This window comes from Stegodyphus dumicola, chromosome 3, assembly GCF_044657685.1.
Source record: "Stegodyphus dumicola isolate Sdum_Otavi_A_Nest chromosome 3, ASM4465768v1".
NCBI lineage: Eukaryota > Metazoa > Arthropoda > Arachnida > Araneae > Eresidae > Stegodyphus > Stegodyphus dumicola.
The window spans coordinates 13,714,981-14,868,413 of NC_140770.1; the positions used below are offsets into that span (position 1 = coordinate 13,714,981).

The window sequence follows — 1,153,433 nt, forward strand, 5'->3', positions numbered from 1 at the left end:
ATCATATTTGCAACTTCGCCCAAATCAGCTGTTTCGTCCCCAGTTATCTCTTTCCTATGCATCCAACTTTTGCATTTGTGATGTAATGACCTAAGTGAATTGCACGGTTGTTGACAGCATCAGTGTATACAGATAGATTTTTTTAAGAATAACTTCAAACGAATCGCTCATCTCTCAATCTTTATATCAGACAGATATTTCTTACGCAAGAGTAGTACAGCGTCCAGAAAAGAGAAGCAAAAAAAATAAAAAAAGAAAGTTCTGGATAATAACCCAGCGGATTGATTTGATTTGCGAAGTTTCACCGTCGTTGAGTGTGTTAAGGATCCTCGCACCACTTTTGACTCATTTAGCGCTACGAAAGGCAATTGAGGAAACCTCTGCGAGAGTTAACACTAAGCAAGACTTGTTTTTTAGTGCTTTGACATGCCAAATATCTGTCGTCGTATTTTACGTTCCATTAATAGAAAGCTATGCATCTATGTCATAAGTGTCCTTTTGCCCCTCATCTTAGCTCCTCTGGCGGTTTCCCCTTACAAGGCAAGTAAGTTAGATCTTTTTTGCCCGTTTTCTTAACGTTTCTTGCCATTTATAATGCGAAAAACAAATTTGTGTATGAACAATATATTTTAACGTATTTTTAACACCAAAAATGTGTACCGTTACTTGATCATTGAACAAAGTGGATGGTTAGAGTGGCGAATATAGCATGATAGAGTAATCTTGCATAGTTAACTCTGAATAAAATAATAAGTTATAACCAACGGAAAATGTTCTCATTCTACATCACATGGTTCAAAAAGAAATTTGGTGCTACTTTGGTAGTCAGCTGCGCGAATTTTCGGCGGTTTACATTGGCGCAGTTTTTACAATCGTCAGCCATCTTGAAAAACGCTGTTTTTACGTATTTTACGCATAGTAAAGTATTCGAAACTTTAAAAAAATTAATATCGTTAAAAATAATGGATTAATTTTTTGTTGAAAATGTCGCTTTTTAAGATGGCAGGCAAATGTAAATAAATACATTTATTCTGAGTATAAAACACTAAAGAAAGGTTAAATTATTACTTTCATATAACAAATAAAGAGAATAAAAACAATGCGGCAACTTTTAATTGGATTAAAATATTACTTAAATTGAATATCGAATTAAAAGCATCATACCAACGTTTAAAAGAATTAAAATATTACTTAAATTTAAATCCTTTAAAATAAATTTTATAGGATATAATTATTTAACATTAAAGCATATGTGGCAATAAATATCTCGGCAAATTTTGAAAACAGTGTATTACTTTTTTAAATAAAAATTGAGGTATACAGTTATAAAGAAAAATATGTACTTACATTTTTTGAGTGTTTAACCTGTCGTATATTGATAAGTACCACAAAAAAAAATCGGAATCATAATTTAGATATCAATGAAAAAAATTTGAAAAATGTAATCTAAGGAATTCGAAGAGATGAACAGTTAGACAGTTAGACAAAACAAAAACGGAAACTTCCAGTGATGCAATTATACACAAGAATGCAGACGTTTCTCATAAACATTCATCAAGTTGCCTATCGACATGGAGAAAAACTGTGTTATTAACGACTACAATAATATAATTCAAAAGGAAAGAGAATTCCAGTTCGCGCTATTTTTGATAACAGCAGCATATCCGTGGATGCCAACTCTCACTTTCAAATGTCGCTAGATACACCTGCAAAAGTAGCTAAAACGTCGCTAAATTCAGAAGGAATTTCGCTAAAAGTAGTAGCTAAAATTTAATAAAAGAAGTATAGTCCATATTCCATAATAGGTTTTAATACTCGTCATTTTTTAAACTGAATCTTCATAAAAATATAAATAATGTCCGGATTTTCTGCGGACCATCTAAGAGTTTTCAAGGACCGCCGATTGACGACCGCTGCTTTAGAACCATTACAATTTTCTTATCAGGAACTCTTGAAAATTCCTCCGTATCCTATTCGAAAGTGGAGGTTTCTAACTACCACCTAGATATGCTGACCATTGCGTAAGAAGAATTCAGAAGGGAACATTTGTAATTCTTTGGAATATTATTAACTTTAGATATGAAGCATGAAAGGCTTTTGCAAAATGTATTTAACTTCACTACAGTACTTTTAGTGCGAGTTGTAATCACCTTTCAATCTATGATTTAGAAGGCTTCGTCCTAGAAACTTGGTGGCCGTGAGTCCAATCGCAGATCAATCTCATTTCGGACTTCCTGTGCAGAATAAAATGTACAAGATGTAACTGCAGATGTAACTGTGTGAAAAAATGTAGAAGTTCAAAGGACCGATATCGGGGTTATATGGTCGGTGTCACAGAAGATGACAGGTGAGGAAGGATTGGGACGCCTGGCGTTTAACGGAGGTAAACAGGCATATGTCCCATGCCCTCCCCTATCCAGACGCAGCAACTCCCTGGGGCTCCATAAGGGCGCACCGGCAGTTTATTACCGGTATTATCAGTTTATACTAGAATTCGCCTTGGTTTGCTACATTGTTTGTAGCTTACTGCCCTGTTCTTAGTTAGTTTCATTATGGGGGTTGTGACAGAAGGCAATTCGAGTAAGTACAGAAACCAGCCGCTGAATGCAGACACACGTGGTCTTGCATTATGTTGATGGAACATTACCTTTTTGCGCCGGAACCCACTTCTATGTTTTTCCTTGATAGCAGCGCCAGGACGAACTAGCATCTCTCTGTACACCTTACTGTCGAGGGTTTTACCTTTTTTTCAGATACTCTTTGTGGATAATACCACGCCAATCCCACCAGATACAAAGCATAATCATTTTGCTAGACAAATTGAGCTTTGCGACGCTGCCGGCGCGGTCATCAACCCTTTCTTCGGCCTGTGTAGTTGAATTAAATCCACTTTCCATCAAAAATGACGATACGGTCCATAATTTTGTCTTTGCGTTGATACTCGAGCAAATTAGTCCAGGTCGGAACAGGTCTTCTTTATCTGCTTGAGTCAGCTCATGCGGCACCCAGCGATTGAACTTACAGATCAAGTTTATGGGATGCATACAGCGACTAATGGGCATGGCACTAATGCCTAATTCCTTAGCAAGGCTCTCGAATGGTTGCATACTGATCTTCTTCCACAAGTTCTCACACGCGGTCATTATCAACACCAGTAGGCCCTCTAGAGCGAGCTACTTCTTGAATGGCATCGCTCTTGTTTTTGAAGTTTCGGAACCAAATCTTCACAGTGTCATATGATACAACCTAAAGCTATACACATGATTTGGTGACATTATATACGTAGCTGGCGTTTTACAACAGAAATGGAAGTAAATGATGGTTCTAATCCGGTAGCGTCTCATAGTTCCATTTCAGGCACCTCCTACTTAATGATAACGCTATTTTTTTACAAATTTCACAATACAGTGTTCTAAAGCAAGTCTCTTCCTTTTAAATGCCAAAACTCCTTTGACGAAATATGATTAAACACGCCAACGGGAACTGTTTGCGTAGCGATATTTACGGCTGCGGGAAAATTTCATTAAAACGCGATAATTTGCGTTTTCATTCCAATCTTTCTTTAATTGTTTGCATATTTTCAAACCATAATATATCTTAAATTAGAAGCCAAACAACAAAAAATCACCGTTATAATTCCAAATTTTTCACAGGACTAGTTTCGATGGTTTTACCGAGCCATCATCCTCACTGCAAAAGCGTCAATGAACGAGGTAAGATATAATGATTAGATAATATAAGAAAGCCTGGACAGAAGATAAGCTACTGGTGCCATCTGTTGATGAAACACCATCCACCTTTCTGTTCTTTCTGTTGTCCAACATTGTTGGCCCGAGAATCACACTTTAAATTTTTCTGCTTACAAAATTATTCAAAAAACATCTTCCATTGGTGAACTGAATTTTCTAGAGTCATTTGACACTAAAAAAATCTTTCTGTTCTAGATAACGATCCTAATTCCAATCCATCTTTGCCTTCAGCGTTTAAAGAAATTACGTTTTAGTTCTGGTTTCTTCAACAGATGGCGCCAGTAGCTTAGCTCCTGTCCAGGCTTTCTTATCTTATCTTATCTAATCATTATATCTTACCTCGTTCATTCACGCTTTTGCAGCTGAGGCTGATGGTTCGGTGAAACCATCGAAACTAGTCCTGTGAAAAATCTGAAAATATAATGCTGATTTTTTGTTGTTTGGCTTCTAAGTTAATATTTGTTCGGCGTGTTCTTGTATCTTCATAATATATCTTATTTTCACAATTCTCCATGGAAAAAATCCGTTTATGAAAGAAGACTTGCAATTCAATGCCGTTCTGTCCAAGAACAAACTGCAATATTTTATACTCAATTTGAAAATCGCGATATATAATTGGCAATAGATAGAGATTATCGGGGATAAGTGAAGCATATAAATATATAATATTTGGAATATCAATTCCTACTTATTGATTCCTGTTTATTGGAACTAAAGATAGGCTGTTTTTATTAAGTATATTATAAGACTTACAAATAATGACCGTTTATTAGAAATTCTCACGTGCTGTAAGTACATGACTGTGATGAATGGGATTGCAATATTTAACAAAAAGTAAGTGGCAACAGTAAGACAGATTTCTAAAGATTTTTAAAGTGTATGGACTTAAAGAATATGGAGTTGGATGAAGCGAATGTAATGTTCCGTTTAATGCAGAGAAAATTCTCTCCATATTTTTATGTTAGCGGAATAATAATACATATATTTAAAATATAACCCTTGCTTTACAAACGGAGAAAGCGAAAAGAAACTACAAAGCAATGCAAGCGACGATTAGGAGAAGCACTGTAGATTATGCAGTAATATATCTAGGACCAAAAACTCTTAGCAGCAGGTCAATCATATGTCGCCTTAAGTCGTGTGAAATCATTAGATGGAATATTAATTGAAGAACTGGACTGCTCGAAACTCACTGTAAAGGTTCCTTGCAATAATGAAGTATTATAAGAGATAGATGGTTAACGTGTATACGGGCCAGTTTCCCTTAAAAAGTCCTCCACGAAGGCATCCCTCCCTTAAGGCAGCTAGCCCTCGAGTGATATGCTGTAACCTAATAAACCAAAATAAGAGATAGATAGAATGAGAAATTATAGAATGATAGATATAATGAGAAATTATAGAATTCATAAATTAGAAACGAAAAAATGTTAATGAAAAGTAACTAAAATAAAATTTTCTTCGTTGACTTGAGTAAGAATTGACTTTAAAAACATATTTTTTATATTACTTGTTTTTAAATTAACATTATAAAAACCTAAACAAACAGTCATCCAATTATCGTATTCTAAAATTCAGTAGCTCGTTGGACTCCTTAATGGTTTTCACTCCCGAAAGCATAATTATATTCTAATAATTAACACAAAGCATCCGAGTTTCTGTTTCTCGTTCTTACATCTAATTAATTTATTTGTAACTTAACAATACTGTGATAAATGTTTAAAAAATTTATTATATTGTCATTTTATAGAACCAAGTGTCTTCTGTCAGCGTTATTTATTTTAGTTAGGCGACTTCCAAATAAAAATTACAAGTACCACCGTAATAAACTGGAAAATACGAGATACGTACATTGATGAGTTGTATTCCAGTAATATCTTCTAGCCGGATATAAATATTTTGCTACAAAAATACTTTTGCGGGTTCGTAACAGATTGAATGCACAAGTGCGATAATAGGTTAATAAAAATTTATTTTTATTAAAAGAAATATTTATTTTTATTAAAGAAATATATCCGAACGCTTGAGTTTTCCTCAGAGATATTCGTACAAGTGTTTACAATATCCCGCAGTATAATCAGTAGTTATACTTCAAACTACTGAAAACGTTAAAACGCAAAGCGTTATCTGAAGAGAAAGCTAATTCATATATCTCAATTTAAGGGGACTCATACACCTTAAACCCCTTATGATCTTCGAATATGTGACTGTTGCAAGAATTGGGATATTTTACTTATTTTAAAAGCTATTATTTCCAACATTTTACAGCTGACTACATAATATAGCTGCTTTGGGAACTAGTAACCAGGAAGTTTGTGTTGCCACAAATATTTTCGTAATTTAGTCCGCTTTGTGACAAAATGTTTCGTCATGTTTCCACCTTGCGCGCATGATATTTTAAAAATGGCTAATGGTACATACTTGAAATTGGATGGAATTCTTTATATGGGTTCTATTTTCTAACGAAACCCAAAATCTGATGAATAGTTTACTATTAAAAAATTTTATGCACGAAAACATTACATATTTTTTTAATAAAATACATTTTATAAACTCAACTCCAAATGAAACAAAAACTTAACACGAAATTTTTTAAATTTTAGATTCACAGTAGTTTCCAAATGTTATAAAAGCTATATATTAAATAAGGAATTAAATTATGCAACAGAATATTTTAAACTCTGCGCGCAAGGTGGAAACATGCCGAAAATTTTTGTCACAAAGCGGATTAAATTATAAAAATATTTGTGGCAACACAAACTGTCTGATTACAATTTCCGAAAGCAGCTATATTATGTTGTCAACTGTAAAAAGATGGAAGTAATTGCTTTTGAATAAATAAGTTATCCCAACTCTTGCAACAGTCACATATTTGAAGACCTTATGGGTTTTAAGATGTACGAGTCCCCTTAAACAAATCGCAATAACAGTAACTAAGCAACTAAGCAACTCTTCGGCTTTAAATATTTTCCAATCAGCCGCGCTAGATAGTTCTAGCATTTTCTTCTTTTCGCGATCTCTGAAAACCAGTAAGAGGATGGAATTATGGTTACAACTAACATAGTGGTCAATCACATTTATTCAGTTTCAAAACAAATTATCGAGATATCCATTTATTTAATGTTAAATGAACGACCTCCTGTAATTTTACTTTTTCGGCATAGCTTTCTTATAAAATTTATCTCGCGCTGCATAGCACGGGGAAATAAAACAACATTAATTATAATTCTAGTAAAATTTACTATCTAAATACAAAATTCGTAACAGTACTTATGATGCATTTAAAATAGTTTATTTTATTACATTACAGAAATAATTTATAATGAGAATTAAAAAAAATTTCTAATTTCATTTTATGCCCACTACATTTGTTTTTCAAAATTTTCTATTTAAAAAAGGGGGAAAACCCTACTATTTTCCCATTCCCCTATTTGATATGATCAATGTTAACTTTTCACCATATCTTGATCGCTTATAAATTTGCAGTGCTGTTTTTACGAGTTATTAAGTTTACAATTATCGTCTTGATTAAAACATTTATGATTTTTAGTTCTGATGTTATACTTTATGATGAACTAGCTTTACCAACAAACTTGAAAACAAAAGTACGCAGTTATCCAATATGGCAGCCTATTAAGAGAAAGTTTTGGTTTAAGTTCCGAAATTACGATGCCATCAAGTAATGCAAGTTATGAGTTATGCAAGTCATATTGTAGAGTCATTAGGTTAAATGGAAGCAGAAAAGATGAAAAATATGCAACCGCCTTCGCCGGGAATCGAACCACGGACCTCTGGAATACCGGCCCAGCGTGCACCACGAAGGCACGCTAGAAAAGTGGGCGAAATACCTTATAATATGATATGGACTGATTTGGAAACTACGCAGGGCAGAGAAAGCTATTACTATTTTTAGATTAGAGAGGGGAAATTAAGGGGTCATTGCTTTGATTTATATACCTTTTTACCTTACAGGGTTTCTCAAAAGATCGTTGCCAAACTTAGTCTGTCATACCATCACAAACAAAAATTTCATAGGAACTTGTGTCCGAAAATGCGAATGGCCACCGCTAGAGGGCAATGCTCGCAAGGCTAGAAATTAACAAAGAGTGTCGAAAGAGGTCTTATAATATGACTTTCATGACATGGTTAAATCTATTCAAAATTCCTTCCATCCGCCACAATGCATGCTTCACAACGTCGACGCATGGATTCACGGACCCGTTCAAAATAAGCAGGGGTGTGCCATTTGGCACGTGCCGCCATTTCCACGATCCTGGCGACAAGATCTATGTCCGTTGTTACGATCATCTCGTACACCAAAGAATTCATGTACCCCACAGGTAGAAGAAATACAGAAGTTAGGTCGGAGGACCGCGGTGGCCATGCAACTGGTCCGCCTCTGCCAGTCCAGCGATTAAGATACTGTCCTATCGAAGCTGAAACGTCAACCATCAGATCCGGGAACACTCTTTCCACAAAATATCCATAAAGATCTTAGTAAACCGATTCATCCTTCTGCTGCTACGACCGCGCTTGAAATGATCACACTTCCAAGTCTTCCATCAGCTTGCGAACATTGCTTTCTAGAGTTCGCAGTTCGCATTTTAGAGCACAAGCTTCCATGTAAATTTTGCTGGTTATGGTATGACAGACCAGCATGTTAAGTTTGCCAACGACATTCTGAGACACTCTGTATATATATATATGTGTGTGTTGATATTCCTAGTGTATTTCTAGCGTATTGAGGAGAATTTCTGCTTATATGTGCCTTATTTAGGGGATATTTATATTCTTTTATTTTATTTGTAAAACATATTATTCATGTCAACATAATTTCGAATTTTCTTTTTATCTTAATTTTTCATTTGGATCTCTATGTTTTTAACAGGATTATCCATACTATATAAGTTTTATATTTGAGAAACAAGTCATGTGAAATTTAACTTTTTTACTTGACTAAAAACAGTTAATTGAAGTTAATATTTGTATTCCATTTCGAAGGAAAATTTTTTAACAGAGCATATTAACTTTTAATTTCAGTATAATCCATAATGTCCCTTTTCTCTGGTGAATAATTTTCAGATATACACTCATGTCCATAAATTAAGGATAATTCGGAGTCACGCGGAAATCGAACTCTAAAATAAATATATCACCTGTAAAATCACTACACACATCTCATATGCAAATTTCAGGAAGTAACCAGATGACACCGATGGTACGTCACAATGACGAGAGTGTAAGAGAGTGATATATAAGGAATACAGGCAAAGAAGTAAAATTGTTCGCAGGCGCTTTATAAGCATTTCAGTGCAATAACCGAATAGTTTTGACACAAAGGACGCATTTGGATGATTTTTTACGTGGTAGAATTATCGGCCGTCTGGAATGTGGGCGTACCCAACTGGAAGTGTCAGACGAACTTGGAATTGCCCTGAGTGTCATCTCCAGGCTTTGGCAACCATTCCAAGATGATGGTAATGTGAGTAGACGTTACAGCACAGTTCGCCCCAGAGTTACAACGCCGTATGAGGACCGCTATTTGGCAGTTTGCCAAAAGAAACAGGCGGAGCACAGCCTCAGACCTATCTCGTCAGCTCTGTTCAGCCACTGGTACGACAATTTCAAGGCAGACCGTGTACAGACGCTTAGGGCAGATTGGTCTATATGCTCGTAGACCTGTCAGATGCGTTCCACTTACTGCAACTCATTGTCGCCTGCGGTTAGCCTGGAGTAGAGAGCATGCATTGCGGACACCGCAACAGTGGGCTTGTGTGATGTTTTCCGACGAGTCCAGGTTTAGCTTGCAGTCTGATTCTCGCCGGAGTTTCATATGAAGAGCTCCAGGTACCCGTTACCACCACGAAAACATCATTGAACGACACCGTTACGGTGGTGCAGGAGTGCTCGTTTGGGGTGGAATTATTCTGGGTTCCAGAACTGACCTGCATGTTCAAATTGTAACCATGACAAGCCAAATCTATCGGGACGTCATTCTGGAACAACATGTACGTTTTTTTCGGGGCGCACAATTTGTGTTTATGGATGATAACGCCCGTCCTCAACGCGCAAACATCGTAAGCGAATGCGTTCAATCGGAGGATATCACCCGTATGGACTGGTCAGCATTCTCAGCGAACTTGAATCCAGTAGAGCACGTGTGGGACATGCTTGGCCGACGAGTTGCAGCCCGTCAACCTCCTCCTACATGTCTACCGGAACTTCGGAGAGCATTGCTTTTTGAGTGGTGTAATATCCCCCAAGATCAGATCGATAATTTGATAATCAGCATGCCTAGGCGTTGTACGGACTGTATTGCATCGTCTGGGAGACATACAATGTATTAACAATCATACCAACCATGTAATATTGGTTTTTTGTAAACAGGTTTTTTTTTATTTTTTATTTTTTATTATTTTTTTTTTATTGTAATTTGCTCGAGAAAAAATCGCTAATTTTTTTAGTAATATCAAACATATAGCATCTTTTTTTTTTGTCCTTTACCTTGTGTTTAATAAATAAGCTTTACAAATAAGAGAAATTTGTTTTGCTTCTAACTTTTCCTTTGCCTGATTTTACACTATCCTTAATTTATGGACATGAGTGTAAATTATGCATTAAAACAAGAGCACTATTTCAGAAAAATTAACTACTCTGGAATAATCCGTTGTCTATTTCAGGAATCGAAATGTGCTTATGTGTTACTCCTAGTTGCTTCCTACTGGTTATTGGAGCCTGTTCCTATAGCTGCAACAGCCTTACTGCCTGTCGTCCTCTTTCCACTCTTAGGCGTTGTCAGTTCAGCCGAAATATGTTCAAACTACATGAAGGTAAGATTGAGAAGGAATACATACTTTATTATCCTAAGTTTATAAGAGTTATTTAAGCTCCTTTCCTATCTCTTCTAGCTTCAGCTTACAGTCCTTTACCAGAGTGAGTTTTTAGAATCGCGTTAATTGCAAATGAGTAGTAGAGAGTACAGTCAAAAGTCGTTAATCCGGACTCGTCGGGACTTCGGCGATTCCGGATTATCGATTTTTAAGGATTATAGATCATCAGTTTAGATCTGGTAAGATGGCATGCAGAAATTACAAAATCATAAATATGAAACCGTAATTTATGAAATAAAGAACAATTATGATCTAAAGGGTATCCAAATTTACAAAAAGAAAAAGCTTAATATTTATTTGTTTACTTTATTAAACATTTCTTTCAATGTAAGTTGTTTAAGTTGCTTCGATTCATGTGATAATATTTTCTCTTTAATTCTATTAAACAGACATAATTTCTTGTTTAGTTACAAAGTTCCGCTGTTCAAGTCTTATAATTGCTGTGTCGAGAATACCGACTAATTTGTCAATCGAAATTTTTTCGTTTTCAATAACCTCTGTCACTTTCTTCACTATCGGTAGCGAATTATAATGACGAGGAACTTGTATCAAATCATATCAAAGACGGAGTACATCAAGATGAAATACTACATTTAGTAAGGAATTATAAGCCAAATAAAATAAAAACATCTGCCTTGAAGATAAGGATAGTGCTGACAGATCAACTTCCAATTCATTGCGCGGCACGGCGTTCCCCCCGCCGAGCAGCGTGAAATTGATAAACAGATTTCGGATTTCGAAACGTACTTTCGCTTTAGATCCTTTACATATTAGCAAATATATATCGGAAATTCTATTTGATATAATCGAAAGTTCAAGCTTACTTTTATAAAATTGCTCTAACAGACTGCAAAAAATAATAAGCCGGATACAATTCGAAGATTAAGGAACAACGCAATCTGCAACATTAACTGAATTAGATAATTTTAGCTTAGCTTATACTGTCTGTTATACATTAAACGCGCATGCGTAAACGTTTTATGCGCACACGCATATTCGCAGCCGTAAGGTAAGGTCTTACGCGCACACGTAAACGCCTATGACGCATGCGCAGAAAGTTTGTAGCTTTAGGTCCGGATTATGGGTGTCCGAATTAACGACTTTTGACTGTATTTTAGTTCCACTGACTTCGACAGAGAGAATTCAATTTCCTGAATAGCATGCGTTTGCGTTTTGGCTACGTTTCTCTACGCTGGTACTATACGCTTGGCTGTATTACGTGCCCTTGATAGCTTCGCTAGCTAATTTAACACGTTGGCGCCGGCCTGACCCACCGGTGGGTCATACTTGTCTGTTCCGTGGGGGGGGGGCATGACCCACTGGTGGGTCATGCTTGATTGTTCCACTGGCCCGCATGACTCACCTATGGGTCACGCTTGTATATCAAAAAATAGAATTATTATATTTTATTATAAAATATATAATTTCATAATATAATATAACAATTTAATTTTATAATTTTAATTTATATTTTTATAATTTTAATTTTAAGATTTTTTATTTTTTAATTTTAAAATTTTTATTTTATAATTTGACGCTGCGCCGTCCTACGAAACGGACCGCAAATTCAAGCGCCGCCGCACGAAAAGAACGATGAATATCCGCGCCGCCGTCAACGTGTTAATATTACGGGCCAACTGGTTTAGAAATTGTGTTAGCTTCGGCTAAATCGCTTTAGTTAAGTTCTTATTTCTTTAGCGCATAAGATTATGAAGATTATTAACAACAATAAAGAAGCCATTGGCATTGTGTGATTCGTGTATTTGTATAGTTGTGTGGTGATTTTTGTACTGGTGTAGCCCGTATAAAGTCATGGGGCAAACTTTGTTTTGCAAGGTGGACCGGGCTGCGCCCTAACAAAACAAAAAGCATCTTGAGTTCAAGCCCAAGTAGAGGCTTTGTTGTACGTCCTGAGATAGGAGCCATCTGTGAAACTTTATTTTGAGCAATAAAGGGTAATTAACTCTTCTTAAGTTTACCGTTTTTGTTCCTGAACTTAAGCGATTATCCGCTCAGTTGTGCACTGGGTTCGTCAACAGTTAATAGATAAAAAGTGAGGATCCCTACAATTAAACTAAGTTCCATTTTCCCTCTAAAAACTAAAGTATGCACATTGTAAATATTTAAATAACTGTCGTCCAAGTGTTCATTCAAACACGATATCATTTTTAATATCAAATTATTAATATAATTTAATAATTATATTTCAAGGAGTGTTTAGTTTAGTTTAGTTTAGTTTACGAGTATGCTGCAACCCTCCTGGCCGACAATAATCGGCCTCATGGTTAACGCAGCACACCCGACGCAGACAAAAACAGCAACAAAATAATAATAATAATTATGAAATAAATAAAAAATTAAAATATTTAAAGTCCTATTTTAATGATAGTCTTGTTTTCATTCACAATCCTCATAATTTCTGTTGCATAGCTATTCAAGAATTTTCTTTTTTCAATTACATTTTGTTCATTTATTTTTCCAAATCTCGTCCTCACACTCTCGGTCAGTTTACATTCTTCCATGAAATGAGCTGCATTTCCGCACTTCCCACAAGCCAAGCATTGATCATTGCCCTGGAGATTAAAACGTTTTAAATAGGCCGGGAATCTACCATTTCAAGGAGTGTATCTGATGACCTGAGTTTATGCGCGTTTATAGAGTAATTTAAAAATATCTGGTAGAAATGCAATGAACACGAAGACGGAGTTCTCCGATGCGTTTTTATCTATGGGGATTGAGCTTAAAATAGAACAGCTATTCAAAAGTGATTGTAGGTATAGGTTGAAGCTAGGCCGTGCACTCGTGCATTCACGAGTACTACCGGTCTAGGTACCACCGGTCATAATGCAGGGAAGACCCAATCCTCCTAGTCCCACTGGACCATATGATTATAAAGGGTCGACCCCCTCAAGACCACAAAAGGAAAGAAGAGAGAAAAAAAAGCTAATTAACTAAAAATAATTGGAGGTTAATTAACGAACTAAAAATAAGGAAGAGAAATACAAACAGCGAAGCACAACACCAAACATTCAAAATCCAAAAACATTAAAAATATACCACCGGTATTAGGTACCACCGGTCCTTGCTAACTGTCCTTGTAGGACCTCATACCTACCGGTCTAATACCTAATACCTACCGGAGGTACCTAATACCGCACCGGTCCGGTAATAATTGCTGGTACGGTATTAGGGACCACCGGTCCTTGCTAACTGTCCTTGTAGGACCTCATACCTACCGGTCTAATACCTAATACCTACCGGAGGTACCTAATACCGCACCGGTCCGGTAATAATTGCTGGTACGGTATTAGGGACCACCGGTCCTTGCTAACTGTGCAGCCCCACTCCAATTTTGATGAAGAACACCCTGGGGTCTTCTAAGAGTCTCCAGTCAGTCTTTCCCCATCACCAACCACTAAAGAGGATTTTCGTCTCGCTGTCTTGTTTTGAGCGTTTCCTTGCGGCATAGACAGGCATTATACACACACAAACGTCTCTGGGATTCGAACTCGGGCCCATCGGTATAGGAGCCGATCGGTAAGTCACTAATGACTGCACCGTCTGGGTGGCTAAAGGAGGTACATAGACACATTCCAGAATACCTCATTTGAGCAGCTGCTCTGATTTCGTCTGCATTCGTCTGCAGAGATGCATTTTACCTACTGCTCCACGGTGTCCTCCATCACCTCAGTGTGACATTTCTGCACACAGATTTCTTTACAAAAGCTGTGTATTTTGGTCCCTTTTACCTGTCTTTATATTTGTAAAGTATGGCATTCATTCATAGGATAAATTAAGTCCAAACTCCGTGTAGACATGGAGCGAGTTATCGGTATCACAAAAAATAATTGTACAATCTCAAGAAGGTTTAATAAGCCTTTGTATTAAATCAGAACTGGAACAAAAATGTACGTCTCGTGCATGACAATAATTAGGCCACCACTTGTCGCGAAGCAACAGTCAGTTTTGAAATTTAAACTAAATCTGGTAGCTAAAAATAAATTTACGTAAGTAGCTCAAAAAAAAAAAAAAAAAAAAAATCTGATGTGTACACCACATGACTTCCTTGTACGTAATATTAAATTATACGCAATTTTTCTTGCATTTTATTTAAACTTATTAGATTGAATTAAACCTACTTCGCCGACAGCGCATAAACCACAATAGAATAAATGCATTCTTTAAAATTCACTTCGTTTACCATAGCGACACTCTGACGCTAGGTTTACTTAACATTATTCATATCATAACTCAGAATGCACAAAATATATATCATTTAAAGGATTATCTAATCGTTGCCACATGTTCTATTCAAATACTATAATAAAGCTAGAACGTTGTATAAAAGAAATTAAGCAAACAAAACAAAGAAGAAACAGCTTTTCACAGACGATTGACTATTTCTCATTCAATTAATACAGTTTTCCCTTCACGACAAGGCAAAACTACATAAAAACTCAAAATATCTGTATTAAAAATTACGAAGTAAATCTTAAACGCTTATTTCCTCGAAAAAATTCCAGAAAGTATTAAGCACGATTTAAATAATAAATGAAGGCGTTATCTTTGTTGTTGCGAAGCTAAGTTTCTCTAGATTGGCAACAAATCCGCTACTCAACTGTTTCAAATGTAAACAAGAGCAATGGCCGCCATCAAATTAGGCTTAGCGGCACTTAAACAATTTTAAAATTATTGATAATTCTAAAAATATCGCATACAGATTTACTAAAGGCATAAAACCCTTAACCGGAAGATAAAAACGACGTAATTCAATCATTTTTTAAGCAAAAAATGTACAATTTACAAACATATAACAGTAAAGAAACTGAGATTACTGAGCCGGGTAACAGAGTGGATATATTTATAAATATATTTATATACGTTTGGCGCGGCCGATTGCAACCAAAATACGTAGTGCACATCTACATGTTATAGTAGTCTTATATACAAATTTTCAACGGTCTGAGGCTACTCGTTTTTGAGTTATGCGAGATACGTACGTACATACGTTCGTACAGTCGCCACGAAAAATTCTCTTCAGAATTCATTTTAAAGCAGTTTTTTAGTTTTTTTGGAGGAAAAGAGTCTTTTATTCTGTTCTTACGTACAGATATCACACAAAAACATTGTTAAACTGCATTCGAAAGCGGTCAAAATGGATATTTTCGTTGAAATATGCTGCCTGAAACTTTTCGCGATTACAATACGTCCTTTTTACTTCGTACAAGGAAGTAAAAAAAAGGTTATGAGCATCAGGATTTGAAAAGTAATTCTTGTGAAGGAAATACTGTATCCCCCGAGCTTACACAGATGGTACAGTTGTTTAGCAGTGGTTGTGAGGGTAGTAGAGTAAAAGCTTGCAGTCGCGTGAGAGCAACTGAAATGGCAAAACGTTTAGAAACGTGGTTTCGCTTGGAGTACGAGCCGTTATTCGTTGTCCTGATCAAGTATCTGGAGGGTGGCTATACCGTTACTGCCGATCGTTATTGTGCCACTTAGACAAGTTTGCGTAAAGCCATTGCAAGCGCATGGCATGACGCAAGCGCTCTGGCATCTTGAACAAAGATGTCATTCTCCGTACACATTGAACTCTATGCACAATGAACTCTGTGAAAAGTAAACTCTGCAAAATCTGTGCACAATCACATAACGATACCACCAACACAAAAATAACATAGCATTATAACTCACATCACATCCATCTTCCCAAATGCTAAGGTATGAGGGCATTGTTTCTCGGTATGAGGGCATTGTTAAAAAGCACTAAAGCGCCAGTAAACTAACGGCCTAAGCGCTAATGTTTCGCATTTGTAAAATAAATAAAATTATGTGAAAAAAATTATAGGCAAGTGTGCCTATTAATTCCTTTTTGTATTTTCTGTCTATTATTAATAAACAATTTTTTATTACCCTACAAGGTATTTCTCGCACTTTCCTAGCGTGCATTCGTGGTGTAGCGGTAGCACGCTGGGCCGGTATTCCAGAGGTCCGTGGTTCCATTCCCGGCGAAAGCGGTTGCTAATTTGTCATCTCTCTGGCTTCCAAAAAATCCTAATGTCTCTACAGTGGCGCCCGAACTAAAAGAACTTGTGGATGATGATTCTCCACATCCAGGATTTGGCGACTAGGCTCCCTAAAACCCTAGTCGCCCTTTAAGAAGGGGAGTATAAAAGGTATATTTCTCCCACTTCCCTAGCGTGCCTTCGCGGTGTAACGGTAGCAGGTAGGGCCGGTATTCCAGAGGTCCGTGGTTCGATTCCCGGCGAAGGTGGTTGCATATTTTTCATCTCTCCAGCTTTTCCAATTAACCTAATGTCTCTACAGTGGCGCCCGAACTAAAAGGGTTCTGGATGATGATTCTCCACACCCAGGATTTGGCGACTAGGTCCCCTAAAACCCTAGTCGCCCTTTAAAAAGGGGAGTATATAAGGTATTTCTCCCACTTTCCTAGCGTGCCTTCGGGGTGTAACAGTAGCACACTGGGTCGGTATTCCAGAGGCCCGTGGTTCGATTCCCGGCGAAGGCGGTTGCTATTTTTCATCTTTTCTGCCCCTAAAAAATTCCTAATGACTCAACAAGTGGCGCCCGAACTAAAAGAACTTGTGGATGATGATTCTCCACATCCAGGATTTGGCGACTAGGCTCCCTAAAACCCTAGTCGCCCTTTAAGAAGGGGAGTATAAAAGGTATATTTCTCCCACTTCCCTAGCGTGCCTTCGCGGTGTAACGGTAGCACGTAGGGCCGGTATTCCAGAGGTCCGTGGTTCGATTCCCGGCGAAGGTGGTTGCATATTTTTCATCTCTCCAGCTTTTCCAATTAACCTAATGTCTCTACAGTGGCGCCCGAACTAAAAGGGTTCTGGATGATGATTCTCCACACCCAGGATTTGGCGACTAGGTCCCCTAAAACCCTAGTCGCCCTTTAAAAAGGGGAGTATATAAGGTATTTCTCCCACTTTCCTAGCGTGCCTTCGGGGTGTAACGGTAGCACGCTGGGCCGATATTCCAGAGGTCCGTGGTTCGATTCCCGGCGAAGGCGGTTGCTAATTTTTCATCTCTCTGGCTTCCAAAAAATCCTAATATCTCTACAATCCTTGTAAACGTTTTTAGATCCACCCTCGTATAAAATTACTTTCTTATTTTCCTATTTACTTGACTTCAAATACGTAGTATACGTTGAGCATCGGATTTGAACCGAAAGCAAATTTTGTCACAGAGTTTTGAACATATTAGAATTTATTAAATGCCTTAGGTCGTAGTAAAGAATTAAAAAATTAGAACGTAATTATTGCAGATTTAAATCATTTCTATTTTGAGGTCTGAATATCATTTTCAATATGCAAGTATTTGCCTGCAAAGTACATTTCTTTCTAATGAAATGTTCAATAAATCGATGTATAGTTTACAAAGAAAGGAAAGTTATGCAAAGAAGTTAATATTTATTCTATAGTTTGAAAAATATGAAGACCTAAGATTGTCTTTGGGTTACTAACACAACACGTCTCGTGATTTTCATCCAACTTGAGGAAATCACTGTTTTTGTTCTTATCTTTGCTTCTATCTGTTTTTGATTTTCTGCATGGACTCGTGTAGAAATGTAAGACGTCATCTAGATTTACCCTTTGACTTGCTCGAATTTTATTTACATTTAACAGTCTTTTTGACCTACTGAAGAACATCATAAGATAAAATACTACAGAGAATCGGAATTGCAATGTGTTGGCAAAATATTCTTTATACTGTAGTAAAATATGCTTGACAATCTTTTGATTTCTGGCAGGTTAAATATCTCTAAATTATAAAACTGTGTTATGAACCAGACATTTTTCTAAAATTAACAGTTAAAATTGTATTTAAAATTCAAGAAAGAATTCAATACGAGTAACTGGTATTAATAATTAATATATATATATGTTACCGTGAAAGCCCGAAACTGGAGAATGTCGACATTCACCAAATACGTCGGTGAAAGATCGAATATTGCCCTACATTCTTGTATATTCGGACCCTCACCGGTGTATGTCGACAATCACAGATATGCTCTGGTGAAAGTGGAAAAGAGAGGTTATAAAGTGCCATAATAGTTTAAGTTGTTGCAATGAATAAGATTCGAATCACATAATTTAGTAAGTTTTTTATTACTGTTATTTTATTTTCGCATTTAGAACGTACTGTATAATTAAGTAAGTTTTTAACTTCTATTATTTTCATTTCTTATTTTGAATGTATTGTGTGTTTTAGGTTCTCATGTTCTTAAGTTCTTATTTCAAGTCTCAATTGCGTTTATTCGCGACTGAATGACGCAGAAGAAAATATAATATTCTTATATGTTCAACATTCACTAAGTACATGGTGAATGTCGACTTTGACCAGTGTAAGTCAGAAATAAGACTATGTGGAAAATATTTCGGACATACACCAAGAGACTATGTGAATGTTGACATTCACCGGTGAAAGTCGACATTCTCCAGATTTCGGTGTTTCACCGTAACATATATATTAAATTCCAGTGTTTTACTGAAATTTTATTTATTAATTTTTGTTTTGATTGTTAAAATAAAGATAAAATTCAACTGTATGATGATGCTAATTTTATTCAATACATATCGACGAAGGCTGACGCAAAACTTTCATGTTCAAACAGCAAAACCTGGAAAAAAAAGCTGAATGTATATACATTTTTTTCTTAAGCAAAAGGTTATAATGTTCCTCAGTACTTTGTCAACAATAAAATGTCGAGGAACCTAGTGAACTAAGTAAGTGATAAGTGACGGTGGACGTGGGCACTGTCATTTTACCGTAGCGGTTAATCAGTACAGCACCACGTCCACCCTTATCTAGAGATGGCTTGAGTGGAGCCTCACAGGAGTCTCGCACCGTGCGTCCAATCCCAGCGCCGGATTCATCCAGAGGTCAGTCCTACCGAAGTGAACTAAGTAGGGACTAATCGCTCAGTTCAAGTAGACAGCGTAGACTCGAGAAGGGTTAAAATACCTTTTATTCACTCAAGAAAATTACAGCTAGCCCTTTCTCCGGCTTACAGGAAAGCCTACACTCGGGGTTTTAAATCAGGATAAGAAAATAAGAAACTAATCTAATGCTAAATAAAACAGACTTAGCCAAAGATAGACACGATTATCTTAACACACTTGGCCCTTAATTTAAACTAGCCAGCGATTATTTACAGGCAGGTATAATACGGCCGAGCGTAATAAATTCAAGAATGAAAAAGCCAGAAGGCAAACACGTGCCACTAACTACTCCTAAGCACTCTCTTTCTCTAAGTATGTAGAATTTCCTTTAAGTACTACTCCTATACATTTGCATTCACCGCGATTCTAAAAACTCATTCTGGCAGGGAGTTGTAAGTGGGAAACAAGAATTGAGAGAAAGCGTTTCAGAATTAAAAATAACTGTTATAAAATTAAAATACACCTTACAAGGTCTTTTATTAGTTCTTAATAACAAAATACGCGAAATTATCTGCCCAAAAAGAAAGCTTTCATGGTAATAACCCAAGACAGAATTTAAAGAAGAAAAGCATGGCAATGAACAGAGCGTTTTGAACAAAACGAAGATTAATAGAGAGCTAACTTGCCACTAATTTTAATTTTAATTTTTACGTTCGCCTCTTTCGCTTGCTCATATTACTTCCAAACTATTACATTTTAATGCGTAATGAAAAATATTAAACAAATACTCTGCATTTGAAAAACAAATCATTATCTTTTAATAAAAGATTAAGGTATAAAATAATAAATTTATAAAAGATTACGATACAAATCAGATTAAGATAAAAAAAATGCGTATAATTTAAGATTCCGTACAAGGAAGTCATGTGGTGTACACATCAGATTTTTTACTTAAGCAAAAGGTTATAATGTTCCTCAGTACTTCGCCAACAATAAAATGTCGAGGAACCTAGTGAACTGAGTGATAAGTGACGGCGGACGTGGGCACTGTCCCTTCATTTACGATTCTGCACAGATTTTTTTTTTAGTTAAAATTTGAAATTCAGCTACTTTTGATACCTTAAATACGTAAGAGAAAAACATCATCTATATTTGAGTATTTGTGAAATTAAAAGCAAGATTTACGTCAACATCTATTCTGTATGATTTTATCTTTAATATGTCATTCCGAAGAAAGAATTTTGAAGCTATTTTTTTTTTTTTTGGCTTTTTAGTTTTTATTTATTTATTTTAATTTTTTTAAAAGGAAAGCTTCATGATGTTCATCGGTGGTCTCATTGTGGCAATCGCAGTGGAAGATTGCATGCTGCATGAGAGAATAGCTCTCAAAGTTCTCCTCATCATTGGAACAGAAATAAAATGGTAAGTTCTGCATACAGCTCAATTTTAGCTTTCAGCAATCGTTTTTAATCCTATGGCTGTGGGAAGTATACTTCCCAACAACTTCATGAATTTTTAAATGTCAATGGAAAGTTTTTTTCGCACCTATGATCTGTTCTGCCATCTGTTAATAACGTCAGAAAATACAAAAATACCAATGACGGGCTTTGTTCCCATAAATGGGGGTAACAATGAAGGTTAGCGTGGCGTCAAGAAGAGACTCCTATACTGGGGAGCCATTTTGTCTTGTACTTTATTGATAAGCACAGAAGTTCAAGTTTATAAACAACTAGGAAGCCCGGCGGTCATACGAAATGACCGCTATTCTAGATATTATAAATTGTAATTAAAATGATTTGCGCAAAGGTGTCTGCTGATTCATACAGAATTACCCAAGGCAGGCGGTGAGGACGCCCATTTGCTTACTGCTCCACGGGGTTTCCCCCTTCTACTTGCTTAATTGCTTAAAGTAGAGTGCAATGAAGGAAACCACTGGCAGTACATTTCTTAAAGAGCCACCGCTAGCTCAATGAATAAAGGTGATTTTAAATAATAAAATCTTAATTCACATGTCAAAGATCTCTTTGTACACAACATTTCTTGTGTTAGATCTTTCCATCACTTTTAGGCTCGCCTTGCAGAGGACCATCCATTAATTTTAATTTTACGTCCGTTCCTTCACGAACTCTTGAACATGCAACATAAAGTTGACCGTGTCCAAATGCAGGCTCAAGTAAAAAAATGCCAGCACGCTTGAGCGTTTGGCCCTGAGACTTATGGATGGTCATAGCAAAGGCAAGTTTTAAAGGAAACTGTCTACGTCTCAATTGAAACGGCAACCCTGTGCCGTGGCAATTTCACCCCATTGGTTGGTACAGTTATGCAAGCAACCAATAAACTATCGGCGACAAACAGACACTTAAGCCGCATATATATATATGGGGTGAAATAACATCATCTCCTCCAAAACTGCTGGCTTCCGGGCTTAGCGAAGCACACCGTTGGATTCCGCAGATCCGTGGCACGCCATTTTGACATTTCGCGTTTTTTGTGGGACTTTAATTAGCCGAGATATTAATTAAAAACTAATTTTCCCCTACGTTATCCCTACATTTTCCGCTTTCTTTCTTGGGTTTTCCCTATTAGAAGGATTTAGCTACGTGCCAAATTCTTTTTTCTCGAATATCTACGGAACGGCGCTGAGTTGAAATTCGAGACGCGTATCCTCGGATTCCAAAAAATTCTCCGAATTCAAAGATACCGTTTTCACCTACGTACGGCTTTAACCGGCCGAGATATTAATTAAAAACTGCGGAAACGTTAATTTCCGCGCTAATTTTTCCGCGTGGCAACAATAAACTATCGGCGACACACACTTTAGCCGCTTATATATATAAAGATTCTTAATAGAAGGTAAAATTTTGAATAATATTTGCCAGTTTTTGTTGTATTCAAATTATTTTTTGAACTCGCCATGGAAATGTATTAAAAAACCGACGAAATATACAGCAGAGGAAGCTGCTGAATTATTTTTTGCCCTCCCTTCTCATTCTGAAGATTCAGACAAAGATGCAGATGATGAAATAGATGAAGAATTTTCAATCAAGGAAAATAGAAATGTTGCTGATCCATGATTTTTTAATACAAACTATATCTAATTTATAATTTCTTTTTAAAATTTTAGATATAAGCTTTTTCTCCCGCCTTCCTAGCGTGCTTTCGTGGTGTAGTGGTTCTGCACTCTGGAACGGTATTCCAGAAGTCCGTGGTTCGATCCCCGGCGAAGGCGTTTGCTCATTTTTCATCTCTCCGGTCTCCAAAAATTACCTAATGTCTCTAGAGTTTCGCCGAGAATCGAACCACGGACCTCTGGAATACCGGCCCAGCGTGCAGAACCACTACACCACGAAGACACGCTAGGAAGGCGGGAGAAATACCTTATATGGTATTTACAAATTATATATTATGAATATCATGTAATTTGATATAAAAAGAAATGCAATACTAAGATATCTTATCTTTGAATAGCTTCCAGCGGGCGGTAGGAAACATACTTCCCACCAAAAAAAAAAATTCTTAAAAATCAAATTAATCGTAGTTAGTAAGCTAAATGAATTTATTTTAAAAGTCAATCTCAGTCCCCAAAATATTTTAACATAAGAATATTAGAAAAAAAATTGGCTTTTAAAGGGTTAAAATATTAGTGGGCACGATCCATTTGTATGTGTTCCTCGGATAACTTTTCTGATTAAATAAAACCTTATCATTACTTGTAATTACTTCAAACCGAGCTATAATTCGCTTCACATCTGGTGGGATTATTTAGCTCCAGATCGAGTAAAACCCTATAAATAAGAATTGAAGTCTGTTTGCCCCCGGGAGTTGACTCGGAAGAATCCTTGGGAAGTACTGGTTAGGATCTGTACCTAGGCAGTCTCAACCACGGGCGCATTGTAACAGACATGACAGAAGGCCTGAGGGCTGTCGGGACAGAGTAAGGCTCGACAGGGACCGTACTGGTACTGCCTTGTCTGCCCTTGCTCTGTGGGGTCGTCACGTGGTAGATAGTAAGTTCGGCAAGGCGGCACTAATTCCGTTTGGTTAAGTCCCAATCACATTATGTTTCGGCTGCGCGGGACTTGACGTCGAAAGGGACAATTCTCAGTACCCGCACAATTCCAGGAAACACACGTAGCTAGCTTACCATTCACACTTACTACAAAGACCTGAACGCCAAACAGTAATTGATTTATCGCTCAAATCGGGATCACATGATCCTTCAGAAGCAGAATTTTCGTCTGATTGGTTGTCTCTACCCGGGACCCGAGACATTTTCGGTGAGGTTTGAAAAACTCCTGCGTAGCCGCAACATTGCTTCCGTAGCTAGGCGGGACTTCCTTCAAGCGGGGCTCTTTTTTCTAGGAATCCTCCCGTTGAAATCTGTGCTACCAGATTTTAATTTAATAGGCCAAACAAGGCTGTTATGTGATGTCCACATCAGAGTTTTTTACCATCTCGTTTCTACCAGAATCTCGTTTCTCAGAAAAGTCCCGTCTGGCAAGGACTGTAGCCTTGTGTGATAACCTCTTAACATAGGCTAAGGCCGGAAGCTGCTCTTCATCTGCGTTGTCTTTGATATGCTCAGAACAATGCTTGAAAGCATGTAATATTCTGTTTTCAGTTTAGTGATATTGTCGCGTAGATGAGGGGATCCTACAAATGAACAGGCAAGTACAAGTCTAAACTCAAGACTTTTTATTAACTAGAACTGAATGAAGAGCTACTTATATACAGCTGGTGAACATGCTGAAACATTCCAGACCTGGAATATTCTGGAAGAAATAAAAGGAAATTTACATAAATAAGATAACATTAACAACAAGGATATTTACATAAAAACCAATTATCGGGCATCTTGCCGTTGATGGGCTTCGAACCCGGTACTTTCAGGTTTCGAGTTCTGCGCCTTCTCCGCTAAGCTATGAGGAGCTCGGTTGAAAAGAGCGATTTTCGCTACAATATGTTGGGAACTTGTTTATTCTGAAATGCTGCCGAACAACACAGATATCACCGCTGATGTTGTAGAGACATTAGGTATATTTTTGGAAGCCGGAGAGATGAAAAATTAGCAACCACCTTCGCCGGGAAACGAACCACGGACCTCTGGAATACCGGCCCAGCATGCTACCGTTACACCACGAAGGCACGCTAGGAAAGGGGGATAAATACATTATATTGTATACTATTGTCATTTTAACGAACTGTATATGAATTTACCATTTTAAATAACCAGCATTGCTTAATCACAACACACCGTCCTACAAGATGCAAGGAGGCGACAAACACTTAGAGTAAAATGTATCAAGAATATGATTTTATTGGCTAATTTTGAAACATATAGCACTTCTCCAACCATTTACACTAATGATTATTGTCAGTTCCGGCTTATGCAGCATTTTCTGGTATCACAAAGAACGTTTCAATAATTCAAATGAGTTCGAATAATCATTGCTTGCCTCTTTGCGCCTAAACCTAAACATTTCTCCAGGGAAGGCCACAAACACCTCCTCAAACGATTTGCAAAATTCGTGGCTAGGAATGAAGACCACATTTCCAACTGTTATATTCGTAAACAAAGCAAGTAGTCTCTTTTATAGTTTTTATTTTTCAGACCATACATTCTTTCCAATAATTTATTGTAATATTTTGAAATTGTACTCCACTAAATACAGTTGCATTCTTTTAGAATAGTAACAGGACTGTAAGAGTAAAACTATTGTAACGTAAGCATATTAATATCCAGTACGTATGTACTTGATAAAAATAATATTGTAAAGCGGTTTAAAATGATATTGAAAATCCAGTCAATGTGTAAATGAATTACAAGTTTACTTTGATTATCTCAGTAAAAGTATTGTAAATATGAATTCAGATAAATTAAATAGATTAAATAAATTAAATAGATTAAATAGATTTAAATGCATACATAACTGTCATGATTTTATGTAACTATCACATGTAACTTGTACAAGAAAATGTTTGTAATTAACATATATATGCTTATACACAGGCCTTGTATGCCCATGTAATATTTATATTTATATTTTTACACGGAGGAAATATTCCCTTCTGCCAAGATGACTATTAACACTGTAAGACTTTTACAACAAAGTCAGGTCAGTGGTTATCTCAGGGGGCGCTCAGTTGCATTCTTTGGCGTCTCTTTATTAAAATGTTCCTTATAAATTTATCGAGGTTTACATATATTATGCAATTAATTTCACGGATTAATTAAAAAAAGAAACATAAGCTGGATTGAGCTAAGAACAAACAATTTTAACTCAAAACTCTAGCTTAAATGAAGGATAAGGAGTAGCTTAAATGAAGGAGTGTCCTGGGCATACTTGTAATTTTACCTAAAATGACATTTAAAAAAATCTGATGTGGACATCACATAACAGCCTTGTTTGGCCTATTAAATTAAACACAATTTTTTATACATTTCGTTAAAACTTATTTCCTCGAATTTCATTAGAGATATATATCTCATTTAATTAATTCAGTTCTCACTTCGGGGCAATGCAAAAATACATTAAAAACTCAAAATATCCTAATTAAAAATTTTAAAATACAAGAAACATAAAACACCAAATACAGTTAAAACAGTTAAAAAATACTATTTTTACAATTAAAATTGGAGTTTCTTCGCAAAATCAAGCCATTCGGCTAGCGGGCAGAAAGACAAATTTTTCGGTGCACGAAACTGAAAGTTTAGTTTTGGTCCCAATTGGCAAAACGGCATTGAAGGTGCAGCAACTGCCTTAATTCACTCTTCTACTGGGTTTCGAATGTAAACAAATGGAGGTTCGTAACGCTTACCTCGACACTTAAAGTTTTAAATTGTTAATAATTCTAGGACAATTGCATGCAGATTAACTAAAGGCATAAAAACCTTAACCGGAATGTAAAAACTACATAATTCAATCACTTTTGAACACAAAAATGCACAGTTTACCAACATATAAGAATAAAACAACTAAGCTCATCAAGCCAAGTAACAGAGTGGGAATATAATATATACATATATAAATATTTTTACGCAATTGGTGCAGCCAATTGCAACGAAAAAGGGAGGTGCACAACTATATGATATAGCAGTCCCATATACAAAACTTCAACGTTCTACGGCTACACGTTCTAGAGTTATGCAAGTTACGTACATGCGTGCGTACGTACAGACCGTCAAGAAAAAGTCTCTTGTAAATCCATCCATTTTACAATCCTCTTTGACAAAAACAGTTCTTTATTCTGTCCGTACGTGCAGATGTCACGCAAAAACATTGTTCACAAACAAACATTCCGAGAGTGGTTAAAATGGATATTTTCGTTGAAATGTGATACCTGAAACTTTTTGCGATTACAATGCTTCCTTTTCTTCGTAAGTATAAGGAAGTAAAAAATCTGATGTGTACACCACATGACTTCCTTGTACGGAATATTAAATTATACGCATTTTTTCCTTGCATTTCATTTAAACTTATTCGATTGAATTAAATATACTTCGCCGACAGCGCATAAACCACAATAGAATAAATGCATTCTTTAAAATTCACTCTACTATTTGTTTACCATAGCCACACTCCGGCGCTAGATTCACTTAACAGTATTAATAATTAAATAACAGTTAACTTATATAATAATTATATAACGGAAACTAAGTTAACTGTTATATAATCCAATAATTATATAAGAGTTAATTTATATATTCCGTTCATATTATAACTCATAATGCACAAAATATATATGATTTAAAGAATAGAATTATCTAATCATTCCCACATGTTCTATTCAAATACTATAATAAAGCTAGAATGATGTATAAAAGAAATTAAGCAAACAAAACAAAAAAGATACAGTTTTTCACAGACGATTGAGTATTTCTCATTTAATTAATTCAGTTCTCACTTCGCGAGAAGGCAAAAATACATAAAAACTCAAAATATCTATATTAATAATTACGAAGTAAATCTCAAACACTTATTTCCTCGAAAAATTCCAGAAAGAACTAAGCATGATTTAATTGGCAATAATAAATGAATGCGTTATCTTTGTTGTTGCGAAGCTAAGTTTCTCTAGATTGGCAACAAATCCGCTACTCAGCTGTTTCAAATGTAAACAATACCAATGGCCGCCATCAAATTAGGCTTAGCGGCACTTAAACAATTTTAAAATTGTTGATAATTTTAAAAATATTGCACACAGATTTACTAAAGGCATAAAATCCTTAATCGGAAGATAAAAACAACATAATTCAATCATTTTTAAAGCAAAAAATGCACAATTTACAAACATTTAAGAGTAAAGAAACAGATCACTGAGCCGGGTAACAGAGTGGAAATATTTATAAATATATTTATATACGTTTGGAGCGGCCGATTGAAACCAAAATACGAGATGCACATCTACATGTTATAGTAGTCTTATATAAATTTCAACATACAAAATTTCAACGTTCTGAGGCTACTCGTTTTTCAGTTATGCGAGATACGCACGTACGTACTTACGTTCGTACAGACGCCACGAAAAATTCTCTTCAGAATTCATTTTAAAGCAGTTTTTCAGTTTTTTTGGAGGAAAAGAGTCTTTTATTCTGTCCTTACGTACAGATATCACGCAAAAACATCGTTAAATTGCATTTGAAAGCGGTCAAAGTAGATATTTTCGTTGAAATATGCTGCCTGAAGCTTTTCGCGATTACAATACTTCCTTTTTACTTCGTACAAGGAAGTAAAAATGGAAGTTGGCAAATATTATGTGACATTTAAATAATGGACTATGTTAAAGAGATACGAACATGTAATTTCTAGACGAAAGTTGAGCAAAATAATTTCAGAAATGATAAAGTGCCAGTAGAAAAAAATATCTGATCATGAATCATCACTACGTAAGAATGTCATCTTACATCTCCTCATATCTGATATATACGTATCCCAAGATTACATAAACGAGATCACATGTTAACCCTTTATTCCTAGATTAACATAAGCCAACAAAGATGTGCTGTGCTATTAATAGCATATAATCAGATGAATCAGATATTTTAAAGATCTTTCATGAACATTTAAGAACAAGATGATGTTGTGTTTCCCGAAAGCAATAAGAAAAATATCTGCTGTGATTTATTTTATAAACATTTGATACTTGCATTTATATTAATACATGTTACTTCTTGAAAACTTTTCCTCGTTTTCAGTAGAGTTCTTAAAAGTCATTTCTCTAATGGAAGCAAAAGTAACATTCACATTTTCAGTCATTCGAAATATTTCTGCTTAAGAGGGCTTGTTTAATAATGGATACTAAACAGTTTTATCAAAAGCTATATGACATGCAAGCATAAAATCCATGTCAGGATTAAATAAGAGCTGCAAAATATCCAAAGGATTTCAATATATTTATCGGAATTAAACTGAAAATTTCGAAACGTATTAATGTTATGAAAACATTTCCATAGAGAATAATTCGGTCGCCAGTGATGAACTAACAAAGTTATTCAGAGGCTGTTCGCACATTTTTAGACGATTTTGGTAAGCGGTAATAAAAAATCAATTGCTGTAAATGAAGTAATTGCAATTGTACTATGTTTTTAAAAGTCAAAATTATCGTCTGTGGCTTAAAAGTTTTGTTTTTATTCAAAATGGCGAATTTAACAAAGCAGTGGTTCGAAGGCTACATTGACGCTCTTTCCGAAGAGAAATAGGCATACTCCGTTATCCAACAACGATGTGAGAGTCATGGTTTTGTGATATCTAAAGCGTCGATAGGTAATATCATCAACAAGAAAGGAAAAAACGTCAATTGGAGCCTCAAGTGGGACCAAAATTCTAAACAAGTATCCAAGGAAAAAACGGACATCTTCGACTATTGCAAAGGCACGTTGTTTAATGTTAAAAGAAAATCCCGCTAGTCAAAGGACAGTTGCAAAATCATTAAAATGGTTGATGTCCACTGTAAACAAAATGATAAACGTTGATTTAAATCTTAAAAAAGCGAAAAAACGCAATGTGCATCGTCATCTTCCAAAGCATATCGCTCAACGCAGGACACGCTGCAGAATTCTGTATGAGAAATACTAGTCCAAAGAAAAAGGGAAAAGATTTGTCACAATAGATGAGGCATGGGTGTATTTAAATGACTGTAACAAAAAAAAGAGCCAGTTATTATCATAAAAGGGGAGAAAAAAATTTAACTACGTGGTTCAAAGAATCGAAAGAAAGTTTTTCTAAGGCATTCATGATTGTTGCTGGTTTTTCTTATAATGGCAAGATACAAATAAAGAGAGTGCTAAAAATGTCAAGAATAACTCCAAATACTATCAGGAACATATTTTATGGCCAATTTTTCTGAATGAAATACCATCGCTTTACCCACAGTGCCATCCACTTGTGAGACTCCATCAGGACCAAGCTAGTAGTCACACATCAAAATCCACTGTAAATTTCCTAAAAGAAATCGAACAAAAAAACTGGTATTAAAGCCATACCCTTCATTGATATTTCCTACTAAATCTCCCGATGTGTCACCTGTGGAATTTTGTGCTTTCGGACTTTTAAAAACTGCATTATACAAACGTTGTCCCGAAACCCTAAGAGGACTCTGGAAAGCTGTTCGGGAGGAATGGGATAGAATACCTCTTCTGCCACTTCAAAAGGCATTATTATCCTGCAAATTGCGGTGTCGAAAGATAGTTCAGAATAAGGGATGTCAAATAGAACATTTAAAACACAAGAATTTTATGTAATTTAGTTTTGTGAATACAATATACATCATCTAAAAAATGTGTGAACAGTCTCTGTAGACTATGAGTACTACACTAATAGCAACCTTTAAATTGGAAAGGAAAATTCATTTCATTGTTGTTTAACTTTATAAAAGATTCGCTGGCTATTGACTGCTGAATAGAGTAAGTGACAGTTTCATGATTCTACACATGGTGGATATACAAGAGTTTTCCAAGTGAAAAAAAAAGTGGTTACTGGTATCAAAAGCCAGTACAAGACACTGTGCAAAAAATAAATAAATAAAATTTTTAAAATAATTTAAAATAAAAAATGGGGCAGTTCTGTATCTCCCGTTCTATTGGACCAATTGATGAAATTCAACTTGCGTTTTTCGCGTCTCGAAAGCGCGACATAGGATATGTATTACATTTATATATAACATTGTTCAAATATAGGTATTTTGATACAAACTCAGACCTTTTTCTGAAATACCATGTCAATGTTTTTCCCATATTTCGATTCTAAGACTCAAATTATGCCAAACTGCCAAATTTTGTAAAAATCGCACGAGTACTTTATACAACATTAGCTTTCAAAGTTTTAGCTCCTCAGTGTTACTTGAATTTGGTATATATTCATTAATATTTCTTTTTTTATTAAACTTATTTGATCCTTCCTTTCACATTTCGAAATTTAGGTTCTTTACAAATAAAATTCGCCCATTTTTTATGATTTATTTTTTTAATTTCCATTCTTAAATAATTTTCATAATTTTTTTTTAAAAAATTTGTATTATAATACATAAAAGTTTTACCATCATCTTAAAGTAGACGTATTTCAAAGTACACCTGCAAAAAATAACAATTTTTTATTTAAAATTTCCGAAGATATACGTGAATTTATACATTGGCGCATTTAGAAATTTGGCATATTTATTGAAAGCCGTAATATAACATCAAATGTGGTTTAGGCACTTTGTTAACCCTTTGTTGCATCATGTCCACTCTAATAGACAAAAGTTTAAATTTGTTTATTCTTCTGTAAATGCTATAACAGATTCCATTCCTGTGTTTATTCATTCTATATTATTAGAACTTTCAACTGTCTATCATAGATGGCTGTATAGCATCACTAAGTAAAGCATTGCTATTTGGAAAATGGCTGCTACTTCTGTTTCCAAGTTAGTACAATTTCTCCTAGTAAACTTTATATAATATTGCTTACATTTTCTTATACTGCCATTTTTTATTCACAATCAGTCATTTTAGACATTTGATTTTAAATGTCGGTTTGAGAAAATTGTGGAGTGGGTAGATAAAGATCTACCGAAAAGAGTGAATTGAAACCCAAATGGACTGCTTATCAAGCCAAAACACCACTGAAAATGTTTATGTTTGGTAAAGAATTTCTAGAACATTTGACATTTGAATCCAATAGGTACAGGTTACAAAATCGTAGCAAAATGAATTCGATCACGATCGACGAAATGAATGTAGTTTGGGGGATCTGTATGTACATGTCAGTTGTACATTTACCATTTAGAAGATGGTAATGATCACTGCAAACAAGGCAGGAAATGATTTCAAATGCAATGACCGTAAATCGTTTGGGAAGAGATTTGTATGCATGTACGTATAGGAATGCTGTCCACTCTAGTGAGCAAACTGTAGCCATTATTTAAAACGAAATTTGAATAAAATTATTTATTTTTATTATAACTAACGTTATTTTAAGTAGAAAAAATACGAACATTTTCGTTTAACTTCTCTAGATTATTTGTATGCAACAAAGGGTTAAAATTATTTGAACGTAGGAACGCTGTGACATTTTTCCCGCTCATACACAATGTAAAAAGATAAAGGAAAATAGGTTGCCATATATTAAGAAGTTCGCCTAGTGAGTTATTCTTGGCGCAAACTGAAAAAAGTACTCCAGATAAATTTTTTAACTTCTCCGTAAATTTCGCACTAAATTTTGCAAAATTTAATATTTAAGCGTACTTTGAGTCGTAGAATCGAAATATGGAAAAACATTGTCATGTCATTTCTGAAAAAGTCTGCTTTTATGTCAAAATATCTATATTAGAACAATGCTATGTATAAATCTAATATATATGTCGCGCTTTCGAGACGTGAAAAAAGCAGTTTAAATTTTGTCAATCGGCCCAGTAGAAGGAGACATGTAGAACTGTCACTTTTTTTTTTTTTTTTTTGCAGTGTATATATGATTTTCTATGAACATGAAATGGAACAACAGTCTTGAGAATAAAAAAGCTGCTTGATTCCAATTAAATCTGCTTAGTTTTTAGTTTTTCATGGACATACTCGCATTTACTTGAGGACACAATGTACAGTTGTTTCACTGCCTCGTATAGTTCGACCGTCTCAAGCGCAACCCTGGTTGGCATTCTGCCAAAACACATAGACTCGTCCAAAAGGGGCGATATTATTTGCTGCGACGTGAAAGGTCTTCTCTTCTCCGGGGCCCACCAGCGGCCGAGCTGTAAAGTCGCTGAACACTGGTAGTTCGGTCCAAGGTTCGAATCCCTCAAACGGGCTTACTGCATGGACGTTTTCGTGGATTTCTCCATGTGTAACGTGTATACGAGCCAGTTTTCCTTAGAAAGTCCTCCACGAAGGCATTCCTTCCCTTAGGCAGATAGCCCTCGAGGCTTTGCCATAATCACACACACACACTTCTCCGGAAAGAGCTATGCTGGAGGGAATGAAAATCCCCATCCTTCCACCCTATTTTGAGAATAATTCGGTCCGAATGGCGCATGCGTGTTTGCGCTCATGGTCGCGGATGAGGCGGTCGAACTATAGTACCTACAGTGAAACGTTCAATTCACAGTTCAATAAAGAAAAAAGATCTATGAAAACAAAATGCTTTGTCACTGCTGTGAATTTACAGACGGTTTCTTATTTCGTAACAAATTTCTGAGCTAAGAAACTCGCAGCTCTATGAAGAGTTAAAAATTCTAGCAATTCAAGAACAGATTCTGACCACAGCACACAATTTTTTCACAAGTATGCAAAATTCTCCTTACTCTGCCATAAGAAATCTTACTTACCAACGATCCCACTCAGGAGAATGTTGTAAAACGGCCACGTTCAGTCCACCACAACCCACGGTGGTGGTGACGTACATAATGTAAATACTTCGTATTTTTTCGTATCTTATTTACTCACTTTTTTTTTTCAAGTTTGTGTTTAGTGTTTTGCATCAAGAACTTTTGTGATTTTTATAAATCATCTTGACAAAACGAACTGTGCACCGTTTTGTATATAGCCAAGTTTAGTGTTATTTTAAAATGTATTTTTCGTGTATCTTCAATGGACTTTGATTTTGCAAAGCCATCGAACTGTACAATTTAAATATTATGAACGTGGAAGGTGGAAATTACTTACTCTCTGAAGTTCAGTCAGAATAATCCCAGCTAAATTCCCATTGGATTACGAGCCACACGTGGTCGCATAAGTGTTTACCTGCAAAAGAAAATTATCACGGCTCAGTGTTTAAGTTTTGACTTCTTTTTACCATTAAAAAATCTTAAAATAGGCATAGATAAATGATTTTCGGTAATATAAAATTGTTAAAAATTACAAGTATTTTAGATATCAGCTTTTTGCGTCTCGTCATCATGAGCGCCCTGCTTAAAGCAAGGACCAATCGGAATTTGACTTTAAATCATGGGACTTTACGATGTCCTTGTTTCTCTTGCTCTATGAACGCTCACGTAGGTGTGTATGTATAACTATGTGTATAACACTTCAGCTGCACTTACTCATGTATTTAAAGAAGGCATTGTTGCTTAAATGGACTAATTTCAGCATCTTTGTTTAAATGTTTGAACTTTCACGAAAGAATGATTTTTCTGACTTGCCACCTGTGTTTCTTAGTTTTTTCGTCCCCAGGACGCGGCACACAAGACAGTGTGCCTTTGATTGAATTCAAAAAATAAAATGAAAGCCCAAGGGCTAAGATATCTGCTGGTGATTACTCTTTAAAATAGAGGCCAGACTTTAAATTTACGATACGATACGAGTTACTAGGCAATGACATATATAGCTATAATATAGTAACAGTTAAAAAGCATCAGATAGTGACATTTAGCATCAAAATGTTTTTGTGTAAGTATCAGAGCGCTTGTAGTAGGGCCCGGGTGATAAATATTTGGGCCACAACTAATCACAGATATTATTACAGGAAATATATTATTGTGTATTAATTACTGATATATAAACTGATACTGTGTATTAATTATGATAAAAATATATTACTGTGAAATTAATTACAGGAAATATATTGTGTATTAATGGTAGCAAAAATCATCTATGAACTGGATCTTCCAGAATTTCATTTCTGGAAATACATATATGGCGAATTAATTAAAAAAATAATATTAAGGTATGTCAAGAGGCCGTATGGCAATTTGACAACCTTATATCAAGGCCAGAAGCCGAATGCTTTAACCAAAATACATGTCATTTTATTATAAATCAAAATGAATCTAAGTTAGCATTGTATCTCAGATTGTAACATAATTCCTTTTAAAATTCAAAGTTATCATTTTTTATTTCCTTAATTCAAGAATTTATGTAAATAAAGTAAAATTAGACAGCATGTCTAATTTTATTTTTTATGTAATTTTTATGTAATAAGCATAAGCTGTGAAAATAAAACTGCGAACTGAGTTGAACAATTTTAGAAGAATAGTGTTTCCAATTTTAACTCAATCCAACCCACTACCTGTTACAGTTTCATAGTGTTGTAAAAATGCAGTTAACGGATTCTCAAATAAAATAAAAATAGTGCTTGAACAGGTGAAGAAGCATATGAGTAATTTAGAATTATTAGATAATCTATAATTAATTAAAATATCATCTTGTAGAGTCATTAGGTTAATTAGAAGCAGGAAACATAAACGAATATAAATAAGCAAACGCCTTCGCCGGGAATCGAACCACAGACCTCTGGAATACCGGCCCAGCGTGCACCACGAAGGCACGCTAGGGAAGTGGGAGAAATACCACATATACTCCCCTTTTTAAAGGGCGACTATGGTTTTAGGGAAGCTAGTGCCCAAATCCTGGGTGCGGAGAATCATCATCTACAACCCTTTTAGTTCGGGCGCAGCTTGTAGAGTCATTAGGTTGATTTGGAAGCACGGAAGATGAAAAATGAGCAACCGCTTTCGCCAGGAATCGAACCACGGACCTCTGGAGTACCGACCCAGCGTGCAGAACCACTACACCACGAAGGCACGCTAGGGAAGTGGGAGAAATACCATATATACTCCCCTTTTTCAAGAGCGACTACGGATTTAGGGGAACTAGTCGCCAAATCCTGGGTTCGGAGAATTATCATCCACAACCCTTTTAGTTCGGGTCCCACTTGTAGAGTCATTAGGTTGATTTAGAAGCACGGAAGATGAAAAATGAGCAACCGCTTTCGCCAGGAATCGAACCACGAACTTCTGGAATACCGGCCCAGCGTGCAGAACCACTACACCACGAAGGTACGCTAGGAAAGTGGAAGAAATACCAAATATACACCCCTTTTTAAAGGGCGACTACGGTTTTAGGGGACCTAGTCGCCAAATCTTGGGTGCGGAGAATCATCATCCACAACCCTTTTAGTTCGGGTCCCACTTGTAGAGTCATTAGGTTGATTTGGAAGCACAGAAGATGAAAAATGAGCAACCGCTTTCGCCAGGAATCGAACCACGGACCTCTGGAATACCAGCCCAGCGAGCAGAACCACTACACCACGAAGGCACGCTACAGAAGTGGGAGAAATACCTTATAATCTCACCATTAATTCGTAAAAACCAAAAAGGATTCATATTTTTGTTCAAGTGTGGGGTTTTACGCTAATCCAAGTGTCAGCTCCCAGAATAATAACGACAAACAGATAATTTTATCTCCCCCCCCCCGTATTTTTCTTTACATACATTACGTAAAACTGAATAATGAAGCTTAAAACAAATTTATTTATAAACTTGTCAGTCTATCGGTTACATGACTAATACAATAGCAGAAACACTATTTGCGGAAAATACAGAAAGAAGTTAAAATATGAAATATGAAGTGAGCTTAAATATTCACGATGCAAATGCGGCTTACGAAACTAATCCGGAAAAATAAATCAAATGGCAGGGAGGCGTAGCAGAGTAACCGACCAACGCTAGCTCCCAAAGACTCTCTTTTCAAACTCAAAACTGTTTTCTTCAGTCTATACACGGTGTCTTTAATTAAAAAACCTTATTTCAAAGCTGCCCTATAAGCGAAACCAGTGATTAGAAATTTGTGAAATTTTGTGGCGGATTTAACGAAGAGATAAGAATGTTAAGACACAATAACACGCCGAATAAATACTAGTTCAGAAGTCAAACAACAAAAATCAGCGTTATATTTTCAAAATTTTCACAGGACTAGTTTCGATGGTTTTACCGAACCACCATCCTCAGCTGCAAAACCGCGAATGAACAAGATAGTAAATAATGATTAGATAAGATAAGAAAGCCTGGACAAAAATAAGCAAGTAGCGCCATCTTTTGATGAAACCAGAATTAAAACATAATTTCTTTACCAGAACTAAAACATAATTTCTTTAAAGGCCGAAGGCAAAGATGGATTGGAATTTATAAACGATCCTAATTCCAATCCATCTTTGCCTTCGGCCTTTAAAGAAATTATGTTTTAGTTCTGGTTTCATCAACAGATGGCGCCACTTGCTTATTCTTTCAAGCTTTCTTATCTTATCTAATCATCATTTACTATCTTGTTCATTTGCGATTTTGCAACTGAGGATGGTGGTTCGGTAAAACCATCGAAACTAGTCCTGTAAAAATTTTGAAAATATAACGCTGATTTTTGTTGTTTGACTTCTGAATTAGATAAGAATGTCTTTTAAAAGAAAGTTAATTACAAATAGCGTCACCAGAGGGCATTATAATAATAAATTATACATTTAGCTACAGTTTTACAATAGTTTTACAAATTTGCAAATTTTGTTGCTAAAAAAACATGTTCCACATGATAGCTACCATTTTTCAGCTACCATTTGAAATCACAAGATGACATGTTCCACAGTTGACCGAAGTGTATTCTGGGAAATGTTCAGCACATGACGTGAAATTTTGGCTTTAAGATCAGGTAAAATTCTTGAATTAACACGACCTACCAGATATTCAAATGTCGCATGAATTGAGATCTGGGGATCGGGGTGGCCACACATTACGAAAGTGCCTGATGTTTTCGTAAAACAGTTTTACTAACAAAGCGCGACCTCGTAAACTTATCGTCATTGTGAGCAACAAGCACATGGAAGCAAAAGTCTCCGAGAATGCTTGTAGGTTTTGTAACAGCTGCTGCGTGATGTCTACAAAGATTTACATTTTTGCTACAGGTTTTCAAAGCAAAACGCCCTCTCGTGATGCTATTTGTAATTCTCATTCCTTCATTAAGTCCGCCACAAGATTTCATAATTTTCTGATCACTCGTTTCGCTTATAGGCAGCTTTGAAATAGGTTTCTTTAATTATAAACACCCTGTACATTAACTAATTTAAAACCTGGTGGGAGTTGACCAAAGCAGAAATGATACTAAAGGAAAAATAATAATAAAAAAGAATAACCAAAACAATGAAATAAAAGTCTGAAAGCTTTCAGATTTTACATTACGCCCAAAGGGACGTTTTCTACCATTTTGTGTGTTACCTTTATTTATTAAACTAGCGACCCGCTCCGGCTTCGCACGGGTATAAAATATATAGCCTATGTCACTCACTGAAAAAATGAATAAAATCGATCCAGTAGTTTTGATTTATTCATTACTGCCCGTGGCCCGCACGCGTTCAATTTGGAGTCAAACAATTCCCCTTTCCCTATACCATGAAGATTTCCTGCTATCTTTGGAATATCTAAATTCATACACTACATTTTTACTTATTTACTTTTTACATTTTTACCTATTTATTTTATTTTTACAACCATTAATATATTACAGAATGTGTTTATATACAACGTTCACAGCTTTCTTGTCATTAGACAATACAAACATGTTTTCTCTAGAGGTGACTCTTGAAAGAGCGACATACAGTTGGCCACGTGAAAAACAGTGAACGCTCCAATCTAAGCCTGCAACGTTGAAGGTTTGACCCTGCGATTTATTAATGGTCATTGCAAAAGACGTATTTACCGGAAACTGTAAACGTTTCAATTGGAAGGGTAAATCCGACGATATCAGAGGGATTCGGGGAATCAATACATCTTCTCCGGTACCACATCCTGTGATCCTTTCATAATAGAGTATTGTGCACTTTATTATGAAAGTTTTCAGTGATTTTATTTATCGTAACTTACTTATAATGACTGATACGTTGTCGCGCTGAAAAGCACATTTTTATTAAGTATATTGTTATTTTCCTCGCTAGAGAGCTCCGATAATAAACGCGTCCGATCGCTGCTAAATTCAAAGTGATATAGGGAGAACCGCGGCCTCCGACGCGCTATTTATAGGCACGCTCCCGCCGCCCCGGCCGGCCGGTACCGCCGCAAACGCTACGTCCAGCAATTTTTAAATCTGTAGACCTTTTCAATGTGTACAATACTTAGTACATTATTTTCATAAATCTCGTAGGGTTCAGCCTGCGTTTGCGATGTAAGCGGAAAAAATGTCGTTATTTACGACATCGCATTAGAAACCTCAAAAATAACAGTATTTCTCCACTATTTAATGGATGTTATTATACATATAAACCTTCCTCTTCAATCACTCTATCTATTAAAAAAAACCGCATCAAAATCCGTTGCGTAGTTTTAAAGATTTAAGCATACATAGGGATATACGGACAGAGAAAGCGACTTTGTTTTATACTATGTAGTGATATCACGTTCTTCGCACTTAAACCATAAAATTTAGTTCAACAGCAATATCGCAAAATAATTTTTAAATGAGTATATCCTTAGAATTTTCGCTATATAGTCTCGCGGAGTTGGAGATAATTTTTTTTTTTTTTTTTTTTTTTTACAGTGTTGCCACTGCTCGTTTTGCAATCTTTGAGGTTATTAATCAAACATTCGTTCAAGATTTACGAACTATGAAATAGATAATAGAAGAAATTCCAGATTCCAAATTTGTGCTTTCAGATGACCATATTCAGGGGAAAATTCACGTTATTCAAAATTGGATGGCTCTAGGTACGGTTGTTTTACCACAATGCGAGAAACATGCACCCATTTATGCAGATTCTTCATTATTTAATTTTTTTAAATATAACACAGGGCTGTAATATTTGGTCGCAACAATCTGAAAAGTGAACTGACATTTATAGTGAGCCAACGTAAAAATGCCAAAACGAAATTAATATCCCCTCTGGGATAACGCCCTTTGGAATAATAACTGGATTAATTATCATAAAACCCTAGATCAGCGGTTCTCAACCATTTGACTAACGCGTTACCATCTAAACAAGAATTGAAAAGTTTTAGTACCACCACTATATTTTAGAATGATTATTTTTCGATTCCTCAATAAAAATATTAAAATATATATATGTATTGTCATTTGCACAACCTATTGTTTACAGAGGCTGTTCAAACATTTTTTAGACGAAGTATATTGTATTCACAAAACTAAATTACATAAAATTCTTGTGTTTTAAATGTTCTATTTCACATCTCTTGTTCTGAACTTTCTTTCGACACCGCAATTTCCAGGATAATAATGCCTCTTGAAGTGGCAGAAGAGATATTCTATCCGAACAGCTTTCCAGAGTCCTGTTAGAGTTTTGGGACAACGTTTGGATAATGCAGTTTTTAAAAGTTCCAAAGCACAAAAATCCATAGGTGACACATCGGGAGATTTAGTAGGGATTTCAGCCTACATACCAGTTTTTTGTTCCATTTCTTTTAGGAAATTTACAGCGGATTTTGATGTGTGACTGGTAGCTTTGTCCTGATGGAGTCTCACAGATGGATGGCACTGTGGGTAAAGCGATGGTATTTCATTCAGAAACATTGGCGATAAAATATGTTCCTGATAGTATTTGGAGTTAATCTTGACTTTTTTTTTTTTTTTTTTTTTTTTTTTTTTTTTTTTTTTTGCACTCTCTTTATTTTTAACTTGCCATTATAAGAAAAACCAACAACCATCATGAATCCCTTAGAAAAACTTTCTTTCGATTCTTTGAACCATGTACTTGATTTTTTTCTCCCCTTTTATGATAAGAAATGGCTCTTTTTTTGTTACAACCATTTAAATACACCCATGCTTCTTCTATTGTGACAATTGTTTTCCATTTTTCTTTGGATAAGTGTTTCTCATATAGAATTCTGCAGCGTGTCCTGCGTTGAGCGATATGCTTCGGAAGAAGACGGCGCACATTGCGTTTTTTCGCTTTCTTAAGATTTAAGCCAACGTTTATCATTTTGTTTACGGTGGACACCGAGCATTTTAATGACTTTGCAACTGTCCTTTCACTAGGGAGATTTTCTTTTAACATTAACCAACGTACCTTTGCAATAGTCGAAGATGTCCGTTTTTTCCTTGGATACTTGTTTGGAATTTTTGTCCCACTTGAGGCTCCAATTGGACGTTTTTTTTTCCCTTTCTTGTTGATGATATTACCTATCGACGCTTTAGATATCACAAAACCATGACTCTCACATCGTTTTTGGATAACGGAGTATGCCTATTTCTCCTCGGAAAGAGTGCAAATGTAGCCTTCGAACCACCGCTTTGTTAAATTCGCCATTTTGAATGAAAACAAAACTTTCAAGCCACAGACGATAATTGTGACTTTTAAAAACATAGTACAATTGCAATTACTTCTTTTGCAGCAAACGAGTTTTTATTACCGCTTACCAAAGTCGTGTAAAAAATGTGCGAACAGCATCTGTAGGTTGTGCAAAAAGGGAATAAAAATTTAATACCTTTACTTGAAATGCTTTTAAATTCTTTTTCTTGGTTCAGCTAAATATTAGCGAGTGTGTTATTTTTGAAATCTTCAGTTAGAGTTCGATCACAGGAAATTTCTATAAATTATTCTTTTTCTTCACGACTTTTTTTAATTTAATAGTTAAAAATACTTTTTAAGAAGCTGCTATATTCTTCATTGTTAAACTTTTGCATGTATAAAATGTATTTTTGAAACTCTGTTTTATTTAGATTTTTGCAGAATCCTCTGCCTTTTAATTTTAATATTGATGAGGGTATCTTTTATTGTAGGCTTATGCTAGGTTTCATGTTGACCACCATGTTCCTATCCATGTGGATAAGCAATACGGCGACGACCGCCATGATGGTACCTATTGTCGATGCTGTCATAGGAAAGATATCCAATGTTACAAACATCAGTGATATCCCTCTAGAAGGGAGCAATGGTAAATTCCTTTTACTTATTCTGGATATAACATAAGTTATTTTTGGTAACTAATGTTTATAAGGACGTATTTAGTTTTAACTAACCTGTTTTATTCTGTTAATTGCCTTTTCTATTTTCTCTCCTGCCAGAACACTATTTGAGATTCGCTCATACACTGAAGTGACAAAAGTCATGGGATAGCAATATGCAAATATACAGATGGCAGTAGTATCGCGTAGAAAATGTATAAATGCAAAGTGCTTTGGTAGGGCTTTCATTTGTGTTCAAGTTATTCATGTGAAGAGGCTTTGACGTGATTATGACCGCACGACGAGAATTAACATACTTTGAACGCGGAATGGCAGTTGGAGCTAGACGCATGGGTCATTCCATTTCTGATATCGTTAGGGAATTCAACATTCCCAAATCCACAGTGTCAAGAGTATGCCGAGAGTATCTAATTTCAGGCATAACATCCCACCACGGACAGCGCAGTGGCCGACCACCTGCACTTAACGACGGAGACCAGCAACGTCTGCGTAGAGTTGTCAATGTTCACAGACAAGCAACACTGCGTCAAATAACCGCAGAAATCAATGTGGGACGTACGAGGGACGTGTCCGATAGGACAGTGCGGCGAAATTTGTCTTCCTTGGGCTATGCCAGCAGAAGACCGACTCGAGTGCCTTTACTGACAGCACGACATCGCCTGCAGCGATTCTCGTGGGCTCGTGAGCATATCGGTTGGTCCGTAAACGAATGGAAAACCGTGGCTTGGTCAGATGAGTCAAGATTTCAGTTGGTAAGAGCTGATGGTAGGGTTCGAGTGTGGCGCAGACCCCACGAAGCCATGGACCTAAGTTGTCAACAAGGCACTGTTCAAGCTGGTGGTGGTTCCATAATGGTCTGGGCTGTTTTTACATGGCACGGACTCGGTCCTCTGGTGCTACTGAACCGATGACTGACTGGAAATGGATACCTTCAGCTACTTCACTACAGCCATTCATGGACTTCACGTACTCAAACAACGATGGGATTTTTATGGATGACAAACCACCATGTCACTGGGCCACAATTGTTCGCGACTGGTTAGAAGAACATTCTGGACAATTCCAGCGAATGATCTGGCCACCTAGATCGCCCGACATGAATTCCATCGAACATTTCTGGGACATCATCGAGAGGTCAGTTCGTGCCCAAAACCTTGCACCGTCAACACTTTCACACTTATGGACGTCTGTAGAGTCAGCATGGCTTAATATTCCTGCAGGGGACTTCCAACGACTTGTGGAGTCCATGGCACGTCGAGTTGCTGCACTTCGCCGGGCAAAAGAGGACCGACAAAATATTAGGAGGTATCCCATGACTTTTGTCACTTCAGTGTAATAGTATTCTGACAGTTTAAATAGTATCTTTCTACCCTACTTTGCATAATGCGCAGTATATATTTGCGCAATATGCATAGCAGGGTAGAAAGGTACTATTTAAGCTGGAATCTGAGTTACTTCAGAGAGAATTTGTTCTGCCGTTCGACCACGCTGTTTCTCTGATATTTAGGCTCGCTATTTTACGGCCAAGCATACTAATTGCCAGCCTACCTACGTCGGAGGTAGGGCTAAGAGCCAACTTGCGTTAATTGTCTCTGTACAGCTTCGGCTGATTATTTTATGAGGTTCATCTATTTATTTTCAAATAATAGCTCATTTTAAGTTAGCACTTTCCTATTACTTTTTTTTCACCCACGCTTTTGATGCCCGAATGTAAATGAGATAGCGAGAAAGGTCAAATTAAGGTAGAAAGAAGCGGGGAGCGATTTAAATTGTTTCGTATTAACTCCCGAATACTGTAGCGTAAAACCGCGAATTTCTGGGCTAAACTTCTTAGAAATCCATTTGATACCAAAAAAGGAGTATCGATTCGTATTCCAGGTTTATCCGTTTCTTCAGATTCCGAGGTCCTAAGTATGTAAGGTTTCCCTTATTTTGCATAACAAATTATTTTAAGTTTGATACCTTTCTGGAACTCCTCAACTTCAACTCGCATTTCCTCGCCAGGACGTAAATTTAAAGTTAAGTGAGTACTTAAACAGATGAATCTCTGGGTTTATTCAGAGAGCTAGCCAACGCACGTTTCGTTGATATCTCGCTGTTACGGTAGTACAACGCCCGTTGGCCAATTAGGATAATTTTAACGACTGTTAGGTTTTTTTGAGTCAGCATTAAGTTAGCCTAACTTTAGCGTGCTAATACAGCACTATTCTACTTAGATTTTGAATTGATTTATATTCTACATTTAAGTTTCACCTGCTATCTAACGCATGTTACGTGTGTATTTAATGGTGTATTTAATTATGGCAAAGCACACTAGGGCTATCTGCCTAAGGGGAGGGATGCCTTCGTGGAGGACTTTCTAAGGGAAACTGGCTCGTATACACGTTACACATGGGGAAAACCACGAAAACACCCATGCAGCCAGCCCGTTCGCGGGATTCGAACCTCGGACCGAACTACCAGTGTTCAGCGACTTTTACCGCTCGGCCGCTGGTGGGCCTTCTGCTATCTAAGGAAAAGTTTGGGAAGTTAGGTTTAATTACAAGTAGTGGGGCAGAACACGTGCCTGCGTATCATCACAGATGCCTACTTTTTTTGTAAGGAATAAATGTCTTCATGATGACCTCAAAGTAAGAACCACTTACGAAGTTCTTACACGAGATTAATAAGCAATTCTATCAGGACGCACACGATTGCAACATTATGAATCATTTCAAATTTTCGGCTATGAAATTCTGCAAGAGGATCGGCACTTGCGCCCTTAAACAGCTTTTATATTAAACGAAAACCAAAACTTTCCTGCATAGAATTTAAAATTGTCATTACACCTCCATATTGTGTAAGCATTCTAAATGTTTTTCCTAATTTTTATAGGACTTTCTGCCATTTTAGCATGGCATACACTTGTAAATATTATGTAAATAGTGGTCTATTTTGTGGGAAAAATATGTATTTTATATTTTATGTACCAGAAGTATATTCCAGAAAGGTATTAATTGTGTAAAATGTGTTTTTCACATCCCTCACGTGAGTCACCAGCTTTCATCCTGTTCTCCGAACCCAGTCAGGCATTTTTGTACTTGCATCACTCCTTGAAGCACCTATGTTACGATAGCTTGCATACTTAGCAAGCTAGGCACGGAGTTAACGGAAAATGGAACTGGAGTTAGTTATAGAGCGTGTCTGCCTATCCCAGGTCACGTCGCGCGGTAATTATTAGCGACTTGATTTAGTGGCGTTGGGTATTTCTAGCCATTTAGCTCTGTATCGCCGGTTTTCTACAAACCAGAGCCTTGCCTGCGTGTTAAATTACCGCATGAGTCGTTAGGCTAATCTACCACATTTTGAATTTGTTCATCATTACGTAGATCTGTTAAGGTATGTATGTGCCTACACTAAATTCGTCGTTTTGGTGAAAATTTTCGAATTTTTTTTTATTTATTCATTTTATAGGCCATACATTTAGGTTTCCAAAAATGCTTTATTTTTGTTCTTACGATAACTAGAAGCAAAGTTATAGTATAAAAAATAAACCGGAAGTGAATATTTGGATGCCGCAAGTTGGCATTTAAATGGTCGTAAAAATGTAAACAATAAATTTAAACAACTATTTTCTAATTATTAAACAGTATAAAAGCTGTAAAAGCAACACAGCTTTCACTGTGCGACACGTTTCTGATAAAATACCTACATGGGAAGACTCAAAACAATAATGAGAGTTTTAATAACCTTTTCAGGACTATTTTACCGAAAGAAACTTTTATCCAATTGAAAACATTGCTTTCAGGTGCACATATTACTGTATTACTATTTAATTCAAGATATTCAGGACTTTTACCTATTTTCAGGTGTACAGAAATAGAAATAAATCCTATTATGCTTGAAAGCTACACGGGAATACAGAAACAGCGAATTCAGAAATCGAAACGCCAATCTCTACAAGGCAACAAAGTTATCCAGAAAAATGCTAAAAGAAGGTCAAAATTAGTTAAAAATGAAGTAAGAGAGGATCTAATATACAAATATGGCGAGTTTTAAAGGTCTAAAGTGGCTACAAAATGTTTTGTGCTGTATTAAAATCTTTAAATGCGTTTTCTGAGAAATTGTGTTTTACGTTACTTTTGATTGCGGTTACGTTAATTTTCAAAATGTATATACAATATTGAAATGAAATTTTGCCAAAATGTTTTGTTCATCTTTAGCTGTGTTCTGTAGCAAAATCGGACCTCTTTGTATTTATTTATTGATTTTATTGACAGTATTTTGAAGTAAAGAGGATTTTTTTTGGTTTTAATTTTGAGTTTTTGTCCCAAGTTTCGAATATTTCAAAACATTTTATAATTACAGCAAATCTTTTGCTACAGAACACAGGTAAGTAAGTTATTTATATACTGTGTAAAGATTACTGAAGTATATTCATTAGAATCTGGTACAGGAGATCTGACGTAAATGAAAATTTTTCACTATAATTTTACCAAATAATGCCTATATTTAAAAAAATAATGAAACGTTCTATAAAATCCCATTTAAATTCATAGTTTTATATCCCATTGTACTCAAAAACATGTGTGTTTAATTAAAATTTTATGTATTTAAAAAAAAGTGCTCCGTATGTAGGCACATACCTCGCCAGAAGTGCCTGGCTTGTGGAAACCCAAATTGGGTAATTGTTAAGTTTGTGTCCGAATAAAAGGCTCTTACAAGCCCTTCTTTTAACCTTTGCTTTGTTTCACAAGGCTAGAAGATAATTCTTCGATAGCGCTTTTAAAGTCTATAGCGAATGCTCCCTACGAGAACTAGACTTTATAAATTAACTTGGGCTTAGTTTTGATTTTAGAATTTTATTTTGAATTGCAGCCAAAAAGCTACGTTTTGTAAGCACCAGGAATGACGACTGTAATTTCCTTCTTAAGTTGACTAAAGGGGCCTTTTTACCCTTCGTAGACTTTGCCAATCATACAGTTTGAATTTAGTAAATAGTCCCTTCACTCTTTTAAGTAAAGATTTAGCCAGCAAAGTGAATTTAATTTAGCTAGAATCTTACAAATTTTACATGGATTTTGATTTTTCATGAATAATAGGAATGCAAGTATAACACTCATATTAAAATAACCTCATTTAACCTCAGTGCCATGTAATAGTGAATGGTAGACATTTGACTTGTCTAGTAAAATGCAAGCATGGTTTTCCCAGGTAATCAAATTATTAATTTAATTATCAAAATTAAAATAATCGATTATTGCAGCTAAGGGAAACCCTACAATGCAATTGTCCCGAAGCTATCAAAACCCCTCCATATTCTCCGGACTTCAATCCTATCAAACTTGTATGGAGTTGGAGAAAGAGATAAGAAAACATGCCATTTCTTGAGTGCTCTACAAAAAATCCCATTCTTACAGATAAATGAAACAAAATGGAATATTCTTACCCGTAAAAACTATTTAAGTCCCTACCCTAGCTCACGAAAATGTAATTTTAGCTTAAGGGTATCTAAACGAAGTATTGGATGGACCTTATTTTCATGTTTTAATTATAAACTATCCGTTCAAAGTACGAGTATCACAATACTTATGCGAGTTCATTTTCAAAGCGTTTTGAACTAACTATTTCTTTCTTACTAAAAGTTTTCAGTATCTTTCACGAAAAAAGCAGATTTTAAAAAAGATGATGAATAGCGTGAAATAAAAAATCATTTCGCTAATATTCAGTAACTGATATTTGCAAATAAAACTGAAAAACGTACAAATATAAGTCAATGTATAATTATTAGCTCAGAAAGGGGCGACAGCCCGAATGGGGTAGTCTAGGAACGAGACATTGCGACATCCGCTGTAAACGGCGAATCACTTTTCAAATTGACTCTGGCAAACACTGTGGCCCTATATTATTTTTAAAGAAATTAAAAATCAAAGTATCTGCATGTATGTGTATATGTATGTTCCTCGCATTGTGAAAAACGACGGTACAGTAAGACCCCGCTTAACGCTGTTTCATTTAGCGCTGTTTCGGTTTAGCGCTCTTTTATTTTCAACCCGGGCATTCCACGAAATCGCTCGCAGCATACGGGGATTCCCCGAAATATTATGCAGCGATAGGTTTCAAATACATATCCGAAAGAGTGTACTTGTATTTCTTGTTTGGTGCGGTATTGTGCAGACATATTTTGAAGGGGTAAACGTGGAAGATGTCGAAGAAATAATTCAAGAAGCAGCGGCTAGTCTTTCTAATGATGAGCTCAAGGAATTAACTGAACAAGAAGAAAACGAAAATGTTGACAGCAGTGATTCAGAAGAAGAGCAAAAAGAACTTTCGATGGCGTTGGTAAAAAGGAGGTTGTCTACCGTAACTGAAATAATGGATCAATTCATTGAAAATGATCCGAATTTTGACAGGAGCTCAAAAGTAAGGCGTGGTGTTAGAGATGCTCTATCCGTTTATGAAGAACTTTTAAGAGACAACGCAAAAGAAAAAGGCAAACGACATTAGATGCTTTTGTCACAAAAAGGCAGAACACTGAAAACGCGGAAGGCTAACTAAATATGACTGACTGAGAATTTTATTTGCTTTTTTTTTTTTTTTTAAGAATATTCGTTTTGTTATTTATATTTTGTTTTTATTTTTGCAAGAAATAATAATGTGGTATTAATTTGGGCTTTAAGAAATAAATGTTTGGTTTTATTTTTATTAAAAAAACATACTTTTTAAATTTAATACCTAACCAATTTCCTAGGCATCTTCCCCTAACCCCAATATTTACATGTAAAGATAGCCTCGTTTAGCGCTGTTTCGCATTACGCTCTACGCATTACGCTTTGATGGAAGCGGGGTCTTACTGTATCTGCGTTATACGTGAGCCTCACTGCACAAATTTCTGCCACGAAGCGTTAAAATTAAGTAACCTTAACATTTTTGTTGTTGTAATAACGAAATTAGAATTGAATCACGAACACCTCTCATCACGGAAAATTTGGTTCTCTAACAAATTATAATAAAATTCCTCTGATGGGGAACGGTGTTTAGAAATACGAACATTCAAATTCGAACAACGAATGGTTTCAAAGATGCTTTGAGATAACCTGCGTAAAAGAATAAACATTCAAGCACTTTCTGAAACACCGTTTTAATATTTCTGGTTCCATATAACTCTCATTTATAAGTTTGGTTTGGTTTAGTAGGTTACAGCAAAGCACTCGAGGGCTCTCTGCCTTAAGGGAGAGATGCCTTCGTGGAGGACTTTCTCATTTATAAAGACTGCAATCAAGTGACTTACAGGATCATGAATTCGGCCTGGAAGAAGTTACGGCTAGATTTGTTTACAGGAAAAGACTTTCAGGAATTTAACATTTGTTTTAAGCCCTCAGGGGCAATTTTCCCAGAAGGGATATTAATTTCATTTTGGCATTTTGCGTTGGTTCACTTTTGAAATTGTTGCCACCAAATATTAGAAACCTGCGTTATATTTAAAGAAATGAAAGCAATTAATCTGCATGTATGTTCCTCACACTGCGAGAAAACGGCACATAGAAACATAAAATTTTGAATAACGTAGTCCCCTACTCGAATATGGGCATCTGGAGAACCAAATTTGGCATTTGGAATTGGGTTTATTATCTTTTTCATATAATTGAACTAATTTTTGATTAAGAAACTCAGCAATTTCAAAACGAGCAAAGGCAACATTGTACGGAAAAGAAAAAAAAAGCATCTTTATCTCCAGCGCGCGAGACTGTGTATCAGAAATTCTAAAGATATGTTTTTTAAATGTTTTGCGACATTCTGTTGAATTGAATTTTATGGTTTAAGAGCGAAGAACATGATATTTAATAAATAAAGGTAACACTCAAAACGTTAAGGGGTATGAGAAACCCCTACACCGACAATGTTAAATTGGCCATTTTCGATGTACCTTTTCTCAAAATCTGCTGTAGATACAAGCTTGAATTTTTTTCTGTAATAAAAGTATACCTATCTGATTATACTAAAATGAGCTTTTGAAGCAATTTGAATTTTAGAGTAAATTACATAATATTCTGTTAGGCATAGTAAAATTTAGCACTTTTCTCACACACAAAAAAATTAAAAAATCTTTTTTTTTTCTAAGTTTATTAAAAAAAGCTCATTTCACTAAATATTAGGGAACCTAATAAATAAGCCATAAAAAATTTAGATACCTGTGAGCAGTAGTTCCTGAGAAAAGGTACATCGAGTATAAAAAAAATCACGTTTGGAGAAAAACGCGTTTTTATGTGAAAATCCAAAGCAGTAAATGACAAATTAAAACTAGATTTTTTTACAGTTCTAATTTTCATAGAGATTAAAGAATGGTATTTTTAGAAAGATAAAAGTGTAGAGAATTTGAAAATGCAAAAATCCGAAATCACAATTTTTTGAATAATTAAAATGTAAAAACCTCTCCTTAAAAAAACGCCCTTTTGAGTAATGTAAAAAGCTTTCAATTTTTTAAAATTATTTTTAAGCAGAAGGGAGATATAGTGCTACAAAATTTGCTCTTATATGACGTCATTGATTGTTATCCCTGCACAGGGGGGAAAAACTTCTTTCTTACTTTCTTTGTGTCTTCGTTTCTCTCACTTCAGTACATAAGTGACATTAGCGTTGGGAACTTAAGTACTTGAGCCTAATTTATTTGTTTACTGTCTTCGGAAGAAAACATTATCTTAGATCTTTAATTCGGAAAATGTTCTTTGATGCAAAGCTTTCAGGTTATGATATAAGCTTGATTAAAGTGTAGTAAGCTATAATAGTATAAGCATTTTAATTAATAATACTAGGTTATAAATGGAGCTGCTTTATCGGTAAAGTGGTTAGTGATGCTGGCTGCCGTACCGACGATCCCGGATTCGAATGAAGGAAATGGCGTGGATATTTGTTCGTGTGGGTAGTATCTGCGCTGTACTGGGGCATTTAAAGTGCTGGAGGGCCGACAGTGCTCTCAAGTAGTTTGGTGGCAAAGAAAAGGGGAAGAAGTCCCTTGGATCCGTATCCCAGGGTGGTCATCATCAGAAATGAGACGGGACGTTTTCATTACGGCGGGACAACTTGATCGTCGGCATTTGGTAAAACTTGATGATAATGATCAGGCTAAATGATCAATGGGTATTGGTCATTACTGACGAAGTTATTTAGTTTCAAGCGTCCATTCAATTGAAATGACAGGTTACAGGTTACGGAGGACGGGGACGCCTGGTGTTTAACATAGGTAAACAGGAGTATGTCCCGCGCCCTCCACTATCTAGAAACAACAACTCCGTGGAGCCCCAGGAGCTACACTGGGAGTTCATTTGGATCTTATATAAATATGTTACATGGCCATACAGGGGCTATAACTGATGTAAGACATTGTGTGGGAACGTAGTACATATGTTATACATAAAAATTACAAACAGCAGTTACATAAAACACATTAAAATTAATTAAAAATATGACATGGAACTGATAATGCACAAATTACACACACACACAAAAATAAATAAATAAACACAGAGGGGAAAAAACATATTATCACATATAAACAAAGACCATTAAAAATTCAATATACATAATGCGCTGTGCATAATGCAATAACGGAATGCGTTTAAGTGATATGTAAGAAATTGATATGCATATAGTACGGGTTACTTATGTTAAAGGTTGTGCAGTATGCAAGTACATAGTTTATGCGAAATGCATAGTACAAAAGAGAAAATTAAATACATGCAGAGTACATGGTGTACATAATACAGATTGCAAGTACATAATGCAGATAATACAGATAAACAACATACATACAGAATACATAGTACTTTGTGCGTAGGACAATACTGTTACATGATTCGTGGGATTACTCAAAACAAATTAATATACTATACATGATACATATCTTATGGAGGTGCATAATGCGCAATACAAATAAACTACATACATACAGGATACATAGTGCGCTGTGAGTAGAACAATACTGGTACACAATACTTAGCATTATTTAATACTGATTAATATACCATACACAATACTGATTGTTATGGAGATATTACGCTTAATTTGATATGCAGATAGTGATTGACATAGATTATGCTCAGTACATAATGCAGATTGTTAAACATAATACAGATCTTACATAATACATGATACAAATCGCAGATACATTATAGTCACCTACACTGTGTGTGAATTGAAATGACAGGTGACAGGTGACGGAGGACGGGGACGCCTGGTGTTTAACGGAGGTATACAGGCATATGTCCCACGCCCTCCCCTATATAGATACAAGAACTCCCTGGGGTCCCACAAGGGCGCACCGGGAGTTATTGAGCCTTCATGAAAAAGTTTGCAGAATTGAAATGACAACAACATTTCCATGAAACCACTTCAGTTGTTATCCCTCAAATGTACATAGTTGCCATTTGGCGATATACTCATATTTAGTCGAGCCCACCAGCGGCCGAGCGGTAAAGACGCTGAACACTGGTAGTTCGGTCTGAGGTTCGAACCCCGCGAACGGGCTGGCTGCATGGGCGTTTTCGTGGTTTTCCCCATGTGTAACGTGTATACGAGCCAGTTTCCCTTAGAAAGTCCTCCACGAAGACATCCCTCCCTTTAGGCATATAGCCCTCGTGTGCTTTGACATAATTGAATAAACCAATCCAATCCTTATTTAGTCAGGTAAATCAAGTCAAAACTCAAATTTTAGTTTATTGCATTGTGTAACCAATTGAATTCATACTATTTACGTCTGTTACTGTTACGTATACAGTTTTGTAAGTTTCAGTGTGGTGGCAGCACTAACGGTGTAATGGTCATTATTGCGAGTTGATACGTAGAGTGTGGACATCCTTTGTGTTTAGGAATTTTCAATTTTGTGTTCGTTGTTATTTTGATGCATTCAAAGTTTTAAAATTGTTTGAACAAGTTTATAGGGTATGTATTATTATATAAAATTGTTATTACACATTTGCCTATCCTATTTTTTAATAGTTAATAATATGTTTTCAAAAATTGGAATAAAAACTTAGTTTAAACTTTCTTTTTTTTTTTTTTTTTTTTTATTTTTTTTTTTTTTTTTTTTTTATTTATTTTTTCCTATTTTATTTGATATCAATTCTCATGTATTTTTGACTTTAAAAATAAACAATTCAGGCATGTTAGGGTTAATTCATAATTTCCATTTTCACAGATGAATCTTTAACGGAAAGTAAGCAAGTGGACGACCGTGAAGAGGACAAGAATTCTGTGAAAATTTCAACCACAGAGTAAGTTTGTTTGTACTTTTATGACAGGGGCATTTAAGTGATGATATACACACGAAAAGGTAAAAATAATGTTGTTTAATACAGTGCGTCCGTAAAGTCATAGTGAACATTTGTTCGGTCACAGGAAAGCAACAAAACAAGATAGAAATGTAAAATCTTCACCAAACAAAAGGAAAACTCTCCAAGTTTCCGTAGTATGACGTATGTGCGCACACAGGTGATGACGAAACACCGCGAACTGCGAAGCAGCAGATCAGCCCGCCCACGCCAGTCGAAATGTGGACCATACAGAGGAAAGTTCAGTGTGTTTTGTGGCTTGCCAAATTCCAATCCGTGACCAAAGTGCAACGTGAATATCGTCGCGTGTACAACGAACCGCCATCACATAGGAATAACATAAATCGGGGGGATAAGTAGTTGAAGGATACCAGCAGTTTGTTGGACAAACCCCGTTCTGGCAGGCCACTGGTCAGTGACGAGTCTGTAAAGACTATACAGGAGAGTTACCAAAGAAGCTCTAAAAAACCAGTCCGTGTGTGCTCTAAACAATTACACCTAAGCAAGACAATAGTTCATAAGGAGTTAAAGAAAAGTCTACGTTGAACGGAGGGTTACAAACTGCACGCTGTCAAGCCGATAGATAGATCCAAACGATTCACGTTTGCTACAGATATGCTTTATGAGATCAACAATGACAACTGATTTTTGCAGAAGATTGTGTTTAGCGATGAGGCGACTTGCATATTAGTGGACATGTTCATCGTCATAACGTTCGAATATGGGCTGCTGAAAATCCTCGTAGAGTATGAACGTAACAGCTCTAAAGTGAACGTGTGGTCTGGCATGATGCATGATAAAGTGAAAGGACCAAACTGGGACGGCAGACAATTACCTTGACATGTTGGAATTGTATGCAGTGCCACAATTTCAAGAAGGTGTCATCTCTCAACATGATGGCGCTCCTCCACACTATGCCAACATTGTTCGCGAGTTTCTGGACACAACATTTCCCCATCGGTGGATAGTCAGGGGTTCTGTCGAGCCATGGCCACCACGATCCTTGGATCTGATGCCCTTGGATTTTTACTTGTGGGGTTTTGTGAAGCAACGTGTGTACAGTGAACGTATCAACGACATTAATCATTTAAAACAGAGAATCACAGACGTTGTTCAGTCTGTTACACCAGATGTCCTTAACCGTGTGTGGGAAGAACTTGAGTATCGTTTGTCTTTGTAGAGATGTTTCATTCATTTTCAAATCAATATAACGCTTTACATGAGCAAAGAATTAGAAAAATATCTTCATAAGTAATGGAAGTTGAATGTCACCTTTTAAGCACATGTTTGTTTGAAACAATCGGGTGAGTGTTGCCGAATATAAAGCCATCAACACCATCTAGTGGCAAAAAAAAAAAAAAAAAAAAAAAAAAAAAAAAAAAAGACTATAAAAAGACTATAAAAAGACTTTTTATATGACCCAATACATAGATATAGATAGATTGGCAGATAAAGGGACAGAGAAATAAGATAAATGATAAATATACACTCTAAAAATTTCATGTATCATACACGGAAATTTCTCTTATACTATAAAATATACATTTCAGTTATTATAACTACTGAAAATAATACATTTCTGTTAGCTTTTATACAATTTTCTCTTTCCTTAGGATCGAAACTTCAGATTCTCGTCCTTCCGTTATTAAAGTGGCACTTCTGTTGAGTGTCTGCTATGCGGCCAATATAGGAGGAACGGGTACATTAACTGGGACAGGACCTAATCTCGTACTGAAAGGTTTGATCGAAGAGTAAGTTACCTCAATTGTTTCCTGCATTAAAAAAGTAACTGCATTTATTGATAAAAATCATTTTAAAATGTGCGTAATGCAAACCCTTTAATGAAGCATTCTGAAGAGTAACTGGTTTCCAGCATGTCTGAAATATTTTGCTTGGAAAAAATGATTTAGACAAGTGTTTTCTTTTCTCTTCCCCCCCCCGACGTAAAAGAAACCTTTGAAGTATTTTTGAGATTTTAGTCAACCTCTGAGGGATCATTCTATATGTATAGGTAATGGTACATTAGCCTGACGAGGAAATTGTAGATTTATAATCAAAGAATCATTTGCGAAACCGTTTTGAGCATTCCTCTTTGTAAACCTGCTCATCTAGTTCAATATATCAAACCTACGTTTTTTTATACATTTTTGCGCATGCAAAGGAAAAAAAATCTGGAAAAGCTTTTGAAGAGTGGCAAATGAAGCATTTGCCAAATTCTAATTCAGAAGTCAAACAACAAAAATCAGCGTTGTATTTTCAAATTTTCACAGGACTAGTTTCGATGGTTTTACCGAACCACCATCGTCAGCTGCAAAAGGGCAAATGAACGAGATAGGATAGGTTTCATCAACAGATGGCGCCACTGTCTTATTATCTGTCCAGGCTTTCTTATCTTATCTGATCATTATAGCCTATCTCGTTCATTTGCGCTTTTGCAGCTGACGATGGTGGTTCGGTAAAACCATCGAAACTAGTCCTGTGAAAATACGAAAATATAACGCTGATTTTTGTTGTTTGACTTCTGAATTAGTATTTGTTCGGCGTGTTATTGTGTGTTAATTATTTGCTAAATTGTCAAAAACATCATGTCGGTTCTTCCTGAAAAATGGAAGTCGGTGTTATGTTAAAAATTTTTCACAGATCAGAAGCTGAAAGTGGCGCCACATATATTAATCTCATTGGTGACGGTGATTCTAAAACTTTCACGTGTTAGCAAACCATATGGTGACGAAACTCTTTCAAAACATGAATGTGTTTGGCACTTACAAAAGAGAATGGGAACTCGACTGAGAAAGCTAAAACAAAACTATGTATCTAAAAAGCTGGAGGACGGTAAAACTTTTATGAAGCAAACTGGCGACTGACAGACACCGTGATAAAGTAAACTCACTTCAGTATTGTGGAAATGCAGTTCGCTCAAATACTTGGTCAGTTGATGAAATGCTTAAGAGTATTTGAGTGGTTTATTTTCGCACGAGGTCATTAGATGTTGAGCCGTTACATACATTTTGTCCTGCTGAGGCAGAATCGTGGTGCAAATATCAATAGGCAGTTTCAAATGGCTCGGTAGGTAAATTTCGTCATAAAGCGACTTTGGCATCTTCGTTCATGAATGTGATAAAACCAGTTTTTAAGCTTTATCAAGTCCAGATCTTTTGATACAATGCCTTGGTAGCTTTATCCATAATCCGAATGAATTTTTTAATTCCCTCATATGGCAGATATGTCTAAGGACTTCCGGATCTGGGAAACGAATTGCAGAAACTGCTGTATATGAAGGAAAAATTTTATTTAACATTTGTAAAAAAGGTAGGCTATCTGTCATGAGGCAAATGGATACCCATCTGGGTATAAATGCAATTAAAATGTTAACTTCACAGTGATCTGAAATGTGTAAATACTGCTAAGAAGAGAGCAGTGCACGAGCAAAGCACTATAGAAGCATGAAAAGCAAGGAGAAGATCCAAAACAAGTTTCGAATATCAGCAAATGGATAAAGAAGGAATAATGTATGAGCCTACAAGTTTTTAATTTGTGTATATAAATATTATGAACAGTGACAGTGTTTTTTGATAATATTCAAGATATGTGTGTCGACAAAACTTTAATGTCTTGTTCAAAAAACTGATTATTAATATATTTTTGCTTTCATAAATATTTAGACGATTACATTTTGGACATTGTATTCCTTTCAAATATGTCAACAATATATATTTATCAATAATGTATCCTTGAAAACAGTCGACTGTGTCATTATCACATTCATTAAACAACGCATTTTTAATTTTTTTCTCAGATGCACTTTCCGTAATATAAATATATGTTCTGCGAATAACTTTATTCAAAACATAAACAAAAAGCATAAAATACAAGTTAGGTTGTACAGACATTAGGTATTTTGTTGGAAGCAGGCAAAATGAAAAATTAGCAACCGCCTTCGCCGGGAATCAAACCACGGACCTCTGATAATACCGGCCCAGCGTGCAGGACTAATACACCACGAAGGCACGCTAGGAAAGCGGGAGATATACCTTATAATCTCACCATTAATTTGTATCATTCATATTCGCTGGTATCAATCCTCTGCAAGGCGCAAGGGAAGGGGTTGAATCCCATGTCCTGGTTCTAAGGTAGGACCGGCTGCGTAGAGCCGCCAGGTGGTTGCCGAAACGTGTAATCCACATAAAACTAGGTACATGGTACTCTTCAGGAACTTAGAAATTACGAGCAGAGTTCTGATCTACCACTTGCACACTCTTCACATTACTAACAAACTTAATGAACTGGATGATCTGTTCACTGTAAATGAGCATAGAGAAGTCTTTGTTTCCGTATTGTCTCACCTTCGTATCAATATTTGGCTGGATCCCATGGTCACATAACATTTAAAACTAGGACTGCATATGAATTTGAATGAAAAAAGCACGAATCGCCAAGGCGGTACCATAAATAAAGATCTACTTCTGTACATATGATGATTTGTAGCTTGATGGTATAACGTTTCTGTTGGACTGAAGTGCATGTAAGCTAACTTCGTTTAGTCACCAACATAATCGCCAAAATGTAATGTTAGCAACCACCGCATCTCGTTTCGTTCGGTTACAGCCGAAAACATCGCGGCAAAAACATCGCGGACGAAAACGTCGCGGAGAAAACAACGCAAGGCAAAAACGTCGTGCTACAAAACATCGTGGGAGAAAACATCGCAACGAGAAAATATCGCAGTTCTAAAACATCGTGGTACAAAACATCGTCGTCGAAAATAAAGCGGTTCAAAAACTTCGCAGTTTAAAAACATCGTCGTCGAAAATATCGTGGTAAAAAATAAAGTATCTACAACTCATCGCATGACGATAACATCGCAGACATGCTTCTTTCAGGCTTTAATAACTGTAAATGGATATTCCCAAATTGATTTTGTGATCGCAAGATGGAAAGAAGGATAATTTTTACTTTCATACTTTTTATTAACTAATAAATTTTTGCTGAGAAAATAAGAATGAAACTTAAGCATAGAAAATTAATGCGACTTATAGCACTTAATAGAATTTTAAACCGACATAGTTAACTAACAAAGGCCATTAATAAATCATTTTTATAAAGTTTTTACTGGTAATTTTTCATGAAAAGTATAATCTATAATTTGCATTTAATTTTTTATGCTTAAGTTTCATTCTTACTTTTCCGCAAATATTTATTAGTTAATAAAATATGTGAAAATAAAAATTATCCTTCTTTACATACTGCGCTCACAAATCATTATGGGAATATCCATTTACAATAATTAAAACCTGAAAAAAGCATGTCTGCGAAGTTATCGTCATGCGATGATTTGTAGAGACTTTATTTTTTACCACGATATTTTCGACGACGATAATTTTAAACTGCGAAGTTTTTGAACCGCTTTATTTTCGACGACGATGTTTTGTACCACGATGTTTTAGAACTGCGATGTTTTCTCTTTGCGATGTTTTCTCCCACGATGTTTTGTAGCACGACGTTTTCGCCTTGCGTTGTTTTCTCCGCGACGTTTTCTTCCGCGATGTTTTTGCCGCGATGTTATCGGCGGACACCGTTTCGTTCAGATATTCTCTTTTTTGTTTATTTCTTCGATCTCATAACGATTAAAAGCCTACCCCAAAAGTTATTAGTGTTAAAGCTGGGAATTATTGACGTAGCAGCTGCCTAAATGGGATCCTGTGATAAAACAGATTGCCCCATTTTTTGGTCACTTACCTTCATCCTCGAAGATCAAGATATTGTAAAAGAAGCTAAATTGAAAGAGGATCTCACCTGGTCCTGTTCTTTCAAATCAGGATCAAAAATCTTTCACTAGAGTTGAACAGAAAAATAGAAATGTGTTCTATGTGTATAATTCTTACTTTATGCGGCAACTGTAGATTCTCTGAAAAGAACTGTTGACTGTATAAATGGTAAATGGCTAGAACTTCCCAAATTTCTATGAAACTAAATGGACTTAAAATGTCCACCTATTTTAGATACATACTAGTTCAAATGATAATAAAGTTCGATAAAGTGTTTCCATTAGAAAATGATTGACTTCTTAACCACGGGAAGAAATTGAGATAAAAAAGATAAAACTGAGTGACTAAAGTAATCGTTTCATTTTTTCTTCTTCATAGGTTGCATCCTGAAAGTGAAGAAATCACTTTTGCAACTTGGATGATGTACAATGTTCCTGGAATGGTTCTGTGTGTTCTGACTGGATGGTTTTATCTATGGTTGGTGTACATTCGATGCTCGTACGTAGAATATATTATAATCTCTCTATATTATAATTCTTTATATTATAATTATAGTTAATAATTAATCTTATAGTTGTAAAGAGTATACTGAAACCGAACTATAAAAGATTCATACTGTATAAATACATGGTGATCCCTTTAATAACGTAATAAAATTAATTATCACATAACGTTTGACCTTTTTTGCTAATGACATACGTTGTTTCATACTTGAAACCTCAAAAATATTTGTTTGACTGCTGGCACACAGCAAGCAGAAAATTCCATCTGGGGCAACTACTCGTTTAGAAACATAATACTATTAGTACTATTACGAATTTGATGATATACTGTAGAGACATTAGGTATTTTTAAAGCAGGAGTGATGAAAAATGAGCAACGCTCTTGTAGGGAATCGAACCACGGAATACGCGCCCAGCGTGCGGACAACTACACCACGAAGGTATGCCAAGAAGAAATACCTTATAATTCAAAAATTCTAAACTGCATGTATACCTTGCACAAAAAATGGGACAGTTCTATATCTCCCGTTCTACTGGACCGATTTTCGAAATTTTTTCATGTTCCATGTCTCGAAAGACCGACTTAGAATATATATTAGATTTAGACACAGCATTGTTCAAACATAGATATCTTGACACAAAATCGGACTTTTTCTGAAATAAAATACCATTTTTTTTTTTTTTTTTTTTTTTTTTTTTTTTTTTTTTTTTTTACATTTCAATTCTACGACTCAAATTATGCCTAGATATTAAAGTTTGTCGTTTTTGGTCAGAAATTTATGGAAAATTTTAAAATTTATCTTGGCGCATTTTTTTCAGTTTGCGCCAAGAATAATTCACTTGGTGAAACTCTTAATTTATAGCATCCTATTTTCCTTTCCTTTTTTTTTATTGTACATGACCTGAAAAAAAAGGTCATCGTTTCTACTTTCAAATAATTTTAACAAAAAGCGTAAACCACATTTGGCATTATTATCACTTATAAACAAATACGGCAAATTTCAAAACTCGCCAATATGTAACTTCACATATATATTAGGAAATTTTGAATTAAAAAACTTTCATTTTTTGCAAGTATGCTTAGAAATACATCTACTTTAAGATATTGGTAAAACTTTTATAGGTTGTAATTCAAAATTGTTTTCCAAACCATTTATAAAATTTATTTTGAAATACAAATTTTAAAAATAAATCGTAAAAATTGGGCGAATTTTATTTGGAATGAAGCAAAATTTCGAAATGTGAAAGGAAGAATCAAATAAGTTTAATAAAAAAAAAGAGATAATAAATACATACCAAATTCAATTAACATGGAGGGGCTAAAACTTTGGGAGCTATTTTTTTAAAAAACTTAACAAAACTTTGCACTTTGGCATAATTTGAGTAGTAGAATCGAAATATGGAAAAATATTTTTAGGTTATTTCAGAAAAAGTACGATATTGTTATCAAAATAATCAGAACAATGCTACATATAAATCTAATACATATCCTAAGTCGCGCTTTCGAGACATCGAAAGCGCAAGTTAAATTTCGACAGTCGGTCCAGTAAAACGGAAGATATAGAACTGTGCCATTTTTTTGTGCAAGGTGTTTTTTAACTAAACTATAGATACTTACTGTAAAATTTGCAGAAAGACGTTATTAAACGTTATTAGCATTAGTGTACACTTGATACAAGCATTACTGAGAAACTAAGATTATAAGATCTAGTTCGTAAAACGTGACTAGATCTACCTAAGTGTTGATCTTTGCGAATTCTTGCACAAGCTTGAAGATGAAGACAACCAGGGAAAAGGTGTAAAAGATGCTTTTATTGAAAGCAATATAATTTACAGACGGCACGGACTTATGTGCTTACGAACACCGACCACCTGCGGTGAGAACTGGAAAGATAATGTAACACTAAATTGAAAAGCAAAGAACAATGCTAGACTATACCCAAGCAGCACTGGAACGTTCTGAAAACGTTCAGAGACCGTGTCATACCGTTCTATAACGGTGTTAGATGTATTTAGAACGTTCTACATAACGTGCTAAAGTGGTGCGTGAAACAACCGTATATTTAGTAGGTACATTTCGACGTACAACAATCGTTTTTTTAAACGTTCCCTGATTGTGTTATAAAATACGTTCTACATAACGTGCTAATGTGGTGCGTGTAACAACCGTGTATTTAATACGTACATTTCGACGTACAACAATCTTTTTTTAAAACGTTCCCAGATTGTGTTATAAAATATGTTCGACATAACGTGCTAAAGTGGTGCGTGTAACAACCGTGTATTTAGTACGTACATTTCAACGTACAATACTGGTACTTTTCGAAACGTTCTCAACATGTACTAGAAAATACGTTCTAAACGACGTGCTAAAGCGTGTTCTTAAAATGTACAATCCTGGTACATTTCGAAACGTTCTCAACATGTACTGTGAAAAACGTTCTAAACTATGTGCTAAAGCGGTGCATATTATAACCGTGTTCTTAGGACGTACAATTTCAACGTACAATACTGGTACTTTTCGAAACGTTCTCAACATGTACTAGAAAATACGTTCTAAACGACGTGCTAAAGCGGTGCAATTGTATACAATTCAGTGGAAGCTAACAGGTTCAAAACCGTACACCGGCAGAATAATAACTAAACGGTAAGAATGAATATCCGATATTAAGGTTAACAGGTCAAAGAATATAGCAACGTGCGCTCAGAATAGCGAAATCACGCTCTGCCTAACCTTCTTATTCCAAAAGTTTAAATACTCTCGTTCACCCTAACTTATTTACATCCTAGCGAAGGGAATAAGAGAAATCATAAAAGTCTCAATAATTAAAATAAGTATTCTTAAAAAATAAATAAAACCCTACAAGCTGTGGAAACCAAATTTATTTTTATATTTTAATATAAACTGCAAATGAAACAATCAATTTACTTAGTAGGCAGTACCTGGATTGTTTGCTTGCGATTCTAGAAAGACAATTTTTAGTTACAATATTATCGAGTGTCATTTTCTTTTTTGCTCGTAGTGAAAGTGTGGTTTCATAGCATATTATAAATTAGATTATTCTAGCAAAGTACACTTATTTATTTTTCCATTCTTTTTCTTCCCCCCTAGAAATGTTAATCACAACTTGGTGTCGAAAGAAGCCATCAAAGCCATTATTTCAAAACGATATGCCAAGCTGGGCTCAATGTCGTAAGTTTCACATGGATCTTTATATTTTGCTTTTTAAATTAGCATTCCCAAAATAAACTTGTCCAAAAATAAACTCGTCATAAAACTGTTTCCTTGATTGCGTAAAAAATTTTACTTAGTTAAGTTTTTGCAATCTTACTTGCTATATATTAAAGTGTTTCGAATGGATAACGTAATTGATATTAATATCAATTAGGAAATTATTGTTGCATATGTTTATCTAAAGTATTTTCCTTTAGGACATTTGTATTGGTAACTTTATTTAGTATTTAGTGAATATTGTTGAAGCTGTTTTTCTGCTTTTTATACGAGTGTATTGATCCTATCTCTATGTCAGATCGTAATTTGCATCCCTGCGAAATAAATGTTCTAGAGACTTTGTACAAAAACTTCACAAAACAGTTTCAAGCAGTAGCCACCTTCAGGACTACTTCCACCAAAAAGACCATAAACTTTAATCTGTTTCATTTTTGAAATGATTTTCTTTTTTCCACTTTAATAATTCTTGTACCAGTCGAAGCATTACTTTGTAAACTTAATGGATTTAATGTAATTTTTGTGAAGTCAATAGATTGCTTTATAAACTTAACCCTAATGGACTACTTTGTAAACTTAATGGATTACTTGGTAAACGTAATGGATTACTTTGTAAACTTAATGGATTACTTTGTAAACTTAATTGATTACCTTGTAAACTTAATGGATTACTTTGTAAACTTAATGGATAACTTGGTAAACTTAATGGATTACCTTGTAAACTTAATGGATTACTTTATAAACTTGTAAACAATATGAGACTCTGAAAGGTAAACTTTAAGGGTTAAGCTAAATTATCTGACTGCTGGCCTCACTCTTCGTTGGATTGGATTGGATTATTCAATTATGGCAAAGCACACGAGGGCTATCTACCTTAAGGGAGGGATGCCTTCGTGGAGAACTTTCTAAGGGAAACTGGCTCGTCTATACGTTACATATGGGGAAAACCACGAAAACACCCATGCAGCCAGCCCGTTCGCGAGATTCGAACCTCGGACCAAACTACCAGTGTTCAGCGTCTTTACCGCTCGGCCGCTGGTGGGCCTGGCCTCACTCTTGGTTGAGTTTTGCAAACAGCAGATGGCTTCTGCCGAAACAATATTTAGTCATAGAAAGCCGTCCGGGTGCCCTGTCCTGCTGTCACCTGTATCAATAAACTCCCGGTGCGCCCTTATGGGGCCCCAGGGAGTTGTTGCGTCTGGATAGGGGAGGGCGTGGGACATATGCCTGTTTACCTCTGTTAGACGCCAGGCGTCCCCGTCCTCCGTCATCTAAGGTCAGTAATTGTTTCTGGCAGTGTTTAGTGCTAGTCAGCTATTACTAGTTGAAGATGTAATAACTTTTACTACAAGCAACCTAACTGACAAAACAGATGAGCACTACTGTCTGTTTACGAGAAGAAGAGCTCTCGCCATAGTGTCTGGCGGGTGGCGGTCGCTATAGCAACAGGCCTAGTATATTTCAAATAAGGAAGAACCAAGGGTTGCTTTATTGTTATTTTGTTTTGGGCGACTGTTGGCTGAGGGGAAAAGTAGTCATTATTCGTCTTCAAGACACCCCTACCGAAAATAGGTCAAGGCTCGTTTCTACGGCAACAGACAGTTGCAGACTAACTGGCGAGATCTTTACTTAAGATAGACAGATTTTACCGAATTTCTGTATAGGTATATTAATTCTTATTATATTATTTATGTATTTCAGATACCATGAAATGGAAGTCGTGATTCTTTTCCTTATCTTGGTTGGCTTATGGATATTCCGAGATCCAAAGTTCATTACAGGATGGGCCGAAGCAGTGGGATCAGACACGTAAGGCTTTTACTTACACTGACACATTTTTATTTTCCCACAGATTAACTGCTGTAGAAACTAACAGAGAATTAATCAATTCAAATGATTTTTAATTCAAATTATGATTTTAAAGCAGAAAGGCAAAAGTTTTATAGGTAAAAAAACTTAACTTACAAATCATAAAAGGGCAGGTAATAATTGGTAGATAAGTGAGGTATACTTGCAGAAGCTTCGAGTTCAATAAACTGTAGAGACATTAGGTATTTTTTTTTTTTTTTTGAAACAGGAAGAAGTGAAAATGAGCAACGCCTTCGCCGGGAATCGAAACGCGGACCTCTGAATACGCGCCCAGTGTGCAGACCACCACACCACGAAGGCACGCCAAGAAGGCGGGAGAAAAACCTTATATACCCCTCCTTTTAAAGGGCGACCGAGGTTTTAGGGGGACACAATCGCCAAATCCCGTTTGTGGAGAATCATCACCTACCACCCTTTTAGTTCGAGCGCCACTGTACAGACATTAGGTATTTTTTGGAAACAGGAATAAGAGAAAAGTAAGCAACGTATTCGCCTGGAATCGAACCGCGGACCTCTGAATACGCGCCCAGCGTGCAGACCACCACACCACGAAGGCATGCCAAGAAGGCGGGAGAACTATCTGATAAAAATTTAAAACATTAATCTGCTAATCAAATTAAAATGAAATATTGCTACTAGCTCAGTAAATACAAAAAATTTGATGTGTACACCACATGACTTCCTTGTACAGAGTATTAAATTATACGCATTTTTCCTGCATTTCATTTAAACTCATTTCCTCGAATTTCATTAGTGATACATTTCTCATTCAATTACCGTATTTGCTGGCGTATAAGACGCAGTTTTTTTCTTTGAAAATAGGTCTAAAAAATGAGATGTGTCTTACACGCCGATACTCGGTTTTTGATTATATTCATTTCTGGAAATTTCCTCTATTTAGAGTTATGCGATTTTTTTCCCTGTTTCCTTGCAGAATGTGGGAATATTACAGTCACGTAGAGCTCAGTGAATGCGCACGGGCTGTCATCGACGATCACAGCTAGGTTCGTTTAAGTTTCTTAATTTTTGTGAACGACTTTTAAGCGTGTGAACTTTCTATTGTTCAGTTTTCTTAAATTTGTTGACAAGTTATGTCTCAAAACCAAAGTCGGCATTGCTATATGACATAGCATACAAGCTACGTGTTATTGCATATGCTAAAGAACATGAAAACAGAGAGCTGAGCACGGAAACAGGAACTGCAGAGAGGCTCCCCTACCTGAGAAAATCATAAGAACTTGACGGAATTAAAATGATCAGTAATAAAGTTTTATCCTTCAAAATATATATATATATATATATATATATATATATATATATATATATATATATAAGGAGTTGCGTCTTATACGCCGGCAAATACGGTAATTCAGTTCTCACTTCGCCACAAGGCAAAAACACACAAAACCTCAAAATATCTTTATTTAAAATTTAAAAGTATAGAAAAGTATAAAACACCGAATACAATTAAAATAATTTTAAAAAAATCCTCTGTGACGGAAAAAGCGACAATCTGTTGTGTGCTCTTGGTACAATACGTATAACGAGAAGAAATACCGAATTTACGACTGCAAAAATGATAATCAACAGAAACTCTCTAGATAGTTTGTTCTTCCGCGAAGAAGGAAGAAAAAAAAAAAAAAAATGCATGGGCATTCAAATTCCAGATTTATCGACTTAGAATATAAATAGAAGCACGGATGGAACTTGTTGAGATATGAAAATCATACACTGGTGAAATAAATTAAAAGAATTTGCATATTTTATCGAATTGCATGAAAAGAACTGAACTGAAGGAAAAACCAGGGGCGTAGCTAGAGTTTCCAGCGCCCGGGGACAACTGAAGAATTTGCGGCCCTATCTGTGTGCCAAAAATGGAAAATATTTCATTAAAAAAATTCGTAGCATCAATTTGGCGCCCCTTGGATGCTGCGCCCGGGGACAGATGTCCCCCCTTGCCCCACCCTAGCTACGCCACTGGGAAAAACCACTGCTTTTAGGTAAAAATGCATATCTTGTACGGCAAATACGTAAGCGTACACGTGTGTGTAGGCAGAGCCAGCAGGAAAACAGGTTTTATAACCGCGTGGAGGGTAAGACCAATTGGTTCGCTAGCACACCTCGGCGAATTTCTTGGTGTTATCTTGAAGCAATCGGTTAAATTCACATCGGAAAAATAAGAATGAGTAACCACCAATGTTTAGATGATGGCATGAGGTGGCGAGTTGTGAGGAGGCTAAAGGTAGTCCAATCGCAAGTCTAGATATGTAGAAAGTTTAATTTAACGCCCAGTGTCGTGTGTAGCATATGGAAGCAGTTCCAGGATACTGTAATCCATTGAGAGAAAGCCTGGGCAATGTCGTCAAGAGTCACGACGGCCAGAGAATATCGCTATTTGTCCATTTTAGCTCTCACGGGTACTCTATATTTCTCAGCTCTCTCGGGAAATGTACGCAGCACAGGAGCCCGTGTAACGAGGGTGACTGTTTCCAAAAGACTGAATGAGAGAGGGTTGTTTACCAGAAGACCGGCTGTTTGCGTCCCGCTTATGTCTACGGACAGGAGAGTCCGCTTAGCATGGTGCAGGCAGCATAGAGATTGCAGTATGGAGCAATGGGCGACCTTTCTGTTCACCGACGAGTCCCGTTTTAGCCTAAACACCGATTCTCGCTGTACTTTCATATGGAGAGAGCCAGGGACCCGCTACCTACCCTCCAATGTCAGCGAAATCAACAATTATGGCGGTGACGGTGTAATGGTCTGGGCAAGCATCATGTTGGATGGCCGCACACCTCTCCACATCTTTGACAAAGGCTCTGTGACTGGTGTGAGGAATAGGGATGAGGTATTGGAGCCCTATGATCGCTTTTTCCGGGGGGGGGCAGTGGGCCCCGAGTTCATCTTACAAGACGATAACACGAGGCCACATCGAGCTCTTCTGGTCGACGAATTTCTCGAGAGTGAGGATATTCACCGGATGGATTGGCCAACCAGGTCTGAAGACCTCAACCCTATAGAGCATGTTTGGTACACTCTGGTGAGGGCAATCGCAACTCGCAACCCCCCTCCCAGAACCATCCAGGAACTGAAAACAGCGTTGCTGAATGAGTGGGACCAGTTGCCACAGGCACTGATAAACTGCCTTTTTTCCAGTATGACATCACGCTGCGAGGCTTGTATGGCTGTAAGAGGGCATCATACCCCCTATTAACCCATTTCTTTTGTGTCTTCTGGAACCGCTGTTTCAGACCTTCAGACTCCCATGAGTATTACACTCGAACATGTGTGTGTATTATAACCGTCGAATGTTTATTTTGTTTGTATTATATCAACCTATGTTCGCACCACATTTTATTAAAATCTGTCCAGTAGTTCTGGAGATCGCAGATCAAGTATGTAAATTCTCTTAATTTATTTCACCAGTGTATATTAACCTCTTCATCGTCCGTAACGCGTCTAGCGCGTTCAAATTAAACTTTCGCAGGGCGGCCGTAACGCGCCTCAAGCGTTCTTCTACATTTTAAAACTTTTAAACGTTTAAAACGCTTTCTAAATGTTTACTTCTTTGAGTTTTTATTTTTGTTTGTTCTAATGCCTCCTAGACGGTAGCACTAATCAGGCATTCTATTTCTAATTGAATTCGCCCCGGGTTTTATGAATATTCGCTCCATTTTGTATAAGATACAAGACAATGAGAGATGGCTTCAACGTCTACTCATCAGAAAAAGAGAAAAAAATGAGGTTATGTATTGGAAAGACAAGAAGGATATACTTTTGATGAGTACAGTCCATAATAACTCGATGATGGATGTTGGAACACGGAAAAGAACTTTAAAAAAAAAACCAATAATTGTAAAAGATTACAACAGCAAAATGGGAGGAGTGGACCGCCTGGATCAGATGTTATCAAATTATCCTGCTGTTAGAAACAAGCAGAGATATTATTATGTTTCCATTATGCTTTATTTCCTCATAATTTTACTTAATATTCATTGACATTCATCCACTACGAAAGTCATGTATGGAAAGTTAAGATGTACAGAGGAAACAACATTACACGCTACGAAAAACAGACGGCCGCTGGGGAGGGGGGATTTTCGCGGACAGGAGAGGACGGCGAAAGAGTTAAAACAAAAGTGAACAACATTTACAGATTTTCCTGAAGCTTGTAGGTAGTAGAAGAAAAGTAGGAGTTTAGGAAAATAAGCTGTAGAATTTACTCGAAAGTATGGCTAACTAAACTCAACTAGTTACGACTATTAAATTAATTAGCGATACTACTAGTAATTACTTTTGCCATGACAAAACTATATCTCATCTCAGAGTTTAAAACAAAACCGGTCAGTTAAAATTTTAAAAATTGCTGTTTTCGAAATCTCTTTACATAACTTCTGTAATTTAAAAATAATGTCAGTTCATAAATTCATGTCATTACGAATTTTATATATATATATATATAATAATAGCAAGGAAAAGACGGGAGCAGTGTTGATGCGTAATAGTTATATAGAGTAGAACCATACTGAAGAGGAAGACTTCTGATTGCGTAGTAAGCTAATGTGTTAACTTCGTAGTATCTAAAAAACTCGGCAGTTGAGGCAGTTTTAATTCCATTTTTATTTGCAACTGATATTTGTGGCCACAGTTCATTTGACACTCGAGTTTTGCCTATTCAAAAACATTTATATATTTTTGATATTATTGCAACAGGAAGCAGGATAGCGAAACTGCGTCCAAGCACAGCAGAGACAGAAGCTGAAGTGTGTAGTTACGCAAGATGGAGGCACAAAAAAAGAAAGGTTTGGGTTTGAGTTAAAAAGTTTCAGTTTCCAATTATTACGTCATCAGCGCTGCGCAGGATATGCAAAATCGAATATCTAGAAATGACGCAATCCTGAGAAGTTATTACGATTTTTAGAACCGAGAGGAAGAATTAAAGAGTTCACCTTTATTTTAAATTATAATTTTGATTCACATATCTTTTATCTTGCATATCCCCCCCCCCTTTCAAAGAGAAAAAGGCTTGACTATAGAAAAGCCTTTTTAGAAAAATGCATTACAGAATTAGCGAAACAATGGAATGCTATAGTGGAAAAATCTATATATAGTAGAAAAATCTACACACTATATGATTCCAGAATTATCTTGAGGAAAATGAAAGCAAGTATAATTGAGAAATGGGCTCGGGAATGGACTGGTTCAAATAAAAATAAGAGTTGCGGGAAAATTTTTACTATAAAAAGAAAAATCTGATGTGTACACCACATGACTTCCTTGTACGGAATATTAAATTATACGCATTTTTTCTTGCATTTCGTTTAAACTTATTGGATTGAATTAAATCTACTTCGCCGACAGCGCATTAACCACAACAGAATAAATGCATTCTTTAAAATTCACACTATTTGTTAACCATAACGACACTCTGGCGCTAGGTTCACTTAACAGCGTTATATTACATTCATATTATAACTCAGAATGCACAAAATTTATATCATTTGAAGAATTATCGAATTGTTGCCACATGTTCTATTCAAATACTATAATAAACCTACAACAATGTATAAAAGAAATTAAGCAAACAAAACAGAAAAGAAACAGTTTTTCACAGAGGATTCAGCATTTCACATTCAATTAATTAAGTTCTCACTTCGCGACAAGGCAAAAATACATAAAAACCCTAAATATCTATATTAAAAATTACGAAGTAAATCATAAACACTTATTTCCTCGAAAAAATTACAGAAAGAATTAAGCATGATTTAATTCGCAATAATAAATGAAGAACTTTGTTGTTGCGAAGCTTAGTCTCTCTAGATTGGCAACAAATCTACTATTCTGCTATTTCAAATGTAAACAAACATGTCCGCCATGTTATTTAAAATTTAGGCTTAACCGCACTTAAACAGCATTTAAATTGTTGAGAATTCTACAAATATTGCTTGCAGATTTCCTAAAGGCATAAAAACCTTAACCAGAAGATAAGAACAACATAATTCAATCATTTCTAAAGCAAAAAATGCACAATTTACAAACATATAAGAGTAAGGAATCTGAAATCACTGAGCCGGGTAACAGAGTGTATATATATATATATATAAATATATTTATAAAGGTTTGGTGCGGCCGATTGCAACCAAAATACGAGGTGCACATCTACATGTTATAGCAGTCCTATATACAAAATTTCAACGTTCTGAGGCTACTCGTTTTTGAGTCATGCGAGATACGTACGTACATACGTTCGTACAGACGCCACGAAAAATTCTCTTCAGAATTCATTTTAAAGCAGTTTTGTAATTTTTTTGGAGGAAAAGAGTCTTTTATTCTTTCCTTACGTACAGATATCACGCAAAAACATCGTTAAATTGCATTCGAAAGCGGTCAAAATGAATATTTTCGTTGAAATATGCTGCTTGAAACTTTTCGCGATTACAATACTTCCTTTTTACTTCGTATAAGGAAGTAAAAATGAATCTATTTAATAATAGAGATACTATTGAAGTTATCACGGATCATGGTAGATTCCCAGCCTATTTAAAACTTTTTTACTCTCCAGGGCAATGATCAATGCTTGGCTTGTGGGAAGTACGGAAATGCAATTCATTTTGTGGAAGAATGCAACTGATCGAGAGTGTGAGGACGAGATTTGGAAAAATAAATTAACAGCATAGTTGAAAATAGAAAATTCTTGAATAGCTATGCAACAGAAAATATGAGGTTTGTGAATGAAAACAAGACTATCATAGGAATAGGACATTAAATATTTTAGTTTTTCTTTTGTTTACAAATTTGTGTGTTGGGTGAGTGAGTTATGTGTCGTCTTATTTTTTTTTTTTTTTTTCCCCCTAACCGATTATGCTTATTATTTTCCTTATTTTGTATTGTTCAAGATACACAATCTTATATGTGTATCTTGAGTGTATTTTTCAAGATACACAATCTGTTTTAATCTGTGTAATCTGTACTTTAATGTTTTGTTTTTATCTTTTAACTGTATTTTTGTTTGTCTGCGTCGGGTGTGCTGCGTTAACAACGCGGCCGATTATTATCGGCCAGGAGGGTTGCAACACACTCGTAAACTAAACTAAACTAAACCGTGATGACCTCTGCGTGTAATTTTGTGGAAATTTCCAAAACTGTGAAGTGTTTCTGTGAATAAAATAAAATTTTTCTAACTATCATCGGTTCTGTGTGTATCCAATCTATTACGAACCCGTGCGCACGCAACAATATTTCAGCAGTACAAAAATAAATAAATAAACAAACTTCAGCTGCACTAATTGCTTATACTATTGCAGATTAAAAGGAGTTCTTAAGCAAAAATCTACCATCACGCTTTCGTCTGCCAGTTTCTGATTTATTAAGATATAATATAAGTGTAATAATTTTCTTGTAAAATTCTTTATTATACCACGTTTTTTTGTACTCATTTCGCAGAAAAATTGGCGATTCTGTTCCAGCGATTGGAGTGGCCTTTCTGATGTTCTTTGTGCCGTCGAATCCCAAAGATTGGAACAGCCGTCCCATTCTGGAATGGAAGACAGCTCAAACAAAACTGCCGTGGGGTGTCATATTGCTCATTGGGGGTGGCTTTGCCTTGGCAGATGCAGCTCAGGTAAAAATGCTTAATCTAGTTGCGGTAAACCCTTGATTAAACAACAAGAAAGTAGTAGTAGTAGGATGCAAATAGGATACTTGCATACAAGGAAGTTTGACGATCACATTTTTTTCTCCTTGTTTTCGATCTTGCATCTCTTCCGAAACCCTAACAAAGAATTTCCGCTGCATATGATGCTCTATTTCAAGTCATCTTTACCGTTACTTGCTAACCTTATGTAGTAAACAAAAGAAAAAAAAAAAAAAAGAAAGAAAGAAAAATAGAAAGAAAATAACCTCAAGCACTCGATTTTACTCAGCAGGAAGTGTTATATTAAAAGTTTAAAGTAACAAAGTGTAGCTCATTCCATTTCCAAAAATCACTTATGAAACAACTGCCAAATTTCTTGGGTTTAACCTCTTGATCTCAAGTTAAAAGAAGGTTGAATTATTACATTCCTTTTGATAAACAATTTTAACTCTGTAAGTTAAAAAAAAAAAAAAAAAAAAAAAAAAAAACTGAAAGCTTTCAGATTTTATCTTAAGCCCAAAGGTGCGTGTTTTTAACGCTTTGTGTGTTTAGCTTTATTTATAAAATATCATGTTCTTCACCTTAAACCATAAAATTCAGTTTAACTGCAATATCGCAAAATAATTTTAAAATTAACGTATCTTTACAATTTCCGATTCACAGTTTCGGGCGCTGGAGATAAAAACTTTTTTTTTTTTTTCCCTTCGTACAGTGTTGCCATTCCCTGCTTTGAAAATCTTTGAGTTTATTAATCAAGAATTCTTTAATGTCTAAAATATGAAACATATAATAAAACAAATTCCAAATTAGGGCTTCCAGATGCCCATATTCGCTGGAGGATTACGTTATTCAAATTTGGATGGCTCCAGGTATCGTTGTTTTATCACAATGCGAGAAACATACATACATTTATGGAGATTCTTCATTATTTAATTTCTTTAAATATAACACAGGGCTGTAATAGTTGGTGGCAACAGCTTGAAAAATGAATCAACGCAGAAAGTGAATCGACGCAAAATGCCAAAACGAAATTAATAGCCCTTCTGGGCCTTATGAGCTAAAAATATCTGGCCCAGATTTCTGTATTCTCCAAAACCAGGTACAAATTATAAATGCATCTAGCAAAATAATAATTTTAATTCAGAATAATACATCTCTATGTTTGAAAAGGAGCAACAAGATTTAAATCAATTTGTTAAAATATGCTACTCCCGTATACGAGTAAGGCATGGCGTAAATTCTGCATGGTCTTTTTATGATTCTTTGTTCTGAGAGGATCAGAGATGAATTAACCATATAGCAAATTAAGCACGCGCTTATGGCATCAAGAAAAGAGGTACCATAAAAAAGTGCTTAAATGACTGAAGGAGAGGCAACATCACAAAATTTACATTGCCAGTTTAACCACTGAATGTATGGTGCAGCCAAACTAAGATCGAGAGAGAAAGACTGGAGGGGGGGTGTATGAAAGCACCAAAATCTTTTAAACGCTTAGGGTCTCTGTCTTAATTCGGTCTTAAAAAGGGGTCAGAGAACTATCCTCTACAAGAGACGCTATACATGTTGGATAAAAAAACAAACTTCATTTTAAACATTTACTTTATGTATGTGATTTGAAAGTTAACATTTGAGCGTGCTCAAAATGACCGTCTAAAAATAACACTTATGCTACCAGGCAATTTCAAATTTTTTTTTTATTTTATTGATATCAATGTTCCCAAAATTCTGAATCATGAAGTTGATGATTTATTGAAATTATGATATTAATTTTATTGTCCCTGAAGGACTATTGTTTTCGTTTTGCGATTTTGCATTGAATCTCTATAAATGTCCGTTTCACTTTTTAAAACTGTTGCCACCCAATGTTAGAGTCCTGCATTATATTTGAAGAAATTAAATAATGAATAATCTGCATAAATGTACAGTAAGACCCCGCTTAACGCGGGGGATACGTTCCATCAAAGTAGAGCGTAATGCGAAACAGCGCTAAACGAGGCTATCTTTACATGTAAATATTGGGGTTAGGGGAAGATGGCTAGGAAATTGGTTAGGTATTAAATTTAAAAGTATGTTTTTTTTAATAAAAATAAAACCAAACATTTATTTCTTAAAGCCCAAATTAATACCACATTATTATTTCTTGCAAAAATAAAAACAAAATATAAATAACAAAACGAATATTCTTAAAAAAAAACAAATAAAATTCTCAGTCAGTCATATTTAGTTAGCCTTCCGCGTTTTCAGTGTTCTGCCTTTTTGTGACAAAAGCATCTAATGTTGTTTGCCTTTTTCTTTTGCGTTGTTCTCTTAAAAGTTCTTCATAAACGGATAGAGCATCTCTAACACCACGCCTTACTTTTGAGCTCCTGTCAAAATTCGGATCATTTTCAATGAATTGATCCATTATTTCAGTTATGGTAGACAAACTCCTTTTTACAAACGCCATCGAAAGTTCTTTTTGCTCTTCTTCTGAATCACTGCTGTCAACATTTTTGTTTTCTTCTTGTTCGGTTAATTCCTTGAGCTCATCATTAGAAAGACTAGCCGCTGCTTCTTGAATTATTTCTTCGACATCTTCCACATTTACCCCTTCAAAATATGTCTGTGCAATACCGCACCAAACAAGAAATACAAGTACACTCTTTCGGATATGTATTTGAAACCTATCGCTGCATAATATTTCGGGGAATCCCCGTATGCTGCGAGCGATTTCGTGGAATCCCCGGGTTGAAAAAAAAGAGCGCTAAACCGAAACAGCGCTAAACGAAACAGCGTTAAGCGGGGTCTTACTGCATATATATATTTCTCGCATTGTGATAAAACAACGGTACCTAGAGCCATCGAATTTTGAAAAACGTGATCCTCCTGTGAATATGGGCATGTGCAAGACCAAATTTTAAATTTAGAATTTGTTTTATTATCGATTTCATATTTTGTAAAACTTTAACGAATTTTTGATTAACAAACTCAAGGATTTCAAAGCGAGCAATGGCAGCGCTCTACCCGGACGGGATATTTTTATCTCCAGCGCGCGGAAGTGTGTATCGGAAATTCTAAACATACGCTCATTTTGCGACATTGCTATTGAACTGAATTTTATGGTTTAAGTGCAAAGAACATATTTAATAAACAAATGTAACACACAAAACGTTAAAAAAACGCCCCTTTGGACGTAATTTAAAATCTGAAACCTTTAAGATTTTTTATTTATTTATTTATCCTCCTTCTCTTTTTTTTTTTTTTTTTTTTTTGTGTGTGTGTGTGTGTGTGTGCAAGGTGTACATGCACATAACTCGTCAACAATTACCCTGATGGGTACTTTTCCGTTTTGCCAGCGCAAGCGATAAAGTCGCCAATAATGGTACAACCGATGCCAAACGGAATATTCTCGCTGGTAACCTTTTACGCCTCATTTTCAAAACAAGTGGCAGCTTTATCTTATCAGATTGATTGTTTCTTTTAATACTGGCATATAATTACATAGAATTTTTATCAGATAGTTCAGTTTTATGTCTAAGGCCATTTTCGGTAATTAAGTCAATTAGGATGCAATCACAGCGCTTACCCGAAGCCGAAAATATAGAAAAGGTAAAGTCAAGGGTTAAATTCATCAATTCTAATGAGAATGCATTAGCGAAGTAAAGCACTGCAGTTTTACATAATTTCTGAGTAAGCTATTCGTACGAATTGGAATATTTCTTGCTTAAACTTGTGTTCCAAATTAAGATTTAACTTGAAATTAATGTAGATAATTACTGAGAGCATTAGATTTTTGTAGCGTAGTTTACGTGAGATGAGATCTCTTGGGGTCACGTGATTTGAACCGGCGAATCGGGATGTTGAACCATGAAAGCATAGTAAATTCTTAAATTAATGTCTTTTCACAAATTTATTGTCTTTATTTATTGGCTTTTTATAAAATTTTAAGCGATATTAAAATGTTTATGCCTTCAAAAAAAGAATTCTTAGAACTGACATTTTTTTAATATTTTTTATGTGTATACTGTATGTTGTCGCCAATAAAGTCTGCTTGGCGAGATTTGCGCCGGCGAAACGGAAAAGTACCTATGATGCCATATAACCACGCTAGGATTAAATATACAAGAACTACAAGATACTTATAGATAAAAGTAATGTGTTCAATATAATACGATGAATTTCAATGACGAAAAATGTCGACATTCGCATTCTGGTAGTCTTCAGGGCACGACTAAAAATGTCATCCTAGCCAGTTAACAGGTTAATGCTTCATTTTTCATAGGACAGTATTTGCTTTTTTACACCGATTATTCATTTTTCAATTTAAAATTTCTCTGTAGTTAAATTCTAAAACAAACACATAAATTTCGAAATATTTAACATTAATTTCTTTTTCAGAAATCTGGGCTCTCAAAACTATTAGGAAATCAGCTATCTTCTTTAGCTGTTATGTCACCTGGAGCTGTAGTAGCTATAATTTGCTTCATGACGGCTATGCTCACAGAAATTGTTACGAACACGACTACAGCAACAATTCTTCTTCCCGTTTTTGACCAAATGGTAAGTCCAAATTTCATACAAAATAAAGACAAATACCAAGGCCAACTTATATTTATTATATAAGTTGGCCTTGGTTGTACCATTATTGGCGACTTGATCGCCTGCGCCCGCAAAACGGAAAAGTACCGAAAAGTATTTCTCATGAAATGTGAAATGAAATCAATAATAATTCTCTGGTTTTATGATTTAGGTTCGCATTTTAATCAACAATTCCAGTGTTACAAATTCCAGTTAATAATTGCCACAATAGTATAAATTTGTTTTCTAAATTTCACTTCACATTTCATAGGGAGGTTCATGGGCGTAAAAATTGATTACAGGTTTTTAGAATCATTTTGGCGAAAACTGTAAAGAGTTTTAAAATGTTCAAAAGAACTAACTAGCAACAACATATCATTAAGACACAATAACACGCCGAATAAATACTAATTCAGAAGTCAAACAACAAAAATCAGCGTTACATTTTCAAAATTTTCACAGGACTAATTTCGATGGTTTTACCGAACCACCATCCTCAGGTTTTACCAGAATGAGCAAGTGGCGCCATCTTTTGATGAAACCGGAACTAAAACATAATTTCTTCGGCCTTTAAAGAAATTATGTTTTAGTTCTGGTAAAGAAATTATGTTTTAGTTCTGGTTTCATCAAAAGATGGCGCCACTTGCTTATTCTTGTCCAGGCTTTCTTATCTTATCTAATCATTATTTCCTATCTTGTTCATTTGCGGTTTTGCAGCTGAAGATGGTGGTTCGGTAAAACCATCGAAACTAGTCCTGTGAAAATTTTGTAAATATAACGCTGATTTTTGTTGTTTGACTTCTGAATTAACAACATATCATTTTAAATCTAAATTATCGTTTGTCATAGTTAAAATCCTTTTATTAAAAATGGCCCATGTAAAGTTTCGAATCAATGCCTATGAATTTTCTCTTTGAAAACAGAAATGGTCTTATTCCATAACTAAAAACTATTGCGAAAACCATTAAATCAATATATTAAGGTATAGAATAAGTAATATTATTCATATCAAAAACAACAGAGCCATCAAGTATTATTTTCAAATGAGGGACATCGTGGGAATATTCGAAGTGGCCGTGTACATTACAGCTATTTCAAAAGCAAGCCGGGCCCACCAGCGGCCGAGCGGCAAAAGTCGCTGAGCACTGGTAGTTCGGTCCGAGGTTCGAATCCCGCGAACGGGCTGGCTGCATGGGTGTTTTCGTGGTTTTCCCCATGTGTAACCTGTATACGCGCCAATTTCCCTTAGAATGTCCTCCACGAAGGCATCCCTTCCCTTAAGTGGATAGCCCTCGAAGCTTTGCCGTAATTCAATAACCTAATCTAACATTTCAGAGAAGATAATTTTCATCTATCTATATACTATTTGAAGTGTGCAATGCCGAAATTTGGAAATGTGCAGTTTTTTTGTTTTTGTTTTTTGTTTTTAAACATCGGAGTGTTGCACAAATTCTTCATTGCGCACATGAAATATTGCACATCTATTCATGATGTGATATAACCAGGCTACCACATTTCAGGCTTTAGCGCACATTTGGTGACTTTCCAGCTTGTTAACAGAAAAGTAGCAAACAAATTTTGAATTTCTAGGTCTCAAAAAGTGGTTAATCGAACGTGATCGGATTTTTCTTGTCATCCAGGACAAAACAAGTTCGGCGTATTTTAATTTTAAAAAATCTGATGTGTATACCACATGACTTCCTTATGCGAAATATTAAATTATACTCATTTTTTTTGCTGCATTTCATTTAAACTTATTCCCTCAATTTCATTACACATACGTTTCTCATTCAATGAATTCTGTTCTAAGTTCGCGGAAAAGGCAAAAACACATAAAACCTCAAAATACCTTCATTAAAAATTGAAAAATATAAGGAAATAAAATAAAACACCAAATACAGCTAAAACAACAACAACAAAAAAAAAAATACAATTAAAATTAGAGTTTTTACGCAAAAACAAGCAATTCGGCGAGCAGGCAAGAAGGCAGATTTTTCCGTGAACAAAACTAAAAGTTTCCGTTTGGTCCCACTCGGCAAAAAGACACTGAAGGTGCAGAAACTGACTTAATTCACTATTCTGCTAAGTTTCAAATGTAAACAAATATAGCTGTTATGCTAAAAAGAAATTAGGCTTAGCCGCACTTAAACAACTTTTAAATTACTGATAATTCTAAACTTTTGCACGCAGATTAACTAAAGGCATAGAAACCTTAACCGGAAGATAAGAATAACATAATTCAATCATTTTTATAGCAAAAAATGCACAATTTAACAACATATACGAATAAAAAACTAAGCTCACTGAGCCGAGTAACACCGTGGATATACACTCATGTCCATAAATTAAGGATAATTCGGAGTCACGCGGAAATCGAACTCTAAAATAAATATATCACCTGTAAAATCACTACACACAACTTCAAGAATATGCAAATTTCAGGAAGTAACCAGATGACACCGATGGTACGTCACAATGACGAGAGTGAAAGAGAGTGATATATAAAGATACAGGCAAAGAAGTAAAATTGTTCGCAGGCGCTTTATAAGCATTTCAGTGCAATAACCGAATATTTATGACACAGAGGAAGCATTTGGATGATTTTTTACGTGGTAGAATTATCGGCCGTCTGGAATGTGGGCGTACCCAACTGGAAGTATCAGACGAACTTGGAATTGCCCAGAGTGTCATCTCCAGGCTTTGGCAACGATTCCAAGATGATGGTAATGTGAGACGTTACAGCACAGTTTGCCCCAGAGTTACAACGCCGAATGAGGACCGGTATTTGGCAGTTACTGCCAAAAGAAACAGGCGAAGCACAGCGTCAGACCTGTCTCGTCAGCTCTCTTCAGCCACTGGTACGACATTTCAAGGCAGACCGTGTACAGACGCTTAGGGCAGATTGGTCTATATGCTCGTAGACCTGTCAGATGCGTTCCACGTACTGCAACTCACTGTCGCCTGCGGTTAGCCTGGAGTAGAGAGCATGCATTGTGGACACCGCAACAGTGGGCTTGTGTGATGTTTTCCGACGAGTCCAGGTTTAGCTTGCAGTCTGATTCTCGCCGGACGTTCATATGGTGAGCTCCAGGTACCCGTTACCACCAAGAAAACATCATTGAACGACACCGTTGCAGTGGTGCAGGAGTGCTCGTTTGGGGTGGAATTATTCTGGGTTCCAGAACTGACCTGCATGCTCAAATTGGAACCATAACAAGCCAAATCTATCGAGACATCATTCTGGAACAACATGTACGTTTTTTTCGGGGTGCCAAGGGCGCACAATTTGTGTTTATGGATGACAACGCCCATCCTCACCGTGCAAACATCGTAAGCGAATGCCTTCAATCGGAGGATATCACCCGTATGGACTGGCCAGCATTCTCACCGGACTTCAGTCCAGTAGAGCACGTGTGGGACCTGCTTGGCCGACGAGTTGCAGCCCGTCAACCTCCTCCTACATGTCTACCGGAAATTCGGACAGCATTGCTTTTTGAGTGGTGTAATATCCCCTAAGATCAGATCGATAATTTGATACTCAGCATGCCTAGGCGTTGTACGGACTGCATTGCATCGTCTGAGAGACATACAATGTATTAACAAGCAAACCAACCATGTAATATTGGTTTTTTGTAAATAGGTGTTTTTTGTAATTTGCTCCAGGGAGAAATAATCGCTAATTTTTTTAATAATATCAAACATATAGCATCTTTTTTTGCTCTTTACCTTTTGTTTAATAAATAAGCTTTACAAATAAGTCAAATTTGTTTTGCTTCTAACTCTTCCTTTGCCTGACTTTGCATTATCCTTAATTTATGGACATGAGTCTACTTTTGGTGCACCCGATTGCAACCAAAATAGAAGGTGCACAACTAGATGTTATAGTAGGCCTAGCCATAAAAAAAAAAAAAAAAAAAAAAAAAATTATACTACATGCTTTTCTTGTACGGAATATTAAATTATACGCAATTTTATTTCATTTAAACATATTGAATTAAATCTACTTCGTCGATAGTGCATAAACCACAATAGAATAAATGCACTCCTTAAAGTTCAATATATTTATTTACCATAGCGACACTTCGGCGCTTAACAGCATTGCATCTCATTCGTTTTATAACTCGGAGTGCACAAAAATTTATATCATCTGAAGAATTACCACATGTTGTATTCAAATACTATAATAAACGATGTATAAAAGAAATTAAACAAATAAAAAAGTAACAGTTTTTCACAGACGATTCAGCGCCGCTTACCCAATGTGCATACGCTACTAATTAATTCAGGTCTCACTTCGTGGTTATAGAAAAACCTAAAACACCAGTACAGTTAAAACAATTAAAAAAACAATCTTTACAATTAAAACAATTTCTACGCAAAAACAAGCTAATAACTTAAATGATAATTCCAGAATGAATTAAGCATAATTTAATTCGCAATAATAAAAGAAGACATTACTTTGTTGTTGCGAATCTTAGTTTCTCTAAATTGGCAACAAATCCACTATTGTGCTAAGTTTCAAATGTAAACAAATATGAGTGCCATGTTAAACAAAAATTAGGCTCAGCCGCACTTAAAAAACTTTTAAATTGTTGGTAATTCGAAAATTATTGCATGCAGGTTAAGTAAAGGCATAAAAAAATTAACCAAAGATAAGAACAACACAATTCAATCATTTTTAAAGCAAAAAATGCGCAATTTACAAACATATACGAGTAAAGAAACTGTGATCCACTGAGCCGGGTAACAGAGTGAATATATATACTATAAATATATTTATATACGTTTGGTGCGGCCGATTGCAATCAAAATACGAGGTGAACATCTAAATATTATAGCAGTCCTACAGTGTCTCACAAAAGTGATGGGACACTTGTGCTTTACAAAAGGAAACTGTAATAAAATAAATTAAAAAACATGTAAAATTTTTTGTGGGTGTGTTTCATACTTAAATTTAGTAACAATTATTACATAACATACATTTTATCAAAATATTAAAATAATAATTTAATAAAAATACAATTGTTTAGAATGGAGCAAAAAATGGCTCACATAAGTGATGGGACACCATTAGATACTACTACGTACTACAATAAAAATATTTTTGGGGTTTTTTAATTTTACTCAAAAGCAATTAGCAATAATTTATAAAATCGTCTGCAGTCTTTCTCTCCAGTTTGTTTTGGAATTTTTGTGTTTTTAGCTCTGTGCAGCCATGAATGCTAAACGAAAAGAAACTTTCCCTGAAATTCGAAAATTAGTTATTAATTCGCATACTGAACGTGAAAAATCTATTAGAGAAACTGCTGAAACAGTTAATATGAGTCATTCGTCAGTTTTCAATATCATTAAACGATATAAAAAGAATCATGATTCAGGATAAAAGAAGACCTAGCCGACCATCAAAGCTATCCAATGGAATAAAGCGAATTATTGTTCAAAATATTAAAAAAAAATCCAAGAATGAGTGCTCCTAAAGTTGCTGCTGATTTACAAGCATTATATGGCTTAATTGTTAATTCTGAGACTATTAGAAGTGTAATTCGATCTGCTGGATATCACGGTAGAGCAACCAGGAAAAAATTCTTCGTAAGTGAAAAGAATAGAAAACTCAGACTGGCTTTCGCAAAATCCGACATAAATAAGAAGTCTGATTACTGGAATGAAGTTATATTTACTGATGAGAGTAAATTTAATATATTTTGTTCTGACGGTAGAATCTTGGTGTAGAGAAAACCCAGAAACGAATTTCGCAAACAGAACTTAGTGCCAACAGTAAAACATGGTGGAGGAGGAGTTATGGTATGGGTGTGTATGTCGTCCGCTGGAGTTGGTAATCTTGTTTTTATTGACAGTATAATGGATCAGGACAAGTATATTGACATTTTAAATCAAAATTTGAAATCTTCAGCACGAAAATTGAACCTTCATAACGATTTTAAATTCTACCAGTACAATAACCCCAAGCACACTGCTTTGAACGTTAGACTCTGGCTGCTGTATAACTGTCCTGAAATAATAAAAACACCCCCACAATCTCCCCAATTAAATCCCATAGAGAATATTTGGCAAGAATTGGAATCAAGAATTCGCAAACACACTATTTCTTCAAAACAAAAATTAAAATCATTGCTTCAAGAAGAATGGGGTAAAATCACTCCAGAAATTACAAAAAAATTAGTCGAATCCATCCCAAGAAGATTAAATCACGTTTTAAAAGTAAAAGGAAATCCAACAAAATATTAAAACATTTTAAGAAGTAAAATTTTTGGATAAATATTTGATGGAAAAGTAAGCGTCCCATCACTTATGTGAGCCATTTTTTGCTCCGTTCTAAACAATTGTATTTTTATTACCTTACTACTTTAATATTTAGAGAAAATGTATGTTATGTAATAATTGTTACTAAATTTAAGTATGAAACACACCCACAAAAAATTTTTACATGTTTTTAAATTTATTTTACTACAGTTTCCTTTCGTAAAGCACAAGTGTCCCATCACTTTTGTGAGACACTGTATATACAAAATTTCAACGTTCCGAGGTTATTCGTTTTTGAGTTATGCGAGATACTTACATACGTACGTACAGACGCTACGAAAAATTCTCTTCAGAATTCATTTTAAAGCAATTTTATAATTTTTTGGGAGGAAAAAGAGTTTTTTATTCTGTTCTTACGAACGGATGTCACGCAAAAAAATCTTTAAATTGCATTCGATAGCGGGGAAAATGGATATTTGCGTTGGAATATGATACCCGAAATTTTTCGTGATTACAGTACTTCCTTTTTACTTCGTACAAGGAAGTAAAAAGTGTGTGATATAGTATTGGAACTAAATTTATGCATAGCGACTCGCTGTTGAAAAATTATAACTAAATTTTTCATTTAAAAAAGTTTGAAAATACCTAAAGTTTAAAATTCTAAAGCTCAAAGTTTAGAAATAAGGTTTCACTTACCTTTTTTTCCTTCCAAAGCATCGAAATTCTGGGAGGAGCTTAATATGTAGAAAATCATTAAACAGTAATTAAAGACTAATTTTTGTAGAAAACATTTATTTTCACAGTTCTTACGATGAACACGAAAACAAACGTAGCTACAAAAATACAGCATATCTACACCGAATCACAGACGATACTGTAACAGCTTTAAATAGTATTAAAATCTTGTAGTTTAAATAATTTAAATAGATGAACATTAAGGTATTTGTGAATGGCAATATTTGAAACCAGACTCGAGTGCCACGTGCGACTCTCGCACGAAGAATGTAATTTATTTTTAAATGTTAGAATTCTTTTTTCTTCTTGTTTTGTATGTCGCCATTTTGAGTGCTAAATAAAGTTTTTTCTTTGTTCCATCATTGGAATTGCTTCATATTTCCAAAGAAATATCACAATACCTAAAGAATTACAACTGATGTCAATTTTTTTTTTTTTTTTTTTTTTTTTTTTTTTTAAGCTGCACTACTGTTGCCAATGTTAAAAACAAAATGTCTGTTCTTTTTGTTTGTGTAGAGGCCATTTTCGATAGTATTGCTAAATCATGAAATTTCTCAATTCATTTTGCTCCGGAAAATCTCATCTCTCACGAAACGAAATGTTTTAAAAGCTAATAACATAAACTGCAACTTAAATTTCTAATGACAAAAATATTATCTGTAACAATATAAGAATTGTAAAAATTGTAATAATTCATCTTTAATATCCATTGTGTAATTCCTGCAATTTTTGTAAATTTTATATGTTGGAGTTTTGGATCAACCTGTTTGTGCAAAAGTCAGAATTTGCAATTTAAAGTAGTAGAATAAGTTTTACTAACATCAAAACTATTCGAAACAAAATACTTTCTGATGATGATAATTATTATAAATGATTATATTTTCTGAAATATTTCCTATTACTTTAGTGTATGAAAGATAACAAAGGACTATATACAGCAACGAAGAGGTATTTTCTCACATTTCAAATTACGTTTTGAAATCTTCAATCTGTAGTTACGTCAGAAACAGCATTTTTTAATGAGACACCATTGACAACTAAGCTGATTGCAACAGCTGTAGCTAATATATCTTTATAGAGAACGTGTGGATAACATTAAGTATAAACGTAAGCCTCTCATATTTAGAGCAAAATTTTCCTTTAAGATAAATTCTTAATAATAAGTATTTCAAGTTCCCTAGAACTAAAAAAGCTCTAGTTACAAGGTATTTCTCCTGCTTTCTTAGCGTGCCTTCATAGTGTAGTGATCTGCACGCTGGGCGCATATTCCAGAGATCCGTGGTTTGATTCCCGGCGAAGGCGTTTCTCATTTTTCATCTTGCCTGCTTCCAAAAATACTTAATGTCTCTGCAGTGGCGCCCGAACTTAAAGGGTGGTGGATAATGATTTTCCACACCCAGTATTTGGTGATTCACTCCCCTAAAAAAAACCCCAGTCGCCCTTTGAGGGGTTGAGTATATATTTCTCCCACCTTCTTAGCGTGCCTTCGTGGTGTAGTGGTCTGCACGCTGGGCGCGTATTCCAGAGGTCCGTGGTTCAATTTCCGGCGAAGGCGTTGCTCATTCTTCATGACTTCTGCTTCCAAAAAATCCTAATGTTCCGTACAATCCTAATACGTATTTTCGTGCGTCCAAAATTGTAATAACGTAACGGCAATGTTCTCTTGAGTAACATCTGCCATTAGAAATTTTTACCAACGATTTTGGACCCTTATGTCACATTACATTACGCTGGTACGCATTTATATACCAAATGTTGCCATTTTCCTGAATATAAGATCTTTATTTTCTCAATAAACATTTTCAGAGTTGGATTGGCAAAGCAAGAGATTTTTAAATTATCTTCCATATTTAATCAATTTAGCAAACCAAGACATTTGAAAACCATAAATACACTTTTTAATGTTTTAATATCTACTTCAGTTTTTAACACTACATTCATATAATTTACATTGTTTTAAACTTATAATAATGAAAATTCATAATTTTTATGAACATATGTGGTACTGCTGTAAATAATAAAAGATGTTTCAACACCTTATTACGTATCTTGTTACAGAATTAATTTTTTTCCACGAGTACGATGCTTTCGTACTCTTTTATTTAGTTCACTCGTAGTGTTTCACTGTGGTTAGAATTTTGTAATCGATTTATAATCGATTTATTTGTGCGTTTGCATCGATGCCAGTGCAGTTTGGTGAAGGAACGTTTTCTAAAATTGGATTTTAGAATTTGTAGTTCCTGTTTTAAACGGTTTTTCTCAGATATCTTCGTTTAACGTACAAACTAAACATATCAGAATTTTACTGTTTACACCACACCCACCAGCGGCCTAGCGGTAAAGTCGCTGAACACTGGTAGTTCTCTCCGAGGTTCGAATCCCGCGAACGGGCTGGCTGCATGGGCGTTTTCGTTGTTTTCCCCATGTGTAACGAGCAAGTTTCCCTTAGAAAGTCCACCACGAAGGCATCCCTCTCTTTAGGCAGATAGCCCTAGTGTGCTTTGCCATAATTAAATACATCACTACTGTTTACACCATGTGATAGAGGGGGAAAAATCTTTTCAATGAATCTTGCATGAAAGCTGTAACTTAATTTCCGAATTTTTGGCGACCTTTTGAAAATTTTTTAGGCTATTTGACGTTTATGATTTTAAAATTTCAATACCTAAAAACATATCAGATTTACAGTTTTGAATTTTTCACAGGTTATAAATCAAACTTTTCGCCCTCTTTTAATACAAGAATGATTAAAAAATATTAATTAAGCGACTGCAACACATTAAATTAGAATATTAATTAAAATATTAATTTAAAAGCCTACTAACTATTAACATATTGATTTAAAATATTAACTTCCAATTTTTTAATGTATTGCAGTCTAAAGGAGACAGGGAAAAAATTTCGCGTCTGTCTCACGAAAAAAATCTCTTTTCAGTTTGCTATCTCGGCGCATTTATGCACTTTCCGCTCTATCTTAATGACGAATTGCCGATATTTGTTTTTTCATTTTAGCTTCACGTAAAATAAATAATATATATATAGATATATATAATTGAAATAAATAAAATTGAAAATATAGAAAAATATCAACACCAGATACAGTTATAAACAATTAAAAAATTTTTTTTACAATTAAAATTGGAGTTTCTACGCAAAAACAAACAACCGGCCAGTATCAAGAAAGCAGATTTTTCTCTGCACAAAACTGAACGTATACTTTAGGTCCAATTCAGTAAACACATACTGATGGTGCAGAAAATGATTTAATTCACTATTCTGCTAAGTTTCAAATGTAAACAAATATGGCTACTACGGTACAAAAAATTAGGCTGCTATTTAGCCGTACTTAATTAACTTTGAAATTGTTGCTAATTCTACAACTATTGCATATAGATTAACTAAACACATAAAACCGAAGATATATGCATATAGATTAACTGAAGGCATTAACCGGAAGATAAGAATAATATAATTCAGTCATTTTTAAAACAGAAAATGCACTACTTACAGACATATAAGAGAAAACTGAGCTCACGGAGCTGAGTAACAGAGTGGGTATATATAGACATGTATGTATATATATATATGATGTACCAGCTTTAGTCGTAGCTTAAATTATCAGACGATAAGTTTAAAAAAAAAAAAAAAGAGAAGGATCCATTTATTGTTACTCAGGTGAAATAGCAGTTACAAAATCAGATATCCGGAGTAAATAAAAAGAATTACTAATAACATTTTGTATGAAGTTTACTGTATCGTGACATTTAAGAAAAAGCCCCGATATTCCTTTTGCGAATCTTTATTTATTAATCGATATTCTTTTGCGTGTAGAAAAGGGAGGGGAAACATCTTGACTACGGGGCTGTGGATTTAATTCCACGTACTTTCAAATAAGAGAACGTCGCCATTAAAAATGAAAAGAACATACAGTTAGAATTTTAAGTGTATTCTTGACTATGGAATTTTATTATTACATATATTTATATACTTTTGGTACAGCCGATTGCAACCAAAGAGGGAGGTGCACAACTACATGTTACAGCAGTCCTATATACAAAATTTCAACGTTCTGAAGCTACTCGTTTTTGAGTTATGCGAGATACATACATACGTACGTACGTTCAGACGTCACGAAAAAATTTCTGCTGAATCCATTTTAAATTCTTTTTGCAACCGGTTTTGGGAAAAAGAGTCCTTTATTTTGTTCTTAAGTACGTCGCGTAAAAACATCGTTAAATTGAATTCGATAGCGGTCAAAATGAATATTTTCGTTAAAATCTGAAAAACTGAAAAATTTCGTTGAAATACTCGAAATTTTTCGCGATTACAATACTTCCTTTTTACTTCGTACATGGAAATAAAAAAGGGAGTTTCAGAAGGTTACTGAGACATTTTTCATATGGTTGATAACATTTTCCGTTTCATCACTAGAATTTGTAAAATTCCTGTAATTTTCTGGTAGCTGGTAAAAACACAGTGGCTTATAGCGTTTCCAAAACAGTTTATTACCTAATATGTATGCATCAGTTCCCTTCGTTTCAAAATAACCCAAGTCAAACCCAGCTGATCATTCAAAATACCGCAACAAACCGGTCACTAAAGTATCTAAATAAATCAAAACATACTGAAAAGTAAACCATCTTATCATTTGGAGTTGCTTCGTTAATGGCAAAAATCAACATATCATCGTCTGGTATTTTTGATAACGTCTGACGTCTTTTCATAAGGGTACAACGTAAATTAGCAAGTGATAACGAAACGATGAGAGTTTAATTGCTGCATTCTGAAACTTATCACTTATAGAGGAAAACATGAATGAAGGATCAGAACAGTCAAGCAATAAACACACAAAATTGCGATTAAAATGCATCGAAGTTGCCGATGCAAATAAAAAAGTATCCTAAACCATTATACTTGGGGCTAGAACTCGAACATTATGTGCATAGAGGATCAATAACTCATAAGACCTGCAACTTTTATTTGAAAAGACGCTTAATTTCTAAAATTAATTCCAGAACCCTATGGAAGGTCGTCTGGGGAATAGGAACAAAAATAAATAAATAAAAACAAAACAAAACAAAAAACTCGGAAAGGTTTCAGATTTTAAAATACGTCCAAAGGGGCGTTTTTTAATGTTTGTGTGCTAACTTTATTTATTAAATATCATGTTCTTCGCACTTAAACCATAAAATTCAGTTCAACAACGATATCGCAAAATAATTTAAAAATAAGCATAACTTTAGAATTTCCGATACACAGTTCCGCGCGCTGGTAAAGACGCTGAACACTGGTAGTTCGGTCCGAAGTTCAAATACCGCGAAGGGCTGGCTGCATGGGTGTTTTCTTCTATGTGTAACGTGTATACTAGCCAGTTTTCCTTAGAACGTCCTCCACGAAGGCATCCCTCCCTTCAGGCAGATAGCCCTCGTGTGCTTTGCCATAATTAAATAATCCAATCCGCGCGCTGGAGATAAAAAGGCTTTTTCTGTACAACGTTGCCATTGTTCACTTTGAAGGCCTCGAGTTTTTTGATCAAAAATTCGTTAAAGGTGTATTAAATATGAAATCGATAATAAAACAAATTCCGAATTTCAAATTTGGGCTTCCAGATGCCCATATTTGCAGTAACATTAAGTCATTCAAAATTCGATAGCTGTATGTACCGTTGTTTTATCACAATGCGAGAAGCATGCGTACATTTATGCAAATTCATCATTATTCAATTTCTTCAAATATAATACAGGGCGATAATATTTGATGGCAACAGTTTGAAAAAAGAATCAGACATTTATAATGAACCAACGCAAAATGCCAAAACTATAAAATAATAAGTCCTTCAGGGCAAATTGCCCCTTTGGACTAAAAACTTAAAGATTTCATATTTTACATTACGCCCAAAGAGGCGTTTTTTTAACGTTTTCTGTGTCACCTTTATTTATTAAATATCATGTTCTTAGCACTTAAACCATAAAATTCATTTCAACAGTAATATGGCAAAATAATTTTAAAATGAGAATATTCATAGAATTTCCGATATAGAGTCTCGCGCGCTGGAGATATCCCCCCCCCGTACAGTGTTGCCATTGCTCGCTTCGAAATCGTTGAGTTTGTTAATAAAAAATTCGTTTAAGTTTTACAAAATATGAAATTGCTGATGACTTGAATTTTGAAATCTGAAATCTTAAAATCTGAAAGCTTTCAGATTTTTTTAAAAATTTTATATAAATATATTTTTTTTTAATTAATTAAACCATTTTATCTTTTACAGGCTGTGTCTATTAGGGTAAATCCTCTGTATCTAATGCTCCCGGTATCTGTAGTTTGCTCTTATGCCTTTATGTTGCCAGTAGCCACACCTCCAAACGCCATTGCATTTGAAAGCGGCAACATGAGAACTGTGGAGATGGTAAGTCTAAAAAAATATGCTTTAATAAAATTAATACTTCTGAAATGAGATATTGGTTCTACCTACATTTAATAAGAGCATTAAGGGTTGGTACTTTGCCATTTTGTCGGCGCACACATAAAGTCGCCAATAATGGTACAACTGTTGCCAAATGGAATACCTCGCTGGTAACCTTTTACGCCTCATTTTCAAAACAAGACGACGCCATTTCTTATCACATTGGTTGGTTCTTTCAATACTGGCATACAATTATATAGAACTTTTACCAGATAGTACAATTTTATGCCCGAAGGCCATTAGCGGTAATTAAATAAATTAGAATGCAGTCACACCTTTCACCCGAAGGCGAAAATGTAGAAAAGCCAAAGTCAAGGGTTAAATTCATCAATTTTAATGAGAATACACTAGCGAAGTAAAGCACTGCGGTTTTACATAATTTCTGAGTAAGCTATTCGTACGAATTGAAATAATTCTTGCATTTAAACTTGTATTCCAAATTAAGATTTAACTTGAAATTAATATAGATAATTACTGAGAGAATTAGATTTTTGTAGCGTAGCTTACGTGAGATGAGATCCCTTGGGGTCACGGGATATGAATCGGCGAATCCGGATGTTGAACCATGATAGCATAATAAATTCTTAAATTAATGTCTTTTTACAAATTTATCGTCTTTATTTATTGGCTTTTTACAAAATTTTAAACCATATTAAAATGTTTATGCCTTCAAAATAAAAAATTCTTAGAACTAACATTTGTTAACATTTTTTATGTGTATACTGTATGTTGCCGCCAATAAAGTCTGCTTGGCGAGATTTGCGTCGGCGAAACGGAAAAGTACCTTAGAGTTTTTTTCTCTCGCCTGATGGTGGATATGAACATATCTGTGGCATATTTCTGACGACCAGTAAATTTTTGCGTTATCAGTTATCTTCCTCCAATCGACTTCATTTATAGTATCACGTTTCTACTCGTGTAATGCTAATAAATAATTCAGTTTTAGCTATACAGAATAGTTATTATTAGATAAAATAGTTATTTCTTGCAAACGAAATCCATTTTCTAATTTTAGACATAAATTACTAAGTGGTTAGAAATTTTTATTATAAGACAATCCTCTTTTATTATGCAGTCAGCAAATAATAGGAATTGGTCAGCGAATAATATCGATTTGTGAAACAAATCTAAAACAAAATCATCATAGAGGAAAATTCGCTCGTTTTGAGAACCGTAAAAAAATTGCAGCGAAAATGTATGCGCAAAAGCGCCAAATCTAGCAAACGCGCCCATTTAACAGCGCGCCAAATCTAGCGTACGCGCTGATTTCAAATTGCGTAAGTTTGTATAGTTCTATATTTCTTAAGACGCCATTGAATTACTAGTTTAATTTTTAAATCATTTTTTTTTATTTTAAATTCTTTTTTGATATTCTATGGTTTTAACAATTTGGGAATTGCCCATGACGAAAAGTCTCTGCAATAGAATTTTGGGTAAAGTGCAGAATCACCCACTGCTTGACGCGTTTTTAAGAATTGTACATATTCGGTATCCATGTGCACATCGACCCATTTTCACTTTAAAAAAATCCTAGAATTGCACAAAAAGGGCACTGCGCACACCCTTTACTTTATCTATGTACACATCGACCTATTTTCATTTAAAAAGTAAAAGAAAATTGACAAAAATTCAATTGTTTTTACCCTTGTAAAAAGCGGCAAAGAAATAAGTAGGCCATTCTGCACTTTACCGAGAATTTTTTCAAAGAAAAGGCATCATTCATTATAGAAAGTTATGTTTGAGCAACCAAAGAGATGAAATTATGCTTTAGCGATAACTCGGTAGCGAAATAGCGATGCAGGCATCCATTCCGTTATGTTTAGCAATTTTTATATAAATTATAATAATGATCTGGAATAGTTATTGACTCTTCTGCTTCCATTCAGTCATGTGTAGCCTTTTTCACATAAATTATAATAATAAAAAGTATTATATGAAATTAATCTTTCATCTAAATTAAAACGTCAATCTTAGACAGTTATTTACTATTGTACTTCCTTTCTTCCCGCAATTATTAGGGTTGCTGCTATTCTTCTTGGCAGCATTGACATCAACAATAGTTTGGCGATTTTTTACGCCCTCAAAACCGAAAATTCTTTGTAAAACTGTATGCACATCCGGAATCCAATGTAGAATCAATTAAAGAATAAATTTTAAGGCATCAGTGCCACTAGACGTTAAATTTCATGTTCAGAAGTTACATAAACAGCCTGAAAATCAATGCACTAAAAACTTTATGCTTGCATAGTCGGGAAATAATTAGGAAAAAAGCACAGTATTTATTCTGTTATCGGAACTGGAGTCGTCGCCATATGTTTGGCTAAATTCGCCAAGAGATTGGGTTCATATGAAGTCAACAATGTTTACATTTAAAGTCGTTACAATTTTTGCTTTTTAAAATAATAAAAGAATGCCTTTTTAAAATTGGCAATGAAAAGACATATTCTAAAGACGTAACGTTAACTTTTGTTTTTATTGTTACTAGCCCAAAAGGACTATTAATTTCGTTTTTGCACTTTGTGTCGAAAACTTTAAAAACTCTGAATAACTTTTCAAATTGTTGCTATTGAATACTATCGCCCTGTATTATATTTAAAGAAATTAAATAATGAAGAATCTGCATAAATGTATGCATGATTCTAACTGCATTGTGATAAAACAAAGGTACCTAAAGCCATCTAATTTTTGAATAACGTAATTCTCCTCCGAATATGTGCATCTGGATGCCCGAATTTGGAATTTGTTTTATTATCTATTTCATATTTTGAAAAGCATTTATGAGTTTTTGATTAAGAAACTCGACGATTTCAAAGCGAGCCATGGCAACACGGTACCAAAAAAAAAAAAAAAAAAAAAAAAAAAAAAAAAAATTCAGCGTGCGAGACTGCTTTAAAGTATGCTCGTTTAAGGGGTGTTGGAACCCCAAAATCTTCAAAAAATTGTGATTTCGGATTTTTGCATTTTCAAATTCTCTAGACTTTTATCTTTCTAAAAATACCATTCTTTAATCTCTATGAAAATTAGAACTTTAAAAAAATCTAGTTTTAATTTGTCATCTACTGCTTTCATCAATGAGGATTTTTACTTAAAGACGCGTTTTTCTCCAAACGTTATTTTTTTATACTCGATGTACCTTTTATCAGGAACTACTGATCACAGGTATCTAAACTTTTTATGGCTTATTTATTAGGTTCCCTAATATTTACTGGAATGAGCTTTTTGTAATAAACTTCGAAAAAAAAATTTTTTAATTTTTTTGTGTGAGAAAAGTGCTAAATTTTACCATGCCTAACAAAATATTCTGTAATTTACTCCAAAATTGAAAATGCTTCAAAAGCTCATTTCTGTATAATCAGATAGGTATACTTTAATTACAGAAAAAGTTTCAAGCATGTATCTATAGCAGATTTTGAGAAAAGGTACTTAAAACGGTCACTTTAACATTGTCGGTATAGGGGTTTCTGATACCCCTTAAAAATTATTTTGCGATACTACTGTTGAATTGAATTTTATGGCTTAAGTACAGAGAACATTATATTTAATAAAGGTAACACACAAAACGCCCCTTTGGACGTAATATAAAATCTGAAAGGGTTCAGATTTTTTAAAATTATATTTACGTTGGATATGAAATTTCGGGACTTACCCTAATGATGAAGCATTTTCCATACAGTTTCTTCAGAAACGAGGAATTATTCACTCCGAAAGAAAGTTCACGAAAAACTATAAAAGGAAGTTCAGTTCTCAAACGAAGCATCGAAACGGAGGTATGAAGATATGGACGCGGCGAGTAGAAAAAAAAAGATTGCATTTTCAAAATTTTTCCAAGACTTGAGAATCAGTTTCTTAGTGCACTTTGTTTCATTTATGCATGGTGTTTAGAATTAACTTTCCTTGAGCTTGATCAGTATCAACTTGATTTGAATCTGGTGTACGGCGAAATTCGCCAAGAAACGAATGAAAATTTTTAGTTGCTGTGCCTTACCGCTCAGATAGAACTTTGCCAGAACCAGTTATTGAAGAAACTATTATCGATGGCACTCTAATATCCTGAGACTGTTGGAAAGGGTACAACACTGAAGAATTGACACAGGGTACACGTGAACAGATATAATTTTATCCATCCCGATATTGGTTGTAATACGCAAACTATTGAAGGGTTATGGTGCAGTGCGAAATGGCGGAATAAAAGTCAACGCGGCACAGACCGTAACCAATCAGATTCTTATTTAACTGAGTTTATGCTGCGACAAAAACGTTCTAAAACACGACAAGTGTTTTCACTCATTGTGAAGTGCGCAGTTTCATGAGTGCATGTTAATCTAAATTCGCTAACCGAACTTTTTTTGGTACTTTTTCGTTTTGCCGGCGCAAACGATAAAGTCGCCAATAATGGTACAACTACTGCCAAAGGGAATAGCTTCGCTGGTAACCTTTTACACTTCATTTTCAAAACAAGTCGCATTTCTTATCAGATTGATTGTTTCTTTCAATACTGGCATACAACTGCATAGAATATTTACAAAGATAATCAAATTTTATGCCCCAAGAGCATTCGCGGTAATTAAGTCAATTAGGATGCAATCACACCGCTCACCCGAAGGCGAAAATATAGAAATGCAAAATCAAGTATTAAATTTATCAATTGTAATGAGAATGCACTAGCGAAGTAAAGCACTACGGTTTTATATAATTTCTCAGTAAGCTATTCGTACGAATTGAAATAATTCTTGCATTTAAACTTGTATTCAAAATTAAGATTTAACTTCAAATTAATGTAGATAATTACTGAGAGAATTATATTTTTGTATCGTAGTTTACGTGAGATGAGATCACTTGGGGTCACGTTATACGAACCGGTGAATCAGGATGTTGAACCATGATAGCATAGTAAATTCTTAATGTCTTTTTACAAATTTATTGTCTTTATTTATTGGCTTTTTACAAAATTATAAACCATATTAAAATGTTTATGCCTTCTAAAATAAAAAATTCTTAGAACTAACATTTGTTAACATTTTTTATGTGTATACTGTATGTTGTCGCCGACAAAGTCAGATTGGCGAGATTTGCGCCGGCGAAACGGAAAAGTACCCTTTTTTTAACTGACTTCTTTGGGAAGTTGTTTAATTTACGCAAAAAGCGTCTGAAAGCTTTCAGATTTTATATTACGCCCGAAGGGACTTTTTTCAACGTTTTCTGTGTTATTTTTATTTATTAAATATAATGTTCTTCGCACTTAAACCATAAAATTCAATTCAACAGCAATATCGCAAAATAATTTTAAAATGGACATATCTTTACAATTTCCGATACACAGTCTCTCGCGCTGGAGATGAATTTTTTTTTTTTTTTTTCCCGTACAGTGTTGCCGTTCTTCGCTTTAAAATCGTCGAATTTCCCAATAAAAAATTCATTAACACGTTGAGCACCACGTCCGCCATCTGTGGCTGACAATAGATTTTTCCGTTTAGGCCGCGTCAGCCATCTGTGGCTGACACTAGATCAGGAGCGTAGCTAGAGGGGGGCAAGAGGGGTCATCTGTCCCCGGGCGCAGAATCCAAGAGGCGCCAAATTGATGTTACGATATTTTAGAATTAAATGTTTTTCATCCTTGGCAAGCAGTAGGGGGCGCGAAATCTTCAGTTGTCCCTGGGCGCTGAAAACCCTAGCTACGATTCTGCACTAGATTTTCCGTTTAGGCCGCGTCAGCCATCTGTGGCTGACACTAGACTTTCCGTTTAGGCCGAGTCAGCCATTTGTGGCTGACACTAGACTTTCCGTTTAGGCCGCGTCAGCCATCTGAGGCTGACACTATACTTTCCGTTTAGGTCGCGTCGACCGCCGCTGGCTGACAGCGTGTAACATGATATATAACTATAAAATTTGCACTGTTTTATGAAATTATACAAAATTTATTTAAAATTTACTTAATTTTGATTCATTGGATTTCATTGAAAAACGGTAAAGATAAAAACGGTTCTCCATTACAGCTATCACAAAATGTGACAACAGTCTTTTTTCTGGCTATTATTCTACCAGCTTCTATTGCATTTTTATCATAACATAATTTACAATATTTTCGTACTTTAGAAACTTTTCCCGGTTTTCTTCGGAGTTTATGTTATCGTTTCTAGATATTCTTGCATTTTTGTTCGACGGAATGTCTTCTTTTTCACAACTTGTTGCTATCTTCTACCATTCCATTCCATTGACGGGAGACGCGAGCACATGGTGCTATCTTCTACCGCGATACGAATCACTGGCCCCACAATACCAGCGCTTTTAAGCGAAGCGCGTGGCCTGAACGGGATTGCCTAAAACATACGCGTGGCGCTCAACGTGTTAAAATGTAACAAAATATGAAATCGATAATAAAGGCTTTCAGATGCCCATATTCGGAGGGAGGATTACGTTATTCAAAATTCGATGTCTCCAGGTACCGTTGTTTTATCACAATGCGAGAAACATTCATGCATTCATGCAGATTCTTCATTATTTTATTTCTTTAAATGTAACACAGGGCGATAATATTTGGTGGCAACCGTTGGGAAAGTGATACGGACATTTACAGTAAATCGATACAAAATGCCAAAACGAAAATATCCATCCCTTCTGAGCTAACGCTAATTTGGGCTAAAAAAAAAAGGATAGAATGTGTCAGGTTCACCATACCCATAAGTTTCTAGCAAATATGAAAGCACAACGCAAAATCACTGTCTCCTTCCTTCCTCAATGTCCGAACAGCCCAAGGTGGTCCATGGCCTTCTCAAGAAGCGTTTTCCAAGCCAATCTTCTCCCTACTAGCGTTTTCCACTGGTTACTAAGACCAGTAGGTCATTTTCTAGGCAATTTAACCATCTTAGATTTGGTCTGCCTTTTTTCCGAGTGCCTGTTGGTCTGGCATCAAGTACGTTTTTGGTGCACGGTCTTCATCCATCTTGAAAACGTGGCCTGGCAATTTTATTCTTTAGCATTGAATGAAATTAATGATGTCAGGTTTATATGAGCGATATAGCTCCCAACTGGATCTTCTAATCCACACACGGTCCTTTAGTATTCCTGCAAAAATTATTCTCAAAACCTTCCACTCAAAAATGCCCGAAATATCCTCATTCGTGCTCGTCATGGTCCAAGTTTCACATGCATATGTCAGAATTGGTCTTATAGGGCTCTTATAAAATAAAACCTTTGTTTTTCTTTGGATTACACTTGATTTCATAAAGTATTTTTCGTATTCCACTGAAGCTTCCATTTGGCTGCAGTGATTTTCTTTTGTATTTCTGTAATAATATTGTTCCTAGTGTTCATTTCGGAGCTTAAATATGTGAAGCTGTCAACATTCTCAAATATATATTCTCCAGTTTCTAAGCGAGTGCCCTTGAAGTCTGTTTCAGTGCACAGCATATATTTTCTTTTATTTTCATTAATTCACGGGTCCATCCTCAGAGCCTCTTTCTCTACAGATACAGTCAAAAGTCGTTAATCCGGAATCGTCAGGACATCGGCGATTCCGGATTATAGATCATCAGTTTAAATCTGGTAAGATAGCATGCAGAAATTATAAAATTAAAAATATGAAACCGTAATTTATGAAATAAAGAACAATTATGATCTAAAGGGTATCAAAATTTACAAAAAAAAAAAAAAAAAAAAAAAAAAAAAAAACCTTAATATTTATTTGTTTACTTTATTAAACATTTCTTTCAATGTAATTTGTTTAAGTTGCTTCGTTTTATGTGATAATACTTCCTCTTTAATTCTATAAACAGACATAATTTCTTGTTCAGTGCTTCGTTTTATGTGATAATACTTCCTCTTTAATTCTATAAATAGACATAATTTCTTGTTCAGTTACAAAGTTCCGCTGTTCAAGTCCTATAATTGCTGTGTCGAGAATACCGACTAATTTGTCAATCGAAATTTTTTCGTTTTCAATAACCTCTGTGTCACTTTCTTCACTATCGGAAGCAAATTATAATGACGAGGAATTTGATTTAAATCATATCAAAGACGGAATACATCGAGATGAAATACTACATTTAGTAAGGAATTATAAGCCAAATAAAATAAAAACATCTGCTCTGAAGATAAGGATAGTGCTAACAGATCAACTTCCAATTCATTGCGCGCCACGGCGTTTCCCCCCCCCCCCCGCCGCAGAGCAGCGTGAAATTGATAAACAGATTTCGGAATGGTTAGGTAATTTTTTGCAGCAATTCCACTTTTGTTTAATGAACTTCGAAACATACATTCGCTTTGTAGATCCTTTACATATTAGTAAATATATATCGGAAATTCTATTTGAAATAATCGAAAGTTCAAGCTTACTTTTATAAAACTGCTCTAACAGTCTACAAAAAATAATAAGCCAGATCCAATTCGAAGATTAAGGAACAACGCAATCTGCAACATTAACTGAATTAGATAATTTTAGCTTAGCTTACACTGTCCGTTATACATTAAACGCGTATGCGTAAAGGTATTTTGCGCATGCGCACACGCATATTCTTAAAGGTCTTACGCGCAGAAAGTTTGCAGATTTGAGGTCCGGATTATAGATCATTCCGGATTATGGGTGTCCGAATTAACGACTTTTGACTGTATAAAAGCCTGTTTTAGTGCTGCTTGGTGTCCTAGCAATAATGATAATGTCATCAGCAAAAGCCAATAACGGTATCAGTTTATTGAAGATTCTTCCACTGGTACTGATGTTTGAATCTCTTATTACTTTTTCTAGTGCCAGAATGATTTTTAAATTTCAAATGGCTTTTGACAGTTCATTTTAAAATCACGTTTTAATGCAGCTATTTCAAAGCTATGTTAAAATAAAACCTCTGTAGGTAGTTATCAAACTTAAAATGCTTACAGTTCTCTTTTCTTCCCTTTGCAGGCAAAACCAGGACTCGTTATGAACCTTGTTTGCTGTGCCGTACAACTCTTCATGCTGAACACATTAGGTGTGGCAATGTTTGATCTCAATCAGTTTCCCAAATGGGCTGATGTAAGTGACAATCAATCATTTGTCGAAACCACAACAGAATTTGCAAACGTAACTACGCTGAATAGCCTTTAAATGCCGACAACTTGATTGCCTGGAAATGTAATTCTGTAAATACTATTAGAATATACTCGTAGAAGAAAACATGTTTCATTCAATGACTGCCATAATAAAACACCAGCTTTTACTTTGTTGCTCATGTTGCTCGGTAATTGTTATGGAAGCCATTTCCATGTAGACAGAAAGATCACATAAAAACAAAGAAGCACAAGCAAAATTAACTATCCTATTACTGGAAGTCGCACAGTACTCTAACCGACGGTGACATATTTCATTTTATAATGCTCGTCTTAAAATTCATTTATGCCTTTTCTTAATTTTTTATTATTGTTATTTTATTACTGTTTGTACTGAAGCACTAACAGATAACAATGAAAAATAATAAAATACCTGTGTTGATGAATAACCCAGCGTATAAATCTGGCAACACTAGTAATTTTGTTCTACGCCAAGTTTACACAAGAATGAATAGGACATGTAGAATATTATAATATGATTTTACACGTGAATCTCACCTCACATTGAAATACCTCATATTCTCAAGAAGACATTTATAAAATGCCTTTTTGCTCGATGCACAAACTGCTATGATTATATATAATTCAGCGAAACAGAATAACAGAGGATTATTTCATACATTTCATAAATTTATACGAAATTATAATTTTCAGCATACTTGCACAAACTGTTTATAGCAGAGGTTCTCAACCTTTCGACTACCGCCTACCATATCACCTGTTGAAAACCCCTGGTTTATAAGATTATAGCAATTACTGCATAATAATACAATTTTCCTCTAAAGGAAAATTATTAGCAGTTTGTACAAAGTTTGTTTAGAGGAAAATTGTATTAGCAGTTTGTACAAGTATGCTGAAAATTATAATTTCGTATAAATTTATGAAATGTATGAAATAATCCTCTGTTATTCTGTTTCGCTGAATCATATATAATCAGAGCAGTTTTTGCATCGAGCAAAAAGGCATTTTATAAATGTCTTCTGCGAGAATATGAGATATTTCAATGTGAAGTAAGATTCACGTGTAAAATCATATTATAATATTCTATATGTCCTATTCATTCTTGTGTAAACTTGGCGTAAAACAAAATTACTAGTGTTGCCAGATTTATACACTGGGTTATTTATCAACACAGGTATTTTCCTCTAAAGGAAAATTGTATTATTATGAGCTGTGCCAAGGACAAAGCAAGTGAGGCATTTTCCTCAGATGGCAGAATTAACATTAATAAGTTACTTAAAAGTATTAAAAGAAGTTAAAAGGATTATTCACATTGGCATATTACTAAGTATGCACAGTAAAGAAAAAGTTGTATGCCTTATTTAGCAAGATCCCATGCTGTTTTGTATCTATATCAAGAGGCATATGTTTTCCAGCCATCGACTTATAAAAAAACAAGCTGTTTATGGATCAGATTTTGCTGTTGATTCCTCAGTTTTTTTTTAAAAGGCACCATGGCATATATGCACAGGAAAATTTTGACAGTACAAAAGCACTGACCACTAATAATCATTCCATTTTTTACCGTGCAGATAACTGCAATGGCAGATCTATAGTGCCTTATGGTTCAACAGGTTAATTATAATTCATAGTTCTCTATAAGGTATTTGTTGCATCGTAGAATTTAATGCTAGGATTGAAAATTTCAGAATTACTATTCTGATCTGTAGTTCTTTTCAGAACTTCACTCTTGGATACCTTTTCTGAAACACATGCTTCTTCTAGGGCACTCTTTTCGTAAGAAATTACCCTTTCACACATTTTAAAAACAAACAAAACAAATCTTTAGAAATAAAAAATTAGCTGCAGCCTTTTGTGTAAATTGTAAAACATGTAGGGTCATTAGGATTTTTTTAAAGCAGAAGTGCTGAAAGGAGGGAAAAATACCTTATATATTCTCCTTTTAAATGATGGCTGGTGATTAGGGGACTCAATCCTTGTGGTGAAGAATACCATCTTATAGTTCAGATGCCACAGTAGAAACATTAGGTATTTTTGAAGAAGGAGTACATGAGTGCCTTGCCAGGACTGGGACCTGATCCACTCAAATATGCGCCGAGTGTGCTACAATTAACATCACGAAGGCATGCACAAAGGAGGGAGAAATATCTTATAAACACATTATCTTTTCATCAAATACACAACCTCTCTGTAAGATCAGGTCAAATGTATTAAAAGAGCTTCATTCCCATTTGTGCCAAATAAACATAATAAATTTCTTATGTACATTAAAAAAGGGGATAAATTGTTTCATAATAGTACAAATAATTGAATAAATTTCAATGTGTTGTGTTTGAATTTCTTCTAACAGAATGCTTTAAAGCAACATTTAAAACTTAGCAAACTGGTTTCAAGGGTATTTCAGAGTATTAAACATTTATAATCAAGATAATTTACAATAGAATAAACAAACTAATACATAAATAAGGAACAAAAATCTGATGTGGACGCCACAACTTCCTTGTACAGCCTACTAAATGATAAACATTTTTTGCTCAAATTATTTTAACTTCATTAACCGATCCTTCAAGATAAGCTGAAAATGACATCAAAACTTGTGAATTTTAAAATTAAAATATCTCAATTAATTGTCGTATGAGAGTCAAACTTCTCTTAATTTCTTTCCTTTCACAATGAGTATAAAACTTTCTCAAACTTAAGTATAGAAACCAGGAGAACGCATTAAAAGTTAGATTTCATTATTTGTCAAAATTTTACTTTTTTTTTAAAACTGACATTGCCAAAACATTAATATTTTCATCATTTAAAACATTTCTGTAAGTAGAGGTACATGACAACAACCGATGACTGCGAAAATAAAGGACGTTTAAGGAATGTGTAACACACATTTAGTACTGCCGATTGCAATAAAAAAGGTACGTGGAATACTAGGTGTTATAGCTGCCCCATAGACAAAATTTCAGTGTTATAACGGCTAATCGTTTTTTTGACATGTGAAATACATACATATACATACAGACACCACAAAAAAAATCCTTCCTGAATTCCATTTTACAATCTGTTTTGGGAAAAAAAGTCCTTCATTCTGTGCACACGTACAGATATCATGCCAAAAAAAAAATCATACAAATGAATTCGGGAGCAGTCAAAATGGATATTTCCATTGAAATATGATACCCAAAATTTTTCGTGATTACAATACTTTCCTTTACTTCGTACTCAAATGTTCACTGTGCTTACTAATGTCAGGAGAGTGCAGAAATCGTGAAAATTGTTTTTGCCGTGTGAGGATGATGACACAAACAATTCTTTAGCAATTTCTTGGCTTTTAATCAAATTCTTTCAGCAATTGAGAGGATAAAGATACCACATAAGAAATAATGTTACTTAAGTACTATCCAACCACCATCTTAGTAGAAGTAGCCAAATTTTCAGAATGTGACAAACATGCACATAACCATTCCTCCGGCATCCATGCAACCATCATAACAATCGTTTCAGTCAAGCACAGTTGCCATTTTCGTATGCGTTCTATTTTGTTGTATTCCAAGTTCCAACAGTTTTTATAAACAAATCGTGATATTTTTTGCTTTAAACTAAATTTTTAATTTAAAATATGAGCTTGTGGAATTCGCCATCATTGGAAGAAACAACAATAAAATTCCGGCAGTAATACAGAATTTTGGTAAAAATTTTGAAAAAGAAACAACTTGAAAATGCGTTTTCTAGAGAGCCGCTATTGCCAAAGATTGCACAAAACCGAGTTTCTTCAATTTTCTGAATTTTTTTTAATGAAAACAGATCACTGTGCACTTCAGAAGAAGAATAACGAAAAAACAAAAATTATAGAAAGATTTTAAGAAGGGAAGTGTATTAGTTTTTTAATGTATCATGTAATTCTTATTTAATAATTCAAATTTGTATTTGAATTGCGAAAGTATGTCTCCTTTTTCATATGTTGATAATGTTTACCAACATTACTATAAATATCGTTAATTTGGAAATCTTTCTACAAAGAAAAGCCGCACAAACCACCAACTTGCATATGTTAAGTAACTTTTACATTTTCATCCGTAAAAAAAAATCGCCAGACTGTGCCAAGATGGCTATGATAGTACGTAAGTACCGAAATTAATTTTAAACAAAGTAGTAACAGAAGTAAAGGTGTCTGTAAATGCATTATTATTAAAACATGAACAACAGCAGGGGCGTACCTGTGACTTTCTGGAAAGAATGGAGGCTTTATTAGATTGTGAATCTCTAGACTTTTTTTCTATGTGAAACCATCTCAGAAATTTCACGATAACAAGAATGCAATCTTCGAACACCCCCTACACAGGATGAGCATAGAAATACAGGCCTTATAGTGAATTTAGACAGAGTAGTTGAATTATTTGAGATCCTCATTGTGACCCAAAAAAGATACTGTGCTAGCAACAGTAATAAAGAGAAAATATCTGAATAAATTACAAAATATTACTACTGATAAATAAACACTTATAGAGATGGTTCATTAAAATGTCACTACCTTCAAATTTCATGAATTTTCCCTTCTACAGATCAAAAGTATGAAAATGAAAAAAGTACTTTTGATATGTCAAACTTGGAAATGGTCATTTTTGTCTTCATTTTCTTTACTGCACAGTTACGAGTACACCATATTTTTTCCAAGCTAAAACACCCAGTGCTTGGAATAAATTATCAAAATGCTTCCTCATTTACCAAAGCCTAATTGATAAAGCAATACAAGTGGCAGCTTAAATTTATACTTAATTATTAAGTAAATAAATATTATACTAACTATTATCATCACAAATATTATAAAATAGATAATAAATACAAGTTTATCTTCAAAAGCATTCAGTTTTATTTACAAATTAGCATAAATCACAATAGTTATTCAACCAAAGCAATTGAGGAATGGACAATAATGTCATTATTAAGTCTTCAGGATTACAGCTTTCAAAGGTATTCTGAAAATACTTGTATTTATAAATATTTTTATCATATACAGTCTTAAAGTGCTTTTTATATAATACATGAAGAACTGAGCAAATCATTATTACCATCTAGATTGAGCAAAATCACAACACTACTTAAAACAAATAAATGAAACTGAATATATTTATGATGTATGCATAAAATGAAAACATAAAACTGATTGAAAATATGATAAACTTTGTCATATTTAATCCAGTCTAAGTATCCACACAAAACATGGAAACTTATGAAAAGTATATGCTGGCATTCATACACTAACAAATGAGGAAAAATATCTGTAATCTTATCTAAAATATATCTCAAGTTATAACAGAAATTCTAAAAAAATAAATCACTGGGAATTTACTGAAAAAATTTCAAAGACTTCAGATTCAACATAAATATGATTTTATGGAAAAAAAAAATAATAGAAGAATTTGCAGATCACAATTACATGCGTTTGTTTTATAGAGCAAAATTCTTAAAAAATAATCTATTCATAACAATTAACAAAATAAATGCATGCATAAACAGAAAAAGATTAATACCTTTAAAATAATAAAAATTTATTTTCTATATATGTCAAATCAGACAAAACAAAAACTTAAAAACAGACTAAGCAAAGCAATAATATATGTAGGTACAATAACAATTTGATTGGGAAAAAAAATAATAATTTGATATTTTAAAGAACACATGAATTAAGAGATTTCAAAGAAAAATTTAAAATTACGAAACTAAGGCATACGGCACATAACGATTAGGCTTTTATGTTAGAGTTATTCAGAAAACCTTTTAAATAATGTAGAAGCTCTTTAATTTGCAAAATTCAGTTGACTTAGTATCATAAAAACAGCTGACCCTTGAATAATGCAAGCATTAGAAGCATAAGATTCTTGCATAATTAATAATCTACATATAATTTCTTACTTGGCCTAAAGACTTAACAATTAAAAAAAATTGATTAACTCAGACTTTGTATGTTTATATATATTAGATACTTTTTCTTACAATAAAATAAACAAGAAAAAGAAAATATCTCCAAGACATAGACACTATATATGTGACACTAAATATGTGACTCTAAGACACTATATATGTGATCACATTACTACCACACATAAAAAATTAAGGTATCAATAAATTTGAGTACACTTTTGAAACTGCAATGAATCTTCAAAAACATTTCTAGTACATGCATTGAAAGAATTCTGGAATATAGTAGAGCCACGAAATTGAAACATGCATTGCTCAAGGGTCAATAGAACAGAGCCACAGTAATTAATAAACTATTTTAGAAGTAAAATTTTATATTTCCTACAGGACAAAAAGCTTAGTACGTATGGAAAAACTATGACATTAAAAGAAAACTAATTTCGAATCTTTCATATTATAGGATAATATGATTACAGCAATACTTAAATCACCTTACACATTAATTTGCTTTAATTTTCTTAATTTTAATACAAAGATGATAAGATTTGTACAATCAATAAAGAGGCAAAAAAAATAATTTCCAACAAAAATAAATTCAGTTCCTTGTAAAAAGCTGAATAATCAGCATATACTGAATACTTAATAAAATTCTTATCATTAATTTTCTTAAGCTAAAATTTTTGCAATTCTACATACATACATAATTCTACATTCTACTTTGCAAAATGCATATGTCAGATCACTGCTAAATTCCTTTTGGCCAACTAATACAGGACCATACCGTCATTATGATTCCAAAAAGCAGATTACAGAAGTCTGCTAATTCAAGTGATGATGAGTGCAAGGTAATTAATTATCTCTGAAATGGAAGACTCAGCTATCGCAAAGCTGATATGAAGGCTCATTTTTATTTCTCACAATACGACTTGAATTCTGCATTGTTTCTCTGAGTGTCACACTAGACATAGAATAAATATTCCAAGTTCTCTTTCAATTAATCATATCTGATAAAGTTTAATATGCACTGAATTATTAATATTTCTATTACTTATCAAGAAAAATCATTTTACAGATTTTTTTTTCCATGAGTACTTTCCTAAAATAACAATACCATTAATCAGCCTTATAGACTTGGTTTGTTATTCAGAACACAGAAAAGAACAGCACACAGTATTTCCACTTAAAGGTGTCAAAACACAATATGCAAACCTAGCATACTGCACTGCATAAAATACTACCCCTTAAATTTTCATACAAAGTATTAAGCTTTAATCTTTTGTTTTTTTATTTAATAACTGTCATATATTTTAAGTATTACATGATATTAACTTCATGATATGCCATTATGATTTTTTGGCAACTCCCCTAAATGCATAAATATTTGAAAAAGTGCAATACTTTAATACTGTGTGTGAAAAGTGTATTCTTTAATAGCAACATATTACATCTTTAATGCAGTTTTTATTACAGACAACAATTTTGGTTTTCATATATGTTTCATATATCTTAGAGATCCATATTATTATTATTATACTCCGCTCTTTATTCAACATGCATAAAAATAAATAAAAAAATTTAAAAAAGAGAAAAGACATATTTATATGTTAGTCAGAAAAATCAATGGCAGAATAAGGGAGGGGATACAGAAAGCTGACATAATAGGATTAAGGCTTTATAATACAAAATTTGTTTTAAATTGAATTTTATACGATTCATCACTTCAAAAAGATACAAATTATTTCACCTTTTGATGAAAAAACAAAAATAACTTAATTAAATGCATAGGATCATAATCAAATGATTCATACTTTAATATCTAAACATATTTAGCAAACTCAAAAGGGACTGCTAAGTTTCTTAAAACCCTTACACTTAAATGTGGCAATTTCTCAATATAATACAAGTTACCCTTTTTGAAGATCCCTTTAAAAACAAAAAAATTTTTTTTTTGCACATCCAATATATGCTGAAAATTATAATAACCCAGGCCATTTAACTTCATTTATATAATATAAATTTAAGTGCCTTTAAAGAAATAATTTCCTATCAAACAGCTACAGAAATATCATATCCTAAACAAGAGTATTTTCATATAAGGTACAGGGAGCCTTTTATGCGATTGATGAAAATCATAAAATTTGTCGACAAGTATGATAAAAGGATAATTTCTAAAACTAAACACTAAAACAACAGAAGTGTTTTCAGATTTACTACACCAATTGAAAAATGCTAAAAAAAGGGGGGGAGGGTTAAATGTCTTTTTATGAATTTTCAACTTATTTTCTGAATTAAAATAACTACCTATGAACATTATAAACTGAAAATCAAAAGCAAAATAAAAAGGTGGGAAATTTTAAATGTAAAATGTATAAAAGCCAAATTTTTTTTAAATAAAAGACAATAAACACTACACTGTGGCTCTCGGTACGAAACAACACAAATAAAAACAACAATGCATTTTTAAGACATTCTGATAAATTTTTGCATATGAAACTTCTATAAATGTTTCACAGCACAATTTCTCTAAATATTTGTGAATGAAAACGCAGTACTACAAAACAAGTATGAGATTCTTTTTAATTAGAAAGATGCTTCTCTTAATGCATATAGTCAGCACAAGAGTAACAGATGCATATGTAAAATAATGAAAATACAACAAAATCAAATTTTTTTCACCGGTTAATGCATGTGCATGCAATGAGGAAAAAAAAAAGAACACATGTTATACATAAATATAAAATCAGAAAGTTCAGGTATCACACAATATTTACTTATGCACAATGCACAATTCATACTGCAACATTATCTGACACAAATTCCACATGATTTGATATGTTCTGCTATCAAATTAATTTTTTATTAAATGCATACCTGCATTTAAAAATGACATGAGGGCAAAATGCAAAGATACCTAATTTTCTCTTTGCACAGACTTGTGTTTTACACTGGCTTTATCTTTGCATGTATACAAAAAATAATTACAACATATGCAAAAAAGAACTAAGTATCTTCTCATAATGCCCCTTTTAACATACTTTTTACAGAGCGAGTACTTGAAATTGAATTATTTTGAAAGAATCTCGTTTTTACAGAATGTCTAAGTATTAGACATTTGTACTTTATAAAAATATATTATTAAAAACAATTAAAAAGATTTAGACCATTACAGCTGTATAATAGATTAAATTTATGATATTTTTAAAAATAAAGACAAAAGTGCCAGCAGGTTATGATTATTCATAAAATACTACATAAACATGATTCTTTTTAAAGATAGTTTACAAAAAAAAAAAAAAAAAAAAAAAAAAAAAAACTTTTTTTAATATACTAAACAATGTTACTATGCAATAACTGAAATTAAAATGAAGGAGACTCTTATTTTTTTTTAGCAAATCTATATTGCAAAATTTTTTAGCAATATAAAATTTTTTTATATAAATGTTGGAAGTCATTTGTCACTATGGATATTGAGTATTCTGAAGATTAAATGAAATTTTACGTAGTCTAATTCCTGTATTGTTTCACATTAAAACCAACTCTTTGAAAGAAATAAAAGGCTACAAGTTTCTTTGTCAAAAAAAAAAATATTAAATTAGTTTAATTACTCTTAGTTTCTAATGGCATATTTTGAAAAGTTTGCTAGAAACTGAAGACGATATTAATAAAATATATGATCAGACAAATATGTCCACATCTTTGCAAAATACACAGTCAACTCGCACTAACACAACCCTCAAAGCAATATCTCATCCCAATACAATGATTCATCTTTAAACTAAATTTCATGGAAACTAATGATATTAATGCAAGATTACATGCATAATTTATATTGCCTAGAAAGGCAATAAAAATCTACATCAACTATTCTTGCTGTTGCATTGATATCTTTCATAGTTTTTAATAACACCAGATTTTTAACAGTTGAGACCTATGCTTTGTCAGATTAACTACATAACAAAATTTTTGGAGGAGTACGTAAATAAACTAACTACTTTTAAAACTGATAATGCCAAAATGTTCACATTCTTCAAAGTACTTATTTATAACCCTACTAAAGGTATGGATAAAGGAGGCTACAAAAGTGCAGCAAAAGAGAAAGCTGCAACATCTCATAAATAAGCAGAAAGATAGCAAATTCAAGGGTTCTCAAACAGGGGAAAATTCCCTCCTAAGGAGAAATTTCAGTTTTTGGGGGGGGGAATGCAATACCTGTTAAGTATTAGGTTTTATTTTATGAATATATGTAATGAAAACACATTTAGAGAAGTACTTACATAGGAGCACTGAGATGTAGAAACACAAAAATGCCGATTGCGCAGCACGTAGATCCATACTGAAGAGAAGATTTCTGATTGCATAAAATGTTAAATCTGTAATGCAACTTGGCAGCTGAGATGGATTAATTTCCATTTTTATTTAAATTGACATTTGTAGCCACAATTCACTTGGCACTCTAATCGTGCCTATTTCCAGAAAATTTACATTTTTGATACTGTTGTGGTAGGAAGAGAGCACAGATAAATTGCTTCCAAGCAGCACAGAAGTTGAAGCAAAGTATGCATTTATCCAATATGAAAAATCACCAAGAGGAAGGTTTTTGGCTTTGGTTTAGGTCAGAAAGGTTTTATTTCTCAAAAATTTTAAATTTAAGTTCCGAATTACCTACGTCATCAGCGCTGTGCAGGACTGCAAAATGGACTGATCCAGTAATGATGCAATCCAGATAAGTTCTTACGATTTTTAGAATAGAGAAGAATTAAGGAGTTACTGTTAATTTAAATTATAATTTTGATTTACATATTTTTTATCTTACATAGCCCCCTTTCAAAGAGACTGCTATGCATTATCAAAAGGCTGCCATTTCATGTTCATGTTTGATATTAAATAAAAAGGACAGTGAGCTTTTTCTATGTTAAGAAAGATTAAGAAACTTATGCCTGAACGATATATTTCCACAGATGTCTAAAAGAAAAGAAAGTATGCAAAGATTCTACCAGTAAATTACTTTCTTGCAGATTTAATCAAAAAAACAGAACAAAATTAAGCGTAACTTGGGATAAGCAAGAAGAAGGTTTAAAAGTTACACATGCATTTAAAGAAATATTAATCCTGAGATGACTGGAAATTCTTAAAAGATATGTGAAAAACTCATTTGGCTGTGCTCAACTAAATTGTTGTATGTCTATAGTAATTTTTATTTCTATATTTTTTTGCCTCAAACTTTTTTCAACTTTTATGTTAAAAAAATTGATTATAATTTGATTATAATTAGAAGTTTTGTTTTATGAGTGTTATTTGTTCACAAATATGACTTACTGATTGAATAACTTAGTCATATAGAAATTTTTAAAAAGTGAAGCTGAACCCTTTTATGTAAAGGATAATTATCAAGAGCTTATGAACTTTTCATCTTTTCATATTCTGTTTTGATCATTTCAAAATTCAGCTTACAATTTTGTACATAGCACTTCAATATTATTCATTTTGTATTAAATGAATTAATTACTTTATATTATATTGTAATTATTTTACAATATATTGTTAATTTCATTATATATATACCTCTACTTTTATTCAAGTTTGTGTACTTATTAACATTTTCTACACTTCTCATTATATAAAACACATTAAAATTACCCAAATTTAAAAAATATATATATATTAAATTTTGAAATGAAGGGGAGGGGGAAATGATCATCTAACAATGGTTAAAGAGGGGCTGCATAGAGCAAAAACAAGTTGAGAACCCTGCTCGATCAATTCTGTTCAAGAAATTACCTGCAATATAGTTAAGATGTATGTCATCACACATGTCAGTACACAGATAAATTAAGTCATAAGATTTTAATTCGCTGAAAACTTAGTGATGACTTTAAAATCTTAAATAATCTTAAAAATTTTATGTAACATTTCATTACAACCGCCATCTGCTATTGGATCCTTTTCCATCATTGAATTGTGATAATAGGAGTTGACAGAACTAATTTTCTGTATAAGAAGAAAAATCCAGTTTCCTTATTAATGTTTGTGGTGGTTTTGTACTTTTATGAAAAAGTCAATATCAAGCCTAAACAAAGGAAACCTATGATTTAAAGAATTTCATTCCAAAATTTCTATTTAAGATAAAAAAAAAAAAAAAAAACACATACTGCAATTTATGTTCGATAAGTAATTAGAATTAAAGACATAATGAATCATCTGAATTTCAATAACAAATGTCTTCAGAATACTACAGGTTTATTTATACATTGTTTGTATAGAGAAACTACACATGCATGTGTATGAATATACAAGTTTGTTTGTGTATATATCACATTTTAAAAATAAACTTTTACACAGCTGCAGTAAAGGCACATAATCTTAACTGCACATCATTATCATCGCATAGCTGCTGCAATTACTATCTCAAAATTTTAAATCAGATTATATGTGTAACTACTACACACATTATAAATAATGATTTTTAAAATTAAAATCAATATATTTGATCATTATTAAAATCTAAATTAAAAACAATTGCTTAAATGGAAACTATACAGGACTCTGAACAAAAATTAACAATTTAGCAAAATGACTTAATGCTACAGAAAGAAAACAGATTTTTGTATCAAATTTTTAAAAAAATGTCTTTTAAAACAATCCATATTTTTTTTTTAAAAACATGCGTGCATTACATACAGCTTCTTTCCTCAAATTGTGTATGACTAAAATACATTGTCATTCCTTTAGATTTTCTGTGCTGATATGATATGGCAATTAAGGTGCACTTATGTCATGAAGCAGAAGGAATGTAAAAACTTTTGTTATGTTTTTGAGTTCTTTCTTCAATAGTTTAAAATGTAGATTTATTTTTTTCTTTTCTACATATGAACAGATGCTGCAGTATATCTAGCTTCACCACTTCTAAAACGCCACTGGCTGGGACGGTACTACAAAAATAGAAAGAAACAATCAGTGCATTAATAAGAATAAAAATATGAAACTTCTCTGTGTGACCAATACTGAAACCTAGAAAATGCTAGATATTAATTCTTAGATTACCCTGTCCAGTAGTTCTGTAATCTTGTTTTATTAATTTCATATGAAACTAATCATTTATTATTATTTAAAAATAACTGTAGTAAAATGGTAGAGTCATTTTGGAATAATAATCAATAAATACCTCTTTATCATGGATTTTGAGTCAAACTCTGGCCACTTAGAGAATTTTGCATAGTATAGTTATTTTTTTATATCAGTGAAAATATATATTCTTTAAAATAAATATAATTTGCAAAAACATACACAATACAAACATAATTTATATGAGTAATCAAACAGCTAAAAGTAAAAAAAAAAAAAGTTTAGATGCAAACATTCCATAACACAAATAGTATACACTTGATTTAAAGCGTAATTTAACATAGTAATACTTACTCTGATTAAGAGTTGCCCTGATGAGGTGTGTGGGTTTCGATAAGCATAACCAACCCACAACATTCCACCCATAAGTATAGCCAAAATCATCAAAATAGCAACAACACTACCAACTCCCATAGAAGATGTTTCTTGAAAAACTAAAACACAAGAACAAAATTTTGGAATAATTACACTATCAACTACCACTAACAACTGAAGTTTATGAGGCTAATAGTAATACTTTCATAACGATGTACATATGGACTGATACACAAGAACTAGTTTACAACTGCACTGATACTTTTTGCAAGATAGCATTTGAAGGAGTATCCGTTTTGAGCATACAGAAGGAGTATCTGTGTTGTACATTTGGGAGGAAGGGGCACTTGTGTTATTTGTAGATTTAATTCTAAATAGGCTGTTTTCAAAGAAGCATGTATTGTTCTTTTCTTTCCCATAATTTGAAGAATACGTTTCACATTCATGAAATGTAAAATTATCCAGCAGAAGGAAATAATAATGCATTATACTTTTGTAAATTTAAATATTATGAAGTGACCAATATTAAAAAAAAAGAGTGTTTTCGTCATGAATTAAAAAAGTAATGTATCAAAAGATGTGCACCAACTTTAAATAAATGACAAAATTTGAATCTTCATTTGACATTCAAGGGAAAAAGAATCTGGAGATATTTCAAAATATGGCAAGAACTAACTTTAAGGGGCTTTCCCACATTTAGCCCATTTGAAACTGAGATGAAAGCAAAATACAGGTTGAATATAGCCATTTGTTAATCTAATCAATTATACTCACCTATACAATTATTTTGAACAATTCAATACAATTATTTTAACAAAAGTAAAAAAAAAAAAAAAAAAAAAAAACTCATACTGCATAAGTATGAAATATTACTCCGCAAAGAAGCTAATTTTTGTATGAACAAATAAAACTAAAATAACATAAAAGTTGAATAGAAATCACAACTTGAACTTGCAATGTTTCGTCTAAAGATCTTTCTAATCTTACATTGAAATATATGAATATAATATCCAATCTGTACAAACAGTTTGCTATATTTTAATATTTTCTTGTACAGCAGTGTTTGTTGTTATGCAAATTGTATTTCTAGTCACTGAACCGAGAAGTGGTACAGATACAAATTTGTTAGGGTTCTTAAGTATGCATTTGAAGCTTCAAGGTTGCTGGGAATTACTTGAGTTCCAATGTCACACAGTTTCTCTGAGATCTGCTTCTGAAACTAGGGTTTGCCATTTCTGTCCCTATTCCTCAGCCAATGTCAAGTTTGACGGCCACTAAAGAGATTCGGTCAACATTATGACTCTTAAAGTTATTGGAAGTTCAACTAAGGTAATTGCAAGTCCCCCTACAGTCCACTATTATTAAACAATGGAATACACATGATTTTTGGCAGAAGAGGATGCATTAAAGATTGTTCAAGCTTTACCTATTTGTGATAGAAATTTTGAAATCACATGGAAGTTACTGAGCCAAAGATTTTTCTCATAAGAGAGAATTACTTTCACTATTATTAATATCAAATTTACAAACAGGATGCTTACTTAAAGAAATACATAAAAGTAGCAAAATGAGTAAGATGAATCATTATTCTGCTCACATGCGTTTTTCAGATTAAAACTGAAATGGTGCCAGAATTTCAGTAGAATATAATAACTCAAAAGTGCATTATTGCCTCTACAATGCTAGATACATTTTCATTGTTAGAAAATTTTCAGGTTATTATGATATGTTACATTATTTTGCTATTTAGCAATGACAAAAGCTGCACAATTGTGAAATATAAGCCACCCACAGGATGCCTGTGACATCACACTACATAAAATAATAACTAGTCAAAAACTGAGTAATTTAAAAGCAAGTAATATCTTTCTCTGCTTATTTTTAACAATATTCTAACTGATAAAATTTAATCCACAGCTCTCAAAACCAACTTCAAACATATTATGGATATTTATACGATTTGTTATGTTTGACATTATGCATGTTAGCAAAAATGTTGTTTAGTTACATTTGAACTCCATAATTAAAAGTTTGCAGTTAAATTCATATTTTATTCTAAATATACACTTTATTATAAATCTAACTACATTTCTTACATATTTATTGAGATTTGGAGGTGGGATGTTTTTGAGGGGGATACAGGTAAGAACAGAGTGTAAATACCCTATTCCATATGCTGTACTAAATAAACTGGGAATAAATGTTATATACATGGCTAAATCCAAAACTTTTCAGATTAAATCTGTAGCATACCCATAATGACAGCACAAAGTTACACTACCAGCTCTAGTGGTACAAAGCAGTAGGCCAAGAAACATCACTACTAATCTCAGGAAGTATTATAATACTGTTTTTATAATTATACAAACGTGAGAGTCAGAAATTACCTCATGGAGAGAAAGGGGGAAGAATATACCAACATAAAATTCTGAATTAAACTGGCAAAGAGTCATTAAATATGCTTTAAAAATGACAGACACCCAATGTTGTGAGTTGCATAAGGGCTTCAAAGGCAAAAGAACATCCTTTAAAAATGAGAAGTGATCTAGAACACCTTCAATATGCATTACCCCTGAAAATGAGGAACTAATTCAGAACTTTTGCAGGCAGATTTCAAAGAACAAATGGAGATACTGAACACACTGTCATGAAAAATGGGTCAAACTTTATGTCTTCTTAATCATGCACGGGAAATTCCCCAATGGGCCAAGATGCTAGATTGCAAAACTTGACCAAATAATCCTTTTTAACCTTTGGCAAAACAAAAATAATGAACTTCTGTAAAAGATTTGGGTTTCCCAAAAGATAAACCTAAAGGGCATTTTGCAGAAAAGAAGATTCCATCATTTCTTATGCCGCTTTTAAATATAATCAAGAATATTATAATGAATATGAATTGGTTTTCTCACTGATGAATTTAACAGTGACTTTAATAATTTAATAATTAATTTTCCACAGTGACAATGCACCTTATCATTGAACATTCCTCGCTCAGGAATTTCCAATTTTAGATTTGTTTCTTCTGTTTGATAAAATTCGAGGCTTTTATTGCTCATTTCAAAAGTGTAAAAGCAGTTGAAAATACAGTCAAAAATGAGCAAAACTTATACAGTACAAAGTCCAAAATCCGGACCTCAAAACTACCAACAACTTTTACACATGCACATTTGATTCCCCCCTCCACGCATAATAAAATATCCGGAGAGTCCTGATTCTTCATTTCACTTTGACACTAAATAAAATACCTTGTTATTGAAGAAACAATGATTTTAGCATAAATTTGCATGATCAGTAATTTGGCTCCGCTGCTGCAAATCTGCTTGGCACACATCTTAAACCTAAACATTCCACATAGATACATCGTTGATCTGATGCCAACCCGGCGAATCATTATTCATAATCACCGTGTGTTTATCAAAACATGACAACTTCAGCAATGACTCATGTAGCAATGCCTAAATTTTTTTTTTATTTTAGTAATTGAATAATAAAGAAGTACAGTAACCTTGTATGTTGCCATTACGCTTGCCGATGATTACAGATTTCAGTTGCGCTAAAAAATGTTGACGAGGAAAAATTTACAAAAAATTTTTTTCCATATGCTAAAAATAGATTTTGTTGATGATACTGATAGAACCAAAGATTATTTAGGGCTATTTGAATTAAGAATAGTTGATTTGTTATTCACATAAAGCGAGAACCAGCACCAAGGCTCACATGGCCACACCGAGTCGCAGAATTTAGGACCCACAGAGACTGCATCAGGCCATAAGATATCTAGTGCCGGCACTCAATAAGGCCTAAGTATATGTGGGAATTGATTTATTCAGAACTCTGATAAGCCTTATGCATATACAAGAAATAGATATAAGTATAATAAATAACTAAACTAATACAATTCAGGCTTAATTGTCTCAGTGTGCGATAGAAGCAAGATAAAACTTAACGGAACAACTCATTGTTAATCGCCAAGCTTCCTGATGCATAGCCAAAGCCAAATATGTACAGTGAAGGATAGTTAAATTTGATGATGATAGCCGTTAATTTTAAAGGTTTTCAGATATTGCCAAACAAAGGTGATATTTTCCAATTAACAGATTTTGTAAAGAAATGTGAAGATGCAGTAATAAATGAAGATGATATAAAAGAAATTTTTCATTGTGATGACAATGTATCTCAATCATCAATCAATTAATGAATGAATGGCGAAATCTGTAATATGGTTCTAGATCCAGAAAATACCACTACTGATAGTGAAGAAAGTGACAGAGAAGTTACTGAAAACGAGAAAATTTCTATTGACCAGTTAGTCGGAATTCTCGAAACAGCAGTTACATGACTTCAACAATGTAACTTAACAAGAGATTATGTCTGTCTACAGAATTAAAGAGAAAGTATTAGCACAAAAAACGAAGCAACTTAAACATTGAAAGAGATGTTTAATAAGGTAAACAAATTTATATTAAGCTTTGTAAATTTTGATACCCTTTAGATCATAAATACTTCATTCATAAATCAAGATTTCATATTTTCAATTTTATAATTTCTATATGCCATCTTTTTAGATTTAAACTGATGATCTAATATCTGAAAAAATCCCAAATCTGGAATCGCCAAAGTGCGAACGAGTCCGGATTTCGGACTTGGTACTGTATGACGTTAGTTGATATTTATATCAGTTTATAAACCGAGTGATTTGATTTAATGAGTTTTTGTGATATATGAAATTTACACGTCACAAAAAATCATGGACATGTAATTTGATTTAATGAGTTTTTGTGATATATGAAATTTACATGTCACAAAAAATCATGGACATCAATTTCATTTTGGATTTTGCCTCAATGTGCAACATTCTTCAAGAATTAGCAAAATTATGTACAGAATTGACAGCATCCAATATCAAAGTTTACTTTGCTCATACCAACCAAATTCAATTATTTGATGAAATAAAGTGAAATACTGGACATTATTAACAAGAAGCCCTAAAAGCAAAAAAAATTTGGACTATAAAGTAAAATAAAGAGAATATAATAAAGAAATAAAATAAAGAGAAAAACTGCATTATCAATCCCATAAAATTTTATAAATATCTGAATGCCTGAATGAAAAGCTGACTTTTAGCAAGAGAAGATTCGGAAATTCCCCAATGGGCCAAGATGCTAGATTGTAAAACCTTTGGCAAAACAAAAATAATGAACTTCTGTAAAAGATTTGGGTTTCCCAAAAGATAAATCTAAAGGGCATTTTGCAGAAAAGAAGATTCCATCATTTCTTATGCCTCTTTTAAATACAATCAAGAATATTATAATGAATGTGAATTGGTTTTCTCACTGATGAATTTAAAAGTGACTTTAATAACACCTTCATTGCATTTAAATACTGCAGCAAACTTACTATTTGTAAAATTGTAGGTCCCCCATTGCATTTATTTAGCATTATTATTTAGTGTATAAAAATTCATAATTATGAAGGGACAACATATGGTGACAAATGCCAAAAGCAAGCAGAAGAATCAGAAAACTTTTAATGAATATAATCTCCTATTGCGGGAAATATTGTGAACTGTGCAATTTGAACTTCCCTTTTATATATATTCTTCCCCAGATCACATTTTACACTTTAATGCAAAATTACTTCCCATGGTTATATGCAGGGGCATTTTTGCTGAATGCATGTATTTCACAGGAATATTCAAGTCACCATATGTTGTAAATTATGTCCAGAGAAAGAACTTCAAATTCCAGTATCTAAAAATATACTTTTTTAAATAATTACAGGTGTATTTCGAATTTTCCTTATTCAAAATATTTAAGTACATTCTTTTTCCTCTACAGTTCTTTAGCTTAATTCTTATCTGAAGTATTCAAGAGATTTGCGAGCAGAAAGATTTTCTCAGATCTATCATAAGCACACTGTACAGCCAATGTAATAAATAGATAGGTCATTAAAAAAGCATGCAAGTTTTACAATGCCATGCCACAGAAAACTTATTTAGATCACTTATCAATGCCATCTACTATTTCAGATTTAAGATTTTTCAACCAAATCGCTCACTTTGGTCATTAATAATTCCAAACTGGATAATACAGTTTTCATTATTGAATTTGTAGCTCATCCCCCAAAAGTATTAATTATTGATATATTTTAAATATAAATGCATGAAAGTTTTGTATTTTATTTAATAAAACAAGGAATATTTTTGTTACAGGAACTTTTCCTCTGTGAAGATTTTTTTTTTTGGAGGAGAGGGGGGTTACTGAACTTTTCCACTCATAGCACTGAAACTGTTTCCACAAAATTACTTACCAACTTATTTTGAGAAACTTTGTTACCAGAAGTAGACAACTAGGATCAGTGTTTACAGAAACAAAGCTTACAAACTTTTTAAACATTATATACGACATAATTCTTTTGGATGTGGTTACATGAAATCGAACTAGCTGCCTCACATAACACGGTAAGGGGGGAAAATACATGCATTTAGATTAATGTTTAAATTATGAATAATAAAACTGTACCTCTAGCACTAGAAGAAGCTCCTTCACCACCAGTACTGCCTGGCTTAACAGACAGATGAGAAACTGGAGTTGTTTCTAAATTATCAAACTTGTCAGGGTCAATTAAAAATGTAAATGGATTGAACGGAGGAACTATGAAAACCATGCAAAACAAAAATACAAAAAATAAACAACTAACAATAAAAATAGAAACATAACAAAAATTTAAAAAATTAAATATCATACACTACAGAAAAACATAAGCTTTTGCATACAGTTCATATAATTATTTTCTGCATTAAATTAGCAAACAGAACTAATTAAACACACATTCTGCCTAATATCATGCATGAAACAACAAAACTCTTTTTTAGAAAATGTTTGCAGATTAAAGAACATTATCACTAATTCTTACATAATCCTTTTTGTATTTCCACCCTTTAAATTAGACACCATAAAATAGATATCATTGAAAAATGTTTGAAACATACTATCCACCCTTGAAACAGATTTATGACATACGATATTAAGTTTAAAGGTAATACAATAATAATTGCCTTTAACATAATAAAAAGCAAAACTATGCATAACCACTTTTATACTGTCACTTCAGATTATGGGCTAAATATATAAGCAAATCACATTTACATATCAACTGACAATTCTAAAGAAAATGCATTCTTGTTATGCAGCTGACTATAATTTAATTTGTAAAGTTAGGAGGTTTTTTTTTTTTTTTTTTTAAATATATATATATATATAGCAGTTTATAAAAAAAAAGTTCACTTAAAAATGCTAGAGTTTCCCTGCAACTGGCAGTAATAAACCAGCCTATCAAAATAGGCTAATCTATATTAGTACCTTGAAAAGAGTGAAATCTGAAAATGATCTAGATAAATTATTTCAGAAAAGATGAACGACAACATTCCTACGATAAAAAGTCTGTGAAAAATATTTATCTGGAATTTAAAAATTTTATTTAGAAAGCAAAAAATTATTGCCTAATCAAGAACTGAGAAACACCCATCATAATGGACAAATCCGGCTCTCGTCATGCAGGACTGAGATAATGTTACTTTACCACAATACAGTTATCAACACTTGTCAAAAGCTCTATTTCTAACAAAAGCCTTCATTTTAAAACACATCATTGGGCTGAATGACTATAAGACACTAATTCTGCATAACATGTACTATGCTGTTCTAGATGATGTTACATGTCTTCTAAAAAGTTAACTCTGACAGTCAAATTGTTTTTAAAAAAATCAAATACAACATTCTTTAGTCTTGCATTAGTGTCACAAATCTTCATGTAATGGGAGTATGCCATTTTAATATGCAAAATAATCCTTCCTCGAAGACTGTTTTATAACCAATAATCTGTTCTTTTCTGATAAAAAACCAGCTGTGCCACTTCCACACAGCTCCAACTCCTTTAATCTTGATGTCAATATCTCAGCCTGAATTTTTGCTAAATGATAGCTGTGGACAAGATTTGTCTATCATTAAATAAATATTAAAAATGAGGACAATTAGTTTACAAATTTATTTGGATTTATTTATGTTATTTAGTAAATAGTTTTATACAATAAAAAAAATAAACTTCAATACATTAATGAAGAAAAGATGGACGATTACCCTTGTTGTTAATACGGCAAATATCTAAAAACGTTTTTATCATCATTTTTAAAAAAATTATTATTTATTTATTTATTTATTGCAGCAGAGAAATTTCTGTCATTTTAAAATCATTTGAGTCTTTAACACGATCATGCAGACAAAGTGGTAGCTACAACAAAAATACACACAACAAATGCTATGAATGAAAAACTGCTTCATAGTTAATGGTTTTGCAGCAGTATTCATTAAATATGCACATAATCTAATTTCGATGATCAATGTATATATATATTTAAAGTTCACAGACCATAAAAATGGACTTCTTTCAGCTAGTGCTCTTAAGAGAAATTTGATTGTGCTTAACAAATACAGACAGTTACAAAATGGGGGGATACAAACAAAAACAAATTAAAGACATAATCAGTGAGTGATCATGAATGATAAAAAAATTGAATTGTGAATTCATAATTTTGATAACAGAATAAACAGATAACACAATTGCAAAACACAATTGCAATCTAATTCAGTATAAAAATAGAGTCCAATTTTTATATATATATATGCATATTAACTATTTTCAGCAACTTAATATTTATTAAGTATCTAATGAACTTTATAGCAGAATACAAATAAAATGTACATAATATGTTATTTAAGAATAGTATAAAATATCCAGTTCATACCAGTTAACTGCTGAACAAAAGGTTTTGAATCTGGTGGTATGGCACTGCAATTAACTGCACTTTTCTATAAATCAAAAATACGATTTAACAAACAATTCTAAATTTTAATAAGAGCAATAACAAATAACAGTTAACAAATTAATTATTTAAAATACATTTTAAACATGGGTAAAATAATTAAGAACAATATTTAATTAAAAAATAATTTGTTTTTTGAATGTTAATTTTTCAAAACTTCTGGTTACTATCAACTTGAAAAACTAAACACTTTTCTTTAGAATTTAAGTGTACATCTGACACTAAATTAACACGGTCCTTCAGTATTTTGTCAATTAAATCTTTTCAAAGGTACAATGACAAAATTATTTTCATACTGCAGGAAGAAATTCTTATTGTAGAATTTGATTAAAGCATTTGCACATATTTATTCTTAAAAACACAGATTACTTAGAGCAACACAAATGTATGCTAGCATATTTTATACATATGTCAAGAAACTTTTAAGCTTTAGGCTCTTTAATTAATTAACCATTAGAAACATGGATGATTTACAGCAAGACAACCATATGACAGCATACTTCACGTGGCAGTGTTTTTTTAAGCTTCTATACAACTTGCAAGCCATACACACATACTGAATAAAATACCTAGTAGATACACAGTAAACAGGTTAAAAAGGTAAAAAACCAAAACTCTATTAATTTAAATTATATATAGTATACATTAACTATAACATGAAATTGCAGAAATTAGAACTTCAGAGTAAAAATACATCAATAAAAAATTTCAGCATAGATTCTAGATTGTTTTTCTTGAAAAAGTTGTTTATTTGGTAAAGCATTATGAAACCGCTGATATTTATGACTAATATTTTTAGGCACATATTACTGCATGTAAGAATTAGCACTTCTTGCAAGCTACATATAGAAAACAGTACAAAAAATGACAGACAAAAGCATGACCTCCATTTTAAAACTTCCATTAGATATGATTTTTTTAGATGGATGTTAAATAATGGTAGTGAGCATGTAATATTTCTGAAGTCTATCATTGTTTTCTTTGAATTCTATATGCAATACACCAACCATATTTTAAAAAGAAAATATTAGGCTGTTTGAATACAGGTGCTATTTGCATAATGGAAGAGCTGCCTTCATACTGTATCCACATTACACAAGGCAAAACCACGAACTATATACATGCTGTAAGTCCATTTCTACAGTATGGAAGCTGGGTTAAACAATCAGTGTTTAAGCAAGTTTAACCAATTGGCCGCTGGTAAGGTCTTTAGAAGACGAAGAGAAAAAAAAAAAATAAATAAATAAATAAAATATTTAAGTTTGGATATATTCTGCACAAACCTCAACATCACATTTTGATTGAAGCCAGTCTTGTCTTAGCCGATCCAGTCCATCGGAACACCTTTTAGCTGATTCGCACCATACACAATTTAAGCCTACATCAGCATTCATGCATGAATGGCAATCATGGTAACTAAGGCAAGCTATAATATATATTAACAGACATTACAAAAAAAAAATAGTATAAATTGCAGCAACATAACAGAAACAAACTTTAATGTATGAAAAGAATATACATACTAGTTAGAGCTGTGAAGTATATAGCTGTACGGTTGCCGATTTCTTCTTTTTTCATGTCTATTCTGTGATATTCATATATTGTTTTTCGCCTAATGACTAATAAGAAAATTAAATTAGAAAGAAATAACTTAATTTCAAACCATTTATATTATTTAACTTTATTTCAAAACATTCTTTCATACATTTCATTAGATCTTCATATATCAAGTGCAATTAAAAACAATACGAGAGACCACTCTTATATTAGAAACAAAGAAAATTTAACTTTACCGCACATAACCTACTTTTAACACCCAAGAATGGCCACAAATTTTTCTAACAGATCACAATATCTTTATTGAGAAATTGTTTCAGGAAGTCATGCTATAGAGACTCAGTAAACAAAAAAAAAAAAAGAGCCTAAAAGCTTTGGTACTCTGACCAAGCAAAATGTAAACAATAAAATGGTACATGTAAACTATAAAACGGTAAGATTTGGTTTACTTTTTTAATTAATTTAATAAGATTATGAAAAAGGCTAATCAGTCTAAAAATGTCTCTAATTTGATCAACAAAATTAAAATAACTAATTTTGATATTAAAATAATAGATGAAAAATTCAATAAAATATCAAAATTTAATTCATAATCAAAAGAACAACACAGAAAAATGTACAACTTAAAAATGCCCCCCCCTTTTTTTTTTTTTTTTGAGGAATGAAGGAAAGTCATAATTTTTTAAAACTTACAGTATATAATACGATCAATAACATATGCATCAGATAAGCCAACTTTTACAGGATGAGCTTCATCTTCGATTTCAGTGACAGATATAGGGATCTAAACATCAAAGAAAAAAATATCACATTTGGTAATAAAAACGTAAAAGAACTTTTTATTATAAAAATATTATATTCTTTCCTTTATAACAATATACATGACATATTAATTAACGTAATAAATGTAAAAACCTCGACGAAAGTATAAAATAGTTTTCAGAGAAAATTCAAATTTAACACATTGGTGGCTTTCCTCCCCCCCCCAAGGTCTGGGTCCAGGTACAAAATATTCCACGATTAAACCTTATACAGATTTTCATAGACAGCTTTTTAAGGGGGTTTTGGTTTGGTTTATGTGATTATAGCTCTCTCGAAGGAGACACAAATATAGCCATAAGTCTTATGGCTACTTATGGCTCCAAGTAGACGGAGCCATAAGTCGAGAGATGCCTCCGTGGAAGACTACACATCACACGTGGGGGAAAACACAAAAACATCCATGCAGCCAGCCCATTCATGGGATTTGAGTCTTGGACTGTACAAAGACTGTTCCAGTGACTCTACCCCTCAGCCGTCTTTTTAAGAAGGAAAATCACTGCATTTAGATTACTAAGCAGAAATTACAAAAATCTTATGCAGCCTACATTCAGTTCCCAGAAAGAGAATTAAGGAGGAGTTATTAGAACTCAATACTCTTAGCCATTGCTCAGCAAAAAGAGGAAAAAAGGGATGAATCTGATAGGATGGGAATATGTTTACTTTAGTGTCTGTTGCAGTTAATATACAGATTCATTGCTCTGTATTGGAAACTTTTTTTTCATAGTTATCTTAATCATACATTTTAGGACATAGCTGGCCTGTAAGCATCTGAAAATTTATTCTTAACTGAACTACATTATTGGATCATTAGATGCTTTTATATGAACACTAAATAATGTATGTTTGCGATTTGTATAAACTAAAAGTAGTTGAATTCATTACAGTTACATTAAAAACGAAACTTTTCATTCCTATTTTATTCTCATTCCTTGATTGACGGCCAGTAAACAGGGGAAGAATAGAATAAAGTAGGCTTTTCAAAGACAATGTATTATTCACACAACAAATTTGAACTACTTCATTGCACATTAATTAGTCATATATAGAAACTCACCATTTAAATTTTTAACAATATATCCTCTAATCAGATCCTACAAAACTTTCACTTTAACACAGAAACACACACACATAAAAACACAGAAAAACATCTATTTGTAAGTTAACCTTATAAAATTTTAGAACTCTGCAGCTGAATGTATAAAATTAATAAAAATATAAATACGATCAACATGTCTATAAAATTTAATGTAAGTTACTATTAACTTGAAAACTATGCAAAGCTTTTGATTTCAGTATCTAAATTTGAAAGCATTCTCTAAACCTCGGCTACTAGTCAACATAAAATTAATTTATAAATTCAAAAAAATAAAATTTTTTTTTGGGGGGGGGGCAGACACAAATCTGTTATTTCATAGAACAAAACTTCCATATAAAATAATAACCCAAAGACATACAATGGCATAACTTCTTTTATAAACTACAGACTTAAAAGTATGATGTACATAGCTGCCAACCTTGAAATGTAAAAAACTGAGAGGCTCTCATATGAAAACCTGCATTCAAAAGAAATCCAAACTGACTACAAAATTTATTTTATGATGTGTGATTCAAGTTATTGAACTATTTGTAATATCATTCTGATGTAAAATAAATTAACATGTAATTGGGTATTCTAAATTTTATATTCATTGCCTGATTTCATTTTTTTAATTTTCTTAAAATTTTGCATTGAGAAAATCCTGAGTAGAGAAGCACTGCTTTTATATATCAAAGTACTTTTAAATATGATAAAATGATATCTAAAAATAATTACTGATAAAATATGACAATATATTTAATAATTAATGCACACACTATTGAGTGGAAAAATTTACTAAAGTAACAAATATTGGTATAAAACAAATATTAAATGATTAAACATTAGTTGAATCTTCAGAAAGTGTTTCACAAATGTTGACAGTAGATTTTGAGATTTCAGATAGAATCAAATTTAATAAGAAAGATTATGCTGAAAATCACTACAGATGAGAGAATGGAATTTGCACACTTTAAGTTTCATTAATTTAATACATTTAATTTATTGCTAGGAAACATTTTTATATTTTTATATTTACATATTTTTTATATACATACTACATATTTTTTAGTAGTAGTTTTTCTTCATCACAGCTAAAAGTTGCAAGAAACCAGGAGTATAGGCAGTTGTATAATACTGTCCACAGCAATGAAACTGTGATTACATAATCAAAATGGAAGACATTATTACATAAATATTATTTGTACTCACTGAATCATATACAAAGATAATATTTCCATTCTTCAATAAAGTGGCTTGAAATGTAAAGTTTCCACCTGTTTTAAAAACAAGGCTGGAGTAATTATGGCAAGCATTCAGTAAACAAAAGTTCAGATTTCTTTATATTAATAATAAATGAGACACTACTTTAAATGCAAATTTCAGTGAACAATTTTCCAAACTATTTATAAAAAAAATTTTCCTTGTAAGAAAATGCATATAAATTATATTAGTTTTTTGATCATATTGACATTATGACTTTAATATGAACAATGTGACAGTTAAGAAACAAGCAATTATAAAATTACACGTAATTTCCTATATCAATACAATATTTTAATTTGCAAGATAAGGGGAGGGTCATGTTGCAGCTTTTGTCCAATTCAAGAAATGCCAAAATCAAACTTACTTCATAGTAAAGATTACATCTTCAGTAGTACTTCATTTAATCAAAACTTCAATACACCTTGGACAGTTTTATGCTCTCATTTATTCTTTTACATCTTTCATTTTGCTCCCCAACACAATATTTTGTTTAAATTACTAATTAAAACAAATAAGAGATGACTAATTCTTCTTAAAATCATTTAATAAATTCTTGAATACTTCTTAACCCTCTCGGTGCGTAATTTTTTAAAGTAGGTTAGAAAAATTGTATACAGTCGAATCCGGATAATCGGACCAGCCGCTTTTTCGGACTAATATTATTCGCTTATTTGGACCAAAATTCCATTTAATCGGACCAAAAAATGTGAGAGCGAATAAGAAACAGAAGCCACAAGTCGGCCGCATAAAGAAGATGTACAGGTGGTCTGCAACACATGGGAGGATCTATAGTTGCGGTTCCCCAGGAAAAATGCTTTATTAAAAGTCAGGAATTTTTTAAAGTGCATGACAAAAGCAAAACCAGTGGGAGGTGAACACACGCACCATTTTCTTCGACCTGCGCCTCCGAGTTTCGAGGAAATGAACAATAGAGTGGCCAGCTCCACCTGAAAGGAATTCCCGCCTGTCAATCACGATCAAAGTTTACACAAGAAAGCTATAATTTCATCACTTTTTTGAGATGATTTTAGTGCCAAAACTTTGAATGGCAAGCATTTTATCTCCCTCTTGACCTCAATATCTTGAACCCGAAACACAAAGGTCCAGATCGCTTTAGTCAGTGAACTGTGCGCATGTCTTGTCTTCCCTGTCAAAATGCCACAACAAGACTTGATGTTAGCTGAAAAAATTGGTTTCCTGGATAAGACCAAGCAACAACCACAAAACACTAGTCAGCGCCGGTTGGTGGAGATAACTGTATTGGCATAGACTACAGTTTCGCGCTTGATAAAACAAGAGAATGAACCGCAAGAAGAATGGGCACAATGTGAAGGACGAGGAGGAACTTCGAAAAAATAGGAGCGTGAAGGCAAGGGACCCAGATGTTGATGAGGCCCTTAATGAATGGTTTGCCACTGTTACTGGACGATCTGTGTGAGTAAGCGGCCCAATGTTAAAATGCAAAGCAGAAGAACTCGCTAAAAAAGCTTGGCCACGATGACTTTAAAGCTACGGACGGTTGGTTGTCTCAATGGAAATCAAGACATGACATAAAATTCAAGAAAGCATATGGCGAGAAAGAAAGTGCTGATAGTGCAAATGCTGAAGAATGGAAATCAACAAAACTGCCCGAGCTTCTTGAAACTTTTTCAGCAGATGGCATCTGCAATGCTGATGAGACTGGGCTGTATCATCGTGCTACACTGGACGGCTCGTTAAGTTACAAACATGTTGCACTCTCTGGCTTCAAAAAAGCGATGGATCGCGTATTTGTGGCAGACAGCTGGCGAAAAGTGAGCAGTGAGACAATTCAGAATTGTTTTTCTCACTATGACTTTAAGCAATTAAAGCACTTTCTCACTATGACTTTAAGCATTAGATGTTTGTGGCGATTTTCTTCACGTGCAATCCACCAAGAGAACACGTCAGATCACATTGGATAAGTTCTTCAAATGTTAATTGGAACTTGGTAAGAAATTGTTTTTATTGTGCTTCACATGATGAGTATCACGGAGATCGTTTCTTAGAATTTGTTTCTAAATTAATTTTCTCATTCTCAATGAAAAAAAGCTTGACTGTAGTTCTTGTTTGTACATGTATGTTCGCCATACGTGTGTACCGCACCATAAAGTTCATAATTACATTTTAGTATATGATTTACATATACAATTACTGTTTGCTACATATAGCACGTCCCGTCTTACAACATAGGACATGTTCGTGTAATCGGACCAGCCGGTTATTAGAACCAAAATGATCGCTTCCCGACATGGCCCGATTAAGCAGAATCGACAGTATTTTTTTAACTACACATTCCAAATCTACATATATTTCAGAGTAACCCTTAAGCACAGATGTGGAGTCTGTATGAACTGCATCAATATTCTAGAACAGTGAAACAGCTTATACATTATATAGTTATTCTTCTCCAAAGTACTGAAAACATAAAATAATAGTTAACATAAAATATAAATACTCCTAAATTTTTATTAAACTCAACCCAATAGTTTTTTTTAATATAATTTTTTAAATTGGGCCGCGATCATATAGACCTCACCTATGCGTTTAAGTTACTTTTTTCTTGCATGAGGGAAAGACTACTTCTATCATTTCAGCAGCTGGTCTGATAAGAACTTGTTTAACTCTACAGGTTTGACATTGGAACTATGAAAAAAAAAAAAAAAAAAAAAGACAGAAACCAGGTGATTTTTTGCCAAATAAAACGAAAATTGAAGGATCTTTTAGGAATTCAGTGAAGGACTATTTTCTATCTGTGAATGCATGAATGATCTTCCCATTATGTATTCACAGATAGAATGACTCGCATTTCATATGTGCCCCAAAAATTAAAAAGTGTTATTCTTATTTCTTCAATGCATCATTCGAAATCATAAGACCTTGAAACTGGGAAACCAGAAATAATAATGTTTTACAATTTGACTAAAGGAGGTATAGATAGATGCGTTGGATGAAAAAAGTTCTAAACATTCTACAAGCCGAAGAACAAGGCGATGGCCAATGGCCGTATTCTTTAGGTTACTTGATGCAAATGGAATTAATGCACATGTAACACATCAATTGTTGAGAGATAGTGACAAATTGGAAAAAACTGATTTTTTGATGGAGTTATCATCAGAATTAGTGAAACCACATACAGATTGGAGGCTTCAAAAGGCAACTGTGAACTGAGAAATAAAAATGTGCATCCAGAGAGTACTAGGAGTCTTTAGCGGAATCTATTCTAGCCCAGATATAACTGATACCCTTAAAAAGCATAACTTACTTAACATACTTAAGAATTAAAATATACAAAATTATTTGTAAAAGAGGTCCCCACCCAATTTAAAATTAGATCATAAAAAAAAAAGGTTGTCGAAAAAATGAAATTGAAGAATAATCATATAAAAGCAAAATTTTGAAAATTATTCTTGTGATTTACTTTATGAAATACAAAGGTAAAATACATATATACTAATGATAATATGCAAAATACATACAAAATATTTATTTGAAATGAAGTTTAGTCTGATAAACTTCAAAACTAGGCTCAAGGCAAAATCCTAACTTACAATCTTTGCAAAAAATTTGCGTTTCTTTCCGAATTTTTACGTCAGTGTCTTTTTTTTTTTTTTTTTTGTTGTTGCAACAAACAGCACGCTGTCTATGAGGCTCTTTCTTGATGGGACTGGAGGGTACATGGCTAGTAAAATGTCAAGCAGTTTGTCTCAGGGTACTGAGAGTTGAACTACAGACATCTTTGAGCTTTGAAAAGAGTGAGCAAAATGGTGCAAAACATGCTTGCATATTTTTCAGAAATATAGACAACTAACACCATCTGTTAAACCCAGATCTGAATAAAAAATTAAACATTGCAGAAAAGCCAAAACGAAACTATCCATGGGAGAGCGGGCTGCACAGTTAAATAGATAGAAAAAAATGGATCCTTGCAGAATTCGTGGGTTGTGCAAATTTTGCTACTTCTATGTTGCCTGTTGAAACCGTAGAATACGCAATGAGAGGATTAAAAAGCAACATTCCAACAGGAAATTAAATAATAGTCTTGACCTATATACACCATTGGTTTGGTTTGGCTTATTGAGATTACGGCAAAGCACACTAGGGCTATCTGCCTAAGGGAAGGGATGCCTTCGTGGAGGACTTTGTAAGGGAAACTGGCTCGTATACACGTTACACATGGGGAAAACTACGAAAACACGCATGCAGCCAGCCCCTTCGCGGGATTCGAACCTCGGACCGTACTACCAGTGTTCAGCGACTTTACCGTTCGGCCGCTGGTCGGCCTCTATATACACCATTAAAAGTTAATGTAACCAACTCTTCTTATATGCAAGTAAGCCAAATCAAATTGTTGCCACAGAAATCCTAGATAACAATGTGCAAATAAAAAATGCCAGGGTTTTAAACAATGTCATAGGGCAGTGCAGTGCTTTCAAATACAGGATACCTATACAGAGTTTTCTGACATTTGAAGCAAATTTCTATATTCCAGCCACTCACCCTGACTATTTTGATGGCTCAACAATAACTGAACAGCATATTTCATCAGTTCACGCCTTTTCAAGGCTGGTTGGTCATATTATCATACAACCAGTGAAGTGGGTTATGACACCAGGAAAGTAGTGTGTATATGGGTAACATAAAAAAACATATGTCCAGGAAATCCACGAATAACATAATATGCAAGCGAAAATTGCCACAGCGCATGTAGATTAATTCTCAGCCCTTAGACATCTTTTATGAACATCCTGAATAATGAATCATAATCCCATATCCAAAGCACTCTTTTTCATATACCCTAGACTTTGTGCTTGACATTCACGATAATGTGTATCACTCGCTTGGCAAATATACCAAATTTCCAGTGGTAGCATGAATGAGAGACATTAATTTTATAGGCCCCCAACAATTTGAAAGAAAGCAATTCTAAAAAATAAAACAAAATGATTTGCACCATGGTGCAATTAAGAGGACTAAACACAGCCGATTTCAATCAACAAAAATTTCAGGATTTGAGTCATGCAAATAAATTTTTTTGAAAGTGCTACAGGACAATGAATTCTACAGTAAAAGAGGAAAGAATAATAGAGTACTTCTGCAAACCAAAGTGGCAAGTAGTATAAACGTTATGAATTGCACAGCTGCTGTAAGATAGCTTCCTGCGCCAGGAAGTGGTAAGGAAGAGCAGGGTTGCCATATTTGGCATGAAATCGGCCATTTGCTGACACAGTTTGAGTTATGCCATACACAGAGCAAGAACATTCTACAACAAATTCTTACCAGTTTTACCAAGAATGTTCTCGAAGCAGGTCAAAAGCTATAGAAAGTATGTTTAGTAGTAGTTCTTGAGCTCAGAAGTTAACTTGAGGGCGACCGAACCGAGTTGGGAGCTGTACTTCAGTGTTTTGCCGTGAAGCTATCTTCACCGTTATAGTCTGATAACCTGAAGGCTGTGTTTGTCTTTGTCACAATTTTTTTATGACTGTAATGTACCTTTGGAACTGTCTTGTCTAACACTGATGAATAAATTGTGTTTTGATTTTTCATCAATCATTCTAAATTCACTAACCTGTAGAACGCAACAATATATATATATACAGTCAAAAGTTGTTAATTCGGACACCCATAATCTGGAATGATCTATAATCCGGACCTCAAAGCTAAAAACTCACAGGCGTTTTATGCGTGTGTGTAAGACCTTGACTATTGCGCATATGCATGTGCGCAAGTGCAGAATACGTTTTCGCCTGCATGTTTAATGTATAACGGACGGTGTAAGCTAAAATTATCTAATTATATATTTCAGTTAATGTTAATGATTGCGTTGTTCCTTAAACTTCGAATTGGATCCCGCTTATTATTTTTTGCAGACTGTAAGAGCAATTTTATAAAAGTAAACTTGAACTTTCGATTACGTCAAATAGAATTTCCGATGCTGGAACTTCCAAAGGATCTACAAAACGAAAGTATGTTTCGATGTCCAACAAACAAAAAGTGGAATTGCTGCAAAAAATGGATAAAGACATGAAGAATGTGACAGAGAAAACGAAAAAATTTCGATTGACAAGTTAGTCGGTATTCTCGGCACAGCAATTAACGGGACTTGAACAGCGGAACTTTGTAACTGAACAAGAAATTATGTCTGTTTATAGAATTAATGAGAAAGTATTATCACATAAAACGAAGCAACTTAAACAACTTACTTTTTTTTTTTTTTTTTTTTTTTTTTTGTAAATTTTGATACCCTTTAGTTCATAATTGCTCATTATTTTATAAATTACGGTTTCATATTTTTAATTTTAGAATTTCTGCATGCCATCTTACGAGATTTAAACTGATGATCTATAATTCGGAAAAATCGATAATCCGGAATCGCCGAAGTCCCGACGAGTCCGGATTAATGACTTTTGACTGTTAACATTTACCGAGTTTTTTATGAAACAGAATATGCACTATAAAGTACAAAAAATCAACTTATCTTTTGAATAAGACAAAGAAATTAAAAAGAATCATTAAAATCTTTTAAGTTCCAAGCAACAAACTTAAGCATATAATATTTATCTAAAAAACATAGAATAAGTAATACAAAATACTGATCTAACAGTGTTAAGAACTACAGATGGAATAGCATGTGTTAATTAAAATTACAGAGTTCATAATACACCTGAATGCAATTATAAATTAACTACAAATTTAGCCTGGGTGACTTTATGCTGTAACTAGTTTCCCATAAGTTTCCTATCATATTTTAAACATATAAATGATATAGTTTTGCTCCATTATTAACAACTCAAAGTTGCCAAACCTGTAATTTAAGATTACAAAAGAAATAAAAAAAAATTACCTTTCTTTTCATCTTGCAAAGTAACTTGATGCCACTCGATAACAAATGCTGTTCCTAAAAAATATTAAATTGAAATATAAAAATCAAATGTGAAATCTGAATTCCATACTCCAATATATATTATTAAATGTTTGAAAGTTATGGGATGCAGAACAGTCCTTACTGAGGAAATATTTCTATCTTCTCAATTAAGTAGTATAATAACCAAAGCTATGCCTAGGCACTTAACCACTTGATGCTAGAAGTGAAACGTGCACCCCAATATACAGTGCAGTAATAATATACTAAACTATATTTTAAATTGAGAAAAGTTTTGTAGTTCAGTTAAAATAAATAACTTTGAAAATAATAAATAGTGGTATATGTAATAGAAAAACAGCAAATTTTTAAACTTTTTTATATCCTAATTATGTTGCCTTTATAAAAAGAAATTCACAATTTTTTAAAAATTATTTCATTACTTAACAAACTATAAATAGAACACCTGATTTGACAGTTTTTCCAACTTAATTAAAGCCCTTATACAACTTTTTAAGCTTACAGATGCTTCTTTTAAATTAGCAAAAGTGACTATAAATGTTAAAAATATTCTTAATATAGTTTTCAAATCCAAATATGGTTGAACTTAATTGAATTTGTGAATTAATTTTAAAAGGTCTTAAACTGCTTTATTCTCCAGAACCATTATAGTTGCATGATTTTTAAAACTATATAGTATTTCGGAAGAAAAGTCTTCAGAATTTACATCATTCCAGTATTTAAACGTTAAACTGCAAGCTGTTTCTTTAAATCACCTAAATCTAATAGTATTAATTTTTCAGCAGTGAGAAATGAAGAATCGGAAGCGCATAACTGAATTATTTTAAAACAACAGATTACAATAAAATCAATACAGAAATCTACTGTCGAATAAAAGTCATGAAATGTAGAAATCTGAAAATATGAACTACAGCAACTTAAAAGCACTATTTAAAAACAAATAAAATATACTTTAAATTGTTTCCAGAAAAAATTGTTAAATGTTTTTACATAATACTAATGAAATTTAGGATCAAAGACTAAAAAGGGCAACATCAGTTCTTTATATATATCATTTCATTTGCCACATTACCTCTAGCTACAAGTTCTATGCAACCAAAATATTTGGCACCACAGAAATTTTACATTTTTGACTTTAATTTACTGGCAGTTTGCATATGATTCAATTTTTCTTCATTTATGCACATTACACAATAATATTTAATATACATACAGCAGATGAATTATATTAATTATTGATAAAATTTTATATTTATCGTTGATAAAATCTGACGCTGATATTAGCAAAATGATTTATATTAATCATTGAAAAAATCTGATGCTGATATTGGCAAAATAAGCCACTCAGTCTTATAAATTCCGCTGATCATGTTACAAATACTGTTGGTATTTACAGTGTTATGAATTTCGTATATATATGGATAATTTTAGTTAAATTATACTACTTTTCTGTATAATGTAACACGGAAATCTAGAGAGAGAATGCTCTGTTGGAAAAATAAGAATACAGAGGCAAGTTTATTTAATGGTAAGTAAATGGCTTTCTCGCTAATTTGAAGAGATATCGCCAATGGTTTTAGCAACCATTTGGCGACGCCTGGGCCTGGTCCCTGTGTCACCATAATATTGTAATTGAATAACTGTAACTGACTTTAGATGCAACTGTAACCATACACCTTCCATTAATTTCTGAAGGCAATAGAAATTTCTCCGCAGCCAGGTGAAAACTAGATAAGGACAGACAGAGCATGCGCTTCCATTTTTTTGTTGTTGTTAGCTGTTTAGTTCAGCTTAATTTAAGGAGTACTGAGATATCTCCGAGTTAGCTTCACTCTTTACATGTGCTTTACATTGTGTTGTGTTTAACGTTCTTAGTAGTTTGAAGTGTAATTACTGATTATATTCTGTGAAGATTTTTTTGTGTAAAATTGCAGAACCGTGAAGTGTTTTCTTTGTTAAAATAAATTACCTGTATGCATTCACTCTACTGCAAACTCATATGCATGCAACAATTTTACTGGCATAAATTTATGTACAAGTTTATTATTACGTACAATTTGAGCATGCCTTATGTTCTGACCTTTATATGCACATTCTGTTTATATTTTATGATCTTTAAGTAATTTTTAATTTTTGGAAGACTATCAAAAATCTATGGTAGGATATAGGCGTTTTAAAAGCCTATCTGTTTCATTTTCCGTCATGGCCTGAAATATGTCTATGAGGTGTCAGTTACCACTGCTTTTAAACACATGTAAACGATATTTTTTACGGTTAATGGACCTACCACGAAGGTAGCTAAATAACCCACCACTAAGAAAGAGAAAAAAATGTATCAATGATAAAATTCATGAATGTTACCCATTTTTCACTGCACTCCTTCTAAATGTTCCTACATTTTCCCAATTTTTTAAATTCAGTTTTAAAAAAACTGTCGACTCAACAATCAGTTTAAAACAGAGATATTAGTTGAAAGAGAGATATTAGTTGATATTAGTAGTTCTAATTTTGTTGCAGTTTCTTGCACAAGACCATGGGATATAATTTACATTTATTTAAAAAAATTTTTGACTGAAAATAAAATTTTAATGCTGATGATGAGTAGCAAAATCTTCATTACCGTGCTAGCCAGTCTAGCCAGTCTCATTTTCAGATATGATTATTTCATAGTTTTAAATTCTAAAATTTTAACAAAGCTTTGTAAGTCATCATGCCAATATTTTGCTTGCGTTCAAAGCATTTCAGTTTGACTTAATCTTCATATTTGAACAAATAATAAAAATTTACTGACAGCACCACAAACTTCGCTTTTTAAGTCATAAATAAATTTGAGTTCATGCATAATTTTTAACCCATTCTATACTAGTACAGTCACTTTCATATGAAAGTTCACAGTGCTTCATAAAATGCATACGCGTATCTTACTGTAATTATCTAGCGAATCCAGAGTCATAATTTGGATGAATTGGAACAACGGAAATGCAGCCTATTCTATGGATTGGACAGTTTGCACACATCTGTCATTACTTGAACACAAATAAACTCTTCTTAGAACAGAAATAAAGTATAAAACTATGCTAATGAAACTTACCATTGTCAAAATATCTGACCATGGAGTCATTGCTGAGACTTGTGTCAAAATTTGCCATTAGAGGGGCAATATATTGTGTAGCAGCAAGCCAACTATGCATATAATCCCCCATGTACACAAACCCTATAAATAAAGTTCAGAAAAAAAGAAGAAAAAAAAGCTTAAGAATATATACATATAACAAATATACACTTGCATAACATATACAAACATACATATGATGTTACATATAGGATCATTAGACATACCTGGTGTTAGTTTTTCTTTCAACAGAAATAAAAATCATAACTGTTATTTCAAAAATATACTTTGTTTTCTTCAGAAATGGTTATTTCACTTGCTGTCCCTCCCCACCACCCAAAAATTTTATGTTTACTTATTTCAAGCCGATCCTCACTAAATTATGTAATACAAATATAAAAAAATTATCTCTTATATTATTTTTATGTTAAGATACTAAATTATGTAATACAAATATAGAAAAATTACCTCTTATATTATTTTTATGTTAAGATAGCTATAAGGTTCAATACCATAACACTACAACAAAATAAATTAACACAATTTTTTCATTAATCCAAAATTAATTAACATGTGAAACAATAAATGCAATGCACATAAATGAAAGCAAATACATCTAAACAAATTAAACAATAATTAAAGCTCAAGGTAAGATAAAATCATTTACAAAAGTATTTTACATGGTGGTTAGTTTCTATTGAAGAAATTTATTATTAAACCCATACAACTTATACTTGCTAAGACTAAGTGATTTAATTGTTTAATTTATGCACTTTTAACATTTACCTGCCACATGATTTACACTTAAAAATTAAGACATGATTTAACTTTAAAGTTTTTGATATGAAGGATACATGGCTTAAAAACTATTTGATAATACATACATTTTTAATAACTTGTATCTTTTGATTACAGTATTTATGCATTTTTAATATAATTTAATTTTTAATATAAGCATACTTCAAGTACTTCATTGCACACTACAAATCACAGCTACTCTTCTGGAAGAATCAGATAACACTCACACTCAAGCCCAGCATTAAAAAAAAAAAAAAAAAAAAAAAAAAAAAAAAAAAAAAAATCATGGACTTCATATAGCATAATATAAAGACTGAAAAGAATTTTTCAATATTAATTGATAAAGTCGGTAGAGATATATATATTTTGAAGTTATTAACACTAACATTATTAACTACTCCTAAACGTAAATTTTTAACTTATAATGAAAAGATCCTGTGATATCAAACAGTTGGGCAAAAATACCTCCAGTTGCTATCGTGATGTTCCATAAAGGGTGGCCATAAAATGGAAAATCAAAAGACAAGGTAACAGTCTGCAAGGAGGGAAAAAATATCTATAAATAAAGAACAAAATATTTTTGTGCAGGCTAAATCTACAATAGCAATTTTTAGAAGTACTGAAAGGATGAACAAAAAACTTACAGCTGCTCTCCTGTGAGAATCGGACAGCATTTGGTGTACAACGTACTTGTCTTGAGGAAGTTCATCAAAATTAACCCAAAAGGCCATCGCCTGTCCCTCATCTGAGAACAATGTTGAATTATAATAAACATGATGATCAATCTGCAATGGGAATGAAATAGTTAATAAGGATGCCACACTAAATATATATATATATATATATATATATATTATCTTCATATTACGATAATTTAGGTTTTCTAACAACATTTAATTACTGTGAGATTCAAAAATGGTATTAAAATAAATGGACATATTTTTTAAACAAAAAGTAAATAAATTAAGTAAGCCTCTTAAAAACTGAAAAATTAAAACTTTTGAATTTCAGATCAAAAAGCGATAATTTTGATCTATATTATAATTTCAATGCTGATTGATTAGTTGAATTTAAGCAACAGAACTGAATTCTGAAGACAGAAAAGAGATGGTGAAAAATCCACCACTCTGCAATTATTTCCAGAAAATGCAACTTGTGGATGTTTATTCTACCCATCTTTTAGAAAATTTTATAGTGCTTTGGTGGAAATAATGGCATTTTTAATAGATCATCAACGAGACTGATCATAGTGAAAATGCTTATAAACATTAAAAAAAAGGTAAGGGAATTATGCATGTCTTATTTATTGGAAAATTACTTATCATTTTGCCGCTTAGAATTATGCAGCAATTCTCTGTAATACACATCTCTCTCTAGAAGCTCAAATTCAAAATGGAATTTAAAATTTTTCACCCACAGAAATTTACAGCTTAAGGCCAACTTAAAGATTAAAAAATAAAGGAAAAAAAGTTGAAAGATTTCAGATTTTAACAGCCTCCCAAAAGGGTTTGTTAAGGTTTTTTTTATGCTCTTGCTGAGCTCACACTCTAACCAGTCTGCTCTTGCACTCACTCCAAATAACCTCCCCTCCCCTTTTTTTGTCTTTTAAACTTTAATATTCAGCATTCTTTTCTAAGTGCAATTCAATAGCAAAATCAAGTCTTTTAAAAGCACTGTAGCAGTTTATGTTTAGAATTCAGGATGTAGTATTAAGGGTAGGCATATATTTTTCTATTTTTTTTTTTTTTTTTTTTTCAATCTTTTCTCAGTTCATCATATAAACGTTCAATTTTCTTAGTAAGATGGCTAAAAAAACTTTTTTTTCCCCCTTTTTATTATTAACTTTTTGTGTGTTAACTTTATTAAATATTATGTTCCTTCCACTTACGTTACATCAAATTCTAACAAAAAATAAAAATACTTTAAAACAGCATATCTTTAGAATTACCAATAGAGTGTTTCATACTATGTTGATATTTCGCTGTAATTTTAATTTTTTATTTATTTATTTATTTTTATTAAATTAGCCACTTACGTCAGCTGCCTAAAATAGTTATCTTAAAAAAGTATATAAGGATTTCAATGAATCAAACTAGTGCAATTTCACAAAAAGACATCTCATTTTAATATGTTTGTTTAAAACAATCACATCAAAAAGTATGAAAAAGTACTCTTAAGAACTGTATTTATTGCTTTTAAATCCCTTCCTTACTCAAGGTTATTAGTCAATAACTTTCCAGATTAAATTGAAAGCATCACTGTTTTTTCGGCTGCGAAGTCACATTGATTCCATAGAGCTAAGAATGTTAATGATAAATGACAAAAATCTTGTTTTTACCAAATGGCAAGTCTTATGCACTGCAGATAAGAATATTTTATTTCAAATAATCAGCCACTGCTCGCTTTCAAATTGTTGAGTTTATTAATCAAAAATGCATTAAAATTTCACAGAATATGAAATAAACAATAATAATTCAAAATCCAAGCTTCCAAATGCGTGCAGGTGCAGGTGGAGGACTATGTTATTAAAAATTTGATGGTTCTAAGTACTGTCTTTTTTTACAATGGAAAAAAACATAATTTCATAATGCTGATTCTTAATCATTTAATTTACTTATTCTTCATTATTTAATAAAAAAATCTGATGCAGATGCCACATGACTTCCGTGTGCAGCCTATTAAATTATATACATTTTTTGCTGCATTTCATTTAAACTTACTTCCTCGAATTTTATTACAGATATATTTCTCATTCAATTAATTCAGTCCTCACTTCAACGCAAGGGGAAAATACATAAAACCTCAAAGTATTTTCACAAAAAATTAAAAAATACAGAAAAATCTAAAACATCAAATACAGTTAAACACAGTTAAGAAAAGAATTTCTGCAATTTAAATTAGTTTCTACAGCAAAACAAGATGTTCAGCCAATGGGCAAAAAAGCCAAATTTTCGTTGCGCAAAAATTTCAACTTAGCTTTTGGTCTCGCTGGATAAAAAGACACTGAAGTTGGTGCACCGACTTGATTCATTATACCACTAAGAGTTTCAAATGTAACAACACGTTAAGCCTAGAGAAGACACTTTTAAATTTTCGATATTTCTCCAACTACTACATGTGAATTAATTAAAGACATAAAAACCTTAACTAGAGCATAATTCAATCACTTTTAAAGCAAAAACAAAAAAAAAAAAAAAAAAAAAAAAAATACTAAAGCTTCATTCAGACAGAGCATTAAGGGCATAAGTGGTTATGCCCTTAACGCTTACTCCATTGCCAAGGCAACCAGTCTGTGCAATGTCACAAAATCTGGTTTAGGGCTCGTGGCATAGGGTTCAAAGTTTTCAACTTTACGCCGAGTTTATGATAAGCATCGACCAATTGGAGCGAAGCGGCGTTCTACAGAAAATTTCGCTGTCACAAAACAAGCAGAGCGAACGCGGGAAAGTTGTAGACACATCCCAGCATGCGCAAATTTAGCTTCTCTCATTGCAAACGGCTTATACCCCGTTCTCGCAAGTGTGAATGGAATTCCCGTATTTTATGCCCTTATGACTACACCTCTATGCCCTTTACGCCGCCGTCTGAACACAGCCTAAGGCTACTTGTTTTCTTGTTATGCAAAATACATACATAGGTACATACAGACATCATGAAAAGATTTCTCCTGAATCCATTTCAAACTCATTTTACAATATGTTTTGGAAACAAGCACCCTTTATTCTGTCAGTACAAACAGATGTCACAGAAAATCACTGTTCAAATGGATTCCAAATGCGCCAAAATGGATATTTTCATTGAAATGTGATACTCGAAATTTTTCGCAACAACAATACTTCCTTTATTTCATACAAGAAAGTCATAATAGAGGAAAGTAACATTTGATAGCAACAATCTGAAAAGTGAGTCAGCCATCTAAAGTGAAGCGATGCATACAGAGATACATCGCAATATCCTATGTCAAGACTAAGAGCCCCTTTTAGGTTTTTAAAAAAATACTCTTATTTTAAAAAGAGCAAATCATTCTTATATTTTAAAATGAGCCTCCAAAATTCTCGCAATATACCTTACAATGATAATATTTTAACATGACAGAACTGATAAGATGCAATGAATAAAGCTTGGAAAAATACTTTTTTTAATGATAATTTGAGGCTGCTTTAAGAAATCTTTGCTGAAAGGATTTGAAATCCTGTCCTTCTCATTTCATTTGGGTAACTGCTGTTTGAACAACAATTTAAGGCCTTTCAAATGGGTTATAATACAGTCAAAAGTCGTTAATTCGGACACCCATAATCCGAAATGATCTATAATCCGGACCTCAAAGCTAAAATCTTTCTACGCATGCGCCACGTTGACGCATGCGCATAGGCGTTTACGCGTGCGTGCAAGACCTTTACGACTACGCATATGCGTCTGCGCAAGCACAGAATACGTTTTCTCGTTCGCGTTTAATGTATAACAGACGGTATAAGCTAAAATTATCTAATTATCTATTTCAGTAATGTTGACGATTGCGCTGTTCCTTAATCTTCGAATTGGATCTGGCTTATTATTTTTTGCAGACTGTAAGAGCAATTTTATAAAAGTAAACCTGAACTTTCGATTATGTCAAATAGAATTTCCGATGCTGGAGCTCCCAAAGGATCTACAAAACGAAAGTATGTTTCGATGTCCATCAAACAAAAAGTGGAATTGCTACAAAAAATGGATAAATACATATCCTTTGTTTATCTAACCGTTCCGAAATCTGTTTATCACTTTCACGCTGCTCTGCACGTGGGGGGGGGGGGTCGCGGCGCGCAATGAACTGGAAGTTGATCTGTCAGCACTATCGTTATCTTCAGGGCAGATGTTTTTATTTTATTCGGCTTATAATTCCTTACTAAATGTAGTATTTTATCTCGATGTACTCCGTCTTTGATATGATTTAAATCAAATTCCTCGTCATTATAAATATCACGAATACAAATCAAATAGTTTTCTGGTTGCAATTTTCTAATTTCGGCTATGCGTAATGTATGCTTTACGCATGCGTGCGTTGGAAGAAATGTTTAATAAAGTAAACAAATAAATATTAAGCTTCTTTTTTTGTAAATTTTGATATCCTTTAGATCATAATTGCTCATTATTTTATAAATTACGGTTTCATATTTTTAATTTTATAATTTCTGCATGCCATCTTACCAGATTTAAACTGATGATCTATAATCCGGAAAAATCGATAATCCGGTATCGTCGAAGTCCCGACGAGTCCGGATTAAAGACTTTTGACTGTATTATTTTTGACTTTTATTTATTTCTCACAGCTTATTTTACCGAGACTTTGGAAAGTATCTTATATCTTGGTTTGGTATTTTTTAGCATATGACTCTTAACGATGTTGTTGAGCACATGAGAGTCAGATGCTTTGAAAATAGTTAAGGAACAGTTCTGTAAATCAAGCTAAGTTTATTTATTTTTCAAAAAGTAATGGACAGTTCTTAACGCCTCTGTATCCTTTCATGAACATGAAATTTCAAGCTTAACTGAAATAGGTTATACTCAAAACGTGTGCTCGCACAGAAGCCAAAGAAGGTCTGAATGGTTGGCTAGTTTAATATGGCAAAGAACATGAAGGCTATCTGCCTAAGAGGATGGATGCCACTTCTCTTTAGAAAGTTCTTTATGAAGAACTTTCTAAGTGGCTTATATCTATGTTACACATACAGAAAACTACAAAAATGCACATGCAATCATCTCGTTCGTTGTGGTTTGATTTCAGGTTAAATTACCAGTTTTAGTAATCTTAGCCATTCAGCAGCTTGTCAAACTAGAATATCTACATGTAGTTTCTGTTCTACACAAAGGTCTGCTTTTTAGCTACTGATTTATTTCATTTTTAAATAAACAAAATTCTGTAGTTAACTTTAAAACAACTAGAATTTAAAAGAAAACTCCACATTTAAATTTACTTGAATATCATAATTTCAAGAAAGCGAGGCACCCAACCAGTATGGTGGTTAGCATTGCTGATTGCCGTGCCGTAGGGACCACGTTTGAATTCCAAAGAGGGCACTGATGTTTATAAATAGTTTCTGTGTGGCATGGGGTCACTCTAAATATGCGGCAAGCTGAAAGTTCTCTTCAGAGGGGGGGGGGAGAATGATTGAGCTGAATCCCACTGCTACTTGTAAGGTGCTCAACGCTGTTATCAACAACAGCTGTATCTTGCGCTCATTGCGGTAAGGAATCTCGTGGGCTTGGGCTGATTATAGAACAGACAAGTAAGCATTAGTCAACAACAACAAAGAAAGGAAGAGCTACATAACTGATTTGATGATTCATTCAATACTGAAAATACAGTTAGTTGTTAATCACTGTATACATCATGCTGTGACAAAGGAATGAAGTAAATGGCTACATATGATGTGCAGCATCTTAGGTGGCTACAGACCACAGAAAAGGACTTCTTGGCAAACCCTTTACACGAGTATCAAAATGTAAGTCCATAGCATCAAGATAACGGTCAAATCTGAATGCAAATTCATCCATTAAGAAAGAGATGAAAGAGGAAATTAAAGATGGCAAAACCTGAATATATGCATCATTTAAAATATTTTAGTAATAGGAAGTACAGTACAAAGTCTTTAATCCGGACTCGTCGGGACTTTGGAGATTCCAAATTAGGGTTTTTCCGAATTATAGACCATCAATTTAAATCTGGTTACAATAGCATGTAAAAATTATAAAATTAAAAATATAAAACTATAATTTATGAAATAAACAGCAATTATGATCTAAAGAGTATCAAAATTTACAAAAAAAAAAAAAAAAAAAAAAAAAAAAAACTTAATATTTATTTGTTTATTTTATTGAACATTTCTTTCAATGTAAGCTGTTTAAATTCGTTTATCTGCTAAAACTTTCTCTTTAATTCTATAGACATAATTTCTTATTCAGATACAAAGTTCCGCTGTTCATGTCCTGTAATTGCTGTGCCGAGAATGCCGACTAACTTGTCAATCGAAATTTTTTCGTTTTCACTAACCTCTCTGTTACTTTCTTCATGTCTTTATCCATTTATTGCAGCAATTCCACTTTTTGTTTGATGGACATCGAAACATGCTTTCACTTTGTAGATCCTTTGCCAGCTCCTCCAGAATCGGAAACTCTTTTTGACATAAAAGAAAGTTCAAGCTTACTTTTTATAAAATTGCTCTAACAGTCTGCAAAAAATAATAAGGTGGATCCAATTAGAAGATTAAGGAACAACACAATCTGCAACATTGAATAGATAATTAGATAATTTTAGCCTAGCTTATATTGTCCGTTATACATTAAACGCGCATGCATAAACGTATTACGCACATGCGTAAATGCATATGCGGATGCGTAAAGGTATTATGAGCATGTGTAAATGCTACGCATGTGCAGAAAGTTTGTAGCTTTGAGGTCCGGATTATAGATCATTCCGGATCATGGATGTCCGGATTAAAGACTTTGTACTGTATATGTCTATAATTTAACGGTTGCAAAAATTAAAAAAAAAAAGTCTTATAAAGACTTTTATAAGACTTTTTGCAAAAATTGCAAAAATTAAAAAAAAAGTCTTATAAAGACTTTTATAAGACTTTTTTTTTAATTTTTGAAGACTTTTATGAACACTATGTATATATAAGATATTACATTGAAAAGAGAAAGGAAATACGAAAATGCTGTCATAACTTACAGTTGTGTTTGTAATACTTGAAGGCTTTGTTGGCAAAACATCCGGAAATGCAGAACTAGATGGCGTAGACGTGGTACTAGATGTAGTAGATGATGTTACATTCAGCACTGACACACTTGAAGCATTGGCAGGACTTTCAGTCACAGTTAAATTATATTTGTCATTAGCAGAGTTAGTTTGTACTGTCGATAAATCTACTGTCGTAGAATTAACAGTTGATGTACTCAGCTGAGTTGAATTTTTTAAAATTGTTGCAACAGTTTTTACATGAACATCGAAGTTTTCTGATAAACTTTTCCCAGGATACTTTTTCTCATCTGCTGATGATGCTTTCTTAGGAGGTGGAAGTGCAGCAGATCTTTTTGACAAATGGTAGAGGCTTTTTGATAAATCTTGATTTTGAAAATAGCTACCATCTAAATCTTGAAAATCATAACTATAAATGGATGGATTTAGTTGACGTTGATCTGAAAAAATAAAAACAATAAAAAGTCAATTTTAGAAATTACTTAATTTAGCTCTTATGATTATTTTGTACTTAAAACAATACAGAAATATAATCAAGTATGTTGAAAATAATAAAACAGCTTTGGTTACGTGGGGGAAAAAATGACAGTATGTAAACATCAGAAGGGACAGGAGTTAACGTATTTTTTATATAACTCAAAATTCTGACGACAAATGACATAGTTTCTTCTTCAGGGAAAGGGAAGAAAATTCCCCTCCAAAGGAGAATAACATATGTTGATTACTTTGATGAATAATGGTTTTATATAAAAAGAATATTTATCTTAACTTTTGCTTCGGATAATTTTACACTGGCATGTGTTTCTTTCACAAATGTAAAATGATGAGTTTACACGAGACTAATCAAAATGAAAATAATTAATTTGTAATTATAACTAAGTACAGATCATTTAATATATACTTTCAATTCTTTATTGGTTCACGGTGTTCCTATACAAAATGTCTGGTGTTTTTCTGATAAGAAATACCACCTCAGAAATGTGTCTAAAATACACTGCTCAACATTGAAAATGCAACACCAAGAAGGAGTGGTCAGAAAGTGATGAATTTGGAAAAAAGAGATAGCAAACAGCAATAAGTGATCTTTATTTTAAAATGATAGTCAGGATACAGAGTGAGAACGGCGTCGGCTCAGTAGGACCACCGTCGACAGCGATGTACAAAGAAACATGTCTAGGCATAGAGTCCAATAAGAGTGCGAATGGTGTCCTGAGGGGTGGCTCTCCATTCCCTTTCAACCATCAGCCACAGTCCATTTTCTGAACAAGGCAGGGGCAGAGTCTGCAAACGGCGTCCAATCACATCCCACACCTGTTCGATTGGTGACAGGTCAGGAAAGTACAATGGCCAGGGAAGCAGCTGTATACCTTGCAGAGCATGTTGGCAGATGCGAGCACTGTGTGGTCGGGCATTATCCTGCTGAAAAATTGCATTAGGCAGCCCCTGAAGGTAGGGGATTGCCACTGGCCACAGTACATTATCCAAGTATCGGTGGGCCGTCATAGTGCCTTGAATACGAACTAGAGGTGACCTGGAATCGTACGCAATAGTGCCCCAAACCATTATGCCACATTGTCGCACGGTGGAGCATTCCACAGCTACTGCTGGATTAGATCTGTCTCCACGTCGACGCCACGCACGTATGCGGCGACTGTCACTGGATAAACAGAAGCGTGACTCATCTGAGAACACGACGTTTCCACATTCTGTCATCCATATCGCTCCAGTCCGACACCATTCTAAACATTGGCATCTATGCTGTGGGTTCAATGGTAGTCTTCTTAATGGACACTATAGTGCAGGCCACGTTCAACCAATTGACAGGAAATAGTTCTGGTCGATATGGGAACATCCAGGCTATCTTGCACATGCTGCAGAATCGCGGTACAAGTGACTTGCGGGACCGCCACAGCTTGTCGGTGGACGCGTCGATCCACGCGTGCTCACGTCACTCTGGCTGCACCTGCACCCCTCCTTCTTCCCACATTTCCTTGTTCCAACCATGTTCGCCATAGCCGATGCACCGTGCTCCCATCCATGTGGGTATCAGCTGCGATTTGACGTAAGGACCAACCCGCTGTTCTCAGCCCGATCACCATACCCCTCGTAAAATCGTCTATCTGCTGGAAGTGCCTTCGTTGACGGCGGCCTGGCATTCTCTCCTATTACACGTTTCCTCCAAGACAAAACCCAGCTTTCTTTGATAACTGTTCTGGCAGAAATAACGACACGAATACTGCCCATTCTTCCCATTCCTTCCCTTATATCTTACTTCACGTGCGTCGGAGAGCTGCGCATTTCACATTATTCGCATAACTCAGTGACATGCGTCTGCTCTAAAATTTGCAAATTTCAGACCACTACTTCTTGATGTTGCATTTTCAATGTCGAGCAGCGTATTATGCCAAAAGGCATGTCTGCCAATCGTTGTTAAGTCATAATACAACCAGTTAGCAGTTCAAATGCTAGGAAAGATGGTAAAAAAGAAAAAAAAAAAAAAAATTATGGATCGTAATTTTTACAATCGTCCAAAAATGTTCTTTTAAAATTTAATATGGTTTACCGATAGAGATTATCAATAGATGTGGCCCAGGTAGAATAGTAAACATTTCATTGGGCATTAGATGAATATATATTTACACTAACATGGGAACATTATATATCTTTTGTATACGTATTTAAAAAATGAAAAAATATGTTACATAATTCTATAAAAATGTTTAATGTTTTTAATCCGATACACCATGAATTAAATGCATTTCTATTTAAATCAATCATAATAAAAAATAAAAGAATCATACTCTTAAGAACTGCATCTATTGCTTTTAAATAGTTTAAACAGATTAAATATGGAAGAATAATACATATCATTTCGTACATACTTTTCCGAATGGCAACAGACTCGAATGAAAAGTAAAACAGTGCATTTGAAGATTTAATAATCTTTCAAGACTAATAAATTTACTGTCATCACAGTCAACTCATTTCAACTATATATAGTAAACTCTTGATTAACTGGAAGCATATTAGTCAGGCCTCATCTAAATAGGTTAGGTTAGCTCATCGCGAAACGATGAAAACTGCTATCACAAACTATTGGAATAAATTGAAATTTATAAAAGAAATATAAAAGGAAACGAAAATGCACGGGATAACAGCGGTTGATAGAACATGATGGACCAGTACTTTGGATATGATTCAAGTGCTCAATGCAACATTAAATTAAGTGTACAATTGCTGATCTTCTGCTTCCCATTATCTTCTACTGAAAAGCAATAGCAGTATAAACAAAACATTGTTTTTTCTGTTTTTAAGTATATTCTTGCTTTGCAGTCTGATTTAATTTACAATAACCAAATGAGCTAATTATACAGATTCAACTACTTAAAAATAGAAGTACATTGTTTACTGTTCCATTTTTGTTGTCGCTGCTGATAACTATGATATGGGTTACTCCTTTCCTGTGTATATCCACCAGCAGCCGAGCAGTCAAGTCACTGAACACTGGTAGTTCAGTCTGAAGTTCAAATCTTGCGATCGGGCTGGCTGCATGGACATTTTTGTAGTTTTCCCCATGTGTAACGTGTATATGAGCCAGGTACCCTTAGTAAGTTCTCCACAAAGGCATCCCTCCCTTTAGGCAGATAGCTCTCAAGGCTTTGCCATAATCACACATACCAACACCTTTCCTGTTGGTATGTGTGGTATTGTTGTTTTAACATGGATGTTGGTGTTTTTTACTGCTACTCGATTAACCCTGATTTTTGGTTAACTGTGGATGTTATTTTTGGTGTTACCTCAGTTTATCCAGAATCTACTGTAACTTTTATGTCTTAATGTGCATTTAGTTAATGTCTCTTAACTAACTTTTATATTCAAAGACAGATATGGTGCTATGTGCATGTTGCACAAAATGAATTTACATTTACAAAATGTGCAAAATTTATCACTCAAAATACATTAATTAAATAATTCTAAATGTTTTGCCATTCAAAAGGAATAATTTTATGTATTCTAAAGTTAAAATATGTATTCAACTGTTCATAAATCCAATCAAATAACCCACACTATCTGTAAAAAAGCTAAACTAAACAGTTATCAGCTATTTTAGAAATCTCCAAGATCTTTTAAACAACAAAGCATTTAAATTTGCAGTTTGGTACAAAGTTTGATAACAATACTGAGCTGATGTTACCAAAGAATAAAAGTAACAAATTTTTATTAGGTCTGCTCCCAGATGAATGAGCTGACTTAATAGTTGTTTCTCCTCATATGTAACATGAATACAAATTCCCTTAAAATGTTCCCCATGACAGCATACCCTCTTTATCAGATAGCCCTCCTATACTTTGCCATATTCAAATAACCTAACAAAATTTCATACCTCAGTATTAAATACATTAATTTCTGCAAATTAATCGGAAAATATTCTAAATTTTTAACCTAAAAAAAAAAAAAATCTGAAATGTTTCAGATTTTAAATTACGTCCAAAGGGGCGTTTTTTAACATTTTGTGTGTTACCTTTCTTTATTAAATATCATGTTCCTCGCACTTAAACCATAAGATCCAGTGCAACAGCAATATCGCAAAATAGTTTTAAAACGAGCATGTCTTTAGAATTTCCGATACAGAGACTCACGCGCTGGAGACAAAAATGTTTTTTCTGCACAACGTTGCCATTGCTCGCTTTGAAATCCTTGAGTTTGTTAATCAAAAATTCATCAAAGTTTTAAAAAATAGGAAATCGATCATAAAACAAATTTCAAATTTGGTCTTCCACATGCTCATATTCGTTGGAGGATTACGTTATTCAAAATTCGATGACTCTATGTACCGTTATTTTATGACAATGTGAGAAATATACATACATTTACGCAGATTTTCATTATTTAATTTCTTCAAATATAATGCAGGACTCTAACATTTTATGGCAACAGTTTGAAAAGTGAACCGACATTTATCCGTCCCACGCAAAATGCCAAAACAAAACTAATAGTCCTTCGGGATTCAAATCCCTTTGGACTAAAAAAAAAAACATAATAGAATTTACTACTATAAATTAGACCTTCTTTAATATTTTTCTGGAAGACTAGCATTTCTTATGAGAAAGTATATGTTCCAAATACTAGGAAAAGGGATGCAAGATTTTAAGTATTAATTAAGATTTCTCATAACCAAAGAAAGAATGGTTTTCGCAGTGTTTATTTACACATAAATAAAAAATAATGATGATAATTAACAAGAAAAATTCAACCACTGTTAGCATTAACAACAGTCACCCAGCCCTTAGGGCTGCTGCCTGCCGTGCCAAAGGGGCTGGTTCAAATCCCTAAAACGGCATGGATGTTGGTATATAAATATCGCTCGTGCGGCATGGGCGCACTGTGAATATGCGGCGAGCCGAAAGTCCTCTCGAGAGGTTGCTGGCAGGGAAACTGTGATGGGTGCCTCTGGGGTGGTTCTCCCACAAAATTGGAGGCAGAACTGAGCTAAATCGCACTGTCACCTGTAACGTGTGCTCAAGGCTGTTGCCATTGGCAGGCGCAATCTTGTGCTCCTTGTCATGAGGAATTTCATGGGCTGGGGCTGACTATAGGTCAGACAAGTGAGCATTAGTCAACAACAACAGTTAAACAACTAATGGTATTTTGAAAGAATAACAGTTACCACGTCCCATGAACAAATAATTCTGCACAAATACTTAAAAAAAATTTTTGCCTTACCATTATGGATAAGTGTTCTCTTTTGAGGAAAACACAGCATAAAAAATTATGAACAAAGATAAGTAAACAATTTTAGGAAACAAACAATGATGAGTAAATAGCCTTTCGAAAGATTTTAAAGGGAGAAGGAATGATTAGCCTAAACAACACTTCTTAATTCTGCATCTTCAACTTAAGTTCAGTTCTTTTACAGCAGTTTTCTTAGTTTGCCTAATATGCATTAAATCATTAATCCAAATTCTCGATAATTTAAGAAATGCCATAAATTTTCCATAAACTACTATTTATTGTTAGTTCATTATTAATAAAAGTGTAACATGGAAGGTTAACATATGCAAATCTAAACAATTTTACAGAAGAAATGGATAAGAGAACATCATTTTATACAGTCAAAAGTCGTTAATTTGGACACCCATAATCCGGAATGATCTATAATCCGGACCTCAAAGCTAAAAACTTTCTGCGCATGCGCCGCGTTCACACATGCTCATAGGCGTTTACGCGTGCGCGTTTTATGTATAACAGGACGGTATAAGCTAAAATTATCTAATTATCTATTTCAGTTAATGTTGATGATTGCGTTGTTCCTTAATCTTCGAATTGGATCCGGCGTATTATTTTTTGCAGACTGTAAGAGCAATTTTATAAAAGTAAACTTGAACTTTCGACTATGTCAAATAGAATTTCCGATGCTGGAGCTCCCAAAGGATCTACAAAAGGAAAGTATGTTTCGATGTCCATGAAACAAAAAGTGGAATTGCTGCAAAAAATGAATAAAGACATTAAGAAGGTGACAGAGAGGTTAGTGAAAACGAAAAAATTTCGATTGACAAGTTAGTCGGTATTCTCCGCACAGCAATTACGGGACTTGAACAGCGGAACTTTGTAACTGAACAACAAATTATGTCTGTTTATAGAATTAAAGAGAAAGTATTATCACATGAAATGAAGCAACTTAAATGACTTACATTGAAAGAAATGTTTAATAAAGTAAACAAATAAATATTAAGCTTTTTTTTTTTTTTTTTTTTTTTTTTTTTTTTGTGAATTTGGATACTCTTTAGATCATAATTGTTCTTTATTTCATAAATTACGGTTTCATATTTTTAATTTTAGATTTTCTGCATGCCATCTTACGAAATTTAAACTGATGATCTATAATCCGGAAAAATCGATAATCCGGAATCGCGGAAGTCCCGACGAGTCCGGATTAACGACTTTTGACTGTAATAATGATTTATAGCTTGTCAGGCAAATTAAGAAAACTAATATTTTTAATCAGAAAGCATGTAGCTTATACTAGAAAAATAGAAATTCATATATAGTTCATTGATAATCACCGTTAGTCTCATGGACCATTCTTTTCAGTTTTTATCTCACTAAAATTATTTATTTATTTATTTTGACGAGCAATGATTCAACAAAAAACGAAAATCTTTACAATTTTTACGATTACCATGTATCAGTATTTCAACATCTTAGTTCTTAATACCTCCATTTTTTTCCACGTTTGTGCATACAAATTACTCGAAGTCGCAAAAAAATTAAAAGCTTTAATCTACCTAAACAATATACTACACACTTCTTAATAGTGCTTTTATAAATGCAAAATACCTAAGTTATTTGTTTATTTAAAAAAGAAATGTGTGCACTTATTTTACTTTGAGAAGCAGAGCTTCATATTTTTTTAATGATCTTCGCAAATTTCACGGCCAAATTACGACTATAGAAACGATTAAAACAACTTATGGAAAATTACAGAAAACAACGAGCAGGCTGCAAATGATATACGCGAAAAACTCCGTCTGATCCAAATATAAATAAATAAAAATAAAGATTAAAAAAAGGGGGAAGAAAGAAAGAAAAGAGGATTGAAGAAAGTATAAAAAATCGTACTCGTAACAGGTAACAGGCGATTTAATTTATCAAGAAATTTTAATTTAAGAAAAATACCGTCTTCAGGAAAACCAGAAAGTTTCATGTAAAAAAAAAAAAAAAAAAAAGAACCCACACTTTTTTCCGCAGTTAGTCATATATGACTCAAGTTGACCAATTTGATCAACCGAATCGCTTTAGAAGAATGGTTGTATGGAAACATGAAGGCGAGAATAACTACTTCGGTAGTCACGGTCTTCGCATTCTAATATTGCTATGACAAAATCGACCACCAAAAAAAAAAAAAAAAAAAAAAAAAAAAAAAACATACATCCCACAAACAATAAATTGCTTCAACGCGAAAAGCTTTTTTTTGGCCAGAACAGCAAATCATATGAAGACGTATCACCAAGCAACGAAAGCTCATAAAACAAAAACAGAAGTGGAAGAGAATCAGAGCTACATATGATACGACAATGCAGCAACAGTACGTTACTCGCAAGGGGGTCAACTGCCCCATTAAGATCAAGTTTCTACTTTCGGCTTCTCAAGTCCACGCTCATTTCGTGGTTCATTCGCAATGGGACGCACATAATAAAGAGCGTCAAATTCTTTCTTGATCAGGCAGAGAAAGACATTTTTTTTTATTTTTATTTTATTTATTTATTTATTTATTTATTTTTATTTTTATTTTTATTTTTTTATTTATTTATTTATTTATTTATTTTTTTTTTGAAGTTCCATACACAAAATAAGGTTATTTTTATCAGAATAAAGACTGGACGGTTATCAATTTAAAAGTATGCCTTTATAGAGGCTCACGTAATGTTGTGCAAAAGCTAGGCAATTTACCACCAGAAACTGACAGGATTGTTTAATTTGTTAAAACAAAACTGAAGGCTATAAGGCCGGAAATTATCATTTAAATTAGGCAAAAAATATTACAGCTATCACGTCTGGATGCAAACCAAAATACCCGAATCAAAATACTAAGCGACCCGCGACAGGGTCATTGATGGAAATCGTAACATATATATAAACTAAATATGAAAGGTTTAAAATTTTCAATTACGTCCAAAGTTCCCCCCCCCATTTTGTCTGTTACCGTTACTTATAATCACGTTCTTCGCATTTAAACCATAAAATTTAATTTAGTTCATGAACAAGATCGCAAAATAGTTTTAAACTGGGCATATCTTTAGAATTTCCGATACAGAGTAAAGCGTGCTGGTGATTTAAAAAAAAAAAAAAAAAAAAAAAAAACCCTGTGCAACGTTGCCACTGCTCGCTTTGGAATACATGAGTTTGTTAATCAAAAATGCGTTAAAGTTTTACAAAATATGAAATCGGTAATAAAACAAATTCCAAATTTCAAATTTGGGCTTCCACATGCTCATATTCGCAGTAGGATTACGTCATTCAAAATTCGAAGACTCTTATGTACCGTTGTTTTATCACAATGCGAGAAATATGCTGATTTTTCATTACTTAATTTCTTCAAATATAATGCAGGACTCTAACATTGGGTGGCAACAGTTTGAAAAGTGAAACGGACATATTACAATGAACAAACACAAAATCGCAAAACGAAAACAATACTTCTTCAGGGACAAAGCCCCTTTGGGCTAAAAAACTTAATTACTCAAGGAAGAGGATGACCCTTAATTACTCAAGGAAGGCAATTTGATCTTTTAAATAGTTTAAAAACCTGAAACAATTTTCTGCTCAACACTTACGACAGGTCTATTAATTCAAAAATAATAATTATTAAATAAAAATTAAAGAGCACAAATTTAAGGTACTGATTAAAAATGTATATGCAGAGGAACCCCGCTATAATGAAATTCCAAAGAACCGAATGTTCGGTTCGCTTTTTTCTTTGCTGCATTTCATTTATAACTCATTTTTTAAAATTTTATCAGATATATATTTTTCATTCAATTAATTCAGTTCTCACTTCGCGACAAGGCAAAAATACATATAAACTCAAAACATTTTAATTAAAATTGAAAAATATAGAAAATCATAAAACACCAAAACAATTAAAGCAGTAAATTTTTTTCTTTTACAACTGAAATTAGATTTCTTGCGCAAAAACGAGAAATTCGGGCAGTGGGCAATAAATAAGGCAGCTCTTTCGAAGCACAAAACTGAAAGTTCACTTTGGGTCCGACTCGGCAAAAAGACACTGAAGGCGCAGAAACTGACTCAAGTCACTATTCTACTAACCTTCAAAATGCTACGCTAAACAAATACGACTGCCATATTAGGCTTAATGGCAATAAAACACAATAAAACCTTCAAATTGTTGATAATTCTACAACTATTGCATGCAGATTAATTAAAGACATAAAAAACCTTAACCGGAACATAAAAAAAATAATTAAGAAAGTAAAAATGCATCATCTCATAAAACAGCGAAAAAAATGATTGCTGATTCACACAAAAAGAGTGATTAGCATTGCCACATCTCCCAAAAGTTAATAATAGCTCTTAAGCTAAAAGAAAAAAAAATATCAAGGATTAATTATCATTATTATTTACGTGCAATTACTAATAAAATTTTTTTATTGTTTATCTATTTCACCATATATTATGAATTTTACACGATACAAACGTCGTCCGGCAGTTCAATTAAAAAAAACTCAAATGCAATCAAAGAAATAATTGAAATTCTTTGCCTCAATTGATCAATGGCTTTGTGGCTCAATGCATGAGAAAATAGAACCTTCTAAAGTATAATTATTGCATTGTCCTAGTTTTCCACGAAGTGAGTACTACACCTGCCTCATACCACCTTTGTTAGGAACAGAAGGAGGTATTTATGTATTAACGCAACCACATTGGCGTAATTTGGCGATTTTTTACAGATGAAGAGGTAAAAGTTTCTTATCCAGCGATGGTTTTCGCACCTGTTTTGGAAAGATTCCTAAACTATCGATATTTATAGTAAGTCGGTTAACAATATCAACATATGAAAAGAAAATACACTTTAGCAATTTAAAATCCAAATTTGAATTATTAACTAAGGATTACGTGATACATTAAAAAAATGAAACAGTTGCATTCTTACCCAAATCTTTCTGTGATTCCCCCCCCCTCGAAGTACAGTGCAATCTATACTTCGCGAGGCGGACACATCGGGAAAACCACGAAACCTAAGGGGATGGATGATGCCTTCGTGGAGGACTTTCTATGGGAAACTGGCTTGTATACATACAGGTTACATATGGGGTAAAAACAGCGAAAACACCCACGCAGCCAGCCCGTTCGCGGAATTTAAACCCCGGACCGAACTAAAGTGTTCAGGAAATTTACCGCTCGGGGGCCTTTTCCTACACATTACACTAGTGTTTTTTCTTCTTCGAGACTAGAAACAAAAATATTACTATATAAAAGTATTCAAAGATCGCGGAGGAGGGGATGAAAGGAGGAAACGAATGCACCCAGCCATTATTTACAAGAAAGGAACAAGTTAGAAGACATTTTCTGTTCACTTGAAAAAAACGTTGCAAATTTATACAATCAGTTACCAAGTTTACGGGTATATTCTTGATGATTAAATTGATTTCGGCAGCCTACTATTACGCAGAAAATGACAATGTCTAATTCCGACAACACCGACAGAGTATAACACAGCTACACACATTTTTTACTGCGCTTTAGTTACAGTGGGTAAAAAAAGTATTGGCGATTGCCTATAATTGATCATATTACCTTACAAAGGAAATGCCAGACGATTTTAGCTGGACATAACGAACATATGAGGCAATCAACACACAAATCTAACGAAACTTTCAATTTAATATGAGTTTTATACAAAATATACAACAAAAACGTAAATCTGCATGTCGAAAAAGTATTGGCAAAGTTCTAACTGCTATGCAAATTTTGTTATGTAGAGCAGTGTTCCGCAACCGGTGTGCCATGAGTAGGATATAGGTGTGCCACAATCAAATACATGTATTTGACATTTTGCAATTTTTTATCATGTATTTAATACACAATGACAATTTTTTTCCCTTAATAATGTCTATTTTAAATGTTTTTATATATTTCACTGTTGTGTGGTTGTGTGTGTGATTGTAAGTGTGTCAGCATTTGAATATTTTCGGCACTTCCTTGATAACTCGGAACTCTTTGGTGTGCCACGAAATTCCAGAAAGATTTTTTGTGCGTCGCAGGTGAGAAAAGGTTGCGGAGCACTGATGTAGAGGTCACGCGTTTAGGCTGATAAGAAACCCTATTAGTATACAGTCTGCAGTGCTACTTCAAAATTTTTAAAATGTTATTTTGCTAATACTGTGATAAAATGGCTTCGAAGTCGAAGGAGTGTGATGTTGATATTAAAAACATAATTATTCAGCTCAGAAATGAGGGTTTAACTTATCGTGCTTTAGGAATACAGTTGAACATACAGAGGTTGGACAAAAATATGGAAACATCTTTAAAAAAACATGTTTCTTTGCTTAATATGGTGTAGGAAACCCGTTGGCATCCAAAACAGCTTGCAATCTTCTTGGAATGGATAAATACAGTTCCTGTATGTTTGCCAAGGGAATATTATCCATTCTCCCTGCAAAACGGTGGCAAGTTCAGATAACGATGTTGGCGGTGGATAACGAAAACGCACTTTCCGTTCCAATGTAGACCACAAAGGTTCGATAATATTCAGGTCGGGTGACTGTGGTGGCCAGGGGAGATGGGACAACTCATCCTCGTGCTCAGAAAACTAGTCCTGGACAATGTGAGCTGTGTGAACAGGGGCTTTGTCGTCTTGGAAGACACCATCACCATCGGGAACAAAGTTTGTACCATGGGATGAACTTGATCGGCCAAAATGTTCACATAAGTCTTGGCAGTCATGTGCCCTGACACAGTTATCATGGGGCTAGCAGAGAACCACGATATGGCTGCCCAAACCATAACAGAACCCCCGCCATGTTTCACTCTTGGCAACAAGCAGTCTGTATTATAGGCTTGAGATGGCGTTCTCCAGACGTAAACTCGGCCAGAAGTGGCAAACAATGTGAAAGAAGACTCGTCAGACCCTATTACTCGCTTCCACTGCTCTATAGTCCAGGCTTTAGGACTTAAACACCACCTTTTCCTGTTACGTGCATTAGCATCACTGATGAGTGGCTTCTCAATTGCTGCACGGCCAACAATTCTCTGTTTATGAAGCTCCCTTCTAATTGTTTTGGTACTCACAGGGTTCGGTAACACAACATTCATTTCAGCAGTAACTTTTGCAGCTGCGGTCTTCTTATTTTTTGTCACAATTGCCCTTAATGATCGTCTGTCACGATCACTCGGGACACACTTTCGTCCGCGCTGTGATTTAGCAGATGATGTTTTTCCGCTTTTCAAATATGCGGAATAAATCTTCGATACAATACCTCTTGAAACACTAAACACCTCGGCTACCTCGCTTACGGAAGCACCTACCGTACGTGCTCCGACAATTTGCCCACGTTCGAAGTCTGTTAACTCTGACATAATGCAATGACAACTTCACATAACAGTACTCCGACAACAACTGAACTGTTTAGCACATTTACGAAGTTGTATAGGTGGCGTCAGTAGTCAAAAACGCCAGCGCCACCTACATATTTCATTAAAATCAATCTTTTTTTTTTTTTTTTTTTTTTTTTTTTTTTTCAAACACGCATTTCACAAGGTGTTTCCATATTTTTGTCCATCCACTGTAAGTTTATTTACTGTTAGAAGTGTTGTAAAAAAGTTCAAAGAGACGGGATCGACGGAAAATAAGATTAGAAGTGGACCGTATCGAATATTTTCTGCAAGGGAAAACGGGGCATTATTAAAGAGGTTAAGAAAAACCCTAAAATAATTGCACCCCAGTTAGCCAAAGATGTTGCTAATACTTCGCATAAAACTTTTAGTGTACAGATTCTACAGAATGTCTGACATGGAGGAAGTTATTATGGAAGAACAGCTAGAAATAAACCTTTCATTTCAGAAATAAACAGGAGGAAGGGATTAGATTTTGCATAATCTCATTTTAATTCATCAGAAGAATTTTGGAACACTGTTAATTTGTCCGACGAATTGAAATTTAACATTTTCGAGAGTGATGGACGACAATATGTGTGGAGAGCCTAACACCGAACTGGGAAAACAACATTTAACACCAAATGTCAAATATGTTAGAGGGAGCGTCGTAGTTTGGGGCAGTATGGCAGCAAACGGAATTGGTAACCTGTGCTTCATTGGTGGTATTATTACAGCATGCACATACATTAATATATTGCGGCATAACATGAAATTCAGTGTCCCAAAAACTTGGTTTAGGAAAATCATTTGTGTTTCCACAGAACAATGACTGTAAGGACACAATGCACCTCATCTCGCAATAATTATTCTATAATGCTCGTTGTCAGTTAAAGACACCGCCTCAATAGCCTGACATAAATTCAATTGAAAATTTATGGCTTAAATTGGACCTAGAAGTCAGGAAACAAAATTTTGTGTAAAGATGAACTTAAGTGTATACTCCTGCACGAACGGCACAAAATTCCCAAAAGGACTGGTTATTTCCAACTGGACTTTTTCAACAACCAGGACTTCAACAACAAATTTTCAACAACTAGGTTTTCTCTATGAGAAATAAATTACAAGCTCTTATAGATGCAAAAGGTATGAATACAAAATATTTAATTTTGTTCCCACATTTCTCTGCATGATCTTGCTAATACTTTTTTGACATGCAAGTTTACGTTTTTGTTGTATATTTTGTGTAAAAGCTATATTAAAACGAAAGTTTCATTAGGATTGTGTCTTTATTGCCTCCAGTGTTCATCATGTCCAGCTAAAATTGTCAAGCATTTCCTTTGTTAGCTAAGATGATCAGTTATAATAGGCAATTGCCAATACTTTTTTTTACCCACTGTATAAACAGGCAATTTTAGATCCACATACATCTAAAACATCGTCTAACAACTATCTAAATCATCTAAATTTTCAACTTGATGAAATTGGATTATGCCCTATTCCAGTACATAAAAAGTCGAAGCTCGTAAAATATTAATAACAATAATAATAAGAGTTGGGGAAAGAATGCAATTTGGTTAACATCAACGCAGTAGCCCAGAAACGCAAGGAGCGCATGACGGTTCCCATACGAAAATGTAATACGCATCACTTAACACTTCTGGGAGACTCGTGAAGAATACCTACTACGCTGCCCATGTGTGGACAAACGTGTAAGACGTCATGATGTTACAGGTCTTAAAATTAATTATTTCACCAGAGTCGCCAACTACTACTACAACAAAATATTCTCGGGGGGGGGGAGATTCTCTTTAGTAACAAAATCAACAGATATACAGGACTATAATTTCCATCGTTGCAGATTCCATTCTTCTCTTCAAGTCAAACACGTGAAAGCCGCGGTCGCATATGGCCCTTGACTCGTTTTTCTGTGCCCGAGAAAATAAAAATAATAACAATTAAAAAAAAAAAAGTTTATAAGAGGCAAAAGATAAAATTACAAAAATCTGAAAGTGTTCATATTTTATATTACGCCCAGAGTTTTTAAGTTACATGTGTTAAATTTATTTATTAAATGTCATGTTCCTTCGCACTTAACCCTTTGCAGCACACCTAAAAATTTCCTTCTGTACGCAGAAAATTGAATGTAAAAGGATTTATAGGTTACCCTGAACCTTCTTTATTTATAGTACATGGCAGCTCAACACAAACCAGTCCATATATTTTAGCCATGTTTAGTTTTTTAAGACTCTCATTTTTCAAAAAAATCTTCCAAATTTTTTTTAAGGTATAAAAGGAATTGTTTGAAAAGAAATTTATATGTTATTTATTTGGCTGTATGCTAATCTCCTTATTCTATATTAGTTTTAAATTTTTACCTCGAAATCTTGCCTAAAATCAAACGGCGAACCCTAGGTGTGCCCAGACCGGGCTCACCGATCATCTAGGACAACTGAGAGTCTGTATTCTTTTGTTTCTCCGCATCCCATCGGTCAGTTCATTGATAGCAATGCTCGTTTCGGCACTCTTTTCGAAGCTCTATTCAATCAGTGTGCCACTTTGGGCACACACACAGAATTAAAACGATAAGTGCTATCTTCACAAAATTTTACTTGTGTACTCCACTAGGCCTAATTAGACTGCCTACTTTTTTTTTTTTTTTTTAAATCAAAACTCTGACATTAAAAGGTAGCGTGCCGGAAAGGGTTAAACCATAAAATTCAATTAAACTGTAAATAGTTTTTTTTTTTTTTTTATTATTATTTTTTTTATTCTATTTTCAACGTACAGTACATACAGTAATTAACAAAACTGTAGGTAGAGCCTTTTTCTCCGGAAAAAAATCCAGTTATCCGAATGGGGGGGGGGTCTGGTGCCAACTGATTCTGATAATTGGAGTTCTACTGTATAACCAAATATTCGGTCTTTTACCGACGTATTTGGCACATTCTCCAATTTCGGTCGTTCACGGTAAGCATATACATATAAACCTCTATACCTGTCACTACAACTCGGAGTCGCTGAAGACGCAATTCATTTTTCACCATTCAAAAATATCTCATAAAGGTCATACAACTGGTCTTCCTCTTAAACTGGTATTTCCCCTGCACGCGACATTCTCGTAGCTTCATTTGTTTCAAGAGTTGAGATTTCGGTGAATCATTTTGAGGAAAACTTGTCGAGATATTTCAACATATTTATCATTCATATCGGAATCAGAATATTATCTTCCAAGTGTTCCAACGCCTGCAGAAAATTACACGATTCTTTAAGTTAAAATATCTTTTACAAATTGGTGGATCCAGTTCTTTTGTTAGTTTCGGTTTCATCATGTTTCAATGTGCAATATAACCTGAAGAATTTTTAGTTTCATACTTATTTTTCGGATATCTTTTTAGCAGTTAGTGTAACGTACGCATAAGTAGTTTTTGGCATAACGCTATGCAATTGCAACATAGTGTCCTATGTTTTTTGCATGTTAAGGTTTTAGTTGTAGAGAATTTTATGTACTTTTATGCAAGCTGCCCTCGTATGGCCATGTAATTGTCTTTGATTTCAAGATGTTGGTTTAGATAGTAACAATTAAGGAACAATTATCCATCTTTGTAACAAATATTTACTTGTTTTGAAGGTAACAACAAAAGACTTACAAAACCCATAATAAACAAAATGAAATATAAAATGTGAGTCATGACAACAAATTAAAACTGAAAACGTGAGTCATGATATTGATTTGTTGTGTTATGATAAAATGAGTCACGAATATTGTATGAGTCATATTAAATATATGAACTTACACCATGAACACTTTAATGACTCATGAACTCAGCCTAATGAATATTGAAAACAATTTGTGATCATGAACTCCAAAATACAATACATTTTACACTTCTATTTTATAAATTTTATTATATGATACCGCATGTATTATCCCTATGTTTTAACATTGTATTATATTACATATTACATATTATTTTTTATCTTTACGTATTTTTCTATATTTTAAATTTTATTTTAAATTTTTCCTATGATACAGTCTATGATTTAACATTTTATTCCAATTATTTATGTATTATTATTCAATAAGGTATTTCTCCCGCATGCCTTCGTGGTGTAGTGGTCAGCACACTTGACGTGTATTCGAGAAGTCCTTGGTTCGAGTTTCGGCAAAGGCATTGCTCACTTTTCATCTCTCCTGCTTCAAAATAATTTAATGTCTCTACAGTGGGGCGCGAACTAAAAGGGGTGGTGGATGATAATTCTCCAACACCAGGATTTGGTGATTGGGTCCCCTAATCCCCAGTCGCCCTTTAAAAGAGGGAGTATGTAAGGTATTTCTCCCCTTTCTTAACATGCCTTCGTGGCGTAGTGGTTAGCACACTCGAGGTGTTTTCGAGAAGTCCGTGGTTCGTGTCCGGCGAGGGCACTGTTCATTTTTCATGTCTTCTGTTTCGAAATAACCTATAGTGGCGCCCAAACTAAAAATGTTGGGTGTATGATGATTCTCCACCACTAAGACTTGGCAACTGGGTCCCCTAATCCCCAGTCGCCCTTTAAAGGGAGGAATATATAAGGTTACAAATGAGAGGAGGAATACGACCCGATTCACCTGGTCTAAAAATAAGACTTTATGATCTTGTTTGGGTCGCCTCAAAGTTCACCACAAAATAAAGAATCATCTCTCCCGCTTTCTTAGCATGCCTTCGTGGTGCAGTGGTCAGCACACTCGACGTGCATTCGAGAGGTCCGTGGTTCGAGTACCGGCGAGGGCATTGCTCATTTTTCATGTCTCCTACTTCAAAATAACCTAATGTCTCTACAATTCTATATTTTATTTTCTGCCCCCCCTCTTATACGAAGTATTATTCTAAATTTGTCATATGATATATTCTATGCTATCTTAATGTGGAATTTGTTTTATTAGATTTCCCTCCTTTGCCTTAAAGGTACAAAGTGTTCGAGATCTGGTCTCATCCGGCGGGGCAATAACTGATTCACCCACTACACAGTAACCCTTCTAATGACCCTTTTTCTAGTTTCCTTCTTTTTATTTTTCTTCTAATAACCTTTCTCCCTTTTTACTCCTCTTAATAATAAACTTTTAAATCTCCCTCTTAAAAAAAAAAAAATATCATCATCTTTATTCTTCTCTCATCTTTCTCTCCACAAATAACCTCCACCCATATCCCCCAAATTTACCAAATCTCTGCCACGCAGACGCTTGACCTCATGGGGGTTAAATTTGCTCTAGTCGGTTAATGATTGGGAGCCTGTTCGACCTTTAACACGTTGACGGCAGCGCGGATATTCATTGTTCTTTCCGTGCGGGGCGCCTGAATGAGCAGTCCGTTCGTTTTGTGAATCCCCCTAGTGAAGTAATAATAAATAATAAATAAATAAATAAATTCGTACGAAGGATCCGCGAGGGAAACGAGAAAGCGCTGCAAAGAGTGCTATAAACGCTTAATGAGCCCAAAAGGTACTAAGTAAGTCACGAATAGAGCAAAGAAATTAACAACATACTGCGATAATTGTAAGGCCAAGACGGCACTTCGTTTAGACCGCTTTAAAAAATTGCATAAAAAAATTAGCAATTATATTTAATCATATTTAATTTATAAGTTACATTTTAAGTTTTTTGTTTGTACGGAATGTTTGATTATAATGCTGAAATGTTAATGTATACTGTTAACCCTTTCCGGAACGCTACCTTTTAAAGTCGGAGTTTTGATTTAAAAAAAAAAAAAAAAAAAGTAAGCAGTCTAATTAGGCCTAGAGGAGTACACAAGTAAAATTTTGTGAAGATAGCACTTATCGTTTCGATTCTGAGGGTGTGCTTAAAGTGGCGCACTGATTGAATAGAGCTTCGAAAAGAGTGCCGAAATGAGCATCGTTGTCGATGAACTGACCGATGTGATGCGGAGAAACAAAGAATATAGACTGTCAGTTGTCCTAGATGATCGGTGAGCCCGGTCTGGGCACACCTAGGGTTCGCCGTTTGATTTTAGTCAAGATTTCAAGGTAAAAATTTAAAACTAATAGAGAATAAGGAGATTAGCATACAGCCAAAAAAATAACATAGAAATTTCTTTTCAAACAATTCCTTTTATACCCTAAAAAAATCTGGAAGATTTCTTTGAAAAATGAGGGTCTTAAAGAACTAAACATGGCTAAAATATATGGACTGGTTTGTGTTGAGCTGCCATCTACTATAAATGAAGGTTAAGAGTAACCTATAAATCCTTTTTCATTCAATATTCTGTGCGTACAGAAGGAAATTTAGGTGTCCACACCGGACACACTGTGCGGCAAAGAGTTAAATAATTAAAATAAAATTTTGTGCTACGTATTTTTTTATATACAAGCGTGACCCATCGGTGAGTCATGCCGGCCCGCGGAACGATCAAGCATGACCCACCGGTGGTTTCATGTCGCCCCACGGAACAGACAAGTGTGACCCACCGGTGAGTCAGGCCGGCGTCTGGTGCTTCCCAACACTTTTACCTGTTCCTGTCCGGATCTGCTCTCCCCTATCACCTGCCTCAATCGATCACGAAATACATTCCAAACTTAGATACAGTAATTTCTTTTAATTGCACTCTTTTTAATATGTTAGAATATGAGTATTCTTCTCTCGAAAAGGCGCAGATCCTTATGCCGTTTGCCAAATACAGATCACGGTTAGTTATTTTAACAAATAAAAATCCTGTATCCGACAATAATGTCAAACTTATTTAACAGAAAAATATATATATAATAATGGGCCTATTTCATGCCTTTAGACTGTCTATTAGCTGTTGGACAGTGAAAATGCCTTTTTCCTTTCTTAAATTCTTAATCATTGCTACACGACAATTAGCCAGAAATTAATTAATTTTCATTCACTAGTATTTTAAAAAAAATCTTAACAGACAGTCTCTCTCAGATAAGAACTCCACAAAATACATCCCTCAAGAATTCCAAGTCCCACCCACTACCATAAATTACTTCACCCAAGTCTTACCGACTGATATTATTCAAAGCCCCTACTGCCGCTAAGAATTTTCGGACACCCTACACTTCTGAGTCAGACACGAAGAGAACACTTTGCCAACTCCCCCACTAGAAAGAATGTAAGTTACTTAATACCTTTTCTGGCCTTTATATCTTCATGTACATTCTCTGATCTTATTTATATTATTTTCTATATTATTTTTATATTTTCTTTGATTTGTTTTTACAAAGTTTGCATTATTTATCTTTTTTTATAATCTTCTATGTTTATTTCAACTTTACTTTGAATTCTATTTCATAATGACAATTAATTTCCAATGTTTAATTTCTACAAATAATATAGTACTCAAATGCATAAACATGAAAGTGTCGGGGACGGTTACTCGAGTTTTAGGATTTCTCTACAATAATTGATTTTTACTCCAAATTGAATTGACTAAAATGCTTCATAAGAATAAGTTCTTGGAGTATCAGCATTGGTTCATAATCCCTACTATTCGCGGAAATATTTGGCCTGACTAGAATTGCCGGTTTGGCTTTAACTTATAACTCGAGTAAAGACGAAACACTTTCGTATTTACGTATTTTTTTTTTTTTTTTCAATTATTGTTCATTGAACGGGAGTTGGTTTGTTCCCCTTGAAAAGTCAACTAATTTCCGATCAATGACAATGATTACATGTTTTAATTTTTCCTTTAACAATTGAAATATTATTCTTCGTGATGATTTAACTCCAGTCCCCGTTAAAACATTATTAACATTTTGCTTTCAAAATACTTCAAAACATCTTTCAAAATATAACTTACCAGTATGGATGCACACTTTTAAAATAATTCTACTTTAATTAAACTTAGGAGATAATATAATCAATTAATCAATACTGTTTAGGAAATAAATTATATATATATATATATATATATATATATGTGTGTGTGTGTGTGTGAACATTGGCTTACGTTTAAAAAAGATTTGTTATTTTCAGCCTTTGCCAACGTAACGAAACTGTTCAACGGTACAAAGACTAAACACAAACGTACCACGGTTTATAGATGTGACAATAAAACTGAAGAGGAAACGATAAAGAGCAGGATCTAAGTTTTAACAATTTGAATATAGTTACTGCACCGAAATCACGCAAAACTCGTGAAGCGCAGTGCCGTTTCAACGTAAAATGAAACACGCAGCTGCAACAGAATGCTATCCAACGACAGTTTTCTACGATATCAAAAAGGGAAAAATTAACAACGCTCAACATACCATTAAGCCGCCCTTTCAGAAAACGAGCCACTCCCTCTTCACAATACCATTAAAAGAGAAAGGACGTCCTTCAGAATCGACGGGGGGATAAAATATTGTACAACGCCCAAGTGGTTATACTGATATTTTAAGGTTCATTAATTATTTGAGAAAGTGCGAAAACTGGGCATTAATTTACGAACAATCTATTCGGGGAGATAAAATAGACAGTATCTTTCCAAAGTTGTCCATCATTGCCGTCTTAATATATATATATGCATTGCCCGATGGCTTCGCCAGTATAGGGGCTCATATTTCAGCAAATTTATCGTTATTCTTGAGAAAGGTCATGTAAATAAGGGCCCAGTATATTATAACGCTCAGGGTCGATGATCCTGTTAAGACGACCCTGCTATCTGCAACTGCATATTATCCATTTTCGTATCAGATGCTAAGTTTCGACAAATTTATGGCCTTTATTCGTTACTGTTTTGCCCCTTCAAAACTGCTCTGGTTGACTGTAGGGATTTCGCGGTTAGAAGATAACTACTGTGATATATTGTGATACTGCACGATTATTTGAGGACATTTAATCATCAAAATCGTAAAAAAACAACCTTATATTTAGCGTAGGTATTTTTTTTTTTTTTTTTTTTAATAATTTTTTTTAATCGATTTCGAGGGCAGCTAAAGGTCCCTCCTCATCAGGAGAAAGAAATACATAGAAAGAAGAAAATAGGAATCACAGAAACACGTGGTGCTTATCAGCACTGCACGTGGTTATAACTAGATTTTTAATCAGAGTTGCACTGGCCGCCTACTTTTACTGAGCCAGGCTGTCTGATCAAGCATAAAGAAATATTAGCGAAGTTAAAATAGGGAGCGAGGGGCAAATGCACCTTACGCTCAAAATCTGAACTTCAAATAATGGAAAGCAACCACTGAACGGATTTTTATACCCTCTGGTAGTACCAAGTGCGAGGAGGTAACGCCATCTATCCGCAAAAATAATTGAATTAAGACAGTAGAATTTTAAAGGCATTAGGAAGGACTGGATTGGACTTCAAATCATTAACTAAACTTTCTAAATCTTTGTGAATGTGAAAAGCCTCAAGAAAATCCAATTCGCCTATGGAAGAAGCCTTTTGGATGATTTTTGCAGACCCAAAATCAAAATTATGGTTAAAAGTCCAGCTATGATACGCTATTGAAGACTTGTTAATTTCCCCTTTTTTGACATAAGATTCATGTTCCTTGATACGAAACTTCAACGCTCTTTTTGTTTGGCCAATATATCTTAAACCACACTGACATGATATACTATAAATTCCCCAAGAATTCAAGACAGAAACGCAATCTTTTAGAATCGAAGGGTGAATTTTATTAATAGGGGAGAAACCGACTTGAAAATTGAATTTCTGGAGAATCCGTGCAATTTTATAGCTAACAGAAGGATAAAATGGAAGCACGACAAGGTCATTGATATTATTTCTAACAGTGGAATGTCTTCTTTGATGGGAATCTGAAAATTTTTTGACGGCTTTATCAATAATCACGGGAGAAAATCCACGGTCAATCGCAACTGCTCTCAAATAATTAAGTTCATTGGTAAGCAAAGATTCAGAGGAACAAACTTTTAGCGCGCGGAAAACATAATAGTAAAAAGAAGCCATTTTTTGCTTAACAGGGTGGCATGACTAGGCATGGGGTGGTAAACAAACTGCAAAGGGTTTACGGTACACAGTGGTGCTAAAATCGGTTTCATTGCGGATTATAAGAATATCGAGGAAGGGGAGGGAATTGTTGGATTCAATTTCAAGAGTGAATTGGATGGCTGGATCAATTGAATTCATAATAGATAGAATCTCGGATAAATCCTCTTTATAACCGTCAAAAAGTGCGAAAGTGTCGTCAACATACCGAATCCAAAGACGAAAAGATAATTTATCAAATAATTTCATCTCAAAATAGTGCATATAAATGTCAGCAAGTACCGGACTGAGAGGATTACCCATAGCCAATCCTTCAACTTGACGAAAATATGCATTTTGGAAAACAAAGTGGGTTTGACTTAGAGAAACTTTAGTAAGCGAATTTAATCATATTTGTTGTGATAATAATAAATGTGGCACTTAATTTCTAAAATTAAAAGTGCCGGATCCTACAGACGACTGTTAGGAAAAGAAAAAATCAATCAATAAACTAACTAAAAATTAAAATAATAAGCATAATAATAAGAAAAAAAATCACAAAGCTTTCAAGTTTTACATTACGCCTAAAGGACTGTTTTAATAACTTTTTGTGTGCTACCTTATTTATTAAATGTTCTTTGCACTTAAACCATGAAATTCAACAGCAATATTGCAAAATAATTCTAAAATCAGCATACATTTAGAGCTTCCGATACACAGTCTCGGACACTGGAGATAATTTCCCCCCTCCCCGTCCAATTTCGCCACTGCTTGTTTTGAAATCGCCGAGTTTGTTAATCAAAAATTCGCTGAAGTGTTGTAAAATATGAAATCGATAATAAAACAAATTTCAAATTCCTAATTAGAGCTTCAAGATGCCATATCCGGTGGAAGATTACGTTATTCAAAATTAGATGGCTCTAGGTACCGTCGTTTAATCACAATGCGAGAAATATACATACATTCATGCCGATTCTTCATTATTTAATTTCTTTAAATATAACACAGGGCGATAAATATTTAGTGACAACAATTTGAAAAGAGAACTGACATTTAAAGTTTTCAACGCCAAATGCCAAAATGAAATTAATAGCCCGTTGGGGTGAACTATATTCACTTTACGAACAGCCTTCAAAAACGAATTATTTCGTGAACCGAGATTTCACACCACTGTATTTCACTTAGGTGGAATTGCCAGTGATTAGCGGTTTTCTCCACTCAGCCGCTGATGGGCCAAGTTATTTTTTTAAACTACCCATATAAATAATGCAACAAACAGCCACATTTTTAAAAAATATGATGTGGAGACATGACTTCCTTGTACGGCCTATTAAATTATACGCATTTTTTGCTGCATTTCATTTAAACTTATTTCCTCCAATTTTATTAGAGATATATTTCTAATTCATTTAATTCAGTTCTCACTTCGCGGCAAGGCAAAAATACATAAAACTCAAAGCATCTTCATTACTGCCAAATACAGAAAGAAAAAAAAAAAAAAAGAAAAAAAATACACCAAGTACAGTTAAAAAAGAACAATTTTTACAATTAAAATTACAGCTCATGCAAAAACAAGCAATTCGGCCAGAAGGCAGATTTTTTTCGGTGCACAAAAGTGAAAATTTACTTTTGGTCCCACTCGGCAAAAAGACGCTGAAGGTGCAGGAACTTACTTAATTCAATATTCTACCGAGTTTCAAACGTAAACAAATGGCGCTTTGTTAGGCTTAAACTCGCCACTTAAACCTTTAAATTGTTAATTCTAAAACTACTTGCACGCAGATTAACTAAAGGCATAAAAGTCTTAAACGAAACATAAATACCACATAATTCAATCATATTTATGAACATACATCTTAAAACCCATAAGATCTTCGAATATATGACTGTTGCAAGAATTGAGTCAAGTTATTGATTTTAAAAGCAATAACTTCCAACTTTTCACAGCTGAGTACATAATATAGCTGCGTTCTGAAATAGTAATCAGAAAGTTTGTGTTGCCACAAATATTTTTATAATTTAATTCGCTTTGTGACAAAATCTTTCGTCATGTTTCCACCTTGCGCGCACAGTTTACAACATTCTGTTGCATAATTTAATTCCATATTTAATATATAGCTTTTACAACATTCGGAAACTGCGAACCAAAAATTCTAAGAATTTCAAGTTAAATTTTTATTTTATTTGGAGTTGAGTTTATAGGATATATTTTAGTAAAAAAAAACTGTAATTTTTTCGTCCATAAAATTGTTTAATATTAAATAGTGCCCATATAAAGAATTCCATCTAATGTCAAGCAATTTTGACATTGACATTAGCAATTTTTAAAATATCAAATATCGTGCTAGGTGAAAACATGACGAAACATTTTGTCACAAGCGGATTAAATTAATAAAATATATGTGGCAACACAAACTTTCTAGTTACTAGTTTTCAAAGCAGATATAGTATTAGCTGTAAAAAGATAGCTGTAAAAAGTTGGAAGTAATTGCTTTTAAAATAAATAAAATATCCCAATTCTTGCAAGAGTCACATATTCGAAGATCATAAGGGGTTTAAGGTGTATGAGCACCCTTAAAGCAAAATATGCACAACTAAACAATATAGCATAAGATTTACCATATAAGAATAAAAAAACTATGATCACACAGTCAGGTAACTGTGTGCGAATGTATATATATATATATATATAATTTATTTCCTAAACAGTATTGATTAATTGATTATATTATCTCATATATTCATATGCAATTGGTGCAGCCGACTGCAACGAAAAAGGAAGGCGGACAACTACATATTATTGCAGTCCCATAAGCAAAATTTCGACGTTCTACGGTTGCTCGTTCCTGAGTAATGCGAGATACATACATACGTACATATACGTACGTACAGACATCAAGAAAAAGTATTTATTCAGTCATTCTCCGTACGTACAGATGTCACGCAAAACATCGCTTAAATGGTTTGCAGAGCGGTTGAAAGAGATATTTTCGTTGAAATATGATACCCGAAATTTTCCGTGATTACAATACTTCCTTAAATTCGTACACGCAAGTAAAAAACTTCCACTTCCACTACACCTGACTGAAAACAACGCAAAAAATTCTTACTTAACATAAAGTTTACATTAACAAGCAATATCAGGTTGTATTACTCAAGAATGAAGATAATTTTTTAATCAGTTCCACAAAATAAAATTCATAACTGAAACATGACAAATCAAAAATACATGTAGCTTAACAACCACTTAAAAACATGCATCATCTCCCCCCCCCGAAAAAAAGGCACAAACGAGGAAAAAAAACTGTTCTTCCATCTCGAAACTTTACATGCAAATGATACGGAGCACAGAGCAAATAAAATGTCAAATTTTTTAATCTGCTAATCGTACTAAGAATACAAAATAGATCCATAATTCCTGGTTAAAGGGCACGAAATAAAACTAAGTAGGTGCTGAAGACGATATAGTTCACCTATTATCACAGAATAACGATCTATTAAACAGGTTAACTATATCGTCTTCATTACTAATTCTATCAAGAATACAAAATACGTTCCTGGTTCCTGATTAACGGTTAAAATGACATGAAACAAAACTAGCAGGTGCTGAAGACAATATCGTCAACCTGTTATCACAGAATAACGACGATTCAAATTTTAATCTGCTAATCGTACTAAGAATACAAAATAGATCCATAATTCCTGGTTAAAGGGCACGAAATAAAACTAAGTAGGTGCTGAAGACGATATAGTTCACCTATTATCACAGAATAACGATCTATGATACAGATTAACTATATCGTCTTCATTACTAATTCTATCAAGAATACAAAATACGTTCCTGGTTCCTGATTAACGGTTAAAATGACATGAAACAAAACTAGCAGGTGCTGAAGACAATACCGTCAACCCTTTATCACAGAATAACGACGATTCAAATTTTTCAGCGGTAAGCTTTGACTAAATTTAACATCGCGTCATTTCGCTCCCCGTTAATGCTTTTACCATTCTTTCGGCTGAGACTCAAAGAAGAAAATCTTTCAGATCAGTTACCCTGTTAGCAGACGATTGCACTCGACTTCTGACGACTAACGTCTAATTCTCGGAAAACAAGTTTTATCACGAGATTCTGAGACATGGGGAGAGGGAAGGAACGCATACGAAGTCTGATAACGATGCCCATCTTAGGAAGACCAACAAAAATCATATGCATTAGCAAAAATCATTCGAAGTAGTTAAAGAAAGGACTTTTTTTTTAGCCTGAATGGCATCATTAACGGATGATTAGGAAATCTACCAATAAATATTTTCTCTAGTTTTTCTCTATTTGGATCATTCATTCATTAGGAATGTTTTGTTATGTAAATGTTTAAGGAAGTAAGTGCGCATGAAGTACAGCCAAATGCATCTAGAAAAGTTTTTCTTTATATATATATATATATATATATATATATAAAGCCCAAAGGATGTTCGCTCAGGATTAATTTCGTTTTGGGATTTTGTGGCATTTCATTTTTCAAATTGTTGCCACCAAATATTATCGCCCCGCATTATATTTAAAGAGATTAAATCACGAAGAATTTGCATAAATGTAGGTATGTTTCTCGCATTGTGATAAAAAAACGGTACCTGCAGCAATCCAATTTTGAATAACATACGTCTACACTCAAATATGGAATTTGTTTTATTATCTATTCACATTTTATGAGTTTATGCATTCATCAGTTTTTGATTAACAAATTCAACGATTTCAAAGTGAGCAATGGCAACACTGTATGGGAAAGGGGGGGGGAATTATCTCCAATGCGCGAGACTCTGTGCCGGAAATTCTAAAGATATGCTCATTTTAAAATTATTTTGCGATATTGTTATTGAACTGAATTTTATGGTTTGAGTACGTAGAACGTGGTATTTAATAAATAAAGGCAACACACAAAACGTTGAAAAAAAGCCTCTTTGGGCGTAATTTTTATAATCTGAAACCTTTCAGATTTTTGTGATTTTTTTCTCACATTTTGAGTTAAAAATGTGTTGAATTTCAGGATTACTACATAGGTTCCCACAAAAATATTTACCAATTTTTAGCTTTTATATTTGTCACTTATATTTATTAATGTATAAGGAATTAAATCGACTACAATCTAAGCAAAATTTAAATTAAATATACCTGTTTGAGTAGATGCACTAGTTATTCTAGAAATTCCTCTCTTTTTCCTTTAGAAAACTGTCTAAAAAGAATTTAGATATGTACATAAACCTAAATAGGTTAGTCCATTTAATTCAAATTATTTCACAAAATATTTGTGGAAAGTTTCAGAACCTTTTTCGTAACACAAAAGTTGTGAAAACAAAAGTTTTTTTTAAAGGGGGAGGTTAATGTAATGCAAACACAAACAAAAGGAAAAGAAAATGTTGTCAAGTGTGAAAATTAAATTGCGAAACTAATCTTGTTCACGAGCACCTGATAACAAATAGAAAGGTTCAAAATCCTTTTTTAAACATCAGCAAAAGTATTCTAATGAAAAATTCTCATTTTAAACATATTCAGAGTACAGACTATGTACCTTTTTAGACATTAGCTTCCGGGTTCTTAAACTTCCGGTTCACGGCATAGATAATTCGGCTTCTAACGACCGAAGAAACAAAATAAAAGTAGCTTTGCGTAGCTTACTGTATAAGTAATAAAAATGTTTTGAAAAATTTTATCAAAATTGACGATAACAACGTAGTCTGATACCTTAATAGCAGATTCTTGAGAAAACTTAAGCAGAACTGCACGTCGGAATGAGAGCCGAAGAACTAAAAATTATAGATGACTTACGTCAGCAATGGCTAAATTTATGGTCCATCATTTAATTTCTATATTAAACTTACTTTAGATTAGAGGTCTTCAACCAGTGGCCCGCTGAAGCATTTTAGTGGCCCCACATTTGAATTTGAAGAAAAACTGTAGAATTTTTTTAAATTTTGATTTCAAGAAAAAATGCCTTGTCGGCTTTTTGACAAAAAAAAAAAAAAAAAAATATATATATATATATATATATATATATATATATTTTCTCTTATTCTTGACATTTAAAACATTTTACTGACATGCCTGATATATTTTCTAAAAATGACGAGTTTTTCAAAAATTTCACTTTACCTTATGGAATTTTAAAAATTAAAAATTTGACTACGCACAAAATCTCAATTCCATAAAGAGGGTAAATTCTTATCTTTGTTGTAAAAGTGGTTAATTTAATTCGGTCTAAAAGACTTAAAACACAGGCCAATTTCGATAGTTCTCGAGTGATTTGGAAGCTGAATATGGTGATGTGTATAACGTTGGAAGTATGAGCCGAGGAAAGAGTCTTCAGCGCCTGTTTTCTTTGCAGAACAAAGTTCAACAATTTATGGTATCTAAAGAGAAATCTATTCATGAGTTCAGTGATGAAAAATGGTGGAGAGTTTGCATTTCTTGTCGATATTACAGGCCACCTCAACTACCGCTTACTAGGAAAAGATCTACTTGTTCATAATCTTTATTACTTTGTGAAAGCTTTTGAAACGAAATTAATCCTGTGGGAAAAAATCAGTTGCTAAATATGTAAGAATTCCGCTGACTTTCCAAAACTGATGGAGAGTGTGAAGAATGTTTTACAAAATATGGACTAGATAATAAAACGAATTCCAAATTTGGGCTTTCATATGTTCATAGTGGAGGAGAGGACTACGCTATGCAAAATTTGATGTCTCTAGGTGCCGCTGTTTTATCACAATGCGAGAAACATACATCCATTCATGCAGACTCTTCATTATGTAATTTCTTTAAATACTATAATGCAGGAGCTCTAATACCTGGTGGCCACAACCTGAAAAGAGATAGCCAAAAAACGGCAAAACGAAATTAAGAGCCCTTTCGGCTAACAATCTTTAATTCGCAAAACAGTTAACAACATTAGGAATAAAATAAAAAGACAGGTATCAATTTTATTCAGTTATTGATTAGTTAAATGATTCGTAGTCAAATGAGAATCTTCGCCAGGATGTTAAGAAGAAAATCGTTTCATGAGAAAATATGTCTCTTATCTGTACACTTCGGTATTTCAACAGGAAAAATAAAATGCGCAGATGTTTGAGGAAATGATAAGATATATAATTTTGTTGACTGGAACAGGATATTGTAAAAGAAACAAATTAGTTTGCAAACATAATCATTAAAGCATTTAAATTTCAAAGGAAATGAGGCTTCGGATCGATAGTTTTAGTATTTTTAACTGTAGTCATGCAGTTTCCAGATACAGTGAGATACTAGTGGACTACAAATTTTCTCATGTTTTCAATAATTCACTATATTGGACTCGCATTCCCCCCCCCCGAAAAAAAAAAGCCTAAAACGCATTTTCAGTATTAGTAAAAAGAAGGGAGGTGGATTAAGAAAATCAGTGAGGAAGTTTCTTTCGAAATCATAAAAAATAATTTCTTTATTGCATAACTTCATGTTTCTTAAATCATATACAGTGATTAAATACAAATGATAATACATCTTCTACATATAATAAAAGAAAGAGTCTGTCTGTGTGGTGCGTCTTTTGTTCGTGCTGAGCGTAAGCTAATAGACCCAGGGTTACGAAATTTGGTACTTAGGTACATCAACACAAGAAGAGCCAGTGCACCTCGAAGCGATTTTCCAAAATTCGAATAATATTTTTTTTTTTTTTTTTTTAATTTTATCTTATTTGATGAAATCGCATCATTTTGAATAGTTTCATTCTTTTAGATATGTGGTTTTGGCAGCAGTTTTACATTCAATGCTTTGTATACTGAACTGCTGACTGTTGAAAATATGAGATAAAATGCTTGGCAACAGTTTTTCATTCAATGCTTTGTATACTGGACTGCTGACTGTTGAAAATATGAGATAAAATACTGGTTATTTTCTTTTGATTTTTGGACATGCAACACGCACACCAGAATTTTCTTCTTCTGACGCGCATGTGCCTCGCGAGGCACCCAACAGAAAGAATTTCCTTTCTCTCTCTCTCTTTATTAGATAATGGCAAAAAAGTTTGTATATGTTGAATCATGTCATCCACAAAGCACAATTGATTGGTTATTGCTTTTTGATGATAGTGTCATTCTTGTGTTTCAATGAGGTTTTGGCTACAGTTTTTCATTCATTGCTTTGGATACTGGACTGCTGATTGTTTTCTCTTGAGAATATGAGATTTATTGATTATTTCATTGTAATTTTTATACTATGTTTTAATTACATAAAAAATTGAGCATGATTTTGTTTAAAAAACAAAGTTTTTAACTTCCTTTATGACATTTAAATTCTTAAGATTTTGCAACGGGAAGTTGGTTACTTTATTTATTAGGATAATTAATATTTGTGTTAAGGGATATTGCATATTTCATTGTAATTTTTTATATATAATAAATTTTTATTGAAGTTTCTGTTTTTTTTTTTTTTGTTGTTGTTGTTGTTGTTGTTTGTTTTTTCGATAAAGTCGCAATCTTCTTATTCTGATGTGCATGTCTCGGAAATCACAACAGAATTACCTTTCTTTCTGTCTCTTTATTAGCTAATGGCAAAGAGCTTTGTATATTTTGAATTTTGTCATCCACAAAGCACAATTTTGATTGGTTATTGCTTTCTGATGATAGTTTCATTCTTTTAGAAATGGGGTTTTGGTAATAGTTTTTCATTCATTGCTTCGGATACTGGACTGCTGACTGTTTTCTCTTGAAAATATAAGATTTATTGCTTATTTCATTGCAACTGTTTTCTATTATGTTTTAATTATATACAATTTTAATTATATAAAAAAGTTTGCATGATTTTTTTTATGAACCAGAGTTCTTAACTTCCTTTATACCATTCGAATTCTTAAGATTTTGCTACGGGAAAAGCTGTTTCATTTATTTATTAGGATAATTAATAAAAATACTGAGACTACTTTATATATATATAATTTTTTCATATTAAAATTCTGTGAAATTTTTAAATTTAATGTTTGGTGATACCTTTATGCATTTAAAAGCCAGATGAAAGCTGGCTGCGTAGCGACTAGTCGATAATAAAACAAATTCCAAATTTAGGCTTATAGATGCCCATATTTGGGTAGAAACACACGCTATTGAAAATCTGATGGCTCTAGGTACCGGTTCGTTGAACTAGGTTCACGTACTCGGGCTCCTGGGTCAAGACCCACATATCCACAGAATCCCAATACATCCACATAATCGTTTTTCGAACATTAGTAGTAGCATGGGAAGGTATATCAGGTAGAGATGAAGTCTGAAGCAATTAATATGGCAGAAGATGAAGTTGACGTCGAAGAGGCATATCATTAAAAATCCTGATTACTCATCTCTTTAATTAAATTAATATAATGATACAAATCGGTGTGATAAACTGCGAAAAAGAACCATTGGCAGCGGTGGGATTCGAACCCACACCTCAATAAGACTGGTGCCTGAAACTGGTGCCTAAAACCAGCGCCTTAGACCACTCGGCCACCGCTTCTCTAGGTACCGTTGTTTTATCACAATACGAGAAACATACGTACATTTATGCAAATTCTTTATTATTTAATTTCTTTAAATATAATACATAGCTCTAATATATGGTGGCAACACTAATTCAGAAGTCAAACAACAAAAATCAGTGTTAATTTTCAAAATTTTCACAGGACTAGTTTCGATGGTTTTACCGAACCACCATCCTCAGTTGCAAAACCGCAAATGAACCGTTCTGAATTAGTACTTATTCGGCGTGTTATTGTGTCTTAATTATAGAAGCCCCAAACAGGCTTGTTTTTTGCTTTCTGAATTAGTACTTATTCGGCGTGTTATTGTGTCTTAATTATAGAAGCCCCAAACAGGCTTATTTTTTGCTTAGTCCTGTGAAAATTTTGAAAATTAACGCTGATTTTTGTTGTTTGACTTCTGAATTAGTACTTATTCGGCGTGTTATTGTGTCTTAATTATGGTGGCAACAATTTGAAAAGTGAACCGACATTTCAACGCAAAATGCCAAAACGAAATTAACAATCCTTCTGGGCAAACTGCACCTTTAGATTAAAAAAGTAAACGTGTGTGTGTATAAAACTATTGTAATAAATATATATATATCAAAACTAGCGAAACAAAAACTTTTATTACAGCTTCTACTACTATTACTACAGCCACCCCATAATCCACTTTTTCCTGGTCTGTGCTACAGAATTTTACGCAAGCGTAAAACAGCGACAAGCGTGAAACAATACCTATTAATTGAAGTACTTCAGCAACAGATAGTTTAATTAGAACTTCATGTAGTATCATTTACGAAACACAGACCTTAAAAACAACATTCGAAACAGGAAAGAACACTGCAGCGCCACCATACTGATCACGTTTATACTACAAATGAAATGATAAAAGAACTGCTCATAAAATGAAACTGGTCTTTTATTCATGCAAAACTTATTTTAACAATATCCGGAACAGGCTTCCGATATACTATTGTTCTTTTACGCTACATTAGAAGAAACGAAAAACATAACTTAACTAGGTATCATGTGACTTACATTACACATACTTTGCAATCGAAAGAAAAAACCATTAGACTTTCATAATCCATTCAAAAACTAGAGTTAAAAGGCTTTTGTGTAGTTTTGTTCTCTAACGAATAACCATTACCCTTGACATGCGTGAGTCATTTTCATTTCCTTAAGGCCAATCGCAACGATTTCGGAAGTATGCACCATTCAGTTTATTCTACGATCAATCAGAATCTCTTAGTAATAGAGTAACACTACAACAGGTAATAACACGTTTTCACTAGTAAACATAATTAGCAGAGAATATTTGAAAAACATTTCTTTATGAAATAACTAGCAGCTTCGCTGCCAGCCTTCGTCTGGCTTTTAAATGTATCGGGAAAATGGCTGAAGGAAACACCAAACGTTAAATTTAAACACCGCGTAGAATTTTACTCTGCAGAACGACTTCATAAAAAAAGTTATTACGTATAACAAAATTACAATGAAATAAGGAATATATCTTAATACAAATATTAATTATACTAATAAATAAATTAACCAACTTCCCTTTGCAAAAATCTTAAGAACTCAAATGGTATAAAGGAGGTTAATAACTTTGTTTCCTAAAAAATCACTCAAAACTTTTCAGTATCTTAAAAACAGTGAAATGACCAATAAATAACATAAAAGAATACAAAAAAACAAAAAATTCTGAAAAGCAAAGTATAATTAATGATATTTTATCTTATATTTTCAAGAGGAAAAATTTACAACGAAATAAGCTATATCACTTAATACAAATATTGATTATCCCAATAAAAAAATTAACCAACTTTCCCTTGAAGAAAAAAAAAATCATGCAAAACTTTTCAATATCTTACAAACAACGAAATAAGCAAAAAATAACATGAAAGAAACTCAAAAAACATAAAATTCCGCGCAGAATTTTACTCTGCAGAACAACTTTATCATAAAAAAGTATTATATATATATATAAATGACAATGAAATATGCCAATCTCTTAAAATTAGTGACATAAAAAATAGGATGAAAAATTGTTGCCAAACCCATATTTATAAAAGAATGAAACTATTCAAAATGATGAGATTTCATCAAAAATCTATCAACAACAATAAGACAGGAAAATTGTTGCCAAAATCACATTTTTAAAGATGTGAGATGTGTACTCGGAAGCTTCATTTAAAAAAAAAATTTAAAATACAAAATATTACGATTTTTCCAAAATTCTTTTTGTAAAAGCAGTCGCAAGGATGAAAGTTTAACGTGTCCAAAAATCAAAGAAAAATAAACTGTACATTTTTAAAAATAAACTTTTTTAGAAAAAATCCCGTTCAAAAGGTGTTAAGCTCCCTTTGTTAAATAAATTAGTATTCAATCGATTTATTGAAACACGAAATTTATTTTAAGTTCGTAAAGTAGCTAAGTGCCTACATTTCATGACGATGTGAAAATGGAGTGCGTAGAGTAAAATCTCGCTTTCCTAGAGCCCTTTATGTCTCAAAGTGACGCGATTTCGTCACAAAACATAAAAAAAATTCTAATTCGAATTTCGAAAAAACCGCTTCGAGGTGCACTGGCTCTTGTCTAGATGCACCTATGTACCAAATTTCGTAGCCGTGGGTCTATTAGCTTACGCGCAGCGCGAACGAAAGACACACACACACAGACAGACAAATTCTTTGTTTTATTATATGTAAAGAAGACGATACCTGAAAGATGTTTAACGTTTTAAAGAATGGTTAACTTTTTGAAAATGAAAGAATGAAGATTTCCTTGTCTCCTTTTCCGATTCAGTTACGAAGAATTTTTCTAGCATAGCGTAATACAGAAAATTCGAACGTTTCGTTTTGCCTTCGAACATCAGAAAGATTAGTAATGGTAATGAGTGTAATCAATTATTAACCTAATAAGTGACAACTCTAGCTTCAACATCTCAAAACAACACTCAACAATATAAATGGCCTAAGATAAATACTCACTAATTATCGAATACTCATGAAATGAAACTCAAAGCCATTTTTTTCATTTTCTAGTAAAAAGAACAGGCTCAAAATCGAAAATATAAAAAACCTCCACTGTTGCCATACGTAATTTTTCTAAATTAGTCAAACAAAGATAATATTAGATAGAGGTTAAACTTCACAAACTAGGATCAAATGTTTCAATCAAGAATGATTGGAAATTATAACTAATGATATGAATAAACTGCAGGCGCCTTCACTCTACACTGACTACCAATAAGTAGTTGGACACCTATGCAAATGACGATATCTGCGGCCTTAAGGTACATCACGGACTCCGCCGGTATATATCGTGTAGAAAACAGCATCGGCTTTTGTCGCATGCAAGATGCCTCGCAGTTCGGAGCTCTCTGATTACGAGAAAGGTATAATTATCGGGTATCACAAATGTGGCCGATCCTTAAGGGATATATCTAGCGATCTGAAGTACCCAAAATCGACAGTGGCCTATGTGATTAAGAAGTGGAGGTGAGCGGTGATTGTCGGAATGTGCCCCGAGTCGGCAGACCAACGAAACTGGGAGATAGAGACCGACGAGTGCGGTCTAGAGAAATTCGGAAGAACCGCACCCAACCGATTGCCCTCATCCGCGAAGAGTTTCAACAGGCATCCGGGAGTATTGTTTCAATGAATACCATCCGTAAGGAAGCACATCTGCTTGGTTTTCATGGTCGTGCTGCTGCCCATAAGCCTTTGACCACAAAGTCCAACGGCGCTGCTCAGTTAATGTGGTGCAAAGCACATCGAAATTGGACAGTAGATCAATGAAAACTTGTTCTTTGGAGTGACGAATCAAGGTTCACCCTTTACCGTTCGGATGACTGGGTCTGGCGTCTACCTGCAGAACGTCTCCTGCCAGAATGCATTGTGCCAACAGTCAAGTTCGGTCGAGGTGGAATTATGGTCGGGGGGTGTTTCTCCTGGTATGGGCTGGGACCCTTGGTCCCCATTCATGGTAAGCTCAACTCCAATGTCTACTGCACTATTTTGGATGACAATGTGCTTCCTACGTTGTGGCAGTTATACGGGTACCCCTGTTACTTTCAGGACGACAATGCCAGTTGTCATGTTTCGACGTTAACCAAGGCTTGGTATGGTGCCAATGGAGTTCATCGAATGGACTGGCCTGCCCAGAGTCCAGACCTGAACCCTATCGAGAACCTCTGGGACGAGTTGCATCGCCGAATTCAGGGGTGCACTACAGTGGTGCATTCAGTGAAGGAACTTCTATGTCTTCTCCAAGCCGAGTGGAAGAAAATACCACTAGCTGTCATACAAAGACTTGCGGAAAGTATGCCCCGGAGGGTCCACGCTGTAATTACGTCTCGTGGAGGCTCTACCAACTATTGATTTTGAATAAAGTTAGTTTTTCTTTTTTATCACAGGTGTCCAAATACTTATTGGTAGTCAGTGTATTTACTAGATCCTTCTCTGTAGTTTCTAAGCGAGCACTATGGTCCTTCTGTTATATTACAATCGCCAGGAGGGGAATTTCAAATTAAATTCAAAACATTATTTTCGATACAAAATGAAATTCAGATAAATGGACAACTATTACTGACATGTTTGTATCTACTCAGTAATCTATAATTATGCATGAGTAGTTTTGTGGAATTGTCAAGAAAAGGGATATTCAAAAGAAAAATTTTGATTACGATTTGACTTGGTCTTTTTGATGATGAAAGCCTAGTCCACTTACAGCAATAAAAATTCATCGTTACCAAAATTTGCATTCCAGTCTAAGACATACTTTAATAACATTTTGCTCTTATACTAATCGAAATTAAATCAAACCTTAGAATCAATCAAAATCAGTTATTAAATCAAACCTTTTGAACAAGCTCAGATTTAAAGCCGAAGAACGCGTAGATTACATAGTTGAAGGCAAAGCATACAATACAAGGTGGTGTGGTGTATTTAATTATGGCAAAGCACACTAGGGCTATCTGCCTCAGGGGAGGGATGCCTTCGTGGAGGACTTTCTAAGGCAATCTGGCTCGTATACACGTTATACATGGGGAAAACCACGAAAACACCCATGCAGCCAGCCAGTTCGCGGGATTCGAACCTCGGACCGAACTACCAGTGTTCAGCGACTTTACCGCTCGGCCGCTGGTAGGCCATACAATACAAGGACTGTCTATCTGAATTCGAACCCAAGTTTAATCGGAAGAGTCAGACGGAGTGGTTAACCTTTGGGCACAGTACCCTAAAAATTTCCTTCTGTACACACAGAAAAATTGAATGAAAAAGGATTTATACGTTACCCTGAGCCTTCTTTATTTATAGTAGATGGCAGCTCAACCACCTTGTATCAACACAAACCAGTCCATATATTTTAGCCATGTTCAGTTTTTTAAGACACTCATTTTTCAAAGAAATCTTCCAGATTTTTTTAGGGTATGAAAGGATTTGTTTGAAAAGAAATTTCTATGTTATTTTTTTTGGCTGTATGCTAATCTACTTATTCTATATTAGTTTTGAATTTTTACCTTGAAATCTTGCCTAAAATCCAACGGCGAACCCTAGGTGTGCCCAGAGTGGGCTCACCGATAATCTAGGACAACTGAGAGTCTGTATTCTTTGTTTCTCCGCATCTCATCGGTCAGTTCATGGACAACAATGTTCGTTTCAGCACTCTTTTCGAAGCTCCATTCAATCCGTGTGCCCACTTTGGGCACAACCACAGAATTAAAAGATAAGTGCTATCTTCACAAAATTTTACTTGTGTACTTCTCTAGGCCTAATTAGACTGCCTACCTTTCCCCCTCCCTTTTTATCAAAACTCCAACTTTAAAAGGTAGCGTGCCGAAAAGGGTTAACACAACTGAGTTCGACATGGATTCAAATCCCAGCGAAGAAGATGGCTGCCAGAACGTTTTAATGATTTGCGTAATGTGTAACGTGAATACGAGCCAGATTCCATGAAAGAGTCCTCCATGAAGGCTTACCCCTAGAAATCAACACAAATAAATGATAGCAAGCTAGTAGAATGAAAAGCTGATAATTTCTTACCCCTCTTTCCTACCCCAGGTTGTCGAAACGATTTTTCGGAACTTTAACGTCCCAATTCTGAAAAAAACATTATGAGTTTTAAACAAGTCTCGCTTGGAACTGAAATCGGAACTTTACGGAATGGTAGTTACACTCCTCAGAACAACAAATTACATAACAGAAGTTTAAAACTGACGAATCCTAAAACAGTGACTCACAATTATATCATAAATATCGCTATGGAATAATACAACTGTTCACCATTATCAGCATATTATTAAAGTACAACTATCAATACACTAGAATCACATAAAACAATAATTTTCTTAACGAAAAGGGTTCAACACCAATTGGCTTAGCCACAATAAATTATCTACATCTGTAACACATCGCGCTAAAGAAACTTATGATCCATCCCATTCACGAAATTTGCAGCAATCAGCTAAAGCAAACTGTACAGCCACTCACTCATTCCCCCACACCCCGCATTTGATTTGATTAAAACAAAATTATTTGGTACTTATCTGTTTTATCGGTGCAAACGATAACGTCGCCAATAATGGTACAACTGATGCCAAACGGAATATCTTCGCTGGTAACCTTTTACACTTCATTTTCCAAACAAGTCGCCGCCATTTATCATCAGATGGATTTCTTTCAATACTGGCATACAATTACATAGAATTTTTACACGATAGTTAAATTTTATGCCCTAAGAGCGTTCGCGGTCATATTGAAATAATTCTTGCATTTAAACTATTATTCCAAATTAAGATTTAACTTGAAATTAATGTACATAATTACTGAGAGAATTAGATTTTTGTAGCGTAGTTTACGTCAGATGAGATCACTTGGGGTCACGTGATAAGAACCGGCGAATCGGGATGTTGAACCATGAAAGCATAGTCAATTCTTAAATTAATGTCTTTATACAAATTTATTGTCTTTATTTATTGGCTTTTTACAAAATTTTAAATCATATTAAAATCAAACGATATCAAAATAAAAAATTCTTAGAACTAACATTGTAAGGATCTTAAGTTTTACTAACGTTTATTTTATTTTAAATCTTTACTATCACTTCTTATTTTCTACTTCCGGCCAGAATTATAAGCGTGAAGGAGTTTATGCAAAGTTGTCTGGCGAACGCCAAGTATTTAAGTGTGGCCTTTTTGCCAAGCAGAAGAGAGGAAGCCGTGAGTTCGAAGCAGGCCGCTTACCTTAGAAGTTACGCAGTTGCTACTTTGCCTTCCAGGCCAGAGGTTTTAATCCTCTTGATAAATTAAACGTATTGTAGTGTTCACAGTCTCTGTGCTACATACGCTTTCTGTTATTATAAGGCCAATCTTATTCTAAAGTTAAATTAGAGTTTAGTTTTATTTTGATATCTTTTAAGTTAGACCCCGAGTGGAGGGTCATTGTATTCCGAAGTACGGAAGTCATTGTATATAAAGAAAAAAATAAAGGGTTTTGTATACCCTTCGTCTGTATCCTGTCTACTTACTACAATTAGTGAACATAGCTTTAGTAAGCTCTCTGTTCTAGTCAGGTCATTGTATGTTTCCGAAGAAGGTTAGAAGAAACATTGAACCTGATAGTGGCGCCCGACGAAGAATAACCATGGCCGAGTTTCAAGAAGAACCTGTGCTGCCTGCAGAAACAGCTCAGAATCCAGAAATGCCAGCTGCCGCCCTGGAAGGATTTGGGTATATTGTCCAGACCATGCGCGCTTCGATGAAACCGGAAGCAACGTTTAATGGAAACTCACAGGTAACCAGTTTTTTGGAAAAATTGGATGACCACTTCATGCTCTACCCCGTGCACGAGTTTCAAAAAGTTACCTTAGCTACCAGCGCTTTGAGGGGCCAAGCGCTTAACTGGTTCAAATGTATCGGCAGAAGTCTCTTGGGTCAAGCAGGAAGTCCCACCTATACCTACGAAAATTTCAAGACTGCCCTACTAAAAGCCTTCCCTGTTGTAAGGGATCGTGCGAAATTAGAAACAGAACTTTTCAGTATATATCAACAAAGAATGGAAAACCTCTCCAGGTTTATTTTAAGAAAAATTCACGTTTTCAAGCTCTTGTATGGAAACCGTCCGGATCCTGAAATAATTCAAGTGATTTTGCCGAGGTTACTACCCCAAGTGCAAGACTTTATTGAATTGAGAAATCCGACTACACTGGAAAAATTATTTGAGCTAGCAATCCAGTTTGAAAGTAGAAGAACGGCGGACGTCGAAAGAAGACGCCAATATCAACAGCGAAACCAATTTGGTACGCCAAGACTACAGCAAACTCAAGCACATGGCTACGGAGAAAAAGCGAATCAGTGGGCAAGGAAACCCGAGCATTCAAAAACAGCCGGCGAACGTCGACAGTTCAATAGCAACCCAGGAAAAAAGTCTCAAGGCCAGTGGAGAAAGAAGGAAAGCACCGAAAGGAAAAATAATTTAAACTAAAACGGATTTCTGCTGACGAGAGGGTGCGGAAATCCGAAGGCCACGAAAACCCCTCTTCCTACAAGTTAAATACAGTAATGGTGAAAAATTTAACTCTTCCGAAGATTGAAGTCTTGGTAAATAATATCCCGGCCACCGCACTCCTGGATACCGGCGCGCAGTGTTCCTGTGTGGCAGAAGTCTTTTTTAGAAAGTATTTTCGCAAATACCGCATATATAATGCGGATAATACAACAGTATTAGCGGCGCAAGGAGAACAATGTAAGTGCGTAGGTAAAGTACCTTTGTACATCCGTATCAAGGACGAACAAGTAAAGGTGATGTTTTTTATAGTAAAGAATTTGCAAGCACACTTAATACTAGGAATAGACTTTCTTTCAGACGCACAAGCTACACTGGATTTTAATGAAGCGTCTCTTAAACTGACGATGAAACCAGTGCGTGTAGAAAAGGTTGAACCGCCAAGGGTAAATCTCGACCACCTGCCTAATGACGAGCAAGATAGAATCCGACAAGTGGTAAGTGAATTTGCTTCCTTATTTAGTGATATTCCAGGATTTACCCAGGTTACTAACCATAGTATTGACACCGGAGATGCATTGCCGGTTCGTCAAAAACCATACCGGTATGATAAGAATAAGGAAAAAATTATAGAATGGCATATTACCGATATGCTACGTAAAAAGATCGTAACGCCTATCTCAAGTAGTTATGCTAGTCCGGTGGTTTTATGTAAGAAAAATAATGATTATCCTTTGGAGCATCCAAAAAGGTGGAGATTCGCTATTGATTACCGTAAATTAAATTCCATAACGAAATATCCGGTATATCCGTTACCGATTATAGAAGAAATTTTAAGGAACATAAAATCAACCAAATTTATGACAACTTTAGACTTAACGAATGGTTATTTTCAAATAGGGATCAGGCCTGAGGACGTGCCTAAGACTGCTTTTATAACCAAGTCTGGCACTTATGCATTTTTGCGAATGCCGTTTGGCCTTTCAGGCGCCCCAGCAACATTTCAGCGATGCATGGACATTGTGTTAAGACCTGTTCTCGGAAAGTCCACATTTATCTATTTAGACGATATCATTATTACTAGTGATAATCTAGACCAACATGTACAGGATTTAAGACAGGTGTTTTCTTTATTAAATGAGGCCGGTCTAAAAGTTAATGTCGAAAAATGCAAATTTGCAGCCCCTGAATTAAAATATTTAGGTTACAAAATATCGCAAAAAGGGATCGAGACAGATGAATCAAAAATAATCGCTGTACAAAAGTATCCGACTCCAAACACGGCAAAGAAGCTCTCTTCTTTTCTAGGACTTTGTTCATATTATAGGTCCTTTATAAAAGATTTTGCGGCTATCGCTGAGCCATTGTTAAAATTAAAAAGGAAAAAGGCAAGATTCTCGTGGACGGCCGAAGCCAATAGTGCTTTCGAAAAATTAAAACAAGCATTAACGCAAGCCCCTGTGTTGAAATTTCCTGAAAAGGATGAAAATTTAGAAATTTCAGCGGATGCTTCGGATTATGCGGTAGGAGCGGTACTTTCGCAAAATCAGCAGCCAGTAGCATTTTTTAGCCGAACTTTAAATCAAACACAAAGAAACTATTCCGCGACCGAGAGAGAGGCACTTGCAGTTCTGTTAGCAGTGCAAAAGTTCCGAGTCTATTTTGGAAAGGCGCCGATAACAGTATATTCTGATCATGCGGCGGTAACTAGATTGTACTCTGGAAAAAATTTATCCCCAAGGTTAATAAGATGGGCACTCAAGCTGCAAGAATATAATCTGGTAATCAAGCATACCCCCGGAAAGGAAAATATCGTAGCAGATGCCCTGTCACGAATTAAATTAGACGAACAGGGTAATACCGTAAAAGTTGCAATGCTGACAGCGTGTACAATAAATTCCCGAGAAACTGTAATAACCGAACTGGGTAAGGATCCTGAGTTTGGAAGTATTTATGAGTATTTGAAGGATCCTGAAAATTTTAGCCACCAAGATATTGTGGCGATAAGAAATAGGGCGGCCCATTACGAACTAATAGATGGTCTATTATTTTATACAAAAACTACGAATTCCAACAACGAATTTCGACCTGTTATCCCAGCTAGTCTTAGATTAAATATCCTGCAAGAGCTCCATGACAGCCCTTTAGCTTCTCATGCTGGTATTCGAAAAACTACTCAACGCGTACGCGAGGCAGTCTACTTTCCTGAACTGCAAAAGTTAACAAGGGCGTATGTCCAGTCCTGCCCAACATGTCAAGCCGTTAATTATATTAATTTCCGCCCGGCCGGGTTTCTAAATAGTATTAAATCCGAATTTCCAAATGAAATAATCGGCATCGATTTATTGGGCCCTTTCCCAAAAAGTCAGTTAAACAAAAGTCGCTATCTCCTTGTTATAGTTGATCATTTTAGTAAATGGACCGAAATTGTTCCCTTAAAACGAGCCTCCGCGAAATTAGTTACCGATTCTATTTTAAATAAATATATTTTAAAATACGGGGCGCCCCTAAAAGTTATATCGGATAATGGTCCTCAATTTGTAAGTAATATATTTGAAGACATGTGCCAAAAACTGGGCATACGTCATTTAAAAATGGTCCCGTATCGGCCGCAATCAAATATAGCGGAACGGGTCAACAGAAATATAGTGAAAATTATCCGTAGTTATGTTAAAAATTTTCATAAAAGCTGGGATAACTATGTCAATGAATTTGCTTTCGCCCTTAGGACCGCAAAACATGATACAACGGGAAAAACTCCTGCTGAGTTATTTCTAGGCAGAAAGATTATAACACCGTTAGATAAACTATTTTATGTGCAACAAAGAGCCCCAGAATTTAAAATGGGTGATATAGAAAAACTAATAAAAGAAGCAAAAAAGAATACAGAAGTAGCACAGAGAAAACAGAAACTCTATTATGACTTGAAACGACGGGGAGTAACTTATAAAGTAGGGGATGAAGTTTTAAAAATTAAGCATTCACTTTCTTCAGCACCAGAAGATAAAACTGCCAAATTTTTCCCACGCTTTGAAGGACCATATGTTATAGAAAAAATAACTCACGCTGTTGTAGTATTAAAGGCAAGAAATGGTGAAACCTGTTCCGCAAACATTGACCAGATAAAACCATTCTATGACCGTAATAAAATGCAAATCTTTTCAGATCTTTTGCAGGATCCGGTACGGCAGACACCGCAGGTACAAGTTCCAGAGGTGGGAAAACGACAAGTACAAGGGCAAGCCAATGAGAGACAGAAGCAAGTGAAAAGAAAATTGCCCCGCGGAAAAATTGAAGGTACAAAGAAAAAGAAGCCGTTCCACCGTCCAGAAAACAGAGTTCACGAACACCCCCAGAATGAAGAAGGGAGAAGGACGACGTATGTGAAGAGGACCAGGAGAAAGGACGGCAACTATAACCCGGCTTTAAAACGGAGGATCGACTCAACCGACAGAACTCTCCGCAGCAAAAGTCGCCGAACTGCGGAAGGGCCATCAGCGGCGGAGGAAAAAGTACAAGAAAAATTTGAACGGCCAACAACGAGGTCCAAGCAGGATCACGACAGAAGTTTCCCGGTTCCACCAAGACCAGCTGCCTTCAAACGGCCAAGACCACAAGCAGAGGACAGAAGGAAGATGTTCAAGGGTGGCCGTAGTGGTGAAAAACGGAAGCTTCCAGAGGAAAGCACTGAAGGGCGAGCCCGTACAAGAAGGAGGATCAACCAAGCTACGGTTTGCAGCACCTTTAAAGACTGGGCCCAGAAAAGGATGTCTGAATATTACAAAGATAAGTAAAATTTTGTGTTACTTTACAAACTTAAGTTAATCTTTCATTCTTACTGCAAGTGGCAGATTTGAAGAAGTTTTACCTCATGCGAGGTCTACCTTTATCGCCAAAAGGGCGAGAAATGAGTTGTGACCGATTTTCTTATTATGTTTTTCAATTACTCGCGCGTAAAACTAAAGTTGATGTATAATAGCGTTGTATAAAGACTTAAATATTGTAAAAAGTTATTGTATAAATTTTATTTAAAACATTCTAACAAGAAAGAAGTTTTAGTCTGAAAGACTTTTTGAAATGTAGTATTATTTCAATGTAGAAAGAATTGACACTTGCTTTGAAAAGAATAGAAGTTAACAATGTACTACTAATGTATGTTTTCAAATGTGGAAAATTAACGGCATCTTGATATGTTCTTGTATACATGTGAACTGTTATTTTGAATGTTTAGAAATAACGTGATATGGTAAAAGTGAAAGTAATGTTAAAAAATTTGTTATTCGTGTGACTGTAAAGATTAAATCATGGTGAATATGTGTTAAAGGTTGAATGATGTAGTTAGGCTCTCTGACGCTACACTTTAGAGTTAGCCACTTTCAGAATAGTACCTCAGGGTCTAGAGTTGAAATTAGGGTGTGTTAAGAGGTCTCGTATGTTGAATTTTAACACGTTAGTGTTTTGATTGTAGGAGGAAGTGTTGAACACATAGACAGAAACACATTCGTGTTTGGTGTTTTTACAACACATGTCAGAGAGCACGGGGAGAGATAATTAAAATAGTCATGAATGAAATAAGAATGTTAAGAAAAGTATATTCTATATGTTATTTACAATGTCATTCTGTAACATTTCATTAAACTAGTTTTCCTTCCAGATCTCTGGAAGGAACCAGAATTGAATAAAGCTCCTGTTTTGATGCAGTACAGATGAAAAAGAAAAAAGATTGTTGTATATTCCGGGAGCTGCTATTGTAACAAATTTCTTTCTTTTAAAATTTTTCTAGTTTCTAGCGAAGCATTTTTTGTTAAAGGTTGGCCTCGCGTTAGTTTCTAGAGCTAAAAGTTTTCAACAAGGTCGTTTTAGACCTCAGTTTCAAACTAATTAACTCTGGCGGGAAGTATGTAAGGATCTTAAGTTTTACTAACGTTTATTTTATTTTAAATCTTTACTATCACTTCTTATTTTCTACTTCCGGCCAGAATTATAAGCGTGAAGGAGTTTATGCAAAGTTGTCTGGCGAACGCCAAGTATTTAAGTGTGGCCTTTTTGCCAAGCAGAAGAGAGGAAGCCGTGAGTTCGAAGCAGGCCGCTTACCTTAGAAGTTACGCAGTTGCTACTTTGCCTTCCAGGCCAGAGGTTTTAATCCTCTTGATAAATTAAACGTATTGTAGTGTTCACAGTCTCTGTGCTACATACGCTTTCTGTTATTATAAGGCCAATCTTATTCTAAAGTTAAATTAGAGTTTAGTTTTATTTTGATATCTTTTAAGTTAGACCCCGAGTGGAGGGTCATTGTATTCCGAAGTACGGAAGTCATTGTATATAAAGAAAAAAATAAAGGGTTTTGTATACCCTTCGTCTGTATCCTGTCTACTTACTACAATTAGTGAACATAGCTTTAGTAAGCTCTCTGTTCTAGTCAGGTCATTGTATGTTTCCGAAGAAGGTTAGAAGAAACATTGAACCTGATAACATTTGTTAACATTTTTTATGTGTATACTGTATGCTGTCGCCAACAAAGTCTGCTTGGCGAAACGGAAAAGTACCAATTACTTCTGCACAGAAAAGCATCCGTTTCTTGGGACAACTAATTAAAATGGATTACACGTTACACGATAGGATTCTATGAGAGTCATACGCGGAAAAAGACAGATGAACTTTTCCAATCACCAGATTTAATACCACTGGATTTTTTCTTGTGACGTTACTTCGAAAATACCAATAGGAGAAGGTCGACAACCTTCAATACCTTAAAGGCGCTTTGGCTACATCCATCCGATTATGCTTCGAGCAGGAAAAAATGAGATCGACTATTGTTTCGACATTTGTCATGCTACAGCAGTCCCCCCCCCTCAATTAAATTTACCACACCAACTGCAATAAAATATAGTTTTTCTTTATTATAGCTTAAACCAGAAATAGCTATAATAAATATATCCCGATGTATCATCCTTTTGTTAGCTTGGATATTTTTCATCAGAAAATTTAGTTATCTGAAAGACCATTGCTGCCTTTGAAGTCCGAACCGACTTGTAAAAAAAAAAAAAAAAAAAAAAACAGCCCTAAAGATGGTCAAGATAAAAACAGTAACCCATGTCGAAAATTTGAATAATTTACCATTTTTATTCAGTGTCATCAGTAAATTAAAGTTTTACAAAACATCATATTAAAATTCAGTAAGGATCCAGTTTCATTTTTGCTTGCAGGTGGTTCAAAGAAAATTTATAAGCACTTACCCACAGCAGATAAATAAGGAAAACTTTAAAAAAAAGAGGGGGAATCCGAAAGGTTTCAGATTTTATATTACGGCCAAAGGAGCTTTTTCTTAACATTTCGTGGGTTTCCTTTATTTACTAAATTTAATATTCTTCGCACTTAAACCATAAAATTCCGTTAAACAGATATCGCCAAATAATTTTAGAATGAGCATATCCTTATAATTTTCGATACACAGTCTCTCGCGCTGGAGATGAATTTTTTTTTCCCCGTACAGTGTTGCCATACAATAATTTAAATTGAGATATTGGTGTTTATATGGAATGTTAACATAATTTTATTCAGTGCGTTATGTGGTGTATTTTATGCTTTTATATAATTATGTATTTTATATGTATTTCATGTAATATGTAATTTCATGTATAATTATGTATTTTTATATGTATGTAAAATATATATATATATTTTGCTTGGCGCAGCCCTTGTTTGTCATAAAATCTTTTCGATTAGGTGGATGGGGATGCGCCCTATTTGTACAGTGTTGCCATTGCTCGCTTTGAAATCTTTGAGTATATTAATAAAAAAATTCGTCAAAGTTTTACAAAATATAAAATCGATCCCTCCTTTGATCTTCTATTTATCCTCCTCCACATGTTTTATTTATCTAATTACAGCTAATAATACAACTTTCGTCGCCAAATCTGGCGACATTTTGGTCCGCTCCCGGTATAACTACAATGGGTAAAATTGCAACTGAATAACTAATTGATCCTCTATGCGACTGTAACCGTATCTGGTCCTCATACTGCCTTCCAATCATTGCCAGAAGTACGAGATAGTTCTCGGCGCCCGGGACAAACTATATAAGACCTGAGAGAGCATCAATCAGTTTCTTAGCCGTCATTGGTTAGTCCAGAGAGATTTAGGATTACTGAGATATCCGTGAGATGTTCGCCTTTTAGATACCCTTTGCATTCTGTTGTGTTTAACGCTCAGAAGTGGTTTGAATTGTAACTATACTGATTGTGCTCTGTGATACTGTGAAGAGTGGTACAAATATTCTTGTGGAAAGTTCCAGAACTGTAAAATGTTCCTTTGAATAAAATAAATTTTATCAAGCTAAAAATCGGTTCTGTAAGCATTCAATCTATTGCGAACCCGTACGCACGCAACTATATTTTAATTCCCTTTTTCTCTCGCATTCACACAGGCATTTCAGAAAAAAAGGCAAGTTCAACAGAAACACTTAACTTCGTTAGATATTGCTAAAAGGATGTGAACAATTATTGAACAAGTGATGGTAAAATCTGGAATTTCCTCTAGCTTGCGAAGTTTAAGACAAATAATTTACGGTGACTATTTCCTGCTTCTGGCGGTCTCGATGGCGTCAGAATTAATAAATTCGTAAGGAATTACGATGGGGAGGGAGAAAAAGCAAAACCTTGACTGCGGGGACAATAAATTCGATGATCAAATACACAGCTTCTGGCACTCATTCGTCAACCGCTATTTATTAAGAAGGAAACTAGAACAAACAGGTTATTGAAATAACTTTCAATTCAGCCGCGACAATGGTTCTGTTCTCTTTTATTTTCTTTAAGATGTTCTTTTTATCGCTGCCGATACATAATCCTAAAAACCTGCACACAGTATGGTGCAATAACTTATTTTACAAGCAGGTTTTATAAAGTACAAGCGGGCTGAAGTCAAAGCAAAATTTATAAATGCTATGTATCCCTGAAAAGCAAAGGTATAAAAACATTTCAGTATGAATTAAATAAGTTCATTCATCCAAGCAACAACGAATTTGTATTTTTTTTTTTTTTATTGCCAAACCAGGAAACAAAAACTTTTAATATTTCAGGTTAATACGTATGACGTTGTGATTTAGATTTAATGTAATATAACAACAATTTCTGAATATTAATAAAAAGAATTAACGTCGCATTAATATTCCTGTCAATTATACTAAGCTGAAACAAAAAAGTTCTAGCCGCAGCTATTATTTAAAATGCTGACATTGGTATTTTTATTTCATATTTTGTAAAACTTAGAAATTTTTTATTAACAAACTCTGAGATTTGAAAGCGAACAGTGGCAACTCTTCGAAATGAAGCAAATTTTTAATGCGAGACTGTTGCCACTCGAAAAGATGAGTGCGAAAATTAGCGTTTTCAGAGTTTTTAATTAATATCTCGGCTAATAAAAATCCTACGAAGACGGGAATGGTCGAAATGGGTTCACACGAATTTTTGGAATCGGGAGTAATATATTTAATGTTTGGCAATGCTATTTTTATTTCATCTTTTGTAAACCTTAAGAGATTTTTTATTAGAAACTCTACGATTTGAAAGCGAGCAGCGGCAACGCTTTTCGAAATAAAGCAGATTTTCTTCTCCAGCGTGCGAGACAGTTGCCACTCGAAAAAATGAGGGAGAAAATTATCGTTTTCCCGAGATTTTAATTAATATCTCGGCTAATTAAAGTCGTACGAGGATGAGAACGGTAGAAATGGCTTCTCTCGAATTTTTGAAATCCGAGGATACCTCTCTCGACGCTCAACTCTCCGCCGTTCAGAGGAGATAATGCCACAAACAAACAAAAAAACAGCAGACGTGCAGACATTTTAATACTACAGATTAGCCAAGCACCGGAAAAATTCCTAATTATAAACATTTATGCAATAACTCACTAATTTCGACGACTGATGAAATGGAACTGACTTTTGAAATAATAGATTAAGACTAGGAAAAATTTATATCATTATTGTTTATTACTAACTGTTAGCAGATTTCACAAGGCACTTTTATTTCTCGAAGGGAAGTGAAACCACGAAAAAAATTCAAATAAATTACAAACTAGATGTAAATTGTTTGAAAATTACAAGGTGTGACAATGTAATTAATTCTTGGAATAGCCGCGTTGTATCATCCGAGACGTAAATACATCAAAATTACGATTAATCGTGTATGGACATACTTGACCTAATTCGTGTATATATTTCAAGCTTGACAGAGCAAAATATCCACAGATAGAAGATTGAAATTATCTAGCTATGCATTTTGGCGTAAAACATGGGCAGCATATTAAAACCACATTTTGTATGAACACTGCAAAAACGGTACTGTGCGTCAGAACTGTTAAAAATAGTATATAAGAAGAAGGCATAAAGAAGTCGAGGACGTTAGAACAGCACACAAAATTAAATTATGAACAAGATGTGATGATGGATAATGTGAGTAACATCCAAGTTAACCGTCGCAATAGAAGAGTTGACATTTCGATGCCAAAACACAACAAAATTTTCTCAGAAAAGGTGTGAAAACTTTAAAGAGAGAATTATATTCGAATTAAACATTCCAAATGATCTGTAATCTCCGCATCATTTCTTTACACAGAGTAAAGACAGATATTGATAACGAATGCATTCCGAAGTGCGATACGATAAATGGTTAAGTGAGAAGTAAATAGTTTTAAGCGTGATAAATAAGATTACGTATGTTAACAGATTACAAATAATGCATTAAACGAGAAGCAGGCTAATTTTTATTTCTTTGTGCGAAGTAAAGGAAGTATTATAATTGCGGAAGATTTCATGTATATTTCAAAGAAAATATCCATTCTGACCTATGGAATCCATTTGAAGAATTTTTCTGCGTGACATCTGTACGTACAGAAAGAATAAATTACTGTTTTTGTCAATACGAATTGTAAAATGGATTTAAAATGGACTCAGAAGAGATTTTTTTGTGACGTCTGCATGTCTAGCGTAACTCAAGATCGAGTAGACGTAGAAATTTTGCATATGAAACTGCTTTAACACGTAATTGTGCATTTGCCTTTTCCGCTGCAATCGACTGCACTAATCGTACATCTCTCTATATATATTCCCACTCTGTTACTACAAGGTGATATAACGAAATTTTGAAAATTTGTTTTATATAATAAAGTACTGCTCGGGGAGGGGGTTTTGTTATCTAGCCTAAGTCTGCTTTAAAGATTGATTTCACTTTCTCAATTTTTCACTTTTTTGTGTGTCACAAAAGGGGCTGTTATTCTTCTAGTGGGAGTTTGCGTCCTTCCACTATGACCGGCTTATCACTTTTCAAATTGCTGCCACCAAATATTATCGCCTTGTATTTAATTTTTTAAAAAATTAAAATAATGGTTACACGTTCCCTGCTTTTGTAAAAAAATGACGGCATCAAATTTTAATAACGTAGTCTTCTACGCCAATATGTGTACCTGGAATCTCGAATTTTGAATTCGTCTTATTATTTATTTCATATTTTGTAAACCTTTAATTAATTTTTTATAAACAAACTCAACGATGTGAAACCTAACAGTGGCAACACCTGCACGGAATAAAACATTTTTATGTCCTGCGCGCGAGGCTGTCTATTAGAAATTCTCAAGATATTGTGTTTGTAAATATTTTGTGGTTTTGCCGCTGAAATTAACTTTTTGTGTGGCGAAGAACGTGACATTTAATAAATAAAATTAATACACTAAAAGTTAATAATAAAACTATTGCAAAAATTGTCAGCCATCTTACTCAGAAAACTGAATATTGAAATGATGAGCCGAGAAAAGACAATAAAATATTCAAATGTATGCTAATATTGCATCAGGAATTCTAAATTCTAAGCTGGTATGTATGTAGCTTTTAAAAATTTTGTGGCTGAACTGTATGTTGCATAAATGCCAAGGAAACAATACCTGAAAATAAAGCTAAAACGATGTGGGTTAGCAGGAGCAGATGGTCGATTGCGAGCTCAGCGGGAGCGCATAAAACCTCAACATACCCTTCTGGGAAACCGTTAAAATCTGAAACCTTTCAGACTTATTTATTTACTTTTTTTAATGTTAATCCTACAACCATTATTTCAAGCTTTATCTCCATTATATTTTCAGTGAATAAGCCAGATGCAAGCATCTGCAAACGCTTGTTCCATTTCCTCCTCTTTGCTAACATCGGAAGTACTCTTTCTCTATTTCCATATTCTATATCGATACATAATCATGTGTATCGATATAGAACATATTCCATATTCATATATATACTCTGGCCCTAGCTTCACTTAACAGCGTTACATTTCGTTCATTTTTTAACTCAGAATGCACAAAATTTATATCATTTTAAGAATTATCTAATCGTTGCCACATGTCCTATTCAAGTACTATAATAAATCTAAAACGATGTATAAAAGAAATTAAGCAAAGAACAACAACAACAAAGAAACAGTTTTTCAGACGATTCATTATTTCTCATTCAATTAATTCAGTTCTCACTTCGCGACAAGGCAAAAAAACATTGAAACGCAAGATGTCTGTATTGAAAATTATGAAGTAAATCTTAAACACTTATTTCCTCGAATAAATTCGAGAATGGACGAAGCATGATTTAAGTCGCAATAATAAATTAAGGCGTTATCTTTGTTGTTGTGAAGCTTAGTCTCTCTAGATTGGCAAGAAATTTACTATTCTGCTGTTTTAAATGCAAACAAGCAATTGCCGCCATCGAAAAAATTATAAGGCTTAGCGGCACGTAAATAACTTTTAAATTGTTGATAATTCTAAAAATATTGCATACAGATTTACTAAAGGCATAAAAACCTTAACTGGAAGATAAAAACAACATAATTCAATCATTTTTAAAACAAAAAAATCCACAATTTACAAACATATAAGAATAAAAATACCGAGATCACTGAGATTCATATACTTTTGGTGCGGCCGATTGCAGCCAAAATACGAGGTGCACTTCTACATGTTATAGCAATCCTATATACAAAACTTCAACGTTCTGAGGCCACTCGTTTTTGAGTTATGCGAGATACATACGTACGTACGTACACATAGACGCCACGAAAAATTTTCTTTAAAATTCATTTTAATTTAGTTATGAAGATTTAATCTACCTTCGCCTCCTATTTCGTATTCATTATGGATACCCACTTCTACGACATCCAAAACTCTAGTTGTTCATTACGGATTCAACCACCTGCATTCTACTACAGAATCTATTACATATATATGGCACTTATGCACATAAGCTCTGAAGTAATAAGTGAGACACATAGCATATCTAAATTTTAATCCTGTTTAAAAAAGTTTATATGAGAACATCTATTATTTCTTTACGGGATGTTACAGCATCTTGAAAATTTAAATTTCCGCACACGCAGATACATAACCAGCGCAGCTTTTTAACGTTTCTATTTTTGGGTTTTGTTAACAATACGTTCTGTCACGCCAGCGGTGAATAAGGAGCTTTACGGAAATGCAAGGGTGTCATGCATCACTATCGACTCTCAAACGAGTTACTTTCTGTTTTCACAACAAGACCCTACATGAATAATCAATCGTTACTCGATCTTGTCAGTATATAATGATTCACGAATTACTCTATCAAGTTACGCCTTTAGATTCATTCTTTTATTTGTTTAATCATTAGGTTTGGAATGAAACTGCAAAATCTTTTCTTCAAGTGGGAAATCAGAAATTCAGCCCACTTCCATAGCTGACCTGCTGAGGCTATACAGTAAGACCCCGCTTCCATCGAAGTAGAGCGTAATGCGAAACAGCGCTAAGCGAGGCTATCTTAACATGTAAATAATGGGGTTAGGGGAAGAAGGATAAAAAATGGTTAGGCATTAAATTTAATAATGTTTTTTTTAATAAAAATAAAATCAAACATTTATTTCTTACAAAAATAAAAACAATATAAACGCATATACTTTTAAAAACAAATAAAATTCTCAGTCAGATCATTCAGTCTATTCTGGGTTTCCAATTTTCTGCCTTTTTGTCAAGAAGGCATTATGATAGATTGGCTTAATGGCATATTGCGTTCAATTTCGTCGTCAATCCATATAGACAGTCGTTTTTCCATTTCCTCTATAATGTTATTTCTAGAACGGGTAATTCTAGTTGCAGAGCTCGACGTAGTTGCCAAAATCAATGCAGCACTAATTTGAGATTGACGTTCACCAGAATCTAATCTTCTAATCACTTGCATTTGAGTTTCCAGTGAAATGCTTTTTGTGGTTGCTTTCTTTTCTTGTTTTTTATTATCATCCATGATAAAAACTAAAGATCATAATATTTGTCACTGTATTAATCGTTATAGTATTATACAAATTTAAACTTACAATAATGTCAACAAATGTTTCAAATGATAAAAAGCAAGAAACGCAAGTACACTGTTTCGGATATGTTATTTGGAAATCTAGCTCTGCGCACAATTTCGGAGAATCCCCGGGTTGAAATAAAAGAGCGTTAAACCGAAAGAGCGCTAAACGAAACAGCGTTAAGCGGGGTCTTACTGTACTACTTTTTTTCTTTCAGAATAAATGGAGAATAGCTTCTAGTCCCCTCCCCAATACCTTTCTGATGGGTATCAAATTTATCTCTTGCCACGTGGATAACAAACCTTCAATTTCGCACGGTGGTGTTTAGTACGGTCTCGCACGGAAATATCTACTTTTAATATTTAAATTCGCGGCCCTTAAATGCAAATAATTGTCTCCTAAATCGAACTACAGCGGTCAGATTAATTTCTCCTGATGCCTTCTTGATTAACCCTTTGCAGCACAGTGTCTCCGGTATAAAAATTTCCTTCTGTGTGCTCAAAATTGAATGAAAAAGGATTTATAGGTTACTATAAACCTTCTTTATTTAAAGTAGATGGCAGCTCAACACAAACCACTCAATATATTTTAGCCATGTTTAGTTTTTTAAGACTCTCATTTTTCAAAGAAATCTTCCAGATTTTTTTTAGGGTATAAAAGGAATTGTTTGAAAAGAAATTTCTATGTTATGTTTTTGGCTGTATGCTCATCTCCTTATTCTATATTAGTTTTAAATTTTTACCTTGAAATCTTGCCTAAAATCCAACGGCGAACCCAGGACCGGGCTCACCGATCAGTTTCTCCACATCTCATCGGTCAGTTCATTGACAACAATGCTCTTTTCGAAGCTCTATTCAATCAGTGCGCCATTTTAGGCACACCCACAGATTTAAAGCGATAAGTGCTATCTTCACAAAATTTTACTTATGTACTCTTCTAGGCCTAATTAGACCACCTACTTTTTTTTTTTTTTTTTAATCAAAAATCCGACTTTAAAATGTAACGTGCCGGAAAGGGTTAACGACTATATTCAGGCAATGCAACTAGGCTATTGCTGCCGTTCTGTTCAAACAGTAAAGCTCGATCTTTTTTCTGTAAAGGCATGATTAACGATGACAAAGGCACATGGAATGATTTTCTGGCTCTGCCTGCAAGTCTCTTAATAGGTTTGACTAATCTGCATAAGGAACTTTTGAAATTGCCATCTGGTGGTCAATATCTGAACTATTTTTTTATTGCAGAAATCTTTTCCCCATACTTCATATAACGTATATACCAAGTTTCATCCAAATCCGATAGGCAGAACGGGTTCTACAGGGGTCTGAATAGGGTCACTTAAATTACAACCACCCTGTATTTCGTACATTGCCGCTTTGTCATTTGGCATTAATGCCTAGGCTATGTGCAAAGCGTTTAATCATTTCATAAATTGCCGGCCAGTTTTGGGCATTCCGGTAACAAATACATTCAAATAATTTTGGAATTCAAGATCAACTACCCTTCACATTCAAGGTAAAATTCAATATTCTAGCATCCTCAGAAAATGAAACTGAATTTATTTTATAAGATTCTTGGGCAGCCGCATTTTAAAGAAATTAAGTATGTAAGGATCCTAAGTTTTACTAACGTTTATTTTATTTTAAATCTTTGCATTTTAAAGAAATTAAGTATGTAAGGATCCTAAGTTTTACTAACGTTTATTTTATTTTAAATCTTTACTATCACTTCTTATTTTCTACTTCCGGCCAGAATTAAAAGCTTTAACTTATTCATGCAAATTGTCTTGCTAACGCCAAGTACTTAAGTTGTGGCTTTTTGCCAAGCAAGAGAGAGGAAGGAGTTATTGGAAGCAAGCCGCTTGCCATTTTAGTTTTACGAATTTTCGCTCTGTTGCTGGTTGCCTTCAAGACTAGAGGTTTAGCCCTCTCGTTAATTGCAGACATATCGTAGTTTTAGCAGCTCGGCGTACTACATATGTACCTTTTTTTAAATACAGGCCAATCTTAGTGCTAGGCACTTGTATATTAATTAAAAGTTAGTTTTAGTTAGTAGTTTTTATATTCTTACGTTCAGACCACAAGTGGTTGGTCTCTGTATCCCGAAGTTCGGGAATACCTGTAAAGATAGAAAATAAAGGGTTTCGTATACCCTTCCTGCTTGTGTTGTCTATTTCACACCTTCCTGAACATAGCTCGAGTAATCTCCCTGTTCTTATTCAGGACCATTCATGTTCCCAAAGCAAGTCAAAAGAAACACAAGTCCTGATAAGTATATTGAAAATCATTAAGAAATATGTTGTACGGGAGAATCTGTGCTACTTTAGGCCATCTACAGACGAATCTATAGTGGCTGTCAGCAGATGAAAAGTAAACTACAATCAGAAATGTAACAAAAATTACGAATCTGTACAATGATTTGTAAAAGCCTTTTAAATAAATTCAGACGGTATATATCTTTCTTAAGGAAAACATATAGCTGCCAAACATTTAAATATGGAAAACCAGAAGTAGCCGGGAGGTTTTTGCACTGGGCAGCGACACCATTTCCAAAGAGCTCAATCGGATACACGTTTTAATGCATGGTTCATGTTACTGAACTATTAATAACGCTATTCGGATGTCAAATTTATTAATATTTAATTTTGAACTCTTTGGCTAATTCCTTTTTATAACTTACTTACACTTTTATACTGAGAAATCCTTAAGACAGAAGCAAAGCTTTTATTTATCAAAGTACATTAAAATACAATAGAAATAAAACAAATAATTAATGTGCGTGTGGATATACTTAGTAATGTATTATCTATGGATCTAACACAAAATTAAATAAAAATATTAAATGATTAAACGCTGGTAAGAATCTCCATAAGAAGTTCTACAAATGTCGACAGTATATTATATATAAGACAATCTAAATCAGGGTTTCGCAACCTTTTTTTTATGCCATACACACCTTTTACCACTGCTAAAAGTTCATTCCCCACCCCTCTTTTCTAAAACTCGAAAAAGACATATATTTATTTACATTTGGATTATATTTTAATGTGTTTTTTTAATTAAAAAACAAGAAGTATAGAAAAAGTTGATAAATGCCAAAACTTGAATAAAAGTAGCTCTTTTATATTTATAAACTAAAACTAAATACTGAAACGCTAAATAATACAGGCTGACCACATCCCCTCCCCCCAGTTGAGAATTTCTGATCTAGATCAAATAAAATTTTAAAAGAAAAGTTAGGTACTTGGGTATTAACGCAACCACCCTGACGCAATTTGGCGACTTTTTTAAAACTGAAAGAGTAAAAGTTACTTATTATCAATTGGGTGCAAGGTGGTGATTTACGCGACTCGTTTTAAATTCCCTAACTATCGGCATTTATCTTAAAAGTCAGCATGCGCTGTTCTCTCCATGTATACAGCGATTTATTTTCGTTTAAAAAAGCACCAGAGAATTACACAAACATCCCCTTGCGCACTGGACATCTAGCACACGATCTGATCACTTTTTCCTTTACGATTTTACAGTAAGGTACTGTAGTCCTGCAGAAATCTTACCGCAGATTTTTTCACTGCTAGCAAATTTCACAAGCAATTGAATTTAAGGCAAAAAATACTATGATTTGTGTATAAAAACCGCTGGAACTGGGAATATAACACACTGTTGCGTTTTCTTTTTCTTCTGACACCAGTTGTTGCATTATATTTCTTGGTTCAGGTTCGTACGGGATTCGTGGATTTGGAATGAATAACGACGACACTTGATGAAGTATCGAAACACACTTTATTTAGCCAATGTTAATCAGGAGAGCTCTAATAACACTTTTTACAATCGTCGGAGATTACTATAAACACATTGGAACAATCAGCGACACAGCCTTCACACTGTCAGGCAATAACGGTGGAGACAGCTTCACTGCAAAGCACCCGAGTACAGCTCCCAACTCTGCTTGGTTGTTCTCGGAACTCCACGTACTCTCGAGACTCTCCACACGATGCACTCGACGATACACAAGAGTATAGCTCTCGACTCAGTCTAAGACAAAACTCGGCGATGCACTAAAAGACTCCCTCGATGCATTCGACGACCCAAACGGCACTCGCTGGCCGGCTGTCAACGCGATCGCCTCCGCAGGGATTGACTTGCTAGACGAGACATACTCACTCAATGAGAGACGCACACTGACTGACTGCGGACCAGCAGAGTATAGCTTTTGGCCTATGTTCGAGAACATTCTGGGCTAAACCAGTAAGAATTCGTTCCGAAGGTTCTCCAACTGTCCATAATATATCGCCAAATGAGCGATTTCTCGCCAAATGTGGCAACCCTGCCCTCCTTGCTATTTTATAGCAACCCTAAAACTGCTTTGCGGGGAAGCGATCTCACCGTGCCTGTGCATTTCGTAACAACACACACACACAAAAAAGCATACGAAAATGGCAGCGTTGTTTTAACAGCAGGAACCAGACGAGATGTAAAGTAGCTGAACACTGGTAGTTCCGTCTGAAGTTCAAATCCCGCGGCTGGCTCCATGGACGTTTTCGTGGTTTTCCCAATGTGTAACGTGCATAGGAACAGTTTCTCTTAGAAAGTCCCCCCATGAAGGCATCCTCCCCTCAGGTAGATAACACTCGAGGCTTTGCCGTAATCGCATAAACCAAATCAAATTCTTAATTGCAGAATTATCAATAAACATGGCTGCCTGAAGAATGGTTATGCGCATAGTTGCCACAGACTGGCACAATTTGAGATCTGGTGATACTTCAATTAAGGTAGCTGTGATAATACGTAAGTATCAAAAAAGTATATTGGAAATTATTAAGGGTGGGGAAATAAAATTTGATATATGTGTAAAGCTAAGCCGTATTTTTGTTTAGAATGCTTCAATAAATGTCATTAAAACTACATTTGATCACATTTCATTGAGACTATACTTATTTTTTAACTTTAATACTGTCGGTACCACGGACCGACGCCAGCCAAATGAAAATTTTAGTGCCGGTTCCCAAGGACCGACGCCGGGCTCGGCGTGTTAACGAAAGGCAATAACTTGCTTTAATATAAAGATATAATTTTTAAGAGAATGTATTTAGTTATAATTAAATTAGGTATTAGATAAAACCTTAGTCATTATGGATTTACATGGCCACTATTAAATTAAATTTATTTTTTAATAATATTAGTTAAAAACTCTATTAATATCACAATCTCATAAAATTTCACAGTTTAAAATACATGGAATTTATGACATTGATTTTTAAACAATATTAGGATAATTACACATTAAAAGCTACAAAACATAAAACTCAACAAAATAGTTATGCCTCATTTTAATTTGAAGGCCTGCCCAGACATTTTGGCTAATTTATATCGATTTCCTTCTCCTTAAGCATATTTTCTAACAATTAGAAATTTGTTTCAATATGCAAAACAATGTTTTCATTAGTTTCTGCGTGTTTTATCTCCTAACTGCTAACCTCTCTACAATGTACTAATTTATATCGATTTCCTTCTCCTTAAGCATATTTTCTAACAATTAGAAATTTTTTTCAATATGCAAAACAATGTTTTCATTAGTTTCTGCGTGTTTTATCTCCTAACTGCTAACCTCTCCACAATGTACTACCTATGAGGGTTTACTTGATCTGGTAAAAGTTAAATAGACCGAACTCCCTCCCCCCACCAGACGTGATCAAATTATCACTATGTCTGATCAAATTATCAACTACAGTCAAAATAATCCGGACTCGACGGGACTTCGGCGATTCCGGATTATCGATTTTTCCGGATTATAGATCATCAGTTTAAATCTGGTTAGATGGCATGCAGAAATTATAAAATTAAAAATATGAAACTTTTTTCTTGGTAGTTTTTCCTCAGTAAGGGATACAAATTACAAACAAAAAGATTCGATGCCCTACCAAGAGACCAAAGTTCCAGGAGAGCAGTTTTGGGAGAATAATAAGCGTAAAAGAAACTGGAGGGGAAAAATGTTTTCTAAGTGGAGGAAGTACCCAGATCGAAAGACATTCTTTGTTCTTGACAACAAGGAAGCAAGGAAAGGGAGACAAAAAAAAAAAAAAAAAAAAAAAGAGTTAACACGGTCAATGCTTTTCGACATACCTGCATAATATAACAACCTGATTTACCAAATCTAAATTGTGCTACAAAAGAAACCAGAGTTGCTTGGTCATAACGAGCAACGGAACGCATTTAATAGCAAGAACTAATTAAATGACATTAAGTGTATTACATCATAAGAGCTGCTTTGAGAAAACTGATTATTTAGTTTAAATGAGTGAATCGCGCTTCTTGAGGGGGGAGAAGTTTTAACTCGCAGAAAACATTTCTCATACATTCATGTCATTGAAATGCATCTTGTAAAACGAAAAATAGCATAGCAAATGAATGCAGAAGCAGAATAAATAAATAATTATAAAATGCTTTCACAAAACATTCACATTTTTGAACCTACATATTTTTATTTATTAACGTTACTAGCGGAAATACCCGATGCCAGTTAAGTCACATTGAGAGTAATGTATCCAACAACAGAGAGAACGATACCGCTGTAATCCTTCTCCACTAACGATGCAAAAAATAAGATTCATAGTCATACATTTTTCATTCTGATGCGATAGAGAATCCACATAAAAATTTAGATAATAGATAGAAAAAATAAACTAATTCTCCCTCGTTATATCAGCAACAATGGCACGCGGTTTGAAATGATTTCAGTCTTTCTAATCAAGTGGTCGTAAAAGCTTAAATTCTATCCAATACTTCACCTATATTCAATTTCAGTCGATAAAATGTTGCAAAAAATTGGCCACACTTGATCAGAAATCAATAACGTGAACAAACACACAAACAGACATTCTTCTTTACATATGTTACGGTGAAACACCGAAATCTGGAGAATGTCGACTTTCACCGGTGAATGTCAACATTCACATAGTCTCTTGGTGTATGTCCGAAATATTTTCCAAATACTCTTATTTCTGACTTACACCGGTCAATGTCGACATTCACCATGTACTAATGGTGAATGTTGAACATATAACAATATTATATTTTCTTCTCTGTCGTTCAGTCGCGAATAAACGAACTTGAGACTTGAAATAAGAACTTAAGAACATGAGAACCTAAAACACACAATGCATTCAAAATGAGAAAGGAAAATAATAGAAGTTAAAAACTTACTTAATTATACAGTACGTTCTAAATGAGAAAATAAAATAACAGTCATAAAAACTTACTAAATTATGTGATTCAAATCTTATTTATTGCAACAATTTAAACTATTATGATACTTTATGACCTCTTTTTTGGACCTACACCAGAGCATATCTGTGATTGTCGACATACACCGGTGAGGGTCCGAATATACAAGAATGTACTGAAATATTCGGTCTTTCACCGACGTATTTCGTGAATGTTGACATTCTCCGGTGAAAGTCAACATTCTCCAATTTCGGTCTTTCACGGTAACATATAGATTATTAGTGAAGCAAAAATGCATTTTAAGGAGTCAAATCTCCAGTTAAAACGCAAAGAAATTTTGCCAACAAAAAAGAAAGTAAGTGTAGCTTCACAGAGGAGCTTAAAGCTTATGTTTGCAAAGCATTTGAAGTTATCTTCGATGAACATACATCTATACAGTTAATTTAACTTTCAAATTGCTAACCCCCCACCCCCCTAGCAGAGAGAATGGCTTGCGCAAAATCGGACAGATAATGTTTCAGTCTCTACATCTAATACCCGAGAGTTACAATTATGCTATAGAACAAAAAGTAAATCCCACTGCAGGCATTTTTAATAATTCTCATTTTCATTTATAATTTTTGAGCTATTAGTGTTATCAATAAATAATAAAGTAGCAGTCACAAAAGTGGCTTATAATCTTAATGATAATAGTTTTACTATTAAGTTTTTAATCATTAATTAGTTTTACTTTTCTAGTTTATTATTTATTTTGTTATTTTATTAGTTTCATTTTTATAAAATTAGCACAATTATACAAGAGTTACAATAATTGGGATATTTTATTTATTTTAAAAGCAATTACTTCCAACTTTTTACAGCTGACTACATAATATAGCTGCTTTGGAAACTAGTAATCAGAAAGTTTGTGTTGCCACAAATATTTTTGTAATTTAATCCACTTTGTGACAAAATTTTTCGTCATGTTTCCACTTTGCGCGCATGATATTTTAAAAATGGCTAATGGTACATACTTGAAATTTGATGGAATTCTTTATATAGGCACTATTTTCTAACTGAACCAAAAATGTGATGAATATTTTAATATTAAAAAAAAATAAGGCACGAAAGATTACAGATTTTTTTAATAAAATATATTTTATAAACTCAACTCCAGATAAAATTAAAATCTAACATGAGATTCTTAGAATTTTTGGTTCACAGTAGTTCCAAATGTTTTGAAAGCTATATATTAAATTATGCAACAGAATGTTTTAAATTGTGTGCGCAAGGTGGAAACATGACGAAATATTTTGTCATAAATCGGATTCAATTATAAAAATATTTCTGGCAACACAAACTTTCAGATTACTATTTCAGAAAGCGGCCATATTATGCAGTCAGCAGTAAAAAGTTGGAAGTAAATAAATAAGTTATCAGAAAGCCTTTAAAATAAATAAGTTTAATCCAAATTCTTGCAACAGTCACATATTCGAAGATCTTATAGGTTTTAAGGTGTACGAGTCCCCTTAATAAAACATCTTTAATGAATTCTTAGTACGAATAAGGAATAAAACGACCTCTCGGGGTTTTGCTATGGTAATTGCGGAAGTAGAGAAAATTCTGAGTCATTCTAATATAATATTTACCAGATATAAACCTAAGCATAACGCAAAGGAGTTAACATGTTCTAGGTAATAAACAAATCTTACTTTTGCGAAGCAATAACATTAACGTTTCAATTCCAAACACACACTTATGCAATCCTTATGATATTTCTAGAAAGAAATCAAAACACTTTACATGTTGACCGAAAATAGAATATGAGACAGCTGCGCATTACATTAAGTCGCCTATCTGATGGCGCATGATGATTACAGAAAAGCCTATTTTACGCTTTTCTGGAGAAAAAAGGATCTAAACACTTGCTTTTAAATAAACAAAACAGAGCACGATTACGCAAAGAACTATCGTTAACATGTAACAAGACTCCACGTTTTAAGAAACAATGATGATTATAGTGCCAAAAAATGACCCATTAAAGACCTTACATATTAGTATATGTAATGCATATAATGCACGGCGCTTATTTCAAGACTAATCTTAGTTATTTAACAGAACAGATTATTTGGATATAGCAAAATATATGAGAGTTACCTATCTAAATGAAGCGATGCCTGCTTGGAGGGCTTTCTAAAGGAAACTCGTTCCTATTCACGTTCTTCGGAAAGTAATTTCGTTTTTTCCGTGCACAGGACTTAATAGTATTTTTTCACAGCCAACATAACACTTCAGCCGCATAATCATTATATATTTTGACAGCTGATACAGCAAGGCTTGTCCACTAAAAAAGTTCGATTGATTCTATGCAGTAGCTTTTGGCTGATGCCCTTTCATATATGGAAAGTGAAAAGCAGCATTTTCAGCATAATTTACTTTTATACTATAGAAAAGGTAAAAATGCTGTTCAGGCAAGAAAAGTGTACTGATAGAACGCCACTGACAAAGCTGGCTTGCAATGTTTCGATCCGGCAGTTTTGATTTTGGAAGATTCACCAAGCTGATGAAGACACAATAAAGGCATTATAACTGATGCAAACCGGCGAAATCGTGAGATCGCTGACGGATTAAACTTATCGAATTCACCGTTTACGATCATTTGAAACGTCCAGGTTTAATTTCAAAGCTCGACATACGAGTTCCTCATGTTCTTAAGCTCCCCATCAGCTTCAACTAGCATTCCAGAACATGGTGCATATCAGCTTCAACTAGCATTCCAGAACATGGTGCATCTTCAAGATAAAATTGCAAACCAGTTTGACACTGGCGTTCCGTCAATGAATCTTCTCCTCCATTCGGTTATTTTTTTTTTTTTTTTTTTTTTTTTTTTTTTTTTCTTGCCTGAACAGCATTTTTAACTTTTCAATAGTAAAAAAGTAAAATATGTCGAAAATGCTGCTTTTTATTTTCCATATCTGAAACGGCACTAACCAAAAACTACTGCGTAGAATCAATCGAACTTTTCCACAAACAAGCATTGCTATATCAGCTGTCAAAGCATATAATGACTATGCGGCTTAAGTGTGAAGCTGCCAGTGAAAAAATACAATAAGGCCCTCTGTTGGGAAATAACGAAGTTACTTTCTAAACAACCCAATACATATGGAGGCAAACACGAAAACCAACCATTCAATCAACCAGCTCGCCTGGATTAAGACCCAGGCAACACCTCATGTGTTGATCCAGGCCTCCTTACAGAAAGGTGGACTTCTGTAAGGAGGTGTTGACCCAGGTCGAGCTACCAGTACTCAACTATAATGACTATAACTATAATGACTGGCAAGAGATGAGTAACTATAATGACTGGCAAGAGATGAAAATCGTGTTAGTACATTTTTGGGCTCACTCAATCACAACTAACTGTAATATGCCTAGCAAGATATGAGAACATTACGTAGTTTTTATTTATTTTTATAATTTTTTTGGACTATAATCAGAAATTGATTATTGTGGATGATTTCCCTTTTAATCGATTTCAATGCTGCAACCAAAAACTGTCAACAAGACTCCCCCCCCGCACCCTTTCTCTCCTTTTTCTTTCTATTTAAGTTGAGAACTTTCGAGAGGTTTTTCACGGAACTGAAGGAGAATGGAAATTGTATTCGCATCATTAATTCTTCCATACTAATATGAATTTCCGCCATTAATGACAAACTAATATGAATTTCCGCCATTAATGACAAATGTTTCGCAAAAGCAACAAAAAGATACTTTCTTACTGAATTTTTTAAAATTGAAAATAGAACCTGTTATCAAAGTTCTAAGGAAAAGTGTCCATGTCACCTTATTCATTTTTCAATAAACATTCAAATGTAAAACGCGGATCTGTTTTAAATCATTTGTAAACAGACAACATATTTATCTATAGACGCTTAAGTGGCACTGCTATAACTTTCTTTTTAATGGCAAACTATCAATTGGTGAAAGACTGTTTACAATTCCATCGCTAACAGAAATTAAGGAGGGAGAGTTTTTCCAAGAAATACGATAAATCTGTCATGATAAAAACTGCCTCTTTAAATATACACAAACTGAAGAGATGAATCCGAAAAAGTTTACATTATGATATATATATATATGTAATGTACCAGCTTTTGTCAGGAATAAATAGATTGTTGAAGAATCATAAATGTAGTCGTAGCTTAAATTATCAGACGATAAGTTAAAAAAAAAAAAAAAAAAAAAAAAAAAAACAGGATCCATTTATTATATTTCAGGAGAAAATAGCAGTTACAAAATCAGATATCCGGAGTAAATAAAAAAGAATTACTAATAACTTTTTGTATGAAGTTTACTGCATCGTGACATTAAAGTAAAAAGCCCCGATATTCCTTGGCGAGTCCTTTTATAGTCTCTGGAAAGGCGGAGCTTCCAAGAAACGACGTCAGCCAAACCAGTTCGCTTTAAATACTTCCAGAACATCTATAACTGTACGTGTAGAAAAGGCGGGAAAACAATTCCATAGTCAAGAATACACTTAAAATTTTAACTGTATGTTCTTTTCATTTTTAATGGCGACGTTCTCTTATTTGAAAGTACGTGGAATTAAAATTACAGCCCCGTAGTCAAGTTGTTTTTCCCGCCTTTTCTACACGTACAGTTATAGATGTTCTGGAAGTATTTAAAGCGAACTGGATTGGCTGACGTCGTTTCTTGGAAGCTCCGCCTTTCCAGAGACTATAAAAGGACTCGCCAAGGAATATCGGGGCTTTTTACTTTAATGTCACGATGCAGTAAACTTCATACGAAAAGTTATTAGTAATTCTTTTTTATTTACTCCAAAATTTTAAGTGTATTCTTGACTATGGAATTTTATTATTACATATATATATATATATATGAATTTTAAGTGTATTCTTGACTATGGAATTTTATTATTACATATATATATATATATAACTTATTAAACAGCCTATTTTAATCACTATGGGCCTTGCATTTAGTTTTATTAAAATAAGACTAAACCTTAGATATTAAATAAATACTTTTTTTAAGGAACAAAAAACTACTTTACGTAAGTTTAGATTTAATTTCAGCAAGTTAACTATGGCACAAAGTTTAGACTGGTAACTTGCTAACAAAGCCACATTCGTCAAACATTTTCCAGCCTGTCATGTATTCACACTTAATGATCCTTTGAAACAGAAAGGTCTTTTTTAAATCAGGAAAGGATTTTAAAACGTACTTAATTAAAGAATGAAGCTATTTTCTTCTCACCCAGCCCATCAATTTATTGCTTTTAGAGCATTATACCTGCAATCAACAAAAACGCAAAAATTCTTAATCAAATTGATTTCATTTTATAAATGCTTTTATATTAACATACAACTTTACAAAGTATAGGATAACTATATAATTCCGATTGAGATTAATATATTTTCAGCGTAAGATGAGCATTAGTTTAAAAACAAAGCCGTCATCGTTTGGAAATGACACATCAGCACACTAATTTCTTAATACTGCCAGAAAGAAATAATAAATTAATTTATCCAAACTTACATTTTGCTTTCAAACAAAATACGCTATTCGGCATATAAAAGTTTCACTATCAACCTGTCAAATTCGACATTATTCGGCATATAAAAGTTTCACTATCAACCTGTCAAATTCGACATTAAATTTCAGATAATTATCAGTTTCCATCCAATTAACAACCATTTCCTTCGATAGTAAAGTAATAAAAATAAGCAATCCATTTTATAACATGAGACCTGCCCATCTGCACTAGGTTTGAGATAATAGTCACAGATTACAAAAATGAAAGGATTGTTTATTTTATTACATATAGAAAACGAGAAAAAATAAGTACATCTACCGCCTATCAGCAAGTTCCATAACATTTGCGGCACTAGTCGGCAAGATTGACACCACTCGTATGCCTGAACATATCTCATAAACACTGACGGACTTTCGTGCTTTTGAGTTCCGTTTCCTTCTTTACCACCTGGAAAATTCGAGAGTTAATTAACGGACGACATAAATATTCGTTCTTTTTATCCATCCAATCCATGCTGCGCACAACAAAACAGGAAAATTCACGCAGTGCCAACGCCCTACTGCTACTTCGCTTTCTCAACTTCAAAAATTCTTCATTGAAATTGCCACGGATTTTCTATTCCTTGTTGCAACTGCATAAGCTAAGCATTTGTATATGCAGTATGAAAGGAATGCCGGTTAGAAAAGCGAAAATAAATTTCGTAATTTAACCCCTTTATAAAAGACGCTTTAAGTTAATGCAGATCATAACATTCCGTTTTCCAGGCCAAAGTTCTGCACCGTTTCCTCTCCTCCGCAATCAGATTTTATTGTAGAACCAAAATAGGAAAGTGCAGAACATCCACATATATTTGTTTCTCGTTTCATAGGCCACGGAGCCGGTACTAGGGGGTGTGCGCAACCGCACCAGACGGTAAATTTAGGCCAACAAAACTTTTAGAGGCACCAGGCGACAGAATTCGGGAGCCGCAAAAAACTCAGGGGCGGCAAAAGTCCTGGCGCTGGCCGCCCTGGTGGGTTAATTTCAATCGTTTTTGCTTAATTTCAAACTGGCATTTTCTTTTTTAATGAGCGATGCCTTACGGATACAGCATCGGCAAAATAATTTCCAGAAATAATACAGAGTTCACAAACAAACAAGGATTATGTTAATGTTATTAACAGTTAAATTTTAAGTTAAAATTTCTTTCCTGTCAAATTCTTAACTTCAACTTACTACTTCCGGCCAGAACGTAGTTTTGGAATCTTTCTGAATACTTAATGAGGAGGAGCGGTATTTAAACCGCGAAGTCTACTTGCAGAGTTAGAGAGAATCAGAGTTTCTGATGTGTGCGCGTCTGCCTTTTGGCTATTCTCTCTCTCAAAGCTGTTATTACGCTGGGCCGTACTCAGGCCTTTGCTAAGCTTCGTAGTCAAATAGAGTTAAGGGGCCAACTCGATTAGAATCTTGATAGCTTCGGCTATATTTCTTTGGTTAATCTTAGTTTTAGTTTATTTCTTAGTTTCTTAAGTTCCAGCCTTAGTGTCGGCTTTTATTGTACACTCCAAGACGGAGTTTTGCTAAATCTTATTGGAATAGTAAAGGGTTAGTTACCCTTTCTTCTTGTTGTTTCTTTTTACACGAACTTAAACGATTATTCGCTAGCTAGTTCTTAAGATTCGTCACTTTCTACAGTAACTGAGAAATACACTAGTGAGAATCTCACAACTTCATAAGCGGTATATTGTGAACAAGTAAAGCAGAACTGAGATGTTAGGTGAATGAAGTATAATTATTGCTAAACAGAAATTCAACTTCAATATAACGCAAATAAAATTATTTTATTGATGAAATAATAGTTGTAAAGGTACGTTGCACCAATAGCCAGTAGATGGCTAGAAAGAAGAACGTACTTATTGCTCGTATAAATGGCATCACTATCTACTTAAGAGTTCCCCATTTATAAATTGGAGGAATTCCGTCACTGGTTTGAAACCCCGAAATTAAATCATCCAAACGAATTTTAAAATGAATAAAATATTCAATTAAAATGCTTTGTTTCATGAATAAATAAAAACATCTTCGTGCACATACTAAAGAATGCTTTATTGTCTTGTTATGGTCTGAAACAATCTTCTCCTACGCTATAGCCATTTCTTTTAGAACTGCACCATTTCGGAACCCAAAAATCAGATGACACTAGTTTCATTACTGATAAATTATTAGATAAAAAAAAAAATGAACTTTTCAATTTTATTGTCTTTCACTTTAAATTTGCTATTTGAAGAAATTTACTGTCTTCGAACACAAGAAAAATAATCCTTCATAATCAGCATAACAGGAAAAATAATCCTTCATAATCAGCATAACAAAGAGGTATGCAATGTTACTTTCTTTCTAATCTTCCTATTCTTTCAAGGTCTTCCTAGCCATCCGATGGCGCAATATTACTTAAAAAATTATCTGAATCGGTAAGTTTATTTAAGGATTCAGAACAAACTTTATTTCGATCAGTCTCACACAGTGCAAATATCAAAATACAGTAATAATGAGTGAAAAAGGAATTTTGAAAAAGTCGCTATCGTATTTACTTGATTCAAAACAGACTTCCAGATATTATTCAAAGAATCTAATAAATAATATGATAAGATATTCTTTTTAGCTGCTGAAAATGTGCGCACTAGATATCTTAAAAAGTTACCCCTCTTTTGGGAACGCTTATCAGTTTTCTTGGAAAATGTTTAGCGCATGATTCCATTTGTAAATCTTTAACTCTACTTTTCTACTGCAATGCACATTTTAGAATGATCTGATTACTTCGGATGACCCTCGAATGCGAAAAGACACTGCATCTTCTTTTTAGCGTTTATGTTCGATGTCCACTTAAAAAAACAAATAATTGTCATTTCCGATCATTCCGTCTTCTTCCGCGTCTCGAAAGTTGGTTTCGTAAGAATTCAGATTCACTCGTATTACTGGTTAAATGACACCAATTTCTTCGTAAGTGAGATTTATTAACACTTCCTTGTTTTCTTTCGGAAATTTTCAGTTTCAATTACATAAATTCAAAAAATACAATCGAAAATTCACGTAAGTAATAACATGTCTGACAGCAAACATGTTCCAAAGCATCACTAATTTGGTGCGCAAACAAATCACCATGTCGTACAAAGTCGCTACTTGCTTTAGGGTGCATTTATACTATCAATGGCTTTATAGAGTTTGATGTTCTTTGGTAGCATAAACTATACAGAGTTTGATGTTCTTTGGTAGTATAAACTATATCGAGTTTGATGTTCTTTGGTAGCATAAACTGATTTTATAAAGAGTTTGATGTTCTTTGGTAGCATTAACTGACCTTATCGAGTTTGATGTTCTTTGTTAGCATTAACTGACCTTATGGAGTTTGATGTTCTTTGGTAGTATAAATTAAGTCCAAATTCCGTGCAAACATACAGTGAATTATTACTGTATCTCAAAAGAATAGCACAGGCTTGATAAAATCAGCCTACCACTTGTGGTGATGTAACCTAAAATAACAGTCAATTTCAAGATTTAAAACAAACGCTATGGAATGAATTTAGCTTATTCACAACGAATATATTTAATTTATTCATATATAACTTTCAATGTTAACAATGGGTTTAGTCAGATCATTCACAATATATATTTTGAAACTTAACACTTCAAAAACAAAGGCATACAAACATTCAGATAAAATACTACATTCATTGTAACACTTCCAGTTACTAAGTTACAGTTCAATAAAAAAAAAAATTATACACGTGAATTCTCTTAATCCAAAAGTTTTAGTAAACGCATAATATGGATGCTAATTGTAGCTTAAGTTACTTGCTCGATATGAAGAGCGATAATACGCTACGAACATTAATTCGAATATCAGTGCGCGATACGTTTCGCGAAATCGAAATGTTGACGATTAAATAAAACTTACAAAATGAAAGCACTACGAGATTTTCAACTAAAATGATAGCGGCATTTATACACCATACATTTATAACTGCGAAATAAATGCAAAATAAAACATAAACAACAACATATGCTCATACGCACAGTTTCAAAGATTCAGCATCACAAGGGGCAAAAGAAGATCATTGGTCGATTATTTTTAAACTCCTCCCTAAGTGGCGATACTGATGTGCACTTGTGGAATTGTGCGAACGGTTTACCGTAATAAATAATATTAAATATTTCCCAAACAAGCAACAAGACGATGCTAGGTTTCGATAGATTCAAACAGATGCACTTTCCTTTCATCGTCTGAAAACGATACATAAATATGAATCATTACACATTCATTCTTTTTACATCTGCAAACATAATTTAAGCACATGCCACCCTTCGAAATAAAGAATAGAGCACAACGCCTAATATAAACGCATGTCAAACAAAGGGTGAATAACATCAGTGACCTAACACGAAAAACGTCTTCGGTCGAATAAAAAGCAGGAGAAAAAAGTGTCTGAAATTAGTTCCACCAAAAAAGTACCCTTGTAGAACGATTTCCGTCACAGGATATAAGACTGCTTTGATGCAATGAAATTCGAGAACACAGAAGAATGGCATCGGCCATTTTTGTATCTGTAAATATGAGATTAAATCAATATTGATGATTATATATGATTTTTTTATAAAAATAATACATTATATTATAGAATATATTATTTTTCACTACTGCAGATTATTTTTAAAAAATAGCTCACCTCAAATAGTAACTGAAATAAGTGATGTATTACACAAAATATGACATATTTTTCAAAAAAGACAAGATTGATATTTGACTCTAGTTAATATGAAAAATATAATGAGCTTCACAATTTACTTAAGCGTAGAAGAAATAAATTTAAATTTCAATGTATTCTGAAATTTTAACTATACTGCTTCACAAATAAGTGCTCTAGATTTCCTTTTTCTGAATTTAACAAATTTTAATGCTTAAAATAATATACAAAGTCAGCTGCCCCTTGCTATGCTTTAAATAAAATTAACCTGAGTTATTCCAGTCCAGGCAACTTAAATTTTGTTTTTACTACTTGAATAATATTGTCATAACTGCAAAAAATGAAAATGCAATCTATTGTAGATATATTAAGTGTAAATAGTTATGAAGTCGTAAATACTTAAATATTTGAGACTAATTTCATAATGTAACATAAATCAATTCTTAAAGAATGTTAAAACATGCCAGCTATTCGATAAGTATACATAAAATTATTAAAAATAGATGTGGAAATCAACATTTAGAATATACAAGCAAGTTCCTTTGTATCGTATGCCATAAGGAAAACCTGTGAAGAAATACTAGTTTCTGGTAAAAAGAATTAAAGGAGGGTAGCCTTCACTACCTGTTAAAAACTTGATACATTTACACCATCTAAACAATAATGGAAGATGAGAAATAATTAATAATTAACTGAGTTTAAGAGTAATTTAGGTTAAATACATTATTTCAAAAATAGAAGTTAAAAAAAAAAAAATGGTATTAAAACTGATGGCTAAGAGCATTTTTCTCAGGTTTTTGCACTATTCTCATCTTCAGCACTCTCCAACTTCTGTATTCTAAAATAGTTTACATTTTATATGACAAACCCAATAAGCCTTCTTTAAAAAGATAATCTATATTTCAAAACAACTTAGTCTTCTGTGTCGATGGTCATTTTCAAAAAGATAACTCTCGGTAATGCAATTGTTGCATGAAAGCTGTTGCTTTGCTAGTTAAAAGCTTTTGCAAGCATGTTAAAGAAAAATACTAAATCAAAAGATTATTTTTATTAATAAAATATATTCCTAAAATTATAATGATTATTGCTGCAGTAAAACAAAAATAATATTAGGAAAATTTCTTATTTAATATTTAATTTTCTCAACAGCTCTTCTTTTTGAACAATCACTTCTTTTCTAAAACAGCTGAAACTTCATAAGCAAATCAACAATTTCATTCTTTCCTGAATTATAACATAATTATTTCAACTTCTTTAGCAGAATTTAGCGCTGTAATTGTAGGTTATAGTAGGCACCGTGCAAGGGGGGGGGGAATCCAAAATGCATAGCATGAAAAGGGAAAACACCAAATCGAAAACATAGAAATAGTAAAAACATACCCAGAAAAAGTACAATTTAGCAAAATTACACTTACATTTACTTCCTGTTTAAACCTTCACAATTCTGGTTATTTTCTGCATAAAATAAGTCACTAATATATGCAAATATGCTATTAATACAACTGCTATTAAAATTATAAAAGTTTTCCTTTTTATACACTAACACTGCTATTAGAATCTATATTACAGAGCCAGAAACTATATCATAGAGAAATAGAACATATTCCAATAAGAATGCCTTTCTTCTGCCTGCAGTGTTTAACATTTTATTTCTATTTAACAAACACTCTCTATTCGTAAAAAGCAAATTTAAAGTTAATTTAACTCTTTTTTTTTTTGGTCCAAAGGGGCTTTGACCCTGATGGACAGTTGTTTTCATTTTGCGATTGTGCGTTGAATCACTATAAATGTCCGTTTCACTTTTTAAATTCTTGCCACCAAATGTTAAGAGTCCTGCATTATATTTGAAGAAATTAAATAATGAAAAATCTGCATAAATGTATGTATATTTCTCGTGATAAAACAAAGGTACATAGAGCCATCGAATTTTGAATGACGTAATCCTCCTATGAATATGGGCATGTGGAAAACCTAATTTGGAATTTGATATTTGTAAAACTTTAACAAATTTTTGATTAACAAACTCAAGGATTTCAAAGCAAGCAATTGCAACACTCTACCTAGGGGGGGGGGACCTTTTTATCACTACCGAGTGGAACAGTGTATCAGAAATTCTAAAGATATGCTCATTTTAAAATTATTTTTGACGTTGCTATTGAACTGAATTTTATGGTTTAAGTGCAAAGAATATTTAATACAGAGTGCATATTTAATAAATAAAGGTAACACACAAAACATTAAAAAAACGCCCCTTTGGACGTAATTTAAAAATCTGAAACCTTTCAGATTTTTAAAAAAATTTAACTTTACTATATTCTTTTGAAACATTTTATTTCTAAATGCTTTCATCATTAGCATACAGGTACATTTCATGACTACTGCATATTTTATTGTAAGTAAAATTCACTTTTCTTACTTCTTGGTGAATCAAATGATTATAACATACACTGCTCAACATTGAAAATGCAACACCAAGAAGGAGTGGTCAGAAATTTATGCAAATTTTCGAGTAGACGCACGTCACTGAGTTATGCGAATGATGTGAAATGTGCAGCTCTCCGACACATGTGAAGTAAGATATAAGGGAAGGAATGTGCAGAATGGCCAATATTCGTGTCGTTATTTCTGCCAGACAAATTATTGGAGAAAGTTGGATTTTGTCCCGAATGATACGTGTAATAGGAGAGAATGCCAGGCCGCCATTAACGAAGGCACTTCCAGCAGATAGACGATTTTACGAGGGGTATGGTGATCGGACTAAGAAGGGCAGGTTGGTCCTTACGTCAAATTGTAGCTGATACCCACATGGATGCGAGCACGGTGCATCGGCTATGGCGAACATGGTTGGAACAAGGAACTGTGGGAAGAAGGAGGGGTATAGGTACAGCCAGAGTGATGTCAGCACACGGGGATCGACGCATCCGCTGACAAGCTGTGCCAGTCCCGCAAGCCACTTGTACCACGATTCTGCAGCATGTGCAAGTTACCCTGGATGTTCCCGTGTCGACCAGAACCATTTCCCGTTGATTGGCTGAACGTGGTCTGAACTCACGGCGTCCATTAAGAAGACTGCCATTGACCCCACAGCATAGACGCCAGTGTTTAGAATGTGGATGACAGAATGGCGAAACATGTTCTCAGATGAGTCACGCTTCCGTTTATCCAGCGACAGTCGACGCATACTTCTGTGGCATCGACGTGGAGACAGATCTAATCCGGCAGTAACTGTGGAACGCCCCACCGCACAACAGTGTGGCATAATGGTTTGGGGCGCTATTGTCTACGATTCCAGGTCACCTTTAGTTCATATTCAGGGCACTATGACGGCCCAACGATACTTGGATAATGTACTGCGGCTAGTGGCAATACCCTGCCTTAAGGGGCTGCCTAATGCAAGTTTTCAGCAGGATAACGCCTGACCACACAGTGCTCGCATCTGCCAACATGCTCTGCAATGCATACAGATGCTTTCCTGGCCACCGTACTCTCCTGACCTGTCACCAATCGAACATGTGTGGGATGTGATTGGATGCCATTTGCAGACTCTGCCCCTGCATCGTTCAGAAGACGAACTGTGGCAAATGGTTGAAAGAAAAGGGAGAGCCATCCCTCAGGACACCATCCGCACTCTTATTGACTCACTTGATGCCTAGACGTGTTTCTTCGTGCATCGCTGTCCACGGTGGTCCTACATCCTACTGAGTCGACGCCATTCTCGCTCTGTATTCTGACCATCATTTTGAAATAAAGATCACTTATTGCTGCTTGCTGTCTGTCTTTTTTCCAAATTTCATCACTTTCTGACCACTCCTTCTTGGTGTTGCATTTTGAATGTTGAGCAGTGTATATTGTATCCAGAATAATTATCAATATGTTCTTGCAGTTTATTAACCCTTATGTAAAATGCATTTCTTGAAAAACAAGGTCTCTGCATCTAAATAGAGTTAGTTTCAGTCAATTATGAATGTCAGCAACTAATTGCAGAGACAGTAATTTTCTTTTGTGGTATTCTTATAGCAAAAAAGTAATTTTAGAGCATACAAAAATTACTACTCGCATCCAGGGTTTTCAATCTGCATACTAATAAATCTTATATAACCTTATATAAATATTATATATAATTATATAATCTATATAAATTGACAGATATTTTTAAAAAATTCCAAGTGTTATAAACTGTTTATTGGTAACAATGTTTTCCTCCCTTCCCTCAAAAAGAAAACCCACACAATTAAAGCATTGTCCCACAGCATCAATCATTGTAGCCTCATCTTTTAATTTTTTCGTACAATTACTATTTAAACCTTTGAATACCAAAGTTTTAGTAGATATTCAATGATGAAAGATTGTAAACACTGCAATTGATCTGGACAGATAAGAAATGAAAAGGTTAATACAAACAATTAAAAAGTGTAATGAAGCATTTAAAATGATATTACAAAGGGTGCTACTTTGGTAGATGGTTGCACAGATTTTGGCAAGTGATACGACTTATGGTAAACCTATTGCTGGACAAGTTATTTATGGTTACCGATACTTTGTTGTCATTTTATTTAAAAAAATGAGTTTTATTAAGTATAAATTCCGTGTTTTAAATATTATTTATGGCTTCTAAATATTAAAAATCAATTTAATTTTGCATTTTTAATTGAAATAAAAATTTTATTGTTTATGATATTTTATATAATTTTATGTTGTGGATGATGTAATAATTGACATCACCTTACTTTAAAAGTAATAGGTTTTAATATCCATAAATTTAATCTAATGTTTTAAACATTATTTATGGCTGTTAAATACTAAAATACAATTTAATTTTGCATTTTTTTAAAAATAATTTTATTCTGAATGATTATTTAAATAATTTTAATTCTATGCGTGATGTAATCAGCTCCCTGGTTGGTTACCGAATATTTGTGCATTACCACGCCATTTTAAAATTTTTATTCATCTCTTTGAATTCCTTAGATTTTAAAGCGAATGGATATGTCCGTTTCGAATATAAACGTAGTTATTGGTAATTACCACGAATTATTGGTATCAAAATAAAAAATTTGTTCTTTGAGACCTTATTTTGGCCAATCTGGCTTTCTTAATCAAAGATTTATCAATAAATTGTTACAAGGGTCAGAGGAAATTTATTTTAAATTTTTGAAGGAAACCTCACTGCCTCTTCAATGAAGTGCAAGAGACGTAGATCACAGATGAAGATTGTTAAAAGAGCCGATTCTGAGGACAGCCGTATATGTATTGTTATCACAGTGGAAGAAATAACAGCTGTAACAGTAAAAAAAGTATTAAGACATTCCTTCTTTTTTACCAACAAATTTTTTTCATCGATATCTAAATTATGATTCCAATTTTTTTTTTGTGGTACTTATCAACATACGACAGGTAAAATACTAAAAAAAAAAAAAAAAATGTAAGTACATATTTTTCTTTTACTTTATAATTGTATACTTCAATTTTTATTAAAAAATTAATAAACTGTTTTCAAAAATTGCCGAGATATTTATTGCCACATATGTTTTAATGTTAAATAATTATATCCTATAAAACTTATTTTAAAGTATTTGAATTTAAGTACCATTTTAATCCAATGAAACGTTGGTGCAATTTTTATAGCGGTGTTTTTATTCTATTTATTTGCTTTATAAAAGTAATAATTTAAACTTACTTTAGTATTTTATACTCTTAGCAAATGTATTTATTTACATTTGCCAGCCATATTAAAAAACAACATTTTCAACAAAAAATTAATCCATTTTTTTAAAGATATTTATTATTTTAAAGTTTCAAATACTTTACTATGCATAAAAACAGCGTTATCGAAGATGGCTGCATGCCAACAATTGCGCCAATGTAAATCGCCAAAAAAACGTGCAACAGACGGTTGCACTTTGCTACTTTGGTAAACGACCAAAGTAGCATCTTACAAAGTAACCTAAAATAAACTAAAATGCATTAAAATCAAGATAAAATTGATGCTTTCTTTTTATTAGAGATATACTTCTTAATTTGTATAATTGTAGAATACTCAGAAATATTTTGGACTAGTATCAAAATTAAAACGTTTCTGGTGGTCTTAATCAGATTAGGAAATTTTCTTCATATAAAAAATATAATTATTAATACCAATACTTATTTGTATTCTCAGAAATACTGGCCATTGTTAGAGGTAGTCATTATGAAGGGATTCATTGTACATACATTTCAAATACTTAAAATATATTCAGGGTAGCATATACAATTATATTAATTTATTTAAAGTTACCAACACGAACATGAGTAAAGTTAAATGAATGAAATATATGTTATGGCATGAAGATTGCATGGCTGATACACATAAAATATAATGAACATTTTTATTTCCTTTTCAAAAATTCTTATATTTATTATTCAGTAGCGTATACACAGAAAGCACTCCCTAGCAACTGCTAGTAAAAAATGACCTATTGTTCATAAAATTCTGTATTTTTAACAGATGCAATAATTTAGCTTCAGTATTTTCAGTAGAATAATACCATCCTCAGTATGTTGGGAACAGTGGCGTAGCTAGGGTGGGGCAAGGGGGACATCTGTTCCCGGACGCAGCATCCAAGGAGTCAAACTGATACTATGAAATTTTTTAATGAAATGTTTTCCATTCTTGGCGCACAGAAAGGGATGCAAATTCTTCAGCTGTCCGTAGCAATTTAAGGTTAAATTCTCTGACATAAGTGCCTTTAACGAATGCAACATAATCCTCAGAAATAAAATTTTCTAGAATAGTCAAACATTTTATCTTTTGCTTAACTTATAATCTTCATTCATATCAGCTAATAAGATGAACACTTCTGACATTTTATCAATATGAAGAAAATTCTTGAACAATTTTTTCTTTGACAAATCATGCACGAGAATTTTGAAATCGCAACAACCCATAGAGATTTCTTCAGGTGGATAGTTAGTTATCCACATATTTATAACATGGCAAAGGTTTTAACTCTCAGCTTAAATCACATTTGTTTTCATAAATCAAATGGAAGCTCAGAATTACATCTTGACCCAATGATTATAAAACCAAGCTAAAATTTTAAGAAAATCAATATTCTGCAGTTTTTTTTTATTTCGGACAATATTTTAAAGTTACATGGTGGACAACAGGATGCAGTAAGTATATTCCCCTTGATATTTTTTCCATTTTTTGGGGGGAGCGGAAGGTATTGTTCAAATTTTATACAAATTTGTAAAAGTTCTATTTTATTTATGTTTCTGTATCTGCTTTACAAAATACAGAAAAGAATTAACATCTTTAAACAGCACAATTTCTGATGTGTCTCAAATACAAGAAATTTCTCTATGTTTCTCTTTTTACTTGTTTGAAAAGCAGTTGAGCATAATTGCATTCATGTTTTTTTTTATGGATTAATTAAAAAAATTACATAGTTCTTAATAAATGGCTAACAATATACATTTGCATTCAATGTCTCTGTAACGTGATTTTACACAAATGCTGGGTCATTATATTCACAGAAAAATTACATTGGGCTTACATAAGATCTGCCCAGACTTTGTTATGAGGCACTGTACGAGTAATTTCAAGACTGGTCATTAAGCTGTGCATCAATCATGGTAAACTAGAGAACAGAAATCAAGCTTAACATAAACATAATTCGTTTTTGTGCTTTAATGATTATTTAACTAAGCAAAGGATGAAATATGACAACTATGTGAAAGTGGGCTGTTTTTGCCTGATGAAGCTGGCACTATTTCACGAAGATGTTAATGGACTGTTTATTTGCAACTTTACACCAAAACCCTCATCCTTTATGACACAACCACTACATTTTACACAAACTGCATTCAGATGGTGAAATTGAACAGTTTAACATTACAAGTGATTCTGTCAATGATTTTAAATTTCTTTTACTATTTTATGAACATGACAAAAGAAAACTGAAGATAAATAAATAAAAGGTAAGGCTGAATAAAAGGGCGATTTAAACGAGTAAATATCTAGTATAAAGAATTTACGAAGTACATGAAACTCTAACACTGAAAGAACCACATATTGGTGCACATGGTTATTCAACAACTTTGCATACCCTACCTATAATGAATAATAATACATTTAAGTAATTTTTTTTAAATAACTTAAACGATAGTTTAAAACGAATATCCAGACTTTTAATATTTATAAATGAAAATAAATGATTACTTAAATTATATACAGCTCATTTCAAAACTAAAAGCATATTTAACTTAATACTACCAGCGTATTACCCAAGATCTGAAGACTATTCAGTAATACCAAAGAAAATAAAGCTACAGACTTATGATAAACTGATTGATTGAAATGTTACATTTGATCGCACTCTTAATTACTTTTGGTTTCAAGAATAACGTCATTACGCATAACGACGTTATAAATATCTGAAAAATATATACCTGTTAAATATTTATTAGTATGTAGTTAATATGAAATATGGGTACTCACCAACATTGTGAAGAGCTAAAACAACAGTAAACAACATATGTAAAAAACAGACAGGACGAACAACACTACCTCCGTACGCCATGATCGCTCTTTAACTTAAACTCTTTAACGTTGCCAGATGCATTTGAAGCAAGATAAATCTTAACAAGGTCATTGCCAAATTGCCAAGGCCACAATCTTAAAGATGATGATTTCAATTCTTTATAAATTCTTCCATTTCAGTCAGTTTACTGTTTTGCCCAACTTTTATTTATGAATTCTGTAAACTGTGAAAACTTTCTAATATTAATGATGCCTCCAAAATTTATGAGAAAATATAATAAATGAATTTTCCTTACTCACACGATCTCCTTTTAACTTAGATTAACGGCAAATTTATCGAATTTATTTAGAATTATTATATCTATGTTGTAACAGAAATAAACAGGGGGTTGTGGTTTGAGCAACGCTTCTAACTTTCATGCACTCTTAAAAATTTTATTCTGTTTAGGTAACATAGCATTTAAATGGGATTCGACCTGCAGACGCGGACGATGAAGGGCGTTCTAGCAAACACGAGTTTATCCGTTACCGCCGAGTATTTCGGATTGTGTTAGGCTTTCAGATATACTTTCGAGATATGCATTTCTAGACATGGCGCCAAACGTGAATTATGATAGTGATTATGAAGATGATATTAATATTTTGGGATGCGATACTGATTATACTTTCGGGATTTACTGGGGATGCGTAGTTGAGAAAATTAATAGCACTAGTTTGGCTTTCTCAGATAAGATTTTGAATTTAATTTTTATACTAGAAGTATTCGGACAGACGTGAGTTTACAAGTCCTTCTTGAAGATGAAGGCTTAAGTGTAATACTATAAATTCTATAAAATTCGTAAAAAAAGTAATTCTATAAAAATACAAGAAAACTTGTTTCTCTCTGTATGCTGAAGAAGTCAGTAAGCCTTAAAATATGTCCAATATATTTCGTTTTCGTCAATGTTTTAATGCACTTTTAAAATAAGACATGGCATTGTCACCAAAAATCTCATGCTGAGGCGTGTTAGTGTGTACAGGTTGATAAGGACAAATGTATTCACAAGTTTAATGTAAAAAAACAAACTCCTTAAAATAAATTTGTTAACAAGAGAAGCGAAGTAAAACAAATGATAACGAGTTCCTCTTTTGAAAGAAAATCCTAATATTTACATTTTATTCCAAACTATTTGTCCGTTGCCAATTGAGCAAAAAGAAAATTTCAGCGCGAAGAATTTGATGGATAGCGTTTCAGTATTGCAAACGATGTCTCCACAGAGTGTTATTTGGATAACATCGCCCTACAAAACTTTGCATCTTGCCTCATTTTTCAGGCAAGAATTTTAGTAACATTTCCCCCTTTTTTTGGGGGGGAAAGGCATTTTATGAATAATTTTTTTGCTGCTACTTTCAAAAGTTTTTCCAGTTCCTCCTCGTTGAGCTAAATCTTAGAGTTCAGCTAACCTTCTTTTACCTTTATGGTCTTATGGTAACTTCTACCTGTCTTGATTATTAAATTCTAAGACCATAGCACGGTAAAGTCGTTGAACATTGGTAGTTTGGTCCGAGGTTCGAATCCCGCGAAAAGTCTGGCTGCATGGGCGTTTTCGTGGTTTTCCCCATGTGTAACGTGTATACGAGCTAGTTTCCCTTAGAAAGTCCTCCACGAAGGCATCCCTTCCCTTAGGCAGATAGCCCTAGTGTGCTTTGCCATAATTAAATAAACCAATCTAATACCATATATACAGTAATACCATATCTATTATTATTACTGTCATTATTATTATGCTAAAGATAAGCTATCACAGGTGAAACAAATCGTCAGAAACAAATCTGTCAAAACCACTACTTTCTGCATATTCGGGCATTGTTTCTTCCAGCCGAATTAGTGCATTATAATCCTGTTTCTAGATGTCTTTAGATGCTAGTTTTGTGTTAGAGGTTACCTAAATATATCTTTCGTAATCAACTTGCATGTTTTTTCATCTAGATTCCTTCGGCCACTTGAAAGTTTTTCAAGTTCAGACAACTTGTTTCTGAGCAAATCTTTTTGTGATGAGAGGCATTTTTGATAGGAGGTATCCCTGAAATTTTTTTTTCGGAAGGGAAGGGTAAGGCTCCTCTAATATAGGAGCCTTAGGGAAGGGGGGGGGAGAATTTTGAATTTTTTTTTATTTGATTAGAAATTTTGCTCTGCATTGTGGGAGCAGTGCATTTTTGTTTACTGTAGATGAGAGAAAGAACCGGCATTAAATCCTGAGGAAGACTCTTAAGGAATAAAAGTGTAAAGGGTATTCAGGCTTGAATCAACGATTTCTAGCTAATTTTTTTTATTCATTTCTGATACTCACTAGTGAAATTATGTCACGCATTAGTGAAGGGTATTTCTGCGACTTGCAACTATCTTGGAAAAGTTCTGAGAGAAAATATTTGTGCTACGTTTTTTAGCATCCACTGTGGATTAAATTTCTCCGAGTTTCAGTTGAACATTCTCTATCGCTGTATTAAGCTGCTAAGAAACTTAATAATTTTGAGAGGGAAAAACTGTATTTGACAAATATGAAAGTAAAATGATAAGACAATATTAATTAAAAAAATTTGTTTAACAGTTGTCATCACACAGTATTTTACAGCTGGTATTCATAATTGGCTATTTTTCATTAAATATTGTACACGTTATTTTATTCATTTTGGTTGTTACGTCAATTTCTTATGTTAATAGTATGTTTATAAAATGACTTGAAATGTATTATGAATAATGAGGTATTTTCATTTCTTCTTTTCTTGACGGTTTTTTCAGCATTCTCTAACCAAATAATGTTGAAGTCTCTTGAATTCTTGGAATGTGGTTTGGTTAGGCCAAATTCTTTTCGAAGTGCTATCACATTAAATCGTGTAATTGATCTGGAGCTGAGCAACCACAGCAGTTTAGAACCTTGTCATACAGCTGGTGTTAGAAGCTTAGATATAGATAAAATAGATGAAAGATAGTAAGTAATAATTTTTATTCGTTTAGTAGTCCATATTAATTTGTACTTTACAGTCATTTCTCTAAATATAAAAAAATAGATGAAATTTAAATATTTAATTATTTATAATAAATGTACTTCAGTTTCATGCTTTGAGCAAGTACACGAAATTGAAATGGGCAGTTGATATCTCATATGATAATTAAAGCGTTGTAACTGTATATAACTTAATTCTTGATTCTACGATTTATAGATACAAAAAAAAAAAAAAAAAAAAAAAAAAAAATACGTCATTATTTTGAAATCTCGGGATTTTCTTCAGAATTTACAGATCTGCAGTCTAGTTTAAAGGGTACAAGTTCAAAATTACCGTCAATTATCAAGATAGTTTGTATATGGTTATAGCAAAATTCGCAGTTGTGTGATATGTATAATTTAAACATGTTGGCGGTAAAAGTTTTATTGCTTGTTTGTAGTTTTATATTAAGATGACTTTGCAATTACTTTTCTACTTGCATATCTAAAAAGAAATGTCTTTCCCTCTACTATTTACCATGTTTGAAATTCTTATTTCATAGTGTTTGGGACTAATAGTAATCAATATCTTCTCTGTCTATTCCAGCGTGCATTTTTGTTGTCATATGTAATGCAGTCAAAAGTCGTTAATCAGGACACCCATAATCCGGAATGATCTATAATCCGGACCTCAAAGCTATAAACTTTCTGCGCATGCATCAATGCATAATGCGTTCACGCATGTGTGTAATACTTTTACGCATGCGCATATGCATGTGCACATGCACATAATACGTTTATGCATGCGCGTTTAATGTATAACAGATGTTATAAACTAAGCTAAAATTATCTATTTCAGTTAACCCATTAACGCCCAAATTAACAATTCTTGAAATTTTGCCTTGAAATTGATAGACATTGTTAGAAATGCATAAATTAAAAGTATTTCAAAAGCATTTTGAAAAATTTTAACTGCAACCATATTTTTTAAGCCGTCCTCATTTGAGGACACTGGGCGTTTGTATATAAAAATGTAAAATTTTTAAAAATCAAAATTTTTTACATAAAATGATTTAGTTTTAATATATAAACAAACTAATAGACAAAATAATGTTAAAAATCAAAATTTATTTTAAGACGTGTAAGAAAACTTTTTTTTTACATTTTTAAGATAGATTTTTTTTATGGAAAAGAGAAAAGCATTGAATGCACAATGTTACATTGCATTTCATGCAATATGTTCTTGGCTTTGAGGCACAATTGTCATATTGGCAACGCCTTTGTTTATCTCTTTTACCAATAACATGCTGTATTTTGTCGAATTTTATGTCAGGAAGCACGTTCGATCTGCATGTTATCCTCCTTTGTACTGGTCTTCCTAGGATTGCTTTTGAGTCGGCTCCTTTTTTCAAATAGGTTACTGCAATGTATCTCCTAAAATCTTTGATTGACATTGAACGATGGATCCTTTTATAAATGAGATAGGCATTTACAACAGCCATATCTATCATCCTAGTAATAAGACAAAAATACCATTTCTTTCCTCGTATGGCTATAGAATGTTTCTCAAGAAGCCAATCATGAAGGTCAACACCCCCCATAAATGAGGTATAGGAACTTATAGCATGAGGCTGATTTACTTTCACCTTTTCTTTTTTCTCTACACTCCATCTTTGTTCTGAAGATAGCGGCATTATTGTGTCAAAATTAGTGGCCAATGAAACACACTTATTGTCTTTTCATTTGACAACAAGAATTTCATTTGTTGTGTCAAATTTACTATTGTAAAACCCTCTCTCTTTCTTACTCATTATCTTGTCATCCATTATTGGGCATTTTTCAGTACGATTTTCTCGAATTGTTCCACTAGCTCTAAACTTCAGTTCTTTTAGTTTTTTTAGTAACGCATGACTGGTAAAAAAATTATCAAAATAAACATGATGGCTCTTCGGATCTTCTACAATAGATAGTAGATTTAGCACCACTTTTGTACCTAAAGGCAGTTTGTCAGATTCGGAAGTATTTGTTTCCTTTCCACAATACAGTGCAAAGTTATAACAGTATCCATCGTTGCCACACAGAGCCCAGAGTTTATACCCAAATCTAATAGGTTTAGATTTTATAAACTGTTTCAGTGTATGATGACCATAATACCGGACGATCATTTCATCAACAGACAAATTTTCATGGAAAATGCCCCATTTTTGAAAATTCTTGGAAAGCATTTCTAACAAGGGACGTATTTTAAATGATTTATCATTCTTGTTATATTGATGTAATTTATTATCTTGGAAATGCAATAATCTTTTGAGCTCTAAGTAGAAATTTCTAGTCATAGCATTCTTCACTATTGTTACTCCTAAATCATCTGCTTCTGCCCAGTAGTCCCGTTCACTGGGTAAAGTATGATACCCCGAAAGTATCAGAAATCCTATAAATGTTTTTATTTCATCTTTAGTCACATTATAATCCAATTTATTTTTCACTTCGTGAGCATATCGATTAGTTTCCTCTACGATCATATCATAAACACTTTCAGTAAAAAATTCTTCAAACAGCTCAACTGGACTCATATTATTAGTTTGCACTGTCAATATATCGAGAATTTCTCTTAGACAAGTTTTCCAAATTCCCAAATGTGTAAGCCGGGCTTTCATTCGTCCATACAATTGACTCTCTTTTACGTTTACGGGAATTGTTTTCTTTTTTCTTATCCGAAATAATAGGGTTATCGTTATCATCTGGCATTGTAATTTCTAATGTACCTGCAACATCTGATACAACTGGAGTACCCAAATTATCATCATCGAATTGCTCTTCATCTGTTAGATCATCCACATCCGGAGGCATCGATATAATATCTGCTTCTATTTCTTCAGAAAAAAGATAAGCAGTCGCCTCTTCTAAGCTTTTAAATATTTTATTTCTACTCATTTTTCAAGATTTATTTATAGTTTTTCTGCAACAAAAGTAACAAACACTTAAAAAATAAATCTGAATACTGCATAAAAACTATACCCAAACGCCCAGTGTCCTCAAACGAGGACGGATATGTTTTCCTGTTTATTATGGATATATTTACAACAATAAATATTAACAAACATGCTAATGACACAATATGGGCTATCTAGATTATATTTATAACAAATTGAAAGAATTTACCTCATAAATCCAGTGCCATACAGTGGAACATAAAATAAACAACGCGATTACCAAAAAATGGGTAAATTATACTTTATCTTTCCCGCGCAATTTTACTTAGTTCCAAAATAATTGCACATCTCCCATTGTATGGTAGTGTCATCTATCGGACCAAATTGTACATATAAAAATTTTTTTTAATTTAATGCAAGGAATAACAATTTTTTACAGCGTCCTCAAATGAGGACACTGGGCGCTAATGGGTTAATGTTGCAGATTGCGTCATTCCTTAATCTTCGAATTGTATCCGGCTTATTATTTTTTACAGACTGTTAGAGCAATTTTATAAAAGTAAGCTTGAACTTTTGATTATGTCAAATAGAATTTCCGAAGCTGGAGCTGCCAAAGGATCTGCAAAGCGAAAGTAAGTTTCGATGTCCTTCAAACGAAAAGTGGAATTGCAGCAAAAAATGGATAAAGGCATATCCTTTGTTTCTCTAACCATTTCTAAATCTGTTTATCAATTTCACGCTGCTCTGCGGCAGGGGGGGGGACGCCGCGCCGCGTAATCAATTGGAAGTGTGATCTCTCAGCACTATCCTTATCTTCAGGACAGGTGTTTTCATTTTATTTGGCTTATAATTCCTTACTAAATGTTATATTTCATCTCGATGTACTCCGTCTTTGATATGATTTAAATCAAATTCCTCGTCATTATAATTTGCTTCCGATAGTGAAGAAAGTGACACAGAGATTATTGAAAACGAAAAAATTTCGATTTAAAAATTAGTCGGTATTCTCGACACAGCAATTATAGGACTTGAATAGCGGAACTTTGTAACTGAACAAGAAATTATGTCTGTTTATAGAATTAAAGAGAAAGTATTATCACATAAAGCAAAGCAACTTAAACAACTTACATTGAAAGAAATGTTTAATAAAGTAAACAAGTAAATATTAAGCTTTTTTTTTTTTTTTTTTGTAAATTTTGCTACCCTTTAGATCATAATTGTTCTTTATTTCATAAATTACAGTTTCATATTTTTAATTTTATAATTTCTGCATGCCATTATACCAGATTTAAACTGCTGATCTATAATCCGGAACCACCGAAGTCCCGATGAGTCCGTATTAAAGACTTTTGACTGTATAATATTTCTATATTTTGACCATTCTTGATCAGTGGCTTGAGAGGAGCAGAGAGGGCAGTCCGTTGAAAAAAAATGCCTCTATAAGAGAGTATTTCAGATTTTTATTTCAAGGGTAAAGCACAGAATCGCCCACTTATTTGTTTAACGCGTTTTACAAGAGTAAGAATTGGATTTTTGTCAATTTTCTTTGACTTTTTAAGTGAAAATAGGTCGATGTGTAAATGGATAAAGTAAGGGAATGTGCAATTCTGGGATGTGTTTTTTAAGTGAAAATAGGTCGATGTATACATGGATACCAAGTATGTGCAATTCATAAAAACACATCTAGCAGTGGGTGATTCTGCACTTTACCCAAAATTCTATTGCAGAGACTTTTCATCATGGGCAATTCCCAAATTGTTAAAATCTATCTATCTATGGTTACGGATCCTATATCGTGCCTGGGTATGCTGCTGACTATTTTGAGGCCAAACAGATTGCAAATATTATGTATTTGCCCTGCATCTCACTAACTGGTAAGGGATCACATAAACTAAACTCAGTGGCACAACAGCCTTAGTGGGCCATGGCCTGCATTGTCCTTTTTATGCTTTCTTGACCTTTGGGTCCTGGAGTACATCAGCATATATTCTGGACAAGTGGTCAGCTTATTGCAGGACCCCCAGTGTTTAGTCCCCAAGTGAACTTGGTACTAATTTTATTTACTCATAATAAATGATGTATGAAATAAATAATGGATGAAAGGCTGAGTCAATCTTTCCCAGCCCGGGGATCGACCCGCTGACCTGTGGTGCAGCTGCACGATGCGCTACCCACTTTGCCACTGGGCGCTCAAGGGATTACATACATCTGTATTAATTTTTGAAATCTTCTCTCTGATAATTCATACAAGTTTTAAAGGGGTCTTTACGTTTGTTTTAGGTTTCTTAACTTCCTTTATGTGCTGATACTTTCTCTTTAATTCTATAAACAGACATAATTTCTTGTTCAGTTCCACTGTTCAAGTCCTGTAATTGCTGTGTCGAGAATACCAACTAGCTTGTCAATTGAAATTTTTTCGGTTTCAATAACCACTCTGTCATTTTCTTCACTATCGGAAGCGGTACATCGTAACATTGTGTAATATCTTGTTATTTAATAAATAAGTATATTTATTGTTGAAGTGGCAATGCCATATTTGCATTATGTAACCATTGCTCAGCAACGTGAGAAATTGTTTTAAAGATTAGAATTCTGAAGTTTTTACCAGCTAGAGTAGTATGAAAGTTTTGCCACTAAATAATTTCTTCAAATTATCTATCTCCGTGAACTAGAAATAAAATTTATGTTCTAATAAGAAGATTTTTGTTTTGTCAATTACTGCAAAATACATTACAATTATTTTGCTTTGTAGATCTTTTGGTAGCTGCAGAATCGTAAATTCTTTTTGACATAATCGAAAGTTCAGGCTTACTTTTATAAAATTGCTCTAACAGTCTGCAAAAAATAATAAGCCAGATCCAATTAGAAGATTAAGAAACAACACAATCTGCAACATTAACTGAAATAGATAATTTTAGGTTAGCTTATAACATCAGTTATACATTAAGCGTGCATGCGTAAACGTATTATGTGCACGTGTAAAGGTATTATGCACCTGCGTAAACGCTACCCATGCGCAGAAAGTTTGTAGCTTTGAGGTCCGGATTATAGATCACTCCGGATTATGGATGTCCAGATTAAAGACTTTGCACTGTATTTTAATTTAATTTTTATGTATCTGATATAATTTATATGCATATAGTAGATGAAATATGTCCAGATAATAATTCTTAACATTTGGCACCACTATTGTAATTAGTTTTTGAAGTCATTATGCTATTATGTTACTTCAATACAGAATAATCATTTTGTTTTTTTGATTCTGAGTGGATATTTTTGTTCCTCAGTAATTTTATCTCTCTGTTTGCATCCTTTTTCCTTGTGAGTAGTTTACTTTTGACATTTTTGTAATACTGGGAATTTTTTTTGTCATATTAAAGTTTACATTTTAATTTTGTCAACTATGGCTTCTTCTAATTTCTGTTTTTATTATACTTAACTTAAAATTTGTAATACTCTTAGCTTATTGTCTGGTGGAAAGAATGGAGCTTTATATATTCATGATCTTTTGAATTCTACTGGAAGAGCATCTTATGTGTCAAAAGCTGTGTGCAAAATTCCCTAGTAAGTATTATAGTACTTTGTGTGTTAATGTTCATAAGCATCATGTTATTTTCAAATTTTTACATATATGCAGTATTATTATATACTTAATATTTCTTTGAAACAAATCTGATAAAAAGTCATACCAAAAAAACTAGTAGAACAAGCACTTTTTTATAATGCTGCAGTGGACATTTTTATCATGTAACATATCGATAGAATAAATTATGTGGCTATCATTAGTCAATTATGCATTGTTTATAGTTGGTCCTGGACAACTGAATAGGTATTCTGCATGGAGTTTTTGGGGTATGTCACTTGCATAATAATAACAGAATTGTTTTCCTTGAGAATTTTCTTAGAAGGCATATCTTCTAAGATTTCAAGTGTTTTGCTATTAATTTACTAACCCATTCCAACCCAAATTTGAAGCACATAAAGGAATCGTTTAACCAGCATCTAAAATACAATTTCTTTCTGATTATCTGCGCTCGAAAATTATTCCTGAGGCAATGCACTGTTTCACCAAATAGGCATACTCTGACGTCAGCTAAATATATTTATAACCCAGGTATGTGCATGCACAGCAGATGATTAATTGGCCCAAATGTCCACCTTCATATCTAATGGTCATTTTCCTGCTTAGTGTTTGATTTTGCACTACTAAGTACATTTTTTGTTTTTCTTATAAGAAATTGTAATGGGACTGTAAAGTTTGTTGGCTGGTTAAAAGGAAGCACTGCATTTCTCCAGAAAAATGGTGGTTTACCTAACAGTAAAAAAATGCAGAAATTTGCATTCCATGGAGTTTTACTTCTTAAATAATCAGATTTTATGGATTGAAATTTGTACATGATGCTAAAATTGTTTGATGCCATGTTTTTTTTTTTTTTTTTTAATTGAAAACAAATCACGATGTACATAGGGAGAACAACAGTCTGCATGATATCAAATTTGTGCAATTCTCTGATTTTTTTTTTTTTTTTAAGCGAAAACAAATTGCTGTGTGTGTCAGAACAACAGTAAAAAAAAAGAAAGAAAATGGCATAAAAATTTCTTCTTTTCTCTTATTTGTCATATTTCTTGCATTTTAAATTTTATCGATTCATTTCTCTTTTATGAATTCTTAGTGTGCCGCCATTTTCAAAATGGCTGTTGCCTTTTGCATATTAGCTGGGCACAAGATTAGTCACCAATGAATTGCTGACTTTTTGGAGCTTCGTACAGATAACCAGAAAGTACCAACAAGTATGTAGAACATCAGCTTTATCAGTTGACTGTTAAGAAAATTAAAAGAACATATATATATATATATTTTTTCTGCACAAAATGCTGCCATAATTATCTGTTGAATTTCTGATATTTTGTTGATAGATTCAATCTAGACTTCAGAATGTATTACTTGAATATGACATAGAAGGTTGCTATCATAAAGTAGTCAAAGAGCTGGATAAGCTGGATGTAGCATGCAAAAATTGATAATTTTTTTATAACTCCAGTTTTGTTCAAAAAGCATAATTTCAAGCTTGTTAACTTACTGTCATTTATAAGTGTGATCAAAAGAATTCTTACTGAAAGTATCTTTTGTTTTCTTGCGTTTGAAAGTAAGTAAATGTATAGGCTTATATGTGAAACATTATTTTAAAAAAACTTTGTGTACAAACTTGCACTCAACATAATATGTATAAAATACATAATAAAAGCTTAAAACATGCCAGATGCCATACATAGGATGAATCTGAATAAGTGGGCAAAACTTTACAGAGTGATAGAAGGCAGCTATACGAACAACATTCATCATAGAATGTATGGTTGGAACGTAAATGGCAAGCCGCTAGATGACATTGTAAATGGTATAAAAAGGGTCAGTCTTTGCACCCAGTGGCATTTTCTACCGTGGATTGTCAAGAGGATGGCTGTTTATATGAACCACGAAATTTCCTGGGCAATGGATTGGTAGCCTGGCACATAGCTTTGCCACTAAGATCACTGGATCTCTCATGTTTGGACTTTTTCCTGTGGGGCCATATGAGAAGACTAATTTACGAGTGTCCCACTGAAAGAAATAGTCATCAGTATGGCCATTGTTGCCGGTGATACTTGGGAAATGCAGGGTGTTTTCACAAATGTGTGTCAGTTCCTATCCCACAAGGCGAAGGGGTGCATTACAGCTGACCTTCCACCTGTCTCTCTCATTTGCATAATTTTCAAAAAGAAGGGGGGGAAAGAAGTTTTTAGTATTCTAAATTATTCCATTTACTTCAGATTTCTAGATAGTTGAATACTGATAATCAGGTTTTTACAGTACTTAATTTAACCATTTTATTTAGCAAAATAGTTGCTTTAAATTTTATTTTTCCACATTTTGAGCAACATTATAATATTACAATGCATACAGAAACTGTGAAAATACACAAAGTATAATTTATGTATTTTTTTCCCTCAGGAATTAGTTTTTGTAGCAAGGCTTAATTTTTAAAATAAAAGCTATTGAAATTCTGTAAAGGATTCCTTCTATTGATCTGAAAATTTAGAAAACTTAAATAAAGTAACATTAATGAAAATAATATATGATGATCAGTCAAAATGGAATAAAAGATTAATATATATAAATTTTAACAAATATGTATATATAATAGAGATAGGAATACAAATAATATATAAAATTAAATTCTTGACAAATAATTAAATGAAGAAAATAGAAGTAAAAATATCTTAAATATTAAAATATATGTGAAACAAATAGAAGGAGATTAAATTATTTATAGTGAGATATGATATGAGGAAAAATGAAAATAAATATTCTAAACAGTATTTCATAATATTATGTTTTAAACAAAAATATATTTGTAAATAAAAAATGTTTGCCATAAAGAACTTAGCACAAATATTAAAGTGACACACTAAAGTTTAAAACAAATGTGTAACTATCAATTAAATATCAAGCTACACATTATCTTCACTGTTGAAATTATAGGTATAAACGTTCTTTAAATTTTTATCCCACAGGAACTTTGATATTATGTCTTCTACTGTGTTTCTGCTAAAATCAGTTTGAATATTGAACCATGTTATAAGTTTTCAAGTGAATGATAAGCAAATCTTTGCACAAACATACAAATTTATCTCTGTGGCTTAGATCAACCACAACAGTTCTTCTTCAACTTAATTTATGTTTCTTACACATTTCTTATATTCTCTTATTTTTAGCAGTGTAACTTAAGCTTCCCCTTTTCTCAGGGAAAGAGCGATGTGTATTCAGCAATCAATAGCAGTCTTAGCAAATGTTAAAAGAAGTATTTTATGAATAATAAAATTTCTTGCTGGTATTGGAATTCAGTTTTGTAATAAAGAAATAGCGAAACTGTTATTGTGTGTATGGCATTCGGCAAAATGTAAGATATTTCTCTTTCAAATTTAATCTGTCTGTTATGTGTTAACAAACTAAGCTATTTAAAAGCAATAGATGCCATTCTTAAGAACTTTATTTTTTTACTTTTTAATCTAATTGATTTAAATAAAAATGCATTCAATTCATGATGTATCTAATTAAAAACATTGACTATTTTATTGAATGATGCTGTATGATTTTCCACTTTTCAAATATGCAGAATATATATATATATATATATAATGTTCCCAAGTTATATATATATATATATATATATATATATATAATGTTCCCAAGTTATATATATATAATGTTCCCAAGTTATATATATATATATATAATGTTCCCTATGTCCAAATGTATATTCACCTGAATAATATAAAATGTTTTAGTATTTCACCTGGGCCACCTCTACTGAAAATCTGTAGTGATAAATCATACTAAATTTTAAAAGAGCCCTTTTTAGTGACCATTAAAATATGAACCATCTTAGATATTTCTTTTTTTGGCACCAGTGGTGCTATTAATCTCCAAACTCATTTTTTGTCCATTTCAATTTTCAAACAGTTGCCACCAAATATTTTTGCAATGCATTATTTAAAAAAATATATATATTGAAGAATCTTTATGTATGTAGGAATATTTCTTGCACTGTGGGAAAATGATGGCAACTAGAGCCGCCGAGTTTTGAATGCACATAGTTCTCCACCCAAATATGGACACCTCAAAGCCTGAATTTTGAATTTGTTTTTCATTTGTTTCATATTTTCTGCAAATTTAATAAAGTTTTATTTGATAATTTCAGAGATTTAAAAGCAAGAAGTGGAAACTATTTAAAATAGAAAAAGTTTTTATCTGTACCATCCTAGACTTGCCACTTGGCAAAGTGTGAGATATTTAACTTTCAATTTGATCCATAGATTCAGCTATTTGAAAGCAATGTAAAGCCACTGCTTCAGATAGAATACTTATTATCTCCACACACTAGCATCTTGCCATTCAGTAAAGTCTAAGATATTTAGCTCTCACATTTAATCTTTCTGTCACTCAGTAGCAAACCAAGTGATTGAATTGCAGTAAGTGCAGTTCTTAAAAATCCATTTTCTACTTTTTAATGTAATTTAAATAAAAATTCACTTAATTCATGTGGTGCTTAATTCGAAATGTTAAATATTTTTATGTAATGACACTAGCTTGACTCATAAAATCATTAGATACTTTTTCTTTTTTATGATAACTTCTTTAGGTGGCTGAGTGTTCAAGTGCCTAGTTTTCAGAGAAACAATATAGTGAATATAAAAACGTGTATAGCAATTGGTCATAATATAACTGATAGATGTTTGTGTTTAACAGATATAAGTGATAAAAATAATTGCTGTTTTATCCATATGGTTTATAAAGATAATGCATCTAATGAAGAATTGTTCCATAGGATTTCATTCGAAGAAAAGATTTGAAGTGTAGATATACAGTATAAAGTCTGAAATCTGGACTCGTTGGGACTTTGGTGATTCCGGATTTGGGATTTTTCCGGATATTAGATCATCAGTTTAAATCTAGTAAGATGGCACGTAGAAATTATAAAATTAAAAACATGAAATCATGATTTATGATCTAAAGGGTATCAAAATTTACTAGAAAAAAGCTGAATATTTATTTGTTTACCTTATTAAACATTTCTTTCAATGTAAGTTGTTTAAGTTGCTTTTTTTTTTTTCGTGCTAATACTTTCTCTTTAATTCTGTGGACAGACATAATCTCTTGTTTAGTTACATTGTTAAAGTCCTGTAACTGCTCTGTCGAGGATTCCGACTAACTTGTCGGTCCAAATTTTCTCGTTTTCAGTAACTTCTCTGTCAATTTCTTCATTATCGGTAGCGGTATTTTCTGGATCTAGAACCATACTACAGATTTCGCCATTTACTAATTGATTGGTAATTGAGAAGCCTTATCATCACAATGAAAAACTTCTTTTATATCATCTTCATTTATTACTGCTTCTCCACATTTCTTTGCAAAATCTGTTAATTGGAAAATTTCACCTTTGTTTTGTGATATCCAAAAACCTTTAAAATTAGCGGCTATCGTCATCAAATTTAGTTATCCTTCACTATACATATTTGGCTATGCATCATGAGTTTGACGACTGACGACAAGTTGTTCCGTTAAATTTTATCTTGCTTCTATTGGTCACCGAGGCAATTAAGCCTGAATTGTATTAGTTATTTATTATAGTTATGTCTATTTCTTGCACATGCTTAAGGCTTATCAGAGTTATGAATAAACACAGTCAAAAGTCGTTAATTCGGACACCCATAATCCGGAATGATCTATAATCCGGACCTCAAAGCTACAAACTTTCTGCGCATGCGTCGCGTCCACGCATGCGCACAGGCGTTTACGAGAGCGCATAAGACCCTTACAGCTGCGAATATGTTTGTGCGCATGTGCGTTTAATGTGTAACGGAGTTATACGCTAAGCTAAAGTTATCTAATTCAGTTAATGTTGCAGATCGCGTTGTTCCTTAATCTTCGAATTGGATCCGGCTTATTATTTTTTGCAGACTGTTAGAGCAATTTTATAAAAGTAAGCTTGAACTTTCGATTATGTCAAATAGAATTTCCGATATATATTTACTACAAAGCGAAAGTATGTTTTGAAATCCGAAATCTGTTTATCAATTTCACGCTGCACTGCGGCAGAGGGGTGGGGGCAGAAACGTCATTATTAGATTATGATAGATTAGAAAGATTATGTCAAATAGAATTTCCGATATATATTTACTAATATGTAATTTGTATCTACAAAGCGAAAGTATGTTTTGAAATCCGAAATCTGTTTATCAATTTCACGGTGCGGATTGGAAGTTGATCTGTCAGCACTATCCTTATCTTCAGAGCAGATGTTTTTATTTTATTTGGTTTATAATTCCGTACTAAGTGTAGTATTTCATCTCCATATACTCCATCTTTGATATGATTTAAATCAAGTTCCTCGTCATTATAATTCGCTTCCGATAGTGAAGAAAGTGACCCAGAGGTTATTGAAAACGAAAACATTTCGATTGACAAATTAGTGGGTATTCTCAACACAGCAATTATAGGACTTGAACAGCAGAACTTTGTAACTAAACAAGAAATTATGTCTGTTTAATAGAAGAAGAGAAAGTATATATAATAAGAGAAAAGTATTATCACATGAAACGAAGCAACTTACATTGAAGGAAATGTTTAATAAAGTAAACAAATAAATATTAAGCTTTTTCTTTTTGTAAATTTTGATACCCTTTAGATCATAATTGTTCTTTATTTCATAAATTACGGTTTCATATTTTTAATTTTGTAATTTCTGCATGCCATCTTACCAGATTTAAACTGATGATCTATAATCCGGAATCGCCGAAGTCCCGACGAGTCCGGATTAACGACTTTTGACTGTACATTCCCAGATGTACTTAAGCCTTATTGAGGGCCGGCACTAGATATCGTACTGCCTGATGCAGTCTCTGTGGGCCCTAAATTCTGCAACTCAGTGCGGCCATAGGAGGCCTGGCGGTGGTTCTGGGTTTATGTGAAGAACAAATCAGTTATTCTTAATTCAAGTAGTTTAAATGTAATCTTTGGGTCTATGAGTATCATCAACAAAATCTGTTTTTAGCACATGGAAAGAAATTTTTGGTAAATTTTTCCTTGTCAACATTTTTAGCGCACTTAGCTTAAATCTGTAATCATCACCAAGCGTAATGTAAACATAAAAAATTACCATACTCCTTTATTATTCAATTACTAACATAAAAAATTGTTTAGGCATCGCTACATGAGTCATTACTCAAGTTGTCATGTTTTGATAAACATGCGGTGATGAAAGGAAAGTATAATAAATAATGATTTTCCCGGTTGGCGTCAGATCAAAGATGTGTTAATGTGGAATGTTTCGGTTTGAGATGTATGCGAAGCAGATACACAGCAATGGAGCCAAATTACTGATGGTACAAATTTATGCTAAAATGATTGTTTCTTCAGTAACAAGGTATTTTATTTAGTGTTGAAGTGAAATTAAGAATCGGGACTCTCCAGATGTTTTATTATGCTCGGAGGGAGGAAGGATCAAAAGCGCATGCCTAAAGCCTACCAGAAAAACCGTGTTGGTGATTTTGAGGTCCGGATTTTAGATCATTCCAGATAATGGGCATCCAGATTTCAGACTTTGTACTGTATTTAACATTTTTTAAAACTTTTCTCATTAGTTTGAAACCGCCATTTTTAAAACTAATTTCAATAACAACATGTAGAGCAGGTGTAATCATAGGCCACACAAATCAATTTATAAATCTATGTCAAAATGATGATGAATTCCCAAGGTTTTTCAGCTACCACTGCACAATTCATCAACAAATGATAGCCTGTGAAAGATTAATAGAAATAATGGACATAGCTTTCAAATGTGCTAACTCTGTTGCCTCATTCCAGGAAGATCTTTCAAATGGCATCTTTTCCAGTTGCAGCTTCATAGATGGCAACCAGAATTATTATTATTTGCTGATATAAAGTAACTAAGCAGAAGTAAATTTCTTCATTGATTTTTTGATTTACTAAGAGATAAAAAAGAAATCCTTTTAGGAGTGCAAAATGAAGAATGTACAAATTTAAACAATAAAATATGATTTAGCATTTCATACAGTTTTGTACACTTCATCGAAATTGATTTAAATATAGAAGTGCAAGGAAAAAACAGTAACTGGAACAATCAGTAGCTTTAATGCGTAGGAAACAAAAAATTATTAAGCTATTAGAAGATATTCAACAAAGCAGTTTGAATCACATTTCAAATATGTCTCATAATTGTAACATTGAAAAATATGTTGGAGAAGTTAAAAATGTGACTGAAGCCTTTGGGGTCAGATTTCATGGTTTTAAAAAAGTTATTACGCAGCATCTTTTTTTTTTTTCCTTTCAAAAAGGATTTAAATATAAAAAATGTTGTTGAAAAATTTCTAACACACACAGTACTGAAAAAGAGGCTCTAAAAAATTAAATTAGAATCCTACAATTTGATCTAACTTTACAAATTAGAAAGCTTGAAGATTTTTGAAAATATGCTGGTTGAGAAGTATATCCCAGTAAAACCAAATGTAGTGAATATATCTACTCTTATGTATTTAGTATGATAAGTATGTAGATCCTATTCAATGCTTTTTTCATATTTTATGTCCATAAAGACTAAACATTATTATGTAGTTACTGTTTCCTATATTAAAGATTCATTATCACTACTTGGAAACACAACAAATTAAGAACATTTGGTTTTCAGACATGCAGATGCAGACTTTTGAAGTTAATAAAATAAAATGAATTAATGAAGTTAATAAAATAAAAAATATTAATGAAGTTAATAAAATAAAAATATGTATTTTTTCTGTCTCTACTTAATAAATATTACCTATAAAATATGTTGGTTTAATACCCCCTTCCATTGTTACTTATTAGACACAAGTATGAATGTGTTAAATGTCAAGATTTTGTTAAATAGGTAGTGATACATTTTAAAGGGGAAAAAGTAAATCATTGTTGAAAAGTTTTCCGTCCCTGCTGTAAAGATAAAATACTGCATGTAATTAATTGAATGAAATATAGGTATTTTTAAAATGTTATTAATTTTTATATGTGTTTATGATGATGTGCTGTTATACAGTAGCTATAAAGATATTTATATATTTAATTTTTTTTTTAGCCATTCAACAAATGCTCACAAGTTTAGTGTTGATACTGTGCAGTGGTATCCATTTGATACTGGTGTATTTACTTCTAGTGGTATGGATTGTGATCTAAAGATCTGGGATACTAATTCTTTAAGACCTGTGGAAGTTTTTCACTTAGCTCATAAAGTTATCAATCATCATATGTCCAGTATTTCTACTCAGCATACTCTTATTGCAGGTGAAGTATATAAACTCATTTTTATATATTTTAAGTCCATGGATATCTTTATTTTTTAAATGTTACAGACACTGGGAAGCTCCTGTGATGAAAAAAGATTTTCTTTTGTAATTAGTGTTAACAGTGTTTCAAGTGTTAATGTAAGTACTAGACAGTGTCTGTTTCTTGGTTTGCAATCTTAAGACACTTCCTTTTGTTCATTTTTGATGTTTCAGAGTCAACTATTGTGATTTTTGTTTTTGAATCATGGGCTTATGAAGCTTGTATTAAAAATACTTGAAAGATGAGAGAAAAATTTTATAATTCTAAAAGAAGTGGAATTAATATTTGATACTTCGTAATTTTTTCATTTCAGTTTTATCTCTAAAAATTACAATCTTAAGGTTTTTGATCTATTCTATTTAAAATGCTTAAATATTAGTGAATATTTCATGCAGACGTAAAATATTTGAGACTGCTATTCAGTTAATAATATATATAAGTATTTTTAATATTAGCGTAATTTTCCAGATTTAAATCGTACTCAGTTCTTAAATCCAAAGCCAATCATTATTCATTAAAATAGTTTTCCTGTTTTTAAACCTTTTTGCAGCTTATGTTCAAAATAATGCAGGTTATTGTATTTGTGCAGTTTTTTTCCTTTTGTAATTTTTTTGTAACTTAAACTTTTGATGAGATGAAATTTTTGTGACATTTTCATTTTGTTTTGGTTATTCTCTTATTTAAATAATTTAATTTGTAAAAAAATTACCGTGGCCTTAAGATTTATAGAGCATGATTATTAAGCGTATTAAAAAAAAGGTAGAAATATCTTTTAAGAATAAATTATATATAAGTAAGAAACAGCTAAATAAAAAATAAAGAAATAGGGAATACCTTTAAAATATTTTGTGATGTAGAAGTATCAAAATAAAAAAAAGGGGGAGAAAAGAGAAAAATGCATTATGCCCCCCAATGATTTTTATTCATTTTGCAATTGGCTAAAAACATTTAACTCGTGGGAATGGTTTTATATTTTTCTAGTGTATAAAATGTAAATATGATAATACATATTTTACTTACTAGAAAAAATTAATTGATTAAAAGGTATTCAGTAAAATTGTGGTATTTGTAAAAAAGATATTAGAATTTTACCACAATAAAATTTCTCTCTACTAATTTACACATCAAAAAACGTCTTTAAATTCATATTTACACTTTTTCCTGCTTGAACCAGATAGTGTTTTCATTTTTCTTTGTAAATGGTATTTTAAATTTTTTTAAGAAAAATTTCAATCGGTTGTGAAGACCACACTTACAGCAATTTGAAGTGTGGACATTTTATTGCAGGTTACATTTTCATCGATATCTTTCTACATCATCAGCAATTTGAAGTGATAAAGAAATTAACAATTAAAAAAAATTAACTATTCATAGCGTAATAAATAACTGCAGTTGGCTCAAGGAGAATGCAGATATTAAGCAGTTCCTCCTTAGCATGTGAGAAATAGTATCAGTTGCCAAAATCATTTACAGAAGAAATTCTGAATCACAGTTCACCTATTACTCAATCTCACGGCTGAATAATAATTAAGTAACAATAACCTCTAAGCTCTTGAAGTCATATTTATACTGTGTAACATGAGCACAGGTCTGGTGTAGCATGGACTTCAGAAAATTTTGGCTGCCAGGGGTCGTAAAGAGGGCATTTGCTATCTCACATTCAACGAGAGCTATTTTTACACTTCAAATGTTGCAAATGTCAGAAATGAAAGATTGAAAGATCAACTATTCCGTGTAAGAAGCAACACTTTATTAAAAAAAGTTGCTGAGTATACAAAGCAAATAAAGAAATAAATGCAGTAAAAAAGATTTAAATATTAAAAAAAAAACTTGCAACATTGCACCTTTTTCAAGGCCTGCACTTTCAAGCCTGTGTAACCTCCAAGAATGGGACAGCTAATTTCATTACTACAGTACTTCATTACTACGGTACTAATCCAGATGTCCATTATCCGGAATGATCTATAATCTGAACCTCAAAGCCACAAACTTTTTTTTTTGTATGCTTTACGCATGCACATTTAATGTATAATGGACAGTTTAGTGAAAGATAATATATCCATATTATTCTTCCCTCCAAACTGTATGTCTGTCATTCAGCCTATGGATATGGGAACAATGCGCGCGCTGAAATGCAAATATAAAGTAGCATTTTTAAAATCTATGTTAAATTTCTTGAACAATGGCAATGAACAAATGGAATCCTTCCTTGAATTTATTCTCCATAAACTTAATATCATGTCTTATCTTTATTCTCTTGGTCATTGTGTTGATCCTTAACCTGATGTACTGATATACACTGCACAAAAAAAGGGGGACAATTCTGTATCCCCTATTCTACTGGGCCAATTGACGAAATTCAAATTGCCTTTTCATGTCTCGAAAGTGCGACTTAGGATATATTGTAGGGTTTATATTTATTTTAACTAACATTTATTTTAAGTTTAAACTATCTTTCCTGTCAGGCCTTACTTTCCCCTGGAACTGCCAATGCCAGAATATGTAAATTTGAGAAGAACGCGCAAGCATTCAAATTATCAGCGGAAGTATTCTGATTTAAGTAGGAAGGAAACAAGTTCGGTGAGATATTCTTACTTAGCGAGCGCGGAGGTAGTTAGCGAGAATTGAAGAACCCCGCGTTGCGGCCTATGTGCTTGGCGGGAAGTAGTGGTAATCGTTCCAGTGAGCTTCAAGTCTGCTGAATTAGCAGCGGTATTGTAAAACGCGGTGAGTTAGTTATTTTAGAGAGCCTCGTAGTTAGAATCTTGTCTTTACTTTCTTTTCAGGTTATTATTTTCATTTGACTGCCAAGTTGGCACAGTCTGTAAGCGTCAAGAGGACGCAATTGTAATTTATTACGTTGAATAAAAAGGGACTTAAACCCTTCACAAGGCTCTATCTTTTATACAAGTTTTCACAGTCACCTCTTGGTTGCGTGCAAGTTGGAGGCGCGCAACGTTATATTGGCGCCCAAACACTTATCGAACTGAAATGGCCGAAAACTGGATGGAAGCCGCTGGACAACACCAAGAAATGACAACTAAGTTAGAAGGATTTGGATACCTGGTCCAGACTTTGAGAGCATCAATCAAGCCAAACGTCCATTTCGACGGAAAAAATTCGGTGGCGGTATTTTTAGAAGGTCTAGAAAACCACTTTCAGCTCTACCCTGTGCCTGAAAGACAAAAAGTTGCCATCGCCACATCAGCACTAAGAGGACAGGCCGCGCTATGGTGGAAAAACATAGGAAAATTTCTACTAGGTGAATTTGGAAGCCCGACGTATACATTTGAAAATTTCAAAAAATCGTTAGTAAAGGCCTTACCCATAGTGAAAGATCGCGCACGGCTGGAAGCCGAACTATATAGTTTCTATCAACGGGATACAGCAGAATTGACGGACTTTATTTTACGAAAAATCAAGCTAACGGATATGCTGTATGGGAAAAAACCCGATGCGGAGATAATTGAAATAATATTACCAAGATTGTTACCCGCTGTCCAAGACTACTTTGAAATTAGAAACCCAAGAACATTGCAGGAACTCTTCGAATTGGCGGTGAAGTTTCAAAATCGCAGAATCGCGGAAAGAGCGAGAGGGGAAACATATTCTCAAAGTACCCGAAGGAAGGAGGAAACCAGAAATGGAAATCGCTCGTATGGGGGAAAGAACTATCAAGCTAACGCATCGAAACTCGAAGGTCAAGGCCCAAAAAGAAAATTTGAAAATAAACATCCGCGTACCCAGAAGACACAGATTGAAAGGAAAGCTTTAAACGACTAGAGGGGCCTGTGAAAGGGAGGGTCCAGACCCCGGAAGTTTTAAAAAAACCTCAAATAGACATTTAAACACGGTCATCGTAAAAAACTCACAGCTACCAATTATACAAGTCCTGGTTGGCGATGTACCGCCAAGAAACTTTCGTCTTTCCTTGGACTATGTTCTTACTATCGATCTTTCATAAAAGATTTCGCTAATATTGTTGAACCACTCTTAGTAATCAAAAGAAAAAAGAGTAAATTTACGTGGACAGCGGAAGCTAACACAGCTTTTGAAAGATTAAAAGAAGCGCTTATTAATGCCCCTGTTTTAAAATTCCCTGAGGGGGACGAAAACCTGGAAATTGCGGCAGATGCGTCAGACTATGCGGTGGGCGCGGTTCTTATGCAAAATAACCATCCGCTGGCATTTTTTTAGTAAAACGTTGAATCAGACACAAAGGAATTATACAGCTACAGAAAGAGAAACATTAGCCGTATTAATGGCTGTACACAAATTTCGAGTTTATTTCGGCAAGTCGCCAGTAACAGTCTTTTCGGATCATGCGGCTGTTGGTAGACTTTACTTGGGAAAAAACCTCGCCCAGGTTAATAAGATGGGCTTTAAAACTCCAAGAATATAATATCACAATAAAATATAAACCGGGTAAGGAAAACAATGTAGCTGACGCACTTTCTCGTATAAAACTGGACGATGAAGGAAATGAACTTAAATGCGCTGTGTTGACTTCAAAAATTTTAGATTCTAGAGGTACGGTTATTACTGAACTGAAAGCTGATCCTGAATTTGGAAATATCTATGCTTATTTGAAAGACCCCGAAAGCTTTGAGCATACAGATATCGATGCGATAAGAAATAGAGCAAAAAACTATGAAATAATAGATAATTTATTATTCTATACGAAAACAACAAACGAAAATCTTGAGTATAAGCCAGTCATCCCAGCCTCGCTTCGATTAAGCATTTTGAAGGAGTTGCACGAAGAAAAAACAGCGGGCCACCTCGGGGTCAGAAAGACTATAAAAAGGGTACGCGAGGCGGTATATTTCCCGCAATTATACAAAATAGTAACGGCGTATGTCAGGTCCTGCAATCAATGTCAGTTAATAAATGATATTAATTACAGCCCGGCCGGGTATGTAAATAGCATTCGCGCTACATTTCCGAATGAAATTTTAGGCGTAGATCTCCTTGGTCCCTTCCCCCAGAGCGAGTTAAATAAAAATCGTTTTCTTTTAGTAATAGTGGATCATTTTTCAAAATGGATAGAAATTGTTCCACCTAAACGCGCGTCAGCCAAAACAGTCGCAGATGCATTCTTACACAGATACATTTTAAAATACGGTGCACCGATAAAAGTCATTAGCGATAACGGAAAACAATTCATTAGTCAAATATTTGAAAACATATGCAATGGACTTGGCATACGCCATATCAAAATGGTTCCGTATAGACCACAGGCTAACATAGCAGAAAGAGTTAATAAAAACATTGTAAAAATAATTCGCAGTTACGTTAGCACACATCACAAGCGCTGGGATGGCTACATAAATGAATGAGCTTATGCTTTAAGAACGGCACATCATGATACTACGGGAAAAACTCCAGCAGAATTATTTTTAGGCAGAAAATTAATTACGCCTTTAGATAAATTATTCTTTGTGCAACAAAGAGAGCAGGAGTTTAAACAACAAGATGTGCAAAAGCTAATTGATCAGGCGCTTAAAACCTCGGATACGGCAAGAAATAGGCAGAAACTTTACTATGATAGAAAACGCCGTGAAGCAGATTTTAAAGTTGGGGATAAAGTATTGAAGCGGAAATTTTCTTTATCAAGTGCCCCAGACAATTTTATGGCAAAGCTAGCTCCAAAGTTTGAAGGCCCCTATGTAATTCAGGAAATCAAAGGGGTAGTCTTATGTCTTAAAAACGAGAGAGGGGAAATCTGTAAAGCAAGTCCCGACCAGGTGAAAAAATACTATAATCCAAATGATTTTGAAATCCTTAAAAGTTTCTTGCAGGACTCAAGTCTAAACGAAGTAGAAGAATCAGAGACTACAACAACTATTCCACCACCCAAGAAACAGAGAACTGAAGAGAGACCTAGCACTTCTACAACCCAGACATCAGTATCAAAAAGAAAAAATAATTTTCAAACTCCAGCGTTTAAGAAAAACAAAAATACAGATGCACCGGGTAAAGAAACCGTGGTAAAGAGAAAAACACCACCTACAAAGGATAGCAGGAGAAATTACACATCAAGGAGAACGCGCACACGGCCACAGAGTCAGGTGCCAGCAAGGCCGCCGGTTCGGAAACTGAAACGCCAGCAGGAGGCACAAAAATACGAGGAACAGAAGAAATTCAAGAAGGACTCCAGACCGGAGGACGTCAAGACCAGCCGTCCCAGGCAGAAACGCAAAGGCCAACAACCAGACGATTACTCTGTCAAGAGGCCAGCGTGTAGAGGACGCAAAAGAAAGAGCAACGTGGACGACACTCGGAGATCAATAAGGAGAAGATTGACATCCATGAAACCTCTAACTTGGGATCAATTTTGCCAAAAACGGATGACGGAGTTTCAAGCATCGAAAACTCAAAGATAAGTTAAAACCTTCTATAATTTTTTTTTTCTCTTTTCTTCCGAAATGTTATGCATAAGTACGAAGTTCTATGTTTTGACGAAAGTCAATATGTCTCGGTTGAGACTTAGTTTTGTTTTACTTTATTTAGCTAAGGCAAAAGTATTATTTTCTTTAAGTGTAAAAGCTAAAAACAAGCATTTTCTGTTGGTCGAAAGACTAATTCTGTTATGTTAAAGCCAAAATTTGGCCGGAGATAAAAATAACTTCGTATTCTTGTATTAATAAGAATTTTACTTTCAGTGCCACCAGCTTGGCGAAGAATGAGTAAAGTAAAAATTTATTTTCTCTTATTCATTTTATGGTAAATTGTAAAAAGCATATGTATTAAAAATTTGTAAATGTATGTAAATACTTGAAGGTTATGTAAAAGTAGAATTTAGTCTAGAAGCATAAAATTGTAGATGCTAAAAGTGAATGCTTAAAAGCCATGAAGTCAAAATTTAAGTATTAAACTGTAAAGTCATGCTTTAGAGCAAAAGCCTGCATGTTTAAAGATGAATGAGGGGGAAGTTAGAATGAATGTGTTTTGTAAGGTTCTCCACCTACATTTGAATTTTTAAGAATATTAAAGTAGCTCATTGAGTTGTAGAATGTCGAGTAAGGTGTGTCTATTTGGTCGTTGAATTCTAACAAATCATGGTGGTTAGGGAAAGTGTTGTAAGACTAAAACACGAATATTCCCGTTTGACACCACACACGGTGGAGAGCCAGGGTAAAGTTAAATTAATGCTTGAAAAATTGAATGAATGTGAAGTAAGCAATAACTAAGAAAAACGAATCGTTTAAAAACAAAAATTTATTGTGTCAAGAAAGTGTAAATTATAATGTATGTAGAAAGATACTGATACTTATTCCTTCCAGATGCTGGAAGGAAAGACCAAGATTGATTGATGAAGTCCAGGAAAAGTTGCTGTAAGAAGAGAGCTTTATAACGATCAACAAAATTTTAGATACAATTGGTTACATAAGATTTTTTTTTTTTTTTTTTTTTGTGTAAACGAGGTTCTCGCCAGTTAGTTCAGAATTAGAGAAACTTACAACAGGTCGTTTGTAGGACCTGCTTCCAAGTTTTCCAAATTCTGGCAGCGGCAAATGTAGGGTTTATATTTATTTTAACTAACATTTATTTTAAGTTTAAACTATCTTTCCTGTCAAGCCTTACTTTCCCCTGGAACTGCCAATGCCAGAATATGTAAATTTTAGTAGAACGCGCAAGCATTCAAATTATCAGCGGAAGTATTATGATTTAAATAGAAGGAAACGAGTTCGGTGTGTGATATTCTTACTGCACGAGCGCGGAGGTAGTTAGCGAGAATTGAAGAACCCCGCGTTGCGGCCTATGTGCTTGGCGGGAAGTAGTGGTAATCGTTCCAGTGAGCTTCAAGTCTGCTGAATTAGCAGCGGTATTGTAAAACGCGGTGAGTTAGTTATTTTAGAGAGCCTCGTAGTTAGAATCTTGTCTTTACTTTCTTTTCAGGTTATTATTTTTATTTGACTGCCAAGTTGGCACAGTCTGTAAGCGTCAAGAGGACGCAATTGTAATTTATTACGTTGAATAAAAAGGGACTTAAACCCTTCACAAGGCTCTATCTTTTATACAAGTTTTCACAGTCACCTCTTGGTTGCGTGCAAGTTGGAGGCGCGCAACGTTATAATATATATATTAGATTTATATATAGCATTCTTCTAACACAGGTATTTTGACACAAAATTGGACTTTTTCTGAAATAACATATCAATTTTTTCCCATATTTCACTTATACGACTTAAATTATGCCTAGATGTTAAATTTTGTATTTTTTGGTGAGACATTTATGGGGAAATTAAAAAAAATTTTCTTGCCGTATTTTTGTCAGTTTTTCTTAATTCATTGTAGCCTGCTGACTTTTGTAATTCATTGTAACCTACTATTTTTTTTTTTTTTTTTTTTTTCCGTTCATGCACGAGAGGGGAAAAAAAGTCCATTGTTCATTCTTTCAAATAACTTTAGCAAACTTTTTAAACCACATTTTTGTTATTATTGTTTATATTAAATACGCCAAATTTCAAAACGTGTCAGAATGTAAATTAACATATATGTTAGGAAATTTAAATAAAAAAGTACAATTTTTTGCAGATATGCTTAAAAATACATCTACTTTAAGATGATGTTAAATTTTTTAGAGCTTATAATAGAAAAAATTTTTTATATAAAAATTATTTAAAAATAAAAATTTTTAAAATAAAAAAAAAATGTCAATTATATTTGGATTAAGCCTAAATTTTGAATTTTGGAAGAAGGAATCAAGTCAGTTTAATAAAAAAAGGGATATTAATAAATACATATCAAATTCATTTAACATTGAGGATATGTTGGTATAATTTGAGTCGTAGAATCGAAATATAGAAAACGATTGGCATGTCATTTCAGAAAAGTCTGACTTTGTGTCAAAATACCTATATTAAAACAATTCTATATATAAATCTAATACATATCCTATGTTGCACTTTCGAGACATGAAAAACGCAAGTTGAATTTCATCAATTGGCCCAGTAGAGCAGGAGATGTAGAACTGTCCCTTTTTTTTGCACAGTGTACATCCTCTAAACATGCTGCAGATATTCTAGGTACTATGTACCGCTCAGGCAAAGAAGGCATCTCCAGCAGTTGTCCGAAGAGCAAGTCACATGGTTACCGAAGATCATAGCCCAAAATAATTTGTGTTGGAGAAAAACCAGTGCTGTCATGAATGACAGTCGTGTACATTAACTGGAATAAAGCAGTTTTTTTTTTTTTTTTTGTGTGTGTGGGATGGTCTCAGTCCTTCTAGATATAGGATAAGAATAGAGAGAGATGGTTCAACATTGTTGTACTTAATTGTTGTGGAAAAATCCCCCAAATGATTTATGTATCGCCGTTAGAGGGCGCTTCGCTTCGGAAAAAGAATGTTAGTTTTTTAGTTTGCGATGTAGTTAGTTAGCAGTGCACCATCGATGCAATCCAGGTTGCTTTGTAAATAAAATGATTATTTTTGTAGATTGTTGAAGTATTTGACTTCATTTAGAATTAGACCAATCTTTCGCCAAATGGTGCATCTTTGCCGAGAACCTTTGGCCAATTTAGAAGTTTGTGTTTTTTAATTTTGGATATCATTTTATGTGAAGACAGCCAAGGTAAGCCTGTATTTTTTATTTTGATATAATATGGAAGATCTTATTGCTAAACTGAAATCGAAACAAAAGGTATTGAGGACCGGAGTGTCCAAGATATTAAAGACAATTGAAACCGAACTGAGTAAAGATGATAGAGGTATAAATGTAAATGTATTAGAAGAAATTTTAGACCAGTTAAACGAAAAATCAAAATCCTTGAGCAATTTAGACACTCAAATAGAGCGAGAATTAAAAGTCGAAGAGGATGAATTCGAACTTGAAATCTCATCCGTTTTGGAATATGAAGAGAGAATTCAAGTGTGGCAGTTTAGAGGAAAGAAAAAGTTGAAACAATTGAATAAGCTAGAAAATTCGGACAATGCAAGTAGGGGCATTTCTAATGAAACCGTTAGAGAATCCCAAAACGAAAGTAACAAATTCACTCGTCTTCCAAAATTAACCATCTCTAAATTTTATGGTGATCCTTCGGATTGGTTAGAATTCATAGGTCAGTTTGAAAATGCGATTGATAAAAATCCAAATTTATCAAAAATAGAAAAATTAATTTACTTAAAAAGCTTTCTTGGTGGCTCAGCCGCCAAAGCTATTTCTGGTTTCACTCTCATCGAAAATAATTACGAAGCTGCTATTGAACTGTTACGTTCCAGATTTGGTCAAACAAACATCTTAATTAATTCACATTCAGGACAACTCTTAAGTACTTCACCTGTTAGAAATCCTAATGATATAAACGGATTAAGAAAACTTCTCGATCACGCCGAAGTACAGATAAGAAATCTTGAAGCATTAAAAATAGACTCTGATACCTACGGAAATCTGTTGACGCCTTTAATTTTAAAATTACTTCCTAATGAATTCGTTTTTGATTATGGCCGAAAAATTAAAGACAAAAATTCGGATTTAAAAGGTCTCTTAGCCTTTTTGAGGAACGAAGTATTCAGTAGAGAACATGCGGCTTCTGTTAATTATAACTCTAGAGAGAAATATTCGCGATTGGAAAAGCATTTGCCCTTCAAACACAAACATTCTCCAGCCATAACGAGCAAGCCGTCTACAGTTGAGTTATTAGCGGCGTCATCCGAATCGCAGTGTCTGTTCTGCGGGAACACAAATCGTAAATATGCGGATTGCAAAATTTTAAGTGTAGAAAAGAAAAAAGAGATTTTAAAACGTGAATCATGGTGTTTTTTATGTTTGGGTCAATTTCACCGGATTCAAAATTGTAAACAAAAAATAAACTGTGCCTTCTGCTTTAATAAACACTCGAAAGCCATTTGTTATTCATTCCATCAGAAAAAAGATAATGAAAAACCTGAAAAGAAAACGCCGGATTCGAGCGTTATTTCCACTGTTTCGTCATATAATTCCGATGAAAATAGATCTAATAAAATATTATTACAAACGGCTTCTGCATTGATCCGAAATAATGATAAATCTGAAAATGTCAGAATTCTTTTTGATAATGGCTCAATGAGATCTTTCATAACTAAAGATATATCTACTAAAATGGAACTTCCAATTGTTAGAAAAGAATCACTTTCTGTTTATTCCTTTGGTGATAAAACTGCATTAGAAAAAACCTTTAATGTTGTTAGAGCAAAACTAAAAAATGTTAGCGATCCTAATCTTAATATATATATTGAGCTTCTTGAAACCGAAAATATATCCAATACTGTTATCTCCCCTCCAGATTTGAACTTTGCTAAGAAAAATAAAATTTTACAAAATTTACAATTAGCAGATTGTTGTAGAAAAAGTGACAAAATTGATATTCTCATAGAGGTAGATTTCTACTATTCTATAATTACTGGTAAAATTAAAAGAATTTCAAGAAATGTAGTAGCCACAGAATCTTTATTTGGGTGGTTTTTGCAGCGTAAAGTAAATAATGATCATAGTGAATTATTAACTATGAAAGTAATAGTAAATTAAAACTTGATATCAGATCAGTTACAACAGTTTTGGAAGCTAGAAAACTTAGGTTTGGTAAGTGATACTCAAAACGACAAAACTGTTGATTTAGAAATTATGAAATCTTTCAAATCTGATATCAAGTATAAGAACTGTAGATACCAAGTAAAATTACCTTGGAAACCAAATTCAAAACATTTAATGGAAGATAATAGGGATATAGCACTTGAAAGATTTAAGGAACTGAGTAACAAATTTAAAATTGATAACTCTTTGTTTGTTCAATACACAGAGGTTTTAAAGGATTACGAGTTAAAACATATTATTGAACCAGTTCAAGAAGACAATCAAAATGATAAAACCCTATTTTATTTACCTCATAGAGCAGTCATCAGAAATGATAGAGCAACAAACAAACTAAGAATAGTTTATGATGCTTCAGCCCATAAACCAAAAACACTCTCTTTAAATGATTGTTTATATACTGGAAGGAACCTATATCCTTATATTTTTAATTCATTGATAAAATTTAGACAAAATTCGATAGCCTTTACAGCGGACATTACACAAGACATTCTTACAGATAGAGTTAAATGAAGAAGACAGGGACGTTACACGATTCTTTTGAAAAGATGATCCTGATGATAACAATGAGAGCTTGAAAATCTTTAGATTTACAAGAGTTTTGTTTGGAGTAAAATCTAGTCCCTTTCTCCTACCTGCTACTATTAAGCATCACCTTAAAAAATATTCAGAAATATATCCTGAAACAGTAGAACTCTTAAACAACTGCCTGTATGTTGATGACATTATTGGTGGTCAACAAAATTTGGAACAAGCCCTGAAAACAAGTTTAGAAATAGTGAACATTTTCAATGAAGCTAGTATGTCACTACATAAGTGGCATACTAATTCCAAAGAACTCAGAGATATTTGGCATCACAAAGAATTTTCGATGCAAGAATCTCCTAAAGTTGTCCCGATCAAAGTGTTAGGAATTAACTGGGATACGGATAATGATAATTTTTATTTTGACACTCAGCACTTGACAAATTTCATTTTCTCATCAATCAACTCAAAACATTTTCTATTGCAAACCGCAGGTCGTATTTTTGATCCTGTCGGATTTTATGGCCCTTTCACTATAAGAATAAAGTGTCTGATTCAGGAAATCTGGTCTGCCAAAATTGATTGGGACAATCAACTGCCACCTGATCTTAGTTATAAATGGAAAGCCTGGTACGAAGAAATTGAAGAACTGAACCACCTCAGAATTCCCCGCTACTATTTAGAAGGAATATTAGATGCAGATGTGAAACAAATAGAACTAAATAGCTTTTCTGATGCTAGTTTGAAAGCTTATGGATGCATGGTATATCTGAGAATAGTTTTAAACAATGGAACTTTTCAAACAGTTTTTGTTACTTCCAAGAGTAGAGTTGCACCTCTGAAATCCCTTACACTTCCTAGATTGGAGCTTTTATCCGCTAGATTGAGTGATAAAATCGTAAAATGTTTAAAATACGAAGTAATTCCCTTCCACTGGGGACTGATTCTCAAATAACGTATTTTCGGATTCATGGATCTCCTGAAAGATTTAAATCTTTCATCAGAAACAGACTTTATGAAATTCAGAAACTAACTGAAAGCAATAATTGGCATTATTGCTGTGGGAAAGATAACCCCTCCGACTTCATATCACGAGGAACTACTGTTGCTAATTTAAGAAATTGTTCACTTTGGTGATTTGGACCAGAATGGTTACAAAACAAACGTATAGACTGGCCAGTTCAACCGAAGTTTGACGTGGGAAACGATAAACAACTAGAACTCTGTAGTAAAATATCTGTTTATGACATTGTTGTGAAAAGAGATGATCAACTATTGGATATAACAAAATTCAGTAATGTGCTGAAATGTCTCAGAATTATGGCATGGATTAGACGTTTCGTTGCTAAGGCAAGAAAACTGCCTGCTAATAGTGGAACATTAAGTGCTTCTGAAATTCAGAACACTGAAATATTTTGTGTTCGTAAAGCCCAGATGGATTTCTTCACACCTGAAATCAAGGCTCTTCAATCTTAACAAGTCAATTTCTCGAAGCTCTGATATATTCAGCTTGGCACCTTTTCTTGATGAAAATAAAATTCTTCGAATTAAGGGAAGATTAGAAGAAACCGAATATACGGTTGACGAGAAGCATCCAGTTCTTCTTCCTAAAGATTCCAAATTTACTGAATTAATTGTAAAAAGGGAACATAAAAACGTTCTGCATGCGGGAGTTGCAGCAACTTTAGCCAAACTACGACAGAAATTTTGGATTCCTAAAAGCCGTCAGTTAGTAAAGAAAGTCTTAAAGAACTGTTTAATTTGTCGGAAATATGCAGTAAAACCAGCGAAACAAATGACGGCTCAGTTACCTAAAGATCGAATTGTTGAAACTCCACCTTTCTATGTTACAGGCGTGGATTTCACAGGTCCAGTTTACATCAAGTCTGGAAACGACATTCAGAAATCATACATCGTATTGTTTATTCGTATCATACATCGTATTGCGCTGTTACACGAGCGTTACATCTAGAACTCATTTCCAATATGTCTGCAAACAAATTCATTTTGGCTCTCAGACGTTTCATTTCGAGAAGAGGAAACTGTCGCACCTTTTATTCAGACAACGCGAAAACTTTCAAATATGCTGCCAAAGATTTACAGTATTTTTACAGCATAATTAAAGGTACAGACTTTCAAAATTTTCTAGCAAATGAAGGCTTGACTTGGAAATTTATTGTCGAGCTTGCTCCATGGTGGGGAGCTTTTTATGAACGCCTTATGAAAACCATAAAGGAACCGTTGAAAAAGATATTATGCAGAGCTCAACTGAATTTTGAAGAATTTATGACTGTGTTGACAGAGGTCGAAAATATTGTGAATAGACGTCCTTTTGTAAGGATCTTAAGTTTTACTAACGTTTATTTTGTTTTAAATCTTTACTATCACTTCTTATTTTCTACTTCCGGCCAGAATTAAAAGCTTTAACTTATTTATGCAAATTTGTCTTGCGAACGCCAAGTACTTAAGTTGTGGCTTTTTGCCAAGCAAGAGAGAGGAAGGAGCTATTAGAAGCAGGCCGCTTGCCATAGTAGTTTTACTCAGTTGCTGGTTGCCTTCAAGGCCAGAGGTTTAATCCTCTTGATAATTTTAAACGTATCGTAGTGTTAGCAGTTCTCTGTACTACATACGGCTTTTTGTTAATATACGGCCAATCTTGGAGTTAGGCACTTGTTTGAATCATCTAAAGTTAGTTTAGTTAGAGTTTACTTACGTTCAGACCACAAGTGGTTGCTCTCTGTATTCCAAAGTCCGGAAATCATTGTAAAGAGAGAAAAATAAAGGGTTTCGTATACCCTTCCTGTGTATATTGTCTACTTCCCAAATTTATTGAACATAGCTTTAGTAAGCTTCCTGTTCCGAGTCAGGACAGTTGATGTTCCCTAAGCAAGTAAGGAGGAACACAGAACCTGATACTTTGACCTACGATTACAACGATTTACATGAACCTGAACCGCTTGCACCGGCTGATTTTCTATTGATCGGACATAAGGATGAATATCCGTATAACTTTGCTGAGATCCTGAATAACTCTCCAACAAGAAAGAGTCTAATAAAACGAAAACAATATCAGACAACACTTATAAAACAGTTCTGGAAAAAATGGAAAAATTAGTATCTTCTTGAATTAAGAAATGCTCACTTCTTCGGTACACCAGAAGCCAAGAAAAATCTTAAAATTGGTGATGTAGTTTTACTTGAAGGAACAACTAAATCTAAGTTCCTCTGGGATTTAGGTCGAGTAATTCGTCTTCAAAGGGGTTGTGATGGTCTTGTACGATCATGTGTGGTAAAAACTAAAAAAGGGGACTTTAAGAGACCTGTGCAATTGATATACCCCCTTGAACTATCAGACTGAAAATGAACTAAATTTGTAACCTTTTAATTTTATTTCTTATATTTCATGTTCACTAACATTAATTTTAGATAATTAGTTTAGTTATTACTAATAATTTACTGTTTGTGATTTGAATTAATATTTATGTATTGAGTAACATTTGAGTTGATGCAGTTAACTATATTTGTTTATTTTACAGAATTTGCTTTTGCAGTTTATATTTACATCAGTTGAATGTACTTGATATATAAGTTGCTTTCTTACATTTTTATTATTTGTATGCTGAAATAGTGATAATTTTTGCAAAAATTATCAGGTGGGGAGTGTGGAAAAATCCCCCAAATGATTTATGTATCGCCGTTAGAGGGCGCTTCGCTTCGGAAAAAGAATGTTAGTTAGCTTGTGACGTAGTTAGTTAGCAGTGAACCATCGATGCAATCCAGGTTGCTTTGTAAATAAAATGATTATTTTTGTAGATTGTTGAAGTATTTGACTTCATTTAGAATTAGACCAATCTTTCGCCAAAATTGTAATATGCCAACCAACTGAGGATGTGCTTTACATCCTCAGTTGTTTGAATTTTTTGTATATAAAGAATTTTAGTAATCCTTTACTATGTAGAGTACCACCATGAAAAAGTGTTTGTTTTTGGCCATTTGATTAACATATGATATACATAATGGTGTATTATGTAATGTATTCATAAAATATAAAATTAATAGTTATCTCTGTTTTTAGGCCATAATTATTTTTATATATATAATTATTTTTATATAATTTGAATACATAAGGTCCATGTGATTAAATTTTGTACCACTGGTTTTATGTATCATTAAAACCATTTCGTTCAATTATATATAAGAAAAATTTTTCTTTAAAATACATGTGGCTGAATCTTAATGCATGTCACATTATCCAAACCAACAAAATTGGCATTTCAAATACATATATTATGTATATTTGAGTACAGATGGTGCTTAATATGTTAAAAATGACAGGTGTGAAACTTATTTCATTAGTCAGAGTGAATAAGAAGAGGCATTCTAAATCATAAAATGGAGTTTTCAGGTAGAACTTCTGCAGCAGTTGAAGCTTCTTGATTATGAATGGCATATATTTCTGGCCATTTACTAAAGCAGTCCATGACGACTAGGATGTACTTGATAGTTTAGTTTTATGTGGTAAATGTGTGAGAATATCAGAATAATATTTTCAGATAGTGCTCCTATATTGTAGCACTGTTAATATTCCTCACTTACGTGTCTGCTGGACTTTTTGAGCTTCACGCACATGACGGGATTTGCGCCATTTTTCTACGTCTGCTTTGGATTTGTCTCAACAGAAATATTCAAAAATTTTATGTAATGTCTTCATTACATCAAAATGATTTGCATCAGCCTACTGTGAAATTCTGACAGAAAACAAGGGACTCAAGATCTCAGTTAGATTAACTGTCATTTAAAATTTCTGGCATTTAAGCACTTTTGTCATTAGCTTCCCTTCTGCTGTAGAAAATTTCTTTTCGTAAGTGGTGGGAATCCTGTAAAGCCAAATATTTTTTTTTTTCAGCAGATTAAAGAATACTTTTTCTGATCAGCTGAGTTTTTCACTTCCATTTTCAATTAATTCTATTAATGGTTTCAATTCAGTATCTTTCATTTTGGCCTTTCTAATCCTTCACTATCCCAGAGATCAATCTCTGATGTTATAGAGTTAATTTGTCTGATCACTGGGGCTTCAAAGCTATACTTTTTCTTGGCTTTCGAGCAATGTTTTAACTTTTCTGCACCAGGTCTTCTTGAAATTGCATTATTAATGAAATACCAAGTTCCTTTGCGATGTCGAATTTCCGGGTCATATTTCTGTAGCTGCTGTATCCATTTAATTACTTGACTCTCCAGATTTTCAAAATTAAGTAGCCAACTTAATAAATGGTTAGTGTGTGACGAGAACTTCCAGCCGTAGAGATAACGATGGAAATGCTCTACTGCCTTAACAGCTCTAACCCAAAAGACTAACAGCTCTTTTTGGGTATTACAATAATTTCTTCTCAGCTTTGAGAGGCTTTTGATAATATAGGCAATAATATGCTTTTGGCTATCAGTTTCTTGTAAAAGACCAGCTCTATTCTCTTCATTGTGTGCATCTATATTGAGAATAAAGTCATATTCAGGTTGGGAATAAGCTAATGCAAAAGTGTAAATCGAAGCATCTGTCAGGGTTTTAAATGATCTTTACTGTTATCAGTCCACAAGAACTTTGAGATGGTGTAAAGAAAACCTATGTGTTTAGAGAAACCTTTGGCAAATCTTCGATAGTAAATTCAAAGCCCAAGGAAACTATTTAACTGATGAACATCATGAACCTCAGTCATGAACAGCTTTGATTTTCTCAGAATCTATATGTACACATTTGGTGAAGATAATATTGTCAAGGTAGCTTACTTCTTAATGACATGTATGCTATGTATTTTTATATGTTTCAAGTTGTATGTATTGGCAGTTGCTCAAGATACCTTCTAGCTTAGATTTTTTAATGATTAAAAATCATTCTCATGATCTAAAGGTTATGAAAACAAATAAAAAATAAATAATTGTACATATCATGATAATAAACACTGTGTAATTACAAGGTTTTGCAAGTGGCTCAAAAATGCATTGCCATTCAGTTAGTTAAATTCTAACTAACTGAATGGTTATTACAGGATTTTGCAAGTGGTTTAAAAATGCACGATCATTCAGTTAATTATATTTAAATAGTTAAATTATATTTAAATCAGTTTTATTTCCAAAAATTTTTAAATAATTCAGAAATTTCTATTTGCTTTTGAATTTGCAGTTGGTTCAAAACAACCTGAGATCATCCTTCTGGACCCAAAATCTGGATCCCAAACTCATGAACTAAGAGGTCATAGTCGTTCAGTTACATGCGTTAAATGGTCACCTTCTTCAGAGTATTTACTTGCAAGTGGGAGTGAAGATTCTAGGATTTTATTCTGGGATATCCGTTCTGCCAAAGGTTATTTACAAACTCTTGATCAGCATAATGGTGAAAGAGGAAGTAATCAAAATTCTGTAACAGCACATTCTGGCATTGTCTGTAGTTTACAGTTCACTAGTGATAGCCTTCATCTAGTGTCATATGGAACAGATAGCCAGTTAAGACTTTGGGATGTTGCATTATGTGCTAATACATTAGTAAATTTTGGTAGAGTGCACAATAGTTCAAGAGTGCGTCAACGTATCATTGATTTATGCTGTGATTCTAATCCTCAATTAGTTTTTGTGCCAAGTGCCAATAATGTTCAAATTTTTGATCTGTTAACTGGCTGCAGAGTTAAGAAGTTATTTGGCCATTTCTGTGATGTCCATTGCTGTGTTTTTCGTTCTGGTGCTCAGCAACTTTATAGTGCGGGTAATGATATGAATATACTCTTTTGGACTCCTGATCTAGCTCAGGAGATAGAAGAAGAAGCGTGCATGCCAAAAGGCTCAAAGCGTAATATTCATGAACATTCACCACATTCTGATTTCTGGTCTAGTGATGAAGATTAAAGTGATATAATTTATAATTTAAGAAATTTTGTTAAATGAAAGATTTTTTTTTTTAGTTATGAATGTCACTAAAATCCTTTTTGTAAACAGAATATATTTATGACATAGTGCAATATATATATATATTTTATTTCAAAGCTATGACAAGTATTTTTTGGATACAAAACAGAGATCTTGCTGTCTTCTGAGTCCATTGGTGGCTAAATGGTTGCCTATGTGAGTGCTGTCAGTTTTGTCCTGAATACTTTTTTTGTATGCCCGGTGAATCTTCAGGAATTTACTTCAGTACTGGTTTTATGTATTTTCGAAATTTAATGATTTAATATACTAAGGGCTAGAATTATATGTATGTATAAGGTACAATTATATCTTGTACTTGCAATAGCCTCTAAAATGTCCTTTTTAATATGGTTACCACCCCTTTCTGTCTTAAAAACAGTATAATGCTTATATTAAACCTTTTTGAAAATTATCATTCCAAAATTATTGTCTATCATATAGTACAGTCAAAAATCGTTAATCCAGACGTCCATAATCTGGACCTCAAAGCTACAAAATTTCTGCACATGCATACACGCATTATGCATTTACGCATGTGCATATGCATTTATGCATGCACATAATACTTTTATGCATGCACATATGCGTTTATGCATCCGCATTTAATGTATAATGGATGGTATAAGCTAAGCTAAAATTATCTAATTATCTATTTCAGTTAATGTTGCAGATTGCGTAGTTCCTTAATCTTTGAATTGGGTCTGGCTTATTATTTTTTTCAAACTGTTAGAGCAATTTTATAAAAATAAGCAGCTTGAACTTTCGATTATGTCAAAAAGAATTTCCGATTCTGGAGCTGCCAAAGGATCTACAAAGCAAAAGCATGTTTTGATGTCCATCAAACAAAAAGTGGAATTGCTGCAAAAAATGGATAAAGGCATATCCTTTGTTTCTCTAACCATTCCGAAATCTGTTTATCAATTTCGCTGCTCTGCGAGGGTGGGGGGGAAACGATGCAGCGCGCAATGAACTGGAAGTTGATCTGTCAGCACTATCCTTATCTTCAGGGCAGATGTTTTTATTTTATTGGGCTTATAATTCCTTACTAAATGTAGTATTTCATCTCGATGTACTCCGTCTTTGATATGATTTAAATCGAATTCTTCATCATTATAAATATCATGAATACACATCAAATAGTTTTCTGACTGCAATTTTCTAATTTCGATTATGTGTAATGTATGCTTTACGCATGCACGTGTTGAAAGAAATGTTTAATAAAGTAAAAAATAAACATTAAGCTTTTTTTTTTTTTTGTAAATTTTGATACCCTTTCGATCATAATTGCTCTTTATTTCATAAATTATGGTTTCATATTTTTAATTTTATAATTTCTGCATGCCATCTTACCAGATTTAAATTGATGATCTATAATCCAGAAAAACCGATAATCCGGAATCACCGAAGTCCCAACGAGTCCGGATTAAAGACTTTTGACTGTACTTCTTATATAATGCAAATAATACACATAGTTACATAGTGGCAAAAATGAACCTTAAATCATGAAATCGATCTATTTATATATATATATATATATTAATGAGTAATAATTTTTATCACTGATATATTTAATCAATATATATTTGAGTAATATTTTTATCACTGATATATTTATTAATGAGTAATAATTTTTCTTGCAATAATGTAATAACAAAATCTTCCTATAAATTATAATTTTATTGCATTAATATTTAAATTTTAGTTTTGTTCCATTAATATTTAAATATCTTTTTTTTCAAAAAATATTATTTTGAGTTTTAAAAGTCTATTAATAAAATCAAGTTCTTAAGCATAAAAGATCGATACTAGCAACTAGCAACTCTGACTCTATGATCTGAACCCGGATGAACAGCAATTATTCTCCCTAACCTCCATTTAAGAGGCAGAAGGTTATCTTCTTTGATGAGGACTAAGTCATTGATTTCTAAATTGTTTTGACTTTTTTGCCATTTAGGTCTTTGCTGAAGCTGAGACAGGTATTCTCGACTCCATCTTTTCCAGAAGTGCTGAAAAATAAACTGTCTCACATGCCATCTGTCAAGGTGATTGAAGGAACTATAATTTAGATCTGGTTCAGGTATGGCAGTTAAAGACATTCCTATTAGGAAATGACCAGGTGTTAATGCAGTTAAATCATTTGGATCAGCCGATGTTGGACACAATGACCTAGAGTTGAGACAAGCCTCAACCTGCGCTATCAAGGTTTGAAATTCCGGATAGGTCAGCACAGTATCACCAACAGTCCTTTTTAGATGTAATTTCATTGACTTTACTGCCGATTCCCCTAGTCCACCAAAATGGGGAGATGATGGCGGTTTGAATATCCATTTTATTTCCTCTAAAGACAAAAATTTGTGAATTTCTTGATTTTGCTTACATTGCAAAGAACATTTTCTGGTTTCTTTGTCTGCACCTTTAAAGTTAGTACTGCAGTCACTATAAATCTCAAATGGTTTCCCTCTTCTTGCAATAAATCGTTTCAATGCACTTAAAAATGCCTTTGTTGACAAATCTTCTACCACTTGAAGATGTACTGCCTTGATTACAAAACACACAAATAAGCATACGTAATATTTAAATGATTTTTGTCCACGTCTTGCACCATGTTTAATCATGAATGTTCCAGAAAAATCTATTCCAGTTCGATGAAATGGTCGCGATTGTGTTACTCTAGATTCCAGTAGATCAGCCATTATTTGACTTGCAGTTTTAGCTCTACATTTGCAACATGTGATACAAGATCTTACTACTTTTCGGATTGCAGATCTAGCAGCTATGATCCAAAATTGCTGTCTAATTAAAGATAGAAGTTCCGGTGCTGCATGCAGATATTTGACATAAAAGTGTCTAATTATGATTTCTGTCGGATTGTGTTTTGAAGGTAATAAGATTGGATGTTTTTCATTTTCTGGTAGTTGCGCATTTTTCAGTCTTCCTCCTACACGTAACACTTTGTTGTCATCTAAAATTGGACACAAGCTAAGGAGGTTGCTGTTTGTAGGTAAGTCCTTTCCCAACTCCAAAGATTGAATTTCTTTAAAAAAGTGAAATCGCTGTATTATTCGGACAATACAGAAAGTTGCAGTTCGAATTTCATTACTAGATAAAAAAAAGACGTATTTCTTTCTAGATATGCTACTTTAGAATTCAATATGAATCTTAATATCCAAGCAAATATGCGTTGTAACTTTGGAATTGAAGATATATTTGATATAATAGCAAGTTCTTGTACAGGTTCAGAAACTACAAATGAGACTGTTTTACATTCATCTGGTAATGCCTCTTCATCTATAAGAATATTTTTAGACAAATCAATCTCACTGCACTTTAACCAAGAAGGACCATTCCACCACAATTGATGAGATAATAGTTCTGCAGAAAATAACCCACGTGAAGCACAATCAGCTGGATTTTCTTTTCCATCAACATGACTCCAGTTCTCAGGTGGTAAGATTGATCGTATTTCAAAAACTCTATTGGATACGAATACTTGCCATTTTTTAGGATCTGACCTTAGCCATGACAACACGATTTGTGAATCACTCCAAGCTTGCACTAAATCAAAATTTATAACTAATGCAGCTTTTACAAACTGAATCAAGCGTGCCAATAACACTGCTGCACATAATTCCAGTCTTGGAATCGTAATAGATTTTAATGGTGCTACACGAGTTTTAGCTGTTACGAGTTTAACATTAATGTCAGAGTTATTGCAAGTTTTGATATAAATAACTGCTGCATAACCTCTTTCAGACGCATCACAAAATCCGTGAAGTTCACATCGAAAATAATCAGGTAGCAGAATTTTCCTAGGTATATTTATAGAATTCAAAAGTTTAACTTCTCTACATAGATTTCTCCAATTTCGATCAATCTCTTCTGTTACAGAATCTTTCCGTGATAATTGTAATTTCTACAATTGCTGAAGGAATTCTACAATTCATTTTAGCGAGAATTACAAACGGAGCTATCCACCCCAATGGATCGAATAGTTTTGCTACGAATGACAAAATAATCCTTTTAGTCAGAACACTTTGATACTCTATTACATCGACATTACATTTGAATTCATCATTGTCCGGATGCCATTCCAATCCCAGAACTTTCAATGTTTTGTCTTCTATTACACGATGAATATTGTCAATATCTGTGTTTGTTAAGCCAGAGGTTTTTAACAATGAGGGTTCACTTGTCGACCATTTGTGAAGCTCAAAGCCACCACTTTTTGGCAGTTGTTGCAATTCGTCTATCAATGCAATACCTTTCAAACTATCTTTTACACCAGTTAACATATCATCAACATAAAAATCCTTAAAACTATATTCTTTGCCTTTGGAAAGTTCAATCCTTCGTCAATCGCTAACTGACTCAAAACTTTGGTTGCAAGATATAGAGCAGCTGCAGTTCCATATATAACTGTTTTCAAACGACAAACTTGTATTTGTTTATACCGGCTATCTCTCCATAATATTCTCTGAAAATCTCTATCTTTTTCATGAACCTTTATCTGTCTGTACATCATTTTAATATCAGCGGTTATTGCAATGTTATGAAGTCTAAATCTTAGTAAAATACAAATTAAGTCATCTTGTATTTTTGGGCCCATCATTAAAGTATCATTTAAAGAAACATTTGTGGTTGTTTTAGAACTCGCATCGAAAACAACTCTCAATTTTGTTGTTAAGCTAGAGTCCTTCAACACGAAGTGATGTGGGATATAATAGTGATTATTCTCTAATTCATAATCTGTATCTGGAACTAATTCTACGTGTTCTAGTGAAAAGTACTCTTTTATAAACTGAATATACTGGTTGTAAATTTCTTTCATAGATAAAAGACTTTTTTCCAAGTATTGAAATCTTCTGTACGCCATTTCATGGGAGTCACCTAGAATATCTCTATTATGTTTGAATGGTAGTGCAACTGAATAACGGACTGATGTGTCTCTAAAATGCGAGTTTTTAAAATGTTCTTCACAAAGTTTTTCTTCATTTGTTAAAGATTGTACATTTGGAAACTTTTCTAACTCCCAGAAAGAATTTATAACTCATCTGTGTTTGTATTCAAATGATTTACATATACTGGCTCAAAATTTGTAGTACCTGAAATTATCCATCCCAACCTCGAATTTAGAGCAAATGGTAGATCAGGACCACGTTTGACAATTTCTCCCGTCATTAAATGCAGAAATACATTTACTCCAAATAAAATGTCAACTGGTTGCGACTTGTAAAATAATGGATCAGCTAATTGTAAATCACTGAAGTTATCGAAGATGATTGATGGCAAAGATACATAGGGAATGTTATCTGTCACCTTGTCCAGTAAAAATGCTGATGTTGATACACAAATATCACTTTTAAAATGAGAAGTGAATACTAAATCGACTTCCCCATTACTTAAAGTATTAAATTCTCCTAGACATGATACAGAACTGGAATTATCTTTCACTCGTAATCCTAATTTCTTCACACAGTTCCTTGAAATAAATGATCTCTGAGATCCAGTGTCACATAAACATCTACACTTCACAAATTGTTGCTTAGAATTTTGAACTTTTATTAAAGCAGTACACAATAAAATGTGACTGGTTTGATTACCGTTTGCATTCGAATCATAATGAGAGGCACAAACTGTGGCTGAAACGTCCTTAGGACTCGTTAATTCATCTCTTTTAGGGATAGATTGCGTAGGCAGAGATATACTGTTTAACTGAGTTTTATTCTTTGAGTTATTTACAATGTGCAAAATACTGTGATGCTTCTTAAAGCAATGTTGACATGTATTTAAACTCTTGCATTTTTTGAGCAAGTGCATATTAGATAAACAATTAAAACAGTAACGATTAGATTTTACAAATTCTATCCTTTGCTGAACCGATAAATTTAGAAATTTCGAACATTTGGCTAAACTATGATCTTCTTTACAATAACCACAAACCAAAGTAGCAACCAGAACATTATTCTTATTTTGAAACGCAGATTTAAGTACCTTATTACTTGTTGATTTGCTATTTTGAAGTGTTCTTGCATAGTTTTTTAGGAATTCAATTAAAGTCGTAAGTTTTGGAATATAATTACATTTTAACTTGACGTTCCCACCATAATTTTGTAGAAGGGTCTAATTTTTGCAAAATTAAATAAGTCATTAAAGTGTCACCAAAATTATCAATGGTTTGATTCAATACTTCTAATTCATTAATATTGTCAACTAAATTTAAAATAGCAAATGCTGATTCATTTTGAATAGTTGGTAAGCTTAGAAAACGTTTAATATATGCAAAAATTTGTTCTCTCTTATTTGAATATCTTTCATCTAACAGATTCCATGCTATTTCAAAATTACAATCCGAAATTTGAATGGTTTGAATAATGCGATATGCTTCACCTTTCAACGAAGCCTTCAAATACTGCAATTTTTGAGCATTAGATAAATTTGTATTATTTCTTACACAAGCACTGAAAAGATCTTTAAAAGCTATCCATTCTGTAATATTACCACCAAAAGTCGGTAATGTTAACTTGGGTAATTTAATATTGTCAGGAACCTGTTCTGAAATTACACTATTAGAATTATTTTTACCGTTTTGATTTTTTAATATTTTTTCACCTTTAAATTTCCACAAATAAATTTTATCTGTGTACTCCTGAACATTATCTATTTCATTTTCTAATTCTTTAGTATCTGTAATTAAACTTTCGATTTCAGAATCAAGCTTCCGTAACTCAATTTCTTTTTTTTTCAATAATTCAACACATTCCTCTAGTTCTATTAAATTAATTTCATCTGCAGTTAAAATAGTTTCAATTTTCTTTACATAATTAGTAACGCTCCTGCGTAAAACCGTTCTTTTTGTTTTAAAAGTTATAAGTTCACTCATAATTGATCAATTCAAAAAGAGAAATTGTTCTTAAATCACTTAACACTATTATTTAAATGAAATCGAATTTTATGCTGTATTACAACATTGTTCTTAAAATTTAACAATTTAAATTTAATTTAAATCAGTATAATTTATCAAATTTATTAAGACTAAAGGGACTCCACCAAAGGGAAAAATCTGATGTAGATCTCTCAGCTATTCCAGATGTGAAATTGGCAGAAAAACAAGCTTTAAACTGTCACTTCCAGTTAATTGTTTGTAAATAAAATCTACTTATTAAAACTTTATGGCTTGATTTTATCTCCCATATAATGGACAATAATAACTTTAGATGCTCATATACACATTGGCTCTTATGCTTTGATTTGAAAATATTACTTTGACCATGGTATATCTTCTAAGTTGTATAGTGTTTTGGATTTGCAAATCAGTGACTTAACAATCATGAAACTTTTAAAAGCAGCACATCTTTAGAATTTCCAATAGACTTTTTAATATTGCCATACATTTATTTTTATATTCTTTATTATATTTATATTTGCTGCATTATTTGTTTAAAAATAATGCAGCAAATATGTTTCTGATTGGGTGTTGGATCCTTTCCAAGTAGACTAAACTCAGATGAATCCATAATAATACAGGAGCAGTTTATTGAATTATCCTTAAAGGAGGAGCGGCAATGGATGTTTGAAAAAGGATACATAAATTCTGGTTACAAATACGAATTTTATATATTAAGGGTCATTGTAGGAAAGATGTTGATTATTTTCTTGTAACTTCTTATGAAACAATGTGCATTTAGTGCAGCTATGAACTTCATCACACTCAAAAAAATTCTGATGTAGACACCACAGTTTCCTTATGTGGCCTATTAAATTATACATATTTTTTGCTGGACTTCATTTAAACTTATTTCCTAAAATTATTCTAACTTAACCAATCTGTCAAGGCAAGTTGAATATGACATTAAAAATGGCAAGTCTTTTAAAATTCAATATCTCGGTTAATTTTTGTCATACGGGAATTAAACATGTAATTTTGTTTTTTTCATAACGAGTGTAAAACTTTCCTAAATATAAGCACAGAAACTGGGAGATCACATTAAAAGTTAGATTTCATTATTTGTCCAAAATTATTATTTTTTTAAATTTGATATTGCCCAAACATGAATATTTTTGTCATTTAAAACACTTCTGTAATCAAAGTATTTGATTATGACTAACCATTGTAAAATAGAGGCTGGGTAAGGACTTTTCAGCTGGGCAAGAGGAGTGGGTATATAATACAGTGACTCCCAAAAGTGTTCAAACTCTTACGAGTTTCAGTGAAATATTGCTTTACTTATGTTGTTATAAAAATTCATATTTGAGAATGAGAATTTATTAATAATATCTATAAATTTCTCTAAGCAAAACTAGTTTAATTTTATGTTCATAGTAAATTTTTTTTTTTTTTTTTGAAAAATCAATTATTGAAAAGTAACAGAAAAGTTACCTCACAGCTTAAGTCTTCATGTGCTTTAAAGAAATCTGCATTTATTAGTAAATATTGCAGTATTTCTGTCAATTTCTGTCATTTTTTTTGGGGGGGGTAATATCTGCATCAATGTTCCTCCATTCTTCCATTATTTCTATTTTTAGTTTGGTTTTCATTGTGTCTTCATACTCTAACCACTATTTCTCTCCAAATGTGTCTATCGTGTTTAAATCTAGTAATTGAGGTGGTGTTTTCAAAACTTGTGGACAATTATAAACATATCAAAGGCAAATGTTGAGGGCCCATGTGTTTAGAACTGTTATCCTAATTGATAAAGTTGTTTCCAATACACAAATTCTGGTGGATAATTTTAAATTATCTTTTAAAATATTCAAATAAAGAGCATGGTTCAGTATCCCTTTAATAAATACTAAATTACCTAAACCTGACATGCTCCCCCACACAAGGACACATCCACGGCCATGTTTTACTGTTCAAACCAAGGTCTTGGGATTAAGTTCTTTATTTTTTCATCTCTGTACAACCCCCAGAACCAAAAATGTTAAATTTGCTTTCATCTGCAAACAAGACATGCTTCTAATATGCTTTGTCCTTTTACCATTGATTTTATGGTAAAAATTAAATTTACCATTGATTTTATGAAGGGAAAGCATAATTAATGCAATTAAAAATGTTTTGATAATCACCAAATAAGAAATGCAAATTATAACAAATTCGTTTGAAATTTAGATATGCTGTTTTTGTTATTATATTAAATTAAAAAAATGTTTTAAAATTGTTTAAAAATGTTGCTGTTTTGTGAAGATATCAGAGAAAAATTTTATGGTATTAGAAATTTGAATTTTAATAATTTGGTCTAATAAACTAGTAAAGAATTTTAATAATTTTAAAATTATTTTATTTAATGGAGGTTAGTAAATCTTAAAGTGATTAATAATTATATTTTTGGAATTATTTTAAGTATGAGATTATTGTTTAAATATTTAAATTTTAAGAATTTTATAGTTATTTAAAGAATGAGGTAAATGTAAAAAAATTAATAAAATAATTTTAAATATTAGTAGTGAAAATGGATATAAAAATTATGTTTTCAGTATAAAACAGAAAATATGTAATGTTCAGAATAATGAGTATTGTTATGATGAATATAAAAATACTAAAAAAAAAGTGAAAAATTGCATGTAAAAATAAAGTATGTTTAAATTTCTCATAATTTCTCATAATTATTTAAATAATGTTATTTTGAAATTAAAACATGTCATACTGTTTCTTCATTGTTTTATGGAAATGAAAGATTAAAAATTTTTATGGTATTAGAAATATATTTAGATAGCTGTTTATGAATTAAATATAGAGCTTATTATATTAAGTAACTGTTTTTAAATTAAGTAAATACTTTTAATATTTTTTAACCAGAGATGATTATTAAATTGTAGTGTCATTAATCATTATATTTTTGAGTTATTTTAAAAGTGTTTGAATTAATGTTGCAAACACTTTTAAATTTTTTTAACATTAAGAGTTTTATAATTATTCTGAGAATGAAGTGAATATGAAAAGTAAGTAAAATGAATACAGCTAAGTACTTTCAAATTATGGTAAATAACTGATGAAAAATTTTTGTATGATATTAAGTATAGAGGGTTCACCCATCGCATTGGGGGAGGAATGTGTTGTGGTATTTTAAAACAAAAATTGTAACTTCATTAAATACTACTTTTATTATAAAAATGTTTTATTAGTACAGTACAAAGTCTTTAATCCGGACGTCCATAATCCAGACTTCAAAGCTACAAACTTTCTGCATATGCGTAAACGCATTATGCATTTACGCATGTGCGTTTAATATATAACGGACGGTATAAGCTAGGCTAAAATTATTATATATTTCAGTTAATGTTGCAGATTGTGTTGTTCCTTAATTTTCTAATTGGATCCGGCTCATTATTTTTTGCAGACCGTTAGAGCAATTTTATAAGCTTGTAATAATAAGTTTTATTGTTTATAAGTATATCTTGTTTATAAGTAAGCTTGAACTTGCAATTATGTCAAGAAGAGTTTCCGATTCTGGAGCTGCCAAAGGATCTACAAAGCGAAAGCATGTTTATTTGTCCATTAACAAAAAGTGGGAATTCCTGCAAAAAATGGATAAAGGCCTGTCCGTCTCAAAATTGTGCAAGAAGTATGGCATTGGAAAGTCCACTATATATGACACAAGAAAAAGGAATTTTTTGTGGAAGCATCTTAAACAACGTACGTTGAAAGAAATGTTTAATAAAGTAAACAAATAAATATTATTTGTAAATTTTCATACCCTTTAGATCATAATTGTTCTTTATTTCATAAATTACGATTTCATGTTTTTAATTGTAAAATTTCTGCATGCCATCTTACCAGATTTAAATTGATGATCTATAATCCAGAAAAACCCCTAATCCGGAATCGCCAATGTCTCGACGAGTCCGGATTAAAAACTTTGTACTGTATTATCATTTTAGGTCACCATTTACCATTTGAGACATCAAAGTTAACTTTGTAATTTTTCCGTAATGCAGCATATATTTGAAATGCGCTGGACTCCTTCTGCAAGTATTACTGATCTGTTTTAGATTTTATAATATCATTCCACATTAATGTAGATTCCACAAAAAACAATTGAAAAGCATGAAACATTACTCGCGATGGTCGTGCAGAGTGTAAGTTACAAGATTAGAAATAAACTATTTTTGAATGTAGGAATAAATATAATAGCATGCTTTACTTACCAGCCTAGATGCTGTACATCTTCTGGCTTCATTATTACAGTATTTTTTATCTGTAATTGCAGCATCTGAATATGTAGCTTCAATTAATTGAAGGTTTAGAATGTGTCTTTTCAGTCATAATTCATCTGATTTCTAAAGAATAGTTATCAGGACTTGTATGTCTTTTAATTTGCTTTGGGAACAGGACATGTCCTGAATGGGAACAGGGAGCTTACTCAAGCTATGTTTAAATATGCGTGGAATGGACGACACAAGCAGGAAGTGTTAACTTTACCCTTCATTCCACAATATTTACAGGCGCTCCTGCACTTCAGGATACGGAGACCAACCACTTGTGGTCTGAATGTAAAAAATATAAAAACTTCTGACTAACTAAAATTTAAATAAAAGCTAACTTTGAATACTTCACATAAATGACTAACACTAAGACTGGCCTTTTAAATTACTACATATGTAATACTTTAGCTTTTAACTGCAGAAAACTATGATACATCTTTAGCTTTCAAGTCGACTAAAACCTCTGGCCTTAAAGGCAGACAGCAACCGACTGAAACTCACGTGAAAAGGCAGTGGCAAGGCGGCTCACTTTCTCTCCATCTAACTCTGTTCTTGGCGAAATCTTAAATACTTGGGCGTTAGCAACTACAATTCGCATAAACAAGTTAACGTGTTTATTCTGGCTGGAAGTAGAAAATAAGAGAAGAGAGTATAGTTTTAAAATAAAATAAACGTTATTAAACCTTAAGATCCTTACATAGTTTATAAATGAACTATGTAAAAAAATGAAAAACCAATTGGTGAAATCTTCCATCATGAGCATACCTGAAACAAGTTTTGCCGGACATCCATTTCATCCACTAGAGTATCTTTCCTTTTGATATTCAATGACTTATTTTCAAGAAAAGGCATAAACCTGTAAAAATGTGCTTGTATTGTTTTTATATTTTTGTCTGTCGAGGCTCTTGCTGCTTATAATCTATTAACCTTTGTCCAGGTATATTAGCTAGAGCTCAGTTTTATATGAATTGATAAGATATCAGAAATATTCAGCAGTTTATCTGTACAGTTAATGTGGCACTAAATAAATTCTTGCATTTTTACTAATCGAAAAGAAAGAACTGTTGAAGCTGAGTATTGATATGTGGATTACAGACATTACGAAGATATCACACAAGCAAGGTTTTCCTTTTAGAGGTTACAGAAATGAAATCAGCAATGAATTTCTGAACTGTAGTGGGTTTTCAGCTATAGTGCTGTTGATCACAATATATATATATTTCTCATGTTTCTTCCATGCATTATAAATCTACACAAGGAATCAAATATTTAGAAAAATAAGGAAAAACTCAAATTGAAGGACATAATATACTCAACCTAAAGGACATGTATGGAGATATGCATTTAAAGGTAACTATGAAATTTCTGAAGTAATGAATAATTTTGTTCAAATTAACACAACATGAGGTAATTAATCCATCAATCAGTTTAATGCTGTTATTCCATGTGTTTTTGATGAGTTACTATTTTCTGTTATGTCGTGTTTGATTGTCTAAGAGATAGCATCTCTTTGATAAATTGGCATTACAGTATTTTAAAATTGATCCTCCTAAAATGTTTATCGGCCAGTAAATCAGATACAGCTGCAAACTAGCGTATCCAGTATATTCCTTTATAAAGTAAAATATTGATGTAGTTCAATCAACATGTTTATAAATAGTCTTGAATTTAGTAACTGATACAACAAAATTATGCATGCAATTTCTTTTTATTGTATGCTTCGGAATTTGGTTACTTTGTAAGGTATTTCTCCCACTTTGCTAGCGTGCCTTCGTGGTGTAACGGTAGCACGCTGAGCTGGTATTCCAGAGGTTTGCGGTTCGATTCCCGACGAAGGTGTTGCTAATTTTTCATCTTGCCTGCTTTCAAAAAAATACCTAATGACTCTACAAGTGATGCCTGAACTAAAAGGGTTGTGGATGATGATTCTCCATGTCCAGGATTTGGCGACTAGGTCCCCTAAAACCTACTCGCCCTTTAAAAAGGGGAGTATATAAGGTATTTCTCCCATTTCCCTAGCGTGCCTTCGTGGTGTAACAGTAGCACGCTGGGCTAATATTCCAGAGATCCGTGGTTTGATTCCCGGCAAAAGGCGTTTGCTATTTTTCATCTTGTCTGCCCCTAAAAAAATCCTAAGGACTCTACAACTTTTGTGATAACATTGTACAAGCTAAGAGCTATGTGAACAGAAATGTAAAATGACTATTGTTGGGGGGGGTTGAAAAAAAGGGAAAGAATTAAAGTTAATGAACATGTGAGACAAGAAGATAAAGAAAACGTAATGCTGTACTAACTGTACTTGGACGTTTTGACTGATGCCACCTTTGCAGATTTGAATGCTTATTGATGGCACAACATTAGGTAGCTTTGATGCAATAACAAAATGAGATGCAAATTAACATTTTTTTGTAGTTTGAAACAGTTTTGGGATCATTTGTTTACTTGTATGTTTGAAACTATACCTCCATTAACAAATTGTTTACGGAAAAGTGGTTTAAATTAGTGGCCTCGTGCTGAAATTGTATGTGAGCGGAATGCATGATCTAAAAGCACCTAACAGGCCAAAATGCTTTTTAATACCAAAATGATTTTTTTCTGTTTCTTTAGCAAAACTAAATTTATATATGTATATTTTTAAATATATTTCTAAACGTGCGTACATAAATTTATCTAAACATACATATATAATAATGATGCAAAGGAAAAAAATTCTAATTTATATATTGTTTCCTGTTTGATAATGATTGGTATCCGGATGGTTACCCTTTGTAATTCAAACATATTGACAGCTTAGATATTAAACAGTTAGATGACATTCATTTCAAATAATTTGAATATGTTGAATAAACTGCTAAATAACTTTAGCTTAAACTAAAAATAAATTAAGAAATCCTTCTAAATGAAACAAAACTTGCAAATAGGTAATAACTTATTTATTCTCTTTCTTTTATTTATTAAATAATTTTTCTCTGATGCATGCAGAATATATTTGTATATAAATAATTAGAAGCTTCCTTTATCTCTTACTGCTGCACCTCATAACGTTTCAGGGTGCAGAATCCAAGGGGCACCAAACTGATGTTACGACATTTTAGAATTAAATGTTTTCCATCCTTGGCAAGCAGTAGGGGGTGCGAAATCTTCAGTTGTCCCTGGGTGCTGAAAACCCTAGCTACGACTCTGCAGTTTTGATAAGTTTGTAATCTTGGAGAAAAATTACAAAAACCTATCTTCACTATGAACGGCAGAGGCTCATAGGTCGAGCTGGTCGTGTTTTAAACTAAGTAATTTTCTTCTGTAAAAAACACTATTCACAGATATGTCTATGCCCAAACAAAGCAATTAGTCATATTGCGAAAATTCGTAGATGAGGGAACTTTTATTTTAAAAAGTATGAAAAAAAAGTCAATCAAATCTGTATCTTCAGATCTTTGAATAAGATTTATATAACACTGTAAATTAATAAACTCTATTTTGAATGGACCGCCATTGTCCAAGCAGTAAAGTTGCTGAACCCTGGTAGTTCGGGTCCGAGGTTTCAATCTTGTGAATGGACTGGCTGCATGGGTGTTTTCATGGTTTACCCCATATGTAACATGTATACAAGCCAGTTTCCCTTAGAAAGTTCCTCCAAGAAGGGATCCGTCTCCTAAGACAGGTAGCCCTTGAGTGCTTTGCCATATAATCAAAGCAAAGCAAACCAAATCAAACCATTTGTAGGTTTTCTGGACATTACTTATGTTCATGGAAATAATATCAAATCGGACACTAAATCATTAAAATCAGAAATCTTTCTTAAAATTCCTGTCATTATAATAAATGTCATAACAAAGTTAATTAATTTACAGGAAATGTATTTGCGAGCCACGTAAAATTGTTTTGGGGGATGCAGTCGGCCTGCTAGCTGACTGTTTGAGACCAGTAATTTAGATGTTATTATTTTAATAGATTACACCAGTTTCATATACAGCAGTGTTGAAGGAACATTTTAAGACATTCACAGAACTGGTTAGAATTGTAACTCAAACTATAGGCAAAATTTCCCATTTGAAAGTGAATGCTAAAAAGTCATCCAAACAGTTATGAAATCCAGTGTGAGAGGATGCACTTGAATATGATGACAAAGCTGAGGAATTCACTGCATAAAGAAAACTTAAAATCACATTTGCTATCCATTGAAAAATAATTGTTAGGCAAATTGGTTGCAGAAGAAGTTTTTACCATAATCATCTAATGAAATACAACTAATTGCACGAAATATGTTTTGATGTCATTTAAAGGATAAAATATTCTGCAGAAGTAAACAATTTTAAAATATGCTTTGTTTACTTAAAACGAGAAAATAAAAATCTGTGTATATCATATACTGCCAGTTGTGTGTACTATATATGTATATAACTATAATTACTAAAAACATTAAGTTTTGTCAAAATTTTAATTATTATTTTTCCACTTATGCACTTCTAAAAGCTTTTTATTTTATAAAAAAATTGAATTATAGTTTCATAATTGTAGATAGGCCTTTTTTGTTTCCTCCCTGTAGATTGAATTGAAGTGTAGAAAATAATTTTTGCAGAATTAAATTCTTTGTTAGAATGAATAGTAAAACATGCTGTGTATAGAAAATGTTTTCGAAAGCTTATTTTTTTAGAAATATTGAAGTAATTTGTTTGCCTAAATGATGCATGTCTACATAGCCAGAAAGGTATCTTATTACATTCATAATCAGCAGTGCTTGGAATTTTTAAAGTTCCTTTGCTTTTTAAAGCTGTTTATCAGAACTCCATTTATCAATTTTTAATATTGAAACACAAAATTTTTTCTTTATCATTTGAGTTTCTCTTTTTCTATAGTTTTCAGATTCATGCACACACTTTTAAAACATTTTATATATAATTTTCATTTTCTTTTATTTCTTTTTTTTTGTTTTTAAAATGTAGAGAGATTCTTAATCTTAATTGCAGAAACTGTAACTGTGGACTAATTTACTAGGTCTTAATTAATAATGCATGTGTGTAATGTGAATGCATCTGTTATCTTCGTAAAATTGTGTGTTTTCATTCATCTGAGTGCAATTTTCATGAAGGCTAAGCTGTCAAAGAAATGATGGAAATGTTTAATTCATTTGTTCATTCTGGTGCTAAATCATGTTAGATAGCTATCATAATGCTTTTGCTTGTTTGCACTTTAATGTGATATGTAGTACATATTAATCCATTAATTATGTAAATATTAATGTAAAATATTAATGTGAAAAATGAATCTCAGTTTTTTGAATAAGCCTGCATAAATAACATATAAATGAAATTTTGTTATAGAAATTTAATTTTAATTAAATTTAATTTATCTCATCAAATGAATGAGCTTATCTCTTGTGAAGAGAATAAAATAATTCATTTTTAATTTATCTAAATGTTTTTAAAGTGAAAAGAATACATATATTTGAAAAATGAAATTTACGAGTGTAAAACATTTTAATTTTTACATGTCTGTACTTATTAGGCACATTTTTTAATGTCCCATTAACATCATGTTCAGCTATTTGTAATTATCGTTAAGATATACATTTGTAATATGTACGTTGCTGTAAATAGTTATATTTATATAGTTCTAGCTTTCATTTTTATGACATAAATGTCATTGTGATGACATTGAATGAAAAACATATTTTTCTCAGCTAGTAGTTTGTAAAACTTCAGAAAAATTAGAAAACTTCATTTCATTCTGAATGATATCAAGCATTAATTTTATAAAATTTATATGAAAGTAGAAGCTTAAAAATATTGTTCTAAAATATTTTAAATTAGTATGGAAATGAATCAAAAACTTGCATTAGAAAAATATATCCAAAATCATCAGATATAATTTTATGAATTTAGTGATTTGCATTTTTAATTTTTCATGAAAGAAGCTGCATATTTTTCAATCAGTCAGCTGTCATTATCATCCAGACCATGAGAACCTAACAAATAATCAAGTCTTTTTTTTTAATGTGATAGTCCAGTATTTAGTCAGTTTTCCTGTGTAGTGTACCCTAGCAGCTAAAATCAGTTTTCTTGTATGTGTTAACGTATCAATAATTCTTCAGTAGTTGATTATTGTTTACTATGTGATAAAAAGGAAATGGGCCTTAAAATGTTGCTTTTTCCAAAATATCTCATTTGTGTATATTTATATTTAATATTATTATGAATGTGTGATAAGATTTTGTAATATTTATGTGGCTAGTAATAAAATTTGTTTATATTATTATTGTTTCCTTCTGCTTCTTGATATAAATCCATTGTAGTGGTATGAAAGTAAGAAATGAAAAATTCACTTTTAAAAATCTTATGTACCTACGTAAGGCATAATTTGACAACTTAAGAAATAGTGGACAAGTTAAATAAAATTTTATTTTAGTAAATGATTTCAACCAATAATTTAGTTAAAAATTTATAAAAAAATATAATTTTCAGAAAATTGTAATGGAATTATATGAAATTTATAAGAAAAATTAGAGGTTAAAAAATGTTATCAGAATTTTCTATTTTCGGAAGTAATTTTATAACGTAAAACGCACAACTCTTTCTTTTATCAAATTATAGCTAAAACATGAGAATCCATTAGTTATAGTATCTATTTTTCTTGTATACAACAGCCTTGTAGCTAGAAATAGTTTTTCTGTTTATATGGTAGTTTGGTATATTAAAAATTATTCTTTTGCATGTAGTATTTTCCTATTTGAAATGGCATAAACATATGAATAGTTATAAAAAGGGAAAAGAGGTGCCTAAGTATTCGCCACTTCAAAATATCTTGTTGGGTGATAAGGGTTTAATATTGTTGTGACTTATTTGCTGTGTTAAATTTTAAGCAGCTTTTGATAGGCAAGATTATTATACAATCACTGAATCCCAGTCGTTTTTCAGTTGCATAGAACTGTGATATTTACGCGAATTACATGTTATTTATGATATTGTAATTGTGAGTTGTAGCAAAAATCCTTCAATATAGCCCCTTCGTCAGAATATCATTATCACGTCTTTAATGGTACTTTCTTTCCTCAGATCATATATACATGTGCACTCCTTTTGAAATTGCTGCATTATTACTATTTAAATAAAGGAATTATTTTGATGAATTTTTTTAAGGAGGCTTGGAATACTCATTAAACATGTGCAGTAATTCAAAAAGGTTGGAATTAATGAATGTGGAAAATGGAGCTAATTGAAGTTTTTTTTTTTAAACAGAATTTGTTTGTTAGTTGTAACGCTTTGATTTTTAATAAATAAACAAACTGCTGCCCATCCAATATGCAACAGCATGAAACTTGATCATGTGTATACCGCGATGGAATATGCAAACGATTACGATTTCAGCTCACGCATACATCATAGGCACCTGCAGCGCTTCTTACAATCCGCATATAAAGGGAGAAAGCTTGCTCTTTTCAATAACTGAATGGTCTTGTCGTGAGATGTTTTGTGTGTGCATTTTCGGTAAGGCTTGCAGAAAATACGAGCACGTTTCTGAGTTCGACTGAGGCAGAATCGTTGCCGTGTCAGATGTAGCCAAACAACAGTCGTGCGAATATGTAATCGGTGGATGCTGGAGAAAGACTGACGGACAGGAGCAGTTGCAGTCGCCTCGTCACACTTCTCCACGGGAAGACAGGCATGTTGTGCGCAGAGCACAGATGGAACGCACTTCTGCATCCCCAACTTATCAGAATCTGTAAAATAATAATCTGTGTCTGCACGAACAATTCGACATCATTTACAGTACCATGGGCTCTCCGCTAGGCGTCCATTGCATCGCTTTAACTTGAATCTACAGGCATCTATCTGCGTTTGTACCGGCTCACCGAATGGCGGAGAGGGACATCCGAAGGGCACGACATCATGTTTTCGGACGAATCACGATTCTGCTTGCAGTACCACGATGGTCGAATTAGTGTCTGAAGACAACATGAAGAAAGGCAGCTCAATTGTTGCTTTTACATCATTTGCTGGTCTTGTACCCGGTGATATGGCGCGGAGTGGTAATGGATTCCACTCCTACACCACCTAGCACGCATTACCGGTACACTTACCAGCTAACGGTATATCTCTGAGGTTTTGCAGCCTGTTCTTCCTTACCTTCAGAACTTGCCTGCAGCCAGATTTCAACAGGACAGTGTGCAATCACGAGTTGCACGCAGTGTTCAAGCTTTCTTCTTAGCCTACCATGTTGCATTGTTACTTTGACCTGTTCGTTCTCCAGATCTATCGCCCATCGGACATGTCTCGTCAATGATTTCATAGCGCCTAGCCCGGCATGCATCAGCGGCCACACCAGATGAATATGGCTGCCAAATTCATCTGCTAGACTACATTCTGTAACAACACATGCAAAGCCTCTTTCACACAGTGCCGCGGTGTGTAGTAGCGGTTATTGGCAAACGTGGGGAAAATACTCATTAATGATTTTTTGTCTTCCTCATCCCAAAGAAGGCTGTATTTCCAATAAGTTAACTATGTGTAATTGATATAACTCGATAGTATGTGGAATCTTTGAAATAAAAATTTGTCTTTCATATCTCTTCGTGTTGCATTTTGGATTGCCAATAGTATATTTTATTAAAAGAACTCAGCATATCGAGAATAACACGAAGTTGTTGTTTAAGTGTTGAAGTTTTTTTCTAATTTGGTATTTTACTGGTTATGATATCGATGATGCTTCCACTGTCGTTTATTGTTTTATATTCTTCTTTTCCCATGCATGACACACATATCAGTCGGCACTTGAGTTGAGGGATAATCGCAATTCCCGTTAGATGTGAAAATTGTTTAGATCACTTCACATCGTTTCTGTAAAAGCCATAATCATCACTTGAATTCGTCCCTTTCTAGCGAGCAAGGACAATTCTTCTTTCAAGAGCCATAAGAAATCGTGTGAGAAAACGAAAAATCTTTATCGCCTTTGAAAATTTTCCCCCCTTCGAGCAGCCAAGCATCTAAAAATTACATTTTAGCGGGCAGAGATCTACGGTGATTCGGGCCCAGAGCAATAATTCTGGACTACTTTATAGTGTATTCAAGTTAAATACGCATTTTCTCTCGCCTTTTCTGCATGCCTGAAGCAAATTCGACAGTTGGAGACACTTTGGGAGGTCCAGAGATTGTATTCCGGCCAGGGCATTGCACAATTTTCACGTCTCGTGCTTCATAAAAACGTAATGACTCTACATCTTGTTAAAATAATGAAAATGGTGCTGATAGAGAGACAGCAGATGGGAAAAAAGAATGAATGCACTTTCTTTAGAGATTTTAAGCGAACGCAAATATCGATCTCCAGTAGAGTTAACGAGCAGTTTAGTCCTCGTGAATGATCTCATAAGTTTTCCTCAGTATTACTTCAGAGTGCCAGATCTACAAAGTGAACGACTTATACACGGTTCTGTTATTGGCAACGTCTTCGGAATTTCTGAAACTATTCTGCGTTCTTTAAAGAGCTGATTGGATTTCCATGAATCTTGGTTTAAATCTTTTGAAATTCATGCAAAAATTAATGGCACTAACTTGTAACAAATATGTAAGTAAAGTAACTTGTTTCTCCCTACATTACCAAATCTTTCGACGCCAATAACACCACGCCACAATCGTCTGATACCTAAAACACTTCTGACATCAAAAAGCATCAAAAATCTTAATCCGCTAGCAAGGAATTGTTTTACCTGGAACTTTTATTGTAAATCATGACCAATTTTAGGGTTTGAATTATTAACTTAGAATCTGGATATTTTGTGCTTTTCAAATATTTTCAATCGACTTCTATGCAAAATAGTCTATAATCGTACAATTAATTTCTTAATGATTTTATTTATTTATTATTCATAATTATTATTATTAAAAGTTAATTCCTTAATTATACATAAAATATATACGACTTTATAATACAGTTTAGCATCTCTAAGGAAGTTTAAATTTCATACGATTTGGAAATCTATTCTTCAGATGAGAATTTGGAAGTATTTTTCTTATACTAATTGGTGACAACCCAGAAGGTTAGAACAGTCATTTCAGGTAACTTATTGGATTTTCCATTTACCTCTCCTCGTAAATTGCTAAGTATAGATCCAAAATGGAACAAAAAATATCTATCAACAAACATTAAGTGATTTTCAAATGGATAATGTTCTCTGAGCCGAGAATTTCTCTTCCACAGTCTTCTCTCATTGCTGCCAGATCGCAGAAAGCTAATTCAGAGGCAGCCGAACTTAGATACAAAGAAGTACCCAAAAAATAAATGAGGTAAAGCGGAACAAAATATAAAAAGAGACGTTTTCGATATCGCGCATGTAGCAACTACGACGAGTCAAATTTCCTTTTACTCCTTCTACGATATCATTCAGTTTCCTTTTTTATTTCTGTTTTCGTGTAGGAATGCGCCATTCGGCAGAAGCGATGCTGAAGTTACTCTGTGGTTTTACTTAAGCTTCTTTTTTTTTTTTTTTTTTTTTTTTTTTTGTGACATATTGATATGGCATGTTGCCAGATTCCGGAATCGTTGTTTTCTTTTTGCTAGTTTTCCATGTTTTATGTCTGAGTAAAAAAATATTATAAATAACATTTTATAAAATGGGCGTCTGGAATTACATGACGAATAAAAAATTTCCTTTTTTAATGGAAATATTCGAGATTTTTCTGGATAGTCAATTTTAATGCATGTTCTTAAAATAAGTTGAGCTGGAGGAGGGGGGGGGGTAAAAGAAAAAAAAAATAAATTGCTTTTGTTTCCATTCACCAAACTGAATGCACTTTTTTGATGCATTATATATAAAACCAAATTCAATCCAAATCCATATCCATTGATCTACCACAGAGTTTCTTAAAACTGTGGGTCGTGATCCGTATAGGGGTCACGAGAGCTTCAGCATGGGGTCGCCAAAACGTTTACCAGTTTTCATATTTCTTTAACTTATTATAATAATTTTACAATTGCCAAATATTTTTACGCAATGTATCTGAAAATAGATAAAGATAAGACAATACAGACAAAGAAAGAACGAAAACGTTTCGACGCATTATTTTTATAATATAAAATTTATTATAGATTCATTTTTTATAGTACATTCATTTTATTTGCTTTGCACGTGACGCTGTCATTTCGTCTGTTACTTATTTAAAATTTTCACATTGTCCTATGTCTTAAAATTATAAATTAGAGTTAATGATCTAAAATTGCAATAGTATGTTTCAATACAAGTGAAAAAATTGACAGTTTCACTCACGCGTGTGCCGGATTTATGCTTCAAGGTCTGACGAGGTGCTTTCCTTCATTTTTGCTGCTTTGTTGATATCATCACGTCATCTTGATATCATTTCCGTCGATGAAGTTCATCATCTTGTGGCAGAATCCGCATCAATCCAGGTCTTCGTTTCAGAGGATTTAGCTGCTGCGTCTTCCTGAATGGCAGCTATTATTTCCAAAAGAGCTTCTCTATTTTTCTGATTATCGGAATTTAAACGAAATCCAAAATCTGACACCATTTGTTGCGGGATACAGAGTCGCTGACATCTCTTTAAATAATCACTCCAAAATACAATCTATTATTAAAAATTCAGGACGCATAGCAAATTAAACAGCTGGTAACAGCTAAAGAAGTACGCAGCCATTAAACAATTCGTTTTTAGCACATGAGAAATATAATAATTTCCCCCAATTGCTCACACGGTAAACTCTAAATCGCAATTTAGCCTGCTGTCTTCCTCCTCATAGCTGATTAACAATTAACTCATTTTAGCTCTCGAAGCCGTATTTATATAATGTAGCACGGGCTTCTGGACTCTGTACCGTTTTAAAAATATGTGCTCTCGATGCTTCCGGAAAATCACAAAACATAGCCAATTTGTCAATAAAGATTATCACCAAGTCCCTTCAGGAACATATTTTCCCATATCTCGCATTCTGCTTGAGGTGTTTTTACAATTTAAGTGCTATCGAACTAAGATTTGTAAGATTTAAAACTATGTATAGGATACAAACACTCATGCGCAGAACACGTAGCCACAAAGTTTCAACTACATTGCAAAGTACATCCTAAATAATAATCCAAAAAGCAACATGTAAACAAATAGATAATTAAAATAATGAAAAATATTATTACAATACAGGAAAATAGCACCGCAATCAAATGAATTTAAATACATATATAAATTTTCAACGATATTTTAAAATTTCTAAATTTTTATAGCTAACATACAGCTCATCCTTGCCGTTCACCTGAGGCAAACGTCTCACTTGCTTTATCCTTGTCCAAGTTCTGATTTATGGCCCAACAAATGTGTTAAATAATCTGCATTAATTATGCAAGTGTTTATAAATATTATAAATCAGATATATTATAAATTAAAGCAAGCTGATACATTAATAAAAAGTAAAGTAAATGTAAAAATGTCAACGGGAATAGCATTGGCAGTTTGCCAAGAAAGATATTATACAAATCTTGCGAATGATTACTGCAATAATAGCTTAAGCTTGCGCAACAAGACATATGTCGAAAATAGCCTCAACACAAACAAAAAAGAATATACATTTTTGTTATTAACATTGGCAACAGTTAAAAAAATAAACTTTTGACATCGGCTGTATTTCTTTTAGTATCGTCTGTGAGTTGGTGTATATGTGCTGTGTTTTTGTAGCTACGTTTGTTTTCGTCTTCATCTTAGGAACTGTGAAATTAGAAGTACTTGTTTTGTACAAAAGTTGGTCTTCCAAGTACTGTTTGATGATTTTCTACTTATTAAACTCCTTCCGGAATTTCGATTATTTGGGAGTAAAAAGGGTAAGTGAAACCTTTTTTATACATTTTTGAACTTTAGAACTTTGAAATTTTAAATTTTAGAAGTTTTCGAACTTTTTGAAATGTAAAATTTAGTTATAATTTTTCAACAGCATAAAAATGGAAAGAATTATAGACGATTTGAGCGGGAAAGTATTGATGAATAAATTTACTGGCTCAGTCTTTAAGTGTTTATAAATTACAGAAATTTTAATTCCAAATCATATAGAAATCATATTTCGTGAATTATTTTTCTTCTTCAAGATTAATTTTTTTTATGTTTAATCAAAAGTATTTTATAAAAGCATTGAAACAAATGGAAAAATAACTGATAATTTTTTTTGTTTAATCAAAAGTATTTTATAAAAGCATTGAAACAAATGGAAAAATAACTGATTTGAAATATCTGCGTTCGAGTCATCGCTGTTCAATAAAACAGTGGATTTATAATTGATTGCGTTATTTCTTTTAATGTACATTATATGCATTTCTCAGAGGTCTCAAAACATAATTTTCCTGCAAAAAGTGGTTTTACTGCTCTGAATAAAACAAAAACGAAAACTGATCTTGGCCTCGTTTAATATTCACAAATCATTTTATGATTTATATGCTGCCGAGAATTCTTTATTTATTTTGTATGCATGTTTTTTACCGCAAGCGTGTTTTAATAGGAAAACGTAAGTAACTTATTTTATCTGAATTCTTTTTTATTTTGAAATTTATTGATACTTTGAACAACTCTGACAGTAAATATAGCTTATAAAGCTTTAAAAAATGCTAAGTAGCTGCTTGTATCCATTATTATTTCTGAAAGCAGCCTTTTTATATTTTAGCGAGTTTTTTCCTAAGTTGAAAAGGGGGGAAGGTAAACTTCCTCCAACAGGATTTAAATTCCCCCCGAAAGACGTAGAGAAACTCAAGCAGAAAATGGATCTTTTTCATTAGGGATTCGAATGAATAATAAATTAAGTTTACTGTCTTTAAGTATCAAATAAAAATAAAAGTAATATTTGCAGTTTCAATCATCTCTTTCTACGATCCCTATGTAATTTCAATCATGTGTACTATTTTTCTGTAAAGTGAAACTATATATATATATATATATATATATATAATCTGAAAAGTTTCAGATTTTAAATTACATCCAAAAGGGCGTTCTTTTAACATTTTGTGTGTTACATTTATTTATTTTGTTAATCAAAAATTCGTTAAAGTTTTACAAAATATGAAATCGATGATAAAACAAATTCCAAATTTCAAATTTGGGTTTCCACATGCCCATATTCGCAGTAAGATTACGTCATTCAAAATTCGATGGCTCTATGTACCGTTGTTTATCACAATGCGAGAAATATACATACATTTATGCAGATTTTTCATTATTTAATTTCTTCAAATATAATGCAGGATTCTAACATTTGGTGGCAACAGTTTGAAATGTGAAACGGACATTTATAGTAAACCAACGCATTTACATTTACATACCATTTACATTTTTTTAAAAAAGGCACAATACTGTTTTAATTCTATGATTTATATAAAAAAAATTTTTTAAAAATCTGAAAGGTTTCAGATTTTAAATTACGTCCAAAGGGGCGTTTTTTTAACGTTTTGTGTGTTACCTTTATTTATTAAATATCATGTTCTTCGCACTTAAGCCATAAAATTCAGTTTAAGAGCAATGTCACAAAATAATTTTAAAATGAACATATCTGTAGAATTTCCGATACACAGTTCCGCGCGTTGGAAATAAAAAGGCCCCCCCGTAGAGTTTTTTTTTTTTTTTTTTGTGGATAAAATAAATTTTATTAACCTATCATTGGACCTGTATGCATGCAATGTATTACGAACCCGTACACTTTAATGTTACTGAATAATCAATATTTAATTTTACTCCTTTATGTGCAAGAAATACCTGTAAAAACTATTTAACGTAACTTTCAAAAATGTCCTGCTTTCTGCTCATTGATATAGTGCTTATTAAAATCTTTGCTTAATGTTTCAGTCAATTGAGAACATAATCATAGTGATTATTTATTTTATAAACTCCCCCCCCCCCAAAAAAAAAAAGAGATAAATTGGGTAACAAAAAAGATTTTGAACCCAGATCCGGATTCTGAAAGAGAAAAGTGGATTTCGCAGATGCGAATTTGCATGAACCCCAATGAACGCGAATTTTGATGAACGCGAACTTTGATGAAGAAGAACGGGTACACTGTTTAATTTGCAAAATACGCACCCACGTTACCTGTGTGAGAGGAAATAACCTATCATTTGGCTTCATTATAATGGTCATAAGGCATTATAATTATTAAAAATACCTGATGTGAAAACCATATGACTTCATTTCATTCCAGATATATTTTCTCATTCAATTAATTCAGTTCTGAGTTCGCGGAAAGGCAAAAATACATAGAAACTCAAAACATCTTCATTGAAAATTGAAAAACACATAAAAACATAAAACACCAATCACAGTTAAAAAGAATTAGAAAACGATTTTTACAATTAAAATTAGAATTTCCACCCAAAAACAGGACATTTCGCCAGCGGGAAGGAAGAGAAATGTTTCCGTGCACAAAATTAAAAGTTTACTTTTGGTCCTATTCGGTGTTGAAGTTAGTGCACAAACTGACTTAATTCACTATTCTACTAAACATTTGTCTCGTTAGTCTTAGCATCACTTAAAGAACTTCTAAATTGTTGCTAATACTAAAGGCATAAATGCTTTAAATGGAATATAAGAAAAACATAATCAATGTCTTTTTAAAGCAAAAAAATGTACAATTAACCAATATATAAGAATAAACAATGCTGTGTTCTCCGAGCCAGGTAAGAGAGTGGGAATCTCTCTCTCTCTCTACATATATATACATTCTTTAGCAAAAAAAATCAAAGCACCATGAAGGAAGTGGTTGTTTTTGATGAAATTGAATATGTGTATAGCTCATACTCAGATAATAAAATGATTAAAAAATCAAGGTCATAGTACCTGCTCACGGCACACAATCACCTATTGAGTGTTCAAATTAGTAGTTGGTCAAACCGCTCTTGGCGGCAATGCATGTTTGAATTCTTCGGAGCAAGGAGTGGTAGAGGTTCCTAAGGTCATCCTGTGACACATTCTGCCAGGCATTCATCAGTTGTCGCCCAGATCTGCGATATTTGGTGGTGCCCGAATCTGGCGGCCTACCATGTTCCAGACATGCTCGATTGGTGAAAGGTCTGGTGACCTTGCTGGCCAAGGAAGAGTATCAACCGCACGGAGACAGCCCAGAGATATGCGAGCGGTATGTGGCGTAGCATTATCTTGTTGTAAAATGGCGCCAGGATGACGTGCCATGAAGGGTAATGCAACCGGCCGTAGTATGGTATCAACATATCGTTGAGCTGTTAAAGATGTAAGGAGGATGACTAAATATGACCTGCTGTCATTATAAATAGCGACCAACACCATGACACCAGGGGTTATGGCTGTATGCCTTTGTAAAACAAAGGCTGATTGGGACCGCTGGCTCGTCCTCTCCAGACACGAAAACGGTGGTCATCTGCTTCAAGAGTGAAGCGGGATTCATCGCTGAACACTATACGATTCTAGTCTGATAGCAGCCATGGTGATCGGCTGCGACACCACTCCAAACGACTCCACCGATGTTATGGCGTCAAAGGCAAACGTCTTAAAAGCCTCTGTTAGCGTAACCCCGCCTCAGACAAGCGCCGTGAGATGGTGGACAACCACGGGAGGTGTAGATGTGGCTGTAGTACGTTGAGTAGTCGACAATGATACCGTTAGGGCAGTTCAGGCCTGGCGAACAATCATCCTATCTTGCCTCGGATTTGTGATCCTTGGCCCTCCAGAGCCTTTATTTCGTCGGTAATTTCCTTGTAGCAACCACTGCTGCCAACATCTTTGCACAGCAGTGCCTGTACGCTGCAGGTGGCGGCTTATTGCTCGGTAAGACCACCCAACTTCACGCAACCCTAAAAATGCGTCCACGTTCGAAGTCGTCTGTAAGGTCTTCGATATCGTCGTAATGGCATCTTTAGTTGCTTCTTCACCGAATTACAATGGCAGAAACAAAAAAAAAAAAAAAAAAGATAAAATTTTTCGTCTTTGTTATTGGTTTTATACTTTGCAAATTGCGCATTAGAAATGCTCCTATGATCGCAATTCCAGTTCACTTGTCTTGAAACTTTGATCATTTGCATGTTTGATCAAGATGTTTTTGCATACAGAATTTCGTCACGGTTGCAAAAGTCCTTCTTGGTCTTTAGATTTTTTTGCAAAAGAGTGTATATACATTTGATGCGGGACACCCAAAAAGTTAGGTGCAGAACTACTTGTTATAGCAGTCCACTTTTTTTTAATAATACAGTCACTTTTAAAGCAAAAAATGCATAATTTAAGAAACTCTCGAATTTCATTGAAAATACATTTCTTATCCAATTAATTCAGTTCTCACTTCACGGGAATGCAAAAGTACATAAAAAATTCAAAGTATTTTCATTAAAAATTGAAAGATATAGAAAAACATAAAACACCAAACACAGTTAAACCCATTAAAAACAATTTTACAATTAAAATTACAGTTTTTAAACAAAAACAAGCAATTCGGCCAGCAGGCAAGAAGGCAAATTTTCGGTGCACAAAACTAAAAGTTTCCTTTTAGTCTCACTCGGCAAAAAGACGCTCAAGGTGCAGAAAATCTTAATTCACTGTTCTGCCAAGTTTCAAATGTAAACAAATACAGCTGCTATGGTAAAAAAAAATATCCTTAGCCGCACTTAAACTACTTATTAAATTGTTGATAATTCTACAACTACTGCATGCAGATTAACTAAGAGCATAAAAAGTTTAACCGGAAGATAAGAACAATATAGTTCAATCATTTTTAAAGCAAAAAATGCACAATTTACCATTATAACTTCCTTGTACGGAATATTAAATTATACGCATTTTTTCTTGCATTTCATATAAACTTATTGGATTGAATAAAATCTACTTCGCCGACAGCACATAAACTACAATAGAATAAATGAAATCCTTAAAATTCACTCTATTTGTCTACCATAGCGACACTCTGGCGCTAGGTTCACTTAATAGTATTATATTTTTCATATTACAACTCAAAGTGCACAAAATTTATATCATTTCAAGAATACAATTATCTAATCGTTGCCACATGCTCTATTCAAATACTATAATAAGGCTAGAATGATGTATAAAAGAAATTAAGCAAACAAAACAAAAAAGAAACAGTTTTTCACAGACGATTGAGTATTTCTCATTCAATTAATTCAGTTCTCACTTCGCGAGAAGGCAAAAATACATAAAAACTCAAAATATCTATATTAAAAATTACGAAGTAAATCTTAAATCTTATTTCCTCGAAAAAATTCCAGAAAGAATTAAGCATGATTTAATTGGCAATAATAAATGAATGCGTTATCTTTGTTGTTGCGAAGCTAAGTTTCTCTAGAATGGCAACAAATCCACTACTCTCCTGTTTCAAATGTAAACATCAATGGCCGCCATCAAAAAAAGGCTTAGCGGCACTTAGACAACTTTAAAATTGTTCATAATTCTAAAAATATTGCATACAGATTTACTAAAGGAACAAAAACCTTAACCGGAAGATAAAAACAACATAATACAATCATTTTTAAAGCAAAAACTGTACAATTTACAAACATATAAAACTGAGATCACTGAGCCGGGTAACTGAGTGGATACATATATAAATATATTTATATACGTTTGGTGCGGCCGATTGCAACCAAAATACGAGGTGCACATCTACATGTTATAGCAGTCCTATATATAAAATTTCAACGTCCTGAGGCTACTCGTTTTTGAGTTATGCGAGTTACTCGTTTTTGAGTTATTCGTACGTACGTACGAACGTACGTACATACGTTCGTACAGCCGCCACGAAAAATTCTCTTCAGAATTAATTTTAAAGGAGTTCTATAATTTTCTTGAAGGAAAAGAGTATTTTATTCTGTTCTTACGTAAAGATATCACGCAAAAACATCGTTAAATGGCATTCGATAGCGGTAAAAATGGATGTTTTCGTTGAAATGTGCTGCCTGAAACTTTTCGCGATTACAATACTTTCTTTTTACTTCCCACAAGGAAGTAAAAATGACGAAGTAAATCTTAAACACCTATTTCCTCGAAAAATTTTCAGAAAGAATTAAGCATGATTTAATTCGCAATAATAAATGAAGGCGTTATATTTGTTGTTGCGAAGCTACGTTTCTCTAGATTGGCAAGAAATCCACTACTCTGCTGTTTCAAATGTAAACAAGGAATGGCCGCTATCAAAAAAATTATTAGGCTTAGCGGCACTTAAACAACTTTCAAATTGTTGATAATTCTAAAAATATTGCATACAGATTTACTAAAGGCCTAAAAACCTTAACCGGAAGATAAGAACAACATAATTCAATCATTTTTAAAGCAAAAAATGTAGATTTACAAACATATAACAGTAAAGAAACTGAGATCACTGAGCCGGGTAACAGAGTGGATATATATATAAATATATTTATATACACGTTTGGTGGGGCCGATTGCAACCAAAATACGAGGTGCACATCTACATGTTATAGCAATCCTATATACAAAATTTCAACGTTCTGAGGCAAATCGTTTTTGAGTTATGCGAGATACTTACGTACATACGTTCGTACAGACGCGACGAAAAATTCTCTTCAGAATTCAGTTTAAAGCAGTTTTATAATTTTTTTGCAGGAAAAGAGTCTTTTATTCTGTCCTTACGTACAGATATCACGCAAAAACATCGTTAAATTGCATTCGAAATCGGTCAAAATGGATATTTTCGTTGAAATATGCTGCCTGAAACTTTTCGGGATTACTATATTTCCTTTTTACTTCGTACGATTAAGTAAAAATGAAGATTTAAATCTGCCTCCGTCTCCAATTATGGATGAACACTACTACGCCATCCAAATTCCTGCTCCTGAATATATTACACACTCATATATATATATATACTTATGGAGCGACCGCTCGCAACCAAAAAGGGAGGTGCACAACTTCATGTTATAACAGTCCTATACACGAAAAGTCAACGTTCTGAAGCTACTCGTTTTTGAGTTATGCGAGATACATACGTACGTGCGCACGTACAAAGCCACGAAGAAAAACCCTATTCTGTATCCATTTTAAATCAGTTTTGTTATTCGTTTTTGAAGAAAGAGTCGTTTATTCTGTACTTACGTACAGATGTCACGAAAAAAAATCGTTAAATCGCATTCAATAGCGTTCGAAATGGATAATTTCGTTGAAATATGGTACCCGGATATTTTCGTGATTACAATACTTCCTTTTTACTTCGCACAAGGAAATAAAAATCTTGTCTGAATCCATTTTAAATCTATTTTACAATCTGTTTTGGAGAAGCCAGTCAATTATTCTGTCTGCACTTAGAAATGGCACTCGAAAACATCGTCCAAATGGATTCGAGTGCAGTCAAAATATATATTTTCTTTGAAATGTGGTAACCGACACTTTTCGCGTTTGCAGTATTTCCTTTACGTCGTACAAGATAGTAAAAAGTTTGGTATAATCGTTATGATGTATTATAAAATTTGACCCGTTAAAAATCCAATTAAAATTCAAAATTGATTCATTCCCATAAAACTGCCGATTATATGACAGAGATACTTCCAGTTTTCAGAACCCAAACTGAAAAATATGTGTTCGAGTTTCAAACCTAATGATGAAAGTGCTTAAGGACATGGTATTTGTCTTCCAAATTTATGCAAACGATACATTCGAGCTGCATACATTATCGTAAGAGGAGGAGAAGTCTCTGAATCGACAGCGAGGGGGCGCCACCAAGGCTGTGTTCGGTAGATTAACCAATCCCAAATTTCAATCAAATGAAGCATTTGATAAATCGTCGCCTTCGAGCGTTTAGTTTGGAATGTTCAATAGCAACAAGTTGTATTTAAATTATTGTTTGAGATGTAAGTAAAGTAAACAAAGCAGTTCGCAAAACTGTATTTAAAGAACAATAATTGTTAGTGAATATACCGTATTCCCTCCCCCTTAGATATGTTCCCCTTAGCTTTTTAAGCGTTAGGTTTTAAAAATGTTTTAAATAATTCCTTAATTTTCCTCTTTTTCAGGGCTTTCAGAGAGCGAGTTTCCCTAAATTTTAAAATGGGTTCGCCGCATAGTGTTTATATAAGATTTTTCCCTCCTTCCAGCATGCCTTCATGGTGTAAAGATTAGCACACTCGGCTCGAGTTCGCGAGATCCAGGTTCGAGTCCCCGTGAGAGCATTGCGGATTTCTTCGATTTCTGTATTTCAAAAAATATCCTAATGACTTTAGAGTGGCGTCCGAACTATAAAGGTGATGGATGATGATTCTTCCCCACCAGGATTTGGCGAATGGGTCCCCTAACACCCAGTCGCCCTTTTAAAAGGAGGGGAGTATTTTCTTCCTTCTCTCTGCATGCCTTCGTGGTGTAATGGTTAGCACACTCGGCGCACATTCCAGAGATCCAGGTTCGAGTCCCGGTGAGGGCGTTTCTGATTTTTCATCTCTTCTGCTTCAGAATAACTAATTACTCTACAATTGTTTTCGTTGTACAAACTGATTTATTCATGGATTTTAGGTACATAGGCTCTGACCGATGAAACAATAACAGTGAAGAGGTGAACAGTGATGATGACTACAGTAACAGTGCCAAGAGATGCGAGCTGTAGCAGAACACAGAAACAGTGGTTCCAACAATTAAATGCAGTGGATTACAATAACAGCGGGCAAGGTTTAAGGTACACTGCAAAAAAAAAAAAAAAAAGAGGGGCAGTTCTACTGGGCCGATTGACAAAATTCAAATTGCGTTTTTCATATCTCGAAAGCGCGACTTAGGATATATATTAGATTTATATATAGCATTGTTCTAACATAGGTATTTTGACACAAAATCCGACTTTTTCTGAAATAACATAAATTTGTTTTCCATGTTTTGATTCTACGACTCAAATGATGCCTAGATATTAGGCGAAATTATTTTGCGAAATTTGGTGCAAAATTTACCGAGAAATTCGAAAATTTATCTTGGAGCAATTTTTCCAGTTTTCGCCAAGAATAATTCATTTGGCGAACTTCTTAATCTGTGCCAACCAATTTCTTTTCCCTTCCGGAAAAAAAAGGCACTTCGTTCCTACCTTTTTACATTGTGCATGAGCGGAAAAAAGGTCACTTCGTTTCTACTTCCAAATAATTTTAGTAAAGTGTCTAAACCACATTTTATGTTTTATCGCTTTCGACAAATATGCCAAATTTCAAAACCCGCCAGTATATAAATTCACGTGTATCTTTGGAAATTTTGAATAAAAAATCTGATGTGTACACCACATGACTTCCTTGTACGGAATATTAAATTATACGCATTTTTTCTTGCATTTCATTTAAACTTATTGGATTGAATTAAATCTACTTCGCCGACAGCGCATAAACCACAATAGAATAAATGCATTCTTTAAAATTCACTTTAGTATTTTTTTACTATAGCGACACTCTGGCGCTAGATTCACTTAACAGTATTAATAATTATATAACAGTTAACTTATAATTATGTAACGGAAACTAAGTTAACTGTTATATAATCCAATAATTATATGACAGTTAACTTATATATTTCGTTCATATTATAACTCATAATGCACAAAATTTATATCATTTAAAGAATAGAATTATCTAATCGTCGCCACATGTTCAATTCAAATACTATAATAAAGCTAGAATGATGTATAAAAGAAATTAAGCAAACAAAACAAAAAAGGAACAGTTTTTCACACACGATTGAGTATTTCTCGTTGAATTAATTCAGTTATCCCTTCGCGAGAAGGCAAAAATACATAAAAACTCAAAATATCTATATTAACAATTACGAAGTAAATCTTAAACACTTATTTCCTCGAAAAAATTCCAGAAAGAATTAAGCATGATTTAATTGGCAATAATAAATGAATGCGTTATCTTTGTTGTTGCGGAGCTAAGTTTCTTTAGATTGGCAACAAATCCACTAGTCTCTGTTTCAAATGTAAACGTCAATGGCCGCCATTAAAAAAAAAGGCTTAGCGGCACTTAGACAACTTTAAAATTGTTGATAATTCTTATTGCATACAGATTTACTAAAGGCATAAAAACCTTAACCGGAAGATAAAAAAAGCATAATACAATCATTTTTAAAGCAAAAAATGTACAATTTACAAACATAAAGAGTAAAGAAACTGAGATCACTGAGCCGGGTAATAGAGTGGATATATATATAAATATATTCATATACGTTTGGTGCGGCCGATTGCAACCAAAATACGAGGTGCACATCTACATGTTATAGCAGTCCTATATACAAAATTTCAACGTTCTGAGGTTACTCGTTTTTGAGTTATGCGAGATACGTTCATACATACGTTCGTACAGACGCCACGAAAAATTCTCTTCATAATTAATTTTAAAGCAGTTTTATAATTTTTTTGAAGGAAAAGAGTCTTTTATTCTGTCCTTACGTACAGATATCACGCAAAAACATCGTTTAATTGCATTCGATAGCGGTCAAAATGGATATTTTCTTTGAAATATGCTGCCTGAAACTTTTCGCGATTACAATACTTCCTTTTTACTTCGTACAAGGAAGTAAAAACTGTAATTTTTTGCAGGTATGCTTAGAAATACGTCTTCTTTATGTTGATGGTAAAAAATTTATAGATTATAATTCAAAAACGTTTTTGAAAAATTTATAAAAATTATTTAAAAATACAAATTTTGAAAATAAATCATAAAAAAATGGGTGAATTTTATTTGGAATGAACCTAAATTTCGAAATGTGGAAAAAAGAATCAAATAAGTTTAATAAAAATGTGAGATTAATAAATGTATACCAAATTAACATTGAGGGGCTAAAATTTTGTGAGCTAATTTTCTAAAAACTACTTGTGCAATTTTTACAAAACTTGCTAGTTTGGCGTAATTTGAGTCGTAGAATCGAAATATAGAAAGAAAATGGTATGTTATTTCAGAAAAAGTCCGATTTTGTACCAAAATACCTATGTTAGAATAATGCTATATATATAAATCTAATACATATCCTAAGTCGCGCTTTCGAAACAGGAAAAACGCAAGTTGAATTTGGTTAGTCGGCCCAATAGAACGGGAGATATAAAATTATCTTTTTTTTTTTTTTTTTTTCGCAGTCTACATATTTTTTATTTTTTTCAATAAATAATTTGTTTAACTTTAATTAAAGATATCTTATCTTATAATTTCATGCTAGATACTGATAATGTTAATTTCACTAGGTAATGTTATTGGAAATTAATATTATTATGATAGTTACCAAAAGCTTATCTAGTGCTTTTTATGTGTTATGTTTTTACTGTAACCACCTCCTTCAGAAATTAAATTAGTCACACAAATTTCCCCTTTTGATTTTTGTATATTAAAATTAGTAATGAAAAGGGAAAATGTTTTTAATGTGATTTAATTTATTTTTTTAAAAGTTTTTAATGTGATAGAAAATATTTTGAGGTTGTTGAATCGTGGACGGCTTCCGATCTTTAGGTATAAAAATTGTTTGTATAAACAGTTACTGTAAAATTTCTAAATATAAATACTATAATTGTAAAACTGTTTGTTATAAATAATGTTTGATTTCCAGAGCAATGATATTAATGTAATTATTTTTAACGGGCAATATGGAATGGAAATACAGGGTGTTTATAAAGTCCCGGACCCATTTTGATGTTTAGTAACTCATAAAATAATAAAGATAGATTAAAATTAATAACATAAATGGTTAGATAGACTCAAAAAGTTTCATGACCCTTGTCAATGAACTTCCACGAGTGCCCCCTTCGTCGCACGGAGAATATCCAGTCGATATTCAATTTCACGCCAGGTACCGGCAAGCATGTCGGCATCCACAGAGGCTATTGCGGTTGTAATTCTGGCTTTTAGGTCATCCATGTTCGACACTCTCCTCCTGTAAACGTTCTCCTTTACAAATCCCCAAAGGAAAAAGTCCAGCGGCGTTATATAAGGTGATCTGGATGGCCAAGGCATTGGACCTCCTCGCCCAATCCATCTTCCTGTAAAATGGTCATTCAAAGAACTACGAACGATGATACCCCAATGAGGTGGTGCCCCATCTTGTTGCAAAAATACATGTGGCTGAAGCTCTTCTAGTTGTGGAAATACGAAGTTTTCCAACATGTCTAAGTATACGACTGATGAGACCGTCTTTTCTGTAAAAAAGAAAGGCCCAATGACTCGGTCGTGCATTAGTCCACACCACACATTAACCTTTGGGGAATCCCTTTGTGCCTCACGGTATTCACGGGGGTTTTCAGATTCCCATATGCGCACATTATGGCGATTAACAATGCCAGAAAGACGAAAGGATGTTTACGACGATATTACAGACGATATTTAGAAAAGTACAGATATTTAGACTGGAAAATGAAATTATCTGAAATAAACCACACGCGCAGACGGATATTTGCAAAAGTAAAGATATTCAAACCTGAAAAGGAAAATATATATGTTATTCCATTAATAAATGCCATAAGTTTGTTTATAACTTCATTATTTTATGAGTTATTAAACATCAAAATGGGTCCAAGACTTTATAAACACCCTGTATTATGAGAAGAAATCAAATTGATCGAAATTCGCAACTCATTTGCAACTGAAAACGTTTGGCGGCCGTTCCACTGAAAAGTATTTATATATGATATATTTTTGACAATTATATCACGTTTCTGTGTGTTTTAAATTTTAGTCCTGTCCTTTAATTTTCTGCATTTTATAAGAGTGATTCGCCCAGTTCAGAGCTGTATGCAAATCTCCGTTAAGCAAGAGTAAATTTTAATTCTGCAGTTTCATATCCTCATTTTGTGCTGAATCCACTACCGAGATTCATTACCATTACCGAAGTTGATCGTCGCTGCTACAAGATTGCTTTTGCGTTCACCATCGCCCTATTATGAAAGTGTGTTTTTTAAGGGAAACAATATAATTTAACCTTAAGAGCTAGCAGACTTCCAGTTTTCAAACAAATTGAGCAATTAAAATTGTGAGCATTTACCGGTTTTAGGCCAATGGTTATATTGATTCGAAGGTTACGGTAAATCTTCTAATTTTTATGTTGTTTATTACTGTGAGTTAGATCACAAGCTGTAGTTCCAAAAAATGTAGAGCAATTGTTATTTAATCTCTACATATAATAAAAGAAAGAGTCTGTCTGTGTGTGTGTGTCTTTCGTTCGCGCTGCGCGTAAGCTAATAGACCCAAGGCTACGAAATTTGGTACATAAGGTGCATCTAGACAAGAGCCAGGGCACCTCGAACAAATATTGAACAAAAGGAGCTTAACACCTTTTCAACGGGATTTTTTCTAAAAAAGTTTATTTTTAAAAATATACCGCTTATTTTTCTTTAATTTCTGGACACGTTAAACTTTCATCCGTGCGACTGCTTTTACAAAAAAAAAAAAAAAAAAAAAAAAAAAAAAAATGGAAAAATGATAATATTTTGTTTTTTAAAAACATTTTTTAAATGAAGCTTCCGAGTACACTTCTCACACCTCACATCTTTAAAAATGTGATTTTGGCAACAATTTTCCTGTCTTATTGTTATTGATAGATTTTTGATGACATCGCATCATTTTGAATAGTTTCATTCTTTTAGAAATAGGGGTTTGGGAAAAATTTTTCATCGTATTTCTTATGTCACTGTTTTTAAGAGATTGGCATATATCATTGTCATTTATATATATATATATATATATATATATTATATATAAAATACATTTTTATTGATTTTTTTTGATAAAGTTTTTCTGCAGAGTAAAACTACGGAATTTTTTTTTTTTTTTTTTTTGAGTTGCTTTCATGTTATTTTTTGCTTATTTCACTGTTTGTAAGATATTGAAAAGTTTTGCATGATTTTTTTTTTCTTCAATGCAAAGTTGGTTAATTTTTTTACATGTAATATATTTTTTTAAAAATTTCCGAGTTATTTTTTCGGAAGTTTTCTGCAGAATAAAATTCTGCGCAGTTTTTAAATTTAACGTTTGGTGTTCCCTTCAGGCATTTTTACGGTACATTTAAAAGCCAGACGAAGGCTGGCAGCGTAGTTGCTAGTTGTGTATAAATTCCGTATTCTCGTGCAGGAAATAATTTGCCTCATGTTGCCTGAAGTCAAATGTTAGGTTCATAACGATTGAAAAGCGGAAAATATAAATTTTATGCTGGTTTGTGGACTGAAGTCTTACCCATGTGGCAGCAAAAGTAGTTTGATTGTAGTAAATTTCTTGAACTTTTTCCCATCTCAAATTAAAATTTAAACCTCTGCAGTCTCATTTTAGAAAGATAAAAGAACTTTGCGATTACTTTCTTGTATTTCTCGTGTGTACTTTATAGTGTTTATACTCTATACTCTTCTTATAACAGCACATACTCGTTGTCCCTTTTATATGCATATCAAAGATTATTTTGCTGAATATTGTTGCGTTCTACGGGTTCATGGATTTGGAGTGTTTGATGACAACACTTGACAAAACACAGTTTATTCGCCAGTGTTATATAGCACAGTTCCAAAGACGCGTTATAGTCGTCGAAAAACTACGTCAAACACCCTGAAACAATCAGCAACATAGCCTTCAGGCTATCAGGCTATAATGGTGAAGAGACCTTCACGGCAAAGCACTAAACTACGGCTCCAAACTGTGTCGCGATCGCTGTCTAGCTAACCTTTTAACTCTGCTACTAAACTGAATAATTCCTACTCCGCGTACAGGAAATTTTTATGTTTTTGAACTTTGTATGCTTATAGAAAACGTTACGTTTCACAGAATGCAAACTTGTATATATCATTTTAAAGAGAATTTATTTCTGAATTCAATACAAAACACAAAATTCAATTATTTGCAATACAAAAAAAAAGTTAAACGATAATAGTTATCGATATACATTAGATAGTGATGATTGCAGTGAGTTATCAGTACTTAGTAGGGTACCCTTTATTTTTGATTACAGCTTCACATCGACGTTTCATTGAGCTGACAAGAGTTTTAAGCTATTCTTTCGTTATTACATGATGCCAGGAAACAATTTATAGCCTCAATTAGTTCCCTTTTATTTCATGGGCGCCTCATTCGGACGAGAGTTTTCAAACGGTTCCACACATTTTCGATAGGATTGAGGTCAGGACTGTTTCCTGGCCATGACATCAATTTAATGCCCTTTGCACGAAACCACTCTTTCGATATTTTGGCCGAGTGGCAAGGAGCAGAAACCTGCTGAAAAATAAACGAAGCATTGTTGGGAAAGAGATCTCTGATGGAAGGTAGAAGTTTTGGTTCTAGAATAGTGTCAATGTATTTTCTGGCATTCAGTGTCCCATCGATGACATGAAGGCGACCAATACCATCTGCTGACATGCATGACCAAATCATAACACTAACTGGGTTCTTCGCACCTGCTTGAATGCAGTCAGGATGTAGCTCTTCTCCTATTCTACGTCTTACATATTTTCGCCCATCACTACCGAATAACGATATCTTAGTTTCATCACTCCATATAACTTGTGACCACTGATAATCTGACCAATTAATGTGTTCTTTTGCCCACTGTAGTCTTTTTTTTTTCGTTGCTGAAAATTAAGATAAGGCTGTTTTCGTGGAATTCTACCTCTCAATCGAACATCTGTTAATCTTCTGATTGTTCTTGAACTGACAGAAACACCAGCATCATTCAGATAACTTATGATGGCCGCTGATGACATTTTTCTATCTTGGAGACATAGTCTTTTTATTCTTCTGTCATCAATAGATGTGGTGCACCTTTTCCGGCCTTTTCCTTCTTTGTTTTTTATTGAATTTGTCTCCTGATATCGTAAACAAAACTTTCGGACTCCAGATGTAGTCAGTGAACCACCCACCTGTCTTGCAATTTCAGCATAGGAAAGACCACTTTCTCGTAACACAATAATATTACATCTCTTTCTAAGTGTCCAATCTACTCTTTTATTTGATGTCATTGCTTCTTGACTAAATATTAAAAATTTTTACAAAAATTCCTACTTGTAATTGCAGTGTATAAGAAACAGGTCCTCCTTCTACAGAACAAAGCAAAATAATGAATTGTTTCAAGTGTAAACATGATGTCAGCTTCTACTGGCAGTTACTAACATTGATTGGTTCTCAGAACAAGAACAGTGATTGGCCAGGAAAGCTAGACATTAAAAAATACTTCATAACTGTGTTTTTTATTTATATTAAAGTACATATAACTTTTTTGTATTGCAAATAATTGAATTTTGTGTTTTGTATTGAATTCAGTAATAAATTCTCTTTAAAATGATATATACAAGTTTGCATTTTGCGAAACGTAACATTTTCTATAAGCATACAAAGTTCAAAAACATAAAAATTTCCAAAAGTGTCCACAATTTTGGCCACCACTGTATAGCTTTTGACCTGCATTCGAGAACATTCTCGGGAAAACAGGTAAGAATTCGTTTTAGAATGTTTTCGCTCAGTCTATGGTATATTGTCAGTTTTGTCGCCAAATATCGCCAAATGGGCTCTTTTGCGTCAAAATCTGGCAATCCTGTCTTTCCTTACCATTTCTGGCAAAGAACGTCTGTGTAAAGAAGGAAAGGCTCCATAGGCGTAATGTAAACCAGTTTGTCTTCTACCGCACTAGAAAGAAGAGGGAAAATTCGCCAAAGGATTTGGCGACAGAACCCGTTGATGAAAATTTCCCCCTCTGTGATGTACCGGGCCTGGCCGAGATTTTCCTCCTCCGCGACGTGTACAGGAAATTGAGGAACACGGGTTAAGATGAGTAAGAAAATTAGGTGAAGTTTCACTTTCACTGGCTATTGAACTTGTATTATCCATATAGCAGTTTGATGTCTGATTTTATATCCGTGAATGTGGAGGGAAAAAATTGGAGTCACACATCTTTAAACTCTTGATAAACGTGTCCGTGGAACCTGTTCGAACTTCGACTTCAGCTTTGGCGGTTTTTGGCGGCAGATATTTCACGCATGCGCAGTTGTTTCCCCTTTCGTTCGAAGGGAGCCACTTCTGCTGCTGTGCAGTTTTCCTTCTTAACAATACATATTCTTTGTTTCTGGCAATCCCAACCCCGCTTTGCGAGGAAGCTATGAACAGCTGGGCATTTTGTAAGGATATATATAGCTCAATATTTAGTTTTTGTAACGTCCGTAGCGGAGTGATCTCTTGCTCACAATAATGACTTTGGAAGTAGGATTTTTATTTACTTATTACATCACAGCTCGGGAAAATTTACTGTAGATATTATAAGGTATTTCTCTCGCCTTCTTGGCATGCTTTCATGGTGTGGTGGTCTGCATGCTAGGCGCGTATTCCAGAGGTCCGCGGTTCGATTTCCGGCGAAGGCGTTGCTAATTTTTCAATCTCTGTTGCTTCCACAAAATACCTAATGTCTCTACAATATAATACGCAAATACTTGAATTAGTGTCTACAAAATTGCAGGTTATATAAACTCATCACACTAAACCTTCGACTTCTCCGACGAAACTAGTCTGTAAATAATTCTCTCATTTACCTAAAGGGCGTTGCTTTCCTTTCAGTTTAATACTGATGAGGACTAGACACGACAATTTTGTTGCATAAGCAGAAATTTCTGTTATGATGGGGCAATCGAGCTAAAATAAAGCAGAAACTACATTTAACGATTTCGTTTCGTTTAAACGTTTTGCTTGAGTTTACAAAGATGGGAAGCTGTCATTCATAAATTTATTGCAACAGATAGAAAGGCTTTTAGGATAGAAACCGTATGATCGTAAAACATACGAGACCATAAAACACTTCTGCTGTTTTTCTAGTCTTAGAAATTTTCCGCTTCGTATAAATTTCCTGACAACTCGTTGAAAGGAAAGCGAGACTGCGACAATTAATAATGTTGACTCTTTCAATATAAAATTTCCTGCGACAGAAGAGACAAAGGGAATTTATTTTAAGGTCATCGATTTAGAGAATGAAAAATTATATGGAAGAAAAGTGAGAAAGCTTAAAGCTTTTTAAACGATGCCTACTTTAAGCAGCTTATTTTTTACTTTTCTGCGTTTTATAGCATTGATTAGGAATTATCAGTTCACAGGGTTACTTAAAATGATTGAGTTGAATTCAAATGAGCATGCTTCAATATCTAGTAATCTGTCGTTGGTTCCGTTTGTTCCTATGCGATGAATTATCACTATTAGTATAGCTAGCCATCAGCAAACAGACACGAAATGAAAACAAATCAGATTTACTCTACCTCTCCATTTGTAAGTGTGTAAATTAAAACATACAAACATAAAATTACCAGACACCGCCTATTAGGTGTCTTCACAATAAAATGGCCGGTAAAAGTATAGTTTAGGGTACCCCTTGGCGAATCTTGGCGATTTTTGGCGGTACATGGATACCGATTTTGTGCAATTCTTTGACTCGTTATTTTGGCTTGCGCAAAAATCGCCGCTACACAAAGCCAAAATAACAAGACAAACAATTGCACAAACTCGGTATCCATGTACACATCGACTTATTTTCACTTAACCCCCCCGAATTGCACAAAAATGGCATTGCGTATTCCTTTGACTTTATCCATGTACACGTCGACCTATTTTCACTTAAAAAAAATCTCAGAATTGCACAAACTTGCATTGCGCACTCCCTTTATTTTGTCCATGTACACATCGATATATTTTCACTTAAAAAGTCAAAGGAGCACCAAAGTCTACAATATAGGCAAAAAAAAAAAAAATACATAATCTCAATAAAATTTATTTTTAACCAAACAATAAAATAACATAAAAAAGGAAAAACATGTTATACATTTAAGCACTACCAAAAGCAAATATTCACTTACCATGATTTTCGAGTTCGCTTCGTACACCCAGAGCCAAGTAAACATCAAAATATCAATCATACTCAAATGACTTTTTTCAAACCAGGTTCTCTTTCTGATCGAACGCTTCACATAGTGACCATCTGAACCTTTCTTCCTACAAACCCATTCAAATCCATCTAAACGGTTTTAACCAAGGAGGTTAGAATCATGGAGGTAGGAAGTAAGAAGGAGTCGCCCTAAACAAGTTTCTCCGTACCCTGCTTTGAAGCACCGGCGATCCCTACGTGGTGACCAAAACATTGGGTCATTTACCATTGAGTTCTATGGGATTTGACGCGTTCGGGTGTAAATATTTTGTAATTACGTCGCAAATATACATATAAATGTATATATTTTCTTTTTCTACAACACTTCAGAGTCCTAAGTATGTGAAAACAACATATTTTTAAACAACATTTCATTCTGAACGGAATTAAATGCTATACTTTTCACAGGACAGTTTTCTCAGAATGGTTTAATTTGAATGAAATATTTTCACAAGTTTTCGTTAATTACGTTAGAAAAAAAAAATTAAGGTAATTCGGTTTTATTCGGTTAAGGTACAAAAATTAAGATCAAAGTTTATTGTATTATTAATATTAAAATTATGCATTATTTCTTTTCTATTTATAGAGCTTCTTCCTAAAATACTTTCTTAAATATGACATGATTTTTTGGCTTCTTTTAAATCGAAAAATGTAAGTCAATTTATAATTAATGCTCTATTCGGTTCATTTTAAATTAGAGAATTATTAGGAATTAAATAGTATTTGACTTTCTCTGAACATTTCTGAAAGGAAATAAAATAAGTTTTTTTTTTTTTTTTTTTAAGTATTATTTAAAACTTGTAACTGAGATATTATAAAATGTAAAGGGAATAATTCTTTTAATTATACATATCAGATTTTTTTTTTACCCTTCATTTCAACAATACATATTCCAAAACTCTTTATTACGTTCTTAAGTGCGCATCTCATAGCATTTGCTTTACAATACCTTTTAACAGATTGCTTTCCAATACGAACAATTCTTGCTTAAATAGTTTTATAACGTATTTGTCAACAGGATTTCAATTTATGTTTACAATTCAATATTAAGGTTATTATATATTTAGATAACATTTATAATCATTATAAATTAGATACATTTAATCATTAGATTTCTTCACAGTACTTTCACAGTTGTTTATAAGTGAATAAATTCTTCATTTCAAATACATTTATAAATAATTTAATGAATATTTAAGTATTTTGTCAAAGGCAGATACATGCTTTTTGCAAGCACATGCATAAATACCCATACATATTTCCTATTTATCATTTCCGGCATGTGCAAATCTTTAATTTCTGTGCATCCACTATATTTTTCGTGTAAAGTAATTTACACTAATTTAGCATACACCCGAAAGTTTTACATAAAAAATATATATATGAATATAATTTGAATGAAAATTATAAGTATTATTTTTAATACCCACTCAAAGGTCAGTTTTTCTTCAAAATTCCTCCACGATGGCATCTCTCTCCTTAGGCAGATAGCCCTTGCATGCGTTACTCTATTTAATAAAAACTTAATCTGACCTATATTTTAAATATTTTAACATACATAATTTTATATTTACATTTAGCCATCAAGTTTCAAACTTTTCAAATCTTCTAGAAAATAAATTTTGGCAGATCTCTTTTAGCAATTTTCTTACATTCTATATTTTTGTAGTGCAACAGCTTAGAATTTTATAAAACAAATTCATAATCAAAATCGCTGTTGTTAGTTATCGAAAAATAACCAAGATGTGATTTTTGCGTAAATGTCAGTAAACTATACAAATTGCTATTATCCATTACACTATGAATGTTTCTTTCATGCGAGAGTGTCCCTTTTTCGATTTCTATGGAACTGTCGTGTGTCGAAATACTATCAGAATCTTGTCAAGCGAGCTTCTGAATGTAAACAAACAACACCCCGTCTGGTGACCCAAGCTTCAAAGCAGTGCTTCACTTCTAGCGCGAAATGGCCCCTCCTCCCTTTCTTACCTCCATGGTTAGAATAGAAGGAGGGAGGGTTTGCAGTTTCCTCCACTATCGGGGAATGAAACACCACCGAACAAGCGGCGTCCATGTTTGTAACTTCAAAACATTGCATTACGGCAGTGAAACGTACGTGTTTTTAAGCTGTTCCGTGCATGTATATTCCACTAAAAATATGTAAAATTTATAATGAAATACTTCGCTATTGTTAGTTTTTGTTTTAAAGTTATAAAAATGATATTCGTAATTTACTACGTATAGAAAATCATTAAGAAATAGTTCGAAATCTAAATGCATGTGTATAACATTAAAGCCTTTAAAAATAATGTTTCTGCATACTTCAAGAATTTGTTTAGGTTTTATTAGCAACCTGCTGGGTGTACTTTCCAGTTTTTCCTTTAAGAAGTGATATTTCTGATTTATTTACAATATTGTAATTTATTAAAGAATCATTTAAAATATACGTAACCTGAAATTAATAGCGGATAATTATCTAAAAAAATAGTCACATGTTGCATTTTTTTTTTTAAATGAAAGTTTTAAATAGATTCTTTTCACAACCAACAACCGTATAACAACAAGAAAATAAATATTAATAAAATAAAATAGATTTATATGAATTCAGTGATTTCAGTTTATGCGCGTTTCATATTTATGAATCTTAAAAAAATTGCCTTGAATTAAGCTGAATTACCGAAATATACCTATATTTTTGGATACATCTTTCCACACGTTCAGTTGTGTAAATATTTTACTTTCTTATATCGCTATACTGCCCACAAATTTGTAAATTTATGTAAAAAAATTTTAACAACAGAGAAGTTAGTTTATCTTGATGAAATGCACAAATTATATTCTTAACAGTTCAAAAAACTTAAAAATGAATAATAATTAATACACAAAGAGAAGCATTACTTTATTTAACACCTCTACAATTCATAAAAATAGTAACAATTGGTGTCTTACTTTTCATGAAAATTATCAAACGAATTACCTAAAACTTTCAAATTATACAGTTTAAGTCCTAGCATACATCATTGTATGTTAAGGAACAAAGATGCCAACTATAAACAGAAACATTAAAATGTATTTAACATATTTTGATTATTATCAAGTCCTTTTTTTCACATCTGGAAATAAAACAACATGACATTGTGATATTTTTTACCATAGTTATCAAATTACTTAAAAAAAAAAAAAAAGAAAATCAATACTAAATAATAAATTAATCCCAGGAATCTTTTTCGAAATCTGTTTGTGCATACATATACAACACAAGCTGACATGCTTCAAAAAGAAAAGAGAAAAATATTGCAATTACAGACTTCCTTGCACAAGTCACAGCGATAACAGGAACATGGCCGCCAAGCTTCACCATTTGAGTTGAACGTTCCCTCCTTCTATTCTAACCTCCTTGGTTTTAACACACACCACAGAAACGCTTACAAAACATCCCATGATTCAAAATTTCCCAGAATCATGCACCCGATTACGTCACAATAGGGTTTCCATAACATTCAACTAATTAGGCTACCATAAATGAAACAACAACTTGGCGATAAATCAAACAACAACTTCGCCATAATACAAGGGGTACCTTAAAGTCTACTCTACACAAATGGCCATCACTTCCGGCCTTAGGAGTGGCCAATGTCGAAAAAGGACAAATTATTGACCGCCCTTCGGAAAAAAATTACCAGCCAGCTAAAACATAGAAACATAAAATTACCAGCCAGCTAAAACATAGAAACATAAAATTATCAGCCAGCCAGCCAGCCTGAAGCTTTGCGTTGAAACCATGTCCTGGCTGGGTTTCAACTTCCTTTCCAGAAATAGATATTAACTTTTACAGTTTGAATCTATCCCTACCTAACCTAGGCAAAAATGATAAGACTTTCTGAAACCCGACAGAATTTCGAGCACACATTCGCCAAACAGGATCTAAACTCAGTCTAAAGTATTTAGAGCAAGACCAGCTTTAGGGTTACCAACAGTCGTTCCTTCATTCGGTAGCACGCCAAACTCTTACACATCTAATCGTAAAATTCTACACTTTATAGTAAAACTGCTAGCCACTCAAAATTTACATAAATTTTGGAATTAGTCTGGTGGTAAAAAGAGACAGAAAGGAAAGATGTAAATTAAATAATATTTCGTTAGTAAAACTTAGCGATCGAGGCGCTTTTCTGTGCACATCTTCTGTACAATCACTTTGGCTTCCAGATTCACTATCGATTATTCGGATTTTTCGTTTTCTTGCTCCTCTCGTCATCGTTCCTCATGGGCAAGCTGTCTATGTAGCGGTGTAATTTCGTTCGTTATTGCCGAAAAATTAAACTCATCTTCGCTAGAAGTAACTTCTTCGTCGTGTTCCATACTTCTTGGGCTCAGTAACTTTGAAAGAAATACTGCTATCGGCAAGAAGGTTGAGTTCGAACTGATGTCGAAGATAGAGTCCTACCTGCGGTCGCAAGTATTTTTGAGATAAGAATTTAATCGCGTAAGCATTGCAAAGACGACCTTTATTTGAGATAAGACATCCTTATAGCTATTCAGAAACTTCGTAATGTGATCTACAAAAGGCCAAGTAGATCTCTCAAGCGATATTCCTTAGGTCAAACACAAATAAACACATCGATTCGAATGGTGCCTCTCAGGCACCGCTCGAGTTATCGCATCACATGCAGTGGTGCTTGAGAGGCACCGCTAGAGTGCAAAGGGTTAAGCATAAATGCTCCTCACTTAGTTCATCCTGTTATAAATCAAAAGAGCTAAACTAGGATATCATTTCTCTTCTAGATCATTGCATATACAGACTTATGTATCTCTTTTTTAACAAAAAATAAGAACCATGCCCGGAATCATACATCCGAATTATTACAGGTTCAAGCCCAATGTCCATAAATAACCCACATCCGCTAGGCGTGAAAAATATGCGTTGAAAAAGCTATATCAAATGCAAATTTTCAAAAGCAGTTATGATACTGGATTGGGATTGTGTGAAACTGTAATGATTGTGGCGCTGTTTTGAATAAAATTTGAATGCATGTAAGGAGATAGCCAATTCTGAGGGAAGTTGTCAAATCGGACTGAAAGATCCCGTTTGTGTGCATTAAAGCTCTCGCCTAGAAAATTAGATTGTGAGAGCTTGCAAAATTGGACTGAAAGACACTGTTTTGATCATATTTAATCTCTCGTCTAACTCAAGGGACCGGAAGACATGGCAATCAAACGCTGTTGGTACCAGTGAACAATAATTAAACCCGTTACATATTCTCTGTGGATAACCAAGGACTTTATAGTAAATTATGATTTAGTGATTATGATAATTGTAAATGTTGTGTTTTACTAATCGTGTTGCCATATGACGCTGTGTTCAGTGAAACTATTACAGAACCACTTCTCCATTACGCAAAGGCCAATTCTTTGTTTTTCAGTGGCCACTGAATTCTCCAATATCATTTGTAGTGTTATATATTAACCCTTTCCGGCACGCTACCTTTTAAAGTTGGAGTTTTGATTAAAAAAAAAAAAAAAAAAGGTAGGCAGTCTAATTAGGTCTAAAGGAGTACACAAGTCAAATTTTGTGAAGTCAACAAACATTACTAACAACATTAATAATGTTGACGACCGAGTTATTAATGTTTGGCAATGCTATTTTTAATTCATCGTAAAATTTATAAAATTTTTATTAACAAACTGTAGGATGTGAAAGGGAGCATTAGGAACAACTTTCGAAATAAAGCAGATTTTCATCTTCAGCTTGCGAGACTGTTGCCACTCAGAAAAAGGAGGGCGAAAATTATCGTTTTTCCGAGGTTTTAGTTAATATCTCTGATTTTAGCTACTTCTTTTTTGAAAAACGTGGACGTCGAACTTTTCCAGGACCGAGAAATGAATTGTAGAAAGTTTGGTGACGATAGGCTATAATAGCGACTGAGTTATTAGAGGACTACCAAACACACAGACTTCCTTCTTTATATATACAGATTATTATAAAAATTTTATTCAGCTCACGTAATATGTTAAGACTGAAATTTCAGCGAACGCGCAGAAATTAATAATAGTTGCCTAGCTGCTATGAAACCTTCTTTTGAGAATCATCTGCTTGGGAAGTCCTTTTCAAAACTGCTAAACTATTCCGTTATATTTTTCTGTTGTACTAAATCCGTACCTTTTCTTATTTTTGTGCCTGATTTCCTGATCATCCAGCTATCTTCTCCCTTCTGGTGCCAATCCATAAAGAACATGTTCTGACCTCGAAGACATCTTAGCGATTTGTCTTTTTGTTACGACAGCAGACTATCTAGTTTCTCTAATCGCCATCATAATTACCAGAGGCAAATATACCCCATGAAAGTTGTCTGCCCGTGAGATTATTTCGAATAAGACGTCATCAATTGTAATTTATCAGTCGATTAGCAGTTGTCACCGTGGGGAAAAGAAGATTAAGCTGATCGATACTTTACTCTTATAAGTTTCTTCAGCGTTTCGTTTCGAAATAATGTTCTTTTAAGCCTCAATAATGCATTTTCATTTTCATTTTGGTGTTAAAAATTAGTCATTAAGGAGTTTTTTTTTTTTTCCATTTTTACTTCCTTGTACGAAGTAAAAAGGAAGTATTGTAATCGCGAAAAGTTTCAGGCAGCATATTTCAACGAAAATATCCCATTTTGACCTCTTTCGAATGCAATTTAACGATGCATTTCCGTGATATCTGTACGTAAAGACAGAATAAAACACTTTTTTCCTCCAAAAAAATTATAAAACTGCATTAAAATGAATTTTGAAGAGAATGTTTCGTGGCGTCTGTACGAACGTACCTACGTATCTCGCATACGTATCTCCCATAACTCAAAAACGAGTAGCCTCAGAACGATGAAATTTTGTATATAGGACTGCTATAACATGTAGATGTCCACCTCGTATTTTGGTTGCAATCGGCCGCACCAAACGTATATAAATATATTTATATATATATATCTGTTACCCGGCTCAGTGATCTCAGTTGTTTTACTCTTATATGTTTGTAAATTGTACATTTTTTGCTTTAAAATGGATTGAATTATGTTGTTCTTATCTTCCGGTTAAGATTTTTATGCCTTTAGTAAATCTGTATGCAATATTTTTAGAATTATCAACAGTTTTAAAATTCTTTAAGTGCCATTAAGCCTAATAATGTTTTTGATGGCGGCCATTGCTCTTATTTACATTTGAAACAGCAGGATAGTGGATTTGTTGCCATTCAAGAGAAACTTAACTTCGTAATAACAAAGATAACGCCTTCATTTATTATTTAAATCATGCTTAATCTTTGTGGAATTTTTTCGAGGAAATAAGTGTTTAAGATTTACTTCGTAATTTTTAATACAGATATTTTGAGTTTTTATGTATTTTTGCCTTGTCGCAAAGTGAAAACTGAATTAATTGAATGAGAAATAGTCAATCGTCTGTGAAAAACTGTTTCTTTTTTGTTTTGTTTCCTTAATTTCTTTTATACATCGTTCTAGCTTTATTATAGTATTTGAATAGAACATGTGGCAACGATTACATAATTCTTTAAATGATATAAATTTTGTGCATTCTGAGTTATAATATGGACGAAATATAATACTGTTAAGAAAATCTAGCGCCAGAGTGTCGCTATGGTAAACAAAGTGAATTTTAAAGAATGCATTTATTCTATTGGGGTTTATGCCCTGTCAGCGAAGTAGGTTTAATTCAATCTAATAAGTTTAAATGAAATGCTAGAAAAAATGCGTATAATTTAATATTCCGTACAAGGAAGTCATGTGTTGTACACATCAGATTTTTTTACTTCTATTTTCTCGTAATGTTAGAAAGTACTCAAAGCTAAATTAGTCAACAAATAGCTATTAAATATCGGATCCCTATTCAAGAGTTTTAAATGGGTAGTGATTTAAAATAGATTGTGCTTTCTATGTGAATCGTAGAAATAAAGTCGAAAATTATGTGATGAAGTTATATAATGAAATAAGTTAAACTTGAAATGAAACTTAAAATTGGTAGTTAGAATTTTTAATTTAAAATCGTAAAGCTTTAGAAGAAATGCTGGTCTCATGTTTTAATAGTGAAACGCAAAAAGAAAGTTTTCAAATCGAGAAACGCAGGAATTAATCCTTTGTGTGCATTTTAAGATTACAGACAAGAATATGCATTTCATTTCCATAAATAAAATCAATCAAATCATTTCACATACAACTCTTTCACACTGAAAACTTTACAGATCGAACTTAAATATTTATAACAAAATACAATAGAAATGTATGAGAATAAAAAAATTCATATCGAACTACTATTACATCTTGTTGTGGGAACTCCATTTTTGACATTATTTTTTCATATTAGGAATTCATTTTTATTTTACTTTTCGATTTTAAATTTTAAAGTTAGTTTCTATTTTTATATGGGACATATTTCTTCCTGTTAGCTCATTGAGTGTTGTATGTAAGTTGAAGCTGTGAAGGAAGAAATGCTATGAAGCACACCTTTCAGATAAGTATCTTACAATGTTCAGATTAAGAGTTCTAGTTTGGCTTTTGATCGCATGATCAAATAGCAACACTCTGAAGTTTAAGTAGACATTGAACCTCACGTCAGCATCGGTAGGAAGCGACGACTTCCTTTAAATAATGATTTAAGTAAAATTTGTGAAGTTTCACATAATTCCACAGATAGTGCTTTCTATGTGGATCAAGGAGAGTTTTAAGAATCGGTAATGTAAACTGTTGCTGATGGAAAGAAATCAGATATAATCCAGAGATTATTCAGAACGTAAACTGCTGCTGATGGAAAGAAATCAGATATAATCCAGAGATTATTCAGAACGTAAACTGTTGCTGATGGAAAGAAATCAGATATAATCCAGAGATTATTCAGAACGTAAACTGTTGCTGATGGAAAGAAATCAGATATAATCCAGAGATTATTCAGAACGTAAACTGTTGCTGATGGAAAGAAATCAGATATAATCCAGAGATTATTCAGAATGTAAACTGCTGCTGAGGGAAAGAAATCAGATATAATCCAGAGATTATTCAGAACGTAAACTGTTGCTGATGGAAAGAAATCAGATATAATCCAGAGATTATTCAGAACGTATGTTGCTGATGGAAAGAAATCAGATATAATCCAGAGATTATTCAGAACGTAAACTGCTGCTGAGGGAAAGAAATCAGATATAATCCAGAGATTATTCAGAACGTAAACTGTTGCTGATGGAAAGAAATCAGATATAATCCAGAGATTATTCAGAACGTAAACTGTTGCTGATGGAAAGAAATCAGATATAATCCAGAGATTATTCAGAACGTAAACTGCTGCTGAGGGAAAGAAATCAGATATAATCCAGAGATTATTCAGAACGTAAACTGTTGCTGATGGAAAGAAATCAGATATAATCCAGAGATTATTCAGAACGTAAACTGTTGCTGATGGAAAGAAATCAGATATAATCCAGAGATTATTCAGAACGTAAACTGTTGCTGATGGAAAGAAATAGATATAATCCAGAGATTATACAGAACGGATCCAGAGATTATCGTGATGACAGACGAGAGAAAAGAATATGTGAATGAATGAAATGATGGAAAGCCTTTACCGACAGTAAAAGAAACTGTTGAAGCTAAGAACGTTCTGCAGTGCCAAAGAACTTCTGAAGTACACTGATGGCCAAAATTGCACACCAGGAAGGAAAGCAAGCATCAGAATTTTATTTATTGCATATAGACATTATAATGGGAGGAAAGAATGATTAAATTTATAGGTGCTTAGGGTTACGAAGCGTGAAGAATTCAGTAGACAGAGCTGCCACTTCTGGCAGCAACAACGGCTAAAATCCATCTAATTGAGCTTGGATGACAGATATAGTTACTTCATTCCATACGGCCTCAACTCTACCTAATGGACTGTATATTTTGAAATCAGATGGGATGGAAAAGGATACTGATTAATATAAGGGGTGTTCGAATGAAAAGTTAGGAAACATTGTAACAAATAAACCGGCTGAAATTTGAATATGCCGCTTTTGCATGACGTAGTGAGACATATAAGGACGTAAGACAGAAGCAGGCAGTTTTGTGTTCTGTCCAATTGATGCGGCAGTGCGGATGAAGACATCACGGCCTTCACATTGCAAAATTCAACGATTGAGGAGCAATGATGTGTTATCAGATGTCTGATTGAGGAAGGGGTTAAATCAACCTATATTCATTGTCGGATGGTGGCCGTATACGCGAGAGACAAGTCAGTGAGTGAGTGACGGAGAACGTGAGCACGATCCCTCTACCATATTGGTTAAATGGTATAGCCACCCTTATCTAAAGCAACCTTGGATGTTAATGAAGGGGGGGGGCATACAGGCATCTTTCAACCAGCGCCGAAACCCAGTGCCTGGTGCATAACCCTGCCAGCCCGGGTCTCAGTCGTACATATTTGAGGTTACAATAATTACTTGAGGCTGTTACAAAAGACAAGTCACAAGTCAGTGAGAAAGTGGAGCAACAGTTTTCGTAAATTCCTAAAGTATTCTGAGTGATGACCTGAGACCAGGCTAGGCAAACATGGTAATCACGGCCATATTCATCGACAAGATGAACGATTTGGTAAAAAGTGACATGCCAAAGAAAGGCGCTTCAACTCGGACGATGAACTGATGGACACAATATAGGACTGGCTCCTGTCACGTCTACAGGAATTCTGGAAAGAGGGAATCCATCTAATTGAGCTTTTGCATAATGTAGTGAGACATCTAAGGACGTAAGACAGAAGCAGGCAGTTGTGTGTTCTGTCCAATTGATGCGGCAGTGCGGGTGAAGACATCACGACCTTTATATTGCAAAATTAAACGATTGAGGAGCAATGAGATCAGATGTCTGACTGAGGAAGGGGTTAAATCAACCGATATTCATCGACGGATGGTGGGCGTATACGGGAGAAACAAGTCAGTGAGTGATTGAGTGACAGAGAACGTGAGCACCATCCCTCTACCATATTGGTTAAATGGTATAGCCACCCTTATCTAAAGCAACCTTGGATGTTAATGAAGGGGGGGGGCATACAGGCATCTTTCAACCAGCGCCGAAACCCAGTGCCTGGTGCATAACCCTGCCAGCCCGGGTCTCAGTCGTACATATTTGAGGTTACAATAATTACTTGAGGCTGTTACAAAAGACAAGTCACAAGTCAGTGAGAAAGGTGGAGCAACAGTTTTCGTAAATTCCTAGAGTATTTTGAGTGATGACCTGAGACCAGGCTAGGCAAACATGGTAATCACGGCCATATTCATCGACAAGATGAACGATTTGGTAAAAAGTGACATGCCAAAGGAAGGCGCTTCAACTCGGACGATGAACTGATGGACACAATATAGGACTGGCTCCTGTCACGTCTACAGGAATTCTGGAAAGAGGGAATCCATCTAATTGAGCTTTTGCATAATGTAGTGAGACATCTAAGGACGTAAGACAGAAGCAGGCAGTTGTGTGTTCTGTCCAATTGATGCGGCAGTGCGGGTGAAGACATCACGACCTTTACATTGCAAAATTAAACGATTGAGGAGCAATGAGATCAGATGTCTGACTGAGGAAGGGGTTAAATCAACCGATATTCATCGACGGATGGTGGGCGTATACGGGAGAAACAAGTCAATGAGTGATTGAGTGACAGAGAACGTGAGCACCATCCCTCTACCATATTGGTTAAATGGTATAGCCACCCTTATCTAAAGCAACCTTGGATGTTAATGAAGGGGGGGGGCATACAGGCATCTTTCAACCAGCGCCGAAACCCAGTGCCTGGTGCATAACCCTGCCAGCCCGGGTCTCAGTCGTACATATTTGAGGTTACAATAATTACTTGAGGCTGTTACAAAAGACAAGTCACAAGTCAGTGAGAAAGGTGGAGCAACAGTTTTCGTAAATTCCTAGAGTATTTTGAGTGATGACCTGAGACCAGGCTAGGCAAACATGGTAATCACGGCCATATTCATCGACAAGATGAAGGATTTGGTAAAAAGTGACATGCCAAAGGAAGGCGCTTCAACTCGGACGATGAACTGATGGACACAATATAGGACTGGCTCCTGTCACGTCTACAGGAATTCTGGAAAGAGGGAATCCATCTAATTGAGCTTTTGCATAATGTAGTGAGACATCTAAGGACGTAAGACAGAAGCAGGCAGTTGTGTGTTCTGTCCAATTGATGCGGCAGTGCGGGTGAAGACATCACGACCTTTACATTGCAAAATTAAACGATTGAGGAGCAATGAGATCAGATGTCTGACTGAGGAAGGGGTTAAATCAACCGATATTCATCGACGGATGGTGGGCGTATACGGGAGAAACAAGTCAGTGAGTGATTGAGTGACAGAGAACGTGAGCACCATCCCTCTACCATATTGGTTAAATGGTATAGCCACCCTTATCTAAAGCAACCTTGGATGTTAATGAAGGGGGGGGCATACAGGCATCTTTCAACCAGCGCCGAAACCCAGTGCCTGGTGCATAACCCTGCCAGCCCGGGTCTCAGTCGTACATATTTGAGGTTACAATAATTACTTGAGGCTGTTACAAAAGACAAGTCACAAGTCAGTGAGAAAGGTGGAGCAACAGTTTTCGTAAATTCCTAGAGTATTTTGAGTGATGACCTGAGACCAGGCTAGGCAAACATGGTAATCACGGCCATATTCATCGACAAGATGAAGGATTTGGTAAAAAGTGACATGCCAAAGGAAGGCGCTTCAACTCGGACGATGAACTGATGGACAGAATATAGGACTGGCTCCTGTCACGTCTACAGGAATTCTGGAAAGAGGGAATCCATCTAATTGAGCTTTTGCATAATGTAGTGAGACATCTAAGGACGTAAGACAGAAGCAGGCAGTTGTGTGTTCTGTCCAATTGATGCGGCAGTGCGGGTGAAGACATCACGACCTTTACATTGCAAAATTAAACGATTGAGGAGCAATGAGATCAGATGTCTGACTGAGGAAGGGGTTAAATCAACCGATATTCATCGACGGATGGTGGGCGTATACGGGAGAAACAAGTCAGTGAGTGATTGAGTGACAGAGAACGTGAGCACCATCCCTCTACCATATTGGTTAAATGGTATAGCCACCCTTATCTAAAGCAACCTTGGATGTTAATGAAGGGGGGGGCATACAGGCATCTTTCAACCAGCGCCGAAACCCAGTGCCTGGTGCATAACCCTGCCAGCCCGGGTCTCAGTCGTACATATTTGAGGTTACAATAATTACTTGAGGCTGTTACAAAAGACAAGTCACAAGTCAGTGAGAAAGGTGGAGCAACAGTTTTCGTAAATTCCTAGAGTATTTTGAGTGATGACCTGAGACCAGGCTAGGCAAACATGGTAATCACGGCCATATTCATCGACAAGATGAAGGATTTGGTAAAAAGTGACATGCCAAAGGAAGGCGCTTCAACTCGGACGATGAACTGATGGACACAATATAGGACTGGCTCCTGTCACGTCTACAGGAATTCTGGAAAGAGGGAATCCATCTAATTGAGCTTTTGCATAATGTAGTGAGACATCTAAGGACGTAAGACAGAAGCAGGCAGTTGTGTGTTCTGTCCAATTGATGCGGCAGTGCGGGTGAAGACATCACGACCTTTACATTGCAAAATTAAACGATTGAGGAGCAATGAGATCAGATGTCTGACTGAGGAAGGGGTTAAATCAACCGATATTCATCGACGGATGGTGGGCGTATACGGGAGAAACAAGTCAGTGAGTGATTGAGTGACAGAGAACGTGAGCACCATCCCTCTACCATATTGGTTAAATGGTATAACCACCCTTATCTAAAGCAACCTTGGATGTTAATGAAGGGGGGGGGCATACAGGCATCTTTCAACCAGCGCCGAAACCCAGTGCCTGGTGCATAACCCTGCCAGCCCGGGTCTCAGTCGTACATATTTGAGGTTACAATAATTACTTGAGGCTGTTACAAAAGACAAGTCACAAGTCAGTGAGAAAGGTGGAGCAACAGTTTTCGTAAATTCCTAGAGTATTTTGAGTGATGACCTGAGACCAGGCTAGGCAAACATGGTAATCACGGCCATATTCATCGACAAGATGAAGGATTTGGTAAAAAGTGACATGCCAAAGGAAGGCGCTTCAACTCGGACGATGAACTGATGGACACAATATAGGACTGGCTCCTGTCACGTCTACAGGAATTCTGGAAAGAGGGAATCCATCTAATTGAGCTTTTGCATAATGTAGTGAGACATCTAAGGACGTAAAACAGAAGCAGGCAGTTGTGTGTTCTGTCCAATTGATGCGGCAGTGCGGGTGAAGACATCACGACCTTTACATTGCAAAATTAAACGATTGAGGAGCAATGAGATCAGATGTCTGACTGAGGAAGGGGTTAAATCAACCGATATTCATCGACGGATGGTGGGCGTATACGGGAGAAACAAGTCAGTGAGTGATTGAGTGACAGAGAACGTGAGCACCATCCCTCTACCATATTGGTTAAATGGTATAGCCACCCTTATCTAAAGCAACCTTGGATGTTAATGAAGGGGGGGGGCATACAGGCATCTTTCAACCAGCGCCGAAACCCAGTGCCTGGTGCATAACCCTGCCAGCCCGGGTCTCAGTCGTACATATTTGAGGTTACAATAATTACTTGAGGCTGTTACAAAAGACAAGTCACAAGTCAGTGAGAAAGGTGGAGCAACAGTTTTCGTAAATTCCTAGAGTATTTTGAGTGATGACCTGAGACCAGGCTAGGCAAACATGGTAATCACGGCCATATTCATCGACAAGATGAAGGATTTGGTAAAAAGTGACATGCCAAAGGAAGGCGCTTCAACTCGGACGATGAACTGATGGACACAATATAGGACTGGCTCCTGTCACGTCTACAGGAATTCTGGAAAGAGGGAATCCATCTAATTGAGCTTTTGCATAATGTAGTGAGACATCTAAGGACGTAAGACAGAAGCAGGCAGTTGTGTGTTCTGTCCAATTGATGCGGCAGTGCGGGTGAAGACATCACGACCTTTACATTGCAAAATTAAACGATTGAGGAGCAATGAGATCAGATGTCTGACTGAGGAAGGGGTTAAATCAACCGATATTCATCGACGGATGGTGGGCGTATACGGGAGAAACAAGTCAGTGAGTGATTGAGTGACAGAGAACGTGAGCACCATCCCTCTACCATATTGGTTAAATGGTATAGCCACCCTTATCTAAAGCAACCTTGGATGTTAATGAAGGGGGGGGGCATACAGGCATCTTTCAACCAGCGCCGAAACCCAGTGCCTGGTGCATAACCCTGCCAGCCCGGGTCTCAGTCGTACATATTTGAGGTTACAATAATTACTTGAGGCTGTTACAAAAGACAAGTCACAAGTCAGTGAGAAAGGTGGAGCAACAGTTTTCGTAAATTCCTAGAGTATTTTGAGTGATGACCTGAGACCAGGCTAGGCAAACATGGTAATCACGGCCATATTCATCGACAAGATGAAGGATTTGGTAAAAAGTGACATGCCAAAGGAAGGCGCTTCAACTCGGACGATGAACTGATGGACACAATATAGGACTGGCTCCTGTCACGTCTACAGGAATTCTGGAAAGAGGGAATTCTTCGGCTTATGAAACAGAGAGATAGTTGTGTTCAGGCCTGCGGTGATTACTTGTGAGTAAAGATTTCATTATCTCTACAGTGTCGTTTCGTACCTTTTCATTTAAACACTCATAATAATTCAGAAGTCAAACAACAAAAATCAGCGTTATATTTTCAAAATTTTCACAGGACTAGTTTCAATGGTTTTACCGAACCACCATCTTCAGCTGCAAAACCGCAAATTAACAAGATAGGAAATAATGATTAGATAAGATAAGAAAGCCTGGACAAGAATAAGCAAGTGGCGCCATCTGTTGATGAAACCAGAACTAAAACATAATTCCTTTAAAGGCCGAAGGCAAAGATGGATTGGAATTAGGATCATTAACTAGAACAGAAACATTTTTTTAAATGTGAAATGCCTCTAGAAAATCCAATTCTCCAATGGAAGATGTTTTTTGAATAATTTTGCAGCAGAAAAATTGAAAGTGTGATTTTCGGAGCAACAATGTTGAGCAACAGAAGACTTCTGTGTTTTTTTTTTCTAACATATGCCTCATGTTTCTTGACGCGAAATTTCAAAAAACATCTTCCATTGCAGAACTGGATTTTCTACAAGCATTTCACATTAAAAAAAATCTTTCTGGTCTAGTTAACGATCCTAATTCCAATCCATCTTTGCCTTCGGTCTTTAAAGAAATTATGTTTTAGTTCTGTTTTCATCAACAGATGGTGCCACTTGCTTATTCTTGTCCAGGCTTTCTTATCTTATCTGATCATTATTTCCTATCTTGTTCATTTGCGGTTTTGCAGCTGAGGATGGTGGTTCGGTAAAACCATCGAAACTAGTCTTGTGAAAATTTTGAAAATATAACGCTGATTTTCGTTGTTTGACTTCTGAATTAGTATTTATTCGGCGTGTTATTGTGTCTTAACCTTTAATAACTTCAAATAAATGTTCCTTTGAACCTGTTGATAGTCAATTTTACATTACGAACTAACTGCATTAACATGGGCACATTTTTAAGACATAATTCAGTTAGCATATTCAAAGTGAATTTCCATTTAATTCGCTATTTTTCCATAAAACTTTTGTATTAAAAGTTAATGCATTTCTGAGAATGAATTCCCAAACGGTATTTGCAGTTATCCCAGTCAGCGTTTTTCTTCTCACCTACATTTTTTTTTTTTTTTTTTTTTTTTTTTTTTTACATGGGACAAAATAAAAATTTCGTTTTGAGAAAATCTTGCATTTTCTTGGAACGATCGATTATCTTTTATCTCATAGTATTTTTTTAGGGAATAGAGGTTTTTTTTTCTTAACAAAATATGCTTACTTTCCAAAAGGTTAAAAAAGTTATTTGAGTTCATTCTAGGTTTGTGTCTGAATGTGAGTTGACAGCTAAATCGTTTATATCCTCAAATTTTTCTTTTTTAAATTCCATTCAGTGTATTTATATCGAATAAATTCCGTCTCTATCAGCGTTTGATACCTTTCGCTTAAATGTTTGAAATTCGGTTTTTATATTTAAATTTCTTTGATCTCTGACGTGCAAGGAATGAGCTTTATAGCAATTTTATGTTTCCACTTAAATTAATTCCGTAATTATTTAATAAAAAATTTTATGTCCTAAACGCGTCTTAAAATGCAGTGTATATTCTTTTCAATCTAAGTTTACGATCGATGCATCATATTTATGAAGTTTGTTTGTTTATTTGAGGCGCAGTATTATTCACACTTAAGTAATAATAGTAATAATAATGAATAAGACAGCAATATTCAATGTTTTAAAATTCTTCTTTACTTTTCATATATTTTATTCAAATTTTGGCAGATTGTAGTAAAAAACTGCATGAGAACGTCGTTGAAATAAATGTTTAACAATATTTCTCTCTACTGGTATTTGGAATATTTTCGTTATATTTAAGGTGTATTTAATTTAATTATGGCAAAGCGCATGAGAACTATCTGCCTAAGGGGAGGAATGCCTTCGTGGAGGACTTTCTAAGAGAAACTGGCTCGTATACACGTTACACATGGGGAAAACCACGAAAATGCCAATGCAGCCAGCCAGTTCGCGGGGTTCGAACCTCGGACCGAACTACCAGTGTTCAGCGGCTCTACCTCTCGGCCGCTGGTGGGCCCGTTATATTTAAGAATACTTAGAAAGTTTCACAAATTGTTAAATGTAGCGACCATCAAAAGATATATAAAGACGTTAGGTATTTTTGAAGCACTAATAATATTACCAAATCTCTAGAGACATCAGGTATTTAATCACGGATCTCTCAAATACGCGTCGAGTGTGCTGACCACTACACCACGAAGGCATGCTAAGAAGGCGGGAGAAATACCTTATAAATCATCTATCGTATTTCAGTTTAGTTTAGTTTACGAGTACGTGGAAAATGTGTAACGCCCTCGCCGGGACTCGAACCTGGACCTTTCGAATACATGCCGAGTGTGCTAACCTTTACACCAAGAAGGCATGGAGAAAGGAGGGAGATTCACACTTTTGTGCTAGAGAATTTTTTATTGTGTGTTAGTACCGAGCATAAATATAGGTTACTATAATCATACACATAGTTTAGATTCGATTTAACACACTCTTCCTCTATCTGTACTTATATCAGCAACAACGGCTGCGTGCCATTGTTACTGATATAATGAGAGAGAATTATCGATTTGATGCGATTTCATCAAAAACATAAAATAAAAGAACTCATTTTGAAAAAATCGCTTTGAGGTGGACTGGCTCTTGTCTAGATGCACCTACAGTGGATGGACAAAAATATGGAAACACCTTGTGAAATGCATGTTTGAAAAGAAAGATTGATTTTAATGAAATATGTAGGTGGCGCTGGCGTTTTTGACTACTGACACCACCTATACAACTTCGTAAATGTGCTAAACAGTTCAATTGTTGTCGGAGTACTGTTATGTGAGGTTGTCATTGCATTATGTCAGAGTTAACAGACTTCGAACGTGGGCCAGTTGTTGGAGCACGTATGGTAGGTGCTTCCGTAAGCAAGGTAGCCGAGGTGTTTAGTGTTTCAAGAAGTAATGTACCGAAGATTTATTCCGCATATTTGAAAAGCGGAAAAACATCATCTGCTAAATCACAGCGCGGACGAAAGTGTGTCCCGAGTGATCGTGACAGACGATCATTAAGGGCAATTGTGACGAAAAATAAGAAGACCACAGCTGCAAAAGTTACTGCTGAAATGAATGTTGTGTTACCGAACCCTGTGAGTACCGAAACAATTAGAAGGGAGCTTCATAAAGAGGGAATTGCTGGTCGTGCTGCAATTGAGAAGCCACTCATCAGTGATGCTAATGCCCGTAACAGGAAAAGGTGGTGTTTAAATCATAAAGCCTGGACTATAGAGCAGTGGATGCGAGTAATATGGTCTGACGAGTCTTCTTTCACATTGTTTCCCACTTCTGGCCGAGTTTACGTCTGGAGAACGCCATCTCAAGCCTATAATACAGACTGCTTGTTGCCAAGAGTGAAACATGGCGGGGGTTCTGTTATGGTTTGGGCAGCCATATCGTGGTTCTCTGCTAGCCCCATGATAACAGTGTCAGGGCACATGAGTGCCAAGACTTATGTGAACATTTTGGCCGATCAAGTTCATCCCATGGTACAAACTTTGTTCCCCGATGGTGATGGTGTCTTCCAAGACGACAAAGCCCCTGTTCACACAGCTCACATTGTCCAGGACTGGTTTTCTGAGCACGAGGATGAGTTGTCCCATCTCCCCTGGCCACCACAGTCACCAGACCTGAATATTATCGAACCTTTGTGGTCTACATTGGAACGGAAAGTGCGTTCTCGTTATCCACCGCCAACATCGTTATCTGAACTTGCCACCGTTTTTCAGGAAGAATGGTATAATATTCCCTTGGCAAACATACAGGAACTGTATTTATCATCCATTCCGAGAAGACTGCAAGCTGTTTTGGATGCCAACGGGTTTCCTACACCATATTAAGCAAAGAAACATGTTTTTTTTAAAGGTGTTTCCATATTTTTGTCCACCCCCTGTAACTGCCAAATTTCGTAGCTCTGGATCTCTTAGATTACGAGCAGCACGAACGCAAGACACACACAAACAGACAAACTCTTCTTTTTATTGTATGCAGAGATTTTAAGCTGAAGTCCCAGTGGAGGCTTTGATGTAAGCCCGAGAAAGGGGCCAACTGTCCATCCTATTTTGAGTGAAATAAAGGGTAGTTACCCTTCTTGAGTCCACACATTTTGTTATTTGAACTCAGCGATAAGTCGCTAACATGTTCACTAGGTTCCTTAACGTTCATTTTATTACAAAAAGAGCGAGAACTCTACAGGTTTTATAGAAATGTTTTTTTTTTTTTAATTTTTTTTTAAATTTAAGGTATGTATTTCGTACTTTAAAATGTTATTCACTTAAGTTAGAGATCATTTTTATACAAGCTTTGTTACTCCTTATCTATGTAACCACCCATTGTTCATGTTTATCCATGTTTACACAACTCCATATCTTTGTAATTATTTGGTCATTTTATTAATATAATAATATTACTAAATCTCTAGAGACATTAGGTATTTAATCACGAACTTCTCGAATACGCGTCGAGTGTGCTGACCGCTACACCACGAAGGCATGCTAAGAAGGCGGAAGAAATACGGTATAAATCATGTATCGTATTTCATTTCAGTTTAGTTTAGTTTAGTTTACGAGTATGCTGCAACCCTCCTGGCCGATAATAATCAGCCTCGTTAACGCAGCACATCCGACGCAGACAAACAAACAAACAAACATTTCAAACATTAAAATACAAATTAAGCAGATTAACACAGATTGTGTATCCCCAAAAATACACTCACACAATACAAAGTAAAGAAAATCATAAGCATAAGCGGTTAGAAAACAAAAAATAGTAAGACGACACGTAACTCACTCACCCAACACATAAACTCGTAAACAAAAAAGAAAAACTAAAATATTTAATGTCCTGTTCCTATGATAGTCTTGGTTTCATTCACAATCCTCATAATTTCTGTTGCACAGCTATTCAAGAATTTTCCTTTTTCAATTACATTCTGTTCCATTTATTTTTCCAAATCTCGTCCTCACACTCTCGGTCAGTTTACATTCTTCCATAAAATGAGCTGCACTTCCACAAGCCAAGCATTGATCGTTGCCCTGGAGATTAAAACGTTTTAAATAGGCCGGGAATCTGCCATGATCCGTGATCGTGTTTCAGTATTTTTCTTTAATGACTTCTGAATATGACTAACTGATTATGCAAATTGTCATCAACAATGGCTATCTTCTCTAAGACAACCACGTTTATGGAAGACCAGATTGGAACGGAAGATCATATTTCGGCGAAACTATTAGCTCGAATTATGCTAGCCAGAGCCCGAAATAAAAGACTTAAAGTTCTTCTTATATTCAGCAATGAATTACACTGGTGTGCAAAAATTAAGGACGAAGTCGAAAAATTAGCATATCAGCTGAACGAAGAGGCAGAGCGGACAGAAAGACCAATAAAGAGATTAAGTAAGGTGATGTACGGTAGCACAGGCGCAGATATGCAGGTAGACGTAATGGGGGAGTGTCTGAGTAGTATAAAGCATGTTGACGGTGTAAGATCAGTATTTCTGGCAAAGAGATTGCACGCCGTATAGCAGTTAAAATCACACCGAGTTGCTGCCTCAGCGAGAAATGGCGAATAATCAATCTGTTAGACAACATCTGAATGCTTTTACTCGAGGTCGAATCATTGGGAAGTTGGAGGAAGGCCGCAATGTGACAAGTGTGGCTGCAGAGTTCGGAATTGCTCACAGCATCGTTTCACGACTTTGGAGACAATTTCAAACTACAGGAACAGCTATCCGGGGGTTTAGTAGTGGTCGTCCACGAGGAACCACACCCGCAGATGACCGGTATATTGCCTTACGGCTAAAAATAGATTTGAGTTAATGGACTTACCATGAATGGATTCCTTAGCGATCAAAATATTTCTGGTAATGCCTGAATATAAACGAACTTCAGATCTTGTGACACCATCATTGTAAAAGGAGTTAATGGTGAAGTTTTATCTAGACTCTCAAGTGGTTAAATTCAAGCGATTAACCTAACAGTGTTTTCTTATATATTAACCAGACTACACTGGTGTGCAAAAATTAAGGACGAAGTCGAAAAATTAGCATATCAGCCAGAAGAAACAGGCGGCAGACAGCGGGAGAAATCGCTAGACACACGACACAGGCGACTGGACGACCGATATCGCGTTTTACCGTGGCCAGAAGACTCGGTGGTGCACGGTGGTGGTCTGTTTGCACGACGCCCTGTACGGTGTGTACCACTAACGCCTGCCCATCGGAGAAGGCGTTCTCTGTGGTGCCGGGAACACCGGAATTGGAGAGACAATGGATGGGGACGAGTACTCTTTACAGATGAGAGCAGATTCAGTCTGAGTAGCGATTCTCATCGCATACTCATCTGGAGAGAGCGGGGAAGCCGCAACCATCCCTCGAACATCATTGAAAGGGACAGGTATGGAGGTGGCGGTATTCTCGTTTGGGGAGGCATCATGCTTGGTAGTCGTACAGACCTTCACATCTTCGACGCAGGTTCAGTCAACGAGACCCGTTATTGTAACGAGATTCTTCTTCCATATGTGCATATTTTTAGAGGCGCTATGGGTCCGCAGTTCCTTTTCATGGACGACAATGCACCATGTCATCGCACAGTAGCTGCCGAACAGCTCTTAGAGAGTGAGGATATTGAACGTATGGATTGGCTGGCAAGATCTGCGGATCTCAATCACATCGAGCATGTATGGGATTTTCTAGGCAGACGCTTGGCAGCTCGTACCTTACCACCAGTAACGATTCCGGAGCTTCGATTGGCGCTGCAAGACGAATGGGCAGCAATGCCTCAACAACTCATTGACACCCTCATTCTCAGCATGGACAGACGCTGTGAAACCTGCCTAGCAGTCAGGGGAGATCATGCCTAGCAGTCAGGAGTCAGGGGAGACCCCTATTAAAGGCCGGATGTTTCTTGCTGGACACCCATCACAGGGATGTTTCGGCCTTCAGTCGCATTGCGCTCCATGCTACTTTTTCAATAAAACTTCTTTTTATCCCTCTGATTTCTCTTTTAGTAAGTGTTGCTTACATTACTCATGTCCTTACGTATTGGGGATCTTACGGTATTAAACGTGTTCATTTGGAAAGCTTTTGTACAACGTTATATTGAAAAAACCGTCTCATCCTTAATTTTTGCACACCAGTGTATAGCAATTTGGGAATTATCAAATTTCAAAGTGGTTGTGCCACAACAGTTTTTTTCTCGGATAAATTAGCATTATTTCCTCATCTGCGTCGTAAAATGTTAAAGATAATTTACAGAGGCTATTCACGCATTTTTTAGACAATATATAAATCACAAAACTAAATTACATAAAATTCTTGTGTTTTAAATGTTCTGTTTGACATCCCTTATTCTGAACTATCTTTCGACACCGCAATTTCCAGGATAATAATGCCTTTTGAACTGGAAGAAGAGTATTCAATCCCATACCTCCCGAACAGCTTTCCAGAGTCATGCTAGGGTTTTGGGACAACGTTTGGATAATGCAGTTTTTAAAGGTCCGAAAGCACAAAAATCCATAGGTGACACATCGGGAGATTCAGTAGGGATATCAGTGAAGGGTATGGCCTCGATGCTAGTTTTTTGTTCCATTTCCTTTAGGAAATTTACAGTGGATTTTGATGTGTGACTGCTAGCTTTGTCCTGATGGAGTCTCACAGATGGATGGCACTGTGGGCAAAGCGATGGTATTTCATTCAGAAAAATTGGCGATAAAATATGTTCCTGTTAGTATTTGGAGTTTATCTTGACATTTTTTTGAACTGTCTTTCTTTTTAACTTGCCATCATAAGAAAAACCAGTAACAATCATGAATTCCTTAGAAAAACGTTCTTTGGATTCTTTGAACCATTTACTTAAATTTTTTCTCCCCTTTTATGATAATAAATGGCTCTTTTTTGTTGCAGTCATTTAAATACACCCATGCTTCATCTATTGTGACAATTGTTTTCCATTTTTCTTTGGATAAGTGTTTCTCATATAGAATTTTGCAGCGTGTCCTGCGTTGAGCGATATGCTTTGGAAGAAGACGATTCACATTGCGTTTTTTCTCTTTCTTAAGATTTAAATCAACGTTTATCATTTTGTTTACAGTGGACACCGAGCATCTGAATGATTTTGCAACTGTCGTTTGACTAGGGGGATTTTCTTTTAACATTAAACACTGTACCTTTGCAATAGTCGAAGATGTCCGTTTTTTCCTTGAATACTTGTTTGGAATTTTTGTCCCACTTGAGGTTCCAATTTGACGTTCTTTTTTCCTTTCTTGTTGATGATATTACCTATCGACGCTTTAGATATCACAAAACCATGACTCTCACATCGTTGTTGGATAACGGAGTATGCATATTTCTCTTCGGAAAGAGCGTAAATGTAGCCTTCGAACCACTGCTTTGTTAAATTCGCCATTTTGAATAAAAACAAAACTTTCAAGCCACAAAGGATAATTTTGACTTCAAGGAAATTCAAGGAAAAAACGGACATCTTCGACTATTGCAAAGGTACAGTGTTTAATGTTAAAAGAAAATCCCCCTAGTCAAACGACAGTTGCAAAATCATTCAGATGCTCGGTGTCCACTGTAAACAAAATGATAAACGTTGATTTAAATCTTAAGAAAGAGAAAAAACGCAATGTGAATCGTCTTCTTCCAAAGCATATCGCTCAACGCAGGACACGCTGCAAAATTCTATATGAGAAACATAGTACGTTTGCAATTACTTCTTTTGCAGCAAACGATTTTTTATTACCGCTTATAAAAATCGTCTAAAAAATGTGTGAACAGCCTCTGTACAATCTGCTCTTTGGTCTTAAAATTTATCTTTTACGTTGTGCATAAAATTTTCATTGCCTTAAATCGAATTCAAGGCCACGAAAAATTCTTGATGTGAAAGATCAATGACTGCTGCATTTAATCAAAGTGTACAAGACAGCGGGACGTAGTCCATTCGGATCTAAATAAATTGAAAAAGGGAGAATACGATGAGAATTAACTCCCATAAATAAATCGATTTCCAAACTTCTCCCCAACACGGTGACTTTATCTCTGTGCGATGCCGAAGCATCGTTGAAAAGTTACGTGAGGAAGTTCGGGGGGATTCAATCGATGGGTTTGCAATCTTCTATCCTTGGTCTGTGATTGGTTCCGCCGGACAACTAATGAACTGCTATCACGGTGTCAGAGAGAAAATTGGAGGCAGAAAGTGAGCAGTAAAGACTGGAGTGAACGAAGCGTAAGTTGGCAGACATGGCAATATTTATTTGGATTAAACGTTTAAGATTATAAAATTAGGAAGGCAGTTAAAGATTAAACGTTGTTTACTCTCACTATTTGTTGTGTTTCAGAATGAATTATAGTTTTAGTCACAGTTGCAAACTGCACTTTCATATTTTACATAAACTCTATTTTAAACAGAAAAATGGATTCTGATTTCCTTGATATTATTATAACTCTTAAAAGTGTATTTTTACTACCTAAAATATTAGATTTCAATTTATAGACTTAGGGTGAATCTTCGGATTATGGTAACTTGGCGATTTTTTGGCGAAAATTTGGCGACCAACCCTGCTACAGCAACCTGCTAGTTTTTTTTTTTTTTTTTTTTTTTGACGCCATTTTGTTTTCACGAAGTAAATGCATTTTTTTTTTCCTCAACATTTTTTCCAACAATCTGCTAGCCGAATTACGCTTATGCTAGAACTTTTATGGAACAAAAGTGTTTAATCATGACGAAGATTAGGTACAAAATTGGGAGAAATAACAGAATCGCCCACTGCTTCGCGCGTTTTTAAGAATTTCACATACGTGGTATCCATGTACACGTCGACCTATTTTCACTTAAAAAAATCCCAGAATTGCACAAAAATGGCATTGCGCACACGCTTGACTTCATCCATGTACACATCGACCTATTTTCACTTAAAAAGTCAAAGAAAATTGACAAAAATCCAGCGTAAAAAGCGCCAAACAAATAAGTGAGTGATTCTGCACTTTAGCAGCGAAATTGTTTCTAAGTGCTTGTTAGCTAAAATCACGATCGGAATTTTTCCGGAAAATGTCACATGACATGTCGCATGATCTCTCATATCTCTTAGACAAAATAATCTGCGATTCGAATTGTGTACTTCTCAGATTATTGCTAAAGTCCTACCTAGTAACCTTTATCGCCTTACCAAAATGTCGCCAAGCTATCTGTTACCATATTCCAAAGATTAGCCAGACTTTCTTCTTCTTTGGAAACATAAACCACGTTGGTGGCTATTTAAGTTGCAACACAGGGGAGGAATCATCTGACGAACGTCAAAATTACACGAGAGCAAGAAGAGGTTGGGATATGCAAATGATTAGTATTTCAGCGCATTTAGACGAGGCAAGAGGGAGAAACGACATCTGAAGCACTGCATTAGTCGATTTCTCATTCGGAAAGTGCCTTGTAAGGTCGGGATGGGCTAAGAATATCGTGTTATGCCTCAAATAATAAGTAAAAATACGTACCAGCAAGTGTCGGAATTCGATGGAGGCAAGATCGTTGCCTGTGAAGAATGTGGGTTATCGTTTCGTGATATCGCCCGTCGCACTGGCCGACATCCAAGCACTGTCATACGAATATGGAATCAATGGATTGCTCAGGATCGGCATACAGAATCTCAACGCCGTCCCATGACTAATGCCAAAGAGGACAGGCATATTATGAGGTCAGCCCTGCAAAACCGTTTACGAACCATTAGTAAGGAAATGGGCATCCTTGCAGCCAGCCGAGTATCCGCTAGTACGGTGCGTCGACGATTGCAGCAGCGTGAGCTATCAGCACGGCGAGCATTAGTTCGGCTTGGCTTGTCAATACTAGCATAGAGAGAGACGGCGACTCTGGTGCGCCAAGCGACAAAGCTGGATACATGAGTGGCACGATGTCGTCTTTAAGACGAGTCCCGGTTCTGTGTGCAGCATTCTAATTGCCGTATACGTATCTGGGAAACTGCAAGCTCCTTTTAAGTACTAATAACAATGTTTCTACTGTGAATGTCAATACTCCCTTTTTGCATAAATATACCCTTTTTGCATAAATATATTGTGTTTGGTGTATATGGCCAACTGTACCTTAACCTATGATTTATATGTATTACCAATGAGTATTGCATGTTCTTGGCTGTGCAATCCTTAATACCAATGTCAAAATATGTATGTAATTTCCCAATGTTATAATATCCAAACTCTAGATAAAGGTGGACGTGGCGCTGTACCAATTAACCCAATGGTAAAGGGATGGTACCCACGTCCCCCGTCGCATATCGCATACGTATCTGGAGGAATTGAGGAGACTGCACGTCGCCTGCTTGCATTCGATATCGAAATTGTCACGAAAGAAATAATCGATTTCGATATAATGCAAGACCACATGTTGCATGCGGTGTTCTGACCTTCCTCGATAAATACGGTATTTGAATTGCTTGCTGTCTTGGCCTGCACATTCTCCAGATCTGTCATCGATTGAAAACATCTGGTGATGGGTTGGACCACATGTTGCATGTCGTGTTCTGACCTTCCTCGATAAATAGGGTATTCGATTGCTGCCTTGGCCTGCACATTCTCCAGATATGTCACCCATTGAAAACATCTGGTGATGGGTTGCTAAGAGACTGGCCCGCCTTCCCTCTCCAGCTAATACGGTTGATGAAGTGTGGTATAGACTTGAAGCAGCATGAAATGAGTTGCCCGTTTCTGTCATTGAAGCCTATTCGACTCCATGCCTTAACCGGGTAAGGGCCGTTTCGCTACCAAAGTTGGTAGCTGTTTTTACTGATTTCGCACCCCTATCAACCCCAAAACTGCTTACAAATGTAATAATTTTGTCTTCATGCTATACTGTTTGCGTACAATAAATATCTTTTTTTGTATTTGCTTTCCTTCATGAGGTTGCAATTTTAATGGCCAGCAGTGTAGATCCCAAACTGTAAAAGACGATATGCGAGTTATCTCTATGTCTTCTAAGCACCGTAGAGACAGGAAAAAAGGAACCTTTTATTAATCCAAATAAAGCATCATAACAGATGGCACCAACTTGTGCTTACAGAAGCCAAGAGGTTTGGCTTTCAGTCATATGTAATGGATAAATTAAAGTTAATGAAATTTAAGTCTAGCCTAACGACAGTTTAAATAGCGCATATGTTGGCTCTGACCGAAGTCAGCGTAAACAAGCCTAATAGCAAGAAAACTCGACGCCGCAGAATTCTGATTGCTAGAAGATCAAAGTTAGCAACGTGGCCTTCAAGCAGGCAGAACACGCTCTCATTTCAACCTGCAAAATCTTCCTTTAAATACTTCCTTCTTTCTACCTAATTTGAATGTCGCTCAGGCTGGAAATTTGCATTCTGACAGGAGAAATGAAACGAGGCTTGATAGGAAAGGGAATTAACATAAAATAACGGGTTATAAAAATAAAATGATCTATTATTTGCTGCAACATGTATTTTTCTGTGAGATAAATACGCTTACACGCTTTAATACAGTATAGAATCCGCACGAAGATGTTACGTTTATGTTAGACTTTTGTACTTGTTTTAGAACTGATACTTTCAGCTGGATATCCGACTAGAAATTTAACCTAACACAATATTTAAGTTTCAGTAGATGCAATGTTCAGTAGATGCAAAATCAGGCAAAGGAAGAGTTAGAAGCAAAACAAATTTGACTTATTTGTAAAGCTTGTTTATTAAACAAAAGGTAAAGAGCAAATAAAGATGCTATATGTTTGATATTATTAAAAAAATTAGCGATTTTTTCTCCCTGGAGCAACTTACAAAAAAAAAAACCCTATTTACAAAAAATCAATATCGCATGGTTGGTATGATTATTAATACATTGTATGTCTCCCAGACGATGCAATAATGTCCGTACAACGCCTAGGCATGCTGAGTATCAAATTATCGATCTGATCTTGGGGGATATTACACCACTCAAAACGCAATGCTCTCCGATGTTCCGGTAGACATGTAGGAGGAGGTTGACGGGCTGCAACTCGTCGGCCAAGCATGTCCCACACGTGCTCTACTGGATTCAAGTCCGGTGAGAATGCCGGACAGTCCATACGGGTGATATCCTCCGATTGAAAGCATTCGCTTACGATGTTTGCACGGTGAGGACGGGCGTTGTCATCCATAAACACAAATTGTTCGCCCATGGCGCCCGAAACAAACGTACATGTTGTTCCAGAATGACGTCCCGATAGATTTAGCTTGTCATGGTTCCAATTTGAACATGCAGGTCAGTTCTGGAACCCAGAATAATTCCACCTCAAACGAGCACTCCTGCACCACCGTAACGGTGTCGTTCAATGATGTTTTCTTGGTGGTAATGGGTACCTGGAGCTCTCCATATGAAAGTCCGGTGAGAATCAGACTGCAAGTTAAACCTGGACTCGTCGGAAAACATCACACAAGCCCACTGTTGCGGTGTCCACAATGCATGCCCTCTACTCCAGGCTAACCGCAGGCGACAGTGAGTTACAATAAGTGGAACGCATCTGACAGGTCTACGAGCATATAGACCCATCTGCCCTAAGCGTCTGTACACGGTCTGCCTTGAAATTGTCGTACCAGTGGCTGAAGAAAGCTGACGAGACAGGTCTGAGGCTGTGCTCCGCCTCTTTCTTTTGGCAGTAATTGCCAAATACCGGTCCTCATTCGGCGTTGTAACTCTGGGGCGACCTGTGCTGTAACGTCTACTCACATTACCATCATCTTGGAATCGTTGCCAAAGCCTGGAGATGACACTCTGGGCAATTACAAGTTTGTCTGATACTTCCAGTTGTGTACGCCCACATTCCATACAGCCGATAATTCTACCACGTAAAAAATCATCCAAATGCGTCCTTTGTGTCATACCTATTCGGTTATTGCACTGAAATGCTGATAAAGCGCCTGCGAACAATTTTACTTCTTTGGCTGTATTCCTTATATATCACTCTCTTACACTCTCGTCATTGTGACGTACCATCGGTGTCATCTGGTTAGTTCCTGAAATTTGCATATGATTCTTGAAGATGTGTGTGGTGATTTTACAGGTGATATATTTATTTTAGAGTTCAATTTCCGTGTGACTGTGAATTATCCTTAATTTATGGACATGAGTGTATAAACATAGTTGTAAAAATTACCTTGTAACTTTGTAACTTTGCTGTACAATTGTAACCTTGCTGTAAAAATTACTACGAGTCAATTTTTCTTGTACAGCAAACAACCTGAAATGGCAAATTTAACTTTTACGGTTTTATAGACCATTCTCTTTCAGAGCAAACACACTTCGTTTTGTTTATAGCATGCTGACTTACAAAACCATTCATAACTTCAAAAATCTTCTGGCAATTGTCTACTCTGTGATCTAAGCATCAACACTTAATATATTGTAAAAATGAGCCATGTTTGTGCAATCTATATTGTTGTAATACTGCACTGTACAGTAAAATTTCTAAGCTTCTATTAACTGATCAGGTCTTCCTCAAAAATATTAAACTATGCTTAAGATTCTGTGAGATATAACCTCATGATGCAGAGCGGTTTGCGCTAGATTTGGTACCTTATCGCCGATAACACTTTGAATTCATATCCAACAAACATTAAATACAGTTCTTCATTAGTGAGAGATTTGGAACTCTTTTTTGTTTGCTTTAAATTAGTTTTTAGTGATCTTCAAAGAGATTTCTTACACAAAAATGGTTTATCATTGGCTGAGTAGGTATGACCTCTGGGACTGGTATAGCTGGCCATTTGAGGTGTTTGAATTTCAATTAACAAGAATGACGGCAACAGATGTTTTCCTGACCTGAAGAGTTATTTAAAATCCAGCTTTCCCAAGTTAAGAACTAAATTACTTCTGTACAAGAGTTTTATAAGATCTGTGCTAACATAACGCTTCGGAAGCATGGTCGCTGACTTTACGTGATGAGGAAGTTTTGGGGACTTTTGAGAGAAAGATATTGAGTTACATACTTGGTGGGGTTCGTGTGAATGCATCGTGAGAAGATCTAATTTAGATCTATATAAGATCTATAGTCAACCTGAAGCAGTAAAATTTTTCAGAGTAACAAAGATTTAAATGGGTTGGTCATCTGGCCAGAATGCTTGAAGATCAGTGTTGTAAGAAAATCTTTCTAGCAAAGCCCATGGGAAACCAAACTTCGGGGTAGACCTCCGGGCAGACTGTGTTTAAAATGACCTAAATATTCTAAAGATAAAAAATTGGAGAACAATTGCCAAAAGCAGAGGTGCTTGGAGAAGACTTCTGGAAACGGCCAGGTTCCATCCTGGACTGTCGAGCCAATGAAGAAGAAAAAGAAGGAATTTGTGCACAAAGGTTTCGTGATTTTTCCGAATTTTGACATAAATCCCATTTTGCTTTCTCGAAGACGTTCTTCATGGAGGCATTTCTCTCTTTGAGCAGATAACCTTGATGTGTTTTGCATTGATCAAACAACCGAACAAGTACTCTAGTTCCAAGGTAAAAAAGAATTCTTTTTCTTCCTGGCCAGATTCCATTTCATTATCCTTTAAAAAGGTTGAAGCTTCTTACCTTTTTGTTTTCAAGTTTCATATGAAAATATCTTTCTATTGAAGGTGGCTGCTTGGGAATAATTTCACGCCAAATAAACAGAAATGTATATTTTGATTTTTTACTTCCTTGTACGAAGTAAAAAAGTAATGTAATTGAGAAAAGATTCAGGCAGCATATTTCAACGAAAATATCCATTTTGACCGCTATCGAATACAATTTAACCATGTTTTTGCGTGACATCTGTACGTAACGACAGAATAAAAGACTCTTTTCCTCCAAAAAATTATAAAACTGCTTTAAAATGAATACTGAAGAGAATTTTTCCTGGTGTCTGTACGTACGTATGTATCGCATAACTCAAAAACGAGTAGCCTCAAAACGTCGAAATTTTGTACATAGGACTGCTATAACGTGTAGATGAGCACCTCGTATTTTGGTTGCAATCGGCCGCACCAAACGTATATATATATATATATATCCACTCTTGTTACCCGGCTGAGTAAGCTCAGTTTCTTTACTCTTACATATTTGTAAATTGCGCATTCTTTGCTTTAAAAATTATTGAGTTATCTTGTTCTTATCTTCCGGTTAAGGTTTTTATGCCTTTAGGAAATCTGCAAGCAATATTTGTAGAATTATTAACAATTTAAAAGCTGTTAAAGTGCGGTTAAGTCTAATTTTTAAATAACATGGCGGACATATTTGTTTATATTTGAAACAGCAGAATAGTAGATTTGTTGCCAATCCAGAGAAACGTAGTTTCGCAACAACAAAGATAACGCCTTCATTTATTATTGCGAATTAAATCATGGTTATTCCTTTCTGGAATTTTTTCGAGGAAATATGTGTTTCAGATTGACTTCGTAATTTTTAATACAGATATTTTGAGTTTTTATGTATTTTTGCCTTGTCGGGAAGTGAGAACTGAATTAATTGAATGAGAAATACTCAATCATGTGTGAAAAACTGTTTCTTTTTTTGTTTTGTTTGCTTAATTTTTTTATACATCGTTGTAGTTTTATTATAGTATTTGAATAGAACATGTGGCAACGATTAGACAATTCTTCAAATGATATAAATTTTGTGCATTCTGAGTTATAGTATGAACGAAATACAACGCTGTTAAGTGAACCTAGCGCCAGAGTGTCGTTGTGGTAAACAAATACCGTGCATTTTAAAGAGTGCATTTATTGTATTGTGGTTTATGTGCTATTGACAAAGCAGATTTAATTCAATCCAATAAGTTTAAATGAAATGCAGAAAAAAATGCGTATAATTTAATATTCCGGACAAGGTAGTCATGTGGTGTACACATCGGATTTTTGCTTAAGAAAATTCTAAACAGAAATATTCAAGGTCACACTTTGTTACCTTATCACAAATTTCTACTGATGAGTCCGAGTGAAAAGAAGACATTTTCAGTAAGATACATTTAGCAGCATTTCGGAAATCAATTTTGCATTAGAGTTTATCTCACTTTCCGAATTTGAAACTTTGTCTTTTAGTAGTTGCGATAGGATTGCTTGAGATATCACGCATTCATATGAATAAATATGAAAAGAGGTTAAAAAGCGTCTTCAGATTCATATGTGCGTATATATGCAATGGGTAGGTAATGTCTTGAAGAAAATAACACCACTGCGGAAGCTGGAAACAATGATTTCAATATGTTAAACTGACAACTGTCACCAAAGCCGTTCCTTAGTGAAGGCTATGCGAGGAAACCGAATGTGATCGTATGTAGGCATTAAAGCTATTGTGGTTAGGTTGTTTGTTTCGGAGAAAATTAAATTGTTATGAATATGTACAATGTTTTAATCACTTCTACCGAAAAAATTTTAACTAAAAGAGTAATTATAAAAATTATTATTTAATACATTTCAAAACGAAAATAACAGTTTGCAACAGAAGTATAATCGGATAATACAGAATAAAACATTTTAATTTATCGTCTGTAACCTTTTAGTTTATTTTCTGTATGCTAACACACTTTTTTACGTGGTGCAGGAGATGAAAAAGGTTGAATATAAGTCAGAGTTCTTCAGATAATTAAAGATTAATTTGAAGGAATTAAATGAACTAAATTAATTAACTCTGAGGAATTAAAATTGGTATTAAAGTTAGCGCTGAGCCATAAAATCCTCCTAAACAGTTCTGAGATTGCTTCAGTAATGATTTCTGTATCTAATTAGCATTTTCATATGCTGTTAAATTTATTGCTCATAAAAATAGCCAATAAAAATCGAAATTTGATAACTTAAATTAACAATATAATCTCTTGAATCGTTTTATGATAGTGTAGACACATTAGGATATTTTGAAGCAGGAGAGATAACAAATGAGCAGTGCCTTCGCCGGGACTCGAACTACGGACCTCTCGAATACGCGTCGAGCGTGCTGACCATTACACCACGAAGGCATGCTAAGAAGGCGGAAGAAATACCTCATATACTTCCCCTTTTAAAGGGCGACTGGGGTTTTTAGGGAACACAATCGCCGAATCCTGGGTATGGAGAATCATCATCCACCACCTTTTTTAGTTCGGGCGCCACTGTAGAGATATTAGGATATTTAAAGCAGGAGAAATCAAAAATGAACCCTCACCGGGAATCGAACTACGGACCTTTCGAATACACTTCGAGCTTGCTGACCACTACACCACGAAGGCATGCTAGAAAGGCGGAAGAAATAGCTTATAATATATTCAAAAAATTAATTATTTAATCCTAAAATGAATTATTTAATCGCAATTTTATTAAAGATTTAAAAATTAAAAAAAAATTTGAAAGTCTTAAAGTAATTGAAACCTCATTTTAATATACATATTTCAGTTTGACACGTGAATAAAGTTCAGTCACACTGTTACATTTATTCAATTGAAGATTAGTCACCCAGAAGCTGAAAAATAATTTAAAATGCGTTGTTAAAAGTAACAAAACCAAATTGTAGAAAAAAATATTTCTGTGATATTATTTAAACGTGAATTAACTCCACATGAAGACATGTGCAGTTATTTAATAAAGAAAATACTTAACAAGACGCAGCTGTACATTCATTTCACTATACAGCTTGCGCATAGAACTTTCAGCAAACATTTACTTTAAGCGGCAGTATTTTCTGTTTTGTCTTCACTTAAAATACACTCATGTCCATAAAATAAGGATAATGCAAAATCAAGCAAAGGAAGAGTTAGAAGCAAAACAAATTTGACTTATTTGTAAAGCTTATTTATTAAACAAAAGGTAAAGAGCAAAAAAAAAAGATGCTCTATGTTTGATATTATTAAAAAAATTAGCGGTTTTTTCTTCCTGCACCAAATTACAAAAAAAAAAAAAAAAAAAAAAAAAACACCTATTTACAAAAAACCAATATTACATGGTTGGTATGATTGTTAATACATTGTATGTCTCCCAGACGATGCAATACAGCTCGTACAACGCCTAGGCATGCTGAGTATCAAATTATCGATCTGATCTTGGGGGATATTACACCACTCAAAACGCAATGCTCTCCGATGTTCCGGTAGACATGTAGGAGGAGGTTGACGGGCTGCAACTCGTCGGCCAAGCATGTCCCACACGTGCTCTACTGGATTCAAGTCCGGTGAGAATGCCGGACAGTCCATACGGGTGATATCCTCCGATTGAAAGCATTCGCTTACGATGTTTGCACGGTGAGGACGGGCGTTGTCATCCATAAACACAAATTGTTCGCCCATGGCGCCCGAAACAAACGTACATGTTGTTCCAGAATGACGTCCCGATAGATTTAGCTTGTCATGGTTCCAATTTGAACATGCAGGTCAGTTCTGGAACCCAGAATAATTCCACCTCAAACGAGCACTCCTGCACCACCGTAACGGTGTCGTTCAATGATGTTTTCTTGGTGGTAATGGGTACCTGGAGCTCTCCATATGAAAGTCCGGTGAGAATCAGACTGCAAGTTAAACCTGGACTCGTCGGAAAACATCACACAAGCCCACTGTTGCGGTGTCCACAATGCATGCTCTCTACTCCAGGCTAACCGCAGGCGGCAATGAGTTGCAGTAAGTGGAACGCATCCCGACAGGTCTACGAGCATATAGACCAATCTGCCCTGAGCGTCTGTACACGATCTGTCTTGAAATTGTCGTACCAGTGGCTGAAGAGAGCTGGCGAGACAGGTCTGAGGCTGTGCTCCGCCTGTTTCTTTTGGCAGTAACTGCCAAATACCGGCCCTCATTCGGCGTTGTAACTCTGGGGCGACCTGTGCTGTAACGTCTACTCACATTGCCATCATCTTGGAATCGTTACCAAAGCTTGGAGATGACACTCTGGGCAATTCCAAGTTCGTCTGATACTTCCAGTTGGGTACGCTCACATTCCAGACGGCCGATAATTCTACCACGTAAAAAATTATCCAAATGCGTCCTTTGTGTCATAACTATTCGGTTATTGCACTGAAGTGCTTATAAAGCGCCTGCGAACGACTTTACTTCTTTGCCTGTATTCCTTATATATCACTCTCTTACACTCTCGTCATTGTGACTTACCATCGGTGTCATCTGGTTACTTCCTGAAATTTGCATATGATTCTTGAAGATGTGTGTAGTGATTTTACAAGTAATGTATTTATCTTAGAGTTCGATTTCCGCGTGACTCCGAATTATCCTTAATGCATGGACATGAGTGTAATAGAATTAAAAAAAATTCAAACACCTCGAAGGAAACGCCTTGGAAGTATAAGAAGTATAGGACTTGTTACCATAATCACAAACTAAATCTCGATAAAGCTTTAAGTCTATATGACTAGGAAAAACCCTTCTCATTCTATTGTCATACTATTAGTTTTAAGTTTACTTGCATGGGTCTTTAAAATTAAAAAAAAAAAAAAATATTTAACCCCAGTTGCCAAATTAAGTAAGTTATTTTTAATTCGGGCACCATCTATTTGTTGTTTAGTGCAATTAAAAGACTGTTGTGAAAGTTGATTCCAAAACGTTTTTCTGGTCTCATATGCTTGATAATTCACCAAATATCTTTATCTTTGCGAATTTTTTGCGTAACCGTACAAACATACCCATTTGCGAAACACTGCCATAAGCGGGCAGTACCGGACATTTGGTGCCATCTGTTGACCGAGGCAAGAAAAAGAGAAGAATGAATGATAGTGTTGAATAGGATAAATGACTGATGTCATTGCATTTAAAAATTAGAGCAGAATAATTTGCTTTCGTAAGACCTCGTAAATATCCTCAAGATGCATTCAACGTTTTATTTGAAACAGAACAGAAAATGTGTACAATAAAACTTAATTAGAAATGCAAATTTTCCTACTGCGGAGACACCCCCCCCCCCCAAAAAAAAGGCAAACTTAGAAGAAATTTCTGGTTTTTAGCCCAGAAGGGCTGTTAATGAGATACATTCCGCAAGAGAAGAAGAGGAAGCATGACCTTGCTTGTTTGCTTTAGCTGAACATAAGTCACGTGATCTCTGAGGTCATCTGCATTGTTTGTTTATAAAAGGTATACATAAGTCACGTGATGAATAAGGTCATCGGAATGTATCTCATTTTGTTTTGGCATTTTGCATTGATTCACTATAAATGTGCGTTTCACTTTTCAAACTGTTGCCACCAAATATTACAACCCTGTATTATATTTAAAGAAAATAAATAACGAAAAATCTGCATAAATGTATGTATGTTTTTCGCATTGTGATTAAACGAAGGTACCTACAGACATCCAATTTTGAATAACGTACGTTTCCACCCGAAAATATGGGCATTTGGAATTTGTTTTATTATCTATTTCATATTTTGTAACAGCTTACATTTTTATCCCCAGCGCGCGAGACGGTGTATCAGAAATTCTAAAGATATGCTTATTTAAAAATTATTTTGCGATACTGCTGTTGAACTGAATTTTATGGTTTAAATGCGAAGAACATGATATATAATAAATAAAGGTAACCCATAAAACGTTAAAAAACCGACCCTTTGGGCATAATGTCAAATCTGAAAGCTTATTGATTTTGTTTTGGCATTTTGTGTTGAAAACTTTAAATGCCGGTTCAATTTTCAAACTTTTGCCACCAAATATTACAACCCTGCATTATATTTAAAGAAATTAAATAATGAAGAATCTGCATAAATGTATGTATGTTTCTCGCACTGTGGTAAAACGACGGTGCCTAGAGCCATCAAATTTTGAATAACGGGAATTTGGATGCCGAAATTCGGTACATGGAATTTGTTTTATTATTTATTTCATATTTTGTAAAACTTTAACGAATTTTTGATTTACAAATTAAAAGATTTAAAAGCGAGCAATGTCACCACTGTACGGGGGGGGGAATCATCTCCAGCGCGCGAAACTGTGTATCGGAAATTCTAAAGATATGCTCATTTTATAATTATTTTCGATATTGCTGTTGAATCGAAATAATTCTTAGATCATGTTTCCACACTATTAAGGTACAATTTTTGGGTTTTAATAACATTTTTTAGTTATGTTCACCTTTATTTTTTATACTTCAAGAGAATTTTATCAATAAATTTCATTATAAGCGCAAGATTCTTGGTGCACGTTAATTGGCATTAGTTAATTAGTATTTTCAATGCATCATTTAAGTGATTGATTACCTTTTTGTCGTCTTTTGCAAGTAAGCAGAAAACGAATTCCTTTCTTAAGCTTGATTATTCTTCCGATTTTTTAACTAGAAAATGAGCGCAGAAAAATGAGAAACAAATCACATCATCTGCATGGATGATTAATTGAATTATTTTGTAAGCGAGAATACGGGAGTTTTAAAAACACGATTCTTTCTTTACATTCTTCTGCTCAGAAGCTTTAATAGTATATTACTTCTCAGAGAAAAATGACAATGAATTTGTAATGGAAGTTTAGAGTATATTAACCTTGTAAGCGGGATGAGCAAAATATTTAATGCTAGTGGGAAGTGAAACGTATTCAAAGCATTTTATAAATCTTAAGGTCGCTTGATATGGCATATATTTATAACGCAAAATATGTTTATCCAATAATTTCTCTTTCGAACTGCACTTACTTCAGCTTTGGCTACCCAATTAAATGATAACCGGTAAAAAAATCTTTAAACAGTCTTAAATATTTCGACGAGTTGAACTTAGCTTCCAAATAGAAATCTTTGCCTATCTTATTGGTAAATTAGCTAACTGGTGGTGCAATTATTGATGACCAATCATATTCTGCTTGCTTGCCCAAATTATTGGCTATGTGGTATAAAACATCGTTTTCGAAAATATAGCAGTTTAAACAATATCGCAATACTTAAAATATATGTAGAAATTATCGTAGTAAAAATAAAGCCATTTTCACCTACATCTATTAATTATTATGCGTAACATTAATTTTATGATGATTTTCAGTTTTTGAATTATCAAATTTCTTTCTTGCTTCGTTAGCAAAAATTTTTTAATTAATTAAAAAATAGGAAACATGCAGGTAAAATATTTCTCATCCATCCTTGCGCTTAAAATTCTTATATACATTTACAAATATACATTATACAATTACAAATATATATTCATATGCAATTACAAATATATATGTATATAGAGTTACAAGTATACATTATTATTATAGCCCACCAGCGGCCGAGCGGTAAAGTCGCTGAACATTGGTAGTTCGGTCCGAGGTTCGAATCCCGCGAACGGGCTGGCTGCATGGGTGTTTTCGTGGTTTTCCCCATGTGTAACGTGTATACGAGCCAGTTTCCATTAGAAAGTCCTCCACGAAGGCATCCCTCCCCGTAGGCAGATAGCCCTAGTGTGTTTTGCCGTAATTAAATACACCACACATTGTTATTATGCCATTGCAAACATACATTTACAAATTTTAAAGCTTGAAAAAAACCCATGTCTGCGATGTTATCATCATGCTATGATTTGTAGGTGCTTTATGTTTTACCACGATATTTTCGACGACGTGTTAAAACCCCGGTGTTTTCTAATCGCTTTATTTTCGATGACGATGTTTTAGACTTGCGATGTTTTCTTCTTGCTCAGTGTTCTTCCATGATGTTTTGTACGACGATGTTTTTTTCTTTATGATGTTTTTTACGCGACATTTTATTTCACGATTTTTCGCCTAAGTTAAGCACAGAATATATATTTTTACTCTACTAAACTTATTTTTATTCTATTAAACTTTTTAAAATAAACTATTTTTATTCTACAAAATTATGCTAAGATATTAATTTTTTTTGGTCTAATATAATAAAAAACAAACCTACAATTGAAATAAACGCTATTTAATTATTTTGCATCTAAAATTTGTAAAACAAAGCAGACTTTAAAGCAGACAGTCCGAAATAGTGATGCTTTTTAATCGTCACGTTTCTTTAGTCTATTTTTAGAGAATGAGTAAATTTTAATGATTAAACAGTGATTTACGAAATGAATCAAGAAGAGTATGCTTGTACAGACTATGGTAATACTTTTCTATTAGTGCTTATGGGGTACATATTTGCTCTATATTTTAGGCAAAGCTAAAATGCCTCATTTCATCAGGTAAATTAAAAATTTTCAATCAAATTACATAATAATCAAATTTAAATCAAACATAATAATTTCTTAAAAGCATTTACCTAAAGAAACATTTAATATAATTTACATTAGTATAATCAAATAACAAAAACTCATAAATAACTTAATAAAAAGCTAAATTTTACTGCATCTAACTTATATTATAAACTGACTTATTTGAAGTTTCCATATTCTATTATTAAAAGCATTACTGAAAAAAATTTGTATAAAAATTAAAAGGAGAAAATATACTTTATTAAAATTTAATTTGCATTTGGTGACACAATGCTAATTTTTAGCACTTTTAACAAAGATAAAATGAATTGCACTAATTTAAAAATTTATGTTCCGTCGTTACATCATTTTGGTTTGCATTAGCACTGGTTACAAGCGATCGAAAATTAAAAAACCGAGATATTTGTTCCGCTCAACTGCACAAATATTCATTATCTGAAATCGAAAAGGAAAAGTGAATAGTGTCAGAATGGCCTTTTACCTTCGAGGACTATTTGCTCGCCTTCGGCTATGAATCACTTGTTTGGATTTATTGTAATTAAGAAACAAGTGTAATACTTGTTTCTTAATTACAACGGTAAATTGCTTTCTTAACTACAACAGTAAAACGGTACAAAGACGGTAAGATTATAAAAAGCTTGTAGACATATTAGGTATATTTTGGAAGCAGGAGAATAGAAAAATTAGCAACGCCGTCGCCGGGAATCGAACCACGGACCTCTGGAATACTGGCCCAGGGTGCAGAACCACAACACCACGAAGGACGCTAGGAAAGTGGGAGAAATACCTTATATACTCCCCTGTTTAAAGGGTGACTAGGGTTTTAGGGAACCTAGTCGCCAAATCCTGGGTGTTGACAATCATCATCCACAACCCTTTTAGTTCGGGCGGTAAAGACATTAGGATTTTTTGGAAGCCAGAGAGATGAAAAATTAGCAACCGCCTTCGACGGGAATCGAAGCACGGACCTCTGGAATACCATCCCAGCGTGCAGAACCACTACACCACGAAGGACGCCAGGAGAGTGGGAGAAATACTTTATATCCTTTTCGGCACTTACGGAATAATAGCGCTGTGGTATTGCGCATATGGACTCTGGATTGGGAGATTGAAATCAGCCAGGAGAAAAAATCTTTTTTTCCCTGCCAAATACTCCCTCACTTTCCCATCCATGCAACGTCTTGTACCGGTGACCGATGACATAGTGTAGCTAGCTGAAATAGCTTGTGTTGTCTTGTGTAGCTTGTGTTATGCAGAGAAAAAATAGTACTTTAGTAAATAAATTATTATTACATTACTTTGCAACTTTTCAGCAAGTATTAGGAATTTTATTTCGATTACTGTGAATTTCAGTTAATTCAATCTTTTATATGTATATATTTATATTTATATACGTTTGGTGCGGCCGAGTGCGACCAAAAAGGTAGATGCACATCTACATGTTATAGCAATGTCATATACAAAATTTCAACGTTCTCAGGCTACTCGGTTTTGAGTTATGCGAGATACGTACATACGTACGCATATTCGCACTTACGTACAGACGTAATGAAAAAATCTGAATCCATTTCACAATCTGTTTTTGGAGAAAGAGTGTTTCATTCTCTCTGTACGTGCAGATGTAACGCAAAAACCTCGTTCAAATGGAATCGATAGCAGTCAAAATGGATATTTTCGTTGAAATACGCTACCCGAAATTTTTCGCGAATACAATATTCCCTTTACTTCGTACAAGGAAGTAAAAATTCAAGAACAGAATATGTAAAAGTCTCCAAGTATGAAAAGTGAGGTTTCATGAGATCTTTGTGAAACGTGCATTTTGTGAAATTTTTCGAAAGTGTTTTTATTAAATTCAATCATTCACGTAAAAAGTAAATAAGTTTTAGTTGGGCAGTAATAGTAGCACCACAAACATCCTAGCAATAATCCATTCTGGTTCATATTTCGGGAAAAACGTCTAGTATAACGCTTGCAATTGTGTGTGAGGTTCTATCTTTCAGATGGTCAATATTATGCAGTCTTCCGCAGCAAACTTCCCATTTTGGTAAACCTCCTGAGCCTTTGGTAAATCTTCTAGTGGAATTCAAATCAGGATATCACACGGACGATATGATAAATATATTTCTGCCAATCGTTTTGGAAGTCGAAGATTCAAATCACCTTCCAGCAGTTGTAAAGAGATGTGGAGAAAAGTTTAATTTCAAAGAAAAACGAAGTTTAATTTTCAGAATTTTTTTAAAATTTCACTACTCCATTTATAATTTATAGGGCGTCGATTTAAACGTTTTTACTGCGGTTTTCGAAAGCAAAATTTTTTGCTTTAAAAATGCTTGAAGTATGTTGTTCTTATATTTCGGCTAAGGTTTATATGCCTTTAGGAAATCTGCAAGTAATATTTTTAGAATTATCAACAATTTAAAAGCTCTTTAAGTGCAATTAAAGCTATCTCTAAATAACATGGCGGACATGTCTGTTTACATTTGAAACAGCAGAATAGTAGATTTGTTGCCAATCTAGAGAAACGAAATTTCGCAAGAACAAAGATAATGCCTTCATTTATTATTGCGAATTAAATCATGCTTAATCCTTTCTAGAATTTTTTCGAGGAAATATGTGTTTAAGATTTACTTAGTAATTTTTAATACAGATATTTTGAGTTTTTATGTATTTTTGCCTTATCGCGAAGGGAGAACTGAATTAATTGAATGAGAAATACTTAATCGTCTACGAAAAACTGTTTCTTTTTTGTTTTGTTTGCTTAATTTATTTCATACATCGTTCTAGATTTATTATAGTATATGAATAGAATATGTGGCAACGATTAGAAAATTTTTAAGACGATATAAATTTTGTACATTCTGAGTTAAAAAATCAATCAAATGTAACGCTGTTAAGTGAACCAGAGTGCCGCTATGGTAAACAAATATATAACTAGAGTATCGCTATTGTAAACAAATATATAACCAGAGTGTCGCTATGGTAAACAAATATAGTGAATTTTAAAGAGTGCATTTATTCGATTGTAGTTTATGCGCTATCTACGAAATAAATTTAATTCAGTCTAATAAGTTTAAATGAAATGCAAGAAAAAATGCGTATAATTTAATATTCCATACAAGGATGTGATGTGGTGTACACATTAGATTTTTTTATGGCATAAACTTTTACAACCTCATGAGAATATATAGGTTTTAGTTCAGACGATAATATACACAAGGTAAGAATTATAGAAATTTTGCATTTGTGTGTTCTGTTCGAGTGTGTTAGATACCTATTTTGTTTGTGACACTAATGATGTCACATAAAATAAATTCAAGGCTACTAAATAATAACTTCGGTTGCAAAATACGTTTAAATAAATAATTGGATAAAACTAACTAGTTAAATTAAATAAATAACTAGATATAAATAGCTAAATTAATATTTTAAATGATTAAGTCTATATTTCGAGCGTATTTTTATAATCCCATCGAATGGCAACAACATTTAAAACTGAAGATAATAACGTGTTTGTGAGGTATTAAGGGAAAAAATGAAAAGCTGCAAGAATTATAGCAAATCCTTATCGCAAGAATTATAGCAAATCCTTAACACAAAGCAAATCACAATTTGAGCATGCTTTTAAGCCCGGTCAAGACGATGCAATAAATTTACTTTTATATCTTACGTAAATGGTTTTATTGTACAAATGATAAAATTCCAAAATATCTTGAATATTATTTTCAGTACATTTAGTTCAAAAAGAAACTTTCTATTCTCTTAAGCTATTACAGATTTATATTTCGTATTGAGATATATTTTCTCAATGTTTGAGCTGCTAGTAGATGTTTTTTACATAAGGATATGGAGAACGCTTCCAGTTACCATGGTTACTGTTCTATTTTAAACTGAGTATCTTGCTTTATAGAAAAGGTCGTCTCGACAGAACACACATACACACACACACACACACACACACACACACACAAAAAAAAAAAAAAAAAAAAAAAAAAAAAAAAAAAAAAAAAAAAAAAGACCATCATGTATGCTAGATCAAAGTAATGCTATTTGTTTAGGAATGTTTGCTTTAAAATTTGAACAAAACAAGTTAAACTTTGATGTTAAGATTTCAATTTTTATTTCTTTCGGCAAATTCAAGCAACATTTGTCTTGTTATAAAGAGCCAATTTTTTGAGAATTTGCTCACATATGTATACTGTGATGACAACACACCAGAATGTTTACAAAATTCGAATCAGATACATTTTAAAATTTTATTCACAATTTTTCTTTTCTGAATTGCTTAATTACAGTAGATTAATCACAGTAGAATTTCGACCTCTGCATCATTAGATAGATAGAAAAATAATATTTCCAATGAAATGATTTAGGAACACCTAACGTAACTTAATTTTGACTGAATCGAAAAAAATAAAAAAAAAATTACTAAATATGATACATATTTTGAATCTAAAAGTAATCCACCATTGTTGATAGCCTCACGAATTTAAGTTATGATAAACCTGGATTTTCCAATAGAGCTAAAATGCTTTGAATGTAAATTTTGCATCATATACCAAAGAGGTAGGCCTTGAAAAAAATCATATTGTTGCGTTTTTCTCTTCCTGACACCAGTTGTTACGTTATTTTCTTTCTTCACGTTCGTACGGCGTTCGTAGATTTGGATTGAATAACGACGACACTGGATAGATGGAGACAAGTTGTATCAAATTTCAAAGCAGCGGTAACGCAAAGTCGAGATATTCCGATATGGTGTTGTCTGAGCTGGAGCTGCTTCTCCATGACATCCAAAACGTCCTCTATCAGGTTATGATTCGGCGAGTTTGATGGCCAGGACATTAATTGGATTCATCTTTATGCTACTTGAACCACTCGAATAAAATTCGAGCCTTGTGACATGGGGCGTTATCCTGCTGGAAGATTCCATTTCCAGTGGGAAGACAGGCGTTATGTAAGGAAGCAATTGATTTTCAGACAGTCTACAGCTTTCGTGGCCTGTTCTACCACTACTAAGGCTTCCAGGGCCGTCCATGAGAACGCCTCCAAAGCATAATACCGCTACTATCAGCCCGTGTATGACCTGCTGTAGCGGGGCGGGGAGCAACTATTCGCCTGGAAGACGGCTTACCATCACACAGCCATCGACGTGATGGATGAGAAATCGTAATTCATCCGACCAGGCAACTATCTTCTACTTATCCGTGGTGCAGTCTCGATGTTGCAACTGTGGGCGTAGTTGGCAGTGATGCTTGTACAACTAAGACACACGAGGGGGACGTATGCTGAGCAGTTCCACATCCAACAGAGTCCGCAGAACTGTGTGTTCCGAAACACTTGCACTTGGACCTGCACTGTGTTGTGGGCTATAAATTGAGAAGCTGTTTGGCGCCGAATTTGTTCTATCAAGCGAGACAGTTTCTGACAACCTCCTTCTTTGATGACGCGTGGACGTCCAACACCTTGGCGTCTATTACTGTTTTCACCATCTGCCAACGAGGCTTGGCAAATGGAATGGACGAATGTACATACTGGACGTCGGACACACAGTCTGCTACTCAAGGTTAATGAAGAACGCATTATCTCCAACAATTTCCTCACACAATTTATCTCCGGTCATGGTCCATTCCTCACATACTTCTGCGAAAGAAATCTCTGTTCAACAAATGTGTGTGTATGTGGGGAGATGGGCGACTTTGATCACTACAACCTACAATGTCCCCTGACTACAACTTACCATGTACGTCATCCCACGAACCCCGGAATAGAATTCGTATGGTTACTAATCAAGCGAAGAAATGTGTATGACGAACTTCGAAGTTAATAGACACACTACACCAATATGGACTCGAGCTGTGCTCTCCAGAATGAGAAACAAGCACAAACCACCTAACGGCAACGTGATCTCAAAGACTGTACCTTATAATAACTGTCTTCCAAAAGGACTAGCTATAATGCCAGCTAACAATTTATATTGTACCTGTGCCTGCATCCACTGGTACTATGTCATTGTGTCACTGGTAATGTGTTCACATACTCCACAAGAGGAGAAGTGTATCGTCACAGGGGTGCCTGCAACTCTTCAAACAGAGGTAGTGCTTAAACAGGTAACAGAATCTACACCAGGTAGAACGTACCAATTTCACATGTGTACTGAAACAGCTGACCAGTGCATCAAATGCAATAATTCATCAAAGTACATGTTAAAAGTAGTGCATCCATGGACCGCTAAACTCTGAACATTGAACTTGGACCAAATGGAACACTACCTACATAATTACAGCACTACAACATTCAATACATAATTCAGATATAACACCCTAGGTATCATAAAGCATATGCTATGCCAATATGCTTATGCTTGTAAATGTTTGCTAAGCATATGCTTGTAAATAATCTGTAATAGTATGATAATGCTATGTCATGTGTTGAAGTATGTTGTAACAGTATGTTGCGCTATGTTCTATACGTTAACAACGTATATGTCTATACGTTGTTAGCGCTATGTCCTATGTTTACTGTAATCAGGTTCCTTGTGGAAGGGGCGGTGCCAAAACAACAAGCTCTATAATGAACATAACTTCTTGCATTGTAAATAATCTGTAACAATATGTTAATGTTATGTCCTGTGTGTCAAAGTATGTTGTAACAGTATGATGTGCTGTGTCTTATTTGTTGTTAGTACTATGTCCTATGTATACCGTAATCAAGTCCCCTGTGGAAGGGGCGGTATGCTAGAGAAGTAGTGCGTGGGGGCTATACCTTTTTTGTCAATGGCGATGGCGTGGTGCCCCCTGTACTTGTTCCTGTCCTGTTTTCACCATCATTTATCCACTTTACAGAAATACTAATAGCGGCAGATAGTGAACAATTTACTTGTCGTGCAGTTTCTGAGATACTCGTTCCGAGTCTTCGAGCCATTTCAATCTGTACTCTATAAAATTCGCTTAGGTCAGCAGCCTTTTCCATCACTCGCAAAAGGAAGTGCCAGAATGATTCCTTACTTTCTCCAGCAGCTAAATACCATTCCCATATAATAACTTGCTCTTCACGTCATCCAGACGAATTCATTGAAAAATATGGGGATGGTCATAATATTTAGGCTCGTCCGTGTAGGTATCTAAAAGCATCTACGTATGTCTTTCGAAGTGAGTTTTTTAAGATGAAGAATAGCTGTCCAAGAATGTGATGATTAATAATTTTAAACACCGTTTTGCGCACAACGTCTCAGAAGAAGATGGCCATTATAAGTGATATGAGCCGTAGTGCAATAAAATTTCGTTAGGATTTCAAAATGTGTTTCTGCAAAAATTCATAATTATTGGAACTAAGAGTTAAGTCAACAAGTTGCATAACAACTTGTAGAGTTCCTGATTTTGTAAATGCTAATTTACAGTTGAACGTGAAGAATCTTAAGAACTGCTAAGCGAATAATCGCTTAAGTTCGTGTGATAAGAAACAACAAGATGGAAGGTTAACTAACCCTTTATTATTCAGATAAGATTTAACAGAACTCCGTCTTGAAGCGTACAATCAAAGCCGACACTTGGGCTTGAACTTAAGAGACTAAGAAATAAACTAGAACTAATCCAAACTAAAAAGAAATATAGTCGAAGCTATCAAGATTCTAACCGAGTTGGCAGCTTAAAGCTAAATGACTGCGAAGCTATCAAGGGCCTGAGTACGGCCGAGCGTAATAACAGCTTTGCGAGAGAGTAGCCAAAAAGGCAAGACGCGTGCTAATCAGAAACTCGGATTCTCTCTAACTCAGCAAGTAGAAATTTGCGGTTAAATACCGCCCTTCCTTATTATGCATTCAGACGTGATTCTAAAACTACGTTCTGGTCGGAAGTAGTAAGTTGAAGTTAATTTGACAGGAAAGGAACTTTAACTTAAAATTTAACTGTTAATAAAATTAACATAATCCTTACAAACTTTATAGACAAAACTGATTATGTATTTTATACTTCTGTTGCACCGGTAAATTTTTAAAATTTCCAGACTCTTTTATCTATACTTTATCTTCTTGAATTCTTTGAAAGAGAATGGAAGCTTTGAATATTTTGAAATGCGGAACTGTTCTGCATTCAGCTTTTGAAAATAACCACATACAGAGAACTACAAAATACAAACAAGAAATCTGAACATAAGACATTAAAGGAAACTGGATATATATTTCGATGTAATATAAGAAAAATCTATTCAATAAAAAAAGTTTTCGAGGTATTTCTCTGCACCTGAATGCGCTACTGAAAGGGACTGGATAAATTTTCCCGAATCAAATATCTCCTTTTTTTCAGAATTCTATACTTTAGTAAACACAAAGATTAAAAAGAGTCGCATTTTAGTTTCCTCTTTCTTGATTTTTATTACTAGTTAGGAATCATGTTCTAAAAGACTTATTTAAAAGATTTATATGAATGTCAAATAAAACTTTTTGGAATTTAACATTTTATTAGTTGATAAAAGATAAATGTATTCACTTTTAGAAATTACTGAATTAATAAATTGAAGGAAACTAACAGTCACATCGCAAATAAAAGATATTTAAAACTTTGAAAATCCGTGCACATTAAAAGCAAATTTGCTTCTCTCTCTCTCTCTTTTTTTATTTCCTTGTACGAAGTAAAAAGGAAGTATCGTAATCGCAAAAAGTTTCAGGCAGCATATTACAACGAAAATATCCATTTTGACGAATATCGAATGCAATTTAACGATGTTTTTGCGTGATATCTGTACGTAAGGGGAGAATAAAAGACTCGATTCCTCCAAAAAAAAATTATAAAATTGCTTTAAAATGAATTCTGAAGGAATTTTTCGTGGCGTCTGTATGTACGTACGTATGTACGTATCTCGCATAACTAAAAATGAATAGCCTCAAAACGTTGAAAGTTTGAATATAGGACTGCAATAACATGTAGATGTGCACCTCGTATTTTGGTTGCAATCGGCCTATATATCCACTCTGTTACCCGGCTCAGTGATCTCAGTTTTTTTACTCTTATATGTTTGTAAATTGCACATTTTTTGCTTTCAAAATGATTGAATTATGTTGTTTTTATCATCCGGTTAAGGTTTTTATGCCTTTAGTAAATCTGGATGCAAGATTTTTAGAATTATCAACAATTTTAAAGTTGTTTAAGTGCCGCTAAGCCTTTTTTTGATGGCGGCCATTGATTGTTTACATTTGAAACAGCAGACTAGTGGATTTGTTGCCAATCTAGAGAAACTTAGCTTCGCAACAACAAAGATAACGCATTCATTTATTATTGCCAATTAAATCATGCTTAATCCTTTCTGGATTTTTTCGAGGAAATAAGTGTTTAAGATTTTCTTCGTAATTTCTGATACAGATATTTTGAGTTTTTATGTATTTATGCCTTCTCGCGAAGTGAGAACTGAATTAATTGAATGAGAAATACTGAATTGTCTCTTAAAAACTGTTTCATTTGTTTTGTTTGCTTAATTTCTTTTATACATCATTCTAGCTTTATTTGAATAGAACATGTGGCAACGATTATATAATTCTATTCATTAAATGATATAAATTTTGTGCATTCTGAATTATAATATGAACGAAATATAATAATACTGTTAAGTGAATCTAGCGCCAGAGTGTCGCTATGGTAAACAAATACTAGAGTGAATTTTAAAGAATGCATTTATTCTATTGTGGTTTATGCGCTGTCGGCGAAGTAGATTTAATTCAATCTAATAAGTTTAAAGGAAATGCAAGAAAAATGCGTATAGTTTAATATTCCGTACAAGGAAGTCATGTGGTGTACACATGAGATTTTTTTTTTTTTTCTAAATGTCTTGTTCTTTTCATCAGGCCTTTCGATTCCATATTTTTAGTCTTCTTGGTTTTGACAAAGAACTAGGAATTAAGAGTAACTACGGACTATTCAGGCAATTGAACAAATAATGTGTTTGAACACTTTGGACTCATGTTTTACTTTATTTGGGGAGCGACGAAGCGTGCGAAGAAAATTTTATTTCATCACTGCAGTACACCGTAAATCACATTATCTTGTGGGTGTTTGAATAACTTATCCCTCCTTTTAGAATGCTTTCGTGGTGTAACGGTAGCACTTTTCGCGCATGTTCGAGAGATCCAGTTTCGAGTCCAGGCGGGGGGCATTGCCCATTTTTATGTTTCCTGCTTCAAAAAAAAAAAAAAAAAAAAGAAAAAAAAAAAAATCCTAATGACCCTACAGGCTTTACTTCTTCATTTAATTAAAACGATAATTAAAACGATTGTGGTAACGTATTTTATTTAGGATTCCAATAGAATGATGTGTTTTTGCGAAAGTATAAATGACAGTACTTGCTCGTTCATTTGTAAAATAAGAAAAAAAAAGGACAATTGGCCCGCAAGCGGCTGAGCGGTAAAGTCGCTGAACACTGTTAGTTCTGTCTGAGGTTCGAATCCTGCGAACGGACTGGGTGCATGGGCTTTTTCGTGATTTTCCCAATGTGTAACGTGTATACAAGCCAGTTCGCTTAGAAAGTTCTCCACGAATACATCCCTCTCCTTTGACAGACAGCCCTCGTGTGCTTTGCCGTAATTAAATAAACCAAACCAAACCTTTGGCAGATAGTCCTCGAGGCTTTGCCGTAATCAAATAAACCAAACCAAAACAAACCAAAAGGGGAATTACTATAACTTCAAACGATCCATATCACAAAACTGAATGTTTTGAGTCTTCATGAAATTTAATTTGATAAATAATTTAATAAATAAACCAAACCAAACCTTTGGCAGATAGTCCTCGAGGCTTTGCCGTAATCAAATAAACCAAACCAAAACAAACTAAAAGGGGAATTAGTATAACTTCAAACGATCCATATCACAAAACTGAATGTTTTGAGTCTTCATGAAATTTAATTTGATAAATAATTTAATAAATAAACCAAACCAAACCTTTGGCAGATAGTCCTCGAGGCTTTGCCGTAATCAAATAAACCAAACCAAAACAAACCAAAAGGGGAATTAGTATAACTTCAAACGATCCATATCACAAAACTGAATGTTTTGAGTCTTCATGAAATTTAATTTGATAAATAATTTAATAAATAAACCAAACCAAACCTTTGGCAGATAGTCCTCGAGGCTTTGCCGTAATCAAATAAACCAAACCAAAACAAACCAAAAGGGGAATTACTATAACTTCAAACGATCCATATCACAAAACTGAATGTTTTGAGTCTTCATGAAATTTAATTTGATAAATAATTTAATAAATAAACCAAACCAAACCTTTGGCAGATAGTTCTCGAGGCTTTGCCGTAATCAAATAAACCAAACCAAGGGGAATTACTTTAACTTCAAACGATCCATATCACAAAACTGAATGTTTTGAGTCTTCATGAAATTTAATTTGAAGAAAGTCATTTAGGATAAACACGGTGTAGGGTTTATTTAATTTACATAACAGTTACTTTTGTGTCTGAAATCTTCACTGTCACTTTTCTCTTCCCGTTTTCAGAAGGAATATTAATTCGTGTCTATTTAAGTGAGGGTTTGAGTGAGTAAGTGAGAGTCACTTATTAGAAATTACTCTGGATTGTCACTCAACGAAACGAGAAGTATATACGTATACACAATAAGGCTACTTCTATGCTACGCATCTGCAATCTGGACGTGAGCTCCAAAGACAGACTTTTGCAAACTTCAGCTAGTACAGAATAAGATTCTGAGAAGAATTGCAAATACCCTTTACCTGATTGGAAACAAACTGTTCCATGACGACTTGAAAATCGACCTTTCTTACTTAGTTCTTAGTTACCGAATCATTCGAGAAGATAATTTGATCAGACCATTTGCTGGTCGCATGCTTAGAGATGATATCTTCAGAACCTAGCTTTGAAGGCCAATGTTTATATGTTTCCTTGCGCGGTGCGATTTTTGTCTCTCGTCGCTTTCCATTACACTGGCGCACATGCACTACAGGAGACACCTAGCTTCCTCTACAACTAGCTCCTACAGGAGACAACTAGCACGACAGGAGACAACTAGACTCCTTTTTACTTCCTTGTACGAAGTAAAAAGGAAATGTAGTAATCGCGAAAAGTTTCAGGCATCATATTTCAAAGCAAATATCCGTTTTCACCGCTATCGAATGCAATTTAACGATGTTTCTGATTGACATCTGTACGTAAAGACAGGATAAAGGACTCTTTTCCCCCAAAAAATTGTAAAACTAATTTAAAATGAATTCTAAAGAGAATTATCTGTGGCGTCTGTGCGTACGTACTTACGTACGTATCTCCCATAACTCAAAAATGAGTAGCCTCAGAACGTTGAAATTTTGTGCAGAGTATTGCCATAGCATGTAAATGTGCACTTCGTATTTTGGTTGCAATCGGCCGCACCAAAAGTATATAAGTATATATATATCATCTGTGTTACTCGGCTCAGTGATCTCAGTTTCTTTATTCTTATATGTATGTAAAGTGTGCATTTTTTGCTTTGATTGAATTATACTGTTCTTATCTTCTGGTTAAGGTTTTTATGCCTTTAGGGAATCTGTATGCAATAGTTTTACAATTTTTAAAAATTAAAAGTTCTTTAAGTTCAGCTAAGCCTAATGAATTTTGCGATGTCGGACATGTTTGTTTTTATTTCAAACTTGGCGAAATAGCAGATTTGTTGCCAATCTAGAGAAAGTAAGTTTCTTTTATTATTGCGAATAAAATCAAGCTTAAATCATTCTGGAATTTATTCGAGGAAATACGTGTTTAAGATTTTCTTCATAATTTTCAATACAGACATCTTGAGTTTTAATGTTTTTTTTTGCCTTGTCGCGATGTCAGAACTGAATTAATTGAATGAGAAATACTGAATCGTCTGTGAAAAATTGTTTCCTTTTGTTGTTCTTTTCTTAACTTCTTTTACACATCGTTTTTACTTTCTTGTACGAAGTAAAAAGGAAGTATTGTAATCGCGAAAAGTTTCAGGCAGCATATTTCAACGAAAATATCCATTTTGACCGCTATCGAATGCAATTTAACGATGTTTTTGCGTGATATCTGTACGTAAGAATAGAATAAAAGACTCGTTTCCTCCAAAATAAATTATAAAACTGCTTTAAAATTAATTCTGAAGAGAATTTTTCGTGGAGTCTGTACGTACGTATCTCGCATAACTCAGAAACGAGTAGCCTCAGAACGTTGAAAGTTTGTGCATAGGATTGCCATAGCATTTAAATGCGCACCTCGTATTTTGGTTGCAATCGGCCGCACCAAAAGTATATAAATATAAGTATATATATATATCCACTCTGTTACTCGGCTCAGTGACCTCAGTTTCTTTATTCTTATATGTTTGTAAATTGTGCATTTTTTGCTTTGAAAATGATTGAATTATGTTGTTCTTATCTTTCGGTTAAGGTTTTTATGCCTTTAGTGAAAATGATTGAATTATGTTGTTCTTATCTTTCGGTTAAGGATTTTATGCCTTTAGTGAATCTGTATGCAATAGTTTTAGAATTATTAACAATTTAAAAGTTGTTTAAGTTCAGCTAAGCCTAATGAATTTTGCGATGTCGGACATGTTTGTTTACATTTCAAACTTGGCAAAATAGCGGATTTGTTGCCCATCTAGATAAAGTAAGCTTCTTAGATAACGCCTTCTTTTATTATTGCGAATAAAATCAAGCTTAAACCATTCTGGAATTTATTCGAGGAAATCCGTGTTTAAGATTTACATCATAATTTTCAATACAGACATCTTGAGATTTAATGTTTTTTTGCCTTGTCGCGAAGTGAGAACTGAATTAATTGAATGAGAAATATTGAATCGTCTGTGAAAAACTGTTTCCTTTTGTGGTTCTTTTCTTAACTTCTTTTATACATCGTATCTTAGATTTATTATAGTATTTGAATAGAATATGTGGCAACGATTAGATACTTCTTAAGATGATATAAATTTTGTGCATTCTGAGTTAAAAAATAAATGAAATGTAACGCTAAGTTTAATGAAATGCAAGGAAAAAAATGGGCATAATTTAATATTCTGTACAAGGAAGTCATGTGGTCCACACATCAGATTTTTTTAATCACACTTTCTTGAGCATTCTTGGAGTTTCACCTACTAGCTTATGAAGTCATGTGCTCTCACTGTCTTAACTTCACGATCTAGGACAACTGAGGATCTGTATTCTTTGTTTCTCCGCATCTCATCGGTCGGTTCATTGATAAAAATGCTCGTTTCAGCACTCTTTTTGAAGCTCTATTCAATCAATGTGCTCATTTTGGGCACACTCACAGAATTAAACGATAACTGCTATCTTTACAAAATTTTACTTGTGTACTCCTCTATAACTAATTAGACTGCCTACTTTTTTTTTTTTTTTTTAATAAAAACTCCAACTTTAAAAGGTAGCGCGCCGGAAAGGGTTAAACGATTAAACTGTATTAACGATTTCCTATTAAACTATTAAACAATTTATGTTTACCGAGAGATTCCAGAGTTATTAATGCTTGGTATGTGACCCTCTACAACAACAATTCGATTCCTCAGGCCGAATTAATCGCCATCAGGTCAACCACCAATTCTAAAGCCGAAAGTATTCATATTACTATAATAAGGATTGACATACACTGGATGGACAAAAATATGGAAACACCTTGTGAAATGCATGTTTGAAAAGAAAGATTGATTTTAATGAAATATGTAGGTGGCGCTGGCGTTTTTGACTACTGACGCCACCTATACAACTTCGTAAATTTGCTAAACAGTTCAGTTGTTGTCGGAGTACTCTTATGTGAGGTTGTCATTGCATTATGTCAGAGTTAACAGACTTCGAACGTGGGCCAGTTGTTGGAGCACGTGTGGTAGGTGTTTCCGTAAGCAAGGTAGCCGAGGTGTTTAGTGTTTCAAGAGGTATTGTATCGAAGATTTATTCCGCATATTTGAAAAGCGGAAAAGCATCATCTGCTAAATCACAGCGCGGACGAAAGTGTGTCCCGAGTGATCGTGACAGACGATCATTAAGGGCAATTGTGACGAAAAATAAGAAGACCACAGCTGCAAAAGTTACTGCTGAAATGAATGTTGTGTTACCGAACCCTGTGAGTACCAAAACAATTAGAAGGGAGCTTCATAAAGAGGGAATTGCTGGCCGTGCTGCAATTGAGAAGCCACTCATCAGTGATGCTAATGCCCGTAACAGGAAAAGGTGGTGTTTAAGTCATAAAGCCTGGACTATAGAGCAGTGGAAGCGAGTAATATGGTCTGACGAGCGTTCTTTCACATTGTTTCTCACTTCTGGCCGAGTTTACGTCTGGAGAACGCCATCTCAAGCCTATAATACAGACTGCTTGTTGCCAAGAGTGAAACATGGCTGGGGTTCTGTTATGGTTTGGGCAGCCATATCGTGGTTCTCTGCTAGCCCCATGATAACTCTGTCAGGGCACATGACTGCCAAGACTTATGTGAACATTTTGGCCGATCAAGTTCATCCCATGGTACAAACTTTGTTCCCCGATGGTGATGGTATTTTCCAAGACGTCAAAGCCCCTGTTCGCACAGCTCACATTGTCCAGGACTGGTTTTCTGAGCACGAGGATGAGTTGTGCCATCTCCCCTGGCCACCACAGTCACCAGACTGCAAGCTGTTTTGGATGCCAGCGGGTTTCCTACACCATATTAAGCAAAGAAACATGTTTTTTTAAAGTGTTTGCATATTTTTGTCCAACCCCTGTATATTGAATTACAAAGACTACTTCTAAACATCTCACTGAGCATTAAGAAAACATCTGTGTCGCGTTTCGTCTCTTGAAACTAAAAGGCAGATGACTTAACGGACATGCAAATTCTCGTACCAGTGCTCCAAGAATGTAAATTCTCCTTCTGACTTTCAACATGAAAATAGTTACAGCTCAGTGATTGCAAAAAAGCGGTAAGAAAGCTGAAATTCCAATCCAAATCAGGTTACATACAAGAAAGTAGGGTCTCTAAAGCATCTTCATAAACAAAACTGGTAAAGCCCCGCCATACTAACAAACTAGAAAATCGGTTTCTTCAGGGGCCCTCAAATGGCATTTTATTCTTAATTAAAAAAAAAAAAAAGTTTACAAGAAGTTTATAGAGTCACATGTGAGTTACAGTTTTACTGTATATAAAAGATATGGTTATACACAATATTATATAATTTAGAATTTTCATCCAAATAATCAAATCCAACAAGCAGGGACAGGGACAAGAAAAGGAAATCACGCCCCCTTTTTTCCAGCGTTCATTCCCACAGGCATATGCAAATAATTTGTTTTTAGACAATTATTTACTGGCCAACGAGACCTTTGTCATTTACTTGTTTCACTTGGAATAAGGGAAGATGTCTGCAGCCATGGATTGCTTTCAGAGATGTAGCTGACTAAATGTTTGACTTTGAACTAATTCTATGGTTCACTAGAGTTCTAATTTTTTAAAAACTACTCGTGCGATTTTACAAAACTTGGCAGTTTGGCATAATTGGAGTCGTAAAATCGAAATATGGAAAACAGTTGCCATGTCATTTTGTAGAGACATTAGGATTTTTGAAAGCCGGCAAGATGAAAAATGAGCAACCGCCTTCGCCGAGAATCCAACCACGGACCTCTGGAAATACCGGCCCAGCATGCAGAACCACTACACCACGAAGGCACGCGAAGAAGGCGGGAGAAATACCTCATATACTCCCCTTTTTAAAGGGCGACTGGGGTTTTTAGGGGACGCAATCGCCAAATCCTGGATGTGGAGATTCATCATACACAACCGTTTTAGTTCGGGCGCCACTGTTGAGACATTAGGTGTTTCCCATAGCCAGATGTAGAATCTATTCTTCTCCTTAATGTTCAATGTTTTTTCTTTTGAACTATTTAACAATAGCATTGTACTTTACTTTTTCTTAAAATTATTATTATTATTATTATTATTATTATTCTAATTTTTAACATCAGAGTTCTGTAACTTTGCTAGATATGTTAAAATAGCTTCTCTTTTCTATTAGTTCCTTTATGAACATTTTGTCAAAATATGTTTGTTCACAAATCATGTAGTGTTTGGTTATGGTGTATATGCTAGTTCTTTAAATCAAAAATGTCAAAGTCCAAATTTCCAATAACCATGCCTAACTTTCATATCAATGTTTTTTACATTTTCCCTTCAAGACATAGTTTTCATCCCAAATCATTTTTCTTTTTCTAATCGTACGAAGCACCTACTGCGCAAGGCACAATAGTCTTCATAACAACAAAAACTTTCATTTTCTTATGACGATCGTTCAGTTTACCATATCTGATCCGCCACCCGGCCTTTCGCTGTGGTACGCTGATAGAGGTTTCTTCCTTCCGTGGGATGGCATCATCCTTTTTTTTTGTCCTACAGGACAGCTTAGGTCAGGAGCCGATATGTTTTTGCATGATATCTATACGTAAGGACAGAATAAAAGACACTTTTCCTCCAAAAAAACTAAAAAACTCCTTTATGAATTCTGAAGAGAATTTTTCGTGGCGTCTGTACGAACGTATGTACGTACGTGCGTACGTACGTATCTCGCATAACTCAAAAACGAGTGGCCTCAGAACGTTGAAATTTTGTATATAAGACTACTATAACATGTAGATGTGGACCTCGTATTTTGGTTTCAATCGGCCGCACCAAACATATATAAATATATTTATATATATATCCACTCTGTTACCCGGATCAGTGATCTCAGTTTCTTTACTCTTATATGTTCGTAAATTGTACATTTTTTGCTTTAAAAATGATTGTATTATGTTGTTTTTATCTTCCGGTTAAAGTTTTTATGCCTTTCGTAATTCTGGAAGCAATATTTGTACAATTATCAACAATTTAAATGCTGTTTAAGTGCGGTTAAGTTTTAAATAACATGGCGGACATATTTGTTTACATTTGAAACAGCAGAATTGTAGATTTGTTGCCAATCTAGAGAGACTAAGCTTCGCAACACAAAAATAACGTTTTCATTTATTTTTGCGAATTAAATCATGCTTAATCTTTTCTGAAATTTTTTCGAGGAAATAAGTATTTAAGATTTACTTTGTAATTTTTAATACAGATATTTTGAGTTTTTATGTATTTTTGCCTTGTTGCGAAGTGAAAACTGAATTAATTGAATGAGAAATACTCAATTGTCTGTGAAAAACTGTTTCTTTTTCGTTTTGTTTGCTTAATTTCTTTTATACATCGTTCTAGCTTTGTTATAGTATTTGAATAGAACATGTGGTAACGATTAGATAATTCTTTAAATGATATGAATTTTGTGCATTCTGAGTTGTAATATGAACGACATATAATACTGTTAAGTAAACCTAGCGCCAGAGTGTCGCTATGGTAAACAAAGTGATTTTTAAAGAATGCATTTATTCTATTGTGGTTTATGCGCTGTCGGCGAAGTAGGTTTAATTCAATCTAATAAGTTAAATGAAATGCAAGAAAAATGCGTATAGTTTAATATTCCGTACGAGGAAGTCATGTGGTGTACATATCAGATTTTTTTTTTTTGTGCAGTGTAGATAAGTAAATCAATATTCTTGTGATTCTATCACTTTAATGATTTATTTAAAGTTTTTAATTTGCTAAGATTATTTATTTGATCAAATGCAATACAGTTGTCAGTTTATTTGGATAAGAGTTAGAGCTCATGCGCATTCTGAGTGTTGCATGTAAAGATTTAAAATATAGGATCACAGAGAACAACGTGTTTTCCATTCTGAATGAAAGATTAAAACTGCGCTGAAAGTACTCATCAAAGACAAAGAAAAGTGCATCTGTCAATTGTCAAAGTTCGACGAGACTAGAGAGAATAGATAAATGACAAGTACGAAATAAAAAACAGACTACAGTGCTGGCACACATTATTCGGGAAACAGCATATGGTACACGTTTAACAGAGGTTGAACTAATTCGTGGAATTCTTTTACTATTTTTGAAACAGAGGTTTCTAAATTCAACAGAAAACTGCATATTAGAATTTAAAATATTGTTGCGTGCGTACGGGTTCGTTACGAAATGAATGCACAAGTCCGATGAAAAATGAAGAAAATTTATTATTATCACAACAAATATGATTAAATGTCCTCAAATAATCGTGCAGTATCACAATATATCACAGTAGCTATCTTCTAACTACTCAAGCGTTCAATAGAACTTAATTCAAAACAGCTAAAGAAAGCTAATCCGCGAATTCGCTACAATCAACAAGAGCAGTTTTCTAAACAACAACAAACTAAGTAACTAACTCGAACTGAGAGGTTTTCCTCCTTTTATAAGATTTTAAAATCACGTGCAAGAAATTTCTAGTACTTTCTCGAAATCAAAAAGAGATATTTATTAAATGTTAAATGCACGCGCTCTTGTATTTTCAATTTTACGGCTTAGCTTTCTTTTAATATTCGTCACGCGCTGCACTGCGCAGGAAATAAAACCATTTAATTTATAATTGAACTAACATTAGCTTTTTAAATACCAAATTCGTAACACTATGAAGTAAAGCACACAGAAATCTAAAACGTTATGATTGTTCATTAACGTTTTTCAAAGACGTTTAGAAATGCAATTGAAATTTAAATAGCACAGGTTTGAACTTCACGGTTTCAATGCATATGTATGAGTGTTCTCATACATACTTCATGCGCATCGATATGTTTTTAATACTACATACTTAGGAAAAAGATTTGGAGGTTTGATGTGTGAATGTGTTAGTACGGAGGTTAATGCATGAGTACTCGTTAGTTTTATTATTTATTGCCGTAACTACAAGCGAATTTAGATTTAAGGCAGAGGAGTAAGACCAGTACATTGATTACATGTCTTCCATTTGAAACAGGCCAAATCCACCCGCAGTTAAGTAGTTAAGGCCCCTGAATACTGTACACCGCGAAGATGACATCCGTCCTACTTCGTGCCGTACGGAATTGAACGTCATTTCTGCGGAAATCAGTTACATTGGCATATAAGACCTGTTGTTCAGTACATATTATTTTCTTTTGTTACAAGATATTTTGAATAACACAGTTTTACATATGAACACTCTTATAACATAAATCACTACTACATATACGTGAAATTATATTGTATGTATGTACATATATGCATTTGGCAGTGCATTAAATGAGTACTACATTTGGTGTATAAATACGTTAAATGTGCTACATTGAAGTGATGACAATCAATGGGGAAGAAAGATCTTTATACTACAGAAATATATAAATGGCATTATGCAACATTGTTATTGGTATTTCATGTATTTTTAGATGGCATATTTACTATATTGGAATGAACACTTATATTACGAAAGTTAGGTAACTGTATGCAACAATGTATTCACCGGATGAGTACAAATATTTGTATATGTCAAGAAGTTGATTCGATGGAACAAAGATTTTTGTAACAAAAGAGTTAAATAACTATATATATATATATATATATATATATATATATATATAAAGATAAATAAAAAATATTGAAAAAAATTAATTGCTTATATTACAGAAGCTGAAACAGTAATTTACCTATTTGGGGAATGACTGCAATGAGAGCTGTTCCAGGTTACTGCAATTTGCAGCGCAGTAGGTAGTGATAGCATGTAATTTCGGTAGAGCAACATTGTTATTTTGAATATTATTCCACCACGCCGCGCGAAACATGAGTGCTGGTTTTTTTAGATGGAACTTTGCCGTCAAGCGGCATTCAAAGTAATAGTGGTCTGGACTGCTGACTTCCCCACAGTCGTAGATGTCTGTGTTCAATATACCAAACCTATGCAGATAGGCTTTGTACGGTCCGTGTCCTGTTAGAAAATGTGACATGCTGCCAGTTTTGCTCTGCAGATCCATGCTTACACTTGGGAGCATTGCATGTGTACGTCGACCCGTTGTAGCATCATTCCAGCGGGTTTGCCACTGTCTTATATGAAGTTTGCATGTGGAATGCTTAAGCAGCGATGTTGAAAGTGTTGTTGGACACTCAAGTAAGGATGCACTATTGGCAGCTTCTTTAGCCACAACGCCTGCTCTTTCATTTCCTAGTATTCCTACGTGCGCTGGCACCCAATAGAGTACAGGACGAAAAGGTATAGGGATACTAAGGAGAGTTTTCTCTCTTTTGTTAACCAGAGGGCTCTTGTTGTGCATGCTTGAGAGTGCTTGGAGGCTTGAGGCGGAGTCCGTATAAATATGAACTTGATTAAGACCATTCCTACGACTGTGACTGTTTGCTGCGTGTAAGGCTATGAGTTCTGCCTGAAACACTGAGTTACTTTCGTTCAGTCTTCGTTACCAGGAGAAGGTAATGCTTCCTTTGTCCAATTCGCAGAATCCACGTTCTGTGCCAGCCTGTGTCTTAGATCCATCGACCTGGGTTTGATTCGCCTCGGTCAAGCGCAGCACTTGCCACGATTACTCGCTTATAACAACACAATTCCCTAGTGTCCTTTTGCTTAACAATCTAGAGGCAAGAACTTTAACATTTCTAATGCCAGCTAATTATCAATTTTAACTGACAGTGACTTAAGAATTTACAAAATTTGTTTCGTCTCAGTCAACTAGTACTCGCACATTTCTAAACTTAGCTTGTGTACAGGATACTTTCGAGGTTTTACACAATACACGTATTACAATAGGTACTACCTTCACAATATTGCAATAACATTTAACACTATACTTACACATTTACTTATCACGTTACACAATACAATAACAGCGCTAAAAATTATAAGTTTATTGAATTCTAAGAAGTTTATTGACTTCTAAGAAGTAATTTTAATTAATTAAGTAAGGTATTTCTCCCGCCTTCTTGGCATTCCTTCGTGGTGGGGTGGTCTGCACGCTGGGCCCGTATTCCAGAGTTCTGTGGTTCGATAGGTATTGCTCATTTTTCATCTTCTCTGCTTCCAAAATACCTAATGTCTCTACAAATCTACGCGGCTAAGTGCATCCGCATTTTTATTTGCAGTCCGTGGTCTAGTTTCTATCTTGTAATCTAACGGTTGGATACATAGAGACCATCTTAGTAGCCTCTGATTTGCATACGAGAGGTCGAAGTAAAATCTCAATTTTTTTAGAATATACACTGCTGCCCATTAAAATTGCAGCACCAGGAAGGAATAATCTGACGAACATCACATGAAAGGAAGAAGAAGTTGAGATATGCAAATAATTAGTATTTCAGCGCGTTTACACGATGCAGGAGGGTTGGTGTTGGTGTATTTAATTATGGCAAAGCACACGAGGGCTATCTGCCTAAGGGGAGGGATGCCTTCGTGGAGGACTTTCTAAGGGAAACTGGCTCGTATACACGTTACACATGGGGAAAACCACGAAAACGCCCATGCAGCCAGCCCGTTCGCGGGATTCGAACCACGGACCGAACTACCAGTGTTCAGCGACTTTACCGCTCGGCCGCTGGTGGGCCGATGCAGGAGGGAGAAACGACATATGAAGCATTGCATAAAAGAAAAATTGTCTACTGGATTTCTCATTCGGATTGGATTGGATTGGATTATTGTAATTTGGCACAAAACCTGTCAAGGTTATCTGCGCCAGACAAATGGTAACAATGCAATTAGTCATTTGTAAAAACTTCCAGCTTAGGTAAAAAGAGACAGATTACAATATATGATAAAAGCTGATATCTTTTAAAAAACAGGTTAAAGTCTATTATAAAAGCCAATATGTTTTAAAAGCAGAAACAAATTACGATGATGTGTTTTTCCAATTAAATTTCCTAAGTCCAGTTCTGAACAATTAAAATGTTTTGGGCGAAAATAATTAAAACTCTGGCATTCCACCAAGATGTAATGGACTGTCAGATCTGCATTGCAGTTTGGGCAGCTGGGATTCTCTTCTCCCTTCAGAAGATACTGATGGGTCAGGCGACAATGGCCAATTCTCAGTCGAGTCAAGAGGACATCCTCCCTTCTATTAGCCATACATGGCCAGTATCCAATGGTGGGTTTTACATTTCTCAGCTTGTTATATACTTTGTCGTCCCATTGCTTCTGCCATTTGCTGAGAATTTTGCTTTTGACAAACCCTTTGATGTCTGCTAGTGGAATCTGAAGATTGTACATTGTGGTTGCAGTTTTAGCTGCAATATCCGCCAATTCATTCCCCTTAATGGCAACGTGTCCAGGGATCCACGAATAAAGAATCTGGTATCCCCGAATTTTTAAAGAATGATTCAACTTCAGGATTCTCGTTGCAACTGGGTGAGTACATTGAGCGTGATTTTCCAATGACATTAAGGCACTCATGGAATCTGTGTAGACAATAAACTTTATGTACTCGTACTTTTGTTTTGAAGTTAAGTCAAAGCCAGATGGATTGCAGTAAGCTCAGAAGTAAGCACAGAGCAAACTGTATGTAATCGAACCCCTACTATTGTTTTCTCTGTGACGAAAGCGGCACCAACATGATCCCGAATCTGGTATTCCAGAATTTTTAAGGAATGATTCAACTTCAGGATTCTGGTTGCAACTGGGTGAGTACATTGAGCGTGATTTTCCAATGACATTAAGGCACTCATGGAATCTGTGTAGATAATAAACTTTATGTACTTTTGTTTTGAAAGGTAAGTCAAAGCCAGATGGATTGCAGTAAGCACAGAGCAAACTATATGTAATCGAACCCCTACTATTGTTTTCTCTGTGACGAAAGCGGCACCAACATGATCCTGGGATTTTGATCCGTCTATATATAGAGGGATGCATTTCCTATATTTGTTTCTATGTTAAAAAAAATCTGCTTGTAGATGATTTCGTTAGTTTGTGATTTACTCCAGTGTCGAAAAGTATCCAGAGAATGGATTCTCCAATCCTCCCAGGGAGGAATTCCAAAAAAATCCTCCACCTGTATATCTATGTTAGACAAATTATACTCCTCCACCAAAGCACTCATCCGCAAGCCGAAAGATGGGACATTTCTCATTCGGAAAGCGCTTTGTAAGGTCGAAGTGTGCTAAGAATATCGTGTTATGCCTCATGTAATAAGAAGAAATGCTTCCCAGCAAGTGTCGGAAATCGATGGAGGCAAGATCGCTGCCTATGGAGAATGTAACATTTTTGCGTAAGTTACTTTACGGGCCCTAGTACTAACTTTCGGGATAAGTAAAATAAAATTCTGGCTCAAATCCTTTTTCGTAACCAAGTTCGGGATAAGTAAACTCAAAATATGTAAGATTTTATTTACCTCAAATCGTATACCCTAGACCCACCCATACCTTTGGGATGTGTAAAAGTAGGCTATAGTCTAAGCTCTTTCATGTATGCTTTTAATTAAAATGACCAACCACCATACCTAAGTCCTGTTCAAAGTTCTATTCTTGTTTTTAATCTATAATAATCTGTCTGGTATAAATTTTTTCGATGTGTTAATATTGATGTTACGTTGTCGAGCGCACGCTTAGAATAAACACTTTTTTAAACCAGTGTGATGTTAAAGTGTATTAAACCTTATATTAACCAGGATGCTGATGTCACTGCTAACACTGGGAATAATAACTCAAGAAAACAATAACTAAATGTGCCTTACAACTCTTTAAATATGCCATTCATTAAATATGCCTTAAAAAATTTATTTTTCCAAAATAAAATGGTTTAAAGTTAGGATTCCATTTTAAGCTGCTTTACAAATTGTTGCCATCCTCAGCTTTAAAAAAAAAAAAAAAAAATTAAAATTTTTTACTGTATATTGAGTTAGTATTTTTGCATGTTAACAGTTCGTATAAACTTTGTGAAAAAACATGCCAGAAAAGCAGCAAAAATCAAACAAAACTTTAAAATCTTTTTTACAGTTCTAAACAGTAATAATTCTTACCACATATAATTTTTACCAGATCAATTTACATTCCAAATATATAGTTAAAAGGTATTTTCTCTCTCCTTTCCGCATACCTTCGTGGTGTCATTGGAAGTAAACTCGACTCGTATTCATGAGGTCCAGCGTAGTTTCGGCGAGCGCACTGCATAATTTTCACGCCTCCTGTTTCGAAAAAAAAAAAAAAACCTAATGATGGTAGACTATTATTGTCCACCACCTTTTAATTCGAGCGCCAATGTAGAGACATTAGGGTTTTTTGATGCGGAAGACTGAAAAACGAGCAATGCCTTTACGGAACTCGAACCTGGTCCTCTCGAATATGCGCCGAGTGTGTTACCATTACACCACGAGTGCATGCTGGAAGGAGGAAGAAAATACCTTATATACTCTTCCTTCTAAAGGGCGTTTCTGGATTAGGGAACCCAGTAGCCAAATCATGGTGGTGAAGAATTATTTTCCACCAGCTTTTAGTTCGGGCGCCACTGTAGAGTCATTAGGTTGTTTTTGTAGCAGGAGTCGTGTAAAACGTACACTGCCGTCGCCGAGACTCGAACCCTGGAATTATGAACACGCGTCGAGTATGCATCCAATTACACAACGAAGGCATGCAGAATGGAAGGAAAAATATCAGTGAATATAAAAATATACAGCAACATTTAATAATCTGTAAACGAAAACATAAATCAGCTGAATGTGTCCAAGCTACACACATTTTTTTTTCTCTTCGCTTTTTATAATATATGTTACAGTTCATTTATGAATGGGTTCTTTTGTTTGACAGGTAGTTATCAAATTGATGAATACAAGATGGTTACCGATTTAGAAAAGATAAATAAGTAATTCCGCTGAGTCCAAGATATAGGTTACAACTTCCAATACAATCTAAATAGTAATGATAAACCCCAACTGCACTAACTACAAATTCAGTGGCAGAATTCCGCAGATCTTCGGTCTACGTGACTATGAATAAATGAGGACCCGCCCATCGATTCGTCCATTATCTAATTGCCTTCTAAGAACGAAAATAACGCACTTCAGCGATCGAATCGCTCACTCTTTGATCGACGGAGTCCTTAAGAGTAAGGTAAAGGGAACGAATCTTTAACGAATGATACTTCATAATTTTATCAGCTACTTAAAACTATGGAAGAAGCAATCAATAAAATGATATCTTACTCAAGAGCGCGTGTGAGATTTTGCGAAGAAAAGCAAGACAATTGAAAATTGAAGCTTTTCAGTTGATGATGCGTTGTTATGAGTGTAATTGCGTAAATATATTCTTGTTGTATATTTATATATTGTACGGCCAAAATTTTCTTTGAAAGCTCATAAGCGCTTTTATACATTAAATAAGCTAAAAAATACTTAAAAAAAAAAAAAAAAAAAAAAAAAAAAAACTGAAATGTTTCAGATTTTAAATTACGTCCAAAGGGGCGTTTTTTAACATTTTGTGTGTTACCTTTCTTTATTAAATATCATGTTCCTCGCACTTAAACCATAAGATCCAGTGCAACAGCAATATCGCAAAATAGTTTTAAAACGAGCATATCTTTAGAATTTCCGATACAGAGACTCACGCGCTGGAGATAAAAATGTTTTTTCTGCACAACGTTGCCATTGCTCGCTTTGAAATCCTTGAGTTTGTTAATCAAAAATTCGTCAAAGTTTTAAAAAATAGGAAATCGATCATAAAACAAATTTCAAATTTCAAATTTGGTCTTCCACATGCTCATATTCGTTGGAGGATTACGTTATTCAAAATTCGATGACTCTATGTACCGTTGTATTATCACAATACGAGAAATATACATACATTTACGCAGATTTTTCATTATTTAATTTCTTCAAATATAATGCAGGACTCTAACATTTTATGGCAACAGTTTGAAAAGTGAACCGACATTTATCCGTCCGACGCAAAATGCCAAAACGAAACTAATAGTCCTTCGGGATTCAAATCCCTTTGGACTAATTATTAAATTCGTTAAAATACTATAGTACAAATATTATCTATGGAATAATGTTATAACATTATGTAACTAACTGAAAATAAGCTAACTACATAATGTAGTAATTTAATTAGCAAAATTATCGGTATAAGGTATATAAGGTGTAATACATATATAATATAAGTGACGTATTTATAATATAAGATATAAATATATAAGGTATTTCTCCCGCCTTCTTTGTAGAAGCCAGCACACTCGGCACGTATTCGACAGACCCTTGGCTCAAGACCTGGCGAGAGCATTGCACATTAGCCTGTTCTCCTGCTTCCAAATAACCTATTGACTTAAAAGTGGCGCCCGAACTAAAAAAAAGTGGTGGATGATGGTTCTCCACCAACTAAGATTTGGCGAGTGGGTCACCTAATCTCCAGTCGCCCTTTAAAAGCGGGGGGGGGTTATATAAGGTATTTCTCCCGCCTTCTTAGTATGCCTTCATGGTATGTTTGTCAGTATACGTGGCGCGTATTCGAGAGGTCTGTGGTTCGAGTCCCGGTGAGGGCATTGCTCTTTTTTCACGTCTCCTGCATCAAAATAACCTACAAATAAATAAAAAAATGTCTCTACAAATAAATAAAAAAGTGGAAAACATAAAATCAAAATTTATTCAGCAGTAGTTTTCTTAATTCTGAAAGACTGGACTGCATAGATTTAATTGTTTATTGTTTTGAAATCAATTTTTTTAACTACGCATTTATTAACAGAAGTTTTATTTTTTGAGCCATTGTATTACGTTCAAAATAAAGTCAAATTTAAAGCAATGTGGGAATTCGCTTCAAATAAAGCGTTTCAAAAATGCGTTTTACGATTTTATATTGATTTAGCATTTATAAAGACATTTTTACTTCCTTGTATGAACTAACGGAAGTTTTGTAATCGCCAAAAATTCATATTTCAATGAAAATATCCATTTTGACTGCTATCGAATGCAATTTAATAATGTTTTTGTGTGATATCTGTACGTATGGACAGAATAAAGGACATTTTCCCCCAACGAATTATAAAACTGATTTAAAATGGATTCAAAAGATATTTTTATCGTGGCGTCTGTACGTATGTATGTATCTAGCACAACTCAAAAGCGTTTAGCTTCAGACACTGCAATTTTGTATACGGCACTGGTATAACATGTAGTTGTGCGCCTCCCTTTTTAGTTGCAATCGGCCACTCTCAAAAGCTTATATATATATATATATCCGCTCTGTAACTCGGCTGTGTAAGCTCAGTTTCTTTTTATTCTTATATGTTGGGAAATTGTGCGTTTTTTGCTTTAAAAATGATTGAATTATATTGTTCTTATCTTCTGGTTAAAGTTTTTATGCCTTTAGTTAATCTGAATGCAACAGTTCTAGAATTGGCAACAAATTAAAAGTTGCTTAATTTCGGCTAAGCCGAATTCTTTTTCCCGGAGCAGCCATAATTGTTTACATTTGAAACTTAGCGGAATAGTGAATTAAGTTTTTCTGCACCTTCAGTGTCTTTTAGCCGAGTGGGGGCCAAAAAGAAGCTTTTAGTTTGCGCCCCGAAAAATCTGCCTTGTTATCTGCTGGCCGACTTGCTCGTTTTTTTGCGTAGAAAATGTAATTTTAATTGTAAATTTTTTAAAAAATTGTTTAACTGTAGTTGGTGTCTTTTGTTTTTCTATATGTTTGAATTTTTAAGTAAAATTTTTTGAGATTTTATGTATTTTTGCCTTGCCGCGAATTGAGAACCGAATTAATTGAATGAAAAATATATTTCTAACGAAATTCGAGGAAATACGTTTCAATGAAAATCAAGAAAAAATGCGTATAATTTAATATTCCGTACATTGGAAGTCATGCGTATAAGTTACAGTGAAACACGGAAACTGGAGAATGTCGATTTTCACCGGAGAATGCCAACATTCACCAAATACGTCGGTGAAAGGTCGAATATTGCATTACATTCTCGTACATTCGGACCCTAACCGGTGTATGTCGACAGTCGCAGATATGCTCTGGTGTAGGTCGAAAAGAGAAGAGTATATGTACACGCTGCCATTGCAAAAGGAAGTGTTCCACAAATAAATGCAGTTCTAAAAGCAAGGGACTCTTGTGCAATTCAAAGTGTTATAATAGTTGAAGTTGTTGCAATAAATAAGGGTTAATCTTTGGATTATGGTAACTTGGCGATTTTTTTGGCGAAATTTTGGCGACCAACCCTGGTACAACAACCTGCTAGTTTTTGTTTGGACGCCATTTTGTTTTCACGAAAAAAAGGCTTTTTTTTTTTTTTAACTCAACATTTTTTTCCAACAATCTGTTAACCGAATCACGCTTATACTAGAACTTTTATGGAACAAAAATGCTTAATCATGACGAAGATTAGGTGCGAAAATGGGAGAAAATGCAGAATCGCAAACTGCTTGCCGCGTTTTTAAGAATTGCACATACACGGTAACCATGTACACATCGACGTATTTTCACTTAAAAACACATCCCAGAATTGCACAAAAATGGCATTGCGCACACTCTTGACTTTATTCATGTACACTGCTAAAGTCCTAGCTAGTAACCTTTATCGCCTTACCAAAATGACGCCAAACTACCTGTTACCATATTCCAAAGATTAGCCTAAATAAGATTTGAATCACATAATTTAGTAAGTTTTTAACTCCTATTATTTTCCTTTCTCATTTTGAATGTACTGTGTGTTTTAAGTTCTTATATTCTTAACTTCTTATTTTAAGTTTCAAGTGCGTTTTTTCGCGACTGAATTACGGAGAAGAAAATACTATAATATTCTTATATGTTCAACATTCACCATTAGTACAAGGTGAATGTCGACATTAACCGGTGTAAGTCAGAAATAAAAGTATTTGGAAAATATTTCGGAAATACACCAAGCGACTATGTGAATGTTGACATTCACTGGTGAAAGTCGACATTCTCCAGATTTCGGTCTTTCACGGTAACATATACACATCAGCGTTTTGTTTAAAACTTTCAAGATAGAAATAGTTTTTAACTTTTGTTTGAATTTCTTAAATTAGAGGTAGTTTCTGAGTTTACCTTCCTTTTCAAATACACATTGGAGGGGAGCGAAGAAAAAAAACTTTCATGATTTTGCAAATAGTCCTGCGTACTTGAGTCCCGAAGGACTATTACTTTCATTTTGGCATTTTGCGTCGGACGGATAAATGTCGGTTCACTTTTCAAACTGTTGCCATAAAATGTTAGAGTCCTGCATTATATTTGAAGAAATTAAATAATGAAAATCTGCGTAAATGTATGTATATTTCTCACATTGTCATAAAATAACGGTCCATAGAGTCATCGAATTTTGAATAACGTAATTCTCCAACGAATATGAGCATGTGGAAGACCCAATTTGAAATTTGAAATTTGTTTTATGATCGATTTCCTATTTTTTAAAACTTTGACGAATTTTTGATTCACAAACTCAAGGATTTCAAAGCGAGCAATGGCAACGTTGTGCAGAAAAAACATTTTTATCTCCAGCGCGTGAGTCTCTGTATCGGAAATTCTAAAGATATGCTCGTTTTAAAACTATTTTGCGATATTGCTGTTGCACTGGATCTTATGGTTTAAGTGCGAGGAACATGATATTTAATAAAGAAAGGTAACACACAAAATGTTAAAAAACGCCCCTTTAGACGTAATTTAAAATCTGAAACATTTCAGATTTTTTTTTTTTTTTTTTTTTTTTTTTTTTTTTTTTTTTTAAATCTCGACTGTGAGTGGTAATATTCGGCGATGATAAGAAGCCAATTTTGTGCTATGTTTGCTAACGGCCATTTGTGAGTGATGTTCATCATAAAAGAAGGATTGAAGATATTTTATGGGGAGAAATAAAATAACTGATACAAATCGGAATTGCTATTTTAAAGAGCCTTTTGGCTGCAAGCTTGGATGACTGCATTTCCGAAGTATGACGAATTTAACGATATTAGAATATATTGTAATTCCTTTTTGCCACCGATGCAATTATTTGGATTAAAATGTTTGTAAAAATCTTAGTAGATTCACATAAACGCCATTATGTCGTAGCTCTATAGTGCAGTTATATCATCCACATTTTGAAAAGGGATACATATTAATTTTTACTATTCGTCAAAGATTCTGCAGATTTTCCCGAATTTTGATATTATTCTGAAATTTTTTTCCATATTGCTGATTTAAACAGGAATATTATTGCCGTTAATAAATCTAAATCGTTTATTAAAAATATTTCCTGGAGGTATTTTACTGTTTTGTTTCCTTTTATTTCTTAGAGTTAAGATTGTCCTTTATTCCTTTGCTGAAATAAAAGGGCACGCCTTAAAATCGATGGTATCACAGTGTCGAAGAAATATGGTACAGTAAGAACCCGCTTAACGCTGTTTCGTTTAGCGCTGTTTCAGTTTAGCGCTCTTTTTTTTTTCAACCCGGGGATTCCTCGAAATTGCTCGCAGCACTACGGGGATTCCCCGAAATTGTGCGCAGAGCTAGGTTTCCAAATAACATATCCGAAACAGTGTAGTTGCGTTTCTTGCTTGGTACGGTGCATTACGGACACATTTTTATCATTTGAAACATTTGTTGACCTTATTGTAAGCATAAATTTATATAATACTATAACGATTAATACAGTGACAAATATTATGATCTTTAGTTTTTTTCATGGGTTATAATAAAAAACAAGAAAAGAAAGCAACCAGAAAAAGCATTTCACTGGAAACTAAAATGCAAGTGATTAGAAGATTAGATTCTGGTGAACGTCAATCTCAAATTAGTGCTGCATTGAATTTGGCAACTTCAACAATAAGGACAATTCTTAAGAATAAAGAAAAAATACTGTCATCGGCAACTGCAGCTACGTCAAGCTCTGCAACTAGAATTAACTGTTTTAGAAATAACATTATAGAGGAAATGGGAAAACGACTGTCTGTATGAATTGACGACGAAATTGAGCGCAATATGCCATTAAGCCAATCTATCATAATGCCTTCTTGACAAAAAATCAGAAAATTGGAAACACAGAATAGTCTGAATGATCTGACTGAGAATTTTATTTGTTTTTATATATATATTCGTTTATATTGTTTTATATTTTTAAGAAATGAATGTTTGGTTTTATTTTTATTAAAAAACATTATTAAATTTAATAATTAACTAATTTTCTACCTATCTTCCCCTAACCCCATTATTTACATGTTAAGATAGCCTCGTTTAGCGCTGTTTCGCATTACGCTCTACTTTGATGGAACGTATCCCCCGCGTTAAGCGGGGTCTTAGTGTATTTAAAAATATGAACTTTAACAAGTAAACAAATTTAGGGTAAAAACGTATTATTTAATTATTTCTGTATGTAAGTTTCCTTTAGATTATTTTCTGCGTTCATTATACTTAAGTTACCTTTGGGAATAATTCATCTTTTAAACGTTTTAAAAATATTTAAGGAGAAAATTCTAATATAGGTACTTTTCATATTCTGCCAGGAGCATAGATTTTCGGCAAAGAAGCTGTTTTTTACGCTGCATGTTAAAAAATTCAGAAATTAGCATTTTCTTTATGGGGGGGGGAAACTGACGTCTGAAAAAAATCTACAAACATATAAAAAAAAGCTAATTTTACTTGCAAAATATGCTTCGTAGGAATGGTATTCGAGAGAATAAAATAGCTTAGTGTGTAATCAAATCTAGCCATTAGTAACATTATTTAGTTTTAAAATATTGGATTATTAATGATGTTTTGAAGCCATTCTCCCAAAGGATTGAAGTTCACTAGATGTAAGAAAATCCTAACTGTCACGCCTTCAAGACGTGAAGTAAGATCCTTAACGAAATAAAGCCATATCGAATTACGATGTTACCTGCGTTGACATAAGTTCCAAAGAAAGCAAGTTAGAAATGACAGCATTGTAGCATCCTTCTCACGCCTGTGATTAAGAATTCTGTTATTATCAGAATCGATTTTTAGGATTTCATTGTAGCCGAATTCGATTATGAAGTGCATTTGCTTGTCGGAATATGGGAAAGCACGCTCAGGGAAGGATGCTTTCTGAAAAGATAACTTTCTGGTAATTACGCAATACAGAGGCTGTTCGCACATTTTTTAGACGATTTTGGTAAGCGGTAATAAAAACTTGTTTGCTGCAAAAGAAGTAATTGCAATTGCACTATGTTTTTAAAAGTCAAAATTATCGTCTGTGGCTTGAAAGTTTTGTTTTTATTGAAAATGGCGAATTTAACAAAGCAGTGGCTCGAAGGCTACATTCACGCTCTTTCCGAAGAGAAATATGCATATTCCGTTATCCAACAACGATGTGAGAGACATGGTTTTGTGATATCTAAAGCGTCGATAGGTAATATCATCAACAAGAAAGGAAAAAAAAAACGTCAAATTGGAGCCTCAAGTGGGACAAAAATTCCAAACAAATATCCAAAGAAAAAACGGACATCTTCGACTATTGCAAAGGTACGTTGTTTAATGTTAAACGAAAATCCCCCTAGTCAAAGGACAGTTGCAAAATCATTAAAATGCTCGGTGTCCACAGTAAACAAAATGATAAATGTTGATTTAAATCTTAAGAAAGCGAAAAAACGCAATGTGCATCGTCTTCTTCCAAAGCATATCGCTCCACGCAGGATACGCTGCAGAATTATATATGAGAAAATGAGAAACACTTATTCAAAGAAAAATGGAAAACAATTGTCACGATAGATGAAGCATGGGTGTATTTAAATCATTGTAACAAAAAAAGAGCCATTTATTATCATAAAAGGGGAGAAAAAAATTAAATACACGGTTCAAAGAATCGAGAGAAAGTTTTTCTAAGGGATTCTTGATCGTTGCTGGTTTTTCTTATAATGGCAAGTTAAAAATAAAGAGAGTGCAAGAAAATGTCAAAATTAACTCCAAATACATCAGGAATATATTTTATCGCCAATTTTTCTGAATGAAATACCATCGCTTTACCCACAGTGCCATCCATCTGCGAGACTCCATCAGGACAAAGCTAGCAGTCACACATCAAAATCCACTGTGAATTTCCTAAAAGAAATGAAACAAAAAAACTGGTATCAAGGCCATACCCTTCACTGATATCCCTACTAACTCTCCCGATGTGTCACCCATGGATTTTTGTGCTTTCGGACTTTTAAAAACTGCATTATCCAAATGTTGTCCCCAAAACTCTAACAGGACTCTGGAAAGCTGTTCGGGAGGAATGGGATAGAATACCTCTTCTGCCACTTCAAGAGGCATTATTATCTTGGAAATTGTGGTGTCGAAAGATAGTTCAGAATAAGGGATGTCAAATAGAACATTTAAAACGCAAGAATTTTATGTAATTTAGTTTTGTGAATACAATATACATCGTCTAAAAAATGTGTGAACAGCCTCTGTACATGGGGAAAACCACCAAAACAAACATGCAACCAGAGGGGGGGGTATCACCAGTTTGAAAACTTCCCAACCGGTATAGCGATTAGCGTCGCTGACTGCCGGGCTGAAAAACTCGGGTTCGATTCCAGGAGAAGGCATAGATTTTTGTAAATGTATAGTATAGTATGTGTGCGGCGTGGATACACTCTAAATATGCGGCGAGCTGAAAGTGCTTTCGAGAAGCCGGTGGTAGTGGAAGAGGGGTGGGAGACCCGTCAGACCCGTCCCCCAGGGGTGCTTTCCATCAAAATTGGAAGCGGAACTGAACTAAATCGCACTGTTATCCGTATGATGCCCAAGGCTGTTGCCAACGGTAGGCGTATCTTGCGCTCCTTGCCACAAGCAATTTCGTGGGATTGGATTAACTACAGGCAAACACGACGTGACGTTCGCTGGCACGGATTCCCGGGTGTTATTGCTAACCCGGATTAATATGTTGGCGTTTTTCCATTCCTTGCAAATTTCGAATAGTTCCTTAGAGGAGGAACACAATGTGACAGTTCATAATAGTTGAGTGAATCAGGAGCAGCGAAGTAGAACACGTATCGAGTCTAGACGAGATTAACGCCTGAGCTGTTAGCCGGTGAAGAAGAAGGGTTGCAAGGGTTGTAAGTTGTTGCCCCGGCGAAGGCGTTTGCTACACTGACTACCAATAAGTACTTGGACTCCTATGCAAATGACGATATCTGCGGTCCTAAGGTACGTCACGGACTCCGCCGGTACATATCGTGTAGGAAACAGCATCGGCTTTAGTCACATGCAAGATGCCTCGCAGTTCGAAGATCTCTGATTTCGAGAAAGGTATAATTATCGGGTATCACAAATGTGGCCGATCCTTAAGGGACATATCTAGCGATCTCAAGTACCCAAAATCGACAGTGGCCTATGTGATTAAGAAGTGGAAGGTGAGCGGTGATTGTCGGAATGTGCCCCGACTCGGCAGACCAACGAAACTGGAGGATAGAGACCGACGAGTGCTGTGCAGAGAAATTCGGAAGAACCGCACCCAACCGATGGCCTTCATCCGCGAGGAGTTTCAATAGGCATCCGGGAGTATTAATAGGCATACGGGAGTATTGTTTCAATGAATACCATCCGTAAGGAAGAACATCTGCTTGGTTTCCATGGTCATGCTGCTGCCCATAAGCCTTTGATCACAAAGTCCAACCGCGCTGCTCGGTTAATGTGGTGCAAAGCACATCGAAATTGGACCGTAGATCATTGGAAACGGGTTCTTTGGAGTGACGAATCAAGGTTCACCCTTTACCGGTCGGATGGCAGGGTCTGGGTCTGGCGTCTACCTGGAGAACGTCTCCTGTCAGAATGCATTGTGCCAACAGTCAAGTTTGGCGGAGGTGGATACTGCACTATTTTGGATGACAATGTGCTTCCTGCGTTGTGGCAGTTTTACGGGTTGGACCTCTGTTACTTTCAAGACGACAATGCCAGTTCTCATGTTTCGACGTTAACCAAGGCTTGGTATGGTGCCAATGGAGTTCATCGAACGGACTGGCCTGCCCAGAGTCCAAACCTGAACCCTATCGAGAACCTCTGGGATGAGTTGCATCGCCGAATTCAGGGGGTGCACTTCCCGTGCAAAATCGGTGAAGGAACTTCTATGTCTCCTCCAAGCCGAGTGGAACAAAATACCACTAGCTGTCATACAAAGACTTGTGGAAAGTATGCCCCGGAGGGTCCACGCTGTAATTACCTCTCGTGGAGGAGCTACCAACTATTGATTTTGAATAAAGTTAGTTTTTCTTTTCTATCACAGGTGTCCAAATACTTATTGGTAGTCAGTGTATTTTTCATTTCTCCTGCTTCCAAAAATCCTAATAAACTTCACGGGTCATATCGCCCTTTCCGTGTAGTGAAATAAATTAAAATGCATTTAAAAGCCTTTTGAGTCATTTATTACCATCAGATCGTTTCAAAATTTCTATTCAGTGTGGTAAAGGTGTAAAAATGTATTTTGGGCAAAAAACCCGGAGAATCGGTAGTTTCATCAATTCTTGGGTGCCCTTAATTGCTTCCATAACTTAACCATATATATTAAATTAAGGATTCCTTTCGAGATACGAAATTAAGCAGCGTAATATTAAAATATTATTTATATGATACTGTAAATAATTTTATTGTCATTCCAAAACAAAGCTGAAATACATGGAAAATACATAAAGGGTTAACAATAAATTTTTGCATGAAGTCATATTTTCTTCCATTTCATAAAAACAAAATCTGATGTGTACACCACATGACTTCCTTGTACGGAATATTAAATTATACGCATTTTTTTCATGAATTTCATTTAAATTGATCGGATTGAATTAAATCTACTTCGTCGACAGCGCATAAACCACAATAGAATAAATGCACTTTTTAAAATTCACTATATTTGTTTACTATAACGACACTCAATGCACAAAATTTATATCATTTGAAGAATTATCGTTGCCAAATGTTCTATTCAAATACTATAATAAAGCCAAAACGATGTATGAAAGAAATTAAGTAAACAAAACAGAAAAGAAACAGTTTTTCACAGACGATTGAGTATTTCTCATTCAGTTAATTCAGTTCTCACTTCGCGACAAGGCAAAAATACATAAAAACTCAAAATATCTGCATTAAAAATTACGAAGTAAATCTTAAACACTTATTTCCTCGAAAAAATTCCAGAAAGGATTAAGCATGATTAAACTCGCAATAATAAATGAAGGCGTTATTTTTGTGCTGCGAAGCTTAGTCTCTCTAGATTGGCAACAAATCTACAATTCTGCTGTATCAAATGTAAACAGATATGTCCGCCGTGTTATATAAAACTTAACCGCACTTAAACAGCTCTTAAATTGTTGCTAATTGTACAAATATTGCTTCCAGAATTACGAAAGGCATAAAAACCTTAACAGGAAGATAAGAACAACATAATTCAATCATTTTTAAAGCAAAAATGTACAATTTACGAACATATAAGAGTAAAGAATCTGAGATCACTGAGCCGGGTAACAGATTAGCTATATATATAAATATATTTATATACGTTTGGTGCGGCCGATTGCTACCAAAATACGAGGTGCACATCTACATGTTATAGCAGTCCTATATACAAAATTTCAACGTTCTGAGGCTACTCGTTTTCGAGTTATGCGAGATACGTACGAAGGTACGTACATACGTTCGTACAGACGCCACGAAAAATTCTCTTCAGAATTCATTTTAAAGCAGTTTTATAATTTTTTGAAGGAAAAGAGTCTTTTATTCTGTCTTTACGTACAGATATCACGCAAAAACTTCGTTAAATTGCATTCGATAGCGATCAAAATGGATATTTTCGTTGAAATATGCTGCCTGAAACATTTCGCGATTACAATACTTCCTTTTTACTCGTACTTCGTACAAGGAAGTAAAAAGACCTTGATATCGGCATTCGTTTGCTAAAGTTCGAAAACACTGTGGAAATTTTGGAAATGAGAGAGCTGATGCTTTAGCAAAGCTAGTCACGAAACGTCATATTAATGTAAATCTCCGTGTTCTTATTCCATCTTAGTGTATTCCATAATTCTTATTATATTATTGGAAGCGCTTTATATAAAGCTCTATCTGTATGTGGAACAGAGAATATCTGTTCTCACCAAAGCGCAATGGATCAAAGTGTTTTGTCAACCAATTTTTCAAAGGATGAAAATTTGATAAGCTTTCAGCCGAATTTATATTAACACAATTTTTGATTCAATATGGCAGTTATAAAAACTAATTAAAGCGATCTGACTTGCCTCAAGTGCTTTGTATTGCTGCGGTCTCGGTGATAAGGACGTTGAGCATATTCTTCTTGAGTGCATTCTTCACGTCCAGCAGAGGCAGATACTTCAGGCAACTTTGAAGCGCCTGTCTGTATCTTGGCCACCAATCAATCAATTTTTCTGAACTTTTTGGACTAAAGAAACACTTTTTGCTTTTTGAAATTTCATTATCAATTTCGATTAGTGAGTTATCATTATTTTATTACTTTTTCTTTTCTTTTAAGCTTTCTTTCTCTTTTCTTTCTTTTCATTTCTTTTTCTGTTAATTTCGTTTCGGCATTTTACGTTGAAACTTTAAATGTCAATTTCAAACTGTTGCCACCCAATATTCCAGCCCTGTATTATATTTAAAGAAATTAAATAATGAAGAATCTACGTAAAGGTATGTATGTTTCTCGCATTGTAATAAAACGACGGTACCTGGAGCCATCAAATTTTAAATAATGTAGACCTCCACTCGAAAATGGGCATCTGGAATTGGTTTTATTATCTATTTCATATTATTTATTTAACGAATTTGTGGTTAACAAACTCGATTTCAAATCGAGCAATGGCAACACTGTACGCGGGAAAACATTTTTACCTCAAGCGCACGAGATTGTGTATCGGAAATTCTAAAGATACGCTCAGTTTAAAATTATTTTGCGATACTGCTGTGGAACTGAATTTTATGGTTTAAAAGCGAAGAACATGATATTTAATAAACAAAGGTAACCCACAAAACTTAAAAAAAAAAAAAAAAAAAAAAAAAAGGGCTTTTTGGGCGTAATGTAAAATATGAATCCTGTCAGATTTTAGTTTTTTTTTAAATTTTCTTTTATTTATTTTCTTTATTGTTTTTTTTAATAATCTTTGCCCATTTGCATTCCCGATGTATATTTGTTCATTTGTTAGTAATATATCTTATTTGTGCCTTACTTAAGCCTCGTGGTATACTTTATGGAACTCGAGGATTTCAAATTAGAGTTCACGTTAAAAAAAGTGCCAAGCACTTGTAAGAATTGGAGGCTTTTTTCAGCCTATTTGGACACGAGTGTCCCCATAGCTCAAAAGAAGGGGCCCCGTATCTCCACAAACGAGGGCATCCAGTAACCCAGCTACCCACAAACAACAAACAAAAATACTAAATAAAAATAAGTAAGCACATCTAACACAAAATTACAAACCAACCAACCAACTAACAAACGAAACCAAACAAAAAAACCATAAACACAAATTCACAACATAGTGCACCACAGATATCTAAAACCCATATAAATACAGAATTCAATTTTAACAGAAGATTCCGGCCAGCGGCCTATTTCCATTGATAAACTTCATTAGAGCAATAGATTATGATTTAAAAACTTTAAAATAAATGACACTTGCATTAAAATCAGTAATGTTAAAAATCTTTCTAATAGGGTCTGTTAAACTACAATCAATAACAAAATGCCTAGCATCTCTACCAACCTGACAACTCTTACATAGTTTATTTTCCTGCAGATTAAATCGGTTGAAATAGAACGGAAACCTACCATGTCCAGTTAAAACCTGATTAACGTCAATATTATCCATACATTTTATTTTATTCGTGACTTTAATTAATTCCATAAATCCTTTGTTTTTAGGTGAAGAGAACCACTGTATTTTCTATTTGTTAACGTAAAATTCTTTCACTCTTTGAATAGCAATTCTCTTCGAACCTGTTACTTCAATATCCATTGCAGTGACATTTGAGACCGCCTGCTTGGCCAGGCTGCCGGCCCTCTCATTGCCAATAAAGCCCTTTAATCCAATGTAGCTTAATATTTAAATATGAACACAAAGTTTCTAAATGACTCTTAATTTCGACACATAATGGATTGAAATTGTCTGGCCCGGAGAGCGTATGGAGAAGTGACAGGCAGTGAGTGTAAATATTTACAGACGTCGGTATAAATAAACAAGGTATTTTTAATCCATAATATGGCTTGTTTGAACGCTTCACTTTCTGTTTGGAAAACTGAATTATATATATTCAACTTAAACATTTTATAATCCACCTCAGTTCCATAGTGAAAACAACAAAGGCAGCTCCTACGCTCCCTCCGACCCCAGAACTATCTGTATAAATATCAAATACATCAACAGTTGGATTACTTTTATCAAAAACAAAAGAAAATCTATTGGAAGGATGTATTGAATGAATATTAAATTTTTCAAAAACATTCTTTGTAACTAAATAATTTTCATATATTTTCAGTTCCATTCGTCCAGTTCTAAATAAAAATTTCTCATAATAAAATTCGTATAAAACAGAGAGAGGAGGCAGCCCAGCCAACATAAAGACGGCCTCGATAGGCACCGTTCTAAAACATCGGGTTAAAGCTAAACCCCAAGCTCTCTGAATACTGTCTAACTTCAGGATCCCCAGGCTACAATTCCATACATGATGATTGGAAGCACTACATTTAAGTATATCTTCCTAAGAATGGAGGATTTCAAGGCTAAAATCTCAGCTTAAAAAGCTCTTCTATAATTTTGGGATCGCAAAATTATAGAAGAACAAATAATATAAGTGGCGTTATATTCCCAAAATTAAATTATATTCCCAAAATATATGTGCAACTTTGTGCTTACATTACCTTTGTTGAGCTATAAGATTGAAGGAGTAATGTAATGTATTAAATGCGTTAGAAAATGTTACGTGCTAGGTCTACGAATTTTGAGGTAATTCTTGAAACGGAAAGTACTAGAAAATACAGTTCCAAGTTTTGATGAAAAGTGAGTGATAGAAAAAGTCTAATTTTTTTCCCTATAAAAAACTCAGTTAATGAGCTGAATGTTTTAATTGCTATAATATGAGATAAGTGATTGGAATAAAATTTGTACTCAAAAAAAAAAAAAAAAAAAAAGTAATATTCTGTTAAAAGAAATGTTGAAACCAATAAAGTAATTGCATTTTCAGCGAACCATTAAAACCTGATTAGGATAATGTGCTTTCATAAACCAGGTGAAAATGACTGAAAATAGCAGAACTAAATTAATTACAAACTAATTAGCGAAATTACAAATCTGTTCGGAGTTAAAAAATTAAATTCAAGTATATTTTCACTGCAGTTTTACCCACTTCAAATACTTATACACCGTCATGGAATGTTTACATAGATGTCTTTGACAATTAAGGACTGTTGCCACTAGAAAAAGAATATAACTAAGCAGAGCATCTTCGTTAACGAAATAAACATAATTGAAAACTCAAATTTTATTTCATCGAAAGTCAAAAGCTATCAAGCAAAGTGTTTCTTTTGAAAAGACCCCGGAAAAGAACGAGTAATTAGAAATTCTTCAGAAACTTTGAATTTTTTCTCCCCTTTCACTAAATTATTCTCTTATTTATCTTTTCAGCATCGATCCTTTTAACTGCGCGTAAAATGTTAAAAATACATAGAATTAGTTTCTACATAAACATCTAATTCTATACTCTATGCAGCAATAAAAATAGATGTTTATTGGTAAACATAAATATAGGTTGAAGCTGTAGTTGTACAATAAAATGCAGGAAGAAAAAAGAAAGAAAAATTAATAGTTTGAGATTTTCATCGCGCAAATAGTTTTCAGGGGGGGGGGAATACAGAGATTTTAAAATCCTTCTGGAGATTTTTTGCAATTAAGCTCTTTCGTTAATGTTAAAGGTTTTTAAAGCCAAAAACGCATTTTTAATGTAATAATAAATAAGGTAATAGTAAAAATATTTCTTTTCAATTTTTTCCCGTTTTCTACACGTTTTTTAATATAATATATAACTAAAAATTCTGAAAAGTCTTTTGAATCTATTGAAATTAGTTTTGAATAAAAGGTCCTTTACTGTGTCCACACGAACACATATCACGGGGAAAAAATTGTCCAAATGAATTTAGTAAAATCTGAAAAGCCTTCAGATTTTATATTAATTTCGTTTTAGCATTTTGTGGCGTTTCACTTTTGAAATTGCTTCCACCAAATATTAGAGCCCTGCATTATATTTAAAGAAATTAAATAATGAAGAATCTGCATAAATGTATGTATGTTTCTCGCACAGTGATAAAACAACGGTACCTACAGACATTCAATTTTGAATAACGCAGTCCTGCATTGGAATACGGGCATCTGGAAGCTCAAGTTTGGAATTTGTCTCTTTCATATTTTATAAAACTTTGATGAATTTTTGATTAACAAACTGAACGATTTCAAAGCGAGCAATTGGCTACACTGTATGGAAAAACACATTTTTATCTCCAGGATAAATATATAAAAAAATATTTTCGCTGAAATATGGTACTCGAAAGTTTTCGAGATTGCAGTCCTTTATATCGTACGGAAATGGAAAATCTGCGCAGTTTTTAAATTTAACATTTGATATTCCCTTCAGGCATTTTCCGGTACATTTAAAAGCGAGACGAAGGCTGGCAGCGTAGCTGCTAGTTTAAAATAAAGAAGAAAATTATTTGAAGCTAAATACTTACGCAGGTTTACTAAATTCTCGATTCACAAATGATATCAAATGCCTTCGATCGTATCTTAGTAGTTCATGCATAAATTCCGAACCCTCCGGTGTTGTTTGCAGCACTGCATACAGAAGAGAATACCGTTGCTATGGCCACAGATCTATTTTAGTTGGGATCGTTCCCTTCGGAAAAGAGCAATAACCTGGCCAAAAAGTATGAGCTGGATCAGCACTGATTACCTCTTTATAAGTGAAAGCGTAAATCCCATTGAACTAAGCGAGAGAAATTCAGAAAAGCTGGTAAACATTCTTTAGTGAGGATCAAAGTTCTCAGAAATTCTCGGTATATAAAAGAAAAGGAAATTTATTTTGCTTTAGAAAATTTTGTTTAAAATATAAATTTGGGATAAAGAAAAGAAGTAAAAGAAAGTTATCTTTAAAGTATTACATAATGCCGGTATCTTTCACTGTGTCTGAGGAATAATTTGAGGGTCGGGGGTTTGGTTTTCAAAGTATAAACGTATGATAAAAGAAAATTATCTCAAAAGTATTACATAATGATGGTATTTTTCACTAGCTTTGAGCGATAATTTGAGGTCCGGTGTTTTGGCTTATTTGATTACGGTGAAGTACGTACAGGCTATCTGCCTAAAGGGACGCATGCTTCAGTGAAGGATTTTCTAAGGGAAAGCTATGTTGTAATTTGTATACAGTGTATTTCGGAAATTTTTATATTGCCTTAACTCAGCTTGGAAATGAAACTTAAAAAATATGATGGGGAAACCACATGATTTCCTTGCATAGCCTATTAGATTATACACAGTTTTTGCTGCATTTAATTTAAACTTATTTACTCGAATTTCATTAGAGATATATTTCTCATTCAATTAATTCAGTTCTCACTTCGCGACAAAGCAAAAATACATAAAAAGGCAAAACATCTCCGTTAAGGGGAGTCATCACCTTTACACATTCAAAAAATCGAATTTTTTTCCCTTTTAGAAACTGTAGACATTTCTGAGTCTTTTAAAACAAACATCGTTACGATATTCGAATTAGAACCTTAAAAATTATGAAATAAAGAAAACTATTCTGAGGTAAATTTTGCTAGATCGAACATTTAAATCATCCCCTGACGTTTGTTTACATTTGTACGCGCAGCTGCTTACGAATGTTCACTCGCAGATTGCTTTAATTTTTACTGTTAACATCATGTATAATTGGTAAAATTGAATGTGTCGGACAGATTCTGAAAAGAATAGGCACTAGATTACGAAAGCAAAAGCAAGAAATGAAGAAACTTAGTGACAGTAAAACTCTCAGTGGAAAAGGTCGCCTTACGGATGATAATATAACCCAAGTGGAAATTTATTGTGGAAATGCTATTAAAAATATTGCAATTCTGTAAAAGATATGCAAGAGGCAATGTGGGCAATATTCTACCACCAAATGTTCAACCGACGGGGAACCAACTCACAATTTTTGCTCAACAGGGGTGGATTCGTGGTGTACATATCGAAGATGGATTGCAAGTGGAAATCTGAAATCCTATAAACGTAACAATTCAATTCCATCACCTGTAATGGATGCTATCAAAGATTATTTAAAGATTTTAGCATGCCACTATTACTAAAAAGTGTTTAGGAGAACATACCCAGAATCCAAATGATTCCGTTGAATGCTCTGATTTGGAAACTGTGTCCTAAAAATTCTGGATGGGGTTATAATATTGTTAAGACAGCAGTGAATGAGGCAGTTATTATATAAAATGATGGTCAAGCTGGGCGATTACATATTATGAAAGAAGTTGGATACCGAATTGGTGATAAATGTAGTCAAGTTTGCAGCAGACACTGGTCAAAGTCTTATTCAGTCAGCCAAAATAAAGGCAAAGATGTCTACAATAGATGCTCGCAGAGCAAGAAAAAGAGCCAAACGTGTTGCAGTAACAGCTAATTGAAGAACAGGAGGGAATTAAAATTTGGGAACTTTAAAACCTTTTTTCTCAAAATGGTGATTTTCATTCTTGCGCGCATTCTTTAAGAAAATCTATCATAGCTATTGATTTAAAACTTTCAGGGTAAGTACATGATGATATTGCTAAAAAAATGCACCTACCGTTTTCTTTGAAAAATTATTTTTTAAGATTTTATATAATTTTACTTAAATTTTTTTAATGCTTTCTCTGTTTTATAAGATTTTATTGTAATAGTGTTAATATTCTTCGATATTTTAAAATTTAGATAGGTGAAGAATAATACCTAATGATGTTTCATTACAAAATTGTAAAAATTATTACTGTAACTATATTTGTATTACAGTCAGTTTGCGCTCAGCGCTTCAGTACAAATTTTAAATTTTCGGAAAATGCAGTTTGTTTTTTCTTTATGAAACAAATTCTTATACACTATTAGTAAAATAAATCAAGAAACATAATCAATTGCAATATTTTAATAGCATATAATTTAATAGCATAGAGATGACACATTGAAAATTTCATATTGTAGATACATTAGGATTTTTTTAAAGAAGGAGTGATGAAAAATTAGCAAACGCCTTCGCCGGGAATCGAACCACGGACCTCTGGAATACCGGCCCAGCGTGCAGAACCACTACAACACAAAGGCACGCTACACTGTAAAAAAAAAGTTCGCTCTTTACAGGCAAAAGTTTTGTAAAGTTACAGAAATCAAAAAGTTACACAAGAATTTCCTGTAATGGTAACAGGTTGAAAGCAAACTGTGGCTGGTACAGCTAATTTGTCTGTAACATTACAGATAATGTTTCAGTAGCCGCGTGGAAGAATCACGTGACTGACTGGAAATCAGCCAATCAGAAGAAAAGTGTTTGAAAGCTAGTTGCAGAAAAAAACATGGCTGAATGCATGTTGGTTGTATAGCGCAGGTAAGTAAGAAAATGTTTACAATTACGTTTGAAATATTTTTTGTTCATTTTATGCAGATTATTCTCATGCACTTTGCACTGTTATATGTAGTGAGTAAGTATTTAAACATTTAAGCTTTGCGATTAATTAATATCAGTGTTCGTAATGAGTTGAAAGAGTGCAGAATATTTATTCCAAATGCAGATCTAATAGTAGTATTTTGTCATTGCGCATCCGATAAATTACGCCTTAAATTGCCCGTATTATTATTTATAACTAATTATTCCAAAATTTAATCACTGTTGTGGTATTTAATTGAAACGGTAATGTGGTTGTTGAAAACAAAATTAATCTTGTTAGCGTTCGTTTGCAATCGTCTGACCAAAGAACGTTTGACATCTTTTTCCCGGCAGGCCTTGCGAGAAAAGTTTATGTAAACATTTAGAATTCTGAATGTAATGTATATATTTTTTTTGCTTACTAGGTTTAGTTTATTCTTTTTCTAGGATTACCTAATTAATTATACTTGGTTTATAATTCAGTCTAATATGTTTATATACGAGTGTGTTATGAAGTAAAATTACAAAAACTTGAACAATGCGGTCGAGAATCTCGTTTATTCTTTAGTGTAATAATATTATTTTTTCAATGGTATTAATTTCTTACGAATATGTTATAATTCCAGAATGAAGTAATTATATTGATTAAAAATATATCGCATCATACTTTTCGTAATGTTTTGGTTTACTAACTAGATGCAACTTAATTATTCCATATATTTTAATATACCAATATCAACAGGGAAAAGATGGAAATGACCTAAAATATTTTTCTAAAAATTCGTTAAACTAGTTATAAAAGAAAACTAAAATTTTGTACATTATTTCCAAAAATATTCCATTAATATTTTAGAAGTTACAAAATTTATTATATTGTATATATAACTTTAAACATTTAATGTAGAATTTATGTTGATTTTATTTTGCCCAATTTTAATACAGTTTTGAAGTATGATAGTCTTGTTACTAGGATAGCATGAATCTGCTAATACAAGTTTAATATATTTCTTGACAAATGTGTCTCTTATTCATGTAATATAATATATAAATCATAAAATAAGTTTTTTTAAATAAATTATGATTGTGTATTGGAATTTAACACAATTCTGTATCTGTATGTTAGTATTAAAAATAAAATAATAATAAATTTTTAATGAAGCATTGATTTTAGGATTAACAACTGTAAATATATATATATACTCACACATGAATAAATGGAAATGCAAGTTACTTTTTCTTACAAAGCCGTCCATGAATATATACTTCCCTTTAGACTGATAGCCTTTGCATGCTTTGCCATATTCTATCAATCCAAATGATGCAAATATGCAGAAAATTTTACTTTCTTTGAAAGTTAATGCAGGAAATAAAATTTAGTGCATTTGTAAACTACATTAGTTCTCTTATAGCTTGGTATTTAATTGTCCAATGATTTACTAGTCCAAACTAATGCAGAATTCAGATATTGTTCAAATAAAAGAAAATTAATAAGTTCTGATTGTTAGACGTATATATGAAGATTTATTTTTTTAAATATTATTTTAAGTCAACTAAATTAATTTCAAATTTAAGTAAGTATTCATGCCTTTCAGTAGTATTATTTTTGGAAATCTTAAATTAAATAACTGAATGCAATATTTCTTGTTAATAAAAGAAAAGCAATGTTATGAAAGACTAGCGAAGTGGATTTGCAAGTTCTAATTACGAAAGGTCCCATGCTCTAAGGGGTCATTTTTAAAAATACTTAATTAAAAAAAAGTATTTAACGTAAAACTTCCAGCTTCACACATGTGCAATATTAATTCTATATATTTTATCTCATTTTATTGATTAATTTCATAGCATTTCGTGTGACACTAGTAGAAATTATTTATTAAATTTTATGCAGTTTCTGATCTACGTTTTGATTTTGTTATTAATTACGTTAGGTTACATAAGATTTAAAATTATGTAAGGTACAAAAACCTTCTGCATCTATTAATATATGCTGAAGTGAATGGAATTATGCCAGTGAAATTTTTTAAAATCAAAAACAAATTTCTGTGGAAAATTAAAGTTATAAATTCTAAATGCAAACAAAGGAGTGAATTTGAAAATTATCAAATAAGCCAAAGTGTTGGTAATTTTTGCAGTTTTGCAGAAGAATTTTTATACTGTGCAGAATGGGAATATGATGTTTGGTTTTGTTAGTACAGTCAAAAGTTGTTAATCCGGACTCGTTGGGACTCGTCGAGGCGATTCCGGATTATCAATTTTTCCGGATTACAGATCATCAGTTTAAATCTGATAAGATGGCATGCAGAAATTTTAAAATTAAAAATATGAAACCGTAATTTATGAAATAAAGAACAATTATGATCTAAAGGGTATCAAAATTTACAAAAAAAAAAAAAAAAAAAAAAAAAAAAAAAAAAAAAAAAAAAGCTTAATATTTATTTGTTTACTTTATTAAACATTTCTTTCAATGTAAGTTGTGTAAGTTGCTTCGTTTTATGTGATAATACTTTCTCTTTAATTCTATAAACAGCCATAATTCTTCTTCAGTTACAAAGTTCCGCTGTTGAAGTCCTATAATTGTTGTGTCGAGAATACCGACTAATTTGTCAATCGAAATTTTTTCGTTTTCAATAACCTCTGTATCACTTTCTTCACTATCGGAAGCGAATTATATTGACGAGAAATTTGATTTAAATCATAAACAAGACGGAGTACATCGAGATGAAATACTACATTTAGTAAGGAATTATAAGCCAAATAAAATAAAAACATCTGCTCTGAAGATAAGGATTGCTGACAGATGAACATCCAATACATTGCGCGCCGTGGCAATCACAATAATATTGTGATAGTAGTAGTTTATACATGATTACTTTTCATTTGTTATATTCCTACTGTGACTGTGTCCTTTGGAAATTAAATTATTCGTTTAATGTTTCCCTCTCAATTTTCGGAAGATAAAATTAGTAAAAATAAGTGGGAACATAGCATCAAGAGCATTATATATCCCCATTTTCTTGAAGCTGTTCACTGTTATTGTTTCATAAATAATAGGCCGTGCACCCAAAATCCACTAGCAAATCAGTTAGTAAGATGAAAACGACCACTATGCAGACGAAAAATTTAGGGTAACTTGTTTTGTGAGCGCCTTAAGAGAGACAAACATTACCTAAATCATTAAAACAATTTCAGAATCCTGTTGCTAAAAGAAAGCTTGGAAAATGTTGTCCGAGTCCCAGTGATTCATTTGACCAATATGTAATATTGTTTTAGAAATTTAAGGTAATAAATATAATATATTTCGAATGCTAAAACAGTTCGAGAAATTTATTCAAGTTCTGAATTCTGAATATAAGTATACTGTATATTATATTTAATAACTATGGTGGCTTCATTTATGAAAAGATTTGCATATTGTCTGCTTTTGTACAATGAACCTTCTCTAAGCTAGCTATGCGTGATTCCTGAAGATTTTGATCTTTAATGATATTGGGCATCTTAGATAAGTTATGTTTACTAATTAGTTATTTTATGAGGAATGCTGGTTAAATTTAAAAAGTGATTGACTGAGGTAGCTTGTAGTAATGAGACGGTTCACTGTAATGCAATTTTTTAAAGTATTTAAGCTGTTCCTGATTACTTAAGATATTATAAAGAAATATGATTAAAAGTGTTATATGAGCACACGTTTAAAACATCTATTAAAATAATTTTTATAAGCATTTTAAGAGCATGATTATGATTATGATTTTAAAAGGAATGTTTTTTTCTTTATTTAGGAGACATGGTTTACAAAGAAGGGGAAAAACCATTCATTTTTTCCAAGCAGTCGAAACGAATTTTTATGAAATGTTATATTGTGTTATTTTTTAATTAATTCTTTTTTTAAGGTTTTATGTAAAGTTTATGAATTAAGTAATAAATTATTTTTACTTCTGTATTTTAATTAGCATATTATTTGCTTCATAATGTTTCACAATAAAATTATGAATTCAATAAACTTCATAATTAACATGCTGTAATATATATATAGAGAGAGAGCATAAAGTTTGTTTTCTGTTGTCACATGTATATTTCACAATTTTGTATGCAAATCTCGAAATTTATAATAACTAAGAATACTTTTTAGTATCACTTTCTAAATGGTAATTATTAAGCTTAAAGTTTTATTACATATCACGTTTGTAAAAAATTATAGGTAAAATTAAAATGCATTAAATTTTAAGTTAAACTGAAGTATTAATTTTTGAAACAAAAAGGCATAATTGTATTAAACATCAAGAATTTTAATGGAAGCAAGGCTTTAAAAATTAAGGTCAGTTGGTGAAGTTTTATGCTTATTCAAAAAGCATGATATTAGGTTTTTAATGAAAGACTTCTATCTGTTAATTCAAAGGAAATTATTTGTGGGTAGGGTAAAAACGTTATGCAGTTGACATCTATTACTTCAAACAATAGCAGACTGTTGTCAAACACTGAGTGCAGATAAGAATAAAAAGGTTAGTTGGACGTTGTAATTCAAGCGTATGAACAAAATTTTGAATTCCTTGTAGTAACAAAATAAAGTTCATTGCTATGTTGAATTCTTTAATTTACTGAAAATGTCATTTTTTAGAAGGAGAGAATATAATATTTTTGAAACATAAAGAACAGCTGTTCTGAGTTCTTCATAGAAATATTTCACAAAATGTCTTTTATTGTAATAATATGATCATATCAACATGCAACACGTTTACTCATATAAGTTAAATCTAAAGGAACATGTGTCTATTTTAACTAAAATTACTAAAAAGAAAGTTCTAGAACATATCTTAATAATTGACACTAAAACATGCAAAGAATGCATACTGTTTTTTTCAGCTATTTTACAGGCCAAATATAAATTCCAGATGACTTTCCATTATTTTATGTAAAGGATATACATGTAATTTAATGTAAGGAGTAGCATATCAATTTGAACTTAATTATCAAATTAAGCTCATATCGATTATTAATCAAAATGATATATATACCTACAGATATTGCTTTATATGCATTTCAATGTATTTTTATTATAATAAGCATTATTTTAGACCAAAAATCTATTACTTTTATAGACATATCCTTTAGTATTTCATCTATGAAAAATATATTCTACACACATATAATTACTTAATGAGATATTAGAAGGAAATAATCTGAAACCTTTACAGATACAACCACTGGAATTTTACGTAAGAAAAGTATCTTTTACTCACATAATAACGTGCTGTAATAATACAAGCAAATAACCTGTAACGGTTACAGATATATCTGTTGAGATCTTACATGAGAAAAACATGTTCTTTTTACATAATTATTTGATGTAATATTACACGCAAATAATCTGTAACCATTACAGATATATCGTTTGGGATTTTACATGAGAAAAATATGTTCTACTTACATAACTATATGCTGTGATATTACAAGAAAAAGATCTGTAACCATTACAGGCAAAACTCTTGTAAAGTTACAAAGAAAACACCTGTTGCTGTTACTCAAATAACCCATGGCATCCCAGTTTCCATGAGTTTTCTTAGTAACCTTACAGATTTTTTTTTACAGTGTAGGAAGGCAGGAGAAATACCTTATAACATATGTATGAACATAACAATTTGACGTATTTAAACTCGAAAATCAGCCAAAATTTTCATTTTTTGTGTTACGCAAAAGTGAAGACTCCCCTTAAAAATTGAAAAACGTAAAAACTAAACACAGTTAAAACAATTAAAAGAAAATTCACAATTGAAATTAGAGCGAAACAACATAATTCAATCACTTTTAAAGCAAAAATCGCACAATTTGCCAACATATAAGAATAAAAAAAGCGAGCTTACCTAGGCGCGTAATAAGGGGTATATATTTGATCTTGGAAGATTCACCATGTTCTGGCGAGAATAACGCAACGCCACAGAATATTAGCAAGAGAAGCACAGTATCAACGTGGCCTTTAGGCAAGTAGAACACGCTCTGATTGTATTCTTTATAACCTTCCTTTAGATATGCTGTTCTTTCTACCTCATTTGAATATCACGGGATCTAGAAATTTACATTCTGGCAGGAAAATGGAAATGAGGAAGATAAAAAGGATGAGTAACATGATATAAATTATTAAAAACTAAACGTAAACACTAAAAGTAGGTAAAAAAGTAATAACTATAAACTTATCGTAAACGGATAGTTATGTAATAAGCAGCATAAAAAGGCTAAATAGAAAATTTGCTGTTTGAAGTCTGTAAGGTGCTCTGAAAATCATTTTTCTGCAGAAAGCTGTCTCATACTGTTAAACCATGCTTGCACTGTACGCATAATATTCATTTCGGATGAAAATCAATTCGTTGAATATGTGATAAATTTCAGTCGCGTCCAGTGAAAAAGTAATCAGCTTTACATTTAATATTTTAGATTAGTTACATTTATATAGAATTGAATCAAATTATAGTTGAGCTTTGGCAGCTAGAAATGAGTGAGTTACTTAAATGAAATTCAACTGTGCCAGCAGTCTATTTGGTACTATTCCGTTTTGAGGACCGTAAAAAAATTGCAGCGAAAATATATGCGCAAAAGCCCCCAAATCTAGTAAACGCGCCCATTGAACAGCGCGCCAAAGCTAGCGTACGTGCTGCTTTCAGATTGCGTAAGTTTATATAGTTCTATATTTCTTAAGACGCCATTGAAATATTAGTTTAATTTTTAAATCTTTTTTTGATATCCTACGGATTTAACAATTTGGAAATTGCCCATGACGAAAAATGTGCAATAAAATTTTGGGTAAAGTGCAGAATCACCCACTGCTTGACGCGTTTTTAAGAATTGCACTACTAGGTATCCATGTGCACATCGACCTATTTTCACTTAAAAAAAAATCCCAGAATTGAAAAAAAAAAAAAAAAAAAAAAAAAAAAAAACACCACCCTTGATTTTATCTATGTACTTTCACTTACAAAGTAAAAGAAAATTGACAAAAATCCAATAGTTTTTACCCTTGTAAAAAGCGGCAAACAAATAAGTGGGCGATTCTCTCTTTACCGAGAACTTTTTAAAGAAAAAGCATCATTCATTATTGAAAATTATCTTTGAACAACCAACGAGATGAAAGTAGGCGTTATAGCGATAACTCGGTAGCGAAATAGCGATGCAGGCATCCATTCAGTTATGTTTAGGAACTTTTATATAAATTATAATAATGATCTGAAATAGTTATTGACTCTTATGCTTCCATTCAGTCATGTTTAGCCTTTTTCATATAAATTGTAATAATAAAAAAGTATTATTTGAAATGAACCTTTCATCTAAATTAAAACATCCATCTTAGATAGTTATTTACTATTATATTTCCTTTCTTGCTGCAATTATTAAGGTTGCCGCAATTATTTTTGGCAGCATTGGCATCAACAATAGTTTGGCGATTTTTTACGGCCCTCGAAACCGAATAGTACCGTTTATTTTTATATACATATGAACGGCTAGTCTCCGGGTTACCAATGTTAGTTGAATTATAAATAAAAATGTTTTATTCCCCGTGCAGTGTAGCGCGTGACGAATATTTAAGGAAAGCTAAGCCGGAAAATTAAAAATACAAGAGCACGTGTATTTAACGTTTAATAAATAAATATCTCTTTCGAGAAAATTCCAGAAAATTCCCGCGCGCGATTTAAAATCTTATGCAAGGAGGACAACCTCTCAATTCGTTGTATTTAGTTAGTTTCTTGTTTTAAGATTTTGTTTAGAAAACTGCTCTTGTTGATTGTAGCAAATTCGCGGATTAGCTTTCTTTAGCTGTTTTGAATTAAGTTCTTTTGGTACTACTTTGGTAGACGGTTGCACGGATTTTTGGCGATTTACGTTGGCGCAATTGTTGGCGTGATTTTTACAATCGTCATCCATCTTGAAAAGCGCTGTTTTTACGCATAGTATAAAGTATTCGAAACTTAAAAAATTACAAAAAAACAAAATCTGAAATGTTTCAGATTTTAAATTACGTCCAAAGGGGCGTTTTTTAACATTTTGTGTGTTACCTTTCTTTATTAAATATTATGTTCCTCGCACTTAAACCATAAGATCCAGTGCAACAGCAATATCGCAAAATAGTTTTAAAACGAGCGTGTCTTTAGAATTTCCGATACAGAGACTCACGCGCTGGAGATAAAAATGTTTTTTCTGCACAACGTTGCCATTGCTCGCTTTGAAATCCTTGAGTTTGTTAATCAAAAATTCGTCAAAGTTTTAAAAAATAGGAAATCGATCATAAAACAAATTTCAAATTTCAAATTTGGTCTTCCACATGCTCATATTCGTTGGAGGATTACGTTATTCAAAATTCGATGACTCTATGTACCGTTGTATTATCACAATACGAGAAATATACATACATTTACGCAGATTTTCATTATTTAATTTCTTCAAATATAATGCAGGACTCTAACATTTTGTGGCAACAGTTTGAAAAGTGAACCGACATTTATCCGTCCGACGCAAAATGCCAAAACGAAACCAATAGTCCTTCGGGACTCAAGTCCCTTTGGACTAAAAAATAAATAAATAAATAAATATCATTAAAAGTAATGGATTAATTTTTTGTTGAAAATGTCGTTTTTTAAAATGGCAGGCAAGTGTAAATAAATACATTTACTATGAGTATAAATTACTAAAGTAAGGTTATTATTACTTTTATGTAGCAAAAAAGAGAATAAAAACACCGCTATAAAAACATTGTGCCAACGTTTAATTAGATTAAAATATTACTGAAATTGAATATTGAATTAAAAACCATCATACCAACATTTAAAAGAATTAGAATATTATTAAATTCAAACACATTAAAATACGCTTTATAGAATGTAATTAACATTAAAACGTATGTGACAATAATTATCTCAGCAATTTTTGAAAATAGTGAATTAATTTTGTTAACAAAAATTGAAGTATACAATTATAAAATAACAGAAAAATATGTACTTACATTTTTTTGAGTCATTTAACCTGTCGTTTATTGATAAGTACCACAAAAAAAAACGGAATCATAATTTAGATATCAATGAAAAAAAATTTGAAAAATGTAATATCAAGGGCAAGAATAAAAAAATTTAAAAAAAAATTATAAATAGATAAAGCAATTTAGAGCCAAATTAATGGATCATGAAAATTAAAAAAAAAAAAAAAAAAACCTACAATAATTATTTTTAAGATTTAGAAGATCCTCTCTGAAGTACAAAGGACAATTTTTTTTATTCCGATACTAATAATTCTTGGTACTTAACAATAACAACATTCATCTTTGAAGGAATTCGAGGATATGAATTAAATTTTAAAATGGCGCGGTAATGCACAAATTTTCAGTAACCAATCAAGGAGCTGATTACAGTACATTAATGCACAAATATTCTATAACCAATCAGAGAGCTGAGTACATCACGCCTAGAATTAAAATTATTTAAATAAATAATTTACATAATAAAATCATTTTTTAAAAAAAAATTCAAAATTAAATTGTATTTTAATATTCAACAGCCATAAATAATGTTTAAACATTAGATTAAATTTATAGATATTAAAACTAATTACTTTTAAAGTTAGGTGACGTCATTGATTACATCATCCACAATATAAAATGCATAAAATATCATAAACAATAAAATTTTTATTTCAAATGAAAATGCAAAATTAAATTGATTTTTAATATTTAGAAGCCATAAATAATATTTAAAACACGGAATTTATGCACAATAAAACGCATTATTTTAAAAATAAAATGACAACAAAGTATCGGTTACCATAAATAACTTATCCATCAATGGGTTTACCATAAGTCGTATTACTCGCCAAAAGAAATATCGCCAAAAATCGCCAAAATCCGTGCAACCGTCTACCAAAGTAGCACCATTCTCATGAACGTTTGAGTGGTTAAAAGATAACTACTGTGAGATATTGTAATACTGCATGAATATTTGAAAAAAGTCAAGCCTTTTTGTTGTAATAATAATAAATTTTGTTCATTTTTCATCGAACTTGTGCATTCATTTCATAACGAACCCGTACACACGCAACAATACGTTTTTTCAAGCTTCTTCTTTATAAGGTATTTTCTCCCTCCTTTCTGCATGCCTTCGTAGTGTAACAATAAGTACACTCGGCGCGCATTTAATTCGTCCAGGTTTGAGTATTGGCGAGGGCACTGCTCATTTTAATGTCTTTTGTTCCAAAATAACTTAATGACGCTACGGTGGGGCGCGAACTAAAAGGTAGCGGATCATGTTTCTTGGTTAATCTTTGGATTATGGTAGCTTGGCGATTTTTTGGCGAAAATTTGGCGACCAACCCTGCTACAGCAACCTGCTAGTTTTTGTTTGGATGCCATTTTGTTTTCACGAAGTAAAGACTTTTTTTTTTTTTTTTTTTGATACTCAAAATTTTTTTCCAACAATCTGCTAGCCGAATTACCCTTATGCTAGAACTTTTATGGAACAAAAGTGCTTAATCATGACGAAGATTAGGTGCAACATTGGGAGAAAGTGCAGAATCGCCCACTGCTTCGCGCGTTTTTAAGAATTGCACATACGCGGTATCCATGTACACGGCGACGTATTTTCACTTAAAGAAACATCCCAGAATTGCACAGAAATGGCATTGCGCACACGCTTCACTTTATCCATGTACACATCCACCTAGTTTGACTTAAAAAGTCAAAGAAAACTGACAAAAATCCAATTGTTCTTACTTTTGTAAAAAGCGCCAAACAAATAAGTGGGCGATTCTGCACTTTAGCAAATTGTTTGTAAGTGCTTATTAACTAAAATCACGATCGGAATTTTCCGGAAAATGTCACATGACATGTCTCATGATCTATCATTTCTCTGAGACAAAATAATCTGTGATTGGAACTGTGTACTTCTCAGATTATTGCTAAAGTCCTACCTAGTAACCTTTATCGCCTTACCAAAATGTCGCCAAACTACCTGTTACCATATTCCAAAGATTAGCCCATGTTTCTTCACCATTTTGATTTGGCTATTGGGTCTTCTAATCCCTTTCAGCTCGTCTTATTACATTTCTCTTTTAAACTATTGACTGACCTATACTTTTCAAACCAATTTAACATTCAGTGTGGAAAGAAACTGAACGCTCTTGTCATTTTACTTTAACCACGGGACTTCGACAATTTCGACACTGATTTACCAAAATCAAAAACGCTTTAAATTAAAGAATATACATGTCGTGAAAAGAACAAATTAACAATATTCCATTGCTAATCATCAATGATACATCAACAATTTTTTAGGTTGAATTTCTTTAAAAGTTCTCAAAGTGTTCTTCAGAGAATAAATAAATTAGCAATAAATAACATTTAACGCTTGCATTACAATCAAAATATGTTAATTCCGATTAATCACTTTAATTCTAGTACCTGTATTTCGTAAACTGTTTTTAAACGTGTTGCTCCATTTTTACCTTTTCCTTTCTGTAAGTTCAATACAAGAGAGATAAAATTGCTCTAGTGTTATTTATTAATTTAAACTGCAGTACTTCTTCCAAAATGGTACGGAACGTTTCTCCTGCTTGATGAAAAGGGGTCTATTTCAATCAATTTTTGCTGCATGATGAAAAGGGGTATCAAATAAAATGCAAAAATCATTTCCTTAGAGCGTACGTTCTTTCAGACTACGTTTTCCCTCAGTTTAAAGTTGGTTTGTTTTTCTTCGATCTAGACCGACTAACTTGACTAGGTACATTCTGCATAAAATTACAGAAAAAAAATTTATATTAAATTTTACAATTTATCTACATAGGATCTAACGTCTGTTAATATAATCTATATACCTATTATAGCTATGCTCAATATGATCTAATGTCTCTTCATCTTTGGTAATCGATTTCATCTTCATCCCAACATTAGCCGATTTAATATTCGTTTTTTACATTCATAGACACCATCTTACAATAGCCAAGTCCTGAATATGTATCCCATCTTCATATTCTTCAGCTATCTCTTTTTTTCCCCTCCATATTGATCCTAACAATTTTCTTCGTTACTTGACCCTTCTCACTGATTTTCCTGAAACTTATTGTTAATGAATTTAAAAAATATTTACGTGAAAAAACACAAAATCACTTGAAATTAAGAGTTATCATCGAATTCAAATCACATTCCAAACATGTATCTTGTACAAAAAAAAAAAAAAAAAAAAAAAAAAAAAAAAAAAAAAAACCATTCGTGTTTAAACAGAACGTATACCAAGTTGGATGCATTTCAAAACGGACGTCTGTGGAGATATTACTTTACAATTAAAATTACGTATAACAATAATTATAAAAATCTTATATAAATAACTATATGATTGGAATAAAATCATGTTCACACTAAAAATTATTTAAAAAAATAAATATGTTTGTACTGAAAAATGTCGCATGATTTTGAATTAAATGCATTTACATATTTCAATCGTGTTTTGTTTACAATATATAAGTACAGTACAAAGTCCGTAATCCGGACTCGTCGGGCTTCAGCAATTCCGGATTATGGGTTTTTCCGGATTATAGATCATCAATTTAAGTCTGGTAAAATGGCATGCAGAAATAATACAATTAAAAATATGAAACCGTAATTTATGAAATAAAGAGCAATCACGATCTAAAGGGTATCAAAATTTACAAAAAAAAAAAAGCTTAATATTTATTTGTTTACTTTAGTAAACATTTCTATCAATGTAAGTTTTTTAAGTTGCTTCGTTTTTTGTGCTAATACTTTCTCTTTAATTCTATAAACAGACATAATTTTTTGTTCAGTTACAAAGTTCCACTGTTCAAGTCCTGTAATTGCTGTGTCGAGATTACCGACTAACTTGTCAATCGAAATTTTTTCGCTTTCAATAACGTTCTCTGTTACTTTCTTCACTATCGGAAGCGCGCATGGGTAAACGCTTTAGTGGCTTTACGCGCATGCGTAAGTTTGTGGCTTTGAGGTCCGGATTATAGATCATTCCGGATAATGGACGTCCGGATTAGAGACTTTGTACTGTATTTTGAATATTTGCACTTTTTAATTCATGCAGTTTATTCTTTGAAATGTACCGAAATGATTTTCGAAGTTCACTAGGGAATACATATTATATGAAATATAAATTTTTTTATGACATAAAACTTTTCCTTACCTCAATATCCTTAAATTATGTAAAAAGACTAGTTTTGCCGCTCAACGGTATAGTGGTTAGTCACTGTGACTATTGCCCCGAAGGGGGGTTCGAATCTCGGATGTTGTAAATGTATAGTGTCTTTGCGGCATGGGAACACTCTAAATGTATGGCGAGCTGAAAGTCCTCTAATGTGTATTGATAGTCGGGGAAAAGGATTGGAAGTCTCCCGGACCACCCCACCCGGATACTCTTCCTCAAAACTGGTCAAAATCGTACTATTACTTATAAGATGCCCATTGCTCTTGCCAATGATAGACGCAATCTTGTACTCTTTGACACTATAAAACTAGTGGGTCTTATGCTGATTATGTCAGACAGGTGAGATTAGTCACAAAACAACAACAGACTGTTTTAGCGATTGAGATAAGATCGAAACAATAAATTTATTCTAATTATTTGAACGCTTTAATATACTGTTTCGATTTTGTCGAACAAGAATAAAATATCACACCGCCGTACTCGATTATACAGATCTCCCTGACAACTATAAAAAACCGATAATTTGAAAGATAATACAGAAAGGTGAAAGTTAAAAGGTGATTCTCCCGCCTTCGTGGTGTAGTGGTCTGCACGCTGGGCGCGCAGATGAGCCAAACGATACTAGGTTAGGATATTTGATTTGGCTTTATTTAATTATGGCAAAGGTTCCGATGGCTACCTGCCTGAAGGGAGGGACGCTTGTGTGGAAGACTTTCTAAGGAAAACTGGCTCGTATACACATGGGGAAAACCATGAAAACGCTCATGCAGTCAACCCGTTTGCCGGGATCCGAACTCCGGACCAAACTACCAGTGTTCAGCGACTTTACCACTCGGCCGCTGGTGAGCCTACAGTATTAGGATATATAAAAATGACAAATCACACGAGGGTACGTTCGTGAAAGCATTTCTAAGGAAACCTGGCTGGTATTCATGTTGCACAAGGTTAACACCACGGAAATCGATCATGCCCCATGTGTTCAATACCAGACTATTCGCCTGGTATTGAACACAGATCGAACTCCCGGCATTCAGTAACTGGCTCAAGGCTGTAATGCATCCGATACGTACCGGGTTGCCTAATCATATGTATAGGATTGCCAATACTTAAAGGCTTTGTAAAGGAGCTTTCCAGAAACTTCTTGATTGCCGCCAAGTTGGCGAAAAACCTCGAGCTATCCCCAGTGTAGTCAAAACATTGTTGCTAAAGTCCATAAACTGGGTTTATGGCTATATATCCGGATCTAACTGGCACATCTTTATGATTCAAACATCGATCTGTTCCAAATTACGAAATCTACAACATAATTTGCCAAATAAATATTTACAGACCCAGTGGCTTTGAATTTAATTAAATAAAACTTCCCACTATTATTATTACTTTTTAAAGTACTACTTTAAGTAAATAAATAAATGAAAACAATACACAGCACCGCAAATACAAAGTAAGCAAAGTACGATCAAATAAACACAAATATTTTCAAAGATTCTCAGCAATGTCAGCAAGCGTAAACATATTAGATTAATACACTGAATAAATTCAGAGCAAAAATGAAAGAAAACACGTTTTAGGATACGAAAAAAGAAAAATCTCCCGCAGAGACATCTAATGAGTGACCATTATTTTTTCCTCTCCTTTAGGAAGTTGTAATCAACTTTAATTGAAACTCTGAACTCTTGCGTTTTGTAAAGTACTAAAGCCGTTCGAAAGTTTAAAAATACTGAAAAGAAAATAAATTTTAAAAATCTCTAATTTCACTCGTTTTGTTCTTGAGCCAGTTTTCTTTTAACTTCTCAATCGATTTGAAAAGAACCATTCGAAAACATCAAGGAAATAATCTTTTTTTTTTTTTTTTTTTTTCTGAAATCCCGATTTATAGGAAACCGTGAATGAAAGCGTATTTTCGCTGCGTGAGCTGAATGCATATCATATAAAATTTTATCTCTTTCGATAAGGTAATTTTTTCTATTCATTCATGAGATGAGGTTGGTAAAAAACCAAACGTGGCTATGAATTTTAATAATCCAGTCAAATTCCTTTTATGAAGTTTAAAACTGTGAAGTATATATCACTATTTTCTTCTTTTACTTTATAAACTAAATCGTTTATATGGTTATTTAACGATATATCAACTTAACTTGCTTTCACTATAATAGTGATTTATGTTATTACCTTCCGGAACGAATCGCAATTTAAGAAGGTTAGAAATGAAAGAAACTGCAACAAAATTACAATCTTATAATCGGTCGGTATAAATGTAACCTTAAATGTATCACAGTCATATAAAAAAATCTTTTTTCATTCCAATCATTGTGACATATGATGTTTTTTCTCAAGGAAGAAGCATGCTACGCAGAAGTTTCCTAAAAATGTCTCTTAGACAAAAAGGTCAAACACATATTCAAAAAGAATTCTGACTAAATGTCGTCCTCGATTCACAGCTAGAAAACAGCAAAAGGAATAGAATTTTAATATACAGGGTGTTTATAAAGTCCCGGACCCATTTTGATGTTTAATAACTCATAAAATAATAAAGATAGATTAAAATTAATAACATAAATGGTTAGATAGACTTAAAAAGTTTCATGACCCTTGTCAATGAACTTCCACGTGTGCCCCCTTCGTCGCACGGAGAATATCAAGTCGATATTCAATTTCACGACAGGTACCGGCAAGCATGTCGGCATCCACAGAGGCTATTGCGGTTGTAATTCTGGCTTTTAGGTCATAAATGTTCGACACTCTTCTCCTGTAAACGTTGTACTTTACCCCAAGGAAAAAGTCCAACGGCGTTAAATCAGGTGATCTGGGTGGCCAAGGAATTGGACCTTCTCGCCCAATCCATCTTCCTGTGTGTGTGTATTTAAATATGGCAAAGCACACTAGGGCTATCTGTGTAAGGGGAAGGATGCTTTCGTGGAGGACTTTCTAAGGGAAACTGGCTGGTATACACGTTACACATGGGGAAAACCACGAAAACACCCATGCAGCCAGCACATTTGCGAGATTCGAACTTGGGACCGAACTACCAGTGTTCAGTGACTTCAGCGCTCGGCCGCTGGTGCGCCCCCATCTTCCTGTAAAATGGTCATTCAAAGAACTACCAACAATAATACCCCAATGAGGAACTAGAACAAACACTAGAACTAGGAACACTAGAACAAACACATCAAAAGTAAACATAACATTGCAATAGTTGCCAAAAACAAAAGAGAAAAAAATGCAATTAATAAGCAGACGATATTTAGAAAAGTACAGATATTTAGACTGGAAAAGGAAATTATCTGAAATTAACTACACACGCAGACGATATTTACAAAAGTAAAGATATTCAAACCTGAAAAAGAAAATATATAAGTTATTCCATCAGTAAATGCCATAAGTTTGTTTATATCTTCATTATTTTATCAGTTATTAAACATCCAAATGGGTCCGGAACTTTATAAACACTCTGTATTAATAAAAATTGGAATTCCATCCCATACCGAGGCGTATATGTAACACCGGATACTAAAATGGACTCTTGAGATAGCCTCTTGAGAAAAATATTTCGTCAATTGGCAATGAAAAAGGTGCCACCCGTGAATTCCCCAATTTTCCATATCTTGTCCGGGATTCGAATCCGGGCCCTTTGGTACGACAGTCGGAGTCTCTTAATAACTTTGTAGAGACATTAGGTATTTTTTTGGAAGCAGGAGACATGAAAAATGAGCAACGGCTTCGCCGGGAATCGAATCACAGACCACTGGAATACGCACCCAGCATGCAGACCATTTCACCAGGAAGGCACGTTAAGAAGGCGGGAGAAATACCTTATACACTCTCCCCTTTAAAGGGCGACTAGGGTTTTAGGGGACCCAATCGTCAAATCGTTGGTATGGAGAATCATCATCCACCACCCATTTAGTTCAGGCGCCACTTGTACAGACATCAGATATTTTTTGGAGCATGAGAGATGAAAAACGAGCAACCGCCTTCGCCAGAGACCATTGGAATGCGCACCCAGCGTGCAGACCACTACACCACGAAGGCGGGAGAAACACCTTTTAACTTTCACCTTTCTGTATTACCTTTCAAATAAATTATGTCTGAGCGTAACAATTCTATAAAAAGGGAGCTGCTTAAAAATATAAAGAAAAAAATAATTCCAGAAGAAACGATGCTTTTATTAGATCTCTTCAAATCGATTTAGCTTTATGTAAAATTGATCGAGCTTATTATAAAATCTGGGCCAAACATCACAAGTGCCTTTCTGACTAATTTTACGTTTTACTTTGGCATTCCTTTCTTCCTTATATAAAAATAATATGCTACTTTATAATTTATATACATATTGTTGCGCTTTTCTTGTCTGACACCAGATGTTACGTTATTTTCTTCCTTAACGTTCGTACGGGTTTCGTAGATTTGGAGTGAATAACGACGACAATGTGGCAACCCAGCCCTTCCCTGCCATTTTATGGCAACCCTAAAACTGCTTTGCGGGGAAGCTATCTTACTGCGCCTGGACATTTCGTAACACTATGAATAAGATTTGTATATAAATAGATTCATGGATCTTGCATAAAACATGCAATAAAACTAACTGATAATTTTTACAGATAATTATACCGTAGATGTACTTATTTGCAAGACCTTCTAATTCGAAACATTATACTCCTTAGCTGCAGTAAACACTTTTCCTTGCATAAAAAAAGCATATGCATTTCGATTATACATTTTATATACTTTTGTGAAGTTCTCAAAAATTTTGTTTGTAAAATTTCGAGTTGAGAATAAGTACTTTTCACCTTCTAATCGTAAAAGTAAAGATCATCATTCTGTATTAAATAATTATGGTTGTTACCATGAAGCATTAAGTTTTAATTAATGTTAGTTTTCTTCAATCTTTAAGAAACTGTGATCTTTCTTAAATATGTTTAATTGCGATAACTGTGGGCTAACTTTATATCATTCAAAAAGGAAACAAACACTTCCATTCGCTTAATTTGTTTTATATGAAATGTGAATTTAAAGCCTGATTGTTGTAATTATTCATGAAATTCTGAAAGATTTAATTAATACTTTATCATATTTCCATGTGGAACGAAACTGGATTACTTGAACAAATTTGTCAAAGTTATCGAGATTTATGCGAGTTCCTCTTTTACACGGGTTTGCCGTCAGCACATATATCATTGCTTCTAAGCGTTTAGAATACGGATCACCACAGGTCATGACATGAAACTGTAACCGTTTAGCTCAGCGAGGAATAATGGAACCGCTAATAGCGTATTAAAATTGTTGCCTGTCAAAATGATCTCTAACCTTAGCTAAATCATTTAGGAGCACAGTTAAATTTAATTACTTTCACTCTTGCAAAATAATTTATCATTTATAATACTTTTTTGTTTTCATCAACCAATTAGCATTATTTCTTCTTAAGAATCATAAAAAAGTAATAATAATATGAGGGAAAGGTGAAGTATTCTCAGCCTCACAGTGAAGAGACAGTTTGAACTACAGTTTCTCAGTATAATTTCTCTACATTATTTACTCTCTATATCAAAGCATTTATGTCTCTCAATTTCTTTTACAGTTATCTTGTAGGATGATTTATGTTGAATTTCACGCCGTCAAACGAATGTCATTACCCATGTTGAAATGATCTCCTCGAAATTCTTCATAGCAAGGAGTGTGTGTGTGTGTGATTATGGCAAAGCCTCGAGGGCTATCTGCCTAAGGGGAGGGATGCCTTCGTGGAGGACTTTCTAAGGGAAACTGGCTCGTATACACGTTACACATGGGGAAAACCACGAAAACGCCCATGCAGCCAGCCCGTTCGCGGGATTCGAACCTCGGACCGAACTACCAGTGTTCAGCGACTTTACCACTCGGCCGCTGGTGGGCCTTCATAGCAAGGAATAGATAAAAATATAACGGAGTTAAAGCGGAGGAATAAAGAGAATGAGCAATGAGGTGGTGATGGCACAATCGACGCAAATAACCATCTTGTGCAATGGCAATATGTTGAAGAGTTGGAATTTTGATGTAGAATGGTTCCTTTCTCAATTTTCATTCGCAATGCAGGATGAGTCCTTTCCCTATTTTCGTTTCCCTCCATATGATATCTCAGTTTACCATCTCCCACTATCAGATTGGCATGATACTCCCTGTTAGCTACTAATTCTTTCATCCCCAAATCAGCAAAATTATTCCTTTTTTTCCCTCTTCTTTTTTTTATGCGTACGACTGGTGGTACGCAAGAGAAAAATACGTAGGTGGTAAGCAAGGAAGCAAAGTATTTTTCACGATTAAATTCAAAAATTAAAACTCCAGCATTCTGATAGAGTTTTTTCTCTAACACTCGTAAATTTATGCGATCTGAGCTTTGTTCAAGAGTGGTGGTAGTAGTACTTTGTAGTGGTGGTACTAAAGGTTTTCAATTATGGTTTAAATTCTACGCGTTAGTCAAAAGGTTGAGAACCGCTACTTTAGAGTATAGTTGCTCCAATTGTAAGCACATGTTTGGGATGAAAAGTAGATATAGCTTTCAAAACAAAGATGTAGAAAGTAGAGCAGAAACATCCTATGCAAGCAAAACTACCGTTATATAAACTGAAAATTATAAATAAATCTATGGACAATTCCAACTACAGAAATGTTTAAGAAATCAGTAAATTTCCCTTATTCTACAAGAAATACCTTCTTTATATGTCACGTGTTTTCCTTCTAAAAGATTATGAAATATTTATTCGCAGATAAAACTGAAAACTCCGATTATACTAGCAAATTCCCTAAATTTTAATCTTTAAATTCAAAATTTTAAGGCAAAGCACACTTTTGCAAGGCGAAAATATTCAATCTTTCAACTACAATATCTTATTCACTTCTTATTTCACATTCATTTGCTTCTTCTGAAGACAGCTAATACATCTAAGAAATATAGGAAAAGATAATTAAATTAAAACTGTAACTTTGAGTAAAAAATTAAAATAAAACCCTGCAAATTAAAATCGAAATTCCCTTCGTGTTCCAGCAGTCTTTCGCCTTTTACTTCTTTCCGACGGAGAAATTCGATAGGTCCATGGAGATTATTCAGGAATATGATTCGTTGAAAGACAGTGAATTTTAATTAATAAAATGAAATTCGATGTACATGTGCAGTTAAAGGAAGTACGTCGTCTTTAAGAAACGTCTCCGAACAAGTATAACTTTGTCAACTGATACTTTTTCTCCTCTGAAATAAGAAATATAACTCGTTAAGGATCAAATTTTAATTCCTCCGCCCCTTTTTCCTTCCTTGTACGAAGTAAAAAAGAAGTATTGTAATCGCGAAAAACTTCAAGCATCGTATTTTAAAAAAATATCCATTTTGATGCTATCGAATGCAGTTTAACGATGTTTTTGCGTGACATCCGTACGTAAGGACAGAATAAAGGTCAGAACTCTTTTCTCCCCCCCCAAACAAATTATAAAACTCATTTAAAATGAATTCTGAATGAGAACTTTTCGTGGCGTCTGTTTGTACGTACTTATCTCGCATAACTCAAAAACGAGTAGCCTCAGAACGTTGAAAATTTGTATATAGGATTGCAATAACATGTAGATGTGCGCCTCGTATTTTGGTTGCAATCGGCCGCACCAAAAGTATATAAATATATTTGTATATATATCCATTCTATGATCCGGCTCAGTGATCTCAGTTTTATTATTTTGATATGTTTCTAAATTGCTTTCATATTTTTTATCTTACATGTATTATGTGTATATATATATATATATAACATGGTGTAACTCCTTTTACTCAGGAATTAAGAGTATCAAATGTACTTTTGAGCAATAGCTTTTTAGAACTTTCTTCTTCTTTGCAAATGTTTTAAAAATTTCCAGCTATTGAGCTGGAACGCAAAATTCTTGACCACATAGGTCTCTCTTGTTCGTGTAATAATTTCTACTTTCGTATATATAAGATACAATGAAATACGATGGCTCCGTTAAGAAATAACTGGAAGCCTCAAAATTGACTCTTCTAAATTTGGTGTTCTCCCCCCCCCCTAAATTTTTCCTTTCTTTTCCTCAAATTCGAGATCTTTCCAAATTACATAGTGTTGCGTGCGTACGGGTTCGTTACGAAATGAATGCACAAGTCCGATGAAAAATGAACAAAATTTATTATTATCACTACAAAAATGCTTAATTCTTCTCTGATATTCGTGCAGTATTACAATATCTCCCAGCAGGTATCTTTTAACTACTCAAACGTTCAAGAGAACTTAATTCAAAACAGCTAAAGAAAGCTAATCCGCGAATTCGCAACAGTCAGCAAGAGCCGTTTTCTAAACAACCTCTTAAAACAACAACTAACTAACTAAAATCAACGAATTGAAAAAATCGAAATCGAGTCAATGGCTAGGCGGCAATTAGTAGCCAACCGCTACTTTAACCGTCTCTGTTGGTAAATTGCCCTAGGGAGTTGGTACTTAAGTTTTTAATTAAGGTGATTTACGCCGCGCCAACTAGGCGAAACTTGTCAAATTTTGTGAAATGTAGGTGGAGTAAGGGAGATGATTGGCAGGTGCCTGTCACGTGGGTGGTCACCAGCTTACGCGTACAATGAGAAATATTGGAAATATTAATAATTATCAAGTTTTGAAACAGGGTATCTAGATTGGAATAATTAAACTAATATCACGATCTAAATGAAGACAAATGGCACAACTAAGTGCAACAGATTAGCTAAACAAAATATTCCAATTCATCCTTTCTGTAAAACACAGATTGGACAGTGGTAGTTATGTGGAAGTCACCCTCCAGTGAACTGTTCCATCTTGAAATAGTAGATATCACAATTCAGTGAAGTCTTGGTCTGAGAAATTAAACACTAAAGTTCTTGTACAACACTGAGGCACATGAGTTACTGAAACTATACACTATGTACATATAAGGGACGGCGGTTTTGAGCGAAGTGGCAAATGGTGAAAAACATTTTACACTAGCAATAAATAATCAGAGCTTTGAAGATAGAGGTACACGGATCATGTCCATATGTCCACAATATTACAAAGTCTCTGATATAACAATAAGAAGATTTCGAAAAATGACAAATATAAGATCAGTGCTTTGAAGATCCAGGTACGCGGATCATGTCCATAAGTCTGTAAAGTTTCAAAGACACTGACTGGTAAAATGACACAATGAAGATAAAATAAAGATAATAAATAGTACAATAGTACAACAAATAGTACAAATAGTACAAGATAATAAATGTACAATATATACACATTTCACCATTTGCTGTTATGGAAGATGCCTCTTGGGCGCTTTGCTGCAATTTCTATAGTAGGATCATAATTTATCAGATTACGGATATGTTCGTATTGAGAAAGTTCTATTTTATCATAGAAATTGTGGCTCGTGGGGAGTATTTGATCATCTATGGGTCTTATTTTTAGTTCTTTATGTATCTGCAGGTTACGTACGAACCATGGGGAGTCAACAATTTGTCTGAGTATTTTGTTCTGAAAGACTTGTAGTTTGTGTCTATAGGTCTTGTACACAGTGGCCCAGATAGACACTGCATAAAGTAGGGTGGGTCTTATTAAGCTGGTATAGATCTTCTTCTTGAGACTGATATTTAATTTAGCATTTCTTCTTATTAAAGGGTAAAGAGACATTTTAGCAGCGGTGGCTTTGCGCAAGAAATACTCCGTGTGTTCTTTGAATAACAGCTGTGAGTTCAACGAATTGAGAGGTTTGCTTCCTTTTTATAAGATTTTTAAATCGCGCGCGAGAATTTTCTGGATCTTTCTCGAAATCAAAAAGAGATAATTATTTATTAAATGTTAAATGCGCGTGCTCTTGTAGTTTTAATTCCGGCTTAGCTTTCTCATAATATTCGTCACGCGCTGCACTGCACGGTAATTAAAACAATTTAATTTATAATTCAACTAACGTTAGCTATTTAAATACCAAATCCGTAACAATTGGAATCCGTAATAATTGGAAGCCTCAAAATTGACTATTCTAAATTTGATGTTCTCCCCGTAAATTTTTCCTTTCTCCGAAATTCGAGATCTTTCCAAATTACGTAACACTGCTTGAAAAATTAACTAAAACCTAAAATTAACCAATAGTGGCTTAGCTTTATAAGTGCACCTACGTAGTATAAATACTGCTTCGCGAGCAATTACGCCTTAAAATGGCTCTGTACCCCCTCATCAAAAGAGACTCAAAATTAAACATTCAATTAAAGAAAAGAGTTTACATGATGCTGATTAGACCGACACTACTTTATGCAATTCCCATATGGGCTACAGTGTTCAAACGTACAGACACAAGTTACAAGTCTTTCAAAACAAGATTCTAAGAGAAATAGTTAATTCTCCTTGGTTCGTCAGAAATTTGCAAATACACAAAGAATTAAAAATCAGACCAATTGCTGACCAAATTATTTCAACCTGCCACAACTTTTATAGTAAAATTGAACAGTCTCAATATGATCATATTAAGGAACTAATCAATTATGATCCAACACTTGAAAATGCTGCTAAGCGTCCTAGGAGCATTTTTCGTAATCCTAGGTGGTGAAACTTGTAAATAGCTGTACATACTGTAAATATTTCCCCACTAGAGACTTTTGTGTTTTTTTTTTTTTCAACTTATTTAGGACTTAAAAAAGTTCAGTGGATTATTACTTTATATCATTATTTTCAAGAATTTTATATTTTATTAGTGTTCCTATAAAAAGACTTTGTTAGGGACACACAAACTGAATTAATTATGTGTGTTTCACCATCTCGCCTTCTAAACTGTGACTTATGCTGAAATATTGTGTCTTTTAAAATTATAAGTGTTTTTTAAAAAGTGTGTTTATTCCAGAACTTTGTACAGTGTGAACTGTTTGTGAATACAGTTAATTTATATGACTTTAACATTTCTCGTACGAGAACTCTTGAAATTCACCAGAAATATGTTACTGTTGACTTATTCCTCATTTGAGCCACTCCCACCAGTATAATTACGATCCATTTCATTCTGAACCTGTTTCAAAAGCATACTTAATTTAAATTACTTAATGTTTATTTTTTCAAATGCTTTATTAAGCATACTTTTCAGCTAGTTATATCTTTTGTCACAGCTCGAACAGCTCCCAGATGCTTTTTCACTCTACATACCTTTGTATTTGCTTCAGCTTCGCCTAGTAGGCGCGGCGTTACACGCCCATTTTTTCAATTATATATACCAACGCCTAAGGGCATTTTTTCAAAAGCGGTGGTTAAAGCAGCAGAGGCTGCTAATTGCCTCCTAACCATTCAAAAGACAAAGACAATTACGCCTTTCTTTTTCCTAACATAACAACTCTGCGCCGCTTTTGCTTTTCTGTTTAAGATGCTTACGTCGTACGTAAACCAGTGTACTTAAAAATTATTGTATTCAACTATGATTGAAAAGTAATTTGTCTGCTAAAGAAGTGATTTGAAATGTGTAAAAATAAAGACGGTGATTCTTTAAAGTCAGTTTTGTTAGCTTAGTCTGTATGCCTTCACCCTCTGTCATGACGACTACGCTTTAAAATATGACACATATATATATATATATATGTAATAATAAAATTCCATAGTTAAGAGTACACTTAAAATTCTAACTGTATGTTCTTTTCATTTTTTAATGGCGACGTTCTCTTATTTGAAAGTACGTGGAATTAAATCCACAGCCCCGTAGTCAAGTTGTTTTTCCCGCCTTTTCTACACGTACGGTTTTAGAATGTTCTGGAAATATTTCAAGCGAACTGGATTGGCTGACGAGGCTGACGTCATTTCATGGAAGCTCCGCCTTTCCGGAGGCTATAAAAAACTCGCAAAAGGAATATCGGGGCTTTTTCTTAAATGTCACGATGCAGTAAACTTCATACAAAATGTTATTAGTAGTTCTTTTTTATTTACTCCGGAGATCAGATTTTTGTAATTGCGATTTTCTCCTGAAATGTAATAAATGGATTCCTGTTTTTTAAAACTTATCGTCTGATTATTTAGCTACGACTACATTGATGATTCTTCAACAATCTATTTATTCCTGACAAAAGCTGGTACGTCACATATATATATGTAATTAATTATATGAATATTTCAGAATATTTCAAAGCTATTGGAGAATATAGTTCTTTTCTTTACTTAGTAAGTAATTCTTTCACGTCGCTTTATCACAAAATGTAATTTAATTTAAATTTTACAGTGACACTAAGATTTCTTTTCATAAGAGTAACAATAAAATTTTAATATTTTCATTCGATGCAGAAGTTAAAAAAAAAAAAAAAAAAAAAAAAAAAAAAAAAAAGAGAAAGCATCGCATCTCTTTGTATTGAATTCTAGAAGAAGTGAATTCATTGATTCTCTGCAAAGAAATAATGAAAAGGCAGCTCCACAATAAAGTTATTTACATTTCAAAGCATTTTTCAGTTCTCTTTTTTATTTTTCATAACTTTATATTTTCCAGAATTTCTCTCACAAGTATGAATCCTAAGAATAAATAATCTAATAAGGATATTTCATTCTAGTTATTCATTATTTTTTTTTTCATTTGCTGCAGATTTGGATTTTGTAACTCCGAGCCTCCAATACTTGCGCAAAGCTCTTATGCGTCGAAATTTTAGAAAATAAGTATTTAAATCCATTTAAAAGTTTAACTAACGTATAAAGATCTGTAAAGACTGGGAATAATCTTCAGGAATCTGCGCAAGGTTGAGCAAGAAGTGTTTAGGAAAAGCCTATTCACATGAATTAAATGTCTGCAAAGCATGAATAATTTAGATGGAGGTCGATGAACAGAAAACTGAGAAACGTTTTGCGATGAAAATTTATGAAACCATTACTTTATTCAATTTAAAAATTTAACAGATACATAAAATGATATATGTGCATATCCCCATGGATGTCGCGGGATTTGAAGCAGGGGGTCGCCAAAATTTTAGCAGTTTTGATATTTCTTTAACTTATTATAATAACTTTACAATTACCAAATGTTTTTACGCAATATATCTGAAAACAGATAAAGATAAGACGAAGACAAAAACGAAAATTTTTTGACGCATTCTGTTTTATAAATATATGTATATATATATCCACTCTGTTACTCGGTTCAGCGATCTCAGTTTCTTTATTCTTATATGTTTGTAAATTGTGCATTTTTGCTTTAAAAATGATTAAATTATGTTGCTCTGATCTCCCGGTTAAGGTTTTTATGCCTTTAGTAAATCTCTATGCAATAGTTTCAAAATTATCAACAATTCGTAAAAGTTGTTTAAGTGCCGCTAAGCCTAATAATTTTTGTCATGTCGGCCATTGCTTGTTTACGTTTGAAACAGCATAATAGTAGATTTGTTGCCAATATAGAGAAAGTGAGCTTCGCAACAACAAACATAACTCCTTCTTTTATTATTGCTGCGAATTAAATTATGTTTAATCAATTCTGGAATTTATTCGAGGAAATAAGTGTTTAAGATTTACTTCTTAATTTTTAATACAGATATTTTGAGTTTTAATGTATTTTTGCCTTGTCGCGAAGTGAGAACTGAATTAATTGAATGAGAAATACTGAATCGTCTGTGAAAAACTGTTTCTTTTTGTTTGTTGGTTTGTTCTTTGCTTAATTTCTTTTATACATCATTTTAGATTTATTGTAGTATTTGAATAGAACATGTGGCAACGATTAGATAATTCTTAAGGTGATATAAATTTTGTGCATTATGAGTTAAAAAAGGAATGAAATGTAACGCTGTTAAAGTGAACCTAGGGCCACAGTGTCCCTGTGGTAAACAAATATAGTGAATTTTAAAGAGTGCATTTATTGTATTGTGGTTTATGCGCTATCGACGGAGTAGATTTAATTCAATCCAATAAGTTTAAATGAAATGCAAGAACAAATGCGTATAATTTAATATTCCGTACGAGGAAGCCATGTGGTGCACACATCATATTTTTTTGCTAATAGGTTGAGTCTTTTAGGATTACTATGTGAGGTTCTATTACGTTTTGCATTCTTTAATTTCAGAAAGCCTTCAGTTTAACTTATATACCTTATGCGACCTCAGTTTATTATGGAGAGCAAGCGTTTGTTATCAGACGAATGATGATTGAGTCAATTAGTGAGAGGAATGAAAGTGATGATTCATTTCCTAACGCGTTAGGAAGCGGTGTTTCTAGTGTTTCTCGAATGGACATTTTTTAAGAGACTGAGCTTACTGAGTATCTATCTTCCAGTTCACGTGAAAGATTTTACTTTTTGTAATCAGACTTTCTTGTATTTTGTTTATTGATTTAAAAGTTTATTAATGTATTTTATCAATTAAAACTTCGGAATAATTTGATTAGCGCTTCCGAAAATTATTTCTTTGAAGTGAGCAATTTTTTGATTTTCATGTAAAGTAAAGGAAAAAGATATTTAAACGCTAATTTTAACATATATGATAGCTTAAAGAGCCGTCATAAAGCATGCCATTTGAAAACATTCTTTTCCTCTTATGTTTATACTAGCAGCTTCGCTGCCAGCCTTCGTCTGGCTTTTAAATGTACCGGAAAAATGGCTGAAGGGAACACCAAACGTTAAATTTAAAAACTGCGTAGAATTTAACTTTGCAGAAAAACTTCATAAAAAAAGTTTATTACGTATAACAAAATTACAATGAAATAAGCAATATACAAATATTAATTATCCTAATAAATTATATACAAATATTATACAAATACTAATTATTATACAAATATTAATTATCCTAATAAATAAATTAACCAACTTCCCTTTGCAAAATTTTAAGAACTCAAATGGTATAAAAGAGGTTAAGAACTTTGTTTCCTAAAAAAAATCACTCAGAACTTTTCAATATCTTAAAGACAGTGAAATGAGCAATAAATAACATAAAAGAATACAAAAAACAAAAAATTCTGTAAAGTAAAGTATAATTAATGATATTTTATCTTATATTTTCAAGAGAGAAAAATTACAATGAAATAAGATATATCTCTTAATACAAATATTATTTATCCTAATAAAAAAAATTAACCAACTTTCCGTTGAAGAAAAAAAATCATGCAAAACTTTTCAATATCTTACAAATAGTAAAATAAGCAAAAAATAACATGAAAGAAACTCAAAAAACAAAACATTCCGCGCAGAATTTTACTCTGCAGAATAACTTGATAAAAAAAATCAATAAAAATGTATTATATATATAAAAAATGACAATGAAATATGCCAATCTCTTAAAAACAGTGACATAAAAAAACAATGAAAAATTATTGCCAAACCCATATTTCTAAAAGAATGAAACTATTCAAAATGATGCGATTTCATCAAAAATCTGTCAACAATAATAAGGAGGCCCACCAGCGGCCGAGCGGTAAAGTCGCTGAACACTGGTAGTTTGGTCCGAGGTTCGAATTCCACGAACAGGCTGGCTGCATGGGCGTTTTCTTGGTTTTCCCCATGTGTAACGTGTATACGAGCCAGTTTCCCTTAGAAAGTCCTCTACGAAGCCCTCCCTCCCCTAGGCAGATAGCCCTCGACGCTTTGCCATAATCACACATACATCAACAATAAAAAGGAAAATTGCTGCTGAAATGACATTTTTAAAGATGTGAGATGCGAGAAGTGTACTCGGAAGCTTCATTTAAAATGTTTTTAAAAAATACAAAATATTATCATTTTTCCAAAATTCTTTTTGTAAAGGCAGTCGCAAGGATGAACGTTTGACGCGTCCAAAAATCAAAGAAAAATGAACTGTACATTTTTAAAAATAAACTTTTTTAGAACAAAATCCCGTTGAAAAGGTGTTAATCTCTCTTTGTAAAATAAATTCGTATTTAATCGATTTATTGAAACACGAAATTTATTTTAAGTTCATAAAATAGCTAAGTGCGTACGTTTCATGAAGATGTGAAAATGGAGTGCGTAAAGTGAAATCTCGCTTTCCTATAGCACATTATGTCTGAAAATGATGCGATTTCGTCACAAAACATAAAATTTAAAAAAAAAAAAAAAAAAATCGAATTTCGAAAAAATCGCTTCGAGGTGCACTGGCTGTTGTCTAGATGCACCTATGTACCAAATTTCGTAGCCGTGGGTCTATTAGCTAACGCGCAGCGCGAACGAAAGACACAAACACTGACACACAGACAGACTCTTTCTTATGCTACTCTCATTTTGAGTAGAAGATCAAATCTAGATCTATCTGAAACAATATGGAAATACAATGCCATCTTCTGCCAAAAGGTATAGTTTTTAAAACGTTTCAGGACACTGGCACAAATGTGTGACGGCCGGGGGTGAACTAGAAAACGCTCTGGCACGTCAATGCGTCGGCCACGAAATGAGTGCTTTTTTGGGAAAGGGTTAAAAGACATAACAATAATTCGTTTCAAGAGTTCTCGTACATTTGATATTACCAAAGAAACTTTACATATTTATAATTTTACATTTTTATTTTGTGAACTGCCTTTTTAGATGCTGAGAAAAAAGTATTTTAAAATTTTGGAGGCTGAAAAGTAGTAAGTATTGCGTTGAGAAATATTATGATTGCTTAAATTTTTGACTACGTATCTTCTGGAGACTGATATTTCTAGCATTATGTATTCCTAGATAGGCAAAATGTCAATAATTTTGTAGAATTACTGAGTATCCCATGGAAAAGAGTTTCAAAACTGCTTACCGGCATCTCATACACTGGTTATCATAAATTAAGGAAAAATCACAAAAATAGCGACAACTCCCTCAAAAATAAGCCAAACCTTGTAAACTTTGAATGTGTTGCCAAGTAAGAGTAGCTGAATAAAGCTGCAATATGCAAATTAGTGGCGCTGCACTCGGAATACGTCATCTGCGAGGAGAATGAAAGTCCATGTTTGTAAGAGTAAGTCCATGTTTGTAAGAGAGTAAGCCCACATACTTCACTGTGATAGTGACATCAGAAATCTGAGATAGCCAATTCGTAACAATGACCTCCAGGACCTGCAGAACTCCGATGGAGAGCCGTTGGGAGACTAGAGGCAGGATAAAGTCCAACAGAAGTGGCCAGATGGCTAAATGCGAGTCCTTCTGTGGTTCATAGACTTCGGAGGCGATTTCAAACCACAGATTCGGCATCTAGGAAGTTCAACCAAGGACGGCCAACTGCTACGACGAGCGCTGATTACCGATATAAGACATTATGTGCACGCAGGAATAGAATCGGTATTCCGACTCACTTGCTGCAGCCACCGGAAGGTTGGTGTCAACGTCAACTGCGCGTAGATGGCTTCACGGAGGTGGTCTGTATGCGAGACGACCAGCCATTTGCGTGCCGCTCACGTCACGCCATAGGAGGACCCGTTTGCAGTAGGCACAACAGCATGTCCACTGGAGACTTGATCAGTGGAGGCGTTATTTGATATGGAGAGAACCTGGAACCCGTTATCATCCGTCAAACATCCGTTAAACAGATGCATACGGAAGGGGCAGTGTCTGTGTTTCGGGTGGCATCTCTTTGGGTGGACGCACAGACCTCCATGTCTTTCCAAGGGGAACCATGAATGCTCAGCTTTATAGAGATGGTATCCTTGATGTTTATGTGCGCCCATATGCCGAGGCGAACAACCATTTGCGTGCCGTTCAAGTCACCCCATAGGAGGGACCGTTTGCAGTGGGAACGACAAAATGTCCACTAAACGCCTGAGCAATGGAGGGCTAGTCTCTTTACGGATGAGTCCAGGTTTAGTCTAGAACACGATAGTAGGCGTTATTTGATATGGAGAGAACCTGGAACTCGTTATCATCCGTCAAACATCTGTGAAAGAGATGCATACGGAAGAGGCAGTGTCTGTGTTTGGGGTGGCATCTCTTTGGGTGGACGCACAGAGCTCCGTGTTTTTCCAAGGGTAACCGTGAATGCTCATGTTTATACAGATGACATCCTTGATGTTTATGTGCGCCCATATGTCTGGGCAATAGGTGATGCTTTCCTGTTACAGGACGATAACGCAAGACCACACAGGGATCGCATCGTAAATGATTATCTTCCACAGGAAAAAAATTATGCGCATGGAGTGGCCAGCTCGATCCCCGGACTTTAATCATATCGAGCACGTTTGTGATGCTTTAGAGAGACGTCTAACTGCTTTCGATCCGCCCCCTCAGACCCTTGCCGCGCTTGCAACTGCTTTGCAAGAGCAATGGCTCTCGCTTCCTATGGAACTGATAGACCGCATAATTGAAAGCATCACACATCGCTGTATCTGCTGTATTGTTTCTAGAGGCGACTATATCCCATATTGAAGGTACTTTTCCTATAGCAAACTGGCACCTTCGATTTGTTCATTTTATACATGTGTTAATTTCTATACTACCATAATTTTCTGGTAATTTATTTTTATGTTATTTGATACCTTACTATGTGTTGTATATTGTGGGTAAGTTTCATAAAATTCTACATGTAACTTTTTCAGTAATCGGGATTTTTGTGATTTTTCCTTAATTTATGATAACCAGTGTAGTTTAATTAATAAAAGGAGCTATCCAAGAACCCATCTGGAACCCAAAGTTTTATGAATATTTGCCTGTGTTTATTTTAGGAATCAAAATACTATTTAAAACATGATTCAAGCGCTATTAAATTACGAAAGTAGACATAGCGAAACTGCGCGATTACTTAAAAGAAGAAAGCAAAAATTTAGAACCTCGAGTAAATATATAAAGAAATCATAGTAATATATTCTAGTATATATTATGATGGAGTAATTTGTGTAAATTGTCTTTTGGGAACGGTAGAAAATGTAAATTAGAATTTGCTCAGAATATTTTAATTTGCTAATACTGAGAACGGAGAGGGAAATTATTTTCAACACTTTACCATAACCGAATTTACCGTTGAATGATATGTAAACAGCATTAAATGTATTTTTTAAGCATTATGCAGGAATATTTAATAACACTTATGCAAATATTTTATAGATTTTAAATTAAAACCACATCGTCCATTTAAATGATGAATATATTCATGTGGTGGTTTCAGAGCGGATTCTTTTTTCGTCTTTCATCGATCGAAAATAAGGCGGTGGTGTATTCGATTTATTTCAACCTGCCGCAAATCGTTAGATCACGCTGTTTAAAAATTTTATGTTCTGTTCTTAAATAAGAGGCTGTTCTGTTCTTTAAATAAGAGGCTGTTCTGTTCTTTAAATAAGAGGCTGTTCTGTTCTTTAAATAAATATGTTCTGTTCTTTAAATAAGAGGCTGTTAGTTTTAGGCCAAATCTGAATCAGATGGAATCTTTAATCCATCAGTATTTTGCCTCTTAAAAAGGCATCATAATTATTTACAATGTTTTCTATTACAAGATGTAGAAAAGTCCAGAATTAAATCTTCGTAAGGTTAACTTCTCATGACTGACATGATGATTTCTCAATGAAATATTCTTATATTTCCTTAAATGAAAAAGTTTATGTGCTGAGGTATTTGAAACTTAGTTTCAAAATTAATCATTTTTATGCATTTCAGTTAAAAAAATTACCAAAGTGAAAAATACAGAAATGCGCGAAATACATTACACATAACATAAAAAGTAAATATTTCTGATTTTCAAAATCACATCGGACATCAAAGGGTTTGTCAAAAGCAAAATTCTCAGCAAATGGCAAAAGCAATGGGATGACAAAGTATATAACAAGCTGAGAAATGTAAAACCCACCATTGGATACTGGCCATGTATGGCTAATAGAAGGGAGGATGTCCTCTTGACTCGACTGAAAATTGGCCATTGTCGCCTGACCCATGAGTATCTTCTGAAGGGAGAAAAGAATCCCAACTGCCCAAACTGCAATGCAGATCTGACAGTCCATCACATCTTGGTGGAATGCCAGAGTTTTAATTATTTTCGCCAAAAACATTTTAATTGTTCAGAACTGGACTTAGGAAATTTAATTGGAAAAACACTTCATCGTAATTTGTTTCTGTTTTTAAAAGATATTGGCTTTTATAATAGACTTTAACCTGTTTTTTTAAAAGATATCAGCTTTTATCATAGACTGTAATCTGTCTCTCTTTACCTAAAGCTGGAAGTTTTTACAAATGACTAATTGCATTGTTACCATTTGTCTGGCGCAGATAACCTTGACAGGTTTTGTGCCAAATTATGATAATCCAATCCAATCCAATCCAATCCAAAATCACATCGCGTATTTGTATTTTATAAAAAGAAATTCTGAAAATTCGAAATTTTCTCTTGTTATTAGCCCAAAGTGCCAATTTGCCCTGAAGGGCTATTAATTTCGTTTTGGCATTTTCCGTTGAATCACTATAAACGTCGAACAACTTTTTAAATTGTTGCCACCAAATATTATCGCCCTGTGTTATATTTAAAGAAATTAAATAATGACGAACCTGCATAAATGTATGTATGTTTCTCGCATTGTGATAAAAAAATGGTACCTAGAGCCGTCAAATTTTGAATAGCGTACATCTCCACCCGAATATGGGCATCTGGAAGCCCAGATTTGGAATTTATTTCATAGTTTGTAAAGCATTTATGAGTTTTTGATTAAGAAACTCAACTATTTCAAAGAGAGCAATGACAACAGTGCACGGAAAAAAAAAACATTTTTATCCCGAGCGCGAGAAACTGTGTATCGGAAATTCTAAAGATATGCTTTTTTAAATATTTTGCTGTTGAATTGAGTTTTATGGCTTAAGTGCGAAGACCATGATATTTAATAAATAAAGGTAACACACAAAATGTTAAAAAAATCCCCTTTGGGCGTAATATGAAGTCTGTAAGCTTTCAGATTTTTTTTTTTTTTTTTTTTAATCTTAATGGTTTTTCTTTAATTTTTACGTTTATTTTTTCCTTGTAGTTCGGTCCGAGTTTCGAATCTCGCGAACGGGCTGGCTGCATGGGTGTTTTCGTGGTTTTCCCCATGTGTAACGTGTATGCGAGCCAGTTTCCCTTAGAAAGTCCTCCACGAAGGCACCCCTTCCCTTAAGCAGATAGCCCTCGTGTGCTTTGGTATAATTAAATATACACACACACACCATGTTTATTGTTTTCTTTAAAAATTAAAATTTTATGTAAGATTTTATAATTTATAATTTGATTTTCAAATTGCTGATGAAAACACAGCAGTTAAAAACGTTGCACAAGGAAGAGAGCAAGAGGAAAACATCGTCATAAAAGCAGATATGGGAGGAAGAAAAGGAAGCGAAAGCGTCGCACATAGGAAACATCGCAGTGGCAATATATCTTGATAGAAAATAAAGCGAAGATAAAACATCTCAGTTTATAAGGTATTTCTCCCACTTCCCTAGCGTGCCTTCGTGGTGTAACGGTAGCACGGTGGGCCGGTATTCCAGAGGTCCGTAGTTCGATTCCCGGCGAAGGCGGTTGCTAATTTTTCATCTCTCTGGCTTCCAGAAAATCGTAATGTTTCTACAAGTTTTACAGCATGGCGACGATAAAACATTTCAGTTTTACAGCATGATGGCAAAAGGCAAACCATCTACATAAACACACAACAAAATATAAAACGCACAATAAATACAACATAAAAATCTACGTAAAACACACAACGCAAGATGTCACATGACAATAGAATCGCAAACACGTAATTCTAGGATTTAAAAGATTCAACTGCGTGTTCGCTGTTGCAGTGTGTAATGATTTGTAAGCGCCAGAAGAAATGAAAAACATTTGCACAGTCATGACGGAATTAGCTTGCTCAGATTTTATCTCGAATCGCACTTAGTTATTTTTATGAAAGCTTTTTCTATGGCGTTTATTTTCAAAAAGTTATGTATAACTGTAAAATTCTGATCAATTCGTGTTCTTAATAACTAATCTGTAGTTACTCTATATTCCACAGTATCATTTTTATTCTTAATATGAAATGCAAGAGCGATACATTATAATTCAATTTTAAAAGAAGAGCAATACATTATAATTCAATTTTAAAAGCAGTTTGCTAACTAATCTTCTGTAGGAGTTCTGCAGATTACTTGTAATCCCCATTTATTCATTAACTTACAGTTCAGAAGTCATCAATTCGTCAATTTTCTGTCAAAGACTATTCTATGAGCAGACAGACAGATAGTTTATCATGGCAAAATCACTACGGGGATTTTTGCTTAGAAGTGTAATGTGATGATGTGATAAAGAAAAAACAGTTTCATACCATTAGAAAGTATCGTTCTGTTAGAAAGTAGAAACTAGCAAGTTCTAAAAAGACTGTATTAGGAATTATCCTCAGGTCTTAACACAACAGAAAAGTCAGACGTGTGTAAAGGACCGTTTATCCAATCCAATATAAATGCACAGATGGCCCCATTTGGGCTTTCATAAAGCCAACACTTCTGGCTTAACTGAAACAGGTATTGCTTAACTTCAGATAATGCTATTAAACCAGCGTAATGTCTCAGAGGATAATTTAATGCGCAGGAAGGCTCTGACTCGTAGAAGCCGGTGGAAACAAGCTTTATGGCTAGAACCACTCAGTGCCACAGAATCAAATCGTTAGTAATTCATGTAGTAACAATGTAGCTTTGAAGCAGGCATTCAATAACATGCACTGAACGTGGCATTCAATAACACGCACTCAAGGTGGCATTCAATAACACGCACTCAATGTGGCATACAATAACACGCACTCAATGTGGCATTCAATAACACGCACTCAACGTGGTATTCAATAAGGCGTACTAAAATCACCTTCAGAAACCTTCGCTTAAATAGCACTTTTTTCTCCCTTAGTTTAAAAACATTATCTCATTAGCATTCTGGAGGCTTACCAGCGGCTTAGCAATAAAGTGTCTGAACACTTGTAGTTCAGTCTGAGGCTCGAATCCCGCGAACAGGCTGGCTGCATGGACGGTTTCGGGGTTTTCCCCATGTGTAATATATATATATACGAGCAAGTTTTCCTTAGAAAGTCCACCATGAATACATCCCTCCTCTTAGGCAGATAGCCCTCGATGCTTAAAAAAAAAAAAAAAAAAAAAAAAAAAAAAATAGTATTCTGGATGGCAGGAAAGCGTGGATGAAAACGAGACTAAAAGGAAAGTTGTTTTAAGTAAAAATTAACTGTTAGTCAAACTAAATAAATCTCCATATCATTCTAAATTTAGAAAATATTCTACATTTTTTTCAGTTTCAGTAAGAAATCGCACTCTCTTTTTCAGTTTAAAAGAATTTCTAGAAGATAATTGTGCGCCCGTTCACACCGAAATTTGGGACATTCTATCGAGCCCTTTCGGAGATATTCGCGAGTATGGTACTGGGTGAGCGGTTTGAAATTCGGTGTAACGGTTCCGGGGATATTCGCTGGCGTTCATGTGTCAAATTCGGGAACTTTGATCTTATGAAAGTCGGGTCCTATTGGGCCTGGAGAGAAACTTTTTTTTAAAAAATTGATGTACTCTTCGAGAGGATGATTTCTGGAAAATCGTAAGATTGCTACAAATTAAATCAATTAACTTTCTCATTTTACTCTGGTGTAGGACGCAAACGAGCAATACTTAAAAAAAAACCGAAACTTTTGAATCCAACCACCATTTGGTAGACCATCGTGATTCTCAGCATTTATAGCCTCTTTTTCTCCTTTTGTACGAATGTCAGTTACCAATACATTTTCTTAAGTGGTATAATTCAATTAGGAGGTAAAACTGAAAGCTGAGATTTCATTTTAATATGCTGTCAAACACATATCAATTTAAGGATTATTTCACATAATGAATAAACACCATTTAAATGCTTATTTAGAAGGTAAATTTTTATTATATTTACTGAATGTACTGAATGTGAAAACGCATGTACTGAATTTGCTTTATACATTTCACTTTTACGTGATGTTTAAATATAGCTCTTTCCAAATCATTTCAGTCATATGGTTTCAGCCATACTGTAAGTGATCGTTCTTTGTCTTGATTCTTTTGTTGCAGTTTGAATCCTCTACTATGAGATCGAAACAATTCTTTCTTAACACAGTGTTTCCAACTACGGGAAGTGTTCTTCAGCGTTGAGGACCCCTGCTGTAGACAATATGAAGACGCATCGCATTTACCCATTTGCGGCACAGTGTGTCAAGTATGGACACACCTAAAAATTTCTTTCTGTACGCACAGAAAAATTGAATGAAAAAGGCTTTATAGGTTACTGTAGGTTACTCTGAACCTTCTTTATTTATAGTAGATGGCAGCTCAACACAAACCAGTCCATATATTTTAGCCATGTTGAGTTTTTTAAGACCCTCATTTTTCAAAGAAATCTTCCAGATTTTTTTAGGGTATAAAAGAAATTGTTTGAAAAGAAATTGCTATGTTATTTTTTTGGCTGTATGCTAATCTCCTTATTCTATATTAGTTTTAAATTTTTACATTTAAATCTTGCCTTATATCAAACGGTCTATCAAACGGTCTGGGCACCTTAGGTGTGCCCAGACCGGATTTACCGATACTCTAGGATAACTGAGAGTCTGTATTCTTTGTTTCTCCGCATCTCGTCGGTCAATTCATTGACAACGATGCTCGTTTCAGTAGTCTTTTCGAAACTCTATTCAATCAGTGTGCCACTTTGGGCACGCCCACAGAATTAAAAGATAAGTGCTATCTTCACAAAATTTTACTTGTGTACTCTAGGCCTAATTAGACTGCCTACTTTTTTTTTTTAAATCAAAACTCCAACTTTAAAAATTAGCGTGCCGAGAAGGGTTAATCTGAACTCCGTCGCATTTAAGTGAGTTTTAACAGTATTTTGGGCCTTGCTGGTATTGAAATTATTGTTTCGTTTACAATTTTTTAAAGAGAAATAGTGTCCACGTTTAATTTTTCCGCAAAAGTGTGTATCTGGTTTTAACAAAAGTTTCCCGCCGTCGCAAATATCGTCTGTGCAAGCAGTTTTCGTTGGCGTGTTTAATCGTATTTTCTCACTCGATTTTTAGCATTTGATAAAAAGAGACTTGTTTAAGAATACTGTGTTGTGAAATTTGTAAAAAAAATATCGTTATCATTAAGTAGAAGGTGTCTTAGAACCGTCATTTACTTCCAGTTCTGTTGCAAAAAATCAGCTACAGATTGTCACCAAATCATGTATTCAGCTTTAGATGCTAATGTTATATAATATGCTCCTGTGAAGTTTTGGTACCGAAAGTTTAGAAACAAGGACTATGACATTCAAGAAGCACAGTTCTCTGGCCCGCCTACTGATGTTGATGATTCCGGCTAGAACTTGTTGAAGAAAATCAGTATTGCATCGCATAAACTTGAAGAACAAGTTGAATCGCTGGATGCCGCATGAGCTGACTCAAACAGACAAGGATTGTGGAGGGGCCTGCACTAATCTGCTCGAATATCAACGCAAGAAAAACATTCTGGACCGGATCCTCACTTGTGATAAAAGAAGTATTTATTTCAACAACACAGGCCGAAAAGAGGATTGGTCTGTGCCCGGTGAGCCCGTCGGCAGCGTCGAAAAGCGCAATTTGACTAATAAAAAGATCATGCTTTGTATCTGGTGAGATTGCCATGAAAACCGACAGATGAAATCAACAAACGAAAATCGTGTAACCTTCAGTGTTGCCAACTTATTAGATCCGAAATGGCGGGCCTTTCAAAAGTTGCGTTCTTTATGGAACACCCTTTAGAACAAACAATAAAAGCAATAGTCTTAACATCGAGAAGATTAAAACCACAGCAGAGTAATAAGAAAAGAAAAAGTTGAAAATCGGCAAAAGAAGCAACAATAAAGGAATACATATTTCGCTTTTGGAAATCCGAAGAAATAATAGACAAATATAAAGAAAGAACTCATTTAAAGTCGACAGCACCGACGAGATTAACATATACGGAAAGATAATAGCATCAAATCTTCTTTCAAGTCAAACATACATTATTAGTAGGAGACCATTTCCAAGTACAACTTATAAACTACCAAAAATTTCTGGTGAACTTGAGTAGATTCTGCAAGAAGAATAGAACCCCTGCCGTTCTCTAGCACAAGACTTTGAAGTTTCTCACTGCATTTCGATACATTCCCTGATTAAAGACCTCAGTATAACGTAGTTCTTAGGTTACCTCGAATCTCAGTCTGATAAGACTTTTTAAAAGACCACGCCCGCGTGTCAAAGATAAAGTATATTATGTGATACATATTTATGTGTATATTATGTTATCTTTGCACATGAACAAAACCTTACATTAGAAAGCAGCTATTGACCATTGGAGCTGTCATCGTTCATCTGTGTGCAGCAACAAAAAGCACCCAGCTTATAAGATCTATGCTAAGGTATATTCTTCCAGGTGCCCGTCCTCCATGTTTTCGATCCTTTATATATGTTGATACTATTTTATTTATGGTGATCAAGAATATTTTATGTTAATCAGTAACATATATTCATAATTATTGTGTTTCATACTTCATTTATTCCCTTTTACTTTTGCGCCACCAGTTTTTTTTTTCTTGTTAGTCGTAGATATTTATTAATAAAGACACTTAAGGTCCCAAAAATGAGCAGTTGTTCACAGTTATTCTAGTTATAAAATCAAATCACACAAATGTGAAAGAACGTAGGTTAATTTTAATACAGGGAAGCAATTAATTTAAAAAACTCAAAATTTTAAGTGGAGAGAAAGTAATTAAAAAAAATAAGTTGATGCAGCCCCAGCGCCAAAACGACTGAGTCAAAAGACTCAAAATTTTAAGTTGTCCATGACTGAAATAAAAATTCTTTGTATCTTGCACTGAAAGAAAAGGGAAGCATGAAATTAGTTACGATATATTGTAAACGAACATTCTGAAGATCTGCAGGCAACTGAAAAGCTATATGGCATCTAGTACCATGCAAACGTGTCGTTATTTCTCTGTTTTTAAATATCCTTGCTGAAGAGCGTGATTAATGAATTGTTTCTTTCTACTTCCTTGTACGAAGCAAAAAGGAAGTATTGTAATCCCGAAAAGTTTCAGGCAGCATATTTCAACGAAAATATCTATTTTGACCGCTATCGAATGCAATTTAACGAAGTTTTTTCGTGATATCTGTACGTAAAGACAGAATAAAAGACTCTTTTCCTTCAAAAAATTATAAAACTGCTTTAAAATGAATTCTGAAGAGAATTTTTCGTGGCGTCTGTACGAACGTATATACGTACGTGCGTACGTACGTATCTCGCATAACTCAAGAACGAGTAGCCTCAGAACGTTGAAATTTTGTATATATGACTGCTATAACATGTAGATGTGCACCTCGTATTTTGGTTGCAATCGGCCGCACCAAACGTGTATAAATATATTTATATATATATATATATCCACTCTGTTACCCGGCTCAGTGATCTCACTTCCTTTACTCTTATATGTTTGTAAATTGTACATTTTTTGCTTTAAAAATGATTGTATAATGTTGTTTTTATCTTCCGGTTAAGATTTTTATGCCTTTAGTAAATCTGTATGCAATATTTTTAGAATTATCAACAATTTTAAAGTTGTCAAAGCGCCTCTAAGCCTTTTTTCATAGCGGCCAATGATGTTTACATTTGAAACAGGAGACTAGTGGATTTGTTGCCAATCTAGAGAAACTTAGTTTCGCAACAACAAAGATAACGCATTCATTTATTATTGCCAATTAAATCATGCTTAATTCTTTCTGAAATTTTTTCGAGGAAATAAGTGTTTCAGATTTACTTCGTAATTTTTAATATAGATATTTTGTATAATTGTAATTTTTAATTGTAATTGATTGTAATTTTTAATATAGAACTTTTATGTATTTTTGCCTTCTCGCGAAGTGAGAACTGAATTAATTGAATGAGAAATACTAAATCGTCTGTGAAAAACTGTTTCTTATTAGTTTTGTTTTCTTAATTTCTTTTATACATCATTCTAGCTTTATTATAGTATTTGAATAGAACATGTGGCAACGATTAGATAATTCTATTCTTTAAATGATATAAATTTTGTGCATTATGAGTTATAATATGAACGAAATATATAAGTTAACTGTTATATAATTATTGGATTATATAACAGTTAACTTAGTTTCCGTTATATAATTATTATATAAGTTAATTGTTATAAAATTATTAATACTGTCAAGTGAACCTAGCGCCAGAGTGTCGCTATGGTAAACAAATACTAGAGTGAATTTTAAAAAATGCATTTATTCTATTGTGGTTTATGGTCTGTCGGCGAAGTACATTTAATTCAATCCAATAAGTTTAAATGAAATGCAAGAAAAAATGCGTATAATTTAATATTCCGTACAAGGAAGTCATGTGGTGTACACATCAGACTTTTATTTTACATCCAATGTTAAATATCACTGTCTCTTTACTTTTTGCCGGTACTAGACTCAAGCTTGTCTTAACATATCGATGTTAAGGTATTTAAGGTGACAAAAGACGTGGAAGAAGTTTGGGAGCAAATAAGAAATCAAACCCAATGATCAAATGAAGAGTGCATAGTATAGAAACTTCTTCGAATGTTGGAATATTTCTGAATACACTTTTACATTCTGAATTCAAACTTTTCCAAAGCCAAAAAAGAAATACATCTTACGTTTCAGCCATTCATGGGTCACTGCCGAAAAGACAAAGTCAATGGCCATTGATGACGTAAAACTTTCCATTATTCAACCAATGATATCCGCGTTCGGTCCTTTCTCTATTGATTGCCCGCGAATTTTCTCCATTGGCAACTCAGATTGGACGTATTATCGCCCAACTTTCGTCGCCAAGAAAGAAATTTGGCGAGAAAGTTAAAGGAGAACTTCGATTGAAACGTGGTCCACTTTCCCAGGTGTGTGTAACGTTAGGATGAACTTGAGTGGCTTCTACAAGGCAAGAAGAGGGGAAAAACGTCAATCGATCGACTAAGTTCCCGGACTTCGCCAAAACTTTTACATGAGTACCATGTCTCCAAAAATAGATATTTCTCCTCAAAAAAACAAAAGTAAAGAAACTGAGAGCCGAGGTTTTGAAGTATGTTTTAGTATATAAAGCAAATAGATGCTCAAGAGTTAAAAGAAACATTGTGGCGTGCGATTAGTTTCAGTCGTGTCTAAATACTCTTTAACTTTCTTGTAGCTTTTTTTTCAGCGAATTGCAATGTTTTTAGTATCAAATTTATGCATTTGGAGCTCTATGAAGCAGCAATCATGAGGAGGATTAAAAGTGATATACTAACCAAAGTGACTTCGAATTCAATATTTAAAAAAATGTTTTAAATTGAAGTTTAAAATTAAAAATTTAATGAGAGTTTAATGAATTAGGAGAGAAATATTTACGTATTTCATTTTTACTTCCTTGTACGAAGTAAAAAGGAAGTATTGTAATCGCGAAAAGTTTCAGGCAGCCTATTTCAACGAAAATATCCATTTTGACCGCTATCGAAAGCAATTTAACAATGTTTTTGCGTGATATCTGTACGTAAGGATATAAATAAAAGACTCTTTTCCTCCCAAAAAAAATAAATAAATAATATATAAAAATGCTTTAAAATGAATTCTGAAGAGAATGTTTCGTGGCATCTGTACGAACGTATGTACGTTCGTACGTACGTATCTCGCATAACTCAAAAACAAGTAGCCTCAGATCGTTGAAATTTTGTATATAGGACTGCTATAACATGTAGATATGCACCTCGTATTTTGGTTCCAATCGGACGCACCAAACATATATAAATATATTTATATTGTTACGAATTTGGTATTTAAAAAGGTAATGTTAGTTCAATTAGAAATTAAATGGTTTTATTTCTCGCGCAGTGCAGCGCGTGACGAATATTAAAAGAAAGCTAAGCCGGAAAATTGAAAATACAAGAGCGCGTGCATTAAATAAATAAATATCTCTTTTTGATTTCGAGAAAGTACTGGAAAATTCTAGCGCGTGATTTTAAAATCTTATAAAAGGAGGAAAACATCTCAGTTTGTAGTAGTTGCTTAGTTTGTTGTTGTTTAGAAAACTACTGTTGTTGATTGTAGCGAATTCGCGGATTAGCGTTCTTTAGCTGTTTTGAATTACGTTCTATTGACATTTGAGTAGTTAAAAGAAAACTACTGTGAGATATTGTAATACTGCATGATAATTTGAGAAAATTTAAGCATTTTTGTTGTGATAATAATAAATTTTTGTTCATTTTTCATCGGACTTGTGCATTCATTTCATAACGAACCCGTACGCACGCAACAATTTTTGGTGTCAGGAGTGGGATTTGAATGCCAATAACAAGAGCGATGGAAGAACAATTGAGACAGCTCATTAGTGCTTTTGCTGCATTCCAAGAAAAGATGGAAGCTGGCCAAGCATCATTTAAGGAAGAAATGAAATTGGGCCAGGAATCCGTTAAGGAAGAAATGAAATTGGGCCAGGAATCCGTTAAGGACGAAATGAAAGCCGTTCAAGCTGGTCAAGAAGAAATGAAAAGAGAAATTACTTGCATAATAGAAAATAAATTTGAAGCTATGGAAGGCAGAATTGACGCAGTTGAAAATAAAGTTGGACATATTGAAGAAAGAGTTTCTTCGGTGAAAGAAGAAATAGAAGAAAGAGTTTCTTCTGTAAAAGAACAAATTGATGAGAGAGTTTCTGCAGTTGCCAAAGAAATGGATACTTTAAAGAAATTCGTAGCGTCGGCAGGGAGCAGGAGTGATGATTTTAAATTCTTACCAATGCCTGCTCGTCCACCTCTGAAGCTATCCACATATGATGGGAAGACCTCCTGGCAGGTGTATAAGACACAATTTTCTATCGTGGCGGATGCGAATGGATGGGATTCCCAAGCTAAGGCCTCTCATCTCGCCGCTTCTCTAAGAGCCGACGCAGCGGATATCCTTCAGACTCTTCCCGAAAACAAAAGGTTAGATTTCGAAGCTCTGTCCGGCGCCTTGGAGTTGCGCTTTGGGGAGAAGTGTTTAAAAGACTACAGCAGGCTCCAATTAAAATCTCGTCAACAGAAGCCTACCGAAACACTTCAGGAGCTCGCCGCGGATGTTGAAAGGCTGTCCTATCTCGCCTTTTCGGAATGCCCGACAGAAACAAGGGAAATCCTGTCCTTGCAATACTTTATCGACGGCATCCGAGATACTGAAATACAGAAAGCTCTACGAATGGCGGATGTAAAAGATTTAAAAAGTGCTCTAGTGTACGCCATGAAATTTGAGGCAGCCCAGCAAGCCACTCGTCGAGACCGCCACCCAGTCAGAGCTGCTCAAGTCCAGGAGCCAGGGGATCAAGTCACCGCTCGACTTGACGATTTAACTAGACAACTGAACGCCTTGAGACGGAATATTGGTGAGAAGAAACCGACCGTTAAGTGCTGGAACTGCGGTGCTGAAGGACACATACGACGAAACTGCAAAACACCCCAGGGTACTGATGTTAAGACCGCTTCTAACAAGCAGCAGGGAAACTAATTAGTGGCCATCTCGCGGGGCGGAGGTTGCCAGATAATGAAAAGCCCCCGTTTAAAGCGCTTCAGATTTCTGCAGTGAGAGGCGGCAGTAATGGACTTTTCATAATAGGACATATTAATGGAGTTCCGTGCAATATGACTATAGATACAGGAGCCAACGTCACCATCATCCGAAAAGATTTGGCTCAACAACTAGGAAACAAACTTATCTGGACGCCGCCCTGCGTTACCCTCCAGACTGTGTCCGGTGAGAAGATCGACATCGACGGAAAAGTAAATGTTAACATCACGTTTGGAAGTGCCGCTTACCATCACACGTTATATGTAGCAGAGATCACTGATTCTTGCATACTCGGATTGGACTTTCTAAGGAAATACAATTTTTCCTTGGATTTTAAAAATAACGAATTGCATTCTACATCTGAGGACATAGCGTTATTTCTCGTTAATGATGAACAAGTTAAATCTGTCCATAAAATCATAGCACAAGACTATATTACAATACCGGCAAGAACAGAAATTTTACTTCCTGGATCCATAGCCGAAAATAGAAATTTCCGCTACAACATCATAGAATATCCCAGTAACTGTAATATCCCAAAAGGAGTATTAGTAGCCTCAACACTCGTCGACCTATCCAGAACGGTTATCCCGGTGAGAGTCGCCAATGTAACTGAAAAGTCGAGAGTTATTAAGAAAGGTGAAGTGGTTGCAACATGTACTCCAGTAACCAGCGTTGAAAAAAAGAGTAACATCCCAGAATCCGTGTCCTCAGAGAGCATTACATCGGAGTTATTGCAGAATGCACAATTAAACGATAAAGAGAAAAATGCTGCCGATCGCGTCATTAAAGATCTTCAAGTTGTTTTCTCCCGCTCGTCTTCTGACGTGGGTCGAACTAGTTTGACACAACATAGAATAGATACTGGCGATCATCCCCCGATCAAGCAACATCCAAGACGTCTACCGTTTGCTAAACAGGAAGAGGTGCGAACACTGTTAAAAGATATGGAAGAAGGCGATGTCATCGAGCCTTCAGCGAGTCCATGGGCATCTCCCATCGTTCTCGTCAGAAAGAAAGACGGCTCAACAAGATTTTGCGTTGACTATCGCCGGTTGAATGAGGTTACGAAGAAAGACAGTTACCCTCTTCCTAGAATTGATGACATTCTAGACACTCTTTCTGGAAGCAAGTGGTTCTCAACACTTGATTTAAAGAGTGGGTATTGGCAGGTAGAAATCCATCCTGATGACCGAGAAAAGACGGCATTTACTACGGGACAAGGACTTTGGCAGTTCAAAGTGATGCCGTTTGGACTGTGTAATGCGCCGGCAACATTCGAACGTCTTATGGAGACTGTTTTGAAAGGCCTTTCTTACGAAGCCTGTCTGATACACCTGGACGATATCATCATCGTCGGAAAGAGTTTTGAAGAGCATCTAGAAAATCTTAGAAAGGTGCTTCAGAAACTGAAAGAGGCCAATCTGAAGCTGACTCCCGCTAAATGCAAATTGTTTCGAAAGGAAGTGACTTACCTGGGACATGTCATCTCTGCAGAAGGTGTGCGCACGGATCCTGAAAAGGTATCAGCGGTTAAATCCTGGACGCGTCCCGAAAATGTCCATCAGCTGAGAAGCTTCCTAGGGCTTTGCACCTACTATAGGAGATTCGTGAAGAACTTTTCTTCCATCGCAAGACCACTTCACAAGCTGACAGAGAGCAAGCAAAGATTCTTGTGGACAAAGGAATGTGAGGATGCATTTAACAACTTAAAGGAAGCTTTAACATCTGCTCCAATCCTGACGTATCCTCAGCTCGACAGACCATTTATTCTCGACACCGACGCGAGCAATGAAAGTGTCGGTGCTGTTTTGTCCCAAGAAATAGACGGCCAAGAACGTGTAGTAGCTTACTGGAGCAAGTGCCTGTCTAAACCGGAGAGGAATTACTGTGTCACAAGGAAAGAGTTGCTCGCCATAGTCAAAGCTGTAGAACATTTCCATCATTATCTATACGGGAGAAAATTCCTCCTCCGCACGGACCATGCCTCATTGGCGTGGCTTTTAAATTTCAAAAATCCTGAGGGTCAAATAGCCAGGTGGATACAGAGACTCCAAGAATATGACATCACTATCCGTCATCGTAAGGGATCATCACACGGAAACGCCGACGCCCTGTCTAGAAGACCTTGCCAAGAAAACTGCCGATATTGTTCCAGGGTGGAAGCGAAATACGAGCTGCTGACTCCGGTCGCAAGACAAATTACAACATCAACATCGGCTGCTCGAGACCCGTGGAGTGATGATGAAGTCAGGAAAGACCAGCTGGAAGACCGCGACATTAAACCCATACTTGATTTAATAGAGTCATCAAACAGAAAACCTACATGGCAGGACATTTCTATCTGTAGTCCTACAACAAAACAATACTGGGCACTCTGGGATTCACTTCACATTCGAAACGGCGTCTTATACCGGAAATTCGAGTCGGATGATGGGAAGACGTTCCGATGGCAACTGATACTTCCAAGATCCCGGATTCCTGATGTCCTCAAAGAACTACATAACAGCCCTACAGGAGGTCACTTTGGAATTATGAAGACCTTACAGAGAGTTCGTGAGCGCTTTTACTGGAATAATGCAAAGAATGACGTGCAAAAGTGGTGCCGATCTTGCGATGCCTGTGCAGGTCGGAAAGGACCGAGGAAACGCAGCCGAGGCAGACTGCAACGTTACAACGTAGGTGCGCCTTTTGAACGTTATCGCCTTTGACATCCTGGGACCTCTGCCACGAACTGCTGATGGCAACAAATACATACTCGTTGTCATTGATTACTTCACCAAGTGGCCTGAAGCTTATCCTATTCCTGATCAAGAGGCAGTCACAGTAGCTGAGGTAATGATACAGCACTGGATTTCCAGGTTCGGAGTGCCTCTTCAGTTACATTCCGATCAGGGAAGGAATTTTGCCTCGGCAGTAATCAAAGAACTATGCAAACTACTTGGCATTGACAAAACTCAAACGACGCCATTGCATCCCCAGTCGGACGGCATGGTAGAGAGGTTCAATCGAACCATCCTTAATAACCTCTCATTAGTGGTTTCCAGAAACCAACAGGACTGGGACAAGAAATTACCACTCTTTTTACTGGCTTACCGCAGTGCTGTCCACGAGACTACCGACTATTCTCCATCACAGATGCTCTTCGGTCTTGACCTTCGTCTGCCTTGTGATCTATTGTTTGGCCGCCCTCCGGATGCTCCTTCATCGTCTGAGGAATATATTCAAGATCTCCAGGCCCGGTTTGAAGTGATGCACAATTTTGCACGAGAGCGAGTCAACTTGGCGACGGAGAAGATGAAGACCCGATACGACACAAGAGCTACTGAACATCAATTCCACGAAGGAGACAAGGTGTGGTTGTGGAATCCGACTCGACGGAAAGGACTTTGTCCGAAATTACAGTCACCTTGGGATGGGCCGTACACAGTCCTAAACAGGCTGAATGACGTCGTGGTTCGGATTCGTAAGTCTTCGAACTCTAAACCTAAAGTCGTTCATTACGACAGGTTAGCTCATTACTATGGCCATAGTACATAATGTAAATAATTGTAAATAGTATAAGACCATGGTCCATTTTGTTTTTAAATGTGTATTTGATTTGTATTTGATAGCATTTGATTTGTTTTATGTATTGCATTTATTGTTCATGTTGTTTATTATTGTAATGTAATGCTTATTAATGCATTTATGCCACAGTTGTAAGTTTTGCTTCCTGTCCAGGGATTGTACTGCCCGGGACGTGCAGTCCTTGGGAAGGGGGCAGTGTTACGAATTTGGTATTTAAAAAGCTAATGTTAGTTCAATTAGAAATTAAATGGTTTTATTTCTCGCGCAGTGCAGCGCGTGACGAATATTAAAAGAAAGCTAAGCCGGAAAATTGAAAATACAAGAGCGCGTGCATTAAATAAATAAATATCTCTTTTTGATTTCGAGAAAGTACTGGAAAATTCTAGCGCGTGATTTTAAAATCTTATAAAGGGAGGAAAACATCTCAGTTTGTAGTAGTTGCTTAGTTTGTTGTTGTTTAGAAAACTACTGTTGTTGATTGTAGCGAATTCGCGGATTAGCGTTCTTTAGCTGTTTTGAATTAGGTTCTATTGACATTTGAGTAGTTAAAAGAAAACTACTGTGAGATATTGTAATACTGCATGATAATTTGAGAAAATTTAAGCATTTTTGTTGTGATAATAATAAATTTTTGTTCATTTTTCATCGGACTTGTGCATTCATTTCATAACGAACCCGTACGCACGCAACAATATATATATCCACTCTGTTACCCGGATCAGTGATCTCAGTTTCTTTACTCTTATATGTTTGTAGATTGTACATTTTTTGCTTTAAAAATGATTGATTTATGTTGCTCTTATCTTCCGGTTAAGGTTTTTATGCCTTTATTAAATCTATATGCAATATTTTTAGAATTATCAACAATTTTAAAGCTGTTTAAGTGCCGCTAAGCCTAATTTTTTTTTTTTTTTTTTTTTTTTTTTTTGATGGCGGCCATCGCTTGTGTACATTTGAAACAGCATACTAGTGGATTTGCTGGGAATCTAGAGAAACGTAGCTTCGAACAACAAAGATAAATCCCTTCATTTATTATTGCGAATTAGATCATGCTTAATCCTTTCTGAAAATTGTTTTCGAAGAAATATGTGTTTAAGATTTACTTCGTAATTTTTAATACAGATATTTTGAGCTTTTATGTATTTTTCCTTGTCGCGAAGTGAGAACTGAATTAATTGAATGAGAAATATTCAATCGTGTGTGAAAAACTGTTTCTTTTTGTTTTGTTTGCTTAATTGCTTTTATACATCGTTCTAGTTTTATTATAGTACTTGAATAGAACATGTGGCAACGATTAGATAATTCTTTAAGTGATGTAAATTTTGTGCATTCTGCATTACAATATGAACGAAATATAATACTGTTAAGTGAATCTAGCACCTGAGTGTCGCTATGGTATGGTGAACATATAGCGTGAATTTTAAAGAATGCATTTATTCTATTGTGGTTTATGCGCTGTCGGCGAAGTAGATTTAATTCAATCCAATAAAAGTTTAAATGAAATGCAAGAAAAAATGCTTATAATTTAATATTCCCTACAAGGAAGTCATGTGGTGTACACATCAGATTTTTAGTTTTAAAAATAACTTTCAACTCAAATATTTTTTGCGAGTATAATCATAAGCCAATTTTCTTTTTCGTGCATGCGTGATACCATGAAATTATTGTTTGCTGGTTCAGCCACAGTTCATATTTAAATTTTTAATATTTCTATAAGCAACTATAAGCCAGAATAACTTTACATTAATATTTGAGTTAAAATAGTAAAAATTAGAATAAAATCTCACATAAAGGAGTTCGGAATATATAATATTTTGAGAACATGAACTACACTCCGTGCCCTAAAATCCCACCGTCTTATCATAATAAAGCGTTATAGCCGGCTTTATCCGGTCATGAGATTTTTTGTCATTTGATATATATTATCTAATAATTTATGATATAATTCGGAATATATAATATTCGGAATTAATATATTAGTTCAGAATTAATATAATATTCGGAATTAATAGCTAATAATTCGGAATATATAATAGTTTGGGAAAATGAACTACACTCCGTGCCCTAAAATTCCACCGTCTTATAATAATAAAGCGTTATAGCCGGCGTTATCCGGTCATGAGATGTTTTGTCATTTGTTATATATTAGCTAATAATTTATGATATTTGGCTTTCTTGCTTTCTTGAATAATATAAATATCATCTTAATAAATGTAAGTTTATGAAAATAGAGCCTAAAGTAAGTAAATATACAAATTTAGCTAATAAAAGTGTCTTTGAATACAGGTCTTCTTGACAGATCCAAAAACCCGTGCCGCTCAGAGGGTTAAGGCCAGTGGTCTTAACCTCTAATTGCATGAGGGCCAAATGCACGACCTGCAAGCTGGTGATGGCCCTGAATTTTTTTACTTCCTTGTACGAAGTAAAAAGGAAGTATCGTAATCGCGAAAAATTTCGAGTATCATATTTCAACGAAAATGTCCATTTTGACCGCTATCGAATGCAACTGAACGATGGTTTGGCGTGATATATGTACGTAAGGGCAGAATAAAAGGACTATTTTTCCCCAACCGAATTATAAAACTGATTTAAAATGGATTCAGAAGAGGTTTTTTTCGTAGCATCTGCACTTAACATATGTCTATATCTCGCATAACTCAGAAACGAGTAGCCTCAGAACGTTGAAATTTTGCATACAGGACTGCTATAACTTGTAGATATGTACCTCATATTTTGCTTCCAATCGGCCGCTACTCGGTTCAGTGAGCTCAGTTTCTTTATTCTTAAATGTTTGCAAATTGCGCATTTTTAGCTTTAAAATGATCGAATTATGTTGCTCTTATCTTCCGGTTAAGGTTTTTATTTTTTTTAGTTAACCTGAATGCAATAGTTGTAGAATTATCAACAATTTAAAAGTTGTTCAAGCGAGGTTAAGCCGAATTTTTTTACCATATCAGACATATCTGTTTACCTTTGAAACTTAGCAGAATAGATGATTTTGTTGCCAATCTAGAAAAACTAAGCTTCGCAACAACAAACTAATGTCTTCTCTTATTATTACGAATTAAATTATGCTTAATCTATTCCGGAATTATCATTTAAGTTATTGAGTTATCCAATATATTGACTCGGCATAGCGTCCACAACAAATTAAGTCAGTTTCTACGCCTTCAGTGTTTTTTTGTCGAGTGAGGCTAAAAGTAAACTTTAAGTTGTGTGCACCGAAAAATCTGCCTTCTTGCCAGCTTGTCCATTTGCTTTTTTATGCGTAGAAACTAATTTTAATTGTAAAAAAAATTTAAATTGTTTTAATTGTATTTAGTGTTTTATGTTTTTCCATACCTTTCAATTTTTAATACAGATATTTTGCGATTTTATGTATTTTTGCCTAGTCGCGAAGTGAGAACTGAATGAATTGAATGAGGAATACATCTATGTCTAACGAAAATCAAATAAATAAATTTAAATGATAGGCAGGAAAAAAATGCATATAATTTAATAATATTCCGTACAAGGAAGTCATGTGGTGTACACATCAGATTTGTTTCTTTTATCAAAATGAAAGTTTTTCTTAGCAAAATACACTTTAAACTACATTTAAAACGTCGCTTTCTAAATATTTATAAAAAAGTACTAATTATAACAACGGTAGGAAAAAAGTTCAAATTTATAGTTATGTTCTGTATGAAATCTAAAGTTTGGTACCTACAAGAAATTTCTGTTGGTAAACATTTTTGATTTATTCAAAAGCTGTGCACAATTCCAAACAAAAGTATAGATGTAAAGTTGATCTAATAAATAAAAACAAAAACAAAGAGCATATATTAGCTATACCTTAGTTTGTCAGGACGTATAAGCTGTGCATTAATTTGTCTCTATCTACAGAGTATCTATAATTAATGAACGCTATTTCAAAGTTGCTTACAGGTGAAATTAGTGATAAAACATTTGTGAACATTTGTGGCGGTCTTACTGAAGAAGGGATGAGAATGTCTTTCAGCGAAGAAAAGGTTAGGTTAGGTTAGGTTATCTAATTACGGCAAAGCCTCGAGGCTATCTGCCTAAGAGGAGGGATGCCTTCGTGGAGGACTTTTTAAGGGAAACTGGCTCGTATACACGTTACACATGAGGAAAACCACGAAAACACCCATGCAGCCAACCCGGTTGCGGGATTCCAACCTCGGACCGAACTACCAGTGTTCAGCGACTTTACCGCTTGGCCGCTGGTGGGCTTCAGCGAAGAAAAACATAGTTATAAATAGCGTCACCAGAGAGAATTATATTAGTAAATTACACATATAGCCACATATTTACCGTAGTTTAGTTTTACAATTTTACAAATTCTGTTACAAAAAAAAAAAAAAAAAAAAAAAAAAATCTGAAATACTTCAGATGTTAAATTACGTCCAAAGAGGCGTTTTTTTTACGTTTTGTGTGCTACCTGTATTTATTAAATATCATGTTCTTTGCACTTAAACCATAAAATTCAGTTCAAGAGCAATGTCGCAAAATAATTTTAAAATGAGCCTATCTTTAGAATTTCCGATACACAGTTCCTCGCGCTGGAGATGAAAAGGTTTTTTTTCCCCCGTAGAGTGTTGCCATTGCTCGCTTTGAAATCCTTGAGTTTGTTAATGAAAAATTCGTTACAGTTTTACAAAATATGAAATCGATCATAAAACAAATTCCAAATTTCAAATTTGGGCTTCCACATGCCCACATATTCGTAGGATGATTACGTCATTCAAAATTCGGTGGCTCTAGGTACCGTTGTTTTATCACAATGCGAGAAATATACATACTTTTTATGCAGATTTTTCATTATTTAATTTCTTCAAATATAATGCAGGACTCTAACATTGGGTGGCAACAGTTTGAAAAGTGAAACGGACATTTATAGTGATTTAACGCAAAATTGCAAAACGAAAAAATAACGGTCCTTCAGGGACAAAACCCCTTTGGACTAAAAAAAAGTTCCACATGATGGCGATCATTTTCAGTTACCATCTGAAATCGCAAGATGGCATGTTCCAGAGTTGAACGTGGTTTATCCAGTGCCTCTGCTATAGGCTGGACACTGGTGCTATCCTGAAAGTTTGAAACTAGGACTAGGCGCCAAACATTATCGAAATACACCCTTACAAAGGAGGAGGCTTACCTGTATGGGGTGGATAATAACGAACGGCCGCACCTCCCTCTATGTGATTTTTGGTGGTTTCATCACAGCCGTACGATATCGCTTCGAAATTCTACACTTTCTTGGGTGTCCTTTTATCGTGGCAATAGATACCGAGGAGATATTTATGGACGATAACGTCCGTTCTTACAGAGCTCGAGTGGTGCGGAGTTATCTGGATCGGAGAGAGAAACCATTCGAAATCCGCCGTGGCTTGCTACATAACCGGACCTCAATCCCATACAGCATGTGTGGGACATGGTGCGGTGACAGGTCGCAGTGTGTTGCCAGACACATTCTCGAGCTCCGAGATGCGTTATTACAAGAATAGATGCTAATGCCACAGCAAGCGATCAACGAGACTATTGCCAAGCTGGTATTCTCCAAGCTGGCATTTCAGCTTGAAAGTATCAGAGCCGTCGTGAGCTTGATGTTCCCACTGTACATTCTTTCGACCCATTTGGCCTTTCGCGATATGATGGTCGTAATACTTGTGTTTTTGTATGTCTTTGCTTTATTGTTTGCTGTGTCGTCTAATAATACCTCATCAAACTCTTGGATCAATTCTACACCACATCCAATAAATAGTTTTCGTTTAATTACATGTTTTGCGTTTGTTGCTTATTTTTTGAACAGAAGTATCTAACTCTTTTAGGTGGCAGGGCGCTCGAGGGACAAGTTTCCAAAGTAATAATACAACAAAAATTTATCTATATCTGGCAGCTCCTAACACTCAATAGAGAATTCTAAAGATATGCTGTTTTTAAATACTTTTTAATTTTGCTCCTGAATTTCATGTGACGTAAGTGCGAAGAAAGCAATGCTTAATAATGGGGCTAAAAGGATAAAAAAAAAAGTGTGTTAGCGGGAGTGATTCCAAGAGCAGATTCGTAATCTGCAATGCTCAACGGGAGCGTAGAAAAAACCTTAACAAATCCTCTGGTGCGACGTTAAAATCTAAATCTTCTCAGACTCTCTTTCTTTCTTTCTTTTTTTTACTTTCGTTGGTGTTACCAATATGCGTACGCCGTATGAAAGAAATTGAGAGTAACAAGCTGACGCATATATCTGTCATAAGACAATTGTAAGTGACATATTGTCATGCAATGCCGAATATATATATACTGGAATATTATCACTTGGGGGGATACAGGACAGGACAGGAAAAAGTGCAGGGGACACCACGACATCATCGTAGACAAAAATGGTATTGCTTCACTGCACTAACCTTTTCTGGTATTTATTTAGACAAAAGATTACATTTCAAGTCATTACATTACGCAGTTGACATAATAAATTACATTAAAGTGACAAGTTATTTACATAGGAAGAACAATTATACAGATAAACTGGGGTACAGGTAATTGAGGTACTGATATATTGGTATACAGGAATCAATGTGGAGATAACATGTTACAATTAATTAGGTGTTGCAGTTTGACATTTATTGGTGTGCTTGGAGGAATGCCTTAGCATTTGGGAAGATGGATGTGATGTGAATTGTAATGCTATGTTATTTTTGTGTTGGTGGTATCGTTGTGTGATTGTGCACAGATTTTGCAGAGTTTACTTTGCACAGAATTCATTGTGCATAGAGTTCAATGTGCACAGAATTGTGCGCAGCAGCATGGAGAGCACTTTGTATAATGAGCATCAGATAATAGTGTAAAGTTCAAAGTACTGCGCTTTGGAAGTTTGAAGGCGCTGGTAGTTGATAATCATCACTCACATAAATAGTGATGACTTAGGATAGGAACACTCCCTGTTGAATATCATATTTGAATCATATGAGTACCTTAGATTATTTCCATGGAAAGTTAAATCGTGAAACTACAGATTAGGTGTCGTTCTTCAGTAGAGGTAAGCAAAAACAGTCATGATTCTTTGGACAGCTGTGTGGTGCCACTTCGATAGCTAGGTATTCATCATTACGTCCGTTTTGTTATTTATGAGTGGCACAGTTCTCTACCTTGTTGTTGTAGCTTGTCTATGATTAGTTTAATGTTTTTGTAGGTGTGCTGATACTTGGGGGGGGGGATACAGTATTCAAGTTAAGAATTTTCGAAAGAAATAGAGAAATGTTAATATCTTGAATTGTAAAGACAGTAGGTAATTTTTGAAAGCAGGCAAGATGAAAAATTAGCAATGCCTTCGTCAGGAATCGAACCGCTGACTTCTCAATTACGCGCTGAGCGTGCAGACCACTATACCACGAAGGCTCGTTAAGAAATCCGGATAAATAGCTTATATTCTCCCCCTTTTAAAGAGCGACTGGGCAGCCCAGCAAACCGGGGAGATAACCCCCCGGCTACGGATCCTACCGCTCAGGACATGTCAGACCCCGAGGCCGGCCAAAAAGTGACCTTTCCCAGGGCGTTCAGAACACTAAGTTCATAAATTTTATACCCCCGTGGCCGAGACTGCCTAGGTACAGATCCTAGCCAATAGCCTCGCAGAATTTTCTAAGTCGACCCACGGGGGAGAAGCAGGAGAGATAACAAATGAGCAGTGCCCTCGCCGGGACTCGAACCACGGACCTCTCAATTACGCGCTGAGCGTGCAGACCACTACGCCACGAAGGCGGAAGAAATAACTTATAGAATAATAAATTATATAAGGAGCAAATACGAAACACTTCCTTCTGTTACAGAAAAGTTAATTTTACACTAACTCTAAAACTGTAGCTGATATTTAAAGTCTTGCGTCGGCCAATAGAAAATCCGGTACGGCTATAGTACAAAAACACATTCATATTCAAACTTCACAGAAATTTAAGTTATCGCGAATAGGATATAACATTGTTATTTGGTGTGCATTTTGTGAGACCGCAATAATATCTGAAGTGGGCCCAGCTGCGCAAGGCGAACTGGTGGTAGAGTTTAACTGATTAAAAGCACTCGTCTCCGCATTGTTCGCTCTTTATTTAGTTTAAGATGAAATGAAATATATTCGGAATTACGTTAATCAAATCAATCTCGCTTCATTTTGATTACATTTTCCTCTTTATATAGGCCAAGGAAAGTAAACTTAATACATTTTTTATGAAATTTATTTTTAATGTACTCGCATGTCTTTAACTGTTTTATTGATTTAAACAAAAATAATACAGCACATTACATACTTCCTTTAAAAAACAATTAAAAACAAATCTGAAAGTTTTCAGATTTTTTATTATGCCCAAAGGGGCATTTTTTCCCTAACGTTTTGTGTGTTACCATTATTTATTAAAATATCATGTTCTTCGCACTTAAACCATAAAATTCAATTCAATAGGAATTTCACAAAGTAATTAAAAAAGAGCATTATCTTTAAAATTTCCGATGCACAGTAAAGAGATAAAAATGTTTTTTTTTTCTTTCCCCCACACAATGCTGCCATTGTTCGTTTTGAAATCGTCGAGTTTGGTAATTAAAAATTTGTTAAAATTTTACAAAATATGAAATCGATAATAAAACAAATTCCAAATTTGGGCAATAGAAAAGGTACTCCACTTTATTTGCGCAGTTTGCTCCGATGGTTTCGAAATTGCGTCTTCTGAATTTAGCTCTGTTCTGTTATTTGTGTAACCTGATAGTCCTTACCACAAAGCACTTCTCATTTACTTTGGAATAATCTTTGGCGCTAGCTTAGCCACATTTATTATTTACGTGGAATGAAAGAACTAAAGCACCGTACTTATGTAAGTGTAGCCCAAAGGGATAATTTGCCAAGACGAGCTTATAATTTCCTTTTTGCGTTGGTTCACTATAAACCGGCATTCCATTTTTCAAATTGTTACCGCCAAATATTAGAGCCTTGCATTATATTTAAAGATATTAAATAATTATATTTAAGGCATCGTGAAAAAACAAAAGTACATGGAGACATCAAATTTTGAATAACGTAAACTTCCACTCGAATATGGGCATCTAAAAGCCCAAATTTGGAATTTTTTTTGTTATCTACTTCATATTTTGTAAAACTTTAAGAAGTTTTTGATTAACAAGCTCAATGATTTCAAAGCGAGCAGTGGCAACACTGTAAGAAAAAATCTGATATGTACACCACATGACTTCCTTGTACGGAATATTAAATTATACGCATTTTTTCTTGCATTTTGTTTAAACTTATTGGATTGAATTAAATCTATTTCGCCACAGCGCATAAATCACAATAGAATAAGTGCATTCTTTAAAATTCACTCTATCTGTTTACCATAGCGACACTCTGGCGCTAGGTTCACTTAACAGTATTGTATTTCGTTCATATTATAACTCAGAATGCACAAAATTGGTATCATTTAAAGAACTATCTAATCGTTGCCACATGTTCTATTCAAGTACTATAATAAAGCTAGAACGATGTATAAAAGAAATTAAGAAAACAAAACAAAACAAAAAAAAAACAGTTTTTCACATACGATTGAGTATTTCTCATTCAATTAATTCAGTTCTCACTTCGCCACAAGGCAAAAATACATAAAAGATCAAACTAACTCTACTAAAAATTACTAATTATTAAAAATTAAATTACTAATTATTAAAAATTAAGTAAATCTTAAACACTTGTTTCCTCGAAAAAATTCCAGAAAGGATTAAGCATGATTTAAATCGCAATAATAAATGAAGGCATTTATCTTTGTTGTTCGAAGCTACGTTTCTCTAGATTGGCAACAAATTCACTACTCAGCTGTTTCAAATGTAAACAAGCAAGGGCCACCATCAAAATAGGTTTAGCGGCACTTAAACAACTTTTAAATTGTTGATAATTCTAAAAATATTGCATACAGATTTACTAAAGGCATAAAACCCTTAACCGGAAGATAAAATCAACATAATTCAATCATTTTTAAAGAAAAAAATGTACAATTTACAAACTTATAACAGTAAAGAAACTGAGATCACTCAACCGGGTAACAGAGTGGATATATTTATAAATATATTTATATACGTTTGGCGCGGCCGATTGAAACCAAAATACGAGGTGCACATCTACATGTTATAGTAGTCCTATATACAAAATTTCAAAGTTCTGGGGCTACTCGTTTTTGAGTTATGCGAGATACGTACGTACGTACGTACGTTCGTACAGATGCCACGAAAAATTCTCTTCAGAATTCATTTTAAGGCAGTTTTTAGTTTTTTTTTTTTTTTGGAGGAGAAGAGTCTTTTATTCTGTCTTACGTACAGATATCATGGAAAAACATCGTTAAATTGCATTCGAAAACGGTCAAAGTAGATATTTTCGTTGAAATATGGTGCCTGAAGCTTTTCGCGATTACAATACTTCCTTTTTACTTCGTACAAGGAAGTAAAAACAAAGATTTTTATCTTCAGCGCACGAAACTGTGTATCTAAAATTCTAAAGATATGCTTTTTTAAAATTATTTTGTGATATTTTCTGTTGAATTTAGTATTATGGTTAAAGGGCGAGGAACATGATATTTAAAAAATAAATGCAACACACCAAACGTTAAAAAAACGCCCCTTTGGGTGTAATATAAACATCTGAAAGCTTTCATATTTTTTTTTATTATTTATTGTAGTAAATTTAGCATTGACTATGATTTGGTAGTCAGAAATCGATTTTATAAGCAAAGTAAATATTTTGTTATTTGAGGATGAAATTGGATTTGTAACTGTGATTTGCTACTGTAAGTTATTTTTTCCTGGTATCACATTTATTGACTGTGAATTTCTTTTACAGGCGAATACTTGTACATTATTTAATTAATAATACTATTTAAATATAATATTTGTGCATATACTATTTCGATTTATCAATATTTCTTAACAAGTTATTTTATCTTAAAGGCATTTAGTATGGAATTAACATAATTTAATCCTAGTATTTATGTAAGTTCAATTTTATTTTAAGATTAAATGTATTGTTATTATTTATAATGATATTTATTAACTATTTAAAACTTGATAAGTAAAAACAGTTTTAATGAAGCTCATATTTAATTTTTGTATAAGTGTCATTTATTACAGTTAATGTATATTTTTATAAGGAATATTATTCTGTTTAAAATATTTTGATAAGGAATATTATTCTGTTTAAAATATTTTGATAAGGAATATTATTCTGTTTAAAATGAAGGAATAACTCCGTCCATTTTTTGTCTATTTGCACACTTGCAGACAACTAACATTTAATTTTTTCGTCAGTAACGTATCTCCTTACCAATGACCTCTCATCAAAAAGATCCTTTTTACAAGTATTATTTTTCGGAAAATTGTTACTAATATATTCAAAAGATTTTTCAGCATATTCCCATAAAATCTTTCTTCTTAATTTTCAATTCCAAGGAAATGAAAAAAGACATTTAGATTGGAAAATGAGACTAAACTTATTGTTTACAAAATTTAAGACTGTCTAAAAGTTATATAAATTGGGTTGTGATCGATCTTCTTATTAATTTATATTATTATACTATAATTATGAATATTGTAATATTAAAGATATCGAAATGTATTTAATAACATCAGTTTTGCATGCACTGTATTATTTTAAAGTTAATACTACGAGTATAATTTAGTTCACGCGCAACAGCTCGTGAACTAATACATTGTTGACTCTTTCAGAGTCAACAATATATTAGTTAATAATAATGACTCTTTCACAGTCAACAATATAAACAGCAATGGCTGACAGTTTTAAATTTAAAATTAAACACAATTATTTAAATTTATAATCTAAAGGGCAATATTTTAAACGATTAATATTTTTAGGGGCAAATTACAGGATGTTTATAAAGTCCCGGACCCATTTTGATGTTTAATAACTCATAAAATAATAAAGATAGATTAAAATTAATAACATAAATGGTTAGATAGACTCAAAAAATTTCGTGACCCTTGTCAATGAACTTCCACGTGTGCCCCCTTCGTCACACGGAGAATATCCAGTCAATGTTCAATTTCACGCCAGGTACCGGCAAGCATATCGGCATCCACAGAGGCTATTGCGGTTGTAATTCTGGCTTTTAGGTCATCCATGTACGACACTCTCCTTCTGTAAACGTTCTCCTTTACAAATCCCCAAAGGAAACATTCCAGCGGCGTTATATCAGGTGATCTGCGTGGCCAAGGAATTGGACCTCCTCGCCCAATCCATCTTCCTGTAAAATGGTCATTCAAAGAACTACGAACGATGGTACCCCAATGAGGTGGTGCACCATCTTGTTGCAAAAAGACGTGTGGCTGAAGCTCTTCTAGTTGTGGAAATACGAAGTTTTCCAACATGTCTAAGTATACGACTGATGAGACCGTCTTTTCTGTCAAAACGAAAGGCCCAGTGACTCGGTCGTGCATTAGTCCACACCACACATTAACCTTTGGGGAATCCTTTTGTGCCTCACGTTATTCACGGGGGTTTTCAGATCCCCCTATGTGCACATTATGGCGATTAAATATGCCAGAAAGATGAAAGGATGCTTCGTCGGAGAAAATTATCCGCTTCAGAAATTCAGCATCATCTTCTATCCTCCTTAGCATATCCTTAGCAAACAAAACAGAGAAAAATACAGTTAATAAGCAGACGATATTTAAAAAGGTACAGACATTTAGACTGGAAAATGAAATTATCTGAAATTAACTACACGCGCAGACGATATTTACAAAAGTAACGATATTCAAACCTGAAAAGGAAACTATATAAGTTATTCCATCAATAAATGCCATAAGCCATAAGTTTGTTTATATCTTCATTTGATTAATCTTTACGGCAAAGGGACAGTGCCCACGCCCACCGTCACATATCACTTATCACTTATATCTTCATTATTTTATGAATTATTAAACATCAAAATGGGTCCGGGACTTTATAAACACCCTGTATAAACAGCAATGGCTGATAGTTTTAAATTTAAACACAATTATTTAAGTTTATCATTTTAAGGCTCTATTTTAAAGGATTAATATTTTTAGGGGCAAATTATATTACGATGATTAGAAAAATGATTTTACTATGCATTACAGTGGATTTTTATTACTGTCCCTTTGGTTTATATACTTTAGCCAAATAAATGTAAACTGTGGAAATATCTGAAGATTGTTCCTTTAAGTAAACTTGCCTTTGCGTAGCGTGTAATGTAAAATTCTGGAACTTTTTAGATTTACCTAATGAGTAAATTAAGTATAACTCTAACTATATCAATCGTATATGTCTTCTAGACACGAGAAAAGCTAATCGAGCTGTAGGGTCATTAGGAAGAGGAGACGTAAAAAATCTGCAGTACCTTCGCCGAGATTCGAACACTGAATCTTTCGAACACGCGTCGAGTATGCTTCCAATTACACCACGAAAGCATGCGGAAAGGAGGAAGAAATACCTTATATACTCCTCCTCTTAAAAGGCGAGTGGGGATTAAGGGATCTATTCACCGAATCCTCCTGGTGGCGAATTATCGTCCACCACCTTTTAGTTCGAGCACCACTTGTAGAGTCATTAGGTTATTTTAAAGCAGGAGGAGTGAAATATGAGCAATGCCTTCGCCGAGACTCGATCCATGGACTTCTCGAATGCGCGTCGAGTAACCTTCCAATTACACCACCAAGGCATCGCAAAGGAGGGATAAAATGCCTTATAGAGCTATAATTATTTACCAGTAGACTGCTATTGCCTATTGTTTGAGATTTTTTTAAGGTTTTGGTATGGATACCAAATATTGCCATCTTTAAACTATAAAATTTAGAGTCTTTTACTAATGCAAACTCCCCGGGGGTCGACGTAGGGTACTCTGCGAAGTACTGGCTAGGATCTATACCTAGGCATTCTCGGCCACGGTGGTATAAAATTTATGAACTTGGCCGTTTTCGAAGGTCCATGGGGTAAGTCTATACTTACTCTTCATGGGCCGGGAGGCAAATGGCAAACCGCACATTGAGTTACACAATGTTAAACGAATTTCGCTTACTGCGTATGCCCAGAATAGAATTTCGTGCAATTATAACTTTGGTGCAATTTTAAAACCAGATAAACACAGTATATGGCTAATATTGTGTTATCTGGGCGTAAACAGTTCAGGGTTTTAAAACTTGTTAGGTTGTAAGTTGCTTCATTACATATAGTTTAACTATCGATTGTAAACTACGCAAATTTTAGTTTAAGATGGATTACAGAACAGGAAACATTACAAGATAAATTATCTGAATGCTTATTGATTATACTTCTGAGGAATAAAAGGAACTGAGTATTTACTATACGTTCCATTCGTACTGTACTTTAACAAATTAAGGAATAAATCCTGTTTAAATTACCGAATTAAAGTCAAATAACTGATATAAAATGTAATGTTTATAAACAAAATAAACCAAAATGAAAGAAACAGAAGCACATGCAATACTAAGCACACACAAATTTCCGTAGTATTTCAATTGTAAACGGTAAAACCAACATGACTAACAGGCTTGTGTAGGGTTGCTTATACCCTTAATCGCCAAGCCAACGGTACACCATTGAGCATGCGCAGTAAGCGAAATTCTTTAACATTGATCAACTCAATGTGCGGTTTGCCATTACGCGGCCGGGAGGTGTTAGTCCCCTCCACCAGGGTATTGGTAGCCAAATAGCAAACTGAACCATTAAGAGTCTGGTCACTGCTGTCCTTGGTATTCCTTGTAAAGCCTAAGGAGAGGGGCGTCCCGTGTGGTGCTGGCAGGTAGCCTCAATCAACGGCCAGTCATTGCTCCAAGTTGTCATCGCCCACCCCACCGTGGTCTCGGTCCATGGAGGTAGGAGAGGGAGGAGGGGCCATTCCGCGCTAGAAGTGAAGCACTGCTTTGAAGCTTGGGTCACCAGGCGGGGTGTTCTTTGTTTACATTCAGAAGCTCGCTTGACAAGATTCTGATAGTATTTCGACACACGACAGTTCCATAGAAATCGAAAAAGGGACACTCTCGCATGAAAGAAACATTCTTAGTGTGATGGATAATAGCAATTTGTATAGTTTACTGACATTTACGCAAAAATCACATCTTGGTTATTTTTCGATAACTAACAACAGCGATTTTGATTATGAATTTGTTTTATAAAATTCTAAGCTGTTGCACTACAAATATATAGATTTTAAGAAAATTGCTAAAAGAGATCTGCCAAAATTTATTTTCTAGAAGATTTGAAAAGTTTGAAACTTGATGGCTAAATGTAAATATAAAATTATGTATGTTAAAATATTTGTAATTAGGCACATAGGTCAGATTAAGTTTTTATTAAATAGAGTAACGCATGCAAGGGCTATCTGCCTAAAGAGAGAGATGCCATCGTGGAGGAATTTTGAAGAAAAACTGACCTTTGAGTGGGTATTAAAAATAATACTTATAATTTTCATTCAAATTATATTCATATATATTTTTTATGTAAAACTTTCGGGTGTATGCTAAATTAGTGTAAATTACTTTACACGAAAAATATAGTGAATGCACAGAAATTAAAGATTTGCACATGCCGGAAATGATAAATAGGAAATATGTACGGGTATTTATGCATGTGCTTGCAAAAAGCATGTATCCGGCTTTGACAAAATACTTAAATATTCATTAAATTATTTATAAATGTATTTGAAATGAAGAATTTAAACAACTGTGAAGGTACTGTGAAGAAATCTAATTATTAAATGTATCTAATTTATAATGATTATAAATGTTATCTAAATTATATGATAACCTTAATATTGAATTGTAAACATAAATTGAAATCCTGTCGACAAATACGTTATAAAACTATTTAAGCAAGAATTGTTCGTATTGTAAAGCAATCTGTTAAAAGGTATTGTAAAGCAAATGCTATAAGATGCGCACTTAAGAACGTAATAAAGAGTTTTGGAATATGTATTGTTGAAATGAAGGGTTAAAAAAAATCTGATAAGTATAATTAAAAGAATTATTCCCCTTACATTTTATAATAACTCAGTTACAAGTTTTAAATAATACTTTAAAAAAAAAAACTTATTTTAATCCCTTTCAGAAATGTTCAGAGAAAGTCAAGTACTATTTAAAGTATTTCGCTAATTCCTAATAATTCTCTAATTTAAAATGAACCGAATAGAGCATTAATTATAAATTGACTTACATTTTTCGATTTAAAAGATGCCTCAGAAGCCAAAAAATCATGTCATATTTAAGAAAGTATTTTAGGAAGAAGCTCTATAAATAGAAAAGAAATAATGCTTAATTTTAATATTAATAATACAATAAACTTTGATCTGAATTTTTGTACCTTAACCGAATAAAATCGAATTACCTTAATTTTTTTTTTCTAATGTAATTAACGAAAACTGGTGAAAATATTTCATTCAAATTAAACCATTCTGAGAAAACTGTCCCGTGAAAAGTATAGCATTTAATTCCGTTCAGAATGTTTAACAATATGTTGTTTTGACATACTTAGGACTCTGAAGTGTTGTAGAAAAAGAAAATATATACATTTATATGTATATTTGCGACGTAATTACAAAATATTTACATCCGAACGCGTCAAATCCCATAGAACTCAATGGTAAATGACCCAATGTTTTGGTCACCACGTAGGAATCGCCGGTGCTTCAGAGCAAGGTATGGAGAAACTTGTTTAGGGCGACTCCTTCTTACTTCCTACCTCCATGTTTCGGTCAGGCCGATACGGTGGTCTTGACTGGTCCGTGTTTAGCTGTGGGTTCGCTGAACGTTGAGCGTTTAGCAGAGTGAGCTGAAATTTGTTGGATAACTCGGAGATGTGGGACCCCGGGCCCAGCGGGAGTGTTAAAAAGTCATCTTTGTGTGACTGTTTCTGGTGTTTGTTACCAGACCCCGAATGTGATTCAGTTCACGGGCGCTGGTATAAATTCAGTTACAGTTACTAGTGCAAAATGTACTTAACCTTTAAAAAGATTCTAAGGAACTTATCGCTAAGAAAGTACAGAAACTTTCGAAGGCTGTAAAAGACCCTTTTATTTTAAATTCAAAAAGATGAACAGAAGGCGGTCCTGGAACTTGCAAATCTGGCAACTCTTAGGGCGAGAACTCAAAGCAGAAATTCAAATGTAGAACTAAGTTTGAATAGTTAATAGCCAAAGACCCCACAGAGTATGCATGGGCGTTTTCGTGGTTTTCCCCATGTGTAACGTGTATACGAGCCAGTTTCCCTTAGAACGTCCTCCACGAAGGCATCCCTCCCTTTAGGCAGATAGCCCTCTTGTGCTTTGCCGTAATTGAATAACCCATCTTATCTAGAGCAGCAAATCTAGTAACATGGCTTTCAAATGGTAAAATATGCTCTGACTTAAATTAGTCTCAAATCCCCACTTACATACATTCTGGCTAATTTGCATTCTAGGGGTTGAAGGGAAACGGAAAGAGAGAAGTGAGAGTAAAGATTCCCAACATAAAATAACTTTTATGTAAATTAAATAAACTTCACAAAAAATTTGCGATAAGGTAACAAGGATTGATCAAAATTATTTTGAAAAAAGTATGAAATGTTTCAGATTTTAAATTACGTCCAAAGAGTTTTTTTTTAAAATATTTTGTGTGTTACCTTTATTTATTAAATATCATGTTTTTCGCACTTAAACCATAAAATTCATTTCAAGAGCAATATCGCAAGATAATTTTAAATTCAGCCAATCTTTACAATTTTCGATACGCATTCTCACGCGTTGGAGATAAAAATGTCTTTTCTATGAAACTTTGCCATTGCTCGCTTTGAAATCCTTGAGTTTGTTAATCAAAAATTTGCAAAATTTTACAAAATAGGAAATCGATAAAAAAGAAACTCCAAATTTCAAATTTGGGCTTCCAGATGCCCATATTCGTAGAAGGATTACGTCATTCAAAATTCGATGGCTCTAGGTACCGTTGTTTTATCACAATGCGAGAAATATACATACATTTATGCAGATTCTTAATTATTTAATTTCTTCCAATATAATGCAGGACTCTAACATTGGGTGGCAACAGTTTGAAAAGTGAAACGGACATTTATAGTGATTCAACGCAAAATCGCAAAAAGAAAACAATGGTCCTTCAAGGACAAAGCCCTTTTAGAGTAACATACATTTATGCAGATTCCTTACTATTTAAGTTTTTCAAATATAATACAAGGCGGTAATATTTGGTGGCAACAGTTTGAAAAGTGAAACGGATAATTAGAGTGATTCAACTCAAAATCTCAAAACGAAAACTATATTCCCCCAGGAACGAAGCCCCTTTGACTAATAAAAAATAACTAGAGGAAGTATTTGAAGTGATTATATATACCGGATTTGAATTACATGTGTGTTCTGCATTGTATCTGTTTATCCAATAAAAAGCTTTATTAACAGCAAAGATTAATGACTATTGCAGAGGAAAGGTACTAAAAAAAATGATTAAGCAGAAGATGTTAACGATTTCATAGCATAAACAGCGCGAAAATTAAAAAACCAAAATGGTCGTCACAATCGTAAACTCCTTTGAATGAAAAATGCGGGGAACACCTTTCCCTTTTCGACTTCCTCTCCAACTGGTAATAATTCCTTGTTTGTTTTTTGTTGGGTGTTGAACTATAATAATATAACTTTGTGATTGATATTATAGTTGTTTCGCACAGTTAGATTGAAAAATTCCTTTATGTTTCACTAGCAGCTTTACTGCCAGCCTTCGTCTGGCTTTTAAATGTACCAGAAAAATGGGTGAAGGGTTAAACGTTAAATTTAAAAACTGGGTAGAATTTTACTCTGCAGAACAACTTCATAAAAAAAAGTTATTACGTATAACAAAATTACGATGAAATAAGAAATATCCCTTAATACAAATATTAATTATTCTAATAAATACATTAACCAACTTCCCTTTGCAAAATCTTAAGAACGGAAATGGTATAAAAGAGGTTAAGAACTTTGTTTCCTAAAATAAATCACTCATAATTTTTCAATATCTTAAAAACGTTGGAATGAGCAATAAAGAACATAAAAGAATACAAAAAACAAAAAATTCTGAAAAGCAAAGTATAATTAATGATATTTTACCTTACATTTTCAAGAGAAAAAAAAATTACAATGAAATAAGCTATATCCCTTAATACAAATATTAATTATCCTAATAAAAAAATTAACCAACTTTCCGTTGAAGAAAAAAAATCATGCAAAACTTTTTAGTATCTTACAAACAGTGAAATACGCAAAAAATAACACGAAAGCAACTCAAAAACCATAAAATTCCGCGCAGAATTTTACTCTGCCGAACAACTTCATAAAAAAATCAACAAAACTGCATTATATATATAAATGACAATGAAATATGCCAATCTCTTAAAAACAGTGACATAAGAAATACGATGAAAAAGTGGTTGCAAAACCCATATTTCTAAAAGAATGAAACTATTCAAAATGATGCGATTTGATCAAAAACCTATCGACAACAAAAATTGTTGTTAAAACCACATTTTTAAAGATGCGAAATATGAGAAGTGTACTCCGAAGCTTCATTTAAAAAATTTTTTTTAAATAAAAAATATTATCATTTTTCCAAAATCCTTTTTGTAAAAGCAGTCGCAAGGATGAAAGTTTAACGTGTTCAAAAATCAAAGAAAAATAAGCCATACATTTTCAAAAATAAACTTTCTTAGAAAAAATCCCGTTGAAAAGGCGTTCAGCTCCCTTTGTTAAATAAATTCGTATTTAACCGATTTATTGAAACACGAAATTTATTTTAAGTTCGTAAAATAGCTAAGTGCCTACGTTTCATGACGATGTGAAAATGGAATGTGTAGAGTAAAATCTCGCTTTCCTATAGCCCATTATGTCTCAAAATGACGCGATTTCGTCACAAAACATAAAATAAAAAAAATTCTAATTCGAATTTCCAAAAAAATCGCTTCGAGGTGCCCTGACTCTTGTCTAGATGCACCTATGTACCAAACTTCGTAGCAGTGGGTCTATTAGCTTACGCGTAGCGCGAACGAAAGGCACACACACACAGACAGACTCTTTCTTTTATTATATGTAGAGATTAGGGGTGCTACAAAGAAAGATTAATATGAAAGAACTTCTGTCCTCTCAGTATCAAAGTTAAACGTACATTTAGGAAAACGTTTTTGCTACGTTATTGAGACTTTTATTCTTAAGATCATTCATTAAGATATCTTCCTTTAAACTTTGGAGTTATATAGAGCTTAAATTCGGTATTTTAATGACTTTCTGAATGCATGTTTTGATATTAATCACTCAGGAAAATTAATTAGGCTTAATTGTCTTCACTGGTCAGCTTCTTTCACAGTGAACGAGGTAATCGTAAAAAATATTGATCTGTTAAATTAATTTGTGAGGGTACTTTCGTTTAAAAATTAATTAAAATCGCTTGTTTAAAAGTGAATAAAAAGCTGTATTTTTGATAATCACAGCGATTAATTACAACGAGAAAGTTTTAAAAGTATTTAAAACTCGTAAAAGTTAATTAACGGATTTTAGAGATTTAAAGAGTGTGCTGCATTTTAAGCTAGACTGGAAGTTCAAAAACATTTTCTTCTTGTTTGTTTATTATATTGTCTTTCACTGTGGATAAAGGGATGATGAAAAGTAAAAATTATTTTAAGTAATCTCTTTCATTGTTCATTTTCATACCAAAGTAAATTCATAGACTCTGATAATTTGTACTTGAAATCAACTACTTGACGGATTTCTGTTTGTATTTAAATTCTGTAACGGATCTCCTGAATGTGAGAGATTTACTTTGATGAGCATATTTCCGTAAGGACAAAAATGATTTTATTTAGTGATGTAATTGCTACCATTGTGAGAGGCTACCGTATGAGGTATATTTTATAAGTATACATTAAATATTTACAGGATATTAGGAAAAAAAGGAAAACAAGGTATAAGGTATTTCTCTCACTTCCCTAGCATGCCTTCGTGGTGTAAGGGTAGCACGCTGGGCCGGTATTCCAGGTGACAGGTGACAGCAGGGCCGGACACCCGGACGGCTTTCAAAGACTAATCGAATATAGTCCGGGACCCGCTCCATCTAGAGCATAACATTTTTACAACATAAAATACTTAGAGTTGCATTACCTACACGACAGGAGAGCATTGCATGGCGACATAACATAGCTCAGCACGGACAAAACATGGCATAGCATTCGACGGGACATAGTATAGAATACACTCATCGCATAGTGATATAACATATTTACAACATTAAATACACCACGTAATGTAACTTACATTACAGGTGGATATAGTATAGCAACATAACATAGTTAAGCATAGATAAGACATAGCGACATAACATACTGTGGTTACATATTTACAACATACATTTCGCAGTGTGGCATGACCTATGCGACAGGGCCGGTATTTCAGAGGTCTGTGGTTCGATTCCCGGTGAAGGCGTTGTTAATTTTTCATCTCTCCGGCCTCCAAAAAATACCTAATGTCTCTACAGTGGCGCCCGAACTAAAAGGGTGTTAGATGAGACTTCTCCACACCCATGATTTGGCGACTAGGTCCCCCAAAACCCTAGTCACCCTTTAAAAAGGGGAGTATATAAGGTATTTCTCCCACTTTTCTAGCGTCCTTCGTGGTGTAGTGGTTCTGCACGCAGGGCCGGTATTCCAGAGGTCCGTGGTTCGATTCCTGGCGGAGGCGTTGTCAATTTTTCATCTTGGCTGCTTCCAATTAACCTAATGACTCTGTTACGGTGAAACACCGAAATCTGGAGAATGTCGACTTTCACCGGTGAATGTCAACATTCACATAGTCGCTTGGTGTATGTCCGAAATATTTTCCAAATACTCTTGTTGTTGACTTACACTGGTGAATGTCGACATTCACCATCTAATAAGGGTGAATGTTGAACATATAAGAATATTATATTTTCTTCTCCGTAATTCAGTCGCGAAAAACGCTTTGTAAACTTAAAATAAGACTTAAGAATATAAGAACTTAAAACACACAGCACATTCAAAATGAGAAAGGAAAATCGTAGGAGTTAAAAACTTACTAAATTATGTGATTCGAATATTATTTATTGCAACAACGTAAACTGTTATGAAACTTTGAATTGCACAAGAGGCCCTTGCTTTTACATCTGCATTTATTTGTGGAACACTTCCTTTTGCAGTGACAGTGTGTGCATATACTCCTCTCATTTCGACCTACAACAGACTTATCTGTGATTGTCGACATACACCAGTGAGGGTCCGAATATTCAAGAATGTAATGCAATATTCGTATTTCGTGAATGTTGACATTCTCCGCTGAAAGTCAGCACTCTCCAATTTCGGTCTTTCACGGTAACAACTCTACACAAAGGTATTATATCTAAAAGTATACTGATTCTGAACATGGATTTCTAATTGCAAAGGGTCCTAAGATTTGATAGGGGAATTTATAAAAATAGTTGTGGCTGTGGAATTTGTGTAAATGGAACATTTTATATAGAACATTTTACATAGAACATTTTATATTGACTCCATATGAAAAATAATTTTAATTACTAAGTTTTTACCTTCTTTTAAGGTAAATATAAAAGCATTTTATTCGTTAACGGGTAAAATTTATTGAGATATAAACATGTGAAATTAATAGTTTTACCTGTCCAACGGCAAATTCAATACTTAGTGCCCCTTTGCAAAATACACAACTAATAATCGCCAAAGCAAGCTAATTTTGCTTTGTATTTTGGGCCTAAGTGTAGCTGAAATGTATGACATTTGATTGAGTAAAAAGCGCTGAAAAGTGTTATGCAAGGAATGGTGCTACTTTGGTAGACGGTTGCACGGATTTTTGGCGATTTACGTTGGCGCGATTTTTACAAACGTCAGCCATCTTGAAAAACGCTATTTTTACGCATAGTAAAGTATTCGAAACTTAAGAAAAAAAATAAATATCGTTAAAAGTAATGGATTAATTTTTTGTTGAAAATGTCGTTTTTTAAGATGGCAGGCAAGTGTAAATAAATACATTTACTATGAGTATAAAATACTAAAGTAAAGTTATTATTACTTTCATATAGCAAAGAAGAGAATAAAAACACCGCTATAAAAACATTGGGCCAACGTTTAATTAGATTATATTTTTCCTGAAATTGAATATCGAATTAAAAACCATCATACCAACATTTACAAGAATTAGAATATTATTAAATTCAAATACTTTAAAATACGTTATATAGAATATAATTAACATTAAAACATATGGACAATAATTATCTCAGCAATTTCTGAAAATAGTGTATTAATTTTTTTTAATAAAAATTGAAGTATACATTTATAAAATAAAAGAAAAATATGTACTTACATTTTTTTGAGTATTTAACCTGTTGTTTATTGATGAGTACCACAAAAAAAATCAGAATCATAATTTAGATAACATCTTTGAAGGAATTCGAAGATATGAATTAAATTTTAAAACGACGCGGAGATGCACAAATTGTCAGCAACCAATCAGAGAGCTTATTACATCACGGCTAGAATTAAAATTATTTAAAAATTCATACATAATAAAATCATTTTTTTAAAGAATGCAAAATTAAATTGTATTTTAATATTTAAAATCCATAAATAATGTTTAAAACATTAGATTAAATTGATATATATTAAAACGAATTACTTTTAAAGTAAGGTGACGTCATTGATTACATCACCCACAACATAAAATTTCATAAAATATGATAAACAATAAAATTTTTATTTCAAATAAAAATGCAAAATTAAATTGATTTTTAATATTTAAAAGCCATAAATAATATTTTAAACACGGAATTTATGCACAATAAAACGCATTTTTTTAAAAATAAAATGACAACAAAGTATCGGTTACCATAAATAACTTATCCAGCAATGGGTTTACCATAAGTCGTATTACTCGCCAAAGGAAAATCGCCAAAAAATCGCCAAAATCCGTGCAACCGTCTGCCAAAGTAGCACCCAAGGAATGAAAATTTAATATGAGGAATGTTCCTTTAAAAATATACATATGGAATTTTTATTGTTATTGTGACTAATCTCTCTAATAAGACATCAAAACGAGTCCACGAAATGGCAAGTAGGCATCTTGGCAAGAATGCAAGACTGCGGTTGTCGTTGGCAAGAACCTCGGGTACCATACGACTACTCATTGCAGCATCTCCCTCTCTGCAGCACGCAAGAAAAACCGTTTAGCATGGTGCAGCCAATATGCACCTTGGACCAGACTTTGCGTTTTACAGATTGTCAGGAGATGTATGTCTTCTCACTTGTTTTGGGAACATACTGTGTCCTGAATAAGAACAGTTAACTTACTAAAGCTCTGTTCCAGAATTTGTGAAATAGACGACACAAGCAGGAAGGGTATACGAAACCCTTTATTTTCTATACTTTTACAAGTACTCCCGAACTTAGGGATACAAAGACCAACCACTTGTGGTCTGAACGTAAAAATATAAAACTACTAACTAAAACTCTAACTGAAAGCTAACTTTGAATTAGTATACAAATGCCTAGCACTAAGACTGGCCTTTATTTAAAAGGGTACGTATGTAGTACGCCGAGCTGCTGAAATTACAATACGTTTTCAAATATCAAGAGGGCCAAACCTCTGGCCTTAACGGCAAACAGCAACCGAGTGAAAACTCGTAAGACCGCAGTGGCAAGCGTCTCGCTTCCTAAATCTCCTTCTGTCTCTCTAACTCTTGGCAAAAAACCACAACTTAAATACTTGGCGTTAGCAAGACACTTTGCATAAACAAGTTAGAGCATTTAATTCTGCCCGGAAGTAGAAAATAAGAAATGATAGTACAGTTTTAAAATAAAATAAACGTTAGTAAAACTTGGGATCCTTACAAGATGACTGAAGATTCATTCTGATGCTTGGCATATCTGTGTCAGGAGGGAGCCTCTAATACGTTACCATCCTTCTGTCATCAGAAAAAGAGATCATTACGGTGGTGGAGGTGTAATGGTTTGGGCAGGCATTATGTTGGACGGCCCCATACCGCTGTATGTGTTTGGTAAAGGCTCCCTGACTGCAGCGAGGTATAGAGAGAAGATCTCAGAGCCTTATATTCGACTTTTTTGGGGGGGAATCCGGTCCTGGTTTTCTGTTAATGGATGACAACGGTCGTCACATAGGACTCAGATGGGAAATCATTACCTGGAAAGTCAGGATACTCGCCGGATGGATTGGTCAGTCAGATTTTCTCAACTTAACCTTGTAGAGCATGTCTAAGTCGCTTTATGGATGGTAATTTCATCTCGCTATCCTCTTTGAAAACCATTCCGCAGTTGAAAACTGCTTTGCTGGAGGAGTGAGACTGATTGCCACAGGAAATCCTGAACTGCCTCCTGTCCAGTTTGCAAAAGCGCTGAGTGATCTTTCTGGATGTAACCATTCCCCTCATTAGACTCATTTTCAGTTCAATATCAGAATGTAGATTTTGGACATCCTTGCACTTTACTGATAACCATTCGTACTTCAAACGATTTTCGAATGGTATGTCTCTTTCTCTGTTATAAATATATATTCATATCAAATTTCATAATCTGTTCACTAGGTTTTCAGAAATTCAACATAATGTGCAAAATCACTTCATCTTGCAAACGAGTGTAGTTAGTACCTCCCTTACACTGGAAGATCTATGAGTTGAATCCCAGTAATATTATAGTCGATTTAACCGCCTTCCCTTTCGAAATCCTAAGTCTCTGCAAAAATATTTCCCATGGTTGCTCTAAGTGCCATAATCATCAGTATTAATATTAATATGTGATTTATTATTAAATGGCAATATATGTAATTGAATTTAGTATTAATTGATAAATACGTGGGACGATTACAGCAGAAAGTTCTCATATATAATATATTATGTAGGTGAAATGGTGCAAATACGGCAATCTTCTTTTATCCAGTAACTGAGCGTATAAGGTGAGTGAGTAAGTGAGTGAGTGCACCGCTATGATGGCTTCCGACCACGGACATGAACCAAACGGAATTATATACCATCACGGCGGGGAAGACTCCAGAGTAACAAGGTTGAATATTATAAACTAATAACAGTTTTTAGATATTGTTAACTGCAAGGCACTAAGCGTTATTCTGGTTATCTGCTTTAAGTTCTGAACATTTGAAACATTATAATATTATCCACGGTTGTTTCTGCTTAGGCAGTGTCCTGAGATTTTCTCTATTTTATCAAGGGCTTTTCTGTTTTTGAGTGTGTTAGTCGTCCACATTGCCCAGGCACAGTCCGCTGGTTTCTTCAAGTGCCAGGTTCTTGTATGTACACAATGGAAGTAATAATGGTCCGTGTCGCCTTCCTCTCCGCATTCGCAGAAAGGAGTATCCCTAAGTCTGAATCTGTTCAGGTATACTGGGAATGGTCCATGACCTGTCAAGAACTGTGTTAGGCTAGCACAGTGGGTCTTTATTTCCATGTTAACTTTTGGCAGTAAGCGAAATGTCCTTCGTCCTACCTCTGCCTCTGTCCATCTACTTTGCCAATTTTGTAGCAGACTTGTCAAAGTTGTTCGCTTAATATGAGACCAAGGAAGTTTAGTTGGTCTTTCTAATATATCCGTGAAGTTGGCTGCCTGCTTGGCCAGTAGGTCAGCGGCTTCATTGCCTTGAATCCCTGTGTGAGCGGGAACTCATTTTAAAGTGGGTCTTTGCGAAATGGGCATTGTCGGAAGCTGTTTCTGAATTCTGTATACCAATGGACTCTGGCTGTTTTGACTTGCGATAGCCGCCAGACTTGATGCCGAATCACTGAGTATGGAGAATTTCTCCTGTTGACATGTGTTCGCATATCTAATTGCAGCACTGATAGCTAGAAGCTCTGCTTGGTATACCGAGTTGTTCGAGCCTAATTTCCTTTTCCACTCGAATGTTACAACTCCATTTTCTAGTCTACAGAAGGCGCTGCCCGTGCCGTTCTCAGTTTTGGAGCCATCTGTGAAAAGGTTATTACTGTACCTCTGAATTGGTTGGTCGTTTATACTGATACCGTCAGAGAGATTGAAAGCTGCTGGATGAAAGTTATTGCAGTTGTTTTGCTCCTCGTAGTCCGAGCGGTGATAATTATGACCCCAGAGTGTTGAAGTTTGACCCAGCCTGGTTACCCTTACGATAGCTGCCTCCCTTGAGCGTATAAGGTATTTCTCCCGCCTTCGTAGCATGCCTTCGTGGTGTAGTGGTCAGCACACTCGGCGCGTAATCGAGAGGTCCGTGGTTCGAGTCTCGGCAAGGGCTTTGCTCATTTTCATTTCTCCTGCTTCGAAATAACCCAATGTCTCTACAAGCGTAACGAAAGTATGGAAATTCAATTAATGGAAATTTGTGTATAATGTGTATTTCGTTGTTTCCTGCATTATTGCTGGCATATTAGCTGTCCTAAAGTGGAAATGGTTATGTACTACCAATGTTCTGGGGCTTCCTGTCAATGTTCAATTAGAGCTTCCTATCAATACTACTCCTAACTCATTTTCGAAGGGGGTTGTAAATGGGAAACAGGAATTGAAAGGAAACGGTTTCAAAACTAAAATACACCTTGTAGAGAATTTTAGAGAATTTATTAAATTAAACAGACATAAATATTTCAGCTTTGTTTCCCTGAGTAGTTTGGTTTCAATCCCCAATCTTCATTAGTAATCGGATTATCGAAAAACTGAGCGAACGTTTCAACGCAGACCCCATAAGCAGCTTTTCTTTAGGAACAGTTAGGACAATACTGACACTTTATTATTTCTAGAGCTTCTAAAGCTATTTTAAAGCTGAGAGTTTAAATCTGTGTGGAAGTATAAAGAGTTACTTCTAAGAATAATCTGCTTGCAGAAAAAAAAATGTGATGACATGAGTGTTTTGTTATACATAATAAGAAATGAGATTCCTTAAAGGTATTTGATTTACTTGAGAAAATATTAAATATTTTTTTCAAAGGAATTTGTTCCTTAGAAATAGAAATAAAAAAATAATCAGCTATTTATGAACAAGAACATATTGCTTCACTATCTTTATTTAAAACAAATGCTTCAGAGAAATTTCATACTAGTTACTATCCAGATAAAAAATAAAACCGAAGAAATTGAGATTGAAGTTTAAACAAAACAAAATTTAGATTTTACGAAAGGCTATGCAAATTCAATAGAGTGTATACAAGGATTTCTCGCCGTCAAGGATGAAAAATGTTTTGTAAAATCAACATGATATATAATAATTAATGAGCAATTTTGTTTTTGATCAATAAGCAATAAGCTCTTCGGAAGTAATATATACAGAGGCCATACATAAGTTCTGATCGCCATACATAAGGCGACCAGATTTTAACATTGGTTAAGCGGGACACGATTGACCGGGGGGGGTTAGATTCTTGATTAAAAATTTGGTCTGTATGGAGCAACACAAATTTTCCTAGAACGCAAAAATAGTATTGTAATATATATATTTTATTAGCTGCATTGACTAATTAATCAATCGTTTAAAAAAATTGTAATGTACATTAATTCACAAAAATTATACATATATTAATTGACAAAAATATAATAACATTTATTTTCAAAATAAAAAAAAATGCTAGATCAAATTTTTTAATTTTGGGTAGTACTTAAAATCTTGATTTTCCTTTGATTATCTCCCTTATCTGTACTCAAATAGTAAATTTTTAATAAATCTTACTGAATTGCGACAGATAATGTTTTTCATGTGATCTTTGCGCAAAGCACTCAACGAGGTGTATTTGAGATCAAAGTCTAATGTCTTTAATTTTTACATTTGTTGCTGTGACTAATCTCGCTTTTTACTTCCTTGTACGAAGTAAAAACGAAGTATTGTAATCGCGAAAAGTTTCAGGCAGCATATTTCAACCGCACAATCAACCATTTTGACCGCTATCGAATGCAATTTAACGATGTTTTTGCGTGATATCTGTAGGTAAGGACAGAATAAAAGACTCTTTTCCTTCAAAAAAATTATAAAACTGCTTTAAAGTTAATTCTGAAGAGAATTTTTCGTGGCGTCTGTACGAACGTATGTACGTACCTTCGTACGTATCTCGCATAACTCAAAAACGAATAGCCTCAGAACTTTGAAATTCCGTATATAAGTCTGCTATAATATGTAGATGTGCACCTCGTATTTGGCACCTCGTATCAACAAAAATAACGCCTTCATTTATTATTGCCAATTAAATCATGCTTAATCCTTTTCGGAATTTTTTCGAGGAAATAAGCGTTTGAGATTTACTTCGTAAATTTAATATAGATATTTTGGGTTTTTATGTATTTTTGCCTTCTCGCGAAGTGAGAACTGAATTAATTGAATGAGAACTACTCAATCGTCTGTGAAAAACTGTTCCTTTTTTGTTTTGTTTGCTTAATTTCTTTTATACATCATTCTAGCTTTGTTATAGTATTTGAATAGAACATGTGGCAACGATTAGATAATTCTTTAAATGATATAAATTTTGTGCATTCTGAGTTATAATATGAACGAAATATAATACTGTTAAGTGAATCTAGCGCCAGCGTGTCGCTATGGTAAACAAATACTAGAGTGAGTTTTAAAGAATGCATTTATTCTGTTGTGGTTTATGCGCTGTTGGCGAAGTAGATTCAATCCAATACGTTTGTAGGGTTTATATTTATTTTAACTAACATTTATTTTAAGTTTAAACTATCTTTCCTGTCAAGCCTTACTTTCCCCTAGAACTGCCAATGCCAGAATATGTAAATTTTAGTAGAACGCGCAAGGATTCAAATTATCAGCGGAACTATTCTGATTTAAATAGAAGGAAACAAGTTCGGGGAGAGTTATTCTTACTTAGCGAGCGCGGAGGTAGTTATCGAGAATTGAAGAACCCCGCGTTGTGGCCTATGTGCTTGGCGGGAAGTAGTTGCAATTGTTCCAGTGAGCTTCAAATCTGCTGAATTAGCTGCGGCTTTTGTAAAACGCGGTGAGTTAGTTATTTTAGAGAGCCTCGTAGTTAGAATATTGTGTTTACTTTCTTTTCAGGTTCTTATTTTTATTTGACTGCCTAGTGGGCACAGTCTGTAAGCGTCAAGAGGACGCCATTGTAATTTATTACGTTGAATAAAAAGGGACTTAAACCCTTTATAAGACTCTGTGGTTTATACAAGCTTTCACAGTCACCTCTTGGTTGCGTGCAAGTTAGAGGCGCGCAACGTTATATTGGCGCCCGAACACTTATCGAACTGAAATGGCCGAAAACTGGATGGAAGCCGCTGGACAACACCAAGAAATGACAACGCAGTTAGAAGGATTTGGATACCTGGTCCAGACTTTGAGAGCATCAATCAAGCCAAACGTCTATTTCGACGGAAAAAATTCGGTGTTCGTATTTTTAGAAGGTATAGAAAACCACTTTCAGCTCTACCCTGTGCCTGAAAGACAAAAAGTTGCCATCGCCACATCAGCACTAAGAGGACAGGCCGCGCTATGGTGGAAAAATATCGGCAAATTTCTTCTAGGTGAATTTGGAAGCCCGACGTATACATTTGAAAATTTCAAAAAATCGTTAGTAAAGGCCTTCCCCATAGTGAAAGATCGCGCACGGCTGGAAGCCGAGCTATATAGTTTCTATCAACGGGATACAGCAGAATTGACGGACTTTATTTTACGAAAAATCAAGTTAACGGATATGCTGTATGGGAAAAAACCCGATGCGGAGATAATTGAAATAATATTACCAAGATTGTTGCCCGCTGTCCAAGACTACTTTGAAATTAGAAACCCAACCACATTGCAGGAACTTTTCGAATTGGCGGTGAAATTTCAAAATCGCAGAATAGCGGAAAGAGCGAGAGGGGAAACATATTCTCAAAGTACCAGAAGGAAGGAGGAAACCAGAAATGGAAATCGCTCGTATGGGGGAAAGAACTATCAAGCTAACGCATCGAAACTCGAAGGTCAAGGCCCAAAAAGAAAATTTGAAAATAAGCATCCGCGTACCCAGAAGACACAGATTGAAAGGAAAGCTTTAAACGACTAGAGGGGCCTGTGAAAGGGAGGGTCCAGACCCCGGAAGTTTTAAAAAAACCCTCAAATAGACATTTAAATACAGTCATCGTAAAAAACTCACAGCTACCAATTATACAAGTCCTGGTTGGCGATGTACCAGTAGAAGCCCTCATCGATACAGGGGCAGAAGGAAATTTCACGAGTGAAAAGTTCTTCAAAAAGAATTTTTATAGGATACGACTATTTAAAACTAGAAATACGGAAATTATAGCGGCGCAAGGAAAAACATGTCACTGTATCGGGAAAGTATCATTAAACTTACAGATAAAAGAAGAAAATCTCAATGTATTAATTTTTGTGGTGAAAGACCTCCAACACTCTCTTATTTTAGGTATGGACTTTTTAAGAGCCGCGAGGGCCAAATTAAATTTTCAAGATAGTTCCGTGGTGCTGGAGATGGACCAGAGGGTGGTGGAACCGGTGGAGACACCTGAATTGGACCTTAGCCATTTGAATGACCAGGAAAGTAAAGCAATACAGCAAGTGGTGAGTAATTTTTCTCATTTGTTTTCAGAAAAACCGGGAAACTGTCAGATCGTGACTCACAAGATTCAATTAAATGCCGAAAAACCTTGTAGGACTAAACCGTATCGCTGTGATAAACAAAAAGATTTAATCATCGAAGAACATATTCAGGAGATGTTAAAGAATAAAATAATAACGCCCATAAATAGTGAGTACGCGAGTCCAGTCGTACTATGTAGGAAAAAGAACGAGTTTCCTCCTTCGGATAAAAGGGCTTGGAGGTTTGCTATCGATTATAGAAAACTAAATAGCATAACTAAATTTCCAGTTTACCCTTTGCCGGTTATAGACGAGATCATTAGACAGATCAAATCGACGAGATATATGTCTACTTTGGACTTAACGTCTGGCTACTATCAAATAGCTATGAGACCCGAAGATATACATAAAACCGCGTTTATAACAAAATCGGGCACTTATGCATTTTTACGCATGCCTTTTGGGTTGTGTGGGGCCCCATCAACATTCCAGAGAGCTATGGACATTGTTCTAAAGCCTGTCCTAGGAAAATCTACTTTAATTTATCTAGATGATATAATTATAACGAGTAATACGTTGGAACAACACATTAATGACCTCGAACAAGTTTTTAAATTATTAAAAGAGGCCGGTCTTACAATTAACGCCTCAAAATGCAAGTTCGCAACTAAAGAACTTAAATATCTCGGTTATAAAATTTCGCAAAAGGGTATAGAAACGCAAGATTCAAAAATAAAAGCTATTAAGAATTTCCCACCGCCCAACACCGCCAAGAAACTTTCGTCTTTCCTTGGACTATGTTCTTACTATCGATCTTTCATAAAAGATTTCGCTAATATTGTTGAACCACTCTTAGTAATCAAAAGAAAAAAGAGTAAATTTACGTGGACAGCGGAAGCGAACACAGCTTTTGAAAGATTAAAAGAAGCGCTTATTAATGCCCCTGTTTTAAAATTCCCTGAGGGGGACGAAAACCTGGAAATTGCGGCAGATGTATCAGACTATGCGGTGGGCGCGGTTCTTATGCAAAATAACCATCCGCTGGCATTTTTTAGTAAAACATTGAATCAAACACAAAGGAATTATACAGCTACAGAAAGAGAAACATTAGCCGTATTAATGGCTGTACATAAATTTCGAGTTTATTTCGGCAAATCGCCAGTAACAGTCTTTTCGGATCATGCGGCTGTTGGTAGACTTTACTCGGGAAAAAACCTAACGCCCAGGTTAATAAGATGGGCTTTAAAACTCCAAGAATATAATATCACAATAAAATATAAACCGGGTAAGGAAAACAATGTAGCTGACGCACTTTCTCGTATAAAACTGGACGATGAAGGTAATGAACTTAAATGCGCTGTGTTGACTTCAAAAATTTTAGATTCTAGAGATACGGTTATTACTGAACTGAAAGCTGATCCTGAATTTGGAAATATCTATGCTTATTTGAAAGACCCCGAAAGCTTTGAGCGTACAGATATCGATGCGATAAGAAATAGAGCAAAAAACTATGAAATAATAGATAATTTATTATTCTATACGAAAACAACAAACGAAAATCTTGAGTATAAGCCAGTCATCCCAGCCTCGCTTCGATTAAGCATTTTGAAGGAGTTGCACGAAAAAAAAACAGCGGGCCACCTCGGGGTCAGAAAGACTATAAAAAGGGTACGCGAGGCGGTATATTTCCCGCAATTATACAAAATAGTAACGGCGTATGTCAGGTCCTGCAATCAATGTCAGTTAATAAATGATATTAATTACAGCCCGGCCGGGTACTTAAATAGCATTCGCGCTACATTTCCGAATGAAATTTTAGGCATAGATCTCCTTGGTTCCTTTCCCCAGAGCGAGTTAAATAAAAATCCTTTTCTTTTAGTAATAGTAGATCATTTTTCAAAATGGATAGAAATTGTTCCACTTAAACGCGCGTCAGCCAAAACAGTCGGAGATGCATTCTTACACAGATACATTTTAAAATACGGTGCACCGATAAAAGTCATTAGCGATAACGGAAAACAATTCATTAGTCAAATATTTGAAAACATATGCAATGGACTTGATATACGCCATATCAAAATGGTTCCGTATAGACCACAGGCTAACATAGCAGAAAGAGTTAATAAAAACATTGTAAAAATAATTCGCAGTTACGTTAGCACACATCACAAGCGCTGGGATGGCTACATAAATGAATTAGCTTATGCTTTAAGAACGGCACATCATGATACTACGGGAAAAACTCCAGCAGAATTATTTTTAGGCAGAAAGTTAATTACGCCTTTAGATAAATTATTCTTCGTGCAACGAAGAGAGCAGGAATTTAGACAACAAGACGTGCAAAAGTTGATTGATCAGGCGCTTAAAACTTCGGATACGGCAAGAAATAGACAAAAGTTATATTACGATAGAAAACGCCGTGAAGCAGATTTTAAAGTTGGGGATAAAATATTGAAACGGAAATATTCTTTATCAAGTGCCCCAGACAATTTTATGGCAAAGCTAGCTCCAAAGTTTGAAGGCCCCTATGTAATTCAGGAAATCAAAGGAGTAGTCTTATATCTTAAAAACGAGAGAGGGGAAATCTGTAAAGCAAGTCCCGACCAGGTGAAAAAATACTATAATCCAAATGATTTTGAAATCCTTAAAAGTTTCTTGCAGGACTCAAGTCTAAACGAAATAGAAGGGCCAGAGACTGCAACAACTATTCCACCACCCAAGAAACGGAGAACTGAAGAGAGACCTAGCACTTCTACAACCCGGACGTCGGTATCATAAAGAAAAAATGATTTTCAAACTTCGGCGTTTAAGAAAAACAAAAATACAGATGAACCGGGTAAAGAAACCGTGGTAAAGACGAAAACACCACCTACAAAAGATGGCAGGAGAAATTACACATCAAGGAGAACGCGCACACGGCCACAGAGTCAGGTGCCAGCAAGGCCGCCGTTCCGGAAACTGAAACGCCAACAGGAGGCACAAAAATACGACGAACAGAAGAAAGTCAAGAAGGACTCCAGACCGGAGGACGTCAAGACAAGCCGTCCCAGGCAGAAGCGGAAAGGTCAACAACCAGACGATTACTCCGTCAAGAGGCCAGCATGTAGAGGACGCAAAAGAAAGAGCAACGGGGACGACACTCGGAGATCAATAAGGAGAAGATTGACATCCATGAAACCTCTAACTTGGGATCAATTTTGCCAAAAACGGATGACGGAATTTCAAGCATCGAAAACTCAAAGATAAGTTAAAACCTTCTATAAATTTTTCTTTCTGTTTTGTTCCGAAATGTTATGCATAAGTACGAAGTTCTATGTTTTGACGAAAGTCAATATGTCTCGGTTGAGACTTAGTTTTGTTTTACTTTATTTAGCTAAGGCAAATCCGGATATCTGATTTTGTAACTGCTATTTCTCCTGAATAATAATAAATGGATCCTGTTTTTTTTTTTAAACTTATCGTCTGATAATTTAAGCTACGACTAAAGCTGGTACATCACATATATATTGCCGTTTTGTTGTAGTATAACTGCCTAAGTCATTTTTAAATGTTTATATACTCATTAAATCTATAATCGTAGAAATTTCAGAGTAGGCAATATTTTATGACGTGCTGTTTCTGATGATTTCTTTACAAATTATTCATCGCCAAAAGTTCGCCAAATTTGCTGTTTTTCGGGCTGATCGTGTGAAAAGAATGTTATTGTTATATATATATATATATATATATATATATATTTGTATTAAAGGGAATAATGTTTTAAAATATGTTTGTATATGCGCGACTTTACGTTTTTTGCTAATTACTTTTAAATTGAAATTGCATGGTCAGCGATTATGTATACTTATTAAATATTTTTTAATAATGACGATTCACATTAAAGTTGTGTGCTATTATCTTCATGTTATTAATAAAATGCTTTTTAGATTATAGGATTGTTCTGGGAAGTCAGCTTCCCAGAATTGTTCCTTTTAACGTTATGTTTCGGCAAGAAATATCATATGTAATAGCAGCCTTAAGCGTAAAATGTTCAGAACCATTATTGTAGAAGGATTGCTACTTAATTCTTGCTTACACACTTTCTTCATATTTTACTAAAATGCTTTAAAGTTTATGCCAAAAAAGCAAAATTCGATCGCATTATTACATTATTAAATTTTAATTCACAGAAAGGCATGTTAAAATACCAACATTAAAGGTTGGGAGGATCACGCAATGGAGATATTACATTCTACAGCTCTAACATTCTTCTGTAGTTTTATAATGTTAAATGAAATTGCTTTTATTAAAGGTATGCATAAAAGAATGAGAGAACAAACTAATTCAAATCGTAGTCAAAAATTAAAATACAAATCTCTTATACCACGGGTTAGTTCTAAACATTTCAAGTTTGAATAACAGATGTTATTACCTACCTTCTGTAAATAAATTCGATTGAGTATTTTTAAATTTTGCTAAATTAACCAAAAGGACATAATACCTTCTGTTAAATCCAGTGCTATTTTAAGTTGTTTCAATAAGAAGGACCAATAGCAAGAATTTCAACGCATTACCTGAATGTAGCAGAAGCTTCTGCTGAGTAGTAAAACTAATACTAGCATTCCTAGAAAATTCACTTCAGACTATCCAACTAATTTTATTAGAATTCCTAAACTAAGATTTTAGGAAGAGCGGAAAAAACTCAGCATATGTGAACTCAGCTTATGTGAAATTCATGAACCAACTGAATTATTAAAGCCTCCGCGTTGGTTGGCGAAATAGTTTGTAGAAATTCGGCTATACAAGTAAAGGATTTAAGTCTAGTTAGGTATTTATTCTAAATTTCTATCTTTTTATGAGTTTTTTTCTGCTTAACAGATGTAGAATGATTTTAATGATTGTATAAATATACTAGCAGCTTCTCTGCCAGCCTTCGTCTGAATTTTAAATCTACCGGAAAAATGGCTGAAGGAAACACCAAACGTTGAATTTAAAAACTGGGTGGAATTTTACTCTGCAGAACAACTTCATAAAAAACGTTATTACGTATAACAAAATTACAATGAAATAAGCAATATTCCTTAATACAAATATTAATTAACCTAATAAATAAATTAACCAACTTCCCTTTGCAAAATCTTAAGAACTCAAATGGTATAAAGGAGGTTAAGAACTTTGTTTTCTAAAAAAACTACTCAAAACTTTTCAATATCTTAAAAACAGTGAAATCAGCAATAAATAACATAAAAGAATACAAAAAACAAAAAATTCTGAAAAGCAAAAATATAATTAATGATATTTTATTTTATATTTTCAAGAGAAAAAAATAAAATGAAATAAGCTATATCCCTTAATACAAATACTAATTTTACTAAGAAAAAAATTAATCAACTTTCCGTTGAAGAAAAAAACAAATCATGCAAAACATTTCAATATCTTACAAACAGTGAAAAAAGCAAAATATAACATGAAAGCAACTCAAAAAACATAAAATTCCGCGCAGAATTTTACTCTACAGAACAACTTTATCAAAAAAGAAAAAAAAAATTATATATATATATATATATATAAATGACAATGAAATATCTCAATCTCTTAAAAACAGTGACATAAGAAATGCGATGAAACTTTGTTGCCAAACTCATATTTCTAAAAGAATGAAACTATTCAAATTGATGCGATTTCATCAAAAATCTATCAATAATAATAAGAAAGGAAAAATGTTGCCAAAGTCACATTTTTAAAGATGTGAGATGTGAGAAGTGTACTCGGAAGCTTCATTTAAAAAATGTTTTAAAAATACAAAATATTATCAATTTCCCAAAATTCTTTTTGTAAAAGCGGTCGCAAGGATGAAAGTTTAACGTGTCCAAAAATCAAAGAAAAATAAACTGTACATTTTTAAAAATAAACTTTTTTAGAAAAAATCCGGTTGAAAAGGTGTTAAGAACCCTTTGTTAAATAAATTTGTATTCAATCGATTTATTGAAACACGAAATTTATTTTAAATTCGTAAAAGAGCTAAGTGCCCACGTTTCAGTGATGTATGTTTGTAGGTAATGGATTCGGCGTTGAATATAGATACTTGTGGTCACAGCCGGTTTTAGTTTGCCTTTTATTCTCGTTAAGAACGTCTTATAGCTAACGCAAAACATCTGATGCGTGCACATCATGACTTTTTTGTACAAAATGTTAAATTATACGCATTTTTTCTGCATTTCATTTAAACGTATTTCCTCGAATTTCATTAGAGATGTATTTCTCATTCATTAATTCACTTCTCACTTCGCGGCAAGGCAAAAATACATAAAAACACAAAATATCTTCATTAAAAATTGAAAGATAGAGAACATAAAACACCAAATGCGGTTAAAACAATTAAAAAAAGAAACAAATTTTACGATTAAAATTAGTTTCTACTCAAAAAGAAGCAATTTGGCCGGCGGGTAAGAAGGTAGATTTTTTTCGGTGCAAAAAACATAGTTTTTTTTCTCACTCGGCAAAATGTCACTGAAGGTGCAGAAAAGACTTCATTCACGATTCTGCTTAGTTTCAAATGTCAACAAATATGGCTGCTATGGTAAGAAAAAAGTTAGACCTAGCCGCACTTAAACAACTTTTAAATTGTTCATAATTCTACAACTAATGCATGCACATTAACTAAAGGCATAAAATCTTAACCGGAAGATACGAACAATATAATTCAATCATTTTTAAAGCAAAAATGCACAATTTACCAATATACGAGAATGTTTTTACATAATTATAAAGACCTCGTATAAGAATTTAAAAAAAGCTGAGGTCACGGAGCCGAGTATCAGAGTGGGTGTATATATATATATATGTGTGTGTGTGTGTGTGTGTGTGTGTGTGTGTGTGTGATGTACCAGCTTTTGTCAGGAATAAATAGATTGTTGAACAATCATCAAAGTAGTCTTAGCTTAAATAATCAGGCGATAAGTTTTAAAAAAACAGGATCCATTTATTATTATTCAGGAGAAATAGCAGTTACAAAATCAGATATCTGGAGTAAATAAAAAGAATTACTAATCACTTTTTATATGAAGTTTACTGCATCGTGACATTAAAGAAAAAGCCCCGATATTCCTTTTGCAAGTCTTTTTATAGCCTCTGGAAAGGCGGATCTTCCAAGAAATGACGTCAGCCTCGTCAGCCAATCCAGTTCGCTTGAAAATCTCCAGAACATTCTAAAACTGTACGTGTAGAAAAAGCGGGAAAAACAACTTGACTACGGGGCTGTGGATTTAATTCCACGTACTTTCAAATAAGAGAACGTCGCCATTAAAAATGAAAAGAACATACAGGTAGAATTTTAAGTGTATTCTTGACTATGGAATTTTATTATTACAAATATAGTATATACACGTTTGGTGCAGCCGATTGCAACCAAAAAGGAGGCACACAACTGCATATTATAACAGTCCTATATACAAAATTTTAACACTCTGAGGCTACTCGTTTTTGAGTTATGCGAGATAGATACGTACACTGGTGCCAAATGTTAAGCTTAAATTGTAAAATGCGAAAAACATGGAGTAAATATTTGTACAATTATTCCAAATTTCTTGCGGATTGAAATTGGGTGAAGAAGAAACATTGGGTTTATGCAAAACTTTTCAGTCGACTACGTCCTGCGCGAAACACCTGCGCATGTCGGAACGCAGAGAAACCGATTCGTGCAGCATAGACAGTTCAGACAAGTTTCGGGCAACTGCTGTGCGAAAGAACGTTGTTAACCATTAAACAAGGTGAATGGTGGCACAAAGACGCCAATTGGAGATGTTTGCGAAAGGAAAAATCGTTGGATACTGGAATCTGGACGATCACAAACCGAAGTGTCTCGAATTCTGAATGTGAACCAGTCTGTGATCTCAAGACTGTGGCAGAAGTTTCAAAGAACGGGAGATGTTACCCGACGACCAGTATTAGGTCGACCAAGAGTCACAACCCCTCGCCAAGCCCGATATCTGGTAATAAGTGCGCGACGTCAGAGGGGCAGTACTGCCAGAGCACTGGGTTCGGCGCTCACAGTCGCCACAGGAATACGAATTTCGAGACAAACTGTTTACAAGAGACTCAATCATGCTGGCCTGTATGCCAGAAGACCAGCAGTTTGCATTCCCCTCACGTCTGCGCAGAAACGCGCACGTTTGAACTGGAGTTTGAAACATCAACATTGGGGTGTGGGAGAGTGGGCCAATGTGATGTTCAGTGACGAGTCTCGGTTTAGTCTGAGTTCTGTTTCTCGTCGGGTAACGATATAGAGAGAACGTGGAACACGTTTTGAACCAAGAAACATATCGGAAAGATATCATTTTCTATCAAAGGGAGTAATGGTATGGGCAGGCATTATGATGGACGGCCGCACAGACCTCCGTTTCTTTGACACGGGGTCTGTGACTAGTCAAAGATACAGAGACGAAGTTCTTGAGCCTTATGTTCGCTTGTTTCGAGGTGCTGTCGGTCCTGACTTCATATTCATGGATGATAATGCGCCTTATCACCGAGCGGTGCTGGTTGATGACTTCCTTGAAACGTAAACCATCCAGCGCATGTCGTGGCCTGCGAACTCCCCTGATTTAAATACTATTGAGCATGTATGGGATATGCTCGGGAGACAAATTGCAGCCCTTTCGCATCTACCAAGCTCCGTTACAAAACTGAAGAGAACTCTCCAAGAAGCTTGGAACCGTTTGAGCCCACAACTCATTCATCATCTCATAGCAAGTATGGTAAATCGCTGTGCAGCGTGCTTGGCTGTCAGAGGCGACCACACGCCTTTTTAAACTGCAGCATCATTAGTTTATTTAATGTTTTTTTTTTTTTTTTTTTTTTTGTTTTGTTTAAAGTGTGAACCTTTGCTATTCTCAGTTTTCTTTCAAGCTGCTACTTTGGATAATAAAATTAATTATTAGCGTTCTTTTGATTTGCTTCCTTATTTTATAACCATTTTACACTCGCATATCACGTTTCCCGCCATTCTGATGTACAGTTCCTTCTTTATTCACATTATGCTTAACTTTCGGACACCAGTGTACGTGGATACGTACAGACGCCACGAAAAAAAAATCTTTTGAATCCATTTTAAATCAGGTTTATAATTCGTTTTGGGAAAAAGAGTCATTTATTCTGTCCTAACGTGACGTCATCCGACGGTTGGTGGCCCGAAAGTTTCCATTGTGAGGCTTAGAAATTGGCCACGAGTTTTATATTTCTCGGTAAACCTCGAGAAAGGTAAACTATCTCTTTATGATTTTTATGAGTCTTTGACTTTTCATAAAAGATTTTAACGTTTGTATATAATTTTCTCAATTTTATCCAGTGGTTGTGTTCAGTGCTATGTTCGTTTCTTGTTCTTCTTGGCAGTTTCTGTGGAATCTAAGTTTGAATTCACTTTATTATTTTTATGAGCACTAAATAATACAGCTTTGAGTGAGTAATTTATCAACCAATATATTACAGAGTTATCGATTTAATTTTCTTTATTATATATATGTAAACTAAATAAAGTTCTCGTTCATTACGTTTCAGATTCATCTGATTGAACCGTGGATCCTATGGCTATGCTCTTGAGTAAGCTTAAATCCAGTCATTCTTACATTATTTTTTTATTTTTCGATTTATGCTTTGCTTAGTTATTGACAGTTTTTATTTTTATTGCAGTGTTTAAAATAATTTCAATTAATTTTATATTATGTTATTAAACAGATTGAATGTGTTTTGTATATTATTTACTTGATTTATGAATGAAGTATAGAAAAAGAATTAAAGAAACATTCGAAATAGTGTACATACACGTGCAAGACGCACACGCAAAATGGCTAAGGGTGCGACGTTGTTTTATCTATATTTCTAGATGCAAATGCATCGTTTTATTCGCAGAATTGTTAAATGTATTGCGAGCGAATAATCTAAATGAAGGTTATTGCGAGCGAATAATCTATATGAAGGTTACGTGCATAATTTTATCGTTATACAAGATGTATGTATACTTTTATTAGTATACTGTTAATAATCACTTTACAGTAAGGTGTATGTATAATTTACAGATATGAATATTTATTTTGACTTGTATCTCATTTCTAAACTACTTCATTATGTATATGTTATTAAGTATTTAAAAACAGGAAGAATGCGTCGACAAATTGAAGTAAAGCGGGTAGGTTTGTCTGCTCGTCAAGTTCTCGAGATTTGTTATGAACCTGTGCTTGGCTGTTAATGTTAATGAGCTAGAAGAAATTTATAGATTCTAGGAGCGTTACGAAGGTTTTTCCTAAACATAATACTGAGAAAAACTGAAATATACTTTCATTCAAAATAATTTTATGATATGTGGAAATGCATTTCTATATTTAAACTTACAGGTGCTTCCATAAAAATTCAGTCAGTCCGCATGTTAAAAATAATTACCTTTTTTTATATTAAAAAAATTGCATTTCTAATTTTTACTGTCTTCATCAAAATATGACCCTTCGTAATAATATATGTTTATTATGTCTTGTTGATAATTTGAACGGGATCTGGAAATTATTGTTCAAAATACCTGTTCAAAGAGAGTAGCATTTTCCAGCGCAGCCGTACTGGAGATCAATGACTCTTGAACATGCCATCTGAGATAACAAGTAAAATGTCGCCTGTTGTGTTATAAGGTATTTCTCCCACTTCCCTAGCGTCCTTCGTGGTGTAGTGGTTCTGCACACTGGGCCGGTATTCCAAAGGTCCGTGGTTCGATTCCCGGCCAAGGCGTTTGCTATTTTTCATCTTGTCTGCTTTAAAAAAATACCTAATGTCTCTACAGTGTGTCACATAAATACACTGAAGAGCAACTGAATTAGGGTTACCTGTAATGCAACGCTAGGTATTTTATGTTGTAAACATGTTATGCTCTAGATGAAGCGAGTCCCGGACTATACCCGATTAGTCTTTGAAAGCCGTCCGGGTGTCCGGCCCTGCTGTCACCTATCTAGTAGTGCGTAGCATCACGTTTTCCTTTTTTATGGCTGCGATTCGTCTTAGCATGGACTCGGTAAGACACTGGAAGCGATGGAAAACCATACGTGTTCATGACTCCTGCACAACCTCCCACAATTTATGAAGATTAGGTGGAAGTTGGTCGGAGCCTCCAACATCTCTCTCAGTTGTATCCCAGATGTGCTCGGTTGGATTCAGGTCAGGTGACTCTGATGGTCAGGAAATAATGTGCAGGTCTGTGGAATGTTCATGCAACCATTCTGATGCAGTTCGGGAGGGATGATACGGTGAATTGTCTTGTTGAAAGATAATCTCTGTAGTGGGATATCGAAAATGAGCATACGGGAACAGATGGTTGTCAAGGGTATTCCGGTAACAGACAGATGATGTCAGGGCTCCATTTCAGACCACGTGAGCGCTTTCCAGACTAGAATACCACCTCCACCAGTTTGAAGAATTCTCTGCTGGCAGGAAGGATTCATCGCTTCATGTGGTTTACGCGGTACACGTACTCTGTCATCGGCATTGACCAAAGTGAATCTTGGCTGATGACCCTAAGGGAACATTTTCCCACATTTTGACGGTACCATTCCCATGCTAATGGCAGCGTCACGTTTTGTGCAATCAGCAAAGAGACTCTCGTAGGACGATGACTCCTGTCCCTCCCGGGGGTTGACTAAGGGGAATCCCTGGGAAGTACTGGCTAGTATCTGTACTTAGGCAGTCTCAACCACAGGAAACAAACATACTTCACAGAAGGCCTGAGGGTCCTCGGGACAGAGTAACGCTCGGGAGGGACCGTACTGGTACTGCCTTGTCTGCCCTAGCTCTGTGGGGTCGCAACATGGTAGATTGTTCATGTGGCGGGACGGCACTCAATTCTGATTGGCGCCTAGTGGCAGCCTTAGGACAGAAATTGTCTCGTTCATTCGTGTTGTACCCCACTGGGAGTATATGGTTTTGTATGGTGTGGCAGCTTACACGTTGCTGTGAATCAGCATTAAATTGACGGATAATAAATTGCATTGTGGCCCAGATCTGGGCCCGACTATCTACTGTTATAATGCGGCCTAGTCGGCCGCCAAGCTTGGTGATCCACACGCTGGTCTCCACAACAGTTCACCCTGGCAGGGACGGTTTGACAGGAATCGACGTATTCACGGCACGCCCTTGATATTGTGGTGTGTGAAAATCCGAGTATCTGCACTACTTCGGAAATGCAATGACCGGTTAGTCGGGACCCGACGATTTTTCATAGTCAAATGCGCTTAGATCCGTACTCTTAACTATTTCGCTTTTGACTGTTGCTGATATTGTGAACAGCAGTCTTTGTCTTGCCAAACTGCTGCTTACGTTATTTGTAAATCACTTCCAGACTTGCGCACAACTCAAGATTTGCGTAACTATTCCTAATTTAGTTGCTCTTCTGTGTATGTGGGGTAGGAGTAAGGAAAGTTATTCTCATTTTAAGTAGAGATCTGAAAGCTGAGAATGAACTGTGGTCACAAACTTTGCTTTATGAGGATACGTTTGGGCTCACTTAAGCTGAAGAGCTTAAGCTTATCGCTCACTTAAGCTGAAGAGAACATTAACATTCATATCAAAACACCTCTCGTCTTTGCTATTGCTTAGCTCTTTATAGAATCTGCACCTACGTGAGGAATTTACTCGGTTGGTGACATCCACATTAGCGAATTGAGTACGAAACATCATTCTCCTTTCTCTGTTATGACTTTGGTAAACATTTGAAGCTCGTAATGGATTAACATTTTCGAGATCGCTTAACATTTCCAAACGTAGCTTCAATTGGTCTTCATACAGCTGAAATTGCGAATAGAATTGCCTTGATATACAGGGCGTTCGGGATAAATTTGACAGTTTCGTAAGGAAAAAGAAGATTTTGTATCTATTAAATTTAACGAATTGACAAAAAAAATTACAAGCAGAGTAAATTACAATACTATCAACAAGATTCACTCAAAATAACCACCATTAGCATCGATCACAGCTTCGAAACCTGGAACAAGCTGATGCTACAGTCTTCCTGGGAAGGGCCTCAAAAACTGTTTTAATTTTATCCATTAACTGGGCTTTTGTATTACTGGAAGTGCGATTGGTGTCTTTTTCAACTGCGCCCCATACAAAACAATCCATGGAGTTAAGGTCTGGGGAGTTTGGAGGCCAAACATTTGGACTGGTGAAGTCGCAGAAATTTTCAGACAACCATTTTTGACTTATCCCAGAAGTGTGGCAAGGGGCCGAATCCTGCTGCCATACATACGAGCTACCTTTGGCTATCCTTGTTATCCAGGGCTTGACTACAGTGTTTAGCACGTGACGAAGCCCGAATTCCAATGCCATGGTTCTTCAACACACGTTCCTGCAGATTCGCGAGGAATTCTGCTGTACGAACGCAATCAGATCGTCTGCTAGGGATCTTTCTTATTGCTACATCCTCGTAGTCACCATTGCAAGTCTCTAGTTCATGCCTGATTGTTTTTACTGTGTTCAGGGAGCGTTGGGCAGCAGTCATAATATCCTTATTTTGATGGCCGGCACGAATCATCTTGATGCAAGTTATTCTCTTCCATGATTCAGGTGAGTTCCAGTCATCCATTCTTTCTGACATCTTGTATATGATGTCAGAAAGGATGGATGACTGAAACCCACCTGAATGAAGAAGGGTCCAAACTTTTAAATGACGAGTAGTATGTGTCAATACCTCCAACCTACGAAAACATATAATCAGTTATAAATATGTCAAATTTATCCCGAACATCCTGTATAGTTCCGCAGATGCATCAGGCAATAAGTTAGCGTACCCGATGAATGCTGAGATTCGCTTGTCAGTATTCAGAGGAGCCTTGGCCCATACAAACGCAACTACTTGCAAAAGTTTCTCGTTGTTCTCTACCAACGGCTGTTGTGTTTATGTCTTTCCTGGAAATAAAGAATTTATTCATAATTTCATCAACTAATCAACCATTTAAAGACTGTCAAATTAGGCACAGTATCATCATCATAAATCACCCGTTACATTTCATAGATGGGTAATTTGTTGAAGGGAATATCGAGGCTTAATACTCTTGCGCTACTCAAGTAGAATGGATCTGCTACACATGTGCATTTGAGACAGCTTAGTTAAACCTGGAGATCAATGACTGGACCGGGAATCAAGTGGCGCACCCACTTGTGGTCAGGTGGACGGGTTGCTCTCCACAAATAAACGAACACATGTGCATTATCTTTAATAATATGAAATCATATAGGTAAAGATCTGGCATAGGAGTATTTCTTATGTTTATGTGATATACAGTAGTGGCCAAAATTGTGGCCACTTTTGGAAATTTTTATGTTTTTGAACTTTGTATGCTTATAGAAAATGTTACGTTTCGCAAAATGAAAACTTGTATATATCATTTTAAAGAGCATTTATTAATGAATTCAATACAAAACACAAAATTCAATTATTTGCAATAAAAAAAACGTTAAAAGATTATAGTTATCGATATACATTAAATAGTCATGATTGCAGTGAGTTATCAGTACTTAGTAGTGTACCCTTTATTTTTGATTATAGCTTCACATCGACGTTTCATTGAGCTGACAAGAGTTTTAAGCTCTTCTTTCGTTATTACATGATGCCAGGAAACAATTATAGCCTAAATTAGTTCCCTTTTATTTGATGGGAGCCTCATTCGGAGAAGAGTTTTCAAACGGTGCCACAAATTTTCGATAGGTTTGAGGTCAGGACAGTTTCCTGGCCATGACAACAATTTAATGCTCTTTGTACGAAACCACTCTTTCGATATTTTCGCCGTGTGGCAAAGAGCAGAATGGATGGGAAGAAACAACCTACCCCCTCATATATGAATCAATCAGAAGCTATGTTAAATAAAACATAACCTTATAACAACTAAACCTGTAGAGTCACTAGGATTTTTTTAGAGGCAGAAGGATGAAAAATATGCAAGCGTCTTCGCCGGGAATCGAACCACGGACCTCTGAAATACCGGCTCAGTGTGCAGAACCACTTTACCACGAAGGCACGCTAGGGAAGTGGGAGAAATACTTTGTATACTCCCCTTTTTAAAGGGCGACTAGGGTTTTAGGGAACCTAGTCGCCAAATCCCGGGTGCGGAGAATCATCGTCCACGACCCTTTTAGTTCGGGCGCCACTTGTAGAGTCATTACGTGAATTGGAAGCAGGAAAGATGAAAAATATGCCTTTGTTGGGAATCGAACCACGGACCTCTACATTAGGTTAATTGGGAAAAGCCGGAGAGATGAAAAATTCGCAACGCCTTCGCCGGGAATCGAACCGCGGACCTCTGAAATACCGGCTCAGTGTGCAGAACCACTACAACACGAAGGCACGCTAGGGAATGGGGTGAAATACCTTATAAACCATTAGAAAATTGAGATAAAATAACCCGCACAAGTATTAAAACTAAACCATTATTTGTTTTGCCTCATTTAAGTAACAAAAGTCAGTAAACTAATATAACCGAAGTACGATAAAAATAACACCTTGTCATTAATTAAGTGAAACGTAACGTTGAAAATTTTTATTGTCAAAATGCTATAAATAGTGAAATATTAGCATTCTTTATTGGATCATCTAGCCTTGCTTCCTTTAGGCATTAATTCACTACTTCTTTAGCTGTACGCTCCTCTGCCCTAGGCTTATACGCCGGTTTGAAGAAACAGCTGGGTTTATATTCTTTTAATGGCTCTGAGAACAATTGTCTTTATTCAAACATTGCATATGGCAGACGACGATATGTCGTTCGAATAACAAAGAATTAATATATTGGGAAACTGAACAAAGTAAATGACAGTTGCCTCACAGGTATAAAAAGAGAGAAATTTATGCTTAATAACCGTAACGGGAATTTCGAAAGAAAATTTATTTTATCAAATATAATTACTATCCAGCATTTGAAACGGATTTGAATTGTTCACCAGTTCATTTGAATATGTGGGAAATATTTATGACAGCAGTTTAGAGGTGCTTTGATGAAGGAAGTACTTAAGTTGTAGAGACATTAGGATTTTTTTTTTTTTGGAAGCAGGAAAGATGAAACATTAGCATTCGCCTTCGCCCGGAATCGAACTTTGGACCTCTGAAATACTGGCTCAGTGTGCTGACCACTACACCACGAAGGCTTGCTAAGAAGGTGGGAGAAATACCTTATATACTCCCCCCTTTTAAAGGGCGACTAGGGTTTTTAGGGAAGCCAATCGCTAAATCCTGGGTGTGAAGATTCATCATCCACTACCCTTTTTAGTTCGGGCGCCACCGTAGAGAAATTAGGATTTTTTTTTGGAAGCAGAAAAAATGAAAAATTAACAGTCGCCTTCGCCGGAAATCGAACTACGGACCTCTGAAATACCGGTTTAGTGTATAAGGTATTTCTCCCACTTTCCTAGCGTCCTTCGTAGTGTAAGGGTAGCACGCTGGGTCGGTATTCCAGAGGTCCGTGGTTCGATTCCCGGCGAAGGTGGTTGCATATTTTTTCATCTTGTTTGCTTTTAAAAAAACACCTAATGTCTCTACAAGTGGCGCCCGAACTAAAAGGGTTGTGGATTATGATTCTCTGCACCCAGGATTTGGCGACTAGGTCCTCTAAAACCCTAGTCGCCCTATAAAAAGGGGAGTATATAAGGTATTTCTCCTACTTTCCTAGCGTCCTTCGTGGTGTAACGGTAGCACGCTGGGCCGGTATTCCAGAGGTTCGTGGTTCGATTCCAGGCGAAGGCGGTTGCGTATTTTTCATCTTTTCTGCGTCCAATTAACCTAATGACTCTACAAGTGTGCTGACCACTACACCATGAAGCCTCGCCAAGGAGGTGGGAGAAATATCTTATAAAGTACCAAATTAAAATTATCTGACTATTCAATATTTTACATATAACAATTGCAAGCATCGTTGAATTTCTTCAAATAACGAGCATGTTATTCATAATACACGTGAACAAGATCGTCCTTTATTATGGAGCTACTGAAATGAATGTGGTTCTAATTCCATTTTATTATCTTAGCCTAGCATCCTTAAGGGGTGTTGGAGCCCCAAAATCTTCAAAAAATGGCGATTTCGGATTTTTGCATTTTCAAATTCTCTACAATTGTTCTAAATTTTAATAATAAATTTTAATAATTTAAATAATTTCTAAAATTACCATTCTTTAATCTCTATGAAAATTAGAACTCTAAAAAAATCTAGTTTTAATTTGTCATCGAACGCTTTGATCAATGAGGATTTTTACATAAAAACGCGTTTTTCTCCAAACGTGATTTTTTTACACTCGATGTACCTTTTCTCAGGAACTACTGCTCACAGGTATCTAAAATGTTTATGGCTTATTTATTAGGTTTCCTAATATTTATTAAAATGAGCTTTTTGTGATAAACTAAGAAAAAAATTTAAAAATGTTTTGTGGTGAGAAAAGTGCTAAATTTTACTATGCCTAACATAATATTACGTAAATTACTCTAAAATTTAAAATGTTTCAAAAGCTCATTTCAGTATAATCAGATAGGTATACTTTAATGACACAAAAAACTTCAAGCTTGTATCTACAGCAGATGTTGAGAAAAGGTACATCGAAAATGGCCAATTTAACATTGTCGGTATAGGGGTTGTTGATACTCCTTAAGGCTACTTGCCAGATGTGGACTTACGGGTTATTTTACACTGGAGCTCTTCAGTGTTAGAAAGTTGCGTAATTTTTCAGAAATTTAGAACGGAAGAATATAGCTGACCGTCAAGGACATTTGCTTCAGGTGACTTATGAGTTTTCAGTAGAGGCAGATGTTACTTTAAGTTAATATTTGCCAAAATACTGTAGGATACTCGGTAACGCAACCTCTGAAAATTTTGGAACGTTTTCTCTAAAGACGTTTCTAAAGTCTTCTCGGTAAAATTTTAAATAGTATGCTAAAATGCAATTATTGTACCTATGGAAACAATGACGTAATAGTAGGTGACAAGCACATAGTTCTCCAATAGTTTTGGCGTTTGGGGAAATTGCCCGTAAATTAAAGTTTTATATTTAATATAAATGATTCAAAAACAGTGTGAATAATGCATATTTAACAATGCTTTTGTATGAGATACACACTGCCTCTCTTTCTACCACTAGTTCTCTCTCTATTATATATATATACAGGGTGAATCTGACAAAGTGGGCATAACTTTAGAGGGTGATAAAAGGCAGCTATTGGAGCAATATTTGTCATAGAATGTATAGACGGAAAGCAAGTGGTGAGAAATTACAAGGTAGTTTTGTAATGTCATCTCTACATATAATAAAAGAAAGAGTCTGTCTGTGTGTGTGTCTTTCGTTCGCGCTGCGCGTAAGCTAATAGAACCACGGCTACGAAATTTGCCACATAGGTGCATCTAGACAAGAGCCAGTGCACCTCGAAGCGATTTTTTCGAAATTCGAATTTTTTTATTTTATGTTTTATGGCGAAATCGCGTCTTTTTGAGACATAATGGGCTATAGGAAAGCGCGATTTTACTCTACACACTCCATTTTCACATCGTCATGAAACGTAGGCACTTAGCTATTTTACGAACTTGAAATAAACTTCGTGTTTCAATAAATCGATTCAATAAGAATTTACTTAGGAAAGGGAGCTTAACACCTTTTGAACGGGAATTTTTATAAAAAAGTTTATTTTTAAAAATGTACAGTTTATTTTTCTTTGATTTTTGGACACGTTAAACGTTCATCCTTGCGACTGCTTTTACAAAAAGAATTTTGGAAAAATGATAATATTTTGTATTTTTAAATGAAGCTTCCGAGTACACTTCTCACATCTCACATCTTTAAAAATGTGATTTTGGTAACAATTTTCCGTTCTTATTGTTGTTGATAGATTTTTGATGAAATCGCGTCATTTTGAATATTTTCATTCTTTTAGAAATATGAGTTTGGCAACAATGTTTCATCGTATTTCTTATGTCACTGTTTTTAAGAGATTGGCATATTTCATTGTCATTTTATATATATATATATATAATACATTTTTATTATTTTTTTTTATAAAGTTGTTCTGCAGAGTGAAATTCTGGGCGGAATTTTATGTTTTTTTGAGTTGCTTTCATGTTATTTTTTGCTTATTTCATTGTTTGTAAGATATTGAAAAGTTTTGCATGATTTTTTTCTTCAACGGAAAGTTGGTTAATTTTTTATTAGGATAATTAATATTTGTATTAAGGGATATAGCTTATTTCATTGTAATTTTTTTTTCTCTTGAAAATGTAAGGTAATGTAAGGTAATTGTATTAAGGGATATTGCTTAGTTAAGCTGCTAGTGTTTAAATAATTAACACAAGAATGAGAGGAGATACTTCAGAAAACATTTATTAACGGAACGTGCTCATAGAATTTGCTCAAGAGACCTTCCGCCAGCTGTAATGCAGGCTTCACGCCTGCGAGATAGGGATTGACGCACATTTGCGAAGACAGCAGGCATTTCCATCGTCGGCAACAGCAGCGATTCTGGGGACTACATCCATATTGGTTTCAATGGGGCACTCGTAGATTAGGCTTTTCATATGTCTCCACAGGAAACGTCCAAACACGAGACATCCAGCGATCTTGATAGCCGAGCTATGAGATCATCTTTACTAATCCCTCGCACTGAAAAATTTGTGGTTCGTATAATCAACCATCCTGTCGGCAATCCATGGTAGAAAATGCCGTTGGGTTTTTTCAAGTTCCAATTTCCGATGAATATGCCGCGAATAGCATGCATGCTGCATGCTTTGTTCCGGCTGTCTTGAAATCATGCTTCAAAGAGCGCGTCAGGTAAGCGAATGTTGAAGATAGGTCCAGGGGACAGGCTAGTTGGTGAATGCCGTTTGGTATGGATTGGCATGAATTGAGGTAGTTATGAGTATTTAGTCTTTAAGACTTTGACTCAGAAGTTATTTACCCTACGGAGTAAGTCTTAGTCATGAGAAAAAATTCTTGAGTTTTAGTTGCTTGGTGAAGATACGGTGGCTCCATTTGTTGATCTCTTTAGAACTTGTTGCAGGAGAAGTTGGAAGCAGCTTGGTCGAAGAGCAATTATTGTAATAAGCAATTATAGTAGAGGCATAAATTTGATGAGGATGATTAAGTTTGATGAAATAACGCTTAGTAAATTCACAGAAATAGTACAATCGTAAAAATATATACAAGTCCCTAAGTTTTAAATTCGTGAGAGAACGAAGGCAAATCAGAAAGTTTTTCATGAGTCACGTGAACACGTGACTCATGATTTCACGTGAACACGTGAATACTGAAATTGGACGTAGAAAATTTTCTCATGATGCGAACACATTTTTAAGCGAGAGGACTGACCCTTTTTATACCATACATTTACAATGCCACCTAGCGGCTAGTTCCGACGAGACATTCTGTGGTGCATATTTGCTCGAATAGTTGGCTTCTATCATCCCCTAAAGTTTCTCCCTCTTCCTCCCATTCACCCTGTATAATACACAACATCCCTTAACGCATAGAAATACACAACATCCTGTAACGCATAGAAATACACAACGTCCTGTAACTTTATATTCAGTAATAATTCTTCTAAAAATATAAACGAAGTTTTGCTACCTTAAACACGAAAATGGGCAAATGTGCAAAATTTCTTTGAAAATGTATTTGCAGGGAAAATGTTTCCTTAACAGCCGAACGTTTGACTTTTCCGTTAATATTTATTAATTTTGTGCATAACATGAAAAACAATTTCTGGAAATTCTACCATCGTTTAGAGAAGAGAAAATTTGTTTCTGTAAATTCTAAAAATACTTATTGATAATTTTAAACAACAAAAAATCTGAAACTTAAATTTCGAAATATAAGCGAAAGAAATAATTTCGAAATCTGAAGGAGGAATTTCGAAATCGGAAGAATAATACAGCGCACTTTGAAATGTCGAAATCCTGCATTTCAATATGGCTTTAGGGAATTATCTGTGATATTGCATTAGCCCGTATAACTGAGAAATATTTTTCCGAAAATAATGGGAAAGCTTTGCTTAAAGTGTGTAAGAAACCAGAAACATTGGAACTTACGTAACAGTTCTTGAAGGTCGTCTGAAGAAGGTTCCTTGCTCTTTGAAAAGGTTTAAATATCATTTTTCTGGAACCTCTATTGATAAAATTCTGTTGGAAAAACCTTTGGGTGATTTAATCGTCTACTGACCGTCCTCGCATCAATAGTAAATGTTTTTTTTTCTTTATAGATCTTAGGAATTCAACTATAAATATTATTTTGAAACTACCAGGAAATTCATTTAAAAATAAAAGCATCATATTTTAACGATTAAGCGGAAATGCATGTGGCAAAGATAAAAATTCTTTAAGTTCTTTGAACTCACCGAAGTTTCAAAACAAATTATTTGATGGTCATTATCAAAAGAAAAATCAATAACTCTACGAAAAACGGCTTTTCTAATTCAAAAATTGTTAAAACATTGTTTAAAGTATGTATGGCCGCACATTTATTCTATTAATAAAAGCTCCACCACATTATTTGATAGAACATTTTTATTAATTCTATGAGTTCACAGTTTCAAATGTGAGTTCATTTTGGGAAATAAATACTATATTTTTTGAAATATTATTTTACACTTAAAATGTACAGTGGATGGACAAAAATATGGAAACACCTTGTGAAATGCATGTTTGAAAAGAAAGATTGATATTAATGAAATATGTAGGTGGCGGTGGCGTTTTTGACTACTGACGCCACCTATACAACTTCGTAAATGTGCTAAACAGTTCAGTTGTTGATTCAGAAGTCAAACAACAAAAATCAGCGTTAATTCACAAAATTTTCACAGGACTAGTTTCGATGGTTTTACCGAACCATCATCTTCAGCTGCAAAACCGCAAATGAAAAAGATAGGAAATGATGTTTAGATAAGATAAGAAAGCCTGGACAAGAATAAGCAAGTGGCGCCATCTGTTGGCGAAACCAGAACTAAAACATAATTTCTCTAAAAGCCGAAGGCAAATTTGGATTGGAATTAGGATCGTTAACTAGAACAGAAAGATTTTTATGAATGTGAAATGCCTCTAGAAAATCCAGTTCTCCAATGGAAGATGTTTTTTGAATAATTTTGGCAGCAGAAAAATTGAAAGTGTGATTTTCGGACCAACAATGTTGAGCAACAGAAGACTTCTGTGTTTCCTTTTTTCTAACATATGCCTCATGTTCTTTGACGCGAAATTTTAAGGCTCTCTTAGTTTGGCCAATGTAAATTAAACCGCACTGGCAAGGAATCCTATAAATACCCCAGGAATTCATATCCGGAATGGGGTCCTTGAGTATAGAAGTTGGAATTTTATTGATGGGAGTGTAAACAACCCGAAAGTTAAATTTCTGCAAAATATGTGCAACTTTATAGCTAATTGATGGAAAGAAGGGAATGACAACAGAATTTTTATAATCTCCTAAAATAAGAGTGGGGCTTTTAGTGTGTTGAGATGAGAATTTTTTAACTGCTTGATTAATAATGTTGGGTGAAAAGCCCCTGTCAATAGCTATTGCTTTTAAATAATTTAGTTCTTCATCAAGGGCTAGTTTGGAGGAGCAAACTTGAAGAGCACGGAAAACATAGGAATAAAATGAAGCTAACTTTTGTTTAGTCGGATGACATGATTTAAAGTGTGGTGGAAGGCAAATCGATGAAGGTTTACGGTAAACTGTAGTACTGAAGTTGGATGTGTTACGTGTGACCAGAATGTCGAGAAACGGAAGAGAATTGCAAGTCTCAAGTTCAAAAGTGAACTGAATAGCAGGATCAATAGAATTCATTGTTGAAAGAACTCTATTTAAATCATCTTTATTACCTTCAAACAGGGTAAAAGTATCTGAGTACTGATTTTTGTTGTTTGACTTCTGAATCAGTATTTATTCGGCGTGTTATTGTGTCTTAGTTCAGTTGTTGTCGGAGAACTGTTATGTGAGGTTGTCATTGCATTATGTCAGAGTTAACAGACTTCAAACGTGAGCAAATTGTTGGAGCACGTATGGTAGGTGCTTCCGTAAGCAAGGTAGCCGAGGTGTTTAGTGTTTCAAGAGATACTGTATCGAAGATTTATTCCGCATATTTGAAAAGCGGAAAAACATCATCTGCTAAATCACAGCGTGGACGAAAGTGTGTCCTGAGTGATCGTGACAGACGATCATTAAGGGCAATTGTGACGAAAAATAAGAATACCACAGCTGCAAAAGTTACTGCTGAAATGAATGCTGTGTTACCGAACCCTGTGAGCACCAAAACAATTAGAAGGGAGCTTCATAAACAGGGAATTGCTGGCCGTGCTGCAATTGAGAAATGCCCGTAATGCTAATGCCCGTAACAGAAAAAAGTGGTGTTTAAGTCATAAAGCCTGGACTATAGAGCAGTGGAAGCGAGTAATATGGTCTGACGAGTCTTCTTTCACATTGTTTCCCACTTCTGGCCGAGTTTACGTCTGGAGAACGCCATCTCAAGCCTATAGTACAGACTGCTTGTTGCCAAGAGTGAAACATGGCGGGGGTTCTGTTACGGTTTGGGTAGCCATATCGTGGTTCTCTGCTAGCCCCATGATAACTGTGTCAGGGCACATGACTGCCAAGACTTATGTGAATATTTTGGCCGATCAAGTTCATCCCATGGTACAAACTTTGTTCTCCGATGGTGATGGTGTCTTCCAAGACGACAAAGCCTCTGTTCACACAGCTCACATTGTCCAGTACTGGCTTTCTGAGCACGAGGATGAGTTGTCCCATCTCCCCTGGCCGCCACAGTCACCAGACCTGAATATAATCGAACCTTTGTGGTCTACATTGGAACGAAAAGTGCGTTCTCGTTATCCACTGCCAACATCGTTATCTGAACTTGCCACCGTTTTGCAGGAAGAATGGTATAATATTCCCTTGGAAAACATACAGAACTGTATTTATCCATTCCGAGAAGACTGCAAGCTGTTTTGGATGCCAACGGGTTTCCTACACCATATTAAGCAAGGAAACATGTTTTTTTAAAGGTGTTTCCATATTTTTGTCGAAGCCCTGTAGCTTTTCTACCACTTTCCTTCGTGGTATTTCTTCCTCTTTCCTTTGTGGTGTAGTGGTTCTGCACGCTGAGCCGGTATTCCAGAGGTCCGTGTTCGATTCCCGGCAAAGGCGATTGTTCATTTTGCATCTTGCCCGCTTCCAAAAAATATCTAATGTCTCTACAGTGGCGTGCAAACTAAAAGGGTTTTGGATGAGATTTCTCCACACCCAGGATTTGCACCCAGGATGGCGTTGCATATTTTTCATCTCTCCTGCTTTAAAAAAAAAGTCTTAATGTCTCTACAACGGTTTAATTAAAATTGGTTTCATATTTAATAGAGATGTATGTTTATAGACAATAAACAAATGTAAGATTTTTTTTAAAACATTGGGACTTTTTGAAACATTGGGAATCCCGGAGAAGGCATGGTTGTTCGTAAATGAAAATCCTCTTTGAGGCGTGGGGGCACTCACCCTGGTGGTAGGGAAGAGAGGTTGCAGACTCTCGGACCACCCCTGGGGTGCTCTTACTCAAAATTGGGGTTAAAGTAGAAGTCCAACCTCCTTGAAGGGTGTCCGCCGATAACATCGCGGCAAAAACATCGCGGACGAAAACGTTGCAGAGAAAACAACGCAAGGCAAAAACGTCGCGCTTCAAAACATCGTGGGAGAAAACATCGCAAAGAGAAAACATCGCAGTTTTAAAACATCGTGGTACAAAACATCGTCGTCGAAAATACAGCGGTTCAAAAATTTCGCAGTTTAAAAACATCGTCGTCGAAAATATCGTGGTAAAAAATAAAGTATCTACAAATCATCGCGTGACGATAATATCGCAGACATGCTTTTTTCAGACTTTAATAATTGTAAATAGATATTCCCATAATAATTTGTGAGCGCAAGATAGAAATAAGGATAATTTGTTTTTCATATTTTATATTAACTAATAAATATTTGCTGAGAAAATAAGAAGGAAACTTAAGCATAGAAAATTACTATGCTTAAGTAATGCAACTTATAGCACTTAATAGAATTTTAAACCGACATAGTTAACCAACAAAGACCATTAATAAATCATTTTTTATAAAGTTTTTACTGGTAATTTTTCATGAAAATTATAATCTATAAGTTGCATTTAATTTTCTATGCTTATGCTTCCTTCTTACTTTTTCAGCAAAAATTTATTAGTTAATAAAAAATGTGAAAGTAAAAATTATCCTTCTTTACATACTGCGCTCACAAATTATTATGGGAATATCTATTTACAGTTATTATAGCCTGACAAAAGCATGTCTGCGATGTTATCGTCATGCGATGATTTGTAGATACTTTATTTTTTACCACGATATTTTCGACGACGATGTTTTGAAACTGCGAAGTTTTTGAACCGTTTTATTTTCGACGACGATGTTTTGTACCACGATGTTTTAGAACTGCGATGTTTTCTCTTTGCGATATTTTCTCCCACGATGTTTTGTAGCACGACGTTTTCGCCTTGCGTTGTTTTCTCTGCGACGTTTTCGTCCGCGATGTTTTTGCCGCGATGTTTTCGGCAACCACTCTTCCATGAAATTCATGAACAAAACAACTCGGCTTCCTAGTACGGCCTGTTAAGTTATAAATATGTTTTACTGCTCTTCATTTAAACTTACGTCCTGGAGGTAATTAACCGATCCATCGAGCCAAATTGAAATTTGCAAAATCTGAAATTAAATATCCCAGTCAATTTTTGTCGTACGAGGGTCAAGCTTCTTATAATTTTATTTTCTTAAAACGTTCCCAAATATAAAAATAGGAAATGGAAGATGGCATCAATTTTTTTTTAAATTTGACGTTCCCATAGTATAGATATCTCCGTCATTTAATATACTTCTGTAATTGGAAATATATGACAACCAACGATTGCGAAAATAAGGCCGGGTAAGAGGGTGGGTATATTATATATATATGATATACCAGCTTTTGTCCGGAATAAATAGATTGGTGAAGAATCATAGAGGTAGTCGTAGGTTAAATTATCAGACGATAAGTTTAAAAAACAGGATCCATTTATTATTGGTCAGGAGAAAAAGCAGTTACAAAAAAATCACATCCCCGGAGTAAATAAAAAAGAATTACTAATAACTTTTTGTATGAAGTTTACTGCATCGTTACATTAAAGAAAAGATCCCGATATTCCTTTGCGAGTCCTTTTATAGCCTCTGGAAAGGCGGAGCTTCCAAGAAATGATATCAGCCTCGTCAGTCATTCCAGTTCGCTTTAAATATCTCCAGAACATTCTATAACTGTACGTGTAGAAAAGGCGGGAAAAACAACTTGACTACGGGGCTGTGGATTTCATTCCACGTACTTTCAAATAAGAGACCGTCGCTATTAAAAATGAAAAGAACATACAGTTAGAATTTTAAATGTATTTTTGACTATGAAATGTTATTATTACATATATATATATATATATATATATATATATGTGTGTGTGTGTGTGTGTGTATAATAATAATTTATTTACTAAAGAAATATTGATTATATTATCTCCTAATATAAATTTAGTTGAAGTATCAAAAAAGGGGGAAACCATATGTAGGAAGTTTAATTCCGAAAATTGTGTTTTAAAGAACTTCAGCGTAAATTATTAAAAATGTTTTACGGGGACTTGAATTTAAATCATGAATAACAAATTTCAAACTTTGAAAAAGAAATTAAATTAAAAGCAAATAATTATCGCTATTGATCGGAAATTAGTTGACTTTTCACTTGGAATAAACCAACTCCCGTTCAACGAAAAATAATTAATAAATGCGAAGGTGTTTCGTCTTTTACTCAAGTAAGAATGATGATGCCAAACTGGCCAAAAGTCAACTCATTTCCGATTCAACTAATTTCCGATGAATAGCGATAATTACTTGCTTTTAATTTAATTTCTTTTCAAAGTATGAAATTTTGTTAAACATGATTTAAATTCAAGTCCTCGTAAAACATTTTTAATAATTTACATTCAATTTTTTTAAAACAATTTTCGGAATTGAACTTCCTACATATGGGTTCCCTCTTTTTTGATACTTCAACTAAATTTATATTAGGAGATAATATAATCAATATTTCTTTAGTAAATAAATTATTATCTTACTTTGCAGCTATTGCGCAAATATTAGAAAAACTTGTTTTCGAACTAAGTGAATTTAAGATCATTCAACATTATATATATATATATATTGTTTCACAAGAAAATAGTAAAGTTAAATTAAATTTAAATAATTCTCTTGCGCCATTGCTACAAGGAATGAAATTTGAATTTAACAAATATTCTCTATTCGTATAAAGCAAATATAAAATTAAAATTTAAAATTTAATTAAGATTCATATATGTATCTAGGTAAGTTAAATTAAAACTTGCTATACACTATCTTTTTATTATTATTTTTATTTTTATATTTTAATTGTTGTATATAATTTATTTTAGGTTTTTCCTATAGGCAAGAGTTTCTAAATTACTTTGGTTTTCTAAAAAAGTTGGTTTTCTACTCTTAATTGACTTTTAATTAATTTAATTAATTTTAACTCTAGTCATTTACTTGCTTTTTCCTTAAAATTCCACTGTTTAAATTCCCTTTTTTTTTTTTTTTTTTTTTTTTTTTTTGTAATTCGCGACATTTGATTTTACTTTTGGTTATGAATTTTACTTTTACCTTTGCCTATGTAGATGGCGAAACACTAATTGAGTAATTAAAGAGTTAGGTTTGGCAGCAACTTCCCCTTAATAAGCCTGCTCAATAATTATTCACTTATGCAATTTTTAGGAATAATATATTTTTTCATTGTTTTAGATAAGTGCAATTAATTTACATATGCTCTTAGAATTTAAATGATATTGTAAATTAGTTCGCAGCATTAATAATTATTATTATTTTTATTTCTTTGCTATTAAAATTTAAAACTTGAATTTTATATTTGCTTTATACGAATAGAGAATATTGGTTAAATTCATATATATAAGTCTGTCTCCTGCCTTCTCAACAATCATTCACTTATGCATTTTTCTAAATAATTTTTTAGGATTAAATAATTTTTAGAATTTTATATTTATTCATGAATTTGATGCTTGCACTTGATTTACATATGCTCTCAGAATTCAAATGATATTGTATATTAGTTCGTAACAACATTAATCATTTATTTGTTTGCATTAAATTAATTTAAATTAATTTTAAATATATATATATATATATATATATATACACATGTTTGGTACTGCTGATTGCAATAAAAAAAGGAGGCGCACAACTAGGTGCTATAGCTGCCTCATGTACAAAATTTTAATGTTCTCTGTTTCATTATTTTTGATTTATGCAAGATACATACATATGTACATACGTATAGACGTTCCGAAAAAATCCTTTTTGAGTCCATTTTAAATGCATTTTACAATCCGTTTTGGAAAAGAGACTTTTACTCTGATCGTACATGCAGAAGTCAAGGCCAAAATAATCTTTCAAGTGGATTCGGGAGTGGTCGAAATGGATGCTTCCGTTGAAATATGATACCTGATATATTTCGAGGCTTCCTTTACTTCGTAAATAGTTAAAAAAGCACTCTAAATAATGAAGAATAAACATAATTAAAAACAAAGAAATTAAATTCTAAATAACTATGACATTTATAACTTAGTTTATCATTGCTATTACTCCATGTATTGTTTCTTTATATCTTTTTGTATTTTCTGTGGACAGTTTTGGTTTACTTTGGTACTTCGTGAAAGTATGGTCTATAAACGAATTTAACACGGCTCAGGTAATTCAGTTCACCGTTAATCGATAATAGCTGTAAAGAAAACTAAGTTTTACAGTTTCTGAGCAACTTTCATGTAAAAGTTTTGTTGACATTATTTTCGGAAATCATAATTGTCCCTCTCACTTTTGTGAAACAGAGTACCAATAGATATTAGAGTGTTTGTGTTTTTTCTCGTTTTTTTTTACCAGATGATGCACTGATAAGAAAGTTAGAGAAATGCTGGGCAGCAGATATATAGATACGGATATGGAATTTGAAAATGCTGAAAAGCATATAATTTTACCTAGAACAAGCAACAACGCAAAATGAAGGTAATTTCAGTACTTTCAATTTCTCTGCGCAAACAATGTTTTAGTAGATAAAACAATATGTACTACTTGTGCGTAAGGAAAATAACGTACAATTTCATAACAATAGTAGGAAATTTTAAAACGAATTTTTTAATACTGTGGAAATATTAAATAAAAAAAATTGCAACTAACGTTTTCTCATAGTCTGTTCATTTTTCGCTTACTTATTATTGCAAATATTTTTCAACTAAGTATTTGTTTAGATTTCTGAGATTATCGAGAATTTCTGGAATTTGGGGAAATAAATTATTCACTCATTCAGAAATCCCCAAATCTCAGAGTTCGGAAAAGCACAAAAATTTATAGATGATGCTATTGTACATTCGTCCGCGTAAGGTAAATAATACTGAAATGAAGTAATAAAAACTGCAACAAAATGTAATATTCAGAATTATTCTGCGAAAGATAATATGAATAAACTTTTAGAAGTTACTTGCAACAAATTCTTTTTTCTTACTCAAGAATGAAAAATGATTTTCCGTAAAAGTGTACAGGTAAACACAGAGTGGAGGAACGTAATTTCTCCCACTATATCATTCAAAGAGATGTTTGGCGACAAAACTTGGCGACGAAGATTGAGCTCGTAGACCGCACGTTACGGCAACCCTCCGATTGTCACTCAGAGAGACAGCGACGGTTATATCCGTAGCAAGTTGAATCGAAAACGAGTCGGGCAGCTGTTACCAAAGTTTGTCTTTTCAGAAAATAATACTACGACTATGTCTACCTGACGATATACTACTGCCAACACCTGAGTGAGGGGGAAAATAATTCGTCTTCGCAATTTGGAATTTTAGGCAGGTAAATTTGCCCTTTTCCTTTTAAAAATCTTTTTTTTAAGTAGCTTTTAAAAAAAATAAAAGAAATGCCAGATTTTTCAGAGCTTACGAATGATGCTATAGTAATTTCGTATATTTTGCAACCAGTTTGATAAATATTCATATATAAATAAATTAGTTACCATGAAAAATATGTTGTTAACAAATTTAAACTTAGTGGTTCTCGTATTGAATCAAATATTGTGCATAATTCTTCTCTGTTTAGTTAATTTTGATAACCTAACATCAAATTCTAATGCAAATCTGACATCTGTTTAATTGTTCTGAGAAGTTATTTAAGTTCTTTAAGCGCTGGAAATCGAACTTTCGAGAGAGTTTGGGCAGAACAAATAGGAAAATGTATTTAATATTAGTGGATATTTTTATGATCATATGCAATAATCTACAACGTCAAAGTATGAAAGTGTAGTTTAATATTATGATTAACAAAAATAATTTATGTAAGGTTAAGGGAAAGAATGCAACTGTAAGAGAGAGGAAACAGCAAAGATATAACTTGAGTAATTCGAAGTTTAAAACTCGAAAGAGGGTATGCTGTTCAAATGAATGCTTTGTCATTATTACGGCGTGGCGTACTTGATATTTCGCTTGGCATACCTGATATATATTGAAAAAATTCAAACATCTTTTACCATGAGAGAAATACTGTTTATATAAAATTTCTGTGCATTTTCTTTTACTTGAAGTAAAAAGTAATTACCTTGAATTAACTAAAATTTTATTTTCAATTTTATGATTTTAAAAATTTGTAAGGGAACATTTTAAACTAATTTACGAAGCAAATGAAAGTGATTTCCCTAAGCAAATGTTTCGCTTTTATAAATTTAAATGTATTTTATAATTACAAAAATGAAAGTGAGAAAATTGCATATTTTAAAACGTGAATGAAAAATAAAATTAAAAAAAAAAAAAAAAAAAAAAAAAAAAAACCCTGAAAGGTTTCAGATTTTAAATTACTTCTAAAGGGGTGTTTTTTTAACGTTTTGTTTTACCTTTATTTATTAATTATCATGTTTTTCGCACTTAAACCATAAAATTCAGTTCATGAGCAATATCGCAAAATAATTTTTAAATGGGCATAGCTTTAGAACATCGGATACACAGTCTCGCGCGCTGGAAATGAAAGCGATTATTTCTGTACAACGTTGCCATGGCTCGCTTTGAAATCCTTGAGTTTGTTAATCAAAAATTCGTTGAAGTTTTACAAAATATGAAATCGATAATAAAACAAATTCCAAATTAGGGCTACCAGATGCCTATATTCGGTGAAAAATTATGTCATTCAAAGTTGGATGGCTCTAGATACCGTTGTTTTATCACAGTGCGAGAAACATGCATACATGCATGCAGATTCTTCATTATTTAATTCCTTTAAATATACTACAGGGTGATAATATTTGGTGGCAACAATTTGAAAAAAATAGACAAAATGTTAGCTCCTTCACAGCTTATGAATGATGCTATTGTAATTTCGTATATTTTGCAATAATTTGATAAATATTTATATATAAATAAATTAATTGCCATGAAAAATATGCTTTTAACAAGTTTAAGCTTAGTTGTTCTCGTATGAACAAGTGAAGCAGCGCAGAAAGTGAATACACGCAAAATGTCAAAACGAAATAGGTCATTTTAAAAGCAAAATAATCAAACTTTGCAAAGCTCAAAATATGGTCACCACTTCTTTAGCCTGGATAACACATCACCCGCTGTAAAGCTTGAAATTCATGAATTACTGTACGTATATCTTTCCTTTTCAATTTTAAGTAGAAATGCAATTAAATATAGTGTTTCAAACTTCCATATTTATTCCAACAATTTTTCATAAAGAAATTAGTATTTTGTAAACCTTAGTCGAGGGTCAATTTTTATCAAAATATAGGACAATTTCGTATCCTAAATTTTCTTACTATCTCGATCCCAACGGGCTGTAGGAAGTATTCCACGAAGGCATCCCTTCCCTTGGGTAGCCTGAATTAAATAAATCTAACCATACCCCAACCCAATCCAACTCTCAGTTTGCTAAGTATCTAAAGAAATTGTAAGGTTCATTTTTCCTGAGGAGATTTAATCTGTTCTTGATAGTTTATTAATTTTTAATCTTAAGGCATTTATCTTCTAATGTTTTGATATTTTAATTGAAATGTTACTGATCATATCAATTAAGAAATACATTGACATTTGGGAGCTGGCAAAGTTTATGTGACAACTTTGCGGATAACCTTTCGTGCATTATTTGATAAGGGAGATTAAATTCAGTTATATTTTTTCAGCTTTTAATAGTTCTTTAAATAAAATATAAATCACATTTGAAGCGTAATGTCTAAGAGGAAGATCGAAGGGAGGAGCAGAGGTATTTCATTCTTACCAAAAATCATCATTAATGCTATCTATTTTTGCTAAGATTTAAGGCATAAAATATTTCTTGTTGCGAAATTAAGAAACTTAATTATTTAAGCTTCGGGAAGTAGAAGTAGAGTGCAAAATGGAAACAAGAAGACAATTTAAATATCAGATTTCAGTCGCGTGGAAATAGCAAATCAGCAATTAAAGCAAGCAAGAACTAACAATTTTTAATCTTAATCTTTAATCTTACGTTGAAATGAAATTATTTTTTCTTGAATACCGTTATAAAAGGCAACTTGCTAGGCCTTTTTAAGAATCCTCAAAATGCAGTGTTATCCTTGTTTGCCTCTTCTTGGACTCAAAATGGAGTACTAACCATATTTGACTCTTCTTAGACATTAGAATTTTTTTTTTCCATTGGCAGGCCGAATCCGTCCACAGACGTTGTCTCTACTAAGGACAGAAGAGGTGGTCACTTTATTATGGCGTGTGTGTGTGTGATTATGGCAAAGCCTCAAGGGCTGAGCGCCGCCTGAGATAACCACTAACCTGACTTTGTCGTAAAAGTCTTACAGTGTTGATAGTCATCCTGGCAGAAGGGAAAATTTCCTCCGTGTAAAAATATACATATGACTATTACATGGGCATACAAGGCCTGTGTATAAACGGGCTGGCTGCATGGGCGTTATATATAGATATGTTGATTACAATCATTGTCTTGTACAAGTTACATATGATAGATACATAAAATCATGACAGCTATGTGTTCATTTAAACATTATATGAATTCATATTTACAATAATTTTACTGAGATAATCAAAATTAAACTTGTAATTCATTTACACATTGACTGGATTTTCAATATCATTTAAACTGCTTTACAATATTATTTTTATCAAGTACATACATACTGGATATTAATATGCTTACATTACAATAGTTTTGCTCTTACAGTCCTGTTATTATTCTACGGGGTGAGCTATTTTCCTAGTGTTGATATTCAGTTGTTGTAGTATTTTGAATTGCTATTAAAATTATGCTGCGAAGATACAATTCTCAAGAGAGGGGGAGAATTTCTTAGTATCTTGCTGAGCAAAGCGTGATGATCTCCTCTATTTTAGTTTTCGTCTGCTTGTTGCCTCGGGTATTCTCCACCCATTGCGGCCAGTATTCACTGCTTGGCATTTTTTAAATGCAGTTTATCGGTTTGTGGGCAGTTGAAGCCTCAAGGGCTATCTGCCTAAGGGGAGGGATGCCTTCGTGGAGGACGTTCTAAGGAAAACTGCCTCGTATATACGTTACACATGGGGAAAACCACGAAACCGCCCATGCAGCCAGCCCGTTCGCGGGATTCGAACCTCGGATCGAACTACCAGTGTTCAGTGACTTTACCGCTCGGCCGCTGGTGAGCCACTCTATTATGGAGGCACCTAATTAGGTAGCACTAGGCATATTAGTTTATTCATAACTCTAAGAAATAACCAATTCTAGCTGTAAATTTATTACTGTCGTACCACTTAAAATGCACGCATTCAGTATGAGAGAAGATTTGATTTCAATCGAATGGAAAGATGTTCCATTGTATATTTAAAAAGCTTTTTTTTTTTTTTTTTTTTTTTCTTGTAAATGTAAATAAACACTTTAGTTTAGCCTTTTAGTACTTCGCAGCCTCTTTTGCCTAACATATGTACGTTTTGACACTCGTAGCATCTCTTTTCCTACAAAGCAGGTACTAACAATTTTTAATCTTAATCTTTAATCTTAAGATGAAATAAAATTGTTTTTTTAAAAGTCCGTTATAAAGTCAAGAATCCCTTTTTAAGAATCTTAAAAATGCAGTTCTATCCATGTTTGACTGATAAGGTATTTCTCCCACTTTCCTACCGTCCTTCGTGGTGTAGTGGTTCTGCACGCTGGACCGGTATTCCAGATGCCCGTGGTTCGATTACCGGCGAAGGCGGTTGCATATTTTTCATCTTTTCTGCTTCCAATTAACATAATGACTCTACAGACTCTTCTTCGACTTTGCATACTCCCCCCGCGGCCCACCAGCGGCCGAGCGGTAAAGTCGCTGAACACTGGTAGTTCGGTCCGAGGTTCGAATCCCGCGAACGGGCTGGCTGCATGGGTGTTTTCGTGGTTTTCCCCATGTGTAACGTGTATACGAGCCAGTTTCCCTTAGAAAGTTCCTCCACGAAGGCATCCCTCCCCTTAGGCAGATAGCCCTAATGTGCTTTGCCATAATTAAATACACCACACCATACTCCCCTGCCACTGTTGGTGGGCCCAATCCGTCCACAGACGTTTGGCCCTACTAAGGCCAGAAGAGGTGGTCACTTAATTATGGAGGCACCTAATAGGTAGGCCACCTTTGCCTCCTATGAGGGGACAGGCAAAGACAACCATTCCTTCTCCGGGATTCGAACCCTGGCTGTTTGGTTTCGCAGTGATTTCTCTAACCACTTCTGGTGACTTTGCATATAGGGTATTTGATATACCCAGACTAAAGCACTGTATTTTCTTATTTCCGCCGGCGGAAAAGCCAGTCCGCTTAGGAAAGCTGCTGTATTTCTTGCATGCTAATACGGTTAATGCGCAATACACATATGAAAACACTAATACGATAAGTTTTTAACTGGTGAACTAACCTGATGACGTAGGAAAACATGTTCGAGATGAGATATATTTACATATTTTGTATGCCGGGACTCAAATTAAAATACTTAAAATCTAGTTATCTCTTTCAAATCCTCCTTGCACAGAGATTCCTGCTTAAGCTGGTCTCTTCTTTACCAACGAGTCATAAATTGGTTATCAGACAGATTCCTGATAGTTATTGTTCTGAGGAATGCCTGGAGTTTGCTATTATCCCCATGAATTCTGCCAAATGCACCCCTAATGTTCGCCCATTTCTTGAGGCGCTTGGTCTTATTGCCATTTTTATAGATGACAAACCGCCAGTTCACCAGACTTCGATACTTTACATGACATTCTCACCGACATCTTGACTTGAGTCGAATGATATCGAGTGTCTATGGGAAGCATTTGGAAGACGTTACACTCTTCTCCGTGACTGTCCTCAGAGCCTTTACGTTGTAAAAATAATTCATATGTATTTTTTGCTCGTGAGGAAATATCGTGGATGGATGAACATACTCCAAACCGCTACAGAGGATCTCTTTCCGGGCCTAAACCGACGATCATCGGGTTTGCGCTTTCAGTCGAGGTCATTACACTTCGCACTGACAGACCTATAGAGAAAAAAAAGCGTGTGTTATAATATAATAATTCCATGTTTTTGTTTACCTTACTGTCTACATTTCATATCCCCTCGCTAATATCTTTTGTTATTTTCCGTGATATATGAATATTTTAACAAATTGGACTGACCCGTCTGCACGCTGTCTACTGCGGTTCTATTTCATAAAGTAAAGTAGATCATTTTATGACAGTTGTTTCTACATTAGGATTCCGGGAATTGATGTAAAATCTAATTCTTCATCTGGTCATCGCAAGGCGAAACTTCTATTCAGTGAAATAATCAGTATGGTAAGCATTTTCAAATGGGAAATTCTCTTAGATGAAACTAAATGATGTTTCCCTTTTAAGCTATGTGCCTACATACGAAGCACGTTTTTTGAAATACATAAAATTTTAATTAAACACACATGTTTTCGAGTAAGATGGGATATAAAACTAGGAATTTAAATGGGATTTTACAGAAAGTTTCATTAATTTTTTAAATATAGGCTGTAGAGTCATTAGAAATTTTTAGAAGCTGAAGATGAAAAATATGCAACCGCCTTCGCCGGGAATCGAACCACGGACCTCTGAAATACCGGCCGAGTGTGCAGAACCACTACAGCACGAAGGCACGCTAGGAAAGTGGGAGAAATACCTTATATACTCCTCTTTTTAAAGGGCGACTAGGTTTTTAGGGGACCTAGTCGCCAAATCCTGGGTGCGGAGGATCATCATTCACAACTCTTTTAGTTCGGCCGCCAATTGTAGAGTCATTAGGTTAAGTGGAAGCAAAAAAGATGAAAAATATGCATCCGCCTTCGCGGGGAATCGAACCACGGACCTCTGGAATACCTGCCCAGCGTGCTACGTTACACCACGAAGGCACGCTAGGGAAGTGGGAGAAATACCTTATATACTCCCCTTTTTAAAGGGCGACTAGGGTTTTAGGGGACCTAGTCGCCAAATCCCGGGTGCGGAGAATCATCGTCCACGACCCTTTTAGTTCGGGCGCCACTTGTAGAGTCATTACGTTAATTGGAAGCAGGAAAGATGAAAAATATGCCTTTGTTGAGAATCGAACCACGGACCTCTACATTAGGTTAATTGGGAAAAGCCGGAGAGATGAAAAATTCGCAACGCCTTCGCCGGGAATCGAACCGCGGACCTCTGAAATACCGGCTCAGTGTGCAGAACCACTACACCACGAAGGCACGCTAGGGAAGGGGGTGAAATACCTTATAAACCATTAGAAAATTGAGATAAAATATATCGTCGAACAAGTATTAAAACTAAACCATTATTTGTTTTGCATCATTTAAGTAACAAAAGTCAGTAAACTAATATAACCGAAGTGCGATAAAATTAACACCTTGTCATTAATTAAGTGAAACGTAACGTTGAAAATTTTTATTGTAAGAATGCTATAAATAGTGAAATATTAGCATTCTTTATTGGATCATCTAGCCTTGCTTCCTTTAGGCATTAATTCACTACTTCTTTAGCTGTGCGCTCCTCTGCCCTGCTCTCATCCACAACCCTTTTAGTTCGGGCGCCACTTGTAGAGTCATTAGGATTTTTTGGAGCTGGAAAGATGAAAAATATGCAACCGCCTTCGCCGGGAATCGAACCACGGACCTCTGAAGCACCGGCTCAGAGTGCAGAACCACTACACCACGAAGGCACGCTAGAGAAGTGGGAGAAATACCTTATAAAGGAGCCCGTCGAAATCTGAGATTTAAATTGTCGAACCTTCGAACCTTAAAAGATAGTGACCTGTAGAATTCAAAGAATTTCTTACCACCCAAGTAGATTTTTTATCCATACCTATATCGGAATCTTCACAGACTCTGTGCAAGCAAATTTTAACAAGCTCGTGTAACTATCGTTATGCAGTAAACCTTCGCGGAACACGATTTCCCATGTACGCGTTGTCTTAATTGTTTCCATTTACTAATTTATCCAACTCAAGCATTTCATTTATACTTTCAACAGTTATTTGTTAACAGTTTCTGCCAGAGAGGTTTCTGCCCAGAGGACAGAGAGGATTTCTTAGCAGTTTCTGCCAGAAAAGTTTGTGCTACAGTTTCAACAATTCTTAAGAATTTTCATCCACTAAATGAAGCCAAAGAAACTGTAGAAATTACCAAAAACAATTCGCAGCGACAGATTTGCAGATATGGAAGTCAAAGAATTTATCGAGTTTTGACGCCGAATGAAGAAATGGGGTATCTTATAATACCAGTCGACCGTGAAAACAGTGATAATGAAGAAGATAAAGAGCCTTTAACTTACAAGAACTTAAACGAAATGTTAAAAGAGGCATTGGAGCTGACTGATTTTATTGTGGAGATCGACCCAAATAAAGACAGAGAAAGCTAATTAGTAACTGTATATTCATAACAGTAAACAAAATGAGAAATGGAGTGAGTAACTGCATGAAAATATAGTTCATGCATGTTATGAGCATGAAAAGCACTTAATCGAGGAAAAGCTACTGAATAGTTGAAGAGGAGCATGAAAAAGGTGGAAAAACGTAAAATAACAGGAGGAAGCTGAAAGAACATAGAACCTGAAAGGTTCATAAAACAAGAAAGCAAATAACCTTTTATAAAGCAGCTACTAAAATCATGAAAAACACATATGAATGCGTGCTGTACGAAATAATAAACTTATACATAGAGATTACAGCTAAAACCAGAAATGATACAATAGTTTCCTTTTGCAATTACTAGCAAAGTATTTATGAACAATATTCGTAATTGATCAGTAATGCCATAATATTAGCGCATTGGTGTTCTTTCGTTGCCACTGCCAACCAATTCACACGTTTTGCTGTCTGCCTAGCGTAACCATATTTCCTCAGATTACTTCAGAAGCATCTTTAGCTCTCTGCTTTGCTTTTAATAAATAAATCCATATTTTTATTTGCTGTTTTTCTGAAAAGAATTTATTAATTTCGTAATACGGATTTAAATACTCCTGAAATTCCTTCTTGACTTCTGAAATTATTTCAATTGCAACATGCATATTTTTACCTCCAATAGCGGGCTCTAGATAGCACAAAACTGAGGCCGGAAGCGGTACTCTCCTTATTAAAGTAGCCCACATATTAGGTGTAATATGTGGGGCACCGTTGCCTCTTATGAAAGAACGGACACGTTATATCCGTGCCTTCTCCGGGATTCGAAGCCGGGCCCTTCGGTAGGCTGTCATAATCAATAACCTCTTTCCCGTCTGGACGGCATATTAAAAAAATTCCGATGTGTACACAACATAACTTGCAATGTATGAACAATATTGATGTTAATGAGGTTTTAACTGGACATGGTAGGTTTCCGTTCTATTCCAACCGAATTAATCTGCAGGAAAGTAAATTATGTAATAGTTGTCGGGTTGATGGTGATGCTAGGCGTTTCGTGGTTGATTGTAGTTTAACAGCCCCTATTAGACAGATTTTTAACATTACTGATTTTAATGCAAGTGACATTATTTTTAAAGTTTTTAAATCATATTCTATTGCTCTAATGAAGTTCATCAATGAAAATAAGACGCTTTTAGGAATCTTCTGTTAAAATTGAATTCGGTATTTATATGGGTTGGAGATATCTGTGGTGTTCTAGGTTGTGAATTAAGTGTTTATGGTTTGTTTGTTTGTTTGTAATTTTGTGTTAGATGTGCTTACTTATTTTTGATTTAGTATTTTTGTTTGTTGTTTGGGGGTGACTGGGTTACTGGCTGCCCTCGTTTGTGGAGATACGGGGCCCCTTCTTTTCCGCTATGGGGACACTCGTGTCCAGGTGGGCTGAAGGGAGCCTCCAATTCTTACAGTTCTTACACCACATAACTTCCTTGTATGAAATATTAAACTATACACATTTTTGTTGCATTTTATTTAAACTTATGTCTACGAATTTCGTTAGAGATATATATCTCATTCAATTAATTCAGTTCTGTCTTAATGGCAAAGCAAAAATACATAAAAACTGAAAATAGTGTCATTAAAAATTGAAAGCTATAGAAAAAGATAAAACACACACAGTAAAAACAAACTAAAAAATTTACAATTTGTAGAGACATTAGGATTTTTTGGAAGCAAGAGAGATAAAAAATTAGCAACCGCCTTCGCCAGGAATCGAACCACGGACGTCTGAAATACCGGCTCAGTGTGCTGACAACTACACCACGAAGGCACGCTGGGAAGGCGGGAGAAATAACTTATATACTCCCTCTTTTAAAGGGCGACTGGTGTTTTTTTAGGGAACCCATTCGCCAAATGCTGGGTGAGGAGAATCATCATCCAACACTCATTTTAGTTCGGGCGCCACTAAGCAGGCAAGATGAAAAATTAGCAACGCCTTCACTGAAAATCGAACCACGGACCTCTGAAATACCGGCGCAGCGTGCAGAACCACTACATCACGAAGGCACGCTAGGAAGGCGGGAGAAATACCTTATATACTCCCCCTTTTAAAGGGTGACTGGATTTTTTTAGGGGACCCTATCGCCAAATTCTGGGTGGGGAAAAATTATCATTCACCACCCTTTTTAGTTCGGGCGCCACTGTGGAGTCATTAGGTATTTTGGAAGCAGGAAAGATGAAAAATTAGCAACGCCTTCGTCGGGAATCGAACCGCGGATCTCTGAAATACCGGCTCAGTATACTGACCACTACACCACGAAGGCTCGCCAAGAAGGTGGGAGAAATACCTTATATACCCCCTTTTAAAGGGCGACTGGTGTTTTTAGGGGACCCAGTCGCCTAATCCTGAGTGAGGAGAATCATCATTCATACACTTTTAGTTCGGGCGCCACTATAGGGACGTTGGGAGTTTTCTGAAGGAAGAGGGATGAAAAATTAGCAAAAGCCTTCGCCGTGAATGTAACCACGGACTTCTGAAACACCGGCTCAGTGTGCTGACCACTACATCACGAAGGCACCCTAGGAAGGTGGGAGAAATACGGGCAGCACCTTCTGTAGACTGTAAAATGGAGTTGTAACATTCGAGTGGAAAAGGAAACTAGGCTTGAACAACTCGGTATACCAAGCAGAGCTTCTAGCTATCAGTGCCGCAATTACATACGCGAACACATGTCAACAGGAGAAATTCTCCATACTCAGTGATTCGGCATCAAGTCTGGCGGCTATCGCAAGTCAAAACAGCCGGAGTCCTTTGGTATACAGAATTCAGAAACAGCTTCTGACAATGCCTATTTCACAAAGACCCACTTTAAAATGAGTTCCCGCTCACACAGCGATTCAAGGCAATGAAGCCGCTGACCTACTGGCCAAGCAGGCAGCCAACTGCACGGATATATTAGAAAGCCCAATTAAACTTACTTGGTCTCATATTAAGCGAACAACTTTGAGAAGTCTGCTATACAAAATTGGCAAAGTAGATGGCCAGAGGGAAAGGTAGGACGAAGGACATTTCGCTTACTGCCAAAAGGGAAATAAAGACCCACTGTGCTAGCCTAACACAGTTCTTGACAGCTCATGGACCATTCCCAGTACACCTGAACAGATTCAGACTTAGGGATATTCCTTTCTCCTTTCTGCGAATGCGGAGAAGAAGGCGACACGGACCATTATTACTTCCATAGTGTACATACAATAACCTGGCACTTGAAGAAACCAGCGGACTGTGCCTGGGTAATGTGGACGCCTGGGGACACTCAAAAAAAAAAAAAAAAAAGAGTACCCCTTGATAAAATAGAGAGTATCTCAAGACACTGCCTAAGCAGAAACAACCGTGAATAATATTATGTTTCAAATGTTCAGAACTTAAAGCAGATAACCAGAATAACGCTTAGTGCCTTGCAGTCATCAATATGTAAAAACTGTTATTAGTATGTAATATTCAACCTTGTTACTTTGGAGTCGTGATGGTATATAATTCCGTTTGGTTCATGTCCGTGGTCGGAAGCCATCATAGCGATGCACTCACTCACTCACCTTATAAATTAAAATTAATTAACCCAAGTAACAGAATCGGTGTTTTTCTATATGTGTATATATTTATATATGTTTGGTGCCACCGATTGCAACCAAAACGCGAGGTGCACAACTGCATGTTATAGCAGTCCTACATAAAAATGGTCAACGTTCTGAGTCTATTCATTTTTGAGTTATGCAAGATACATACGTAGGTACAGACGTCACGAAAACGCCTCTTCTGAATTCATTTTAAATCGATTTTCTAATCCGTTTGGCATTAAAGGAGTCGTTTGTTCTGTCCTTACGTACAGATGTCACGTAAAAACATCGTTAAATTGCATTCGATAGCGATCAAAATGGATATTTTCGTTGCAATATGATACTCGAAAATTTTCGTGATTACAATACTTTCTTTACTTCCTACAAGGAAGTAAAAAAGAGCTGAAGTCGTTGGTATTTTTGCCTGCACCTTCAAATATAAGTTTTATGGTAAAATATGGATCTTCAAAGTTGATATTTATGTTTTGTCTATCATTAACTTTATTAAATTAAAATTTTTGCGGGGCATAATCAATGCAGTTTTGCTTCAAAATTAAAATTTCGGTGTGCGTGTTTCAGAAATGTTTCAGAAAATTTCTCATTTCTTCTCTCTTAAAGATATTCTTGAATTTTTACATTCTTTCGCAGTTGTAATTAACCAGTTAACTGTGGCGGCCTTATTTAAGAGTGCGCACCGTTTTCTGTCGCGAGAATCGAGCCATGACGAGTATATTCGTCAATCACAGAATAAGTTGCGCTGGTAAGATATTGCGTGAAAAAGATGGGTTATTTTATAAAATTGAAAATTTTATGACTAATATTGACTTATTTGGTTAACATAAGCATATATTACATGCATATGAAACTAAAAACGTAATAAATTAAATTAAATATTATATATATATATATAAAAGTAAGAATTTAAATTCCTGCTGTGGAGTGATATTTGGCGAAACAGGGTTACTATACACAATGGGACTTTGCAAATCGAACACCAGTAACGCGATTCCTTCCTGATCTTACGTTTGTAGCAAGGCGAACACCTTCGCGTAGGTTTTTTTTTTTTTTTTTTTTTTTAAGTCCAAAGGGATTTGAATCCCGAAGGACAATTAGTTTCGTTTTGGCATTTTGCGTCGGACGGATAAATGTCGGTTCACTTTTCAAACTGTTGCCATAAAATGTTAGAGTCCTGCATTATATTTGAAGAAATTAAATAATGAAAAATCTCCGTAAATGTATGTATATTTCTCGTATTGTGATAAAACAACGGTACATAGAGTCATCGAATTTTGAATAACGTAATCCTCCAACGAATATGAGCATGTGGAAGACCGAATTTGAAATTTGAAATTTGTTTTATGATCGATTTCCTATTTTTTAAAACTTTGACGAATTTTTGATTAACAAACTCAAGGATTTCAAAGCGAGCAATGGCAACGTTGTGCAGAAAAAACATTTTTATCTCCAGCGCGTGAGTCTCTGTATCGGAAATTCTAAAAAACTATTTTGCGATATTGCTGTTGCACTGGATCTTATGGTTTAAGTGCGAGGAACATGATATTTAATAAAGAAAGGTAACACACAAAATGTTAAAAAAAGCCCCTTTGGACGTAATTTAAAATCTGAAACATTTCAATTTTTTTTTTTTTTTTTTTTTTTTTTTTTTTTTTTTTTTTATGTTCCGGGTCTATAATCCGGAACATGATTCCCGCCTAATTGGCTTATATTAGGTCTAAATAGCCGAGTTTGTGTCGATTTATTTCTTTCAATTGGATGCGTCGCAAAAGTGTCTTCAATAAATTTGAGCAAAACTTTGATACGCGATAATGTTCCATTATTTGTTTTGTATAATAGGAATGCATTCAAACACATAATGTCTAAGGAAATGGAGAAAATATCTTTTTGTAGTACTTTTTGAGTTGTTTTCGTTTTGTGGAGTACCACGCTATGATAATTCCATCGCTCCTATCCACTCCACCCATTTTTTTATTATAATCAATCCCTAGCTCCGGTTTCTTTGTTATTATTTTTCTTTTCTCTGTTCCTATTACGTTGTCAGTATGTATAGTACTTACTAAATAAACCTCCCTTTTATCTTTCCATTTCATTATACGCGTGACGAGTATACTCGTCCATGCATAAAATCGTGTCGCTTCTTCATGACGAGTATACTCGTCAATGACAGTTAAGTGGTTAAGTCCTTGCTCCCAGTTGTCCTGCAGGTGGTCGGGGGATAGCGTAAAGTATTTTCTCCTTTCTTAACGTTTACCTTCGAGGCGTAATTGCAAGCACGCCCGGCTAGCACTACCCAAGTCCAAAGCTCCAATATCGGCGAGAACATAGCACATTTTACATGTTTCCTATTGCGATAAACCTAATGACTCTTCAAAGGATACATTCCAAAGCGTAAAACTTGAAACATCAGCTAAGCATCCAGTGAGGAGGGCGAAAGTTCCTCACACTCTCTCCCATTTAAGGGACGGATTGGGGTAGAAAAAAACGCAGTGACAAAATCCAGATCCTGATGAATCTAATAGACATTATTCCAGGGATGTGGGCAATCCTAAACGCGAAAAATCGTTTACTATTTTACAGGATTCAGTAGTGGTGACAATTATTTTTAAGCTTTTCGGTATTAAAATTAGAAACTAACGAACATTCATTGAGGGCGTAGAGGCAGTATTGGGTGATTTAGTAATCAGGAATTATTATTATTATTACACTGGTATACTGCATTTCTTCACGCGCTGTATGAAGGGACTGCTTAACGAGAAACAGCAAGGAGTTCAGCAATTTAAAGGGAAGGGGCAAACGAAAAGGTGATTCAACGAAGTCGATTATTAGAAACTGCTTTTCTTGCAGAATCAGAGCGTTAATGAGGTTCTGAATTCATTTACACTGCATGTGGTGGGGTCTATAAAAAGAAGGATTTACGGAGCTTCCAATATTCTTTTTCATAGTCTGAAACAGAATAAAATAAAGGTTTGTTTTCGATAGATAAGACATTGAGGCAAGTTAGGTTAATAACAAAATTTTATTATTATTTCTGCACTTTATTTGAACGTTTACTCTGTGAATTTATTTTATATCCCCTTTATTTGAATTAAACGAACGACTATATTAACTTTTACATTTCATCATTGCAGTACAGGATATTATAATAATGAAAATGAATTATTTTGCACAATATTATCGCAAATATAAGGTATTATATACAACTGTATTTTTTATATCGTAATCCATTATAATATATATATATATATATATATATATATATAAAAGTGACAGTGTTTGGAGCGCCCTGTAGCGCGATCTAATAGCCGAAATGGCACCAAACTTGGTATTTAGACTAATCAAGACATGGGACATCAAGACATACAATCATACAGTTAAATTATTAATGTTTATTTACTACATTAATTTCCCCGGTGAGGAATTAGACCACATTCAATGTGAGCACCGTTCTCAGAAATAACACCGTGTATTCTGTGCACAACGTTCTCCACAGCCGTATGTAACATATCACGAGGAATATTCCACACTGTCTTTGTTATGTTGTCCTTTAGAATAGACAAATTTGATACTTCACCAACATAAACTTGAGTTTTCAGATAACCCCAGAGCCAAAAATCGCATGGCGTGAGCTCAGGGGAGCTGCGGATGCATTACATTGATTCATGTAATACAGCTTCACCAGTAACGCACGTTCCGGTAACGTGAGAGGCATGTCCACTGGAGCTCGTTTACTTCAGCTGAGATTATTTGTCGGAGCTGTCTACTGCTTGCTTTTATAGCCCCTTTTACTGGCGCTGTCATTGCACAACATTTGCATTTTTCTTTGATACCCGTGTTTTATGCTAATTCTCTTTATTGTAAGCTACAGCAGCGCCACGAAATACCCTAGCGGCGATTTTTGGAATTTAATGTTTTTTCACGGAATCCTTCCCATGTCTTGATTAGTCTAAATACCAAGTTTGGTGCCATTTCGGTTATTAGATCGCACTACAGGGCGCTCCAAAGACTGTCACTTTAAAAAAGATCACCCTGTATATAAAGAAGAATGTTTGTGTGTTTGTTCGCGATTGACTAAGTCACTACTATAGCTATCGTAACCAAACTTTCTATTATTCTTTTCTGGGTCCTGGGAAAGATAGACGTCCACTCCCTCCGCAACAAAATAGCTAAAATCACAGATGTTAATTAAACACTGTGAAAACGCTAATTTTCGCCTTTATTTTTTCGAGTGGCAACATTTTCTCACGCTAATTTTCGCCTTCATGTTTTCGAGTGGCAACATTTTCTCACGCTAATTTTCGCCTTCATGTTTTCGAGTGGCAACATTTTCTCACGCTAATTTTCGCCTTCATGTATTCGAGTGGCAACATTTTCTCACGCTAATTTTCGCCTTTATTTTTTCGAGTGGCAACATTTTCTCACGCTAATTTTCGCCTTCATGTTTTCGAGTGGCAACATTTTCTCACGCAAATTTTCGCCTTCATGTTTTCGAGTGGCAACATTTTCTCACGCTAATTTTCGCCTTTATTTTTTCGAGTGGCAACATTTTCTCACGCTAATTTTCGCCTTCAAGTTTTCGAGTGGCAACATTTTCTCACGCTAATTTTCGCCTTCATGTTTTCGAGTGGCAACATTTTCTCACGCTGTAAATAAAAATTTGTTATACTTCGAAAAGTGTTGCCACTGCTCGCTTTCAAATCATTAAGTTTGTTAATAAATTTTTTTTAAATTTTACAATGAAACAAAAATAGCATTGCGAAACATTAAATACATTATTCCAGATTCCGAAAATTTGTGAGAAGCCATTTCGACTCTTCCCATCTTCGTACGACTTTAAGCAGACGACATATTAATTAAAAACTCTGAAAACAACTAATTTCCACACTTATTTTTCCGAGTAGCAAAGGTGTTGCTAATGCTCATGTATTCAAACCGTAGAGTTTGGCAATCATAAATTTGCAAGTTTTACAAAATCTATGTATAGAAAGAAGAATGCGTGTTTCTGTGTTTGTTTATTGGCGCTGTTGATTTCTGATTAATTTTTTGCCACATTTAATCGACTAAAATTGAAAACATAGGTGAAACAGTGTTGCTAATATAGTAAGTTTATTTTTCTACCGAAATGTTTTATGTGGGTTTCGTATCTCATCAAAGTGAAAAATGTATGACTATGAATCGTATTTTTTGCATCGTTATTAGAAAATGATTACAGCGGTATACTGTTCTCTCTGTTGTTAGGTACATTACTCTCAATCTAAGGTTTTCTAAGTTTACTGAGGGCAAGGCCCTAAGCATTTTTAGTCCTTTTAACCCTTTGCGGCACAGTGTGTCCGATCTGAACACACCTAAAAATTTCCCTTTATTATTCCACTGAACTTTAGCAAAACTCCGTCATGGAGTTGTACAATAAAGCCGACACTCGGGCTTCAACTTAAAAGAGACTAAGAAATAAACTAAACTAATCTTAACTAAAAAAGATACCAAACACCCAGGGTTCGAAACTCAGAGAAGGCATGGTTGTCTTTGCCTGTCCCATCATAGGTGGCAAAGGTGGCCTACCTATTAGGTGCCTCCATAATTAAGTGATCACCTCTTCTGCCCTTATTAGGGGCAAATGTCTGTGGTTAGGTTATTTAATTACGGCAAAGCCTCGAGGGCTATCTCCCTAAGGGGAGGGATGCCTTCGTGGAGCACTTTCTAAGGGATACTGGCTCGTATACATGTTACACATGGGGAAAACCACGAAAACACTCATGCAGCCAGCCCGTTCGCGGGATTCGTACCTCGGACCGAACTACCAGTGATCAGCGACTTACCGCTCGGTCGGCCACTGAAACGTCTGTAGACGGACTGGGCCCACCAGCAGTTGGGGGGGGGGAGAAGTATGCACGAGGTACTAAAAGGCTAAACGAAAGTGTTTATTTACAGTTACAAGGGGGAAAAAAGATTTAAATAAACAATGGAACATCTTTCCATTCGACTGCCATTAAATCTTCTCTCATACGGAATGCATGCATTTTAAGTGGTACGACAGTAATAAATGTACAGCTAGAATTGGTTATTTCGTAGAGTTATGAAGAAACTAATACGTGTAGTTCTACCTAATTAGGTGCCTCCATAATAAAGTTGTAAGATTTCCACTGTGTAAATCTCAGTTACTGTAGAAAGTGACGAATCTTAAGAACTAGTTAGCGAATAATCGCTTAAGTTCGTGCGACAAGAAACAACAAGATGGAAGGGTAACTAATTCTTTATTTTTCCAATAAGATTTAACAAAACTCTGTCTTGGAGTGTGCAATCAAAGCCGAAACTTGGGCTTGAACTTAAGAGACTAAGAATTAAACTAAACTAATCTTAACTAAAAGGATATAGCCGGAGTTATCAAAATTCTAACAGAGTTGGCCCCTTAACGCTAATTGACTGCGAAGCTATCAAGGGCCTAAAGTACGGCCGAGCGTAATAATAGCTCACGAGAGAATAGCCTAAAAAGACGGACGCGTGCTAACCAGAATATCTATTATGTCTCTCACTAAGACAGTAGAACTTCCCGGTTAAATACCGCTCTTCCTCATTAGCATTCAGACGTGATTCTAAAACTGCGTTCTGGCCGGAAGTGGTAAGTTGAAATTAAGAAGCGAGAAAAGGGAGTTTAAGGGGACTCGTACATCTTGAAATCCATAAGATCTTCGAATATGTGACTGTTGCAAGAATTGCGATAACTTATTTATTTTAAAGGCAATTACTTCCAACTTTTTACAGCGGACTACATAATATGGCTGCTTTCTGAAATAGTCATCAGAAAGTTTGTGTTGCCGAAAATATTTTTATAATTGAATCCGATTAATGACAAAATGTTTCGTCATGTTTCCACCTTGTGCGCACAATATAAAACATTCTGTTGCATAATTTAATTCCATATTTAATACATAGCTTTCAAAACATTTGGAAACTACTGCGAACCAAAAATTCTAAGAATTTTATGTTAGATTTTTATTTTATCTGGAGTTGAGTTTATCAAATGTATTTTGTTAAAAAAATCTGTAATATTTTCGTACCTTAAATTTTTTAATATTAAAATATTCATCAGATTTTGGGTTCAGTTAGAAAATAGTGCCTATATGAAGAATTCCATCAAATTTGAAGTATGTACTAATAGCCATTTTTAAAATATCCTGCGCGAAATGTGGAAACGTGACGACAAATTTTCTCACAAAGCGGATTAAATTACAAAAATATTTTTGGCAATACAAACTTTCTGATTACTAGTTTCCAAAGCAGCTTTATTATGTAGTCAGCTGTAAAAAGTTGGGAGTAATTGCTTTTAAAATAAATAAAATATCCCAATTCTTGTAACAGTCACATATTCCAAAAGCATAAGGGGTTAGAGGTGTATGAGCCCCCTTAACTGAAAATTTAGCTGTTAATAAAATTAACGTAATCCTTACATAGTACCGAATCATAACTGAGTGTAAATATTTAATGAGATAAGTAACATTACCTCTGTAACAGTGCTCTCTGTCTTAAAACTTTCCGTTTCATCAACATTTTACGCGATTATTATAACTAAGTTAGTGCTATTTTAACTTTGAATACGATAAAGCTCACGCGGGCAGTAAAGGTATATCTTCGTGGAGGGACTTACTAAAGGAAATTGTTTCGTATTCACGATACACGTGAGGAAAATTGTGGCCTTTACAACTTATCTTATGGCATTGAGGCGGCATATGTCGCTGTAATATATAGAGTAAATTTTCATGTTTTTTGTGGTACATTTTCTGCGTAATATTTGACAATTATGTAATTATTTTGAAGTGCGGAATAAATAGTCTGGATTATAAGGAAGGCATAATTTAGGAAAAAAGAATTCACATTCTTGTTCTTCAAGGTAATGTTTTAACACTCTAAGATAAATTATTTATATTGATGTTAAAACGATAAATATAGGCCAAACACTTCTTTATTACAGTATAGAAAAGCAAGGGTAAAAAGATCCTTTTATTAATTAAGACACAATAACACGCCGTACAAATACTAATTCAGAAGTCAAACAACAAAAATCAACGTTATATTTTCAAATTTTCACAGGACCAGTTTCGATGGTTTTACCGAACTACCATCGTCAGCTGCGAAAGCGCAAATAAAAGAGATAGGATATAATGATCAGATAAGATAAGAAAGCCTGGACAGGTGTGGTGTGGTGTATTTAATTATGGCAAAGCACACTAGGGCTATCTGCCTAAGGGGAGGGATGCCTTCGTGGAGGACTTTCTAAGGTAAACTGGCTCGTATATACGTTACACATGGGGAAAACCACGAAAACACCCATGCAGCCAGCCCGTTCGCGGGATTCGAACCTCGGACCGAACTACCAGTGTTCAGCGACTTTACCGCTCGGCCGCTGGTGGGCGATGAAAGACTGGACAGAAAATAAGTTAGTGGCGCCATCTGTTGATGAAACCAGAACTAAAACATAATTTCTTTAAAGGCCGAAGGCAAAGATGGAATGGAATTAGGATCGTTAACTGTAATAGAAAGATTTTTTGAATGTGAAATGCTTCTAGAAAATCCAGTTCTCCAATGGAAGATGTATTTTGAATAATTTTGGCAGCAGGAAAATTGAAAGTGTGATTTTCGGACCAACAATGTTGGGCAACAGAAGACTTCTGTGTTTCCTTTTTCCTAACATATACCTCATGTTCCTTGACGCGAAATTTTAAGGCTCTCCTAGTTTGGCCAATGTAAATTAAACCACACTGGCAAGGAATCCTATAAATACCCCGGGAATTCATATCCGGAATGGGGTCCTTGAGAATGGAACTCGGAATTTTATTGATGGGAGAATACACGACCCGAAAGTTAAATTTATGCAAAATATGTGCAACTTTATAGCTAATTGATGGAAAGACGGGAATGACAACAGAATTTTTATAATCTCCTTCTTAGCATGCTTTCGTGGTGTAGTGGTCAGTAAGCTCGGCGCGTTTTCGAGAGTTCCGTGGTTCGAGTCCCGGCAAGGGCATTGCTCATTTTCAATGTCTCCTGCTTCGAAATAACGTAATGTCTTTACAAGAAGAAATTTAGTGTTGAGATATTTTTAACTGCTTGATTAATAGTGTTGGGTGAAAAGCCCCTGTCAACAGCTATTGCTTTTAAATAATTTAGTTCTTCATCAAGGGATAGTTTGGAGGAGCAAACTTGAAGAACCCTTTTATTGTTTGAATTGTTATGATGTCCGATTATGTCATTTAAGTGTTTATTTATGCAACCTATTTCAATATAACAGTTATCTATGTTGAAGGATTTCTTCAAAAGTTCGACGCCTTTGCTCTTAAATTTCCCCGCCAAAGATGCTTCTGCCCGCTGTATTTTTAGAATAAAACAGTTCAGGCTTCACTTTATTCTTCTTATCCGGCGTCAGCTGATTTATGGATTTTCCTGAAACCCTTGGAAACATCTACGAAGATAGAGATGATGTCATCATAAGCAGTTTCGGAACAGCTGGATAACAGGGCGGGAATGAAAAACATCCGCGAACGTTATGAATAATGAGTGTATCCTTATTTTAGGAAAAAATAAAGTGAAATTGACAATGATTATCCTGAAAAATATTGCATAAAGGCTTCAAGAAATGAAAAGTAACGAAATGACAGTATCTTAATTGTTTGTAACAAATCTGTAATGGACCTTACCGTGGATTACTGAGAAGTATATAAGGTATTTCTCCCGCTTTCTTAGCATGCTTTCGTGGTGTAGTGGTCAGTACGCTCGGCGCGTATTCCAGAGTTCCGTGGTTCGAGTCCCGGCAAGGACATTGCTCATTTTAAATGTCTCCTGCTTCGAAATAACGTAATGTCTTTAGAAGAAGAAATTTAGTATTTTAGTTATTTGACTTGAAAATGCGATACCTTTTCCCTCTCTCACTTAATGAAACGGATAACGGGTAATTGATACAAACATTTCACAGAAAAAATCTGATGTGTACACCACATGACTTCCTTGTACGGAATATTAAATTATACGCATTTTTTCCTTAATTTCATTTAAATTGATTGGATTGAGTTAAATATACTTCGTCGACAGCGCATAAACCACAATAGAATAAATGCACTCTTTAAAATTCACTATATTTGTTTACTATAACGACACTCTGAATGCACAAAATTTATATCATTTGAAGAATTATCTTATCGTTGCCACATGTTCTATTCAAATACTATAATTGAATAGAATGATGTATGAAAGAAATTAAGCAAACAAAATAGAAATGAAAGAAATTAAGCAAACAAAATAGAAATGAAAGAAATTAAGCAAACAAAATAGAAATGAAACAGTTTTTCACATACGATTGAGTATTTCTCATTCAATTAATTCAGTCCTCACTTCGCAACAAGGCAAAAATACATAAAAACTCAAAATATCTGTATTAAAAATTACGAAGTAAATCTTAAACACTTATTTCCTCGAAAAAACTCCAAAAAAGATTAAGCATGATTTAATTCGCAATAATAAATGAAGGCGTTATTTTTGTTGTTGCGAAGCTTAGTCTCTCTAGATTGGCAACAAATCTACAATTCTGCTGTTTCAAATGTAAACAAATATGTCCGCCATGTTATTTAAAACTTAACCGCACTTAAACCGGTTTTAAATTGTTGATAATTGTACAAATATTGCTTCCAGAATTACGAAAGGCATAAAAACCTTACCCGGAAGATAAGAACAACATAATTCAATCATTTTTAAAGCAAAAAATGTACAGTTTACAAACATGTAAGAGTAAAGAAACTGAGATCACTGTGCCGAGTAACAGAGTGGATATATATATAAATATAGTATTTATATACGTTTAGTGCGGCCGATTGCTACCAAAATACGAGGTGCACATCTACATGTTATAGCAGTCCTATATACAAAATTTCAACGTTCTGAGGCTACTCGTTTTCGAGTTATGCGAGATACGTACGTACGTACGTACATACGTTCGTACAGACGCCACGAAAAATTCTCTTCAGAATTAATTTTAAAGCAGTTTTATAATTTTTTGGGGGGAAACGAGTGTGTTATTCTGTCCTTACGTACAGATATCACGCAAAAACACCGTTAAATTGCATTCGATAGCGGTCAAAATGGATATTTTCGTTGAAATAAGCTGCCTGAAACTTTTCGCGATTACAGTACTTCCTTTTTACTTCGTACAAGGAAGTAAAAATAACGATAAATAATTTATAATCTCTGTCATAAAAATGAAATTATTTGGAGCACACCATTTCAAATAATTATCACAAATATTTTCGCAAAAAGCTGAATAATTGATTAACGATTTCCTTGAATATTTTGAAATGCTATAAAGGATATTCGGGTCATTTTTCCTTGGGTCGTTGGGTCTACGTGAAGTGTTGAGAATACTAAAACAGCGTAGTATAAAACACCTGTATCATTTAATACGAGATTTCCCGAGTGGCACAAAAATGGAGCTTATTCAATTTGCAATAGTATCAATTTAAACCTCTTACACATGTGTGTCTTAATCATGCGGCGACCAATTTTATAAATTAGAATGTTCTGCAAACCACCTTATTCTCGTCTCCTTCGAAAGCAATTACTAAGCACATGTTACAACTGCTATACTTATATCTTTACAGTTAACAAAAAATTAATTTCTTTTATCTTGCTATTAAGTTAATAGAAGTAAACTTTTATTTGGTTTTAATAATTTAAGGTTACTCGAGTTTGGGTAATCTTTATTTTTATTGCTACTCACATTAATAAGAAGGATGAGGCTGCTGATTCTTGCATTGCTGTTCTATATTAGGATGCATGTCGTAAGAAACACCACAGTCACAGTGCTATAAATCTATCTTTTGTTACAAAAACTTAAGTAAGAAGTTCATAAGTAAGGTAACCGTAATATATTTCTTGAAATATTAGTCTTGGGAGAGGTGCAGACGATTGCCTTACGTAATTTCCAAACTCTGAGGTTTTCGGTTATACAGGGTGCGGCAGCGTAGCACTTGCGTAGCACAATGACATACTGCATGATCGCGCGCCATCTCGTGCCGCATTCGTGTACTAACAGAGGCTGTTCACACATTTTTTAGACGATGTATATTGTATTCACAAAACTAAATTACATAAAATTCTTGTGTTTTAAATGTTCTGTTTGACATCCCTTATTCTGAACTATCTTTCGACACCGCAATTTCCGGGATAATAATGCCTCTTGAAGTGGCAGAAGAGATATTCTATCCCATTCCTCCCGAACAGCTTTCCAGTGTTCTGTTAGAGTTTTGGGACAACGTTTGGATAAAGCAGTTTTTAAAAGTCCGAAAGCACAAAACTCCATAGGTGACACATCGGAAGATTTAGTAGGGATATTAGTGAAGTATATGGCCTTGATACCACTTTTTTGTTCCATGGATTTTGATGTCTGACTGCTAGCTTTGTCCTGTCTAGAATCTCACAGATTGATGGCACTGTGGGTAAAGCGATGGCATTTCATTCAGAAAAATAGGCGATAAAATATGTTCCGGATAGTATTTGCAGTTAATCTTGACATTTTTTTGCACTCTCTTTATTTTTAACTTGCCATTATAAGAAAAACCAGCAGCAGTCATGAATCCCTTAGAAAAACTTTCTTTCGATTCTGAACCATGTACTTACATTTTTTTCTCCCCTTTTATTATAATAAATGGCTCTTTTTTTGTTACAGTCATTTAAATACACCCATGCTTCATCTATTGTGACCATTGTTTTCCATTTTTCTTTGGATAAGTGTTTCTCATATAAAAATTCTGCAGCGTGTCCTGCGTTGAGCGATATGCTTTGGAAGAAGACGATGCACATTGCGTTTTCTCGCTTTCTTAAGATTTAAATCAACGTTTATCATTTTGTTTACAGTGGACACCGAGCATTTTAATGATTTTGCAACTGTCCTTTGATAAGGGGGATTTTCTTTTAACATTAAACAACGTACTTTTGCAATAATCGAAGATGTCCGTTTTTTCCTTGGATACTTGTTTGGAATTTTTATCCCACTTGAGGCTCCAATTTGACGTTTTTTTTTTCCTTTCTTGTGTGATGATATTACCTATCGACGCTTTAGATAACACAAAACCATGACTCTCACATCGTTTTTGGATAACGCAGTATGCATATTTCTCTTCGGAAAGAGCGTCAATGTAGCCTTCGAACCACTGCTTTGTTCAATTTGCCATTTTGAATAAAAACAAAACTTTCAAGCCACAGACGATAATTTTGACTTTAAAACATAGTACAATTGCAATTACTTCTTTTGCAGCAAACGATTTTGTATTACCGCTTACCAAAATCGTCTAAAATATGGGCGAACAGCCTCTGTAATGAGTTGCCATTTCGAGTGTAACAGTGATATGGATCGGTTGAGTTCACAGCATCGTGCCTTTTCTGTTGAATGTTATTTCAAGAATAACTACTCTGTTATTGCTACCCTGTGTCTGTTTCGGCAGCATTTCAACTTGGGACGTCATGGAAAAGTTCCAGATGGACGGACTATTGCGACAGACATTTCCAGATTTGGGTTTCCAGTTCCAAATTTTCCGTTTTGGGGACATTTCCTGGCCGCCTCGCTCACCCGATCTTTCATGTGCAGACTTTCCCTTTGGGGCCACCTGAAGCAAGAAGCGTTCCGAACACGTTGTGCCACCATTCCTGAGTTGAAGAATCGCATCAGAATTGCCGCCGGCAGTGTCCCAGGGAATACGTTACGCCTACTTATGGCAAGCTTCCAACGCCGCCTAGATGAATGTGCTGTACAGAGGGGGCATCATTTGAAAAAAGGTAATCCACGGAATGGACAGTGACTTACACATTAGTAAATGGCATACCTTTAACTATTAATTGACATAAGAGGCAATAAATAAACTACAGTTACTGCCTTATGAGGTGTTTTTAATATCCTACTATGAATGATGTTGCTGCAGCCTGTAGTTTGATATAGGCAGTTAATTCCAGTTTTATTCTTTGTCTTTTTTGGAAGTCTAGCAAGACGAGAAATGCAAGATTCGAAGATCATTTCTGGTCCGCATGCTGTAAGGATTTTCGAGGACTAATTGCGGACCATTTGAGAACCATTCTCGGTCCATTTGTGGTCCGTGGATCATAGTTTGAGAAACGCTGCCTCATACAATTTGTTTCAATAAATTTCACTCTGACAGTAAGGAAAAGAAATTTTGCATCCCCTTGCGATGAACATTTAACATACAAAACACTCATATCACGTTTTTATATCACGCTTATTACTATTAAAGTTAGTTTCAGATGCCCAATTAAAAACAATCTAATATGCAATAATCCAGTTCTTAAATTTCAAGCTTTATGATTTAGTATTAAAAGCCAGACTATTTACAACAGTAAATTTTCATAACAATCGCGACTGCATTTAATGTATTTGTGGTTGCCATTTTTACTTTCTTGTACGAAGTAAAGGTCTTCCGGCCCAGCAGAAGCCGAGCTGTACGATCGTTGAACACTAGTAGTTCGGTCCGGTGCTCCAATTCCGAAAAACGGGCTGGCTGCATGGGCGTTTTCTTTGTTTTCCCCATGTTTGACATATATATATGAGGCAATTACCTTGAAAAGTCTCCCACGAAGGTATCCTACCCCTTAGGCAAATAGACCTCTTGTGCTTTGCCGTAATTAAAGAGACCAAATCGCGTTGCTCCTTCATTCTATAAAGAACACCCTTCGAGTTGGTTCATCTCATTCAATGAAGACAAGTTAGATCAGTCAAAGCTCCATATATTTCGGAATTTCTCTATCCAATCATCATTTTTCGTATTTATCTCTTTATTTATTATCTCAAATATAACCATGGTAATCAGAATCAACAGCCAAAACATCACACCATTTTTTCCCGTCCTGTAAGTTTCTTATTCTTCTCTTGATCCAAATACACCGACTGTTAGGCTTAACTTTCTTCTTAATTATATCTCAGGCTCCACGTCCTTTTTCCTGCCCCATTTTCCAATAACATTTTCACTGCTTATATGTTCCTTAAACATCAATCAAAAGTGATATTTAACGCAACGACATCTCACATTGGTAAAGGGATACCTTGAAGCAATGAGGAAAAATCATCCGATGGGGAAAGTCAAAATGGTGCAGTTGTGATTAGTGTCTATGCTTGACAAAAAACTCTAAAACTCTAATTTTTTCAGAATATCTCCTAGCGCGGTGAAGGACAATTTGATCAGAAAAACTCTTAAATAGACCTCGTAGATAGCCTGTCTATTTATTATTTCATTAATAAATTCAATTTCAGTTCACATAAAACGTGTATTTAACATATAAGGAGATATTTAACACATTTCCAAAGCTGCGGTCCGATCATTACCATGAGATAAGCGTTTTTGACCTATTTTATTCCTTTTCTTAATTCCAAATCCGTTGGCTTATTTCCATTACCGCGCGAAGAAGTATTTTTTGCAAAGCAACATATCTTTATTCGTTTGCACCGAGTCCTGAATAAGCTATGAAGCGACTTATCTAACTAGGATTGAAGAAATTGAGCCATTTCTTGATATTTATGCTGAAAGAGATTAAAAGAGAAAGTGTTGTTTTATTTTTATTCAAGGTTTCTTTGACCTTAGTTTTTTTTCGATGTTTCTGTGAGATCTTATATTCGGACAAATTTATCTGTTCTTGCTTTTAACGAATCTAAGCAGAACAACAGTTATGCTATAAGATATTTCTCCCACTTCCTAGCGGCCTTCGTGGTGTAGTGGTTCTGCACGCTGGTTCGGTATTCCGGATGTCCGTGGTTCGATTCCCGGCGAAGCCGTTTGGTAATTTTTCATCTTGCCTGCTTCCAAAAAATTCTTAATGTCTCTGCAATAGGAATTATTTGACATTCCGTAAAGTCAGCTTGACATAAAACACGTACTGATTCAGAAGTCAAACAACAAAAATCTCCGTTATATTTTCAAATTTTCGCAGGACTAGTTTCGATGGTTTTACCGGTACACCATCCTCAGCTGCAAAAGCGCAAATGAACGAGATAGGATATAATGATCAGGTAACATAAGAAAGGCTGGACAGAAAATAAGCGGTACTTACGTATTATCGCAACCAGGTTGACGCTATTTGTAAGTTTGAGTAAAAAAGTATGAATAGAAAGAAAATGTACATTTATTAATTACAGATAATTTTTAATACAGTTTTTTTATATTATTTTGTTTTAAAATATAAGATAGCAATTAAACCCTTCCGGTTTCAAATTTGAATAAGTTGCAGAATTATATTTTCGGCAGAATTATTTTTTGGCTATTGCTTTTAGCACTGATTGAAAACCGTATTCTCCATAACCATGTACACGTCGACTTATTTTTACTTAAAAAAAATCCCAAAATTGCACAAAAATGGCATTGCGCACACTCTTGACTTCATCCATGTACACTGCTATATTCTCATAAATTACAAAAATTTGCACGAAAATGCAGGAAAATTTTGTGAATTTCCACATGCTCTTTTTATAAAACTACGTATAACACGTAAGGTTGCCGTAAGTAGGGTCGCCAAATTTGGCAATTTATGCGAATTCTGGCCTGGTTGCGTTAATACGTAAGTACCAAATAAGCTAGTGGCGCCATCTGTTGATGAAACCAGAACTAAAACATAATTTCTGTAAAGGCCAAAGGCAAAGATGGATTGGAGTTAGGATCGTTGAATAGAACAGAAAGATTTTTTTGAATGTGAAATGCCTCTAGAAAATCCAGTTCTCCAATGGCAGATGCTTTTTGAATAATTTTGGCAGCAGCAAAATTGAAAGTGTGATTTTTCGGAAACAATGTTGGGCAACAGAAGACTTCTGTGTTTCCGTTTGTCTAACGTATAACGTATATACACGTAGCCACTGAATTAAAGTGAATTGTTTCGATAATACAAAAAAGTAGGATATGTTATTTACTTTAATAAGAGTAAGTGTCATCCTTTCTCTTGGAAAACAGGTATATGCACGGCTCTGGATCAAATAGAAAAGGATCACCTAATCCAAAATTTTCTGAGATGTTTCTTTAGGTAAGGTTGCCATTAGAAAAGAAAGAAAGGAAACTGGTCTTTGAACCATGCGTTCCTTTTTGTTTTTCGATGTCACTGCTGTTACCATAGCACATCCTAAGGTATTTTCTCCCGCCTTTCTGCATGCCTTCGTGGTGTAATGGTAGCACACTTGGCGCGTATTCGAGAGGTACATATTCAATTCTGGGCAAGGCCATTGCAAATTTTTCAGGTCACCTGCTTCCAAAAAAAACCTAAATGACTCTACAACTGCACAAAATTAAGCGTTTGGGCAATTATTACTTCGTAACTATAAAACACCGAGCTCATTTTTATATTTGTTGGTGGAAAATGGGAAATATTGTTTATGTGCATTTGAGCAAATTTCGTATTTCAAAGAGCTGATTTCTGTCTGTTCGATGACTAAATGATTATTTTACTGAATAGAAGTTTCGCTTTACGATGACCAGTTAAAGAATTAGATTTTGCACTAACTCCCGGAATCTCAGTTTAGAAACAACTTTCATAAAATGCTCTTCTTTCTTTTCAGAAATAGAACTGCAATAGAAAGCTTATGCTAATCATATTTATTCATATCTGGAAGCGGAAGGACTGTAAACTATTCAATCTAGTTCGTTAAAACATTATCAGATCATAGGAAATTGCAAAAACATTGCTCATTTTCCCATCTCCTGCATCAGAATATTCTAATGACTATACAGTGGCGCCCGATTTAAAAGGTGGTGGAAGATGATTCTTCACCACCAGGATTTGGCGACTAAGTCCTCTAATCCGCAGTCGCCTATTAAAAGGGGGAATATATGAGGTATTTCCTCCATCCTTTCTGCATGCCTTCGTGGTGTAACGGTAGCACACTCGGCGTGTATTCGAGAGGTCCAGGTTTGAGTCCCGGTGACGGCATTGCAAATTTTTCACGACACTTTTTTTTTTTAATATCCTAATTACTGTGCAACATAATAAAGTCTGCCATCATGTAGACTGCAATTATAACTTGCAATAAAACTCCCACTGAATCAAAAGTCATCTAAACTCTCTTTCGAATTTATATTCTTTCTTCTGTTGCATCGTAAGAGACGCATTCTTTAAAGGGACGCGTTTATTACTATGTTATAGAAATTCGGGCCGTACATTCAAAATTTTTATTAACGGTGGAATCTAGTGTTATTTATTTTAATTGTTTCATTTATTTATGTGTGTTAAATGTTCGCGTAGATGCACATATATATAATTTCTTTGTTTATGAAATGTTGGAAGCCTTAGATAAATTTTTCAAATAAATAGGAACTTGAAATCAATGATTTTCTTCGTTTTTACATTAATCCTGACATGAATGTAAAGTTCAATAAATGAAATTATTGAATTCAGAGAATGTGTTGCAAGAAATTTTTTCTGTTGATGAAATATGTGTACTATATTTTTAGCCATTAAAAAATATACTTCGGTGAGAAAGAAAAACGTCTTTCGTTTAGAAGGTAAACACAAAAATACTCTGTCAATATTTTTCTGTGGTAATGTCATTTTCAACTGAGCTGCAGGTTATAAAAAAAGGGGTGAGTGAGTGAGTGAGAGATTATGGCGCAAAACCAAAGATGATTATAGTGCGCCAAACACGAGATGGGGTGAGCACAATTGATGGTTATAAAAAAAGCTGCTTATTTTTATACTAGCTTTCTTCGTTATTATCCCGAATCTTTTATAAATTCCTACTTTTTATTTTCTTGTGTATAGTTCCTTTTGTTTGTATTTATTAAAAACTTCTTTGTTTAAATGCATTGCGAGCTTATGTTTTGGATATTTATGAACACTTATGACAACTTTCATGCGAATCTTGTTGTTGCTTTTATATGAAATTGAATATAAAAAAAAATCTTATTTCAGACACTTATACAAATCTGTGTAGAGGAAACATGAATAAATTTAGTAAATTTCACCTGCTATTCGTTAAACATTTCCGAGATGTGAAGCAATGAACAAGGAAGCGTAAAATTAGAAATCAAGGGATACTTTACATTCAGAATTTTCCTTAGCAACACTTAAAATGAATTCTAAACTTTTAAAATAATGGTCACAAATTGGTCTATATTTATGAGTGGAGATATTATTGGGTGGAATTATTATACGAGCTGAAATACAATTTTACACGAAGACCCACAGTTGAAACCAATTAAAATATTTTTAACATGATACATCATGCAGTAGCGTTCTAAACTGTGAATATCTAAAGTGGCACTGAATCTGAAATAAAGTGCCACTGAATTATTATGCGAGCTAGTTCTTTATAGATACAATTTTACACGAAGACCGAAAGTTGAAACCAATTAAAATATTTTTAACATGGTACATCATGCAGTAGCGTTCTAAACTGTAAATATCAAAAGTGGCACTGAATCTGAAGTAAAGTGCCACTGAATTATTATGCGACCGAGTTCTTTATAAATACAATTTTACCCGAAGACTCAAAGTTGAAGCCAATTCAAATATTTTTAACATGATACATCATGCAGTAGCGTTCTAAGCTGTGAATATCTAAAGTGGCACTGAATCTGAAGTAAAGTGCCACTGAATTATTATACGCGCTAGTTATTTATAAATACAATTTTACACGAAGACCCAAAGTTGAAACCAATTCAAGTATTTTTAACATGATACATCATGCAGTAGCGTTCTAAATTGTGAATATCTAAAGTGGCACTGAATCTGAAGTAAAGTGCCACTGAATTATTATACGAGCTAGTTCTTTATAGATAAAATTTTACACGAAGACCCAAATTTGAAACCAATTCAAACATTTTTAACATGATACATCATGCAGTAGCGTCCTAAATTGTGAATATCTAAAGTGGCACTGAATCTGAAGTAAAGTGCCACTGAATTATTATGCGACCGAGTTCTTTATAAATACAATTTTGCCCGAAGACTCAAAGTTGAAGCCAATTCAAGTATTTTTAACATGATACATCATGCAGTAGCATTCTGAACTGTGAATATCTAAAGTGGCACTGAATCTGAAGTAAAGTGCCACTGAATTATTATGCGACCGAGTTCTTTATAAATACAATTTTACCCGAAGACTCAAAGTTGAAGCCAATTCAAATATTTTTAACATGATACGCAGACAAGATCCATAATTGAAATCAATTCAAATATTTTTAAATGATACATCATGCAGTAGCGTTCTAAACTGTGAATATCAAAAGTGGCACTGAATCTGAAGTAAAGTGCCACTGAATTATTATGCGCACTAGTTATTTATAAATACTATTTTACAAGAAGACCCAAAGTTGAAACCAATTCAAGTATTTTTAACATGATACATCATGCAGTAGCGTTCTAAACTGTGAATATCTAAAGTGGCACTGGATCTGAAGTAAAGTGCCACTGAATTATTATGCAAGCTAGTTCTTTATAAATAGAATTTTACCCGAAGACCCAAAGTTGAAGCCAATTCAAATATTTTTAACATGATACATCATGCAGTAGCGTTTTAAAGTGTGAATATCTAAAGTGGCACTGAATCTGAAGTAAAGTGCCACTGAATTATTATGCGAGCTAGTTATTTATAAATACAATTTTACACGAAGACCCAAAGTTGCAAATTGGGCCAGCAAGAAATGAAAGATGAGATGAAATCTGGTCAGAAAGGTGGAGGAATCCGTTAAAAAGGAAATGGATGCAGTTCACGAAAAGTTGGAAGCTGGTCAAGTAACTTTTAAGAAGATATAAAAGCTGTACAAGAAAAGATTGAAGCAGGTCAAGACGAAATGAAAAGAGAAATTGCCTGCATAATAGAAACCAAATTCGAGGCTATGGAAGGCAGAATTGACGCAGCTGAAAATAAAGTTGGAAACATTGAAGAAAAGGTTTCTTCGGTAAAAGAAGAAATAGAAGAGAGAGTTTCTGCCGTGGAACAACAAATTAGTGATAGAGCTTCTGCGGTCACCAAAGAAGTTGATGATTTAAAGAAATTCGTAGCGACGGCAGGGAACATGTTTATTTATTTAATGTTAAATGACGACATCAAAAAGACATATTTATTTATTTAATGTTAAATTCACGTGCTCTTTCCGGCTTAGCTTTCTTCTTTTAATATTCGTCACGCGCTGCACTGCGCGGGAAATAAAACCATTTAATTTATAATTGAACTAACATCAGCATTTTAAATACCAAATTCGTAACACTATAGATGTCACGCAGAAGCATCGTTAAATTGCATTCGATAGCGGTCAAAATGGATATTTTCGTTGAAATATGCTTGCTGCCTGAAAGTTTTCGCGATTACAATACTTCATTTTTACTGCGTACAAGGAAATAATAAATACAGGCACAGACTCACTGATCAAACTTGGACAACGCTATTAGAATGGAAACCACTGTCTACTCTCCCAACACTGAAAAACTTGTTGATAACAAAAAATAAAGTTCCCTCCTTCCCATTAAAGTTAATAAGTCTGATAGAAAATATGTCATTACATTTGTTATATATAAGTAACTACATTTCACTTTCTTTCTTATGTACAGTTCAGTTTCAGTTACCTGTTTTGTTAGTTACAGTATAAGATATTTCTCCCGCCTTCTTAGCATGCCTTCGTGCTGTAGTGGTCTGCATGCTGGGCGCGTATTTCCAAAGGTCCGCGGTTCGATTCCGGCGAAAGGCGTTGCTAATTTTTCATCGTTCCTGCTTCCAAAAAAATACCTATTGTCTCTACAGTTAAGTTTGTAAATGTGCAAATAAATTTTAAAACGAAAACCTATTTGAATTGTCTAATTTCATGAATTATGATTAAAACACAAATACGTGTCAAATGTCCACGACTACCTCTTATGAGAAAATCAAATCACCATCTGCCTTCTTTTCTGCATCACTTTGTTGAGGATGGATAGAGTGCCAATCGGCTTTCTTCTTAGAATTTTATTACGTGCTTATTCTCTTCAAACAAACTTAATTCTAAACATAAACAGTGATGCCAATCGCATCAAGAAAATTATTTTGTTACACTTGTTGCCGGATTTGCTTTATGAATAGCTAATGATGGATTTGTAAAGGCCTTGGGTTAATTGAAGGTAGGAGAGATGTAAAATGAGCATGCCTTTGCCGGGAATCGAACCATGGACCTCTGGAATACGCACCCAATGTGCAGACCACCACACCACGAAGGCACGCGAAGAAGGCAGGAGAAATACCTTATATTTTCTATGCTGTAAAGAGATTAGGGTAACTGGAGGCAGGAGAGATGTAAAATGAGCATGTCTTCGCAGGCAATAGAACCACGGACCTCTGAAATACGCGCCCAGCGTACAGACCACCACACCACGAAGGCACGCGAAGAAGGCGAGAGACATCCTTATTCTTACTAACATTATTAATGCGAATGTGAGTTTGTTTGTGGGTTTGTTTGTTTGTTACGCTTTCACGCCTTAATTACTTTCATCATGAAATTTCTAGGAAATATTTTTGATGTATTAGAAAAAGTTATAGGCTATAAAATGCCTTCGTACGATTTTCATTAGCCGAGATATTAATTAAAAAATAATTTTCCCCAACATTTTTCACTTACTTTGTTGGGTTTTTCCCTAAAGAAGGGATTTGGCTACACGCCAATTTATACTTTCACAAATACCTATGGAACGGCGGTTAGTTGAATTTCGAGACACATATCCGCTGATTCCAAAAATTCGTCGGAATCCATCGATACCATTCTCATCTTCGTACGACATTAATCAGCTGATATATTGTTTAAAAAATTCTGAAAACGCTAATTTGAATGCGACTCAGTAGCGACATTGGGGATTTTTTTCTTGAGTCTTCCCGTGTGGGTCCAATAAATTGGTATTAAATAATAATAAAATAAATTATAATTTTATTAATTTTTTTAATTATAATTTTATAAATTATAATTATTTATTTTATTAATTATAATTTTATAAATTATTTTATTAATTATAATTTATATATATAAAAATAATAAATTATAGTTTTTAAAATTATAATTTTTGATCTAATTATCCAAATTTCTCGAAATTTAGAAACTTGTGTCGCTCTCTGACAGATAGGAACAATGGTGGTGTAACTATTTTTGCCGCTTAATTATTTCCAGCTTAATCACAGATGAAACAATACTCCGCTTGCTATTGTTAACTCTTTGTTAACAGGCTGAGATTCGAAAGTGACGGGGGGGGGAAAGCTGCTATCCGGTCGACCGTTGGGTTGGCGAGAAGCTTCACGCATTTACACGTGAAAAATCATTTTAAAATTAATAACTTCTAATTAACTTACTGACTTGAAACTGTTATCAACATTTCGCCTTTTGTGATATATTTAAAGTTTTGTTTCATACTTTTTTAAAGATCTGTTCATTCGTGTTATATATTTATGTTACTGTTGCTTGAAAAATTGCATTTACATTTTACTGTGAGCATTAAAAAATTTTGTTTTACCATTTTAGGGCGCTCGAATGTTCTTTATTTTGAAATTTTACTCGGAGTATATTTTTAAAATTCACTCGGAGTTGAAACTTATTTAAGGACATCAACGTGAGCGAAGCCGCGGGTAAAGTTAGTACCTTATATTTTCTATACTGTAAAGACATTTGGTTAATTGGAGGCAGGAGAGATGTAAAATAAGCATGCCTTCGCCGGGAATCGAACCACCGACTTCTGGAATACACGTCCAGCGTGCAGACCACCACACCACCAAGGCTCGGGAGAAATACCTTATAGAATAACAACGCGACACACTACTCTATTACAAATTTCCATTATTACATTTATGTATCAGTAAAGAAATTGGTAAACAGTAAAGCAACGTTTTGTATTTTTGCTCACATCGTTCCCTCACTTAACGAATGTTCATTGAAAAGATAAGCTTAAGCGAAAGGATTTTCCTGCAATTGAAATATTCTTCTATGAAGTTGTATTTTTGTATATTCCAAATGACGTCAGTGAAAGGAAACTAATGATGCTTGAAATGTTGCCTGCGAATTATTAATGGAGTGTAGAAGCTTAAATCGTTTCACGAGGGACATACAAAAATACACCTCGAAATGCACTGCGACGATTTTGCTTCTTCTGCTTAAAATGAAGCTCAGTTTGAAAGCTTTGGAGCAGCCCATGATTCTAATGATCAATGCAAACAGTTAAAATGTTTACTGGTAGCAGTAAAATCTTACGCATAAAAATGGGTTTGGTGAAAGAATAAGTAACTGCAAATTTTGTTAACTGTCATTCAGTTAGTAATTATCAACTTTTTATAATTTTAAAAAGATTTATAGGTTACTATAGGTTACTCTGAACCTTCTTTATTTATACTAGTCCATATATTTTAGCTAGGCTTAGTTTTTTAAAACCCTCATTTTTTAAAGAAATCTTCCATATTTTTTTAGGGTATAAAAGGAATTGTTTGAAAAGAAATTTCTACGTTATTTTTTTGGCTGTATGCTAATCTCTTTAATGTATGCTGTCTTTACAAAATTTTACTTGTGTACTCCCTATGCCTAATTAGACTGCCCAGCTTTTTTTTTTTTTAGTCCAAAGGGGCTTTGTCCCTGAAGGACTATTGTTTTCGTTTTGCGATTTTGCGTCGGACTCATAAACGTCGGTTCACTTTTCAAACTGTTGCCACAAAATGTTAGAGTCCTGCATTATATTTGAAGAAATTAAATAATGAAAAATCTGCATAAATGATTGTCTATTTCTCGCACTGTGATAAAACAATGGTACATAGAGCCATCGAATTTTGAATGACGAAATCCTACTGCGAATATGGGCATCTGAAATCCCAAATTTGGAATTTGTTTTATTATAGATTTTATATTTTGTAAAACTTTAACGAATTTTTGATTTACAAACTCAATGCTTTAAAAGCGAGAAATGGCAACGTTATATAGAAAAAAAAAATACTTTTATCTCCAGCTCGCGAGACTGTGTATATCGGAAATTCTAAAGATATGCTTAATTTAACATTATTTTGCGATATTGCTCTTGAACTGAATTTTATGGTTTAAGTGCAAAGAACATGATATTTAATAAATAAAGGTAACACTCAAAACGTTTAAAAAACGCCCCTTTGGACGTAATTTAAAATCTGAAACATTTCAGATTTTTTTTTTTTTAATCAAAACTCCAACTTTAAAAGGTATCGTGCCGGAAAGGGTTAAACTATTTCTTCAAAGTGGAAATTTACATTCCTTCAGGCGCGCTACAAAATTTAAATATTCTGGCACTTACACTTAAGGCGGTGTATTTGCGGTGTGGCGGTGTATTTAATTATGGCAAAGCACACTAGGGCTATCTGCCTAAGAGGAGGGATGCCTTTCGTGGAGGACTTTCTAAGGGAAACTGGCTCGTATACACGTTACACATGGGGAAAACCACGAAAACACCCATGCAGCCAGCCCGTTCGCGGGATTCCAACCTCGGACCGAACTACCAGTGTTCAGCGACTTTACCGCTCGGCCGCTGGTGGGCCTTTCACTTAAGGAAATGAAGGCTTATAGGAAAGTTTAAAATTAAACTTTAACTTGCTAGTTAAAATAAATATAAATTTCCACAAGATAATAGAACAAATCCAAAATTCAGGCTTCCAAGTGCCCATGTACGGTTGGACGACTAGTTATTCAAAATTCGATGGCTGCAGGTAATACATTACAATACATTGGGGGTACACTTCGACCCACCTGGCCGCGAAGTGGCCTCATTGTGAAAATAAAGAGTGACCCCAAAAGAACATCAGATACAAAATAAATATTATCGCGATGGCTGTATGTACCGTTGTTTCTTCACAGTGCGAGAAACGTTTATGCATTCATGCAGATTCTTCATTATTTAGTTTCTTTAAATGTAATACATGGTGATAATATTTGGTGCCAACAATTTCAAAAGTCAATCGACAGAAAATGCCGTTTTGAAATTAATACCCCTTCTAGGCTAACGCCCTGTGGACTAAAAATTATTTGTCATACATTTGATATATTTTCATCACACTCCATAATATAAAACGTTTAAGATGAATTTACAATCACAAAATTTCTCTATGAAAGAAAATAAAAGGATATATCAGTAAATAAGAACAAATAGCTTTTAAAATTTCTGCCGAGACCCTGGAAACATTTCAAGGAACCCAGTTTAAATGTCACCAGCTCAAAAGATCAGCATATTTTTAAACACGTGACGTACAATATGTTAACTGCTTTTATTTTTTGATCCGTTCTTCAGAGAGTTAGTTTAACAGAAATGAAATATTTTCTGCAGCTGCATATTTCAGCCGGTTCATTTTGTCGCTGTCACAGTTGAAAACATTTCCTGTATCCAGCGAGTACATTCAGTAAGAATCTTGTTATCAATAAATTAAAGATGAAGCTGAGTAATGCTTTAAAAACTACTAACTATGCAAGCTTTTCCAATATGACTATCATATTTTTAGCAAATAGGGCGTTAGCCTAGAAGGGCTATTAATTTCGTTTTGGCATTTTGCGTTGATTCCCTATAAACGGCGTATCACTTTTTAAATTGTTGCTACCAAATATTACAGCTCCGTATTATATTTAAAGAAATTAAATAATGACGAATCTGCATGAATGTATGCAGGTTTTTAGCATTGTGATAAAACAACGGTACGTAGAGCCATCTGATTGCGAGACAGGCAGACGGACTTTCACCTACCTCCCGAAAGTTTCCGCCGATCGACTCTTTGCCGTAACACCTCTCACCTACTTCATCACGGGTCACGGCCCGTTTCCCAGCTATTACAATCGCCACGGCATCTCAAATACAGATATCTGTGTCTGTGGATCAGAAGGGTCACCAGACCATTACGTATTTGAATGTCCTTCGACGGCTGCACACCATCTTCCGCTACCTACAAATAATAGGAACGCCTATCACCGGTTCCTTATAACGCATAAAGGAGCGGTTAATTCAATCTCCAGCATCATGAATACCATCGCGGCAAAGGGCACAGACCTTTGCCTACCGTGCTAAAATGACGCTATGGTGTACTGACGATAAGCTCTAAGACTAGTCCAGTGAATTTTACAATATCTGGGCTTCACCACAACTGTGTGTTTAAGCTCCCCTGCCCACAATCTAAAGTGGCAATACTAACAATTCGCAAATATGTGGCATCTCCTTAGAGAGATGTGTTATGCCTCCATAATGATACGTGTGTAATCCCTTCAACAGCATGTAAACAACATCTTCTTACGCAGTGTTAGTGAAAGCTTGTGTGCCTCACGGTGCACACAATGCTGGGGCACTGCCCAATAATTAGCACTGCAACATCCTCGTGCCTTTTATATCTCCTTAGAGAGATGTGTTATGCCTCCATAATGATACGTGTGTAATCTCTTCAACAGCATGTAAACAACATCTTCTTACGCAGTGTTAGTGAACGCTTGTGTGCCTCACGGTGCACACAATGCTGGGGCACTGCCCAATAATTAGTACTGCAACATCCTCGTGCCTTTTATATCTCCTTAGAGAGATGTGTTATGCCTCCATAATGATACGTGTGTAATCCCTTCAACAGCATGTGAACAACATCTTCTTACGCAGTGTTAGTGAACGCTTGTGTGCCTCACGGTGCACACATTGCTGGGGCACTGACCAATAATTAGTACTACAACATCCTCGTGCCTTTTATCAGTGTTTTTATCTATGTTCTTAGCGATGCTACAATAATCAACGCCTTAGCAATGTAACCGCACTCTTCTTCTGCACACATGAGTATTCATGAACTCATCATTCATCATTCAAGATGTACTTGTATTTATATCCAACAGAACTGCCTTACACTAACATTGTGCTCCAGCTTTCATGTGACTTCATGTACTCCATTTATCTTTTTGTGCTTTAAGTGACTATGTGTATGTACCTGTTTTTTGTGCTCTCTGTTTATGCATTTTACGCATTGTGCTTTGTGTATTGTTACCTATGCATTTTTATGTTTTTTTTATGCGTACGTCTTATTATCCAAGTATTTTTAGTTTAACTACCTACTATCTGTAACACCACAGCTTGCCTCTTCAAACTGTAATACAATCCTACTAATGCCCTTGTAAGACCATGTACTTCCCTTTGACAACCTCAATAATCTCCTGATGCAGCCTCGTGTGGTTCCAGGAAGCTTTTGCCGTAGTTAGAGGAGGGTTTGGAACACATGCCTGTTTACCTCTGTTAGACACCAGGCCTCCGTAACCTACCTACCTACCAAATATTAGAGCACGGTACTATGTTTAAAGAAATTAAATAATCAAGAACCTGAATAAATGTATATATGTTTCTCGCATTGTGACAAACAACACTACCTAGAGCCATCAAATTTTGATTAACGTACGCCTCCACCGCCCGAAACCGCTACACAAACCACGCGTTGTAATACAGTGTTGAAATGAACTTCTAACTCAGGTTCTAGTAATAACATAATTTTTAATGAAATAAAAATATTAACAGTTTTGGTTCTTGGCAGTATGGAACTTGGGCATATTTAGTCCCGTAATTTCAGAATTTTGTTAACAGGAAAAATGCTCTATTGCATTATATACGAGGATAGATAGTTCTAACGGGCCAGCAAGCCCATAGCTCTAGCAGGAAAGAAGTCTCGTCTCTTCTCAGGAAACCACGTTTTATATCTCACTGTGTCTTTACTTGCGCTGAACTCCCGGAGGGGGTTAAATTCCTTCACTCCTACAAAAAGGTGACCATCTCCTGACCCTGATGAAAAGACCTCCTTTGTCTCTTTGCCCATTGGAGTGACCTTCGAGGCTGCAACCGGAATCATTAACAAAGACACCTCATTCCACAGGATTTCACTTATGGACTGAAAACTATTGCACTCTGAAATCATTCATTATAGGCAAAGAACCTCTATGCGACCTTATCACACTATATAGTTCTGTAGGTTCCTCTACGTTTCATCTTAGACAAAGGAGTGAGGAACCCTACAAGGTATTTTTCTCCTTCCTTTCCGGCCCACCAGCGGCCGAGCGGTAAAGTCGCTGAACACTGGTAGTTCTGTCCGAGGTTCGAATCCCGCGAACGGGCTGGCTGCATGGGCGTTTTCGTGGTTTTCCCCATGTGTAACGTGTATACGAGCCAGTTTCCCTTAGAAAGTCCTCCACGAAGGCATCCCTCCCCTTAGGCAGATAGCCCTAGTGTGCTTTGCCGTAATTAAATACACCACCACACCACACCACACCTTCCTTTCCGTATGTCATCGTGGTGAATCTGGAAGCACGTTCGAAGCGTATTCAGGAGTCCCGAGTTCGAATCTCGGTAGAGCCATCGCGGATTTCTTCGATTTCCTTGCTTGGAAAAATTCTAGAATGGTTCTACAACCTTGTTATGATAGTGCGCATTGCATTTTAAAAATATTCAAGATGGATTAAAGATATTATCTGTCATCGATTGGCATTAACGTTTGTTGGTAACGGGCAAGATTTTACCTCCTGGTGACGTCAATAACACCAAGTTGAAATGTTAAAATAGTGAAACTCTGTCTGAGCTTAACCAGTAAAACATTTAAAATAATACTTCGTATATAGTAAGAATGATCGAAGTTCTAGACATGCGACGGGGGACGTGGGCACCACCCCTTTACCGTCGGTTAATTGGTGTAGCGCCACGTCCACCAATAATCTAGAGTTGAACCTTGAGTCTTTCAAAAGAGCAATTACATGGCCATACAAGGGCTGTTAATATTTAGTATTACATTCTTGTTTGCTGGTTAACATATTCTATGGATAACGTGATTTACAGAGTTACATACTGACTTTGTCTCTCATTTTCGGCATACAATGCATATGCATTACCTGAATTACATTAATCTTACATTGCGTTGGATTACTTTTGTGTACAGTTACAGTTTTTAGCTGTACATTTCAATAAATATACCTACATTACTTGTAGATTGCATATAAATACAGTTTGCATGTACAGTTACATATGCCAATATTACATGTGGCTTGCGTTACATTATTTTTATATACATACATAGTCAGGCACGCCTGCTTCACATATTACTTAATTTTACCTACACTGCTTAACCTTAGGTTACATATACTTGCAGTTGCATATAGATACATGCAGATACATTCTGATTAATTTTTTAGATACAAATATTTTCAAACATAATAGTCTTACAGGTTACTTACATTACATGTTATTTGGGTACTTATTACATAATTTTCCAGTACATGAAATAGACATTCCAATACATACATTGCTTTGCGTTAGACATCCTATATCCCTTATTCATAATACCAAACATATATGTTACCCATGCATTTTTATTAGACATTACAGCATTTATATTGCATTACTTTAAATTGCATAACTTACTTATACATAGCTTACTGATACACAAAAATATTTACATATATTACACTCCCTTACAAAGTTCTAGACAATCAGTTTTCAGCGTACTTTAATCAGCAAAGTGTGTACGATTTTTTTTTTAACGAGCTATTATGTTAATCGAAAATAAACACAAGCGCAGTTATGTCAATAAAGTACGATATGTGTGTTATATTCTTATCTTCGAGATTAGTTCTAATCATGATTATAAATGAGATTGCAGTTAAATCTCAGTTTAACCTCGCGTTTGAGAACATTCATTTCAGTTATGCACTTGAACGGAATGCGGAAGGTCACGAAATTGACTCTGATGAATCCATTAGAAATGTAATTACCAAGAAACATTCCAAGCTGCTGTAATAACAATATATGAAACTAATTAATTCCAAAGTACCTACGGATTTAGTCAATGAATCAGCTGCGATAGAATTATAAGGGCTTCAGTGTTATCTTAAGCCGTACAGTGTATTTATGCAGAGGGAAACACGTAAAATATAATAAGAGGAAAATAAATGTAATAACACCTCGACCAACCAAGACACTGCAATTCGTCGCTACCTCGGTAGCAAAAAGCTTAGTTTATTAGTTGGTTAATTAGTTAAGGGAGAGTATACAATGGTATCTGCCTCAGGGAGGAATGCTTTCGTGGACGAGTTTATGTAGCAATCCTTTTGCAGCGATAAGAATTAGTAAAAAGTACCTACTAACTTAAATTTGTTTGACTGAAAACAGCATGGAGGTAAGAAAGGAAGGAGTGGCCAAACCGGCATTAGAAGTGAAGCACTGCTCCGAAGCTTCGTCACCAAATGGGGTGCTTTTTGTTTACATTCAGAAGTTCGCTTGACAACGCTCTGATAGTACTTCGACACCAACAGTTCCATACAAATCGAAAAAACGGGACACTTCCGCATAAAAGAAACATTCCTAGTGTGACGGATAATAGCAATTTGTATAGTTTACCGACATCTACGCAAAAATCACATCTTGGTTATTTTTCAATAACTAACAACAGCGATTTTGATTATGAATTTGTTTTATAAAATTCTAAGCTGTTGAACTATAAAAATATAGATTTTAGCAAAAAAGTTATGCTTAAAGAATAAAAAATACCTCACCGTACCTTTAAAATTGTATACATTTTTCGATACCCTTAATACAGTATTCGCTACTTTTATTTTATGTTCCAAACGCCAAAATGTTTTAAATAAAATAATTTTTTTTCACATTCGCATATTATTGTAACATGTACTTTTTAAAATTTGTGTAAATTACTTTACTCGAAAAATTATAGTGAACGAACAGAAATTAAAGATTTCCTCATGCCGGAAATGAAAAATATGAAATATGTATGGGTATTTATGCATGTGTTTCCAAAAAGCATGTATCTGCCTTTAACAAAATACGTAAATAATTATTAAATTATTTATAACTGTATTTGAAATGAAGGATTTATTCTTTCATAAATAACTGTGAAAGTTACTGTGAAGAAATCTTATTATTAAATGCATCTAAATTTATAATGATTATAAATATTATCTAAATATATAATAAGCTAAACATTGAATTGTAAACATAAATTGACATCCTGTCGACAAATACGTTATAAAACTATTTAAGCAAGAACTGTTCGTACTGGAAAGCAATCTGTCAAAAGGTATTGTAAAGCAATTTCTATGAGATGTGTACTTAAGAAAGTAATAAAGAAGAGTTTTGGAATATGTATTGTCGAAATTAAAGGTAAAAAAATCTAATATGTAAAATTAAAAGAATGATTCCCCTTACATTTTATAATAAGTCAGTTACAAGTTTTAAATAATATTTAAAAAATAATCCTTATTTTATTCCCTTTCAGAAATATTCAGAGAAAGTTAAGTACTATTTAAAGTATTTCTGGCTATTAAATTAAAAGGTGCTCTAATTTGAAATAGACCATTAATTATAAATTGACTTATAGTTTTCGATTTAAAAGATGCCTTAGAAGCTAAAAATTATGTCATATTTTAGAAAGTATTTTAGGAAGAAGCTCTATAAATAGAAAAGAAATACTGCATAATTTTAATAATAAAATAAACTTTGATTTTAATTTTTGTAATGCTTAATCCAATCAAATCGAATTACCTTATTTTTTTTTCTAATGTAATTAACGAAAACTTGTGAAAATATTTCAAACTAAACCATTCTGAGCAAACTGTTCTGTGAAAAGTATAGCATTTAATTTCGTTCAGAATGAAATGTTTCAAAATGTATTCTTAGGACTCTGAAGTATTGTAGAAAAAGAAAATATATACATTTATATGCATATTTACGACGCAATTACAGAATATTTACATCCGATTGTCTCAAAACTCATTGAACTCGATTGTAAATTACCCAATGTTTTGGTCACCAAAAAAGGGATCGCCAGTGCTTCAAATCAGGGTATGGGGAAACCGGTTTAAGACCACTCCATCTAACTTCCTACCTCCATGGAAAACAGCAAAGCACTCGAAAGATAATAAAGGAAAGGATGCTTCCATGGAGGAATGAATGCTACGCACATATACAGAAAATTACTAGGGCATATAAGCTGCTAGTCCTTTCAAGGTATCTTCAACTCAAGTCGAATTACCAATGTTTAGCTGTCTTACCGTCTCAGCCATTGTATAGTCTAAAATTCAAATAAAACAAAATCTCTTTAATCCTTTCCGGAACGCTCCTCAGACCCGAGACAAAAATAAAAGCTTGATATTTTGTAAGAGGTATTTAAATAGTTGTTTCGATTACTTTGATGTAGAAAAGTGCAATAAAAATTTTTTTTTTTAGTTTATGAAAGCTAGGGGCGATGTATCACATGTGATACATTAGGAACAAGGCACTACAATCAGAATTTTCTTAAGTATTAAGCAAAATTGAAGTAATTAATTTAATCTTAGTCTTTAATCACACAATACATACAATTCATAAATTCAACACGAAAATTAAGTTTTATTGGCGTTGTAGGTACATATTATTATTATTATTTATATTCGTGAAATGCCTTGAAACAATTTCTACTAGTTGTAAAGCATAGAAAAACCTTGCAGTCTGTACATTGTACATTTGTTAAGGCCGAGCAGTTCTCATTCCTGCACCTACTTCGATGAGTTCTATCCCCAACCATTTCAGGCATGTGCCTAGCTTCATTGTTACGAGCTGCTTGATGTGGAATGCAAGTTGTAACTCTGCGTTTTGGAGGGGGTTCATCATTTTCATCTTCGGCTAGCGAACCGCCCACCAGCGGCCGAGCGGTAAAGTCGCTGAACACTGGTAGTTCGGTCCGAGGTTCGAATCCCGCGAACGGGCTGGCTGCATGGGTGTTTTCGTGGTTTTCCCCATGTGTAACGTGTATACGAGCCAGTTTCCCTTAGAAAGTCCTCCACGAAGGCATCCCTCCCCTTAGGCAGATAGCCCTAGTGTGCTTTGCCATAATTAAATACACCACCACACACACACCACCATCGGCTAGCGAAGGAGTGAGAGATGGCTCCTTCAGTAAGCCGTGGATGAGTGTATTTGCAATACTGAGTCTAAACGCAAAATAGTCCAGAATATTCTTCTTAGGTCCCCCTAATTCTGTTGTCATAGTATTTCTGTACGCGAGCCATGCACTCGACATGGTAAAGTCGATCATATGCAGAATGACTCGTACTGTCCATTTCTTGGTTCGGTGCTTCATTCTGTAGAAACTAATGGTACGGTCCAGATGATCGACGCCCCCCCCCCATGTAATCGTTGTAATTTTTTACAATATGAGGGCAATCAACTTCTAGGTATGACTTGTCCGTTTTCGACCATCTTTTGCATTTTGTGATGGGAATTTTCCCATGCTCACTGGACATAAGCAAAACACTTTTATTGTCGAACCATTTCACAAGGGAAATTTTTTGATCCACTCTCTCAACTTGATCTATTGACCCTCGGCCTTCTCGTCTCATTTCTGAATCTGACTTTAGTTGTGTCAATTTCGGAACTTTATTTTTCATAAGAGTGCCAGTTAAATGCAATTCTCTATTCAGGAAGAAGTCAAGAAGCAATTCTGAAGTGAAATACCGGTCCACATATATCGAGGAGCCGGGAAATAATGAGTCCGAAAGCTTCAGAACAACTTTTCCTCTTAAGTCAAGAAAACTTGTATCCTCTGGAGATGTAACATCAGTTCCCTTTCCTTCATAAAAGATGAAATCTAAAGGCAAACCGTACGAAGAGCACATTACAAAAACTTTTATTCCTACTGGGTTTGGATTTCCTCTGACATACTGTCGCATAGAAACCTGTCCATGAAAAGGGATAATCTGTTCATCAATTGAAACAATTTTTGGCCTTTTCTGCTTCAAGCAACGTTCTCGTATTTTATTTAGCATTGGCCTGACTTTCCAAAATTTATCTTTTTCCTTTATTTCCTTTGCGACATCATTATCATTTAAAACTTTCAAATTGTTGCGAATTTGAAAAAAACCTATCCCTAGAAATATTGTCAGCTATAATGGGTATCCGTGTGGACCTTTCCCATATCATTTTTATTCTGGGATACCCATAGCAGGACAAAAGAAGACTGCAGCCTATGAATGTCATCATTTCCTCTTTTGATGCATTAATACTCTTGCCAGCACGTGTTACGGATCGAATGTTACTGAAATTTGCCAAATCTTCAAAAAAGCATTCATCTAAATATTCCATAAAATATTCAATGGGTGCAGTACTTTGATATTCAAAGCATCCTACCTCCTGAAAATCAAATGAAACTGGATTGAACTTATCTGTATGTAGACTAGAAGAGAAACACGCTAATGTGACAATCAAAATCGTAAAAAACAACCTTATATTTAGCGTAGGTATAATGAAACACTCAATCGATTTCGAGGGCAGCTAAAGGTCCCTCCTCATCAGGAGAAAGAAATACATAGAAAGAAGAAAATAGGAATCACAGAAACACGTGGTGCTTATCAGCACTGCACGTGGTTATAACTAGATTTTTAATCAGAGTTGCACTGGCCGCCTACTTTTACTGAGCCAGGCTGTCTGATCAAGCATAAAGAAATATTAGCGAAGTTAAAATAGGGAGCGAGGGGCAAATGCACATTACGCTCAAAATCTGAACTTCAAATAATGGAAAGCAACCACTGAACGGATTTTTATACCCTCTGGTAGTACCAAGTGCGAGGAGGTAACGCCATCTATCGGCAAAAATAATTGAATTAAGACAGTAGAATTTTAAAGGCATTAGGAAGGACTGGATTGGACTTCAAATCATTAACTAAACTTTCTAAATCTTTGTGAATGTGAAAAGCCTCAAGAAAATCCAATTCGCCTATGGAAGAAGCCTTTTGGATGATTTTTGCAGACCCAAAATCAAAATTATGGTTAAAAGTCCAGCTATGATACGCTATTGAAGACTTGTTAATTTCCCCTTTTTTGACATAAGATTCATGTTCCTTGATACGAAACTTCAACGCTCTTTTTGTTTGGCCAATATATCTTAAATCACACTGACATGATATACTATAAATTCCCCAAGAATTCAAGACAGAAACGCAATCTTTTAGAATCGAAAGGTGAATTTTATTAATAGGGGAGAAACCGACTTGAAAATTGAATTTCTGGAGAATCCGTGCAATTTTATAGCTAACAGAAGGATAAAATGGAAGCACGACAAGGTCATTGATATTATTTCTAACAGTGGAATGTCTAAATTCAAAAAGGTCCGTCAAAAAATTTTCAGATTCCCATCAAAGAAGACATTCCACTGTTAGAAATAATATCAATGACCTTGTCGTGCTTCCATTTTATCCTTCTGTTAGCTATAAAATTGCACGGATTCTCCAGAAATTCAATTTTCAAGTCGGTTTCTCCCCTATTAATAAAATTCACCCTTCGATTCTAAAAGATTGCGTTTCTGTCTTGAATTCTTGGGGAATTTATAGTATATCATGTCAGTGTGGTTTAAGATATATTGGCCAAACAAAAAGAGCGTTGAAGTTTCGTATCAAGGAACATGAATCTTATGTCAAAAAAGGGGAAATTAACAAGTCTTCAATAGCGTATCATAGCTGGACTTTTAACCATAATTTTGATTTTGGGTCTGCAAAAATCATCCAAAAGGCTTCTTCCATAGGCGAATTGGATTTTCTTGAGGCTTTTCACATTCACAAAGATTTAGAAAGTTTAGTTAATGATTTGAAGTCCAATCCAGTCCTTCCTACTGCCTTTAAAATTCTACTGTCTTAATTCAATTATTTTTGCCGATAGATGGCGTTACCTCTTCGCACTTGGTACTACCAGAGGGTATAAAAATCCGTTCAGTGGTTGCTTTCCATTATTTGAAGTTCAGGTTTTGAGCGTAATGTGCATTTGCCCCTCGCTCCCTATTTTAACTTCGCTAATATTTCTTTATGCTTGATCAGACAGCCTGGCTCAGTAAAAGTAGGCGGCCAGTGCAACTCTGATTAAAAATCTAGTTATAACCACGTGTAGTGCTGATAAGCACCACGTGTTTCTGTGATTCCTATTTTCTTCTTTCTATGTATTTCTTTCTCCTGATGAGGAGGGACCTTTAGCTGCCCTCGAAATCGATTGAGTGTTTCATTATACCTACGCTAAATATAAGGTTGTTTTTTACGATTTTGATTATCTGTATGTATTCCCCATTGAGTTGGAGCAGAAAAGTCAAAAGTTACATCCTAATCTTCAACACCATCCATCTCACATCCATTATCGCTTTGATAATCATCTTCATCTGACCGTGAACTCAAATCAGAATCATCGCGATTCGTCAGCTCTAAAATTTCATCTGGTGTCAAATATTTCACTGAAAAAAAATACTTATTAAATAAAAAATTATCCGGAAAAAGTGGGTAAAAATGGAATGCAAACACCTCAACTAAAGATTTGAATTCAAGAAATACTTCTATCAATCTTCAAATCCCCCCCAAAATATAACTAAAAATTAAAACAAAATTGACTTAAAAAGTGTGTTCATAAGTGATTGGGTTCCATTGTATCACAAGTGATACAAACAAATTTCACAAGTTATTATACTTTAATATTTCAGTAAAAATTTCTTTTTTTGCTGTTAACTAGTAAAAAGTACATATACAAAGAGAAAGCATATTTTAAAAATAGTTTAATATTTGTATATAAATAAGAAAAAAATACTTACTTCGACGACGTGCAGACATTTTGTTTTGATTCAGAGATGCTACTAGAAATCGCTATCATGGACAAGTACTGCCATCTGTTGACTAAACGAGGAAAATATATGAGGTATTTCACTTTGTATCTTATGTGATACAACCGGTCCCAAATTTGTTTTTGCAGCTCAGCCTTCACAAAAAATTATGAAACATTTGTATCACATGTGATACAAGAGAACCGAAGAGGATAGTCTAAAATTCAAATAAAACAAAATCTCTTTAACCCTTTTCCGGAACGCTGCCTTTTAAAGCCGGAGGTTTGATAAAAAAAAAGGTAGGCAGTCTAATTAGGCTTAGAGGAGTACACAAGTAAAATATTGTGAAGATAGCGCACTTATCGCTTTAATTCTGTGGGTGTGCCCAAAGTGGGCACACTGATTGAATAGAGCTTCGAAACGAGTGCTGAATCGAGGCATTGTTGTGAATGAACTGACCGATGAGATGCGGAGAAACAAAGAATACAGACTCTCAGTTGTCCTAGATGATCGGTGAGCCCTGTCTGAGCACACCTAGGGTTCGCCGTTTGATTTTAGGCAAGATTTCAAGGTAAAAATTTAAAACTAATATAGAATAAGGAGATTATCATACAGCCAAAAAAATAGCATAGCAATTTCTTTTCAAACAATTCCTTTTATACTCTAAAAAATCTGGACGATTTCTTTGAAAAATGAGGGTCTTAAAAAACTAAACATGGCTAAAATATATGGACTGGTTTGTGTTGAGCTGTCATCTACTATAAATAAAGAAGGTTCAGAGTAACCTATAAATCCTTTTTCATTCAATTTTTCTGAGCGTACAGAAGGAAATTTTTAAGTTTAAATGTGTCCAGAAGGGATACACTGTGCCGCAAATGTTTAATTAAAAAAGTCGTCTAAGGCTGCTATCACACGTCGGTTTGTTTCGAAAGAACAACTGTTTGGAACAATTTTTCTGCTTTGTCACAACAGCCAATCACCACAGCCCGCTTTGCGGTTAACACAGGGCAAACTGGTTCTCCATTACAAACAAGCTAATAGCATTCGGCACTGATAGCTGATTGGTTGAAAACGAACAACTTGCAACTTTTTTCGAAAGGAAGGAAAAAGTCGCACGTCTTTCTTTCAATAGTAAACCAGGCAGAAAAATTGTCCGAAACAGTTGTTTGTGTGAAATAAACGCCGTGTGATATGGGCCTAAAGCTACTAGTTTGATTTAGGCTCAAATTCCGGAGAACGGGCTGTCTGCATGTTTGTTTGGTGTTTTTTTTGGCGGGGGGTCTGTAAATGTTGGAAGGAATGATGACATTCGCCCATGCGTACTCTCTTGATATGATGGGGAGCATTTCTAGTTAGCAGTGGAAGATTCGTGGCTCAAATACCGGCGAGGACATATCTAATTTTTTATGTTTCTTACCACTCCGTATAACAGTGTTAATACCTGTGTGCCTGGGTACAACGCTCTATCCGAAATCTAACGAAACGTTATAATTTACGAAAAAATCTTGTCAAAAATAATTTCAAAGAGCTAAGAATTTTCCCCTAATTAAATTAATGAAAAGTAAGCAAACGTCAGCTGCGATAGAATACTTTATAAAGTATTATATAAAGCGTGACTTTATAAAGTTTATAAAATCGCGCTTCACAAATCTTTATAAAGTTTATAAAGTCAAATTTTATATACTTTATAAAGCGTGACTTTATAAAGTTATGCGAAAACATGTAAATGAATAGGGAGCTGCAGAGGTAGTGACTAGCACGATAGAAAATAAGTGCAGTTGCATAAGACAAGTAGTATGATCAAAAATGTACACTGAGCAAAAAAACAAATGAGACAGTTCTATATCTCCCGTTCCACTGGGCCGATTGACGAAATTCAAATTGCATTTTTCATTTCTCGAAAGCGCGACCTAGGATATGTATTAGATTTATATATAGCATTGTTTTATTATAAGTATACTGACACAAAATCGGACTTTTTCTGAAATGACATGCCACGTTTTTTTTCCATATTTCAATTCTACGACTCAAATTATGCCTAAATATTAAATTGTGTAAAATTTGAAGCGAAATTTACGAAGAAATTCAAAAATTTATCTTGGCCCATTTTTTTCAGTTTGCGCCAAGAATAATTCACTTGGCAAATTTCTTAATATATGGCAACCTATTTTACTTTCCATTTTTACATTGCGCATGAGCGGGGGGGGGAATTCTCATCGTTTCTTCTTTCAAAAAATATTTTTAATAAAAGATTTATTTATTTTTTTTTAATTTAAAAAATCCCTAATATGAATATTTGCATTATTTAAAACGCTTTTGGAACTTCAAATATGTGTCTATCCTCGACGGTTGCGAAAATAAAAGCAGTAAAAATATTTTATGGATATAATGGATACACATTGCAAGTTTCGGAGGAAACACAAAATAAATGCCCTGACACTGTAAACCCTAACAAATGTTAATTACTTCCTAGAACGAAAAATAGAATAGCAAAATATTTCTCAATATGTTGCTGAAAGACCGTCTGTTAATGTGCGTCAAGCAATTGTGCAATATAAGTACTGCTCAACAGTCTGACGTGAAATCTGGTTCAGCCGCAGTAATTCACATAATATTTATATACTTAAAAAAATATTTTAACATAGATGACTTTAATGCGAGGCACTATTCTAGTCATATAGGGTTATGATTTTGTAATTTGTTTTCGACATTCAAGTACGTAAATACAAAAACAAGTTGTTCATCGTATATAATTCGAGATATCTGGAAACTTAATGTTTAGCTAAGTTTGCTTTTATACTTCCTTGTAGTAACTTAACTATTGTAATCGGAAAACATTTCGAGTATCATATTTCAACGAAAATATCCATTTTGACCGTTCCCGAATCCATTTGAGAGTTTTTTTTTTTTTTTTTTTTTTTTTTTTTTTCTAACGGATTGTAAAAGGGGTTTAGAATGGATGCAGAAGGGATTGTTTTCGTGACGTGCGTAGGTGCGTATGTATATCTGTATCTCGCATAACTCAAAAACGATTAGCTATAGAACGTTGATATTTTGTATATGGGACTGCTTATAGCATCTGGTTGTGCATCTCCTTTTTCTATTGCAATCGGCCTCACCAAACGTATATACAAGGTGTATCAGTACAGGACAGGACAGGAACAAGTACAGGGGGCACCACGCCATTGACATTGACAAAAATGGTATAGCCCCCATGCACTACCTCTCTAGCGTACCGCCCCTTCCACAGGGGACCTAATTACAGTAAACATAGGACATAGTACTAACAACAAAAAAAACATAGCACAACATACTGCTACAACATACTTCGACACATAGGACATAGCATTAACATATTGTTACAGATTATTTACAGTTCAAGAAGTTGTGTTCATTATAGAGCTCGTTGGTTTTGACACCGCCCCTTCCACAGGGGACCTGATTACAGTAAACATAGGACATAGCACTAACAACGTATAGGACATAGCGCAACATACTGTTACAACATACTTCAACACATAGGACATAGCATTATCATACTATTACAAATTATTTACAATGCAAGAAGTTATGTTCATAGGACATAGCATTATCATACTATTACAGATTGGGTGTATCAGTACAGCAGTAACAAACTTTCATGAGAGATAGAGTACACCTAGAAGATGGGCAATCACATTGCAATGTGTGGTCGGAAACGCTTTCCTGGCCTGATAGTGACGACACGAAACGCAGAAAAGGAAGACCACAAACAGTGAGTCAAAACATATGTTATTATGTTTAGTACAGCAGAAACCTACAAATGAGAACAAAAACAAACAGCGATCATCATTAACCCTTTCCGGCACGCTACCTTTTAAAGTTTAAGTTTTGATAAAGAAAAAAAAGGTAGGCAGTCTAATTAGGCCTAGAGGAGTACACAAGTAAAATTTTTTAAAAATAGCACTTATCGTTTTAAGGAAACTCATACACCTTAAACTCCTCATGATCTTCGAAAATGTGATTGTTGCAAGAATTGGCATATTTTATTTATTTTAAAAGATATTACTTTCAACTTTTTTACAGCTGACTACATAATATAGCTGCTTTGGAAACTAGTAACCAGAAAGTTTGAGTTGCCACAAATACTTTTGTAATTTAATCCTCTTTGTGACAAAATATTTCGCCCTGTTTCCACCTTGCGCGCACGATATTTTAAAAATGGCTAATGGTACATACTTGAAATTGGATGGAATTCTTTATATGGGCACTATTTTCTAACTGAACTAACAATCCGATGAATATTTTAATAGTGAAAAATTTTATTTACAAAAACATTACAAATTTTTTTAATAAAATACATTTTATAAACTCAACTTCAAATAAAATAAAAATTTAGCATGAAATTTTTAGAGTTTTAGGTTCACAGTAGTTTCCAAATGTTATAAAAGCTATAGATTAAATACGGAATTAAATTATGAAACAGAATGTTTTAAACTGTGCGCGCAAGTTGGAAACATGACGAAAAATGTTGTCACAAAGCGGATTAAATTATAAAAATATTTGTGGCAACACAAACTTTCTGATTACTATTTCAGAAAGAAGCTATATTATGCAGTCAGCTGTAAAAAGTTGGTAGTATTTGCTTTTAAACTAAATAAGTTATCCCAATTCTTGCAACAGTCACGTATTCGAACATCTTATGGGTTTTAAGGTGTATGAGTCCCCTTAATTACGTAGTTGTGCCAAAAGTGGGCAAACTGATTGAATAGAGCTTCGAAAAGAGTGCTGAAACGAGCATTGTTGTCAATGACTTGACCGATGAGATGCGGAGAAACAAAGAATACAGACTCTCAGTTGTCCTAGATTATCGGTGAGCCCGGTCTGGGCACACCCAGGATTCGCCGTTTGATTTTAGGCAAGATTTCATGGTCAAAATTTAAAACTAATTTAAACTTTCGCGGTTTAAAAAAAATAACATATAAATTTCTCTTCAAACAGTTCCTTTTATACCCTAAAAAAATCTGGAAGATTTCTTTTAAAAATGAGGGTCTTAAAAAACTAAACATGGCTAAAATATATGGACTGGTTTGTGTTGAGCTGCCATCAACTATCAATAAAGAAGGTTCAGAGTAACCTATAAATCCTTTGTCATTCAATTTTTCTGTGCGTACCAAAGGAAATTTTTAGGTGTGTTCAGACCGGACACACTGTCCCACAGAGATTTAAAAAGGTGTTCGAAATTACGATGACGGTCCGTGATGCAGGCCTCACTTCTCCGGTGCATGGAATATCTGCATCACAAATGGAAGATCGTATGGAGATGCAATGACGCGCGGTGCCTGGGATCGCATGGAGATGCATCACGGTCCGGGTCGTAATTTCGAATACCTTCTTTGATGATGATCGTTGTCTCTTTGTGTTGTTTTTTCTTTATTTTTGTTGTACTCCAAATAATAAATGTTTTCTCACCCGTTCGTGTACTTTCATTCTTGAATTTTGTGTCGTCAGTTATCGCTCCAGGAGAGCGTTTCCGACCATGCATTACTATGTGATTTCCCATCGTCTGTGTGTACTCTATCTCTCCTTAAAGTTTGTCAATGCTGTACTGATACACCCTGTATACATGCCCACGGCACATGGGGGAAAAAAAGAAAAAAAGGTTCTGTGAGCTTTGCTTTTTTTTTTATTTTTACATTTTGGTAATTTTTGCATTTTTACTTTATAACATATTGAATTATATCTGCTTTGTTATGTTCTGCTTAAAGTTTTTATGTCTTTAGTTAACCTGCATACAATAGTTGCAGAATTATCAACAATTTAAGGGGGGCTCATACACCTTAACCCCCTTATTATCTTCGAATATGTGACTGTTGCAAGAATTGGGATATTTTATTTATTTTTAAAGCAATTATTTCCAACGTTTTACAGCTGATTACATGATATACCTACTTTGGAAACTAGTAACGAGAAAGTTTGTGTTGCCACAAACAGTTTTGTAATTTAATCCGATTTGTGACAAAACCTTTCGTCACGTTTCCATCTTGCGCGCATATTTTAAAAATGACTAATGGTACATACTTGAAATTGGATGGAATTCTTTATATAGACACTATTTTCTAACTGAACCAAAAATCTGATGAATGTTTTAAAATTAAAAAATTGTATGCTAGAAAATATTACAGATTTTTTCAATAAAATACATTTTATAAATTCAACTCCAAATGAAATAAAACTTTAACATGAAATTCTTAGAAATTTTGGTTCACAGTCGTTTCCAAATGTTATAAAAGCTATGTATTAAATATAGAATTTAATTATGAAACAGAATGTTTTAAACTGTGCGCACAAGATGGAAACATGACGAAAAATTCTGTCACAAAGCGGATTAAATTATAAAAATATTTGTGGCAACACAAACGTTTTGATTATTGTTTCAGAAAGCAGCTATATTATGTAGTCAGCTATAAAAAGTTCGAAGTAATTGCTTTTAAAATAAATAAGAACTCTGATTTTAATAGCAAAAACTGTTTTAAACTGTATTCTGTGTTTTAGTTTTTTCTGTATTTTACAATTTTAATGAAAAGTTTTTCATACTTTATTTTTGTCTTGCCGCGAAGTGAGAAATCAATTAATTGAATGAGAAATATATATGTAATGAACTTCTAGGAAATAAGTTTAAATGAAGTGCAGCAAAAAAAGTGTATAATTTAATAGACCGTCTAAGGAAGTCAATGTGATGGTCCACATCAGAGTTTTTAAAATTTTGTTATGGTTCTTTAATCACTCCAACAGTCTTTATTTTCTTTTTCATTTATTTTTATCATTTTTAAAAATGAAATCTTTCTGATGTTCCGTGTCTTGCTACGTACTAAATACCACATTTTTCTGCTTAAGAGTTAATTTTCATTTTTGATATTAAATAAAAACGTTCCATTAGAAGTTTTTAATTAATTTAAAGGCAGGTATATCCGCTTTCTTCGCAGCAGCTGACAGATATTTTTGCACTAATGAGAAACATTGTCATATTTTCGAATTTTTAATAGGTATCATGTTGACACAATTTTCGAATTTTTAATAGGTATCATGTTGACACATTGATTAATACAAAAGCAGATACAGATCGCATTAATCAATATTTTAATACACTCATGTCCATAAATTAAGGATAATTCGGAATCACGCGGAAATCGAACTCTAAATTAAATATATCACCTGTAAAATCACTACACACAACTTCAAGAATCATATGCGAATTTCAGGAAGTAAACAGATGACACCGATGGTACCTCACAATGACCAGAGTGTAAGAGAGTGATATATAAGGGATACAGGCTAAGAAGTAAAATTGTTCGTAGACGCTTTATAAGCATTTCAGTGCAATAACCGAATAGTTATGACACAAAGAACGCATGACTTTTATGTGAACGCATGACTTTGAATGACTTTTTATGTGGTAGAACTATCGGCCGTCTGGAATGTGGGCGTACCCAACTGGAAGTTTCAGACGAACTTGGAATTGCCCAGAGTGTCATCTCCAGGCTTTCACAACGATTCCAAGATGATGGTAATGTGAGTAGACGTTACATCACAGGTCGCCCCAGAGTTACAACGCCGAATGAGAACCGGTATTTGGCAATTACTGACAAAAGAAACAGGCGGAGCACAGCCTCAGACCTGTCTCGTCAGCTCTCTTCAGCCACTGGTACGACAATTTCAAGGCAGACCGTGTACAGACGCTTAGGGCAGATTGGTGTATATGCTGGTAGACCTGTCAGATGCGTTCCACTTACTGCAACTCACTGTCGCCTGCGGTTAGCCTGGAGTAGAGAGCATGCATTGTGGACACCGCAACAGTGGGCTTGTGTGATGTTTTCCGACGAGTCCAGCTTTAGCTTGCAGTCTTATTCTTGCCGGCCGTTCATATGGAGAGCTCCAGGTACCCGTTGCCACCAAGAAAACATCATTGAACGACACCGTTACTGTGGTGCAAAAGTACTCGTTTGGGGTGGAATTATCCTCGGTTCCAGAACTGATTTGCATGTTTAAATTGGAACCATGACAAGCCAAATCTATCGGGACTTCATTCTGGAACAACATGAACGTTTGTTTCGGGGCGCCACGGGCGCACAATTTGTGTTTATGGATGACAACGCCCGTCCTCACCGTGCAAACATCGTAAGCGAATGCCTTCAATCGGAGGATATCACCCGTATGGATTGGCCAGCATTCTCACCGGACTTGAATCCAGTAGAGCACGTGTGTGACATGCTTGGCCGACGAGTTGCAGCCCGTCAACCTCCTCCTACATTCTACCGGAACTTCGGAGAGCATTGCTTTTTGAGTGGTGTAATATCCCTCAAGATCAGATCGATAATTTCATACTCAGCATGCTTAGGCGTTGTACGGGCTGTATTGCATCGTCTGGGAGACATACAATGTAATCACAATCATACCAACCATGTAGTATTTGTTTTTTGTAAATAGGTGTTTTTTGTAATTTGCTCCAGGGGAAAAAAATCGCTAATTTTTTTAATAATATCAAACATATAGCATCTTTTTTTGCTCTTTACCTTTTGTTTAATAAATAAGCTTTATAAATAAGTCAAATTTGTTTTGCTTCTAACTCTTCCTTTGCCTGATTTTGCATTATCCTTAATTTATGGGCATGGGTATAATTTATGAGGTAGCAGACGAAAAAAATGAAACATCGTCCTTTTAGAAATTTCCCATTTATTTATTTTGTTAAGGCATTTATTAATTTTATTCTTTTAAAATAACCATTTAAGAAAGAATCTTCACTGGAGAGGATTCATGTAACATTTTGTCCTTAACACTAGGTAGTTCTTGTTTTAAAATCGTATTAAAACAATTCCAAATGCCCCAGTTTTCTTGTCTGCTTGTAGAAATTTGTGGATAACAAAAAATCATTGATTTTTCTCACGCTTCTGTAAAGTTCATGCATCTGTGGTATTTTTCTCGTCGATAATCGCTTCATTCTTAATAATAATTTTTAAATTCATTTTCAATTATTATATATTAATTATTACTTCTATCATTCAAGTCAGTATACAATAAGTGCTTACTCCCCATATGTGTTGATTAAATAAAGGAGCTTGTGTACTTTAACGCATAAATATCCGAGTTTGAGTTTACCGTATGAGCTACGACTAGTATTTAAGCATTGCTGTGAACGTCATAGTATAGTGTATATTCTCAGAAGTGAGTAAATACAGATTTTCTGTAAGTCAGCTTTGGTAAAAATAATTGTTTTATGAACTGGAATAATTAATTCGTGCAAATTTGTTACGCTTTTGCGTAATACAGTCAAAAGTCGTTAATCCGGACTCGTCGGGACTTCGGCGATTCCGGATTATAGATCTTCAGTTTAAATCGCGTAAGATGGTATGCAGAAATTCTAAAATTAAAAATATGAAACCGTAATTTATGAAATAAAGAACAATTATGATCTAAAGGGTATCAAAATTTACAAAAAAAAAGCTTAATATTTATTTGTTTACTTTATTAAACATTTCTTTCAATATAAGTTGTTTAAGTTGCTTCGTTTTATGTGATAATACTTTCTCTTTAATTCTATAAACAGAAATAATTTTTTGTTCACTTACAAAGTTCCGCTGTTCAAGTCCCGTTAATTGCTGTGCCGAGAATACCGACTAACTTGTCAATCGAAATTTTTTCGTTTTCGCTAACCTCTCTGTCACATTCTTCATGTCTTTATCCATTTTTTGCAGCAATTCCACTTTTTGTTTGACGGACATCGAAACATACTTTCGTTTTGTACGATCCTTTGGGAGCTCCAGAATCGGAAATTCTATTTGACATAATCGAAAGTTCAAGTTTACTTTTATAGTATTGCTCTTACAGTCTGCAAAAAATAATAAGCCGGATCCAATTCGAAAATTAAGGAACAACGCAATCATCAACATTAACTGAAATAGATAATTAGGTAATTTTAGCTAATACCGTCTGTTATACATAAAACGCGCACGCGAAAACGTATTCTGCGCTTGCGCACACGTAAATGCGCAGTCGTAAGAGGTCTTACGCGCAAGCGTAAACGCCTATGCGCATGTGTCAACGCGGCGCAAGCACAGAAAGTTTTTAGCTTTGAGGTCCGGATTATAGATCATTCCGAATTATGGGTGTCCGAATTAACGACTTTTGACTGTACTCTATTTGTTAGCAGAACAGAAAAGTGCGTTTAGGAAATGCTGAACTATTTAAAACAAATGATTCACATTAATTATCAAATGAAACAAATTATACGATATTTACAATAAACAAATTATACAATTATTTAAATATATTGAAGTTGTGCAGTGTAAGACAGTTATTTTAAATTGATTAAAACTTAAAAATCTCATAAAATTGTAATTTGTCAATGGAGTAATAATGGTGAAAGAGAATGCCAATTTTGTATAACTAATATGATTAAGTATAAATATTTATTTTCTGTAATTTAGTTTCCATAACCACGTTTCCCAATTACTGACTTTTGCACCCATTTGTTCAGTATTATAGATTAAGCAACAAATCGCTAATTTGGAAACGTAGATTGTAGTTAACTAATTTGGAGTCTGTGATTGTGTTGATTTATAAAAGCTTTTAATTCAAAACGAAACATTTCGTTATATAAGAAGATAATAAAATAGGTAAATATCCTATAAAATATTGTACTAAAACGGTTTTTCTTTCATCCAGTTATCAAAATAATTTAGATCTTTTTCTGGAAGGAAAGAAATTAAGGAAAAACGAAATGGAGAGCAGATAACAGTATTAATAGCCAAACTGTTAAAAAAAGTTTGTACAGATATGTAATAAACATAGATGTGTTACAGTTATATAAACCTTAATAGGTGAGATACAACCTCAGTAAATTGAAGAAATTTCAAATGATTATATTGGATATTTTCAGTTATTTAAAAATTTCGAATATTACTGTTCACTGCCACGCCTATCGAATTAATTTCTACGTTTTCGTTGCCCTGCGTTGGCAACATGCTTTTGAGATTTGTCGTTCGTAGGATTCGGTCGCTAAAAGCGTAGCTGCCCTGTAACGGTTGTAATTATTATTTTATGCTTATCTGTACTTCTGAATTATTACTAAATGTTTACGTGTGAATGTTATATTATTAAATGTATTCAGTTTGGTTGAAATAGACCGAGAGTGACTGAATTTATTAAGTATAATCAAGTCGAAACTGCGTCATCCATGTCGGCGCCATTCTTATACGAGGTACGTAAACAATTACGGAAGTATTTTAATACCTTGAAAGTATAATACCTTACTGGATAATTAAGCAATTGTTGTAGTTATTTACCTGTTCTCTAAAATAGGAGTTCATCACTTTAATCATTTAGAAAGTAATGCAGTTTTGGTGACATCCATTTACATCTTTAGTGACATTATATTCATGTCACTCTATGGCTTAAGTCGAAATTAGTTGTTACATGAATGTCGCAGTGTGACTTCACAACAATATTACAGTGTAACTTCACAACAAAGTCGCAGCTTGACTTCACAGCAGTGTCACAATGTGACTTCACATCAATGTCCCAATCTGACTTCACTTCAACGTCGCAATGTGACGTCGCAAAAACGGACATTAAGCCATTCCTACAACGTTACTGCGACATTCAAGTCGTCACAATGCGACACGTTTGCAATGTTGCAGCGACGTGCCGTGCTGTTGAGGCTTGTGTGGTTTGCCACAGTCAGACAAAGCCAAATCAAGTCAAAGCAAAGCATGTGACTTTTAAAGTTTACACTATGTATAACGCAAAAATATTCAATGCTTAGAAAGTTATATACCTCATTAGTTTAAAATATAATGCTGTTTTGTTTTAAGTTAAATTATTACCCAAAGATTCTTTAGCCTAGAAGGGTTATTAGTCTTGAAACGGCATTTTGCGTCCAATTACTAAAAGCGTTGAATCACCTTTCAAATTGTTGCTACCACACATTATCACTTTGGATTACATATATTTAAAGAAACTAAATAATGAATAATTTGCATGAATATATGTATGTTTCTCCTATTATGAAAATGCAATGGTACTTAGAACCATCAAATTTGGATTAATATAATTCTGTACCTGAATATGTCCACCTGGAAGCACGAATTTTGAATTTAGAATTTGGTTTATTATCTGTTTGATATTTTGTAAAACGTTAAGGAATTTTTAATTACAAAACGATTTTAAAGCGAGCAGTGGCAACACTGTAAAAAAGAAAATATTTTTCTCTCTTTCGGGAGAGGCTATCCATCGGGAGTTAAAAAGATATGCTGTTTTTAAATACTTTTAGACCAAATGCTCTTGAATCATGTATGTGGCTTTCATTAAAAAAATCTGAAACCTTTCACACTTTTAATTTTTATTTTTTAATATTTTTACAATTCCACATTCTTTCGGAATGTACTTTGGACATAATATAAAATCCGAAAACGTTCATATTATTTTTTTTTTTTTTTTTTTAGTCCAAATGGGCAATTTTCCCTGAAGGACTATTATTTTCATTTTGGCATTTTGTGTTTGTTCACTGTAAATGTCCAATTCCCATTTCAAATTGTTGCCACCAAATATTATCGTCCTGTATTATATTTAAAGAAATTGAATATTAAAGAATCTGCATGAATGTATTTACGTTTCTCGCATTATGATAAAACAAAGATACCTAGAGCCGCCAAAGTTTCAATAACGTAATCATCCACTCGAATATGGGCATTTTGAAACCCAAATTTGGAATTTGTTTCATTAGCGATTTCATATTTTGTAAAATTTTAACGAATTTTGATTAACAAGCTGAACGATTTCAAAGCAGGCAATGGCAACACTCTACGGGGGAAAAAACCTTTTTATCTCCTGAGCGCGAGACTGTGTATCGGAAATTCCAACTAACGATATAAAGATATGCTCTTTTCAAACTATTTTGGGATATTACTGTTGAATTGAAGTTTATGTTTAAGTGCGAAAAACGTGATAATTAATATATAAAGGTAACAAAAAAAATTAAAAAAGCAACTTTGGGCGTAATATAAAATCTGAAAACTTTCATATGTTTTTGTCATTTTTTTGTTTTAATACCTGATCGGCCCTAATTGCTCTATGTTGAATAAAATGAAATAAAAAAAGATAAAGCGGTAACAAAACGCATTTTTAAACTCTTTTGTAAAGATTAACGAATTTGCTAAGATAAACCGAACCGGATCTGAGAGATTTTCTTTGCTTCGGATTTTGTTTACATTTGGCCACCCGATATTAAACAATGCAAAATCTAAATATGAAACAATGCAAACCTAATTCATCAATTTATAAAGTACTTTTCTGGCGACAACCTTCCGCAGATTACCATTATTTAAAGCGATTAATATTTCTGAGAAGATAAATAAACATCAATATCGGTAACTTTAATAGTACTCTCTAATACAACTCCTCCCTAACGGGACCAGGACCATCAATTGCATATGAAGGCGTAAAAAACAGTGTGATTTCGTTACCAAAGAGAAATGTCTTATATGCGAAATAAATAATTATAAAATATGAAATTTAATTTGCAAGCAAATCAATGATTAATATTTGCTGCGAACTAATCTACAATATCATTTAAATTCTGAGAGCATATGTAAAATATCAAAATCCACGAATAAATATATAATATTCCAAAAACATTTTAATCCTAAAAAATTAAAAAATGCATAAGTGCATAAAGGTATTTCTCTCGCCTTCATAGCGTGCCTTCGTGGTGTAGTGGTCAGCACACTGAGCCGGTATTCCAGAGGTCCGTGGTTCGATTCCTGGCGAAGTCGTGTTCTCATTTTTCATCTCTCCGGCTTCCAAAAACTACCTAATGTCTCTAGAGTGACCCCCGAACTAGAAAAAAAAAATTGTCGATGATGATTCTCTGCACCCAGGATTTGGCGACTAGGTCCCCTAAAACCCTAGTCACCCTTTAAAAGGGGGAGTATATAAGGTATTTCGTCCACCTTCCTAGCGAGCCTTCGTGGTGTAGTGATTAAGCACACTGAGCCGGTGTTCCAGAGGTCCGTGGTTCGATTCCTGGCGAAGGCGTTTTCTCATTTTTCATCTTTCCGGCTTCCAAAAACTACCTAATGTCTCTAGAGTGACTCCCGAACTAGAAAAAAAAGTTGTCGATGATGATTCTCTGCACCCAGGATTCGGCGACTAGGTCCCCTAAAACCCTAGTCACCCTTTAAAAGGGGAGTATATAAGGTATTTCTTCCACCTTCCTAGCGAGCCTTCGTGGTGTACTGATTAAGCACACTGAGCCGGTGTTCCAGAGGTCCGTAGTTCGATTCCTGGCGAAGGCGTTTTCTCATTTTTCATCTTTCCGGCTTCCAAAAACTACCTAATGTCTCTAGAGTGACTCCCGAACTAGAAAAAAAAGTTGTCGATGATGATTCTCTGCACCCAGGATTCGGCGACTAGGTCCCCTAAAACCCTAGTCACCCTTTAAAAGGGGGAGTATATAAGGTATTTCGTCCACCTTCCTAGCGAGCCTTCGTGGTGTAGTGATTAAGCACACTGAGCCGGTGTTCCAGAGGTCCGTGGTTCGATTCCTGGCGAAGGCGTTTTCTCATTTTTCATCTTTCCGGCTTCCAAAAACTACCTAATGTCTCTAGAGTGACTCCCGAACTAGAAAAAAAAGTTGTCGATGATGATTCTCTGCACCCAGGATTCGGCGACTAGGTCCCCTAAAACCCTAGTCACCCTTTAAAAGGGGGAGTATATAAGGTATTTCTTCCACCTTCCTAGCGAGCCTTCGTGGTGTAGTGGTAAGCACACTGAGCCGGTATTCCAGAGGTCCGTGGTTCGATTCCTGGCGAAGGCGTTTTCTCATTTTTCATCTTTCCGGCTTCCAAAAACTACCTAATGTCTCTAGAGTGACTCCCGAACTAGAAAAAAAAGTTGTCGATGATGATTCTCTGCACCCAGGATTCGGCGACTACGTCCCCTAAAACCCTAGTCACCCTTTAAAAGGGGGAGTATATAAGGTATTTCTTCCACATTCCTAGCGTCGTGGTGTAGTGGTAAGCACACTGAGCCGGATTTCCAGAGGTCCGTGGTTCGATTCCTGGCGAAGGCGTTTTCTCATTTTTCATCTTTCCGGCTTCCAAAAACTACCTAATGTCTCTAGAGTGACTCCCGAACTAGAAAAAAAAGTTGTCGATGATGTTTCTCTGCACCCAGGATTCGGCGACTACGTCCCCTAAAACCCTAGTCACCCTTTAAAAGGGGGAGTATATAAGGTATTTCTTCCACATTCCTAGCGAGCCTTCGTGGTGTAGTGGTAAGCACACTGAGCCGGTATTCCAGAGGTCCGTGGTTCGATTCCTGGCGAAGGCGTTTTCTCATTTTTCATCTTTCCGGCTTCCAAAAACTACCTAATGTCTCTAGAGTGACTCCCGAACTAGAAAAAAAAATTGTCGATGATGATTCTCTGCACCCAGGATTTGGCGACTAGGTCCCCTAAAACCCTAGTCACCCTTTAAAAGGGGGAGTATATAAGGTATTTCTTCCACCTTCCTAGCGAGCCTTCGTGGTGTAGTGATTAAGCACACTGAGCCGGTGTTCCAGAGGTCCGTGGTTCGATTCCTGGCGAAGGCGTTTTCTCATTTTTCATCTTTCCGGCTTCCAAAAACTACCTAATGTCTCTAGAGTGACTCCCGAACTAGAAAAAAAAAGTTGTCGATGATGATTCTCTGCACCCAGGATTCGGCGACTAGGTCCCCTAAAACCCTAGTCACCCTTTAAAAGGGGGAGTATATAAGGTATTTCTTCCACCTTCCTAGCGAGCCTTCGTGGTGTAGTGGTAAGCACACTGAGCCGGTATTCCAGAGGTCCGTGGTTCGATTCCTGGCGAAGGCGTTTTCTCATTTTTCATCTTTCCGGCTTCCAAAAAAAACCTAATGTCTCCAGAGTGACTCCCGAACTAGAAAAAAAAAGTTGTCGATGATGATTCTCTGCACCCAGGATTCGGCGACTAGGTCCCCTAAAACCCTAGTCACCCTTTAAAAGGGGGAGTATATAAGGTATTTCTTCCACCTTCCTAGCGAGCCTTCGTGGTGTAGTGGTAAGCACACTGAGCCGGTATTCCAGAGGTCCGTGGTTCGATTCCTGCGAAGGCGATTTCTCATTTTTCATCTTTCCGGCTTCCAAAAACTACCTAATGTCTCTAGAGTGACTCCCGAACTAGAAAAAAAAGTTGTCGATGATGATTCTCTGCACCCAGGATTCGGCGACTAGGTCCCCTAAAACCCTAGTCACCCTTTAAAAGGGGGAGTATATAAGGTATTTCTTCCACCTTCCTAGCGAGCCTTCGTGGTGTAGTGGTAAGCACACTGAGCCGGTATTCCAGAGGTCCGTGGTTCGATTCCTGACGAAGGCGTTTTCTCATTTTTCATCTTTCCGGCTTCCAAAAACTACCTAATGTCTCTAGAGTGACTCCCGAACTAGAAAAAAAAGTTGTCGATGATGATTCTCTGCACCCAGGATTCGGCGACTAGGTCCCCTAAAACCCTAGTCACCCTTTAAAAGGGGGAGTATATAAGGTATTTCTTCCACCTTCCTAGCGAGCCTTCGTGGTGTAGTGGTAAGCACACTGAGCCGGTATTCCAGAGGTCCGTGGTTCGATTCCTGGCGAAGGCGTTTTCTCATTTTTACTCTTTCCGGCTTCCAAAAACTACCTAATGTCTCTAGAGTGACTCCCGAACTAGAAAAAAAAGTTGTCGATGATGATTCTCTGCACCCAGGATTCGGCGACGAGGTCCCCTAAAACCCTAGTCACCCTTTAAAAGGGGGAGTATATAAGGTATTTCTTCCACCTTCCTAGCGAGCCTTCGTGGTGTAGTGGTAAGCACACTGAGCCGGTATTCCAGAGGTCCGTGGTTCGATTCCTGGCGAAGGCGTTTTCTCATTTTGCATCTTTCCGGCTTCCAAAAACTACCTAATGTCTCTAGAGTGACTCCCGAACTAGAAAAAAAAGTTGTCGATGATGATTCTCTGCACCCAGGATTCGGCGACTAGGTCCCCTAAAACCCTAGTCACCCTTTAAAAGGGGGAATATATAAGGTATTTCTTCCACCTTCCTAGCGAGCCTTCGTGGTGTAGTGGTAAGCACACTGAGCCGGTATTCCAGAGGTCCGTGGTTCGATTCCTGGCGAAGGCGTTTTCTCATTTTTCATCTTTCCGGCTTCCAAAAACTACCTAATGTCTCTAGAGTGACTCCCGAACTAGAAAAAAAGTTGTCGATGATGATTCTCTGCACCCAGGATTCGGCGACTAGGTCCCCTAAAACCCTAGTCACCCTTTAAAAGGGGGAGTATATAAGGTATTTCTTCCACCTTCCTAGCGTCGTGGTGTAGTGGTAAGCACACTGAGCCGGTATTCCAGAGGTCCGTGGTTCGATTCCTGGCGAAGGCGTTTTCTCATTTTTCATCTTTCCGGCTTCCAAAAACTACCTAATGTCTCTAGAGTGACTCCCGACCTAGAAAAAAAAGTTGTCGATGATGATTCTCTGCACCCAGGATTCGGCGACTAGGTCCCCTAAAACCCTAGTCACCCTTTAAAAGGGGGAGTATATAAGGTATTTCTTCCACCTTCCTAGCGAGCCTTCGTGGTGTACTGATTAAGCACACTGAGCCGGTGTTCCAGAGGTCCGTAGTTCGATTCCTGGCGAAGGCGTTTTCTCATTTTTCATCTTTCCGGCTTCCAAAAACTACCTAATGTCTCTAGAGTGACTCCCGAACTAGAAAAAAAAGTTGTCGATGATGATTCTCTGCACCCAGGATTCGGCGACTAGGTCCCCTAAAACCCTAGTCACCCTTTAAAAGGGGGAGTATATAAGATATTTCGTCCACCTTCCTAGCGAGCCTTCGTGGTGTAGTGATTAAGCACACTGAGCCGGTGTTCCAGAGGTCCGTGGTTCGATTCCTGGCGAAGGCGTTTTCTCATTTTTCATCTTTCCGGCTTCCAAAAACTACCTAATGTCTCTAGAGTGACTCCCGAACTAGAAAAAAAAGTTGTCGATGATGATTCTCTGCACCCAGGATTCGGCGACTAGGTCCCCTAAAACCCTAGTCACCCTTTAAAAGGGGGAGTATATAAGGTATTTCTTCCACCTTCCTAGCGAGCCTTCGTGGTGTAGTGGTAAGCACACTGAGCCGGTATTCCAGAGGTCCGTGGTTCGATTCCTGGCGAAGGCGTTTTCTCATTTTTCATCTTTCCGGCTTCCAAAAACTACCTAATGTCTCTAGAGTGACTCCCGAACTAGAAAAAAAAGTTGTCGATGATGATTCTCTGCACCCAGGATTCGGCGACTAGGTCCCCTAAAACCCTAGTCACCCTTTAAAAGGGGGAGTATATAAGGTATTTCTTCCACATTCCTAGCGAGCCTTCGTGGTGTAGTGGTAAGCACACTGAGCCGGTATTCCAGAGGTCCGTGGTTCGATTCCTGGCGAAGGCGTTTTCTCATTTTTCATCTTTCCGTCTTCCAAAAACTACCTAATGTCTCTAGAGTGACTCCCGAACTAGAAAAAAAAATTGTCGATGATGATTCTCTGCACCCAGGATTTGGCGACTAGGTCCCCTAAAACCCTATGCACCCTTTAAAAGGGGGAGTATATAAGGTATTTCGTCCACCTTCCTAGCGAGCCTTCGTGGTGTAGTGATTAAGCACACTGAGCCGGTGTTCCAGAGGTCCGTGGTTCGATTCCTGGCGAAGGCGTTTTCTCATTTTTCATCTTTCCGGCTTCCAAAAACTACCTAATGTCTCTAGAGTGACTCCCGAACTAGAAAAAAAAGTTGTCGATGATGATTCTCTGCACCCAGGATTCGGCGACTAGGTCCCCTAAAACCCTAGTCACCCTTTAAAAGGGGGAGTATATAAGATATTTCGTCCACCTTCCTAGCGAGCCTTCGTGGTGTAGTGATTAAGCACACTGAGCCGGTGTTCCAGAGGTCCGTGGTTCGATTCCTGGCGAAGGCGTTTTCTCATTTTTCATCTTTCCGGCTTCCAAAAACTACCTAATGTCTCTAGAGTGACTCCCGAACTAGAAAAAAAAGTTGTCGATGATGATTCTCTGCACCCAGGATTCGGCGACTAGGTCCCCTAAAACCCTAGTCACCCTTTAAAAGGGGGAGTATATAAGGTATTTCTTCCACCTTCCTAGCGAGCCTTCGTGGTGTAGTGGTAAGCACACTGAGCCGGTATTCCAGAGGTCCGTGGTTCGATTCCTGCGAAGGCGTTTTCTCATTTTTCATCTTTCCGGCTTCCAAAAACTACCTAATGTCTCAAGAGTGACTCCCGAACTAGAAAAAAAAAGTTGTCGATGATGATTCTCTGCACCCAGGATTCGGCGACTAGGTCCCCTAAAACCCTAGTCACCCTTTAAAAGGGGGAGTATATAAGGTATTTCTTCCACCTTCCTAGCGAGCCTTCGTGGTGTAGTGGTAAGCACACTGAGCCGGTATTCCAGAGGTACGTGGTTCGATTCCTGACGAAGGCGTTTTCTCATTTTTCATCTTTCCGGCTTCCAAAAACTACCTAATGTCTCTAGAGTGACTCCCGAACTAGAAAAAAAAGTTGTCGATGATGATTCTCTGCACCCAGGATTCGGCGACTAGGTCCCCTAAAACCCTAGTCACCCTTTAAAAGGGGGAGTATATAAGGTATTTCTTCCACCTTCCTAGCGTCGTGGTGTAGTGGTAAGCACACTGAGCCGGTATTCCAGAGGTCCGTGGTTCGATTCCTGGCGAAGGCGTTTTCTCATTTTTCATCTTTCCGGCTTCCAAAAACTACCTAATGTCTCAAGAGTGACTCCCGAACTAGAAAAAAATAGTTGTCGATGATGATTCTCTGCACCCAGGATTCGGCGACTAGGTCCCCTAAAACCCTAGTCACCCTTTAAAAGGGGGAGTATATAAGGTATTTCTTCCACCTTCCTAGCGAGCCTTCGTGGTGTAGTGGTAAGCACACTGAGCCGGTATTCCAGAGGTACGTGGTTCGATTCCTGACGAAGGCGTTTTCTCATTTTTCATCTTTCCGGCTTCCAAAAACTACCTAATGTCTCTAGAGTGACTCCCGAACTAGAAAAAAAAGTTGTCGATGATGATTCTCTGCACCCAGGATTCGGCGACTAGGTCCCCTAAAACCCTAGTCACCCTTTAAAAGGGGGAGTATATAAGGTATTTCTTCCACCTTCCTAGCGTCGTGGTGTAGTGGTAAGCACACTGAGCCGGTATTCCAGAGGTCCGTGGTTCGATTCCTGGCGAAGGCGTTTTCTCATTTTTCATCTTTCCGGCTTCCAAAAACTACCTAATGTCTCTAGAGTGACTCCCGAACTAGAAAAAAAAGTTCTCGATGATGATTCTCTGCACCCAGGATTCGGCGACTAGGTCCCCTAAAACCCTAGTCACCCTTTAAAAGGGGGAGTATATAAGGTATTTCTTCCACCTTCCTAGCGAGCCTTCGTGGTGTAGTGGTAAGCACACTGAGTCGGTATTCCAGAGGTCCGTGGTTCGATTCCTGGCGAAGGCGTTTTCTCATTTTTCATCTTTCCGGCTTCCAAAAACTACCTAATGTCTCTAGAGTGACTCCCGAACTAGGAAAAAAAGTTGTCGATGATGATTCTCTGCACCCAGGATTCGGCGACTAGGTCCCCTAAAACCCTAGTCACCCTTTAAAAGGGGGAGTATATAAGGTATTTCTTCCACCTTCCTAGCGTCGTGGTGTAGTGGTAAGCACACTGAGCCGGTATTCCAGAGGTCCGTGGTTCGATTCCTGGCGAAGGCGTTTTCTCATTTTTCATCTTTCCGGCTTCCAAAAACTACCTAATGTCTCTAGAGTTACTCCCGACCTAGAAAAAAAAGTTGTCGATGATGATTCTCTGCACCCAGGATTCGGAGACTAGGTCCCCTAAAACCCTAGTCACCCTTTAAAAGGGGGAGTATATAAGGTATTTCTTTCACCTTCCTAGCGTCGTGGTGTAGTGGTAAGCACACTGAGCCGGTATTCCAGAGGTCCGTGGTTCGATTCCTGGCGAAGGCGTTTTCTCATTTTTCATCTTTCCGGCTTCCAAAAACTACCTAATGCTCTAGAGTGACTCGCGAACTAGAAAAAAAAGTTGTCGATGATGATTCTCTGCACCCAGGATTCGGCGACTAGGTCCCCTAAAACCCTAGTCACCCTTTAAAAGGGGGAGTATATAAGGTATTTCTTCCACCTTCCTAGCGAGCCTTCGTGGTGTAGTGGTAAGCACACTGAGCCGGTATTCCAGAGGTCCGTTGTTCGATTCCTGGCGAAGGCGTTTTCTCATTTTTCATCCTTCCGGCTTCCAAAAACTACCTAATGTCTCTAGAGTGACTCCCGAACTAGAAAAAAAAGTTGTCGATGATGATTCTCTGCACCCAGGATTCGGCGACTAGGTCCCCTAAAACCCTAGTCACCCTTCAAAAGGGGGAGTATATAAGGTATTTCTTCCACCTTCCTAGCGAGCCTTCGTGGTGTAGTGGTAAGCACACTGCGCCGGTATTCCAGAGGTCCGTGGTTCGATTCCTGGCGAAGGCGTTTTCTCATTTTTCATCTTTCCGGCTTCCAAAAACTACCTAATGTCTCTAGAGTGACTCCCGAACTAGAAAAAAAAGTTGTCGATGATGATTCTCTGCACCAGGATTCGGCGACTAGGTCCCCTAAAACCCTAGTCACCCTTTAAAAGGGGGAGTATATAAGGTATTTCTTCCACCTTCCTAGCGAGCCTTCGTGGTGTAGTGGTAAGCACACTGAGCCGGTATTCCAGAGGTCCGTTGTTCGATTCCTGGCGAAGACGTTTTCTCATTTTTCATCTTTCCGGCTTCCAAAAACTACCTAATGTCTCTAGAGTGACTCCCGAACTAAAAAAAAATTGTCGATGATGATTCTCTGCACCCAGGATTCGGCGACTAGGTCCCCTAAAACCCTAGTCACCCTTTAAAAGGGGGAGTATATAAGGTATTTCTTCCACCTTCCTAGCGAGCCTTCGTGGTGTAGTGGTAAGCACACTGAGCCGGTATTCCAGAGGTCCGTGGTTCGATTCCTGGCGAAGGAGTTTTCTCATTTTACATCTTTCCGGCTTCCAAAAACAACCTAATGTCTCTAGAGTGACTCCCGAACTAGAAAAAAAAGTTGTCGATGATGATTCTCTGCACCCAGGATTCGGCGACTAGGTCCCCTAAAACCCTAGTCACCCTTTAAAAGGGCGAGTATATAAGGTATTTCTTCCACCTTCCTAGCGAGCCTTCGTTGTGTAGTGGTAAGCACACTGAGCCGGTATTCCAGAGGTCCGTGGTTCGATTCCTGGCGAAGGCGTTTTCTCATTTTTCATCTTTCCGGCTTCCAAAAACAACCTAATGTCTCCAGAGTGACTCCCGAACTAGAAAAAAAAGTTGTCGATGATGATTCTCTGCACCCAGGATTCGGCGACTAGGTCCCCTAAAACCCTAGTCACCCTTTAAAAGGGGGAGTATATAAGGTATTTCTTCCACCTTCCTAGCGAGCCTTCGTGGTGTAGTGGTAAGCACACTGAGCCGGTATTCCAGAGGTCCGTGGTTCGATTCCTGCGAAGGCGTTTTCTCATTTTTCATCTTTCCGGCTTCCAAAAACAACCTAATGTCTCCAGAGTGACTCCCGAACTAGAAAAAAAAGTTGTCGATGATGATTCTCTGCACCCAGGATTCGGCGACTAGGTCCCCTAAAACCCTAGTCACCCTTTAAAAGGGGGAGTATATAAGGTATTTCTTCCACCTTCCTAGCGAGCCTTCGTGGTGTAGTGGTAAGCACACTGAGCCGGTATTCCAGAGGTACGTGGTTCGATTCCTGACGAAGGCGTTTTCTTATTTTTCATCTTTCCGCCTTCCAAAAACTACCTAATGTCTCTAGAGTGACTCCCGAACTAGAAAAAAAAGTTGTCGATGATGATTCTCTGCACCCAGGATTCGGCGACTAGGTCCCCTAAAACCCTAGTCACCCTTTAAAAGGGGGAGTATATAAGGTATTTCTTCCACCTTCCTAGCGTCGTGGTGTAGTGGTAAGCACACTGAGCCGGTATTCCAGAGGTCCGTGGTTCGATTCCTGGCGAAGGCGTTTTCTCATTTTTCATCTTTCCGGCTTCCAAAAACCACCTAATGTCTCTAGAGTGACTCCCGAACTAGAAAAAAAAGTTGTCGATGATGATTCTCTGCACCCAGGATTCGGCGACTAGGTCCCCTAAAACCCTAGTCACCCTTTAAAAGGGGGAGTATATAAGGTATTTCTTCCACCTTCCTAGCGAGCCTTCGTGGTGTAGTGGTAAGCACACTGAGTCGGTATTCCAGAGGTCCGTGGTTCGATTCCTGGCGAAGGCGTTTTCTCATTTTTCATCTTTCCGGCTTCCAAAAACTACCTAATGTCTCTAGAGTGACTCCCGAACTAGAAAAAAAAGTTGTCGATGATGATTCTCTGCACCCAGGATTCGGCGACTAGGTCCCCTAAAACCCTAGTCACCCTTTAAAAGGGGGAGTATATAAGGTATTTCTTCCACCTTCCTAGCGTCGTGGTGTAGTGGTAAGCACACTGAGCCGGTATTCCAGAGGTCCGTGGTTCGATTCCTGGCGAAGGCGTTTTCTCATTTTTCATCTTTCCGGCTTCCAAAAACTACCTAATGTCTCTAGAGTGACTCCCGAACTAGAAAAAAAAGTTGTCGATGATGATTCTCTGCACCCAGGATTCGGCGACTAGGTCCCCTAAAACCCTAGTCACCCTTTAAAAGGGGGAGTATATAAGGTATTTCTTCCACCTTCCTAGCGAGCCTTCGTGGTGTAGTGGTAAGCACACTGAGCCGGTATTCCAGAGGTCCGTGGTTCGATTCCTGACGAAGGCGTTTTCTCATTTTTCATCTTTCCGGCTTCCAAAAACTACCTAATGTCTCTAGAGTGACTCCCGAACTAGAAAAAAAAGTTGTCGATGATGATTCTCTGCACCCAGGATTCGGCGACTAGGTCCCCTAAAACCCTAGTCACCCTTTAAAAGGGGGAGTATATAAGGTATTTCGTCCACCTTCCTAGCGAGCCTTCGTGGTGTAGTGATTAAGCACACTGAGCCGGTGTTCCAGAGGTCCGTGGTTCGATTCCTGGCGAAGGCGTTTTCTCATTTTTCATCTTTCCGGCTTCCAAAAACTACCTAATGTCTCTAGAGTGACTCCCGAACTAGAAAAAAAAGTTGTCGATGATGATTCTCTGCACCCAGGATTCGGCGACTAGGTCCCCTAAAACCCTAGTCACCCTTTAAAAGGGGGAGTATATAAGGTATTTCTTCCACCTTCCTAGCGAGCCTTCGTGGTGTAGTGGTAAGCACACTGAGCCGGTATTCCAGAGGTCCGTGGTTCGATTCCTGGCGAAGGCGTTTTCTCATTTTTCATCTTTCCGGCTTCCAAAAACTACCTAATGTCTCTAGAGTGACTCCCGAACTAGAAAAAAAAGTTGTCGATGATGATTCTCTGCACCCAGGATTCGGCGACTAGGTCCCCTAAAACCCTAGTCACCCTTTAAAAGGGGGAGTATATAAGGTATTTCTTCCACATTCCTAGCGAGCCTTCGTGGTGTAGTGGTAAGCACACTGAGCCGGTATTCCAGAGGTCCGTGGTTCGATTCCTGGCGAAGGCGTTTTCTCATTTTTCATCTTTCCGTCTTCCAAAAACTACCTAATGTCTCTAGAGTGACTCCCGAACTAGAAAAAAAAATTGTCGATGATGATTCTCTGCACCCAGGATTTGGCGACTAGGTCCCCTAAAACCCTATGCACCCTTTAAAAGGGGGAGTATATAAGGTATTTCGTCCACCTTCCTAGCGAGCCTTCGTGGTGTAGTGATTAAGCACACTGAGCCGGTGTTCCAGAGGTCCGTGGTTCGATTCCTGGCGAAGGCGTTTTCTCATTTTTCATCTTTCCGGCTTCCAAAAACTACCTAATGTCTCTAGAGTGACTCCCGAACTAGAAAAAAAGTTGTCGATGATGATTCTCTGCACCCAGGATTCGGCGACTAGGTCCCCTAAAACCCTAGTCACCCTTTAAAAGGGGGAGTATATAAGGTATTTCGTCCACCTTCCTAGCGAGCCTTCGTGGTGTAGTGATTAAGCACACTGAGCCGGTGTTCCAGAGGTCCGTGGTTCGATTCCTGACGAAGGCGTTTTCTCATTTTTCATTTTTCCGGCTTCCAAAAACTACCTAATGTCTCTAGAGTGACTCCCGAACTAGAAAAAAAAGTTGTCGATGATGATTCTCTGCACCCAGGATTCGGCGACTAGGTCCCCTAAAACCCTAGTCACCCTTTAAAAGGGGGAGTATATAAGGTATTTCTTCCACCTTCCTAGCGAGCCTTCGTGGTGTAGTGGTAAGCACACTGAGTCGGTTTTCAGAGGTCCGTGGTTCGATTCCTGGCGAAGGCGTTTTCTCATTTTTCATCTTTCCGGCTTGCAAAAACTACCTAATGTCTCTAGAGTGACTCCCGAACTAGAAAAAAAGTTGTCGATGATGATTCTCTGCACCCAGGATTCTACGACTAGGTCCCCTAAAACCCTAGTCACCCTTTAAAAGGGGGAGTATATAAGGTATTTCGTCCACCTTCCTAGCGAGCCTTCGTGGTGTAGTGATTAAGCACACTGAGCCGGTGTTCCAGAGGTCCGTGGTTCGATTCCTGGCGAAGGCGTTTTCTCATTTTTCATCTTTCCGGCTTCAAAAAACTACCTAATGTCTCTAGAGTGACTCCCGAACTAGAAAAAAAGTTGTCGATGATGATTCTCTGCACCCAGGATTCGGCGACTAGGTCCCCTAAAACCCTAGTCACCCTTTAAAAGGGGGAGTATATAAGGTATTTCGTCCACCTTCCTAGCGAGCCTTCGTGGTGTAGTGATTAAGCACACTGAGCCGGTGTTCCAGAGGTCCGTGGTTCGATTCCTGGCGAAGGCGTTTTCTCATTTTTCATCTTTCCGGCTTCCAAAAACTACCTAATGTCTCTAGAGTGACTCCCGAACTAGAAAAAAAAAAGTTGTCGATGATGATTCTCTGCACCCAGGATTCGGCGACTAGGTCCCCTAAAACCCTAGTCACCCTTTAAAAGCGCGAGTATATAAGGTATTTCTTCCACCTTCCTAGCGAGCCTTCGTTGTGTAGTGGTAAGCACACTGAGCCGGTATTCCAGAGGTCCGTGGTTCGATTCCTGGCGAAGGCGTTTTCTCATTTTTCATCTTTCCGGCTTCCAAAAACAACCTAATGTCTCCAGAGTGACTCCCGAACTAGAAAAAAAAGTTGTCGATGATGATTCTCTGCACCCAGGATTCGGCGACTAGGTCCCCTAAAACCCTAGTCACCCTTTAAAAGGGGGAGTATATAAGGTATTTCTTCCACCTTCCTAGCGAGCCTTCGTGGTGTAGTGGTAAGCACACTGAGCCGGTATTCCAGAGGTCCGTGGTTCGATTCCTGCGAAGGCGTTTTCTCATTTTTCATCTTTCCGGCTTCCAAAAACTACCTAATGTCTCTAGAGTGACTCCCGAACTAGGAAAAAAAGTTGTCGATGATGATTCTCTGCACCCAGGATTCGGCGACTAGGTCCCCTAAAACCCTAGTCACCCTTTAAAAGGGGGAGTATATAAGGTATTTCTTCCACCTTCCTAGCGTCGTGGTGTAGTGGTAAGCACACTGAGCCGGTATTCCAGAGGTCCGTGGTTCGATTCCTGGCGAAGGCGTTTTCTCATTTTTCATCTTTCCGGCTTCCAAAAACTACCTAATGTCTCTAGAGTGACTCCCGACCTAGAAAAAAAAGTTGTCGATGATGATTCTCTGCACCCAGGATTCGGAGACTAGGTCCCCTAAAACCCTAGTCACCCTTTAAAAGGGGGAGTATATAAGGTATTTCTTTCACCTTCCTAGCGTCGTGGTGTAGTGGTAAGCACACTGAGCCGGTATTCCAGAGGTCCGTGGTTCGATTCCTGGCGAAGGCGTTTTCTCATTTTTCATCTTTCCGGCTTCCAAAAACTACCTAATGCTCTAGAGTGACTCCCGAACTAGAAAAAAAAGTTGTCGATGATGATTCTCTGCACCCAGGATTCGGCGACTAGGTCCCCTAAAACCCTAGTCACCCTTTAAAAGGGGGAGTATATAAGGTATTTCTTCCACCTTCCTAGCGAGCCTTCGTGGTGTAGTGGTAAGCACACTGAGCCGGTATTCCAGAGGTCCGTTGTTCGATTCCTGGCGAAGGCGTTTTCTCATTTTTCATCTTTCCGGCTTCCAAAAACTACCTAATGTCTCTAGAGTGACTCCCGAACTAGAAAAAAATGTTGTCGATGATGATTCTCTGCACCCAGGATTCGGCGACTAGGTCCCCTAAAACCCTAGTCACCCTTCAAAAGGGGGAGTATATAAGGTATTTCTTCCACCTTCCTAGCGAGCCTTCGTGGTGTAGTGGTAAGCACACTGCGCCGGTATTCCAGAGGTCCGTGGTTCGATTCCTGGCGAAGGCGTTTTCTCATTTTTCATCTTTCCGGCTTCCAAAAACTACCTAATGTCTCTAGAGTGACTCCCGAACTAGAAAAAAAAGTTGTCGATGATGATTCTCTGCACCAGGATTCGGCGACTAGGTCCCCTAAAACCCTAGTCACCCTTTAAAAGGGGGAGTATATAAGGTATTTCTTCCACCTTCCTAGCGAGCCTTCGTGGTGTAGTGGTAAGCACACTGAGCCGGTATTCCAGAGGTCCGTTGTTCGATTCCTGGCGAAGGCGTTTTCTCATTTTTCATCTTTCCGGCTTCCAAAAACTACCTAATGTCTCTAGAGTGACTCCCGAACTAAAAAAAAAATTGTCGATGATGATTCTCTGCACCCAGGATTCGGCGACTAGGTCCCCTAAAACCCTAGTCACCCTTTAAAAGGGGGAGTATATAAGGTATTTCTTCCACCTTCCTAGCGAGCCTTCGTGGTGTAGTGGTAAGCACACTGAGCCGGTATTCCAGAGGTCCGTGGTTCGATTCCTGGCGAAGGAGTTTTCTCATTTTACATCTTTCCGGCTTCCAAAAACAACCTAATGTCTCTAGAGTGACTCCCGAACTAGAAAAAAAAGTTGTCGATGATGATTCTCTGCACCCAGGATTCGGCGACTAGGTCCCCTTAAACCTTAGTCACCCTTCAAAAGGGGGAGTATATAAGGTATTTCTTTCACCTTCCTAGCGTCGTGGTGTAGTGGTAAGCACACTGAGCCGGTATTCCAGAGGTCCGTGGTTCGATTCCTGGCGAAGGCGTTTTCTCATTTTTCATCTTTCCGGCTTCCAAAAACTACCTAATGTCTCTAGAGTGACTCCCGAACTAGAAAAAAAAGTTGTCGATGATGATTCTCTGCACCCAGGATTCGGCGACTAGGTCCCCTAAAACCCTAGTCACCCTTTAAAAGGGGGAGTATATAAGGTATTTCTGCCACCTTCCTAGCGAGCCTTCGTGGTGTAGTGGTAAGCACACTGAGCCGGTATTCCAGAGGTCCGTGGTTCGATTCCTGACGAAGGCGTTTTCTCATTTTTCATCTTTCCGGCTTCCAAAAACTACCTAATGTCTCTACAGTGACTCCCGATCTAGAAAAAAAAGTTGTCGATGATGATTCTCTGCACCGAGGATTCGGCGACTAGGTCCCCTAAAACCCTAGTCACCCTTTAAAAGGGGGAGTATATAAGGTATTTCTTCCACATTCCTAGCGAGCCTTCGTGGTGTAGTGGTAAGCACACTGAGCCGGTATTCCAGAGGTCCGTTGTTCGATTCCTGGCGAAGGCGTTTTCTCATTTTTCATCTTTCCGGCTTCCAAAAACTACCTAATGTCTCTAGAATGACTCCCGAACTAGAAAAAAAAGTTGTCGATGATGATTCTCTGCACCCAGGATTCGGCGACTAGGTCCCCTAAAACCCTAGTCACCCTTTAAAAGGGGGAGTATATAAGGCATTTCTTCCACCTTCCTAGCGAGCCTTCGTGGTTTAGTGGTAAGCACACTGAGCCGGTATTCCAGAGGTCCGTGGTTCGATTCCTGGCGAAGGCGTTTTCTCATTTTTCATCTTTCCGGCTTCCAAAAACTACCTAATGTCTCTAGAGTGACTCCCGAACTAGAAAAAAAAGTTGTCGATGATGATTCTCTGCACCCAGGATTCGGCGACTAGGTCCCCTAAAACCCTAGTCACCCTTTAAAAGGGGGAGTATATAAGGTATTTCTTCCACCTTCCTATCGAGCCTTCGTGGTGTAGTGGTAAGCACACTGAGCCGGTATTCCAGAGGTCCGTGGTTCGATTCCTGGCAAAGGCGTTTTCTCATTTTTCATCTTTCCGGCTTCCAAAAACAACCTAATGTCTCTAGAGTGACTCCCGAACTAGAAAAAAAGTTGTCGATGATGATTCTCTGCACCCAGGATTCGGCGACTAGGTCCCCTAAAACCCTAGTCACCCTTTAAAAGGGGGAGTATATAAGGTATTTCTTCCACCTTCCTAGCGAGCCTTCGTGGTGTAGTGGTAAGCACACTGAGCCGGTATTCCAGAGGTCCGTGGTTCGATTCCTGGCAAAGGCGTTTTTTCATTTTTCATCTTTCCGGCTTCCAAAAACTACCTAATGTCTCTAGAGTGACTCCCGAACTAGAAAATAAAGTTGTCGGTGATGATTCTCTGCACCCAGGATTCGGCGACTAGGTCCCCTAAAACCCTAGTCACCCTTTAAAAGGGGGAGTATATAAGGTATTTCTTCCACCTTCCTAGCGAGCCTTCGTGGTGTAGTGGTAAGCACACTGAGCCGGTATTCCAGAGGTCCGTGGTTCGATTCCTGACGAAGGCGTTTTCTCATTTTTCATCTTTCCGGCTTCCAAAAACTACCTAATGTCTCTAGAGTGACTTCCGAACTAGAAAAAAAAGGTGTCGATGATGATTATCTGCACCCAGGATTCGGCGACTAGGTCCCCTTAAACCCTAGTCACCCTTCAAATGGGGGAGTATATAAGGTATTTCTTTCACCTTTCTAGCGTCGTGGTGTAGTGGTAAGCACACTGAGCCGGTATTCCAGAGGTCCGTGGTTCGATTCCTGGCGAAGGCGTTTTCTCATTTTTGATCTTTCCGGCTTCCAAAAACTACCTAATGTCTCTAGAGTGACTCCCGAACTAGAAAAAAAAGTTGTCGATGATGATTCTCTGCACCCAGGATTCGGCGACTAGGTCCCCTAAAACCCTAGTCACCCTTTAAAAGGGGGAGTATATAAGGTATTTCTGCCACCTTCCTAGCGAGCCTTCGTGGTGTAGTGGTAAGCACACTGAGCCGGTATTCCAGAGGTCCGTGGTTCGATTCCTGACGAAGGCGTTTTCTCATTTTTCCTCTTTCCGGCTTCCCAAAACTACCTAATGTCTCTACAGTGACTCCCGAACTAGAAAAAAAAGTTGTCGATGATGATTCTCTGCACCCAGGATTCGGCGACTAGGTCCCCTAAAACCCTAGTCACCCTTTAAAAGGGGGAGTATATAAGGTATTTCTTCCACATTCCTAGCGAGCCTTCGTGGTGTAGTGGTAAGCACACTGAGCCGGTATTCCAGAGGTCCGTGGTTCGATTCCTGGCAAAGGCGTTTTCTCATTTTTCATCTTTCCGGCTTCCAAAAACAACCTAATGTCTCTAGAGTGACTCCCGAACTAGAAAAAAAGTTGTCGATGATGATTCTCTGCACCCAGAATTCGACGACTAGGTCCCCTAAAACCCTAGTCACCCTTTAAAAGGGGGAGTATATAAGGTATTTCTTCCACCTTCCTATCGAGCCTTCGTGGTGTAGTGGTAAGCACACTGAGCCGGTATTCCAGAGGTCCGTGGTTCGATTCCTGGCAAAGGCGTTTTCTCATTTTTCATCTTTCCGGCTTCCAAAAACAACCTAATGTCTCTAGAGTGACTCCCGAACTAGAAAAAAAGTTGTCGATGATGATTCTCTGCACCCAGAATTCGACGACTAGGTCCCCTAAAACCCTAGTCACCCTTTAAAAGGGGGAGTATATAAGGTATTTCTTCCACCTTCCTAGCGAGCCTTCGTGGTGTAGTGGTAAGCACACTGAGCCGGTATTCCAGAGGTCCGTGGTTCGATTCCTGGCAAAGGCGTTTTTTCATTTTTCATCTTTCCGGCTTCCAAAAACTACCTAATGTCTCTAGAGTGACTCCCGAACTAGAAAATAAAGTTGTCGGTGATGATTCTCTGCACCCAGGATTCGGCGACTAGGTCCCCTAAAACCCTAGTCACCCTTTAAAAGGGGGAGTATATAAGGTATTTCTTCCACCTTCCTAGCGAGCCTTCGTGGTGTAGTGGTAAGCACACTGAGCCGGTATTCCAGAGGTCCGTGGTTCGATTCCTGACGAAGGCGTTTTCTCATTTTTCATCTTTCCGGCTTCCAAAAACTACCTAATGTCTCTAGAGTGACTCCCGAACTAGAAAAAAAAGTTGTCGATGATGATTCTCTGCACCCAGGATTCGGCGACTAGGTCCCCTAAAACCCTAGTCACCGTTTAAAAGGGGGAGTATATAAGGTATTTCTTCCACCTTCCTATCGAGCCTTCGTGGTGTAGTGGTAAGCACACTGAGCCGGTATTCCAGAGGTCCGTGGTTCGATTCCTGGCAAAGGCGTTTTCTCATTTTTCATCTTTCCGCCTTCCAAAAACAACCTAATGTCTCTAGAGTGACTCCCGAACTAGAAAAAAAAGTTGTCGATGATGATTCTCTGCACCCAGGATTCGGCGACTAGGTCCCCTAAAACCCTAGTCACCCTTTAAAAGGGGGAGTATATAAGGTATTTCTTCCACCTTCCTAGCGAGCCTTCGTGGTGTAGTGGTAAGCACACTGAGCCGGTATTCCAGAGGTCCGTGGTTCGATTCCTGGCAAAGGCGTTTTTTCATTTTTCATCTTTCCGGCTTCCAAAAACTACCTAATGTCTCTAGAGTGACTCCCGAACTAGAAAATAAAGTTGTCGGTGATGATTCTCTGCACCCAGGATTCGGCGACTAGGTCCCCTAAAACCCTAGTCACCCTTTAAAAGAGGGAGTATATAAGGTATTTCTTCCACCTTCCTAGCGAGCCTTCGTGGTGTAGTTGTAAGCACACTGAGCCGGTATTCCAGAGGTCCGTGGTTCGATTCCTGACGAAGGCGTTTTCTCATTTTTCATCTTTCCGGCTTCCAAAAACTACCTAATGTCTCTAGAGTGACTTCCGAACTAGAAAAAAAAGTTGTCGATGATGATTATCTGCACCCAGGATTCGGCGACTAGGTCCCCTAAAACCCTAGTCACCCTTTAAAAGGGGGAGTATATAAGGTATTTCTTCCACCTTCCTAGCGAGCCTTCGTGGTGTAGTGGTAAGCACACTGAGTCGGTATTCCAGAGGTCCGTGGTTCGATTCCTGGCGAAGGCGTTTTCTCATTTTTCATCTTTCCAGCTTCCAAAAACTACCTAATGTCTCTAGAGTGACTCCCGAACTAGAAAAAAAAGTTGTCGATGATGATTCTCTGCACCCAGGATTCGGCGACTAGGTCCCCTAAAACCCTAGTCACCCTTTAAAAGGGGGAGTATATAAGGTATTTCTTCCACCTTCCTAGCGAGCCTTCGTGGTGTAGTGGTAAGCACACTGAGCCGGTACTCCAGAGGTCCGTGGTTCGATTCCTGACGAAGGCGTTTTCTCATTTTTCATCTTTCCGGCTTCCAAAAACTACCTAATGTCTCTAGAGTGACTCCCGAACTAGAAAAAAAGTTGTCGATGATGATTCTCTGCACCCAGGATTCGGCGACTAGGTCCCCTAAAACCCTAGTCACCCTTTAAAAGGGGGGGTATATAAGGTATTTCTTCCACCTTCCTAGCGAGCCTTCGTAGTGTAGTGGTAAGCACACTGAGCCGGTATTCCAGAGGTCCGTGGTTCGATTCCTAGCGAAGGAGTTTTCTCATTTTTCATCTTTCCGGCTTCCAAATACAACCTAATGTCTCTAGAGTGACTCCCGAACTAGAAAAAAAAGTTGTCGATGATGATTCTCTGCACCCAGGATTCGGCGACTAGGTCCCCTTAAACCCTAGTCACCCTTTAAAAGGGGGAGTATATAAGGTATTTCTTTCACCTTCCTAGCGTCGTGGTGTAGTGGTAAGCACACTGAGCCGGTATTCCAGAGGTCCGTGGTTCGATTCCTGGCGAAGGCGTTTTCTCATTTTTCATCTTTCCGGCTTCCAAAAACTACCTAATGTCTCTAGAGTGACTCCCGAACTAGAAAAAAAAGTTGTCGATGATGATTCTCTCCACCCAGGATTCGGCGACTAGGTCCCCTAAAACCCTAGTCACCCTTTAAAAGGGGGAGTATATAAGGTATTTCTTCCACCTGCCTAGCGAGCCTTCGTGGTGTAGTGGGAAGCACACTGAGCCGGTATTCCAGAGGTCTGTGGTTCGATTCCTGGCGAAGGCGTTTTCTCATTTTTCATCTTTCCAGCTCCCAAAAACTACCTAATGTCTCTAGAGTGACTCCCGAACTAGAAAAAAAAGTTGTCGATGATGATTCTCTGCACCCAGGATTCGGCGACTAGGTCCCCTAAAACCCTAGTCACCCTTTAAAAGGGGGAGTATATAAGGTATTTCTTCCACCTTCCTAGCGAGCCTTCGTGGTGTAGTGGTAAGCACACTGAGCCGGTATTCCAGAGGTCCGTGGTTCGATTCCTGGCGAAGGCGTTTTCTCATTTTTCATCTTTCCTTCTTCCAAAAACTACCTAATGTCTCTAGAGTGACTCCCGAACTAGAAAAAAAAGTTGTCGATGATGATTCTCTGCACCCAGGATTCGGCGATTAGGTCCCCTAAAACCCTAGTCACCCTTTAAAAGGGGGAGTATATAAGGTATTTCTTCCACCTTCCTAGCGAGCCTTCGTGGTGTAGTGGTAAGCACACTGAGCCGGTATTCCAGAGGTCCGTGGTTCGATTCCTGGCGAAGGCGTTTTCTCATTTTTCATCTTTCCGGCTTCCAAAAACTACCTAATGTCTCTAGAGTGACTCCCGAACTAGAAAAAAAGTTGTCGATGATGTTTCTCTGCACCCAGGATTCGGCGACTAGGTACCCTAAAACCCTAGTCACCCTTTAAAAGGGGGAGTATATAAGGTATTTCTTCCACATTCCTAGCGAGCCTTCGTGGTGTAGTGGTAAGCACACTGAGCCGGTATTCCAGAGGTCCGTGGTTCGATTCCTGGCGAAGGCGTTTTCTCATTTTTCATCTTTCCGGCTTCCAAAAACTACCTAATGTCTCTAGAGTGACTCCCGAACTAGAAAAAAAAATTGTCGATGATGATTCTCTGCACCCAGGATTTGGCGACTAGGTCCCCTAAAACCCTAGTCACCCTTTAAAAGGGGGAGTGTATAAGGTATTTCGTCCACCTTCCTAGCGAGCCTTCGTGGTGTAGTGATTAAGCACACTGAGCCGGTGTTCCAGAGGTCCGTGGTTCGATTCCTGGCGAAGGCGTTTTCTCATTTTTCATCTTTCCGGCTTCCAAAAACTACCTTATGTCTCTAGAGTGACTCCCGAACTAGAAAAAAAAAGTTGTCGATGATGATTCTCTGCACCCAGGATTCGGCGACTAGGTCCCCTAAAACCCTAGTCACCCTTTAAAAGGGGGAGTATATAAGGTATTTCTTCCACCTTCCTAGCGTCGTGGTGTAGTGGTAAGCACACTGAGCCGGTATTCCAGAGGTCCGTGGTTCGATTCCTGGCGAAGGCGTTTTCTCATTTTTCATCTTTCCGGCTTCCAAAAACAACCTAATGTCTCTAGAGTGACTCCCGAACTAGAAAAAAAAAGTTGTCGATGATGATTCTCTGCACCCAGGATTCGGCGACTAGGTCCCCTAAAACCCTAGTCACCCTTTAAAAGGGGGAGTATATAAGGTATTTCTTCCACCTTCCTAGCGAGCCTTCGTGGTGTAGTGGTAAGCACACTGAGCCGGTATTCCATAGGTCCATGGTTCGATTCCTGGCGAAGGCGTTTTCTCATTTTTCATCTTTCCGGCTTCCAAAAACTACCTAATGTCTCTAGAGTGACTCCCGAACTAGAAAATAAAGTTGTCGATGATGATACTCTGCACCCAGGATTCGGCGACTAGGTCCCCTAAAACCCTAGTCACCCTTTAAAAGGGGGAGTATATAAGGTATTTCTTCCACCTTCCTAGCGAGCCTTCGTGGTGTAGTGGTAAGCACACTGAGCCGGTATTCCAGAGGTCCGTGGTTCGATTCCTGACGAAGGCGTTTTCTCATTTTTCATCTTTCCGGCTTCCAAAAACTACCTAATGTCTCTAGAGTGACTCCCGAACTAGAAAAAAAGTTGTCGATGATGATTATCTGCACCCAGGATTCGGCGACTAGGTCCCCTAAAACCCTAGTCACCCTTTAAAAGGGGGAATATATAAGGTATTTCTTCCACCTTCCTAGCGAGCCTTCGTGGTGTAGTGGTAAGCACACTGAGTCGGTATTCCAGAGGTCCGTGGTTCGATTCCTGGCGAAGGCGTTTTCTCATTTTTCATCTTTCCGGCTTCCAAAAACTACCTAATGTCTCTAGAGTGACTCCCGAACTAGAAAAAAAAGTTGTCGATGATGATTCTCTGCACCCAGGATTCGGCGACTAGGTCCCCTAAAACCCTAGTCACCCTTTAAAAGGGGGAGTATATAAGGTATTTCTTCCACCTTCCTAGCGTCGTGGTGTAGTGGTAAGCACACTGAGCCGGTATTCCAGAGGTCCGTGGTTCGATTCCTGGCGAAGGCGTTTTTTCATTTTTCATCTTTCCGGCTTCCAAAAACTACCTAATGTCTCTAGAGTGACTCCCGAACTAGAAAATAAAGTTGTCGGTGATGATTCTCTGCACCCAGGATTCGGCGACTAGGTCCCCTAAAACCCTAGTCACCCTTTAAAAGGGGGAGTATATAAGGTATTTCTTCCACCTTCCTAGCGAGCCTTCGTGGTGTAGTGGTAAGCACACTGAGCCGGTATTCCAGAGGTCCGTGGTTCGATTCCTGGCAAAGGCGTTTTTTCATTTTTCATCTTTCCGGCTTCCAAAAACTACCTAATGTCTCTAGAGTGACTCCCGAACTAGAAAATAAAGTTGTCGGTGATGATTCTCTGCACCCAGGATTCGGCGACTAGGTCCCCTAAAACCCTAGTCACCCTTTAAAAGGGGGAGTATATAAGGTATTTCTTCCACCTTCCTAGCGAGCCTTCGTGGTGTAGTGGTAAGCACACTGAGCCGGTATTCCAGAGGTCCGTGGTTCGATTCCTGACGAAGGCGTTTTCTCATTTTTCATCTTTCCGGCTTCCAAAAACTACCTAATGTCTCTAGAGTGACTTCCGAACTAGAAAAAAAAGTTGTCGATGATGATTATCTGCACCCAGGATTCGGCGACTAGGTCCCCTAAAACACTAGTCACCCTTTAAAAGGGGGAGTATATAAGGTATTTCTTCCACCTTCCTAGCGAGCCTTCGTGGTGTAGTGGTAAGCACACTGAGCCGGTATTCCAGAGGTCCGTGGTTCGATTCCTGACGAAGGCGTTTTCTCATTTTTCATCTTTCCGGCTTCCAAAAACTACCTAATGTCTCTAGAGTGACTTCCGAACTAGAAAAAAAAGTTGTCGATGATGATTATCTGCACCCAGGATTCGGCGACTAGGTCCCCTAAAACCCTAGTCACCCTTTAAAAGGGGGAGTATATAAGGTATTTCTTCCACCTTCCTAGCGAGCCTTCGTGGTGTAGTGGTAAGCACACTGAGTCGGTATTCCAGAGGTCCGTGGTTCGATTCCTGGCGAAGGCGTTTTCTCATTTTTCATCTTTCCAGCTTCCAAAAACTACCTAATGTCTCTAGAGTGACTCCCGAACTAGAAAAAAAAGTTGTCGATGATGATTCTCTGCACCCAGGATTCGGCGACTAGGTCCCCTAAAACCCTAGTCACCCTTTAAAAGGGGGAGTATATAAGGTATTTCTTCCACCTTCCTAGCGAGCCTTCGTGGTGTAGTGGTAAGCACACTGAGCCGGTATTCCAGAGGTCCGTGGTTCGATTCCTGACGAAGGCGTTTTCTCATTTTTCATCTTTCCGGCTTCCAAAAACTACCTAATGTCTCTAGAGTGACTCCCGAACTAGAAAAAAAAGTTGTCGATGATGATTCTCTGCACCCAGGATTCGGCGACTAGGTCCCCTAAAACCCTAGTCACCGTTTAAAAGGGGGAGTATATAAGGTATTTCTTCCACCTTCCTATCGAGCCTTCGTGGTGTAGTGGTAAGCACACTGAGCCGGTATTCCAGAGGTCCGTGGTTCGATTCCTGGCAAAGGCGTTTTCTCATTTTTCATCTTTCCGCCTTCCAAAAACAACCTAATGTCTCTAGAGTGACTCCCGAACTAGAAAAAAAAGTTGTCGATGATGATTCTCTGCACCCAGGATTCGGCGACTAGGTCCCCTAAAACCCTAGTCACCCTTTAAAAGGGGGAGTATATAAGGTATTTCTTCCACCTTCCTAGCGAGCCTTCGTGGTGTAGTGGTAAGCACACTGAGCCGGTATTCCAGAGGTCCGTGGTTCGATTCCTGGCAAAGGCGTTTTTTCATTTTTCATCTTTCCGGCTTCCAAAAACTACCTAATGTCTCTAGAGTGACTCCCGAACTAGAAAATAAAGTTGTCGGTGATGATTCTCTGCACCCAGGATTCGGCGACTAGGTCCCCTAAAACCCTAGTCACCCTTTAAAAGGGGGAGTATATAAGGTATTTCTTCCACCTTCCTAGCGAGCCTTCGTGGTGTAGTGGTAAGCACACTGAGCCGGTATTCCAGAGGTCCGTGGTTCGATTCCTGACGAAGGCGTTTTCTCATTTTTCATCTTTCCGGCTTCCAAAAACTACCTAATGTCTCTAGAGTGACTTCCGAACTAGAAAAAAAAGTTGTCGATGATGATTATCTGCACCCAGGATTCGGCGACTAGGTCCCCTAAAACCCTAGTCACCCTTTAAAAGGGGGAGTATATAAGGTATTTCTTCCACCTTCCTAGCGAGCCTTCGTGGTGTAGTGGTAAGCACACTGAGTCGGTATTCCAGAGGTCCGTGGTTCGATTCCTGGCGAAGGCGTTTTCTCATTTTTCATCTTTCCAGCTTCCAAAAACTACCTAATGTCTCTAGAGTGACTCCCGAACTAGAAAAAAAAGTTGTCGATGATGATTCTCTGCACCCAGGATTCGGCGACTAGGTCCCCTAAAACCCTAGTCACCCTTTAAAAGGGGGAGTATATAAGGTATTTCTTCCACCTTCCTAGCGAGCCTTCGTGGTGTAGTGGTAAGCACACTGAGCCGGTATTCCAGAGGTCCGTGGTTCGATTCCTGACGAAGGCGTTTTCTCATTTTTCATCTTTCCGGCTTCCAAAAACTACCTAATGTCTCTAGAGTGACTCCCGAACTAGAAAAAAAGTTGTCGATGATGATTCTCTGCACCCAGGATTCGGCGACTAGGTCCCCTAAAACCCTAGTCACCCTTTAAAAGGGGGAGTATATAAGGTATTTCTTCCACCTTCCTAGCGAGCCTTCGTAGTGTAGTGGTAAGCACACTGAGCCGGTATTCCAGAGGTCCGTGGTTCGATTCCTAGCGAAGGAGTTTTCTCATTTTTCATCTTTCCGGCTTCCAAAAACAACCTAATGTCTCTAGAGTGACTCCCGAACTAGAAAAAAAAGTTGTCGATGATGATTCTCTGCACCCAGGATTCGGCGACTAGGTCCCCTTAAACCCTAGTCACCCTTTAAAAGGGGGAGTATATAAGGTATTTCTTTCACCTTCCTAGCGTCGTGGTGTAGTGGTAAGCACACTGAGCCGGTATTCCAGAGGTCCGTGGTTCGATTCCTGGCGAAGGCGTTTTCTCATTTTTCATCTTTCCGGCTTCCAAAAACTACCTAATGTCTCTAGAGTGACTCCCGAACTAGAAAAAAAAGTTGTCGATGATGATTCTCTCCACCCAGGATTCGGCGACTAGGTCCCCTAAAACCCTAGTCACCCTTTAAAAGGGGGAGTATATAAGGTATTTCTTCCACCTGCCTAGCGAGCCTTCGTGGTGTAGTGGGAAGCACACTGAGCCGGTATTCCAGAGGTCTGTGGTTCGATTCCTGGCGAAGGCGTTTTCTCATTTTTCATCTTTCCAGCTCCCAAAAACTACCTAATGTCTCTAGAGTGACTCCCGAACTAGAAAAAAAAGTTGTCGATGATGATTCTCTGCACCCAGGATTCGGCGACTAGGTCCCCTAAAACCCTAGTCACCCTTTAAAAGGGGGAGTATATAAGGTATTTCTTCCACCTTCCTAGCGAGCCTTCGTGGTGTAGTGGTAAGCACACTGAGCCGGTATTCCAGAGGTCCGTGGTTCGATTCCTGGCGAAGGCGTTTTCTCATTTTTCATCTTTCCTTCTTCCAAAAACTACCTAATGTCTCTAGAGTGACTCCCGAACTAGAAAAAAAAGTTGTCGATGATGATTCTCTGCACCCAGGATTCGGCGATTAGGTCCCCTAAAACCCTAGTCACCCTTTAAAAGGGGGAGTATATAAGGTATTTCTTCCACCTTCCTAGCGAGCCTTCGTGGTGTAGTGGTAAGCACACTGAGCCGGTATTCCAGAGGTCCGTGGTTCGATTCCTGGCGAAGGCGTTTTCTCATTTTTGATCTTTCCGGCTTCCAAAAACTACCTAATGTCTCTAGAGTGACTCCCGAACTAGAAAAAAAAGTTGTCGATGATGTTTCTCTGCACCCAGGATTCGGCGACTAGGTACCCTAAAACCCTAGTCACCCTTTAAAAGGGGGAGTATATAAGGTATTTCTTCCACATTCCTAGCGAGCCTTCGTGGTGTAGTGGTAAGCACACTGAGCCGGTATTCCAGAGGTCCGTGGTTCGATTCCTGGCGAAGGCGTTTTCTCATTTTTCATCTTTCCGGCTTCCAAAAACTACCTAATGTCTCTAGAGTGACTCCCGAAGTAGAAAAAAAAATTGTCGATGATGATTCTCTGCACCCAGGATTTGGCGACTAGGTCCCCTAAAACCCTAGTCACCCTTTAAAAGGGGGAGTGTATAAGGTATTTCGTCCACCTTCCTAGCGAGCCTTCGTGGTGTAGTGATTAAGCACACTGAGCCGGTGTTCCAGAGGTCCGTGGTTCGATTCCTGGCGAAGGCGTTTTCTCATTTTTCATCTTTCCGGCTTCCAAAAACTACCTTATGTCTCTAGAGTGACTCCCGAACTAGAAAAAAAAAGTTGTCGATGATGATTCTCTGCACCCAGGATTCGGCGACTAGGTCCCCTAAAACCCTAGTCACCCTTTAAAAGGGGGAGTATATAAGGTATTTCTTCCACCTTCCTAGCGTCGTGGTGTAGTGGTAAGCACACTGAGCCGGTATTCCAGAGGTCCGTGGTTCGATTCCTGGCGAAGGCGTTTTCTCATTTTTCATCTTTCCGGCTTCCAAAAACAACCTAATGTCTCTAGAGTGACTCCCGAACTAGAAAAAAAAAGTTCTCGATGATGATTCTCTGCACCCAGGATTCGGCGACTAGGTCCCCTAAAACCCTAGTCACCCTTTAAAAGGGGGAGTATATAAGGTATTTCTTCCACCTTCCTAGCGAGCCTTCGTGGTGTAGTGGTAAGCACACTGAGCCGGTATTCCATAGGTCCATGGTTCGATTCCTGGCGAAGGCGTTTTCTCATTTTTCATCTTTCCGGCTTCCAAAAACTACCTAATGTCTCTAGAGTGACTCCCGAACTAGAAAATAAAGTTGTCGATGATGATACTCTGCACCCAGGATTCGGCGACTAGGTCCCCTAAAACCCTAGTCACCCTTTAAAAGGGGGAGTATATAAGGTATTTCTTCCACCTTCCTAGCGAGCCTTCGTGGTGTAGTGGTAAGCACACTGAGCCGGTATTCCAGAGGTCCGTGGTTCGATTCCTGACGAAGGCGTTTTCTCATTTTTCATCTTTCCGGCTTCCAAAAACTACCTAATGTCTCTAGAGTGACTCCCGAACTAGAAAAAAAGTTGTCGATGATGATTATCTGCACCCAGGATTCGGCGACTAGGTCCCCTAAAACCCTAGTCACCCTTTAAAAGGGGGAATATATAAGGTATTTCTTCCACCTTCCTAGCGAGCCTTCGTGGTGTAGTGGTAAGCACACTGAGTCGGTATTCCAGAGGTCCGTGGTTCGATTCCTGGCGAAGGCGTTTTCTCATTTTTCATCTTTCCGGCTTCCTAAAACTACCTAATGTCTCTAGAGTGACTCCCGAACTAGAAAAAAAAGTTGTCGATGATGATTCTCTGCACCCAGGATTCGGCGACTAGGTCCCCTAAAACCCTAGTCACCCTTTAAAAGGGGGAGTATATAAGGTATTTCTTCCACCTTCCTAGCGTCGTGGTGTAGTGGTAAGCACACTGAGCCGGTATTCCAGAGGTCCGTGGTTCGATTCCTGGCGAAGGCGTTTTCTCATTTTTCATCTTTCCGGCTTCCAAAAACTACCTAATGTCTCTAGAGTGACTCCCGACCTAAAAAAAAAAGTTGTCGATGATGATTCTCTGCACCCAGGATTCGGCGACTAGGTCCCCTAAAACCCTAGTCACCCTTTAAAAGGGGGAGTATATAAGGTATTTCTTCCACCTTCCTAGCGAGCCTTCGTGGTGTAGTGGTAAGCACACTGAGTCGGTATTCCAGAGGTCCGTGGTTCGATTCCTGGCGAAGGCGTTTTCTCATTTTTCATCGTTCCGGCTTCCAAAAACTACCTAATGTCTCTAGAGTGACTCCCGAACTAGGAAAAATAGTTGTAGATGATGATTCTCTGCACCCAGGATTCGGCGACTAGGTCCCCTAAAACCCTAGTCACCCTTTAAAAGGGGGAGTATATAAGGTATTTCTTCCACCTTCCTAGCGTCGTGGTGTAGTGGTAAGCACACTGAGCCGGTATTCCAGAGGTCCGTGGTTCGATTCCTGGCGAAGGCGTTTTCTCATTTTTCATCTTTCCGGCTTCCAAAAACTACCTAATGTCTCTAGAGTGACTCCCGACCTAGAAAAAAAAGTTGTCGATGATGATTCTCTGCACCCAGGATTCGGCGACTAGGTCCCCTAAAACCCTAGTCACCCTTTAAAAGGGGGAGTATATAAGGTATTTCTTCCACCTTCCTAGCGAGCCTTCGTGGTGTAGTGGTAAGCACACTGAGCCGGTATTCCAGAGGTCCGTGGTTCGATTCCTGGCGAAGGCGTTTTCTCATTTTTCATCTTTTCGGCTTCCAAAAACTACCTAATGTCTCTAGAGTGACTCCCGAACTAGAAAAAAAGTTGTCGATGATGATTCTCTGCACCCAGGATTCGGCGACTAGGTCCCCTAAAACCCTAGTCACCCTTTAAAAGGGGGAGTATATAAGGTATTTCTTCCACCTTCCTAGCGAGCCTTCGTGGTGTAGTGGTAAGCACACTGAGCCGGTATTCCAGAGGTCCGTGGTTCGATTCCTGACGAAGGCGTCTTCTCATTTTTCATCTTTCCGGCTTCCAAAAACTACCTAATGTCTCTAGAGTGACTCCCGAACTAGAAAAAAAGTTGTCGATGATGATTATCTGCACCCAGGATTCGGCGACTAGGTCCCCTAAAACCCTAGTCACCCTTTAAAAGGGGGAGTATATAAGGTATTTCTTCCACCTTCCTAGCGAGCCTTCGTGGTGTAGTGGTAAGCACACTGAGTCGGTATTCCAGAGGTCCGTGGTTCGATTCCTGGCGAAGGCGTTTTCTCATTTTTCATCTTTCCGGCTTCCAAAAACTACCTAATGTCTCTAGAGTGACTCCCGAACTAGAAAAAAAAGTTGTCGATGATGATTCTCTGCACCCAGGATTCGGCGACTAGGTCCCCTAAAACCCTAGTCACCCTTTAAAAGGGGGAGTATATAAGGTATTTCTTCCACCTTCCTAGCGAGCCTTCGTGGTGTAGTGGTAAGCACACTGAGCCGGTATTCCAGAGGTCCGTGGTTCGATTCCTGGCGAAGGCGTTTTCTCATTTTTCATCTTTCCGGCTTCCAAAAACTACCTAATGTCTCTAGAGTGACTCCCGAACTAGAAAAAAAAGTTGTCGATGATGATTCTCTGCACCCAGGATTCGGCGACTAGGTCCCCTAAAACCCTAGTCACCCTTTAAAAGGGGGAGTATATAAGGTATTTCTTCCACCTTCCTAGCGAGCCTTCGTGGTGTAGTGGTAAGCCCACTGAGCCGGTATTCCAGAGGTCCGTGGTTCGATTCCTGGCGAAGGCGTTTTCTCATTTTTCATCTTTCCGGCTTCCAAAAACTACCTAATGTCTCTAGAGTGACTCCCGAACTAGAAAAAAATGTTGTCGATGGTGTTTCTCTGCACCCAGGATTCGGCGACTAGTTCCCCTAAAACCCTAGTCACCCTTTAAAAGGGGGAGTATATAAGGTATTTCTTCCACATTCCTAGCGAGCCTTCGTGGTGTAGTGGTAAGCACACTGAGCCGGTATTCCAGAGGTCCGTGGTTCGATTCCTGGCGAAGGCGTTTTCTCATTTTTCATCTTTCCGGCTTCCAAAAACTACCTAATGTCTCTAGAGTGACTCCCGAACTAGAAAAAAAAATTGTCGATGATGATTCTCTGCACCCAGGATTTGGCGACTAGGTCCCCTAAAACCCTAGTAACCCTTTAAAAGGGGGAGAGTATAAGGTATTTCGTCCACCTTCCTAGCGAGCCTTCGTGGTGTAGTGATTAAGCACACTGAGCCGGTGTTCCAGAGGTCCGTGGTTCGATTCCTGGCGAAGGCGTTTTCTCATTTTTCATCTTTCCGGCTTCCAAAAACTACCTAATGTCTCTAGAGTGACTCCCGAACTAGAAAAAAAAAGTTGTCGATGATGATTCTCTGCACCCAGGATTCGGCGACTAGGTCCCCTAAAACCCTAGTCACCCTTTAAAAGGGGGAGTATATAAGGTATTTCTTCCACCTTCCTAGCGAGCCTTCGTGGTGTAGTGGTAAGCACACTGAGCCGGTATTCCAGAGGTCCGTGGTTCGATTCCTGGCGAAGGCGTTTTCTCATTTTTCATCTTTCCGGCTTCCAAAAACAACCTAATGTCTCTAGAGTGACTCCCGAACTAGAAAAAAAAAGTTGTCGATGATGATTCTCTGCACCCAGGATTCGGCGACTAGGTCCCCTAAAACCCTAGTCACCCTTTAAAAGGGGGAGTATATAAGGTATTTCTTCCACCTTCCTAGCGAGCCTTCGTGGTGTAGTGGTAAGCACACTGAGCCGGTATTCCAGAGGTCCATGGTTCGATTCCTGACGAAGGCGTCTTCTCATTTTTCATCTTTCCGGCTTCCAAAAACTACCTAATGTCTCTAGAGTGACTCCCGAACTAGAAAAAAAGTTGTCGATGATGATTATCTGCACCCAGGATTCGGCGACTAGGTCCCCTAAAACCCTAGTCACCCTTTAAAAGGGGGAGTATATAAGGTATTTCTTCCACCTTCCTAGCGAGCCTTCGTGGTGTAGTGGTAAGCACACTGAGTCGGTATTCCAGAGGTCCGTGGTTCGATTCCTGGCGAAGGCGTTTTCTCATTTTTCATCTTTCCGGCTTCCAAAAACTACCTAATGTCTCTAGAGTGACTCCCGAACTAGAAAAAAAAGTTGTCGATGATGATTCTCTGCACCCAGGATTCGGCGACTAGGTCCCCTAAAACCCTAGTCACCCTTTAAAAGGGGGAGTATATAAGGTATTTCTTCCACCTTCCTAGCGAGCCTTCGTGGTGTAGTGGTAAGCACACTGAGCCGGTATTCCAGAGGTCCGTGGTTCGATTCCTGGCGAAGGCGTTTTCTCATTTTTCATCTTTCCGGCTTCCAAAAACAACCTAATGTCTCTAGAGTGACTCCCGAACTAGAAAAAAAAAGTTGTCGATGATGATTCTCTGCACCCAGGATTCGGCGACTAGGTCCCCTAAAACCCTAGTCACCCTTTAAAAGGGGGAGTATATAAGGTATTTCTTCCACCTTCCTAGCGAGCCTTCGTGGTGTAGTGGTAAGCACACTGAGCCGGTATTCCAGAGGTCCGTGGTTCGATTCCTGACGAAGGCGTCTTCTCATTTTTCATCTTTCCGGCTTCCAAAAACTACCTAATGTCTCTAGAGTGACTCCCGAACTAGAAAAAAAGTTGTCGATGATGATTATCTGCACCCAGGATTCGGCGACTAGGTCCCCTAAAACCCTAGTCACCCTTTAAAAGGGGGAGTATATAAGGTATTTCTTCCACCTTCCTAGCGAGCCTTCGTGGTGTAGTGGTAAGCACACTGAGTCGGTATTCCAGAGGTCCGTGGTTCGATTCCTGGCGAAGGCGTTTTCTCATTTTTCATCTTTCCGGCTTCCAAAAACTACCTAATGTCTCTAGAGTGACTCCCGAACTAGAAAAAAAAGTTGTCGATGATGATTCTCTGCACCCAGGATTCGGCGACTAGGTCCCCTAAAACCCTAGTCACCCTTTAAAAGGGGGAGTATATAAGGTATTTCTTCCACCTTCCTAGCGAGCCTTCGTGGTGTAGTGGTAAGCACACTGAGCCGGTATTCCAGAGGTCCGTGGTTCGATTCCTGGCGAAGGCGTTTTCTCATTTTTCATCTTTCCGGCTTCCAAAAACTACCTAATGTCTCTAGAGTGACTCCCGAACTAGAAAAAAAAGTTGTCGATGATGATTCTCTGCACCCAGGATTCGGCGACTAGGTCCCCTAAAACCCTAGTCACCCTTTAAAAGGGGGAGTATATAAGGTATTTCTTCCACCTTCCTAGCGAGCCTTCGTGGTGTAGTGGTAAGCACACTGAGCCGGTATTCCAGAGATCCGTGGTTCGATTCCTGGCGAAGGCGTTTTCTCATTTTTCATCTTTCCGGCTTCCAAAAACTACCTAATGTCTCTAGAGTGACTCCCGAACTAGAAAAAAAAATTGTCGATGATGATTCTCTGCACCCAGGATTTGGCGACTAGGTCCCCTAAAACCCTAGTAACCCTTTAAAAGGGGGAGAGTATAAGGTATTTCGTCCACCTTCCTAGCGAGCCTTCGTGGTGTAGTGATTAAGCACACTGAGCCGGTGTTCCAGAGGTCCGTGGTTCGATTCCTGGCGAAGGCGTTTTCTCATTTTTCATCTTTCCGGCTTCCAAAAACTACCTAATGTCTCTAGAGTGACTCCCGAACTAGAAAAAAAAAGTTGTCGATGATGATTCTCTGCACCCAGGATTCGGCGACTAGGTCCCCTAAAACCCTAGTCACCCTTTAAAAGGGGGAGTATATAAGGTATTTCTTCCACCTTCCTAGCGAGCCTTCGTGGTGTAGTGGTAAGCACACTGAGCCGGTATTCCAGAGGTCCGTGGTTCGATTCCTGGCGAAGGCGTTTTCTCATTTTTCATCTTTCCGGCTTCCAAAAACAACCTAATGTCTCTAGAGTGACTCCCGAACTAGAAAAAAAAAGTTGTCGATGATGATTCTCTGCACCCAGGATTCGGCGACTAGGTCCCCTAAAACCCTAGTCACCCTTTAAAAGGGGGAGTATATAAGGTATTTCTTCCACCTTCCTAGCGAGCCTTCGTGGTGTAGTGGTAAGCACACTGAGCCGGTATTCCAGAGGTCCATGGTTCGATTCCTGGCGAAGGCGTTTTCTCATTTTTCATCTTTCCGGCTTCCAAAAACTACCTAATGTCTCTAGAGTGACTCCCGAACTAGAAAATAAAGTTGTCGATGATGATTCTCTGCACCCAGGATTCGGCGACTAGGTCCCCTAAAACCCTAGTCACCCTTTAAAAGGGGGAGTATATAAGGTTTTCTTCCACCTTCCTAGCGTCGTGGTGTAGTGGTAAGCACACTGAGCCGGTATTCCAGAGGTCCGTGGTTCGATTCCTGGCGAAGGCGTTTTCTCATTTTTCATCTTTCCGGCTTCCAAAAACTACCTAATGTCTCTAGAGTGACTCCCGACCTAGAAAAAAAAGTTGTCGATGATGATTCTCTGCACCCAGGATTCGGCGACTAGGTCCCCTAAAACACTAGTCACCCTTTAAAAGGGGGAGTATATAAGGTATTTCTTCCACCTTCCTAGCGAGCCTTCGTGGTGTAGTGGTAAGCACACTGAGCCGGTATTCCAGAGGTCCGTGGTTCGATTCCTGGCGAAGACGTTTTCTCGTTTTTCATCTTTCCGGCTTCCAAAAACTACCTAATGTCTCTAGAGTGACTCCCGAACTAGAAAAAAAAGTTGTCGATGATGATTCTCTGCACCCAGGATTCAGCGACTAGGTCCCCTAAAACCCTAGTCACCCTTTAAAAGGGGGAGTATATAAGGTATTTCTTCCACCTTCCTAGCGTCGTGGTGTAGTGGTAAGCACACTGAGCCGGTATTCCAGAGGTCCGTGGTTCGATTCCTGGCGAAGGCGTTTTCTCATTTTTCATCTTTCCGGCTTCCAAAAACTACCTAATGTCTCTAGAGTGACTCCCGAACTAGAAAAAAAGTTGTCGATGATGATTCTCTGCACCCAGGATTCGGCGACTAGGTCCCCTAAAACCCTAGTCACCCTTTAAAAGGGGGAGTATATAAGGTATTTCTTCCACCTTCCTAGCGAGCCTTCGTGGTGTAGTGGTAAGCACACTGAGCCGGTATTCCAGAGGTCCATGGTTCGATTCCTGACGAAGGCGTCTTCTCATTTTTCATCTTTCCGGCTTCCAAAAACTACCTAATGTCTCTAGAGTGACTCCCGAACTAGAAAAAAAGTTGTCGATGATGATTATCTGCACCCAGGATTCGGCGACTAGGTCCCCTAAAACCCTAGTCACCCTTTAAAAGGGGGAGTATATAAGGTATTTCTTCCACCTTCCTAGCGAGCCTTCGTGGTGTAGTGGTAAGCACACTGAGTCGGTATTCCAGAGGTCCGTGGTTCGATTCCTGGCGAAGGCGTTTTCTCATTTTTCATCTTTCCGGCTTCCAAAAACTACCTAATGTCTCTAGAGTGACTCCCGAACTAGAAAAAAAAGTTGTCGATGATGATTCTCTGCACCCAGGATTCGGCGACTAGGTCCCCTAAAACCCTAGTCACCCTTTAAAAGGGGGAGTATATAAGGTATTTCTTCCACCTTCCTAGCGAGCCTTCGTGGTGTAGTGGTAAGCACACTGAGCCGGTATTCCAGAGGTCCGTGGTTCGATTCCTGGCGAAGGCGTTTTCTCATTTTTCATCTTTCCGGCTTCCAAAAACAACCTAATGTCTCTAGAGTGACTCCCGAACTAGAAAAAAAAAGTTGTCGATGATGATTCTCTGCACCCAGGATTCGGCGACTAGGTCCCCTAAAACCCTAGTCACCCTTTAAAAGGGGGAGTATATAAGGTATTTCTTCCACCTTCCTAGCGAGCCTTCGTGGTGTAGTGGTAAGCACACTGAGCCGGTATTCCAGAGGTCCGTGGTTCGATTCCTGACGAAGGCGTCTTCTCATTTTTCATCTTTCCGGCTTCCAAAAACTACCTAATGTCTCTAGAGTGACTCCCGAACTAGAAAAAAAGTTGTCGATGATGATTATCTGCACCCAGGATTCGGCGACTAGGTCCCCTAAAACCCTAGTCACCCTTTAAAAGGGGGAGTATATAAGGTATTTCTTCCACCTTCCTAGCGAGCCTTCGTGGTGTAGTGGTAAGCACACTGAGTCGGTATTCCAGAGGTCCGTGGTTCGATTCCTGGCGAAGGCGTTTTCTCATTTTTCATCTTTCCGGCTTCCAAAAACTACCTAATGTCTCTAGAGTGACTCCCGAACTAGAAAAAAAAGTTGTCGATGATGATTCTCTGCACCCAGGATTCGGCGACTAGGTCCCCTAAAACCCTAGTCACCCTTTAAAAGGGGGAGTATATAAGGTATTTCTTCCACCTTCCTAGCGAGCCTTCGTGGTGTAGTGGTAAGCACACTGAGCCGGTATTCCAGAGGTCCGTGGTTCGATTCCTGGCGAAGGCGTTTTCTCATTTTTCATCTTTCCGGCTTCCAAAAACTACCTAATGTCTCTAGAGTGACTCCCGAACTAGAAAAAAAAGTTGTCGATGATGATTCTCTGCACCCAGGATTCGGCGACTAGGTCCCCTAAAACCCTAGTCACCCTTTAAAAGGGGGAGTATATAAGGTATTTCTTCCACCTTCCTAGCGAGCCTTCGTGGTGTAGTGGTAAGCACACTGAGCCGGTATTCCAGAGATCCGTGGTTCGATTCCTGGCGAAGGCGTTTTCTCATTTTTCATCTTTCCGGCTTCCAAAAACTACCTAATGTCTCTAGAGTGACTCCCGAACTAGAAAAAAAAATTGTCGATGATGATTCTCTGCACCCAGGATTTGGCGACTAGGTCCCCTAAAACCCTAGTAACCCTTTAAAAGGGGGAGAGTATAAGGTATTTCGTCCACCTTCCTAGCGAGCCTTCGTGGTGTAGTGATTAAGCACACTGAGCCGGTGTTCCAGAGGTCCGTGGTTCGATTCCTGGCGAAGGCGTTTTCTCATTTTTCATCTTTCCGGCTTCCAAAAACTACCTAATGTCTCTAGAGTGACTCCCGAACTAGAAAAAAAAAGTTGTCGATGATGATTCTCTGCACCCAGGATTCGGCGACTAGGTCCCCTAAAACCCTAGTCACCCTTTAAAAGGGGGAGTATATAAGGTTTTCTTCCACCTTCCTAGCGTCGTGGTGTAGTGGTAAGCACACTGAGCCGGTATTCCAGAGGTCCGTGGTTCGATTCCTGGCGAAGGCGTTTTCTCATTTTTCATCTTTCCGGCTTCCAAAAACTACCTAATGTCTCTAGAGTGACTCCCGACCTAGAAAAAAAAGTTGTCGATGATGATTCTCTGCACCCAGGATTCGGCGACTAGGTCCCCTAAAACCCTAGTCACCCTTTAAAAGGGGGAGTATATAAGGTATTTCTTCCACCTTCCTAGCGAGCCTTCGTGGTGTAGTGGTAAGCACACTGAGCCGGTATTCCAGAGGTCCGTGGTTCGATTCCTGGCGAAGACGTTTTCTCATTTTTCATCTTTCCGGCTTCCAAAAACTACCTAATGTCTCTAGAGTGACTCCCGAACTAGAAAAAAAAGTTGTCGATGATGATTCTCTGCACCCAGGATTCAGCGACTAGGTCCCCTAAAACCCTAGTCACCCTTTAAAAGGGGGAGTATATAAGGTATTTCTTCCACCTTCCTAGCGTCGTGGTGTAGTGGTAAGCACACTGAGCCGGTATTCCAGAGGTCCGTGGTTCGATTCCTGGCGAAGGCGTTTTCTCATTTTTCATCTTTCCGGCTTCCAAAAACTACCTAATGTCTCTAGAGTGACTCCCGAACTAGAAAAAAAGTTGTCGATGATGATTCTCTGCACCCAGAATTCGGCGACTAGGTCCCCTAAAACCCTAGTCACCCTTTAAAAGGGGGAGTATATAAGGTATTTCTTCCACCTTCCTAGCGAGCCTTCGTGGTGTAGTGGTAAGCACACTGAGCCGGTATTCCAGAGGTCCGTGGTTCGATTCCTGGCGAAGGCGTTTTCTCATTTTTCATCTTTCCGGCTTCCAAAAACTACCTAATGTCTCTAGAGTGACTCCCGAACTAGGAAAAAAAGTTGTCGATGATGATTCTCTGCACCCAGGTCTCGGCGACTAGGTCCCCTAAAACCCTAGTCACCCTTTAAAAGGGGGAGTATATAAGGTATTTCTTCCACCTTCCTAGCGTCGTGGTGTAGTGGTAAGCACACTGAGCCGGTATTCCAGAGGTCCGTGGTTCGATTCCTGGCGAAGGCGTTTTCTCATTTTTCATCTTTCCGGCTTCCAAAAACTACCTAATGTCTCTAGAGTGACTCCCGACCTAGAAAAAAAAGTTGTCGATGATGATTCTCTGCACTCAGGATTCGGCGACTAGGTCCCCTAAAACCCTAGTCACCCTTTAAAAGGGGGAGTATATAAGGTATTTCTTCCACCTTCCTAGCGAGCCTTCGTGGTGTAGTGGTAAGCACACTGAGCCGGTATTCCAGAGGTCCGTGGTTCGATTCCTGGCGAAGGCGTTTTCTCATTTTTCATCTTTCCGGCTTCCAAAAACTACCTAATGTCTCTAGAGTGACTCCCGAACTAGAAAAAAAAGTTGTCGATGATGATTCTCTGCACCCAGGATTCGGCGACTAGGTCCCCTAAAACCCTAGTAACCCTTTAAAAGGGGGAGTATATAAGGTATTTCTTCCACCTTCCTAGCGAGCCTTCGTGGTGTAGTGGTAAGCACACTGAGCCGGTATTCCAGAGGTCCGTGGTTCGATTCCTGACGAAGGCGTTTTCTCATTTTTCATCTTTCCGGCTTCCAAAAACTACCTAATGTCTCTAGAGTGACTCCCGAACTAGAAAAAAAGTTGTCGATGATGATTATCTGCACCCAGGATTCGGCGACTAGGTCCCCTAAAACCCTAGTCACCCTTTAAAAGGGGGAGTATATAAGGTATTTCTTCCACCTTCCTAGCGAGCCTTCGTGGTGTAGTGGTAAGCACACTGAGTCGGTATTCCAGAGCTCCGTGGTTCGATTCCTGGCGAAGGCGTTTTCTCATTTTTCATCTTTCCGGCTTCCAAAAACTACCTAATGTCTCTAGAGTGACTCCCGAACTAGAAAAAAAAGTTGTCGATGATGATTCTCTGCACCCAGGATTCGGCGACTAGGTCCCCTAAAACCCTAGTCACTCTTTAAAAGGGGGAGTATATAAGGTATTTCTTCCACCTTCCTAGCGTCGTGGTGTAGTGGTAAGCACACTGAGCCGGTATTCCAGAGGTCCGTGGTTCGATTCCTGGCGAAGGCGTTTTCTCATTTTTCATCTTTCCGGCTTCCAAAAACTACCTAATGTCTCTAGAGTGACTCCCGAACTAGAAAAAAAAGTTGTCGATGATGATTCTCTGCACCCAGGATTCAGCGACTAGGTCCCCTAAAACCCTAGTCACCATTTAAAAGGGGGAGTATATAAGGTATTTCTTCCTCCTTCCTAGCGTCGTGGTGTAGTGGTAAGCACACTGAGCCGGTATTCCAGAGGTCCGTGGTTCGATTCCTGGCGAAGGCGTTTTCTCATTTTTCATCTTTCCGGCTTCCAAAAACTACCTAATGTCTCTAGAGTGACTCCCGAACTAGAAAAAAAGTTGTCGATGATGATTCTCTGCACCCAGGATTCGGCGACTAGGTCCCCTAAAACCCTAGTCACCCTTTAAAAGGGGGAGTGTATAAGGTATTTCTTCCACCTTCCTAGCGAGCCTTCGTGGTGTAGTGGTAAGCACACTGAGTCGGTATTCCAGAGGTCCGTGGTTCGATTCCTGGCGAAGGCGTTTTCTCATTTTTCATCTTTCCGGCTTCCAAAAACTACCTAATGTCTCTAGAGTGACTCCCGAACTAGGAAAAAAAGTTGTCGATGATGATTCTCTGCACCCAGGATTCGGCGACTAGGTCCCCTAAAACCCTAGTCACCCTTTAAAAGGGGGAGTATATAAGGTATTTCTTCCACCTTCCTAGCGTCGTGGTGTAGTGGTAAGCACACTGAGCCGGTATTCCAGAGGTCCGTGGTTCGATTCCTGGCGAAGGCGTTTTCTCATTTTTCATCTTTCCGGCTTCCAAAAACTACCTAATGTCTCTAGAGTGACTCCCGAACTAGAAAAAAAGTTGTCGATGATGATTCTCTGCACCCAGGATTCAGCGACTAGGTCCCCTAAAACCCTAGTCACCATTTAAAAGGGGGAGTATATAAGGTATTTCTTCCTCACTCCTAGCGTCGTGGTGTAGTGGTAAGCACACTGAGCCGGTATTCCAGAGGTTCGTGGTTCGATTCCTGGCGAAGGCGTTTTCTCATTTTTCATCTTTCCGGCTTCCAAAAACTACCTAATGTCTCTAGAGTGACTCCCGAACTAGAAAAAAAGTTGTCGATGATGATTCTCTGCACCCAGGATTCGGCGACTAGGTCCCCTAAAACCCTAGTCACCCTTTAAAAGGGGGAGTGTATAAGGTATTTCTTCCACCTTCCTAGCGAGCCTTCGTGGTGTAGTGGTAAGCACACTGAGTCGGTATTCCAGAGGTCCGTGGTTCGATTCCTGGCGAAGGCGTTTTCTCATTTTTCATCTTTCCGGCTTCCAAAAACTACCTAATGTCTCTAGAGTGACTCCCGAACTAGGAAAAAAAGTTGTCGATGATGATCCTCTGCACCCAGGATTCGGCGACTAGGTCCCCTAAAACCCTAGTCACCCTTTAAAAGGGGGAGTATATAAGGTATTTCTTCCACCTTCCTAGCGTCGTGGTGTAGTGGTATGCACACTGAGCCGGTATTCCAGAGGTCCGTGGTTCGATTCCTGGCGAAGGCGTTTTCTCATTTTTCATCTTTCCGGCTTCCAAAAACTACCTAATGTCTCTAGAGTGACTCCCGACCTAGAAAAAAAAGTTGTCGATGATGATTCTCTGCACCCAGGATTCGGCGACTAGGTCCCCTAAAACCCTAGTCACCCTTTAAAAGGGGGAGTATATAAGGTATTTCTTCCACCTTCCTAGCGAGCCTTCGTGGTGTAGTGGTAAGCACACTGAGCCGGTATTCCAGAGGTCCGTGGTTCGATTCCTGGCGAAGGCGTTTTCTCATTTTTCATCTTTCCGGCTTCCAAAAACTACCTAATGTCTCTAGAGTGACTCCCGAACTAGAAAAAAAGTTGTCGATGATGATTCTCTGCACCCAGGATTCGGCGACTAGGTCCCCTAAAACCCTAGTCACCCTTTAAAAGGGGGAGTATATAAGGTATTTCTTCCACCTTCCTAGCGAGCCTTCGTGGTGTAGTGGTAAGCACACTGAGCCGGTATTCCAGAGGTCCGTGGTTCGATTCCTGGCGAAGGCGTTTTCTCATTTTTCATCTTTCCGGCTTCCAAAAACTACCTAATGTCTCTAGAGTGACTCCCGAACTAGAAAAAAAAGTTGTCGATGATGATTCTCTGCACCCAGGATTCGGCGACTAGGTCCCCTAAAACCCTAGTCACCCTTTAAAAGGGGGAGTATATAAGGTATTTCTTCTACCTTCCTAGCGAGCCTTCGTGGTGTAGTGGTAAGCACACTGAGCCGGTATTCCAGAGGTCCGTGGTTCGATTCCTGGCGAAGGCGTTTTCTCATTTTTCATCTTTCCGGCTTCCAAAAACTACCTAATGTCTCTAGAGTGACTCCCGAACTAGAAAAAAAAGTTGTCCATGATGATTCTCTGCACCCAGGATTCGGCGACTAGGTCCCCTAAAACCCTAGTCACCCTTTAAAAGGGGGAGTATATAAGGTATTTCTTCCACCTTCCTAGCGAGCCTTCGTGGTGTAGTGGTAAGCACACTGAGCCGGTATTCCAGAAGTCCGTGGTTCGATTCCTGGCGAAGGCGTTTTCTCATTTTTCATCTTTCCGGCTTCCAAAAACTACCTAATGTCTCTAGAGTGACTCCCGAACTAGAAAAAAAAGTTGTCGATGATGATTCTCTGCACCCAGGATTCGGCGACTAGGTCCCCTAAAACCCTAGTCACCCTTTAAAAGGGGGAGTATATAAGGTATTTCTTCCACCTTCCTAGCGAGCCTTCGTGGTGTAGTGGTAAGCACACTGAGCCGGTATTCCAGAGGTCCGTGGTTCGATTCCTGGCGAAGGCGTTTTCTCATTTTTCATCTTTCCGGCTTCCAAAAACTACCTAATGTCTCTAGAGTGACTCTCGAACTAGAAAAAAAAGTTGTCGATGATGATTCTCTGCACCCAGGATTCGGCGACTAGGTCCCCTAAAACCCTAGTCACCCTTTAAAAGGGGGAGTATAAAAGGTATTTCTTCCACCTTCCTAGCGTCGTGGTGTAGTGGTAAGCACACTGAGCCGGTATTCCAGAGGTCCGTGGTTCGATTCCTGGCGAAGGCGTTTTCTCATTTTTCATCTTTCCGGCTTCCAAAATCCACCTAATGTCTCTAGAGTGACTCCCGAACTAGAAAAAAAAGTTGTCCATGATGATTCTCTGCACCCAGGATTCGGCGACTAGGTCCCCTAAAACCCTAGTCACCCTTTAAAAGGGGGAGTATATAAGGTATTTCTTCCACCTTCCTAGCGAGCCTTCGTGGTGTAGTGGTAAGCACACTGAGCCGGTATTCCAGAGGTCCGTGGTTCGATTCCTGGCGAAGGCGTTTTCTCATTTTTCATCTTTCCGCCTTCCAAAAACTACCTAATGTCTCTAGAGTGACTCCCGAACTAGAAAAAAAAGTTGTCGATGATGATTCTCTGCACCCAGGATTCGGCGACTAGGTCCCCTAAAACCCTAGTCACCCTTTAAAAGGGGGAGTATATAAGGTATTTCTTCCACCTTCCTAGCGAGCCTTCGTGGTGTAGTGGTAAGCACACTGAGCCGGTATTCCAGAGGTCCGTGGTTCGATTCCTGGCGAAGGCGTTTTCTCATTTTTCATCTTTCCGGCTTCCAAAAACTACCTAATGTCTCTAGAGTGACTCCCGAACTAGAAAAAAAAGTTGTCGATGATGATTCTCTGCACCCAGCATTCAGCGACTAGGTCCCCTAAAACCCTAGTCACCCTTTAAAAGGGGGAGTATATAAGGTATTTCTTCCACCTTCCTAGCGTCGTGGTGTAGTGGTAAGCACACTGAGCCGGTATTCCAGAGGTCCGTGGTTCGATTCCTGGCGAAGGCGTTTTCTCATTTTTCATCTTTCCGGCTTCCAAAAACTACCTAATGTCTCTAGAGTGACTCCCGAACTAGAAAAAAAGTTGTCGATGATGATTCTCTGCACCCAGAATTCGGCGACTAGGTCCCCTAAAACCATAGTCACCCTTTAAAAGGGGGAGTATATAAGGTATTTCTTCCACCTTCCTAGCGAGCCTTCGTGGTGTAGTGGTAAGCACACTGAGCCGGTATTCCAGAGGTCCGTGGTTCGATTCCTGGCGAAGGCGTTTTCTCATTTTTCATCTTTCCGGCTTCCAAAAACTACCTAATGTCTCTAGAGTGACTCCCGAACTAGAAAAAAAAGTTGTCGATGATGATTCTCTGCACCCAGGATTCGGCGACTAGGTCCCCTAAAACCCTAGTAACCCTTTAAAAGGGGGAGTATATAAGGTATTTCTTCCACCTTCCTAGCGAGCCTTCGTGGTGTAGTGGTAAGCACACTGAGCCGGTATTCCAGAGGTCCGTGGTTCGATTCCTGGCGAAGGCGTTTTCTCATTTTTCATCTTTCCGGCTTCCAAAAACTACCTAATGTCTCTAGAGTGACTCCCGAACTAGAAAAAAAAGTTGTCGATGATGATTCTCTGCACCCAGCATTCAGCGACTAGGTCCCCTAAAACCCTAGTCACCCTTTAAAAGGGGGAGTATATAAGGTATTTCTTCCACCTTCCTAGCGTCGTGGTGTAGTGGTAAGCACACTGAGCCGGTATTCCAGAGGTCCGTGGTTCGATTCCTGGCGAAGGCGTTTTCTCATTTTTCATCTTTCCGGCTTCCAAAAACTACCTAATGTCTCTAGAGTGACTCCCGAACTAGAAAAAAAAGTTGTCCATGATGATTCTCTGCACCCAGAATTCGGCGACTAGGTCCCCTAAAACCCTAGTCACCCTTTAAAAGGGGGAGTATATAAGGTATTTCTTCCACCTTCCTAGCGAGCCTTCGTGGTGTAGTGGTAAGCACACTGAGCCGGTATTCCAGAGGTCCGTGGTTCGATTCCTGGCGAAGGCGTTTTCTCATTTTTCATCTTTCCGGCTTCCAAAAACTACCTAATGTCTCTAGAGTGACTCCCGAACTAGGAAAAAAAGTTGTCGATGATGATTCTCTGCACCCAGGTCTCGGCGACTAGGTCCCCTAAAACCCTAGTCACCCTTTAAAAGGGGGAGTATATAAGGTATTTCTTCCACCTTCCTAGCGTCGTGGTGTAGTGGTAAGCACACTGAGCCGGTATTCCAGAGGTCCGTGGTTCGATTCCTGGCGAAGGCGTTTTCTCATTTTTCATCTTTCCGGCTTCCAAAAACTACCTAATGTCTCTAGAGTGACTCCCGAACTAGGAAAAAAAGTTGTCGATGATGATCCTCTGCACCCAGGATTCGGCGACTAGGTCCCCTAAAACCCTAGTCACCCTTTAAAAGGGGGAGTATATAAGGTATTTCTTCCACCTTCCTAGCGTCGTGGTGTAGTGGTAAGCACACTGAGCCGGTATTCCAGAGGTCCGTGGTTCGATTCCTGGCGAAGGCGTTTTCTCATTTTTCATCTTTCCGGCTTCCAAAAACTACCTAATGTCTCTAGAGTGACTCCCGACCTAGAAAAAAAAGTTGTCGATGATGATTCTCTGCACCCAGGATTCGGCGACTAGGTCCCCTAAAACCCTAGTCACCCTTTAAAAGGGGGAGTATATAAGGTATTTCTTCCACCTTCCTAGCGAGCCTTCGTGGTGTAGTGGTAAGCACACTGAGCCGGTATTCCAGAGGTCCGTGGTTCGATTCCTGGCGAAGGCGTTTTCTCATTTTTCATCTTTCCGGCTTCCAAAAACTACCTAATGTCTCTAGAGTGACTCCCGAACTAGAAAAAAAGTTGTCGATGATGATTCTCTGCACCCAGGATTCGGCGACTAGGTCCCCTAAAACCCTAGTCACCCTTTAAAAGGGGGAGTATATAAGGTATTTCTTCCACCTTCCTAGCGAGCCTTCGTGGTGTAGTGGTAAGCACACTGAGCCGGTATTCCAGAGGTCCGTGGTTCGATTCCTGGCGAAGGCGTTTTCTCATTTTTCATCTTTCCGGCTTCCAAAAACTACCTAATGTCTCTAGAGTGACTCCCGAACTAGAAAAAAAAGTTGTCGATGATGATTCTCTGCACCCAGGATTCGGCGACTAGGTCCCCTAAAACCCTAGTCACCCTTTAAAAGGGGGAGTATATAAGGTATTTCTTCTACCTTCCTAGCGAGCCTTCGTGGTGTAGTGGTAAGCACACTGAGCCGGTATTCCAGAGGTCCGTGGTTCGATTCCTGGCGAAGGCGTTTTCTCATTTTTCATCTTTCCGGCTTCCAAAAACTACCTAATGTCTCTAGAGTGACTCCCGAACTAGAAAAAAAAGTTGTCCATGATGATTCTGTGCACCCAGGATTCGGCGACTAGGTCCCCTAAAACCCTAGTCACCCTTTAAAAGGGGGAGTATATAAGGTATTTCTTCCACCTTCCTAGCGAGCCTTCGTGGTGTAGTGGTAAGCACACTGAGCCGGTATTCCAGAAGTCCGTGGTTCGATTCCTGGCGAAGGCGTTTTCTCATTTTTCATCTTTCCGGCTTCCAAAAACTACCTAATGTCTCTAGAGTGACTCCCGAACTAGAAAAAAAAGTTGTCGATGATGATTCTCTGCACCCAGGATTCGGCGACTAGGTCCCCTAAAACCCTAGTCACCCTTTAAAAGGGGGAGTATATAAGGTATTTCTTCCACCTTCCTAGCGAGCCTTCGTGGTGTAGTGGTAAGCACACTGAGCCGGTATTCCAGAGGTCCGTGGTTCGATTCCTGGCGAAGGCGTTTTCTCATTTTTCATCTTTCCGGCTTCCAAAAACTACCTAATGTCTCTAGAGTGACTCTCGAACTAGAAAAAAAAGTTGTCGATGATGATTCTCTGCACCCAGGATTCGGCGACTAGGTCCCCTAAAACCCTAGTCACCCTTTAAAAGGGGGAGTATATAAGGTATTTCTTCCACCTTCCTAGCGTCGTGGTGTAGTGGTAAGCACACTGAGCCGGTATTCCAGAGGTCCGTGGTTCGATTCCTGGCGAAGGCGTTTTCTCATTTTTCATCTTTCCGGCTTCCAAAAACCACCTAATGTCTCTAGAGTGACTCCCGAACTAGAAAAAAAAGTTGTCCATGATGATTCTCTGCACCCAGGATTCGGCGACTAGGTCCCCTAAAACCCTAGTCACCCTTTAAAAGGGGGAGTATATAAGGTATTTCTTCCACCTTCCTAGCGAGCCTTCGTGGTGTAGTGGTAAGCACACTGAGCCGGTATTCCAGAGGTCCGTGGTTCGATTCCTGGCGAAGGCGTTTTCTCATTTTTCATCTTTCCGCCTTCCAAAAACTACCTAATGTCTCTAGAGTGACTCCCGAACTAGAAAAAAAAGTTGTCGATGATGATTCTCTGCACCCAGGATTCGGCGACTAGGTCCCCTAAAACCCTAGTCACCCTTTAAAAGGGGGAGTATATAAGGTATTTCTTCCACCTTCCTAGCGAGCCTTCGTGGTGTAGTGGTAAGCACACTGAGCCGGTATTCCAGAGGTCCGTGGTTCGATTCCTGGCGAAGGCGTTTTCTCATTTTTCATCTTTCCGGCTTCCAAAAACTACCTAATGTCTCTAGAGTGACTCCCGAACTAGGAAAAAAAGTTGTCGATGATGATTCTCTGCACCCAGGTCTCGGCGACTAGGTCCCCTAAAACCCTAGTCACCCTTTAAAAGGGGGAGTATATAAGGTATTTCTTCCACCTTCCTAGCGTCGTGGTGTAGTGGTAAGCACACTGAGCCGGTATTCCAGAGGTCCGTGGTTCGATTCCTGGCGAAGGCGTTTTCTCATTTTTCATCTTTCCGGCTTCCAAAAACTACCTAATGTCTCTAGAGTGACTCCCGAACTAGGAAAAAAAGTTGTCGATGATGATCCTCTGCACCCAGGATTCGGCGACTAGGTCCCCTAAAACCCTAGTCACCCTTTAAAAGGGGGAGTATATAAGGTATTTCTTCCACCTTCCTAGCGTCGTGGTGTAGTGGTAAGCACACTGAGCCGGTATTCCAGAGGTCCGTGGTTCGATTCCTGGCGAAGGCGTTTTCTCATTTTTCATCTTTCCGGCTTCCAAAAACTACCTAATGTCTCTAGAGTGACTCCCGACCTAGAAAAAAAAGTTGTCGATGATGATTCTCTGCACCCAGGATTCGGCGACTAGGTCCCCTAAAACCCTAGTCACCCTTTAAAAGGGGGAGTATATAAGGTATTTCTTCCACCTTCCTAGCGAGCCTTCGTGGTGTAGTGGTAAGCACACTGAGCCGGTATTCCAGAGGTCCGTGGTTCGATTCCTGGCGAAGGCGTTTTCTCATTTTTCATCTTTCCGGCTTCCAAAAACTACCTAATGTCTCTAGAGTGACTCCCGAACTAGAAAAAAAGTTGTCGATGATGATTCTCTGCACCCAGGATTCGGCGACTAGGTCCCCTAAAACCCTAGTCACCCTTTAAAAGGGGGAGTATATAAGGTATTTCTTCCACCTTCCTAGCGAGCCTTCGTGGTGTAGTGGTAAGCACACTGAGCCGGTATTCCAGAGGTCCGTGGTTCGATTCCTGGCGAAGGCGTTTTCTCATTTTTCATCTTTCCGGCTTCCAAAAACTACCTAATGTCTCTAGAGTGACTCCCGAACTAGAAAAAAAAGTTGTCGATGATGATTCTCTGCACCCAGGATTCGGCGACTAGGTCCCCTAAAACCCTAGTCACCCTTTAAAAGGGGGAGTATATAAGGTATTTCTTCTACCTTCCTAGCGAGCCTTCGTGGTGTAGTGGTAAGCACACTGAGCCGGTATTCCAGAGGTCCGTGGTTCGATTCCTGGCGAAGGCGTTTTCTCATTTTTCATCTTTCCGGCTTCCAAAAACTACCTAATGTCTCTAGAGTGACTCCCGAACTAGAAAAAAAAGTTGTCCATGATGATTCTGTGCACCCAGGATTCGGCGACTAGGTCCCCTAAAACCCTAGTCACCCTTTAAAAGGGGGAGTATATAAGGTATTTCTTCCACCTTCCTAGCGAGCCTTCGTGGTGTAGTGGTAAGCACACTGAGCCGGTATTCCAGAAGTCCGTGGTTCGATTCCTGGCGAAGGCGTTTTCTCATTTTTCATCTTTCCGGCTTCCAAAAACTACCTAATGTCTCTAGAGTGACTCCCGAACTAGAAAAAAAAGTTGTCGATGATGATTCTCTGCACCCAGGATTCGGCGACTAGGTCCCCTAAAACCCTAGTCACCCTTTAAAAGGGGGAGTATATAAGGTATTTCTTCCACCTTCCTAGCGAGCCTTCGTGGTGTAGTGGTAAGCACACTGAGCCGGTATTCCAGAGGTCCGTGGTTCGATTCCTGGCGAAGGCGTTTTCTCATTTTTCATCTTTCCGGCTTCCAAAAACTACCTAATGTCTCTAGAGTGACTCTCGAACTAGAAAAAAAAGTTGTCGATGATGATTCTCTGCACCCAGGATTCGGCGACTAGGTCCCCTAAAACCCTAGTCACCCTTTAAAAGGGGGAGTATATAAGGTATTTCTTCCACCTTCCTAGCGTCGTGGTGTAGTGGTAAGCACACTGAGCCGGTATTCCAGAGGTCCGTGGTTCGATTCCTGGCGAAGGCGTTTTCTCATTTTTCATCTTTCCGGCTTCCAAAAACCACCTAATGTCTCTAGAGTGACTCCCGAACTAGAAAAAAAAGTTGTCCATGATGATTCTCTGCACCCAGGATTCGGCGACTAGGTCCCCTAAAACCCTAGTCACCCTTTAAAAGGGGGAGTATATAAGGTATTTCTTCCACCTTCCTAGCGAGCCTTCGTGGTGTAGTGGTAAGCACACTGAGCCGGTATTCCAGAGGTCTGTGGTTCGATTCCTGGCGAAGGCGTTTTCTCATTTTTCATCTTTCCGCCTTCCAAAAACTACCTAATGTCTCTAGAGTGACTCCCGAACTAGAAAAAAAAGTTGTCGATGATGATTCTCTGCACCCAGGATTCGGCGACTAGGTCCCCTAAAACCCTAGTCACCCTTTAAAAGGGGGAGTATATAAGGTATTTCTTCCACCTTCCTAGCGAGCCTTCGTGGTGTAGTGGTAAGCACACTGAGCCGGTATTCCAGAGGTCCGTGGTTCGATTCCTGGCGAAGGCGTTTTCTCATTTTTCATCTTTCCGGCTTCCAAAAACTACCTAATGTCTCTAGAGTGACTCCCGAACTAGAAAAAAAAGTTGTCGATGATGATTCTCTGCACCCAGCATTCAGCGACTAGGTCCCCTAAAACCCTAGTCACCCTTTAAAAGGGGGAGTATATAAGGTATTTCTTCCACCTTCCTAGCGTCGTGGTGTAGTGGTAAGCACACTGAGCCGGTATTCCAGAGGTCCGTGGTTCGATTCCTGGCGAAGGCGTTTTCTCATTTTTCATCTTTCCGGCTTCCAAAAACTACCTAATGTCTCTAGAGTGACTCCCGAACTAGAAAAAAAGTTGTCGATGATGATTCTCTGCACCCAGAATTCGGGGACTAGGTCCCCTAAAACCATAGTCACCCTTTAAAAGGGGGAGTATATAAGGTATTTCTTCCACCTTCCTAGCGAGCCTTCGTGGTGTAGTGGTAAGCACACTGAGCCGGTATTCCAGAGGTCCGTGGTTCGATTCCTGGCGAAGGCGTTTTCTCATTTTTCATCTTTCCGGCTTCCAAAAACTACCTAATGTCTCTAGAGTGACTCCCGAACTAGAAAAAAAAGTTGTCGATGATGATTCTCTGCACCCAGGATTCGGCGACTAGGTCCCCTAAAACCCTAGTAACCCTTTAAAAGGGGGAGTATATAAGGTATTTCTTCCACCTTCCTAGCGAGCCTTCGTGGTGTAGTGGTAAGCACACTGAGCCGGTATTCCAGAGGTCCGTGGTTCGATTCCTGGCGAAGGCGTTTTCTCATTTTTCATCTTTCCGGCTTCCAAAAACTACCTAATGTCTCTAGAGTGACTCCCGAACTAGAAAAAAAAGTTGTCGATGATGATTCTCTGCACCCAGCATTCAGCGACTAGGTCCCCTAAAACCCTAGTCACCCTTTAAAAGGGGGAGTATATAAGGTATTTCTTCCACCTTCCTAGCGTCGTGGTGTAGTGGTAAGCACACTGAGCCGGTATTCCAGAGGTCCGTGGTTCGATTCCTGGCGAAGGCGTTTTCTCATTTTTCATCTTTCCGGCTTCCAAAAACTACCTAATGTCTCTAGAGTGACTCCCGAACTAGAAAAAAAAGTTGTCCATGATGATTCTCTGCACCCAGAATTCGGCGACTAGGTCCCCTAAAACCCTAGTCACCCTTTAAAAGGGGGAGTATATAAGGTATTTCTTCCACCTTCCTAGCGAGCCTTCGTGGTGTAGTGGTAAGCACACTGAGCCGGTATTCCAGAGGTCCGTGGTTCGATTCCTGGCGAAGGCGTTTTCTCATTTTTCATCTTTCCGGCTTCCAAAAACTACCTAATGTCTCTAGAGTGACTCCCGAACTAGGAAAAAAAGTTGTCGATGATGATTCTCTGCACCCAGGTCTCGGCGACTAGGTCCCCTAAAACCCTAGTCACCCTTTAAAAGGGGGAGTATATAAGGTATTTCTTCCACCTTCCTAGCGTCGTGGTGTAGTGGTAAGCACACTGAGCCGGTATTCCAGAGGTCCGTGGTTCGATTCCTGGCGAAGGCGTTTTCTCATTTTTCATCTTTCCGGCTTCCAAAAACTACCTAATGTCTCTAGAGTGACTCCCGACCTAGAAAAAAAAGTTGTCGATGATGATTCTCTGCACTCAGGATTCGGCGACTAGGTCCCCTAAAACCCTAGTCACCCTTTAAAAGGGGGAGTATATAAGGTATTTCTTCCACCTTCCTAGCGAGCCTTCGTGGTGTAGTGGTAAGCACACTGAGCCGGTATTCCAGAGGTCCGTGGTTCGATTCCTGGCGAAGGCGTTTTCTCATTTTTCATCTTTCCGGCTTCCAAAAACTACCTAATGTCTCTAGAGTGACTCCCGAACTAGAAAAAAAAGTTGTCGATGATGATTCTCTGCACCCAGGATTCGGCGACTAGGTCCCCTAAAACCCTAGTAACCCTTTAAAAGGGGGAGTATATAAGGTATTTCTTCCACCTTCCTAGCGAGCCTTCGTGGTGTAGTGGTAAGCACACTGAGCCGGTATTCCAGAGGTCCGTGGTTCGATTCCTGACGAAGGCGTTTTCTCATTTTTCATCTTTCCGGCTTCCAAAAACTACCTAATGTCTCTAGAGTGACTCCCGAACTAGAAAAAAAGTTGTCGATGATGATTATCTGCACCCAGGATTCGGCGACTAGGTCCCCTAAAACCCTAGTCACCCTTTAAAAGGGGGAGTATATAAGGTATTTCTTCCACCTTCCTAGCGAGCCTTCGTGGTGTAGTGGTAAGCACACTGAGTCGGTATTCCAGAGCTCCGTGGTTCGATTCCTGGCGAAGGCGTTTTCTCATTTTTCATCTTTCCGGCTTCCAAAAACTACCTAATGTCTCTAGAGTGACTCCCGAACTAGAAAAAAAAGTTGTCGATGATGATTCTCTGCACCCAGGATTCGGCGACTAGGTCCCCTAAAACCCTAGTCACCCTTTAAAAGGGGGAGTATATAAGGTATTTCTTCCACCTTCCTAGCGTCGTGGTGTAGTGGTAAGCACACTGAGCCGGTATTCCAGAGGTCCGTGGTTCGATTCCTGGCGAAGGCGTTTTCTCATTTTTCATCTTTCCGGCTTCCAAAAACTACCTAATGTCTCTAGAGTGACTCCCGAACTAGAAAAAAAAGTTGTCGATGATGATTCTCTGCACCCAGGATTCAGCGACTAGGTCCCCTAAAACCCTAGTCACCATTTAAAAGGGGGAGTATATAAGGTATTTCTTCCTCCTTCCTAGCGTCGTGGTGTAGTGGTAAGCACACTGAGCCGGTATTCCAGAGGTCCGTGGTTCGATTCCTGGCGAAGGCGTTTTCTCATTTTTCATCTTTCCGGCTTCCAAAAACTACCTAATGTCTCTAGAGTGACTCCCGAACTAGAAAAAAAGTTGTCGATGATGATTCTCTGCACCCAGGATTCGGCGACTAGGTCCCCTAAAACCCTAGTCACCCTTTAAAAGGGGGAGTGTATAAGGTATTTCTTCCACCTTCCTAGCGAGCCTTCGTGGTGTAGTGGTAAGCACACTGAGTCGGTATTCCAGAGGTCCGTGGTTCGATTCCTGGCGAAGGCGTTTTCTCATTTTTCATCTTTCCGGCTTCCAAAAACTACCTAATGTCTCTAGAGTGACTCCCGAACTAGGAAAAAAAGTTGTCGATGATGATTCTCTGCACCCAGGATTCGGCGACTAGGTCCCCTAAAACCCTAGTCACCCTTTAAAAGGGGGAGTATATAAGGTATTTCTTCCACCTTCCTAGCGTCGTGGTGTAGTGGTAAGCACACTGAGCCGGTATTCCAGAGGTCCGTGGTTCGATTCCTGGCGAAGGCGTTTTCTCATTTTTCATCTTTCCGGCTTCCAAAAACTACCTAATGTCTCTAGAGTGACTCCCGAACTAGAAAAAAAAGTTGTCGATGATGATTCTCTGCACCCAGGATTCAGCGACTAGGTCCCCTAAAACCCTAGTCACCATTTAAAAGGGGGAGTATATAAGGTATTTCTTCCTCACTCCTAGCGTCGTGGTGTAGTGGTAAGCACACTGAGCCGGTATTCCAGAGGTTCGTGGTTCGATTCCTGGCGAAGGCGTTTTCTCATTTTTCATCTTTCCGGCTTCCAAAAACTACCTAATGTCTCTAGAGTGACTCCCGAACTAGAAAAAAAGTTGTCGATGATGATTCTCTGCACCCAGGATTCGGCGACTAGGTCCCCTAAAACCCTAGTCACCCTTTAAAAGGGGGAGTGTATAAGGTATTTCTTCCACCTTCCTAGCGAGCCTTCGTGGTGTAGTGGTAAGCACACTGAGTCGGTATTCCAGAGGTCCGTGGTTCGATTCCTGGCGAAGGCGTTTTCTCATTTTTCATCTTTCCGGCTTCCAAAAACTACCTAATGTCTCTAGAGTGACTCCCGAACTAGGAAAAAAAGTTGTCGATGATGATCCTCTGCACCCAGGATTCGGCGACTAGGTCCCCTAAAACCCTAGTCACCCTTTAAAAGGGGGAGTATATAAGGTATTTCTTCCACCTTCCTAGCGTCGTGGTGTAGTGGTAAGCACACTGAGCCGGTATTCCAGAGGTCCGTGGTTCGATTCCTGGCGAAGGCGTTTTCTCATTTTTCATCTTTCCGGCTTCCAAAAACTACCTAATGTCTCTAGAGTGACTCCCGACCTAGAAAAAAAAGTTGTCGATGATGATTCTCTGCACCCAGGATTCGGCGACTAGGTCCCCTAAAACCCTAGTCACCCTTTAAAAGGGGGAGTATATAAGGTATTTCTTCCACCTTCCTAGCGAGCCTTCGTGGTGTAGTGGTAAGCACACTGAGCCGGTATTCCAGAGGTCCGTGGTTCGATTCCTGGCGAAGGCGTTTTCTCATTTTTCATCTTTCCGGCTTCCAAAAACTACCTAATGTCTCTAGAGTGACTCCCGAACTAGAAAAAAAAATTGTCGATGATGATTCTCTGCACCCAGGTTTCGGCGACTAGGTCCCCTAAAACCCTAGTCACCCTTTAAAAGGGGGAGTATATAAGGTATTTCTTCCACCTTCCTAGCGTCGTGGTGTAGTGGTAAGCACACTGAGCCGGTATTCCAGAGGTCCGTGGTTCGATTCCTGGCGAAGGCGTTTTCTCATTTTTCATCTTTCCGGCTTCCAAAAACTACCTAATGTCTCTAGAGTGACTCCCGAACTAGAAAAAAAGTTGTCGATGATGATTCTCTGCACCCAGGATTCGGCGACTAGGTCCCCTAAAACCCTAGTCACCCTTTAAAAGGGGGAGTATATAAGGTATTTCTTCCACCTTCCTAGCGAGCCTTCGTGGTGTAGTGGTAAGCACACTGAGCCGGTATTCCAGAGGTCCGTGGTTCGATTCCTGGCGAAGGCGTTTTCTCATTTTTCATCTTTCCGGCTTCCAAAAACTACCTAATGTCTCTAGAGTGACTCCCGAACTAGAAAAAAAAGTTGTCGATGATGATTCTCTGCACCCAGGATTCGGCGACTAGGTCCCCTAAAACCCTAGTCACCCTTTAAAAGGGGGAGTATATAAGGTATTTCTTCTACCTTCCTAGCGAGCCTTCGTGGTGTAGTGGTAAGCACACTGAGCCGGTATTCCAGAGGTCCGTGGTTCGATTCCTGGCGAAGGCGTTTTCTCATTTTTCATCTTTCCGGCTTCCAAAAACTACCTAATGTCTCTAGAGTGACTCCCGAACTAGAAAAAAAAGTTGTCCATGATGATTCTCTGCACCCAGGATTCGGCGACTAGGTCCCCTAAAACCCTAGTCACCCTTTAAAAGGGGGAGTATATAAGGTATTTCTTCCACCTTCCTAGCGAGCCTTCGTGGTGTAGTGGTAAGCACACTGAGCCGGTATTCCAGAGGTCCGTGGTTCGATTCCTGGCGAAGGCGTTTTCTCATTTTTCATCTTTCCGGCTTCCAAAAACTACCTAATGTCTCTAGAGTGACTCCCGAACTAGAAAAAAAAGTTGTCGATGATGATTCTCTGCACCCAGGATTCGGCGACTAGGTCCCCTAAAACCCTAGTCACCCTTTAAAAGGGGGAGTATATAAGGTATTTCTTCCACCTTCCTAGCGAGCCTTCGTGGTGTAGTGGTAAGCACACTGAGCCGGTATTCCAGAGGTCCGTGGTTCGATTCCTGGCGAAGGCGTTTTCTCATTTTTCATCTTTCCGGCTTCCAAAAACTACCTAATGTCTCTAGAGTGACTCTCGAACTAGAAAAAAAAGTTGTCGATGATGATTCTCTGCACCCAGGATTCGGCGACTAGGTCCCCTAAAACCCTAGTCACCCTTTAAAAGGGGGAGTATATAAGGTATTTCTTCCACCTTCCTAGCGTCGTGGTGTAGTGGTAAGCACACTGAGCCGGTATTCCAGAGGTCCGTGGTTCGATTCCTGGCGAAGGCGTTTTCTCATTTTTCATCTTTCCGGCTTCCAAAAACCACCTAATGTCTCTAGAGTGACTCCCGAACTAGAAAAAAAAGTTGTCCATGATGATTCTCTGCACCCAGGATTCGGCGACTAGGTCCCCTAAAACCCTAGTCACCCTTTAAAAGGGGGAGTATATAAGGTATTTCTTCCACCTTCCTAGCGAGCCTTCGTGGTGTAGTGGTAAGCACACTGAGCCGGTATTCCAGAGGTCCGTGGTTCGATTCCTGGCGAAGGCGTTTTCTCATTTTTCATCTTTCCGCCTTCCAAAAACTACCTAATGTCTCTAGAGTGACTCCCGAACTAGAAAAAAAAGTTGTCGATGATGATTCTCTGCACCCAGGATTCGGCGACTAGGTCCCCTAAAACCCTAGTCACCCTTTAAAAGGGGGAGTATATAAGGTATTTCTTCCACCTTCCTAGCGAGCCTTCGTGGTGTAGTGGTAAGCACACTGAGCCGGTATTCCAGAGGTCCGTGGTTCGATTCCTGGCGAAGGCGTTTTCTCATTTTTCATCTTTCCGGCTTCCAAAAACTACCTAATGTCTCTAGAGTGACTCCCGAACTAGAAAAAAAAGTTGTCGATGATGATTCTCTGCACCCAGCATTCAGCGACTAGGTCCCCTAAAACCCTAGTCACCCTTTAAAAGGGGGAGTATATAAGGTATTTCTTCCACCTTCCTAGCGTCGTGGTGTAGTGGTAAGCACACTGAGCCGGTATTCCAGAGGTCCGTGGTTCGATTCCTGGCGAAGGCGTTTTCTCATTTTTCATCTTTCCGGCTTCCAAAAACTACCTAATGTCTCTAGAGTGACTCCCGAACTAGAAAAAAAGTTGTCGATGATGATTCTCTGCACCCAGAATTCGGCGACTAGGTCCCCTAAAACCCTAGTCACCCTTTAAAAGGGGGAGTATATAAGGTATTTCTTCCACCTTCCTAGCGTCGTGGTGTAGTGGTAAGCACACTGAGCCGGTATTCCAGAGGTCCGTGGTTCGATTCCTGGCGAAGGCGTTTTCTCATTTTTCATCTTTCCGGCTTCCAAAAACTACCTAATGTCTCTAGAGTGACTCCCGACCTAGAAAAAAAAGTTGTCGATGATGATTCTCTGCACCCAGGATTCGGCGACTAGGTCCCCTAAAACCCTAGTCACCCTTTAAAAGGGGGAGTATATAAGGTATTTCTTCCACCTTCCTAGCGAGCCTTCGTGGTGTAGTGGTAAGCACACTGAGCCGGTATTCCAGAGGTCCGTGGTTCGATTCCTGGCGAAGGCGTTTTCTCATTTTTCATCTTTCCGGCTTCCAAAAACTACCTAATGTCTCTAGAGTGACTCCGGAACTAGAAAAAAAAGTTGTCGATGATGATTCTCTGCACCCAGGATTCGGCGACTAGGTCCCCTAAAACCCTAGTCACCCTTTAAAAGGGGGAGTATATAAGGTATTTCTTCCACCTTCCTAGCGAGCCTTCGTGGTGTAGTGGTAAGCACACTGAGCCGGTATTCCAGAGGTCCGTGGTTCGATTCCTGACGAAGGCGTTTTCTCATTTTTCATCTTTCCGGCTTCCAAAAACTACCTAATGTCTCTAGAGTGACTCCCGAACTAGAAAAAAAGTTGTCGATGATGATTATCTGCACCCAGGATTCGGCGACTAGGTCCCCTAAAACCCTAGTCGCCCTTTAAAAGGGGGAGTATATAAGGTATTTCTTCCACCTTCCTAGCGAGCCTTCGTGGTGTAGTGGTAAGCACACTGAGCCGGTATTCCAGAGGTCCGTGGTTCGATTCCTGGCGAAGGCGTTTTCTCATTTTTCATCTTTCCGGCTTCCAAAAACTACCTAATGTCTCTAGAGTGACTCCCGAACTAGAAAAAAAAGTTGTCGATGATGATTCTCTGCACCCAGCATTCAGCGACTAGGTCCCCTAAAACCCTAGTCACCCTTTAAAAGGGGGAGTATATAAGGTATTTCTTCCACCTTCCTAGCGTCGTGGTGTAGTGGTAAGCACACTGAGCCGGTATTCCAGAGGTCCGTGGTTCGATTCCTGGCGAAGGCGTTTTCTCATTTTTCATCTTTCCGGCTTCCAAAAACTACCTAATGTCTCTAGAGTGACTCCCGAACTAGAAAAAAAGTTGTCGATGATGATTCTCTGCACCCAGAAATTGGCGACTAGGTCCCCTAAAACCATAGTCACCCTTTAAAAGGGGGAGTATATAAGGTATTTCTTCCACCTTCCTAGCGAGCCTTCGTGGTGTAGTGGTAAGCACACTGAGTCGGTATTCCAGAGGTCCGTGGTTCGATTCCTGGCGAAGGCGTTTTCTCATTTTTCATCTTTCCGGCTTCCAAAAACTACCTAATGTCTCTAGAGTGACTCCCGAACTAGAAAAAAAAGTTGTCGATGATGATTCTCTGCACCCAGGATTCGGCGACTAGGTCCCCTAAAACCCTAGTCACCCTTTAAAAGGGGGAGTATATAAGGTATTTCTTCCACCTTCCTAGCGTCGTGGTGTAGTGGTAAGCACACTTAGCCGGTATTCCAGAGGTCCGTGGTTCGATTCCTGGCGAAGGCGTTTTCTCATTTTTCATCTTTCCGGCTTCCAAAAACTACCTAATGTCACTAGAGTGACTCCCGAACTAGAAAAAAAAGTTGTCGATGATGAGTCTCTGCACCCAGGATTCAGCGACTAGGTCCCCTAAAACCCTAGTCACCATTTAAAAGGGGGAGTATATAAGGTATTTCTTCCACCTTCCTAGCGTCGTGGTGTAGTGGTAAGCACACTGAGCCGGTATTCCAGAGGTCCGTGGTTCGATTCCTGGCGAAGGCGTTTTCTCATTTTTCATCTTTCCGGCTTCCAAAAACTACCTAATGTCTCTAGAGTGACTCCCGAACTAGAAAAAAAGTTGTCGATGATGATTCTCTGCACCCAGGATTCGGCGACTAGGTCCCCTAAAACCCTAGTCACCCTTTAAAAGGGGGAGTGTATAAGGTATTTCTTCCACCTTCCTAGCGAGCCTTCGTGGTGTAGTGGTAAGCACACTGAGTCGGTATTCCAGAGGTCCGTGGTTCGATTCCTGGCGAAGGCGTTTTCTCATTTTTCATCTTTCCGGCTTCCAAAAACTACCTAATGTCTCTAGAGTGACTCCCGAACTAGGAAAAAAAGTTGTCGATGATGATTCTCTGCACCCAGGATTCGGCGACTAGGTCCCCTAAAACCCTAGTCACCCTTTAAAAGGGGGAGTATATAAGGTATTTCTTCCACCTTCCTAGCGTCGTGGTGTAGTGGTAAGCACACTGAGCCGGTATTCCAGAGGTCCGTGGTTCGATTCCTGGCGAAGGCGTTTTCTCATTTTTCATCTTTCCGGCTTCCAAAAACTACCTAATGTCTCTAGAGTGACTCCCGACCTAGAAAAAAAAGTTGTCGATGATGATTCTCTGCACCCAGGATTCGGCGACTAGGTCCCCTAAAACCCTAGTCACCCTTTAAAAGGGGGAGTATATAAGGTATTTCTTCCACCTTCCTAGCGAGCCTTCGTGGTGTAGTGGTAAGCACACTGAGCCGGTATTCCAGAGGTCCGTGGTTCGATTCCTGGCGAAGGCGTTTTCTCATTTTTCATCTTTCCGGCTTCCAAAAACTACCTAATGTCTCTAGAGTGACTCTCGAACTAGAAAAAAAAGTTGTCGATGATGATTCTCTGCACCCAGGATTCGGCGACTAGGTCCCCTAAAACCCTAGTCACCCTTTAAAAGGGGGAGTATATAAGGTATTTCTTCCACCTTCCTAGCGTCGTGGTGTAGTGGTAAGCACACTGAGCCGGTATTCCAGAGGTCCGTGGTTCGATTCCTGGCGAAGGCGTTTTCTCATTTTTCATCTTTCCGGCTTCCAAAAACCACCTAATGTCTCTAGAGTGACTCCCGAACTAGAAAAAAAAGTTGTCCATGATGATTCTCTGCACCCAGGATTCGGCGACTAGGTCCCCTAAAACCCTAGTCACCCTTTAAAAGGGGGAGTATATAAGGTATTTCTTCCACCTTCCTAGCGAGCCTTCGTGGTGTAGTGGTAAGCACACTGAGCCGGTATTCCAGAGGTCCGTGGTTCGATTCCTGGCGAAGGCGTTTTCTCATTTTTCATCTTTCCGCCTTCCAAAAACTACCTAATGTCTCTAGAGTGACTCCCGAACTAGAAAAAAAAGTTGTCGATGATGATTCTCTGCACCCAGGATTCGGCGACTAGGTCCCCTAAAACCCTAGTCACCCTTTAAAAGGGGGAGTATATAAGGTATTTCTTCCACCTTCCTAGCGAGCCTTCGTGGTGTAGTGGTAAGCACACTGAGCCGGTATTCCAGAGGTCCGTGGTTCGATTCCTAGCGAAGGCGTTTTCTCATTTTTCATCTTTCCGGCTTCCAAAAACTACCTAATGTCTCTAGAGTGACTCCCGAACTAGAAAAAAAAGTTGTCGATGATGATTCTCTGCACCCAGCATTCAGCGACTAGGTCCCCTAAAACCCTAGTCACCCTTTAAAAGGGGGAGTATATAAGGTATTTCTTCCACCTTCCTAGCGTCGTGGTGTAGTGGTAAGCACACTGAGCCGGTATTCCAGAGGTCCGTGGTTCGATTCCTGGCGAAGGCGTTTTCTCATTTTTCATCTTTCCGGCTTCCAAAAACTACCTAATGTCTCTAGAGTGACTCCCGAACTAGAAAAAAAGTTGTCGATGATGATTCTCTGCACCCAGAATTCGGCGACTAGGGCCCTAAAACCATAGTCACCCTTTAAAAGGGGGAGTATATAAGGTATTTCTTCCACCTTCCTAGCGAGCCTTCGTGGTGTAGTGGTAAGCACACTGAGTCGGTATTCCAGAGGTCCGTGGTTCGATTCCTGGCGAAGGCGTTTTCTCATTTTTCATCTTTCCGGCTTCCAAAAACTACCTAATGTCTCTAGAGTGACTCCCGAACTAGAAAAAAAAGTTGTCGATGATGATTCTCTGCACCCAGCATTCAGCGACTAGGTCCCCTAAAACCCTAGTCACCCTTTAAAAGGGGGAGTATATAAGGTATTTCTTCCACCTTCCTAGCGTCGTGGTGTAGTGGTAAGCACACTGAGCCGGTATTCCAGAGGTCCGTGGTTCGATTCCTGGCGAAGGCGTTTTCTCATTTTTCATCTTTCCGGCTTCCAAAAACTACCTAATGTCTCTAGAGTGACTCCCGAACTAGAAAAAAAGTTGTCGATGATGATTCTCTGCACCCAGAATTCGGCGACTAGGTCCCCTAAAACCCTAGTCACCCTTTAAAAGGGGGAGTATATAAGGTATTTCTTCCACCTTCCTAGCGTCGTGGTGTAGTGGTAAGCACACTGAGCCGGTATTCCAGAGGTCCGTGGTTCGATTCCTGGCGAAGGCGTTTTCTCATTTTTCATCTTTCCGGCTTCCAAAAACTACCTAATGTCTCTAGAGTGACTCCCGACCTAGAAAAAAAAGTTGTCGATGATGATTCTCTGCACCCAGGATTCGGCGACTAGGTCCCCTAAAACCCTAGTCACCCTTTAAAAGGGGGAGTATATAAGGTATTTCTTCCACCTTCCTAGCGAGCCTTCGTGGTGTAGTGGTAAGCACACTGAGCCGGTATTCCAGAGGTCCGTGGTTCGATTCCTGGCGAAGGCGTTTTCTCATTTTTCATCTTTCCGGCTTCCAAAAACTACCTAATGTCTCTAGAGTGACTCCGGAACTAGAAAAAAAAGTTGTCGATGATGATTCTCTGCACCCAGGATTCGGCGACTAGGTCCCCTAAAACCCTAGTCACCCTTTAAAAGGGGGAGTATATAAGGTATTTCTTCCACCTTCCTAGCGAGCCTTCGTGGTGTAGTGGTAAGCACACTGAGCCGGTATTCCAGAGGTCCGTGGTTCGATTCCTGACGAAGGCGTTTTCTCATTTTTCATCTTTCCGGCTTCCAAAAACTACCTAATGTCTCTAGAGTGACTCCCGAACTAGAAAAAAAGTTGTCGATGATGATTATCTGCACCCAGGATTCGGCGACTAGGTCCCCTAAAACCCTAGTCGCCCTTTAAAAGGGGGAGTATATAAGGTATTTCTTCCACCTTCCTAGCGAGCCTTCGTGGTGTAGTGGTAAGCACACTGAGCCGGTATTCCAGAGGTCCGTGGTTCGATTCCTGGCGAAGGCGTTTTCTCATTTTTCATCTTTCCGGCTTCCAAAAACTACCTAATGTCTCTAGAGTGACTCCCGAACTAGAAAAAAAAGTTGTCGATGATGATTCTCTGCACCCAGCATTCAGCGACTAGGTCCCCTAAAACCCTAGTCACCCTTTAAAAGGGGGAGTATATAAGGTATTTCTTCCACCTTCCTAGCGTCGTGGTGTAGTGGTAAGCACACTGAGCCGGTATTCCAGAGGTCCGTGGTTCGATTCCTGGCGAAGGCGTTTTCTCATTTTTCATCTTTCCGGCTTCCAAAAACTACCTAATGTCTCTAGAGTGACTCCCGAACTAGAAAAAAAGTTGTCGATGATGATTCTCTGCACCCAGAAATTGGCGACTAGGTCCCCTAAAACCATAGTCACCCTTTAAAAGGGGGAGTATATAAGGTATTTCTTCCACCTTCCTAGCGAGCCTTCGTGGTGTAGTGGTAAGCACACTGAGTCGGTATTCCAGAGGTCCGTGGTTCGATTCCTGGCGAAGGCGTTTTCTCATTTTTCATCTTTCCGGCTTCCAAAAACTACCTAATGTCTCTAGAGTGACTCCCGAACTAGAAAAAAAAGTTGTCGATGATGATTCTCTGCACCCAGGATTCGGCGACTAGGTCCCCTAAAACCCTAGTCACCCTTTAAAAGGGGGAGTATATAAGGTATTTCTTCCACCTTCCTAGCGTCGTGGTGTAGTGGTAAGCACACTTAGCCGGTATTCCAGAGGTCCGTGGTTCGATTCCTGGCGAAGGCGTTTTCTCATTTTTCATCTTTCCGGCTTCCAAAAACTACCTAATGTCACTAGAGTGACTCCCGAACTAGAAAAAAAAGTTGTCGATGATGAGTCTCTGCACCCAGGATTCAGCGACTAGGTCCCCTAAAACCCTAGTCACCATTTAAAAGGGGGAGTATATAAGGTATTTCTTCCACCTTCCTAGCGTCGTGGTGTAGTGGTAAGCACACTGAGCCGGTATTCCAGAGGTCCGTGGTTCGATTCCTGGCGAAGGCGTTTTCTCATTTTTCATCTTTCCGGCTTCCAAAAACTACCTAATGTCTCTAGAGTGACTCCCGAACTAGAAAAAAAGTTGTCGATGATGATTCTCTGCACCCAGGATTCGGCGACTAGGTCCCCTAAAACCCTAGTCACCCTTTAAAAGGGGGAGTGTATAAGGTATTTCTTCCACCTTCCTAGCGAGCCTTCGTGGTGTAGTGGTAAGCACACTGAGTCGGTATTCCAGAGGTCCGTGGTTCGATTCCTGGCGAAGGCGTTTTCTCATTTTTCATCTTTCCGGCTTCCAAAAACTACCTAATGTCTCTAGAGTGACTCCCGAACTAGGAAAAAAAGTTGTCGATGATGATTCTCTGCACCCAGGATTCGGCGACTAGGTCCCCTAAAACCCTAGTCACCCTTTAAAAGGGGGAGTATATAAGGTATTTCTTCCACCTTCCTAGCGTCGTGGTGTAGTGGTAAGCACACTGAGCCGGTATTCCAGAGGTCCGTGGTTCGATTCCTGGCGAAGGCGTTTTCTCATTTTTCATCTTTCCGGCTTCCAAAAACTACCTAATGTCTCTAGAGTGACTCCCGACCTAGAAAAAAAAGTTGTCGATGATGATTCTCTGCACCCAGGATTCGGCGACTAGGTCCCCTAAAACCCTAGTCACCCTTTAAAAGGGGGAGTATATAAGGTATTTCTTCCACCTTCCTAGCGAGCCTTCGTGGTGTAGTGGTAAGCACACTGAGCCGGTATTCCAGAGGTCCGTGGTTCGATTCCTGGCGAAGGCGTTTTCTCATTTTTCATCTTTCCGGCTTCCAAAAACTACCTAATGTCTCTAGAGTGACTCTCGAACTAGAAAAAAAAGTTGTCGATGATGATTCTCTGCACCCAGGATTCGGCGACTAGGTCCCCTAAAACCCTAGTCACCCTTTAAAAGGGGGAGTATATAAGGTATTTCTTCCACCTTCCTAGCGTCGTGGTGTAGTGGTAAGCACACTGAGCCGGTATTCCAGAGGTCCGTGGTTCGATTCCTGGCGAAGGCGTTTTCTCATTTTTCATCTTTCCGGCTTCCAAAAACCACCTAATGTCTCTAGAGTGACTCCCGAACTAGAAAAAAAAGTTGTCTATGATGATTCTCTGCACCCAGGATTCGGCGACTAGGTCCCCTAAAACCCTAGTCACCCTTTAAAAGGGGGAGTATATAAGGTATTTCTTCCACCTTCCTAGCGAGCCTTCGTGGTGTAGTGGTAAGCACACTGAGCCGGTATTCCAGAGGTCCGTGGTTCGATTCCTGGCGAAGGCGTTTTCTCATTTTTCATCTTTCCGCCTTCCAAAAACTACCTAATGTCTCTAGAGTGACTCCCGAACTAGAAAAAAAAGTTGTCGATGATGATTCTCTGCACCCAGGATTCGGCGACTAGGTCCCCTAAAACCCTAGTCACCCTTTAAAAGGGGGAGTATATAAGGTATTTCTTCCACCTTCCTAGCGAGCCTTCGTGGTGTAGTGGTAAGCACACTGAGCCGGTATTCCAGAGGTCCGTGGTTCGATTCCTAGCGAAGGCGTTTTCTCATTTTTCATCTTTCCGGCTTCCAAAAACTACCTAATGTCTCTAGAGTGACTCCCGAACTAGAAAAAAAAGTTGTCGATGATGATTCTCTGCACCCAGCATTCAGCGACTAGGTCCCCTAAAACCCTAGTCACCCTTTAAAAGGGGGAGTATATAAGGTATTTCTTCCACCTTCCTAGCGTCGTGGTGTAGTGGTAAGCACACTGAGCCGGTATTCCAGAGGTCCGTGGTTCGATTCCTGGCGAAGGCGTTTTCTCATTTTTCATCTTTCCGGCTTCCAAAAACTACCTAATGTCTCTAGAGTGACTCCCGAACTAGAAAAAAAGTTGTCGATGATGATTCTCTGCACCCAGAATTCGGCGACTAGGTCCCCTAAAACCATAGTCACCCTTTAAAAGGGGGAGTATATAAGGTATTTCTTCCACCTTCCTAGCGAGCCTTCGTGGTGTAGTGGTAAGCACACTGAGTCGGTATTCCAGAGGTCCGTGGTTCGATTCCTGGCGAAGGCGTTTTCTCATTTTTCATCTTTCCGGCTTCCAAAAACTACCTAATGTCTCTAGAGTGACTCCCGAACTAGGAAAAAAAGTTGATGATGATTCTCTGCACCCAGGATTCGGCGACTAGGTCCCCTAAAACCCTAGTCACCCTTTAAAAGGGGGAGTATATAAGGTATTTCTTCCACCTTCCTAGCGTCGTGGTGTAGTGGTAAGCACACTGAGCCGGTATTCCAGAGGTCCGTGGTTCGATTCCTGGCGAAGGCGTTTTCTCATTTTTCATCTTTCCGGCTTCCAAAAACTACCTAATGTCTCTAGAGTGACTCCCGACCTAGAAAAAAAGTTGTCGATGATGATTCTCTGCACCCAGGATTCGGCGACTAGGTCCCCTAAAACCCTAGTCACCCTTTAAAAGGGGGAGTATATAAGGTATTTCTTCCACCTTCCTAGCGAGCCTTCGTGGTGTAGTGGTAAGCACACTGAGCCGGTATTCCAGAGGTCCGTGGTTCGATTCCTGGCGAAGGCGTTTTCTCATTTTTCATCTTTCCGGCTTCCAAAAACTACCTAATGTCTCTAGAGTGACTCCCGAACTAGAAAAAAAAGTTGTCGATGATGATTCTCTGCACCCAGGATTCGGCGACTAGGTCCCCTAAAACCCTAGTCACCCTTTAAAAGGGGGAGTATATAAGGTATTTCTTCCACCTTCCTAGCGAGCCTTCGTGGTGTAGTGGTAAGCACACTGAGCCGGTATTCCAGAGGTCCGTGGTTCGATTCCTGACGAAGGCGTTTTCTCATTTTTCATCTTTCCGGCTTCCAAAAACTACTTAATGTCTCTAGAGTGACTCCCGAACTAGAAAAAAAGTTGTCGATGATGATTATCTGCACCCAGGATTCGGCGACTAGGTCCCCTAAAACCCTAGTCACCCTTTAAAAGGGGGAGTATATAAGGTATTTCTTCCACCTTCCTAGCGAGCCTTCGTGGTGTAGTGGTAAGCACACTGAGTCGGTATTCCAGAGGTCCGTGGTTCGATTCCTGGCGAAGGCGTTTTCTCATTTTTCATCTTTCCGGCTTCCAAAAACTACCTAATGTCTCTAGAGTGACTCCCGAACTAGAAAAAAAAGTTGTCGATGATGATTCTCTGCACCCAGGATTCGGCGACTAGGTCCCCTAAAACCCTAGTCACCCTTTAAAAGGGGGAGTATATAAGGTATTTCTTCCACCTTCCTAGCGTCGTGGTGTAGTGGTAAGCACACTGAGCCGGTATTCCAGAGGTCCGTGGTTCGATTCCTGGCGAAGGCGTTTTCTCATTTTTCATCTTTCCGGCTTCCAAAAACTACCTAATGTCACTAGAGTGACTCCCGAACTAGAAAAAAAAGTTGTCGATGATGAGTCTCTGCACCCAGGATTCAGCGACTAAGTCCCCTAAAACCCTAGTCACCATTTAAAAGGGGGAGTATATAAGGTATTTCTTCCACCTTCCTAGCGTCGTGGTGTAGTGGTAAGCACACTGAGCCGGTATTCCAGAGGTCCGTGGTTCGATTCCTGGCGAAGGCGTTTTCTCATTTTTCATCTTTCCGGCTTCCAAAAACTACCTAATGTCTCTAGAGTGACTCCCGAACTAGAAAAAAAGTTGTCGATGATGATTCTCTGCACCCAGGATTCGGCGACTAGGTCCCCTAAAACCCTAGTCACCCTTTAAAAGGGGGAGTGTATAAGGTATTTCTTCCACCTTCCTAGCGAGCCTTCGTGGTGTAGTGGTAAGCACACTGAGTCGGTATTCCAGAAGTCCGTGGTTCGATTCCTGGCGAAGGCGTTTTCTCATTTTTCATCTTTCCGGCTTCCAAAAACTACCTAATGTCTCTAGAGTGACTCCCGAACTAGGAAAAAAAGTTGTCGATGATGATTCTCTGCACCCAGGATTCGGCGACTAGGTCCCCTAAAACCCTAGTCACCCTTTAAAAGGGGGAGTATATAAGGTATTTCTTCCACCTTCCTAGCGTCGTGGTGTAGTGGTAAGCACACTGAGCCGGTATTCCAGAGGTCCGTGGTTCGATTCCTGGCGAAGGCGTTTTCTCATTTTTCATCTTTCCGGCTTCCAAAAACTACCTAATGTCTCTAGAGTGACTCCCGACCTAGAAAAAAAAGTTGTCGATGATGATTCTCTGCACCCAGGATTCGGCGACTAGGTCCCCTAAAACCCTAGTCACCCTTTAAAAGGGGGAGTATATAAGGTATTTCTTCCACCTTCCTAGCGAGCCTTCGTGGTGTAGTGGTAAGCACACTGAGCCGGTATTCCAGAGGTCCGTGGTTCGATTCCTGGCGAAGGCGTTTTCTCATTTTTCATCTTTCCGGCTTCCAAAAACTACCTAATGTCTCTGGAGTGACTCCCGAACTAGAAAAAAAGTTGTCGATGATGATTCTCTGCACCCAGGATTCGGCGACTAGGTCCCCTAAAACCCTAGTCACCCTTTAAAAGGGGGAGTGTATAAGGTATTTCTTCCACCTTCCTAGCGAGCCTTCGTGGTGTAGTGGTAAGCACACTGAGTCGGTATTCCAGAGGTCCGTGGTTCGATTCCTGGCGAAGGCGTTTTCTCATTTTTCATCTTTCCGGCTTCCAAAAACTACCTAATGTCACTAGAGTGACTCCCGAACTAGAAAAAAAAGTTGTCGATGATGATTCTCTGCACCCAGGATTCGGCGACTAGGTCCCCTAAAACCCTAGTCACCCTTTAAAAGGGGGAGTATATAAGGTATTTCTTCCACCTTCCTAGCGTCGTGGTGTAGTGGTAAGCACACTGAGCCGGTATTCCAGAGGTCCGTGGTTCGATTCCTGGCGAAGGCGTTTTCTCATTTTTCATCTTTCCGGCTTCCAAAAACTACCTAATGTCTCTAGAGTGACTCCCGAACTAGAAAAAAAGTTGTCGATGATGATTCTCTGCACCCAGGATTCGGCGACTAGGTCCCCTAAAACCCTAGTCACCCTTTAAAAGGGGGAGTGTATAAGGTATTTCTTCCACCTTCCTAGCGAGCCTTCGTGGTGTAGTGGTAAGCACACTGAGTCGGTATTCCAGAAGTCCGTGGTTCGATTCCTGGCGAAGGCGTTTTCTCATTTTTCATCTTTCCGGCTTCCAAAAACTACCTAATGTCTCTAGAGTGACTCCCGAACTAGGAAAAAAAGTTGTCGATGATGATTCTCTGCACCCAGGATTCGGCGACTAGGTCCCCTAAAACCCTAGTCACCCTTTAAAAGGGGGAGTATATAAGGTATTTCTTCCACCTTCCTAGCGTCGTGGTGTAGTGGTAAGCACACTGAGCCGGTATTCCAGAGGTCCGTGGTTCGATTCCTGGCGAAGGCGTTTTCTCATTTTTCATCTTTCCGGCTTCCAAAAACTACCTAATGTCTCTAGAGTGACTCCCGACCTAGAAAAAAAAGTTGTCGATGATGATTCTCTGCACCCAGGATTCGGCGACTAGGTCCCTAAAACCCTAGTCACCCTTTAAAAGGGGGAGTATATAAGGTATTTCTTCCACCTTCCTAGCGAGCCTTCGTGGTGTAGTGGTAAGCACACTGAGCCGGTATTCCAGAGGTCCGTGGTTCGATTCCTGGCGAAGGCGTTTTCTCATTTTTCATCTTTCCGGCTTCCAAAAACTACCTAATGTCTCTGGAGTGACTCCCGAACTAGAAAAAAAGTTGTCGATGATGATTCTCTGCACCCAGGATTCGGCGACTAGGTCCCCTAAAACCCTAGTCACCCTTTAAAAGGGGGAGTGTATAAGGTATTTCTTCCACCTTCCTAGCGAGCCTTCGTGGTGTAGTGGTAAGCACACTGAGTCGGTATTCCAGAGGTCCGTGGTTCGATTCCTGGCGAAGGCGTTTTCTCATTTTTCATCTTTCCGGCTTCCAAAAACTACCTAATGTCACTAGAGTGACTCCCGAACTAGAAAAAAAAGTTGTCGATGATGATTCTCTGCACCCAGGATTCGGCGACTAGGTCCCCTAAAACCCTAGTCACCCTTTAAAAGGGGGAGTATATAAGGTATTTCTTCCACCTTCCTAGCGTCGTGGTGTAGTGGTAAGCACACTGAGCCGGTATTCCAGAGGTCCGTGGTTCGATTCCTGGCGAAGGCGTTTTCTCATTTTTCATCTTTCCGGCTTCCAAAAACTACCTAATGTCTCTAGAGTGACTCCCGAACTAGAAAAAAAGTTGTCGATGATGATTCTCTGCACCCAGGATTCGGCGACTAGGTCCCCTAAAACCCTAGTCACCCTTTAAAAGGGGGAGTGTATAAGGTATTTCTTCCACCTTCCTAGCGAGCCTTCGTGGTGTAGTGGTAAGCACACTGAGTCGGTATTCCAGAAGTCCGTGGTTCGATTCCTGGCGAAGGCGTTTTCTCATTTTTCATCTTTCCGGCTTCCAAAAACTACCTAATGTCTCTAGAGTGACTCCCGAACTAGGAAAAAAAGTTGTCGATGATGATTCTCTGCACCCAGGATTCGGCGACTAGGTCCCCTAAAACCCTAGTCACCCTTTAAAAGGGGGAGTATATAAGGTATTTCTTCCACCTTCCTAGCGTCGTGGTGTAGTGGTAAGCACACTGAGCCGGTATTCCAGAGGTCCGTGGTTCGATTCCTGGCGAAGGCGTTTTCTCATTTTTCATCTTTCCGGCTTCCAAAAACTACCTAATGTCTCTAGAGTGACTCCCGACCTAGAAAAAAAAGTTGTCGATGATGATTCTCTGCACCCAGGATTCGGCGACTAGGTCCCCTAAAACCCTAGTCACCCTTTAAAAGGGGGAGTATATAAGGTATTTCTTCCACCTTCCTAGCGAGCCTTCGTGGTGTAGTGGTAAGCACACTGAGCCGGTATTCCAGAGGTCCGTGGTTCGATTCCTGGCGAAGGCGTTTTCTCATTTTTCATCTTTCCGGCTTCCAAAAACTACCTAATGTCTCTAGAGTGACTCCCGAACTAGAAAAAAAGTTGTCGATGATGATTCTCTGCACCCAGGATTCGGCGACTAGGTCCCCTAAAACCCTAGTCACCCTTTAAAAGGGGGAGTGTATAAGGTATTTCTTCCACCTTCCTAGCGAGCCTTCGTGGTGTAGTGGTAAGCACACTGAGTCGGTATTCCAGAGGTCCGTGGTTCGATTCCTGGCGAAGGCGTTTTCTCATTTTTCATCTTTCCGGCTTCCAAAAACTACCTAATGTCTCTAGAGTGACTCCCGAACTAGGAAAAAAAGTTGTCGATGATGATTCTCTGCACCCAGGATTCGGCGACTAGGTCCCCTAAAACCCTAGTCACCCTTTAAAAGGGGGAGTATATAAGGTATTTCTTCCACCTTCCTAGCGTCGTGGTGTAGTGGTAAGCACACTGAGCCGGTATTCCAGAGGTCCGTGGTTCGATTCCTGGCGAAGGCGTTTTCTCATTTTTCATCTTTCCGGCTTCCAAAAACTACCTAATGTCTCTAGAGTGACTCCCGACCTAGAAAAAAAGTTGTCGATGATGATTCTCTGCACCCAGGATTCGGCGACTAGGTCCCCTAAAACCCTAGTCACCCTTTAAAAGGGGGAGTATATAAGGTATTTCTTCCACCTTCCTAGCGAGCCTTCGTGGTGTAGTGGTAAGCACACTGAGCCGGTATTCCAGAGGTCCGTGGTTCGATTCCTGGCGAAGGCGTTTTCTCATTTTTCATCTTTCCGGCTTCCAAAAACTACCTAATGTCTCTAGAGTGACTCCCGAACTAGAAAAAAAAGTTGTCCATGATGATTCTCTGCACCCAGGATTCGGCGACTAGGTCCCCTAAAACCCTAGTCACCCTTTAAAAGGGGGAGTATATAAGGTATTTCTTCCACCTTCCTAGCGAGCCTTCGTGGTGTAGTGGTAAGCACACTGAGCCGGTATTCCAGAGGTCCGTGGTTCGATTCCTGGCGAAGGCGTTTTCTCATTTTTCATCTTTCCGCCTTCCAAAAACTACCTAATGTCTCTAGAGTGACTCCCGAACTAGAAAAAAAAGTTGTCGATGATGATTCTCTGCACCCAGGATTCGGCGACTAGGTCCCCTAAAACCCTAGTCACCCTTTAAAAGGGGGAGTATATAAGGTATTTCTTCCACCTTCCTAGCGAGCCTTCGTGGTGTAGTGGTAAGCACACTGAGCCGGTATTCCAGAGGTCCGTGGTTCGATTCCTGGCGAAGGCGTTTTCTCATTTTTCATCTTTCCGGCTTCCAAAAACTACCTAATGTCTCTAGAGTGACTCCCGAACTAGAAAAAAAAGTTGTCGATGATGATTCTCTGCACCCAGCATTCAGCGACTAGGTCCCCTAAAACCCTAGTCACCCTTTAAAAGGGGGAGTATATAAGGTATTTCTTCCACCTTCCTAGCGTCGTGGTGTAGTGGTAAGCACACTGAGCCGGTATTCCAGAGGTCCGTGGTTCGATTCCTGGCGAAGGCGTTTTCTCATTTTTCATCTTTCCGGCTTCCAAAAACTACCTAATGTCTCTAGAGTGACTCCCGAACTAGAAAAAAAGTTGTCGATGATGATTCTCTGCACCCAGAATTCGGCGACTAGGTCCCCTAAAACCCTAGTCACCCTTTAAAAGGGGGAGTATATAAGGTATTTCTTCCACCTTCCTAGCGTCGTGGTGTAGTGGTAAGCACACTGAGCCGGTATTCCAGAGGTCCGTGGTTCGATTCCTGGCGAAGGCGTTTTCTCATTTTTCATCTTTCCGGCTTCCAAAAACTACCTAATGTCTCTAGAGTGACTCCCGACCTAGAAAAAAAAGTTGTCGATGATGATTCTCTGCACCCAGGATTCGGCGACTAGGTCCCCTAAAACCCTAGTCACCCTTTAAAAGGGGGAGTATATAAGGTATTTCTTCCACCTTCCTAGCGAGCCTTCGTGGTGTAGTGGTAAGCACACTGAGCCGGTATTCCAGAGGTCCGTGGTTCGATTCCTGGCGAAGGCGTTTTCTCATTTTTCATCTTTCCGGCTTCCAAAAACTACCTAATGTCTCTAGAGTGACTCCCGAACTAGAAAAAAAAGTTGTCGATGATGATTCTCTGCACCCAGGATTCGGCGACTAGGTCCCCTAAAACCCTAGTCACCCTTTAAAAGGGGGAGTATATAAGGTATTTCTTCCACCTTCCTAGCGAGCCTTCGTGGTGTAGTGGTAAGCACACTGAGCCGGTATTCCAGAGGTCCGTGGTTCGATTCCTGACGAAGGCGTTTTCTCATTTTTCATCTTTCCGGCTTCCAAAAACTACCTAATGTCTCTAGAGTGACTCCCGAACTAGAAAAAAAGTTGTCGATGATGATTATCTGCACCCAGGATTCGGCGACTAGGTCCCCTAAAACCCTAGTCGCCCTTTAAAAGGGGGAGTATATAAGGTATTTCTTCCACCTTCCTAGCGAGCCTTCGTGGTGTAGTGGTAAGCACACTGAGCCGGTATTCCAGAGGTCCGTGGTTCGATTCCTGGCGAAGGCGTTTTCTCATTTTTCATCTTTCCGGCTTCCAAAAACTACCTAATGTCTCTAGAGTGACTCCCGAACTAGAAAAAAAAGTTGTCGATGATGATTCTCTGCACCCAGCATTCAGCGACTAGGTCCCCTAAAACCCTAGTCACCCTTTAAAAGGGGGAGTATATAAGGTATTTCTTCCACCTTCCTAGCGTCGTGGTGTAGTGGTAAGCACACTGAGCCGGTATTCCAGAGGTCCGTGGTTCGATTCCTGGCGAAGGCGTTTTCTCATTTTTCATCTTTCCGGCTTCCAAAAACTACCTAATGTCTCTAGAGTGACTCCCGAACTAGAAAAAAAGTTGTCGATGATGATTCTCTGCACCCAGAAATTGGCGACTAGGTCCCCTAAAACCATAGTCACCCTTTAAAAGGGGAAGTATATAAGGTATTTCTTCCACCTTCCTAGCGTCGTGGTGTAGTGCTAAGCACATTGAGCCGGTATTCCAGAGGTCCGTGGTTCGATTCCTGGCGAAGGCGTTTTCTCATTTTTCATCTTTCCGGCTTCCAAAAACTACCTAATGTCTCTAGAGTGACTCCCGAACTAGAAAAAAAAGTTGTCGATGATGATTCTCTGCACCCAGGATTCGGCGACTAGGTCCCCTAAAACCCTAGTCACCCTTTAAAAGGGGGAGTATATAAGGTATTTCTTCCACCTTCCTAGCGTCGTGGTGTAGTGGTAAGCACACTTAGCCGGTATTCCAGAGGTCCGTGGTTCGATTCCTGGCGAAGGCGTTTTCTCATTTTTCATCTTTCCGGCTTCCAAAAACTACCTAATGTCACTAGAGTGACTCCCGAACTAGAAAAAAAAGTTGTCGATGATGAGTCTCTGCACCCAGGATTCAGCGACTAGGTCCCCTAAAACCCTAGTCACCATTTAAAAGGGGGAGTATATAAGGTATTTCTTCCACCTTCCTAGCGTCGTGGTCTAGTGGTAAGCACACTGAGCCGGTATTCCAGAGGTCCGTGGTTCGATTCCTGGCGAAGGCGTTTTCTCATTTTTCATCTTTCCGGCTTCCAAAAACTACCTAATGTCTCTAGAGTGACTCCCGAACTAGAAAAAAAGTTGTCGATGATGATTCTCTGCACCCAGGATTCGGCGACTAGGTCCCCTAAAACCCTAGTCACCCTTTAAAAGGGGGAGTGTATAAGGTATTTCTTCCACCTTCCTAGCGAGCCTTCGTGGTGTAGTGGTAAGCACACTGAGTCGGTATTCCAGAGGTCCGTGGTTCGATTCCTGGCGAAGGCGTTTTCTCATTTTTCATCTTTCCGGCTTCCAAAAACTACCTAATGTCTCTAGAGTGACTCCCGAACTAGGAAAAAAAGTTGTCGATGATGATTCTCTGCACCCAGGATTCGGCGACTAGGTCCCCTAAAACCCTAGTCACCCTTTAAAAGGGGGAGTATATAAGGTATTTCTTCCACCTTCCTAGCGTCGTGGTGTAGTGGTAAGCACACTGAGCCGGTATTCCAGAGGTCCGTGGTTCGATTCCTGGCGAAGGCGTTTTCTCATTTTTCATCTTTCCGGCTTCCAAAAACTACCTAATGTCTCTAGAGTGACTCCCGACCTAGAAAAAAAAGTTGTCGATGATGATTCTCTGCACCCAGGATTCGGCGACTAGGTCCCCTAAAACCCTAGTCACCCTTTAAAAGGGGGAGTATATAAGGTATTTCTTCCACCTTCCTAGCGAGCCTTCGTGGTGTAGTGGTAAGCACACTGAGCCGGTATTCCAGAGGTCCGTGGTTCGATTCCTGGCGAAGGCGTTTTCTCATTTTTCATCTTTCCGGCTTCCAAAAACTACCTAATGTCTCTAGAGTGACTCTCGAACTAGAAAAAAAAGTTGTCGATGATGATTCTCTGCACCCAGGATTCGGCGACTAGGTCCCCTAAAACCCTAGTCACCCTTTAAAAGGGGGAGTATATAAGGTATTTCTTCCACCTTCCTAGCGTCGTGGTGTAGTGGTAAGCACACTGAGCCGGTATTCCAGAGGTCCGTGGTTCGATTCCTGGCGAAGGCGTTTTCTCATTTTTCATCTTTCCGGCTTCCAAAAACCACCTAATGTCTCTAGAGTGACTCCCGAACTAGAAAAAAAAGTTGTCCATGATGATTCTCTGCACCCAGGATTCGGCGACTAGGTCCCCTAAAACCCTAGTCACCCTTTAAAAGGGGGAGTATATAAGGTATTTCTTCCACCTTCCTAGCGAGCCTTCGTGGTGTAGTGGTAAGCACACTGAGCCGGTATTCCAGAGGTCCGTGGTTCGATTCCTGGCGAAGGCGTTTTCTCATTTTTCATCTTTCCGCCTTCCAAAAACTACCTAATGTCTCTAGAGTGACTCCCGAACTAGAAAAAAAAGTTGTCGATGATGATTCTCTGCACCCAGGATTCGGCGACTAGGTCCCCTAAAACCCTAGTCACCCTTTAAAAGGGGGAGTATATAAGGTATTTCTTCCACCTTCCTAGCGAGCCTTCGTGGTGTAGTGGTAAGCACACTGAGCCGGTATTCCAGAGGTCCGTGGTTCGATTCCTAGCGAAGGCGTTTTCTCATTTTTCATCTTTCCGGCTTCCAAAAACTACCTAATGTCTCTAGAGTGACTCCCGAACTAGAAAAAAAAGTTGTCGATGATGATTCTCTGCACCCAGCATTCAGCGACTAGGTCCCCTAAAACCCTAGTCACCCTTTAAAAGGGGGAGTATATAAGGTATTTCTTCCACCTTCCTAGCGTCGTGGTGTAGTGGTAAGCACACTGAGCCGGTATTCCAGAGGTCCGTGGTTCGATTCCTGGCGAAGGCGTTTTCTCATTTTTCATCTTTCCGGCTTCCAAAAACTACCTAATGTCTCTAGAGTGACTCCCGAACTAGAAAAAAAGTTGTCGATGATGATTCTCTGCACCCAGGATTCGGCGACTAGGTCCCCTAAAACCCTAGTCACCCTTTAAAAGGGGGAGTATATAAGGTATTTCTTCCACCTTCCTAGCGTCGTGGTGTAGTGGTAAGCACACTGAGCCGGTATTCCAGAGGTCCGTGGTTCGATTCCTGGCGAAGGCGTTTTCTCATTTTTCATCTTTCCGGCTTCCAAAAACTACCTAATGTCTCTAGAGTGACTCCCGACCTAGAAAAAAAGTTGTCGATGATGATTCTCTGCACCCAGGATTCGGCGACTAGGTCCCCTAAAACCCTAGTCACCCTTTAAAAGGGGGAGTATATAAGGTATTTCTTCCACCTTCCTAGCGAGCCTTCGTGGTGTAGTGGTAAGCACACTGAGCCGGTATTCCAGAGGTCCGTGGTTCGATTCCTGGCGAAGGCGTTTTCTCATTTTTCATCTTTCCGGCTTCCAAAAACTACCTAATGTCTCTAGAGTGACTCCCGAACTAGAAAAAAAAGTTGTCGATGATGATTCTCTGCACCCAGGATTCGGCGACTAGGTCCCCTAAAACCCTAGTCACCCTTTAAAAGGGGGAGTATATAAGGTATTTCTTCCACCTTCCTAGCGAGCCTTCGTGGTGTAGTGGTAAGCACACTGAGCCGGTATTCCAGAGGTCCGTGGTTCGATTCCTGACGAAGGCGTTTTCTCATTTTTCATCTTTCCGGCTTCCAAAAACTACTTAATGTCTCTAGAGTGACTCCCGAACTAGAAAAAAAGTTGTCGATGATGATTATCTGCACCCAGGATTCGGCGACTAGGTCCCCTAAAACCCTAGTCACCCTTTAAAAGGGGGAGTATATAAGGTATTTCTTCCACCTTCCTAGCGAGCCTTCGTGGTGTAGTGGTAAGCACACTGAGTCGGTATTCCAGAGGTCCGTGGTTCGATTCCTGGCGAAGGCGTTTTCTCATTTTTCATCTTTCCGGCTTCCAAAAACTACCTAATGTCTCTAGAGTGACTCCCGAACTAGAAAAAAAAGTTGTCGATGATGATTCTCTGCACCCAGGATTCGGCGACTAGGTCCCCTAAAACCCTAGTCACCCTTTAAAAGGGGGAGTATATAAGGTATTTCTTCCACCTTCCTAGCGTCGTGGTGTAGTGGTAAGCACACTGAGCCGGTATTCCAGAGGTCCGTGGTTCGATTCCTGGCGAAGGCGTTTTCTCATTTTTCATCTTTCCGGCTTCCAAAAACTACCTAATGTCACTAGAGTGACTCCCGAACTAGAAAAAAAGTTGTCGATGATGATTCTCTGCACCCAGGATTCGGCGACTAGGTCCCCTAAAACCCTAGTCACCCTTTAAAAGGGGGAGTATATAAGGTATTTCTTCCACCTTCCTAGCGTCGTGGTGTAGTGGTAAGCACACTGAGCCGGTATTCCAGAGGTCCGTGGTTCGATTCCTGGCGAAGGCGTTTTCTCATTTTTCATCTTTCCGGCTTCCAAAAACCACCTAATGTCTCTAGAGTGACTCCCGAACTAGAAAAAAAAGTTGTCCATGATGATTCTCTGCACCCAGGATTCGGCGACTAGGTCCCCTAAAACCCTAGTCACCCTTTAAAAGGGGGAGTATATAAGGTATTTCTTCCACCTTCCTAGCGAGCCTTCGTGGTGTAGTGGTAAGCACACTGAGCCGGTATTCCAGAGGTCCGTGGTTCGATTCCTGGCGAAGGCGTTTTCTCATTTTTCATCTTTCCGCCTTCCAAAAACTACCTAATGTCTCTAGAGTGACTCCCGAACTAGAAAAAAAAGTTGTCGATGATGATTCTCTGCACCCAGGATTCGGCGACTAGGTCCCCTAAAACCCTAGTCACCCTTTAAAAGGGGGAGTATATAAGGTATTTCTTCCACCTTCCTAGCGAGCCTTCGTGGTGTAGTGGTAAGCACACTGAGCCGGTATTCCAGAGGTCCGTGGTTCGATTCCTGGCGAAGGCGTTTTCTCATTTTTCATCTTTCCGGCTTCCAAAAACTACCTAATGTCTCTAGAGTGACTCCCGAACTAGAAAAAAAAGTTGTCGATGATGATTCTCTGCACCCAGCATTCAGCGACTAGGTCCCCTAAAACCCTAGTCACCCTTTAAAAGGGGGAGTATATAAGGTATTTCTTCCACCTTCCTAGCGTCGTGGTGTAGTGGTAAGCACACTGAGCCGGTATTCCAGAGGTCCGTGGTTCGATTCCTGGCGAAGGCGTTTTCTCATTTTTCATCTTTCCGGCTTCCAAAAACTACCTAATGTCTCTAGAGTGACTCCCGAACTAGAAAAAAAGTTGTCGATGATGATTCTCTGCACCCAGAATTCGGCGACTAGGTCCCCTAAAACCCTAGTCACCCTTTAAAAGGGGGAGTATATAAGGTATTTCTTCCACCTTCCTAGCGTCGTGGTGTAGTGGTAAGCACACTGAGCCGGTATTCCAGAGGTCCGTGGTTCGATTCCTGGCGAAGGCGTTTTCTCATTTTTCATCTTTCCGGCTTCCAAAAACTACCTAATGTCTCTAGAGTGACTCCCGACCTAGAAAAAAAAGTTGTCGATGATGATTCTCTGCACCCAGGATTCGGCGACTAGGTCCCCTAAAACCCTAGTCACCCTTTAAAAGGGGGAGTATATAAGGTATTTCTTCCACCTTCCTAGCGAGCCTTCGTGGTGTAGTGGTAAGCACACTGAGCCGGTATTCCAGAGGTCCGTGGTTCGATTCCTGGCGAAGGCGTTTTCTCATTTTTCATCTTTCCGGCTTCCAAAAACTACCTAATGTCTCTAGAGTGACTCCCGAACTAGAAAAAAAAGTTGTCGATGATGATTCTCTGCACCCAGGATTCGGCGACTAGGTCCCCTAAAACCCTAGTCACCCTTTAAAAGGGGGAGTATATAAGGTATTTCTTCCACCTTCCTAGCGAGCCTTCGTGGTGTAGTGGTAAGCACACTGAGCCGGTATTCCAGAGGTCCGTGGTTCGATTCCTGACGAAGGCGTTTTCTCATTTTTCATCTTTCCGGCTTCCAAAAACTACCTAATGTCTCTAGAGTGACTCCCGAACTAGAAAAAAAGTTGTCGATGATGATTATCTGCACCCAGGATTCGGCGACTAGGTCCCCTAAAACCCTAGTCGCCCTTTAAAAGGGGGAGTATATAAGGTATTTCTTCCACCTTCCTAGCGAGCCTTCGTGGTGTAGTGGTAAGCACACTGAGCCGGTATTCCAGAGGTCCGTGGTTCGATTCCTGGCGAAGGCGTTTTCTCATTTTTCATCTTTCCGGCTTCCAAAAACTACCTAATGTCTCTAGAGTGACTCCCGAACTAGAAAAAAAAGTTGTCGATGATGATTCTCTGCACCCAGCATTCAGCGACTAGGTCCCCTAAAACCCTAGTCACCCTTTAAAAGGGGGAGTATATAAGGTATTTCTTCCACCTTCCTAGCGTCGTGGTGTAGTGGTAAGCACACTGAGCCGGTATTCCAGAGGTCCGTGGTTCGATTCCTGGCGAAGGCGTTTTCTCATTTTTCATCTTTCCGGCTTCCAAAAACTACCTAATGTCTCTAGAGTGACTCCCGAACTAGAAAAAAAGTTGTCGATGATGATTCTCTGCACCCAGAAATTGGCGACTAGGTCCCCTAAAACCATAGTCACCCTTTAAAAGGGGGAGTATATAAGGTATTTCTTCCACCTTCCTAGCGAGCCTTCGTGGTGTAGTGGTAAGCACACTGAGTCGGTATTCCAGAGGTCCGTGGTTCGATTCCTGGCGAAGGCGTTTTCTCATTTTTCATCTTTCCGGCTTCCAAAAACTACCTAATGTCTCTAGAGTGACTCCCGAACTAGAAAAAAAAGTTGTCGATGATGATTCTCTGCACCCAGGATTCGGCGACTAGGTCCCCTAAAACCCTAGTCACCCTTTAAAAGGGGGAGTATATAAGGTATTTCTTCCACCTTCCTAGCGTCGTGGTGTAGTGGTAAGCACACTTAGCCGGTATTCCAGAGGTCCGTGGTTCGATTCCTGGCGAAGGCGTTTTCTCATTTTTCATCTTTCCGGCTTCCAAAAACTACCTAATGTCACTAGAGTGACTCCCGAACTAGAAAAAAAAGTTGTCGATGATGAGTCTCTGCACCCAGGATTCAGCGACTAGGTCCCCTAAAACCCTAGTCACCATTTAAAAGGGGGAGTATATAAGGTATTTCTTCCACCTTCCTAGCGTCGTGGTCTAGTGGTAAGCACACTGAGCCGGTATTCCAGAGGTCCGTGGTTCGATTCCTGGCGAAGGCGTTTTCTCATTTTTCATCTTTCCGGCTTCCAAAAACTACCTAATGTCTCTAGAGTGACTCCCGAACTAGAAAAAAAGTTGTCGATGATGATTCTCTGCACCCAGGATTCGGCGACTAGGTCCCCTAAAACCCTAGTCACCCTTTAAAAGGGGGAGTGTATAAGGTATTTCTTCCACCTTCCTAGCGAGCCTTCGTGGTGTAGTGGTAAGCACACTGAGTCGGTATTCCAGAGGTCCGTGGTTCGATTCCTGGCGAAGGCGTTTTCTCATTTTTCATCTTTCCGGCTTCCAAAAACTACCTAATGTCTCTAGAGTGACTCCCGAACTAGGAAAAAAAGTTGTCGATGATGATTCTCTGCACCCAGGATTCGGCGACTAGGTCCCCTAAAACCCTAGTCACCCTTTAAAAGGGGGAGTATATAAGGTATTTCTTCCACCTTCCTAGCGTCGTGGTGTAGTGGTAAGCACACTGAGCCGGTATTCCAGAGGTCCGTGGTTCGATTCCTGGCGAAGGCGTTTTCTCATTTTTCATCTTTCCGGCTTCCAAAAACTACCTAATGTCTCTAGAGTGACTCCCGACCTAGAAAAAAAAGTTGTCGATGATGATTCTCTGCACCCAGGATTCGGCGACTAGGTCCCCTAAAACCCTAGTCACCCTTTAAAAGGGGGAGTATATAAGGTATTTCTTCCACCTTCCTAGCGAGCCTTCGTGGTGTAGTGGTAAGCACACTGAGCCGGTATTCCAGAGGTCCGTGGTTCGATTCCTGGCGAAGGCGTTTTCTCATTTTTCATCTTTCCGGCTTCCAAAAACTACCTAATGTCTCTAGAGTGACTCTCGAACTAGAAAAAAAAGTTGTCGATGATGATTCTCTGCACCCAGGATTCGGCGACTAGGTCCCCTAAAACCCTAGTCACCCTTTAAAAGGGGGAGTATATAAGGTATTTCTTCCACCTTCCTAGCGTCGTGGTGTAGTGGTAAGCACACTGAGCCGGTATTCCAGAGGTCCGTGGTTCGATTCCTGGCGAAGGCGTTTTCTCATTTTTCATCTTTCCGGCTTCCAAAAACCACCTAATGTCTCTAGAGTGACTCCCGAACTAGAAAAAAAAGTTGTCCATGATGATTCTCTGCACCCAGGATTCGGCGACTAGGTCCCCTAAAACCCTAGTCACCCTTTAAAAGGGGGAGTATATAAGGTATTTCTTCCACCTTCCTAGCGAGCCTTCGTGGTGTAGTGGTAAGCACACTGAGCCGGTATTCCAGAGGTCCGTGGTTCGATTCCTGGCGAAGGCCTTTTCTCATTTTTCATCTTTCCGCCTTCCAAAAACTACCTAATGTCTCTAGAGTGACTCCCGAACTAGAAAAAAAAGTTGTCGATGATGATTCTCTGCACCCAGGATTCGGCGACTAGGTCCCCTAAAACCCTAGTCACCCTTTAAAAGGGGGAGTATATAAGGTATTTCTTCCACCTTCCTAGCGAGCCTTCGTGGTGTAGTGGTAAGCACACTGAGCCGGTATTCCAGAGGTCCGTGGTTCGATTCCTAGCGAAGGCGTTTTCTCATTTTTCATCTTTCCGGCTTCCAAAAACTACCTAATGTCTCTAGAGTGACTCCCGAACTAGAAAAAAAAGTTGTCGATGATGATTCTCTGCACCCAGCATTCAGCGACTAGGTCCCCTAAAACCCTAGTCACCCTTTAAAAGGGGGAGTATATAAGGTATTTCTTCCACCTTCCTAGCGTCGTGGTGTAGTGGTAAGCACACTGAGCCGGTATTCCAGAGGTCCGTGGTTCGATTCCTGGCGAAGGCGTTTTCTCATTTTTCATCTTTCCGGCTTCCAAAAACTACCTAATGTCTCTAGAGTGACTCCCGAACTAGAAAAAAAGTTGTCGATGATGATTCTCTGCACCCAGAATTCGGCGACTAGGTCCCCTAAAACCATAGTCACCCTTTAAAAGGGGGAGTATATAAGGTATTTCTTCCACCTTCCTAGCGAGCCTTCGTGGTGTAGTGGTAAGCACACTGAGTCGGTATTCCAGAGGTCCGTGGTTCGATTCCTGGCGAAGGCGTTTTCTCATTTTTCATCTTTCCGGCTTCCAAAAACTACCTAATGTCTCTAGAGTGACTCCCGAACTAGGAAAAAAAGTTGTCGATGATGATTCTCTGCACCCAGGATTCGGCGACTAGGTCCCCTAAAACCCTAGTCACCCTTTAAAAGGGGGAGTATATAAGGTATTTCTTCCACTTTCCTAGCGTCGTGGTGTAGTGGTAAGCACACTGAGCCGGTATTCCAGAGGTCCGTGGTTCGATTCCTGGCGAAGGCGTTTTCTCATTTTTCATCTTTCCGGCTTCCAAAAACTACCTAATGTCTCTAGAGTGACTCCCGACCTAGAAAAAAAGTTGTCGATGATGATTCTCTGCACCCAGGATTCGGCGACTAGGTCCCCTAAAACCCTAGTCACCCTTTAAAAGGGGGAGTATATAAGGTATTTCTTCCACCTTCCTAGCGAGCCTTCGTGGTGTAGTGGTAAGCACACTGAGCCGGTATTCCAGAGGTCCGTGGTTCGATTCCTGGCGAAGGCGTTTTCTCATTTTTCATCTTTCCGGCTTCCAAAAACTACCTAATGTCTCTAGAGTGACTCCCGAACTAGAAAAAAAAGTTGTCGATGATGATTCTCTGCACCCAGGATTCGGCGACTAGGTCCCCTAAAACCCTAGTCACCCTTTAAAAGGGGGAGTATATAAGGTATTTCTTCCACCTTCCTAGCGAGCCTTCGTGGTGTAGTGGTAAGCACACTGAGCCGGTATTCCAGAGGTCCGTGGTTCGATTCCTGACGAAGGCGTTTTCTCATTTTTCATCTTTCCGGCTTCCAAAAACTACTTAATGTCTCTAGAGTGACTCCCGAACTAGAAAAAAAGTTGTCGATGATGATTATCTGCACCCAGGATTCGGCGACTAGGTCCCCTAAAACCCTAGTCACCCTTTAAAAGGGGGAGTATATAAGGTATTTCTTCCACCTTCCTAGCGAGCCTTCGTGGTGTAGTGGTAAGCACACTGAGTCGGTATTCCAGAGGTCCGTGGTTCGATTCCTGGCGAAGGCGTTTTCTCATTTTTCATCTTTCCGGCTTCCAAAAACTACCTAATGTCTCTAGAGTGACTCCCGAACTAGAAAAAAAAGTTGTCGATGATGATTCTCTGCACCCAGGATTCGGCGACTAGGTCCCCTAAAACCCTAGTCACCCTTTAAAAGGGGGAGTATATAAGGTATTTCTTCCACCTTCCTAGCGTCGTGGTGTAGTGGTAAGCACACTGAGCCGGTATTCCAGAGGTCCGTGGTTCGATTCCTGGCGAAGGCGTTTTCTCATTTTTCATCTTTCCGGCTTCCAAAAACTACCTAATGTCACTAGAGTGACTCCCGAACTAGAAAAAAAAGTTGTCGATGATGAGTCTCTGCACCCAGGATTCAGCGACTAGGTCCCCTAAAACCCTAGTCACCATTTAAAAGGGGGAGTATATAAGGTATCTCTTCCACCTTCCTAGCGTCGTGGTGTAGTGGTAAGCACACTGAGCCGGTATTCCAGAGGTCCGTGGTTCGATTCCTGGCGAAGGCGTTTTCTCATTTTTCATCTTTCCGGCTTCCAAAAACTACCTAATGTCTCTAGAGTGACTCCCGAACTAGAAAAAAAGTTGTCGATGATGATTCTCTGCACCCAGGATTCGGCGACTAGGTCCCCTAAAACCCTAGTCACCCTTTAAAAGGGGGAGTGTATAAGGTATTTCTTCCACCTTCCTAGCGAGCCTTCGTGGTGTAGTGGTAAGCACACTGAGTCGGTATTCCAGAGGTCCGTGGTTCGATTCCTGGCGAAGGCGTTTTCTCATTTTTCATCTTTCCGGCTTCCAAAAACTACCTAATGTCTCTAGAGTGACTCCCGAACTAGGAAAAAAAGTTGTCGATGATGATTCTCTGCACCCAGGATTCGGCGACTAGGTCCCCTAAAACCCTAGTCACCCTTTAAAAGGGGGAGTATATAAGGTATTTCTTCCACCTTCCTAGCGTCGTGGTGTAGTGGTAAGCACACTGAGCCGGTATTCCAGAGGTCCGTGGTTCGATTCCTGGCGAAGGCGTTTTCTCATTTTTCATCTTTCCGGCTTCCAAAAACTACCTAATGTCTCTAGAGTGACTCCCGACCTAGAAAAAAAAGTTGTCGATGATGATTCTCTGCACCCAGGATTCGGCGACTAGGTCCCCTAAAACCCTAGTCACCCTTTAAAAGGGGGAGTATATAAGGTATTTCTTCCACCTTCCTAGCGAGCCTTCGTGGTGTAGTGGTAAGCACACTGAGCCGGTATTCCAGAGGTCCGTGGTTCGATTCCTGGCGAAGGCGTTTTCTCATTTTTCATCTTTCCGGCTTCCAAAAACTACCTAATGTCTCTAGAGTGACTCCCGAACTAGAAAAAAAGTTGTCGATGATGATTCTCTGCACCCAGGATTCGGCGACTAGGTCCCCTAAAACCCTAGTCACCCTTTAAAAGGGGGAGTGTATAAGGTATTTCTTCCACCTTCCTAGCGAGCCTTCGTGGTGTAGTGGTAAGCACACTGAGTCGGTATTCCAGAGGTCCGTGGTTCGATTCCTGGCGAAGGCGTTTTCTCATTTTTCATCTTTCCGGCTTCCAAAAACTACCTAATGTCTCTAGAGTGACTCCCGAACTAGGAAAAAAAGTTGTCGATGATGATTCTCTGCACCCAGGATTCGGCGACTAGGTCCCCTAAAACCCTAGTCACCCTTTAAAAGGGGGAGTATATAAGGTATTTCTTCCACCTTCCTAGCGTCGTGGTGTAGTGGTAAGCACACTGAGCCGGTATTCCAGAGGTCCGTGGTTCGATTCCTGGCGAAGGCGTTTTCTCATTTTTCATCTTTCCGGCTTCCAAAAACTACCTAATGTCTCTAGAGTGACTCCCGACCTAGAAAAAAAGTTGTCGATGATGATTCTCTGCACCCAGGATTCGGCGACTAGGTCCCCTAAAACCCTAGTCACCCTTTAAAAGGGGGAGTATATAAGGTATTTCTTCCACCTTCCTAGCGAGCCTTCGTGGTGTAGTGGTAAGCACACTGAGCCGGTATTCCAGAGGTCCGTGGTTCGATTCCTGGCGAAGGCGTTTTCTCATTTTTCATCTTTCCGGCTTCCAAAAACTACCTAATGTCTCTAGAGTGACTCCCGAACTAGAAAAAAAAGTTGTCGATGATGATTCTCTGCACCCAGGATTCGGCGACTAGGTCCCCTAAAACCCTAGTCACCCTTTAAAAGGGGGAGTATATAAGGTATTTCTTCCACCTTCCTAGCGAGCCTTCGTGGTGTAGTGGTAAGCACACTGAGCCGGTATTCCAGAGGTCCGTGGTTCGATTCCTGACGAAGGCGTTTTCTCATTTTTCATCTTTCCGGCTTCCAAAAACTACTTAATGTCTCTAGAGTGACTCCCGAACTAGAAAAAAAGTTGTCGATGATGATTATCTGCACCCAGGATTCGGCGACTAGGTCCCCTAAAACCCTAGTCACCCTTTAAAAGGGGGAGTATATAAGGTATTTCTTCCACCTTCCTAGCGAGCCTTCGTGGTGTAGTGGTAAGCACACTGAGTCGGTATTCCAGAGGTCCGTGGTTCGATTCCTGGCGAAGGCGTTTTCTCATTTTTCATCTTTCCGGCTTCCAAAAACTACCTAATGTCTCTAGAGTGACTCCCGAACTAGAAAAAAAAGTTGTCGATGATGATTCTCTGCACCCAGGATTCGGCGACTAGGTCCCCTAAAACCCTAGTCACCCTTTAAAAGGGGGAGTATATAAGGTATTTCTTCCACCTTCCTAGCGTCGTGGTGTAGTGGTAAGCACACTGAGCCGGTATTCCAGAGGTCCGTGGTTCGATTCCTGGCGAAGGCGTTTTCTCATTTTTCATCTTTCCGGCTTCCAAAAACTACCTAATGTCACTAGAGTGACTCCCGAACTAGAAAAAAAAGTTGTCGATGATGAGTCTCTGCACCCAGGATTCAGCGACTAGGTCCCCTAAAACCCTAGTCACCATTTAAAAGGGGGAGTATATAAGGTATTTCTTCCACCTTCCTAGCGTCGTGGTGTAGTGGTAAGCACACTGAGCCGGTATTCCAGAGGTCCGTGGTTCGATTCCTGGCGAAGGCGTTTTCTCATTTTTCATCTTTCCGGCTTCCAAAAACTACCTAATGTCTCTAGAGTGACTCCCGAACTAGAAAAAAAGTTGTCGATGATGATTCTCTGCACCCAGGATTCGGCGACTAGGTCCCCTAAAACCCTAGTCACCCTTTAAAAGGGGGAGTGTATAAGGTATTTCTTCCACCTTCCTAGCGAGCCTTCGTGGTGTAGTGGTAAGCACACTGAGTCGGTATTCCAGAGGTCCGTGGTTCGATTCCTGGCGAAGGCGTTTTCTCATTTTTCATCTTTCCGGCTTCCAAAAACTACCTAATGTCTCTAGAGTGACTCCCGAACTAGGAAAAAAAGTTGTCGATGATGATTCTCTGCACCCAGGATTCGGCGACTAGGTCCCCTAAAACCCTAGTCACCCTTTAAAAGGGGGAGTATATAAGGTATTTCTTCCACCTTCCTAGCGTCGTGGTGTAGTGGTAAGCACACTGAGCCGGTATTCCAGAGGTCCGTGGTTCGATTCCTGGCGAAGGCGTTTTCTCATTTTTCATCTTTCCGGCTTCCAAAAACTACCTAATGTCTCTAGAGTGACTCCCGACCTAGAAAAAAAAGTTGTCGATGATGATTCTCTGCACCCAGGATTCGGCGACTAGGTCCCCTAAAACCCTAGTCACCCTTTAAAAGGGGGAGTATATAAGGTATTTCTTCCACCTTCCTAGCGAGCCTTCGTGGTGTAGTGGTAAGCACACTGAGCCGGTATTCCAGAGGTCCGTGGTTCGATTCCTGGCGAAGGCGTTTTCTCATTTTTCATCTTTCCGGCTTCCAAAAACTACCTAATGTCTCTAGAGTGACTCCCGAACTAGAAAAAAAGTTGTCGATGATGATTCTCTGCACCCAGGATTCGGCGACTAGGTCCCCTAAAACCCTAGTCACCCTTTAAAAGGGGGAGTGTATAAGGTATTTCTTCCACCTTCCTAGCGAGCCTTCGTGGTGTAGTGGTAAGCACACTGAGTCGGTATTCCAGAGGTCCGTGGTTCGATTCCTGGCGAAGGCGTTTTCTCATTTTTCATCTTTCCGGCTTCCAAAAACTACCTAATGTCTCTAGAGTGACTCCCGAACTAGGAAAAAAAGTTGTCGATGATGATTCTCTGCACCCAGGATTCGGCGACTAGGTCCCCTAAAACCCTAGTCACCCTTTAAAAGGGGGAGTATATAAGGTATTTCTTCCACCTTCCTAGCGTCGTGGTGTAGTGGTAAGCACACTGAGCCGGTATTCCAGAGGTCCGTGGTTCGATTCCTGGCAAAGGCGTTTTCTCATTTTTCATCTTTCCCGCTTCCAAAAACTACCTAATGTCTCTAGAGTGACTCCCGAACTAGAAAAAAAAGTTGTCGATGATGATTCTCTGCACCCAGGTTTCGGCGATTAGGTCCCCTAAAACCCTAGTCACCCTTTAAAAGGGGGAGTATATAAGGTATTTCTTCCACCTTCCTAGCGTCGTGGTGTAGTGGTAAGCACACTGAGCCGGTATTCCAGAGGTCCGTGGTTCGATTCCTGGCGAAGGCGTTTTCTCATTTTTCATCTTTCCGGCTTCCAAAACCTACCTAATGTCTCTAGAGTGACTCCCGAACTAGAAAAAAAGTTGTCGATGATGATTCTCTGCACCCAGGATTCGGCGACTAGGTCCCCTAAAACCCTAGTCACCCTTTAAAAGGGGGAGTATATAAGGTATTTCTTCCACCTTCCTAGCGAGCCTTCGTGGTGTAGTGGTAAGCACACTGAGCCGGTATTCCAGAGGTCCGTGGTTCGATTCCTGGCGAAGGCGTTTTCTCATTTTTCATCTTTCCGGCTTCCAAAAACTACCTAATGTCTCTAGAGTGACTCCCGAACTAGAAAAAAAGTTGTCGATGATGATTCTCTGCACCCCCGATTCGGCGACTAGGTCCCCTAAAACCCTAGTCACCCTTTAAAAGGGGGAGTATATAAGGTATTTCTTCTACCTTCCTAGCGAGCCTTCGTGGTGTAGTGGTAAGCACACTGAGCCGGTATTCCAGAGGTCCGTGGTTCGATTCCTGGCGAAGGCGTTTTCTCATTTTTCATCTTTCCGGCTTCCAAAAACTACCTAATGTCTCTAGAGTGACTCCCGAACTAGAAAAAAAAGTTGTCCATGATGATTCTCTGCACCCAGGATTCGGCGACTAGGTCCCCTAAAACCCTAGTCACCCTTTAAAAGGGGGAGTATATAAGGTATTTCTTCCACCTTCCTAGCGAGCCTTCGTGGTGTAGTGGTAAGCACACTGAGCCGGTATTCCAGAGGTCCGTGGTTCGATTCCTGGCGAAGGCGTTTTCTCATTTTTCATCTTTCCGGCTTCCAAAAACTACCTAATGTCTCTAGAGTGACTCCCGAACTAGAAAAAAAAGTTGTCGATGATGATTCTCTGCACCCAGGATTCGGCGACTAGGTCCCCTAAAACCCTAGTCACCCTTTAAAAGGGGGAGTATATAAGGTATTTCTTCCACCTTCCTAGCGAGCCTTCGTGGTGTAGTGGTAAGCACACTGAGCCGGTATTCCAGAGGTCCGTGGTTCGATTCCTGGCGAAGGCGTTTTCTCATTTTTCATCTTTCCGGCTTCCAAAAACTACCTAATGTCTCTAGAGTGACTCTCGAACTAGAAAAAAAAGTTGTCGATGATGATTCTCTGCACCCAGGATTCGGCGACTAGGTCCCCTAAAACCCTAGTCACCCTTTAAAAGGGGGAGTATATAAGGTATTTCTTCCACCTTCCTAGCGTCGTGGTGTAGTGGTAAGCACACTGAGCCGGTATTCCAGAGGTCCGTGGTTCGATTCCTGGCGAAGGCGTTTTCTCATTTTTCATCTTTCCGGCTTCCAAAAACCACCTAATGTCTCTAGAGTGACTCCCGAACTAGAAAAAAAAGTTGTCCATGATGATTCTCTGCACCCAGGATTCGGCGACTAGGTCCCCTAAAACCCTAGTCACCCTTTAAAAGGGGGAGTATATAAGGTATTTCTTCCACCTTCCTAGCGAGCCTTCGTGGTGTAGTGGTAAGCACACTGAGCCGGTATTCCAGAGGTCCGTGGTTCGATTCCTGGCGAAGGCGTTTTCTCATTTTTCATCTTTCCGCCTTCCAAAAACTACCTAATGTCTCTAGAGTGACTCCCGAACTAGAAAAAAAGTTGTCGATGATGATTCTCTGCAGCCAGGATTCGGCGACTAGGTCCCCTAAAACCCTAGTCACCCTTTAAAAGGGGGAGTATATAAGGTATTTCTTCCACCTTCCTAGCGAGCCTTCGTGGTGTAGTGGTAAGCACACTGAGCCGGTATTCCAGAGGTCCGTGGTTCGATTCCTGGCGAAGGCGTTTTCTCATTTTTCATCTTTCCGGCTTCCAAAAACTACCTAATGTCTCTAGAGTGACTCCCGAACTAGAAAAAAAAGTTGTCGATGATGATTCTCTGCACCCAGGATTCAGCGACTAGGTCCCCTAAAACCCTAGTCACCCTTTAAAAGGGGGAGTATATAAGGTATTTCTTCCACCTTCCTAGCGTCGTGGTGTAGTGGTAAGCACACTGAGCCGGTATTCCAGAGGTCCGTGGTTCGATTCCTGGCGAAGGCGTTTTCTCATTTTTCATCTTTCCGGCTTCCAAAAACTACCTAATGTCTCTAGAGTGACTCCCGAACTAGAAAAAAAGTTGTCGATGATGATTCTCTGCACCCAGGATTCGGCGACTAGGTCCCCTAAAACCCTAGTCACCCTTTAAAAGGGGGAGTATATAAGGTATTTCTTCCACCTTCCTAGCGAGCCTTCGTGGTGTAGTGGTAAGCACACTGAGTCGGTATTCCAGAGGTCCGTGGTTCGATTCCTGGCGAAGGCGTTTTCTCATTTTTCATCTTTCCGGCTTCCAAAAACTACCTAATGTCTCTAGAGTGACTCCCGAACTAGGAAAAAAAGTTGTCGATGATGATTCTCTGCACCCAGGATTCGGCGACTAGGTCCCCTAAAACCCTAGTCACCCTTTAAAAGGGGGAGTATATAAGGTATTTCTTCCACCTTCCTAGCGAGCCTTCGTGGTGTAGTGGTAAGCACACTGAGCCGGTATTCCAGAGGTCCGTTGTTCGATTCCTGGCGAAGGCGTTTTCTCATTTTTCATCTTTCCGGCTTCCAAAAACTACCTAATGTCTCTAGAGTGACTCCCGAACTAGAAAAAAAGTTGTCGATGATGATTCTCTGCACCCAGGATTCGACGACTAGGTCCCCTAAAACCCTAGTCACCCTTTAAAATTGGGAGTATATAAGGTATTTCTTCCACCTTCCTAGCGAGCCTTCGTGGTGTAGTGGTAAGCACACTGAGCCGGTATTCCAGAGGTCCGTGGTTCGATTCCTGGCGAAGGCGTTTTCTCATTTTTCATCTTTCCGGCTTCCAAAAACTACCTAATGTATCTAGAGTGACTCCCGAACTAGAAAAAAAAGTTGTCGATAATGATTCTCTGCACCCAGGATTCGGCGACTAGGTCCCCTAAAACCCTAGTCACCCTTTAAAAGGGGGCGTATATAAGGTATTTCTTCCACCTTCCTAGCGAGCCTTCGTGGTGTAGTGGTAAGCACACTGAGCCGGTATTCCAGAGGTCCGTGGTTCGATTCCTGGCGAAGGCGTTTTCTCATTTTTCATCTTTCCGGCTTCCAAAAACTACCTAATGTCTCTAGAGTGACTCCCGAACTAGAAAAAAAAGTTGTCGATGATGATTCTCTGCACCCAGGTTTCGGCGACTAGGTCCCCTAAAACCCTAGTCACCCTTTAAAAGGGGGAGTATATAAGGTATTTCTTCCACCTTCCTAGCGTCGTGGTGTAGTGGTAAGCACACTGAGCCGGTATTCCAGAGGTCCGTGGTTCGATTCCTGGCGAAGGCGTTTTCTCATTTTTCATCTTTCCGGCTTCCAAAAACTACCTAATGTCTCTAGAGTGACTCCCGAACTAGAAAAAAAGTTGTCGATGATGATTCTCTGCACCCAGGATTCGGCGACTAGGTCCCCTAAAACCCTATTCACCCTTTAAAAGGGGGAGTATATAAGGTATTTCTTCCACCTTCCTAGCGAGCCTTCGTGGTGTAGTGGTAAGCACACTGAGCCGGTATTCCAGAGGTCCGTGGTTCGATTCCTGGCGAAGGCGTTTTCTCATTTTTCATCTTTCCGGCTTCCAAAAACTACCTAATGTCTCTAGAGTGACTCCCGAACTAGAAAAAAAGTTGTCGATGATGATTCTCTGCACCCAGGATTCGGCGACTAGGTCCCCTAAAACCCTAGTCACCCTTTAAAAGGGGGAGTATATAAGGTATTTCTTCTACCTTCCTAGCGAGCCTTCGTTGTGTAGTGGTAAGCACACTGAGCCGGTATTCCAGAGATCCGTGGTTCGATTCCTGGCGAAGGCGTTTTCTCATTTTTCATCTTTCCGGCTTCCAAAAACTACCTAATGTCTCTAGAGTGACTCCCGAACTAGAAAAAAAAGTTGTCCATGATGATTCTCTGCACCCAGGATTCGGCGACTAGGTCCCCTAAAACCCTAGTCACCCTTTAAAAGGGGGAGTATATAAGGTATTTCTTCCACCTTCCTAGCGAGCCTTCGTGGTGTAGTGGTAAGCAAACTGAGCCGGTATTCCAGAGGTCCGTGGTTCGATTCCTGGCGAAGGCGTTTTCTCATTTTTCATCTTTCCGGCTTCCAAAAACTACCTAATGTCTCTAGAGTGACTCCCGAACTAGAAAAAAAAGTTGTCGATGATGATTCTCTGCACCCAGGATTCGGCGACTAGGTCCCCTAAAACCCTAGTCACCCTTTAAAAGGGGGAGTATATAAGGTATTTCTTCCACCTTCCTAGCGAGCCTTCGTGGTGTAGTGGTAAGCACACTGAGCCGGTATTTTAGAGGTCCGTGGTTCGATTCCTGGCGAAGGCGTTTTCTCATTTTTCATCTTTCCGGCTTCCAAAAACTACCTAATGTCTCTAGAGTGACTCCCGAACTAGAAAAAAAAGTTGTCGATGATGATTCTCTGCACCCAGGATTCGGCGACTAGGTCCCCTAAAACCGTAGTCACCCTTTAAAAGGGGGAGTATATAAGGTATTTCTTCCACCTTCCTAGCGAGCCTTCGTGGTGTAGTGGTAAGCACACTGAGCCGGTATTCCAGAGGTCCGTGGTTCGATTCCTGGCGAAGGCGTTTTCTCATTTTTCAACTTTCCGACTTCCAAAACTACCTAATGTCTCTAGAGTGATTCCCGAACTAGAAAAAAAAGTTGTCGATGATGATTCTCTGCACCCAGGATTCGGCGACTAGGTCCCCTAAAACCCTAGTCACCCTTTAAAAGGGGGAGTATATAAGGTATTTCTTCCACCTTCCTAGCGTCGTGGTGTAGTGCTAAGCACACTGAGCCGGTATTCCAGTGGTCCGTGGTTCGATTCCTGGCGAAGGCGTTTTCTCATTTTTCATCTTTCCGGCTTCCAAAAACTACCTAATGTCTCTAGAGTGACTCCCGAACTAGAAAAAAAAGTTGTCGATGACGATTCTCTGCACCCAGGATTCAGCGACTAGGTCCCCTAAAACCCTAGTCACCCTTTAAAAGGGGGAGTATATAAGGTATTTCTTCCACCTTCCTAGCGAGCCTTCGTGGTGTAGTGGTAAGCACACTGAGCCGGTATTCCAGAGGTCCGTGGTTCGATTCCTGGCGAAGGCGTTTTCTCATTTTTCATCTTTCCGGCTTCCAAAAACTACCTAATGTCTCTAGAGTGACTCCCGAACTAGAAAAAAAGTTGTCGATGATGATTCTCTGCACCCAGGATTCGGCGACTAGGTCCCCTAAAACCCTAGTCACCCTTTAAAAGGGGAAGTATATAAGGTATTTCTTCCACCTTCCTAGCGTCGTGGTGTAGTGGTAAGCACACTGAGCCGGTATTCCAGAGGTCCGTGGTTCGATTCCTGGCGAAGGCGTTTTCTCATTTTTCATCTTTCCGGCTTCCAAAAACTACCTAATGTCTCTAGAGTGACTCCCGAACTAGAAAAAAAAGTTGTCGATGATGATTCTCTGCACCCAGGATTCGGCGACTAGGTCCCCTAAAACCCTAGTCACCCTTTAAAAGGGGGACTATATAAGGTATTTCTTCCACCTTCCTAGCGAGCCTTCGTGGTGTAGTGGTAAGCACACTGAGCCGGTATTCCAGAGGTCCGTGGTTCGATTCCTGGCGAAGGCGTTTTCTCATTTTTCATCTTTCCGGCTTCCAAAAACTACCTAATGTCTCTAGACTGACTCCCGAACTAGAAAAAAAAGTTGTCGATGATGATTCTCTGCACCCAGGATTCGGCGACTAGGTCCCCTAAAACCCTAGTCACCCTTTAAAAGGGGGAGTATATAAGGTATTTCTTCCACCTTCCTAACGAGCCTTCGTGGTGTAGTGGTAAGTACACTGAGCCGGTATTCCAGAGGTCCGTGGTTCGATTCCTGGCGAAGGCGTTTTCTCATTTTTCATCTTTCCGGCTTCCAAAAACTACCTAATGTATCTAGAGTGACTCCCGAACTAGAAAAAAAAGTTGTCGATAATGATTCTCTGCACCCAGGATTCGGCGACTAGGTCCCCTAAAACCCTAGTCACCCTTTAAAAGGGGGAGTATATAAGGTATTTCTTCCACCTTCCTAGCGAGCCTTCGTGGTGTAGTGGTAAGCACACTGAGCCGGTATTCCAGAGGGCCGTGGTTCGATTCCTGGCGAAGGCGTTTTCTCATTTTTCATCTTTCCGGTTTCCAAAAACTACCTAATGTCTCTAGAGTGACTCCCGAACTAGAAAAAAAAGTTGTCGATGATGATTCTCTGCACCCAGGTTTCGGCGACTAGGTCCCCTAAAACCCTAGTCACCCTTTAAAAGGGGGAGTATATAAGGTATTTCTTCCACCTTCCTAGCGTCGTGGTGTAGTGGTAAGCACACTGAGCCGGTATTCCAGAGGTCCGTGGTTCGATTCCTGGCGAAGGCGTTTTCTCATTTTTCATCTTTCCGGCTTCCAAAAACTACCTAATGTCTCTAGAGTGACACCCGAACTAGAAAAAAAGTTGTCGATGATGATTCTCTGCACCCAGGATTCGGCGACTAGGTCCCCTAAAACCCTAGTCACCCTTTAAAAGGGGGAGTATATAAGGTATTTCTTCCACCTTCCTAGCGAGCCTTCGTGGTGTAGTGGTAAGCACACTGAGCCGGTATTCCAGAGGTCCGTGGTTCGATTCCTGGCGAAGGCGTTTTCTCATTTTTCATCTTTCCGGCTTCCAAAAACTACCTAATGTCTCTAGAGTGACTCCCGAACTAGAAAAAAAAGTTGTCGATGATGATTCTGTGCACCCAGGATTCGGCGACTAGGTCCCCTAAAACCCTAGTCACCCTTTAAAAGGGGGAGTATATAAGGTATTTCTTCTACCTTCCTAGCGAGCCTCCGTGGTTCGATTCCTGGCGAAGGCGTTTTCTCATTTTTCATCTTTCCGGCTTCCAAAAACTACCTAATGTCTCTAGAGTGACTCCCGACCTAGAAAAAAAAGTTGTCGATGATGATTCTCTGCACCCAGGATTCGACGACTAGGTCCCCTAAAACCCTAGTCACCCTTTAAAAGGGGGAGTATATAAGGTATTTCTTCCACCTTCCTAGCGAGCCTTCGTGGTGTAGTGGTAAGCACACTGAGCCGGTATTCCAGAGGTCCGTGGTTCGATTCCTGGCGAAGGCGTTTTCTCATTTTTCATCTTTCCGGCTTCCAAAAACTACCTAATGTCTCTAGAGTGACTCCCGAACTAGAAAAAAAGTTGTCGATGATGATTCTCTGCACCCAGGATTCGGCGACTAGGTCCCCTAAAACCCTAGTCACCCTTTAAAAGGGGGAGTGTATAAGGTATTTCTTCCACCTTCCTAGCGAGCCTTCGTGGTGTAGTGGTAAGCACACTGAGTCGGTATTCCAGAGGTCCGTGGTTCGATTCCTGGCGAAGGCGTTTTCTCATTTTTCATCTTTCCGGCTTCCAAAAACTACCTAATGTCTCTAGAGTGACTCCCGAACTAGGAAAAAAAGTTGTCGATGATGATTCTCTGCACCCAGGATTCGGCGACTAGGTCCCCTAAAACCCTAGTCACCCTTTAAAAGGGGGAGTATATAAGGTATTTCTTCCACCTTCCTAGCGTCGTGGTGTAGTGGTAAGCACACTGAGCCGGTATTCCAGAGGTCCGTGGTTCGATTCCTGGCGAAGGCGTTTTCTCATTTTTCATCTTTCCCGCTTCCAAAAACTACCTAATGTCTCTAGAGTGACTCCCGAACTAGAAAAAAAGTTGTCGATGATGATTCTCTGCACCCAGGTTTCGGCGACTAGGTCCCCTAAAACCCTAGTCACCCTTTAAAAGGGGGAGTATATAAGGTATTTCTTCCACCTTCCTAGCGTCGTGGTGTAGTGGTAAGCACACTGAGCCGGTATTCCAGAGGTCCGTGGTTCGATTCCTGGCGAAGGCGTTTTCTCATTTTTCATCTTTCCGGCTTCCAAAACCTACCTAATGTCTCTAGAGTGACTCCCGAACTAGAAAAAAAGTTGTCGATGATGATTCTCTGCACCCAGGATTCGGCGACTAGGTCCCCTAAAACCCTAGTCACCCTTTAAAAGGGGGAGTATATAAGGTATTTCTTCCACCTTCCTAGCGAGCCTTCGTGGTGTAGTGGTAAGCACACTGAGCCGGTATTCCAGAGGTCCGTGGTTCGATTCCTGGCGAAGGCGTTTTCTCATTTTTCATCTTTCCGGCTTCCAAAAACTACCTAATGTCTCTAGAGTGACTCCCGAACTAGAAAAAAAGTTGTCGATGATGATTCTCTGCACCCCCGATTCGGCGACTAGGTCCCCTAAAACCCTAGTCACCCTTTAAAAGGGGGAGTATATAAGGTATTTCTTCTACCTTCCTAGCGAGCCTTCGTGGTGTAGTGGTAAGCACACTGAGCCGGTATTCCAGAGGTCCGTGGTTCGATTCCTGGCGAAGGCGTTTTCTCATTTTTCATCTTTCCGGCTTCCAAAAACCACCTAATGTCTCTAGAGTGACTCCCGAACTAGAAAAAAAAGTTGTCCATGATGATTCTCTGCACCCAGGATTAGGCGACTAGGTCCCCTAAAACCCTAGTCACCCTTTAAAAGGGGGAGTATATAAGGTATTTCTTCCACCTTCCTAGCGAGCCTTCGTGGTGTAGTGGTAAGCACACTGAGCCGGTATTCCAGAGGTCCGTGGTTCGATTCCTGGCGAAGGCGTTTTCTCATTTTTCATCTTTCCGCCTTCCAAAAACTACCTAATGTCTCTAGAGTGACTCCCGAACTAGAAAAAAAAGTTGTCCATGATGATTCTCTGCACCCAGGATTCGGCGACTAGGTCCCCTAAAACCCTAGTCACCCTTTAAAAGGGGGAGTATATAAGGTATTTCTTCCACCTTCCTAGCGAGCCTTCGTGGTGTAGTGGTAAGCACACTGAGCCGGTATTCCAGAGGTCCGTGGTTCGATTCCTGGCGAAGGCGTTTTCTCATTTTTCATCTTTCCGGCTTCCAAAAACTACCTAATGTCTCTAGAGTGACTCCCGAACTAGAAAAAAAAGTTGTCGATGATGATTCTCTGCACCCAGGATTCGGCGACTAGTTCCCCTAAAACCCTAGTCACCCTTTAAAAGGGGGAGTATATAAGGTATTTCTTCCACCTTCCTAGCGAGCCTTCGTGGTGTAGTGGTAAGCACACTGAGCCGGTATTCCAGAGGTCCGTGGTTCGATTCCTGGCGAAGGCGTTTTCTCATTTTTCATCTTTCCGGCTTCCAAAAACTACCTAATGTCTCTAGAGTGACTCTCGAACTAGAAAAAAAAGTTGTCGATGATGATTCTCTGCACCCAGGATTCGGCGACTAGGTCCCCTAAAACCCTAGTCACCCTTTAAAAGGGGGAGTATATAAGGTATTTCTTCCACCTTCCTAGCGTCGTGGTGTAGTGGTAAGCACACTGAGCCGGTATTCCAGAGGTCCGTGGTTCGATTCCTGGCGAAGGCGTTTTCTCATTTTCATCTTTCCGGCTTCCAAAAACCACCTAATGTCTCTAGAGTGACTCCCGAACTAGAAAAAAAAGTTGTCCATGATGATTCTCTGCACCCAGGATTCGGCGACTAGGTCCCCTAAAACCCTAGTCACCCTTTAAAAGGGGGAGTATATAAGGTATTTCTTCCACCTTCCTAGCGAGCCTTCGTGGTGTAGTGGTAAGCACACTGAGCCGGTATTCCAGAGGTCCGTGGTTCGATTCCTGGCGAAGGCGTTTTCTCATTTTTCATCTTTCCGCCTTCCAAAAACTACCTAATGTCTCTAGAGTGACTCCCGAACTAGAAAAAAAGTTGTCGATGATGATTCTCTGCAGCCAGGATTCGGCGACTAGGTCCCCTAAAACCCTAGTCACCCTTTAAAAGGGGGAGTATATAAGGTATTTCTTCCACCTTCCTAGCGAGCCTTCGTGGTGTAGTGGTAAGCACACTGAGCCGGTATTCCAGAGGTCCGTGGTTCGATTCCTGGCGAAGGCGTTTTCTCATTTTTCATCTTTCCGGCTTCCAAAAACTACCTAATGTCTCTAGAGTGACTCCCGAACTAGAAAAAAAAGTTGTCGATGATGATTCTCTGCACCCAGGATTCAGCGACTAGGTCCCCTAAAACCCTAGTCACCCTTTAAAAGGGGGAGTATATAAGGTATTTCTTCCACCTTCCTAGCGTCGTGGTGTAGTGGTAAGCACACTGAGCCGGTATTCCAGAGGTCCGTGGTTCGATTCCTGGCGAAGGCGTTTTCTCATTTTTCATCTTTCCGGCTTCCAAAAACTACCTAATGTCTCTAGAGTGACTCCCGAACTAGAAAAAAAGTTGTCGATGATGATTCTCTGCACCCAGGATTCGGCGACTAGGTCCCCTAAAACCCTAGTCACCCTTTAAAAGGGGGAGTATATAAGGTATTTCTTCCACCTTCCTAGCGAGCCTTCGTGGTGTAGTGGTAAGCACACTGAGTCGGTATTCCAGAGGTCCGTGGTTCGATTCCTGGCGAAGGCGTTTTCTCATTTTTCATCTTTCCGGCTTCCAAAAACTACCTAATGCCTCTAGAGTGACTCCCGAACTAGGAAAAAAAGTTGTCGATGATGATTCTCTGCACCCAGGATTCGGCGACTAGGTCCCCTAAAACCCTAGTCACCCTTTAAAAGGGGGAGTATATAAGGTATTTCTTCCACCTTCCTAGCTTCGTGGTGTAGTGGTAAGCACACTGAGCCGGTATTCCAGAGGTCCGTGGTTCGATTCCTGGCGAAGGCGTTTTCTCATTTTTCATCTTTCCGGCTTCCAAAAACTACCTAATGTCTCTAGAGTGACTCCCGACCTAGAAAAAAAAGTTGTCGATGATGATTCTCTGCACCCAGGATTCGGCGACTAGGTCCCCTAAAACCCTAGTCACCCTTTAAAAGGGGGAGTATATAAGGTATTTCTTCCACCTTCCTAGCGAGCCTTCGTGGTGTAGTGGTAAGCACACTGAGCCGGTATTCCAGAGGTCCGTTGTTCGATTCCTGGCGAAGGCGTTTTCTCATTTTTCATCTTTCCGGCTTCCAAAAACTACCTAATGTCTCTAGAGTGACTCCCGAACTAGAAAAAAAGTTGTCGATGATGATTCTCTGCACCCAGGATTCGACGACTAGGTCCCCTAAAACCCTAGTCACCCTTTAAAATTGGGAGTATATAAGGTATTTCTTCCACCTTCCTAGCGAGCCTTCGTGGTGTAGTGGTAAGCACACTGAGCCGGTATTCCAGAGGTCCGTGGTTCGATTCCTGGCGAAGGCGTTTTCTCATTTTTCATCTTTCCGGCTTCCAAAAACTACCTAATGTATCTAGAGTGACTCCCGAACTAGAAAAAAAAGTTGTCGATAATGATTCTCTGCACCCAGGATTCGGCGACTAGGTCCCCTAAAACCCTAGTCACCCTTTAAAAGGGGGAGTATATAAGGTATTTCTTCCACCTTCCTAGCTTCGTGGTGTAGTGGTAAGCACACTGAGCCGGTATTCCAGAGGTCCGTGGTTCGATTCCTGGCGAAGGCGTTTTCTCATTTTTCATCTTTCCGGCTTCCAAAAACTACCTAATGTCTCTAGAGTGACTCCCGACCTAGAAAAAAAAGTTGTCGATGATGATTCTCTGCACCCAGGATTCGGCGACTAGGTCCCCTAAAACCCTAGTCACCCTTTAAAAGGGGGAGTATATAAGGTATTTCTTCCACCTTCCTAGCGAGCCTTCGTGGTGTAGTGGTAAGCACACTGAGCCGGTATTCCAGAGGTCCGTTGTTCGATTCCTGGCGAAGGCGTTTTCTCATTTTTCATCTTTCCGGCTTCCAAAAACTACCTAATGTCTCTAGAGTGACTCCCGAACTAGAAAAAAAGTTGTCGATGATGATTCTCTGCACCCAGGATTCGACGACTAGGTCCCCTAAAACCCTAGTCACCCTTTAAAATTGGGAGTATATAAGGTATTTCTTCCACCTTCCTAGCGAGCCTTCGTGGTGTAGTGGTAAGCACACTGAGCCGGTATTCCAGAGGTCCGTGGTTCGATTCCTGGCGAAGGCGTTTTCTCATTTTTCATCTTTCCGGTTTCCAAAAACTACCTAATGTCTCTAGAGTGACTCCCGAACTAGAAAAAAAAGTTGTCGATGATGATTCTCTGCACCCAGGTTTCGGCAACTAGGTCCCCTAAAACCCTAGTCACCCTTTAAAAGGGGGAGTATATAAGGTATTTCTTCCACCTTCGTAGCGTCGTGGTGTAGTGGTAAGCACACTGAGCCGGTATTCCAGAGGTCCGTGGTTCGATTCCTGGCGAAGGCGTTTTCTCATTTTTCATCTTTCCGGCTTCCAAAAACTACCTAATGTCTCTAGAGTGACTCCCGAACTAGAAAAAAAAGTTGTCGATGATGATTCTGTGCACCCAGGATTCGGCGACTAGGTCCCCTAAAACCCTAGTCACCCTTTAAAAGGGGGAGTATATAAGGTATTTCTTCTACCTTCCTAGCGAGCCTTCGTGGTGTAGTGGTAAGCACACTGAGCCGGTATTCCAGAGGTCCGTGGTTCGATTCCTGGCGAAGGCGTTTTCTCATTTTTCATCTTTCCGGCTTCCAAAAACTACCTAATGTCTCTAGAGTGACTCCCGAACTAGAAAAAAAAGTTGTCCATGATGATTCTCTGCACCCAGGATTCGGCGACTAGGTCCCCTAAAACCCTAGTCACCCTTTAAAAGGGGGAGTATATAAGGTATTTCTTCCACCTTCCTAGCGAGCCTTCGTGGTGTAGTGGTAAGCACACTGAGCTGGTATTCCAGAGGTCCGTGGTTCGATTCCTGGCGAAGGCGTTTTCTCATTTTTCATCTTTCCGGCTTCCAAAAACTACCTAATGTCTCTAGAGTGACTCCCGAACTAGAAAAAAAGTTGTCGATGATGATTCTCTGCACCCAGGATTCGGCGACTAGGTCCCCTAAAACCCTAGTCACCCTTTAAAAGGGCGAGTATATAAGGTATTTCTTCCACCTTCCTAGCGAGCCTTCGTGGTGTAGTGGTAAGCACACTGAGTCGGTATTCCAGAGGTCCGTGGTTCGATTCCTGGCGAAGGCGTTTTCTCATTTTTCATCTTTCCGGCTTCCAAAAACTACCTAATGTCTCTAGAGTGACTCTCGAACTAGGAAAAAAAGTTGTCGATGATGATCCTCTGCACCCAGGATTCGGCGACTAGGTCCCCTAAAACCCTAGTCACCCTTTAAAAGGGGGAGTATATAAGGTATTTCTTCCACCTTCCTAGCGTCGTGGTGTAGTGGTAAGCACACTGAGCCGGTATTCCAGAGGTCCGTGGTTCGATTCCTGGCGAAGGCGTGTTCTCATTTTTCATCTTTCCGGCTTCCAAAAACTACCTAATGTCTCTAGAGTGACTCCCGACCTAGAAAAAAAAGTTGTCGATGATGATTCTCTGCACCCAGGATTCGGCGACTAGGTCCCCTAAAACCCTAGTCACCCTTTAAAAGGGGGAGTATATAAGGTATTTCTTCCACCTTCCTAGCGAGCCTTCGTGGTGTAGTGGTAAGCACACTGAGCCGGTATTCCAGAGGTCCGTGGTTCGATTCCTGGCGAAGGCGTTTTCTCATTTTTCATCTTTCCGGCTTCCAAAAACTACCTAATGTCTCTAGAGTGACTCCCGAACTAGAAAAAAAAGTTGTCGATGATGATTCTCTGCACCCAGGATTCGGCGACTAGGTCCCCTAAAACCCTATTCACCCTTTAAAAGGGGGAGTATATAAGGTATTTCTTCCACCTTCCTAGCGAGCCTTCGTGGTGTAGTGGTAAGCACACTGAGCCGGTATTCCAGAGGTCCGTGGTTCGATTCCTGGCGAAGGCGTTTTCTCATTTTTCATCTTTCCGGCTTCCAAAAACTACCTAATGTCTCTAGAGTGGCTCCCGAACTAGAAAAAAAAGTTGTCGATGATGATTCTCTGCACCCAGGTTTCGGCGACTAGGTCCCCTAAAACCCTAGTCACCCTTTAAAAGGGGGAGTATATAAGGTATTTCTTCCACCTTCCTAGCGTCGTGGTGTAGTGGTAAGCACACTGAGCCGGTATTCCAGAGGTCCGTGGTTCGATTCCTGGCGAAGGCGTTTTCTCATTTTTCATCTTTCCGGCTTCCAAAAACTACCTAATGTCTCTAGAGTGACTCCCGAACTAGAAAAAAAGTTGTCGATGATGATTCTCTGCACCCAGGATTCGGCGACTAGGTCCCCTAAAACCCTATTCACCCTTTAAAAGGGGGAGTATATAAGGTATTTCTTCCACCTTCCTAGCGAGCCTTCGTGGTGTAGTGGTAAGCACACTGAGCCGGTATTCCAGAGGTCCGTGGTTCGATTCCTGGCGAAGGCGTTTTCTCATTTTTCATCTTTCCGGCTTCCAAAAACTACCTAATGTCTCTAGAGTGACTCCCGAACTAGAAAAAAAGTTGTCGATGATGATTCTCTGCACCCAGGATTCGGCGACTAGGTCCCCTAAAACCCTAGTCACCCTTTAAAAGGGGGAGTATATAAGGTATTTCTTCTACCTTCCTAGCGAGCCTTCGTTGTGTAGTGGTAAGCACACTGAGCCGGTATTCCAGAGATCCGTGGTTCGATTCCTGGCGAAGGCGTTTTCTCATTTTTCATCTTTCCGTCTTCCAAAAACTACCTAATGTCTCTAGAGTGACTCCCGAACTAGAAAAAAAAGTTGTCCATGATGATTCTCTGCACCCAGGATTCGGCGACTAGGTCCCCTAAAACCCTAGTCACCCTTTAAAAGGGGGAGTATATAAGGTATTTCTTCCACCTTCCTAGCGAGCCTTCGTGGTGTAGTGGTAAGCAAACTGAGCCGGTATTCCAGAGGTCCGTGGTTCGATTCCTGGCGAAGGCGTTTTCTCATTTTTCATCTTTCCGGCTTCCAAAAACTACCTAATGTCTCTAGAGTGACTCCCGAACTAGAAAAAAAAGTTGTCGATGATGATTCTCTGCACCCAGGATTCGGCGACTAGGTCCCCTAAAACCCTAGTCACCCTTTAAAAGGGGGAGTATATAAGGTATTTCTTCCACCTTCCTAGCGAGCCTTCGTGGTGTAGTGGTAAGCACACTGAGCCGGTATTTTAGAGGTCCGTGGTTCGATTCCTGGCGAAGGCGTTTTCTCATTTTTCATCTTTCCGGCTTCCAAAAACTACCTAATGTCTCTAGAGTGACTCCCGAACTAGAAAAAAAAGTTGTCGATGATGATTCTCTGCACCCAGGATTCGGCGACTAGGTCCCCTAAAACCGTAGTCACCCTTTAAAAGGGGGAGTATATAAGGTATTTCTTCCACCTTCCTAGCGAGCCTTCGTGGTGTAGTGGTAAGCACACTGAGCCGGTATTCCAGAGGTCCGTGGTTCGATTCCTGGCGAAGGCGTTTTCTCATTTTTCAACTTTCCGACTTCCAAAACTACCTAATGTCTCTAGAGTGATTCCCGAACTAGAAAAAAAAGTTGTCGATGATGATTCTCTGCACCCAGGATTCGGCGACTAGGTCCCCTAAAACCCTAGTCACCCTTTAAAAGGGGGAGTATATAAGGTATTTCTTCCACCTTCCTAGCGTCGTGGTGTAGTGCTAAGCACACTGAGCCGGTATTCCAGTGGTCCGTGGTTCGATTCCTGGCGAAGGCGTTTTCTCATTTTTCATCTTTCCGGCTTCCAAAAACTACCTAATGTCTCTAGAGTGACTCCCGAACTAGAAAAAAAAGTTGTCGATGACGATTCTCTGCACCCAGGATTCAGCGACTAGGTCCCCTAAAACCCTAGTCACCCTTTAAAAGGGGGAGTATGTAAGGTATTTCTTCCACCTTCCTAGCGAGCCTTCGTGGTGTAGTGGTAAGCACACTGAGCCGGTATTCCAGAGGTCCGTGGTTCGATTCCTGGCGAAGGCGTTTTCTCATTTTTCATCTTTCCGGCTTCCAAAAACTACCTAATGTCTCTAGAGTGACTCCCGAACTAGAAAAAAAGTTGTCGATGATGATTCTCTGCACCCAGGATTCGGCGACTAGGTCCCCTAAAACCCTAGTCACTCTTTAAAAGGGGAAGTATATAAGGTATTTCTTCCACCTTCCTAGCGTCGTGGTGTAGTGGTAAGCACACTGAGCCGGTATTCCAGAGGTCCGTGGTTCGATTCCTGGCGAAGGCGTTTTCTCATTTTTCATCTTTCCGGCTTCCAAAAACTACCTAATGTCTCTAGAGTGACTCCCGAACTAGAAAAAAAAGTTGTCGATGATGATTCTCTGCACCCAGGATTCGGCGACTAGGTCCCCTAAAACCCTAGTCACCCTTTAAAAGGGGGAGTATATAAGGTATTTCTTCCACCTTCCTAGCGAGCCTTCGTGGTGTAGTGGTAAGCACACTGAGCCGGTATTCCAGAGGTCCGTGGTTCGATTCCTGGCGAAGGCGTTTTCTCATTTTTCATCTTTCCGGCTTCCAAAAACTACCTAATGTCTCTAGACTGACTCCCGAACTAGAAAAAAAAGTTGTCGATGATGATTCTCTGCACCCAGGATTCGGCGACTAGGTCCCCTAAAACCCTAGTCACCCTTTAAAAGGGGGAGTATATAAGGTATTTCTTCCACCTTCCTAACGAGCCTTCGTGGTGTAGTGGTAAGTACACTGAGCCGGTATTCCAGAGGTCCGTGGTTCGATTCCTGGCGACGGCGTTTTCTCATTTTTCATCTTTCCGGCTTCCAAAAACTACCTAATGTATCTAGAGTGACTCCCGAACTAGAAAAAAAAGTTGTCGATAATGATTCTCTGCACCCAGGATTCGGCGACTAGGTCCCCTAAAACCCTAGTCACCCTTTAAAAGGGGGAGTATATAAGGTATTTCTTCCACCTTCCTAGCGAGCCTTCGTGGTGTAGTGGTAAGCACACTGAGCCGGTATTCCAGAGGTCCGTGGTTCGATTCCTGGCGAAGGCGTTTTCTCATTTTTCATCTTTCCGGTTTCCAAAAACTACCTAATGTCTCTAGAGTGACTCCCGAACTAGAAAAAAAAGTTGTCGATGATGATTCTCTGCACCCAGGTTTCGGCGACTAGGTCCCCTAAAACCCTAGTCACCCTTTAAAAGGGGGAGTATATAAGGTATTTCTTCCACCTTCCTAGCGTCGTGGTGTAGTGGTAAGCACACTGAGCCGGTATTCCAGAGGTCCGTGGTTCGATTCCTGGCGAAGGCGTTTTCTCATTTTTCATCTTTCCGGCTTCCAAAAACTACCTAATGTCTCTAGAGTGACACCCGAACTAGAAAAAAAGTTGTCGATGATGATTCTCTGCACCCAGGATTCGGCGACTAGGTCCCCTAAAACCCTAGTCACCCTTTAAAAGGGGGAGTATATAAGGTATTTCTTCCACCTTCCTAGCGAGCCTTCGTGGTGTAGTGGTAAGCACACTGAGCCGGTATTCCAGAGGTCCGTGGTTCGATTCCTGGCGAAGGCGTTTTCTCATTTTTCATCTTTCCGGCTTCCAAAAACTACCTAATGTCTCTAGAGTGACTCCCGAACTAGAAAAAAAAGTTGTCGATGATGATTCTGTGCACCCAGGATTCGGCGACTAGGTCCCCTAAAACCCTAGTCACCCTTTAAAAGGGGGAGTATATAAGGTATTTCTTCTACCTTCCTAGCGAGCCTTCGTGGTGTAGTGGTAAGCACACTGAGCCGGTATTCCAGAGGTCCGTGGTTCGATTCCTGGCGAAGGCGTTTTCTCATTTTTCATCTTTCCGGCTTCCAAAAACTACCTAATGTCTCTAGAGTGACTCCCGAACTAGAAAAAAAAGTTGTCCATGATGATTCTCTGCACCCAGGATTCGGCGACTAGGTCCCCTAACACCCTAGTCACCCTTTAAAAGGGGGAGTATATAAGGTATTTCTTCCACCTTCCTAGCGAGCCTTCGTGGTGTAGTGGTAAGCACACTGAGCTGGTATTCCAGAGGTCCGTGGTTCGATTCCTGGCGAAGGCGTTTTCTCATTTTTCATCTTTCCGGCTTCCAAAAACTACCTAATGTCTCTAGAGTGACTCCCGAACTAGAAAAAAAGTTGTCGATGATGATTCTCTGCACCCAGGATTCGGCGACTAGGTCCCCTAAAACCCTAGTCACCCTTTAAAAGGGGGAGTATATAAGGTATTTCTTCCACCTTCCTAGCGAGCCTTCGTGGTGTAGTGGTAAGCACACTGAGTCGGTATTCCAGAGGTCCGTGGTTCGATTCCTGGCGAAGGCGTTTTCTCATTTTTCATCTTTCCGGCTTCCAAAAACTACCTAATGTCTCTAGAGTGACTCTCGAACTAGGAAAAAAAGTTGTCGATGATGATCCTCTGCACCCAGGATTCGGCGACTAGGTCCCCTAAAACCCTAGTCACCCTTTAAAAGGGGGAGTATATAAGGTATTTCTTCCACCTTCCTAGCGAGCCTTCGTGGTGTAGTGGTAAGCACGCTGAGCCGGTATTCCAGAGGTCCGTGGTTCGATTCCTGGCGAAGGCGTTTTCTCATTTTTCATCTTTCCGGCTACCAAAAACTACCTAATGTCTCTAGAGTGACTCCCGAACTAGAAAAAAAAGTTGTCGATGATGATTCTCTGCACCCAGGATTCGGCGACTAGGTCCCCTAAAACCCTAGTCACCCTTTAAAAGGGGGAGTATATAAGGTATTTCTTCCACCTTCCTAGCGAGCCTTCGTGGTGTAGTGGTAAGCACACTGGGCCGGTATTCCAGAGGTCCGTGGTTCGATTCCTGGCGAAGGCGTTTTCTCATTTTTCATCTTTCCGGCTTCCAAAAACTACCTAATGTCTCTAGAGTGACTCCCGACCTAGAAAAAAAAGTTGTCGATGATGATTAAGGGGGAGTATATAAGGTATTTCTTCCACCTTCCTAGCGAGCCTTCGTGGTGTAGTGGTAAGCACACTGAGCCGGTATTCCAGAGGTCCGTGGTTCGATTCCTGGCGAAGGCGTTTTCTCATTTTTCATCTTTCCGGCTACCAAAAACTACCTAATGTCTCTAGAGTGACTCCCGAACTAGAAAAAAAAGTTGTCGATGATGATTCTCTGCACCCAGGATTCGGCGACTAGGTCCCCTAAAACCCTAGTCACCCTTTAAAAGGGGGAGTATATAAGGTATTTCTTCCACCTTCCTAGCGAGCCTTCGTGGTGTAGTGGTAAGCACACTGAGCCGGTATTTCAGAGGTCCGTGGTTCGATTCCTGGCGAAGGCGTTTTCTCATTTTTCATCTTTCCGGCTTCCAAAAACTACCTAATGTCTCTAGACTGACTCCCGAACTAGAAAAAAAAGTTGTCGATGATGATTCTCTGCACCCAGGATTCGGCGACTAGGTCCCCTAAAACCCTAGTCACCCTTTAAAAGGGGGAGTATATAAGGTATTTCTTCCACCTTCCTAGCGAGCCTTCGTGGTGTAGTGGTAAGCACACTGAGCCGGTATTCCAGAGGTCCGTGGTTCGATTCCTGGCGAAGGCGTTTTCTCATTTTTCATCTTTCCGGCTTCCAAAAACTACCTAATGTCTCTAGAGTGACTCCCGAACTAGAAAAAAGAAGTTGTCGATGATGATTCTCTACACCCAGGATTCGGCGACTAGGTCCCATAAAACCCTAGTCACCCTTTAAAAGGGGGAGTATATAAGGTATTTCTTCCACCTTCGTAGCGTCGTGGTGTAGTGGTAAGCACACTGAGCCGGTATTCCAGAGGTCCGTGGTTCGATTCCTGGCGAAGGCGTTTTCTCATTTTTCATCTTTCCGGCTTCCAAAAACTACCTAATGTCTCTAGACTGACTCCCGAACTAGAAAAAAAAGTTGTCGATGATGATTCTCTGCACACAGGATTCGGCGACTAGGTCCCCTAAAACCCTAGTCACCCTTCAAAAGGGGGAGTATATAAGGTATTTCTTCCACCTTCCTAGCGTCGTCGTGTAGTGCTACGCACACTGAGCCGGTATTCCAGAGGTCCGTAGTTCGATTCCTGGCGAAGGCGTTTTCTCATTTTTCATCTTTCGGGCTTCCAAAAACTACCTAATGTCTCTAGACTGACTCCCGAACTAGAAAAAAAAGTTGTCGATGATGATTCTCTGCACCCAGGATTCATCGACTAGGTCCCCTAAAACCCTAGTCACCCTTTGAAAGGGGGAGTATATAAGGTATTTCTTCCACCTTCCTAGCGAGCCTTCGTGGTGTAGTGGTAAGCACACTGAGCCGGTATTCCAGAGGTCCGTGGTTCGATTCCTGGCGAAGGCGTTTTCTCATTTTTCATCTTTCCGGCTTCCAAAAACTACCTAATGTCTCTAGACTGACTCCCGAACTAGAAAAAAAAGTTGTCGATGATGATTCTCTGCACCCAGGATTCAGCGACTAGGTCCCCTAAAACCCTAGTCATCCTTTGAAAGGGGGAGTATATAAGGTATTTCTTCCACCTTCCTAGCGAGCCTTCGTGGTGTAGTGGTAAGCACACTGAGCCGGTATTCCAGAGGTCCGTGGTTCGATTCCTGGCGAAGGCGTTTTCTCATTTTTCATCTTTCCGGCTTCCAAAAACTACCTAATGTCTCTAGAGTGACTCCCGAACTAGAAAAAAAAGTTGTCGATGATGATTCTCTGCACCCAGGATTCGGCGACTAGGTCCCCTAAAACCCTAGTCACCCTTTAAAAGGGGGAGTATATAAGGTATTTCTTCCACCTTCCTAGCGAGCCTTCGTGGTGTAGTGGTAAGCACACTGAGCCGGTATTCCAGAGGTCCGTGGTTCGATTCCTGGCGAAGGCGTTTTCTCATTTTTCATCTTTCCGGCTTCCAAAAACTACCTAATGTCTCTAGAGTGACTCCCGAACTAGAAAAAAAAGTTGTCGATGATGATTCTCTGCACCCAGGATTCGGCGACTAGGTCCTCTAAAACCCGAGTCACCCTTTAAAAGGGGGAGTATATAAGGTATTTCTTCCACCTTCCTAGCGTCGTGGTGTAGTGGTAAGCACACTGAGCCGGTATTCCAGAGGTCCGTGGTTCGATTCCTGGCGAAGGCGTTTTCTCATTTTTCATCTTTCCGGCTTCCAAAAACTACCTAATGTCTCTAGAGTGACTCCCGAACTAGAAAAAAAGTTGTCGATGATGATTCTCTGCACCCAGGATTCGGCGACTAGGTCCCCTAAAACCCTAGTCACCCTTTAAAAGGGGGAGTATATAAGGTATTTCTTCCACCTTCCTAGCGTCGTGGTGTAGTGGTAAGCACACTGAGCCGGTATTCCAGAGGTTCGTGGTTCGATTCCTGGCGAAGGCGTTTTCTCATTTTTCATCTTTCCGGCTTCCAAAAACTACCTAATGTCTCTAGAGAGACTCCCGAACTAGAAAAAAAAGTTGTCGATGATGATTCTCTACACCCAGGATTCGGCGACTAGGTCCCCTAAAACCCTAGTCACCCTTTAAAAGGGGGAGTATATAAGGTATTTCTTCCACCTTCGTAGCGTCGTGGTGTAGTGGTAAGCACACTGAGCCGGTATTCCAGAGGTCCGTGGTTCGATTCCTGGCGAAGGCGTTTTCTCATTTTTCATCTTTCCGGCTTCCAAAAACTACCTAATGTCTCTAGAGTGACTCCCGAACTAGAAAAAAAAGTTGTCGATGATGATTCTCTGCACCCAGGATTCGGCGACTAGGTCCCCTAAAACCCTAGTCACCCTTTAAAAGGGGGAGTATATAAGGTATTTCTTCCACCTTCCTAGCGTCGTGGTGTAGTGCTACGCACACTGAGCCGGTATTCCAGAGGTCCGTGGTTCGATTCCTGGCGAACGCGTTTTCTCATTTTTCATCTTTCCGGCTTCCAAAAACTACCTAATGTCTCTAGAGTGACTCCCGAACTAGAAAAAAAGTTGTCGATGATGATTCTCTGCACCCAGGATTCGGCGACTAGGTCCCTTAAACCCTAGTCACCCTTTAAAAGGGGGGTATATAAGGTATTTCTTTCACCTTCCTAGCGTCGTGGTGTAGTGGTAAGCACACTGAGCCGGTATTCCAGAGGTTCGTGGTTCGATTCCTGGCGAAGGCGTTTTCTCATTTTTCATCTTTCCGGCTTCCAAAAACTACCTAATGTCTCTAGAGTGACTCCCGAACTAGAAAAAAAAGTTGTCGATGATGATTCTCTGCACCCAGGATTCGGCGACTAGGTCCCCTAAAACCCTAGTCACCCTTTAAAAGGGGGAGTATATAAGGTATTTCTTCCACCTTCCTAGCGAGCCTTCGTGGTGTAGTGGTAAGCACACTGAGCCGGTATTCCAGAGGTCCGTGGTTCGATTCCTGGCGAAGGCGTTTTCTCATTTTTCATCTTTCCGGCTTCCAAAAACTACCTAATGTCTCTAGAGTGACTCCCGAACTAGAAAAAAAATTTGTCGATGATGATTCTCTGCACCCAGGATTCGGCGACTAGGTCCCCTAAAACCCTAGTCACCCTTTAAAAGGGGGAGTATATAAAGTATTTCTTCCACCTTCCTAGCGAGCCTTCGTGGTGTAGTGGTAAGCACACTGAGCCGGTATTCCAGAGGTCCGTGGTTCGATTCCTGGCGAAGGCGTTTTCTCATTTTTCATCTTTCCGGCTTCCAAAACTACTTAATGTCTCTAGAGTGACTCCCGAACTATAAAAAAAAGTTGTCGATGATGATTCTCTGCACCCAGGATTCGGCGACTAGGTCCCCTAAAACCCTAGTCACCCTTTAAAAGGGGGAGTATATAAGGTATTTCTTCCACCTTCCTAGCGTCGTGGTGTAGCGCTAAGCACACTGAGCCGGTATTCCAGAGGTCCGTGGTTCGATTCCTGGCGAAGGCGTTTTCTCATTTTTCATCTTTCCGGCTTCCAAAAACTACCTAATGTCTCTAGAGTGACTCCCGAACTAGAAAAAAAAGTTGTCGATGATGATTCTCTGCACCCAGGATTCAGCGACTAGGTCCCCTAAAACCCTAGTCACCCTTTAAAAGGGGGAGTATATAAGGTATTTCTTCCACCTTCCTAGCGAGCCTTCGTGGTGTAGTGGTAAGCACACTGAGCCGGTATTCCAGAGGTCCGTGGTTCGATTCCTGGCGAAGGCGTTTTCTCATTTTTCATTTTTCCGGCTTCCAAAAACTACCTAATGTCTCTAGAGTGACTCCCGAACTAGAAAAAAAAGTTGTCGATGATGATTCTCTGCACCCAGGATTCGGCGACTAGGTCCCCTAAAACCCTAGTCACCCTTTAAAAGGGGGAGTATATAAGGTATTTCTTCCACCTTCCTAGCGTCGTGGTGTAGTGGTAAGCACACTGAGCCGGTATTCCAGAGGTCCGTGGTTCGATTCCTGGCGAAGGCGTTTTCTCATTTTTCATCTTTCCGGCTTCCAAAAACTACCTAATATCTCTAGAGTGACTCCCGAACTAGAAAAAAAAGTTGTCGATGATGATTCTCTGCACCCAGGATTCGGCGACTAGGTCCCCTAAAACCCTAGTCACCCTTTAAAAGGGGGAGTATATAAGGTATTTCTTCCACCTTCCTAGCGAGCCTTCGTGGTGTAGTGGTAAGCACACTGAGCCGGTATTCCAGAGGTCCGTGGTTCGATTCCTGGCGAAGGCGTTTTCTCATTTTTCATCTTTCGGGCTTCCAAAAACTACCTAATGTCTCTAGACTGACTCCCGAACTAGAAAAAAAAGTTGTCGATGATGATTCTCTGCACCCAGGATTCGGCGACTAGGTCCCCTAAAACCCTAGTCACCCTTTAAAAGGGGGAGTATATAAGGTATTTCTTCCACCTTCCTAGCGAGCCTTCGTGGTGTAGTGGTAAGCACACTGAGCCGGTATTCCAGAGGTCCGTGGTTCGATTCCTGGCGAAGGCGTTTTCTCATTTTTCATCTTTCCGGCTTCCAAAAACTACCTAATGTCTCTAGAGTGAATCCCGAACTAGAAAAAAAAGTTGTCGATGATGATTCTCTGCACCCAGGATTCGGCGACTAGGTCCCCTAAAACCCTAGTCACCCTTTAAAAGGGGGAGTATATAAAGTATTTCTTCCACACCCTAGTCACCCTTTAAAAGGGGGAGTATATAAAGTATTTCTTCCACCTTCCTAGCGTCGTGGTGTAGTGGTAAGCACACTGAGCCGGTATTCCAGAGGTCCGTGGTTTGATTCCTGGCGAAGGCGTTTTCTCATTTTTCATCTTTCCGGCTTCCAAAAACTACCTAATGTATCTAGAGTGACTCCCGAACTAGAAACAAAAGTTGTCGATGATGATTCTCTGCACCCAGGATTCGGCGACTAGATCCCCTAAAACCCTAGTCACCCTTTAAAAGGGGAAGTATATAAGGTATTTCTTCCACCTTCCTAGCGTCGTGGTGTAGTGCTAAGCACATTGAGCCGGTATTCCAGAGGTCCGTGGTTCGATCCCTGGCGAAGGCGTTTTCTCATTTTTCATCTTTCCGGCTTCCAAAAACTACCTAATGTCTCTAGAGTGACTCCCGAACTAGAAAAAAAGTTGTCGATGATGATTCTCTGCACCCAGGATTCGGGGACTAGGTCCCCTAAAACCCTAGTCACCCTTTAAAAGGGGGAGTATATAAGGTATTTCTTCCACCTTCCTAGCGTCGTGGTGTAGTGGTAAGCACACTGAGCCGGTATTCCAGAGGTTCGTGGTTCGATTCCTGGCGAAGGCGTTTTCTCATTTTTCATCTTTCCGGCTTCCAAAAACTACCTAATGTCTCTAGAGAGACTCCCGAACTAGAAAAAAAAGTTGTCGATGATGATTCTCTACACCCAGGATTCGGCGACTAGGTCCCCTAAAACCCTAGTCACCCTTTAAAAGGGGGAGTATATAAGGTATTTCTTCCACCTTCGTAGCGTCGTGGTGTAGTGGTAAGCACACTGAGCCGGTATTCCAGAGGTCCGTGGTTCGATTCCTGGCGAAGGCGTTTTCTCATTTTTCATCTTTCCGGCTTCCAAAAACTACCTAATGTCTCTAGAGTGACTCCCGAACTAGAAAAAAAAGTTGTCGATGATGATTCTCTGCACCCAGGATTCGGCGACTAGGTCCCCTAAAACCCTAGTCACCCTTTAAAAGGGGGAGTATATAAGGTATTTCTTCCACCTTCCTAGCGTCGTGGTGTAGTGCTACGCACACTGAGCCGGTATTCCAGAGGTCCGTGGTTCGATTCCTGGCGAAGGCGTTTTCTCATTTTTCATCTTTCCGGCTTCCAAAAACTACCTAATGTCTCTGGAGTGACTCCCGAACTAGAAAAAAAAGTTGTCGATGATGATTCTCTGCACCCAGGATTCAGCGACTAGGTCCCCTAAAACCCTAGTCACCCTTTGAAAGGGGGAGTATATAAGGTATTTCTTCCACCTTCCTAGCGAGCCTTCGTGGTGTAGTGGTAAGCATACTGAGCCGGTATTCCAGAGGTCCGTGGTTCGATTCCTGGCGAAGGCGTTTTCTCATTTTTCATCTTTCCGGCTTCCAAAAACTACCTAATGTCTCTGGAGTGACTCCCGAACTAGAAAAAAAAGTTGTCGATGATGATTCTCTGCACCCAGGATTCAGCGACTAGGTCCCCTAAAACCCTAGTCACCCTTTAAAAGGGGAAGTATATAAGGTATTTCTTCCACCTTCCTAGCGTCGTGGTGTAGTGCTAAGCACATTGAGCCGGTATTCCAGAGGTCCGTGGTTCGATCCCTGGCGAAGGCGTTTTCTCATTTTTCATCTTTCCGGCTTCCAAAAACTACCTAATGTCTCTAGAGTGACTCCCGAACTAGAAAAAAAGTTGTCGATGATGATTCTCTGCACCCAGGATTCGGGGACTAGGTCCCCTAAAACCCTAGTCACCCTTTAAAAGGGGGAGTATATAAGGTATTTCTTCCACCTTCCTAGCGTCGTGGTGTAGTGGTAAGCACACTGAGCCGGTATTCCAGAGGTTCGTGGTTCGATTCCTGGCGAAGGCGTTTTCTCATTTTTCATCTTTCCGGCTTCCAAAAACTACCTAATGTCTCTAGAGAGACTCCCGAACTAGAAAAAAAAGTTGTCGATGATGATTCTCTACACCCAGGATTCGGCGACTAGGTCCCCTAAAACCCTAGTCACCCTTTAAAAGGGGGAGTATATAAGGTATTTCTTCCACCTTCGTAGCGTCGTGGTGTAGTGGTAAGCACACTGAGCCGGTATTCCAGAGGTCCGTGGTTCGATTCCTGGCGAAGGCGTTTTCTCATTTTTCATCTTTCCGGCTTCCAAAAACTACCTAATGTCTCTAGAGTGACTCCCGAACTAGAAAAAAAAGTTGTCGATGATGATTCTCTGCACCCAGGATTCGGCGACTAGGTCCCCTAAAACCCTAGTCACCCTTTAAAAGGGGGAGTATATAAGGTATTTCTTCCACCTTCCTAGCGTCGTGGTGTAGTGCTACGCACACTGAGCCGGTATTCCAGAGGTCCGTGGTTCGATTCCTGGCGAAGGCGTTTTCTCATTTTTCATCTTTCCGGCTTCCAAAAACTACCTAATGTCTCTGGAGTGACTCCCGAACTAGAAAAAAAAGTTGTCGATGATGATTCTCTGCACCCAGGATTCAGCGACTAGGTCCCCTAAAACCCTAGTCACCCTTTGAAAGGGGGAGTATATAAGGTATTTCTTCCACCTTCCTAGCGAGCCTTCGTGGTGTAGTGGTAAGCATACTGAGCCGGTATTCCAGAGGTCCGTGGTTCGATTCCTGGCGAAGGCGTTTTCTCATTTTTCATCTTTCCGGCTTCCAAAAACTACCTAATGTCTCTAGAGTGACTCCCGAACTAGAAAAAAAAGTTGTCGATGATGATTCTCTGCACCCAGGATTCGGCGACTAGGTCCCCTAAAACCCGAGTCACCCTTTAAAAGGGGGAGTATATAAGGTATTTCTTCCACCTTCCTAGCGTCGTGGTGTAGTGGTAAGCACACTGAGCCGGTATTCCAGAGGTCCGTGGTTCGATTCCTGGCGAAGGCGTTTTCTCATTTTTCATCTTTCCGGCTTCCAAAAACTACCTAATGTCTCTAGAGTGACTCCCGAACTAGAAAAAAAGTTGTCGATGATGATTCTCTGCACCCAGGATTCGGCGACTAGGTCCCTTAAACCCTAGTCACCCTTTAAAAGGGGGGTATATAAGGTATTTCTTCCACCTTCCTAGCGTCGTGGTGTAGTGGTAAGCACACTGAGCCGGTATTCCAGAGGTTCGTGGTTCGATTCCTGGCGAAGGCGTTTTCTCATTTTTCATCTTTCCGGCTTCCAAAAACTACCTAATATCTCTAGAGTGACTCCCGAACTAGAAAAAAAAGTTGTCGATGATGATTCTCTGTACCCAGGATTCGGCGACTAGGTCCCCTAAAACCCTAGTCACCCTTTAAAAGGGGGAGTATATAAGGTATTTCTTCCACCTTCCTAGCGAGCCTTCGTGGTGTAGTGGTAAGCAACTGAGCCGGTATTCCAGAGGTCCGTGGTTCGATTCCTGGCGAAGGCGTTTTCTCATTTTTCATCTTTCCGGCTTCCAAAAACTACCTAATGTCTCTAGAGTGACTCCCGAACTAGAAAAAAAATTTGTCGATGATGATTCTCTGCACCCAGGATTCGGCGACTAGGTCCCCTAAAACCCTAGTCACCCTTTAAAAGGGGGAGTATATAAAGTATTTCTTCCACCTTCCTAGCGAGCCTTCGTGGTGTAGTGGTAAGCACACTGAGCCGGTATTCCAGAGGTCCGTGGTTCGATTCCTGGCGAAGGCGTTTTCTCATTTTTCATCTTTCCGGCTTCCAAAACTACTTAATGTCTCTAGAGTGACTCCCGAACTAGAAAAAAAAGTTGTCGATGATGATTCTCTGCACCCAGGATTCGGCGACTAGGTCCCCTAAAACCCTAGTCACCCTTTAAAAGGGGGAGTATATAAGGTATTTCTTCCACCTTCCTAGCGAGCCTTCGTGGTGTAGTGGTAAGCATACTGAGCCGGTATTCCAGAGGTCCGTGGTTCGATTCCTGGCGAAGGCGTTTTCTCATTTTTCATCTTTCCGGCTTCCAAAAACTACCTAATGTCTCTAGAGTGACTCCCGAACTAGAAAAAAAAGTTGTCGATGATGATTCTCTGCACCCAGGATTCGGCGACTAGGTCCCCTAAAACCCTAGTCACCCTTTAAAAGGGGGAGTATATAAGGTATTTCTTCCACCTTCCTAGCGTCGTGGTGTAGCGCTAAGCACACTGAGCCGGTATTCCAGAGGTCCGTGGTTCGATTCCTGGCGAAGGCGTTTTCTCATTTTTCATCTTTCCGGCTTCCAAAAACTACCTAATGTCTCTAGAGTGACTCCCGAACTAGAAAAAAAAGTTGTCGATGATGATTCTCTGCACCCAGCATTCAGCGACTAGGTCCCCTAAAACCCTAGTCACCCTTTAAAAGGGGGAGTATATAAGGTATTTCTTCCACCTTCCTAGCGTCGTGGTGTAGTGGTAAGCACACTGAGCCGGTATTCCAGAGGTCCGTGGTTCGATTCCTGGCGAAGGCGTTTTCTCATTTTTCATCTTTCCGGCTTCCAAAAACTACCTAATATCTCTAGAGTGACTCCCGAACTAGAAAAAAAAGTTGTCGATGATGATTCTCTGCACCCAGGATTCGGCGACTAGGTCCCCTAAAACCCTAGTCACCCTTTCAAAGGGGGAGTATATAAGGTATTTCTTCCACCTTCCTAGCGAGCCTTCGTGGTGTAGTGGTAAGCACACTGAGCCGGTATTCCAGAGGTCCGTGGTTCGATTCCTGGCGAAGGCGTTTTCTCATTTTTCATCTTTCCGGCTTCCAAAAACTACCTAATGTCTCTAGACTGACTCCCGAACTAGAAAAAAAAGTTGTCGATGATGATTCTCTGCACCCAGGATTCGGCGACTAGGTCCCCTAAAACCCTAGTCACCCTTTAAAAGGGGGAGTATATAAGGTATTTCTTCCACCTTCCTAGCGAGCCTTCGTGGTGTAGTGGTAAGCACACTGAGCCGGTATTCCAGAGGTCCGTGGTTCGATTCCTGGCGAAGGCGTTTTCTCATTTTTCATCTTTCCGGCTTCCAAAAACTACCTAATGTCTCTAGAGTGACTCCCGAACTAGAAAAAAAAGTTGTCGATGATGATTCTCTGCACCCAGGATTCGGCGACTAGGTCCCCTAAAACCCTAGTCACCCTTTAAAAGGGGGAGTATATAAGGTATTTCTTCCACCTTCCTAGCGTCGTGGTGTAGTGGTAAGCACACTGAGCCGGTATTCCAGAGGTCCGTGGTTCGATTCCTGGCGAAGGCGTTTTCTCATTTTTCATCTTTCCGGCTTCCAAAAACTACCTAATGTCTCTAGAGTGACTCCCGAACTAGAAACAAAAGTTGTCGATGATGATTCTCTGCACCCAGGATTCGGCGACTAGATCCCCTAAAACGCTAGTCACCCTTTAAAAGGGGAAGTATATAAGGTATTTCTTCCACCTTCCTAGCGTCGTGGTGTAGTGCTAAGCACATTGAGCCGGTATTCCAGAGGTCCGTGGTTCGATTCCTGGCGAAGGCGTTTTCTCATTTTTCATCTTTCCGGCTTCCAAAAACTACCTAATGTCTCTAGAGTGACTCCCGAACTAGAAAAAAAAGTTGTCGATGATGATTCTCTGCACCCAGGATTCAGCGACTAGGTCCCCTAAAACCCTAGTCACCCTTTAAAAGGGGGAGTATATAAGGTATTTCTTCCACCTTCCTAGCGAGCCTTCGTGGTGTAGTGGTAAGCACACTGAGCCGGTATTCCAGAGGTCCGTGGTTCGATTCCTGGCGAAGTCGTTTTCTCATTTTTCATCTTTCCGGCTTCCAAAAACTACCTAATGTCTCTAGAGTGACTCCCGAACTAGAAAAAAAAGTTGTCGATGATGATTCTCTGCACCCAGGATTCGGCGACTAGGTCCCCTAAAACCCTAGTCACCCTTTAAAAGGGGGAGTATATAAGGTATTTCTTCCACCTTCCTAGCGTCGTGGTGTAGTGGTAAGCACACTGAGCCGGTATTCCAGAGGTCCGTGGTTCGATTCCTGGCGAAGGCGTTTTCTCATTTTTCATCTTTCCGGCTTCCAAAAACTACCTAATGTCTCTAGAGTGACTCCCGAACTAGAAAAAAAAGTTGTCGATGATGATTCTCTGCACCCAGGATTCGGCGACTAGGTCCCCTAAAACCCTAGTCACCCTTTAAAAGGGGGAGTATATAAGGTATTTCTTCCACCTTCCTAGCGTCGTGGTGTAGTGCTACGCACACTGAGCCGGTATTCCAGAGGTCCGTGGTTCGATTCCTGGCGAAGGCGTTTTCTCATTTTTCATCTTTCCGGCTTCCAAAAACTACCTAATGTCTCTAGAGTGACTCCCGAACTAGAAAAAAAAGTTGTCGATGATGATTCTCTGCACCCAGGATTCAGCGACTAGGTCCCCTAAAACCCTAGTCACCCTTTGAAAGGGGGAGTATATAAGGTATTTCTTCCACCTTCCTAGCGAGCCTTCGTGGTGTAGTGGTAAGCATACTGAGCCGGTATTCCAGAGGTCCGTGGTTCGATTCCTGGCGAAGGCGTTTTCTCATTTTTCATCTTTCCGGCTTCCAAAAACTACCTAATGTCTCTAGAGTGACTCCCGAACTAGAAACAAAAGTTGTCGATGATGATTCTCTGCACCCAGGATTCGGCGACTAGGTCCCCTAAAACCCTAGTCACCCTTTAAAAGGGGGAGTATATAAGGTATTTCTTCCACCTTCCTAGCAAGCCTTCGTGGTGTAGTGGTAAGCACACTGAGCCGGTATTCCAGAGGTCCGTGGTTCGATTCCTGGCGAAGGCGTTTTCTCATTTTTCATCTTTCCGGCTTCCAAAAACTACCTAATGTCTCTAGAGTGACTCCCGAACTAGAAAAAAAAGTTGTCGATGATGATTCTCTGCACCCAGGATTCGGCGACTAGGTCCCCTAAAACCCTAGTCACCCTTTAAAAGGGGGAGTATATAAGGTATTTCTTCCACCTTCCTAGCGAGCCTTCGTGGTGTAGTGGTAAGCATACTGAGCCGGTATTCCAGAGGTCCGTGGTTCGATTCCTGGCGAAGGCGTTTTCTCATTTTTCATCTTTCCGGCTTCCAAAAACTACCTAATGTCTCTAGAGTGACTCCCGAACTAGAAAAAAAAGTTGTCGATGATGATTCTCTGCACCCAGGATTCGGCGACTAGGTCCCCTAAAACCCTAGTCACCCTTTAAAAGGGGGAGTATATAAGGTATTTCTTCCACCTTCCTAGCGTCGTGGTGTAGCGCTAAGCACACTGAGCCGGTATTCCAGAGGTCCGTGGTTCGATTCCTGGCGAAGGCGTTTTCTCATTTTTCATCTTTCCGGCTTCCAAAAACTACCTAATGTCTCTAGAGTGACTCCCGAACTAGAAAAAAAAGTTGTCGATGATGATTCTCTGCACCCAGCATTCAGCGACTAGGTCCCCTAAAACCCTAGTCACCCTTTAAAAGGGGGAGTATATAAGGTATTTCTTCCACCTTCCTAGCGAGCCTTCGTGGTGTAGTGGTAAGCACACTGAGCCGGTATTCCAGAGGTCCGTGGTTCGATTCCTGGCGAAGGCGTTTTCTCATTTTTCATTTTTCCGGCTTCCAAAAACTACCTAATGTCTCTAGAGTGACTCCCGAACTAGAAAAAAAAGTTGTCGATGATGATTCTCTGCACCCAGGATTCGGCGACTAGGTCCCCTACAACCCTAGTCACCCTTTAAAAGGGGGAGTATATAAGGTATTTCTTCCACCTTCCTAGCGTCGTGGTGTAGTGGTAAGCACACTGAGCCGGTATTCCAGAGGTCCGTGGTTCGATTCCTGGCGAAGGCGTTTTCTCATTTTTCATCTTTCCGGCTTCCAAAAACTACCTAATATCTCTAGAGTGACTCCCGAACTAGAAAAAAAAGTTGTCGATGATGATTCTCTGCACCCAGGATTCGGCGACTAGGTCCCCTAAAACCCTAGTCACCCTTTAAAAGGGGGAGTATATAAGGTATTTCTTCCACCTTCCTAGCGAGCCTTCGTGGTGTAGTGGTAAGCACACTGAGCCGGTATTCCAGAGGTCCGTGGTTCGATTCCTGGCGAAGGCGTTTTCTCATTTTTCATCTTTCCGGCTTCCAAAAACTACCTAATGTCTCTAGACTGACTCCCGAACTAGAAAAAAAAGTTGTCGATGATGATTCTCTGCACCCAGGATTCGGCGACTAGGTCCCCTAAAACCCTAGTCACCCTTTAAAAGGGGGAGTATATAAGGTATTTCTTCCACCTTCCTAGCGAGCCTTCGTGGTGTAGTGGTAAGCACACTGAGCCGGTATTCCAGAGGTCCGTGGTTCGATTCCTGGCGAAGGCGTTTTCTCATTTTTCATCTTTCCGGCTTCCAAAAACTACCTAATGTCTCTAGAGTGACTCCCGAACTAGAAAAAAAAGTTGTCGATGATGATTCTCTGCACCCAGGATTCGGCGACTAGGTCCCCTAAAACCCTAGTCACCCTTTAAAAGGGGGAGTATATAAGGTATTTCTTCCACCTTCCTAGCGTCGTGGTGTAGTGGTAAGCACACTGAGCCGGTATTCCAGAGGTCCGTGGTTCGATTCCTGGCGAAGGCGTTTTCTCATTTTTCATCTTTCCGGCTTCCAAAAACTACCTAATGTCTCTAGAGTGACTCCCGAACTAGAAACAAAAGTTGTCGATGATGATTCTCTGCACCCAGGATTCGGCGACTAGATCCCCTAAAACGCTAGTCACCCTTTAAAAGGGGAAGTATATAAGGTATTTCTTCCACCTTCCTAGCGTCGTGGTGTAGTGCTAAGCACATTGAGCCGGTATTCCAGAGGTCCGTGGTTCGATTCCTGGCGAAGGCGTTTTCTCATTTTTCATCTTTCCGGCTTCCAAAAACTACCTAATGTCTCTAGAGTGACTCCCGAACTAGAAAAAAAAGTTGTCGATGATGATTCTCTGCACCCAGGATTCAGCGACTAGGTCCCCTAAAACCCTAGTCACCCTTTAAAAGGGGGAGTATATAAGGTATTTCTTCCACCTTCCTAGCGAGCCTTCGTGGTGTAGTGGTAAGCACACTGAGCCGGTATTCCAGAGGTCCGTGGTTCGATTCCTGGCGAAGTCGTTTTCTCATTTTTCATCTTTCCGGCTTCCAAAAACTACCTAATGTCTCTAGAGTGACTCCCGAACTAGAAAAAAAAGTTGTCGATGATGATTCTCTGCACCCAGGATTCGGCGACTAGGTCCCCTAAAACCCTAGTCACCCTTTAAAAGGGGGAGTATATAAGGTATTTCTTCCACCTTCCTAGCGTCGTGGTGTAGTGGTAAGCACACTGAGCCGGTATTCCAGAGGTCCGTGGTTCGATTCCTGGCGAAGGCGTTTTCTCATTTTTCATCTTTCCGGCTTCCAAAAACTACCTAATGTCTCTAGAGTGACTCCCGAACTAGAAAAAAAAGTTGTCGATGATGATTCTCTGCACCCAGGATTCGGCGACTAGGTCCCCTAAAACCCTAGTCACCCTTTAAAAGGGGGAGTATATAAGGTATTTCTTCCACCTTCCTAGCGTCGTGGTGTAGTGCTACGCACACTGAGCCGGTATTCCAGAGGTCCGTGGTTCGATTCCTGGCGAAGGCGTTTTCTCATTTTTCATCTTTCCGGCTTCCAAAAACTACCTAATGTCTCTAGAGTGACTCCCGAACTAGAAAAAAAAGTTGTCGATGATGATTCTCTGCACCCAGGATTCAGCGACTAGGTCCCCTAAAACCCTAGTCACCCTTTGAAAGGGGGAGTATATAAGGTATTTCTTCCACCTTCCTAGCGAGCCTTCGTGGTGTAGTGGTAAGCATACTGAGCCGGTATTCCAGAGGTCCGTGGTTCGATTCCTGGCGAAGGCGTTTTCTCATTTTTCATCTTTCCGGCTTCCAAAAACTACCTAATGTCTCTAGAGTGACTCCCGAACTAGAAACAAAAGTTGTCGATGATGATTCTCTGCACCCAGGATTCGGCGACTAGGTCCCCTAAAACCCTAGTCACCCTTTAAAAGGGGGAGTATATAAGGTATTTCTTCCACCTTCCTAGCAAGCCTTCGTGGTGTAGTGGTAAGCACACTGAGCCGGTATTCCAGAGGTCCGTGGTTCGATTCCTGGCGAAGGCGTTTTCTCATTTTTCATCTTTCCGGCTTCCAAAAACTACCTAATGTCTCTAGAGTGACTCCCGAACTAGAAAAAAAAGTTGTCGATGATGATTCTCTGCACCCAGGATTCGGCGACTAGGTCCCCTAAAACCCGAGTCACCCTTTAAAAGGGGGAGTATATAAGGTATTTCTTCCACCTTCCTAGCGTCGTGGTGTAGTGGTAAGCACACTGAGCCGGTATTCCAGAGGTCCGTGGTTCGATTCCTGGCGAAGGCGTTTTCTCATTTTTCATCTTTCCGGCTTCCAAAAACTACCTAATGTCTCTAGAGTGACTCCCGAACTAGAAAAAAAGTTGTTGATGATGATTCTCTGCACCCAGGATTCGGCGACTAGGTCCCTTAAACCCTAGTCACCCTTTAAAAGGGGGGTATATAAGGTATTTCTTCCACCTTCCTAGCGTCGTGGTGTAGTGGTAAGCACACTGAGCCGGTATTCCAGAGGTTCGTGGTTCGATTCCTGGCGAAGGCGTTTTCTCATTTTTCATCTTTCCGGCTTCCAAAAACTACCTAATATCTCTAGAGTGACTCCCGAACTAGAAAAAAAGTTGTCGATGATGATTCTCTGCACCCAGGATTCGGCGACTAAGTCCCCTAAAACCCTAGTCACCCTTTAAAAGGGGGAGTATATAAGGTATTTCTTCCACCTTCCTAGCGAGCCTTCGTGGTGTAGTGGTAAGCACACTGAGCCGGTATTCCAGAGGTCCGTGGTTCGATTCCTGGCGAAGGCGTTTTCTCATTTTTCTTCTTTCCGGCTTCCAAAAACTACCTAATGTCTCTAGAGTGACTCCCGAACTAGAAAAAAAATTTGTCGATGATGATTCTCTGCACCCAGGATTCGGCGACTAGGTCCCCTAAAACCCTAGTCACCCTTTAAAAGGGGGAGTATATAAAGTATTTCTTCCACCTTCCTAGCGAGCCTTCGTGGTGTAGTGGTAAGCACACTGAGCCGGTATTCCAGAGGTCAGTGGTTCGATTCCTGGCGAAGGCGTTTTCTCATTTTTCATCTTTCCGGCTTCCAAAACTACTTAATGTCTCTAGAGTGACTCCCGAACTAGAAAAAAATGTTGTCGATGATGATTCTCTGCACCCAGGATTCGGCGACTAGGTCCCCTAAAACCCTAGTCACCCTTTAAAAGGGGGAGTATATAAGGTATTTCTTCCACCTTCCTAGCGAGCCTTCGTGGTGTAGTGGTAAGCATACTGAGCCGGTATTCCAGAGGTCCGTGGTTCGATTCCTGGCGAAGGCGTTTTCTCATTTTTCATCTTTCCGGCTTCCAAAAACTACCTAATGTCTCTAGAGTGACTCCCGAACTAGAAAAAAAAGTTGTCGATGATGATTCTCTGCACCCAGGATTCGGCGACTAGGTCCCCTAAAACCCTAGTCACCCTTTAAAAGGGGGAGTATATAAGGTATTTCTTCCACCTTCCTAGCGTCGTGGTGTAGTGGTAAGCACACTGAGCCGGTATTCCAGAGGTCCGTGGTTCGATTCCTGGCGAAGGCGTTTTCTCATTTTTCATCTTTCCGGCTTCCAAAAACTACCTATTATCTCTAGAGTGACTCCCGAACTAGAAAAAAAAGTTGTCGATGATGATTCTCTGCACCCAGGATTCGGCGACTAGGTCCCCTAAAACCCTAGTCACCCTTTAAAAGGGGGAGTATATAAGGTATTTCTTCCACCTTCATAGCGAGCCTTCGTGGTGTAGTGGTAAGCACACTGAGCCGGTATTCCAGAGGTCCGTGGTTCGATTCCTGGCGAAGGCGTTTTCTCATTTTTCATCTTTCCGGCTTCCAAAAACTACCTAATGTCTCTAGACTGACTCCCGAACTAGAAAAAAAAGTTGTCGATGATGATTCTCTGCACCCAGGATTCGGCGACTAGGTCCCCTAAAACCCTAGTCACCCTTTAAAAGGGGGAGTATATAAGGTATTTCTTCCACCTTCCTAGCGAGCCTTCGTGGTGTAGTGGTAAGCACACTGAGCCGGTATTCCAGAGGTCCGTGGTTCGATTCCTGGCGAAGGCGTTTTCTCATTTTTCATCTTTCCGGCTTCCAAAAACTACCTAATGTCTCTAGAGTGACTCCCGAACTAGAAAAAAAAGTTGTCGATGATGATTCTCTGCACCCAGGATTCGGCGACTAGGTCCCCTAAAACCCTAGTCACCCTTTAAAAGGGGGAGTATATAAGGTATTTCTTCCACCTTCCTAGCGTCGTGGTGTAGTGGTAAGCACACTGAGCCGGTATTCCAGAGGTCCGTGGTTCGATTCCTGGCGAAGGCGTTTTCTCATTTTTCATCTTTCCGGCTTCCAAAAACTACCTAATGTCTCTAGAGTGACTCCCGAACTAGAAACAAAAGTTGTCGATGATGATTCTCTGCACCCAGGATTCGGCGACTAGATCCCCTAAAACCCTAGTCACCCTTTAAAAGGGGAAGTATATAAGGTATTTCTTCCACCTTCCTAGCCTCGTGGTGTAGTGCTAAGCACATTGAGCCGGTATTCCAGAGGTCCGTGGTTCGATTCCTGGCGAAGGCGTTTTCTCATTTTTCATCTTTCCGGCTTCCAAAAACTACCTAATGTCTCTAGAGTGACTCCCGAACTAGAAAAAAAGTTGTCGATGATGATTCTCTGCACCCAGGATTCAGCGACTAGGTCCCCTAAAACCCTAGTCACCCTTTAAAAGGGGGAGTATATAAGGTATTTCTTCCACCTTCCTAGCGAGCCTTCGTGGTGTAGTGGTAAGCACACTGAGCCGGTATTCCAGAGGTCCGTGGTTCGATTCCTGGCGAAGTCGTTTTCTCATTTTTCATCTTTCCGGCTTCCAAAAACTACCTAATGTCTCTAGAGTGACTCCCGAACTAGAAAAAAAAGTTGTCGATGATGATTCTCTGCACCCAGGATTCGGCGACTAGGTCCCCTAAAACCCTAGTCACCCTTTAAAAGGGGGAGTATATAAGGTATTTCTTCCACCTTCCTAGCGTCGTGGTGTAGTGGTAGCACACTGAGCCGGTATTCCAGAGGTCCGTGGTTCGATTCCTGGCGAAGGCGTTTTCTCATTTTTCATCTTTCCGGCTTCCAAAAACTACCTAATGTCTCTAGAGTGACTCCCGAACTAGAAAAAAAAGTTGTCGATGATGATTCTCTGCACCCAGGATTCGGCGACTAGGTCCCCTAAAACCCTAGTCACCCTTTAAAAGGGAGAGTATATAAGGTATTTCTTCCACCTTCCTAGCGAGCCTTCGTGGTGTAGTGGTAAGCACACTGAGCCGGTATTCCAGAGGTCCGTGGTACGATTCCTGGCGAAGGCGTTTTCTCATTTTTCATCTTTCCGGCTTCCAAAAACTACCTAATGTCTCTAGAGTGACTCCCGAACTAGAAAAAAAAGTTGTCGATGATGATTCTCTGCACCCAGGATTCGGCGACTAGGCCCCTAAAACCCTAGTCACCCTTTAAAAGGGGGAGTATATAAGGTATTTCTTCCACCTACCTAGCGTCGTGGTGTAGTGGTAAGCACACTGAGCCGGTATTCCAGAGGTCCGTGGTTCGATTCCTGGCGAAGGCGTTTTCTCATTTTTCATCTTTCCGGCTTCCAAAAACTACCTAATGTCTCTAGAGTGACTCCCGAACTAGAAAAAAAAGTTGTCGATGATGATTCTCTGCACCCAGGATTCGGCGACTAGGTCCCCTAAAACCCTAGTCACCCTTTAAAAGGGGGAGTATATAAGGTATTTCTTCCACCTTCCTAGCGAGCCTTCGTGGTGTAGTAGTAAGCACACTGAGCCGGTATTCCAGAGGTCCGTGGTTCGATTCCTGGCGAAGGCGTTTTCTCATTTTTCATCTTTCCGGCTTCCAAAAACTACCTAATGTCTCTAGAGTGACTCCCGAACTAGAAAAAAAGTTGTCGATGATGATTCTCTGCACCCAGGATTCGGCGACTAGGTCCCCTAAAACCCTAGTCACCCTTTAAAAGGGGGAGTATATAAGGTATTTCTTCCACCTTCCTAGCGTCGTGGTGTAGTGGTAAGCACACTGAGCCGGTATTCCAGAGGTCCGTGGTTCGATTCCTGGCGAAGGCGTTTTCTCATTTTTCATCTTTCCGGCTTCCAAAAACTACCTAATGTCTCTAGAGTGACCCCCGAACTAGAAAAAAAAGTTGTCGATGATGATTCTCTGCACCCAGGATTCGGCGACTAGGTCCCCTAAAACCCTAGTCACCCTTTAAAAGGGGGAGTATATAAGGTATTTCTTCCACCTTCCTAGCGAGCCTTCGTGGTGTAGTGGTAAGCACACTGAGCCGGTATTCCAGAGGTCCGTGGTTCGATTCCTGGCGAAGGCGTTTTCTCATTTTTCATCTTTCCGGCTTCCAAAAACTACCTAATGTCTCTAGAGTGACTCCCGAACTAGAAAAAAAGTTGTCGATGATGATTCTCTGCACCCAGGATTCGGCGACTAGGTCCCCTAAAACCCTAGTCACCCTTTAAAAGGGGGAGTATATAAGGTATTTCTTCCACCTTCCTAGCGTCGTGGTGTAGTGGTAAGCACACTGAGCCGGTATTCCAGAGGTCCGTGGTTCGATTCCTGGCGAAGGCGTTTTCTCATTTTTCATCTTTCCGGCTTCCAAAAACTACCTAATGTCTCTAGAGTGACTCCCGAACTAGAAAAAAAAGTTGTCGATGATGATTCTCTGCACCCAGGATTCGGCGACTAGGTCCCCTAAAACCCTAGTCACCCTTTAAAAGGGGGAGTATATAAGGTATTTCTTCCACCTTCCTAGCGAGCCTTCGTGGTGTAGTGGTAAGCACACTGAGCCGGTATTCCAGAGGTCCGTGGTTCGATTCCTGGCGAAGGCGTTTTCTCATTTTTCATCTTTCCGGCTTCCAAAAACTACCTAATGTCTCTAGAGTGACTCCCGAACTAGAAAAAAAAGTTGTCGATGATGATTCTCTGCACCCAGGATTCGGCGACTAGGTCCCCTAAAACCCTAGTCACCCTTTAAAAGGGGGAGTATATAAGGTATTTCTTCCACCTTCCTAGCGTCGTGGTGTAGTGGTAAGCACACTGAGCTGGTATTCCAGAGGTCCGTGGTTCGATTCCTGGCGAAGGCGTTTTCTCATTTTTCATCTTTCCGGCTTCCAAAAACTACCTAATGTCTCTAGAGTGACTCCCGAACTAGAAAAAAAAGTTGTCGATGATGATTCTCTGCACCCAGGATTCAGCGACTAGGTCCCCTAAAACCCTAGTCACCCTTTAAAAGGGGGAGTATATAAGGTATTTCTTCCACCTTCCTAGCGAGCCTTCGTGGTGTAGTGGTAAGCACACTGAGCCGGTATTCCAGAGGTCCGTGGTTCGATTCCTGGCGAAGGCGTTTTCTCATTTTTCATCTTTCCGGCTTCCAAAAACTACCTAATGTCTCTAGAGTGACTCCCGAACTAGAAAAAAAAGTTGTCGATGATGATTCTCTGCACCCAGGATTCGGCGACTAGGTCCCCTAAAACCCTAGTCACCCTTTAAAAGGGGGAGTATATAAGGTATTTCTTCCACCTACCTAGCGTCGTGGTGTAGTGGTAAGCACACTGAGCCGGTATTCCAGAGGTCCGTGGTTCGATTCCTGGCGAAGGCGTTTTCTCATTTTTCATCTTTCCGGCTTCCAAAAACTACCTAATGTCTCTAGAGTGACTCCCGAACTAGAAAAAAAAGTTGTCGATGATGATTCTCTGCACCCAGGATTCGGCGACTAGGTCCCCTAAAACCCTAGTCACCCTTTAAAAGGGGGAGTATATAAGGTATTTCTTCCACCTTCCTAGCGAGCCTTCGTGGTGTAGTGGTAAGCACACTGAGCCGGTATTCCAGAGGTCCGTGGTTCGATTCCTGGCGAAGGCGTTTTCTCATTTTTCATCTTTCCGGCTTCCAAAAACTACCTAATGTCTCTAGAGTGACTCCCGAACTAGAAAAAAAAGTTGTCGATGATGATTCTCTGCACCCAGGATTCGGCGACTAGGTCCCCTAAAACCCTAGTCACCCTTTAAAAGGGGGAGTATATAAGGTATTTCTTCCACCTTCCTAGCGAGCCTTCGTGGTGTAGTGGTAAGCACACTGAGCCGGTATTCCAGAGGTCCGTGGTTCGATTCCTGGCGAAGGCGTTTTCTCATTTTTCATCTTTCCGGCTTCCAAAAACTACCTAATGTCTCTAGAGTGACTCCCGAACTAGAAAAAAAGTTGTCGATGATGATTCTCTGCACCCAGGATTCGGCGACTAGGTCCCCTAAAACCCTAGTCACCCTTTAAAAGGGGGAGTATATAAGGTATTTCTTCCACCTTCCTAGCGTCGTGGTGTAGTGGTAAGCACACTGAGCCGGTATTCCAGAGGTCCGTGGTTCGATTCCTGGCGAAGGCGTTTTCTCATTTTTCATCTTTCCGGCTTCCAAAAACTACCTAATGTCTCTAGAGTGACCCCCGAACTAGAAAAAAAAGTTGTCGATGATGATTCTCTGCACCCAGGATTCGGCGACTAGGTCCCCTAAAACCCTAGTCACCCTTTAAAAGGGGGAGTATATAAGGTATTTCTTCCACCTTCCTAGCGAGCCTTCGTGGTGTAGTGGTAAGCACACTGAGCCGGTATTCCAGAGGTCCGTGGTTCGATTCCTGGCGAAGGCGTTTTCTCATTTTTCATCTTTCCGGCTTCCAAAAACTACCTAATGTCTCTAGAGTGACTCCCGAACTAGAAAAAAAGTTGTCGATGATGATTCTCTGCACCCAGGATTCGGCGACTAGGTCCCCTAAAACCCTAGTCACCCTTTAAAAGGGGGAGTATATAAGGTATTTCTTCCACCTTCCTAGCGTCGTGGTGTAGTGGTAAGCACACTGAGCCGGTATTCCAGAGGTCCGTGGTTCGATTCCTGGCGAAGGCGTTTTCTCATTTTTCATCTTTCCGGCTTCCAAAAACTACCTAATGTCTCTAGAGTGACTCCCGAACTAGAAAAAAAAGTTGTCGATGATGATTCTCTGCACCCAGGATTCGGCGACTAGGTCCCCTAAAACCCTAGTCACCCTTTAAAAGGGGGAGTATATAAGGTATTTCTTCCACCTTCCTAGCGAGCCTTCGTGGTGTAGTGGTAAGCACACTGAGCCGGTATTCCAGAGGTCCGTGGTTCGATTCCTGGCGAAGGCGTTTTCTCATTTTTCATCTTTCCGGCTTCCAAAAACTACCTAATGTCTCTAGAGTGACTCCCGAACTAGAAAAAAAAGTTGTCGATGATGATTCTCTGCACCCAGGATTCGGCGACTAGGTCCCCTAAAACCCTAGTCACCCTTTAAAAGGGGGAGTATATAAGGTATTTCTTCCACCTTCCTAGCGTCGTGGTGTAGTGGTAAGCACACTGAGCTGGTATTCCAGAGGTCCGTGGTTCGATTCCTGGCGAAGGCGTTTTCTCATTTTTCATCTTTCCGGCTTCCAAAAACTACCTAATGTCTCTAGAGTGACTCCCGAACTAGAAAAAAAAGTTGTCGATGATGATTCTCTGCACCCAGGATTCAGCGACTAGGTCCCCTAAAACCCTAGTCACCCTTTAAAAGGGGGAGTATATAAGGTATTTCTTCCACCTTCCTAGCGAGCCTTCGTGGTGTAGTGGTAAGCACACTGAGCCGGTATTCCAGAGGTCCGTGGTTCGATTCCTGGCGAAGGCGTTTTCTCATTTTTCATCTTTCCGGCTTCCAAAAACTACCTAATGTCTCTAGAGTGACTCCCGAACTAGAAAAAAAAGTTGTCGATGATGATTCTCTGCACCCAGGATTCGGCGACTAGGTCCCCTAAAACCCTAGTCACCCTTTAAAAGGGGGAGTATATAAGGTATTTCTTCCACCTTCCTAGCGTCGTGGTGTAGTGGTAAGCACACTGAGCCGGTATTCCAGAGGTCCGTGGTTCGATTCCTGGCGAAGGCGTTTTCTCATTTTTCATCTTTCCGGCTTCCAAAAACTACCTAATGTCTCTAGAGTGACTCCCGAACTAGAAAAAAAAGTTGTCGATGATGATTCTCTGCACCCAGGATTCGGCGACTAGGTCCCCTAAAACCCTAGTCACCCTTTAAAAGGGAGAGTATATAAGGTATTTCTTCCACCTTCCTAGCGAGCCTTCGTGGTGTAGTGGTAAGCACACTGAGCCGGTATTCCAGAGGTCCGTGGTACGATTCCTGGCGAAGGCGTTTTCTCATTTTTCATCTTTCCGGCTTCCAAAAACTACCTAATGTCTCTAGAGTGACTCCCGAACTAGAAAAAAAAGTTGTCGATGATGATTCTCTGCACCCAGGATTCGGCGACTAGGTCCCCTAAAACCCTAGTCACCCTTTAAAAGGGGGAGTATATAAGGTATTTCTTCCACCTACCTAGCGTCGTGGTGTAGTGGTAAGCACACTGAGCCGGTATTCCAGAGGTCCGTGGTTCGATTCCTGGCGAAGGCGTTTTCTCATTTTTCATCTTTCCGGCTTCCAAAAACTACCTAATGTCTCTAGAGTGACTCCCGAACTAGAAAAAAAAGTTGTCGATGATGATTCTCTGCACCCAGGATTCGGCGACTAGGTCCCCTAAAACCCTAGTCACCCTTTAAAAGGGGGAGTATATAAGGTATTTCTTCCACCTTCCTAGCGAGCCTTCGTGGTGTAGTGGTAAGCACACTGAGCCGGTATTCCAGAGGTCCGTGGTTCGATTCCTGGCGAAGGCGTTTTCTCATTTTTCATCTTTCCGGCTTCCAAAAACTACCTAATGTCTCTAGAGTGACTCCCGAACTAGAAAAAAAAGTTGTCGATGATGATTCTCTGCACCCAGGATTCGGCGACTAGGTCCCCTAAAACCCTAGTCACCCTTTAAAAGGGGGAGTATATAAGGTATTTCTTCCACCTTCCTAGCGAGCCTTCGTGGTGTAGTGGTAAGCACACTGAGCCGGTATTCCAGAGGTCCGTGGTTCGATTCCTGGCGAAGGCGTTTTCTCATTTTTCATCTTTCCGGCTTCCAAAAACTACCTAATGTCTCTAGAGTGACTCCCGAACTAGAAAAAAAGTTGTCGATGATGATTCTCTGCACCCAGGATTCGGCGACTAGGTCCCCTAAAACCCTAGTCACCCTTTAAAAGGGGGAGTATATAAGGTATTTCTTCCACCTTCCTAGCGTCGTGGTGTAGTGGTAAGCACACTGAGCCGGTATTCCAGAGGTCCGTGGTTCGATTCCTGGCGAAGGCGTTTTCTCATTTTTCATCTTTCCGGCTTCCAAAAACTACCTAATGTCTCTAGAGTGACCCCCGAACTAGAAAAAAAAGTTGTCGATGATGATTCTCTGCACCCAGGATTCGGCGACTAGGTCCCCTAAAACCCTAGTCACCCTTTAAAAGGGGGAGTATATAAGGTATTTCTTCCACCTTCCTAGCGAGCCTTCGTGGTGTAGTGGTAAGCACACTGAGCCGGTATTCCAGAGGTCCGTGGTTCGATTCCTGGCGAAGGCGTTTTCTCATTTTTCATCTTTCCGGCTTCCAAAAACTACCTAATGTCTCTAGAGTGACTCCCGAACTAGAAAAAAAGTTGTCGATGATGATTCTCTGCACCCAGGATTCGGCGACTAGGTCCCCTAAAACCCTAGTCACCCTTTAAAAGGGGGAGTATATAAGGTATTTCTTCCACCTTCCTAGCGTCGTGGTGTAGTGGTAAGCACACTGAGCCGGTATTCCAGAGGTCCGTGGTTCGATTCCTGGCGAAGGCGTTTTCTCATTTTTCATCTTTCCGGCTTCCAAAAACTACCTAATGTCTCTAGAGTGACTCCCGAACTAGAAAAAAAAGTTGTCGATGATGATTCTCTGCACCCAGGATTCGGCGACTAGGTCCCCTAAAACCCTAGTCACCCTTTAAAAGGGGGAGTATATAAGGTATTTCTTCCACCTTCCTAGCGAGCCTTCGTGGTGTAGTGGTAAGCACACTGAGCCGGTATTCCAGAGGTCCGTGGTTCGATTCCTGGCGAAGGCGTTTTCTCATTTTTCATCTTTCCGGCTTCCAAAAACTACCTAATGTCTCTAGAGTGACTCCCGAACTAGAAAAAAAAGTTGTCGATGATGATTCTCTGCACCCAGGATTCGGCGACTAGGTCCCCTAAAACCCTAGTCACCCTTTAAAAGGGGGAGTATATAAGGTATTTCTTCCACCTTCCTAGCGTCGTGGTGTAGTGGTAAGCACACTGAGCTGGTATTCCAGAGGTCCGTGGTTCGATTCCTGGCGAAGGCGTTTTCTCATTTTTCATCTTTCCGGCTTCCAAAAACTACCTAATGTCTCTAGAGTGACTCCCGAACTAGAAAAAAAAGTTGTCGATGATGATTCTCTGCACCCAGGATTCAGCGACTAGGTCCCCTAAAACCCTAGTCACCCTTTAAAAGGGGGAGTATATAAGGTATTTCTTCCACCTTCCTAGCGAGCCTTCGTGGTGTAGTGGTAAGCACACTGAGCCGGTATTCCAGAGGTCCGTGGTTCGATTCCTGGCGAAGGCGTTTTCTCATTTTTCATCTTTCCGGCTTCCAAAAACTACCTAATGTCTCTAGAGTGACTCCCGAACTAGAAAAAAAAGTTGTCGATGATGATTCTCTGCACCCAGGATTCGGCGACTAGGTCCCCTAAAACCCTAGTCACCCTTTAAAAGGGGGAGTATATAAGGTATTTCTTCCACCTTCCTAGCGAGCCTTCGTGGTGTAGTGGTAAGCACACTGAGCCGGTATTCCAGAGGTCCGTGGTTCGATTCCTGGCGAAGGCGTTTTCTCATTTTTCATCTTTCCGGCTTCCAAAAACTACCTAATGTCTCTAGAGTGACTCCCGAACTAGAAAAAAAAGTTGTCGATGATGATTCTCTGCACCCAGGATTCGGCGACTAGGTCCCCTAAAACCCTAGTCACCCTTTAAAAGGGGGAGTATATAAGGTATTTCTTCCACCTTCCTAGCGTCGTGGTGTAGTGGTAAGCACACTGAGCTGGTATTCCAGAGGTCCGTGGTTCGATTCCTGGCGAAGGCGTTTTCTCATTTTTCATCTTTCCGGCTTCCAAAAACTACCTAATGTCTCTAGAGTGACTCCCGAACTAGAAAAAAAAGTTGTCGATGATGATTCTCTGCACCCAGGATTCAGCGACTAGGTCCCCTAAAACCCTAGTCACCCTTTAAAAGGGGGAGTATATAAGGTATTTCTTCCACCTTCCTAGCGAGCCTTCGTGGTGTAGTGGTAAGCACACTGAGCCGGTATTCCAGAGGTCCGTGGTTCGATTCCTGGCGAAGGCGTTTTCTCATTTTTCATCTTTCCGGCTTCCAAAAACTACCTAATGTCTCTAGAGTGACTCCCGAACTAGAAAAAAAAGTTGTCGATGATGATTCTCTGCACCCAGGATTCGGCGACTAGGTCCCCTAAAACCCTAGTCACCCTTTAAAAGGGGGAGTATATAAGGTATTTCTTCCACCTTCCTAGCGTCGTGGTGTAGTGGTAAGCACACTGAGCCGGTATTCCAGAGGTCCGTGGTTCGATTCCTGGCGAAGGCGTTTTCTCATTTTTCATCTTTCCGGCTTCCAAAAACTACCTAATGTCTCTAGAGTGACTCCCGAACTAGAAAAAAAAGTTGTCGATGATGATTCTCTGCACCCAGGATTCGGCGACTAGGTCCCCTAAAACCCTAGTCACCCTTTAAAAGGGAGAGTATATAAGGTATTTCTTCCACCTTCCTAGCGAGCCTTCGTGGTGTAGTGGTAAGCACACTGAGCCGGTATTCCAGAGGTCCGTGGTACGATTCCTGGCGAAGGCGTTTTCTCATTTTTCATCTTTCCGGCTTCCAAAAACTACCTAATGTCTCTAGAGTGACTCCCGAACTAGAAAAAAAAGTTGTCGATGATGATTCTCTGCACCCAGGATTCGGCGACTAGGTCCCCTAAAACCCTAGTCACCCTTTAAAAGGGGGAGTATATAAGGTATTTCTTCCACCTACCTAGCGTCGTGGTGTAGTGGTAAGCACACTGAGCCGGTATTCCAGAGGTCCGTGGTTCGATTCCTGGCGAAGGCGTTTTCTCATTTTTCATCTTTCCGGCTTCCAAAAACTACCTAATGTCTCTAGAGTGACTCCCGAACTAGAAAAAAAAGTTGTCGATGATGATTCTCTGCACCCAGGATTCGGCGACTAGGTCCCCTAAAACCCTAGTCACCCTTTAAAAGGGGGAGTATATAAGGTATTTCTTCCACCTTCCTAGCGAGCCTTCGTGGTGTAGTGGTAAGCACACTGAGCCGGTATTCCAGAGGTCCGTGGTTCGATTCCTGGCGAAGGCGTTTTCTCATTTTTCATCTTTCCGGCTTCCAAAAACTACCTAATGTCTTTAGAGTGACTCCCGAACTAGAAAAAAAAGTTGTCGATGATGATTCTCTGCACCCAGGATTCGGCGACTAGGTCCCCTAAAACCCTAGTCACCCTTTAAAAGGGGGAGTATATAAGGTATTTCTTCCACCTTCCTAGCGAGCCTTCGTGGTGTAGTGGTAAGCACACTGAGCCGGTATTCCAGAGGTCCGTGGTTCGATTCCTGGCGAAGGCGTTTTCTCATTTTTCATCTTTCCGGCTTCCAAAAACTACCTAATGTCTCTAGAGTGACTCCCGAACTAGAAAAAAAGTTGTCGATGATGATTCTCTGCACCCAGGATTCGGCGACTAGGTCCCCTAAAACCCTAGTCACCCTTTAAAAGGGGGAGTATATAAGGTATTTCTTCCACCTTCCTAGCGTCGTGGTGTAGTGGTAAGCACACTGAGCCGGTATTCCAGAGGTCCGTGGTTCGATTCCTGGCGAAGGCGTTTTCTCATTTTTCATCTTTCCGGCTTCCAAAAACTACCTAATGTCTCTAGAGTGACCCCCGAACTAGAAAAAAAAGTTGTCGATGATGATTCTCTGCACCCAGGATTCGGCGACTAGGTCCCCTAAAACCCTAGTCACCCTTTAAAAGGGGGAGTATATAAGGTATTTCTTCCACCTTCCTAGCGAGCCTTCGTGGTGTAGTGGTAAGCACACTGAGCCGGTATTCCAGAGGTCCGTGGTTCGATTCCTGGCGAAGGCGTTTTCTCATTTTTCATCTTTCCGGCTTCCAAAAACTACCTAATGTCTCTAGAGTGACTCCCGAACTAGAAAAAAAGTTGTCGATGATGATTCTCTGCACCCAGGATTCGGCGACTAGGTCCCCTAAAACCCTAGTCACCCTTTAAAAGGGGGAGTATATAAGGTATTTCTTCCACCTTCCTAGCGTCGTGGTGTAGTGGTAAGCACACTGAGCCGGTATTCCAGAGGTCCGTGGTTCGATTCCTGGCGAAGGCGTTTTCTCATTTTTCATCTTTCCGGCTTCCAAAAACTACCTAATGTCTCTAGAGTGACTCCCGAACTAGAAAAAAAAGTTGTCGATGATGATTCTCTGCACCCAGGATTCGGCGACTAGGTCCCCTAAAACCCTAGTCACCCTTTAAAAGGGGGAGTATATAAGGTATTTCTTCCACCTTCCTAGCGAGCCTTCGTGGTGTAGTGGTAAGCACACTGAGCCGGTATTCCAGAGGTCCGTGGTTCGATTCCTGGCGAAGGCGTTTTCTCATTTTTCATCTTTCCGGCTTCCAAAAACTACCTAATGTCTCTAGAGTGACTCCCGAACTAGAAAAAAAAGTTGTCGATGATGATTCTCTGCACCCAGGATTCGGCGACTAGGTCCCCTAAAACCCTAGTCACCCTTTAAAAGGGGGAGTATATAAGGTATTTCTTCCACCTTCCTAGCGTCGTGGTGTAGTGGTAAGCACACTGAGCTGGTATTCCAGAGGTCCGTGGTTCGATTCCTGGCGAAGGCGTTTTCTCATTTTTCATCTTTCCGGCTTCCAAAAACTACCTAATGTCTCTAGAGTGACTCCCGAACTAGAAAAAAAAGTTGTCGATGATGATTCTCTGCACCCAGGATTCAGCGACTAGGTCCCCTAAAACCCTAGTCACCCTTTAAAAGGGGGAGTATATAAGGTATTTCTTCCACCTTCCTAGCGAGCCTTCGTGGTGTAGTGGTAAGCACACTGAGCCGGTATTCCAGAGGTCCGTGGTTCGATTCCTGGCGAAGGCGTTTTCTCATTTTTCATCTTTCCGGCTTCCAAAAACTACCTAATGTCTCTAGAGTGACTCCCGAACTAGAAAAAAAAGTTGTCGATGATGATTCTCTGCACCCAGGATTCGGCGACTAGGTCCCCTAAAACCCTAGTCACCCTTTAAAAGGGGGAGTATATAAGGTATTTCTTCCACCTTCCTAGCGAGCCTTCGTGGTGTAGTGGTAAGCACACTGAGCCGGTATTCCAGAGGTCCGTGGTTCGATTCCTGGCGAACGCGTTTTCTCATTTTTCATCTTTCCGGCTTCCAAAAACTACCTAATGTCTCTAGAGTGACTCCCGAACTAGAAAAAAAGTTGTCGATGATGATTCTCTGCACCCAGGATTCGGCGACTAAGTCCCCTAAAACCCTAGTCACCCTTTAAAAGGGGGAGTATATAAGGTATTTCTTCCACCTTCCTAGCGTCGTGGTGTAGTGGTAAGCACACTGAGCCGGTATTCCAGAGGTCCGTGGTTCGATTCCTGGCGAAGGCGTTTTCTCATTTTTCATCTTTCCGGCTTCCAAAAACTACCTCATGTCTCTAGAGTGACCCCCGAACTAGAAAAAAAAGTTGTCGATGATGATTCTCTGCACCCAGGATTCGGCGACTATGTCCCCTAAAACCCTAGTCACCCTTTAAAAGGGGGAGTATATAAGGTATTTCTTCCACCTTCCTAGCGAGCCTTCGTGGTGTAGTGGTAAGCACACTGAGCCGGTATTCCAGAGGTCCGTGGTTCGATTCCTGGCGAAGGCGTTTTCTCATTTTTCATCTTTCCGGCTTCCAAAAACTACCTAATGTCTCTAGAGTGACTCCCGAACTAGAAAAAAAAGTTGTCGATGATGATTCTCTGCACCCAGGATTCGGCGACTAGGTCCCCTAAAACCCTAGTCACCCTTTAAAAGGGGGAGTATATAAGGTATTTCTTCCACCTTCCTAGCGAGCCTTCGTGGTGTAGTGGTAAGCACACTGAGCCGGTATTCCAGAGGTCCGTGGTTCGATTCCTGGGGAAGGCGTTTTCTCATTTTTCATCTTTCCGGCTTCCAAAAACTACCTAATGTCTCTAGAGTGACTCCCGAACTAGAAAAAAAAGTTGTCGATGATGATTCTCTGCACCCAGGATTCGGCGACTAGGTCCCCTAAAACCCTAGTCACCCTTTAAAAGGGGGAGTATATAAGATATTTCTTCCACCTTCCTAGCGAGCCTTCGTGGTGTAGTGGTAAGCACACTGAGCCGGTATTCCAGAGGTCCGTGGTTCGATTCCTGGCGAAGGCGTTTTCTCATTTTTCATCTTTCCGGCTTCCAAATACTACCTAATGTCTCTAGAGTGACTCCCGAACTAGAAAAAAAAGTTGTCGATGATGATTCTCTGCACCCAGGATTCGGCGACTAGGTCCCCTAAAACCCTAGTCACCCTTTAAAAGGGGGAGTATATAAGGTATTTCTTCCACATTCCTAGCGAGCCTTCGTGGTGTAGTGGTAAGCACACTGAGCCGGTATTCCAGAGGTCCGTGGTTCGATTCCCGGCGAAGGCGGTTGCTAATTTTCATGTCGTCTGTCTTCTAAAAAATTCTAATGTCTCTACAAGTGAATAATTGTTGAGCAGGCATGAGCCATACTTATCAAGGGGAAGTTGCCTCCAAACCTAATTCTTCAATTACTCAATTCGTGTTTCGTCATTCACTTAGGTAAGGGTAAAAGTAAAATTCAAAACCAAAAGTAAAATTACATGTTTTAAAATTAATAAAAAGAAATGTAAACAAGTGGAATTTTGAGAAATTAGCAAGTAAATGACTAATAATTAAAATTAATTAAATGACAATTAAGAAAAGAAAACCAATTTTTTTTTTAGAAAACCAAAGTAATTTAGAAACGTTTGGCTACAGAAAACTTCCCCGACACGAATTATGCAAGTAAATCAAAAATAAACTATATACAACCTATAAAATACATAAATAATACTAAAAAAGCAAGTAAATAGTAAGTTTTAATTTAACTTATCAAGTTGTATTTGTATTGGAGATTGGAGCAACATTTGCCAAACAAAGAGATGTTAAGTAGTGTGTTTCTGCTAACTTTATAAGCGGAGGTAATTTAACTTTACTATTTATTCTTATAAATACATGCATATATGTAATGATATTTTTAAATCAATTAATTTAATTAAATTCTACTGATATTCCTAAAAAATGTATTGGCGATTCTCTACCCAAATTGCATTTCCGTTTCTAGGTTTTGTCGAAACCCTTTCTTTCTTATTAATTGTATAAACCTGTTGGCGCCCGCCAAGTCGCCAAACTCATAAATCTGTCATATTACATAAAACTTTTATAGAATACTCTGATGAGAAGATAGCGTCACCTTATGATAACAAATAACACCGCTGATTGGATGAACACCATGATACTCGCGATGTACAGGAAGAACGCTTTATATTCGAAATTTTGTCTCATTTCTGTTCCCCCGACTGCACAAAACCAATAATTTATGAGAATCTACATTACATATATATACACCGACTCTGTTCCTCGGAACAATGAGCTCAGTTTTTGTATTCCTATATGTTGGTAAATTGCGTATTTATTGCTTTAAAAATGATTGAATTATGTTATTCTTATCTTCCGGCTAAGGGTTTTATGCCTTTAGTTAATCTGCATGCAATAGTTGTAGAATTAACAATAATTTAAAAGTTGTTTAAGTGCCGTTAAGCCTAATTTGTTTTTTGTTTTTTTTTACCATAGGAGCCATATTTGTTTACATTTGAAAGTTAGCGGAATAGTGAATTAAGTCTTTCTGCACCTTCGGTGTCTTTTTGCCGAATGGGACTAAAAGGAAACTTTTGTGCACCGAAAAATCTGCCTTCTTGCCTGCTGGCCGAATTGCTTATTTTCGTGTAGAAACCCTAATTTTAATTGTAATTTTTGTAATTGTTTTAAATGTATTTAGTGTTTTATGATTTTCTATAACTTTCCATTTTTAATGAAGATATTTTGAGTTTTTATTGTATTTTTGCTTTGCCGCGAAGTGAGAACTGAATTAATTGAATGAGAAATCTATCTCTAATGGAGTTCAAGGAAATAAGTTTAAATGAAATGCAGGAAAAAATATGTATAATTTAATATTCCGTACAAGGAAGTCATATAGATCAGATTTTTTATTAAAGCAGTCAAAAACTTTGCAAATCGTATCTCATTGTTTATAGATAGCAGACTTGTGAATTACACTTTAAAGTTCGAAAACAACTTTCAAAACTTCTCTTGCCTCAGGAACTGATTGAAGGAGTCATAAAATCGGCGCAGCTGCGAAGGACAGATTGGAGTTCCATTTCATTCCATTCCAATCGATTGGGAAAATAAAATAAAATAAAATATAAGAGATCTAGCATCCACTTTTATAACTTCGGTTAAGAGCAAACAAAATTTCATTAAAACCTCAATCATGCCAATCTACGAATCGAAGCAGCGTCACTAAAAGTCATTTACGAAGATCCTGAAAGAAAAACTTCGCTATTACATCACCATAATGAAATTAAACTGCATTGATTGAAGCGTAAGGTTGTTGCCAACGGAAAAAGAACAAATAAATTGAAAAAAATACGCAGTTAACCGACGCTCGTAATCGGCTTTAACTTTCACTTTAAATTTAATTTCCTTCCTATCGGTGATTAAGCTCGCGCTAAGCATTATGGGCAATTAACGCGTTTTTAAAATCCGACTTTCCAGCTAGTACTGGAAAAGGCGATTTATTTCCAATAAAGAGAATGTTTGCATGAATTGCTTTGATGTAATAATGGCAGAGTCGCTGTTGTAATTCACGTCTGACATGTAGAACTGCTAATGGTAGAATTGGCGATGCATTTCTTTCCCGAAGCGTCATTAGTTTACCTCATTCTTTTGGCAACAGAACCGGTGAAGCTTTGTTTAAAATTTTACAAAGCAGTTTTCTTAATATGGTTGGGAAGTAATAATAACTATTTGTCTACATAAACGTAGGTAACAAGTTCAGATAATATGTGAGTGGCTATTAAGAGGTGCTAAATTAAACATTTGGTTCAAGGGAAAAGGAATAAATTCTTTTTTACTTCCTTGTACGAAGTAAAAAGGAAGTATTGTAATCGCGAAAAGTTTCAGGCAACATAGTTCAACGAAAATATCCATTTTGACCGCTATCGAATGCAATTTAGCGATGTTTTTGCGTCATATCTGTACGTAAGGACAGAATAAAAGATTCTTTTTCTCCAAAAAATTATAAAACTGCTTTAAAATGAATTCTGAAGAGAATTTTTCGTGGCGTCTGTACGTACGTACGCATCTCGCATAACTCAAAAACGAGTAGCCTCAGAACGTTGAAATTTTGTATATAGGACTGCTATAACATGTAGATGTGCAGCTCGTATTTTGCAATCGGCCGCACCAAACGTATAGAAATATATTTATGTATATATCCACTCTGTTACCCGGCTGAATGATCTCAGTTTCTTTACTCTTATATGTTTGTAAATTTTACATTATTTGGCTTTAAAAATGATTGAATTATGTTGTTCTTATCTTCCGGTTAAGGTTTTTATGCCTTTAGTAAATCTCTACGCAATAATTTTAGAATTATCAACAATTTTAAAGTTTTTTTAACTGCCGCTCAGCCTAATAATTTTTTAGATGGCGGCCATTGCTTTTTTGCATTTGAAACAGCAGGATAGTGGATTTGTTGCCAATCTAGAAAAACTTAGATTCGCAACAACAAAGATAACGCCTTCGTTTATTATTGCGAATTAAATCATGCTTAACGTTTTCTGGAATTTTTTCGAGGAAATAAGTGTTTAAGATTTACTTCGTAATTTTTAATACAGACATCTTGAGTTTTAATGGATTTTGGCCTTGTCGCGAAGTGAGAACTGAATTAATTGAATGCGAAATACTAAATTGTCTGTGAAAAACTGTTATTCATATGTCAATGTTATAATTTCCTTTTTTATTGAGATTGGCAGCTGACACTTGTAGCTTGCAATAGAAACAAATTCCGTGTATTTTTTCTTTACAACTGTTAGCTTACGGTAAGTTTTAACGTAGGGTGAGAAAATAAGCGTTTTCGACACACTTTACGTTTTTGTGTTCATAAAGGCGGAGGGTCGCTCATAAAGAGATACTTAAAGTTTATGATTTGGTTTCTTAACATCACGCAGGTGTGAGAATTGGTTTAAAAAATTTCAATCTGGAGATTTTTCGCTTGAATATGATCAACATTCTTGAATGACCTTCTGAAGGTGATGATGAAAAAATAAAAGCCATATTTGAATCGAATCGTCATGTTATAAGGTATTTCTGCCACTTCACTAGCGTGCCTTCGTGGTGTAACGTTAGCACGCTGGGCCGGTATTCCAGAGGTCTGTGGTTCGATTCCCGGCTAAAGCGGTTGCATATTTTTCATCTTTTCTGCTTCCAATTAACCTAGTGACTCTACAAGTGGCGCTCGAACTAAAAGGGTTGTGGATGACGATTCTCCGCACCCAGGATTTGGCGACTAGGTCCCCTAAAACCCTAGTCGCCCTTTAAAAAAGGGAGTATATAAGGTATTTCTCCCACTTCCCTAGCGTGCCTTCGTGGTGTAACGGTAGCACGCTGGGACGGTATTCCAGAGGTCCGTGGTTCGATTCCCGGCGAAGGCGGTTGCATATTTTTCATCTTTTCTGTTTCAAATTAACGTAATGACTCTACAATGTAACTGCGCGAAAGATTTCAAAAAGTGTTGCACGTATAACATACGAAAATTGCAAATCACATAAGATGTCTTAGACTCGTTAAGAAGCTCGATATTTGGATTCCTCATGAATTGAAAGAAATTTACTTAGTACAACGAATTAGTATTTGGGATACGCATTTCAAATGTAATGCAATCGACCCTTGTGGAACGAATTATCACTGGTGATGAAAAATGGATCCTCTCCAATGAGATTTATCGGAGGAAATTGTGCTTCAAGCATGAATAATCAACACAAATCATATCGAAAGCTGCCAATTTGCATCACAAAAGGGCCATGCTGCCAATTTGCTGGGATTACAAAGATGTGTATTTTGATTTGCATCCAAGCAACCAAGCGATCAACTGCTAACAACTTACGGTTTTGGTTTGGTTTATGTATTACGGCAAAGCTTGGAGGGCTATCTGAATAAGGAAAGGGATGCCTTCGTGGAGAACTTTCTGAGGAGAACTGACTTATATACACGTTACACATGGGGGAAATCCACGGAAATGCCAGCCCGTCCGCGGTATTCGAACCTCGGACCGAACTTTGAGTGTTTAAAACGACTTTACCGCTCGACCGCTCGCGGGCTAAGAACTTATGAAACTGTAGAAAGCGATTAAAGAGAAAAGGACAGAATTGGCAAATCGCCAGAGGAATCATGTTCTGTCATCACAATGCGAGGACTCGCACATTTTTTGCAACACATACGAGTTCATTAGAGCTTGGTTGGGAAGTGATCTCCCATCCTCCATACAGCCCCGACTTTGCATCATCGAAACGCCATTTATATCTAAGTTTACATATTTTCTTAAATGGTAAAAATTTCAATAATAACGATGACTTCAAATCACCTTTGGCTGAATGTTTGCCTGATAAAAGCCACAAATTCTGTGAGTGCGGAATCAGGAAGTTGCTAGAAAGGTAGCGAAATTTAACGAAAAAAATGGATGGTATATGACTGATTAAAGTTAAAAAGTTTAGTTGTAGAAAAAGTTTAGTTTTATTCCGCCCTACAAAATTGAAATCACTTTCTTACCTACCCAATAAAATGCAGGAGAAATGAGGTGAAATCTGTTCTTAATGAAAGTGAAGGAAAAGCTTTCCGAAAATAAAATTTGAAAATATTAAAAACACATTTTTTAGACGTTAAAGTAAATTTAAGGTTGCAGATATTTCAGATGGATAATGAAAATAATATTTACGTAGCTCAAAATTAATTAAATTGAATTTATGTAAAAGATTTAAAGAAGAGAATGGTGATTTTCAAGATAATTTATTACGGTAGAATCGAAACTAATATCAGATGGCAGTTGCGAAAAACGTATTGGGTATATATATTTGCAACATGAAAGGCAAGTAAACGGCATTTTATTTCTTCTTCCGGTAATTTAACTTGACTTTGATCAGTGCTCAACCTCGCGGATGAACTCATAGTTAAACATAAATAATAACAATGAAAAAAAAATCTGAAAGGTTAAACCATAAAATTCAGTTCAGTAGCAAAGTCTCAAAATAATTTTAAAATGAGCATATCTTTAGAATTTCCGATACACAATTCCGCGCCCGCTGGAGATAAAAAAGGTTCCCCCCCCCCCCGCCTTAGAGTGTTGCCATTGCTCGCTTTTAAATCGTTGAGTTTGTTACTCAACGATTCGTTAAAGTTTTACAAAATATGAAATCAATAATAAAACAAATTCCAAATTTCAAATTCAGTCTTCCACATGCCCATATTCGTAGGAGGATTACGTCATTTAAAATTCGATCGCTCTATGTACCGTTGTTTTGTCACAATGCAAGAAATATACGAGGGCTATTTTTTTTTCAACCTCCGATGGGCTATAAAGAAAAGACGGGTGAATATACAAAAAAGATTTTATTACCAAAAGTAATGTACAATACAGGTTATTTCTCTACATAATCACCCTAACGATTGAGGCATTTGTCATATCCATTAACAAGCTTTCCAATACCCTCTTCATAAAATGTCCCCGCCAATGATTGGAAGTGAGTTGTGACGGTTTCTTTCATCTTGACGTCATTTTGGAAGCGCTTCCCGCCAAGCCACTGCTTCAGTTCAGGGAACAGATGAAAGTGACTCAGCGCTAGGTCGGGACTATATGGTGGATGTTCGAAAATGTCCCATTGAAATTGCCGAAGGAGCCGTTGGGTTACACGAGCGCTGTGAGGACGGGCATTGTCGTGGATCAGAACAATTCCAGAAGTCAGCATGCCTCTTCGTTTGTTTTGAATAGCTCTCCGTAGCCGTCGCAAAGTTTCACAATATGAATCTGCAAGGCTGATCTTCTGCATTATTGCGCCAGTTGCGTCAGTGTTTCATTTCTTTTTAATGTATAAGTGTTTATTGTTTGCCTATCTCGTTAACCACTTAGACCAATATACATATGTATCCAATGTACCTATGTATGAAACTTTTTATTAATTGTATACTGAAGCATATATATGCACACGCCCTTGTTTGGCCACGTCAATACCACATATTCTCCATTAATATATTTCCGATGCAGCCCTCTCAGGAAGTCGCCAGGGTTGTGTTGTTCTAAATAGGTGCGGGTACCGGACGACACCCGATTTGTCATATTAAGCCGTCCGGGTGTCCGGGCCCTGAATTCACCTGTCACTTGCATAAACTCCACAAACAACACACCTTTTTGGTCCCAAAAAACAGTTGCCATAAACTTACGGTCGTTGAAGGTTCGTTTGAATTTTGTGGGTCTCTTTGGAGAATTTGTGTGCATCCATAGTTGTGATTGTCGGTTCGTTTCGGGCGTGTCATATTGAACACATGTCTCATCCCCTGTCACAATGGATTTCAAAAACTCTTCTCCGTCAGTATTGTAACGGTCAAGAAACTCAGACGCTGCAACCATTCGGCGAGTTTTGCGGTCGTCAGTCAACATCTGTGGGACCCAACGAACGCAAACTTTTCTGTAGCGCAACTGTTCAGTAACGATAGAGTACAGGGAAGATCTTGAAACTTCCGGAAATTTCATCGATAATTCACTTATGGTGAACCTTCGATTTTGCTTAACCGCTTGGTCAACTCGTTGAACAATGTCGTCTGTAGCGACAGACTTGCGTCCTTGACCCCCTTCATCATGCACATCAGTTTGGCCATCTAATAATAAATCTATAATCAAAAAAAAAAAAATAAAATAAAATCTGAAATGTTTCAGATTTTAAATTACGTCCAAAGGGGCGTTTTTTAACATTTTGTGTGTTACCTTTCTTTATTAAATATCATGTTCCTCGCACTTAAACCATAAGATCCAGTGCAACAGCAATATCGCAAAATAGTTTTAAAACGAGCCTATCTTTAGAATTAACGATACAGAGACTCACGCGCTGGAGATAAAAATGTTTTTTCTGCACAGCGTTGCCATTGCTCGCTTTGAAATCCTTGAGTTTGTTAATCAAAAATTCGTCTAAGTTTTAAAAAATAGGAAATCGATCATAAAACAAATTTCAAATTTCAAATTGAGTCTTCCACATGCTCATATTCGTTGGAGGATTACGTTATTCAAAATTCGATGACTCTATGTACCGTTGTTTTATCACAATACGAGAAATATACATACATTTATGCAGATTTTTCATTATTTAATTTCTTCAAATATAATGCAGGACTCTAACATTTTGTGGCAACAGTTTGAAAAGTGAACCGACATTTATGAGTCCGACGCAAAATGCCAAAACGAAACTAATAGTCCTTCGGGATTCAAATCCCTTTGGACTAATAAATAAATAATTATTTATTTACCAGTATAAATAAATAATTATTTATTTACCAGTATAAATAAATAATTATTTATTTACCAGTATAAATAAATAATTATTTATTTATTTACCAGTATTGAAATATGGTGTCATATTTCAATTTACCGGTTGAAAAAAAGTTTTAAGTAACCGCCGCATACCTGGCCATCATACTGTGCGGTCGGAGGTTGAAAAAAAAACAACCTACGTACATACATTTAAACAGATTTTTCATTATTTAATTTTTTCAAATATAATGCAAGACTCTAACATTGGGTGGCAACAGTTTGAAAACTGAAACGGACATTTATAGTGATTTAACTCAAAATAGCAAAACGAAAACAAAAGTCCTTCAGGGACAAAGCCCCTTTGGACTAAAATTTTTTTAAATTAATATTCGAATATAGCTGCAATGATTTTTCTAACATATAATCTTTTAGGAATTTTGGTTCATCTTTATTAGCCTTATGAAGCTAGCCCAGGAGGGCTATTAATTTCGTTTTGGCATTTTACGTCGATTCACTCTTCAAAGTGTTGCCTGTAAATATTACAGTCCTATATTTGCAGAAAATACAAACAGGCAACGTCATCACGTTTCAGTGGGCACTAAAGTGTCAAAGATTTAAAAGGGACAGTCAAATAAAAGCAGAGTGGTGAGTAAATGCCAAAAATATTCTGAAATTGCTAAAAGCGGAAAGAAAAATCAAGATTTTTTTATCAGAAAATTTGAAATGAGAAATGAAAAACCTATTTCACGTTACCAGGTTTGCGTTATAAAACCAAATTCGGGGCATCTGTATATCAGTTGCTTATAAATTCTGGGCATATTTGTAAATTTTGCAAGATACTCTAATAAGAATTGCAAATTCAATATTATTCATGGATTCATTCAATTTGCATAAGTATCTTTGTATTATTTTGCTTTAATTTCAGTTTAATATTTAAAAAAAAACTAAATTTTCGCATGCAGAATTTAAGATGATCTGATATTTATTATTTACCAAAAGCTGTTTGCGATAAATTAATGTCTTAAGGTTTTAAGTAACCTTACAATAACTTTTAAAACTGCATTTTATTTTATAAGCTTATATACCACTTTTCGTGTGCAAGAAAATAATATTTTATTAGTTTATTCATTTTGACTAGACTTTCTATTGCGTAAAATGAATTTTCGATGTTAATTTTGATAGAGTTTTATATAAGAATATTTCTGAAACAAATTTTCAAGGATTGTTGTAGTCTCTTTGCATTAGACACTTAAATGAAATGTTATCGAAGATATACATAATTAAATACAAAGCAATATTACTAGCAGAGGGTTTATAACTACAATTTAGCAATGATCAAAGGAAACCTTTATCAAAACTGATGTTAAGGTATTTTAAATAGAATTTCATCGTACCTAAAGTTGTTATTTTCAATAACTAACAGTTAATAAAAGTTCAAATAAAATTTTAACAACATGTAATATTTAATTGTTCCTTCGTTTCACTGATGAAATAAATTTCTTTGTCGTTTATTCTTCAGTACAGTTGTAAACACTTCAAGAAAATTTCGCGAAACTAAAGTGTAATCATATTTTTACTTCTCTGTACGAAGTAAAAGAAGTAGTGTAATTGCGAAAATTTTCGTGTGTCATATTTCAACAAAAATATCCATTTTGATCGCTTTCCAATACAATTTAAAGATGTTTTTGCGTGACGTCTGTATATAAGGACAGAATAAAGGATTTTTCCCCCCCGAAACGAGTTGAAAAAAGAATTTAAAAGGGATTTAGAAGAGATTATTTCATGACGTCTGACATACGTATGTATGTATCTCGCATAACTCAAAAACGATTAGCTTCAGAACGTTGATATTTTGTATATAGGACTGGTATAACATGTAGTTGTGCATCTTCCTTTTTGGTTGCAATCCGTCGCACCAAAAGTATACCTACATTGTTTCTTGGCTCCGTGAATTCAGTTATTTTTCAATTCTTATATATTGGTAAATTCTTCATTTTTGCTTAAAAAATGATTGAATTGTGTTATTCTTATCTTCCAGTTAAGGTTTTTATGCCTTTAGTTAATCTGCATGCAATAGTTTTAGAATTATCAGTAATTTAAAAGTTGTTTAAGTGCGGCTAAGCCTAATTTTTTTCATCGTAGCAGCCATACTTGTTTACATTTGAAACTTAACTGAATAGTGAATTAAGTCAGTTTCTGCACCTTTAGTTTCTTTTTGCCGAGAGGGACCAAAAGTAAACTTTGAGTTTTATGCACAGAAAAAAAATCATCCTTCTTGCCCGCTGGCCGAATTGCTTTTTTTTTTTTTTTTTTTTTTTTTTACGTAGAAACTCTAATTTGAATTGTAGAAAAGTGTTTCTTTATCTGTTTTACTCTGTAATTAGTGTTTTATGCTTTTCTGTATTTTACAAATTTTAATAAAGGTGCTTTGAGTTTTTATGTATTTTTGACTTGCCGTGAAGTGAAAACTGATTTAATTGAAGGAGATATATATGTATAATGAAATTCGAAGGCATAAGTTTAAGTGAAATGCAGAAAAAAAATTAATACGCAGTACAAGGAAGTCATGTGGTGTACACATAATATTTTTTACACTGAAAGTAAAACATGGGCTTCTAAAGTAAAGACATCTGTTATTCGAATTTTCCTTATCAAATGCACAAGAATTTTTTTTAATAAATTTATTATTGACCGAAACGCGTTTTTATTATTCGTTATATAAAATTGTATTTATATATTTTAAAGGGAATTATTGAATCCATTGTTCCCAAACAATATGATAAATAATTTTTGTTCTTTTAGTTCATCAATTAATTACTCTAAATAAAACCTTACTTTATAAAACCTTTTTTCAAATTTTTTTGTTTACATTGAAAATAGTGAAATACAAGCAGAGAAGACCGGCTGTTTGTTTGGCTGTCTGCCAATTCTTGACACATTTTGTAAATACATAAGCACATATATCAAATTAATGATTCAGTTTTTATAACATAGAACTGATAATATTTTTTTTTTCCAAATGCCGGGTTCTAGCCGTTTATAGACATTGGCCACTACTAAGGTCGGAAATGGTGGTCTCTTTACTATGAAGACACCTAACATCGTTGCCTCCTATGAAGCGATGGAGAAATTACAGTGGAACCTCGAGATACAAGTTTAATTCGTTCCAGCATTGAGCTCGTATAGCGAATTTCTCGTATATAGAAACAAACTTCTCCATTGAAAATAATGGAATCCGTTCCGCACCCCCAAAAATATCAAGATAAAAGTCAATTTTTATAATAAATAACACTGGTAAATAATACGAGTAACTGTAGTTTACTTTTACGACAGCTTCCGACACCGAATCGCCTTTTAACTAACTTTTAACTGCTGTAATGCACACCAACAACAGCTTCTCAACATCTTCTAGGCGTTTTGGACGGTACTTGGAAGTAACGGTAACTCCTTTGGCCACATCAAGTTCTTCAATTTCTATCCACTTCTCCAGAATAGTCAATAGAATTGTCAATATCGAAAGTCGTCTTCGCCAATTACGTCACTCTTGGATCACGCTTGTTTATGTATGATTACTTTCTTAATTTCAATGACCATGGCTCTCTTATTTTCCTTTACAGCACTATCTGAGGCAATTTTCTTGGGAGGCATCGTAAAATAATTATTTTCACGTTTAATGTAATAAAAAATTAACTCACAAGCTCACAAACACGTTGATGAAAGAACACTGAGTGATCTGACGAGGGGATTCCCCGAGTCGAGCCGGATCGGGAAATGGCGCCACGCATATCAACACCCTGGCTCCTTGTCCATTACACGAGTCAGTGCTCGTGTTTAGAGACTTCTTCGCTCATACTTTCCTCGTATTCTCGCTCATACTTTCCACCATCTTTTAGTTCTCGCATGAGCAACAAAAATAGTCTTACATCAGTAAAGTATTATATCAGCCTTGTATCAGTAGTGTATCAGTTATATTTCATCAGTAATGTACAAGTAATGTAACAGTAGAACACTGATCTATGATATTTTAATTCGCAGTTTTTGAGTCTCTGTAACGTATAATTTCGTGGATTTATTTACCGACTTGTGCAAAATCATTCCCATTTCATCAGTATTAATAATCAGTGTTATATCAATGAATCAGTACTGTAGCAGTATTAATCAGTGTTAATATCAGTATTATATCAGCCTTTTATCAATTCTGCATCTGTCATATTTGCATCAGTAATGTATCTTGAATATTAATCTGTAACTCTGTAACATTTTATTTTGTATGTCTTGTCGTACACGTTGAATACCTTTCAGGTGGCATTATGTATTTTGAAGGGGTGCTATAGATAGTGGTGGACGTGGTGCTATACTAATGAACCGTGTGATAAGGGGATAGTTCCCACGTCCTCCGTTCTCTGTCTCACCTTTTAGTTCGGGCGCCACTTGTAGGGCTATTAGATTACTTTGAAGCAGGAAACATGGAAAACGTGCATTGCCCTCGCTTGGACACGTACCCAGGACCTCTTAAATACGCGTCGAGTATGCTTCCATTTACACCAGAAAGGTAAGTGGAAAGGAGGGGGAAAATACAGTATTTTTACAAAATATCCAGTTCACAAGGAACTGATTCTACCTTACCTACTAGGACCCACTAGCGGCCGTGCGGTCGCTTAACACAGGTAGTTCGATCTGAGATTCGAATCCCGCGAAAGGGTGGGCTGCATGGACGTTTTCGTAGTTTTTCTCATGTGCAACCTGTATACGATCCAGTTCCCTTAGAAAGTCCTCCACGGTGGTATCCTTCCTCTTAGGCAGATAGCCCTCGAGGCTGTTCCATAATCCCATAAGCCAAACCAGTCTACCTTGCATATGTGTAAGGAATGAAACGTAAACATTGAAAGTGCATTTTACCAATATTTACTGGTAGTTCAAAACTTGTACTAAAATTCTATAACACAATAAGAAAACAAAAGCTTACATGACATATAATCTTATGTATCTTATTATCTGAAGTGTTTGTTGCCGATAGTTTATTGGTTGCTTGCGTAACTGTAAATTGTTTTATTTCCCGTGCAGTGCAACGTGTGACGAATATTATGAGAAAGCTAAGCCGGAAAAATTAAATATACAAGAGCACGTGCATTTAACATTGAATAAATAAATTTAACATCTATATATAATAGAATTCGGAAATATGCAACCGGCAGAAACCGGCAACGATGAAAAAACAAATAAAATGAAATAAATAAATATTTTTATTATATGCGGCTTAAGTGTCTGTTTGTCGCCGATAGTTTATTGGTTGCTTGCGTAACTGTACTAGCCAATGGAGGGAAGCTGCCACGGCACAGGGTTGCCGTTTCAATTGAGACGTAGGCAATTTCCTGTAAAACTTGCCTCTGCTATGACCATCAATAAGTCTCAGGGCCAAACGCTGAAGCGTGTTTCCCTGAGCCTACATTTGGACACGGTCAACTTTATGTTGCCTGTTCAAGAGTTCCAGAAAGAATAGACGTAAAGTTAAAAATAATGGATGGTCCCTTGCAAGGCGAGCATAAAAATGATGGAAAGATCTACACAAGAAATGTTGTGTACGAAAAGATCTTTGACATGTGAATTAACATTTTATTATTTAAATCACCTTTATTGATTGAGCTAGCGGTGCCGCTTAAGAAATGTACCGCCAGTGGTTTCCTTCATTGCACTCTACTTTAAGCAATTAAGCAAGTAGAAGGGGGAAACCCCGTGGGGCAGTAAGCAAAGGGGCTTCCTCGCCGCGTGCCCTGGGTAATTCAGTTTGAATTAGCAGACACCTTTGCACAAATCATTTTAATTACAGTTTATAATATCTAGAACAGCGGTCATTTCGTTTGATCGCCAGGCTTTCTAGTTATAAATCTAAACAAAATATTAACCTTCTGGTATGAGTTAAATAGATGTAACTGCACTATTTACTTGTTTCATAAAACATATTGTATTTCCAATACTTAGACTACACTGTTTTTCTCCTTTTGTCTCAGAAACTTTATATCCTGTCCTTATGCTATTATAAAGAAGATAAAAGTATTTTATGATAGCACTTTAGAGAAATATAATGATTTCATTCCAAGCCTCGGCTATACTGAAGACCTAATGATGAAACACAGAGGAAAAAGATATTTTCGTCCCATTTTTTAATCTTGTTTCCTATTTATTTCGTGAGAAAAAGAGAAGACCGCTTGCAGAAGGAACTTCCTGGAGAGTTTTATGATAAATAATCCGTTTTCCCTTTCACTTCTAATTTTAGCTTATAATAGGCTTAATATAAAAGCTCACTGCAATTTGTCAGCTGCATTTATGATATGCTTGCTGTTAGCGCACTTTCTTGATTTAATTTTTAGTTTATAGATATATAATTTATTTTCCATCTCTTGTAAATGCATTTATAGGTACGGTACTATTCTGTTTTGAGGGCCGTAAAAAAATTGCAGCGAAAATGTATGCGCAAAAGCGCCAAATCTAGCAAACGCGCACATTTAAACAGCGCACCCAATCTAGCGTTCGTGTCGATTTCAGATTGCGTAAGCTTATATAGTTCTATATTTCTTATGACGCCATTGAAATACTTATTTAATTTTTAAATCCTTTTTTGATATCCTATGGATTCAACAATTTGAGAATTGCCCATGACGAAAAGTCGGCAATAGAATTTTGGATAAAGTGCAGAATCACCCACTGCTTGACGCGTTTTTAAGAACTGCACATACTCGGTATCCATGTGCACATCGACCTATTTTCACTTAAAAAAAAATCCCAGAATTGCACAAAAATGGCATTGAGCACACTGTTGACTTTATCTATGTACACATCGACCTATTTTCACTTAAAAAGTAAAAGAAAATTGACAAAACTCCAATTGTTTTGACACTTGTAAAAAGCGGCAAATAAATAAGTGAGCGATTCTGCACTTTACCGAGAATATTTTCAAAGAAAAGGCATCATTCATTGTAGAAAATTACTTTTGATCAACCAACGAGATGAAATTATGCTTTAGCGATAAGTCGGTGGCGAAATAGCGATGCAGGCATCCATTCAGTTATGTTTAGCAATTTTTATATAAATTATAATAATAAAAAGTATTATAACTAATAGTATTAATAATAAACTAACAATAATACTAATAATAACTAATCATAATTAACTAATAATAAAAAAGTATGTTAACCTTTCATATAAATTAAAATATCAATCTTAGATAGTGATTTACTATTATACTTCCTTTCTTGCCGCAATTATTAGGGTTGCCGCAATTATTTTTGGCGACATTGGCATCAACAATAGTTTGGCGATTTTTTACGGCCCTCGAAACCGAATAGTGCCATAGGTACTATATAAGGTATTTTCTCCCTCCTTTCTGCGTGCCTTCGTGGGGTAAAAGGAAGCATACTTGACGCGTATTAGGGAGATCCGACGATGCTCGAATCCCGGCGAGGACATTGCAGATATTTCACATCTGCAGCATCGATGTAAACTAATGACTCTACAGCTATTATTAGCCCAAAGGGACAACTTGCCCAAAAGGGCTATTAAATTTCGTTTTGGCATTTTGCGTTGGTGCACTATAAATGGCGTTTCACTTTCAAAATTGTTTGCCACCAAATATTAGAGCCCTGTATTCTATTTAAAGAAATTAAATAATGAGGAATCTGCATGAATGTATGCATGTTTCTCGCATTGTGATAAAACAACGGTACCTGGAGCATCCAGTTTTGAATAACGTAATCCTCCACCCGAATATGGGCATCTAGAAGCCCTAATTTTTAATCTGTTTTATATTTTGTAAATCATTTATAAGTTTTTGATTAGCAAACTCAACGATTTCAAAGCGACCCTTGGGAACACTGTAGGGATGGGGGAGGGAAACTTTTATCTCCAGCGCGCGAGACTGTATCGGAAGTTCTGTAGATATGCTTTTTTAAAATTATTTTGTGATATTGCTGTTGAATTGAATTTTGTGGCTTAACTGCGAGGAATATGATATTTGGGGGCTCATACACCTTAAACCCCTTATGATCTTCGAATACGTGACTGTTGCAGGAATTGGGATATTTTATTTATTTTAAAAGCAATTACTTCCAACGATTTACAGCTGACTACATAATATAGTTGCTTTTGGGAACTAGTAACCAGAAAGTTTGTGTTGCCACAAATATTTTTGTAATTTAATCCGCTTTGTGACGAAAATTTTCGTTATGTTTCCACCTTGCGCGCATGATATTTTAAAAATGGCTAATGATACCTACTTGAAATTAGTTGGAATTCTTTACATGGGCTCTTTTTTCTAACTGAACCCAAAATCGGATGAATATATTAATATTAAAATATTTTATGCACGAAAACATTATTCCAAATGTTATAAAAGCTTTATATTAAATATGGAATTAAATTATGCAACAGAATGTTTTAAACTGTGCGCGCGGAAACATGATGAAAACTTTTGTCACAAAGCGAATTAAAATTATAAAAATATTTGTGGCAAAACAAACTTTGTGATTACTATTTTAGAAAGCAGCTATATTGTGTAGCCAGCTGTGAAAAGTTGGAAGTAATTGCTTTTAATATAAATAAGTTATCCCAATTCTTGCAACAATCACATATTCGAAGATCTTATGGGTCTTAAGATGTACGAGTCCCCTTAATAAATAATGGTAATATAACGGAACGAAAATACCGCTTTGGACATAGTATAACATCTGAAAGCTTTCAGAATTTTTTATTTGAGTTTTGAAATATTTAAAACAATTCAACTGATTCAACTGTAATTGAATAACTTAACCCTCAACTGATTATAAAATAAGTTATAGAGTTCCTGTATAAATTGCGTGAGCTCAGTTTTTTTTTATTCTTATATGTTGGTAAATTGTGAATTTTTTGCTTTAAAAATAATTGAATTATGATGTTCTTATGTTTCGGTTAATATTTTTATGCCTGTAGTTAATCTGCAGGCAATCGTTCTACAATTATCAACAATTTAAAAATTGTTTAGGTGCGGCTTTTTAATTATTTCTCCCATAGCATCCATATTTGTTTAAATTTGAATGTTAGCAGAATAGTGAATTCTTTCTGCACCTTCAGTATCTTTTTGCCGAGTGGGAGCAAAAGAAGCTTTGTTTTGTGCACCGAAAACTCTGCCTTCTTGCCCGGCGGCCGAAATGCTCGTTTTTGCGTAGAAATTCTAACTTTAATTGTATTTTTTAAAAATTGTTTTAACTGTATTTGGTGTTTTTTCTTTTTTATATTTTTCAGTTTTTAATAAAGATATTTTGAGGTTTTATGTATTTTTGCTTTGCCTCGAAGTGAGGACTGAATTAATTGAATAAGATATATATGTGATGTACCAGCTTTAGTCGTGGCTTAAATTATCAGACGATAAGTTTAAAAAAAAAAACAGGATCCATTTATTATTATTCAGGAGAAATACCAGTTACAAAATCAGATATCCGGAGTAAATAAAAAGAATTACTAATAACTTTTTGTATGAAGTTTACTGCATCGTGACATTTAAGAAAAAGCCCCGATATTCTTTCGCGAGTCCTTTTATAGCCTCTGAAAAGGCGGAGCTTCCAAGAAATGACGTCAGCCTCGTCAGCCAATCCAGTTCGCTTTAAATATTTCCAGAACATTCTATAACTGTACGTGTAGAAAAGGCGGGAAAAACAACTTGACTACGGGGCTGTGGATTTAATTCCACGTACTTTCAAATAAGAGAACGTCGCCATTAAAAATGAAAAGAAAATACAGTTAGAATTTTAAGTATATTCTTGATTATGGAATTTTATTATTACAAATATATCTGATGAAATTAGAGGAAATAACTTTATTAATAAATAAAATGCGGGAAAAATGCGTATAATATAATATTTCGTGCGGGGAAATCATGTTGTGTACAGATCATATTTTTATAATTCGTAATATATGCATATGTTTCACCATCAAAGGAAATTGCAGGCTTTGTAACTTTTCATAAAACGTATTTCTTCGGAAAACGTTATAAAGAGTGAAAGTTATTCTAGCTTTCCACGCTCAGTTCCAAAGGAATGCAGCGAATTAAGAAACGGGGCGTATTTATTGGAAAATATATATGAAGCGAAAGATATCATTTCCACCAAATTTGTCAGGTTTGCTTAGGAAGCATTTCCACCTTGTTCCTGTTCCGCACATCCTGTAATTTTAAAATCCAACGTCAACGAAGCGTTAATCGGGACAGAGCTCCGGAGATAAAATTATCGGAAAGTTCCGGCGAACTTTTAACCTTTCCTGTTTCCAGGACATCGTTTTCGAAGACAATGTCAGATGGGCCTCTGGGGATCATTTTTAAATTACGCCATTACAAAGTTCTGGTGTTATTAATGGAAGCGAGAATACATAATTTACTTCGGCATTGACCTTTTAGCACCGGATTAGTTATTTCCTTCTTTCTTAGGCTGTGGGAGAAAGGAAGGTCAGATGGTGTGAGGGAGATATTGGATTTTGCGTCTGGCTTATTTGCAAATGAAAGGTGGCCGAAGATGATTATTGAATTTCAGACGCGAAGGAAGACGATAAAGAATGATTTTGATTTGGAAGTAAAATATTTATTTATTATTAAATTTTTCCAAAGCGTATGGGAAATCAGATATGACTTTTCAGACCAAGTGAAAGATAAAATTATATATATCTAATTTTCTGTGTTGTAAATTTTTGATGTGTTGTTTTGTATCTTTGTATTTATTTTGTATTTATGTGTCAATTTTTTGGCAACGACATTAATGGTAATTATAAAACGCTGCTGAAGTTGAAAGTTGTGGTGAGCGACAATGCAGTATATGACATAATTGTCACTGTCGACAGTAAAAGGTAAAATACGAGTAAAATTATTGTGTAAAATGATTATCATCAAAATAAGTGTTTTATATGAATAAGTAGTCAAAATAAAATACTGTAAATAAACTAAAAGTCAAAAGGAAATGTTAAGAAATTAGTCAAGTATTGCAATTTTCAATCATATGAAGAAAATAATAGAGGAATACCTCACCCAAAATAAAAATTTTTAATATTAAAGCCACGGCGAACTGGAAATGAAAGATTTGTAAAATAAGAACTGCTCTAATGTTTTGCAACAATATCTAAAGACCTGGATCCAGAACTGAAACTCTTCTCGAGAAATGTTTTCCCAATACTCCATGCATAATTTTATTTTTCTTTATTTTCTAAAAATGTCAATATATTAAGGTATATTATTTACAATTTTATATATTATTATTGACTGTGTTATAGTGAGAGTGTCTATTTAAGATTAATATTATTGTAACTCAAATTCTGGATGCGAGTTCTTCAAACAAATTAAGCAATTATTTAAAATAATTTTTCTATCTGGAATGTCTTGCGGTCGAGGCTCCCGGCTTCAAGCTTTTTCAGATGGTGGGAATATTTTGTAATAATAAAATTCCATAGTCAAGAATACACTTAAAATTCTAACTGTGTGATCTTTTTCATTTTAATGGCGAACGGTCTCTTATTTGAAAGTACGTGGAATTAAATCCACAACCCCGTAGTCAAGTTGCAAAAATAGCAGTTACAAAAATTAAGATACACATACAGTTATAGAATATTTTTAGATACAGTAAGACCCCGCTTAACGCTGTTTCGTTTAGCGCTGTTTCGGTTTAGCGCTCTTTTATTTCAACCCGGAGATTCCACGAAATAGCTCGCAGCATACGGAGATTCCACGAAATAGCTCGCAGCATACGGGGATTCCCCGAAATATTATGCAGCGATAGGTTTCAAATACATATCCGAAAGAGTGTACTTGTATTTCTTGTTTGGTGCGGTATTGTACAGACATATTTTGAAGGGGTAAATGTGGAAGATGTCGAAGAAATAATTCAAGAAGCAGCGGCTAGTCTTTCTAATGATGAGCTCAAGGAATTAACTGAACAAGAAGAAAACAAAAATGTTGACAGCAGTGATTCAGAAGAAGAGCAAAAAGAACTTTCGATGGCGTTTGTAAAAAGGAGTTTGTCTACCATAACTGAAATAATGGATCAATTCATTGAAAATGATCCGAATTTTGACAGGAGCTCAAAAGAAAGGCCTGGTGTTAGAGATGCTCTATCCGTTTATGAAGAACCTTTAAGAGAACAACGCAAAAGAAAAAGGCAAACAACATTAGATGCTTTTCTCACAAAAAGGCAGAACACTGAAAACGCGGAAGGCTAACTAAATATGACTGACTTAGAATTTTTTTTTTTTTTTTTTTTTTTTTTTTTTTTTTTTAAGAATATTCGTTTTGTTATTTATATTTTGTTTTTATTTTTGCAAGAAATAATAATGTGGTATTAATTTGGGCTTTAAGAAATAAATGTTTGGTTTTATTTTTATTAAAAAAACATACTTTTTAAATTTAATACCTAACCAATTTCCTAGCCATCTTCCCCTAACCCCAATATTTAAATGTAAAGATAGCCTCGTTTAGCGCTGTTTCTCATTACGCTCTACTTTGATGGAACGTATCCCCCGCGTTAAGCGGGATCTTACTGTATTTAAAGGAGATATTTAAAGCGAACTGGAATGGTTGACGAGGCTGACGTCATTTCTTGGAAGCTCCGCCTTTCCAGAGGCTATAAAAGGACTCGCAAAGGAATATCGGTGTCTTTTATTTAATATGACGATGCGGTAAACTTCATACAAAAAGTTATTAGTAATTCTTTTTTATTTACTCCGGAGATCTTAATTTTTGTAACTGCTATTTTCTCCTGAAATATAATAAATGGATCCTGTTTCTTAAACTTATCGTCTGATAATTTAAACTACGACTACATCTATGATTCTTCACTAATCTATTCATTCCGGACAAAAGCTGCTACATCACATATATATATATATTATTTTTTTACGAAGCATGTAAATCTGTTGCATTACGAAAAACTATTAAATTTTCAGATTTCCAACTCAAATATAAAATTTCAACTTCAAATATAAAAAATAGGATAGCTGTAAAACACAGCATTTCCTATATAAAGACAATGATTACTTTCTTAGACGACCACCTACATATAAACGTGAATAAAAGAGCATCTCTATCTTTTCGTTCCATAATTGGATTAAATTTAAATAATTCTTTTTTAGAAATGTGCATCTTGCGCACACAAAACACACACACACACAAAAAAAAATCTTAAAATTTTCAGGTATTATTATATGAAACCCAAAGGCACTTTTTTGCCCTAAAGGACGATTGATTTCGTTTTGGCATTTTGTGTCGATTCTCTACAAGCGTTGATTCACTTTTCAAATTGTTGCCACCAAATATTATCACCCTGTATTATATTTAAAAAAAGCAATAATGAAGAATCTACATGAATGTTTGTAGGTTTCTGGCATTGTGATAAAAGAACGGTCCCTAGAGCCATCGTATTTTGATTCACGTAACCCGCCTGCGAATATGGCATCTGAAAGACCAAATTTAAAATTTGGAATTTGTCTTATTACCGATTTCATACTTTGTATAACTTTAACGAATTTTTGATTCACAAACTCACGGATTTCAAAGCGAGCAATGGCAACGTAATTCAGGAAAAAGATTCTTATCTCAAGCGCGTGAGACTGTTTATCCAAAACTCTCAAATGTTCATTTTAAAATTATTTTGCTCTTCAACTGAATTTTGAGGTTTAAGTGCGAAGAATATGACATTTAATGAAGAAAAGGTAACACACAAAGCGTTAAATAAACGTCCCTTTGGACGTAATTTAAAATCTGAAACCTTTCAGATTTTTTAGTCCAAAGAAGCTTTGTCCCTGAAGGAATATCGCTTTCGTTTTGCGATTTTGCGTTGGTTCACTATAAATGTCCGTTTCACTTTTCAAACTGTTGCCACCGAATGTTAGAGTCCTGCATTATATTTGAAGAAATTAAATAATGAAGAATCTGCATAAATGTATGTATGTTTCTCGCATTGTGATAAAACAACGGTACCTAGAGACATCAAATTTTGAATAACATAATCTTTTTAGTATGGGCATGTGGAAGACCCAATTTGAAATTTGGAATTTGTTTTATGATCGGTTTCATATTTTGTAAAACTTTAACGAATTTTTCATTAACAAACTCAAGGATTTCAAAGCGAGCCATGGCAACGATGTACAGAAAAAACATTTTTATCTCTTGCGCACGAGCGTGTGTATCGGAAGTTCTCAAGGATAGGCTCAATTTAAAACTATTTTGCGATATTGCTGTTGAACTGAGTTTTATGGTTTAAGTGCGAAGAACATGATAGTTAATAAATAAAGTAACACACAAAATGTTAAGAAAACGCCCGTTTGGACGTAACTTAAAATCTGAAACCTTTCACACTTTTAAAATTTTTTTTGATTTACATATACATACACGTTTCGGGGGCATGTGGGCTAAAAATATTTAAAAACAGCGTGTCTTTAGAATTTCCGGTAGACAGTCTCGCGTACTGAAGAAAATAATAATTTTTTTCGTACAGTGTGTTGCCACTGCTAGCTCTGAAATCAAGTTTCTTAATAATAATTCTTTAAAATTTCAAAAGCATAAAATAGAAAATAAAAACAAATTCGAGATTCGGGCTTCCAGGTGCCCGTGTTCGGGTGGAGGATTACGTTACCTAAAATCTGTTGGCTGTAGGTATCGTTGTTTTTTCAGAGTGCGAGAAACATAGATACATTCATGCAGTATCTTCATTATTTAATTGTTTTAAATATAATACGGGGTGATAATATTTGGTTGCAACAATCTGAAAGTGATACAGCCGTTTAGAGTGATTCGACTGCATTTCCAGACGAATAAACCTTCAGGTCTAACGAGCAAATTTGCACAGCATATATGATTTTATTTGTAATATTTAAAATGTACTATTTTACAACTTTTTAATACTGTCAAAATTTGAATATTTCTCTAAAATTGGTAGTTCATACTAGAAATTTGTTGGAAAAAACTTATAATGTATTTCTCCCACTTCCCTAGCGTGCCTTCGTGGTGTAACGGTAGCACGCTGGGCCGGTACTCCAGAGGTCCGTGGTTCGATTCCCGGCGAAGGCGGTTGCATATTTTTCATCCATTCTGCTTCCAATTAACCTAATGACTCTACAAGTGACGCCCGAACTAAAAGGGTTGTTGATGATGATTTTCCGCACCCATGATTTGGCGACTAGGTCCTCTAAAACCCTAGTCGCCCTTTAAAAAGGGAAGTATATAAGGTATTTCTCCCTTTTCCCTAGCGTGCCTTCGTGGTGTAACGGTAGCACGCTGGGCCGGTATTTCAGAGGTCCGTGGTTCGATTCCCGGCGAAGGCGTTTGCTATTTTTCATCTTGCCTGCTTCCAAAAATAATCCTAATGTTTCTACAAGCACATATGATTTTATTTGTAATATTTAAAATGTACTATTTTACAACTTTTTAATACTGTCAAAATTTGAATATTTCTCTAAAATTGGTAGTTCATACTAGAAATTTGAAAAGAAATTTATTGGAAAAAAGTGTTTTCTGCTTTATACATTGAAATAAAAATCGAAATTTTATGCTGATTGGTTTGATAATGAAGTACGTTTACAGGCAAAAAAAATAGTGTGATTAAAAAAACATTAGTTCCAAATTAAAAGATTTAAGTCAAATTTTGATTGAAAAAATATCTGTGTAAATTACTGGATTGTCATTTAAAATACGCATAAAGCAATGTGGTGAATTAAAATTGACTCAAGTAAATGAATAGAGAAATGTAAATTAAATTATGTACATGAAAAACTACTTTTAGGTAATTTAATATGTATACGTTAGAAATAAAAAATACTTTTATAGCGAAACTAGGTTTATCAAATTTTGCTGTATCGAAAAAAACATGGAGGATGTATAGCAGAAAAAATATAAATGGTGAGAGAAAACGTAATATCAGAAAAAAGTCAACTATTTTATCATCAAGCATGGCTAAATTAAAATTAAATGAAAGATTTGGAAAAAAAAAAAAACATTCCTAAGATTATTCGATCAGTTAAGAAAATTTTGAAAGATAAAAATACGAAAGAAAAACCTGAAATCCTTTTTCGTTGAATGTATTACTCAAGGGAAAAAAACATACAATTTATTAATATTATTGTCATAACATTAATATGATTAATTATTTAATTATAATAAACAAAAATTTAGTTTCATTTTGTTGAATTATTTTGAGTTTTCATGTCCTCAGTTATTTAAAATAATGAGATAGTTTTAGTATTTTATTTTGCATCCTAAACATATTTTCCTGAAAAAAAAAATCCCGCATATCAATATTTCTTCGTATTTAGGGTTTAAAATGAAATTCCGGGGGAAAAATAGTTGTATTTTTGGTTTCATTGAAATTTTCATGTGTTGAAAACGTGCTTAATTTTGTTTAAAACCATAATAGTTAATCCTTTTGATAATTAATCGTAATCTTTTCTTGAAATTTTGTGATCTTCATCAGCTCTGGAGCTGCTTGCATTAATTCTTTTTTGGAATTAAAATTAGAGTTTCTACGCAAAAAAACAAGCAATTCGGCCAGCGGGAAAGAAGGACGATTTTTTGCGTTGCATAAAACTCAAAGTTTACTTTTGGTCTCTCTCGGCAAAAAGAAACTAAAGGTGCAGAAACTGAATTAATTCACTTACAAGTATGGCTCCTACGGTAAAAAACATTAGGCTTAGCCGCACTTAAACAACTTTCAAATTGCTGATAATTCTATAACTATTGCATGCAGATTAACTAAAGGCATAAAAACCTTGATTGGGAGATAAGAATAACACAATTCAATCATTTTTAAAGCCAAAAATGCAGAATTTACCAACATATAAGAATAAGAAACAACTGAGCTCACGGAGCCAAGAAAAAGTAGGTATATATATATATACTTTTGGTTTGATGGATTGCAACCAAAAAAGGGAGGTGCACAACTATATGTTATACCAGCCTACGTGCAAAATCTCAAAGTTCTGAGGCTAATCGTTTTTGAGTTATGCGACATACATACATACATACATACGTATTAAGACACAATAACACGCCGAATAAATACTAATTCAGAAGTCAAACAACAAAAATCAGCGTTAATTTACAAAATTTTCACAGGACTAGTTTCGATGGTTTTACCGAACCATCATCTTCAGCTGCAAAACCGCAAATGAACAAGATAGGAAATAATGTTTAGATAAGATACGAAAGCCTGGACAAGAATAAGCAAGTGGCGCCATCTGTTGGCGAAACCAGAACTAAAACATAATTTCTCTAAAAGCCGAAGGCAAATTTGGATTGGAATTAGGATCGTTAACTAGAACAGAAAGATTTTTATGAATGTGAAATGCCTCTAGAAAATCCAGTTCTCCAATGGAAGATGTTTTTTGAATAATTTTGGCAGCAGAAAAATTGAAAGTGTGATTTTCGGACCAACAATGTTGAGCAACAGAAGACTTCTGTGTTTCCTTTTTTCTAACATTTGCCTCATGTTCTTTGACGCGAAATTTTAAGGCTCTCTTAGTTTGGCCAATGTAAATTAAACCGCACTGGCAAGGAATCCTATAAATACCCCAGGAATTCATATCCGGAATGGGGTCCTTGAGTATAGAAGTTGGAATTTTATTGATGGGAGAGTAAACAACCCGAAAGTTAAATTTCTGCAAAATATGTGCAACTTTATAGCTAATTGATGGAAAGAAGGGAATGACAACAGAATTTTTATAATCTCCTAAAATAAGAGTGTGGCTTTTAGTGTGTTGAGATGAGAATTTTTTAACTGCTTGATTAATAATGTTGGGTGAAAAGCCCCTGGCAATAGCTATTGCTTTTAAATAATTTAGTTCTTCGTCAAGGGCTAGTTTGGAGGAGCAAACTTGAAATTTAACTTTCGGGTTGTTTACTCTCCCATCAATAAAATTCCAACTTCTATACTCAAGGACCCCATTCCGGATATGAATTCCTGGGGTATTTATAGGATTCCTTGCCAGTGCGGTTTAATTTACATTGGCCAAACTAAGAGAGCCTTAAAATTTCGCGTCAAAGAACATGAGGCATATGTTAGAATAAAGGAAACACAGAAGTCTTCTGTTGCTCAACATTGTTGGTCCGAAAATCACACTTTCAATTTTTCTGCTGCCAAAATTATTCAAAAAACATCTTCCATTGGAGAACTGGATTTTCTAGAGGCATTTCACATTCATAAAAATCTTTCTGTTCTAGTTAACGATCCTAATTCCAATCCAAATTTGCCTTCGGCTTTTAGAGAAATTATGTTTTAGTTCTGGTTTCGCCAACAGATGGCGCCACTTGCTTATTCTTGTCCAGGCTTTCGTATCTTATCTAAACATTATTTCCTATCTTGTTCATTTGCGGTTTTGCAGCTGAAGATGATGGTTCGGTAAAACCATCGAAACTAGTCCTGTGAAAATTTTGTAAATTAACGCTGATTTTTGTTGTTTGACTTCTGAATTAATACATACGTATGTCAGACGTCAGAAATAATCTCTTCTGAATCCATTTTAAATCCTTTTTTCAACCCGTTTTGCGAAAAGAAATCATTTAATGATTTTGTTAATATTTAATTAAGGTCTGGATCACATTATTATTATTTTTAGCCTTAACTATGAACTTAACTTCTTAACGTGCGTTTATCGATTTTGTTAACAGTTTGGATTTGTTATACAGCGTGTGCATAAAATTCTTGAACGGTTCTTCTGGGCTAACGCCCCTTTGGGCTAAAAAACGTTTCAGTAAAAATTATTGTGTTACTATTGTTACTTGCTATAAACAGACGTTCTTGGATACTTTAGCTTTCTGTTAAATTTCTTGATTTGGAACCTCCAGGTCATCAAAGTCCAGTCAGATAAAAAACATTACATCTATATAAAAGTACTCATTAATTTTGAATGGCATTATAAATGATGTTATTATGTAGTGGAAATACTCAAATGAAAGAACTTAAGAAGAATGGACACTCACGAGCCATGAGAATTCCAAAATTTCATCTTCAGAAATGATTCCAAATACATTAATTAAATGTTTCGTTTAAACGATTGGAAACAATAGAGAAATTAGAAAACATTTCAATGTGGTAAATTCCGTTTCTGTGCATTTGAAAGGAAAACAGCTATTGGAAAAACGTACTGCTTCGTAATGTATTTGATAAGATCCAGCAAAGTTTAAATAAATAAACAATATAAAGCATTCTTTGGAACACAAACGTAGCTTTCTAAAACTATTACAAAAATAAAATATATATATATATATCTGAGAAAGAAAAAAAGTGGTGAATGTTCTTTAGGAAAATAAAAAAAATGCCAAAAATCTATTACTACAGTTTTTTAAACAATGTAGAACGCAGTCCAGAAACGTGACTTACTGAGATAATTCCACAACCTTCTTCTACATCAAACTTACCACCAAAACCAAACAAAGATGATAAAATGGAAGATGTCACGTGCGCTCAGATAACAGGGCTAAACAATCATTTTTATGGCTAACGTTGCCAGTCGACGCCTATAAATCTTTTATATATATATTTTTTTACTTTTTCGACAGAACATCATTTTGAATGCGGTTAAGCTTGAAAAAATCTCTTTTGGTGACTAAAGTTTTACGCTTATTTATTTATTTATTTATTCAGAATCTTTAGTTTTATTTCAAATAGTGTTTTGCGAAAGTTAAATCAGCTGCTTAAATATTCTTTAGGCTCAATAATCTAGAAAAAAATCCTTGTTACTAAATTTCCATGCTGAGAAAGAAAGTATTTTAAAAACTTAAAATTGTTTTTCCTATGGGATCGATTGGTTGTTATGTAACAGCTTTTCAAAGCAATAAAAATTTTACGTAGTGGATAAAATATTAAATTTTTGAGTCCTTGTGACAAATTCTTTTCTTTTTTTAGTGCCAGCTGGGATATTTTTTCCCAATAAAATCCACATCAGGAATTCAAAATCTTCGAAGTAGTGACGAATTTACATAGGTTTTTATCGTAGTTTGAAGGAGAGTTCTCAGAAAAGTTTTCGGATATGTTAAAATTTTTTCTTGTGTAACTTTGAAGATCTTGGGATTTGAACGAGAAACTCAAGCAGATATTAGTTTTCAACTCACTTGAAAGTGAGATAGCAAAAATCTCTCCAGTTGGTTCGTAAGCTCCGTTCGCCATATGATGTTTACATTATTGCTTGATCTTACTTTGGGCTGATCTTTGCGTTACTTCGGCTTGATCTTACTGAGTGATCTTACTTTGGGTTATTTGAGTATTTCATTAACTCAAACTCAAATAAACATTAACAGTAAATTTCCTTTAAACGTAAAATTTATAAGGTATTTCTCCCATCATCTTAGCGTGCTTTCGTAGTGTACTGATCTGCACGCTGGGTGCGTATTCCAGGAGTCCGTGGTTCGATTCCCGGCGAAGGCAGTGCTCATATTTCATTTCTCCTGCTTCCAAAAAAATTACCTAATGTCACTGCAGTGACGCCCGAATTAAAAGAGTGGTGGGTGATGATTCTCGACACACATGATTTGGCAAATGGGTCCCCTAAACCCAGTCGCCCTTTAAAAGGAGAAGAATGTAAGGTATTTCTCCCGCCTTCGTGGCGTTCCTTCGTAGTGTGTTGGTCTGCATACTGGGCGCGTATTCCAGAGGTCCTTGGTTCGATTCCCGGCGTAGGCGATGCTCATTTTTCATCACTCTTGCTTTAAAAATACCTAATGTCTCTATAAATTAAGCTTTAAACTCGCGTTTTAAGAATAATTCTTGTGTAATATTGGGAACTAAGTATAGAAATTATTCATTTATCTGTTCCCGATTTCTATACAATATATTTAAAATTCTAACTTTATCTTGTATTCTTTTAACTTAATTATAAAAATTCTAAATTTATCTTGTATTCAACTTAATTATAAAAATACACAATTACAATTTATCTTGTATTCTTTTAACTTAATTATAAAAATACACAATTACAATTTATCTTGTATTCTTTTAAATTAATTATAAAAATACACAATTACAATTTACCTTGTATTCTTTTAACTTAATTATAAAAATACACAATTACATTTAGTTGCATTTGGGGCACTAAAACGGTTTTGATTTCAAAGTATAACTGTATTTATGCTGATATTATATACATTTTCCCTCTTTGAAATGTTTTAATGGAATAGTAAACTCTCGAAAAACATATTTTTCTCATATGAAAATCGTACTAAAATGACAAAAATGATGCTGCCGTTCGATATTAGAATATAGTGAAACCGTTTTACTTCTTTGTACGAAGTAAAGGAAGTGTTATAATCGCGAAAATTTTCGGGTACCATATTTCAACGAAAATTACCACTCTGACAGCTGTCGAATGCAATTTAAGGATGCTTTTACGTGACATCTGAACGTGAGGACAGAATAAAGGACTCTTTATCACCCAAACGAATTATAAAACTAATTTAAAATGGATTTTTTCGTCACTGGTAAAGAGTTTCGTCACTGTACGTAAGTACCTGCTTATGTATCTCGCATATGTCAAACACTAGTAGCCTCAGGACTTTGAAATTTTGTAATATAGGATTGCTATAACATGTAGTTGTGCAGCTCCCTTTTTCGTTGCAATAAAAATTAATAGAATTATGTTATTTTTATTCCGTTCTTCCGGTTAAGCTTTTGGTGTCTTAAGTAAATCTGTATGCAATATTTGTGGAGTTATCAGCAATTTAAATGTTGTTTAAGTGCGGCAAAGTCTAAGTTTTTTAGCATAGCAGCCATATTTGTTTACATTTTAAACTTAGCAGAATAGTGAATTAAGCCAGTTTCTGCACCTTCAGTGTCTTTTTGCCGAGTGGTAACCAAAGTAAATTTTCAGTTGTGTGCACCAAAAAAATTTGCCTTCTTACCCGCTAGCCGAAATTTTTATATTTTTATAGTTTTTGCGTAGAAAATGTTTTTTTGATTGTAATTTTTTTTTATTTCTTTTAACTGTATTTGGTGTTTTTATTTTTTCTATATGTTTCAGTTTTTGACAAATATATTTTGTGGTTTTTATGTATTTTTACCTTGTTGCAAAGTGAGAACTGAATTAATTCAATGAGAAATATATCTCTTATGAAATTCGAGGAAATAAGTTTAAAAATGCAGCAAAAATGCGTATAATTTAATAGTCCGTACCAGGAAGTCATGAGCTGTACACATGAGATATTTTGAAAGAAATCTCCTAGTGAAGTGTTAAAGGAATGTTACATTTTAGAGTTTAAAAATTTATTCCTTTTTAACGTGACTATAATATATTCATTATCTTTTAGATTTTTTTAACTTTGTGGCAATCGGTAACCATTTTCACCTATTATTATATCATACTTAAATGCAAAGAATGAGTACCAACCTCGCTTGGGGACTAAACACTGGGGGGTCCTGCGACAAGCTGACCACTTGTTCAGGGCATATGCTTACGCACCCCGGGGCCCACGGTCAAGAAAGCAGATTTCGGGCACTGCAGGCCTTGGCCCATTAGGGCTGTTACGCCACTGAGTTTTTAAATGCAAAGAATAATACACTGAAGGAAAATGATCACATTAAGAGTAAAATGTAAAACAGTGCATCATTTGCAATGTAATTAGAGAAAACTTGTTGATTTATTAAGAAAAATCTTGTTGTTTAATTAACAAATGCTGTTAATTACTGTTAAATTCAATTACTGTTTAAGGTATGTGCCTACACTAAATTGGTTGTTTTGGTGAAAATTTTCGAAAATGTTTTTATTTATTCATTTTATAGGCCATATATTTAGGTTTCCAAAAATGCTTTATTTTTGTATTTACGATTAACTAGAAGCAAAGTTATAGTATAAAAAATAAACGGGAAGTGAATTTTTGGATGCCGGAAGTTGGCATTTAAATGGTCGTAAAAATGTAAACAATAAGTTTAAACAACTATTTTCTAATTATTAACCAACATAAAAGCTGTAAAAACAACACATCTTTCACTGTGTGACACTTTGCTGATAAAATGCCTACGTGGGAAGACTCGAAACAATAATGAGTGTTTTAATAACCGTTTGAGGACTATTTTACCTAAAGAAATTTTTGTCCAACTGAAAACATTGCTTTTAGGTGTACATATTGCTGTATTATTATTTAATTCAAGATATTTAGGACTTTTACCTATTTTGAGGTATATAGAAATAGAAATTAATCCCATTATGCTTGAAAGCTACATGGGAATAGACAAACAGCGAATTTAGAAATCGAAACGCCAATCTCTACAAGGCAACAAAGTTATCCAGAAAAATGCTAAAAGAAGGTCAAAATTAGTTAAAAATGAAGTAAGAGAGGATCTAATATACAAATATGGCGAGTTTTAAAGGTCTAAAGTGGCTACAAAATTTTTTTGTGCTGTATTAAAATCATTAAACGCATTTTCTGAGAAATTGTGTTTTTCGTTACTTTTGATTGCGATTACGTTCATTTCTCAAAATGTGTTTAGAATATTGAAATGAAATTTTTCCAAAATGTTTTATTCATCTTGAGCTGTGTTCTGTAGCAAAATCGGACCTCTTTGTATTTATTTATTGATTTTATTGACAGTATTTTGAAGAAAAGAGGATTTTTTTGTTTTAAATTTTTGTACCAAGTTTTGAATATTTCAAAAAATTTTATAAGTACAGCAAATCGTTTGCTACAGAACACAGGTAAGTATGTTATTTATATACTGTGTAAAGATTATTGAAGTATATTCATTAGAATCTGTTATAGGAGATCTGGCGTAAATGAAAATTTTCACTAAAATTTTACTAAATATTGCCTGTATTTAAAAAATTAATGAAACGTTCTGTAAAATCCCATTTAAATTCGTAGTTTTATATACCATCCTACTCAAAACATATGTGTTTAATTAAAATTTTCTGTATTTAAAAAAAAAGTGCTTCGTATGTTGGCACATACCTTAAACCGCTGTTTAAATTTTGATACACTGTTTGTAAAGTTATCGTGAAGCACCATTAAGAGAGTTATGGGGTTTTGGATCTCATAGTTACTGGACCACACATAGCAAGAAACGATACAAAGTAATCAACTATTCCCTCAGGCCCAACTCTGTTCCCGAGAGGCGCTGCTGGTACTCACTGATCAGAGGAGTGGCCGCAGGAGTGCAAGCGAGTGGCCAACATTTGAAATTCGAATATGTAGCTAGTGATTCATTAATTACCGTGGTTGAAATTTAACATGGGAATAACCCTAGATTAACATGCCCTGGCGCGCCATTCGAGCTAAGGGATAAATTTTTAAATTTGAAGTTTGGAAGTTTATCAGTTAATTCACCATTACGGGTTATTATTAAAATAATCAGTAAAATTTAAATTTCTTTCATCCTTAAATCAATGAACGTGGATTTAGAATTGTTCCAAATATTTTGACCTCACCCCAAAAAATAGGAAAAGAAAGTGTGTGTGTGTTATTATGGCAAAGCCTAGAGGCTATCTGCTTAAGGGGAGGGATGCCTTCGTGGAGGACTTTCAAAGGGAAACTGGCTCGTAAACACGTTACACATGGGGAAAACCACGAAAACACCCATGCAGCCAGCCCATTCGCGGGATTCGAACCTCGGACCGAACTACCAGTGCTCAGCGACTTTACCGCTCGGCCGCTGGTGGGCCCCCTCCCTCCCAAAAAAAAGAAGGGGAAAAATGTCTGAACATTTTCAGATTGCATATTACGCCTAAAAGGGGGGTTGACACACGCACACACATACACGCTTCGAGAGCATTTAGCCTGAAAATGTTTAAAACAGCATATCTCTGGAATTTCCGATAAACAGTCTCGCTCGATAAAGATATTTTTTTTTTACGTACAGTGTTGCCATCGCTCGCTTTGAAACTGTTGAGCTTATTCTTAATCAAAAATTCGTTAACGTTTTACAAAATATGACATGGACGAAAAACAGATTGTAAATTCGAGCTTCCAGGTGCCCATATTCGGGTGGAGGATTACGTTATTCAAAATTTGACGACTCTAGGTACCGTTGTTTTTTCACAATGCGAAAAACATACATACATTCATGTAGATTCTTCATTATTTAGTTTCTTTAAATATAATACAGGCCGATAATATTTGGTGCCATCAATTTGAAAAGTGAAACAGAGGTTTATAGTGGAAAGATGCAAAACCGAGAGTATTAGCTCTTCTGGGCTAACGCTTTTTTGAACTAAAAAAGGGAGAGAAGAAGGAGAGCATTTTAGGTTATGATGGTAGAATATTACTGATAAATATCTAACCAAATATATATATATAAATAAAATACATACTGGAATGTGAGAGCCTAAAATGTTAAATTACTTATATACGGTGGGCCAAATAAGATCTATCAATGTTAAACACAAATAACTTTTTTATTTTGTGGTATAATTATTTTTTCCTTTTTGTAGGTTATAATTCAATTCTTGGAAATTTATTATAGTACCCTACAGTACAAAACAACGCGTTAAAATTATCGAGTTTTTCTATTCTTGTCAACGATCAATTGTTATGAATGCAGCGTAAATATTGGCCGCATTTTAATTCAAGTGTACTGTTTGGTGCGGTGTTAGGGCCCATAGAGTTATCGGCCTATATTTCTTCGAGAATGAGGATGGAACGCCGGAAACAATTTCCGAAGGCTCTGACAGAACAATGATTGACAACTTTGTGCGGCCAATGGCGGAGCAGAATCTTTTTTTAATGGGGATGTTTAAAAGATAAAGTGTATGTTAATAAATCAGAGACTGTTAGACAGCTGAAGCAGAATGTTCCAGACAAAATACTGATCCTTCAACCAGAAACATTACGTGGTGTAATGGAAAACGCATTAAAAAGATTCAATCGAGAAAAGTGGTGGACATGTGTGTGATGCCATATTTCATACATAATTTTACATAAAATATATTTAATATATTAAAAAATTCATCAAAATAAATGATTATTAAAAGAGTTATCCGTGTTTAACATTAGTAGGTCTTATTTGACCCACCCTATAGAAGGTAATTTTGCTGGAAAATCTAAACTTTGATACCTTAAGGAAAAGCTTTTTCAGAAGTCAAACAACACACATCGGCGTTATATTTTCAAATTTGCACAGGACAAGTTTCGATGGTTTTAGCGAACCATCATCCTCAGCTGCAAAAGCGCAAATAAACGAGATATGATATAATAATAAAAAATTCTCATCTCAACATACCAATCTCTTGTTTTAGGAGATTATAAAAATTATGTTGTCATTCCCTTCTTTCCATCAGTTAGCTATGAAGTTGCACGTATTTTGCAGAAATTTAACTTTCGGGTCGTTTATTATCCCATCAATAAAATTCCGAGTTCCATACTCAAGGACCCCATTCCGGATATGAATTCCTGGGGTATTTATGAGATTTCCTTGCCAGTGTGGTTTAATTTACATTGGCCAAACTAAGAGAACCTTACAATTTCGCGTCAAGGAACATGAAGCATATGTTAGAAAAAAGGAAACACGGAAGTCTTCGGTTGCCCAACATTGTTTGTCCGAAAATCACACTTTCAATTTTTCTGCTGCCAAAATTATTCAAAAAACATCTTTCAATGGAGAACTGTATTTTCTAGAGGCATTTCACTTTCAAAATCTACAGTCATTTCTAGAGTCATTTCATTTCATCTTTCTGTTCTAGTTAACGATCCTAATTCCAATCCATCTTTGCCTTTAAAGAAATTATGTTTTAGTTCTGGTTTCATCAACAGATGGCGCCACTTGCTTATTCTTGTCCAGGCTTTCTTATCCTATCTAATCATTATATCCTATCTCGTTCATTTGCGCTTTTGCAGCTGATGCTTGTATGATAAAGAAACTGTATTAAATATGATATTTTCTTCTTTTTCAAACTAATTGGGCTTGGTAAAATCCCTGAACACTGGTAGTTCTTACCTGGGTGTCATTACAGGAAAACGGGCTGGCTGCATGGACGTTTCTGTGATTTCCCCATGTGTAAAGTGTTTACGAGCCAGTTTCTCTTAGAAAGTCCTCCCTCCCTTCAGGCAGATAGCTCTAGTGCCGCCCAACCGGTGTAGTGGTTAGCGTCGGTGACTGCCGTGCCGGTTCGAATCCCAGAGAAGGCATGGATGTTTGTAAATGTATAGTGTCCGTGCGGCATGGGGGCACTCTAAATACGCGGTGAGCCGAAAGTGATCACGAGAGATTGCTGGAAGGGGAAGAAGGGGGTTCTCTCCATCAAAATTGGAGGGGGGAGGAAATGATCTGAATCGCACTGTCACCTGTACAGTGCTCAAGGCAGTTTGCGGAATTTCGTGGGCTTGGGTTGACTCTAGATCAGACAAATTAGTATTAGCAACAGCGAGAGAAAGCTTTTGTTGTATGCTTTGCCATAATCAACAAAACTGAAATATCTTAAAAGAGTAATAAACCTGTAGAGACATTAGGTATTCTTTGGAAGCAGGAGTCATGAAATATGAGCAACGCCCTCGCCGAGAATCGACCCACGGACCTCTGAAATACGCGCCCAGCGTACAGGCCACCACACCACGAAGGCATGCCAAGAAGGCGGGAGAAATACCTTATAAACTTATATATTTTGAATTATTTTATTAATCTAAAACTTTAATCAAATTTAATTGAAACTTATAGTTAAAATATACCGGGTGGCCATAATTAAACTGACAGTGCTCACAGTGTTCTGTAGCGCGATCTATTTGCGAGAATGACGCCACATTTTGTAGGAAGATTAAACAAGACGGGGGACGAAGGATTCCGCAAAAAAATTTAGTTCCAAAAATCACCGCTAGAGGAATATTTGGCGCTGTGTAATAGAAAATACAGTGTTAACAAATGCAAATTAATACGGAATAAAATTACCTTTTATTATGGATATGCCTTATGGAATATGGCTATGCCTTACAGTAATGTATGGAAAATCTTACGAAAGATTATCAGCTTCTATCCGGACAAGATCAGCCGTGTACAGGAGTTACTGTACCCCGACCATGAGAAGCGATTGACTTTTGCTTTCACCTATCTTGCCAGAATGGAGGTGGATGATGCTTGGCCGTGATGGATGATCTTATGGGGAGACGAGGCCCACTTTTACCTGTATGGAACTGTGAATACCCAGAACTGCCGAATTTGGGATGACAAATCACCACATGCACTCACAGCAATTCCCTTACATTCACCAAAGGTAACTGTTTGGTGTGGGTTCACAGCGGAATTTATCGTAGGTCCATTCTTCTATGAGAACATTACCCCGACAGGACCAGAAACCTGTTCTGTTACCGGAGAGAAATATCGCCACATGTTGAACAGCCTTGTCATTCCGACACTTCAGCAAAGACAATGCCTGGGGAAAATCATTTTCATGCAGGATGGAGCCCCTCCGCACGTTGCTGTACGGGTGCAACAGGACAGAAATTCACAACAGAAAGAGTCATTAGCCGCTACTTTCCAACTGCGTGGCTACCTCGGTCGCCTGATCTTACCCCATGCGACTTCTGGCTATGGGGTTACCTTAAGTCCAAGGCCTATCAAGGAGTGGTCCAGGACCTGGCTACGTTGAAGGATAACATATCACGGACTATACGGGAGATTCCTGCAGACATCTTACTATCTGCTGTTGTGCATACTGTGCGCAGAATGCAATATGTGGTCCACAACAACGGCAGCCACATTGAACCTCATTTGAATGCAAAATAAAAGGTAATTTCCGTATTGATTTGCATTTGTTAACACTCTATTTTCTATTACACAGCGCCAAATATTCCCCTAGCGGTGACTTTTGAAAGTAATTTGTTTTTTCGCGGAATCCTTCGTTCTCCGTCTTGTTTAATCTTCCTACAAAATGTGTCGTCATTTTCGCAAATAGATCGCGCTACAGAACACTGTGAGCACTGTCAGTTTAATTATGGCCACCCGTTATATAACAATAACTGACATATAAAATATTCTCTCTCTTTTTTCACTTCTGATTTTCCCTTCTATTCCTTTCATGTCTATTTCAAGTTACTTCGGTTTATTACACAGCTGGGCAATGAACACATTTATACTGTTAAAATATTAAATTTTTTAGTGGTGATTAAATTTCAGTTTTATGTAATGAATTAATCCATTCCTTTTAATTAATTTCAAGATAATTTCATTTTTATTACTCCAACTTTTCCGAAAATTTACCATTATCGATAATTACGATTCTTAGTTCTAGACGTATTTTATACATTTCCTTTGCTAACGCAGCAACGCTAACGAATAAATTAAAATGTCCTTAAAATAAAATCTAGGAATATGACGCTTTTTTAAATAACTAATTATTAAAATACCTTTCTTCATTTCCGGGAAAGTAAGGTTTTATGTTCTGCGAAAAAAATAACAGCATTATGAGTCGAGCCATTAGGGAAATCAGTCTTGCCTAATACTCTGAATAAAATGATATTTTACTTATAAAGAATTAGGCAGAATTTGAAGTTTCAATTTATTTCTTATCTTCATCTCTGTGTCGGATTGTGTGCCACAATTCTTCATCTGTGCCCTATTTTAATCCGCAGGCGGAAAAATTGTTTCCAAAAGAATAAGAAAGTAGCCGCTATTGAGGGCTAGTTTTTTCTTCCAAATATATTTAAAAAATAAAGTAAAATAATAATAAAAAGAAATGAAAGGTTTCAGATTTTAAATTACGTCCAAAAGTTTTTTTTTTTTTTTTAACGTTTTGTTTGTTCCCTTTGTTTATTAAGTATCATGTTCTACGTACTCAAACCATAAAATTCAGTTCAACAGCAATATTGGAAAATAATTTTTAAATGAGCATATCTTTAGAGTTTCCGATACAGAGTCTCGCGCGCTGGAGATAAAAAGGTTTTTTCCCCCTTTAGAGTGCTGCCATTGCTTGGTTTGAAATCCTTGAGTTTGGTAATCAAAAATTCGTTAAAGTTTTCCAAAGTACGAAATCGATAATGTAACAAATTTTAAGATCATATATGGGATTCCAGATGCCCATATTCTGTGGAAGATTACGTTATTCAAATTTTATTGCCTGTAGGTATCGTTGTTTTATCACAATGCGAGAAACATACATACATTTATTCAGATTCTTCATTATTTAATTTCTTTAAATATAAGACAGGACGATAATATACGGTGGCAACGATTTGGAAAGTGACAGGGTTTTAAAGTTTTCGACGCAAAATGTCAAAACGAAATTAATAGTCTTTCAGGGCATGTTCCCCTTTTGGAATAAAAATTTAAATAATGGTTAAAATTAAGGAGAGGAACAGGAATGAAACAAGATAAAAGCTTCCAATTTTATGATTGAATATTACTGTAAACATATAGAGTAAGGATCATTTCATTTTTAAATAAAACACCAGTGAATCAGATCACAGGTTAAACATCGTAACTAAGATTTAAAATAACCAAAAATTGCTTAAATCTTCATTATAAATATTAGCTTATAAAGCATTTTCTGCCTCCTTTTCGCATGCTTTCGCTGTGAAGCTGTAGCACACTGGACGCGTTTTCGAGAAGTCCAGGTTCGAGCCCCGGCGAATTCATTGCACATTGTTTACGTCTCCTGCTTCAAAAATCACGTAAGGTCCCTGCAGTGGCGCCCGAATGAAAAGGTATTGTTTAATGATTCTTCGACACCAGGATTTGGCGATTGGGTTCCCTAATTCCCCGGTAGTCCTTTAAAAGGGAGAGTATATAATGAATTTTCTTCCCTCTTTCTGGATGCCTTCGTGGTGTAACGGTAGCACACTCGACACGTATTCGAGAGATCAAGGTTAGAGCCCCGTCCAGGGCATTGCACATTTTTTACGTTTCCTGCTTCAAAAATCCTAATGTTTCTTCAAGCTATCCAGTTTAGCTTATATTTATCATAGAGTTTCGAAATATATGTCCATATTTCTGGGTTCTTATATTCATTCTTGAAAAATGCTGACATTTTTCTGTGCTTCTCGGGTCTTTTCTTGTGTACTCTACTGTTGTCTTATTTTTCCCCTTGTGCTTCTTTGTGTTTTATAGTTCTTTTGTTTTGCTCGTCTTTACTAATCTTTTCGTTATTTTATGTATTTCCTTGAATTTTTCGTGTATTTTCTGGTCTATTTTTTATTCATTGTACGAAGTAAAAAGGAAGTATTGTAATCGCGAAAAGATTCAGGCATCATATTTCAACGAAAATATCCATTTTGACCGCTATCGAATGCAATTTAACGATGTTTTTGCGTGATATCTGTACGTAAGGACAGAATAAAAGACTCGTTTCCTCCAAAAAAAATTATAAAACTGCTTTAAAATTAATTCTGAAGAGAATTTTTCGTAGCGTCTCTACGAACGTATGTACATACGTATCTCGCATACTCAAAAACGAGTGGCCTCAGAACGTTGAAATTTGTATATAGGACTGCTATAACATGTAGATGAGCACCTCGTATTTTGGTTGCAATCGGCCGCACCAAACGTATATAAACACTATATTTATATATATATCCACTCTGTTACTCGACACAGTGATCTCAGTTTCTTTACTCTTACATGTTTGTAAATTGTACATTTTTTGCTTTAAAAATGATTAAATTATGTTGTTTATATCTTCCGGTTAAGGTTTTTATGCCTTTCGTAATTCTGGAAGCAATATTTGTACAATTACCAACAATTTAAAAGCTGTTTAATTGCGGTTAAGTTTTAAATAACATGGCGGACATATTTGTTTACATTTGGAACAGCAGAATTGTAGATTTGTTGCCAATCTAGAGAGAGTAAGCTTCGCAACAACAAAAATAACGCCTTCATTTATTATTGCGAATTAAATCATGCTTAATCCTTTCTGGAATTTTTTCGAGGAAATAAGTGTTTAAGATTTACTTAATTTTTAATAATTAGTAATTTAATTTTTAATAATTAGTAGTTTTTAATACAGATATTTTGAGCTTTTATGTATTTTTGTCTTGTGGCGAAGTGAAAACTGAATTAATTGAATGAGAAATACTCAATCGTCTGTGAAAAACTGGTTTTTTTTGTTTTGTTTGTTTAATTTCTTTTTTACATCGGTCTAGATTTATTATAGTATTTGAAAAGAACATGTGGCAACGATTAGATAATTCTTTAAATGATATACGTTTTGTGCATTCTGAGTTATAATATGAATGAAATATAATACTGTTAAGTGAACCTAGTGCCAGAGTATCGCTATGTTATACAAATAGAGTGAATTTTAAAGAATGCATTTATTCTATTGTGGTTTAGGCGCTGTCGGCGAAGTAGATTTAATTCAATCCAATAAGTTTAAAAGAAATGCAAGAAACAAATGCGTATAATTTAATATTCCGTACAAGGAAGTCATGTGGTGTACACATCAGATTTTTTATTCATTGTTGCGTTATCTTAAATTATTGTTACAAGTCTTTCTTAGCTAAGTTTGAAACATTAAAAACTGCCATTAGTAAAAAGTAAAATGTTCGAGCATAATTTAAGATCATTCAGGCAGAAACGTTATTGGTGATAAATGGAAATCAGATCGTGTTAATTCTCACGGATGCAGATATTTCTGTTTTATAAGAAATTATGAGCTGAAAAACTCTTGTTGGGAGAAATTGATAGATTGTTTCCTCTGTATTCGGGGTTGAATTTCTGTCCATATTTTGAAAAGCGATTTTGCTTATGCCGAAATTGATAAGTACCTATAACCATCTTTCAATATTTGATCTTATTTGTCTACAGATTAAACAAGGAAAATCATAGAAAATGTTGCTAAATACCAAAACTTGAATAAAAATATATACAGAGGCTGTTCACACATTTTTTAGACGATGTATATTGTATTCACTAAACTAAAGTACATAAAATTCTTGTGTTTTAAATTTTCTATTTGACATCCCTTATACTGCACTATTTTTCGACACCGCAATTTCAAGGATAAGAATGCCTTTGGAAGTGGCAGAAGAGGTATTCTATCCCTTTCCTCCCGAACAGCTTTCCGGAGTCCTGTTAGGGTTTGGGGACAACGTTTGGATAATGAAGTTTTTAAAAGCCCGAAAGCACAAAAATCCATAGCTGACACATCAGGAAATTTAGTAGGGATATCAGTGACGGGTATGGCCTTGATACTGGGTTTTTGTTCCATTTCTTTTAGGAAATTTCGATTGGATTTTGATGTTTGACTGCTAGCTTTGTCCTGACGGAGTCTCACAGATGGATGGCACTGTGGGTAAAGCGATGGTATTTCGTTTAGAAACATTGGCGATAAAATATGTTTCTGACAGTATTTGTAGTTAATCTTGACATTTTTTTGCACTCTCTTTATTTTTAACATGCCATTATAAAAAAAAAAAAAAAAAAAAAAAAAAAAAAACCCAGTAACAATCATGAATCCCTTAGAAAAATTTTATTTCGATTCTTTGAACCATGTATTTAAATTTTTGCCTCCTCTTTTATCATAATAAATGGCTCTTTTTTTGTTACAATCATTTAAAAAGAATTCTGCAGCGTGTCCTGCGTTGAGCGATATGCTTTGGAAGAAGACGATGCACATTGCGTTTTTTCTCTTCCTTAAGATTTAAATCAACGTTTATCATTTTGTTCACAGTGGACACCGAGCATTTTAATGATTTTGCAACTGTCCTTTGATTAGCGGGATTTTCTTTTAACATTAAACAACGCACCTTTGCAATAGTCGAAGATGTCCGTTTTTTCCTTGGATACTTGTTTGGAATTTTTGTCCCCCTTGAGGCTCCAATTTGACGTTTGTTTTCTTTCTTGTTGATGATATTACCTATCGACGCTTTATATATCACAAAACCATGACTCTCACATCGTTTTTGGATAACGGAGTATGCCTATTTCTCTTCGGAAAGAGCGTCAATGTAGCCTTCGAACCACTGCTTTTTTAAATTCGCCATTTTGAATAAAAACAAAGCTTTCAACAAGCCACAGACGATAATTTTGACTTTTACGTAAAAACATAGTACAATTGCAATTACGTCTTTTGCAGAAAACGAGTTTTTATTACCGCTTACCAAAATCGTCTAAAAAATGTACGAACAGCCTCTGTATTGCGTAATTACAAGAATTCGCCATTTTGAATAAAAACAAAACTTTCAAGCTACAGACGATAATTTATACTTTTAAAAACTATTATAAGTATTACTATTACTTCTTTTGCAGCAAACGATGTTTTATTACCGCTTACCAAAATCGTCTAAAAATGTGCGAATAGCCTCTGTATTTATCTTTATAAACTAAGTTTGTAACGGGTAAATAAAATATTGGCCACATTCTACCGACTGAAACTACGAAATATCCTACTATCTTTGTTGAGAACCCCTGCTTTAAACCATAAATCGTGTTTGCTTTTTGATACAAATCGAATGCCTGTACAATGACAAATCCTTTTGGTGCAGCTGAACCATGTTTGAAATCTCCATTAATAAGATTATAATCAATAGTGTTCTAAAGCTTATTCTAGATTTCTGTTCGGGTATAATTTATGTGAAAGGAGATCATATATATCTATTATGTCATATATAAAAGCTTAAAACGTTGTTCAGTGTCAAAATTGTTTGCTTTTTAACTTGGGAATTTTTTTTTTTTTTTTTTTTTTTTTTTTTTTTTTTCATTGTCAAGAACTGGTTTTTGTCAAATGCATCAGTGAATTCATTAATAAACGGGAAAAGTTAGGTTATTTCTTTTATTGTATGTCAGCACAAGATACGAATGTGTGCTGGGAAAAAAGTAATTATAACAAAGTTTAAAATCGACGTTTTATAATTGCAAAATAAAAAATGTTTATAGAAAAATATTGACGTATCGCAGTTGGAAACCTACATCAACGTCAATTACAGAGATCCTTTACTACCACTACGTGAAATTTCCGTGTTTTTATGCTATGGTAGGATTACAATGCAGGATATATATCGATGGTGGATCAAATATTTTATACAGCAAATTCTCGGTGACATGAATCCCAAAGGACCAAAAAATCAAGAATTCAATGTTTCAAAAAAAAAAAAAAAAAAAAAAAAAAATGTGTGGCTTATCTTTGGAATATGGTAACAGGTAGTTTGGCGACATATTGGTAAGGCGATAAAGGTTACTAGGTAGGACTTTAGCAATAATCTGAGAAGTACACAGTTCGAATAACAGATTATTTTCTCTCGGAGAAATGAGAGATCATGAGACATGTCATGTGACATTTTCCGGAAAATTCCGATCGTGATTTTAGCTAATAAGCACTTAGAAGCAATTTCGCTGCTAAAGTGCAGAATCGCCCACTTATTTGTTTGGCGCTTTTTACAAGAGGTAAGAAGAATTAGATGTTTGTTAATTTTCTTTGACTTTTTAAGTGAAACTAGGTCGATGTGTACATGGATAAAGTAAAGCGTGTGCGCAATGCTATATTTGTGCAATTATGGGATGTTTTTTAAGGGGACTCATACACCTTAAACCCCTCATGATCTTCGAATATGTGACTGTTGCAAGAATTGGGATATTTTATTTATTTTAAAAGCAATTACTTCCAACCTTTCACAGCTGATTACACATCATAGCTGCTTTGGAAACTAATAACCAGAAAGTTTGTGTTGCCACAAATAGTTTTGTAATTTAATCCTCTTTGTGAGAAAATATTTTGCCATGTTTCCACCTTTCGCGCATGATATTTTAAAAATGGCTAATGGTACATACTTGAAATTTTATAGAATTCTTTATATGGGCACTATTTTCTAACTAAAGAACCAACAATCTGATGAATATTTTAATACTGAAAAATTTTATGGACGAAAACTTTACAAATTTTTTTAATAAAATACATTTTATAAACTCAACTCCAAATAAAATAAAAGTTTAACATGAAAGTTTTAGAATTTTAGGTTCACAGTAGTTTCCAAATACTATAAAAGCTATATATTAAATATGGAATTAAATTATGAAACAGAATGTTTTAAACTGTGCGCGCAAGTTGGAAACATGACGAAAAATGTTGTCACCAAGCGGATTAAATTATAAAAATATTTGGGGCAACACAAACTTTCTCATTACTTTTTCAGAAAGCAGCTATATTATGTAGTCAGCTGTGAAAAGTTGGTAGTATACTTTTAATTCTTAAAAACGCGCGAAGCAGTGGACGATTCTGCACTCTCTCCCAATTTCGCACCTAATCTTTGTCATGATTAAGCACTTTTGTTCCATAAAAGTTCTAGCATAGGCGTAATTCGGCTAGCAGATTGTTGGAAAAATTGTTGAGTAAAAAAAAAACTAGCAGGTTGCTGTAGCAGGGTTGGTCGCCAAATTTTCGCCAAAAAATCGCCAAGTTACCATAATCCGAAGATTCACCAATTGTGTTAACTAGGAGTTTAATTTTATTTTTGGGACAACTTTTTCTACTATTCTATTTTTTCTGTAAGAGAAATTGTACTCACTGATCATTTCCTGCTAAAAAAGTCCTGTATATTATGCTGTCGCAGGAGGGAAAGAAAATGGCCTGGAAACTTCATGGCCATCTATACTCATGTCTTTCGTAAAACTAGCGATCAGTTCGGATATTACAGGTAAACGTTCTTAAAATGTCCAAGATGCGTAACACTTCTTTCGGGTGGGCGAAATTATATTATTCTCCTCACTTTTTTTCTGTGACATTTCTTGCACCACAGACATAAGTGATTTCACGGGAGCATGCACGACTACATAGTCACTTGTATAAGGTATTTCTCCCACTTTCCTAGCGTCCTTCGTGGTGTAGTGGTTCTGCACGCTGGGCCGGTATTCCAGAGGTCGGTGGTCCGATTCCCGGCGAAGGCGTTTGCTATTTTTCATCTTTTCTGCCTCTAAAAAAATGCTAATGACTCTACAAGTGGCTCCCGAACTAAAAGGGTTGTGGATGAGGATTCTCCGCACCCAGGATTTGGCGACTAGGTCTCCTAAAACCCTAGTGTTCTTTAAAAAGGGGAATATATAAGGTATTTCTCCCACTTCCCTAGCGTGCCTTCGTGGTGTAGTGGTTCTGCACGCTGGGCGGGTATTCCAGAGGTCCGTGGTTTGATTCCCGGAGAAGGCATTTGCTATTTTTCATCTTTCCGCCTTTCGAAAAAATCCTAATGTCTCTACAATAGAACGGAAACCGGGAAATTAACCATGAATCCAACGCATTCGTCTACTATATCCTCTATTCGTCTATTCGTCCTAGACGAAACTACTATACTATTCGTCCTAGACGAAATTCCATTCGTCTATGACGAAATCCGAGGACACAGCGGTCCTAACCCCTCAGCCAGTTGGGGGGAGGTATGAAAAAATTGATAAACTAGCTCGTATGCACGTTACACATGGGAGAAATCCATGAAAACACCCATGTATTCAGCCTGTTTGCCTGGAATCGAACCCAGATCAGAATGACCAATGTTATGCGATTTTAGCACTTGCCCCTGGTGGGCATTGCCTTACGGAAAGAAAAAAAGATATCCAGTATACATACAAGAAAAAGCATACAGTAGATATTTATCTTTACGCTATTGGATGTTAGTAAAATTTTGGAGATGAATAGTTTACTTAGCATACGATATTATTGGAGAGTTACTCTTATTATACCTGAAAAAATAATCCGCGAATAACACGGCATTAATATACTTTATGGCTTACACTAGCAACTGCCTGTCATAAGTAACTAAAACTTCTAGCTCAGCGCAAAAACATCTCATCAACAAAGAAGATCTGTTATATTTAGATAGTATTACCGTTCTCTACTATGTTTTTCAAACCAATGAAATATTGCTAGTGATACATTTACGGAAGTTCTAAAGAAGATCACCTAATTTTTTATGTTATATCTTCTTGGTAGGTTGTTTTGAATAAAGAGGAGCTGTATTAAGGATTTCTGTGGACTGAAAATAACGAATAAATTGATTCGAAAATTTGCGAATCGATTTTTTTGGAGTAAACACAGTACTCAGTAAATGTCAAAAACTATTCAATTGACGTATGAATTTTATTTTAAAGCATTTCTGCTAGAATAGTAAAATTTCAGTGAGTTGTTTTAAGAACCAAAAATTCCTACGGTTGCTTAAAGCGCAATGTTTATCATTCAGGAATCTCCGAAAATGCTTACAAAAATTTGTCAGATTCCCCGTATTTTTAATTAAATTTATTCATGCAGTTTTTAAATAATTGAACTATCGTTTAATACGATTTAGTTAAGTATGTTAATGTTCAAAATATTTTAAGTAGACGTTAGGTGGTAATAACCTACGTAAGGCTATTATTACCTTAATGCAGTAGAAATTTTCGAATGCGGAAGTTTTGGTTGCCTTTAAAAGTGCTCCATCATTAACAAAGCATATGAGTTTCTATTTTTGATTTTTTTCTAATGGGGTCCTCTAGCGTTTTATAGGCTTTGCCCACTATTAAGGCCAGAAATAGTGCCCTCTTTGTAATGGAGAGACCTAATAGGTAGGCCACCCTCCCCTGCTATTAATGGACAGTGCACTAGGGAGAAGGCGCTCCCAGACTTGGCTTATAAACTCTTTCCCATCGGAGTCGTCCAAAACGCCCGACCACTGAGACATCGGCTGGTCGCCTGAATATTTTGTACCTGTTGCTTTCCCCGATTACGTTAGTGCAAGGCTCATTGCTTTTGGGTGTTGTTAAATGATGCCAATCATTTTGAAGCCACTAAAAGTAATTCTATTACTTGAATGCGCTTTTCTTCTCTTTTTTTTTAGCATCAATGTTCAGCTATTGATGCCCGAATTTACAATTCTGTCCTAAGGGGAAAAGGCGCACAGTGTGGTGAAAGCGCATGAAGATCCCAAGAGAGAAGTTATCGCGTTACATAAGTAGGTTATTGTTAGGGCTGTAGCATTCTATTTGGCATTGGGGGGAAGAAATGCATTCCAACAAAAATACATACAGATAACGGATTTATCGCATTACCTAGACGAAAAACCGTCGGAAATTCGCGGCTCGAATCCGCCGATGTCATAGTTATCTATTTTCAATTCTTGCATTAATATACCTAATAGTTCGTACGCCACCCAAGTGGGATAGTGGTTAGCGCCGCTGACTGCCGAGCCCGGAAGTGTAATGGCAAGCTGCACATTCAGTTGATCAATGTTAAATGAATTTCGCATATTGCGCATGCCCAGAAGAGAATTTGGTGCAATTACGACTTTGGTACAATTTTAAAAGAAGATAAATACGGTGTGTGGTGTATATATTCTGTTATCTGGGCGTAAACAGTTCGGGATTTTAAAACTTATTATGTTGTAAGTTGCTTCATTACTTAGAGTGTAAATATCGATTGTTAATTACGAAAATTTTCTTTCAAAAATGATTACAAAACAGGAAACATTACGAGATTTATTAGCTGAATCTTTATTGATTATACTTCTGAGGAATAAAAGCAACTGCGTATTTACCGTACGTTCCATTCGTATATATTTCAACAAATTAAAGAATAAATCCAGTTAAATTACTGAATTAAAGTCAAGGAAATTATTATAAATAACCGTCATTAAAAATAAGGTTTATGAACAAAATAAACCAAAATGAAATAAAACAGAAGCAAATGCATTAAGCACAAACAAATTTCGGTAGTATTGCAAATGTAAACTGTTGCTAAGACCTGCATAACGCGCAGGCTTGTGTAGGTTTGCTTATGCCCCCCCCCTTAGTCGCCAGTATTTCCTCCCACGCCAACGGTAAACCACTGAGCATGCGCAGGATGCGAAACTCGTTAACATTGATCAACTCAATGTGCGGTTTCCCATTACGCATCTCGGAGAAGGCATGGATGTTAGTAAATGTATAGGGTCTGTGCGGCATGGGGGCACTCTCAATATCCGCTGAGCCGAAAGTCTTCTCGAGAGGGTGTAGTAGGGAAAGAGATGTGGAGACCCTCGGGCAAGTGCCGCCCCGGGGGTATTCCCCGTCAAAATTGGGGGGGGCGGAACTGAGCTACATCGCACTGTAACCTGTGCGGTGCTCAAGGTTGTTGCCAACGACAGGCGCAGTCTTCCACTCCTTACCACGATGAATTTTGTGGGTTGTTATGATATTACTGTCGGACTAGTCACATCATACACAACAGCAACAATAGTTTCTATGATGAAAGGATCGGAATGGAAGGAATATGTTCACTGGCTCAACGATTAAGCGACACATAGGTATTTCTACGGAACATTCACTCGCATATTCAGTTAACTCTTTCGCATCGAGAGAGGGCAAAATCTCAATTCCCCAAACATCGAAAACGCCCGTATCTAAGAATTTCTCCTGGAATGCTTTTCCTTCCCCCATGACAAGTTAAATACTACAGTGCTAACAATAGCCTTACTTAAGTAAAGCGAGAACTTCTTTCTTCGACGCTTTCACACTGCGTGAAGTTCCCCCTTGGGACGGGATTGCAACTTCGGGCATCAAAAGCTAAACACTGATAGTAAACAAAGGAAAGGAAGGAACAAAGGAAACAAGGAAGCTACTTTTAGTAGCTTCAAAAGAATGATTGATTTAACAACACCTGAAAGCAATGAGTAATGCAGTAACGTGATGGGGGAAAGCACTGGGTAGAAAATTATTCGGGCGTCCAGCCGATGTCTGAATGCTCGGGCGCTTGGGGCGACTTCGATGCGAAAGAGTTAAGGTGGACCTATATAACGCTGTAAGTATGGCAGAAAATATATTAATATACTCAGTTATAGATCAGGTCGCTAGACGTTATAAATCGCATTAGAAGCTAAAGAAGAAATACTCTTTCAATAGTATATATTATAGCTAAAAACAGGATACCTCTAAAACATTTTGAAACAAATGCACAAACTGTATCTAATACCCGATTAATAACAGCCGCTAAAAATATCATGTATACCATAATTTCAGGAAGCTATTTCTAAATGGAGTAATTTTGCGCAGAATTGACTCTTGTGATATGTATTAAACTCTGATTATTTTATGCAGTTCTCAGAAAATGTTTCAGGTCATGGAAAACCAAATTAAATATTTAATCTTTGCAAACAAAATTCAACCAAGACCTACATTTGCAGATAATAGCTTTTTCGCGGACAGATTACGAGAGAGATAAGAAGATTTACGGGGAAGTCGTTAAGCGTCAGTAACATCTGACCCGGATTTCTTACTCCACGCTAAACGTTTGATCATGATATACGTTCTTTGGAATTTACACTTTTTGTCATTTAGCGTTTTAAATACACAGAAACTGAAATATAGATGGTTGCATTATTCTACAAGCATCAAGTCCTGCGATTTTGGCGTTCGCTGTAAATCTTCCAATCATTCATAACAATTTATTGCAAAGTATCTCATATTTATATTTTTCTGGCACGCAGTTTGCGAAAAGGCATTGTTTTGAGGCCTTGCTTAAAATGTATTATACAGTTATGGATAAGGGACATTTTTTTAAAAAATATTTATCACAAAACTAAAAAAAAAGATAGCGACATAAAACGAGTGGAACATTTGATGTCGTTTTGGAATATTAATTCCTCGATGTAGATGGTAGTGATTGTTAGAGGGTTCATAAGTTCTTGTCCAAAAACCTTTTGTTGTAATTTACCTCTTATTTGTATTTCATCCTTGAAAAGAGTTTCAAACAAGATTACGCGCTGCAGATAAGCCGTGAAATGAACAAAGCATGATTATGAAATGAGTGATTATTTTTTTACCTCCTTGTACGAAGTAAAAAAGAAGTATTGTAATCGCGAAAAGCTTCAGGCATCACCTAATGACTCTACAAATTACCTGAAAAAACAGTACCTTCAGTATTTGATAAACCTCCTACGACGTAGATGGAAGGAAGTCGCATATAAAATCATAGCTACTTTATTTTCCGTATTCTCCGCCATTCTTTATCGTCTAAAAAACAAGCAGAACTTTCGTACACCCTTAAAGTGTTGTTAGCACTTACATCTATATCTACTTTCTTTACAAAGTTCATTAACATAAAAATTGTCGCTACGGAATTTCTATCACGGGAAAGGGGAAAAGAATGAGAGAGAGAGAAGTGAAGTCAGTGAAAATCGATTATTACCAACCACTTGGCATCATTTAATATGTCTCTCTAAATATAACTGTATAACTTATATCATGTGTAACGCAGACATTTGTATGACTCTTATAATATTCTTGTTGCGTGCGTACGGGTTCGTATAGATTGGATGCACAAGTTCGATAATAGATTAATAAAATTTATTCTAATCAAAAGAAATATATCAGAATTCTGGAATTATCCTCAGAGATATTCGTACAAGTGTTCACAGTGTCACGCAACATAATCGGTAGTTATACTTCAAGCTACTAAAAACGATAAATACAACGCACTGCAAAGCGCATCTAAAGAGAAAGCTACTTCAGACATCTCAGTTCAGGCGGAGCTGAAAAATTGCAACAAAAGTAACTAAGCAACTACGTTGAGATGTTCTCTTTCCAACTTTTTATAGATTTCAACCGGTCGCGAGATATTTCTAGTACTTTCTGCTTCCCGAGATTTCTGTGTAAGCAATAGGAGTTCAGAATTTTGGTTACAGCTAACATAGTGCTCCATTACATTTATTTAATTTTAATACAACTAAGCAACCGAGCTGAGATGTTCTCTTTCCGGCTTTTTATAGATTTCAACTGGTCGTGAGATATTTCTAGTACTTTCTGCTTCCCGAGATTTCTGGTAAGCAATAAGAGTGCGGAATTATGGTTACAGCTAACATAGTACTCCATTACATTTATTAAATTTTAATACAACTAAGCGATCGAGCTGAAATGTTCTCTTTCCGGCTTTTTATAGATTTCAATCGGTGGCGACATATTTCTAGTACTTTCTGCTTCCCGAGATTTCTGGTAAGCAATAAGAGTGCGGAATTATGGTTACAGCTAACATAGTACTCCATTACATTTATTCAATTTTAATAGAAATTACCGAGATATCCATTTACTTAATGTCAAATGCACGTTTACCTATATTCTTAATGCCACCAGTGGCCGAGCGGTAAAGTCGCTGAATACTGGTAGTTCGGTTTGATGTTCGAATTCCGCGAACGGGCTGGCTGCGTGGGCGTTTTCGTGATTTTCCCCATGTGTAACGTGTATACGAGCCAGTTTCCCTTATAAAGTCCTCCACGAAGGCATTCCTCCCCTTAGGCAGATAGCCCTCGTGTGCTTTGCCATAATTAAATACATCACATCACATCACCCTATATTCTTAATTTTCCGGCATAGCGTTCTCTCAAAATTTGTCTCGTGCTACATTGCACGGGAAAATACAAAAATTTTAATTATAATTCTACTAAAATTACCTACCTAAGTTTAAAATTCATAACATTATAATACTTTGCAATGGCAACAAACCTACTAGTGTTCGAGTGGTTAAACCACCGGACAGTGGCAGTTCGATCTGGGTTCAAATCTTTGCGGGTGGATTTGAGTGTTTTGCAGTAATCTAAGAAATTCTAATTCTGATTGGTAATAACAACAGTGTTAAAAATACCTGTAATTTGAAATGCATCGCATCTTCACTGTAGCGAAATCATAATTAATGGCAGATATCAGCAATATTGTTATTTATATTCCTCAGATACCTTCTTCATAAAATATTTGAAAAAATTTTAATCATAGTTTGAACGATCAAAATGTTGCAGTAGGCGAATAAGAAACTCTGCCTTTCCATATTTCATATGTCAAAAACTTGATTTTTGTTAAACAAATATTGTTACTGCAAGTATTTTTATTAACTTTATGTCGTCTCTGTTTCTCTGTGAGCCATACATATACTCGTACTTACGAGCAATGTTCGATCTATTCTTTTTAAGAACACTTAGAAGCAGAAATACGTTTTAATAACGAACATTCTTCTTTCTCTTATTGGAACTGGAGTCGTAGATGTCAAATGTAGATTACGATTTCAAGTTATATTTAAACTGGTATTGCATTTTTAAAATATTTTTTCTTCTCTTCTAGGTAGTCATTCCCATGCATTTTTAATATCTTTTCATACGAAAAAAAAAACGATTTCGACTTTAGATTTTGAGTTTCGATTCAAAGAATGCGAGCAATTTGTTGATTTTTAAAAATAAATTGAAATAGCTTAAAATACTTTTGCCGGCTCTCAATTCAAATATCATTTTTCGATGACAGAATCTTGATATTTATATGTTAGTCAGATTAAAGGGAAAAGACTAAATATTTCATTTGCGCTTGAAAATGCGCTTATTTTTATAAACGGAGGTAGAAAGGAGTTTGAATAAAGATTTTGGAAACATTCGCCAAATCGAAAAATATCCTTTACGTACGTGTTTTTGAGCTAGGTGTAAAGCAAACAAAATTTTAGCAAGAATTTTGTTAAAGATATTTCAGAATAATTAAAATTACATTACTCCCAAAAGGGTGCTTTTTTAACATTTTGTGTGTTGCCTTTATTTATTAAATATCATGTCTTCGCGCTCAAATCATAAAACTCAGTTCAACAGCAATATCACAAAATAATTTTAAATTGAAAATATCTTTAGAATTTCCGATACTCATTCTCACGCTCTGGAGATAAAAATGTTTTTTTTTTCCGTACAACGTTGCCATGGCTCGCTTTGAAATCCTCGAGTTTGTTAATCAAAAATTTGTTCAAGTTATGCAAAATATGAACTCGATAATAAAACAAATTCGAAATCTCAAATTTGGGCTTCCAGATGCCCATATTCGCTATAGGATTAGGTCATTCAAAATTGGATAGCTCTAGGTACCGTTGTTTTATCACCATGCGAGAAACACACATACATTTAAGCAGATTCTTTATTATTTAATTTCTTTAAATATAACAGAAGGCGATAATATTTGGTGGCAACAGTTTGAACAGTGAATCAACGCAGAAAGTGAGTCGTCGCAAAATGCCAAAACGAAATTCTGAGCTAACGTTTCTTTGGGCTAAAAATGGAAGCTTTTTTATAGTGGTTAGAAATCTAGAGGTGCCCTTAGCCGATATAGTGGTTAGTAATCCTGACCGCCTTAGCAATGGGCCTGGTTTCGAATCCCGGAGAAAGCATGGTTGTAACTGTCCCTCCTTTCACAGGAGGCAATGGTGCCACCTATTACGTGCTTCCAGGGTTTCTTAAAATTTCTTGGTGTGAGAACCGCATAATATTTATGAAAACTTCGAGGGACTCCATAAGCATTGTGCAAATAGGACACACGCGTGAGTGAAACTGTCAGTTTCTTCACTTGTAATATAATATTACGTTATTTTCTGGCACCAATTGTTACGTTATTTTCTTCCTTCACGTTCGTACGGGGTTCGTGTGGATTTGGATTGAATAACGACGACAGCACTTAATGGAATATCGAAACACACTTTATTTACCAATATTAATCAGGACCGTTCCACAACCCTTTTACAGTCGTCGAAGATCTACAGTAAACACGCTGGAACAATCAGCGACATAGCCTTCACGCTGTCAGGCAATAACGGTGGAGACAGCTTCACTTCAAAGCACCAGAGTGCAGCTCCCGACTCTGCTCGGACGTTCTCGGAACTCCACGTACTCTCGAAACTCTCCACAACTCACGATGCATTCGACGACACACAGAGCACAGCTCCCGACTCTTCGGTCCAGTCGTTCCCGAAGCTTATAACACACTCTCTCGACGATGCACTAACCGCGATACACTAAGTGACTCTTCGATGCACTCGACGACCCACTCGCCACACGCTGCCCGGCTTTCAGCTCGATCGATTCCGTACGGATTGACTAACTCGAGACTAACTATCTCGCCCGTAGACGAGGCACACTGTAACTAACTGCTGATCAGCAGGGTTTATATAGCTTTCGGCTTGTATTCGAGAACATTCTCAGCTAAACCGGTAAGAATTCGTTCCAGAAGCTTCTCCATCCGTCCATGGTATATCGCCAATTTTGTCGCCAAATGAGCGATTTCTCGCCAAAGCATAATCTAGGAGCGTCAAATGTAGGGCATGAGAAAATCAAATGTTCCACATCCTGATGTACTGTTGTTGAACATTCACGGAATTTTTTTTTATCTTAGATTAAAACAAAACGGGTAACTTGCAAATTTACCGTGGCCAGAATAAAACCTGAGAACCTTTAAAATTTATAGAGAGGAAAGACTCGGAATGCAGTCTGGGGTAGAAAGAACGTTCTAGTCTGGGGTAGAAGCTAAAAGCTTTTTATAATGAAAGAACTTCCAATAGCTCTTTCGAATGCTAATGCTGATTGATATCAGTGATAAATTTAAGGCATCTTTAGCTAAGAAATCAGCTCTTCCATTCCCATGGAAACCGTGATTAGCACGCACATAAGAAAAGTGGATATCAATTCCTCTATTTCTAAGCGTTCAGAGTACTGACAAATTGCTTACTGTGCGAGCTTACGCTTTTAAGACTTAAGGCTTTTGTGTTCAGAATTCTTAGTAAATTAAAGTGGCTCTGATTGGGCTCTGTCATATTAAGAAGAGCTGTACGAGTACTTTTGGCCCACCTGCGGCCGAGCGGTAAAACCGCTGAACTCTGGTAGTTCTACCAGGGTTCGATCCCAGGTACAGCTCTCGACTCTGCTTCGTCGTTCTCGGAACTCCACGTACTCTCGAGACTCTCCACGCGATGCACTCGACGATACACAAGAGTAACGCTCTCGACTCAGCACAATCTAAGACAAAACTCGACGTTGCACTAATTCGCGATGCACTAAAAGACTCTCTCGATGCACTCGACGACCAGCCCAGCGCTAGACTTTGAGACAATGACTGACTATCAGCTCGCTAGACGAGGCACACACACTGACTGCGGACCAGCAGGGTTTATATAGCTTTCGGCTTGTGTTCGAGAACATTCTGGGCTAAACCCGTAAGGATTCGTTCCAGAAGGTTCTCCATCCGTCCATGGTATATCGCCAACTTTGTCGCCAAATGTAACGAAATGAGCGATTTCTCGCCAAATGTGACAACTCTGCCTTCCCTTGCCATTTTATGGCAACCCTAAAACTGCTTTACGGGGAAGCCGTCTTACCGCGCCTGGACATTTCGTAACAATATATTTTTAAGTAAATATTATTTAGTTTTTCGGGGTGCGAATATCGTGCTGGTCACTTTTTTTTACATAAATTTTATCTGTAAAGTTGAGGTGCGGACATTACACGAGCGTATATATATATATATGTAAAAAAAAATTCCATAGTCAGGAATACACTTAAAATTCTAACTGTATGTTCTTTTCATTTTTAATGGCGACGGTCTCTTATTTGAAAGTACATGGAATTAAATCCGCAGCCCCGTAGTCAAGTTGTTTTCCCGCCTTTCCTACACGTACAGTTATAGAATGTTCTGGAAATATTTAAAGCGAACTGGATTGGCTGACGAGGCTGACGTCATTTCTTGGAAGCTCCGCCTTTCCAGAGGCTATAAAAGGACTCGCAAAAGAATATCGGGGGCTTTTTCTTAAATGTCACGATGCAGTAAACTTAATACAAAAAGTTATTAGTAATTCTTTTTATTTACTCCGGATATCTGATTTTGTAACTGCTATTTTCTCCTGAATAATAATAAATGGATCCTGTTTTTTTAAACTTATCGTCTGACAATTTAAGCTACGACTAAAGCTGGTACATCACATATATATATATATATATATATATATATATATATATATATATATATATATATATACATACAGAGAGAGACAGAATTTGTAGATTAGTATATATGAATGATTTAAAATGTGGTGACCATTATTATGATGCATACAAATATAACATTTTTTTTTTACTTGCAGAAAGAGGAAATGTGAAGCGTGATGCCTGAACAGAGCAACGACTACCGAGTGGTGGTATTTGGGGCTGGAGGTGTAGGCAAGAGCTCTCTGGTTCTTCGTTTTGTGAAAGGATCTTTCTGTGAAATGTATATACCCACCGTGGAAGACACGTATAGACAGGTAGGATTTTTTCCTAGAGACTGCTTTTGCGCGGAGCTTTTTATAATAACTTTACCATATTCGTTTGTGTTTTATTACTAAAAAAGATTAGAAAGCTATTTTTAAAATGCCCATACGCAGACATATTACATTAGACTTTTATTATAAAAAGTTTTTATTGAGATCAAATAAGATTGACTTTTATACATATACAGATGATATTGTTTTTAACACTGCTTTTTATATTTTTAATTGTCATTTTTTACATTCAAAGGAAAGAAGAGCAATTACTTTTAATAGATGCATTCCTGTATTTAATGATACTGATGTCTATACAGATGGCTCGGGGTTGGAGGGAAAAACTGACATAGCATTTGTAGTATTCTATCATGGACTGGAGATTGAACACAGGAAGTTTAAATTAGAAAAATATAATTTGGTGTATCAAGCCGAACTGATTGCTCTACAAAAAGCCTTGAAGTGGCTTGTAAGAAATCTAAATGAATCACATATAATTACAATATATTCTGATTGTATGTCAGTTCTTCAAGCACTCTCTGACCCCGAGCAGCAAATTTAAATATTCAAATTATTAAAAAATTGGTGATACAATTGGAGGTAAGGCATCGATTGAATTTTAATCGGGTTAAAGCCCATATTGGTTGTTTGGGCAATGAGAGGGCGGATGTCTCAGCAAAGGAGGCAACAATGAGTAATGATATTGAAACTGTCGATGTACAAGCCTCCAGGAGAAGATGCATTAACATTATGAAGTGTGACATTGTAGATAAATGGCGGACTCAATGGGTAAATTCTGCTAAAAATAATATGTTCATGAAGATTTTTGTTCCTAAGGAAAATATGAATATTAACAATGACATTGACTTGAATCAGTTAATTTCTTTCCAGGTCATGGGAGATTTCCCTTTTGTCTGAAAAGATTCCATGTTCAAGATAATGATTTATGTAAAGTATGTACAAAAATAGGAGACAATGTCCACTTTATTACAGAATGTAAGTTAACCAGATGCATTGATGGAGCGAACATAGATTTTACGAAAAATGGTTTACTTAAGGCAAGAGGAATAGCACATAAGATTATGAGGACTATTAATAACAATAAACAAGCCATTGGCATTGTGTGATTCGTGTGTCTGTATAGTTGTGCGGTGATATCTCGGCATTTTTTTGAATATATCTTGATTAACAAATCATTTTCCTGTAGTCAGTTGCAAACGATCTATTGGAGTTTATTTCAGCTTAATCGAAATTTAGCTTTCCACAATTTCAAGGAAACTTAAGGCACAGATTTTGTCTCTTGTGTGTCTATCTATATATGTATAGAATGCCGTTTTTTACTGTTTTATAAACGAACTCTTGTGAACGGAATGTACTAAACCTAATTCCACAATGAAATATGTGTCTCGAAGAATATCGATTTTTATATTGAGAAGCATTAAAACACTTATTCTGGAAATACTTTCTCAATTTTGTATTGAGTAAAATGTTAGTGTGAATTGTTTTTCGATTCTATCTCCTGTCTGTTTGACATTTATTTTACATTATAAGTTCACATCTAAACTTTTAACACGCGAATAATATTATTCGTAATCTGTTAGTTCTTAATGCAAGTAGATATGTGTTTTTAAATTCCTTTATTTTTATTATATATGTTATGTAAACATTTCGTACATAACCTGAATCTCTTTCAGGTTCACATTTCAAGAGAAATTTTGAATTTATGTGTGAGCGAAAATAGTTTGATATTGAAATATATCTATTAATTTTATAAATTAAATCTAAAAATTTGTGTAAAAAACTTCTAGAGCAGCGGTTCTCGACCTTTTGTAAAACATTAGTACCACCACTACATTTTACAATGATTATTTTTCCATTTCTTAAATATTAAAATATATACATTAACTTGCGTTTTTATTTTTCTGACACCAGTTGTTACGTAATTTTCTTCCTTCACGTTCGTAAGGGGTTCGTATTGATTTGGAGTGAATAACGACGACACTTGATGAAGTATCGAAACACACTTTATTTACCAATATTGATCAGATAGCTGCAAAATCACTTTTGCAGTCGTCGAACAGTTATAAAATGCTGACACGTTCAGCGACACAGCCTTCACACACTTTATTAGCCAATATTGTCAGGACAGCTCCAAAACACGTTTTACAGTCGTCGATGAACTTGTAAGAATTATGTTAATTTTATTAACAGTTAAATTTTAAGTTCCTTTCCTGTCAAATTCTTAACTTCAACTTACTACTTCCGGCCAGAACGTAGTTTTGGAATCTTGCTGAATATTTAAACCACGAAGTTACTTACTGAGTCAGAGAAAATCAAAGTTTCTGATTTACGCGCGTCTGCCTTTTTTGGCCTCTCTAAGAACTGTTATTACGCTCGGTCGTACTCAGGCCCTTGCTAAGCTTCGCAGTCAAATAAGTTAAGGGGGCCAACTCGATTTGAACCTTGATAGCTTCGTCTATACTTCTTTAGTTAATCTTAGTTTTAGTTTAAATCATAGTCTTTTAAGTTAAAGTCCAAGTGCGGGCTTTGCTTGTACACTCCCAGGCGGAGTTTTGTTAAATCTTATTGGAATCATAAGGGGTTAGTTACCCTTCTATCTTAATGTTTCTTGTCACCGAACTCGAGCGATTATTCGCTTATCATTTCTTAGATTCTTTACTTCCAACATTAAATTAGAAATTAAAAAGTGAGGAACTGTACAAGCGATATCGCAAAATAATTTTAAATTGAGCATCCGAACTTGTTAGTTCTTATGGTATTTTTTGTCATTTAGCTGGCCACCAAGCCCCCCTTTTTAATTTTAATTTTAATTTTATTTACTTATTTATTATTTTTTATTTTCTTTTATTTTTTTAAATTTTTATTTACTTATTTATTTATTTATTTTTTAGTTTTTGTTGTTTGAACAGTACAAAGCTTCGCACTTTCACTTTTCGTAAGTGAACAAAAATCCTTTTATATTTTCGAAAAACATTTATTACTCGGGCGTACGGCTCTGAATTTAAAAGAAAATTGAAAGGTATTTTCAATAATAAAATTTTTAATCAAATAACCTGGAAAAAAATTGTAACTTAACAATTAATCTAATAATACTAATTATATTGTTACGTTATTTTCTTCCTTCACGTTCGTACGGGGTTCGTGTGGAGTGAATAACGACGACACTACTTGATGAAGTATCGAAACACACTTTATTGGCCAGTATTGTCAGGACAGCTCCAAAACACGTTTTTACAGTCGTCGATGAACTACTATAAACATGCTGACACGATCAGCGACACAGCCTTCAAGTTATGAGGCTATCACGGTGGAAACAGCTTCACTGCAAAGCAGCCGAGACAGTTACCAACTCTGCTTGGTCGTTCTCGGAACTCCACGTACTCTCGAAACTCTCCACGCGGTGCACTCGATGATACACAAGAGTATAGCTCTCGACTCAGCACAGTCTAAGACAAAACTCGACGATGCACTAATTCGCGATGCACTAAAAGACTCTCTCGAAGCACACGACGACCAATTCGAAGCTAGACTTCGAGACATTCGCTCATTGACTATCAGCTCGCTAGACAAGGCATACACTCTAACTGACTGCAGACCAGCAGGGTTTATATAGCTTTCGGCTTGTGTTCGAGAACATTCTGGGCTAAACTGGTAAGAATTCGTTCCAGAAGGTTCTCCATACGTCCCTGGCATGGAAAACCATTGTCGCCAAATGGGCAGTTTCTTGCCAAATGTGGCAACCCTGCTTTCTCTTGCAATTTTATGGCAACCCTAAAACTGCTTTGCGGGGAAGCTATCTCATCGCTCCTGTACATTTTGTAACAATATATATATATATTGCCATTTGCACAACCTGTTGGCTATTTGTATTAAATACGCATGCGTAAAAATATTCGATTAAAAATTGTTACCATTTTAATTATCAAAATTTAAGTTATAATAATTGAATTCTAAAATTTTGTGCGAAATTTGGGCGTGTTTAAAAGAGATCAATTCCTTTATGTCTGGTCTTATTTCACTTAGTTTTAACCGTAAATTAGGATCCACTTTTAATTTCTGTATTTATTTTTCAAATACAGCATGGAAGAAAATCCTTGCTCGCACGAATAGGTTTTGCAAGAAGGCAATAAAATTTGAACACAAATGCCTTTAAATTGTTTTTTCCGGTTCAGTCAAAAGTTAATCAGTCTGCTTAACCACGTTCCTTCACAAGTATTTTAATTTAATAGTTAAAAATACTTTATTTCTTTGTGTACCACCTATTTTTCTCTTGCGTACCAGCAGTGATACGCGTACCACCGGTTAAGAATCCCTGTTCTAGAGTATTTAACATCTTGTAGATAATTTTTGCAGATATGCCAGAGTTTTGTATAGAGATATGCCAGAGGTCCGTGGTTCGATTCCCGACGAAGGCGATTGCATATTTTTCATCTTTTCTGCTTCCAATTAACCTAATTTCTCTACAACATTACGTACAAAGGGGCGTTTTTCAAACTTTTTTATGTTACCTTTATTTATTAAATATCATGTTCTTCGCACTTAAACCATAAAATTCTATTCAACAGCAATATCGCAAAATGAATTTCAAATGAGCATATCTTTAGAATTTCCGTTACACGGTCTCGCGAGCTAGAGATATAAATGCTTAGCCTCCCCCCCCCCCGGGTACAGTGTTGTCATTGCTCGTTTCGAAATCGTTGAGTTTGTTAATCAAAAATTCGTTAAAGTGTTATAAAATATGAAACCGATAATAAAACTAATTCCATAATAAGGCCCATATTTGGATGGGAGATTACGTTATTAAGAACTGGATGGCTCTAGGTAACGTTGTTTTATCCCAATGCGAGAAATATACATACATTTGTGTATATTCTTTATTAATTTCTTTAAATATAATGCGGGACTCTAATATTTAGTGGCAACAATTTGAAAAGTGAAGCACTTTTTCCACTGAGCCAAAGGAAAATGCCAAAGTGAAATGGATGGCAAATTGCTCTTTTGAACTAAAAATAAAAAATAGAAATTAAATTAAAAATAATTTGTAATATTTAAAATAAATATCAAACCTTTAATAAATCAGTAAAATTGGAAAATGAATGCCTAATTTGCATTTGGAATAAAATGATATTTCAATATCGATAAAACAACCACAGGCGTTTTAATTACATGGTGAGGTACTTCATATGATGTATACTATAACACACAATTTAATACCGAGTGTCATATTTAAATTTAAAATAACACAGGCAGGAAGGGGGTAAAATAGCAAGGAAGGTAAATAGTTTCAATAAAAGCACAATCGCTTTCTCGCACCTATTCTGTACTTAAAGTATTTTGAAATTATTTTAATTAATGTTTATTTTACGTAAGGATAACAGATTCTACATTTCATTGTTTTCACAAATAACAGATCTTGAATCGGCGCTTGAGGGGAACTTTAATTATAATTTTACTTCCAGCATCCGCTTGTTTTTCTTGGTCGTTTCTTTTTTTTTTTTTTTTTAATAACATACTTCACCATTGGACTGAAAGTAACACATGTTAACGTTTCTCATGAACTAGGAATATTCACTCTAATTAATATAAACATTAAAGTGAACTGTTGAAAATTTCCACTAATACTTTAAGTTGAAATGTTCCTATTGATTTAAAACGAACGTTAAGCACTTCAGTCACCACCAGACACCACAGGAGAAGCTTATATATTATATTCACTCTAATTAATATAAACATCAAACTGAACTGTTGAAAATTTCCACTAATACTTTAAGTTGAAATGTTCCTATTGATTTAAAACGAACGTTAAGCACTTCAGACACCACCAGACACCACAGGAGAAGCTTATATATTATATTCACTCTAATTAATATAAACATCAAACTGAACTGTTGAAAATTTCCACTAATACTTTAAGTTGAAATGTTCCTATTGATTTAAAACGAACGTTAAGCACTTCAGACACCACCAGACACCACAGGAGAAGCTTATATATTATATTCACTCTAATTAATATAACCATCAAACTGAATTGTTGAAAATTTCCACTAATACTTTAAGTTGAAATGTTCCTATTGATTTAAAACGAACGTTAAGCACTTCAGACACCACAGGAGAAGCGTATATATTATATTCACTCTAATTAATATAAACATCAAACTGAACTGTTGAAAATTTCCACTGATACTTTAAGTTGAAATGTTCCTATTGATTTAAAACGAACGTTAAGCACTTCAGACACCACCAGACACCACAGGAGAAGCTTATATATTATATTCACTCTAATTAATATAAACATCAAACTGAACTGTTGAAAATTTCCACTAATACTTTAAGTTGAAATGTTCCTATTGATTTAAAACGAACGTTAAGCACTTCAGTCACCACCAGACACCACAGGAGAAGCTTATATATTATATTCACTCTAATTAATATAAACATCAAACTGAACTGTTGAAAATTTCCACTAATACTTTAAGTTGAAATGTTCCTTTTGATTTAAAACGAACGTTAAGCACTTCAGACACCACCAGACACCACAGGAGAAGCTAAATATCTTTTTACTTAGTCCAGTGTGGTCCAACTTATAGTTACCAGAGGGCCAATCAAGCGTTACTATAGGAGACTAAAGGCCATAGACATTAACCCTTTAACTGTCAAGTTATTTTGATGATTTGGATACACAAATTGTCAAATTTGTTTTGCAAAAATCAAAGGTTTAGTACAAAATAAAATATACTTAAGTAGTTCAAAATTGATATTTTGAAGTACATGGGTAAAATTTTTAAAGTTTTGTAGCCACTGCATATTTGCTTGAGGCAGCTGCCACTCAACAAGGCAGTTGTAAATTTCGCTTCTAGTGGAGCATTATTTTCTAAAAATTAAAAAGATTAATTATTTTCTAAAAAATAAATAAATATAATACCTATTAGTAGTTCAGTAATTCAGTCTTGTGTGGTACAACTGGAAACACTTTTCCAAACACAAACCAACTGCACAATCACTACACCAGAATCGTGTTTCCTTCCTTATCTTTTCCCCATTTTTATCCTTTTTCGAACAACACACTTTGCACTGTCTTGTAGGCGCACGTTTCGCAGGAGTAGGAGGAATATGGGATATAATATGTCGTTCAGTAAGACGAGCAGGGTTATCTATTGTAGGCGGTTTGCCAACATTCTTTTGTCCAGAAGCTTCGTCATCATATTTATGTAAAAGCTCTTCTACAAATTGTATTCGAAATTCTAAAAATGTAATACGTTTCCCTACTACATTTTTATAGAGCAAATATGAGTTCCAAACTATCTTGTCTAGTAAATGTAAAAGTATCTTTTTCTAATATTTTTTCTGATGTTTCAGATTGTTGGATGAAAGGATATTTCCTGATCACAGCGATCTACACCACCCATAGTTAGACTGTAATTAGAAACAATCTTCGGCTTGAGTATATCTCCATTTTTTTATTTTTGAGGCTGACCATGGAAATATCATCAATACTGCTCATCAAACACACATCCTTCATCTTCGGTTGAAGTATCTAAATCATCTATATAACGTTTCAAAGAATTGAACGTCATTTTACAACAAAAAGATCCCGTGCACTTTGAACCAAAGAACTTATAACCTCTAACCTTTGAAATCTTCAGTAAAGTGCTATCATCTATTGAATTGAGAGCACATTAACTTTTCCCGAGATACAGTCGGGTTTGACAAAGAGATGAAGCCGAAATAAACGTCTCCCGAGATATATTCGGGTATAACAATGCGATGCACTCAAAAAAAAAAAATTACCCCGAGTAATACTCCGGCGTGACATTTTCGAACAAATCTCGGGCATGTCCGTTAAAAGGTTAAAGAAAGAAAATGAATTATATGTAAAGCACTTTATTTTATAGTCTAGAAATAAATTTGATCATTGGCACTGCTTTTTTATACAAGTTTATCAATGTCCATTGTTTGCAGTAAGGCTGAGGCTGGATTCCAGTGAAGAAATTTCAATGCGATTTCTCGTTTTTGATTTAATTTTTTCGAAAGCAGAAATTAGTAAAGTTTTTTAAGTGTGAAAACAACTGCCACGTCTGGCAAGCTTAACGAAGAATCTGCACAAATTGCGGTTAAAATAATAAATGCGAGGGAAAATAAAGTAGACGAAATGATAATGCAAATAAAAATTGAATACACAATAAAACTTTTTAAAAAAAAATTGAAAGCTTTCACATTTTATATTACACCTAACGTTTTTGTGTGTTACCCTTATTTATTAAATATTATGTTCTTTGCGTTTAAATCATAAAATTTAGTTCAACAGCAATAGCGCAAAATGGCTTTGAAATGAGCCTATCGTTAGAATTTCCGATAAAAACTTCCGCGTGCTGGAGATAATTTTTTTTTTTTTTTTTTTTTTTTCGTACAGTATTCCTACTGCTGGCTCTGAAATCGTTGAGTTTTCTAATCAGAAATTCGTGTTAAAGTTTTACAAAATATGAAATAAATAATAAAACAAAATCGAAATTCAAAATTTCAGGCTTCCAGGTGCCCATGTTTAGGTGGAAGACTACGTTATTCAAAATTCGATGTCTCTAGGTAATGTTGTTTTTTCACAGTGCCAGAAATATACAGGCGTTCATGCAGATTCTTCATTCTCTAATTTCTTTAAATATGATGCAGGGATCTAATATTTGGCGGCAACAATTGAACAGTGAAACCTTGTTTGTAGTGAATCAACGCAAAATGCCATAACGAATTTAATAGAGCCCTTCTGGGTAAAGTGGCGCTTTGGATTAATAATCAAGGGAAAGTAAATAAAGTAGCCCTAAGGGAAAAAAACTAAGTACGATAAAGGAAGGGGAAGGTTATACGAATTTTAAACATTTTGTATAGACATTAGGTTAATTGGAAAAGCCGGAGAGATGAAAAATTGGCTAATCTTTGGAATATGGTAACAGGTAGTTTGGCGACATTTTGGTAAGGCGATAAAGGTTACTAGGTAGGACTTTAGCAGTGTACATGGATAAAGTCAAGAGTGTGCGCAGTGCCATTTTTGTGAAATTTTGGGATGTTTTTTTTAAGTGAAAATAGATCGACGTGTACATGGATACCGTGTGTGTGCAATTCTTAAAGACGCGGCAAGGAGTTTGCGATTCTGCACTTTCTCCCAATTTCGCACCTAATCTTCGTCATGATTAAGCACTTTTGTTCCATAAAAGTTCTAGCATAAGCGTAATTCGGCTAGCAGATTGTTGAAAAAAATGTTAAGTAAAAAAAAAAAAATGCCTTTACTTTGTGAAAACAAAATGGCGTCCAAATAAAAACGCGCAGGTAGCTGTAGTAGGGTTAATCGCCAAATGGTCGCCAAAAAATCGCCAAGTTACCATAATCCAAAGATTAACCGAAAAATTAGCAATCGCCTTCGCCGGGAATCCAACCACGGACCTCTGAAATACCGGCCCAGCATGCAGAACCACTACACCACGAAGGCACGTCAGGAAAAGGAGAGAAATACCTTACAATTTTATCATACTTAAACATACCAATCCCTAAAAATCTATATACCTATTCTTGAAAAGAAGAAAAGTTTTGCCGGGAAATACGGTAATAATGAGAGTGTTTCGCACCGTGAAAATTGAATTAATTTCAGTATATGCTTTTTAAGAGGTGTTTATGCTAAGGTAGTCCGAAAGACTTAGTTTATGTCTTATCAATATCTACGTACATACATTATTAAAATGGTCTGCAAATGGGATTTTAGGACATGTCAAAGTCCCTTAAGTACTATGCACATCACGCAGAATACGCCTAGCGTCACGTCCATTATGTCGTTAGAGAACGTCGAGCTCTTCCATCTACGCATTACCTATTGATCTTGATATTTTAACATGAAGGGATAATTTTAGCCAATATTTTCCTGTAATGTTACTGTAAAACTGTTATTAAATTCTGTAACCTCATTGTTTGTTATCCCATAAAAAGAGCTTAGAATGAAACGAGCACTTTTGATGAAAATTGAATTATAGCTCTGCAGGATTTACAAATTACGCTAATTGTTTGCAAACGTAACGCTTTTAAGGTTAGGTCAGGATATTTTAAAATTAGTGTACGATTAAGTAGCTCTTGAATGGCTAGTAAGTATAGTGTAGGTAAGTATAGTAAGTATAGTACTAGTAAGTATAGTGTAGGTAAGTTATTCCTGTTAATTAATTTTTAAAGGAATAAATAAGGTAGATTTACAGGCTGCGTGAATTTCAGTCGTTTGACATCTTTTTATAAAGATATATAACAATTAAATATTGAAATGGATCCTGCAGGTAAATAAAGTTAATTAAGATTCAGTTTTAGCAGAATTTACACACGCTCTTTATGCACATTTAAAGGTATACTACAGGACAAGCCCGCCAGATGAGCGGGCTGTAGCTAAAGCAAAGGTTATGTGTTTTATGTACCCCTGAAACGGAAATGTATAAAAACATGCCAGCATTAATGAAACCAGTTCATTCTTTCGAAGCAAGAACCAATTCGTAAATAACTTTTTATTCCCAAATCCGGAAACACAAACTTTCGACGTAGGTTAATATGTATACGTATGAATCATGATAAATATTTAATGTTATATAACAACTTTTTCTCAATATATATTAGTAAAAGAATTAATGTGGCACTAATATATCGTGTCAATTATCCTAACCCTAAAAACAAAGTTCCCAACAACAGCTATTTACTTACAATGCTGTCAATAACGAAAGATTTTCGACATACAATGACGTCACATGTAATCGTCTGCATTTTCCAACGTCAGAATATGACCTTATATATAATAACAATATGCTTAATGTTTGGCAGTGCTATTCTTTATTTCATATTTTATAAAACTTGCACATTTTTACCTCCTTGTACGAAGTAAAAAGGAAGTATTGTAATCGCGAAAAGCTTCAAGCAGCATATTTCAACGAAAACCTCCACTTTCACCGCTTTCCAATACAATTAAACGATGTTTTTGCATGATATCTGTACGTAAGGACAGAATAAAAGACTCTTTTCCTCCAAAAAAACTAAAAAACTGCTTTAAAATGAATTCTGAAGAGAATTTTTCGTGGCGTCTGTACGAACGTACGTACGCATCTCGCATAACTCAAAAACGAGTAGCCTGAGAACGTTGAAATTTTGTATGTAAGACTGCTATGACATGTAAATGTGCACCTCGTATTTTGGTTACAATCGGCCGCGCCAAACGTATGTAAATATATTTATAAGTATATCCACTCTGTTACCCGGCTCAGTGATCTCAGTTTCTTTACTCTTATATGTTTGTCAATTGTACATTTTTTGCTTTAAAAATGATTGAATTATGTTGTTTTTATCTTCCGGTTAAGGGTTTTATGCCTATAGTAAATCTGTCTGGAATATTTTTAGAATTATCAACAATTTTAAAATTGTTTAAGTGCCGCTAAGCCTAATTTGATGGCGGCCATTGCTCTTGTTTACATTTGAAACAGCTGAGTAGCGGATTTGTTGCCAATCTAGAGAAACCTAGCTTCGCAACAACAAAGATAACGCCTTCATTTATTATTTAAAACATGCTTAATCCTTTCTGGAATTTTTTCGAGGAAATAAGCGTTTAAGATTTACTTCGTAAATTTTAATACAGATATTTTGAGTTTTTATGTATTTTTGCCTTGTCGCGAAGTGAAAACGGAATTAATTGAACGAGAAATACTCAATCGTCTGTAGAAAACTGTTTCGTTTTTGTTTTGTTTGCTTAATTTCTTTTATACATCATTCTAGCTTTACTATAGTATTTGAATAGAACATGTGGCAACGATTAGATAATTCTTTAAATGATATACATTTTGTGCATTCTGAGTTATAATATGAACGAAATATAATACTGTTAAGTGAACCTAGCGCCAGAGTGTGGCTATGGTAAACAAAGTGAATTTTAAAGAATGCATTTATTCTATTGTGGTTTATGCGCTGTAGGTTTAATTCAATCTAATAAGTTTAAATAAAATGCAAGAAAAAATGCGTATAATTTAATATTCCGTACAAGGAAGTCATGTGGTGTACGCATCAGATTTTTTTATTAGGAAACTCTACGATTTGAAAGTGAGCAGTGGCGACAGTTTTCGAAATAAAGCAGATTTTTATCTCTAGCGTACGAGACATGCCCCTCGGTAAAATGAGGTTGAAAATTAGCTTTTTTAGAGTTTTTAATTAATATCTCCGCTAATTCAAGTTCTACGAAGATGAGAATTGTCGAAATGGCTTCACATGAATTTTTGGAATCCGGGGGTATGTCTCTTGAAATTGTACTCCCCCCCCCGCAGATCCGGAAGAGATAATGCCACAAACAAAGAGGCAGACGCGCACAGATTTTAATAATTAAAAACTAGCGGGCAAGCCCGCCAGCTGAGCGGGCTGAAGCCCATTACTTCAGGGGACGGATGCCTTCGTGGTATTCGAAAGTTGAACCGAACTAACAGTGTACAGCGATTTTACGTTTGCTGCGCCCGCTTTATTAAAGTATGCATGCAGTATTTTCTCCATGCGGAAAATCACGAAAACACACATGCAGCCAGCCCGCTCGCCGGGATTAGAAAGTTTGACCGAACTACCAGTGTTCAGCGAATTAACAGCTTAGCCGCTTGTACGAAGTGTAATCGCGAAAATTTTCGGGCGTGATATTCCAACAGTATACTCGTTAAAATTCCTTTATTTAAATGCTTTTTGGTAAACTCCAACTTCTGTCTATAAATTTTATACTTAACATCTCTTTCGAAATTATGTTTCATAACAGTAAATATATACTGGCATTTAAATGCCTGTAAAATTGTAGAAAACATTTAAAAGCATTATTTTACAATTTTCCCATTCTCGGAAGTAATACTTTTAACTGCGAGCAAACCTTTGATCTTAGTCGTAACTGTAACTGCTTTCGGCGGCGTTTGTTTACATTTTTCAAGCGTGGGTTTTCGTCAGTTATCTTTGTTTACCTTCTAAAAATGTTCTTCGAAGGGTCTTCTAAGACTCTTGATAATATTTTAGTCGTGAATTTGTTCTATTTTGATTATACTGATAAATTTCTTTCGTTTTACGTATGCTATCATAATGCATACTATTAGCAAGTAGTATCATAAACCCAAAGCATCAGTGGTTCTAAAATAAAACTCGTGCATGTGTGAAGAATATTCATGGCAGATGGTCATTTGTAGATGCTGTTGCTGCAGAAAAAATTGCTGACACTTAAAAAATAAATCTCCTTTAGTGGATATGAAAATGATGAAAGTCCAGCGTGAAAATCAATTGTGAATACAACTGCGAGTGTAAAGGCAGCTGAGTTGAAAACAACTTTTCAATATACATCAAATTCTAATCAAAATGTGAGTGAAATGTGTTCCTATATTTTAATGAACAGCGAAATGTTTGTTGCATAATGCTACAACAGTTCTTCAGATGTAATATGAAAGGGAATGTTTGGCAATGAACTCATTTGCAAATTGTATAAGAAGGTTTTAATTTTAAAAAATCAAAAATTGTAAAACCAAAACTTGCAGATTGTAAAATTGCTGGTAAATAACAGAATTTAAATAATAATATGTGCAATGCTATGGAAATTCTAAGAACAGATAACAATTATCAAAATATTTTGAATAATTAGGTAACGACCACAGGAAGCGCCATTTTTACTTCCGTGTGTAAAGTAGTGGTGTAACGTATTCAGCTACGGCAAAGCACTCGAGTGCAATCTGCCTAAGGGGAGGGATGCCTTCTTGTCGGCTTTTTAAAGGAAAGTGGCTCATATACGCATGGGGAAAATAACAAAAACACCCATGCAGCCACCCCGTTCACTGGGATTCGAATGTTGGGTGTTTGTAAAAGACGCAACTTTGTGGAACAAACTCATTTGCTCATTACAGTCCTATCCCTCGAGTATATCAAATATCATGTGAATCATGCCCATGTCTTGCATCTGCTGCACACCTAGTTCCATCATTGCGTGGATATAGCTCATATTGTGTCAATAGTGTTTTATGTGTCCAATATCCCCTGTATATACATTTGAAAATATATATGTACATACATATAAACCAAATTAGTTAGTCGCCTGTTTTTATCGCATTCAAAATAAATAAATAACAGAAAATAATTTTAAAAATCTACCGAGTAAGTATTGCAGATGGGCGGGCTGCACCCACTCAATTCTTTGCTGGTGTCTAAAATAGTCTCTGTGTGAAATTTTTGAAAATATTTTATATTTAAATCAAAAACAGAAAAATAATTTTAAATCTATGATTAAAATTGTTTTTCTCACTTTCATTATTATTAACACGAAACTGAAGGGACTGAAGAATTTTTTCGTGTTAAAGGATATTGAAAAAAAAAAAATATTCTCAACAAAATTAAGTTTATTAGAGTACATTTTATTTGCACAGATATGCATATAGGCATGTATTTAATAAAAAATCAATGAAACAAAATCATTCACAAGAACTGCATTATTCATTTCGTTTTCTTTGTCGGAATCTGCATCAATGATATTTTTTTAGCTTTGAACAAACTCCAAAATGTCCTTGTCTCCAATTATTTGGGGCTGTACACACATTATCATCAACTACTGCAACTGTTGTTCTTTGGATAACACAGTAGGGCAGCACACAGAAACTTTTCCAAACGTTTCATAAAATGTCAGTCGTGTGAACCCGTAAAATATTTTACTGTACCTATGTCTATAAAAGACACAACTTTGGGAAAGACATTACAGGCCTATCCCTTGAGTACATTAAATATCATGCAAAACAAAATATTTCATATGAATGAAATCAGTTATTGCGTCAATAGTTCAAAGAAAAACAGAAAATAATTTTTAAAATCTACCGAGTAAGTACGCCAGATGGGCGAGCTACAATCCGTATTTATCTGAAAAGAAATAATAATAATAATAATAATTTCTTAGTTATAAGTTTATATTAAACTCAAAAACTTGCACAGAAAAAAAAAATTAAACAGAAAAAAATTGGTGGGCTTTTGACGGCATAAACTGCCTGACACCTGGGGTCTCCTCTGCAATCTTATCGACCAGGGGGTTATTTTTTCTCCCAGGTATCAGCCCCTTCCCTGGTCTGCTGTTACAGAATCATAGACAAAATTGCATCACTATATATAAATATGTATATATATATATATATTGATGCAATTGTATATACATATATATACACACACGCACAATTAAGATATATATATATTTGTGTGTGTTTACAAAAATGCAGGCAATGAATAAGAAAAATTATTTACATTTGAAAAGGAAAATTAGCATGTTCTATGTACACCTGAAAAGAAAAACATTTTAATTTGAATGAAATCATTTCTATATACACCTGAAAAAAAGTATTTACAAGTTCTATGTACATCTGAAAAGAAATGTATAAAAACATTTTAATTTGAATCAAATCATTTCTATATACACCTGAAAAAGAAATATTTTTATGTGATTGAAATCAGTTCCATACATACCTAAAAAAGAAAAATACATAAAATGTTTTAAAATTAATTAACGCAATTGTATGTAGACCTGAAAAGAAAATTTATAAAAAATATTTACAACATTGAAAAAATAATACAGCTTCCGATTGCCTAACTACTCCAAAATTCCACTTTGTAACAACAGACATAAAAGCCGACTAATGCATCATTCTCAAACTGTTTCAGCTTCATCTTGACTTGCTTCAATTTATCCCAGTCATCCAAAAACCTCAAATCTTTTTCATTTTTGCTTTGGCTTGATTAACTTCATTTTGTGTTGCAAAAATCTCACTGTTTCAATGTCTCGAGTAAGTTTTTTACTGCAGAACCTCCCTGTAAATAATATTTCTTGTGAATACTTTAGAACATGCAGGCATCAAACGGCCTTGCTTCTTGGTGTCTTTCACTAAAACACGAACATTCCTCATAGACGAACATCTTGAAAAAGCTACGTAAAGCATTCCGTGACTGAAAACTGGTTGCGGTAAATAAATCCCAACTTTCTTAAGCGTCTGTCCCTGTGACTTATTAATAGTCATACAAAATGCAAGCCTGATGGGAAACTGTCTTCGCTTGAGCTGAAAGGGGAGGTTTGAATCTGATGGTGAAAGTTCAACACGTGGAATGAAAACTCTCGATCCAGCATTCTGTCCAGAGATGACTTCACAATCTAAAACGTTTGGCATAATTCTCTTCACAATGAGCCTTGTTCCATTGCAGAGTCCAACCGATGGATGTAGATTTCGTAGAAGCATAACTATAACTCCAACTTTCAAATTCAGACGATGAGGTGGCATTCCAGAAGGCGTCAGGCTGTGGATGAAATCCCGCTGATACGTTTCTTGTTCTTCTTCGTCATCGCAAATAACCGAGTCTGCACTGTAGTGCGTGAAAACTTGACCTGGAAACGTGGAAAGAATTTCTTCATTAAGCTTCAGAGCTTCCTCGTTCTTTGGACATAAAATCGCTTTACTGGCCAAGTCTTGTAAGTCGAATTCATTACCGCAGCCAAACATTTCTTCTACTATCGATCTGTTGACCACACACAAAGATGGAATTTCGATAATGTCTTCGTCCAAGCCACTGTCATTTTTAAGACGACCGTCTCCCAACTGCAGAAGCCATTCTGAAAATTCTTGTTCTTCCGGATTCAATCGCATATTGTTGGAAAGCGTGCATTGTTTGAAATGTGGCCACAAAAAGGAGTTCCTGAGGCAGCTCTCGATCGCAGAAGTTCGGTTTCCATGTGCGACAACAGGTAATGTTTGTCTCCAGTCACCTCCTAAAACTAAGGTTTTACCGCCAAAAGGAACATCCAGTCCGGTCAAGTCTCTCAGCAATCTGTCGACAGCTTCCAAAGCGTAATGAGGCGTCATGGTGCATTCATCCCATATGAAAAGTTTCGCAGTCTTCAGGTACCTTCCTTCAGCGCTATCTTGTCTCACACGGCACGAAGAATTTTCCAGAAGTGGAACGGGCAACTTGAAAGTAGAGTGTACAGTTCTTCCACCGGTCAACAGCACAGCAGCAATGCCTGTCCACGCAACGGGAATGGCAACGTGGCCCATTCCTCGAACAGCATGAAGGATCGTCCTAAAAAGGAAAGTTTTTCCAGCTCCGGCAAACGCATTAACACAAAATGTCTTCGGTGTGTTAGGATTCTCATCTCGTACAGCTTCCAAAACCGAGTCGTAAACTAATTTCTGTTCAGGATTCAACATCCCGTTCAACACTTCGGCTTGTTCGTTTTCATACTGGACATCGAACTGCGGGACTTCGAGAGAAACAGCATCAGTCAATGTTGGTTGCGGGAGACCAAGAGAACATAGCGAAACATTGTGCACTTCTAACTGGTCTTCTATACTGCTCAGTGCAAGGCTGAAACTGTCTTCTAAGGAGTAAGATCTCGCAAAATCTTCAGAAAGGGACTCTTTGAATTCATTCCACAAAGCGACGGGTTCCGCAGGGTTGCAGAAAACACAGATGAAGCAAAAAAGCTGTCTTAGCTGCGGTGGCATTTGAAAAGCTGATGCTTCTGCCAGAGTATTTTTCCATTCTTCGTCGTCTTGCAGCAGATGCCTTGCACGGCAGGCTTCCTTGAACGTTGAATACTCCACACCTTCGTAAGTTCTTAAGTCGGCAAAACTCTTCGCTCCTTTAACGTGACACAGCAGCAACCTCAGGTGGAAACGCTCAACATCTTTCGGGCTAACAGAATACATTCTTGAAATGATGTAATCTCCAAGTCTAACTCGTGTCTGCCAGGCATGATTCCTCCAGGTGAAATGTTTAGGAATTTCGGCATACAAGTAACCATTCGCTTCGGGAACTGTCCTGTTCAGTTCAAACCATCCGGTGAGCATGGTATTTTTCTCGGCAGCTCTCTGGAAAGCATTCCTTTCTTCGGATTCGGCAAAATACACGGGCTGCAGGTTTTCCAAATGAACCGGTAGTCGTATGATGGAGTGCGACTTAGAATGCATTCTTTTTTCAAACAGCCTCCACACTGCTTCAGGGGCAGACATGTATCTTGCATTTAAGAAGCATTTGATCTCGTCCCACATTAAAGTTCTATCTCCAGATTCTTCCAGAACAACTTTAGCTGCATCATGACCCTTGTACACGTATTTGAACAAATACTTCACCGATTTTATGGAGCTGCATACTTCAACGTTTATGTGGGCGTTGTACTTTTTCGATAAATACGGATTGTAAGGAACGACCCATCTGTTATCGATGGCATGACCCTTGATCACGATAAAGTTTCCGTCGTCCCTTCTTCTGTAGAGTGGGTAGCCATTCACGTTCTCTTTAGTTTCTGCCTGAAACGGTTTCGGAAATCCTTTCGAACATACACCATCACTCATGCAGGGAGAGTTTCGATTCAGTTCACCGCAGGGTCCGTGAATCATCGATGACTTCACAATGTCGTGTAGCTCCGGATGTCGAGTAGCATCTGGAAGTTCAGCACACACCAGCGAGTCGATGCACTCTGCATCTCTTATTTTATCTTCTTCCGCTAAAAACAACAAAAGGTGCATATGAGGCAGTCCTCTCTTCTGAAATTCGATGACGTGTATATCTGCAATGGTCGCACCTAAGATGTGATTCTTTGTCAAATCATGCATCAAAGCTGTTTTCTTCAGGTCAAATACCCTCGAAACGATGTCCGGGCGATCGTGAGCCTTCTGTCCTGGGAATAAGTTTTCTGTTATTTCCGGCCATTTAGGGTTGCATGTGAAAGTCAAAAACAGATCCGGTTTACCAAAGTCGCGCGCAATGGCCATCGAGTCCTGATAGTTTTGCTGCATGCAGCGAGGGCTTCCTATAAACGTTGACGGAAGTATAACCGGTATTCCAGGGCGGACGCCCGTCTCTTGACCAACTCTGTAAATGTGATCGGCAAGACCCATGTAAGTTTCCACTCTCAGATTCGTCTGATGGCTCCGGAGGTACGCAATCCTGTTGCCTTCGACTTTGACGTATGCATCCACAAGATACTGCTGAAACAATTTCCGGCCATACAAAATCGGGTTGTAGCAATCTCGTCGTACGGACACCCTGTGACTATAAAACTGCAGCTCTGTGTATTGCTGTCCGACTCTGAATCCTTGGTCGCCGTGAGGAAAGAAAAGCACGTACGTCATCGGTTCCAAGTTGGGATTTAAGGTACTTATGTTGATGAGACCGCCACCTCTCGGATGGATCACGATGTCTCGGTTCGATGGAGGAGCGCCGTCCGTACTCTTGAAGACAACTGCAACTTCATTTTCTTTCGGAGCATTGTAACGTCCCCTGTGCTCGCCCGCAGCCACACTTTCACCCTTGATGTACATGCGGATATCTGCAGAAGTTTCGGCGCCTTGCTCTCGTAGAGTTTCTTCTTCGAATTCTTTCAGCATCTTGTAGGCCTCCGCATATGGATTAACGTTCCTTAAAACTGCGTCCAACTGTCTCAGCATTCGGCATTCAGGGCAACATTTCCAAATATGTTCATTCTCTGCCTGAGGGCTTGATCCGAATCTAAAATGTATAGCTTAGCATACTGTTCTTGACCGGGATGAGGCGGATGAAGGTGGCTTGTCCGATGATATATGGCACCATGAATCCTGAAGCAGTAGGGACCCGAACCCGTAGGCATTTCTATCTTGGCACCCAATGAAGCAAAGCTGAGCAGGCAGTTGTAAGTGCGTATGTTAGCAAAAAACTCTTCAGAAAACGGGTGGTTTCGATTCATTAGATTGCGCCATTCTTCTGGATATCTTCTTTCAGCTTCGACAATTTTTCCATTGTTACAACAGTGCATGTATCTTCCCCTTGCATTTCTTTCCCCTGTAAAGAAGAATCCGTTGCAGAGATCGCAGCAGGCTTCCATTGAACCGACGCTGTGTTGCTCAACGTAAACTTCCAGTCCACATCTTCCTGTATTGTGAAGAGTGCTACGCGAACGTTGTGCTGCATTCATGCGTAGCCTGTCTTCTCGTACTGACATCGTTTCTTCGGATCGAACTTGTCTGTGACGTGCAGCGTCTAGCGTTCTTCGCGTAGTGGCGTCCTCTTCCGACTCTTCTGCTCGAACTCGACGATGACGATGAGAGTCCAGTCTGTGCCTCCTACTGGTTTCTTCTTCGCTTTCTCGAGCGCGTATGTTTTCTTGTCTTTCCGCTTTCCTGCTGAGTCTCCTACTGGTTTCTTCTTCGGTTTCTTGAGCGCGTAGATTTGCTTGGCGTTCTGCTTGCATGCTCAGTCTCCTACTGGTTTCTCCTGCACTTTCTACAGCGCGTAAGTTTTCTTGTCTTCGGGCTTTCCTGCTGAGTCTCGTAACAGTTTCTTCTTCCGTTTCTTGAGCACGTAGGTTTGCCTGGCGTTCTGCTTGTGTGTTCAGTCTGCTAGCGGTTTCTTCTTCGTTTTCTGTAGCTCGCCGTAACCTTTGTGCCTCAGCTCTTTGTCTTCTCGCTGCATCTCCCGTAATGCCTCTTTTCCTTTTCGGCATTTCAGTATGTCAAAAAAACACTACTCTGCTAAAATATTAACTCAACTAAAAAAACTGACTACGCAGATGAAAGAAAAAGCTTGCTCATTAAAGCAATACCGCTGGAAAAAAAAATTAATGCATTCTAAATGTATACAACACAAATTTTAAAATAACCCAAGACTAAATGAAAAATTCTCCACTCAACAGCAAATTAATTAAAAAAAAAATCAAAAGTGTAAAACCAAAACTTCCCTATTAAAAAAATTGCTGGTAAATAACAAATAATATGGGTAATATTATGAAAATTCTAAGCACAGATAACAATTATGAAAATCTTTTTAATAATTAGGTTAATCTGAAAGCAATCAAGTAAAAAGAAAATCAAAATTATAAACAAAAAATAAATAAAAGTATAAATGCAAAGATAAATCAAAAAGTTACGAAATCAATTCTGAAATTTAAAAGCAAAAATGAACTAATACATCTAAAAAAAGAACATTCGATAGCCTTAAAACGATAGTTTTTATCGCACAACTCGCATAAAAAAGAAAATGAAAATTATAAACGCAAAATAAATAAAAGTATAAATGCAAAGATAAATTAAAAAGTTATGAAATCAATTCTGAAATTTAAAAGCAAAAATGAACTAATAGATCTACAAAAATAACATTCGATCGCCTTAAAACGATAGTTGTTACCACACACAGTAAAATGTCAAAAATATAAAACGTAAATGAAATTTTTCAAGCAACAAAAACACACCTATATAATACGAATGAATAGATCTTTAAAAAAAATACAAAAGAAAATATTAAAAATATATCACAAAAGTCAAAATGTTAACGTTCCAAAGAATTCTCAAGTTCTAAACTACCAGGAGCATATAAAAGTCTAAAATACTACTTTAAATTACTAAAACTACAAATACAAATGCAAAAAAGAATCAAATATCCTGTAAAAAGAAATAAAGATTAAGTGCAATGAGTAATAATAAGTATATTTACGAAATTTCGTATCTTGGAAAAAATTGCGAAGGTCTCCTTCCAAATCCAAAATTCGTAAATAAATTTTTTGTTGCCAAACCAGGAAACTAAACTTTTGATTCTATTTTATCTGTTGCCAGACCAGGAAACAAAACTTTTTTACTCGACTTATCAAGGAGATAAACCAATTTACATTCAACTAACGACAACTAAATGAAGAGAATGTTTCTATTTTTAGTTTTATTTTAGCTTTTCAGTTTATTCCTTTAAGTTATTTTAATTTTTTATTCTTAGTTTGTTAGTGGCGAACGGCCTTGGCGTTCCCATAGCATTTTTATCTCCGACGACTGCCGAGACTGTTGCCACTCGGAAGACTGAGTGCCGAAATTATTGTTTTCGCAGTTTTTAATTAATAACTCCGCGGATTATTGTCGTACGAAGATGGGACTGGTATCGATGGTCGATGCCGATGGTCAATATGGCGAGCCACGGGCATTCTGAATCCAACGGTACCTTCCGCTAAGCTCTACACCCAGCCGTTCCCGAGGAGATGATGTTACAAACACACAAACAGACAGAGGCACACAGATTTTAATAGTATAGACTAGCGGGCAAGCCCGCCAGCTGAGCGGGCTGAAGCCCGCTTATCATTGTTCTTATATATAAGAGTTCCTAATGTAATTTGGCCGGTATTCTAAAGGTGGAACGAACTACCAGTGTCCAGCGGTTTTAACCGGATTATTCCCGTATGCATCCATACGGTACTGCATACACCTTACACATGCGGAAAATCACGTAAACACGCGTTCAGCCAGCCCGCTCCCCGGGATCGAAAGTTGGACCGAAATACCAGTGTTCATCGGTTTTGCGAGGGCAGCAACCGCTTTCTTAACGTATGCGTGCACAAGATACTGCATACTTGTTAACACATGCGTAAAATCACGAAATAACCTATGCAGACAGCCCTTTAACGGGTATTCGAAAGTTGCACTCAACTACCAGTGTACAGCGGTTTTGCGCGGGCTGCGCCCGCTTTATTCAAATATGAATCCAGAACATACTGTATACACGATACACATGCGTAAAATCACGAAAACACACAGGGAGCCAGCCCTTTCGCCGGGATTCGAAAGTTGAACCGAACTACCAGCGTTCAGCGGTTTCGCGCCCGCTTTATTTACTTCTGCATCGAGAAGACACTGCATACACGATACACATGCGTAAAATCACGAAAACACCCATGTAGGCAGCCCGTTCGCCGGGATTCGAAAGTTGGACCGAACTACCAGTGTTCAGCGGTTTTGCGAGGGCTGCACCCGCTTTATTAACGTATGCGTGCACAAGATACTGCATACTTGTTAACACATGCGTAAAATCACGAAATAACCTATGCAGACAGCCCTTTAACGGGTATTCGAAAGTTGCACTCAACTACCAGTGTACAGCGGTTTTGCGCGGGCTGCGCCCGCTTTATTCAAATATGAATCCAGAACATACTGTATACACGATACACATGCGTAAAATCACGAAAACACACAGGGAGCCAGCCCGTTTGCCGGGATTCGAAAGTTGAACCGAACTACCAGTGTTCAGCGGTTTTTCGCTGTCTGCGCCCGCTTTATTCATGTATGCATCCAGAAGATACTCCATACACTATACACATGTGGAAAATCACGAAAACACCCATGCAGCCAGCCCGCTCGCTTGGAATCGAAAGTTTGTCCGAACTACCAGTGTTCAGTGCCTTTACCGCTCAGCCGCTAATGGGCCCTGTTAGAAAGTGTATTCGCGAAACATTTCGCTTTCATTATTCAAACAGTATATTCGTTATTAAAAATCCCTCAATTTTTGATAAACTTCAACTTAATCACACACAAAATTGTATCTATATATATATTAATGAAATTAATAATTCATAATTATTTATAATAAGAAAGATTTCCATATGCCATCTCCAAGGAACGCATATTCATTTTTAAACCCTGAGCGAAAAAACATTTTTAATCAATACTTAAATTCGTATTTTAAATAGTAATTTGAATTTCTTTTTTAAAAATCTGGAAAAAAAATTTCATCTAAAAAAAAGAAAATTCAAAATTAAATTTTAAATATTGAAAAATAGTAGCTATTGTCATTGATTGTAGATTAACCCACTTAACAATGACATAAACCAAACTACAACAACAGCACCATTGCTGCAAGGAGTGACATTTGAGTTTAAGAAGTATTCTCTATTCGTATAAAGCTAATATTCAATTAAATTTTAATTGTAAAAAAGACGTTAAAATAATTATTATTGCTGCCAACTAATTCACAATATCATTTAAATTCAAAAAGGATATGTAAATTAAGTGGACGTAACCAAAACCATGAAAAAATATATTATTCGAAAAGATTAAATTTATTATTCCAAAAAATAATAACATATTTTAAAAAATAGGGCTTTAATTTTAAGTTAATTAATATCTCAGCTAATTAAAGTTGTACAACTTCAGGAACGTTATCATTTAAATTTAATGTAATATAACAACTTTTACACAATATCGATAAAAGAAATAACGTGGCAATAACACATCGCGGCAATTATCCTAACCTGAAATAAAAAAAAATAGCAAAAAGCAGCTGTTTATTTAAAATACCTACATTAACGAAATATTTTCAAAATACAGTGAGTTAACATGCAATCGCGTGCTTTATTCAAATTCAGAATTTAACCTTGACTTTTATTTCCGGCCATTCAAGATTCTGTTGCAATCGGAAAAATGAGCGCGAAAATTAGCGTTTTCCCAATTTTTAATTAATATGTCGGCTGATTAAAGTCGTACGAAGATGAGAATGGTATCAATGGATTCGCAGAATTTTTTAGAATCCGGAGATACCTGTCTCGAATTCCAACTCAGCGCCGTTCCATAGATATTTAAGAAAAAAGAAATTGACACGTGACCTTTCGCCGGCACAAATCTCGAGCGGAAGCAAATGTCCCCCCCCCCGGCGCTTCCGAAAAAGCAATTTTAACTCAGCTAATTCCAAGACAGTTGCCACTCCGAAAAATGAAATAACGTTTTCGCAGTTTTTAATTAATAACTCCGCCGATTATTGTCGTACGAAGATGGGACCGGTATCGACGGATTCGTTGACTTTTTTCGAATACGGGGATATGCGTTTCGAATCTCAACTCGGAGCCGTTCCGTAGTTATTCGAGAAAAACGAATTTGGCACTCGGCCAAATCCCTAAAATAGGGGAAACCCGACCAAAAAGTGCAAAACGTAGGGAAACGTAGGGGAAAAAGCAGTTTTTAATTAATATCTCGGCTAATTAAAGTCGCACGAAGATGCCGATGGTCAATCCGGCGAGCCACGGGAATTCTGAATCCAACGGTACCTTCCGCTAAGCTCTACACCCAGCCGTTCCCGAGGAGATGATGTTACAAACACACAAACAGACAGAGGCACACAGATTTTAATAGTATAGAAGAAGATAGATAAAGTTTAAAAAAAATCTGAAAGGTTTCAGATTTTAAATTACGTTCAAAGGGGCGATTTTTTTTAACATTTTGTGTGTTACCTTTATTTATTAAATATCATGTTCTTGGCACTTAAACCTAAAATTCAGTTCGACAGCAATATCGCAAAATAATTTAAAAATGAACATATTTTTAGAATTTCCGATACAGAGTCTAGCGTTCTGGAGATAAAAGTGCTTTTTTTTTTTTTTTTTTTTTTTTTTTTTTTGTACAGTATTGCCATTCCTCGCTTTGAAATCACTGAGTTTGTTAATCAAAAATTCGTTAAAGTTTTATAAAATATGAAATCGATCATAAAACAAATTCCAAATTTCAAATTTGGGCTTCCACATGCCCATACTCGTAGGAGGGTTACGTCATTCAAAATTCGATGGCTCTAGGTACGATTGTTTTATCACATCGCGAGAAATAGACATACATTTATGCAGATTTTTCATTATTTAATTCCTTCAAATATAATGCAGGACTCTTAACATTTCGTGGTAACAGTTTGGAACAGTGAAACGGACATTTATAGTGACTCAACGCAAAATCACAAAATTAAAACAATAGTCCTTCAGGGATTGAATTGGATTATTTAATTATGGTAAAGCACACGAGGGCTATCTGCTTAAAGGAAAGGATGCCTTTGTGGAGGATTTCCTAAGGGAAACTGGCTCGTATACACGTTACACATGGGGAAAACCATGAAAACGAACATGCAGCCAGCCTGTTCGCGGAATTCGAACCTCGGACCGAACTACCAGTATTCAGCGTCTTTACCGCTCGGCCGCCGGTAATCCTTCAGGGACAAAGCCCCTTTGGACTAATAATATAAATTTATAAGCGACAAGTCATTAATGAAAGATTCATTTCTCGACAAAAGTGCGGTTTCCAAATTTAAATTAGAAAATAGAACTATTGAAACTTAAATGTTTTTAAATGTAAAAGTGTAAAACATAACACCGGTTGAGAATCGGGTGGTTGGCGTACCACTGGTGGTACGCAAGAGAAAAATAGGTGGTAAGCAAAGAAACAAGAATTTTTAGCTATTAAATTCAAAAATCTCGCTAAGAATCGCTTATTTTGAGTAATTATATATAAAGTGTTTGTAAGAATGTTTTGCACATTGTTGAAACAGAAAAACGGGTACTTTTGAAATGCGTAAGGGCAGCCGTGTACGGTTGGCAGCACTTCGGAAGAGGAATCTTGAGCTGCCACTTAGCAATCATGCTTCAGTGGAACAGTCAGGTATGGTGTATGTGTTTGTTTCAAGTATGAATTATGAGTCAAGTATGGAACAGTATGGTGTGCAGTTTCGTCACGCGGGGTCAGCGGACCTTACATTTTATTTCTACACTAAAGTGACTTAATTTGTTGTGGACGCTATGATGAGTCAATGCAGGGGATAATTTAATAACTGATAATTCCAGAATGGATTAAGCATAATTTAATTCGTAAAAATAAAAGAAGACGTTACTTTGCTGTTGCGAAGCTTAGTTTCTCTAGATTGGCAACAAATTCACTATTCTGCTAAGTTTCAAATGTAAACAAATATGGCTGCTATGGTAAAAAAAATTAGGCTTTGCCGCACTTAAACAACTTTTAAATTGTTGAACTATAACATGCAGGTTATCTAAAGGCATAAGAACCTTAACCGGAAGATAAAAACAACATAATTCAATCATTTTTAAGGTAAAAAATGCACAACTTACAAACATACGAGTATAAGAATAAAAAAACTGAGCTCTCGGAGCCGAGTAACAGATTGGATATATTTATATACTTTTGGTGCGGCCAATTGCAAGTAGAAAGGGAGATCCACATCTACATGTTATAGCAGTACCACGTACAAAGTTTCAACGTTTTGAGACTATTCGTTTCGGAGTTATGCTAGATATATATACATACTATGTAGGCACAGACACCACGAAAAAAACTCTTCTGAATCAATTTAAAATCAGTTTCATAAGTCGTTTGGGGATAGAAAGTGCTTTAGTCTGTCCTTACGTACAGATGTCAAGTAAAAACATCGTCTAATTTCATTCGGTAGCGGTCAAAATGGATATTTTCCTTAAAATATGATATTCGGAATTTTTCCCAATTACAATACTTCCTTTTTACTTAGAAGAAGGAAGTAAAAAACCCTACAGGATTTCTGCTATTTTAGTGTGTTTTCAAAAGTTCCTCTTTTTCTGTGTCGCCCTGTATATTGGCATTTTCAGATTTAGAAATATTTCGCTTATCTATGATTTTAAAAATAATTACATCACATCGATTAATAAACCGAATCCTTAGTGAAGGTTTGACCAAAAACTAGAAGATCTCAAGCGAACAACAAATGAGCAATAAATGTAGACACGAGTTCTTTATGCCAGTGAAAGCATTTGAAGTTATTAGCCCAAAGAAGCGATAGCCCAGAAAGGCTTTTTGCTTTGAAACGGCATTTTCACTATAAAATGTCCGTTTCACCTTTCAAATTATTGCCACCAAATATGTCCGCCCTATATTATATTTAACGAAATTAAATAATGAGGAATCTGCATGTATGTATATATGTTTCTCGCACTGTGAAGAAATGATACCACCTAGAGCCATTAAATTTTGAATAACGTAATCCTCCACCCGAACATGGCCACCTGGATGCCCGAATTTTGAATTTGTTTTGTTATCGATTTCGTATTTTGTAAACTTTAACGAAGTTTTGATTGACAAATTCAATGATTTCGAAACGAGCAGTGGCAACACTATACAGAAAATAACGTTTCTATCTCCAGGGCACGACACTGTCTATCGAAAATTCTAAATAAGATACGTTCTTTTTTATTATTTTGTGATATTGCTGTTAAATTGAATTTTATGTGGTTTGTGTGCGAATAACATGACATCTAATAAATAACACACAAAACGTTAAAAAAAACACCGCTTTGGGCGTAATATAAAATCTGAATGCTTTTAAAATATTATTCTTTTTTTTTTTTTTTTTTTTTTTTTTTTTTTTTTGTATTTAAATTATATTTTTCATTGTTAATGTAATTGTGTCTTGAACTCAAATGATGAATTTTTCCGAAAGCTTTATTCTTATATTATCGAATTTCCGAATTTCTTAAATTATCGTTCCACATGTATGCATTAGAATCGTAGGCTGAATAAATGTGTAATCCAGCTGAAAGAAAACAAAAGAAGGTACACTACGAACATTGATTTGTAATTATGCGTGAAGTTGAGGGTCTGTAACTTAGCTTAATTCCACGATCAGCTAATCTTTCATGAATGTTACAATAGCAAAAAAGAAAATGATTCGTTAAGAATTATAATATCTAAGAACTATGTACCGCATATCAAATCATACTCATTATATTTCGAAGCACGCATTATTTTCTGATATAAGACTCCAGAATCTGAATATATTTTATAACGCTTTTATCTAAACACATTATACGAACGCTTTTCAGAAGAAATACAGTTTCTACTTCTGGGTTTCCATGACTACTAATTCGATGTTTCCGCATTTCCAAAGTCATCAAATTGCGTTTCTGAGTTTCTATTGAATTTCTGTTAAATAGGTGATACAGATGCTTTCATCGTTGTATGTAATTTAGTGCTTTATTCATGCATCAAATCCTGGAGAATTAGAACATGTTTTCACAAATTAAACAAAAATCAGAAGTCTTTATTTATTCTTTGATCGAATAAATGTTATTTCAGAATTTTAACGTAATTGTGTTATTGTTCTGTAAATTTATCTGCAATCAAAGAAGTACACTGTGGAATAAAAAAAAAAGGCCCGTTCTATATCACCCGTTCTACTGGGCCCATTGATGAAATTCACATTGGATTTTTCATTCCTCAAAAGCGCGACTTAGGATACGTATTAGATTTATATATAGCATTTTTCTCATATAGGTATTTTGGCACAAAATCGGATTTTTCTGAAATGATCTACCATTTTTTTTCCATATTTCGAGTCTACGACTGAAACTATGCCAAACTGCCATGTTTTGTATAAATCGCGCTAGCAGATTCTAAAAAATTAGCTCTCAAAAGTTTAGCTCCTCAATGTTAATTGAATTTAGTTTATATTTATTTAATCTATTAAAGTTATTTAATTTTTCCTTTCACATTTCGAAATTTAGGTTCATTTCAAGTAAAATGTTCTCATTTTTCATGATTTATTTTTAACATTTGTATTTTAAAATAATTTTGTAAATTTTTCAGAAACAATTTGGAATTGTCATCTATAAAGGTTTTACAACTGTATCAGTGTAGATATATTTCCAAGCATACCTGCAAAATAAATAAGTAAAATAAATAAGTTATCCCAATTCTTCCAACAGTCCCATATTCGAAGATCTTATGCGTTTTAAGCCCACCAGGGCCGAGCGGTAAAGTCGCTGAACACTGGTAGTTCGGTCCGAGGTTCGAATCCCGCGAACGGGCTGGCTGCATGGGCGTTTTCGTGGTTTTCCCCATGTGTAATGTGTATACGATCCAGTTTCTCTTAGAAGGTCCTCCACGAAGGCATTCCTCCCCTTAGGCAAATAGCCCTCGAAGCTTTGCCATAATCACACACACACTTATGGGTTTTAAGGTGTATGAGTCTCCTTAATACACTTGCCGGGACCTTACTCCTCGCGGGGACATTGCACATACATTAATACATACAACACATGCACACTAAATCCAAATTAACCAAAGTATCCATAAGTCAGTGGCAGTTAAATTTGACAGACAGTAAGATAGACAGTTAAGTTTGACAGCTAAATAACTTCTTCGAAATAATAATTTTAACAAATAGAAGCGTTTTGCCGAAATTAACATTCACGCTAAGAAATTAAAAGTCTTACATTACAGTCTTTATATTGAGTACACTAAAAAAGATCATTCCATCAATAATCTAGCATTATCCATTTATGTAACACTTGAGTGTTTTAGTCCTATACAGAGGCTGTTCACACGTTCTTTAGACGATGTATATTGTATTCCCAAAATTAAATTACATAAAATTCTTGTGTTTTAAATGTTCTATTTGACATCCCTTATTCTGAACTATCTTTCGACACCGCAATTTCCAGGATAATAATGCCTTTTGAAGTGGCAGAAGAGGTATTCTATCCCATTCCTCCCGAACAGCTTTCCAGAGTCCTGTTAGGGTTTTGGGACAACGTTTGGATAATGCAGTTTTTAAAAGTCCGAAAGCACAAAAATCCATAGGTGACACATCGGGAGATTCAGTAGGGATATCAGTGAAGGGTATGGCCTTGATACCAGTTATTCTTCCATTTCGTTTAGGAAATTGATAGTGGATTTTGATGTGTGATTGCTAGCTTTGTCCTGATGGAGTCTCGCAGATGGATGGCACTTTGGGTAAAGCGATGGTATTTCGTTCAGAAACATTGGAGATAAAATATGGTCCTTATAGTATTTGGAGTTAATCTTGACATTTTTTTAAACTCTCTTTATTTTTAACTTGCCATTATAAGAAAAACCAGTAACAATCATGAATCCCTTAGAAAAACTTTTTTTTTTTCGATTCTTTGAACCATGTACTTAATTTTTTTCTCTCCTTTTATGATAATAAATGGCTCTTTTTTGTTACAATCATTTAAATACACCCATGCTTCATCTATTGTGACAATTGTTTTCCATTTTCCTTTGGATAAGTGTTTCTCATATAGAATTCTGCAGCGTGTCCTGCGTTGAGCGATATGCTTTGGAAGAAGACGATGCACATTGCATTTTTTCGCTTTCTTAAGATTTAAATCAACGTTTATCATTTTGTTCACAGTGGACACCGAGCATTTTAATGATTTTGCAACTGTCCTTTGACTAGGGGGATTTTCTTTCAGCATTAAACAACGTACCTTTGCAATAGTCGAAGATGTCCGTTTTTTCCTTGGATACTTGTTTGGAATTTTTGTCCCACTTGAGGCTCCAATTGGACGTTTTTTTTCCTTTCTTGTTGACGATATTACCTATCGACGCTTTAGATATCACAAAACTATGACTCTCACATCGTTTTTGGATAACGGAGTATGCATATTTCTCTTCGGAAAGAGCGTGAATGTAGTCTTCGAACCACTGCTTTCTTAAATTCGCCATTTTGAATAAAAACAAAACTTTCAAGCCACAGATGATAATTTTGATGATAATTTAAAAACATAGTACAATTGCAAATACTTCTTTTGCGGCAAACAATTTTTTATTAGCGCTTACCAATATCGTCTAAAAATGTGCGAACAGCCTCTGTATTTCGGGCAACTGTATGTTTATAAAAGAGCAAATAATTCTGAGTTTGAAGTTCATAGAGTTGCGTAAATGTCGCTAGAGGACTTTTATGTAAATTTAACGGATGTATACTATATGTGATATACTACGCAGGTTTTGGTTGGAGGAGAAAAGATATGACAGCAAATTCCCATTGTAATATCACGATGTTAAAGCTCAGAGTTATTTATTTTTTCCCAGAAAATATTTTTATTCCCAGGTGGAAGAGAAAAATATATGAATCATGAGAAATAGGAACTGCAGGTTGTCAGAATGAAATTCTATTTCAAACTAATAATTTGAATTTTTATTATTTTTTACATTATTTATGTTTCAAAAAGTAAGCGACGGAAAATTCAAATCTATTAATTCTTTGTTACAGCATGTTTAAATTTCGCATCACATTTCTTATATACTTTTTAATTTAGATTTTACGGAATAAGTAATGAAATCTGTTTCTCTCTTAACCATTTCCGGCACGCTACCTTTTAAAGTCGGAGTTTGATAATAAAAAAAATATTAAAAAAAAAAAAAAGGTAGGCAGTCTAATTAGGCCTAGAGGCGTACACAAGTAAAATTTTGTAAAGATAAGACTTATCGTTTTAATTCTGTGGGTGTGCCTAAAATGGCACACTGATTGAATAGAGCTTCGAAAAGAGTGCTGAAACGAGCCTTGTTGTCCATGAACTGACCGATGAAACGCGGAGAAACAAAGAATACAGACTCCTAGCTGTCCTAGATTGGGCTCACCTAAGGTTCGTCCTTTGATTTGAGGCAGGATTTCAAGGTAAAATTTAAAACTAATAAACTAATATAGAATAAGGAGATTAGCATACAGCCAAAAAAAAAACACAGAAATTTCTTTTCAAATAATTCCTTTTATACCCTAAAAGAAATCTGGAAGATTTCTTTGAAAAATGAGGGTCTTAAAAAACTAAACATGGCTAAAATATATGGACTGGTTTGTGTTGAGTTGCCATCTACTATAAATAAAGAAGGTTCAGAGTAACCTATAAATCCTTTTTCATTCAATTGCTTCTGTGCGAACAGAAGGTGAGTTTTAGGTGTGTCCAGACCGGACACACTGTGCCGCAAAGGGTTAATGTTATTCCTAATCTATAGTCATGTTCAAAGACTCTCATTCTTTGCTTTGAAAAACGGGATGCTGTTTTGAAAACGGATCAATGAAGTCACGTGCTTTCTCAGTAGTCCATAATTAGAATAATTCTGCAAATCTCATGATTTTACGCATTCAGGTATTTAAATAGAGTTCGGAAATGTCTCGCTGACGGAATTAATTTCTGATGAGTTTGGTATCGATTTCGAGTCTGAAGTAACATTTCTTTAATTCTAATCGAATTAAAGTGTTCATTTACGAAATTTTCTAGAGAATTCTATGTAATTTCTTCGAGAAACTTATGATTATTTTTAAAGATGATATAGCTGGAGATATCAAATTCACAAAAGCACACGAATTCAAAAGTTACGTTCTAAAGTTTTAAAGTTGAATCAGATTTATGCGGGGGAGACAGAAATCAAAATCCCACGCAGTTGCAAATTCAAGTATAATCTTTCAATGCTCCACAACTTATATACTTTAACAAGTATTTTGTACGTATGTAATATATGATATTATTACAAAAATAGTACGTGTGGGATTAAACAAATTTTTGAAGTAAAATTCCTGCGCTAAAGCTTCAAAGATTAAGTTCAAATTAAATTAATTAAACGATTAAGTTCAAAAGTAGCAAAAATTATAATTATCCTATCTGAGGTGTAAGGTGAGTGGGGTATATTGAAGATATCTTACATGTAACAGTGTAAATTTAGATTACTCAGAAAAGGAGAATTATAAGGCATTTTATTTTAATATTGGTTAGAACTTTCGTGAAATTATGACAATTAAAGTAGCTATGAAAAAATAATAAACGAAAAATAAATGAAAAAATAAGAAACTAATCTCCCGTATTTAATGTTTCCGACATATCTTATCAAGGGGTAAGTATTTAAAACATTAACCCGGCTTGATTAATGGGTACTGAATAACATATTTCGTTTCTCTCGAGACTGTAAGACTGTAAACCGTTGTAAATTAAATTGATTTTTGAAACTCATTTCTCAGGTTTCATTTCTAATGCGTATAATGATTAATAAAACTTAGCGAAGTAAGCAAGCGAAACGTAAAGCCAAACAATTTTTTAAACCGTCACCAGAATGCAAAAATAAAATAAATGAAGGCGTTATCTCTGTTGTTGCGAAGCTAAGTTTCTCTAGATTGGCAACAAATCCGCTATCCTGCTGTTTCAAATGTAAACAAGAGCAATGGCCGCCATCAAAAACATTATTAGGCTTAGCGGCGCTAAACAATTTTAAAATTGTTAATAATTCTAAAATTACTGCACATAGATTTACTAAAGGCATAAAATCCTTAACCGGAAGATAAAAACAACATAATTCAATCATTTTTAAAGCAAAAAATGTTCAATTTACCTACATATAAGAGTAAAGAAACTGAGATCACTGAACCGGGTAACAGAGTGGATATATATATAAATATATTTATATACGTTTGGTGCGGCCGATTACAACCCAAATACGAGGTGCACATCTACATGTTATAGCAGTCCTATATACAAAATTTCAACGTTCTGAGGCTACTCGTTTTTGAGTTATGCGAGATACGTACGTACGCACGTACGTACATACGTTCGTACAGACGCCACGAAACATTCTCTTCAGAATTCATTTTAAAGCAGTTTTATAATTTTTTGAAGGAAAAGTGTGTTTTATTCTGTCCTTACATACAGATATCACGGAAATACATCGTTAAATTGCATTTGAAAGAGGTCAAAATGGTATATTTTCGTTGAAATATGCTGCCTGAAACTTTTCGCGATTACAATACTTCCTTTTTACTTCGTACAAGGAAGTAAAAAAAGAAGTCGTAGACGATAAATTTTTTATGAAATTTTGCGAAATGAGGTCTGGTGTACAATAATTTTTGTGGCGTGTTTTATCTGTGCTTGCTTACATTTTTAATTTTAGGGGAAAAAAAAAGGTCAGTATTAAAAATTTTTAAAAATTGGTTTTATTCAAAGTTACATTGAGATGATATGAAAATATTACACAAATAAATATAAAATTTATATTCGAATTCAATTCCGGGTTACCCCTTAAATTAATAAAAGAATAGGCATGGTCAGAAAGCAATGATATTAAATAATACATTTAATAATTTAACTGAATGTCTTTGTTAGAGAAATTAAGAAGATAATGTAAGAGAATGTAAGAGAAAAAATTGAGGCAGTAGAGGAGAAAACTATGTTACATTTTTACATTAGATCAATTGAATTAGCCATCCATCATTTACCGTCGCTTGAGATTTAAGTAAAGATTTCATTTTCCAATTCAACTAATCTGAAATAAGAGGTGAATGCCAGCTTTTTTTAAAGAATTTTTAATGATTGCTTTTGGACTAAAATTGCTTTGCAAGATTTTAATGAAGTAGAGTATTTCTTCTTGAAGGAGGTCTGCGTTTTTTGAAACTGTTCTTTAACCAGTTAACTGTGGCGGCCTCGTTTAGGAGTCCGCACCGTTTTGTGTCGCCAGAATCGAGCCATGACGAGTATATTCGTCAATCACAGAGTAAGTGGCGCTGATAAGACATTCCATGAAAAAGATGGATTTATTTTATAAAATTGAAAATTTTATTACTAATATTTACTTATTTGGTTAACACAAGCATATATTGCACACATATTAAACTAAAAACGCAATGAATTAAATTAAATCTTATACATATAAAAGTAAGAATTTAAATTCCTGGTGTGGAATGATATTCAGCGAAACAGGGTGCTATACACAATGGGATTTTGCAAATCGAACTTCAGTAACACGATTCCTTCCTGATCTTACGTTTGTAGCAATGCGAACACCTTCGCGTAGGGTTGATTTTTTTCGATGTTTCTGGTATATAATCCGGAACATGATTCCCGCCTAATTGGCTTATATTAGGTCTAAATGGCCAAATTTGTGTCGATTTATTTCTTTCAATTGGATACGTCGCAAAAATGGCTGCAATAAATATGAGCAAAAAGTGCATACGTGATAATATTCCATTATTTTTACTTCCTTGTACGAAGTAAAAAGGAAGTATTGTAATCGCGAAAAGTTTCAGGCAGCATATTTCAACGAAAATATCCATTTTGACCGCTATCGAATGCAATTTAACGATGTTTTTGCGTGATATCTGTACGTAAGGACAGAATAAAATACTCTTTTCCTTCAAAAAAATTCCAAAACTGCTTTAAAATGAATTCTGAAGAGAATTTTTCGTGGTGTCTGTACGAACGTATGTAGGTACGTGCGGTACGTATCTCGCATAACTCAAAAACGAGTAGCCTCAGAACGTTGAAATTTTGTATATAGGACTGCTATAACATATAGATGTGCACCTCGTATTTTGGTTGCAACCGGCCGCATCAAACGTATATATATATATCCACTCTGTTACCCGGCTCAGTGATCTCGGTTTCTTTACTCTTATATGTTTGTAAATTGTACATTTTTTGCTTTAAAAATGATTGAATTATGTTGTTTTTATCTTCCGGTTAAGGATTTTATGCCTTTAGTAAATCTGTGTGCAATATTTTTAGAATTATCAACAATTTTAAAGTTGTTTAATTGCCGCTAAGCCTGTTTTTAGGAGACTAGTGGATTTGTTGTCAATTAAGAGAAACTTAGCTTCGCAACAACAAAGATAACGCATGATTGCCAATTAAATTATTGTCAATAAATTTATTATTGCCAATTAAATCATGCTTAATTCTTTCTGGAATTTTTTCGAGGAAATAAGTGTTTGAGATTTACTTCGTAATTTTTAATAGAGATATTTTGAGTTTTTATGTATATTTGCCTTCTCGCGAAGTGAGAACTGAATTAATTAAATGAGAAATACTCAATCGTCTGTGAAAAACTGTTTCTTTTTTGTTTTGTTTGCTTAATTTCTTTTATACATCATTCTAGCTTTATTATAGTATTTGAATAGAACATGTGGCAACGATTAGATAATTCTATTCTTTAAATGATATAAATTTTGTGCATTATGAGTTATAGTATGAACGAAATATATACGTTAACTGTTATATAATTATTGTGTTATATAATAGTTCACTTAGTTTCCGTTATATAATTATCATATAAGTTAACTGTTATATAATTATTAATACTGTTAAAAGTGAATCTAGCTCCAGAGTGTCGCTATGGTAAAAACAAATACTAGAGTGAATATTAAAGAATGCACTTATTCTATTGTGGTTTATGCGTTGTCGGCGAAGTATATTTAATTGAATTCAATAAGTTTAAATGAAATGCAAGAAAAAATGCGTATAATTTAATATTCCAATACAAGGACGTCATGTGGTGTACACATCAGATTTTTTTTATATAATATTAATGCATTCAGACACGTAATGTCTAAGAAATGGAGAAATATCTTTTTGTAATACTTTTTGAGTCATTTTCTTGCTGTGGAGTACGCTACGATAATTCCATCGCTCATATCCACTCCACCCATTTTTTTATTATAATCAGTCACTAGCTCCGATTTCTTTGTTTTCTCTGTTTCTATTACGTTGTCATTATGGACAGTACTTACTAAATAAACCTCCCTCTTATCTTTCCATTTCATTATACGCATGACGAGTATACTCGTCAATACACAAAATCGCGCAGCTTCTCTATGACGAGTATACTCGTCAATACACAAAATCGTGCCGCTTCTCTATGGCGAGTGTACTCCTCAATCACAGTTAACTTGTTAATGTAGTACGAGAATGTTTTGTGAAACACCTGATAGATGAAAGAACTTTCTCTTATCCAAATGCATCCATTGTGTTTTAACACACTTTTTGTGCTTCACCTGCTGAAACTGACAAGATATGAAAAGCATATTATGATGATATTTACATATTATCGCAGCCACCTTGGCGCAGTTTGGAGAATTATGCGAAAGAAAAAGAAATTTCTTTTTATTGTAAAAAATTGAGCGCAACATAAATATTTTACGTTTCAAATGTATATTTATTAAAAAAAGCAGTCAGTAAACCTAGGTCCTTTTATAAAAAAAGGTGCTAATTTTTGTTGCGTAGGAAACTTCGTAGCGATCATTTTTGGAAAGGATCCAAATATTCTTGAGAAAAATATTTGTTGTAAAGTCCGCGCAAGTGATCTAGGAAAACACATGCTCACTTATTTCTTGAATTATTAAGACTTAAATCTTAATTGTAGTAATTAAATCTAAATTATAATAATAACCTTATAATAATAATACAATTATTAATACTTATATCTCAATTAAATGATTTCACAAGTGTCGATCCGGCGTTACTTGTTGCTGCATAATCTAATGTGATTCTTCGAAATGGAAACCAAAATGTAATAAAAGAGTAAATTTTAGAACAATAGTATGTAATAATAATAATAATATAATAAGGAAGCATTAATAAGAAATCGAAATCAAATCAAAGTAAGGCTACATGCTTTCTTAGAGGAATTTATAAACAACCTGGCACATACTGACAATAAAGGCGATAGGTTAGGTTATTTCAATAGGAAAAAGGGCACAACGGCTATCCGGCTAGAAAAGAGAGGCTTTCGTGGAAGATTTTAAAAGGAATTGGATCGTATTAATTTTATAGCATATAAACTTATAAGGTAATTCTCCCGCTTTCCAAGCGTCCTTCGTTCTCCAGAGGTCCGTGGTTCGATTCCCGGCGAAGGCGGTTGCGTATTTTTCATCTCTCTGGCTTCCAAAAAAATCCTAATGTCTCTACAGTGGCGCCCGAACTAAAAGGGTTGTGGATGATGATTCTCCACACCCAGGATTTGGCGACTAGGTCCCCTAAAATCCTAGTCGCCCTTTAAAAAGAGGAGTATATAAGGTATTTCTCCCGCTTTCGAAGCGTGCCTTTGTGGTGTAGTGGCTCTGCACGCTGGGCCGGTATTCCAGAGGTCCGTGGTTCGATTTCATCTCTCTGGCTTACAAAAAAATCCTCATGTCTCTACAAACTCACAGCAATACGCATTCATGTATAAATACGTACCGTGCAGCCAGCCCGCTTGCTTGGATTCGAAGTGGGACGAAGTACATGTATTCAACGCTTTTAGCCACTCGAGATGAGGCTGGTTATATAAAAGAAAAAGGAGAAATATAATCATGTTGTTTTTTATACCTCCTGGCAGTGAAAACAGAACGCTTTTTTTTGTTTATTTGATTACGGTTAAACACGCGAGGGTTACCTCTCTAAAGAGCGAAGAGATGCCTTCATGGAGAACATTTTAAGGGAAACTAGATGTTATCCACGGTACACATGAAGTAACGCCCATGCAGTTAGCACGTTCGTCTTGAATCGAACCCAGGTCAAATCACCAGAGTTCAGAAACTTAATGCCAAGCCGTGGTGCGTTTAAATCATAGAAAATCTAATGGAATGCAATAACATGATTCTTTACTTAATCATTTTAAATAATTAAGTTTACTTACTGTTTACCAAAAGAACAAAACAAAAACAGTAAATTGCTGTTGTAGGATTTTTATAATTTCTTTTCTTTACTGACGATAGCCTAAATACTACCACTCATGCGTTTTAGGAAACCATTAAATATTTTTTACGCTAATCTACGACTTTCAGAGCGCGGATGGTAGTAACATGAGTCGTAATGAGAGAGAGCGGTCAAACATTCAAATCGATATCAGCGGTGAACGTGTAACCAAATTAGTGGTGTCCTTGAGAAGAAACTTCCTATGACTTGTAAGTGAGCAGAGCAAATGACTCTTTCTGTGATCAGATCAATTTATCTGCATGCTGGTTTGGCGAGTTTTATCAATTTGTGCAGATGAAGCTTGGCGATTTTCCATAAACTACAATAAAAGCGCTTTGCATATAATCCTCTCTTACGATGATAGATATATCGAGGGATGACTAAGCTGTGGGCAAAAAGAGATTAAATTTAGATAAGTTTTGTGGTGAAAGACGGTAATTTTCCTTTAATCTATTTAGTCACGCTTGTCTATATTCCGCATAGTCAAGCGAACTGTAATAATTACAGTCTATCCTTTTGCATGTACTCTGCAGTTACAATCAATATTACATTATTAAAGATATTTACTTGTATTGTTATGTTAGTAACGATAATCTAATAGTGGTGGTCAAGAAGCGTAATTTGGAAAGGATACTATGCGTTTTGCTTGTTTAATTATTGATCACAGATGTATGTACACCTAAATTATTGATAACAAATTTGTAAAATGAGGTACAGAATATTACATACCGTATTTGCCGGCGTATAAGACGCACTTTTTACTTCCTTGTACGAAGTAGAAAGGAAGTATTGTAATCGCGAAAAGTTTCAGACAGCATAGTTCAACGAAAATATCCATTTTAATTGCTATCGAAAGCATTTTAACGATGTTTTTGCGTGACATCTGTACCTAAGGACATAATAAAAGACTCTTTTCTTGCAAAAAAATTATAAAACTGCTTTAAAATGAATTCTGAAGAGAATTCTTCGTAGCGTCTGTACGAACGTGTTTACGTATCTCGCATAACTCAAAAACGAGTAGCCTCAGAACGTTGAAATTTTGTATATAGGACTGCTATAACATGTAGATGTGCACCTCGTACATTTTCGTTGCAATCGGCCGCACCAAACGTATATAAATATATTTATATATATATCCACTCTGTTACCCGACTCAGTAATCTCAGTTTCTTTACTATTACATATTTGTAAATTGTACATTTTTTTCTTTAAAAATGATTGAATTATGTTGTTCTCATCTTCCGGTTAAGGTTTTAATGCCTTTAGTAAATCTGTATGCAATATTTTTCGAATTACCAACAATTTTAAAGTTGTTAAGTGCCGCTAAGCCTAATAATTTTTTTGATGTTGGCCATTGCGTGTTTACATTTAAAACAGCAGAATATTGGATTTGTTACCAATCTAGAGAAACTTAGTTTCGCAACGATAAAGATAACGCCTTCATTTATTATTGCGAATTAAATCATGCTTAATCCTTTCTGGAATTTTTTCGAGGAAATGTGTGTTTAAGATTTACTTCGTAATTTTTAATACAAATATTTTGAGTTTTTATGTATTTTTGTCTTGTCGCGAAGTGAGAACTGAAGTAAATTGAATGAGAAATACTCAGTCGTCTGTGAAAAACTCTTTGTTTTTTGTTTTGTTTAGTTAATTTCTTTTATACATCGTTCTAGCTTCATTATAGTATTTGAATAGAACATGTGGCAACGATTAGATAATTTTTTAAATGATATACATTTTGTGCATTCTGAGTTATAATATGAACGAAATATAATACTGTTAACTGAACCTAGCGCCAGAGTGTCGCTATGGTAAACAAACAGAGTGAATTTTAAAGAATGCATTTGTTCTATTGTAGTTTATGCGCTGTCGGTGAAGTAGATTTAATTCAATCCAATAAGTTTAAATGAAATGAAAGAAAAAATGCGTATAATTTAATATTCCGTACAAGGAAGTCATGTGGTGTACACATCAGATTTTTTTTCTTTGAAAGTCTGAAAAACGGAGTGCGTCTTATACGTGGATACTCAGTTTATTCGAAGCTATGCGATTTTTTTTCCTTTTTTACTTGCGGAGTGTGGGACATTACAATTAAAGTTCAGTAAATGCGCATGCGCTGCAATCGACGATCGTACCTGGGTTCGTTTAACTTTACATTTTTTTTTTTTTTTTCCCTTTCTTTTTTCGAATGTCTTTTAAGTGTGTGAAATTTCTACTGTTCAGTTTTCTTAAATTTGTTGGAAATTTATGGCTCAGAAACAAGTCGGTATTGCTGTAACATTGCGTACAAACTACGTATGATTGCGTATGCTAAAGAACATGAAAACATGACAGCAAAGAGGCATTTCGTGCCGTCCCCAACTGAGAACATGACAAGAATTTGTCGAAATCAGGAAGAGGCAGTAACGCACTTGATGGTACAAAGGACAATTTGTTGTATGACGACTCAGATGCTGATTTAGAAGAGGTTTCAAGTGACTCTTCATTCAGCTCTGGAGATAAGCTTTTGGCGAAGAAGATTAAAAGGTGTTCTTTCTTAGACAGACTGAGTATTTGCAGAAAACATTATTTTGTATTTGTATTACTGTAAAATCATTATAATGATGAGTAATAAAGTTTCATCTTTCAAAAATGTGTATAAAAAAGGGGCTGCGTCTTAAAGGCCGGTGCCTTTTATACGCCGGCAAATTCGGTATATACACACACACACACACACACATATATATATATATATATATATATATACACTAAAGAAATATTGATTGTATTATATCCTAATATAAATTTAGTACAAGTATCAAAAAAGAGGGAACCCATGTGTAAGAAGTTTAATTCCGAAAATTGTGTTTTAAAGTAACTTTGTAGAGTCATTAGGTTAATTGGAAGCAGAATAGAGGAAAAATATGCAACCGACTTCGCCGGGAATCGAACCACGGACCTCTGAAATACCGGCCCAGCGTGTTACCGTTACACCACGAAGGCACGCTAGGGAAGTGGGAGAAATACCTTATATACACCTCTTTTTAAAGGGCGACTAGAGTTTTAGGGGACCTAGTCGCCAAATCCTAGGTGCGGAGAATCATCATCCACAACCCTTTTAGTTCGGGCGCCACTTGTAAAGTCATTAGGTTTATTGGAAGCAGAAAAGAGGAAATATATGCAACCGCCTTCGCCGGGAATCGAACCACGGACCTCTGGAATACCGGCCCAGCGTGCTACCGTTACACCACAAAGACACGCTAGGGAAGTGGGAGAAATACCTTATAACTTGAATGTTAATTATGAAAAAAAAAATGTTTTACGAGGACTTGAGTTTAAATCATGAGTAACAAAATTTCGAACTTTGAATATATATATATTTGTAATAATAAAATTCCATAGTCAAGAATACACTTAAAACTCTAACTGTATGTTCTTTTCCTTTTTAATGGCGACGGTCTCTTATTTGAAAGTACGTGGAATTAAATCCACAGCCCCGTAGTCAAGTTGTTTTTCCTGCCTTTTCTACACGAGCAGTTATAGACTGTTGTGGAGATATTTAACGCGAACTGGAATGGCTGACTAGGCTGACGTCATTTCTTGGAAGCTCCGCCTTTCCAGAGGCTATAAAAGGACTCGCAAAAGAATATCGGGGCTTTTTCTTTAATGTCACGATGCAGTAAACTTCATACAAAAAGTTATTAGTAATTCTTTTTTATTTACTCCGGATATCTGATTTTGTAACTGCTATTTTCTCCCGAAATATAATAAATGGATCCTGTTTTTTAAACTTATCGTCTGATAATTTAACCTACTACAAAAGCTGGTACATCACACACACACACACACACACACACATATATATATATATATATATTTCAAAATAAAAATCTGAAGGGGTTCAGATTTTAACGATCACCCAAAAGGGCGCTTTCAAAGTATAATATATTTTACCAGTAGAGATTATTGACAGAGATGGCTAACATTTTATAGTATACTAGCGGGCAAGCCTACCAAATGAGCGAACTGCACCCAAAAGGAAATTTTAAATTCCATGCTTTTACCCTTCAAAAGCAAATGTACGCATGAAAAGCAAAAGTTTTCACCCATGAAAAAATGTATGAAAACATTTCCGTTTGAAAGAAATTATTTCATTCTTTCCAAGCAAAAACAAAGTCGTAAAGAATTTTTTTATTGCCAAACCAGGAAACATAGAATTTTGACACTTCAGGTTAATACGTATGACGTCATGATTCAAATTTAATGTAATACAATAACCTTTTCCTCAGTATTACAAGGTATTTTTCCCGCCATCGTCGTGTGGTGGTCTGCACGCTGTGTGCGTATTGCAGAGGTCCGTGGTTCAATTCCCGACAAGGGCGTTGCTCATTTTCCACTTCTTCCGGTTTCGAAAAATTCTAATGTCTCTACAGTGGCGCCCGAACTAAAAAAAAGGTGGTGGATGACGATTCTCCTCCACTAGGATTTGGCAATTGGGTCCCCTAATCCCCAGTCGCCCTTTAAAATTGAGACTCTGGAAGGTAGTTCTACAACCTTCTTAACGTGCCTTCGTGGTGTAGTGGTCTGCATGCTCGGCTCGTATTCGAAAAGGTCCGTGGTTCGATTCCCGGCGAGTACATTTCAAGTGTCCTGCTCCCAAAAATCCTAATGTCTCTACAGTGGCGCCCTAAGTAAAAGGGTAGTGGATGATGATTCTCCACACCCAGGTTTTGGCGAATTGGGTCCCCCAAAAAACCCCAGTCGCCGTTTAAAAGGGGGAGTATATAAGGTATTTCTCCCGCCTTCTTAGCATATCTTCGTAGTAAAAGTGGTCTACACGCTGGGCGCATATTGTAGAGGTACGTGGTTCGATTCCCAGTGAGGGCGTTTCTCATTTTTCACTTCTTCCTGTTTCAGAAATTCCTAATGTCTATACAATAGCAATAAAAGAGTTAACGTGGCAGCAATATGTCGTGTCTATTACATTAACTTGAAACAAAAAAGTTGCCAACAGCAGGTATTAATTTAAAATGCTGATATTAACAAAACATTTTCGACATGCAGTGACGTCACATGCTCTTTTTTTTTTTTTTTTTTTTTCCTACAAGAATATGCCCTTATATTCTAATAATACGTTTAATGTTTAGCAGTGCGGCATTTTATTTCATAATTTGTAAAACTTACAAATTTTTTATTAACGAACTCTACGATTTGATGGCGAGCGGTAGCAACTCTTTTTGAAATAAAGCAGATTTTTATTTCCAGCGTACGAGTTGCCACTCGGAGAAACGAGGGCAAAAATTAGCAATTTTTTTTTTTTTTTTTTTTTTTTTTTTTTTTTTTTTTTTTTTAATTTTTATTAGTATCTTCGCGAATTAAAGTCGTACGAAGATGAGATTGGTCGAAATGGCTTCCCACGAATTTTAGGGCTACCTCTCTCGAAATTAACTCCCTGCCATTCCGAAGGAAATAATGCCCCAAACAAACAGTATTTTAACAGTGTGTAATAGATAACTGAGGTTCTAGACTGTATATTTAAAAGGTGAAAAACATGTTACGTAATGGTATAAAAATATTTAATGTTTTTAATTAAGTATATCATGAATTAAATGCATTTTTTGTTAAATCAGTCAGATTAAACGATAAAAATTCTTAAGAACTGCATCTATTGGTCTTCTACACTTTATTTTGTTAATTAATAATAATAGTCTATTTTACATATTTAAGTTTTTACATCAAAACCTCGAAGGCTATCAGCCTAAGGTGTGAGATGCCTTCATGGAGGAATTCTTCAGGGAAACTTACTAATATACACGTTACAGATGGGGGAAACCACGAAATCGTCCGTGCAGCTATCCCGTTTGCGGGATTCGAACCTCGGATCGAACTACCAGTATTCAGCAACTTTATACCGCATGGAAGCTGGAGGGATTTGTTAATTATTAATAGACAGATTAAATATGAAGTAAAATGGTATTTTACCTTTTTTTCTGAAAGACAGCAGACGCTAATGAAAATTGAAACAACGCAAAGTCGCGTTTGTTTTGGTTTTATTTAATTATGGCAAAGCACACTAGGGCTATCTGCCTAAGGGTAGGAATGCCTTCGTGGAGGACTTTCTAACGGAAACTGGCTCAAATACCCGTTACACATGAGGAAAACCACGAAAACGCCCATGCAGCCAGCCCTTTCGCGGGATTCGAAAATCGCGTTTGGAGACTAACAGTTCGTTTGGGTTAATATTTTCAATAAAATCTGAGGAAAGATCTATAAACGTAAAATGTAACTAACTCTCTTATATAGTCTTCAAAATTTCCATTCAGTAAAATAGTCATCAGGCCTTAATTAATTAAATAAAATATTCTAATTAAGACACAATAACACGCCGAATAAATACTAATTCAGAAGTCAAACAACAAAAATCAGCGTTATATTTTTAGAATTTTCGCAGAACTAGTTTCGATGGTTTTACCGAACCACCATCCTCAGCTGCGAAATATTTAAAAATATAACGCTGATTTTTGTTGTTTGACTTCTGAATTAGTAAAATGTTCTATACTTCTATTAGGAAAATTCAAGATAATATTTAGTAGCAAAAAATTCTTGAACTGAGACACAGTTTTTCAGTGCATTATGTCAAATGACTGCAGTGAAGGTTTTTAAAAACAGACTGCTGTAGATTAAAAAAAAAATTATAACGGATTTTATCTTTAGTAAAATCATAGATATTATTAACAACATTGTATCTGGGATCTTTAAAAGTATTTATTAAGCTTACCTCTGTAATTTTGAAGCTGCAAGCATGCACGTTGTTATTAACTAAGAATAATGAACATTTTAATGATTTAAACTTTTGTTTTATGGAAGTCATATAAAAGATTGAGTTTTATTGGAAATCCTCTAACATCGATGCTCCAAACAATTTTCATAACATTTGGTTCATTATGCTCCAGTTAAATTTTTAAAAAATTCTATCCTTTGAGAAAAATTATCGCGATTATAAATAATTATTATTTTTGTGGTTTTTAGAGAAGGTTGATCTCTAAATCTCTTCCTTTCGTTAAGGTCTTCCTTTCATAGTCAGAGAAATAAAACGTTTTTTTGTGAGTATATCAAATCACAGACTTGACAAAATTATAACTTCTCCCTTTTTTATTTGACTATAAAAAGAGAAAATTAACACAGTATATTAAATTTGAGCGTGCATTATCCAGAAATAGAAACAGATTCTTTTCCCCGCTCTCTTTATACTTTTAACAATTTATCATGAGTTAACATATTCCCAAGGAACGAGAAATCCATCGATATATAAGAATCAAAATGTCTATTTATAACGCAAATGAAGGTTTAGTATTTCTCTTTTACGTGTCGAGTTTCAAATTTAATTTAAAATTTCGCTTCTACGAGGTATCATATGAATTAGGAGAATCGGAGATACTTGTTTTCTCTTTCTCGTTAAGAGAGTTTCTTTGAAAAGTATGATTCTATCTTTGCTTCTTAAATAAAATTTAGATTTAACTCTTAGAAATGAAAAAAAATCTACTGTAAAATATTAATTTTAGTTTTCCTCTTCTTCCTACTGTCAGTTAATGTAAATAAAAAGGTAATTTAATTTAAACATTGAGAAGATATACAGTTTCGTGAGTTTTTATATTTAGATACATTGGAGTCCTGTACTCGATGTGGGAGAATTAAAAAACAAGAACTGATTTGAAACTCAGTATCTGGCAATACTGAGCATTGCAAAACAAGTACATCTCTATATAAATTATATTAGAACCATTTCTGTTACTTCTTATGGTAATTTGCTTCCGAGGGTAAGAAACAAAACTGCATTTTTTACGTATCAATATTTGCAGAAATAAGAGTTCAACTCACTCAGTGGATCGGGAGTCAATTTAGTTATTATTACAGATCACTGAATGAAATATGATCAAATTTACATTCTTGCAGCAAAAGATGTTTTAGATTTTCGCACTGTTTATCAAACTATAAATTAACTAAAACATAACGGCAATACTACTGTGTATACCAAGCATTATCCATTGCTTAATAAACACAACGTCATGTATATATATTTTTTTAATATAATCTAATATATTTTAGGTCATCACTTGCAACAGGAACATCTACACGTTACAAATCACAGACACAACGGGGAGTCATCAATTCCCCGCCATGCAAAGGTTAAACATCAGCAAGGGCCATGCCTTCATCCTGGTATACGCTATCACCAGCAAGCAAAGCTTGGAGGAGTTAACTCCTATTTATTCCCTCATAAGAGAAGTTAAGGTAAGAAAATATTTATATCAGTACATCATTCGGAAACTTTCCTTTTACTGAATGCAACTTAACTGCGATGCTTTCTTAAACTTGAATTTTAGTCCTCTACGTCAAAATCTCTACGAATTTAGTCAGTCTTTTGAAAGTTTATCAGGACTTTTGTTTCTCTTAACTTGCTTTGGAAACATGAACTGTCCTGACTCGGAACAGGGAGCTTACTCAAGCTATGTTCAATAAATTGTGAAGTAGACAATACACACAGGAAGGGTATACGAAACCCTTTATTTTTCTATCTTTACAGATCTTTCCGGAACTTCGGAATACAGAGACCAACCACTTGTGGTCTGAACGTAAGAATATAAAACTACTAACTAAAACTGTAACTAAAAAACTAACTTTGAATTAGGTATACAAGTGCCTAGCATTAAGATTGGCCGTTATTTAACAAAGACCGTATGTAGTACGCCGAGCTGCTAAAACTACGATACGTTTGAAATTATCAAGAGGACTAAACCTCTGGCCTTGAAGGCAAACAGTAACCGAGTGAAAACTCGTAAAACGACAATGGCAAGCGGCCTGCTTCCAATAACTACTTCCTCTCTCTTGCTTGGCAAAAAGCCACAACTTAAGTACTTGGCGTTAGCAAGATAATTTGCATAAATAAGTTAAAGCGTTTAATTCTGGCCGGAAGTAGAAAATAAGAAGTGATAGTAAAGATTTAAAATAAAATAAACGTTAGTAAAACTTAGGATCCTTACAAGGTAAAAAAGTTCAAACGTGTAATTCCTTCTGGTGAACACAAATGGGTTCAACTGAACAATGATGCATCACGGACCATAAGATCATAGTGAGATGCATTTGTACAGCAAATGCATCTCACTGTGAAAGCAAATGAAAACTGAAACAAATTTGGAATTTCATTTATCCGCAGCTGGTTAATTATCCTACTTGAAGCAAAGGTAGCAAATCTGTAACAAAATACACTAATGTTTGTGAAAAATGCAACACCATGTAGGAATTATCGGAAATGAATGAAATTTATTCCACACATTGCTGACAGTAATATAAATAAATAACCTAATTTACAAGACCCCCCCCCCCGCAAAACAAAAGGAACGTCGGAAATCAGTACTTAGTTTTTCCGCCACGCTCAGCGATGAGAGTCTATACAAGGCCTGTCACTGAATCATACGGATTCTGAATGCACTCTTGGGTATGGCAATCCATACGGTTTCGACCATACGGGCAATCCATACTGTCATACGGTTTTGGCGTCAAAGTCGCTAGTCTTAGTGAGCGCCCTACGACTAGCGGGTCGCCCATCGATGAAATCCCAGAGGTTATTTTAAGCTGGAGATGGGAAAATCATGCAATGCCATCTCCGGGACTCGAACCTGTATCTCTCAAATACACGCCAAGTGTGCTACCATACACCACGAAAGCATGCCGAATGGATAGAGGAAAATCCCCTTTTTAAAGAGCGACTGGGGATTAGGGGATCCATTTGCCAAATCCTGGTGTTGAAGAACCATCATCCACCACCTCTTAGTTCGGGGTGAAAAATAAGGAGTGTTTTCGTAGGACCTAGAACCTGGACCTCTCGAATATGCACCAAGTGTGCTAAGCGTTACTTCACGAAGGCATGCAGAAAGCAGAGAGAAAATAAGTATTTTACAGGAAATTTCTCTTAAGGAAGTGCGATAAAGCGGGAAGATTGACTCCCGTCAAACACAACTGAACTATTTCAAATAACTTTAACGTGATTCCTATCCAAATCAGACAGCATATGCGTACGGTTTTGAGTAATAGTAACAGGAACATTTGCTATTTTCCTGCTACATAACTTCTATCAAATATCGATATCTCAGACTTTAGGGTCGAATCCGTAAATGCTTTAAGTTCCAGGATTAGATGGTGATTAATTAATGTTGGAAGCCAGACAGGTGATTAGGAGAAATAATGACTCCCCAGAATATGAGCGATTAATATTTGCGATGGATAACGAAATGAATAACTTAAACAGAGCGGAATAATTCGAGTCACCTCAGATTTATGCTGAGTGTATTTATTTAACATGCTTTGAATGCATTAACTTAAAATAATCGGTGTTGCACTTAAGCTGCTATTACAGTGTAAAGCACTTTCGAATTTATATTCTATTCATGGCTAAAATTATGTACGGCTTTTTGAAATTTTCAACAGCTTTGCAAATTTATGTAATACGTTTAATTCATTGAAAACTGTTAAAGAATGAGCACTAAAAATTGATCTAGCATGGATGATTTTCCAAGCCTAAATTTTGGTTTTTGAATATGACTTAGCTGTGTCATGTAGCAGTAAAAAACTAATTTACTAATGTTCTACAAAACGTTATTCAGTATGGAAAACTTCACCAGCGTCATATTTTCTGGCTAAATTTTCCCGGATTTTAAGGGGGTTCGTATACCTTAAATCCCTTATGATCTTCGAAAATGGACCGTTGCAAGATTTGGGATATTTTATTTATTTTAAAAATTACTTCTAACTTTTTACAGCTGAGTACATAATATAGTTGCTTTAGAAACTAGTAACCAGAAGGTTTGTGTTGCCACAAATATTTTTGTAATTTAATCCGCTTTGTGACAAAAGTTTTAGTCATGTTTCCACCTTGCGCGAACGATATTTTAAAAATGGCTAATGGTACATACTTGAAATTGGATGGAAGTCTTTATATGAACACTATTTTCTAATTGAATCAAAAATCTGATGAATATTTTAAAATTAAAAAATTTTATGCACGAAAACATTACAGATTTTTTTAGATAAAATACATTTTGTAAATTCAAATCCAAATAAAATAAACATTAAACATGAAATTCTTAGAATTTTGGGTTCGCAGTCGTTTCCAAATGTTATAAAAGCTATATATTAAATATGAAATTAAATTACGCAACAGAATGTTTTATACTGTGCGCGGAAAGTGGAAACATTTTGTCACAAAGCGGATTAAATTATAAAAATGTTTGTGGCAACACAAACTTTCTGATGACTATTTCAGAAAGCAGCCATATTATGTAGTCAGCTGAAAAATGTTGGAAGCAATTTCTTTTAAAATAAATAAGGTATCACAATTTTGGCAGCAGTCACATATTCGAAGATCTTGTGGGTTTTAAGGTGTATGAGTGAGTCCCCTTAAATTTCCAAAACAGTGCTTTATCGCCAAATGTGATTAGATTTGTATATATTCAGTTTTTTTTTTTTCCTCATGGCTTTGGAATCCAATTTTGTAATTTATCATCTCCTCCTTACTGCATGCCTTTGTGTGCAACTGAACCATGTCCAGCTAGCAACGGAAGTTCTAGTGTTCAAATCCGAACGAAGATATTGCACCCTTTTGTATGCTCTTTGCTTAGACAAATCTAATGACTCTACTGCAACGGCGCCCGAACTAAAGAGCATTGCACGACACTTGGTCATCACCAGATTTGTCTATGGATCTACGCTTCCCCAAAAGCTACTAAAGTGGGGGCGACTGTAAGGTAATTTTCCCTTCCTTACAGCGTGCCTTCGTATTGTAATTGAAAGCACTTCCGGCTAACAATCGGGAGGTCCAGAGTTTGAATCTCGTTGAAGATAGAGCTGATTTTTCTCGCGTTTCCTGTCTTTGAAACTTTATGAATGATTCTACACGTGGTGAATAAACACACATGTTGTGAGTTCAGCATCTCCAGGATTTAGTGATGATTTCTATTGCCACAGGGGCGGACAATGTAAGGTATTTTCTTTCTCCTTACCGTATGTTTACGTGGTATAAATAGAAGTATGCCCAGCTTGCGTCGATCCCGGCGACGGCATTGCACATAATTCGCCTTTCTTGCTTCGACAAACTTAATGATACTAAATTTTTTAAAAATACAAAATGACATTGATGATGTCCAAAAGCATTTGCATTGATGACCAAAAGCATTTGCATTTTTTTGTGTAGTGTTCTATTTCCAATAACTTCAATGCTTTTTCGAAAACTGTTCCTCAGTTTATTAACAAAACTGGAATCTGCGAATACTTGAATTGTAAAATGTGTTTTTAAGGAGAAGGATTGCAATTTATTCTACAAGCTGGGGAGAAAATTTTAAAATTAAATGCTAAATTTCTATAATTGAAATACAGGTTTGGTTTGGTTTGCGTTGTAGACACATGATGAGTTTTGGAAGCAGGAGGCTTAAAAAATGAGCAATGCTCCTGCCGGGAATCGAACCACGGACCTTTCGAATACGCCCCGAGCGTGCAGACCATTATACCACGAAGGCACGCTAAGAGGGCGGGAGAAATACTCCTCCTTTTAAAGAGTGACTGGGTATTAGGGGACCCAATCGCCAAATCCCGGTGGTGGAGAATCATCGTCCACCACCTTTTTACTTCCTTGTACGAAGTAAAAAGGAAGTATTGTAATCGCGAAAAGTTTCAGGCAGCATATTTCAATGAAATTATCCATTTTGACTGCTATTGAATGCAATTAAACGATGTTTTTGCGTGATATCTGTACGTAAGGACAGAATAAAAGACTCGTTTCCTCCAAAAAAATTATAAAACTGCTTTAAAATGAATTCTGAAGAGAATTTTTCGTGCCGTCTGTACGAACGTACGTATCTCACATAACTCGAAAACGAGTAGCCTCAGAACGTTGAAATTTTGTATATAGGACAGCCATAACATGTAGATGTGCACTTCGTATTTTGGTTGCAATCGGCCGCACCAAACGTATATAAATACTATATTTATATATATATCCACTCTGTTACTCAACAAAGTGATCTCAGTTTCTTTACTCTTATCTGTTTGTAAATTGTACATTTTTTGCTTTAAAAATGATTGAATTATGTTGTTCTTATCTTCCGGTTAAAGTTTTTATGCCTTTCGTAATTCTGGAAGCAATATTTGTACAATTATCAACAATTTAAAAGCTGTTTAAGTGCGGTTAAGTTTTAAATAACATGGCGGACATATTTGTTTACATTTGAAACAGCAGAATTGTAGATTTGTTGCCAATCTATAGAGAGTAATCTTCGCAACAACAAAGATAACGCCTTCGTTTATTAGTGCGAATTAAATCATGCTTAATCCTTTCTGGAATTTTTTCGAGGAAATAAGTGTTTAAGATTTACTTCTTAATTTTTAATACAAATATTTTGAGTTTTTATGTATTTTTGCCCTGTCGCGAAGTGAGAACTGAATTAATTGAATGAGAAATACTCAATCGTCTGTGAAAACTGTTTCTTTTTTGTTTTGTTTGCTTAATTTCTTTCATACGTCGTTCTAGCTTTATTATAGTATTTGAATAGAACATGTGGCAACGATAAGATAATTCTTCAAATGATATAAATTTTGTGCATTCAGAGTGTCGTTATAGTAAACAAATATAGTGAATTTTAAAGAGTGCATTTATTCTATGGTGGTTTATGCGCTGTCGACGAAGTAGATTTTATTCAATCCAATCAATTTAAATGAAATTCAAGAAAAAAATGCGTATAATTTAATATTCCGTACAAGTAAGTCATGTGGTGTACATATCAGATTTTTTTTAGTTCGGGTGCCACTGTAGAGACATTAGGATTCTCGGAAGCAGAAGACTCCTAAAGAGTGTAACATTTAAGATGCCCGTGAATAGAAATCCTTGAATGAAGTTTCCTATTCAATGGCAGCCTAATTGTCGTTGGTTAAACCTTTGGTAGTCACAATATACGCTGATTTTGCAGTAGCAAAGTGTTCAGCTGTATTGATTCTTATGCAATTCAAATGTTAGCTGCTGTATCATGTTCATCTTTTTAAATACTAGCAATATGAAAAACAAATAGCGCTATAAAAGAGGAATTTTAATATTCTTTCAAAGATTTTGTTAAATTTTAATCTTCCGGTTTAAATTTCTTTTGTAAAAGAGTGGAGTGAATTATTTTACTCTTATGATAAATGCAGTTACAATACAATACAAAAATATGTTCCCGAACTTAATAAAGCGGATTAATTTCGGATAAGTTTTTTTTTCCTGATAAAACTTTATTCAGGTTTCTTTTTATAAAAAATTTAAAAGTTCTTTTCCACTTATTCAGTTCAACAAAAACGTTATTCTTGAATGCATTTATTATGAAGTGAACATTAAACTGTCATTGCAAAATGATTTTTTTACATAAATTCATAAAAGAAATAGTATGAATCTTTAGTTTAAAAGAAAAAATTAGCATTTATTTTTTCAAAAAGACTGGAGGAAATGACATGTAATGAATTTTATTCTGCCATTTTGGGTGGCAAAGAAGGTAGCATCGTTCGTTCACAGAATAACAAAAACTTAAGAATTTTTTACAAAGTATTAAATTTTTTTATGCTTTTGTTACGAGATTTTTTCTTACGGCTATAGTTTACCTTTTAGCCCGAAAGGGTATCGACTGGGATTTTAGTCGCGAAATGGCATTTTGCGTCAAAATATTTAAATGCGTTGTATCTTCAAATATTAGCCCCCTGTATTATGTTTAAAGAAATTATACTGAAGAATATGAATGTATGTATGTTTCGCGCACTGTGAAAACACAAGGTTACCTAGAGTCATCAAATTTGGAATAACGTAATCTTCCAGCCAAACATGGGTACCTGGAATCCTGAATTTTGAATTTTAAATTTGTTTTATTATCTATTTCCTATTTTATAAACCTTTAACAAATTTTTGATTAACAAACGCGACGATTTCAAAGCGAACAGTGTCAACACTATGCAGATCAAAAGAGTTTTATCTTCCGCGAGACTGTCTATGGGAAATTCTACAGATATGCTGTTTTTAAATTGTTCTGTTTTCCTGTTTTTGTGATTTTCCTGTTGAATAGAATTTTATGTTGTGTAAGCAGTAAGAACGCTGATATTTAATACATAAATTAAACACACGAAACGTTAAATAATAAAAGAACACTATTGGATTGGTTTATTCAATTATGGCAAAGCACACGAGGGCTATCTGCCTGAAGGGAGGAATGCCTTCGTGGAGGACTTTCTAAGGAACACTGGCTCGTATACACGTTACACATGGGGAAAACCACGAAAACGTCCATGCAGCCAGCACGTTCGCGGGATTCGAACCTCGGACCGAACTACCAGGGTTCAGCGTCTTTACCGCTCGGCCGCTGGTGGGCTCAATAAAAGGACACTCAAGAAATCTTTTGTAAGCCATCTTAGCAAGAAACCTGAACATGGATATGATGAACTAAGATTTTAAAAAGAAGAAAAAAAAACGGCGAGGAAAATTATGCTTAATAATAAAACAACAAAGACAAAAAAATATGTTAGTAGAAATAAGTGAAACAGCAGATTTGTAGACAGCGACGTTAGCAGAAAAAAAAAACTATTAAATCCTTTCGGGTGACGTTAAAATCTGAAATCTTTCACTTTCTTTTTTGTTGTCTTGTTTGTTGTAAACAATCATTTTTATATCATTTGTTTACATTATGAAGCATAAATTTCCTTTTGACCAATGAGAAAGTGAGAAAAAAGTTTCTTAAAATTTGGAAATGATTGATTTCTAAGCCTATCAGAACAGGCTGAGTTTACTCAAACATTTTAGTTAAGCGAGATTTGAGGGCAAAGCGAAATTTTTGGTCAGCATTAGTTTGTTGTAAGTATTGAAAGCATTAATAAAACGGCGTGGGTTAGGTGTTCGAAAATAGACATTCTTTCTTCGAATTTGGAAATGATTGATTTCTAAGCTTATCAGAGCAGGCTAAGTTTACTCAAACATTTCATATCTGTCTACGTTAAAAAAAACCATTTCGGCGAAAAAATTCGATTTTTTTTTTAATTACCCAATTTGAAATGTCAGTTTTGTAGGATTCCGAAAATGGTTCACTTTTACGTTTGTGATAATTAGAAGAGAAAATATAGCCAATTAACTTCACTGGAAGTGAAAGCAGAAAAACCGTAAGTGCCATTTAAAAGGCTCAACTTAAAGGTAAACAATGTTGTTATCCGTGTTTTTTTTTCTTTTTACCTGTTTGTGTGTAAATTGTGCTAAAACATTTCATTTTAATTCTGGGTATATATATATATATATATATATATTGTTTGTTTGTTTCTGGCAATAATTATTTGCCTTAATGTTTTGAACTGGGTCTGGCAACATTGTGATTAGGTATAAAGACTATGTTGCTGGGTGCGTATATAGCAGTTTTAATTTTTAATTCAGGGTATCTTGGAATACTTCCTGTGTTTGAACATTTAGGCATAACAATTGAACAAGAAATGATTAAAAATTACTTTGTAATTGATAACGAAAGAATAAAAAACTCGAAACGTCATTCGTCGCTCATTTCGAAAATAGTTAGAAAAAAGTTAAAATCAAATAGGAAATCAAAATTACTTAAGTATAAAGATATGGAGGGTGTGATGTACAAATGTGGAGAATTTTAAGTGTGTAAATACAACAGAACAGTTTTTCTGTTAATGTGAAATCTTTAAATGCGTTTTCTGGAAAACTAATTTTTCTAGTTTTTTTACATACAAGAAATGTAATGACTCAAAGTGTTCTAAAGGTATCTCTATTAAATTTCACTAAAGTGTTTTCTATATTATTTGCTAGGTTTTAAGCTACAATCTAAGTTATATTTATTAATTTGATTGTTTTATAAGTATTTCTATATGAAACGATAAGAAATATTTTACAAGAAACTGTGTTTTTTCATGTAATTACACATATTTTAGTAAATTTTAGAAATATCATAAACATTTTAGTTCACAGATGAGTGTTGTAGTAGTATACAGTATAAATAAAATTGAAATATAATGCTGTGGGAAAAAATATACGACATTTAACGTAAGTGTTAAATTCTCCTAAAAATGTGCATAAAATTGCATATGTTTCAAAAATTTATGAAAATATTCCTAAAAATTTACCTATTTTCATGATTTGATATCACATTTTGACTAAATAAATATATATTTCATCAGAATTCTTTGTTTTTAAAAAAAAGTGCTCCGAACGTAGGCAGATACCTTAGCTACATTTTAGGGTTAAGCGAAATTTTTGGTCAGCATTATTTGGTTATAAGTACTGAAAGCATTAATAAGACGGCGTTGGTTATGTGTTCGAAAATAGACACAACACCCTCTCTCTGCTTAGTCAAACTTTTCAAATTCCTACAGTCTTCTCAAAATTTTGATGACTGTATAAAACTTGCGATTGTTTTTGAAATGCTTTGATTTTCGTCTGGTATATTTTCGTTGACTTTTTGCGACAGAATTCAAAGCGTTTGCATTTAAAACCGATAGAAAAATGACCTTAGTAAACTTTTTTTAAATCAGGTATTTTAGTATACTTGACGATGTGGTTTACGTGACTTATAAAAACAATAAATTAATAGAACAGAAAAAAGAAAAAATCTGAAAGCTTTCAGATTTTATTTTCTGCCAAATGGGCATCGTTCTTTTAAAATTTTGTGTGTTACCTTATTTATTAAAACCCTCCGAGCGTTACGAGTTTTGCCCTGAAGTTTCAAAACTCCTCAAAATGTCATGAATAAGTGGTATTTTCTTGATGTTAATTAAAAAATGAATCTCTTATTTTATACTTTGATTCCTTGGTACAACTCTGATATACGCCCTAATTTCACCAAATGTGGCCATATGTGTTCTGCGCTGGTTTTTGGCGCGATTGCGTGTTGTATGGCAACCCTGTTGACGTTGAAAAATCTTCCGCTGGAGTTCGTTGGTTTCCGTCATGCTTTGTGTCTGAGAAGCTAGGGGGAAAGGTTTAATGGTGAAAGTAGTTGAATTGAACTTCGGTATAAGGAGAAATATCGTCGTGGCGATCCTGTTGAGAGGCAATGGGTATTTGGAGGTGTGGAAAGAAGGTATGCGAGATTATTTTTAATGGCTGTGCGTAATAGAAGTAGGGATTTGTGATTATTTGTTATTTTATTTATTTGTGAACCATAGTATGAATTTTCTGGATGGTGTGTCTGGCTGTCATATAAATACGATAGTGATTACGTGGCGGTAGGAAATTGGTATTTCTGTTGTTCGAAAAAGCATTAATGGTGAGTGCATTTTATTTTATTCTTGTTCTTATTTTGTAGAATGTTATGTTCATTGTTTTTTTAGTATGAATTTCGGTCGTTATTGTTGGTTTTTTTTAATTCTTTGAAATTTATTTTAGTTATTTTGTTGATAAGTGCGTACCGTCTAAATTGTGCAATTCGTAGATGTTTTTTAAAGTTGAAACAGAACGCTGTGTACATGGTATTCTTTGAAATTTATTGCTGTTATGTTAATTTATTAAAGCGAGGTGTGCGTAGTTCGTAAATTCGTTCGTTGCCTAGATGGTGCCATTCGTAGATGTTTTTTTTTAAGTTAAAACATATCGCTGTGTATATGGACTCTTGTCAAATAATTTTGGTTAGAAACTTCACGGTTTTGCTATCTAAATTTTTTTGCTTTTGTTTCGGATTTTTAGCTTAAATTGTGTGTTCAAAACGTGGTTTTTGCCATTCGCGAAAACCGTGTTTTTGGAGACATTTTAGGCTTAAAGTTCGAAATGTAGACAAAAAGTTTAGATAGCAATATGGCAGCGTGGAGTTTCTCGCCAAAAATATTTGGCAAGAAATTTGGCGCCTTGAGGGCGTATATCAGAATAGTTCCGATTCCTTTTCTTCCAATATACATCCAAACCGAAATCAAATACATCAAATCTAGCAGAAATTTTCATTTGTAATGAATATAGAAGGCAGCCTTCTATACGGAATTTTCCGGCCGTAAATGTCTGGTTATTTGCAACTAAACCACAAAAATTTCAATTCAACAACAATATCACAAAATATTTATAAACAGCATATGTTTAGAATTTACGATACACAGTCTCGCACGATGGAGATAAAAATGATTTATTATTAATTATAAAAATTTGTTTTCATATTTTTTTTTTAATTTAACGAATTTTTGATTAAGAAATTCAAAAATTTCAAAGAGAACAGTAGCAACAGACTATGCGGAATTATATATTTTTATCTCCAGCGCGCGAGACTGTCTATCGGAATTTATAAAGCTACGCAGTTTTTAAATATACTAGCCCAAATGCTCTCGAGCCCACCAGCGGCCGAGCGGTAAAATCGCTGAACACTGGTAGTTCCGTCCGAGGTTCGAATCCCGCGAAGGCGCTGGCTCTATGGGCGTTTTCGTGGTTTTTCCCATGTGTAACGTGTAGACGAGCCAGTTCCCCTTAGAAAGTCCTCCACGAAGGCATCCCTCCCCTTAGGCAGATAGTCCTAGTGTGCTTTGCCTTATTCTCAATACACCAAATGTTCTCGAAACGTGTGTGTATGGGGAAATGGGAAGAAAAAAAAGGTTTTCGGTGTAATATAAAAAAATTCCGAAAGCCTTTCAGACTTTTTTTTTGGTTACCTTAATTTTGTTTTAATAAATTAAAATTTAAATTACAAAAAAAAAATCTGAAAGGTTTCGGATTTTAAATTACTTCTAAACGGGCATTTGTTTAACGTTTTGTTTGTTACCTTTATTTATTAACTATCCTGTTCTTTGCATTTAAAACATAAAACTCAGTTCAATAGCAATATCGCAAAATAATTTTAAAATGAGCCTATCTTTAGAATTTCCGATACACAGTTTCGCGTGCTGGAGATAAAAAGGTCCCCCCCGTAGAGTGTTGCCATTGCTCGATTTGAAATCGTGGAGTTTGTTAATCAAAAATTCATTAAAGTTTTACAAAGTATGAAATCGATAATAAAACCAATTCTAAATTTGCTTTTCCACATGCCCATATTCGTAGGAGGATTAGGTCATTCAAAATTCGATTTCTCTGTGTACCGTTGTTTTATCACAGTGCGAGAAATTGACATACATTTATGCAGATTTTTCATTCTTTAATTTCTTCAAATATAATGCAGGACACTAATAACATTGGGTGGCAACAGTTTGGAAAATGAAACGGACATTTATAGTGATTCAACGCAAAATCGCAAAACGAAAACAATAGTCCTTCTGGGGCAAAGCCCCTCTGGACTAATAAGAAATTATAAACTTTAGGAAAATTTCACCTTTTTAGGCTTGTGTACTTTAAAATAAAATAAGAACACAAGCATATTTCTGTCACAACATTCGTGGAAGGAGAATTCAGATTCCTTACAAGTACTATTATTTCCTTCTAAATGTTTTTAAAAAATAAAAATGAATGTTAGCGGGGTTTGTTTTAAGTCTTAAACACCGACTATTCCAGGTTAGTTAAAAATGTTATTTCAATATGCAAGCATTTTCAGGTTAACGTATTCACGGTGTTTGGAATTTGGTGCATTTTAGAGAACTCTAAGATAAATGGAATCCATTAGTTATTTCGCTATGAGTCAGGTGGTGCTCCTTGGTAATGAAGATAAACGACGGTTAAATTATCAAGGACAAGTTTCCTCGTGAAGACGTTTAGGAAGGTAAGCTGAAACTCAGTGCTTTGGGATTTACAGAAAGGATAAAATTGCAACCGAAATTAACTTTAGATCTCGCGAAGGAAAATAAATAAGAATAGAATAAATAGGAATTAACAGAATAATTGCAATATATTCTTTTTATATTGAATTTCGCTGTAATTGCCTATTTTGAAAATTTTTATGAAAATGAAATTTATAGTTTCAAGCAAATTTTTAACTGTGAACCAGCAATAGTTATCCTGTTGGTCAAAGTAACTATTTTGATGCATTCATACGAATACATGAAATGTAAAATTGTTTCTGAAATTCTTATGGTAGGATCAGGACTGATTAATATAAGTATTTTCTAACAGTACCGTTGCTAGTATGTAGTGTCACTAGGTTTTTTTTTTTATGCTGGAGACTTGAGAAATGAGCAATGCCCTCGTCGGACTCGAATCTAGACCTCTCGAATACGCGTCGAGTGTGCTTACCTTTACTCTACGGAGGCACGTTGGAAAGAGGAGGAAACTAGCATAATATGTTCTTCCTTTTAAAGAGCAATTGGGTATTAGAGGACCCAATCGCCAAATCCTGATGGTAACAAATTATTATCGACCACATTTTAGTTCGGGCGCCAGTGTGGAGTCGTTATGTTTTTTTATGCTGGAGAGGTGAAAAATATGGAATGCCGTCACCGAGATTCGAACCTGGACCTCTCGAATTCATGCTGAGTATGTTTCCAGTTGCACAGCGAAGGCATGACGAAAGGGGGGGGGAGAAAATACCTTATATACTCTGAACTTTGCGCCACAGTGCGTCCGGTCTGGACACACCTAAAAATTTCCTTCTGTACGCACAGAAAAATTGAAGGAAAAAGGATTTATAGGTAACTCTTAACCTTCTTCATTTATAGTAGATGGCAGCTCAACACAAACCAGTGCATATATTTTAGCCATGGTTAGTTTTTTAAGACCCTCATTTTTCAGAGAAATCTTAGGGCATAAAAGGAATTGTTTGAAAAGAAATTTCAGTGTTATATTTTTGGCTGTAAGCTAACATCCTTATTCTATATTAGTTTTAAATTTTTACTTTGAAATCTTGCCTAAAATCAAACGGCGAACCCTAGGTGTGCTCAGACTGGGCTCACCGATCATCTAGGGCAACTGAGAGTCTGTATTCTTTGTTTCTCTACATCTCATCGGTCGGTTCACTGACAACAATGCTCGTTTCGGCACTCTTTTCGAAGCTCTATTCAATCAGTGTGCCACCTTGGGCACACCCGCAGAATTAAAACGATAAGTGCTATCTTCACAAAATGTTACTTGTGTACTCCTCTAGGCCTAATTAGACTGCCAACTTTTTTTTTTTATCAAAACTCCAACTTTAAAAGATAGCGTGCCGGAAAGGGTTAAAGGGCGAGGGCGACTGGGGATAAGAGGACCCAGTCACCAAATCCTGTTGACGAATTATTGTCACCAGCTTTTAGGTCGGGCGTCATTTGCAGATTCATTGAGATTTTTTTGAAGTCAGAAAACTGAAGAAATCCTCAATGTCCTCGCCGAGACTGGAACCTGATCCTTTCGAATACGCGCCGAGTGTGCTACCGTTATGCCACGAATGCAGGAAGGAGGGAGAGAATACCTTATAAGAACACTAAGAATCTTGAACAATGTAAGATATAGAAAAAGACACATGAGAAAAAGAATATGTTTTTATATGTGAGAACCCTCTTAAAGTTTTCATAAAACTAATTACTGGCTCATTATAGATAACTCTATCCTTTCAGAATAAAATGAGACTTGTTTGTAGGTATTTGAGTTTGTTGGTTGTAATTACTTGTTCAAAGTGGTACAAGCTAGAATTTGTCTTACCGATATAAGCAATGCCTCATGAGAATATGTATATGCTGGAAAAGAAAATTACGTATGTTTGTCTAATAAATTGGGAGCAGTGTTTTTAACAAATGAGATTGCTATACTTTTGCTTTGTGTAATTCCCATCTGTATTTCAGTTAACTGAGACTCAAAACCAGATTTTGATTAAAGCGTGCAAGCGAACGAAAAAATTTAGAAAATTTATTTATTTTCAAGCATTTGTCTACTCTGTTACGTTCTTTGTTTTTTCATACTGTTGAATTTTCTATTCTGTTTCTTCTTTCAATGCACAGACATAGAGCTTAGAATACATGTTAATACTGTTATTACGCTTCTATTGCCTTTGCTAAAATTTAAGTTTCAAATGCAGTTAAATGTGATATGAACTTTAAAAGCATTTGAACATTAAAAGCATGTGATAGAAACTTTAAAAGAAAATTACACTTCTTTTATTTATGGAATACGATAAATTGGGGGGATTTTTAATGATAAGCAAAACATAATTGAATTTTTACTTGTACTTTGACTGATTTAATGAAAACACATCTGCATCCTTTGCGAATGAGTAACTAAAGCAACACAAATTAATTAGGTCTCGCATACTTAAACAAAACCGAAACTTGGAAAAAAGGGCTGGATAAAATAAAACAATATATTTCTGCATTGAAGCGTCTGTCTTTTTCCCGCGTCATGCCTTCTTCTGGGCTTAGGAGTGGCCAGGGCTGAATAGATATGTGCCCGCCTTCGGATAAAAGAAAAATTAATGTAAATCTTAAAAAAAAAAAAAAAAAAAAAAAATTTGCCAGCTTTCAGATTTTACATTACACCCATAGGATCGTTTTTCTAACGTATTGTGTGTAGTCTTTACTCATTAAGCATCGGGTTATACCTTTACTAACCTTTATTGTTTCATAAGAATAAATTGAGTTTAATTAAAAAAATTTAAATTTAAATACATATTTAATTAAATATTCTTTGCGCCATTTCTGCAAGAAATGAAATTTACATTTAAACAAATTTAAATTCTTAACAAATACGTATAAAAGTAAAAAGGTAAAAAAGCAAATTTAAATGCTAAAAAAAGGAAAAAAGCCAAAATAATTTAAAATAATTTTAAAATATGCAAACATGTAAAAGATTTAATTCTCGAACTAATCTACAATATCATTTAAATTCAGAAGCATAAGCAAATCAAGTGCAAAATCTATCCATAAAAATAAATCTATAAATTAAAATTAATTTAAACAATTTTTTTAAAAAATGCATATGTGAATGATCGTAGAGTAGGCAGGAGACAGACTTACCAAGGGGAAGTTGCCTCCAAACCTAACTCTCCAATTATTCAATTCGTGTTTCGTCATTCATACAGGCAAGGGTAAAAGTCAAAACCAAAAGTAATTCCAATAAAGTGGTACCCTTAGAAATTAACATTTAAGTATTAACATTTAAGAATTAAAGTTCAAAAAGGAAAATACTAATTAAGTCTTTTGAGAAACAAGCAAGTATAGTCAAGAATTAAACTTTTTCTTAAAATTTTTTTTTAATAAAATAATAAAAAAAAAATCTAGAAACCAATGTATTTTAGAAATCCTTGTCTACAGAACTTCCCCCTACACGAATATGCATATCAATAAAAAGAAACTATAAAAGAACTATACATAATCCAACAAACCAATAAGAAATAAAAAAAAAAAAAAAGAAACAAAAAGAACTAATTCACAATTTTTAAAAATAAATATATATTTAAAAATATAATTTCGTATTTAGAAAATACTTAGATACTACATGTAGATTTATTTTCATGGATAGATTTTGCACTTGATTTGCTTATGCTTCTGAATTTAAATGATATTGTAGATTAGTTCGAGAATTAAATCTTCTACATGTTTGCATATTTTTAAATTATTTTAAATTATTTTGGCTTTTTTCCTTTTTTTTAGAATTTAAATTTGCTTTTTTACCTTTTTACTTTTATACGTATTTGTTAAGAATTTAAATTCGTTTAAATTTACTAACCTTTACTTATTAAGCATCGGGGGCTAGCCAAGCGCACGTTTCGCTGTTATTTCGCGATCACTCTAGTAAGCCTCTTGGCCTTATCAGTTTAGTATCAGGCCTGTTAGATTTTTGTGAGTCCATCCCTTAGGTATAATTTTGAAGTGCGTTCTTGCATTCTTTTATTTTTTCAGATTTTGATTTATATTATAGTCTACGTTTAGTTACCACCGCAAGTGAACGGTGTTTTTGTAATGCAGGAAGTCTGTGCCTTTCTGGTAAATGAGTTTGATTTAATAAAGGCTTTTTTTTTTGCACCCTTCTTCTGTGCTGGTATTTAATTCACACTTGTGCGAGAATTCGCCAGGTTCATTGTAGGATCTAAATTAGTGTATGTGGAATAGTAGAGATAGACTTTTACACAATGACATCATCATTGAGGTTTCGTATCAGTTGGGACGGCAAGTTGGACAGCCCAATAGTTTTATCCAAATGGAGGTTCGCTTTCAGCAATGCTGGAATGAGATGATAACTACACGCGACCTGTATGTCTCCATGTCCGCCGGTATAGTTCCGTGTATTCGCGCTGGACGTGCCCAGTACCTGAACCTCTATTCATTTGTAGTTTCTCTTGTAATAAATTATCCTTTCGTTTTGATTTTGCAATCATTCACTAACGTAATGATGCAGTCACATATATAAAAACATTTCTTTCAATTATGACAACTCTTTCTTGGTGAACAAATTTTCAAGGCAAAAAGTGTACATCCATTCAAGAATCGCAAGGGCAGAATCTCTGTATTTAAATGCAAATTGGCTATGTTTTTTAATGTTATTGAAGAACCAAAACCAAGTTAAAGATGTCTCTCAGAAGAAGTCTGATACCTGCTACGTAACAATATTCACTGTAAGAAGTGATGTGGACTGTTTTTGGACGAAGTTTTTTATTTAAGGGCAACCTGTCGGGGAATTATATGATTTCATGCGGAAATTGACTAACTGTTTTGCATTAATTGCAAGTTTTAGGGATTAAAGCCTCCCAGACGGTATAGCGGTTAGGGCACCCGACTGCGCTAGCAGGGAGCCGGTTTCAAGAGAGGACATGGTTGTAACTGTCTGTCCCTACACAAGTGACAAGTGACGGAGGACGTGGGCACTGTCCCTTTACTTTAATGGTTAATCAGTACAGCACTACGTCCGCCATTATTCAGAGCCGCCGATGGGGTTCGCTGCCGTCCAACTGCCCGGGTACCAGTGTTTGTTGATATATGAGAAAAATATAAGTACATGGCCATACAGGGTCTTTTGTAACATGCTACTTTTACAATACGTTACGTTAGTAATGATTCAGTTATAATACATTTAAAAACTAATTTTGTAGTAGTGAAGTATATATTGCGATACTGATTTAAACAAGTCCTACATTACCAATTATACAATTTCAATACATTACAATACTAATTATGCAGTACACATAGAATTTACAGTGTATGTAACGAAACTGAATAATAGAAACATTACCCATTATACAATTATTATACATTACAATACTAATTATGCAGTGCACACTTAGACTTTACAGTGTATGTTACGAAACTGAATAATAGAAACATTACCCTTCACAGGAGGCAAAGGTGTCCCATCTATTAGGTGCCCCCAGAAAAAAATGACTACCACTTCTGCCTCAGTTTGTGGCCAAGCCGAAGTCGGCTGAGAGCCTACCATTGGAAAAAAAGTTTAGGGTTTAGAAAGTCAACTGTTTTAACCGAAAAGAGATGCCATTAATCTACGTTGGATGAATATGGTAGCAACGATGCTTTCAATATGTATACCATGTTTTCTCATCCTAACGTGGAGTGCAATGAAATGTTTAGTAACTGCATTTGGTTCAATCGAATTATTCCGGGAAAATTCGCACGCAACATTGGCTATCAAACAGGAATGTTTGATCATTCTTATACAATGTTTTTTAGATAAAGCTTTTGTTACTTTTTATCAGAAATATACAAGTGGATTTTAAATTCAGAGCAAAAGCTTTAGTCGCTTAAAATTTTAATTATTTTCCTTTTCTGTAAGCTTTTAAATAAAATTTCTAAAATATCTCTTGAAACAATATTTTATTAAAATCATTCCTACCTTTCCCAGGATGTGTCGTATGTACGTAGGTTGTTTTTTTTCAACCTCCGATCGCACAGTATGATGGCCAGGTATGCGGCAGGTGGTTGGTGTACGTAGTAGGCGACTGCGCATCTCCCCCTCCACACGCTGTGTCACTGGCGTATTCAACACGCCATTTTGTGTTGAGTTGCAGTCACATAAACATGGCTGTCGCTATTGATTCGCCCGCCAAGTGTGAATTGCTAGCTGTTATTCGTTTCTTGCAGGCAGAAGGGAACAGTGCAGCGGAAACTCATCGAAGAATGAGTCGAGTGTATGGAAATAGCTTTATGAGTGATGGCGTTGTTCGTGAATGGTGTCGAAACTTTAACGATGGCCGAACTAATGTGCATGCTGAAGGGGGTCAAGGACGCAAGTCTGTCGCTACAGACGATATTGTTCAACGAGTTGACCAAGCGGTTAAGCAAAATCGAAGGTTCACCATAAGTGAATTATCGATGAAATTTCCGGAAGTTTCAAGATCTTCCCTGTACTCTATCGTTACTGAACAGTTGCGCTACAGAAATGTTTGCGCTCGCTGGGTCTCACAGATGTTGACTGACGACCACAAAACTCGCGGAATGGTTGCAGCGTTTGAGTTTCTTGACCGTTACAATACTGACGGAGAAGAGTTTTTGAAATCCATTGTGACAGGTGATGAGACATGGGTTCAATATGACACGTCCGAAACGAACCGACAATCACAACTATGGATGCACACAAATTCTCCAAAGAGACCCACAAAATTCAAACGAACCTTTAACAACCGTTAGGTTATGGCAACTGTTTTTTGGGACCAAAAAGGTGTGTTGCTTGTGGAGTTTATGCAGCCTGGAACAACAATTAATGCAGATTCATATTGTGAAACTTTGCGACGCTTACGGAGAGCTATTCAAAACAAACGAAGAGGCATGCTGACTTCTGGAATTGTTCTGATCCACGACAATGCCCGTCCTCACAGCGCTCGTGTAACCCAACGGCTCCTTCAGCAAATTCAATGGGACATTTTCGAACATCCACCATATATTTCCGACCTAGCGCCGAGTGACTTTCATCTGTTCCCTGAACTGAAGCAGTGGCTTGGCGGGAAGCGCTTCCAAAATGACATTAAGATGAAAGAAACCGTCACAAACAACTCACTTCCAATCATTGGCGGGGACATTTTATGAAGAGGGTATTGGAAAGCGTGTTCACAGATATGACAAATGCCTCAATCGTCAAATGACAAATGCCTCAATTGTCAAAGTGATTATGTAGAGAAATAACCTGTATTGTACGGTGTCCGCCGAAAACATCGCAGACGAAAACGTCGCGGAGAAAACAACGCAAGGCGAAAACGTCGTGCTACAAAACATCGTGGGAGAAAACATCGCAAAGAGAAGTTCTAAAACATCGTAGTACAAAACATCGTTGTCCAAAATATAGCGGTTCAAAAACTTCGCAGTTTAAAAACATCGTCGTCGAAAATATCGTGGTAAAAAATAAAGTATCTGCAAATCATCGCATGACGATAACATCGCAGACATGCTTTTTTTCAGGTTTTAATAATTGTAAATGGATATTCATATAATGATTTGTGACGTAAGAAGGAAACTTAGGCATAGAAAATTAAATGCAACTTATAGATTATACTTTTCATGAAAAATTACTAGTAAAAACTTTATAAAAATGATTTATTAAGGGCCTTTGTTAGTTAACTATGTCGGTTTAAAATTCTATTAAGTGCTATAAGTTGCATTAATTTTCTATTCTTAAGTTTCCTTTTTATTTTCTCAGCAAAAATTTAGTAATTAATAAAAAATATGCAAGTAAAAAATTATCCTTCTTTCCATCTTGCGCTCAAAAATCATTATGGGAATATCCATTTACAGTTATTAAAGCATGTCTGAAAAAAGCATGTCTACGATGTTATCGTCATGCGATGATTTGTAGATACTTTATTTTTTACCACGATATTTTCGACTACGATGTTTTTAAACTGCGAAGTTTTTGAACCGCTTTGTTTTCGACGACGATGTTTTGTACCACGATGTTTTAGAACTGCGATGTTTTTTTTTTTGCGATGTTTTCTCCCACGATGTTTTGTAGCACGACGCTTTCGCCTTGCGTTGTTTTCTCCGCGACGTTTTCGTCTGCGATGTTTTTGCCGCGATGTTTTCGGCTGTAACCGTATTGTACATTTCTTTTGGTAATAAAATCTTTGTTGTACATTCACCCGTCTTTTCTTTATAGCCCATTGGAGGTTGGAAAAAAGTAGCCCTCGTATATCTGTGCATTGGTGTAATAAATGAAAATAAAAAATTCTTTCTTATACTTACAGGGATCATTAGAAGGAATTCCAATGATGCTTGTGGGTAACAAGAGCGACGAAGAAGAAGCAAGGGAAGTCAGCTACCAAGATGGTATGGCTCAAGCGCATAAATGGAATTGCAATTTCATGGAAACATCAGCAAAGAACAACACGAACGTCAAAGAAATGTTTCAAGAGCTGCTGAATATGGAAAAGTCCCGAAACGTCAGTCTACAGAGCGAACGTAGGACTCTTGCGCAGTTTAGGAAAGATAATCTGAAAGGAAAGTGTCTAGTTATGTAAATTTGGAGAACAGTGTAGAAGATACTACCATATTAGCTGTAAAGGATCACATTAGGAACATTCTCGAGTTTAAAATTATGAATAAATTTTACAGGACTCTACGAGACAGAGAAGATTCATCTGAGAAAATCATTCTGGTATATTCAATGAAGTGATTATTTAAACTCGAAATTAGCCTGTTTGATGCACTTAATTTAAATTTGTGTATTCTATTTGTGTAAAATAGCTTACGCATAAATTTAATTTTCCCAATTTATTTTTATAGGAAACTTAACTCAAAAATACTTAGCGAATTGTCGGAAACGATCTTGGAATAAAATATTTGAGATAATTAAAAAAAACAATGTTTACATTAAAACATTTAAGCATGACTTAAGCAAAGGAAATTTATTGTATGCTGTATCTGTTTCAGACCAAAATTTAATGAATCTGAATTTCCCCTGAGAGATATTCCAAAAAAATATGACTTTAATTCTGTATAAATCGCTTTATGATATTTTAATATTAAAGAAATGCAGTTAATTTTTTTCTAAATGCGTGCGAACTTTTCCATCTGAAAAGAAATATTTTTATTATAATTTTGGTTTAAGTAAAATGTTTGGAAAAATGCGTCGATAATATGCATGTCTTTATCCATTTAAATGAAATTAATTAAAAAATAATTGCTTCAAAGTCTATTTTCAACGCTTTAATAAAATATACAACCTTTGTAAAGAAAAATTCTATTCTAGAAATATTTATTTGATTTAACCTATTTTTCTCTTTAAATTAATTTCTAGTTAATATTGCGTAAGCTAATGACTCACCTGAAGATTTTAATTTGTTTTCAAATTTATTTTATTTTGAGAAATTTTGTGCATTCTTAAAAATTTTGTACGATTTAAGGAGCTTCCTTATTGCTTAAAGCATTCTGTCAACTGAAGTTACTATCGCCAAAATGCATCTTAAATTTAATTTCGGATTACTTTTTAATCGTCTGCATGTCATGATTGTCTTTATAAGTTTATAAGATTTTTTTTTTCATTTGGTATTTATTACCTCATTATTTAGAATATTCCGTTTGCTTATTTTTTTAATGATATAAATATCATCTTAATGAATGGAAGATTGTAAAAAAAGGAGAAAATAAGTAATTGCACAAATCTTGTAAATTAATTATTTCGAAACACACTCTCACAAACAGATTCAAAATGTCCTACATACGTTAATCTAATGCAGGTATTGTATTTTGTTTCGATAATTCTTAACTAAATGAGCGGACTGTATAAAAAAGAACAAAAACAACTTTATTAATGTTAATTACAACTAAAATTCTACAGCATACTTCGACTTGTTTCCTGAGCCGAATCCAGTGGCTAAGTGAACGTTTTCTCTTCACTACAATAGGTGGCGCTGTATTCTAATTTAACAGATATATTTACGATATCTGCGTTATAGAATCATATAAAGATATGCAATTGAACGCCGGATATAAAATAATTCCTTTCTTTGTTTAATATCTGTAAATTAATTCACAATTTATCTAAATTAACTTTTGCTAATTCATTTCATAATGCAAGTTTATATCATTGAAAAAAATCCTGTAAAATTTTTATATTAGATATAAATCTCAAATCGAATGTTGACTGCAGGCTTTAAAAGACTGTAAAATTAAAAGGGTTTTCTTCGGTTATTTAATGAGATTTTTAACTTTTTTAACTGAAACTTTATCTTAAGGAATTTTAATCTTTATCTTTAAGTAACATGAGAAAAATATTAAACTATTAAGCAAATTTATTTATAATTACTCGAGTTTCTTATTATATATAGATAGGAGTAAAATTTTTCAATGCTTTTTTTTAAGAAATAAGGTTTTCATGATGTTTTTTATAGTTTGATCATTCGAATTAGTAATATGTATTTATTAACTAAATATTTGTAAGAGATAGTCCTAGAGTTTTGAAGTTTAGTGCAAACCAAATCTTTGAGCTTCTAAATTCCTTGACTAAGTCTATTTTAATAAAAAAAATTTCTATGGTAATTCAGGTATAATGTTTAACTAAGATTTTATCCTTAATATAAATTTTGATATACACGATGTAATTAAATTTTTATAAAGGCTTGTGAGTAAAGGAGTACAAGCGGAGTGAAAATTTAGACACATTTTCAAGCAAGTATAAATATTGAGCTGAAATTATTATCAGAAAGGAATGCTTCTGTCTTCATGAATACTGCCCTTATATGAATATCCAATTCAAGATCGCTGTTGAATTGTAAGTGTGTAATGTCTATGAGGTACTTTGGAATTATCACGTCCACCTGTAAACTCTCGCGAAAATACGCAAATCCTTTGGTGTCATCATAATGAAAAGCAATTTCCATAATAAACATTCTAAACACATTAAATTTATCAAATAATAATAAAAAAGTAAGTCTGAAAAATAATTTAATTTGAAAGTTTTCAGATTTTAAATTACCCCCCAAAGGGGCGTTTTTTAACGTTTTGTGTGTTAACTTTATTTATTAAATATCATGTTCTTTGCACTTAAAGCATAAAATTCAGTTTAACAACAGTGTCGCAAAATAATTTTAAAATGAGCATATCTTTAGAATTTCCGATATACAGTTCCGCGCTGGAGATAAAAAAGATTTTTTTCCCCAATAGAGTGTTGCCATTTCTGTATTTTAAATCGTTGAGCTCGTTAATGAAAAATTCGTTAAACTTTACAAATATGAAATAGATAATAGAAGAAATTCCAAATTTCAAATTTGGGCTTTCAGATACCCATATTGGCAGTAGGATTACTTCATTCAAAATTGGATGGCTCTAGGTACCGTTGTTTTATCACAATGCGAGAAACATACACACATTTATGCAGATTATTCATTATTTAATTCCTTCAAATATAATATAGGGCGCTAGTATTCGGTGGCAACGATTTGAAAAATGATACAGCCTTTTAAAGTTTTCAACGCAAAATCGAAAAACAAAACAATAGTCCTTCAGGGGCAAAGCCCCCTTGGACTAATACTACGTAATAAAAAGTGTAATAAAAAAAATCAAAGCAAAGTAAAAGACCTGTATTTTTTATAATTACACATTGAATTTTTCTTGAATCTAACCATGGGATACGGGATAATCCCAAAGTACCGACTATGATTTATCAAAAATTGAACTGTTTTTAATTTATTGGAATCTGTGAATTTTAAACTGTATTCGTATTATGCAAAATTAATTAAATGGGTATCTGGAGATTGTCCATAACTTATGACGTTTTATTATGTAGTAAAACCTGTTAATTATATAACACGGGACCTTTTTCTTATACATGTTTTGATAGCGAATAAAAGCAGGTGCTAATTTCAAGTTTATATTCCAAAACACTAAATATTACGCGAGGCATTATTGGTGCATGAAATAAAATGGACTTGAACTCAGAGTAATATAATTTTTTTAGCTGATAAAGAGACCACCGTTAGTGTGTAGGTATAGACAATATATTTTTTTAGCTTCAGGTACATTAGATACGTTTAGGTGCGGCATTTCACAAAACATATCGTGAAAAAAGATTCGTGAAATTTTCTAAATGTGTAATGACTGTTCATGATCTCTTAATTATCAAATACAATAAAACCAATTTTTAATGTAAAGAATCTAAATGTTCTTCGAATATCGACATATATTTCTTTCATGTAATGGAGCAAGAATTTCCAAACAGCAATGCTTTACTTAGTGATGCCATGCAGACATCTGTGATCGACAATTGAAAGTTAAAATAATATAGAATGAATAAACACAGGAATTTAATCTGTTCAGGCATTTACAGAAGACTAAACAATTTAAACTTTTGTCTACTAGAGTGGACATGATGCAACAAAGGGTTAAATCTAAATGCTACAGCATTCAATCTCTTTTTCATAATAAAAATAAAAATGTTTAGAAAAGGATTAGAAGTTCGTGAAATTTATTATACTTAGTCATATTTTTCATACTGAACATCAAAACAAGAACAATAAAAATAGGTTTTACTGTGCATCAAAGTAAGTAATATTTCGAAATAGGTATATAGTTTCATATATCTAAAATATAAATTATCAGACTTTGAACATATCGTTTCTTGTTTAAGGAAATGTGAATCTTTGCTTTATTGAAAGTGTCTAACTATCTTCAAAGTAAATTTGATATAAAAAATAAAAAAAAAAGTTTTAAACAACTTAAGTGCTGAATAGAAAATGCATGTTATATAGCAGAAGTCGGCAAACCATAATTTGAATAGAAACGTAAGTGTAATATAGAGTAATAAGTGTAATAATAGTGTTAAAAGTAAAAGTAAGTTTAAAGTAAAAATAGGTAAAAGTAAAAGTGTTTTAACATCTTTTGAAAAAGAAATGAAACTGAATTATTGCAATGCTAAGGGAAACGTTCGTTATTGTTTTTCTTACTGAATTCAAGAAATAGTTACAGTGAATTTACTCGTATTTATACTGGTTTATTATGGGATAAGCAAAATTTCCTTTGCGGAAAATAATATTTTTTGAAAATGGGGCCAAACTTTAACATTCATTTTAGGGGTAAAAATCGCCAAATAATTAACAGTGCATGAAAATCTGTTAGAAGTAGTCGTCCCTCAGTGCAGGTTTGTAAGGAAAGACGGTTGATAACTATGTACTGTTACAGATCTGAATGAAGATACGACTTTTTATGTGTACAAATATATGATCATATGGTTTATGATTTATTTATTTAACATTTAGATAGCATTTAAAAATCTAATAGACTGATCTCTCCATTCTTTTTTACTTCCTTGTACGAGGTAAAGAAAATATTTTATTTGCGAAAATTTCCGGGTATCATATTTCAACGAAAATACCTATTTTGACCGCTATCGAATGCAATTTAACAATGTTTTTGCGTGACATCTGTACGCAATGTCAGAATAAAGGACTCTTTTTCCCAAAACGGGTTGCGAAAAGGATATAAAATGAATTCAAAAGAGATTTTGTTGTGACGTCTATACGTACGTACGTACGTATGTATGAATATATCTTCATAACTCAAAAACGAGTAGCCTCAGAATGTTGCAATTTTGTATATAGAAGTGCTGCAACATGTACGCGTGCACCTACCTTTTTTGGTTGCAATCGGCCACACCATATATATATATATATATATATTGTTTCATAAGAATAAATTGAATTTAATTAAAAAAATTAAATTTGAAGACAAATTTAATTCAATATTCTTTGCGCCATTGCTGCAAGGAATGAAATTTAAATTTAAACAAATTTAAGTTTTAACAAACACGCATAAACGTAAAAAAGCAAATTTATTAGTTAATCTGCATGTAATAGTTGTGGAACAGCAATTTGAAAGTTATCAACAATTATCAACAATTTGAAAGTTGTTTAAGTTTTTTTTAACCATAACAACCATATTTGTTTACATTTGAAATTTAGCAGAGTAGTGAATTAAGTCAGCTTCTGCATCTTTAGTGTCTTGGGACTAAAAGGAAACGTTTAGTTTTGTGCACCGAGAAATCTGCCTTCTTGCCCGCTGACCGATTGCTTGTTTTTGCATAGAAACTCTAATTTTAACTGTAAAAATTGTTTTTTAAAATTATTTTAACTGTATGTGGTGTTCTATATTTTTCTATACTTTTCAATTTTTAATAAAGCTATTTTGAGGTTTTATGTATGAGGCCTTGCTGCGAAGTGAGAACTGGATTAATTGAATGAGAAATATATCTAATGAAATTCGAGGAAATAAATTTAAATGAAAAGCAGCAAAAAATGCGTGTACCTTAATATTCTGTGCAAGGAAGTCATGTAGTGTATACATCAGATTTTATTCTGATAAATCAGAATAAGCAGTTGTATTTTAAAATTGAGCAAAAGCTTTCGAAAGGTCAAAGCTAACGAGCAAAAGCTAAAGATCGGTTTTATTTGATAATATTTTATAGCACTGGGAATAAAAATAACTTATTCAAATTACATTACTGAAGGCAATTATAACAAATATTTACTTAATATACATTTGACTAAACGTTGATCCTCTCAATGAATAGGACGTTACATTTTAACCCTTTCCGGCACGCTACCTTTTAAAGTTGGAGTTTTGATTTAAAAAAAAAAAAAGGTATAGGCCTAGAGGAGTATACAAGTAAAATTTTGTGAAGATAGCACTTATCTTTTAATTCTGTGGGTGCGCCCAAAATGGGCACACTGATTGAATAGATCTTCGAAAAGAGTGCTGAAACGAGCATTGTTGTCAATGAACTGACCGAAGAGATGCAGAGAAACAAAGAATACAGACTCTTAGTTGTCCTAGATGATCGGTGAGCCCGGTCTGGGCACACCTAAGGTTCGCCGTTTGATTTTAGGCAAGATTTCAAGGTAAACATTTAAAACTAATATAGAATAAGGAGATTACCATACAGCCAAAGAAATAACATAGACATTTCTTTTCAAACAATTCTTTTTATACCCTAAAAAAATCTCGAAGATTTCTTTGAAAAATGAGGGTCTTAAAAAACTAAACATGGCTAAAATATATGGACTGGTTTGTGTTGAGCTGCCACCTACTATAAATAAAGAAGGTTCAGAGTAACCTATAGTAGCGTATAAATCCTTTTTCTTTCAATTTTTCTGTGCGTACAGAAGGAAATTTTTGGGTGTGTCCGGACGGGATACACTGTGCCGCAAAGGGTTAAACGCTTACAAATGTATCCGTCAAATGAAGCATCAAGCAAAAAAAAAATTCTGTAATTTAAAGCTGAAAACATATTAACTCACTTTCATTACAAATGCCTATTAAAGACAAATGTTTACCGACCTCTGCTCTGTAAGCTAAGAAAGAACATATTATTAAAGAAGTGATATTTTGTAGAAACATATATAACTCGCCTAGAAATTTTAAGATACCTTTTTAGCTCTATTTTTATGTGCATGGTTTTTATTTGTAACTGTGTTAAAGCAAGACACTGAACAGAAAAGTGTAGGACATTTAGAATATTAAAAAAAGATAAAGTCACTATCCGAGAGTAATGCATAATGTCAAAATATGTTAAAATGGATGTTGCTTAAATTTTTCATTAGTAAACTACTTGATTTTTATTAGCTGTAATAAACAGTAAAAATGCATTGTGATATAATATTGTGTGACGAAGCTTTTAAGCAAAGAGCCTGTTGCAGCTATTTCAACGATGTGTAACGAGTTATGTTTAAATTCTAGACCGTATGTTTCACTATTTGTTATACTCTGTGTTTTAAAGCGTGATACAAAGTAAAATATATAGCCAGTTTATCGTTGTTAAGCAATAAATGTCGCTTGTAAACCCAGGATATGGTCGATACTTCCTTTTTTCCTTTTAAAATTACGTTTTTGTAATTTTCTTGTATTTTTATTAGCAGAACGTTGATTTTTTAATTTAAACATCGCTTTATGTGCAGAAAATCGAAGGCGTTCTGTGAAACACATACCTCTCTGTATTTTGTGAAAATATAATAATTGATTATTATTTATGCTGTAAAATTGAAATCAAGACTGTTGCAGACATTTGTGTTTTTAAAACAAATCCTAAATATTAATAAAAAAAATATTTACGATGTTACTTAAAATATATTTTCGAAAACATTTTTATCGGTTTAAATTAAAAAACTTTCTTTTCCGTAGAATCGGCAACTTCATTCAGTTAAAATAATAAAAGTATTATTTTTTTATTAATTTTTACTTATTGTTAAAAAGTATCTTAAAAGAAAGAATAAATGTTTTAAATTTTAGACATAATACTATATTCCTAATTTTGTTTAGCTTTTCCCCAAATAATAATAAATCAAACGAATTAAAAGTATTGATTTTTCATAACATATAGTGAAAAACTCCTGGGAAACAAAATATGAGTAGTGTTGCCACTGGTTTCTACTATCTTCGAACAATAAATAAAATTGCCAAGATAATTAAATAATTATAATAAAATATTAATATTATGCTAGAAAACAGAAAAATAAAAATGCAAAATTCAATTTTTAGTAATAAAGAATTTTAATACTTTCAAGCCGATAATGCTAAATTGCACAAATAGGCTTTAGAACTTAACGTTTTTCACTAATACTTTCAGAGATAAATTGCTATTTGTGTAACCTAATGGAAAATGGCAACAGTAAGAGTTTTAAGAGAAAACGATTTAAAAAGAACTATAACAACTCAACCGTAATTCGAGATTCAGTGGAATTTCGCATGGACATTATTTTTCCACCTCTCTCAAGGTAAATTTATTTTTCTTAATTCTGGCATGTAATTCTTTTATGTAGCATTTGTGTTTTAATTAAATTTACTTTTTAAATGTGCAAATTTTATTTTCCTATTTAAATTTTGTCAGTTACTTCCAATTTTCAGCTAGCCGTTAAAAGAACGCTATATATCTTGTTACTATACAATAAACATATTATATTTACTATAGTTGCTATTATTTTTCTAATCTCTTGCTGTTATCCAAAATGTTCTATGAAACCTCGTCATCAGCGGTAATAATTATTAAAAATGAAAACAAAGAAATTAACAAGATTAATTAAAGAACAAGACAATTAACGAACAAGATTATAATTATAAATTAGAGAGTATTTAGATCAGGAGAATAATTTCTATTCATAATAATAATAATTAATGTTTATTTTTAATTACGCTATATGCGTTAGAGAAATTTTTAATGAAACTTTAATCTGATATTTTAAAAAAAGGACATTTTTAATGTTTAATTTAATCTTATGTTTACTTTTCCATGACTAACAGCTATTTCGGAATTTTAATTATATTTTCTTTTGATGTTTTGCTGAATGCACGGAGAACTTTGTAATTTTTTCAACAAATATTTGATATTTTTGACTGCTTTAATAATTTGGTTTTATTTTGCATTGAGTTGCATGGAGTTATTTTTAAAAATAAATTATTTAGTAATAGCACAATACATTGTAAAAAATATTGAATAGCTCTATGATTACAAAGATGGAATAAAAATATCTAACTGAAAGTTCTCAGTAAAAATACAGAGGAAAAAAATATTTGTCTGTATGTAACAAAATGGTTTATTGAATTAAACATTTATGTGAAATATCGATAAATTCTTTAATTTGCAGACGTATGAAACTCTCAGTACTACATAATTACATCCATCTTAATATAAAATAAAATACTCACATCTGGTTTTACTAGATTCAACAAATTTGACAGAAAAATTCGTTTCTTTCTACAACTATTTTTTTCATTAAATTCCAACAATGCTATTTCGATGATTTCCAAATGAATTTGCACCTTAAAAAGAATCCTAACAAAATTATTGTTAGAATTTACATTTTCAACAAAAATGCTTTTCAGGAGGAAATATATTTCTGGTATTTTGATTTAAAAAATATGCATTTTGAACGTTAAATCTTCTTTCATAAAAATTATATCATAAAACTGAATATATTTACTCTCTCTTTTGTTCTGCAAACTCAACAAAAGTTTATCTTTTGTACGTAAAAAAATCCTCGAAGCTTAATTTGATATATTAAAGACAATACAAAAATTAAGTTTGTGATGAAAAAAGGTGTGGTAAAAATAATTTATATTAGTGAGAATAAGGAAGTTTTCATGAAAGCGTATAAAATCTTACCTCACTAGAAATGAAGTGGCAGAAATTTGCCAGAACGATGCAAAGTATAAAATTTAATTATTATACATATACGTAGTTAATTTCTGTATGCTTTTCATTCTTAAATCAGTGATACGTTATTTTCTTTATGAAGGGTAATTTAATTAAGCTATTTTCATATACTTTTATTATGAAAATCATTCATAAAAGAAGATTAGGTTTTGATAGTTTTCATCTCTTTAATTAAACTATAATTTCATTTTTTTTTTTTTTTTTTTTTTTTTTTTTTTTTTAAGATGTGTACACACATCATGTTAAACTTAAAAAAAAAACAAAGAAAATCTTACACTGGCATTGTTTCATAGAAAAGAAGTTTTAATAAAACCAACCAATATTGAACGAATTTTAATTTTTGTCTAATTTTCTCTTTGACATCGCCGCGTGTGTCTTGCATTTGTATTATTACACGTTTATGAAATAAAAGAAGGATTCACATATTGAGAAATCAAATTAAAATACAATTAAATACTTTGGTCTGATTTATTGCAATACAGCTCATGTTTTACAATGGATTTTCACGTCTAGAATCAGGCTCTTATGTTTTACCCATAAAAAAATCATGAACTTTCATCAAACCTTTTCTTCTAGAAACATTCTACCGTGTAACTGTATACTTTCTACCAGATGTGGGTGTAGGTAAATTAATTAAAGCAATTTTACGATCTGCCCCGTTACGCAAAAGTCTTGATTTGAATTATTGTTTTTTGTGATGGTGATAACAAGAGATTGCAGTCTTAATTGAATATCAAAGGTGGCATTACGATTATAATAAGTACGGCTTAACACCAAGAATCATTAATAAGCACGTTTGAAAACAAAAAGATTTTTTCTTTATTGTCAGCAAACTACTACGTTGCGTATTTTTATTTCTAAGTACTATGTACAGGGGATATATGTAAGTAAACGTAGAATGTAATGATGTTCTAAAAAATAAATCTTGTAATGTATTTGATCAATGTTTGCAAGTTTCATTACTCTATACTGAAAGTTTAAAGAATGCAGTTTATTAATGTTTATTGCTTTTTGGATTATGTTGTGGATACTAAGAAAACAAAACTAGTTACACACTCATCATGAGATATTCGTATTAAGTTTATCTGGCTGATTCTGGTTGAGATGAATATAAACTAATACTCAGTATTTTGGAAAGGTACAGGCTGGTTTTGTTTGGTTTATTTGATTATAGCAAAGTTCGCGAGGGTTATTTCTTTAAGAGACGGGATATCTTCGTCGAGCACGTACTAATGGAAACTCTACTCATGTCATTGGCAAAATCACGAAAACCTTCCATGAAGCCAGTCTGTTTGCCTAGAATCGAAGCCAAGCCAAACTAGTAGTGTTCACCAACTTGATCACTGGTGGGCCGTAAACGTATGAGTACTCTTCATTAATATACATGATGAGCTAGAAACTGACATTTTGAAATTTCCAGAAGCAGCCAATCTAACTGATGCGATTACGCAAAGGATTTTACACATTATTAACATTGGGGTGTTATTATACATGGAGTTTCTGTTTGATGATAGTACGCTGCTATTGTTGAAATGTTACTATATTTTCTTCTTTCATAAATCATTTTGAAAAGATAAAGTACCAACCTAATTGCTCTAATACTATATGTAATATATAACTGCATGTAAATATACGTAAGATGTAAAGAACATTATTTAAAATGAAAAGACTGACGTCATCTATTGACTAATATGTAAATGTACATAAGATTTGTAAAAGATGTCATCATTTAAAGGAAGTGATTAAAATGCGTTACTATGACGTAACTATTTACACGTATTATGATTTAATACACGTATTATGATTTAATACGTGCTGCTAATAAAAAACCAAAGAAAATGAGAGACAATGTAAATATTGTTAGAGATTAACATGTGTGGATTTATGTTTAAATGGAAACTAATGTATTGCATGTTACATGTAAGCTCACCGTCAGTGGAAAATTTCTAAGCTTCAATTTTTATTGTTTTAAAAAGTTATTATTCATTATTTTTGTAAGTGTTCTTAAAGGGAAAAAAAGATTTGCTCATTTGTCTGTTTGTTCTGATATTGATAGGTACAAAAAGTCCGTGTATGTACTCAAGAGCAAGTGCCTCTCTGCTTGTATTTTGAGTGTAGCATTAATAAAGTATGAATTAATGAAAACACGTGTTAGTATGTAGTTTATTTGACAAGAGAAACAATTGAAAACGAAATCGCAAGTAAAGAATTAACCATGTATTTCTTTCAACTTTTGTTTTAATATGTAATTTCTACATGTACTAAAATTGAAATATTTGAGATTTTTTTTTTAATTATCACCTTGCTAATAAGAGGGCCTTATTAAGTGATTTCCTATTTTGTTTTCTGACTAACATCTTGAAGTGATTTCCAGTTTCGCCGCCAGTCATTCACCGCACTGAACAACACTCATTGCACTGCATATTCAACTCATTTGTTCTCTATGTAATTAACATACGCTAGTACCTTCATATTTCTTTTTACTTCTTTTACTTCATCAATCCAAATCAATGCAATTTTAAAAATGGGTTAATGAAAAAGATTTGTACTCGAATCTACTAAAATGCAAAAGGCAGACATCCATCAATTACTAATTGAATAAACCTAAGATTTTCGCAAAGAGTGAATAATACTGTTTTTCTTGACTTGATACTTCAATAATACTTCACTTGAAGAAGAATTATTTTTCTCCATACTCGTATACTGCAGCCGTATATTTGCCTATGATTGGCAACAGAAATTTTATTCTCGGTGAAACGTTATTGACGCACTGCGTGTTAGAAAAGTAAGTATACTGCATTTAATTTTATTTATAGGAATTTTAGTTAGTTGGAAGTTTCTAAAACTGGATTATGATAGTTAGATCAGAGTTTCTAATACTGCATTACATGCACCACTAACAGTACATTACATTATTTTTGATGGTACAATTTTTACACAAAAGACTTGAATGGATGTTCAAAATAAATGTAAAATTATGAGAATTTTAATTGGAAAATGGTTTTATGATGGTACATATATTTTTTATTCTTATCTACGCGGTACAAAAATTAAACCATCTGAGAACTTCTGATTTAGACCATTTAATTATCTCTCACCAAGAGCGTCTTCAATAAACGAAACGTCTTCAATAACCTCGACATTGAAAATGCAACACCAAGAAGGGAGTAATCAGAAAGTGATGAAATTTCGAAAAAAGGCAGAGACAGCAAAAAGTAATAAGGGATCTTTATTTCAAAATGCACCTATATAAAATTTGAAATTAGTCAGAAAACAGAGCGAGAACGCCGTCGGCTCAGTAGGATGTATGACCACCGCGGACAGCGATGCACAAAGAAACACGTCTAGGCATAGAGTCAATAAGTGTGCGGGTGGTGTCTTGAGGGATAGCTCTCCACCCTCTTTCAACCATTTGCCACAGTTCGTCTTCTGAACGAGGCAGGGGCAGACTCTGCAAACGGCGTCCAATCACATCCCACACATGTTCGATTGGTGACAGGTCAGGAGAGTACGGTGGCCAGGGAAGCATCTGTATACCTTGCAGAGCATGTTGGCAGGTGCGAGCATTGTGTGGTCCGGCGTTATCCTACTGAAAAATTGCATTAGGCAGCTCCTGAAGGTAGGGGATTGGCACCGGCCGCAGTGCATTATCCAAGTATCGTTGAGCCGTCATAGTGCTCTGAATACGAACTAGAGGTGACCTGGAATCGTAGGCAATAGCGCCCCAAACCATTATGCCACTTTGTCGCGTGGTTGGGCGTTCCACAGTTATTGCCGGATTAGATCTGTATCCACGTCGACGCCACACACGCATCCGGCGACTGTCACAGGATAAACAGAAGCGTGACTCATCTGAGAACACGACGTTTCTCCATTCTGTCATCCACATCGCTCCAGTCCGACATCATTCTAAACGTTGGCGTCTGTGCTGTGGGTTCAATGCCAGTCTTCTTAACGGACAACCTGAGTGCAGGCCATGTTCAACCAATCGACGGGAAATGGTTCTGGTCGACACGGGAACATCCAGGGTATCGTGCACATGCTGCAGAATCGCGGTACAAGTGACTTGCGGGACCGCGACGCCACAGCTTGTCAGCGGATGCGTCGATCCGCGCGTGATGACGTCACTCTGTTTGCACCTGCGCCCCTCCTTCTTCCCACATTTCCTTGTTCCAACCATGTTCGTCAAAGCCGATGCACCGTGCTCGCATCCATGTGGGTATCAGATGCGATTTGACATTTCCTTTCTTATGTAACGAGTATCAGCCCTCGTGGATCTTTTGGGCAGCAATTATGCATAATAACACATGATACCATGCATCATTTATGCGTAACTGTTGCAAAACCTGTTAAGTACCATCTGGAGAATTTATAAGGTATTTCTCCCACTTCCCTAGCGTCCTTCGTGGTGTAGTGGTTCTGCACACTGGGCCGGTATTTCGAGAGGTCCGTGGTTCGATTCCCAGCGAAGGCGGTTGCATATTTTTCATCTTTTCTGCTTCCAATCAACCTAACATCTTCTACAAGTGTCTCCCGAACTAAAAGGGTTGTGGATGATGATTCACCGCACGACGACTAGGTCGATTTGGCGACTAGGTCCTCTAAAACCCTAGTCGCCCTTTAAAAAGGGGAATATATAAGGTATTTCCCCCACTTCCCTAGCTTGCCTTCGTGGTGTAACGGTAGCACACTGGGCCGGTATTCCATATGTCCGTGGTTCGATTCCCGGCGAAGGCGGTTGCATATTTTTCATCTTTTCTGCTTCCAGTTAACCTAGTGACTCTACAAATATAATGTTTATTAGCAACCACAATCTAACATTCATTTTTTTATTTTATTCAGCCATATTTGTCCTACATGCCTTCAAATCGCCTTTATTATACACTGTGTTCCATTGTGTTTAAATCCCTTTTTGGTTTTTATTTCTTAACTATTACTTCCCACTAGCGTCCGAGCGGTGAGGTCACTGAACACTGGTAGTTCGTTCGAAGATTCCAATCCCTGTGAACAGGCTGTCGGCATGGGCATTTCGTGGTTTTCCTTACATGTATACGAGCCAGTTTCTCTTAGAAAGTCCTCCACGAAGGCATCCCCTCCCTCAGGCAGGTAGCTTTCCCGTAATCAACTAAACCAAATATTAACTGCTACTATGAACAAATGGACAGTGGAGGAGAAACATTTTGTGGTGGATATTTACGGAAGCGATTATATGTAATCCGTAAATCTTAAAAAATTGCATTACGAAAAATCTGTTTAGTGTTGAACAATACATATCAAAAGAGCCTCACAATAAATTTATGATAATAATAATTGCCAGTACGAATTTTCCGTGCTTTTTGATAAAAGGAAACACTAAACAATCGAATTTTCCATAACGAGATTTCATTGTCGTATTTCTATTGTTTTTAAATCAAACTCGAATTAGAAAACTGCAGTGGTCGTTTTCGTTCGTGGAGTCATCAGTTCTCTAAATGCCCTAGAATTAAGTTTGATAATATGTATGGATTTATAGGGGGGTGAGAGAGAACGAATTGCTACGTTCGCTGTTTCTAATTTCTTCAACCTCCTCTTGACCATTTCAATTAACATTTTGACCTTAAGAGAAATTTCTCAAAAGAGACTGATTCCTAGTGAGTAGAGGAGATTGCCTTAATTCTTTTTCTCCTAGAATGCCTTGAATTATGCGTGGGAGGTAAAATGAGTTACACTTTTTTTTCTTGCGCACATAGCATTTCAGTTTCTGTTTAAAGGTATTATGATGCTATTGCTATACTTTACTGAACAAAAAAACCTCATTCATTAAATTTCATAAAAGGAAATTGTAAATTTTCATAATTTTAGACGTTTTGTTTACTGTGCTCATAGCTCTTCAAAATGCATGAAATAATAATTTTTTCACTTTATAATCACTTTTCCAATTATTTAATTTCAATTATGTTATATACTTTTATTAACCTTTTAACTGACATGCCCGAAATAATCTCGGGCGCAGCACTGGTATTCCAAAATGTCACGTCCAAATATTACTCGGGCTAATTTGTTTTTAGTGCATCGTATTGTTATACCCGAATATATATCGTGAGAAGTTTATTTCTGCTTCAGTTCAACAGATGGCAGCATCTAACTGAAAGTTTCAAAGGATACAGGTTGAAGTTCAAAATGCATGGTATTTTTTTAAATTGAGGCAGACATTTCATTTTTGGAATAAAAAATAAAAAATGACAATTTATGCACCCAAATCATCAAAATAACTTGACAGTTAAAAGGTTAATTATTAAAATCAAGTAACATTAGTAACATTTTGAGCTAAAACCAAGTAACATTAATAACATTTTAAGCAAGATCGTATTTCTAAATATTTAACTGACCCTAAATTTTTATGTAAAATGCAAACACATTTCAAGAAAAAGGATTATTCTTCATCAAGAAGAGTGGAGGAATAACGGTAATAACAATAATAATCAGGGGAATAGCGAAAATTTGCTCGGTTAAAGCACGTTTTGTACCATTATTTAAAGAGAATTCATTACTTTAGGTTTCAAACCTGTTTTTAGTTACGGCTGTTTTGCGAATTTTATTTAAAATATGGATTGGCTTCTTTGCATAATTACCAGTTTCAAGTCAGCATTTTTTAAATTGTATATGATTGTTGAGTATAAAATTACTAAATGATTAGTGAGAAATATTACTGAAGTATTTTAAAATTCGAACAAAATATGTTGAGCAAAAAAATCAACTTACTTTGGCGTTGATATCGATTGAACATCTGTCGATTTCAAAAGCGATCAGACACAAATTCGTTATCCTCAAGAACATACATATAAAAAATAATTTCTGCTAAGTATGCTTGCTCCTGAAGAAGAGAACCTGTGCCTGACCGTTCTCGACATCCATAGAATTTGAAATCTATGCCAAACAAAGGCTGCTTTTTCGCTTAATTTAAAATTTTGAACTAACATGTTCCTCTTCATCTAAATTCTCTCCGTTTATTACTTTCAAATTCTATTATTTAGAATGTCATTCGATAGATGGCAGCATTATATAACTGAAGTCTATTCTGACTGTTGGGAAGTTTGTTGCATGAAATTTGATTCCATTTTTCCAATTATTTCGTTGAATGTTGCAGCCGAATTTAATGTTGAAATAGATGAATGCTACAACATTATGAAAATTGTGGAAGGTTTATTTACAAAATAAATAAATAAATAACAAACTAGCCTGTGTTGTCTCACCACAAACGGCTTCTGGAGAATTTCGTCTTGAAAATATGTTTTTGTTGCTGCTTGGAAATCGTCACATTTCTTCTTATACAAAGTTAAAAGCATTAAAGCAGGAAGAATAAACCATGCTCAAATAATGCGCTGAAAATGCATGGTATGGTTCTATCGGAAAAATACCATCAGCTGATCGTATTAAGTTTTAAGCTTTTCTAAATCAAGAATTTAGCGTTATTATGAAATACACTGGTACTGCGGTATATGTCATTAGCCCTTTCCAGATACTTAGACAGGTACCAAGCGAATGTTTCGAGTATTAAACGAGATACATTCTGACAACCTCAAAAATCACGTGACTTACGTATACCTAATGTTAAGAAAAATGTAGATCAGTCCAGAGGTCACGTGCCTAAATGTAAATAAACAAGATCATTCTTCCTCTTTTTCTTTTGGGGAATGTATCTCATTAAAAGAAAATATAATTAATCCGTTTTCATAAAAAGTCCTATTGATATTATTATTAAAGTCATGTTGTTTGTTATTAGTATAAACCTGTTTAATGCTGAAATACAAATGCAGAGGGTGAAATATAAACTACACATAAATGAAGCACTCACTGCCCATAATACAGTAAGTAAATGTTTTGCTGCTAACCAAGATCAAGAATAACTTTTCACCGCTCTCTAACGTCTCTGATCTTTGTTTCATAACCGATTCCACCCCTTTTGGAAAGTTAGTCGATTTAACAGCGTCTTTATTTTTCACAATCGTCGGCATACAGTGTACAATAGCCAAGTCACCGACACGCATGCCGTCCTCATACTTTTCAACAATCCTTTTTTTTCACTTTTACGATGATGCTAACAATTTTCTTCGTCGCTTGATCATTTTCATTAATTTTCCTAAAACAAATTTTTAATGAATTAACGCAACATTTATGCCTCAAAATCACTTGAAGAAGCAGAGTTATGTTAGCAATAAGCTTACTAAAGCTCATGGGCAGTCCTAGCATTGTCTCGAAATAGGTAAACGAGCATAGTAGGCGTAGTCCTGAACAATCGTACTCGAGTCGTATTCCAAATAAAAATTTTCATGTCCGAACAGGACGCATTGGTATGCGTCCTGTTCGGACATGGAAATTGGACGTGTTCCAAAACGGACGTATACCGAAGTACCACCGTTTCTTAAATATTTCCACTTTCACTATAATAATAATATAATCTCAGAGAATAATAACTTAAAGAACAATCTCAGGACCAGGAGAATTAATTTTTTACGAGTTTGTATTCTTATTTAGTATGTCATTGCAGCGGCTTTAGTGGAACTGTGTCATTTATTATTGTTTTCCTTTATTGCAGCCAGCGCATTGATAATTGTTAAAATTTACGTAAGTTGTTCTTGTTCGGACTTTACTAGGAAGTTCTCCTTCAACTTTACACATTTAGCTTTCGAATTTCTTGTTAAGTTTCATAAATTTTGCATGATTAACTCAAAGTCGCAACAAATATGTAAGAATACCATGTGTCAAGTATACAATACACACTTGTATGTAAGAGTGTATTGTATACTTGAACCAAATTTTTAAAAATGTCACAGATTTAAATCCCAGATTTTAAAAAATGTTTCTCAAGAAAAAGAATATTAAGACGTAAAATTTATGAGATTGATATTCAAAAAGCATTTTGCGACAAATATTTTTAAAATGTCAAACACAATATTTTGTGGGAAAAAAAACTAAATACTTAAAATATAAGCGGGATAATTTATTAATTAACAAATTTCTCTAATATCAGGCTAAGTATACAGTGGTGGCCAAAATTGTGGACGCTTTTGGAAATTTTTATGTTTTTGAACTTTGTATGCTTATAGAAAATGTTACGTTTCGCAAAATGCAAACTTGTATATATCATTTTAAAGAGAATTTATTACTGAATTCAATACAAAACACAAAACTCAATTATTTCCAATACAAGTTATATGTACTTTAATATAAATAAAAAACACAGTTTTGAAGTGGTTTGTAATGTCTGCCTTTCCTGGCCAATCACTGTTCTTGTTCTGAAAACCAATCAAATGTTAGTAACTGCCAGTAGAAGCTGACATCATGTTTACACTTGAAACAATTCATTATTTCGCTTTGTTCTGTAGAAGGAGGACCTGTTTCTTATACACTGCAATTACAAGTAGGAATTTTTGTAAAAATTTTTAATAATTAGTCAAGAAGCAATGACATCCAATAAAAGAGTAGATTGGACACCTAGAAAGAGATGTAATATTATTGTGTTACGAGAAAGTGGTCTTTCCTATGCTGAAATTGCAAGATAGATAGGTGGTTGGTTCAGTGACTACATCTGGAGTCTGAAAGTTTTGTTTACGATATCAGGAGGCAAATTCAATAAAAAACAAAGAAGGAAAAGGCCGAGAAAGGTGCACCACATCTATTGATGACAAAAGAATAAAAAGACTATGTCTCCAAGATAGAAAACTGTCATCAGCGGCCATCAGAAGTGATCTGAATGATGCTGGTGTTTCTGTCAGTTCAAGAACAATTACTGTCAGTTCAAGAACAGGAGAAGATTAACTGATGTTGGACTGAGAGGTAGAATTCCACGAAAAAAGGCTTATCTTAATTTTCAGCAACGAAAAGAAAGACTACATTGGGCAAAGGAACACATTAATTGGACAGATGATCAATGGTCACAAGTTATATGGAGTGATGAAACTAAGATTTCGTTATTCGGTAGTGATGGGCGAAAATATGTAAGACGTAGAATAGGAGAAGTGCTACATCCTGACTGCATTCAAGCAACTGTGAAGAACCCAGTTAGTGTTATGATTTAGTCATGCATGTCAGCAGATGGTATTGTTCGCCTTCATGTCATCGATGGGACTCTGAATGCCAGAAAATATATTGACACTATTCTAGAACCAAAACTTCTACCTTCCATCAGAGGTCTCTTTCCCAACAATGCTTCGTTTATTTTTCAGCAGGATTCTGCTCCTTGCCACACGGCCAAAATATCGAAAGAGTGGTTTCGTACAAAGAGCATTAAATTGTTGTCATGGCCAGGAAACAGTCCTGACCTCAATCCTATCGAAAGTTTGTGGCACCGTTTGAAAACTCTTGTCCGAATGAGGCGCCCATCAAATAAAAGGGAACTAATTGAGGCTATAATTGTTTCCTGGCATCATGTAATAACGAAAGAAGAGCTTGAAACTCTTGTCAGCTCAATGAAACGTCGATGTGAAGCTGTAATCAAAAATAAAGGGTATCCTACTAAGTACTGATAACTCACTGCAATCATCACTATCTAATGTATATCGATAACTATTATCGTTTAACTTTTTTTGTATTGCAAATAAATGAATTTTTGTGTTCTGTATTGAATTCAGTAATAAATTCTCTTTAAAATGATATATACAAGTTTGCATTTTCTGAAACGTAACGTTTTCTATAAACATGCAAAGTTCAAAAACATAAAAATTTCCAAAAGTGTCTACAATTTTGGCCACCACTGTATAAGACACAAACGATACTTGAGAAGAGCAGTTTCAGGAAAAACATTTATCTCATCATATATTAGCTTATATATCGGTAATTCTTTCAATATCAATTTTGTATTAAATTCAATGTATAAACATAGAAAGCTTAATAAGACATATATGTTAGGATAATATTGGTGTGAATTTAGAATTTCTAAATTTAGAATTCATGTAATCATTTTTAAAAAAAGGCCAGAGGGGTTATTAATTTCGTTTTGGCATTTTGCGTTAAAACTTTAAATGTCGGTTCACTTTCAAACTGTTGCCACCAAATTTTAGAGCCCAGCATTATATTTCAAAAAATTCAATAATGGAGAATCTGCATAAATGTATGTATGTTTCTTGCACTGTGATAAAACAACGGTCCTTAGAGCCATCCAATTTCGAATAATGTACTCCACCACTCGAACGTGGACATTTGGAAGCCCAAATTTGGAAATTGTTTTATTACCTAGTTCATATTTTGTAAAATTTTAGCGAATTTTTAATTAACAAACTCAACGATTTCCAAGCGAGCAATGGCAACCCTTTACGGGGAAAAAACATTTTTTATCTTAAAAATTTTTAACCATCACCGCCTTGGGCGTCATATAAAATCTGAAAGCTTTTAGATTTTTTTAGAATATAATTTGCATTTTGATGAAAATGAAAATACAAAACTATTAAATCAAAATCAATCGGTCGTTAATATAAACCTTATAAATCAAGGAGTAACTTACCTCATTTTCTCGAAAGGATCCAACAACAAACTGAAAAATATGTTTGACGGAATGAGCTTGTTGATCCAGGGCTTAATTTCTAAAATTAGAAAAGCCGGAGACCCTAAGGAAAGAGGAACAATAAATAAATAAATAAAATTATTAATAAAATCATTAATTATTAAAATAGTTAATGATTAAAGTGATAAATAATTTTTAAAATATATTAAAATTTATTTCTTTGATGATTTTAAATATAATTTAATCAAAATATACTATATATTAGATTATAAGTCCAAAGGGGCTTTGTGTCTGAAGGAATGTAGTTTTCGTTTTGCGATTTTGCCACCGAATATTATCGCATTGGATTATATTTGAAGAAATTAAATAATGAAGAATCTGCATCAATGTATGCATGTTTCTCGCATTGTGATAAAACAACGGTACCTAGAGCCATCCAATTTTGAATGACTTAATTCTACTGCGAATACAGGCATCTGAAAGCCCAAATTTGAAATTTGTTTCATTACCGATTTCATATTTTGTAAAACTTTAACGAATTTTTTATTAACAAACTCTACGATTTCAAAACGAGAACATTTTTATCAGAAAAACCATTTTTATCTCCAGCGCGTGTGACTGTGTATCGGAAATACTAAATATATGTTCAATTTAAAATTATTTTGCGATATTGATCTTGAACTGAATTTTATGGTTTAAGTGTAAGATGAATTGAAAGCCAAGAAAGCTTGAGAAATAGTCTACGGCAGCTATGCCAACTTGCAACTTGTCCATGATGAATTTGGCTGATTTAAACTTTAGAAAGGCTTCTTCGACGGTTTGCTGAGAAGTGAAATTTTGAGATTTTTGTAGTTTCGTGAGAAGTGATTTCAGATTGTTTATTTTTTGGAACGGATTAAAAGATTTTTCTCCGCATCCTCGCCCTGAATTTGAGAATTATTGAAGAATTTAGCCATTTTCAGGGAATTAATTTTGCATGTAACAGATTCAATTTTTGGAATAGGTGTTCTCCATGATAACAATTGCTCAAGCTTTAATACCAAACAAACATAATATAGTATCTTAAACAATATACTCACCAGAAGTCAAGTTTGGGAACTTTGTGGGGGTGGACGCGTTACAACGAGCTCAGCGCCATGAAGGAGGAGAATGAGCGTTCATTCTTTCCTTATCCTTATCCTTTTCCTAGTGACTGGTCTTCAGTCCTTACCAGTTTCCTGCTCTGAAAAGGGGATCCTAATGAGTAATATTCCAGAAAAGGAAGTTATATAGGTTCCTTTTTCTTATTATTGTTAATGTCGGCCATAGTCTGTGTTGTACGTTAGCAAAATTCTTCCTCCCCCCCCGCAAAGTATATCTTTTGCCATTTGACCAATTCCATGCCGTCTTCTTCAACTGGACTGGGGGTGGGGATAGAGCGGACTTCTCGGTGCGTTCTGCTCTTGACGAATGGTAGCTTAGGAACCCCAATTTTTTTTTGGGGGGAGGGGGCACCAAAAAATTAAAATAAGTATAAATATAGTGTCAAAATATAGAGACTGATAAACAGACTTATAAAGATTGCCCTATTTCAAATAGCTTAGGACCTCATCAAGTCCAAATCCCGCCCTTCCCAGATAGATAAAAAAATCCTACCAATTCACCCAGAAGTGTGCAAGAGATTGCAGAAAAAGGCTCTTTTAAAATTTCTTAATCACAAATTTACTAAATAAATATTTTTATAAGATGTATAAGGAAAAACGAGATAAAAAATTGAGGCAAAACAGAGCGTTGTTGTGTTCTAACAGCGTCTTTTCGAAACTGTATTGCTCGCATCGTTCCCCTCCTCGACTTCCGGATTTATAAAATTAATAAAAAGTGAGGAAAATTATGTTGCGAAATACGGCAATTTCAGGCAACGCGCTGAGATATCGTTGCATGTTCGACATAAATTTGTCCCTTCTCTTTTAGGCCTTCTGCAGTTTTTGCTATATTTAGGAAGGAATATTTATATTCTTAATGAGAGAATTTATAGAAGGAAGAAGTGGTGACCGTAGATTTGGTTATTCTGGTTTGTTAACTACAATTTGCAGCAGGATAAGGAAAGGGAACCATTTTTAACATTCCTAAATGCACTCCAAATTGCAGTGAGTCTAATAAAGTGAAATGCTAAGATGAATGCCTCGGTGCATGCCCAATAACTTCCCAAGAAAAAGAGCACCTGCAGACTTTTTGGAATGGTGTAAATGAATTTAGGAGAATGAACCTGATGTTTATTTTGAGCTTATGGATCAATCAGCTTATGGTTTTTGGACATATACATTTTAGGTTATCTAAGCTGCTTTGGTTTGTTGTTATACATACTTTTGCTAATTCTATAAGTTACTCTGTTGCCACTTCCAGGAAACAAAACTCACAATACTTATTAGTGGCTAAAAATATTAAGTAAACAAAAATATACATAAAAATAATTCAGAAACTAATTCTGCCTATCCATCCAGTTTGCTACAATGCAATAAATTTACAAAGAAATGCAATGCTTGCTTAAGGATGAACATTTATATAACTCTTTCCCCGGGAAAGCGACAGTAGTAAATAAACTAAATGTAACATAAAAGTGCTTGATTTGCTTGTTGTCTGCTTGGTTGTCTCACACAAAGCATAATAAATGAAAACTATTTCAACAAAAATAATTACACTGTTCTATTATAGAACAGAGATGATAAGCTTCGAAACGTTACTGTTTTTATGTTACGTTTAGTTTATTTACTACTGTCGCTCTCCCGGGGAAAGAGTTGAGTTAGCAGATCCGGTCATTCATCGGTACGAGGAGCTGAATCAACCGTCAAAGAAACTCTCTTTCAAGATCTGAACTCATAGTGTATAGTGAACGCTTATGTTATTTAGTATTTTATTACCGGTGGGCAAAGTGATGCTATTATTGATTTCTGCAAAAACGCAGGTGTATTGTAAAAATGATTTTCTAAGTAACTGGACAATGTTTTTCTTTGTATACCTATGCAGATTTTCTACGACTGCAAATTCTGATAATTATTAAAATAAATGAAGATGCACTAAATATTTAACTAAACTATTTATCTTTGAACTCCTATGTCACAGTCTTTAGAAAATGCACAAGAGCATACTTTCTCGCTCTGAAATCGCAAGTCACAATTTCCTGTTTTTAGAATCTGTACAGGCATATTCTTTGACTAAAGAAAATTTTAGTTTGTAATGATAAATTTAGGTGAAAGTGCATTTAGTAGGATGATAAAACGCAACGTTAAATACTTATTTGACGGATCACAATTTATAATCAGTTTTGAGAAAAATAGATTTATTTGTTTTACTTCTCTTTTCTCCTGACAGTAGATTGCAATCTATTTATGACTTACAAAAATTTATTAGGCTAATCTTTGGAATATGATAACAGGTAGTTTGGCGACATTTTGGTAAGGCGTTTAAAGGTTACTAGCTAGGACTTTAGCAGTGTACATGGATAAAGTGAAGAGTGTGCGCAATGCCATTTTTGTGCAATTCTGGGATGTTTTTTTAAGTCAAAATAGGTCGACGTGTACATGGACGATACCGTGTATGTGCAATTCTTAAAAATGCGGCAAGCAGTGGGCGATTCTGCGCTTTCTCCGAATTTCGCACCTAATCGTCATGATTAAGCACATTTGTTCCGTAAAAGTTCTAGCATAAGCGTAATTCGGCTAGGAAACTGTTAGAAAAAAATGTTGAGTAAAAAAAAAAAAAAAAAAAAACATGCCTTTACTTCGTGGAAACAAAATGGCGTCCAAAGAAAAACTAGCAGGTTGCTGTAGCAGGGTTGGTCGCCGAATTTTCGCCAAAAACTCGCCAAGTTACCATAATTCAAAGATTAACCATTTATTATTACTTTTTTTTTTTTTTTTTTTTGGGGGTTGATTGTATAATTCTTTTAAAGGAAAATTTCTTTATTAGGAAAAAAAATTCCAAGAGTTATTTGAAGCAAATAATAAAATATGCTTTATTTAAATTACACTGAAAAAAAGAAAATTTCGACTATCTATATGATCACTTTAAAAATTTAGGATATAAGATTTGATTATATTGGCATTTACATTTTTTTCTAACATATATCGTGAAATTAATATAGGTTATTGATCAATACTTTGCAAAATTTTAACATAAAATGTTTAATACGAAATTCTACTTCAAATTTTAAAATAGTTTCGAAACTCCAGCAAAAGTTTCGTAAATATTACTGGTCTTTGCAATAAAAATAATAAATACAAATATTCCAAACTAAAAAATCTCGATTTTGTAAAAATTAAATGTTTTAAAAATTTTTAAGTAATCCTTTAGTTAACAACATAAGCGGTAGATAGTTTTATCCTTTTTATGCTAGCGGGATGGGAACAGTACTTAGGACATTTAGAACACTTTCATGTAAATAATTATTTGAGTGAACAAGTGAATCGGTTTATAAAAAGTTCAGTTTTAAAAATCAAATATTTTGTATGTTAGTAGATGCATAGTTAAGTTTTACCTTAACACAATAAAAGGTTTTTATTTCAATGATTTATGTTTTCTCCCTCCTTTCTGCATGCCTTCGTGGTGTAACGGTGAGCACACTCGGCGCGTGTTCCAGAGGTGCAGGCCCGAGTCCGGCCAGGCATTGCTCATTTTTCACGTTTCCTGCTTCAAAAATCCGAATGATCCTACAGATTAAAAATTGCATTTTTATTTTTGGTGACTCTTTTTTAAACGGCCCCATCCTCCCAATTTAAAAAATCAGATCATTCCTATGAAGCCTTTCATAGGAATGAGAGAAAACAAAGTGAGAAAATGAGAGAAAACGAAGATATAGTTATTAATTCTCCCATGTGAACAAAGTTTGAACTTTCTTGGGCTTTTAGAAAAATATATCAAACCATGCCAAATGAAATATAACACAATAATATTGAAAGATAAAATAAAACCCAGTCTTTATAAGTTGAAGTAAGGTTGCACAATATAGTTTTCCCTTGCAAAGACAAGGAGGCTACCAATTGCCGAGCGCGAGATTGTAAAGTCGCTGAACACTGGTAGTTCGGTCCGAGGTTCGAAGCCCGCGAACGGGCTGGCAGCATGGGCGTTTCCATGGTTTTCCCCATGTGTAACTTGTATACGAGCCAGTTTCCCTTAGCAAGTTTTACGAAATCCCTCCCCCTTTAAGCATATAGCCCTTCAGGCTTTGCATAATTTAATAAGCCAATCCTTTCAAAACCAGGAATACAACAAGCATGCTAGAAGGTTTGAATGATATCATATCTACAACCTATTTTCAATAGAATCTCGAATAAAACATTTCTGGGGATTCCACCCCTTTTGGAACGTTAGTCGATTTAACAGTGTCTTTATTTTTCACAATCGTAGTAATACAGTATACGATAGCCAAGGCACCGACACGCATGCCGTCCTCATGCTTTTCAACAATCCTTTTTTTTCCACTTTTACGATGATGCTAACAATTTTCTTCGTCGCTTGATCATTTTCATTAATCTTCCTAAAACTAATTTTTAATGAATTAACACAACATTTATGCATCAAAATCACTTAAGCAGAGTTATATTAGCAATAAGCTTACTATCGCTCATGGGCAGTCCTAGCATTGTCTATAAAAAGGTAAACGAGCATAATAGGCGAAGTCCTGAACAATCGTACTCGAGTCGTATTCCAAATAAAGATCGTATACCAAATAAAAATTGTCGTGTCCAAATTGGACGTGTTCCAAAACGGACTCACTTTCAAAGAGAGATGTTGATTTGTGAGAATCATTTGATTATTTATTGAATATTATTTTGTTTGTAACATTATCAATTACTTTTCAAATAAAGCTTTATGAAACGCATGCCTCATATTTTTCCTTATATGGTGTATGTTTTAAGCTCTTACCTTATTCTTTGTACCTCTACTTGCTCGGAAATTAAAAAAGCTCTGTATTAGTTTCGTGTATAATCTTAAGAGATTATTATTATCTTATTATTAAGATCTTAATCTTATTTAAACTTATTAAACTTATTTTCAACAAGAATACTTTTCTGGTTCACTCGGTGCTACACAGCATGCATTTATTTGGAATTCTAAAGTATTAAAATGAAAGGGAAAGAAGGTATTAAACTTGTAATAGAGATTCACCGATTCTCCATTTTAGATGAAATTTTAAAGAAAAGTGAGATAGTTTTTCTAAATTACAATCAGAGCTTAAAGTTTTTGTTTGAAAAGCTGAATATGTGGAAGGTATGCGCATACGTTTTCTCAGCACACTGACCGAAAATTAAATTGAAGCAGAATTTGATGCTACAGAATTCGAGACAAGGAATTTTTCAGAATCTACAAAACGTAAGTGCTCGAGGTTTGATTTTGAATGATTCTGTTAATGAGAATGCATGCAAATATACATTTAAACTTCCAAAGCTTGAATTACGAAACTTTTATGGGAAAATTAAAGAATGTTTTCAGAGAGGATTGTTATGTGCGAGTTTATGTGAGAGGATTGTTACAGTATTTCTTGAGAAATGAAAATTCTAGTAATTCTTCTAATAACTTATGTGCGTAGTATGATAATCTGGAACAACAAATTCGGGTTCTGGAAAACATTAGCATCACTACAGATAAAAATGCTGTACTTCGTTCAGGGCTCAATATTTAAAATTAGAAGTGCCGAGCCTTATGGAAGACTGTGAGGAAGGAAAGGAAAAAGTAAAGGAATAAAATAACTAAAAATAATTAAATAATAAATTTGAATTAAGATTAATTTAAATTTATTTAATCACTCAAATAATAAATTAATTTAATTTAATAAAATAAATAATTAATTAAATCAATAAATAAGTATCTAAATAATAAATTTACATTGTGAAAAAATGTAAAGAGATAAAGAAAAGTCTAATAAATTAATATTGTGTTTCTGAGAGATACCGGCAGTTTCTGATTAGCTTCCTCTCGTTGCAATTTTATTTTTCTATTTTGTGCTCCAGACATTTTTTTTCTTTTGGTGCCCTTAAAGTGATGAAAATATGTTTAAGTTGAGAATACAATGATAATTTTCAATAGCGACTTTTGGTTGCCACGTTAAAAAATGTATGTATATTATCACTGCAAAAAAAAAGTAAACTAAACAACGACGTTAAGCCGCAACAGCTTCTCATAAATAATATTTAGATGCTGATACAAAACATTTTCAATTCCTGTTGTTACATGTTACAAATTCGTATATTTTTAAGACATTCCGTGCGAACTCCACACGGGCGTGTTTTTATTGTTCATATTTTATTTTGTTTGTCACAAACGAAAACAACTCGCAGAAACGAAAACAAAAGTAAAATAAAATTAAAATTAAAATAAAATCTCATTTTATTGCTTAGAAAATATAAAACATGCAAAATTGCAGGCGTATAATTAACAACTTTTATTTAGTAACATTAAATTGAAAAACTATAAGTACTGTCAATTTTCGCTCCCCCGCTGGCCCAAGCGCCCTTGTGCGGAGAACAATTTTGCCACCCCCAACGCGGCGGCTCTGGCTGAACTGGAATAAAGCTCTTTTTGTAATCCGTCCATGCACACGCTTTTTTTTATGCCTAAGTTAACATTTAGTTGAGTTTTTCTTCTATATTAACTACTCATAAATTTTATCATATTCAGCAATAAATAAGCAAAATAGAAAATCCGTTAGAGAAAGGTCAATAATTCAAGATTAATAATTACAGAGAAATATGTCATTTTGCTGGTTTATTCTTCAAGGTTTTCTCTGAAACTTCCTGTCATCTGAAATGAATTAATGGCTTAACGTCTTCATTCTTTTAACCGTAGATACCAAAATCGCGTAAATGATCTATTTGTTTATAACTGAAGGCTAAAACGAAGTAATGAGAGGCTGTATTATAATGACATATTATGATAACAAAATGACATATTATATTCTTGAAGGTTTCCTCTGAAACTTCCTGTCATCTGAAATGAATTAATTAATGGATTCCAAAGAGTCGTTAAATCATCTGAAGTACTTGAACACCCAACAGGATGTGTTCCCCCCCCCCTTAATATTGATCTGACGCCAACCTGGCGAATCGTTATTTATGATACTTTTCTTTCATCACCGAAAGTTTATCAAAACATGACAACTTGAGTAATGACATATGTAGCGATGTCTAAACAATTTTTTATGTTAGAAATTGAATAATAATTTAACCTTTTACGCTTGGCGATGATTTAAGTTAAATGCGCTAAAAAATGTTGACGAGAAAACATTAACTCAAACTTTCTTTCCATATGCTGAAAATAGATTTTGTTGATGATACTCATAGGCCCAAAGATTACATTTTGGGCTATTTGAATTAAGAATAACTGATAATAACCAGGGTTTGTATGGCCGCGCCGAGTCCCAGAATTTAGGACCCACAGAAACTGCATCAGGCGGTAAGCGCCTGCCCTCAATAAGGCTCAATAAAGTATACGTGAGAATTTATTTATCTGAATTGACATAAGTATTTTTTTATCTGATAAGCCTTAAGCATGTGCAAGAAAAAGACATAAATAACTAATATAATTCAGGCTTCATTGCTTCAGCTGTAACGCTAAATAAAATGAATGAGATTTAACGTTGTTAAGCGAATCTACTGCCGAAGTGTCCCTAGGGTAAATAAATATAGTGAACTCCAAAGAGTGCATTTATTCTATTGTGGTTTATGCACTATCCACGAAGTAGATTTAATTCAAAATTCGTTATCTGTTAAATTCACATGTTTAAATGAAATGCAGAAAAATTTCGTATAGTTTAATATTCCGTACAAGGAAGTCGTACGGTGTACACATCAGATATTTTTAATTACCTTTTCAATCAGCATTTGAAGATGATTAATAGACATAAACTCAAAAATATTCAATTTAAGTTTAAAAAAATGATCATAAGATCATTTGGATATAACTATAACTTTTCAGCTTTTTTTCCTCCTGAGATCTCTATCATGTACTTTAGCGAAAGCCATTTTTTCTTTGAGAACAACAAAATTAATTTAAATACCACGACGGAAAAATAATAATGCATCCTGCTTAGGGATCTAATTTATTCTTAGGATGGTATTAGAAAATTAAGTTTAGCCATAGATAATATCTTTAATTGAACTTATTCAGTTCCCTTTTGCAGACAGGTCCTAAATTTTTTTCGTTAATGGTCCTTAATTTTACACATAAAACGTATGAATGAAATATAATTTTTTTATATAGTTTGATAAATTATTAATAAATGTCCATATTATAAGTTTGTTTTTGTAAATTACTTGAGTTTTTGTTTTATTTTGTTCTGAAGTTTTCTGCGCTGCTATGAGGTGCTATAAATTTATAAATACAAATAAATTTTTGTACAACAGTGTAAGTGAAATACTATATCTGTCTTTGCAGATTTGTTTGCAGTTTTCTGAAACACAATTATAATCTCTTGAGTTTTTAAGACGGCTGAGTACTCGTAGTTCGATCTAGACTGGATTCTATTGCAGGCAAAACTGCTAGCTGCTTTGCTGGCATTCATGGGTCTCGGTATAGGTAACGTAAATAAGAGCGAGGTTGTCCTTAGAAAGTTCTTCATGAAGGCATCCCTCCTCTTCCGCGGATAGCCTTATTTGCTTCGCCAAATAACCTAACCTATTTAAATTACCTAACTTGAACATTTTCCGTGTCACGTAAGTTCCCGCTACGTTGTACTACCACCGCATTGATCGTGCAGTTTGTGAAAATGCCTAATTTTCTACGGAACGTAAAACTGAGATATTTCCAAGTACAACAGAAACAGGTTAACGCAAAGCGTAAACGCATCTTTTTTATGTCTTCATTTCTACTTCCCTGTAAATGAATCTTGACTGTTTTATTTTTGTATCTGCTACTCCTTAGGCCTGAAATCAATCATAAGTCATTACAGAAGGTTTATGTGCAACTCACTTGGCGAAATTTTACTTAGAATGACAGTTCGTGTTTGCTTCTCAGTAATGGATTGGATTTTGTTAGGCTGATTATAAAGACCTCCTCGGAGCATCCCTACCCTAAATAAGTGAGTGCAGTGCCTAAGGGTGGAGCAGTGTAGGTCGAACGAAATTAATAGTCCTTGTGGGCAAATTGCCCCTTTGGACTAATAATAAAAATATCAAAAAATAAAATCGGAAACCTTTCAGTTTTTTACGGTTTTCTGCACTACCTTTATTTATTAAATATCATGTTATTTGTACTCGTTCTTTGTAAATTCTTTAAACTGTTACAAAATATGAAATCGATAATAAAACAAATTCCACGTTTGGGCTTCCATATAATTCCACATATTCACAATTGGATGGCTCTAGGTAGAGTTGTTTTAACACAATGCGAGAAACTTACATACATTTGTGAAGATTCTTCATTATTTAATTGCTTTAAGTATAACACAGGGCGATAGTATTTGGTGGCAGGTGACAGGTGACAGGTGACGGAGGACGGGGACGCCTGGTGTTTAACAGAGGTAAACAGGCATATGTCCCGCGCCCTCCCCTATCTACCGGAGGTTTATTGAGATCTTAAAAGATTTATTACATTGCCATACAGGGGCAGATGAGAGATACATTGGCTATTTACATTGTATTACAGATTTAGGTTTGCAAGGTATACGTTACATAACATACTGGTTACACATTTAAAAAAAAATATTAACATAACACATACATGACATGACACATAAATACTATTAATAAAGAAGGTACATGCGCTTAGCAGAAGGAAGATACTGTATTTCCTTAGATGCAGAGGAGTACTTACATTTACTTAAGACCCTGAATTAGTGGGGTTGGCATAGGTCTTGCCCCAGGGCGGTTATCTGGCTGATTATTCTGCAGATGGTATTCACTGTGCCTTTGTTATTAACGATGAATCGTTTGAAGGCTATTTGGTTGTCTGCTGGCAAGTGGAGGTGATTATCCTCCGTGAGCGGGCATTCAAAAATGTAATGGTCTGGAGTTCCGAGCGACCCACAGACGCACAAGCCTGTATGAGAGATACCAAATCGCTCAAAATAGGTGGGAAAGGGCCCGTGCCCCGACATGTAATTAGTGATGGGAGGTATGGAGTATTGGCGTTCCATTTTCACTCTAGGCAGAAATAAATTGGTTCTGCGACCCGTATCACAGGTCTCCCATTCAGCTTGCCACTTCTGCAGACCTTTTTCCTTAAGAGTTCTCTTGAGATACGAGGGTGGCGCTGGAATAGTTACCATCTGTGCAGCGATGTTGCTTGCTGCCTCCTTTGCCAGTTGGTCAGCTGTCTCGTTACCCTCGTTGTTAACGTGTGCCTTAGTCCATATTAAATTTACAATTAGTTGAGGATGTGATTGTAGAATATTCTGGAGGTCCGCTACCAATGGGGAGGTGTGGTTATGGTTGACTAGGGCGAATAGCGTTGACATGCTATCTGTAAACAGCATTGCATCGGTGATCCCGCTGTCAATTGCATGCTGAATCGCAGTGGTAATGGCTATGACTTCAGCCTGGAATGTACTGTTTATTGGTTGAAGATGCCCCTTCCACTCGATTTCCTTGCATCCTCCGTAGTACAGGACGAAGGCACTACCTGTACCCTCGTCGAGCTTGGATCCATCTGTATAGTACTGCATTGGGTACCGTGGATCCTGTATTGTAATTTGCTCGCCACTTCTGCTGACGTGAATCCTTATATTTCTTCCCTTGTGCGCAGGGTGCGTCTCCAGGGTATTCTTTGGATGCTCCTACTGAACTGGACTATAAGTGTTTCCGCAGAAGGTAGCTTCCTTCTTTAAATGGATAACAGTAGCGTAAGCAGCTTCAGTTTCTGCGCGTATGTGCAGTGGCATTAGACCAGATAATACCACTGCTGCACTAGTGGCCGTTGTTCTGTAGGCCTTACACAAGAGTAAGGCGTAAGGTCGTTGTATAATTCCCAGCTGTTTGACTTTTCTACCACTCATCGGATTGGCCCATATTGCTGAAGCGTAAAGGGCTATTTTCTCTGAGACTGTGAGATAAAGAATTTTCTGTATGTGGGGATTTTGACCCCAGTTTTGCCCCTGAAATATTTGGTGGCAACAGTCTGAAAAGTAATACGGACGTAACGCAGTGTGGGTTTAGCACAGGAAATCTCCAAACGATATTTTGCTTCGAATGACAAAAGCGTTCAATCACTTTTGAAAATGTTGCCACCCAATATGATCGCCCTGTCTTGAATTTGAAGAAATTAAATAATGAAGAATCTGCTTTGAATGGATGTATATTTCTCGCACTGAGAATAAACAACAGTATCTACAGCCAGCCAATTTCGATTAGCGTTGTGCTCCAACTGCAAGGCGGATTTCTGAATTTACAGTTTGTTTTATTATCTGCTTCATATTTTCTAAAACTCTAAGGAATTTTTGATTAAAATACTCAACGATTTCGAAGCGAGTAGAGACAACACTGTACCGAATAAAGTATTTTAATCTCCACCTCTTTAGGGTAGTCGATCGGTCATTCCAAAAATATGCTGTTTTTTAATATTGTAGCCCAAACGTCGTTAGCCAGAATGCTCTTAAAAGGACTGTCATAAAAATTACAAAAATTTCAAAAGCACGACAGCTGTACATCTTTGAATTCTCGACGCGGCGTAAATATTGGCATACTTTTTTCTCTTCAGTCTTTTTTCAGTTAATCATCTGAATTCGGCTTCACAAAACTCTTTTTTGTCTTTTAATTATTAACGTTCTGTGTATTCATTTTATTTATTAAATATCACGCTCCTAGCGGTCACGCCGCGTAAAATTCCATTCAACACTAAAAGCACAAACTATTTAAAAACAGCACATCTTTAGGATTTTCGATAGACAGACTAGTGAGTTGCAGATAAAAATGTTTCATTCCGTATAGTGTTGCCACAGCTCGCTTTGAAATCGTTGATTTTGTTAATGAGAAATTCAATTTTAAAGTTTTACATATTATGAAATAGATAATAAAACAAATTGGACATTCAAAGTTTGGGCTTCCCGGTGCCCATGTTCGGATGGAGGTTTACATTACTCAGAATTGGATGGCTCTAGGTACCTTTGTGTTTTTACAAAAATGCAGATTCTTCATTATTTAATTGTTTTAAGTATAACACAGGGCGACAGTACTGGGTGACTTCAGCCCAGTGGCGTTTTTTATGATACTATTTGCTATTTAAAGCTATGATTATTATGAAATTACTTATCCAAACATTCTCATTCATTAAGTGTATTTCGAAGTAATTCGACTGGTTTTTAGATAGTGAGAAATTAAGGTCAATAGCCTGTTTTACAACCGATAGTCTAATTCTTGCTGAATATTTTACTACTAACATTTAGGTTATAAAAAGAGATGATTGACAATTAATGGTGTGAACTCCTTAATCAAGGGGAAGTTCAAATAAAAAAAAAATCCACACTTTTTATAAATTTTTGCATTTTCGCATTATTTTCTGACGAATGAGTTATGAAAGATTTAAAAATCGGTGTAAGTATTATCAGTATTTATCACAGCAGTTTTTACAGTATTCCATTAATGAATCTTAAATGTGTCTATCATTAATACGAAATTTTCATTTTCAAACTCCTAATTTTAATGCGCAAAATTGCATTTTAAAAAAGGTTAACCAAACTGTATTGTGAAAGAGTTGAGTTTTAAGACTGTTTGCTTACGGACAATTGTATTACAGGTTAGCACACTGGGCGCGTATTCGAGAGGTCCAGGTTCGAGTCCCGGCGAGACCATTGCTCATTTTCCATGTCCTGTTGCTTCAAAATAAATAATATCTCTATGTGTCATCGATAAAGAAAAAACAAATTGAAATTAATGTCGAATATATTCTTATTTTACGTAATTTGCAGTGTTGTTCCTGAGAAAGACAATCTAAATAAAGTATATTACTTTGTAGAGAAGATATTAGGAATTTTTTTAAAGCAGAAGAAGTGAAAAATGAGCAGTGCCCTCGCCAGAACTCGAACCACGGACTTTTCGAAAACGCGTCGAGCGTGCTGACCACTACACTTCTAAGGCATGCTAAGACGGCAGGAGATATATACTTTATATAATCCCCCTTTTAATGAGCGACTGGGGATTAGGGGGACCCAATCGTTGTTACACATATAATGCATACATGAACACATGTATCCATCCATCCATACATTTCTGGATTGGGTCCTGGTAACATAGAATGTTACCCCTTCTCGCTTTGGAATCGTTAAATTTGTTAATCACCAATTCGTCTTTACAAATTAAATCTTTACAAAATATGAAATAGACAATAAATAAATTCCAGATCCGGGATTTCAGGTGTTCATATTCGGATGGAGTACTACGTTATTCAGAATTTGATGGCTTTGATGCCGTTGTTATTTCTGAATGCTAGAAACACACAGTGAGAGCAATTTAAAAAGTGTAAAACGCTTTAAGTGATTTTTTTCGTGATTTTACATGCTGATTTTTGCGATTTTTAGGCCTTTTTTTTTTCATTCACACACACATGACGAAAACACATAGCACTTTGGCAAATGTCCATTTGTGTTGAAAACATTTAGAAACAGTACATATTTAGAATTTTTGATAGACTGCAACTCCCGATACAGGTATTTTTTTTCGTACGGTGTTTGCTATTTATTCGCTTTGTAATCGTTGAGTTCGGTAATTAAAAGAATCATTAAATCCTTACAAAATATAACAATAGGCAATAAAACGAATTTGACCGCAGTGTTTACATTACTTTCATAAGTTTTGGATAACTTCAATACGATGCAATTGTTCCATACCTAATTTATAAGCGCTATTGTGGCAGCGCGATTAAGAACACGGAAACGGTGTAAGTTGCTATGGAAATTGCAGACGACATTTTATTTTTAGATTTTGGATACTAACAGTTTTGAGAAATGAAATTTTATGCGATGTAAGTGCTATGAACGTGATATTTTAATAAATAAATGTTAAATGTTAATAATTAAAAGACGAAGAATGCTATTAACTAAAAGACGAAGAAGAGTTTTGTGAAGCCGAATTCATATGATTAACTGAGAAAAGATTGAAAAGAACAGAAAACATGTATGCCGATACTTACACTGTATCGTGAAATCAAACATGTATTGCTATGCTGCTTTTTGTAAGATGTATAAGGAAAAACGAGATAAAAGAGATGAGGAAAAACAGAACATTGCCGTGTTCTAAGCGCGTCTTTCCGAAATTGTATTGCTCGCATGGTTTTCCCGCCTCGGCTTTCGGATTTATAGAATTAATAAAAAGGGAGGAAAATTATGCTACGAAATACGGAAATTTCAGGCAACGAGCTGAGATATATTTGCAGGTTCGACATAAATTTGTCTCTTCTCTTTTAGGCGTTCTGCAATTTTTCCTACATTGGTAATCTTTAAGGTACTTAGGTGTTAACGGACAAAAAGGCAAAACCGAGCGACCAGTTGCCAACTTTAGCACCATAGCACAAATTAATCGCCACCAGAGCCGTATGAAGTCGCTAAATTTTAAGAACGCCTGGAAGTCGCAATTTTAAGATTTGGTTTCGTTTACTTAATTATGGCAAATTGCTCTATCTATTCACCAGTGTTCAATGTTAGTAAATATGAATGGAACAAAATACGGAACAAGGTATAAAATATCAAAGAAAAATTCTTAAATATACTGTATTCATTTACGTAAATATATTTATGTAGAATACAAAATTTTAGTTAGATTCGGAAGCAATTAGTTTTAAATTACATATATATACACACGCCCACACATATTATATATTTATAATAAAATAATGTGTATTTATGTTTATATGTAGTATATACATATACACTAAATTGTTAAAGTCGATTAGCATCTTTCTGACTTCATTTCCCTTTCTATTACGCCTTACGTTATATATGTGAGTTTATACTATATATCTATACCAAAGATTGAATTAAAGTAAATATATTAATAAATCGTATGAACTTATAAGCATTTAAAAATAAACCTTGAAATTTTTTAAAAAAAAAGAAACATCAAATATGAATCACAAAAAAATTGGAAATGGAATCATTTAAAAATGAAAAAGTAATTAATAAACCGAGTAATTATCGTCTTTGATCAGAATTTCGTTGATTTTGAAGAGGAACAAACCAATCCCCGATCCATTAACCATAATTAATAAATGCGAAGGTGTTTCGTCCTTTACTCAAGTAAAAATTATGATGCCAAACTGATTAGTTCAGTTTAAACCAATTAGCTTTTAAGTGAGATGAATTTACGTTAAGGTACACTCTACAGAATTCATTATGAATGTGGCAGTTCAATTTAGTTTATAATTTTTTTTAAAAAAACGTGAGATCGTATTGTTAGGGGTGAATACATATATTTGTAACTTGTAACTTTTAATGTCTCTGGGGAGAGATCAATATAGGAACACAGAAAATGATTCTTAGTGGTGGTAGGACTATTATCACTATGCATTTCCATGCCACGTCCAAAAATACAATTGGTCACAATTACATTAAAATTATGCTCATATCGCAGCCTAAAAATAAAAGCTGCGAGTCAAAATTAACGCCGGTCCTCATAGGAATCGTCAATTAAATGGTAGTTATAGAAAATATTAATCAGTGCTTAGTATTATCATCTGGGCTAAACACTTTCTCACTTATCGGATCAAGCGTACGTACGGCAAAACAGATATTCCGCATTTGTAGAGGAAAGAAAGGTGAATCAAAATATATTATATTTTCGTTTTTCCGACTGCAAAACCATCTTAATATACCATCAGATTTAATCTTTAAATTATTCCAATTAACATTAAGGAAAAACCACGAAAACGCCGATGTTGCCAGCCCGTTCGGCCGGAATTCTATTTTAAAGTACGATAACTGCAAATATTATAACACGAAACTTAGTAATGCACTCTTATAATATCGAATGTAAAGACATCAACCTGGAGCACTAAGACAGTAAAATGCCGTCGATTATAAGGTCAGTCTACTGTCAAATTTCTCCGGGCTTAACACTTTTTTGTGTTTAAACAAACATATTTTATTTCCCATTCTTTTCGGACTGCCTTTATCATAACACAGTGAAGAGCGTTCCTGTTTCTTCGATTTACCGCGTGGGAAATTTCACGAATGAAAAATATAATAAATAGAATAACAATTACGATAGTTAGGCACAATAAAAAAATTAAGTATAATCTCTTACCTCAACACGCGCTCAGTCTGGTACTCGAAACGGGTTTGATCATCTTAAGACTTTGCTCGTAACAGTATTCCTTAATCCACACCAACATTTTATCTCGTAAAATGGATATTATTTTACTTTGATATAAAATATCACATGAATATAAATGCAGTCACGAACCGTTATAACAGCACCATCCACAACATTCTTTTAATGATTCGTATGTATTTTGTCATTTTCTTGGCAAATCGCTGTTTATACGCGCATCCTTTGCCGCTCTGGCGGAAGGTTCCGGGACACCTCTAAGCTTTTCGGTAATTCCAATGCATCCACGTTTATATGCGACGACGGAAGAAAGGATTGGAGCACGCAAAAATATTTAAAATATTTCATCAGTGGCGGAAGGTTCCGGGAGGCATCTCAGCTTTCCGGTAAATCCATTCGATGCGACGACGGGTGAAAGGTATGGAAGCACGCGAAAATATTTCATGGGTCGCGGAAGGGTCCGGTACTCCTTCAAGCTTTCCGGTAAAATGCGAGAGCAATATCCGAGCATCCGGTCCTGCTTTCACGGCTGTATCCCTCGAAAAAGAAATCCCGATGCCTCTTGCCGCTCCTCCAAAAATTCGCTAAAATTAACGCCAAAAGCAAACTAGCGTCTACGGAGAGAAGGCAACTTTTGGGATCGTGATCTGATCCTCCTGTGCGCATCTCAATTTGCGCATATGCTGCCGTGCACTTCGGGAAATTTTGTTTATTTACGTGAAGTACTCTGTGGTTTTGAAATTTGCGTCATGTGTTGAGAATGGATGAAATTGTATTACATCTGTATTTGATCTACAGTGAAATACAGTTCAATTAATAAATCGGTGTTTGTTAAAAAAATTAATTTATGCTTGGAGATAAAAAAATAAAATTTTTGCTAATGAAAGTTATTAAGTAGTGCACTTTTCATTAAAAAATTTATTTCTTTTTATACATTAAACATTAAATTAATTATATACATTAAATAATAATGAAATATTATCTATGATTGTTGTTAATTAAGCATGCCTATCTTCTGTAAATTATTGCTAAAACATGTGCAAATAATGAGGAAATATACGTTATGCTAGTTTATTTCTTAGCAGGTAATCACAGGACCATGATAGAGAGTGTCTATTATTTGTTACTGAAATTTCTTTATTGCTTATACTAAGCTTATGCGTTAAAGTGTATTAAAAAGCTTATTTACGACACATATGAGCACATTCTGTTGCATCAGCTATGTGAGAAGTTGGTGTTACAACTGGCATTTCAACTATGAATTAAACTATTGACATTTCATCATCTGTACAAGAGATTTTAATTATATCATTAAGTCGTGCATGTGAGACAAATGCATTAAATTGTTATTACAATAGTGTGAAAACAAGAAAATTAAAGTCAATTTCTTTGAAAAAACTGTTACTTTTTGGAAAAAATAAATACTTTAGACATTCATATTCATCATGTTATTCTCAATATATTTACAATGTCAAGCTAATAATACCTAAGTATTATTTGTGATAATTTATCTTTTTAAAAGAGGTATATTATATGTCAAGGACAAGGTTGACAAAGAAAGTATAAGAATTCTTTCTGTAACTAAACATGATTCACTACTCAGTACTAAAATAAAGAGGTTTATCAATCCATGAATAACGTGTTTTTATGTACATCATCTTACTGGATGGTTGCTGCCAATGAATCGACTGTCTGTGTAACAGCTGGAGAACAAGGTGCTCAGAATTATCATTGATGCTCTGTGTTTTGTCTTAAAAAACATACATCAACCTGGATTTTAAAATGAAATTAATAGACATGAAGCTTAAATAGAAGTATCTAATTTTAAAATAACTGTAAGAGCTATAGCTGCAGTTTACTTAATAATTCAGATATTTGTGATTTTATCATTGAGGAGCCTTTCAATGGCTAAGGATTATGTAACATAACAGTATAGTAGTAGACTACAGTTAGTAAATTTGCAACATTTTTATTGCTAGTTCATAGTTGAGATATTAGTAAAGACCATTTCAGGTTGAATGTTAGCTATAACATTCTACCTGAACTGCCTACAGTACTTCGATCTTGCATGTATTTTCACTTACTGTCTCCAGAGGCAGAATTTTTTGTTTTTACATCCAGAGCTCTTTGATAGTGTTTTTTCCACACATGACAGTTCAACACAAATCGAAAACGGGGGACACTTCTACATAAAAGAAACATTCAATTGTTGGATGGATGATAGTACTTTGTACAGTTTGGTGGCATTTATGTAAAAATTATGTGTTGGTTATTTTTCAATAACTTGCAACAGTGATTTTGATTATAAATTTGTTTTAGGAAATTCTAAGCTACTGGATAACAAAAATATAGATTTTAGCAAAATGTTCATGTTATGCGTAAAAAATGAAAAATACCTTAAGATACATTTAAAATGTCAAAATTTCGGAAAAATATAACACTCTTTAAACCTCAGTTTCCTTACATCTAAATAGTATTAAGTGTGAAAATTTGTATAATTTATATATTTTTAATTACTTGTATAATGTATGCACTTGTGAATTCAGATCAATTAGTTGTTTTAACTGTTTTAAAAAATGAAGCAATATTATGCAGAGTAAGGAAATCAAGATTGTGATCCGATGACAATGAGATTAATGTTTAAATGTGAAATGGAAAGTTGTTATTTATTATATTATCAGAGAATTATTAAACTGGGCATAATCGCCAAGGAAGGTATTGAATGCTACGTGAAAATATGTTTACTAAAAAATTTGAATTTCATAATGAATGTATCCAAACACATGTTTTGAGTCAAAAGTTTGAAACTTGATGGCTGAGTGTAAATATAAAATTATGGATGTTTAAATACTTTGTAATTAGGCACATAGGTCAGGTTAATCTTTTTAAATAAGGTAAGGAATGCAAGAGCTATATGCCTAAAGGAAAATATGCCTTCATGGAGGAATTTCAAGGCAAAACTGACATTTGAGTGCATATTAAAAAATAATACATCTAATTTTCATTCAATTTATACATATTTCATATGTAAAAAATTCTGATATATGCTACATTACTGTTAATTACTTGACTTGAAAAATATAGTAAATACACAGAAATTTAAGATTTGCACATTTCGAAAAATATTAAATATATGAGTATACATTATCCTTGTAAAAAGCATAAAATACATAAATATTTATTAAATTATTATAAATGTATTTGGAAATGAAGGATTTATTCTTTCATAAACCCCTGTTAACGTTATTGTGAAGAAATCTAGTTATTAAATATATCTAAATTTATAATGATTATAAATATTATTTAAATATATAATAACCTTAACATTTAATTGTAAACATAAATTGAAAATTTTTAGCAGGAATTTTTTATTTGCTATTTCAGCAAGAATTATTCATACTGGAAAGCAATCTGTTAAAAAGTGCTGTAAAGCACAGTCTACAAGATGTGTACTTAATTTTATCTATCAAATGCCTGGCTATTGACCATTAAAGTGCAGAGCACATATCCAGATGAGCAGGACTTGTCCAGAAACACACAAAGTACATAAAAGTGAGGTAGACAGATGTGTACTTAAGGAATTAGTAAAAAATAATTTTTAGAATATGCATTGTTGAAATTAAGGATATAAAAAAATATAATACAGTTAAAAGTCTTTAATCCGGACTCGTCGGGACCTTCAGTGATTCCGGATTAGGGGTTTTTCCAGATTATAGATCATAAATTTAAATCTGGTAAGATGGCATGCAGAAATTATACAATTAAAAATATGAAACCATAATTTCTGTGTTGACGCATGCGCAGAAAGTTTGTAGCTTTGAGGTCCGGATTATGGACGTCCAGATTAAAGACTTTTGACTGTAAGTATCAAAAGAATTCTTTCCTTACATTTTGTAATAAATCAGTTACAAGTTTTAAACAATATTAAAAATAAACTTTTTTAATCCATTTCAAAAATACTCATAGAAAGTTAAGTACATGGAAATCAGTAGCAATATTTAACGTATTTTACTATGGAAATAACAGCTGCTCTAATTTGAAATTAACTGAACTGAGCATTAATTATAAAGTAGCTCTGATTTTTAAAGGATGCCTCAGAAGCTAAAAAATCATTCTGCATTTGAGAAGGTATTTCAGGAAGAAGCTCTGTAAATAGGAAAGAAATAATGCATAATTTTGATTTTAGTATTATAATAAACTTTGATCTTAATTTTTGTAATCATTAACCAAATAAAATCAAATTAACTTAAAATTTCTTTGTAATGTAATTAACAAGAACATGTGAAAATATTTCATTCAAATTAAACTTTTCTGGGAAAGTATAGCATTTAATTCCGCTCAGAATAATACATTGTTTTAAAATATTTTCTTTTTACATACTTATGACTTTGAAGTATTACGGAAAAAGAAAATATATATATTTATGTGTATATTTACGATGTAATTACAAAATGTTTACCGCCGATTATGTTAAAACCTATTGATCTTAATGGATAGTCACTGAATAGTTTGGTTTCCACGAGAGGTGCACTACTGCTTCAGGGCAGTACACGAGGAAAACCAGTTAAGACCTCTCCTCTTATTTCTACCTCCATTATTTAAATTGAGGATTTTGGATCTTTAGAGAGTGTTTCTGGCATCTGTGTTGGATGGTCAGATTCTTCCAGCTCTAGTATAATTAAAAGTATCAGCTTTGTGTTCTCATGCCACCGATACTTTAATCTGATGTGCCAGTAAATTAGTGGCTAGCTTAATAATTAACTATGTAGTCTTAGACTACTGATCAACATTTTTCATTTATTTGATTGTTCGCATTTATTTGCATCGCCACTAGCTGTGGTTATGCTCCAAGTTCAGGCCATGCTCTGTTTTGTTAAAAGTTCAGTTTAAATAAAAAGGTTGTTTTAAAATCTTTCATAAAGCTTTGTCATAATATCTCAAGTGATAATTATATTAGGGTTATAAGACTAAAATTCCATTATTAGACCAAGAATAACCTTATAACTTAATGGAAGTTTAAGATATTCATAATGACTAAATGTGTAAGTTTATTAAAAAGTTAATAGAGACAGAGCTTAAATTGCACCGGAGCCTGGCTCCGGTACTTCTTAGTTTTTGGAATAAATCATAAATAAGGCTCCGGCACTTCTTTTATGCAACTGAACAAAAATTTGATCTCAAACATTTAATTTTTTGCAGTAAAACTGTATTACAAATCGCTTATTAAATTTTAATTTATCTCTTTACATTTTACTTAATTTTAATTACTTTAATAATTTATTAATTAAATAACAATCATTAATTAAAAATAATTGATACTTATTAATATTAATTAAATAATAATGAATTAATTTGGTATTAATTAACTATTTAATTTTTAAATTATTAATGATTGTAACAGTCATTTTATTTATTTATTTACTTTTCTTTTCCTTTGCTGACAGTTTAGCATAGGGTTCTGGCACTTCTAAGTTTAGAAATTAAGTCCTGAATAAGGATATTTATTAATTATAGGAACTTGATAAGTAACCTTCACCAGCAATTTAATAGCCAGTTGATTGTGTTGTTGCCAAAGTAATTTTGTCATGATTTGAATATGGTTATCTTCCACTGTCGGGTCCGTTCCTAGCGCGGTGCAGCTGTAAAATTATGCAACAGCTGAACACTCGCGATACCACAACTAAATATTTTTAATTCATTGTACTTGTCACATGTAAATACTTTTTATACAATTTGTCACATATAAGTACTTAGTGAGTATGAAATAAAAATTCAACTAATCATTAAGAATTTTTTTTTTAAATTTGGGCACTGTATTTTTAGGAAAATACACAGGCAGCCAATGGCCTAGGGACGGCCCTGTCCACTGATGTAAATCTGTCGTGTTAGTCCAGCTGACAAGTATTTCATATTTCTGGTGTATAACTCTCAAGCTACGTTCTGCAGTAGAATTGCTTAAAAGTAAGAATGAAACAAGGATAACACATATGTCATTCATTTGCTGCACAAAGTATAACTCAAGATATTTGAAGTTAAAAGCTCAGTTATATTCACTGCATTGCAACATGTTGAGAGAAAGGCAATTTTTATCCTTACCGTCCTACACCAGGGATGGCCAACACACGGCTTTTACTTTTTATGCAGCAACTACAGAAAAGTATATCATTTTTAATAAAATTCCCAGCAAGTCTGTAAATTACTTCCAGAGAACAGGCTCTAAACAATAATGATATTGCTAATATGAGCTCTAAACAATCATGCATACTGCTTTATTTCAAGCCTTTCACATTAACTATTACAAACTTTGATTTAATATTGAAGCAAATAGACATAGAAGATATGCAAATTCTAGTGATCTGTTTGCTCTAATGCGTACCAATGATGGTGATATGTTACTTAGGGTTATCATGTTTTAGGTTTGAAAATGCTAGACTGTAGGAATCTGCAGGAAACGGGAAAATGAACACTTGCCCCCTCCTCCAGAATTGAGTAAAAAATATATTTTTGCATCAATATAATATTGCATATTTCATAATCTGTTATAAAATCTTCAAAATGTGTGCGTGTGATTATGGCAAAGCCTCGAGGGCTATCTGCCTAAGAGGAGGGATGCCTTCGTGGAGGACTTTCTATGGAAAACTGGCTCCTATACACGTTACACATGGGGAAAACCACGAAAACGCCCATGCAGCCAGCCCGTTCACGGGATTCGAACTTCAGACCGAACTACTAGTGTTCAGCGACTTTATCGCTCGCTCGGCCGCTGGTGGGCCCAAAAATCTTCAAATTAAGTAGTTAAATAACAATGTGTTGATTTGATTGTTGGAACTGGAATATGGCAAAGATCATGTGGGGGAAGAAATACCTTCATGGAAGACTTTTTAATCAAAACTAGTTTGTTGGTTTGGTTTATTTTATTATGGCAAAGCACTTGATGGCCATCTGCCTAAGGGGAGAGATGCCTTTGTGGAGGACATTCTAAGGGAAGCTGGCTCGTATACACATTACACATGGGGAAAAACATGGAAATGCCCATGCAGACAGCCCGTTTGAGGGACTTTAACCTCGGACCAAACTACCAGCGTTCAGTGACTTTACCGTTCGGCCGCTGGTGAGCCAAAACTAGCTTGTATTCATATTCATAAATACTTCGGGTGTTAACTGACATACTTTATCTTTCGGATGTGCAAAGAAAACAGACAAAACTTCCTGCTCAGTTCTGTTTGTAATAATAAATGCACAGGGAAAGCCGTGAAGCAAAGCATCAAGTAAAAGAAGTGTGATTAATTCAATTCTGTAACCGTTCAACCTATGTGTACCATTTATACATATATAGTCTGATCCCAACTTCTGAAGAAAGTGCCTCTGGGAGTCATTCATTTTCATTAATGTGAAATCATCATTTTAAAATTCAGGATAACTTTCTAAAATTCTATTTTAAGGCTTATAAAATAAAAGAGTTGTTATCCTCACTAGTAATTTCATTAACCCCAGGCATTTCATTAACATTTATACAATCATTTTTATGCCTTACAGCATTTGATTGTGGATTATAAGAATTTTCGGTACACTTCTGTTACTGGGACCAGATTCAGAAATGTATACATTCATATGTACACATATATATGCATACATGAACACATCCATCCAGCCATACATGCATACATTTCTGATTCTGGTTCTGATAACGGAAGAGTACCGAATTTTCAATATTCCATAAATCATTCTTTGTCAAAAGATGCAGTATCATATACAGAATCTTGAATTTTATCTAAAATTTCATCAAAAGATACTTTTCCAGCAATTTAAGTTACATAAATTAACATTAGAATGGTATAACTGCCGTTCTAATTTTCTAAGAGACAGATGCCCTATACCCTTTCTATGACTTACAATGGGTTTTTCTATATAAGCAGTTCATTTTCCATTATTAAACTGGCTTACTGGGCAATAAGCATTAATTTTGTTACTCCCTTGTATTTTTAAATGTCCCATGCCTTGCACTTTAGATATAAAATAATGTCCTGAATGATGGCATACAAAATAAATATCTTTTACATGTAATGGGTCATGTTTCTTTGTAAGTTAAAAAAATTTAGATTATGTTTCCATTTCAAAATTCTCCTTTCACAACATGAAATCATTAAACACAGAGAAATCTCTTTCTTTTTCAATGACTATTTCATGTTCCATTTGCAAATGTAATGAAAAGTTTTCCTTTGGAAAACCTTCATTACATAATGTGCATTTATATAATTTTTTAATGATGAACACTCAAGGGCAGTAAATGCACTATCTGATTGTGAAAATAATAAATTTTTATTATTGTTGAACTGACGACTATATAAACTGCATTTAAATTGGAAAACTTTATTTTTACTTGCTTTGAGTAATGTTGTTTGTTGTGATATATGCAATTTCATGCAGTGACATTTTAGATTGCTGTTACTTGAGAAACATTTTTTTGGAATCAGGGCAAGTAAAACTTTTTTGAAGTTATACTGGATTTTGAAGCAAAAGTATATGAAATCGAATTATCATTGACGACTTTATAAAATGCATGATCTGAATTGGAATTAAATATTTCAGCAGTAGAAATATGCTTTTTATTGGAATGTATGTTCTTCAAATGATGCTATAAATTGCTGGCATTTGAAAAACACTTTTTGCAAATAGAACAGTTGTAAGATTTTGAAATTACAGTTTTCTGAAAGATGTTACCAATCGTAATCAAAGCGGAAATGTGAATTTCAGATCTATTGTCTTGAATGATCATTGATATCACCACCCAGCTCATTTAAATTGGTGCTATATATTATAATATTCTGAAGCAGAATCCTCACAATATTCCTAAGTATTTGGCCGTAAGAAGGGTCTTTTATTGAGAGATTCTTCAGTTCATTATAAATATGTGAAAGCAAAATTCACATACTAACGCAGCATAAAACGCACGAAGTCAAATGCAAAATGTAAACAGACACATTTTTGACGTATCTGTTAACGTCACATGATGCGCAAACTGAGATGCGCGTAAGACGGGAGGATCAGATTCATGATCCCAAAAGTTGCCTTCTCTCCGTAGACGCTTGTCAAAAGCAAGCTCGCCAACTCACCAATGCTAGAAACAAAACAAAACAAAACAAAACAAAAAAAAAAAAAAAGCATATATGTTACTATCCTATATTCTCTCTATACTAAGGTAACATGTAACTTTCGTAAGATGTGACCCTTTCTTTTAAAAGATTTTGAGTAATAAAAGATAGGTTTATAGAAATAGGATAAGTATGCAGTTTCTCTTCGAATCTAGTGGATATATATTAGATAAATATATAAGCCTACTGATTCTTGTTCTTTTATTTTTTTCCATTTTTTCTTCTACTTTCCTGATTTCGCCCCTCCTCTTCGACGTCATGGTCGGCGTTAGCGAATCAGCGGTTTCTAATTTGTCTGCGCATGTCATTTCTTCCATGTTTTGTTGCTTTGTTTCAGTCTTTTTTTTGGGGGGGGGTATTGCTTGACAGCATTGTTTTACGCCAAGCAAAGTTTGGCTTTAGTGTAAACCTAAAGTTATTTCGTTTTTGCCTTATTTTTTTATTTATGATTTTTGACTTGATGTAAGAGTATATGATTGCTCGCTTTTTAGCTAAGTTACATTAGGTAACTATAAGCACATGCGTGTGCTAGTATTCAATAATATTGTTTTTGTTAAAATAAATTTGTTATTGTTAATATTACAGTCCACTTACTGAAGTTCAGTTTCATTAAATAATTTGGAGCTATCTTCGGCAAGAACAGTTTATCAAATGCATGTCGAAGTAAACAAAGAATAAGGTACAGTTAGAGTAACTGGAAAACAAAATAAATATTTAAACGTTTCTAATATTAAAATACGGAATTTGTAAGAACGTTAAATGACTTTAAAATAACTTCAATGACTAAACATGGAAAACTTAATAAGAGATATATTAAAATAATATTGGTATGATTTTTAAAAAATTCCTTAAGACTATAAAATGAGTGTAAAAGAAATACGTTTTTACTTTGGCACATACCAGCTTTAATTTAATATTTGTTTGTATGCACAGTTTTGTATGATAAAGAAAATAGAGGCTTCTAGCTTCAATAAAATGTACTTATGGGGGATAAATGACTTGTTGTGGCTCTCATCTTGGGAAGTCATAGGATTTTATAAATCCTTTTTTTATAAAGGGATTACTAATTATTATTAAAATCCTATATTTCTAAAAAAGGATTTATAAAAATACTTTTTTTTATAAAGTATTTTTATAAATCCTTTTTTTAGAAATGTAGGATATATATTTCTAAAATGCTACTTCAAATAACATTTTAGAAAGCAATAATTAAATCCTAATTATTCATATTTCCAAAATATATATTTCAGTTTTATTGCTGCCATATAATTAGGATTTATATTTGTAAAATTTCTGCTATTTCAAATAGCATTTTAGAAATAATGATATCGCTATATTAACGTAAATATAATTGTCAAATCAACAATCGTACCAGACGAACAAATAAAAAAAATTGACGACGGTTCAAATTTTATTTTTACATTTTCTCCTCGTCATCACTTAACTCGGTAAGCCCCAATGTGTTATAAATTTTCTCGCAAGTACGATGCCGCTGGTTTTATTTGCAAATAAAACCAAAAATCATTCATTCAAATGATTATCATTCATTCAAACATGAAGTTTGCCCTTCCGGTCTAAGTGATTCCGATGCAAAGCCTCGTGTTCAAATCCCGTAGAGAACCCTTTCGATAGTCATATTTCCTTCACTGAAACAAGTTACCGACTCCAAAAATTGAAATGTATATTACGTGGTTATGTTTTTTATGTCTCAAATATTAATAATTGAGTTTATTCTATTTATTATTTTACCAGTCTTTGAGTGTTTAAGACGGCTGAATACTCGTAGTTCGATTTAGACTGCATTCTATTGCAGGCAAACGTGCTAGCTGCTTTTCTGGGTTTCATGGGTCTAGGTAATGTGAATAAGAGCCTGTTGTCTTTAGAAAACTACTTCACTAAGGCATCCCTCCTGATCGGCGGATACCCTTTTTTGCTTTACCAAATACCTAACTTAACCATTTTCCGTGTCACGTAGTTTTCGGTATATGTCCGCGTTGCTAATGGTGCTCCTTGTTTAAAAATATGAAGAACCGGACTTTTGGATAAGAGTTCTTTCAATTTATTAAATGCATCTTTTTACTCAGGCCCAAATTTGAATTCTGCTCCGTTACGAAGAAGTAACGGAGCAGACTTCTTCGTAAGTAACGAAGAAGTAACTTAGTGGTTTCGCGATTTTTTAATAGTTGGCAATAAATTTTCTAAAATACCCAGTAAGGCACAAAAATCTTTGAATCTGCTTAAAGTTTTTGGGTTCCGTAAAATTTTGAACAGCCCTGGTTTTTTTTCAGTAGCGGGGCGAATTATACCATCCTGAATAACATACCCGAGAAATTGTATTTCTCTTTTTAAAAATTGGCATTTCTTAAAATTAATCTCCAAACCATATTCTTTGGCTACTTCTAAAACGCGTTTCAACTTTTCTAAACCTTCTTTCTCGTTTCCCCTATCTAGCATTTAAAATGTAAGCAGAATGCAGGAATAGATAGGACGAAGGTAAAAATAAAATGGAAAAAAAAATTAACTGGGAACATTAAATATCCGAATGCCGCCCGAACGGTATAGTAGTTTGGTTCACATATATTTGTGCTTAGGTTTGCAGTACTATGTTGCTCCTTATTAAATTTTTAATGGGCTTTTTAATTTTTAGCCCAAAGGCAATTTGTTCAGAAGGGCTATTCATTTCGTTTCGGCATTTTGCGTTGGTTCACTATAAATGGCTGTATCACTTCTCAAATCGTTGCCACCCAATATTATCCCCTGTGCTATATTTAAAGAAATTCAATAATGAAGAATCTGCATGAATGTTTGTATGTTTTTCGCTTTGTGATGGAACAACGGTACCTAGAGCCTTTAGATTTTAAATAACGTAATCTTCCATCAAATATGTGCAACTGAAAGCCGTAATTTAGAATTTGAAATTTGTTTCAATATCGATTTCATATTTGTTTTTGATTAACAATATCAAAGACTTCAAAGCGAGCAATGGCAACACTACCGGGGGAACCGGACTTCCATGCTTGTTTCGTAATAAGATTACTCTATTATTTATATCTGGGGTTACAGAATGCACAAAGTTTATCGTGTTACTTTTTATTTCTATTGATTCGTTTCGTTTATCAAGTGCGCGAATGGAATTTTATTAGCATGCCATATGTTAAACGAATCCCCTATTTTTCCATAAGCCAACATTGGATCGTTTAAAATGTCTCTCCCAGTCATTATGTCCCACGGCTGTACCGCATCCTTTACTATAAACAAATTCGCGGTTGTTTCGATTTTGTCGATTCGAAGTGAAACATGAACTTTTCCCAAGGTCGTTGTAGATGCGTGATTATTGCTTTCTTCAAATACGTTGAAACGTCAGATAATCCATCATGATTCATCGCAACACTATTTTGATCCTTTCGTTTTGTCATTCATCATTTCTTCGCGTCTCTCTGTCTGACGCGGGAGGCATTTGGCGTCACAAATCAAGCTAGAATGTTTACACTTCCATGTCAAGCAGCACTCTTTTAATTTACGTAAACGAACCATGTGATTTTCTTTTGCAGACATAAAAAAACCATCTCCCGTTTCGTTACAAACTTTCCAATTTCTGTTTGCGTTCCTTATCACAATTTTCGGAACTGTGCTCAGAATTATTGAGAAAAATGCAAATTTTCTTCGTAGCGTTAGGATTTCGGTAGCGTTAGGAATCGAATCTTGCTGCTTACCTTTAAACTTCTGAAATCTATTCCCTTTTGCGAAAATTTGTTAAGTGACAATTTATAGTCTACGCTTTTAACTGATTCATTATTTTCCCTTGTTTGTCGAAACAAAAATGTTCGTTCTCGCATTTCAATTTCTCTTCTAAGAAATTTTAATAATTCTGTTACATTCCAAGAATCGTCTTTTTCATGCTGTCTATAAAAATCTAGCACAATAGAATCTGGAATAAGTTTGGTTTGTAGTGGAAACAACAAACTTCCATATGAATTCGGTTCGACACCAAGAGTTTGTAAACCCCAAGAGTTTGTCGTATAACTCCCTTAAGTGTTTCAAATACGAAGCTGATTTTACTGCATTTAAATTTAACAAATGGTTAATATGAGATCTTACAATAATTTCTTGTTTCCCGTAACTTTCTTTAAGCAATTCAACTGCTAAATCATAATTATTTTCCGATACCAATAGTCCTTGAATGCTAATTAAGGCTGGTCCTTTCAAGAAAGCTTTAAGATAAACGTTCGTTACTGTGAATCGCATTATCAAACTGTGACCAAAATTCCTGAAACTTCTCTAAATTACCCTCAAAGGGTTCTACATGAAGTTTCGGCAAATTTATTCTCGGTTTGTCTGGTTCACTATTCGAAATAAGTGAAGAATTATTCTTCAACGACAAATCTGTCTTATTTCTATCTGAGATCTGAAGATAATTCTTAACTTTCGATTTCGCGTAGATGATACGTTCTCTGTATTCCTGATTATTTTCGATTTCTGTTTCCAGATCAGATACTTCAGGAAATAAATTCTCAAATTTTAGATCTAACTTAAATATCTGATCTACTTTTTCTTGTAGATTCATCTCACATTCTTCTAATAATTTTGTATCTACAATATCCTGTTCCAATAATTCAGATATTCTGTTAATTACTTGTGCTGTTATCCTTCTTAAAGGTTTACGTTTCGTTTTTGCTTTATCTAAAGCTTTCTTTGTATTCTCATCCATAATATTACCTAATAATATAATTCTATACTTCAGCGCGATCGTGGAAACGGAAACCGTTTAAGTTGCCATGGAAATTGCAGACGACATTTTATTTTTAGATTTTGGATACTAACAGTTTTGAGAGAATAGACTTAAAAAGGCCCACGAGTGTTTTTAAACTGAAAGTAAATAAAGTGCTTTTAAAACGCACTCCACTGAAATATTTTAACAAGCGACAGCAATTTCTGTGGGATTTTAGTAATACACGAGTTTTTTAGCTGAGTATTACTACGAAATTTCTTGTTCAACCATACAGCGTTTTAGAATTTTCCTGGGGGGGGGGAACTCCTTAACTTCACTTGAAATATTCTCGAATAATTGTTTTGAGGTGTAATAATAACACGAGTCTGAAGATTATTTCTGCGACGTATATGTATATGAAACAAGTAAAAAAAAAAACTTATGTGTAGAAATACATCTAGAAGCATAAAACAGCTTATAAAACAGGAATGAAGAGAGAAGGAAGACACCAAACATATTTCAAAACAATGTATGCCAAAACTCATGAATAATATATGTAACACGGGTGGTATCTATATCTAGAAAATATGCTTAGACATATGGTGCGAAGAATGTAGGCGTAAATAGAGCATAGTGCTTCCAGAATTCAATATTACACTATAAGGTATTTCTTCCGCCTTCTTAGCATGCCTTCGTAGCGTGGTGGTCTGGCGAGTTCGGGCGCCAGTGTTGAGACATTAGGTTTTTTTGGGGGAGCGGGAGACTTGAAAAATGAGAAATGCCCTCGCCGGGAATCGAACCACGGACATCTCGAATACGCGCCGTGCGTGAGTGTTAAGCTGCTACTTGTGCGATTTATTGTAAAAAACAGGCTGCAAATTCTAAATTAATGTAAAATGTTGTCCTGTGAAAAAAAAAAAAACTGTTGTTAATTGCTACAGGATTATAAAAATGTAAGTAATGAGTGAAAAATGATGTTAGTGTTCCTTATTTTAAAAGACTTATAGCTCTGGCATAAATAAAAATAAGGAATAATCTCAATTCACATTACATAATTACACCTTTTTCACAACTGACTTTATTGACAGAATTCTTTATCTCATACAACTTATTTTCTAAAAATATTCAGCACTAATACAAAAAAGAAAAATAATTTTTTCACCGCAAATGAACATGATACGCAGCTTTAATTTCACATTCAGCTTTTATTTTATTTTCCTAAATTGTTGAATAATGTCATATAATGTTTACGCGTATTAATAATGTTTACATCAATACCTGATGAAAATCTTAATTATCACAATAAAGGAAAACAAATTCGATATAATAAGTCTGTCACCACTGTACAGATACACCCTGTATTTGTTATTTTAAATAATCTCATTATATATTTGCATTAAATACGATACAAAACGAAATTAATAGCCTTTCTGGACAAATTGCCCCTTTACACTAATAAAACTTTTTGTTTCTGATTATAGGCATATTTTACAAGAATTTCAGTGGATTGTAGTTTAAAAGAATTCATTTTATTTACTATCATTTAGAAAACACTCAAGGCACTTTTTAACTCTATTCTCTCATACCGTTAAATTCTGAAAACTAAAAATAAAAACTCGTCTGCGATTTCCATGGCAACTTAAATCGTTTTCGTTTTCTTGATCGCGCTGGCACAATACAAAAGTACAACTAAAACACGTCACAGAATGGCATATTTTCGAGAAAATGTTTATCTTGTATTAATATTTATATACGATTATTGTAAATGTTAATCAGGGACAGTTTTAAATACCAATGAAAACCTTTTATCAAATCATAAATAAATATGTAGCTGGCATATTTATAAATCAACTGAAATATTGAATCTTGTATTAAATAGCATTTTCAAATAACAAATAAAATTGTTCGTGTTTAGCCTTCGTAGTTTAGCTAGAAGCACGTCCGGAGTCCCGTGTTCAAATTCCGTCGAGAAAACATTTGATAGACCTAGTTCCTTCACTGAAACTACTTAAACACTCTAATTTAATTTCCGTTCTTACGTTTTTTGTGTCTGAAATGTTTATAACTGAAATTTTTCAATTTTATGAGTCTCCGAGTTTTTAATACGGTTGAATACTCGCAAGCTCGATCTAGACGAGCGGTTCTCAACCTTTTGACTAACGCGTACCACCTAAACAAAAATTGAAAAACCTTTTGTACCACCACTACAAAGTACTACTACCACCAGCACTCATGTAAAAATCTCAGATCGCATACATTTACCACTCGTAAATGGAGAAAAAACTCAATCAGGATGTTGGGATTTCCATTTTTGAATTTAATAGTTAAAAATACTTTGCTTTTTTGTGTACCACCCATTTTTCTCTTGCGTACCACCGGTTGAGGACCCCTGATCTAGACTGGATTCTATGGCAGGCAAATGTGCTAGCTGCTTTGCTGGGATTCATGCGTCTCAGTGTAGGTAACGTGAATAAGAGCCAGTTGTCCTTAGAAAAATTCTTCACGAAGGCATCCCTCTTCTTTGGCGGATAGTCTTATTTGCTTTACCAAATAACCGAACGTAACCTATTCAAATTAACTAACTTAACCATTTTCCATCTCACGTAAGTTCCCGCTACGTTATGCTACCACCGCACTTACCGCGCAGTTCCTGAAAATGGCTATTTTTCTACGGAACTGCCAATGGAGATATTTCCAAGTACAAACAGAAACAGATTAATGCAAGGCATAAATACACATTTTCATAACTATAAAAACATTGTTAATTATTACAAAAGATATAAATTATCCATTTCATCTAAAATTTAGATATATTTTAATAATAATACAATAACTGCACATATTATTATAAAGCGAAACATGCAAATTTTGCAGACCATGTACTGTATTAATACACATTTAATAAAATAACACTTCTCTTCGGAAATGTTCTTAAACACTTGAAGATTACATGATAGACATTCTTTACGCTGATGAACAATGCACTCTTATAATATCGAATGTAATGAAATCAATACCTGGAGCTCTTAAGACAGTAAAATGCCGTCGATTATAAGGTCAGTCTACTGTCAAATTTCTCCGGGCTTTTGACATTTTTTTCTGCTTAAACATTTATAAAACATCTTTTATTTCCCATTCTTTTCGGATTGCCTTTATCATAACACAGTGAAGAGCGTTCCTTGATTTACCGCGTGGGAAATTTAACGAATGCAAAATATAATAAATAGAATAATAGTTACGATAGGTAAGCACAATAAAAAAAAATAAGTATAATCTCTTACCTTAAGACGTGCTCAGTCTGGTACTCGAAACGCGTTTGACCATCTTAAGATTTTCCTCGTAACAGTATTCCTTAATCCACACCAACTTTTTGAGTCGTAAAATGGATACATTTTACTTTGATATAAATTATCACATGAATATAAATGCTGTCACGAACCGTTGAAACAGCACCACCCACAACATTCTTTTAATGATTCGTATATATTTTACCATTTCCTTGTTTTTCTGCATCGAAGAAAATGTGGCTTTGTTATTCGAATGGAAACGGTCGATTGAAAAAAAACGTTGTACTGGTTTTTTAATAATTAACGAATATTTTTCATTTTTAGTAATTCCTGTTTCAATGATTTCTTATTTCGGAACATTCCACTATATCCCCATTTGCATGCGAAAATATTTCATCGGTGGCGGGAAGGACCGCGACCCTTCTAAATATTCCGGTAATTCCAGTGCATCCACGTTTCTATTCGACGTCGGGAGAAAGGTATTGAAACACGGAAAAATATTCCATTGGTCGCGGAAGGTTCCGGGACCCCTTCAAGCTTTCCGGTAAAATGCGAAGGCAGGACACGCGCATCCCTTGCCGCTGTGGCGGAAGGTTCCGGGACGACGCTAAGCTTTCGGGTAATCCCAGTGCATCCACGTTTCTACGCGACGGCCGGCACCCGTCGCGGAACCAGCGCATCCAGTCCTGCTTCCATGGCTGCATCCCCAGAAAAGGAATACCGATGCTTCTCGGAACTCCTCCAAAAGCTCGCCAAAGCAAAAGGCCACGTCGCCAAAAGCAAGCTCGCCAACTCGCCAATGCAAGAAACAACAACAAACACAAAAAAACATATGTTACTATATTATATTCTCTCTATAATAGGGTAACATGTAACTTTCGTAAGATGTGACCCTCTCTTTGAAAAGATTTTGGGTAAAAAAGGATAGGATTATAGAAATAGGATAAGTATACAGTTTCTCTTCGAATCTGGTAGATATATATATTACATAAATATCTGATCCTTGCTCTTTTATTTTTTCTATTTTTCTTCTACTTGGCTGATCTCGCCCCGCCTCTTCGACGTCATGCTAGACCTAAGCGAATCAGCGGTTTCTAATTTGTCTGCGCATGTCTTTTCTTCCATGTTTTGTTGCTTTGTTTCAGTTTTTTTTTTTTCTCATCATTTCAGCAATATCTTTTAATCGGTGGTGTTGTGGTGTATTACATTATGGCAAAGCACACTAGGGCTATCTGCCTAAGGGGAGGGATGCCTTCGTGGAGGACTTTCTAAGTCTTTTAATCGGAGAATCCTTTCGAGACCCAAGTTCTTACAATTTCGAAATATTTTTCACACATTAGAAATTCTGGGTTAACTTTTGGGGTATTCCGATCTTACTACACAGGGTATTTGAGAGAGCTGGAAAATGGCACACTTGATAAATACCACCAAAATATTATTTTATTTGAATACTAACTTCTTTGTACAAAGTAAAGGCAGCACTGTAATCACCAAAAATTTTCAGTACCATATTTAAAAAAATTTACACTATGATCGTTATCGAACGCAATTTATGAATGTTTTTGCTTGATATCTGTACGTATAGACAGAATAGAGGACTCCTTTTTTTATCTGTGAAAGGTTGATTTGTTAATTATTGCAAAACACTCGAGGACTCTCCTAATTAGAGAGATGCCTTCGTGGAGAACTTTCTGAGGTAAACTGGCCTGTATAACGTTACACATGGGAAAAACACGGAAATACCCATGCACCCAAGCCGTTCTCCGGCATTGGAATCCCGTACCGAACTACCAGTGTTCAACTTTATCGCTCGGCCACCGACGGGCGCAGAGTTATGAAAGAAACGGAAATCATTTTTTAAATTCTATATTGAAAATTAGGAGGATAATAAAAAGTAAGAAAGCGTTGTGTAAATCTTTTGAAAAATTTTGTTTTCGCAACACGTTGTTTAAAAATATAATTCACTCTAGGTCGAACTACGAGTATTCAGGCGTCTTTAACGCTCAGAGACTCGTAAAAAAGGAAAATCTTAATTATAGAAATTGCAGACAAAAAAGCATTACAATGGAAATAACATTTATATTTTTTTTTAGTCATGAAGTTGTTTCAGTGAAGGAAATAGGACACTTTTCGATGAAATTTCAAAGCGAGATTTTCTGATTCGGATTTGTAACCGGGCATGTTTCCAACTACAGTACGAAGACTAAAAACGAACAGTTTTATTTGTTACATGAAAATGCTACTTAAATCAAGATTGAGTATTTCGGATGATTTATAAATGTACAGACTACGTATTTACTTCACGATTTGATAAAAAGAATTACATAAATATTTAAAACTGTCCCTGCGTGATATTTACGAAAATCGTATATAAATATGAAAAAAACACACACATTTTCGCAAAAATATTATATTTTAATTGTATATTTCAATTGTACTTTTCTGTTGTGGCGGCGCTACCGAGAAAAAGAAAACGATTTGAGTTACCATGGAAATCGCAGACGACATTTTCTTTTTAGTTCAAAGGGACAATTTGCCCAGAAGAACTAATAATATCGTTTCAGCATTTTGACAGCATTAACTGTAAATGTCGGCTCACTTTTCAAATTTAAAACAAGCTATTTTCCTTAATTTCTCATTATCTAAACCAGTCGAATTACTTAATGAAATACACTTAATGAATGTGAATTTTAATAATCATAGCTTTAAATAGTAAATAGTGCCATAAAAGACGCCATATCATTCATTTCAATTATTTTATGCATTCAATTCGCTACGTTACACTTAATTGACTTATAAATGACAGTGCCAATATTTTCAGCATTCCTCTGAGCTGTTGTCACCCGATACTATTTAAAGTATTATACTTAAAGAAATTAATGAACGAAGAATTGCATGTTTCTCGCATTGTGAAAAAACAACGGTACCTCGAGCCATTTAATTCTGAGTAACGTAGGCCTCCATCCGAACATGGACACCTAGAAGCCCAAACTTTGAATGTCCAATTTGTTTTATTATTTATTTCATATTGAGTAAAACTTTAATAATGAATTTTTCATTTACAAACTTAACGATTTCAAAAAAAGCTGTGGCAACAGTGTATGGAGTACAGCATTTTTATCTGCAACTCACTAGTCTGTCTATCGAAAATACTAAAGATGTGCTGCTTTTAAATATTTTGTGATTTTAGTGTTGAATGGAATTTTATGTGGCGTGACCGATAGGAGCGTGATATTTAATAAATAAAGTGAATACACAGAACGTTAATAATTAAAAGACAAAAAACAGTTTCGTGAAGCCGAATTCATATGATTAACTGAGAAAAGACTGAAAAAAAAATGTATGCCAATACTTACGGCGCATCGTGAATTTAAACATTTACAACTATGATCCTTTTGAAGTTTATATGACAGTCCTTTCAAGAGCATTCTGGCTAACGCCGTTTGAGCTAATATATTTAAAAACAGCATAGTTTTGGAAAAACTGATCGACTACCATACGAGGTGGAGATTGAAATGTTTTAATCTGTACAGTGTTGCCTTTGAAATTGTTGAGTAATCTTTAGCGCTCGAGACTGTGTATCAGAAATTCTAAAGATATGCTCTTTTTATTATATTATTTTGGGATATTACTGTTGAATTAAATTTTATGATTTAAGAGCGAAGAACAAGAAATAAATAAGGTAACTGATAAAACGTTAAGAAAACGGGCGTAATATAAAATCTGAAAGCTTTCTGATTTTTATTTTACCTTATTTTCTTTATTAGACCACAGGAGAGTTTGCTCAGAAGTGTTATTAGTCTCGAAACTGGATTTTGAATACTGAATCACTTTTGAAATTCTTGCCACCAAGTGTTATCGCTCTATATTATTTTAAAAGAAAAACATATAATTTATTTTTAAACATTCTTCAAAGATTTTCCACATTACGGACTCGAATAAGCAAACCGGAATTTATCTACGACGTAATACATTTCTGAATCAATACAAAAAAACAAGGACAGAGGATGTTAGTTTTGTAAGCGAATAAATTATTCTAGTGGAACAAAAGAAAGGCGAATGACAAGCGAGCCAAGGTACGAATACATTAAACAGATGATAGTCCGGGATCATATTGCAAAAATGTTTACATTAAGCCAATTAAAATTCAGATACCTAACAGTCTAATATTAGTATGCTGGGTTAAGATTTCATCGCATTCCAGGAGTCATTTCGAGACAGTGGTCAGATGACGGATCTTTTTTCAGAATTACAGGAAGTAAAGATTATATCAGAAAAGTTATTACTTTGCTATTATTGGCGTGAAAAGGGGAACATGCTCAAATGTAAACAAGGAGTTAAAAGGCTATTTGTAATTTATTATTAAAATGGTAGGTATTTTATATTTTACACACATACATATATATATATACGCATTTTTCAGATAATAATAATAGTAACTGATGGAGAGAGTGGCACTTAAAATATAATCAGGTCTTTTACCGTTAAATAACATCACGGTTGCATATTTTGTTTGTTTCACTGCTGACAGTGTGTTCATTGTCGTGAAACGTTTAAAATAAGTGAAAATTAAAGGTTCAGAGCTGCACAATATTTAATTCTTCACGAATCCTCTTAATTTCGTATATAGATTGGGGAGTTGACACTTAGATTTCTGTGGAGTTTGCAAAAACACCAACTACAGATTTCTGTGCAGTCTTACAAGGCTTTCAGTTTAGTTCTGCATCGAAGAAAAGCAAGCAAAACATAGCATAGGAAGTGGAACGGAGTTAAATATGAGTAACATGTTTTTAATAGACAGAAAGCCATTTCGAACACTTAAGCTGGTGTATTTAATTTAATTATGGCGAAGCACACGAGGGCTATTTGCCTAAGGGGAGGGACGCCTTCGTGGAGGACTTTCTAGACGAACACTTAAGGGAAAGTTAGGCAATTATATAACCTTTTTAAATTGAACTTCTGTTGCTAATGCAAGGTAACGAAATAAAGAATTCTAAAATAGATTTAATTTTTGGGACTAGATAGTATTGTGACCATATTTGGAATGCACGTGTTCACTTCGAACAGCAATAACGGGAAATTACTTTTCTGGCATGGAAGCGTGGCCCCAATTTTTGCACAAATATGCACAGCCCATACATAGTTTTACACAGAAATAAACTACTCTCGGATTTGGCTCATAATTGGTTTCTACATGCATCCGAGGTCCCTGATTGCGATTCTGGCATTATTTCCAGCCGAGGATGTCCTCGGTTCTTCGAAAGTCCTCGGTCAGAAGGTGTGTATACATATTTACGTCCTCGATTTACATCCTAGGCGAACACACTAGTTGCTTACCAAAAACATTCTCATATATTAAGTGTATTGTAAAGTAATTGGCCTGGTTTTGATATTGAGAAATTAAGGTCGATAGCCAGTTTTACAACTGATAGGCCAATACATGCTGAATTTTTTACCATTAATATTTGCGTTCCTGCTTCCCCCCCCCCCAAAAAAAACTAATGTTTCGGTACTGGCGCCCGAAATCGCCAGACCACCACACTATGAAAGCATGCTAAGAAGGCGGAAGAAATCCCTTGTAGGGTAATATTGAATTCTGGAAGCACTATGCTCTATTTACGCCTACATTCTTCGCCCTGTATGTCTAAGCATATTTTCTAGACATAGATACCAGTGTTACATATGTTATTCATGAATTTTGACATATAGTGTTTTCAAATATGTTTAGTGTCTTTCTTTTCTCTTCATTCCTGTTTTATAAACATATTCTTTTAGATATATTTCTACACGTAAGTTTTTTTTTACTTGTTTCATATACATATACGTCGCAGAAATAATCTTCAGACTCGTATTATTACACCTCAAAACAATTATTCGAGAGTATTACAATTGAAGTTAAGGAGTCTTTTTCCTAGGAAAATTCTAAAACGCTGTATGGTTGGACAAGAAATTTCGTAGTAATACTCAGCTGAAAAACTCGTGTATTAATAAAATCCCACAGAAATTGCTGCCGCTTGTTAAAATATTTCAGTGGAGTGCGTTTTAAAAGCACTTTATTTACTTTCAGTTTAAAAACACTCGTGGCCCTTTTTAACTCTATTCTCTCAAAACTGTTAGTATCCAAAATCTAAAAATAAAATGTCGTCTGCAATTTTCATGGCAACTTAAACGGTTTCCGTTTCCATGATCGCGCTGAGGTATGGAATTATATTATTAGGTAATATTACGGATGAGAATAGAAAGAAAGCTTTAGATAAAGCAAAAACGAAACGTAAAACTTTAAGAAGGATAACAACACAAGTAATTAACGGAATATCTGAATTATTGGAACAGGATATTGTAGATACAAAATTATTAGAAGAATGTGAGATGAATCTACAAGAAAAAGCAGATCAGATATTTAAGTTAGATCTAAAATTTGAAAATTTAATTCTTGAAGTATCTGATCTGAAAACAGAAGTCCAGAATAATCAGGAATACAGAGAACGTATCATCTACGCGAAATCGAAAGTTAAGAATTATCTTGAGAATTCAGACAGAAATAACACAGATTTGTCGTTGAAAAATAATTCTTCACTTATTTCGAATAGTGAACCAGACAAACTGAGAATAAATTTGCCGAAACTTCATGTAGAACCGTTTAAGGGTAATTTAGAGAAGTTTCAGGAATTTTGTTCACAGTTTGATAATGCGATTGTTGCTATGGTAAACAAATACTAGAGTGAATCTTAAAGAATGCATTTATTCTATTGTGGTTTATGCGCTGTCGGCGAAGTAGATTTAATTCAATCCAATAAGTTTAAATGAAATGCAAGAAAAAATGCGTATAATGTAATATTCCAATACAAGGAAGTCATGTGGTGTACACATCAGATTTTTTTTGATTAAGAAAGCCAATGATTTCAAAGCGAGCAAATGGCAACACCGTACGAAAAAAAAGCTCATTTTTATCTTCATGCACGAGACTGAGTATCGGAAATTGAATATATGCTCTTTTAAATATTTCGTGATATTGCTAATGAATCAGCGTTAAAAAATGCGTGTTTTGCTTTTAAGCCGCCTACGTTGTTAAACAATACAAGGAAGATTAAATTTAAATGCAAAACTAAATAGCTTATGCTTCGCCGAATGGCAACGAATTGACACTTGGAACAAAAATATATTATTGAGAGTAGTGGCAACACATTTCATTCAAAAAGAATATAGTATATTAACATACGTGCTTTTATTAAATTTAAAAGGCGAATATTTTTAGGATTTGCTTATTATTTTTAGGATTTGCATTTCTTTTAAATGGAAGGGTTTATGTTTAAATTTGAAGCGTATTTGCCTTATGCATCCATGAAAGGTTGCATTTCACAATGTAAAAAAATATATCTTTATATTTCTTCTTAAGAATGTTTATCTTTCTTAGATATGTACGCAACATCTGTGTTCTTTTAATCCTTCAGGCCAGAAGTGAAGTCTGAGATTTGGTGACAACCCCCATCCAAGCTCATCTTTCCCAAGAGCCCACCAGCGGCCGAGCGGTGAAGTCGCTGAACACTGGTAGTTCGGTCCGAGGTTCGAATCCCGCGAATGGGCTGGCTGCATGGGCGTTTTCGTGGTTTTTCCCATGTGTGACGTGTATACGAGCCAGTTTCCCTTAGAAAGTCCTCCACGAAGGCATCCCTCCCCTTAGGCGGATAGCCCTAGTGTGCTTTGCCATAATTAAATACACCACACCACCACACCACCTCTTTACCAAGAATCCGCAGAGATACTTTTTCTGCGCAATGTATCTTAACACCCTGGCGATTTGTAGATGTGGGGGGGGCAGGGAGGGCTTTTCACTGCTTCAAATATTCCTCCAACAAATGCTTTCATTCAAAATCCCTAAAAATATCTTTATCGTTAACTTTCCTCCTGAAAATGTTTATGATTACAATAAAAATCCCTAAAATCCTTAAAGATATCAAATAAAAATCCCTAAAAGCTAATCTAAGCTAATCTAAGCTTGGATAAAATTTCCCATCATGAGTAGTTTCAGAGCAAGAGAGGGTAAAAGCATACCCTCTCTTGCTTGGTAGTTCTGTCAAGAAGTGGTCAAACCATAGTTCCTAATCCAAACTAACTGTAGTTGTTTAGTTGGACTTCGAAAGACCTGTGTCCAGTTTTGCATATTCATCCCCAAGTACTTTAAAATAGCTGGGAAGGCACTTTTTGTTCTCTACTACTCTTTATCAACTAATTGAAGGGTTCAAACACAGATGAGGAATTAATATAAAAAAGCCGGTGACATACAGACCAATATTTGTCAGTTCTGTTTGCGTGACATTTAAACTCCTTTTTACTTCCTTGTTTTACCTGTATAAGGCAGGGCCTAAATTGCGTCGGAGAACATCGGAGCCCTGCTCTGGTACTTTTTAGTTTTGGGGATAAATTGTAATTCTAGGCGGAGTGCACCGGAGCCCTAAATAAGAAGACTCCGGCACTTCCTTTATGTAACTGAACAAATTTCAATAGAAATTTGACCTCGAAAAAAATTTTTTTTTTTTTTTTTTCAATAAAATTATGTTAAGACTTTTAATAAAGTTTATCTCTTTGCATTTTATTTAATTATCTTAATCTTTAATTGCTTAAATAATTAATTTTTATTTAATTAAATAATTGATGAATATTAATGATTTTAAAAACAATCTTATTTATTCACTTTTGTTCCTCTTTGCCGACTATCTTCCAATATTCCATAGGGCTCCCCGGGACTCCTAATTTTAGAAATTAAGCGCTGGTATTAAGTATGAAAAAAGGACTTAAAGTGTTAAGTAAAACAAAATATACCTTTATTTAAATTAACGCATCCTTTTGAGATTTGGAGATAGATACAGGTTGAAGCAAGGCGGCACCTGTATGTATACCGTACGTAGGCATATCGAGTATACCTTCCGAACTTTCGCCCCAGCTTCGAATTTCGCGAAAGAACACTCCGGGAGAATGGCGATCGAAGGGTTTCTTATTCCTGTTACTCAACTGCCAAACTCCACAGAGGATTTGCACTTCCTGTGTACTTTGATTACCCCCTTGCCGCACAGACACTATACGATTCCAAATACTTCTTCCTCGGCTTTCGAACTCGGACCCATCGGTACGACAATCGCTATAAGCACTTCATCAACGGAGCGGCCAAATTCGGATTGAAAGGACAGAAGACGGACATCTGGTGGCTAACATTGATAAACGGGTATTGTTTCGAGCCCACCGGTAACTGTAGAGGGGGGAATTTGCCGTCAGGCCTCGAAAAATATCATCCGAAGCTCGTTTCACATTCTTTAGTACACTATCAAATAAGGATAATAAGGACTGTTGATTCAGTTACACTTGTCGACTGGGAGGACAACTTCATAATACTAATGTGACACTTGAACAGAAATTATGCATGTATATGCACCAACACTTGCAAAGCAACATTTTGCGTGAACTTTAGTGCAACGTGATATACAGTATGCAGATATATTTTGTAAAGTAATGCAGTTTTAATAGAAAATGTAACACGAACGCAAATAATTAAAAGCATTAAAAGATTCAACAAAAAACGAAAATTAAAGAAAAATCTGAAATGTTTCAGATTTTAAATTGCGTCCAAAGCGACGTGTTTTAACGTTTTGTGTGCTACCTTTATTTATTATGTTCTTCGCACTTAAACCATATAATTGAGTTCAAAAGCAATATCTCAAAATAATTTTAAAATGAGCCTGTTTTTCTGTACAACATTTCCATTTCTCGCTTTAAAATCCTTGAGTTCGTTAATCAAAATTCGTTAAATATTTACAAAATATGAAATAGATTATAATAGAAATTCCAAATTTCAAAATTTCGGTCTACATGCTCATATTCGCAGTAGGATTACGTTGTTCAAAATTCTATGGCTGTATGTACCGTTGTTTTATCACAATGCGAGAAATATACATGGATTTATTCAGATTTTTCATTACTTTATTTCTTCAAATATAATGCAGGACTCTAACATTCGGTGGCAACAGTTTGGAAAGTGAAACAACGCTTGAAGTGAATCTACGCAAAATGCCAGAAGTAAATTAAGTCCTTCCGGGCAAATTCCTCCTTTGCCCTAACGAAATGGTATAATGAAAGCAAGTAAAATATACCAGAGGAATTTATTTTAAAATTTCAAACTTGCATTCTTCCTCTTAAACATGAATAATATGAACTGCTATGCCCTATTGTAATTGCACGTGTTTCGCGAAGCGTGAAAAGTCGTTGCTATGCAAACGGATGGAAATTTCTCGGTTGCTTCGTTTAGAACACAAAGGTTAGGTTATTTAATTACGGCAAAGCCTCGAGGGCTATCTGATTAAGGGGAGGGATGCCTTCGTGGAAGGATTCGAACCCTTTTTGAATATGAACAAGATCCAATTACAAATTTTAAAAATGATATTAAATTTCCACCTATAACTGTATATATGGTTTCTTTTGGACAGCCACATTTCTTTCTAAATGGACAGCCATTTAGAAAGGTAAATGGACAGCCATATTTCTTTCTAAACAATTGAAATTTTCAGTCCTTTAACCCATTTTCCGTACAACTCTAAAAATAACTATTTATATTGTCGTACACACGACATACGCGAGGGACGTTTGCAAACAAAATTCAACTAAACATACAGTGTCTCAAAAAAGTGATGGGACACTTGTGCTTTACGAAAGGAAACTGTAATAAAATAAATTTAAAAAAATGTAAACATTTTTTGTGGGTGTGTTTCATACTTAAATTTAGTCAGAATTATTACATAACATACATTTTCTCAAAATATTCAATTATTAATTTAAAAAAAAATACAATTGTTTAGAACGGAGCAGAAAATGGCTCACTTAAGTGACGGGACACTTACTTTTCCATCAAATATTTATTCAAAAATTTTACTTTTTAAAAGGTTTTAATATTTTGTCGGATTTCCTTTTACTTTTAAAACATGATTTAATCTTCTTGGGATGGATTCGACTAATTTTTTTGTGATTTCTGGAGTGATTTTACCCCATTCTTCTTGAAGCCCCGATTTTAATTGTTGTTTTGAAGAAATGGTGTGTTTGCGAATTCTTGATTCCAATTCTTGCCAAATATTCTCTATGGGATTTAATTGTGGAGATTGTGGGGGTGTTTTTATTATTTCAGGACAGTTATACAGTAGCCAGAGTCTAACGTTCAAAGCACTGTGCTTGGGGTCATTGTCTTGGTAGAATTTAAAATCGTTATGAAGGTTCAATTTTCGTGCTGAAGATTTCAAATTTTGATTTAAAATGTCAATATACTTTTACTCATCCATTATACTGTCAATAAAAACAAGATTACCAACTCCAGCGGACGACATACACCCCCATACCATAACTCCTCCTCCACCATGTTTTACTGTTGGCACTAAGTTCTGTTTGCGAAATTCTTCCCTGGATTTTTTCCACACCAAGATTCTACCGTCAGAACCAAATGCTATATTAAATTTACACTCATCAGCAAATATAACTTCATTCCAGTAATCAGAATTCTTATTTATGTTGGATTTTGCGAAAGCCAGTCTGAGTTGTCTATTCTTTTCTCTCACGAAGAATTTTTTCCCGGCTGCTCTACCGTGATATCCAGCAGATCGAATTACTTTTCTAATAGTCTCAGGATTAACAATTACTCCATATAATGCTTGTAAATCAGCAGCAATTTTAGGAGCACTCATTCTTGGATTTTTTTTAAATATTTTGAACAATAATTCGCTTTATTCCATTGGATAGCTTTGATGGTCGGCCAGGTTTTCTTTTATCCTGAATCATATGATTCTTTTTATATCGTTCAATGATATTGAAAACTGTTGAATGACTCAGGCTAACTGTTTCAGTAGTTTCTCTAATAGATTTTCCACGTTCAATATGCAAATTAATAACTAATTTTCGAATTCCAGGCAAAGTTTCTTTTCGTTTAGCATTCATGGCTGCACAGAGCGAAAAAACACAAAAATTCCAAAACAAACTGGAGAGAAATACTTCAGACGATTTTATAAATTATTGGCAATTGCTTTTGAGTAAAAATAAATACCGCAAAAGATATTTTTATTGCTTACTTCAGACGATTTTTGTTGCATAGTACGTAGTGTCCCATCACTTAAGTGAGCCATTTTCTGCTCCGTTCTAAACAATTGTATTTTTATTAAATTAATATTTTGAGAAAATGTATGTTATGTAATAATTGTTACTAAATTTAAGTATGAAACACACCCACAAAAAATTTTACATGTTTTTTAAATTTATTTTATTGCAGTTTCCTTTTGTAAAGCACAAGTGTCCCATCACGTTTTTGAGACACTGTATTTATTTGATTGATGAAAATACTGTCTTCTTTGTGAAGTCTTATAATTATTCTGATTTTCATTCCCTTTCGGTATATATTTCTCGAAATTTTTCCTTTCTTTGAAATAAAATTATTGAACGCAGCTATATAATGACTTAATGAATTACATCCACAAGCGAAGTTAGTTTAGCAATGGAACGTTTTCCTGCCTGTAGACTTGCAATGCCGTGAAAACGTTTTACAGTAAATAAATCTTTTCCCCCTTCTCGTACGCAGTGCAGAGGGTGTTCCACACATTTTTGTAACGACTTTAAAAAGTTTATATCTAAGCTAACTGTAGAATTTTTTCTTATATGTTCAGTCATAAACCTTTGTATTATCCTTTTGTTCAACTTTCGTATTACATGTTGATTTCCAAGATAAGTCTTTGCTTAAAGCATCAAATTTCATTTTATTCCTCCATCCCAATCTACCAGAGTCCATCCAATATTTTGCGATGCCCCTTATATCGTTTTCCATACCTTGTTTTAAAAGTACAAATGCACAGTAATTCATAGCACACACATCAGAGGACTTTAGTGGGATTCATTTAAAGAGAATAGCTTCAATTCCGGTTTCATTTCTCATTTTTTCACAAACAAAATAGAGCAGTAAGATTTAGAGGCATGGCTTGGAGCCTTATCCCTATGGAACTTAACACGGTGAAGATTATTTGGATAAAAAGATGGAATTTACTCTTTCAAAATCGGTATTAAAATATATATATGAAATATATATCATAATTCCAATAAATTTTCACATTCTTTCATACTTTCCTCATTTTGTGTTTTCCGTTATAACAGAATCATTTAATAACCATAAAACTTTTAGAAAAAACATTTCAGAGAAAACAAGAACCACCATATTAAGTCGTTTTCTCCTCTTTTTCTGTAGCAAATCGATCTTTTTCTGTTGCAGTTAGATAAGTATACCTAAGGCTCATCAACTGCAACTATATATTTTTCAGTGCGAATAATTTTCATACAGCAATCTGCAGATAGTCTTACACCCAGAAAAACATTTCGGTGTTCTCTTTTATTTATTGATTGATTTTTTGAGTACCTGTAAAATAGATTTTATAGTTTTGTTCGCAGTTCCTACAAAGTTGGATAGTTTCGTTGAAAAACTGAAATTTTTGGCGATTACAACGCTTCCTTTACTAGTAGTTCCTGTAGTGGTCGGTACATTGAGCCGCTATCCAGAGGTCCGTGGTTCGATTCTCGGCGAAGGCGTTTGCTATTTTTCATCTTTCCTGCTTTCAAAATAACCTAATGTCCCCACATTGTTTTGAGAAGCTTTAAAACAGATTTTATAATTTTGTTCTCAGTTCCTATACAGATGGATATTTTTATTGAAAAACTCAAATTTTTGGAGATTACAACTCTTCCTTTACTTTGTACAAGGATGCAAAAATATCATTTGCACATTCTCATTCATTGGACAGGGACAAGGAAAAATTAATAATGATCGTATTACAATGAATACAAATTAAGTATTCTATCGCATATATTTATTACAATGAACTCGAGGTAAGTGTTGTCCTGAAAGGAGTAATATTGAAATAGTTTTGTTTCATTTTTAATTGGATAGCAGTAAAATGTTCGCAATATCAAGTTAAAAAAATCTGATGTGTACACCACATGACTTCCTTGTATTGGAATATTAAATTATAGACATTTTTTCTTGCATTTCATTTAAACTTATTGAATTAAATCTACTTCGCCGACAGCTCATAAACCACAATTGAATAAATGCATTCTTTAAAATTCACTTTGTTAGTATTTGTTTACCATAGCGACACTCTGGCGCTAGATTCACTTAACAGTATTAATAATTATATAACAGTTAACTTGTATAATAATTATATAACGGAAACTAAGTTAACTGTTATATAATCCAATAATTATATAAGTTAACTTATATATTTCTTTTATAACTCATAATGCACAAAATTTATATCATTTAAAGAATAGAATTATCTAATCGTTGCCACATGTTCTATTCAAATTCTATAATAAAGCTAGAATGATGTATAAAAGAAATTAAGAAAACAAAACAAAAAAGAAACAGTTTTTCACAGACGATTGAGTATTTCTCATTTAATTCAGTTCTCACTTCGCGAGAAGGCAAAAATACATAAAAACTCAAAATATATATATTAGAAATTACGAAGTAAATCTTAAACACTTATTTCCTCGAAAAAATTCCAGAAAGGATTAAGCATGATTTAATTCGCAATAATAAATGAAGGCTTTATCTTTGTTGTTGCGAAGCTAAGTTTCTCTAGATTGGCAACAAATCCACTAGTCTGCTGTTTCAAATGTAAACAATCAATGGCCACCATAATAAAAAAGGCTTAGCGACACTTAAACAACTTTAAAATTGTTGATACTTCTAAAAATATCGCATACAGATTCACTAAAGGCATAAAAACCTTAACCGGATGATAAAAACAATATTAAATTATTTTTAAAGCATAAAATGTACAACTTACAAACATATAAGAGTAAAATCTGAGATCACTGAGCCGGGTAACAGAGTGGATTTATTTATAAATATATTTATATACGTTTGGCGCGGCCGATTGAAACCAAAATACGAGGTGCACATCTACATGTTATAGCAGTCATATATACAAAACTTCAACGTTCTGAGGCTACTCATTTTTGAGTTATGCGAGATACGTACGTACATACGTTCGTGCAGACGCCACGAAAAATTCTCTTCAGAATTAATTTTAAAGCAGTTTTATAATTTTTTTGAAGAAAATGAGTATTTTATTCTGTTCTTACGTACAGATATTACGCAAAAACATCGTTAAATTGCATTTGGTAGCGGTCAAAATGGATATTTTCGTTGAAATATGCTGCCTGAAACTTTTCGCGATTACAATACTTCCTTTTTACTTCGTACAAGGAAGTAAAAATAATTACAAATTTCATTCTCAGTGTAGATTATTGAGTTATGGTTATTTTATTACTTGAACTGTACTGAGGAGTTGGTTGACCTTCGTTTTAATAACAAAGATTATCATCACAAAGATATTTACTTTATTGCGTATTTATTAAACATTTTGTTGTTGTAGAGGAGCGATCTGGCCCCAAAACATTTTAAATTCTCAATCACAAAGCTGTAAGATTTGTTACAGCAAGTACACAAAAGAAAAGAATACTCAATTCAAATTACGTAGGTCGAGAGTATAACGCGCTAGCAGCGCCTCCTGTCGGCAACTCTAAATCACTACTGAACATACTGCCGACCTTAAAACCTTACGGCTTTCAAAATATTACAATTAGTATTTTAAAGCACAATATAATAACAAACAATTGTAAGCAATAGCAATACAATGGTTGAATTTTTAAAATACACATTAAATCATAAATGCAATATAAACACTGGAAAGAAACACATTACAATACATAAATCTAATTACAATTCACAGGAAGAACACAAATGTCTCGGACATATCTTTTTAACATTTTACCACCTGGTAATAATATGTTAATCACTCGAACATTTTTATCTTTTCCAAAAATTATTTCTGCAATTCTACCTGTTAACCATTTTGTTCTGGGCATATGCTCATCCTTGACTAACACAAGTGAACCCACCTTAACATTATCTTTAGCAAACATCCATTTACTACGTTGTTGAAGGTTATTTAAATAGTCTCTCTTCATAACTTCCAAATATAATGACTATATTTCGTTATTTTTTCCATTTTGAGAGCCTATTTTCTGGTATCTCAATAAGTTGGGGTTCAGCTATTGAAGTTAAAGACGTCCCTATGAGAAATTGTCCAAGGGACAAGGTTTCAAAATTATCGAACTCTGATGATAAGGGAGTAAGGGGTCTGGAATTTAATACGCTTTCAATTTCTAGAATTACAGTGAGAAATTCTTCAAGAAACAGATGAGCATTGTCAATAATTCGTTTCAAATGAAACTTAAGACTTCACCTCGGTTTCCCAAAGGCCGCCGAAGTTTGGTGATTTAGGAGGGATAAACCTCCACTCGATGTTTTCACTTAGCAGGTATTTAGTCAGTGTTTCATCTGGGTGTTTAACCAATTTATGCAATTTTCTGAGCTCAATTGCTTGCACCCACATAATTCTTTGCATTATCACTGAATAATTTTGCACATTTACCCGTGCGACTAAAAAATCGTTTCAAACAAGCTATAAAGGCATCTGAAGTAAGATCAGAGACAAAATCTAAATGGATGGCTTTGGTGCTTAAGCATACAAATATGCACACATAAACTTTGTTTAGTTTTCCCTTACGCTGATTTTTAAATTTCATGTGGAATGGTCCACAAAAATCATTTCAATGTCAGCACTGACTCCCCTGCTGAGGATGTCAACTGGATTTTGCTTCCCAGTGCAGTGTGCCCAGGCACTGGTATCACTTAAACTCTGTATTTCGTTAACTCTATTGGCAACAAATGATTTCCATCGTTTCGTAGATCCTTTAATCCAATAGAGTTACATTTGAATCCGTCCAAAAGAACACTAAGGAGGGCTTTTTAAATCCACTGTTTTCTTGACTTTACTCACTAGTCGAGGGCAAACAAAGCACCGAGTAATTCTAGTCTCGGAAGAGTGATTTTCCTTAGTGGTGTCACTCGACTCTTGCTAACCAACAAATTCACTTCGATGTTATTATCCTTCACAATTCTTGCATAAATAGCAGCACCGTAAGCTTTTTGGCTAGCATCGCGAAAGCAGTGTAGTTCTAAGATATCGGTTGGCTCTTGTACATTTAAATTGAGCACGTTTCTAGGAACTCGTAACTCTGAAAGTTCAGAAACCTCGGAGCACCACTGAAGCCATATTTGTTTGTAGATCTACAGGTATTTCTTGATCCCAAGAAATTTTCTTCATCCATAAGACTTGTAGAATGAACTTTGCTCGAATAGTAAACGGCGAACGTGAATTAGACTATCGGTTGTAAACAGGGTATTGTCCTTAATTTCTCATTATTTATACGAGTCGAATTACTTCGAAATACACTTAGTGAATGAACATTTTTGGATAAGCAATTTAATAATAATCATAGTTTTAAATAGTAACTAGTGTCATAAAAGACGCCATTGAGCTGTTGTTACCCAATATTATCACCCTGTATTATATTTAAAGAAATTAACTAATGACGAATCTGCATGTTTCTCTCATTGTGAAAAAACAAAAGTACCTAGAGCCATCCAATTTTGAGTAACGTAGGCCTCCATCCGAACATGGACACCTGGGAGCCCAAACTTTGAATGTCTAATTTGTTTTATTATCTATTTCATATTGTTTAAATCTTTAATAATGAATTTTTCATTAACAAACTCAACGATTTCAAAGTGAGCTGTCCTTAATTAAAAGGTAGTTATAGGAAATATTAATCAGTGCTTAGTATAATCGTCTGGACTAAACACTTATTCACTTATTGGATCAAGCGTCGGATATTGTAAAGAAAAGAAAGGTGAATCAAAATGTATTATACTTTTCGTTTTTCTGACTGCAAAACAATCTTAAGATACCATCGGATTTAATCTTTAAATTATTCCCCATTTAACATTCAGAGTAATAGCCGTCATTTTTCTTAACTATAATTCACTAATGAAATCTTAGTTTGATTTTAAATGGTTTTCATTAATTACGTTAGTGATGTTGATGTTTGTAGAAACTGTTATTAGTAAAAATAGTTGTAAATATTTTATTATTTATGTTTTTGCGCTATATTATTAGAAAAACTTATTTTTAATTATCTCAGATTGAAAGAACAAAGAAAATTAATTATTGGTTCATAATTGGGAAAATTTTATCAAGCAGTATACATGAAAAGTGTCTGTAATTAACAAGTACGCTATTATACAACTCCTTTCTAGGTTTTATCACTTATATACTCATACCGAACAAGACCTAAAAATATCTTTCTTTTCAAGTATAACACACCCGTTTAGTGTCCTTTAACCTCTAACATACCCTGTTTACTGCCCCTTAGTGATCAACATGGAGGTCAACGCCATTCTCCCTCAACAACGAATCCGCGGACATTCTAATCTAGGGTTCTGCAGAATGTCTTTCAACACCTCGGAGGGGGGGTGCATCTGTAAGTTTTCGTTAAGGAAGGCCGGGGTCTTGCATTTTTTTATTCCTCTTTAAGGATTTTTAAGGATTTGTTTGGTACATCTTTAAGGATTTGTAGGGATTTTTATTGTAATGAAAAGCACTTTCATGAGTAAATTTAACGATAAAAGCATTTTTAGGTATTTTGGATGAACGTATTTCTTAGAAGGATACTTGATGCGGTGGAAAGCGCTTCCCTTCCCCTCCGTTGAAAAGGAGGGATAATCTTGCTCGGTATCTTGAGAAAATGCGGGGGTCCTTTAAACATTTAACTTCTCTGCATTCAGTTTTATACAGAGGAAAGTACAAATTGTATTTTTCGAATGAATGCAATTTTGTACAATGAAAATGTATTATTGAACGAAAACCTGTAAGGTAAATAACATTTTTCTTCTAAAGCCATAGGAATAGAAAGACAGATATTTGTTACATCAATGAATTCATAGTAAATATTGAGATTTTAATTTCGAATGCTATGCTACATGTATGCGAAGTATCTGAGAAAATAGTCTTCATCCAAATGGCTTTCAAATTTATCACGCACCTAAGGACTGTTTTTCAATTACATTTTGGTGGCTGCTTTTTGGTTAATTGTCTAATCACATGTAAATATTAAATTGTTTTTACTTGAGGTTTATGAATAACGCAAACAAGACTGCAGAAAATTCTTCAGAATGAAGTTAATAATTAATTCCTTCAGCGAGTTCTTTGTTTACAAGTTGCTTGATTGCGTCATCGTTTCTGTGACCACAGAAACCCCTATACCGACAATGTTAAAATGGCCATTTTCGATGTACCTTCTCTCAACATCTGCTGTAGATACAAGCTTGACATTTTTTCTGTGATTAAAGCATACCTATCTGATTATACTGATATGAGCTTTTGAAGCATTTTGAATTTTAGAATAAATTACAGAATATTTTGTTAGGCATAGTAAAATTCAGCACTTTTCTCACACAAAAAAATTAATTTTTTTTCCAAGTTTATTACAAAAAGCTCATTTCAGTAAATATTAGGGAACCTAATAAATAAGCCATAAAAAGTTTAGATATTTGTAAGCAGTAGTTCCTGAGAAAAGGTACATCGAGTATAAAAAAAATCACGTTTGGAGAAAAACGCGTTTTTGTGTAAAAATCCTCATGGATCAAAGCAGTAGATGACAAATTAAAACTAGATTTTTTTACTGTTCTAATTTTCATAGAGATTAAAGAATTGTATTTTTAGAAAGATAAAACTGTAGAGAATTGGAAAATGCAAACATCCAAAATCACAATTTTTTGAAGATTTTGGGGCTCCAACACCCCTTAAGAAGCTGATCGTGGTCTATAATTTCTCATTCTATCCATCTCTTGTAATGCTTCATTATTGCAAGGAATCTTTCCAGTGAGTTTCGAGCATGTTTTTAGCTTCGAAACAGCATATCTTTAGTTCTGATAAATAGAAATAAATAATTAAAAATTGACATTAATATGTGAAAAAACTGTATTAATATCAAGTGTCAACCACTACAAGGTTAAAAAATGTATTTCAACTTGAGTGGATGAATAAAAAATATTTGAATAACGATTTAAAATTTGATCAAGATATAAAGAGAGTGTGAGCTAATAGTAAGAACTTAAAAATCAAAAACGTGAAAGATTTCAGATTTTGACGGTCGCCTGAAAGGGTTTGTTATGGTTTTTTTACGCTCCCTCTGAACGCGCAGTCTACCAATCTGCAGTTGCACTTACTGTTGCTGACCCATTTCTTTTTTGTGTTTCTAGCTTAATTATTAAGCAACATTTTCTTCTCGCTTATACAATACATTACCATTAAACAAAATTTTTTAAAAGCTACTTAGTAGTATATATTTAGATTTCCAATGCAGTGTTAAGTATAGGCATACATTTTTATATTTTTTCATTCTTTTCTCAGTTCATATCAATGCTCAGTTTTCTTAGCTAGATGGCTTCCAAAACTCTTTATCTTTTCATTATTGACGTTCCGTGTGTTAAAGTTATCATTTAAATGTAATGTTCTTTGCACTTATCCCAAACGAAATTCAGTTCAACAGCAAAACCACAAAATATTAAAAATGTAACATGTCTTTAGAATTTATGTTAGACATTCTTTCTTGCCTGAGATAAAAACGTTTTATTCCGTACACTCTTGCCATTCGTCGCTTTCAAATAGTTGAATTTCTCAATAATAAGTTCATTAAAATTCTATAGAGTATGAAATATGAAATTCGGGCATCCAAGGTGCACATGTTCGACTGGAGGAAGTCGATTGGATTCCTCTTCTTTCTTGTTCTTTTATGTGCGTTTTTGTTTGCCTTGTGATGCTTTATTTCAATTTTTACTGTTTAAAACACTTTTATTCTACATTTATAGGATTTTATGAAGTTCATTTCAACTTAAATTTTAAGTTTTTGTGAAAAATTGGTTCTAAATTTCTTTATATATATATATGTAATAATAAAATTCCATAGTCAAGAATACACTTAAAATTCTAACTGTATGTTCTTTTCATTTTTAATGGCGACGTTCTCTTATTTGAAAGTACGTGGAATTAAATCCACAGCCTCGTAGTCGTTTTTTCCCGCCTTTTCTACACGTACAGTTATAGAATGTTCTCGAGATATTTAAAGCGAACTGGATTGGCTGACGAGACTGACGTCATTTCTTGGAAGCTCCGCCTTTCCAGAGGCTATAAAAAGACTCGCAAAAGGAATATCGGGGCTTTTTCTTAAATGTCACGATGCAGTAAACTTCATACAAAATGTTATTAGTAGTTCTTTTTTATTTACTCTGGAGATCAGATATTTGAAATTGCTATTTTCTCCTGAAATATAATAAATGGATCCTGTTTTTTAAAACTATCATCTGATAATTTAAGCTACGACTACATTGATGATTCTTCAACAATCTATTTATTCCTGACAAAAGCTGGTAAATCACACACACACATATATATATATATATATAGTATTTAAATGGATAAGAATTGTTTATGATTAAGTAGCTTACTTTTTATCCGCGGAATAATTTGGATATGCGAGATGCTCAATTTAGACCAGAAAGCAAACACTTTATCATCTACGAATTGTTCTTTTTCTGAAATAAAATCTTTCTCATATTTAAGTGACTTCCACTTTTAGAAATTTAAATCTGAATGTGGAGTGCGCTCAGCCATCGCATATATACAATCTAAAAATATATTCACTATATTCTCTTTTCAAAGTAGAAAAACTAGAAGTGTGCCATTTTAAGCCACAGAGAGTTTTCCTTTTCTTTATACAAAAAGAGCAGTTACCATCCCTTTTCTTAAGAAGATATAAAATTTAGCTTCAGTTTGCTTAAACAATTCGATGTCCCTCGAATAAAAATTCTGGGGACACAATCCAGGCCACACAGAAATCAATAACATACATTATATAAATAAATCAATAACATAAAACTAATACATTCTTTCATACGCATTGAATTATTTACGTTTTCTGTTTTCTTTAAGTACTTGACTGAAAGAAAGCTCTAAAAACGGACGCTTTCTTCAGATTGTTGTAAATAAAGTGTAAATAAAATAAAGATACTGCGAGCGATTTAACGCTTCTCAAAGAAAAGAATGAGTCTTGTATAAATTACATTTCGTGTATGTAATTTAATTGAAAGGTGAGTTGTAGTTTGACCAGGGTTTTTTTCAATTACATCAAAATCGGGCACATTCGATGACGAAACCGTAATAAAACTTATTAATAGATTTTTTTTAAAATTTGGTACAGTAATAACCCGAAAATGAAAAGAATAATTACGATTTTATCTGCAGTATGCCTGGAATTTTAAAGTTGTTTAATTGCCGCTAAGCCTGTTTTTAATGGCGGCCATTGATGTTTACATTTGAAACAGGAGACTAGTGGATTTGTTGCCAATCTAGAGAAACTCAGCTTCGCAACAACAAAGATAACGCATTCATTTATTATTGCCAGTTAAATCATGCTTAATTCTTTCTGGAATTTTTTCGAGGAAATAAGTGTTTGAGATTTACTTCGTAATTTTTAATATATATATTTTGAGTTTTTATGTATTTTTTTATTCTCGCGAAGTGAGAACTGAATTAATTAAATGAGAAATACTCAATCGTCTGTGAAAAAGTGTTTCTTTTTCGTTTTGTTTGCTTAATTTCTTTTATACATCATTCTAGCTTTATTATAGTAATTGAATAGAACATGTGACAACGATTAGATAATTCTATTCTTTAAATGATATAAATTTTTTGAATTATGAGTTATAATATGAACGAAATATATACGTTAACTGTTATATAATTACTGGATTATATAACAGTTAACTTAGTTTCCGTTATATAATTATTATATAAGTTAATTGTTACATAATTATTAATACTGTTAAGTGAATCTAGCGCCAGAGTGTCGCTATGGTAAACAAATACTAGAGTGGATTTTAAAGAATGCATTTATTCTATTGTGGTTTATGCGCTGTCTGCGAAGTAGATTTAATTCAATCCAATAAGTTTAAATGAAATGCAAGAAAAAATGCATATAATTTAATATTCCAATACAAGGAAGTCATGTGGTGTACGCATCAGATTTTTTTAATAGTCAGGCGCTCTATTTAATAGTCTTTACCCTTGCACCACCATAATGGCCGAAAGTGATGGCCATTTCATTATGAAAGCATCTAATAGTTGGCCACCGTTTTCCCTATGGATTGACGGATCCTATGTCTCCTATGAAGAGGGATCCAGGAGATAACCGTGTCTTCTCCTGGGTTGAAACTTAGACCCATCGCTACGGCAGTCAGGGTACCAGCTGGGTGAAGTAAAATCGTGCAATCTCGTAAAAGTCATGAATTCTATTTGATGAAGTTCTCGTAGAATAGCGTAGGACCTGTTAGGAACGAAAAATGGCCAGCAATGTTTTTACCGGAAATAAACCCCTTGGTCGATCTTGTGTCTCCAAACAAAAATGGCGAAGAAATTGCCTCTTGAATTGAATCGTAACATTTCAAAATGTTCCTTATCCTAGCAAGGTGTTCCACCAGGAGAAAGAATCATCTTGATATCAGAGATGTCCACAAGCCAAGCAAAATATTCGTTTCGTGTAGAACCACTGAAAAACTGAAAACTTGCTTCGAAAAGTCCCGAGCAGAGCGAATGAGATGTGGTAGGAACTCCGTAAAGGACACTTTTCTGTGTAGCCTACCTTCATCCAAAGTGGTAAGGGCGCACGTATCCAGGCACACAACGGCAAAGGGGGAAAGAACGCTTCAAAACAAACAATATTCAATAACGAATGCCTATTTGATGAAAGTAGAGAAAACGATGAAGATTAATATTTGATGAAGTTCTCGTAGAATAGCGTGAAGCTATCAAAAGTCTACAGGAGTGTGCTCCTTAAAGCTAACTATACGGCAAAGGGCCTGAAATACGCCCAAGCGTAGTAATAGCTTACAGAGAGTATAGTCAGTAGCGTGACAGTCAGAATCTTTGGCCATCTAACGAAGTCAGTAGAACTTCAAATTTAACCCTTTGCGGCACAGTGTCCCCGGTCTGGACACACCTAAACATTTCCTTCTGTACGTACAGAAAAATTGAATGAAAAAGGATTTATATGTTACTATAGGTTACTCTGAACCTTTATTATTTATAGTAGATGGCAGCTCAACACAAACCAGGCCATATATTTTAGCCATGTTTAGTTTCTTAAGACCCTCATTTTTCAAAGAAATCTTCCAGATTTGTTTTTTTTGGGAGGGGGATATAAAAGGAATTGTTTGAAAAGAAATTTCTGTGTTATTGTTTTGGCTGTATGCTAATGTCCTTATTCTATATTAGATTTAAATTTTTACCTTTAAATCTTGCCTAAAATCAAACGGCGAACCCTAGCTGTGCCCAGACCGGGCCCACCGATCATCTAGGACAACCGAGAGTCTGTATTCTTTGCTTCTCCGCATTTCATCGGTCAGTTCATTGACAACAATGCTCGTTTCGGCACTCTTTTCGAAGCTCTATTCAATCAGTGTGCCCACTTTGGGCACACCCACAGAATTAAAACGATAAGTGCTATCTTCACAAAATTTTACTTGCGTACTCCTCTAGGCCTAATTAGACTGCCTTTTTTTCTATCAAACCTCCAACTTTAAAAGGTAGCGTGCCGGAAAGGGTTAAATACTTGCTCTTCCTTCATTTGCATTTTACCGTGATTTTGAAAACACATTCTGGCAGGAAATTTGTAAGCTGAAATTAGAAGCGACAGGAAAGTGGGTTTAACTAAAAATTAACTTTTAAAAACTTAGGATAAACCTTGCAACTGCGTCAAGCATATCGAAGATATTAACTAAATTCGAAATTTCGTGCAATTAAAATGTTAGATTTTGTTTCTGAAACTTCCCAAAATTAAAAATGATAAAACACAAATGTAATACTCGTTTTCCTAAACTTTTCCATAATCTTAAGAATGTAATTCTTAGTAATATTCAATTGTTATTTTAAAATTATTTATGTGCAATTATTTTTTTTAATTATTTAATAGGCTGCATATTAGATAAAAATGTGTAGGAGGCTTGGTGAAAAAAACACACTTCCTTTAAAAGTGGTCGATGATAGGAAAAGCCTGGAAATTTTCCGCTCTAATTGAACACTGAGGCAGGAAAGTACGAATGACGTAATACGGTAAGTCAAATTTTGATATACTGCAATCTTAAGTTGAGCAGAGTCACGTTTTCAGGCACCTAGGTTGGGGAGCCTTATCCTGTGTCCAGCTGACTCTATGTTATTTTTAGATTAGATGACGTATTAGATGACGTACACATCTTTCTTGTCCTAGCACGAAAAATACAGGGAGTAACAAAACTAACGGTCACAACTGCAGAGGGTGATAAAACGCTTCAAAACAAACAAATTTCAATAACGAATGCCTACTTGATGAAACTAAAGAAAACGATGAAGATTAATAATTAAAGGGATAAAGAAACTTTATTTTTTAAAACTTTGCAATAAATACTCAAATGAGTGATCATTAGCTGGGGACGGAATGGACCGCGCACACGTTAGACAATTCCTGGCATTCCTAGAACTGGAGCTGTAACACTAATTTGGGTGACAAGGTCCTCTGGTAACTCGATGGTAATTTCATATACTACGTGTTTTAGCTGTTGTCACAAAAACTAAAATCTAGGAAAGACAACCGAAAAATATAGGAGGCCAAGAACTGTCCCAGGTTGGCCAGTCTATCAGTTCAGAAAGGCAAATGTTCAGGCAGTTTCCCACGCAGCCCTGAGGATATGTGCTGGTGTTCCATCATGCTAGAACAACATAATTTCTCCAGCAAATCCTTGCACATCTTGTAATTAAATTAATTAATTAATCCCTGTTGAATAAAGGTGAATTATTTCTGTCTGTTTTGGTGATCTGCTGTAAGAGACACGGGCCAATTAATGGATCGTGGATACTCTTTGCCCACACATTCACAAAGATATCTTTGTTGGCGGCATCTCGAACGTATAACATGCGGATTTACTATGTCCCACACATGATTGTTGTGCATATTAAGCATTCCGTAACATATGAACGATGTCTTACAGGACAGATGCTGCAAAGATGTATGCTCTGTTGCAGGAACCAGTGCTCAGCAGCTGTTACATATTACGGCATATACATTTCATTTAAGGCTTGGACCCACTGGAAGTGATAAGAATGTAAACTTTCTGCACGCAATACACATCATACTGTCATATGGTTGACATCTCAGTCACGGGCTGTTCCTCATTTTCTTCGTTCAGCTTGGTCGTCTACTGCCTAAAGACCTGTCGCCATTTGTCATATCTTTGGTCATGGAACGAACAGATGCTGCAAACAGGACAGATGCTGCAAAGATGTATGCTCTGTTGCAGGAACCAGTGCTCAGCAGCTGTTACATATTACGGCATATACATTTCATTTAAGGCTTGGACCCACTGGAAATGATAAGAATGTAAACTTTCTGCACGCAATACGCATCATACTGTCATATGGTTGACATCTCAGTCACGAGCTGTTCCTCATGTTCTTCGTTCAGCTTGGTCGTCTACTGCCTAAAGACTTGTCGCCATTTGTCATATCTTTGGTCATGGAACGAACAGATGCTGCAAACAGGACAGATGCTGCAAAGATGTATGCTCTGTTGCAGGAACCAGTGCTCAGCAGCTGTTACATATTACGGCATATACATTTCATTTAAGGCTTGGACCCACTGGAAATGATAAGAATGTAAACTTTCTGCACGCAATACGCATCATACTGTCATATGATTGACATCTCAGTCACGAGCTGTTCCTCATGTTCTTCGTTCAGCTTGGTCGTCTACTGCCTAAAGACCTGTCGCCATTTGTCATATCTTTGGTCATGGAACGAACAGATGCTGCAAACAGGACAGATGCTGCAAAGATGTATGCTCTGTTGCAGGAACCAGTGCTGAGCAGCTGTTACATATTACGGCATATACATTTCATTTAAGGCTTGGACCCACTGGAAATGATAAGAATGTAAACTTTCTGCACGCAATACGCATCATACTGTCATATGGTTGACATCTCAGTCACGAGCTGTTCCTCATGTTCTTCGTTCAGCCTGGTCGTCTACTGCCTAAAGACTTGTCGCCATTTGTCATATCTTTGGTCATGGAACGAACAGATGCTGCAAACAGGACAGATGCTGCAAAGATGTACGCTCTGTTGCAGGAACCAGTGCTCAGCAGCTGTTACATATTACGGCATATACATTTCATTTAATGCTTGGACCCACTGGAAATGATAAGAATGTAAACTTTCTGCACGCAATACATATCATACTGTCATATGGTTGACATCTCAGTCACGAGCTGTTCCTCATGTTCTTCGTTCAGCCTGGTCGTCTACTGCCTAAAGACTTGTCGCCATTTGTCATATCTTTGGTCATGGAACGAAATTATCTTCAAGAGTTGCCTTTGAGGGCGTTGAAGTGTTCTGCGATCGGGAAGCGCCCTGTTTTGGAATGGCACCTTATCATTTCTGCCTCATTCCCGTTTTCAGCTCCGTATATAAGGCGAATATAAGACTTCTTCCCATTCGAATATTGCAGTATCTGTAACAACAAATAGCAGCCGGAGGACGAGTTCTGCGAAAGGCTACTTTCATCCACCTTACAGAGAAAACGCCCTCTCACGAGTCGCTGTTTGCTTTCCGATACCACGCTGTCGGTGAACATTCATTGTTTCGGCAAGTTCTGTCACCGTTTACAATTATGAACGTTAGCTTTGTAACATCCTGTACACTACAAGATTAGCAGTAGGAAGCAGGGCAAATACAAAAGAGCATAGGGACCACGTGTTACCAGTTCAGCCTTTAACTTACCAGTTGTGCTACTTCCCGAATTTGAAATTTTTTTTCATTCGCCTGTTTTTCTGTTCGATGTAATAGTTTTTATCTTGTAAAAACGAAAGCTTGTCGCCCTTATTTGTATTTTATCCATTGAGTAATTTTTGAGCATTTAGTCCCAACATCAAACAGTTCACGCAGTACAGAAATACTGAGTTTCCTTATAAGCTCGATTTTCTATTATACAAATACATGCAATTTCTGTCCGAATATTCTTCCAGAGTGTTTATCTTATCTTAATCTTACAGGGCTACGATTCCTTTTCTGTAATCAAATAATAATTCATGTCTTCTTGTGTTATCGATCAAAACTGGGTTAGAACTAGGCGTTCTTTAATTAAATAATTCAATTAAAGTTTACTGAGTATAGATCTGTCTTCATTTATGTAGTTTTCCATTATTTGTATGTTGTTTATTTCTGAAGAAAGTTCCTGAGCATTTACTGCCCATGTTCTCAGTAACTATTCAGAGAACACTGTCAACAGTCGTACACATTGAAAGATACTCGGAAAATGGTAAATGACGCACTACATTTTTTCACCGTGGTACATAAGTAGATGATATATTTATCGTCCTCATATTACATGGTATTACATGGTGTTCAGTTACTACTGTAATAATAGCTTTCAGGTAATTTTAATCTAATATATTGTGTATAAATTAAGTATACATTTAGCTATTTTATTTTGCAAAAATGAATTAAATATGTATTCAAATTATTTCACAACAACTCGTAGTAATGGCAAGCAGCATGAAAACCATTTTGACCCATTCACCACTCAACTTCTAATGATGCCATTTGGAATCATTCAAAATTTCAGTGAAAAATATCTTACGATGAATATAAAATGTACATATTTTACAAATTTTAGATTTTTGGAATGAAAAATAAATATTTGACTGAAAGGGCTGTACGCATTTTGAAATTAGTAAAATTATGTATAAGAATTTTGCTATTGTTACTATCGATGAATCAAATATATTAGTCTCTGAGATTTGATACTTTGACTCTGTACTTCTCTTAGCATTTTATAGATGTTTATGTAATTTACAAATCAAAGTTACAAAACCTTCCAATGTCTTGCATATCTCTCAGCGTATATTTCCGAATATTTATGCTATTATGTTACTGTTTATTTTTAATGTTACTTATAAGGAACGTATAAAGGTATTTATAAGATTCTGCTCTAGAAATCAGATGCAAGACGTTATTTGTAATTTATATGTAGCACCTCTGTAATGTATCACATGTAATTATATTAGTCTCAGATTTGAAAATCTGGGTAATAATCTGCCGATGTCACTATGCCATCTTACGTTTCTTTTGTGATACTGTATTCAAAGATTTTCTTTAAGAAATTATTCACTAGTGATTACAGGTGAAGTGTATAGGTGATTGAGGTACTGCTGAAGCTAGCTAACGTTTCAACTTCCACACCAGTTTTGAGCGAGAACACTCCGATGTTGGTCCAAACGATTTCTACCCCTCTCACACTCCCACCATTCTCTGAAATTTTCTCAACTCGTCGGTCGAGTACGGCCCACCGGTGCAGCAACCGAAATACGTAACAGTTTTATCTAATAGTTTACCAGTTATACGCAGCAGTTTACCAATTATATGTAGCAGTTTACCAATTATATGTAGCAGTTTACCAATTAACTAGTTATACGTACTAGTTTACCACTTATACGTACCAATTCACCAGTTGTACGTACCCGTTTATCAGCTATACGTACATATTATACGTACCACTTTATCAACTATACGTGACTATTATACGTACCTGTTTACCAGTTATACGTACAGTTACAGTAGGACGTACCAGTTTACCAGTTACACATAACAGTTATACGCACCAGTTATACGTACCAGCTTACCAGTTATAAGTTCCCGTTTACCAGTTAAACCTACCAATTTACCTGTTACACGTACAGCACAGCAATTAGTTATACATATGAGTTTATCAGTTATATGCACCACTTATAGTACTAGTTACCAGTTATACGTAAAAGTTATATAACGTCACGTCCCAGTTAAACATGCAAACGTTACAAAAGTACGTATTGGGAGGGAAATCCAATTTCTGCTGCGGTGTGTTAGCCATTATAACTAACATGAAAGAAACTGTTATACTCTAATAATAACGTATCTGTTACGTAAGTTTGTTATGTGAAAATTTCATCAGTAAACTTCCAAGTAATTTCACAAATTACCTTATTAGACATATTATGGTACACTTGAATTGAATGTAAAAGTCTGGTACTGTTGAACCTTCAATTTTAATGCACTTTGGTTTCAGAATTGCGATATACTGAAAAAATCCAGAAACATTATTAAGCTTTACTAGGAAGCGGAATTTCCTTATATTGAATATTTGTAGATAGTTCACTGCACTTCAGAAACGTTAGGATATTACTATAAATTGACACTGCATAGAGCATTCAGAGAACTGCTGACAAAATTATTGAATTTTGCATAAGCGCAACAGTCAACGTTATTCGATTATTCTACAACTGTTTGGCTGCATTCCTCTGAAAGAATGCATTTGTCCAATATTTATTAACTTAAAATGGCAAAATATTCTCCAGGAAATTCAGGAACAATGTATTTCGGAACAATCACGCAGTATATCATTCGCATAATGAGATTATGTATTAAATATAAGTGTCATGTTTATATTGTAGATTAGTAAAGAATCAAACATAATATATCAGAGTTTCTTTCATGATTCATTATCTTCTTTATATATATATAAGCGGCTAAAGTGTGTGTCGCCGATAGTTTATTGTTGCCAATAGGAAAAATGAGCGCAGAAATTAACGTTTCCGCAGTTTTTAATTAATATCTCGGCCGATTAAAGATGAGAACGGTATCGATGGATACGGAGAAGTTTTTGGAATCCGAGGATACGTGTCTCGAATTTCAACTCGGCGCCGTTCCGTAGATATTCGAGAAAAAAGAATTTGGCATTTAGCCAAATCCCTGTAATGGGGAAAATCCAAGCAAGGAAGTGGAAAATGTAAGGAAAACGTAGGGCAAAATTAGTTTTTAATTAATATCCCGGCTAATTAAAGTCGCAAGAAGACACGAACGGTCAAAATGGCGTGCCACGGACCTGCGGAATCCAAAGGTGTGCTTCGCTAAGCCCGGGAGCCAGCCGTTTCAGAGGAGATGATGTTACTTCACCCCATATATATATATATATATATATATGCGGCTTAAGTGTCTGTTTATCGCCGATAGTTTATTGGTTGCTTGCATAACTGTACTAGCCAATGGGATGAAGTTGCCACGGCACAGGGTTGCCGTTTCTATTGAGACGTAGACAATTTCCTGTAAAACTTGCCTTTGCTATGACCATCCATAAGTCTCAGGGCCGAACGCTTAAGCGTGTTGGCATTTTTTTACCTGCATTTGGACACGGTCAACTTTATGTTGCCTGTTCAAGAGTTCGTGAAAGAACGGACGTAAAATTAAAAAAAAATCGATGGTCCTCTGCAAGGGGAGCTTAAAAGTGATGGAAAGATCTATACAAGAAATGTTGTGTACAAAGTGATCTTTGACATGTGAATTAACATTTCATTATTTAAATCACCTTTATTGATTGAGCTAGCGGTGGTCTCTTAAGAAATGTACCGCCAGTGGTTTCCTTCACTGCACTCTACTTTAAGCAATTAAGCAAGTAAAAGGGGGAAACTCCTTGCGGCAGTAAGCAAATGGGCGTCCTCGCCGCCTGCCCTGGGTAATTCAGTTTAAATTAGCAGTTTAAATTAGCTTTGCACAAATCATTTTAATTACAATTTATAATATCTAGAACAGCGGTCATTTCGTATGACCGTCAGGCTTTCTATATGTTTACATCAGATCATATCGTGACGTTGAAGAAAGGAGGCCATTACCTGTAACGTCACCGTATGTCGATAACATTTCGTTAATGACAGCATTTTAAATAAATAGATGCCGTTGGCAACTTTTTCCTTTCAGGTTATTAATACCACATAAATTCTTTTCTTGGTATTGGCGTTACATGTATTTACTTGAAGCGTCAAAAGTTTTTGTTTCCTGGTTTGGCAATAAAAAAATTATTTACGAATTGTCATATTCAAATATTTTTATTACATTTGCTTTACAGGGGTACATAAAACATATAAATTTTGTTTTCGCCCCAGCCCGCTCATCTGGTGGGCTTAGTTTATTAATAAGTTATTAACTACTAGTTTATTAATAAAATTGGTTATGTGTAAATAATAAACGTAGTTTGCCATTCAATGAAAACGTCTGGAGGATCCAGGAAACTTCTTAAAAAGACAACTGTCTAAACATATTATTAAAATAATAATTCATAGGATACAGAGTGCAGTTTGTTAATTGCAAGTTTTCCTAAGACAATCCTCTACGAATGCATTCCTTGTCGTATCTACATAGTCACTGTGTGCTTTGCTATATTCAAATTAACCCTGAACCAATAAAAATGTATAAATGATAGCTCAAGAGATTTTCTTAGGAATTGTGCTGAAGTGTATACATAATATAAACATTTAAACTCTTGTTATAAATCTCTGAAATTAACTACTAAGCAGTGAACGAAGTTTACCAGCTTTGAGGAAGAAAAAAAAATATTTGATTTCTTATGGACTGTTTTATCGTTACCCATTTCTCCTTAAGAGAAGGAGTTGTCATAGTAACCACTACAGTGTATCAGTTCGACAGTGGTGCCAGATACGATGACTCGTTGGGAATAAGCCTTAGAAACAGGGAAAGTGAAGACTATTGAATTACTCTGTACAGACATTTCAATGTATTTGGTATGTCATCCTCCTGTTTGAGACGCGGATCTAATTTACTTCGAAACGTGACCTCATGGGAACCTTCTAAAGCGGTCTGCCTGGCTTCGATACTATTAAATCGTAAAAGCAGAGAATCTCAGTTCTAAGTTTTATTTTAGTTAAAAATATTAAAATTCCTTAAGCGGGTTGTTAAAATTTATTAATAAATATTTACATTATAAAGGATCAAATCCCATCTATAGCTCCTGATTGTTACAACATTAATAAATTTTATTTCTGAAAATCCTTTTTATTTAAGATCTTCCTTTGCATTGTCAATTTGATGCCTCTCTGTGAGATATTATCATTTCAAGGAAATGTCATAACTGCATGCATGAAATTCTGGTTTTCATATTGTGTGTTAAAATATCAAAAACAAAATTAAAACAATTGCAAAATTTTTTTAATATACATCTACCAAACGAAACATATACCTACAAAATTATCTTATATTAGAAAAGGTGAAAAGAGAAAAGAAATCAAAACAAAAATCTGAAAGCTTTCAGATATCACAAAAATAGAAAAAAAAATATCTATATCTATGTATAAAACTAATCTATATTTACAAAAAATCTATATCTATATTTACAAATTTATTTATAAATACATTTGTAAATATAAATATAGATTTTTTGTAAATATAGGAAAATCTATATCTATATATAAATCTATATATAAATTTATCTTCTAATATATGGAACTACTATATCATGTAGTTAGTTCAATATCTATCTTTTTCGTTACAGTTGGCCTCCCGAAACGTATCTATATACCAACTCTCTTACCCGGCTTGATGAGCTATGTTTCTTAAGGTTATATGTTGGTAAATTTGGCGTGCGTACTAAAATTTATCTTCTAATATATATTAAATATATGTATATATATATATTTGTAATAATAAAATTACATAGTCAAGAATACACTTAAAATTCTAACTGTATGTTCTTTTCATTTTTAATGGCGACGTTCTCTTATTTGAAAGTACGTGGAATTAAATTCACAGCCCCGTAGTCAAGTTGTTTTTCCCGCCTTTTCTACACTTACAGTTATAGAATGTTCTGGAAATATTTAAAGCGAACTGGATTGATTGACGAAGCTGATGTCATTTATTGGAAGCTCCGCCTTTCCAGAGGCTATAAAAGGACTCGCAAAAGAATATCGGGGCTTTTTCTTAAATGTCACGATGCAGTAAACTTCATACAAAAAGTCATACTTGCTAATCAAAAATTCATTAACGTTTTAAACAATCTGAAATATATGATAAATTCAAAATTTGGGCTTCCAAGTGCCCATGTTCGGTTGGAGAAGTACATTATTTAAAATGTGATGGCTCCAGTGAGACGGTAAATCCGGATTTCTTCACAATAAGAGAAACATGCATGCATTTATGGAAGATTCTTCATTATTTAATTTCTTTAAGTATAATGCATGGCGATAGTATTTGGTGGCAACAGTTTGAAAAGTGAAGTCTAGAATGATACACCTAAGTAACATATCTGATAGTCATGTTCTTTAGTTTATAATAATTAAGGAAAGCTTCATATATTAAAATGTTTTACGTTATTGCTCAAACTGATATCTTATTCAAAATACGATCTTAATCGTTTGAGTTAATCTTTGGGAAAACATTAGAGACGGAAAATTTTTATTTCAATGTGAAAAATCACAGAAATATAATTTGGCTTAGAGCAACGTCTACAAAACCTTTCTTCTATATGTTAATTCAATTTCCATATTTAACAAAGCGAAAGCGTAATTGAACTTGTGAACAGCTAATACTGATGTAAAAATCTAAATAAGCAAATGTTTATTCCAGATTTTACGAATAAAACGTAATCTTTCAATCGATTTATAAAAAATAATAAAAAAAGAAGCTGTTGGAGGGAGAGAGACCCTATGGCTCTTGACATTTAATTACGCTTTATATCTGCTGGAACTTGTTCCAGCAGATATAAAGGGAAAGATATTGTTATTATCTTTCGATCAGGATGCTTGACTGATCTTAAAATAGCATCTCAATTAGGAGATGCATTAACTTCCTTACAATAAATGATCAGTGCACAGTGAAACATTAGAGAATTTCTTGAAAAGGCATATTTATAGAAAGTGCATTTCCTTAAACTTGCTCTGTGAGTATGAGTATATTTGTATAAGATGAATTAAGCATATACATTTTGAATATGATATTACAGATGAAAAACAGTCTAATCTTTGGAATATGGTAACAGGTAGTTTGGCGACATTTTGGTAAGGCGGTAAAGATTACTAGCTAGGACTTTAGAAATAATCTGTGAAGTACACAGTTCGAATCACAGATTATTTTGTCTCAGAATGAGAGATCATGAGACATGTTATGTGACATCCCCCGGAATATTCTGACCGTGATTTTAGCTAATAAGCACTTAAAAACAATTTCGCTGCTAAAGTGCTGAATCGCCCACTTATTTGTTTGGCGCTTTTTACAAGAGTAAGAAGAATCGGATTTTTGTCAATTTTCTTTGACTTTTTACGTGAAAATAGGTCGATGTGTACGTAGATAAATTCAAGAGTGCGCGCAGTGCCATTCTTGTGCAATTCCGGGATGTTTTTTTAAGTGAAAATAGGTCGACGTGTATATGGATACCGCGTATGTGCAATTCTTAAAAAGGTGCGAAGCAGTGGGCGATTCTGCACTTTCTCCCAATTTCGCACCTAATCTTCGTCATGATAAAGCATTTTTGTTCCATAAAAGTTCTAGTATAAGCGTAATTCGGCTAGCAGATTGTTAGAAAAAATGTTGAGTTAAAAAAAAAATGCCTTTACTTCGTGAGAACAAAATGGCGTCCAAAACAAAACTAGCAGGTTGCTGTAGCAGGGTTGGTCGCCAAATTTTCGCCAAAAAATCGTCAAGTTACCATAATCGAAAGATTAACCAAAAAAACTATTAAAAACAAACTGAAATATGCTTCGCAAATACCAATGAACATTACTGTAGAATTCATTTAGAAATATTTGATGTGCTTTCAAATTTCTGAGTACAAGAACTTCATACTGCTGAATTTTTAAATTGAATTAGAAGACTAAACTTAATTATTTTATTTTATTTTATGCTTTTGCTCTCAATTTCCAGTTACTATAATGGACCGAAAGCAAGTAAAAAGGATCAAGGAGTGCTTAAGTAGCATATCCGGTCTTCGTCATACTGGACTAGAGAGCATTGTGTTCCATAGCGATAGTTTTCGGGGCTTTATCATTTAAATTAAACAGGCACGCACGTGTTTATTCGAATTAAATGTTTTTAAGCAGTGGAATCTTGACGGTTTGCTTTGCTTTTCAAATGTAGCAATGACTTTTTAAAAATAATCCAGAAAAACAATTCGCCTAGCGCTACATAAAATGCAAACATTTTTCGAAGTAGTACTCATATAACTAATTAACTTGATAGGGACTCGAAATTTTAGAACAAACCTTTTATAAAACTGGAGTCAGCTGTTAAATAGGAGCTTCGAAAACGAACACTGCGAAAAAAAAATGCCAGAGTTCTATATATCTCGTTCTACGGAGCCGATTGTCTGGAAAGTGCGACATAGGATATATATTATATTTATATATAGCATTAATCTAACATAGGTATTTTGACGCGAAATCGGACTTTTTTTGAAATAACATACCATATTTGTTTGCGTATTTCGATTCTACGACTCAAATTATGCCCAGATATTAAATTTTGTAATTTTTGGTGAGAAATTTAGAAATTCATCTTGGGGACTTTTTTTCAGTTCGTGCCAAGAGAAATTTACTTGGCGAACTTCTTAATTTATTGCAATGTATTTGCCGTTTCCTTTTTTCTTTGTGCATGAGCGGGGAAAAAGTCATAGCTCATACTTTTAAATAATTTTAACAAAGTGCGTGCGCCATATTTTGTTATTATCGCTTATCATAAAGACGCCAAATTTCCAAATGCACCAAAATGCAATGCAAAATGCAATCCCTTTCCTTAGGCAGATAACCCTCGAGACTTTGTCATAATCACTTAAACCAAATAAAAAAAACAAAGCCTTTTGTTAAAAATATAGGTCAAATGATGAAAGTGGATTGAGAGACGAAAGGTTATTTAAAAATGCTTCTGATGTAAGATTTTCGTCATATACAGGTATGTAAGCTGTGGATGCATATCATTTTTAAAGCCAATTTTTCTTAAATATTATGCTAGAATTCGAAGCAAATATTACTGAAAATATTATTATTAATAAGAAGAAAACTAAAACTGTATTTAATGTTTTCTTAACTTCACTATTTTAGTAAGATGAACTTTATTTCACTTACACTAATTTGAAAAGAAAATTTTTTGCTTCTTTCTTTAATCGATTAAGATTCAATTCACAAGAGCTATCTTCCCAGGGACCGCATGCATTTCTGCAAGATATTTGGAAAGAAGCTCGGTTATCTTTGCATTGCTCATAGTTAAAGTCAGGAAATCCCTTGAAAGCTCCTTTTACTTTACCATGTAAATATTTCATCTTTGCAAACTTTTTTTTCCTTCGTATTTACATGTTTTTTAACCTATTTCGGTTAATCTTTGGAATATGGTAACAGGTAGTTTGGCGACATTTTGGTAAGGAGATAAAGGTTACTAGCTAGGACTTTAGCAGTGTACATGGATAAAGTCAAGAGTGTGCGCAATGCCATTTCTGTGCAGTTCTGGGACTTTTTTTAACTAAAAAAAAATAGGTCGACGTGTGCATGAATGATACCGTGTATTTGCAGTTCTTAAAAAGCGGCAAGCAGTGGGCGATTCTGCACTTTCTCCCAATTTCGCACCTAATCTTCGTCATGAATAAGCACTTTTCTTCCATAAAAGTTCTAGCATAAGCGTAATTCGGTTAGCAGATTGTTGGAAAAAAAAATGTTGGGTAAAAAAAAAAAAATTGTCTTTACCTCGTGAAAACAAAATGGCGTCCAAATAAAAAAAAAAAACTAGCAGGTTGCTGTAGCAGGGTTGGTCGCCAAATTTTCGCCAAAAAATCGCCAAGTTACCATATTCCGAAGATTAAACCTTATTTCTTTATTGATGAATTTGATGATTTTTTTAACATGACTCTTATGTACATTTTTAAATTTTAAATTTACAAATTATTTGCGCCTTTACAGCTTTTATTTCATATACAATATAATAAGGTATATTTATTTATCTATGTATATGAAAGGAAGAGACTGTTGGTGTGTGTGTTTTTCATTCGTGCTACACGTAAGCTAATAGACACAGGGCTAAGTAATTTGGTACTTATGGGGTGCATCTAGACAAGAGCCAGTGCATCTCGATGCGATTTTTTTCAAAATTCGAATATTTTTATGTATTTTTTATTTCATGCTTTTTGATGAAATCGCATCAAATCGATAATTCTCTATCATTGTACTAGTGACAATGGCACGCAGCCATTTTTGCTGATATCAGCACAGTTGCCACTCGGAAAAATGAGTGCGATAATTCTATATAGATTTTAAATTTAATGTTTCTCTTGGACACTGAACGTTTGTCAAGGGAAGGCAAAGAGAATTTAATTAATATTTGTATTAAGGGATATTGCTTATTTCAGTGGAATTTTTTAATGTAATTATTTTTTTTTGCAATTTTGTGTTTTTTTTTTTTTTTTTTTTTTTTTTTTTGATAAAGCTGTATTGAATAATTTTTCTTTATTTTTTATTTTACGTTTTTTGATAAAATCGCATCAAATCGATAATTCTTTATCATTGTATCAGCCATTGTTGCTGATATATCACTGTTGCCATTGTTGCTGATATCAGCAGTGTTGCCACTCGGACTGTCGAGTAAAATTCTGTGCAGTTTTTTAATTTAAAGTTTTGTGTTTCTTTTAGGCATTTTTCTGCTTCATTTAAAAGCCAGACAAAGGCTCGTTGATGTATGAAGTAAAGAAACAAATTAAAAGGAAAATCTGGTGTTTGCTATTAGCATTTAGTATATTCAAGTGTGATTCCGCCAAAAATTACATTTGACAATGCCGTGAACTAGAGAATAATGTGAAGAATTGTATCTGGCTTGAATTATATGTTGCTTTCCATAATAATAGAATAATTCCATTTTAAGAATGAAAGCCGATATTTATGTAACTACTGGAAACAATAAACCTAACAAAAAGTGAAAAAAACATAAAATAAAAAGAAATCTGAACGTTTCATATTTTATATTACGCTCAAAGGGACGTTTTCTTCTTTTACACACATACGAGTTTTGGGAACATTTGAGGTTACGCCCGTTTGGCCTAAAATTATTTAAAAGCAGAGACTACTAGGCATATTTTTGGAAGCAGGCAAGATGAAAAATGAACAACCGTCTTCGCCGGGAATCCAATAATGGACCTCTGGAATACCGGACCAGCGTGCAGAACCACTACACCACGAAGGTACGCCAAAAAGGTGGGAGAAATCATCATCCACCACCCTTTTAGTTAGGGCGCCACTGTAGAGACATTAGGATTTTTTGGAGGCCGGAGAGATGAAAAATTAGCAATCGCCTTCGCCGGGAATGGAACCACGGACCTCTGGATAGCGGCCCAGCGTGCAGAACCCCTACACCACGAAGGCACGCCAAGAAGGTGGGAGAAATACATTATAAAGTTTTACAAAATATGAAGCAGACAATAAAATAATTGGAAATTCCAAATTTTTGTGCTTCCAGGTGCCCATATTAGGGTGAAGGACAATCTTATTCGAAGTTTGACGGCTCTAGCTACAGTTGGTTTTTCACAGTGCGAGAAACATATATAGATTCATGCAGATTCTCCATTACTTAATTTTCTTAAATATAATACAGAACGATAATGTTTGGTGGCAACAATATGAAAAATGAAAGTGACATTTATAGTGAACCTACGGAAAATGCCGTTTCGAGACTACCAAGTCGGTACTATTCGGTTGTGAGGGCCGTAAAAAAATTGCAGCGAAAATGTATGCGCAAAAGCGCCAAATCTAGCAAACGCGCCCATTTAACAGAGCGACAAATCTAGCGTACGCGTTGATTTCTCATTGCGTAAGTTTATATAGTTCTATATTTTTTAAGACGCCACTGACACATTAGTTTAATTTTTAAATCATTTTTTAATTTTAAATCCTTTTTTGATATCCTATGGATTTAACAATTTGGAATTGCCCACGACGAAAAGTCGGCAATAGAATTTTTGGTAAATTGCAGAATCACCCACTGCTTGACGCGTTTTTAAAAATTGCCCATACTCGGTATCCATGTGCACATCGACCTATTTTCACTTGAAAAAAAAATCTTAGAATTTCGAAAAAATGGCACTGCGCACACTCTTAACTTTATCTATGTACACATCGACCTATTTTCACTTAAAAATAAAAGAAAATTGACAAAAACCCAATTGATTTTACCCTTGTAAAAAGCGGCAAAGAAATAAGTCAGCGATTCTGCACTTTACCGAGAATATTTCCAAAGAAAAGGCATCATTCATTATAGAAAATTACGTTTGAACAACCAACGAGATGAAATTATGCTTTAGCGATAAGTCGGTAGCGAAATAGCGATGCAGGCATCCATTCTGTTATGTTTAGCAATTTTTAAGTAAATTATAATTATGATTTGAAATAGTTATTCACTCTTATGCTTCCATTCCGTCAAGCTTAGCCTTTTCTTATATAAATTATAATAATAAAAAAGTATTCTATGAAATTAACCTTTCATCTAAATTAAAACATCAATCTTAGATAGTTATTTACTATTCTACTTCCTATCTTGCCGCAATTATTAGGGTTGCCGCAATTATTTTTGGCAGCATTGATATCAACAATAGTTTGGCGATTTTTTACGGCCCTCAAAACCGAATATTACCGAAATCTGTGTTCATATCTAAACATGGCTATTTTTAAGCGTTACAAAGGATTTTATTAATTTTTGTTTCTTTTAAACTATTTAGATTTCGGAATATTACAAACTTGAAAAGTTCTGCAGTCAATCAGAAAAGGTATTTTGTGTTTAATCAAACATTAAAAACATTAATATGAAACATTAATTTTGAAATATGATGTTAAACAAGTGTCTAAACTGCAGCATTTTAACATAAATATAGCCCTTAAATTACATTAACGTTATAAACTTATTTCAAAATGAATTCGGATTTTACTACTGAAAAGTTTTGTTTTGTAAAATGTAAACGAATATTGCAGTTATCTCTCCCTTTTACTGCAAATGCAACTTGGAACATAATGAAAGCAGGAAAATAAGGAAAGAAACGCTCTTTCGTTTTTAAATCTTAACAACTAACAGTGCACAAACAAGCACGAAATAAAGCAAATTAACTAGGGTTTTATTAAATACGCGTTTATACATTTAAAGAGCATTTGTATGTAACTTCTTAACAGCCTTTATAACTGCTCAGAAGGGCTATTAATTTCTTTTTGGCGATTTGCTTTGGTTCACTATAAATGTCGGTTTATTTTTTCAAATCGTTGCCACCAAATATTGGAGCTCTGTGTTATAATTAAAGAAATTGAATAATGAAGAATCTGCAGGAATGTATGTATGTCTCTCGAAGTGTGAAACACAACGGTACCCAGGTACGTCGAATTTTGAATAACATAGACCTCCATTGAAATGTGGGCATTTGGAAGTCCACATTTGAAATTTTTGTTTTATTATCTATTTCCTATTTTATTAAACATTAAAGAATTTTTGCTGAAGAAACTCAACAATTTCAAAGCGAGCAATGACAACACTGTACGGGAAAAAAAAAAAAAAAAAAAAAAAAATTATCCACAGCGGAGAGAGACTATCGGAAATTATAAAGATATGCTGTTTTTAAATATTTTGTGATATTCTGTTAAATCGAATTTTATGTGTTTTAAGTGTTAAGAGCATGATATTTAATAAGGAAAGGTAACACACAAAATATTAAAAAATGCCCCTTTTGAGGTAATATAAAATCTCAAAGCTTACAGATTTTTTTATTAGTCCAAAGCGCGTTAGCCCAGAAGGGCTATTAATTTCGTTTTGGCATTTTCCGTTGGTTCACTATAAATGTCGGTCCACTTTTCAAATTGTCGTTGCCAAATATTATCGCCCTGCGTGATATACAAAGAAATTAAATAGTGAAGAATCTTCATGAATGTATGTATGTGTGTTTCTCGCATTGTGATAAAACAACGGTACTTAGAGCCATGAAATTTTGAATAACTTAAACGTTCACCGAATATGGGCATATGGAAGCCGGAATTTGGTTTATTATCGATTTCATATTTTGTAACACTAACAATTTTTTTTTTGATTCACAAACTCAACGATTTCAAAGCTAGCCATAGCAGCACTGTACGAAAAAAAAAAAAACATTTTTATCTCCAGCGCACGAGACTGTGTATTCGAAATTCTAAAGATATGCTCATTTAAAAATTATTTTGCGATATTGCTGTTGAACTGAATTTTATGGTTTAAGTGCGAAGAACATGATATTTAATAAATAAGCGTTAAAAAGCGCCCCTTTGGGTGTAATGTAAAATCTCGAAGCCCAGTGATTTTATTTAAAATTTTGTTTTTGTTTTTTACTTCTTATTTATTTTTTAAATATACCTTCATATATTTAAAGAGCTTTTTTATATAACTTTTTAACAGCATTTATTTAATTTTGATTTAAAACTTATGAAAATTCTTTACGTTAAAGGGGCTCATACACCTTAAGGCGTGTTTTTTTAATTTACGCAAACATAAGCATTTCAGAGCAATTAGGCCAACGTCCCTTTGGGATCATTCAAAATACATTTAAACATTCAGAAACAGCATATGTTCACGATTTCGCATAGACAGTCTCGCCCGCTTTTGAGTTTATCAATCAAAAATTCGGAATTTGGAAATTTGGAAAATTGGAATTTTCTTTATTATCGATTTCGTATTTTGGAACACATGAACAAATTTTTAATTAACTTAACGATTTCAAAAGTAGCAATGGCAAAACTGCGCAGAAAAGAAAAAAAAAATATGTCCAATGCTAGTTTTAGAATTATTTTGCGATATTGCTGTTGAAATGAATATTATAGTTTAAGTGCGAAGAACATGATATTTAATCAATAAAGGTAACACATAAAAAGTTAAAAAAAGCCCTTTCGGGCGTGAAATATAATGAGAGAACTTTCAGATTTTTTAAAAATGTTTCCTGGATTCAAGTTTCTCATTTCAAGAATTTCAGTGTAAGGTTCGTAACTGTTGAATTCATCAATAATTTACTAATGATAAGATTTTTAGAATGTCTTAACTCTCTCGTATGAATTCCATTTTCTAAAATAAAGCATTCATTATCTGTAGGTGATTACCACCTTTTATTTACTTCAACCGAATATAAATCTTGTTTGAATTCAATTCCTGGTTCTGTGATGCTCATTGTTATTAAATAAACTATTTGTAAAATTTTCAAAGGAAATTATGTTTCTGATGACAAATTTTCTATACCTTTTAATTTGTTGGATATGAATTTTTAATTTTTATAGTCCTAATCCAACGAATTCTTTCATAGTTACTCCATTAATTTCATTGTTTCTAAAACGTTTTACTTCCTTTTGGAGTATTATATTTATTATTTTTTAGATAATCAGATGTATCAAAATAATCGATCATACATTTCGTGTGTTCATGAAAATCATCAGTTTCAATAAAATATATGTCGTTGAGACGGTATAGGGGTTCCTTGTATGCACATAGCATTTCAATTTCTGTTTAAAGGTCTTATGATGCTGTTGCTATACTTTACGGAACAAAAAATCCTCATTCATTAAATTTATTGAATTCCATAAAAGGAAATGGTAAAATTTCATAATTTTAGCCTCTTTGTTTACTGTGCCATACTCATTGCTCTTCAAAATGCATGAAATAACATTGTTTTCACTTTATAATCACTTTTCCAATTATTTAATTTCAATTATTTTATATACTTTTACTAATTAATAAAAAAAAGTTACATTAATAACATTTTGAGCTACAAAAAAGTAACATTAATAACATTTTGAGCAAGATGGTATTTCTAAATATTTAACTGACCCTAAATTTTTTACGTAAAATGAAAACACATTTCAAGAAAAAGGCTTATGCTTCATCAAGAAGAGTGGAGGAATGATGATAATAACAATAATAATCAGGAGAATAGCGAAAAATTTGGTCGGTTAAAGTACGTTTTGTAACATTATTAAAAGCGAATTATTTACTTTAGGTTTCAAATCTGTTTTTAGTTACGGCTGTTTAGCGAATTGTATTTAAAATATGGATTGGCTTCTTTGCATAATTACCAGTTTAAAGTCAGCATTTTTTGACCTAGTAGATATGATCGTAGAGTATAAAATTATTAAATGATTAGTGAGAAATATTACTGAAGTATTTTAAAATTCGAACAAAGTATGCTGGGAAAAAAAAAAATCAACTTAGTTTTGCGTTAAACATCTGTCGATTTCAAAAGCGATCAGACACAAATTCGGTATCTTCAAGAACGCACACATAAAAAATAATTTCTGCTAAGTATGCTTGCTCCTGAAGAAGAGAACCTGTGCCTGATCGCTCTCGACTTCTCCATAGAATTTGAAATCTACGCCAAACAAAGGCTGCTTTTACGCCTAATTTAAAATTTTGAACTAACATGTTTCTCTTTATGTAAATTCTATCCGTTTATTATTTTCAACTTCTATTATTTAGGATTTCACTGGATAGATGGCAGCACTATATAACTGAAATATATTCTGAACGTTGGGAAGTTTGTCGCATGCAATTTGATTCCATTTTTCCTATTATTTCGCTGAATATTGCAGCCCATTTTGTTTATTTTGAGTACAAATTCGTCAAATCTGTCATTTTTTTCACAATGTAGCGTTTTGTAATCATACCTTCTTCCTTCAAAATCTCCATTAGAAGATGAAAGAATTATAATCGAAGCTTGCTTCTAATGAATTACTACATTCGACTAGAATAATTACGCCGAAGACGTATTCCAGTTCTTTATTACCTCTTAATGTTGAAATAGATAAGTTCTACAACATTATGAAAATTGTTGAAGGTTTATTTACAAAATAAATAAATAAATAACAAAGTAGTCTGTGTTGTCCCACCACAAACAGCTTCTGGAGAATTTTGTCCTGAAGATATGTTTCTATTGCTGCTTGCGAATCATCACATTTCTTCTTATACAAAGTTAAAAGCATTAAAGCATGGAAAAAAATCATGCTCAAATAATGCGCTGAAAATGCATGGTATGGTTCTATCGGAAAAATACCATCAGCTAATCGTATTAAGTTTTACCCTTTTCTAAATCAAGAATTTGGCGTTATTTTGAAATACACTGGTACTACGGTATACGTCATTAGCCCTTTCCAGATCTTTAGATAGGTACCAAACGAAATTTTCGAGTAAGAAATGAGATACATTCTGACAACCTCAAAAATCATGTGACTTATGTATACCTAATGTTAAGAAAAAATGTAGATTAGCTCAGAAGTCACGTGCCTAATGTAGATAAACAAGGCCATTCTTCCTCTTCTTCTCTTGGGGAATGTATCTCATTAAAAGAAAATATAATTAATCCGTTTTCATAAAATGTCCCATTGATATTATTAAAGTCATATTGTTTGTTATTATTATAAACCTGTTTAATGCTGAAATACAAATGCAGAGGGTGAAATATAAACTACACATAAATGAAACACTCACTGCCCATAATACAGTAAGTAAATGTTTTCCTGCGAACCAAGATCAAAGATAACTTTTCACCGCTCTCTAACGTCTATGATCTTTGTTTCATAACCAATTCTACCCCTTTTGGAATGTTAGTCGATTTAACAGCGTCTTTATTTTTCACAATCGTAGTAATACATCATACGATCGTAGTAATACATAATACGATACATCACCGACACGCATGCCGTCCTCATAATTTTCAACAATCCTTTTTTCACTTTTACGATGATGCTAACAATTTTCTTTGTCGCTTGATTATTTTCATTAATTTTCCTAAAACTAATTTTTAATGAATTAACACAACATTTATGCCTCAAAATCACTTAAAGAAGCAGAGTTATATTAGCAATAAGCTTTATAACGTTCATGGGCAGAGTCTCTAAAAAGGTAAATAAGCATAATAGTCGAAGTCCTGAACAATCGTACTCGAGTCGTATTCCAAATAAAGATCGTATACCAAATAAAAATTGTCGTGTCCAAACAGGACGCATACCAAATTGGACGTGTTCCAAAACTGACGTATACCAAAGTACCACCGTTTCTGAAATATTTCCACTTTCAATATAATAATAGTATCCAACTTCAAGAATAATCTCAAAACCAGGAGTATTAATTTTTTACGAGGTTGAATTCTTATTTAGTATGTCACTGCAGCGGCTTTAGTGGAACTGTGTCGTTTATTGCAGCTAGCCTAGTGATAATTGTTAAAATTTACGCAAGTTGTTATTCTTCGGAGTTTACTAAATAATTCTCGTTCAACTGGCTACTCGTGTTTGAGTTATGCGAGATATGTACATACGTACAGACGCTACTAAAAACTCTCTTTAGAATTTATTTTAAATCAGTTTTATATTTTTGGGGGGTAAAAGTGTCTTTTATTCTGTCCTTACGTACAGATGTCACGCAAAACCATCCTTAAATTGCATTCGATAGCGGTCGAAATAGATATTTTCATTGAAATATGATGCCTGAAAATTTTCGCTATTACAATACTTCCTTTTTACTTCGTACAAGTAAGTAAAAACATTAAATTTAATTCGGTGCAACTGTCTAAATTATTTAATCAAAATCAGTTGTTTTTAATATTGCTTTCAGTAACAGAGTGCTTAATTTAACATTCCATTAACATATCCAGTAACAAAATCTTATGTTAAATCTAAAAATATTTTTCACAAGTTTCAGGTGTCAAAATATTAAAGATAAGCCTACACTGTTTTACTAAACGCGTGTTTGACTGTCATTTTTATAATAATTTATATGTTTCAACGTCTGGTATTTGATGAAATTTGAATGAAGAGCATTTATTCCAGTTAGAGATTTCCTAGGTAAGAAAGGCAATTTATTTATCTGCTCTTTTATTTTTATTTTTAAAGTAAAAATCGATACTACTTATCAGCTTCCTTCTATAAAGCTGAGAATCCTCGAAAATGATTTTCAAAATCGAAAGTACTGGGAAAGTAATTACTTATCGATTTTAGGAAAAAGTAATTCTAAATTAAGGCTCTTCTTAAGTAACAATGACTCGAATTACACTCTGCTAATATTAGTAAGTGTACGAAATCGCCTAAAATATTTAAAGAAGAATGATATACTTTTTAATTAAGATTTAATTGATTTATGTTACGCATAGCGAATTAAATTACAGTAACAAAGGAATTCTTTTATTTGGAATACTTAGGCATTAAATGCAAAAGTTTTAAAATAAGTGGAAATGAACAAAAATAATTAATTTTCAGACTTATTAATTCTAAAAAAATCTCATGTGGACACCACATTACTTCCTTGTATGGCCTATTTTACACATATTTTGCTGCATTTCATTAAAACATTCCTTCGAATTTCATTAGAGATATATTTCTTATTCAGTAAACTCAGTTCTCACTTCGCGGCAAGGAAAATATACATAAAAACTGAAAACATCTTCATTAAATTTGTAAGATACAGACGATCATAAAACACAAACTTCAGGGAAAAAACAGTGTTTACAATTATACAATTAAAATTACACATTCTATGGAGAAAAAAAAAAAAAAAAACACCAAGCAATTTAGCCAGCAAGCAGAAAGACAAATTTTTCGTTTTCGGTGCAAGGAAATGAAAGTGCAGTTTGGACCCCACTTGGTAAAAAGGCGTCGAAGCTCAGGCATGAACTAACTTAATTCACTGTTCTTCTCAGAGTTTGAAATGCAAACAAATCGCGAATTCGTTAAGCTTAGTACCACTTGAACAACTCGAAATTGTTGATCATTCTATAATTATTGCATGAAGATTAGCTATAGGCATAAGAAACTTAACCGGAACTTAAGAGCAAAATAATAAAATCACTTTTAAAGCAAAAAATATACAATTTACTGACATACAAGAATAAAAAAAAATGTGATGTGTAAACCACATGACTTCCTCGTACGGAATATTAAATTATACGCATTTTTCCTTGCATTTCATTTAAACTTATTGGATTGAATGAAATCTGCTTCGTCGACACAATAGAACAAATGCACTTTTTAAAATTCACATTATTTGTTTAGCATAGCGACACTCTGGCGCTAAATTCACTTAACAGCGTTATATTTCGTTCATATTATAACTCAGACTGCACAATATATATATCATTTGAAAAATTATCTAATCGTTGCCACATGGTCTATTCAAATACTATAATAAATCTAGAACGATGTATAAAAGAAATTAAGCAAACAAAACAAAACAGAAACAGTTTTTCACAGACGATTGAGTATTTCTCATTCAATTAATTCAGTTCTCACTTCGCGACAAGGCAAAAATACATAAAAACTCAAAATATCTATATTAAAAATTATAGAGTTATGCAAAGTTTTGTGTTATGGGAGATACATACGTACGTTTGTACAGACATGACGAAAAATTCTCTTTAGAATTCGTTTTAATGCAGTTTTATAATTTTTTTGGAGGAAAAGAGTCTTTTATTCTGGCCTTCCGTACAGATGTTACGCAAAAGTGACTCACTCAGCAGAGCGATTGTGTTTCCTGAAGTGTGACAAGTTTCACAGTCTTGTTGGAACCAGAAATTTTCGATGTTCATTTGATCCAAACGGCGCCAAAGAAAATTGGATAGCATCACCCGATAACGAACTCCATTCACCGTGATAGCCTTTCCTTGGTCATCTTAAAAAAAATAAGGACCCATTAAACCCCCACTCCAAATTGCACACCAAACCGTAACTCGCTGAGGATGCATATCTTTTTCGTGAATTCCTCTTAGATTCTCTGATCCCCATATTCTGCAGTTATGTTTATTCATAAAGCCAACAATGAAAATGAACTTCATCTGAGAAAATGATGCTCTTTGTGAAACCATGTGTCTATCGTTCTTTTTCCAAGGTCCATTGCACAATTGCCGTTTTCGTTTTGCGATTTTGCATTGAATCACTGTAAATGTCCGTTTCCCTTTTCGAACTGTTGCCAACAAATGTTAGAGTCCTACATTGTATTTGGAGAAATTAAATAATGAAACATCTTCATAAATGTATGTATATTTCTGGCATTGCGATAAAACAACGGCACCTAGAGCCACCGAAGTTTGAATGACGTAATCCTGTTGTGAATATGGGCATCTGAAAGCCCAAATTTGAAATTTTGAATTTGTTTTATGATATTTGGTAAACCTTCAACAAATTTTTGATTAACAAACTCAACGACTTAAAAGCGAGCTATGACAACATTCTACGAAGGGGAAAAAACCTTTTTATCTCCAGCGCGCGGAACTGTGTATCAGAAATTCTAAAGATAGGCTCATTTTAAAATTATTTTGCTACATTGCTGTTGAACTGAATTTTATAGTTTTAGGTGCAAAGAACATGATGTTTAATAAATAAAGGTAACACACAAAACGTTAAAAAAAGTCCCTTTTCACGTAATTTAAAATCTTAAACTTTCAATTTTTTAGAGTTAATGTGGGAAAGCAGTTGACCTATGGTACATCGCTGGTGTTATCCATACTTTTACCTGTTCTTGTACCTATAGGTACAGGTATAGATACAGTGTATAGATATAGATACAGTGTATAGATATAGATGCAGTGTATAGATATAGATACAGTGTTAGAGAACCTTGTTTTATGACAAAGAATGAAATTCTGCGTGTTGCTTGGAAAATTTAGAGTGGCATTCATGTACTATTGTAATGTGTCAGATTATTGTGCACAAATCACTTCGTTGCACTGGAACTCGAAAGAATATTTCGTTTGTCTTAGATCTTACCTTTCTCCTAATCGATATGAAATTTTTTCAATGATAATACATTTTAATATTTTAGAACGTTAAAAAGTATTAACGAATTACAAATAAAACATCATTAAAAATGAAGCTTTAAATAAGATTGTGAACTTAGACTAGGAACATCTTAAAAAATATATATATATATATTTAATGCAAGGGAGGTGAAAAGTATTTTCCAATCCATTTAAAAATAAAATCCAAACACGTAGAAGTTTTCATTTCAGGTCGGTCTAGAATAAGAAAATGTTATTTCTGCTTTCTAATACTTATTCTCTTCGGATGAAAGAACTGTTATCATAATGCGTTGGTATATGTTTCTGATTCCAAAGAATGCGTAAATATTGCAATCACGTAAAACATTTCGTTAGCATACGAGAATAAAAACACGCCTACTCTCGCGAACTCGCTTTAAAGCACAGCTTGTTTCCAAAACAGCATTTCGAAAACGGAAGCTTCTGTTTACATAATAAAAACTAAGTTACTATATAGAAATAATGTTATTCTAGCACAATAAAAGAGAAAAAACTCCCTGGGTGGCTGGATTTTACTCCATGAAAAGTTTAATATTTCCTGAAAATTATTCTTTTGTCGCAAAATAAAATTTACTAGCGGGAAAACTCCCAAGATGAGCAGGCTATGTCCAAAGCAAATTTGGAAGTTCTGTCTACACTTATAAAGAAAATGCATAAAAGCTTTTCAATATGGTGGAAATCAGTTCATTCTTTGAAAGCATTAACTAATTTGTAAATAATATTATTGTTGCCAAACCAGAAAATAAAAACTTTTAATACTTCAGGTTAATACACACACGTACACACACGACGACAGGATTTAAATTTAATGTAATTTAACGACGTTTTTTCGCTAACAATAAAAGAGTTAACGTGGCAATACCATATCTTGTCAGTTATCGTAATCTCGAGCAAAAAAAATGCCAACAGCATCTCTTTATTTAAAATGCTGACATTAACGAAGAATTGCCGACATACAATGACGTCATATGCAACTGTTTGCTTTCTTTAACGTCAGAATAATAGCTTTAATAATACGTTTAATGTTTGGCAATGATATTTGTAGTCCAAATGGGCTATTAAGTTCGTTTTGGCTGGTATTTTTCGTTGGTTCACTGTAAAAGTCTGAATCACTTTTAAAATTATAGCCACCAAATATTAGAGCCCTGCATTTATATTTAACGAAATTAGGTAATGAAGAATCTGCATGAATGTATGTATATTTCTCAAATTGTGAAAAAAAACCAACGGTACCTAGAGACATCCAATTTTGAGTAACGTAGTCCTCCACTCGAATATGGGTATCTGGAAGCCCAAATTTGGAAGTAGGAATTGGGTTTATTTTCTGGTTCATATTTTATAAAACTTTAACAAATTTTTGATAAATAAACTCAACGATTTCAAAGCGTTCCAGTAACAACGTGTGCATCTTTAAGCAAGCACCGATATTTTATGCGCGAGGATTCTTTACATTCCTTACTGGTATTATGTTGTTAGGGTAGAAACTCAAAGACGTTGCAATGTCTAACAGTATTTTGCATCGAATGGCTTTGAACGTCAGTATCACGTTTCAAATCCCGTTTTGAATCCCCCTTAGAAAAAACACCCTTTTGGAGTATAATATAAAATCTGAAAGCTTTCGGATTTTTTTCTGAGTTACTTTTTAATTAAACACAGTTAAAAAAATTGCAGAACGCATAAATATTATTAGAAAAATGTCACCCACGATTCTAGTAACTTAAAAGTGTATAGTTTTTGTGTTTTTTCGGATTTTCTAGTTAAAACTTTGTATTTTATATTTTGCGAAACCTACAAATTTTTGATTAACAAACTCTACGATTTGATAGAGCTAGCAGTGGCGACACGTTTCGAAACAAAGCATTAATATCTCCGGCGCTCGAACCTCTTGCGTTCGGAAAAATAAGTGCGAAATTTAGATCTTTCAAAGTTTTAAATTAATATCTCCACTGATCAAAGTCCTACAATAGCAGTCATCAAACACAGCAAACTGCAGCTCATGTTTGAAAAATACTGCTCTAGAAAACTAATAAGTAATGTCCATTGTTCTCACTGCAAGGTAACGTGCTGAGATTCATGAACTTGCGACAGAAAAACATAAATGACAATAGCAAATGATATATAAAAACAACTTGATCAATTACTTTTACTATTAATACGGAGGCTGTTTGTTCGCACATTTTTTAGACGATTTTGGTAAGCGGTAAAAAAAATAGTTTGCTTCCAAAGAAGTAATTGATATTGTACTATGTTTTCAAAAGTCAAAATTATCGTCTGTGCCTTGGAAGTTTCGTTTTTATTCAAAATGGCGAATTCAACAAAGCAGTGGTCCTAAGGCTACATTCACGCTCTTTCCGAAGAGAAATAGGCATACTCCGTTATCCAAAAACGATGTGGGAGTCATGGTTTTGTGATATCTAAAACATCGATAGGTAATATCATCAACAAGAAAGTAAACATTTGATCTCGTTCAGTTAAGTTTTTAACGAGAAGTCTATGCTATAAAATGAGAAGCGCATATAGTGACCCGACAAATATTATTACATTAAAAATCTTATCTAACCAAATTTATGTATTAACTTAAGGAATTAAACAACGGAACGAAAGCTCAATTATTAAATTAATGTATTATGCAATTTTATTAAAACTATTTCTTCTAGTTTTATTTAACATTTATTTCGCAACCAATGTAAGCTATCTCCAACGCGATTAACATTCTAACATTTTACCTTATTAACACAGCATCTACTTAGCAATTTCTCTTTTTTTAGCAAATGGATTTGCTTATTTTAGAAGCTATACACGTATGGTGAGTCCTTTCAACTGCTTTTTCTTTCTTACTTTTCTGTTTAAGAGATTGCTTGGTAACTTCTTCATTCATTTCCTGTGTCGTTGAATGTAACCTCGCCTTGATAACTGCAACTTTATCCGATAATCAGTCGTAACAATAAGAAAAGGGAAGATGCAGAATTTAATGAAATAAAATTACTTTAGTTGGAATTGCAATTACTTAGTGGTTGTTGAGAATTACGTTCTTTCTCCAATTTATTCCTCTAAATTAGCTTTAGTGCTATACCTAAAATAGAAATCTGTACATTTACGTTGCCTGGAGCACTAAATTTCCATTACGAGAAAGGCATTATGAGTGAAAGAGAAAATTAATTCCAATCTGACAGTAAATTCCAATTATAATGATCCGAACGCTTTCGTATTACGTTATTCATCTAGCAACAAAAATCCTGCATTTGTTGATATTTTCGTAAGATGTTCGACCCATTTGAGTTCGCAACTAAATTTAGACGAAAACAAAAATTAATAATCATGGTCCTCAAAACATTTCGACTAAAGATAAATGATTATTTCGTAGTTTATCGTTGCCCATCGTTGACGAAAGCTTAAGCAGCGAAAGAGTTATTGTATTTGGCAGAATAATTGCGAAGAAGAGACGAAGGATTTATATGATTTTAGTTTTCAATATCTGCTCCTTAAAAAGACTTATAATAATTGGAATAAGTATGCATTTCTCTATACAGACTTCCTATAGAATAATTAATTTCAATAAGGACCACTTGTGCAACTCGACCTCGTAACGTATACAAAGGTTGTTTTCAAGTTTTTAGAACGATTTCGGGGTCGTTTAATTAATGTTTAGAATGAAAAGAATACTTATATAAAGGTTCGATCGATAGCTTAAGTCTGTGCCGTGAATTTCATGACAGAAGGACAATTCGTAAGCTTTCCATGAGTATTGGTTTTTCCATTCCTCTTCTACTACTTTCAGGTGGTGTGGTGTATTCAATTATGGCAAAGCACACTAGGGCTATCTGCCTAAGGGGAGGGATGTCTTCGTGGAGGACTTTCTAAGGGAAACTGGCTCGTATACACGTTACATGGCTCAATCTGATGCAAGTTCCCTTTTTCCAAAGGGTGAAAATATATGTGATGATTAGTATATTCGTGATAGAACTCCTAAATGAACTTGGGAAAAAAGTAAAAGTTTGCCTTGCATGCTAACTGGTAAGAACGTAAATGAAGAAAAGGATAAAATTTATTTCCAACGGTACCAGAATACTTCTAGCGAAACCCCGCAAGTTTGGAACCCAAGAAAAAAAACGCAGTTTTATTTCTCGCAGAACCAAAAATAAAACTGCACAATTGCTTACTAAAATAAGAGCGAAAAATTCTCTACAAAAAAACTCAATAGTGAATGCCTAAAGATTCCTTTTGGATTTTTGTAGTATTTTCGATCGACGTCGAGGAGCGGAACTGGAACAGTTTCTGGAATTCTTTATTGAAAGCCTGCACGGTGCAGGGAATTCAGTAAATTCTTCTGAACGAATATTTTCTAAACCACGTTTGTAGCAAGTTCCAAAAATTGGGAGGATTTGGCTACATGTCACTAAATAGCACTAGAAAGAGATTTTAGTAACCACGTTCTGCTCGAGCTATTCATAAAATTCCAAGGATAATGTACATAAAACTACGTATTGGAAATTTATTTATGTACTATCGAGCAAGTCTTCCAGATTAGTACGACCACAGCAAAAATTTGTACATTCTGCGTACACCTGAAAAGGAAGCGTCTGATCTAGGACAACTGAGAGTCTGTATTCTTTGTTTCCCCTCATCTCATCGGTCAGTTCATTGACAAGAATGCTCGTTTCCGCACTCTTTTCGAAGTTCTGTTCAATCAGTGTACTCACTTTGGGCACACCCACAGAATTAAACGATAAGTGCTAGCTTCACAAAATTTTACTTGATCTTCTGATCTACAATTTTCATTTTAATTTAATATTTTACAGTATTATACGTTTAAAATTATTTTGAATCTTTGTATTAGTATTTTATTATTTTAAAGTTTTCAAGAACTAAACTCGTGTTGGTTATATTCTTCACTCTTTGAGATGGGTATAAATATTTTTATAATCCTTTGCGGCACAGTGTGTCTGGTCTGGACACACCTAAAAATTTCCTTCTGTACTCACAGAAAAATTGAATGAAAAAGGATTTATAGGTTACTATAGGTTACTCTGAACGTTCTTTATTGATAGTAGATGGCATCTCAACACAAACCAGTCCATATATTTTAGCCATGTTTAGTTTTTTAAGACCCTCATTTTTCAAAGAAATCTTCCAGATTTGTTTTTTTTTGGGGGGGATATAAAAGGAATTATTTGAAAAGAAATTTCTGTGTTATTGTTTTTGGCTGTATGCTAATGCCCTTATTCTATATTAGTTTTAAATTTTTTACTTTGAAATCTTGCCTAAAATCAAACGGCGAACACTAGGTGTGCCCAGACCGGGCTCACCGATCATCTAGGACAACTCAGAGTCTGTATTCTTTGTTTCTCCGCATCTCATCGGTCAGTTCATTGACAACATTCTCGTTTCGGCACTCTTTTCGAAGCTCTATTCAATCAGTGTGCTATTTTAGGCACACCCACAGAATTAAAACGATAAGTGCTATCTTCACAAAATTTTACTTGTGTACTCCTCTAAGCTTAATTAGACTGCTTACCTTTTTTTTCTTAAATCAAAACTCCAACTTTAAAAGGTAGCGTGCCGGAAAGGGTTAAATAATTTCTGGGAACAGCATTTAGGTAATGAACTGAAGGTAAAACTGATTCCAGTGCACGCAGGGAGAGAAGACAACAGACTTAAATCAAAATCGCAGTTTTCGATGAATTGTTTCAAACTTAGAGAAGTGTTTTTTAAGACTACAAAACGTAAATTTCGACAACACTACCAAAACTACTTAAGAAAGAAAAACCGAAATGTTTATTCTTATGCAATGGCATTCAGCTTAAATCAGCAACATGCAACTTGTTAAATAAAACAAAATAATTGAGTCACTGTATAGTTCAAATTTTAATCATTTCTAAAGTGAAAGTATTACGAGTTAAAATGGCATCATGAATCTAAATACCGCTCCAATTAATTCCGAGATACAAGCCCCATTATGACGGGAAATCGATTTTGACAGTAATAAAACATTCTCCTATGATTTATAAGACATTCCTTAAAAGATTCATAGATTTCATTAAGCGAAATGAAATGACTGTAACGAGTTATATAAATCTAGAGGGAAATCTTATACAATATAAATCACATCACATTTAAGATCTTTTGAAATAATGAAAAAATAGGATCATTAGTTAAACATATTAAGTTGTTGGTCGTAGGTTAATATTTTACAAAATCGCAAAGAATTAAGGAGAAAAAAAAAAGGAAAGCTATGTAAGTATTATTTAGGATTTAAAGTTGAAACTTATTTCTTCACGAAAGTGAAACTTGTGCTTACAGTGAGTTACTCGAAAGCATTTTAATTCTAGGCAGTGGAAATATAGGTATTAGTTTAGCTTTATTAAAGTTCTCTAGAAGAATTCTCCTTAACTAAATTTTCTTAACTTTACTAATTAATTATGTGCTGCAAATCTGAATAAAAGTATGTTTGGTAACAGAATTGATTTCAAGATTTAACAGCAGCATTTTATATGCATAACTCCTTTACTAATTCTAGAACGGAGAGCACTGCTTTTTGAGTGGTGTAATATCCCCCAAGATCAGACCGATAATTTGATACTCAGCATGCCTAGGCGTTGTACGGACTGTATTGCATCATCTGGGAGACATACAATGTATTAACAATCATACCAACCACGTAATATTGGTTTTTTGTAAATAGGGTTTGTAAGTCTTCCTTTGCCTGATTTTGCATTATCCTTAATTTATGGACATGAGTGTATATATATATATATATATATATGATATTTTAGCAGTCGGATACAGCAAAAATGATGCCAAAGAAAGATTTCACTTTTTACTATTCCATATCTTTATACCGATTTTCACCGCAGATCATTTTTACTTTAGATGAAATTCTCCAAATTACATATTCAATAGTGATTTAAACTAAATAGGATTAAATTTAGACTTTCTGGGTCATAACTACTCTAACAAAGAAAAAGATGGGATAAGCAGCAGCGAAGTGTTTATAGCGCAAAAGGAGAGAAGCAATCTGAATCAAAATGGCGCGACTTCGTTATTTATAGAAGCGGTTACGTAATAGGCTAGAATGTTCTCGAAAGTACTGGTCTAGGGAATGATCCTGATTTGAAGAAATTTAGTTAAAGGTTTCTGGTTCGCATAGAGCAAAGCCGTCCTATTTTTTATATTTTACATATATATATATATATTGCGAATTTCATTTATAGATAGATGATTTTAGTGCAGTTATATGTGAAATTCTTGTTCTTTTCTGTATAATGTAACATGAAAATCTAGAGCAGAAGGTTCTCCAACCTTTTTTTCCCTAAAAGCACATTCTAGAATTCCTGTTGGATGGTGGGCAGCGTTTACTTTTTCAAGGTGGATTTATATTTGGATAGAGTTGCACATAAAAAAAACCGCACATTAAAAAAAAAAAAAAAAAAAAAAAAAAAACCTATGCACATAGAAAAAAAATATAGGTCGTATTTCGCTTTGTGCTGGTATCTGTACTGGACACGATTTCTATTCCATTAAAAATGAGAAAACTTTACATAGACTTTTATTGACGACTAAAACATTTTTATTGTGACCGCACAGCAGCGGGAACACGCTCGATTGGAATCCCTGATCTAGAGAGATGATGCTCTGCCGGAAAAGTAAGTACACAGGGGCAAGTCTATTTAACATTGAGTAAATGGCTATTACTCGCTAATTTAGCGAGATATCGCCAAGCTGGCAGCGGTTTTGGCGACTAATTTTTACCGCCAAATTGCCAAAAGTCTCCAAACTTGGCAACCATTCGGCGACATTTAGGACCTGTCCCTACATAATTAGAATATCTATTGTAATCGATGATGAATTGTGATCGATGTTCTGTGTAATTCGGCACTCATAAGCCTTCCAATTATTTCGAGAAGCAGAAAGTACTAGAAATATCTCGGCGGCCGGGCGAAAACTATATAAGACCGTAGAGATCATCTGCTCTTACTTGTCGTTAGCTGTTTAGTTCAGTATACAATTGGGGTCTCGATATACTGCTGGTGAGCTTCCTCTTTAGACGCGTTTTGCACTGTGTTGTGTGTAACGCTCTTAGTAGTTTGAAGTGTAACTACTGATTGTACTCTGTTAATACTACGAAGTACGACTATTTTTGTGGAAAATTGCAGAACAATTAAGGGGGCTCATACACCTTAAACCCCTTATGATCTTCGAATATGTGACTGTTGCGAGAATTGAGATATTTTTTTATTTTAAAAGCAATTTCATCCAACTTTTTACAACTGAGTACATAATATAGCTGCTTTGGAAACTAGTAACCAGAAAGTTTGTGTTGCCACAAATATTTTTGTAATTTAATCCGCTTTGTGACAAAATGTTTCGTCACGTTTCTACCCTCCGCGCATGATATATTAAAAATGGCTCATAGTACATACTTGAAATTTAATGGAATTCTCTATATGGGCACTATTTTCGAATTGAACCAAAAATCGGATGAATATTATATTATTAAAAATTTTATGGACGAAAACATTACACATTTTTTTTAATAAAATACATTTTATAAACTCAACTTCAAATAAAATAATAATTTAACATGAAATTCTTAGAATTTTTGGTTTACAGTAGTTTCCGAATGTTATTAAAGCTATATATAAATATGGAATTAAGTTATGCAACAGAATGTTTTAAACTGTGCGCGCGCGCAAGGTGGAAACATAACGAAAAATTTTGTCCCAAAGCGGATTAAATTATAAACTTTTTGATTAATATTTCAGAAAGCAGCTATATTATGTAGTCAGCTGTAAAACGCTGGAAGTAATTACTTTTAAAATACATAAGTTATCCCAATTCTTGAAACAGTCACATATTAGAAAATCTTATGGGTTTTAAGGGGTATGAGTCCCCTTAAGTGTATTTTTAAATAAATTTTATCAATTTCTCACCGGATCTATGTGCGTTCAATCTCTTAGGAACCCGTACGCTCGCAACAATATATAGACAGTGTATCGCCACCAGAAAGAAATATCCAGTTTAGTTTTCAACGCACATTTGAATTCTCATCTTGATATTGATTGGTTTGGTTTATTTCATCACGGCAAATTTTCATAGGCTATCTGCCTAAAGGAAAATGTTTCCGTGGAGGACTTACTAAGGGAAACTGTCTCGTATACACATTAAGATGGGAAAAATTGCAAAAATGACCGTGCAACCTGCCCTTTCGCCTGGTTTCGAACCTCAGAGCGAACTACCACTGTCCAGCTGCTTTACCGCTCTAACATTAGTGGGCCTTCTCATCAATAAAAAATCAATCATACAATTAACTAATATTTTGATGTATACGTATCTTTTCCACTTCATCCAATATCCTATCTTGCAAAACATTCTCCAGTGTTTCCATTATTGGATACAGTAAGACCCCGCTTAACGCGGGCGATACGTTCCATCAAAGTAGAGCGTAATGCGAAACAGCGCTAAACGAGGCTATCTTTACATGTAAATATTGGGGTTAGGGGAAGATGGCTAGGAAATTGGTTAGGTATTAAATTTAAAAAGTATGTTTTTTTAATAAAAATAAAACCAAACATTTATTTCTTAAAGCCCAAATTAATACCACATTATTATTTCTTGCAAAAATAAAAACAAAATATAAATAACAAAACGAATATTCTTAAAAAAAAACAAATAAAATTCTCAGTCAGTCATATTTAGTTAGCCTTCCGCGTTTTCAGTGTTCTGCCTTTTTGTGACAAAAGCATCTAATGCTGTTTGCCTTTTTCTTTTGCGTTGTTCTCTTAGAAGTTCTTCATAAACGGATAGAGCAGCTCTAACACCACGCCTTACTTTAGAGCTCCTGTCAAAATTCGGATCATTTTCAATGAATTGATCCATTATTTCAGTTATGGTAGACAAACTCCTTTTTACAAACGCCATCGAAAGTTCTTTTTGCTCTTCTTCTGAATCACTGCTGTCAACATTTTTGTTTTCTTCTTGTTCAGTTAATTCCTTGAGCTCATCATTAGAAAGACTAGCCGTTGCTTCTTGAATTATTTCTTCGACATCTTCCACATTTACCCCTTCAAAATATGTCTGTACAATACCGCACCAAACAACAAATACAAGTACACTCTTTCGGATATGTATTTGAAACTTATCGCTGCATAATATATCGGGAAATCCCCGTATGCTGCGAGCGATTTCGTGGAATCCCCGGGTTGAAAATAAAAAGCGCTAAACCGAAACAGCGCTAAACGAAACACCGTTAAGCGGGGTCTTACTGTATTTATATAAATTTTAGTGTCTCAAAGAATTTTTAATACTTTTCTCATCTTATCGTCTTTTACAGCAGCTGGTAATTTTTCTAAAATCATGTACCATTTTTGTAACCAATTTGATGAATATTTTAGCATTTGTTTTCCCTTCATTTCTATGTGTTTTCTTTTCTCTTTTCTTAAAATCGTACCTGCTTTCCTCGATCTAAACGACGACAGCTTCTGAGGTTCCATTAAATTCGCTCGAAGAAAACAGAACAAAGAAAATCTTCTTTCTGATCCACATATGTAAATATGACATAGCCCGTAGATTTCTGCTCATGATTTGTATCTCCGAATGTTTTGGCTTCCCCCCCCCCAGAGTGAGAAAAGAAACTCCGCAAAGCCTACTTCTGAACAACAATTCCATCGGCGGTTGATGTTTTTCGCGCGCAAGTATTCCAAGCACTATGCTTTATTCAGCTTTCCTTCCCATTTCAGTTATCGCTTTCAGGACTGAAAGAATGAATACCCCTAGTATTTTAGGGTTGCTGTAATATGTGACTACATGTTTGTCAGATATGGCGACCTTTTCTTCTCTCGTCCTGTCACACAACTACGGAAGTTATTACTCCAGATATTATGAATGGCTGCTATGGGATTAGATGCCAATATTTTTGCCTCTCCTCATTGTGAAGGATAGCTTAATCAGAGGATTCTGTGGTACGAAGATGATTATGTTTTACAACGGTAATTTTTCTCTGACTTTTGACAAAGTGAGTAAAAGATAAATACCCATGGGAAGTCGTTCCTTAAACTAACTTGTATTATCTGTGTACACGATTTAAAGAACTGTGAGATGAAGAATTGTTATAACCAAATTTTATTGAGCTTAATTTAGTCTCATATACTCAATAGTCCGCTGTTATCAATCAATTAGCGCATTAACGGCTCACGTTGCGTTTTCACGACATTGGTCAAAACATGTTCCGCATAGTGTTTTTTACTTTTAGGTTTTTTTTATGTTGCAGATAAATCTTCAGTGTTCTGTTTCTGGGCAGACAATGCTGTTTCTCTCGCATTAAAAATATTTAGAAAAATAAAATGATCGTTTTGGTAAATTTATTTGCAAAGTTTTTCTTTTACTTTTAAGCAGGTCTCATAGAAAGCACAACCAATAAATAATTTTATGATATGTGATAAGTGACGGTGGACGTGGGCACTGTCCCTTTGCCGTAAAGATTAACCCTTATCTAAAGTTGGCTAGAGAGGAGCCTCACGAGAGCTATACATTTACATGTATGCTATACTTTGTACTTGGCATTACTTGGTAATACATTAACAAATAAAACTGTTCACAAATTCTATCTGTGTTTACATTGTTGGGAGTGACTTTACATAAAGCTGCTTATTGGAACATTATAATTGCTCCGGCAATTATGCGAATGTGTTGTGAGGGTTAACCTGCTGGGGTGTAAGCATTTATACACTACAAGTGTTCAGAAGGCGGCTATAACTAAATTTCTGCAGCACACGTATGATTTATGCTATTTTACTTATTTATGACATTGTAAATTATTATTCGATACGGTCTATAATTTGGTAATATATATATATACATTATGCAATATGACATGAGCATATCCTCTATCAGTTAATGGGCAAAGAATGGTATCACACTCAACATTATTTGATGTTACATTTGCAATTAATGCATTACGCTTATTCCTCATTGATATGACGTTGTCAGGTGTGACTTTGCTAGGTTACGTATTAGAAGATTATGAATGTTCCTGCAATTTTGCCAGTGAGCTTGGGAGGGCTTACGCCAGTGCTCTAGAAACAAAAGACTCTTTTCCTCCAAAAAAATTATAGAACTGCTTTAAAATGAATTCTGAAGAGACATTTTCATGGCGTCTGTACGAACGTACGTACATACGTACGTATCTCGCATAACTCAAAAACGAGTAGCCCCAGAACTTTGAAATTTGGTATATAGGACTACTATAACATAGAGATATGCACCTCGTATTTTGATTGTAATCGGCCGAGCCAAACGTATCTAAATATATTATATATATATCCACTCTGTTACCCGGCTCAGTAATCTCAGTTTCTTTACTCTATGTTTGTAAATTGTAAATTTTTTGCTTTAAAAATGATTGAATTACCTTGTTCTTATCTTCCAGTTAAGGGTTTTATGCCTTTAGTAAATCTGTATGCAATATTTTTAGAATTATCAACAATTTTAAAGTTGGTTAAGTGCCGCTAAGCCTAATAGTTTTTTTGATGGCGGCCATTGCTTATTTACATTTGAAACAGCAGACTAGTGGATTTGTTGCCAATCTAGAGAAACTTAGCTTTGCAACAACAAAGATAACGCGTTCATTTATAATTGCCAATTAAATCACGCTTAATTCTTTCTGGAATTTTTTCGAGGAAATAAGTGTTTAAGATTTACTTGGTAATTTTTAATACATATATTTTGAGTTTTTATGTATTTTTGTCTTGTCGCGAAGTGAGAACTGAATTAATTAATGAGAAATACTCAATCGTCTGTGAAAAGTTTCTTTTTTGCTTTGTTTGCTTAATTTCTTTTATACATCGTTCTAGCTTTATTACAGTATTTGAATAGGACATATGGCAACGATTCGATAATTCTTTAAATGATATGAATTTTGTGTATCTTCCAGTTATATGAACGAAATATAATACTGTTAATTGAACGTAGCGCCAGTGTGTCGCTATGGTAAACAAGTAGAGTGAAAGTTAAAGAATGCATTTATTCTGTTGTGGTTTATGCGCTGTCGGCGAAGTAGATTTAATTCAATCCAATGTGTTTAAACGAAATGCAAGAAAAAATGCGTGTAATTTAATATTCCGTACAAGGAAGTTATGTGGTGTATACATTAGATTTTTTAGATTTATCCGCTCTTCACGCTTCCATTACAGTTATGTTAACACTAAGTATAGCTTTATTGTTACATTCTTCTTCGCCTTGTAATTTTGAGAAAGAGGAAATGAATTTCTAACCTGATTTTGCTTCAATATCCATTATGTTCTAACATTATATGTAAATCAGTTTTTAAAATAAAGGAATATTGTGATGACAAGTATCTGAACGTATATTCTAGCCACAAACAGACTTTCAATAGTTTAGAAAATAAAATAATTTATAAGTTACAAAAGCGAGCAAGAGAGAGTAAGCTATAATACGTTGAAATGCAGTAATCTAAATAATAGGCATGATTCGATCATGAAAATTATGATGACTCAACTATGGCATAATGCATATTATAAATGATAACAGTAACGTCGCTGTCGAAAAAAAAAAAGATTCGATCTTCCGTTTTAAAAGGTACCAAGAGAAAAAAGATACTTGTAATTAATTACCTTACGAAATAATAACACAGATAATTTTGTAAAACTGTTTAATTCAGTGCTATTAATTAATCACTAACCCTTCTTTTATAGGTTCTATAATAAATACTTTTTTTACTGAAAAGAAAACAATGCAAGTGAAACGTTAAAGTGTATTTTAGATAACGAAAATAAGAAATTGAAATTCTCCAAGAGCGAAAATTTAAGTTTCACAATAGCATTAAACCTTAACTTAGTTTCACTTATTTTCTTTTAATTAATTATTTAGGAGAGCGCTTTTTTTGGAGTGAAAAGGAAGATTACGAAATTATTCTGGAAATGAACACGAAATAAAGTCGTTACTTTGTAAGATAAAGAATGCGTAGAATTTTTGTTAAAGATTTGATATGCTTTATTTTTTTATTGTTTTGCTATTTTAAAAACACTTTAGAAATTTTAGAGGTATTTCTGAATTAAATACTTACCTAATCTTGTACAGTGATTAGGCGGTTTGAGACAGGAGATTTCAAAAGTGTGCGATACACTCCCCTTTCACTATTTTATAAGGCATTTCTCCCACTTCTCTAACGTGCCTTCGTGGTGTAACGGTAGCACGCTGAGCCAGTATTCCAGAGGTTCTGTGGTTCGATTCCCGGCGAAAGCGGTTGCTAATTTTTCATCTCATCTGCCTCCAAATTAACCTAATGACTCTACATTGGCGCCCGAATGAAAAGGGTTGTGGATGATGATTCTCCGCACCCAGGATTTGGCGACTGGATCGCCTAAAATCCTAGTCGCCCTTTAAAAAGGGGGAGTATATAAGGTATTTCTCCACTTCCCTAGCGTGCCTTCGAGGTGTAACGGTAGCACGCTGGGCCGGTATCTCAGAGGTCCGTGGTTCGATTCCCGGGGAAGGCAGTTGCATATTTTTCATCTCTATGGCTTCCAAAAAATCCTAATGACTCTACAATATAAGAAACACTTTAGAAATTTTAGAAGACTTTATGAACTAAGTTCATACCTAATCTTGTACAGTCATTAGGTTTTTTGAGACAGGAGAAACAAAATGTGTGCAATATTCTCCCCGGGACTCGAACCCTGAACCTCTCGAATGTTATGTGGGTTATGTTTCCAATTACACCACGAAGGCATGCGAAAAGAGGGAGAAAATACCTTACCCCTAATCCCCAGTCAGGGTGACTGGGGATTACGGTTCCAGTTGCCAATTCCTGGTGGTGACGAATTATTTCCTAACACCTTTCAGTTCGGGCGCCACTGTAGAGACGTTAGGTTATTTTAATGCTGGAGACGTGAAAAATGAGCAGTGTTCTCGCCGGGACTCGAACCTCGGACTTCCTGAATACGCGCCGAGTGTGCTGACCACTACACCAGGAAGGCATGCTAAGAATATGGGAGAAATATCTTATAAACGAAACAAAATATATATAAAATCAACTACCTCCTACAGAAACTTCATCGTGTACTTGTTCATCCAAAAGCCGCCATAAGAAAGAATTATTTTATGCATTTCAATGTCAAAATGCTTTTGGTACTTTATACCTGGATTTATGTACTTTTAATAGTGTGCTACCATTACACCACGAAGACATGCTGGAAGGACTCAGAAAATACCTTATAACACCTTCCATTAACCCTGACTGTAATGCCATCTACAGAGCTCGATCTTGATGAGCAGGCAGGACACGACAGGACAGGAACAAGTACAGGGGGCACCACTCCATCACCATTGACAAAAATGGTATAGCCCCCATGCACTACCTCTCTAGCGTACCGCCCCTTCCACAGGGGACCTGATTACGGTATACATAGGACATAGTCTTACCAACAAATAAGACATAGCACATCATACTGTTATAACATACTTCGACACATAGGACATAGCATTAATATATTGTTACAGATTATTTACAGTGCAAGAAGTTATGTTCATTATAGAGCTTGTTGGTTTCGGCACCGCCCCTTCCACAGGGGACCTGATTACAGTAAACATAGGACATAGCACTAACAACGTATAGGACATATCGCAACATACTGTTACAACATACTTCAATACATAGGACATATCATTATCACACGATTACAGATTATTTACAATGCAAGAAGTTATGTTCTTATGACATAGCATTATCATACTATTTCAGATTATTTACAATGCAAGAAGTTATGTTCATAGGACATAGCATTATCATACTATTACGGATTATTTACAATGCAAGAAGTTATGTTCATAGGACATAGCATTATCATACTATTACAGATTATTTACAATGCAAGAAGTTATGTTCATAGGACGTAGCATTATCATACTATTACAGATTATTTACAATGCAAGAAGTTATGTTCATAGGACGTAGAATTATCATACTATTGCAGATTATTTACAATGCAAGAAGTTATGTTCAAAGGACATAGTATTATCATAGTATTGCAGATTATTTACAATGCAAGAAGTTATGTTCATAGGACATAGCATTATCATACTATTACAGATTATTTACAATGCAAGAAGTTATGTTCATAGGACATAGCATTATCATACTATTACAGATTATTTACAATGCAAGAAGTTATGTTCTTAGGACATAGCATTATCACACTATTACAGATTATTTGCAATGCAAGAAGTTATGTTCTTAGGACATAGCATTATCATACTATTACAGATTATTTACAATGCAAGAAGTTATGTTTTTAGGACATATTATTATCACACTATTACAGATTATTTACAATGCAAGAAGTTATGTTCAAAGGACATAGCATTATCATACTATTACAGATTATTTACAATGCAAGAAGTTATGTTCATAGGACATAGCATTATCATACTATTACAGATTATTTACAATGCAAGAAGTTATGTTCTTAGGACATAGCATTATCATACTATTACAGATTATTTACAATGCAAGAAGTTATGTTCATAGGACATAGCATTATCATACTATTACAGATTATTTACAATGCAAGAAGTTATGTTCATAGGACATAGCATTATCATACTATTACAGACTATTTGTTGATGCTGGACATGTGAAAACGTGCAGTGTCCTCGCTGGGACTTGAACCCTGAACTTCTCGAATACGCGAGTATACTCTCAATTATATGACGAAGGCATGAGGAAACGAGGGAGAAAATACTTTATAATCTACCTATATTTTGATTTCTTTTGACTCGGCATATTTTGTAGCGTTCGTATACTTTCAAAATATTTAAAAATAATAAATAATTGATGCACTTAACTAATGGTAATAAACTGAGCTAATATATCAAACGACATTACCTTTAAGTAGCACAGTTGCAAGTTGCTGGAAAAAGAAATATTCTGTTTATAATCTTGCAGATGTCTTCTCTGAAACAGCTGAAAATGGCGTTCTATGTTTTCTTCCCTTACATCTTATCGATAGAAAGAGTGTATCAGAAAAAGAATTCAGGGAGAAATATCATAAGACGACAAAGTACTTTCGGCGGAATTCGTCGATAAGTTGAGTCGGATAATATCTACGTCTCTTTTATTGACTTCTGCCAGATTTTTTTACGACGCAGTAAAAATTCTTTAGCTGCAGATAAAGACATGCTGATGTATTTTAAAACATCCATTTCTCCAAGTCTTGATGGCGTTTTTCTCTTTCTTAAGAAATATATAGTCGCCAAAGAGGGTTTTTGTTGAATACCTTTTTGATCTTGCATTCGTGACGCATTTTTTAAAATTTATTTCACTCATAAATATTTCTCGGAACAGGTCATGAAACAAACGAGACGCAGGATTTATCAAAAACAGATACCGCGAAGCTTCTAAATGCTTCGCCAGAATTTTGATTGCTGTTAACTAGAAATTTAAATTAACATTTTAAAATTTAAAAAAAAAGAAAATCCGAGACGTTTCAGATTTTAAATTACGTCTAAAGGGGCGTTTCTTTTAACATTTCGTGTTACTATTCTTTATTAAATATCATGTTCTTCGCATATAAACCATAAAATTCAGTTCAAGAGCAATATCGCCAAGTAATTTTAAATTGAACATTTTTATGTGGTTCACCAACCGGGATAATGGTTAGAAAGAGCTTGGGTTCAAATCCCGGAGAAGGCATGGATGTTTGTAAATGTGTAATGTCTATGCGGCATGGGGGACACTCCAAATGTGCGGCTAGCCGAAAGGGTACTTACGTATTATCGCAACCAGGTCGGCGCTATTTGTAAGTTTGAGTAAAAGAGTATGAATAGAAAGAAAATGTACATTTATTAATTACAGATAATTTTTAATACAGTTTTTTATATTATTTTGTTTTAAAATATAAAATAGCAATTAAACCCTTCCGGTTTCGAATTTGAATAAGTTGCAGAATTATTTTTTCGGCGGAAATCTTTTGGCTATTGCTTTTAGCTCTGATTGAAAACCGTATTCGCCATAACCATGTACACGTCGACTTATTTTTACTTAAAAAAAATCCCAGAATTGCACAAAAATGGCATTGCGCACACTCATGACTTTATCCATGTACACTAAAAAATTTGCACGAAAATGCAGGAAAATTTTGTGAATCTCCACATGCTCTTTTTACAAAACTACGTATAACACGTAGGGTTGCCGTAAGTAGGGTCGCCAAATTTGGCAATTTATGCGAATTTTGGCCTGATTGCGTTAATACGTAAATACCGCCGAAAGTCCTCCCGTGAGCTTGTTGGTAGGAAAAGAGGTGGTGGGAGACATTTGGATAAGGCTCTCTTTCAAAATTTGGGGCGGAACTGAGAAAATCAAACTGCCACCTACATGCTGCGCAAGGTTTTTACTAACGATGCGTGAAAACTTGCACCTCTTTGCCGCCAAGAATTTGTGGGCTTGGTTTTGACGTCACAGTCGGAAAAATGCAGTAAGTGACATCAACAAAATATTTTTATACTCGAGGGTTTAGAATGTTTTTCCTTTAAACTAATAAATCTTACAGAATTGGAATGTTAAGGTACAGAATCTTTTGCTGTAAGGAACTAAGGTACAGAGTCGTTTACAAAATAGGGCTAAAAGAAAGTTTTAGGAAATGGGGCTTTTTGTTTCACGACGATCATAAATAAGATTAGCTTTTGAATTTTTAGAAAATTCTTTGATAAATATTAAGAACATTTTTCATATGTAAATGTAAAGAATGTTTTGCATTTAATTGCTAAATCATAAAGAACGTTTCAGAAAAGTGAATTTTGCTTCGCGGTGATCTTGTAAAAAATTAGCTTTTGTATTTTCATTGTCTTCTTTCATAAAAATCATGAATTGTTCATAGCATTATCTGTCTTGTTTTGAAAAATTTTGTTCCGGGAAATCCATGACTAAAATGAATATTCATTTTAAAATGAAAATGAAATAACGAAATGAAAATACGACGAAAATTAAAAATGTATTCAGAACCAAAACTAACTCGGTTCTGAATTAAGATTTCAACCTCAACATAACGCACTTGCTTTCTACGCTTTGGGCCTAGCTGGACTGCTGTCTATCTGCTGCTTCCTTCTTGCTAAAAAATTATTAAAAATGTAAACTTTTTGTAATAGGCACAATTAATGAGCCAACTGGATTGCGGCCACAACATGTTTACTGAAATAAAAGTTGGGATTAAATATACCTTCACTGCCAAATTTCTTATTCATTGTGGATCTTCGTTTCAGCATTCTACGGCATCTAAATTCTAGCTGTTTATTGTGCATACAACCACTGCGTTCTACTACAGAATCTACCACATATATATATATCGATATAATACATATTTATTGAAATTTCTGTTTTTCTTTTTTGTTTTTACTTCCTTGTATGAAGTAAAAAAAGTTTCAGGTAGCATATTTCAACGAAAATATCCATTTTGACAGCTTTCGAATGCAATTTAACGATGTTTTTGCGTGATATCTGTACGTAAGGACAGAATAAAAGACTCTTTTCTTCCAAAAAAATTATAAAACTGCTTTAAAATGAATTCTGAAGAGACATTTTTCGTGGCGTCTGTACGAACGTATGTACGTGCGCACGTATCTCGCATAATTCAAAAACGAGTAGTCTCAGAACGTTGAAATTTTGTATATAGGACTGCTATAACATGTAGATGTGCACCTCGTATTTTGGTTGCAATCGGCTGCGTCAAACGTATATAAATATATTTATATATATATATATATCCACTCTGTTACCCGGCTCAGTGATCTCGGTTTCTTTACTCTTATATGTTTGTAAATTGTAAATTTTTTGCTTTAAAAATAATTGAATTATGTTGGTCTTATCTTCCGGTTAAGGTTTTTATTCCTTTAGTAAATCTGTATGCAATATTTTTAGAATTATCCACAATTTTAAAGTCGTATTTCAGTCGTATTTTACATTTTTATTTAGTCGTATTTTCTCAATACATTTTTATTTAGTGCCGCTAAGCCTAATAATTTTTTGGATGGCGGCCATTGCTTGTTTACATTTGAAACAGCAGAGTAGTGGATTTGTTGGCAATCTAGAGAAACGTAGCTTCGCAACAACAAAGATAATGCCTTCACTTATTATTGCGAATTAAATCATGCTTAATTCTTTCTGGAATTTTTCGAGGAAATAAGTGTTTAAGATTTACTTCGTAATTTTTAATACAGATATTTTGAGTTTTTATGTATTTCTGCCTTGTCGCGAAGTGAGAACTGAATTAATTGAATGAGAAATACTCAATCGTCTGTGAAAAATTTCTTAGTTACATCGTTTTAGATTTATTAAAGTATTTGAATAGAACATGTGGCAACGATTAGATAATTCTTTAAATGATATAAATTTTGTGCATTCTGAGTTATAATATGAGATGAATGAAATATAACTCTGTTAAGTGAACCTAGAGCCAGAGTGTCGCTATGGTAAACAAATAGAGTGAATTTTAAAGAATGCAATTATTCTATTGTGGTTTATGCGTTGTCGGCGAAGTAAGTTTAATTCAATCCAATAAGTTTAAACGAATGCAAGAAAAAATGCGTATAATTTAATATTCCGTACAAGGAAGTCATGTGGTGTACACATCAGATTTTTTTGATAAAATTGTTCTGCAGAGTACACTCCTGTGCAGTTTTTAAATTAAACGTTTGGCGTTCCCTTTAGGCATTTTTCTCGTACATTTAAAAGCCAGACGAAGGCTAGCCGCTTAGCGGCTAGTAATGAAATGTAACTTTTTCTTGTTTTAAAATGGATGAAGAAAGTATTTTATTTTGCTCAGATTGTCACCTCTTCGGAAAACACATTGTTTTTGAATGAACACGATTTGAGTTCCGAACACCTTTTCAGTTTGCTTAGCTTTCGTTAAGTTGATATAAAAACGTTTTGCTCGTTTTATCTTGCTTCCTCTCTCAATCTGACTGCCTGAAATATTGCATAAACCCATTTTTAATACTGTGAAATTTATTTTCGATTTTCGAAATCGAGCAACAAGTGAACTACTAGTATCATCAGAAAAACGAGCGCCATCTGATAGAGAAACATAACCTGTGAGGCCGGAATTTGATTATTGCACTTGATGGTCGATCTATAATCGCATTTGCTCGATCACCATAATCTTTAGATTCGACTCCTAGTGAGATGCCCCTCCACAATGTTCACCAAATTGCGATTAGGGGAAAGGAGCGTTGGATCGAAATGGTTGTTGTGTATATCGATTTGCGTGTAGCGAGGTCAGCATATTTGGCTTTTCCTTTTGCACCAGCAAGCTGTTGTAGGAAAACGTTTTGAGTGACTATTGCTTCCCAACAGGATAACATATGAAGTTAATTCGAAACATTTCTCTTCTTCGATTAATAATCTTTTCTTCGGCTATAAGCAATATAATACTAAATAAAATTCTCGCGTGCTTTATCTACATTAGTAGCTGTTAAACGTTTAGCAGTATTAAATCACCATAGTGTAAAAGTGAATTAAGGGGTATCAGAAACCCCTATACCGACAATGTTAAAATGGCCATTTTCGATGTACCTTTTCTCAACATCTGCTGTAGATACAAGCTTGACATTTTTTCTGTAATTAAAGTATACCTATCTGATTATACTGAAATGAGCTTTTGAAGCATTTTGAATTTTAGAATAAATTACAGAATATTTTGTTAGGCATAGTAAAATTTAGCACTTTTCTCACACACACAAAAAAAAAAAAAAAAAAAAAAAAAAAAAAAAAAAAAAAAAATTAAATTTTTTTTCCAAGTTTATTACAAAAAGCTCATTTCAGTAAATATTAGGGAACCTAATAAATAAGCCATAAAATGTTTAGATACCTGCGAGCAGTAGTTCCTGATAAAAGGTACATCGAGTATAAAAAAATCACGTTTGGAGAAAAACGCGTTTTTATGTAAAAATCCTCATGGATCAAAGCACCAGATGACAAATTAAAACTAGATTTTTTTACAATTCTAATTTTCATAGAGATTAAAGAATGGTATTTTTAGAAAGATAAAACTGTAGAGAATTGGAAAATGCAAACATCCGAAATCACAATTTTTTGAAGATTTTGGGGCTCCAACACCCCTTAAGAAGCTGATCGTGGTTTAAAATTTCTCATTCTATCCATCTCTTGTAATGCTTCATTATTGCAAAGAATCTTTCCAGTGAGTTTCGAGCATGTTTTTAGCTTCGAAACAGCATATCTTTTGTTCTGATAAACAGAAATAAATAATTAAAAATTGACATTAATATGTGAAAAAACTGTATTAATATCAAGTGTCAACCACTACAAGGTTAAAAAAATGTATTTCAACTTGATGAATAAAAAATATTTTAATAACGATTGAAAATTTGATCAAGATATAAAGAGAGTGTGAGCTAATAGTAAGAACTTAAAAATCAAAAACGTGAAAGATTTCAGATTTTGACGGTCGCCTGAAAGGGTTTGTTATGTTTTTTTTACGCTCCCTCTTAACGCGCAGTCTACCAATCTGCAGTTGCACTTACTGTTGCTGACCCATTTCTTTTTTGTGTTTCTAGCTTAATTATTAAGCAACATTTTCTTCTCGCTTATACCGCGTACAATTAACCAAAATTTTTTAAAAGCAACTTAGTAGTATATATTTAGATTTCCAATGCAGTGTTAAGTATAGGCATACATTTTTATATTTTTTATCAGTTCACCTTATCAATGCTCAGTTTTCTTAGCTAGATGGCTTCCCAAACTCTTTTTTATTTTTTCATTATTGACGTTCCGTGTGTTAAAATTATCATTTAAATGTAATGTTCTTTGCACTTATGCCAGACGAAATTCAGTTCAACAACAATACCACAAAATATTAAAAATGTAACATGTCTTTAGAATTTATGTTAGACATTCTTTCGTGCTGGAGATAAAAACGTTTTATTCCGTACACTCTTGCCATTAGTCGCTTTCAAATAGTTCAATTTCTCAATAATAAGTTCATTAAAATTCTATAGAGTATGAAATATGAAATTCGGGCATCCAAGGTGCACATGTTCGACCGGAGGAAGTCGATTGCATTCCTCTTTTTTCTTGTTCTTTTATATGCGTTTTTGTTTCCCGTGTGATGCTTTATTTTAATTTTTACTGTTTAAAACACTTTTATTCTACATTTATAGGATTTTATGAAGTTAATTTCAACTTAAATTTTTAGATTTTGTGAAAAATTGATCCTAAATTTCTTTATATATATATATATATGTAATAATAAAATTCCATAGTCAAGAATACACTTAAAATTCTAACTGTATGTTTTTTTCATTTTTAATGGCGACGTTCTCTTATTTGAAAGTACGTGGAATTAAATGCACAGCCCCGTAGTCAAGTTGTTTTTTCCCGCCTTTTCTACACGTACAGTTATAGAATGCTCTCGAGATATTGAAAGCGAACTGGATTGGCTGACGAGACTGACGTCATTTCTTGGAAGCTCCGCCTTTCCAGAGGCTATAAAAAGACTCGCAAATGGAATATCGGGGCGTTTTCTTAAATGTCACGATGCAGTAAACTTCATACAAAATGTTATTAGTAGTTCTTTTTTATTTACTCTGGAGATCAGATATTTGAAATTGCTATTTTCTCCTGAAATATAATAAATGGATCCTGTTTTTTTAAAACTATCGTCTGATAATTTAATCTACGACTACATTGATGATTCTTCAACAATCTATTTATTCCTGACAAAAGCTGGTAAATCACATATATATAGTATTTAAATGGATAAGAATTGTTTATGATTAAGTAGCTTACGTTTTATCCGCGGAATAATTTTGATATGCGAGATGCTCAATTTAGACCAGAAAGCAAACACTTTATCATCTACGAATTGTTCTTTTCCTGAAATAAAATCTTTCTCATATTTAAGTGACTTCCACTTTTAGAAATTTAAATCTGAATGTGGAGTGCGCTCAGCCATCGCATATATACAATCTAAAAATATATTCACTATATTTTCTTTTCAGTTTAGAAAAACTAGAAGTGTCCCATTTTAAGCCACAGAGAGTTTTCCTTTTCTTTATACAAAAAGAGCAGTTACCATTCCTTTTCTTAAGAAGATATAAAATTTAGCGTCAGTTTGCTTAAACAATTCGATGTCCCTCGAATAAAAATTCTGTGGACACAATCCAGGCCACACAGAAATCAAAAAAAAAAAAAAAAAAAAAAAGATATTGCCTTCTTACGTCACTCCAATTTGAATGCAGAACACTGCAGGATTTTGAAATTTATTTCGGTTTTCTTCTCCACCAAAGTTATCCAACTCCATAAAACATTTCTTTGGATTTCAGCCAAGGGTTAGGGCAGATTTTTTTGCTTCCCGAGAGAACATGACCTCATTGTGACCTGGAAGGGAAAAATGATGCTACCAGAATATAGTTTCGGTTTTGTTTCCATTTCTTGGTTCAGAAGATCATAAATTTCGAGAGCAATACATTCTTTCATACGCATTGAATTATTTACGTTTTCTGTTTTCTTTAAGTACTTGACTGAAAGAAAGTTCTAAAAACGGACGCTTTCTTCAGATTGTTGTAAATAAAGTGTATATAAAATAAAGATACTGCGAGCGATTTAACGCTTCTCAACGAAAAGAATGAGTCTTGTATAAATTACATTTCGTGTACGTAATTTAATTGAAAGGTGAGTTGTAGTTTGACCAGGGTTTTTTCAATTACATCAAAATCGGGCACATTCGATGACGAAACCGTAATAAAACTTATTAATAGATTTTTTTAAAAACATTTGGTACCGTAATTACCCGAAAATGAAAGGAATAATTAAGATTTTATCTGCAGTATGCCTAGAATTTTAAAGTTGTTTAATTGCCGCTAAGCCTGTTTTTAATGGCGGCCATTGATGTTTACATTTGAAACAAGAGACTAGTGGATTTGTTGCCAATCTAGAGAAACTCAGCTTCGCAACAACAAAGATAACGCATTCATTTATTATTGCCAATTAAATCGTGCTTAATTCTTTCTGGAATTTTTTCGAGGAAATAAGTGTTTGAGATTTACTTCGTAATTTTTAATATAGATATTTTGAGTTTTTATGTATTTTTGTAAATTTTAATAATTTAATTTTCGTAATTTTTAATATAGATATTTTGAGTTTTTATGTATTTTTGTATTCTCGCGAATTGAGAACTGAATTAATTAAATGAGAAATACTCGATCGTCTGTGAAAAACTGTTTCTTTTTTGTTTTGTTTGCTTAATTTCTTTTATACATCATTCTAGCTTTATTATAGTAATTGAATAGAACATGTGACAACGATTAGATAATTCTATTCTTTAAATGACATAAATTTTTTGCATTATGAGTTATAATATGAACGAAATATATACGTTAACTGTTATATAATTATTGGATTATATAATAGTTAAGTTAGTTTCCGTTATATAATTATTATATAAGTTAACTGTTATGTAATTATTCATACTGTTAAGTGAATCTAGCGCCAGATTTAATTCAATCCAATAAGTTTAAATGAAATGCAAGAAAAAATGCATATAATTTAATATTCCAATTTAATATTCCAATACAAGGAAGTCATGTGGTGTACACATCAGATTTTTTTAATAGTCAGGCGCTCTATTTAATAGTCATTACCCTTGCACCACCATAATGGCCGAAAGTGATGGCCATTTCATTATGAAAGCATCTAATAGTTGGCCACCGTTTTCCCTATGGATTGACGGATCCTATGTCTCCTATGAAGAGGGATCCAGGAGATAACCGTGTCTTCTCCTGGGTTGAAACTTAGACCCATCGCTACGGCAGTCAGGGTACCAGCTGGGTGAAGTAAAATCGTGCAATCTCGTAAAAGTCATGAATTCTATTTGATGAAGTTCTCGTAGAATAGCGTAGGACCTGTTAGGAACGAAAAATGGCCAGCAATGTTTTTACCGGAAATAAACCCCTTGGTCGATCTTGTGTCTCCAAACAAAAATGGCGAAGAAATTGCCTCTTGAATTGAATCGTAACATTTCAAAATGTTCCTTATCCTAGCAAGGTGTTCCACCAGGAGAAAGAATCATCTTGATATCAGAGATGTCCACAAGCGAAGCAAAATATTCGTTTCGTGCAGAACCACTGAAAAACTGAAAACTTGCTTCGAAAAATCCTGAGCAGAGCGAATGATATGTGGTAGAAACTCCGTAAAGGACACTTTTCTGTGTAGCCTACCTTCATCCAAAGTGGTAAGGGCGCACGTATCCAGGAGTAGGGGGGCACATAAGAGTCAGAGAGCGTGCGAGCCCCAAACCTGATTATTTAAAATCTTAACAGCCGGCTTCCTTTGCCAGCAGTCGAACTGGAAGTGAAGTCCTGACTTCAAAGAAACAAAATTTGTGTATGTATAATGCAACGGGCTTATAATTTCTTATTTCATTACGCAGAATAAAAAAAAAACAACGTCTACATAAAAGCCATTTTTTCTTCATTAAAAGAAGTAAAGGACGTATTGAAATTGCAAAACATTTCGGGTATTATCTTTCAACGAAAATATCTATTTTGATCACGCCCGAATGCAATTTAACGATGTTTTTGCGTGACATCTGTACGTAAGGGCAGAATAAAAGCCTCTTTTCCTCCCAAAAAAAATATATATAAAACTGCTTTAAAATGAATTCTGAAGAGAATTTTTCGTGGCGTCTGTACGAACGTATGTGTGTACTTACGCACATACGTACATACACATATGTACGTGCGTACATACGTACATATCTCGCATAACTCAAAAACGAGTAGCCCAGAACGTTGAAATTTTGTATATAGGACTGCTATAACATGTAGATGTGCACCACGTATTTTGGTTGCAATCTGCCGCACCAAACGTATATAAGTATTTTATATATATATCCACTCTGTTACCCGGCTCAGCGATCTCAGTTTCTTGACTCTTATATGTTTGTAAATTGTGCATTTTTTGCTTTAAAAATGATTGAATTATGTTGCTCTTAACTTCCGGTTAAGATTTTTATGCCTTTAGTAAATCTGCAAGCAATATTTGTAGAATTATCAACAATTTAAAAGCTGTTTAAGTGCAATTAAGCCTAATTTTTAATAACATAGCGGAAATGTTTCTTTACATTTGAAAGAGCAGAATAGTAGAATTGTTGCCAATCTAGAGAGACTAAGCTTCGCAACAACAAAAATAAGGCCTTCATTTATTATTGCGAATTAAATCATGCTTAATTCTTTCTGGAATTTTTTCGTAATTTTTAATATACATATTTTGCGTTTTTATGTACTTTCGCCTTCTCGCGAAGTGAGAATTGAATTAATTGAATGAGAAATACTGAATCGTCTGTGAAAAACTGTTTTTTTTGTTTGTTTTGTTTTGATTGCTTAAATTCTTTTATACATCGTTCTAGATTTATTACAGTATTTGAATAGAACATGCAGCAACGATTAGATAATTTTTCAAATGATATAAATTTTGTGCATTCTGAATTATAATATGAAAGAAATATAACGCTGTTACGTGAACCTAGCGCCAGAGTGTCGCTATGGTAAACAAATAGAGTGAATTTTAAAGAATGCAATTATTCTATTGTGGTTTATGTGCTATCGACGAAGTAGATTTAATCCAATCCAATAAGTTTAAATGAAATGCAAGAAAAAATGCGTATAATTTAATATTCCGTACAATGAAGTCATGTGCTGTACACATTAAATTTTTTGAATTAAGTGCAATATAAGAAACGACAACGCAGGAAAGCTTGAAAACAGAATTTAAAAAAAAAAAAAAAAAATACGAAAAATGCAAAATTTTCTTAGAAGAAATATACATTTAAATACAAAATACTTGCAAAATTTAAAAGAAGATTTTAATAGTTACTTTCAAGACATTAAAATTATGCATACGTTAGTTTGGATCATCGAACTGGAACCTTGATGTTGTAATAATAATTGTAAATATTTCATCATTCTCCAACGTAGAATTTACAGCTAAATGTATCGAACCTTGATAACTGGCAAGCGAATAATTGCTTAGTTCAGAAAAATAGAAACGTAAACTCACAAAGGATTAATTACCTTTTATTGCTCAAAATAAAGTAAACAGGCGGCCCTCTCTCAGGGCGTACAGAAAAGCCTCTACTTGGGCTTGAACTCAAGAATACTCAGAAATAAAACTTAACTAAAACGATACAGCCGAAGCTATCAAAAGTCTACAGGAGTTGGCCCCTTAACGCTAACTATACGGCAAAGGGCCTGAAATACGCCCAAGCGTAGTAATAGCTTACAGAGAGTATAGTCAGTAGCGTGACAGTCAGAATCTTTGGCCATCTAACGAAGTCAGTAGAACTTCGACTTTAACCATTTGCGGCACAGTGTCCCCGGTCTGGGCACACCTAAACATTTCCTTCTGTACGCACAGAAAAATTGAATGAAAAAGGATTTATAGATTACTATAGATTACTCTGAACCTTTATTATTTATAGTAGATGGCAGCTCAACACTAACCAGGCCATATATTTTAGCCGTGTTAAATTTTTTAAGACCCTCATTTTTCAAAGAAATCTTCCAGATTTTTCTTAGGGTATAAAACGAATTGTTTGAAAAGAAATTTCTATGTTATTTTTTTGGCTATATGCTAATCTCCTATTTTTATATAAGTTTTAAATTTTTACCTTTAAATCTTGCCTAAAATCAAACGGCGAACCCAAGGTGTGCCCAGACCGGGCCCACCGATCATCTAGGACGACCGAGAGTCTGTATTTTTTGTTTCTCCGCATCTCATCGGTCAGTTCATTGACAACAATGCTCGTTTCAGCACTCTTTTTCGAAGCTCTATTCAATCAGTGTGCCCACTTTGGGCACACCCACAGAATTAAAACGATAAGTGCTATCTTCACAAAATTTTACTTGCGTACTCCTCTAGGCCTAATTAGACCGCCTATCTATTTTTCTATCGAAATTCCAACTTTAAAAGGTAGCGTGCCGGAAAGGGTTAAATACTTGCTCTTTCTTCATTTGCATTTTACCGTGATTTTGAAAACACATTCTGGCAGGAAATTTGTAAGCTGAAATTAGAAGCGACAAAAAGTGGATTTAACTAAAAATTAACTTTTAAAAACTTAGGATAAACCATGCAACTGCGTCAAGCATATCGAAGATATTAACTAAATTCGAAATTTCGTGCAATTAAAATGTTAGATTTTGTTTCTGAAAATTCCCAAAATTAAAAATGATAAAACACAAATGTAATACTTGTTTTCCTAAACTTTCCATAATCTTAAGAATGTAATTCTTAGTAATATTCAATTGTTATTTTAAAATTATTTATGTGCAATTATTTTTTTGATTATTTAATAGGCTGCATGTTAGATAAAAAATTGTAGGAGGCTTGGTGAAAAAATCACACTTCCGTTAAAAGTGGTCGATGATAGGAAAAGCCTGGAAATTTTCCGCTCTAATTGAACACTGAGGCAGGAAAGTACGAATGACGTAATACGGTAAGTCAAATCTTGATATACTGCAAGCTTAAGTTGAGCAGGGTCACGTTTTCAGGCACCTAGGTTGGGGAGCCTTATCCTGTGTCCAGCTGACTCTATGTTATTTTTAGATTATACGACGTACTAGATTAGATGACGTATTAGATGACGTACACATCATTCTTGTTCTAGCACGAAAAATACAGGGAGTAACAAAACTAACGGTTACAACTGCAGAGGGTGATAAAACGCTTCAAAACAAACAAATTTCAATAACGAATGCCTACTTGATGAAACTAAAGAAAACGATGAAGATTAATAATTAAAGGGATAAAGAAACTTTATTTTTTAAAACTTTGCAATAAATACTCAAATGAGTGATCATTAGCTGGGGACGGAATGGACCGCGCACACGTTAGACAATTCCTGGCATTCCTAGAACTGGAGCTGTAACACTAATTTGGGTGACAAGGTCCTCTGGTAACTCGATGGTAATTTCATATACTACGTGTTTTAGCTGTTGTCACAAAAACTAAAATCTAGGAAAGACAACCGAAAAATATAGGAGGCCAAGAACTGTCCCAGGTTGGCCAGTCTATCAGTTCAGAAAGGCAAATGTTCAGGCAGTTTCCCACGCACCCCTGAGGATATGTGCTGGTGTTCCATCATGCTAGAACAACATAATTTCTCCAGCAAATCCTTGCACATCTTGTAATTAAATTAATTAATTAATCCCTGTTGAAGAAAGGTGAATTATTTCTGTCTGTTTTGGTGATCTGCTGTAAGAGACACGGGCCAATTAATGGATCGTGGATACTCTTTGCCCACACATTCACAAAGATATCTTTGTTGGCGGCATCTCGAACGTATAACATGCGGATTTACTATGTCCCACACATGATTGTTGTGCATATTAAGCATTCCGTAACATATGAACGATGTCTTGTCCATAAACAGAACAGATGCTGCAAAGATGTATGCTCTATTGCAGGAACCAGTGCTCAGCAGCTGTTACATACTACGGCATATACATTGCTGCAAACAGGACAGATGCTGCAAAGATGTATGCTCTGTTGCAGGAACCAGTGCTCAGCAGCTGTTACATATTACGGCATATACATTGCTGCAAACAGGACAGATGCTGCAAAGATATATGCTTTGTTGCAGGAACTAGTGCTCAGCAGCTGTTACATATTACGGCATATACATTCCATTTAAGGCTTGGACCCAATGGAAATGATAAGAATGTAAACTTTCTGCACGCAATACACATCATACTGTCATATGGTTGACATCTCAGTCACGAGCTGTTCCTCATGTTCTTCGTTCAGCCTGGTCGTCTACTGCCTAAAGACTTGTCGCCATTTGTCATATCTTTGGTCATGGAACGAACAGATGCTGCAAACAGGACAGATGCTGCAAAGATGTATGCTCTGTTGCAGGAACCAGTACTCAGCAGCTGTTACATATTACGGCATATACATTTCATTTAAGGCTTGGACCCACTGGAAATGATAAGAATGTGAACTTTCTGCACGCAATACGCATCATACTGTCATATGGTTGACATCTCAGTCACGAGCTGTTCCTCATGTTCTTCGTTCAGCCTGGTCGTCTACTGCCTAAAGACTTGTCGCCATTTGTCATATCTTTGGTCATGGAACGAACAGATGCTGCAAACAGGACAGATGCTGCAAAGATGTATGCTCTGTTGCAGGAACCAGTGCTCAGCAGCTGTTACATATTACAGCATATATATTTCATTTAAGGCTTGGACCCACTGGAAATGATAAGAATGTAAACTTTCTGCACGCAATACACATCATACTGTCATATGGTTGACATCTCAGTCATGAGCTGTTCCTCATGTTCTTCGTTCAGCCTGGTCGTCTATTGCCTAAAGACTTATCTCAATTGGATTTATCGTTGTCTTTGGTCACCATGTGTCATACCTTTGGTCATGGAACGAAGTTATCTTCAAGAGTTGCCTTTGAAGGCTTCAACGCCCTCAAAGGCAACTCTTGAAGTGTTCTGCGATCAGAAAGCGCCCTGTTTTGGAATGGCACCTTATCATTTCTGCCTCATTCCCGTTTTCAGCTCCGTATATAAGGCGAATATAAGACTTCTTCCCATTCGAATATTGCAGTATCTGTAACAACAAATAGCAGCCGGAGGACGAGTTCTGCGATAGGCTACGTTTCATCCACTACAGAGGAAACGCCCTCTCATGAGTCGCTGTGTGCTTTCCGATACCACGCTGTCGGTTAACATTGATTGTTTCGGCAAGTTCTGTCACCGTTTACAATTATGAACGTTAGCTTTGTAACATCCTGTAGACTACAAGATTAGCAGTAGGAAGCAGGGCAAATACAAAAGAGCATAGGGACCACGTGTTACCAGTTCAGCCTTTAACTTACCAGTTGTGCTACTTCCTGAATTTGAATTTTTTTTTCATTCGCGTGTTTTTCTGTTCGATGTAATAGTTTTTATCTTGTAAAAACGAAAGCTTGTCGCCCTTATTTGTATTTTATCCATTGAGTAATTTTTGAGCATTTAGTCCCAACATCAAACAGTTCACGCAGTACAGAAATACTGAGTTTCCTTATAAGCTCGATTTTCTATTATACAAATACATGCAATTTCTGTCCGAATATTTTTCCAGAGTGTTTTATCTTATCTTAATCTTACAGGGCTACGATTCCCTTTCTGTAATCAAATAATAATTCGTGTCTTCTCGTGTTATCGATCAAAACTGGGTTAGAACTAGGCGTTCTTTAATTAAATAATTCAATCAAAGTTTACGGAGTATAGTTCTGTTTTATGTATTTTTCCATTATTTGTATGTTGTTTATTTCTGAAGGAAGTTCCTGAGCATTTACTGCCCATGTTCTCAGTAACTATTCAGAGAACACTGTCAACAGTCGTACACATTGGAAGATACTCGGAAAATGGTAAATGACGCACTACATTTTTTCACTGTGGTACATAAGTAGATGATATATTTATCGTCCTCATGTTACATGGTATTACATCGTGTTCAGTTACTACTGTAATAATAGCTTTCAGGTAAATTTAATCTAATATATTGCGTATAAATTAAGTATAAATTTAGCTATTTTATTTTGCAAAAATGAATTAAATATGTATTCAAATTATTTCATAACAACTCGTAGTAATGGCAAGCAGCATGAAAACCATTTTGACCCATTCACCACTCAACTTCTAATGATGCCATTTGGTATCATTCAAAATTTCAGTGAAAAATATCTTACGATGAATATAAAATGTACATATTTTACAAATTTTAGATTTTTTGGAATGAAAAATAAATATTTGACTGAAAGGGCTGTACGCATTTTGAAATTAGTAAAATTATGTATAAGAATTTTGCTATTGTTACTATCGATGAATCAGATATATTAGTCTCTGAGATTTGATACTTTGTACTTCTCTTAGCATTTTATAGATGTTTATGTAATTTACAAATCAAAGTTACAAAACCTTCCTATGTCTCGCATATCTCTCAGCGTATATTTCCGAATATTTATGCTATTATGTTACTGTTTATTTTTAATGTTACTTATAAGGAACGTATAAAGGTATTTATAAGATTCTGCTCTAGAAATCAGATGCAAGACGTTATTTGTAATTTATATGTACCACCTCTGTAATGTATCACATGTAATTATATTAGTCTCAGTTTGAAAATCTGGGTAATAATCTGCCGATGTCACTATGCCATCTTATGTTTCTTTTGTGATACTGTATTCAAAGATTTTCTTTAAGAAATTATTCACTAGTGATTACAGGTGAAGTGTATAGGTGATTGAGGTACTGCTGAAGCTAGCTAACGTTTCAACTTCCACACCAGTTTTGAGCGAGAACACTCCGATGTTGGTCCAAACGATTTCTACCCCTCTCACACTCCCACCATTCTCTGAAATTTTCTCAACTCGTCGGTTGAGTACGGCCCACCGGTGCAGCAACCGAAATACGTAACAGTTTTATCTAATAGTTTACCAGTTATACGCAGCAGTTTACCAATTATATGTAGCAGTTTACCAATTAACTAGTTATACGTACTAGTTTACCACTTATACGTACCAATTCACCAGTTGTACGTACCCGTTTATCAGCTATACGTACATATTATACGTACCACTTTATCAACTATACGTGACTATTATACGTACCTGTTTACCAGTTATACGTACAGTTACAGTAGGACGTACCAGTTTACCAGTTACACATAACAGTTATACACACCAGTTATACGTACCAGCTTACCAGTTATAAGTTCTCGTTTACCAGTTAAACCTACCAATTTACATGTTACACGTACAGCACAGCAATTAGTTATACATACGAGTTTATCAGTTATATGCACCACTTATAGTACTAGTTACCAGTTATACGTAAAAGTTATATAACATCACGTCCCAGTTAAACATGCAAACGTTACAAAAGTACGTATTGGGAGGGAAATCCAATTTGCTGCTGCAGTGTGAAAGTCATTATAACTAACATGAAAGAAACTGTTATACTCTAATAATAACGTATCTGTTATGTAAGTTTGTTATGTGAAAATTTCATCAGTAAACTCAGTATGTCTAATAAGGTAATTTGTGAAATTACCTTATTAGACATATTATGGTACACTTGAATTGAATGTAAAAGTCTGGTACTGTTGAACCTGCAATTTTAATGCACTTTGGTTTCAGAATTGCGATATACTGAAAAAAATCCAGAAACATTATTAAGCTTTACTAGAAAGCGGAATTTCCTTATATTGAACATTTGTAGATAGTTCACTGCACTTCAGAAACGTTAGGATATTACTATAAATTGACACTGCATAGAGCATTCAGAGAACTGCTGACAAAATTATTGAATTTTGCATAAGCGCAACAGTCAACGTTATTCGATTATTCTACAACTGTTTGGCTGCATTCCTCTGAATGAATGCATTGTCGTATATTTATTAACTTAAAATGGCAAAATATTCTCCAGGGAATTCAGGAACAATGTATTTCGAAACAATCACGCAGTATATCATTCGTATAATGAGATTATGTATTAAATATAAGTGTCATGTTTATATTGTAGATTAGTAAAGAATCATACATAATATATTACGGTTTCTTTCATGGTTCCATTATCTTCTTTATATATATATATATATATATATATAAGCGGCTAAAGTGTGTGTCGCCGATAGTTTATTGTTGCCAATAGGAAAAATGAGCGCGGAAATTAACGTTTCCGCAGTTTTTAATTAATATCTCTGCCGATTAAAGGCGTACGAAGATAAGAACGGTATCAATGGATTCGGAGAAGATTTTGGAATCCGAGGATACGTGTCCCGAATTTCAACTCGGCGCCGTTCCGTAGATCTTCGAGAAAAAAGAATTTAGCACGTAGCCAAATCCCTGTAATAGGGAAAACCCAAGCAAGAAAGTGGAAAATGTAGGCAAACCGTAGGGCAAAATTAGTTTTTAATTAATATCCCGGCTAATTAAAGTCCCTAGAAGACACGAACGGTCAAAATGGCGTGCCACGGACCTGCGGAATCTAACGGTGTGCTTTGCTAAGCCCGGGAGCCAGCCGTTTCCGAGAAGATGATGTTACTTCACCCCATATATATATATGGGGCTTAAGTGTCTGTTTGTCGCCGATAGTTTATTGGTTGCTTGAGTAACTGTACTAGCCAATGGGATGAAGTTGCCACGGCACAGGTTTGCCGTTTCAATTGAGACGTAGACAATTTGCTGTAAAACTTGCCTTTGCTCTGACCATCCATAAGTCTCATGGCCAAACGCTTAAGCGTGTTGGCACTTTTTACCTGCATTTGGACACGGTCAACTTTATGTTGCCTGTTCAAGAGTTCGTGAAAGAACGGACGTAAAATTAAAAATAATGGATGGTCCTCTGCAAGGCGAGCTTAAAAATGATGGAAAGATCTACACAAGAAATGTTGTGTACAAAGAGATCTTTGACATGTGAATTAACATTTCATTATTTAAATCACCTTTATTGATTGAGCTAGCGGTGGTCTCTTAAGAAATGTACCGCCAGTGGTTTCCTTCATTGCACTCTACTTTAAGCAATTAAGCAAGTAAAAGGGGGAAACTCCTTGCGGCAGTAAGCAAATGGGCGTCCTCGCCGCCTGCCCTGGGTAATTCAGTTTAAATTAGCAGTTTAAATTAGCTTTACACAAATCATTTTAATTACAATTTATAATATCTAGAACAGCGGTCATTTCGTATGACCGCCAGGCTTTCTATATGTTTATATAAGATCATATCGTGACGTTAAAGAAAGGAGGCCATTACCTGTAACGTCACCGTATGTCTATAACATTTCGTTAATGACAGCATTATAAATAAATAGATGCCGTTGGCAACTTTTTTCTTTCAAGTTATTAATACCACATAAATTCTTTTCTTGGTATTGGCGTTACATGTATTTACTTGAAGCGTCAAAAGTTTTTGTTTCCTGGTTTGGCAATAAAAAATTATTTACGAATTGTCATATTCAAATATTTTTTTACATTTGCTTTACAGGGGTACATAGAAGATATAAAATTTGTTTTCGCCCCAGCCCGCTCATCTGGTGGGCTTAGTTTATTAATAAGTTATTAACTACTAGTTTATTAATAAAATTGGTTATGTGTAAATAATAAACGTAGTTTGCCATTCAATGAAAACGTTTGGAGGATCCAAGAAATTTAAAAAGACAAATGTCTAAACATATTATTAAAATAATAATTCATAGTCTGCAGAGCGCAGTTTGTTAATTGCAAGTTTTCATAAGACAATGCTCTACGAATGCATTCCTTGTCGTATCTACATAGTCACTGTGTGCTTTGCTATATTCAAATTAACCCTGAACCAATAAAAATGTATAAATGATAGCTCAAGAGATTTTCTTAGGAATTGTGCTGAAGTGTATACATAATATAAACATTGAAACTCTTGTTATAAATCTCTGAAATTAACTACTAAGCAGTGAACGAAATTTACCAGCTTTGAGGAAGAAAAAAAAATTATTTGATTTCTTATGGACTGTTTTATCGTTACCCATTTCTCCTTAAGAGAAGGAGTTGTCATAGTAACCACTACAGTGTATCAGTTCGACAGTGGTGCCAGATACGATGACTCGTTGGGAATAAGTCTTAGAAACAGGGAAAGTGAAGACTATTGAATTACTCTGTACAGACATTTCAATGTATTTGGTACGTTATCTTCCTGTTTGAGACTCAGATCTAATTTACTTCGAAACATGACTTCGTGGGAACCTTCTACTAAAGGGGTCTGCCTGGCTTGGATACTATTAAATCGTAAAAGCAGAGAATCTCAGTTCTAAGTTTTATTTTAGTTAAAAATATTAAAATTCCTTAAGCGGGTTTTTTAAATTTATTAACAAATATTTACATTATAAAGGATCAAATCCCATCTATAGCTCCTGATTGTTACAACATTAATAAATTTTATTTCTGAAAATCCTTTTCATTTAAGATCTTCCTTTGCATTGTCAATTTGATGCCTCTCTGTGAGATATTATCATTTCAAGGAAATGTCATAACTGCATGCATGAAATTCTGGTTTTCATATTCTGTGTTAAAATATCGAAAAGAAAATTAAAGTAATTGCAAAATTTTTTTAATATACATCTACCAAACGAAACATATACCTACAAAATTATCTTATATTAGAAAAGGGGAAAAGAGAAAAAAATCGAAACTAAAATCTGAAAGCTTTCAGATATCACAAAAATAGAAACAAAAAAAAGAAAATCTCTCTCTCTCTCTCTCTATGTATATATATATATGTTATATATATATATATATAGATATATATATACCGTTACAACAAGAAGGCTTGCTGGAAGGAGGGAGAAAATATCCTATGTACGTCCCCTTTTAAATGGGGAATGGGACATCAGTCAGCAAACCCTGGTGTTGAGGAATTATCATCCACCACCTTTTAGTTCGGGCATTACTGTAGAGTAATTAGGATATTTCTATTCTGGAGACGTGAAATATTTGCAATGGTGTCGATGGGAGTAGAACCTCTACCTATCGAATACGCGCCGAGTGTGCTACCGTTACACCACGAGGGCCTGCTGGAAGGAGGAAGGAAATAGCTTATAAGGACACCTAAAACGATGTGTGAGGCCAAGTCGATTGAATTCAAATGGTGCTGATGTAGATATGACCACTTTTTCTGAGGACTTAAATTAAGCAAAGCTGCAGTATAGTAAACTAATATACCTTCCATTAAATAGACTTTCCAATAACAATATCTGACGGAAAGACATGAATTTTTTTTCAGTATTAGGTCCTTTACCATACGAAGTCACTACTATGTTTACTAAACTGTATTGATGCGAGGTCACAAAGTCAACTGTGATAACCCTATAGTTCAGAGTTCATAAATTTAATTTTAAATCGTGTGCTACCGACGGTCGGGAAAGTTTATTTTTAAGAACGGATTCTTGTGCAACACTTGTATATAGACTTCGTTATTTGTAGACATATAAAACATCATTGCTAAGATATCCCGGTTTCCTTAAAGCAGTATTCTACCCACTACTTAACCCAAAGAGCACATCAAGAGAAACAGTTCCGAATTTTCGCTTTCGGGATACTTCATTAGATCACATATTCGGAAACCAGTTGTCTGAACCTGAGAACTTGAGAGGAAAGTGTTTTAAGCTAAACGTTTTCATCTCAACTACAAGATGGTCCACGAAGCCGGGATATAGATTCCTGAGGAAATGTTTCGGTCAGGAATCCTTCAGTGGTAGATGAAGAAGAAGCGCATTTCTTGAAAAGTTCCTCTTAGCGCCAAACGTCTCTAGATGTGTACAGGAAACAAAACTAATCAGCTGTGCCACCGATGGCATATTTTAATTTGCAACCTCAATGAGGTAACCGCTCACACGGGAGAATGCAATACTTTCTTGAGCTCTGTTTAGTTTAGTCATATTATATTTACTTTTTAAAACTTTTTCTATTTAATTACACTCTATTGCAAAAAATTCGAAGCACCGTGACGGAAGTGGTTGTTTTTGATGAAATTTAATATTTGTATATCAAGGTCATAGTACCTGTTCACAGCACACAATCGCCCATTGAGTGTTCAAATTAGTAGTTGGTCCAACCGCCCCTGGCGGCAATACATGCTTGAAGTCGTCGAGGCAAGGAGTGGTAGAGGTTCCGAATGTCATCCTGCGACACATTCTGCCAGGGATTCATGAGTTGTCGCTTCTGATCTGCCATGTTTTGTGGTGCCCGAATCTGGCGGCCTACCAGACCCAGATATGCTCGATTGGTGAGAGGTCTTGTGACCTTGCTGGCCAAGGAAGGGTATCAACCGCCCGGAGACGGTTCAGAGATATGCGAGCGGTATGTGGCCTGGCATTATCTTGCTGGAAAATGGCCCTAGGATGACGTATGACTAAAGACGACCTGCTGTCATAAGAAATAACGCCCCACACAATCACACAAAGGGTTATGGCTGTATGCTTTTGTAAAACAAAGGCTGATTGGGTCCGCTGGCCATGTCCTCTCCAGACACGAACATCGCGGTCATCTGCTTCAAGACTGAAGCGGGATTCATCGCTGAACATTATACTGATAGCAGCCATGGTGATCGGCTGATAGCAGCCATGGTGATCGGCTGCGACACCACTCCAGAAGACTCCACTGATGTTGTGGCGTCAAAGGCAAACGTCTTAAAAGCCTCTGTGCGCGTAACACCGCCTCAGACAAGCGCCGTGAGATGGTGGACGGCAGCACGGGAGACATAGGCGTGGCTGTAGTGTGTTGAATAGTCGACAATGATACCGTTGGGGCGGTTCGGGCCTGGCGAACAATCATCCTATCTTGCTTGGCATTTGTGCTCCTTCACCTTCCAGAGTCTTCATTTCGTCGGCAATTTCCTTGTAGCAACCATTACTGGCAACATATTTACACAGCAGCGTCTATACGCTGCAGGTGGCGGCCCACTACTCGGTATGACTACCCAGTGTATCGCAACCCTACAATGCGACCCCGTTCGAAGTCGTTTAGCTGTCTGTAAGGTCTTCGATATCGTCGCAATCGCATCTTTAGTTGCTTCTTTACGGAATTACAATGGCAGCAACAAAAGAAGAAATTTTCCGCCTCGGTTACCGGTATTGCGCACTAGAAATGCACGCTATGATCGCAATTCTTGTTCATTTGCCTTGAAACTTTGATAATTTGCATGTTCGATCAAGGTGATTTTGCATACCATATTTCGCCACGATTGCAAACATCCTTCTTGGTGCTTCGATTTTTTTGCAGAAAAGTGTATTTTGAATTTTTATAAATAGTAGTCATATTTTTTTAGTGCAGTTCTCGGTGTTCTATCTGCTAGTTCATTTCTTTCTCAGTTCAAAAGGAAAATGCTTTAAAAAACGGAAAGTTATTAGAGTAAAATTGGACAATTCGCTCCAGAATCCATTCAAAGAACCGATTCACTTTACTGCACGAAAGAACAGCGATTCAGGAAAACTGAGTGATGCTTCTTTTCAAGTTCACGGAGAGTTATTGCTGGAAACGGTCCAAAAGTAGGGATTCGTTATACATTTACCAACTGACTCAGTTTGTAAGTGAGCACTTTACTTTCGAATTAAAAAAATTAGTTAGTTAAAAAATGAAACATACGTCAGGAAGTACGGTATATACGTATAAACATGCACATACATACATATTCCGTAGTCTAGAATGATACACCTAAGTAACATATCTGATAGTCATGTTCTTTAGTTTATAATAGCTTCATATATTTAAAAAGTTTTACGTTATTACTCAAACTGATGTCTTATTCAAAATACGATCTTAATCGTTTGAGTTAATCTTTGGGAAAACATTAGAGACGGAAAAGTTTTATTTTAATGTGAAAAATCACACAAGTATAATTTGACTTAGAGCAACGTCTACAAAACTTTTCTTCTATATGTTAATTCAATCTCCATATTGAACAAAGCGAAAGCGTAATTGAACTGGTGAACAGCTAATACTGATGTAAAAATCTAAATAAGCAAATGTTTATTCCAGATTTTACGAATAAAACGTAATCTTTCAATCGATTTATATACATATAAAAAATGCTGTTGGAGGGAGAGAGAATCTATGGCTCTTGACATTTAATTACGCTTCATATCTGCTGGAACTTGTTATTATCTTTCGATCAGGATGCTTGACTGATCTTAAAATAGCATCTCAATTAGGAGATGCATTTACTTCTTTACAATAAATGATCAGTGCACAGTGAAACATTAGAGAATTTCTTGAAAAGGGATATTTATAGAAAGTGCATTTCCTTAAACTTGCTCTGTGAGTATGAGTATATTTGTATAAGATGAATTAAGCATATACATTTTGAATATGATATTACAGATGAAAAACAGGCTAATCTTTGGAATATGGTAACAGGTAGATTGGCGACATTTTGGTAAGGCGGTAAAGGTTACTAGCTAGGACTTTAGAAATAATCTGTGAAGTACACAGTTCGAATCACAGATTGTTTTGTCTCAGAATGAGAGATCATGAGACATGTTATGTGACATTCTCCGGAATATTCTGATCGTGATTTTAGCTAATAAGCACTTAGAAACAATTTCGCTGCTAAAGTGCTGAATCGCCCACTTATTTGTTTGGCGCTTTTTACAAGAGTAAGAAGAACTGGATTTTTGTCAATTTTCTTTGACGTTATAAGTGAAAATAGGTCGATGTGTACATGGATAAAGTCAAGAGTGCGCGCAGTGCCATTTTTGTGCAATTCTGGGATGTTTTTTCAAGTGAAAATAGGTCGACGTGTATATAGATACCGCGTATGTGCAATTCTTAAAAACGTGCGAAGCAGTGGGCGATTCTGCACTTTCTCCCAATTTCGCACCTAATCTTCGTCATGATAAAGCATTTTTGTTCCATAAAAGCTCTAGTATAAGCGTAATTCGGCTAGCAGATTGTTGGAAAAAATGTTGAGTTAAAAAAAAAAAAAAAGCGCCTTTACTTCGTGAAAACAAAATGGCGTCCAAAACAAAACTAGCTAGTTGCTGTAGCAGGGTTGGTCGCCAAATTTTCGCCAAAAAATTGCCAATTTACCATAATCCAAAGATTAACCAAAAAAACTATTAAAAGCAAACTGAAATATGCTTCGCAAATACCAATGAACATTACTGTAGAATTCATTTAGAAATATTTGATGTGCTCTCAAATTTCTGAGTACAAGAAGTTCATACTGCTGAATTTTTAAATTGAATTAGAAGACTAAACTTAATTATTTTATTTTATTTTATGCTTTTGCTCTCAATTTCCAATAACTATAATGGACAGAAAGCAAGGAAAAAGGATCAAGGAGTGCTTAAGTAGCATATCCGGTCTTCGTCATCCTGGAATAGAGAGCATTGTGTTCCATAGCGATAGTTTTCGGGGCTTTATCATTTAAATTAAACAGGCACGCACTTTTAAAAGGTTTATTCGAATTAAATGTTTTTAAGCAGTGCGATCTTGACGGTTTGCTTTGCTTTTCAAAGGTAGCAATGACTTTTTAAAAATAATCCAGAAAAACAATTCGCCTAGCGCTACATAAAAATGCAAACATTTTTCGAAATAGTACTCATATAACTAATTAACTTGACTGAAATTTTAGAACAAACCTTTTATAAACCTGGAGTTAGCTGTTAAACAGGAGCTTCGAAAACAAACACCGTGTAAAAAAAAAAAAAAAAAAAAAAAAAAAGTCTGAAATGTTTCAGAATTTAAATTACGTCTAAAGGGGCGTTTTTTTAACGTTTTGAGTGTTACCTTTATTTATTAAATATCATGTTCTTTGCACTTAAACCATAAAATTCAGTTCAAGAGCAATATCGCAAAATAATGTAAAATTAAAGCATATCTTTAGAATTTCCGATATACACAGCCTCGCGAGCTGGAGATAAAAGTATTTTTTTTTTCTATATAACGTTGCCATTTCTCGCTTTTAAAGCACTGAGTTTGTAAATCAAAAATTCGTTAAAGTTTTACAAAATATAAAATCTATAATAAAACAAATTCCAAATTTGGGATTTCAGATGCCCATATTCGCAGTAGGATTTCGTCATTCAAAATTCGATGGCTCTATGTACCATTGTTTTATCACAATGCGAGAAATACACAATCATTTATGCAGATTTTTCATTATTTAATTTCTTCAAATATAATGCAGGACTCTAACATTTTGTGGCAACAGTTTGAAAAGTGAACCGACGTTTGAGTCCGACGCAAAATCGCAAAACGAAAACAATAGTCCTTCAGGGACAAAGCCCCTTTGGACTAAAAAAAAGGGACAGTTGTATGTATATCCCGTTCTACGGGGCCGATTGTCTCGAAAGGGCGACATAGGATATATATTAGATTTATATATAGCATTAATCTAACATAGGTATTTTGACGCGAAATCGGACTTTTTTTGAAATAACATACCATTTTTTTGCGTATTTCGATTCTACGACTCAAATTATGTCCAGATATTAAATTTTGTAATTTTTGGTGAGAAATTTAGAAATTCATCTTAGGGACTTTTTTTTAGATTGTGCCAAGAAAAATTTACTTGGCGAACTTCTTAATTTATTGCAATGTATTTGCCTTTTCCTTTTTTCTTTGTGCATGAGCGGGGAAATAGTCATCGCTCATACTTTTAAATAATTTTAACAAAGTGCGTGCGCCATATTTTGTTATTATCGCTTATCATAAATACGCCAAATTTCCAAATGCGCCAAAATGCAATCCCTTTCCTTAGGCAGATAACCCTCGAGACTTTGTCATAATCACATAAACCAAATAAAAACAAAGCCTTTTGTTAAAAATAAAGGTCAAATGATGAAAGTGGATTGAGAGACGAAAGGTTATTTAAAAATGCTTCTGAAGTAAGATTTTCGTCATATACAGGTATGTAAGCTGTGGATGCATATCATTTTTAAAGCCAATTTTTCTTTAAATATTATACTATTCCAAGCAAATATTACTGAAAATAATATTATTAATAATAAGAAAACTTTAATGTTTCTTAACTTCACTATTTTAGTAAGATGAACTCTATTTCACTTACACTAATTTGGAAAGAAAATTTTTTGCTTCTTTCTTTAATCGATTAAGATTAAATTCACAAGAGCTATCTTCCCAGGGACCGCATGCATTTCTGCAAGATATTTGGAAAGAAGCTGGGTTATCTTTGCATTGCTCATAGTTAAAGTCAGGAAATCTCTTGGAAGCTCCTTTTACTTTACCATGTAAATATTTCATCTTTGCAAATATTTTTTTTCGTATTTACATGTTTTTTAACCTATTTCGGTTAATCTTTGGAATATGGTAACAGGTAGTTTGGCGATATTTTGGTAAGGAGATAAAGGTTACGAGCTAGGACTTTAGCAGTGTACATGGATAAAGTCAAGAGTGTGCGCAATGCCATTTCTGTGCAATTCTGGGACTTTTTTTAACTAAAAAAAAATAGGTCGACGTGTGCATGAATGATACCGTGTATTTGCAGTTCTTAGAAAGCGGCAAGCAGTGGGCGATTCTGCACTTTCTCCCAATTTCGCACCTAATCTTCGTCATAAATAAGCACTTTTCTTCCATAAAAGTTCTAGCATAAGCGTAATTCGGTTAGCAGATTGTTGGAAAAAAAAATGTTGGGTAAAAAAAAAAAAATTGTCTTTACCTCGTGAAAACAAAATGGCGTCCAAATAATAAAAAAAAAACTAGCAGGTTGCTGTAGCAGGGTTGGTCGCCAAATTTTCGCCAAAAAATCGCCAAGTTACCATAATCCGAAGATTAAACCTTATTTCTTTATTGATGAATTTGATGATTTTTTTAACATGACTCTTATGTACATTTTTAAATTTTAAATTTACAAATTATTTGCGCCTTTACAGCTTTTATTTCATATACAATATAATAAGGTATATTTATTTATCTATGTATATGAAAGGAAGAGACTGTCGGTGTGTGTGTTTTTCATTCGTGCTACACGTAAGCTAATAGACACAGGGCTAAGTAATTTGGTACTTACGGGGTGCATCTAGACAAGAGCCAGTGCATCTCGATGCGATTTTTTTCAAAATTCGAAAATTTTTATGTATTTTTTATTTCATGCTTTTTGATGAAATCGCATCAAATCGATAATTCTCTATCATTGTACTAGTGACAATGGCACGCAGCCATTTTTGCTGATATCAGCACAGTTGCCTCTCGGAAAAATGAGTGCGATAATTCTATATAGATTTTAAATTTAATGTTTCTCTTGGACACTGAACGTTTGTCAAGGGAAGGCAAAGAGAATTTAATTAATATTTGTATTAAGGGATATTGCTTATTTCAGTGGAATTTTTTAATGTAATTATTTTTTTTTGCAATTTTTTTTTTTTTTTTTTTTTTTTTTTGATAAAGCTGTATTGAATAATTTTTCTTTATTTTTTATTTTACGTTTTTTGATAAAATCGCATCAAATCGATAATTCTTTATCATTGTATCAGCCATTGTTGCTGATATATCACTGTTACCATTGTTGCTGATATCAGCAGTGTTGCCACTCGGACTGTCGAGTAAAATTCTGTGCAGTTTTTTAATTTAAAGTTTTGTGTTTCTTTTAGGCATTTTTCTGCTTCATTTAAAAGCCAGACAAAGGCTCGTTGATGTATGAAGTAAAGAAACAAATTAAAAGGAAAATCTGGTGTTTGCTATTAGCATTTAGTATATTCAAGTGTGATTCCGCCAAAAATTACATTTGACAATGCCGTGAACTAGAGAATAATGTGAAGAATTGTATCTGGCTTGAATTATATGTTGCTTTCCATAATAATAGAATAATTCCATTTTAAGAATGAAAGCCGATATTTATGTAACTACTGGAAACAATAAACCTAACAAAAAGTGAAAAAAACATAAAATAAAAAGAAATCTGAACGTTTCATATTTTATATTACGCTCAAAGGGACGTTTTCTTCTTTTACACACATACGAGTTTTGGGAACATTTGAGGTTACGCCCGTTTGGCCTAAAATTATTTAAAAGCAGAGACTACTAGGCATATTTTTGGAAGCAGGCAAGATGAAAAATGAACAACCGTCTTCGCCGGGAATCCAATAATGGACCTCTGGAATACCGGACCAGCGTGCAGAACCACTACACCACGAAGGTACGCCAAAAAGGTGGGAGAAATCATCATCCACCACCCTTTTAGTTAGGGCGCCACTGTAGAGACATTAGGATTTTTTGGAGGCCGGAGAGATGAAAAATTAGCAATCGCCTTCGCCGGGAATGGAACCACGGACCTCTGGATAGCGGCCCAGCGTGCAGAACCCCTACACCACGAAGGCACGCCAAGAAGGTGGGAGAAATACATTATAAAGTTTTACAAAATATGAAGCAGACAATAAAATAATTGGAAATTCCAAATTTTTGTGCTTCCAGGTGCCCATATTAGGGTGAAGGACAATCTTATTCGAAGTTTGACGGCTCTAGCTACAGTTGGTTTTTCACAGTGCGAGAAACATATATAGATTCATGCAGATTCTCCATTACTTAATTTTCTTAAATATAATACAGAACGATAATGTTTGGTGGCAACAATATGAAAAATGAAAGTGACATTTATAGTGAACCTACGGAAAATGCCGTTTCGAGACTACCAAGTCGGTACTATTCGGTTGTGAGGGCCGTAAAAAAATTGCAGCGAAAATGTATGCGCAAAAGCGCCAAATCTAGCAAACGCGCCCATTTAACAGAGCGACAAATCTAGCGTACGCGTTGATTTCTCATTGCGTAAGTTTATATAGTTCTATATTTTTTAAGACGCCACTGACACATTAGTTTAATTTTTAAATCATTTTTTAATTTTAAATCCTTTTTTGATATCCTATGGATTTAACAATTTGGAATTGCCCACGACGAAAAGTCGGCAATAGAATTTTTGGTAAATTGCAGAATCACCCACTGCTTGACGCGTTTTTAAAAATTGCCCATACTCGGTATCCATGTGCACATCGACCTATTTTCACTTGAAAAAAAAATCTTAGAATTTCGAAAAAATGGCACTGCGCACACTCTTAACTTTATCTATGTACACATCGACCTATTTTCACTTAAAAATAAAAGAAAATTGACAAAAACCCAATTGATTTTACCCTTGTAAAAAGCGACAAAGAAATAAGTCAGCGATTCTGCACTTTACCGAGAATATTTCCAAAGAAAAGGCATCATTCATTATAGAAAATTACGTTTGAACAACCAACGAGATGAAATTATGCTTTAGCGATAAGTCGGTAGCGAAATAGCGATGCAGGCATCCATTCTGTTATGTTTAGCAATTTTTAAGTAAATTATAATTATGATTTGAAATAGTTATTCACTCTTATGCTTCCATTCCGTCAAGCTTAGCCTTTTCTTATATAAATTATAATAATAAAAAAGTATTCTATGAAATTAACCTTTCATCTAAATTAAAACATCAATCTTAGATAGTTATTTACTATTCTACTTCCTATCTTGCCGCAATTATTAGGGTTGCCGCAATTATTTTTGGCAGCATTGATATCAACAATAGTTTGGCGATTTTTTACGGCCCTCAAAACCGAATATTACCGAAATCTGTGTTCATATCTAAACATGGCTATTTTTAAGCGTTACAAAGGATTTTATTAATTTTTGTTTCTTTTAAACTATTTAGATTTCGGAATATTACAAACTTGAAAAGTTCTGCAGTCAATCAGAAAAGGTATTTTGTGTTTAATCAAACATTAAAAACATTAATATGAAACATTAATTTTGAAATATGATGTTAAACAAGTGTCTAAACTGCAGCATTTTAACATAAATATAGCCCTTAAATTACATTAACGTTATAAACTTATTTCAAAATGAATTCGGATTTTACTACTGAAAAGTTTTGTTTTGTAAAATGTAAACGAATATTGCAGTTATCTCTCCCTTTTACTGCAAATGCAACTTGGAACATAATGAAAGCAGGAAAATAAGGAAAGAAACGCTCTTTCGTTTTTAAATCTTAACAACTAACAGTGCACAAACAAGCACGAAATAAAGCAAATTAACTAGGGTTTTATTAAATACGCGTTTATACATTTAAAGAGCATTTGTATGTAACTTCTTAACAGCCTTTATAACTGCTCAGAAGGGCTATTAATTTCTTTTTGGCGATTTGCTTTGGTTCACTATAAATGTCGGTTTATTTTTTCAAATCGTTGCCACCAAATATTGGAGCTCTGTGTTATAATTAAAGAAATTGAATAATGAAGAATCTGCAGGAATGTATGTATGTCTCTCGAAGTGTGAAACACAACGGTACCCAGGTACGTCGAATTTTGAATAACATAGACCTCCATTGAAATGTGGGCATTTGGAAGTCCACATTTGAAATTTTTGTTTTATTATCTATTTCCTATTTTATTAAACATTAAAGAATTTTTGCTGAAGAAACTCAACAATTTCAAAGCGAGCAATGACAACACTGTACGGGGAAAAAAAAAAAAAAAAAAAAAAAAAAATTATCCACAGCGGAGAGAGACTATCGGAAATTATAAAGATATGCTGTTTTTAAATATTTTGTGATATTCTGTTAAATCGAATTTTATGTGTTTTAAGTGTTAAGAGCATGATATTTAATAAGGAAAGGTAACACACAAAATATTAAAAAATGCCCCTTTTGAGGTAATATAAAATCTCAAAGCTTACAGATTTTTTTATTAGTCCAAAGCGCGTTAGCCCAGAAGGGCTATTAATTTCGTTTTGGCATTTTCCGTTGGTTCACTATAAATGTCGGTCCACTTTTCAAATTGTCGTTGCCAAATATTATCGCCCTGCGTGATATACAAAGAAATTAAATAGTGAAGAATCTTCATGAATGTATGTATGTGTGTTTCTCGCATTGTGATAAAACAACGGTACTTAGAGCCATGAAATTTTGAATAACTTAAACGTTCACCGAATATGGGCATATGGAAGCCGGAATTTGGTTTATTATCGATTTCATATTTTGTAACACTGTAACAATTTTTTTGATTCACAAACTCAACGATTTCAAAGCTAGCCATAGCAGCACTGTACGAAAAAAAAACATTTTTATCTCCAGCGCACGAGACTGTGTATTCGAAATTCTAAAGATATGCTCATTTAAAAATTATTTTGCGATATTGCTGTTGAACTGAATTTTATGGTTTAAGTGCGAAGAACATGATATTTAATAAATAAGTGTTAAAAAGCGGCCCTTTGGGTGTAATGTAAAATCTCGAAGCCCAGTGATTTTATTTAAAATTTTGTTTTTGTTTTTTACTTCTTATTTATTTTTTAAATATACCTTCATATATTTAAAGAGCTTTTTTATATAACTTTTTAACAGCATTTATTTAATTTTGATTTAAAACTTATGAAAATTCTTTACGTTAAAGGGGCTCATACACCTTAAACCCCTTATGATCTTCGAATATCTGACTGTTGCAAGAATTGGGATATTTTATTTATTTTTAAAGCAATTACTTTCAACTTTTTACAGCTGACTACATAATTTAGCTGCTTTAGAAACTAGAAATCAGAAAGTTTGTGTTGCCACAAATATTTGTGTAATTTAATCCGCTTAGTGACAGAAGTTTTCGTCATCTTGCGAGCATGATATTTTAAAAATGGGTAATGGTACATACTTGAAATTTAATGGGATTCTTTATATGGGGCACAATTTTCTAACTGAACCAAAAATTTGACGAATATTTTAGTATTAAAAAAATTATGCACGAAAACATTACAGGTTTTTTTTAATAAAATACATTTTATAAACTCAACTCCGAATAAAATAAAAATGTAACATTAAATTCTTAAAATTTTTGGTTCACAGCAGTTTCCAAATGTTATAAAAGCTATGTATTTAATACGGAATTAAATTATGCAACAGAATGTTTTAAACTGTGCGCGCAAGGTGGAAACTTGACGAAAACGTTTGTCACAAAGCGGATTAAATTATAAAAATATTTGTGGCAACACAAACTTTCTGATTACTATTTCAGAAAGCAGCTATATTATGTAGTCAGCTGTAAAAAGTTGGAAGTAATTGCTTTTAAAGTAAATAAGTTATCCGAATTCTTGCAACAGTCACATATTCGAAGATCTTATGGGTTTTAAGCTGTATGAGTCCCCTTAAATGCGAAGAACATGATATTTTGTAAATAAAGGTAACACCCAAAACGTTAAAAAGCGCTCCTTTGGGCGTAATGTAAAATCTCAGCCTTCAGATTGATTTTATTATTTGTTTTTTATATTTGTTTTTTTCTTATTATTTGTTTTTTAAATAAACCTTCAGATATTTAAAGAGCTTTTTTATATAGCCTTTCAACAGTATTTATTTAATTTTGATTTAAAAATTTATGAAAATTCTTTAAGTTAATAAAGCGTCAAAATTTAATTTATATCGCAAATGAAGTAGCTTATTGAGAGAACAAAATTATTTATTAAAAGTCTAGATAGTCGGTCGATTTCATGCATAAAACTATTTGCAATGCTGTTTATTAAAGTAGCATCCTCAATTCGTAAAACTTATTATGTCTAGAGAATGTTCTAAAAATAGCTTCCTTGGCTTCAATTTGGCGACGAATCTATTTGGCGATATTTCTGCGAACTCCACATGTACTGGATTCTTTTCGATCTTAGATAGGTTCCAGGCAGCATCGTGGGATGTGCTTCGAGGATGCGTTTTACGATTCTGTCACAAAACATGTGCTAAATTAAAGACTACAGTTTACTTTCTATAGCATTCTCCATATCAGGATTTTAGAAAGTTGTGAAAGCCAGTATTTTGTAAGTTTTTCTGTGCAACTATTTCTTCGGATTTCTTTTATTTGGTGCGATCGAAAATTTAAAAAAATTGTTTTTTCGATGTGCTGGAAGTTAACGATAAATAAAAAGTATGCATTCTACACAGATGCGTGCACATCGCAGGAGATTGTGCTGCGGAGAAGTGGAATTATAATCTGCGCGTCAATTAATTGAATTGATTCAGGGTTCAGTGGTTTTTATTTGCTTGCTGTAACTGCAGTTCCAGAGCTATATGCTGGATTTCGCTTAGCGCTTCTGAGTACCTCCAATATTTAAGGGATTCACTTTTAGTTATTAATAAATCCAAGGGAGATATACTGATGAAAAACATTTATGTAAAAGTATATATTCTAGAAAATATTAGGCATACTATATATCAACGTAAAATAGTAAATACTATGCAAATATTAGATTAAGTATTTTAACGTAATGCAGGAAATACATTACTTAACTATGTGGAAACAACAGAGCAAAATAAGTATAATAGCTGAGAAAGATATGAATTAATATGGAGGATTTAACTCTGTCTGCTTTAAATAGAATTTTTTAATATATTTAATGCTTTACCAATTTGAATTAGAGCAGTTTCCACTTAATTAATTACTATTTCTCGTTAATTATTTGTATTAGAAAAGATTTCAAGGATTTTTTTATCTTTACGTTTAGAAAGATTGAGATTAGGAATTGCTTGCTTAAATATTTTATAAAAGCCCTCTATATATACAAACCTATATATACTTGTATACATATATAACTTCAAAATATATTTATAGGTGAATACCTTGGTGCTCTAACATACAAAATATAACAAAGAGCTTTCGCTTTCGATTTGTATAAACATAAATTTATTCTATCAGCTTCTGTCTACTTTGATATGCAAATTCTTTTATAAAATATCTATATCAGATAAAAGCTGAAGCAAATTTATATTTATTAAGTTTAAAAACTAATCAAAGGCTTTCATCTTAATGTGTATCCCTTTAAATAAGTGTAATATTGATTGCATTGAAATTTATATAAACAAATTCGATTATAATTAGCTAAATTTGTTTCAAATATAAATTGAAACATTGGACATTAAACTACTAAAGACAAATAAAAATTTATAAAATTCTCTTCATTTTTGGATTTTTATTAAATGAAAGTATTTTTGGCATAGTTATATTGCATGTTTCTAAAGGGAATCTCTTGAATCTGTTCTGTATCTCAGGATGATAATAGCATACTCAGCTTCACTCACTGCCTTTTAAAACTTTAGAATTTTAGATTATTAAAAACTGCCCTTGTTCTGCTAAAATACATACTCTTGATATTCATTGCGATTCTAATTTTATCGACGAGACACATAGGCTTTTCCTGTAAGAGCTTGGAAATTTGCATTAACTGTATTTTAGATATTTGTACAATTTAGCGGCTTTTCTAGCATCGAATGGTATGATATAAATAACTGGTATAATCAACAGACTTAAATATTTCCATGAAAAGCAAAGCCCATTTTTACTATAGCTGTTCATCACTGTAGAATTCTTTAATATGAATACATGATGTTTGAAGGAATACGAATGCTTTAGCTTAAACTGACTGCAAAGCATTTATCTCTGTAGCGATTAGCAGAGCATTAAGGAGCAGAAACTATTGAGTTTTTAAATATTAATAAGGCGGCATGGTTAAATAATATGTTAAAAAAAGTGCAGTTTGTGAAAAGTATTAAGTTGTTGAAAGCATATTGATGATAAAACTGATAATTATACAGTCAGGGATAATTTTCAATAGAACATAATTATGTGCCATTTGATTTAAGATAAACATTTCGTTACCAGTGTATGAAGAGCGTTCTAAATGGAAACTTTAATTACCAAATATAGCTTTTTTTATGATGGATATTCGATGGGATAATTTTTAACATTTTTTTGGATAATCGAATTTTCTAAATATGAAAGAAAATTATGCATTTCACAGTCAGTATTCATTTTACTCATATTACAGCGTAGTATAATAAATAAAATGCTTCTTCACTTAGTAATAGATAGAATGAAAATGGTGGAAATATCACACCGTACTAAAATTCATTTACATGGAATATATTCGTTTTGAAGAACTATAGCTTAGGAATTTTCTAATCCGTGAGACCACCTTCGAGATTTCTTTTCACCTTTGTGCTTTTGTCTGTTTAGATAACAAAAATTCGGAAATTTAAGCTATTGAAAAATAATTCTGTCGTAGGGTTTGGAAATATTCTTTTCTTGGATTTTAACATTTCTAAATCAATGCATTTTAATCAAGTATTTTATATCGTAAAATAAAATTACCTTAAATAAGTCCTTCTTCTGGAATCTAAATTGATGAAATCCAACTGATAAACGAAAAGTGTGTCTTATCATCAGCTATATTATACGCAATCACAATGCATTTTAGCTAAACATCTCTTATCAGATAATTATGCTCCTAATCGAAATATATTGAATTATAGGAATGTTCTCCGATTCTAGTCATTAAACAAGGCAAGTGTCTTCTATCTAAATATTTACCATCATATAGCTTTCACTAGCTCTAATTCAGAACGGATATTCTTCTGCAGAAATATTAAAATGCGGAACAACTTCGTTCTTGGATATAATATTTCATCGGAAATTTCGATTTTGTGTGCTTAGACTTTTGTTTAAGGTTTGGAAATCAATGGAAATTTAATGGTGTATTGTCTTTGAAAAGATATGCTTGGAAATCTGTGGCCACCTTTGTTGGCATTCTTGTTGATGGTCACGGGACCAGCTAAGACGTTACCAATACACTTACTAATAGCACTGCCAACAGAAGAAGCTACCAAACTCTCCAAAGGTCTTCGTAGAACTATAGATGATTTGAAAGGAGATGACGATGGGATGAATGCTTCAACGGTGTTGATTCCAACAAACGTCACAGATATTATTCATGTAATGTGCGACAACATACAAAAGTATAATCCACATGTTTTGTTGTCTTTCTTACCACCTAAGAGGGAATTTTATGTGTCTATGATTGCTGGACAAGTTGGACTTCCTCAGATGGCTTTATCCAGAGATTACACAAACGTAGCTTCCCAGGTAAGTGACCTTAAATAATTATTGAATGCATGCTTAAGTGTTATGTGTTTTATTGAATGCATGCTTAAGTGTTATGTGTTTTAGATATGCCATACACAGTTCAGGAATTACCATTATTTCTTTTAAGAACCATTGAGAGGTTTCACATACGACTTTATAATATTGAAATAATCAAAATGGGAGATTTAGTGTAACACTCTCAAGTACATTACGTAATCGAATATGTGCATTATGGTATATTAAAACATATAAGCATCTAATCTTTAGAATATGGTAACAGGTAGTTTGGCGACATTTTGGTAAGGTGATAAAGGTTACTAGTTTAGGACTTTAGCGATAATCTGAGAAGTACAGAGTTTGAATCACAGATTATTTTGTCTCAGAGGAATGAGAGATCATGAGACATGTCATGTGACATTTTCAGGAAAATTCCGATCGTGATTTTAACTAAAATGCATTTAAAAACAATTTCGCTGCTAAAGTGCAGAATCGCCAACTTATTTGTTTGGCTCTTTTTACAAGAGTAAGTAGAATCGGATTTTGTCAATTTTCTTTAACTTTTTAAGTGAAAATAGGTCGATGTGTACATAGATAAAGTCAAGAGCGTGCGCAATGCCATTTTTGTGAAATTCTGGGATTTTTTTTAAGTGAAAATAGGTCGACGTGTACATGGATACCGTGTATTTGCAATTCTTAAAAACGCGGCAAGCAGTTTTCAATTCTGCACTTTGTCCCAATTTCGCACTTAATCTTCGTCATGATTAAGCATTTTTGTTCCATAAAAGTTCTAGTATAAGCGTAATTCGGCTAGCAGATTGCTAGAAAAAACGTTGAGGGAAAAAAAAAAAAAAAAAAAAAAAAAAAAAAAAAAAAACATGATTTTACTTCGTGAAAACAAAATGGCGTTCAAAACAAAACTAGCAGGTTGCTGTAGCAGAGTTCGTCGCCAAATTTGCTCAAAAATAATCGCCAAGCTACCATAATGTAAAGATTCACGAAGAAGTAATTTTAAAAAAATTCGTATAACAGTGTATAGTTAACAATGCTATGAGAATTAAGTACTTTTTTTAATATAATACGCGGTACTGTTCTGTTATCAGGACCGGGTTCAGAAATGTGTATGCACTTAAGTAGTATAAAAATGGGGGTTCTGCATCAGGTGGATCAGTGGATCAGGGGGCGTGGTCAATGACATCACAGAGGGCGGGGCCAAAGGCAACGTCATCACACTAGGAGGCGTGGTTTCGAGTGGAGTTGTTCGTAGACTACTGATTGAGTTGTAGACCTCCTGCTTTTCATTTAAAGTTAGTTTTTTAAAAATTGGCAACGGAGCCATGGCGTCCTCTAGGGACGAAAAAAGAAAATAATCTATTTAGGAATTGCTTATGGCGTCCTCTAGGGACGAAAAAAGAAAATAATCTATTTAGGAATTGCTTATGGCGTCCTCTAGGGACGAAAAAAGAAAATAATCTATTTTAGAAGTTTCTTTTTTTTTTTAAATTTTCTATGATTCAAAATATAGGATCGAACCCTGAAACAAAATATCTGCTTTTCTGGAAAGAAATAACTGTTAAAATATTGGAAAGAATAACATAATACTCATTAAAATTTCACACACACACACACACATGGGCTTTTATCGAAAGCCTCAGCTTTCTGACACCTGAGGGTCTCTCTTCACAGTTTCACAGTCATGGGGTTTTTTTGAATACCCAGGTGCCAGCCCCTTCCCATAACTCCACTGTGAAGTCATTGACCACTTTAAAAATAATCCATTTTGTTTTCCATTAAACATTATTTATATTGATATGCCCATAGGCTAAGGAGTGCACTCCATCCTTTAAAATATATCTTTTATCATCAAAAGCTGAAAGTGCGATTTTATTTATAGCCATGGTAAAAAGATGATGGTTCTTACTCTGAATATTATATTGTAATTCTCTGGTGAAGATAGATTTCTCTAAACAATCTCTGTAATTTTTAAGTTTAAGTTTACTTTTAATAACACTTCGTTTAACTCCTTTCGCGGTTTTCTTCTCACTTTCATCCAACAGTAGAGAGTACATTTTCGCCCTCAGTCCTATAAACTCCAGTATTGGTTCGGAATTCATTTCATCTTTGAAGCATCCAATTTTCTTTTTATTATTGATATTGTATAAAGCATGAGTCTTCGGATAATCTGACATATCGTACAGATGCGTATGAAAACTCATATCTCGATATACATCTTCTGTTAAAATTTCGTACGTGAGAGAGTCTGTGTCAGTAAAAAGTAGCTTGGCTCTTTCTCCATATTGTTTTTTGATATGATTGTAATGAAAATTGTACATATGATATTTACTAAGTTCTAGTATGACAAATCCTACATATATGGGCCTGTTTAAACTAACACAGTTTTTCAACCTTTGTACTCCAACCAAATCATTATCAAAAATTCTGAAATTATGAAAGGTTGGTGCAGCTACCAATTTTTTCGCTTTTTTTTCGGTATTGACTAATTGGACATCAACATGTTTCCTCACGTTTTCCATAGTTTTACCGTACACACTATTGTTCATTAGTTTAAAAAAATCTTTCTCAGATCCTGTCTGTGCATTTTTACGTTGATCTGTATTAAACTGTATATAAGGTTGTAACCAAGCTTTTTGTTTAAATTTTATAATTTTGTGAACATGCATTAATTTCATACCTAAAGAGAGATATAACTGTAAATTTTTATGATAGATGACATAATTAAATTTAGGATTTAAATTAGGAACTAATTTAGTATTCGAGATAAATTTATTATTTTTCAGTACACTGACTGCATAAGGTGAAAGATGATTAGCTATTATTTTCATTTTTTCTGGAGCTAAGGGATAATCGTTATGAGCATTATGAAGTTCTTTGGGATATTCAAGGTCTACTTCCAAGATGTATCCATCCAAACTGTCTTCTGATAAAGTCAAAATCTTTTCTTATGAGATTCTTATGACATTCTTATGAGGTTCAACCCACTCAAAACTTCCATAGGGTAAGGGTTGACTCATAGCCCACCTGTAGAGATTGTTTGCATCAAGGTATAAGATATATTTACTTTCTTTAGTTGAATCAAAATTTTTCAGATATTTATTATTTGCTACAGACTTACGCTGGGTAATCATGGACACACCTCCACGAATGCCCTGCTCTATAAATAAATGCATATTAACATCCGTTAATAATTCCAAAGCTTGATCAGTCATTTTTAAGCAGGCTTGCCAAGCTAATCCAGGTGCAGTCATCAAATGCGCACAATCTAAACTATAGTAAGTTTTACAAAGCTGTCTAAAATTTTCAAACACATCTGCTAATTGTAAAACATCACTTTTTACGTATAAATCATGATATTCACCTAAATTTTGAATATGAAAAGCTTGCCAAACAGTTTGAGCATGAATGTAATCATCCGAAGATATACTTTCACCAGTTAAAGTACTTCGAAAGTTCTCTATGGATGGTAACTGAGTATCTTTAAATTTATCAAAAGAGTTGATGTATTCATATGGATATATTCCCTTCCGTAATAATAATTTTATGTTTTGATCATTGGGAAAATTTTCTTTTAAAATCCTAAATTTTTCTTCAGGCAAGTTAGATACCAGTTTTTCCAAAGACGCGTTCATAAACTGTAAACTATCAATAAAAATTAAAGATATTCTTAGATTATTCCATTTTCTTTTAATACTGAAAGAAATATATTTTTCCATATTATTAGGTATAACATGAAATTCCCTGTTTTGAATTTTGCCGATGCCTTGCATGATTAAATGTGCATCATAGTGTTTTAAATTATGAAATACGACAGGAATTTTCTTTTGAAGTTTAAATTTCAAATTGCACTTATTGTGCAGAGCTCCTCTATACTTTCCCGTAAGATGATCGTGATCTTTTACACGATCATTATTCAAATTTTTTTTGCATAAGTAGCAATGAGTTGCATTTTTAAAATTTTGTTCATCTTGAGATGTCATGGAAAGAGGTACAATACTATATAATTTTTCGGCTATTTCCTCTTCTTCACGTAAAATATTTTGTATAAAATGGTCTACTGCATTTGGACCTCTATATACTGTTACAGGTTTAACGCTTTTCCCATCAGGTCCTACAATTATGTAAGCATATCCGCAAGCTTTATGATGATGTATTTTTTCTGTAAAAGACGCAGTAGCTACATCAGGTGTACAAGTGTCTATGTTTTCAATTAAAGCTTCAAAATCAGCATAAATAATGTACGGAATAGACTCTTCATATTGATAATTGGTATATTCTAATATTTTTTCTTCTTCTGATGGCATTTTAATTCTCTGTATGTTTTGATGTTGACAGTATTTTGCATGTTCTTCTAACAGGTTTTCACGGGTGAATCTATGCAAGCATCTCATGCAATAGAATGTGCTTGCACGATGTTTTGTGAGATCACCTAATAACCGGGACATATTTCTTATTAAGCAATAATGTTGTTTACTGTCATCACTGATTAAAAGTAAATTAATACAATCAGTTTCTTTTCTGTTTGAAATGTAGAGGGGAAAGACTTCTTTTTCTTCATATCCGAATACATTTATTCTAATATTATTTAGTTTTTCAATAGATGGTATTTTTGTAATAGGAACAGGGCATTCAATATTTCCCAATTTTATTTCATGTTCATAGGGTTTATAATGATTTACTCGGTTAGCATTATTTTCTCTAGAAAGATCATATTTGTGTGCAAGTAAGCACCACACTAAACATTTTTTATCCTCATTTTGAATGATTAAAATGGCTTTTTTCATGGCAAGTTCTTTGGGAAGAGGTATATAACTACTAGCGGCTAAGGGATGATATCGAGCTGTGCAGAGTTCTAATTTTTCAATTTTATCTAATGTCCATCCCGAGCCATTTTGTAAAAATTCTTCAAACGATTTTTTTATCTTGTTATAGGCCTCATTCAATTGTTCTTCAACATTCTCTATTGTTAAACTTGTGAGGCAGGTAGATCTAAAATGTGGTTTAATAACCTCTTCGTCCCCATCATGTCCTATTCTAGAGAACTGTGCTGTTACTATAATGTACCATTTTAAAGCCTTTTTCTCATTGATTTCTTCCTCGAGTTTCGACATAATATTTAATTTGATATTATTTAAATATATTTCTAGATCTTGATTAATTTCTTTGGTGGCGATAATTGTAAAAGAACTGAAGACGTTTAAGGCCGACGCTGCATGCTTCATTCGCTTGTTTAATGGATGGGGGTTATTACTTTTCCTTTTAATACTTTGAACAGTACCATGTTGAGTACGGTTATGTTTCATTAAATCATGTTGTTTAATGGATGGGGGTTATTACTTTTCCTTTTAATACTTTGAACAGTACCATGTTGAGTACGGTTATGTTTCATTAAATCATGTTGTTTAATGGATGGGGGTTATTACTTTTCCTTTTAATACTTTGAACAGTACCATGTTGAGTACGGTTATGTTTCATTAAACCATGTTGTTTAATGGATGGGGGTTATTACTTTTCCTTTTAATACTTTGAACAGTACCATGTTGAGTACGGTTATGTTTCATTAAATCATGTTGTTTAATGGATGGGGGTTATTACTTTTCCTTTTAATACTTTGAACAGTACCATGTTGAGTACGGTTATGTTTCATTAAATCATGTTGTTTAATGGATGGGGGTTATTACTTTTCCTTTTAATACTTTGAACAGTACCATGTTGAGTACGGTTATGTTTCATTAAATCATGTTGTTTAATGGATGGGGGTTATTACTTTTCCTTTTAATACTTTGAACAGTACCATGTTGAGTACGGTTATGTTTCATTAAATCATGTTGTTTAATGGATGGGGGTTATTACTTTTCCTTTTAATACTTTGAACAGTACCATGTTGAGTACGGTTATGTTTCATTAAACCATGTTGTTTAATGGATGGGGGTTATTACTTTTCCTTTTAATACTTTGAACAGTACCATGTTGAGTACGGTTATGTTTCATTAAATCATGTTGTTTAATGGATGGGGGTTATTACTTTTCCTTTTAATACTTTGAACAGTACCATGTTGAGTACGGTTATGTTTCATTAAATCATGTTGTTTAATGGATGGGGGTTATTACTTTTCCTTTTAATACTTTGAACAGTACCATGTTGAGTACGGTTATGTTTCATTAAACCATGTTGTTTAATGGATGGGGGTTATTACTTTTCCTTTTAATACTTTGAACAGTACCATGTTGAGTACGGTTATGTTTCATTAAATCATGTTGTTTAATGGATGGGGGTTATTACTTTTCCTTTTAATACTTTGAACAGTACCATGTTGAGTACGGTTATGTTTCATTAAATCATGTTGTTTAATGGATGGGGGTTATTACTTTTCCTTTTAATACTTTGAACAGTACCATGTTGAGTACGGTTATGTTTCATTAAACCATGTTGTTTAATGGATGGGGGTTATTACTTTTCCTTTTAATACTTTGAACAGTACCATGTTGAGTACGGTTATGTTTCATTAAATCATGTTGTTTAATGGATGGGGGTTATTACTTTTCCTTTTAATACTTTGAACAGTACCATGTTGAGTACGGTTATGTTTCATTAAATCATGTTGTTTAATGGATGGGGGTTATTACTTTTCCTTTTAATACTTTGAACAGTACCATGTTGAGTACGGTTATGTTTCATTAAATCATGTTGTTTAATGGATGGGGGTTATTACTTTTCCTTTTAATACTTTGAACAGTACCATGTTGAGTACGGTTATGTTTCATTAAATCATGTTGTTTAATGGATGGGGGTTATTACTTTTCCTTTTAATACTTTGAACAGTACCATGTTGAGTACGGTTATGTTTCATTAAATCATGTTGTTTAATGGATGGGGGTTATTACTTTTCCTTTTAATACTTTGAACAGTACCATGTTGAGTACGGTTATGTTTCATTAAATCATGTTGTTTAATGGATGGGGGTTATTACTTTTCCTTTTAATACTTTGAACAGTACCATGTTGAGTACGGTTATGTTTCATTAAATCATGTTGTTTAATGGATGGGGGTTATTACTTTTCCTTTTAATACTTTGAACAGTACCATGTTGAGTACGGTTATGTTTCATTAAATCATGTTGTTTAATGGATGGGGGTTATTACTTTTCCTTTTAATACTTTGAACAGTACCATGTTGAGTACGGTTATGTTTCATTAAATCATGTTGTTTAATGGATGGGGGTTATTACTTTTCCTTTTAATACTTTGAACAGTACCATGTTGAGTACGGTTATGTTTCATTAAATCATGTTGTTTAATGGATGGGGGTTATTACTTTTCCTTTTAATACTTTGAACAGTACCATGTTGAGTACGGTTATGTTTCATTAGATCATGTTTTCTGCTAAACACGTCGTTGCATTTTTCACATGAAAAGGTATTTTTTTTAACATGAATATTTTGTATGTGTCTTCGTAAACTATCTGCTCTCGTAAACTGAGCCTGACATTCTTCACAGTGAAAGATTTTTCCCTCATGTGTTTTCGAATGACGAACTAAATTACTTTTATTGCTAAAACTTTTACCACATATGTCGCAAACCTGTGAAAGATAGAAAAGCGGCTTTCAATATGCATGCTTTCCTCATTATAAAATTACGCATTTTTAGTTATCCCTCACAAAAAGAAATTAATTACATAAATCATTTTAGAAAACGTTTAGTATTAACTCTTTACGTTTAAAGAATTTTAGTTTAGTTTAAAAATCTCTCTCTCACTACTTTTTTTCCTAATAATCACACATTGTACAACAACGACTGAAGGGAAAGAGAACCATTGAATAAATAACTATAAATATACAAGTCACTATTAAAAAGAAAAAAAAGTTACCTCTCTTGTACTTGGTTGAGGTTCCATTCTTTCAGAAGTTAGAGAGTTGAATTCTTCCTCCTGAAATCCAAAGTCGATAAACTAAGAAAAAAAAAAAAAAAAAAAAAAAAAAAAAAAAAAAAAAGAGAAAAAACTGTGTTAATAAAAAATATTTTTTTTAGAATATTCAAAAATGATGACTGCTGTTTAAAAGTATTTGATACTTCATTCATTATCTTATAATAAATATACTTTTAAAATAAAGATTCAAAATAAAAGCATCTTCTCATAAAAAATAGTTCATTCATGCATTAAAAATATCATGCAACGATATACAAACTCGACTGATTTCCTTCAGACTCTTACAAATGCTTAAAAAAAATTTTTTTTTGAACTCTAAACTATGTAAAAAGCAGGCTATTTAATTCAAATCATACTTGAAGCAAACATATAAATCGTGCATTAAAAAATAGATTGATTATAATTCATTTTAAAAAGTTCATCTAGTCTGAAAAAAAAATAATAATTAAAATAATATATAACAGTTCTAATACTTACGTTGGAAGAAACAGATTGGTGATCTTGTTCAAAAGCCATCGCAAAAAAATATTAAGCTCTGTGAATCAAATCAAGAAGACTTGCTCTTTTCAAGGTTGAGAAGAGAACTGACTTTTTCCATTTCTAAAACACCTTTTATAGGGATTAAAAAATGTTCTCGAAACATTTCAGATTTGTATAATCTGAACCAGGACAACAACAACATTATGATAACCCTTTCTTTCGAATACGATTTCAACTTCCATTAAACCTTATCATAACGTGAAGTCTACAACGCTTATCAAGGATCTTCCTTCACTTCTGTATGTATTGTCAAACTTGGAATAGCAACAACAACCTTAAGATAATACATTCTTTCACATATGATTATCAGAGTTTTAGAAATTTTCCATTACTCTATCATGATAAGTGGATGATGCTTTTAAGATTACCCTTATGCATATATGTATAAGTAATGTCAAACTTAAGAATAACAACTCTTTCAAATAAGTTTTCAGTGATTATCAGAGTTTTCCATTAACCTATCTTACCATGATAACGCAATAATATAATGACGCCTTATAGACTGTCCTTCCCAAACAAGACAAGACAAGAATGTATTACGATAAGTGTTGATGAATTATATTGGTGAAGATATATTTTTATGTATTAATTTTAAAAATATAAGAGATTCTTTAAGACAGAAAAAAATTGTTCATTTATTTTGTGATAGGTTTTTTGAATCGAAATGTTATGAAGATTATAAAAATGCATTAATATAAGTACAGCTATTCTATTTAAATTTCTGTGTTTGGTTGATGTTATGACTATTTTTTTTCCTTATGTTTTTAATAGAAATATATTGAAATTTTAGTTTTAATTTTAAAGCAAACGTGTATATCAAATGTTAGTAAATGGATATTGCTGTTAATTTGATATTAACTAAGGAAAGAAAATTCCAAGTATATTTTATGTATAATACAGAAATTTATTCTTTGAAAATAAATGTATTGAAAGGTAAAAGCTTCTTGGTGAAATGAATGTTTTTCATAACATTTAAAAACGATGTAAAACAAATATTGATTGTAGAGAGAAGAAAGAGTCCATATGTAAAAATAATAATTTTATTCATTTAATAAGGTTCCCATTTTCGTGGAGAACGTATATGTTTTACAGATTTAACATGCAATATTTTTTTTTCATATTAACATCATGATTCTGTAAATTTTCATTTTTGATATAGTCCATTGGCATGTTGATTTCAGTCAAGGCTTTTAAAAATTCGTTTTTAGCAGGAATATTAATCTTTTTCTTTTTGGTTGTAAAAAGGATATTGAATAAGTCTATAATATTTGAATGCTTAATTTTTTCCTTATGATAAAGTACTTCGCCTTTATCATTCCACTTAAGAATATCAGGATGTCGCTTTAAAATAGCTAATGCATTTTGTGCTTTTCTTCTCATTCGTAAAGGTACACTGTCTAAGATAACAGTAGAATAATCAGTTGCAGTCATCTGTTTGTCGCCGTCTGTCACAGATGAGGGGGCTTCTTCTTCCTCTTTCACTTTCTTCATCTCAGCTGAATCGTCTAAAGAATTTTGTGAGTCGTCTTTAGGAGGTTTAAAGGGTGAATTGAATTCCTTTAAGTTCAATTTCTTTTGTAAAATTTCATAATAACGCACTAATTTCTCACGATCGTCAACTGAACTGTTTAAAATATGCATCATGGCTTTATCCAATTCACTTAACTGTTTATCAGAAATGGTATGCTTTGTCATCATCTCTTCTGGAACTAACACATATTTCTTAGTGAACTCCATTGATTAGTCCTGTAAGAACACTGAGAGCAGCAGGAATCAAAACGTTTAGAAAACCTCCTTTTCGTAAAGTTGTTTTATGCTTACAGAGAGACTTCTTTTGTTGGTCTGACAATGGAACGTTTCCTTTGAGTATGTTTAAACTACATTCGCATATAGCTTTTATGCAATTGATATTAATTTTCTTTAATAGCTGTTTCCGTAACTTTAACGGACAAATGTTTAACAGCTGTAACTGTCTTAGCTGTTTCTTGACCAGCGTCATTTTATAAAATGATGATGCATTTTATAAAGCTGTTGTTTTTATTATTTTTTAATAATGTTTCATTTGATAAACATACTGTACTTGGTTAGGTAAAATTTGGGTGCGTAAACGTAATTCTTCCGGAGTTTCACTGCGTAGATCAATGAATAAATAAGAAAAAGGTTTCTTGGTTGCATCTTCATATACTTCTTGAAAAAACTTTAAATGACGCGGAAAGAGCTGTTTTCCTAAATGTACGATTTGACTGACATCTCTTCTGTTTTTACACAAAATCAAATAGTGTGCATTTAAAGTCACTTCACGCATTTCTTTTCCCTTGTGAAAAAAGTAAAAAGTTTTGTGTGATAAAAATAACGCTTAAATTTAAATGATGACTTCCTTTTGTAAATAAGTTAGTCAGACGTTTATCATTCCCACACTCGCTCATCAAATCGTCTATGATGAATAATGTGTTGGAACCTAAATATTCTTGATATTTAATTGGTAAACCTTCGACAAAAGTAATATTCGGTATATCATTATACAGAGGTTGGTAAATTCCATAACACCATACTACTTTATTGGGAATCGTTGAAAACATTTCCTCTTTATACTTTAACAGTTCTCGTACAAAATAGGTTTTCCCACATCCAGTGGGTCCCGAAACCACCATTGTGAAAGGATGTTGTAGCTTTGGAAATTCCATATTAAATGAGACAAGACACATAATGTATAAAGTTTAAATGTATTTATTGATAGAAAGAAGATCTTACATGAAATTTCTTGATTACAAAATTATATACTTTAATATCATTAGATATATGTTGAGGTATGAAAGATAACAATATATCATTGAGAGATTGTCCACGACATTTACAATGTAAATAGTATATGCAATATTGACCACATACTGCCGTTACATTAGTTTGGAGAGTCATCGAATTAAAGTCCATCTGTGGAAATCGTTCTGCATACTTGGTTATCGGTCCAGGAAAATAGGATGGGTCATGTCCATAGGAATCGAAAAATTCTAAATGCTGTGGAGATGAAATGTAAAAGGCTAACCAGTGACTACCGGATTCAGATGCACGATCTACATTAGCTATAAAGCAACTTGGATATTTCTTGATCTCAACAGGAAGTCGATCACTTGCAAAAACTCCCAGAAATGCTTTTCGTGTCTTTGCATTCTGAGAGAGTGCTCTGTTTATTTCAAGGCTGTCCATTGCTTAATTAGCAAAATCGCATAGTACATGGCGAGATTTTGTTATTTCAATCACGTTTTGAAATTCTGCATAGACTAGCACCGAGAGAGTCACAGAGAGAGCTTTAGCAAATTTAATTTCTACTCGCAAATTGCCTTGTTGCTGTAAGTTAAAATGAGATCCATCACACATATCTGGAGTTAAATCGAAAGCATATAACACATGTCCTTTCACAAATTCTTCTCGAGATAAATAGATGCCTTTGTCGCGATTAAATCCTGAAAATAAACTGTGGTAAGCACGCACATAATGATTAGATTCGAAATCAAGATCCATTGGTTTACATGGAACGGGTTGTCCATCTACATAAATCGATATAAAGTTGACATGATGATGGGCAAACAGAAAAGGATTCATTGAATATTGTCCATTCATTGCAGCATTTTCTACACAAGTAATAATGACTCGCTTGGGCATCAATCCTAAAAATACATTATGTTGCATAAAAGACCAACTTCCCTTAGAAACTGAATATGTTTTGCATAATACTCGATCTATAGGGTATTTAGCAGAACTTTTTTCCAACGCTTTTACATGTCCTAGAGAGACTCCAGGGTTTACTTTTACTTTTCTGATAAACAAAGAAGCATGATCCAAGATCACTTTATAATCGGCATCTTTCTCAGTAGAAACTAGACAGAAAGCAGATTTACTACGCACCATTTTAATTTTCACATCAACTAAATTTAACATGAGTCGATTTTGTTGAAAAATGTCACAATGTAATTGTCCTATCAAATCCACACTTTGACTGTTTTTTATAAGTTCACCGCGAGCTTTTAGTCCAGCATCCGCATCTTGAGCTAAGACATCTATTTTATTAGGTGAAGTGTCTTGGAAAAATCCTTCGCAGGTGAGTAAACTTTTCTTTGCATCTTCCCCATAATTCAATAATGTTTCGATGAAGGCTCTATAGGGATAAGTATTTGTCGCAGATGAAATGTTTCTTTCATTTAAACTTACATCTACTTGCGAAAAGAGAGAATGTAAAAATAAATTTACAGGGGCAACCGGTTCTTTGTCTGTTAGATTGGATCCGTCTGCCTTAACTACTTTAACTTTCACGTGTATATAAGAAGCAGCTAGATCAATATAGTCTTCACCACTGCCAGAAATATTAAATTCGATAGGTCCTCCATCTCGTATATTTGCGAGAGGGTGATATTCCACAAACTGTCCTTTTTCTATAGCTGTTTGCGTAGGAGGAATGGTAAATAAATCTAATTCAGATTTGACGCAAACGGGAGAGTCTCGATGAATATACGAAGTCATACTTTTTTTTTAAGAGAAAATATTCTGTGCTTTCACCTTCTTTGATCGGTAAGAAATGGTACGCTTTTTCCTACGTTTCTGCTTTTTATTAACTCGTCCAGAACCAATCATGTTCTTCACTTTAGTAGCAGCTTTATCTGTTAATATATTTCCGGCTTCTTTCAGTCGACGCTTAGCAGCCTCTTTTACATCTTGTCCTTGTGATACATCATTTAACAAATTCAGTCCACTATGCCATACTTGTTTTCCAATTGCTTTGGCTCCTGATTTAATAAGAGGTACGGCAGCGCGAAAGAAGGATCTGAATAGACCCCCTAATCCGTATCCTCTCTGATAAAGATTACCTTGATAATAATTCAATCCATGTCCTGTTTGTTGTACATAATAATCTTCAAAAGATTTTTGACAACACTGATAAGGTACATACATTATGACAAGTATTTTTGACGGAAATGAAGTTTCACGTATGACCTTCCTCGTTCAAATGGCGTAAATGCTCCCATATGCGTTCTTATATCGATTTCCAAAGTGTCTATCATTTTCCGATTCACAGGTAAATAATGAGGTCTATCAAATAGTGCACTCACCACTTCTCCATCGCTACCAGTTACTCTTACAATTCGAAGAAGAGGAGCTAAAACATCTCCTACGATTTGAGGTTCTACAATATCCGTATATATCATTAATACACGATAATGTGCACAGGGGTCTTCACAAGACCCTTGTGCACATTATCGTGTATTAATGATACACGATAATGACTGCAAATGATATTAATTATAATTAATAATATTAATGATACACGATAATGACTGCAAAAGGACTTTCTACAACAGTTTCGGAACTATCATCTGTAGATGTAATTTCCATAGGTTCAAAACCTAACATTTGTGCTAACCCATCATGTAAAATCACTTTAGCGTTATTTTTCACTTTGATTTCACTCGTTTTGTTACTGGGTTATAATTAAATATTATTTTGTTTTGATGTTCTTTAATATAAATAGCTTTTAAAATATCAGGTACTGTTTCATAACATCCTGGAGGTAATCTACGACCTAACATTTCACCATCTTTCTCTAAAACAAATCCAATTAAGTTATTGTCTGCATTCACATTGTGCCATGTGTGCGGATATAGCAATTCAACCAAACCAACTTCCCACATACCTTTTAATTCAATGGGAACAGGTAAACGTGTTATAAAATGTGAAATTTTATTTTCCGGGAAATAATTCATAGAGCTATCGCTCGGAAGTGTTACGTAGAAACTCATTTTCATAAATGATTCGGATACAGTATTTTCTCACACTTTATATCGAGAGTAAATTAGAAGCTGGAATCCATTGATTGAATTTGTCGGGATAACCGCGATATTTTACAAAGTATTCTGTCTGATTTTTATGTATACGTTTCTTTAAAATTTTTTCAATGCGATATTCCTCTTTCAGTCTCACTTTCTGCAACTCTTGTGCATAAAACGTTCCTTTTACTGAGTCTACAAGTAAATCTTTAATTCTATACACAGCTGGATGTCTTTTAACACACTCTGTCACCACAAATAGTTCTTCCGTCCAATTGGTTTCATAGCCTTTTTTCGAAAGTAAGCTTTAGTTTGGAAACACGTACCACATCTCCTACAGCGAATATACATTTAGAAACGTTAGAAGGATGATTTTCATACAAGGTAAACCATACGTCACTCTCATTTTCTGAATTGACTTCTATGGGAGCTCGCATTATACTTGAATGAAAAGTAGCATTATAACTTTCTATTAATTTGTCCAAGATATCTACATATTTATATGTATTTCGAGTCGTAAAGTATTTCCACATTTTTGTTTTCAAAGTGCGATTAAACCTTTCCACCACGGATGCTTTAGTAGTATTGAATGTACTGAAAAGTTTAACTTGATTTCTTTTTAAAAATTTTATAAACACTTTATTTTTAAATTCGGTGCCCTGATCCGTTTGAAAGAATTTTGGTTTACGTTGACTCATTATTTTTTGAAACGCTTTCACAATATCTTCTCCCCGCTTTTGTTTCAGAGGAATAGCCCATGCATATTTGGATAATATGTCAATACAGGTTAATATATATCGATAACCATCATTATGATCACGTAAATGTGAAACATCCACTAAATCAGCTTGCCATTGTTGATCTATAGAATACACGATTACCCTATTCGTTGGAAATTTTCGGCGAATTGGCTTGTGAAGCGTGTACGCATCTATTCCCTCTAACCATGTTTGAATCTCTTTCCTGGAAACTTTACCTCCTGCAGCACGATGTAAAGCTTCAACACCACCAAAACTTGCAACATGAGCCGGATCCTGATACGATAAATTCATATTCATAACCTATTGAATTATTCTTCATATGGATAATGATAAGTTCCCACTGTCGTTAACATGTAGCGTAAAATCAATAGGAATTTTATGAAATTCTGTAAAAATATAGATGGATGATAAAATAACACATAAAACAGTGTATAAACACACCGCAACGGTGGCTTCTCCTGGAGCAGGCATAATTGCAATTGATGAGCTGATTCAAATTCCATTTTCTTATATAGGCTTTTTTACCTAAATCTGAATGTATCCCGTCAGCTTAGTGGTTAAAATCTTCAAACTACTCAGCTGGTGAGATATTTTGTTTCAGGGTTCAATCCTATATTTTGAATCATAGAACATTTAAAAAAAAGAAACTTCTAAAATAGATTATTTTCTTTTTTCGTCCCTAGAGGACGTCATAAGCAATTCCTAAATAGATTATTTTCTTTTTTCATCCCTAGAGGACGCCATGGCACCGTTGCCAATTTTTAAAAAAATAACTTTAAATGAAAAGCAGGAGGTCTACAACTCAATCAGTAGTCTACGAACAACTCAACTCCACTCGAAACCACGCCTCCTAATGTGATGACGTTGCCTTTGGCCTCGCCCTCTGTGATGTCATTGACCACGCCCCCTGATCCACTGATCCACCTGATGCAGAACCCCCATTTTTATACTACTCACGTAGGTGTGTGTTCATGAATGCATGTATATATTGTGAGTACGAATGTATGTAGATATACCTATACATCCACGTACATAAAACACACGTTCAAACATTTCTGAATCTGGTCCCGATAACAGAACACTACCTAATTCTCTCTTAATTGCAATCTTAATTTACCAGCATTTTGCTAGTATATTTATCCGCAGATTCCGCTTTCTTCTTCATACTCTGAAAAGCATTCGTAATGTCATAATAGCTAATAAAAACCTCTTTCGAATGTTTTTAAACAGAAAATATCACTTGGATCTGAATTTGGGGAGTGTAAAATGATTAGCAACGGCTGGAATTTTGTAGCAGTTCCATTCTATTACCCATAATTACAGGGTTATAAACCTACTTGGAAACAAGAAAAAGAAATTGCATGATAAACTGCCTATTGATTGGTCATATATTACCTATTTCAGTCTAGGAAATTCGTCGGTTAGGCGTTTTGACCCTCATAAATTTGTCAAGACCTAATTTTTAGTAAAATTTAAGAAATTTGAATTTTGCTATAGGTCTTATATGAAGAAAGACTCAATTAGAAACTTGTTTCACATTCCACTAGAGTTTCTTAAGGTGGTACTATTCGATTTCGAGGGCAGTAAAAAACCGCCAAACTATTCTTGATACCAATGCTGCCAAAAATAATTGCGGCAACCCTAATAATTGCGGCAAGAAAGGAAGTATAATAGTAAATAACTATTTAAGATTGATGTTTTAATTTAGATGAAAGGTTAATTTCATATAATACTTTTTTGTTATTATAATTTATATGAAAAAGGCTAAACATGACTGAATAAGAGTAAATAACTATTTCAGATCATTATTATAATTTATATAAAAATTGCTAAACATAACTGAATGGATGCCTGCATCGCTGTTTCGCTACCGACTTATCGCTGAAGCATAATTTCATCTCGTTGGTTGTTCAAACGTAATTTTCTATAATGAATGATGCCTTTTCTTTGAAAACATTCTCGGTAAAGTGCAGAATCGCTCACTTATTTGTTTGCGGCTTTTTACAAGGGTTTCAATTGGATTTTTGTCAATTTTCTTTTACTTTTTAAGTGAAAATAGGTCGATGTGTACATAGATAAAGACAAGGATGTGCACAGTGCCATTTTTGTGCAATTCTAGGATTTTTTTTAAAGTGAAAATAGGTCGATGTGCATATGGATACCCGAGTATGTGCAATTCTTAAAAACGCGTCAAGCAGTGGGTGATTCAGCACTTTACCCAAAATTCTATTGCCGAGTTTTCGTCATGGGCAATTCCCAAATTGTTAAATATATAGGGTATCAAAAAGGATTTAAAATCAGAAAAGGATTTAAAATCAAAAAAGGATTTAAAAATGAAACTAGTATTTCAATGGCGTCTTAAGAAATATAGAACTATATAAACTTACGCAATCTGAAATCAGCGCATACGCTAGATTTGGCGCGCTGTTAAATGGGCGCGTTTGCTAGATTTGGCGCTTTTGCGCGTACATTTTCGCTGCAATTTTTTTACGGCCCTCGAAACCGAATAGTACCCTTAAGGTAAACCTCAGTCATGGAAATTTGCCCCGAAAAAATTGGCAACATTACAAAGCATTAATTTCTTAATCCCGATGAAAAAAATTTGCGAAATTTGTCGATTTAAACGACGTATAAATCTAAATGCTTAAATACAAAATTAGGAGTCGTAAAACGAAATTTAGTATATATCTATAAATATTATTTTGGAATTAACGTTACTGAAGCTATTCTTACTTAAAATTACACAAATTCGTATTCGAAAACAATAATGCAAACAGGAATACAGTAAACTCCACCTAATGTGATTTTCTAATGATTTTGGTGTGGTCTCTTAGAGTGGGCGCTATTCAGTGCCAAATTTTATTCACGGATTCAGACGTTTGGGTTGCTTTAAAAGTTTGTCGTCTTAGGAACGTGGTTATCATGAAAGCGTTCCTTTTTCAGTCTGTAAATACTTCTGTTATTCGGGATCTTACTATTCAGTACTAATCTACAGTTCTAGAACTATCACTTATGATATTATTTAGTTAGGCTGTTTTTAAATAATCTGTGAATTAACAATATATTTTGTTTCGCTGTTTATAGCAACATTCTTGAATCAGTTAATTTGCAGAAATACAATTTAAGCCTAATTTGACTGATTTAAAAATATGTCTGGCTAATTTTCAGGTGACAGGAAATATACGAGATGTTGGTAAATAAATGGAGAATAGTGTCACATTTATTTTATAAACCTGAATAATAACAATTGTAATATTTTTGTACAGCATTCAGTTAGTGAACTAAATATGTGTATAAAATTGCAGAACTGAAAACTGCTCTTTGCTTTCCATTACAATTTTATGTGCAAATTACGGTACTTGCCTATTAGCGCAACCAGGGCAAAATTCGCATAAATTGCCAAATTTGGCGACCCTACTTACGGCAACCCTACATGTTAAATCTATGCATTCCGATCATTTATTGCTCATTTCTTGCTTATTACAATTTCTTAAATTTCGTCATAAAACGCTTCACTCCATTTTCTACTCTCTTTAAATGATATATGATAATGTTTTAAATGATATATGATACAGTATGTCTAAAATGGTGTATGATATTATGAAAACTTTTAATATTGTTCATCCTATAAAATACATAGTTATTAACTTTCAAATACTTTAGGTAAAGTGCAGAATCGCCCACTTGTTTGTTTGGCGTTTGAAAGAGTAAGAAGAATTGGATTTTTGTCAATTTTCTTTGACTTTTGAAGTGAAAATAGGTCGATGTGTACATGAATAAACTCAAGAGAGTGCGCAATGCCATTTTTATGCAATTCTGAGATATGTTTTAAGTGAAAATCGGTCGATGTGTACATGGATACCGAGTATGTGCAATTCTTAAAAACGCGCCAAGCAGTGGGTAATTCTGCGCGTTCCCCCTTTTTCGATTTTTACTTTTTTTTTTTTTTTTAGTCCTGCTTTAAATATTTTTTCATGTTTACAGGTTGTTTAGATATTTTTTGCATGTTTACATAATTAATTCAAATTCCCAACCATCTAATATGGCGACATGATGAGTTAGCGGTTTTCTAAAACGCGCAAAAACAACTGATTTGGCGACTTGGCAATCTTTTGAAAACGCGCCAAACTGGAGCGTATTATCCAGTTTTACCCAAAAAGTGATTCTCAGAAGTATTTCCACAACTGTCTCTTCTCAACTATTAAAAGTGACCTTAAAGAAAATCTAAGAAATCCTGTAAAAAAGCATATTTTCTCGTAAGGCTCAAATTTAAACTCGTAAAATCATACTTTGTAAACCGACCAGCGGTAATGTTGCTGAACACAGGTAGTTTGGTTCGAGATTCGAGTTCTGCGAACGGGCTTGCTGCATGGGACTTTTCACAGTTGTGCCCATGTGCAACGTAAATACGAGCCAGTTTCCCTTAGAACGTCCTCCACGAGAGTAACTCTCCCTTTAGGCAGATAGCCCTCGAGGCTTTGCAGTAATCCTATAAACCGACCAACCTTTGCAAAGCACTGATCTTAGTTGACAAGCAGGGAGAGAAGGATACTTTATCCTATTCCTGCTTGTGATTGGCTCTACTTCATATCGTTTGGAGACATAAACAAAATTTTAAAAAATTATTAGAACATGATAATTTCAATCAAATTGAAATCTGAAATTTCGTAATTTAAATTACTCCAAATCCGAATTTATAGAAAACATTAATACCATAAAGTCTCCAGGAAATGTGCAGAAACCGTAAAGTTGGTTTATGAATGTTTACCGGAACATCACCGATAATCTCATGACGTCTGGATTGTTTGCAGACGTGAACGTTTAACCGTTATTATCGAGAATCTTATTCCAGATAGTTTAATTATTTTAACATGCATTTTATTTTCTAAACTTTGACTTATTGGTTAACATTGGTTATGTGTAATATAAAGACATGATGACGTATATACGAGAAAACAAAAGGATACTACTGCTTTGTTATCATTCGTCAACTTGTATTATCAAATAAAATTAAGAAAATATATAAAAGTCAACCTACATTCAGGGGTATTGCTGCCTTTGATCATCAGAGAGAAATAAAATACAAGGGGAGATCGTTACAGGATAAAACCGAAGATTGATGTATCCAACATGTGACCTTTTACGCCGGTTTTCCAATTGACGAAAGAATCACGCTTCCTGATAAATTCAGGGGAGGAAAAAACGTTTTTTTTTTCTTATTTGAACGAAACGATTTTCGCTAAAAGGCTAATAATCTGTGAAGGAAGTTTAAGGAAAAATCTGAGCGAAATTCTTTAAATATCCAACGAAAGTCGTCGCTTCCAAGCAAACGACTAAGACGATCGATTAGAATTTCCAGAAAGATCTTCGTAGAATATGTGGGAAGTCTAAATATCTGGTCTGCGATGACAGTCTGGACAAAAAAAAAAAAAAAAAAAAAAAAAAAAACAGGAGAACTAGATTGTCTTTTTTTTTTCTGTAGATCAATACGGTTTGGCTTGTTTTGGTCTATTTGATTAAGGCCACTAGGGATGTCTACCCTAAGGGAAGTGATACGTTTGTGAAGGAGTTTCTAAAGGAAATTGGCATTTTATCCACTGGAAAACGGTACGAAAACCAGAGGCTGTTCACATATTTTTTAGACGATGTATATTGTATTCACAAAACTAAATTACATAACATTCTCTTGTTTTAAATGTTCTATTTGACATCCCTTATTCTGAACTATCTTTCGACACCGCAATTTTCAGGATAATAATGCCTTTTGAAGTGGCAGAAGAGCTATTCTATCCCATTCCTCCCGAACAGCTTTCCAGAGTCCTGTTAAGGTTTTGGGACAACGTTTGGATAATGCAGTTTTTAAAAGTCCGAAAGCACAAGAATCCATAGGTGACACATCGAGAAATTTAGAACGGATATCAGTGAAAGATATGGCCTTGATACCAGTTTTTTGTTCCATTTCGTTTAGGAAATTTACGTTGGATTTTGATGTGTGACTGCTAGCTTTGTCCTGATGGAGTCTCACAGATGGATGGCACTGTGGGTAAAGCGATGGTATTTCATTCAGAAAAATGGGCGATAAAATATGCTCCTGATAGTATTTGGAGTTAATCTTGACATTTGTTTGCACTCTCTTTATTTTTAACTTGCCATTATATGAAAAACCAGCAACCATCATGAATCCCTTAGAAAAACTTTCTTTCGATTCTTTGAACCATTTACTTAAATTTTTTTCTCCTCTTTTATGATAAGCAATGACTCTTTTTTTTTGTTACAATCATTTAAATACACCCATGTTTCATCTATTGTGACAATTGTTTTCATTTTTCTCTGGATAAGTGTTTCTCATATAGAATTCTGCAGCGTGTCCTGCGTTGAGCGGTATGCTTTGGAAGAAGACGATGCACATTGCGTTTTTTCGCTTTCTTAAGATTCAAATCAACGTTTATCATTTTGTTTACCGTGGATACCGAGCATTTTAATGATTTTGTAACTGTCCTTTGACTAGGGTGATTTCTTTTAACATTAAACAACGTACCTTTGCAATAGTCGAAGATGTCCTTTTTTCCTTGGATACTTGTTTGGAATTTTTGTCCCACTTTAGGCTCCAATTTGACTTTTTTTTCCTTTCTTGTTGATGATATTGCGTATCGACGCTTTAGATAGCACAAAAACATGACTCTCACATCGTTTTTGGAAAACGGAGTATACATATTTCTCTTCGGAAAGACCGTAAATGTAGCCTTCGAACCACTGCTTTCTTAAATTCGCCATTTTGAATAAAAACAAAACTTTCAAGCCACAGACGATAATTTTGACTTTTAAAAACATAGTACAATTGCAATTACGTCTTTTGCAACAAACGATTTTTTATTACCGGTTACCAAAATCGTCAAAAAATGTGCGAACAGCATCTGAACGGCCATATATCCGCTTTGTTCGCCTGGAATCGAATCTAAGTCGAAGAGTGTTCAGCGTCTTTACCACTCGGCCCGTGGTGTATCCTAAGCAAGTATATTCTGAACACACATGAAAAAAGCACAGTTCTGTACCTCTTACTAGACAGGGCCGATTGGTGAAATTTAAATTGCGTTTTTCATGTCTCAAAAGCACGACTTAGGTTACATTTTAGATTTATGTATAGCTTTGTTCTAACATGAGTATTTTTACAAAAAATTGGGCTTTTTCAGAAATGGCATAGTTATTCTTTTTTCGTATTTGGACTCTGCTACTCAAATAATGCCTAAATTTCGGAAGTGATACGTTTGTGAAGGAGTTTCTAAGAGAAATTATCCATGGGAAACGCAAATCAAAAGCTTATACACACACTCTGGGATCGAATCTAGGTCGAACAACCAGTGTTCAGCCTCTTCACCGATCGACTCGTGGTGAATCGTAAGCAAGTATACTCAACACAGACGCGAAAAAGCACAGTTTTGTATCTCTTATTCTGCTGCGCCGATTGGAGAAATTTAACTTGCCCTCTTTCATGTCTCAAAAGCACAACTTAAGTTATATCATAGATTTATATCATAGATTCAACTTCAGTTATATCATAGATTCAACTTCAGTTATATCATAGATTCAACTTCAGTTATATCATAGATTCAACTTCAGTTATATCATAGATTCAACTTCAGTTATATCATAGATTCAACTTAAGTTATATCATAGATTCAACTTAAGTTATATCATAGATTCAACTTCAGTTATATCATAGATTCAACTTAAGTTATATCATAGATTCAACTTCAGTTATATCATAGATTCAACTTAAGTTATATCATAGCTTTGTTCCAACATGAGTATTTTGGCACAAGTCCGACTTTTTTCTATAATGGCATTGCTATGTTTTTTTTTTTTTCATATTTCGATCCTACTAATCAAATAATGCCTAAATATTAAATTTTGCAAAATTTGGGGAATAGCACTTAATAGAATTTTAAACCGACATAGTTAACTAACAAAGGCCATTAATAAATCGTTTTTTTATAAAGTTTTTACTGGTAATTTTTTATGAAAACTATAATCTATAAGTTGCATTTAATTTTCTATGCTTAAGTTTCCTTCTTACTTTTTCAGCAAAAATTTATTAGTTAATAAAAAAATGTGAAAGTAAAAATTCTCCTTCTTAACATCTTGCGCTAACAAATCATTATGGGAACATCCATTTACAATTATTAAAACCTGAAAAAAGTATGTCTGCGATGTTATCGTCATGCGATGATTTGTAGATACTTTATTTTTTATCACGATATTTTCGACGACGATGTTTTTAAACTGCGAAGTTTTTGAACCGCTTTATTTTCGACGTCGATGTTTTGTACCACGATGTTTTAGAACTGCGATGTTTTCTCTTTGCGATGTTTTCTCCCACGATGTTTTGTAGCACGACGTTTTCTCCTTGCGTTGTTTTCTCCGTGACGTTTTTGTCTGCGATATTTTTGCCGCGATGTTTTCGGCTGTAACCCAGTAATCACAGTCAAACTCATCGACAAGGTGAAGCCACTATCAAAATTTACTTCCCAACAAGGAGAAGTGACTTGCTGGGAAGGTGAAGTGACTTGCTGAGAAGGTGACATCTCAAATCGAAGCTCTTCAAGACGGACGACGAGCTGATGGACACAGTAGAGGACTGGCTCCTGTCATAGGTACATGAATTCTATGTAGAGGTAATCCTTCAGCTGGTGAAACAGTGGGACAATTGTGCTCAGGCCTTAAGTGGTTACTTGTGAATAAAGGCTTCAGTATATCTATAGTGTCCTTTCGTACCTTTTCATTTGAACACCCTTAATATAGTCACTAGCTTAGGTACTCGGCGTTGCTTGAATTTTATGCAGAATGAAGATGCTTCAATTAAGCAAAGTGGACAGTTTTTCGAAATCTCAGGATGACAGCGAGTTTCGTCTTACGAATTATGAAAATGTCAAAAATGAAAGGTGCAAAATTTTACCAAGCTGGAATAAAACTGTAGAACCAACACGGTGACTTGTAACGTTTTTATTAAGGATTTTTTTTTCCTTTTCCACAGGTAATGTGGCAGCCATCCATTGGGTTTAGTTAGCTTTTCGTTCAAAAGCTCTATTATCGGAACCGTTTTATACGCTTGTGCCATATTATCCAGGTCTTTCCTTGGGATGCAAACTAAATATCAGTCTCTAAAGAAGAAACGTAATAAAAAGTAATAGAAGTAATACAAGTCACTACCTACGAGGCTCTATAATTGTAACTATCTTAACCGCGTTCTAAGATACAGCTGAGATTTCAGCAAACTTTCTGAATAAGAAGTTGAATGATTCAACTAACTGCCGAAGCAGGCACACAGGCCGAAACGCGCGGTTCTTAAATTTCTACCCAGCAACCTTCACGCTCGTGACTCAAGAAAGCACACCTACAAACTCGTTTCCCTTCTATTTAACTCAAATTACTTCTGCTAATAAATTTGAACTACTAAAATTTACATACTCTGGCATTGGCAATTCCAGGGGAAAGTAAAGGCTTGACAGGAAAGACAGCTTAAACTTAAAATAAATGTTAGTTAAAGTAAATATAAACCCTACAACGTAAGTATCTTATAATTTGCAAAGTGGCAACACAAAGCTTTATTGATAACCCATGCATACCTCCTTACCACATTTTGTTATAGGTTTTTATAGCAAATCGTGTTTTCTTAAGGGGGCTCATACACCTTAAACCCTTTATGATCTTCGAATATGTGACTGTTGCAAGAATTGGGATATTGTATTTATTTTAAAAGCACTTACTTCCAACTTTTTACAGCTGACTACATAATATAGCTGCTTTCTGAAATAGTAATCAGAAAGTTTGTGTTGCCACAAATATTTTTGTAATTTAATCCGCTTTGTGACAAAATGTGTTCTCACCTTCCGCGTATGATATTTTAAAAATGGCTCATACTACATACTTGAAATTTGATGGAATTCTTTATATGGGCACTATTATCTAACTGAACCAACAATCTGATGAATATTTTAATATTAAAAAATTTTATGGACAAAAACATTATAGATCTCTTAATAAAAAAATACATTTTATAATCTCAACTCCAAATAAAATAAACATTTAATATGAAATTCTTAGAATTTAGGGTTCACAGTCTTTTCCAAATGTTATAAAAGCTATATATTAAATATGGAATGAAATTATGCAACAGAATGTTTTAAACTGTGCGCGCAAGTTGGAAACATGACGAAACATTTTGTCACAAAGCGGATTAAATTATAACAGTATTTGTGGCAACACAAACTTTCTGATTACTATTTAAGAAAGCAGCTATATTATGTACTCAGCTGTAAAAAGTTGGAAGTAATTGCTTTTAAAATAAATAAGTTACCTCAATTCTTGTAATAGTCACATATTCGAAGATCTTACGGGTTTTAAGGTGTACGAGTCCCCTTAATCAAATGGGCAGAAATAAATTTAGCGGTAATATTTAATAGTAACCTGTTATAGTAAAATATGCAGTGAGTACGCTTAAAATGTTGATTTCCCTGCAATTCAATGCATATATCGTTTCGTATCATACATACATAACTGTTAATACTTTCACATTACTTGATATAAATGATGCACCCGTTATTTCTTACTAATGATTAAATGTTAACTCATTTTAATTGAATGCATCTGCATAGAGGTAAATTGTAAGCACAGTTTTGCTAACGTTTTCGGAGCAGAAATGTTTTGTTAGAACATTTGAATATTCGGTAAATAAAATTAATCCATGGAATACTAAATTCATACATATTTCGTACAATCTCATAATATCTGGAAACATTTCTTACATAAAACATAGTTGATGACCAGTGAAGCATCAGGATGGAAAACAGTTCCTATTTCTGAAGCACATTAAATCTTTCGTTATGGGATATCAGTACCACGTTTGACGCTGAATTTATATATTCTAGACGTAGAATAATATCCATTCATTTATTAACGTCTGAGTAATGTTATACCATCATGCGTGATTCAAAACGCTTCGGGATTTGAAGCATTTCGAAACGCAATGAAGATCTAATTGAGTAAGTGCATACACAAGCTCGTTAAGAAGGTTTACAAATTAATGTTATTAAATAACAAATGTTATTAGCTAATTCTTAAAATTAATTAATTCTTAGAGAAGTGAATCGACTGTCGCTTTTGCAGATTTGGATCTGATTGCATTATTTATTACCCAGTTTATATTACTTTCATAGTATGATTGAGAAATACTCAATCGTCTGTGAAAAGTTTCTTTTTTGTTTTGTTTGCTTAATTTTTTTTATACATCGTTCTAGCTTTATTATAGTATTTGAATAGAATATGTGGCAACGGTTAGATAATCCTTTAAATGATATAAATTTTGTGCATTTTGCGAAATTAAAGCGAAAAGCGAAAAGTCACAAAATTTTACTTGTGTACTCCTCTAGGCCTAATTAGACTGCCTACCTTTTTTTTTTTTTTTTTTATCAAAATTCCGACTTTGAAAGGTAGCGTGCCGGAAACGGTTAAAGGGCGAGGGCGACTGGGGATAAGGGGACCCAATCGCCAAATCCTATTGACGAATTATCGTCACCACCTTTTAGTTCGGGCGTCATTTGCAGATTCATCGAGATTATTTTTGAGAAGTCAGAAAACTGAAGAAATCCTCAATGTCCTCGCCGAGACTCGAACCTGATCTTCTCGAATTCGCGCCGAGTGTGCTACCGGTATGCCACTAATGCAGGAAAAAGGGAGAGAATAACTTATAAGAACACTAAGAATCTTCAACAATGTAAGATATAGAAAAAGACACACGAGGAAAAGAATATGTTTCTATATGTGAGAACCCTCTTAAAGTGAGGACCTTCATAAAACTAATTACTCGCTCATTATAGATAACCCTATCCTTTCAGAATAAAGTGAGACTTGTTTGTAGGTATTTGCATTTGTTAGTTGTAATTACTTAGCTAGAATTTGTCTTACTGATATAAGCAATGCCTCATGAGAATATATGTATGCTGGAAACGAAATTTACGTATGTTTGTCTAATAAAATGGGAGCAATGTTTTAACAAATGAGATTGCTATACAAAGATAACGCCTTCATTTATTATTGCCAATTAAATCATGCTTAATCCTTTCTGGAATTTTTTTCGAGGAAATAAGTGTTTAAGATTTACTTCGTAATTTTTAATATAGATATTTTGAGTTTTTATGTATTTTTGCCTTCTCACAAAGTGAGAACTGAATTAATTGAATAAGAAATACTCAATCGACTGTGAAAAATTGTTTCTGTTTTGTTTTGTTTGCTTAATTTCTTTTATACATCGTTCTAGCTTTATTATAGTATTTGAATAGTACATGTGGCAACGATTAGATAATTTTATTCTTTAAATTATATAAATTTTGTGCATTCTGAGTTATGATATGAACGAAATATAACACTGTTAAGTTAATCTAGCGCCCGAGTGTCGCTATGGTAAACAAATACTAGAGTGAATTTTAAAGAATGCATTTATTCTATTGTGATTTAAGCGCTGTCGGCGAAGTAGATTTAATTCAATCCAATAAGTTTAAATGAAATGAAGAAAAAATGTGTATAATTTAATATTCAGTACAAGGAAGTCATGTGGTGTACAAATCAGATTTTTTCTCATTGTAAAGGAACGGGAAAAAGTTGTTCATCATTTCAAATAATTTTAACAAAGTGAGTAAACAACATTTGCCGTTCTTATCGCTTTTAACATATATCCCAAATTTCAAAACGTGTCAATATGTAAATTTATGTATATCTTAAAACATTTTGAATAAAAAACTCTTAATTTTTTGCAGATGTGCCTAGAAATACATCTTCTTTAGAATGTTGTTGGATGTTTATAGGTTATAATACAAAAATATTTTCGAAAAATTTATGGAACTTATTTAAAAATGCAAATTTTAAAAATAAGACATGTCCGAACTATTTTTGGATTAAGCCTAAATTTTAAATTCTGGAAGAATGAGTGAAATCAGTTTAATAAAAAATAATTATTCCTAAATCTATTACTAATTCAATTAACATTTGGGACCTGAAATGTTGAGAGCTAATTTTTTAAAAACTACTGGTGCGAATTTTACAAAACTGGGCATTTTGGCATAATTTGAGTCGTAAAATTGAAATATGGATAAACAAAATTGGTATCTTATTTCAGAAAAAGTGCGATTTTATGTCAAAATGCCTATATTAAAACAATGCTATATATAAATCTAATACATATCCTAAGTTGCGCTTTCCAGAAATCGAAAACACAAGGTGAATTTCGTCAGTCTACGCAGTAGAACGGGAGATATAGAAATGCCCCCCCCCTTTTTTTTTTTTTTTTTTTTTTTGCTCAGTGTACGTCTGAAATTCTGGTGAAGGGAAAAAAATACTAAAATAATTTTAGTTGTGTCGAAATGGAGAACAAAGTAAATACGATGTTTTTGCTGAAATCTTATTTCTTGCTTAGAGGATATTCCGTCACGTATAGGAGGAAAGATTTTGTATAAAATACATTAAAAACATACTACGTTTCTGTAATTATAATGTTTCTCTTCGTCAGTTTTACTGCAATTGATCTAGAACTGCTGAAAGAATCTTACAATACATGATGTTTACCTAGAATATCAGAAAACGAAAATTATATTTTTTGAATAAGATAAATGTGTCGCCACCCAGTTAAAGTCTCCAAATCTCCGATAGGAAATCATTTTGTAGGGTGAAGAAGAAAGATAAAAATCCATCAGGGAGCTCGAGCTTTCGTTTTATTCTATTTTTAAAAATATATTTTTTAATCTGAATCTCCTTTCATGTTCCTTTTCTATCTCAGGCTAGGTGTGAAATAATTCGATTTAGGGGCACTAAAAGGATTATTCTACAACAGTCGAAATATTTAACTAATGGAAACTTCAATATTCTATTTTCAGAATCGAATTATTATTATTTTTTTTTGTCTAGCAAAAAAATGGTAGTTTATAAAAGGCTTAAAAAGAACACGTTCCATGATTCAAAAGTAAAATACGAAAATATATTTTCTAATAACCTTTATAATTTTAATATTAGAAATTATAATTAGATAGCTAATGTTATAAGATAAGTAATATAGTGTAATGTTTACATAAAATAAAATAAAGGCAGTCTAAACTTGCAAATGATGGAAGTTATTTTAGTTTTATTACTATAATCTGCAAACATAAAGAGCTAATTAATGTAGGAAATGAAATAAATATTGTCGAGTTTTTGTTAGTTTTTTGCACACAGTACTTTAGATCTTCATTATGCTAAAAAATGGAAAACTTGTACTTTTTTAGCCCAAATGGGTGTTAGAAGTCAAGAAGAGCTATTAGTTTCAAAACGGCATTTTGCGTCGAATCGCTATAATCAAATGCATCACTTTTTAAATTGTTGCCGCTAAATATTATCACCCTCTATGATATTTAAAGAAATTAAATGGAGAATTATCATGAGTGTATGTATGTTTCTCGCAATGAGAAAAAACAATGGTACCTAGAGCATGCGGTTTTGAATAACGTAGTCTTCCACTCGAATATGGGCACCTGGAAGTCCGAATCTTGAATTTCGAATTTGATTTCTTATCCGTTTTATATTTTTTAAAATTTAACGAATTTTGATTAAAAAACTCAAATATAAATCCCATAAATTTAATTTTGCCTGTCTATGTTTCGAAGATCTAAGTAGTCTCCATTTATTTCGCTTTAATAAAATGGAAATTACGAGACGGTGATCAAACTACAGCCAGATTGTATGTCATTTCCTTTTACATATCCTCTATTACTGTCTCCTAAATCATAATAATTAATTTCAGTAAATCTGCATGATTATGGACAAATATGACACAAAAAGCATCTTTATAGTGCATTCGAAGAGAACGTCATATCGCAGACGATTTCAGTTATCTTTGAAGCTATGAGTTTTGCACACAAGTTTACTTTTGAGCATTCTATGCAATAATAATAATAATAACCTATTCAATTAATAATGTCACTAAAATATTTATTAAAATCTGTTTAAATTCATTCACTTTTTTACCCTCCTTTTTGCATGCCTTCGTTGTGTGACGATATCACACTAGGCGTTCGAGATTAAAACATGGGACTCTGTAGAATAACAATTTAATGTTTTTACTTATTAACATTATAACATTCAAGTATTAACATTATGTATTCATTATTAACATTATAACATAACACTCAAGGCTAAAATCTCAGCTGAAACCTTATACATTTTTTTAAAAAAATCTGAAAGTTTCAGATTTTAAATTACGTTCAAAGGGACGTTTTTTTTAACGGCACTTTACTTCTTAAATATCATGTTCTTTGCACTTAAACCATAAAATTCAGTTCAGTAGCAATGTCGCAAAATAATTTTAAAATGAGCATATCTTTAGAATTTCCCATACACAGTTCCGCGAACGCTGGAAATAAAAATGCTTTTCTATACAACGTTGCCATTGCTTGCGTTGAAATCGCTGAGTTTGCTAATTAAAAATTAGTGAACGTTTTATAAAATATGAAATCGATCATAAAAGTAATTATAAATTTCAAATTGGGTCTTCCACATGCCCATATTCGTAGGAGGATTACGCCATTCAAAATTCGATGGCTCTAGGTACCGTTCTTTTATCACAATGCGAGAAATCTACATACATTTATGCTGATTTTTCATTATTTAATTTCTTCAAAAATAATGCAAAACTCTAACATTCGGTGGCAACAGTCTAAAAAGTGAAACTGACATTTATAGTGATTCGACGCAAAATCGCAAAACGAAAACAATAATCCTTCAGGGACAAAAGCCCCTTTGGAATAATAATTATTAATTTTAACAACTGTCTTGTAAATTAAAATTCAAAGACGTTTTAATTACTTTTCCATCGAATTAAACATTTAAAATAAATTTTAACTAAAAACCGCAAGGTAAATTAGAAAGTAAAGTCAAACTACATTAAACTTGAAATAAGTAGAAGAGAATTATTTCTTAATTGCAGAATGCGTTACACTGAAATACATAAAATAACCTGATTCCGAAACAATTCTAGCTATTTTATTAACTTCATAAATTCAACTATTAATATTATTTGTCTCTTAAATAATTTTTAAATGCTGATTCAAGAACTAAGATAAGTCCAGAGGCGTTAAAATAGTTACAAACTGCCCTCTGGAAAAACAAAATGTTAGAATAATTTCCAGAAACAGATCTTGTATTTCGCAGTCCAATAATTTACATTTTATTTAATTGTGTCTATGTTTGCATTTCGAATAATATTTCAAAGGAAATGATGATTAGGAAATTAGTTTGAAAAGTGGAATTATTATTTTAGCTACTGCCGTCGCGACACCAAAGTATCTTAAGCAATTTTTCTTTCTTGTGGGTTAATGTTTTTACTGCAACGATTATTTTTTTGTTTCAGGATGCAAAATCGGAATAAAATATTTCTTCGAGACAAATCATCTTTGATAATGCTGCGTACATTCCGTATTTTTAGCTTCTTATATAGACTGTTTTGCGTTTATAGTAGCTATAATAATAATTTATAGAAGATAAATTTTAAAATCGATTAAAAACTGAGACCTATTTATACGTTCGAGGAATAATAAATAACTTTCAAAACGGTGGAAGTCCTTTTTACTTCCTTGTACGAAGTAAAATGAAAGTATTGTAATCGCGAAAAGCTTCAGGCAGCATATTTCAACAAAAATATCCACTTTGACCGCTTTCGAATGCAATTTAACGATGATTTTGCGTGATATCTGTACGTAAGGACAGAATAAAAGACTCTTTTCCTCCCCCCCCCCAAAAAAAAACTGCTTTAAAATGAATTCTGAAGATAATTTTTCGTGGCGTCTGTACGACTGTACGTACGTACGTACGTATCTCGAATAACTCAAAAACGAGTAGCCTCAGAACGTTGAAATTTTGTATATAGGACTGCTATAACATGTAGATGTGCACCTCGTATTTTAGTTGCAATCGGCCGCACCAAACGTATATAAATATATTTATGAATATATCCACTCTGTTACCCGGCTCAGTGATCTCCGTTTCTTTACTCTTATATGTTTGTAAATTGTACATTTTTTGCTCAAAAGGATTGAATTATGTGGTTCTTATCTTTCGGTTAAGGGTTTTATGCCTTCAGTAAATCTGTATGCAATATTGTTTAAGTGCCGCTAAGCCTATTTTGATGGCGGCCATTGCTTGTTTACATTTGAAACAGCTGAGTAGTGAATTTGTTGCCAATCTAGAGAAACGTAGCTTCGCAACAACAAAGATAAACGCCTTCATTTATTATTGCGATTTAAATCATGCTTAATCCTTTCTGAATTTTTTCGAGGAAATAAGTGTTTAAAATTTACTTAAATTTTAATAATTTAATTTTTAATAATTAGTAATTTTTAGTAGAGATATTTTGAGTTTTTATGTCTTTTTGCCTTGTCGCGAAGTGAGAACTGAATTAATTGAATGAGAAATATTCAATCGTCTGTGAAAAACTGTTTCTTTTGTGTTATGCTTGCTTAATTTCTTTTATACATCGTTCTAGCTTTATTATAGTACTTGAATAGAACATGTGGCAACGATTAGATAATTCTTTAAGTGATACAAATTTTGTGCATTCTGAATTATAATATGAACGAAATATAATACTGTTAAGTGAACCTAGCGCCAGAGTGTCGCTATGGTAAACAAATAGAGTGAATTTCAAAGAATGCATTTATTCTATTGTGGTTTATGCGCTGTCGGCAAAGTAGATTTAATTCAATCCAATAAGTTTAAATGCGTATAGTTTAATATTCCGTACGAGGAAGTCATGTGGTGTACACATCATATTTTTTATAAATAAACATAAAGTTTCTATACCCTTAGCAGATAGAACAAATATCACATCAAACACATTATCACTAGGTATGCAGATCTTAAATAAACATTCTTGTCATGTAAGTTTTAAATTTTCAAAAATAAAACCAATACCATTTTTCCCATCGTTTCATAAATAGATCTCTGACTTATTAAACTCAAATGAACTTTTATTTTAAAGAAAATAAAATATTTAACTCTCTTCTATTTTAGGTGTTCGAAAATTTTACTTAGAATGTACATTAATTTTTACAGATATAATTCACTTTATTACATTTAAAGTAAATCAAAAAATAAATCTGTAAGTTTTCAGATTTTAGCGGGCGCTCGAAAGTCTTTGTTTAGGTTTTGTTGCTCTTTCCTGAGCTCGCAATCTGACTCTTGCTAAAGTACTTTTTTCAAGCCAGTGCACCTCGATGCGCCTTTTTTAAAATTCGAATCAGATTTTTAAAATTTTTTCTTTTCCATTTTATCGCATCATTTTGAATAGTTTCATTCTTTAAGAAAAGTGGTTTTGGCAACAGTTTTTCATTCAATTGTACACTGGACTGCTGTCCGTTGAAAATCAGCACTGTTGCCACTTGAAAAAATGAGGACGATAATTCCGTGCAGTTTTAAACTTAATGTTTCTCTCGGATACTGGACGTTTGTCGAGAGAAGGAAACGGGAAGTTGGTTAATTTATTTATTAGGATAATTAATGTTTGTATTAAGGGATATTTCTTATTTCATTGTAATTTTGTTATATGTAATATATTTATTTTTAATTTGTGTTTTTTTATGAAGTTGTTCTGCAGAGTAAGTCTGCGCAGTTTTTAAATTTTACGTTTGCTGCTCCTTTCAGGCCTTTTTCTGGTACATTTAAAAGCCAGACGAAGGTTGGCCCCGTAGCTGCTAGTAAATAAATAAAAACCAACTTCCCATGGAGGGAAAAAAAAAAAAAAAAAAAAGCTTAAGTTTTCAGTATTTTAAAAACAGTTAAATAAGCAATAAATAGTTTATCTCATTATTTTCATCAATCAGACTTTATCAAAAAACAAACAAAGCATTGAATGAAAAACTGTTGCCAACAGCACATTTCTAAAAGAATGACATTACTCAAAATGACGCGATGTCATCAAAATATATAAAATAAAAAAAAAAAAAAATTCTCATTCGAATTTTGAAAACATCGCTTCGAGGTGCTCTTGTATTGGCTCTTGTACATGGCTCTTGTACTGGCTCTTGCACTGGCTCTTGTATGCAACTATGTAACAAATTTCTTTACCCTGGGTCTATTTTCCGCGCAGTACGAACGAAAGACGCATACACAGACAAACTCTTTCTTTTATTATTTGTAGAGATTAATTATAGATTAACTGATAGTTTAAGAGAAACACCCGATTATAGTATAAACCTCAAACATGACTTATAATTGGTGTACATTATTTTCGAAGTAAGCAATAACAGCTTTCTGTTACCTTTATCTGTAAATAATACTTGAAAAAGATAAAGATGGGAATTGGAAAATTTAAACTAAATCATTTATCTTTGCATTTAACTGCTGTTTAGGTTTTCCAAATGAAATAAAAATAACTAAGAAAAGAGCGTTGTTCTTGATAAAAATTACATGAGATGGCTTTGCGACATTAATCCAATAATTCGTTCGTTATTTAATTTCAATTCTCCGATGAGGAAAGCAGAAGAGAGAGAGAAGTGTCGACTACTTTATCTTCAGACTCGTTTGTACCTCTAATCGATACAAAGGAAATTTTCTTATTGAATGCATAATTAAGAAGGAAACTGAATTTGAAATAGAAATATAAGTACAAATAGCAAGCCAAATAGATCAGGCGTCATTTGATTAGCATAATAGAAACTACAAAACTAAATGCATGATATGCAACTAATTAAAAACACACCGAGAAGATACATTATTTTAATAAAATAATAGTACATTACTTTTGAGTTTCAAAATTAAAAAGTAAAAAAAGGGGGGAGAATAAACACAGTATATAAACTTTATAATATAAATTTGTATTTATAAACTATATACGTATTTAAGATTAAAAAAAAGAAAAGAAGCTCTCAAAGCTTTAAGATTTTATACAACATCCAAAAGAGCATGTTTTTAACGTTTTGCGTGTTACTTTTATTTATTGAATACCATCTTCTCATTTAAAATACATAAAATTCAACTGAAGAGCAATATCACAAAATATTAAAAAGCATCTTAGAATTTCCGATACACAGTCTTGCTCGCCGGAGATAATTTTTTTTTTCTCTGTAGAATGTTCCCATTGCTCGCTTTGAAATCGTTGAGTTTCGTAATCAAAAATTCTTTAAAGTTTTACAAAATTTAAAACAGATAATAAAACAAATTCGAAATTCAAAATTCGAACTTCCAAGTGCCCACGTTCGGGTGGAGGATTATGTTATTCAAAATTGGATGGCTCTAGATACTGTTGTTTCATTACAGTCCGCGAAACATTCATGCAGATTCTTCATTCTTTAGTTTCTTTAAATATAATATATAACGATAATATTTGCTGGCAACAGTTTGAAAAGTGAATCAACGCCGAAAGTGAAACGACATAAAATGCCGTTGGTTTTCAGTCCAAAAGTTCTAACGGGCCTTTGGGCTGAAAAGAAACATAATATGGAAAATCAATCAGCCATAAAAAAAAACGAATAAGTACTAAAACCAGTAACGTTATAGAAAAAAAAAATCGGAAAGGTTTCAGACTCAAAAGACTTTCAGGCTCAAAAGGGTTTGCTTTTGTTTTACGCTATCGCTGAGTTCGCAGTCTGTCTTTACTTTACTTTACTTTACTCCATCGATAAAGCAGCTGGTCTACTTGAGATGGTACCTATCAGCCTGTTTAATCTCTGCCAGTGATTCGAATTATTTTCGTTGATATACCACTATCTTAAAAAATGCATTTTCCTTTTACTGCGCTTAACTATAGAATGATGCCACCTAGTTATTTAGTCGATTGAAGATTCCAAGAGCTATTTCAGTGCATTTTTCTCCCCGTACTAACCCATTTTTTTTGTCTTTTTAGATTTATTAAGCGTCGATTTCTTGGCACTTACGCAATATGCAATTCAACAGCAAAATCAACGAAGATTTTTAAAGTAATATAAGCGACATATGTTTTGAATTCCCTATGCGATGTCAGTTTGTTGGCATATATTTTCCTATTTTCCTTTTCAGTCTTTTTCCAGTTCCTCATATTGTTGCGTGTGTAGGAGTAACAAATTTTTATACAGTTACTGAGTTTATTTAATGCTTCTTTTGATTACAATAATTGGCTAAGCCAATTTTCCCAGTATTATTCTGAAGGTTGTCGTAGATGAACGGTTTTGTTATATAAACGCATAGTGATCAGGTGATCCCTGATGATCGCAGCTGCATTAAGTCAATCTCTGATAGGCCAAATCTATTCAAGTAGTCATAAAAGGTTCATGACCAGTTGTATATTTTGACGATGAATGAAGTAAAATGGGGAAAAAAGGCAGATTTTTCACCATTTGGAAAAGGGCTTATTGTTGGCCCCCGTTTAGCAGAGACATCGATTTCGAAGACAGAACATGTCACTGGGTTCTCAAAAGCAGCCATATCGAAGGTTTTTCAAATGTTGGAATCAGAATCCACAGTCCTTCTCTAGAAGACATAACTGCGGTTCGAGCATAGTTTTCCAAGAGTAATTGACGTTATCTTCGACGAACTGTAAGGCAGAACATGGCCTCTGCTGTGCTTCAACTGACACAGATCGTCGGCTAACGCTTTTCCGACGGATTTCACTTCGAACCTTGCGCAGAGAATTGCAGAGCATAGGAATGCATAGTGAGATGGATGCTTGTAAGAAAACCACTGGTTTCTGCTCGGCATGCAAGAATGCGTTTGCAGTGGTATCGGGAAAGAAGACACTGGACATTTGAGGATTGAAAACGGGTAATGTGGTCGGATAGATCACCTATACCTTATTCAGCACTGATGGAAGACATCGAATGCGACAAGAAACCTATAAAACCATGAAACCATCTTGCTGTGAAAAGGTCTGGTGGGAGTATCAAGATATGGGGCATGTTCTGCTGGCATGGAAGGGGTGCCCTGGTTTTCTCAAGGGTACAGTAACAGCCATGATACCTATATATACTACTTAGATACCTAGATATACTGCCAGATCAAGTGCACCCTGCAGTGTCGCATTTTTACCCTCATGGCGACGGATAATTCATGGACGATAATGCAACTATACATAATGCCAGAAGTGTTCCAAATTGGTTTGCTGAACATTAGTCTGACTTCCAAGACCTTCCGTGGCCACCACATAGCCCGAATCGTAACCCCATGGAGAATGTGCGGGATATGGTGAAAAGATGCATCCGACAAACTGTCCTCTTCCTCCTAATTTAAAAGATCTCAAATGCGGCATAGCCAATGCATGGTATTCTCTGGACGCAAATGCACTCCAAAAGCATGTGTACTCGATGCCCAAACGAATCAGAGCAGTTATCCGCGCAAAAGGTGGTCCAATAATATACTTGGGTTTCTAATTCATTGGACAGTTATGTATTTTAGCAGACCAAATGTCTATCAAATCGGTCATAGTAATACACAGTTGTTAAAAGCAAGCTGCATAATCAAAATTAGCTATATAAAAATACAACATATTGCGTACTGATCTTAAACTCTTTTTATGTCATTCATTTGTTATAGATACTTCGATCATACAGAACATACACCGAATGAAGTTTTCCAATAAGAAATAAAGAGGAAACATTTATCCGTTTCTATAAAAAAATTCAATTTTTATTATTAAAACACTGTTTAATACTTAAATGCAAATGCATTGGGGGAAATATAAATACTGCACATAAATGTAGCATTGTGCATAATGCTGTACATAACTGGTTTTCTACTACGCTATCCAGATCGAAACAGTTATTTCCTACGTTCTTTAAAGTTGATCTTGGCTTGGTAACGGATCTTGGTTTTAATAATCGATTTGACCACTTCAAAAAGTTGGATAATTTAATAGCATCTTTAATTTTTTAGATAGTAGACAGCTTGACAATATATTTTTTCATGCAAAATGGCGCTTTTAAAGAAACAATGGTCTGAAGGCTTGGATTATGTACCTTCCGAAGAAAATGATTCGTATTTAGTTATTAAAGTGCTGTAAACACCATGATTTTGGGGTATCTATAGCAGCGATATTGGATCGAAATGTTTCGAATGCTGCAGAAGTAAGAACTTTAATACTAAAAGAAAATCTTCGCAATCAAAGGACAGTTGCATAATCATTAACATGCTCCGTGTCAACTGTAGATAAAGTGATGAATGCTGATTTGAATCTTAAAAAAGCGAAGAAATGCATCTTCACGACATATGCCGAAAGCAGAACGCGCTGCAGAATTCTCTATGAGAAATAATTATCTGAACAGAAATGAAAAAATGTTGTCACAATATACGAACCTTGGATATATTTAAATTACCGCAATAAAAAAAAAGATCCATTTATTATCATCAAGGAGAAGGGAAAAATGTCTCTGAACATGGTTAAAAAAATCTTCAGTTTTTCGAAGGGATTTATGATTGTTGTTGGTTGTTGTTATAACGACCCATAAAAATTAAAGAGAGTGCAGAAAACTGTTAAGATCAACTCCATATATTATCAGGAATATATTTGACACCCAATTTTTAAATAAGAAATACCTTCTCTTTAGCCACATCGGTAGAACTGCATCGAGACAAAGCAAGCAAAATTCGATTTTTGGCCCGCGACCGAAAATGTTTACCCATCCCTGGTATAGAAGACAAAAAGAATAAAGATTATCAAACAAGAACATTTAAAATAAAAAAAAATGGATAAAATGTTTGTGTAAATACAGTTGCGTGTGTTATAGATTGAAAGCACAAATCCGACAATAGGTTAATAAAACTTATTTTTTATCAAACGAAATATTTCAGAACTCTGGAATTTTCCACAAAAATATTCGTACAAGTGTTCACAATTTCACGCAGTACTATAAGTTATACTTTAAACTAATAAAAACGTAGGGCAAAGTACATCTACAACGCAGAGCAAAGTACATCTAAAGAGAAACTAAATCTGATATTTCAGTTCACACAGAACTAAGCAACTCGCAACAACAATAACTAAGCAACTGAATTCGGTGTCCGCCGATAACATCGCGGCAAAAACATCGCGGAGAAAACAACGCAAGGCGAAAACGTCGTGCTACAAAACATCGTGGGCGAAAACATCGCAGTTCTAAAACATCGCGGTACAAAATATTGCCGTCGAAAATAAAGCGGTTCAAAAACTTCGCAGTTTAAAAACATCGTCGTCGAAAATATCGTGGCAAAAATAAAGTATCTACAAATCATCGCATGACGATAATATCGCAGACATACTTTTTTCAGGTTTTAATAATTGTAAATGGATATTCGCATAATGATTTGTGAGCGCAAGATGTTAAGAAGGAGAATTTTTACATTCAGATTTTTTTATTAACTAATAAATTTTTGCTGAAAAAGTAAGAAGGAAACTTAAACATAGAAAATTAAATGCAACTTATAGATTATAGTTTTCATGAAAAATTACCAGTAAAAACTTTATAAAAAACGATTTATTAATGGCCTTTGTTAGTTAACTATGTCGGTTTAAAATTCTATTAAGTGCTATAAGTTGCATTAATTTTCTATGCTTAAGTTTCCTTTTTATTTTCTCAGCAAAAAACTTATTGATTAATAAAAAATATGAAAGTAAAAATTATCCTTCTTTCCATCCTGCGCTCACAAATCATTACGGGAATATACATTTACAATTATTAAAACCTGAAAAAAGTATGTCTGCGATGTTATCGTCATGCGATGATTTGTAGATACTTTATTTTTTATCACGATATTTTCGACGACGATGTTTTTAAACTGCGAAGTTTTTGAACCGCTTTATTTTCGACGTCGATGTTTTGTACCACGATGTTTTAGAACTGCGATGTTTTCTCTTTGCGATGTTTTCTCCCACGATGTTTTGTAGCACGACGTTTTCTCCTTGCGTTGTTTTCTCCGCGACGTTTTCGTCTGCTATGTTTTTGCCGCGATGTTTTCGGCTGTAACCCTGAATTCAGACACCTCCTATCTCCGGCCTATTATAAGTTTCAACCGCTCGCGGAATATTTCTAGTACTTTCTACTTCTCAAAATTACTAGAAAGCAATACGTGAATGGAATTACACGTACAGCTAACATAGTGCTCAATTACATTTATTCAATTTCAATATAAATCAGCGAGATATACATTTTCTTAATGTTAAATGCACGTGCCCTTGTATTCTTAATTTTCCGGTATTGCTTTCTCTTAAAATTGGCGTAGCACTGCATCGCACAGTGAAATACAACAGTTTTAATTAACATTCTACTAAAATTATCTTTCTAAGTAGAAAATTCGCAACATTATTATGAAAATCTTATAAAAAATATGCAAACAGCCTTAGTAAAAATACTGGAACCATAAAATGAAGCCCCCTCAAATGCAAAGAAATACTCGCATCATGGAAAATACTCCGGGAATACAGAGGCTGTTCGCACATTTTTTAGACGATGTATATTGTATTCACTAAACTAAATTCCATAAAATTCTTGTGCTTTAAATGTTCTATTTGACATCCCTTACTCTACACTATCTTTCGACCCCGCAATTTCCAGGATAATAATGCCTTTTGAAGTGGCAGAAGAGGTATTCTATCGCATTCCTCCCGAACAGCTTTCCAGAGTCCTGTTAGGGTTTTGGGACAACGTTTGGATAATGCAGTTTTTAAAAGTCCGAAAGCACAAAAATCCATAAGTGACACATCGGGAGATTTAGTACGGATATCAGTGAAGGGTATGGCCTTGATACCATTTTTTGTTCCATTTGTTTTAGGAAATTTACAGTGGATTTTGATGTGTGACTGCTGGCTTTGTCCTGATGGAGTCTTACAGATGGATGGCACTGTGGGTAAAGCGATGGTATTTCATTCAGAAAAATGGGCATTAAAATATGTTCCTGATAGTATTTGGAGTTAATCTTGACATTTTTTTGCACTCTCTTTATTTTTAACCTGCCATTATAAGAAAAACCAGCAACAATCACGAATCCCTTAGAAAAACTTTCTTTCGATTCTTTGAACCATTTACTTAAATTTTTTCTCCCCTTTTATGATAATAAATGGCTCTTTTTTTTGTTACTATCATTTAAATAAACCAATGCTTTATCTATTGTGACAATTGTTTTCCATTTTTCTGTGGATAAGTGTTTCTCGTATAGAATTCTGCAGCGTGTCCTGCGTTGAGCTATATGCTTTGGAAGAAGACGATGCACACTGAGGTTTTTCGCTTTCTTAAGATTTAAATCAACGTTTATCATTTTTTTTACAGTGGACAGTAGCATTTTAGTGATTTTGCAACTGCCCTTTGAGTAAGGGGATTTTCGTTTAACATTAAACAACGTACCTTTGCAGTAGTCGCAGATGTCCTTTCTTTCCTTGGATACTTGTTTGGAATTTTTGTCCCACTTGAGGCTCCAATTTGACGTTTTTTTCCTTTCTTGTTGATGATATTACCTATCGACGCTTTAGATATCAGAAAACCATGACTCTCACATCGTTTTTGGATAACGGAGTATGCATATTTCTCTTCGAAAAGAGCGTCAATGTAGCTTTCGAACCACTGCTTTGTTAAATTCGCCATTTTGAATGAAAACAAAACGTTCAAGCCACAGACGATAATTTTCACTTTTAAAAACCTAGTACAATTGCTATTACGTCTTTTGCAGCAAACGAGTTTTTATTACCGCTTACCAAAATCGTCTAAAAAATCTGCGAACAGCCTCTGTATATTAAATACTCATTTAATTACTTCTAACATAATATAAAAGGATATAGCATCTCTTCCTGCACTAAAAGGTAATTTCAAGGGACTTAGAGTACCTCAGATAGGCAGTCAAGTTCTGATACTACTACAAAAAGCCGCGTCCTTTGAGAGATGCAAGCGATAACGATATCAAAAATCTTTTTGTTCAGTTTCCTACGCAGCTACGTCCAATTTTGCTCCTCTGCTAATTTTATTAGGTGCAGGTCGTTGTGCCTAAGAACCTTTAAAGTGATTTATGAACCCTGATATCAGATTATACCAGGCTGAAAGTATCGGTTCTCGTCCGAAATAAGTTGTAGATGATTATCTGAGCAATTGCCGATACTGGATTTTCTGCAATTGTAGTAATCATCGTTCGCTCAGAGCGGATCAAGGTCATTATCGGACAGCATTCGAAAGACATATCCCTCACTGCTATTAATTAGATATGAAAGTTGAATATATACTGAAGTTGGAAACTGCTAAAATTTAGATATGAAAAATTAATATACGAGTATACTGAAGTTGGAATTACATAAGCTACATTATTTCAAAAGGTGATGTAAGGCTAATTAATACCCTCTTAGTACTAATTAATATCCATATAATATAGCGTCCAAAATATGCAAATTGCCTCTTGTGATTTCCAAAGATTGATATTGTTACGAATTTTGCATATATATAAATAATTTTAGGGAAATTATATGTAAAATTGTGGTATCTCTTTCGTAATGTAACATGAAAAGGGAGTAAGGCTTCGCCGGAAAAAACAAGGTTATAAGGATAAGTCCATTTAACATTGAGATAAATGGCGAGATAACGCCAAGATGGCGATAGCCTGGGCGACTAAAGTTTGGCGCCGATATTGCGAAGAAATAGCCATATTTCGCCAAACCTGGCGGCCATTTAGTGAAATTTTGGTCCGATCCCTGTATAACTCTAACCGGTCTGATCCCTATATGTAAATGTAACTGTATGCGTCCCTACATGTAACTGTAATTGTAACTGTAACTATAAATGCCTTCCAGCTATTTTGGGAAATCCAAGGCCGGCGATTTCTCAGCGACCAGGAGAAAACAGTATAAGAATTTAAAGCGCATCAGTTCTTAGTTTTTAGTTTAGAGTAGAGTTCAGCGTATTGGGAAATCTCCGTCCAAGCTTCGCTCTTTAAATGAGTTTTGCATTGCGTTGTGTTTAACGTTCTTAGCAGTTTGAAGAGTGACTATTGATTGTGGTCTGTAATACTGAGAGGAGCTATTCGAGTAGTTTTGTGAAACGTTGCAGAACTGTAAAATGTTTCTTTTCGGAAAATAAGTTTTATCAAACTATCATCAATTCTGCAGGCAATCAATGCACTAAGAATAGCAATATTATACATCACCCCGGGAGGGTGGTACTCTGAACAGTTGCGGGTACCGGACGACACCCGTTTAGTCGTATAAAGCTGTTCGGGTGTTCGGCCCCACATTCACCTGTCATCTGTCTATTCCAACTAAGGATTAAAGAATAGTTACTATGATATTTATTTAAAGAAATATGACAATGATTATTGATTTCAAAGAATTATATTTTTAGTATTTAATGAGCTTTCGAGGCATGGAAAAAACAAGTTAAGGGGACTCGGTACCTTTTGAATGATTTTGTTTTGTTTAAGCACTTTCATCTACTTTTTATGAATAATATTAAGTGGTTTTATGAGACAAAAGGGTTTTAAGCTGCAAAAAAATTTTTTGCTATTACTTTTTGTTAAATTTGAATTTTTTTTAAAAAATTCTACAATTAAAAATTCTTTCTTCTTCCCCAATTTTCAATATTTTTGCTTCAATGTTTTTTATTGTATTCATAATAGTGTTCTTAATAACTTAACGGATCAATTTTTCAATTAATGAATTAGTTTCTGAGAAAAAAAATAAAAAGCTCATTTTTATATAAAAACTTATGGTTTCAGTAACATTTTTACTTCCAATAATTTTTTTTTTCATTATTTTTCAAATCCCATCCTTGATTCTATTTAGTATATAATTTTAAATAAGCAGTAAATTTATTAAATAATTTGGTCCATATCTGAACAAGTTTTAGGACTTTAAGTAAAAGGATATTGATGATGAAAAATGAACAAAAATTTATTATTATCACAACAAAAATGCTTAAATTTTCTCAAATTATCATGCAGTATTACAATATCTCACAATAGTTATTTTTTAACTACTCAAATATCCAATAGAACGTAATTCAAAACACCTAAAGAACGCTAATTCGCGAATTCGCTACAATCAACAAGAGCAGTTTTCTAAACAACAACAAACTGAGCAACTACTACAAACTGAGATGTTTTCCTCCTTTTATAAGATTTTAAAATCACGCGCTAGAATTTTCCAGTACTTTCTCGAAATCAAAAAGAGATATTTATTTATTTAATGCACGCGCTCTTGTATTTTCAATTTTCTGGCTTAGCTTTCTTTTAATATTCGTCACGCGCTGCACTGCACGAGAAATAAAACCATTTAATTTGTAATTGAACTAACATTAGCTTTTTAAATACCAAATTCGTAACAATATATTAAAAAACTGCAAACTGAGAAACCGCAGTTTAAAGAATGTAAACTGTCTAGACGGTATTTATATCATTTCCAATTTCTTAAAAATTTTATTACTGAATTTCAATATATATTTATAATAAAACTTAGTACTGCTCAATTGATTAATATGAATATAAATTACAAGCTTTTGTTTAAAACCTTATCTGGCTAGAAATATTGCAAAAATATATCATAAAAGGCAAGTAGAATTTTCCTTTACCTGTTTTTGTTTTTAAAACACGCTCAAAACAATTTTAATGCATGAATTAATTATAATATATTTTCTAAAACGCTTATAATTATTATTAATAATATTAATTTGTCGTTTTATTTATTTATTAAAAAGCAAAATTAAAAATTTTAACTGACATAAAACATTTTATTTAAAACCACTCAGTATAGCTTATGTGATTTCTTCTCTGATTTTAGCCATTTGTTCTCGTATATAAATTCCATTTTAAATTAATTTATGTGCATTTTAATTAATTAAAAAGTTTAACGTTTGTTTCAGCACTATTTCAGTAATGCTACGGTCAGAAATTTGATCACTTTCATTACACCACCTCTTTCTGCTCGTATCTAATCACAGATAATTTCAACTTTTTAATAAACATAGCATTTTTGTTGACTGATAATACATATAAAATTATTTGTTGAGCTCAGTATAAATATATAAACTTGCCAGTTTAAAGGTTTTAAAGGTGAAAAAAAATTTTTTTTCCAACTTTAATTTGTATTTAAATAAATCAGTATATACGCATAAATAGAGTTGTTTTTTATAGTTGGAGTCATATTTAAACATTCCTTTTCATTTACACTGATTTTTAGTAAGTTACTGAAAAAATTAAGAAATAAAAAAAATAAACACTGAGGGGGTGTGGCATTTAAGGGGGTGTCAACATTTTAAAAACCTTTTTATAGCATTTATTATCGTCAGATCATTTCAGAATTCCTCTACAGTGTATTATAAGTGTATTAAGGTACTTTTTCAGCAAAACATTGAAAAATCGGTAATTTCATTGATTTTTGGGGTACCGAGTCCCCTTAAATTTCGACAATCGGTCCAGTAGAACGTTTGTCGAGGTAGGTAGATACAGAATTATCTCCTTTTTCTTGTACGAGGTGTACATAGATGTGAACCTGATACTTACCTATAACTCTTCTGACAGGGTTAGCTAAGTTAGATGACCAATTATTTGAACTTCTGGGTGAAATATAGTGTTATCTAGTTGCGTATAAGGCGTTCTTCTTTCACATGAAACCAAATGAAAATCAGAGATATGGCTTATGCACGCTAATAAATACCATATTCTATAAAATTATTATATTAGAATATATTTGAAAAATGTATAGGGACAAATTAAATTAAAAAAAATTAGGAGAAAAAAAGAATCTGAAACGGTTCAGATTTTATTGATTGCCAAATGGATTTGTTAACATTTAACACCATTTTCTTCGCTTTTACGTCATATACGAATCAACAGAAAAATTACAAAAAATTTAAAAGCAGCATATGTTTAGAATTCCCGATGCAGTGTTGGGCTAAGCTTTTCTATTCTTTATCAATTCATCATATTAATGTTCAGTTTTATTAGTAAGATATCTTACAAAAGCGTTTTTGTAACATTTTATTATTAATTTTTTTTTTTTTTTTTTTTTTTTGTGTGTGTGTGTGTTAACTTTTTTACTGAATAACACCTTCTTCGCACTTACGTCATATAAATTTCATATCCATCGTAAAATCATAAAATATTTAAAAGCAGAATACCTTTAAAAGTTTCGACAGACATTGTCGCGCCCCTGGAGATTGAAATACTTTATTCGATACAATGTCGCCAATGCTCGCTTTCAGATCGTTGAGTGTCTTAGTCAAAAATTCGGTAAAGTTTCACAAAATATGAAATTCGGGTTTCCAGGTGCACTTATTCGGGTGGAGGACGTTATTCAGAATTTAATGGTTCCATCATTTTTTTACAATGCGAGAAGCATACATACATTCATATGGATTCTTTATTACTAAATTTCTTTAAACATGGCGATAAAATTTGGTGGTTACAATTTGAAAACTGAAAAAGACGCATTGATTGTGAACCGAAGAAAAATGCCGTTTTGAGACTAATACCCCATTCGGGAAAAAAATTACGCGTGCGCCTTATATGCGGGTAAGAATACGATATTTTCGGCATATAAACGGGTTTTGAATTTTAGCAGAAAATTCGAAGCAAAATGATGCCTGTACTCATACACGAATTTTCTTACATGCAGAAATACAGGGTATTCTATGAATATTTAATTTCATTTCATTCTTTTCCTCCAACATTATTCGGAAAATGATTTAAATATTATACTGTAAACATATTGTTTTCTTGGAATCGCTGTTTCAATGGTTTAACTAAATTAAAGACTTTAGATTAAGTTAAAGCATTCAGAACCTTTAATCATCTCAGATAAATTAACTTTGTTCTCAAATATTTAGACTGTTTTTTTCACCATTAGAGATCGTTAGGTAAATGGCTCATTTCAAGGTTCCCTTCCAAATGCATAATCCTGCTTTCTAATAATATCATAAGTGTAAGGGGTAAATAATCTTGCCTTACGATAGAACAGACTTTAGCCCACGTTTTAGCGAAATTCCAGTTAAGTACCATAAAACCTTTAATATACCTAAAGTCATGATAAAATGGCTGAAACACGAATTTGAATAAATAAATAGTTAATGGTACTTACTTTAAGCGTGATAATGCCAAACGCTATGTACAGCTTAGAGTTGCTTTATGTATAACCAATCTAAGTAATCATCATTCAATATGTTAGAGTAAACTATTTGCAGGAATGCAGTGTTCCATGAGCTAAATATGTTACGTAAAACTCGCCAAATGTTTCCGCAGTTAACAAAAATTAAATTTTGTTTGCAAGTTTGAAGGTTAGTGCTTCTTCAAAAATAAGCTTTATGTAAGTCTGATAATATATTAAGCACTTTAAAATAGGTATTTGAAATGGTTAATGCGATATGTAAATGTATTGCTATGAAATGCCCAGCTGCGGTAAGGAAGCTTCCGTGCGAAGCAGGTTTAGGGTTACCATAGAATGGCTAAGGAAGGCAAAGCTGCCAGATTTGGCATGAAATCGCGAATTTGGCGACAAGGCATAGACTAATGGAGAATATTCTCTAACGAATTATTACCGGTTTGGCCCAGAATGTTCTCGAAGGCAGGCCGAAAGCTATATAAACCCTGTACGTACGCGGAGTTGCAGTCAAGTGTCGCGTCAGTGCATCGAGAGTGTATCAACGAGTGCATCGCGAGTTGTAGAAACGAGAGTATCGAGAGTAGGTTGAGTTCCGAGAGTGACCGAACCGAGTCGGGAGCTGTACTCTAGCGCTTTGCCGTGAAGCTGTCTTCACCGCTATAGCCTGAAGGCTGTGCTGCTGATTGTTTCAGCGACACAGATGATTGCTAGCTGTAGTTTTTCGACGACTGTAAAGGTATTTTTGGAGCTGTCCTGAATAATACTGGGTAATAAATTGTCTCTATTTTCTTCAAGTGTTGTTGTCGCTCACTGCAACTCCACAAACCCGTAGAACGCAGTAGTATTTATTGAGAACTTCGAAAAGATGATTAAGAATGAATTAATTCTTTTACTTTTTTTTCGAGATGAATTCAAAACTCCTACCGAATAGCTGAGGGACATAAGGAAGCAAACTTGTTTTTAGCGAAACGATGCATATTATGAAAACATCATATTCGACAGAAGATGTTACGTGAGGCAATTATTGCTTGGAACACTTTTCTAACACGTTATTCCACAAATTTTAGCATAAAAATTTAGAACCTCTTTTCTTTTTACCAGTTAGTACATCACGACTGTTTATTATTCGAAATTCATATCTTAGATCCCATTTCTTCAAGCGCAAATATATTATTTGCACTTGCTCAGAATGCTACAAAAAAGGGTCCTCGTCTGTTCGCTTACTACTTTCTATGTTAATTAACCAGTTATCTCTTTTTAGCTCAAATGACGCTTAGCCCAGAAAGGGCTATTAGTCTCAAAACGGGATTTTTCTTTCAATTATTATAAAAGACTGAATCACTTCTCTAATTTTTGCCACCAAATATTATCGCCTGTATTATGTTTAATCGATTCCTGGCCCAATCTCATTTCCTCTTTAACGGATTCCTTGCCCAATCTCATTTCTTCCTTAACGGAGTTGACGGCTCCTTCCATCATTTCTTGAAAAGCAGTAAATGCAGTCATCATTTGCCTGAATTGTTCTTCCATCGCTCTCGTAATTGGCATTCAAAACTCCACTCCTGACACCAAAATTTGTTGCGTGCGTACGGGTTCGTTACGAAATGAATGCACAAGTCCGATGAAAAATGAACAAAAATTTATTATGATCACAACAAATATGCTTAAATTTCATAAAATATTCGTGCAGTATTACAATATCTCACAGTAGTTATCTTTTAATTACTCAAACGTTCAAAAGAACTTAATTCGAAACAGCTAAAGAAAGCTAATCCGCGAATTCGCTACAATAAACAACAGCAGTTTTATAAACAACAACAAACTAAGCAACTACTACGAACTCCAAGTTCCACTTATGCCGAGATTATCAAGCATTCTACTTGATGTGTTCCGGCTGTCATCAGATGTTTGCTCTTTGGGCGCTGAAAAGAGAATAAGTTCGAAGTGTGAGTCCAGAAGGGCAATAAGTTCGAAGTGTGAGTCCAGAATAAACAAGAGCAGTTTTATAAACAACAACAAACTAAGCAACTACTACGAACTCCAAGTTCCACTTATGCCGAGATTATCAAGCATTCTGCTTGATGTGTTCCGGCTGTCATCAGATGTTTGCACTTTGGGTGCTGAAAAGAGAATAAGTGTGAGTCCAGAAGGACAGGAACTAATGGCGAAGGGGCGTGACCAGTTGTCACGTGGGCTGCAAGCTGACTTATCATTGGTCGCGATTCTTCTGAGGAATACCTCGCTAAAATTGCAATTAAATACGGTACAAAACATATATGAAAGTAGAAATAGTAAAATTAATTATATAAATCAGTCTTCTAAATTATTTACATATGCATATTAGTCCAAGTACGTCAGGAGATAAACACAAGGCACGGGAAGAAGAGCTCATCAACTAAGCTGAGGCTAAGACGCTTGCTGCTTGAGTTTGGTGTCACTGAAAGGTAGATACTATCGTGATCATTATTTAATAGACACTAATTAAGTCACTAATTACACTAATTACGGTCACATTTGTATGAAACATAGTTCGGAACTTTGAGACGATGGCATGGTTTCGCATGAGTCTCAGCTATCATGCCAATGTCAATATCGTGATCAATACAAAATTGTTGGAATTCACCAATTCGATTATGGAGGCCAGTGGCGTTCCAGAAAACGAAACGGATAGTTGTCAGCCGTCTGGTGTAATTATCCATGAATTTGGGAGTCCGGATTTCGTTCCTGATGTGTAGTTGAGTTTTCATCAATTAATTTCTTGCACAGAAAAGGAATTCCAGATACCTTAATGAAGGTGACCAACATACTTAGTTGTTGGAACATTTGTTTGGCCTCTGTCATCATTTTCATAGCTTCCGGATCGAGTCCCGTAGTTAATGCCTAAGCATATGATTTATTCGTCACTATACGTTCATTGAACGTTTTAGCTTTGGGAGTCACTTTCTGCTGTGGAAATTTCTCACATCCTCTATAGTTGGCTGTGTGTCCAACTTGCAATGAGAGGTTTTCCTCCTTTTATAAGATTTTAAAATCGCGTGCGAGAATTTTCTAGTACTTTCTCGATATCAAAAAGAGATATTTATTAAATGTTTTGTATTTTCAATTTTCCGGATTAGCTTTCTTTTAACATTCGTCACGCGCTGCACTGCGCGGGAAATAAAACCATTTAATTTATAATTGAACTAACATTATCAGGTTCAGTGTTCCTCCTTACTTGCTTTGGGAACATTCAATGACCTGACTCGGAACAGGGAGCTTACTAAAGCTATGTTCAATAAATGTGGGAATTAGACAAGATACACAGGAAGGGTATACAAAACCCTTTATTTTTCTCTCTTTACAATGATTTCCGGACTTCGGAATACAGAGACCAACCACTTGTGGTCTGAACGTAAGAATATAAAAATATTAACTAAATTCTAACTAAACTAACTTTGGATTAATAAACAAGTGTCTACTTGAAGATTGGCCGTATATTAACAGAAAGGCCGTATGTAGTACAGAGAACTGTTAACACTACGATACGTTTAAAATTATCAAGAGGATTAAACCTCTGGCCTTGAAGGCAATCAGCAACCGAGTAAAACTGCTATGGCAAGCAGCCTGCTCCTAATCACTCCTTCCTCTCTCTCGCTTGGCAAAAAGCCACAACTTAAGTACTTGGCGTTCGCAAGACAAATTTGCATAAATAAGTTAAAGCTTTAAATTCTGGCCGGAAGTAGAAAATAAGAAGTGATAGTAAAGATTTAAAATAAAATAAACCTTAGTAAAACTTAAGATCCTTACAACATTAGCTTTTTAAATACCAAATTCGTAGCAATATCATTTTTTAGATACGCAGTCTCGCGCGCTGGAGATTAAAGTGTTTATTTGTTTTGTACACTGTTGCCGTTGCTCGTTCAAAATGGCCGAGTCAAACGTTTGAGTCAACGATCAAAAGTTCAAACGTTTTAGAAAATATGAAATTCCAAATTCGAAATTTGGGGTTCCAGATACCCATATTCGCGTGGAAACGTACGTGATTCACAACTGGATGACTCTAAGCACCGTCGTTTTACCACAATGCGAGAAACATGCGTACATTTATACAGATTCTGCATTATTGAATTTCTTTAAATATAAAGACAGGGCTGTAACATTTGGTGGCAACAGTTGGAAAAGTGAACCGGCGATTAAAGTTTTCAACGCAAAATGCCAGAACGAAATTAATAGTCCTTCTGGGTTAACGCTCTTTCGGTTAAAAATAAACATAGCTTTTTATATTAGCAAATAATGAAACTGCTAAACACTGTGATATAAAAATACATGCAATGAAGATTATATATATTTTTGGGCTTCAAAAATGCTTCATTCTTCCTTAAATTTGGAAACTAATAATTTCTATCTTTTTTTTAAAAGTGTTTCGAAAGACTCTTTTAAGAAAGAGATCTTTTTAATTTTGTATTATTTGGAATAAATATGCATTTCATACGCACTTAACATTGTTTTGTAAAACGGTGGTCTTTGATCCGCTCTCTTTCCCTTCATAATAAGCCCTCTAAGAACCAAGGAAAAGATAATTAAAATGCGTGAATCAATTAAAGTGTGAATATTTGTCTTTTAGAGTTCTTTCTTTAGACTATACTATTAGCAGTGCACTTGTGTTTTGAAGTACTGTTCTTGTGACAAGAATTAATTTAATTTTCCACCATTTTTGCTGAGTCAGTAAGAGTAGAGGAAATTTATATGAGAGAGAGGAGTACTAAAAATGAGTAAGAAAGTTACCTTGGATTTTCTCTTAAATAATAGCAAAAAGAGTGTAAATTTTTAATTAGCTTTTACATAAAATCACTTTTCCTTTAAGATAAAAGGAAAGATTCCCAGAATGTTTGAAAACCGAAGTCCTCCCGAAAATGCAGTATGAATATCCTAGGATGTGAAATTAGTGAAGTCCCGAGGACGTCCGAGAATCAACATCTTCAGGACATCCTCACGTATCCCTGGACATAGCGACTTAAAGAAGACATCCTCAGGATGTTAAATTACGGTGTCCCCAGGACATTTGAAAATCAACATAACCAGGATATCCTAAGTATATCCCGAGATATTGCGACTTAAATAGGACATCCTGAGGATATTCTGTACTACTGGTGGTATATATTGTTACGTTTTTCTTTTCTGTATTGATAGAATATTCTGCACTACTGGGTATTCTGTACTACTGGGGGTATATATATTGTTATGTTTTTCTTTCTGTTTTTCTTTTCTGTATTCTTTTCTGTATTGAACTATATTGTTACGTACAGCTTCCGACCCTTCTCGGTCGTTCTCGGAACTCCACGTACTCTCGAGACTCTCCAAGCTACAAATCGCGATGCACTCGACGACACACAGAGCACAGCTCCCGACTCTTCAGTTCAGTCGTTCAGAAAAATAGACGATACTCTTTTCTTCTTAACGCTATGCTGTTCGTATAGTGATAAAAGAATCGGCTGTCCTAGGCCTGAGCACGGGTTCGAAACCTGGGGAAGACGTGAATGTTTGTAAATCACGGTTGTGTCTTTGAGACATGGAATTGTAAGTGAGTTCTGTCTATCACGTTACGTCAGCATTTAACCCAACACTACGCTTCCAATTCAACCGCAGAACCAGGACCAGGAGTTGAACCCATGTCCTCCCATCTTGGAGACGATTGAAGCCATCGTCATTTTTCGACAATGGCTGTCAAATTTGCCACCTACCAGTCAGACGGGTAGCAATCGCCCAAAGAACACAGAAACTTACGTGCCAGACCCACGTGCCCATCAATAAGCGACCTTTCCGGGGCCCTTAGAACCACCAGGTTCATTATTTGTATACCCCTGTGGCCAAGACTGCCTAGATACAAATCCTAACCGGTAGCTACAAAGAGTTCACTACTTCGACCGCCTACTTGGTTTTCTGCCACACGGTGCGCAGTTTGGAAGTTCATTCATAGTACAATTCATAGTTCAGACACAGTTTATGAGCTCATTTCCTGGTACATCGTGTTGAGCGTGTAGTATTGGTGTATATGTCACACATAACACAGCATGAAGTCAGTTCATGGTTCGTAGTTAGAGAAGGTATGAGAAGAGTCACGGTTGTCTCAATAAATGGAGATATAGTTCGACCGTCTATAGCGCAACCCTGGTTGGCATTCTGCCAAAACACATAGACTCGTCCAAAAGGAGCGGTATTACTTTCTGCGACGGTAAAGGTCTTCACTTCTCCGGAAAGAGCTACGCTGGAGGAAAAGAAAGTCCCCATCCTTCTACACTATTTTGAGAATAATTCGGTCCGAATGGCGCATGCGTGTTTGCGCTCATGGTCGCGGATGAGACGGTCGAACTATGTTTTCTAATAGCACTTCTGCATAGTATGAGGGCAGAGAGTGGATAACATATGTATCCCAGCATTCACTACGTCTGGGACATATCTGAACCAGCCTTTGGCTTGAAATCTGTTTGTTACTTAGATAGAAAACGGGGTAATTTTTTAATTCCTAGACAAAGTGTTAAAGGCATACTCTGGAGTCAAAGTGGAACGATGGAGGCCGAAATCAGCAAAAAGAAAATGCAGTATTTCCTTTTGCAACAGTATTCAGGAACATTCCGTCGCGCTTTATATCACAAACGGAAATGGAATCACCAGATTGTCACCCCGTCCATCGGAGCTAGATCAATAATCGGATACATCCTTTCAAGTGCAGAGCGGATCGCATAAAATTCAGCAATCAAAGAAGCAGAAAATTCATATCTCGTCCGTCCGTCGATCGTCTTTCCTGGTCTCAATTGTTCTTCCTGTTCTGATTCTCTTTTTTATCTCGAAACATAATTGCCACACTCAAGAAATAAGCATACATTTATGCTGACACTTAGAGAACTAAAGTTTTTTTTTGCATTTTCATATAACTTTAGATGGGTGACGGTTTAGTCTGAATTTGTTTGAATAATTAATTCGAAACAGATGGTAACATATACTGCATTCTTTGATAGCACCTTTCATTAGTTGAATGCGAATGGGGATTAATTATTGCTTTTAAATTACGTGCAAACGCATTCTTCTCCTTATCCTAAATAGCATTTGGTTGTCACTCTTCACTCAAGCCCTTGTTAATTTAGTTTTAATTAAAATTAGTATCTGAATTCTAAATAAATAGAATTAAAGGACAAAGATTGCGTCAAAACATCATTGTTTATTGAATTAAAATATCTGATTAGGACACCACATATTTCCTTATACGGAAATACAGCAAAATGGTATACATTTTGCTGTATTTCCTTTAAACTCATTTCCTCAAATTTCATCAGAGATATATTTCATACTCAATTAATTTAATTCACACTTCGCGGCAAGGCAAATTTAAATAAAAACTCAAACTATCTCAGTTGAAATTTATAAAATGCAGAGAAATTTAAAAATCTGTAATTAAAACGTTTTTAGCGTAGTTGTATCAGCTTTACACACTATCTACCAATAAGTATTTGGACACCCATACAGATGCCAGTATCTGTTCGCGGTCCTGATATACGTCACGACCTGTGCCATTAAACACCAGATAGGAAACAAGATTGGCATTGGTGGTCGCATGCAAGATGCCACGAAGTGCAGTGTTATCTGATTTCGAGGAAGGTTAAATCTTCGGGTATCACAAAAATGGGACATATCTGTAATAACCGATGGGGTATCACAAAACGGGAATGACAAAAATGGCCGATCCTAAAGAGCCATATCTGTAACTATGCAATGTGGTATCAGAAAACGGGTATCACAAAATGGCCGAACCTAAAGGGGCATATCTGTAACTAACCAACGGGGTATCGCAAAAATGGCCGATCCTAAAGTGACATATCTGTAACTAACCGATAGGATATCACAAAAATGGCTGATCCTAAAGGGGCATATCTGTAACTAACCAATGGGGTATCACAAAAATGGCTGATCCTAAAGTGACATATCTGTAACTAACCGATAGGATATCACAAAAATGGCTGATCCTAAAGGGGCATACCTGTAACTATGCAATGTGGTATCAGAAAACGGGTATCACAAAATGGCCGAACCTAAAGGGGCATATCTGTAACTAACCAACGGGGTATCGCAAAAATGGCCGATCCTAAAGTGACATATCTGTAAATAACCGATAGGATATCACAAAAATGGCTGATCCTAAAGGGGCATATCTGTAACTAACCGATAGGATATCACAAAAATGGCTGATCCTAAAGGGGCATATCTGTAACTAACCGATAGGATATCACAAAAATGGCTGATCCTAAAGGGGCATATCTGTAACTATGCAGTGTGGTATCAGAAAACGGGTATCACAAAATGGCCGAACCTAAAGGGGCATATCTGTAACTAACCAATGGGGTATCACAAAATAGCCGATCCTAAAGTGACATATCTGTAACTAACCAATGGTTTATCACAAAAATGGTCGATCCTAAAGTTACATATCTATAAGTAATCGATGAGGTATCACAAAATGGCCGATCCTAAAGGGGCATATCTGCAACTAACTAATGGGGTATCACAAAAATGGCCTATCCTAAAGTGACATATCTGTAACTAACCAATGGGGTATCAAAAAAATGGCCGATCCTAAAGTGACATATCTGTAAATAACCGATGGGGTATCACAAAAATGGCCGATCCTAAAGTGACATATCTGTAACTAACCGATGGGGTATCACAAATGGCCGATCCTAAAGGGAGTTCTAACCAATGGGATATCACAAAAATGGCCGATCATAAAGTGACATATCTGTAACTAACCAATGGGGTATCACAAAAATGGCCGATCCTAAAGTGACATATCTGTAACTAACCGATAGGATATCACAAAAATGGCCGATCCTAAAGAAGCATATCTGTAACTAACCAATGGGGTATCACAAAAATGGCCGATCCTAAAGTGACATATCTGTAACTAACCAATGGGGTATCACAAAGATGGCGATCCTAAAGGGGCATACCTGTATCTAACCAATGGTGTATCATATAAATGACCGATCTTAAAGGGGTATATCTGTAACTAATCTAAAGGGTATCGAAAACTGCTTTAAAATTGCCTATCCTAAAGTGGCATATCTGTAGCTAACCGATGGGGTATCAGAAAACGGGTATCACAAAAATGGCTGATTCTAAAATGGCATATCTGTAGCTAGCCGATGGGGTATCAGAAAAATGTCCTGATCCTAAAGGGGTATATATTTACTCTAATCGCAACAGTGAGAGCTCCATTATTTCAAAATCATCACATTTTCGAGCTTACACCTTCAAATAATAACATCTGAAATTTGATTTCTATTGGTTGAGCCGATAAGCCGATAGGGCTTCGATATCCGTTTTTTATTTTTAATGGACACCCTGTATATTTCTGGAAGAATGGGAAACTGAATGGAAAGTAAAGCTTTTAATTTTTAAATATTCCAATATCGACATTCCTTCATACGTATGTAGGTGCATTAGGATATTTTGGAAGCAGAAAGTTGAAGAAATGAGTCATGCCGTCGCCGGAACTCGAACCATGGACCTCTAGAACATTCGCCGAGCGTACTGAACATTACACTACGAAGGCATGCTAAGAAGGAGGAAGAAATAAGTAAACAAAAAGTGAAAGATTATTTTTAATTGTGATAGAACGTGCTATGCATTTTTGTTTGTTCCACAAAAGAACGTTAGAATGTCAATTTATCTATTGTTAGTGAATGGGTTTCAGGTTTTAATGAAGGGAGATGAAATGGTAAAAATTGTTACAAATAATTATCTTCTTTGTTTATTCATTGTTATTTAATTCACAAAGCCTGAGAAAAAGAATAAGTTATTTTTACTTTGCTTAATGTTAAGCTGTGTTTTCAGTTCTACGCATGCATTTTTATACATGCCATAGTAAACAACTTGCAGTAAAATATTAAAAGTGGGTTTTTTTTTTTTTTTTTTTTTTTTTTTTTTTTTTGTAGGAATATTTTTCCTTCGGCAATAATACAAGTACATGCAAGGATAAAAAAGCTGTCATTACCATAACCAACAGCTTACGTTCATCGAAATCTTACATCTTAATTAACCGAGATGCTTTTGTTGTAAATAACTAAAGCAGAAACATGCTTAGACGAATAGAAAAAAAAATCAGGTATTTAAAATCAAAATATTTCATCGCTTCGTTTGTTTGCATTTTAGTAAATTACGTTTAAGATCATGAAAATTAATGTAATAAAAAGTTTGCAGAATTTTTTTTGGATGTAATTTAAACAAATGTAAATATTTTCGTAATGCATTTAACACACACATACGTACACAATTAAATATATTTTTGAGTGCTTTATAAAATTTTACAAAACCATTGGCTAGCTGTGCTGGTATAAGCATTTACTGCGGCAATTCATACGATGCTGATGACATTGTATTATTTAGGAGCAATGAGCATTTCTCTAATGACACATGGGTGGAAAATCGCTTATTGATGTGTATATAAAAACAGGAGTGGGCTAGCATATTCGCTTTCAAGATTTAAATTAATAACAGATTCAATGAAGACTTCTATAGAACATAATTATAACCAGAGTCCTTTGATAAGACTAAAACCCAAGGAGTTTCATTCTTCAATTAATTGATGGGGAAAAATTGATTGTATCATTTGTTCCAGGCTCAAAATGACTGTTTAAAGAACGGATTAGAGCCTATTTTTTAGTCCAAAAAAGGCAGTTTGCCCAGAGGGGCTATTAATCTCGTTCTGGCATTTTGCGTCGGTTCATCGTAAACGCCGATTCACTTCCAATTGCTGTCACCAAATATTAGAGCCTTGCATTATATTTAAAGAAATTAAATAATGAAGAATCTGTATGAATGTATGTATGTTTCTCGCACTGTGAAATATCAAAGGTACTTAATTTCAACCTGAATATGGCATCTGGAAGCCCAAATTCAGAATTTGGAATTTGTTTTATTATCTATTTAATATTTTGTAAAGAATTTATGAATTTTTGATTAAGAAACTCTACTATTTCAAAGCGAGGAATGTACTCCAGCGCGCGAGACTATGTATCGAAGTTCTAAAGAAATGCTTCTTTTGAATTATTTTGAGATATTGCTGTTGAATTGAATGTAACGGTTTTAATGCGAAGAACCCGATATTTAACACATAAACGTAACACACAAAACGTTATAAAAACGCCATTTTGTGCGTAATATAAAATCTGAAAGCTTTGGGATTTTTTTTGGGGGGGGGAGTTAAGATAGATAGAGAAGCATCAAGGTAAATATTTGAAACTGTACGACACTCTAAAAGTGAATCAATTTTATTTTTCTTACTCAGAGAACTAGTTTCCCTGAAATCTAAAATGAATTCGTCCATGTAATGATTGCTTTCGTCTCACTAACAAAGACAACTGCGAAGGACACGCCGAACTAATTCTTGAGCTGTACACCAGTTTAATACAAGAACCGACTCATCACAAAGAACACACGAATTGGCATTCAGTCCATGATTTCGCCTACTCAGCTGCACATTCACTTCTCTAATTATATGCCAAAGATGTCAGGCATAAGGAGCAGCAGAAAGGACAGTAAGAACGGACGCCATTCAAGTTAACAAGAAAGTCCAGTTGAAGATATACTAATTAGAAATTTTAGCGCTAATATTACTATGTTTAATTCTAATACCTTTAATCAAAGCATGGGTGTTTTCCTGTTAGAAAATGAAAATTTTGAACATATTAGTAATGTAAATTCGTAAATTCTGATAATTCATTCCCAGTTTATTGAAACATACTTTTTTCTAATAAACGTGTCATCCAAATGGTATTATTTTTATACCAAAAAGAAAGTAATCACAATTGTATAAAATATGTAAACATGAAATAGCATTTAAATAAAGGAAACACGCCTGCATACAAATTGCAAGCAGAGGTTTTGTTGGTGTACAGCAATGAACGAAGTGTCAGTCGAACAAATGGGAAAAGTTCGAAATTTATGAAATGAAAGGGAAAACCGATGTAACAGATGGCAAGCTTCAGAACATCTTTATTGGGAAAACAATTCTGACAAGGAAAGTTTCTGATGCAGAAGGCACTGCGAAAATTTTAATACTTAGCTTAAAACTGAAGCTTATCGAAGAATTTTGATAAAATGAGCCAAAAGACGGGGAAATCTTAAATTTAGGTGTAAAGAACTAATCAACGATCATGTTAATTATCTTTTTTAAATTTTTATTTAATACATTTTAATCATCTATTTTAAATACGATACAGAGTTTGGTGTTATAATTTAGCATAAATTCGATCCAAAACTGTAAACGACAAATAACGTATTATTGATATGCCTTCTATGAAGCACATAGTCAGGTAAAGAACGGTTAACCTGAGTACAATATTTGTAGAATTATCAACAATTTAAAAGTTATTTAACTGCGGCTAAGCCTAGTTTTTTTTACCATAGCAGCCACATTTGTTTACATTGGAAACTTAGCAGAATAGTAGATTTGTTGCCAATCTAAAGAAACTAAGCTTCGCAACAATAGCTGTTTCATTTTATTTGTTTAACCCGGCGGAAGTCGCACCACGATACCCCAGTATTTAAAACACGATAAAAAATAGTTTTATTTTGTTTTAAAGCTGTTTTTCTTGCTCTCGTGTATTATAAATACGTGAATAATAATTGGGTTTCAAAAAATTAATTTCAAAAATAATCTTAGAGTTAAAATTTGATAAAGGAAAATAATAAAAAAATAAACATCAAGCCTCTAAGTTTCATTGGATCTCTAATACACAATGCTTATTTTATTTCTTCACACTTTGAACGAAATACATTCGTGTGTTCTTGGCACAGAATGTTTTCAGATTTTAAACATTGCATTCACGTTTTTCTGTATTTGGCGCGAGGGCAATTTATCACATCTTTCATACTTAGTTATTTCGAATTTCATGTATTCGTTTTAATTGTTCGTCGAAACTTTTGCTTTCGTTTTGCGTGCAGTACGTCAGTTTCTTGGTAAAGTATTAATCTCTGATCTTTGTTCAACACTTTTTTTCATTAACTGTAATGCTAAGTCCTTCAAAAACAGGGCCCACCAGCGGCCGAGCGGTAAAGACGCTGAACACTGGTAGTTCGGTCTGAGGTTCGAATCCCGCGAACGGGCTGGCTGCATGGGCGTTTTCGTGGTTTTCCCCATGTGTAACGTGTATACGAGCCAGTTTCCCTTAGAAAGTCCTCCACGAAGGCATCCCTCCCTTTAGGCAGATAGCCCTCGTGTGCTTTGCCATAATTCAACAATCCAATCCTTCAAAAACAGACTTCTGTTTCTGGTTGGTGGATTAGCAGTTGAATGTAATATAATTCAAGCATTTATTACAGCAATATTCAATGCAGGAAATAAAATTACCATTGGCCACCTCCTTGTTATACTGGCAATTGAATAACTGGCTGACATTTCATTCCCCATATCCACTACTCCTTTAGTCATATTATAAAAACATGTATTTCCTGACGTTTTATTTTCTCCAATAGTATCAGGGCCCACCAGCGGCCGAGCGGTAAAGTCGCTGAACACTGGTAGTTCGGTCCGAGGTTCGAATCCCGCGAACGGGCTGGCTGCATGGGCGTTTTCGTGGTTTTCCCCATGTGTAACGTGTATACGAGCCAGTTTCCCTTAGAAAGTCCTCCACGAAGGCATCCGTCCCCTTAGGCAGATAGCCCTCGAGGCTTTGACATAATCACACACACACACACTCCAATAGTATCATCTATAGGCAATTTTTATTAGGAATGAACCTAAATTTCGAAATATGAAAGAAAGAATCAAATAAGTTTAATAAAAAAAGAGGTAGTTATAAATATATATCAAATTCAATTAACATTGAGGAGCTAATTTTTTTAAAAATTACGCGTGCGATTTTTACAAAGCTTGGCGCTTTGACTTAATTTGAGTCGTAGAAACAAAATATGTAAAAAAAAAATGTTATGTTATTTCAGGAAAAGTCCGATTTTGGGTCAAAATATCTAAGCTAGAACAAGGTTATATATAAATCTAATTTATATCCTGAATCACGCTTTCGAGACATGAAAAATGCTATTTGAATTTCATCAATCGGCAAAGTACAACGGGACTTATAGAACTGTGCCATTTTGGTTTTTACTCAGTACACATGCCTGAAAATGATAATCGGGGGGAAAAATGCTATTTCCACCATTCAAGATCAAGCAGTACATAAGCCAGTCGAAAATAGTTATAATAGTGCAAAGCACTATAGCTATCTGCCTTAAAAAGCTTTCATCAGTCAAGGCTAAAGGATTGTTGCTAACGCATACATTGCACAAAAGGCTTTGAAGATCCTACATAGAACTGATATCTTAATATAAATTTCTCAAAGTTCTAAAGGTGCAAAACTAAGAAAGAGACTAAGAGGATATTAATTCACTTAATTTCATAAAAATTTATCAACCTAGTCAAAATATGACAGTATCTGTGTTTTAATGTTACTAAGCGTAATTTAATTATCTTTTTAATGTTAGTAATCTTAATTTATCTTTTAAATTTTAGTAATTGTAATTTATCTTTTAAATGTTATTAATCATAAACTTATTCAGTAAAAGCTAAAGGCGATGATCTTTGAAGTGATTCGTACACTCTTGAGTTTCATTCAGTTCTCTGGGACTAAAGCCCTATTTTAGTTGACTACATATAAGTTATGAAAAGGAAATAAATATACAAAGTGTATGCAAAATATTACAAAAGTTTTATTCGAATCCCAACAATGTACTGGAAAAGTTTTTAAATTTAAATGAAACTATAGTTTCTAAATATAAATCAAATATCGTTCATTAATTTATTGTCTAATTATTGTGCTCCTTTGAGTTCCGAAAACAAAGTATAATATCTATCTATCTATCTATCTCTCTCTCTATATATATATAAAGAAGAACGAATGTTTGTATGTTTCTTCGCGATTAACTCATTCACTACTATAGCTATCGTAACCACATTTTCTACCATTCTTTTCTGTGCCTTGGAAAATGTCGACGTACACGTTTTTCTGAACAAAATTAGCTAAATCAGGGATATTAATTAAAAACTCTGAAAACGCTAAATTTCGCCGTTATTTTTTCCGAGTGGCAACAGTCTCGCACGCTGGAGATGAAAATCTGCTTTATTTCGAGAAGTTTTGCCATTGCTCGTTCTCAAATTTCAGAGTTTAAATTTCTAAGTTTTACAATGAAATAAAAAATATTGCCAAATATTAAATACATTTTTCCAGAATAAAAAAATTCGTGGGAAGCCATTTCGACTGTTTTCATCATCGTACGACTTTAATAAGCCGAGATATTAATTAAAAACTCTGAAAAGAATAATTTTCGACCTCGTTTTCCCGAGTGGCAACAGTTTCGGCTTTGGAAATAAAAATGCTTTATTTCAAAAAGCGTTGCCACTGCTTTCTTTCAAATCATAGAGTCTGTTAATTGAAAATTCGAAAATTTAAATATATATATATATATATATATATATATAAAAAGAAGGATGTCTGTTTGTGTGTTTCTTTGTTTCTACACGTTATTGATTTATGATAAATTTTTTTGCCACATTTAATCGATTAAAACTGAATATAAGTGAAATATTGGATGGAACTTGAGCTTTTAACGACCATTTGAGTAAAAAAGACAAAATCATTAAAAAACTGCGTGCCCGTGTTGCAGATGTAATGAAAGATTATTATTTTATTTTTCTATCGAAATTTTTCATGGGGTTTCCTATCGCGTCAGGCTGAAAAATGTATGCTTATGAATGTTATGTTTTGCATCGTTATTAGACAAGGATTGTAGCGGTATCATTCTTTATGTTGTCAAATACATTGCTTTCAATCTAACGTAACTGGCATCGGCTGCTTCCGCTAATATAAAAATAAATTATAAGATATAAATAAATAATAAAACAAGCAACTTGAAGAAACACGTAAAAATGTAAACCGAAAATAACATCATTGTTAAAAACAACATCATTGTTTAATTGCAAAGTAACGAACATGCATTTTTATTTTTAGAAATAAAAATTACACTACAATTTTAAGGAAAAATTTATGTTTGGGAAAGCCAATCTATAATCCATAATTAAAAAAATCTGATGTGCACACCAAATGACTTCCTTGTGCGGAATATTAAATTATACGCATATTTTCTTGCATTTCATTTAAACTTATTGGATTGAATTTAATCTACTTCGCCAACGGCGCATAAACCACAATAGAATAAATGCATTCTTTAAAATTCGCTGTAGTATTTGTTTATCATAGCGACACTCTGGCGCTAGATTCACTTAACAATATTGTATTTCGTTCATATTATAACTCAGAATGCACAAAATTTATATCATTTAAATAATAGAATTATCTAATCGTTGCCACATGTTATATTCAAACAAAACAAAAAAGAAACAGTGTTTCACAGACGATTGAGTATTTCTCATTCAATTAATTCAGTTTTCACTTCGCGAGAAAGCAAAAATACATAAAACCTCAAAATATCTTTATTAAAAATTAGGAAGTAAATCTTAAACACTTATTTCCTCGAAAAAATTCCAGAAATGATTGAGCATGATTTAATTGGCAATAATAAATGAAGGCGTTATCTTTGTTGTTGCAAAGCTACGTTTCTCTAGATTGGCAACAAATCCACTACTCTGCTGTTTCAAATGTAAAAACAAGCAATGGCCGCCATCAAAAAATTAATAGGCTTAGTCTGACTTAAACAACTTTAAAATTGTTGATAATTCTAAAAGTATTGCATACAGATTTACTAGGCATAAAAACCTTAACCGGAAGATAAGAACAACATAATTCAATCATTTTTAAAGCAAAAAATGTACAATTTACGAACATATAAGAATAAAGAAACTGGGATCACTGAGCCGGGTAACAGAGTGGATATATATATAAATACATTTATATATGTTTGGCGCAGCGGATTGCAAATAAAATACGAGGTGCACATCTACATGTTATAGCAGTCCTATATACAAAATTTCGACGTTTTGAGGCTACTCATTTTTGAGTTATGCGAGATACATACGTACGTACATACGTTCGTACAGGCGCCACGAAAATTTCTCTTCATAATTCATTTTAAAGCAGTTTTATAATTTTTTAGAGGAAAAAGTCTCTTATTCTGTCCTTACGTACAGATATCACGCAAATACATTGTTAAATTGCATTCGATAGCGGTCAAAATGCATATTTTCGTTGAAATATGCTGCCTGAAACTTTTCGCGTTTACAATACTTCCTTTTTACTTCGTACAAGGAATACAGAATGAGGTAAAGACCACGTATTCCTTGTAGAGCCAATTAAATAATGCATATTTTTGCTACATTTTATTTAATTTTATTTCCTCGAATTTCATTAGAGATATGTTTCTCATTTGGTTAATTCATTTCTCACTTCCCGGAAGGCAAAACCACATAAAAATTCAATCTTAATAAAAAATTGTAAATTAAAAAAATTAAACAAATACAGTTAAAAAACAAATTATACAATCAAACTCAGCATTTCTACCTCAAGACGAGCAATTCGGCCAGCGGGCAAAAAGACAAAACTTTTGGTGCACAATACCTAAAGTTAACTTTCGGCACACTGGCAAAAAGACAGTGAAGTTAATGCACCAAGTGACTTAATTCACTATTCTATTAAGAGTTTTCCTGTGCATGTTAATGCTTAATAAGAGTTTGTCTAAGTAGTGTTAATCCATGTGTTTTGAATTTTAAATATTAGTCAAAATTATGTGAAACACTTAAGGTTCAGTTTCTATTTAAGTAGAATATTTCTTCCCCAAACTAAAATTTCACATTTAAAAAAAAAGTAGCATCTTAGAAGGAATTTTTAAGTTTTTGGATGTAATGAAATCAATTACGTACTTTATGAATTCAGGAACATTTCATATTCCTTTGGAAAACCAATTGTCTTCTTTTTAAATCCGTGATTCATTCCTGACGTAATTTAAAGTCCTTGATGATAGATCACTACCTATGAAATGATGTTAATAGCTTTAAGGATAATGGAACTCCTCGACGAAATCAGACTTTTCCAAAATAGATCACGCAGCTATCGTCTGCTGCTGTCGGCTTCACAAAAGACGTTGTCGATGAAAAGAGACCAGATTTTATGTTTTGACCGGATCCGTTAATTAAGGAACTTAAACGAAACTTTATTGTTCACTGCGGGAAATGCCTCGGGTGTTATTTAAGAGGCATTTTTAACTGATACCAGACGATCTTTTATTACATAGAATTAGAATAAACGTTTCACGATTCTTTCTCAGTTTAAGTTATAATTTTTATGAAGGTAAAGTAGAATATCTTTTAGAAAAACTTGAAAGAAACGGTACTTCGAATTTAATCAATGATACTCTAATCAAAAAAAAAAAAGAAAATTTCAAAATCAGCTTTCTCTTTTTACTTCCTTGTACGAAGTAAAAAGGAAGTATTGTAATCGCGAAAAGTTTCAGGCAGCCTATTTCAACGAAAATATCCATTTTCACCGCTTTCGAATGCAATTTAACGATGATTTTGCGTGATATCTGTACGTAAGGACAGAATAAAAGACTCTTTTCCTCCAAAAAAAGAAAATTATAAAACTGCTTTAAAAGGAATTCTGGAGAGAATTTTTCCTGGCGTCTGTACGAACGTACGTACGTACGTATTTCGCATAACTGCAAAACGAATAGCCTCAGAACGTTGAAATTTTGTATATAGGACTACTATAACATGTAAATGTGCACCTCGTATTTTGATTGCAATCGGCCGCCCCAAACATATATAAATATATTTATAAATATATCCACTCTGTTACCCGGCTCAGTGATTTCAGTTTCTTTACTCTTGTATGTTTTTAAATTGTACATTTTCTGCTTTAAAAATGATTGAATTATGTTGTTTTTATTTTCCGGTTAAGAGTTTTATGCCTTTAGTAAATCTGTATGCAATATTTTTAGAACTATAAAAAATTTAAAAGTTGTTTAAGTGCCGCTAAGTCTATAATTTTTTTCATGGCGGCCATTGCTTGTTTACATTTGAAACAGCAGAGTAGTGAATTTGCTGCCAATCTAGATAAACATAGCTTCGCAACAACAAAGATAACGCTTTCATTTATTATTGCAATTTAAATCATGCTTACTCCTTTCTGGAATTTTCTTCGAGGAAATAAGTGTTTAAGATTTACTTAATTTTTAATAACTTTTTTTAATAATTATTAATTTTTAATACAGATATTTGTGTTTTTATGTATTTTTGCCTTGTCGCGAAGTGAGAACTGAATTAATTGAATGAGAAATACTCAATCGTCTGTGAAAAAATGTTCTTTTTTGTTTTGTTTGCTTAATTTCTTTTATACATCGTTCTAGCTTTGTTATAGTATTTGAATAGAACATATGGAAACGATTAGATAATTCTTTAAATGATATACATTTTGTGCATTCTGAGTTATAATATGAACGAAATATAATACTGTTAAGTGAACCTAGCGGCAGAGAGTCGCTATGGTAAACAAATAGAGTGAATTGTAAAGATTTCAATCATAATATGCGTTGTAATGGGAAAATTCCGAAAACTATTTAAAATTCATCTTATGATCTTGGTTATAATTATCATTATGAACCAAAAGGAGCTATTAATTTTGTTTGGCATTTGACGTTGGTTTACTATAAACGGTGTTTCACTTTTCAGGTTGTTGCCACCAAATATTATGTTTTACTCTGAACGGCGTATCAATTTTAAAATTGTTGTAAGCAAATATTATTGCCCCGTATTATTTTTTAAAGAAATTAAACAATAAAGAAAATGCATGTAGTATGTATGTTCTTTGCATTATAAATCCCTCCACCCAAAAATGTGTACTCGGAGGACCAAACTTTTAATTCCAAATTCGTTTTATTATTTATTTAATATTTCGTAAAACTTTAATGAATTTTTGATTAACAAACTTGGCAACACTGTTCGAAATAAAACATTTTTATTGATGACCTCGAATGACTGTTGCCATTTAGACAAATGTAAGATATTTATTTATTTTTCAGTTTTAATTAACAAACTCCGATCTATGAAAGGAAAGTGTTGCTGCCACCAGAAATAAAATACTATCATTCCATGCCCCAGCGTATTGCGTTCAGTAAAGCTTAAGACACTTTCAAATTTAATCCGGAATGTTATTGAGTAATAAACTTTGCGATCTGAAAGCAATGTACACAATTGTTAAAAATAGTTTTTCTACTTTTTAATGATTTATTTAAATAAAGGTGTATTAACGCCTTGGGTACGGATTTATTTGAGAAAATTTTTGCATGTGGAACGTATATAATTTTTGGTTGCGATTCATTAACCTTTTGAAGACGGGATGGCCATTATAGTGGCCATAGAGTCCTCTCTTTGAAAAGACGCTGTTGTCCACTTTAGTGGCCATGTCTTTTCCCTCCATTTTGCAGGCTGAAAAGTGGGGTGAAATGTCAAATTTGACGTCCCTAGGGTTTTAACCACTTATCTCTTTCAAAGGTCTTCCTTTTGCGACATAGATGCACCCCTATGAGAATCCATTAAACTACACACAAGAATCTTTGTTGCAAATAGGAGGTGATTTCTTAAAGGGGGAGGGAAGCATTCGGTTCAAGATTCCCCGTCCTTTGGTAGCTTTTACTGCTACCAAAGCCCCGGCCTCAAAAAGTTAATAGCTACTTCACTTTAGGAGTATAATTGTAGCAACATTTAGTATTTAGGTAATCCACTATATTTCTAATCTTTCTTATTCTGTTATCTTTATTTTCTCCTTCATTATCCGTAAAATGTAGAAAGCTTGAAATATCAAAAGCCTATCGCCTGCCATAGTGCTGGCAAAAATTGGAGTACTTATCGCATATCGTTTTGACCTATACATATGCATTTTTGGCTTCTTCATGTGCGACATCATGATGCATAATGCAATATAAGCTTTCATTTCATCAGAACTTACAGGAAACCACCTTTTTTTTTATTTTATTTTTTTACACAACCTTCTTTTTCTATCCCTTGTCTGGCATATCTATTCGTCTAAAGCACTCTTTTTTTTAACACAACCTTCTTTTTCTATCCCTTGTCTGGCATATCTATTCGTCTAAACCACTTTTTTTTTACGCAACCTTCTTTTTCTATCCATTGTCTGGCATATCTATTCGTCTAAACCACTTTTTTTTTAACACAACCTTCTTTTTCTATCCCTTGTCTGGCATATTTATTCGTATAAACCACCTTTTTCTTTTCACACAACCTTCTTTTTCTATCCCTTGTCTGGCATATCTATTCGTCTAAACCACCTTTTGTTTTCACACAACCTTCTTTTTCTATCCCTTGTCTGGCATATCTATTCGTCTAAATCACCTTTTTTTTTTCACACAACCTTCTTTTTCTATCCCTTGTCTGGCATATCTATTCGTCTCTTCTACTATAGTGTCCCAAAAATCTTCATTCAAGACTTTTTTTCAAAGCATCTAAAGGCGTAGGATTACTACCTAGTCTACGCAGGCTCAAAGGATTAATTCCAGATATTTCAGAAAAACTTTTTATATCGGCTACATTTTCTTCTTCTTCCCAAATCCATTCCTCTGATACTGATTCACGAGAAGATTCACTATCACTGCTCGATAGACGTCTTGTGCGTCTTCGAAACCTTGATGTTATATTACAATTGTCATTATTTTCTAGTTCACTATCGTCTTTATCACCTTCGCTTTGTATTTCATTGTAATTGTCAATTTCAGGATCACTAACTAATTCTTCTTTAGATTTCTCAAAGTCACTTTCGCTATCCCTATCATAAAATATATTCCTTGTTTTTGACATAATGGCGCAGTGTATCGCAAATAATTTTCACCGAAATACTGTAATTGCCTCTTCTATTATGACTGATACAATGAAATGAACAGAATTGTGCATAACCTCAAATAATGTTTTAGACATGTCATCCGTTCCTAGGGAAAACAAGTGAATGTCGTCTCTCAGACGTCAAATGTACCCAACAGTTTAATTTTTGGTTTGACGTCTTAGACACGTCACCCGCTCCTAGGGGGAAAAAAGTGAATGACGTGTCTCAGACGTCAAATGTACCCAAGGGGTTAAAAACATCAGAAGTGTAAATAGAAGTAGTTAATTTTTTTTTATAAAATTATACTAGCTGACCTCATTGAAAACATTATTGTCCCAAAGAGGTAATTTGCCCAGAAAGGCTGTAATTTCGTTTTTCATTTTGCGTTGGTTCACTATAGATGTCGGTTCACTTTTCAAATTGTTGCCACCAAATTTTAGAGCCCTGCATTATAGTTAAAGAAACTGAAATAATGATGAATCTGCATAAATCTATACATGTTTCTCGCACTGTAATCAAACAACGTAACAACGTTAATCAAATCAACGTAATCAACGTTAATCAACGTAATCAACGTTAATCAAACGTAATCAACGGTAATCAAACGTAATACGTAATCAACGTTAATCAAACGTAATCAACGTTAATCAAACGTTAATCAACGTAAACAACGTTAATCAAATAACGTAATCTTCCAACGAATACGGGCATCTAGAAGAGTAATTTGGAATTTGTTTTATTATCTATTTCAAATTTTGAAAAACTTTAACACTCTGAGCGGCCAGAGGTTTTCGCTAAGAAAGCAAAAATTTCCCAAAACTACCACGAGAGCAAATTATTTTTTTATTTTAATTTAAGAATTCTGCTGGTATTTTATACCTGGATTTGTGTACATTTGATATATTGCCTTAATTTCTTTGACATATTTTAATATGCACGTATATATACGTTCTTACAGATATCATAAAATATATTCTAGGCCGTATATATACGGCCGTGCCGCTTAGAGGTTTTTAACGAATATTTTACTAATAAACTCACCGATTTAAAAAGGAACAATGGCAACACTTTACGTGAAAAAAATTCGTCTCGAGCGGGCTAGATTTTGTATCGGAAATCCTAAAGATATGCTCTTATTAAATTATTTTGTGATACTGCTGTTGTATTGAATGCTATGGTTTGAGTGCAAAGAACATAATGTTTAATAAGTAAAGGTAACACACAAAGCGTTAATAAAACGCCCCTTTTGGCGTAATGTAAAATCTGAAAGCTTTCAGTTTTTTTATGCTTTTACATTTTTTACGAGAAATATTTTAGGCGAATGGCTAGATTTTAAAGAAACAATGTAGCAAATATAAAAATATGTATGGCAACCTCTTATACTCTTTCCAGAATTCTGAAGATACGCTGCTTTTAAATATTTTGTGATTTTGCAGTTGAATTATATTTTATGTGCCTTAAATGCAGAAAACGTCATCTCTACATATAATAAAAGAAAGAGTCTCTCTGTGTGTGTGTGTATGTGTTTCGTTCGCGCTTGCGCGTAAGCTAATAGACCCACGGCTACGAAATTTGGAACATAGGTGCACCTAGACAAGAGCCAGTGCACCTCGAAGCGAGTTTTTCGAAATTCGAATTCGAATTTTTTGAATTTTATGTTTTCTGACGAAATCGCGTCATTTTGAGACATAATGGGCTATAGGAAAGCGAAATTTTACTCCACATCGTCACATCGTCATGAAACGTAGGCTATTTTACGAACTTAAATTTCGTGTTTTAATACATCGATTGAATACAAATTTATTTAACAAAGGGAGCTTAACACCTTTTCAACGAGATATTTTCTAAAAATGTTTATTTTTAAAAATGTACAGTTTATTTCTCTTTGATTTTTGGACACGTTAAACTTTCATCCTTGCGACTGCTTTTACAAAAAGAATTTTGGAAAAATTATAATATTTTGTATTTTAAAAAAAAAAAAAATGAAGCTTCCGAGTACACTTCCCACATCTCACATCTGTAAAACTGTGATTTTGGCAACAATTTTCCCGTCTTATTGTTGTTGATAAATTTTTGATGAAATCGCATCATTTTGAATAGTTTCATTCTTTTAGAAATATAGGTTTGGCAACAATTTTTCACCGTATTTCTTATGTCACTGTTTTTAAGAGATTGGCATAGTTCATTGTCATTTATATAAATATATAATACATTTTATTGATTTTGTTTGATAAAGTTATTCTGTAGATTAAAATTCTGCGCGGAATATTATGCTTTTTGAGTTGCTTTCATGTTATATTTTGCTTATTTCACTGTTTGTAAGATATTGAAAAGTTTTGCATGATTTATTTTTCTTCAACGGATAGTTGGTTAAATTTTTTATTAGGATAATTAATATTTGTATTAAGGGATATGACTTATTTTATTGTAATTTTTTTCTGTTGAAAATATAAGATAAAATATCATTAATTATACTTTGCTTTTTAGAATTTTTTTGTTTTTTGCATTCTTTTATGTTATTTATTGCTCATTTCTCTGTTTTGAAGATAATGAAAAGTTTTGAGTGATTTTCTTTTAGGAAACAAAGTTCTTAACCTCCTTTATACCATTTGATTTCTTATGATTTTGCAAAGGGAAGTTGCTTAATTTATTTATTAGGATGATTAATATTTGTGTTAAGGGATATTGCTTATTTCATTGTAATTTTGTTATACGTAATAACCTTTTTTTTTTATGAAGTTGTTCTGTAGAGTACAATTATACGCAGTTTTTAAATTTAACGTTTGCTGTTCCCTTCAGCCATTTTTCCGGTACATTTAAAAGCCAGACGAAGGCTGGCAGCGAAGCTGCTAGTATTTAATAAAAATATTTTAATGAATTAAAAATTAATAATAAAAAAGACAAAAAAATGTTGTTGATTATCTTAGTAAGGAAACTTAATGCTAATATTATATGAAACAGATAATAAAACATATTCCAAATTTGGGCTTTCAGATGCGCATATTCGGGTGGAGACGTACGTTATTCAATATTTGACGGATCTAGGTACCGTTGTTTTATCACAATGCGAGAAACATAGATACATTGATGCAAATTCTTCATTATTTAATTTCTTTAACCTCTTCGTCGTCCGTAACGCGTCTAGCGCGTTCAAGTGAAACTTAAGGCGGCCGTGACGCGCTACAAGCGTTCTTCTACATTTTAAAACTTTTAAACGTTTAAAACGCTTTCTAAATGTTTACTTGTTTGAGTTTCTATTTTTGTTTGTTCTTCTATTTCTAATTTAATTTCTATTTCTAATTTAATTTCTATTTCTAATTTAATTTCTATTTCTAATCAGGCATTCTATTTCTAATTTAATTTGCCCCGTGTTTTACGAATATTCGCGCCATTTTGCATAAGATACACGACTGTGAGAGATGGCTCCAATGTCTACTCAGCAGAAAAAGAGAAAAAATGAGGTTGTGAATTGGAAAGACAAGAAGGTGTGTATTGGTGTTGGTGTGTTCATAATACAGCAAACCACATTAGGGCTATCTACCTAAGGGGAGGGATGCATTCGAGGAGGACTTTCTAAGGGGAATTGACTCGTATACGCATTGGGAAAACCACGAAAAGGCCCATGCAGCCAGCCCGTTCGCGGGATTGGAAACTCGGACCGAACTACCAGTGTTCAGCGATTTTAAAGAGAAGAATGATATACGTTTGATGAGTATAGTCCATAATAACTAGATGATCGATGTTGGAACACGGAAAAGAACTGTAAAAAAAAAAAACAATAATTGTAAAAGATTACAACAGCAAAATGGGAGGAGTGGACCCCCTGGAGCAGATGTTATCAAAGTATCCTGCTGTTAGAAATAAGCAGAGATATTATTTTTCCTTTATGCTTTATTTCCTTATAATTTTACTTAATATTCATTAACATTCATCCACTACGAAAGTTATGTATGGAAAGTTATGATGTACAGAGAAAACAACATTACACGCTACGAAAAACAGACGGCCGTTGGGGAGAAATTTTCGCTGACAGTAGAGGACGGCGAAAGCGTTAAATGTAATATAGTGTTCTAATATTTGGTAGTAACAATTTGAAAAGTAATCCAACATTTATAGGGAACCAACCCAAAATGCCAAAACGAAATTAATAATCCTTCTGGGCGAATTGCCCCTTTGGACTAAAAATACGCTAACATCGCATCAGTAATTCTAAGCATACCATTTTTAAAATTGTTCTGATTTTTTGGTTGAACTGTATATCGCATAAATGCAAGGAAAACTATGCTTAATAATAATGCTAAGAAGAAAAAAAAATGGTTACTAGGATAGAGGTGCAAGAGCAGACTGCGCGCTGAAAGGGAGCGTAAAAAACCTTCACAAAACGTCTTTGGGCGACCGATAAAATCTGAAACATTTCAGAATCTTTTCTCATGTTTACGTTTTTCCTAGTTATAAGAAATCTGCGGTAACCTATAAATAATTCATTTAGAGAAAAAAACATTCATATAGCAGCAGGAAAGGGTGAAAAAATCTCTCAAACTCTCACCCGATGCGCAGATTCGTTTCATAACCTGTTCTTTTCCGGTCACGTTTGTTCTTTCATATCGTTTACATATTCTCACATTTTTCTGCAGACGATGGGATAGAAGAACTCAAACAAACTGATTAGAAAAATATATAAATCCCGCAAATGCGTTTCGCAAAAGCAAATCTTAAGAACTGCATTTTTAATATATTTTGAGGTTTTTCCGTTGATTTTTTTTAACCTACGCCATTTGTTTTTACAAAAAAAAAAAAAGACCCAGTAGCCAAGAAAATATCTAGCCTTATTTCGTGACTTAGGTTCAATCAATCTCTGTCACCATAATCAAATCAATAATACGCAAAGTTTACAGATCACATAGTTCGAATAAAAGTTTCGAGCCTTAAAATTGCTCTGCTGTAGGACGAACAAATACGTGATTTGATAACATCTGAAAGAAAGGATAGGAAAGGTAAACAGAAATATTAACCAGTTGACCAGGAAGATGCTAGAATTTTTAAATACTTGAATGTAATTCTTAAATTTCCGCCAGATAAATATTTTTTATCCTACTCTGCACAGTATTTATGCGTCCCAGAGGGTATAACGGTCAGGGAAGCCTACTGCAATAACGAAGGACCCGGTTTCGCATCCAGAAGAATCAGTGGATGTTTGTGAATGTACAGTGTCTGTGCGGCATGAAGGCACTCTAAATTTGGGGCGAGCCGAAAGTCCTCTCGAGAGGTTAACGGTAGGGGAGGAGGAGTGGAAGTGCCTCAGCCCCGTTCCCCCCCCGGGGTGCTTTCCTTCAAAATTGGGGGCAGAAATGAGCTAAGCCATACTGTCGCCCGTATGGTGCTCAGGGTTCTTGCCAATGATAGGTGCAATCTTTGATTTCTTACCACGAAGAATTTTGTGGGCTTGTTCTGCACACTTAATGTATGACAAGCCAGATAAGTCACAGCACAACAAAAGAATAACAAGACAAACACATTGGTATTGCTTGAAGAAGAGGGACACTTATCATATTCTCTCCAAAATACATGCAGCTTTGCTAGAAAGCCAGAACCTATTTAAGGCTTTATTTTTCGAAGTATTATAGTCAAATACAGCAACGTATACTGGTACTCCATACTGTGAATAACGTATTTCTTAAATCATCTGATTCAAAGTTACTCAACGTGTTTCTTGAATAAGAATTTGTATGTTTTGAAACCATACATATATATTATTGATTTTTCACGGTGTTCATAAAGTCCCGGACCCATTTTGATGTTTAATAACTCAAAAAATAATGGAGATATAAACAAACTTATGTCATTTATTGATGGAATAACTTACATATTTTCCTTTTTAGGTTTGAATATCTTTACTTTTGCAAATATCGTCTGCGCATGTGGTTAATTTCAGATAATTTCATTTTCCAGTCTAAATATCTGTACTTTTCTAAATATCGTCTGTAATATCGTCGTAAACATCCTTTCGTCTTTCTGGCATTGTTAATCGCCATAATGTGCGCATATGGGGATCTGAAAACCCCCATGAATACCGTGAGGCACAAAGGGATACCCCAAAGATTAATGTGTGGTGTTCACGACCGAGTCATTGGGCCTTTCTTTTTTACAGAAAAGACGGTCTCATCAGTCGTATACTTAGACATGTTGGAAGACTTCGTATTTCCACAACTAGAAGAGCTTCAGTCACCTGTCGTTTTACAACAAGATGGGGCACCACCTCATTGGGGTACCATCGTTCGTAGTTCTTTGAATGACCATTTTACAGGAAGATGGATTGGGCAAGGAGGTCCAATTCCTTGGCGAACCAGATCACCTGATATAACGCCGCTGGACTTTTTCCTTTGGGTATTTGTAAAGGAGAACGTTTACAGGAGAAGAGTGTCGAACATGGATTACCTAAAAGCCAGAATGACAACCGCCGTAGCCTCTGTAGATGCCGACATGCTTGCCGGTACCTGGCATGAAATTAAATATCGAACTTGATATTCTCCGTGCGACGAAGAGGGGCACACGTGGAAGTTCATTGATAAGGGTCATGGAGCCTTATCTAACCATTTATATTATTAATTTTAACTTGTCTTTATTATTTTATGAGTTATTAAACATCAAAATGGGTTCGGGACTTTATAAACACCCTGTATATCGGATAATTTTTGTCTCTTCTCCCCTGATTTTTATTTCTCATTCTTGATTAGACCAATCATTTGTTGGTGAATATTCGGCTGTCGACCCCGAGTCGACCCCCTAGATCTTTATTGAGCCCTTTAAATTCCCATTGATCCCCAGGTTTCAGATCGACACCGCTGGGAGTTCCTGATCCACAGCTTAAAGATACTCTCCGTGAGATGAAAAATTGCGAGTTTAAATACTTGCATTTCTACTACCTGGACGAAGACAATTTTGACCTTGTTAATGCTTAATTTAAACATTTTTTTTATTAGACGAAAGTGTGATTCAGTTATATTTTTGGTATTGAAGTACGACGTTAGACTTTATTACCGTAAAGAATTTCGTGCCATTCGTTGTCATTGGTACGCGCCATTTTCTGTTACTATTATCTGGTAAAAAAACTACTGTGGTTTATGCGCTGTCGGCGAAGTATATTTAATGCAATCCAATAAGTTTAAAGAAATGCAAGAAAAAATGCGTATAATTTAATATTCCGTACAAGGAAGTCATGTGGTGTACACATCAGATTTTATAATTAAAGCATGCACAGAATAAAATCTTGTATTGTGTAGCCAGTGTTAGCCAATTACCTGTTAAATTTCCAAAAGTTCCCATCCATTCTGTTACTGTCATTTTACTGGTTAAAATATTAGCTAGGTTTTTGAATTTTAAGTCTTGCATTACATGTTCCAGATATACAATAACCGTCTGTTTCGTGACACCTCATTCGTTCGTCTTAAAATGATTTCTAAGACTTAAAGTGCAGGAAGACGAGTTTGGAATAACAAAACTATGTGTTGGTATAAATAAGTAGAATAATTCAACTCTTTTTCTCTTATGTGAAATACATAGGGTTTAAAAAGGGGTTGCGTCGAAGTGGAAGGGCCACCAAAAAAAAAAAAAAAAAAAAAAAAAAAAAACTTTTAATGAAGCAGACGACTATAACGTGAATCTTCCTAATTGAAGATACTTCAGGGTGGTAATAAGACTTCCCCAAAGTCTTCCCTGACTAATGGAATTCTTTTTCCCTCACGTGCCCTCGAACTTTAATTGGGTGGGTTCCATGGGAATGACTGCAGCGCAACTGATTACAAGGATCACTCCTATCATTACGCTTCTTCCTATTTTTACAAGCACTGATTTATGCAATTTATTGAAAAAAATGTTTTCCTGAACATAACGAAGATTTTTGATTTGAAATTAATGATTTACATGCATTGGAAATCTTGCCTAAAACTGTGAAGGTGGGAAACCCCCATTAATTCGCATTAAAACATTGACTAAAAATAATTAACTTAAAATTTTAGCATCGAATTACAGCTTTCATAAGTTACAATTCACTTCTTGTTCAATGCTTCTGTAAACCTTTGTCTGCCAGTGCTGTAAATATGCACTGAATTAGTAATTTATTCATCTGAATAATGTTAACAACTCATTTCTTTTTCAATTGTTACTTGGACATGTCTTACTTTTATATTCTTTTTTTCGGCATATAAATTAAACGTTGTTTATTTTAAATGAACGTTTCGGGACACAAAAGTTTTAGCAAATTTATTATCGTAAAGGGCATGTAAATTTTTAGATAAATTCACATTTAAAAATTATATTAATGAGGTTTCCAGCTATGTGGTTCTGATGATAAAAATTTTTAGTGTTTGAAGTATTTACAGTACGGATTCTAACTAACTTTGAAGTTCCATTAAATCAAATTTTGGACGCTGATAATTCTGTTCGTAAGTCTGCTTTTTTCACAATGTAACGTTTAAATGTCATATGCTGAAATTTCTTCAATATGTCCTTTTCTTTCACAATATTTCGTTTGCAAAGTTCAGTATATAATTTGATCAATATGCTATGCAGTTTTCGACAGGGTGTTCCATCAAGACTTGCCCGATTCTGTACAGTTAGTTTCCTCGCTTGGAATGCATAAAAATAAGGCAAAGAAGTGAAGCTGTACTATATACTGTTTTCGAGATAAATTCTAAAGGAAAGTAGGATTTTATATACGGTATAAGGAAAAAAAAGCTTATTAGGTATTTCTCCCGCCTTCGTGTGCCTTCGTAGTGTAGTGGTCTGCACGCTCGGCGCGTATTCGAGAGGTCCGTTTTTCGATTCCCGGAGAGGACATTGCTCATTTTTTCACCTTCCCTGCTTTCAAAATATAATGTCTCCACAGTGGTGGCCGAAATAAAAGGGTGGTGGATGATGATTCTCCACACCCAGGATTTGACGATTGGGTCCCCTAAAACCCCAGTGGCCCTTTAAAAGGGTAAGTATATAAGGTATTTCTCCTACCTTCTTAGCATGCCTTCGTAGTGTAGAGGTCAGCAGGCTGGACGCGTATTCCAAAGGTCCGTGGTTCGATTCCCGGTGAAGGCGTTGCTCATTTTTCATCTCTGCTGCTTCCAATAAAATACTTGATGTCTCTACAAGCTTTATTGAAAATACAGTCATTCCTATTTGCATATGTTTACATAGGAAAAATTTCAAAATGTTCACCGCACTTATGATCATGAGAACAGTGAAATGACTACCTAGATGCGCTGAAGCAGCGTGGAGTGCACCACACTACACGCAGCATGAATACGAGGTACTTTTCTGGAGTAACTGGGTCTGGATGGACCAAATCCTTCAGTTACCCCCCGTATGGAAAATATCTGTCAGATCTGGCGAGCGTGGCGGCTATAAAACCGCAAGTCCGATGCAGCGCCCTAGACATTCTAGCCAATAACATTCAGAAGCGCTGAAATGTGCCATCATGTTGCAACGATATGCGATGTGATGTCATATGTTTCTTTGACTCGAAAATAATGAGTCGGACAGGTCAGTTCGTTGGACATTTATATTGTTACGTTTTTCCTATTCTTCTGACCCCACTTGTTACGTTATTTTCTTCCTTCACCTTCGTACGGGGTTTGTAGACTTGTAGTGAATAACGACGACACGTGATGAAGTATCGAAACACACTTTATTTACCAGTATCGTCAGGACAGCTCCGAAACACGTTTTACAGTCGTCGATGAAATACTATAAACACGCTGACACGATCAGCGACACAGCCTCCGGATTGCCAGGCTATCACGGTGGAGACGGCTTCACGGCAAAGCGCTTGAGTACAGCTCGCGGCTCTACTTGGTCGTTCTCGGAACTCCAGGTACTCTTGAGACTCTCCAAGCTACAACTCGCGATGCACTCGACGACACACAGAGCACAGCTCCCGACTTTTCGGTTCAGTCGTTCTCGGAGCTCAACACGCTCTCTCGACAATGCACTAACCGCGATACACTACGAGACTCTTTCGGTGCACTCGCTGCCCAGCTGTCAACTCGATCGACTCCGCACGGACTGACTCGCTAGACGAGACATACTCTCAATACTACACTCTCGCACTCTATGCGAGGCACACACACACTAACTGCGGACCAGCAGGGTTTATATAGCTTTCGGCTTGTTTACGGGAACATTCTGGGCTAAACCGGTAAGAATTCGTTCCAGAATGTTCTCCAACCGTACATGGTATATCGCTAATTTTGTCTCTAAATGTCGCCAAATGGGAGATTTCTCGACAAATGTGGCAACCCTGCCCTCCTTTGCCATTTCATGGGAACCCTAAAACTGCTTTGCGGAGAAGCCGTCTTACCTCACCTGTGCATTTCGTAACAATATGTATCAAAGCAATTAATCTTGCTGTGCTGTGTTTGGGCGGTCTTAATGGGACACCCTGTATTTATACTCAAGCACGTAAAAGCACTGTTTATGGATTCATTCATAGAAGTGGTTTTAATTCTATCCACTTGCAAATGAAGGTGATGCTTCCAGTGATGCTGCATTTTGGCTTTTCTGCATCGCTTCAAAAAAATCTGCTCATTATTTTTGAACATCTTTCCTTCTAAAAATGCTTTAATTGTAGAGCTTGATGATGCAAAATCTGAATATTGTTGAGGTGGAGGCGGTTACAGTGAATCTTCTTTCAGACATCAAAAATAGGGGGAATTATCTTACCTTCATCTTTATAAAGTGAAGACTACTTTTAAATAGTATCTCCACACTTCCAACACCTATTTTAAATTTTATTAGCCGCTGTTTAGAGCTAATCGTCCGATCGGCTCGGCTTAAAATAATGCACTAAGGGCATTCAATACCTCTTTATAGACTGAGATACTAGTTTTGATGAGCACGTGTATTATTTCGTTGCCTTTTGGGTTTCTTTAAATGGCTTGCACTAGTCATGCATTTTAAAGTGAAAGAAACCTCCAAAGTTATATTTCTATTTGACAAATAACCTGATATGGAACGGCACCTTATTTAGTAAAATCCCTAACGACGATTCGCTGCGCAACACCCCAATGACCGCCTCTGCTCCGTCAAATGAATTACAACAAATAGGAGTTAAGGAAAGAGAAGCTTTTAAGGCTCCGAACGTTATCGATTTAGCCCTGAAATTTCAAAGTTCCTCAAAATATCATGAATAAATGGTATTTTAATGATTATATATATAAAAACATTTGACGTGTACACCACATGACTTCCTTGTACGGAATATTAAACTATACGCATTTTTATTGCATTTCGTTTAAACTTACTGGATTGAATTAAATCTACTTCGCCGACAGCGTATAAATCACAATAGAATTAATGCATTCTTTAATATTCACTATATTTGTTTACCATAGCGACACTCTGTCGCTAGGTTCAATTCACAGTATTATATTTCGTTCATATTATAACTCAGAATGCACAAAATTTATATTGTTTCAAGAATTATCGAATCGTTGCCACATGTTCTATTCAAATACTATAATAAATCTAGAACGGTGTATAAAAGAAATTAAGCAAACAAAACAAAAAAGAAACAGATTTCACAGACGATTGAGTACTTCTCATTCAATAATTTCAGTGCTCGTTTCGCGACAAGGCAAAAATACATAAAAAGTCAAAGTATCTGTATTAAAAATTACGAAGTAAATCTTAAACACTTATTTCCTCGAAAAATTTCCAGAAAGGATTAAGCATGAATTAAATAATAAATGAAGACGTTATCTTTATTTTTGCGAAGCTACATTTCTCTAAATTGGCATCAAATCCACTACTCTGCTGTTTCAAATGTAAACAAGCAATGACCGCCATCAAAAAGTTATTAGGCTTAGCGGCTCTTCAACAACTTTAAAATTGTTGATAATTCTAATCATATTGCATACAAATTTACTAAAGGCATAAAAACCTTTACCGGATGATAAGAACAACATAATTAAATCATTTTTAAAGCAAAAAATGTACAATTTACCAACATATAAGAATGAAGAAACTCAGATCACTGAGCCGGGTAACAGAGTGGATGTATATATAAATATATTTATATCCGTTTGGTGCGGCCGATTGCAACCAAAATACGAGGTGCACATCTACATGTTATAGCAGTCCTATATACAAAATTTCGACGTTCTGAGGCTACTCGTTTTTGAGTTATGCGAGATACGTACGTACATACGTTCGTACAGACGCCACGAAAAATTCCCTTTAGAATTTATTTTAAAGCATTTTTATAATTTTTTTGGAGGAAAAGAATCTTTTATTCTGTCCTTACCTACAGATATCATGCAAAAAAATCGTTAAATTTCATTCGATAGCGGTCAAAATGGATATTTTCGTTGAAATATGCTGCCTGAAACTTTTCGCTATTACAATACTTCCTTTTTACTTCGTACAAGGAAGTAAAAAACGACTCTCTCAATTTGTACCTCGATTCCTTTTCTTTCAATAGACATCCAATCCGAAATCGAACATATATAAAACTGTCGGAAATTTTTATGTGTAACGAATATGAATGTTACCCTTCTAAATGTATTAATGAGTTGAAACTTGCATTTCTGTAACAGTTGGTTCGGTTGACTGATATTGTGGCAAAGCCCGCTAAGGCTATGTGCGTAAGTAAATTGATGTCTTAGTGGAGGACTTTCTAAAGGAAACTGGATGGTATACAAGTAACACACAGGGGGAACCAAGAAAAAGCTCATGCAGCTAGCCCGTTTGCGTGTATTCGAACACGTCGGAACTACTTTTACCCTCTGGTCGCTAGGCCTGGAGTCACCAATTATGCGATGACACACAAAAAATAAAGCAATGTTCATACTAGTGGAATGATTTCATTACAATATAAATTTACAATTATTTACTCTTTCCGAGGACTTAACCGTAAGCGCTCCGCACGTTTTTGTACCAGCAGCTCCAGCATATTTTCGCAGCGGAATGCAGCATCCAGAATATCTGCATAAATCTCTTTCTTGTAAATATTTTACCAAAGAAAGGGATGTGACTATTCTCCTTAAGTGATCAACAATCCTACATATTCGCCAGGGCCATCACACCCATATTGATAATAACTCCAATAAAAGCCCAAAACTCATCCTCTTCCACCTCACGCCACGTTTTCCAAATAGAATTATCGGATATTTCTTTACTCTTTAGAACATTTTCTGCGTAATTGTTCGTTTCTTTTATAATTTCATTTACCAGTTCGTTTGTGAAAAATAATTTGAAATATTGTGTCGGCTGTACAATATTTGTAGGAATTTGTGATCCAATGACCTTTGGCGATACACTAAAATGTATTCTATCCGGAATATCGAATTATTCCGTGACATCGCGCCATTCATCTAAGTGTTCCGGCGACTCTTCCATTCACTTTCAATAACTACCATTCGTCGTTTCTTTGGTAGTATAATTTCGGAATTCCACTACTTGAAGTGTCAGAATTATAATCAACATTGCCTTACACAATATCTTCCAACAATGAAAAATCAAACACATCTTCACTATCACTCAACTATATATTCTTATCACGATAATTATTTTTCTCCCTGTTGCTAACCATAAAATGGGTCAAATAATGTTTCAATCGTAACAGCAGCTAGACTGCGCACGTTTTAACTACAGATAACAATTGCCAACGGCGACGATTCCGTAACGTCTTAAGCCTAAACGTGCTAAAAACACTGGGCCCCGCAGCGGAGCCTACGGAGTTAAGGAACAAATGACGGACGGCTCCGTAGCGGAGCTAACGGAGTGCTCAGGGTTAACATATTTTTAAATTCATCCTTCGACTTACATTCTAACAAAGAATGATGTTCCTTCTTTTTAACACTAGAAGCGCCGTTGGGGTCATTTTGACCTTTTTTTTCCAATTTTCCGCTTTTTGTTTTACATACAGCTGAGCTTCGAAGCTGATATTTTTTTACTTTCTGCGAATTGGGAAATACGCATCTCTTATCGCGATGATTCAAGGGAGAAAAATAAAATCCAAAATGGAACATATTCTCTCTCCATTTCAATGCCGAGTAGAAGAGGATTGAGTACACAAGAGTGCCTTGCCCTCCTTGAACAGTTAGAATCAGATATAAGTGGAGATGATAGCAGTGATGAAGATTTTAACGTTGATGTGAACTTACAGAATGCGTCGCTCTTTGAAAGCAGAGATAGTGATGTCGAGGAGAATTCTGGAAATGTGATCCCTATGCGGGAAGCCGAAAGCTCACGTGGACGCGGACGTGGACGTGGTCGTGGTCAAGGACGAGGCAACAACGTTGCTGGCAGCAGTAATGAGAAGTATACCTCATACAGCGGTATTCTTTAGACCCCTATGAACCTTAGCAGCACCGTTTCTACTTCAGGTCGCACGCCAGCTTGAAATATTGTAACCACTGTAAGTGGACCTACGTCGTTTGCTCGTCGTAATATAGGAACAAATCCTGCTTCAGCGTGGCGTTTGATGGTGAGTGAATCAATGGTGAAACACATTCAATCATGTACAATTGCTGAGGCACTTAGAGATGATAGTAACTGGCATGTTACTCTGGAAGACCTTGACGTATTTTTTGCCCTCCTGTATGCCCGTGGAGCACTAGGCCATCCAATGCTTTGTGCAGATGATTTGTGGAACAAGAATTGGGACCACCTGTGTTCAAAGAAACAATGCCACGCAATCGGTTCCGTGAAATAATGCGGTATCTCAGATTCGATATCCGAAGCACCAGAGACGATCGTCTCGCCACTAACAAATTTGCTCTTGCTTCTGAAACCTGGTACAAGCTAATGGAAAACTATTATTTATGCTATAATCCTGGACCAGAAATAACAGTTGATGAACAGTTGTTGTTGCCTTGTAAATCAAGATGTAGATTTATCCAGTACATGGCGAATAAACCGGACAAGTTTGGCATCAAATTCTGGCTAGCAACTAATGTAAAATCCAAATATGTTTTGAATGGTTATCCTTATCTGGGCAAGTATGAAGAACGACCAACTAATTTACAACTTGGAGAAAGTGTAGTACTCAAATTACTGCAACCACATCTAAACTCCGGACTCAATGTCACAACTGACAACTTTTTCTACTTCTGTGAAACTTGCAAATGAACTTTCTGCGAAAGAAACCACAATTGTCGAGACGATGCGTCTGAATAAGCGAGAATTACCCCCTGTTGCTCGTGACACTTCTTCGGCACAATATTCATCTTTTGCACTGAAAAATGGAGACAAAACACTAACAATATATAGGTGCAGGAGCAAAAAGAATGTCGTGATTCTGAGCACGATGCACAGTAATGTGTTTGTTGACGACAGCATAAAGAAAAAACATAACACTGTCACTTACTACAACAGTACAAAATGTGGCGTTGATGCCGCAGATCAGATGCTGGAGAAATATAGTACAAGTAGTGGAAGTTGCAGGTGGCCTGTACATGTTTTTTACAACGTCCTTGACATTGCTGAACTCAATGCTTGGATTATATTCAAGGAATCCTTGGGCAGCTCCATTTCCCGTCGAGAATTTATTTATTGTATCACCTGCGGTAATGTATAAGAAACTTTGGAAAACATTGTGTGTTTATTCCCAATTTATGTTTTTTTGGAATTTTGTGCATATATTCTATTTTCCACTTTTTGCATTTGTATCTTTTGTTTGTTTTTCATAGATTTTGTTTTTGTTTTTGTAATCTTACATTGAAAGATATTGTGTGCTAATTTGCAGTAATTGCACGAAAAAAAATTCTAAAGTATAAAAAATAAATAAAAACCTCTAAAAACTCTTTTATGTGGTCATTTCAGCATCATTTCAATCATTTATTGTGTTTCTACTTACATTTCTTATGAGGGTCAAATTGACTCCCAATGGCGGTTTTCGGTTAGTCTGAAATTCGGCTGTTCTAGTGTTAAGGAAAACTGTCACCATAGCAACCGCTTGAAATAAAAATTACAATAAAGTTATTTACGTTTAGTTAAATTTTAAAAACTGTTTTTACTTCCTTCTACGAAGTAAAAGGAAGTACTGTAATCGCGAAAAACTTCAGGCAGCATATTTCAACGAAAATATCCATTTTGACCGCTATCGAATGCAATTTAACGATGTTTTTGCGTGATATCTATACGTAAGGACAGATTAAAATACTCTTTTTCTCCAAAAAAATTATAAAACAGCTTTAAACTGAATTCTGAAGAGAATTTTTCGTGGCCTCTGTACGAACGTATGTACGTACCTATCTCGCATAACTCAAAAACGACTAGCCTCAGAACGTTGAAGTTCTGTGTATAGGACTGCTATAACATGTAGATGTGCACCTCTTATTTTGGTTGGAATCGACCGCACCAAACGTAATAAATATATCTATATATATATCCACTCTGTTACCCGGCTCAGTGATCTCAATTTCTTTACTCTTATATGTTTGTAAATTGCACATTTTTTGCTTTAAAAATGATTGAATTATGTAGTTCTTATCTTCCGGTTAAGGTTTTTATGCTTTAAGTAAATATGTATGCGATATTTTTAGAATTATCAACAATTTTAACGTTGTTTAAGTGCCGCTAAGCGTAATAATTTTTTTGATGGCGGTCATTGCTTGTTTACATTTGAAACAGCAGGATAGTGGATTTGTTGCCACTCTAGAGAAACTTAGCTTCGCAACAGCAAAGATAACGCCTTCATTTATTATTGCGAATTAAATCATGCTTAATCCTTTCTGGAATTTTTTCGAGGAAATAAGCGTTTAAGGTTTACTTCGTAATTTTTAATACAGATATTTTGAGTTTTTATATATTTTTGCCTTAAAGTGAGAACTGAATTAATTGAATGAGAAATACTGAATCGTCTGTGAAAAACTCTTTCTTTTTGTTTTGCTTGCTTAATTTTTTTTATACATCGTTCTAGACTTATTATAGTATTTGAATAGAACATGTGGCAACGACTCGATAATTCTTTAAATGATATAAATTTTGTGCATTCTGGGTTATAATATGAACAAAATATAATACTATTAAGTGCACCTAGCGCCAGAGTGTCGCTATGGTAAACAAATAGAGTGAATTTTAAAGCATGCATTTATTCTATTGTGGTTTATGCGCTGTCGGCGAAGGAGATTTAATTCAATCCAGTAAGTTTAAACGAAATGCAAGAAAAAATGCGTATAATTTAATATTCCGTACAAGGATCTAATGTGGTTTACATACATGATTTTTTTTAAATAAGCCTAAATATCAATTTATTGTTTTTAATATTCCTGTTAGATAAAAATTATTAATATTTAAGTGTTTTTAGAATATTTAATACATTTGTACTTCTACAGTCGTACTTCTGTACAGTAATGCTCAATAACTTATAATTGTATTAAACTCTTTGCAAGATCAAAACATTAAACATTTCTTAAGAATGATTTTTCCTATGTAAGACAATCAAATTTGATACTTTTGGTTGTAAATTTTATTGTACCGCTAGAGTATTAGTTATTGGTTGGTTTCTAAGAATGTTTTGCACTTTGAGAATGATTGTATTTAGAAATCCCTCTTCAGTTCCTAGGAAACATGGTTTTGAACTCAGATGAATTTTTTTATCAGAGTATGTGCAATATAAGCTTATCAAAGACTGATTTTTATAATGATTCTATCGTCAGTAATTTTATACATATGGGTATGATACGTATGGCTGTCATACATATGGGTTTCCCACACATGCAGTTTATCAAATTTCCCTATTATTATACAATTTAGGTTTATAATTTATGGAACGGATAAGTATCATTTTGAAAATTAAGCTAATCAGTTTTATAGAATTAAGAAACACATTTAAAAAAATTTTCGAGATTAAATAGCTGCAAAGCTTAATTGTTTGTTTTTACAAAATTTTACTTTGGTTTGGGTTTTAAATAATGACCTTATAATGTTGCGAGGCCCCAACTGGTCAGCAACAGTAGTAGTGACTGCTATAAACTGTAAATTACACAAACTCGTAAAGAAGGGTTTAAATCCCTTTTTATTCCACTTTAGAAATAACAGCTGTGTTCACTTGACGCTCACAAACTACGCCGACCCGGCGGTTTAACAAAATAGACAAAAATGCAACTAAAAATAAATGACAGGATGAATAAATAACGAAATCACTACCTACGAGGCTCTATAATCGTAACTAACTTAACAACGTTCTAAGATACAGCTGAGATTCAGGAAACTTTCTGATTAAGAAGTTGAAAGATTCAACGAACTGCCGAAATAGGCTCACAGGCCGAAACGTGCAGTTCTTAAATTTCTACCTAGCAACCTTCACGCTCGGGATTCAAGAAAAGCACACTTACAATCTCGTTTCCCTTCTATTTAAACTCAATTTACTTCTGCTGAAAATTTGAATACTCTGCGCGTTCTACTAAAATTTACATACTCTGGCATTGGCAATTCTAGGGGAAAGTAAAGGCTTGACAGGAAAGATAGCTTAAAATAAATGTTAGTTAAAATAAATATAAACCCTACAACCTTTCTGCGACAAATATTTAGTTCGATTTTGAAGGAAATACGAAAATTGTAAAACCATATCGGTCAAATGTAGCTGTCATTCCATTTTAACGGTAAACTCCCTTACCTGTTAACTCTATGTAGACGTTAAGGGACTCATCAACTAAGTGCTACAAAACCTAGAGACGGGTGTAAAATACCATTTACTTAAAACTAAAACAGATGAACAGAAGGCAAACGTGGTGTTTACAACTCCGCTAATATTTATGGCGAAAAACTCAAAGTAGTAAATCAAACGTAAAGCTTAAATTTAAACAGATTAATAACCGAAGACTACTTCGCCCAGATGGTATAGTGATTAGGGAAGGCTGTGCTACCGAAGGGCCCGCGTTTGTATCCCGGAGAAGACATGGATTTTTGTAAATGTTTGTACGGCATGAGGGCACTCTAAATATGTGGCGAGCCAGATGTTCTCTCGAGAGGTTGGTGGTAAGAAAGAAGGCTAGGAGACCCCTCAAAATTAGGGTGGAAGATAGGAGTCCAAGCTCTCTTTGGAGTGGGCTTTGGCAAAAGTTATTCCATGCAATATGGGCAATACAACAACAACCAATGCTATTAAGCAAAAAGCTATTAAACGCGAAGTTGGCTCAGACTTTCACCGGCGTGGATTTCAACTAATAATCCAAGCGGAAATTATAATGTAAGGCTGGAACACTTATCCAGAATAGCAAACATAAAATAACTGGTTATTTAAAACTAATGGAAGCTTTCGGGTTTATTTTGAACAGCAGTTTTACTACAAAATATAATGTTCATTAATGCAAAGTTCTATACAATTTCGAGCTTAACAGCGGCTTAAAGTCGTTGAACACCGGTAGTTCGAATCCCGCAAACGGGCTGGCTGCATAGGACGGACTTGCTGCATAGGCGTTTCTGTGGTTTTCCCTGTGTTTAACGTGTGTACTAGCCAGTTTCGCTTAGAAAGACCTCCACGCAGGCATCCCCGTCCCTTAGACGGATACTCTACGAGACTTTGCCATCATCACATAAACCAAACCATCTACAAAAGTTCGCTACATATAACTTAAATCACTTGAACCTATTTAGTGAAAACGTGTTTGAATCTCGTGGTTTTAAATAATTCTGCTAGTTACGAAAATGCTAATATAAGCTTATCGTCACATTTCGAAATCAACATTTCTTAAGCATGTTATTTCTAATATTATTATCGCCAAAGATAGCAACTCAAATACCTTTGCAGGTAATAATAATAAAAAAGGTATCTTCGTTAGCATTGCATTTTAATATCTAAAAAGCCAGAGTGGTAATGAGACGTTTCGTTTCCTTGCTTAGGGCGTAAAGTGAAAAATTAATTTTGGCTACTAGTTTTTTCTGCTATGCATGTTAACGAACAAAATATTTTTTCTCTCAATAAAACTTAGCTTCATAAAAGTCTCCTAATTACTTCCCTTTGAAATAGGAACGTGATTTTATACGAAAATGGATGAATAGGGGATAAAAAAGTTCTTTCAAATAAGTCTGAAATGGAAGGAAACACATGATGAAGTATTAATGTAAAGATTTTATTTCCCATGAGTTAACCGCTACATGTAAAAGATTTGATCATATATTTATTTCCATGCACTTCAAGAAATGCGAAAGATTTTTCTAGTTGCATAATATATTATAAAATTTTTGTACAACACTCAAAAATCCCTACTGATTTGTTTCCCTAAATCCATACTGACAGCCATTAAAATCAGCATATACTCGTAGTATTGTTAACCAATAATACTTTCGTCCGTCAGTATTAGAATTCGAGATATCTATTTGTTACTCTAGTCAGTGATTTTGCTGGGCTGGAATATTTATGAAGTTTCTTTTTGAGGAATGCGAAAAAGCAAACTGTACACAACTATCACCTACACTTGGCCATTAAAATTGCAACACCATTAAGGAAAGCAAAAAAAAAAAAAAAAAAAAAAAAAAAAAAAAAAAAAAAAAAAAAAAATATTTATTGTTCATATACAGTATGGTATGAAAGCAAAATGATTAAATTTGTAAGCTGTCTGGAGGTTTACAGGGGCGCGAAATTAGTAGAAACATCTGGCAGCTAAAACGGCCCTTACCCGGTTAAGCATGGAGTCGAACTGGTCTTCGATGACGGCATGGACAACTCATTCCATGCTGCTTTGAGTCTATGCCCCACTTCATCAATCATATCAGCTGGAAAGGAGTGGCGGGCCAGTCTCTCAGCAACCCCAGGCCCACCAGTGGCCGAGCGGTAAAGTCGCTGAACACTGGTAGTTCGGTCCAAAGTTCGAATCCCGCGAACGGGCTGGCTGCATGGGTGTTTTCGTGGTTTTCCCCATGTGTAACGTGTATACGAGCCTGTTTCCCTTGGAAAGTCCTCCACGAAGGCATCCCTCTCCTTAGGCAGATAGCCCTAGTGTGCTTTGCCATAATTAAATACACTGTAAGGATCCTAAGTTTTACTAACGTTTATTTTATTTTAAATCTTTACTATCACTTCTTATTTTCTACTTCCGGCCAGAATTAAAAGCTTTTAACTTATTCATGCAAATTTGTCTTGCGAACGCCAAGTACTTAAGTTGTGGCTTTTTGCCAAGCGAGAGAGAGGAAGGAGCTATTAGAAGCAGGCCGCTTGCCATAGCAGTTTTTTTACTCGGTTGCTGGTTGCCTTCAAGGCCAGAGGTTTAATCCTCTTGATAATTTTAAACGTATTGTAGTGTTAACAGTTCTCTGTACTACATACGGCTTCCTGTTAATATACGGCCAATCTTCCACGTAGGCCCTTGTTTATTATTCCAAAGTTAAGTTATAGTTAATATTTTTATATTCTTACGTTCAGACCACAAGTGGTTGGTCTCTGTATTCCGAAGTCCGGAGAGCCCACCAGCGGCCGAGCGGTAAAGTCGCTGAACACTGGTAGTTCGGTCCGAGGTTCGAGTCCCGCGAACGGGCTGGCTGCATGGGTGTTTTCGTGGTTTTCCCCATGTGTAACGTGTAAACGAGCCAGTTTCCCTTAGAAAATCCTCCACGAAAGGCATCCGTCCCCTTAGGCAGATAGCCCTAGTGTGCTTTGCTGTAATTAAATACACCACACCACCACCACCGAAGTCCGGAAATCATTGTAAAGAGAGAAAAATAAAGGGTTTCGTATACCCTTCCTGTGTGTATTGTCTACTTCCCAAATTTATTGAACATAGCTTTAGTAAGCTCCCTGTTCCGAGCCAGGACAGTTAATGTTCCCTAAGCAAGTAAGGAGGAACACAGAACCTGATAACACCACCACCACTCTCAGCAACCCACGACCAGATGTTTTCAATGTGTGAAATATCTGGAGACTGCGCAGGCCTGGGCAGCAATCGAATACCATGTACATCCAGGCTCGAGCCCCGTGTAACGTAAAAGGTTAGAAAATCAAACCTTACAAACCAAAAAATACAAGTGCAAATGGTTGCAAGCTGATAAAAGTCCTCTAATACACACTCGTTCAAATATAAACTGAATAAAATAATAATCATACAATGTTAGAAAAGTAAAAACGAAACAAAACAACACACAACCACACATACCACAAATAAAACACACAAACACAAAATGTCCCTATCCTGATATCTTCCTTTTTATACACTATTTCATAAATCACATTTCGTCTTAATTTCTAATTTTCAGTTCCAATACTTTCTTGCTTCATAGTCAATTAATTCTAAATTTCAATTCCTATTAGCTGTCTTTTACTGTTAACGATCTTTATAATTTCCCTGGAAAATTCCTGCAATTTCTCATGTCTAAGATTATTTATATTTGTAATTCCATACTTGATTCTCACACTCTGTGTAAGAACACAAGTCTCGACGAAGTGTTCTGCATCTCCTATCTGATTACAGGCATTTATCATTCCCCTGGAGGTGAAATCTATTCAGATAATACGGAAACCTTCCATGGCTTGTCTGATAGCTAATGTTTAATATTTAATTGCTTAGATTTTTTGTAGGATTTAATGTTTTTCTTTGTGAGCACGGCCAGCTCGCTGGCTCTTTGTGTTAGACGGGCTTGGCCCTTTGATGGTCATATGGCCGACTTGGTCGGCTAGGAGGACTGGGGGCTGCGCCCATATTTGACCATGTGCATCCACGAAGGTCAGAACACGACTTGCAACATATGTGATCTTTTATTATCTTGTTGGAACAGGGAGTCTGGGGGCGTCAAAGATAAGTCAGAACCATTGGACGTAAGATGTCAGAAATGTACCGATATGCGTTCAAATTACCATCGATCTGAACTAGAGATCCGCGTGTATAGATAATCCAATGAACTCCCAAACTATCACGCCAGGCTCAGGGCCCCTATGCCGAAATCGGATGCAAGCAGGCAATGTGGGGTCTCCTTGGACATTCCACGTACTATAAGGCCATCGGAATACTACACGCAGAGCCGGGACTCACCTGAAAAGGTGACTTGTGACACTCCTGCATCCAACTTTGTCGTTTGGCGCACAAGAGACGCTGTCTCTTTCTATGCTGCATTGTTACGGGAAGACTAAGTAATGGTTATCTTTATAATAGTCCACGCTGCTGCTAACGTCTACGCACTTTACCGGCTGATACTGGCCATGGTTAAGCGATAAGCGACGGAGGACGTGGGCACTGTGCCTTTACCATTTGGGTTAATCAGTACAGCACCACGTCCACCTTTATCTTACATTTCATATTACATTATATATTACGATACATGATTTACACATTGCATTTTATACTACATATCAAATTAATACCTTACTCTAACATTGCATTAACTTCACATCAACTTATTACATTAAAATTCTTTCCCAATAAACCCTATATTGGTACATTATAAAAGGGTTATTTTGCACAGGATTCAGATCAGACACAGGATACGCATTATGTTACCATTATACACTGGGTACGCATTATATTATATACGGGGAAATTAATGATGCATAGGAACATTATGAGCAATAGGGGGTTATAAGCACGATACGGGTTAAATTATTCACAGGAAATTAGTTATACACAGGTAATTGCATTATACAGGATAAATTATACACATGATAGGCTTTATACACTGGATGCATATTGAATTGTCGTCTGGACCATGCCAATTGTACCCGTTACTCGATACACTGCCTACATCGTTATGCATAATACTATTATACAGTTTGCATTCACATTGTTTCGGTTGGGCTTTGCATTGTGTGTCATGTTGCTTATTAATCAGTGCATAATACATTACATGTTACATTATATATTATGATACATATGACACTATTACGATTACATTATTTATTATAATACATATGACACTATTACGATTACGTTATTTATTATGATACATATGACACTATTACGATTACATTATTTATTATAATACATATGACACTATTACGATTATATTATTTATTATGATACATATGACACTATTACGATTACATTATTTATTATAATACATATGACACTATTACGATTACATTATTTATTATAATACATATGACACTGTTACGATTATATTATTTATTATGATACATATGACACTATTACGATTACATTATTCATTATGATACATATGACACTATTACGATTACATTATTTATTATGATACATATGACACTATTACGATTGCATTACATATTACATTATATATTATGATTCATATGACACTATTACGATTACATTACATATTACGATACTTGGCTTACGTATTTGATAATGTACTACATATCGAATTAACAAGATAGTGCATACTTCGTTTATCAGTACATACTACACTGCATATTACATTATATATTGCGATGCATGGTTTACACATTACATTATATTATACACATCAGACTATTCACACTATTACGATTACATTATTTATTATGATACATATGACACTATTACGATTGCATTACATATTACATTATATATTATGATTCATATGACACTATTACGATTACATTACATACTATGATACTTGGCTTACGTAATTGATAATGTACTACATATCAAATTAACAAGATAGTGCATACTTCGTTTATCAGTACATACTACACTGCATATTACATTACATATTGCGATGCATGGTTTAAACATTAAATTATATTCTACACATCAGATTGACAAGACGAAATAACGCCTTACCTTAACCTAATTAACTTCGCAACTACTTATTACATTAATTTTCTTTCTTAATATACCGTATGATGGTAACAGATACACTATCATCACATTGTAATAATGTTGTTTTGTATTGGCTGCGCATTAAACACAGGATGCGCATTAAATTATACACAGGGAAATTAGTGATACATAGGAAAAACATTATGCACAGAAGGGGGTATATACATGATGCGTGTTAAGTTATACGCAAGAGAATTTGTTATGCACAGGTGAAACATTATGCAGGATAAATTATACTGACTAACTTATACGAATGTGCATATTACATTACTCCTTACACTTAAACCGGTAAGCTTTACAATGCTATTCTGTACCGAAGTTCTTCGCACTTATAATACATTGCTTAATCATTCCATTAACATATTTACCGTGTACAAAAAATATAATGGATTATACTTGCCATGATACATGGATACATGCCCATTTTCGGACTAATGGTCCGGGATGTAGTCGTACGTTTTGGAAGCGCTGACGTCATATTATGTCTCTCTCTCTTCTCCGGCGTTACTCATTGGAGAGCGTTGAGATCCTGCATGCCGTTCAGTATGACCCTGAGCAAATCATTGATTCCATATTCGAATGAAAGTGGTTGGAAGTCGACTAGGTCAGACGAGCGATATGATGGAACGATAATCCGCTGTCTCAATAGGCAACGATCCTGCCTGTATCGAATTCTGACACTTACTGGTAAGCATTTTTTATTATTATTCGAGGCATTACACGATATTCTAAGGAAACGCTGACCTTACAAAGTGTTTTTCAAATGAGAAACCTACTACACAACTTTTCTTTTATGCAGTGCTCAGATATCGTTTCTTCCTAAATGAAATTAATAGATTTTCTGGAAAATTACTCCTTTAGGCTAATAACATAATGAAAAAATCTGATGTGTTCACCACATGACTTCCTTGTACGGAAACCTATTTTTTCTTGCATTTCATTTAAACTTATTGCATTGAATTAAATCTACTTCGCCGACAGCGCATAAACCACAATAGAATAAATGCATTCTTTAAAATTCACACTATTTGTTTACCATAGCGACACACTAGCGCTAGGTTCACTTATATTTCGTTCATATTATAACTCAGAATGCACAAAATGCATACCATTTAAAGAATTATCTAATCGTTGCCACATGTTCTATTCAAATACTATAATAAAGCTAGAACGATGTATAAAAGAAATTAAGCACACACACAAAAAAAAAAAAAAAAAAAAAAAAAGAAACAGTTCTTCACAGACGATTGAATATTTATCATTCAATTCATTCAATTCTCACTTCGCGACAAGGCAAAAATACACAAAAACTAAAAATATCTGTATTAAAAATTACGAAGTAAACCTTAAACACATTATTTCCTCGAAAACGTTCCAGAAAGGATTAAGCATGATTTAATTCGCAATAATAAATGAAAGCGTTATCTTTGTTGTTGCGAAGCTACGTTTCTCTAGATTGGCAACAAATCCACTACTCTGCTGTTTCAAATGTCAACAAGCAATGGCCGCCATCAAAAACATTATTAGGCTTAGCGGCACTTAAACAACTGATAATTCTAAACATATTGCACACAGATTTACTAAAGGCATAGAAACCTCAACCGGAAGATAAGAACAATATAATTCAATCATTTTTAAAGCAAAAAATTTACAATTTACAAACATAAAGGAGTAAAGAAACTGAAATCACTGAGCCGGGTAACAGAGTGGATATATACATAAATATATTTATATACGTTTGACGCGGCCGATTGCAACCAAAATACGAGCACTTCTACATGTTATAGTAGTTCTGGATATAAAATTTCAACGTTCTGAAGCTACTCATTTTTGAGTTATGCGAGTTACATATGTACGTACATACGTTCGTACAGACGCCACGAAAAATTCTCATCAGAATTCATTTTAAAGCAGTTTTATAATTTATTTTTTGTAGGAAACGAGTCTTTTATTCTGTCCTTACGTACAGATATGCAAAAAGATCGTTAATTTGCATTCGAAAGCGGTCAAAATGGATATTTTCGTTGAAATATGGTGCCTGAAACGTTTCGCGATTGCAATACTTCCTTTTTACTTCGTACAAGGAAGTAAAAACTATCACTTCAATTCACTTAAAAAAACCTGAAATTTAAATTCGCAGATTTCTACATATTTTTATACATAATAGTCGGAAATGGTTTGTTTTTAATTTATTAAAACATGAAAAATGGTATACTAAAAGTTACCTTTTTCTACAGCAAATAAAATCTCACTTTATATATTTATTATACATTCCAATAGGCTCCGGATTTACTATTAACTTTCATGAAATTATTTTTATCATTCTTAGGTTCAAAGTCGTCTGTAGCTCATGTTTTGATGATCCTTCATATGTTTCTTAAATTAAGGAATTTCTATTTGTTCGTATTTTATATAATTTCTTAATTACGCTTTGAAAACTCATCCAAAAGCATATAATTCCATTAAAAGAGAATAAATTACCAACATTATTTTTCTTCTCCCTTCCATCAAGCATATTTTAGCATAAAAATTATCTAATACATTGAAGAAAATTGAACTCCTTTAGCTTAAACGAAAGTAATTACTTGTATAATTATCTCAGAAAAAAAAATTGTCGTCTTTATTTCCCAATCCACGTGAATGCCATTAAAATTGTAATTGATATTAAGACATTTTAACGGGATACTGCAGAGCCTAACTAAATTATATTCCGTAAATTCCTCAATTTTTCTCAACTTAAATGCGTTTTTAATACCGCGTCTTCCATTACGATAGTAAAAACGGATTTAAACAGGCCGTATAAATGAGCTTAGGTGTCCTCAAAGAAGTCGTTATTTTACAAAATAAGAGATTTCTCAAAAGTTTTATTCGGGCGAAGAACTTCGGGAAGCTTAATGAGTAGAGCTTTCAGTGCTAATTTTAACAGCTATATATAATGATTAATTTTTTTTTGGCTTTTATAATTATTTCTTGTTTTCTTTTCACAATAGGATTTCGGGATAAATGAAAACTAGTAATGAATTATCGGAGATAAATCCTAATGGAAACAGTCTTTATTCATAACGGTTCCCTAAACTTAATTTTCTTCCCTTGCATAGTCATTAGGTTAACTGGAAGAAGAAAAGATGAAAAATATGCAAATTAATAAGAAAACATTCCATTGTCCAATAGTCATCTACAATCGGTGATGTAGACCATTTCTGGCAATTTCTTTCCTTTACAAACCTTACCAAAATCGAAACGCCATAGTAAGTAATAAAAGAAGTTTGTAATTGTTCGCATATAAACATATGCATTTTTATTCATAATTCGAAGGAAAAAACTTAGTAAGCAAGAGAAATAGCCAACGTATTTCCATTTCATTCCTGCTAGGTTTTATACAGAGTTCTACAAGTTGTTCTGTGTAGAGCTACATATATCGGCCAAAAGTTGGTTGAACATTAAGCTTTTAACTATTTTTTTAAGTTGTAAATATTGGTTTATTCTTTTATTTATTATTGCTACAGATGTATTTAAAGACTCTGTAAAAGATTTCTTTGTCGGCGGGTTTTTATTTCCCTGTACGAAATAAAAATAGCATTGTAATGACGAAAAATTCCGGGTACCTTATTTCAAGGAAAATATCCATTTTGACAGCTATCGAATGCAATTTAATCATGTTTTTGCATGACATCTGTACGTAAGTACAGAATAAAGAACTCTTTCCCCTCCCCAATGGAATTACAAAACTGATTTAAAATGGCTTGAGGAGAGATATTTTTCTTAGCGTCTATACGTACGTACGTACGTATGTATCTCGCATAACTCAAAAACGAATTGCTTCAAAACGTTGAACTTCTGTAGTGAGACTGATATATGTAGATGTGCACATCCCTTTTTGGTTGCAATCGGCCACACCAAAAGCATATAAATAGATATATACCTATATAAAGTATATAAATACAATATAAAATATAATGTAAGTATTGTTGCTTACGTATGGGTTCGTTTTGAAATGAATGCACAAGTCCGATGAAGAATGAACAAAAATTTATTACTATCACAACAAAAATGCTTAAATTTTCTCAAATTATCATGCAGTATTACAATATCTCACAGTAGTTATCTTTCAACTACTCAAATGTCCAATAGAACGTAATTCAAAACAGCTAAAGAACGCTAATCCGCGAATTCGTTACAATCAACAAGAGCAGTTTTCTACATAACAACAAACTAAGCAACTACTACAAACTGAGATGTTTTCCTCCTTTTATAACATTTTAAAATCACGCGCTAGAATTTTCCAGTACTTTCTCGAAATGAAAAAGAGTTATTTATTTATTTAATGCACGCGCTCTTGTATTTTCAATTTTCCGTCTTAGCTTTCTTTTAATATTCGTCACGCGCTGCGCTGCGCGAGAAATAAAACCATTTAATTTATAATTGAACTAACATTAGCTTTTTAAATACCAAATTCGTAACAGTATAATATAAAGTATATAAATACAATATAAAGTACGACATAATGTATATAAATATATATATATATATACACTGCTGGCCACCCAAATTGCAACATGAAGAAAGACAAGAGATATCACAACACAATTCATTTCGTAGATAACATGTTGACCAAGTATCAAATGATTAAATTTATAGACTTCTGTGAAGTGTGGTTCCTTCCAGAATCAATAGCCAGAGTAGCCGCTCTTGTTGGAGATCACCGCTGCCACACGCCTTGGCATTGATTCAAAGAGACTTTGGATGTGTTCTTCGGGTACAGCAGACCAAGCACTTCCAAACGTTGCCAACGTTGATCTGGTGTGGCGGCTTGGGATGTAATCTGGGTCAATCGTTCAGCAACCATAGACCACATGTTTTCTATCGGCGAAAGATCTGGACAGCGAGCCTGCCAGGAAAGCAATTCAATCTGGCAATTGACGAAGAACCCCTGAACAACGCGTGCCACGTGTGTTCGCGCATTATCCTGTTGAAATATGGCTGTGGACAAGCCCTGAAGGTAAGGAAGGACAACTGGCTCCAACACCTCGGAGATGTAGCGTTGGCTATTTAAAGTACCGGCAATGCGTATTAGAGAAGTGCGAGAGTGATATCCAACACCGCCCCATACCATAATACCCGGTGCAGGGCCAGTGTGGTGGTGCATAACGCAGCTGTTCAGCCTCCTCTCTCCACGATGTCTCCAGACTCGAATCCGACCATCGTGGTGTTGCAGACAGAAGCGTGATTCGTCAGTAAAGACAATTTATTCCATTCTGCTGTACACGTCCTTCTTTCATCGCACCATTGGCGGCGGAGATGTCTGTTGTTCTACTTCAATCAATGGACGTCTTCCGGACAGACCACTCTGTTGTATACGGCGTCGAATGTTGCGCGCAGACACTGGTTGATGCGTTATACAGTGAATGTGCTGTGCTATGGTGGTTCGTGATGTGACTGAGCGATCCGTCACTGCCATGCGCACAATGTTCCTGTCATCACGTGAAGTGGTGCACTGAGGTGGATCGAACAAGTCGGTCCGTCATATCCTCCTGCATCCAGCGGTCACATATCCGCTTTACAGTTGTTTGGTTTCGTCCAACACGACTACCGGTTTTCCTAAAAGATAATCCACACTCTCGGTAGGCCGCTATCCTTCCTCTGTCGAACTCGGATACTTGATCAAGCGATGATCACTCTTTACTACGAGGCACAATTGATCGTTTTCTTGAAAAACACAATTGCCGAACTTGGAGTCCTCGAAAACTCCAAGCCTTAAATAGCGCTTTGAAGTGACGCCACAGGCGCGCGTGATGTGCATCTGCGCTGAAATTCTAATCCTTTGCATATCTCACCTCCGCTAATGCATGTTGTAAATTTCATGTTATTGACATGCTTCCTTCACGGTGTTGCTTTTACGGTAGCCAACAGTGTATATACCCACTTTGTTACTCGGCTCCGTGAGCCCAGTTTTTTTCCCCTTATATGTTGGTAAATTGTGTGCACTTTTTGCTTTAAAAATGATTGAATTATGTTGTTCTTATCTCCAGGTTAAGGTTTTTATGCCTTTATTTAACTGTTATAATTGTAGAATTATCAACTATTTTCAGTGCGGCTAAGCCTAATATTTTTACTATAGCAGCCATATTTGTTTGCATTTGAAACTTACAATACGGAATTTGTTGCCAATCTAGAGAAACTAAGCTTCGCAACAACAAAGCTAACGTCTTCTTTTATTATTGTGAATTAGATTATTCTGGAATTATCATTTAAGTTATTAGATTATCTCATATATTGTCTCAGCGTAGCGTCAAAAATAAATTTAGTTAGTTTCTAGGCCTTCATTGTTTTTTTTTAGTCCAAAGGGATTTGAATCCCGAAGGACTATTAGTTTCGTTTTGGCATTTTGCGTCGGACGGATAAATGTCGGTTCACTTTTCAAACTGTTGCCATAAAATGTTAGAGTCCTGCATTATATTTGAAGAAATTAAATAATGAAAATCTGCGTAAATGTATGTATATTTCTCACATTGTCATAAAATAACGGTCCATAGAGTCATTGAATTTTGAATAACGTAATCCTCCAACGAATATGAGCATGTGGAAGACCAAATTTGAAATTTGAAATTTGTTTTATGATCGATTTCCTATTTTTTAAAACTTTGACGAATTTTTGATTAACAAACTCAAGGATTTCAAAGCGAGCAATGGCAACGTTGTGCAGAAAAAACATTTTTATCTCCAGCGCGTGAGTCTCTGTATCGGAAATTCTAAAGATATGCTCGTTTTAAAACTATTTTGCGATATTGCTGTTGCACTGGATCTTATGGTTTAAGTGCGAGGAACATGATATTTAATAAAGAAAGGTAACACACAAAATGTTAAAAAACGCCCCTTTGGACGTAATTTAAAATCTGAAACATTTCAGATTTTGTTTTTTTTTTTTTTTGTAATTTTTATTTTATTTATTATTTAAATTATTTACTAATTTAATGTATTTCACACATGTTAACTTGTAATGTAGCCATTTACTCAGTCCCTCTTTATCTCATGCCTTTGCGTGCAATTGGGAAATTGTATGTTCGGTCAGCTTTGGAAGGTCCACAGTACGATATTACATATCCCCCCCCTTACATCCTGCAATCGACATACTTGTTTATTATTTTGTTACCTCTTTTCGAGAAAAGTAACGTAAATGCCCAAAACGGATGGTAAAATAATCTGATGTGACTTCCTTGTACGGCATACTAAATTGTACATATTTTCGCTGCATTTCATTTAAACGTATTTCCTCGAATTTCATTAGCGATATATTCTAAAGTAATGCAGTTCTTCACGGCAAAGCAAAATATATATAATATCTCACCGTCATTAAAAACTGGAAAATACAGGAAAATATAAAACATCAGATATAGTTAAAATAGTTTAAAAAGCAATTTTTACAGTTAAAATTAGTGTTTCTGAGCCCCCCCTCCCAAAAAAAAAAAAAAAAAAAAAAAAAAAAAGCAATTCGGCCAGCGGGCAAGAAGACAGCAGATTCTACAGCGCACAAAACTGAAAGTTTACTTTTCGTCCCAGTCGGCAAAAAGACTTTTAATGTGCAAAACCTGACTTAATTCACTAAACACTACTGTGTTTCAAATGTAAAAAAATGGCAGTTCGTTAGGATTAGCTCGCCACTTTTAAATTGTTGATAGTTCTATAATTATCACAAGTAGGTTAACAAAAGGCAGGAAAACCTTAACCGGAACATAAAAACCGCATAAATCAATCACTTTTAAAGCAAAAAATGCACAATTTACCAACATATTATAATAAAAAAGAATATACTCACCGAATCGGAGAATACAGTGGATACACATACATATGGTGCAGCGGATTGCAGACAAAAGTGGAGGTGCACAACTACATGTTATAGCAGTTCCATATGCAAACTTTCAACGTTGTATGGCTACTCGTTCTTGAGTTATGATACTATGTTCAACGGCTACTCGTTCTTTGGATGGGAGATGCATACATACACATGTACCTACAGTGGTGGCAAAAATTGTGGACACATTTCGAAATTTTTACATTTTTGAACTTTGTATGCTTATAGAAAACGTTACGTTTCACAAAATGCAAACTTGTATATATCATTTTAAAGAGAATTTATTACTGAATTCAATACAAAACACAAAATTCAATTATTTGCAATACAAAAAATTTAAACGATAATAGTTATCGATATACATTAGATAGTGACGATTGCAGTGAGTTATCAGTACTTAGTAAGGTAGGCTTTATTTTTGATTACAGCTTCACATCGACGTTTCATTGAGCTGACAAGAGTTTCAAGCTCTTCTTTCGTTATTACATGATGCCAGGAAACAATTATAGCCTCAATTAGTTCCCTTTTATTTGATGAGCGCCTCATTCGGACAAGAGTTTTCAAACGGTGCCACAAATTTTCGATAGGATTGAGATCAGGACTGTTTCCTGGCCATGAAAACAATTTAATGCTCCTTGTACGAAACCACTCTTTCGATATTTTGGCCGTGTGGCAAGGAGCAGAATCCTGCTGAAAAATAAACGAAGCATTGTTGGAAAAGAGATATCTGATGGAAGGTAGAAGTTTAGGTTTTAGAATAGTGTCAATGTATTTTCTGGCATTCAGTGTCCTATCGATGACATGAAGGCGACCAATACCATCTGCTGACATGCATGACCAAATCATAACACTAACTGGGTTCTTCACAGTTGCTTGAATGCAGTCAGGATGTAGCTCTTCTCCTATTCTACGTCTTGCATATTTTCGCCCATCACTACCGAATAACGATATCTTAGTTTCATCAATCCATATAACTTGTGACCACTGATCATCTGTCCAATTAATGTGTTCCTTTGTCCACTGTAGTCTTTTTGTTTCGTTGCTGAAAAGTAAAATAAGGCTTTTTTTCGTCGAATTCTACCTCTCAGTCCAACATCTGTTAATTTTCTCCTGATTGTTTTTGAACTGACAGAAACACCAGCATCATTCAGATCACTTCTGATGGCCGCTGATGACATTTTTCTATCTTGGAGACATAGTCGTTTTATTCTTCTGTCATCAATAGATGTGGTGAACCTTTTTCGGCCTTTTCTATCTTTGTTTTTCATTGAATTTGTCTCCTAATATCGGAAACAAAACTTTCGGACTCCAGATGTAGTCAATGAACCACCCACCTGTCTTGCAATTTCAGCATAAGAAAGACTACTTTCTCGTAACACAATATTATTACATCTCTTTCTAGGTGTCCAATCTACTCTTTTATTGGATGTCATTGCTTCTTGACTAAATATTAAAAATTTTAGAAAAATTCCTACTTGTAATTGCAGTGTATAAGAAACAGGTCCTCCTTCTACAGAACAAAGCAAAATAATGATTTGTTTAAGGTGTAAACAGGATGTCAGCTTCTACTGGCAGTTACTAACATTTGATTGGTTTTCAGAACAAGAACAGTGATTGGCCAGGAAAGCTAGACATTACAAACCACTTCATAACTGTGGTGATTATTTATATTAAAGTACATATAACTTTTTTTGTATTGCAAATAATTGAATTTTATGTTTTGTATTGGATTCAGTAATAAATTCTCTTTAAAATGATATATACAAGTTTGCATTCTGCGAAACGTAACATTAGCTATTAGCACACAAAGTACAAAAACATACATATTTCCAAAAGTGTCCACAATTTTGGCCACCACTGTACAGACATCAAGAAGAAATATGTTCTGAATCTATTTTAAATCAATTTTACAATTCGTTTTTGCAAAAATTGTGTTTTACTCTGTCCATAGGTAAAGATCGTTCAAAAGGTGATTCAAATCATGCAAAAAGATTGTTCAAATGGTTTCGAAAGCGGTTGAAATGCATCTTTTCATTACAATATGGTACTCGAGATTACAGTACTTCCTTTATTTGTACAAGAAAGAGTGAAAATCTCTAAAAGCCGGGCAAGAGTTTTATTGTTCTACAAACCTAAAGTTAATGTAACTAATTCTTAAATACTATTATAAGAACAAAATAAATGTTACGAGTATACATTTTTAGACATTAACTTATTATGAATATTCAGATTTAAAACAATCGAAATAATGCATTTTTCATAAACGGAAGACTACCGATATTCTTATGTAAAATGAAAATAATTTTATCGTGAAATTATATGTAATATAATGATTGAATATATCAATCCTAACCAGTTTTAAACTGAAAAGTATGAAGAATTATGTATTTAAATTTAAAATGTGTAAGAAAATTTTGAATAACATGTAATATGTAAACATAATTAAAGCAGCTTATATTATTATTCAAAGAAGATAATGAAATAAATATTTATTTCAGAGGATAGTAAATAAGATCGTTTGTATAAATAACGTCGAAATGGTGCAGAATAGCAAAGCAATATCGTACGTCAGATTTTGTGAGAAGAGAACATGAGATATTTAAGGGGACTCATACACCTTAAAACCCATAAGATGTGACTGTTGCAAGAATTGGGATAACTTATTTATTATTTAAAAGCAATTACTACCAACTTTTTACAGCTGACTACATAATATAGCTGCTTTCTGAAATAGTCATCAGAAAGTTTGTGTTGCCACAAATATTTTTATAATTAAATCCGCTTTGTGAGAACATTTTTCTTCATGTTTCCAACTTGCGCGCACAGTTTAAAATATTCTGTTTCATAATTTAATTCCATATATATAGCTTTTATAACATTTGGAAACTACTGTTAACTTAAAAATCTAAAAATTTCATGTTAAATTTTTATTTTATTTTGTGTTGAGTTTATAAAATGTATTTTAATAAAAAATCTGTATTGTTTCCGTGCATAAAAGTTTTTAATATTCAAATATTCATCAGATTTTTGGAGTTAGAAAATAGTGTCCATATAAAGAATTCCATCCAATTTCAAGTCTGTACCGTTAGCCATTTTTAAAATATCGTGCGCGCAAGGTGGAAACATGGCGAAATATTTTGTCACAAAGCGGATTAAATTATAAAAATCTTTATGGCAAAACAAACTTTTTGATCACTATTTCAGAAAGCAGCTATATTATATAGTCATCTGTAAAACGTTGGAAGTAATTGCTTTTAAATTAAGTAAGTTATCCCAATTCTTGCAAAAGTCACATATTCGAAGATCATAAGGGTTTAAGGTGTATGAGTCCCCTTAAATAAGATATAAAAATGCATAAAGATATTCAAGTTTTATTTACGATGAAGGGCAGAAATATTGCGCTAGATTTACAAAGTTACCCAAGATGTGCGCATTACTTCTATAATAAATAGTTTATTATTGACATATATGGTTGAAAAGAACATTCCATCATCAAGTTCAAACAACAATACAGGAATGAATGTCGTCTTCTTTGCGTAAGCCGAGTTTGATAAAAGAATGTGAATAATTAATGTAGGATCAAAGGATCTGAATCAGGATTATGCTTGGAAGCTAAACCTTATTTTGAAAACAGCATTTTGAAAAGTGCCATACGGTTGTTGCATGAATATCTGAAAAGGGATTTTGGTATCTCAAATATGCATATATGTATATGCAAGAGAGCCACGTAATTTCCACATGCATTCTAAAAGAGAAAGCTGCGTATTTTTGGATACTGAAACATTGGGCTTAAACATTCTATTCGCGTGATTATATTTCAACTTACAGTATTCTTTTGAGTAGGTTTTTAAGTATTAAAATGTGATATATTCTCAAATAAATATTTTATGTCGAAAGGACACTTCAAAATTCCCATTTCAATAATTTTAGCGTTTTTTTATCACGAACAATTTTAAATTGAAATAAAATATATGCAAATGCTTTTCGTTAAACATATTTCATAACGGGTATAATTTCTGCAGGATACTTATTTCATAAATACAAATATTTGCCTTATTAGGAGAAAAGGACGACATGTCGAAGACTAGAAGTCTTGTCCATAAGAGACGTTGAGCGAATTATTGTTGAATCTAAGAATAACAACTGAAAAAGAAGGGTGTAACATACCATTTTAGTATTTAAAACTAAGAAGAACATATAAGACGCATGCTACTTGCATGGTGCGTATCTTATAGAACTAAAAAATGGTTAGCCGTAAAACGTTGGAATTTTGTATATGGGCCTACTTTTGTCACATTCATTATTTCTAGCATCTAGCTTTTCAAACTCCCACTTTTGTACAACGAAAGCTGTACAGATTTGAAACGAAATCAAAATTTTGAAGTTAGGCATAGAAATAAGCGTAGGCTTAGTACTACTCCTAGGATCGCAGGCATAGGGTTAATCCCAGTAATTAGGCCTAGCATACAACTATGAATAGGCTCATGCGTAGGACTAGTACTGGAAATAAGCTTAAGCATAGGAATAGGCGTAGGACTAGTCCTAGAAATAAGGGTAGGCGTGGGACAAGTCCTAAGAATAGGCCTAGGCAGAGGACTAGTCCTAGGAACAGGCGTTGGTATAGCAGTAGTCCAAGGAATAGGTGATGGCATAAGAATAGTCCTGAGAATAGGGGTAGGCATAGGACTATACCTAGGAATAGACCTAGTTATAGGAATACGCATTGGCAGAGACTAGTCCTAGGAATAGGCCTAGGTACGAAACTAGTCCTGCGAATAGGCGTAGGCATAGGACTAGTCTTAGAAATAGGAATAGGCCCAGGCACAGGACTAGTCCTACAGATAGGCATAGGCATCATCATCATAAGGGCACAGCCTCGATTCTCCTAGCCGGCATAAGCCAGCCGTATGATGAAAACGTGGGACTGTTCATAAAAAACAAACATAAGAAAAACATATTAAGCTCTACGACTACGCGTAGTCCTAGAGGTATAGTTCTAGGCATAACGTAGCTTAGGACTAGTCCTAGAAGAATAGTCCTAGGCCTAGGACTAGTTTAGATCTAGAGCTAGGACTAAGCTTAGAGGCATAGTTCTCTGCCTACGCCTATTCCTAGGAATAGACCTTGTACTAGCCCTAGGCATTTCTTCATTTTCCTCCTTTTTCTTGTTCTTTCTTTCCTAATTCAGACAACCAAAAGCTAAACTTTAAATGCGTTCTTCCGATTCGTGCACTTGTAATTGGGAAGGTTTTACAATGTTTAGGGAAAGTAAAATTATAAGAAGTTTGAATCCCGTTCGACAAAAATTTGACCAATGTTTTCCATTTCAAAACTGTCAACTCGAGGGATCGGAGGAAATAAGTTTAAGCGAAGTGCTGCAAAATATGCGTGTGATTTAAAAGGCCGTACAAGGTCATGTGGTTTCCATAGCAGGTATTTTAATAATTATTACCCTCTTCTGTTATTACACAATCGAAAGATTAAATGCATTTCACATTTTAGTTTTTTAAACTATATGTGAAAAGCATAGGAAGGCCCGAAGTGCGAGTTCGGGTGAGGGTACAGAATATTTTCACTTCTGCTCGGGGGGGGATATTGAAAGTTTTCAGATTTTATATTAACAAAGGAGCATTTTTAAACCTTTATTTATTAGATATCATGATCTCAGCTTGCAAACCATAAAACTCAGTTCAACAGCAATATTGCAAAATAATTTAAAAAGAGCATGAAATCGTCGAGTAGGTTGATTAAAAAATATGAAGGAGATAATAATATAAATTTCAAATTAGTGCTTCCAGTTGCACTATTCGGGAGGAGGATTACGTTATTCAAAATTCGATGGCTTTAGGTACATTTCTGTTATCACAGTGGGAGAACACATGCATACCTTTTATGCACATTCTTCGTTATTTAGTTTCTTTAAATACGATGCTCTAGAGAAGATAACTGCATATAGAACTGCGCAATAAGAAAATAAAAATGTAACTCAATAAATGCATCAAATCACACAACTCAAGAGTTGATAAAATAGTTGTGCAATAGTAATGCAGTCTATGAAATACTACTTAAAACTTTACATTTATCTTGTTTTTAAATGTAATGCTGAAGTTACAGTTTATCATTTCTTCTTTTCGTGAGTCTTATCCTTTCTCCTTTCCGTTTGCGTAGATATTTTAATGAAGTTTTCATTTCTTCTTGTCATTAAAGACAATTATTATAAGAACGCTGCAGTTTTGCTAATGACTCTTTTAATGAATAATACATTTTTTTTAACTGAAAATAAAGTTGCGTTGTATTCTTTTTCCTTCAAGTAATAATGAGATACCAGACTAAATGTGAAACGTAAGCGTTGTACCAGATAACTTAACATACCCTAGTTTAGAGACTGAGGTCATATTTCTTTTCTACTAGTAGCATTGTCTTTATTTTAAAATTAAAACTTCTTGATGAATGGAAAAGCACATAACATCAGTTCATTTTCATGAAGTGAATCTGCGGAAATATTTTCCTTAATTCTTTCATCAGTGTTTTTCACAGATTTGAAAACTTTTTTACCATAAACTCTCCTGCAAGGCAAAAAAAATTAAAATTCAATTTTTTTCAGCTTCCTATAACTGATAAAATAAATAAGTATTACTCAAAATTAAATTTAATACTGTAAAATGGAAAAAAATGAAAATATTACGTTTCAGTTTACATACATACAAGATGCATGCACAATTAATGTTTATTATAGTTAATAAATCTTAGTAATATTAGTAGTATCATCTTATTTTATTTATGCTTTTAATTATGTTATATGTTACTTATATACATATTATTTATTTATTTAATAATTAGTCCAAAGGGGCTTTGTCCCTGAAGGACTATTGTTTTCGTTTTGCGATTTTGCGTTGGTTCACTATGAATGTGTGTTTCACTTTTCAAACTGTTGCCACCGAATGTTGGAATCCTGCATTATATTTGAAGAAAATGAATAATGAAAATTATGCATAAATGTATATATTTCTCACATTGTGATGAAACAACGGTACCTATAGCCATCGAATTTCGAATGACGTAATCCTTCTGCGAATATGGGCATGTGGATGCCCAAATTAGAAAAATTTGTTTTATTACCGATTTCATATTTTGTAAAACTTTAACGAATTTTTGATTAACAAACTCAACGATTTTAAAGCGAGGAGTGGAAACGTTGTACAGAAAAAACATTTTTATCTCCAGTTCCGGGATTCCTCTTAAACTGAATTTTATGGTTTAAGTGCGAAGATCGTGATATTTAATAAATAAAGGTAGCACACAAAACGTTAAAAAACGCCCCTTTGGACGTAATTTAAGATCCGAAGGCTTTCAGATTTTTTTATTACGTATTTAATTATTACGTAATAACTATTACGTATTATATATTTAATTAATAATTACGTACACGTTTATTAGTTTCAGCTTCTTCATATAAATCTTGTGATAGAGCTAATTTACTGTAGGCTCTTGTTACACTTTTGAGTCTAAAGCATTGAGACAGAAAACATGCCTTCTTAAAATCAAGACCCTCTTCTCTGAAGGAAATTTAAACTTAGTTTAGAAATCCCTGCGATCACAATAGCTTAAGTTGTACGGTCATTGGGTTATTTGAAGCAGGATTACAGGAAAAATGAGCAGTGCCCTCGCTGGAACTCGAACCTGGACCTATCGAACAGGCTGCGAGTGTGCTACCATTGGGGATCCAATCGCCAAGTTCTGGTGGTGAAGAATCATCATCCACCAGCTTTTTAGTTCGGGCGCCACTGTAGAGACATCAGAAGTTTTGATGTAGGAGAGGTGAAAAATGTGCAATGCCCTCGTCGGATCTCGAACTTGGACATCTCGGAAACGCGCCGAGTGTGCTACCGCTACACCACGAATGCATGCCGAAAGGCAGGAATGAATACCTTATAAAGTATATGAGATTGGATCATTTTCTCCTGGAAGAAAGGGTAAATGTAGAACGTAAAGGAAAGCAACTCCAAAATCTGATCACTTTCTACTCTGAAATAGCATTATTTATCCAACAAAAACCAACATGATATTAAAAGAGATCTTCTGTATTGGTATTAATATGCATACTTCTAATGCACAGTGGAGACTTCCCACTGCTGTTCAAAAGGTGAGAAAGCTAATTAAAAACAGCTTTGACACATCAAATAAAGCATAAACAATTATTGTGGGCCAAAATGTGCAAATCCTGGACATTAATGACCTTATAAAGTATACGTAATATAAGTGCATAGTCAAAATGTTTTAAACGATTTAATTTGTGACAAAACAAATGTCATGACGTGAAACAGGCGTCTTCAAAGGAGAACTGAATAGGTTACCGGGTGGGGATTCGAATTACCCCCAGTAAGGTAGAGACAGCAGTTTCATTAAGTATTAAGAGAATTTCTTTGGATTTCTATATTTGTGAGAATATAGTTTACCTATAAAAGATTTTAAGCCTACCTATAAAGACCTATAAAAGATTAAATTACCCATAAAAGCCTATCAAAGATTTTACCTATAAAAGATTAAATAAAATTGCTTATATTTTGCTCGGTTTGTGCTATACTCGAAAGGACTTATAAGGTATTTCTCCCTCTTTCCTACCGTGACTTCGTGGTGTAGTGGTTCTGCACGCTGGGCCGGTATTCCAGAAGTCCGTGGTTTGATTCCCTGCGAAGGCGTTAGCTATTTTTCATCTCGTCTGCTTCCAAAATTACGACTCTACAAGTGGCGCCCGAACTAAAAGGGTTGTGGATGATGATTCTCCTCACCCAGGATTTGGCGACTAGGTCCCCTAAAACCCTAGTTGCTCTTTTAAAAAGAGGAGTATGTAAGGTATTTCTTCCTCTTTCCCAGTGTGCCTTCGTGGTGTAGTGATTCTGCACGCTGGGCCGGTATTCCAGAGGTCCGTGGTTCGATTCCAGTCGAAGGCGTTTGCTATTTTTCATGTCGTCTGCTTCCAAAAATACCTAATGTCTACCCATTGGTTTGGGTGGATTTTCCCAATGCGAAAACTTAACACGAGTTTGGTTTCCTTCAGAAGTTATCGATTAAGCTATCCGTGGTAAAGCAGAGAGTCTTGCTTTTCTTTAAAAATTAACGAATTTAAATAAGGGAATAACTAAACTCAGTGACGCAACAGCCCTAATGGGCCATGGCCAGCAGTGCCCCGATATCTACTTTCCTGACTGTGGGCTCCCGATTTCCATGAGCATAGACTTCAAGTATGTATAATGCGAAAAAAAAACAGTTCTATATCTCCCGTTCTACCGCGCCGATTGACGAAATTCAAATTGAGTTTTTCATGTCTCGAAAGCGCGACTTAGGATATGTATTAGATTTATATATAACATTGTTCTAACATGGGTATTTTGACACAAAATCGGCCTTTTTCCTGAAATAACATACCAATTTTTTTCAATATTTCGATTCTACGATTCAAATTATGCCTAGATGTTCAATTTTGTAAAATTTGGTGCGAAATGTACGGAGAAATTCAAAAATTTATCTTGGCACATTTTTTTTCAGTTTGCGCCAAGAATAATTCACTTGGCGAACTTCTTAATATATGGCAACCTATTTTTCTTTCCTTTCCATTATGGCGGAGTGGAAAAAAAGCACATCGTTCTAACTTTCAAATAATTTTAGCAAAGCGTCTAAACCATATTTGATGTTTTACCACTTTCAACAACTATGCTATTTGTCAAAACGCGCCAATACATAAATTTACGAATATCTTTGGAAATTTTGAATAAAAAAACTGTAATTGTGCGCAGGTATACTTAGAAATACCCGCAGAAATAATATTTTTAAGATGATCGTATAATTTTTATACATTATAATTAAAATTTGTTTTTTGAAAAATTTATAAAAGTTGTTTGAAAATACAAATTTTAAAAATAAATCATAAAACATGGGTGACTTTCATTTAGAATGAATCTGAATTTCGAAATGGGAAAGGAAGAATGAAGTAAGTTTAATTAAAAAAAGAGAGATTAATAAATATGTACCAAAATCAATTAACATTGAGGAGCTAACATTTTTAGAGCTAATTTTTTTAAAAACTGCTCGTGCGATTTTTTTCAAAACTTGGTAGTTTGGTGTAATCTGAGTCGTAGAATCGAAATATGGGGAAACTATTGGTACGTTATTTCAGAAAAAGTCCGATTTTGCGTCGAAATACCTATATTATAGCAATGCTATATATACACCTAATACATATCCTAAGACGCGCTTTCGAGACATGAAAACCACAAGTTGAATTTCGTCAATCTGCCCAGTAGAACGGGAGATATAGAACTGTCTCTTTTTTTTTCGCTGTGTACCTTAACAACACTTATACACGGACAGATGCTCTTCTAAATGCTCATATGGGCTCACAGCAGATCAATGAAGTTACATATTCCTCGTATGAAAAACATCTATAAAATACTGCTAGAAACATTTCTTGATGCTTGCTTCAATTCTTTCACAGGGAAGTCGCCAGAAATGCCCGAGTATTCAGACATCAGCATGTCGCCTGAACACCTGAGTCCATTTCTACCTGGTGTTTTCCCCTATCACGTTAGTGCATTGCTCATTGGTTACGGAAGTTGTTAAATGACAGCAAATCATTCTTTGAAGCGACTAATAGGAATTATGTCATTTGAATGCACCTTCTGTCTTCTTTGTTTAGAGTCAATATTTAGTTATCGATGATCGCAGTTGCGATCCGTCCTAAGGGGAAACTGTATACAGTGAATAAAGCCGCATAAAGATCCTCAAAATAGAAGTAATCGCTTCATTTATGTACGTTATTCTTAACGCTGTAGCATAACACTTGGCATGGGGAAAGGAAATAAATTCCAATTAAAAATTCGTTTGTACGGGCGTTTCAGATGTTTGAGAGAAACGGATTTTATCCTCTACCGATGCGAAAAGAAACTTTGAAAACGGATAATAAATATATGCTTCGAATAATATCTTTCACGTTGCTTTGATACATTTCAAGTTTTTTTTCCAACGTATGCTACGTAATTGCGCCATGAATTAGAGTTAATTCTCTCAAACATCTGAAACGCCCGTGCAAACGAATTTTTAATTGGAATTTATTTCCTTCCCCATGCCAAGTGATATGCTACAGCGTTAAGAATAACGTACATAAACGAAGCGATTACTTCTATCTTGAGGATCTTGAGATTTCTAGATATTTCAATGCGCAAAATTAAAAAAAAAATCTGGTCCCTAGAAGTGTAATCTAGTACTTAGAATCTGGTACCTAGAAGAAATCTAGTACATGTTAGAAGTGTTAAATATCGTCTAGAAATAAGTGTGTTGTAAATAGCAGGGTTATATGAAATGGGAAAATGGCTGAAAATAGAAGAAGGTTTATTTTAATTCTGTAGTTTCTTTAAAGCGAAAGAATGTATTAAGTTCCGAGGCAGAGAATAACTGCAAATAATGAGAACTTTTATGGTCTAGATTATGCAGTCTGATTTATGGGCAACTATAAAAGCTGTTACATTATTCACCTCCAAAGGTTAAACAACTTCTGTGCAGTTTTCTAAATTGTCTGAATTACTTTTCTAAAAGCAAACATTTAGTTTAATTTTCAATACGTAAACTTGAAAAATGTGAAAGGAATTTTTATTGTTGAAGCAGTTCATATTTATAGCCTTTCTGCCTGCAGAAGGAGAAAAAAAGAAGAAAGAAAGAAAATCGAGTATGTAAAAAGTGCAAGAAATTCTCCATTTTCGAAGCGTTTAAGTAATATTGTAACCCATTTTATACTAAATGATTTGAAAGAATATATATGAAAGAATATATAGAAACATTTAACTCTGTTTTTAGATGTTTTAAAGCTTCATTTTTTTATGCAACTCGCAAATTCAGCAATCTTAAAATAGACATTAGTTGAAAAATGTTTCTTGTATAGGACGGCACATCAAGGAAAATATTGAGCAAAATATTGTTACTAATTTTGTATTTAGAAAGGTAGTTTTAGTAGAATTATAATTAAAATTGTTGCATATCCCCGTGCAATGCAGCAAGAGAAATTTTTAAAAGAAAGCTATGCGGGAAAGGTAAGAATACAGGAACACCTGCTTTTCATATTGAATAAATGGATATCTCGGTAATTTGTATTAAAACTGAATAAATTTAATTGGCCCCTATGTTAGCTGTAACCGTAATTACATCCGAAAACTATTATTTAGAAAGGTTGTTTTAGTAGAATTATAATTAAAATTGTTGCTTATCCCCGTAAAATATTGAAACTGAATAAATGTAATTGACTCCTATGTTAGCTGTAACCGTAATTACATCCGAAAACTATTATTTAGAAAGGTCGTTTTAGTAGAATTATAATTAAAATTGGTGCATATCCCCGTGCAATGCAGCAAAAGAAATTTTTAAAAGAAAGCTATGCGAGAAACGTAAGAATACATGAATACCTGCATTTAATATTGAATAAATGGATATCTCGGTAAATTGTATTGAAACTGAATAAATGTAATTGACCCCTATGTTAGCTGTAACCGTAATTACATCCGAAAACTATTTAAGGTCGGAGAGAAAGCGTCTGACTTCATTTGCTTAGTTATTGTGTAGAGACATTTGGTAATTTTTCGAGCAGAAGAGATGAAAAATTAGCAACGCCTTCGTCAGGAATCGAACCACGGACCTCTGGAATACGCGACCGGCGTGGAGACCACCACACCACGAAGGCAGGAGAAGACCTTATAATGTTGTGAATTGTTTAGTTCCGCGTGAATTAAGATATCCGAGTAGCATTCTGTTTAGATGCGCTTTGCTTTGCATTGTAAAGTTTTTAGTATTTTGAAATGTAACTACTGATTACTACTGTGAACTAACTGTAAATACTGTGAACAATTGTATGAATATCTGAGGATAATACCAAAGTTCTGATATATTTCTTTTGATAGGAATAAATTTTGTTAACCTATTATCGGATTTGGGCATTCAATCTTAATAAGAACCGGTACGTACGCCGAAATATGAAAAGCCTAATATACAGGGTGTTTCAAAAAATACACTCACACTTCGAATGACGAGGAAAACTTTATTTTTCAAACATAGAGCGAAATGGAACGGCTTCGAATCTAGAAGACAGATATAACTGAGGAATCATGTTCGTTGAATGTCCAAATTGATGAACATCATTCGTAGAGTCATTAGGTTAATTGAAAGCAGAAAAGATGAAAAATATGCAACCGCCTTCGCCGGGAATCGAACCACGGACCTGTGGAATACCTGCCCAGCGTGCTACCGTTACACCTCGAAGGCATGCTAGGGAAGTGGAAAAAATACCTTATATACTCCTCTTTTAAAGGGCGACTAGGGTTTTAGGGGACCTAGTCGCCAAATCCTAGATGCGGAGAATCATCATCCACAATCCTTTTAGTTCCGGCGCCACTTGTAGAGTCATTATGTTAATTGAAAGCAGAAAAGATAAAAAACATGCAACCGCCTTCGCCGGGAATCGAACCACGGACCTCTAAAATACCGGCCCAGCGTGCTACCGTTACGCCACGAAGGCACGCTAGGGAAGTGGGAGAAATACCTTATACATTGTCCGGGCAACGCTCATAACGCACACCAAGGGATTCACAAACGTCACGAAACAGGTCATTAGGAATATCGCGACATTGTCTTCCAATTTCCATGCATTAGTTGTTCTTGGTTTGGTACGATAAACTTTGTCTTTAAGTTATCCCTATAAAACGAAGTCCATGGGCATGAGGTTTGGGGAATGCGCATGGTATTCAATGGTATTCGTCCAATCCATGTGTCTGGAAAAGCTGCATCGAGGTGAGCTCGTACATCGCCATGGTAGTGGGAAGGTACTTCATCTTGCTGAAAGTAAATTTCGTCGTCATCACCAAACATGTGTGAAATTTGTGGACCGAAACACTCCTGAAGCAAGATAACTCTCACCAGTGACAGTTCCGATTAACCTTTAAAAGACGGGTGGCCTAAGAATCGGCCAAAGCTGCAGTGTCTCAAATAAAAAACGGCTGTGGCCGAAATATCGGCCAGCGAATCCCCTCCCCCCATCCTTCAGGGTGCGGAGATAGGCATTGTCTGAATAACCTCCCTTGCCACTTATGCGAGACGACCTTAGCGCCTCCCAACTTCGGGGGTTTCGTAAAATCCCTTTCATTTCCCTCAGCAGTGAAATCTTAGCAATTTTCCATCAGTATTAATTTCACCAACTTTTCAGTGTCATTAAAAGTGTATTTTGTTTCTTTACATTTCCCCGTTTAATTGTAATTTTTGTATTTAATATTGCTGTTTGAAACATGCAAAATGAAATGGGAGTTCAATGCAATGAAAATATAATCAATAAAATCTGTTTCTAAAGTAAAGGAAAATAATTTTTTAAAAAAACGCAAAAGGATAAAAAAAGCTTTTATCACAAAACGGCAAGAAACAACAATGAACAATAATGTAGTTGAAAGTTGAAATAACTTACGATACATTGGGGGAGGGAAATCAATAAATTAAACCGAATGTGAATACTAATGAAAAAGGTAAACGAAACTAATATAAGAAAAATACAACGGGATTTGTTGGATATATAAGCTGTTACACAATGCTTGGAAACAAATAAAAGCGAACTGCCGATTTATGCGAGAAACAAATAGTTAAACGTCATTTTCGAGTATAAATTAAAAATGTTAATTAGTACATGTAATTCTAAACTAAATTCAGTTTGGAAACAAATAAAAACTGAATAAACTGTGAACTGATTATAGGCGTGCATTTGCTGCTAAGGCGTATTTTCATTATGACGCAATGACAAAAGTTAATATTCCAACATTTTTATTCAGTAAACATGAAAAATGCACTGTTTGCTCTTCTGGATTCAAACCATAGGTCTTCTAATTGCTAGCTCGGTATGCTAAATGCATACACCGCAGGGCTCACCAGCGGCCGAGCGGTAAAGTCGCTGAACACTGGTAGTTCGGTCCGAGGTTCGAATCCCGCGAACGGGCTGGTTGCATGGGCGTTTTCGTGGTTTTCCCCATGTGTAACGTGTGTATGAGCCAGTTACCCTTAGAACGTCCTCCGTCCTCCCCGAAGGCATCCCTCCCATTAAGCAGATAACCCTCGAGGCTTTGCCATAATCACACACACATACACCGCATCATAACCCAAAAGACATTTTAATAATTTCTTACATTCTACGCAACATAATGGAGATTTGGGAGAGACTTGACGAATTGTCATCGAGGTTTTAAATAAGAAACCTCTGCAGATATATATCAAGTATTTTCTCTCTCCTTTCGGCATGCCTTCGTGGTGTAATTGAAAGCACACTCGACGTCTTCGAGAGGTCCAGGTTCTAGCCCCGGCGATGACTTTGCACATTTTCATGTCTTCTGCTTTTTTTTAATTATAGGAAATAGGCACTTTAGGGCGTTAGCGTAAGCGTAGAAAATAAATTATGAACGTGTGATCTTCTCCTTCTCAGAACAGGCTCACCAGCGTCCAGTTTTGGGTCGCACAGACCCACCAGTGTCGGTCCGGGTTTCGAACCTCGGGGAACGCGCTTGCTGCATGGGCATTTTCGTGGTCTTTGCTAAGCGCAATGTGTACACGAGGCAGTTTGCCACAAATACCCGGTGAGTGCTTCTCTATAACGCAATAAATCAAAATTCTCAGAAGAAAACGTGTGTTCACATTCATTTCCTTTGTTTCAGGTTTAATTTCAATTTTATTCAATATGTTTGTTCCCTACTATTTGCTGTTTTTATTGTTTGTTCCTTTAGTTATGCCACAGTGATGGTATTGTTAAAAATATTAGTAATAATCAAGATTTCCTTTTTTACTTCCTTGTACGAAGTAAAAAGGAAGTGTTGTAATCGCGAACAGTTTCAGGCAGCATATTTCAACGAAAATATCCATTTTGACCGCTATCGAATGCAATTTAACGATGTTTTTGCGTGATATCTGTACGTAAGGACAGAATAAAAGACTCTTTTCCTTCAAAAAAATTATAAAACTGCTTTAAAATTAATTCTGAAGAGAATTTTTCGTAGCGTCTGTACGAACGTATGTACGTACGTGCGTATCTCGCATAACTCGAAAACGAGTAGCCTCAGAACGTTGAAATTTTGTATATAGGACTGCTATAACATGTAGATGTGCACCTCATATTTTGGTTGCAATCGGCCGCGCCAAACGTATATAAATATGGTGCTACTTTGGTAGACGGTTGCACGGATTTTGGCGAGTTTTTGGCAATTTTTCTTTTGGCGAGTAATACGACTTATGGTAAACCCATTGCTGGATAAGTTATTTATAGTAACCTATACTTTGTTGACATTTTATTTAAAAAATAATGCGTGTTATTATGCATAAATTCCGTGTTTTAAATATTATTTATGGCTTCTAAATATTAAAAATCAATTTAATTTTGCATTTTTATTTGAAATAGAAATTTTATTCTTTATCATATTTTATGAAATTTTATGCTGTGGATGATGTAATCAGTGACGTCACCTTACTTTAAAAGTAATTGGTTTTAATATCTATAAATTTAATCTAATGTTTTAAACATTATTTATGGTTGTTAAATATTAAAATCCAATTTAATTTTGCATTTCTTTTTAAAAATGATTTTAATATGTATGATTATTTAAATAATTTTAATTCTAGGCGTGATGTAATCAGCTCTCTGATTGGTTTTAGAATATTTGTGCATTAATGAGCTGTAATCAGCTCCCTGATAGGTTGCTGAAAATTTGTGCACTACCGCGCCATTTTAAAATTTAATTCATATCTTCGAATTCCTTCAAAAATGTCTCCTTCAAAGATGAATGTTGTTTTTGATAAGTACCAAGAATTTTTGGTTTCGGAATCAAAAAATTGTCCTTTGAGACCTTATTTTCGCCAGCCTGGCTTTCCTAATCCTGGCTAATAAGATTTATTTATAAATTCTTACAAGGGTCAGAGGAAATTTATTTTAAATTTTTGAAGGAAACGTCGCTATTTGTTTCTTCAATTAAGTGCGAAAATGTAGATCACAGATAGAAGAGTCTTTAGAAGAGCCGATTCTGAGATGGCCGTATATGATATTGTGGCCATGTTGGAAGAAATAACCGCTGTAACGGTAAGAAAATTATTAGACATTCCTCCTTTTTTACCGACAATAAACTAATTGCTCTCATTTTAGCTCTAGTGTACGTAGCGTTCTTATTTACTTATTTTAAAGTATTTAATTTAAGTAATATTTTAATTCTTTTAAACGTTGGTATGATGGTTTTTAATTCGATATTCAATTTACGTACTATTTTAATCCAATTAAACGTTTGCGCAATGTTTTTATAGTGGTATTTTTATTCTATTTCTATGCTATATGAAAGTAATAATTTAACCATTCTTTAGTATTTTATACTCGTAGTAAATGTATTTATTCTATATAATATATATATTCTATATAACGTATTTTAAAGTTTTTAAATTTAATAATATTCTAATTCTTTTAAATGTTGGATGATGTTTTTTATTTCGATATTCAATTTCAGTAATATTTTAATCTAATTAAACGTTGGCACAATGTTTTTATAGCGGTGTTTTTAATCTCTTCTTTGCTATATGAAAGTAATAATAACCTTACGTTAGTATTTTATACTCATAGTAAATGTATTTATTTACACTTGCCTGCCATCTTAAAAAATGACATTTTCAACAAAAAAATTAATCCATTATTTCTAACGATATTTATTTTTTTTTTAAGTTTCGAATACTTTACTATGCGTAAAAACAGCGTTTTTCAAGATGGCTGACGTTTGTAGAAATCGCGCCAACAATTGCGCCAATGTAAATCGCCAAAAATCCGTGCAACCGTCTACCAAAGTAGCACCATAATTATATTTATATATATATCCATTCTGTTACGCGGCTCAGTGATCTCGGTTTCTTTACTCTTATATGTTTGTAAATTGTACATTTTTTGCTTCAAAAATGATTGAATTATGTTGTTTTTATCTTCCGGTTAAGGGTTTTATGCCTTTAGTAAATCTGTGGGCAACATTTTTAGAATTATCAGCAGTTTTAAAGTTGTTTAATTGCCGCTAAGCCTGCTTTTAATGGCGGCCATTGATGTTTACATTTGAAACAGGAGACTAGTGGATTTGTTGCCAATCTAGAGAAACTTAGCTTTGCAACAACAAAGATAACGCATTCATTTATTATTGCCAAATAAATCATGCTTAATTCTTTCTGGAATTTTTTCGAGGAAATAAGTGTTTGAGATTTACTTCGTAATTTTGAATATAGGTATTTTGAGTTTTTATGTATTTTTGCCTTCTCGCGAAGTGAGAACGGAATTAGTTAAATGAGAAATACTCAATCGTCTGTGAAAAACTGCTTCTTTTTCGTTTTGTTTGCTTAATTTCTTTTATACATAATTTTAGCTTTATTTTAGTATTTGAATAGAACATGTGGCAACGATCAGATAATTCTATTCTTTAAATTATATAAATTTTGCGCATTATGAGTTATAATATGAGCGAAATATATACGTTAACTGTTATATAATTATTGGTTAACTTAGTTTCCGTTATATAATTATTATATAAGTTAACTGTTATATAATTATTAATACTGTTAAGTGAATCTAGCGCTGGAGTGTCGCTATGGTAAACAAATACTAGAGTGAATTTTAAAGAATGCATTTATTCTATTGTGGTTTATGCGCTGTCGGCGAAGTAGATTTAATTCAATCCAATCAGTGTAAATGAAATGCAAGAAAAAATGCGTATAATTTAATATTCCGTACAAGGAAGTCATGTGGTGTACACATCAGATTTTTTTTTTTTTTTAGTTTTTCTGTAGAATTTAATGATAAAGGCAATATGTTTTGAGCTTTTGTTGGATTTGTTTTGCACTATTCTTAATTTTTGGGCGTTTTTTCCTTTTCTGTTTATTGTTTCTCTCCGTTGTGCATCTGTTTAATTAATTTCATTTCCCAAACAGTCTTGTGTTTAAGCCAAATTTTAACAAAATCTTTTTGCAATACACCTTCCTGAAATTCTTTCGACCTTCTTAAAAGCAATTTTCTATCAATGCCAAAATTAATTAATTATACCATTTTCTAAAGCGTTCAAACCGCTTCTCATAAACATCAGCAGGCATAGAATTCTCAAGTTTCACAGCTGTTTCCCTCTGAAGCTTATCATTTCTGTTCTAAAAATACATGTCTTGGGACGTAGATACATTTTAATGACCGCCATTTTAAAACTCTTTTTACAGTTTTAACTTTATAAGCAAATAAACTCGGAGAAGCTGTCCTATATTTACAAATCTTGTAAGCATCTAATATTTCTTCATATATGAAGAAATATAAAAATATTTTTATAATATCTGTATGCATTTCATGGGCTTAATAAAACAACGATCCTAAATTTTTGTTCTGACACTTGCTTTGGTTCCCAAATAGCTATAGTAATTAGCATGAAAATAAGGTTTTTAAATTCAGTGGCTGTTCGCACATTTTTTAGACGATTTTGGTAAGCGGTAATAAAAAATCGTTTGCTGCAAAAGAAGTAATTGCAATTGTACTATGTTTTTAAAGTCAAAATTATCGTCTGTGGCTTGAAAGTTTTGTTTTTATTTAAAATGGCGAATTTAACAAAGCAGTGGGTTGAAGGCTACATTGACGTTCTTTCCGAAGAGAAATATGCCTACTCCGTTATCCAAAAACGATGTGAGAGTCATGGTTTTGTGATATCTAAAGCGTCGATAGGTAATATTATCAACAAGAAAGGAAAAAACGTCAAATTGGAGCCTCAAGTCTGACAAAAATTCCAAACAAGTATCCAAGGAAAAACGGACATCTTCGACTATTGCAAATGTGCGTTGTTTAATGTTAAGAGAAAATCCCCCTATTCAAAGGGCAGTTGTAAAATCAATAAAATGCTGGGTGTCCACTGTAAACAAAATGATAAACGTTGATTTAAATCTTAAGAAAGAGAAAAAACGCAATGTCAATCGTCTTCTTCCAAAGTCTATCGCTCGACGCAGGACACGCTGCAGTATTTTATATGAGAAACACTTATCCAAAGAAAAATGAAAACAATTGTCACAATTCATGAACCATGGGTGTATTTAAATGATTGTAACAAAAAAAGAGCCATTTATTATCATAAAAGAGGAGAACAAATTTAAGTACATGGTTCAAAGGATCGAAAGAAAGCTTTTCTAAGGGATTCATGATAGTTGCTGGTTTTTTCTTATAATGGCAAGTTAAAAATAAAGAAAGTGCAAAAAAATGTCACAATTAACTCCAAATACTATCAGGAATATATTTTATCGCCCATTTTTCTGAATGAAATACCATCGCTTTACCCATAGTGCCATCACTCTGTGAGACTCCCATCAGGACAAAGCTAGCAGTCCCACATCAAAATCCACTGTAAATTTCCTAAACGAAATGGAACAAAAAAACTGGTATCAAGGCCATACCTTTCACCGATATCCCTACTAAATCTCCCGATGTGTCACCTATGGATTTTTGTGCTTTCGGACTTCAGAGTCAATAACTATTTCAGATTATTATTATAATTTATATAAAAATTGCTAAACATAACCGAATGGATGCCTGCATCGCTATTTCGCTACCGACTTATCGCTAAAGCATAATTTCATCTCGTTGGTTGTTCAAACGTAATTTTCTATAATAAATGATGCCTTTTCTTTGAAAATATTCTCGGTAAAGTGCAGAATTGCTCAGTTATTTGTTTGCCGCTTTTTACAAGGGTAAAAACAATTGGATTTTTGTCAATTTTCTTTTACTTTTTAAGTGAAAATAGGTCGATGCGATGTGTACATAGATAAAGTCAAGGGTGTGGGTAGTGCCATTTTTGTGCAATTCTAGGATTTTTTTAAGTGAAAATAGCTCGATGTGCACATGGATACCGAGTATGTGCAATTCTTAAAACCGCGTCAAGCAGTGGGTGATTCTGCACTTTACCCAAAATTCTATTGCCGACTTTTCGTCATGGTCAATTCCCAAATTGTTAAATCCATAGGATATCAAAAAAGGATTTAAAAATTAAACTAGTATTTCAATGGCGCCTTAAGAAATATAGAACTATATAAACTTAAGCAATCTGAAATCAGCGCGTACGCTAGATTTGGCGCGATGTTAAATGGGCGCGTTTGCTAGATTTGGCGCTTTTGCGCATACATTTTCGCTGAAATTTTCTTACGGCCCTTAAAACAAAATAGTACCGAATTTTCAAATGATGGCATGAGTAAAATTATACATTACTCTCAAACTAACTTACCTGGCATTGGGTACTTTCGCTAGTTTTTGAATAAACATAATTAATATATGATTATTTATCAACAAAACCTTGTCAGACGAAGAAAAGGTAGTAATTTAGTCACATTTTGACATACCGCACGCAGAAATGTTTAGAAAAAATAGAATTTTTCTTATTTCGGCAAGTGACATGTGAAACTTATTCTCACTTTCTTTCGATGGAGGAAAAATCTTGTTTGAGCCTTTTCCACTTGTTTCAGCAAGCAGTGCCGGATTTCTAAAACAATATTTCACGCCGACTTCTGACAGTTTAAGGAGTAAATTCCGTCGACAGCTGTCTTTAATGGCCTTTCCAATCCCAGAAAAGTTTACTTACGCTACATAACAGAGTCTGAACAAACATGTTTCCAATTTTGTATTTCAGACTTCGTTTTTGAAGTAACACTGAAAACAACTCATTACGTGCAAAAATTTCTTGTTCCAAATGGCAACAGAAAAATCTTCCAACCAAACCAACAATTTCAATGGCTGAGTATTTTTGCATTTTACTCTGTTAACATAGAACAGAAAGTTCGATTGTGTTTATTTATTTAGTTATTTATGTTGATTTTCTTTATATTCGAAAGTACGTTCAGCTGATTTACATTAAAATGAATCAAACTTGGCCTGTATGTTCGACGAAGCATTTTTGAACGGTTTTACAATGCAAAAGAATTCGCATATTTAAGATGGCAATAAGCTTAAAATGTTGAAGGTGTTCTACGAAAAAGGTAACCGAATGATTTGAACGTTATACATTCAGTTAAATTCAGAGAAACGTTTTCTCATAATTAAGTCATATTAATAGTAGGGCATATGTTTCAGTATGCAAATTTTAGATGTCAGTTTTTGAAAATTCCGTGTTAATTATGATTTAAAAAATCTGACGTGTACACCACATGACTTCCTTGTACGGAATATTAAATTATACGCATTTTTTCTTGCATTTCATTTAAACTTATTGGATTGAATTAAATCTACTTCGCCGACAGCGCATAAATCACAAAAGAATAAATGCCATTCTTTAAAATTCACTCTAGTATTTGTTTACCATACCGACACTCTGGCGCTATATTCACTTAATAGTATTATATTTCATTCATATTATAACTCAGAATGCACAAAATTTATATCATTTAAAGAATTATCTAATCGTTGCCACATATTCTATTCAAATACTATAATAAAGCTAGAACGATATATAAAAGAAATTAAGCATACAAAACAGAAAAGACACATTTTTTCACACACGATTTAGTATTTCTCATTCAATTAATTCAGTTCTCATTTCGCGACAAGGCAAAAATACATAAAAACTCAAAATATCTGTATTAAAAATTACGAAGTATATCTTAAACACTTATTTCCTGGATAATATTCCAGAAAGGATTAAGCATGATTTAATTCACAATAATAAATGAAGGCGTTATATTTGTTGTTGCGAAGCTTAGTTTCTCTAGCTTGGCAACAAATCCATTATTCTGCTGTTTCAAATGTAAACAAGCAATGGCCGCTCTCAAAAAAATTATTAGGCTTAGCGGAACTTAAACAATTTTAAAATTGTTGATACTTCTAAAAATATTGCATATAGATTTACTAAAGGCATAAAAACATTAACCAGAAGATAAGAACCACATAATTCAATCATTTTTAAAGCAGAAAATGTACAATTTACAAACATATAAGAGTAACGAAACTGAGACGGGTAACAGAGTGGATATATATATATATATAAATATATTTATATACGTTTGGTGCGGCCGATTGCAACCGAAATACGAGGTGCACATCTATATGTTATAGTAGTCCCTATATACAAAATTTCAGCGTTCTGAGGCTACTCGTTTTTGAGTTATGCGAGATACGTACGTACGTACATATGTTCGTACAGACGCCACGAAACATTCGCTTCAGAATTCATTTTAAAGCAGTTTTATAATTTTTTTTGGAGGAAAGAGTCTTTTATTCTGCTACGTGCAGATAACGCAAAAACATCTTTAAATTGCATTCGATAGCGGTCAAAATGGATATTTTCGTTGAAATATGCTGCCTGAAACTTTTCGCGATTACAATACTTCCTTTTTCCTTCGTACAAGGAAGTAAAAACGCTTCTTAATTATCAACGTAAGAGCAATATTTTGTTGATATCAGAGGATTTAATAGACAGAAGAATAAAACGCATCCTTTCAAGTGTTTTAATTACTTTTGTAAGGTATTTTCTCCCTTTCTTCTGCATGTCTTCGTGGTGTAACGGTAAGCACACTCGGCGCCTATGCGCCTATTCGAGAGGTCTAGGTTCGAGTCTTGGTGAGGGCTTTGTAATTTTCCGTGTCTACTGCAAAAAAAAAAAAAAAAATCCTAATGACTGAACACTTCTTTTTAAGCTGCGGTTGGTTTTTAAGAAATATATATAACCTTATATCAATTGGATTAAGTGCTTTTAATGTAGATTAAAAATTATAAATGTATTTTCAAAACAATAGTATATTTTAATGTACTTTTGACATATTTATGATGTACATGAATGCTTTTGTCTGTGAGTAGTTTTCGTGAAGTCCAAACTTGCTCTTAAAATACGATAATTTAACATATGACCTTTGTGGCCGCTATTAGCCTTAAATTTGTCTGTTCGAATGTTAGACACATCAATCATTGTGGGCAATCTTCAAATCTGTCCGGTGTGAAAGCTATTCGAAAAGAATCCCTATTTTTTTTAAAATTATTTATTTATTTATTTTTATATTTTTATATTTTGAGGTTCGTATCCAGCCATGCCAAATTTTCATCAGTCATTCCTAGTTTTAATTAGTTCTCCAGTAGTGAGGTTAAAGATTTTCAGGTAGGAGTATTAGATCTTGTTCACGAATGAAAAATAGCAAGAATAAAGGCTAAAATGTTGCCAACTTTGAATGCGTAGTGCATCGTTTGCTTTTCTATAAGTGTATACTCTGAAAGTATAAACATGTGAAATGAAATTCTGCATGTAGTCCAACCGTCTCGAACGCAACTTTGGTTGGCATGCTGCCAAAACACATAGACTCGTCCAAACGGCTCGTTATCGCTTGCTGTGACCTGAAATGTCTCTTGAAAGTCTTCTCTTCTATAGAGAGAGAAGTTATAATGCTGGAGGGAAAGAAAATCCCCAACCTTCCACCCTATTTTGTCTATAGTTCGGTTCGAATGACGCATGCATCTTTGAGCACTTGGTCTCCGATGAGGCGGTCGAACTATACTCCGGAAAGAATAAGAATAATGAGAGAATGAATCATCTATGAGCTGGAAAAAGGCGTTGTTTCAATTAAAAAAGGAGGCAAAAGTGACTTGTCACTTTACAAGGTGTGTTTTCCGCCTTCTTGGGATGCCTTCATGGTGTGGTGGTCTGTAAGCTGGGCGCGTGTTCTAGAGGTCCACAGTTCGATTCCCAGCGAAGGCGTTGCTAATTTTTCATCTTTCCTGTTTCCAAAAAATACCTAATGTAACAGTGATGGTACCAGTATCTGTTGTAAGATAACATACAAAACCCCATTCTCATTGAACTGACAGAGAAACGATACTATATCAATCCCGAAAGCAAACGAAAATCATGCTGTGTTCTATCTTTCGTATGTAAGTTAAGGTATATTAAGGGCACAATCTGCAACCATATGTACATGTGTTTATCAAAACAAAAGTGAGATGTTTTATGAAGTATCATTCCTTTCCAGGGGACCATTCTTTACAGTAGCAGGAGCAAACTATTATCACTAACATCCTTTATGATATATACACCAAGTGGATATACACTCATGTCCATAAATTAAGGATAATTCGGAGTCACGCGGAAATCGAACTCTAAAATAAATATATCACCTGTAAAATCACTACACACATCTTCAAGAATCATATGCAAATTTCAGGAAGTAACCAAATGACACCGATGGTACGTCACAATGACAAGAGTGTAAGAGAGTGATATATAAGGAATACAGGCAAAGAAGTAAAATTGTTCGCAGGCGCTTCATAAGCATTTCAATGCAATAACCGAATAGTTATGACACAAAGGACGCATTTGAATGATTTTTTACGTAGTAGAATTATCGGCCGTCTGGAATGTGTGCGTACCCAACTGGAAGTATCAGACGAACTTGGAATTGCCCAGAGTGCATCTCCAGGCTTTGGCAACGATTCCAAGATGATGGTAATGTGAGTAGACGTTACAGCACAGGTCGCCCCAGAGTTACAACGCCGAATGAGGACCGGTATTTGGCAGTCACTGCCAAAGGAAACAGGCGGAGCAGAGCCTCAGACCTGTCTCGTCAGCTCTCTTCAGCCACTGCTACGACAATTTCAAGCCAGACCGTGTACAGACGCTTAGGGCAGATTGGTCTATATGCTCGTAGACCTGTCAGATGCGTTCCACTTACTGCAACTCACTGTCGACTGCGGTTAGCCTGGAGTAGAGAGCTTGCATTGTGGACACCGCAACAGTGGACTTGTGTGATGTTTTCCGACGAGTCCAGGTTTAGCTTGCAGTCTGATTCTCGCCGGACATTCATATGGAGAGCTCCAGGTACCCGTTACCACCACGAAAACATCATTCAACGACACCGTTACGGTGGTGCAAGAGTGCTCGTTTGGGGTGGAATTATTCTGGGTTCCAGAACTGATCTGCATGTTGAAATTGGAACCATGACAAGCCAAATCTATCGGGACGTCATTCTGGAATAACATATACGTTTGTTTAGGGGCGCCATGGGCGCACAATTTGTGTTTATGGATGACAACGCCCGTCCTCACCGTGCAAACATCGTAAGCGAATGCCTTCAATCGAAGGATATGACCCATATGGACTGGCCAGCATTCTCACCAGACTTGAATCCAGTAAAGCACGTGTGGGACATTCTTGGCCAACGATTTGCAGCCCGTCAACCTCCTCCTACATGTCTATCGGAACTTCGGAGAGCATTGCTTTTTGAGTGGTGTAATATCCCCCAAGATCAGATCAATAAATTTGATACTCAGCATGCCAAAGCGTTGTATGGACTGTATTGCATCGTCTGGGAGACATACAATGTATTAACAATCATACCAACCATGTAATATTGGTTTTTTGTAAATAGGTGTTTTTTGTAATTTGCTCCAGGGGGAAAAAATCGCTAATTTTTTTAACAATATCAAACATATAGCATCTTTTTTTGCTGTTTACCTTTTGTTTAATAAATAAGCTTTACAAATAAGTCAAATTTGTTTTGCTTCTAACTCTTCCTTTGCCTGATTTTGCATTATCCTTAATTTATGGACATGAGTGTATTTCAGAATATTGCGCATCTCCCGATTCTGAGGTGATAATCTGATGCAACCTGTCCTTTGACAGTCATAGTTATTATTCTAAATGTAACACTTATAACAGCATAGTGTATCACTAATATTTAAAAGTCACATTCATTTCACTCCTATCTCAGCATCGCCCACCAGCGGCCGAGCGATAAAGACGCTGAACACTGTAGTTCGGTTCGAGGTTCGAATCCCGCGAACGGTCTGGCTGCATAGGCGTTTTCGTGGTTTTTCCCCATGTGTAACGTGTGTACGAGCCAGTTTCCCTTAGGAAGTCCTCCGCGAAGGCATCCCTCCCTTTAGGCAGATAGCCCTCGTGTGCTTTGCCATAACTGAATAACCCAATCCAATCCATCCTACCTCAGCTTCACGGGTTGGTTTTTTAACAGGACATTTCTTGTTACACAAGACAGAACTCTCGGTCATATCCTACTAACGAGTCCAGTTCAAAGCGCATTTAAAGAGAAAGCCAACTCGGATATATCTTAATTCAGCCGGAACAAACAATGACAACAATAACTAAGCAACTGAGAAGCAGATGCTCTCTCTCCAGAATCATCACCGTTATATAGGTTTCAACCGGCCACCGAGATATTTCTAGCACTTTCTGCTTCTCGAAATTACTGGAAAGCAATGTGAAGGTCCAGTTACGGTTACGACTAATATAGTGATCAATTACATTTATTCAGTTACAATACCTCTTACGGTGATACAGGGACCAAACCAAAATGCAGCCAAATGTTCGCCAAGGTTGGCGACAAAATAAGTCAGCAAACTCGTCGTCAGCTTGGCGATATGTCGCCAGGTTACCGAGGTACCCATTTGTTCAACGTTAAATGGACTTAACCCTGTATTGCTGCGTTTCCGGCATAGCTTCTGTCTTTAGATTTTTCGCTTTGCATTACACAAACGAATACAATATCACATATAATTGCACTCAAATTATCTATGTATGTAGAAAATTTGTAATCATATGATAACAGGTATGTTTTCGGTGTTTTGCATGTTTCCATGTTCTCGCAAAGAACTGCAGTAACGTGTAGGCTCGATTTTGTAATACAGTTTATCTTAAAAGTATTTTATTATAAAACGTTCTATTTTCCCATTTTAAGGGGACTCGGTACCCCAAAAGTCAATGAAATCACCGATTTTTAAATTTTTTCCTGAAAAAGTACCTTAATACACTTACTACACTGAAGAGGAATTTTGAAATGATCTGACGATAATAAATGCTATAAAATTTTTAAAGGTTTTTAAAATTTTGACACTCCTTTAAATGCCACACCCCCTCAGTGTTTATATATTTATTTTTTTTTACTTCTTAATTTTTTCAGTAACATATTAAAATCAGTGTAAATGAAGAGGAGTGTAATTAAATATGACTCCAACTATAAAAAAAACTCTATTTATGAGTATATACTGATTTGTTTAAATACAAATTAAAGTTGGAAAAAAATTTTCACCTTTAAACTGGCAAGTTTATATATTTATACTGAGCTCAGCAAATAATGTTATATGTGTTATCAGTCAACAAAAATGCTATGTTTATTCAAAAGTTGATATTATCTGTGATTAGATACGAACAGAAAGAGGTGGTGTAATGAAAGTGATCAGATTTCTGACCGTAGCATTATTCAAATAGTGCTGGAACAAACATTAAACTTTTTAATTAATTAAAATGCACATAAATAAATTTAAAATGGAATTTACATACGAGAACAAATGGCTAAAATAAGAGAAGAAATCACATAAGCTGCTGAGTGGTTTTAAATAAAATGTTTTATGTCCGTTAAAATTTCAAATTTTGCTTTTTAAAAAATGAATAAAACGACAAATTAATATTATTAATAATGATTATAAGAGTTTTAGAAAATATATTATAATTAATTCATGCATTAAAATTGTTTTGAGCGTGTTTTAAAAAACAAAAACAGGTAAAGGAAAATTCTACTTGCATTTTATGATATTTTTGCGATATTTCTAGCCAGATAAGGTTTTAAACAAAAGCTCGTATAATTTATATTCATATTAATTAATTGAGCAGTACTAAGTTTTATTATAAATATATATATGTATTGAAATTCAGTAATGAAATTTTTAAGAAATTGGAAATGATTTAATGACCGTCCAGACAGTTTACATTCTTTAAACTGCGATTTCACAGTTTGCAATTTTTTAATATATCCTTTTACTTACAAGTCCTAAAACTTGTTCAGATATGTTGACTTGTTACTTACAAGTCCTATACTTACATGTCTTAAAACTTGTTCAGTTTACAAGTCCTAAAACTTGTTCAGATATGAACCAAATTATTTGATAAATTTACTGCTTATTTAAAATTGTATACTAAATAGAATTAATCAAACTTTGAAAAATAGTGAAAAGAAAATTATTGGAAGTAAAAATGTTACTGAAATCATATTTTTTTAAAAATTTTTATATAAAAATGTGCTTTTTATTTTTTTTCTCAGAAACTAATTCATTAATTGAAAAATCGATCCGTAAAGTTATTAAGAACAATGAATACAATAAAAAAATTTGAAGCAAAAATATTGAAAATTGGGGAAGAAGAAAGAATTTTTAATTGTTGAATTTTTTTTTAAAAAATTTCAAATTAAACAAAAATTAATAGCAAAAATTATTTTTCAGCTTAAAACCATTTTGTCTCATAAAACCACTTAATATTATTCATAAAAAGTAAATGAAAGTGCTTAAAAAAAAAAACTGAAATGTTTCAGATTTTAAATTACGTCCAAAGGGGCGTTTTTTAACATTTTGTGTGTTACCTTTCTTTATTAAATATCATGTTCCTCGCACTTAAACCATAAGATCCAGTGCAACAGCAATATCGCAAAATAGTTTTAAAACGAGCATATCTTTAGAATTTCCGATACAGAGACTCACGCGCTGGAGATAAAAATGTTTTTTCTGCACAACGTTGCCATTGCTCGCTTTGAAATGCTTGAGTTTGTTAATCAAAAATTCGTCAAAGTTTTAAAAAATAGGAAATCGATCATAAAACAAATTTCAAATTTGGTCTTCCACATGCTCATATTCGTTGGAGGATTACATTATTCAAAATTCGATGACTCTATGTACCGTTATTTTATGACAATGTGAGAAATATACATACATTTACGCAGATTTTCATTATTTAATTTCTTCAAATATAATGCAGGACTCTAACATTTTATGGCAACAGTTTGAAAAGTGAACCGACATTTATCCGTCCGACGCAAAATGCCAAAACGAAACTAATAGTCCTTCGGGATTCAAATCCCTTTGGACTAAAAAAAAAAAAAAAAAATCATTCAAAAGGTACCGAGTCCCCTTAATATAGTTGTCAAATGTAATTATTTTGTCTTTGTATTTTAAGAATATTCCTGCAGTTTTTAAAACCCATACCGACGAAATACATACATATATACATGAAAGAATTTCAGTTAATTTTTTTTTTTCATTTTGTTGTGATTAATATTACAAAAAAGACATTATTTTTTTTTTGGTCTTAAATACTATAATCATGTTTAAAAGATTTACGTATTACTAAGATGGTAATAAAGGGCTTTATATGTATGGTTTGAGGGTATCCATTATCTGTTTAACACTTATTCTCTGTTTTCGTGTATTAAGGTTATAAAACCAAACGATAGTGTGGAAACAGTAGATATCTAAAATATTTAACACTATTTCCAGGCAGGAATAAATTCTTAAAGGGAAATTTAAATAACTTAGGATTAAGTTTCTGAATTTTCGTCCCTCTTGCCGTCTGTAAAAGCAATTACTACGCTCATTTGAATGCATTTTTAATGAACATGAAGCATGCATCTTAGGGGAACACCAACTTGTAAATTGCTTCCTTCCTTCGCGTGCGCTGCTACGAAATTATAGTGGTGTTTCTGTTTAAAATCACGTTCTAACTAAAAGGCGTTAGCAATTTATAAGGCTCTTCTTGAGTTCCGATAAAGATTGCACAAATCTCTCTTTCTCTTTTTGCATATATATATAATTTATTTCCTAAACAGTATTGATTAATTGATTATATTATCTCCTAAGTTTAATTAAAGTAGAATTATTTTAAAAGTGTGCATCCATACTGGTAAGTTATATTTTGAAAGATGTTTTGAAGTAATTTGAAAGCAAAATGTTAATAATGTTTTAACGGGGACTGGAGTTAAATCATCACGAAGAATAATATTTCAATTGTAAAAGGAAAAATTAAAACATGTAATCATTGTCATTGATAGGAAATTAGTTGACTTTTCAAGGGGAACAAACCAACTCCCGTTCAATGAACAATAATTGATAAAAATACGTAAATACGAAAGTGTTTCGTCTTTACTCGAGTTATAAGTTAAAGCCAAACCGGCAATTCTAGTCAGGCCAAATATTTCCGCGAATAGTAGGAATTATGAACCAATGCTGATACTCAAAGAACTTATTCTCATGAAGCATTTTAGTCAATTCAATTTGGAGTAAAAATCAATTACTCTAGAGAAATCCTGTAAAACTCGAGTAACCGTCCCCGACACTTTCATCTTTATGCATTTGAGTACTATATTATTTGTAGAAATTAAACATTGGAAATTGTCATTGTGAAATCGAATTCAAAGTAAAGTTGAAATAAACATAGAAGATTATAAAAAAGATAAATAATGCAAACTTTGTAAAAACAAATCAAAGAAAATATAAAAATAATATAAAAATAATATAAATAAGATCAGTGAATGTACATGAAGATATAAAGGCAGAAAGGTATTAAGTAACTTACATTCTTTCTAGTGGGGGAGTTGGCAAAGTGTTCTCTTCGTGTCTGACTCAGAAGTGTAGGGTGTCCGAAAATTCTTAGCGGCAGTAGGGGCTTTGAATAATATCAGTCGGTAAGACTTGGGTGAAGTAATTTATGGTAGTGGGTGGGACTATATATACAGTGGTGGCCGAAATTGTGGACACTTTTAGAAATTTTTATGTTTTTGAACTTTGTATGCTTATAGAAAATGTTACGTTTCTCAAAATGCAAACTTGTATATATCATTTTAAAGAGAATTTATTACTGAATTCAATACAAAACACAGAATTCAATTATTTGCAATTCGAAAAAAGTTATATGTACTTTAATATAAATAAAAAACACAGTTAGGAAGTGGTTTGTAACGTCTAGCTTTCCTGGCCGATCACTGTTCTTGTTCTGAGAACCAATCAAATGTTAGTAACTGCCAGTAGAGGCTGACATCATGTTTACACTTGAAACAATTCATTATTTTGCTTTGTTCTGTAGAAAGAAGACCTGTTTCTTATACACTGCAATTACAAGTAGGAATTTTTGTAAAAAGTTTTAATATTTAGTCAAGAAAGAATGACATCCAATAAAAGAGTAGATTGGACACCTAGAAAGAGACGTAATATTATTGTGTTACGAGAAAGTGGTGTTTCCTATGCTGAAATTGCAATACAGGTGGGTGGTTCAGTGACTACATCTGGAGTCCGAAAGTTTTGTTTACGATACCAGGAGACAAATTTAATAAAAATTGCGGTCAAAATGGATATTTTCGTTGAAATATGCTGCCTGAAACTTCTCGCGATTACAATACTTTCTTTTTACTTCGTACAAGGAAGTAAAAAAAGAAAGCATTTTAAATCTATTTTACAATCCTTTTTGGCAAAAGCACTCTTTATTCTTCCTTACATATACATGTCACGCAAAAACATTGTTCAGGTGGTTTCGAGAGCGGTTAAAATTGATATTTTCATCAAAATATCGTATCGGAAATTTTTTGCGATTAGAGTATTTCCTTTACTTCGTTCAAGTATGTAGTGATACTGGAAAGGTTTGATTTCGTATGCAACATTATCACAACTTCAAACAATTAATTATGTTACCGAAATCTATTTTTGTACTTCCGTGATAATTCAAACATTTTCCTGTTATTAAATTTGTTGCCCGAAATAATTAATTCTGTTTCCTTCAAACACGGAAGGAGGTACTTAATTAAATGATCACCAACGGCAGTTTACTTTCCATTTACTTTAAAAGGTTCATAGTTCTTGTTCTGAAGCGAAATTTGTTAGAGGTCTTTAATTTTCTCATTACATAAAACATCACTTGAATTAAAAAGCTTGACGAAATGAGGTTGTCTGATTCTTGCTTTCAGTATTTTTTCTCCGAGACAGAAGATATTACGAAATACCGAAATATAGAAAACATTTTTTTGTTTCGTAGTTGTTATTCAAAAGTTTGCACATACTCAGTAATTCTAGTACGAACACTGCGGAAAAAATCTGTTGTGTTCACCACATCTTGTACGGAATCCATACTTGTACGCAATATTAAATTATGCGCATTTTTTTTGCATTTCATTTACACATATTCGATTGAATTAAATCGACTTCGCCGACAGCACATAAACCACAATAGAATAAATGCATTCTTTAAAATTCACTCTATTTGTTTACCATAGCGACACTCTGGCGCTAGGTTCACTTAACAGTATTATATTTCGATCATATTATAACTCAATGCACAAAATTTATATCATTTAAAGAATTACCTAATCGTTCCCACATGTTGTATTCAAATATTATAATAAAAACTACAGCGATGTATAAAAGAAATTAAGAAAACAAAACAAAAAAGAAACCGTTTTTCACAGACGATTGAGTATTTCTCATTCAATTAATGCAGTTCTCACTTCGCGACAAGGCAAAAATACATGAAAACTCAAAATATCTGTAGTAAAAATTACGAAGTAAATCTTAAACACTTATTTCCTCGAAAAAATTCCAGAATTTAAATAATAAATAAAGGCGTTATCTTTATTGTTGCGAAGCTACATTTCTCTAGATTGGCATCAAATCCACTACTTTGTTGTTTCAAAGGTAAACAAGCAATGGCCGCCATAAAAAAATTGTTAGGCTTAGCCGCTTTTAAACAACTTTAAAATTGTTGATAATTCTAATCATATTGCATACAGATTTACGAAAGGTATACAAACCTTAACCGGAAGATAAGAACAACATAATTCAATCATTTTTAAAGCAAAAAATGTACAATTTACAAATATATAAGAGTAAAGAAACTGAGATCACTGAGCCGGGTAACAGAGTGGATATATATATAAACATACTTATATACGTTTGGCGCGGCCGATTGCAACCAAAATACGAGGTTCATATTTGCATGTTATATTAGTCCTATATATAAAATTTCAACGTTCTGAGGCTACTCGTTTTTGAGTTATCCGAGATGCGTACGTACGTACGTACATACGTTCGAACAGACGCTACGAAAATTTCTCTTCAAAATTCATTTTAAAGCAGTTTTATAATTTTTTTGGAGGAAAAGATTTTTTTATTCTGTCCTTGCGTACAGATATCACGCAAAAACTTCGTTAAGTTGCATTCGAAAGCGGTCAATATGGATATTTTCGTTGAAATATGCTGCCTGAAACTTTTCTCGGTTACAATACTTCCTTTTTACTTCGTACAAGGAAGTAAAAAAGGATGTGTAATGTGGATTCGAGCCACTTAAAAAGACCTCCACTGGGTATCCCTCCCTTTCCTTGTAGTGCCCGAGGGCGAAGCAGATAATAAGCAAAAAAAAAAAAAAAAATCGCGTTCTAAGATATTCAGGATTTCAAGGCAGCTTTTATTCTTCGAGTTGTACTAAAAATAAACTCTGAGAAAGAGGAAAAAGGGAATTACAGGGAAAAAATCTTATGAGAAATGAAATGAAATTCCGTAGGAGGCTCAGTACTATGAACTTCTGAGAGGCTTGCATTATTTTCCTTTATTTTATTTTAATCTTTGGAGGATTTTTATAGGATACGTTTGTTTCAAATATTTTACGGTCCTTTGAAGCGAAACATTTTCGCTTATCGAAATTCTTCTTTCTGCTTTACGGATTGTATTCATTCTTCGTCGATGACCTTTTGAAAGTTAAAAAATAAAAAACTTATAAAATGTCTATCTAAAACATTTTTTTTTTATTTATTAGCCCCAAAGGCGTTAGCCTACAAGGACTATTAATATTGTGTTGTCATTTTGCATCGAATCACAATAAACGGCCTATCACTTTTAAAATTGTTGCCACAAAATGTTAAAATCCTGTATTATATTTAAAGAAATTAAATAATAAAGAAACTGCATAAATTCTTGCGTGTTTCTCGCATTGCCATAAAACAACAGTCCCTCTAGCCATCCAATTTTGAATAACGTAATCCTCCACTCGAATATGGGCAAGTGGAAACCCTAATCTGCAATTTGTTTTATTAGTTTTGTTATAGTTTGTCAGACATTAAAGAATTTTTCATTAACACAACGATTTTAAAGCAAGGAATAGCAGCACTGTACCCAGGAAGGAAATTTTTTTTTTATCTCCAGCGAGCGAGACTGTGTATCGGAAATTCTAAAGATATGCTGTTTTTTAAATTATTTTGTGATATTGCTGTTGAATTGAATTTTGTGTTTTAAGTGCGAAGAACATGATCTTTAATAGATAAAGATAACTTACAAAACGTTAAAAAAGCCCCTTTGGGCGTAATATAATATCTAAAGAATTGCAGGTTTTTTATTAAATTTTTTATTTAGTTATTAGTCAAAAGGGCAGTTTTACGTTGATTCACTATAAACCGCGAATATCCTTTTAAATTGTTGCCAAAAATATTATCGCCCTGTATTCTTTTAAAGAAATTACCATTTCCAAATTTAAAGAAATTCCAATTTAAACAAAATACAATGTTGCTTCAGATATTTCGTAGTCAATGCACTTAAACCTTTAAAAGCGTAAACATTAAGCTTGTCAACTATAAGTTGTTTCTTCGAATGGAAACATCGTATGATTGTACAAATCAAATGCAGTACATTGACAAATAGACATAAATTTGGCGAAACATCGTATGATTGTACAAATCAAATGCAGTACATTGACAAATAGACATAAATTTGGCGAAACATCGTATGATTGTACAAATCAAATGCAGTACATTGACAAATAGACATAAATTTGGCGAAACATCGTATGATTGTACAAATCAAATGCAGTACATTGACAAATAGACATAAATTTGGCGAAACATCGTATGATTGTACAAATCAAATGCAGTACATTGACAAATAGACATAAATTTGGCGAAACATCGTATGATTGTACAAATCAAATGCAGTACATTGACAAATAGACATAAATTTGGCGAAACATCGTATGATTGTACAAATCAAATGCAGTACATTGACAAATAGACATAAATTTGGCGAAACATCGTATGATTGTACAAATCAAATGCAGTACATTGACAAATAGACATAAATTTGGCGAAACATCGTATGATTGTACAAATCAAATGCAGTACATTGACAAATAGACATAAATTTGGCGAAACATCGTATGATTGTACAAATCAAATGCAGTACATTGACAAATAGACATAAATTTGGCGAAACATCGTATGATTGTACAAATCAAATGCAGTACATTGACAAATAGACATAAATTTGGCGAAACATCGTATGATTGTACAAATCAAATGCAGTACATTGACAAATAGACATAAATTTGGCGAAACATCGTATGATTGTACAAATCAAATGCAGTACATTGACAAATAGACATAAATTTGGCGAAACATCGTATGATTGTACAAATCAAATGCAGTACATTGACAAATAGACATAAATTTGGCGAAACATCGTATGATTGTACAAATCAAATGCAGTACATTGACAAATAGACATAAATTTGGCGAAACATCGTATGATTGTACAAATCAAATGCAGTACATTGACAAATAGACATAAATTTGGCGAAACATCGTATGATTGTACAAATCAAATGCAGTACATTGACAAATAGACATAAATTTGGCGAAACATCGTATGATTGTACAAATCAAATGCAGTACATTGACAAATAGACATAAATTTGGCGAAACATCGTATGATTGTACAAATCAAATGCAGTACATTGACAAATAGACATAAATTTGGCGAAACATCGTATGATTGTACAAATCAAATGCAGTACATTGACAAATAGACATAAATTTGGCGAAACATCGTATGATTGTACAAATCAAATGCAGTACATTGACAAATAGACATAAATTTGGCGAAACATCGTATGATTGTACAAATCAAATGCAGTACATTGACAAATAGACATAAATTTGGCGAAACATCGTATGATTGTACAAATCAAATGCAGTACATTGACAAATAGACATAAATTTGGCGAAACATCGTATGATTGTACAAATCAAATGCAGTACATTGACAAATAGACATAAATTTGGCGAAACATCGTATGATTGTACAAATCAAATGCAGTACATTGACAAATAGACATAAATTTGGCGAAACATCGTATGATTGTACAAATCAAATGCAGTACATTGACAAATAGACATAAATTTGGCGAAACATCGTATGATTGTACAAATCAAATGCAGTACATTGACAAATAGACATAAATTTGGCGAAACATCGTATGATTGTACAAATCAAATGCAGTACATTGACAAATAGACATAAATTTGGCGAAACATCGTATGATTGTACAAATCAAATGCAGTACATTGACAAATAGACATAAATTTGGCGAAACATCGTATGATTGTACAAATCAAATGCAGTACATTGACAAATAGACATAAATTTGGCGAAACATCGTATGATTGTACAAATCAAATGCAGTACATTGACAAATAGACATAAATTTGGCGAAACATCGTATGATTGTACAAATCAAATGCAGTACATTGACAAATAGACATAAATTTGGCGAAACATCGTATGATTGTACAAATCAAATGCAGTACATTGACAAATAGACATAAATTTGGCGAAACATCGTATGATTGTACAAATCAAATGCAGTACATTGACAAATAGACATAAATTTGGCGAAACATCGTATGATTGTACAAATCAAATGCAGTACATTGACAAATAGACATAAATTTGGCGAAACATCGTATGATTGTACAAATCAAATGCAGTACATTGACAAATAGACATAAATTTGGCGAAACATCGTATGATTGTACAAATCAAATGCAGTACATTGACAAATAGACATAAATTTGGCGAAACATCGTATGATTGTACAAATCAAATGCAGTACATTGACAAATAGACATAAATTTGGCGAAACATCGTATGATTGTACAAATCAAATGCAGTACATTGACAAATAGACATAAATTTGGCGAAACATCGTATGATTGTACAAATCAAATGCAGTACATTGACAAATAGACATAAATTTGGCGAAACGAATATATTATTATACTACATCGAACAAAACAATATATGTAATTCTGTCTGTATGGAAATTTGAAATAGGTAAATTTAATTGATAATTACGGCAGATGATAAAGCTAATATCAGCATAATTTCAGATTTAGTACACATATCAGCTTAATTTAAAAAGACATTCTACAAAGATTTATTAAACGAATTAAGCAATAAAATTGTTATCAAAAACGTAATCCATCCTACAAATAATTTAAATATAAAAGAAATCTTTATTCAGAAAATTTGTTTGCATATATATTAATATACTTTCAGTTGGTCTTCTAAATTCAGATAGCAAAAAGCTTTTAGATTTTATTTCTTAAATTTTACATACTAGTTTAGATTTTTCAATATTTTCCGTGTTACCCTTTTTTTATTACATATCATGTTTTTCGCACTTAAACCATAAAATTCAATTCAACAAGAGCATATCTTAAGAATTTCCGATGCACAGTATCGCGCGCTGGAGATACATATGTAATAATAAAATTCCATAGTCAAGAACACACTTAAAATTCTAACTGTATGTTAGATTCTAAGGCTGGAGATATATATGTAATAATAAAATTCCATAGTCAAGAACACACTTAAAATTCTAACTGTATGTTCTTTTCATTTTTAATGGCGACGTTCTCTTATTTGAAAGTACGTGGAATTAAATCCACAGGCCCGTAGTCAAGTTCTTTTTTCCGCCTTTTCTACATGTACAGTTATAGAATGTTCTGGCAATATTTAAAGCGAACTGGATTTTCTGACGAGACTGACGTCATTTCTTCGAAACTCCGCCTTTCCAGACGCTTTAAAAGGACTCGCAAAAGAATATCGGGGGCTTTTTCTTAAATGTCACGATGCAGTAAACTTCATACAAAATGTCGTTAGTAGTTCTTTTTTATTTATTCCGGAAATATGATTTTGTAACTGCTATTTTTCCTGACCAATGATAAATGGATCCTGTTTTTTAAACTTATCGTCTGATAATTTAAGCTAGGACTACATTAATGATTCTTCAACAATCTATTTATTCCTGACAAAAGCTGGTACATCATATATATATATATATCCTCCGTACAATGTTGCCATTGCTCACTTTGAAATTCTTGAGTTTCTTAATCAAAAACTCCTAAATGCTTTACAAAATATGAAATAGATAATAAAGCAAATTCCAAAAAGCGCTTCCAGATACCCATATTCGGGTGGAGACGTACGTTACTCAAAATTGGATGGCTCTATAGTTATCGTTGTTTTATAGCAATGCGAGAAACATACACACATTTATGCAGATTCTTCTTTATTTAATTTCTTTAAATATAATACAGGATTGTAATATTTGGTGGCAACAGTCTGAAAAGTAAACCGACATGTATCGTGAATCAAGGCAGAGTGCCAAAACGAAATTAAGAGGTATCAGAAACCCCTATACCGACCTATACCTACACCTATACCGACCCTATACCTATTATTTTTACCTATGTTAAATTGGTCATTTTCGATGTACCTTTTCTCAAAATCTGCTGTAGATACAAACTTGAAAGTTTTTCTGTAATTAAAGTATACCCATCTGATTATACTGAAATGAGCTTTTCAAGCATTTTGAATTTTAGAGTAAATTACAGAATATTTTGTTAGGCATAGTTAAATTTAGCATTTTTTTCACACAAAAAAATTTAAAAATTATTTTCTAAGTTTATTACAAAAATCTCATTTCAGTAAATATTAGGGAACTCAATAAATAAGCCATAAAAATTTTAGATACCTGTGTGCAGTAGTTCCTGAGAAAAGGTACATCGAGTATAAAAAAATCACGTTTGGAGAAAAGCGCGTTTTTATGTAAAAATCCTCCTTGATCAAAGCAGTAGATGACAAATTAAAACTAGATTTTTTTACAGTTCTAAGTTTCATAGAGATTAAAGAATGGTATTTTTAGAAAGATAAAAGTGTAGAAAATTTGAAAATGCAAAATTACGAAATCACAATTTTTTGAAGATTTTGGGGTTCCAACACCCCTTAATGGCTTCTGCGGGAGTACGTCCTTTGTGCTAATGATTTGCTACAATGTCAGAAAAATGTTCCATCTGAGTGAAATCATTATTGGCAAACTAATACTCGACAATTCGATCATAGCAAATAAAAAAAACCTTAAAAATTATACCAAAATAGAAATTAAGGGTAGTCGCAAAAATTTTCGTATTTCATAGCATTTAAAGAGATTTACCAAAGCCTTCTTCAGTTAAATCAGCTTTGTGCTGTAATTAACACTAGACAAAATATACGCTACATTAGTTGCCGCTTAATGTGATAGCGTTTAATGCTACCTATTGGATAGTGTTATCGGAATAGCGAAGTTCCTCCCAGTCGCACATCAAAACATGGAAAATGCGCCATTTATTCTCATCAACAATTCGGATAATGTTATCAGAACTTTCCAGAATGGAGTTACTTAAACTAAATTAAAATCGCCAGATACAGTCGAAATATAGCAGGGTAGCTATAGAGTGGCTGGGTTCTAGCAGGGAAATGGTGCCGGTCCTTAAGGAGAGTTGGAACCCCAAAATCTTCAAAAAATTGTGATTTAGGATTTTTGCATTTTCAAATTCTCTACACTTTTATCTTTCTGAAAATACCATTCTTTAATCTCTATGAAAATTAGAACTGTAAAAAAATCTAGTTTTAATTTGTCATCTACTGCTTTGATCAAGGAGGATTTTTACATAAAAACGCGTTTTTCTCCAAACGTGATTTTTGTACACTCGATGTACCTTTTCTCAGGAACTACTGCTCACAGGTATCTAAACTTTTTATGGCTTATTTATTAGGTTCCCTAATATTCACTGAAATGAGCTTTTTGTAATAAACTTCGAAAGAACATTTTAGAAAATATTTTTTGTGTGAGAAAAGTGCTAAATTTTACTACGCCTAAGAAAATGTTCTGTAATTTACTCTAAAATTTAAAATGTTTCATTTCAGTACAATCAGATAGGTACACTTTAATTACAGAAAAAAATTTCAAGCTTGTATCTACAGCAGATTTTGAGAAAAGGTACATCGAAAATGGCCAATTTAACATTGTCGGTATAGGGGTTTCTGATACCCCTTTAGGAAATCAAATATGCACTGCGAAAAAAAGGGAGGGAGTTCGATATCTCCCGTTCTACTGGGCCGATTGACGAAATTCGAATTGCGTTTTTCTTGTCTCGAAAGAACGACTTAGGATATGCATTTACATTTTTATATAGCAATGTTCTAATATAGGTATTTTGACACAAAATCAGACATTTTCTGAAATGTTTTTTCATATTATGCTCTTAAGACTCAAATTATACCAAACTGCCAAGGCTTGTAAAAATCACCCGAGTAGCTTTTAAAAATTAGCTCTTAAAATTTTTTGCTCCTCAGAGTTAACTTAATTTGGTATATATTTATTATTCTTTTTTTTTTTTTTTTGTAAACTTATTTGATTCTCGCTTTCACATTTCGAAATTGAGATTCATTCGAAATAAATTTCGCCTATTTTTATGATTTATTTTTAAAAGTTGTATTTTTAAATACTTTTTATAAATGTTTCGAAAAATGTTTTTAACTGCAATCTATGAAAATTTCACCATCGTCTTAAAGTAGATGTATTTCTAAGGATTCAATGGACACGGTTTGAGCGGTTACACTACCAGGTAACAACCCGATGACAATAGCTACAATTTCTTGAGCAAAACGCATACTAACGAAGTTACTACAAGATAGATTAATTTTCAGCATAATCACTTACGGATATTTACTGCAATTTGTAGCCTGCCGCTCTCTTTTTTTTTTACCATCCAGGAGACGACTACATTCCAAGTGAGCGAGCGATGCACGTGCCGCATCCCCGCATACTCGTTCGAGCTGTAGTCAGCAAAGAGATCGCAAAACCTGCTTGGCGCGTATTTATGCAAGTGGTAGTTCTGCGATTCCGATTAATGTTACGATAGTGTCGATGATGATAAACTGCGTGGTGTGAGAAACTTCTGTTCTAGCATCCGTTTCCATGTGGTAGTTCTGCGATTACGATTAATGTTACGATAGTGTCGATGATAACTGCGTGGTGTGAGAAACTTCTGTTCTAGCATCCGTTTCCATGTGGTAATTCTGCGATTCCGATTAATGTTACGATAGTGTCGATGATGATAAACTGCGTGGTGTGAGAAACTAATGTTCTAGCATCCGTTTCCATGTGGTAGCTCTGCGATTCCGATTAATGTTACGATAGTGTCGATGATGATAAACTGCGTGGTGTGAGAAACTTCCGTTCTCGCATCCGTTTCCATGTAGAGTCGACGCGCAAAAGCATCGTCTAAATGAATTCAAGAACGGTCAAATGAAATGGTTCAACTGAAATATGACCCCCGAAATTATTCCCGATTACAATATTTCCTGCACTTCGTACAAAGAAGTCAAAATAACGTAAATAAAATTCGAAGTCTTCAAATTTGTGGAGGCAAAGACCATTGCCTCCACGAATTTATATCTTTTCTTAGGTTGACTGCTTAATGTATTTTATCTTAATCCAGTTTCTCAAACATTCCTAAAATTCTACATCACCGATCACAACTTTGCTTAGGAAATAATGTTAGCTGAGTAGACTACATAGAATAAAGTGCATAATCGTTTTCTCCATGAAGGATTTAATACAGAACCAAATACTGAGACAATATATTTTATCTTAGTTTATTTATATTTCTTTGGTATACCCGAGTCTCGCACTTTTCGAGAACAAACATATTTTATTTTAGTTGAATGGTCATTTAATTACGGCAAAGCCTCGAGGGCTATCTGCCTAAGGGGAGGGATACCTTCGGGGAGGGGCCCACCAGCGGCCGAGCGGTAAAGACGCTGAACACTGGTAGTTCGGTCTGAGGTTCGAATCCCGCGAACGGGCTGGCTGAATGGGCGTTTTCGTGGTTTTCCCCATGTGTAACGTGTATACGAGCCAGTTTACCTTAGAAAGTCCTCCACGAAAGGCATCCCTCCCTTTAGGCAGATAGCCCTCGTGTGCTTTGCCATAATTAAATACACCAACACAACCTTCGTGGAGGACTTTCTAAAGGAATCTGGCTCGTATACACATTACACATGGAGAATACCACGAAAACGCCCATGCAGCCAGCCCGTTCGCGGGATTCGAACCTCGGACCGAACTACCAGTGTTCAGCGACTTTACCACTCGGTCGCTGTGGGCCACCAAAAGGTTTAGTGGTTCCAAGAGTACGCAGGTTACTAGAGGCGATTATATTAAGAAATAAGAGCTTTAATTTTAAAACGAATTATTATTCCGTTTAGAAATGCTTTCAAGAAGTAGCGTTTATTAACTTTTTCGATAAACTTAGCATTTTTGAAACAAACTTAAAAAGTTAATACTTCCAACACTGTTTGAAATATCTTTAAGTTAAAATATGTTTCAGAAATTACTTAAAGGGATTAGTGGGCTTGCAAAAAATTAAAATATGCGTGTTTGTTTTAAATAAATTTCTTACTTCGAAAGTTCAGTTTAATTTCGAAAGTTTTAAAATATTAGTAATTATAATAACGTAATTAACTTTAATATAATGTATATGTAATTTTTTGTGAAAATAATATTTTCCCTAAAAGTTCGTATGATACTTCCAGTTGGGTACGCCCATATTCCAGACGGCCGATAATTCTACCACGTAAAAAATCATCCAAATGCGTCCTTTGTATCATAACTATTTGGTTATTGCACTGAAAGCGCCTGCGAACAATTTTACTTCTTTGCCTGTATTTCTTATATATCACTGTCTTACACTCTCGTCATTGTGACGTACCATCGGTGTCATCTGGTTACTTCCTGAAATTTGCATATGGTTCTTGAAGATGTGTGTAATGATTTTACAGGTGATATATTTATTTTAGAGTTCGATTTCCGCGTGACTCCGAATTATCCTTAATTTATGGACATGAGTGTAAATAACGTATTTAAGTACGCTGGTATACGCTTTAAACATTTTTAGTCCAAAGGGACAATTTGTCCTGAAGGACTATTAATTGTATTTTCGCATTTTGCTTTGAAAACTATAAACGGGAATCGTTTTACGAATTGCTGGTCACCAATATTAGAGCCCTTATTATTAAAGAAATGTTGAAAAATCTGCCTGAATGTATGTATGTTTCTCGCATTGTAATAAAACAATGGTACCTAGAGCCATCAAAATTTGAATAACGTAATCTTCCATAGGCATGTGGAAGCCTTAATTTGAATTTGAATTTTTTTTATTATCGTTTTCTAACGCTTCACTAAATTTTTTATTAAAAAAAACTACACGATTTCAAAGCGAGCAATGGCAACACTGTATGAAAAAATAAAAATTTTTATCTCCATCGCGCGAGACTCTGTATCGGAAATTCTAAAGGGAAATGCCCATTTAAAAATTATTTTGTGCTATTGCTGTTGAACTGAATTTTATGGTTTGAGTGCGTACAACATAGTATTTAATAAATAAATGTAACACACGAAACGTTACAAAAACGCCGCTTTTTTACGTAATTTAAAATCTGAAACCTTTCAGAATTTTTAAAATTTGTTTTTTTTTTCTTTTTAATATTATTTATTTGTTATTTAATCTAGGATATTATTTGCGTAAGCTTATCGTGTGTGTCAAAATGTAGTATACACAAGCTCCAAGTTGGATTTTTTTCTCTACTTTTTCAACTCCTCATCCTCATTCCTGTGCGATTCATACTGTAGCGATCAAATTTAACTTTTAAGCAGTAATTATACATTATAGAATTGTTGTATTAAGTTTTGCTTCGTATTTTCTACATAAACGTAACTGAACGCACTGAAATGTTTGATACAAACACGAGACAAAAATGTGGTTACAAGCATTTCAGAATTTATGTAATATTTGAAAACCTTCAGTTTAAGATTTATATATCAAAATGTATGATTTTGTAAAACCCCTTTATTTTCGTAAAGAAAGAAAGTTTTCATTTCTCATTTCATGGTTTGATGCAAGGTTTGTTTTCCCTGAAAGGAACTGCGAGGGAAGAATATTTGAAAAAGCAATCATCTGTTTTGACATCCTATTTATTCGAGAACGTCTCATCTTTGCATCTATCTTTATATTGCTGTGGAAGTTCCATGCTTACGTTTCCTTCCCTAAACGTACACCTATCTCTCTTTTGTTATTCATTGATTTTTTTTTTAGGTCGGATAAAAATTTTACTGCAGCAGGTATACTTCCACCTTTCTCCGATACAAAATAAAAGTGCATTTTTCAGTAAATGTAATTGAGGTCAGCTTCCCCCTCAAAAAAAAAAAAAAAAAAAAAAAAAAAAAAAAAAAAAAAAAAAAAAAATCTGAAATTTTTCAGATTTTAAATTACGTCCAAAGGGGCGTTTTTTTAACGTTTTGAGTGTAACCTTTATTTATTAAATATCATGTTCTTTGCACTTAAACCATAAAAGTCAGTTCAAGAGCAATATCGCAAAATAGTTTTAAATTAAGCATATCTTTAGAATTTCCGATATACACAGTCTCGCGAGCTGGAGATAAAAGTATTTTATTTCTATATAACGTTGCCATTTCTCGCTTTTAAAGCATTGAGTTTGTAAATCAAAAATTCGTTAAAGTTTTACAAAATATAAAATCTATAATAAAACAAATTCCAAATTTGGTCTTCCACCTGCTCATATTCGTTGGAGGATTACGTTATTCAAAATTCGATGACTCTATGTACCGTTGTTTTATCACAATGCGAGAAATATACATACATTTATGCAGATTTTTCATTATTTAATTTCTTCAAATATAATGCAGGACTCTAACATTTTGTGGCAACAGTTTGAAAAGTGAACCGACGTTTATGAGTCCGACGCAAAATGCCAAAACGAAAGCAATAGTCCTTCGGGACTGAAATCCCTTTGGACTAAAAAAAAAAACAGTTATGTTACAATCAAATTTTAAAATTAATTGTTTTTAATTTTTGTTTTTCTTCCTGTTTCCTATAGCACATAATTGAAACTTTTAACTATTCTCAGGCTTGTGACTTATGTTGCTGTGTTGTGACTTATGTTACTGTGCTGTGACTTATCTCACTTGTCTGACAGTAACATCACAACACGCCCATTTCAAACACGCAAATTCATTGTGGAAACGATTCCTAGACTGCTTCTATCATTGGCAAGAAACCCTTGAGCACCATAGTAGGTGACAGTAAGACTTCACTCAGTTCCGCCCCCAATTTTGATGAAAGGCACCCCAGGGGAACGGGTCCGAGAGTCTTCCACCCCTATTGCGCTAGAGCCAACCACTCGAGAAGACGTTTGGCTCGCCGCATACTTAAAGAGCCCCCATGACGCACGGACACTATGCATTTACAAGCATGCATACCCTTTTTTAGGATTCGAACCTCGGTCCTTCGGTACTGCAGTAGGCTGCCCTAACCACTATACCGTCTAGGATGGCATTATCAGTTTTAATGTATTTTATTATAGTTCCATTCCTTTCTATAATTGAAACGTTTGATGTTGTTCCCTCAAAAGCACCCCAGACGTGATATATACGGTTAACTCTTTGAAATCCAGACCGTTCGGTAACCTGTATCCTTAAAATACCAGACCGCCCGAAATAATTTTCCAGTTTCACAGCAATTTCCTCCCCTCCCCGTCCATTAACGCATAAAATAAGCGTGAAGATTTCCAATGACATCCTTTGTATTTTCTAACAAATATTCCATTAGTCTTTGACCCTGTTCTTTATAAAACTATTCTGAAGGTCAGACCAACAAGCCTTTTCGGCTTTGTTATGATCACGACTGAGATTTTGTTTATTTCCGTTATTTTTAGAGGATGGAATAAATTGTTTAAAAATAAATACAATCCTTAAATTTTTAAACTGCTCTTTTATTGTTGTTTAAAGCTTAAAAGCACAATGTACCACAAAAGAATCAACAACAAAATGTCGAGATCGACCAGAAGATAATAAAACCTCTTAGAACAAGCTGTCTGCAGTAAACTGATACAATGCATTTGGGGAAATTGCACCTGCTACTGCATATCTTAGGAGGAGGGAAGAAAACAAGATTACAATCTCGGCCGTTTTCGGGCGGTTCTGGTTGTTTCAATGTAGGGCCGTGTCGGGCGGATTGGATGTGAAAGAGTTAAGGCAGAACAATCAGTCTGGTCAATCCATGCGGAGAAAGTCCTCACTGCCCATGTGATCATCAATCAGCTCAGGCCTGTGTGGACGATGGTTATCGTCTGTTAACTGGAATTCAGGACATTCCTGAACAGGCTCTCAGATCGCTTCGCTATACTTCATAGCAGTCAGGGAGCCTTTGCCAAACACAATCAGAAATGTGCTGCCGTCCAGCGTTATGCCCGTCCAAACCATTACATCTTCACCACAGTAATGACATTTTTCCCTCATGAGGGAAGGATGGTATCGTGTTCCTGGCTTTCTGCAGGTACGCCGATAAACTCTTTCCAGACTGAATCTCGAATTTTCTATAAAACGCACTGGTGAGGAGCACATGTCGTCTTCACCATGCTAAAAGAGCTTTTCTGTCTGTTGCTATGAACGGAACAGGTCTTCTACCAAAGCGTCCTATCTCATGACTCCTACGGCCAAATATAGACTGTGAAATTCAGGTTGCAGTCGCAACATAGAGGTCACGTGAGAGCTGTGGAACTGCTGTAGCAGTCCTTTGTCGCCGCAGTGAAAGTGCCAAATAATGATACTCATTCGTTGTTTTGGATCTTGGTAGATGTTGTTCAGGGTTTCTCGATATGGATCCGCTGTCCTGAAACTATTTCCACAATTTTAAACGAGCTATTTCCACACTATTTAAACGAGCCTCCTGCTGTCGTAATTGGCTCCTCACCAATCTACCCACAATTCTGCATCTCATTTCGTTATCCTTACGTTGGTGGCTGATCGTTTTACCTGATACTTTATAGAATTTGCCCAACTCTTACGAGAAACATTGGTGAAGGCCCCTTCGCGCCTTCGCTGTCACGTATACGTGCCAGCAACGAACAAACTTACCTACCGGCCGACACGCAGGCGTGCCAGAGCATTTTTCCGTTTACTACCGACTGTCACGTATTTGTGCCAGTACCCTGGTACGTTTTTCAAACTATAATTTCTGCCACAAGATGGCACTGTATGTCCATATGGTTTCAGATACATGTACATTAGACCTTCTATTCAAGAAGAGAGAAGCATGACTCACATACACGTGTTTTTGATTATATAAACAAACGGGGAACTAAATGTTTCCGAATGGCGTGATTTATGACGTCTCTTTAAATCGCACTTTATTCGCACGTGGTAGTTGTTTATTGTAAGTAGAAGATTTATATGCGCTAAAGCGTTGGGTATTTCGGTTTACAGTTCAGTTCTTAGTAAATAATTAGATCTTGTTAGACGTGAATTCTTTCTGTTTTTACCGTTGCAATGTCGAAGCGTCGAAAATGCTTAACAGAGCATGAAATAGCAGAAATGCTGCAAAATATTTCAGATATTGATTCTGAAATTCTGATATTCTGACATTGATTCTGAAAGATTAACTGAAAGACGTTTTCCAAAACTTTGTTCAGAAGAGACATAAGAAAATGAGACGACGATGCTTCGTTTGTTCACATTCCCGAAAAATCCTCCAAAACGGCAAATGAGTTATTACGAGTGCAAGGAATGTAACGTAGGACTGTGTGTAGATCCCTGTTTTCAAATTTTACATACGAAAAGAGAATTTTAAGTAATATATTTAGTTTTCAGATGTATAATGTTAAAAGTCATAAAATGGTGAGTAATTAAAATAAAATGTGTAAAATATGCATTTAAACAAGAAATAAGGTAATTAAAGTATATATATATATATATATATATATATATATATATATATATATATAAATATCTATAAAGCATAAGCCGTTTAAATACTCTATAGAGCATTATTAAACAATGCGTTTATACTTCGGAAATTTCATGGATTTAGGCTTAGTAGCAAAAAAGGCCCCAGCCCTGGAGAGACGCTCGCGTAAGACACTGCCGGCCTCCGCGATAAGCGCGCGTTTTCGCTACCCGGCTCGAAGGGGTTAAGGAGCAGGCGTGCACAAATCACCGAAAGCCTGCCATGTGCTTATATGCCTTCCACAATCTGAGCTCCGCATATACGCACGTGTATGTTTACGTATTCTACTCTGAATATTTATATGATTTTGCCAAGACATTGCTAGTAGCTTTGGTTTCGACATATTTTGGCAAAATCTATTAATTTTGTACGAGTGTATGACGTTCTTGCTGATTGCTCCAGCGTTTGATATCTAGAAGTGTCATTATAGTATTATTGCGTAGTGTCATATAACACAGACATTAACATAACTACACAAAATGGATGAGCAATGGATAAGATTGAGCTTAAGCTACCTAAAACCTGGTGCATACAATAATCAGCTTTCAGAGACCTTTTGTTTGATTAATTATTTGTTTTCAGGGCAATTCCTTTAATTAGTTTACCAATTTCTTTAGTGTCTGGATTAATATAGATCTCACCAATCAATCACCAGTCAATCCGCCCAATTAGCATTGTGGGTAGTGACTCTGACTACGTAGCGATGCGCACGGGCTCTAATCTCGGAGAAAGCATGGTTTTAACCGTGCATTCTTTCACTGGAGGCAACGATGGCCACCTGTTAGAAGCTTCCATAAGGAAATGGCCAGTACTTCTGGTCCTTGCAGTGGCGCAAGGCTAATGGTTATTAACCAGTTAACTGTGATTGACGAGTCCACCCCTGGGGGGGTTGACTCAGGCGAACGCCTGGAAAGTACTGGTTAGGATCTGTACCTAGGCAGTCTTAACCACGGGGGCATAATAACAGACTTCACAGAAGGCCTGAGGGCTCTCGGGACAGGGTAAGGCTCGGCAGGGACCGTACTGGTACTGCCTTTGTCTATCGTTGCTCTGTGGACTCGCCACATTGTGGACTGAATTTTGTGTGAGGCGGCGCTAATCTGAAAGGCCAATAGCTAGGGCAGAGCTACCTCGCACTACGAGTTGTGATTGACGAGTATACTCGTCATGGAGAAGCGGCACGATTTTGTGTATTGACGAGTATACTCGTCATGCGTATAAAGCAGCGAAAGCAACGTAATAGAAACAGAGAAAAGAAGAATAATAACAAAGAAACCGGAGCTAGTGATTGATTATAATAAAAAAAAAATAGATGGAGTGGATAGGAGCGTTGGAATTATCATAGCGTACTCCACAGCAAGAAAACGACTCAAAAGTACTACAAAAATATATTTCTCCATTTCTTAGACATTATGTACTTGAATAGATTCATATTATATAAAAAAATAATGGAACATGATCGCGTATCAACTTTTTGCTCAAATTTATTGAAGACACTTTTGCGACGTATCCAGTTGAAAGAAATAAATCGACACAAACTCTGCCATTTAGACATAATATAAGCCAATTAGGCGGGAATCATGTTCCGGATTATAGACCCGGAACATCGAGAAAAAAAAAACAACTCTACGCGAAGGTGTTCGCATTGCTACAAACGTAAGATCAGGAAGGAATCGCGTTACTGGTGTTCGATTTGCAAAGTCCCATTGTGTATGGTACCCTGTTTTGCTGAATATCACTCCACAGCAGGAATTTAAATTCTTACTTTTATATGTATAACAATGAATTTAATTTATTGCGTTTTTAGTTTAATATGTATGTAATATATACTTATGTTAACCAAATAAGTAAGTATTAGTCATAAAATTTTCAATTTCATAAAAGAAACCCATCTTTTTCTTCCAATATCTTATCAGAGCAACTTACTCTGTGATTGACGAATATACTCGTCATGGCGGCACAAACCGTTGCGCACTCTTAAACGAAGGCGCCACAGTTAACTGGTTAAATAAAGCACCCGGCCATTAAAAATTCTTTGCAGTTTCTGTCATATTCTGCGTGTTCTATTCCGTGACGGAAATGTGATAAAACTTCGATGCGAGATATTTAAGTGTTCTATTTCTACATACTGGAACCTTATTTCTATCTCAAAAGATTTTCCACAGATATTTTTGGAAAGGTTTATTTTGAGGAGGAATCCAAACTTAGAGTCTTTATTTTTAACTGATTGCGCTACTGCAACCAGTGGTAGTGAGGAAAAGTAAAACTCCTGTCTGATGTACCGTAGTTAAACTGTCGTTAGAATTTCAGTGATCTACAGAGGCTAATCACACATTTTTTGGACGATGTATATTGTATTCACAAAACTAAATTGCATAAAATTCTTGTGTTTTAAATGTTCTATTTGACATCACTTATTCTGAACTATCTTTCGACACCGCAATTTCTAGAATAATAATGCTTTTTGAAGTGGCAAAAGAGATATTCTATCCCCTTCTTCCCGAACAGCTTTCCAGAGTCTTGTTAGGGTTTTGGAACAACGTTTGGATAATGCAGTTTTTAAAAGTCCGAAAGCACAAAAATCCGTAGGTGACACATCGGGAGATTTAGTAGGGAAATCAGTGAAGGGCCTTGATACCAGCTTTTTGTTCCATTTCTTTTAGGAAATTTACAGTGGATTTTGATGTGTGACTGCTAGCTTTGTCCTGATGGAGTCTCACAGATGAATGGCACTGTGGGTAAAGCGATGGTATTTCATTCAGAAAAATCGGCGATAAAATATGTTCCTAATAGTATTTGGAGTTAATCTTGATATTTGTTTGCACTCTCTTTATTTTTAACTTGTCATTATAAGAAACACCAGCAACAATCATGAATCCCTTAGAAAAACTTTCTTTCGATTCGTTGAACCATGTACTTAATTTTTTTTCTCCCCTTTTATGATAATAAATGGTTCTGTTTTTGTTAAAATCATTTAAATACAATCATGCGTCATCTATCGTGACAATTGTTTTCCATTTTTCTTTGGATAAGTGTTTCTCATATAGAATTCCGCAGCGTGTCCTGCGTTGAGCGATATGCTTTGGAAGAAGACGATGCATATTGCGTTTTTTCGCTTTCTTAAGATTTAAATCAACGTTTATCATTTTGTTCACAGTGGACACCGAGCATTTTAATGATTTTGCAACTGTCTTTTGACTAGGGGGATTTTCTCTTAACATTAAACAATGTCGAACCTTTGCAATAGTCGAAGATGCCCGTTTTTTCCTTGGATACTTGTTTGGAATTTTTGCCCCACTTGAGGCTCCAATTTGACGTTTTTTTCCTTTCTTGTTGATGATATTACCTATCGACGCTTTAGATATCACAAACCCATGACTCTCACATCGTTTTTGGATAACGGAGTATGCTTATTTCTCTTCGGAAAGAGCGTCAATGCAGCCTTCGAACCACTGCTTTTTTAAATTCGCCATTTTGAATAAAAACAAAACTTTCAAATCACAGACAATAATTTTGACTTTTAAAAACATAGTAAAATTGCAATTACCTCTTTTGCAGCAAACGATGTTTTATTACCGCTTACCAAAATCGTCTAAAAAATTTGCGAACAGCCTCTGTATTGAAGTTTCCCCATCGTGGTTCTTGTTTCAATTTCGTAGACTTCTTAATTTGCATACATAGTTGAATTAGATACATTCATTCCAAATTAAAGTTTCGCCATATTTTTCCGACAGGAAAATTTTATTGCAACTTTAGGTTTACTGAAACTATGCTATAAATGATATTACGCATAAACATTTAAAATTTTCAGGGATTTATCTTAGCTTCATTTAACAGAAGCATAGAACTGTTCTAAAAATAAGGTCTTAAGCTGCAGCTAATCAATTTTCAGCACGCGACCTTGTTTAAATATTTTCACGAAATATTAATATTAAAAATGTTTAATTTTCGAGTAATTAAAAGTAACATTTAATGAGATTTGGCCGTGACGGTGAAAAATGAAAAATTGCGCTGATTAAATTCTGCTCGCAACAAGGTAATGAAAAGTGCCGAAAGATTATGTGTTAATGAAACATTTGGGTTTGGAGATAAAACGAGAGAATAATATTTTGAGCTGAAATTCTACATGAAATGTTTATGAACTAGCGTAACATGGAATGGAATTTTACTTAATTTCTAAAATGCGTAAAATATTTGTCAAAAAACTGTTAGTGGTTTATAGGTGTAGTCGTGATGTGTGAGTAAAATTCTTCATCGAAAATAGTAAACGTTATTTTAATGAAATTAATAATATCACATACTACTGCATTGTTAAATTAAAAGCTTGATTATATGATGATGTGAAATTTCTGGAAGTAACTCTTTCTTCTCTTTATCAGTCAGCGAGAATGATTCCTGTGAAAGTAACATTGCAAGTTGCATGTGAAAGTAAATTGAATTAATCATATATATTTTGCTTCTTCTGTACTCTATTATATGTTTCCTAACTCATTTTACTCAAATAAATTTAGACTGACTACTGTTTAAGAGCATGGTACAATAGTGTTCTAACGTAGCCAATGGTTTTATTGCTTTCAGAGTTGTACATGGTTATTCCTTAAGGGGGCTCATACACTTTAAACCCCTTATGATCTTCGAATATGTGACTGTTGCAAGAGTTGTGATATTTTACTTATTTTAAAAGCAATTACGTCCAACCTTTTACAATTGACTACATAATATAGCTGCTTTGGGAACAATTGAAACGGCAACACTGTGCCGTGGCAACTTCACCTCATTGGCTAGTACAGTTACGCAAGCAACCAATAAACTATCGGCGACAAACAGACACTTAAGCCGCATGGTGTGAAGTAACAACATAGGGTGAAGCGACATCATCTCCTCCGAAACGGCTGGCTCCCGGGATTAGCGAAGTACACCGTTGGATTCCGCAGGTCCGTGGCACGCCATTTTGACCATTCGCGTTTTCTTGAGACTTTAATTAGCCGAGATATGAATTAAAAACTAATTTTCCCTTACGTTTTCCCTACATTTTCCACTTTCTTTCTTGGGTTTTCCCTATTAGAGGGATTTGGCTACGTGCCAAATTCTTTTTTCTCGAATATCTACGGAACGGCGTTGAGTTGAAATTCGAGACGCGTATCCTCGGATTCCAAAAAATTCTCCGAATTAATCGAAACTGTTCTCATCTTCGTACGACTTTAATCGGTTGAGATATTAATTAAAAACTGCGGAAACGTTAATTTCCGGGCTCATTTTTGCGAGTGGCAACAATAAACTATCGGCGACACACATTTTCTCCGCTTATATATATAAGGATACACACCATATTTTTATATATATATAAAGATACACACCATATTTTTTATGCTGTTCATACTGTTCATACTGACGTTCTTCAAGGGTCAACTTTATTGCTTGCTGAGATGACACAAAAGTTTTCGTTAGGGAATTTAAATTATTCATGAACATTTAAAACTATCTAAATGCAAATTCAACTCTTCGCGGGAAGAGCAGCTTTTCAATAGTGGAATACGATTAAGAGAGATAAACTGTCCATTTGTGCCAGAGAAACAGAGTTGGAGTAATGCAAATTACTGCAAGGTAGAATTGTAAAGCCCTACTTAGAATGACATAATTGTTCAATTAAAATGAAAGCTTAATTTGTTCAAGAAATTAAGCACAACAAATCTGAAAGTCACTTCTATTCAGTGTTATCGAATTAGTGTTTTAATGTAAATAACATTCAGCAGAGTTTTCCAGCTCTAAACTTTCCTCATTTTAAAACTAAAGTTCAAAATTTATAATCATTTCTAAGTACTTTCTAAGATTAAAATACCTTTAAATCTTGGTGAATATGTGAAATTTAGCAATATTTATTTTTCTTTCATATCGGAATATATAACGGATTTAACATAAAATCATCCGTTTCGTAATTGTTAGTGGATTTATTATTGAATCATCTGTATATTTTGTTTGTACAAAATGCAACACTCATGCAGCCTCGTTGTAAAATTGGTAAAAACTGCTGTACCTGGAATCTTAGAAATAACACAAAATGTTGGAAATATAATTGTTATTTTCCATTCTAATACGCCCTGGAGCGGCTGAGTGGTAAAATCACTGAAAACTGGTCGTTCGCATCGTATTTAAGAATAAATACCAGGTAACATAAAAATAACATTTGTCTTTTTTTCTACTGTAAAATCGGAAATAAAACAATTGTCCTGGAAATTTTTTGACAAAAGATGTATGAAATAATTAATCAGACAATTCGTTACTTTTTGAGAAAAGGAGTTACTGAGCTTTTCTTTTAGAAGACAACACGATCGAAAACGTTTCCGCCGGAAATATATATGTTGCTGCTCGTAAAAAGTAAACATCACCATCCTGACATCGCATCAATTTGACCAGCGGTACCATTTTTAATAGTAAAGCCTACATCTCTTAGACTTCGTTTCAATAAACATATTCACCAACATTTGGATGAAACAGAAACACCCACTTTAAAAATTTTTATTGACAGTACTAATTTTGAAACTCCACGTCCAATACTGAGAAGCATATATTTTCCATAAAACATTGTTTGGAACGTATCATCTTATAACAGAAAAATAAATCGCCTTTTATGCTGTAAAGTCTGAATTTGGGGAAAATGTTTTTCTTGATGCTATTGTAAGAAATTCTAAAGCGCCTATATTTGGTTCAAAAAGTATTGATAGGTATATAAAATTACTTAATGTTTTATTTTTTCCGAAAACTACTACCCTTCTTTTTATATATGTATGTTATTGTAATAGACCTACTGTTTGGCGGATAACCAGGTATCTTTAATGTCATAATTCTATGATCTTATTGTGATCAACTATGTAATTGTATGTTAACCTATGTAAAGATTCTGCCTTTGTTTGGCACTGTACTTTTTATTCCTAGAAACAAATTAACACTGGACCCGGCATTTTGGCATAGAGTATTCCTCGGGAGCACTTTGGTCCGCTGGACTGCTACCCGGATGAATAGGGTGCTGGGTCTGGGCGTCTGGTGCGAGTCTCACGTGTGGCCTTATTCTGGCCTTGCTCTGGATATTGGAGGACGTGGCGCTAAACCAATTAACCATAACGGTAAAGGGATGGTGCCCACGTCCCCCGTTCCTAATCCTAATCCTATCTCCCCCCCCCCGTGAGTCGACGTAGAGAACTCTGCGAAGCTACTGGCTAGGATCTGTACCTAGGCCACGGGGGTAAAAATTTATAAACCTAATGGTTCTGGAGGCCTCAGAAATGTCCCTCATTGGCTGGCCCGGATGTCTGGCTAGTTCTAGAACAATGTGTCTCTAGTAGCCCGAGGGGTATCTGGGTAATGTCCTGGCACATTAAGTTGCCTACGACAGAGGTAGCCGCTTTCGAACGCTTCCTGATTAAGCAGCCCTCATTGCTTAAAAAATTGCATAGTATCATGACGAAACTAGAGGTGCTGGGGCAGGACATTTGTTGTCCAGGATAATAGTAGTATGTTTGCCTTGGAATCTGCTGACATTCTTGTGCACAAGTCATACCCATAAAGTCCCGGAGATCAGCCTGACTACATACTGTACGTTTTTGTTGTTTTCTTTATGTGTAGCTTGTATATGAACCAGGTTTCCTTATAAAGTCCTCCCCGAAGGCATCCCTTTCCTTAAGCACATAGCCCTCGTGTGCGTTGCCTTAATCAAATAAACCAAACCAAACTAGTACATAATACAGTTTACTTGCTGACGAGTTCCGATTCGCGTGTTGCTAAGTGTAATATCAGAGAAATCTGATATGAGGCAGTTATAACTAATCCAGTAAAGGTAATTTTATATTTTCAACTTTAATTGATTATGACAAAGCAAACATGAGCTCTCTTTTGTATCTAATGGTGGGCACTTGCCTATCCGACATTGGCCACTTCTGTGGACAGAAGTGGAGGCCATTTTATTGTGAGGGCACCTAATAATCGGCCACCTTTGCCTTCTATGAAGGGATGGACGGTTACAACAATGCCTTCTCTTGGATTCGAACCCGGGGCCTTTGGTATTGCAGTCGGCTCTTCTAACTACTACATCATCTGAGCTTCTAGTCTAAGGGAAGGAATGCTTTCTGGGAGAAAGCTTGAAGGAAAAGGGTAAAGTATTAACGTATCGTACGACGTAAGGTATGAAGAACCCATGCAGTAAGTTCACCAACATTCGCACCTAAGGGTGAAGTTACCAGTTTTCATTGTTCTTATCCGTACGATCATTAGAAGAACTCGTTTGTTTTGAACTAGCACTGGTACATATAGATGGCGTAAGAGGTCTTTAGTTATTTCTGTTTTCAATTTCATTTCATTCAAAGAAAACTACTGTGCTTTCAAATAATATAAATAATAAAACTTTCGCAGTCTAAACTATAGGAGATCTGAAGATGTTATTTGAAATCCACTATCGGTACTTAAAATATTTGTAAACAGTAGTAGGGGTAGAACAGCAGCAAAATTTCTACTTATGGATATTACATTCAGTTTTGCTACGTGAGTAAGTTTTGCACAATTTGTATTTATCTTTGAAATTTGTTAATAATACAAATGTTAATGATTTGAACTCCCTGGAAAAGTTTCTGGTAAATTAAATGAAAAGAAAGTGAATTTCTGTCATTTGTAAAGGAAACTGATTAATTTATAATAGATATGCTTCAGATTGTTAGCACAAAGGGTTATTAATTTCATTTTGACATTTTGCGTTAATTCACTATAAACACCGAATAATTTTTGAAACTCCTGCCACCAAATATTATACGCCTGTTTTATATTTAAAGAAATTAATACTGAAGAATCTGCATAAATGTACATATGTTTCTCGCACTGTGATAAAACAATGGTATTTAGAGCCATCTAGTTTTGGATAACGTTCGTCTCCACCCGAATATGAGCATCTGGAAGCGGGAATTGTGACTTTTTTTTATTATCTGTTTCATGTTTTGAAGCATTTATGAATTTTTGATTAAGAAACACAAAAATTTCAACGGGAGCAATGGCAACACTGTACGAAAAGAAACATTTTTATCTCCAACGCGCGAAACTGTGTATCGGAAATTCTAAAGATATGCTCTTTTCAAATTGTTTTGCAATATTTCTGTTGAAAATTTTATGGTTTAAGTGAGAATAACATGATATTTAATAAATAAAGGTAACACACAAAACGTTAAGAAAACGCCCCTTTGGGCGTAATATTTTAAATATCTTTGGCTTTTAAATATCTTTGGCATATTATCTTTGGCTTTCAGATTTGTTTTCTAATTCAGGTAAAAATAATATAAAAATCTTATTATTCAAACCAAAAGTGTATGTTTTAAAATTAATCCCCCTAGCGGAGCTTTTAACAAACTTCAATAAGATAAAAAGCAAGTTGTGGTACTTCGCAATATATCTTTGGCATATTATCTTTGGCTTTCAGATTTGTTTTCTAATTCATGTTAAAATAATATAAAAATCTTATTATTCAAACCCAAAGTGTATGTTTTAAAATTAATTCCCCTATCGGAGCTTTTAACTAACTTAATAAGATAAAAAGCTAAAGTGGTGGCACTTCGCAATTATTTACCTAATAATTTAAACAAATTCATTTTCTTTTCTTTCAATTATCTAATTTGCTACTGCATTAAAGGTATAAAAGGCAAGTTCTAAAATCAGTATGTAAGCTATCAAATTGCTCTAACCAATGCTTCAATTCAGGTATTTCTGCCATTTCAAACACCCTGCTCTTTTCTCACAATCTTTCATTGATAGATTTTCCTAGAGAAAGCGAAGTAAAATTAACTCTCCGGGCCCTTGTTAAGTACCGATAACAATATTCTTTTCAAAATATTCCCGCCCACAGCGCATAATAATGAGAGAAATTTAAATAATTCTTTGGTGTGACTAAGAAAGAAATGTTTCCACACGCAGGAAAAGACTTCCGCAGAAGAAAAGAAGCAAGAATTTCTCCACTACATTTAGAAATATCGAATTTTTTTTTCCTTTGTTGCGGCAGATGTTAAAAATAGAAAAGAATTTTTATCCAATTATAAATTAATTTAAAAGCTGTGCTATAAGGTAACAGGATCCTTCTGACGTAGTTTTCAGTACCTCGTTGACTGGTAATTAAAAATGAAATGTTTTAATCAATTAAAAATCATTTAAATGTATTGAATATGGAAGAACAAAATCTTATTTTGATTACCAAAACAAAAGTATTTTCAGCGCTACAAATTAAATTAAAAAAAAAAAAAACATGGTTTTTTAAGTTAATGAGTTGTTGGGAGAACATCATTATTAAAATAAAGCATGTCTTAAGATAATTAAATTTAATATGAAGCTTTAAGTTTTATTCACAAAAATGAGTATTAAAAGGTGATAATAGAAATCTAGAAATTTAGTTCTTAGCATTATAACTTATTGAAACGTTGAAAGTTTTAACTTACACCTTGCAGTCTATTTTAACATAGACGCTTAAGTTATTTTCCATTCTTTTTCCCGTATATTATATTCACATGAACTTAGTGTCTTTCTGTGCATAGATATTGTTACGTTATTTTCTGACACCAGTTATTACGTTATTTTTTCAGCACTCTTTTCGAAACTCTATTCAATCAGTGTATCACTTTGGGCACACCCACAGAATTAAAACGATAAGTTCTATCTTTACAAAATTTTACATGCGTACTCTTCTAGGCCTAATTAGACTGCCTATTTTTTTTAAATCAAAAATCCGACTTTAAAAGGTAGCGTGCCGGAGAAGGTTAAAATGGGAAGTATTAAGGTATTTTGTCGCTAATTTCCGCATACTTTTGTAATGCAACTGGAAGCATACTCGACGCGTATTCGAGAGCTCCGGTATTCGAGTCTCAGCAAGGGAATAGCACACTTTTCACAGTTCATTTTCACAGTTTTTCCACAGTTCGCCTGCATCGAAACTCTAAATGACACTACAAGATATATATTTTAAAAGTGTGCTTTTTTTTCCGCTGATGGCTAACTCTATGATATTGTTGCGTTCGGCACAAGGTCGTTGATTTGGAGTGATTGAAGAAAACACTTGACGAAAAATGAAAACACAATTTTTTAGCCAGTATTATTCACACAGTTCCAAAAACACGTTTACAGTCGTCGAATAACTACGACAAGCACGCTGAAACAATCAGCAACACAGCCTTCAGGCTATCGGGCTTTAACGGTGAAGACAGCTTCACGGTAAAGCACCAGAGTACAGCTCCCGACTCGGTGCAGTCATTCTCGTAACGCAACGTTCTTTCGAGACTCTCCACGCTACAACTCGCGACTCACTCGACGATACACTTAATAGCCTCACACACACAAACATATATACATATATATATATATATATATATGTGTGTGTGTGTGTGTGTGATTTACCAGCTTTTGTCCGGAATAAATAGATTGGTGAAGAATAATAGATGTAGTCGTAACTTAAATTATCAGACGATAAGTTTAAAAAACAGGATCCATTTTTTATTGGTCAGGAGAAATATCAGTTACAAAAATCATATTTCCGGAGTAAATAAAAAAGAATTACTAATAACTTTTTGTATGAAGTTTCCTGCATCGTGACATTAAAGAAAAAGACCCCGATATTCTTTTGCGAGTCCTTTTATAGCCTCTGGAAAGGCGAAGCTTCCAAGAAATGACGTCAGCCTCGTCAGCCATTCCAGTTCGCTTTAAATATCTCCAGAACCTTCTATAACTGTACGTGTAGAAAAGGCGGGAAAAACAACTTGACTACGGGGCTGTGGATTTAATTCCACGTACTTTCAAATAAGAGACCGTCGCCATTAAAAATGAAAAGAACATACAGTTAGAATTTTAAATGTATTTTTGACTATGGAATTTTATTAGTACATGTATATGTATATATTTTGTGCCGCCGCTTGCAACCGAAAAGGGAGGTGCACAGCTAGATGTTATAGCAGTCTCATATACAAAATTTCTCTCCTCTACGGCTACTGGTTTTGAGTTATGCGAGATACATGCTAATGTACGTCACGAAACATTGCCACCCGAATCCATTTTACAATCCGTTTTGGAAAGAATAGTCTTTATTCTGTTCGTACATACAAATGTCACGCAGAAACATTTTTGTTGCCTTGTTGAAATTCTTTTGAGTGGTAAAAACCTATATTTCTGTGAGATACGATACTCGAAATTTTTCGCGATTACAATACTTGCTTTACCTCGAACAAAGAATTAAAAAGAATCGTTAACTAAACACTCTGTGTCGTGAATAAGAAAAATCTGATGTGTACACCACATGACTTCCTTGCACGGAATATTAAATTATACGCATTTTTTTTTTTTTTTTGCATTTCATTTAAACTTATTGGATTGAATTAAATCTACTTCGTCGACAGCACATAGACCACAATAGAATAAATGCATTCTTTAAAATTCACTATATTTGTTTACAATAACGACACTCTGGCGCTAGGTTCATTTAATATTTCGTTCATATTATAACTCAGAATGCACAAAATTTATATCATTTAAAGAATTATCTTATCGTTGCCACATGTTCTATTCAAATACTATAATAAAGCTAGAACGAGGTATAAAAGAAATTAAGCAAACAAAACAAAAAGAAGCAGTTTTTCACAGACAATTTAATGTTTCTCTTTCAGTTAATTCAGTTCTCGCTTCGCGACAAGGGAAAAATACATAAAAATTCAAAATATCTGTATTAAAAATTACGAAGTAAATCTCAAACACTTATTTCCTCGAAAAAATTCCAGAAAGGATTAAGCATGATTTAATTCGCAATAATAAATGAAGGCTTTGTCTTTGTTGTTGCGAAGTTACGTTTCTCTAGATTGGCAACAAATCCACTACTCTTGTGTTTCAAATGTAAACAAGCAATGGCCGCCAACAGAAAAATTTTTAGGCTTAGCGGCACTTAAACAATTTTTAAAATGTTTGTAATTCTAAAAATATTGCATGCAGATTTACTAAAGGCATAAAAACCTTAACCGGAAGATAAGAACAACATGATTCAATCATTTTTAAAGCAAAAAATGCACAATTTACAAACATATAAGAGTAAAGCAACTGAGATCACTGAGCCGGCTAACAGAGTGGATAGATATATATAAATATATTTATATACGTATGACGCAGCCGATTGCAACCAAAGTACGAGGTGCACATCTACATGTTATAGTAGACCTATGTACACAATTTCAACGTTCTGAGGCTACTCGTTTTTGAGTTATTCGAGGTACGTACGTACATAGGTTCGTACAGACGCCACGAAAAATTCTCTTCAGAATTCATTTTAAAGCAGTTTTATAATTTTTTTGGAGGAAAAGAGTCTTTTATTCTGTCCATACGTACAGATATCACGCAAAAACATCGTTAAATTGCATTCGATAGCGGTCAAAATGGATATTTTCGTTGAAATATGCTGCCTGAAACTTTTCGCGATTACAATACTTACTTTTTATTTCGTACAAGGAAGTAAAAATGCGGAGAGGTTAATGTCAAAAAAATTCCTTCCTAAAATAAATTTATTACGATATTATCTTCCAGTAGACCTTAGTTTCAAATTTAATATCTTCCCAGATGTTGTCACCGAGCTGTCAGATGAACAGCTTGAGATGTCCAAATGTCAGTCCACAATAAAAGCAAACCTCGTGTTTCCAACGGCATTTCATCTTCCAGTCCAAAATTTTTACATCCTCAGGGAAACGTTACCATGAAAATTTGTGATTTGTAACACGTAGTATGGAAGAGATGCGAAACAATAAATCTGAAAATATTAAAAACTACGAAATTTACTTTTTCATGCTCGTTGAAGGGATGAAACCCAGGTAAATGAAATTTTCCAGATAACTGAATCAAATTATAAATCTAGTAGAACCGCATGCATTTATTTTAATCTCCTTTTGTGATATTGTGGGAATTATAGCTGAAGCCTAGCAATGCCAAGCACCCGAAGTTTATAGTCAGTAATAAACAAAGAAAAAAGAAATGAAAAATAATAAAAGGTTTAAAAATTATTTCAAATTTCAAATTACTTACGATGAGGCGCTTATTTAACATTTTTTGTGTTACCTTTATTGATTAAATATCATGTTCTTCGCACTTAAACCATAAAATTCAATTCAACAACAATATCACAGAATAATTTTAAAAGAGCACATCTTTTAGATTTTCAGATACACCGTCTCGCGCGCTGAAATAAAAATGTTTTTTTCGTACAGTGTTGCCATTTCTCGCTTTGAAATCTTAGAGATTCTTAATCAAAAACTCATAAATGCCCTACAAAATATGAAACCGATAATGAAACAAATTCCAGATTTCAAATTTTGGCTTCAAAATGCTTAGATTCGCAGAAGGATTACGTCATTCAAAATTGGATGGCTCTAGGTACCGTTGTTTTATCACAGTACGAGAAACATACATATGTTCATGCAGATTCTTCACTATTAATTTTATTTAAATATAATACAGGGCGGTAATATTTGGTGGTAACAATTTGAAAAGTGAATCAACGCTCGTAGTGAAACGACGCAAAATGCCAAAAGGAAATTAATAGTCCTTCTGGGTAATAAAGCCCTTTGAACTAATAAATAATAAAAAATGTGTGAAAGAGTTCAGATTTTAAAGGTCTCCCAAAAGGTTTTGTTAAAGTTTTTTTACCGTTTCACTAAGCACGCAGTCTACCACTTTGCTGTTGCACTAACACCTACTAGCTTTATTAGTAGAGAGGATCATTATCTTTGCACTCACGTCATATACGATTGAGCAGAAAAATTACAATTTTTTTTAATGTAGCAGCATATATTTAGAACTCTCGATACAGAGTTAAGTGTTAGCACGCGTTTTTTTATTTTTTATTTTATTCAGTCTTTCCTCAGATCATCGTATCAATGTTCAGTTTTCTTAGTTCGTCTGCGACTTGCAGGCCCACCAGCGGCCGAGCGGTAAAGTTCCGTCCGAGGTTCAAATCCCGCGAACGGGCTGACTGCATGGGTGTTTTCGTGGTTTTCCCCATGTGTAACGTGTATACGAGCCAGTTTCCCTTAGAAAGTCCTCCACGAAGGCATCCCTTCCCTTAGGCAGATAGCCCTAGTGTGCTTTGCCATAATTAAATACACCATACCACCACACCATTGGAAAAGAAACATTCCTTCTAGTTTTGGCGGATAATGGGTAACATTTTTACTCGTTAGTGCATAATATGAGATTTATTTTATTACCCAAAGAACCAATTTTCCCAGATGTGCTATTAACTGCGTTTTGGCATTTTGCGCCGGTACAATTTGCAAATTGTTGCCACCAAATATTACAGCCATGCATTATATTTAAAGATATTAAATAATGAAGAGTATGCATAAATGCATGTACTTTTCTCGCAGTGTAAAAAAACAACGGTAGTTACAGACATCGGATTTTGAATTGTTCGACTCGAATATGGTTATCTGGAAGCACGAATTTCGAATTTGTTAATTACCTATTTCCTGTTTTGTCAAACATTAAAGAATTTTTTATGAACAAGCTCAACGATTTCAAAGCGAGCAACGGCAACACTTAAAAAAAAAATTATCTTCAGCGCGCGAGACTGTGTGTCGAAGGTTCTAAAGCTATGTCCTTTTAAATATTTTGTGATATTGGTGTTGAATTGAATTTTATGGTATAAGTGCGAAGAAGCTGATAAACAAAGGTAACATACAAAACATTAAAAAAAGTTGTCTTTAGGCGTAATATAAAATCTGAAAGTTTTCAGTTTTTTTTTATTGTTATTATTTTCATTCGTGTCTCTTTAGAAATTTATACCGATGTTTTGAAAAGAATGAGCAAACTGAAAATGATTCGATTCACACAATGATCATAAGGAAAAGAACCGAAAACATTTGGATTTTACAGAATGCATAAAATCCGAATAAAGGTATTTGGATGATCAATTAATATGCTAATATTTTGCTTATGAGAATTGATAAATTACACGCAAAAATCGTTTTCTAATATGGAATAAAAATTTTAAAATTTCTTAAAGTAACTTTAAAAGGGGAATATATTAGGTATTTCTCCCGCCTTCTTAGCATGCATTTGTGGTGTAGTGGTCAGCACGCTCGACGTGTATTCGACAGGTCTGTGGTTCGAGTCCCGGCGAAGGCATTGCTCATTTTTCAATATCTCATGCTTCCAAAAAATTCATACATCTCTACATGATAAACAGGGCTTACCAGCGGGCGAGCGGTAAAGTCCTTGAACACTGGTAGTTCGGTCCGTGGTTCGAATCCCGTGAACGGGCTGGCTGCATGGGTGTTTTCGTGATTTTCCACATGTGTAACATATACACGAGCAATTTTCTTTACAAAGTCGACCCACCAGCGGCCGAACGGTAAAGTCGCTGAACACTGGTAGTTCGGTCCGACGTTCGAATCCCGCGAACGGGCTGGCTGCATGGGCGTTTTCGTCGTTTTCCCCATGTGTAACGTGTATACGAGTCAGTTTCCCTTAGAAAGTCCTCCAAGAAGGCATCCCTCCCCTTAGGCAGATAACCCTCGAGGCTTTGTCGTGATTAAATAACCTAACCTAACCTACATGATGAACACAGAAGTGTGTAAAATAATTATTAGTTTAACACATAGCATAGATATGATATATATTATATGATTTTTCTCGCATAGATATGATGCTATGAGCGATTTTAAGATTTCCAACGATTTATATACGGAGAAAAATAACAACCACTTAACAATGTTGAAAAATTTATCTTTAAATTCTAAAAATAGGATACCTTTTATATTTCCATTTTTATATTTTAGGTCCTTTTATCGTAAAACATTCCCCTTTTGAAAATAAGTAAGTTCAGACAAAATTTAAAGATCAAGTTTGTGTTTCGTAATATCTTTAACATATTGCTGTTTGTATTTTGAACTCATTTCAGAAAAGTTATGTCTAAAAAAACTTAGAAATAATTTTTGGTTTAAATTTTTTCCAAATATTATATTCTTTAGGAGATTTTTAAATATTTAGAAAAATATTTTACATTAATTTCCATAAGTCATAAAGATTGTGTAATCTTCAGTTTAACAGCAACAGTACAGAAACTCATTTTCAGTATATTTTTAGGAGAATTATTAGTTCGTCTCTTAATTTCATACGTAAAGTTCATACGAATTGTTAACAATTACTAACTCACTTTTAGCTTATTCTTAAGACTGTATAATTGCTAATCGTTTAGTTAACTATTGGTTAAAATTAATATATCGTATGCAAGTAATTGGAGATTTTTGCCGCATTTGTATTTTATTTAAAAACATTTATGTCGTCGAACGGGAAAATCAAAAGTAAACATAAAATTTAATTTGATTGCTTGCATTATAATTATTAGCCCAGGAAAGATATTAATTTCGTTTTGGAATTTGGCGTCGATTCACTATAAACAGCGAATTACCAAATATTACAACGCTGTCTTATATTTAAAGAAATTAAATGATGAAGAATCTGCATAAATGTATGTATGTTTCTCGCTTTGTGATAGAACAACGGTACCTAGAGCCATCTAGTTTTCAGTAACGTAATCCTTTTATGAATATAGGCATCTGATAGCCCTAATTTGGAATTTGGTTTATGATCGATTTCATATTTTGTAAAACTTTAACGAATTTTTGATTAACAAACTCAACGATTTCAAAGCGAGCAATGGTAACGTTGTACAGGAAAAAACATTTTTATCTCCAGCGCGCGAGACTGTGTATTGGAAAATCTAAAGATACGCTCATTTAAAAAAGTATTTTGCGATACTGCTGTTGATCATCACATCGTTTTACTAAAAATCCACTACTACCTAAACTTCCAACTCTACAAGGGACGCCGGAATTAAAAGGTGGTGGAGAATAATTCGTCACCAGCAGGATTTAGCCAATGGTCCCTCTGATCCCCATCTTCCTTTGAAAAGGGGAGTATGTAAGGAATTTTCTTCATCCTTCCAGTATGTCTTTGACTCTAACGGTAGCATACTCGGAGCATGCGGGAGAGGTCAATATCCGAGTCCCGGTGAGGATACTGCATATTTTTCACATCTCCTGCTTAAAATAACTTAACATCTCTATAAAACATTGTTACATTAAAAAAACATAATGAGCTCATTTAAATGTTCTGTGTTTTATTTGTTTCTCGAATTGTTACTTTTAAACTTAAGTTATTGTAAACTAACAAAACTTAGGCATCTATTCCTTTTGTCATTACTGAAAATATTAGAAGAAAAAAATTGAATTAAATTTAAGACATCCACCACATAACCGTTATTTATTTAAGGGGACTCTTACACATTAAAACCCACAAGATCTTCGATTATCTAACTGTTGCAAGAATTGGGATTTTAAAAGCAATTACTTCCAACTTTGTACAGCTGACTACATAATATAGCTGCTATCTGAAATAGTAATGAGAAAGTTTGTGTTGCCACAAATATTTTTATAATTTAATATGCTTTGTGACACAATTTTTTGTCGTGTTTCCACCTTGCGCGCACAGTTTAAAATTTGCATAATTTAATTTCATATTTAATATGTAGCTTTTGTAACATTTGGAAATTACTCTGAACCAAAAATTCTAAGAATATCATGTTAAATTTTTATTTTATTCGGAGTTGAGTTTATAAAATGTATTTTATTAAGAAAAAATGTAATGTTTTTGTGCATAAAATTTTTTAATATTAAAATATTCATCAGATTTTTCGTTCAGTTAGAAAACTGTGCCCATGTAAAGAATTCCATCCAATTTCAAGTATGTACCATTAGCCATTTTTAAAATATCATGCGCGCAAGGTGCAAACATTACGAAATGTTTTGTCACAAAGCGGATTAAATTACAAAAATATTTGTGGCAACACAAACTTTCTGGTTACTAGTTCCCAAAGCAGTTACATTACGTAGTCAGCTGTAAAAAGTTGGAAATAATTGTTCTTAAAATAAATCAAATATCCCAATTCTTGCAACAGTCACATATTCGAAGATCATAAGGGGTTTAAGGTGTATGAGGCCCCTTAAACTTCAGCCGCAGACGGCAATACGGGGAAAATTCGACAAATGCCAAAAATTCTATTGGTTTAATTAATCCGCATGACTTTCTCATTCACTTCGCATCCGCTAATTGTAATTATTGTTCTGACTATGATATGACATGTTTTCGGTATGGATTTATTATTTATGAAAAAAGAATTGAAATGACATTTGAAAAAAAAATATTAAGTTAAGTAGCTTAGCTAAAACTTTTAGTTTCGTTGTTCCTACCAAAAACTTCTTCCTCTCCAATTATAACTGAAACCCATTCAGTAGGTTTTGTATTAAAAGCGGAAAGAAATGAGGGCTAACCCTTCGTTTATTATAATCCTTATACATGGTGAAAAAGAAATAGGAATCGTAACTCAGTTATCAAGTGTGAAGTCGCGAGGCTTTCTGCTCTACTCTTCCTTAACCCCGTGACCGTTCTGTGATCCCTTTGCTAACAAATCGATGACCTGGTTTTCGGGCTGCTCATTCTTACAGCTGGAACTTCTAGACGTTTCCATTAATGGACATCCCATCGTGACCAATATGGTGTCGGATGTAAAAAGACTTTTTTTTTAATTTTCAGGAAAGGAGGCAAAGTCAAGAACGTTAAAAGAATCAAATGCTTTATTATATGGTTGGCAGTTTTTGATTGGATGAGTTTAGCTACTTATCTATAATTTGAAGAAATTTTCTAGTTGTATTAAAAATGTACTACCATCACAAATGCAGATAGGACAAGAAAGATTTTGTATGGGATATTGAATTCAGATTTAGATATTATAGAAAAGGAATGCCATAATTTCTGTTGAAATCAGGTATAAGGTATATCTCCCGCTTTCTTCGCATGCCTTCGTAGTGTGGTGGTCCGCACGCTGAGAGCGTATTTCAGAGCTCCGTGGTTCGATTCTCAGCGAAGGCTTTGCTCATTTTTCGCATCTTCTGATTCAAAAAATCCTGTCTCTACAATGACGCTCTATCTAAAAGAGTTGTAGATGAAGATTCTCCACACCCAGGATTTGACGATTGGGTCCTATAAACCCTAGTCGCCCTTTAACCTTTTGACGACGGGATGGCCATTATAGTGGCCATAGAGTCCTCTCTTTGAAAAGACGGGGTTGTCCACTTTAGTGGCCATGACTTTTTCCCACATTTTCCAAGCAGAAAAAGGGGGGTCAAATGTCAAATTTGACGTCCCTGGTGTTTTAACCCGGCGGAAGTCGCACCAAGAAAAGTTACTAGAGTGGGCGCGTGGGGTATCACATACCCCAATACTTAAAATACGATAAAAATAGTTTTATTTAGTTTTAAAGCTGTTTTTCTTGTTCTCGAGTATTATAATAACGAGAATAATAATTGGGTTTTAAAAAAATTATTTCCAAAATAATCTTAAAATTAAGATAATAAAAAAATGAAAATAATAAAAAAATAAACATCATGCCTCTAAGTTTCATTGCATCTCTAATACAGAATGCTTATTTTATTTCTTCACACTTTGAACGAAATAAGTTGACGTGTTCTTGGAACAGAATGTTTTTCACATTTTAAACATTGCATTCACGTTCTTCTGTCCTTGGCGCGAGGGCAAAGAATTTATCACATCTTTCATACTTAGTTGTTT

At 35.6% G+C, this 1,153,433-nt stretch overlaps 5 protein-coding genes, 1 long non-coding RNA gene and 1 other non-coding gene across 12 annotated transcripts; 5 read left to right on the top strand and 2 right to left on the bottom strand.

The window, feature by feature from the left end:
* The first annotated feature begins 298 nt into the window (after positions 1-298).
* Positions 299-99,199, top strand: LOC118193473 (Na(+)/citrate cotransporter-like). Its single transcript, XM_085812587.1, has 13 exons — positions 299-540; positions 10,427-10,576; positions 20,855-20,970; positions 41,501-41,655; positions 52,860-52,935; positions 54,606-54,743; positions 59,136-59,255; positions 62,373-62,453; positions 64,191-64,298; positions 71,799-71,976; positions 76,366-76,527; positions 89,810-89,947; positions 98,898-99,199. Exons 1-13 carry the CDS (start codon positions 427-429, stop codon positions 99,078-99,080), a joined length of 1,719 nt encoding a protein of 572 aa, XP_085668713.1. The 5' UTR covers positions 299-426; the 3' UTR covers positions 99,081-99,199.
* A 4,687-nt stretch (positions 99,200-103,886) lies between these two features.
* On the bottom strand, positions 103,887-225,022 carry LOC118191338 (plexin domain-containing protein 2-like). 3 transcript variants are annotated; one of them, XM_035362135.2, is made up of 14 exons: positions 224,916-225,022; positions 144,520-144,986; positions 137,453-137,593; positions 137,274-137,343; positions 135,990-136,112; positions 132,860-132,913; positions 125,944-126,008; positions 123,528-123,618; positions 122,801-122,896; positions 122,561-122,703; positions 121,200-121,263; positions 118,918-119,049; positions 112,376-112,515; positions 103,887-111,888 (listed from the first exon to the last, which is right to left on the bottom strand). In XM_035362135.2, the coding sequence occupies exons 1-14, from the start codon at positions 224,995-224,997 to the stop codon at positions 111,820-111,822; spliced, it is 1,737 nt and encodes a 578-aa protein (XP_035218026.1). In that variant the 5' UTR covers positions 224,998-225,022; the 3' UTR covers positions 103,887-111,819. The 3 variants fall into 3 exon arrangements, with proteins under 3 accessions (XP_035218026.1, XP_035218025.1, XP_035218027.1); XM_035362134.2 differs by having other exon boundaries at positions 137,274-137,364; XM_035362136.2 differs by lacking the exon at positions 118,918-119,049 and having other exon boundaries at positions 137,274-137,364.
* On the top strand, positions 162,359-162,431 carry TRNAA-UGC (transfer RNA alanine (anticodon UGC)). Its single transcript has one exon. It is a non-coding gene; the product is annotated as a tRNA-Ala (tRNA).
* A 2,104-nt stretch (positions 225,023-227,126) lies between the features above and the next one.
* Positions 227,127-280,266, top strand: LOC118191337 (DNA excision repair protein ERCC-8-like). Of its 2 annotated transcripts, none has more exons than XM_085812589.1 (5): positions 227,127-227,227; positions 227,737-227,926; positions 234,316-234,417; positions 243,519-243,724; positions 262,040-280,266. In XM_085812589.1, exons 2-5 carry the CDS (start codon positions 227,754-227,756, stop codon positions 262,753-262,755), a joined length of 1,197 nt encoding a protein of 398 aa, XP_085668715.1. In that variant the 5' UTR covers positions 227,127-227,227; positions 227,737-227,753; the 3' UTR covers positions 262,756-280,266. The 2 variants fall into 2 exon arrangements, with proteins under 2 accessions (XP_085668715.1, XP_085668714.1); XM_085812588.1 differs by having other exon boundaries at positions 227,150-227,572.
* Positions 280,267-286,646: 6,380 nt separating this feature from the next.
* LOC118188850 (GTP-binding protein Di-Ras2-like) lies at positions 286,647-835,520 on the top strand. 3 transcript variants are annotated; one of them, XM_085812591.1, is made up of 5 exons: positions 286,647-286,825; positions 480,499-480,540; positions 755,375-755,533; positions 802,476-802,661; positions 823,421-835,520. In XM_085812591.1, exons 3-5 carry the CDS (start codon positions 755,396-755,398, stop codon positions 823,691-823,693), a joined length of 597 nt encoding a protein of 198 aa, XP_085668717.1. In that variant the 5' UTR covers positions 286,647-286,825; positions 480,499-480,540; positions 755,375-755,395; the 3' UTR covers positions 823,694-835,520. The 3 variants fall into 3 exon arrangements, with proteins under 3 accessions (XP_085668717.1, XP_085668716.1, XP_085668718.1); XM_085812590.1 differs by lacking the exons at positions 286,647-286,825; positions 480,499-480,540 and adding an exon at positions 500,766-500,930; XM_085812592.1 differs by lacking the exons at positions 286,647-286,825; positions 480,499-480,540 and adding an exon at positions 500,766-500,930 and having other exon boundaries at positions 755,379-755,533.
* On the top strand, positions 391,055-395,071 carry LOC146997918 (uncharacterized). Its single transcript, XR_015039964.1, has 2 exons — positions 391,055-391,095; positions 394,911-395,071. It is a non-coding gene; the product is annotated as an uncharacterized LOC146997918 (long non-coding RNA).
* A 158,546-nt stretch (positions 835,521-994,066) lies between the features above and the next one.
* Positions 994,067-995,374, bottom strand: LOC118183054 (uncharacterized protein F54H12.2-like). Its single transcript, XM_085812307.1, has 2 exons — positions 994,822-995,374; positions 994,067-994,734 (listed from the first exon to the last, which is right to left on the bottom strand). The coding sequence occupies exons 1-2, from the start codon at positions 995,372-995,374 to the stop codon at positions 994,067-994,069; spliced, it is 1,221 nt and encodes a 406-aa protein (XP_085668433.1).
* Positions 995,375-1,153,433: the final 158,059 nt, after the last annotated feature.

Bases quoted from the DNA above. Each gene is read 5' to 3' on its own strand.
- LOC118183054 (XM_085812307.1), bottom strand. From the start codon at position 995,374: ATGACTTCGTATATTCATCGAGACTCTCCCGTTTGCGTCAAATCTGAA. The intron at 994,735-994,821 runs GTGACATTTTTC...CTTTCTGTCTAG, and splicing joins TTTGATAGGACAATTACATT to TTTCTACTGAGAAAGATGCC.
- LOC118191337 (XM_085812589.1), top strand. From the start codon at position 227,754: ATGTTGAAGTCTCTTGAATTCTTGGAATGTGGTTTGGTTAGGCCAAAT. The intron at 234,418-243,518 runs GTAAGTATTATA...TTTTTTTTTTAG, and splicing joins GCTGTGTGCAAAATTCCCTA to CCATTCAACAAATGCTCACA. The intron at 243,725-262,039 runs GTGAAGTATATA...TTGAATTTGCAG, and splicing joins TCAGCATACTCTTATTGCAG to TTGGTTCAAAACAACCTGAG.
- LOC118188850 (XM_085812591.1), top strand. From the start codon at position 755,396: ATGCCTGAACAGAGCAACGACTACCGAGTGGTGGTATTTGGGGCTGGA. The intron at 755,534-802,475 runs GTAGGATTTTTT...AATATATTTTAG, and splicing joins TGGAAGACACGTATAGACAG to GTCATCACTTGCAACAGGAA. The intron at 802,662-823,420 runs GTAAGAAAATAT...TTATACTTACAG, and splicing joins CCCTCATAAGAGAAGTTAAG to GGATCATTAGAAGGAATTCC.
- LOC118191338 (XM_035362134.2), bottom strand. From the start codon at position 224,997: ATGGCGTACGGAGGTAGTGTTGTTCGTCCTGTCTGTTTTTTACATATG. The intron at 136,113-137,273 runs GTATTTTTGCCC...CTTTATTTATAG, and splicing joins CATCACGATAGCAACTGGAG to GGTTTGTGTACATGGGGGAT. The intron at 111,889-112,375 runs GTAAGTATTACT...CTATTTTTGTAG, and splicing joins CAGGGCAACTCTTAATCAGA to TACCGTCCCAGCCAGTGGCG.
- LOC118193473 (XM_085812587.1), top strand. From the start codon at position 427: ATGCCAAATATCTGTCGTCGTATTTTACGTTCCATTAATAGAAAGCTA. The intron at 10,577-20,854 runs GTAAGATTGAGA...TTTTTTTAAAAG, and splicing joins TATGTTCAAACTACATGAAG to GAAAGCTTCATGATGTTCAT. The intron at 64,299-71,798 runs GTAAGGCTTTTA...CTCATTTCGCAG, and splicing joins GAAGCAGTGGGATCAGACAC to AAAAATTGGCGATTCTGTTC.